A 1,153,433-nucleotide genomic window follows, 5' to 3' on the forward strand; every position below is an offset into this window, starting at 1 on the left:
TGAATGGCACTGTATCAATCAAATTCCTTGAATTTGATAATCATATAGTGTAAGATGTCTTTGTTCTTCAAAGATACATGTTGACATATTCAATGGCGAAGGGTCAAGATGTCTATAACTTAATCTCAAATAGTTTAGAAAATAAGAAGAGTAATAATGATGATGCAGATGTAAATAAAAGTGGTAAAAAAAAAAAAAGAAGATATGAAAAAAAAAAGTGGTAAAGTGAATACATATAACAAAAATCTAAACAATTGTTGAATCTAGGAGAAAAGTACCGAAGGGTTTACTTTTTTTTATTCTTGAAAGTCTTCCGTAAGCTTGAATTTGTTCAAAATAAAAAGTTTACTGAGAAAAGCATATAGCAGAGAGATATTAAGGTATTAAATAGTCCTTGTAGTTTAAATATAAATTTGGAGCAGAAGAAAAAATTAAATAAATACATACATGTATCTCTCTCACTCCTGAAAGAATTTGAAATGGTTTATATAAAGACTGGGAAAATAATGGTTATACTAATGCATTCAAACAAAACTCATATTGATAAAGGTCATACTGGCTAAAAACATTAACTTAGAAGTAAGGGTGGCTGGGTTCAAATTGTGGCTCTATCATTACTTGAGCATGGGCAAATTACTGAATTACTTCAGGCCTCAGTGTCTTAATCTGTAAAACAGGGATAATAAATTGGTACAATTGTTTTAAGGGTTAAACGGGATAATCTTCAGTAAGTTCTTAGAATGTATCTGTTACATGGTAAGCAGTCAGGAAGTGTTAACTTTTTACTTTAAAATATGAACTAGATGATTGTGGCTAAAAAAGTTATGAATAAAAGTAGAAGATCAATTCCAAGGTAAAGAAGACAATAAAAAGGAAAGCTGCTATGACTGAATGTTTGTGTACCCCCAAAATTCCTATGTTGAAACACTAACCCTTAGAATGATGGTATGAGGAGGCAGGGCTTTTGGGAGGTGATTAGTTCACAGTGGTGGATCCCTTATGAAAGAGATTGGTGCCCTTATAAAAGGAGCCGAAGAGAGCTCTCTTCTCCCTTCTGCCATGTGAGGTTACAGTGAAGAGGTGGCTGTCCAGGAAGCTTGTTCTCACCAGATACTGAACCTGCTAGTGCCTTGGTCTTGGGCTTCCCATTCTCCAGAATTGTGAGATATAAATGTTTGTTATCTATAAGTGATGCAGTTTACAGTATGTTTGTTAGAGTAGCCGAAACAGACTAAGGCACAAACTGCAGTTAACACAGGTGTTAAGGGATATGCTTCAAATTTGGATCTGAGCATCCTGAACACCAAAGTAAAAAGAGGATGCAGACAATAGGATATATATATACAGAAAAAGAGATTTACTATAAGGAATTGGATCATGTGATGACGGAGACTGAGAAGTCCAACAGCCTGAGAACCAGGAGAACCAATGGTGTGAGTTCCCATCTGAGTACAAAGGCAGGGGAAGACAGATATCCCAGCTCAGAGATGATCAGGCAAAGAGTGAATTCTCTCTTGCTCAGTCTTTTGTTCTACTGAGGCCTTCAATAGATCAGGTGAGGCCCACCCACATTGGGGAGGGTCATCTGCTTCACTGTCAACCAACCCAGAGGTTAATCTCATCCAGAAACATCCTCACAGACACACCCAGAACAATGTTTAACTAAATATCTTGTCACCTCATAGTCCAGTCAAGCTGACACATAAAATTAACCATCACAAGATAACTCACAACTATTCCCCAAGGGAGGTAAAACTTTTCCTAGGACTACTAAATTCTAAAAGAATTAATTTAGGAAGCACTGAATATTCAAGAGGGAATGTCTTGAGCAAAAAGTCTTTAATAGATACAGTTACGGATTTGATTCGGCTTTTTAAAAAACACTATTTTCTTATTAAAGCTAAGGGAGTGCTATTAAAAGAAAACTCAATAAGATATAATTCTAAGGTTAAAAAGAGTTCAACTGTGCATTATTCTGGGAATAACTTCATCCAAGAATAGAACCTGTAGTATCTAGGAGAATAGGTGAATAGCAGATCCTTTGAACCATGCTTCATAAACATTTTTCTCTTCGCATGGCTTTGTGAAAAAGCAAAGGGCACACAATTAAAGATTTTATTCTGTCCCAGGCCCAGAGTGGAGATGTTCTGTTTTGCTCCTGGAAAGTGGGTCCTTATGTTTAGGAGCAGGGCTGGGACTTGCATGACCCTAAGAGTATCTCCTTAAATACTGTGCCTGAGGAGCCTCTCTTGCCCTCACCTAGACCTGATTCTATTTAGGGAAATCAAATAGTAAAAACAAGAATCAGTGACAAATGTTAGTCCCACAACTTTTCATATATGTGACAGTTGTTAGGAGGGGACCATTAATGCCCCTCTCTCGACCGAAAAACAAAACAAAATCCATTCAGAGAGCAGACAGAGCAGGCGGAGGATCAAGAATACCGCCTTCTACTTCATGCTGACATTACAGTAATGATTAGAGTAATTTCCCAGTCAAAGATTGAAGTGCCTTCCAAATACCGATCGTTGATACTCTTCTTAACAAGAGCTAAGAAGGACTAGCATTGTGCTTTTGAAAAGCGGGCATCTCCATAAACAATATGCATGTCTACGTACACACCGCAGTTAGAACAGCATCTATTAAACTTCAATACTTTTAACCATGAAATCAGAAATTGGTGGGGCCGCTTTCAAAAGCAACCTTTCAGTGTGAAAAAAGGAATCCTACTAGCCTAGAACCATGCTTTTCCCCACCCAAAGCTCTGGGACAGAGGCCCTTCCCACCACCCTCACTACCATCTGGGCTCACTTATTTCATTCAGGGACAACACCAGACACAGGGTTAGATGACCTGAACCACCCGAAAAGAGAGATGTCTAGTTGAGGAAGTGCAGACTACTTGGGCCTGTCTCCCCTTTCACGAGGGCTTGCGTCCAAGACCCACAGGTCCTCCAGACGTGCTGAAGCAGCACTCCAGTGGGAAGCAAATTCTAGTTTGTGGTTTTGTGGTCCTAATAGAAAAAAGGAAAATCAACGATCGCTGCAGAAAGGAATTAGGTTTTCACAACTTTGGAAGACAAAGAACTTTTGTCAAAATAGAGCAGTTTCAGCCCTCAGTGTGCTCTGGATGGGGGTGCAATAAAGCTGGTATCTTTAATATGTTCTATTTATTCCAGATTGCCTCAGGAGAAAATTAAATGGTACCCAGAAATGTGTAATGATCGACTGCCCTCATGTTTGTCCTGGGTGGCAATGAAGAACTACCAATTTAGAGTTACATTTCCAATAGATTAGCTTTTTAGCTAGAAATTATATGAGTGTGTGTGTGTCTTTATGTGCTTGTTTGCTTTCATTTATTCAGATCATTTCTAAATATTGCCATATGGTAATTGAGTTGTAATGTTGCAGCCTCTCTGAAAGGAAGATGGAGTATGAAACGGGCCTCTAAACAATTCAGCCCAGCCAGCATCGGCCATAAAGGGGAGGGAAGAGGAGGGAAACATTCTATTTACCATCTCTCCCTTTGGAAAAATGCTGTTTCCGGGGAGGTCAGAATCCCACACTCCAGTGCCAGTCAGAATTAGAACAATCTATTCCAATGTCCTTTATGAGCCCAGAACAACTGTGGAGCTCAGTAGAAATTGTGTGGATCAGCAAGTATTTGGAATAAAACAGCTGTGCCTGGTGGTTGCTTTATTCAGTTAACACCGTTAATGGCCCCAAACAAAACAGGAGCCTAGGAAACACCTTCCCTTCTTCCCTTGAAAGCCTCAATATGCCCTCAGCCTTCAAGTGGCCCTTTCTGGCAAAGGTTTAGCAGGATGGGGTGGGGGTGGGGGCTGAGTATGCTGGGGGCACATGTCCCCCTGGGGGTGGGGAGGAGTAGGGGGCTGTGCATGTTTCTTTGTCCTTCCCCACTCCTTACACCCTTCCCCCAAGCCCTCCTTGCCCTGGAAACATCAGAGAAGACACGATGCCACATGTTTAGAAGAAAGGATGGGCAAAAGAAGAGAAGACACGTTATAAAATCCTGCTTGTTTTCTTTCTGGTACATTCCTTATACCTCACAGTGGGGCCGCTGGGTTCCCCAAAGGCTGATTGGCTTCAACAGTTCCAGTCAGCTGAAAACAAAACAAGCCAAAACCAAACACAGAGCAGTCCTGGTGCTTTTGAAACTGGAACCACAACCAGGCAGCAAAATTAACAATCCAAAAACAACAGCTGGGGGCGAAGAGGGGGCAAGGAGGCTGGGGTGGGCCAGGGCTTCTGTTCCTGGAGGATTGTGAAGAGCCCTTTGTATGTACGCCAGTCATTCCGTGATAAAATGCTATCTGCAATAAAAGGCGTTCTCCCATGGCTTCCGCATGCTAATGAGCTCCTGATCCACACTGTCTGGGCTTGGAGGGAGGAAGGAGAGTGGAAGCATCTCTCTAAACCCAAGCCAATTCTTCTCAGTAGCTGCTAACAAGAGTTTCAGTTGAAGACTGATTAAGTAGTAACTACTCACTGGCACTGAAAGACTTAATGCGACTTCTAGAAACAAACAAACAGGAAAGCCGGAGACTATTCCTTGCTTAACAAAGTAGCCAACCTCACCTACTGACCCTTCCTAAGCCAGCCAGGTCTCCAGGAGGACCCTGTAGTCCTGACCGCTGCCTTTAACTGTTGCCTTCCTGTGGCCTTTGGAACAGGCCTCAGAGAACTGATGGGAGAGTCTGGTGAACCTGCCTCTAGTTCTGTCATTTCTCCAAGAGCATCAAGGACTCAAAACACACTGAACCCCCAGGCGAAGTCATCCAGACAGATGTCTGACAATCTCCTTGGGAACACACCACCGAAAGAAATAAAATGGCTATGAATAAAAAGAGAGTGACCAAATCAGGGACCATCTTTTCTTCCTCTCAACAAAAGTATTTTTAGCAAAAATCGCCATCTACCCACTCACATTCAAACACATTAACCTTGAAATGTGTGGTCTCACACTTTCTCTTGGAAATTGAAATGAGGTGTGTTTGGGGAGGGCATCCTTGCCCTCCCATTCTCTTTCCAGATGCTTGTTTCTCTTTTCTGCCTGTTTGCCTCTCCAACTCGTTCTTTCTTGGACAATACACTTAGAAGGGAAGAGCACAGCCTTTGAAGTACTCTCAAGTCAAGGGCTGTTTGTTTGCAGGGATCTAAGACCACTCATGAGAAGCAGACCTACAAGATTTAGTGGATTTTTTTTTAAGTGAATAAAGAGACATAAAATGACTACTGCTTTAAAGAGGTACTAAAGTCAAACTCGGAAGATGAGCACATGTTATACTCGGCATAAATCAAACTTAACTAATCAGTTACCCCAAATCCTGCCCCTCTCCCTCCTACACTTCCCACCTGTGCAAATGGAACCATCACCTGCCTGAGTCGTAGCCCTGTTAGTTATCCTCATTTCATACGTTTAACCTTCTACATTGACTCAGTCAGTACAATACATCCTCCTCCTAAATGTCTCAGTTGTGTTCCTTCAGGGTCATCATCACAGGAGAACAAACTGTAAGATGTACGTAGCAGGCAGTGCTGAGAGGCACCACTGATGGCTCCATTCAAGTTATTGAGCATTTATTTGTTCGGTGCTCAGTGCGACATGGGCATCCTAGTTAGTCTGAGCTGTTATAACAGAATCCCATAGACTGGGAAGCTAAAACAACAAACATGTATTTCTCACAGCTCTAGAGGCTAGAAGTCTGAGATCAGGGTGCCAGCGTAGGTGGGTCCTTGGTGAGCCCCTCTCCCCGGTTTACCTCTTCCTGCCTCCCTTCTCTGCATCCTCACATGTTGGGGAGAAAGAGAGAGCACACACAACCTTGCTCTCCTAATAAGGATGCTAATTTTACCATGCAGGCTCCCCTCTCATGGCCTAATTACCTCCTAAAAGCTCCACTATCATGTTAACGCTTGGACAGATGAATTTTGGAGGGACACAGATAGCCATGGAAACTACAGGAAAGAGTAGGCAGTGTATTTACTTTGTCAAAGCCTGTATTCACTTGCTAGAGCTGCCATACAAAGTGCCACAGACTGAGAGGCTTAAACAACAGAAATCTTATTTTCACACAATTCTGGAGGCTACTAGCCTGAATGTAAGATGTTAGCAGGGTTGGTTTCTTTTGAGGGTCCTCTCCTTGCCTTGCAGATGGCCATCTCCTCCCTGTATCTTTACATGGTCTTTCCCAAGTGTGTGTCTGTCTCCTGATTTCCCTTCTTATAAGGATACTAGACATATTGGATTAGGGTCCATCCTAATGACCCCATTTTAACTTAATTATCTCTTTAAAGACCCTGTCTCCAAATACAGTCACAATTTGAGGTATTGGGGGTTAGGACTTTAACCTATGAACCAGGGGGCCCATAATAAAGCCATTTCATTCTCATTATCTTTTTTTGTTGTTGTTCTCATAAATCTTCAGGACAATTTCTGGGGATCAGAGCAAGCATCAGTATTGGACTGATGAGAAAACTGGAACTCAGACAGACTAAACGATGCCCAAAGTCACCAGGCTGCTGCTAGTCAGAGCCCAGACTTGACTTTTTTCTCCCCAACACTATCGCCTTTCTCCATTGCAGAGTAAAATTCTGTTGCCATGATTACACCACACTGCCCACATTTATACCCTACTTTTCACTTCAAATCTTGTTTAAGCACCCCCATTATTTTTCTTATTGATTCTAATTCTTGAGTGTTCTTCAGTCTCTTTCTATTAATTTCACTTTTTTTTCTATTTGGTGTAAATTCACTCTTTCCACCCTCACTCGTATCAGATTTCAAATGGACATAAAGTCAGCACCTTTGTATATGCTGTTCTGCTTCTGCGGCATAATTGTTCAGACAGCAGCTTGTCATCAGAGTGTGTCACCCACTGAGAAAGCCTACATCCTACATGCTTATAAAATAGTAACCTAGTCCCCCATTAATCCTCTCAGCTCCAGGGGAGGAGGAGATGACATGCACTCTGATTTCCATTCCCTGAATGGAAAAACAAACACAGAAATTTTAGCTAATTTATCTTAAACCCGGTTCCCCAGCCAAGCTGTCAGTCTTTTGGGGGATATAGTAATTTTATTATTGGCATTTTATAATAGCTTAACTTTCTTCATTCTGTGTCCCATTCTGTACAGGAGTGAGGAGGTGAAACTGATGGTGATTTGGAACAGAGAGAGACTGCTGGTCCTCATACAGTTGGGAAAGAGACAGTTGGGAAATAGCTGTGAAAATTCATCTAAATAACTACAACTAATACAACAAGCATTGTGAATTATTGTGTGCTCACTTGAGTCAGGCATTGTACTGAACTCTATTTTCTTTCTCACTTATCCTAACAATACTCTGATAAGGTAGTTTACTCTAGTTTGATGAGCAATTATATCAGAATAGAAGCTCTCTGGAGGCAAGGATTGTTTGGCTTTCTCCACCACTTTAGAGACCCCTCTCCTGTAGATCACTGTCAGTTTCATCCCTAGGCTCCTGTACAAAATGGGAAATAGAATGAAGAAACCTAGGCCACTGTAAAATATCGATAATAAAATTGCAGTACCTCCAGACATACTGAGGTTTTGGCTTGAGAATAAGGCCTTAGATAACTCACCTGTACCTAGCAATGCCTAACACATTGTAGGTGCTTGATAAATATTTGTTGATGGTACAAATGAACAGAGGAATGAATGCCTACTATGTGCAGGAGGAAAAAGCAATAAGACATCACTCCTGCCAAAAAGCAGTTCACTGTTACAGGAGGTATGAATGGTTATTGCCCACAGGTACAAGGGCAAGATTTAACTTATTATATCTGAATTTCTAGTTTATCTGTCTTATTTCTAGTATGTACATTGTAAAAATTACTATATGAGTAAATAGCAAGCTTGCAGTGAAATTCAAAAAGGTTCAAAAGCTTGATTCTCAGAGAAACGTGATTGTGGCTGAATTCTAGACTGGAAAGAGGCAACCTACCCATTAAATCTACTTTCTGTTCAGCCGAGAAACATTCTTTTCCAAAGTAAGAACTAATCACTGATCCTTGCACAATTAGTCATGCACCAGGAATCCTGGTGACAATTTAAGAGTCTCAAAAACATTTGCAAAACTTTCTAGTTTAATCTAGAACTCCACAGAAAGGAAAATATCATGGCAGAGACAAAAGCTACAGCAAGTGAGGTGTCCTTTTGAGACATGATAGCAAGTAAGTTACTGCTTAGCAATTAAATGTAATGAGGACGAATTTTAAGTTCCCCGTGTGCACTGAGGAATAAACATCTCAGGATGGAGTAACCATATTGAGAACAAAGTCAAATGCCAAGCCAGCATCTCTCCAATCACTTTTTTATTCAGCAAGATTCTCTGACTCAGATAATATACAAAACATTTAACAATTGGTACAGCACAAATATTGAGCAGTCAGAACTGACTCTGCCCATATGCAGAACAAAACAAAATAAAACAGCAGTCTGGCCATTTAGGCACATGTGGACTGAGTATCAGATAACTGGTAGACCTGCTTCCAGCTCCTTCTCTTCTTAATTCCATTTCCAGGCCTACCTTCTGGCTCCCTAGGTCAGCTGGTGACATCAGAGAACCTCTCCTATTATGAAGAGGGGAAACCTCTGCCCTGGGAGTCAGAGGGCCTGGGTTTTGGTCTTAATGCTAGGAGTTCTCTGACCTTAGGAAAATCATTTCATTGTCCTGTGCTCCGCTTGCTTCCTTGGTAAAGCATGGAGACTGAACTAGTGTTTCCCAACAAGAATGCTCTGGCCACTGGTGGGCAAGGAGCAACTGTTCATGGTGTAGGTCTCTCCCACACATGGCAGGAGGTTTAGCATCCATGGCCTCTGGGCACTAAATGGCAGGAGCACTCCCCAGTCATTGTGACAGCCTAGGATTTCCCATAAATTTCCACTTTGTTTGAGAACAACTGAACTAAACGGTGTCTAGGGACTTTTCCAGTGTTAACCTTTCTTTCTTACATGAGCAGTTACAGTTCTACAACAGCAAAGCCTGTTTTATACTGAGCTACTATGGTCCTTGCTTATTCTCCACAATGACAGACTTACCTGTGCACCAGGTCAAACATTTTCTAATAGTTCCCTGACATAGATATTAAAGAGAACTTGCCATTTAGGTAAATGAGTCTCTGCAGTGAAAGAAAGAATCAACAGCCCATCAGGGCAGAAGCCCAGCAAATCAGTGATACTAAACTTTCAGCAGGGTTCAGTTGGAAGAAACAGATACCTGTCTCAACATGTTAAGTAGAATGGGACTTAGTACAGGGAATTAGGCACTTTCAAAAATTTTGATGGGATGGAGGGACAAGTTCTAAGCTGGGCCTCCAGAAATGACTCCTAGAAAAATATTCCAAACATAGTCCACCAGAGAATCTGCTCTTTTTGCCTTTATGGTAAACAAGGTGGCTTCTGAAAGTGTGGACTTTAAGAACATACTCTTGTAAGGATGATCCAAGACAAGAAAACCCCTGTCTTCACTGACACTGTCACTACACTGCCTCTGACAACACATGAAGCTCTCGGCTGATCCCTGGAAAGACAATGCGGAGAACCCAACCTGACCACCAATAGCAGAAAACAACCCGAGCAGCAGGAACATGGCCCCTGTGTCACTTTGGCCTTCCATATTCCTGGAAGAACTGAATTTATACCCAATACTGTAGCAAGTGAGTTTGGGGAAAACCGATTGACGCCACTCAGCCTCTGCAACGCAGGAAGACAAGACAGAAGAAGCATGATATATACTAAGTGCCAACCTGCCACACCTACCACAGAGAGTGTGTATCTCTGCCACAATCTGACAAAAGCCACGGACTCATTGCAGAAAAAAAAAAAAGAACAAAATGTATATATAAAATTTTACATATATGTTCATTGTACTCTGTACAGATACCCCAAAACCCACCTTAGACCCTAAGAACCCTTACACTAGGACAGTTTCTAAACCTTGACAAAACTGACACATGGGACTGGATAATTTTTTTTTTTAACTGAAGTACAGTCAGTTACAATGTGTCAGTTTCTGGTGTACAGCATAATGTTTCAGGGCTGGATAATTCTTTATTGTGGGGGCTGTTACCTGCCTTGCAGGATCTTCAGCAGCATCCCTGGCCTCTGCCCCCTAGAAGCCAGAAGTCTCTCCCCTCCACCCCATCCCCTACCACAGTTGTGATGGCTAAACATGTTTGACATGGCCATGTGTCCCCTCGTGAGCAAAAGTGTCCCCCAGTTGAGCCCATACATATATATCTTAGGTCATTTTGAGTTTGGGAGATATGTATCTATCTCTTCTGTTTCTCAGGAAAACCCTTACTAATACAGCCTCATTTAAGTGTTAGCTGTACGTTCAATCTGTGAACAAATCAACAAGTCAGTTAACCTCTCTGCACTTCAGTCCCCCCCCCCCCATAAAATGGGGTAATGGCAACACCTTCATCACAAGATCACTGTTCAGCTGAGGCGATGTAAACTGGGTAGTACTTTTTGCACATAACTTATAAGAACTATGTGTTTTTTAAAAGCTTCTCCCCTGACTTCCTCAGCCATTTGAGTCACTGAGAACAAGTATCTATGGCCATGTTTGTCCCTGACTTCAAACAGTGGAACCAAGTTTATTCTGCTTCACTTTACTGAAGGTTCATTCTTTCTGATTCATAATTCTATGGGGATTATTTCCACTCGGCATCATTCTTAAAGATGAATTTAGAAGAGTTAAACACTCAAGTCTTAGCAAGTTTTCATCTTCTGGAATAAGATTTTGTTTTTAAATTGGAGACTGTTAAAGAAAACAATTATTTGGGACCAAAAAAAAATTCATTTCTCTGCCAAGCCGTAAGCATTGAAATTGTTTCGATCAATGGAAATAGTCCAAGAATTTGAAAAACAAATCCCAGTGAAAACTGACAAAATCAAGTTAGCAATTTCTTCTTTTAGATTTTTTTAAATATACCATAAACCAGAAGATGCTGTTTCTTTCTTTCTTTTTTTTTAATGAAATTCTCATCTTCCAGTGGAAGCCATTATTTTCTCAAATCAATGCTTACTGCTAAAAAGAGAAAACTTAATGGATGAATATTGTGGTAAAAGCAAAGGCCCCTCCAAACATTTAAAAGGAAATTACCACTCAGTAAACTCTCTTTCCTCTTCTGTTCTTTTTGCATTTCCTTTCTCTAACGTTACTAACTCCAAAAGCCAGATTTTCTCTCCACTTATTCTGTTCCTCTTCGCAACATGGATAAGCCTTTTTGATACAAAAGATTTTATACCGTGGGAAAGAGGTTCCGGCTTCCGGATTTAAAGTCTAATTTGGAATCCTCCTGTGCCAAATTCATCCACCTCTTCAAATACATTGTAATGAAATATTGAAGACATTATTAAATCTTGGTATAATCCACAGCTGTTCAAACGTATCTGGAGGGGCAAGGGTTTTCTCTTAGGTTTGAATTGTCCCAAGACAATAAGAAAGGTCCTTTCCTATTAAAACAAACAAGCTGATAAAAAAAAAAAAAAATCCCTGTATCTCAAAGAAAGCAACACTCCAGGGTATATTTATCAAAAGCTATTCCCCTCTAGGGAATATTTTTGAAAACTATTTATAGAACTATACTAATTATCGTAATCAATTCCACCAAAATAATAAAATAATAAAATCATAAGGATTGGTTAGAACAGCATTCTCTAACCTATGTTATACATGATGTTACTTAACAAATATTCAAGGAAAAAAATAATAGGTAATGGTACCAATTACCTTTGAAAACTACTGATCCCCTCTTGAAGGGTCATATTTAGCATATTAAAGGACCTGAGAAGTCTTGGAGTAAAGAAATTTGTTTCCCAGTGCTTCCTTAACTAATCAGACTGCAGAAATCCTCTTTTAAAAACATCTCTTAACATATGTCAGATTAGAACTCTTTGCAGAGCACAGTTTGGAAAATTCTGGAATAGAATCTCAACCTCCTATATCACCTTGCAGGAAATTTGGTCCATGCCAAAAAGTCCTTGATATTTGGTCCTGTCCAAAATGTTCATAAGACATTTAGTGCATGCCAAAAGTTGCTTGAAATTTGGCCCTATCCAAAACATCCATGGCCATATTTGGTCCATGACAAACTGTTTGGGACAGGACCAAACATTAAGGACATTTTGGTGTGGACCAAACATCTTCATGGATATTTTGGACAGGGCAAAAAAAAAAAAAACAAAAAAAAACTAAATATCAAGCACATTTTGGCACAGACCAAATGTCTTACAGATGTTTTAAACACGATCATATGGTCCTGCAAATCTCAAGACCTTTTGGCATAGACTTCAATCAACACGTGAACACACACGCGCACACACACACACACACACACACACACACAATCATAGTTGTTCCTTCAGAAGCATCCACTTTCTGCTTTTTAGTTTACCCTTTTAAACCATCATCTTCTCATCATCAAAACATATTAACTCTATGTACAACCTCAGGATACTCTCTGCTAAGAGTCAACTTATCCAATAAACTAGTCAGAAATTCTAAGGTAAAAAAGTAAGGGCACTGGAAGAAGAATGCCTAGATTTAAATCCTGGTTTTATAATTTATGAGCTATGTAATTCTGAGCAAATTATTTGACCTCACTAATCCTTAATTTTCTGTTCCATAAGTTGGACATGATAATGGTGCATACTTCATTGGGTGACTGTGATGTTTAAGTCAGGTGATGCCTGTAGCAAGATATCTGACACACTGTAAGTGTTCAGAAAACAAATACATAGATGAATCATGTCAATAAATCTTAGTTGATGCATTTCTTCTTCTGCTTTCCAAATATTCTCTTTAGGTAAGACTGTTATACAAATCCTTTGGGGGAAGACTTTGTGAGTCTTGATGGCAAGACAGAGAGACAACTGAATTGGTCCATCTTCAATTATAATCATTGCTGCTACTTTAATGTTCTGATTGTGAGCTAGTCATCTACCCTTTCTGAACCTCAGTATTTCTGAACCTAACGTTTCAGTTATCTGGCACATCCCAACACCCCAGCCCCATCTCATGCCCCTCTCCTTTTTTGTTGTTCATGCAAGAATTAATGACATCCCAAGGCCAGCCAAAAACCAAACTCTCTGGCCAGGCTCAATGAAAGGACATTAAGTTTGGACCCACAAGTTGGAAATGTGAGGCTTGCTAGAGACCTAAAAAGGGGAACAATTGGGAGCCTCCATTTGACACTCTTTCCACTGAAGGGCTATCTTTGCCACATAGTTCTCAGGAGCAACCTAACAAAGCCTCTGTAAGGGAATCTGGCTCCACACATCAAATGCCTATTGATTACATGAGTAATTCTTTAAAAGTTTCCATTAATGGTGAGAAAGAAAGCAAAAATGTGTCTAAACAGTGGGAAAAACCAGATCCAAAAATAGTGAAGCTGGGAGCTTCAGCCCTCCTTAAGTATGATAAGGATCAGAATAACAGAGTCAATTATGTCATTAAGACAGCTTACTAAAGGGTAAAGTGAAGAAATGTGGGACATTGTTGACAAAAACAAGACCGTGCATGACAAAAATGGTGTTTCCTCAGTCCTTCAGGAGGATATACTGTATCTTTCTCCCTCAGTGGCCATATCTATCTCACATTTTTTAAAAGTTACAGACAACCAATTCCAGACACTGGCTTTCATTCTACTTTTGTTTATTCAAAACATGTGCTTGTATATTTAGTTTTAGACCCTGATCTAGAGCTGCAGAAGAAAATGTGAGCAAAAAATAGACCCAATCTTGCTCTCAGAAACTTCAAATTCTGATTGGGAAGATAGACATTTATCAAATAATCACTTTCATGAAAGTTTGATTACAGATATGTAAGTGTTCTCTGAACAAAGAGAACTAGAAATATAAAGGGAAATTGATCTACACAGGGGAGAGGTATCATGAAAATCTTCCCCAAGGAAGTGACTCAGGAGCTGACATCACAAGTATGAGTAATGAAGCAAAAGTGCCTCAAAAGAGAAATGAATGTGTGAGAAGGATGTCAGGTGACCCCATGAACTGATAGGAAGACTGAAGGAATAAGCTCAGAACATTAGGAATCAAGGGAAGATGACAGCAGAAACACTTCAGGACCTGCAGTCACTCCTGCTCAGTGATGCTGCCACTGAGGCGGGCTACTGAACCTCATTGTCCTTTGTCTTTTTAACACTAACTCCAGATTCAAAGTGTAGAATGGAAATGCCCAGATGTACAAGCTTAGGTCAGACATCGAGAAGAAAGGGGCTCCTCTTTTATTAATCCACACAATGAGCGCTCCCAAATCTAGGAGGGTGGGTGAAATGCTAGACAGCTAAAAAACAAAACAAAACAAAACAAAACAACAGTCTACCACTGAGGCAGAAGACAGTAGAGTATTTCTGAGAATGAGAAAAATATTCACAGTGGTCCCTGCACCTGAAGCTTAGAGAGACGGTGAAAGGTGAACGAGGCTGGAAATCTACGCGAGGTCATACTGATTCAGGAGTGTCGCTTCTGACAACTCATAAGTTAAACCCTCTCTGGGAGTAGCCCTTGACTAAAGGAAGCTGCCATTGGGAGGCTATGTTCCTGCCTGGGGAGAGCTGGCATCAGATGACTGATCGATGCTGCAACAAAGGCATCTACTCGGGGTGGCTCTGATGGGCTAGCTGAGCTCTGAAGGTCCCTGTGCCATCACCTGAGACCTTGTTGCAGAGACATCACAGCTGAACTTCTCCTTCTGCCCAGCCCTGCAACCCTCACTCATCACAGGCAGTGACCTCCAGAGCACTCCTCAATAATCCTGCATGCAAATCTCCCTCTCAAAGTCTGCTTCCCAGGGAACCCAACCCAAGTCAGCAGAGCAATCAGAAGACTATAGGAGGCTGGCAATGAAAAACAGTAGCCTCAACAGTAGATACTGGGGAGAGAAGTGTACTGAGTGAACTTTTCAAGGCCTAGGGGCCCCACAATAATAGTGAGAGAACAGACAATTTGCAGAGTCAATGAAAGAAACACACTAATTCCTTCCTAGATTAGATGCTCCCAACTTCCCTAGTGCTTCAGAGGAAGAGAGGTACAGTCATTCCTTAGCACGCTGGCCCTCAACACAATTTCAAACTTTGTCCCCATTCTAATAACCACTAATCTGCTACAACTGGCATCTGTCATAGTGTGTGATGTGCTAGGAGCAGGCTGCCTCCGGAGCTCAGACTCTGAAGGCTGGAACAGCTGTTCTAGCTCAGGCTCTCCTGTCTGATTCTTTGTAGCCACGTCACTAAATTTCCAAGAGTCAGTTCACTTTATGGCTCCCCCCACCCCTTTTTAAAGCTGCTGCCGCCCAAGGACAGGCTGCCAAGAGGCTTGATTCCAAACATGGGGCTTTTAAAAGGTGACAGAGGAGATGATGTCATGGCATCTAAGGTAAAAAGCTCTTTCTTCCCCCAGAGTGGCTTCACTAATAAAATTAATTTGGCTGTTTAAAATTTAAAATAAAGACAAGATGTTTTGATTTTTCAATAAAGAAGTTTGGCAGGAACAAAGGGAGTTATTTGCATGCTGATGGAGCTGGTGGGAAGCCAAAGTGCAGACAGATCTTCCTGACACCACGTGGAAGAACATTTGGTTGCAGAGGGAGCTGCTCTCTGTTTCCACCGTCCAGCTCTCTGCAGTGGAGAAATGGGCAGGGTCAGGTGGGAGCTTGTGGAAGCTTCGGCCATTTGGGAATTTTGAGCAGTTGACCCTGTTGGGCCATTAAGAGAAGTGATCAATTCATAACCGTTCTCAAAAGTCATCACATGGGTCTGGCAGTGACGATTTCCCAGTGGTCTCCCTCTCCATAGCTGAGGCCCGGCTCTCTTTGCCATTTTTGGCAACCATCAAACAGATGAACTCTGCAAAGCCTCATGGATTCCTGGCAGTAACTCTGTACTGCCCATGTCTTACTTTCTCTCCGCAACTTACTATGGATGGACTCAGCATTTCCTCCACAGCCAGGATGTCAGAACTGAGCCTCAAAGGGACAACTCCATTTTCCCATCCTCTGTTTCCACCTTCCAGCCTCCCCACAATCCACTGTTCAAAGGGATGGCTATAGCTCTCAAATGGAGGATAATATTGACATTGAATTTGAATTTGAAGTCACAGAATCTTGAAAAAGCCTAGAGATTTGTAAAGACTTTCCAAAGAACCTGTTCACCCCTAACAGCCCATATTTCACCAGAATATAATTAATCCTTGCAAGTTTGTAACACATTCTACTTTACAAAGTGCTCTCACCTACACTATTGCATTTGATGCACACATTATTAGCCCATTTTATAGGTGAGTAAACTGATGATCATGGGAAAGATGAGGGCAATGAAAATATTTCTTTGCAACTCATGCATCAGAAACTGTGTGGAAACTTTACTACCTTATCCAACTGAATCTTCACAAAAGCCCTGAGAAATAGAGAACTGTACCAAAATGTATCCCACTTACACTTGAGAAAAGAAAGACTTGACATTTACACGACCACTCAAACTCGCAAAGGTGACCTTGGATTTGTACTTAGGCCAGGTTGGCTTCAAATTCTTCCTCTATACCAGCTGAAGGTTTTCTTCATTTTCCTGGCAGTCCATTTGGTTCATTCACTCCTCAGCTGCCCTTCCAGGCTAGAATGTCTAACAAACTCTCTCCTGTAAGCACCTTCCTTTGCGCCCCTGTTAAATACACACACACACACACACTCACTCACTCACTCACTCCCTTTAATACACCACAGTTCTCATCTTCAGTTGGCACCAAAACAGGGACTGGAGCCAATATTGTCATCACCATCAATGCCATCTCCACCACCATTATCATCATCATTATCTTCATCAAATCCTGTCTTTGGAGCTCCCTCAAGTACTTTTCCTTCCTTACGGGGCATTTTTTAGAACACGAAGCAGACACGGTCCTTGCTTTCGAACTGCACTTTCTGGTAATGTTCAGGAAGAATTTAGTCTCTAGAGTGGGTGGAAATTAATGGACATTTAGGTTAAGTGACTTAGGGAAATTCAATGGTGAACCAAAGTAATAGGAATCTGTTTATTAGACAACCCTCATAAATAGCATAAAATGAATATGCTACTTAAAAAAGGAATTAATTAACATTTAACTACTGTGTGTTTTTCTATCCATTAACTAAACATCTCTACAAATGATTTGTGGAATGGACAATTGATTCCTACCCTTTTGGTTTTCATCACTAATGGTGGAAGTGAGAGGAGGAAAACGCTTGATGCAACAGCAAAACAACCACTCAGTCAAGGGTCAGAAGAGTCCTATAAGAATGTGAGCAAAGCAGAAATGGATGTAACCCTCTCTTGACAGCCCCCTTCCCCCTGAAGTTCACTTTGCAGGACAGGAGTGCTCCCTGGCAATGCTGATAATCCCCTGACATCCCCTCCCTGGGCCAGCTGTGTCCTCACACTTAGCAGATTTCCTTCCTTACAGTGCACATGTAATAAATATATGTTGAGTTAATTAACTAATGACCTAACTTACCTTGATAGAAAGTCTCTTTGCCCACATTATTTCTCATTCCATATTCCAATTTCCACTGTTTCTCACCTGAAAAAGCAACCCTGAAATATGTCAGGGGCCAATAGTACATCACTTCTCCATTTCAATCTTTTTATCTCATTAGCATTCTGAAAACAGAGAAAGTTAACTTGACATTTCTTCCATCCCCTCCAAACTCCCCTCAAAGCACTTTTTTTCCTTCTCTCCAATGCTACTTGTTACTGGTTTTCCTTCCCCCTACTGAGCGGGAGTTGAGAGGTAGGGACACTACGCAGAGGTATCCTCAGCTATGGCTCAGGAGGGCATGCGTAGTGGGTGCTTAATGCAGGCTGTTCTCTATTTAATAGGATCAAACATGGCTTGTTCTCTGGAAACCTAAAGCGTTTCTTTATTTGAAGCATTTGAGATGCAGTCCTTGCTAGAAGCAGGAAGATGACCTCAATGTGTACGAGCTGACCCTTCCCATCAGACGTGCCCATGACTCCACTCTCCCTATTACCTGTGAGGCCAGGGTGAGAGAGGACCAACTCCACAATCCAGTCTTTCAGGTTTTAAGGATGTAAGTGATAACACTGTGAGCTGAGTTAATGGGGCCCACATCTCAGTGTGACTTCTACTCACTGTGTGGGCAAAATACAAGAGCAAGGCCATCCAAGCGGCACTGCAGTTTGGTGGAGAGCAGGGAGGTCTGGAAAGCCGGGTGGGTGAACTGATTAGCACATTTTCATTACCTTACAGAAAACCATTACTGTTTTACTTAAGGACAAAAAGTTCTCTCTGGCCAAATTAGTTCATTTCCCAGATTAGGCTCTGTGGGGTCTGTCTGTGTGCATGTGTGCTGGTGTGTGCAGGAGTCTTTCTCCCTTCTGCAGCACAGTTGATGGGTGTGTGTGTCTGGGACTCATTACATGACTGAAAATTGAAAGCAGCTGGAAACTCATGGGGCAAAAAGGCAGATCCCATTACTAGAAACATTAGAGACATGCCCCATTGGGAGGTAAATTGTATGCTGATAAAGTCATAGAGCTATTTGGCCTTTAACCCCCCTGGCCACCCTGTCAGATGTACAATTCTGTCTACTTTTGGCTTCTACCACCCCAATATCTCTTGGTTCTTCTCTCATCATTCAGCTCCCTCCTTCCTCAAATCACAGTCCTCAACTCACCTAAAGATATCAATGTACCCCAAGTTTCTATAGTGTTCTTCTCTTCTAACTACCTAATTTTGTTGGGTGAGCTCCTCCATTTCCATTACTTTCCAAGATACACTTTTCAAATTACGTCTCCATCCCAGACCTTCTCCCAGACACCAGACTTATCATGAAAGACCCCAAACCTGTCTCTGTTTCTGTATTTCTAGGTTAACTGATGGCACCACTATGCACTCAGTTTCCCAAGACAGGGCCTAAGATCTATCTTCCATTCCTCCTGTCCTCCTAGACTGTGGTCAAGTGAAACTCACTCTTTTATGAATCATATTCATGTCTAAAGTGTTCATGTGCCAGGTACTAGACAGCCTGTGAAGGAAGGCACTAAAAGTACCCCCATGTTAGAGATAAGCAATGAGATGTCAAGAGGTTAAGCATTTTGCTCCAGGCCCCACAGTTCATAACTGGCACAGTCAAGAGTTAATCTCAGGAGCAGGATCCAGCGTCTCTATTCTTGAACCATATATTCTATTGTATCTACAGACCTAATGCCACTTCCCCGTCAAGTCACTGTCTCTCAATTAACAGTCATCTCTTTCTATCCGGCACATCACATTTTTCTTTCTAAATTACAAACCTCTTTTCTAATATCTCTAATCTAGTCTTTTTGCTTTTCCTTAACCTAATAACAATCATTCTAGGAATTGTTATGTTGAGTATCTAGAATGAGCTATCTATCTTTCAATGGGCATTTTATATATATATATATATATATATATATATATATATATATATATATATATATACATACATACACATATATATATATACACATATTCTCAGTAATTATCATAGCAATTCCACAATTAAGCATTATTCTTATCTCCTTCTTGCCAATGAGAAAACTTGGACTCTGGAAAATTAAAACTTGCCTAAGGTCCCTTTAGAAATGAGTGGTGAGTCAAGATTTGAACACAGAAATCAAAATTCACATACATTTTCCTAGTCAAACAATAAATAAGTTTATGTAAAAGCTTCCAAATAATTCCTGGAGGTACTCGCTGGATTGCAGACTTGCTCTTTGTCACGAACTGTGTTGTATTATGTCTTCTGGGTACTCAATAATATGCTTTCTGTTCAAAACATCTGAAAGAATCACTGATTTGATGATGAACCAGCCATGGGTCACCTCCCTCTTTCTTCAGGTAAATCTGCCTTCTGACTACATCTTACCCAGGTCTTCAGGGCTCGATCAATGACGAAGAGGGCTTCATCTCCTCACCCCTACTATTTCTCTCTCTCTGTTTCTCACTCTCCCCTACTCCCTGGGTCTCTTGTCTTTTTTTTTTTTTTTTTTTTAAGGGTAAGAGGGAGAATTTGCTTATGAACTAGCAAGTATAGTGATTACAAAATAACATCATGATAGAGTTCAGCTTTCTTATATTTATACATGAGGCAAGAAAAAAAATCTATTACTGAATATTAAGTACCAGTAGTCATCCATCAGGTGAGAGCTAGACTCAGGATGGTCAGAAGATACCCCTGTCTTCTTCAGTTAGTTCCACAGCTATGAGAATGGTGGTTGCAGTGATGTGGATGATGTTGCAAACATTTGTTAATTGTCTGCCATACATCATGTACTGTGATAGCCTTTATATAGAGTCTCTTAATCCTCTTCAGTTCTGTATAATAGCTATTACTATGCTCATTTCAAAAGAGGACACTGAAGTTGACTTGTACAACAGCCAGGAAATAGCTGAGACAGAATTTGAATTAGTTCTGACTTTGAAATCCATGATCTTTCCTCTTTGCCACCCTCTGTCTCTTAGATGTAGGGCTACCACTCTTACTTCCCCTTTCATTTGCTCTCCCGTCTTTCCTGAGTTCTCCATCCTCATTTCTTTCCTCAAAAAGGATAATAATATTTTTTTCTTAATCTCCTTGTTCCTTTTCTCCATTTCCCTTTCCTCCTTAGAACACATCTGAGAAATCACTTTTAACGCCATCAAATCATTTTTTATTGGTGCTCTGCAAAAATGATAGTGGTGTCAACCCAGGCACTCTGAAAGGCTGGTATATTATAGAGGGAAACTACTCAAATGGCAGCCTCATGCTGTGGCGCTGCTCACAACTGCTTCTTAATCCGCAACCCTGGGGCTATGAATGACAACCCATAAAAGTTCTTAGAAAGTTAAAGCTAGGGAAAAAGAAGGTCCAAATATACATTTATTTATTTAACCAATATATATTAAACTTGCACTCTGTTTCAGGCTCAGTACTAGGCACTAGAGGTAAACCGATAATCAAACCATTCTATGAGCCCTCAGAAAGCATGTAATCTACCTCAGTGGGGAATAAATTTGTAATTAAAATACAATATATTGACTGCCTTAATAGATTAATGCTGAGTGCTAGGGGAGAAGAAAGGAAACGGCCCAGTCATGAGAAGTTACTTGGGTCATGAGCACAAGCTCTTAGGACAGGAAATTTGAGCTAAAATATGAAGGATACCTTCACATCAGCCAGATGTGCTGGATAGCTTCCACTTGCCCCTTGTTCTGGGTAACAAAATTCGAAAACGTAAGGACTTAACAACAGTTATTTATTATGATGACAAACCTGCAATTTGGACAGAGTTTGGGAAACTCATGGGAAACACATGTCTGCTCCATGAGGTGTAAACTGGGGTAGTTCAACCAAAGGCTAAAGGATTTTCCACCAAGATGGCTCACTCACAAAGGCTGACAGTTGGTACCAATGGGAGTTCAACCAAGGTTCAGGGCCAGAAGCCTCAATTCCTCTTCTGTGGATCTCTCCACATGCCCTGGGCCTCCTTGAAGCATAGAGGCCAGGTTCCAAGGGTGAGCATCCAAAAAGAAAGAGCCAGACAGAAGTTGTATTTCCTTTTATGACTTGAACTTAGAAGTCACATAACCTCACTTCCACGTCATCCTATTAGTTCAGATAGTCATAAAGGCGCTAAGGAGGTATGACCAGACTCCAGCTCTTGACGAGGGCATGACAGTGATCTAGAAGAACATGTGAGACAGGAACTAGTAGTGCAGTCATTTCTGAAAAACTTTATCAACTACACTGCTCTAAATACACTAGCCATACTTCACTCTTACATGAAAAAGCTAAATAGACTACACCAATGACAGGCTCTCTTGTCTTCTGGTTTCCTTTTGGGTTTGATTAAAGGGAGCATTGGCAAGAGATCAAAGGGAGAGAGAGAATTCAGTATATTCATTCCCCCAGCCTTTTGTAAACGAGTATACCTTGGCTGGCTGTACCCTTCAACTGAGAACCCCAGATCCTAACAGGTGACCCCTCCCACCCTTCTTTCTTTCCCTAGGCTTTGATACCCTCTCCTTCCCTTGCTTTTTCAGACTCAGAGGTGGTAACCACTCCATCTATTACTAGTCCCAAGGTACTGTACCAGCTTTTGTGCTTTCCTATACTCCGCACTATTCCTTGATGTTTCCTAGTCTCCAATTATACTGATATAAGTAATCTCTTCATTAATTATTCTCAAATTATCTAATTTGAGTACATAATCTGTTTTTTGTTTTTCTGTGATCCTAATATATGAAGAGCTATAAGGAAAATGGGATGAAGTAAATTCACGGTTTGACACATATCTTCTGCCCTAAACATTTAGCAATCTTAGATAAATTTATAAGCAGTCTGAAAGAAATGAGGATCATCTGTTTCCATGGACCAATAATGGGAAGAAAATGCAAAGTGGTGATTAGGGCATAAGCCATGGGAGTCAAAAGCTTGAAATGCAGAAGGAGATACTGGGACATTGGGGACAAAAATTATCCATCACTGGGATCAGACTCCATGAAATTAGGAGATGAAATACAGTTCTCCCACTCATGAAAGGAAATAGATGAAATACTACAGCTCACCACAGCCTCATGCTATGGATTATAGGAACCTGTGGGTTCAAGGAAGGTGGGGGATATGACACTGCCTCCACTCAAGGAACTGAACCAAGCTACCTGCTAGCTCAATGTCAGAACTTGCACTATTTCCAATACCATCATGGACTGGGGGCTCCACACCACTGTTAGAAATACTGGCTTTGGTCTGGTCATAAAAGGCCAAACAGAGGCAAACACAAAAATACTATATAGAGCAAAGTGATGATGTAGAGAAATAGATAAAAAAAACCCAAATAATATCCAGTTCAAAATGAAACCTGAAAAACAGAATTCAAAAAGATATGAAGTCAGATAACGCAAAAGTCAGCAGTTCCCTCTATACCTCTGCCCACAAAATGAACTACACAAGTATAAATTGACTTTAGAAAAGACATATTTTAAAGGATATTTTGACAAAAAATTATAATAAATATGCTTAAGATGCTCAAAAGAGTAAATAAAGGAATAAAAATCATTAAAATTTTAGAAATTTAAAAGGTACAAGTAGATATAAAAAATTGGAAATCTTAGAAATAAAAATATCATCACTGATAAAAAAATTAACAGAATAAATTTCAGATTGGCACAAACAAAGAATTAGTAGGAAAGAAAAATTTCCTGAGGAATTCACTCACACACAGTTCAATGACACAAGGAAATAAAACGTGAAAGAGTAATTAATTTAATTAAAAGAAATGGAAGAGTATTTGAGGCTCTACCATATATCTACCAGAGTCTTAGAAAGAAAAAATAAAAGAATTGGTAAATATATATATAGATACACACACACAAACACACATACATATATAATTGCAGACAATTTTTCAAAGTTGAAGAACATCTAAGCCCTCAGATGTAAAGTACACTTCAAATGTCCAGATGTATAAATAAAATAATCCACATCTTGACCCATTATAGTAAAATACAGATCATCAAAGGTAAAGCAAAAAATTTAAAAATTATTGGAGAGGTCTGTTGACCCTGACATAAAGGCAGCTTTCTACACATCCTCCCCAAAAGTCTTAAGCACAATAAGGAGCTCAAATAGAGTCAAATATAAACTACATCTTCAGAATTACTTGGAGAAAAATAACAGCACAAATTTCAAATTACCTTTAAGTATAAAAGCAATCATCAAATTCCAGCAGACCTTCCACTATTGCAAGCTTCAGAGAGTGGGGCATTGCCTTAGGAGTCTCCAGGGAAAAGAGAAGATGGGTATATACGACTTATATAAAAGCTACGCAAAAATAACTCTTAGGAAGAAAGTGCATACTAAGTGCTCAAATACTGAACATGGGTCTAAGGTTTCCTAGTTTATAGTAAAACCAAGAGAAAAGAGGCTTGACCGTGAGTAAAATCAGAGGTTCCACTGATGCCTCTGCAAAGCATTTTGGGGGAAGATGATAAATGGAGAAGGGGTACACCCTTGATGATGTGGCATTAAAGTAACCTAGTGAAATTAGAAGGAAAAAATAAGGATCCTGCAGAAAAAAGAGAGAGACAGAAAGAGAAAAGAGTGACAGAAAAACAAGAGCTATACCAATGCCTCCCCCAACACCTTCATCAATAAGGTTATCCACTAAAGAAATTGCACTTCACTATTCTGGCATAAGTGGGTACTCTTCAGTGATGAACTCTGTCTCTGAAATAGCTTGAAATAGAAAAACTCAAAATAAAAACTAACAAACAACAACAACAACAACAACAACAACAACAACAACAACAACAACAAAAACCTCTCAGGCTAACTCTATGTGAAGCCATGGTAAAAAGAAAACAAGTGAGACTTAAAACATTTCAGCTGATGTTAAGCTCTCTAAAGAAAAGCAATCATGAGATAAAAAGTGTAAACCAATGCTTCAGATTTAATTAGGAATTTCCTCAAATAGTCATTTGGAGATTCAAAAATACCCAAAATCAGAAATGCAAAAATTTAAGAATAAAAGTGAAAACTAATAAAAAGAAATGCAATGAGCCCCAGAAGAAATAAAGAAAAAGAAAAAAAATCTCATGTCCATGTATGATTGAAGCATTATGATATACACCAGAAACTGACACAACATTGTAAACTGACTATACTTCAATGTAAATATATTTTAAAATCTCAAAAATATTACAAGATGTCTAAGGGAGAATAGAATCAAATGAATATAAGGGACGATTAACAAAGACAAGAAAACAACTAAAAGAATGAAAATGGGAAAAAAGAAAGAGAGAAAGAGAGAAAGAGAGAAAGAGAGAAAGAAAGAAAGAAAGAAAGAAAGAAAGAAAGAAAGAAAGAAAGAAAGAAAGAAAGAAAGAAAGAAAGAAAGAAAGAAAGAAAGAAAGCAAGAAAGCAAGAAAGCAAGAAAGCAAGAAAGAATGAAAGAAAAGAAAGAAAGAAAGAAGCCCAGAAAGAAAATTGTTGAGAAAGGAGGAAAAAGAAAATCCAGTACGTGTACAATTGGAGTAACTAAAAGGAAAAATATATATACACATATTTCTTTCAAGAGAAAGAAATACTTAAAAAGAAAAAAACACTGTAAGATGAAAAGTAGATTTGAACAAATGGAAAGATATTCCTTATTTCAAGATAGGACACCTCTCAATTGAGCAATCTCAGTTGATGCCTCATAGTTATTCCGACATGGAGTAGAAATAAGTCTTCCCCACAAAGTCCTGCCCAAATTGCAGATATATGCCCAGATCTTGGTTTTGACATACCATTCTCCACTAAAAGGAACCATAGTTCCTCAGAAAATGGCTGATTTCAGAGCTGGGGCAAGAATGTCACAAATATATAGGAATAAGCTTGAAGGAATACCAACTAACCAAATCCAGGGAATTTGATCATTGAAATAAAGGACAGTAATAGATTACAACCTACTAAATAAAACTGGATCCATCAATCAATACTATGAACTAATAAACAACAACACATAGAACAATAAAAGGGAAGACTCTTCCTTATAATATAGTACTGACATAAAAATAGCACAAAAGGGAATAAATTTAGAAAACCACTGTTTTTCAGCCATCATTGTAAAAAATTGAGGCAAAAATAATCAATAGATGCTAAATTTGGGGAGCAGGAGAGTTTGATGGGGAAAACAGTATTACATTTCAAAGTATCCCTCCACAATTACTTTTTAACTACAAAAGGGTAAAACAGTAACTGTACAGTGGAAAAATTAGGCAATACCTTAACCAGATGATCAAAATTAACAATACCTAATAGGGGCAGACATGATGTTACGCAGATGTAATACCCTGAGGATAATAAAGCATCATTTATACAGTAGTCCTTCCAAAATGCACAATGTGATTTCAACCTTGAGGAAACGTCAGAGAAACCAAATTCAGGAACATATTAAATTAAGTTAGTATTTTTTTTTTTCCAAAAATGCCAATGGTATGAAAGACAAAGAAAGACTGAGGAATTATCCCAGAGTAAAGAAGACCAAAAAGACCATGACAACTAAATGCAATTCATGATTGAGAGTGGATCTTATAAAAGAAAAATTAATTCACAGTTTTAAAAAATCACATTATTGGGACAATTGACAAAATTGGAATTTGACTATAGATTAAAGGTATCATGTTAAACTTTTTTAATTTGATGGAGTTCAGGATGATGGCAAAGGTTGTATCTGATGAGCAGAATGTAAGACAGGGTCCCAGTTCTCAAAGACATTACGTCCTAATTAAGAAAAGAAAACCAGCATATGAAAGAAAATGTAATACCAAAAAAAAAAAAAACTGGCAAATTATCAGAACAAAAAGTAACTACATGAACTGTGGTGGTCTTAAAAATCTTCACAGGGAGATGGAATATAAATGAGGCCTTTAAGGGATGATGGGTTTGAGGTGAGGAGCAAAGAGAAGGAAAGCCTTTTCTATGTAGAGGTACCACCAATATGAGCAAAGAAGTAAGAATAAATGCAGCGCACAGGGTAGACTGTGCAGAAGACTTGGGTAGAAGGTCAGTGATGGGGAACAACAGGAACATTATTTGATATGTAGGAGGAAAGCACCAAAAACTTCAAACAAATCTTTAATACACATCAATTTAATTAGAATAAATTAGATCATGCAAACATATGGGTTTTTAATTAATTTTTTAATTTGTGAATCTTTAAATATGTAGCACAAAACTTTTTCTCCCAAGTCCATTCTTACAGAAGAAAGATCTATCCACTGCTGTCCAAAAGAACTTTCTGTGAGGATGAAAATATTGTGTATCTGCATGTCCAATACAGTGGCCACATGTGACTAGTGAAAGGTGGTTAGTGTGACTGAGGAACTGAATGTTTTATTATGTTTACTTGTTTCTTTTTTTATTAAAGTATTGTTGATTTATAATATTACTTAGTTTTAGGGATATAATATAAGGATTCAATGTTGTATAGATCATACTCCATTTAAAGTTATTATAAAATATTGGTTATATTCTCTGTGCTGTATGATATACCCTTGTAGTTTATTTATTTTATACATAGTTTGTATCTCTTAATCTCCTACCCCTGTCTTGCTTCTCTCTTCCTCCCTTTCCCCACTGGTGACCACTAGTTTGTTCTCTATATCTGAGAGTCTGTTTCTGTTGTTATATTCATTTGTCTGTTTCATTTGTTAGATTCCAAATATAAGCAATAACATATGATATTTGTCTTTCTCTGTCTGACTTATTTCACTAAGCATAATACCCTCCAGATTCACTCATGTTGTTGCAATTAGCAGAATTTCATTCTTTTCTATGGCTGAGTAAATTTCCATTTTGTGTACACAAATATACACATACACACACATATACACACTCCGCTTCTTCTTTAACCATTCATATGTTGATGGGCACTTAGATTGCTTCCATATTTTGGCAATTGTAAGTTATGCTGCTATAAATATTGGAGTGTATGTGTCTTTTTGAATTAGTGTTTTTATTTTCTTCTGATATATTCCCAGGAGTAGAATAGCTGGATCATATGGTAGTTCGATTTTTACTTTTTTGAGGAACATCCTTACTGTTTTCCACAGTGACTGTACCAACTTACATTCCCACCAGCACCATCCTAGGGAGCCCTTTCTCCACATCTTGACCAACACTTGTTATTTGTAGACTTTTTGATGATAGCCATTCTGAAAGGTGTGAGGTGATATCTCAGTGTGGTTTTGATTTCCATTTCTCTGGCGATTAGCAATGTTGAGATCTTTTCATGTGCCTATTGGCTATCTGTAGATCTTCTTTGGAACAGTATCTATTCAGATCTTCTGCCCATTTTTTAAGCAGGTTTTTTTTTTTTTTGGTATTGTGTTGTTATGAGCTGCTTATATATTTTGGGTATTAACCCCTTATCAGTCATATAATTTACAAATATTATCTCCCATTCAGTTGGTTGTATTTTCATTTTATCAATGGTTTTCTTTGCTATGCAAAAGTGTTTAAGTTTAATTAGGTCCCATTTGTTTATTTTTACTTTTGCTTCCTTTGCCTTAGGAGACAGATCCACAAAAATATTGCTATGGTTTATGTCAAAGAGTGTTCTGCCTATGTTTTCTTCTAGGAGTTTTATTGTTTCCAGTGTTCCAGGTTTTTATATTTATATTTATATTATATTGACATTTAACAATTATATTTAATTTTAATTTACTTAAATTCAAAGTCTTACGTGGCTATTGGCAATCTTACTAGATATCACAGGTATGCACCAGAGCTCTCTCACAGCCGTCATAGATGATACAGATGCATACCCTCATTCCCCTTTTAGTCTCTCACATGTAGACACAGCATTAGCTCTCTCTTCTAACCCTTATTTTTGTAAAGGCATCAGTGTATTACATAAGGTATGTCAGTTCCAGCGAGCTTAGAAAGTAATTAGGTCAGGGTTTCTCATTTCTGAAATGTAAAGTTCACCCTGAAACATCACGAAGATTGAAGCTCCCTCGAAAACTAAGCAAATGTTTGGAATTCCAGTTTCTTTCCTTCTTTCCTTAAGCTCATTCTTCTGCTGTTGTAATGAAGCCTGCAGTGTATGTGATCAAAAACTGGAAGCAGCTCTCACAATGGCCTCCCACTAAGGTTCCTACAGGAAGGACACGGAGGGGTCATGATGCTGGGAACTCTTTCATTATGATCTTAGCCCCTTGAGCTTTATGGAAGAACAGCAAATTAAGCTTCCAAAATTCAGCTTCCAAAATATTGGCACATTTAGGCTTTTCCTTGGGTATAAAAATCTTCTAGGCCCTTATGCTCAAGAATGTACATTTTCTCTCGTAAAAATAAGTGAGCAGCAGGTGCCATACCAAACAAGGCTTAAATGATTTAAGCTGCAGTTGGGAAGACTCCATAATGTAATTCATTCCAGTTACTGCTCATTTGGAGCTCAGGGAGGCTTTTGATCTAGCTGCATGAATTTCAGATCATTTCTATTGGACAGTTATAATTTTGTTATCAGTCTTTGCAAGTTGAGCTTCCAGTCCATTTGGAGTAATGAGCATGCACAAGCACACACACACATCCCTATCAAAGGTCAACATCACTCAATGCTGCTAAGAATAGGTAATATGCAATATTTAAGGGTTACTTCTCATTCCTTTCTAGCATTCCTTATGACATTTTATGCCCTGGCTCCATTTTATCACTGCTAGAAAAATGCCAGAAATAATTGTCTTGGGATGGGCAAGGGAAGTGCACAGCCTCTCCTCTGATTGCAAAATAATGCCAAGTGTTTTGTACGAAAGGCACAGCAAGCTACTTCGTGGATTCTTAGATGAAGTCAAAATTTGAAATATTTTGTCCAGTTGTTCCCATTATAATGTGCCAGAAATTCCCATGCTATTTTGCAAATCAGCATTACTACACCTGAAATATATTGACATCTCAAAAAAGGGGGAGGGAGGCCGTAAACAGGATAGACAATCACAGCTCAAACAAAATGTGTAGTTATCTTTGAAAACTTGCCCATGTTAGCTCAGATTATTATGTATATAACTATGTAGATAACATTAATATGAAAACGATATATAGGAGGTCATGAAAACAGGAGACTTCCAGCAAGAAGATATTGAGTAGGAAGGATCAATTGCTGAAGCCTAGGAAGGGCTAAAGATCTAGCCTCTCAGTCTTTGATAATACCTGCAGTTCTCACAGGCAGGGAACAAGTTACACAGGAAAAGAGACCCAAAAGGGACATTTTGTTAATGAGCACAGCCTCTCATGTGAACTTGGCAATGAATGAAGAAGGCAGGGGATGGAAACCAGAGGAACATAGTGGGCGTGAGACAATGTGGAATGCTTCTCTTTCTTTGTACAACAGATCCCAGGGAGGAGATGTTAAACCAGTTTATTTCCAGTTTCAAGTTTATTCGCATGTGATTTCCTCTCAAAATACCTTTCTCCATGTCCCACATCTGAAGTGATCAGCTCTCTGAAGAGTTTATGTGAATATTTCAATTCCAAAATAATTCAAAATAATTGCATGATTTGGTATAACAGTTTCAAATCTCATTAGTTATATGATAGATGAACAAACAAACAAAAATATGTAGCTCCATCACTGTCCTCCTCCAAAATGATAAGAGTTCCTAACGTTGGGAAACACTGGAGGATGTTTTTTGCGAATTTGAAATGGTGCACATATGAAGACTAGTGATGATCTGACTGGGTTGGCTCGACGTGCCTCTTCCAGCGTGCCATTTCCCGATTGCAGATTTGACCACAGAGAACCTCCCTGCTGCTCTCAAAGCCATGGAAAATTAATGCTGTAGAAAATAGGATAAATATACACAAACCAACCAAAATCTAGTCAACATCGTTTGAAATCAGGGAACTGAAAATCACTATTCAGCTGGTTTTTGTTTTGTTCTGTTTCAGATTGCAGTCTATCATATTTTACTATGATTTAGGTTTTTTTCCCAAAAGGAACAAAATGACATGGTATAAAAATTCAGGTATCAGAAAGACTCAAAAGGCTGTTTTTCGCTGTGTTCAAGTTCTGTTTCCAGCCATTGAGTGTGCCATACAGTTGTTTTCATTGTTGTTTTCCAAATGTACGGCGTGTGCTATAACTGACGACCACTTTTCTCTGGGTTTGATCAATTTTGCAGTAGACCACTGTAGTTCTTACTGCATCAGTAAGAAATGCTTCAACATCATAGCTCTAATCTGAAGTTCTTGTTTCATTGTGTCAAAAAAAATTTCTTTATTTTCCACTGCCATTCCCATAAAAGTAAGTAGTCTCATTACTGCCATATTCTGTTCTTGTAGTAGATTAAGTGACTCAATGAAGTCATTATTCTGTTAAAATTTGACATATGATGCCGTTTAGCACTCACAAAAATGGTTAAAAGGTCACAAATAAGCTCACCTTCCAAAAACTTGATTGATTTTAAAGTAAGAAGATGGTCAAAGAGAAATGCATTTGGATTTTTCAGTGCTTGCACAGTATACCTGTGGGCAACAACTCGAGCCTGGGAAGCACTGTCCTCTGTTTAACTTCCTAGCAATTCCACCATGACTTTTGATGCAGTATCACTTTGCATTGTTTCCCCCAATGCTTCACTCCTCTCAGTATACACATCCTTTGACGCTTGACTTTCAGTTTCTACCACTAAAGGGGTAGTATATTTCTCCAACCCCTGACTTTGGGTTGAGACATGTGAATTGCTTTGGCCAATAAAATGAGTGGGGAATGATAGAGTGTCAATTCCAAGCCTACATTTTCAGAAGACTTGTATGTTTCCACCTATCCTCTGATGCCTCCAGCATTGCTATGAGGAGAACATCCCCCAGTTTGAACGCAGGTACTAAGCCTGTAAAGAGCCATGTGGGGCAGAGCTTCACCAGCCACTGTAAACTGATCCCTGGCCAACCTTGATACCTGCAGTCAGTAGAGCCCCCAAGCTAAGCCCAGACTAGATCAATCAAAACCCAGTAAAATTGCTGGTGTGTGAGTAAGTCTAAGTGATAGCTGGTTTAAGTCACTGTATTTCTTTGTTTTACTCTGTGTGTGTGTGTGTGTGTGTGTGTATGTGTGTGTGTGTGTGTGTGTGTGTGTGTGGTGAAGACACTTAAGATCCACTCTGTAAGCAAATTTCAAGTATACACTGTAATATTATCACAGTATTATTAGCCATAGTAGAAGATGGGGGAAATGGGCAGATGTTGTTCAAAGGGTACAAACTTTAGTTAAACCACTCTCTTTTGCAGTTCTCTATGCAGGATTGTGGTTGCAATAGAAACCATTATCAGCCTCACAGGATTCTCACAGCCAGAATTAATTTAGGCACTACTTGCAAGTGGAAAACAGCTCTCCACCGCTCTTGGAGATCTCTACTTCTCTCCTTTACCCTCCCCTACCTCCCTACCCGGGTGAGGCTATTCCCCTTCCTCCTGACCAAGTGTTAGAATCCTGCGTCCCTCACTCCCCATACTGCAACACAAATGTAATTCCTTGAAGTAAACTTGATCTTCCTCTACATATATTTGCTAACTTACCTACTTCCTCTAAGCCTTTGTTCTTATTTCATAAGTGGGGCTAATTATAACAAGATATATTATCATTAAATTAAGTCAGATAATGCATGTAAAGTGCCTAGAAAGTGGTAGAAACTCAGAAAACCAGTAACTACTATTATCCTGACTCTAGGAAAAAAAATCATTCTCCTTATAATGATCTACCTTGAAACCCAGAGATAAGAAAATCTCTTTTGACAAGATCATGCAAAAGTAGTTAAGATAAGAAGTTGGTATGAGTTAGCAATTATTTTTAATATACAGTATTTAATACATGACTTGGAAAAATTATTTTCAACATATGTTTTCTTGCTCTAAGTAATTCTGAAGTTTGGAGAATTTTAAATCACCTGAAAAATGTACTAATATCTTTGGAGGTATTCCACTCTTTTTTTTTATTATTACTATTCAAGTTACTCAAACTAAAAAATAAAAACAGAAATAGTTCACCTACCCATTTTTCCCATCTCCCACCCCTCACATCTGGCAGCAACAAATCTATTTTCTGTATTTGTGAGCTTACTTCTGTTTTTAGATTCCACATATAAGGGAGATCATATGGTATTTGTCTTTCTCTGTCTGACTTATTTCACTTAGCATAATGCCCTGGAGGTCCATCCCTGTCATCACAAATGGCAAGATTTCTTTCTTTTTATGGCTGAATAATATTCCACTGTGTGTGTGTGTGTGTGTGTGTGTGTGTGTGTGTGTGTGTGTATACACCTATATATCACAATTTATTTATTCATTTATCTATATGTTCCACTCTTGATTAGCTTGAAAATTTGAGACGTAACAGGCTAGTCATTCACTGAGCCAATATTTAGTAAGCACCTATAGTACACAAGGATCCATGCTAGTTGCTATGTGACATTAAAGGTGCACAAGATAATTTCTTCCCCCTGGCAAATTACAAAATGTTGGGAAGTTGGTGCACTGACATAGTAACAACTACCTGAGGTGACACCTGCTGAGTCAATTGTAAGTGAAACTGGGCCTAACTAGAGTAGAAACAAAGATAGAAAATAGAGGGAACACTTGAATTGGCAAAATTTAAGCAGAGATTAACAGAAGGACTATTTATAGAGACTAGAGAAGGGGACCTGGAAATGACAAGAAGAGCACAGCTCTGCAGGGGTAGTGACCCTGGGGCATGATCACCACCCCAGGTCGGATAGGGTGAGAGAAGCAAGCATTTACCTAGACCAGGTGACACACAGCCATGTAGACAGAGCCGTCTGACAAGAGCTGTAATTTGATGAAGGAATCTAGCCAGGCACAGGGCAAAGGAGCCTGTTTGATGTTATCCATATTTGTCAACCTCCCAGAATAGAAAGCAAGGTAGACAGCAGATCTGTAAGATCAGGCAGAGCCTATCCAGTACACCAGGTCACAGGAACCGACACCCCAAACAATATTCTCCTAGCCTACTGATAGAAACAAACTTGTGAATGTAATAGTAATTCTTATCAGTGAAATTTTTCTTCTCTGGGCTCTACTGGGCATTTGGAATATGAATGATGTCAGAATAGACCCTGGAAAAACTCAGAGGGCATTAAAAAGATGAAACTTAGATGGGATTGTAGTAGGCTGGAAAGCAAACTATGAATGAGCCATTCTGGGCTCTTTCCATACCTTTTTCCCCAGGAAGAACACAGGTAATGGTCCTCAAATTATCTCCCCTCTAGCTCTGCTTGTTTATGGTCAGAAGCGGTTCTGCCAAAACATCCCATAAAAGAAAGAAAACAGAGATGATGAGAGATGATTTCTTAGCTAAACTGCTATGTGAACTTTTAAACATCATCGCACTGGACTACCTTCATGCTAGTTAAAATAGTTGGCACAGGATATTTTTCATGACCCCATTGTACTAAGCCTGGTGGAAGGTGAAACTGCTTCCAGTGGGACATTATACTTCCTGCCAACGTAATTCCAATGGCAGTAGTGCCATTTGGAACTAACAATCATCTTCTGCGGGTTCAACATAGCTCTGAAGAGATAGTGATATTTTGGCATTTTCATTTCCTTGCTTTGAAAATGCATTAACCTATATGCATACATAGTTGCTTTCCAATTCAAAATGATGCTTTTGTTTTGAATCCAAATAAGTTTTCCATCCTTGTCTGCAACCTCCAAATGATTTTCATTGCCATTATTTTTTAGCATCATCTGTGGGTGAGAATGCAAACAAAATTTCATAGCATCTCTGATTCTCTGAAGGCTTTATTTATACTAGCATAATAGGGATTGATTGTACTATAGGATAAATAACCTTCAGTTTATGTAGGAATATTTTCAACATCCCATTTTGCATTCACATATGTTCTCAATAAGTAACTCATCAACCAAGTCTTATTTTCCGTGCTTTTCAATGCTCGCCCTAGGGCCTATTCTTTTTCCTGATATTGCAAGGTGGTAGCAAACATTGTCATAGTTAAGATTTCACAGGCACAATAGTATAACCCCCTCATCTCTATTGTCTGTAATGAAAATCTATATTGCAGCTTTAGTTTTCCAAGGGACTATCTCATAATCAAGCGATATGCTTCTAGAAATTCATCTTCTGCTTTTCTTCTTATATCTGGATTATCTACTTTAAAAATTTTGATGGCATCTAGCCCTTTATAGGGAAAATACCACCTCCTTTGTATGCCATTTATGCATCACACAAACGTTTATTGAGCACCATTTTTGTGACAGGTACTGTTACAAGTTCAGAGTGTATTTTTAACACCATCCACACTGAAATTCTTGTCTTTCTCTAACATAAAACCTCTTCTCAATCTCTTGACTTTTCCCGTGCTATGTGTCAAAGCACAATTCCAATCATTTCTCTCCCATTTTTCTGCAAATTCCTATTCCTGTTTTAGAATTCTCCTGAGGAACACCTTCTGTGGGTTTCCTCCTTGACCCCCTCTGGCTGAGCTCATCACTCCGTCCTCTGATTCCACAGAGTTCTTCTGTCTTTATTACAGCCTTTGTTACACATGCTGAGATTGTGAGTATATCCTAATCTGCGAACTCCAGAAGAGAAAAGTTGGAATTTTGCTTGTCCTAGACATCCAGCATAGTGTACATACTCAAAGATCTGCTGAATGAATGAATGAATAAATAAGTGAACCCAACAAATAGTAAACAAAATCTAAGTTGAAATTCTGAGAAGAAACTATTTTACCCACAATTAAAAATTACTCAGCTGGAGATCTAATGTGTAACATGGTGAATATAGTTGATAACACTGTATTATGTAACTGAAATTTACAAAGAGAGTAGAACTTAAATGCTCTCACCAAAAAAAAAAAAAAAAAAAAAAAAAGTAAATATGTGAGGTAATGGATCTGTTCAATGACTTAATGGAGGGAATCCTTCCACAGTGAATATATCAAATCACCATAATGTACACTTTAAACACCTTATAATTTTATCTGTCAATACTATGTCAGCAAAGTTGGAGAAATTTCATTCATTCATTCATTCATTCATTTATTCATTCATTCATTAAAAAAAAAAGAATTACTCAGCTGGAACTAAAAGCCACTCGGAAAAATACATGCACCCCAATGTTTATAACAGTACTATATACAATAGCCAAGACATAGAAGCAACCTAAATGTCCATTGACAGATGACTGGATAAAGAAGTTCTGGTCTATTTATACAATGGAATACTACTCATCCATAAAGAAGAATAAAATAATGCCATTTGCAGCAACATGAATGGACCTAGAGATCATCGTTCTAAGTGAAGTAAGCCATAAAGAGAAAGAAAAATACTATATGATATCACTCATATGTGGAATCTTAAAAAAAAAAAGAATAAAAAGGACACTAATGAACTCATCTACAAAACAGAAATAGACCTGCAGACATGGTAAACAATCTTATGGTTACCAGAGAAAAGGGGGTGGGAAGGTATAAATTTGGGAGTTTGAGATTTGCAAATGTTAGCCACTATATACGAAAATAGATATTAAAAAAAGTTTCTTCTGTATAGCTTAGGGAACTATACCAATATCTTATAATAATCTTTAATGAAAAAGAATGTCAAAATGAATATATATATATGTGTGTGTGTGTGTGTGTGTGTGTATATATATATATGTATATGCATGATTGGGACATTGTGCTGTGCACCAGAAATGGACACATTGTAACTGCTGTACTTCAATAAAAATAAGTTAATTAATTAATTAAATGAATGGTATCTCTTGATAAAAAAAAAAAAGCCATCACTGCAGCCACCAATTAACTGGAGAATTTTCAGTACCAGGTGGCAGGCTGATAGGCTAGGGCTGGAGGGAATTACAAACCCTGGCATGTACATTACTTGTTCCATATCCATCCTGTCCTAAGCACAGTCAGTCAAAGTAGCTATGTCTCTTAGGAAGCTGCCCTGCAGAGCAGGTAAACCTCAAAGACTAGAATAAGCTGCAGAAGCTTAACCTCTATGTATATGTGCTCTGGGTCATTGTCTCTCCAACCAAATCATAGGCTTCTCAAAGAACAAGTATTATGTCTTGAACATCTCTATTTTCCCTTCCTGTAACCCCGTGTCTCACACAGGACTGAACCCTCAGCTAACAGAACTCTTTTAAGGAAGAAAATATTTATGGAAAAAGGAGGAGATTGTGTTAGTTAGGGAATATCAGCTGCAGTAACAAATATATTCCAAAACATCAGTGTCTTATCATATAGTTGAGTCTTATTTCTCACTGTGTAATAGTCCTATCACATTTCAGCACACAGCTTTCCTTCAGGTGATGGTCCAGAGACCTTGGGTTCCCTTTTGTGATACAGGGGCTACAGCATGTTCTTCATCCATCTGGTGGAAAGGGAAAGAAAACCTGAAGGAGGCACACCCAATGCTTAAAACCCTTGGTCCAGAATGGCACACATCATTTCTGTTCCCCTTTCTATTAGTAAAACTGGTCACATGGCCATGTGCAGAGGCAAGCAGCTGAAGATGTAATCCTGGCTGGGCAGCCTCTTCCTCATAACAATGCTGGACACTAGAAGAGGGAGCCCCAGTTTTGTTGTTCAATTAAGCTTTCCTGACACAGGATCCTTTACTGAAGAAACGGGAATAAAGAGATATACTTCTATGAAATTAGTCCCATTTCTCCAAAAACAAAGCTTATTGTGACCATAAAATACAAACTCCTGACTCATCCATCATTTCTATATAAGTCACTTCTCCTGCTACAGTTGTTGCTTAACTTCTGAGAATCTCCATAAAGAGTCAGAGCTTTGATTTAAGAATTCAGAGAACACTTTCTCTTCTTAAAGATTATTCTGGTAAGGTACTGCATTTCCCAAACTGTGTTCTGCAAAACACTGGCATATTCATGTGTAAATTTTTCCTAGCAATTCACTCACTTAAAAAAAAAAGAATTACTCAGCTGGAACTAAAAGCCATCACTGCAGCCACCAGTTGAGTGGGAAACCCAGCACACTTACTTCCTTCCCTCTTGAAGTTTCATAATGCATATTAGCACAAAGATTCTGAGAAGTCCTCTAGTAAAGAAACCTGTTTCACTTGGTTCAAACATTTCTCAAACTTATTTAAATTTATATTTTGAAAAAATATAAACTTTGTATTACAAAAAGTTTATATTTTTGAAAACATCTATTTACTGCAAATGTTGTATAAGAGGGCAAAATAATAAAAATAATTATCATTTATTGAAATCTCTCATGTGTCAGACACCACTCTATCTGGTTAAATGAGAACAACCCCTGATGAAGTAAGAACCATTTCTCCATTTAAAGATGAAGAAAATTAAGCTCAAAGAGGTTAAGTGTCAACATTCAACCATTAAATGTAACCTGTTTGGGTCACTGAGAAACATGACTAAAAGATTATGTATTTTGTCCTTTTAGAGATGCCGTCTATGAAAACAACACAAATGATGTCCAAGTCCTCACCTTAATGTCAGACGCATGGTAGGGATTCACCCAAAGATTTGCAAGGCCAGTCTAGCAAACACTACAAGAAATTACCTCTAACTTTTCTAACCAGGTGTTACTGTTAGTGTTCTAACTCAGCTTTACTGACGTGTGGGTTCAGTAGTGAGACTGAAAGAAAAACAGAGGGAGGTCCAGAGCCCAGAATATAGAATTTCCCATAGAAAGAAGTTTCTCCCTCTGGGACCAATAAGTTTCAGTTCCCAAGACGTGCTGGGACTATATGGGAACTAAATGTCTACTAAGAGCCTTGCTAGGTAATGGTAACACCTCATTAAGTTGGATAGGCCCACTATTAAAATGCTTAGCTGTCCACTTGGGAAACCCAAAGAGTAGACCTTTTGTTCCCATTTACCACTGCTGTCTCCCAGAAATGCCTGAATTTCCTGAAATTATGACTGTGCCATTTCCATCATTGCATTCATTTTGGGAATGAAATGGTTTAGAGGATTGGAAAGGGCCCTCTGATTAGAAATCAAGAGATCGTGATTCTAGTCTCAGTTCTACCAAAAATGTCTGTGTGACTCTGAACAAGTCTTATACTAACTACAACAACTACTATTAATCTCTATTTGTGCTCTTATTTTCATCTGCTAGATGCTATGGTAAGGATTCTTCATTTAGTATCTCATTCAATTGTTACTTCCCTTTAAATAGGTATTTATTTATCATCACTATTTTATTGATAAGAAAACTGAGGGTTGGAGAGGTCAAATAACTTGCACAAAGTCACACAGACAGTGAGTGAACTTCGGCTCTATAAGTCTATGATCCAGATGGATGGATTCCAAGACCCATGGTTTTAATCAGTTCTACTCCACCTCTTCCTCTCAAGGCTTCCTTTTTTATTCCAAAGTTGAGGGGTTTTTATTAGCCTTTCTCTCAGGTTTCTTCCCACTAAAACCCACTTAAACCTTCTGTGATCTAAACAAATAAACAAAAAAACCCCCATACTTTCAAAGTTTTTACTTCCTTCTAGGAACAAGCAATAATTTCTGGTAGCTGCCACTAATTGGATATTAGGAACTTTCTGAATTATGACATGAAATATTAAACATTAACTGTTATTACATGGAATCTCAGTTATTAACTATCTTCATAGGGAAAAGTTTGTGGATCAAGTAAATGATGTCAAATATTGTCATTTCTCTAAAACTTTAACTCAATAAAAATGGTACATACAGTGGAGGATTTATTATAAATCTAATGAGCTTAAGTTCTTAAGGCCCTGAGAGGGGCCTTAGCAATTTTGTATCAATAATTTTTACATTTTTTATTAAAGAGGGTCCTCTAATTATGTAAGCTTCAGGACTCACAAAACCCAGATCCATCACTGTTTAATGGCTCTATGGTTAGTCTGCTTTGAATGTAAATCCAGGCTCTACCACTTAATAGCTTTGTAGCCTTGAGTGTGTTACTTAACTTCTCTGCGCCTCCATTTTCTCTTCTGAAACATGGGTGTTATAAAAGATGGATCATAAGATTATTGTGTGGATTAAATAACTTATTGCAGCAAAGTACCTAGAACAGAGCACATAAAGTAAGCTATCATGTACTTATGTATTACTTTAATAGCATACGTGGATACTAAAAGCATATATGCTATTTGAGCAAAATTTGATGAGCTGCAATACTTATCCACAATTGCTGCTTTGTCTAGCTAGGGTGCCACTGTTATCAATCACCATTTAAAGAACTGTTTTCACCCAGACCTATTATGGAAACACACTCTGAGTCAAACTTCCTAGAATACACTCAGCATTGGTAGATGAACTGTATCAAATAATTCGAATCTAGTTGCTGACCTTAGACCAGGGCTACTGTGGGGTTCGTCATTTTCCTAATAAATTCTTTAACCAGCATTCCTCAATGCTGAGTTCTTGATCATTTGAATTAAAAATCCACCTATCTTTATCATCCAAAAGTGCGTTTAGACATGTTTTATTTTTGTTTCTTTTCCTGTTTAACTGGCAGCTTTCTAAGTTATTCACATGCTCAAAACTAAGTGGAAATAATGATTATTTTATGATAATTTAATCTAATTTTTATCATGTCCTGGGATGCAGTCTGGACAAGCATCACTATTCCATTTTATATGCAAAGAACTGAAGTTCCGAGCAGTGAAATGCTTTGCCCAAGATAACAGAGTAAGTAAGTAGGAAACAGGAAGAAAAACCAGAATTCCCAACTCCAATTTCAAGACTTCAAGTTTACACTGAGCAGACTTTTCAAACCTCTAGTCCTTTAGTAGAATAATGCTTTTTATTTCATTTTTCAAACCTAGGTTCTCACTAGAGACTTGTATATTAAAGGGGATAAGACACTGCTTTCTCTACAAAATATATCCAAAGCTTGAGAACAGAGCAGAAGAAATGTCAATAAATGTATGTAGTGCATGTCTCATGATTGTTATTAATCATTTCAGGCATTGTGACCTCTGGGAAATCTTTCATTTAAGCAGCACCACTGTCAGGCCAGCTTTATGCATGTGTAGATGTAATGAGAGACGTCTTCTGAACATTATCTGTGGAACTGGGAAAAACCTTCTACCAAGAGAGCGTCTCTCCACAGTACTGCCATGCTAGAGAGTCTGCCATTATTCCTTTTGGTTTCTTCCATTGCTGACCCAAGGAAACAGTTTTCAGATGCAAAAATTCCAGGAATAGTCAATTGTTTAAATACTAACAGAGACAATTATAGATTAATGCCACAGAAGTAGGCAAACTGGAGGATAATTAAGAAGGAGACTTAACAAAAAAGAAAGGTTGTGGAATTTGAGTTAAAAGATCTGCATTTTAATCTCACTTGGTTTATTTTCCCACTCTAGCAAGCTGCTTCTCAGCTTAATGCACTGATTTTTTTAAAAGGCACTGCTTAGTGTGTCTCATTCAAACTAGTATTCCTGGATCTTTTAACCTTCAGAGTTATTTTTTTTCTAACTCTTTGATCAATTCCATTAGTGATCTTAATGAAGAAGTAAATAGTACATTGATGAAAATTTCAATTTCAATGGTTTAATTTTTCAAAAATTTTTTTAATTTTTTTTAAGAACTCAATTTTTTAGGAGGGAGTAGAAACACCACCAAGGACAAATAAATAATGCAGATTCTCTGGCAAAGATATATTGAGATCTAATTTAGGAGAGAAATGCAAGATATTTTTAAAAGCAATAATTTAAAATACCAGTGATCAGATGAAGTGAAATAAACTTGGTCATGAAATCAAGACACACAGGCTAGAAAAATAAAAGCGTACTTGCCATCACTAATAACTAAAGAAACCACAAAGCTTTTTTTAAGTCTGGAAGAATTTAGTATCGTATAACGTTATTCCAGGAATCAAGGGTCTGAGCAAAACCACTATTAACAGGAAGAGTGATGTACAGCCTAAGAGCCAAGACCAGATTATCACAGAGTTTGAGGAGGTAGAAGTATTAGTGATGCTTGTAATTGTCATAGTGATACTACTGCTACCACTAATAATGACAACAATAACAATAATAAAACCTCTGTTTGATTAGCACTTTATAATTTTAAAAGCACTTTCACATAGATGGTTTCATATGATCCTCAAAATGACTTGGTGAGGAAAAAAGTAGAACATTTATAATTCCCATTTTAGGAGAGAAAATTAGAAGTTAAGATGGGGAAGTAATTTCTACAAGGTTATTTAATTCATGAATCCAGGACCATTACAGAATTTTAGAACTTGATTGCTCCTTAAAAACATCTAGTCCAATCCCTTCTTTTACTTATTAGGAAACTGAAGTTTAGAGAGGAAAAATCACTCTCCCTGGGACAATACAGTTATTTGTTGCAAAGCAAGCACTTGAAACCAAAGCTTAGCACACCAAACTCCGTTGCCTCCTAGATGGTCTTGAAAGGAAAGAATGATTAAGTAGGCCCAGGTCGGTTATGAAATTGTACAGGAAGATTCCAGGGCTGCCTTTGATGTTAGATGAGAAAGAAAGATTTTCTGCTAAGATGTTTACAGTAATAGTGACACTTGCAGTGGAATAAATGAATGCAGATTTAAACACCTCTGAATCAGAAAGATATAGATCAAATAGGCAGAAGAGCGAAAATGACGCCAGCAATGTGGGCATTGATTTATGAAGAGAGTCTAGAAGATTAAAAGTGCTAAATATGCATGACTTGGCTAATGACCAAGGAAAGACAAGGAAGTCTATAAATATTTGAAGGGTACAAATGCTATAGAGGAAGCAAAAATATTTTAAAAGCAAGGGGAAAAAAGCCAACACTGTTAGATTAATGGAACTCAATGAAGAAAAGAAAAAAATAAAAGCTTAACATATGGAAATACTTTAAAATGAAATTTATTATTTTCTAGATTCATCTTCCAAGACCAGAGGTGGAGTCTGTCATTTGGGATATTTAAAATCCGACTGGACCTGGACCTGAAGTACCTAAGCCAATGACACAGGAAGTTATGTTCCATGGATACATAGGGGCTGGTACACACGCCCTCACAGGTCTTTCACATCTCTCATTCTGTAGTCCTGGAATCACAAAATATTGCCTTGATTTTCATTCATTTTGAAGGTGAGGCTGTGGAACCATATGTAGTAATAATAGTGGATTCTCTGAGTGCTTATAACTCCTATCCTTAGGGCAGGGCGCCAGAGATGAGTTTGCCAACTCAGCCAAAGAGGAGGAGATCCAAACTGACATTATAAAACTGCTTCCCAAATACATGAAATAATTAAACATAGTCGCTTCCTGAGGTCAACTTCACCCACCTGCCTGCTTCCACATGAAGAATCCAGGAGCACCAGCTCTTACAACAGTGAAGAGCATCTAAGAAGCACCCTGGCTGAGGCAGAGGAGGTGTCACTATCATTATCTCCTTGTGGCTAGTGTTTTACAATGTGCCTAGATTGTTAGCCTGGGCTCCAAGCTGATAGCTTTGCCATGCCCACCAGTATCTGAGATGCCTGCCTGGCCGGGGCCTACCTTATCTTGTTCTCAACACCTAAGCTCTTCTGGATCCTGGTTCTGTGGTCAGCTATTGCCCTCCCCTGCCCCCCAGGACCCATGTGCTTTGATATTGAAATGTAGCTGGTGTTATCATGGTAATAAAAGTAATAGAACTAAGAATTGGCAATATGCTTGCTAAAGGAAAGGAAAAAAGTAGTCAAATCTGCTGAAGTCCCTGCGTGTGCTAAGCTTCAAAGGCTTCCATCTGCCTTGCCTAGAGCTTTGACTCTGGCTGCCTGCTTACTCTTCCCTTCCCTGGGAGTGTCTATACTGCTTACCATCTGTACGTAGGAAGCACCACACCTGGCCCAGAGTGAGTATTCAACAATTATTTGTCAAGTGAATAAATGAATGCATGAACCCTAGACTGCTTGCTTGGCTGAGGCACAACTGTACCAGTCTTTGTATTTCCAGACCTTGGGGATACGTTTCCTGGTCCCAAATCCTCACCCACTGGAAGGACCCTGACTGGACCACATGGAATACTGACACATAACTGTCTTTAAATAGCATTATTTCTCAGAAATCCTAGTGATTAGGCCCCACTTATCATATTGGAACTATGTCGATTCCAGACTAGCTTTCATTAAACTCTAGACTATCCCATTACTTTAGGCAACATGATTGGGCATCGGTCACCTCCAGGGTTCTCTGTGGGTTCATATTCCAGAGTTGGTTTCTCCAAGTTTTTCTTCTTCCCCAAATATTGCTGGGATGCCTCCCTTCTCCCAGCAGAACCCACATCAATTACTGAAACAAAACATTTTTCCTTTTTAAATCATGTTTCTCCTTTTCTTCCTCTGGGGACTCATTTATTCTTCCCAAAACAAAAGGATTACTGAGATGTTTCAGTCAGAATTCTGGTTGCCGTCACATCTTAGACTATTCATTAACTGGGGGCTGTATGGAAAACCACTGAAGATCATTACAGCTGTAGTCGGAAGCCAATGTGCCAGGATAATGAAAAACAACTCTGCAGTTCCCCATGCTCTGTTAGTTGTGTTTGTCAGAAATGACTTGTGGAGATTCGGAGTGAATGATCCATATCATATTCAACTGTCCTTTTTTATTGCTGACAATTGAAGGTGACTGAGAAGCAGGGCCAGTGTCAGAATAAATCTAATTGGAAACCTTCTCTCATTAATGTCCAATGTTGACTTGTATTACTTGATGAAATTAGGACCACAGTAGAACGGATTTTATTATACAGAATGAGCTGGTTGAGCTCTCTTCCATTTCAGTGTTTTTTTAACCTCACCCCACCTCTAATTCTGTGGCAGAAGGGGCCTAACAGAGCAGGAATTTTGAGTAAGGCAGGTCTGGGCACCAACAAAGCAAAAAGAGTAATGTAGGGAAGGAAATTGAAACCATATGGACTTTTATGTCACATATGTTTGAGTAGTTCTTAGGTACTGCTGTGGAGTCAGGGGACCTCTGAGAAGTCACCTTGGCCCTAGGACTCCAGGCACAACTGCTCCTAACCTGTCAGGGGCAGATTAGTGCTTACCCTGCATGTAAGGGTGTGGATGGAGAAGACCCACAGCCTCCCTCCATCCCTGCCCAGTCATTGGCTGCCTTGATGAAATACACTCTTGGAAGCTCTCTTTAAGGGTTTGGGTATTCATCAGAGTATTATTTCCAAGAGGTAAAGTATTTGGCTCAAAGAATGGGAATTTTACTCTCGCTATGTCCCCTCTCCCCTGACCCTTATCATTTCTGGAGGAGATAGGAGGAATCAGGGGTGGATGAAGAGAGACAAAAAATCTGAGTGGAATATTGAGTACAATATTCCAGACCCATGGAAGAAAAAACTGCAGACCCTCCAACAAAAGATAAGCAAGCAAACTCGTTTTGAATAACAAAAACATGGCCAATGCTTACAGTATGATTTTTATTAAGCATGTGATAGAGCTATAGAAGTTAAAGTCTTGCAATCTGATTTTTGGAGACCCTTAGTCAGGCCAGTTTAGTTCTGTCTTTTTTCCCCATAGCTTTGTCAGTATGAATAAACTAATGCTGATAATAGTGAATCACATTCTAAATGATTTCTTGAGCATTTTACAAATGTTAAAATGCTTTCAAAACACTTAACAACAACCAGGAAGTTCAGAAATTTCATCTAGAAACACCACAAGCCAGCACTTATAGATATATTTACTTTCTCTAAAACCTCTGGTCTTAGAAAAATGGCTTTTTAGAATTCACATTTTATCTGCTCTGAAATATACACAATTCTCTTCAGTTTCAGAGGATAAAGCAATGGCTAATTGAAGCTATTTTGATGGCTAATTAGTGCCCAGATTGTTTATGGTCTTTGACTCCTCTGACCCTGAGATACCATGATCCAGCAGAATTTAAGAGAGGGAGGGGGCCTGTTCTTGACAAAACTGTGATACTGGTAAAGTTAGTCCTCTGGACCTCCCCATCCTCCTTCCATGTCCCCCCCCCCCCCCATCCTTTCCATCCCTCCTCACTCAGTGTCAGGCACCAGCTCCCTTCCCCCAACCCTATGGCGGTGCATAAAAACCATCTTTCCTATCTGAAGCCATTTGAGTATTTCCTTATGTCCACTTTCAAACTGTATAAATCTTGTGCTTTTTGGTAAGGATTAAACTTCTTAACAAATCCACTCTTGGTTATTAATGATACTATCATATTTAATACATTGTCCATCCTAGGAACATTTGGAAGTACACAGAACCACTAACTCATTGTGCAAAGTCTTTTCTCACTTGGATGGAATTTTTTTCCTCAAGCAGCTGTCTGAACTCAGTGTCATGACACTGATTATACCTCATCCGTCACCCCCCCCCCCGGGTTTCAGCAAATCACAGAATGTTAGAGCTTTACAAACCTCAGTTGTATTTCACCACTTTTCAGACAGGAAATGGAAGCCTAGAAAGCTGAACTGATGCCCAGGTCACTTAGAGAGTCAATGATTGAACCGGTTCTACTGCCCAAATCCTGACTCCTAATCCAATGTTCTTTCCACCACACATGATCCCAACCCTACTCTGTACTGTCTCAGATCCCAAATGCTTCACTCAGTGCTACCAAGACATTCTCTCAGATATAGGCGAGTTTCCTGGTTAAACAGAGGTTGCTGGAAAGAACACTGTTATGCTAACACAAAATCTACTCCATTATGTCTAGAACCCAGAATGTCTATTTGATAAGTGACAGATATTCCCTGTAGTACTCTAAGGAAAACTCAATGTAAGGATGATTTGTGAGATATTCTTTTCCATGAAAATATACCTAACCATTGTGCTCACGCTAATACATTTTTTCATTGCTACAAACACCACTAGCATCTCTGCCAAAGATGTCTTTACAGAAGAAGGAATCAAACAAAGCTGGAAAGTTGTTGATGGGTAGTTGGTAAAAATGCAAAGAAAATACACAGTAAGCAAAGCAAGGAAGATTCCACCTTAGAATCATAAATTACATTAGAAAAGAATTTCCTATAAACTAGAAGTGATGGGGGGGTGTTCTCAGGAGAACCCTTTTAAAGGGTCTACTCACACACTGTGCTTAGTTGATACCAAACATCTGGCCTGAGAGAAGACCATTCAGTCAATCAACCAGATGTTTAGTCTACCCTCTGCCAAACATCTGGGCAACTGATGGGATCATTTCCCTTTCATTAGGGAGCTTGGCCACAGTGACCTGGAGGTGTAATCACAGCATGAGAACACAGCATGAGGATGACAGATATCTTGACCCACCAGGATTCCCAGCATGGGACATTTTTCAGGTCTGTGTGGGTCAATTTAACATCACTTTACTTTGAGATTTGTTGGCTGTTTGTTGTTCTGAGACACTTTGATGCCAGCACAGTTTTTAATCCCTACTTCATTAAGAGCAGAGGCTCTGAGTTGAAAAGAAACACTTTATTGACATTCAAGGATAGGAGGCCATTGGCTACATAGGTTTCCTCCCACACTGTCATTAAGTGACCTTCCTCTGCTGTTTCAGCTGCGGTGGCAGAAAAGGTGCCGACATTTTGTTGGCACTGGCCTGGGGATTCATAATGAGTACAGAACTTGGCTCCATTATAAAACAGAATCTATCTGACAAAAGGAAATCATTTAATGGGCACTCTCTTAATTATAATAATTTGGAAGAGGGAAAAGTTGAGGACAATAGCAGAAAGCACAATAAGGTCACTTAATGAGAATTTTGTCTTTGGACTCCTTTCTGGTAGGCCAGCATCCCCAAGGGTTGAAGAGAAAAATCAACATTTACCAATATTTTCCTCATCAATTCTAATCAAAGGTGAGGGGAGAGAAAAAAAGGAATAAGGGAATAGGGACAAGTAACAATGGGAGAAATAAAGGACTTGGTTGTCTTGTGTACTGAGGAATAATAAGATAGGTATGACAATTGTAATTTATTATATTCTTCTCTGAAATTTTCTTCTAGGGTGCAGAAGTCTTTGGAGGAAGAGTATAGGCAGTCAGTCATGGTCACATCTCACTCAGGAACACTGCAGGATGTGATCTAGGGATCTTCAGAGAGCTAAGTCTACAGCTCTACTGGAAGCCTCACAGGGAGACTGTCCCTCTAAAGAGTAGAGTACTACCTTAGTTTATCTTCCTTGCTTACAGTAATACAATGGTAATGCCTTACGGGTGTTCAGAACTCTGTAGTTTACAAAGTGCTTTCATACAGATGACTTCTTTTGATCCCTGCAGTTTAAAGCACAAGGTTCAGTTTAAAGAAAACAGAAGGAATAATATAACAGAGTATATACTATTTGCCCATTACTTTCCAGACACTTGGCTAAGCACTTTCACATGGCATCATATTCAGCCTATATCAGAGGATATGTACTTTTAAGGCCCATTTAATTGAAGAGAAGACTGGGCTCAGAGAGGCTAAACAATTTGCCCAAAGTCACCCAGCCAGTGAAGGGCTGAATTGAAATTTGAACCCAAGTCTCTTCCCCAAGCCCATGTTTTATTCTATTATGTTACAACTATAATTAGCATTTTAAGTTTGCCAAGAAAAAAAAAAAAAACTTTACTACAGCAATCATAAGCCAGAATATAACATAATGTAATTTATTCAGTAACATAAAATAGTTTGATATATATATATATATCATCTACATTTTAAGCCTTCTTGTAGGCAATCTACTCTGACATTAGATCATCTCTGGAGACTCTGAGTAAAACTGAAGAGAGCCAGTTTGGTAACATATTTGTTTAGCTAGTCACTGAGAATCTGTAGAACCACCACTTTGTAGTTAGTAATGTATACTGCGCTAAGAATGAAAAAGAACTATAAGAGATCATCCCTGCCTTAAAGAAATACATGATTTGGTTAAGGAGACTAATTAATATCTTGTATACAGTAATACAGTAGTATTTAGGTTAATATTTGAATTTTACAAATTGATTTAAGAAAACACTATAAGTGGAATAAGATGGAATATAAGTTTTAAATTGTTTGTGCATCAACAGATCAAACAGTACAGGAGTGAGACTTAAGGAGGAGGAAACTAATTGCTTAACTTCTGTCCTATGTGGAGATGACTCTAAGGATAAAATTGAAGGGAGTCAGTTACAGGTCACATGCCAGGCCCTATAGCTAATCAATCCATAGCAATTCTGTGAAGGTGGTATTATTACCCTCATTTTACATATGAGGAAACTGAAGTAAAGACAGAATTCAAACCAAGGCCTTTCTGATTCCAAAGATCAGGCTCTTTCTCATAAACTCACCCAAAGACATAGAACTTTAAAAAATAAGACAAAAAAGGAAGTGTATCTGGGGAGAAGTTTTCAGAGAATCTGTGAAGTAAGGCATGTTTGTCACACACAGAGTTAGCAGGATTAAAATAAAGGTCTATACTTTGGGACAGTAATGTGGGCTGGTTAGGCTGGAGCCAGATGTTGGAGGGTCTTGAAAGAAAAATCAAAGGGTGTGCCCTAGGAAATAGGGAAACCATTGTCAATTCTTAAGCAGGTTCTTACTTGGTTAGACTGCCAACGGTCTGCAGAATGGACTAGAATGTGAGAATATAGAATTGAAAGAAACCCATTTTTGTTTTAAGGCCATCGTAATGATAATCTCTTCTTAACAATGAGGGCAATCTATTCAGAACAGAGCTTTGCCCACATGTAATGCATAGCTCAGCCCAGATGTGTACGGCCAAATCTGAGGAGGGAGGTTTGGGGAAAACTAACCACTTGGAAGAATTGATTGATATTTTCAAGTCAGTTTTATTAAGGCGTAGTTTATATACAGGAAAATTTATCCTTTTAAGTGTAGAGTTTTATTAGTTTAAATGTACTCATTTATAAAAATATAAACAGTTTCAGTGTATTTCTTGTTTGATTTTCTTTTACTCTAAATCTTAAGTGAAGATTTGAATCTCCACATCTACCTAGTCACTTTCTGAGCACTAATTATCATGTACAATGATCTCGGGGCAAAGTCACTGAAGAAAAATCTCCCTTAGAAGTTTTAATTTTCATTCTGTTCTTTTCTGAACTACCTACGCAACCTATTACAGTTACCTCTCAGGGACCATCCCCCTTCCCTCAAACGTTCTCTAATCCCAGCCTTGCTCTGAAGCCAATCATGAAAACCTTCTGACCCTCAAATACATGAATATCATGGAACCCAGCACTTTCTTTCAATGGGAACTTATATGATCCAGACCAAAACCATTCACCTCCCACTCAGCACAGCTCTTCCCATGCATGTAACACAATCACTTGCTCCACTGAAACACTTTCTTCATCTGCCCCTAGGTACAACATGATTTCCGCTGATTTCTCCTCATCCTCCTGACCTTTACAGGTTGGAATACTGCAGGGTTTAGAAGTCTTCAAATTTCTTCTCTTTTTGCATATTCTGAGAGAATCTCATTCAGTTCTGTAGCTCTAAGTATCATCTACACTTGGATGACTCCCAAATTTGTACTTCCAGAATTATCCTCTACATTGAACTTCAGACAAATATATACAGCTGTGTTGCTCAACATTTTCACTTGGATGTCTAAAAGTTATCACAAATTTAACACAACTGAAATCACACTTTTGATACCACCATCCCACATGTTCCTTGTCATTCATATTCTCAATAGATAGCAGTTACATTTTACCAGATGCTCTTACCCAAACCCCCAGAATCATTCATGACTCATGCCACATCTGATCCATCAGCAAATCTTATAAGATCTACTTTCAAAATAAATTCAAGCTCCCTCCTGCTTTAAGATTTTTACTTCCACTGTTTTCTTTGCCTGGAATGATCTTTCCCCAGATGCATGCATAGCTCATTCCTTCACTTTTCAACAAATTAAAGAGGGTAAAATTATATCAAACATTTTTTTCTGAACACAACAATATAAAACTAGAAATCAATTACAGGAACTAAAATAGGAAAAATATAAACACATGGAGACAATAAATATGCTACTAAAAACCAGTGAGTCAATGAAGAAATCAAAGAGTAAATCAGAAAATACCTCAAAAGAAATGAAAATAAAAACACAACTTTCCAAAATCTATGGGATGCAGCAAAAGCAATTCTAAGAGGGAAGTTAATAGTGATATAGGCCCACTTCAATATACAAAAAAAAAAAAACCCCTCAAATAAACAACCTAACCTACCACCTAAAGAAATTAGAAAAAGTACATACAAAGCCCAAAGTCAGAGGAAGAAAGGAAATAATAAAGTTCAGAGAGGAAATAAATAAAATAGACACCAAAAAAACCCAATAGAAAGATCAATAAAACCAAGATCTATTTTTTTGAAAAATATATAAAAATTATTAAGTATTTAGCCAGGCTCATTAAGAAAAAATGGTCAAGGACTCAAATAAACAAAATAAGAAATGAAAGAGGAGAAATTATAACCAACATCACAGAGATACCAAAAAATCATAATAAAATACTACAAACAGTTGTGTGACAACAAATTGGACAACCTAGAAGAAATGGATAAATTTATAGAAACATACAATCTTCCAAGACTAAATCAGCAAGAAATAGACAATCTGAACAGACATATCACTAACAGTTTAATTAACTTAATAATTAAAAAATACCCAGCAAACAAAAGTGCAGGATTGGATGGCTTCACAGAATTCTATCAAGCATTTAAAAAAGAGCTCATAACTATTTTTTTCTCAAGCTATTCCAAAATATTGAAGAGGAGGTAATGCTCCAATTTCCCTGATACCAAACTAAAAAAAGACACTACAAAAAAATTACAGGCCAATATCTCTGATGAATATAGATGCAAAAATCCTCAACAAAATATTAGCAAACCAAATTCAATAATATATAAAAAGGATCATACACCATGATCAAGTGGGATTTACTCCAGGGATGCAAGGATAGATCAATATTTGCAAATCAATCAATGTGAAACACCAAATTAACAAAAAGAATAAAGATCTCATGATCATCTCAATAGATACAGAAAGAGCATTTGACAAAATCCAACATTCACTCATGATAAAAGCACTCATCAAAGTTGGTGTAGAAGGAACATATTTCAACATAATAAAGGCCATTTATGACAAACCCACAGCTAACATCATACTCAATGGTGAAAAGATGAAAGGTTTTCCTCTTAAATCAGGAACCAGACAAGTATGCCCACTCTTGCCACTGCTGTTTAACATAGTATTGAAAGTCCTAGCCACAGCAATTAAACAAGAAAGAAAAATAAATAAATAAAAGGCAACCGAATTGGAAAAGAAGTAAAACTATCACTATTTGCAGATGACATGATAACATATACAGAAAATCCTCAAGTCTTCATTAAAAAACTATTAGAACTAATAAATGAATTAAGTAAAGTTGCAGAATCTAAGATTAATATATAGATATCTGCTGCTTTTCTATATATTAATAATAAACTATCAGAAAGAAAAAGCAAATAGAACAATCCCAGTTAGAATTACATCCAAAAAACAACACCTAGGAATAAACTTAACCAAGGAGATAAAAGACCCATGCTTTGAAAACAAAAAGCAATGATGAAGGAAAGTAAAGATAATATAAAGAAATGGAAAGATATCTATGCTCATGGACTGGAAGAATTAATGTTAAAATGACCATACTACCCAGAGCAATCTATAGATTTAATGCAGTCCCTATCAAAATACCCATGACATTACTCACAGCAATAAAAACAGAATGGTATTAGTACAGAAACAGACACAGAGATCAAGAGAACAGAATAAAGAGCCCAGAAATAAACCCATCCATTTAAGGTCAATTAATCTCCAACAAAGAAGGCAAGAACATACAATGGGGGAAAGACAGTCTCTTTAATAAATAGTGCTATAAAAACTGGGCAGCTACATGTAAAAGAATGAGATTAGAACATTCCTCACACCATATACAAAAATAAATTCAAAATGGATTAAATACCTAAATGTAAGACTGGAAACCATAAAACTCCTAGAAGAAAACATAGGCAGAATATTCTTTGACATAAATCAAAGCAACAGTTTCTGGATCTGTCTCCTAGGCAAAGGAAACAGAAGCAAAAATAAACAAATAGGACCTAAAAAAAAAAAAAAATAGGACCTAATTAAACTTGAAAGCTTTCACACATCAAAGAAAACCACTGACCAAAATGAAAAGACAATGTACTGAGTGGGAGAAAATTATCTGCAAATGATATGATCAACAAAGGGTTAATATCTAAAATATAAAAACAGCTCATACAACTTAATATCAAAAAATCAAATAAAAAAACAGGCAAGGGGAAGGGTATAGTTCAACGGTAGAGTGCTTGCTTAGCATGTGTGAGGTCCTGAGTTCAGTCCCCAATACTGCCATTAAAATAATAATCAATCAATCAATCTAATTCCACCCTCCCCAAAAAATAGAATAAAAAAAATTTTAAACAGACAAAAGACCTGAAGAGACATTTTTTTCCAAAGAAGACATACAGATAGCCAACAGTCACATGAAAAGATACTCAACATTGCTAGTCATGAGAAATGCAAATCAAAACCACACTAAGATATCACTTCATATCTGTTAGAATAACTATCATCAAAAAACCCACAAATAATAAGTGTTGGTAGGGATGTGGAGAATACGGAACCCTCAACAGTTGAATTAATAAAGACGTGAGATCTCTAAAGGAACATTACTCAGCCATAAAAATGACCTTTTGCCATTTGCAATAACTTAATTGGACCTAGAGGATATTGTGCTTAGTGAAATAAGTCAGAGAAAGATAAATACTACATATTACCACTTATGGAATCTAAAAAATGAATGACATAAATTAATATAACAAAACAGAAATAGACTTACAGATATAGAGAACAAACTAGTGGTCACCAGTGGGGAGAGGAAAGAGGGGAACAAGATGAGGGTAGGGGATAAGAGGTACAAACTACTGTGTATAAAATAAATAACCTTCAAGAATATATTGTCTAGCACAGGGAATATAACCAATATAACCAATATTTTATAATAACTTGAAATGGAGTCTAATGTATAAGATATTGGATCATTATGTTGTACACCTGAAACCAATATTGTAAATCAACTATACTTCAATAAAAAATGAAAAAGAAATTAAAGAGACACAAATAAATGGATATCCCATGTTCATGAATTGGAAGAATTAATATAATTAAAATATCCATACTACCCAAAGTGATTTATAGTTTCAATGCAATCTCAATAAGATTTCAATGGCCTTGTTCAGAATCCTGAAATTCATAGAAACTTCAAAAGACCTTCTAGGGCCAAAGCAATCCTGGAACAGAACAAAGCTGGAGGCATCACACTTCCTGATTTCAAGCTTTATTACAAAGCTATAGTAAACAAAACAATATGATAATGCTGTAAAAACAGACACATAAATCCATGGAACAGAATTGAGAACCCAGAATTAAACTCATATATATATACAGTTAACTAGTATTTACCAGGGAGCCAAGAATACTCAGTGTGGAAAGGATAATCTCTTCAATAAATGGTACTGGGAAAACTAGATAATCACATGCAAGAGAATGGGATTGGATCCCTATCTTAAATCATTCACAAAAAATTAACTCAAAATGGATTAAAGACTTAAATATAAAACCTGAAACCATAAAATTCCTTGAAGTAAACAGGGGAAAAGATCCTTGACATTGATCTTGGCAATGATTTTTTTGTGTATGACACGAACAGTACAAGCAACAAAAGAAAAAATAAATAGGAGAACTATATCAAACCAAAAAGAGCTTCTGCACATCAAAAGAAACAACATGAAAAGGCAACCTACAGAATGGGAGGAAATATGTCCAAATCACATATCCAAAATATATAATCAACTCTTACAATTCAATAAGAAAAACAAAGAAGCAATTCAATTTTAAAATGGGCAAAGGACTTAAATAGACATTTTTCTAAAGAAGATATACAAATTGTCAACAGGTACATGAAAAAAGTATTCAACATTATTAACCATAAGGGAATTGTAAATCAAGGCTACAATATCACCTCACATCTGTTAGAATGGCTATTATCAAAAAGACAAGAGATAAAAAGTGTTGATGAGGATGTAGAGAAAAAGAACCCTTATACAATGTTGATGGGAACATAAATTGGTACAATTCCTATGGAAAACAGTATGGAGGTTCCTCGAAACATGAAAAATAGAACTACTATATGATCCAGAAAGTCCTTTTTTGAGTATATATCCAAGAGAAATAAAGTTACTATCTCTAAGAGGTATCTGCACCGCCATGTTTATTGCAACATTATTCATTAATAGCCAAGGTATGGAAACAAAGAACACACACACACACACACACACACACACACGAATATTATTCAGCCATTAGAAAGAAGTAATTCCTGTCATTTACAACAACATAGATGAATATTGAGGGCATTATGCTGAGTGATATAAGTTGACAGAGAAAGACAATTACTATACGATCTCACTTATAGGTGAAATCTTAGGAAATCAAACTCATGGAAATAGAGAGTAGATTTGTAGTTGCTAGCAGCTGGGGTAGGGGTGGGGGATAGGGAGATATTGTTCAAAGGATATAAACTTTCAGTAATTTGGTACCTAGTATGTATTAAGCTGACCAGTACCTGCTCTACATGTATTGCTCATTTAGTCCTTTTAACATCTCTTTGAAATTAGTGATAAGTGTTACTCATATTTTTATTTGGGACTCACAGGGGTTAAGAAATCTGCTCAAAGTCACACAGTAAATGTACTATTTTTACTTCACCCGCGCAGTTCAAGAAATTCAGGTTGCCAAACATTCTTTCTACTGCTGTGAGGCATCTGCCACCCAGAGCAGGTCATTTTGCCTTTTGACACAGGCATTTTGACTGAAACTTTTTGTATGCCACTGCTTGATAATCACGTGCATCAAAATGAAATCATGAATGGGTATGCAGTGCAAATGTTAGAGAGTTGTCTTAGCTCACAATGGAGACATGATCACTGAGAACAAGAGATGGAGAAGAACCCTTCTTTTGGGCAACGGGCAAATTGATGGTGTAGAAAAGACAACTACAAAGATACCATCAAAATATTATGAATTAGGATTGCCTTCCTGGGAAAATCTGCAAGGTATGAATGGTGAGCAGCCAACCCTACTGACTGTAACAGAAGACAAAGCCATGCCTATAGTACCCTGAGCTTAGAGACCCTGAAGGAAGTTCCCTTGCTAATATAAAATGTCACTAGGATAGACTATAAGAAAAGGCCAGATATCTTTGATGGGGGAGAATTCAGTCTGAGGGAGAATGACAGTCCTCAAAGGTCTCCTCCTCCTTGCCTCAATTCCCCAGCCTTACTCCAGGTTCCCACCCCACATACCCCCCACCCTAGGTACATCCCACATGACACCTGGCAGTCCGCTACCACAGATTTCAGCGGGCCACGCACTACCCTTTGTATAGGAAGAATACAGAGCTTGGAGCAGCAGATCTTCAGTTCCAATCAGGGCACTGACCCTCACAAGAAAGGAAACTTAAATGGGTCACTTACCCCTCCAAATTTCAGTTTCCTCACTTGAGCAAAGACGAGGTTTCTGAGAGAATTAAATGAGGTAACATCAGAAAGTCATCACACATGCTCAATGAATGGTATCAGCCGTTGCTCTTACTGTAGTGATTGCTGTTTTCCTTCTGATTCTGAAGTGTCATAAAAGTTTAAGTGCTGAGCTGTCAGAGAGATGAAGAGGGGTAATAAAGATAGTAAGGCTTCTCCACGACCTTCCCTCCTCTCATAACTTCTGAGTCCAAAGAATCCAAGGCTCCATGAACCCATGTTAGCACTCCAGAAGCAGGCCCAGAACTGGGCTTGCAGGTCCCCACCAGCATGACCGTGGTAATGGACCACGGATCCATGAGCATGGAGTCAGGAGAAAAGGAACAAAGCCAGAAATGGAAGCAAACATGGAATCCATAGAAACGCTTAGAGGCCAGTGTAGGAAGCTCAGGCTTTGGCTGCCTCTACCAACTAACTCCATGTGCTGCCAGCCCACAGCCGCACTGTTAGACTAAGCCAAGGCACACCCATAAAGGGGATGTTGCCTTACCAGTGACCTGGAGTTTATCCAAATATCTAGGCTTGTCTAGGACACTAATCCAAGAAAAAGCCCTGGGGAGCCTCAAGTACTTCAAGATTACACTAAGCCTGAAATATAGATGGGGTGCAGGAGGTAGGAGAGGAAAGTTGAAGGTGGTAAAGATGGTCGCCATCACTCAGATAGATGAAGGAATGAGAAAGCACTGGATCAAAATTCACAAAATGAGTTATATTATCAGCCCCCCTACTTACAGGTTGGCTTAAGTCTCGAGAACCTCAACCTTCCTGTCTATAAAACGGGATGAATAAGTTGCATCTCTACGCTTCCTTGTACTTCGATATTTCTATGAGTCTTAGGAAAAAAGAATGATGAGATTGTTAGAATGAAAGAAAATATCAGTTTATAAAGAGTTATGTGGGCCCCATAGGGTTCCCTGTGATAGACTAGAGTATACATATTCAAGGAAATTGCCTTCATCTTCAGTTTCTAATTCTGACCGTATATTAAGGGCTGACTGAAGAGTCTACGATATACAACGATAGAATGAAGCCTGGACTAGGAATCAGAAGACCTGACTCAGAAACATGGATCCCATTCCTCCCACAGTGCATCTTCTGGCAGGTTGCCAGCCTCCCTGCACATTGCAATCCCCTTTTGCCTACTCCTCAGAGTTTTCGTAGCTATAAAATGCAATCATAGTGGTCAAACTCAGTTTATCTCAGCCTTGGATGATTTCCTAGGTCCTGGAGCTGCCAGACTAAATACGGCAGATAGACAAGGCATAATTATGGGGAGAGAGTGGCAGCCCCCACGCAGGGACTAGGAGTCTAAGACATCAGAGGAATCAGGAGAACTCCCAGTTAATTTGGGCTGTGTTTAGAGCTTCTCTGTGGCTCAGGTCTCCCAGAAGGATCTGATCTCAGTAAGATTCAAACAAGGAATCACAGGATATTCTTCCAAAATTGATAGAGTTACCAAGAAGCACAATCAAAAACTCACCCATTTCTCCTCCTATTCCTAGCCAGGAAGCCAAGACAGAGCTCAGAAGCTGAAGTCTTCTTTGGGGAGTGGTGAGCATCAGTAGCCTTATAGAAGTGACCTTAGGAGGTTATGTATGTTGTTTTGAGGCTGCCCAGGATCCTTTTTCATGATAACCACGGCAGACCTGCTCTCCCTAACAATGGGGTCCCAGTAAGTAATCGTGCCTCTTCATACAGGGGCTGGATGGTGGGCCTCCCTAGTCAAGCACTGCGGTAGCTCATAACTACCTGAGTAGCTGTGATGCAGGTCAGTTCACCCAGGTCAAAGGCATGACCCCCAACCAAAACCAAATCTATACATACACTAAATCCACACATAAGCCAGGCAGTCAGAAGAAGCCAGATTTCTAAAGCCAAAAGGGAAATTCAACAGCTAGCCAAGTAAAACACACCATCCAAATTCAAGAGCTGAGAGGATAAATCCAGGAGCTGAGGTGCCAAACCAATAACGTGTTCAAAGCCAGCTGAGGGCAGTAGCTGGCTGAAAAGTTTAGATCATGATGGCAGTGAAGTTTTACCAGAAATAGCAGCCAAGAGAGCAGGAGTCATTTTGAAGCTACCATGTGCTTAGCTGCCCCAAGTCTTCTTTCATTCAGTCCTTACATTCATGAATGAAGACAATGTTAAAGAAACCAGCAAGGAATGGTGCTACCTGGCCGGCTCCATTTTCTTCCCTTCTTCCACCACCAAAACCTACTATTTCTAGGCTGGAAAGAAATATATGGAAGTGCTGCCAGAGCGAGGTGAATATGATCTTATTTGTCTCTTCTATCTACTTCTCTAAAATGTTCTCTCACGGATATATATTGTTTTTCATAATCGATGAAATATATAGTGCACTCTATAAACACAGAAAGGAACATTGGCCATTAAAGTCTCTTTCCACTGTCAGGTAGACCACAGTAGACAATGATACAAAGTGCTTTGGGAAGAATGGATGTGCTCAATTCCAGTGCCCCATGTCTCTTTCGGCAAGAAGACACAACAACCCATTTCTCAATAATGATGATTCAAGCTACGGTAAGCCACAGCAGGACCACTACTCTTAAGTAAGTGAAACGTTTGACTCCCTTCAAATTATACCGCAAGGGTAGGCTCATTGTCAGCTACATATACTCCTTCACTCTTGGGTCCCTGGAGTATCTCTGATGCTTGAGACTGAGGATCGAAGTAAAAGAAGAGAAAATAGGCATCTATGGGATGAATATGTTCACTGAAAGAATATGTCTTCCTAAACAACACAAAGGGGAGCTTGAGAATAAATGGAGAAGAGCCTGAAGAACTATCTGTCGTTCAGTAACTTCAGTTAACTCAACATAAACGATCAATTACACTCTAATGCTTGTTTGGAACACTCAAATTTTTTTCCAGTGTGATTAATATAACCAGGAACAGTTTGAGCATAACAAGAATTTCACGTTTGCTTATCTGTGAGTTTATATGTGAGTAACATGAGCGGAAGCAGAAAACTGTACCTAGCAGAGCCAAGTATAGGAATACACAAAACACACACACACACCCCTTAATTCACCAAGGGTGCTATGAACCTCACCTATACACATCTGATGCTACAACTTTCTATCGTATTTCAGATCATACTCCTTTCACTACTTTGCAGTAACTCACAGGCTCCAACTCCTCCAAAGCCTAATTCCAGAAGCAAACCTCAGGTCTTTTTCAAGGTTAAGTGTCCTGGTTATTGTAGTATTTATATACATCCTAATTATTTAACTGTGCATAAAACTGTGCCACTATTTTATCTGGTTCTTATCTTTTACGTATCACTGATGAAGTTTTTGTGTTATAGCCCTGTGGTTTTTCTTGCATGATTTTCCATAGCACAGTGGTTGTTAGGAATGCATATGTCATGCAATAGAACTGACTGTATAAGGCTTTGCTAGGAATGATGAAGAAAGCAGATATAATCCAGGCAGTGAGCCCATGCAGGCACAACTCCTTCCCAGGAGTTACTTAGGAAATTTATGCTTTTCTGAATCTCACATCCCAAGAAAAATCAGTTGAGAAGTTGTGGAAATGGGAGAAAGTATTTTTATTCTCCTGTGAGAATTAAAACTTACCAATTAACTTGGAAACATTACTGGCTCCAAGGAATCCACTGACACATGGAGTCAAAAGTCAAGACTGGCATTTCCAGAAACTGAAGAGGAGTACATAGGAGAGGAATGGTCCACATCCAACCTGTTGGTCTTACTTGTAGCTGTTGACCATTTTGTCAGCATGTGCATGTATCCCTGTCTAGCTGCTTGCATGAAAATATATTCTAATATACTTAATATATATTAAGCATGAATTATTCTTGCATGAAAATAAATATTTGTAAGTTTACATGGGTAGTATAGTTTATACAAGACCTATGAGTGGTGTTCAAAGAAATAACAAGTTTTGAAAGAGAAATAAGTTCTTAATTTGCAATTCACTCTTTACTTTGCTAAGAGACACAAATACTGAACACTTGTGTGGTGAACACTACATGTTAATCATGTTACTGGTGTTTTCCAGTGTTTGAATACTCATAAATTTTTTAAACTATCTGTTAGATATTCTTAATAACAAGTAAATAGTATTAGGAATATTCAATATATTTTAAGACTAACTTGTGATTTCAGGTATACCAGAAAATGCCTAGGAATTCTGATTTTTCATTCCAAAATCATGCAGATTAGTATTTGTCTGGAATTTAGAAATGCTAAGCCCAGGCATGATCCTTGGTCAAAATAAAGCTTGAGTTCTATGAAGGCTGAGTGACATGTTCCTCAGAGATACATTATGGCCTTGAAATCTGGAGTCCAGTGTCCCCCAGACTACATTCCATATCCTGCAGCTTAGTCTCATGTTTCTTGGCCAGTTCGGAGATAACTGGAGTTAGAATTCAGGATCAGTTTATTAAAACATGTTATGAAAATGTGGTGGCAGGATATAGATGGGACATCTCTGCATCTTCTTCTCAATTTTGCTCTGAATCCAAAACTACTCCAAAAAGCAAAGTCTACTTAAAAAAAAAAATAATTCACACAATCTCAGGGTTGAGATTTAACACACCTGTATAATATACCTATACAATATTTACAAATTTCCTTGGTCCTTTAAAATAGCAGTATGTATGTATATGAATGGAAATTGATGAATTATAAACTGACTATACTTCAATAACAATAAATAAATAAATAAATAAATAAGCAGCTTCCCTTGGCCCATAAGTCCCAGTCCCAGTCCAAATGATGGATGGAGCTTTCCATTTCTCACTCACAAACACACATCTAGGTCTTTGTCTATGCCCCTTAATTTCCAAGGAAGCAGACGTTCCTCAGCAAGGCCCTTTTGAGGTTCACAAAGGCTCCAATGCCATAAATCAAACATTGGTGACATTAGTGGAGTCAAGGAATACTGCTGCAGGTAACATTTTCCTGACCTTGCTGAGAAAGAGTCAAGTCTAGAGTTTAATGAAATAAGATCTCTTCATGGTGAACATGAATAAGGCTGCTGGAGCAGTTCTTTCTTGAAGTGACTTATAACTGGCTTGTGAGAAGATTTAAGCCCTATCCCCAAATCCAGAGGCCAGAGCAGCCTTCATCCCCTACCCGAAGGGAAAGCCAAGGGAGAGCTGTTTTCTAAGCCTAGCGCTCTGTGCAAAGCCGACTAAAGCTGGGACATATTGAAGGCATTGAAAGAAAATGAAGCAACAAATGAACAGTGAATCTAAGAACCAAATTTACTGTCTGGAGGGCAGTATTTTCTGTCTCCTGGGAAGTATTCTCCCTCCATGGGGGAAACTTAAACCCACTCCTGGCAACGGACTGAGAATGGGGTAGCAATGGTCTGCCTTCAGTACTCTGCATTCAAAACTGACTTCTCTTGGACCTGCAGTAAATTAAGCTGCAAGTGGATGGAAAGATGGTGTAGCTATTGTGCAAGTATCTGGAGAGATCTTTCAAAATACTCCAATAGATTCAATAATCCTGTTGAGTTGAATGTGAATTTCAAAACTCTTCTCAAAAGATGTTTGTTTTTATTTTTTAACCAACAAACAATTTTAGGCCTGGCTTATGGGGGATTAATGAAGTATAAAGGCAGAGGTGGCTTCTACAAAAGGAATTTTATTTTGCCTCCCTTTCTTCTGTCCATCAGGAAAATAGGAAAAGAACTAGGAGGAGAACAAAGAACCCATCTGAAGTCTTTGACGCCACCATTGGTGAAGAAAGGAGTCCCCATCCTCTCAATGCCCTCTCCTTCTCAGGTTTACTGGGCAGGTCCTAGTGGCTTTACTGGGCTTATAAAATAAGATTTGTAAAGTTAAAATAGCTCACTATGGGAAGGCTTGCTCCAAGTTTTTAATCCCCTCTTTTGGTTATGTTTTTGGATCGATGGACCCTGTACAAATGGTTCCAGATGTTGAACTGTGTGTGTAAGTAGGGGGTCCAATCTGCCTTTAACTTTTGATGAAGAGTCTCTGCCCTGACAAATAATTCTTAGTGAATTTTACAGATAAATTTTCTCTGGGAACTCTCTTGACTCCTAACTACACTTAATTCCTTTGTCATCATAGAAGTTCATATTAATCCTGAAGAAATCATCAGCTCTTCTTGGAATTTCTCCTAAAATATTTTTGCACCAAAATGTTATGGACAATGTTGATTCTCCTAAAGATTTCCTAAGAGACGCAGAGAAGGAATATCACATCACACAAAAATAAAATCCCAATAGGACAAATTCTTGTCTCCTTATTTCTTGGGGCTCCCTCTTCTTCTGCTGACCTTGTCTGACTCCTCGCTCTTCTCCCACCTGTATTTTAAAAGTCCCTTCCTTCTTCTGGATGTTGGGGACCTGTGTGCCACTAAGACTTGCCTCTACCCCAGAGCATGCTTCCCAATACCTGTTTTTGACATTACTCATCTTTCCCTGGGAAGGAATTATCATACTACTGCTAAAAAGATAAAAATTTCTTCATGCTACCACTGATTTATTTTCATTCCCAATTGGTGATACTTGCTGTAGAAAAAGAAAAAGATGAAACCCCCAGTCAGCAATTTGAGGCACAGATCCGTGTCTGGAAACTTGTAATTCTCTACTCATGGACCTGACCACGATTTCCCAAATCATAAAATTGTGAGCTATTTCAAGAGAAAATACACCTAGACCAAAAGAAAGAATGACACATCTGATGTCTACCGTAATAAAAGATAACATTTAACTGTAAAAAACCCAATCGTGTGATTTATGAAATAGAAGCTTCACTAGGACTTTTTAACTCTAGAGCCTATGACTTGACTGTACATTTTGCTTTAGGTTTGGATTTAGTTCAACAAATGCATATGGCTGTTAAATCTTTTGAAAAGTTTTTGTTTGTTTATTTTTTTTTCTTGAATGAAGCCTGAGGGACCAGAAATATAGAGTGAAAATTGATTGTTTAATTAGCTACCATCCATATTTCCCTCCTGCAGCAAGATTACTTTAATTTCCCTCTGTGGAATTCATCTCTTCTCCCACTTTCTGCCACTGTTGTACTGGAAGGGATTGACAAAGGTAAGTCCTGATTGATCCAATTTACATAGCCCAACCCCTTGGCCACAGGGATTAGTTTAGAGATCAGTACATAATCCATCAGAGCCAATGAGACCTTCACTGGGGCTTCTGGGAAAAAGAACACTCTCTTTCTCTGGCCTTAGAATGAGAGTGTCTGTTCCAGCCACCTCAGTACTATAAGGGGAGCCAGGCTGTGAATGAAGGCAACACCTAAAGGAAGCAGAGCTGACAGATGTCTGCTGGCCACATGGTTTGAACCCTGAATAAAGCCACTCTAGAAGCCAGAATTTCCCAGATTTTTCAGCTACACAAAACTAGAAATTCATTTACTTGCTTAAACTACTTTGAGTTTCTCTTGCTTGCAACATAAGTAGTCCCAACAGATACAATGTAGGTCTACAGCATCTAAGAAAAGAATTCATTCAGTATTCATTTTCTCATTCATTTATTTTTTGAAGAATTTACAGAGTGCTTATTACGTACCAGGTATTGGGAATAGAAAAATTCATATTATTCAGAACCTGGCCCTCAAGGAAGACAAGACAGACCTATGAGCATATAAAATACAATTCAATGTGGGCGACAGTGGAAGATGCTATGGGAAGGCCAAGAATGAAGAGGTTAACTCAGCCAAAGAGGAGGAATCACCAAGTCTGTTATGGCTTGCATATGGGTTACTAAGCTAAGCACAGAGAGATGTGGCTAGAAAGGTGGGTCAGAATTCTATTAGGAAGGGCTTTGTACATCTGGTCATCAGGGATGTCATGGTCAGACCTGAATTTTAGAAAGATGCAGACAACATTCCCAAGTGGCAAAATGAGTGGGCTTCCTATTTAGGTCTAATCTCTCAAAGCTGCCTGACTCCTGGAGCTCCTCATCTGAGCCAGAGACCCCCTCTCCAGCCTCCCCCATCTGCTGCCAAGAGGGATTATAAGGCTGATGCTGACAGTCTCCTGTGCTATTGTGCACTTCAGATATTCATCTGTGCTCTGGAAAATGGCTTGAAATTCTCCATGGAGAGTGCAGACAGAAAGGTCAACAATTATGCAAAATGAATAATGGGCTTGGAGCAATCAGGCCATGCAGCTGCTCCAATGCATTCTCTGAAACCCGCCTGCCAGGTGTCTGCATCCCTGCCCAGCAGCCCCGGCCAGGCATCTGCAGCCAAGCACTTAGCTAACTAGTATTCCTAGACAGCTGGGGGAGACCTCAAAGGGGAGCAGAGAACCAAAAAGGCCACAGCTCTGAGTATGGAGAAAGGACTTCTTGAGGCTTCCTCTGAAGCTCAGTGAACAATCTGCTCTCAGAGGTAAGGGGTTTAAACAAGGGGCCAAGTGTCGAGAACTCCAGCCAGGGGCCAGCCAAGCTTCATTGTACAGCCCTTTGTTCTGGGAGGACACCACTTAGCACAGCTTTCCCTGGGAATATCAACCACGTAGGAAAACACTGCTGAGAATCTACTATGTGAAACGTGCTGGGGGGAAGGCAGGGATGGTCACACTCAGTACCCTGGAAATAGGCAATCATCCCAGACGTGCCAAGTGAAGGCTGACAAAGCTGAAGGCTTCCGCGAGAGAGGCAGGAGAAGGCTGGTGTGCAAAATAAGGCATCCATTTTAATCAGTGGTGATTCCACAAGGCCAGTGGCATCCCAACTGATGAGGAAGCTGAGGACTGAAGTGAACACCCCAAGGTAGGAAGAGAAGGGACTAGAAGCCTGAGCAGCCCGGTTCCAACACTTCACCTCTTTGCCCTCTGCCATGAAGAGAGAGGAGGCACAAGAGCTCCTTAGTAGGTAAACCTCAGCTCTCTGACAGGGGTTTCTGGAGTTCTGCCAAAGCCCTGGTACAAGAAAGGGTACATCTTTCTGAATCACTTCTACTGAAAACTGGGGGGCTGGGGGAATTATGTCTTTTTCATTATAAAACACTCAGTTCTCCATGGCTTATGATATAAATTTCAAATGCATTTTTGTGAGGAAAGGTAGGTCTTCTGGTTATGCCATGAGGATTCTGAGGACCTTCTCTTAGGGCTACTGTGATGGCAATTTTTGATAGGAGTCCATATGGGGACTAGAGGGAGAAACACCTGGAAAGGTAGGCAGCACTTTCTACACAGCTACTCTCTTTGGGTTCTGGTGATTTTTTTTCCTTCTTTTTGTCCCTTCAGTCACAGGAAGAGTAATGCCTTCCACTGCTGCCCCCCCCCCCCCCGGGGACCTGTATCATCTCTTGTCGGTTTTCCTAAACCCTGTCCACACTTAGCAAACCATCCCTTTCAAGGCTGGCTTCATAGGAGTGTGAGCTGTGCAGTTGCACAGTGCCCTGTGCTGAGAAGGGCTCCATACTTGATTTAATACTCTTGAAATTCTTAATAATTTTTAACAAGGCCCCCCCACATTTTGCACTGAGCCCCATAAACTATGTAGCCACTCCTCATCCCTCTCTCCAAGTCTTTTCAGGTGTGCCATCTGCATCCTGCCAGGAACCTGGCCCATATATCTTCCTACACAGACAGAAGGGTGTCCCCAGCATAGCTGATGTCCCCAGGAGGAGGCAAGGTTTGTCCCCAAAAGCCCTCAAGGAAAATACACAGGTGCTCTTACAGGGTCAGTTTTCTACTTGCTACAGCAAGATGAAGCCTGAGCCCAGGACTAAGGAGATGGAAATTTGAGTCCCAGAACTACAGCACATTAGCTCTGTGACCCTCGGAAGTCACTCACCTTCTCTGAGCCTTGGTTTTCTCATCTGGATAACACACTGCCTAACTCAAGATTAAAAAGTTTGATATATGTTCATCGTTGGTACTTGACAGGATGGGTAATAAATATTTGTTAAATAAAGATGAGTTTTATTAATGGAAAGCATCCTTCATTTAGACTCACAATAGACCATGGACTTGTAGGGGATATGGAAGAAGGCAATAATTCATCTATCAGTACTTCTGTCCCAGTGATTCTGGAAATCTGAAGCCACTCACTACTGCAAGTGAGAAGACTATGAAGTCTGCAGCAGGTGCTCCAGATTCCAGAGCCCACACCTCTGAGGGAGCCCCCAGCTTACAGGATCATTAGGAGGAAGACACAGTAGGATGATGGCCCCGAGAGTAAGATCCTCCTCCCCTGTTTCCCCCTTTGGTAAGAAATGACTAGCAACACAACCAAATTGCTCAGCTGCACCTGGAGCACAACTAAGGAAAATTTATTTACTTGTCATCCAGTTCTGCCCTGAGCTGGCCTACCCTTCACCATGACACAGGAGTACTTGGGGCCTCTGCAAATCCCCAGCTTTTGCTTCCCAAGCACTTAATAACAATAGCCCCTTCCCATGCACTCACTATGTGCTGGGGCCTTTTGTTGCACTGCCTAGACCAGGGGCCTGCAAACATTTTTTTAAAGGACTGATAGTGAATAGTTGAGGATTTGTGCACCAGATGGTCTCTGGGCCCAACTACTCAACTGTGATATTGTAGCACAAAAGCAAACATAGACCGTGCATAAATGAATGAGCCCTATGTTCTGATAAAACCTTATGAACAAAAACAGGCGCCTACTGTAGTTTGCCAAAGCCTGATCTAGAGCTGTGGTTCTCAAATTGGAGCCTATGTGAGAATCTCCCAGACTGTCTCTAAAACAAAATACTGGGCCCCAACCTCAGAGATTCTGATCCAGGAGTTCTGGGGTCAGGCAGAGAATGTGCATTTCTGACACATTACCAGGCAATGCTAATGCTGCAGGTCCAGGGAGCACACTTTGAGAACCACTGGTCTAGACAGTATAGCAGACAAAGAGCACAGCTTTTAAGCCAAGTAGCCTGTTTGAATCCTGCCTCTTCCACTTACAGCCAGAGTAACCTTCGGTAGCTGGGGGTCTCTATATATTTCCAGACCTCATCTGTAGAATTAGGGCACTGAGAACAGCAATTTCACAGGGCTGTCCTGAGTTAAATGAGTTAATGCACATGAAGCACTTAGAACAGTGCCTGACACATGGTCGTCCCTCCAAAACTGTTAGCTAATATTACCTCATTTAATTCTCCCAACAACCCTATTAGGCAGATCTGCTCACCATTCAATAGACGAGGTAGCCTGGACATGAGGGGTCAAAGGCATCACCGATAGCGCAAAGCAAGGAAATGGCAAAGAGGGAATCAAATCCCCAGAACTGAGAAGTGATGCCTCTCCCTTCTGTGCTGTTCTCTCTCCACAGCACTTGGGGCAAAGGCACTGCCACATGCAGCCCACAGGAATGGGATCTTGTTAGCCTGGATCCCTGCTGGGCCCCCAAGTCTTCGCCTGGAACACAAGTGGGAAGCATGCTCTCTGACTCTGACCCTCCCTCACCGGCTTCCTCAGGCCACAATAGTTTCAAAGAGTATCTGCCTGCATCCAGCTCTGGTCACTCATTTTCTGTCAAAAGCCCTGACCTGCATGTGACCACCCCGAGCTAAGTTGGGAGGTCTTATGACAACACTGGCCGGCAACGGGCTAGATGTTTTATATGCATCATCTTACGTAATTGTCAACATAATTCCATATGGTAAATACCACTATTACTCCATTTAACAAGTGAGGAAACTGGGGCTGAATGGCAACTGACCTACATCATGCAGCTAGTGAGGATGCCAAGGCGGAACCAGATGTGAGTGCTTCCAAGATTTTCGTTCTTTCCACTTGCATGATCTTGCTGTCCTTAAAGGTATGAAAAGTAAAAGAAGATTAAGGAAAGGGAGCACTACAAGTTAATGCTTAGAGCAAAGGGCTTGAAGTGTCCAAAATGTCATTTTATCTCTTTGGCAATTTTGGTCAATTTCTAGGAAAAACATAAATAAGCAAAAGTGAATTCGTGCTGTTCAGGTAAAGTACTCTTGCCAATTTGAAACAGAAAATAGCTACACAGGTCTTGCTTCCATGTGGGTGGCTTTTAAGAGAAGACAAAGGGAGACTTTTATGAGGAGAAAGGCAGGGCTGGAGTAGCTTTGACCCCTTATCCTCAAAATGAAAAAGAAGAATAATCAAATGTACGCTGAAAATTTAACAGCAAACAAGCTTCGAGATGACATTTGGGCTGTGTAGTTTTCTTCCGGCTGTGTGACAATGAGTGCCTGTTCAGCTGGCTTTTCTCAAAGCCAGAGAAAGGTCTCTTAGCTAAAATGTCACAATGCATCTTATTTTCCATTTTCAGCATGTGTTCCAAGGGGAGACTGACACTTTGTCCTGCCCCTACGCACCACTTTGAAAATAACAACAGCAAAGCACAAAGAAAGGTAGGAAGGAAGGGGTCAATTTGGAGCTGGTTCAAGCTCTCTGACTTGCGTTTTGCAGAGGGTGCAGGCTTTGGGTGGGGAAGAAGTGGAGGAGACTCGAGGATGACTGTGACATCACCTCTAAATGAACACTCTTGAGGAACCACAACAATGACATTCAACCTATTTTACACAGCCATGTGATGCTCTGGAAAGTGACTGTTGGAATTATATTTAGAAATGGAAAGATTTTTATTAACCATTTTAGTCGTTATTTCTAAAGTTCTTTGGTCCAATGAACAGACATCATTTGGTGACGTGCAGGTTTGAGCTCTGTCTCAAAGGAGGACATGCTAACTCTAACCCTAAAACAACCTTTCCATTTGGACTTTCAAGGCCACGTATAATTCTACCCTTGCCGACATCTCCAGGCTTCTTTATCACTACTCATTCCCTATTATCTCTGTGCTCTGCTGTTGATTTTGTGGTTTCATTATTACCAACAGAGGACACACGCATGTAGTTCCTTCTTCCTACAATATCCTTTGAATGCTCCACTCACCTTCTAATATCTTCGTCTCTTTAACTCCCACTCCTTAACTAAACCCTTATGAATCTGGGCTGTGTTGTCTAATTTCAGACATATTTGTAGTCAGAGAAACAGTGCAGAACCAAAACATATTTTCAAAATTACCCAAATTCTTTAACTATACAACAAACTCTAATACTGTCATCTTCTTCTAGCAAATTACAGTTGACAACCAACTAACCAACCCATGTGCCAACTTCCCCTGTTTTATTCCACTCACCATGCTGCTGCTGGGGTGATCTTTCTAAACACGAGTCTCCTTTCCATCCACCTCCACTTTGAGTCTTACCACTCACCTACACTGAACACATTTCAATCCCCAAACGTGTCATCTATTTCCGTATGCCTATGCTTTTGCATTTGTCATTTTCCTGAATTGGATAACATTCCTACTTTCTTAGCCTATCCAAAACAAACCCTAATCATTTCAGCTCAAATAGCTCCTCCTTTATGAGTATTTCAACATCAGACATTGTCTCTTTCTCCTCTTTTGTCTCTGCTGTCCTCTCTTATAGGGGCGTGCAGTGTAATTTATATTACCGTTACTTGTTTGGGTAACTCCCTCTTCTGCTAGAGGAACAATTCCTTGAAGTCAAGGGTTTTTCCTTACTCATCTTTGAGTCCATAGCAAAATGGTTTGTATAGTAGGCGTTCCTTATGTATTTGTAATTTAAGTTCATATAACATTTTAATATTGACATTGTATTCTCACAGATATTTACTCATTATTCATTCCAACAGATTTGTGAGGTATGTAGTATTATCCCAAATTGAAGATGTGAAAAGTGAGGCTCACAAAGAGACTGCTCCAAGGTGGCATAGCTTATAGGTGGCTGATCTAGACTTGAAGCCAAGTCTCTAATTCCTTTTGCAGTTCTGAACTTCAATGATGCTATAATTGTATTCAAAACTGTATCCCGGAAAGGAGAGGAGAACGATTATTTCATTATAATTCTGCAGAGACAAAAAATGGCTGGCAAATGCTCTTCCCTTATTTGTATTATGCCCCATTGGAAATGAACATTATAAACATTAGCTTCAGCAATGTAACATAACAGCAGCTTCTTTTATTATCCTTGTTTAAACATTTCAGTAGTAAGCAGGTTCACCTCATCCAACATATGTTCTCAGTCAAACATACATCCTCTATGTAAATTTTATGGGTTATCTTTATTAGGTGTTATTTATTCTAAAGGCGGAAGGTACTAATGTGCAGACAATAATGAATAATCTTGGACTGCAGGAAAAAGCTTAATTACGTAGGTCAAAAGAATTCTAACCAGACAATCACAAAGGCTTAATAGTATTTAAAAGCCACTTTACTAAAATGGGGGCGACCTGGCACAGGGGTGTGCATACATTATCTCCAGGCATATAAAAATAAGACTTGACTATTGTAAAACTATCTCATCCATACGAAGTCCCCAGAACAACAGACCTTTTCCTGTGGCTCCAAAGTGCCAAAACCCGCACAATAAAGGATACGTTGAAGTGGGGAAAACACACTTTCTTATAATCTGCAAGTCTTCATTTGAAACCTGTATCTGCCACTTATCTTCCAGGTGACCTGAGACAAGTTACTTCATCCTTCTGAGTCTCTCATTCTCATCTGTGAAATGGGCATAGCAATACTGAATTTACCTAAATGTTTATTATGGAGAAGATCAACTGATAAAACCTACACAACAAGAAAACTTGGACTATCAGACTTACTCATTCAATTAATACATATTATTCTCACACTATAATCTTCTAAACATGGATTTCCAGGGGAAGCTATGGGGAAGATAGAAAATTTGGAGGATATAGTCATCCTTTATTTCTACTCCAGACACTATAATTCCCTTTCTGAAGTATCCTTTCACTTTAACGTTCCTAGTCTCTTAAGAACAAAGTCCTAGTACCTCCAGGCACTCACCTCGGATATATTAAGAACAGAGATATTCAAGTTAAACAGAAAGGAGAAAAAGCAGGGGGTGAATTCCAAAGGACAAAAGGCAAATGTGTATTTCAAGAGATGGTCATTCTTACCTTTTCCTCTTTGTAATTATTCATATTCAAGTTAGTTTGGATCCAAATGAACCAATGTTTCTTAACTAGAGGTGATTTTGTCCTCCAGGGGACATTTGGCAATGCCTGGAGACATAATTGGTTGTCCCACTGCAGGGGTGCAACTGATACCCAGTGGATGCAGGTCAGGGTCCTCTACAGAGTCATCCACAGGTCCTACATTGTGTGGGACACTCACCCACAACAATCAACTGATCCAAAATGTCAATAGTGCTAAGATTGAGAGACTGAGCAGAACAAACTATGACCAGACTAGACATGGATAAAAGCAAAGGGCCCTGATCCAATCCAAACAGCGTTTAGTGAGTTTTGCTCTAGATGTAAAACCCTTTACTAGGTCCTAGAGAAGGTGATCCAAGAGATTCAGAAAAACTTAAAAGCAAGAAAGTAATTTGACAGTTGGGGGTTGACATTTATGTGGAAAGTTGTTTCTTGGCTGGGACACTGATATCTCCAGAATTAGATGCACAGGAATCCTTTTTCGATAGGATAATTTTAAAAGTCTATGTCACAGGTAGTTTGTAAAAGTTGCAGGTTTTAGGGAGTAATTAAAAGAAGTCTTTACACGCAGATTACCAGCTTCACTTAGCTAGACGTTATCTCTGGGTAGAGCTGCCCAGAGGGGATACTTTTAACTCTGCTTTAAACAGTAATTGGAAAGTTAGCTACTTCTCTGACTGAAAAATAAAAGACCAAGTTTAGTCTGAGGTGGTTGTTTCTGTGGAGAGATTGGTGGGATTTCTTTTTCTACATCTAATACCCAATGCTATAACATAATGCTTTTTCCCCTTTCTTTGACTTCTATCACATCAGAGAGAGAGAGAGTGAGAAAGAGAGAGAGAGTGAGTGTTAATGGAAGGGTGGGGGGAGGCAGTGCTAAAAAACAGTTGGTGCATCGCTATTTCCCTGGGGAGTTCTTTCTCAAGGAAGAAGAAAAGGCTAGGAAATATTTCAAGGTGAGATTAAACAGCCCAAGTTCTCTCTCTTATATTCCTCAGTCTCTCCTGGCTTCAGAACACAGCACCAAGGTGACAGGCATGGAGCCAGCACTACTGATATCTAGTTATCTTGGTTAGTGGATAATTTTGGAGTTAAAGACTAGGACCTCAGAACCAACCGAGAATAAAGGGTCAAGTTTTTACAATGCCCACAATTGTTCACAGAAAGCTGACATCTAACAGGTTGGATGTAGCTGGTCATAAAGCACATTCCAGACTCATGTTAGGACACCACTGGACATGAGCATCCAATAAGAAGACTTTATCATCTAAAATGGATGCGAAGAAGCAAACATCAGTGCCCACTGGACCTTCTCAGCCAAGCATGGCACATTAATGAGGAAGGGCTCACAGGTCCCAGTTACAGGGGTTGCAAAGGCATGGCAGATGGACACTTAGGATCTGAGCAAATATTAGTGGAGTTACCTTGAAGTTGAAATAGTGCATAGGTAAGAGGCAAGCAAAGGCCAGTGATGGCACAGGCGTCTTGTGCCAGATCAGGAGAGTCTTGGGAGGGCAGTGAGGGCCACTCCCTCTATGGAAAGGCCAGCTCAACCAACTCTCTCCTTCAGGCCACTAAAGACTAGTGGAGGAGGAAAGCGACTATGCAACCCCCACAGGGGCCTGTGCTATTAAAGGGCTGAGTGAGACTGTATCTGAGAGATAGCAATTACGTGCTGGGACCCAGAGACCAGGCAAACAGAATTAAGTGGGCCAGGTATTTTATTTGCGAATTTAACAAATATTTATTCTTAGTACTGAGGAATATAGTCAGACCCACAGAGTACTTCACAGAGCCCTAACTCTATTTGGTGCTGGGGAATCCCCAGCACCTGTCAACAGAAGAGGTTCAACAGGCAGACAGTATAAGGGGCCTAACAGTACACCGGTGTCTAATCATGACAGGTGGAAGCTCTCTCACATTCATTGCACAACTACAATATAAGACTAATAATAATCCTAAATCAATTGTTTATTATTTCTTCATCGTACTGATTAAAAACACTAAGGCTCAGAGATATTAAACACAAGTTTTCACACATAAGGAGAGGCTTTACCTTCAAAGCCTGTTCTGCCCTTTCTGTGTTGACCTGGCACCAAAAATTCCCTGTATATGAAGACATCAGGGAGGCTAGTAGCAAATGGTAGGGACTTACCCAAGGGACTTTATTTGGGAACAGGATTCCAGTCCCTAGGCATGGTTAGGGAAGGGCCAACCCCAGTCTTCTGAAGAACTGTGACATTATGTAAAGAATCAAAAGCCACTCAAGAAAGGGGATAAGGCAGTGGTCCGGTTACTAAGTCTGGGGAGCAAGTCGGCAAAAAGAGCAAAGAGTAAAGCTAACCTACCGGCCTCCTGTCCTGGGTCTCATGTTTCAAATAAGAATGTGATTGTCTAGGGTGGCCACATAGAAGACAGGATGTAAAAGTGAATTTCAGACAATGAGACTTTTTAGCATCAGTCATTTTTAAATATATGTCCCATGTAATATTATAATAGTCAATACTTTAAAATACTGAATACTAATTAATTGCATGCATTTATCTTAACAGATAGTTTCCCACCATCACAATGTAATAATTACAGAAAAAACATTTGGTAAAACTCCACATGTGTTCTCAATGACTAAAAACAAAACAAAAAACAACAGAAAAATACTTCTGGTAGAACACGTACGAGAGGACTTAACATGATAAACATGATGAACATCAGTCTGAAAAACTGTTAACTTCTATTTGGAATCACCGTAGAGGGAGGGGTGTGTGCTGGAGCTTGAGGAACAGCAAAGACCATACATCTCCTCACCGAACAAATTGTACAGTGCCTTTTCCTACTGAAAGTGTAAACTTTGGTGGTTTGGCTACAGAGATACAACAAGTTGAGTGAATTTTTGCAGGCTGCCCAGATGGCAATCATACTTAATGTTCTTTTGAGGAGTAAATGTCTTCCAGGTTCCAAGCAATGAACTTACAAATGAGTTTTGGCGATACACTTTGCTGTTAATTGAAGTCTCTACATGACATGGCATGATTTGGCGTGCAATCCGCTGTCCAGCCTCCTCTCAGGCCTGCATCCCCTCGCTCAGCCCACTCTGGACTTGCTCTGTTCTTTCAGTCCTAGAACACTATAAACTCCCTACTGCCTTGGCGCATTTGTCCAGACTATCCACCTCTGCGGAAGTCTCTGCCTCTGGTTCCTGGCATGGCTACTACTTCTTCAAATCTCTTCAAACAGGCCATTCTTAATAACTGCATTATCTAAATATTACCCATTTAAGAACTCTGAAAATTACCTTCGCTTTTTATCAATTTGTTAATTGATATTGATTGTTTGTCCCCCACTGGAATATAAATTCTTGAGGGCAAGGATAATTTTTGTTTTACTTCCCACTTTACATTCAGAAGATACTTAGCACTTAGCACGGAATAGGTTTTTAAGGAATAAATAATATGTGTAAAATGAATATATGAATGAATGATCTGAATGAGTTAGTAGGTGAATGAATGAATGCTTATGTCTTTCCCCTGCAAACCATGCTTTATTCCTAGTTTATGATTAAGACAAGATCTTTTGCCAGCTCATGTTAGCATATTTTCCTTCCATTCAGGCATGGATCAATTTATCTACTCATTTATTCTCTCATTCATTTGAAAGCCCCTTAGGTTAGGCATGGTGCAGATTCCGTTCTTTTGAACTGTGACAAACCAAATTCAACTCAAAGTCAAGTCAGAAAACACGTAACGTGATGGCAAACATTACAGGCTATCGCAGGTCAACAATGTATTTTATATAGATCAATTCCTCTTCCCACGTGCACTTCACAAGGTCCACAAGATTTGTTCACCGGAACTTTTGCCTCTAGCACCATGTGCTTCCTTGTTCAAATTTGAAATCCTTTTAGAAGACAGGGAATTGTGATAAAAGGCTGCAAAGTGGAAATGTACAAACCAGAGGAGGTGTGTGTTCAGATGAGAGATAAAGGGAGACAGTTCATATTAGTTGTGCTTACATTTCCTGGAGCAAACATCAAACTGGTCACCTTCCCCAAACAATTTCTCTGCCAGCACAGAATCTGACTTTGCTTGTTCTTCCTTCGTGTGTTAGTTTCATGGCAACCACTGATCCTTCATGTGTTAGTTTCATGGCAACCACTGAACATACTGACTGTAGCCTAATTTATAGACGTCATTTGTACTTCTGTTCTCCCCAGTTTTTCCAAACCTGCTAGCCCACAAGTGCTCCTTAGAAGAACTGTAACGGCTTAACCCTAACCTGCCATCTGTTGATCTCACCAACCAAAAATAAAGCTCACTTCCTTCCCAGTAGTCTACGTCTTGGAGAAAGTTTTTAGATAAGCAGGACTGTCTTCTTAATGTGCTTGGGTCTTTATATCCTAGAGTAGGTGATTCAGAGTAGAAGTGAAAAAGAAAATTATGGAAAAGCAAGACAGAGGAAAAAAATACAGAACTGCTATCAAGCTCACCAGTATATTTTTGGTGCAGGATCGCCCTAGGTGAAATTATTTTAATTTACCAATTTTCAGAGATAAAATATATCCCACTGTGAAAACCACAGTATTCACAGTAGTGTGTGGCATTGATGTGCTGCACCATATGATAAAGCAAATTGAGATCAGGCATTTGCAAGACCGTTTCATGGTGGGGGGAAAATCATATGAAGAGTTATAACATGGTTAATGGCATTGCAAGGCTGATCTAACTAATTTTACAATTCTCTTTTACGCATAGGTTATCATACTAATTAGCTACATCTGGAATATTTGTCATTTTAATAGAGCGATTTTGCGTTTCCCTTTGCTCTCGTTCTGCAGCTTCCAACCTGACGTTCAGAGGTTCCAATAAGTTTTAGCACATCAAATGATCTGGGTGATATGAAACAAGTAACCTTCAAGGGGGAAAGCTTTGAGGATGGCATTGGGGAACGAACGGAGGCTTGGAAATCACAGGTGTCGATTACAATGGCAGTATAGATGTTGGCAATTTACTTCATCTCCCTGAAAGTGTTTCATTAAAAATGGCAATACAGAACCTATCTTGCAGACTTATTGCGAGGATTAAAATAATCTCTCTCACATGCCTAATATGGAGTTCAATAAACGGTCCATATATAGTAATAATAAAGCCCAATTCATTTTTTCCCTATTCTTTTGATGGTTACAAGATTCATGAGAAAATCAGACGTTTTGCAAATTAACAGCAGTGCAATAGAAAATGATGCTTCTCAAAGGTATAGCAGAGGAAACCAACAATTTACCATATGCAGGAACAGAATTTTAGGTGAGAAAACAAACATCGCTGACCTTGGTTTCAAATCCAAAGCATGTTTAAATATTTTAGTATGGCTTGAACACTTGATGAGAAACTAGATCCAGGACTTATCTTTTAATGTACATTTGATCACATGGACGTATAATCACATTTAATCACACGCACATGTACATAAGTGACATGCAGCATGGAAACTGGAGAGGTTAGAATGCTAGCCTGAAGAAGTGTCCTTTAATCTGTAGAGTGTTCTACTAGTCAAGAATCGTTGTTGTCGTTGTTACTGTTAAACTATACCTGGAATCTGGGAAATCCGCCAACAATAACAATGGTTATTATTCCTGAAGTACTAACAAAGGCAGAAGAATAAAACTGCAAATACGTGGTTCACTTACATAAAACTCATGCCAACTACAGTTACAACCATCTGGAAAGCCTATTATTTATCCTCAATATTTTCCTCCAAAAATTAATACCAGCATGTAATCTGAAAAATGTGACATAATAAAACAGGTGCTGGACTAAATTCTTAGCCATGGTTGCTTATGAATAATGTGAAACTTTCTGGTGTCTCATCCTGTTAGAAGTCACACCTCTATCAGTACAGTGGGAATCGCCAAAAGTTCTCATTTCTATCTTGGTTTCTGGTGTCTCCACCAGATCCTTATTTTCCTTTCTGGGAGAAGTAGTTAACTGATGTTCCTTTTCTCAAACCATTAATGCCTATCTCCTTGCACTAAGATAATGGACAAATCTTTAGAAACATGACAGAGAAACATTGTGTTAAAGCCCAAATGAAGTGAGTATTCCAGGCTAAAAGGGTTGATTCTACATTCTACTTATCCCCAAAGGGGAGTCTACATTCTAAATACATTGAAACTAACCACCAGACACACAGATCCTTTATGATTTTGCCCCTTACTGCTTCTCCCTCACGTATTTGAACTCTTTGCAGGTCCTGGGAGGAATCCTCCTCTATTCCACCCCAACACATTTGAACAGATTCCTAATACTAGAACATTCTTTCTCCCCATTCTTCAATCAAATAACTCCTCTCCATCCTTCATGCTTCCCACCACTGACCACCACAACCAAGGCTGGTTTTGCTGTTTCTCCAATGTGTTCCCATAACAGCTATCAGAGAGAATTTAGATGACCCGTTAACAAATCTGTTTCTAGATCATAAACTGCTGAGAGCCAGGTGTGAGTCAGCTTCCCTGTCTCGCTTCCGGCACCTTGCATACATCAGGCGCCAACTAAATATTAGTTGAATTAATGAGTTATAGGAATCCCATCTTGAAAGTATTAACAATAAATAAGCTGATTTCTCAAGAGTACAAAGCAAAGTAGTCATTAGCCAGCTGCTTTCAACAGGGTAGGCTACATAAATGAATAATTTGCCCTTAAATTATATACTTTGCTTTTGATAAAACTTGTCCTCCATCACCTTATCACAACTTTTCTTTGTTGTGTAGACATTGCTCTGACATTATCTTTTTATGATTTAGTTTCTGATCAGAGCAGGAACGACCAGGATAAGAGGGCAGGAAGGCGCTGGCTCTGCCATTAACCTTGGTGGCTTAGCAGACGCTCCCCAAGCCTCAGCACGCTCTGTCACTGTCAGCCCTGCCCTAACGTGTTCCAGGAAGGAGGATGAATGAAGAAATGTAAAGGTCCAGAGTGAGCCCATGGGGCCATGCATAGGACTGCTGTGGGAATGAACATGAGTATTTTTGCAACTAAATATCGCTGGCCTTCAACAACACAACCTCTGCACATTCTCTCTATCCATTCCCCCAAAATAGTCATATTGGTTTCCATCATTCCCGTACAGATCTGAGAGGCAGCCCAGTTCCCTATAGGTCTGAGAGGCAGTCCAGTTCTCTGTTTAAGTTTTACAACCCCGATCACAAACCCCTACTAACCAAACCCATAAGGTCAGTACCTTTTGAACCCAACTTCTGCTACTCCCCAAGCAGGCCAATTAAACAGCCCACCTGCCGTAGATTGTGTTGCCTCCCAGAATATGATCATGCATGGCTTCTTTAAAGAGAGGGGAAAATGATGAATGGCAAAAACACATGTTTATACTTAAACCTGTTATGCACAAGAGCTTTCAACTCTTGAGTAAAAGAGTTTCGGCAGGGTAATGTGTATGTCTGCTGCCTGTAAGAATGATTGTCTGTCAAGTGGTTTTGCAGACTTTCACAGTTTCCCTAAGGGGAGCAGGGAAAAAGCAGAGGGATTGTAACTTGGAAACCAGAACAAGTTGAGGATTCATTCTCACCTTGTGACATCTGCAGTTTGGGAAATCGAAGGCTGCACAATGATCTCATTCACTTGAAGCCTGAGACTTGCACCTCCTCCCCTGCCCCTCTGCCTATTGTCTATCTATTTTTAAAGGCAAGGAATCTGAAATGCACTTCAAAAAACTCAAGTGATGCTCACAAAAACCAAAGTCCCAGGTTTAATGATTGGATCTCCAGACAGAAGAGTTGGAGCTTTAGTGTTGCTTTCAGTCTCTTCTAGAGCATGCAGGGAGAAGTTAATCACCATTTGAGAACTGCAGCTGGGCTTTGTCTCAGCTACTTTGGGTACCTTCCCTCAAGGCCCCAAGAATAAGCACTTTGGTCAGGCACCAAGGCAGAGGGCACTTGATCTCTTTTAACTAGCCCTCGGAGCCTGGTAATCCATAGGTAATCACTCAGCTTTTCCTTATTACAGGAAATTCATCTCAGTATTTTGTATAAGGTATGTATTTTGTATAAGTACTCAAGAAATTACAACTGAGACAAATCTTTAGTTTCTGTTACCAAATCTACAAGAAAAAAGCACAACAGTTTTACCTTACGAAAGATGCCAGCATGAGGAGCATTATAAGGTTTAACAAACTGTCACTTAGATCTACTTTCCCCTAACTTATTTTTTTTTGGAAAAAAAAGGAAACACTTTATAATCCTGCTATTCAAAATTAACCCCTTTTAGCATTTTGATAAACAAATTTCTGATTTTTTTCTAAGCATACACTTACATATTTAAAATTTGTATATGTTCCCCCGGTTCTATACAGTAGATCCTTATTGTTTATCGATTTTATACATAGTAGTGTATATCTGTTAACCCTAGATTCCAAATTCATCTCTCCCCCTACTTTCCTCTCTGATAACCACAGGTTTGTTTTCTATGTCTGTGAATCTATTTCTGTTTTATAAATAAGTTCATTTGTGTCATTTTTTTAGATTCCACATATAAGTGATATCATGTGACATTTGTCTTTCTCTGTCTGATTTACTTCATATAGTATGATAATCTCTATGTCCATCCATGTTGCTGCCCCCCCACTTACTTGTGAATGAAGCTTAGAGTCTCCCCTTATAATGAGACCAAGTATTGTTCAGGAAAAAAAAAAACAAACCAAAAACAAACAAACAAACAAAAAACCTAAAAAAAAAAAAACAGCATTAGAATATTCCATATGGGAAATTAAATGAGTCAGTACAGGTGGAGAGATAGAATGCTTTCCTGTCCCCAACCCTTTCATTTCCCCAGATCACTGGCTCAAAGTCTCACCTGGCCTCCTGATGCCCATTGAGGTCTGGAGTTTGTCTCATATTTTTAGTCTATAAAGCAGAAGGAGTGAGGATGGAATGGACCAGCTGATCTTTAAGGCAGAGCTTCGCAACCACTATGCCATGGCACTCTGGTGTGTCTCAAATAGATTACAAGTGTGCCATGATCCCTGGGCGTGGCCTTGGACAGCAATACCTAAGCCAAGTATTTGTAGCCACAAACATCCTTCTCTGTTTATTCCAGTGTGTTGTAAAATTATTTTCATTTTATATACTTGCTATAGTGTGAAAAATTGTTAGAAAACAATGGTTTAAAATCTCTAGCAACTCTGATATTCAATTATTCCCTTAAGGGACTCATTTTCATGGAAACCTAACAGACCTCTTGTGGGAAACAGATATGAGAACATGGTGAAATAGAAGAGGAAATAAAGAGGAGATGCACTCTCCCACAAAACTCTCAGGGCAGTTCCACATTCAGTAGGTATCATGCCCTATAGCCAAAGTGAATTGAGGAACCCTTGTTCAGTAGAGGGAAAATGTTTGATTGCAGAGGGAAGAGATCATTTGGATACAGAATCAGGTTGATATTTATACCTTCCTTTGACCCAAGCATCAGGGAACTTGGTTTCCTTAAAAAGGGGGGCTGTAGGAAATGAAGGAACCAATCCAAATTAAAAGAACTAAAAACAATAGGAACATTGAAAGAAACTGAGAATTAGAGAGCATCTTATTCCTAGTAGAAGAATTGTACCACAGGTCGGGAAAAGGTGCTTCCTACCATAGACCACAGGGAATTACTAGACCAGAGTTGTGACAATGGGACAAGTGACTTCAAGGTGGCAAAGCAGGTGTAGAGTTGGGAGGTTCACATATGCATCAAAGGGAGGAGGTAAATTCAACAACTTTGGAGGTCTTCAGATGAACACTGGCCATAACAACACAAACAGAAAACCTAAGGGCAAAGAAAATATTGACTGTGATTCATACGGAATTTTTCCAGTCTGCTTTTATTTGTTAATTACTTATAATCTTGCTTAATTTTAAAAGTCATACATACTCACTGTGGGAAACCTAAAGAAAATAGAAAAGTGTTAACAAGAAAAAATTTATCCTTAATACTACACACAGACATATTGCACAGATAAACTGAAATCTATTTAGCCATTTCCCTATGGCTAGATATTAAAGCTCTTTCAAATGTTTAATTATTATAAGTTATAACACTTCAATAAACATATTTTCTCCATCTATGATCACTAGGAAATCAATATCCTTTGTCCCTATCCCTGGTTATTTCTTCAGGATGGATTCTTTTCTGAGATGGTCTGGGTAAAAGAATATAAATATCTGAAGATCTCTGATGCATACAAACAAATGAAATGCTTTCTGGAAATGTACCAATTCCCATCAACATAAGAGAGCTCTTCTGGTGTACCTAATTAGCACTGACTATAATCTCTTCTATACCTTTGCCAAATTGGTTTGACATCTCCTTGTAGTTTTAGTTTGTATTTCAGGTTGAGTCTTTTCTTACATGTTAAATACCAGCAGCAGAATCTTAATGACAGAAAAGAAGTGAACTTTGACTCACAGTCTCCACTAGGGTCAGGAAGAGGTTGAAGGAGAAGGAATGGGGAAGGAAGAGCTTGGATTTAGTGGTCAGCAAACTATAGCCCGAGGGCCAAATTCAACCTGCTACCCATTGCTATACAAGCTAAGGGTGACTTTTACATTTTTAAATGCTTGAAAAAACACTAAAAGGAGAATATTGCTTTGTGACATGAGAAAATATGAAATTCAAATTTCAGTGTCCATAAATAAAGTTTTATTGGAATACATCCATGCTCATTATTTATGTATTGTCTATAACTGCTTTCACACTGCAACAGCAGACTTGAGTAGCTGTGACAGCGACAGTCTGGCCCACAAAGCCTAAAATATTTACCATCTGGCCCTTTACAGAAAAAGTCTGCTGACCCCTGTTTAGGCAATCACTTCCCGCCTGCTGGGAGGCAACAATGCTCAGGTTGTTAACAAGTGGCTGGACTGGACAGGGGTCTTTAATTAGAATATCAGTTCATCTAAGATATTCACACTCTTCCCCTCTTAGGAGTGTATGATTCCAAGAGGATGGCACTGAGAAGAGGAGGGAGGGAAATAACAGAAAAGTGGAGGACTAGGTTGTTCTTCCTAGGTAGTTTCAAAGCACAGAAGAATCTGAAACTAATTCTGAGCCACTGTATTACTTGCTTGCCTTGTTAACAGAATGGGCTCAAATTGAGTTCAAATCATGTCTTGCTAGAAACTCATAAACATACAGACACACACATATATATTGTATGTGTGTATATGCTTGCTCTCTTCTAAAATATAATAATAATATAATAATAATAGAAAGCAAAAGCAAATCTCTAAATGCACTCAAGAGCAGAGCAGTGGCTGTAGAAAGGTTTTGGTCTAAACATTAGGAAATTGAGAATTGAAGATATGGTCTGCCATTAACTTGCCATGGAAATCATCTAACATATCAAAGAAGTGGGTTGCAGAAAAGTTCATGCTTCTTCCAGCTCCTACATTCGCTGGTTTTGGTTAGTCTAATTCAGTGCCACCCGGACCAGCAGATCGGCATCGGCATCAGGTTAGAAATGCAAATGTGGCTTTGCCACAGGCCCATAGAATCCGGAAATCCGGAGGTGACCCAGCATTCTGTCTTAGCAAGCCTTCCAAGTGATTCCAACGTATGCTAAGGTTTAAGAAATCGTGGGTTTCTCTCTTAAAGAAAACTCTGCCAATTCCTAAAAGAGGTTTCGATGGTGGATTTTAAAATCTCAGTGACACATTTTACATTTGCAAACATCTTGCCTCCCAAAACACACCTCCCCATGACTCAGTTTTCTCCTTCTATAAGAAGTATTGATTTATTTGAAAACCACACTGAGAATATCCGGTTACGCAGAATGATCGTCATCCCACCTAGGAAGGGAGGCGGGAAGAAAGGAGACCTAGCCCAGCTCACACACTTGGTGCACATACCACGGTGAGGCTGGAGCCTGCAATCAGTCCATCCAAGCAGAGGCAAGCCTTCTCCCTAATGGCAGAGCCAAATGAACCTGTTATTCTGGGTGGCAAATTATATTTAGCTATGAAAAGTCATTCTCAGCAGTCACAGGAACTTGGTACCTTTCTGAGGGTTTGAACTTGGAGTTGGTGAGAGCACCTGGGAAATTTTCTGCCTAACCACAAATGTGCATACCAACCTATCAGTTGATGTTGTGGAAATGAACCATATGTACCAGAAACCTGGACACTTGGGTTTATATGTTGCTTTGCCAAAGACTAGTTACGTGACCCTGAGAAAAATCACTTAATCTGTCAAAACCTCAATGATCTCATTTAGAAAATGAGAATACTAGCTACGTATTCACCTCATAGTGTTCTGGAGAAGATCAAGTTTTAAAGAGAATGCAAAATCCTTGCACTCTATCAAAATGTAAATCAATCGTTACTCATTAATGCCTGACAGGGTTCAGAAAATATTGCTTGTATCAGTTAGAATTATATTCAATGGGATATAAGAGAAACTCAACCAGGATGGCTTAAACTAGATAGGAATTTTACATTTTTCGTTTAACAAGTCCAGACGCAGGCAGCTCAAGGCTAGTCTCCTTGCTAGAGGAATTCAAAAGGACCCTGACTCATTCTCGCTTCCTCTTCTACTATCCTTAGCATTCGGCTTTCCTCCTCACTGTTGCAAATGGTGACCCCACCTACAGGCAAGTGTGTTGCCTGCAGAACCTATGCCTTTACATCAGGAAAACAAAGCTTTCCTGGAAGCTCCATCTAGTAGAAAGCACATGCAAGTAGAATATTAATAAAGACATAATTGGAACAAAACAAGTGGTACAGTTATAAATGAATGTAAAATTTCTAGTAGTAAAATAATATAGTTAACCTAAACCTCTACCTTTTAAAATGAAGGGAGGATGAAAAAGTGGAGGGAGGTCTCACAATGCCAGAACGGACGAGGCTCCTGAACGATTGAGGCAAGAGTGAAATTCATAAAAACCAGGAAAACTGCACAAATTTGGGCTGGTTTCAAAGGAGACCAGCCACCTAAAAATCTTACAGTTTTCATCCCTGAGAGTGAGATAAGAGCTCTGTCATTAAGAAAAAAGGGCTGAGAAGAGCATCTAGAATGACTGCTGTACTGGCAGTCAAGAGCCTTTGTCATCCTTGGTAGATCTTTATGCCCATTTTGTTTCAGTCTCTCAGTATCATTAGCTTGGCTCTTGTGAATATCCTACTACTGATTTGGTTTCTACTTTCTGTTCAATTATTCAATAATCTAAGAAATTTTCCCTTAATATAGGAATTCATACCATTTGTGTTGTGATTTCTAATGTATTTTGGATTTCCTCCACTTTATTTTGTACTTCCTATTCACTTTCTCTCTGTTTCTTTTCTCTTTCCCTTCCTCCTATTGGAATGATGAAGCTCTGTTTATTCCTCTTCTTACTCTCTCAATTGGCATCAAAGTAGATTTTCTACTTATATTCTGTTATGAATTACTCTTAATTTTTTAACACGTTAATTAGACTTAGTAATATCTAAAGCTAATCACTCTCTTCTTTCCCCTTTTAAATAATACAAATACCTAAAAATGCTTTAATCCAAATAACCACTCTTTTTTTTCCACCTCACTGTTGTTTAGTATTTTACTTCCAATCAGTTTTTAACAATCCTACCCCCTAAAGTGAGTATCTCCTACAAGATTTCTATTTTTACAGTGAGTGCTTATTTACACTTGCTTGTGTATTTCCCATTGCCTTGCTCACCATCTCTTCTTGCTTCTGACCCCTTGCTTTTGTGTGTGTGTGTGTGTGTTTTTTTTTTAACTGAAGAGTATCTTTTAGTAATTACCTATGAAGGTCTATGGTTAGTAAACTTAATTCTTTCTCGGAAAATGTCTTTATTTTATCTTCACTATTAAATGAGGTACAGCGTTTTCCTGGGAACCTGGAAGGTATTATCCCATTGTGTTCTGCCACCCATTGCCACTGCTGAGAAGTATACCAAGCGAGTTGTGATTCTTCCATTAGAGAAAATTCCGTTTTCCTCTGATTGATTTTAACATCTTTCTCTTTGATGTTCTCTAGTTTCCCACAATTTGTCTAGGTTTTTATTTATCCTGTTCAGGACATAGAATGCTCTGTCAAATGGAGGATTCATTCTTTTTTCCAAATATGGAAAATATCTCTTAGAATGTTGCTGCTTCTTCATTCTCTCTATGCCATATTACTAGAACTCACATTAGATGCACTTAATACTTTCTTATGCTCTCCTTCGTATCTCTTAGCTGATTTTTTTTTCCTTTTTTCTATCTCTGAAATCTGTATTGTGGGTGATTTTCTCACACTGATCTTCCAATTGCCTCAATTTTTCTTTGGTTATGTCTAGTCTGTTATTTAACTCACCTATTGGGTTCTTAATTTCAAATACTATATATTTTTTTATTTCTACAATTTGTACTTAGCTTCTTTCAAAACTTTTTTTAACCTACCCATATACTATATACCCTGTTATTTTACAGACCCATTTTTATTGTAGTTTCTAATCTTTCTTTTATTTCTTTAATCTGTTCTAACTATATTAATATATAATCTTTTCCAATAAATTCTATTATTTCCCTTTTGTTAGAGTATTCATCTCCTCCTTCTTGCTACTGTATTGTACTTTGTTTATTGTGAACTCAATTCCAGTAATAATTTTTCATCTTTGGGAGTACTATGAATCCTGTACTTTGTGTCTCACAGAACTACTCTCATTTCCTTCTGCCAGGATCCTTAAGTTATTGACTTTCTTGGATATATTTTTATGTTAATTTCTTGTCTGGAGTCCCTGTACCATATGAGCTATGCAAATTCAGGTATTTTGCTCACCCAGGCTAGACGCCTTGGATTTCTATTTCCCTGGATGATTGTTTTGATACAATAAAGCCCTTGGGGAAAAAAATAGCCCAGCAAACATCCACTTCTCCAGATTTTTGCTAAGTAGCTTTTTGGGGCTCTGGTCCTTATATATGAGATACAAATCTGTGTCCTTATCTAGACCAAAGTCATCTTTCCCATGTGAGTATACCCCATTCTTAGGACCTATATTTATACCTGCTTTACTTGCCATTCCAGTTTTTACTTCTCTCTTCCTTTTGGTTAGCTGAGAAAAAGGCAAGTCAATTTACATTTGAAAATAGGATTTTAACTCAGGATTCTAAATAGCAAACTTCTTTCCTCTTAAGCCTTGTTACATTGTTTGTCGAACTGATTTGAAAGTCAAGTCTGTTTCTAACACTTTTCTCTTTTCTTCAGCCTGGGCCTATCTCAGCCATCTCTCCGTGTCATTCTGTTCCCTTGTGTTTACAATGCTATAAATGATGCTGCAGTTCCAAATCAGCTGCTAGATCCAAGTTCTCGTATCTCCATCAGAGGCAGAGCTCTTCTGTTCCAAGTAGAAAGGGGCTTAAGCTCTGACATGATACAGATAATTTGGCTGCCCAGTGACTCCAGTTCTTTAGGTTCATTCAAAAGGTGTCTTTTGATCCTGCAGGTTGACTATTTCCGCTGACATGAAATTTCTGCCATGTTCCCCAGTAAGTTCCCCTGTTGGCCTGGGGAAAACTGACAACATCATTAGCCTTCCTCATTTGACTCTAGTGTATCTAGAGGTAAGATAACCAAATTACTTAGCTTCCAAACTGAGATACTTTTAAAGGAGCGCTATTGTAATTACACTAGGATGACAGGCATATGCCAGAAATGTACAATGTACTGGACAAAATTTCAGGTCCTGTATGCATAGGAATCCTAGTTATTTGCTTTGACCTCCTAAAGTTCCAGATATGTGTATGTGTGTGTGTGCGCACACACACACACAATAGATAGATCTATATATATGCAAATTAGGATGCAACATGACCATAACTCTGTAAGAGGAGTGGGTTTTCTACTTATATTTCCTAGGGCATGTTGTTTGGTGAGCCTAAGGACTATAGAAAACAAGTGTGAAAAATGAGACACTAGTTAACAGTAGACAGACAGAAACAGTAAGAGACAAGAACAAAGAGAAGCCATAGGCTCTGTCACAGTGCAGTGGTTCAGTCCCATTCCAGCACAGCTGCCTTGGCTGAATTGTGCTGTGCCAATTGGCCACTGACCTAAACTGAGAGATATTATGAAAAAGAGCCATATGAGATACTTTACTATACTTACTGTCATAATGTTTTTTAAGGACATATTTCATTGCTTTACACAGTTTCCTCTTTACAAGAATTCAGAGGAGAAATTTCTCAACATTTTGTCTCAATACCAAAACTTATGTCTATCCCACACAATTGCTTTATATTATATTTATTTTATGGGCCTAGAATCATGTGACTATTCACCTTTTTTGTTTGCAAAACTAAGAAGCTCAGAGTGAAATCTGTGACCTCATACAGTATGCTTATTTTCTATATCAATTTTTCTTTTATATATTTTTGTATCTTCGTTTTCTTTCTAACGTGTTTTACTCATGGTTTATATTTCATTTCACTTTTAAAGTCATGTCAAATGGAACAGGAATCCCATCCAATTTTTTGCCAATAAATGTACCTCTCTTTTCTCTTTAAACTGTTTTTATTTTGATGACTACAGGGATATAAGCTCCATTAAAGCAGTAGCATAATTCAAAGATGCACATGTAAGCACAGATCTGGACAGGACTTTTCACTTTGTGAATGAAAATATGGGAGAAAAAAATTCAGGTATATGTGTCAGCAGGCTTAACTCAAACATCTCTTCTTATCAAAGATTCTTCATTTAAAAATCTCACTTGACTAATTTTACTTTCAAATGCCATGAACACTGTCACAAATCATTTAGAATTTCTAGAAGTAAGAATCTGTTATGAGGAACATGCTATAATGATTTGGACACCATCCTGACATTTTATTCCCTTGGTATAGGATTTCTGACAAGCTATGCTTAACAGGGAAAAAGAAGTTTATAATAAAGCTGAACACTGCAATAATTGACTATCATGTACACAGAATTTCCCAATGCACTCTATTTCCACCACCTTTATTTTTCTTTTTCTGAAAATTGTTTATTGGCCATTAGATCCAAGTGTGGAGCATGGCCTTTATTACCTTACAGGAAGATATTTCAAGATGGGCTATATAAATCCCCTACTGTCCCTCTGTTTCCTCTTGCCAGCAGCTCGGTCATCTGGATGATAAATAAGCTCATACTGGTGTTAGAGTTTAACCGGCAATGAATTTCACTTTATTGCAATATTTATGAAAGCTTTTTAAAATGTGGTTAAGTGAAAGCCTTCTTGTGGGCGGCAATCAATATTTCTTAACATGAGGTAGAGAGTCTAAATCTTCAGAGTTTCTCTCCATCTGTGAGATCTACCCTGCCTTCTTGACAAAGGATCCCAGTTTTAATAGTCAAAAAGACTTCTTTGTGTTAAGAATAATTTTTAGGGTTTTATATTATTATTATTAAAATTGAGATGTTTGGGGTTATTTTTTTAATTATTTGAAAAAATTTTTCCCTTTGGTTGGAAGGGAATATGCAGTCAGGGAATTTAGGCCAAGAAACTTGAGTCACAATAATTACCACTTCCAGGCTACAGCACTGTGTTTTCTATTAAGCCTGTAGAGCAATTAGTAATGTTTTATAACAGCTGTGAGAATTGTTGCTTGACCTCATCTGATTACTGTTCTGACACTTTTAAGAACAAATTGGTAAACAGTTTTGGCTTCAGAGGCCCTTTCAGAGTTTGTAGGAGAGGAGTTGGCCTGTGGGGAAGGAGAGTCTTTGACAGAAACGGGCTCAGAGGTGGCCCAGGTTAGAGAACAAATGATCCAAGAAAAATGTTGTCTTGTTAGCATGTGAGGACAGCTGGTTTCCTTGGGCTGGGACTCAAAGGCAGAGCCCATATCAGCATCTGACAAACCTAAAAAGATACCAGCCAGGCAGGTCCAAGGTGGGGAAAAAGACAGCCTTTGTATTCCTAGAAATAAACTGAGAGACTAATTTCTGGACAGAGGAAGAAGAACCATGACCCAGCTCTTCCAATTCACAATCACCTGGCTGAAATTTCAGGCTTTGTCTGGAGCCCTTTAGGTGCCTCTTCTGCACCATCAAAGTGGACTTCTGGCTCAAACCTGGATTTGCTGTGACCCACAGAGAAGGTCCAGATACAGGATAGTGACTGTGTGCTAGTGTGAACCAGCCAGACTGGGGTCGGGTTCCAACCTACCTGAGACATGTCATGGACAAGTCAACTTCTCTAAGCTTTAAGTAATTCCTCATCTATAAAATGGGAGTCTTTCATCAAATAACCAGACAGAGACTGTGACGTAGTAAAGTAAAACTTTGGTGGATTAGACAAGAGGTCAGAAAACTAAAGCCCCTGGGCCAAAACCAGCCTGCTTTCTACTTCATTAAATAAAGTTTTAGTGGAACACAGCCACGCCCATTAGTTACCAAGAACACCGCTTTCACATGGCAAAGGCAAGTTCAATATTTGTAGCAAAGAACCGTGTGGCCCATCAAAGCAAAAATATGTACCATCAGGTTCTTTACAGAGAAAGTCTGGACTAGACCATGTAGGATCCTCACCTACAAGGCACATTTGACAGGCAAGAATCTGTAAGGTGACTGTATCAGAAGTTTCAAACACAACATTACAGAATTGCTGGTTGGTGTGGGGAAACACACCCCCCCACACACACTGGAATTGAGACCAGGAGCCCTTATTACCCTGCAATAAAGAATATGCCCCCATTTTGTTTTGACTAGTACATTTTAAGGGATTTTTATGAGGCTTCATAGAACAGGAATCCCAGGAAACTGATCTGAGTTATTATTCCTGAAGATGAAGTGAGAGAGTATATGTTTGACAAATGAGAATGAAACTCATCCGTTTACCTCCAGGTATACCTGGGTGAATTTTTCCCTTCAATGACTATATACTTGAGTCCCACATTTCCCCTATTGCCTCTTCTCTGGAAATTCTCCTAATAGTGACAGTACACGATGATTTCAAGCATACCATTCAGTTTGAGCAGTACCTGGGAGTCCCAAGGAGTAGACTGTACACATTAGAGGTAGAATACAAACAAAAATACAATTTTCTGCTAGTTTTGCACAGGGCTTAACTCTTGTCAAGACATATATTCTTCGTCCCTTGTCTGTTTAAAGGTTCCCCCTCTAAACCATGGGCTGGGATTAAGGGAGGGTGAGATTGATGGTTAAGGTTCAAATCCTTTGTCTCTAAGGTCTCTGTTCTGAGTTCAAATAATTTCCATTCTTTTGTCCCAGATTTAGCTGTTTCTTCTAGCTACCTACGTCGCCCCACTCCCCATTGTTTTTCCCCTCAATGTATGCTTAGTGGAAATAATATGAGGTTTGGAATTAAATAAACCTAGGCTCAAATCCTGCTTTCCTATATCCTAGCTGTTACCTCTCTGAGCTTTAAACCACTCATCTATTACAGGTAGATAATACTTATCTTAAGGTGCTGTTTTGAGAATTATATAATAAACATATGTAAAATATCATCAGTTTGGCACTAAAGTAGGTACAGAATAAATGTCTGTTGCTTTCCCTTATTTGCGCTATAGCTATGCAGAATAATAGTAAACATTTACTGTATGGTTTGCCATGCACTGTGCTAAATGCTTTACTTTAATTATCTCATTTAATCCTGCTAAGAATCCTAGGAGGTAGTTGCTGTTAATGTCTCCATCTTAGAAATAAATTGACTGAGGTTTGTAGAGAGCCTATGTAACCAATCAGTCTCACCAGGTAAGGATTCTAAAACAGATCTGTTGGACCCTATGGCTACTCCCTGAGCCACTGTGGCAGAAACCACAAGTTGTCCATGAAAACCGATTCTCTTCTTCCTCCTTAGTATCTTGACTTTATCCGGGCCCTCGCCTGAACTATATTCTCCTGCCTCCCTTACAAATATACACTGGCTGACTGGGTTGTCCTCAATGGAACGTGAGCAGAAATCAGGTGTGGCCCTTCTGGGCTGGGGCTTCTAAGGGAGCAGGTGGCTGATCGTTCTCTTCTTCCCCTTCCATCATGTGGGTGTACACAATGACCAAGTCCCAGAGGATGGGAGAGCCACAAGGTGGAAGGATTCTGGGTCTCTAAATCGCCAGGAGAGCTCTTTGCATAACCAAGCATCCACTTTGGACTGTTACATAAGCAAGGAATAAGTGTGTACTGTGTCAGCCAATTCATGTTTGGGTCTATTTGTTACAGTAGTTTAGTCTACTCCAACCACTATGGCCATGAAGACTTTAATCCACTGTGCACTCATTTAGCTTTCTTGTAATCATTACTCTTCACCTAAAACTTCCCTTTCTAACTAAACTTGAGTCCCTCTATTATGTTTTCATCTAAGATGGCTTTTATATTCCTATTCCTTCTCTTGTGCCTTTGCCACAGTTCCTCCCAGGCTCCTCCAGCCCACTTTCTCTTCTTTTCCTTGAGGCCAGTATTTTCTGTCCTCGTTCTCCTCTTTTTTTATACTTAGCTTTTACTTAGCTTCTAGTTAGCTTCATCACATCCCAAAGCACCACCCCTTCCCCTGGTATAGTCTGCTTAATCCCTTTACAGCATGGTACTCAAATATTCACAGAATATTTGATGATTGTGTGACCAGTGGCATCTTTATATTGTTCCCCCAAACCCACTGACAGCATTTAAAAGCCTTACAATGGCAGTAGTCAGGGAAGGAAATGTGTGGGAGAAAAGTAAGCAAGGGGTGAAAAAAGGATGGTCAAAATGTGATCTCTCCCCACAAGTAACTTTATAATCTAGAAAGAATGCAGTAAATACTGCCAAAGTATGTGCTTAGGACTTTCACTAAAAGATAGGAGGAACCACTGAAAAGGATAGATAGAGAGTAAAGAAGGTCAGACAGTAGGAAATAAGGTTTGAAACCTCACCTCTAGTTGCACTGAAGTAAGACAAACTCTAATTTATATACGGAGTACTTTAGACACTAAAAAAGAGAGCCACATGGCTTAAAAAAAAATCCATTGTGTGTTTACAGAAACCACAATATAGTATCACAGTTTTGGCCCTTGATGTTTTTCTCCTGTGACAGAGAAGAACAAGTGGGCACAACTCATGGAAAGGTCATCTTACTGGAAGGCTTTTGCCCAGAAATTTTATGTTGGAGCTCAGCTCAGAGCAGCACGCTAGGGAGCTATGTGGCACCTCTACTGTGGGTGAGAATAAATATTGTCCTTCCGTGCATTTTAGATGGAGGACATTCAGCATAACTTAATGTCCTTTTAAAATAGTAGTGATTGTCCTGTGGTTTAATATAGTGAAGCCCTCTGGGACTACTGAGATACAAATGACATTTGTCCTTAGGCTGAATATTTCCCTCTTACTGTGTCTTTTGAATTCTGTGTCTGTTTGGATTTTTTTTTTTTTTTTTTTGGGCCAGGCCAGCAGTTGTCATTCCTATCCATCAGGTTTTGATAAGGTTAATTCTATTAAGTCTACTGCTGAAGTTAAAATTTAGCTCTTCTAGAAATGTGTCAAATATAAATGGACTTAGAGAGAGGCTCTAAGGGCCTCTCCTATGAAAAATGACACGTGAAGATGCATTCAGTTGAGAGGAAGAAGGGACATTTGGGCAGGGAAACCCTTGTAAGTATTTCCTATGAATAAACCAACCAAACCATATCAGTAATGGCCCTAAAATCATCATCATCATCACCACCACCACCACCACCACCACCACCATCATCATCTCTACTTCTTCTCTACATGTCTGCTGTTACTAATGATAAATAACATGAGATAATGAGTTCCCAGTGTGTGTAGTCATTCACCTTAGGTTTAAATCCTCGTTCTAGTCCTCTTAATTTTGTTAATCATGGGCAGCCCACTTACTTTTCAGAGGCTTAGCTTGTTTGGAAAGCAATGATAATAATACATACCCTATAAGGTGTGGGCTGGTAGTGAGGGTTAAATGAGGTAACATACATAAAAATGCCTCGCACATAGTTGGCGCTCCTTTTCAGTTGGAAGCATCCCCTCTCCTGCTGGATGTAATTATGGTGGATTTGTGAATAAAACTGCCTCATGTGCCTGGTGGAGGGGTGGCTATACGTGCAGTCTTAGGCCAATCACACTCTTTCTCATGGCAATCTGAAACATACGTGAGTCATTAAAGATGAGCTGAGTGTTTCCCATGAGAGCACCTGGAAGAAGAGGATGTCTGTTCTTTAGTTCCTCATACCTGGCTCCAGAGAGTGCTCCTGGTTCCTGCCTTTGACAAGTTGTTCAATTCTGCCTTAGAGTAGGAATTTATCCAGTCTTCTTGGTACAAACGTCCCCTTTCCCCCTGCATTAATCACGGGGCGGTGGGGAATGAGGGGAGTTTTGCTTGCAAACAAAAGGTAACAACAGAGACACCATGCTACTCTCTGTGAAGATTTATTAATACTAATACAGAGGCAGACAATGAAATTATCTTCTTGACCCACCCTTCCAGGCCAAGGACAAACAACTAAACAAGTCTCTACCATCATATTAAAATATTGGCTTTTAAAGATCAATGGTGATGAATTTCCAAACAGTATAAAAATGGTCAAGTGTTGATACCTGGGGGCTGATGTCTTACGTAATATAGATTCTCTCTTCTTGAAGGGCAAAAACAAAAGGACTGTGTACCCATGGGAAGCACTAAATGGTCCCAAAAGGCATGGGTTTTCCCTCTTCCAGAGCAAGGTTCAGAGAGCCTCCCAGAACATGCTAAGGGCTATTTTGTTGCAGAAACAATGTGTAAGTGCCAGTCAGGAATAGAGCCTCAGTAATAAGGGTCAACACTGTAGTGCTGACAAGTAAGAAAGTTCCAGGATATAGTTCCCAGCATGGCCAGGCCAGGGTAAGGTTCTTCCCACTCACATCAACTAAAACCTTCCCTTGAAGCTTGTTTTTAACAAGCAGCCCTGTGAGCCAAGTATGTCAGAAGATGCTGTGTCCTGGACTGCCTGGAAATCCAAGCAAGGAAAACACAAGATCAAGTGAAGAGTGAAAAGGTCAAGTTCGAGAGTGCAAACTAGGAATCCACTGAAGCCAAGTGAAACGTATAAAGAAATCTGAAACTAAAATATTCCTTGCTTTAACCAAAGGCTGCCAAATGAATGGTGTCACATGGAACTGTTGGAAACAAAATCACTTCTAATGTATGTAAGGTGCTAGTTCTTTGCAGTAAGCCTAGCATGACTCCTTTAAAATCAAGGAGTTTTTGCAAACAGCAGATTGTCTTTTTCAGTCTTTTTTTTATTCATCTCCAGTTTGTTCTTTCTCCCATTTCCCACAGCTAAATTTTTCAATTTTCTTCTGTACACTAATTTTCAACTTTATTCACTTTTAAGATGTACATCCCAGCCTCCTCCATAACACTTTTATTTTCATCCATTATCATTTCTCTCCCTTCTTTCTCTGAGAAAGCATCCCCATCTCTCTGCCAGATGCAAACCTTTCCCCCATGCTCCTGATCAATCTCCCTTTTTTGCCCTTTATAACTTTGCACTAGAGATGAACTTTTCTCTCTTCTCTCTCACATTCTTTCTCTGTATATTGTCCAATCCACCACAGCCCCCCCCCACCCAACAGTCCACAGATAAAACAGAAGAAAATGTTATTTTCCTCTTCTTCCACTCTTTCTGGTTACAGAACATGTCCTATTATCAGGTAACTCAAATCTGGAGAGGAGACAACAATTCTTTCAGCATAATAAGGCACAGATCCTGGCAAGCAAGGGGTTAGTCTCACCAACACTAAAAGTCTGGTTTTGTTTTAAGTGCTCTACCTAGAGGCAGGGCCAGCTACGTAGTGTGTGGGATCCAGTGCAAAATAAAAATGTGGGCACATAGTTCTATACCTTTAAAAGTAGTAAAATATAAAACTTTTTACCTAGCCCAGAGTCTAAAATATACAATCAGAACTTGTGTGCCGACAGAGTGAATCTGTTGAGCAGACCTAGAATTCTTTCAAATCAGACTTGCTCAAAAAGTGAAGGAGACCCATCTATACTAATAAATTTACAAACAGGTTATAAATGCCGAATCCATTAGAGCAGAATGAAGTAATTACAGAGCAGAAAAGATAGTTGGTATCTCATAATAAGGGGATAATATAAAGCATAAAACATTTCTCTTGCTCTTTTCTCAGAGGACTCTAGAATGTGGAACTCATCAAGCTTAAGCACCAAACAGAAGCAAGTCAAGGGTCTAGCCTGTTATTTACATATCTCCCTCTTGTGGTAATTAGAGAGACTTCCATTTTCTTTTACAGTAGTCATTAGAATTTAATAGAAACAAGACACGCTTCATTTTTTTAAAAAAACTGCAGCGTTCATGTGGCTTGAAGTTTATTAATCCAACAAGTTTCAGTTATCTGTGTCTCCTTAAAGTCTCAGTCACGAACAATATAGACAAGAAGAGTATATATTAAAAAAAACCTTCTAGTGAGTCCTCTTTCTTCAGTGGCATCTAGTACTTAATTTTTTTTCTTTTATAGTTAAGACAGATATTTCAGTAAAGATGCAGGGAACAGGGATGGAATTGTCAAATATTTTGTAATATGACCATTCTTTCAAAAAGTATTTTTCTTTAAGGATTTCAGTGCCTTGACTACTTAATTCCTTTGGAAATTCAGCCTAGTAGGCAGACTGTTACATTGCAGTTGCATCCAAAGGGGATGGATCTTTGGAACTGACCAAGGACAATGTTGTTTTGATGAAAGTCAAGTCCATCACACTCCATGAAGCGCAATCACATCTGCTAGTTCAGGGTCTCCTTTCTCTGAATTTTTCTACTGTACTTCAGGTTTTTATTCAAAAAAATATTTATTGAGTGTCTGTTCAGTACTATCCAGGACAGAAATGAAATAAACCAAGATCCTACCCCCTGGGAGTTTACCATCTAGTAGAGGAGATAAGCCACATGCCTGATAAGTGTAATGAGAATGGACAAAGGATCAGATTCAGTAGTTCTTCCAGTAGGTAAGAGATTTACATGTGGAAGACTTTTCAGATATGTTTCTAACTACCTGAAGATTCTGAAATAGTATTTTAAAAGAGCATCCCAAGTGGTTTTGATATGGACATGCCCTCCCCCTTTAAGGACCACTGGACTAGAAGTTCAAAGGATATGGATTACTTCCTGGATGGGGGAGTAGGTACCAGGGTAACTTTAGGAAGGAAGTGACAACAAGTTTAGTGCAGCCTAGTTCTGAGAAACAGGGGTGAAACCTCTAATCTCCACAGAGACCACGCAGGTAATACAAATAAATGAAGCATTCTGTGTCAAGCTGATTTCAGGGAGCGGCAGGAACTGTGACTAACTGGAAAGCACTTGCTTCTTTTCACAGGAAATAGCCACCTCTTAGCTCCAGCCAACTGTTCCATGCAAGAGAACAAACCTAATGCTGCTGTGTCTTCCAGTTTTTCAGAAGATATCAGAAATGGGGAGCTTTGTGTTGAATTGGAAGCTAATTCAATACAGTTTTAAGTACTATGTAGCTCCACACTGCTCAGGCAAAACCAAAGGTTTATTTGGGTTAGATTAGGCTTCTAGACTGGTGGCCATTAATTAATTGAACCCACACCCTTTCAGGCTCTGTGCTCGGTGCCAGAGTACATACAATGGTGGTCCTGCCTGCAGAGCATCTACAGTCCAGAGGATATTGACAAGAAAAGAAATGACATCTGGGGCCTCACAGCACTGTGACAGCAGATAGGAGAGGACACTCACTTCTGAGGGGATTATGGGAAGTTTCAAAGAGGAACAGATGTGCGGGTCCAGTCTGGAAGAACAAGTAAGCATTTTCCAGGTTGGTAGCTGGGAAGGGACAAGCAAAAGGAACAGCATTTGTAAAACCTCAGAAATATGACAGTGTCTTTTCTCAGAAAGATCATAAACTCCCCCAGGGCTATGTACATCTTTTTTTTAATTTAATATATTTTATTGAAGGCCACACAAAGATTATCCATAAATAGTTCTTGACAAAGTTTGAGGCTCATGGATTTGAGACATAGTAACACTAAATAGGTCTCCCTAGTGAAAGAGTGACCTGTGGCAATGATCACAATCTCAAAGAGCTCCAAACCCTTGATTCATGCCAGTGTACCATGATGTAACAAGGTCCTTAGATTAGGGAGAAAAAGAAATTCAGAAATCAAGAAATTCCCTTTCCAAACCACACACAGCTAATCCTCAATTGCTCACAGGTTGATGATCTAGTAATGAGAAGTTCATATTCTTGGCATTTCTCTCTCCCTCCTCTTTTACTCCTTTTTGTCTTGTTCTCTGATCCTATTGCCTCCACCAGAAAATCAGTTAGGAGCCAGACATTTAGCTCATCCATTTTGCTACATATTAATAACTTTCAGGTAAAACCGAGAGAGGGCATATCAAGCTCACCAGTGATTTCTGCACTTTCTGAAAATTTTGGCCATTATATCCTTCTAGCCTCCCATCATTATGGATGAACTGTGTCAGCTAACCTTTTCAGAGTCCAAGAGGACAGATGCTTCAGACTGCCTTGTCAACAAAAGGACATTGAGTCATAACTCACTTCACCACAGAAGCCAGGACTCCTAAGGAGAAGCACAATTTCTCCACTTAGGCTATGGACAACTCTACCTGTTCCCATGAGGACTGATACAGCTAAACACTTTCTAAAAGGAATGGATATGATTTCAAAATGTGCTTGTCTGCAAGCCACAGAGTTCAGAAATTCATATTATTTTGCGTGACCAGCAAGAAAAGGAAACAGAAAAATCTATCACCATACAGTGGACTATGGAGAAATGGTGAGAAGAAACGTAAAGAAAAAGGGGTGAAAATAATTTCCTACTTCAGTTTCCCAAAGGCTATTCGTCTAACAGCGTTAAGGGAACAAAAGGAAAAATTTTCTTTTCCAAACTATCTATTTTTGGCTCATAAATCTCATCCAGGGAAAATATTTTTCTCTCTTTCTATTCCCGCTCCAACCCCCAATTTATGTAGTTCTCTGCGATTTCCCGCAACATCATTTACTAAATATATCATAATATACTCTTTCCCTGAGGCCACCATTTCAAGAGACACCTTCCCCCAATGTGGGAATTTCTCCAATAAATCACCCCATTTGGACTTTCTTCCCTCAATATATTTAGTGCTGGGAACACACTGGTGAAGGTTATAAAAGCCAGAATTCTACTTTGAAATGTCAACATATTTGGAGTGTAAGCTTGAAGTGCAGAATGACTCCTAAGGGCAAACTCAATCACCTCTTTGGTTTGTTGCATCTCCAGAACTATTTTACAAATGTTTTTGTTAAAATAATAACACTACCCTCCTCCCCAAGTAAAAGCTGTACCAAGCACTCCCTTCCTTCATGTGGTTTTGGAGAAAATTCACTCCATACATTTTTTGGTCTTACTTAAACTCAGATCATTACAAGTTTTAGGCACTCCTTGTCCCACAGCCAAGACCTTTGGCTATCTGCGTAAACATAAATCAATACCAAAGAATGAGAACTTCTTTGAAACTCAAATCCTCACATTTGAGGCAACGTTATGTTGTGAAACCAGCATCTCCTTATTTCTACTTGTTTCTGTCTAGGCCAGAGGTTCACAAACTATAGCCTGTGGGGCAAATCTGCCTCACAGTCTGTTTTGTGTGACTTATGAGCTCAGAATGGATTTTATATTTTTAAAGAGTGGTAAAAAATTTTTTCTTAATTAAAAAGAACACAAAGAATTATATGTAACATTGAATGTTTATGGCCCACAAGCCTGAAATACTTACCATCTGGGTCTATAGAAAAAACATGCCAACCCCTGACCTAGACAAATAGACATCTCTCCAACGTTTAGGTCCTTATCCAATGTCTAAACACAGTTCACATGTATCTTTGCTTAGACAAATTACAGTCAAATAGATCAGAAAATTGAAGGAAGCTGTTTTATATTTGATTTTGTGATATATTTTGGAGATTGTCTTAATTTGGGTTCACCCAGAAGCAGACCATGAGACAAAGATTCCTGTGCAAGAGCTTTGTTTTGAGAGATGATTCCAGGAAACACTGGTAGCTGGGAGGAGGCTGGAGGGGTGGACAAGACAGGGGAGCAGCCAGTACAGGATATGTTATGATACAGGTTTCCTACTGTGGGTAAATGAAGTTCCAACCTGCAGGCGAGATCCCTCTGGTGTAGGACAGGCATCTCAAAGAGTTATTCCACATGTGAGGTAAGAGAAATAGGGAACTGACATCAACTTTCACCAGGCTTAACTGAGAGCTGCTTCTAGAAACTGGTAATACTCTAGAAATTCCAGCTTTGGACATCCCACCAGAGTGGCCTCCATTATCAAAGGAAATCTTCAAGCAAAGACATGCAGATGCTAGTGGTTTGAAGAGTTATGAGTGGGCAATGAGAACACCTGCTACCTTTCATCCTCTGCAATGCCTTAAATTTTAAATCAACTCCATGCTGTCACTGCTTCTCCACAGTGGTCACAATGTCTTATTCTTCCCATCTTTATTGAGATATAATTGATACATAACATTATGTATGTTTAAGATGAACAATGTGTTGATTGGAGACATTTATGTACTGCAAAATGATTACTACCAAAGTGTTAGCTAAAACCTTCATCCAATTTCTAAAACAAAACTTACAACAGGAGGATTAGAGAGAGACACTAAAGTCTCTACTTCCACAAATGTTATTTCCATCTCTCTCTCTGTCACCCATTGTAATTCCTCCTCACCCATTGGCAGCACTTTTGTTGGTCTAGATTGCTTTCATCCCCTGGAGTCTAAGCTCCTGGTAAAAACGCCCTTATCAGTCTATGGTTACTAGAATTGCTTGCCAATTCGCAATGAACACAATACACCTAGAGGTACCCCAGTGAATCGCCTGAGTTCCAGACAGACTCCTCTTTGTTCCTCATTACATACAAGGAATCTTATCTCTGCGTGCAAACCAGGTCTAACCATCGTTGATAGCACAGTATAGAACAGTGTAGTATAATATAGTATAGTATGGTATGGTATAACTCACTTCTTGGTCCGCCTGTCTACATGCATGAGGAGCCCACAATGTCCAGGCGGCAATCATAGCTTTAGGATTTGTGGAACCATTAATGTGTCCCCTAGTGGAAGTAGCCCCCACCCACTCCCTCTGGAAACCAGAACCTCTAGTTCAGTAGTGACTAAATTTGTGGAGATGGGAAACACAAATTCCCCCAGAAGGTCACTGGGGATGTTGATAAGGTAACCATTCCAACTTCCATATCTTGTTTTCTAACTCATGTTTTCTAGTTGCCTTATAATGGACACCAGTTCAAAATACATATCACACTATGAAAGATAGTAGCCCAACACTGCAGGGTGTATTTGCCATGCTGGCTTCTTAGGGATGCTTTAGATTCTACCAGGTAGCATCTCCTGAATGGAGTGGCATATTTTAAGGCCAGTGGATCCCATGGTAGTCATGTGCTTATTGTCATATCTTCTTCCTTAAAAAACAGGTTGCTTGATGCAAAATGGTGTGGGATCCTACACTAATAAATCAGACAAAAAGCACATGATCACTCTGGGGCTTCAGAGATGTGCCAACCAAGCCACTGTGGGCAACAAAGGCATTATCGTCTGAATGTTTGTGTCCCCCACCAAAATTCATATATTTAAAGCCTAACTCCCAAAGTAATGGTATTAGTAGGTGGAGACTTTAGGAGGTATTGAAGTTGCAAGGATGGAACCCTCCTGAATAGAATCAATGCTTTTATAAAAGAGATCCTGTAGAGCTCACTAGCTTCTTCCACTATATGAGGACAAAAGCAAGAAGTCACCAGCCATGAACTAAAAAGAGGGGCCTCACTCGACCAAGCTGGCACCATGATCTCATACTTCTAGCCTCCAGAACTGGGAAAAATAAAGCCCTTTGTAAGATATCCAATCTGTGGTATTTTGTAATAGGAGCCCATACAGACTAAGACAAAGGACAAACCTATACCTAGAATATGTACCAATACAAGGGAAATGAATTTCTGACCTCTCCAGGTAGAAGGGGTCCAGTGTAATCAAATTGCCAGCAAGTGCTTAATTGATTTCCTCAAAAAATGGTACCATAAAGAGAGCTCAGCACTGGTATCTACTGCTGACATTTGGGACAAACTGCAGTAGCAGTTGGTCCAGCCTTGGTAAAAGGGAGCTCATGTTGTTGGGCCTACAACGAGCTTCCATCCCTGCCACCACAGCTACTTTATCATGAGTCCATTGCACAAGCACTGGTGGCCACAAGGGTATAACTTCGCTGATCTCTACTGGACAAGTCATCTATTCAACTTGGTTGTTCAGTACCCCCTCTGCAGTGGGCATCAATTTGAGACATAAAGATCTGCACGCTTTGTGACCACTCCCATAGGACTCTCTACATGCCTCTTTTGTACCTCTCCTTGTTCTCAATCTTCAAATCTTTCTCTTCCCAGTCTTCTGACTAATCTGCAAATCCACTCCTCATTTCCAATGAATTTAATGTCTATCTTTACTTCAGGCCACTTTCCGCTGCCCACTAAGTTGATGGTCAGGTGTATGGCTCAAAGCTCTGTCCACTGAAAGAATTTCCCACCATCACTATCTTCCAGGGCCACCCCTGAATGTGGCTATAGTGCAACAACAGTCCATACTGAACCAACCCATTTTTGATGCAGGCCTGCATACTTTCTTCCTCCATCAGTTGGTCATTGTGAACTCCCTGAAGCCATAGGCATGAGCTCAAGAAGAGACGTCAGTACAACAGGGGTAGGTGACATGAGAGTCTGGGCCACCTGTTCACTCAGCTGTGCCTTCTGGACATGCTCAGGCCTGATCCCGAATGTATAATTTCCATCACATAATGGATTACTGCTGTGTTCTCTTGACTATTACTTAATAGGTCTGACAATATCCAACTCATCATGAGTCGCTCCAATTACATAATCACTAAATGTCCTCCATGAGGCTGAGGAACATGCCAGGAACTGCATCTCAAACAATAAACACTTTTCTGCTGCAGATGGCATGGCTTTGCTCCAGGGGTCTGTGCTATGACTCTCCTATTGGGGCTTGCCAGAGACCTTGTCACAGATACCTCTAATAATTTGGGATCTATTGGGTCATATGGCCCAATCAGCTGCACTGAACATGTACTGAAAACTGATACCATTGTAGAGACCTCATTTTCTCTGCCCTCCATTCAAAACCGGTAGCCTTATGATAAACGAGTTGGAACAACATTACAAAAGTGGTCTGTGTCGCCTCTAAAATCTGCTTCTTAAGTCCACTCTTACCTTTTAAAGGTGAGAGGTTCACCTGATTTGGGTGGGGTTTATCTCCCACCCAACTATCTGCAGTCTTACCAGAGCCTTCAGAATATCTGTCACTTCCTGGTCACGAAGTCCAACTAATACGATACTCCAATAATAACACAAATAAGATACTACAATATTAAAATGCCAACAATATGCCTCACATTTTAATATAAACCTGCATTACCAAATTCTTAAGGAGTGATTAAGAGTCCCCAAATTAAACTTCCATAAAAGTTAAAACCTCAAGAAATTAAAGTTTCAAGTTATATTGTCTTTCCCTTGTGAGTTAAAAGTCCTAAGAAACTAAAGTCCAGATTCATTCTCCCCGATTCCCTCTCCTGGTCGGTTGAGTCTTGAAGTTCTCAATGCCTGGGTGGAGTCAGGAGCCCTTTAACAGCCATAGCTCAGTGATCTCTCATGGAAATGGATGTAGCTTCTCTAGGACCTCTGAAGTTAAATTAGTCCAATGCTACGTCTTTACTGTGCCTGAATTCTTAAAGTTCAATTAGTTAGGCCATGTTCTGGCCATGCCTCACCATACTTAGGAAACCAACCAGTCCTCTTGAGTAATATGCCCAGAGTCATACAGCTAGCTAGTCAGGAGCAGTACCAAGATGCAAATCCTAGGCAGGCTGCACCCCCACCCTCCCAGAGCCTGTCATCCTACCCAGCATGCTCTCCTCACTGGTTGCACTCTTGCCAAGATGAGGGTTAATCTGTGCCAGGAGTCTGGAATATGTGATCTATGAGCTTAAGCTCACTTGGACTTTGAATTCATCAGGAGGTTAATTCTGGCACTGTATATTTGGCACTATATATTCAACCATATCTTAAGTGAAAAATACATTGTCTTTTCCCTCAGAGGATAACACAGCTTCCTTTGAAAAGCAGCAACTACTGTCACCAGATGTTATTTGAGGAAGCTGTCTTTCCCATCTGGTATATTTAAAGCCTCCTAATTTCCATTTTCTCTTTGAAGCCCCAGATTCTGGCACCCCACGACTCAGTGGAGTGTGCAGGCTCTATCCAGTGACATAGTGTCTGCATTCTCTTGTGAGCAGCCATTTTTAGTGTTTTACCACAGTGGCTTTTTAAAATCTGACTCTTAATGTAGAATTTCTGAGACCTAAGAAACAAAATCCCAGGAATTGTTTTTCTTTCCTAAAATTCTTGGTTTTCCTTCCTAGAATCCCTAAAGTGATTAAAGTTTTCCTTCCTAAACTTCCTAAAGTAATTAATTTTCCTGGAGTCGACTTGGAACAAAATGGTGGTTGATGACTTTTGAGCCTGAATACAAACCACATGAACCCAACTGTAGCCTTCTCACGTTACCCTCCTCGGGCCTAAATTCAGAATGGAATGGGGGCATCAGCCAATCTAGTGCTGTCTATCTAGACATGGGCACTGACAGTTTGAAGTCAGCCTCTTTGGCCATTCTAGAGCACACACAGAACTCAGCTGACTTTTGCTTTACAAACAGCAAATATTGTTCTGCTTCCAGTGCCAGAAAGGTTCTGTATTTGGAAAAATGCTTCTCTATGTATTCTAACATTGGTTTTAGTTATGCCTGGATAGCTCATATTCAAGCAATAGCTTGTACCCTAAGGCTACCCAAGCCTGCTAAAAACATTCTTCCCCATGGGCAGCTGCTTAGAGAAAGAGTGACATTTGTACTTCTTAGGAGAAGCTCATTGCTAAAAGGAAAAGGCTGGGATATGCATGTCCAGTTTCTCTTTCTAAAATTGCCAGTCATATAAGTCAGCCCTTCTCAATCACAATAAGCAAGAACTCCGGGAGGGGGTTGGAGAGAGTCCAATAGGGCTACAAAGAATGGAGATTCCTCCACATGGAAAGAAAGTCTATGATTAGGAAATAAGCATTTTCTCCTAAAAAGGACTAAGAAGACTCCTGGAAAGAATAGTGAAAAATGCAGTTTTGCTGTTGTTTAAAGATTTAAAGACCATGACATGGAAAAAAAGAGTCCGTGTGCTCAAGAGAAAACAAAAAGAAGAAACACATGGATTAGGTTAGTATCTATGAGAAATACTGGCATATCTTGTCTCTAAATCACACATACACATACATTCTACCCCTAACAGCTATTATAAATTCAACCAGAACTTTAAGGTAGTCAAGGGAAGGAAAAGAAACAAAAGGACAACAATTGAGCCTCCCTTCTTTGTTCAAAATAGGCCAGTCCTAGACACCAGAACTGATGAAAATTAGCTTCTGTCAATGAATCATAAGGTGACATTTATGATCCAACTTATTTTATCAGCATGTGAGAATTAACAAGTCCCCTATCTTCTCATAGCCCCTCTGTCACATGGCAGAGAGAAGGTATTAATGCCTTCTCTATCTACCTCACAAGACCGAGTGAAACTCAAGATGAAATAAGGAAGGGCTTTGTAAAGCGTAGAATGAGCCACATGTGTTTCCTGGCATTCCTCTTTCCCATGCAAGGGGTAAGTTTGGTTTCTTATTTAGCTGCTTGGTGGTTGGGCGGCTGCTTGGTTTCATCCTGCACTCGCCCATCTGCCTGACCCAGAATTTCCAACTCATTTCTAAATACAAAGCTTTTTGACCACCACAAATCCCTGCAGCGGATCCTAAACTAGACTTTTGTGATATTCTGTCTCTTTTTCTCCTTCCTTGAGGCAGGTGTAAATTAGATTATGTTTAGGTGGCTTCTTGGCATACTACTGGCTCTTGCTTTCTGAAGCTCATTGGGTACCACTTCCTATTTGTCCCCTTACTTCAACTGTGAAGGCAATAAAAAATAACATTTAATGAGCCAGACATTGTGTTAAACACTCCATATAAATTACCTCACTTAATACTTACAAGAGTTCTAACGGGGGCAAAATATTTTATAGGAGAGGAAACTATGGCAAGTTAACAACAATTAGTGAATTGCATACTCACTCTCAACACACACACCGATTTACCAAGATTTATGGTAGATCTGCAGAGACCTTGTAAAGAGTCATTGGTATTTCTTTTGTGGAATCCTTTCTTAATCCCTGGTAGAGTTTCATTAGCTCATGAGCTAAATCCACATGGCCATCTGACCTGCTTCCTTACTTGGACATCATTCCTTGTAGTTAGTTCACAGTATAGGAATTACCCTCCTCATGTTATGCAGGGGAGAATCTATTTTTAAAGCTGTCTGCTGTTTGAGCCAGTTGCTCTGAGAGGAGAGCAAAATTCCTCTTGAAGACAAAATTGTTCTTTTGGGGGACAGGCTGTGTTTATGAAATGTACAGCGATAGTCTTGTCTGCATGAAAAATGAGAAGGAAGAATAAACTCTCTTGCTCTTTCTGGTCTTTTCTCACGAAATTTCATTAAATGAAAAACTTTTGGACCTTGGACATCATTCAGTATAATCCTTTAATTTTGTATACAAGAAAACTGGGACCTAGAGATATTAGGGTGACTTTCCCAAGATCACAGCTAGTGAAAGACAGGAATTCTTTTATTACGCCTAAATCTCTCCCATTCAACAACTTTTACCATGTACGGTAGGAGGTGCTCCAAGGGGACACAGGGAAAGGGAAACACATCCTCTAACTACCAGGAATAAATAAGAACTTACATAGCTACAATTAAAAGTATAGTAAGATATACACTATCTCACACACATACAAAAAAGAGTAAATGCCACAACGGGTTTCAAAGATAAAGAGCTCTGTTTAGTTTTAAACAGAGATGATCCATGGACAAAGAGTCATTTAAGACTAGAAAAATGAGATAGGTGTATTATTATGTTATTTTAAATCATAAGAAACAAAAACCCTACTCAAAGTGGCTTAAATAATTAGGAAATTTGTTTGTTCATCAACAAAAATCCAGAGGTAAAGCAGGCTGCTCAGTTGGTTGGCTCAATGACTCAATGATATCTTCTGTTCAATAATATTTCTACTCTGCTGCCCTCACTATCAGTGTCTTTCAAGACTGGTTCCCCTCATGACCAAAAGATGATTTTTAGCAGCAACTGGGGCTATAAGCTTCCTTGTTCACAGTGGAAAATATGTACCTCTGCCCCAATTATGGTTCAAAATTATTTATTTTCTTTCTAACTGAGCCAATGTGGGTCTCATTGTGCCCACTCTGGTCACTTTGGCCTCAGTCCCTGAACCAATGACCATCTGTTCCATCCATCCTCTATTACAGATAGGGTGATTGGATGCTGGGGAGTCAACAACATTACCTCTTTAACAGGATTTCACAAAGAAAAGTAGCAAGTGGGACAATGCCAGTAGAGGGGAGGACACGAATAAAAGTGTAGAGGGGAGGACACGAATAAAGGCATAGAGGGAGGGAAGCTCAAACTGGGAGCGTGTGAGTCTGCCTGTAGCCTAGAATATACACAGGGAAACAGACATACAGAGGAATGGAAGAAAAAGTTGTAATGATGGATTTGGTTCACTCTATTAAGGGATTTGAGCATCAAGGTGAGCTCATTAATTTGTTAGTCAATTAAGGATTATTAAAAGGTTTTTTTTTAACAAGAAGAGGGGAATAATCAGAAAATTATTTTTGAAAGATACATCTGAAAAGTATTTTCAGGATGGCTTGGAGTGAAAAGAAATCAGTTAGGTGACTAATGTATTACACCAGATTAAATGTGCTAAAGCTGTAAATTTGTAGGAGTTATAGGAGAGGGGAACCCAATAATAGAAACCTTGAGGAGGTAGAGTCTAAGGGACTTTTGAGTGATTAGAAATAAGGAGGAAATACAGGCAAAGTTGAAAATAACTCAGAATCTAAGACAGCAGTGGGAGTTGGTCGGAAAGTGTTGAGGAACGAGATAATAAGTTCCGTTTCAAAATTCTAAGGCATTATATGGAGACTTCCAGCAAGCAGTTAGAATTCAGGTCTGAGAGCTGGGAGAGAGGCAAGAATTGAATCTCCAGGAGCTTGCCAGGGAGAGAGTGAGAAAGTGGAGGGAGATGAGAAGGGGCCAAACACAAGCCCTGGGGGCATCTGCATCCTATGAACAAGCATGGACCAGGAGCTAGAGAAGGGGAGTGAGAGGATGGAGAAGCAGGACAACCAGAAACAGGAGTTCTCAGTCAGCACTCCCAGGCAAGGTGGGAGGCGAAGCCCATGGTGTGCTGCACGAAGTTTAAATAGAACAAAGAGTGAGAAAAAGCCTACTCCCTGAGGTGATCTGAGGGCATCTGGTGACATTTCAGGGCGATTTTTTTAGCAAAAAGAAAATAGTAGAATGAAAGAGTAAATTAATCTGGTGGTTTAAAAAGTTGGGTGCTACTTCCTATGAATTGTTACAATCTCTAGCATGCTCATCTGTGTCTTTATTTACATATCTCATACGCATCTGTGAATTCCTCAAGATATGTGAACATACCTTAGCCACCTTCAGGCCCCTCATTTGTAACTCAGAGCTGGTGCTCCAGGCTTGCAAGGAGATGGGAAGCAAAAAGAGCAGATATTTGATTGGAAAGAGCAAACAAAAGGAGAGGACTAGTTTACAGAAAACTGGAAATGCAAGTGAATGTAAAAATTGCACACAGGCAGAGGTGTTGACTTTGGCAAGAAGGAGGCACACTCGGAGGAGAACAGGAAGAAAATTTTAGAAATGGGAGAGGGGTATTGATGGGCTTCCTCTGGGCAGCCTCATTCTCTAAGGGCGTAAGGTAAGACATGGGACAGGGAGGAAGAAAAAGAATGAGGCAGAGCTGTCCGGAAGATGTCAGAATTCAGGTCACAGCTGGCCATTTCTCCTCTTCCATCGTTGGCCAGACCTGCTGAAGATTTCTCTGCCTCTTCATCTTTTCTCTCTTTGTTATATTTTTTATTGGTCTCTTCAGTTACCTTTACATCCCTTAAATGCTTCTAACACCCAACCTCATGTTAGTCTGTGGGTTGGAGATCCAGCCCTTTCTCCCAGGTACAGTAGTATTTAGATTTCCACTGTGGCAAAAAACAGTGGCCTTTCACCCCTGGTATAGATGGAATTGTGACACTCCATTCATATGTTGAAGCCCTAACCCCCAGTATGATAGTATTTAGAGATGGAGCCTTTGAGAGGTACTTAGGGTTAAATAAGATCATAAGGGTGATGCTCCAATCCAATGAGATTAGTGTCTTTCTGGAAAGAGGAAGAGATGTGAGCGAGCTCTCTCACTCTCTTTCCATGCACACATAGAGGAAAGGCCACGTGGGGACACACAGAGAAGGGGGCCATCTGCAAGGTTGGAAGAAAGCTCTCAGTAGAAACTGAATTTGCCAGCACCTTGACCCACAAAGATACCGATATTTGATAGGGTGGTTGGCAGTCCCGGAGAAGTAAAGTCAAGTAATAGGCATGGTAGGGAAAAGGTGTCATTCAGGGAAAACATCATTGATTTTTTTTTTATTGAATTGCAGCCTTCTCCTCCCCTTTCCTTTATAAACTGTGATTAGGCTATACTCTGCTTGAGTTTACAGTAATGACACCTTATTCAGCACTGTGAAATCTGAAGAGTGTGCTCCAAAGTACTTTACCAGCTGGTAGAACATAGTCCTCTCCTAGCAGGGTGTACTGCCAAGCCCCCTTTGCCATGCCCCTCCTCTACAGTGAGTTAACAGTAGGAATTCTTTCTAGGACAGAGAGGAAAGGGAGAGAGCTCTCAAGAAGCATAGTTCCACTGACACAAAAGCAAGCACAATTCTGGGAAAGGGGCGAAAAGAAGAGCGTTCCCACGGACCGAAGGTCTAAGCTGTGCCAGACGTAACACTTGACATTTTCACTCGAGTTGACTCATCCTAACCTCATCTCTTACAAATGACCACAAAAACACCTTATAAGAAAGGTTAACTTACTCCTAGGTGTCCTGCTTTACCAAGCTTTTGCTTCTTATACTTATTTTAACCCAATAACCAACGTGAATGAGGCAAGTGAAGCTGCCATTTTGTAAGGAGAAATAAACTCACAATAAGCAAAACAGTGGCACTTTAAATCAGGACACAGAGCATCCACTATCCCAGACTGACCCCCTCTCCTAGACAAGAAGATCAGGGAGGCACTGGAGGAGCAGTGACAGACAGAGCTACCAGGACAGAAAAGACAATACGTGCAATACTGTGCCAAGAGTCAATGCTATTCTATTTAACTGTGGATTTTCCCAGAATTTACCTAATACTGCCCTTTCTCAGATGTTCCATGTTACCCAGAATTGAATGTGAATCAAACTGATATAGTTAAGTACAAAAATATTTCCTACATTTGTATACAACTTCCAAGTTGCCAAAGTATTTAAGAGTTTTATCTCATTTCATTCCCATGAGTATGTTATGAAGTTTATTGTCCTACTTTATAGATGAGGAAAATGAAGTATAGAAAAGTTCAAAGATTTAGTCTAAATCATCGGCCCATAAAACATTAATAGATAGTTCTCAAAAAGAACACAATTGTATATAAAATTTTCAACCCAGTAATATTGTAAGTAAAGTTTTATTGAAGTTTAACACCCAGAAAAGCAAAGCAAACAAACAAACAAACAAAAAACATAAGCATACAGTGCAAGGGATTTTCACAGAACAAACACACTAGTGTAGCCACATACTGATTAAGAGACAAAACATTACCAGCACTTCAGAATTCCCCCTCATTCCCCTTCCAGTCACCACTTATAGAAATCAATGCTAAGAAAATATTCAAGAACAGACTATGACTTATAAACTGAGATGTTTATTGCAAAGTCATTTAATATAAAGAAAAATTAGAACAATTCTAAATACTCAGTTCTTGGATAATGGTTAAATAAATCATGAGATAGAAATAGACCAGAATAATATTCACATTTGGCCTTCAATTAAAATACGGAAAGTGAAAAGAGTGTAGTTCTCACCCTGGCAAGAAAGAACAAGCAGATAAGCTACAAATGCATGGCTTTCAAAACCCGTCCAAGAGCTGAAAATAGGGTGGGAAAGGTAAATGAATTAAGTTCCAGAAAGTGATAGTCTTTTCCAGAAAAGACATATAGCTGCTCTCACCTATGGCAGGGAGTCTGGAGGAAGAGGAAGCCATCTTAGATGGCAATGAGAAGACATAAGGTATGTTTTTAACAAAGTTTTAATGGTTGTATGTAAGCTGCCATGAAAAAGCAAAATCCTGATGAATACCACCCACCTACCACCTCTCTTCTACCAGCTTTCTCAAAGTCACAGGATTAGTACACTGACGGTTGAGGGCAGGGAAGGAGAGCTGAGATAAATCCTATATAAGGCAAGTGGGGCATCTCTCAAGTCCAAGGTAGTGGCTTACTGAAGTCTAGAGACAGGCGGGAAAGCTGAAAAAAATCCTTCAGGATGCTCCAGGAGGAAATCCAGGCCACTGAAGCTAGGGACAGGGCAGGAAAAAGAGAAAGATCTCCCAGAGTTCAAAAAGCCAGGAATGGGACTGAAGAGCAAAGAGAAATCTCTAGTGACCAAAAAATCTGGCATCTAGGCAGCAAAGAAAGCATAGAAGTCAATCACAGTTCAGAAATCTAGTGGCTGTCTTCTGAAATAGAGAGACATCTCTAGACTCTCAGATCACAGACACTCAGATCTCAGGATGTGATCATGGCAAAGTCCTATTCCTGCCCTTAAAACATTTAAAGTCGATAAGAAACTGAATTTAACTAAAATTGCAACGAAGCCCAGGCCCTGCACAAGTTCAGAATAGAGTGATTCAGCTTCTCATACCAGAAATCTGACAGAAGAAGTGACGTGCCCTTTCCTGGGTAAATATTATTTAATTCAGTCTCTACTTTTCTTTGACACACCATATGCAGCATATAACCAAAGACTATAAGGCATATAAACAAAAAAAGAAAATGTGATCCATGGTTAAGAGAAGAAATAGTCAATAGAAGGAGGTCCCCAAATAACCCAGGTTTGGAAATATGAGGAAAGAACTTTAAAACAATTATGATATATATTTAAAAGAATCTAGGGATAAATTGTGAACAATATGCATTAAAAGGTAGAAATTTCAGCAGAGAGACGGAGAATTTATAAAAGAACCAAATGGGACACTGGAAATGAAAAGGCACAGGAAAGCATCAGTGCACTTGAATACAGTCAGTGCAAATTACCCAAACAGAAATGAAAAACAAAGTGAGCGCTGAACATCCGAGATCTGTTGGCCAATGTTAAACCACCTAACACGAGGGTAATTGCATACATACATAAAAGATGACACACAATATACACAGACTAGGAATAAAAACTCATTTCATGATTCTGAAACTTTTCATCACATCTACAGCATATAAAAAGGTTGGAATGGAAGATTAAAAAAAGAACTATGGGACAAAGAGTTACTTCGGATAAATTACTTTTCCATTGCACACAGCAATGCTGCATGCCTCACATTCTTCCCCTACGTGAGAGGTAAGTAGAAGGGAGTGCTGCACCCTAGCCTCATGATACAGTCCTCAAAAAAATTACACATAAGGATTTGGTAAAGATAAATGTTGATGGGCTTTCATTCCAACTACCCTACACTTCACCCTCAGTCAAGGGCAAAAAAATGGTGGGCTTTTCATTCCCCCTACCCAAGGGAAAGGGGCCCTGCACCTTGGGGACATGGTGAACCTGTTCCTAACACCTGCAGAAAATCCTCCAAAGGGCCACCAATGGGCTGCCGAGCTGCTTTGTTGGAAGTGAGAAAAGGGACCAATTAGGATCCTGTACTCCCAGGGCAAAGGACACTGGAGTGTGGCTATACAAGATGCAAAAAGACCTGTTTGAAATAATTACTGTAGGAAATCTAAATCACTGTTATTAGCTCAGACTATTCCATAAGGAGTTGTCTACCTTTAAAGCAGGTGAACTCTGTGTCTGTCTGATTTGGGGTGTTATGTGTACCATCCAGCAGAACTGGCCATCATTTCTAGCAGGTGCCTTTGGGTTGTAGTAAGCAAGCTGAGCTTGCCCATAAGCGGCATGTGGGAAAGCCAACAGACAAAATCAGCTGAGGCACAGAGGAGAGTAACAGCCATCTCTGAGATTCTTTTGTTTTCCAAAATACACTGCACTACAAGGCACAGTGCTAAATATATTGGAGGCACATGGACATAGATATTGCTCTTAACAAAGAAAAGAAAAATACAGGATCAAATGTAATTAGTGCCATGAGGTAAATGCCAAGTTTTCTGATTATTTATGTAAAAAAGAGACTACTTATCTGAGGCTATTTTGGAGGTGTGGTGATTGGGGAGGTGGGGGCAGCAGAGGGGTGGGGGATGTGGAGGAAATCAAGAAGGCTTAGTGAAAAAGTTGGTATTTGACCTAAATTGGAAAGCTAATAGATGAACAAGAATGCAGTGGGTAAGGGGAAAGATATCAACAGCAGAGAGCAGAGGGAGGCATCATGGCATTTTGGAAACATAGTGAACTGTGGGATCAGACATTTCCAGCTTCAAATCCCTGCATCACTGCTTTACACCATGTGACCTTGGGAAATTATCTCACTCCTCTCACTCCTCTTGTTTTCCAATGTCATTATTTGTAGCATTGGAGTAATACCCCTGTTACGGTCTAAACGTTTGTGTCCCCCTAAAATTCGTAAGATGAAACCCCAATGCCCAATGTGATGATATTCAGAGATGGGGCCTTTGGGAGGGTTATTAGGTTATGAATGGGATGAGAACCCCCATAAAACAAGCTCCAGAGAGCTCCCTTGTCTCCTCTGCCATGTGAGGATACAGGGAGAAGTCCACAACCTGCACGAGGGCCCTCCTCACTCAACCCTGCTGGCAGCCTGATCTTGAACATCCAACCTCCAGAACTGTAAGAAATAAATTTCTGTTATTTATAACCCAGACTGTGATACTTTGCTATAGCAGCCTGCACAGACTAAGACAGGCCCTAATTTTTATGCCTGGCACATAAGCACCCAGTGATGGTAGCTGTGGGTGCTGTCAGTTCTGGGTAAAGTCATAGACATGGGGAAATGTGTAGGTGCATAGAAGGGATCATAAATAATGGCAAACAGTAGAGGGGAAAAGGAAATGAAAAAACCAGTTGTATCCAGATCATGGAGCCCACTGAAGGCCTGGTGAAATAGATTCTGGGGCCTTATATGGTAGGCAAGGGAGATACTCAGGGGTTTTCAGAGGGATCATAGCTGTACTTCAGGAGAAGCAACCTACAACTTTTATATTAATGTGCAAAACAGTTTAGCTACTTCTTATGAAAGATCTAGAATCCAAACTCACATTCTTACAAAGCCAAGACAGATGATACAAACCAGTGAAGCAGGTTAGGTGATGCCTGTAAAAACTTAAAAGGAAACATTCCACCCAAGAGCGGGTGGCCCCCACCTAGCTCCAGGGTCATTGTTTGTATGTAAAAGCACTGGGATGTGTGGTCAGACTGCCCTGATTTCCAAGAAAAATATGGAGCTTTACATGACATCTCCTAGATTTCGTATGTTGTATACATGCTGTCAAACATCCTCAATGGATCAAACATATTAATGGGACTGGTCTACCTGTGTGAAACCTCTGGCCTGGAGCCTCTCCATATCTGAAATCAATTTTTGACTTACCTTTGCATAATCAAGGTCCAGGAAAAGGCTATCTTTGTTGTTTTGGTGGTTGGTATTTTCTCAGAACAATAAAGTACTCTGCCCTCCAAGGTGAATTCAAATCTATACCTCTAGAGAAACAGAATTGCTGACTCCTTCAGAATGGCAGTTTTTCCCTGCTTCTAGCCATCAGTCAAAAATAATATTGGACTCTAGGCTCAACCAGAAATCCATGTTATAAATTTCAACATTTTGCCCTCTGATAGTTTTGGGGCCTGAAACATCATTTCGTGGTCAGAATATGGAGTCTTTTATTATTTAACTGTATAGGATTATTCCTTTGAAGTTTCTAGGAAAGGTAATCCTCAAATGACTTTAAAAATTCTCTAGGATTTCAAAACATAGTCTTGTGTTATCAAGGTTTTGTCTCCCTCATACCCAACATGTCATAAGAATAGAGCTAGAATCTACTGAGTGTCAAACACAAAAAAGAAAATCAGATGTGAGCAGAAATTAGAAAATCAGAAAACAATAAAATGTTTAATAAAACCAAGAGTTGGTTCTTTGAAAAGATAAACAAATTTGACAAACCATTAGCTAAACTAAAGAAACAAATATAATAAAACAAAAGAGGGATCAAATGAATAAAATTTTAAATGCAAAAGGGGACTTTGCAACTTATAACAAAGAAATACAAAGAATTGTAAGAGACTACAGTAAGCAACTATATGCCAACAAATTGGACAAACTAGAAGAAATGAAAAATTCCTAGAAACATACAAGCTATAAGACTGAATCAGAAAGAAACAGAAAATAAGAATACACCAATAACAAGTAAGAAGATTGAATCAGTCATCAAAAATGCCCTCAACAAAGAAAAACAGAACCAGATGCTTTTGCTGGTGAATTCGACAAACATTTATAGAAGAATTAACGCCAGTCCTTCTCAAACTCTTTCAAATAGTTGAAGAGGAGGGAAAAACTCTCAGACTCATTTTATGAGGCTAGCATTACCCATGCTATAGCCAGATAAGGGCAATACAAGAAAAGAAAACCAAATACAATATCTCTGATGGATATAGATGCAAAAATTCTCAACAAAATACTAGTAAATCAAATTCAGCAGGGATTTGCCATTAAAGGGATCATATGCCATGAACAGTGGGATTCATTTTTGTGATGCAAGGGTGGTTCAACATACACAAATCAATACATATGATATATCACATTAATAGAAAGATAAAAAAATCATATGATCATATTAATATATGCAGAAAAAGCACTTGACAACATTCAACATCCATTCAAGATAAAAACTTTCAACAAATTAGTATAGAAGGAACATAATAAAGGCCTTATATGACACTCATCTAATAGATACTCAGTGGTGAACAGTTGAAAACATACCCTCCAAGATCAGGAACAAGACAAGAGTGCCCACTGTCACCATTCCTATTCAATAGTTCTACCAGAGCAATCAGGTAAGAAAAATAAATAAAAGGCCTTTGAATCACAAAGGAAGTAGTAAAATTACTTCTGTTTGCAGATGACATGATATTACATATAGAGAATCCTAAAGACTCCATCAAAAAACTGTTAGAACTTACAAGTTCAGTAAAATTGCAGAATACAAAATCAACATCCAAAAATCATTTGCATTTATATATACTAACAACAAATTATCTGAAAAAGAAATAAAACAATCTCATCTAGAGTAGCATCAAAAACAATAAAATACTTAATAAATTTAAACAAGTAGATGAAACATCTGTATACTGAAAACTATGAGCCATTGAAGAAACTGAAGAAGACTGAAGTATTCAGAAACATATCTCACATTTATGGATTAGAAGACTTACTATTGTTAAAACATCCATACTACCCAAAGTAATCCACAGATTCGATATAATCTCTATCAAGAGTCCAACAGCATTTTTACAGAAATAGAAAAAACAATGCTAAAATTCATATGAAACCACAAAAGACCTCAAGCAGCCAAAGCCATCCTAAGAAAGAAGAACAAAGTTAGAGGCATCAAGCTTTCTAATTTCAAACTTTATTACAAAGCTATAGTAATCAAAACAATGTGGTACTAGCATTAAAAACAGACACATAAAAACAAATTTCTTCTGTATAGCACAGGGAACTATATTCAATATCTTGTAATAACCCTTAATGAAAAAGATTAAGAGAATAAATATATGTATATATACACATGACTGGCACATTATGCTGTGCACCAGAAATTGACACATTGTAACTGACCATACTTAAAAAAAAAAAAAAAAGAAGACACATAAACCAATGTAACAGAATAGAGAGCCCAGAAATAAATCCATACATGTATGGTCGATTAATTTACAACAAAAGAGTCAAGAATACACAATGGGGGAAAGACAATCTCTTCCACAAATGATGTTAGGAAAACTGGACAGCCACATGTAAAAGGATGAAGTTAGACCACTCACTAACTAGACCATATCACTATCACTATTTAGAACCATAATTCTATTGTGTCTCAAGAGGCTTTAGGGTCATATATCATCTTGAACACACACAAGCACAGACACACACACACTGTCTCACTTCATGCACATGGAACACACCAAAAGCAGGAGACAGGCAGTCAAGGGTAAAAAATCAACTCCTACCCCTTATGTGAGGGATCTATGACCCTGTCAACAGTTAGGTGCTGTGTTCTGACTGTTCACCCTATAACCCTGACCTCCAGTCATCCATTTGCGATCAGTGAAGCTCAGGCTGAAAGGCAGGGACCCAGCTCAGGCATTTATTCCCATCAAGACGTACTCTGAGGCTACAGCCCAGCAGTCTAGGTAACCAGACCTCGGTCCATCTCAGTGATCCTAACTTTCAGAAAGAAGGAAAGTATAACTGACCCCTTGGGGACATGCACAGGTCATACATATCCCATCAGCCCTCTCTATCTAAGCCTACTGAGCTTTACCTCTGCAATACCCTCAGTAACCACTCTGGTTCATTCAAGATGGTAAGAAGGAATTGCAGCTGAATGATGAGGTTGTAATGTGCTCTGAGATTACTAAAAATACATTTGCTACAGGTCAGCTCTAGCTGTAACATAAGGGACTGAGGGCACCTCAGAAAGTATAGCAATAACTTGGTTCCAAGCCTGAAAAAACAATCAGACTCTGCTACTCTGCCTTTGGAATTGCAGAGCAGGGGCACTCGGTAAATGTTTGGAATCCTTAAACCCACTGAATGAGAAACAGATCTTGATCCACTGGAGTCTTGGGCATTAGAAATGCTCTAGCTCTTGTGTGTCAGGCAGCAAAGGCATGCGGAGGCTGAAAGACTTCCACCCCTGACCACCCACTTAAGTGTTACTCAACGTGCGTTTATTGAGAGTCAGGCACTATGACTGATGTAAAGATAAAGATAGCACGATCTCAATGAGCTGATAGTCTAGTAGAAAAAATGAAACAAATTCATCACGATTATCATGTAAGGGAGGATATATTTTTATATCGTACAAAAAGTATAAATTGTGAGGTCTTGAAAGATAAATGGAATTTTCATCCACAGAAAGGAAAGACAGCTGTTCTAGGAAGAAGACACAATGGAGGCCAAGGCGGAAAAGCACAGGATTTATTCAGAGAAGTTTGTAGCCCACTGGGTGGGGCTAGAGTTGTGGAGGGAAGCTTGAGTTCTCCTAAATGCACACCTGAGACAAGAATTTGGGTTCATATAGCTTATTTTGGAGTGATTCCAGGAAACCAGAGGGAGAAGGTAGTGAAATCAGCAGGGCAAAGAGGGGAATTCAATGAAGGGTGAGTTAATGGTTGCCACTATGGGCAAATGAAACACGGTCCCACTAGATACCAAATAAAAGACTGTGTAGAACACAGTTTAGAATTGTCCTCCCAAGGGCAAGGGAGCTGGGGTAGTTACCCATCAACTCCCATCCGTCAGTGGTTGAAAGTTGCTGCTTCAGGGATGTTAACTCCACAGAACCTCCAGCTGAGCAGGCTCCTGCAGCTAAGGAAAGCCCTCGGGCAAGGAGACACAGGGACTGGAGGACAAAAGCCTTTCAAGCATACAGAGAACAGTCTACTGGAGCTGCTGGTGACCCTCCAGGGTGAGCCACTGACTGCACCTGCTTCACGGAGTCAAGCTAAATCACCAAATAATGAGGCAACATCAAAGACCTTGTGATCATTTGAATTCAAATCAGTAAATATTTTTGGGTAGGCACTCTGAAAGAAAAAATATGAATTAAATATGGTTCTTCCCTCAGCAGCATACAGTCCTTAAGTAAAGAGCCTGCATGTTATCGTCCAGTGAGTAGCCACTGAAGATTTATGAGGAGGTGAGTAACCTGATCAGACCCTCAGTCTCATGGTGGTGAGTGCCATGGACTGGCACAAAGAGACATCTGAAGTAGAAAAGCCATTTAATTAAGGCCTGAACTAGAGTGGTAACGATGGAGAATGAAAAGATGTGGAGCTTGTGTGTGTGTGTGTGTGTGTGTGTGTGTGTGTGTGTGTGTGTAAGAAGTGCAGACTTAAGTAAAATTTACACGACCAAGTAAAACTGGCAAGACATGGCTGCTGATAAGAGATGATGGTGAAGGAGGATGCAGGAAATTCAGATTTTTAGCCTTGGGAAATGCTGTAGCATAAATAGAAACCAAGAAACCAGAAGAGTGGAAGGTATGAAGAAGAAATGTTCTTTTTTTTTTTTCCCCTACACTGAATTTGAACAATGACTCTCTCTCACCACCCCCTGTCTCTCTCAGCATTCCAATCACTTCCTCCAGATCTGGGCTCTGGGCTGCTGGCAGTTTATAAACTGTGACAGCCATTTGCAGGCCTTCCTGGCCCACAGAAGCAGAGCTGGGGGTCTAAGCCACATCCATTGTCATCAGCTCCCAATAAACACCAGTTTGTTTTTTTTTAAATGGGTAGTCTTTCTTTCCACATAAACACGATCCTGTTCTCACAGTGGGGCCAATCTAGGCAGGAAGAAGTAAGCTTTCTCCCCAAACAGAGGTTAAGTCTCAAGCAAGAAAGAACACCTGGCTTCAATGACTCGAGCTATTGGGAGCCTCCCTTCTCAGGTAGTACCACAGGCTGCTCCCACGTGTACATCTGTCAACATAAAAATACCCCAGTCCTTGTCAGAACCTTTAAAGCATAGGGACCAAAAATTCAGCTAAAAGAATCGAGGGGTCCTCTCTCCTGTTTGAGGTCCCTTGCTGCTTTTTTGCTTGTTGTAAAAGGGAAAGTGGAGAGATACCCTCCCCCAAGGTTTGGTCAGAAACTCCAAGTCACAAGTGGTGTTGGGGTAAGACTCGGTGACTGTGCTCACTGGACTCTTTTTCTCAAGGAGGGGGGTGTGCCCGGGGGACTGTGTCCCAGCTACAAGACCTTCTTGGGAAACCACAATCACAGTGCAGCGCACCGGAACACCTAGGATTTCTACCAGGCAGGAGCAGAGTAGGATAGGCCCAAAGGTTCGCTTTCTAAACTGGGAGTGAAGAGGCTGTACTGGTGGATCAGACTGGATGGGTGGGGGGGGGGTAGTCTGAGGGAAGACAGCAGGCTGATGGGTCCCCCATTAGGGTGCCAAAGGGATAGTGAACCCTACTTAGGGCTCCTTGTCCTGGAGCAAACCAGCCAAAGTCAGCTTCCATCTGTACTTTCTCCACCGTCAGCTTAAATTCCTGTTGGCACAGTTGTGATCAGAGTTAAGAGTGCCACCTACAGATACTTTTATGCTAAATATTTATTAGAAAATCTGGAGAAAGCCATTCACAATCAGCTGTGCAAGATCCTAAGTAGACCTTAAAAGTATAGTTGGAAAAGAAGGACGTGAAAGTTTGTGTGTGTGTGTGTGTGTGTATTGGGGAAGGGTGGGGGTGACAGAGCAAGAGAAATTAAAAAAATAATAATAACTGAGATTCTGAGCCTGAGTGTGACTGGAAGGATGCTGGTGACATAAACAGACATGGGGGATTTGGAAGAGCGCTTAAGGAGAGAGGATGAATTCACCCCAACCCTCCCCTCCCCCGTCCCCACACACACTGAGTCCAAGCCCCAGTGGGACTCATTCTCACCTCTCCCTTTTTCTGCCAGTATTTCAGATACTTCCTTGAGGTCTGGACTCTGAGCTCCTGGCAGTTTGTGGCAGGTAGTTACAGAACTGCTACCTCCAAGTTTCTTACTGATTTACTGAGACTTCAGTAGTTATGAAAAGCGGTGCAGTGGCTGGTCCCCTCTCCTGCTCACCTCTGGTCAGTGTTGTCTTCACCCTACCATTCCCTCTCCACCACCCCTATCTCCACCTACTAGCAGCTACTAATTTTCACAAGATTTGGGATACATGAAATTTTGGCCTTTTCTTAGAAGAACATTGAGAATCAACTCTTAAAACATCAGGGTCTTAATATGTGTTTTTGCTCTCGGTATTTTAAAGAGTTAGTATTTAATCCAGAGGAATAAATCTCTAATAGTAGGATTTTGGACTTACAGAAAAGCTATTTTGGAGCATGGATCTTCCTATAAATCCTCAAATTACATTACATAAAACTTGCCTATACATGTTAAATTTTATCACAAATACTAAAATTAACACTTGCCCTTTTATGTAACATAATGAGAATAGTCAGGCAGAACTGAGTGTAAAACTCAGCTCTGCCCCCTTTCAAGCTGGGTGACCTTGAGTAAGTCATTGAACTGATCTAAGCCTCAGTATCCTAATCTATAAAATAAAAACAAAAAACCTCCCTCACAGGGTGAGTTAGACATAAATGTTACAACATCCATAATGTAAATCCAGTGCCTCACACATAATAAGTGCTCAATAAACATTAGTTCTCATCCCTCAGTTCTGCTCCTTCCATTTCCAGCAGGGATGATGATCAGTATTTCTGAGCCAGCTTGTTTAGTGGATCTCACTCTATTTCAGGTGACGTCTTCTAACATATCCCAGGTCATATTTCCTCTTATTAACAGAAGGTCATTACATTAATTAGACATTTTCTCATGCTTGTCAGTGACATCTTAATTTAAAGCCAAGTTCTCCCCCACTTCAAACGGCTTCTTGTAAAACCGGAGGAAACCATACTCATCTGATCACCAGACCATAGTTCAACAGGTACTAGCTTTTCTTAATGTGAAAGGCACCATAGAAGGAAAAATATTTGCCAGAAACTCTTAACTCCAAAACACACAAGAGGGGCTAAGGGAAAGTAAGTTATAATCATGCTGTTGATTCTTTTTCCCTTTTATTTCTCCTGAGAGGAGAGTTCATTTTCCTGGCTCCTGATGCAATGACACCAGAGTGGACACATGTATATTTTTAGAAGAGCCATATTAGTGTTGCCCTGGTACATGTGCTGCTTTTAATCATTCAAGTCGGGCCTGGGTGATGGGCCTAACACAATAGGGAGGCAATGACTAGACAAATGGGCCATTTCCTGAAATGTGCAGGAATATAATCAAACAGGGGCATTATCTGAAATTCCATCATTGTGTACAATACTTATCTTCCTGAGTCAGGAATGAGGGGACAGTCCTCAGTTTATTTCCCACTGAACTGATCCTTTGTTTCTCTCCCTCCACCCCTTTGAAAATGTAAATTAAAGTGATTTCCTCCTATGAAATCAGACCCATTCATCTAGATTGGAGAGATGATGTGGGAGAGAAAAGAAAGGGTGAGAAAAATTCATGTTCTGTCCCAGAAGCTGACTCACAGAGCAAGCAGGTAAAACCAAGGTGAGGGCGAGAGGAGGAAGCATCTGTTTCACCCTCTCCTGACTCAAAGCTGAAGCTCATTTTTCTGATCACACAAGTGTGACTGAAAACAACCAAGGGTAACTCTCACGGCTCTCGGTAAAGAACTTTACTTTCCGCCTTATATGGGCAGTTGTGGTCAGGAGATGAGGGTGAAACCACCAAAGTTGACTCAAAGGAGCAGAAGGCGAGGTTTGATCAGAGAATCACTGCCCAGAATGGTGGCATGGTGCTTTTATAGCCATGAGCCTGTGGTGTCATGGCAATCTACCCAAGGCACCGCCAACATACCCTCTCAGGATCCCCAGATATGGCCAGTAGGGGACAGGAAGGAAAAGGCAGAATTTTATAGCTTGCCTGTGCTATCTAGCATTCACAAAAAGGTTGACACTAAAACTAAACCACTCTGAGATCAACATTAATATCACAAGGACACAGCTAATCCTCAGCTAGGGTTCCAAACACTGATTTGTTGAGAACTGAGTATTGCCCTGTGGGAACAGTAATACTGGCTATGGTTAGGAGCCGGCTCAGGCTTGAGAAGCAGGACCAGCAGCAGACTCCACTGTTCTCTGCCTGGGGTGCTCCCTGCACCCACGGGACCAAACCATGACGCACCAGGGACCCCACAGTCCTGGATACACGAAGGTGTCTCCCTGGAATCAGCGGTACTTGACGATGAGTCATTTCAGACTCCTAGATGAGTATATGGAGTGGAAGGTCAAATTCACATGACCCTTTAAAATAAAACCCAGATGTGTGCAGGAACTACAAATGGCAGTTAACTCTGTGATCACTTTATATAAATTTGTACTGTTTGAGTTGCTTTTTTCCAACAAGTATGTCTACAATTATTTGGGAAAGAATATTCTTTTAAATCAATAAAACAGAATCTTTTAAAAAATCTCTCAGTGGGCAAATTCAGACCACGACCCCAGACACAGCTGATTCACTGACACTCCTCTAACATGTGGGTCTCTCCGCAGGCAAGCCTGAGAAATAGTGAAATGACAAGATCCCTGGGCTGGACCTGATACTTGGAAGACCTATATTCAAGGCCCAGCTTCACCACAATACTGAACCACAACACAAAAGCATACGATTTCTACTGATTGCTTATTCACCCAATAAACATTAATCGAGCACTTAGGATGTCAGCGAAGGATGTTCCTCATCTGGAAAATGGGGATAGTAATATTAGCATACAGTAGTACGTATTAAGTCAGATCAAGTACTCCACACAAAAGTACTCAGAACTACAGTTCTATACAAATACAGGATACTCTGTGACTCCAGGCACTTTATGGAATAAGAAATTCCTGGATTAACCTTTGAACTTAAGCATTATTTGTGGCACTGTTTGCACACACCATACACTGTGACAGGGTACAAGAGAACACATCTCCCGCTCCTGGTCTCTTCCTCATCCTCCAACCACTCTGCCTCATCTCCCAGATGACCCCTGGGGTGGCCAGCCATGTTATGAATAAGTCCCCCTTCCCCATTTCAGACCTAACAGCCACCGATACACGTTAGAATCAAAAAGAGACTACATTGGTTCAAAGGACCTTTCTAAGCCTCTAGGGACCCATGATGACTCTATCACTCTTTCAATAGGTCACATATCATGTCTTCCCTTGCAACGCCCATTCATGTTTCAGGTGTTTACGAGTCACTGGGCAAGCAGTTCTGAAGAGAAGCAGCTAAAACAAACAGACACAGAGATCTTTCCCACTGAAGTGTGTCACTGCCCTGAGTCCTGCAGGGAGCCCTCCACAGGCCACTCAGGTCCACACCCCAGAATGAATGAGGAGCTTACAGTCCTCCTGAAGTAGGTCAGGTTTGGGAGGGCTGGGTTTTCAACATGCACGAGGAAGGCCACTCTGTAACGAGTGCAAAAGAGAAAAAAAGAAGTGGCAAAAGCAGACAACCCCCAAAGTAAAGAAAACAGTTGTTTCATCTCAAGGAAAGCCTTTTCAGAAACTGGAGGCTAGAGCCTCTGAAGGGGTCTATTGTAAAGGATGGGAATGTCGCCAATGTATCTGATTCAAACCCGGCATTAGGAAGGGCTGAGAGCAGACAATCTCCCCTCAGGCCAAAGAAATCACAGAGCCTTCTAATTTTTTGGTTTTTAATCCTTAGAAGGGTTGTAGGCTAATTGAAAATTTTGATGAAAGCATCTAGAAGCGAAGGAATCGATGTCATGGCTGTTATGTTCTTTCAAAAGAGAATAAAGAAGAAAAAAAAAGAGAGAATAAAGATACTACTTCCTGACCACATCTGCACATGGCCATGGACACAGCCCTTTTCTCAAATGAACACTCATGGATTAAGCACCTGCTCTGTGTGAAATATGGGCTAGGAGCTCCAGGAACAGAAATGAGACTAGATAATTAACCCCTGAGCTCTGTTTGCTCACTGTCTACTGGGAAAGCAAATGCCTACAGAAATAGCTTTGCAGAACAGGGCCTAGGCCAAGCATTATCAAACCATGCTACGGAAACACAGAAGAGATGGTCATTCATTCTGAGTGAAGATCTGAGAGAGCAATCTGGAGGAGAAATATTTTAAGATGATAAAATGAAAGGGTGACATGTTGATGGAATTGCAGAGGTTAGTAATCTGGTAACTAAAACAGTCATAACTGGTCAAAATGCCCATTCATAAAGAAAAAAGAAGAAAGAGGGGAGGAGAAAAGAAGGGAAGAAAATTAATCAACAAAACATGCTTGCACAATTATTTGCAGCATCATTACCTTGTAACTATCACTCTGATTTCCCTTATGTTAGTAGCTAATTTAGACAGAGGGAGTTTAGCAGATGCTGTTGGTTGCCTCTCCAAAATCTATCCTCTTTCTTTCTCTTTCATTCAGGTAGCCCTGAGCTATAAGATAGGCTGGCCCTGTCCAGATCCATACAGGGAGATCCTACTGGGTCTAGCCTTTCATGGTAGCCTCGGCACCCGCCACCCCCCTACCCCCCCCCCCCCCCCACTACTGGTTTGTTCAGGAATAAGCATGTGAAACGATTCTGGTCAATGATACTGCAGGGCTTAAAGTTTCCTTTATCTTCAAAAGAGACCCAAGGAAGAGAGCCTTTGTTCTTCTCTCTCTGGATATTATTTCCTCTGGATCTGGTGCCTGGAGCTGCTGGCAGAGTGGGAGACAGAAGGAGGCCAACTCCTAATGAGTCGCTGGTTAGTCGCTGCACTAACCAGCCCTGGAATCCCTGCTACTTCACTTCAAGCTGCGCAAGAAAATAAACGTCCTCACTGCTTCAGCCAGCTGCTTCTCGTTTCCATTACGTGTACTAAGGGAATCCCATCTGATATGGGGAGGTACCAGGTCTTTGTGCTGCTCTGGCTGGGAAACAGGCACAGAGATGGACGCTAGGAGATGGATCATCACCACAGAGCTTTGCATGAGATAAATGTAGTTAAGGCTTCCTATAAAACTCAATGAGGCCAAAATTTGGTTCTGATGAGAGTCTCTTAGGCTCCTCTCTGCAGGCTCTCCATGCAGTTTGTCTACTGGGTCAAGGAGGTGGTGGCCTCTCACACTGGATGCAGCTGGGACTGAGATTAGACAGGAAGAAGCCACCATGTGGGAAAATTCAGAGGGAAAGGTGGGGTTTGGAGGAGTGGCCACAATTATCGCACTGGCTGATGAAACCACAGTGCACAAACCACTAATCTTTACCAACAGTGCCTCTTTCCTGCATATGGCATATAAATACCTAGAATATCTTACACTTATCCAGCACTTCCTATTTCCAAGGCATGTGGAAACAGTATTTCACATATATTTGATCCTCAAGAAAACATCACGAGCTAGGTGGAGCAGTTTATTTCTACCTCCATTTAACAGATGAGCAAACTAATAGATAAGCTTTGAAAAGCACACAGTTGATGTTGATGGACCCTAGACTTTGGCTTTCATTCCCTACAAAGACCAGAAACCTAAGAATATAAATATGAATATATTTAATACACATTTATATTATTAAATATAAAGATTGTTTTATAAATAGATTTATTATGAAATTATATATAATTAAAGACAAATATAAATCACAAAGGATTCAAGCCAAGAGGAGCTCTTACATGATAATAGGAGGAAGAGGAGACACATTCAAACAAAATATGACAGAGAGAAAAGAATTTTTGAGAAGAGTTTTGAGGAAGGAGTTTTATACTCAGATTTTCTGATTTGCAATGCAAGGAATTTTTACTGTTCCATACTCAGTAGAGTTCAATGGCTTTTTCTTTTTTTCTCTCTCTCTCTTTTTTTTTTTTTTTTTTTTTTTTTTAGCATCTAGGATGTAGGAGGTGCCCCTTGGGCTGAGTCCTAAAAGGATAAGTAGAAGTGAGACAGGAAGATAGGAAGCAGGGAGGAAACCCCAGGCAGAGAGAAAAGTCTATGTTACTAGGACTAAACAAACATTAATCAGCTTGTACAGGGCTACTTCAAGTGGTTTCCTATCTCTGGAGCACTGGATGCAGCAAATGCCAAGAACAAAGCACAAAAAGAAAGCACAACAAAAACCACTGCCTGCCAGAGTCCTCTCTCCACGGAAGCTGAAAGCCAGGCTGAGGAGCTTCGGTTCTTTTTTGTAAGTCTGTGGGCTTGGGACTTTTTCTGCTCATATAACCACTAAAATAACTGAAAAACTATGTGCCTAATGTTTGCAACTTACCTTGAATTTCATTGGAAAAAACAAAGTGTATTGATGAATGCATAGATGGATGGCCAGATGTGTGATAAGGCAAATATATTAAAAGGTTTATAGACTGTAAGTGCTGCACATATGGGTGTCCACTGTATAATTCTTTACCTTGTCTATATATTTAAATTTTTTCATAATAAAAATGATAGGAGAGAAAAAACTATGTTACCTGTCACAGATATATAATTTTTTCTATCATAGTCTTACTTTTTTTTATATAAAAGAACACAAAAAACATTAAACATTTTATAAAATGAAATAAGATTAGAATTGTTTGTGAAACAAATATTTTATGATTGGATAAAGATTTTAAATGCTCTGTTGATAAAGCACACTGAATCTGAGAGACATCATATAAAATATTTCCCCCTGATTTTTTACAATTATCTTGAAAAATGTGATAGTCCCCAAAGCATTTCATTTACATTCAAAAGAATCAACAGACTCACAGACATGGAAAACAAACTTATGGTTATCAGGGGGGAAGTGGGTGGGAACGGATAAACTGGGACTTCGAGATTTGCAGATACTAACTAATATATATAAAACAGATAAACAACAAGTTCATACTGTATAGCACAAGGAACTATATTCAGTATCTTGTAGTTACTTATGATGAAAAAGAATATGAAAACAAATAATGTATGTTCCTATATGACTGAAGCATTGTTCTGTACACCAGCAATTGACACAATATTGTAAACTGACTATACGTCAATAAAAAGATATTAAAAAAAAATAAAGAATCAGCATCATTAACCTTTTACTGTGTTGGCTGTTACGAATTTAGACCAACCCGATACCAGCCAAATCCAAGCTCCACTCTTAACTGAGAGATGTAAGAGGAGATAAACAGGAAGCTCAAAGGGATCAGTGTGGTGATTAACCAATAAAGGAAATTTCTCTAAAAACCAGGATTTCAATTTATCCCTTCGTTTGATATTCAGAGGTTTTACATCCTCGAGCAATGTACCAAAGTAAGGCTTAGGATGGGTGAAAAGCCAACCTTTCCTTTGTAAGAGGTAGAGGAAGCTTGTGATTACAGGCTCATCTGAATATTGGAGACCTGGAAATTGATTTCTTAAAATTTACCCCTTGGAAAGTCTTTGTGTGGCCCAGCTTGGAGACTGTTCTGTAAGTGAGAAGTCATCATCTGTAAGGTGTGCTGGGGAAGGACAGATCACTTTTAGACCTTGACCCTGGGATGAGTGTGGAAGACAGGCTTACATGGCTCAAGAGTGAAGGGCTCGGTGGTTCCAGGTAAGAAGCCACTGCAGTCATTTGGATCTGAAAGAGGGGAGAGATTTTTACAGCAGGAATCGGGGAAAGAATTTGAGAAATACTTTAAAGAGGCAATGCTCAGCCAGACTGATGACTTTCTAGATGCAGGGAGAAAAGGAAAGAGAAAGTCAAGAGTGACCATTTGACCCATAATGGTAAGGAATAAATATACTGTATAGAAATTTAATGTGCGTGCAGCCTTCTGAGAATAACACATGTTACAACATTATAAAAATTTCTGCAACATTTGATTTTAACTTTTTTCAGTTATATTAAAACGTGACTCTTCAACCTAGATACTGAATCTCAGTGCTGCGGCCTCTGCAGTTCCATCTCAAGCGACCACACATCCAAGAGCTGACGGGGTCATGGGGGTACCTGCTTGGTCCCAAGCTACAGTCAAGGCAATTGAAAGACTATGGAATGAGGATTAGGGAGAGCAGTGTCCAGGTCCAACTGTGCCTCTACTCCTTCCTGTGTGACTTCAGACAAATCACTTAACCACTCTGACCTTCACGAATATCATCCGGAAAGCAGAAGATGTCGACAAGGTGACATGGAAAGCCCCTTGCCTCCCTAACCTTATTAAAAGTCTCTGGACCAGCTAACTCCGTTAAGAGTAGTGAGAGAGTTAAGAAGTTGAGTGAAGAATCTGACAGATCATGAAGATGAATTAGCTGCAGGGACAGTCAATAGGTGTAAATTGCGACAGGCTTGGGGGCTTTCTGCAGCCTCTAGTCAGCACCTGGAGGAAGAAGGTGCTAATGACACCATGGGGACAAAACCACTGATAGTTATTAAGCAACAGGCAATGGAAAACCCAAAATTACACTAATGTAACCTGAATCGGTGCCAATATCAGCCCGATGAACGTCCCTAGGGGTGGGTGACAGCACTCTGAGAAGCTGAAAATGATAGCTAATTATAAAGCATGCATTCAAACTAATATATGCATTTCTCATTTTTTCTTTAAAAAAGAGACCCCACTCTATTAGCAAGTGCTTCTTCCCATCAGAAGAAAACGGTTAATTATTTCCAATAGTCTACAAACAGGTGGGCCCATCTTCTTTTTTAGCAAATGAAAGAAAGAGCATTGATCTAGATCTTTCACGTTTTCTACCTGAGCTCACATTCAGACCCAAGGGGAGTGACTGAGACAAAGCAAAAGGAAGGCTGGGTTATGAGTTGGGAGGGAACCAGGCACAAATCCACTGAGGCTCGGATCCCAGGTATATCAGAAGAACAGTTCGATTAGGATTGCCCCTTTTGATAAAGAACCCATGAATCCAGGGCAAAAGAGCCAGACAAACCAATCTCCTGACTCCACTGAGGGTAGGCAGAGCACTCTCACTTTTTCAAGATCTGTGATCTCACTTCAGCAGAGTTCTGTGATCTCCAACCTTAGCAATTCCATTTCCAATCAGATAGCTCATGTGAATTTGCTTGGGAAACAGACAAGAACTAGATCTCTCTAAGTGAGTTTTGCTACTTGCCCCACCTGGAGCCCTTCAGGCCAGCATGGACACATTCCTCACATCCTGCATTCCACGGTCCACCTAGGATGCTTCCTCCTCCCTGCCCTACCTAAACCAAGTTCATCCTTCAAATCTCACTTTATCTTTGACACCACCAGGAGTGGCTCCATTTCTAAGCTCCTATTAATCTTATGGAGAATAATTGGTAACTCATACTTTGATTTTCCCAATTTTTTCTTTCTTAAAAAACAGTTTTGAAACTGTTTACATTCTTGTAGCTGAGAGATATCTCCTACCCTTTGTTTAAACCTCTGTAATCCAAAGAACAGTTTGAGGTACTGGCAGACACTCTAACACCTGATTGGTTGATTGAAGATGTCTCAGAAAACTAGTTCCTGGGACTCAGAGTGGCAGGATGTCCCTCCATCCTTCACCCAGATGCAAATGTGGGTGTGGCAGTCCTGGAAACAGGAGTGACTTTCCTCAGCATCAACCTGCCCAGCTGCCATATATGGCACCTCCCCAGTGTGGCCCTCACCTTCCAGCTTCTCAGGACTCTCACAGGAAGTCTCTCAGTGGCTCCTCCTGCAACAGCCATGGGAGACAGAACTAGACTTCAGTGCGGCAGGATGTCATGGAGGAAGAGGAGGAAAAGGGAGTGACTGAGAAAGAAGAGACTGACATGTTCCCATTGTGGAATGAGAAAGCCTGCGTCCTCCAGGATGGTGACAGCCTGCAAGGCAGCTGGAGATGTGCCATGAATTAAGACACATCTTGATGAGAGGAGAGATCACAGTTTGAACACTACAAAAGTGGAAAAACAGAAGAGATTAAAAATCAAGCATTAGGAAATTAAAGCAGAGTCACCAGAAAACCCACAAACTAGAACATCACAAGTCAACACAACATTACAAGTCCTCAGACATCACAAGTGAAATCACCTTAAAAGCACCAGAGTGTTTTAGAGTGGGGGTGGACAAGGCAAATTTCCCAGAACCTCATACCATTCAGTGAGTTCATCTTTAAAAAAAGCATGCTTTTCATTGATTAAACATACACACACAATCTTGCGTCAGCAATGTCTCCAAAGTATGTGTGGGGAAAAGGATACAGCTCATCTATTATAACAGATACTCTCCTGGATATGATGCATAGCACGTAAAGCCTGCACTTAATATAATTCATAACAATTTAGTAGCCAACACGTGTATGTGAAGTCAACTTCAACAACAGATGAAGTTACTATGTGCCAGGCATTTTTGTAAGTAACTTACAAATATTAACCCCTTTAACTCCCACACCAACCCTATTATTATCCTTACTTTACAAATGAGTCATCTAAGACACAAGCAAATTACTATTTTTCCTAAGGTCACCCAGGTGCTAAATGGATGAACTGAGATTTGAACCCAGCATGTCTGGCTCCTCAGCCCTTGGTCTAAACTGATTTGGTTCTCACCCCTATGTGGTTCTGCCTTTAAGCTACAGAGATGACAGCAACGGCAGAAGTTTCTCTCCTTTTCTCCAACCAGTACCTTCCATCCAGAGCCTAGTTCCCCGGGTCTTCCCAGCCTGGAGCTCCTTAATCAGCCCTATTGTCTTACTCTCAGAAAACAAAATCTGAACAAAGAAATATTTATAGGGTAATTGGTATGGTGCCAATAAAAGATCTAGAACATTCTTGCCAACACTCTCTCTGTCTTTTTTTTAACCCATCATTACTGCTGATTGAGGTTCTCTTACTGACAGTGAAAGAACACAATGCTCCTTCCTTCTCCTCGGCCACCAGCTGACACAGCTTTCCCTCCCCACACCCACCCACCCAGGGATACATCCTATGAGCAGTGCCTCCTCCCCATGGACCTGCTGCCTTGGCTGCCACAATCTTTAAGCATCTCAGAACAGCAATGATCCTCTTTATGGCTGACACCCCACAAACTCAGCACCTGCTTGTTGATCTGCTGTCTATGCAAAAGTAAGTGAAAATTTCAAAGTTTTCCAGAACCCCCTCAATTCCAAATACTTAGTCACATATGCAAATTGGAAGATGAGGGAATCTACAGAAATTTTATCTAAATTTGGGCTTCATTTTCCTGAATAGATATTATAAAAATACCATTTTTCTTAATGTTTGATAATCTACAGAAGAATCCTCCTAGACTTTGGGAGTTTCAGGAGGGCAATGCTTCCACTTAACCCTTGAGAATTTTCTGGACTTCCACCCACTGATGGCTTCCTGCACTGTCCCTTTGCCAGCTTCTCCTCCTCATATTTACAGTCTTCCGTCATTCCTTCCTTCTCTCCCTCCCAACGAGAGGCAGCCAGAGGTGACTGGCATCCTCCTAGGTTACTCCCCCTTGCCTTATACACTGCCTCACTTCAGGTGTGTGAGAATAGCCAGAGTCTATGTCATTTACTCTGTTTAAACATGAAATAGACTCTATTGGATTGGGGGTAAAAATATGCTTTTGAAGAAGGAGTCAGCGGAGACCCATATTTACAGGACATTTATTGCTGCCACTTTATGGGGAAAATTAGTCTTTTATGCTTTCGGTAATGATTCCCCAGGCCCTCTTTTCAAACGGCCTGCTCATAAATTCCTTGTTTTTATAGCAGGGCAAAAATGTGCTAAAGCGTGCTCTTCCTCACTTACTGGCATCATCTGAGGCTTCCTGGGAAGAAGACAGAGTGCTGATCAGGACCAGACACCAGCAGGCTGCTGGGCACTCCCCGGACAGCTCTTCCAGAGGTGGGGGCAGCACTGTGTAACTGAGGGAGCCCATCTAGAGAGCACACATTTCTTAGAAACACATCTGGCTCTTTAAAGAAAAGGAAGCCCAGGCACTGGTCAGGGAAAGCCTGCTCTGGCTCTCTGGGGCTTTGCTAGGGTTGAATGATGCTGGCCAGGTGCTGTTTGAAGAGGGTCCCCTCATGCTGGGCATCTGGCCTCAGTATATCCCGTCTCCAAGTGAGCCAGAAATAACTACTTCAAATCCTGCAGAAGGTTCTGTGGATTGTGTTGCCCTTCCACGCTGTGCTCTGCAGGACCAGAGGACTTCTGGTTCCATGCCCAGTGGCCTGGGGCTCCCTTTCCACCTGGTTCAGCACTACTCCCTGAGTAACCTCAACCACCTCACACTGACTTAGGCATTTAACACTCTCTGAAACTTGATTCAATGACACCAGCAAGAGAAAACAAAAACAAGGTTGCTTTATGTTTGAAAGCAAGCCAACTCCATTTACTTAAAAGCGGGAGGGGGCAACATTCAGTGGGAGGCTACTGAATTCCTATTTATGTCAGTCAGTGCTTTCAGGCTAATATTCTTATTACTAATGCTACAAATGTAGCAGAGGGTACTGCCTAAGAATCAGCTATTTTCAGAGAATATTCGAATCATGTAGCAGTCTCGATAAACTGTAGATTTGGATTCCATGAGTCTAGGGTGAGATCAAAGATTCTGCATTTCTGACAAACTCCCAGAAGAATCCCACCTTGAGTAGTGAGGTCTTAGTTCGAGAGCTTTGGCTTTGGAATTAGATAGATTCAAGCTTCAATTCAGTTACTTTTTACTCTCAGGATACTGGGAAAATTCCTCAAGTTCTGAGCCTCTGTTTTTTCACGTGAAAGGTAAAAGAAATAGTAATACTTGTTCATCTTTCTTCCCATAGTTGATGTGAGTTTCAGGTGAAAATATACATGAAGGATCTCAGAAAGCTCTAAAATGCTTATACAGATGTCACTTATTACTACTGATTCTTTTCAACAATACTGTGTTATATAGAGTTACTCCTAGATTTTGCCTAGTGATGCAAAGAAATGCCTTTTGCAACATAACGCAGAGACAGAATAGATGAGGAAAAAATTCCAAAAGGCTGTTTTTCTTCCATTGCCCCCTCAAAGGTCAGTGATAAAACAGGCTGAGACAAATCACCTGGCCCATTTTTAGAGAATTCTGGAGGAGGGAGATTCTACTACATTTCTCGGTAGGCTGTTTAACATCAAGTAGAAGGAAGCATTTCTTGGTTGAGTACTGGGTTTACATGGTCCCTATCACTGGATGATTAATAGAATCATCAGTTGTGTCTTGGATTTGATACTGAGTAAACATCAAGAGTAGGTAGATAGGTTGCATTTTTTTCCTAATCTTATTCAATACAGGTTGTTCGATTAAGTAGAAAAAGCGTAGGCTTCAGAGTCACATATATCAAGTTCAAATCTAGAGTCTACAGCTTAGTAATTGTGTTGACCCTAAACAAGTTGCTTGACCTGAGTCTCAGTTTACCCATCTGTAAAATGGGACTAAGTGTTCACAGCACATAATATTCTGGGGAGCATTCAAAGAAATAATATGTAAAGTTCCTGAAACCTAAAAGATAGCTAGTAGTTATTAGATTTCTACCCTTTGTCCTGATTCTGTACCAGAGTACAAAGAACAAATTTTTACCTTAAAAAAGTATTAAAAGTTAGCCAATGTGTAAAATACTTTCTATGTACCAAGAACTTCAGTAAGCACTTTAAAAGGATTCGCTCATCTAATCCTCACACAGGCCTTTTACTGTTGTTATTCCCATGTTAGAAATGAGAAATCTGTATTGTAGAAAAGTATCGTAGTCCATCCTCACAGCCAGTGGCAATGCCAGGACACGTGGTCCAGAGGAAGCTAACTCCAAGACTTTTATTTATACACCCCTGCTTCCCATCCTCCCTCTAAGACCAACCCTTCACAAGAGGCAGCTCATAATTCACTGTCAGCCTTCTCTTCCTCCCACTCTCAGGACAGCTCTTATGTTACTGTCTGGTATGCAAGCTGGTGCAAAAGACGTTACATTTTGGAGTTGATCCCATACAGTGCTGTCTGCCATTGGTACAGCTATGTGGAAGAACCACAGGCAAGGGACACTGCAGCAGAGCAAACAAAACAACAGATCTGGAAAGCAGGGAAATGACCAGCATGTCAATATCACCTTGCATCTCTCCATATATATTACATTAAATGTGTGTGTGTGTGTGTGTGTGTGTGTGTGTGTGTGTGTATTGTGTGTGTACTTTTTAACTGAATAGATGGAAGACCAAATTGAAGGAAAACTTTTAACTGTAGTCATCCCTTGCTATCTGTGGGGGAATGGTTCCAGGAGCCCCCACAAGTACCAAAATCTATGGATGCTCAAGTCCCATATATAAAGTGGCAAAGTACAATGAATTCAGACGTCCCTCCATATCCCCAGGTTCCGCATCCATGGATTCAATAAGCTGCAGATCAAATACTAGTACGAACTTTCCATCTGCTCTTTGGTTGAAACTGTGGATGGGGAAGGCCGACTGCACAGTACTTAAAACACAATCACTAGTCCCAGACCATTTTCAGGTTATGAGATCTGTGTTTAAACAATAAACCTCAGAAATCCTTAGATCTTCCTTCCTCCTACAAGGGCAACTTCACCCTAACTTTTCTCAAGTGACACTTGAGAAGATAAGTGTAAGTTAGTTTTTAACAAAGGTACATTTTTACCATTATTACATGGATGGAGAAACTGAGGGAGATATAGATTAATTTTACATCATGGAGGTCTCAAGACTATGTGAGGAGAAGCACAGGGACCAGTGCCCAGGTGCCCAAACTCAGATCTCCAGTTCCTGACTGACTGATGAACTGGTGGAACAACTGATTAATTACACTAACATTCATTGAGAGTTGACCATGCATCATGTAACATATTTTAACATATTTTTCTTCTTTTAACCTTTCAAAAAATGCCACAAGCTAAGTGTTGTTATTACTCCAATTTACAGATGAGGAAACCAAGTGTCAGAGCAATTAGGTGCTTGCTCAGGATAAGGTTAATAAGGTCACCTAGCTCTGACTGATTTTAAAGGCTGAGCTTTTAGCTACCCTGTGACAGCTACCCTGTGACAACTGCCCTTAGACTTTCTTTTTTTTTTACTTTCCTCTATTTTCTTAATCCTGTGTAAGACTGTAACACTCACATATGTACACATGCACTCCCCAGATAATAGTCACAGCCACTGATTCAGGCTCAAAATAACACATGGCATTTTTAGCTTCACTCTCACCCCTGTCCTGTTCCTAGAAGAGATATATGATTAATTTCTACTAGCCCCCTCAACTCCCAAACTCTACAATTGTACCAACAAGGAAGCATGAGTTGAAGCAAGAAGTTGCTTGAACAAATTCTGAGATTGAAACTTTTATGACTTCAACATATGGAAGCTAAATCCAATACACAACATTCAGGGCCAGAGACCCCCCTCCACTTCTCTTATCCCTATATTATCCCCACTTCCCTTCTTGTGACCCCCCTGTATAATGTGACTCATTGTGCTGCAGTAAATGCTGGTCTAGGACTTAAGAAGACCTGAAGTGAAGCCCTGGTCCTACTATTATGATGCCACCTGTGTGAATGTGAGCAATTCACTCACACTTTTCTGGATCTCAGTGTCTTCATCTCTAAAATGGGGAGATAAATTCCAGACGACCTTATGGCAGAGGATAGTATCTAAAATCCAGTGAAACAGAAGATACAGAAATGCCCCCAAAACTCTATACAATTATAATACTACATAGGATTTATCAAACCCTTATTGTGTTCCAGGTATTACGCTAAGACTTTGGAATGAAATTCTTCATTTAATCCTCCCAAAGTCACTGTGAGGCAGAAATTAATACAGATGAGGAAGCTGAAGGCCAGAGCACTCAAGCAACCTGCCCAGGACCACACAGCTAGGAAACTGGAATGCAAGTCCATCTTCCTTGTACTGCATAGTACTTCTTTCAGGAATGAGCACTTCAATCTCACAAAAAAAAAAAAAAAAAAAAAAAAAAAGAAAGAAAGAAAGAAAAAGAAAATGGAAAAAAAAAAAGAGAAAGGGGTTGGTATGTCTCCATTTCTGCTGTCTAGTGTTTGTTGTGAAGTACAACTAGTTCACGTAGAGGTCAGGGGCTTGCAGTACAGAATGCTTCTCAATCTTCCATGCCCATTTGAATGACTTGGGGAGCTTTAAATACTGCTGACAACTGGGTTCCTCCCCAGAGATTCTGATTTAATTGGTTTAGGGTGACTCCTGGGCATCAAGCTTTTTTAAGGCTCCCAGGTGATCGCAATATGCAACCAGAGTGGTAAGCCACTGCCATCACCATCAGGAGGACCCTACAAAGAAAGGCCCCCACATGCTCAGATCTGAGCTCTGAACGCTCCCTTCCCAAGTGGGAAGCAAGAGGCAGGGAGTAAGGGGAGAAGGGGAAAGTGTCTGAGAACTGATGGAATCCAGTATTCATTGCTGCATTCTGAACGGCGACTTTCCTGGCAGATACATTACCAGTCATGTCTCAGCCGTAAAACACAGAGCTCTCATCTCCTCGGCAGCCTTATATACTCTGAGTACTTTTCAGCATTATTAACCTCCATGATCAGAATAGATCGGGAGGCGGAAAGCCAGGGAAAACCTCTTTACATCTTCTGAATTGTGAAGCCACACAGTGAGAAAGACGTCAGCCTGCGTGCAAGCATTCTTGCTTGAATCAGATGAACCCAAAGCCCAGACAAACTCACTTGGTGTACATAATAGGTTCAGGAGGGCTGTGGATTTAGAGAAATAAATGTATCATAATTAGACTCATAGCCATTAGTATAACAGCATGCCTGTTGGAACAGTGTTCCATATAAATGAGGCTGTCTCAGCTGCTCTTAGGCACATTTCTATGCAAAAACTAGGATACATGGAGGAGACACAGCTCATTCAGCGCTGCCCAGCATCTAAACTTCCCTCCTTTTTGGGCGAATCACAGAACTAATAGGAGACAGAGTTCACTTTCTGTTGGGGAAGTAGAAGAAAGACAGGTAGCCCCTCTCCCTCCTCCCAGGAGGCTAGTTGTGGCCCATGACCTAGCCTCAGCCTTGCCTTGCCTCCTTTGATTGCTACCTGACCAGTTGACCAACCTTCCTAGATTCCATGAGTTAACCAACTGCCTTCCAAGAAATTCCTCTTTCTTAATCTAACCAGAGTGGGCTTTAGTTGTTTCCAACCAAGAACTCCACTGGCATAGGGTAATAAAAGAGGATCTAATTACTGCCCCTTTAACTACTGGTTGTCCAGAAGTTATCTAAACCCTAGAGATGTTTATAACGTGGCACGGTCCAAATATAAATCTTTCTCCAGCTCCTAATCCCTCACTTACAAAATCCAACTCTGTGCAAATTTACTTCGGTATTCTTTCCTGCCTTGGGAGAATTCTGGATACAGTACACACAAGTGGTGAGTCATGTCAAATAATGATTTAAGGATTAAGAGTTCATTTCCTTGTCTGAAGAATGGGAATAAAAACACTGCACAGCCTCACTCAGAGGTCACAAGAGGGGGCTAAGTAGCATGAAGCAAGCTGTTCAAGTACCAAAATTTAGTATTCCATTTTGGACTCATAGGTAATCCTAAACCCTGTATCTATCATACTTGGTCTCCAGTTGCAGTACTCAAGTGAACCACATCCAAAATTATCTCTAAACATTTTTGTCTGACATCTTTTCTGCGGGTGGAGAGTAAAGTGTTTTGATCTGAAAGATCTTTTCTTGGTAACTGAATTAAGGGTAGGTTAGGAAAAGAAATCCAAACCTAATTCTTCAGCCTTCTGCTGTACTATATAAGTCTGTCAAGCTGCATTTCTGATTAGGAGTCCACGGAAAAGGTTATCAAGATCAGCCAAGGTGCTAAAGTAAATGTCACCCAAGGGGTCAAATTGGGAGGATATAATATCACCTAAACCAGTAATTTTCAAGTTAAAGACCATCTACTTCATGTCCACAGTCCTTGATGATCTCTAACTCCAGGAGTACTCACTGTCTCTACTGTCTCTACTCATCATCCACATGCAACAAATGGCTCCTGACTTGAAAGGAAACGTGGGACGGTCGAGAAAAATGTGGGGTTTGGAATCAAATAGAGCTGGGTTTGAATACTGCTTCTACTGCTGTGACCTCTGTTATGCTCTTGAGCAAATTCGTTAACTCCCTCCAAGCCTTAGTTTCTTCTTCTCTAAAAAAGTATATTAAAGTTATATTGAACACCTAGCGCAGTGCTTGACATAATAGTTAGTGAAAATGGTTGACCCTATCCAGACAGGGTGATTGAGGAATACCAACGTGTATTAATTTATACAAAACACGTTTACTGTCTGTTCATCATATGCAAGATTTTATAACTAGATATACTGATACATACATACATACATACATACATACATACATACACACACACACACACACACACACACGCCCACAGACACACAAAGATAAATAAAACCTAGAATCTGACCTCAGGGAACAGCTGATAATGGAAACATTGGCTAGAGTTTATAATGATCAGAAATACACCTGATACAAGTCCTGCTTTTCCCCATTTCCTCATAAAAAAATTCCCTGTACATCCCCCCAACCCTGCCAAAAAAAAAAAAAAAAACAGCTAAATTCCTCTCCTAAAAATCCAATAATGGCTATTTTTCTACTTGCTCCACAAGATTCAGCCCAATAATCTCCTCCTCTATACCACCTCTCCTAGGCACCCCTCCCCACCCCCAGGCAGGAATATGCTACTAAATGCTTAACAACTGGCTTGCTGCAGGGGGAAAAGCCCTGATTTGTAGTGTTTCCCAGTCTATACAAATACTCCCACCATGGCTGACTTTAAGCTACCAACACGACACCACTGAAGACATAGATGGAAAGAGATATGCAGTCATTTCTCACAAGCGGCGACACACCACAGTAGCCCCATGTAAAATCAACCGTTCTTGTAATTGTGCCTGCTCTGCTTGGCTCACCACTCTACTGATGCAGCATTGGTTCTACGTTGGTCCCACCCGATTCCAATAAACTGTAAGCTCCTGATGGCAGGACCTTTACCAGTACTTTCCTGCTACAGCAGCACTTGACACACTCCCTGGCCTAGGGTACGTCCTCAGTGAATGCCTTCAAGTGAGTGATGTCACAGGAAGCTCTCCACCCTCTGGCACTCCTACCCTCTTGGAGATACAGTGAAAGCTGGTCTTACTAAGTTCATGACAGTGGCCCTCAACTTCCCAAACTCCTCTTTGGCTTCTCAGGGTCCTTCCTCTCCCTTCCCCATTCCCATCATGAAGTACAACCAGGAAAAATCTAGTAGCAGTCATTTACACCTCAAAATGACTTAAATGTCTTGTTTTCACGAGCATGCCTTGCCTGAGCTCTCCCTGGGCAATGATTCGTTGACCTTAATTAAGAGGACTTCGGTGACAGCAAGCAGGAGTAAAACTTCGACGGCAGCCACTTATTTTGTATGTATGTGGAAACAGCCTTATAGAAGCATCTCCCATAAAAATGACATTTCAGTATTTGCAGATATTCTTGGCTATGGAAAACTTGCGACACTTTAAAATCCATAGTGTTTTAACATGAACTAAGGCACACTGACTATTCGTGAAATTCACCTGTCCATCCTGAAACACGTAAATCCAGGAAGTTATCAATTCAACACACTCCTTTTTCAAAAGGCTTTGTATCTACCAACTACATCAGGATCTTGAAACTCTTGTTTTGACTATCTCATCCCAAAACCATAACTGTCCTCCAGCAGGTATCATTTCATGTAAGAGCTGTGTCTCTGACAAATGATAAAAATCAAGTCAGATATTAAGTACTAAGAGACATCATTTTTAAAGGAACATTTAAAAGAAATAATGATAACAAAGATGATTCACATTCCAACTGCTTACTGCATGCCAGTCACTAAGCAAACTGCTTTATATCAATTTATTCCTTTATCACCTTCCATAGAGCAAGGAAACCATTGATGATGTAAACAATTGCAACTTAAATTTCCCTGTAACTTTAAGACTTTTTTTAATGTTGGACTTTCCTAAGGTAATGCTGTTATTTCCGAGCTCTGGTGCTGGTAGACTGAGAGCATGCAAGCTCTTGTGTATTTATACAGGATATATTTGCATACGACGCTCTTCAACTAGCAAGAACCAGGCCAAGCCCTAGGAAGCATTAATTTAAGGCATGACATGAAATAATATCCACATGAATGGATTATCTCATATTCAATCACATTTGTTTCAGCATTTATTTAATTAAAAACACAACTATATTTATAATGGCAGCCTGTGCCTTCCAAGATCCATAGCTTATTTCCTTCTGGAAGCACTCACTGAAGAGGAACTTTAAGTACTTCTCTTCATAGCCAAATATATCCTATTTTCATTAGAGGTTCCTGAGCACACAGACATTCACCATAACCTTATTGATAATTGCACTTGATTAACCACAAACTGAAATAGGAGGAGGATTGAATGCTTTTTATTAATTAACATAGTCAAGTCAAAGAAAACAGCCTACATGAGGGATAGCTTGTATAAAAATAATTGACTCATTAATCTTAACCATATGAACATGTTCACATTAGCAAGGTCAGTCGCTAGAAAGGATTCAAACTGGAATAGCACATTCATGCAAGTATGATTTTGTAGTTATTTCATTTGGACTAGCGTGGAATTCCCTAGAACAGTGAAGGTTTTCAGAAGGACACAGTCAGAGAAAAAGCAAAAGTTTCATAATGGCGATCTTGGCTTCACTTTTTCAAGCTGTCAGAGCATCAAGGGGGAAAGCCACATTTCAATTTTTACTCCAACACACCGGTAGCATTAACACCCCAAAAGCGATCCCCTGGGCGTATGCCTCCTCATGTTGTGATCCCAAGGATGAAACCACTAAGCTCACCTCAACAGCAGCCAAAGTGTGTGTGCCAGGGGCAGTGAGCCAGACAGACCTTGCATCTTGGGGACGATAAATGGTGAGGAAGGGGATTTGGGTACGGGAGCACTTAAGCCTGGAAAGGAGTCATTTATAATAATAACCAAAGAAAGTACCTCTTCACACAGCAGGTGGTAAACATGTGGAACCCGTTACTCCCAAAGAGCTGAACACACCAAGAAATGTAAACAGGCTCAAGAAGGGTTTGGAAAAACGGCGGATGCCCAGTCTCTTACCAGTTGTCGAAGGGAAGTTCGAGGTGTCTGGATGCATTCCCAACTTCTGAAGCTGTAGAGGCCACTGCCACATTCCTTTGCAAAATATCCCTGGCTCCAACCTGCTCAAAGGAAATATTGGGTGGAGTGAGCCATTAGATTGACCCAGTATGGCATGGCTTGTGCTCTTGCGCTCTTAAAGAAGAGGAGCCCACTCACAGAGGTGTCAGAGAATCTGGGCCCTTGCCCTAGCCTGGCTTCTTAAAGGCTGTGTGACTACAGAGAGGCCTCAAAACCTTCCTGCACTGATCCGTGAAATGCACTTGATTATCTTCCTCCTCCCTACATCACAGTAACACAACAGTGGAGTTATTGTGAGGATCGAGTGGGAAAGTGCTCTCTAAACTATCAAGTGCTGTGCCCATGTGAAGGTAGCACTTTTTATAACCCAAATAATTCTGGATGCTTCTTGGGCAAATCCTAGGAGTGCCACATCCAAAAGAAACAAAAAATCAATTCTGAAAAAGCTTAGATGATTGTGACACCACTAATGTCCAAGTATCTCATTTCCTCTCCACAGCCCCATCGTCCACTCATCCTCAGAGCTGCTCCCATCTGCTCTCTCCATCTCCACCAAGCTCCAGACTGCCTCCCCCATCCCTGTCCAAACTCGCTTTTTGAGCTTTATTTGGAAAACCAGTTTCATTTCTCTTTCCATCACCCATTATCCCTATCAGCAGAACAAAATCCAGGATCTGAACAGATTCACAGAAAGGTGTCATACCCAGGAATATTTCTAAGTTAAGTTCTTACCCCTCAAAATTACTTCCAGCCTTACAAAGCAGTGATATAGCATACTAGAAATTCTCAGTGTATCATGTGAGAGGTGTGTCCTGTGGGAATACGTTTAGAAGGCAAATATCCCAAATCCACAAATGCTGTCTCGAGTGCTGGTCTGCAGACGCTGGTAGTGGCAGGGGCCAGGGAAATCCATGTCGCCTTACAAAGTCTGCAGTCGCTGGGGATCACCAAAGCCGATGCTCTTCGATCTCACTATGCCGTTTGCACCCCACAATGAGTACCTCATGTCAAGGGGCTTATCCAGCAACTCTGACCTTCCTCTAATCACAGTACAGTGAGAGCTCTAATTCAGTGGCTTTGGACTAAAAAGAATCAGTGTGTGAATCTCAGTTCTGCCATTTAAAAACTGTGAGACCTTGGACAAGTCAATTATCCTCTGTGGACTACTGTTTTTTCTTATCAATAAAACAGAGATGTAAAACATACATACCTCCCCTTGGGACTAAATGACATAATGCACATAAAGCACACAAGTTCTGGGCCTGGCACAGAGGAGGCATACAACAAAGGACAAGCGTGACTCTCACAGACCCTCTGAGCTTCCCCCTAGATCTATGGGTCCCACAGAAACGGGGAGCGTGCTTGGTGGCATGACAACACCAGCTGCTGTAACTTGCACAGTGTCAGCTCCAGCGATACAGGAGATAACTAGCTACCCAGCAAACAACCCAAGAGTTGACTCATTCTCGCAGTGTTCCACCTCAGCTGCCTGTTCAAGATGCTGGAAAACTGCCTTTGCTCCAGAGGAGCCCAGACCCCGGATCTCTCCCTGGAGTCACGGTGGCAGGTGGCATTCATCTTGTCTTCCACAGACTGTCGTTCCCTTCAAGGATCATTGCTTGTCTAAGCCACATATTATTTCCCTAATATTCTGGCATGGTCTCCCCCGATTGTTACAAGCTCCCATGTAAGCAGATCACTTGGGGCCTATTAAATATTGTATTTGCTTAACAGCCAGAGAGTCGCTGTGTAAACATGCTGGAAAGGGATATTTTCCATGAGCAGCTTTAGAGGTCAGTGCTTAGAGATTCTCATTACTTTGTGAGAAGTCCACATCCCTCACAGTCCAGGGAGGGTGGAAAGATGTCGCCACAGATACCCACCAGGGGATCCTCTTACCCAAACAATGCTTAGGTCTTCCAGAAACTAATCTGAATAACTCAGGAATTATCATTTACTTTTCTCCAAGATAAAAATAATTATTCCCATTGTAGCCAGGGCTGTAAAATATTTCATGAAACCAAAGACCATTTTTCTTTCAGGAGCAATCAGATGGTGTGTAAGGAAACAGCAGGGGTGAGTGGGGATTAATTTCAGTATCTCACATACTGAAATTTATATTGATTTTTCCCAAGTTTGTACAAAAGAAAAGATTTCCCAGCTGAGCTGAGATCAAAAGGGGGGGCATGTAACAGGATCTTGAGGATCCAGAAGGCCATCTTGTTTAAATACCTTTAAGAATCTACAATCTGATTCTTTAAACCTCGTGTCTACAAGAGGGCAAACAGTTTATCCAGAGAGGCGGGATGTAAGGGAGACTTTCTAAAAAGCGACACTATGAAGCCCTGTAAGACATTTCAGGGACTCAACGTACAGTTGCTACAACTAGCGAGTCATGCCATTCCTGTTTCTCTCCTCCTTTTGCTGCCAGCTTCATGGCCACTGAAAAGGAAGTGGGAGACCTTCGTCACAGGGAGCAGCGTGAACCGGAGCACTAGACGTCGTGTGGGAGCCCTGCAACCTAAACTCCATGGAGGGCGGTTCCATTTTGAGGGGCTGGATTATCAAAGAAGACCATTTGAGAGTGGTGCCAAAATAACAATAAGAACAGTTTAAATAACTTTATTTATCTTAACACCTGCTGCCAGAACGTCAGAAAGCTCCGTGATCCCTTGATCAACGAATAGCACCAGCATCACAGAATCGTGGGGGAAACCGAGAAGAGGGTATGAGAGGCCTAAGTCGTTAAATTTCCCCAACATTCAATGAGTCCACACTATATATAAGACACTGTATCAGGTTCTTAGCAGCGGAAGAATACAAAGGTGAAAATGGCATTAAGATTTGCACCAAAGGAGCACAAGTGGAGAGAGGACAATTAGGGAGGAAGAAATTGAGACTGACATAACACACTTGTTAACAAAGGTATAAAAAATACTCTTGGTGTAACCACTGGAAAACTCCATGGAAGGGGATGAAATTCAAGTTGGGTTTTGAATGAAGATCAGGAAGAAAAGGAAGATGGCAGAGGTAATTCTGTAGTTTCTATATTGGTTGCCTGGGTAGATAATGATGCCACTGACCAGGATAGAGCAACATAGGGGAGCAAGTATGGGATGCAAATAAGTTCCATCTGAGATGAATCTGAGCTTCCTCTCTTCAGCCATATGATGATATCCAAAGGATATTTGGAAACTCAGGTCCAGATCTTGAGAAAGCTGGTATGTACTCTTTCTGAAGTGCTGTGTGTGTGTAAAGACCAGCAGTACCGTGTACAGAATTGTGGTCTGGGCCCTCATAATGCAAGTGACTTGGACACTTTTGTTTCTTGCAGGCCAGGCCTTGTACAGCCGTAGCCTTTAGTCACTGTCCTCTGATGTTATAACTGAACTTGGGGGAATGTCACAGAAAAGACCATGTCTACCATTCCAGGATTGTGGCAGGAAAAACTATTGAGATAATTTTTATATTGTATTGGCTTCTCTAATAGGCCCCCCGAAAAAACTGAGATGGGAATCCCACCCCTACTTCCTAAATGGCCAGCCTGCTCTGAGTCTGTCTTCTAAGTCTTGAGAGGGCAGGGAGCTTTTGCCATGGTTTTAGCAGAGAGGGTCACTGTAAAGGCTTCTTAGAGGACTGTGTTACAAAGAAGAAACAACAGATGCACAAGGACTGAAGCTTTACAGCAGCTTTGTAAGTAGAAATAATAAAGGGCCCTTCCAGGGCTGAGGACCCTCCAGGAATCACACCAATTCCTGGAAGGCTTCGGTGAATCCAGTGAAAGATGGGAGGGACCTCCAAAAGACCCAGTCTTAGCAAGTGAGGGAAAGTGAGAGATGTGGAACATATTCCATACATTGCAAAGGGCTATTCAAATGGAAGGCATTACTACTACTCAAATGCCCAATGCCATCTCCCCATTAGAAATGGCTCTTAGGATAGCTTTTTATTTCACACATTCACACAAGGCAGATAGAAGCTAACACATAGCCCCCATCAGGTTTTGTGTCTTATTGAAGAAACTTCTGGCATGAATGAGCAGGTGAAAATGTGATGGGGGAAGGAGATGCGTGTGCACGTATGGGGTAACATGTAAAGGATAACTGGTGAATCCATCTTGATTAAGAGCACAGAAAGGCTACTGGTGAAGCTCATCATGGAGGAGCCCACAGGCAGAAAACTAGGCAAGACCTGCCATGCAGTCTCCATATTTTATCTCACAGTGATACCACACATACATATAGACCTGGAACAGCAACCCCTGTAGATATAATACATGTGTGTATAGGTTCACATATTATATAAATTATATCATTATATAATAAAATATTTTTTTCCAATCTGTTTCAGGTCTTCTGATAAGGGTCTTGAAATTCTTGTCCTAAATTCATTTGCCACTTGATTGTAAGTGGGCAGGGGGTGGTTGTGGGAGATGAATGTCTGTGTGTGTATGCTCTGTTTCCCTAATGCCTCTACGTCTCACATCTTTCATTTTGCCTTTAGGATACTACGTGCTTTGTGGGAAGTCCTTCTTTTCCTGCTGGTCATACTTTCATAGGGAGATAGATGGAGAGGGTCCTTGGATAGTTATACTATCCACACAGTATACTAAAGGCAAAATGAAGAATGTGTAATGCCACAACCATTTGGCAAGTACAGAACACAAACCTCTCTCTTACACACACACACACACACACACACACACACACACACTCTCAAGCTCATCCCCCCACCCTACCCCTGCCCACTTACAGTCAAAGTAGATTTAGGGCAAGAATTCCAGGACCCTGATCAGAAGACCTGAAACAGCATGGAAAAACTAGGTCACCCTGCTGCTTCCAGCGCTCCCTGGAGAGCTCCGTGCCTTCCGACAGCAAGCGTGTCTGCTTCTATTTCTGCTCTTCCTTCAGGAGGCCCCTCAGGGCTTGGCTGCTCTGTTCCAAGAGTACACAACTCAGGGCACTCTGGCAACTTGCTCTAGTTCCCATATTCAACTCAGCGTTTGTGTATTGATATGCTTTCTCCCAGATCCATTTCCCATCATTAAGAGGCCTGATACTGGCAACCAGAAGAATCTGCCACCCTGGTCCCCTCTTCCTGCCAAGACCCATCCATTCAATATTCACACGGAAAGAAACAAGAGAAATGATTACAAAATTTGCAGACTTTAGAATGAGTTACATACCCATGTAAAGAAAAGGGCATTAACCTTTCCTTTCACACATCTTCATCTTCAGTCTAAGAAGGTTTTCTCTGAGTTCAGGGCCTTACAATGAAGCCAAACAGTTGTTCCCATCCCTCTAAAGAAGGACGACATCCCACCTTAAGGACAAAATAAGAGATACTCCTTAGTGAAAGAGGGATCACTTACCTTCATGCAGGGAACATCTGATCTCATATATTAATCTGACTTAAGGCTTTGTTCAAGTCTAACTTTATACCAATCAGCCTGCCTATCTGTCAACAAACAGGGTGCAGGGAAGGGGAGAGGGATTGCTAAATTTGTTCAGAGTGGCTGGGCTGGAGAGTCACAGGGAAGGGATGACAGCAAAATAGCAGATGGAGCAGACTGCCTGGATGAAAGAAAGGGAGCCCCAGGCAGGAGGAAAGGGGGAGACTGACAGCCCACCTTCCAACAGACTGTCCAGGGAAAGAGCCACACATGGAGTAAAGGGCAGTTTTCAAGGGCCCCAGTAGCTCATTTCAAGTTTAAATATTCCCTAAACAAACATTCATGGAAAAAGACATCAGTGAAGCCAAAAAGATCAACTTATCTTCCCTTCTTGTCCTTCTCCCCTTCCTCCCTTCCCATCCTCCCATCCTTCCTGTCACAGATGAGGAGAAGCTCATCCACTTGGGACAGGAAGAGTTGAGCCGGTGTCGGGGAAGTATCTGGGCTCCACCCACGAGCTCAACACATCCCAGCGCCAGCTGTGGCACTACCCTGACTATTGTCTCTGCTGTCGAGTCTCACATCTGGGAGCAGAATCTACGAGACGAAAGCAGGAGGTAAAGTCTGTCAACTCCCTGGGATCTTGTCCTAAATTCTGCCTCTCAGAGAGGTAAGGGGACATTGTTCAGTTTCAATATGTCATGTGCCAGCCTTCTTGGGACTTCCCAGTCAAAACGAAACCCTGACTTCTTGGGCCTCTGCAGGCAGTGAGAGCAGTAGCTGGATGGAATCTGACCGGGCCAGGCAGGGCGGCTCTTTTGCTGGCACATGTCTCTTTCACATGAGAATTGTTTTGATCCTCACAGCAATCCTGGGAAATGTATAATAGGATGGTTTTCAATCCCATCTTGTGAACCAGGAAACCGAGGCCACAAGAGATTAAGACTTTGCCCACGAATCGGCATAATCATGACCAGACCTGGATCCCTTGGTACTGAAGCCTGTGCTCCTGGCCCTACGCCCCACTTGCATTCCTAGTAAGAAACACCCTCTTGGAGGATGAAGGACAGCACTGTATATTGTGCAGAAAATCCAATTCAAATTGATTACATGTCTGAAGAGCTGTATGCCTGCCTAATACTAATTTGCCTTCTCTCCTGTATTCTCTAAGCAATAATTTATGGGCCTCCGAAAGCTGACTTATACAAGTGAGCAACTAAAAATCCTGCAATTAATTTTACACTTGTGCCATGCTTCCTGCATTTCCACCATTGTCTGGTTCTGATTTTCGACATCCTGTTCCCAAACTGGGACTCATTCAAAACCAGGCGCCTTCTTTGTAGGTTCCACCCAGCTTCCCACCTTCAGAGGCCTGAGAAATCATTGCTCCATTGTTGCTGGAGGTCCCAGGGAGACTGGCACGTAGTTGGAGAGGCTGAAACTTGACAGCTGCCCCCCCCCAAGAGGCAAAATTTAGGGCAGGATCCCAGAGAGTTTACAGACTTTGCTTCCTGCCCAAGTTTCATAGATTCTGCTCCCGGATATAAGATTAAGCAATGGCAGAAATTCCAGAGTTCTGAAAATATACTGTCAACTGGGCTGACAGAAAACAGATGCGTGGAACTCGGTTTCCGATGGTGTCTGGTGGAGGAGTTAAAGCTTTTATCAAGGGATGGGAGAGGGGAGATGGAGTGGAAGAAATAGAGGTGAAGGCCAGGAACCAGCTGCCTTGAAATCTTGGTTTGGAAGCAAGAGTCAGAATTGTGGTGATATCATATTCCTTGGTCGCTGCTAAAAAGCAGTAAAATTTAACAGTCTAAGAAAAAGGGTATACAGAATATTTTTTTCCCTGGCACCAGGCAGACTGTACTGTTGTGCTCATAACTGGCTTCAAATTGAGAAAACCTGAATTTTTGCTTTGTTATTAACCACTCTCAACAGCTATGAGGAAATCTGGGTTCAAGTGCTGAAGTTTTCTGTCTAACAGGGTAATGGAAGAAACACAGTACTTATTTTTATAACACAAATTCACCAAGGCCTTACGTGTCTGAGAGTATTGTAACCATTACAGTGACAATGACAACTCCAGTGTCACAGACTCCTGACTCCACTTGTTACTACGGGATAACAGTTCTCCATGAAATAATCCCTTATTATCTCCTCTGCTTCTTGGAGTCCCCAAGGAAGTTGTTACATGTGCTCACAAATCAGTCCACTCTTCCCAGTTACCTCTACCACCTCTAACTCCAGAGCCCTCGAGGGGCCAAACCTCAGCCTGTGGTGACTGAGGGAAAAGATGATGCCTGCCCCTCTGCCTTGGGACACCCACTCAGATGCCTGAAAGCAGTATCACTTCTGCTCTTCTGCTTTTTGGTGTTTTCAGTGCATTAATTTTGTTATATTTTACCCACATCCTTTAATCTCCACTGAACCAGAAAATGAATTCCTGAGATTGGGCCAGAAAGAGAGAGATTTGAGTGGCAGCCTTCAGAGTGCACCCAGAATGCCCCTTTGCTCTGACAGCCAAGGCTTGATTCCCTCAAAGCCAAGATCATCACTACGCTTTTCCCCAAGAGGTTCCTCAGTACCTTTAAAAAGACAGACTCCTAGCAAACCCACCTCACACTCTCCTTCATTCCTTCATCAAATGCTTACTGAAGGCCCACTATGCATCAAAAGTAACTGATTCCCAACTTCCCAAGGCACTGGCTCTTTTCAGACCCTATACAAATCGTAAGTACATCGACTCCTTCCAAAATGTGAGAGTGTGCCGGCAGTCACTGGGAACCACAGGGACATATTTCCGACTATACTACCATCTGAATGCATGGAATATTAATCATCCTGGATTCACACATCTCTGTTCTAAAGAAGAACCCAGAAGCCCACAGGCATAGCTATACTTAGAAAGCTGCTATAAGCTTTTGTGGAAGTAAAACAATCCTGCCAACAAAAGACTCCTCCCTATCAATACGGAAGAAAGAGTAGGCATTATTAATAAAGAGTAGGCATTATCAGAATTACACACATGTAAGACAGCCCAAAAGTGATGACAAAGTCTGGAGAGAATTTCACACAAATTTATACAGTGAAGGGGAAGAAAGAACAATCACAATTTCTCTTATCTCCTTGAGAGATAAGTGGATGTACCTTGTCACTGTCTCCTGTACTCCTCGGGAGAGAGCGATTTTAAAGTTATGTATTTACAGTTCCAAAGGTCAGAAGGCCCATGATTTTTGCACTGTAAAATCAAAAGGTCCAAAACCTCTTATTGAGCCTGTTATGTCTTCTATGAGGCACTCTAAGAAAAGGAGAGTGGGGAGATGGTCACCTGTCTCTCCCAAGAAAATTCACCTTCTACCCTTATGAGGCCTGAGGGTCCAGATTATAAAAAGGAGCCACAATACTGAGGGGGAAATCACTGGATTTGTGGTGTGGTTCTAAGCAGGATATGTTACACAGGATATTTGTAGAATGCCCCACTCACAGGTTTTTAAGTTTCCAAAAGAAGAGCATATTTGCATTCAAAACTCATTTCACCTGCAGGTTACTCACTGTCACTAAGCAAAATCCAAGCTTCAATGGGAAATGATGGTTGGAAACAGAAATAGGGGATACGGGCTCTAACAAGCCACAAAAGACAAAAAATGATCAAAAAAGATGGCTGAAAACATGCTGAATACAAATCTTGCTGGTTTCACGAGCTTCTCAAGGATCATCACTCCATTGTGTGTGTGTGTGTGTGTGTGTGTGTGTGTGTGTTTGTGTGTGTGTGTATCCCCATCTGCTCAGGCTCATGCCAGATGTATTTGTCGCAAATGAATACATTTTTATTCTCTTTATATTAACATTTTATGGTAGCATATTTATGCAGGTAGTAACATTGCGGTTTCTTACTTTGTTTTTCTTTTTCTGTTATGCAAGAATGAGAAAGAATGAGAGTTAGTGGTAAATCTGGTCTCAGGATTTTACTCCAGTCACTCTTTTCCTCACTTTAGTATATTGGTAGGGCCCAAGGCAGAGTTTGCTTGAAAACAACTCCTTTTTCAGGCTCTTGTAGAGCCTGCGAAGATCTCTACCTCCATAGCTGCTTAAGTCAGCCAGCAAGTTCTCGGTACAGTCATGAACATGGGGTGATGGGAGATAGCTGCTTCTTAACAACTCCAAACAAGAGCTTGGACACTGCCTTTTCGAGTGGGAGGGAGAAGTGGAGCCCTGTTAAAGCCAGGCTTTCCATGATGCATCCAGAATTAGCACTGGAGGCAGAAGCAAGGCCAAGTTCATAACATCGGCAAAATTGCATCAGCAGAAGGTATTCAGTTTTATTTTGATTTTTGGTTGTGGCTATCACTGGAAATAACACTTCAGTGGATTTCAACCCTTTGACTCTTCCATCACAACTTAACTTAATGGGAAGTCCACCGTGGTCTCCACAGGAATGAACAGGCACCTCAGCTCAGCCAGTCCACACATTAGACCATCTCAGTGCCTTCTGATTTGTGGAGTTTTTTGTTTGTTTGTTTTAGGTTTTGTTTTTTGTTTTTTTTTGTTTTTTTCCACTTTCAAAAGACAAGCCCTCCAGCTCCAGCTGCAAGAATCATCAGCTAAAGGCAAGCTGTGCTGGCTGATGAGCATGGCTCTGCTGGGCACCCTCTCACCTCAGGTAACACTGGCTGAGCAGAGAACCGTCACCTGGTGACTTCCCCCCTGTGTTGAAAGGGGAAGCCAGAGGGAGGGTTTCTCTTTCGAGAACACTTGTTGAAATATTTTTTTGAAAAACAAAACTTTCAGGCATTGAATTCTTGCTGGCAAATAAATTCTACTATCTAGCAAAGCATTCCCTTCACTTTCCGTTAGCATAATTTCTTTCTGGAAATCAGAGCAGAAGGATAGGCAGCAGGCAGGCTGCACCAGGGTCATTTCTAAACATTAACTTTGACCATACTGTACGTGGGAGCTCAAAATAGAGGACACATTCTTTAACTAACAAAAATTGTGCAAACCCAAACTCATTCCTAAAAATAATTTTCTAGACACATCATCTAAATCGGCCAATGATCATTTAAAGTTTTCCAACAGTTAGTATTCTGTTTGAAAAGACATGATTATGTGTGATTATATCTGGATGCTGGGATTATGAAAGGTATTTTTTCATCCTTTTCTATATTTTCATTAAAACAAAGCAATGCATGCATTTGAGGGGGACTATTTTTTAAAATTTTGGATGTTTAGGGGTATTTATTTATTTATTAACATTTTTAAATTGAGTTATAGTCATTTTACGATGTTGTGTGAAATTCCAATGTAGAGCACAATTTTTCAGTTATACATGAACATACTTATATTCATTGTCACATTTTTTTCGCTGTGAGCTACCATAAGATCTTGTATATATTTCCCTGTGCTATACAGTACAATCTTGTTATCTATTCTACATTTTGAGATCCCAGTCTGTCCCTTCCCACCCCCAGCCCCCTTGAATACAAACTTGTATTCTATGTCTATGAATCTGTTTCTGTTTTGAATTTATGTTTTGTTTGTGTTTTTTTTTTAATATTCCACATATGAGTGATCTCATATGGTATTTTTCTCTTTCTGGCTTACTTAGAATGACATTCTACAGGGACATCCATGTTGCTGCAAATAGTATTATGTTGTTGTTTTTTATGGCTGAATAGTATTCCATTGTATAAATATACCACAGCTTCTTTATCCAGTCACCTGTTGATGGACATTTAGGCTGTTTCCATGTCTTGGCTATTGTAAATAGTGCTGCTATGAACATTGGGGTGCAGGTATCTTTTTGAAGTAGGGTTTCTTCTGATATACGCCCAGGAGTGGGATGACTGGGTCATATGGTAATTCTATTCCTAGTCTTTTGAGGAATCTCCATACTGTTTTCCACAGTGGCTGCACCACACTGCATTCCCACCAGCAGTGTAGGAGGATTCCCTTTTCTTCACAGCCTCTCCAGCATTTGTCATTTGTGGACTTTTGAATGATGGCCATTCTGACTGGTGTGAGGTGATACCTCATTGTAGTTTTGATTTGCATTTCTCTGATAATTAGTGATATTGAGCATTTTTTCATGTGCCTATTGATCATTTGTATTTCTTCCTTAGAGAATTGCTTGTTTAGGTCTTCAGCCCATTTTTGGATTGGGTTGTTTGTTTTTTTCTCATTAAGTTGTATGAGCTGCTTATATATTCTGGAGATCAAGCCTTTGTCAGTTTCATCATTTGCAAAAATTTTTTCCCATTTTGTAGGTTGTCATTTTGTTTTGCTTATGGTTTCCTTTGCTGTGCAGAAGCTTGCAAGTTTAATTAGGTTCCATTTGTTTATTCTCACTTTTATTTCTGTTGCTTGAGTAGACTGCCCTAGGAGAACATTTTGAGATGTATGTGAGACAATGTTTTGCCTATATTTTCTTCTAGGAGGTTTATTGTATCTTGTCTTATGTTTAAGTCTTTGATCCATTTTGAGTTTATTTCTGTGTATGGTGTAAGGGAGTTTTCTAGCTTCACTGATTTACATGCTGCTGTCCAGTTTTCCCAACACCATTTGTTGAAGAGATTGTCTTTATCCCATTGTATATTCTTGCCTCCTTTGTCGAAGATTAGTTGGCAGTATTTATTTATTTTTATCTTCAGTGTGGCTAGCTGTCCCCAAGCTCACTGCCTCGAGCTGTCTTTCACTCTCTGAGAGAGGTCCTGGGAGTCACCTGACGCCAGCCAGATTTTCGATACACCCTGTTGTGGTACACCTAGCAGCTTTATTTCCTCGTCTGCCTGTAATTTAAGAGAGATCTCAAATCTGTTGAATCAGATATCCAGGGGCAACCCAGAAAGGAAGAGGTTCACCGGGTTTATTGCACTCACTGGAAAGAGGGCAGGATGACTGAGCACAGCCAGGATGCACCAAGGGCGACTCTTTTATATGGGGACTGGCAAATTTAATTTGTCTTTGTATTTTATGAATTGCAGGCAGAGATGTATTTGCAGGGAAATACATGGGCATTTTTGAAAGCAATTAATTAAACGTGCAATTTATATGAAAACAATTTACTGCAGGACATTATCAGGGCACCCAAAATGTACATGCAATTTCCTTGCCTTCTAATTTGTGGGCATAATTTATTTTGATTGTGCAATTAGGAAAGGAGACCTTTATTAATTTCGGTGCAAGTCTAAAGAACCAAGACAAATTTAGTAGTGAAAGAGTCTGCCTTAATGGAAAAGAAGGCGTGGCCCTTGGCTCTGGCCTTGTGGATAAGCTTTCTGAATCCAAAGCCACAGAATTGTATCTATTTCTGCTCCAGGCTTTCTTCAACAGGTTGTTTCACCGCTCTAAGCTTCAGCTTTTTCTTTTACAAAATGCAACTGAGAAAACCCTCCTCCTGGACTGGCAGTTAATGATGGGTTTGGGGGTCCTGTCATCATTTGCTTTGTCCCACAGAAATGGCAGCCTGCCCTATGCCTGGCCTCACTCTATGGCCTCATCCTTCCCTAGGCCTCCCCTTCAAGATAAATGCAATTTCACTGCCTGCAGAAGGTTCACTGCTGTATCCTCACCAACTGACTCTAGGCCCACAGCTGCCAAGAATAAAGAAGGCAAACTGCCAGTGGGGGGATGGAGCCCATGACCCCATTAACCTAGTCGTATAACACACCAATAAAATAGTCCAAATCATCAAAATTCCACTAGTGGTTTCCAAATCATAGAGCCCCCAAAGGAGTGGGTGTTTTTTAAGAGTTGGGGAAAACTATCAAGTCATCATCAGAAAAGTCTTTGGAGGCCTGCCAGCAGCATGAAGAAAGTGCTCATCGGCCCCTGGTCCCACCCCTCTCCCCCTCATCCATTCAACACAGAAGGGGGGAAAGGGAATGAAAGAAATCAAATGCACTAGGCATCATGCTAGAATCCCTTCCTATTGTTATGTCATGCCAGCGCCACAGCAGCCGCCTAAGTAGGTATATTTATTCCCATTTTGCAGATGGGACTCAGAAAGGTTGAGCGGGGCTTAGAAAGGCTAGGTAGAACCCAGTTCCAATTGCCTCCAGAGTCCACGCTCTTTCCATCAGATCACTAGAGCTGAGGGCTCCCCTAGGAATGCAGAGAGGTGGGCCAGCCGTGTGAGCCTTTCCCTCCTGTGAACCTCCTCCCCTTTGGCTGCTGAGCCTTAAAGAAACATATTAGCCACTTTCTAAATTCCAAGTGGCACTTAGCCTGTGTGTGCTGAAAATCAGTACTTTCACTGTTGAGTGTTAGTCTGCAACATTTCTTTGGTTTCTGATAAACCACTACCTTTAATTTCAATAGCTCTTTGTTTTCTAAGCACATTCACAACAGTTATTCACACATGTAATCTGAACTGCCCCAGAGTGGGCTCACAACATAACATTACATTGTTCTTTCATATACAGATTAACAATCCCACTGGATCCCCACACACCCAGATTAGAAGAAAATCTAAGCTTCCTACACTCACATAAAGAGGTTTCCTCTTAGACGTTGGTTAGAATTTCCAAGTACACTTACTCAGCCCCACAGATTCGGTCTGGATTTTCTTGTTTTAAGGGCGAAGTTTATGGTACAAGAAAGCCAAAGAGATGCCTCATGCACTGCCAGTGTTGATGATATTACCAATCCAGAGGCGCCACTGGGAAAGAAAAGCTTTTTTCATTGGAACAGGCACTAGAAAACCCTGGAAGCTGGAAGCAATGCCCATTTGCTCCCATTGTTGCTGTTGTCACTGGGACACTGTGTCATCACTCAAACCAAATGGGGTTCCCAGAGCCGAGACCCCAGTGCCATCCCCTCCCTGTGGCGGTTCCTTAAACCCCATTGCCAGGTTCAACCACAGACGTCCCCATCCAAACCCAACCTAGAATTCCAACTGTTATGTTCCTAGTTCTTTGAACTCACCCATTTTCCCCCCAGTGTGGGCACCACATCCTGGAGCGGAGTATCTAGCATCAGCCAAGGACTATACTGAGGAGTTCACTCACCAACAGTCTTGGCCCTGGTACTGACTTGGGGACCATCATTCACACTCCTCTCTCCCTTACAGTGACTTCCTTTCAGAGCTCTTGCCAAATTTCCAGAGCTCTGACCTGGGTGGGCTTTGCTCCAGCCCATCAGAACTTCAAAGGCTCCTTGGGCACCTTGTAAACTCATGCAAAGACAGAGAAGAGTGGGATTTTGCCAGGCATCTAATACCTTCAAGGGGTCACCTTGGTCCTTCTCAGAACCAAGCAAGTCTGCCCAAAAGTGAATAAAATTTCTCTCCCAGAAAAAGAAAACTGCTTAGAACTCTAAAATCATGGTTATAAAGTTATTCAAAAGTCAGTAAATAGAGCTAAAGTCCTATCTGCTTGGGCACTTTATAAATAAGCCTTTTTCCTCTGCCTAGGGTTGTTCCAAGCACACATTCATGAGGATAGGAGAGTTATGCACGTAGTTTTCTTCAGATAGTGGGTGTGATACAAATAGTGATCATCCCCACGACAGGAGTGATTTCACACACAATTCATTGGCTGCCCACCATGACACTCTGCTAGGTGCTTTGTTTATGGTATCTTATTTAATCATCACAATAACCTTACAAGTTAGATACTGCCATCATTCTCACATACAGATGAGAAAACTTGAGCTCAAGGAGGTTAAGTGACACACTAATAAATGGCAGAGCTAGGATCTGAACTCACATTTATCAGACTCAAAAATCTGTTTTCTTAACGATCTGTGAATTTTGAGTTAGAAACAACCAATTTAGATAAAACCTCTGTTGCATGCTTAGATCTAACAATCAGTAGCTAGATGACCTTTGGCAAAATACACGTTCAGCCATCATCAATTGACTCATATGTAAACGGAACTAATAACTACCACCTTCCAGGGTCCTGCAAGGAAAAAAGTGTGATAATGTGAAGAGAACTTCATAAATCATAACACATGTGAAACATAAGTCATATTTTCAACTTGTCTCCTAGTAACCTGGGCCGCAATATGATGAAAATAGACCCTGTAAATCTTGATGACAGGGGCCATCACTTTGATTACAAGGATGGCCTCTAGCCCTGACAGCTTAGTGAGGTAGGAGTAAGATGTCTCTAACACACCACAGACATTATGGTGGACATGTGTCACTTGTGGTCACCAAATCTTTTGATAACTGTCCACACTGCAAATCTCACCTTCTCAACATAGAATCAAAACAAAACAAACAGCAAAACATGTTTCCTAATCTCCTTTGCTGTTAGAGAACAGACTTGTATTTTAGGTCCCACCACTCAGACACACCCATGTGAGACTGACTCTGAAGAGACATAGGACAGGACGGGTGGAGGACAGCATGTCTATTTTGCTGTTGAATTTCTGGAGTTATTGTTGGTACTGGTGGCTTTTTGGTCATGGCAGAAACAATATGGTTTTGGAGTGAGGGTGGCAAAAGCACCCTGCACCCTGACTGCAGCAGAAAAGTCTGGTTTTGGCATTGGCGGTGGTAGCAGTCCCCTCTCCAAGCCAGTTCTGCAGTGTGGCTCTGAAGAGTAGGCTCAGCCATGATGCTGTTCTCTCAGCCCTCCAACAATCCTCTGTGCCCTCTAATATCCCTGTATAACTTCAGTTCTGCTTAACTTGCTAAGGAGGATTGTGCTGTCTGAGAGTTCTGACTAAAGCAGAACTTATCCCTTGTCCTCTAGCAATGATGCAAGGGACAAGTAACTACATGGAGAAGACTGACATGTAGACTCACGTAGGATGGTCCTAAACAGCTGCTGCCCAGGGGAGTTCTCCAGGAGGTGATAAAACTGCCGACAATGACAATGAAGACAACAGAAGTGTTTACTAAGTGCCCGGCAACGCACAGATCAGCAACTCAAGTTGGCCATTTTACACACATTCTCTAACCTATATGATCATCCTGAAAGATAGGCAACATTACTACCACTCCACAGTCAAGAAATTGAAGTTCAGAAGAGTTGAGTGAATTGTGTAAGAACACACAGACAAGTCAGCACAGAAATCAGTCTTCATTTCAAAAAGCCACTCTGTTCCCAAAGCCCCTGTAACACTCTGGAATAGAGTGTGGACTTGGACCTAAGAATTTCCAGGTTCCTCAGGATCAACTTTCCCACAAAGAGAAAGAAATCACCTACTTTAAAAGATTTACCCATTGCTGTCTAATGACCTTCCCCACAAAAAACAGATCTAGATATATTTTGGTATTCATGGAAGAGATTTTTCATGAGCAGGTTTATTTAATCTGAAAGAATAAAGATTGATTTTCCCATTATTCATTCTAGTGGTTTTATGTATTTAAATTGCAAACTATCCTAAGAGGCAAGTTCTAAATAATGAAAGGTAAGTGACATCCACTTAAGGACCAAAACATTCAGATTTCAAAGAATTGTTGTTTCTGTTATTAAACAATACCATATCTGATGTTTTCTTTATTCTTTAATTTTGAGGCAAATGACAGTGAAAAATCGCAAGTGTTTTGTTTCACCAGCCAAGTGTCAGACAAAAATGAAAACACAGGTCTATTATGTGAGGGGGAAGTTGCTATGTAAGAGACCCAGAAAGAGGTCCAGGAAGGCCACCAGCTCTCTCCCAGGAGCACTGGCTCTGGTGATGGGTACAGATCCCCAAGCCAAGTGTCTCCACTTTTATCACTATTGCCTTCACCTTGCGAGAAGGAAATAATACAAGAAAACTTGGCCCAGGTCAAATAAGACGTCTCGGGGAAATAAAACCAACCATTCCATGAGCACAATCATTTTGACAGGAGTCCTCAAAGTAGGTCAGCCATTTCTTACAGTCTAAGAATCTGGAAATCCAGTAATATTAGTATAAAAAAAGAGAGGGACGTGAAGTGGATTGTATTAATATCGCTATATTTCCTTGATTCTGAGATATCATTGGTTATTAGAGGCTCCTCTAGATTATTAACAGCTTCTCAGATTAAAAAAAAGAAGCATTATTTCAAAAGAACATGTTACTTTTAAGATGGACTCCAATTTCCTGAAGATACAACATTAAAAAAAAAATTCTCTTAGATTCAAGTCAAAAGGCATTTACTGAGAAAGGATAAAACTTTGATAGTCTGTCATTTTCTGTTTATTCTTCCCTATTAATTAAGACCCTTTTGGTCACAAGCAACTAATTCAAGCATTAAACCAAAAGGGAATTTTATTGTAAGGATATACAGAGGTGTTTCATTGAATCCAAAAACAAAAACATAGTCAGATCTTAATGAGAGACACAAGCTAGCAACTGGGAAATTGGAGAATCTTAAGAAGCACCCTCTCGACATTTCTTGTCTCTGGCCCCTTCTGCATAGCTTCTTTATTCTTGTCTTTCTTTGATAACAGGACTCTTCCTTTCCCATCCATGTGGTAATATTTGGCCACCACTAGAGAGTTTACTCCCTAGGTTCAAATTCCCCCATTCCCAGGAAAGAGATTCTGATTGTCCAACTTGATTCCAGTGTCCTTTATGTCTTAGAGGGAGAGGAGAGGTGAAGTCAGGTCATGCATGAAGATATAGTACCAGGGACCCACTCACATGAATGCAACGAGGCAGGGGACACAAAATTCTCAGGAACAGGTAAGTGGTTCACAGTCCGTCCCTCATGCCCATCTCTGGAAGCCCCAGCTCTAAGTTCAGAGCTACTTTCTCTGCCCAGCAGCTCACACATCCCAGACGGATACCTTAGAACACAAACAAATAACTGGACATTTAGGTGATCTCCTGAGGAAGGGCCGTTGTGGCAATACGTCTCCAACATCTCACTTGGGTGTCATACTCTCCCTCTGAGTACGTATCCTATGCATTAACGGTGCCACTTATAAGACCAACCTCCATAGTTTTGCTATTTCAATTACTTCTAAACCAGGACACAGAAGCTTTTACTTTATTACTAAAAGACTCTGAGATTTTGCAAATGAAGCCTGAATATAATGTAAATGTAAAATTACAGCCCCCCAAAATGCCAGTGGTCAGCACTTTGCCCTAGTACCAGCACTGCATGCACTTGGAAATCATCACCTGGCCTGACACTTGTGCCGTGTTAAGAGGCACTCAGTTCAGAATTTTCACTTTTGGGATCTAACCCATCAAGAACAAAAAACCAAACAAGCAAAGAAATGTGTCTAACACAGGGCCGGTGAAGATTAACCATTTTCAACAGTCAGAGTAAAAGTTACCTCATTTTAATGTCTGGCATATTTTTGACATGTAATTTGTTTCATTATTTGGAGAAGATTGTGTTTTCTGATATGCCTGATTGATTATTTTTATCATCTTAGAAACTTTTTTCTTTATTTTCTTTTTGTTGTTGTTGTTTTGTTTTGTTTTGCTTTGCTTAGGATGTTAAGGTATCTATAGGGATACTAACGATGCTGGGATCAGGTAGGAAGAAATCAGGAGGTATTCATTTGTCTTGAAAGAATCCTTCTCACTGACCTGATCCCACATGCTTGGCTTTCCCCAAAAGCAGTGACCAGAAGGAAGCAGCTGTTGCCTCAGGCTGCCTGGAAGTTCTCACTGCCTCTAACCTTCCTTTTGTATAAAAGAAGTCCCTCAGTTGAAGAACTGTGCCCTGTACTTGGACCTTCACATTCTGCCTTAGAAAAGGAATCAGGGCTTCCTTGAGTCACATGCAGTCCTAATTTCTACAACTGGGAAGCTGAAAATCTGCGATGGTGATATCTACCCTTGGAACAGAGGTCCTTCTATGGAAATTGGTAGCTGCATTTACTACTGCTTGTGGAGAGGAAAGGAGACAGGGTGGAGAGGAAAGGAGACAGGATGGAGAGAGTCTGTAACAGGAGCACTCTCTGTAACTAAAGTAATCAAAATGGGAGCAGGGGAAACAACAAAAGTGGGTAGTGGGGATCTAGCACCAAGACTGTGCAAACAGCACATCTTGGTCTATGAAAGAAAGAGCTAGTTTCTATAATATCTCAAGGATAGTTTGTTCCCCTTGCTATATTTTCCTCCTTTAGGGTTGAAGGTCTTATGGTCAGCAGGTATATTTGCTCAGCTAATACCAGGATCTGAGGGGTGTGAATCACCAGCTGCCTGTTTCAGAAGAGGCCCCACAGAGTGGCATTGCCTGAGTGAACTTACTAGAATCCATTGCTCAGAGCTGGACTCAGATTTGCCTGAACTCAAAGTCTCCTGTCTGAAACCAAAATACTGATCTATTTATTTATAGAGAAATAAAATGTCAAGAGGCCAATACATTCAGCCCATGGGTCCAGGCATTTTCTTCCTATAGGTACATTAACTACCCAGAGAATCCAGTTGTAACAACAAAGTAAATTGGTGAAGATAGAATCAAAATTAGGAGACTTTAAGTTTTATGAGGTGGATGTTTAATAGCATCAGGCTGAAACTATTATCATGTATTTACTTCTACAACAGGAAGATCATGGGACTAGGTATATCAAATCCCTGGACAGGTGGTCACTCTCTCAGGCACTCTCTTTCTTTCAAAATGGTTTTAACTATCTTCATACCTTGACATAGACTTTCTTTTGAAATGCTAATAGTTTTAGAAAGTTTTCTGTCCGGTCTTCTGAACAAAAGAGGCATTCTTTTCCTTATAGAAAAAAGATCATTACATATTTGTTATAAATGTTTAATTCTTAGAAAGCATTATTTTTTATTTTCATATTCTTGGATGATATCTTCTTATAACTACAGGAACTTAAAATGCTATCCATTTGTGCTACTTTGGGCATTTAAGACATTGGTGTTTCCCCTTGCAGGATTCTAATATTTGATGCTCTGCAGCCAATGGTCAAAGAAAATTAACATCACCAGCCTGTTTCAAGCCTTTGGGATGAAATAGTCTCTAATTATCTCACATGCTTATTTATGAATCCTTCCATTTTTTCCCTGAAGTTCACAAGGGGTTGGTCAGATGACCCATGTGGGATAATCAAATGGGCTTCTATGTAAAAGAGATCTGCAGTAGTAGAGACAAAAATAAATTCTGTCATGGAAAAGTAATGGATGAGAGTGATATTTCCCTGACTGTAAAGGGAAAGACTCAGGGCTTAAGGAGATCACAAGGAAATAAAGGAATGAGAGAGACAGGAGTCCAGACAGCCTCAACATTCATGCATTCAGTTTTCAAACAACTCACATATGTGGATGGATGGATGGATGGATGGATGGACGGAAGGGTAGGTAGGTAGATAGATAGATAAATAGGTGATAGATGGATAGATAGATAATAGATAAATAGATGATAGATAGATAGATAGATAGATAGATAGATAGATAGATAGATAGATAAAGAGATACATAATCCTAATATATTTCCATGACAAACTTGGATGTTCATATTTCTTCTCCAAGTCACCTCTCAGCCAGTGGTTCCATTTCAGCAGCAACACTGTATGTATGTAAACAGCACTTTTTTTTTTTAGCAATTACTTACATTTTTTGTAATTTTCCCTATTATTTTATAAATAAGGGTAAACAAATGTTAAATAGCTGATAGTAGCAATAAAATGCATATGTATCAAACACTTAATTCATTTGTAACAAAGAGAGAACTCATGAGGCATGCTAACAGCAAAAATCATCAACCTAAACTGAATTCTTGCCAATTCAATCAAAGCCAGCTGATTGTGTGTTCAGATGCAAAGGAAAATAACCCTAAAAAAGTACATTTAAATAATACTGGAAACTAAAAAAAACAAAACAAAACAAAACACTAATGAACTTATTTACAAAATAGAAACAGACTCACAGACATAGAAAACAAACTTATGGTTACCAGCAGCAGGGAAGGAGGGGTGTAGGGATAAACTGGGAGTTCAGGATTCTCGGATACTAACTACTATATATAAAACAGATAAATAACAAATTGCTACTGCATAGCACAAGGAACTATATTCAACACCTTGTAATAGCCTATAATGAAAAAGAATATGAAAAGAAATATACACGTATAACTGAATCACCATGCTGTACACCAGAAACAAACACAACATTGTAAATTGACTATATTCCAGTAAAAACAAGAAAAAATAATACTGGAAATGTAATACAGAAGATTGTATACAAAAGGAAAGATATAATTAGGAAGTTTAAAGTTTTTTTGCTCTTTACAACTGAAATTTTCTTATGTGTCTGTTGTTCAACTTCCATATATTTCAATTTTTTGCATATTTTCAAGTATGTATTAAATCTGAAATATATTCTTCAGCATTCTTTGAAAAAGAAAAAAACAAATTAGCCAAATACCTAGAGGCCTTGAGACTATATTTCTATTAACAAGGAAGAGGCTGAAGCATGGGTGAACCATGTCAAAACTTTCTGTTACATTCTGCTGGCAGAGCCCTGCCTAAGATGAGAAAAGTGAAGAGCAATCTCTGTGAGCGGAGATATTTCCCCCTTAGCAACGGTGAGCTGATTGCATTAATAAAGGTTATACACAGACTTTGATATCACAGTAGCCAGATTGCACTGTCTCTCTGGAGACATGCTCACACCAGGAAACGCAAGTCAAACAGTGAGTCTCTTCTTAAGAGCTAGTCTCTGAGCCACGTCTCCCTGATTAATGAGTACCTTGGCATCAGAATCTGAAAGTTGAAAGATAATGAGAGCAGAACTCCTAGAACCAGCATCACCATCTGTCTGATGACTACTTTTACACTTCCCCTACATTCTGCACCCAAATTCCAAAATTACTTCTCAAACTTTGATCATTTAAGCAAAAGCCTCGCATCATGATGAATAGTAGGATTCATAATCAAAAAAGAATTCTAGGACATTAAGGTCCACAGAAATAAGGCCCAATTATTAAGACTCCCTATTACCTTCTGCTTTAGTCTGCATGATTCTTGAAAAGACAGAGTTCTAATGTTATGTTTTGTGTCACTTAGTGCATGGGTAACACAACCCATGCTACCTAACGTTGGAAGATGATGTTACAATACCAAGAGTTGGAGAAGTGAAGAAATGGGAGATCTTGAACATACTAAGTGGAATAATAATAAATTAGTAGAAACAGAGAAGAGCAGTTTGACAGTACTTATCCAATGTAATATCCTTTCTTAAGCAGGAAAAAACAAATGAACTAGAACTAAATCTATCACCATGCATATATCTCAGATACCTAATGTTGAGTAAAGACAGACAATTGCATTGAGCTACATATAACACCACTTATCTGAAGGTTAAGACATATGGAACACAGTATGCATTTTAACAGATATATCCACGTGCATTAAAGGCAGACAACTAAGGAAGAGAAAGGTATAAGCTGACTTCAGGATGGTTTATCTTGGTGGAGAAAAGGAGATAAATGAGACTGCATAGAGGTTGAAAAGGAGTTTCAACTGATTAGTGATGTTTTATTTCTTAAGCAAGAAAAATCTTAGGCAAATATGGCAAAATGTTAAGATTTGTTTAAACTGGGTGATGGCAGATTGAGAACACACATTTACTTTCATTCCCTCCCAAACCCCACTAAAATGATAATAAATGCATTTTGAAGGCATAAATTTAAAAGGAGAAAAAGAACAGGAAAGGAGACAACAGAAATGAATTTTGGAAGCTGGGAAGCAGATGGGATTTCTGACTTCAAAGAGCTGAGAAAAGGGAATCCTACACTGACAGTGGGAAGCAGAAAAACAACTCGATTTTCTCTGCAGGCTCCCTAGAAAGTTCAGAAACTGGCAATACAAATTCTGGAAGTGCAGGTGAAAGTGTTGCTAAAATATGATGATGGGTTGAAAGTCTATTTTAAAGGCAGTTAGATCCTCAAATTCCTGTCCCTCCCTGAGCAGCTTTGTGACTGCCCTTCTCACCTGACTGGAGAACTCTAAGTTGTTTCCCTGAAGAAAGCCCTTCAGCTGGGAGACAGCCAGAATAGGAGGACTCAGTTGAAAACAGGGCTAAGAGAATTTTTATTTGTTGAATCATAAAACCCAGTCCTCTTCCCTCACTTGGTTCCTAGAACAATGGTCATACTCTCCAGGCAAGACATTAACAGAATTTTCTCTGGAGAATCTGATTATCCCAAGGGATGGTTGATTGGTTGGTTGGTTGGGTTTTAACCACACTTTATAAGTTTAAAACCTTTTCTTGGTTCATGGGCCATACAAAAATAGGTCACAGGGATGTAAGTTGCTGACTTTAGTCTACTCAACAGCAACATGGCAGCCAAGTGACAGCAGAGCAATGCATTCAAACGTTTGAGGGAAAATTATTTCCAAACCAGAATTCAATACTCAGCCAAACTATTAATTAAGCTAGTAGGAGAAAGACATATTTGGTCATCGTAGGGTCTCAAATAATTTTCCTTCTAAGTACCATTTTTCAGGATACCACTGGTTCAGGCATGCCACCAAAAAGAAAACATATTAGAAAAGAAAAAGGAAATGCCATTACCAAATCTAGGATCAACCGGGAGAAATAGGAAGGAAATCCATGGTATGATAATGAAGATAGATGACAGGAGAGAATCCATGGCAGGTTAGAGTACGTTCAAGTCTCCAGTAGAAACTTCTTACAAAAGACAATAGAATGCCTAATAACAACTAAACATACTGGTTTTAAAGTGACCTTACTTTTGTTTTCTACACTCTTTCTTTGTGGCAGAGGAAAAAATATTTACATACAATTGAGTATTTTATGATCTCAGTTTAAGCCAAAAGAATATTCATCATGAGACTATCCCTCAGAGACTAAGCAGCCATTCTAGTTCACTTTGCAGAAGTGCTCCAAGCTACACACGACATATAGGAAATCACCACAATCCATCTGAGTGAAATGTTTTTGATTATCCCTTGTACTGGTTAAAACCGTGTGCTATTCATAAATGAAAGACACTTTGCTAATGATCAACTTCGCCATTCTGTTACCAAGATCCTCTTCCAAACTTCTTAGGGGGAATGCTAAACCTTTGCACTACCTTTATTAGAATGGTCATCAGGTTAAATCATCTCCTACATCTACCTTTCATTCTTAAGAAGAACAAACTGGCTGTTGAGACTTTCATAAAAAGAGTACATAAGCTGTTTAGGTCATTAGCCCAAGTAATAGTTTCATACCATCCCACTCAACTCAATCCTTCTCATGAGATATTCTTGAAGTAAACTGTTTCTCTGCTAAACTGAAACTCACCCTCAACTCCTGAGTTCAATACTGGTTCATACAATTACATTCTTTGGTTTCAACACAGCCTTTTCCTAAAAAACTGTTAAACAACTTCTCTGTTTCAACAAATATCTCACTTTCTGCCTTCAGCTCCCTTCTCTGCACTCAAAAAAGTCACAGAATTTTTTAGCTCCTCTTTCTTCTCTGCTCACCTGTTTTCATTGTTCTCTCCCTTTTCCTCCTCGTTTTGTCCTTCCTTTTTGCCATCTTAACTCCATCTCTCAGCCTGTCCCTCTCTTTCCTGTCCTGCAAGGTTCTCTTTCCTTGAGTTGGTCCAGGATTCAAGAGTACAAAGCCACCATAATCTTCTCTTCCCGGACTGTCTCTACTATTTTTCTTTCTTCGTTAAATTTTATAAGGTTTGGTAATTTCTTCACTGTATTTCTCTGTCTTTCATCTCCCTATCCCTTTCCTCTCTTTTCCCCTTGTTCACTATCCACTCAGTCAGCTATAATTGACCCTTCAACAATTCTCCTCCTCCGTGAATCAATCTAGAAGGAATTACTCACTCATGAGTAAAGTCTCTATGTCATCATGACAAACCAATGTTGTTATTATCACCTGATTTTAGAGATAAAGAAACCAAAGCACACAGAGGCCAAACACCTTCTTCAAGTTCATAAAGCCAGTAGACTAGCTGCAGAGCCAGGATGCAAGCCTAAGTCTATTCAACTCCGAGATTCATGATCATCCACCTGCACTAGGCTGGTTTTGCCTGAAACAGTGCCTTGGCCTCTTTGTGGTTTCCTAGTATCACTTATAACCAAGCTTCAGAGGATTTTGGCTTAAGATCTATCTCAAGTCAAAAGCTCCTGTATTTCCCTAGCATAGGAAGCAGGCTTTTCTGCAGGATATTAAACATATGTCGGAATACCATGTTGTATTCGGAAAGGTAAAGAACACAATTATAACTATACATACACCCAAGAAACCTTTGCACTACCTTTATTTTCTACCTCTATTTTCTTCTGTATGTAACTACACATAGACCCAAGAAAATAACTAGATCCTGTTGACTTTTCCAGGCCCATACAGAAATCTATTAAGGCTCTAGTAAATATGGGAGTAAATCAATATTTGTCTTAAGAAAATGACATACTTTTTTTTAAATAAAAGAGATTCAATTCAGAAAATGAGAATCTCTCATTAATGAAGAGAACTTGGAGACACTTATCCAGAAAGGGTGAAGGAAGGAGGAAGTCTAAGAAACTCCATCACCAGCCATGGACAGTGAGGCCAGGAGGCACAGGTGAAGTGAACACGGAGCATAGCCACATGGCCCCAGGTAGCACAGAGCACAGAAGAGGCTGTTCATCCTGACAGAACTGAGTCAGCTGAGGAAAGGAAAGGACTCTCCCAATAAACACGATCAATTGGGGACCTAGAGGAAGAGAAAGGAGACCTGACAAGGGAGAACAAGAACATGTGAAATGATCAAATGCTCATTTGCCCAAGAAGTGGACTCTGCCAATGACACTTGTACCCCAGACTTGGAGGAAATCACAAAAGAAATTACTGAGAGTCTCTGGCTTGAAATGAATCCTATATTAAAGGCTATGATAAAATCACAGAATTTTAAATCAGAGGAAGAACTGGGAGATCATCTCATTCAGTTTTCTACATTTATAACATTATATTTGTTGTGTTATGAAAAGAAAAAAAAGAAAAGAAACAGATTGGGCATCAGAAGACCTAGATAAAATAAAAATGTTAAATAATTGAATAAATAGTGAATTACTATACAAAAGTGTTTTCATTACCATTGTTACCTTGTGTAATCTTCATCTGACCATGAAGTAGAAAAGATAAATATTAGTGTCCCAATGTTGTCAATGATAGAAATAAGGCTTAAAGAAGGTAAGTAAGCTATATACACTGGCAAGTGTTAGATAAATGAAACTGTTACTCAAAAGTTTTCTTATTTCCAGTGGTAATACATTTTGCTATTTCCTTTTTTCAGGTAATTTATGAGTTACAAAGAAACAGTCTGATGAGAAATTGAAAACTGAAAGATTTCAGCTAAAACAGAGAAACCAAGACCAGTGTCCTTTTTAAAAGGGGAGCAAATAGAATAATCAGATACTATCTTTAAGTTTATAAGCCTAATTTTAAAAGGATTAAACTACTTTCCTGGGAAATTACTTTCTTTCCCTCCAACTGCTTTTTATTTATTTATTGCCTGAAGAGTTTAAATAAAGATAATAAATTGCATGATCAATAGAGACAACAAAGTTGCTTTGCTTACAGCTGATAACAGAGCATATAGATTTTCCATGAATAATTGAAGAGGTCTGACAAAGAGATTTAAACTCTTCCATCTCTGTCTCTCTCTTTCTCTGCATTGCTTACAGAGCCAATTCCTAAGTCTCCACATGGAAAGAAATCAAACACATCTAAGTCAACCTCTGCCACAGCCAGGAAGGCTTATTTATTGCCTGCAGAGGGGAAACCACGTGGCAGTAAGTGCTCAGGAAAAAAGCAGCAGCTCACAGATGCCTGAAGTAATCCACAAACCCAAGGGAATGAGAGCCAGGCAGTGACTCCTTAGCCCTGAATCTTGGTTAAAGACATAAGTGTGTAAAGCCAGGTAATTTTTTTGCTGTTGCAAATTACAATAACTGCACCAACCCTCAAACTTGCTACTCTTCAAGGAACATCAGACAGGTTTCTCTAAGGTAAGCTTTGAGGCATATTTTTGTTGTTTGCTGTCATTTGTCCCATACTTTTTTTAAAAAGTTATTATGGTAAAAACACTAAACATGAGCTCTACCCTCTTAACAAACTGTTAAGTGCACAATACAGTATTGTTAACTATAGGCACAGTATTGTGCAGCAAATCTCTAGAATTTATTCATCTTTCATAACTGCTATTGAAAAGCAACTCCTCAATTCTCCCTTCCCCCAGCTCCTGGCAACCACCATTCAATTCTCCATTTCTATGGATTTAACTATTTTAGACACCTGGCATAAGTGTAATTATGCAGTATTTGTCCTTCTGTGATGAGCTTATTTCATGTAGCTTATATCCATCAATGGATGAATGGAAGAAAAAAATGTGGTACATACACACAATGAAAAAAACCAAAGAAATCCTGCAATACGCAACAGTATGGATGAATCTGGCCGATGTTAGCACTAAGATGCACTTACAGTTTAGGGATACATCTCACATGCTCACTCTATCAACAATGAGCCTAGAGAAAGCTTCTCTACATACGTGGCTTGAGTCCCCAAGATTCTGACAGGAAAAGTTTGTAAGAACTCAGGGCTCCTGTAGCTCAATATCTAGTTGAAGCTGCCAAAATTTGGTCATTTTGGTGACCACAGTCTATGCCCTGGGGGCCTCTTCTCCTTTCCTCTTTCTCATTCTCCCCAACAGTAGCAGAAAAAGCAATGAAAATACATGTGTCCTAGTCTCAGTTCTGCCAAGGGCTGGGCCTGGGGAAGTTGTCTGTATTGTCCCAACTCCCAGCACAGTGTATGGCACATAGTAATGCTCAAAAAGTGTTTATTGAGCAAAGGAATAAATGAATTTAATCTCAAGGGATCTCCATTTCCTCATTAGTAAATAGAAAAATTACAACAGATCCCTTCAAAAATCTCTGTCTCCAAGATTTTAAGATATCAGTGGCACTATATTTTGAGGCCAGCTCTTCAGGATAGTGTAACTATATTAAGAGTTCCTCTTCTGACATGATGGAATAAATGGACAGACCAACCTTTACACAGAGAACAACTACTTAAAAACTCAGCAGAGCGAACAAAAGCCGGAATATTTTAGACGGTAGTCAAACTTGAAAGAAGGGACCAAGACAGGGTGAATTTTCCATTGTTTAGCTTTATACTGAGGGCAGATCACAGTACAGCACATAGAGAACCAAACTTCAACAGGAAACCTTCCATCCTTCTGCACTGAAGAACCAGAAGACAGAGCATGGAGCACCACAGCCACCAGAAAGTCAGAGGGAATCTCAGAAAGAAAAAAACCCAAGAATGGAAACCAGGAAACCATAAATTGTGAGTATAAACTCTGCCCAAATCTCTGAGTGAGCCCTCAATGATTCATACTTGCAGCTAAAGCTAAAAGAACTGAACTGAGATTTAAGCTATCAGAAATGCAAGTGAGAAATGATTTGCAATCTGAGTCACACAAAGTTAATTGCTGGCTAAAACAAAAACATTAATATTCTTCGGAGGAATTTAACAGAATCCAGAATTTCCACAATATTCCAAAATTCCAATATACAATCTGTAACTCCTCAACAGGAACCAGGAGAGAATCAAGAAAGTATTATCCATGTTTATTAGAGAAGACAATTAACAGAAGCCAACACCAAGATGACCCAGATGTTAAAATTAAGAGGCAAAGATTTTAATGCAGTAAACTGTAACTGCTCTAAATGAGTAAAGGAAAATATAACCATAATGAGTAAAGATAGGAAATCTGTAAAGTAGAAAACATACAAAAGAACCAAAATTAAAATTACTGAAACATACAATACCTGAAATTAAAAATTAAATGGATGGACATATTTGCATGATGGAGATGACAATGGAAAAGAAATCAGTGAACTTAAACATAGATAAATAGAAATTATCCTGTATGGAAAAAAAAGAGAAATAAGGCTGAAAAAAAAAATTTTTAAGTGGTAAGGATGTGAAGAACAGTATCAAAAAGTTTTGAAGACCCAGCTTGAGAGCAGAGAGAATGTAGTTTGGAAAACATTTTTGAAAAAAATACTCAAAATCTTCCAAAATTTGATAAAAACTTACATATACAGATTGAAGTAGATCAATGAACTCCACACTGGATAAATACAAAGAAAACAATGGCTAGGTATAGTCAAGTTGCTATAAATCAAGCAAAAATAAACACCTGAAAATAACCACAAAAAAAGTGACACATTAAATACAGGGGAACAATTATTCAAATGATTGCTAATGTCTCATCAGAAACTAAGGAGGCCAGAAAACAAGTAAAACTTTTAAATTATTGAAACACTAAAACCTATTAACTCAGAATTATTCATACAGTGAAAATAACCCTCAAGAATTAAGGTTAAATAATGATATTTTTAGATAAAGCTAAGAGAAATAGTCATCATCAAATCCACACTACAAGAAATAACTTATTTTTAATTTCTTAAAGTTGAATAAAAATGATGCCAAAAGGAAAATCAGATATTCAAGAAAGAATAAAAAGCATAAAATATAGTGAACATTTGCAAATAAGAATTTACAATCTTCCTATTAATTTCTTTAAAATACATATACAACATTATTTTGTTGTGCTTAAAATATATATTCAGACATACTATGTATGACAAGTGAAGTATAAAGAGTGGTGGGACATGAATAAATGGACTTACAGTGTTCAAGCTGTCTACATTTTATGTAAAATGGTACAATATTAATTCTAAATACACTATGAAATGTTAAGAATGTGTATTGTAATTTATAGATCATTAAAAAATAATGCAAGGAGTTACATTTTAAAAGCCAGTGAATAAATTAAAATGTAAGTCTAAAAATATTCGAACCATCCAAAAGAATGAAGGAAGAGGGGAACAAATAACCAACATAAGGGCCAAAAAAACCCCAGAAAACCAGCAATAAAATGGTAGACCTAATCCAACAATATTATTCATTATATCAAATGCTAATAGACTAAACACTGTAGTTAAAAGGATAAAAAAGAAAAGAAAAACCAACTATATACTGTCTATAAGACAAACATGATAGTATATATACGATGGAATACTATTCGGCCGTAAAAAAAAGAATGGACTTTTGCCATGTGCAGCAACACAGATGGACTTAGAGGGCCTTACGCTAAGTGAAATAAGTCAGACAGAGAAAGATGAATACTGTATGATACCACTTATATGTGGAATCTAAAACATACAACAAACTAGTGAATATAACAAAAAAAGAAGCAGACTCACAGCTTTGGAGAACAAACTAACAGTTACTAGTGGGGAGAGGGAAGCAGGGGAGAGGCAATATAGGGATCAGGAATTAAGACAGACAAACTATTAGGTATGAAGTAAGCTACAAGGGTATAGTATACAACATGGGGAATATAGCAAATACTTGATAATAACTATCAATGGAGTATAAGTTTTAAAAACTGTGAATCACTATATTGTACACCTATAACTTATATAATATTGTGTATCAGCTATAATTTTTAAAAAGGGAAAAAAAGACAAGCATTATAAATAGAAAGACACAAATAGGTGAAAGTAAATAAATGTAAATAATTATGCCATACAAACAAAAACCAATAAAAAGCTAGATAAAACAAATTTCAAGATAGAGTATTAGAGCAATAAAATGGGGCATTTCATAATAATAAAAGGTAAATTTATCAGAAAAGGCATAATAATTAGTTACATATAAACTTCATAACAAAGCCTCTAAATACATGAAGCAAAAATTAATAGAATTCAAGGAAGAAATAGACAATTCCACAATGATAAGAACTTTAAAAACCCCTCTCTGTAATTGCTAAAACAAATAGACAAAATAAAAACCAGTAAAAACATAAAATCTGAAAAACATTACCAATCTGACCTGATACTATAGATCCATACACCCAATCAGTTCAGAATCCATATTATTTTCAACTACATATGTATGCTAAGACAGATCATACACTAGATTGTAAGACAGATCTCATTAAATTTAAGAGGATTTACAGAATATATTCTGAACACAATGGAATTAAATTAGAAATCAAGAAAAATAAGATATCTAGTAAAAGCCCAAATATTTAGAAATTAAACAGTTGTACTTCTAAGTAATCCATGGATCAAAGGACAAAATCATAAGGATAATTAGAATTACTTCAAAATCTATAGTGATGAAAATATAACATAAAAATGTGAAATGCAGCTGACATAGTGTGAGAGTGAAAATTAGAAATTTAAACACGTTAGAAAATTAACAAGGCCTAAAATCCTGAGGCTCTAGCTCAAGAAACTAGAAAAAGAAAAGCAAAATAAATCCAATATAAAAAAAGGCAACTATAGAAATAAATTCAATCAAAAACAGGCAAACAATGGAGAAAATTAACAAAGCCCAAAATCTATTTTTAAAAGATAAATAAAACTGATAAAGACATCACTAGACTGATTAAGAAAACAAGGGAGGGGGAAGGACGTAGAAAGGGATAAATTGGGAGTTCAAGATTTGTGAATATTAAGTAATATATATAAAATAGATAAACAACAAGTTTGTTCTGTACAGCACAGGGAACTATATTCAATATCTTGTAGTAACTATAATAGAAAAGAATATGAAAATGAATATACATATGTATATGTATGACTGAAACACTATGCTGTATACCAGAAATAATTGGCCCATTGTAAACTAGCTATACTTCAATTTTAAAAAAAAAAGGAAAACAAGAGAGAACACAAATCATGAAAATCAAGAAAGAAACAAAGGTTATCAATACAGACCCTACAGTTATTAAAAGAATATCTTAAAATATTATGATCAATTTTATGCTGATAAATTTAGCAACTCTAATTGAAGTGGGCAAAACTCTTGAAAAATACAACAATATGATACAAAATGAGACAAAAATATCTTTTGCACTTTATCTATTAAAGAAATTTGATTCTTCATAAAAATCTTTCCCACCAAGAAAACTCAGATGATTTTACTGGTAAATTCTGCCCAACACTCAAAGAAGAAAGAACACCACTCCTACTAAAATCTTTCATAACATAAAAGAGGAGGAGGCACTTCCAAACTCATATTTTTTGAGTGTAGCATAACCCTAATATCATAATCTGAAAAAAATCATAAAAAATTACAGCCCAATATCCTTCATATATAAAACCCTTTAAACAATTAACAGACTATATATTTCATATATATATATATAAAGTCTCAAGTAGTATTTGTCCCAGGAATGCTAAGTTGATAAAACATTTTAAAAGCAATCAAGTTAATTGACCATACTAAAAGAATAAAGAAGAAAAATCATATGACCATTTTTAAATATGCAGCATCTTACATAAGATGGAGAGAGCCTAAAGCTAAGAAAGCATTCTCAAAAGTATAACAAACTACTTATGTAGAAGAAAAAACTTGTTTTTCACTCCATTCCTGAAATTGGATAATTAGTCTATAATAAGACAAATAGCTTGCTGCAGATCAACTCTGTCTCTCTGTGCACAACTAGAAAATCTGGTGGTGGGGAATAAATTTATTTTAAGTCATCAGAAAACTGCAGAATCAATTCAGAGAAAGGGAAGTGCAGAGACAAAGGTTTGGCAGGGGGTGAGTCCAACACTTGACACCAGTTTTCCCTTTAAGGCATCTGTTGGTTTGAAAGCTGCATTTGAGAGCTACATAGCTGAGACATTTCATGAAGCTAAGGATGTAAAAATACTGGACTTCAGAATCCACCAAAAAGGGAGGGGTCCCAGTAAAACTCAGGCTTTCATTTGGGGTCCCTAAGGTGTATACCCTTGAAGTAAAGGTAAACCAAAACTAGAGGAAGCCGAAGACCGAAGCCCAGTGTTGGATCGGCTCGTTCCCTGATTATATTAAGGTGGTTTCTCCTTCTTTTAACTGAAACAAAAGTAATTATTCTCTGAAGAAATGTAACATTATTCAGAGCCTTAAATTATCTCTACAATTTTTATTCATAATGACTAGCATCAATCAATAATAACTAGGCATTGCAGGAGACATTACATCAACACAACAAAAAGAGAAATGGAAAACAGACAGCAGAAACAGCCACAACAAAACAAAGAGCCGTAGGACAAATAGAAAATACTCATATGATAGATTTAAGCTCAAATGTATTAGTAATTACATTAAATGGAATGAATTAAATCCTTAAATTAAAGGTTAAAGGTTGAAGAAAACAGACTTAAAAAACAACTACATGCCACTTACAGGAGATATTTTTTAAGCCACTTTATTCAGGTACGACTGACATATTTAAAAAGCTATACATATTTAATGTATACAACTCATTGACTTTGGGGATAAGTATACACCATGAAAGCATCACTATACATATCTAGACATATCCATCACCTATACACATTAAAGAGCAGGATATAGAAAAGTGGAAAGTAAAAGGGTACAAAAATAAAACCGGTATTGCTATACTAACATCAGACAAAGCAATCTTTAAGACAAGAAGCACTAGTAAATAAATAATATTTCAAATTATAATATGCATACTTTCTTGGAGATGTATGAAACTTGATCAGAATATTTTATATATATATGTGTGTGTATATACATTTTTTCAATGAATAAATTATAGATAATTTATAAAATCAATTACAGATCTTTCTCTACCTATCTAAGAAGGCTGAATGTCCTCCTTAGTTCCATTCTGCTTACAAACCCAGTACAATCTAAAGCCTGCACTGAAGTTCACCTGAGTCCCTTAGAAGAGTCCACTATCCTGGATATGCCCTAAAGACAAAGAAAATGCAATGAAGACTTGAATTTTACTTAGCAGGGTTATTCTTGGTAGTAGAACCATATTGTAATTCTGAAACCATTTTGTGTTTTATAGGATTGAGAAAATTAGAGAATATATTGATGTTGTTAGGAATGAAGGTGTTTATTTAAAGGAGGAGAGAAAAACAAATACAAAATGAGGGCTGGTAAAGTTCTATTTGATTTTGAATTTGAGGTATCAATAAATAAATCTCCTAACCGTACGCTCAAAAGGCCCTAGAAGAAATGAATCTCACTAGCTATGAGGCACAATTAGTGCTTGGTTCTTGCATTCTTCTCTAGTAAAGCTCACCAGGGATCTCTGGGAGAAATGGCTGATTCCAGGTCTGAACCAGGAAAAATACAAGATTATTCTGAAACATCTTGTGCCAAAAAGCAAGCAAGTACTTAAAAATTGATGAACCCAGAAGCTGGCCCAAGGGGACAGCCCAGCCACTGGTCGTATCTGATCATTAAAAAAAAAAAAACCATGATGGTAATAAATTAAAACACACAGAAAAATACAAGTCCATCATAATATTTAAAATAAAGTGGAAAAGAATATGAAAAGGATATGTATGACTGAAACATTATACTGTACACCAGAAATTGACACAACATTGTAAACTGACTATACTTCAATATAAATAAATAAATAAATAAATAAATAAATAAATAAATAAATAAGTAAATAAGTAAATAAATAAATAAATAAAACAAAGTGGAGAGAGAAGAGAGAAAAAAATATCCTCTCTGCAGAAAAATGCCAGCTAAAAAATGCATAACAAATAGTAGAATGTAAAAATCACCTCTCTGAAACCCAACATAAGAGTTGATCAGGCAAAATCATCAATAAATGCTAAAGCAAATGGAATGAAAGGATGTTGGAGAATAAAATATTAGCAAAATATTACTCAAAGTAATCTCCTATCCCATAGATCACTTATTCATTATGAAGGGGGAAAAAAACGGATCTTTACAATGGAAAGATATGCTGGTCACAACCTTAATTAAGTGGACAAATTTGACATCTCCAGAAGTGGAACACAGCCTGACAGTGCAGGTCTCCTGATTCAATACAGTGGGAGCGACACATCACCTGTGTAGCACTGCTGCCAGAAATACTGACCTGAGTCTAATTATGAGGAACTCGCCTAGAGAAACCAGAATGTTGGATCCCCTGCAGGACCACATTATGAGGAACTCGCCTAAAGAAACCAGAATGTTGGATCCCCTGCAGGACCACCTTGACTCTTCAGAAGGAATCGATGTCATTAAAAACAAAGAGAGCAGAGCACCTGGAACTCAAATGCTGATCGTAGAAACAAACTTGTACAACTACTTTGGAAAACAGCTTGGCAGTTCCTTATAAAGATACTTATGTACCTGCCATACCACACGGAAATCCTACTCCTAGGTATTTACCCAATAGAAATGAAAACATATGCTCGTATGAAATCTTATCCTGGATGTTTATCATGGCTTTATTCTTCATCATCTAGAAGTAAAAAACAACCCCTAGTTTCTCCCTAGTGGCTAATGGATAAACAAATCATGGTACATCTACGCAGCAGAATAACACTCAGCAATAAAAGGGATCACATGACTAACACATGCAACAACACGGATGAATCTCAAATGAATTACGCTAAATAAAAGAAGCCAGATTCAAATATTCCATACTGTATGATTCCATTTGTATGATATTCTGGAAAAGGCCAAATTATAGAGACAACAAACAGTTTAATGGTTGTCAGGGACTGGAGGCGGAGGAGGGGTCAACAGCAAAGAGACACGAAGGAATTTTGGATGGTGATGAAACTATTCTACACCTAGATTGTGACGGTAATAACACAGTTGTACGTGTTTATCGAAACTCATAGAACTGTACACTAAAACGAGTGAACCTTTTAAAAAAAAATTTATAATTATGTAAATTATACCCCCAAAACCCTGACTTTAAAAAACAAACCGAACAAAAAATAAAACAAATAAGATAGAGGAAGCTCATGGGACTCTCCTAGACTGGGGAAGACTAAAACGACATCACTATCAAATCCTATGCATGGACCTTGATTGGATCCTGAGTTGGGCTGGGGGGACCCTTTTAGGGACAATTGGGGAAATTTTAGGTTTGGGCTCTGTTGATAATGTTACTGAATTAATAGTGTTTTCTCAGGTGCAGCAATAGGGCTGTTATTGCATAGAAATTAGTTCTGTTCTTGGGAGGTACACGTTGACATATTTAGGGGTAGCTTGTAATGACTGCAACTTTCTTGTGGATACTTAGTCAAAAGAGAAGGGAGAGTGTGTACACAGAAAGGAAGGTAGAGTTGGAGAGGTCTTTCCTGTGGGTTTAAAAGATTTCAAAATAAAAAATAAATTATATTTGCTAAACCCCAATAATGGACAGCTGCAACCCCCATCTCCAGACTTAGTGCTGGATGCAATGGCTTTGCTAACCCATCCCCACTTCCCTCCAGGTCTTCCCTTTCAGAAGTTTTACCCTTGGCAGCTCTTTATTTCTTATTCTCTGATCATGCCTTTTGGCTGCCCAGAAAGCATTTGTTTCCAAGGCTGTTGATCTCTGCCATGGCCCTTCTCTTACCTCTCCCTTGAGCTGAGGCCTGACCTGCACAGCTTTGCTATTTTTAAGTATAATCTATATTCTTCAAGTATCTTTAACAGTGTCAAATGGTATCTAGGGCTCTCTGAGATCATCTACCTCCTCTTTAAAAAGCTTCCACTCAGCCCTCCCTTTTGAACTGGAAGTCCATTCACCAGCTTTGCCTCCTTCAGCTCACAGCCCAGCTGCCTAGCCAGCAGTCAGGGAGGATTTTGCTTCTAACATCTCATAAATTTCCCATACTTAGATTGCCCTCCTCCTTTACTCCCTCTCACCTAAACTTTAGCTGTGAATTTCTCTCTCTTATTCTCATTTTCTCCCATGCCCAGGCTCCCAGATACACCAAATGTGGCCCTTTCTCATCAGGGCATCTCTACAGACAAGGTGTAAACGAATAGGTGACTCTCAGGGAGATCAAAGAGGGCCACAGAATATTGGGCACAGATAGCCTGGGATGGTCTAATACAGAGATGGGCAAACCTTTTCTGTAAAGGAGCCTTCAAGGCACTCCGAAAATATTATCTTGCTTTTCCTTTAAGGAGTGAAAGCAGGGAGCATAACCTTCTCTTTCCAATAAACTCTTCCCCCCTCCCGTCCCAAAATACATCAATTATAATTGTTATGCCGATTTTTGTTAATGAAATGATCTGCTGAGAAGTGGCCATTAGGACTGAATATAAGCTATTTTCCATGGTTTCCTTGCACAGCCCAGTAAACTTGGCCAGATTGTCTGGCAGGTTGGGTACCCAGCACCTCCTGTGCTTTGCTCATCACTATTATGAAGCTGATGATGCTCAGTTATTCTAAATCACTCCCTAATAAGATCCTAATATGAACCTCCTGGCAATTGGCAGCTCACTGGTTCTCCGATTTTCTTCTAAGTATTTCTCTACCTGGTTCTTGGCTAGATTTTCATCTGGATACCTTCAGATGGGTTTGATCCCACTTGGTAAGTAACTTTGGAATATTTGCTTTCAAAGACGTAGGTATGTAATTTACTTGATCATGCAGGTGAGCCAGCATCACTTCTCTGTGGCAGATCTGCTTTCTCTACAATAATTCACAACTATTATTTGTCAGCAGAGCAATTGGACACATATCCATTCAAATAAATTAACACTTCCATCCTGAAAATTTGATCTGAGAAGAGTAAATTGGTAAAATGCTAATAGCAGGTGAAACAGGGTTCAAATGCTCTAATTATCAAAAAAAAAACCCACATAAATTTAAAATAACTACACATAATTTTGAGCCATTGAAACTGCAGATCCTTTTGTAAAGGGTAATATGGCATCAGCACAGAGGCAGAGGTATGGGAATGCTGCCCGAGCAACACAGCTGGGATAGTGAAGGCAGAGCGTCTGGCTGCAGAATCCAAGTACTTACACTATCCTACACTACATCCCTGAAGACAACGTTCCAATAAATCACAGCATGATTATCAGATGGACAATTCAATTCAACCTCTCTCAGAATAATTAATGATATGGGGAAATAATGGCATTATATTATGTGAAGAAATCAGGACACAAAACTAGGTATGCAGTATGATCCCAATTTATTTTCAAATATGAACACAGAGATATGGGGGCATATTTGTGTGTGTGTGTGTGTGTGTGTGTGTGTGTGTGTGTGTGTGTGTGTGTGTGTGTGTGTGTGGAATTACATGGCATGTGAAGATTCCCTGGATTTGCATGTTGAACTAAATTGATGTATAACACTGATTTCATGCCTTAGAGATTTTTCTAAAGGGTGATATATTCAGTCACCTCAACTCCAGGATCTCTTTTTGCTCCATCCTGTATCAACCCTGAGTTGAGGTTTCTCGCTCATATACTTCCTTGATTTCGACCCAGAAAAAGGAAAAGCACAGAAAACATTCAAGAGTACAACAGAATTAAGCATTTGGAAGGAAGATAGAGAAGCTCACTTAATATATAAGCCATTTCAAACTGATCATTAAGTATTACTATTTCTTAAATTATTTTTAGCACCCCCCCACCCCTACCACAGGAACACGGCCACTAGTCATTTGCCTGTTAGATCACCCAGCCTTACGTTGATGGGTACATCTTCCCCCTTTCTCTTCACCTCTCCTCCTTTAAGAACAATAAATTTTATCATTCTCCCATGCAGGCCACTTAACTCTTTCTTTTGTAGCTGAAGTTATAGACAACAGTCCTCTCTGGGTCCTGCCTACTATCTCAAGCTGTTTATCAAGTTATTTTCCCAAATAAAGACAGTTTCTACCTTAAGAGTAACTGTGGTATATCAGCTATTAAAATAGGGGTTTTCAAACTTGGCTGCTCATTGAAATTTCTGGGAAGTTTTGTTTTTTGTAGTTTTTTTAAAATAAATATTACTTCTTTGGCGTCTCCAGAGAATCTGAGGGTATGATTTTGACATAGACTTATTTTTAATATCCATGTGATTCTAATGTGCAGCAGAGCTGAAATACACTGCTGAAATAAGAACATTCACATTATTTCACCATATACCATATATATTTGATTCTATGGTGCATCTTTTTTCACAGCTTGATATTTTTTAAAATTAGAATGCATTTAATATTTTATATCGAAAAGAACTTACAAACTACCAAATAGATTAAGTTGTGACATACTTGTCATTTCTTGCGATACATATGGGAAGAGTGCCTGATCTCTCCAAATATATCATGTAATCTTTAAAGCTGGGAGAGTTTGGTGTGACTGATCCATGCTTTATGAAGGACTATCATTTGGACACCGAAAATTCATGAGTAAAAGCTTCTGGCTGAATTTCAAGAGAAACGTGTGATGTGTGATTTAATCAAGAAAAAATTATGAGTTTAACCAAATAGGAAATGCAGATAAATCTCATTATTTTTAAATATACATTGACATTAGATGGCAGACAAAAAAATGTCATAGGGTCAGGATTTGAAACACACATGACTGGAAGCAGCACATAATATGGATGATCTGTGCAGCTACCATTGGCCAAAGTGATTTTGAATTAACCTTAGACTCAGAATGAGAAGGAAACTTAGTCTCAAATTTTATGAGAAGAAAATGGTACATAATTGCTATTTTTAAAAAAGAACTGTATCTTTACCTTTATTTGTTTTTCTTGAAATAGAGTAATTAAACCAATACTGTGCTTTGTAATAAATAGTTCCTTAGAATTGAAGAACTCGGAGAGGCTGTGGAGAAAAGGGAACCCTCCTTCACTGCTGGTGGGAAAGCAGTTTGGTGCAGCCACTGTGGAAAACAGTATGGAGATTCCTCAAAAGACTAGGAATAGACTTACCATGTGACCCAGGAATCCCACTCCTGGGCATATACCCTTCATCAGGATGACACCTGCACCCGAATGTTCATAGCTGCATTATTTACAATAGCCAAGACATGGAAACAGCCTAAATGTCCATCAACAGATGACTGGATAAAGAAGCTGTGGTATATTTATACAATGGAATACTACTCAGCCATAAAAACCGACAACATAACGCCATTTGCGGCAACATGGATGCTCCTGGAGAATGTCATTCTAAGTGAAGTAAGCCCGAAAGTGAAAGAAAAATACCATATGAGATCGCTCATATGTGGAATCTAAAAAACAACAACAACAACAACGAACAAAGCATAAATACAAAACAGAAATAGACTCACAGACATAGAATATAAACTTGTGGTTGCCAAGGGGGCGGGGGGTGGGAAGAGATAGACTGGGATTTCAAAATTGTAGAATAGATAAACAAGATTATACTGTACAGCACAGGGAAGTATATACAAGATCTTACAGCAGCTCACAGAGAAAAAAATGTGACAATGAATATATATATGTTCATGTATAACTGAAAAATTGCACTCTACACTGGAATTTGACACAACATTGTAAAATGATTATAAATCAATAAAAAATGTTAAAAAAATAAGAAAAAAAAAGAATGGAAGAACTCTAGTACACATAGATAGTCACAATCCTAGAAAAACAACTGGAATGAAACACATCAAAATGTTAGTAGTCATTGTTGAGGGACAGACCTATGGATAATATTTATTTCTTCATTATACTTTCTTTTACTTTCCAATTTTTGTAATGAATATAGATAAATCTTATAATTAGGAAAGGCAAAGAATGTTATTTAAACACATATATGAGCATAGGCATATCATTTTCTATCTCTCACTTCCTCTAAAATATTCACTGATCAAAAATACAAACATCAAAACAAAAGCGATTGGAAAGCCAAAAAACTACATTTCAGAGAACGTAAATTATAGGCCTTTTAACCACAACATCTTTTTTTTAACGTAAGTCCAAAATGTAAAAGACTGTTAAGACTCTCCATACCCTTTCTCCCCACTTCAAACAATCTTTAATTAAACCCAGAGCCCAGTTTACTGGAATGATGTTAAATGTGCCAGAAAAAAGAAGCTAAGAGGCTGTCCACCTTCTCTCTTTCCAGCATTTCTCATCCGAATGGCATGTTGTGAAACACACACTTAAATTGATTGGTATTAATGCATGCACACAGGTTTGACACAAAATGTCAGCAAGATGCATTTGCTTTCAAGTTATATTAATTCAGCTGATTACAAAGGGCTGGGTAAATAAATCTTAGTTATATACAAAATATGTTTTAAGGTTCTTTAATATACATGCTTAGAATTTTCTTTCTCTCTAGTCTCACCTTCATTTATTTATGTATTCATTTGACAGAAACTGTGGTCCAGGCACTGTTCTAAGCCCTGGGAAAACAGTAATGAACAAGACAAGAGATCCTGCCCTCAATCAGCTTACATGCTAGTGGGTTAGGACACAAGCAAGAAACAAACAAGTGCACTGAATATACTTTTAAAAGAAAAGAAAAGAAAAAAAGAAAAACTGGAAAGAAAATGTCTGGGGCAAGACAGGGGGAGGGGAGCAGGGAGCAAGTGCTTTAGCTAAGCTAAGATGGTCAGGACGTCTCTGAAGAAGTTACATATCCACAGAGACTAGAATGCTGACCAAGAGGTAGCCCTGCAAAGATCTGAAGAACACTCAGCGCAAGGAAACAGCAAGGGCATAGACCACAGGTGTGAAGAACTTGGTGTATGCTCAAAACACAGGGACAATCAGTTTGACCAGAACAGGGTGAGAGGAGGGGGCAAATGATACAAGGTGAAATCAGAGCAAGAGACAGGAGCAAGATCATGAAGGACTGTTCAGGCCACAGGATGGAGTTGGAATTTTATGCTATTTGTTACATGAAACCTTTGGAGTGAGTCATGCTTCTTTTAAAAATGTGTAACACAGAATACAGAGATATACACTACTACTCCCCTGAATCTGTTCACACCTTCAGAAATTAAGTGGAAGGAAGAACATTTTAGAACAAAATCAGGAAACCTGGGCTCCAGGTCTATCTCTTCTACCCAGAAGCTACATTACCTCAGTCAAGTGCTTAATCTCCTGGCCTCAGTTTCCTCATCTGTAAAATGGAACTATTGCATCAAAGCATTAAAATAAGATACAAGAAGACGAAGGTTTGGAATCACCAGTGGATGGTTAGGAGTCTTTCTTTCTCTCCTTCCTATGAGACACAGAGAAGGGGAATGCTGGGGAATAAGCACACACAGGGCACGTTATAATTACTGATGGAGAAAGTGAAGCAATGGGGGTAGGTTCTTCCCCTTAGGTTGGTTACTCCAAAGCAGGCTCTGGGATCAGAATGTGACTTTGTTTGGGAGATGATCCTAGGAAGCATTGTTTAGGGAGGAAAGAAGTGAGAGGAGAGAGAAAGAAGCAGACAACAATATTATCAATCATGGCACCACTCTGGGTACATTGGGCCCAATCACAGTCCCTCAGGCCCCGGGGTTAACTCCCCTGCACTTCCAACCTGCCCCAGACTTGGGCTGAGAGGCCTCCCATGGCCAGAGAAGGCCCTAAGCAGAGATCTGCAGGTTCTTTCAGTGGAAGCCATAGGAAGGCATGCACAGGAGCGGCAGGTGCCAAGAGAATGTGACTAGGGCACCGACAGCATCTGCCAAACCCTTCCTCTCTTCCCCCAAGACATTGTGAGGCCCTCTGTATATAAAATGCCTGCTCTCACTGCCAGAGCTGCAAGATGATTTTCTGCAGACTGTGACAAGCTCTAGGAGATGGTGTGTTAGGATGCCTGCTGTCTACACCACTAGGAGCCCCCTGGAAAGATCTCACCAAAAAGGCAAAGACTCTGGGTACTACATGCCTACTCACACCTGCAGGACAACTCACAGTCATGGCCTCCTCTTGGACCAAATGTGTGGTTTTTAGACACAAAACAGGTTAAACCCATTAGGAATTTCCAGCCTCTAGGGAAATGTTCCATAAACGGCCTTCCTGTTTAAGAAAAAATTAAAATCAATATGCTTTGAGAATAGCCAGGCTTCGCTACATCTGGTCCTTGGGTGAGATTTATTGTATCAAAATGAGAAGAGCAAGAGGTAGCATATAGTGAGAGAATTTGCCATGTGCCAGGGAAGGGAAGCACATACCTAACATCGTATAAGTGAATCCTATGAACAAATGAGAAGTATGAAGAATTGACCTGTAATCAAATAGGATATGATAGAGCCAGATGTCATCCAATGGGGCTGGACTATGTTTGAAATGACATAATGTAACCCACGGAAGAGCATTTCTCGTTATTTTGGATTAATAATACTAGCTTTAATTTATCGAACATTTATTATAAGTAAAGCACAATGCTAAATTCTCTGTTTACTCTAGCATATTTAAACTTCACAAAAGCATAAGAGGTAAGTATTACAGTTCCCATTTAAGATATAAAGAAACTAAGACAAATTAAATTAAAGAGCTGGCATTTAACCTATGTTCTTAAATCCTCCAAGCTGGAATCAAGGCTCTTCCTTGCCCTGAGTGCCTTTATAGAGAGATCCTGTGGAACATTTGGAAAGCCAGCTATGGAAGTACATTTGGAGAACTAATATAGCATCCCTGAGCCCTGTCCAATCAATGGATCCCAGCTGGGGGGAGCCTGGAGTGATGTCAGCCATTGAGCATCTCAGGTCCTCTTTCTCTAATGGGCCAATGGAAACTCATTCTCACTCTTGGATACTGTGCTGTGTTTCTTAAAATGACTCCATGAAGAGCATCATTTAATATTCCTAAAACTTTATATTCCTAAAATTGAATGGAACATAAGACCAAGTCTCATTTCAAATTAAAATCACTCTCAATTACTTGTCCCCTGAGTTGATTTCAAGAGAAGAATAAAAGACATTGCCTAACAGCAGAAAGCCAAAGCTATCTTTTCTTTAATCCCTCACTTTCACAGAATAAAACAAATAAACAAAAAGAATATTTTAAGTATTTTCTTTCATATACCTTTCAAAGAGAATTCTCTAAATTTGGTTCTCTATGGATTGGATCAAAATTAACTGCCCCTTATTTTCCTTCCCTGGGGGAAATACTGTGAAAAATAACCATTACCAACACCCCCCACCACCACTTTGCAAAAAAGCAGTTTACTAGTAAGGAAAGAAAGACTTCTTCTTTTTTTTTTTTTTAACAGATCAAGATGTTAAAATTCTCTTTTACAAATCTAACTATTCTCTAGGTAAAACTTTTGTTTCTAGAGGAAGCTAAGCATGTCAAATACAGTCAGTTCTACCTGTTGGCACCTGTCTGACATCTCTTTTCCCTCTTCTTTCTCTTCCTCAGCCCCCAAAACCAGAGGACTCCCTTGTACCTTCGTCAATTACTAAAGCCAAAGACCCCACACTCATTCTCTGTCAATAAACACAACTCTACCACACATGGCATCAGTACAATGGCCCTAACAGGTAAGGCATAGACACAGATGTCCCATCGTACTAGTTATCGACTGCTGCACAGAAAAATTATTCCAAAATTCAGTGTCTGTTGACAGACAGTTCTCCAATGGACCCTTCCATTTCTTATGAGCAGAGGCACTGAGAGCTTTTGGTTCAGATTAGCTTTTCCAGGATATCTGTACAGCAAACAACTTTGCAAGATGGAGACAGTATCCCTCTGGGGAAGAGGTCAGAATTGTTTGCCATCCAGTATAATAAAAATAATGTCTCCCTCCAGGGCAAAGTTTGAGCAGATTTTCTTGAAGTCCTCTTATAAAAGACTGAGGTTTGCCACGCTGATCGTTCCTCAGCTATGAGGCAAATCCACTGTGTATGCAGCATCCAGCCATGTCCATCCCTGCAGCAGCCCCATAGGACTTAGGGGCAAAGAGGAACCAATGCAGATGTGAGTTCACGCTGACTGCTGTGCTGGGAAAACTGCAAGTCTTTTGTCTCTGACTCAGCAGTCCCATGACTTCTACTAGTGTCCATAAAACTGTGGTCGGCTCATTTAACTTACAAGTAGGATGAGATCTCACATCTTTCTCAGTTTTTGACTGTGGTTTCCAACAACAAACATTTATTTCCTCACAGTTTCTGAGAGTCAGGAATTTGGAATTGGCTTACCTGGGTGGTTCTGGCTCAGGGTCTCTCCTGAGATTGCTGTAAAGCTATTGGCTGGAGCTGCAGTCATCTGAAGGCTTGATTGGGGCTGGATACAATGTTAAGAAGGCTTACTCATATGGCTGTTGGCTGGAGGCCCCAATTCCTCACCACACTGGCTTCCCCCAAGAGATTTTGGAGTAGCCCCAAAACATGGCAGCTGGCTTCCCCACAGAACAAGAAATCCAAGAGAGAATAAGTTTGGCCAAAATGGAGGCTGCAGCCTCTTTTATAATCTAACCTCAGAAGAGACACACCATCACTCCTGCCACATTCTGCTGGCAACGCAACTCTACCTCAGCACACTGTAAGAGAGAACTGCATAAGGGTGTGAATACCACGAGGCAGGGGTCATTGGGGCCATCTTGGAGGCTCTCTACTACACCCATGCAGTCAGGGAGCACCTTGCTCACACAGAGAATCTGGTTGGCCTTACCAGGTACTTTCAAGCCAGGGCAAGGCAGAACTGATGAAAGAATGGCTAGGAAAAAAGAATAAAGTCTTGAAATTTGGAACTGGCTCCAGAATAGATTATTTCAGCAAAGACAGAAGCCTCTGGAAAGAGTCTAGCAAAAGTGAGGCAATTTAGTACTCTCTCCCTATGAAGGGCAGTGGAACACAGAGGGATTTGCTTTCATTTTCTTTCTGAGACAACTGACACACTCAATTCCATCTCTAGGAAAATAAAGACTCACCCATCTAACTACCTCCCTCCTTTCCTTCTGGAGAAAGCAGTAATTTTTTTTTATCCTTGGCCACTTCTCTCCCAACAGCTCTGCCACTTTCCCATTTGACTAGCCCATGAGATAGGGGAGGACTTTTTTTCATTTTTCATGAGGGTTTGACAATGTCACCCACCACATGCACTACTGTACCACTTCAGAGTGGGCACATTCACTATTTCTGATTCCAGCAAAAACACATCTGACAATGAAAAACATGAGCAATGAGGACATCAGGAAAGGAAGAAGGAGGAGCACAAAAGGTAAAGGTTGGGGTGGAGAGGGTGCATGTGTATGTATGCAGGCAAGAAGGTTCAAACTAGGAGTCAGGAAAAAAATCGAGCACTATGCAACGCAATTCTAATTCCTATTTCTCTTGTTCTAAACTGTGGAGGAGGATAACGTGAGAGAAGAAATGTGAGGAAATTTTCAACTTATTAATGCTGACTGCATCTTGCAAGCACTACCACATAGTATTGAAATGTTTGCCTGGAAAAAAAGTGTATGTGTATGTGCAGTGTATAGGGATGATAAAGGAGAGGTCTAGGAACTTTTTGAAATAAAAAGCAATGGTCTTCATTTAACAAAAGAAAACAAACATTTTGGAGCATCGTCTGTATGCCAGACTCTGTGCTAATTTCATTCACATTTAATCTTAATTCAGAACAGCCCACTAAGGCTGACATAATCACCCCTATTTCACAGGTGAGAAAAAAGTGTGGATCAGAGAGAATGTGACCTGCCTTATGTGACACTGTTAGTAACAGACGGAGAATCAGGAGTAGATGCTCTTGTATATCTCACTAGCTCTTTGACAAAATAGGGACATCTGTTGCTCAAAATAGTGAAGGGAAGAGATGCCAAATTCTGAAATCTTTATAGAAAGCACTAGTATTTCCATAATTCAGGGAGGACATAATAAGTGAAACAACTAAGTGTGAAGATAATTTACAGAACATCCTAAGAAGCAGTAAAGCGCCCATCAATTTACATCATCTCTTTGTCATCAGTAAGGTGTTCTATGGGGCTTCTCCTCTAACAGTTCTAGTGCCTTGGAGTTCTTGAAGGAGGGCTGGTAACCACCCAAACATGCATAAAGGAAAGGAAGTACCAAGCCTCTAAAAAGACCTGAGACACTTTGGCCAAGACCCTGCTTCCTGGATTCTTCTTTGGAGCGTGACCATCTCTGGAGGTGATGCAATCAAGCATGTCCATCCTTGATGGGGCTTGCTGTCAGGAGATATGTTAAAGAACTCCATTTGACACAATCTATGGAGCATTAGCCAACATCCTTCCCTCTGTGGGCATGCCAGGTAATTGCCAAGAGAAACACTAGTAATGTCAGTCAATATCCCCCAAAAGAAGCCTTCAGTTTCTTTCTTTTTTTTTTTTTTTTTTTTTTTGGCACGATTAGGTAGTGTTGGGGAATAAAAGCAGGAGCATTGAACTAGACGAGAATATAACGTGCCCAGTGCCACCTCTTGTAAACCATCTATGGTCAGCTAACAGTCTGCTACTTTTTCTTGGTCTCCCCAGAGTCCTGCTAGGATGTTCAAAGACCAATTGCTTTCAGAGGTACATTAAACACAAGCAAACTCATGGCCATGGATAGAAAAGTACCTCTTACATGAGCAACAATATTTTAATTGTTACCAAAAGGAAATGACCTGGTTCAGAAACATCACAGGGCATGTGTAGCTGAGAGTGGGAAAGGAGTGGTACCACATATGATGTGTTATAATGGAAATTGGTGGAAGACCCTAAAACTCTTTTGTCTGAGACTTTTCTGCAATAGGGGAAATATAATGGGAAATCCTAATTAATTAAAAACAGTGCAAAATGTACTATGAACAGCACAGAGGCATCCAGCTGGTGAAAAGTTCACATGCACAGTGGAAAATAGAAAAAGCAAGGATGTGGAGTCAGACAGACCTGGGTTTGCATTTTAGTGCAATACTACTAGGTTGTATGACCTGGGAAATTTACATAAAGACTCTGAGTCTATTTCCTCATTTGTACAATTAGAATGATAGTACCTACCTGAGGCTTTGGTAATACCTATGATACAACATAGGTAAGCTAATACAGAGTCAGGGGCATGCTGGGTCCTCTATAAATCACAACAATGAATTCCATCCGTCCATTTGCCAAGTCATTATGCATAAAACTTTGAGCTACACTTTCAAGAAAGAACCTTTAGGAATCTGAAACCATAGGCAAGCTAAGTTTCCAAAGGACCACATCTTTCAAATTGAACTAGATAAGTCAGAGGGTGTTTAACAGGGTGCTAGTCTTGAAGAGAACAGAAAATTTAATTCGGCTTAGTTCCTTTGGCATTTGCAGGTAAAAACCACCACAAATTAATTAGCATGTCTTCATTTGCTTGAGGATGATTAATAATACTCAGGCAAAACAGGTTTTACATAATTCATCAGTCTGACACAGCCCAGCACCTCTGGAGTTCCAAGAACTTCCAATCCCAGCTGGTCTGTGACACTTTAAAACTAGCTACAAACTGATGATATTCTTACAGACTCTGGATTCACTCTATATTAGCTATTCTTCTGAAGTGAGGGAGAGAAATCTAATCACAAGCTTCAAGCCTATTTTGTCTCCAGTTTGGGAGAAATGGATATAAACAAATTCTCTCTACATGGAACATCAGTAATTCACCCATTTCACCAAATAGGTTGAGCATCAATAATGTACAGGCACCATCATAGGTGCCTCCTTTTTTTTCCTTCCCAGTGCTATTCTGTGTGAGCCCCCAAATAGTGGGACTCTTTTAAGTGGAGACTGTGTGCACTATTTACAATAGCCAAGACATGGAATCAAACCAAATGTCCATCAACAGATGCCAGTTCAGACAGAAAGATTTTCTAGCCAAGATCATCTAATGCTACCTCAGCTGAGACTCTCTTTACTGCAATATTAGAAGCCAACTCAAACTACCTTTAATCTAAGAGGAAATCCCATGGAAGTATACTGAAGTGCCTCATGGTTTTCAAGTGTAGAGGAGCTTAAGAAGGGGGCAGAAACTGAGACCTGGACCATCAGGAATCTAGGCAGTGCCCTTTCTCTGTCTTTAATCTGGGACTTTCCAAGAATCAGCCTCATTTTTAGATGTTTTTGTAGAATGAGTTTCTCCAAGTCCAATGGCAAGAAATACCATGCCCCCCAAATTGACATCATGCCAGATTTAGCATTGGTAGAGAAAATCTGGTTGGCCCAGACTGAATCAGGTAACTACCTTTGATCACATCAATTCTAGCCAAGGAAGCGGACGGGGTTAGGTAGTACACAGTTGCTGAGGTCTCACACCTGTGGAAGATGAGAAATGACATGAGAAAGAAGGTAGATCTCAGGAAAGGAAATACTGGGAGCTGGGGAAAATCATAAAAGAAGTCCACTACAAGTATATTCCACCAAGACAATAAAATATTTCAAGGTTTTGCTTATTTTTATTTCAATCAGGCAAGTAGCACAAGTTGCTGTTGCTTCCGTTTGTGTCTTACATCTAAAAGAACTATGTCAAATCTTACAGATGCATCAACTTACTTTATAAAGTAACATCTGAAGCATGTTGTCTTCCTTGATTTAAGACTTTAAGTCACAAATAATCAATATTTGCCCTGAGGAAATCTTAGGGCCATTTGAAAAACCAGAATCCTATAATCCTCTGGTGCCTTATAGCTCTAGGAAAAATAAGTTATCCTCTTAAAGGGACCATCTGTAGTTGTGTCTTCTCCTATAAGAGGAACTTGGTTTAATGACCCCATTTCACGGGGTGGGGTAGACTCCTCCAGAGAGAATGGATGCAGTTATTTTTTATTTCCAAAGCCATCCAGGAAAAATGTTCCATATATAGTTTTCTGCTGTCTGTCTTTGAAAAAATGTGACTCTATCTACACTAAATGTTATCTCCATGTCTTTCCAGTGGCTAAAGGCTTGAGGGAGGGGAGACAGTTTAGCTAGTCAGGCAAACAGACAGTTGAAATTTTCAACCTAAACAAAAAGAATGGTAATAATTTTAAAATAAAACAAAATACCATTTTTTCTATCAAATTAACAACTTGGTTTCAAATAAGTAAAAGATGAACAGATACTCCATTAAAGAACATGTATAGATGGCAAATAAAAATGTGAAAAGATGCTTTACATCATTAGTCATTAAATACCACTTAACACCTTTTAGAATGGTTAAGTTTTTTAAAAATTGATAATATTAAGTGCTGCCAAGGATGTGGAACACTGGAAATCTCATTCTTTATTGATAGAAATACAAAATGTACATCCACTTCGGAAAAATGTTTGACAGTATCTTATGAAGCAAAACATGCACTTGCCTTGTAACTCAGCCAACCCATGGCTAGGTACTGACCCAAGTGAAATAAATTTTATGTTTACTTGAAAACCTGTACACAGGTAGCTTTATGCGTAATTGCCAAAGACTGGAAATAATACAAATATCCCCCCAGTAGGCAGTAGATAAGACAAACTGGTACATCCAGGTAGAATAGAATACTTAGCAATAAAAAGGGAACAAATTACTGATACATACAACATGGATGAATCTCAAATGAAATATTAAGTGAAAGAATGTTCCAATATTAAGTGAAAGAAACCAGACTGAAAAGTCTACATAAGAGTTATGACACTTACATGGCTTTTTGGAAAAGGCAAAACCATGGATAAAAATCAAATCAGTGGTTGTCAGGGGCTGACAGATTGACTACAAAGGACACAAAGAAATTTGGGGTGCGGGGGTGATGGGTGATGGGGCTATTGTATATTTGGGTTGATTGTTAAATGGCTGTATGCATTTGTCAAAACTCACAGAACTATACACTAAAAAGAGCGGATTTTACTGTATGTAAATTACATCTTAATTTAAAAAGTAGAAAAAATACACCTCTATCAACACATACAGTGTATTATGTATTAATTCCTATTTAACTGCACTTATGTACACATTACAGATTCTCACTGAAAAATATTTTTAAATTTCATATCAAGGCCAAGTCACCTTCAGCGTCTTTGGCTGCTTCCATGCATTTGTGAAATCAAATGTGAAAGCTCTTCTTTTAGCTCAACGGTGTTCACATCCAGAGCCCTCTTTCTGAAATGAGAGCCCTTTTTGTCTTGATGGATTTATCATAGAAATGGAGGGAGACCAAGCACATCCCATGGGCACTGCCAAGGCTGAAGGCTCTCTCTGTGACATTCAACTCCTCACTTAAACAAGAGGGAAACCCTGCCTTTTATTTTCTCTGCCAGGTAACTTTTCCCCAGTTAGTACTTAAATTCAAGTATCCCTAAAGTCTATATAGCTGGAGACGATGCAGGGCATCAACAGCAACTTGCACTGCTCTGCCCTGGTCCCAGAAGGAACCGTTCCCCAGCTCCTGGAGAGGGGAAGGGCCAACCCATCAGTCACCCTCTGGGTGACATATATGGGCTCTATTAATATCACAAGATGCTTCCCCTTAGCATTCACCTCTTAAGCGTCCATTTCAATCCCAATAAATATTCACAACTGACACCTTCCATATGCCACCTCAGCTAAAACGGAACTAACGAGCGCTTAGGAGATGATGTTTTAAAATGATGCACTGCATAGGAGCCTATACAAATCTCTGCTTTATTGTGGGAACCAGAGGTTAGCATTAAGAGGACTGCCATTTTCTTCTCCAATTTGTAATACCATTAATTACTCTTGTGTTTTTTAATCTGCCGCTACACTTAAACAGGAGCATTGCAAAGCCTCAGCACAGGGATTCAGCAAATGAGGACTTGGGGAAAACTCACATACTCTAGAGTTATTGTTTCTAATTCCATCAAGGAAGGGAGAGCTCAGAAACCAGACTCTGCTCCTCTGGGGTCCTGGTTTAATTGGTGCAGGGTATGTGGGTGTGGGATGGAGGAAACAAAGGCAGAAGCACAGGGTAAAAATTTCACTGAAGAGGAAAGTAACTGTGAACTGTCCCTCTGAAAGCAGTCAAGTCTCGGACTTGCCATCTGGGCCCCTCTGGCTGTGCTAAACTAGCCACAACCCGAATCAAATGTAAGTGCCAGCCTGCCACCAGGCACAGCGTGTCAGCCCTGACAACAGAATGCTCCTGTCCTCTGACCTACCAGAACGCTGCGAGCAGTAATTAACATCCATTAGAGGGCTAGTCAGCCTTACTCAGCGGCTTTCTGTCAAGTTCTAAGCAGACAGCTGCCCAACCCATGACCCAGGGCACCTCATCAGACCACTTCCCCCTCTGAGGAAAGGAGATGACCTCAGCTCCGGTTGTCCACAGGGCAAAGGCCACAGACACTGAAAGGCCTCTTATTGCCATAAACAGTGTCCTCAGGATGGAGCTGAGCCCTGCTTAGAGGTGTCGGGGCTGGGAAGGCCAAGAGGAAACGGCTGTTGCTTGGTAGAAGGCTTCAAGGTTCGGAACAGGAAAACCAACGCAGACAGTTGTGACGGATGGAAACAGTGCCGGGACGTTCTTAATGCAAGCCTAGCCAGAGCACACGTGATGATCTACAGTGACTTTCTCCTGCCTTCCCAACAGCCAACCCCCACATTGAAGCTCTGAATTCATGAGGCCCTGGCTGGGACTGCTGAATGCAGAAAGAGTGGAAATAGTCTGAGAGGAGAAACTAACATCTGTTAACTTCTACATGGTGCCGAGTTCTTGCATTACATCCATTGCATAGCAATTGACACTTGATAGGTGCCAAAAAATCCAGACTTTAAATAAGAGTTGTCTAATGAATGGGGTGAATGAATTCCCATTTCAGTTTTGCAACAACTCCAAGTTACAATTGACACGTGGGGAAATTGAGACCCATTAAAGCCATAGACTGTCTCGTAGTCACAGAGCTATTTAAGGTTGGAAGAACTGAAAGAGCAGTAGGCTTTTCTGACTCTTTAGAACCCATGACAGTTCCTGAGCCTGGTAGTTTATCCTATTAGTACTGATGGTACCTGGTTGATGTTATCTGCTATTAAGATACCAAGCACTGGATGCCTCACCAGGATTGTCTGGGTCCAAATTCCAAGAGGCTTCTCTTTCCATCTCTCTTCTACTAATGACTGGTCGTAGTATTCCCTTTACATGTAATTACCTGTCGATGGGAGAGGGAAAATAACCCAAGGTCCTTGCTGGGCAAACTTTCATTCCATCATCTCTAGGACTCCAGAGCAGCTGATTTCTATGCCCTTCTCCATGACAGAGTAATAGTCAAACAAGCTTCTATGGTTCCTCTCTCCTCCCTTCTCCACCTCTCCTCTCCCTAGAGGAGAAGATGTTTGTCCATTGCAGAGCCCAATCCATCAAGTCACACACCAGTGTGGAGCAGAAACGCAAGGGAAAACCATCCTCACTATCTCTTTTACGTGGCCTCCTGCCTGCAGCACGAAGAATTTCTAGCACTCCTCCTAGTGTTCCAGAAGTGGTAAACACTGAAAGACCTTCCACTGCCTTCCTGGACTCTCTGCCGCTCTCTCCTATGCCAGCACCAGCTTTGGGAGGCAAGCAGTGGCCTCCTTGCCGCAATTGTCGGGAGCCATCCAAGCCTGCTCACCCACAGGTAGGAGCTACCATCCAGGCTCTGGAGGAGAAGCTTCCACTTCCACCGTGGCCAGAGGTCCCCTGTACATTCTCCAGTCTGGCTTTACCCTGGATTTTGGCAACTAAGGGGCCCTCATTAATAAAGCTAATGCTCTCATCTGGCTTCTGGATTAGTTCTCTAGGACATACCTAAGCCCTAGGTTCAAAGGTTAGGGACTGGATGAAGGGACTAACCACTCCTCCCTCCAGGATTCTGGTCAACTGACATTGCCGATGAAGCCTTCAATATCAGCCTTAAAGGCTGAGCACCAGTCAGTAGTATTTACCCCATCTCTCTTAGGCTGTAATTCTGTATATTTTAGATTTCATTTTGCTCCTTACATTGTCTGTTTTTCTTGGGGAAAGGGAATTTTGTGCTCTTTGTTTTGGTTTCTTTATTATAGATTAAAAGAGTCCATAATATCTTGTATTCCTTGCTTGGCCATTCAGATTTAGAAATGAATTACTAAAAGCCAATTGGTCTACAAATAATAAATCCTGGAGAAGGTGTGGAGAAAAGGGAACACTCTGGGGGAGAGTACAGCTCAAGCAGTAGAGTGCATGCTTAGTATGCACGAGATCCTGGGTTCAACCCCTACTATCTCTTCTAAAAATAAATAAACCTAATTACCTCCCCCTACCAAAAATAAACAGATAAATAAATAAAAATACATTAAAACATTAAAAAAGGAAAGAAAAGGAAACCCTCCTACACTGTTGGTAGGAATGTAAATTGGTGCAGCCACTACGGAGAACAGTATGGAGGTTCCTTAAAAACTAAAAATAGAGTTACCATAAGATCCAGCAATCCCACTCCTGGGCATATATCTGGAGGGAACACTAATTTGAAAAGATGCGTGCACCTCAATGTTCCTAGCAGCACTATTTACAATAGCCAAGACATGGAAGCAACCTAAGTGTCCATGTCAAGCTAAGAGATGAATGGACAAAGAAGATGTGATTATTTTACATATATTTACAGGAATATTACTTAGCCTTAAAAAGAATTAAATAATGCCATTTGCAGCAACATGGATGGACCTAGAGATTATCATACTAAGTGAAGTAAAACAGAAAAAGACAAATATCATATGATATTACTTCTATGTGGAATCTAAAAAAATGAACTCATTTATAAAACAGAAACAGACTTACAGACATAGAAAAAACAAACTTATGGTTCCCAAAGGGGAAGGAGGTTGAAAAGGATAAATTAGGCACTTGGGATTAACAGATGCACACTACTGTATATAAAGTAGATAGCCAGCAAGGACCTACTATGTAACACAGGGAACTGTTCTCAAAACCTTGTATTAACCTATAACAGAAATGAATCTGAAAAAGAATAATATATTTATATATATGTAACTGAATTACTTTGCTGTACACCAGAAACTAACACCACATTGTAAATCAACTATACTTCAATAAAAATTAAAATAAAAGCTGACTGGAAATATGGTATACATGAATGTCAACTTATGACTCTTACCACAGGGTGAACAGCTTATAAACTGGCTCTGGTATTTGGTGGGACCCCAAATTATTCCAGAAAACCCTCATATGATCCCCTGCCTGTAACTGTATATGGGGATTCCTGGAAGCTCTGTGGGAAAGAGTCGGGGTGAGGGTGTTCTACAATTCAATGCGTGTTTTCATTAAACTCTTTTCAGCTCTGGGTTTCATCACTACCAGCCTGTCTCTTGTTAACTCATACTCAGAAAAGTGACAGCCTGGCTATGTGAGGGGAAAACGTACCTGGGGGTCAGACCACTCCGAACTCGGGCTTTCCAGCAATGCCCCTGGTTTCAACTTTATACTTCACCCCTCCATTCAGGTCAGGGAACTTTCTAAAGTTCTGCAGGACCAATTATCTCCTCCTCATCTGACACTAAGTTTCCACCATCTCCTTCCACATTCCAGCTTCCTAGAATACATGGAAAGTTCTCTCCTTCAGTTGTCCCCTTTGCTCTTCTCTCTGTATTTGTGGGTTTGTGTGGCTCTTACTCTCTATGAGTGTTTCGGGGGGGCTTGGCAAGGAACAGCAAAGTAGTCACCTACAGTACGTCTTCAGGTTTCTCTCTCATGGGTACCACTTCCACACCAAATATTGAAGGCAACAGGGAGCTCCAGAATGTGGCTCCTGTCTGTATATTACTGATTACTGATATTCAGAGTTCTCAGAGCAGGAAAGAGCATCACCATTGATTCTCCTTTAGTGCCTGGTAAGAACCCCCACTTCCCTACAGGGGTGGAGGCCCTGTTAGTGCATGGCTGCCCCAACATGGCGAACTCAACCCCAGACCCTTTCAGGTCATCACCATAGGCTCTGCCACAGAGATGGGGACATCTCATGCTAAGTGCATCCAACATTCCAGAATTCAGGGTATTCAGACAGTTAGACCTAAGTGTGGCATTCTTTCCTTTTGAGGATCCTTGCCTGTGTCTTGCCTTTAATTCAGTATCCTCAGTATCCTCCAGGAAGGGAATCCAAGGTACTTCTAGGGAACCAATATCAATCCAAAATGTGGAAGATGCCAGAGATCAGGCTGGTGGTGCTCTTTGCTGGAAAGGAGTATGGCCAACACATTCGCAGGAATAAAGAGCAGGCAGCCAGCAGTGAGTTCAACTTGTGGGAAGAGGGAACACACCTTGGTGACAGACAAGCGGCAGGAAGCTCTGGAGTGTAGCTTATTCCAATTAATTCTAACAGCACAGGGCCTGGACAAGGATGCTTTAAAAGGGAGACATGCCTGACACAGAGGAGCTATTTTAAAGTGCATGCCTTAGAAACTCTAAAAAGGATTCTTTTCCCCTTTCTCTCCCTCTCTCTCACCTTTCTACCTCTCCGCTCTCCTCTTTTCTCTCTTACACTGTCTTCCTCTTTCATTCTCCCTTTCCAACATTTTTTGTTTCCCCCTCTCTCTCTTCCTCTTTGAAAATGTGACAAGAGTATTTGGTGCCTGATAAAGATCTTCCACACCAAGCTCAAGCCCTCAGAGATTATTTTCGACACAGCCATTTTGAGGCCCTGGAAATGAGAATCTACAAAAGAAGTGCTGACAAAAGCCGTAAGTAGGGCAGCCCTGCGGAGCCCAGCCTATTTAATCAGCTTTCCAAGCGCTGGGCCCAGAAAACAGGATAAACTCCATCACAAAGCTTTTCACTCATCTTTAACCCACCTACTTCTCATCAACCTATTCATAATGAGCAGTAAAGGAACCCATCACAAAGCCCCAGACCTGGGGGCAGCATTTTATTTCACAAAAGAAAGAGCTTAATGCCTTTTGCTTTCTGTCAGAGACTTCTTGGAAAAGACACTCCTCTCTTTGGAGAGAGAAACAAGCCTAATGGCATGCGAGAGCTAAGATTTAGTGAGCCCTTACTTTGTGCAGGGCTCAGCATTTTACATGCATTATCTCATTTAATCCTCATAGCCACCGTAGGGGAGCATCTGATGATTACCCTCTTTTGCATATAAGGAACTGAAGATGTAAAGAGCTATTCGCCAAGCTTGTACCAGAGCACATAGCAATTATGTGGTGGAGTCAGCACTAAATCCAAGTACTCTGACTCCCAGGCACACGTTAAGCACCACCCTGAACTTGTTTCCTAAGCAAAGAATTGCAAGATAGCCTCTATTCCAAGTCCTCACCAGGCCCCACCTTGTTTAATTTGCTCAGACCAAATCAAGCCTATTCAGGGTACAGAGGGCATCAGAACATAGAGAAAACTCCAGCCTGCTCCTTATACATAGCTTGGCATCCTGCCTCTCACAGACCCAGGTACTTAACTGCGGGGACAGGCTGTGCTTTGTCTTAGCTCCCTTCATCTCACCCAGGGCTGAACTGCACCATTTATTCCTGCTTAAGAAAGAGCAGAGTTTGAGATATAAATTCAGAAGTCATCAAGAGAGAGGACACTGGAAACCAACTAAATAGATGCAGTTGCCCAAAAGCAGAGGCAGGAAAGGCAACCTTGGGGAGATAATTTAGGAAAAAGAAATAAAATTAGGACTATGAAAAAAAAAAAAAAACTAGAAAGTAGCAGTAGGAGAGGATAGAAATTAAATCAGCTTTTGAAAGGAGAGTGTTTGACACATGGGACAGAGAATGACAGCATCAACAGTCCAGGCAGTTGGCCCCTAAATAAAGTGCCTTTTCGTGGCCCCATGAGTGTTTGTATGTAAGTGTACAGGTTTGTGTATCTGTGCATGTTCAAACCCCTCACCCATCCTCCACCCACCTCTTATTTCTCACCTTCCTGTACACTCTTGTAATGCACCAGTTAGTTGAATGTACTGATCAAAGAAGAAAACTGGTCATACTCATGAGCCGCGGCACCACTTCTCTTTGTTTTACTTCCTTTTCCCAACAGCCACAGCCCAGAGAATCCCAGGCATGAGATGAGAGAGGGAACAACAGCACCACATGAATAACACCTCAGTACACTACTCCCTGAGCATCCCGGCACCTGAGAACCACCTCTCCTTCCTGACTCCCCTACTCTAACTCCACTTAGACACATATTTTCAAGAGTTGGTGGTGGGTAAGGGTTGGGTTTTGCTTTTTGTTTCTTGTTTTCAAAGAAGAAGGACAAAACAAAGCTCTAGCAGAGTAGAGGGGAAAAAGCCCCCAAGAAGGTGATTAATATCATCGCTGCTAATTTTCCACAAGCACTTGGCGGCACAGCAGTGAGCCGGCTCAGATAGTGCCAAAAGTAATCTTGAAATTCTCCAGCATCTCACTCCCACAATAAAACACAGATTTATGTGGTGCAGCCCATAATAGAAGATGGAATAAAATCATTCTAGATGACTAAATCACAATGTTTCTGGTCGGCGAGCTTAATAACTGAACCCTCTATCCCTCCAGGGGCTGTTCAGCCATTTGTTTTCATTTCTCTGACATTGTGTCAGAGTCACAAAATCCCATGTGCTGCCCTCCTTTATAGTCTGGGCCTCAGAGATGAGTGAGCCTCACAGTGGGGTCAGGTGACCCTTCTCTAGGTCCTGCTCAGTCACTCCTCACTCTGAGACCTGAAGCAAATTTCCCCAAAAACCACATCATGACCGTCTTGCACCCCACCTTGGAATCTCTTGCAGGCTTACCATGCCCCACCTCCTCACTCTTCCTAGGTTCTCTGCCCCATCTGGTCCTGTATCTAGGTTCCTGGATTTCTGTTAGCCCATTTGGAGCCCTGTATAGGCTATGTCTACAGGAGAACAAAAGCCTAAGTTACCTATAAAACTATCTTTTAAATAGGTTTTATCAATGATTGTCACCTGGAGTAGCTTTCGGTTTATTTGAAGCTTTTTTTGGTCCTCTGCCACAAGGTGGACTAGTGTCTTTTTCTCCCCTTTTACATTGTACCTTCTCCCATCTTTTCCTTTTCATGTCTTTTTCCTCTCCTTTCTTCCCCCTGACAATTACCTGGACCTCTCTGACACCCATTAACAGGCATTGCTTACTTGCCTGATGACACTCATGGATAAAAAGGACACTCCTCCTTCTGCACACAGTGTCAGTTCAAAGTTATGTTAAATTACCGAGGAGCAGTGTAAAGTAATTTACATCTACAGCACGAGCATACGTAGAAATGAAATGGTGACACACACAGCTACAGCCAAGGTATATATTTGAGAGTGCAGTGGACATATGGACATTTCTGAAGAAAAATGGTGAAAACTTTGGAAGCATTTCTCCGCATGAAGATTACTCTTCTTGTTCTCAAAGCAAAAAACAGGTTGTAAAATCACACTAAAAAAAAAGTGAGAAAAAGTAAAGCAGTTATTATTAAGTATCAGGCAACATGTGAGGACAATGTGCCTGAGTTTCACCACTGGCTAGGAATGCACTTATAAATACGAACAGGACAAACTATACCTGGGGACACCCAGATGCAGAAGGTGCCTCTCCAAAGCTTAAACATAATGCAAATACATCCAGGAAGACTAACATTTACCAGAAGTCCTTTATCAGTCCTGGCACCCAAAGGAGACTTCCTATCTACCATGAGTCCATGTCAGAAGTATACTGGTATGAGATCAGGACTAACCATGAAGGTACTGAGAAAGAAAATTTATAACTAAACAAGGAAAGAGGTATTCCCTTAGTAATATTGGTTAAGCAGTTCCTTGAATGGAGAAATAAGAATTAACATAAAATCATAGATATTTAATGCATACACATATATGCATATGTATACATATTAAATGTGTATACTATACGTATAGTAGCTTAGTGTTGAGTATATTTTTAATGGTTATATAGGTTTACATAACTTTTTCACAGTATTGCTAAGAAGTACCTAAACTGTTTGGGCCAAATTAACTCTTTGTGTCAAGATTCCAGTACACAAATTTGGTAATACTCTCTGTGGTATAATAAAGGATATACTTGGTCTTTGGTCTCTGTCCCTGATTCCTGGCACAGAGCTCCCAAAACCCTTGAGATTCCTGAGTGATGGGAGTGTCTTTTGTTATTCGTAAGGACCTCTATGACTATACCCTAGTTTATGCTAATGAGGTACCTCTTGGAGAAGGGCCTAGAGAGGCTCAGATGGGGGTTCATCCCTGGAGGAAACCTCCACCGGATCACATGGTTAGAACATTCAACCCTACTCCATGAAATAAGTCCCCAGGAAGGGGCAGGGGCTAGAGACTGAGTTCAGCCGTAGGGCCAATAATTCAATCAATTAACCTATTGTCTTGGCCTGTTCAGGTTGCCATAACAACATACCATAGTCTGGGCAGCTTAAAGAACAGAAATTTATTTCTCACAGTTCTAGGGGCTAGAAACCCAAGATCACAGTTCCAGCTGATTCAGTTATTGCTGAAGACCCTCCTCCTGGCATGAAGATGACCACTTTTTCTCCATGTCCTCACATGGCCTTTCCTTGGTGCATGCACACAGAGAAAGAGAGAGAAATCTCTCTGTCCTCTTCTTCTTAGAAGGCCACTAATTCCATCATGAGGGCCCCACCCTCATGATCTAATCTAACCCAATTTTCTCCTGTCTCCAAATATCAGCACATTAGGGCTTGGGGCTTCCACATATGAATTTGGAGAGGCACAAACATTTAGTCCATAACATCCACAGAAGGAAAACTGATACAAAAAAATCTGGAGAAACAAGGCTTAGGAAGTTTTCAGACTGGTGAACACAGCAATGTGCTGGGACGGTGGTGCACCAAGAGAGAGAATGGAGTGCTGTGCCCTGAACTCCCCAGACCCTGCTGTCCTATTAATTTCTTCACCTAGCTTTCCATGTGTTCTGGTTATTTTTGTGTCCCTCTTCTCTCATGTACTTTTTGTATAACCTTGTTATGTTTTCATCATTTTCTTCATGTATAACACTTAGATAATGGAGAAGGTTCACATCTCTCACAAGTTTGCTAAAATCAAATGAGGTAATGAATATGAAATTATATTCAAATGAGAAAAGACTTCCATGAATGCAACAAATGCATATTTCTTAGGGAGCAATAATTTTATAGAATAATAGAAGCTCAGATTTAAAGAAGTCTGGTAAAATTCTGAAAGATATCCAATTGGATATTTGAATTTCTTTTCCAATACCCTACATTTATTCACTCATCAGAGATTTGCAGATGCTAATGGCTACATATGGGATAAACAACAGGTTTCTACTGTATAGCACAGGGAACTATATTCAATATCTTGTAGTAACCTGTAATGAAAAACAATATGAAAAGGAATATATGTATGTTTCTATATGACTGAAGTATTGTGGTATACACCAGAAATTGACACAACATTGTAAACTGATTATACTTCAATAAAAAAAGAAAAGTAAGAAAAAAAGTATAAAATATCGACTACAATCTACACACCAAGGAAGGTCCTTTCATGTGGTCTATAGTTGACATCCTCCAGTGATAAGAAATACACTATGTCCTGAGGGACCTCATTCCACTTGGTGCAGTCCTAATTGTCAGAAATAGCTCTTTCACATTAAGAGCCAAGTATCCTTATTCGTAGTTGGGTTTGGGAATGAAAAATAAAGTGTCAAGTGGTGCTTGGCCCCTGGCTGGGAGGTGCGATTTACACACCTCAAGCCATAGTGAACAATGCAGAGCAGTGTGTTCGTGGTGTAGGACTGACTAAATGTACTCAGGAAGGCTGAAAGAAACAATGAAGTCTTCTCAGGGGAGGGAGAGCTTAAAGGAAGCCTGAAGGTCAGTCTGAACATGAGCAGTGGGAAGGCAACTTTAGATGAGATGAATGGAAGGAGTGAAGGCATGGAATACACTCGTGGGAAAAGGCTGTGTTTGACAATAGTGGAGGGTCCCCGAGCTTGACAAAGGAGTTTGAAATTGATACAGTGGGAACCAGGAAGCCTCTGAAGGTCACTGAAGCATTATTAGTTTCACTTCCACAAGAACACGTTTTGTCCAAACAGAAAATGAGTGTTCTTCATCCAGAAGAGGAAGAGACACAGAATAGCACAGGTCTAAAGAGGACTTTAGGCAAAAGGTCAGCTCCAGAGAAGAGTGAACTGAAACAAGACCAAAGCCTGTAGTTGTTGAGTCGACTGTTACTTGTTTGACAAATGTGTCTGAAGAAACGGCCAGAAGCAAGTGGCCTGCTGGTCACCTGTTCCTTTGTTCAATGTGGCTTTCTGAGGTGTATGTAGAATTATTTGTTCTCTGTATTTTGCCAAGAGGAGTGGAGTATTTTTATGAGCCTTATAATTCAGGAAACAGAATTCCTCTAGTACAGAGACCACGAATAAATAAAATCTCTTAATTAATATTTAGAGTTTATGTATACTTTACTCTCTGAGTATGTCTTTCAATGAGGTTTCTTTGAGTTGTATCTGGGGCCATTCTCACTCATGCTCCATCAATCCCCCACTCAGGTGGGATACACTAAGTTACATGTAAGTGAAATAACTAAGGATAGTTCTCTTGTACCCACAATACTGGATGAACGCCAGTCCACAGAATGTTATGATGGACAGCTTTAAAAGCTACTAAGTCAGGGAGGCTACCTCAGTCTGGGCAAGCACTTAATCAGATTTATTTAGTCATAGTGAGATGAGTGTTATGACAAGAGACTGATTAGAGGGCTTCACTGTTCTTTTATTCCCTAGAGAATACAGGGCCAAACCACAGGACAGTCCCTGCTCTGCTCTGTCCTCTGTCTCAAGCTTGTACTCTTCATTTACCCAGATGGGCCTGGACTCCAGATTGTAAGCAGTTCACTGGACTTCAGGCATAGCTGGAAGAGGGGGCATCCAGTACCAACTGCGAAGCCTTCTCCAGCACTGCAGAGGAAAGCGTGTTTCCTCAGCGCAAAGACTGAGGGTCAGTAGGTCACTTCATCCTAACTCCTCTCCTCCATGAAGCAGGTTTAAGGGTGACATCCTATCACCATCATCTTAGCTCATTTGAGGCATGAAGGAGCATGGCTTTACTTTTAACAGAAATAGAAAAGCAAGCAGGCAAGCATCATTTTGGATCCACAAATGATGTTTAACAAAGATTTTCAGACATTTCACATTGTCTTCATTTTGAAAAAAATGCACGCCTTTCCTTCTGGGAGAGAATCCTTGCTGTATATTGCTTTAAAGCAGAAGTCAATAGTCAATCTGACAATCCTATAGGTTGTCATGAGAAACAAAAGATATTATACGGCAATGCACAGATCTCGGCAAGTTTCCAAAGGTATCCCTTAATCTTCTTACAATCGCCAAATCTGTATTTCCTAGATAAGTCACTTTTTCCCTTTTTTCATGATTTAAACAGTTACTTTGTGTGTGTTTTCTATTATGTAGAGCACTGTATATGAAACAAAGAAATTGAATGTGCAATCCCTGTCCTCAAATGCTCAAGGGGCATATAGGTGTGAAGATGAAGGCAGGGACAAGTGAGGAGATTGGGAAGGCTCGTGCCTACAGAGCCTGTGATTTCAACAGAGTCTGTGATTCTCAGCAAGAGAAGAGGTTAGCTCTGGGGGAGGGCGATGGAGCAGGGGTAACAGCAGAAAGTAAAGAATCATATTCATAACTTGCTTTGAACCAACCACCATCTCAAGCAATCTCATAACCACCCAATGACGCAGCAATTCTTCCTCTCTTCATTTTATGAACTAGGTCACCAAGGCCTGGAGAGGTCTAGAACTAGTTCTAAAGCTACACATGTAAGGAATGGAGAACCAGAATTCAAACTGAGGAATCCAACCCTGGATCTCACAGCATTAATCACAAGATACCACAAATGAAACATGTCACAAGTATTTCCTAGTGCAGCACTGCCCAATAGAAATATAATATAAGCCATATCATAAGTTTAAGTATTCTAATGGCCATAGGCAGTCTACCCAGGCAATAGAAATAAAAGCAAAAATAAACAAATGGGACCTAATTAAACTTATAAGCTTTTGAACAGCAAAGGAAACCATAAGCAAAACAAAAAGGAACCTACAGAATGGGAGAAAATATTTGCAAAAGATGAGACTGACAAGGGCTTAATTTCCAGAATATATTATGGCGCATACAATTTAATAACAAAAGACCAAACGAGTCAATCGAAAAATGGGCAGAAGACCTAAACAAGCAATTCTCTAATGAAGACATACAGATGTCCAATAGACACATGAAAAAATGCTTGGTATCACTAATTATCAGAGAAATGCAAATCAAAACTACAATGAGGTATCACCTCACACCAGTCATCATTCAAAAGTCCACAAATGATATAAATGCTGGAAAGGATGTCAAGAAAAGGGAACCCTCCTACACTGTTGGTGGGAGTATAGTTTGGTGCAGCCATTACGGAAAACAGTATGGAGATTCCTCAAAAGGTAAAAATAGACTACCATATGATCCAGCAAACCCATTCCTGAGCATTTATCCACAGGGAACCTTAATTCAAAAAGGCACATGCACCACACAATGTTCATAGCAGCATTTTTACAATAGTCAAGACATGAAAACAACCTAAATGTCCATTGACAGATAACTGAATAAAGAAGCTGTGGTATATTTACACAATGGAATACTACTTAGCCATAAAAAATTACAAAATAACACCATTTGCAGCAACACGGGTGAACCTGGAGATTGTCATTCTAAGTGAAGTAAGCCAGAAAGAGAAAAAAAATACCATATGATATCACTTATATGTGGAATCTTAAAAAAAAAAAAGACAATAACAAACTTATTTACAAAACAGAAATAGACTCACAGACACAAAGAACAAACTTATGGTTACCAGGGGGTAAAAGTGGTGGCAAGGGATAAATTGAGAGTTCTAGATTTGCAGATACTAATATATATAAAATAGATAAACAAGTTCATACTGTATAGCACAGGGAACTATATTCAATATCGTGTAGTAACCTATGGTGAAAAAGAATATGAAAATGGATATATGTATGTTCATGTATAACTGAAGCATTATGCTGTACACCAGAAATTGACACAACATTGTAAACTGACTATACTTCAATAAAAATATATATACAAAAAAATTTTAAAGGACAGATGAAATTAATTTAATGTTTTATTTAACCCAACAGATCCAAAACATTTTCACTTCTCTATGTAATCAACATTAAAAAAAAAACTATTGATAAGATATTTTATATTCTTTTCCCGATACTTAGTCTTCCCTATCGGGTGTTTCTTTAATAGACACATCTCAGTTTGGACTAGCCACATGCCAAGTGCTCAACAGCCACACATGTCTAGTTGACAAGACAACTCTGGTATATATTGTGAGAGAAGTGAGTTAGCATGAAAACTGATTTTAAAGAGAGACAGACAATAAGACGCAGGTTAGATCCACTAGAATGGGAAGAATCACACAGATTTAAAGTATATTGTTTAATATCTGTTTTCACCCTTATATCAATAAATGACAAATTCTATCTGCAGAGCCTAACTGAAGCCAATCCACAGACACCAAGTACGGTGAAGAATCACAGCCTTCAGGGTTCTAGTTACTCCTTTTAACACAATGTCCTTTGGCACCATGTGGCCACTTTGGGCTGAGGGAGAGGCCTAAGACTGTAATGGTTAATTAGCTGATGGCCTAAATGCTCCTGACCTTCTTTCCAATTTGTGAGATTAAAACTGTGAATTAAATTAAACGTCTCCCTCTCCACTCAGACTCATTCAACGTCCACACCCAGGCTGAAAGCTTCCTTTCTTGCCAACAATCATCTCCATCCCCTGGCTAAAATTTGGAACTACTTAAACATAGATGAGAAGGAATAAAAGACTTCCTGGTTAATTTCCATTTTTGTGTCATTACAACTAGCCATATCCTTTAAAGCAAGAAATAAATCTCACAGCCTATGACCTGGCAGGTTCACTCACTAATGCCCAGGAAACTTGGAACTTAGAACTAAGTTCAAACACCATCTCGCCCACCTTGGGTGATGTTTGCAAGAGAGTTTAATCTTCACTTAAGTCATTCTACTTAAATATTGCTGTCAAGGAAACACAATCTTAAACCAGACAAGGGTTGAGTTGGGGTTTTCTATTCTCAGTTCTCACCCAGAATAAAGCTGGTCTGTATCCCATTAACCTCACCCCCAGATCCTTCACACACACTAAAATGTAAATAATTACACCTCAGTGGTCTGTTCTCAAATTTGATCAAGTAGCAGAGTCCCCAAAAATCATGGTGTGCTTCTTGGAATATCATTAAAAATTAACATTTAAAAACATTAAAATCAATTATATAATTCTACATTAAACCAGCTACCGTCTTAGATTCTAGTATATACAACCCACAGCGTATGCCAAGAGTATGAAAAGAGTTAAAGGGAGAAAATTTTACAATTGATAATATCCCATCCTCTGATTTCACATTTTTCCTAGAGTCAATGAAAACAACCATACCCAGAGTAGCAGAACCCTTTGAGAATGATTTTTTTTTTCTTGGAACTTTAACTTGAAAACTAATAGGTCACACAGTCAGCCATTTTTCCCAGGCTTTGCCTTTTAATAGGATCCAAGACTTCACATTTGGCAGTAGAGAAGTGATGTCAAGTCTCAGCCACTAGTAGAGGAGGACAGTTTTCTAACTTGTGGTCTGTTCTAACTTCCAGAATCACAGTGTAAGCAACAAGAGGTGTGCTGATTAAGAGCCAACACCACAGTTCTTAGAACAAATGCTCCACAGTTTATCTTACCCAGTTTGTCCCACTGAATCCTTTCACTAGACCAGAATATGGCAGGTATGGGAGAAGGGGAAGTGGAGAATAAGTAAGATCAATACACCACTGTGACCGGGACCTAAAAAATCAATGGTCCTATATATTTAAAGAGGCCCTGGGAATGCACTCCTTGCTCCCGAGGCAGCCTCCACAAGCCACTGCTTGTCTTTTCCAGAAGCCTTTGCATTGAGTCCCCTCCCTGCAGCCAAAGCAGCAGAAGCCAGAACTGCAAAGATTCCAAGGTGGTTGACCATAGCTGATTCCTTTCAAAATTGTATTAGGGAAAAGGTCAAACATATACCAAACAGAATACTAGAATGTGTCCCAAGTACTTATCAGCCCGGTCAGCAATTACCAAAATATGGCCAAGCTTGTCAATCTATACCCTCACTCACTTCCCCCACATATACACTGTATATTATTTAGAAACAAATCCCAGATATTATATGATTTCAAATGTGAATATTTCATTATGTATCTATAAAATATAGGGCTTTAAAATATACATAACCATAATACCATTATGACATTTGAAAAACAATGAATTCCTTTATATCAAATATTCAATTAGTGTTCAAATTTCTCCTATCCTCATATATCTTTTAGAAGTATAGTTGTTTACATCAGAATCTGAAAAAGTTCACATATTATGTTTTGTTGCTATGCCTCAATATTTCCTGTAAACTGGAAGGCTTGATTATATTTAGATTCAATTTTTTTGGCAATAAGACTTCATAGTTGGTGATGTGTACTTTCTATTGCATCACATCAGGAGGTACATAATGCCTGATGTTAATATTGATCAAGGAGTTCAGGTGTTGCCAGCCTGATCCATCCATTACAAAGTCCCCTATCAGCTTTTCAACTAATGGTCTTAGCAGGTAATGATGTTAATTGCTTAGATCAATTACCTCATTATGATTGAAATGTTGGTATTTTAAATCTATCATTCTTCATTAACTAACTGGAATTTTTCTACGAAGAAAAACTTGCATCAAATATTTAGTTGCTCTGGCTGACAAAGGCTTAATTTCCAGAATACATAAGCAGCTCGTATAACTTCATAACAAAAAAAAAACAACCCAATCCAAAAATAGGCAGAAGAACCAAACAAGCAATTATCCAGTGAAGACATACAAATGGCCAGTAGGCCAATATCACAAATTATCAGAGAAATGCAAATCAAAACTACAATGAGGTATCACACCAGTCAGAAGGGCCATCATTCAAAAGTCCACAAATGATAAATGCTGGAGAGGATGCGGACAAAAGGGAACTCTCCTACACTACTGGTGGGAATGTAGTTTGATGCAGCCATTATGGAAAACAGTATGGAGATTCCTCAAAAGACTGAAAATAACCATACCATATGATCCAGCAATCCCACTTCTGGGTATATATCTGGAAGGAATTCTGAATTCAAAAAGATATATGCACCCCAATGTTCACAGCAGCACTATATACAATAGCCATTACATGTAAGCAACCTAAATGTCCATTGACAAGTGACTGAATAAAGAAGTTGTGGTATACTTATACAATGGAATACTACTCTGCTGTAAGAAAGAATAAAATAATGCCATTTGCAGCAACATGGATGGACCTAGAGATCATCATTCCAAGTGAAGTAAGCCAGAAAAAGAAAGAAAAAATACCATATGATATCATTCACATGTGGAATTTAAAATTAAAAAAGGACACTATGAACTCATCTACAAAACAGAAACAGACTCATAGTAAACAATCTCATGGTTACTGGGGAAAGGGAGTGGGAAAGGATAAATTTGGGAGTTTGAGGTTTACAAATGTTAGCCACTATATATAAAAATAGATTTTTTAAAAAGTTTCTTCTGTATAGCACAGGAAACTATTTTAAAAATCTTCTAATAACCTTTGTGGGAAAAGAATATGAAAACAAATATATGTATGTATATGCATGACTGGGACATTATGCTGTACACCAGAAACTGACACATTGCAACTGAATGTACTTCAACAAAAAAATAGTTGCTCTGAGGTGCAGGTAATGCAGGAAAAATCAAGTTAAACAGGGAGTTCTTGGCTCTTATTTACCTATTTTCGGAATAATGGACTTGTTCCCTAGCATTCCTCAAAGGCGACTGGTTTTGGGGGGTTTTTTTGTATTATTATAAATTATACACATTAATATATCTTTTTTATTTCTATCCATTCACAATTTTATTCTTTTGGAGCTTTCCATCTTTGGCCAGTGGGAGTTCTTCAAATTGGCTCCTGAATCTTTGTAACATAACCCCCAACATCTTCCAGGTTTTCCTTGTTTTCTGATATAAGATGTTCCTATCTCATCATATATATTTATTCTCCCAAGCATGGAATTTACCATTTTTCCACACATCTTCGAGGTTTTGTTGTTGTTGTTTTCTTCTAGAAAAGGCTAGGTTTTACCTCTCCCTACCTCCCATTTCTCCTTACTCCACCAGGAAACCCTCACTAAGGAACAAAGAAGAGTCATCAAGTTCCAATCAGTAGCCCTGGGTGATGACAGGTAGATAGGTCTGGCACTAAAGAGGTAGTGTGCAGCAGAACTTAATTCCATAGGAATCCAAGCTCCAAGGCTGGGAGGCAGCTTCTGCAGTTGTCTTGCTACCACCCTAGGGATGATCCCCACCCTGAAGATAGCAGAGAGTGAAAGGCATTACATCCTTGGTGACATGGTTGAGCTAATGAATCAACCAACCAGAAGTCACTCTACCTCCAGACCTCTTACTGTGGGAGATAATAAACTTCCTCGTTGTTTAGTTCCATTTGATAAAATGCTTTCTGTTACTTACGACCAAGTTCCTAAAGGATACACATCCTTTGGACAGTGTGAGGGCTCTTCCATCTATTTCCAAGTGAGCCTAACTCCAGCTTGTTTCTCTGCTGCCACCTGACTCACACTTACTCCCAACTCTGGCTCCAATGTCTAATCCTTTCACTGCTGGTCATTGCTTGGAAAGCTTGGCCCATGTCCTCTCTCTTCGCTCCTCCAAAGCAGTAGCACTACACTAAATGAGTAGCAAATTTATATTGAAGGTTTGGGCTCAAGAGAGATCAGTTATAACAACACAGGCAGAAACAACATCAACTGAATGTCAGCCGTCTTAGTTCCAAGAATTTCACTGGCCATTCCCTCCACAGGGAATTTGTCAATGACCACTTCATGGATCCTAACCTCGCATCTGGTACTGAGCTCCATTCTCTCTCTCTCATTCCTACCATCTCAAGGTGCCAGAGGACAACTCCCAACTTCTCGTTATTTTACTCTGCAGAGCAGTTTCCTTATCTCTGTTCTAACTTCAGTTCCAGAAATACCCAGATACCCTGCTTTCAACAATAAATAGGCTCCGTTAGACATTTTCCTAAACAAGAGAATAAATTCTATCTCTGAAAGAGGAACTAATTCTACCTTTCTCTTGGGTAAAATTGCTCAAATTCAGTGAGCTTTTCAAATATCAGTGATTTTCTTATTATTAACATTTAAAATAGGAATAATATTACCCAGCTTGCAGCACTGCTAGAAAGCTTGATCAGTGGGTGAGGTTAGTAAAGTTATTTAACCTTTCTGTGCCTCATTTTTCTCATCTGTGAAATGAAGATAAATAATAATACCTTCCTCACAGCTCATAAGGTTGTTGTGGTGATTAAACTAATTAATATGTGCAAAGGGGCTTTGAACAGTGCCTGGTACAAAGTAAGTACTCCAGCTGGTAGCAGCTGCTGCTGCTGCTTCTGGTGGCAATTTATCAGACAATTTGATCTAAAAAGGTTGTTCAGACATGATGCCACAGGAAAGATAAGAATCCTACAATACAGGGTTATCATGAGGGCTAAATGATCTGCATAACCTAAAACAGCACCTGGGATATGATGACTGGTAAAGGTGGGCTCAGTGCAGAGCAGATAAGTGCGTGTGCATGTAAAGTCCCTGCACGTGGTACATTAGTAATATGAGAGCCTGTCATTTCACCTTTCAGGGAGGTTAGGAGTGATGTTAGAGGAGCGGGTTGCGGGAGCTGATGTTTTGAGAAATTCAGACAAGAGGCCCCGCTTTGATTCCCAGAGAAGATATCACTCATTACTGTTGTAACCCTTGTTGGTAGGCAAGTAGAAGGTGGTAGTCATGTGGAGTGATGGCTGGGCAGCTGCACGGGCTGGCTACTGTGTACCTATCCCGTGGGGAAGTAGAGATGGACAATTCAGCTGCTGCCCATAGGTACAAAGAAGGAAGAAAAGCCCTGGGTCTCACTGCACATGCATCCCCCCAGTGGGTGCCAGTGGGGCCCAGGCTGGCCTCTGGGAGAGTGTACTCAGACCAGCTTTCATCCCGTGATGGCCATGCCGCCACAGTGACAGTCAGTCAGCAGGAAGTTTACAGCACCAGGGCCCCTGGCTGGACCGCTTTCCAGTGCTACAGGAGTGATGAGAAAACAGACAACCAGCCTTCCTCTCAGCTCCTTCCCCAATTTTCCCTAGACCCAAATGAGCCAGCAAGCCCCACCAGCTGCCCCAGGAGTTCAGAATGGATATAAAAAGTAAGAAAGCAGAAAACATAATAGGGCCCTGAGCCCAGACACCAAACATTTCCAGAGATGTGGGTCCAGGTGACCGTGGGTGTTAGAATCCTTCAGGGGCACTGACTAGGCTGCAGGGGAGCCCCAAATCAGAGAAAGATGATCTCTGCCCTTCTCACAGATGTGCTGAGAGTTTATGGCATTTCCATGGAGGCTGACAAATTAGAACCTGCTAAGAGCAGGTGGGCAGCAGAATCAAGTGTGCACTGGCGTGGGTCCCAAGCAGCAATGAGGATCAGCTGGAGGCCAACCACAGGCTACCTGTCTCACCTGGAGGCAGAGAGAAGCCACGCCCAGACCCCACGCTGCATGTGACAGGGTACTTGAGTAGCAGCTGGTTGATGCAGTCCTGCCTCTAAATAGCAGAAAATAAAACCTCAGGAACTTGGGGCAACTAAAACACTGAGAATTGGAGAAAACCTCTGGAGCTGCTTGCTCAGAAACCCAGAAGCCCACTTCTTAGAAACAAAAACCATATTGTGTTCGTTTGCTTCAAGAAGTTCTCAGTGATTCTGCCAACAATATACCTGGAACAGGGGAGAGGAAAGCCTGATGCAAGGACGCTGGCTACTCAGAGGACTGACCATTAGGCAATGACAGAAGCCTCTTAAGAAAGAAGCTAATTAAATGCGCCTGCACTAAAATGATTACATGGTTATTATCTGTCCACTCAGAGAAAGTGAGAACCACGAAGTCCGAAACATGGCAAGCAGCAGGCTTCATTGTCTTCTGTAAGAAACGGCTTTTGTTTGGCTGAGTGCTCCATCAAAAACACTAAGCGTTAACGTACCCTGTATAATCTATCAGGCGAGCTAACTAGTTTAATCCATCACACACCACGTGAAAGAATAAAAGTAGGTTGGTGGTGACAAGTTAACAGTAGAGGCAGGAAATAAAATGGAGAAACATGCTTTGATTGATGGTACAGAACTATTTGTGCTACTATAGATGGACTCTGTCTGGTTTTATATAGTGGCCAATCAAAGCAAAAGAGATCTAGTAATTTAAAACTTTAAATATGTCTCCTCAATTAAAAATTTAAGAGGCCAGTGGATGTATTGCATTCCAAGTGAATGATAAAAATTCAGTTACAACCAACTCTCAAATACCTACAACCAGAACAAATCTTAATTTCAGCTCCGCATCGGCCTGATTATCTGTACTGCCAGACCAACTCTCCCTGTTACCAAAATCTGTACTTTGTCTCCCTCTGCGCTTTCTCGGACCTGGATGAAGGGGGTGCCTTGGGAGCAGCAGCATTTAAAATGAAACATCTCCTTTACTTGAAGAGACGATGGGAGGGTGAGAGGCACCAATCTTAGAAGATCTGGAAGTATCTACTTGCTACAGTTTGCAAAGAAGAATGCCATCCATCTCCAAGACTGAAAGGGAAAACTAGGAAGTCTCATAGAGGCAAGACGGGGAAACAAAACATGGCTCTCCAGAACTTCTTGTTAACCATCACGGTGGACATTGTCAGATTCAGCTGAATCTAATGACTAAAGCTGGCGCCTTCTCGGTCTGTTTAGTAGCTGTAGGGCATAAGCAGTCAGGATCCTTATAAAGCTTATAAATAAATCTTCACATTAAAACACATGCTCGTCTAGGTATTTATTCTAGCAAGACTCTTACACACGCATGTCCACATACACACGACGTACATACAAGATTAATGACACAACAACTAGAACAGCAACACACTAGAAACAATCAAAAGTGTCCATAAAGGGAGGACTGGTTACAGTATGGCACATCCATCAACAAGTTATTAGCAACTCTAAAAAATGAAAAACAAATGGCAAAGCTCCCTCTATACTAGTATGAAATGATCTCCAAATCATATTGCCAAGTTTTTTTAAAACAAAATGGAGAAGGATATACATGCTGTAAAACCAGTTGTGTAAAAAATACAGCTACACACAGACATATACACACACACACACACTGCTTACATATGCATTAAATATCTCTCAAGAAGTATGTAAGGGCCTCAGACTTTGGTTGCCTATAAGGCAGGGAACTGAGTCGTTGGGACAGGAATGGACTCAATTTTATTATACACTTTCGAACCGTTTGAATTTTAAATATGTGAGCCTATTATATGTTCAAACACAAATAAATTGCATAGTTGGCCCCATTAATCTCTACTCCCAGCTCTTCTACCCCTGTTTCCTGTCAGTTTAGTCACCCTAGGTTCCTTGTGTGTACACACACTCTGATCTCTGGGTTGTTCCTTCATCATCTTCGTACCTGTCTTGTCGATCTGCATCAGGAATCACTTCTCACTCAGAGATGTCTTCATTAACATTCTTTGCTACCTCTAGGTTCCAGACCCAACAATTTAATACCAAATTATCTAGCTATGCCTTTAGTTACCTCCACCTGAAGAGCTAGAAATACATCAATTCCTCAGCAGAGCCTCAGTTTAGCAGTATCTTTATGGCACTGACCTTCACAGTATAAGCTAGGTACTCCCTGTAAAATATAGTTGCTTTCTTCTCTGAAGCATGACTTCGGACCCTATATTAACTCTCTGGTGCTACAAACTGGGGATTTCCCTCTTGCGTTCTCTCAGCCCACCCCAAAGCTCCTGGGCTCACCCAGTCCACAGGGACGTTGTCTTGACCAAACCCCAGGCAAGCAGAGCGTTTGACAGTCCACTTCTGCTGCTGCCTCCCACAGCTGCAGGACATCGCAGAGGAGGACTGGTGCTGCCTGCGTCGTCAGTGCTGTGGGTGCTGTGCTGAGGCCTGCTGCTCCCGGTCTATGCTCGTTTACTCAGTTCTCCTGCCCAGATGAGGACAGCCTAGCAGAGGCCTCCTGAATCTGCCACATGCTGTGTCAGCTCTGCTCACTGTCTCAGGCTTCCCTTGGAGGAGTTCTCTTTGATCTCCTGGCCTCTTCTGCCAATGGACCTACCGATCGGTTTCCTTAACACAGATGTCAGGAAACAGGGGTTGAGGTCTCAGCCCCTCCTGCCCTGAAGGCTCTGGACTCATGCAAACTCTCCCCAGTGGTTAGCTCTGCACACCTGGCTGTCCAAATGAAGCCACAAAAGGTCCTCTGCCCTCCTTGAGCAAGAAGTATTTAGTCCCCTTCAGTTTGCATAACTAAGAGGCCCCATGCAAATAACTCTTCCCTGAACACAGTCAAATCCAAGGTGATGTGTTGTCTCTACCCCTAGATGTAGCAGAGGCTGGCATAAGCCTTACCTCTCACTCAACCCCAACCCAGGCAGCTCACTTAACCTCTGCTTACATAGACGTACTTTTTCAAAAACAAATGCAGTTTAGAACATCTAACTAATGATGTCACAGCCTATGACTTTATCACACAAGGACACTGAGTATTGAGTCAGACTTTCCATTTCACAATTATAAGGAATAGCAGGAATGTGCCACTACACTACAGTGATCTTCATATCAAGGTGATTTGAATCATTCAATAGTCAGGGTGGTAGAGTAGAAAAAGCTTGGGTTTTGGCATCAGACAGATCTGATGTTTCATCTTTTCAACTCACTAGCTACAGCCTTGAGCTTCTTAATCCACATGAGCTCCAGTTTTCTTATCTGTAAAACAGGGATTGTACTGAGGATTAAATGATTCAAAGTATGTGGATGGCCTATTAGTACATTACAGGCACTCACATTAGCTCCTTTCCTTTGAAAACCTACATCAGCAAGGCCAACATAATAATTCCTAAACTGGATTACTCTGAAGTGATTTCATCCATTTGAAATAACTATGTGGTTCAAGGCACTATGTCAGGGCTACAGAAGATTCAGACGAATGACAAAGGACTTGGCAGCAAACACTGCTGGTCCACTGACCCAACAGCCCCTCCCAACCACCTTCTGCCTTGCCACCTATCCCCATTAAAGCTCAAGGAGTTAAATACTCACTTCACCAGGCTTTGCTGCAGCTGCAAGTGGCCAAGCTGTGGCTGTGGACAAGGAGATAGTAAGTCAAAAGTCTACTAGCAAGTTTCTGAGGAACAAAGGGGATAGAAGCAGTTGCTGCTTACTTTCTCATCTTTCTGCCCTTACTGGTGACTTGATGACTGGTGGGATAGTAGCCCTCTTGCAAGCATGAAGTAACAAGCATAAGGAAAAGACCAAGAAAACTGCAACAAAATTTGCCCTGATATAATTAAGCCACCAAATCAACCCCAGCAGCTGCCTTCCTCTGGGTGTGTTTTTCTACAAAATAATTTGACCTCCTATTTGTTTCAGCTCCTTAGTAAACTCTTCTGCTACTGGTAGCTAAACACAATGATAAATGTTACAGATGTTGCCCTCAAGGAATCCGTATCCTAGTGGTAGAAATAAGATATGTTTTCAAATTTCTAAAATGCAAAGTGGGTGCTATGAGTATGATTTGACAGAACACAATAAATTGTATAAAAATCACAACCACACTTATCCAAATAGGTGAGGGAATGTTGGTAGAGGTATTGTATATTTAAGTGTAGTACTTTATTCCATAGTCAGCATTCTAAAACATAAATACATTACTGCATATAGCTGAGCTCTTCAAGGACCACAAATGAAAGACACATTGCTTGGAAAATATCCAATTTTACATACACTTATCTTTTGCAGATATATGAAAACCATAAAGCAAAAGGATTTAGAAGCATTGTAGAGAATCTGACAATGCCTAAGGTTATAAAAAGTCAAATTTCCAAATTTACTGCACAACATGCATTTGGTTTGCTATTTTCCCAAGCATTTCATTGTTAAAAACTGTACAGATGTGACAAAGCTTCACATTTGCCTAATATTACAGACATAGCAAATACACAAATTGAAGAGGCTGCAGATATCTTCACTTAAGGAATTTTTCCATTGCTCTTATGTTAGGTTTAAATGAAAAGTTGAGAGCATATAGCATATTTCGCATTAACTGTACCAGGAGAGAGCTAAGAATATTTTAGTGATTCTGTTTTGCAGTATGTGTACTATTAACATAATATCTGAAATATAGGCATATGTTTATGATTTACTGCATAATTCTAAGAACAATGGAAGACACTAATGCTAGTCTCATGTTTGAAAACACTTCAGTTAAGTTTGCATTCAAAATTGGCATTGCCTCACCATCAGAGACCTTACTAGGTCAGAGATGACTAAGCTGGGAAGGCTGTATATTTAAATGAAAAGAACATTGAGCTGTCTTCAAAAGACTGAAGCTCTAGTTCAGGAAATTGCTAGCTGTCCAACTTCTGGGTGTCACTAACCTCTCTGAGCCCTAGTTTTCTCATTGGCAAAGTGCTAAGAATAACACTCATCTCACAGGGTCATTAGAAAGATCAAATAAGAGAAAAGGTAGTGGCTATGCATTTAAAACTCTGAAGTACTCTGCAGCTGAGATTATGAAATCTTCCAGCTCCACTGCTGCATTAGGGCAATCTTGGTAAGTATGCCAAGTTTTGTGTGCTTTTACTTAGTCTAAAAATTATAGGAGCATAGTCTTCTCCAGGAAAATTAGTGTTCCTCTTTTAAAGGAAATTTCAAAAACATAGTAAGAGGTAGGAAATCTATATACCTTTTATCTACACATTTATTCAAATAACACTTACTGAGTGCTGACTACAGTGGCACTATATAGCACTCAAGGATAGATAGGTAAACAGGACACATTTTCCCAATCTCCAGAAGTCCAAAAATCTCATAGGGGTTGTAGTCATTCAAAAGTGTGATTCTAATACATTGCAAGGCATATTAATAATCAAAGGTGTTCAGACAGTCTGCAATCTTCAAAAGGAAGTGAAAGGGGTACCTGGAATCTCTTAGTTACAATCTGAGAGATCAGGGAAAATTGCTGAGTAAGGGCAAACTTCCTCTGTGTCACAGTTTGCTTGGAACCTGCCCTTCAAGGAAGACTTCTCCAGAAGGTAATTTCAAGAGCTTCTTTGGAGCTTCTCAGATGAGGGTGTGGTCTTGGTTGGTTGACTCCCTAGTGGCAATAAAATCTCTTTAAAAGAGACTCTATATGATGAATTGCAATAAAATCCTTTACCCAGTTTTTGAGTGGTGATAATTCAATGGTTCCTTTGACCTGAACTCAAAATTGGATAGCACCATAATCTTCCCAATCTTGAGCTGAAATCTTTCTCCTTAACTCAGTCACACATACAGCTTATTGGAAAAAGAGCTTCCTGGCACTATTATCAAACTTGCAGTATCACAAGATTTTTGCAGAAATCAAAGAAGATTGCATTCACTCAATAAACACTTCCTGAGGGCCTGTTAGACACCAGACATTAAGAACACAGAGCCAGCTGGGATGTCGTCCTTACTTCCAAGTCCTTATAATCTAGAAGCAGTGACAGCCACATGATTAAATCACTCTAGTAAAGCTCTAAAGAGGCTATAAACAAGGTGCAGCAGAGACATAAGCGATATAGAGTTGGGATTTCTTAGATGCTCAGGGAAGGATTTAGGGATGGGGTGAGTGTTGAAATATGAGTGGGTGTTTACCAGATGGACAGAGGGCAGAATATTCTGGGTACCAATGTAAACAAACCCACAAAGGTGTGAAAAAACCTGGCAGGTTCCAGGAACCACATTCATTTTTCTATAGCTGGAGTATCAGGCTATGAGGGGAGGTGAGGTGAGAGTTGACATCTAGATCAACTTAGACTAAGAAAGCCCTCGGGTGCCATGCTCAGGAGTCTGGACTCCGTGGGGATCTACTGAAGGATTTTCATCTGGTTTTAAGATGAGATGACTGTTGATGAGGGCGGCAGGCTTTGGGTCGGCCACAGAGAGGATGCTGACAGCTCGCTTCAGCAAGACAGGAGGGCATTTCCAAGCTGTTCATCACTTTCATTGCATCGAACACCTAAGACTCAGAGACCATATCTAAAAAGTGAAATTGAGATATCCAACTGATTAGGTTCCCAAGTGCTGAACAGATGGCTTTTAAAGTGCTTACATGTCCCAGAAACAGGCAAAGTTCCCTAATCCAGGAACTTCTCATGATCACTGACAGAAGTTCAATGCAATCAATCAGAAGCCCAATGAAAAGTCCTCTGCCCTCAAGTTTCTACTTAGAACACAACCGTCTCTGATATCTCCAAGGACACCAGATTCTGTGCCAAGTGATTTTAAGTTATCAGCTTCTCTGTAAGAAAAGAACCATTTGCAAAAACAGCTCTCAGCAGTGAAGCATTCCCTCCTTTCAAGGAGAATCTTTCATCAAAGCTCTCTAAGACCAAAGCCCCTCCAAATCCCACACCAAAAGTGTCAATGCAAATAGAGGATAGGGTGTAAATTTAGGCGAGGACTCAGTACGACACATTGTTCTGCTCAGTGGCTCGCAGAAATGCCACCAAGGTGGCTAATGTTGAATCAGACAGCAGAATCTGCTGCTTTGTGGTGTCTGGTGGCCCCTAGTGGAGGCTCAAGTCTCCTCCCCCTACCCACCCCCCAGTTCAGCTCACCTTCAAAGAGAGGGAATTTTATTAGCAGTTATACTAAGAGGTGGGGCTCTTTACTCCATCAATAAGTGAGGAAGGACCCACCACACCCAAGGACACGGTATGTCCTAAAATACTTTGTATAGCAGATATGAATTGTTTAAGGCCACAAACTGAGATGAACAAATCAAGTATCTTTCTTTAGTTCTGTATTTCTATCTCAAACCCCCTTCTTCTTGGTAAGAAAAGCTTCATCTTAGGTTAAGCTCAGGAAAACCAGAATTTTCTTTCTCTGGCTTTTCCAGATATTTCTGTTTGTGTCCTGCTAAGTTATGTAAAGTTCCTTTGACGAGGAGGAGGTATCTCATTCTCAATCTCCATCACTTCTCCACCAGGTCCTCCCTTGGGATGAATATGTCCCAGTCCCAGTCCTGGCCGCCTGCATTCCTCTGCCTTGGGATTCCTGTTCTCTTTGTTCAAGTTCTCTCCTGGCCCAGTAGTCCTCTGTCAGATATGTGTGAGGCCTTCTCTAAGGTAGTATGGGGGGCAGAAGGTGCTTTGGGGTGTTCTCTCATGCCACTCTGGGGCTGTGGAAGATCAAGGGGTTCATCTCAGGTTCTCTTTGCTGCCATGTGCCAAGCTGGATGGGACAAGAGAACTGAGGTACTTAACATCTTCTTGAGATTCACTTGAGAAGCAAGACACAGATCCACTCTATCCTAGGACCCCACTGAAGTGTGGGGCCTCAGTCACTGCCCAGAATTAATGGCCCAGCTCCCTACAACTCTGCTGCCTCGTGCCCAGGAGTCTTTCTCCACTCTAGACAGAAGGATGAAGCTGGCTTCTCTCCCCCAGCTTCTTGCTTCTGATACACACAAACCTTCAAGCTTTCCCTCTCCTCCATCTCTCCTGACCCTTATTTCTGTCATGTGTTTCAAAAAGCCAGTTTCTGCTTCTTTGGTCTTTGAGGCTCTCATCTGTTGGAACTCTAAAGAAAAGTCAGCCACTGACTGCATGGGAAAGAACCAAACATCACAGGAATTAACTGAGGGGGAAACACAGCAGCTGATATGTCCCAATATTACATTATCCTGCTGCACTGGATTCTGCCATGAGGTTGGAGAAGTGGGAAGTTCAGGCCTGCCCCCTTTCAGGATAGGGCCCATCCAAGCACCACCCCCATCTGTTTCTCTCTCCCTCTCTGTCCCTCCTAGTGTGGTCCGCAGGCCCAGGATTCTGCTGAGGGGATGCACATCAACCACATCTTATTCTTCCCACCAAACAGGTGAGGTCTGAAGGTGTGAACAGCTGGCCTGAAGATGCCCATGGTGGAGTCAGTTCAGCTCTGCATCTTATAGGGAAAAGAAAATCTTGGGTATGTTTTTCTTTCTCTAACCTAAACAAGACAGTCTCCATGTGGTCTACCCTAGATCACTAGAATTACAAGTAGGTTTAAGCCTCAGAAGTTACTTTGTACCAAGGATATCAGGGAAGTCTCCATGCAAAAGTCAACATCTGACCTTGGTCTTGAGGGATGGGAAGGACTAGGTAGAAGGAATTCCAGGGGAAGGAATCGGCGAGAATCAAGACCCAGAGTTGGGAACACATGTAGGGAATAAGGGAAAGGGGGAAATTAAAGATGACCCCAAGCTTCTATTCCTGGGTTATCAGGCAGATGGTAAAACTCTGAACACAACTCAGGCTTCCCAATTAGCATTTATCATTGGCAGCCATGTGTTATATTTTTCTATATGCATCTTGCCTTCTTGAAAACAGAGGTACCCTTGTATTTATTCATTTATTCATGTATCTTTCTTGCAGTTTTAAAGAAAATAACCAAAACACACTGTCATAACCTGAAAATGTGCCACGGAAGATAGCCTCCGTCCTGTTCACTGGCTTTTCTCCATTTAGGAAAATGTTGCCAAAATGCATATTGTTATGTTTTCCTCAAACAATTTTTAAGCTTTGCAGATTAGAGAAAAATCTATGTTGTTTCTTCCCTACGTATATCAAAATATAAATTTCCCTGAAATTAGTAGATCTTAAATCTGGAGTATTTGACGATTTAACCTTCAAGATATTAATGCAAACCTTCAAAATATTATTTTTCAGGGTCCTTGGGCTCATTTGCTATTTACCTTGTCAACAAGGTAGTTTTTCCTAACATGGAAAAAAAAATGAGACTTCACCTGTGGTAAATAGATCCTAATAAATTGTTTGCCTCCACCTGGAAATAGAGAAATGTCTAACTGCCGAAACACGTCCCAATTCTATTTTTTGATAGTCACATGGCATACAAGACTAGTGTAGTGTTCCAGACAAAAGGGAATTTTTATTTGTTTTTCTTATTATACCAGAAAATTCCCTCTGGCTGAGCTGACTGCAGGTCAATACCCCATGTCCCCTACAGAAGCCCTGTCTTCCCATCTTCCTCTCACGATGGATAAAAGCCCATTACCCAGGAGGCTGGGGCTAGTTTCTTGCAGGAAATACAGCCCTCAGTTTTATTCTCCTGCTCCTGTCTCTTTATTGCTCATGTCATTGATCAAATCCAAGTGTATTGAGTACTAGTGCATATCACATGCAGAGTAATCACTGAGAATTTGGTGAAGGAGCACAGTGATTTCTGGAGAGTTTTGAAATCCTAGCCTATGGACAGCTGAAGAAACTATTTGGACGCATGCACCTGACCCTGCTTAGTTACTTGAGAGCGTCTGAAAAATTCTTTGGTACCCTTAGGATGTATGAAAAATCATCTGTCTTTCCCAACACAGAATATTTGCCTGCATGGAATTTAAAAATCCAATCCTTAACTTTTTTCTGTGATGTTTCACCTTTGCTTATTCCCTCCCCATCTTTCCTTTCCCAAGAACCAGAGAGAAGCACTACACGAGGCTCATCCTCTGAAAAGCCGGTGAGCATGACTCCTCTCAGAAAGGCTCCACGGTCTTTGATTTGGGCCAACCCATACATCTCCACCTGACAGAGAACTTTTTCTCCTTTGAATGCTCAGAAACTAATATAGCCTATTCCTAGTCCAGAGTCATGAAACCTGTGGCCCAACCTGAGATGAGGTAGAACTAGAGAGGTAAGAGGCAGCAGCTCCCAGACCACCTGCGTTTTCTCAGAATTTTTACCACCTCTTCGTTCAACTTAGAATCACAGCAGTGTGAGAGCTATAAGACATCCGAGTGCCATGCAGCCCCATCCTGAGAGGTTCCACCTGCCTCAAGGACTTCTCCCAGACCCAGAAAGTGCAGACATAAGAGGGATGTTGGGCAGATGGACCATCTGCATTGAATTAGTTCTTACGCAGTTCATCTGACCCCTGGGTACTTTGATTTCTGGCTACCTCAATTCCCAACTTATTTCTCCCATTTCCTCTGCAGCCAACCATCTCCAGCCCTACATGCTATTAGTTCTGCGTTGTTGGTTCTCAGCTTTTCTGCTTCATTTTCTGGATTCCACCCAGCATTTTGCTATGGCCTCATCCTCTCAGTGAACTTCTAACCTGCTAGTAAGCCCATCTTGGTTCATCCTGAAACCCTCCACATCCTTGACCCAAGGGAGCCCAGCCTCATGGTCTGGTTTCTAGAAATTTTAACCTCTTTTTTTGCATAAATGAGGAAATTGAGGCCAAAGGTCACATTGATGACCGAGTAAGATGTGAACCCAGCACTCTGGCTCCAAATTGTGGGCTTATTCTTCTACATAATCAATAAAATTACCACTTCATCTTAGTTTGACTCCAATTACTGGTCATCACCCTCATCTCCCTGCCTCCAAACTCTGGGTTCCTTTTTTTGTAACATTAACAAGGTCAGAGTATATATCCTTCTCCCAGGCCCCAACTTTGCCAGGAACTCACATCTGATGGCTGGTACAGCCATCTTAGACCCTGAAGATAAGAGCCTCATCTTAGAAACAGTAGAGTGATCATCCCTGATGACATCAAGGAATCACCACACTGGACAGCCTGCCTCCAGACTTCTTTCATAGAAGAGAAAAATTAAAATGTTTTCTTTTTTATATACTAAATGCAACAAATGACCTTGGATCTGACAGTGCCCCTGGCCTCAACTCGATATTCAGATGCCTGAATGTCCCGGCTAAAACAGAGCCCACACACTAAAGACTGGAAATGCAGAGAGATCAAAAGCACCCAGGTCTCTGATGCTACCGTGAAGCTACCAAACCCACTCTGGTCATACTTTACTTGGGAGAAAAATAAAGCTTGAAGTTATGTAGAGCTTTGTGGAGGAAGTTGGGATCGAGCTGGAGTTTCCATAGGAGAAGCTTGTCCGCTTGAGCGGCTCTCCAAGTAACTGTGAAGTCTCTTTTCTTTCTAAGCGGTTGGATTTCCACAGTCAAGGCTGTGGGATCACTGGCCTTCCTGCTCCCACGGATGGGCCAGTCACTTGATCGGTCACCCAGTGTCAGCTTCTTCAAAGAGCCTCTGAAAATGTCTCCAACTCTCAAGCCCTAAGCCCGAGTTTGATTCAGTGGTTTCTCTACATGCTTTCTCTGAGAAAACACACGGGAGGACCCAGGAGAAAAGCAGAAATCCCTGCACCTAACCCAGTGATTTACTGGAACCAACCTGGAACTGTCAAAACAAAACACAAACACAATTCAGGCTCCACTCTCCCAACTTTCCGCCCAGCGCTGGGCCTTCCCAGTGTTTACTGTTCAGCCATCTGTGAGTATCTTTGTGAAACTAGTGAAAGCCTTTTATGAGACCCTAAACTTCCAGTTACACTAATTTCCCCCCCACATGAATTAGGACTTGAGTCAACAAAAGGCAGACTCCTTGAGGAGGGAGGGTGACTGTGCGTGTTAAATGGTGCCTGTAACGGGGCCTGCCCACAGATTTTTCCCTTCCCATCCCTGGGCATACAGGCAGCACGGAAGCCCATATAATAGACTCTTTATGTGGTACTTGGTTAGAAAAACATATTGACAAAGAATCACAGACAAATCATCACCGTGACCTTTAGTGCTCAAACAAGATTTTCCCTGGGAGCAATTTAATTACCCATGCAGCTCACTGGCTGCACATGTGGGCCTTCCTGCCTCTTCAAAGGCCACGGCCAGGCCAGTCTGGTTTGCCTTTCTTGTGAATGTCTGGGCAAGCGCCACTGCTATAACAAGGCCCCATCGTGCCATACGAGGATAAACAGCGTGTGGCATCCAGCTGGACTGGGAGAGCTTGAAAGATTGCTTCCCAAGCACCTGCTGCCCATGCTGACCTTGGATCTGACAGTGCCCCTGGCCTCAACTCGACATTCAGATGACTGGCACAGATGCTCTTGCCAAGCCTTGTGTGCCCACAGCAACAGGGCTGGACTTTGACTGCTGGGCATAAAAGTGGGGACCTGGGGGCTACAGTATGAGGCCAAATATGTTTGTCTTTGCCCTTTTCAATCCCTTAGTGCCCCTCCTGCCTTCCTTTCGCCTGAGCTCTCCTTGGTCCCTTCATTACTCTGAATTCAAGGAAAACAGGCGCCAGAAACAAAGGCCACATATGGCAGGATTCCATTTATATGAGCTAGCCATCCGGAGTAGACAAATCCACAGCAACAGAAAGCAGGTTATCAGGTGCCAGGGGCTGGAGGGAAAGGGAAGTGGGAAGTGACTGCCTCATCGGTGTGGGGTTGCTGTTTGGGGTGATGAAACACTTCTAGAACTAGATAATGGGAATGGTCCCACATCATCATGAAGGTACTAAGTGCCACGGAATTGTGCACTTTAAAATGGTTAGCATGGTTAGAATGTAAACTTTACGGTACACAAATTTTAGCACAATTTTTTAAAACATGACTGAAGTATTGTACTAGGAAAAGAAAAAAGATGGATATACATACTCCTGAGGCCCCAGAAGACAGAACTAAGAACAGTTTCCTGGAGGCAGATTTCAGCCCATCCTCTAAGTCAAGAGGCCAATATCATTCAGAGCTGGCCTGCAGTGAGCCAGGCACCCCTCATTTCCTTGAAGCCAACAACTCAGTGGGGGGTTTTATTATCCTTATTTTATAAGTGATGAAAGGATGGCTCCCAGAAGCTAAAACTACTTTTCCAAGGACACAAATCTAATAAGAATTGGAGGTAGGTTTTGAACCCATGTCTTTCTACTGTAAAATCCATACACTTTTCAATATACCAGTGCCTCTGCAATTTTCTAACAAAGTACCACTAATACTCCTTAGAGCAAGTGAAATCATGCAGCAGGGTGAATAAGCAGGACCCAGAGGAGCTGCTGAGTGTAGCTTTATGTTTTAATTTATAAATTCATGTAAATTGTACATGCTTGCTCTATTATTACATAGGAGATTTGTTCTTAAATACTAAAATAAGTTTTTGTCCAAATCATATAGCAAAGTATCACCCTGGGAAGATGGTCCATGTTTATCTGAGAGCCTCTGACCCCCGTTCATGTACCTCAGGGGTCTGCTTATTGCAGTTTGAGAAGCTGGCACTAAACTGGCTGCTTTCTCACTATTTACAATAGCCAAGACATGGAAACAACCTAAATGTCCATCTAACAGATGACTGGATAAAGAAGCTATGGTATATTTATACAATGTAATACTACTCAGCCATAAAAAAATAATAAAATAATGCCATTTGCAGCAACATGGATGTACCTGAAGATTGTCATTCTAAGTGAAGAAAGCCAGAAAGAGAAAGAGGAACGCCATATGATATAACTTATACGTGACATCTAAAAAAAAAAAGAAGAAGACAGACAAACTTATTTACAAAACAGAAACGGACTCACAGACATAGAAAAAAAATTTATGGTTACCAGAGAGGGAAGAGGGTGGGAAGGGATGAATTGGGAGCTAGAGATTTGCAGATACTAACTAATACATATAAAATAGATAAACAACAAGTGTATCGTATACAGCACAGGGAATTATATTCAATATCTTGTAGTAATTTATGGTGAAGAGGTATATGAAAACAAATATATGTATGTTCATGTATGACTGAAGCATTGTGCTGTACACCAGAAATCGACACACTGTAAACTGACTATACTTCAATAAAAATAAACATATAAACTGGCTGCTCTCTGAAAGGGAGAGTGGGGAGCAGGAGGAGGGAGAGAGGGTTTCTCTGCCCTGGAGTGTCCATGCACCGGGAGGGCTGCTGTAAGAACTTACACACGGGAGGGTCTGAGGTTGGACCTCATTGACTAACTCCACTTAGTCACAAATCCATTTTAAGATTGTAGTGAAAACTATTAACAACCTTCTTTATCAAAAATTTTCCAGATGTATAATGTTTGCATATTATTTTAGGGATTTGTAAACCCCATAAAGTCTAGACCTTAATTTAAGCATCCCTGGACTACATGGTCTTAGGCAGAAAACGAAACAAACCTGAGAATTCCTTTAACCCTCAGAGTCTGTGATCTGTGAACTGTATTTCATTCAGTCAACAGCATTATCAAAATGCACACATACTGTGGCCCATTTCCCTACCACTCTGTGTGACTCAATTTATCAGCTAATGTTATGAACAAATTCAAGCTGATATGATAATGAATTGCCATATGTCCTTTCTGTCTCCTCCCAGATGACAGACAGTTGAATTTTGCTTCTTCTAGGGATGTTGCCACTTCAGCTCCTTGTGGAAAAATGGAAAGCAAGAGGATCTTGTAATTTCTTCTTGAATCTCTCTAGTTGCGTACCTTTTACCTGATATGTACATGAAGCCAGACCCAGTGTCCAGCTAAAAGGCATTTTTGGTTGAGAGACTCAATAAAGCATGACAGTAGAGTTACAGGAGTTATATACAAGAGTGGACTTTGCCATTGCCTGCTTCTCTTGGGAGAGCCTGGTGACATTGACTTGAATGATTTTAAATAATGACCAAGGCTGGATAGGGAAAGAAATTTCACAGACAGACAAGAAAATCTGCCCAGCACTGTCCCTGACTCAGCTGATTAAATAGGACAAGGCAGTGTTCCTTTTTAAGCTTTACTTACCTACACTTATCTTCCCCTTCTCATAGAGATTACAGTCCATACAGGGTAAGTACATGTAGTCGTGAACATTGATAACAAGTGACAGAACTCAAACTCAGACTAACTTCAGTAAGAAATGTCTATATTGGCTCTGTTATGACAGCAAAGAGACAGCTTATAGGATAGAAGTAGCATTCTGACTTTGAAACTGCTGCCTGGAGGCTCCTTAAGAAGAAGGGAGAGGGATACAGAAGAAAGGAAGAAGAGAAGGGAGTTGTCAAACAAAGGAAGGAGATTCCTAGGCAAACAAAATCAACAGATGTTCCTTTTAGAAATAAATTACCCACATCGTACTATGGCCTTATCAAAACATTTTTCTAGTTCTCTGCATTTAAAACACACTGATCTCTAATTTACTATGTCAGGATGAGTCCTTGTCTACACAAATGGAATAATAAAAGAGTAAATTGGAGTCTATATGTGGCTTCACAATGGGAGAGGAGGGATGGCAGAATTTAGTTGTCCACTTCGTTCTGAAAGCATCTCTTGTGAACCACTGAGCCAAGGTAATGACTTTCCACCATGCCATGCTGTGCTCCACTGTCTATTCAATGTCCTTTCCCCACCAAGTCATCAGGAAAGGATGGCTGCTTCTAGCACGAAGGCAGCCTCTATCTCCTCTGTTCAAAAAATGATTCAACCACGAGAGCAGCCACCATGCTGCCCACACAGATACACAGTCAGAAGGGCACTGTAATCACACAACAGAGAAAGACTCGCTTGGGTGAGGAGAGTCTTGTTGTCTATGCTGCCATATAGAGGGGCAGTAAACTTACAAGGGGAAAGATATATTCTGGGCTCCAAACTGTTCTTTGTTGGTACATTTTTGAGGGATAATTATATTCACTGGGTTCTTTTCCCCTAATAGGTTTGTTTACAAAAATATTGAGCATGCATTTCACATCAACATAAATAATTCCCCCCATATCTTTGTCCTCCAAATTTTTTCAGTTAATTAAACTAATTTGTCTGTTTTTGTGAGTTGGAAACTCTTACTGTCATCCTTTCCAATCACTACTTATTTAAATTTCATCCTTGGCCAGTTTCATGATAATGTTTATCTGCTCCAGAGGATTTGAAATGAGACTAACACACAGGGATCCCATTTACATATTTTCTTGAAGCTGAAAAAAGCCAAGAATCAACTGGCCAGTTAGATAACAAAATTTCCCCTGTAGGATATTTGCTTAAGATAGCTGGGAGCTAATTTAATTCCAGCGTTGCTTATTTACAGGTTTCTGTGAGGGATTCCCTGCAGTTAATAGTGAACTGGGTACAAAGATTCTAAAGAAGCATTCTTCAAGACTGTTCTCGAAAACAGGTTGAGTATGTTATTTTCAAGGAAAATGAAAATCTGTACAATTTGCTGTCAACTTTCCACTCTGGCCAGTTCCCAGTCAGAAAGACATTCCAAGACCAGTTAAACTCATTGTTTGGCATTTCATTAATCCATTTAGAAAGAAATGACTCCTTGACTTGACTCCTTTAAACTGATGGCTTCAAGCCCTCAACCAGCTCTGTGTTTACCCTATACAGCCCTGGATTGCCATGGAGAGCAGAGAGAACCATCCGTAAGACATAAGGAAAGGAAGGCCATTGTTCTGTTTCTGTTTTGTCCTGTCAATTCCCTGGAGATGCCGCCACAGCAGGATCTAACCCCTGCCTATGTCTCTTCTTCGGCTTCTTTGAGCTTCTCCCCTCAGCAGCTCCCAACCACCCAACCACCCAACTCACTCAGTACCCACAACCCTCCCCACCCATCCCACCCCTACCAGATACACTGACATTTTTCAGTTTCTCACATAGTTCTCCCCTTCTCCTCCTACTCTTTACCAGGCCAACTTGAGTTCATCCTCCAGGTCTTAACCCAAGGCCACTTCTCAGGGGCCACCCTTCCTGGCACTGGTGCTTGCTCCGGTCTACATCAGCGTCTCCATCAGGGACTTGTTTGCAGAACTCTCCCTTCTCATTCTGCTACTCAGCACAGTCCTGACTGATCAGTTACCTGTGGAGTATTCGCTTAAGGAAAGCTGCTTTCCCCACAAGGTTATAAGTTCCACAAATGGCAAGAACTGGGTCAGTACTGTTCAGTGCCGTAACCCCACTCAGCACAGTGGCTGGCACTGAGAGAGTGTGTTAAATCAATATTTGTCAACTCAATAACAAGTTGAAAGACATTGGGTAATTCTCTTAAACTCTGTGATTCCTTCCATATCAGGGATTATATGAATCTGTAATTCTGTGTGAAACAGAAATGCTAGAACTGTAGCAATAAACCCAATTAACACTTGAATTAGGGGTAAAAGAAATTGGTCTGCTGAGAAGGAGAAAAGGGCAAGAAGGGAGTGAACTAATCAGCCTGAGCAGCTCCCATGGCCCTGCTCTGTAGCAAGTGCATTTGGAGAGCTTACCTCAATCAAGGGTCACAATAGACCTCCATCTTCACTCATCAGCCCTCCCATTATTCAGATTAGAAAACTGAGGTCACACGGATAGAAAGTAAGGGGGCTGCATGAATCTAAAACTTGATTTTTTGCAGTACACTGTAAATTAGGTCTGTGCATTTAGTTAAAAAAAATAAAATTGGTTGTAGGAACTGAAAAGAGAAAGAGGGAGTGGAAAGACACCTGGTTTGTTTGTTTTTCCCCAGGCTCTGTACCCAACCTGTTTTCTCATATTATGGAGCTCTCACGCCCACTTTTCCCCCTCAACTCACACACACGTACATGTGCACACACCACACGCAGCCCTCCCTGGGAGAGGATCGTTTCCCAAATTCTTGATGATAACCTTCACAGTTGATTAGGTGTGGCTTTAATCAGAAACATCGGTCCTCTCTCTGCACCATTACCCTTTCTCCACTTTTATCTTGGGTCCCCTCTCAGCTGTGCATGATTTGATACTCATCTATGTCTGTTAAGCCATTATCCCCATTTCATGTTCTGAACCAGAATTGCACTTTTAATAAATTACAACAATCGGCTTCAATTAACTTTGAGGATAACTGAGGAGGCCTCACTTTTTGTTTCCCACAAAGCCATCGCTGTTCCCACCTCCCGGAGGAGAGGTGGACACAGTGTTCTATCCCAGCCAAATATAATTCAAGCCCAAACAAGACATCCCAGAAAAGCAGACAGCATTTGGTGCTGCTGAAACAAGCTCAGTGCAGCCCAAGTAGGGCAAGAATGCAGAGATAAATGCCCTCTGGTAGAGAAGCCACCGTGGCCAGAGGTAAAGCCTTCAACTGCCCCCAGCCCTCCAGCCTGTGGCTTTAAGAATCTCTTGCTAGAAGACAGCCTTTCCCTTGAGTCCTGAAAGTCTTCACTTTTCTCTTTTTCTTCCTTCTTCATTGGGTTTCTTGGGTGTATCTCTTCTCTGAAAATTCAACCTAAGGAGCAAGGTAGCTCTGCTAAAGTTTCCAAGGGCAGATATTTAGGACGGGACACCACCATGAACTCAGGATTGAGAGCCACTGAAGGTGAGTTCCAGTTCTCCTCGGGCTGCTCTCTGGGAGCTGCTGGAGAACCGGGCTCAAAGGACCACAGGCCTTCCAAAAGAGAGACTCCCAGTACGTTAAAAATTGAAAGAAAAAACAATCCCTAAACAAGTTGACTAAAATAGTGACAAATACTAATTTGTATTTGTATTTGTATTTGTATTAAACAGATTAACTGTGTTAATATAGCAGGTAGCACATGGATTAAAAAGAGAGATGCTGAGTTTCCACTTTTGGTAACAAAGGGCTGAGAAGCTTCTATCAGACCAACTCACTCAAAAGCATGAGTGTCACAGAATCAGGCAGAAATTAGAGTAGTGTTGACACGTGGAAGGAGGGACTGGCCCTGGATGAGTTCTGTCTTTTACACAGTCTTCTGCTGGCAGCCCTCAATAAGCACCACTTGGGGAGCTGAATTTTGGGCTACTACTGCATCTAGAAAGAACAGGCACCAAGTGTGAGGACTTGAAGGCTGGGGACAACTCAGTGGCTGGATCCTGAATCATCTTAATACACATTTACTCACTTGTCTGGCTCCTGGGCTGGGAGGACTTCAAAGCCAGGACCGTCCAAATACCTACACACGGCTTGGTTTTCTGAAAGCACTGAGGCTTTCAGGTAATTGCTTTCTTACAAGCAGTTGGGTTCCAAGTATAAAACTGACAGCTAACGTGGCAGAAGGTGTATCACCTTTTCATATCCTAACTCTAAACTCACATAGCATCTCCTCCACTGCATTATATTAGTTACAAGTGAATCACAGGCCTCCTCAAATTCAAGGAGAGGGGAGTTTGACTTTATTCTTGTTAGGGTGTAATAATGTTCTAGAAGAACATGGGATAAGAGGTATGTTATGACCACCTTTGGAAAATGTAATGTCACAAAAATTAATGACCTAAGATTTTACCATAAGAGCTTGAAAGAGAAAAGCAAAATAAACCTAAAGTAAGTAGAAGGAAGAAAATAATAAAGACAAGAGTAGAAGTAAATGAAAGGAAACAGAAAAATTAAGCCAAAACCTGATTGTTTGGAACACAATAGCAAAAACTGATAAATCCCTAACTTGACTGATTAAGAGAAAAAGAGAGAAAACACAAATTACCAACATCAGGACTGAAGGTACAAGAGGAGATACCATTACTGGTCCTATGGACATTAAAAGGACTAAAAAGGAATATTATGAACAACTAAAAGAAATTATTTTTACAGTTTTGATGAAAGTACAAATTCCTTGAGAAATGTAATTACCAAAGTGATGCAAAATGAAATAGGAATACGACTAGTCCCTTATCTATCCATTAAAGAAACTGAAAAACTTTCCCACAAAGAAACCTGCAGGCCCACATAAGTCTACTGGTGATTTTATCAAAGATTTGTACATTAATTAATATGAATGTTAACACGAACCCTTTCAGAAAATAGTAAGAGATTGATTCCTAACTCATTTTCTGAAGCTTACATAACCTTGATATAAAACTTGATGAGGAAATTACCAAAAAAAAAAAAAAAAAGAAAATTACACAATGATAGCCCTCATGAACGTAAACTAAAAGCCTCAGTGAGATATTAGTAAGTCAAATACAGCAACATATAAAGATAGTAATATATCATGATCAGCTGGAGCTTATTCCAGATATGTGAGTTTGGTTTAGCACTGGAAAATCAATCTAATTTATCATATTAACAGATTAAGGGAGAAAATTTTTTATCATTTCAATTGACACACAAAAAAAGCATTTGACAAAGCTCAATGCCCATTATGCTAGAGTCTCTCAGCAAGTTAGGAATAGAAGGGAACTACCTCAGCCTGATAAAGGACATAAAGGAAAAAACAGCATTGTCATTATAATCAGTGATAAAATATTGAATACTTTCCCCATAAAATCAGGAAAAGGGCATTTCTATTATTTCTCTGCAGTGTTGTACTATACAGTATTGTAAGGTTAAAAAAAAACAGAAAGGCATAAAGATCAGAAAGGGAAAAGTAAAACTGTCTATAATCACAGATGACATAATTATTTACTTGGGAAATTCTGAGGAATCTACAAATCAACTACTAGAATTACTAAGAGAGCTTTGCAAGATCAACATACAAAAATCAACTGTGTTTTTATGTACTGGCAATCAAAAATCTGGACAACAAAATTCCTTAAAATTCTGTTCATAATTCTTCAAAAAATATAAAATACCAAGGAATAAATGTGTCAAAAGATGTAAAAGACATAAAAACTACAAAATATTGCTAAAAGAAATTAAGGAGGAAAAACTTAACTATTATAGAAAACTTGGAAATATTTAGAAATAAAGTTGAAAATGTATCATTTTCATGAATTGGAAGAAATTGCTCATCAGATTTAACATTAACAAAATGAACAGACAAGCCACAGAATTGAAAAAATATTTCAAAGCAAATGTCTACCAAAGGACTCATACCCAGAATATATAAAATACACCTAGAATCTAATAAAAAGACAGCCCAATTTTTTAAAGAGAAGGAAAGGCATAAGAAACAATAACTAAATGCAATTGGGAAACTAAACAGAATCCTGGAGTAGAAAAAGGACATTAGTAGAGAAACTGGTATATCTGAATAAAGTCTATAGTTTAGTTAACAGTATTGTGCCAACATTAACTTCCCAGTTTTGATAATTATGCTATGGTTATATGTGATGTTAGCATTAGAAGAAGTTAGATGAGGCATATACAGGAACTCTATACTATTTCTGCAACTTTTCTGTAAGTCTAAAATTAGTTCACAATTTAAAAGTTTCTTAAAATGGGTAAAGGATTTAGACAGACACTTCACAATAAAAAGCCATGTAAATGGCCAATAGCTCATGAAAAAGTTCTCAAGTAATCAGTCATTAGAGAAACGCAAATCAAAGCCACAATTCCAGTTCACAACCAACAGGATAGCTAAAATTGAAGAGACTGATTACACCAAACAATGACAAGGATACAAAGCAACTGTAAACATTCACACATGTTTGTGGGAGCATGAAATGATTCAACCACTCTGGGGAAAGGTCTGCAGTTTTTTATAAAACCAAACATATACCTAACCTATCACAGGGTAATTTTACTCCTACACATTTATCCCCCAAAATGAAAGTATACGTCCTCAGAAAGATGTGCACTAGAATGTTCACAGAGAATGTGTATTCATAATAGCCCCAAACTGAAAACATTCCAGGTGTCCATCAACAGGAGCACACTAAGCAAACTGTTGTGTTCATACAATACAATACTATTCATAAATTAAAAGAAACAGACCTACTAACACATTCAACAATATGGATGAATCTCAAAAACATTATTCTGAGCGAAAGAAGTCTTACATTAAAGAATAAATAATTTATCTATCCATTTATATGAAGTTTTAAAGCAGGAAAATCTAATCTATAGCAGGGGTTAAAAAAAAAAAAACAGAACAGTAGTTGTCTCTGGGGGTCCTGGCAGGGGTCTTTGACTGGGAAAGGACAGGGAGAATTTTCTGGGTGGCAATAACGTTCTATGTCTTTATGGGGCTTGGGTTACACGGGTGTATTAATTTGTGTCGGTTCACAAACCAGCCCCCATACACGGACGGCAAAGAGACATGAAAGGCAGACCCCTCCAAGGCTGGAAAGTGGTAGTTCTAAAAAGCAAGGTAACTTACCAGGCTTGTCTTGGGTGGCTACAAGACAGGTAGATCTCTGCACTCGTCTGCCAGAATCTTAAAAGTTTATAGAGAGGACTTACTGGGTTCAGACACATACACTGTCCAAATGGTCTCAGCCACACCCTACTGTCTCAAAGCTACATCCTTGAAAATGGCTCCCACAGTGGGAACAGTGGGCAGAGCGTACAATCCAAGGATGGGGCGGGGTGAGGAGTCTCCCATGGCCCAGGGTTGAGCTCATAGGTCAACCTGTGGTCATGCCCTCTCATCCTCTCTGTGACCTCCTCCAACAATTCGTCAAAACTTATCGAATGATACACTTAAAATTTGTATATTTCACTGTACGTAAATTTTACCTCAACAGAAAGAAACAAACAAATACTGAACTCTAGTCAATGATATGCATGCTGAAGTTTAAGAGTTAAGTATACTGACACCTTCAACTCACTTTGAAATGCATTTTTAAATGTATTGGTAGATGGATAGATGGACAGGTAGGTAGATATGTAACAAAACAAATACAGAAACATGTTCATTTTTAATGAGACTGTGGACACATGGATGTTCAGTATATACTTCTTTCAACTTTTCTGAATGTTTGAAATTTTTCAACGTTGGGAGAAAAAGAAAAAAGGCAGGATTTATTTTTTTAATGTGAATTCATTTTATACTGTAGGTAGTGTGGTACAAGTTTCAAGTTGAATGATAAAGAACCACTTCTTTGCACACTTTTGTGTCAGCATCACTTCACTTGTAGAATAGCTAACTTAATATTGAAGGTTTTTTTATACACCTGGGTTATTCTAAGCACATGGGATGCGTTATCTCATTTAATCTTCACAGCAACCAGCCCCACTACTAACCCCTAAGGCAACATACTGCAAATTAGAAAAAGATATTCTTTCTTTGAGACATTTTACTTCTGTCTGCCAGAAAATTGTCATTATAACTCCACACATCTACAGTGGGTCCAAGGCAAATAGTCGTCAGAGGGTTGAGCAGTACATGACTTACACAACAGTAATTAGTGGACATGGCAAGAGCCCTATGTAAAGTACAATTACTACTCCTGGGGTTAATACTTAGCCAATCCCACAGGGATAGCAGTACCAGTTGTTTAAAATATTGTAATATTTACTAGCAGGAAAACTCAAAACCTGAGTCCCTCAATGTGTTAGCAGCCACCCTGATCATGTGAGCTCCCCTTGGGATTCTCTGGGCTCCCCATGTTCAACAACTAAAGGATTAGCAGATCAGAGGGCCCCAGATCCCTGCTCCAGGACCATGGCCAAAGTCTACAGTGACTGGTCTAATCGGTCAGTACCTGTGAAGACTATTAAAGTTGAACAATATGCCTTATTTTCTTAAATTTACTGCTCAGGAAACTAAGGCACACAAAGCTAAAGTAACTTATGAGAGATCTCAAAGCTAAGAAACCATACAAATAAGATTTGAACTCAGTAATGTGACCTCAGACTTGGCCACCATATCTTTCAGTCTCAACATCAAAATTCTCAATGGGTGGCTCGTCCCAAATTGTCTTCCTGATCCACCTTGATCAGCCCTGGTGACCAGCTCCATGGACTGCCCTGAAGCTGACTAGCCTTTGGATGACTCCAAGTAGAAGACAGCCCCCATGGGAGATACCAAGTGAATAGTCTCCCTCACCAGGACCAGGCAGAAACACTGAAACATAATAACGACCATGAATCTGGGTTCGTTGGTGCCACACCATAGCTCGGGTCGTCTCTCAGACCAAAAAAGATGAGAATACATGTTTGCTGAGTGGATGTGCAGAAGTTTTAGGTGACTTGGGCACAAATGGCTTTTGACAGTGTTTGAAAACCCTGTGGCTTATCTCCAAAGAGCTCTGGGATCTCAAATGCAAGAGACACCAGTGGCCCTTCATAATCTGTCTCTTTCCTGGGAGTGGGTGCATCTAATGAGCTCTACCCTAGCTCTTCCTCACATTAATTAGGACCAGACCTGATCTAACAGGAGAATACAAATTGTGATTGCTTCCCTCAGGGGTTGCACATTGAGCTGCAGGTGATAATTAACACAGAATAACCAGTATGAGAGTCTTTTATCTTTTTCAAAACAAGACCAGGTCAATTTTTTTTTTTAGGACAGCCTTTGTAGTAGCTACTATTCCTGTCAACCCAGCATTCAATGTCCCTTTCTTATAGTAACAGGCCACAGAGATGGTCTTGGGATTCTGGCTGGACCAATCAGAATCCTTCCCTGGCATCTTTTCCTCCTCTGATTACAAAGCCATAAGGGTAGAAGTTCAGAGCTTATATAGGCCATATTTCAGCGCTACCTGATGGTCCATTAGTGTGCTCTAGGTATGAAAGTTGACAAGAAGCATGGCACAGAGAACCCTGAGAGCCTTAGATTCCTTACTCCAAATAACCCTAAGGGTCAGCTCCTGGCCTTCCCACAATTTGGCTCTGAGAGTCTATACAATCCCTTTTGGCTTAAACTAAGTTGAGTTGGGTTCCTGGCACTTACACTCAAACAGCTGTAACCAATATAGTTGCATCACACTCCCACAGACATTCAGAATCAATTCATGAAGGCTGCAGGGATGGAGGGATTAATTCCTGGTAGCATTTAAACTAGAATTGGGCCTCGAAAGATGATAGAATTAAGGTAAGTCAATCGATGAGGTGAGAACAATCCACATTAACCTAAGTAATGGCACCACAACTGTAATATACATAAAAATTCAGCAGCTACCACAATGCCTGGTGAATGGAAAATTTTGAAGAGAATGCCTGTGAGAACAATTATTAAGTGAATGAAGGAATGTGCATAGCATAGGGGGTAAGAGTATATGTTTACACACTGCCACGAAGAAACACGCATGCACACACATGCATGCACATACACGTGTCAGAAAACTGATAGGGCTGTGCAAAATACATAAAATAATCCACATGAAAAACAACATAGGCCATTATTCTATTTAGGAAGGAGCAAATGTTAAAATTAACAACTTCTTTATCAACATAGAAAATAAAGCCTAGGCATGCCATCTTACAGAGGAATCTAACATTCCCATGTCTGAGTAATCTGAACCTTCACCCCCCCACCAATCATTTTATTGTTATGCCTGTGAATAAATGGATGATTTCATGTAAAAAGACGAAGTAGTAGAAGGGTTTTGAGCAGATGAGGAACAGAATGAAAAATATCGTTAATAAAGAGCTACCTGCTCTGGAGGGTTGGTAGTTTAGTTAGCATGAGGGGATGTGTGTGGGAGGTTACTTAGGAGGTGAGTGAAGTAGTAACTCAGACTGTTACCATAGAGGAAAGGATGAAGGCAGGAGATATTTGAAATTAAAAAAAATAATAATCAATGTTATTGATTGACTGGGTATGAAGGATAAATGAGAAGGAGGTGGGAAAGATCTTGAACCCTTATAGTTGAAAATTCCCACCTAAAATGTCATTATCTTGTCCAATTGTATCTTCTAGATAAGAGAAATGGCAAATAACCCTCTAGTCTGAAATTCTCCAGAAGGCAGCCCCCTGAACCACGGGGCTAGAACAACTGTCACTGTGAAGGACTCTGTGCTGTCCTGTGTTCATTAAAGAGATGAGCTGAGAGTTACTGCTCAGAGCTCCTTGGTGTTCCCCACAACCCGGCAGTAATTTATCATGTGTGCCCAGCTGCCAGCAGGGCTGTTTGTTTTCCATATAAACCTGCTATCTCCCACACTGGACCAAAGAGGGCCTTGAAAAAGTCCTTCCTGCAGGGCAAAATATGTTCATGCCCAACTAACTGACAGAATAGAAAAGCAAAATGCCAACGTGCTATAGAAAAAACACTCACCTTTGCCTGGAGGATGTTCACCTGCTTTGACCCCTTGACCACTATTCTCTATGTCCATCCAGTCCAGATTGCTGCCTGGGGCGGAAACCACTGGTTGCCTACCCAGTATCCATCTCCTCCCACCATGCTGCCCTTCCTTGCTAAAAGAACATCCATGGGCTAACTAAAAGATTACATTTCCGAAACTCTCTTGGAGCTAATATGCTTAACGTGAGCTGACTTCGAGGTGGCATAGGACATTTTCCCTTTTCTTCTCTTTCCTAACTACTGAAAACCAGAGGTGAGGACAGGAGTTCCAGCAACATCTTAGACCATTAAATGACACACACTAACAAGACTGGTAGGGAGCCCAAGTCCCTGAAGACAGTGCCATTGCCATAACAACTTGGGGCCTCCCAGCACTGGGTGTATATTATCAGACATTTCAGCTCGTTGAATCTACTTCTGTTTAGAGCGCCACTGCGTATATTTGGAAACTGCGTCTCAGAGAGGTTTAACCAATTTGCACACAGCCTCAGCTCCTTTTAGTAACTTGAGCTCAGTCTCCAGCTGTCCAGTGCTTTCTGCATCAGGACCAGACTGAAAGGTCCTAGAGGTAGCTTTCAGCTGCAGAATACCATGGTTCAGTTTCAGTTCACTTTTCCTCTAGAGGGGTTTTACCCCCACACCCAGATGCTTCCCAGCAAACATCAAATGTCTCTTCTACCCTGTGACAAAGATGTCTAAACCATACCACCAAGAGATGAGAGGCTGTGAATAGCATCATGGCTATACAGCTCTGTGACTGAGCTTTAGAAACCAGGACCTTCTGCACCAGCATCAGGAACATGGGAATGCTGAGCAGTCTCCTTGGAAGGGAGAAGAAATGTCATCACTAGAGCATGTGACTGTCCCATTGACAGGGCCCTGAGGGCCTTTCACTCGTCCTTATAAAAAGCCACAGCAACAGCCAAGTGAGTGCCACACACCCAGTGATCCATCCAAAAGCAAAGGCTGCAGCCTAAGGTCCAAATCCAGGTGCTGAAACCTTCCACCTCCACCTTTAAACCTGTTTCATGTTGTTTAATACAAGGCATTCTCTGTACTTGTCGGTCATGGTTTTAAAACAATTATCGAAAGAGCTTACATTTGTATTTATCTCATATTCCATACTTCTCCCTTGACCCCTCAGTCCTGTGAGTGTTCTGATTTTTAGATTTTACCAATTTCTGCACCATGAAGCATAGAAACTTTACCCTAAAATTATGTCATAATTTTAAATATTTCTTCTACGTACATATAACCACATCAGACAGTGTTACAATTTTTGCTTCAATAGTCAAGCATAATTTAGGACTGAAGAGTGGCCAGGGACCTGGAGGGAGGCTGAGAGGGGCTTTGCATACTCATCACCATCCCAGATTCCTTCACCTTTATCTGCTAAAATGACGTATTTTTGAAATACATAATTTTTGTGTGTGAACCTGTCATTGGGAAAAAATGATAAGGAAAACTATTATTTAAAAAAAGGCATTCAGAGGCTTGTCAAAGTGAGAAAATCAAGACCCAGCCCTGGGACCTGACTCAGCCAGGCCCCCACCCCTTACCTCATTCCCTCCTGACCTTAAACTTTATCCAGCTGTGGGGAAAGGGTGGTATTAAATGGTCCCCGCCCAGCCCACAGGCAGGGCCAGAGACAAATAGCTTCCCTTCCATACAAAATAGAAACTAGGTCGAGGGTAGCTAAACCCTGAGTTCAGAAGTTAGGGAGCAGTCTCAGACCCTGAATCTTGTATTGGGGAATCACTGTCACTGGTCCCCAAGAACCTGACCTCTTCTGATGAAGTCTGGGGAGATGGGATCTGCTCCCCGACCCTTAGTATAATATTAATGAAAATGAGTGGCAGTACAGCACCTTGTCTTTTCTCTGCCCTTCTAAATCCTCCACAGCAGTAGGGAAGCTGAGAGCTTCCAGCTCTGCAGGTGCAGAGGTAGGGGAGCTGTTAGGACAATGGCTCTAGCCGTGTTCACTTCCTGCCCTAAAAGATCAGTGACCACCAGTGAACTATCTTTGCTTTCTACCTCAATACCAGTGAGCCTGCAAGCAGCTCCGCGTGAGTGGTGCTAGGCTTTAGTCCTACTCCCACTTGTGGCAAGAACTGCAGATGATCTGGGAATTTACCCTACTGGCAAGCTAATAAGTTAGCCCGCCACAGTTTCAGAGATGTGGGCAGAAGACACAAGATTCAAAGATCAGAGATAAAGGCATTTTTTACACAGCACAGTACGCAACATGAGCTCCATGTTTGCACTGGCTCCCCAAGCCACCAGTCCCATGATGGAGATGCAGAATAGCCCTGATGGATACTGTGCATGCAATGGGTTTACATCCCAGCTAAGAACTCCAATCTTAGAAAGCCCCCAATCATACAAGGCTGCTGCTAGCAAACCTGCCCAATCTTTGCTCAGAGGGAGACACTTTTATTGTAGTGGCCAGGAAGCAACACTGCCCTCCGCCCCAGAGAGAGTCACTATTTCTATCTTCTAAGGCTGTTTGCTATACAAATATCCCTGAAAAGAGAGTCCAGAACAAAAGCTGTTACAAGACATGCAGACATGTGAAGAGCCCATGAAGAATGCTCTCCCAAGACTCGTTTGCATCCTCTATCACGAAACCATATTACTTTGCTTCCTAATCTTAATCTCAGTTTGAAAGTGAAACTCATTGGGATTATTTGATGACTGTCTGTGTCTCCACAAAACTATAAGGTCATGAAAGTTGCAACACTTGCTATTTTTGTTCCACCAAGCCCAGCTCCTAGGCTGAGTGTAGGTGCTCAATGGATCAATGAACAGCCTCGCTAGGAACAACTGGCAAAGTGCCCAGTTTGATGTGTGCCTGTGACATAAAGTTGGAAAGCATGGATATGCTATTTGCTGGCAAAATCTGCACAATCCTGGCTTTCTCTCTTGCTTTTTGGTGTTCTCCCAATCAATGTATCAAAGCACAAAATAACCTTTTTTGAGGGCTACACAGGAAACTTATTCATCTCTAATTTGAGAAAACCATCATCTAATTAAATAATTTAGATTAAGTATGCTTCTACGGAAGATCTTTTTAAAAAAGAATAATCACAAAGGGACTTCAAGAGGATAATTACAAATGGGAAATGTTGAATCTCAATAAAATTTCTGTTTTCTTTAATTATTAAAACCCCCTCCTAACAAGAGCCTAAAACGATCTATGTGTAAGTATTGTGGGCCATGACCGTCTCTCCAGGCATCAGGGAAGACAGGATTAAGTTACTGGTGAGGCACTGTCCCCATTGCTTATCCAGGCATGCACATTCAGGGGCTTCTGGGCTGCAAAGCAAAACCCAAACTATTCCATGAGGACCTAATCCTGAGCTTCAGTCCCTGAGGAGACTGGCTTAACCCCCTGACCACTGCAGTCAGCAACACAATTGCCCTGCCTTGTTTTTATAAAGTGAACAAATTCCCAGTCCTCTGGCTGGGAAGTGGAACTTCTAGGGAGTTGTTTCTACCCAGTCCCCAGGGGTCTCACCAAATTGGGTACTAGAGAAATAAGCTTTCCAGCAATCCTGACTTAGTCCTGTATGTCAGTATTTCTCATGCATGATCTGCGGCCCCTAGGACTTCCCTGATGGCTCTGAAAACATATTTAAAGAGGCAAGTTATGTGCTTGAATCTCAGATTGCTGCTCAATTCAAGACACTTTCAATATTTACCTTCATCAAAGAGCTCCTTAACAATAATTCACTGAGTGAGTTACTGAGGGTGGCTGAATTTTGGTATTCCCAGATTTACATCAGCAGATCACAGAGTTTGTGAAACACACTAATTCAGCATTCTGAGAAGTCTCGCTGCCATGCAGCACCTTACAACGTCACAAAGCTCCTCCTGCTAAATCAGTGAGGAGGATGCTCTGCAATCAGGCACATCAATGTTGCCTTGGGGTAGGAGCAGACTGTGGCTGAGAGAAGGCCCTGGTGTCAGCCTACCTGGACCTAAAATCTGGTCTCTCCCGCACTGTGTTACTTTGAGAAGTGACTTAACTTCTCTCTGTCCCCTCACTTCCTTGTTTGTAAAGTGGGAAGAATAATAGTTCCCACATCATGGGTTTTGGGTGAACTAAAGGACATAGCCCACGCAAAATGCTCAGCACAGTGACTAGTGATGATGTTCAATAAATGAAATTATAAATACATGACATTTTCTGTTGCCATTTTTCTCATGTCCATTGTTATTTTGGTAATGCTACGATTAGATGTCGCATTTGTCTGTGCTTTTGTTGTGTAACTGCTGCACTGTGATTTTGTTTTTAAATGCTTGCTGTGTTGGTACATCTTGGTCCTGCTCATTTGTCCTACCAAGTTCTCTTTCCACTGGGAAGATGGAAAGGGTGGGGTACAGAGATTAAGAAAGTCACTGTCCCAAGGCTGCCACACCTGTCCTATCTGCCCCACACTGATGAGCAGCACGAAGCTGCCTGCCATCCCCTGGTGTGGCCCCAGACAACAGCCCAGTACAGGAAGTTCAGATGTGACAGGCCAGCAGCGCATACTTACAGCACATCCACACACACACACTCTCCTTAGAATGTGGAACCAAGTGCCAAACAGATGTCAGCACCACGAGGAGCCAGAGGAAGGTCTTGATAAAGGTCAGAGGAATCAGTACAACTTTGGCTTCACAGAGATGCTGAAACTACATTCCTTTTTACTTTTGCATAGGAAGATTCCCTGACACAGCTTTTCTTTGATTCCACTGTCATTCAAACCACCAGCTTCAAACTTAGGCTCAGAAAGGAAAGAGTCCTTATGTTTCCCTCTCTATCTCGCTTCCCTGCAAGTTCCACTTTGCAGGTGAGCACTCGCAAAGACCTGCACAAGGTGAGCTGGAGGCGTCAGAGATTTAAAAGTCAGAAAAACCCATCTTCAGTACTGTGCCACTCTCTAGTTATGCGATCTAAGGCAAGTCACTTTACCTTTCCAAGACTCCATTTTCCTATCTGTAAAATGGGAATAATAAAGCCTGACTCGTGGGATTGTCATGAGGATTCAATGGAATGATGCATGTGATGGCACCTAGCCAACACCGGGCTGGCAACAGTAAGTGTGATTTCTATGCGCACGCAAAGGCACACATGTACACAACACTCACGTCCACTCACTAAGTCCCTTCAGTTCCATTTGCTCATGTGATCCAAACCAGTTCGTACAGAGCTGCTCATGCCCATCCTGGGGTAGTGTCCCAGACTCCAAGACACTGGAGAGTAGTCAAAACCACGTATGAGACCCTACAGAGTCACATTTTTCTCTCTTGCACAGAGTCAGGCTAAGGGATGAGGCTGACTGTCTACATTGCAGACCAGAGCTGGTGCACCCAGATGACAGCAGCCCTTCCTGAGAGTCCCTGAGAGTGGTCTGGTGTTGCCACACCTTCCCCAACCACTTTCTTAACTCTTCTTTCAGAATTGCCTTCATAGGATAGAGCACTTTTTTTTTAATACTCTCAGTGGTGGTAAACTTTTATCTTTTTGGGGTAGATACTATTTGTAAGGTTTTTTTTTTTTAATTTTGAAATAATTGTAGATTTACACACAGTTAAAAGAAATTATCCAGAGATACACTGTCTATCTTTTACCCAGTTTCCCCTCAATGGCAACATGCTTACAAATCATAGTACAACATCACAACCAGAGTATTGACATTGGGACAGTAGAGACAGAAGACACTTCCATCACCACAAGGATATCTAAAGTTGTCCCTTTATAGCCACAGCCATCTCCCTCCCACCCACATTCTCTCCTTAACCCCTGGCAACCATCAATCTGTTATCCATTTCTATAATTCTGTTATTTAAGAATGTTATATACACTAAGTATACAGTATGTAACCTTTAAGACTGGCTTTTCTCATTCAACAAAACTCCTTAGAGATTTATCCAAGTTGTTGCATGTATCAATAGTTTGCTCTTTTTATTGCTGAGGGATATTCCATTACAAAGACGTACCTCCCCTTTTTAACCATTCACCTATTGAAAGACATCTGGGTTATTTCTAGTTATTGACCATTATGAATAAAGCTACCGCCAACATTCATGTACAGATTCTTGTGTGAACATAACTAAAATTTCTTTGGGATAAATGCACAAACATGCCATTGCTGGGTTGCATGGTAGTTAGATGTTTAATAGCATTAAAAATTGCCAAACACTTTTCCAGAATGGCTGTACCATTTTACAGTCCCACCAGCAATGTACCAGTGATCCAGTTTGTCTGTATCCTCACCAGTGACTACTTTTTATTTTAGCCATTATCATAGGTGTGTAGTAATATCTCACTGTGGCTTTAATTTGCATTTCCCGCAAGACTAATGATCTTGAACATCTTTTCACATGCTTATTGCCATCTGTATATCTTCTTTGATGAAATGTCTGTTCATGTCTTTCGCTCATTTTTCTAAATGGATTGTTTGGGGCTTTTTTACTGCATATAATTTTTATTAAGTAATTTGAACTTAAGTATTGTCAACACCTTGAGTGGTTTCTCTGAGTAGTATCATTTTGTATTCCACTAAACACACCAATATGCATACACACACAACCACAAATGTGTCTATAAATCAGTGAGGCTTCTCTTCTTGTAAGGATCTTAAATGAGTTCAGAAGAGTTGCCAAAACACATACCGCCAAGGTTCTTAACCTATCTCTCTATGAACCTGATGAATATAAAAGACCCTCTCTCCACAAAAACATCCATACAGAATTTTACCTCCAATTTTATGGGATTCCTGGGGCTGTTAAAGCCAGCAACAAACTCCAGGTTAAGAAAACCTAATTTAACGGGATGCCTAAGTGGGTGACTGGAAGTGGCTTTGAAGAACTCCACACTCACTTGGAAATTATATCTTCAGAGCAGGTTTAAAACTACCTGTGGACATCAGTCTCCAGGAGTCAAAATCGCATTAAGCTCATTACTTAAATGCCTGGGCCAGCCTCCAGATCTGACCCAGGAAGTCTGTCAGGGAGCCCGGAAGTCTGCATTTCACACAGCTCACTGGGGCTGGGGCGGGAAGCCTGGCTGGAGTCAACAACCTCAGGGCCCACCCTCCTTCACTAACAGGCATCTTCCTTTCACTTAAAGGACTCAGGGAAGCAGATTATACAGTCTCCAGAGTGTGATACTCTCTGCAGTGCAAAAGGAATTTTCCCTTTAGACACTGACCTAAATACACTTGGGAGTCCCTCTTCTCCTGTTCTCAGGACAAATGCCTCTTTAAACTGCCACCAAGGAAACGTTCAAATCCTTACGGCTGTTATGGAGGCAGCTCTCCAAGGCTTCTCCAAATCCCTGCAGGGTGCTTTCAACTTTCCCCATAGGGTTCCCTTTACAAAGTGAGCATTTTGGTTTCTCTCTGCTATATCCTAACCTGTAAACTCCCGTCGGCCAGTTAGAAGACCATGCCTGATAGCTCTCAGGTTACCTGCACCAGTCAGTGGAGTACCATGCTGGCTTACCTGCACAGGTCAGTGGAATGCGCTGCCTGCCTGCACAGATGAGTGGGGTGTGCTGGCTCACCCACACAGATGGGTAAGATGTGCTGTCCACCTGCACAGCCCAGTGGGGTGTGCCAGTTTTCGTGCCCAGACCAGTGGAATGTGCTGGCTTACCTGCCCAGAGCAGTGGGGTGCACTGGCTTGGCATCCACCGTCATCAGTGAACTCTAAAGGCCAAATCTCAGCTCATCTCAAACCCCAGCTCTGACCTTCACTACTTGAGCATTTGTGGGTATGTTTCTTAACTTCTCTGAGATCCAGTTTCCTTATGTGTAAAATGAGAACACCAAAATACCACCACCCTCACACAGAAGGTGAGAAGATTAGATGAGACAATACATGCACGGTTCCCGGCATTAAGGGGATGTTTGGTGAGCATTCACTCCGCTTCTCTTCCATGGACATTGATTTAATAGTAACTTTCCACCTGGAATGAGGTTACCCTAAGCTCAGGGTAGGTTAACCTACCCCTTGGCCTCTGTCCCCCTACGGAGAACTTTTGCTTCACTTGATCCTTACTTCCCCTATGCAGCAGGGGCCCTGCCAGGCAGTACTAGATCATCCTCTCCCACAGTGCTAAGCCCCACACCGCCAGGCACAGCTCAGGTGGGACTCTTGACAGTTTGACCTCTCAGCCTTATGTTAGTGAATTCCCCCACCAGACTGAGAACAGTCTCAAAGGCGGGCAGCTTAATCCTGCCACTCCTCCCAGCTGGCAACATATGCTGCCCCTTGGGCCCAAAGTGAGTTGTTTCTTCTGACAGCAGCCAATGGAGAACCTTTAAACAAAGGAACCAGACATCCCAGAAAGCAGAGACGACTCACATATGTAGATCCCCCTGGGACCCCAGAAAGCTCCAGCCACAGGCCCCCACTCATGTGTCATGACCTGCTCCAGCAGTACTCTCCTTGACTTAAATGCACACTAAGTTTTCCTCTCCTCTGCTCATGGGCAGAGCTCCTCAGCTGGTTGCAAGGACCCCTTCACACTCACCAGCATCTGTGACACCTCTCAGATGGCAAACCCTTGAAGGTGGATTGAATGATTAAAGGCTTGGACTCTAGTGCCCGCCTGCCTAAGTCAAGCCTAGCTCTGACCCTTTCTAGCCAGGGGACTTTGGGCAAGATGCTCAACCACCCTGTGCCTCAGTTTCCTCATCTATAAAGCAGAAACGATAACAATACCTGCCTCATAGGGTTACTGTCAGGATTAAGTGGCTAACATGGCAAAGTACTTAGAACAGCGCCAGCAACTATTAAGCCCCATATGCAGAGTAATTTACTACCATTACAGTATTTATTATCAGGGACTTGACACCAAAGGAAGGGCCCCTGATGACAAGAGCAGTAACTGGACCAGACTCTCTAGGTAGCTGCTGGTCCATGTTCATCTTCGTCCAGGCCAGCCACTCTGAAGACTCTGGGAAAATCCTCTCCTCTGTGCCCCGCCCTACCCCCCACCTAATCCAGGGAATCTGTCTTCAGTCAGCAGAAAGCTGAGGGACGGGATCATTTCTGCAGAGCCAGGGAGCCCTCATCAGCATCTTGCTCCTGAGTGAGTCAAAGCCCCAAAGGCAGCAACAGTTCTCTTCTCTCAGTCCTCCTGAACATTCTAGGTCCTGCTTGGGTATTTTCTTGGGGACTAGGGTTGCTTTATCCCTGCCCATGAACAGTCACCCACTCCAGGTATTTCTCTTCTTGCTGCTACCCACTTTCCATTTCTGCTGCCTGCCAGCAGAGGAGTGAAGAGAACAAGCCCTGGAGTGAGAGTGCCGAGGTCCAAATGCTGATTGTGTTGCTGCTTCTCTGGGCTCACCCTCCTCTGCAATAGTGCCTACACCACATGGTCGCTAGAAAAATGAATTGAAACATTAGACATAAACACTGCAGGTAAAGCGCAGTGCCTGGCACACAGATGGATACGTCAACAAGCGTTGGCTCTCTTTATTTCCTTTCCCCCATCCTTTCTCATACTTTTAGCATGGAAGCTCCTGGATTTTGATGCCAATATGAGGCAGTATCAATCACACTCTATATCCACCCCGCCAACACCCCCCCCCCCACCCCCGACACTGTTCAGGACAGCCGGTAGAGGCTGGATGACTCCATAGAGAGATGATGCTCGAGAAGGTGCTCAGGGAGCCCAGCACTCCTCTGTCTTCTGCTCGTGACTGTTTGGAGCTGGCATTTCTGGGGCTGTGGAGGGGGAGGCTGTCCCTTGCTGAATGGGCTCTCACGATAGACACCAAGTGAGGCACCTATATCTCACGTCCCCCTCGCAGGAGTCCACAGCACACTGTGACTTAGATCAGCTGTTGTTTTCCAATTTCTTCAGTGCCCACCTGCTGTCTAAGCTAATTTAGTAGCCTCCACAGCATGGGGGAGCCGGATGTTCGGATGTTCACAGGAGTGGGGAGGAGGCTCAGAGACAACCCAAGTGAGGAAAGTTAGCACGGATATAGCCATACATCCAGGCGTTAAATAAAATAAGCACATAGATTACAAACCCTGGAGGTTCTTCTGCTAACATCCAATTAGCAAACATGCCCCTGTAGGGAAAATCTGCCTTTCCATGCTTTGCTTTCCTGTAAAGCGATTCATAATATTAGTGAGGGAATTCAAGACGTTGCTCTTTGTGCTTGTGGCCAGAGCTGTGTTCCTGACTGGGAACTGGAGGGTGTAAAAGATGTGTGTGTGTGTGTGTGTGTGTGTGTGTGTGTGTGTGTGTGTGTGTTATATGCATAGGCTCCTTTTGGGTGGAGGTTTGATGAAGGGAAGTAGGAATAAAAGATGTATAAAAAATAGTAATTCTCCTTTCTAAGCCATTCAGCATCCCCCAGCACTAGTACCTCTCTCTGCCACCTGCCCATGGAGATATTTATCACATGAATCTCTAGAAGCCTGTCTCTGAAAATACAGAACAGATGACGTGGAGGAAATTTTAAACGGCTGGTCTGGCCATGACACATAATCCCTGCCATTGAGGTGAGATTCATGTTCATTCCAATTGTCTTCTTTGGGGCAAATATGCATCAGGCTTAGGCTCTATTTCATATTTCCATTTAGACATATGTATATTAAGCTTAGTTTTCCTGTTGTCATATGACGTGTCCCAGTTGGTCTCCTTCCGACTGCAGGAGCCTTAAATCTAGCTCTTCTACTCAGTTATTTCCTCCTCCCTGGATCCCATGGTGGTGGCTTTCTCTTCTCTGCCTCTGGGCCACTTGCTGGCCCAGCTTACTTGGCTCTTTCTTCTGTACAGGCTTCATCTCGCCAGCCAGACTATGAGTTCACAGAAGGCAAAGGTGATGTCCTGAATCACTCTCATTTCCTTCACAGCACCAGCATCAGCACAGGCCAGGACACTGAGCAGATATTCAGTGAATCCAATGCAGTGACCAGTTTCTGTTACTCCTGTCCTAATGCTTTTATTTCCAGAAAAATCACTAACAATTCTCTCCTTTAGGGATCTCTCATCTTGACACAGCGGCCCTCCTTTCCAAGATACCTCAGTGACCTACCTGTCTCCCCAGTCCTTCCAATCAGAAACCAAGCATCACCCTTGAGGCGTCCTGATGTCTCAGAAGAATAGCCTAGGTTACACTGTCCATCGTGGATCAGCAGAGGCTGGTAAATATTTCATATGTCACTTCTAACTACAGCCCACGAGGCAGAATTAGCCACAGGCCCTCACCCAACTGCAAGGGGGCAGGGAAGGTAGGGACTAGAGAGAATTTTGAGTGACCATCATTTTTGCTTAAAATGTCTGCCATGTGTCTCTCCACCCATGATCGTCTGTCACTGATGCCTACTCACTCTACATTGTCCATTTCTAGAAAATAGGTCCATTCCTTCCCATTCCTAAAGACATGGCTCATTTTATTGCCTTCAGTGTTGACTCTAACCCTAAGCTTCTCTATCCTCAGCAGACAAAATAATCTTCCTAAAGCACAAATCTAATGATGTCAGCACCCAACTCAAAACATTTCAACAGAGCCCTTTACCTATAGACTACCTCTGGTAGCATGACCCATATGCCCATCTCACAACAGCTCTGCCTATCTGTCCAGTCTCATCTCACACTAAAAGAGGGGCTGAAATCCAACCCAACCCTCTTGCAAGGCTTGATCTCTGGTGACAGGCTGCATTTTCTTGGGTGGAAGAGGGTACCCATTTCTCCCTATGCACCTTTATCTAATGCAGACAAATATACTATGCTCCCCAGGCTGCATTTGCCCAGAAACGGGGTACATTTTTCTGCTGCACACAAAGAATTTGTATTGACTAGCAATGTGAACTACTAATGGTTCACCAAATTTAGCATCCCATTTCTTCTTTCTTTTTTTATTGAAGTACAGTCAGTTTACAATGTTGTGTTAATTTCTGGTGTACAGCACAGTGATTCAGTTGTGCATATATATATGTGTGTGTGTGTGTATGTGTATATATATATATATACATATATATATATATATTCCTTTTTATATTATCTTTCATTATAGGTTATTACAAGGTATTGAATATAGTTCCCTGTGCTATACAGTAGGACCTTGTTATATATCAATTTTATATATAGTAGTTAGTATCCTGAAATCTTGAACTCCCAACTTACCCCTCCCCACAGCCTTCCCCTCAGTAACCAAAAGTTTGTTTTCTATGTCTGTGAGTCTGTTTCTGTTTTGTAAATAAGTTCATTTGTATTATTTTTTTTTTTAGATTCCACAAATAAGTGATATCATGTAGTATTTTTCTTCCTCCTTCTGGCTTACTTCACTTAGTATGACGATCTCCAGGTCCATCCATGTTGGATGGATAATGCAAATGGCATTATTTTATTCTTTTCTATGGCTGAAATAGTATTCCATTGTATATGTATATATACACATATATACATTACATATATACACACACACATATATATATATACACACACCACAACTTCTTTATCCAGTCATCTGTTGATGGACATTTAGGTTGCTTCCATGTCTTGGCTCCTGTAAATAGTAGCACCCCATTTCTCACCTCCAGGCATTGACATGTACTACCACTCTGTCGGCAATGCCCACCCTATCCCACACATCCTGGTGGCCTGTTATATTTCTTAATCCTTGGGAACCCATCTCAGACATGACCTCAGATATTCCCAGTTAGAGGCGGTCATTTCCTCCTGGTCTTAATTTGGATTCCTCAAAAAGCCAGCCCTGAGATAAGGATTGGACATAAGTGGTTTATTTGGAGGATGATTTCAGGAAGTATAAATAAAGGAATGATTGACAGTGAGATAGTTAAGTGAGAAAAGCCAGTAAAATATGTTAATGAGTAGGTTATTGCTGTTGGCAACTGTGGCTCATTCCCACTGGGGAGCCTTTGGGGAACCATGAAGAATAGCTCACTAAGAAACATGGAAGCTGAGGTATTTATCCACTGACTCCTGCTCCTGGTTGCTTGAGGGTTGTCCTTGAGAACACTAAGTCTCTGGCATATCCTGGCTCTCTTGAATGAACTGAGCAAGCTCTATGTTCCTGGAAAAAGCCTCAGGTAGACATGAAGGCCTATAAGGTGGCTCTTGGCTCTGTTCCCTGGGCCATTAGCGCCACACTGAGTCATCTTTCTTTTTCCATCAGAAATGGCGTGGGTTTACACTTAAGTAGATTTCTCAGTCTGCTTCCTGCCTGAAGTTTAAGAATACAGAGTCCTCTTTTCATTTTGAATTCCCTCCGCTCATTTCAGTTCAAGTTAATATAATTCCTTTAAAAATTTAAGTTCCTTATGCATCAAATTTTATTCCACTCTACTGGGCAAATGCCACATCCAGATTGCTTTCTGTGATAATCCCTTTTCTACCTTGTACCAAGCTACTAGGAGACCCTTAAGAATCTCAGAAGCTCTGTTGTCAAACAAAGACAAAGAACGTCTAACAGGAACATCAGGATTCTGATAAGTCCTATTGTTTACCTGAAGTCTACAAGACACAGCCTACAAGTATTTCTGGGTTCTTAACATCACATTTTACAGTCATATCTTTGACTTTATTTTTATCCTAAGACAACGTTTTACTACCTTAAGTGTGTTTGTTGCCCTGAGACCATTTCTTACTTTGAGGTCTTTTTGCTAGCTTTTGTTTGAGCCTTCTATATTTCTTCTAAATTCTGCTTGAAAACCTAACAGTTCCTTTTTAAACTCATCTCTTTCTATTTCTACCTTATACATTGTGTAAAGAGACAAGTTAGTACATTTAATATTCTTCCTGGAAATCTCCTTATCCAAATCTACCAGTTCATTAGTTATATTTTCTATTTTTCATATGACTGCAGACAGCAGCATTGCCAAACTTTTCACCACTACACACTATGGGTTGGTTGCATTTTCTCCATCCTCCAATATCAACTTCCTACCTATCCTTTAAGCCTTCACAACTAGTCTCCTTGAGACCCTTCAAATCTCTGCCAGTCTCAGAAACCAATGTCATATGAGTGATAAACGGGTTAAAGGATTGATTACACAGAGTAGACCTTACACAACTGAAACTAGTAACATACAAGTCCAGGAGAGGATGGCTGAAGAATCAGAGAAAAGTCACCAACAGGGACCAAGAAAAGAAGTTGGCAGAGAAGTCTGTGCAGGGCTGTTGGCTCCATATCTGGGTGTGGGGCTGAAGTGGCTGTGAGTCAGCAAGGCCAGCAGTCAGAAAAGCTAGATATGAAGTGGGGAGAGAGGGGGAACATTGGAACTCAGAAAAACAAACCTGAACCCCAGGGACAAACTAAACCCACATGTGTCTCTCATCACTTCTACCTCAAAGACTCAATTCCCTCTCCACAAAGATGTACATACATCTGGTTCAGGAGGCTGAAGGACATGATTTTGCAGGAGCTGCAAGATCTGCAAGCTCAGCTGTCCCCCACTGCCAGCAAGGTGAGGGGCAGATCAGGGATGACATGCATGAGCTGCAGCAGCACCTGGTGCCCTCCCTGGGCCTCCAGAGCATACCTGCTGCCGCTTTAACACCAACTTCCAAATCTCAAGCAAGTTTCTCTTGTAGTCCACCCTAACCCACAACCACACCAGGAGAGAAATCTGGGAACCATAGGTCCAGTTTAGCTGAATCGACAAAGAATAAAATCATCCCAAAGGGATGATTTATAGCTCATAGTTCCTGTCTTAAAGAAAACACTTCATAAATGTGAAATATTTATTTGTCTCCTTACCACCTAGCCCAAAGCTTAACACACAGTTATGTCTCATTCTCTAAAAAGTCTTCCCCAACTCAAATTACGTATTTCTTTTTATAAAGAGATAAGAATCTTCTGCACCACCCTAGTATTTGGTTCATTTCCCTCTGCGTGGGACAGTTTGTTGCTTAAAACTAAAGCCATCTACATACTACTAAAACCAGAAAACAGCAGCATTAAAATTCATTCAAACTTGGCTGTAAGAAGGAGGATCTCATAGTGTTACCATTTTCAATCAGGCCTGAGTGAGAGGGCAGGATGCACGCTTGAACACTTTCTCCTCATTAGCACTTCAGTTCCTCCACTCAGCTCCGAGCCCCACCTCGATGACCCTACTCAGACAAGGGGAACAGAGTGATGAGGTGATAATGAGGAGAAAATGTCCTGCCCTGTTCTGGGTCTGGCTAGTACAAAGCAAGACCACAGGGATGAGACTGTACCTGGCTGTTTTAAGATCTTTCCTCATTTAGGAAGCAGCGTGATGAAAATTCATCATCATAATGAAGAAGAGGAGGCTGCAGCAGCAATGAGTATGGTTAAGAGAGTCAGTAAAAACGTGCTGGCCTGGGCTTGCAGGATGAACTTCTGCTACATTAAGTCTTTTAGTTTAGAATTGTTATGATAAGTCTTCTAGCATTGCTTTCTGCTACTTAACATCACTGGCCACATGACTGTATTAGGAAGGAAGGAGGGAAGGAGGGAGGAAGGAAGGGAGGGAGGGAGGGAGACTAAGGCTTTCCTCAGGAGATAAAAAGGGATCTTTTCATACCCTAAGCCATAAAGAGGCCAGTTTCATAAAGAGGACTATTTATTTAAGCTCCAAACTGATTTTTCAGGAGAAAGTTCAAAATAGCTCATTCTACAACACTGATTCTCCAAGGCATACAGAATGCCTACAATATGCAAATGTTTCCTAGGCCCCAGATCCAAGACTGCAGAGAAAAGCAACACAGGAGAAAACAAAACAAAACAAAACAAAAAACTTGCTCTTTTGAAGGTGGCTCCCCATCACAGTATGGGGTTTCTGATAGAGAAGAAGAGGGGAGAATGAAATTTTGGTGGGCAAGTAGCAGTCTCAGATATAGTCCTCAGGAAGACTTTCAGAAAGACTCCCTGGTATCTTTCAGATGGAAGAGGGCCCCCTCCATCAACAGTGCCTCTAGGCCAGTTTCTGGTTCTATTATACCATCCTCTCTCCCATCGTATTTACTGGCCCCTTCTTGATACTCTCTTTCTCTTTGTCCTTCCCACTGACCTCTAGCCCAAATTTCCCCTCCTTTACTTCCAAGGTGTTCATGCCGTATTTGGCCTCTCAACAATCAAATGGAGCAAAAACATTATTGTGACCCAATTTTTAGATGAGGGAACCAAGGTTCAAAGAAGATAAAGAACTTGTCCAAGGTTACTCCTGTAGTTTGCAGCAGAATTAAGACCAGAGAAACCAGGACTTTGGACTGTTAACACCTCTGTTCTTCCAACTCTTCTGAAGGGATCCCCATCCACTACTGAGTGTACGTGTGAAGGTACATGTTAAAGGAAGGACAAACCTTTCTCATGCCCACAAGGTAGCACTGAACTGTGGCTTGAACGTGTCTTGGCCATGGTATTCCTCCAACACTATAAATGCATGTGTCTCTAGGTTTATAAGTTGCACTACTAAAGAGTTATGATACCGTGGACTATCTACAAGAACAGCCCAATCTTGAAACTCTAGCAAAATTTTCAGATGTCTCTAAGAGAAACTATGTTGTTGTTTTTGTTGTTTTTCTGTTTTGACAAATAGTGTGTCTATTATGAGGGTTTCACAAATTGATTATTTATTCATTGACTGTGTTGGCATCTATCATGTCCAAGTTTCAATACTCAGTGATACAAGAAGAAACAAAATGAATAGTAAGACAAGATCCTGTCCTCTAGGAGTTATAGTTGGAAACATAGTTGGAAAGACATCTCAACAGACAAACGAAGTCTTGTACAAGCCCTGATGGAATGAATGCTCTCGATGGCAGAGAAGATTTCAGATGATGAAGCAAATATTTCTGCAGGGAGTCATTAGAAAAGTCTTCACTGGAATAATGGAATCTGAATGGAGTCTTGAATGATGGGTAAGATTCTGAGAGACAGAAATGTAGGATAGATTTCTGCAAGCAGAAAATAGCATAATCAATAGCCAGAGTTGAAAAAAAAAGAAAAGAAAACATTGCAATCTGGTAGTGGCATTAGAGTATTGGGAATACAGCTGGAAAGTGGAGACATAATGTGGAAAGTCCCGAACTTTGGAGGCCAAGTCTGGAATTTTTCCCATAGGCAACAGGAAGCCAATAAGTGTTTCTGAATGGGATGATGAAGCTATCAGAGCAGTTTAAAAGGCAAGAAGATAGAAACAGAGACCAATATAATTCTTACAAAAGCATGGCCCTCTAAATTCTAGCAACTATGTAATGAGGTTGTGATGGTTAATTTTACATGTCAACCTGACTGGGCTAAAGGATGCCCAGAAAGCTGGTTATTTCTGGGTATGTCTGTGAGTGTTTTCAGAAGAGATCAGCATTTGAATTGATAGAGTAAGTAAGGAAGATTGCCCTCAAAAACATGGGTGGGCATTATCCAGTCTGCTGAGGGCCTGAATAGAACAAAAAGGCAAAGAAGGGTGGATCTGCTCTCTACTTGAGCTGGACGTCCATCTTCTTTTGCCCTTGAACATTAGTTCTCCTGGTTCCTAGAACTTCAGATTCCAATGTGACTTACATCATTGGTCTCCCTGGTTCTCAGGCCTTTGGGTTTGGACTGGAATTACACCATCAGCTTCCCTGAGCCTCCAGCTTGCAGACAGCAAATCATGGGACTTTCCAGCCTCCATAATCATGTGAGCCAATTCTTTGTAATAAGTCTCTGCTTTGCAGACCCCGAAACTTGAATCTCATCAAATATCCAAGGGTCTGTTAGAATCAGGAAAACCAGAATGCCAGTTATTCATTCACAGTAAGAAATGCCCACAAATGCAGAACAGGATATTCAGTTGTAAGCAATAAAACCAACACTAGCCAGATGAGGTAAAAAGGAGAATCATTAAAGATATTATGAAACTTACAGAATTTCCAGAAATTCAGAGTCCCTACAGCCAAGAAAAAAACCCAAATGCCAGTACTGGGCCACTCGTAAGTCAGTCCCATTGGCACTGTGGATGCAGCACCACAGCTTATCTGCTGGACATAGAGCATGAAACACTGAGCATGGTGTGTTGACCACAGGATTTTACTGTTAGGAGCTTTGTTGCTACTACTGCTCCTGAAAGCCTAATCACTACCTGCCATTCTCTCTGGAAAGCTGGACTCTGAATGTGACCTTCTTCTTGATGTGGCCCAATTCCCTGGTGGAACCTGGCTTACATGTCTGGCCTTGGCCTCAACAGTGGCTTGGAACACAAGTTTTCTTGACTTTACTGTTGGAAGGAGCAAATCTCAATGAGAAAAATCACCGAAATACACGATGGGCATTCAAAAGGTGTAGGGTGGCCATAATTCTGACAAATATCCACTACACAGCATGACCAGGAGACAGGCTTATCTTGTATCATCAAAAAGTTTTTGTTCAACATGAAGTGAGAACATACACACACATACACACACACATACATTTATATGTCTTAAATTTTTCCATAGCTCTAATTTTTAGGCTCTAATAACCTGTTGAATTCAGTACCACAATTCATTCATTCAGTGACGTATACTCGCATTGACTGGTTTACCCCATGCCATACACACCGCACAGCACTATGGGAAGGGACACTACCCTCCCTTTGTCAGCCTTCTTTAGTGACATTACTCTCTCTTCCTTTCTTTTTTGCCTCCCAAGTCTGCCTCCCAGGCCATGTCTGTTCTTTTATTTTCCTTCTGCAATCCACAGAGCTAGTATAATCTTTCAGAACTTGGCCTGAAGAGAAGAAAGAGCATTTTTCCTATTAGCATACACATCTCCCGGGCAAAGAACTTGAAATCACCTTCCGCATGCCAGAATGAGTCCAACTTTGACACCTGCTCTCCCAAAGCACCAGTAATAACCCCAACTCCCTGCAAAAGCTATAACTTTAATAAAACACAGGTCACACATCAGACACCAGTATTGCCAGAACATGCAAACATACACGTACACTCTATCACCAATAACTCATAAAAGAAAATGAAATCTCCAACAGTATCCTCCCCACCAGTTTCTCCAAGGAGTTCCCTGGGGAGTGGGGAGGGGAGTGTCTAAATGGCCCTCAACACTCCAAATGCAATGTGCAGTGTTATTTCGGTTGTCATGGATATTGTCCTGATCCACAGAGAGTAATTGGGACGCACAGCCTTTATCTCATTACTGAAACACAGTTGGAGGATAGGTGATGAGGGAGTGGAAGAAAAGGTACACATTTGAAGTCACACAGACTTCGGTTCCAGCCCTGGCTCTGTCTTTTACTGGCTGTGTCACATTAAACAGTTACCTCTTCTAGCTCAGTCTCAGTTTCTCCCTCTGTAAAATGGGCTTGAGATTCTGACCTCACAGAGCTATAGCGAGAATTAAATAAAGAAATGTGTGCAGTGCACCTCTTACTGTAGCAAGCAAACGGTGAACTACTACTAGCACTGTTATTACTGGAATTATTATTATCTCCTTTATTACTGAACCAAAGGGTCCCATTAACTCAGAGTTGAAAACATCCCTCATGTCCAGCTGTGAGTTCATCTCTAATAGGTGGAAAAGCCACTTTCTTCTCATTTGGATCATGGAAGCATTCAAATTCTTCTGAACAGAATGATGAGTCTGCAAGGACAGGTGACAGCTCACAGAGGGAAAAAGCAGAGCTGCCTCTTACGAACCCTGTGTGTAGCTTGACCTTCTCTTGCCCTGTCTCACCCCCACTCATTGCCCCCATTCCTCCTTACTCAGACACTCGCTCCCTAATTACAGGCAGTCTGGGAGGGTGGGGGAAGGGACTCTCCCTCTCTCTCTGCAGAAACAGTGACTGTACTTACGCATTGCCCTGTAGAAAGTGAAACTGCATGGCTGGGAGAATCCCATCATCATTCCACCCCGTAATGAGAAAGATTGTTTGCAGGCAGATGAAATTAAATCGTAAGCTCTATTGACTTCAACAACAGGTGCCATTTGGGCAAACCCAAAGGGGGCCATTGAATTGTCAAAGAGATTTAACTCTTCCTGACTCTGCGGCACTGGGTAACAGCCTCCCACCAGTTCTGCTGCCGGAAATCTCACCACTGGAGGTCCGCTCCACCAGGTTCTTGCCCTGAAATCCTTTTAAAAATGTTAATCCCTGGGGAGATGAAACAGACAACTCAATCTTGCTAAGGTGTGAGTGTAGGTCCCAGTCCTGGCTGAGTTCCTTGGCCAAGTTTCCTCATCTGGAAAATGGAGGAATGCTGAGAATTATAGCTGCCTCCTAGGGTTTGGGGAAGATAAAATGAGAGTTTGTAAGAAAGACACTTAGCACAGGAACTCCTATTATGAGTGTTTCACAATTTATTCATCATTTAAGGAATCTTTATTGAGTTTCCTCTCTGGCGAACATTCATGTACTTCGAAAAATGCAGAGCCCTGGAACTTCCGCTTGAAGACCCTGCATCAGTAGCTCTGAGCTGGGCCTGAGAATGTGCACTTTTAACAACCCTCCCAGTAGCTGGTTGAGGCGAGTCAGATCGTTATCCTCAGAACCCATCCACTTCCACCACAGAGCCAATCCCTGCATCTAGCTAATAGGAGTTTGGTTCCTTCCAACAGGAAGGGCCTGAGGTAGGGAGAACTCCAGTGGCAGAAGGGGTGAATACTAGAGTGGGCCGGGGAATGAGGTGGTAAAAGTCCTGAGAGCCAAACTGAACAATTTGCAGTTTTACTTCCTCCAGCAGGACACGTTCCTCCAGAAAAAAATGAGTGAGGAGAGCACTGAGAGCTAACATAGGTAAGGAACCACCATGGGAACAAGCAGTAGTCTAGACAGAAGAGAACGTGTTCAAAAAAAACATGGTGGGAACCCCCCACACCAGCCACAGACCCTGAAATTCTCGTTTGTTTAAAGCAACTCAGCTCCTGTTCCATTCAGCCAGCGATGAATTGCAGGCATTTGCACTTCTGTGGTACCTTTCACACCAGAGCCTCAAAGCCCTTTTCAAACACAAATCTGTTCAGCCTCATAACCTCTCTGAGAGATTTGGCAAAGGGATAGTGGGATCACTTCCCTCCTTACCTCAAGGGCAGGCTCTTGGGCCGTGGGAGGTGGAAGGTAGGAGGCAGAGGCTGTTTAACAGTCACTTAACCAGGCATCTTGACAGCTCAGAAGAAAAGAGGCCGCTTGGGATCAGATGTTTCTGGGACACTTAGTCTGAGGCATGGAATCACAGAAATACCTGGATATTCATCTCTACCTTGAGAGTGTAAGCTTTTTCCTTGTTTTTAGGCTGAATAGCGCCTGGCAGATAGTGAGAGTGCCTACCCAATATCTTCCTCAGTTCCTCCTTGTAACAGAACCCCAACTTTTGTCTGGGGCGAAACAGCCCCAGGGGTAAGACCATGATTTATTTAAGCCAAATTAGCAACTCTCTTTCTATTTTTCCCAGCTTTGCTTGTAGTTTTGAGTGACCATATGACTTCGGTTTAGCCAATGAGATGGAAGGGGAAATCCGCTGGGGGATGTATTTGTCAGAATTCACTAGGATAACAAATTAACTCTAACTCGGTGACCTAAGACAACAAAGATTCATTTTTCTCTCACGTGATAATTCTAATGCGGTCAGTGGGGAAATTACTCCTCACTCACTGGGGAACCCAAGCTGATGAAGTCTCAGTGAAACAATCTGAAAGTGTGGTCTCCAAAGTCACCATGAAAGAGACAGAAAAGGTTGGAGCTGGGGACACCAGGTCTCAGCTGCCTGTGCTGGAAAATGACACATGGCAATTTCTCTCACAATCTGTTGGCCACACATCGTCACATGGCTCTAAGCTGAGGGAGGCCTGAAAGTACAGGGTTACACACAGAACACTTGGTGACACTGTCTATGCCACAGAGGTGACTGCATGACAAAGATGACCTCTAATGATATCTCACATACCCTTGTATCCTTGCAGAAAACTCACTTTACAAATGGTAACCTGAAATGTCTCTCATTTGAAGTTCTAAGCGCCTAACCTTCATGTCAGTTCAGCAGCTATACGTCTGCAGAAGACGCTACAGCTCTGTGGATGTTGAGAACTATAAGAAAGGCATGTGTGATCAGGCTGCCCAAGATGGCTGTGCTTTTGTCTGAACATCCCCTGCTCAGTCAGCGCCTGCCTCACCAATACCCTACTCACATGACTGACCTACATACTTGTCCCCAACCCCAGCTAGTGACTGTTCTAACCTTTAGATCAGAATATCTGAAGTGACCCTGATGCACAGAGGCCTAGGAGCTTACGACGTCACCCTCCCATGGGCCACAGCCAACAGCCAGCTGATAGGCAGTGCGAATTCCACCCCGTGGAACATACGCGGTCCAGAGCCACCAGGAGACCACTCTGACGAAGGAAAGCAAGAACTCTCAGGACTTTAGAAGCCTCTACATGTGGGCTCAGCCCCTGGAGGAGGTTGGCGGATTTGGGGAGGGCTCTTGGACCTGGCCGGGGCCAGCAGCTTCCCCGGCGCCCGCCCGCTCCCCCGAGCCCGCCCTGTTCCCCTCCCCCTCTGTCCTTGCTGGCTCAGAGCAGGTCCTGTGAGGACCTACCTGTCTGCCCGTGTTTGAGTGGGTGTCCCAGTGCCTCCCCACTCACTCCTCAGTGTTTGTGGAGTCCAGCAGCCAACTCCGGCTTCACCTCAGAGTTACCTCAGACGGTCACACTCCAGACAAGTAGCGTTCGTCTTGAGGAAGCGCCTATATTCTCTGGAGTTTTAGGAGAGATTCCTGCAACCTTCAGAGATTTCACAGGCACTTTGTCCTGTGTCTTGCTCATCTGTGAGGGGCAACTGACTAACAAACACTTTACTGGTTTTTTTTTAATGAAAAAAAGAACATGTCCACCTGGATAGCTTATCAAAGGGGCAGTGAGGGGCGTGCCCCTCTGCTGGTTTCCCTGGTAACCAAGGCGCCAACCTGACGTCAGTTCCGCCTATAACTAGAGACCTCCCCCATCAGCGGTAGTGAAGCCGGAAGCCTGCCGCCATGTTCTGCTCGCTGCCTGCTCTCCGCCTGCGGTGGAAAGTCGTTCCTGGACCTTGCTTCAGACATGTAAGTGCCCCCATCCGTTAAACCACTGATGTCTCTGTCGCCAACGCTGGGCTTTTTCTTCTGTCTTAGAGCTGGGCGAGCCCAGGCCTGGTGTGTTGTGAACACAAACGGGGCGGCCCGGCGGTGAGCCAGTGAAACGCGGGTTGGTAAAAGAATTTACCAGAGGTTAAGTGTAAGAATAAAAAGGAGTTTATTAGGGTACACTGTCACAGACAACAGCGGGCCACACTGACGAGAGGTGTCTGTATGAGCCTGGAGGTGAAGAACAAGGGAAAAGTTTAGTAGTTACCCTGCCATGGGCAACAGTGGGCCACACAGGTGAGGGGTGCCTGTGTGAACCCCGAGGGTTGGTTGTTGGGGTCTTTTATAAGGTAGGGTCACAAGGCGCCTGATGGGCTTATGCCCAAGTCTCTGATTGGTTGCAGGTGAGGTAAGAAGTTTATGGTGTGTGAAGGGCAGTGGGGTTTGACTCTGATAAGGTGGGCTGACACAGGCCAGCCTGAGCAGTACATAGGGCTATTAATTTGTTAGGGAAAACATGCCCAGTAAAGAATGTACTTTATCTGTTGAGGGATCACAGGCAGACATCTGAGAGCCCAGAAATGGGATTCATTGTGTCACCAGGAAAAGGGAAATAAGAATTACCTTGGTTCTTAGTCACCCCAAAAAAAAAGAATTTTTGATAAGAGACAAAAAGTGTGATATAAGCAAGGTTTTTATTAATCGAAATAAAAAAATAGTGAAAGATAGTACACTCCTGAGAATTGGGAGCGGGCCGATCCAAGAGAGGAAAAATGGCGCCGTTCCCTCATTTTTCCTGTTTTTATATTCTAGTTTCGTGATTGATTGATTAATTGATTGACTGACTGCCTGACAACTCAGGTTCCCTGCGCTCTGGTTGATTGACAGCTCATGTTCCTTGTGCTCTGGTTAATTGACAGCTCAGGTTCCTTGTGTTCTGGATTGTTCCTTTCCCCTTCCTCTCCCCCTACCCAGTGCTCATTTCTATCTAAACTACCTAACACTTGGACCTTGAAGGACATCAGTGAGCCCAACAGTTGGCAGAGAAGCCAGGAAGCCAAGGAAAGTCCCATGAGTACTGAGAGTTTGAGAAAATAAGGATGGGAGTGGAAAGTTGTGCGGCTGTCCACTAACATGTGGGACCCAGAAGTTCCAGGGTGAGCCTAAAAGTTGGAGGGGAAATCCCGAGGTGGCCATTTGATAGTTTGTGGGGCGCTGTGGTCACTATCCTAGATAAATGGGGGCCACCAAGAGAGTACAGAGAACTCAGGCACCCCTAAGGCTGATGTGGAGATAATTGGCTGCCATTACCACGGGGGGAAAAGAAGTGGCTACAGCTGTTTGTTGGCCGTTGCTTTTTTTTTTTTTTTTAATTTATTTAATTGAAGTATAGTTAATTTACAATGTTGGGTCAGTTTCTGGTGTACAGCAAAATGATTTAGTTACACATATATGTTCTTTTTCGTATCTTTTCCATTATAGTTTATTGCAAGATATTGAATATATTGTGCTATACAATAGGACCTTGTTTATTTTATATATAGTAGTTTATATTTGCTAATCCTAAATTCCTAATTTATCACTCCCCCTACCTTTCCCCTTTGGTAACCAAAAATTGTTTTCTGTGTCTGTGAATTTGTGTCTATTTTGTAAATAAGTTCATTTGTAGCATTTTTTTAGATTCCACTTATAGGTGATATCATATGATACTTGTCTTTATCTGACTGACTTCACTTAGTATGATAATCTCTAGGTCTATCCATATTGCTGCAAATGGCATTATTTTTTTGGCTGAGTAATATTCGTGTGTGTGTGTGTGTGTGTGTGTGTGTGTGTGTGTGTGTAACCACATCATCTTTATCCAGTCATCTGTTGATGGACATTTAGATTGTGTCCCTGTCTTGGCCATGGTAAACAGTGCTGCTGTGAACACTGGGTGCATTCATCTTTTCAAATTAAAAGTTTTCTCCAGATACATGCCCAGGAGTGGGATTGCTGGCTCATATGTTCACTATTTTTAGTTTTTTAAGGAACCTCCATACTGTTTTCAATAATGGCTGCACCAATTTACATTCTCATCAACAGTGTAGGAGGGTTCCCTCTTCACATCCTCTCCAGCATTTATTATTTGTAGACTTTTTAACTATGGCCATTGTGATTGGTGTTAGGTGATACCTCATTGTAGTTTTGATTTGCATTTCTCTACTAATTAGTGATGTTGAGCATCTTTTCATGTGCTTATTGGCCATCCGTATGTCTTTGGAGAAATGTCTATTTAAGTCTTCTGCCCGTTTTTTGATTGGGTTGTTTATTTGTTGTTGTTGTTGTTGTTACTGAGTTGTATGAGCTGTTTGTACATTTTGGAAATTAATCCCTTGTCAGTCACATTGTTTGCACATATTTTCTCCCGTTCTGTCAGTTGTCTTTTCATTTTATTTCTGGTTTCCTTTGATGTGCAAAAGTTTATAAGTTTAATTAGGTCCAATTTGTTTATTTTTGCTTTTATTTCTATTGCCTTGGGAGACCGACCTAAGAAAACATTGCTACTCTTTATGTCAGAGAATGTTTTGCCTATGGTTTCTTCTAGGAGATTTATGGTGTTTTTGAACTATTTAAAAACTGGAAAAAAAAAATCCCTGAAAATGGCCAAGATGGGACTCTTGACATTCAAAAACTGGGTTTTGCATATGCTCTTAGAGGAAGTTGGCTTTCTGGTAGGAACTGTTATTTCTTTTCTTGTGCCTTTGAGATGTAAATGATCTACCTGGGCTCTCAGGAACTTTAATCATCTGATCTCTGAGAGTGAAGGGGAGCAAAAAAGAGAGATCTTTAAGCTCTAGCAGGAAAACTGAGATCTCTGTCTATATAGATATATGAATATCGATGTATGCCTTATAAATATGATGTGTCTTTGCCTCCACATGGCATTGCCAGAATTGGTTTGTGGACGATCTCTGTTTATTTGGCTTAAAAGAAATGAAGCACTTACACAAATTCTCAAGAACATCAAAGTAACTATCCCAAATGAATTTCAGATTCCTGTGATCTGGGAAATATTCAGCACTGAAATCATATCTGGTATTGAAGCTACTTGAGCATGTTGGTTTGATTAATATAGACATGTCTTTAAAGTCATCAATGTTGAGTATAATACTTCTGTTGTACCTAGGTTTACTAGAGGTCAAATAAGACCTTATTATATCTGTTGCAATTTTGTCATCAAGAAAAATAACCTGATATGATAAAACTTTAAGTAAATGTAAATAAGATCTTTTAGGTAAACTCTATAGGAATAATTATGTTTTGAGAATGTCTAAAATAGTCTCTCCAGATTTTTGTAACTTTAAACTAAACTAAGTTAAATGAGAAAATTCATTGACTATCTTGGTCATTTCAAATAGAATAAAATATTGGAACATTAATGCTGGGCAGATCTAAGTTTACCTACCTTTGCCTTCTTAGGAGAGGAAGACTAACACATAGGTTTTTCAATCGGGAAATGCTGGTATGACAAATAGTTCACAATTACTTGCTTCTTGGTTCTTGCCAGAGATTAAGGTTTTTAAAAGTTAAGATTATAGTCAGTCATAATTCTAGTTATTGTAACCATGTTTTGTTATCGATTATATTCTAATCAGATGTTTAACCATGCCTTTTAAAGTCTTTTGTCATGTATAGACAGTTATTGTACTCTGATGCTTTTGTAAAAGTGCTTCATCGTCAAGAAGATTCATAGGAAGGATCTTTTGACAAGTGCAGGTCTCCGATAAATTTTAGATCTTAACACTGATCTGGGTAGGACATGAAAGAATGCTAATGGAAAACCTGATGGTTTCAACTAAAGTTACCAAAAGGATTGGTTACTGAGTGAACTGGTGAATATGGTTATCATTTTTATGGTTTTGTTGCGGGTGGATGCAACCGGTGTTCCAGATTCTTGTCCCATCCCAGAAAGAATTCAGAGACAAGACGCGGTGGTTAAAAAAGTAAAGTGAGGATTTATTAAAGGATGGATAGCACACTCTCAAGGGAGAGCAGGTAGGCTCAGGTGAGCAGCTGCCCTGAGTTTCTTTGGCAAGTTAGTTACATAGGGTGTAAAAATGAATGGGCAGAATATTCATTGGGAAGGGAAGGGTTTGGGGTCATATTCCCTGATTATCATCCCAACTCCACATTCCCAGATAAGGAGGGATTTTTGTCCTTATTTAGTCTGTATCGAATGTGTCATGGCATCAGGTCAGTGCATAATGGGTACTTCTGAGCTGCAAGGCTAATTTTATTGAAACGAGGGCATAATGAGCAAGACGTTACGTTCAGATACTGGAAATTCCTGCCTTTTCTTGCCTTTCTTTGTTTGTCTCCAGGCCACTCATCACTCCAAAATGTGTGATCCCTTATCAGCCCAAAGGTTCCTGCTTTTCTTTCTCTGCCCAGGGACCCCTGGTGCTTACGTGATGTGTGGTTTCCTGCATTTGGCTTGTGCCCCTCCTTTCTGCCCAATTCCTGCCATTTGGTCTGTGTTCCCCTTTCTCTGCTCATATCTAGCTATCTACCTGCTCTAACAGTTTCTGTCTGTAATATTACTAGTTTTGATCTGTGTTTTCCAAATACAGTGAAGCCCTTCCCCTCAAGTTAATTATGACTTACAAACTACACCTGCAGGTAGAATTGAAACATTTTCCTTTTCTTGGAGACTCAGATTCTGAGCAGCCTTATCAGGTGAATGGGAAAGACAGTATCCTGGCAAGTGTCGGAACCTAGATATTTTGAGGACCTCTAGAAGAGAGAAATTCATCGAGGCAGAGCCTGATGGCAGGCCTTTGGCATGACTTTCCTGGTCTTGAGAGGGTTTTTGGGAATTTAGCCTGAGACTCCTTCTGGGAAGTTCCACCATGGCCAGTTTGGAGGAGTCTCTGTTGTCAGTTGACCAGACTTATTTTGCAAACAAATTAGTCTTGATTTGGCTGTGTTTGGTGGAGATGAGGATAATTTTAGAGAGAGAAATATTATGTTTCAGTGGATATTAAATATTAAATTCCATTTCTGTTAATTGAGTCCTATATTTATGAGGTATTATATTAGCAATACTTTTGCCCTGATGTTCAGGATGGAAAAGAAATTCTCTAGTGAAGTTGTCACAGAGTATAATGACTCATGGTGCATCACTGCTTGCTTTAAGTCTTCCACTAAAAGTGCACATACTGTATTTGTGTAACAACTTGGTATAAGTGATAAAATATATAGCCTATAAAATGTTTCCCAATAATGTACCTCTGAGCTTGTTCACAATATTTAATCAGTTTTCCTCCAACATGGGTAACCAGGCAAATATAAAGGAGGCCTGGCACTAAGGGGCATGATCTGGACCCAGGGCAGGAAACATTCTCCTGGGCTTCTGGGGACATATGGTTTGGTCTATTGAAAGATTTGCAATCACAAGGGGAAATGATGGAAAAATCTTCATGCATGGAAGTATGGGGAAGTCATTCTGGCTTATACATGGTTTAATTTAAACTTTACTGATCAAAGTGGCCTATTTTGTGGCATATCAAACATGCAGTGTATATCTGCTTTGGCCATTGTGGAAGGGAATGCATTTGAAAGTCAAAATGGAGTAGCTATGGTTCAAACATCCAAGGTAAATCTAGGTGGCCATTGTAGTTGTGATTTTGGACACGGTCTTGTATTACTGAAAACTTGAGTTCTCTGAACTGTATTGCAGACCAGGACAAAAACCACAGGCAAGTGTGGTATTATCTCAGAATGCAGGTACTGCTTGTATTTTGTATAATGATCACGATCTCCCCTGTGTTGTGCCTGTTAGATGTCTTGTATTTCATCACTGGCCTGAGCAGAGGAAATCTATGCTAGGACTGACAATCAACCATGGCCTCACTGCAAAGTGAGTTTAATTGCTGGGTCTGCAGTGAGATGCCATTGTCGCCCTCCTCTCAACTTCCATGAAAATTTGACCCAGCTAGTGTGGCTATGGGGATGACTGACAATGGACAGAAAGACTCTTAACACCTTCCTGTCCCACATGGCAATACCTCAGAAGGACCCCCATTGGTAATCATTAGTGTACAGCTGACTGCCCATGAGCACCCCTGGGCTATGCTTTGTGGAATGGAATAGGCTGGCTTTTAAACACACAAGTCCAGCTAGTGGGAGTAACTGTTTTTTGTTTGGAAAGACCTATTGCGTCCATCTCTAATGGCACTCAACATAACACCAGGTGACTGCTGACCCCTGGCTAGGCCACCAGCATGTTTCTTTTAGAGCCAGGGCCTTCCCTTCCCCATGGGGTGACTCTGGGTTTGTAAAAACCAGGGGTGGCCTTACCTTTCTCATAATTGGACAGGATGCTGCCACCATCGACTACCTTTCCATTAACTTGGTAAGTGCTTGGGTCCAGAATTTGCCCACATCCTGGCAAATGAACATTCTTAGTATACTAGGTATCTTACTCTTGATGCTCTCCAGCTGCTGGTGTCTGTATTGTATGTGTGGTATCTGGTTGCAGTGCCCCTCTATGTATGTAACCACAGGGATATCGCAGAAGAGAGATAGACCAAGATTGTAAGGGTTGTGCGGGGTTTGCAGGAATGGAGTGTATGATCAGACTACCCAGGATGGCTGTTCTCTTGCTCTCTGTACATCCCCTGTTCGACCAGTGCCTGCTCACCTACACCCTAATCACATGACTGGTCTTCCTGTATACTCGCCCCCGGCCCCAGCTAGTGATTGTTCTAAACTTTAGATCAGAACATCTCCACCATGATAGCTTATCAGCGGAGTGCTGAGGGGTGTGCCCCTCTGCTATTTTCCCTGGTAACCAACGAGCCCACTTGACCTCAATTCCCCCTGTAACTGGTAACCTCCCCCTTCCCTGAGAGTGAAGACTGCCACCATGTGCTGTTTGCCCTCTACTCACACAGTGGGGTGTAGCTCGAGGACCTTGCTTCAGACATGTAAGATCCCCCTGTCTATTAAACTGTTTGTGTCACTGTGGCCTACTCCAGGCTCTTTCTTCAGTCTTGAAGCTGGGCAAGGACACACCTGGCAGGCCTCTGTGGTACAGCCCAATGTGGCACCATGGGAATGGGCTAGCTACTTCTTTACTCAACAAGAAAGGCATATCATTTCCATGCATGCCTCTGGGAGGCTCAGAGTAAATAAAATGGAGTCTGCGCTCTCCTCAAATTCCCCTGGGATTATAAAGAAATCAGTAAGGACTTTCAAAAATCAGCCTGCTGACGTTACATCTTCCAAGTAAACACTGAATATTAACTCCATCCACAGAACAACCTCAGACCTGAGACTGTTCAGTAAGAATTCTAGGGGGAGAGTGGAATCAGTGGCAACTTTAACGGCTATTTTAAGGAATTTAAGTCTTCGATGAGAAGGAATAATTAAAGTGAAAAAAACACTAGCATTTTTGTCATCATTGAATGCCCAGTTGTTTACAGTCATAAAACATGGAGAAAAATCTGCTTTAAAGAAAACTTGTAAAGTTCATTTCCTTCATGGGAACACTTTAAAGGCCCTGTGGTGCCCCTGCAGGCCATATCCTCCCTTCAGGCCTCAGAGATGCTCCCTTTGTGGGTTCCTGCTAATCATCTCAGTCACCAACGGGTCCTTCCTAATCTGAGCTGTAATTTGATATGTCAGGAGTGTGAAGAACAATTAACCACTTGAGTATTGCATAACTTCAGAAATCCCTTGAGATGAAATTTATGCAAATGATAGTGTCTATTATTGGTCTGATAACCATTCTTTAATTCCAACTTAAAAGAGGAGAGATTTCCAGACATCGTGATGCATTTGATCCAACAAAATATTCAAACTAACTTTATATCACTTGGGTGGTAATTTATCTTTTCTGCCTGGAGCAGAAACAGTTTTCAGTGTAGTAATAATGAATTGATGTCATTTCTTCCAAGTTGGTGTCTTTCAGTTGGAACACGAACATTCAAAACTGTTTAGTCTTTTTAGCATGGAGTTGCTCTGGGCATGGAGCCGTTCAAAAGATCCTGAGATGAAGGTTGCTACTTCCCCCCACCAACTGTTGTGGGGGGAAGAAGTCACAGTTCACAAGAATGGAAGCTGTTTCTTGATGTCAATAATAAGTGAGAAAGAAAGAAATGAGAGAGAAGAAAGGGGATGGGAAGCTAAAGAGAAAGAGACAGCAGTGAAGGTACTCCAGGGAGATAGAGTCCTCCTTGTTAAGGCAATTGTCTAGGTGTTTTCCACTCCTCGTCACATCTTCCTAGGTATCTCTGCTTTCCCCAGATTTGCTTTCAACCACACTGCTTTCCAGAAACTGAGACTCCACCAAAGCCAGATGAGAAAAGGCAAGAGTCACATAGGACCTGGTGTGATAATGCCTATTTATTCGAATAAGGAGGAAACTGTTAATAAACGCCTGTGACATTTAATGATGTGGCTTTCATTTTGAACACATCATTGCTTGATATTGAATCCATCCATTTTGATAATAAACACCAGGACCACAGAACTCTTGCTTTCACCCAGAAATAAATAAACAATAGGGACTTATTTTGCACACTGAGAAAGAGGGAGGGTTGCACGTCCCCTGCATGCGTTTGCATCTTATGAACTCTATTCAGCCGTGTGGCCTCCCATCCGTCTCTCTAGAAATCCAATTTCCCTCTTGCAGGTTCGTCTGCCAGTTTTCTAATTTTCACATCAAACTGCATATTACTCATTGTCAGGCTGGTTGTTCTGGAAGAATCGTTAGAGTCTTAAACCCTTTACCAGTATTTTCAGTCCAGCCACAGACAGTTGCCAGGCATCACGTTTTCCCAAAGAGTGTTACCACCCACCCCAAAAAAGCTCAAAATTTCAGACTTGCATTGCTAGGCCCAGGCTAGGACAAGTGAGAATAATACTTTCTGAAAGATCAATCCAATTTATTTAATCCAGCAAAATAGTCCCTCCCAGTGTACCCAGGAAGGTGTGATTCATTTCTCTATCCCTGGCACCTGCCATACAATAGACCAAGAAATCATTGATAAATAAATGATTAAATGAATGGTATATTTTTATATACACACACACTTCTACAAGATTACATAGATATGTTCTGTATGTTACACATACATTAAATCAAACTTTATTTCCTCTAGTATAAATTTTTATTTAACTCATTTATACTGACCAAAAATATTTATTTTAAAAAGATCACTAATTATGCTTTAAGTGGTAGCCTTAATTGATATAATTAATTTTAATTTGTATGAAGTTGATTCTTAACAAGTTACCAGGCTCTGATCCTCCCCAGATCTGCAGCTTCCAGATCTTTACATTTGGTTCCAAGGTCCTTGTTCATCTTACATTTTCAAATTCTCAGGATGATAAAGGGTATAACATACACTTCCTCTTTATGATAAAAAATGGAATTGTGGAAAGGGATCACTCGGGCTCATTGCAGCCAGAGAGAAAAGAATTTGGCTGGAAATCCACCTCCCTGGGGGTCACTTGGATATCTCACGGTCTCCAAATGTGTGGCATGGCTGCCGTATTCAGAGGAGGGGCAGGCAGCTGCAGGAACCTGCCTGCCTTTCCAGAAGCCCCATTCCATGGACATTTCCCCAGGTACCAGAAATTTCCCCTAGAATGTTCTAGGTGCACCCCAGGTATGAGCTCTAAAGGACTAGAAAAAATGTTGCCTTTTCCTCTGGGAGATAAACTATAAAGGGAGTCCTTTATTCCTTTATAGAGTGAAACCTCAAAAACCTGAAGTTCATACGAAGTGAACACAACTCCCAACTCTGAATGCTGTGCTAGAGAAAAATAGGTGCTAAAGGCATCACTGAAATAGGAACAGTGGAGTAGATCAAAGTATTGTATCAATATTAACTTGACTTAAATTGAAGTGTACTTGGGTATGAGAAGAGAAAATTTTGATGCTTAGGAAGCCTATACATGTTCATGAAGTATCAAAAGTACAGAGCTTTGATGTATGTAACTTGGCCTCAAATGATTAAAAATACCATATATAATGGGGGGGGAGGGTATAGCTCAGTGGTAGACTGAGTGCTTAGCATGGACGACGTCCTGGGTTCAATCCCCAGTACCTCCATTAAAGATAATAAATAAGCCTAATTACAAAAAGTATATATAATAAACATGAAAAATAAAATATAAATATATTGTATAAGGAGTGAGCACAAATAGTAAAGCAAATGGTATAAAATGTTACCAAGGGGTGAATCTGGTAAAAGATGTATAATTTTCTTTGTATTATTCTTGCAAATTTTCTGTAAATTTGAAATTATTTCTAAGTTCAAAGTTTAAATATTTTAATTCCACTGGCATAGAGGAAATCAGGCTGGACCCTTTAAATACGAGCAGACCTGGGCCAGGGGCTAGAGATCATAAGTAGGAAATAAATGTCCCACCAGCAGGGGTCTGCCAACTTTTAGAGGGCCAGATAGTAAATATTTTTAGCCTTTGTGGCCAGACTCTGTCACAACTACTTAACTCTGCCATTGTAGTGGTAAAGCAGCCATAGACAATATGTAAATGAATGGCCATGACTGTGTTCCAGTAAAACTTTATTTGTAAAAACAGGCAGCGGCCTGGATTTGGCCCAGGGACCATGGTTTGCTGACCCCTGGACTGGATAATTGGGCATGTAGGATCTGGCTTACTCCTGTTCCATTGGAGTCCTCTGGAGGGAGGATCCCTGCCTGGCTCCTTGTAGCAGGGTCCATCTTTAACCCCTGCCACTCTGGAGAACCCTCACCACTGTCTGATCACAGCAGTTGACATTAGTAATCTCCACTCCCTTCAAGAGAAATCACAAGGGGGAAGCCCTCATCCAGAACAGCTGGAAGAATACAGATAATAACACCCACATTCATGCCGGAGACAGACAGGAATGTCATTACAAATGCCAGTCTGGAAATGAAGGAGAGAAAGTTGCCCCTCCTTACACACACTGGGGAAGCCTACTCCTCAGAAATTACTATCCAAAACTATACAGTGAATGTCTTACTTTATTTAAAGGGAAAAAAAGTTCCTACCTGCAGATGGGTAGGACATGCAACAGATACCACATCAAGATGTGGAGATTAAGAGTAACAGTGAGAGACGGGCAGGGAGAGGAGAACTTGGGGTGAATACAGTTAAAATTCCTTTTGCTGCTGCATCCGTTGTCATTGGGTTGTTACCCTAGAGTCCTGCTGGTCCCCTCAGTGCTCTCAAAGTCATCTGGCTTATGCCCCATTTCATTACACTTCTGAGCTTTGCTGTAGTTTCCCATGGAGAAGACAATGCACCTGCCCCGCCACAAGCTGTCAGAGTGCCTAGAGAGGGACAGAGACTTACTGGAGCTCAGCCAAATCCCACTGCTAACTCAGAGCCACCACCCACCCCCAGCCCAGCTGTCCGTCCAGCTCCAGAGCACTTCTTCAAGCTAGTGGTGCTTGCCCAGGGCCCCAGGATATGGCTTCTTGAGAGGCAATTTTATTTGGAAGGTAATGAACCCCCAGGCAATGCAAAAAAGCAAGCAAGCAAACAAACGAAAAGTCTGAGACATCTAGTGTGGCTGACTTTAAAAATGAATAGAAGGCATGGAAGCAGGAAGGTAGAAGTCAGACCCTGGGCAGTTCTCTCTCACCAGGTCCCCTCACTCTTTCTTGCCTTTGACTTTTAAATTCCACCCAGTAGAATTGATAGAATTCACCATGGGCTTGGCAGACACAGAGATGACTAGGACAGATGCAGCCCTGCCCCATGGAGTTTAATTCTGGTGTGGGGTCTAAAGAGTAAATAGGCAATTACATTAGAGCAAGCAGTGGTTCTCATACTGAGTGAGCACCAGAATCAAGCAGAGGCTTGTTAAAACAAAGATTTCAGGGCCCCACGGCAGAATTTCTGATTCAGGGAGTGCAAGGGACCTGAGAATATGCATTTCTAACAAATGTCCAGGTGAGACTGATGCTGCCTGAGGACCAGACTTTGAGAACCATTGTATTATATTGTGATTAGTGTTATCAGGGTGGAAGTACAGGGTGTGATGGGAGCATATAAAGGAGGATCCTACCCAGACTCAGGTCAGCGATGGCTTAAGTAGGAATAAGCCAGGTGAACTGTGTTCCGGGCAGAGAGAAAAGCACATGCAAAGGAATGATAGTAAGCCTGGAGCGTCTATGGAAGGCTGAAATCAGTTCAGTGTGGCTAGAATTCAGACTAAGAGGGACTACAGTGAGAACAGTATTAAGGAAACAGTATCTTATATTAGGATTTCAGAAGTATCTAGTGGAAGCATGCTCTAAAAGTAGTAAAAAGCAAATGTCCATTTCTGTATGAGCCTAGAGGTCTCTTTGCAAAAAAACAAACAACAAAACGAAAGAGAAACCTCATACTGGGGGGGATTGTGCTTTTTTTGCTCCTAAGATTCAAAATGTGGCACCTAATTCCCCTCCCTTTGAAAATGAGCTGCACTAGTGTCTCATTTCTAACAAATAGAAAGTGTTGCTATAAAGGGATGATTTCTGATGTTAGATCATAAAACAGATAGCTTCATCCTGGGTTTCTCTTTCTCTTGAATCACTCACTGTAAGGAAAGCCAGCTGCCGTGTTGTGAGGACACTCAAACAGCCTGTGGATAGGCCCCCATTGGGGAGAAACTGAGGCCTCCCACCAAAAACTAGCCCCAACTTGTTAGCCATGTGAATGGTCATCTTGGAAGTGACTACAGTCAAACCTTCAGATGATGGCAGCCCTGGCTGACAGCTGTCTGCAACTTCACGAGAGATCCAAGTCAGAACTAAGATACTCCCACATTCCTGACCTGTATAACTGCAAAGGTAACAAACGTTCATTCCTGTGTTAAGGCACTAAATTTTGGAGTAGCATGCAGTGATAGATAACTAATAAAGAGAACATTGACAGTCGTATACAACAAAATCAAGAATTTAGGAATAAATCTAACAAAATATATCTTAAGATTCTACAGGGAAAACCGTATGTCATTCTTAAGAGATATTACAGAAAACCTAAGTGAATGGAAGGAACTATAGCATGTTCATAAACATGAAGACAGTATTGTCAAGATGTTAGCCTCTGCAAGTTGGTCTATAGATTTGATACAGTTACATCAAAAACCAAGCAAAATTTTTCATAGAGCTTGATAAGCTGATTGTAATGTTAATATGGAAGAATAAGGCCCAAGAGTAATCAGAACCTTTTAGAGGAAGAAAAGCAAAGAGCCTCATGCTAGCAGATATTGAGACTAAACTGGTACCTGACTCAGGCAGTATAATTTGAGTGCAACTCAGTTCTTCTGCCAGGAATTCCAAGCTCTTTCTATAGGATATGAATCTGGAAGGATCTAGCCTTAGTAGCTGGCAGCAGCCATTTTATAACTCTCACAAGACAAACTGATTGAGAATGCCCTTTGCAGAGGAGAATGTGGGCCTAATAGTGAGGAAAAAAAGAGAAGTCATGTACAACTGCACCTAAAGCCAGTTCTGCCTCTAGGATTTTAGTTACAGAAACAAAAAATTCCCTCTTAATTTAAACAAATTTGGATAGTCTTCCAATATTTGCAACAGGTGAGATTCTGGCTGATATTCACCCACTTGTCAAACAGCCTGAAATTCCACCATTCTTCAGCATTTCTACCTCTTTACACTTAATCTAATGCAGGGACCAGCAAACTACTGTCTGTGCGCCAAATCTGGCCTACTATCTATTTTTGTAAATAAATTTTTATTGGAACACAGCAATCCTCACTCATTTACATACTGTCTGGCTGCTTTTGTTGCCAGTAGATGCAACCGGTGTTCCAGGTTCTTGTCTTGTCCCAGAAAGAATTCAGAGACAAGACTTAGAGGTTAAAAAGGTAAAGTGAGGATTTATTCAAGGATGGATAATACACTCTCAGGGGAGAGTGGGCAGGCTCAGGTGAGCAGCTGCCCTGAGTTTCTTGGGAAGTTAGTTACATAGGGTGTAAAAATGAATGGGCAGAATATTCACTGGGGAGGGAAGGGTTTGGTGTCATATTCCCTGATTATCATCCCAACTCCACCTTCCCGAAGGGAGGAGGGATTTTTGTCCTTATTTAGTCTGGATCGGAAGTGTCATGGCGTCGGTGCATGATGGGTACTTCTGATCTGCAAGGCTAATTTTATTGAATTGAGGGCATAATGAGCAAAAGGTTACATTTGGACACTAGAAATTCCTGCCTTTTCTCACCTTTCTTTGTTCTTCTCCAGGCCACTTGTCATCCCAAAAGGCATGATCCCTTATCAGCCCCAAGGTTCCTGCTTTTCTTTCTCTGCCCAAGGATCCCTGCTGCTTACATGATGTGTGGTTTCCTGCATTTGGCCTGTGCCCCTCCTTTCTGCCCAATTCCTGCCATTTGGTCTGTGTCCCCCTTTCTCTGCTCATATCTAGCTATCTGCCTGCTCTAACAGTTTTGTGCTTAAAATGGCAGAGTTGAACAGTTGTGACAGAGATCATATGGCCCACAAAGTCTAAAATATTTACTGTCTGGCTCCTTATAGAAAGTGTGTACAGACCCTAGTCTAAGGAGTCCCTCTGAAGTCCTGCTCAGTACAGTGTTTTAGAATTGTCCTGCCTATTTAAATTTAGCCTGTCAATATATAGATTCAGTGCAATCTCTATCAAATTACCAATGGCATTTTTCACAAAAATGGAACAAAAAATTTAAAAATTTGTATGGAAACACGGAAAACTCTCAATAACCAAAACAACACTGAGAACAAAGAATGGAGCTGGAGGAATCAGTTTTCTTGACTTCAGGCTATACTACAAAGCTGCAGTAATCCAAACAGTATAGTAGTGCTGGCACAAAAACAGACTTGGAGAGCAATGGAATAGGATAGAAAGCTGAGAAATAAACCCATACACTTATGATCAATTAATCTACAACAAAGGAGGCAAGAACATACAATAGAGAAAAGACAGTCTCCTCGGTAAGTGGTGCTAGGAAAACTGGACAGCTACATGTGAAATAATGAAATTAGAACATTCTCTAAAACCATACACAAAAATAAACTCAAAATGGATTAAAGACCTAAATGTAAGATAGGATATTCTGAAATTCCTACTTTGCAGTATGCCTGAAGCTAACATGGAAAGTCAACTACACTTCAATAAAAATGTTTTTTAAAAAAAATTTTCAAACTCCTAGGGGAAAACATAGGCAGAACACTCTTTGACATAAATCACAGCAGTATTTTTTTTGCATTTGTCTTCCTAGAGTAATGGATACAAAAGCAAAAATAAACAGGACCTAATTAAACTTAAAAGCTTTTGCACAGCAAAGAACACCATAAATAAAACAAAAAGACTATGGACTAGAAGAAAATATTTGCAAATGATGTGACTGACAAGAGATTAATTTCCAAAATATACCAATGGCTCATACAGCTCAATATCAAAAAACAACACAATCAAAAAATGAGCAGAAGACCTAAGTAGACATTTCTCCAAAGAAGATATACAAGTGGCCAATAAGCACACAAAAAGATGCCCAGCGTTGTTAATTATTAGAGAAACACCAATCAAAAGTACAATGAGGTATCACCTCACGCCAGTCAGAAAGGCCATCATTTTGAAAGTCTACAAATAATAAATGCTAGAGTGGGTGTAGAGAAAAGGGAATACTCCTGCACTGTTGGTGGGAATGTAAATTGGTGCAGCCACTACGGAGAACAGTATGGAGGTTCCTTAAACTTAAAGTAGAGTTACCATATGACAGAGCAATTCTACTCCTGGGTATATATCCAAAAAAGACAAAAACTAATTCAAAAAGAGATGTGCACCCCAGTGTTCCTAGCAGCATTATTTACAATAGCCAAGACATAGAAGCAACCTAAATGTCCACTGACAGATGAATGGATAAAGAAGATGTGATATATATATATATATATATATATATATATATATATGCTATGTATATACACACATACACACAGTGGAATATTACTCAGCCATAAAAAAGAATGAAATGGTGCCATTTGCAGCAACATGGATGGACCTAGAGATTATCATACTAAGTGAAGTCAGAGAGAGACAAATACTTTTATGTGGAATCTTAAAAAAAAAAAAAGGCTACAAAATAACTTATTTACGAACTGGAAATACACTCACAGACATAGAAAACAAACTAGTTACCAAAGGAGAAAGGGTTGGGGGATAAATGAGTTTGGGATTGACATAAACATACTACTATATATAAAATAGGTAAACAGCAAGGACCTACTGTATAGCATGGAGAACTATATTCAATGACTTGTAATAACCTATAACAGAAAAGAATCTGAAAAAGAATTTGTGTGTGTATATATATATATATCTGAATTACTTTGCTCTACACCAGAAACTAACACAACATTGTGAATCAACTATACTTCAATTTAAAAAAATTTTTTTAAGATCTTATTCTTGAAAAAAATAAATAAAATAAATTTAGGCTTCCAGTCCTGCATTCTGAAGAGCTGGAGGACCAATGTGGAAGAAACTGGTTCCTGAGGTTAGAAACGTCTCGTGTAATCTTTTAAAATGGGTGCCCATTAGTGTGGGCTAATTCAACAGTTGTCCTTCCTTTCAGATTGGATTCTTTTGACAAAAGTCTTTGAACTATGTTCCTGGATGCCTGCTCACCTCCTGCTGCCTGCCCACCCCTACTCCAGTCTATTCCTAATTAGCAGCCACTGCTCACTTTCCCTAAGCCTAATGACTGTGGGGCAGTGAAGGTCACTAACAGGATTGAGAAAGCAATTTGTCAGCCTTACCATTGATTCCACTGGGAATTGCCCAAAGCTGGGGAGAAGGCTGCTCAGCACAAAATATGACTCATGAGTAACCAGACAGAGCTGCAGGATCAAAGGTCCATCCTGTTTGTCTGATGCAGAATTGCTTGGAGGAAGCCAGCTTCCTGGGTAGATGAGAGACTGGGGTGCCCACATCTGTCCATCTCCCCAGTGCATAGATGGCAGGAACTGATGAAAAGCCCAGAGCTGAAGATTTTTCTTTTTCCAAAACTGAGTCAGCTGTGCACCCCTGGGCATCTCCCTCTCTTCCAGCATTCAGCAGACTTTAAAATCTGACAACCCAAGAGAATTTCATGTCTTCAAATGGGCTTTTATGCACAGAAAAGGATATTCAGAAGTTTTTTTTTTTATATTACTAAATTTATTCAAGTTAATTGAACCTACTTCTTAAGCTTTTATGCTCAACTTACCAACATCATCATTTTATATAGAATTCCAGCAAATCTCACAATCACTATTAGGAACCTTTGGTTAAACTTGATCCTGTAAATGTAAATAAACTTAATTAAGCGTTAAATATTTTAGATGGGATTTATAAAATCAATATATTCTATCTTGTTAATTTATTTTTGTTAAAGTAAATCATGCACATAATGCCGCAGTCAAATAATACGAGAAGCCTTATAACAAAAAAAGATAGTTCCCTTGCCCCACTCCTTCCACTGCCCCCTCATCACTTTTCTAGAGGCAGCTCCTCTTGACCATTTCAGCCATTCTTTTGTAATATACTCTTTTCCACCTTTCTGAATAATAAGCATATACTGCTAACTTCTGGCAGCTCAATTTGACACATTCCTCCTGAACTGTAATAACAGAAGTGGATTTCACTCTCATACCACCACACTCTTTGCTTCTCCAGACCATTGTCTCACCACAGTTCTGTCTAGATCTTCAGCTGGAGCAATTTTCAGAGGTCACATTATTTGTCTATATGAATGTTACTCTAAGCTAAGTGTTGTATGGCACTATGATTCAGTTTTATTTCTTATTTTGTTTTCCCTGAAGTTAGCAATTGCTTTTTTAAAAAAATTTGCCTAGAGTTTTTGTTTTGTTTGTACATTTTGCTAATTTGTTCCATAATTTTCACAAATCTCTCAGTACAATATTTGATAAATTTTATCATGCCAGGATCTAATGCTGCCATTTTTCCCCTCTGGAGACCTTCCTCCGGAAGAAATTCATTCTCCTTCTACCTGGGCTAATCTAGGCCTGCCACATGCTGTCACCTGTGACTTCTCTTTACTGTCATTCCAGGAATTCACTTCGTCTTCTCATGAGTAAGATCCCTGTTTCCTGGATCTCATGACTCCCTCCTTATTGATTTATTCCCCTGTTTTGCTGGTGCATATCCTTCAGTAGATTAGCTGATCAGAAAGAGGGTTGATGGCCAACAATGCAGTGATGACAGTCTGTCTACCTCTGGAGACTCACTGCCACAATCTTGATGTAGCCCCCTACCTGGGACTCCCTTCACTACCATCCTGGAGATTCCCTCCACCTGTGTCATGTGCTGCACCCGTTTTCTAATCCCTGTATAATTAAAACACTTTAAAATGAACCCTTCCTATTTAAATCCCATTCTTAAATGTCCAACATTCTAACATAGAAGTGAGTGACCCACTTTCTCACCCTAAAGGAAAATCAAAATGTAGAAACTCAGCATTTCCAATTCATTCCTGATAGGGTGGACTAATTCCCTTTTCTGAAAATGCACATCCTGCACTAGCTTCCAGATCATGTGTGTGTGAAAGCTAAATGTTTTGATATTTCTTTTCCTGAAAATATCTTCTTTCTACCCTGACATTTAATTTTGATTTGTCTGGGTAGATAATTCTAAGTTTCCCCCCAAATTTTGAGGTCATTGTTCAGTTATCTTCCAGTTTCCATTCTGGCTGTTGCAAAGTTTCATCCCATTTCAAATATTCTTGAAACTTCTAAAATTTCTTTCTAGTAGCAGTGTATCTCCACAATTCTGGTATTCTACAATGCTGTGGTTCGATGTGGATTATTTTCAGCTATCATGCTGGGAACCTGAAGAGCCCTTTTAATATAGAAACTCCTGTCTTACAGATCTGGAAAATTTTCTAAACTATTTGTTTGGTGATTAACTCAGTTACGGTTTTTTGTTTTTTTCTTTCTATTTCTCTCTTTCTAGAACTGCCATTATTTAGATGTTGCTTGGCCTAAATTATTCATTATTATTTTTCTTTTATCCTCTTTTTCCATCTTTTTTTTTTTTTTTGCTCATTATCTGGAGGAATTCTTCACCTTTTGTTCCTAACTCTTGATTTCTTTCATTTGTGCTGTCATGTTTTTCATTTCCAAGAGCTTATTCAATGAATATTCCTTTTATCCCACCTTGTTCTTGTTTCATGGATGCAATATCTGTGCTTATTTCTGATTGTTGTAACAATCACATTTTTTAGTTCCTTCCCCTGTGTAGTCTCTGCTCCCACTCACTGGTTTGTCTTGGTCTCTGTCTTCCGTATTAGAGCCTTTTCTCTAATGTCTGGCAAACCTTGTTTGTCTGCTCCTGTGTAAAAGTGCAAACTGGAAGTCCTGAGTACATGGGTGGAGTTTGTCAACTTTGAGCTTCACTTGGATCGATCTAACTGGGCCATTATTGAGGAATCTCTGATATCTCTAGGTCTTTCCTCTTGGGCTAGTGCAGTTTCCCAGAGGACACTTTCCCACTTTCCTGAGTGATGGATAGAGGCTTAGCTTTCAGTGGTTCTTGGAAGTGAGAAAGACTGGGGTGGGAGTTGGGGAAGTAGGGGTGTTGTGGGGGTCTCAGCACTCAGCATGCCATGTGCGTACATTCATTTCCTCTCCTTTATGACCTCAGACTTGGTGTCCTCCAGTCTGGAGCCCTTCTGATTGTGCTCAGAGAAGAAACCTCCATGTTTATTCCTCCAGGGATGGGGAGAGGAACTCACCTAGAGACTTGCAGAGGGGAATGAGATCTAGGACTCCCACTACTTTTAACTAGTGCTTCTTTATTGGCCACTGCTCCCTACCTCCCTCCCCAGTTTCTGCTCTGAGTCTTTTGAGGGTTCTGTAGTTTAGATCAGGATATTCCTGGTGTTCTCCGTTTCATGCTTAATCATCAGGTTTTTTGTATCTGCTAAGTATGTTAACAGTCATCTATCTGCTTTTCAGCTTCCAAAATTTATTGCTATTGTCTCTTTGCCTTTTCTCCCCATCCTTTTGGGCTTCTGTCTTGAAAAATAATAATGATGAATATATGATAAGAATAATGATGACCCCTTTGCTATTGTTTTAGTGGAGTTTCAGGAAAAAGGGAAGGTGTTAAATCCACCATTATTACCATCCTGTAGCCTTTTCAGGCACACCAATTGTCTGACTTAGTTTATAAAACAAACAACTTAATCCTTGTAAAGCTATTAATTAAACTTATGAATTCAGTGGATCTTAATTTTTACATATTCTGGTACTATTTATAAAGTAACTTCTACTTAAAATCATAAATTTAAATAAATTAACTGAAGTACACATATGAAATTAGAATTACCAGACACATCTTTCTTGTAACAGGCTAAATTATTTTTAAGCTTTGGAAATAATAAAATATTCACAGATTTCTTAATGCAAAAATGATAATATATATTTAGTTTTCTTTAAAAATTCATCTCAACTATATATCTGAGATTAAAAGATGCTAATTGCATAATTCCAGAAAATTTGGGGGTTATCTTCCCAAATATTTTTGGAGTTGCCATCCCTTCTGGCTGTGATTTATTAACCATAGAAGAGGTTCCCCATGGAATGATGACTGAATTTCAGCCACAACACTGATGGGACCCTTATATCCCCACGTGTCTATGGCAGGAGCTATTTCCCAATTCAGGCAATTTACTTTGTCTACTTTCCAAGCTGCTATATTGATTGAATTTTGCATTTCTTTAGCTTTTAAAGGATTTAAATTGTTATGTGTATCCCTGAAAACCTTTGAGTTGAAGGGAATCCTATAGGCTTTTCATCTTCTCCCAACTAGGGCTAAGCTTCTTTTAGGAATGAAAATGACCTCCAATTACCCTCTTGATCTCTTCTTTGATTACGACTTGTAGGGTTACTGTATGGACATAATTAAAGGCAAAAACTAAGAGGAGCTAAAGCAGAAACCAAGCTTTAATGTAAAGCAAAGTGTCTGAGGAGATTTGCTGTCTGCCACACACTTTCACACATGATCCCTGGGGGCTCTGTTACCCAATGTAAAATGTGCTTGGCCAGGCTGTGAATCCACTGGGGCTTCCCCCTGGAGGAAGGTGGGAACACATGAAGGGAGGTGAATGTACCTAATTGTATGGCTGTGACTCAACGTAGATCAAATGTGCTCATGGAGCCAAACAAGAAAAATGGAAACTACTTCTAACGTCGTCTTCATGTGAGCCTCACAGGAGTTTGACAGAAAATAGCTTTACAGATGGCCAAAAGTGATCAGAAAAGAGCAAGGCTGCCATGACTGATTTGGAACATTAAGAGTGTGCTAGTAATATTTGCTGGAAGGTTGGGGCCCTGAGGATGACTGTGACACCACCTTTCCTATGTACTTTAAAAAAAAAGCTGGCAAGACTAGCTTTGACTTTTGTACAAGTCAAAGTCAATTTATGGAGTTGCTCAAAATTACGAATATGTAACTGTCAAACCCACAAACATTTCCCCTGAAGACAACTGATCCCCAGTAACCCTGTGTGTCTACTTATGTCCACTCCTTCTAACAACCCAGTAACTCCCTCACACCTTTAAACCCATCTTCTCCAAATTGTGCCTTTTGCTTTCTCGTGATTTTGGTTTATCCCAGCTTCAGCTGGCTAATAATCCCACTTGACATGTGAGATGCATACTTTCAGCCTTAAATCTTCTCCATTTCAAATTCCTGAGAGTGAAAATCCCACTGCCCCTGCTCTTTCGTATTGGAGCAGAGTTGCTAGCACCACACCACCTCCTGGGCCACCGGCCAGCCAATGTTTTACCTGCCCTTGGGTCAGGTCCTCACTCCTACTGCAATCAGCTATAGCAGGGGTAGAAGCATTAATGCTGAGTTAAACATGGTACTAACTTAGGGTGGTTTCTTTCAGAAAGCGATATGGATGTGATAGACACTGTGGTGGACATTTCTGGAACATCTGGCTTAGAGACCTAGGAAGGACACATTCATTTCTTTGCCTTTCTCCTTTTTTATCAAGAAGAGCATTCAGTAAACTGGGAGACAGGATATTTGGGAGCATCTCTAGATAAACCAGAGACAAAGCCTTCCTTATTTGCCTTTATGACCAGGGAGGGATCTTTGGGGTTCAAGGTTTGGGAAGAGAGATCTTTTGGATTTGAAACACTTAGTTAATTTGAAATTTTGGCCTGTGACCATCTTTGTACTTCTTGTTGCTACTCTTAAGGGCTTGGGACACTTTCTACTTAGGACAACTCTGGAAATCCTGCAGGAATGAGGATGGACCAGAGACAAAGGGAGGGATCCTGCTTAAGGCTTGTTCTTGTTTTAAAGGAGAGAGAAGAAGCAAGACCTTAAGATTTCCCTCTAAATTAATTTAGCTGAGCTTCCCATGATGGGAGGTAGCAGAGTTCAGGCCAGAAGTGTTGCCAGAGTTAACAGCTCAGTCATGGGCTGAAATGTTCTCTGCTGGGCTTTCCGGAAAGCTAGTAGGTGAGCCATGAACTTCATTGTTGTGATGGACGTGAACATGATGGATACCAAGATAGGTATCATCATAAATTGATTATTGGCACATCTTCTCTCTGCTGTTTGAGCTAAAGGATGGCTTGATGAGATTGGGGCTCATGCCCCCAAGGTAAAGAAGGTCCTCTGGCTCTGGTACTTGACCCAAGTACCCTGGGCTTCCGACAGGCTCCCATGCAGCTTGTCTCCCTTCCGGTAGACACTTGAGCTCCTGTGGTTTGCTCCCAGTGCCTCAGTCATTCTTCACTAGGGTTTCTACTCTTCCCAGGCCCAGTGAAGAACTGAAGATAGGATCAAGCCCATATAGCCATCTTACTGCACACATCCACAAGAAAATAGATGGGAGTCTAGAAGTCCTAAAAGATTTAAATTCCTATTGATGATGGGTCTTCATTGAGATGCGAATGGCACTGACCTGGATTCTCCTTCATTAACTCAACACTGCACTGCCTTGAGCGTCAGTCCAGTTTAAGGACTGCCTTCCACCAGCCATCAGGGAAGGACACCTGGGGTTAAACATAGACCCATTAGTCCCTCAAGGCCTGGGGGCTCTTGTTTACATCTCAGTGATCTCCTCCCCCCAAAAAGAATAATAGAAACAATAATAATTAAGAGGAAGAGAGGGTAAACTATTTATTACAGGTCTACTTGCAGGCAGATGCTGTGCCAAGCTTTGACATGCATATTTTATTTAATCCACCCAATGGCCCAATGATATAGATAGTATCTCCATTTTAAAGAGACACAGAGATGGTAGTAAGTTTGCCCAAGGTTACACAACAAGTAAAGAGTAGAGCCAGAATTCAATCACAGGTTTATCTGACTCCAAAATACCTTCGTCTTTGTAAAAATAATACATTATTATTAAAATATCCATGCCCTAAGGAAAAGATAAGGAAGACACTGAAAAATCACATGTAATTCCATTGCTCAGATATAATCACCATCAGTGTTTGGTGTATTTCTTTTTAGACCTTTTCCCCCTACACATCCACATAGATACATACATCAAATACATATTTGTTCGTATATCAAATAATTTTTTAGCATTGCTATGTTGTAGGTCCTACTCTACATGCTGGGGAACTCCAACTCCCCAGCCTGGGGTTACATTAGCTTACATTACAGTGGGGGAATCAGAAAATAAGCAAATGAATAAATTTATTCTATAATATGTGTTAGCATGTATGCCACATACAGCTGTGCATGTTGTGTACTGCAGACCTCTAGGGGAGCCCGTTAAACTACAGCTGAGGTGAATTACCTCCTCAGGAGTCAGGCACAACTCCTATACCACATGTTATGGATACTGGTAGGAGACATAAAGCAACATAAGGAGAAATATTATGTTATGAATGAGAGGTCAGAAAATAGCTCTTTAATTAAAGAATATTTGAGAGTTACCTACAGAAAGAAAGAGTGAGTGCAGCAGGAATCTGAGAGAAGAGTCTTTCAATCACGGGAACAGCAATTGCAAAAATCCTATAGCAGGAACGTTCTGGGCACGATCAAGGAACAGCAAAGAAGCTGGTATAGATGGAAAACAGTGATCAAGAGGAAAAGGGTGCAAGAGGAGGTCAGAGAGGTAGAAGGGGCCAGATCATAGGGTCTTGTGGGTATGATAAGGACTTTGGATTTTATCCTGTGTGATAAAAGCCACTGGAAGAGTTGCTAGCAGAGATGAATGTGTTTTAAAAATGAGTGTGGTTGCTACATAAGGAAAGCAAAAGAGAAGTCAGTGAGATCAGGTGGGACTAGAAAAAGAATGATACTGGGAGTTTGGACTAGATGAGAGCTGTGGAGTGATGAGAAGCAGTCAGATACAGGAAGTGTTCTAAGGTGTTGCTGGCATTTAGAGCAGATTTCAAGTGGTACCAGTAGGATTTGCTGACGCATTTCCGTGGAATGTGAGAGAAACCTAGGAGTCAAGGTAACCTGAGCGGATAGAGGAGTGCTTATGGGTTGTAAAGCACAGAAGGTGCAGGTCTAGGTAAAACCAAAGTTTCCATTTGGGGAATTTAAGTTTCAGTTGCCTATTAAGCATGCAAGCAGAGATGTGTTGAGACTAGAAATATCATTTTGAAATTTACAATGTATAAATGATGTTTAAAACTATGGATTTGAATGAGATCATATAGAGAGTATAGAAAAGAGAAAAGGTTCAAGGACTAAACCCTAGAGCAAAGCAACATAAAAAGTACATTAAACAGTGAGGAAAATTAGGGGAATCTGCAAAATCATCTATGAAAGGACCTCCGGAGAGGTAAGGGGAAAACCAGGAGGGTTTGCTGTCCCAGAAGCCAGATAAAGGAATGTTATAAAAAAAAAAAGTGTGATCAGCTGGAACAAGGTTAAATAAGATGAGGAGAGGAAATTGACCGTTTGACCAAGTAGAGCCAAATTTGGCGTTGATGACTACACAAGAGTAGTTTTGGCGGAGCAGTAGGAACAAAAACATGATCAGAGTGAGTCTAGGAAAGAATGAGTGGAGAGGATGTAGAGGCAAATATAAATATTTCAGAAAGTTTTGCTATGAAGGGAAGCAGATGATGTGATAACTGGTAGGAGATGGAGGAGCCAAGGAAGTTTTGATATGTTATTTTAGTTTTTTGGATGAGTCATAGTATGGCACTTTTTTAAGGTGACGGTTACTATCCAGAGGAGAGGGGAGAAATGATAATGATGGAAAGAGGACAGAACTACTAGACTCAAGCCCTAGAGGAGGTAGAATGAATAGAATTTTGTGCAGAAGTCGAGCGATGGGTCTTTCCTAGGATAATGAACTTTTATTAATTGTAATAGAAGGGAACATACAGATATTTGTAACTAGCTCATGTAATACATACTGTCTTAAAATGTACTTATTAACTGACTCTATTATGATATTTCATAAATAAATAGAGATCAATACCATGGTCTCACAGTATTTTAGAACATAAAATTTATTCTGTCAATCTCCGCTTCTTGGACATTTAGATTGTTTCCAATTTTTCACTGTTATAAAACAGTGACAAACTAGACTCAATCTGTGGTACCCTGACTGCGTGCTTCTTGCAGGTCATCCTGAGCCAGTTCTCAATGTGACACCTCCCTCCTCAGGCTCAGTAGCCCCCATAATACTGGAACTCTGCTTTCCATTTAACATCCAGAGCATGGATGGAAAGAATCACTTGATCCCCTGCTAATCATGTCACTTCCATCAGCCAGAGGGATGTGCCCATTTCTCTGGCAGACAGGGCACAGGAGAGTTGAAATAAACACTGCTTCTGCCCCTCTAGAAATCACATTTGCTAAAAAATTTGAAGAGTGCCGTGGAAGCTTAGCCTCCAGTCACAGAAGTTTCAAAAAATTTTCAGGCTTAGTTATGTTAAATGTCTCTTTTAAGAAATAGAGATTTAGAGATGGAAAAAGCGAAGGCACAGAAAGCCAAATAGCTTGCTCTGAATTTCTCAGCAATGCAAGAAGACAAGCTGGGATTCCCACTGGGGTCTGTCTGACTATAAGCACCCTTCCTTCCTCCCTTTCCATTGCACTCCCTGTCTCACAAAGCCCTGCCACCATCACTCGCCCTTTCCAAGCTTCCCCATGCATAACAGCCAAGTATCCCCTTCCTGGGAACAGAGTCCACCCTGAGCCACAGCCTCAGGGCTCTTTAGAGTCAAATCCAAGGCCCTTCCAGCTATATCTCCAATCTTTCTTTCACAAGCTCTGTGAAGCCACATAGGCCCTTCCCACCCGCCCACGCCCACCCCGATATACCCTACAATTTCCTGCCTCTTTTTCTTTCCTTATACCCTTCCTTGGCTTCATATGCTGGGATCCTGGGACTCTTCAAGGCCCAGCTCAGATGCCACCTCCTCTAGGAGACTTTGCCCAGTGTTGTAGGGCTTGCTCACCTCAGAACTCCTAGAGCGCTTTATCTGTCCCTATCTTGTGAGCCTTCACACTATCTTGTTTGGAGGTCATTTTTATGTATATCTCTTCTCTCATCAGACTAGAAACTCTTAGAGGAAAGGGATCGTGTCCAAATCACCTAAGTAGCTCTTTCAGCACCTGGCCCAGTACTGCACACAAAGTAGGTTCTTGCTAAATATTTAAGGAAGGATGGATGGATAGATGAATGGATGGATGGATAAATGAATTCCCTACCTATCCCTGGCTTGAAAATTTAAAAAATATTTTTATTGAGATACAGTTAATGTTTACAGTGTTGTGTCAATTTGAAAACTTTTTTGATGGGTATATTTTCTTTTATTTAAATTCCAGAACCTGTTCTTAACTGACATGATTATTTAGCGACGTCCTTAGTTGCCTTGAAATTCTCCATTCAATGTCCTTCTGCCTGTTGCTGTTAATAACCTGGTTCCTCCAACACACCTCCATCCTAACCCCTTAAAACTCTTACCCTATGTTTCCCATAATTATCTCACTCAAATATTCCTAGCTGAGAAGTCAGGTTATAGGTACTTAAAATTATAGTCTTTGCCATGGGGAGCTGCATTTTAATAGGACATTCCAAAAGGCAGAAAGTACATAGGTATCTAGTAAAGAAATTTTAGACACCATAGTAAGAGGTGGGGAGAAAGCCTAATAGCCTACTCCCAGACTTAAGGCTGACCAGCAGCCACATTTCTAGAGAGAGAGTAGGAATTATCATGAGAAGTTCGCATCAGTGCCTCCCACCCTCACCGTGGCCCAGGAAGTGAGAGCAGAACATCTCAGAGCTAATGTCTCCACTGATAGATACCCTTGGCTGCACCAGAAACCTACAGAGACCAGAGCCCCCAGGAGCAGTTTCCCTCAAGAGTTAAAAGAACAGACTACTCTGTATAAAACAAATAAGCTGCAAGGATATACTGCACAGCACAGGAAAGAGAGCCAATATTTTATAATAATTTTAAATGGAGAATATTCAAAATTTTGCATCACTATGTTGCACACTGAAACCAATATTATAAGTCAACTATACCTCAATTTAAAAAAAAATTAAAAGAGCTAACGGGCACTAGCATGACCTAGACCCTGTTCTGACTAGATGTCCAGAAGCCCAGAGCACCGTTAGGAGCCCCCTTCCCACAGACCCCAGCCTCCCCCAGGAGGCAGCATCCTCCTATCTGTCATTCTAAGCCTTGTCCCCAGAAAAAGGATTGCAAAGGGTCCTAGGTAGGGGCAGGGAAGGGGCAGGGAAAACGGACAGGGAGACACGAATTGCTCCCCCTAGCAACTGAGCCCCAGTCTGTCTCTAGGGAAGTATTCCCCCTTAACCTGAGCCAAGCTGGTCTTCCTAATGTCCTGTGCTAGGAAGTTAGAGGCTGAAGAAGAATATTTTGAGCACCTGCTCTGAACTGATCTTTGGGTTCATTGAGGCTACAACAGTTGACTCTGACTTAAAGGAAAGCATTAAGAGGTAATGGGGCTGGGTTCTGAATCCAGATCCATCATTACAAGTTCTCACCTTTTATAAGACTTTACTTGCTATAAAATTATAATAAAATAATACCTACCTCACTGACTGGAGATAAGAAATGTAAGGCATCCAGTACCGTGCCTGGACTCGGGGTGAGTTCCAGTAATGTCAGCAGTTGTTAGGGAGATGACAGTCTGGCCTCTCGAGACATTAGACATGGAATTTAGACAAGGGACAGAAGGAAAGAGAAGTCACGTTCCTAACACTCGTGCACCACCACTGCCACCCTACTTTTGAATGTGTAGCCCTACTGCTGTCCCTGAGAGCTGGCCTGGCCACTAGGTGCCTGCTGCTCTCTTGTTTGGTATTCAAGACCCTCCAAAGTGTGTCTCGGTCTTGCTTTCAGTCTTTGTCTTTCTCAACTTCCTTCAAACAACAGACACTCTGGCCATACCTAACCATGACCCCAAGGTTATCTTTCCTGTCCCCAAGTCCTTGGCTGTCTGCCACCACCATTGTTGACATCCTCCACATCATTCAAGCCTTAAATTCAAAAGCCTCTCCAACCTCCAAATTAGAATAAAACTTGTTCTCCTCTTATCCTCTGTAGCACTTTTAAGGTTAGTAAATCCAGAAGGCACTCTATTTTTTTCAAGTCCCCTTTTGAAATGCTAGCACATCGAAGGCATAACAACTTTTCTGCCAAGTTTAGAACACTCTGGGCATAATAGTACACATAGAAGGGACTCAGGACACAATTCAGTCACCCCTGCTTAGTCATCAGGCTCAGAACACCCTGGGCCTTGTGCTCCATTTCCAAGACAGCACCCAAGACAGCCTTTGGTGGCTAGTTTGCAACTACCTGGGGGTTTCCTTGTCTTTCTCCAGTCCCTGGGGAATCAGAGCCCTTTCTGTCTAATCCTTAGATCAGTTTCTCTCCTGGCAGCCTTGAGACACCCTGGCCATCCTCAAGGCCACACGATGCTCCTCTTACTTTCCTGCTTTACTTTTCTAGCTTTAAAACTGCTCCAAGTATTTCCTTCATTTGCGGTTCACACCAGTCTACGTGTTTCTCAGATTTTTTTTATTTTTTAACATATTCTTCTGTCTCTGATACTGAGTCAACCCTATAGCCAGACATCATCGGGTATTTCTCTGATCAAGCCCCACATCCAAGCTACTAGCTCTTACGTTAACCCCTGCAAAGCTCCCTGCCTTAGGGTTTTGTCAAAGGAAGCCCCAGGCAGCTCATCCTACACTTCCTGTGGCAGCGACATTATTGAGGGCCTTGTCCGTCACCTGCGTCACTGCCTGTCTCCTATAAAAGTCCCACATGAGATATTTCTTTGAGAATTTACTGCTAAGAAAAGCTCTTCCACCTCCCCTGAGGAACTTTCCATAATTCTTTCTGATCATAAGGATTATGTAATAGTTCATGCCCCAGTTTGGGTTTTTAGCTGCCAAGAGCTTCGCAGCAGATTTAAGGCTCTGCTAAAGGAGCTTGGCTTTCCATACAGTTCCAGAGCTCCTTCCTCTAAGGTTACCTCTTGATGTCTAGAACAGGTCAGTCTGTTCTGTTGGGGTCCTTTGATGATTTCCACTTTGAGCTTCCTTGAGTGCAGGTTCTATCTGTTCCCCTTCTCTGCAACTGGTGGGTCTCAGCCAGCCCAACACCACACTTTCTCATCCTCTCTATCTCCTTGTTCCTGGACCTTTTTGTCTTGAGTCCTATTCTTGAGAACAGCATGAGAATTTAAGGAGTTCTAGTATTTTAGATGGGAATAAAAAGAGATACTTAGAAAGATAGTTGTTCCCAACCCCCCCCCCTTTTTTTTTAATTGAAGTATAGTTGATTTACAATACAGTTGTTCAGATTCTTTTCCATTATAGGTTATTACAAGATACTGGTATAGTTCCCTGTGCTATACATTCGGTCCTTGTTATTTATCTGTTTCATATATAGTAGTGTGTATCTGCTAATCCTATCTCCTTTACCCCTCCCACCTTTCTCCTTTGCTAACCATAAGTTTGTTTTGTGTCAACAAGTCTTTCTGTTTTGTAAGTAAGTTTATTTGTATCACTTTTTTTTAGATCCCACATATAAGTGGTAGTGTAATGTATTTGTTTCTGTCTTCACTTACTATGATACTCTCTAGGTCCATCGGTGTTGCTGCAAATGGCATTATTTCATTCTTTTTTCTGGCTGAGTAATATTTCATTGTAATGTGTACTACTTTTTCTTTATCCATTCACCTGTCAGCGGGCATTTGGGTGGCTTCCATGTCTTGTCTACTGTAAATAGTGCTGCTATGAACATTGGATGCGTGTATCTTTTCAAATTAAAGAGTTTTTGTCTTTTCTGAATATATACCCAGGAGTGGGATTCCTGGAACAAATGGTAAATCTATTTTTAGTTTTTAAAGGGACCTCCATACTGTCCTCCATAGTGGCTGCACCAGTTTATACTCCCACTAACAGTATAGGAGGGTTCTCATTTCTCCACAATCTCTCTAGCTTTTCTTATTTGTAGACTTTTCAAAGAAGGCCGTTCTGACTGTGTGAGGTGATACCTCACTGTAGTTTTAATTTGCTTTTCTCTAATAATTAGTGATGTTGAACATCTTTTTGTGTGCCTGTTGGCCATCTGTATATCTTCTTTGGAAAAATGTCTATTTAGGTCTTCTGTCCACTTTTTGATTGGGTTGTTTGTTTTTTTTGATATTGAGCTATATGAGCTGTTTGTATACTTTGGAAATCAATCCCTTGCCAGTCGCATAATTTGCAGTTGTTTTCTCCCAGTCTATAGGTTGCCTTTTCATTTTGTTTGTGGTTTCCTTTGCTGTACAAAAACTTTTAAGTTTAATTAGGTTCCATTTATTTTTGCTTTTGTTTCCATTACTCTAGGAGATGGATCCAAAAAAAGTATTGCTGCAATTTATGTCAAAAAGTCTTCTGCCTATATTTTCTTCTAGGAGTTTTATATTTAAATTTTAAACTTAGATTTTTAATCCAGTTTGAGTTTTTGTATATGTTGTTAGAGAAAGTTTTGATTTCTTTCTTTCACATGTAGCTGTCCAGTTTTTCCAGCATTGCTTATTGAAGAGACTGTCTTCATTGATATTCTTCCCTCCTTTGTCACAGATTAATTGATCATAAGTGAGTGGGTTTATTTTGGGGCTTTCCATCTTGTTCTGTTGACCTATGTGTTGCATACTGTTTTGATTACTGTAGCTTGTAGTATAGTCTGAAGTCAGAAAACATGATTCCCCCAGCTCCATTCTTCTCAAGGTTGCTTTGGCTATTCAAGGTCTTTTGTGTTTCCATACAAATTTTTAAATTTCTTGTTCTAACTCTGAAAAATCCCGCTGGTAATTTCATAGGGATTGCACTGAATTTGTAGATTTCCTTGGGTAATATGGCCATTTTAACAATATTAATTCTTCCAATCCAAGAACACAGTATTTCTTTCCATCTGTTTTATGTCATCTTAAATTTCTTTCATCAGAGCATTATAGTTTTTGGAGTACAGGTCTTTTTAACCTCCTTAGGTAGGTTTATTCCTAGGTATTTTATTCTTTTTCATGTGATGGTAAATGGGATTGTTTCCTTAATTTCTCTTTCTGATATTTCATTGTTAGTGTCTAGCATGAAAGAATGAAATAATGCCAATTACTGTAGATTAATTTTGTATCCAGCAACTTTATTGAATTTATTGATGAGCTCTAGTAGTTTTCTGATGTCATCTTTAAGATTTTCTACGTATAGGATCATGTCATATGCAAACAGTAACAGTTTTACTTCTTCCTTTCCAATGTGGATTCCTTTTCTTTCTCTGCCTTCTCTGATTGCTGTGGCTAGGACTTCCAAAACCATGTTGAAAAAAAGTGGTGAGCATGGGCATCCTTGTCTTGGTCCTGATCAAGGGAATGCTTTCAGCTTTCCTGCATTGAGTATGATATTAGCTGTTGGTTTATCATATATGGCCTTTATTGTGTGAGGTGTGTTCCCTCTGTGCCCACTTTCTGGAGAGTTTTTATCAAAAATGGATGTTGAATTTTATCAAAAGTTTTTTTCTGCGTCTATTGAGATGATCATATGGTTTTTATTCAGTTTGTTAATGTGTATCATTGATTGATTTGTGGATATTCAAAAATTCTTGCATCCCTGGGATAAGTCATATTTGATCATGGTCTATGATCCTTTTAATGTATTGGTGGAATTGGTTTGCTAGTATTTTGTTGAGGATTTTTGCATCTGTGTTCATCAGTGATATTGGCATGTTGTTTTCTTTTGTGTGTGTGTGTATGTGATTGTCTGGTTTTGGTATCAGGGTGATGGTAGCCTCATAGAATGAGTCTGGAAGTATTCCTTCCTCTGCAATTTTTTGAAATAGTTTTAGGAGGATAGGTGTTAACTCTTCTCTAAATGGTAGACTTCAACTCTGAAGCCATCTGGTACTGGACTTTTGTTTGTTGGAAGTTTTTAAATTACTGATTTCAATTTCAGTGCTGGTAATTGGTCTGTTCATATTTTCTATTCTGGGTTAATCTTGGGTCATTGTACCTTTCTAAGAGTTTATCCATTTCTTCTAGGTTTTCCATTTTGTTGTATAGTTGCGCATAGTGATCTCTTATGATCCTTTGTATTTCTTTGGTGTTGGTTGCAACTTCTCCTTTTTCATTTCTGATTTTATTGATTAGGGCGCTCTCCCTTTTTTGTTGATGATTCTGATTAAAAGTATTTTGTTTTCCTTTTCAAAGAACCAGCTTTTAATGACATTGATCTTTTCCATTGTTTTTTAGTCTCTATTTACTTCTGCTCTGATCTTTATAGTGTCTTTCCTTTTATTAACTTTGGGCTTTGTATGTTCTTCTTTCTCTAGTTGCTTTAGGTGTCAGGTTAGGTTGTTTATTTGAGATGTTTCTTGTTTCCTGAGGTAAGCTTGTATTGTTATAAACTTCCCTCTTGAAACTGCTTTTGCTGTGTCCCATAGGTTTGGGATCTTTGTGTTTTCATTTTTGTTTATCTCTCAGTGCCTTTTTATTTCTTCTTTGATTTCTTCAGTGATCCATTGGTTGGTTAGTGGCATATTGTTTAGACTCCATGTATTTGGTTTTGTTTTTGTTGTTGTTGTTGCACTTTTATTCTTGTAGTCTATTTCTAATCGCATACTGTTGTGGTTGGAAAAGGTGCTTGATATGATTCCGATTTTTTTAAATTTACTGAGGATTTCTTTGTGGCCCAGCATCTGTATTATTTGTTTTTTCATGTCCTTGCATTTTATGCTCTTGGCACTAATTCAAGCCAAATCTGCCCTCCATTTGTGTGTGTCTCCCTTTACTATCTACAAGCACGTTTAAAATTCTATTGTTTTTATCTTCTTGATGAACTCTCTCCCAGAGCCTTTTGACCTGTTCAACTCTGGACTGGTTGATCTCTAGATCTGCTACACAATAGGAGTAGATTCCATAATAGCAAAGGGGAGGTAGTGGGGGACTGTTACCTGAACTTGGGAAGAGCTTTAGCCATGGGAGAAGGGTCATCCAATGGGAGTCATGGTCTTAGGTAGAATACAGTCTCTGTTGAAACTGAAACCCAGCAAGGAGAAAGCATGGAGTGTAAATACTACCATTTCAGTTTCCTCCTCCCGATATCCTGCCAGCATTTCTATTGGTCAAACACAACTAAAGCAGCAGCAAGGATGCATAGGTCATTAGTCCATAAAGGTCATCTCTTGTGGCATAGAGAACAATGCAGAGTAAATTGAAACTAAGACTAAGAATAATTAGCAAACTAAGAATAAGTAGCAAACCATGTCTTTCTCTTCTCAGTTTACTCTCTTATTTTGGCAAAACCCATTCTCCAGTAATTTTATGAGAAAGGGCAAATGAGAGGCAAATTACTTAAGGTTTAAGGAAGTATCTTTCTGTCTCAAACTAAATTGATAGTTTGGCTGGATCTTGATTTCAATATTGGATATCATTTTTCTTTACTCTCTTATCCTCTAGATTCTATTATTGCTGTTGAGAAGATTCCTGCCAATCTAACGGTTGATTCTTTGTGTAAAGTATTGAAGCTGATATGAACTTAGTTTTTGTATCCACAATTCTGAAACTCTAAAATGATTACTTTTCTATGTCTGTTTTTTTCAACACAGAGTGTTGAGTACTCAGCCTTTTCTTACAATTTAAAATTCTTGTCCATAAGTTTTGGATAATTTTCTTGAATTGTTTTTCTATTGATTTCTTCACCTCTGTTATCTCTTTCTGGAAATCCAATTGTTTGAATGTTTAACCTCCAAAACTAGTTCTTTAATTTTTGTTTGTCTTTCCTTTTATGATTTGTATCACACTTTTTTTTTTTTTTAGAGATTTACTTAAATTTATGCCAGTTTTCAAGAAATCTTATAGGTTCTCTAAATGTTTTGCAGCATCTTGTTCTTGTTTTCCTCAGGCTATTAATGGTAGGTTTGGGAGTGGGGGTAGGTTGTCTGTTTCTAAGTTTTTCTACATAGAGTCAGTTTTCTCCAGCTGAGTTTTCTTGTTTTGTTTTGTCTCTGTCTTTCATATCAGATGCCTTATTGATCTTTCAGCTAAAAAAGTGATTTGGATGCTCAGTGCAGAAGGAAGGGATTGATAACTCTGGGCTTTCCTGTTAGGTAAAATGTCTTGACCATTTTGTTGGGGAGAATCTCCAATGTAAGAATCTTCAGATCTCTTCTCTTGAGCTAGATAGAGTCCACTCTATTGTCTATAGAATATAAGCTTAGGTTTCCAGCACATTGGAAACTAAGTAAAGGAAAAAGGCAGAGTTTCAGTTAATTTGTGAACATTTAATCCCTTTGTTTCCAACATGACTCTGCTGTCAGCTGTGCCTGTTGCCTTCAAGCCCACGGTTCTATCTTATGCTCTCCAGAAATCACACTTTCAGTTTTCCCTTGGGGCAGAAAAGAGGCAGTTTCCTTGATGCAAGGAACTGGAAAAGGGTCTCCTTAATCTTTGAATCTAGAATTTTCTTATTTTCAGTTCTGTCTTCACTTCCACTTCTACACGAACGTGCATGTCCATTGTGTTGTTTCCTAGTTTTTCCCTTAAATCATTTTTCAACAGTGTTTCTCTTTTCAGCCCTACCGTCATCCCTACTTTTAGACACATATAGAATCAGCGATTCCTGAACCTTGTGGGAAAGGAGAGTTCTGTGTGTTAAGTTGCATTGCTTCTTGGCTTTCCCCCACTGCAAACTTAAGGCTCAACTTCCTCAAATCTACCAAATCTTTGGCCATCCCTTGGCTTTCTAGCATCTTTTTTTTTTTTTAATATTATCTTCTGTCTCATTTCTTTGTCATTGCATCTTTATGCCATTTTTTGTACTATAATATTACAAGACTTTAGGGTCAAGACAGAGGTAAATGCATGTGTTCATTTCTCCCAACTTCATCTTAGAGTCAGTAGTCACTTCTCAATGGTAGGATCAAAGAAGTGTAAAGGCTTTAAATAAACTTGTCTTGCTTGTGCATTTTTCATATATGGGGCAGATTCAGAGGCATTCACACAGCGTTTTTCTTTCATAGGATTCATTACAAATTCATCAAGAGAATACAAATAGCATTACCCTCCATCAAGCTTTATATCATACATTTGTATTCTGTTCTCCAGTTTCCAAATCACTTCCATGTATTTATCTGCTTAGGTCCTTGAAACAACTCTTTGAAGTAGACAGGACAGGTATTAAAATTCCCATCTGACAAGTGAGGAAAGTGAGGCTCATAAGCATTGAATGACTTATCCAGAGTAGTAACCCAGGTCTTGGAATATGAGAAACCTGATTCATTTCCTTCGGCCCATGTTTTTTTCTAGTGGCAATATTTCTGCTTTTAAAATTAAACTAGAATGGCATTCAACCCAGTAGGAATGGATCCATTTCCCACAGTGTGGCCAGATTGGCCCATGATAGTCTACAATGGGACCACCTGTGGTAGATTAAAGAATCATAAGATTCCTGGACCCCAAGTCCAAGCAATTATGATTTGTAAGCTCTACTGTCTGAACTAAGTATCTATTTTTAAATAGCTCCCTAGATGATAGTGGTGTGTGCTTGACAGAGAACCACTGCCCTAAAGGACCTGGAAATGGTCTGGAGGGGTCCCCTGGGCTTCAAATCACATGCCAATGTCCAGAATGTAGCAATGTAGCCGTTCAGACAGCAGCCATCCCAGGCTGCCACAGTCATAGCTAATAGCTCCTTCCCTGCCATTCCCCACTGTGGCCCTTGGCAGACCTCGCTTCTGCCCTCATTACATGGCCTGCCCACTCACATAACGGAGACTCCCTAGCCAGCTCCCTCCACTGCTCTGTTTTAGCTTGTGAGACTTCAGGGACTTCCTGAAAAAAATTAAATTGAAAAACTTCCTCCTTGATAACTTAGGACCTCTTGTGGAACTCAGCTCTCTTAGGTGGCCCCAGAAATGTTATCCCTGGCTCTCAGGTGGCCTGCTAGCTGGAAAATATAAAATCCAAATACCTTTTAGGCATCAAAATGCAGGTACATGCATATGAATGCACGGCAGTGCACAGTTGAAGAGGCCTCTTTTCTAGACCCTCAAGGTCCATGAGCTGAGGAAGGTGAAAGAATGACAGGGAGCAAGAAGAGAGCTGTGTAACAAGAGTCTAAGTATTCTATTTACCACTGAGAGAAAGAGAAGACTGAGCCTGTTTGTCAGGCCGATGAGAGATCACCATGCACATCTCAGCTCAAGAGACAGAGTACCCTTCTAGGACAGCATTGCTCTAAGGAAGGAGTTGGGTGCATGAATCTGTAAGCAATAACTCAGTCGTTGGAGGGGAGGTAACAAGGATGACTTTGACTATGGGTTTTCCCGTGGACCAGATAGGCATGCCCCAGGGGACATACCACTTCCAGGGCCCTCTTTTAGGGGTTCCTTCTACATACATCATTTTGCCGGTAGCACAACACCCAAACCCTAGACCAGCAAGTAGACTAGAGGGGAAACCTGACCCAGATACAGTTAGTAAAGGCTAAAGGGGACTATGACCTGGCCTGGAACAAGAGCAGTCAAACAGGAAAAGGACAATTAAGTTAATCTGACTCTTCAAGAAATACATTTAATTCATTCAACAAATATTCATTGAGCACTAGCTCTATGTAGATGTTTTATTATTTTTGAGTTTTATTTTAAAAATGCTTCCATCGAACATACTCTGTGCCAGGCCCTAGTATGAGTGCATTGCAAATATTAATGTATTTAATTCTTACAACATCCTAGTAAGTTAGCTGCTTTTATCATCCCCATTATGAAGGTTAAAAAAAAAAGGTACAGAATGCCTAAGTAACTTGCCCCCAGGCTACACATTTATTAAGGGGTAGGGCCACTCTTTTAAGTACTAGAGATATATCAATGAACAAAAGAGACCGCAATACATGTCCTTATCAAGCTTATTTTCTACTGGTGAGTTTGGTCTGGATATTTGGAGAGAGACTCAGGGGACTGGGAGCATAAGCTGGTAAAAATCATGGGGCGAAGGCTGGCAGCAAAGGCCAAATGGCAACAGATGCCTAGGAAGGAAGTGTGAAGGTGATGATTGCCCATGATAGAAAAGTTAAAGATCACTGAACCGAGGGTGAGGGCCCAACAGGATAAACAGGTCCCAAGAAGGACATTCCTGTTGCCAGTCATGTTCATTTCCAGGAGGCCAGATGCTTCTTAGAGCCCTGTGAGGCCCAGCTACATGGCTGAGTTTTGCATCCTCTTATCCCTGCAGTAAGACCACCAGTACCAAAATAATCTGAATGCATTTTTGTCCTTCACATCCTTAAGAGCCTCCAACAGTCAGCCCTGTGGAGCCCTAATCCCTTCGTGAAAGCAAGGACTGCAAGAAACAAAACCTCAAAAGGCAGTGTACACAAAAACAGTCTCCTTGAGGGATTAAGAGCATGAAGTTGCAGTACTTTGAGACAAGCACAGCCACAAGAAGGGGACTAAGGGTGGGATGACAGTTCCTCCTGCTTCAGAGAAGTGCAGGGCTGGTGCAGGGTATCAGTGGGAATTAACCTTAGCTAAGAAGGGTGGTGGCAGTCTGGACCCTGCGATCCCCAACTTCAGCCATTGGTGCCAGCAGCATATCACTGCATCTTCGGAATTACAACAGGGGCGTCATCCATGTTGCTTCTGGGTATGATAAGGGACAGTTTCAGCATTATCAGCAGGTATAGAAGAAAGTCCCTCTCCCTCAGCCTGGAGGCAGTGCCATCTGAGGCCGCTGACATTCCTAAAGTTATACTGGAAAAGAAACAGAGCAAATGGCAGTCACCGTGTGGAAACCAAGAGGATTTATTTATAAGCACATCTGAGATATCTCTTGGGGACTCTCAGACATAATTGAGGAGCATTTGATAGGACACTGGAACATTGCAATAGCAATACACTGCTTGTAGTTAAAAGTAATACTGTTTATAAATTTTTCACTGAGACCCCATTTAAACCTTCAAACTGATGAGACCGAAGGGGAATGAATCCTTCCTTCCTTCCTTCCTTCCTCCCTCCCTCCCTTCCTTCCTTCCTTCCTTTCTTCCTTTCTGTTTTTTTTTCTTTTTTTTCTTTTTGGTAAATTTTCCTTTGTCTCACCTCAGTCAGAGCTGTTCTGCACAGGGAATGCTATGTTTTACTAAGTCTGTGCCAGATCCCATTGGTCCTCATTCTCACCTCAGCTGTTAATCAGGAAGCCAGGTTCCAGCATTGAGTCAACACTAACGCTGGTAGGGAATACTCAGCAGGAAGCTTCAGCAGTTCTGATGCAAGTCAGAAGGATTTCCTGGCAAGAGCTGGCTCATTGGAATGTGCTCCATTAGGCAGAAGAGTCGGCATTAGTTGTAGAATCCTAAGCACTTCAAAGCTGGAAAGGTCCATGGGGATAGCCTCATTTCCTCATATCACAGATGGGGAACTGATTGAGAATTTTATGTGACCCTCTGCAGGAATTTCACGTTGCTTTGCCATTCCCCCATACCAAGCTTTACCAGCCTCTGCTGCTTTTCCCAGGAATAGTGCCAACCCTTCCAGCCCCCTAAGCAAATTGGCCTTTTCATCTCATCTCTTTCCTCCAGTTGAGTAGGGTAGTACCTGGAAAACTTGTTAACACCAGTCTGTTAGGTGAGCTGTATGGTCTTCAACATATCAAGGTCCCAGAGGTTGTAAGGTTGAAGATCAAGATGAAGATGGTGATGATGGTGATGATGATAAAAAAGAACCATAATGCTAGTAACAGTAGCAGCTCCCACTTTTTGAACAGGGCAGTATGCCAAATACTTTATATACATGCTCTCACTGAATGTTTACCATCACTTTTAATAAATGGATGTTATAATCCCATTGTACTGATGGAGAAACTGTGGTTTAAATGTCAAGAGATGCATGCCAAGTCACAAGGTTATTAAGTGGTAGAGGAAAGTTTTGGCCTCAGATCATCCCTCCTTATGTTTTGCTAGATGATGTTCAGTAACCTCTTTCCTAACTCAGAAGGGAAGGGAATTCAGGTGTGTATGGGGCTGGACCACACTGGGCTGGAAGTGTTTCTACCATAGTTCTCTGTGACTGGTTCCCATTGACCATTTCCCTTTGCCCCCTACCTCCTTGTAGGTCCCAGGCATTTTCTATTGCCTGGGGAAAAAACCTGGCGAGTCAAAACTCTTCTTAAATTCTGATTTATTCTTATTCACTGTGGGGAGAAAACCTAGAGGCAGAAGAGGCCTAGAGAGTCAGTCTTGAGGAAAATCAAATCAACCACATTTCCCATCCTTTTCATTTTCTAACTTATTTAAATGGAACTCTAATTGCACAAAACAACCAGTTTTGTTCATTAAGGTTCAATTAAATTCATCTGAAACTCAGGGTAATGGCATTGTTGTTGAACAGCCATATTAAAGATGAAACATAATCTCTTTTGACTCCATTTCCTTTGACAAAATGAAGTTCAGCTACTAATGAGCTTGCAATACAAGGTCTCTTTTATAAGTGGCAACAAAGGGTGCAAATTTATGAACAGCAGTTTTTATTATCATCAACAGCCATTTCCTTTGTTACCAAAATACGTAGAAATGATTATGGGGCCCTTTTTCCTCCTTATTGCTTTGGGCAGGGTGGGGGAACTAGAGATAAATAGCTTCATAATCATATCACAGTGAAGTCACACACTGAGAGCCCACAGGGGGTGGCCTCAAAGCCTTGATGTAGGGCACTTCTGTGGGCTAGACAGATATTTCAATTTCCAGTCTTGCAGGCTTCAGTCTCTCCCCCAGAGTCCTAATCTCTGTTTCAGAGTAAACAAGAAATGCTTCTCGCTACATAGCCTATCTCATGCCTTTTTGTAGCCTCAGGGAAGAATCTGTTTGTCCTCTAGAGTCAGGGAAGCAAAACAGGAAAAACCTGTTTAGGTAGCATGAGAATGCCTTGGCGAAGGGGCCTTCTCACCCTTTGGTGACACCTGACCAGCCCTTTCCATGAGTAGCCACCAGAATGGCATGATGCCACCATTTCCTTCCGCGGGGCCCTGCTGTGTTCATAGTTAACCACACTTGGCAGCTTATCTTCCCCTGGTTAGCAGTCCTGTAACTTTCAAGCCTGATGATACTAATTCAGTACCCAAAACTAAGGTGCCATTAGTTCCTAGCCCAGTGAGAGTATACATCTGAGTGACATTCAGCCAAAGGAGTGGCTGGCATTCAACCAGGCTCAGTGAGGGTCTGTGATGTGTGGGGGATCATAGGGAATACAGAGATGAATAAGGCTCTGTAAGTAATGAGTACTACCCACTGAGTACTGGGTATAACATAAGAGGGCCACACTCCCTTATCCAAAATCCTTGGGACTCAGATTATTTTGTGTGAGTTCAGAATTTGGGGGCTTTTAGAAACGTAATTTCATACCAGTTATCACATACTGCCTAACACCCAGTGAATTTTCTATAGTGATATGTTTGAATATTCATATTAAAAGAGGTAAAGAATATAAACAGCCTCAAATCAATTCAGTCAAGTTTGTTTCTAAGGCTAAACCTAAACCCAATACTACGGTGAATAGAAGTGGTGAGAGTGGGCATCCTTGTTTTGTTCTACATTTTACCAGGAAAGCTTTTCACCATTGAGCATTATCTTGGCTGTGGCACTGTTTGTCATAAATAGCTTTTATTATGTTGATATATGTTCTCTCTATACCCACTTGGTTTAAGACTTTTTATCGTGAATGGATGTTGAATTTTATCAAATTCTTTTTCTCCATCTGTTGAGATGATCTTGTGGTTTTTATCTTGTCTTTTGTTGTAACACATTGATCTGTGTTATGTTGAACCATCCTTGTGACCCTGGGATGAATCCAACCATCATATCGTGTGATCTTTTTTATGTGTTGTTGGATTTGGTTTGCTAATATTTTGTTGAGGATTTTTAATATCTATATTTATCAAGGATATTGACCTGTTATTTTCTTTTTTGGCAGTGTCTTTGTCTAGTTTTGGTATCAGAGTGATGGTGGCTTCTTAGAAAGAATTTGAGAGTGTTCCCTCCTCTTCAGCCTTTTAGAAGAGTTTGAGAAGGATCACCCACCGTAAGTTCTTTGTATATGTGGTTAAGATTCCCCAGCGAAGCCATCTAGTACTGGACTTTTGTTTGCAGGGAGTTGCTTTTGTTTTGTTTTTGTTTTTAACACATTCTATTTCACATTTAGTGATTGATCTGTTCAAATTATCTATTTCTTCTTGACTCAGTTTGGTCTGAGTTTGGTCTAAATTTTGCCTGTATGTTTCAAGAAACTTGTCCATTTCTTCTAGGTTGTCCAATTTGTTGGCATATAGTTGTTCATAGTATTCTCTTATGATTGTATTTCTGTGGTATTGGCTGTTATTTCTCCTCTCTCATTTCTTATTTTGTTTATTTGGGTCCTCTCTCTTTTCTTCTGGTGAGCCTGGTCAGATGTTTGCTTATTTTGTTTATCCTTTCCAAAAAAAAAAAACAAAAAAAACACCCAGCTCTTGGTTTTATTACGTTTCTCTGTTTTTTAAATCTGTTTTATTTATTTCCTCTCTCATTTTTATTATGTCCTTCCGTCTGCTGGTTTAGGTTTTGTTTGTTCTTTGTTCTCTAATTCTTTTAGGTAGTAGGTTATGTTGTTTATTTGAGGTTTTTCTTGTTTTATGAGGAATGCCTATCTATATTGCTGTGAACAGTGAATGCTGTGAATGCTTATAATCCCTCTTAGGACTGGTTTTGCTGCATCCCATAGATTTTGTATGGTAATGTTTTCATTGTCATTTGTCTCCAGGTATTTTTTACTTTCCTCTCTGATTGCATTGTTGATCTAGTGGTTTTTTAATGGCATGTTGTTTAGTCTTCATGTAATTGTTTTTTTCCTCATTTCTCTTTCTGTGGTTGATTTCTAGTTTCATGACTTTGTGGTTAGAAAAGATGCTGGAAGTAATTTTTATCCTCTTAAATTTGTTGAGGCTTGTTTTCTGTCCTAATTTGCTGTCTATCCTAGAGAATATTCTATCTGCGCTTGAAAAGAATATGTATTAAGAGTTTTTTTGGAATGTCCTGAAAATATCAATTAAATATAACTATTCTATTGTGTCATTGCCTTATTAATTTTCTGTCTGATAGATCTGTTCATTGATGTCAGTGGGGTGTTAGTCTCCTACCATTATATTCCTGTCAGTTTCTCCCTTTATATCTGTTACTATTTGTTTTCTGTCTTTAGTTGCTCCTGTATTGGGTACATACATGTTGACATGTATAATACCCTCTTGTACTGATCCTTTTATCATTATATAGTGTCCTTTATCTTTATGGACTTTGTTTCAAAATCTATTTTGTTGATAAAATTATTGCTATCCCTGCTTTCCCATCATTTCCATTTGCATGAAATATCTTTTTCCATCCCCTCATTGTCAATCTGTGTGTCCTTCACCCTAAAGTTGGTCTCTTGTAGACAGCATATTGTAGGGTCTTGTTTTATCATTTAATTTGCCACTCTGTGTCTTTTGATTGGAGCATTTAGTCCATTGACATTTAAGCATATTTATTTATTGCCATTTTAAACCTTGTTTTCCAGTTGATTTTGTATTTCTTCTTTGTTCCTTTTTCTTTTTGTTTTTCTTTTTTTGGTTTGATGGTTTTCTTTTGTGTTATGCTTAGATTCTCTTCTTCCTCTTTTTTTCTGTGAATCTATTTTATGTTTTTGACTTAACGGTTCCCCTGGTTTTCAAATATGTTAACCCATTACTATATGTACTTGCTTTAGCCTGGTAGTCATATAGGCTCAAACACATTCTTAAAAAGAGATTTTCTTACTCCCTCCCTCCATATTTTACGATTTTGATGCCCTGTTTTATATCTTCAAGTTTATTTTTTGCTGCTCATTGTAGTCATCATTTTCACACAGACAACGTTTTTTAATATACTGGCTTGTTTAAGTGATTTATTTTCCAATTGTGATTTTCTCTTTCCTATAATTCTTGCTTCTTTTCTATTTAGAGAAGACCTTTCAATATTTATTTTAGGATAGGTTTAGTATTGCTGTATTGTTTTACTTTTTGCTTGTCTGAGGAATTCTTTTTCTCTTTCTATTCTAAATGATAATCTTGCTGGGTAGAATATCCTAGCTTACAGGTTTTTCCCTTTTAGGACTTTGAATACGTCTTTCTGCTCCATTCTGGCCTGTAATATTCCTGTAGAGAAATCAGCTGGTAGCTTTAAGCGTGTTCTCTTATAACTCGTTTTCTCTTGCTATCTTTAGAATCCTCTCTTTAACTTTTGCCTCTTTACTTACAATATATCTTGGTGTCGGTCTATTTGGGTTCATCTTATTTGGGACCCTCTGTGCTTCCTGTAGCTGGATATCTATTTCCTTCTTTAGGTCTGGAAAGTTTTCAGCCATAATTTCTTCAACTATGTCCTTGATCCCCTTTTCTCTTTCTTCTCCTTCTGGGATCCCTATTATGCATAGATTGGAATGCTTTATATTACCCTATAGGTCTCATATATTGCTTTTTTTTATTAATTTTTTTTGTCTGCTGTTCTGATTGGGTGAGTTCTATTATTCTGTCTTCCAGATCAGTTATTCATTCTGCATTCTTAAGTTTGCTAATTATTGCCTTTAGCTCAGCTTTTATCTTGGCAGATGGGTTCCCTACTTTTAATTGGATCCTCATTATAGTTTCTAGTTCCTTGTTACAGTGATCTGCATTTTTGCAGACTTTTGTAATGCCTTCAGTATTTTTATTGTCTCCTTTTTGAACTCAGGATCTAGTAAACTAGAGATACCTGTTTCATTATTTGTTCTTTCAGGGGATTTCTCTTGTTCTTTTAATTGGGAGTGGTTCCTCTCCTTTTTCACTTTATTTTTATTTCTCTGACTATGAATTTATGAGAAACAGTTAGTCACTGTGGTCTTGAAGGGCCTTTTTTCTGTAGGAGAGTCCCCCTGTAGCCTGTATGAATCTAATATTTTTGGTGCAAAAGCTGCTTTTAGTGTGGTTGCCTGCCATGTCATTCCTCATGTGTGTGCTGACCATTATCCCTTTGATAGGGTATGTGATTGGTGTTCTGGTGACCTGCTCTGGATATTGAGTGGGGCCCCCTCTTTGCCCTGTGGCTATCGCAGCCTGGCTGTGGGGGCTATGAAATCAGTGCAGTCCCCAGCCTCGTCTCCACATATGAGTGCCTGCAAAGACTGCAGCTAATTCCAGACCTGCCCCAGCCACAGAAGCACCACTAATCCTCTTGGATGCCCCATATGCACTGAGCTTACAAAGGCACCAATGGCATAAGTCTGCCAAAGTTGCAAAGCTTTGTCAGACAGATCTCAGATTTCAGCCCTGTCTGTATGTGTGGCCAATAGCTTACAAGCTCCCTGAGCTCACAGAGGCAGAGCCAACAGTGAAGCTGCTATGGCAGGACCCGACCCCTCCCTTCGCACACATGTTAATAATGGAGCTTCTCTGGTGGACCTGGGCTCCATCCTGTGCACAGCCCCAGTTGCAGCCAGCCCCTTTAAGTTGTCTCCATACAGCCAACCCAGTCCTCTCCCCAGATCTGTCTGCTGAAGCCCGAGTTTAACACCCAGCCCCCATGCTTATCAGCAAATGTGCATCTTGGGCTGAGGAGTGCAGCAATTTGGCCAGGGCCATGTATACTAGTCTCTGTCCTGCCTGCCACAGTCTGGCTGATGCACTCTCCCCTTAGCCTCTGAAGCTCCCTATCTGTCCCAGCTGATCTCCCAGCCATTGTTGGGGGTTCCCAGGGTGAAGGAATTTATCTTCTTTCACAGTTCCCTCCCAGGGGGGGCAGGTCCCATCCACAATTCCTTTTTTTTTCCTCCTCTTTTGTCCCACCTGGTTACATGGTCATCTATTTTGCAGCTTTGGTTGTATGAGATCTTCTGCTAGGATTCAGTAGTTATTCTGTAGGAATGATTCCACATGCAGATGTATTTTTGATGTATTTGTGGGAGCAGGTGAGCTCCATGTCTTTCTATTCTGCCATCTTGATCTCTTCTCACAAATTTGAATGTTAATAGATTTCTCCTCTGAAACCACTTGAAATGCTCTCACAAAGGACATCATCAGCCTCCTAGTGAAAAATTGCATGATCTTACTTGGACTCTGCAGCATTTTCTTCCTGTTGACCCCTCCTGCTCTATGGAACACTCTTTTCCCTTGACATCCATGACATCACAGCATCCTGGTTTCCCATTTCTTGGCCTCTTTCAGTACTCATTCACATGCCCCTCTTTTTCTACTTGACTAGGGGTAGCTATTCACTAGGATTCTGATTTTTTTTTTTATCATTTCTCGCCCTACTGTCATGCAACATGTTCTCTCCAAGTTACCTGCCCATCATTCCCCTAGATGTATTTATTTATTTAAGGCAGGTTTATTGCAGTGATACTTACAAAATCTGCCTGTGTTCAGTTCTCTGAATTTTGACATACAGTTCTCTTACCACCACTGTAATCAAGATAAAGAGTACTTCCATCAATCCAAAAACCATTCCTTTATGCTGACCCTCTGTTGTCATTTTCCTCCCTCACCTTCAGTCCCTGGCAACCACTGATCTCTTTTCTCTCCCTGTAGTTTTGCCTTTTCCAGAAGGTAAATTTCATGTATTTAAACATCTACCAATAAAGATGACGCCTTCCTCATTTACATCTCTAGTACTAACCTTTTGAGCTTCAGAGTCATCTGCCCAGTCCAGTGCTTTTGACTAGGTCAGGTTTAGAATCCTCTCTTCATGCATGGAGAAGGTTGAGTGATTCAAAATTTGCTTAACCTCTCTGAACCTTAGCTTCCCTCCCTGAAAGGGGAGAATGATAGATACTTCCTTTGCTGATTTCTTGGAGAGATTAAATAAATGCCACTAAGGAGCCTACCAGGCTGGATATACACAATAGATGCTCAGTAGATCATTAGTATCATTGATAATTTTCCATTTCTCCAAGGGGACCAGTACCTTCTGAGGATGGACCATGGGGTTTCTGAGTTTTCAGCCTACTTGCTAGGAATCATTCTCCTCACCAGTCAGTGCTATATGTCCCAGCAGCACGCTGGGTGAGAGGATGTGTAACACTTCCAGTGACTGCACATTTGAATTCTCAGGAAGTTCGTGGTACAGTTGAGTCTTGCAGCCAACCAGTTACGACATGTAATGAGAATGCCTCATGATCTCTAGTTAGCTTTGAGTTTATGGAGCTGATTAATATCTAAAATGAAGATAGTTTCATTTCAGATCCTTTTTACTTAAAGGCAAAAATGAAGCACATTGTTATCTTGCAGCATATACTCCTCCAATATTTTTACTCATAAGACCTCCAGGTCATTTACAGTAATGAACACATTCTGGTCTTGCCTCACATGGGATGGGTACAGGAAGAAGTGGCAGACTGATTCATTTCTACATATTTTTGTATTCTGTCTTCATGTTTTCATGTACTGTTACCCAGTAGCATTTTATAATGTGTTCTGAGATATTTTAGTGGATGCTTCTTCTCAGTTTCTCTCTAGATGAACTAAAGAAAAGTACCCTCGTAAAAGTAAACTGACAAGAATCACATCATTCTCATTTCCAACACACAAAAAGGAACTAAAATGTTGTGAAATATACCAGGTAGTTTTACTAATCCTCTAACCTCCAGAGAAACGGCTTGTAATTAGAATTATATTAGAATTGTCACAGCCAGTAATTAGTTTGTTTATTTTTTTTTAATACGAGACAGACTTCAACTGATTTCATGCTACTTGTACACACTAAAAATGCAGTTAGTGTAATGCAGAGGAATTAAAATTACAATTGAGGTGTCACATAATAAGTGAAAAAGCTTTTCTGGTCTGTCTGAGCTAACAACGACTTTATCCAGAATGCAGTGAAACAAAGGTGTCTTTCTCAAGAGCCAAAGTGCATTTGTGGCCAGCACTATTTTGCTTAGGCCACATACAGCTGTACTTGGTTATAGGAACATTAGTTAAGTGAGACTGTAAAAAAACAGCTGTATTTGAGATCACATAGGTCTCTGCAGATTTTCTCCCTATGGCAGCCAATCAGAAATCTTGCTGACAGGCAGACTTGTACAAAATGAATGATCCTATTTAGATTAATTCCTCTTAATGCCTTACACAGGCCTACTTCCCTGGCATATCGTGGAGAGAGCAGGTCAGTTCCATTCAAAACGTAGAGATAGAAAAGGCAAGCTTGATTACTTGATAAAATTTATGACTAAACTGGCAGAAAATGTGGAGTGTTCAGTCCTCATAAAAATATGGCTGGTGGGCTCTTCCCCAGCTCAGAGTTCAGCCATGAGGCACTCTGGAAAATGAGGACTCAGCTAGCTAGCAGTCTGCAAAACTGAGCTTTAACTGTGGCTTTGTCATTACAATTTCAGTTCTTCACTCTATCCAGTAACACGATACATCCACACATTCTGCCGCCAAACTCTGAAATGCCCACCAATCGTTGGCTTCAAGCTTTGGTCCACAGAATGTTAACCAACATCACAGACAGGTCTAAAGTGTGCTGACTCAGCCAGGCTCTCCTGCTCGCTGCCTCTGCCATTGACTTGAGAAGAATGAACCTGGGCTAGCCCAGTGGGTCCTGCAGGCTCAATGGGAAACACAGAGAGCAGACATGTGAGCTGCCCAAGCTGAGGTCGGCACAGCTGCTCAGCTGTGCCTGGCCCTGCCTTGATCAGCCAACCTGCACACTCAAGCAAAGAAGTGCTTCTGGCTGCAGGACACTGAGATTTTGCAGTTGTTTGTTACACAGCATAACTGCAGCCATAGCTCACTGAAGCATCACTGAGGACTGCGTGACCCTGGGCAGTTGTTCTCCCCTCTCCTCCACTGCTTATCTATAAAGTGATGGGAGGGGTTGGAGGATCCATACAGCCCCTTCCAATGAAACTGAGGACCAAGAAACCTGGGATGAAAAGAGCTCCAGACTCCAGATGCTTAGATTTCTTCCAGGCCTAAAGAAAGAGCTGAGGAAAACACTTCAGCTGGCATCATGGGAAAACAGGGGAGCCTTTATCCCCAGTGGCATTGCCATAAATGTCTGGCAGTGTGTCCAAAGTCATGTAAAAAGTCAGTGAGAGGACAAGGGTCTGACAAATCCTGTTTGCTATAGGGTGAAACCTAGAAGAATAAGCAAGTCAGAAGACAGGATTGGAGAAAATGGAAATCTTTATTTTTAAACACTAGTACATTTTCAAGCTGTTTTAAAAAGGAAAAATCATATTACTTCAAAACTATGCATCAAAGCATATTTATTTTAAACTAATTTTACAAACACATAATGAAAGAAACATATATTTTATAAATATCTACTCAGAATAAGTATTATGGAAAAAAAGTGTTTAAAAATAACAGCCCCAGATCTCCCTCTTTAAATATATAAAATTCCCATACAATTCATAAGAATTCTTTCTCAAGAGCCAACAACTCAATTCTCATCAGACACAATCAAAAGTAAAAGGAATATAAAAAAATGTAAAAGTTCTGTACAAGGGAAATACAGATAGCACACGGGTAAATCTCATTACCATACATGCCATTCGTGTTTTAAAAATGTTTTATAAAAACTGCCATTTAAAACAAATAAGTGAGAGTCCTTCCCTGACTGTGGAAAATATATAAATTATCACCCTCCCACCTGGGAATGGAGGCTCCCACCTGCTACGGTGGAGGAGAGAGGCCTCCATGTGTTTCCCGACTAGGGGCCTGAGCCACACGTGGGGACCCACCTCCTCTGGCAGTGGCTTTTTGTGGTGGGTGATTCACTATTATTTCCTTCCACTTAGAAAAATTCTTTGGGATCATAGACAGCTGCTCACAAGTGAAAGCGAGACTAGGAGACAACCTCAGATTGTGGTATCCAATTAATAATGTGTATTTTGTGGTTTTGGTGACTAGTCCTGGGAGGCTAATTTTCCACTGTCAGAGACACAGCCTGTCACCTGCCCCAGGAAACACGTGGCACAGCCCAGGCTGTCCCTTCACCGCCCCACTTCTGGCCCAGTTGTTCTGTCACCTGCAGCAGTGTAAGTAGACTACTGTCTCTTCTGACACTTCTTCTGGAAAGAGCTCTTCAGAAACGTGCGGTAGACGGGGTCATCCACATATTCGTTCTTAAACCTGGAGCTCAGCACTCTCTGCCTCTTTTTCTCCCCTTGGATGATGTCTGCTCCATAAAATGTGTCTTCAAATCGCATGTCAGAGGCTGTGGACTAAGAGTAGCCAGTGTTATACTGCAGAAGGGCAGGCCCTTGTCATCACAAGAGCAGACAAAGAACCTGACTCAGTCGGTGGTGGTGGGGGGTTGCCCCCCAGGGACCTTCCTCAACACAAGCAGGACTAGAGGCCTCTCATTTACATCTCCCTCAGCCCCCACCTCCCCTCTGGCTCCTGCCCAGCCAGGTATTGGACAAATGTCTCAACACTCATCTCTAACTCACCCCCATTTCCCTTTGCCTCTAGGGCTCTGCCCCTACCACTTTTCTGAAACTGCACTTGTTCGAATCCTCATTCCTAGGACACCTCTCTATCCTAAATGTATGTGCCTCTCTGTCACCTAACCGCTGCATGAAGCTCTTTTCTCTGTCATTTTGTAAGCCCTCCCGCCTCTCTTCTTGCGGCTCCTCACTATTGATGTCTCAGGGGCTCCCCTCCTTTAACTATTTGCTCAACCCTGATGCCCTGGGGTTTCGCAGGTGGCCTTCTCCTCTCTAAATATGCTGCCCAGGCCTGTCTGTCCACACCCATGACATCAATTCCGACATCAACTCCAAAGATGCTCACATCCCTTGCTCCAGTTCAGACCTCCCTCTGTGCTCAGACTTGTGTGTCCAACTGCCCAGGAGGCATTTCAAATGAACCTGTCCTGAAGTGAACTCAAAGTCTTCCTTCTCCATCGCTGCCCTTCCTATATGCCATAAATGGCAGCAGCATCCCCACCAATTCTAGCTACACTGATTAGAAACCAAGTCATTGTAATCTTCCCCTTGTCCCCACCCTGTCCAGGACCCTGGCTAGGTGTACCTTGATGCCCTCCATCTTTTCTTCTTTAACCCTGATGACCCCGTGGTGCAGGCCCTCACACTTCGTCTCCTGAACCACTGTAACAAATGCTGCACTCCAGTCTGTTTTTATAGAACCACTAGAAGAAAGCTCTCTAAACTCTGATTATATGACATCCCTGCTTATAGTCTTTCAATAACCCTACTGCCTTCAGGATGACTTCTAAGCTTCCTAGGCTGGACGTACATAACTGGGCATAATCCTACCCATGCTTGGGTCAGAATGAATTATTTGCAGTTCCTGGCCGCACTTGACTGGCTTGTGCCTCTCTGTCTTTAGATGTACTGTTCCCTTTGCATGGAAGATATTCTGTCTTCTCTGCCATGACTTGGCCGTTCCTGCCATACTCTACGTGTTAGAGATGAGGGCAGGGGCAGAGATAAGGGGCAGGGAAGTCTTTCCCCATCAGGGGTTCACTGAACCTCTTGAAGGTGAGGATATTAGGGACTGTGTACTGAACTGTATGTATCCCCAACACCACAATGCGCCCAGCACAGTCGCTGCTCAGTAAGCGTTAGCTGGGCGGTGGAATGTGGGCTTTTTCTGTTATGCTCAGGTAAAGTCTACATTAAAGCACTATTTTTCATTCCTAATACCCTACTATTTTGCTCCTCAAATGTGTTCCCAACTGGCTATTCTGGAGTTGGATCATTTCAGATGACACCAACGCACAGTGCTCCTCACTGTGTCATGGAGGCCATCTCCCCTGGTGGTGACAGAGGCAGAGTTCAGCTTTTAAGTCCTGAAAACATGTGGTTAGTCGTGAAGCAGAGACAGTCAATGGAACAGTTAAAGAAGCCTGAAAACTAATAATGGACCCAAGCGCAAAGCTGTACATGTTCCCTGCCAGTTCATGAGACAGTCATCCACGGTGACAGGCTACCCCCATGGGTTCCCCAGATGCTACCTAGCTTCACTCGGGAAGAGAAGTAAGAGATTGTGGGGTGGGCTGGGCACCCTCTGCCATTAGGAGAAAACATTTTTGGTTCGTTCATTCTTGGCAGAGCACTTCCTCTGAGTAATCTCTCCCTTTTACAAGTGCTAAACTTGTCAAAGGAGAAAATAAAACATCTATGGAAGTGTTGCCACTGTGTGAGAACAGCAAAAGTCAGCTGCTCAGATACAACAATAAAACCGATTTACCAGCAGCGCGAGTTAATTATGCACCGTTGCTATGGTTATTCTGTGAGACAATAAAAGGTAATGGGGCCATTTCTGAAGTTAGTGGGAAAGAACCCAGCACAATCACTGAGGTGGACTGCTGACTCTCTTGAAAAATTTCTGCCCAAGTCAGCGTGTGTCCGGGTGAGCAGAAGTCATTAAAACACGAAGGCCTCCCAGTAAGGGCTGCAGCCTGCCTCTCCTTAAAAAAAACCCCAAAGATTTCTCTAATCATAAAGTATCTTCCATCAATGAGTTTTCCAATTAGATTTGTTTCACCAACTGGAAAAAAAAAATAGCAGTTGTAGACAGACTGACCAGGGGCCAGAGGGTTATATACAAACCTGAAGGAAAAGCTGGTTTGCTATGACAGGAGCACGTAAGTCTTTGACTCAGTAACAACAGATGTGGCAAACTGGATTTAGTGACTGTGAGCAAACTGGATTTTGTTCCTGAAGAGATTTCCTACTAGGCTCAACTTAACAGGTTAGAGTCAGAGTAGCTATGTGATTTATATGTTTTTCACTGCCCCCCCCCCTTTAAATTAAAAAATTTCTCTGGGAATTAAAAGAATTGAATTTGCTGTGATTGTTCAGAGAAATGGACCTTAGAAAACTCAGGAGCCATGCTCAAGTCAAGCTACATGGGAAAGCATACTGGTACTGGAACCAAATCTATTGTGGAACAGAGATTGTGATCAGAGCAGAAAGCAAAAGGCTTCCTTTTAATGTGATTAAGAAATAGTATTTGAATCTGTAAGACCCAGCTGGTAGGATGCTTAACCATATATGGATTAGGAAATCAAGAAAGGCCTGAGAGACTTCCAGAGGGCTGCCTACTCCATTTCCCAACCTCTAAATCTCTAGGCAATTTAAAAAACAAAAAACAAACCAATGAAAAAAAAGGACAGAAGAAGGGAGGGGAGGAGGGAGAATCCATGAATACAGGAGCACAGGATGAGAGGCAGTCACCTCTAACATCTTGAAAAGGGAAGCTGTTCTCGAGAGATTTCACTGACAAGTTATCCAAGTTTTTTAGATCTCTATGAAGGTGTAGCAGATGTCTTTACAAGAGGAATATTTTACTGTCCCTGTGCCTGTAGTTCGTTATCTGGGAGTTAATCTGTTCTCAGGTGTGTGGGTTCCCTGGGTGCCACGTCTCAGTGGGCGGGTAGCAGTACTGTTACTTCCCTCTTCTCTTGACTGTTTCACTTTGAAGGACCTTCTTCACACCTGATGCAGTTACCCTGTTCTCAGGATCCCGCCTGATCAGAGAGGAGCTGAATTACAGCTGAACATTTAAGGAAGCCCACGTTTTTTCCAAATTAATCTATGGTCACTCTATCACTACAGTAAAGTATATCATAAGCATGCATTGCACATTAAGGATGTCATTTCTTCAGAAAAAAAATGTTCATTTTAGTCAGAAAAATCCCATTCGTTCAAATTTTCTTGTTTAGGATTTATCATTTCACAGATGCACTAGATGCAATTCTAAATGAGTAAACTGACTTCATTTCAGGGTCCAGTGAATATTTTATGATACAATAATGAAAACTAAGTTATTGTGAATTATATTTTTTAACAACTTCAGTATTGATTATTTGTCCATGTTTGTCTTTTAATGGTATATGCAAGGCTTGAAGCTAATGACATTTTCTTTTTTTAAAAAACTGCTTTAGTATTCCCACAACTAGTATTTAGGCTTTGTTTATTACTTTTGTTATAAAAGTGAGAGCTTAGTTTAATTATAAATTGACACAGACATTAATGAGCTTCTGAGAGAGAAGTTAATCGATACAGTTGACCTGTGAACAACATGGGTTTGAACTGCATGAGTCCACTTGTACATGGTTTTTTTCAGTAGTAAATACTGCAGTACCACAAGATCTGCGGCTGGTTGAATTCACAGATGTGGAACTGCGGATAGGGAGGGTCCGACTGTATGAGTTATATGTGACTGTGTGGAGGGTTAGCGCCCCTAAGCCCTGCACTATTCAAGGGTGAACTGTGTGTAACAAGGCGCTAGGAAACTAGATGTTTGCTATGCTGAGTCCCCTTTAATCTACTGCTGAAAGCTTTCTTTTAATGTTGCTTGCACTAGCAAGATTGTAAATGTTTTAATGGTATCTTTGTATGTTCCCAGTGCCTTGCAAAAAGCACATATTCAGTAACTATTTTTGTATGCCAAAAGGTGTTAACACAAAGAAGCATTATGTGACCTCATGAGAAAGAAAAATAAGGAATTTACACTGGTTTCTCTGTTTCTGGTCAAATTTGAGGTTTGGATTAGCTAGGTCTCAAGAAGGGAAAAGTTGTACTGGCTTTGTTCAAAATCAAGCCAACGACTTGATTTTGTGTGTTTCTTGCTGGGCTTGGGAAGCAGCAGGAGAGGAGGAGGAGTGCAATGGCAGGCCCTGGAAGAGATTATCCCGCACTTACAAAACGCGCTTTCACTCTCTTGGGTAACTCTTCATCTAGAGTGTAGATATCCTCTCTCTTCATTGCTATCTGGGATCCATCTTCAAATTCAACCTAATGAAAAATAAGACATCATGAGTGATATATTAAAAAAAAAAACAAACAAGCAAGCAAGCATTCACCATTTTCTTCAGGGTTCCAATTAACTACGTAGAAAAAAAAAAAAAAAAGAAAAGAAAAAAGGATTCAAGCAGAACAAACGAGTGAATGAGCCAATAGCCAAGGAAGGAAGAAAAGCTCTTTCCCTTATCAAACAAAAATGAGCTTCTTGGAATATGTGATATGAAAACTTTATCCCCCCAAAGCAAAAACAACAAAAAAGTAACTGCTGTTCAAATGATTTCTTACAATATGAGACTGTGGCCAATTTAGCATTGAGATGGGGGTGGAGGGGTTCCTGGCAGCACCCTTTGTTTCTTTAAGAGGCTCTAACATAAGAGGAAGGACTATTTCTCTTTGAGAAAGAAATGGTGATATATTTACTCTTGTATAATAATCCTCCCAGATAATTTCTCAATTCTTTTTTTCCCCAAGTTTCCAAATAGTTTTTATTTAACTTTTTTTCTTCTCTTTGGATTTATGTATTCTGGGTATATTTTTTAAATTTACGTATATGTACTGTTCATTGTTTCTAAGAAAAATTTGGAGCCTTAGCTTTTAAACTTACATAGTTATCAATCAAAGGGATAAAGCCAACCACAAAATAAGAATCAACAGAATGCAGTAATTCAATCATAAAGGACAGTGAAATGTACTTACACATGTTTAAGAAATCAATCATCTAAGTTAAGTAGTTCGTTTGTGTCTTTTTTTTTTTTTTTTTAAAGATTCCACACATGCGATATCATATGGCATTTTTGTTTCTCTTTCTGGCTTACTTCAAGTAGAATGACGATCTCCAGGTTCATCCATGCTGCTGCAAATGGCATTGTTTTATTTTTTATGGCTGGGTAGTATTTCATTGTATATATACACACACCATAGCTTCTTTATCCAGTCATCTATTGATGGACATTTGGGTTGTTTCCATGTCTTGGCTATCGTAAACAGTGCTGCTATGAACATTGGGGTGCACGTATCTTTTTGAATTATATTTTTCTCTGGGTATATGCCCAGGAGAGGGATTGCTGGGCCATATGGTAAGTCTATTTTTAGTTTTTTAAGGAACCTTCATAATGGCTGCACCAATTTACATTCCCAGCAACAGTGTAGGAGGGTTCCTTTTCCTCCACACCCTCTCCAGCATTTATCATTTGTAGACTTTTCAGTGATGGCCATTCCGACTGGTGTGAGGTGATATCTCATTGTAGTTTTCATTTGCATTTCTCTAACAATTAGTGATGTTGAGCGTCTTTTCATGTGCTTGTTGGCCATCTGTATGTCTCTGGAGAGATGTCTGTTTAGGTCTTCTGCCCATTTTTTGATTGGGTGGCTTTTTTTTTTTATAGTAAGCTGTATGAGTTGTTTGTATATTTTGGAAATGAGTCCCTTGTTGGTCACATCATTTGCAAATATTTTCTTCCATTCTCTAGGTTGTCTTTTCATTTTGTTGATGGATTCCTTTGCTGTGCAAAAGCTTTTAAGTTTACTTAGATCCCATTTGTTTATTTTTGCATTTATTTCCATTACTCCAGGAGCTAGTTCAAAAAGTTAATTGCTGTGATTTACATCCAAGAATGTTATGCCAGTGTTTTCCTCTAGGAGTTTTATAGTATCTGGTCTTACATTTAAGTCTTTAATCCATTTTGAGTATGGTGTTAGAGAATGTTCTGATTTCAGTCTTTAACAGTGAGCTGTCCAGTTTTCCCAGCACCACTTATTGAAGAGACTCTCTCTTCTCCACTGTACATTCTTGCCTTCTTTGTTGTAGATTAATTGACCATAAGTGCATGGGTTTATTTCTGGACTTTGTATCCTGTTCCATTGACCTATGTGTCCATTTTTGTGCCAGTACCCTACTGCTTTGTAGTATAATCTGGAATCAGGGAACATGATTGCCCCAGCTCCGTTCTTTTTTTTTTTTTTCAAGATCTTTTTAGCTATTCAGGGTCTTTTATATTTCCATACAAATTTTAACATTTTTATTCCAGGTCTGTGAAAAATGTAGTTGGTAATTTGATAGGGATTGCAATGAATCTGTATACTGCCTTGGGTAGTAGGGCCATTTTAACAATATTGATTCTTCCAATCCAAGAACACAGTAAATGTTTCTATTTGTTTGTTGTCTTCAGTTTCTTTCATCAGTGTCTTACAGTTTTCAGAGTACAGGTCTTTTTGCCTCCTTGGGTATTTTATTCTTTTTGGTACAATGGTAAATGGTATTGTTTCCTTAATTTCTTTTTCTGCTATTTTTGTCATTAGTGTGTAGAAATGCAACTGATTTCTCTATATTAATTTTGTACCCAGCAACTTTACCAAATTCACTGATGAGTTCTAGTAGTTCTCTGGTCACTTCTTTAGGGTTTTCTATGTATAGTATCATATCATCTGCAAATAGTAACAGTTTTACTTCTTACTTTCCAATGTGGATTCCTTTTGTTTCTCTTCCTTCTCTGACTGCTGTGGCTAGGACTTCCAACACTATATTGAATAAAAGAGATGAGAGTGGGCATCCTTGTCTTGTACCTTATCTTAGAGGAAATGCTTTCAGCTTTTCCCCATTAAGTGTGATGTTAGCTGTGAGTTAGTCATATATGGCCTTATTATGTTGAGGTATGTTCCCTCTATGCCCACTTTCTGGAGAGTTTTTATCATAAATGGATGCTGAATTTTATCAAAAGTTTTTTTCTGCATCTATTGAGATGATCTTATGGTTTTTATTCTTCAGTTTGTTAATGTGGCGTATCACATTAATTGATTTGCAGCTATTGAAAAACCCTTGCATCCCTGGGATAAATCCCACTTGACCATGGTGTATAGTCCTATTAATGCATTGTTGGAGTTGGTTTGCTAGCACTTTGTTGAGGATTTTTGCATCTATGTTCATCAATAATATTGGCCTGTAATTTTCTTTTTTTGTGATATATTTGTCTGGTTGGTATCAGGGTGATGATGGCCTCATAGAATGAGTTTGGAAGTGTTCCTTCCTCTGCAATTTTTTTTTTTTTTGGAATAATTTCAGAAGGATAGGTGTTAACTCTTCTCTAAATCTTTGATAGACTTCACTTGTGAAGCCGTCTGGTACTGGACTTTGTTTGTTGGGAGTTTTTAAATTACTGATTCAATTTCAGCACTAGTAGTTGGTCTGCTCATATTGTCTATTTCTTCCTGGTTCAGTCTTGGCAAATTGTACCTTCTTAAGAAATTGTCCATTTTTTCACCATTGTCCTTTTGGTTGGTGTATAGTTGCTCTTAGTAGCCTCTTATGATCTCTCGTATTTCTGTGGTGTAGATTGTAACTTCTTTTGATTTCTGATTTTATTAATTTGGGCCCTCTCCCTTTTTTTCTTGATGAGTCTGACTAAAAGTTTATCAATTTTGTTTATGTTTAGTTTAACTGATCTTTTCTTTCTTTTTTTTTTTTTTCAGTTTCATTTATTTCTGCTCTACTCTTTTATGATTTCTTTTCTTCTACTAACTTTGGATTTTGTTTATTCTTTTTCTAGCTGCTTTAGGGGTAAGGTTCGGTTGTTTACTTCTTTTTCTTGTTTCTGGAGGTAGGCTTGTATCTATAAACTTTCCTCTGAGAACTGCTTTTGCTGCATCCCAGAGGTTTTGCATCATTGTGTTTTCATTTTCATTTGTCTCAAAGTATTTTTTGATTTCCTTTTTGGTTACTTCTGTGATCCATTTGTTGTTTAGTAGCATATTGTTTGCCTTATAGTGTTGTGCTCGGGAAAGATGCCTGGTATGATTTCACTTTTGTTAAATTTACTGAGGCTAGCTTTGTGGGCCAATATGTGGTTGATTCTGGAGAATGTTCCATGTGTACTTGAGAAGAATATGTATTTGGCTGCTTTTGGATGGAATGCTCTTTAGATATCAATTAAGTCCATCTCATATAATGTGTTATTTAGGGCCTATGTTTCCTTGTTGATTTTCTGTCTGGATGATCTGTCCATTGATGTAAATGGGGTGTTAAGGTCCCCCACTATTATTGTGTTATTATTGATTTCTCCTTTTATATCTGTTAACAGGTGCCTTATATATTGAGGTGCTCCTATGTTGGGTAAATACATAGTTACAATTGTTATATCCTCTTCTTGGATTGACCCTTAAGCATTATGTAGTATCATTCTTTGTATCTTGTTAACGGTCTTTATTTTAAAATCTATTTTGTCTGATATAAGTATTGCTACTCCAACTTTCTTTTGGCTTCTGTTTGCATGAAATATCTTTTTCCATCCCCTTACTTTCAGCCTGCATGTGCCTCTAGCTCTGAAGTGGGTCTCTTGTAGACAGCATATATATGGGTCTTATTTTTGTATCCATTCAGCCAGTCTATGTCTTTTGGTTAGAGCATTTAATCCATTTATTTAAGGTAATTATCAATTTGTTTTTCTTATTGCCATTTTGTTAATTGTTTTGGGTTTGTTTTTGTAGGTCTTTTTTTTTCCCCTCTTTCTTTTCTCTTTTCTTGTGGTTTAATGACTAGAGAAGTTCCTTTAACATTTGCTGCAAAGCTGGTTTGATGATGCTGAATTCTTTTAGCTTTTGATATCTGTGAAGCTTTTGATTTCTCCATCAAATCTGAACCAGAGCCTTGCTGGATAGAGTATTCTTGGTTTAAAGTTTTTCCTTTTTATTACTTTAAATATATCGTGCCACTTCCTTTTGGCCTGTAGAGTTTCTGCTGAAAAATCAGCTCATAACCTTATGGGAGTTCCTTTTTTGTTATTTGTTGCTTTTCTGTTGCTGTTTTTAGTATTTTCTCTTTATCCTTAATTTTTGTCAATTTGATTACTATGTGCCTTGGTGTATTCCTCTGCCATCTCATACTGTCTATCTTTCTAGTTGTATTTTTAGGTACGCTAGTTACGTTCCTTGACCTTGGAGAGGTGGCCCTCTGTGGGAGACGTCCTATGCATCCCAGCAGTGCACTCCTCTCTTGTCACCCAAGGGCCAGGGTCCAGCCGGTCCCAGTGTGCAGAGTCTGGCCTGTGTTTGTGGATTCCTTCCACAGGCTTTGGGATTGTTATTTCTGGTACCTGCCCCCTGATGGATGAGGCTGGACTACAAGCTTATGCAGGTTTCCTGGCAGGAGGAGTCGGTGCTTGTCCACTACTGGGTGAAACTTGGTCCTGGACCTCTGGTGGGTAGGGCCCTGCCTAGGGGCATGTCTAGTGGCGCAGGAAGGCGGCTGTCAGGTGAGGCTGTGTTCCCACCCAGTATGTTGTTTGGCCTGAGGCTTCCCAACCCTTAAGCCTATACAGGCTGTGGGGTGGGGCTAGGTCTCGGTGCTAATGAGCCAATCAAGATGTCAACGTCCAGGAAAGCTCATGTAGATAAACACTCCTAGAATGTCCGCCACCAGTTTTATGTCCCTGGGTGAGCCACAGCCATCCCCTACCTCCCCAGGAGACCTTCCAAAATCAGCAGGCAGGTCTGGCCCAGGTTCCTATGAAATCACTGTATCTGCCCTCGGATCTGGCACACATGAGATTCTGTGTACGCTTCCCAAGAGAATGAAGTCTGTTTCCCCCAGTCCCATGGGGCTCCTGGAGTTAAGCCCCACTGGCCTTCAAAACCAGATGTCCTGGGGTCTCCTCCTTCTCCCAATGCCAGAACCCCAGGCTGGGGAGCCTGACGGGGGGCTCAGAACTCTCAGTTCTGTGGGAGAGCTTCAGCAAGTTAATTACTCTTTAGCTTGTGGGTCACCCACTTGGGGGGTATGGGTCCCAATTATATCATGAGCACACCCTTCCTACTGTCCTGCTGTGGTTCCCTCTTTATGTTTCTAGTTGAAGATCTTTTTTGCTAGGTTCCAGTCTTTTTTTCCCAGTGGTTACTTAGCAGTCAGTTGTGGTTTGTTGTCTCTCGAGTCTTATAGAGCTTTAACTTTGAAAACTCACTTTTGTTAAATTCAGCCAAAAGGCCAGGAAAATTCCAGGTTCTCAGCCTCATTAACACGTCAGTCACATCAACGTGGGAAAATACACTGTCATCTAAATGAAAATGTTTAAAACTTTTTTTCAATCTAATCAGTTGGCAGCAAATAATTTCATAACGTGTTTTTATTTAACATTTTAGGAGATTTTGTCAGAGATAAGTGACACTAAATAACAGAAGCTTAGACCATCTGAGGGAAATTCATCAAATGCACTATTCAAAGTGATTATTCTTGGTTTAGGTTTAATCTCACATGAAATCTTCCAGAAGAAAACAACAAAAGGGAAACAATCAGGGTGGTTCCAACTCTTAACCACCTAAGGTATTTTTGAAGTCCCTAACTTGTCTGTCTGAATTCTTTTAATAAATATATGCTTGCAATTCTAGTTAAAGTGTAAGTTAAACCATGTAGCTGTGCAATGTTAATTTGTTGAAAATTTGCTGATGTTTAAAACAGTATTAAAATCAAGACAAAATATATAATTAAACTTCATATTATCCATGTACTGCTCACATTTGACTAAGCTCAAACACTAAGGCAGAATCAGGTCTCGGTCACAGGGGAGTTTCCCTGTTACTTCCCAGAAGGCTGAGATGGGAAGGCTTTTCTTCCTGGCCTTGTTTCAGCAAAATGGTTTCTTTACAACTGAATTAAGCCAAGGTGTAATCTCGTATTATACAACTTGATAGCATAGCTAGAACTACCTATGCCTACCTTTCTTCTGTTTTAGATCATTTGAAAATTCTAATAGAGAAAAAGGCAATTTTAAAACTAAGGAGTATGGTAGGGTAACCCATTATCCCAGTTTGTCCGGGACTGAGCGGTCTCCTGAGATGCAGGACTTTCAGTGCTAAAATCAAGGACAGTCCCTCACAAGATGGGAGGGTTGTTTACCCGAGTTGGGACAGCGTGGAGAGTAAATTCTGGCCCTTCCCTTTACCAGCTGTGGGCTCATAAACAAATTATTAAATTCACTGAGACTTTTCCCCCACATTTATAAAGTAGGAGTCAAAAACACCTATCTTGGATGGCTCGCAAGGGCCCCCAAAATGCATATACTTAGGAAACTTAGCACTGTGCAGTAGGTGTTTTAGATACTTAGCAATGTGCACTAAGTATTTTAGTTCTATTTTTATAAATGTCTTTGCTTATTCAGTGGTGAGACTGAATAATTAGATACAAAATACAAAATGATCTCAAAAGGCCACTTGGTTTAATAAGGAATTTTAAACTACTTGTACTTGAGAGACAATTTTAATATTAGTCTTAACTTTTTCATTGAGTCTATAAATATGCTCACAGTTCTGTGTTGATAGGCCATCATAATTCAACTGAAGTTAATACACTGATTACTAATTAGCCTGAATTTCAACATATCCTCATTATGCTTTTCATGTAGCTAACAGCTTTGCTACATGTAAGACTGTTCACTTTTGCACTTATTGTTTAATTAAATGTAATCATTTCCTTTTGAATGATAATAGTAATGCTTCTTTTCTAGAAGTCTCCAGTATTAGTAGCCTGTACTGTGATTTTTGCTCAATTTTGGACATTCTGATACAAAAAAAACCTTTGGCACCTACACTATTGTAAATGACCTCAACCTGCAACTTAACACTAACACCAATATAAAGGGGAAAATGGCCTTTATACACAGACATACACACAATGGATATGTACATCCTCCTGTCCCCATTCTCCTTGGGTTTTTCTGCACCTTAAAAATGTTCTCCCCTAAGTTTCCTAAACTTTGAACACTTTTAATTGCACTGTGCTCCAGTTTTTAGTGAGTGTCTTTTAATGTACTCTTCCATTTAAGTCCTGGCCTCTTATCAGTCTTTGAACAGTTTCTCTGAGGAGACTGGAAGTCTTATCATTCTCAAGCTGTTTTTAACTTAACAGGCCTGAACTTTCTTGCTTTTTCTCCTTTTGCTTCAATCTTCCTGTTTTTCCTCTGCTGCTTTGCTTGAGAATATTGATTTTTACCATCATGCTACTAAAAGCACTATAATGTACTGGCTCTAATAAATTTGTTCCTCTTTGAAGTCTTTCTGAAGGAATATAAATGCACGTGTGCCATCCATGTTGTTTTCCTTATTAGAGCTTAACTTATCCTCATTTCTAATAGGGATACAATTCATTTTTAAATTGTATCATATTTAATAATATGTAGAGTTCTTCAGGGAACAGAATGCCCAACTGACAACTGTACTTCTCATTAAATAAGCACTCCTTTAAGCCTAGGTGTCTACACGGCCACACCTGTGCCACTGCACCATTGGTTCAGGTTTGCTGAGATGGCCGGTGGGGATGGTGACTCCCAGGGAAGAGCCACCCATTCAGGGGCTGCTGGTTGAGGAGCAGCTGTCACTGTCATACTTACAGTGAGATGAGACCAGCCAATCAGTCTCTCTCCAGATAATGGAAGCACAAGGAAGCAGCCTAACATCCAGTCAGTTAACTTTCTGACCTAATTATAGTCCTTACAATTACACCATTCATCAGACATCATTAGAGTTTTCCCTTGGTAATGAAACTCTAGTATCTGGGTCATCAGACGTTGAATCTTGGCCTTTTTTTTTTTTTTATAAAACAAGAGGTGTCCCAAATTCATGTAGCTTCTTGACCAGCAGCACACTGGATATGCTCTCTGCCCTCTGCTGCTCCCATCCATCTCAGTGAGCATCACACCCAGGGTGGCACTCACCTGGTACATGTGGGCAACATTTGACCCAAGATATTTTGCTCCGTAGAGTTTGCCATCGGGCCACTTGACTTGAACGACTTCTCCCTCGGCTGGAGGGCCTAGCTTCACACAGTCTCGGCTCTGCAGAACAAACAGTCAGGCTTTTCAAGGCAAATGTCTTAAATGATGGCATTCAGAACTTAGCAAATGATGAACTCCTGGCAATTAAAAGGAGTTACTGCCTCTATGTTTTATGGATTATGATCTTGCATGGATGTTCAGGGGAAGAGATATGAGCCAAAGGAGTACTTAGAGATTCAGCCTACATCATAAAGTTGCAAAGGAACCACCATACTCCAAGAAGGAAAAAACAGCAGCATTTACATTTGCTATTTGACAAAGAATCGTTCAGAGGATAAGTAAAACATGCATAGAAACCACTTTAGCTAAGGAATAGACCAGCTAATGATTTATAATACCTGACATTTATACAGCATTTTGCAGTTAACAAAATGCTTTAACATACATCTCATCTGATCTTCATAATCACTTGGTGAAGTAGGCAGAGATTATTAATTACCCCCACTTTACTGACAAGAAAACCGAGCCTCTGAGGAGGCTCCTTTCAGTCGTCCGGATCTTTGGAAGAGAGAAGCTGTATAGGAGAATAAGAGCTCAAGACAACCAGGTGGAACTGAAGCCAGGTGAGAAGCAGAGTGTCATCCAACAGAGCTGGCAGGCCTTGACAGAGCAGCAAGTAGAAAGTGCAGGGAGCATCCGCAGGTGGAGCTGGGAGGGCTGTGTCCTGCTGCAGGCTTCTTCTAGACCTTGGCCCTCCCCCGGCAAGCCTGCTCCTGCCTGCATCACGCACTCAGTGACGAGCCCTCCTCCTTCCGCAGGTAAGCACGGTGGTACCCTGACCAGTCTTCTCACTTCATGTCTTCCACTCAACACTGCCTTCTCCTGCAGCAGCAATTCAGAGCAAATTTCCCAGCAGTTCATCCTGGAAAATGCTTTTGATGAGGTGAGGAGGGATACAGACATAGTTTGTAAATTTAGCCAATCATGTTTTGCTAATCCTGGTATTTTACTGATGAGGCCAATCTGACGGATTGAAATGTACACTTGACCAGTCAAGCTATAAATGCAGACTGGGCATGATTCTGTGGTTTAAATGAGAGGCACACACAGGAAACATTTAGCGGTTTATGATCAGAAATCCACCATGTATTGCTTCTCTTTATTAATAGAAACTTTGCATCATAAAGGAGTGGCCCTCGGTTTGGAGTACACACAAGAGGCTCTTGCTCACTGCAGACTACGCTTCCATTTAGAGCTCTAGGCAAAGAAAGAAAGTGTGCTCAGAGGCCCTGTAGAGGTGACAGTCTGCATCTGACTCAGTCAAATGAAAATAAGTTTCTTCTTGGCCTTTGTAATGATCTGACCTCAGGCCATGAAGAATTGAAAGGGTAGGATGAAGAAATGCAGTCTACATACACCCCTGGGATTATCACCTCACTTTTCATTTCCCTTCCAAAGATATTTGTGGTACTAACAACATTAGAAGTGCAGCTTCTAAATAACATGCCACATCAGCTCTGGGACAACTGTGGTAAAGCCCAGATGCTCTGGTGATGGGGCAGGGAGAACAAGAGCGTGTTTCTTCTGTCTCCCAAAGTTTTCTTCCATTAGGGTAATACTCCTGGGTTTTTTTTTTCCCTCTCCCTCATTCATTCACTATTCCAAGAGTGTAAGGAGTGACTTAATTTTATTGTTGAGTTCTGAAAGAGACTGTATTTTCCAAACTGTGCACCACAGTGCCCTGGGCCACCATGGCAAACTCACAGGGGTTTTGTGGGATGTTTTCAGGGGAAACGCAGGGACACTTGTCAGACACCCAGCTTACTGCTACTCTTAAGTAGGTTAGATCAAACTATTAGATGGACCTGTTAGGTATTCCTTCTGGCCTAGGGGCACTGTAAAAATGTGCCGAGATACCTAGGGGCAGTGAGCAAGGGAAGGGTGGGAACTTTCGGCTTAACCCCTCACCTTCCTTTTCTCTTGGGGCCACTCTCTGCTCTGCTTCCACAGAGAAGACCTGGTGGTGCCCTGTACCACCTGTCAGCAGGAGGCCTAATTGTCAGGTCCAGTGTTAGGGAAATTCTTTGCCCACACAGGTAAGCCACATTCTTAAGTATCTGCTTTATTAGTAATAAAGGGGATATTTTAAGTCTCCAAACCCTGAGTCCTTTGTCTCTCTACAGAACTTTTCCTCAGGCAGGATGAGAAGTTCTACTAATTGGGCCCTTCCTCAATCCCAACAGAGACAAGTCAAGGCCTCAGGGATTAAGAGGCCATGCCCCCCATCCACTCACCCACCACAGCTGACCACCTGGCCAAGGAGTTATGCCCTTAGTTTCACAGATTTGACCTTCAACAGAGGTTTCCTAACCTCTAAAATAACTCCTCCAAACAAATCCCCTGAAAAGACCTGCAATTTTAGGTACCATATCACCAAGGTATGGCAATGACCATAGAAAAGTGGCCTAAGTATAGTATAAAAATACAGCCTTATTAGTAAACTAAATGTATGCAAATTTACCAAATAAGGAACTACTCTTTTTTAAAAAGGTGTTTGAAACCAAATGCCCGAGATACAGTTTGAAATCTTTCTTACTAATTGTCAATGAACTTTTTACTACTAATCTTAATGGGGCACAAGGTGCCTGACCTCGAAGGGCCCCTACCAGCTTAGCCTTCACCTAACTTGGCTCCGGATGGGCCACAAAGATCACTTGCTCTTGCACATCAAAATCTAGGGAAGATGCCTCAGTTTGCTCTCTCAGTTTCTCCCTTTAGCAGAAGAAAAAAGAACGTAATATCGTTCTGAGACTCTTCTTCCCCCTCCATCACCTGGAGGAGTTATTCTTGGTCATGATGCCTAACTTCTCACCTTTTGCCATGACCTTTAGCTGGAAGTGGATATATTTAGACTTGCATATAATTTCATTATTTACACCCCAGCTACTTTCCAAATGGACTTAAGGCAGCTCATAGTAAAACTCAAGCATTCATTTCTCTAACATCTAGTTTCTTCCATAGAGATGGTTTCAATTCATCAGCTGTCTCAAATCTTGAGTTTGCCAGAAACTTTATGACTACATGGAGTATACAGTATTTAGACAGGAATGGGATTAGGAGCACGTGGGCTGATGAAAAGACGCTGAACAGTTTGACATTTAGGATTCCCTGGCCCCTGAAGCACAGAAGCAGCTGGGTGTCCCCCAAGCTGTTACAGTCACTAACTCGGTATCTATTTACTGACCAACTATGTGAGACACTAGAGGAGACAACAATGTCCAGCTGCCCAAGCTAGGGGCTGACAGAAGGCACCATGTCCATACCTGGAGGCCTGTAGCACTGAGCCCCACAGCTGTGGGGTGGGGGCGTCAGGGGACCCTGCAAGGGCTGGAATCCATGCAGAGTGGGTGAGCTTTGGCCACCATGATCGCTTCAACCAGAATAGAATTTTATTTGATTTATAGATTAGGTTTCTGAGTAAGGTTTCATGCAGATAAAAAGGTTTCTGTTAAAAATTAAAGGTCTGAAAAATGAAATAAAATAAAATGTCTGAAGATGAGGGGAATTTAGTTTATAGAAAGCCACAGCCTGCCTCTTTCTTAAAGGCCTTCAGTGGCTCACACCTCTCTGGCTGTGCATGAGGAAGACAATAGAGCAGAGCTTCTCTAAGTGTGGCCCCCGCCACTGGGGACACACATTAAAAATGAAGATAACAGCCCCCACTCCCCACAGCTCTCTGTGACCGGGATGGTTTTTTAAAGCATTCTAGAATTTGAGATATAGTCTACCAAGGGATGTAAAAGGTAAAAGAAGTCTTTCCTATTCCTTAGTGTGTTGCTGGAGCAAGTAAACATCTTTGCTGGAAAAGCATATGCATTAAAAACCTTGACTAAGGCATTTTTCTCCGTTGATGTCTAGACTCTCAGAAGTCTTCCTTCACCTGACATAAATACCTGTTTAGCATTTGCTGTACTGCCTCGAAGGATGTGTGAACTCCCCTGAAATCTGCCAGAGCCCTGTCCACAGGGACATTGATGTCTGGAGCTGCCAGTAAGCCTGTAGCTACAGTACTAAATAGATGAGGTGAAAATTAAAGAAGAAATAGTCATCATAGTCAAGAGTGGACATTTGAGTTTTTGGCAAGGATTAAAGGACCATGATTAAAGGATTGAGATGGGCCATAACCTCAGACAAAGGGACAGTGTCATAATCACATTCCTGCCAAAGTCAGGGCCAAACTCCTGTACTTGGTCTACCAACTAAAGAGAAAAGCCCAACTGCCAGTGTGATTGTTTGAATTCTGAAGTCACTGTGTTCTTGGAACTGTTAAGTTTTAGTGGCCTTAAGTACCTTCACAATGTTATACAACCATCACCACCCTCCTCTCCAGAAGTTTTTCATCATCCCAACCTGAAGCTCCGTCTCTATTAAACAGTAACTCTTCACTCTCCCCGCCCCAAGTCCCTGGTAACCACCATTCTACTATGGGTCTCTGTGAATCTGGTGACTTCTAAGTCCCTCATAAGTGAAATCATATACTTTTTCCTTCTGTGTACTTACATAATTTGTACCTTGCTATTTATCACCTAGGATTACGAGGACCTTCTTAGTTATTAATTAGCCTTTAAAAACTCCATTTTACCGTTGTATTATGAATATTCCACAATTTAACCACTCTCCTCCTGTGAAATATATAGGTCACCCCAATTTTCCTGTCATTTATAATACTATTGTATATTTTCTCCATAAATCTTTGTCCATATTACTATGTTCTTAGAATAGACCTGTAGAACCAAATTACTTGGTGAGAAGGTATATAAACTATTTACAAAGTTAATTTCATCAGCTTTGAAAAATTCACTATCAGACTTATTTCTCTAGTGCAGTAAATCTATTCTTAGCCACTAGAGAGAATTCTGCTTCAGTCAGTCCAAGGTGGAGTCCAAGCTAAATGTGCTCCTGGGCCACCTGATGCTCAGTCAGGTTGAGAATCACCGAACAAGAAGATTCTCTTCCCAGCATAAACTACATTTTCTGTGTATAAAGAAAGAACTAACTCCATGCTGTTTCCTCTGACTGTAGCTTTTCTGCAGTGAGAGCCCCCAACACAGCTCTTATCTGCATTGTGCACTAGTTATGAAACACGTCGTTTCAGCCTGCGGGTTAATGGATTCAAGCCAACCTGCTTCCCCACTGACGTGCATCATCTGGGAAAACTGTATGTCTGAGGTCCAGTTTTCCTTTATGACAGTTTTCTAAATTCTTTTTAAAGGGACATACACACAACACTTTCTCTAAACTATCATTCCCATAAACAGCCAATTCTTTTCCAGCAGCCACCAGTGCCCTGACACTTAACCACACCTACCTTCTAGAACATGGGATCTTCTTCATAGAAAGAACAGCACTGACACTTACTGGGGAAATTCCTGGGAGCCAATTAGTTAGGACACACTTTCCGTCCTGCTGTAAGCCAAGAGTGAACACAATCCCTGGTGAAGGTGCTGAGGTCCCAGAGATGCAGGTGGTTTTATTGTTCTGAAAGTCACTAGAGCATTAAGCCTCAGAAGGTATATTTCTAAAGGAAGTCACATCTTTATGTTATTTAAACTGAATGAGATTCTAGCACGCAAAAGCTTTAAAAACTCATAGAAAATAAAGTTAGGTAGTTTCCTTTGTAAATGATCTCCCTGGTTCTTCTGGAGTAAAAAGCATGAAAAAAGTCAGTCACTAGAATCGGGTGACAGTGAGGAGCTGACCTGACCAAGAGGGCTTGTGAGAGACGGACATGGTGGGGTGGAGGGGAGCGTGGGCATAAGCGAGGGGGCTCTGACGTGCCGGCAGGGGTTCTCTGCATTCTCCCAACTGGAGAGTAGGAGCAGAACCAAAAGCGGAATCATTTATTCACCAATTACCTGTCCTTGAGAGAGACCCCTCCTCCCTCCTCTCCTGCCTCTTCCCCTCTCTGCCATATACTGAGTGCTCCTGGTGTCTCATACTGAACTCAGCATAGGAAAAACAGACAAAAACAGTCCTCTCAGTCCTTTCTCCCAAGGAATTCAAAGTCCAGTTAGGGACTCAAACATATACATGAATATCTATAGTACAGTGTACCACATGTGCCAGCAGGTAAGTGGGCAGGGAGGTAGGAACTCTCCGTTAACAATTCACACTCATGACATCAACTATGCCAAGGACTTTCTCCTTATGATTACCCAGATTCCTCTGGCCTTCCCCTCAATGTTATATCACCTTCCATATAAACAACTCATCATAGATCCCCAGTCAGGACTCTCCCACACTCTTCTAGTTGGTCTATGTGAACATGTACACCGTGCAGAGAGCAGTGATGTAGCCCTTAAAGGCGGACCTCAAAGGAAGCAGCAGCTCCCCCAGCACTTTGTGGGCATCTCCTTTTATAAGGGCATAAAGATGTCTAATTTTATAATACTGAGAATCTTGTGCTTAGGGGCTCTCTTGACCAGTGAGTTGACCAAAAATTACTAGCCACCAGCACTAACAATCATAAAACCACAGTCATAAACACTACCTGAGTGTTATGTGCTGAGTACCACACTAACTGCTTTATACAATGTATTTCAATAATTCCAACAACCCTAGCATTTATCATTATCTCCCTTTTATGGACAAGGTAACTGGTGTCAACTCCCTTGCTCTGGGTTGCACAGGTAGTTACAAAGCGGAGATGTACACTAGGTCTGTCTGCTGCATATCCAGTTTTTTCCCACTTCGGAGAGACTACCAACCCGTTCCTAAGGTCTTCCTTTGGGCTGGCTACATCCTCCTGCTGTTTTTCTTGCAGACACTAATGCATAAGCACCCCAGAACTGTAACTCCTCATACTCAAAAAGGAAATTTTCCATCTATAGGGGACAGGTCTTTCCCCCTTTTTATAGTTGTTGGCAGAAGCTAAAATGCATAAGGGGAACAAAATATTTTACTATGTCAATAAAAACATACGTTGCAATACAAAGAAATGCAGGGCTTGAGGCGAATTTCTCTAGCAGTTTCTAAAAATAAAGGTCAGTTCCAAAAGCTGAAGAAAGATGAAAGGAAAGATAAGAAAAAGCACGTGGGGAGAAGGCTGTCTTGTGCTCACATGACACGCCAGCGAGCTCTGAGATCAGACGGCAGCACTGGCCCCGCCGGCCTCTGCACACTCTGGTTCTGCTCGGCGGGATGCACACGACTTCCCAGAGCACGTGGCTGGGCTCACAGATGCGGCCCAGGACAGTGCCTCCAAGGTCTGCAGTCACGCTGCCCGGGGTCAAAGAAGAGCTGTTATCCTGCACAAGTGACTTTACCTCTATATGTCGTGGTCTCCTCACCAATAAAATGGAGATAATAATACAACCTTGCAGGACTGTTGGGGAACATGAGAGCTAATATATATTTAAAAGGAGAGGAGAAGAGAAAAGCAAAGCACAGTGACTGGCAGCTGGTGAGTTTGAAGTGAACTGTGACTGAATTTAATTCACATCAACAGGGAACATCTGGAGGATGACAGGGAGAGGATAAAAAGCCTTGGGAGAAGGTGATTCTTGGCATTTAAAAACCATGAAGAAAGGACACACTGAGAAGCCAATAACCTACTACCAAAGATGATCAAACAATGTTACCCTCATTGAAATACAAAACCACCACACAGGATAGGCAGGCAGGTGTCCCGTGCAGGTAATGCACAGTGACACGCCCCAGGTTGCACAGCTAGCAAGTAGACAAAGAGGGAGGCCTTTCACTCAACACACCATTTTCCAGCATCTCTTGTGTCCTAGAACAGTGGGATTAGTAGTGAGAAAACCAGGTATGGTTTTTTACTTCATGCAGCTCTTTAGTGGAAAATGCAGGCATTAAACTAAAAAAATAATAATAATGAAAAAGCTAAGTGTAAGAACTATACCACAGAACTTACAGAGTAAAGCAGAAGCATTTCACAAGGGATTATTAGCACATTATGTGGCTGTTATATCCTAGGGAGATTCAAGATGCCTCAAGAGATGAGAGAATTAAAATGAAATTTTGACATAAGATTCTGAAATAATCCAGATAAGGAAAATCAGGACAAAAGACTCACGGTATAAAGAGTTCTCAGGAGGGTTCAGATCTTTAAAAAAAAATTTTTTTTTTCTGATTATAAAAGTAAAACATGCTTATATGGAAACTATAAGAAGGTGATAAAGCTGAACATAATCACCTATGATTACACTCTCCAGAGTTAATCAGTAACATTTTGATGCAATTCCTCTGAGGATTTTTCCTTTGCATATTTATATTTTTATACATAATTGTGATCCTACTGTATATGCAATTTTGAGACTGATTTTTCCATTTATTATATAGTGTCATTAACTATCCCTTGAAAATACGATTTTTCATAGCAGCATAAATAATTCATTTAACTTTCCTCCTAGCTGCATCATCAGTAAGTGTTCAATGTCCAGATTAAAGGAACAAAGAGTCATGACGCTCACATGTCCCAGCTTGGGTCTCCGGCTGTGTTCTTACACCTGTTTTGAGTGGAGTAATGTCCCCAAGACTTTCACCCTGAGAGTGTTCTGGAGGAAGAGCATTCTGAAAACCATTTTGTATTCATTAAAACATTCATTTCGTCCCACAACAAATATATCTTAAGTGACTGATGTAGAAAGACTGTTTAGTCTGGATTTGAGAAGACTCAGGAGGAACCTGGTGTAAAAAGCTACCAGTAAGAGAATGGAGTATTCAGTTTTGCTCTAGAGGTCAAGTACTGACTGGTTCTTGGAGTGTTTCAGAGGCAGCATTCAGACTCTTCACAAAGAAGCCACTACTTCCTAACAGTGAAAGCAACAAATTGGTGATGAGCTCTGTGCCACTTGCAGTCTTCAGCAACGGGCCTGAGAACCACTCACGAGGTAAGGCAGTGGGTACTCCCTGCATGGAGTGGAGTTCGAGGGAGTCACAGAGGAGGGCCGGGGGAAGGAAGTAGGGTGGGTTACAGGCTGCTGTGGGAGGGGACCACACACTCAGCCTTAGCCTGTCTCACTCATGCAGCAGCCTGGAACTGAGCTGAGGTTACTTAGAACTTCAAGACAAGAGACCCCTTGGCTAAGATTCCCTCACTGAACAGCCTGTCTCACTGGAAGTTACAGACAGCTAGGATTAGGGTTCCTAAATTTCTCAAGGCCTTGTCTAGTGCCCGTCTTCCTCCACCAAAGTGTTGGGGAAAAGAGTGTGCAAAACACAAGAGGAAAAATCAGACACAGACAGACAATAATCTTTTCCCTTAATCTAATGTTAGTCACTTGCCGGCTACATTCTTTGAGCTCTTTATAACATCAGCTTCCTCTGTGGTCAAAGAAAGGGAGTATCCTTCTGGAAAAGCACCTCAAGGAGGGGGCTTTTTCTTGCAGCACTGCCCTGTCCTCTGCTGCGCACACAAAGGTCTGTTCTAACTTGGCAACTAGGAAACTCACAAATGGGTGAAGCCAAAGCCTAGATGTGATGAAAGAGACAGGGCGGGGCCTCCGCCTACTGCTGTGGAAAAGGCTTTTACAAAGCTTTTGCGGTAAAACGTAGCACTGCGAAGAGACACTGTGGTGTGTCTTTTTTTAATGTCATATTTTTAATATGTCAGGGATTACTTCTGGGCTGGGGCCTAAGAAGTGCTTGGTCCCTCTAGTCTCCAAATGATACTGCAGTATACAAGTGGCACACCATGCTACAGAGTGGGGCTATGTGCCCAAACACATGGCCTCGCCCAAGCCAGCCCAGCTTGTGCTCCCTCACGTGACCACACAGGGAGGTGGTCATCAAGGCCTGGGATCGGAAACGGGAGAGTGTGTGTATGAATGAGCGGACCGCTGGGCTGGGGGCACATTCCAGTGCTTAGAGCCAGAGATGATTATGGATGAACCAATGTGTCTCTCCTCTGTCAGAATCAGAAGACACCTACAAGATCTTCTAGGCCAATGTCCCATTTTAAAGAAAAGGGCCGAACAATGGAATGACTTGCCCAGAGTCACAACTCACCAAGAGCTGGCTGTAATTTTGCATTTCCCAGCCCAGCAGTGCAAGATTTTGAGCAAATGAGTAACATCAGGGGAGGATTTTCAATAGGGGATTAAAAAGGAGAACCAGGAAAGCGTGAAGACAAACTAAAGGAGTTGTGAAAATATGATTTGTCAAAAAAAATCAGCTTGTATTATGTTAAATTCAGAAGCAGAGGAGTCCTAAAACTGTATATATGTACAAAGGAAGTAATCCAGAATTTCCTCCAAGTTGCAGATGTGCCTGAGCATAGCAATAAAGTGTGAACACCTCATTCTATAAATACTTCCCATAGACGCTACTGCTTCTATCTCTGTTAATTTAACATGTCCTTCCCTTGAGAGTTAATGCAAATGCATAAACTTAAACAATCATGTTCATAACAAACTGACTTATGAAGAACAGGATGTGTATAATTACTACCAGCCTATTTCCACAGAGGCCAGTCTGTCACAAATGGTAGACAGATAAATAAGATAGCTGAGGAGAGGATAATGAATCAGTCTATTTACTCAACACTATTACCCTTAAAGGGAAGCCAGAAATTTACGAAATTCCCCAAATGATTCTTGTGTTGTCAAAAGACTGTCAAATCAAAATAATCTTAATGTAAAGTTAAGAAGAATTTTACTGTTTATAGGGTCCCAGACAAGAATAAAAAATGATATATAGATAACACGCTATTCAGATCCATCAAAACAAAAGCTTTTAATCCAAAGGCCTAAAAACACATTAGAGGAAGGCGGTGAATGCAGCTTTACTGATCGCACTCAAGCCTGGAATGCCTGGTTCAGAATTAAGCTGAGGACTATGTGGTGCCCTTTTTCTGATTGTTAATGAATCTCTCAAGTAGGAGCCTCTCTATTCTTTTCATGCTGGATATTAATCTGTATTTAAAGCCTGATTCTTGCTAATATCTGACTGGCTTAGTGGAAATTAAGCAGTCAGCCAATTAATATTTCAATTATGATATGGTCTTTTTTTCCCCATCTCCCTCCAAAAAACAAGGTTTTGTTAGCATCTTCAGTTACCTTCCTTAAAACAGGCACCCACAGTTTCAAACTGATGTAGATTGGCAACTGTGAACCAAAAACATGCCCAAGGGAATATCCCAGGGTACATGGGCATCTGAAAGAAGGAGTTGGAGCCAGAACACCTGAGCCTGGCTTTTATAGATTAAACTAAGCAGGGAGAAAAGCAAGACCCCAGGGATGATACTATGAAAAAGTAGATACGGAGGTAGAGGAAGATAAGGAATAAAAGGAGATGGCTTTGCAAACGTTTTTAAACATCCATCACTATCTACCAATCAGGAATAACATTAATAGTACATGGAATGCAATTCTTAGCTTTTAACAAGTCAACATGAATGCCAGGTGCATTCAGATAAACAAAGATCTGCATGCACACATGCATTTTAAAGGTCCTGGGAGGATATGTAAGCAGCAGGTAGGACTGCACCCAGACGTGGGATGCTGCAGAGACTTGTACTTTTCCTAGCCAGCCGTGGGACTGTTATACAAAACACTGGGCATATGCGGTTCTTAAATGTTAGCTGCTAATTCTTACTCTTACTGCTAACCATACACATTTTGTCTACCAAAGTAAGTCACTGATCCTTTCTGTATTGAAAATGTATATGAATCTCAAAAATGAAGGATGATCATGACTCTGGAAGGTCCATCTCCTTCAGAAAATGAGAGTTCTTCCCAGGGCCCACAGCCAGAGAGCCCTGGGGAGGGCATAGGGAAGGCAAAGGGAAGTAAATGTCCCAGAGGGGAGCCCACAGGCTACATGTACAGAAACAGGGCTGGGGTAGGGTAGGGGCAAAGTCAGGTAAATGAGTACGGAAAGAGAACTATGGAGTAAGAAATGTTGGAATGAGCTATACAGTAAGGCCAAGTCTACCAGTGCATGATTATGCTCAATTTAAATATCTGTGTCAAGATGGAAGCCCCATAAAGGGGAACTGTGACTCACCAATTTGGGTGGCCATAGGGTCATACTGAAGAATTACTTAGACCAACACCATTTTATCAAATGGGTTAGAGTTAGGTAACAGTATGTGTATGTTATAATATATCCATTTAGAGACGAAAGTGGAAGTGCTCGACCACGCCATTTCTGAAATACAGGATGTCTGTTCTCACACTGGAGCCTTTCATTCAGTGTCCCTTCAATTCTGTGAGAGACAAACAAAACCGAACAATCCTATGATTTGCAAACCCGAGGTCTTGGGATGGACATGAGTGCAGTAACTTCTCTACATGGGAAAAGCAGGGAAGAAACCTCAGTATGGCCAAGAGTATACCTGTAACCTTGGTCGTGAAACCAGGGCTTCCTTCCACTTGGCTGAGCAAGCCAGAACCCTGAAAGTCATTCTGACACCTCTTTCCTCCTCAGCCCCAGTATCAGTCCACCACTGAGTCCTCTTGATTTCACCTCCTAAATGTATTTCAGATCCTTTCACTGCTCCCTGGTCCAAATTACATTTCTCCTCTGATCTACTGTGATGCCCTAACTGGCCCCCCACCACACACGATGGCCCCTCTCCAATTCATCTTCTCCACAGCCAGAGAAAATGCTTCATAACCAATCTCTTCATGTTGACTTCTGCTTAGGACTAGCAATGGCTTCCCCCAATCTTAGAATAAAAATCCAACCCTATAACATGGTCTTCAAGGCCTAGTCTACCCTTTCCTCCTCCTCCTCCAGGCTCCTCTTCTACATCTCCCGACAGACGCACTTGCCTTCTTTCAGCAACCTGAGCAGAAGGCCCTTCCAGCCAACAGCCTCAGGCCTGCTCTGCTGGGACACTTTCCTCTACCCTTCGCTAGTAATGCATCTTGTACATCTCAGCTCAGGTCACAGCGATCACTCATCTACATGAGGTTTCTCTGGTTACACATTCTTATAGGGTGACATTCCTATCACTTCAGGACTTTTCTCAGCTTGAAGTACATTTTTATTAGTGTGATTGTCATATGTTACTCTTTCCCATTAGATTATAAATTCTATGAGAGCAAAAACTATTTCAGTTTTATTCCTCACCATCATATTTCCAGGGCCCAGCACAATGCCTGACATGTAGCAGGTGCTCAATGGAAGTAAAATTTTTAGTAAGTCTCCACCTATTGAAGAGTAAGATATCTCTTGGCTGGAGAATCCATAAATCACCCACCCAGATGTGGCTTATCAAAGGCCTGGCCCTGCAGGAGTTCCTTTTCTACAAGAGGAAGGGCCTCCTGGAGAAGCATCAGCCTCTGCACTGATACAAGGCCCTCCCTCTCGCAGAAGAAAGAAGACTTGAGCATCACACACACTGCGTCCCATCCTCATTAGACTTCTCCTGCAGGGAAACCACTCTTAGATACTGGTTAGATGTTAGCCCTTCCAGCTTCCTGCAAACAAAACACAACGCCAAACAAAACCCTGTAAAAACATAACTAATGACATGGGGTAGCATCTCAACATAAATATTGGAAAGGGATTTTACTAGTATTGAAATCAGTTTTAAAAATGTAAATAAAATACTAAATTTCATACCAGTTCTCTTATAGTTCCTTTTTTAACAGAGCTTTAGATACTGGCTGCTTAGAATGAAATGACCAAAGCCTGACTTGTTTTGTGCTAGTGACTATTTTTATGGTATAAATCAGATAACTGCTTGAGAAGATTCAATTTTATCTGTTACTCCCTCAAAAAAAAAAAAAAAAAGAGGATATCACATATATTATTTTTAATTAAAGACTGAAAAGGGTAAATATGAGGCTTGTTTTAAAAACAATAACCTAAAAGTATATACTTATAACCATACTCCTAGAAATATGCCTAATTTTTCAAAAAGGAGGTAACCCCGTCCCTTATAACTGAGCTATTAGCATTACTCTGCAAAAGGCAACTTTTTCAGGCACAGATTATATCAGCATTAATTACGGAAAATTCCAAATAGTAGAAAACCTTACTCGGATCAAAAAAAAAAAACCATCTATAAAAACATTATTAGACACCGTGTATTATTATAACATTTAGAAAAAGTTAAACATCCTTTACATTTAACGGGACTGGATAAAATAAGCATAGAAGACTTGCAAAGAAACAGTATATTCCATTTCATAGAAGCTAAGAAATCAGATGGTGTGGGTGACTGTTTGTAGAAACACAGACAACCAACAAAGATTATAGCAGGTCACAGCTTCCAGGTTTTTCACTCATTTCCTAGCAGAGAACATTTTCTGACTGTGGCAAAGATTAGAAATTGAAGGGAAAATCACACTCGCTCCGTTTTCTCTCCACATTTCCTCTTCTCCCTTTACCCACACAGTCTGCCCTCAAAATATAATTTGTTTAATAAAATGAAGACAAGATTTATTACTGGTTCTCTCTCACCCATGAAAATCAGCTAACCTCTTTCAAACAAGGTACGAAAAGGAAATAACAAAATGAAGGCAGTGCCAGTCCATCAATAAGTAGACAGTACTGACTTCTCTGGATATACTTAGCAAACAATAATCTAAGTTCACTCTATTACTAAAATAATTTAAACCTCATGGTCAAATAGGAACATAAACTCGGTTGATTTATGAGCCCAGTATCTTCTGGGATGTGTCACCAATTTATGTGCTATGTCCCAGTGTGTTCGCACCTGGGTTTGGATAGAGGGGAAAGATAATGGAAAAGGGCTTGTAAACAGACAGCTCCCTGTTGACTACTTGTTTCAGGAAGCTCTCTGTGTTCACTATATATTTCAGAAATTGTATGCAGAATGTTATGCTTAAAATGTGCTACAGGAAAGATTTGCTTTGGAGTATTTAAGGCATATATGAAACATGCACGACTATACCACACTCGTGGTCATAGTAACTAGGTTTGAAATCAAAATGAAATTAGACCAAAGAAAGATTTAAAAGTTTGAAGCTTTGCAATTATAGGCAGTTAGTGTGCCATTTTCACTTAAAGAGGAAAAGAAGGGTAAACAATGAACGGTGATGTTCCGACACTATAATGCCGAGCAACAGTGACACCTGGCCACGTATTTATTAACAGGAAAAAGTAATTTTCATCATGTTCATGTTTTCAATTAAAGTTGATTCAGCCTGACTCTGAGACTTAGAAATGATGCCACCAATATTCACAGTTTGGAGCTGAACATTCGTGGTGGAAGCCGCTAAGACTACTGGTGACTTTTCCCCATGGTCCTGCTCTTGCACAGACCCAGTACCAGCTGCATTAACCCCATGGGTCCCTCAGCCATCTCTTCATTACAGATTTCTCACTCTCATGGCAGTGGGACAGTACATAACAATTCACTTCATCTGAACCAGTGGCTTCACATTTCTTCAGGGCCAGACACCTTCTTCTTTAAAGAAATCCTAGGTGGAAGTCAAACACTGATGGCTTGGGTTTTCCCCAAGCTGCTGGAGTACAGCCCTGCTTCAAGGATAGATATTCTTTACCCGGAAAGGACATGACACTTGCAGTATGCATCTGGAGTCAAATTTTAAAACAATTCTTGACATTGACTATGGATTTTAAAATATACCAACTGTCTAAGGTATGACTTAGAATAACAAATTTAATACTTGAAGATATGATGGCTGTTAATTTACTTGGCCATTAATTCAACAACTATTTATTGTCCACTTACTATAAACCAGACCCTGTGCTGGGAACTAGGTACATAACCATAACTCAGACAGACATGGTCTTTGTTTTCAAGAAGCTCAAAGTTTAGTGGATATCATATATCAGACTGGGATAAGTGTTATGACAAGTTCAAGTTAAAATGGAAAATCTGGAGTTTAATTTCTTCTTTAGGTAAGCACTTCTTCATTAATTTCCCTCATATTACTAACAAAAGAAAATTTGTTTCTCCCTTCCTTCCTTCTCTTTCTTTGGAAAAACAAAACATGTCCTGGTTTGAAATACGATCTTGGAAATACTAATCTAAAATATATCAAGTTATTTTAGGTTGAAGGACGTTAACTGTATTTCAGATCTCTTTGCAGATGAAACCAGTTTTATATGGTATTTTCTGCTCATCTTTCCCTAAACGTATAGAAATTATGTTGAAAGTAAATTTTTGAAGATCTATACAATACATATTCTCAAAATACTTCTGATATTAAGTAAATGTGCACCAAGCTGTCCATAGGACTTTCTAGAAATACAGAATATTAAAAGAAACAACTAATTCTCCCTTCTATAATGCAATTTTGAGAAAAATTAAGTGAAGGAGTAGAGAATGACTTTTTTTGAGCACCTACTATGTGTAAGGTGCTACACCATGATGATGATTACAGACATTCTCTCATTTAATCCTTATAATTAATTCATTAAGTTGGGTTGTATGGTTTTCATTTTACAGAACTTGGACTCTGACCTCAAACCAACCACAAAAATTAACACATAATGGATCATAGCTGTAAGTGTAAGATCTAAAACTATAAAATTTCTAGAAGAGAACATAAGAGAAAAATCCCTGTGGCCTTGAGTTAGGCAAAGATTTCTTAAAATATGACATCAAAAGGATGATCCATAAAGAATAAATCGATATACTGAGCTTCATTAAAATTTAAAACTTTTGCTCAAAAGTAAAACTGGGAGAAAATATTTGTAAATCATATATCTGACTAAGAATTCATACACAGAATATTTTAATAAACGCAAACACTTGCAATTCAATTAAAAAATAAGTGAAATATCTGAATAGGCTTTTCAACAAAGATGATGTATGAATGGCTAATAAGCACTTGAAAAGATGCTCAAAATCATTAGTCATCAGGGAAATAAAAACTAAAATCACACTGAGATACTACTACATACCCACTAGAATGGCTATTATCCAAAAGACTGACAATACCAGGTGCTGGTAAGGATGTGGAGAAAACTATAACCTCCTCAACACATTGCTGGTAGGAATGGAAAATGGTACGGCCACTTTGGAAAACAGTTTGGGAGATTCTTAGAAAGCTAATCATACATTTACCATATAACTCAGTAACTTAACTCATAGATCTTCATCCCAGAGATATGAAAACACATGTTCACACAAAGGTTCAAAAGCCAATGTTCATAGAAGCATTATGTATGATAGCCCGCAAACTCAATAATCTAATCAACTGGATTTACAGCCATCAACGGGCAAATGGATAAACAAAATACATTATACTCATCCAATGAAATAATATTCAGACTGGGAAAAAATGCAAGATATCCAAAAAGGAGCTTACATCTAGAATGCACAAAGAACTCTTACCAGTCAGTAACCCAGCTCATCTCTCTCCTCCCTGATGTGACTTTCTTCAACCCTCTGGTCCATCACCATTGCTTCCATCTCTGAACTTAAATTCAATAACCTTCACTCAGTATTTTTCTTGTAAAATCTTTCAGATTAGCTCCTGGTTGGGGTGAAGGGATGTAAGGGGCATCAGTGATGGAAAACACACACACACACACACACACACACACACACACACACACCACACACACACACACACACACCACACACACACACACACACACACACACACACCCAAAGTTGCAGTGGCCTCACTGACAAGAGGGGTCTGTTCATCAATTTGGTCTCTGCTGCTACATCTGAGTGGCCACCTGACTTGAAAATCCAGGTGCTTCCCAGAATCCCATAGCAGAGAACGTTTCTGGGAACAACTTTTTTCTTAGTCTTTCAAACCCACTTGGGTATTTTATTTTGTTTCCAGAACACCCAGGATCAATCACTCCTCTACCTATACTTACACATTCAAAAAGAAAGATACGATTGACTATTTCCAAACACAAGCAGATTTGGATCATGGTGCCTGCCACCCTTGGGATTAAGCCCTGCATTGAGAGGAGATGATGAACTCCAGGAAATTAATAACACCATCCTTAAGTTCAAGGTAGTTATTTTAATTTTGTTAGGGTAGAGATGAGATGCTATATACCTGTGAGTCCCCTTGGAAAGAAAAGGATGGGAAAGAAACACCAAAAAAAACTGTCCTGGGAATAAGTTCCTCGAACCAATCACCTTGAGATAATTGCCAAAAGAGAAATACTGTCAAGTAAGAAAGGTATGCATTTGAAGAAAAATGTAACTGACAGTGTGTCTTCAGGGCAACTAGCTACTCTCCTGCGTGGGACATCAGAGCAATGACGTACTTTTCTTCAGAGGCTCACCAATGCTAAATGGAAATTGTCAACAGAATCGTGGGCAGTGAGACGCATACAATTTATAAAGGAGAAAGGGAGCCCAGCTTTAATTAGCATTCAGCATTCCATTAGTAAGCCCCAGGCTTTGAGGCAAAAACCACACAAGAATTACACAAAAGAGAATAAAATTCCAGGGCCTGGTAAGTATCCACCACACCAACGTGACAGAGTTCATGAAACTTAGGAAACTAGCTAGAACCTCAGTGAAGAACACACAGTTTAAAGAGCTGATGGCTCAGATGAAAGCTGACCTTAGGAGCCCCTGCCTAGTAACTGTGGGTCTGGTCTTCAAAGATACTGCCAGGTTCGATGCCTCTGAATGGACTTAAGGTTCTTTTGATTATTTTTTTCTTAGTAGATTCCTAGCCAGTATAGTAGTAGTATTCCCACTTGGTGGGTAGATTATTTCTATTTACTTACCTATCAATTAAAATGTGTTTAAATACAGATGGTATTTAATAGATTATCCAATGTAAATTGTATTTATTAAGGTGCAGTAACGTGTTTTGTAAACATTGTACTTCTGTACATGTCGTTTCCTTTTTGAAGATGTTGAAATAGAGGAATCTGAACTACTAAACTAGCGTCTAATTTGTTAGCATCATGGGCACTGAGTGCTTCAAAAAATTGTGACATTTGTGAGAAATGTATGTATTAAATTTATAAGCATAGTTAATATGTCCAAGGAAATTTGATAACTTAAATGTAAAATGGTTAGGACTTGACCTTGTCAAATTTATACATTATATAAACATTAATCAAGGAACAAATGAATTTGTTCTCATTTTTTATGTAAGAATTATTATATTTAAATAAAATAAAATTTCTCAACTGAATTTGAAGATTTTAATCAAAGTAATAACATATTCTTTCACATGTGTAAAAGACTTCCCAAGGATGTAAAAATCATTGGGAATTCAGCAAAGCTCTACAGCCAAGAAAGAGAAACAAGGGTGCTACTCTTGAGCAGTTAAATGCCAGGTGGGCCACACCTGCAGAATCCTAAACCAACAAAAGTTCCCAGAACCTTCTCTGGCAAATTTCCATTGACTCTAGAAGAACCAGGTCTGGCAGAGAGGGGAGGGTGGGAAGGAGCATCAGTCTGGAGCAAACATTTAACACAGATGGTCTGGGATGGGATGTGACTTACACCTGACTTGAAAATCCACAGAACCTCAAAAATCTCAGAGCCAGTAGGAATCCAAAAACAATTCCTAGGATCCCACAGTATAGAGTGGGAAAACTTTTTTCTTACTTTCTCAAACCCCCTCAGATACTTCCTTCTGCTTCCAGGACACCCAGTCACCCCTACATCCATACTTGCCTAGTGGGGACTTGTGGGGGTGCCAAACCCTGAGCAGTCAGACATAAGGTCTTCTACCACAGTGACACTGAGTCACAGAGGGCAGCCTTCCAGGAAGGGTGCCCCAAAGCACAGAGGCAACAAGCAGCCGAATATACAGAGCTGACCTGCGTTCTGGACCTGACCCTGTTGCCGCCTACTCTGGGGAGCTTGGACAATGCAAAGGATTTTTGTGACTTGGCAAGTATCACATCTGTGAAATGAACACAAACTTACTTTGGAGCAGGGTTTATTATGAAAAACCCATGAAATAACACTTTAAACATGCAGAAAAATACATGCATAAATGCAGAGAATTAGGTTCTTTATTATAAAGTCTAAAGATGCCAGGACTGCTTTACGGCAAGTGGAAGGTGAGTCAGTGAAATCTCACACGTACAGACACCCGTTTAACCTAACAATTAGGAACAAAGTTCTTAGAACACATTTTCTAGCCAAATTTCAATCAAGACCAGAAAAGGGCAACATAAACTAGATGAGGGAGGAAAACAAAAAAAAAACTTCTACAGACTAAAGTTAATAACTGAAAATGTTTGATTTTGTGCCTGCCATGTATCAGGCATTTATCTCATTTAGTCCTTTCACTAATCGCAGAAGCTGTAAATTTTTATTCCCTTTTTAGTGGGGAAAAAAAGCTGAGGCTTGAAAGTTTAAGCAATTCGCCTATAACTGAGGGAAAAATAAGCTCTGAGAATTTCAGTTTGCACATACAGCCCACAAAAACTGAAGGCCATGACAATCCATCCCTAGAATCCTGAAGAGCATAGTTCTTGGGCTTTTTTCACATTTCAACAGACACTGAAAAATGTAGCAGGTCCTCGTGGAAATTTCAGTGATGGACTCTTGCTGTTGAATTTCTGAATGGTCCTGCTTCTCTCCTTACTCTCTGGTGAATGTTAAGTGCTCATCCTAGGTCTATCCCGATCACACTGCCCATCCTCCTCCCTTGAAATGAGCTCCCAGTGCCGACGGGAGGAAGGAGACAGCACTCAGTGTCACCATGAGCGTGCTCGAGAACCCCAGGCATTAGCAAAGGCGAAAAGAGGGCCCCAGAATCACCATACTTGTTGAAGTCTCTCCAGTGGGCAACTTTCATTCCCATCAAAATAGTAGGAGACAAAAAAATTCATCAGGAAGTGTGTCGCAATTTCACAGGCTGACAGATGGAGGTGTGTAGCAATACATCGTTTATAACTTCCCTTGACAGCTACAGACTGCACGCTGAATTTAACTGGGGGCTGATACACACATTCTGCAGGTGTACTATTGAGAAGAGAGATTTTGGACATTTTTCCGGCTATCACAGAAATAAACTATCTAGGTCTGGAAAGAAATTTTCTGGTAGTTCAAAAAATGTTTCATCCCTACTGCTCCAAACACTCCCTGCAGTCCCATAACCCTAACAAAGGCATTTTAATGCCCAGGAAATTTATTTTCAAACATGGACAGGCAAATCTGCATTAAAGGTTTCTCTTCTGTTGGGTTTATAGAGTGTAAACAGTGATTCCATAAATAAGGTGCATATTATTTCTTTACTTAAGCATCCGGTTTCATAAAGGGCTATCTTTATGTTATATGTAAATAAACAGTTTGGGATAATTAAACTTGACATTCTAGATTGTATTTTCATATTGTAAAGACTGAAACTGTGCTGTACCTGGACAGCAGTTCTGGTTAGCAAGTAGCTGCAGCTCAGAGAAGCTGGTCCTCCTCTAGCCAGTTACACTGACATCACGATGCGTTTGATGAAAGAGCCTTCCCAGCGGCACTCACACCCGATGAGCATGTTGTGTGCATTAGAGAGTTTTCAGACAAACAGAAGAAAAAAATCATTTTCTACCCCCAGTTTCAGACAGCACAGGTCTATCAGCTAACGAAAACAAGATTTCTCTGAGGAATATGGAATACATTTAGTATTTCCATCAAATAATTATTCTGCCCTGATCTGTAAGATGCTGAGACAGAAAAAGGCCTGGTTACATTTTTCTTATCTCCTGATGAAATTCCCCAATGGGGTACCAAGCGGAGTTCCCATTTCCCAGAAGACAGTTCTAATGTCGATGATTATCAAAGGTGGAAGTGGGACAATTGTAAAAATTAATCCACATGGGTTGAAAAACGGTAATATAAATGTATTTGCATTATATCACATATGGGAATAAATATAACTTATCTGTGAATATTTACTATATACTTAGTTATATACATACATTATGTCTTAAAACAACATCAAATCCCCCATACCAAACCGAAGCCTAGTTGACATACTAGAAGGGCATTTAATCATGTAGCTGTAATTAATTTCAGGTGGAAACACAGACTCCAATCAATCCCTGATAATTCTTTACATTTTAAAAGCTTGCTTTATAAAAATCCATGACTTTGCCTTTTGGGAACCTAGATGATGAGCAGGACAAAGCACAGAGCCAATGGAGTGGATCTGCAGAGTGCTACAAAGCCAACCAAAACTGTGGCTGCTTCACAGAAAAGTAAATTACATTATGCCAGTCAGAGAATCTGAAGGTCAGAGCAGTCAGAGGACCATGAGGTAAACAGTCTCCTCATATGCCCCAGAATAATTCATGCAAGTTAATATATGTAATGGTTAATTTTATGCATCACCTTGACTGGGCCACAGGTGCCCAGATATTTGGTATTTGGTCAAACATCATTCTGGGTGAGTCTGTGAGGGTGTTACTGGATAGTTTTAGCATTTGAATTGATAGACAAAGCAGACAAACCTCCCTAGGGCCCATCAGGTCAACTGAAGGCCTGAATATAACAAAAAGGCTGACCCTTTCCCAAATAAGGGGAAACTCCTCCTGCCTGACTAGCTATGAGCTGGGACTCAGCTTTTACTTGACTTTGGACTTGAAACATTGGCTCTTCCTAGGTCTTGAGCCTGCTAGGTCTTGGCCTACAACTACACCATCTGCTCTCCTGGGTCTCCAGTCGGCTGACTGAAGATCTCAGGGCTTGTAAGCTTCCATAATCACATGAGCCAATTCCTTATAATAAATCATATACATATACACACACACACACATATATGTAATATGTATAAATATGCATTTACTTATATGTGTTATATTAAATACACACACACTCTTACTCATTCTGTTTCTCTGGAGAACTCTTAACACAATATTATAAGGACAAACAAAGCCTTCCCTACAGTCATGAAAGAAGGAAAGCTGGGGATGTCTCATTCAGCACCAAGAGAACCAAGAGGAAGAGGCCACAGCAGCTAAGTAATGGTGATCTTATTAGAATGTAGGCAAAATTTGAAAACAGAACATGATTGAAATATTCCTACTTGGTTGGTGTAAGAAGTCTAGAACAAGTAACCAAAAATGCAGCAGATGGGAAAGAGGGTGGTGGGGAATACTGAGGGAGGAAAGACTGGATAAAAGAGAAAAGACCTGCTTGAAGAAGGTTATAATTTTTTCCCTGAGAAAATTGTCATTTACACAAATTTATATAGATGCCCCCTCTCCAATCAATGTCAACTCCAGCCAGTGTGAGTGCTGCCACTTCCCTCCAAGGCCAGAGCTGTGACCACACACACACACGGCTGAACCTCAAATCCTTATCAGATATGCTAAGGAAGAGCTAAACAAGCACTAAAGAATTTTAGTTTTTCATTCTTGATTTAAATGCCAAGGTGTTCCTAAACAATCATCAATTTTAGAGACTTGTTCTTACAACACCCACAAATACTTAAAACCAAACTTGTCTGAGTTCGCAGAGTCCAAGGAAAGGCTGGTGGGATTCCAAAAAAACCAGGATCACAGCCACTCTTCCAATGAACAAGCTAAAGACATTGCAAGAAAGCTGAAAACTGGCTGAGAGGCGTGGAGGCTTGTGAAGTGAAAGGGAATTCAGGATTCATTAAACATTGTCATGGATAAAGATCTGATTTGCTCAGGTTCTGGGATCAGTGCTCAAAAGTCTTTTATCCTGTCCCCACCACGCTCTCCACTGAAGTTTTCTCTCTCTTGCTGGCTCAGCATTCACAACCTGCACAAAGAAGGCTGATTCTGACATAAGTGTGCGGCCTGGCCAGGGCTGGCGAGCACCAGGGGCTCCGTGCCTTCCCGCCCTCGCACACCCCTTCCCTTCCTGCTCTACATGCCCTTCCTGCCCAGGGGGTGAGAACAGAGGCTCCAGGGCCAAACTGAATACTCTTTCTGACACTGACTAGCTGTGCGTCACCCTGAGAAAGTGATTTACTTCTTCGTGCCTCAGTTTCTTCAACAGCAAAATGCGAAATACAGTAGTAACAAGTGTGTAAGGATGTGAGGATGAAATGATTCAGGCGTCGAGCTCCTGAAGCAGCCCTGGCACGTGGCACACGTCCGTCACTGTCCCCTCTTCCCAACTCTGTGCCGTCTCAGACTTAGCCTCTTGAATCCAACAGGTGTAAGTTGCCTCTGGCTCATTTATAGCATTTATCACACTGCCTAGAAAGCACCCATTTACCAGCCTGCCTCCCTCCAGATGGAGCACAAATCACACCTTCTTTTTCATCATCTTTGCCAGCACCCAGCGTGATGCCTGGCACACAGCAGGCACCCAGTGACTGCAGACTACGTGCTGGAATGGACAACCTCATCAAACAAGGGGAGTGTGTTAACTAAGGGTTGCTGTTTGGCAGTGCAGTAAAGCAAAGCTCCAGTTAGGATTCTGCAAAGAAACACATCCACCTTTTTGGTGTATGATCAAGTCCTGGGATTTGTAATTTGTTTAAATTCACTTGCTTTAAAATCTTTCAAATAAGGTAACTTTTGTTTTCACAGTTGTTCCTCTTACAGGCATAGAAAAGTAAACATAACAAAGCTGATCGAATCATGTTTCTTCAACCCCGGGAGACCAAGATACTAGAAATATTTATAAGCAATTTCATAAGGTTACATTTAATTATCAAGTGCACATAATGCATAATTATCACCCTTAAAGAGTCACTAAGAAACGTCTTTCCAAGTACAAACGAGGGCAAAGCATTGACGGACCCAGGACAAAGCAGAAGTTACAACCACATTACTGATGCCTGGCTCCCCAAATGGACACTTACCTTAAATAGAGAAGATATAACAAGATCACAGAATACCAGCCCTGGTCTCAGGTGCCTGATTTGATCTCAAACACCTTCTGCTGAAAGTGCTTCTCTTATGAAACATTTTGCTCAAGAGCAAGTCCCCGAGACCCACAGACAGACAGACAGACAGACAGGCACGTGTCCCGCTCCAGACCATGGCTAAGAAACTCAGTAAAAGTCAGAGCCTTTTTCTTGTGAGATTTCTGTTGTTCCCATACAAAACATCACATGTTTCTGTCAGATCATAGATGTCACTGTCAGGTCAGATTCATAAAAGCCACATTCTCCAGTTAAGCAAAAAGAAAAAGCAGCAATAAAGGAGTTCAAATATATAAACACTCTGTGACAGAAAAGAATAGGTGAATTCATATTTTATGTTTCTGGCCACATATATTTCTCATTTACTAAAAGAACTTGGGAAGATGAATTAAGTTCACCTCTTATTTAGAATAATGAAGGCTAAGGAATCTTCTAGATAGCAGTATTTCTTTGCGGTGGGAAAACACAATAACTGAATCAAATGTTAAGTGAAAGGCATTTCTCCAAAAGCCAAAAGAAAGCGTCCTGAAATGTTCAGCTGGTTTAGCCATACAGAAAAGTAAACTGGGGAGCAGGCACCCCAGGAACGTACTCACCACAATATCCTCGGGGAACGTGTCCCTGCTGAAGGAGCCGTCATCAAACACGACCTCGTAGAAGGTCTGCGATGTCACAGCGGTCACCCTGCAGCTGTAGTACCGCGTGTTCCGGTGCTTCGTGATGACCGTCTGGCCCACAGAGATGCCCTTCTCCTCAGCCTTGGACTTCTAGGGAAGGCGCAGAGAAAGACAAGAGAAGACAAACAGGAGAAGGACAGAAAATAAAAGAAATATCTATTTAGAAAGCAATCACTGACTCAGTCATGATATATATTTTTAATTTTGAAACTATTTGGGGAATAATTTCAAACCTAGAAGTTGCAAGAAGACGAATAATACAAAAACACACTTATGCTCTTTGACCCTTGACTCACATTCATCTATTGTTCTCTCTTGCTATTGTCAACATTTTACTTTTTTTTGCACTTTCTGTCTCCATTTTGTATGTGTTTTCAAGTATATATATATAAATTGTGTGTATATATAAATATTAACACCTGCCACAAACCATCTGAGAATAAACTACACACATCATGGGCTTTTACACCAAAATACATCTATGTTTATTTTCTGAAATTAAGAATTTTCCTTTACATAACCACAGCACAATTACTAACTTTAGTAAATCTCACATGGATATCTTACTTAAATCAACTATGGATATTCTAGTTCTGTCAAATGAGCCAATGGCCTTTACGCCCTCCCATCCTTTATGTACAAGAGCGAGTCTTGAGTCAGCTCTGCATTTAGTTTCCATGTCTCTTTAGCCTCCTTTAATCTGAAACATTTCCACAGCCTTTCTTTGTCTTTTATGATCATGATCCTTTTGAAGGACACAGCTCTCCTTTCCCCTGCCTTTTCAACAGAGCATCTGTCTCATGCTTCCTCATGACTAGATTCGGGCTGTACATTCCCGGCCAGAAGACCACATAGACACTGTTGTACTCTTCTCAGGATATTACATCTGGGGGCACAAGGCTGTCTGCCTTTCAGTGGTGATACTAATGGTAATCTCTGGAAGAAACTTTAACATCATGCAAACATCATGTTCCCATGCATTTCTGCTTAGATTTGGCACCCAGTGATGAGTCCTGCTTGATCCAGTTTTCCTATGATGGTGGTGATAAGCTGACTTCTCCTGCTCTAGCACTGCATCCACATTCACTAGTTGGCACTTCGAAATTGTTAAGCAAAAGTCTCCCACTCTCCCCACATCCATCTGTCCACCCACCCATCACCAGTATGGAATTATTAATTCCTCCTCCCCAACTATTTATAATTCATACAATAATCATTATTCTGGTACTCATATTATCCCAGATTTGGCCGATAGGAGCCTTTTCAAGTGGTTTCCTGTGTCCCTTACATTGCCTTTTTATTTTTTAGCAGTTCCTTACTTTCTGGCTTAACAAGATGTCACAAGATCATGTTGCCTCAGCCCTAGAATTAGCATTTCCCTGAGTGTGGTTCATTTTAAAGGGCAGAGATATTAGAGAACAAGATCCAGGTGCTTAAGTGTGCTTACTACTACAAGGGCATCTTTGCCTCCTGACCTTTTCAGAAGACAGAGCAAGGATATATATGCACGTGTACACACACACACACACACACACTCACATGTAGATACACGTGGACATACGTAAAACCATATGAAATCATGGACTACATCTCAGAATAAAGGCTTTAGGAAAGTGCCCGGCAGAGTGCTGGGCTCATAGTGAGTAAGAAATATTAGTTTGCTGTTATTTGAGGCTTTCCATTTCTTTTATTTTCAGGATAAGGCTATTGCTCCCTTGTCAGGAACTCATACAAAGCCTTTTCCTGCCAGGCAGAGATGGCAGTCAACATCACATGAGGACGTCTGCTCTCAAGCACTGGGTCCCCCTTTATTCCTCAACTCCAAGTCTTATTCATTCACCTGTTTCTTCTGATGCCACAAACTCTGACCCACTAGAGGGGCCCTGAATCACTTGGGAAGGTCCAGGACCTTTGCTAAATGGGCCCTGGAAGGCACAGTCTCATAATCCACAAGATACTGGCATCAGTCTGACATGTCTTCCATAACCTACAGAAAGCCAGGACTCATGAAATCCCAGTATTTTCCAGCAGGGGCATTTATAACATGACTGGAAAATACAGTGTCATCAATTCAGAACCTTGGTTTAATTAGAGGCTTTACCTCTTTTTTTCCCTGACTTAAAAAAAGGCTAAAACACCTTGTAGGGAACAGATAAAGTGCTATGCTTGCTCTTTTCCTTCCAGAAACCAAAGAAAACATGCCCAGAGAGTCATTAATTCACGAATTCCTTCAACAGTCTCGTGCTGCTAACCAGTGGGCACCAGGCACCTCCCCTGCTGCCCAGGACTCAAACAAAAACTACTAAGACTTGATGCCCGTTCCTGGAAACAGGTCCACACAGGTGTGCACCTGAAGCCATCCTGCAGGCGGCTGATACAAGATTGATGACCCTCCAACACGCCTTCGAGAGCAGGACTTCGTCCTCACAGGCAGAGTTGGGGGAGGAGAGCAACGACGCACCGAGTCCTGGGTGTGAGCAGAAGCCCAGCAGCAGGGAACAGCCCACTGTGTGCTGCCCTGCAGAGACCCTGCTGGTGTGTCGGGGGGGAAGTGAGGAGTGGGAGGCAACTTTAGAAATGGTCTGGGGCCCAGAAGTCAGGTTGTAGGGGGAGAGGAGAGTAGGGTACTTCTTACACCATCCTGAGGAGTCTGCACTTTCCCCTGTGAGCCTAAGGAAGCCACTGAGAGGTTTCCATACAAAGGAAAAAACTATCCAGGCCTGTGTGGTTAGAGGTGGAGAAGGGGCTGGGGAGTTCCCTACAACAGTACAGGTAGGAGACAAGGGCCTGGGGTGCAGCGCCAAGGACAGAGATGCTAAGGGTTTGGACAGAAGGCCGACTCCCTCCCAGACATGATCTAAAGGGTCTCCTCCTTGTGAAGCAAGCCCTGCCATCTAGATCCTCATATGCCTGACAAAACAAGAGAATGCCGTCCTCCTTGAAACCATTCCCTACTGAGGCCAGGTTGGCTGGGAAATTCTTCTGTGCCTTTAGGTATAGTTAGGTGTGTAAACATTTTGACATAGAACAAAAAGTAAGAAGACCGGAGTGATTTAAATGCATTTCGCTTGAGGTAGAACTCTTTATTTTCACAGCTGGCCATAGTATGTTACATATGCTAGAGTAACTTCCTAGTTTCCTACTTCATGTCTCCACCCAACCCCTCAATGTATCTCACATTTCAAAGTAAGAGAACAACTTAAATGTGGTGATAAATTCGAGTGAAAGCATAGTCTGCAGAGTTCTGAATCTCCAAAATTGGGACCATGGCTGCTGCTTAAGATTGTACAAGTTACAGTTAACTCTAAGACGTGAAATTCGCAACCTGTGCGGTGAACATAGTGGCCCTGAGTGACTGGAATTAGGGCCAAACAAGGCTTCATCTTGGTAGCACTTTTTTGCAATTATTGTCCCCCTCTATCAAACCACCTTAAAAACACTCATGGTCAAAATTGCAAGAACTATATTTCACTAAGATATTAGTTTCTTTGTGCATATTTTATTAAAAATTGAAATTTACCCTCTCAGGAAACAATGTTTTGAATGTGAAGTGTAAGCTCAGTTTCTTACTAGCTATTGTGACCTTGGGGATGTTAAACTTTAGCAGCCTTGGTTTGCTCATCTGCAGAAGGGATAATACTTATAATACTGCTATAAAATAGGGTGAATTACACGAAATGCCTAGACTCACGGGCAGGTAGTTCTCAGCAACTGTTAACTGGCTTCATTTTAGGAAGTAGGAAACATACTTGAGACCCTAGCCCCAGGGTAATAAACCACTCTTCCCTATTGTACCCCAGTAATTTGCATGTTCGACTGTGCAGCGCTCTGGTTTCACATAACAAGGCTCAATCCAGCTCCAAACCATCATTGTCCTGCTCTTTACCTCATCCTCTTCTGACTCTTAATTCTTATCAAACGGGGCATGAAGCTATGGTCCTTCGGAAGGAAGGCATAAATAATGTGGTCTCCCCCCAACCAACTTCCAAGGCTCCCATGGTCTTTGTTTACGACTCTCTTAAGGCCCTTGTCAAATGTCACTTTCACTGACCATCCCTCCTACAACAGGGCAAAATCCACGGTCAGTGCCACAACCTACCTGTCTTTTTATCCATGGCACCCAGTACAATGCATGCAACACGGTTGCTGCCAGATGAACAATGAATGAATGAACAAATGAAAAACCGAATGAACAAAAAGAAATGAAAAAATGAACTATGAGGATGGATACACACACATTTTTTAAGTGGGAGAGGATTGATTCTAATCATTCACTGTCCAGAAAATGGCGAAGAGAAACAAAGAGGAGTTTTAGGAAGAAGTTCCTCCTCTTTCTTCAAGTGGGGAGGCATGCATGTGGGTAGGGGGGAAAATGTACAAAGCTTATGGTGAAATTCACAGGGTCTGGAAAGTGAAGTGGTCGGTCAAGGGAAAGGAAAAGTGATTCAGACTCAATAGAGAAAAGTTGACTCTAGACCACAACCATTTTCTTCCTGCTAGGACCCGAAATTTATGCAAACTGGCTGGGTGGAAAGATGGCCAGCACATAAATTAAATATACAGCCTTCATCTAAATAAAAATTTTCATAAGCCTCAAGCATGACCATTTCATGGGGAGTACTAAAGAAAACAGATTTTTTCATAATGCTATTTTGATAGGATTTCTGATTTATTTTTGCAGGAAAAATTTATTGACAAGCTTATCCCATAACTGATTATACATCCTTAAAAATATTTCCTGTTAGAAAAGCCTAAGAATCTATTGCTGTTACGAATGTCATTTCTGATCAGAGAAGACAGACATTATGCAAGGAGCTCCATCAGATTACAGAAGTGGCTATGGTTTTTGAAGATTAATGCACAGGCTAAGGTTGTGAAAGTCTAATTTTCTTTCACATGCACTAAGCAGAAATGAACAAACACTCGTGTCAGAAAAAAACACAACTTCTTTCAAAGAAAAGCTAGAACTAGTTCAAAATTCTGGGGATGTGAAAAAAAATGTTAACTAAGAAAATGTTACAGACATTCCACAAAAGCAGCAAAGAGTCCCTGGGACACATAACGCAGTCACCAGTGCGTGTCCATGTACACGAGCTAATTAAACTCTCCCAATAGCTCTGTGAAGTATTTGCTCTTCTCAGTAAACAGATGCAGTAACTGAGGTACAAGATCAAGTGACTTTTCCAAGATCTCAGAGCTTGTGAGAGGTTGAAGTGGGGCCCAGAAGCAGGTGCTCTCCCACCACGAGTGCCTTGATATCATCAACCAGAAGAACACACGTGGGAAAAAAATCAGAGGAGAAATAAAACCAACTAGGAAGTGAGACTAATGGAATCCAAGTAGTTGCCTAAAGAACTTCCATTTCTTTTCTTTCTTTTCTGATTTAGTGAGTATCTCCTCTGTTCTACACACCTTTTGAGACACCACATTTGATCTCTCCCATATAATCAGAGTTGAATTAGCAACTTGGATTTGGAGCCTACCTGGAGACGAAATATGCAGAATGCATAACTGCACATGCTCTCGGTTTTCCTGTGTGTACACACGTGACACGCACACACACCGCAATAAATTGCAAAAATGCCCACAAACCTTCACTCCCTCCTGTTTCCACATCCTTCAAAATGTGACTATGCAGCTTCTCCCATCAAGGACTGGAGTCTACTTCCCCAGCCCTCCAATCTGGGCTAGCCTTGGGTTTAGTCTACTTTGGCCATGAGAACACAGCAGAAATAATAGTATGCAAGTGCACAGCCTCTGGCACATTGCTGCTGGGTCCCAGGAGCCCTAGACTCTGTCATGTGACCAAACTCAAGTTGTCTTGCTGGTAGATGAGAGACCACGCTGACCGGAACTAAGACCTAGACTTATGAGACAGCCTGGCCAAGAGAAAGCAAGCTGTTCTGCAGCTGACCACAGATGAATGAGGTAACCAGCCTGAAACAGAAATGCGCCCAGCTGAGCCCAGCCTTAATCGATGACCTAAAGAATCAGCAGCTAAAGAGGGGCCATTGTTTTAAGACACAAAGTTTTGTGATGGCTTGTCACACACACAACTAAGAAAAAAAGAATACACTGGTACTTGAACAACGCAGCATTAGGGGTGCCAACGCCCCTGCCCTCACACAGTTGAAAACCCACGTGTAACTCTACAGCCGGCCCTCCGTATCTGCAGATTCAACCAATCGAGAACCAAGCAGTACTGTAGTATGTGTTCACTGAAAACAACCTACGTATGAGTGGACTCATGCAGTCTAAGTCCATGTTGTTCAAGGGTCAATGGAAGTAAGACAAAAATGTACTAAGCCATTGGCTCTGTGTAGCTCTAGGTAATGGGATTTTATCTATTTGGTTCTTTGTGTACTTCTCTGCACTTTCCATTCTGAACAACACGGATCAGGGGAACTGACCTCCTGCACAGTCAAAAATCTGCATACTGCTCTCTCTGCCTCAAAAACAAAGGAAGTAACAAGTGACTCACCTACGGCAGGGAAGGTGAAACAGTTTGGAGAGAATCAGGACTCTTCTGATTCCACACACTGTGATCTCTAATCAAACACAGACTTTTCTACTCACTCAGTTAATTTACAGATCTATGATGTGAGATACAGGTACTGTATTTATTGAAAAAAATTCAAGTAGAAGTGGACCCACACAGTTCAAACCCATCTTGCTCAAGAGTTAACTATTTCTTTAATAACTGTCGTCACAGCCTTCTGAACTTCTGAACCAGGTCTGAGGGAGCCTGGAAGCCCACAAGCGCACATGCCAGGAAGGCCATTGAGAGTGGAGTGTTTGGTGCCATGAACTCCCCTGGTTAACATGCGTGCCTGTGGATCCCTACTCAGAACAATAATTTTAAATGTATAAAATAAAATACCAGATTACTTGAACAAAATTATACTGAAATAATATTTTAAAAAATCAGTGGCATAATATCTATACTTCTTTAATAATGTATTACATATTAATACCTAGGGAAAGATATAAGAACTATTAATATCCTAGTTTCAAAGTTACAATGAGCATAAGTAATATTCTGAAATCTCTGTTACAATGGTAATATGATTTCTCTTGTGAACAGTCATAGAAATTGCTAATGCCACCTCTGCCTATGCTCAAAACTGGCAGAACTGTTAATTAAATTCTAGCTAGAATTTAGTGAAAGAAAAATGCAATTTTTTCCCCCTGACGATCCAATAAAATTTTCTTGATATTAAATTATAAATAAGATTTTATCTCCAGGAATATTAAAGGCACAACACTCAACCTTTTAACAACAGCCTTATAAAAACCACAACAATGCTTCTCACATATGGTGCTTGTATATCCTGTCAATAAATGGACACAGCAGTGAAATGAAACTCAACGAAGGCATCTCTGTGAAGGGTGAAGCTATGGAGGCTAAAATGGGTAATTCTGGGGTGACCTGAACTGACACGGTAGTCTAAGTTAAGTACTGAGATTGGAATACATACTGCATTCTCAAGTATCATCCCTCTCCAGTGAGTTTTTGACAGAGAGCTGGGAGTACTCAGGTCAAACATGACCTCTAAAGTGACGGCTCAGAGAGAAGGTGTCCTGTGTGGCAGAGGAAGGAAGATTTCTATGCTTTGAAAGATGTATCATCTCTTATCAGGCCTGGCAAGGCTGACCTCTGTTCACACCCTGAAGGAAGGTCACTCACCACCTGATGAGATGAGTCACGGACAGAGATGTCATCTTGGGAAAATCCCTGAGTGAATTCTCCATCTGTATAATGATATTAATAAACGGTGCAAATCCAAATATTATAGTATATGCAGAGGTCCAAAGGTACATCCACCAATCATTTAGCAAGGCTGGAGAGCTGAAGAACCAAAGCTAAGCAACTTATCCAATAACTGGCCAAAAAGCATGTTTCCACGTATATCCAACAACATTTTTGCCTTCCCAACTTCATTATTTCTCTCTAATTTCTATGAATTAATAACTTGTGAGATAGTATTATTGTATTTTTTCAAGGTATCCTTTTTATAAAAAGTCCTAGAGGTATCAGAATAAATAACTTAATACAAACTGTTCTTTTTTTTAACCAAACTTACACAACAAAAGTTACTCATCTAAATGTGCCTTGTAATAATGAAAGCTTTCTTTGCAAAATTACAAGAGCTACATAAAAATCTTTTACCCAGAAAAACTTAAATCCCTGGGGCTTCATGAAGAAATAATTGCTCTTACAGCACAAATGCACAGGCAGACTCATAAAAACGTCACAAGTATTTAATTTTCTCCATGTCTGTTTGTTCACGTGTACTTTATTTCTCATGGGTTTTTAAGTACAAACATAATACAGTGGGAAATGGTGGTAAGCAGTTTCCCAGCAGATTTAAGGTCTTACTCACTTTAACATTTGAAGAAGTATAACTAATAGGCTGCAGAAGATACTGAGGGAAAAAAAAATTCTTTTCTCTCTGAGTCATTAACTCACCCCAGAGGTGGTGATCTTGTTCAAGAGGTAAGTGAAGGGGACTGGGATGGGAGAACCATCTTTAGATGCTTCACTGTGTTCATGTAGGAAACCCTCCACAGGTAGGTACTGCCTGCTTTCTACTCTGAATAGTTTCAGCAATTTACTCCATAAAGAGCAGAGAGGAAAGGTCACATCAGTTGGTCTGGGGAGCTGGAGAGGAGTCACGGAATCCAATGCTGAGATGGAACCTGACATGAGCTCTTCCCAACTCATTTCCAGTCTCGTTAGTTGCGAGAGAACATGTGAGTCTGCCTGGCCCCAGAAGCTCTGCTTTCAGGCTTTCATATTTCAGCTGCTCTTCAAGCTTATTGGGTAGTAATAGTAAAATCTGGGAGGACTACAAAGTCAACAAAATCTCAATCATTCACAGCAAGCTGTGTGTGTGTTTAGAAATCAATAAGCTGATTCTAAAATTTATATGAAAATGCAAAATTCAGAACTTGAAATATGCAAAGCAATCTTGAAAAAAACATTTGGAAGAATTACAATTTGGGGGAAATGAGGACGAAAAGCATTCATTCAACTATAAAGTAATGCAATTTTTAAAAATTACCTTGGATGGGACATTTTCAACAGAGAGAAGCAAGGGACATAGGGCATCACTATACGGTACTCCAACCTATCAGGATTTTTGAATCTCGATTACAGTGGGTGAATGGGTTAAAAGTAGCTAAAATAAACGCAAACATTTTCTAGACAAGGTGACTCAAAGCAAAACAGACCAATTAAAGGGCTTAACAGTTTTCCTGTGCCACCAAGAAGGAAGCCCAGTAAACAATGAAATCATATAAATTAATTCAAGCCATGGTCTCAAACTGGTAAAGTGGCACCAAAACAGCAGCATCTAAATGACACACTTTGTGCCCAAACTTTGAAGACCTGGAAGGTTAATGACTGCCGAACCTCTCTGAAGTTCCCTTTCATCATCTGTAAAATGGATACAACTAGAATACCTACCTATGTGGACCAAATGATGCAATGTATTTCTTAGGAAAGCCTTCAATAAACTACAAATGCACCATGCCAATACGAGCTAACACTACTTTTATTTACCTCATCTACACTGATAAGAAGCTCCCAAAAAAGAGGGGCAGTCAACTTGAACAGAAGAGAAAATCGGAAAAAAACAGGCAATTCCGATTCTATAAAGACGCACTACTTACATGAGCATGGGGGGGAGGGGGAAGGGGAGGGAGAGGTAGAGAGAAAGGGAGAGAAAGAGAGAGAGGTTAAGATTGAACAAGTACAAGCTTCTTAAACCTCTTTCAAAATTTCAGGAGAAACAGCCAAAGGAGCAGTGGAAGAGAAGCCAGCCAAAAGCTTTCTACCCCACGTCACAACAGCAGCAGGCGTACTGCAGATTCTGCCTCGCCATCTCACCAATGACAAATCCAAGTCTTTAACGTCATTGCTAATCAAGGCAGCTAGTGTCCATCTGTCAGTCTACCAAGTGCTAATTAAATGCACCTATGTGCCCAGCACTGTGCTTCAGAGAGGGGTGTGTGGGGTTCCAGTGGAGCAGGAAGGGCAGAGGAAGGGCTAGAGGCTCAGGAGCAGCAACCCCTCCTTTCCAGCCCTGTGCCTGGAGCCTCCTGTTCCCTCCAAAAACACCTAAGGTTAATCTCTGTGGTCCCCGCAGCCTAGGCAAAAACTACTTCTTAGCACCTATTAAAGGTGCTCTTCTGTTCTCCAAATACATGATAAAGATACATGATAACAAGACTTGAAGGTACAGTTAAAAGTTGTTTAATATAAAAGTTTGCAAATTTTTCATTTTATTCTAATTCCTGAGAAATGTGCGGGAAAAGGCTGCTTTTCCCACACTAAACTAAAAGGCCTATCTAACACTCATGCAGAGACATTCCAAATGGAAAATAACTCATAAGGGTTATCTGATGTCCACAAAGAAGAGGGTTTTCACTTCTCCCTGCCTCCTGCCCGAGGAAGAAGCTCCTGAGGGCCAGGTCAGCCCAGTCATGGCTGAAAGAAAAGCTAAAAGAATGTTTTATTGATAAACGTAGAAACAGGAATTTCTTATGTTCCTTCAGATACTACTCTCTACAATTTCACTGACCCACTACACCCAGTGTGGGACAAGAAGACAGGGGAGATGTGATGTCTGATGATGAAAACAGGCCAACTTCAGATAAGGAATAGCCAAGAAGCCATTCCTTTTACCTGGAAAGGAAAGCAGTACTGATGTGTCTGTGAGAACTGTGTCAGAGCCCAAGATGGCTACCAACACTCTGTGGAAGGGCAGGGCAAGGTAGCTGGGGTAGCCTCAGGCTGACTGGCTTCCTGTCCAGAGACGGCAGGAAGCCTTCTAGTTAATTCAGAGTTCTATACATTATGTTAGTTCAAAGTGGACATAGAGTGCAGACCTAGAGAGTAGCCTTAGAAATGTTGGAACTTATCTCATTTAAGTGCCTCTTCTATTGCTTGCAGTTAATAGTCTCATAAAATTATACTTTCATGATATTTTGTCAGTATCTATGGATTTCATTATGACTATGGCATTTAATTATTGTTTTCTTCAAGAAGGAATGGAAACTCTTGCTCTCATGCTTTACAAGATGTTGGAATGTCAAATACTCTTGGCTGTTGTGTGTCTGCTGACACATTCCATTTATATTTCTCTACCATATCTATGATGCTTGACTGTAATACCAATGTGAAAATACGGGATTAGTGTCACTACTTAATTTTCTTAACAAGCTATCAGACAATAATGCATGCCTTAATTATATTTTTAAAGCAAGTATAAATTGCAGAAACGCTTAAAATTTCCTAGAAACTGAGAAATAATAATTCTGTGAAAAACTAAGCAAGTGTTTCATATGGAAGCACACCTTACGTAAGCTAAAAAATGTAGCCAGATAAGTGGCCCTTAGAGTGGAAGACTGGATTTTCGTCAGTATGTGTGGTCCTTGAAGTTGTGAAGTATCACCCGTCCCTGCAGCTGGCCCCTCAGGCAGTAGGTCTGCGGACTGTTCCCTGATTCCATGATGCACTTCATGGTGGGGATAACAGGGCCAAGTAGAAAACACAATGCCAACAAGTTTCTCCTGGGGATTCTGATAAGTCTGCTTTAGTGATGAAAACCAAACACCTGCACCAAGATGCAGATTTTTTCATGAAGTGTTCTTTCTAAAATCAGGATTAATTTGCCATTTACAAGGCTAAAAAAAAAAAAAAAAGTTCAGGTGAAATAGTAATTTCTAGAAAGCTACATTATTCCACATATTGAGAGAGATGAAAACAGCCAAGGCTGTTGAACAGATCTCCCCGTGGAGGGTGACTGATAATATATCAAAAACACTAAGGCCTTGGCACCCAACATGGCTTCAGAGTTATTTCAAGGGTTCTTCAGGCCCTCCACTGGGCCACAGACTAGAGCTTCCTGATACTGTTCTGCTCAGACATCTCCTACAGGGGACCTTTGACAACAGGATAAAGTAAACTCCTTATGTTCTGCCTAAAGCAACAGCAAAGAGTCAAAGGAATGCCCCAAGGCACAGGGATGACGAGAACAAGGTCCGAGGAGTTGAGTCTGGGCAAGAAACTCTTGAAGCCAGACAGAGAACAACTTCTCCTGCCTGGTCTCAGCACTGTCCCTGTTGGTGTGTCTGTGTGTGTGCGTCCACGCACATTCATATGTGAGACAGCTGCTGGGTAGCTTCCACTCACACCGAATCGAGGATGAATCGAGTATCTGTAGATTTTGCTCTGGGGGGGGGGGGGGTTCCTCCTCACCACAGCCTGTCTCCTCTAAAGAGCAGACACCTTCCAGCCGTTCACCTCATCCCTAAAAGCAGATCCTCACTTAGCTGAGTTCATTGCCCTAACCTGAACAAAGAAGTTTTTATTTTAATTCAGGGATATATAAAAAGGGATATTTGTATTTGTATATATATAAAGCCTTCCACTTTCTGACTACCCAACTGACTCCTCCAACTTCATCTCCCCTCTTATCATATCCCCTTGACCACTCCAATATCACGACATGTCCTAGACCCCAGTTATACTGGACTCCTCAACTCTTCCAGATAAACCAGGTCTTTGCAGAAGTTCACATACATGCCATCCCCTCTACCTAGAACATCATTACCACTCTTATTTAACCAGCAAATTCAAACTCTCTCGGTTTAGAACCAGCAAAAATGTCACCGCCTGTGTGACTTCTACCTGACTGCCCCCAACAGAATTAGTAACTTCCTTCCAAGGGCTCCCAAAACGTTTTATTCATATCTTTATTTAGCCTATCTTATTATGGAATAAAGCATAGCAACTAAGAGCCTGGGTTCTGCACAGATTGCCTGGTTCTGAATCCACTTAGTCAAAGTGTGACAGGAGCATCAAGTCAACTGGTACCCACTGGATCTATAAAAGGCTAGAGAATCCATGATGATGTTCAGAAGGGTCTGTGGGGAATTACAGCAGGATTGAGTGTTTGGGGTCTCTCCCTATCAATCTATAATCAACCTGAAACACTGCAGACTCTTTTTATAATTAACAAATTCATATAAAAGTGTTATTGATTTCTTAAATTTTTTGTCATTATGTATTTTGCCAATAACTAATACTGAAAGTATAATATGCTATACAATATTCTCCTGTGATAGAATTACTGTTCTAGGGTTTAGAATTTAGAGGCCTTGACCATCCATTGTTCCACCCTTTGGTGAGGTGAAAGCTGTTTCTGCACACCAAGGAAATTAGTAATGGCAGGCATCCTCACCCCATTACCACCCAAAGGTCAGTCACAGAAGCATGGATTAACCAGAGCTGCTTTGCTCCAGGCACTCCACCAGATCCTGTACAATGTGGGTGTCTCCTCCTGTCCTGGGCCACGAACAGTGAAGACAGGGAAGGAGTCGTGCCGAAGCCCACCTGGGGAGCTGGCCTGCAGACACAGGCCAGGAAAACAAGGTTAGCAAGTGCTGAGCAAAGACCCAAGGTCAATTACAAAGATGAGTGTAGAAGAGAACATGAAGGGTAGCTAGAGGGGAGAATAACAAGAGACAAGAGAACCTTCCAGACTGGGAGGCACTGATACAGAAGCCAGCATAACCACTACGTTCCCCTGTCCACACCAACAACACTGCCTTGAAATAAGGAGCCCGTGTAAAATACCTCACACACCCTTGACACAAAAGGTGTTCAACAAATACCAGCTCTCTTTCGTCCACTAAGCGCATTCCTTAGCATGAGAGAGATATTTCAACAAATTTGTACCAAGCAGCTTATATGGATGGCCAAGTACTAGTTAAAAAGTCAAAATACTGGTTAAATCTAGTTAAAATAATGATCTAGTTAAATAAAATCTAGTTAAAATAACAGAGAAAATCTGAAGAAAAAAAACACAGGAAATAGGCAGAAAACTGACCACTTTGCTCTACACAAGTTCTTCCTCTTTTGAATAAGTAGCTGTCTCCATGTTAACAGTCACAACTAAGAAAATTATAAGGGAAACAAATTTCTCAAGTCTTTGATGGGAGAGGGTAAGAGGATAACAATAGTGCACCTGGAACGCGATTCTGTACTGGAGAGGCCTTGTTCGTCACAGCGCACTGACGCACACGGCGCAGGAGGCGTGGAGCCCCAGCGCCTCACACACGAAACATGGAGCATGGAGGCTCACTGAAGCGATCTGCCTGAGACAAACCTGACTGCCACCGTTCTCAGCCCGGCTGCCCTCTGTTATTCAGGCATCCCTTCCACTGGACACCTGCCTAGTCTCCTCGAGTGTGAGTAGATGGTCCCTGGGCTGGCTGCACTTTGCAGAAGTGTGTAATTTATGAGTAGCTCATTGTTCACTTTGGAGAAGAAATGTTCTTAAGCCTCCCAGTTTCAAAACCATTTTACTTTTTATTTATGTTCTTTGCCTTTTCCTTACAAACATCTGTGCAACATCCACGAAAGTGGGTTAGGAATACGACCAGTAGAGCCTTCAGAAACACAACCGGGAAGTAAGTCACAGTGGATTATGGCTAAGGATGGTTAAGTACAATACCACCACAACACCTAAACACATGTGCACACATACGTACACACAAATATGAAACCTCGTATTTGAAAGATAGCAGGTGCCAGTCAAAAGACATGTTTGACAAAAACAGAAAAATACATACTAAAATTTACATTAAAATAATAGGCATTAGTGGTGCACTTTCTGTTACATGCTCCTTTCTACTTTAAGAATTTGAGAGGTTTCTGGTCAAGATGGCAGAGTAGTAGGACCATGAGCTTGCCTCCTCTCACAATCACAACAAAACCACAACTGACTGCTAAACAACCATCGACAAAAAAAAGACTGGAACCTAGCAAGTTCTTATCTCCGAACCTTCCTTCTTCAACTGGAAACATAAAGAGGGAATCACACTGGGACAATAAACAACAAGTTTCTACTGTACAGCACAGGGAACTATATTCAATATCTTGTAGTAAACTATAATGAAAAAGAATATGGAAACGAATATGTATATATATGCTGTACACTAGAAATTGACACAACATTGTAAACTGACTATACTTCAATAAAAAAGAATGTATACACACACACACACACACACACACAAAGAATATGACAGCCACCTATTTTTGCAAATACTTTCTCCTCACAAAGTGTGCTTATTGACCAATGGAAGAGTGCATTATAATAAATCGGATAAATTTTTTATACCATTATCCAGAATGACTTTACACCCAAAGCTCAACAGCACTGAATAAGCTGGTAGAGTTAAAATAATTTATGGCAGTAAGGAAGAGGAGAATTTGCCTTAAAATGGTCCTTTTGGGTGCAAAAAAGCAAATAATGGGAGATGCAAAAAAAAAAAGGGGGGGGGAGCAAAAACCCTAAAGTGAGTAAAAATGGAGATCCTATTGAAGTAACTGTAGCTTTATACTTCATTTCGCCTAACTTGTACAGGCAACCTCTACTCTGTAAAATGCCTGGGTTAGGTTCCTATCTTAGCCTGAAATTTATTTCAGAGTTTGCATGGGTATGATTCAGCTATTGCCTGTTACTCCCTAACAATCAAGACATGGTTGAGAACAAAGACAAACTACAGCTCCAATTCTAGGGAGTGTATCCCCTGACATTCACAGTTTACACAGAGAGATACTTGAGTGAATTTCAATTTTTTTATGCTTGAAAAGGAAAGGACAGTTAACGCAATAAGGGTCATCACAATGCTCTTAACCAAAGCTGTCAGATTCTATGAATTCCCTTTAGCTAGTTGTCAAACGTTTCAGGGAAGAATCCATATTTGGAGTCTAATTAAAGAATAATGGATAAGTAATAGCCATCAGGAATGTACTTCAGAAATGCATGCTCATAGTGCTTCCCCCTAGAGAACTTCGCAAAGGCAATTTGCGAACACTAAAAATTTTTCCTCATAAGGAAGAACTGCCACATGTAATGTTGTAAATTACATGTTTTCCTCATCCTTTACAAAGTAGACCAAGCTTAAAGTGTAGGGGAGAGTAGTTTCTAAGTCACCTCACAGTCAAATATTTTCTTTTTCATCATCATTTATGAAATACATTAGTAACATAAACCTGACTGAGCCACACATCATAGTTAAGAGGAATGAGGTCCTGATTAAACACCTGGATCTCTTTAATAGCAACTTCAATATAACCATCAGGAACCACAGAGCTCTGAAATATTAAAACGGGAATGTATGATCCCAAGCAGAGCTGAACACCTCTAGTACCACTTGAGGTTTGGGGTTTGGAATTCAACAAATAGAATTTACATTCCAGCACCTGTCACTCATTAACTGAATTTATTTGGGCAAAATAAAAATTGAACCTCTCTGAACTTAGGTTTCTTGTCCTTGAAGCAGGGATAACATTACTCATTTGGCCGAGTTCACATAGGACTGTAGCAGCAGCAGAAGAAGTAGTAAAAAATGCAATTTTCATTTTCTGAGAGCTTCTAGTGTGTGGTGGTTTGAAATCCACATGGTAAGGTAGGCATGCCGTTGTTTTAAACAAGGAAGCAGAGGCTCAGAGACAAGAACTTGCACAAGGCTGCGTGCATGTTACTGGCAGAATCTAAGTGTGAACACCAATGACTCTGACTCCAGAGGCCATGACCTGGTTCACATCTCAAAATGTATTCACATATGTCATCGAATGAGGTAATGCTACTGACTGCATTGCAAGCAGCAAAGCACCATGTAATGCAATGTGTTATTACAGTAATTTTTTAAAGTTGCTAAAATGTGTTTTCTGCTGAATACACATACTATTCTTAGCAAGAGCCCATCAACTCAAGAAACTAAGGAAAAAGCACGAATGAATATGTAACTTGAGACCTAAGACAATGGAAAAATATGGAAAGTAACTTTAAAATAGATGTGACAGTTGGTGATGTCATTTTGTACATTTGCCCATCCACACGCATCCACACAGAATCCCAACCCACAAACATCAAGTATGTCTCAGAACGCCAATGGAAGTTGCTGGAATCGTTAAAAAGCTGGGAGATTTCCTGTGTATGGGACATGGCTCCCCGAGCCCATACTGATGACTTGGCAGGCTGCTCACAGGAGGTTATTAGAGACATAGAACAAGCACGTTAGGCTGCAAATAGTCTGTGGCCGAGCTTCCCAGGGATAACAAAGGGCAGCACGTTAGCAAAGCTGAGAGGGTGGATATGATGCTTTAACCTCCTTAAGGGAAGCCAAAACACTGAGGGTGACCAGAAAGCTAACAAAGGCATAGCAACCATCTCTACACTGTCTTAATTATTCTAAGCCTTTGAAACAGAGGAAAGATTCCATTCACCAAGGTCAGGTAAATGGAATTAAATTATTAAATATTAATTAATTAAATAAAAATTAAGTAATTAAATTATTATTAAAGGTAAATTCACATTACTTAATTGCAAGCACGCTTTTCCCAGAAATAGTTCAGTCCTAAGTGAAATGGGAAAGGCAGAAAATTTGAAGACATCGATACTTCTCTGCACTTCTGCTTTTCTGAGCTAGTCATCGCTCCTCCCAGGGTGCCCGTGCTGCTGCAGCAGCTTATCCCATCTCAGGGAGTAAGGACCTAAACATTTGAGACCACTGTCTCCCTCCTTTTACTGTGTTGCTGTTCTTTGTTTCTTCTAGAAGAGATGAAATAAACCCCCAAGGCCAGAGTATACAGGTGTATGGATTAAACACTGGAGAATCTCAGGCAAGGCTTTTACATCACTCTCTTCCTACAAATGCTCTCACCCTCATCCTGGATGTGTGCAGTGCACAGTCTGCACAACCATACTCAGCAGCCCTATATATAAAACCCAAACCAGAACAGACATAAGTTTTATCCACGCATCTGTTCATGCACTTATTCAACTCAATAAATATTTACTGCATCCAGCACGCACCAGACACTGGTGGATCTTGGGCAAATATTAGTAAATAATAATATACAATCCCTGCCCTCAAGAAACTTGCAGTCTTGACAGGTCATCAATGAGTAACATGACAGAGTAGAGCATGCCAGCCCTGGGAGGTGTATATGAGTCTTGGCATCAGCAAAGGGCGAGCAGGACTTACCACGTGTGGGTTGACCTTATGTCGAAAGCACGTGATGTTCACCACATATGGCCAATCGTCAGGCTCCATCAGCACCCCGGCAGCGTGAGCACACGTGACGTGGAAGGAGGCGGGGCAGCGACCATAGGAACACTGGATGCAGGCTCCAGAGACCTTCTTAACCCGGTGTCTGCAGAACATGCATTTCTGGAGGGTTAAGAGAAAGAAGAGCATCAATTCAAATTCTGTAACTCAGCCAGTTTCCACACTTCACAGCGTAACGGCTATGAGAGATGAAGAAAACTGATGACGTCTACAAGGCTGGACCTCCAGGGCCTCCAGCAGTGAGTGGCTGTGGCAATATAAGCCGAGTACCTTGAACACACCACTACAGTCGCGTACTACCAGACATATGTTGAACTACTCATCGTGGTTAGGAAAGCCAAACCCTTTTGCACATGCGTCTGCAGGCACAGAGCTGAGGAAAAGGCCGCCCGGGGGGTCCTGCAAGTCACCCATGAAAGCCAAAGCTACTTCTCTTTCACCCCGGGCATGGCAGGCCTTTCTGTACATCAAGGGATAGGCCATGGATTTGGCAGAGGGGCACGAACTCCCCTAAATTAGATGAAGTCTTCGAAAATACCCAAGTAGCACACAGATGGGCTAAGGTTTCCATTTACAAGGAAATGCAAAGTGTTAAATGGTCCAATGTGGAAACTAGAGGCTCAAGTGTTTAATAATCCAAATCTGAACCCTTCATCGCTGAAACAAAAATATGCCTCCCAAAGTGAGAAAATTGAAAATCACCCCAAAGGGCATAATTTTGTTGAATCTCTATAGCTGACTCTGCCTGGAGAAGAGAAAATGGAAATAAGAAACAGCAATAATAATTACCACGATCTGAAAATTAAATTGCATACAATTACCCCTAAACACGATCAGTACATTTGTTATGAGAGACGGGAAAAATCAAACAGCTTCACTAAATGCAAGATTTGTGAACTAATACTTATGGGTTAGGAAAAAATAGTTGTAGAACAACATAGGGTCAGGCTCAGAAAGCAGAGGAAACAGAATGATCAAAGAGCTCAACTTTGCATTCCTAAGGATAAAATAAGTCTGCAATCTCATCAAATCCTGGTGCAAAGGCTCTGTTTTTATAGGTACACTTTCCTTCCTAGGACAAAAAAAGATACTTAAACTCAATGCCTTTTGAGGGCAATAATATTTTATCACAGACCTGCGGGAATCAATGTGCACTAAACTTCTAACTCTTCTTTGCCCTCACATCTGATCACCAACTTCACTGTTACAGATTCTGCACCTTAATCTTGCTCTGATCTCTCCCCACCCATCTATACCAGCCGCCACCTCCTGTGCCTATGGTGTCTTGCCCAGCGTAGTATGGCCTTCTAACCGGTCTTGCCACCTTTTGTTTCATGCTATTTTGATTCACCTTCCCCAGACCTGCCAGAGTGATCTCTATTCAGCACAGATCCCATGTCACCCACCCTGCTTAATGTGCCTCAATGACTTCTTATCTCCAAGACTTTCCAGGAAAAAAAAGGAACAATGTGAGATGGAAGAAGAAAGCTTATAAAAGGCCCTTCATGGTCTATCTGAGCAATTTTATTTCTCACTAGTCCCCGTAAGGGCCCTATAGTCTGGGCATTTATAAGATCTCTCTGTACACCTGGATTTAATGTACAATCAAGCATTTTTAAGTTGGAGTTAAAGATGTGCGGACTAAGAATTTACAGAGAGAAGAAAAAAGGGAAAGAAAAGGAAAGAAAAAGAAAGGAAAAAGATTGGTATTCACTTACAGGGATATCCAAGATGTACTGCTAATTTGCATATGAGTGAGTATAGTATGATAATTTTTTTTTATAAAAGAGCAGATGAGATCTTATAAATGTGTATACATTTGATGAGCACTGGAAAAGTCATGGAACTTTAACATCCAATATGTATATTAATTTGAAACAACTGGGAATAAAGGGAATGAAAACAAAACAAAACAAAACAAAAAAGAATTTATAGAGAGAGAGCACAGTGGAGAGTGTGAGAGCCATAGAACTGAAACAAGAACCATTACAATATGAATACAACCATTATTTAACATCTCGATATCTCTTTGGCAATACTTGGTATCAGTTTCAGGACATTCTGGTAATTCTTGGTATTCTGGTATCTTTTTGTCAATTCCAACCATGTGAAATATGATGACAGATATAACAGCAAGAACTCTTATCAGGAGCCCCAGGCATAATCAGATCATCTTTTAAGAGCCTAATTCATATTACATAAAGGTCAGTATTTGAATAAATTCAGATGTTGACAGATGTATGAAAGAAGAAATTGTTTCCTATTTTCCTAATTAAATATGATTAAGAGTAAGAAAGAGTATTAAAACTTAGCTAATTAATGAACTGGCGACTCCCAGCCACTTCTACCATTACCTTCCTCAAGAAACAGAAGATCTCCAGAAGAGGGAAGGAGACAGAGAGAACACACTTAAGCCCAGTGTGAATTCAATCCTTGGAATCTAGTAAGGGAAGTACCTCCATTCCCGGGAGGACAAGAGGTGGTCATTTCTAAGGATAGAACCAATATCCTTAGAAAGTCAACCTAACCTAATTGCAATTCAATTCTTTGCATGATGTTTACCCGCAGAGTTGAAAATTTCTACTTAAACATCAATTAGGTTCTTGCAGAGATACAGAACTTGGCAAAACTTAATAGAGGAACCATATCATATGCCGTAGTACAGTCCACATATTACTTCCGAACCCCAGTTTCACTTGGCCTGCTACTAAGCCAGTTAGTTACTCATCTGTGGCAAGGCAATCTGTGGCAACTTGACACCCACACTGCTGGGCTACAGAATTTAATTCAGTAGGGCAAAGACTAGGACACTTCCTAGAATGTTACAATAGAATAAGTGCAATGAAAGAAGTAGAAACAAAATGCTATATGGAACTACAATGACCAGTGCAATGAGTTATGCTTGGGGACAACAGAGGGAAGAAGACTGCAAAGAAATGCAATGACTGACCAAATGAAGATGGTGAGCTCAGCCCCTGCTACAAAACCCCCAGCCCCAAACCCTAAATAGAGAGGAAAAAGAATGAAACCATAATGGCACTAACAAGAAAGGGTGCATTAACTCCAGGGAGGAGGGCTCCAGCAAAAAAACTATCAGTAGGTATCTCAGAGAAGGCAGTTCTGGCAAGGCCAATGCCAAGAATGGAAACAAATAACTAAAAGACAAGCAACCCACTGTCAGGCCGGTCCCAAGGATGCCCCCCATTATCATCAGCAGGTGAGGGATTCTGATCTGATCTGAATCCAGGTCCTGTGACCTGACCCATCATTCACCAACAAGATAAATGGATTCTCATTTGGGCTAAGAAGGGAGAAAAAGTGCACCGAAGAAGTACAACTAAAATACAATCAGATACTTAAAAAATCACAAACATTTGAGGGAAAACAATGCCGTGAATAAGAGGTGCTATAATTAATAAACAGAAGAATACCTGTCCTAAGGAATCAGGTAAGTGGAAACAGAGGATGTCAGTACATATTATGATAGAGAATCCAAAATATATCCCATCAGTTTAAAAAAAAAAAAACAGTAGCAACTACACTGTCAGAACTAAGAAATTTAAAATATTGTCAAAAAAATCAAGATGGAATGACTATTGGAAGATCAAATTACCAACTGGAAGGTGGAGCCCAGAGATTGTACAAAACATAGAGGAAAAGATCAAAAAGAAGGAAAATGGAACACAAACACTAAACTATGGAAAATAGATCCAGGTGTTCAGTTATCTCTGTCAAAGGCACTCTAGAGAAATAGAAAAAGGGAAAAACACAGAAATTTTCCAGACCTGAAAAAAGGTCCAGCAAATAGGGTTAATTAAAAGGAAAAAAAAATCACCTAAACACAACCTAGCTGCACCTTAGACCACCAAATACAGAGAAGATCCCGAAATCTTCCAGAGAAAAGAAAACCCTGATTACCATCAGATCTCTAATCTTCAACAGTGAACGCTGAAGGACAATGAAACAATGTCTTCCAATTTATGAACGAAAATTTAAGTTGGTCTATATTCAGCCTAATTATCATTCAAATGTGAGGGAAAACATAAAAGATTTTTTTTCTTTTCCACATTCAAGGATCAGAAGTATGCATGAAGAAGTGAAGAGCAACCAAATTCTAAACATGTGGATAAATCTAAATGACTATTGACTTTATAAACAGTAACAGTAACGTCTTCTGGGTTTGAAACAGAGAGAGAATCTGAATGGACAGCAATAGTAGCATATAAGGAAGAAGCGGTAAAAGTGAAGTTTTAAATATTCTAGCACTCTTGAATTGTCTGGGAAAAGAGTAAAAGTACCAATTAACTAATAGTGTGGGGGAAAAAACAGAATAAGGAAAAATAATAAATTCAAACAAAGACATAAAAGGAAAGAAACAGAAACACAGAACAGGTGGGAGCAAAGGAAAAAGCACATTGTAAATTGGCAGGATTAAACCCAAACACATCAGTGCGTTAAGAGTAAACAGGCTAAACTTTATCTTACGAACCAGGGGTAGCAAACTTTTTTCTTAAAGTGTCAGACAAATATTTTAGGCTTGTGTGCCACACGGTACCAGTTGCTACCACTCGGCCCTGCATTGGATAGTTGACCAGTGAACAATGCGGGGGTCCAGGGAACCGACCCCACCCCACCCCACTCCGGTGCAGTCAAAAATCATGTAACTTTTGACTCCCCCAATAACTTAGCTATTAATAGCCTACGGTTGCCCAGAAGTCTTACCAATAACAAAAACAGTCAATTAACATATATTTTGTATGTTGTATGTACTATATATATATATATATTCCTCTATTCCTACAATAAAGTAAACTAGAGAAAAGAAAATGTTATTAAAAATTCATAAAGAAGAGAAAATACATTTACACAACTGTACTATATTTATCCATAAGTTTATGTCATCTGTTGACAAGATGGTCTCGTCAGTACCTCATATTGTCTTATGTGATATGAAACACTGTAGATGTTAAACATATTACTAACAATAGGCATTAAAAATGAAAAGATAATGTGAAAAAGAAATTCATATTTATTTACAGGTAAATGACTCATGCATTAATAATGAAGAAGCAGTAACAGGATTGCTTTCTGGTCACCTCGTGTATTAGACGGCACCATGTATGGTCTGTGTTCGTGTGCTAACTTTTGATAAATTTTAACTTTTTATCATAGATTTGTGTATATTTTATGGTAGTAAAAGATAAAATAGACCAGTATCTACATACAATTTATGCATTCATGACATACCTAACTTTTGGTTACTTTTTTTTCATATTTCTAGACCACACGGTTTATCTGCAGGTTTTTTCAAATTGCCACAAATCTCCAAAAAATTTTCCAATATATTTATTGAAAAAAATCCATGGATAAATGGGTTCACGCAGTTCAAAGCCATGTTGTTCAAGGGTCAACTGTAGTGCAAAAGCAGTCATAGACAACCCACAAATGGTCGGTGTGGCTGTGTTCCAATAAAACTTTCTTTACAACAACAAGCACACGCCCTAGTGTGCTGACCCCTGCAATAGGCCACGGGCACATATTTGAAGTCAGTAAGCTGTGAAATGATAGAATTAGTATTTAAGAAAGATCACTCGAGCAGCAAGGTGGATTAAGAACAGACTGGAGGGAAAATAAACTGTTATGAAGCCTGGAAATACTGAGGTAAAGGATGATGAGGACTTGGACTATTATAGGAGGAAGGTAACCGTTGAGTGTTTTTCACTCTTGCTACCCTTTGTGGACAGAAATTCTGTATCTTCCTTTAAATGGAGCTACTCACTCAAGGTCAGGGCTGGACAGTCCCTCTTCTGTGGGAAAGAACCTCTCTAGCCACTGGCTAAGTCTTAAAATAGATGAGGGTTGGGGTGACACCAGTTTCTAGAGGGATGGGGATGGAAGGAAGCTTGTGGACTGTAAGATGGGTGGGCACTTAAACGCACAGAAGGATCAGAAAGACAGGGCCGTTCTTCACGCGGTCCACTGTTTGAGGTGCCAGTCACCCACTGGGAAAGGGATAAGGAGCCAGTTGATGGAAGACAATTAAATAAAGAAGTTTGAAAAGTCAAATGAGCAGCTCCGAGAACCATTACTTCGGGTGCTTTAGAACAAAGTCAAGGAGGCACTGATGTAGACAGACCAACACAGCACAGCAGGAAAATGCTGACACAGATGCCACTGGAGAGTGACTTTAAGGGGTCGTTCACCTCAGTGGTTTTGTAGTAAGGATGCCTGGGACACAATGGCTGCTCGATGTTTGCTCAATTAAACTGAATCCAAGCAAGAATATTTTGGTCAAGTTACAGACCTGCTCATCTGCTTCCTCAACAGTGAAACAAGACTCCTCATTATATAGCTGTAACACCAGAGATGTCAGAGGACAGCGGGATCACTGAGAGGCCTGCTTAAAACACAGATTGCTGGCCCCACCCCCAGAGTTTCAGTACGTCTGGGCTGGGCATTGAATTTGCTTTCCTGACAAGCTCCCAGTGATACTGATGCTGCTGACCCAGGGATCACACTTGAGAATGACTTAGTTGGAGGGTTAAAGGGTGTCAGTTATTTTGAGACCCTCTAGTATAAGGGAATGCAGGAAGTACAACGTTTTTTCACCTATTCTTCTGTGTCAAGGGCTGAGAGAATTCTCAGGAGAGTATGATTGATAGAGCCTGTACTTTCTTGGGGGACTGGATTTCCATACTCATTCCAATAGCATAGGCCATTAAGGCTCCTAATGGATTGAGGAATTAATGAAGTATCTGGCAATGAAGCTTTGTGTATCATTAGATTCCTTGAGCACACAGCTTGGCAAAGGGTATCAGGAAATGATGAGCTGTGAAGGAGTTAGAGGTTCAAAGCACATCCTCTTCCCTCTTCCCTTCTTTTTTTTTTACTGATATGATTTGTAGTGTGATTTTATTGTCGTTTTGCCAGTTCTGTGGTTCTTTTTGCTTCCATAAATAAGCAGGAAATTTCAAAACAGGCACAAATGCTTTTTATTTTAACTAGTATTTCCCTATCAGACAAGCAACAAGCCGATAGTATTTAATTCCTTTTTCCTTGGACTCTCCAAAGACACTTTTTCCAGGTACTCCACAGCAAGCTAACGTTTCCAGCTCAAACAGGGAATAATGTTGAACTCAATGGATATCACTATTGTTGCAAGCAAGTCAGGACTAAGTCTGAGACTTTCATTTTGCACCACATCTTTAAATGTAAGTTTTAAAACAGAAGCTTTAAAAAAAAAAGTCTACCTGTAAAATTTATATTCTGCTCATTAGTATTCATTGAGTCAATCACTCATGTGCGCAAGCGCTGGCCAGCACTGGGGGAACACTCTATGATGAAGTCTAAGTTCTACAGCGAGGAGCTTACAATCCAGGGGAAGAAATGGACACGTAAACAACTTCGGCAGAAGGAAAAGCAGAATTCAAGAGCTGTCGTAAGAGAGCAAGATTCAGAAGGATAAGAGAGAGGAGGAGTTTGATCCCAAGAGAAATCAGTTTACCCAAAGAGCTAAAAGAGTGGCTGGGCTGGTGTAGCGGGGTCGGGAGACATGATGAAAACCAAGGTCCACAGTGGACTGGCACTGCAGAGCGGGGACTGCTGCTGTGAGGGGCAGAAATGAACATGCAGTCTCACGCCACTCGAGCCAGACAGAACTGTTCTGATCTCAGGGGTCTAACGACGTTACAAATGGCAGACACCACGAAGTGATACAGTAGAACTCAATTCTGAACATGCCTGCATCAGCTCGTAACATGGTGAGTCCTCTGACTCTCCACACCCCCGTCAGGAACAGTTATTTCTACTCTTCAAGTTCAGAGCATTACAATAAATGGCTCATGATGTCAAGTGTGTTGAATTGAATCCTTATTTATGACATGCATCAGAAGCCATTTATCTCATTGCTTTTTGTTTGGTGAGATTCACCCTGCAGAAGGTGAGAAGCTAAGAAAAAGTCAAGCAGCAGGCTAAAGATGAAAGGGCAGAAGGAATGAGCTCAGCCAGGCCAAGAGACGGAGTACAGAAGCAGACAGAGGTGGGGGGGGATCACATGGAAGGCTGCACGGATTGAAAACAAGTAAGGGAGGCATTGTTGGCCCTGAGAAATATTAAATAAGAATCACAAAAGAATTCTAAACTGGAAAGGCCATAGCAATTCAGACACAAACTGACAAATTAATAAATGACTCCTGAAAAGTACTATGTCAACAGCCCGGTCACACTTTTTAAAAAATTTAGATCAGAAGAAGCACCACAGGGAAGATCTCAAAACAGGAATGCTCTGGAAGGACCTTTTAATCCCAGTACCAGAACACTGACTGCACACAGTAGGTGCTCAATAAATATCCAGTGACTAAATGAAAGATTGTTTCCTTATTACATATACTGCATCAATTCATTCTTCAGCTATTTTAAAGCTAATAGCTGCTATATAAAAGGCATTTTTCGAAATGCAAAAGGAGATTAAAAAATGAAGAAGATACCATCCACACATTCAAGAAGCATAATTTGGCATACAAAAATAGCTGTAACAAAAGCTTTGCCATGGTGATGGTAAGACAAATGCTACTGGATTTTGAAGGAGACAGGGCTGGACTCGCAGAACAAAGGTGAGGCCGGCAGGTATGCCTCAGCCGGTTACCTACATCCAGCCTGGCTCTTCCACCATTCTTCTACCGAGAAAGAGAGGCAAGAGAGGATGAACTTCATGACAGCTGCCCAAGGGACAGCAAATACGGGACAAGGAAGTAGGTACAATTCCGCTTGGATGGCTCAGGTGAGGTGGCAGAATTGCTTACACAGGTGAGCTGTGCACCACTCTGAACTGAAGGCCACGAGTCACCAAGTCCAGGCGTTCCTGGGTCAGTTCCACAGGCTGGCTCCCAGGAACCCATAGTAAAGTAAAAATGGGGTTTCTCTAATGTCTCAAGTTTCCTGTAATTAATTTCTTGATGTTGAGAGGCTACGTGCAATGCTTCTGCACCTGATCAGACACTGCGTTGGAGAGCGCTGGGGACATGCTGCACGCTGCTAGAGCCTGCAGGAACACAGGGTCCACCATGTTGCTTGGAGAAGTTGCCCAGCAGGTTTCGAGGAAACTGGGGAAGCCAGCAAAAGCAGGTGGACTTTGAGTTCGCCTTGAAGGACTAGCAGGTCTTAGCCAGCCCGCGTGCAGCAGGATGAGGCAGGAGGAAGGACATTCTAGGTGGATGGAACAAAGCTAAGAGGTGGGAAAGACATGAGGCAGAATCGAGTGGAGAAGCATGAGCACAGCTAAGAGACGACAGGCTGGAGAGGCGAGGTCTTAGAGGCTCCTGGACAGTATCCTGACACAAACCTAACTTTTAATTGCCAAGGTGAGAGACTGACAATGGCTTAGCAGTGGCAGTTAATCTTCAGATGGAAAACAGGACTACTATTTTGTTAGTTTTCTGAGTGTTTTCAGCAACCAAGCAAGTCTCCAGACCAGCCCACCAAGAAAATCTGAATGACCTTGAGCTAAGCATGCCTGTTGGTCAGGAATGTCTCTTTGCTTGTCCATTCTTTGCTCTTTTAAGGTTGGACAAATTCTACCCATTTTGACATCACAAGTACCTGGCGTGTGTACAAATTAAATACCAGGGGAGTCCCTTGACCAAACACCACACTCTCCTGTATCCTCTATGTAGACAGTATTTCAGAGTAATTAGAAGCCTGGACCAGGAGGTCAGACAGACTTGGTTTTGAATTCTAGCTCAGTACAGGCACAAGGGCTAGTCACAGGAACTGCAAAAATAACACAGCCTGAACAAACAGAAGTGAAGGGGTGAGAAGCTGAGGGGGAAGCAGGCTAGCTGCTAAATATCTCCTGCCCTTCTCCTCTACACCTCTTCAGCAGAAAACAGAGTTTTCCCTCTGCACTTACTACCTGGGCTGTGCAGAAAAGCCAGACATACAAGCAGCATTTGCAAGTAAATTAAATATTAAAGGCAACATCACAATCTCATGTTGAAAGAGGCACTTCACTGATAGTATAGAGCAGCATTTGCTGAATCACAAAATCGGCAATGTTATCTATGCTGAGAAAAATCAATCAGTTATCATTTCTACATCTCTAACAGCCTGTTTGGGTTCCATACTTAAATTTATTTCAAATTTAAAGGGTGAAGGGGACATACAATTACAGCATATTGAGAGTTTTAGAACAAATCTCATTCTGAGTACTTATTAAGTATCACTAAACATCTTTCAGTTGATGAATGGGAAAAGCAAGCCTCCTAAACCACAAAATAAACATTCTCTAAGTACTTCTGTATTTGCATTTTCATTTCTTTTTATGTTACTATTAAAAAGCACCTGTTTCCTAGAGAAAATCTTATTGAGATTATTGTTTACATGAGATCAAACAGAAATTTATTCTTTGAATAAAGCATTTAACTGAACTCAGAATTACTGAATTATGTACTTAAAAAGGCGGGGGGGGGGGGCACTCTGTCCCTTTAGGTACAAGGAGGTCCTGCAAAGTCACTGATGTGTATGCTCTCTATCCTGTAAAAATCTACACAGATTTGTAAAGTTACTTACAACTTAGAAGGATTTCTAAATGCTATTTTTATAGATCTCTCTGAATTAATGTTGGAAATGATTACATTTTAATCATTTAATGCTCAGTGTTAAATCTAAACAGAAACACAATTTTCCTGTTTGACACAGTCTAGGAAGGCAGGGTTACAAGCTTCCTGATGTTCCCAGGACAGACAAAAAAAAAAATCTTTATTTATTATGAATATCAGATATGATTTGCCATTGGCATTATCAAATCAAGGACTAGGACACGTTTTCTATTTATTTCTGACCTCAAGCCTGAAGGCCTAAAGATGTCTGACCAAAAAAATCAGAATAAATCAAAGATAAAAGCTAATTATCCTTAGGAATATTTGTTTTCAGACAGTGCAAACACTCAACACTATGAAAGGTTGTGGGGTTGTTTTGTTCAAGGTTTTTTTTTTTAGAGAGGTGTGTATGTTTCTGAAATCCTGGTTTTCTGCATATTTACTGAAATTGCTCTCATTGGTGAGGTCTGGGAGGGAACAGCAAAGACACCTCACATTTGCTAATCTATAATAAAGGAACTGGGCCACACAAGCCATGTTTCAACCACCTCTCTCTCACCCAACTTCCCACAGGCACTTTTTAACAGTTTAAATGAATATTTACATACACTCCTGCTGCATATACTTAGCTTGGTGAATGGTACTTATACGAGTGGCTGGGAAAAGGAAAAATAAAGAGATCTCATTTTTCCCCCTGATCTCTACCCAAGCCAAGATGCTGGGGTGTGCTTCCTGCTCTGAACACCAGAAGCTGTCCCAAGGTCCCCGAATACATCTGATCTTTACTATAAACTCTTGTCCCCTGTGAACTATTCTGTCCGTGGCCTGCCCCAGCCTCTATGCCTCAGGTCTTTCAATTACACCAGCAGACCACACTGAGAAAATTTACGGTTAAGTCAAAACACCCCAGCATCGTGTCTCCAAAGAACACTGAGGAAGCAGTGATGAAACGCTGCTAGGTCAACGTGGTGCAGACGTGTTCCAGGTGGCCTTACAAGGGAAGACCCTCTCCTTCTCCAGGGGGAACGACTGTGGCCCCAGAAGAGCTGGTTCAGGATACAGTCCTCTGTGTGAACACTGACTGTTCAGCCCCGACCCATCCCTTCTCCTGCTTCTGGAGGGAAAAATCACCTACCAGTGAGTTTGGGGATTTGTCTTCTGGATTAGACAAATGTGGGGTTTCAATCTCAAGTGGCCCTTAGGGTCACTTAGAAATTCTTTTATCTTCCCCAGTTTACGGAGTGGACTAAAGGAGATAAATAAAACAGGCTCTGGTCAAAGGTTTAGGACTGGATCCTAACCCTGCCTCACTGTGGCCTTGCAGTGCATCGCTAACCAGGATATTGCTTCTGGCTTATTTAGGCAGACTTCCTTTGAGGACTGGTAAACGGTCAGTAGTTTTTTCAGTGATCTATTTGTGGGCAGTTTCTCCAAGCTTACTAGATACCCCAGTCAAGTAAAGATGGCAGTGGTAACTACTCCTCATGAAACTGTTCCCAGGGTTCAAAGAAATAACATATATGAGGGATTTCTCAGGCCATGAGACATAATAAGAGCTAAAGAAAGCTGCCCTATCTGTTCCCAAACCTTACCACTCGCGAACCCCAGCCCAAATCCTCACACTCTAAAGACACCCAGGTAATAGGGGCCAGCGCGCATGGAGTTCCTCAACTGCCCCACCCTCCCCTTCACCTTCAGATCACAATTTCAGAATACGGATGCTCATAATCACTCAGACACTATACAACTAGAATTTGCCACATCTTGTTACTTAATGCATTAAACAAAAAAGCACATTATGATATCACAAACCGATTTTTAAAAATATTTTAGTAAGTGCATTTTGATAATATTCTTTCCTCTATAATTCTGTGTATTTTAAATATTTTGAAATAGTTTTCTGAAGAAAGATCCATAAGCTTAATAAAAACTGCTCAAGAGTCCATGAATCAAAAGAACCCCTGACACAGAACATTAAAAATGTCTAAAATCACTATGAATGAACACAGGAATTACAATCATCATCTAAGAACAGATATTTTCATTGAATAAGCAAAAATGAAGAACAGCATGATTAGATTAGTGTAACCTAGGTTTTTCTTTTTTAAGGCTGTTTACTGTTTTTACAAAACAATGAAAAAGGATAGGGCATAAACCATGATATCTTCAGAGCTCTTTTTTTTTTCTCTCTCTCTCCTAACTTTTCAAAATCAGAACCTTCAGACTTGCTCCCACAAGGAACCAAAGACACTATGTCGTACCCTCGGTCTCCCTGTCTTAGCAACTAGTCATGAACAGGTCATAGAAAAGTGTTGCTGCAACAGAGGAGTAAAATAATTCCAAACACGCAGGTTTTCTTCATGAAAATAACAATACTCCATCTACACTATCTACAATGTTTTTCTGTCCTGAAAAACTGGCTGAACAGCTTTAAACAGATATTAGACTGGCCTGGGAATTAACTCTTCAGCCAAAGGGTGAGAACATTAACTTCTCTGAAAAGTTCATCTCAATGAAAAGTCAACATTTTTTAGATGCTGGGTTACATCTTACTGATTCTTGGCATGGCTTTTATAATGAGCTTTTCATTCTCCCTCTATTTCTTAATGGAATCTCCTCAATATTTAAAAATTCCATGTCTGTGAGATCCTTTCAAACAGAACAGTGAATTACCAAAGCAGATGTATGAAAGAACTCTAGGAGACATGCACTGCTTCTCTTATGGCCCAGCGACAATCGTCAAACTGAAGTGTGGTTGACTTCTATCATTCATGTTACTTTTTTAAAAGATGAGGATAAGCCAGTTCATCCTGAAATTCACACCTCACCTTCCTCACGCAACTGCCTGCGTATGACCGAGAGCCCCTCAGCCGCTCCATGCAACGGGAGCCCGTCAAGCCTTAGCTAGTAAAAGATGAACTGTTTTTGTCTAAGTGTATATAAACGTCAGGGCTACAATTTAGGGGCCAAAGTGGTACTTTTCGATAGTAAATTATAAACAAACAAACAAAAAAAACATTATTTTTCTGGAACCCCCTTCAAATGACCCTGGTCAAATCAATGCAAAATGAAAAAACAGAAAAAAGACCTCTGGGTTTTTTCGTACTAAAGGTAAGATTTGGAACCCCTAATGCTTGCTGGTATCTCAGCAAGTTTCAGGCTAACTCACACCCTTACTGCTCCCTGCTCCCTGCCAGAGGAGAGGCACTGATGGAGACTGCAAGCGGACTTCCAGCTCTCCCACTCGGGAGCAGGGTACCTGGGCGAGGTCCCGTGTGCCCCTCGGCCTCAGTTTCTACAGCCATACTTCGCAGGATCATTGTGGGAATTACATGGCTAAAGGACACAGAAGTGCTCTCTACACATAAAAGGCCTTGCAAACATGGCCATTGCTAGTATTGCCTTTAAAGATGATTGAAAAAAGAAATTAAAAAATTGCAGAATGTGATAATACATCAGTTCCTTTCCAGCTGCCAAACCAAAAAGCACAAGAGCTCGAACATATGATACAAGTGGGGCAGAAAATCAGATCACACGGGTTTATCAGGGGATTACACCACTGAGGAAAAAAAGAGTGTGATTTTTAAACAAACCTTCACAGAACAGTGTAGCGGCACGTGCTGAGCCTGTGGCTGAGCCCCGTGTCAAGACAAACAACAACTCTACTCAAACTAGTCTGTACCAAGTCCCCTGCTTCAGCCTCCCTCAGCACTGCATGATTTTTTTTTTTTTTCTGCTGATGGCTTCCCAGCTGTGAGCCTGGCTTCCCATTTCAACAGCAAGTGTGATGACCACAGCTTAACTCTTTATTACCAGGGTATAGTTTTCAAATTTATTTTTAGGAAAGGAGGAAAGAAACCTCCTTACCAGATTCAGGGCTTCCATTCAGGATTTTGAAGTATTTTCTTCATTTTTTTTTTTCTACTACAGCCATGTTTAGTCAACCAATTTTTAAAGCAGGGTCACTAAAATCATGTGCACTCTGTATCTAGCACTCATCAAAATATAAGAAACCAGATATCTGGACTCACAGACCCTTCTTAAAGTATAGGGAGTGTGTGTTTCTGCTTTCTTCCAGAGGGAAAACTCTTTCTTTAAACGATTTTAAGTTTTTTAGGAAAACAAACAAAACTCAACAACATCTGTAATAGTGGTGTGGAAAAATTATTTTATTCCATTACTAGCCTTGTATGAAGTTTGACATAATGTCACATAGGGTTTCCCTATTTCTCTTAAGTGAATTCTGACCTTCACTTTGGACTAACATTGGGTTAAAACCATTCCTACGAAAGCAACAAAATTAATGTCCCCACTGAATCGCCTGTGAGTTCCCAGGGAAGGAAGAGCCACCTCTTCAGGCTCACTTGAAATATTCATGAACTCAGCAGAGGACCAGATTAAAGACAGAGTCCCCAAGCAGTGGAGGTTTTAGCTTTTTTCCCCAGGTTTTAGGCTTTATAATGGTCTTTTCACAACTTGACCCACCTGCTCATAAAAATGCTTCTATGCCCTACCAGGATTATATTTTGTCTTGCAAACTTTTACCTAATGAACAAGAACAGGATATACAGTTAACTCTTCCCCTTGCAGGTGAAGTGTAGTTACCAGTAGCCATAGATGAGAAATCGTGACAGTGGGTTAATACTGTGGTATGTGTCTATTTCTTGGAAGTGATAGTCAGGCACACTAGATATATGTCACAGAAAACATAAACTCTTACAACATGAGTCAAAGAAAAAAATGCTTAGGAACCTATATCTGTTGGGGGAAAGGAGACACACGACACATCTCAAAGTCAATTGAAAATGGTGATATTGTTTTGACTGGTCCCCTGTACAGAACATCCTGTGGCAAGGTTGAACAGACCATCACAAAAAAACAAAAACAAAAACAAAACAAAACAAAACAAAAAACTAGCCCTTTCCAAAGCCACACCAGACATTAATGCAAAGAAAGCTTAACCCTTCTGAAAACATTTTAAACCTGATCAAATTAAAAGCAGCACCAGAGGGATTATTTTTTCTTAGCAAGAACCCAAAAGCAATTTACTTGACTAGAGGGAAAATGCAAAGAAATCCTTTATCACAAAATAGCTTCTTGAATCTTCCCACCAATAAACTCTTCCATCCATCCACGAATGCCTAGCCTTCCTGCTGATAACAAGCTGTGGAGATAAATATTTTATTTTTTCTATAAAACCCAAAATGATGTTTTCAAATAAAATAAAAATAAAACTACTACATGCCACTGTCAAAAATGGTCCTAGAAGAGGTAAATGTCATTTTAAAGGCTATGTGTTAAAATATTTAGTAGAAAGAATCTACTTGTCAAGTTCCTACAGAAAACTCCAAAGAGGTTATAAGTGCATTTATCAAATTTTCATCTACCTTGGGGCTGACCTACTGGGGAAACCAGAGAAAGTCTGGCCTTGTGTTACAAGGGAGCTGGAGGTTTAGAATTCTGGACAATAACAGGGTCACAATCAAGAACAAAGACGGTGCCTGAGAGAGTTTCTGCAGTGATTCCTCAGTGCACACGTACTGGCAACAGGGGGCTCGCAGCTGGATTCTGCTTTAAGCCACAGGTCAAGTGAAGGACACGCACCCATCTGATGGACCATCCAACTCCCCTGTGAGAATTCTGACCTCTCACTCCCAACCTAGCAAAGAAGTAACTGTCAAATATTAGCAAAAGGAAGACTAAGCCAGCAAACATGGGAAGGATTTTTTTTCTTAAGTCTAATTTAAATAGCTTCCATACCCTACCCTCTGGGAATTATATTAAGTAACTTTTTTTAACAAGGAAAATTTGGTTTTAAGGAGCTTATGGGAACATTTAACTTGGACTGGAAAGGTTATTTGCTCAGGGTTAGGCTAAAAGCCAAAATCCACTTTTAGCTAGAGATGATTTTAATATTATACCTCACCAGAGTATTGTGTCATATGAGCGGGCAGCAGAGATAAGCAGCGTAGCAAAGTTATGACTTCCCCCAAAGACTCATTAAAATGTATTATTTAGCAGAAAAAAGTTCCGAAAATCCAAAAGGCACCCGTCTGTACTATCTCAGAAACAGTAAAAATTCTTTCCAACTTATCACTTCTTTCACTCTGCCTCCTCCACAAATACCACTCAGTCAATACTGTGAAGAACTCAATCCTGAAGCAAAAAAAAGGATGAAAACACCTTCAAGAGCCACTATGATGCTCTGCAGATGGTTTTTCCTTTAAACATGCTACAGAGGAATATACGATGAATTCCAGTGACTGTAAAAAATAATACACTTGTGACGAGTCCATGACTTTTAATTATTCAACCCACAAGATATTTTAAATAATCGGTAAAATCAGAAACAGTATTTTGAAGAAAAATTGTAACTTTTTCCAATTTTAATTTTTATAATCTAAAATTTTAATAACTCCAATATTTTTCTTCTTCCTGTTTTGGTTTTTAATGCATGTCAAATTGTTTTCCCTTCATCAAATCTTGAAATATTTCTCCTACTTCTTCAATTAAAAGAAAAAAAGTAATGACTTCATTTAAGTCAAGCAAATGGGCTTAAGAAAGCTCGACCAAGTATTGACTTTCTTACCTAATCCTGCAGGAATGTGAAAGCGCACTTGCAAAGGCGTTCCAAGCTGCTATGGAAACGACATTCTTTTTTGACACTAACAGTACTCCTGGCTGAGGCTGTGGCCTGCTGGCACGCAGGCTCCCAATCCAAGCTCATTGACAGCTTGTGGAGTGGACAGATGAGGCGTGGAAAATATTTTAAATTAGTTCATTTATCTTGTTGAGACACAGGAAACAGCAACAAATTTCTCACATAAAAGAAAGAACAGAGAAAGACAATGCACCCCTAGCAATGTGTAGTGAATTTAGCCCATTAAGTCAAACCCGTCAGGCTATTCCACACTGCCTAATAATAGCCACATCTCATATCCTGAGGGAGTGTTTTATGATCGAAGGGTCCAGAAGGATGGCTAGAAATCACTGACTGCTTCTGATTTTTCGATAGACTCAAATTTTGCAAGTCAGAGAGTTTTTAAATCAATGTCTTTTGACTGATCCCAGGTAGACCTTGGGCCAATATTAACCCTGCTTAATAAATCTAGAAAACTACAACAAAGAACTGAAAGTCCTTAAAGAGAACTAAAAAACGGCACATTTTTGGATGAGCTAGGCAAAGATGATTCAAAGACAGAATGTGAACCTCCCCTAAAAGTGAATGGGTGGAATGGCCTTTGTCCTAGGTCCCCATTCCATGGTTGACACCCCAGGGACTTCTGGCTTTGTGGTTCCTCCCAGCCTGAGCCTCTGCCACTGCCCCGCTTCTATGGCAGTCTGTCACTTCCTTCTTCATGGATCCCTCCCAGGGGACAAGGCAGGGACTTTCGGCCTGGAAGGAGAAGCAAGTGGACACAGGAGCCAAACACTGGTCCTATAGAACTGGCTGCACCAGCATCACTGGGAATCATGGAACTGTGTTAAAAATAAGGCCCTGTCGCCCCCACTTAGAACAAGGTCTGAAAAGGAGCACAGAAACTCATATTTTTAATACACACTTCCAAGCCAGATTTGGAATTCACCATAGCATCCTAAATCCTTCAGGAACTAGAAGCAGATAATTCTTGAAAATCTACACAATCTTGCATAATTTTAAGTAGGCACATAAAAGTTATCATCATAACTTTAAATAATTGTGAAAGTTACAATTCTGTGTTTTACATATTGATATTTAGAAATAAAACAAGTATCTCTAAATACCATGATTCATGGTGATTTGATACCTCCATCATCTATTTAAAAAAAAAAAGGCTCTTTTTTTAACAGATTGTATAGCATTACTTACTCTCTTTAAACTTTATATAATCTCTATTCCAGAATGTTATCTGAGACAAGATACTTTTATGTTCTAAACTCTTTTGTTAACCACTCCACCATAATTCTATGTAGAAAAAATATGCATATTAATTGAAATTTCATTTTTTAAAATTTCTTATGACAAGGCTCTATGTTAAAAAAAATCTTCTGCTTTGAATAATTGCATTTATTTTCAGTCTACAGCTGATCAAACCTACATATATATATTACAATGTTGGTAATTATTAAAATAAAAAAGTAAATTTTTATGTGATATATATCTCTTCACCAGATAAAAAGACAGATTTTTTTGCTCATATAAATATGGGTAAAATCACACACTACTAGTGATACAAGTTTCAGTGTCATTTCAATTATATTTTTCTGTAAAAAAAAAAATTCACATTAAAAAGTGGATAGGACTGGAGGATTTGTTGCAGCAATGTTTCTCAGTTATTTTGAAATCTTTCTCAGTCACCATTCATCACTATCTATCAGCTGACATCCTTTGGGTAGTCCTTTAATTTAGTCAGAAGTAAAGAAAAGGAGCTATCTCTGTGTTGCAAATAAATACCTGTTACACAGTCATTACATTCATTCCTTTTTTCAACTTTACTAAGACCAGTGTTTTGCATCATCCCTCTGTTTAGCATGCCAGAGGTCTTCCAACACAGAGCAGGGTACCACATTAAGATCAGAGACGGATGCGAGTGAAGGGGAAGACTGGCTGTGAGGGGGAGGAGGAAGGAGACCCTGTAGATGGAAAGTCTGCTCTCAGACAGATCAACTTCAGAGAAAAGTGTGAATTATCCTTGCACATGTTCTCACAATGGAAACACAGGGCCAGGTGATCCTACAGCCCACGATTCCAGGGTCTTCTGGTGGCAGCTGCAGGGTTATCCACGGAGAAGGACACTCTGACAGCAGCTCAGACAGGAGCAAGGGCTGAACAGGGCAGAGCCCAGCACAGCATTTACTTCCCAAGGTCGGCTGGGACAAGGAGGGACTGGAGCTGAGAAGGAGGGTGGGCAACTCCCTCAGAGCAGCCTACTCCTAAGTACATTCTCCCAATTTTCCCATCTCCCCAGCCTCACTGTTCTATGAGGATTCCACTGAGAAACACAGCACAGACAATGGATGACTATTCCCCTCTGTGACAGAGGCACAGCTACTCAACAGAGTAACAACTATTCTGATGCTAGTTTTGCAGCAATCAACACATGTAAGAGGATGCACAACCAAAAATCCTGTGACGCCAACTCAGAAATTCACAACTAGGGCCAGTGGAGTTTTAAAATACAGAAATATCTACCAATTTCTAAATTTTCTCTGCTTGCTGTGAGGTCCAAACGTACTAGATGTGAATAACTTTTTAAAATGAAAAGTAATTTTTTAAAAAAAGAGAAAGAAAAAAACTAAGTTCCTCCACTGCATGCTCCATTCACTTCAGGAGGGGTTAGCATATAAGCCCAGTGGGGAGCACCATTTTCTATAAATGCTAAAATTATCTCACCATGCAATCTGAGAAGAAAAATAAAATAGAAAAAAAATTACAGCCCACACTCCTACGACAGAGGAGGAAGTGGGACCACAACCCCAACTCTCACCACCCTGCCTCCAGCAGGAGCTTTCGCTATGATGCCATCCTCAAGCAAAATTAAATGTCATCCAAGGACCCAGAGCTGCCAGAGGGTCAGCCATCAGGACTCTGCGTGCTGCAGTGTAAAAGTTGGGTTAAGCACTGGACCACGAAGAGTCTATTCCCCACCACAACCCCTTTTGGTTGTTTCCCGTAGTTCTCTCTAAACAATTAGAGTTTATTAGAAACAACATTCGGCACAGCCTCACTGGCTCTTTTGGAACCAGGAAAGGAAAAGGTAAGAAAAATCTCAGAACAGGAATTTTGAAACAGAAAGGATCATTTAATCTCAGAAATGAGAAAACTGAGGTCTGAAGCAGGTAAGCCTGCCCATGGTCACACACCCAGGGCCAGAGACACCGGCTGGAAACACCCCTGTTCCTCTGCCACAAAGCTCCAGAGCTCAGTCCTCATGCTACTCGGCCCGGCCCCTCCACTGCTCCTGCCCCACTGACTTCTTTCTGTTTTCTGATGTGCCTGGTTCTTCCGGGCCTCGGGGACCTTGAATACACTACTCCCTTAACCTGCATAACTTCCCCTACCCAGACCCCCCACGCCTGCCTTCATCTTGGCTGTACCCACTCGCCTGTTAGTTCTTAAATGTCATTCCTTCAGAGGCATCCATTCTGGACCCTTCAAACTCGGTTTGTCTCCCTGATGGACATCCTCATGGGACTACACCTTTTCACAGTTTGTCATTTTTTAACATCTCTCTCTTTCTAGACCTAAGAACACTGGTACCAATATGTTCTTGTTCATTTTATAAGTCCTTATGTATAAGGCCTTATAAGTAACTGCACAGTGGAAGACGGTAAGCACCCATTGAATGTCTACAAATAAATTTAACAAATATTTACACTACATGTCAGATACTGCTTTGAGGGTAATACGTATACCATTCATCATTTATATAACTTATTCCTCTAAACCCCATGAGATAGGCAATAGTAATATTCCCATTTTACAGGTGAAGAAGCTGAGGCACAGAGCTGTTCAGGAACTTCATCGAGATCACACAGCTCATAAGTGGAAGGGTTGTGGCCCTGGGTATCATTTTTGGTAGTTTCTTTATAAAGGATCATGGAGACCTGCATGAGAACTCAATGCTTGGAACAATTTTTAAAGAACAAGCCATGAGCATAGCAGGCCCTATTTTAGGACACTATGTGGCATTTTCCAAAAGCATATGGTAGCAGACTTTATATTAACCATCTTTCATGCTCCAGTAGCAACAATCTCCAAAATCTCACGAACCGTTTGTTTCTTGCCCACATTGAATGTTGGCTGTGACTACTGCAGGTCTTCCTGAATCTGGGCCCCAGGCTGGGGGAACACTCTGATCTGAACTACACCTTCTCACAGAGGGGAACAGAGAGACGGTGGCACCACGCAAGGCTCCCAGAGCTTCAGTCAGTCGCAACACAGGTCATTACCACTCACATTAAATTAAAAGCCCCAAGCTTGTTATTTTTTTCCTCTAAGTTCCCCAGCAGTTAGAAGCAACCAACTACCTCCATTCAACAACTTATCTTCGCTAAGACAGTCTACGGCAGCAAATACTTGGTCCCTCAGTGCCTTGTCTTCTCCAGGCACTTGATTACAGGATCTAAAGGTGGTAATCTGAGTAACTCTTTCCTACTGCACACCATGGGCTACCAGCTGAATCCTTCCTGTAATTCTCCATAGCTTTTTAGTCTTCTCTTCACATAATGCTTTTACACATTCAATTTTCTCCCAAATGAAAAACCTCTTGAGGACCTGGATCCAAATTCTCATAGAGATACAGTAGAGAGATCTCTCCTACCTTCCCTGTGGGAGAAGGCATGATATGGAAGGAATACAAACTGTCCACAGCTTTAAAGGTTACCACCTTGTCTCACAAAGAGCTTAACTTCCATTTGCCTCAGGTACTTTACCTGTAATAATTCATGACTTGTTCGTTATGTCTGTAAGATGTTAGATATGATTACCTCATTTTACAGATAGCAAATAATATTAGACACCTAGAGATTAAATTCCTTGCCTAAGGTTTCATAGCCAACAGCAGAAGGACGGGATCCCTCCTGATGTTCTGCCCTTTGCATAGAAATGTTCATCCAGGCTTTCTGATGATCCTAAACTGAGACAGAGCCAGAGTAAATATCACCAACTCCTCTTTCCCCTGACATACACAAATGCATACATCCACACATACTAAATACATTTTATACATGCAAGTGTTTCACATAAATACACACACACATGCACAAAGCACTGACTCAGAATGTGGGGAAGTGTTCCTGAACTGTTAAGTACATGCTGGCTGCTAAACAGAGAAAACTCTACTCACTTGATAAATAATTAAATACTGTGCACACTTTTTCATGAAAATAGACAAGAGGGAGCTGCAGGTCTCATCCCTGCTTGAGACTGAACCCTAACAATGGCTAGGAGCATAAATATTAAATAAAAGGAGCCCTTAATGTTTGGTGCTCCATTTTATCATTTCTGCTAAATCTGACAGTTTCCTTTTATTGCTTACATCATCTTGATCATTCATTCTGTTGAACAACAGACATGAGTTCCTATTGTCAGCTCTCTGTTTTGCTACTGCAAATGCTTGGCAAAATTGCCTGTTTCATTTTTTATTCCCTGTAGATCTTCCTGCCCTCAAGTAAGCAGCTCTAAAGCAGAGCGAGTTCCGGATCCAAGTACAACCACCCAGTAGTCTTGAGATGATGCATCAAGTCAGAAGACAATGCTGGCCACAGGGACCAAGCAGACTCTCGCAGTGAAAGGACAGCCCGCTGGAGGGCCCCAGGTCCCCGGGCAGGAGATAGTCAGAGCTCCGCCTCTGCAAACGGCTACTCAAGAAGCACTATCCTTCCACCATCACCTTCAGAGAGGACCCCCTCTGCCAGACTCTGGAAGATCCAGTGAGGGTTTGTGGACTCGCTCTAAGGAGGATGCCTCTGGTCCTAGTGTCTTACCTCAGTAACAGTATCAGTGGCAATGTCTGACTGGATTCTCCTCCTGAATGTCACCTGCTAGGGAGCCTAAAATGAAACTCAGGTAAGCACACACAAGTCCAAATGGCCAAGTCCCTTCCTTTGTGCCATTCTAGTGGGCCAGGGTGGAGGGAAATCTTACAACTGGTCCATTCACTCATCATTTAAAGCTTTCCTGAGTACAGACTATGGCCCCACATGAGATTCTGGTGATACAGAGATAAAGAGGTCACTCTCTCCGCCTAGGAGGAATGACAGAGTCTCCAGAAGGAGGTCTCAGGAGGATTACTTTGATGACTCCATCCTCAGAGCCCCCATGATGCTGTTCACAGGGATGGAGACCAGGCCAAGTGGAGGGAACTTGATGTCTCAACATCATTCATCCAAATACCTTCTTTAAAAGTCCCTTATCCAGCAATTATCTCTCCAGGTTCCTGCTCTTGTGCAACTTCTAAAGAAGCATGAGAAATGTAGAATGTTCATCTTGTCCCTTGAGTTTCAGAGGTAACACATGCCATTCCTTACTAGCACCTGATCTGCCTTCTATTGTTTGCCCCTCTGAACTTATCTCCAGGGCTTTAGATGCCTGTTTTGAAGACACTGGAAACTCAAAGGATTCCTTCCATCAACTTGAAGAGGTCTGTCTTCATACTTTCTCATGCTCAATAGCTATTCTACTTCCCAGATTTCCCCAGCACCCCTGCAGGCTCTGGACCCATGGGGTGTTTAGTGTTTTTCAACAGAAATGCCAGGTATGATTCTGGCATTTACAACTGCCAACATCTTCAGAGTGGATGGATGCCAGGGACACACTCCGGGAGACACTTTTAGTCAATGGGGCAGTGCCACCTGTGAGGATGTGAGCCTCTGATGTCTTACACCGGATCTACCAGAGGACAAATGCTCAGGCTGCACTCTGCTGTTCCTCACTTGCAGTATGTTTGATATGCTGAATGGGGCACCAGTAGCAATGTTTCCCTTAAGTTATTAAAAAAAAAAAAAAAACCCTATGGGTGACACGCTTGCCAAATCATAAATTTAGGAAATTGCATTCTGTTAGACTAAGTCCTTCCCTTAGCACTTTAGTCACCTAGTTATTCTTCAATTTCTTTCCTACAAACACTTGGCCCAGGTCCCGAGGTTCATCCCATAATCTATGTGTCTCCTCAGCACATAAAAGAGATTCAGGAAAGGAGAAGGAACAATAAAATTTCAGGTTTACTGGCAGGACTAAGTGAAGTAATCCCCCTACATGTACGCTTTTCTTACAGGAAGATCACTTACTCAACCTTTCCATTCACCTGCCTGATGGGATCTATACAAATATTTTAAGAGGGTAATTTGGAAGACTTACAACAGTACAAGTTGTTCAAGCTGTAGCATTAGTCTCTGTCATTTGCTTTAGGTTTGCCCTGAACATTAGATTATTTGCACACACAAATAACTAACTGTCTGTTTATTAATCAAGTCAACCAAGACTCATTTAAACTCCTTACTAACAGTCCTTTTATATACCAGAGGTCTTCAAATGTTTTTGCTTACCATTCCCCAAAAGAGTTTTGGGAACTATATCTTTCCTTGCATATGTTAAAGTTAACCATTATAAATTTTATTTTTTAATTTTAAGATTGGAAAGAAAAGGTAAAGGATACTTTTCAAGCACAGAATTCCAACATATAATTATACATGTACTTTAAATATATTTTTGTCAAACACTGGGACTGCAAATCAAGCAAAATTTATGTGAAATGTCTGCCGTGTATATAACCCAACAGGCAAAGGTGGTCCTCACTGTCAAACCAATCTGCCACAACTGATTTAACTCCCACCAGAAAAAAAGCCTGAATTCATTTTTAAAATAAAATAAATGTATTAATATGCATCCCCATATCAAGCATCTCATTGCTGAATTCTAATTCTTAGAGGTAATCATGAGTGTATGAGGGTAAAATATGGTCTAACTATAGAATGGCTCAAACAAAAGAGAAATTAATTTCTGGCTCACAAAAGAGTATTGGGCTGGAAAATAGTCCAAGTGGGTAGCATTACTCCACAGTCATTCAGGGACAAAAGTGCTGCCATATCAACATTCAGGTTCTGGGGTCTCTCTGAGTCAGCCCCTTTCCAGAAAACAGTAAGGAGGAAGGTAGGTGGGGGTATTTAGGAGCCAAGCCTGGTGCTGATCCATCACTCTTCCTCCCAGACTTTTGGCTGAGCTGCTACCTGCAAGGGACGTGGAGTGATGTGGACTAGCTATGGCCCAAGAGTAGAAGACCATGGATTTCCGTGTGCAGCTAGTAGTAAGGTCACAACTTTTGCAATAAATTTGTGGCCTCAGCGAAATAACATGCTGTTCTCTTCAGTATTTATCATCTAATCTCTCTTTGCTTTGTCCTCTCAACACTGCTCTCAGAATCTGTCCTTCTGTTTACCTACCTGACAGTAATGCACTTATTCTATAAAGCAAAGGGGGTGGAGGGAAAGGAGGACCAGCAGCTCCTTCGAAGTCTTGCTCTCCTCCACATCAGTACGAGGAAAGAGTACACACAAGATTCGAGGGTCTGGGAATTAATCCTCTCAGAATTATCACTGCAATGTACATCTAAGACAGTCTTCAAATAACCCTAGGGTATGTGGACCCCAGTTTGAGAATCACTGCCATGTTAGAAAATAGAAGGAAAAAAATATTAGAAAATATACATATTAGGAAAAAAAGTATTAGAAAAAATACAGGGTCACAGAATTCTCAAGTGCAAAGGACTAGAGCATTTTACAGAGATGAAAAGTGAGCTGGAGGGAAGAAGCCTAGTCACTCTTGCAAAGGTTAATGCACATGGTGGGGTCATTCTTCACTCCAGCAAACCCATTTTTGCCTTTGGTGTAAATGCGTATAGAAAGCTAGAAAGCTTTCTGCTGCATGTTGTGTAGAGAGGAGTTAACGTAGCAGGGCTGAGACTGCTATCCTTTGAATGTCCTGCTGATAACGTTGGCCCCTGGCAGGTGTCTGGAAACTTGAATTTGGGGAGAGTCTCCCCATTCCCTGAAATGAACAGCTGACTGCACCTAAACTGTACACTACAACAAATATGGTTCATGCTAAACACTTGCTTCCCTTCAGGGCGTCTGGAATTTGGGCACATGCTAGGCAGAGGGTGCCTACGTGATCAGTCCCCAGTAAAACTCTGGGCGCTGATTCTCTAACAAGCCTCATTTTACACATGTTATCACAACTCATTCCAGGGGGAGTTAAGGAGTCCTCCTGTGTGACTCCACTGAGAGAGAACTCTGGAAGCTTGCCCCTGGCTTCCCCCAGGCTCCACCCCACGTGCCTTATCCCTCTGCCGAGTCTGCTCTGTGTCGCCTCACTGTGACCACAGCTGTGAGTACAACTATGCCGAGTCTTGTGGGTTCTCCTAGTGAATCACCGAATCTGGAGTGGTTTGGGGAACCCCAACACATATGGAAATTACTTTCAACAGAAGAGAATAGACTGATTTCTGGCTCCTAAGAACATACTAAATAAAGAAAGAAATTTCAGTACTTTTTTTGTTTTTGTTTTTGTTTTGGAGGGAGAGGTAATTAAGTTTACTTATTTATTTTTCAAGGAGGTACTGGTGATTGAACCGAGAACCTCCTGCATTGTAAGCATGTGATCTACCACTTGAGCTATACCCTCACCCCCCTTATTTCAGTACATTTTAAATGTAAGTTCTTTTTTGTATATGCAATTTCCAGAAAAGGGTGAAGGCAATTTATATTCAAGTTAATTAAGCGACATACTTTTTAAATGACAGATGAAAATAATTTAAAATACAGACCTTGGCCTCAGCTGGCAAGTAAAACAAAGATTCCTTGAAAATTACTACCAAAGACATCAGAAGGGAACATTCCATGTTGAAAGGAACCACTGAGGAGAAGATGAATATGGAATTATAAACATTACTAACACAAAAATGTGTCCAGAATTGAAAAAAATGGAGAGAACGAAAAGATGAGTCAGGATGTTTGTGTTGAAGGCAAAGGGAGGAAACTCATGCACATTCTCTCAGCAGTAAGCTGGTCCCACAGCCCTGCTACTTGGGGTCACTAGACAGAAAAGTCATCTGAAAGACCAAGTTATTAAAATAACATTTTTTCTAATTTTATACTTCACTTTTTCCCCTTTGATTTTATAAGCAATATAAGGCTTCATGTGGAAAAGCTCCAAGTTACACAACAGTATATATAAAAATTGTTTTTTTTAATCACCCAATATCCTGCCATCCACAGGCAACCACTATACAGTATTTGAGTCTTTTTCCTGTTCATTAAAAAATAATAATAATTTGGAACATTCTGTACATATAATTTCTTTTAAATTTCTTTCTCATCAAAATGTGGTTTATGAAGAATTATTAGTGACATGAACTAAATAGACATGTTGAAGAACATTTTTCCCCTTTAACTGTACTGAAGGTTACACACATGTGGAGAGTCGTGGGGTCTCTGAGCCCAAGGATCTGCCACCCAAGGAACATGAGAAACCCAAGGTGAGAGTGTGGTCACACGCTTCCTGCCAAGGCTCAGGCGGACATGTGACCAAGACACAGAAAGAAGCACTGAGTATAGATGCTTTTCTCCCAAGTGTGACTGGTCTGGCTGAAAATGTGGACCATGTGCTGTGTTGCGTGGATGAGCTGAACTCTGATCCAGCTGGGGTCCAGGACACTGTGATGGAGGCTCAGAAGTCATGATGCAGTTTAAAGGTGTTCCTGTGAGTCACAGAGCATCAGTTTCCCCATTTTGTACTTTGCTGTACATCACCTTCTAGAAGCACAACAGGCAGCACAGTGAGAGTAAGGAGTTCTGCAGCTTAGTGGCCAGATGAGCTCAAACTACCAAACTCCAATTAGACTCAGTTCTATCAAATATAAAATGGGAACAATGATATCAATCTCAAAGAGTTATTGGAGGATGACCTAGACAACGCCTGGCACAGAGCAGTCAATATGAAGAATATTCAACACAAGAGCATTAGTATATCTTGCTAACCACTAAAATACAGTAAGCTACCCTATTTCAAATTTACTTTCTTTTTTTTTAGCATTTGCGCAGGGGGTGGGGAGTGGGGACAGCTTTTAATTACCTCCAAAGCAAAGCAAATCTAAGACTAATCTAAGAGCTATGCAAACAGCATGTTTAATTCACAAGATTGGAGATGCTCCACTCTGAATGCTAACGACCTGTCTTCCTACAGCATGTGTAACAACATGAGCTTCCACAACAGGTCCATTCTCAACATCTGTCAGATCAGTTTCCACATCTGTTTTCAAAAACATGTATCGCCCAGACAGAATTTTGATGAATGAGCAATAGCTGCATCAAAACCCAAAATGTGTTCAGTCGCTTTGATGTGCTGCAGGAAGGCAGGAGTCAGGCTGAGAGATACAAAGTGGATTCCCCAGGAAACAAGCTTCTGGCCTGTGCTGTTCTGCAGGATTAACAGCTCTACCTCTGAGAGTCCTATTAAAATGCCTCCATGCTATGGGAGGTGACCCCAGGATGTACCAAAACCATTAACTCAGTACACCTTGGAAAGATCTTGATTCCAATCACTATTTGTGAGGCTGTAATAGGATATTCGTTGGTCTCAATTATAAAAGGAAAGAGAAATCCCAGGATAGGGAATGTATACTCGTCAAAAGAAGTAGCTTTATCCACACATCAGGGCAACAAACAGAAAATAACTGAGCATGAAGTCCTAAAGTTCCAGGGGGAAATGACAGGTGACATTTTATCTTAGGGAAAACCCATGGACTGACTCAAGCAGGAGGAGCTCAGGCTACTGTGTCCCCATCCTAAAGATGATGCCGGCTACTCCCATCTAGGATGAGAAATCGCATCTTAAACAAGATTTCGGGGGGCGGGGGAGGCTGTGGGCAGTGTCATTGCAACTTCCCAGTTCCTACTGAAACTGCAGTTTTCACAGTCAGCCTTCATTATTATTGTTGGTGTTGTTCTGTGTCTGGATTCCTAGTTTACCCTAAAAATTCAATGTATTGTAAATTTCAAAAGTCCAATGTGCCGGACATTAATGAATTTTAGTTCAAACAGCAAGGGCTTTAGCATGATATAGATCACTATAATCCCAGCTCAACCATTTCCCATAGGTGTATCTTAAAGGAATAGTCATATATCTCAGTTTCCTTAAAATCATCAGACTTTACAGTAAAAATGGGCTGAAATAATGCTTAGCATAAAATGTGATGAAAACAGGAACTTTGGGCCATTGTTGTTATTGTTGTTGTTACTGTCATTTCATTACAACAGGGCCTGGCGGAGGGGAGACTGAAATACCAAATGCACACAGAACTGCTGGGACCACGAGGGTGATGCACAGGATGGCACCGGCACAGAGCCCAGTGCAGGGCACACACACGACACAAGGGAGCCCAACCCCGCAAGCTGTGTCGCTACTGCACTTCTCCATGAGTGGGGACAAGTGAGGGTTGACTTAGTTGAAGAGCGCTAACAAGACAAATAATTGCACCCAAGATTTATCTCCCAAATAAAACTCTTTCAAAATGACTAAATAAAATACCTAAGAGAAAGGTTTTCTCCTTTTTTCCTCACCAGCTAGCTTATCCTTCCTGATATGTAAGGTCAAATGGACTAAATAGGTCAGGTGAACCTTTTTTTAAAGCATATTTAAAAAAAAAAGTCAGCCTAACAGAGAAAGAATTATAACTAATTTACTACATGCAGAGAGGTATTAAGCTCTGGGATCTGTTTTGGGGGCAGTGACAAGATACCTGAATGCAGAATTGTTCAGCTGATGGTCTGCTCGGTCCATATCATGCTCATCCATCACAGCTGGGTCTATTTGAGGAGAAAATTGTTTCACATTCCTTCTTTTGCTCAAGAAAAGGGCAGTCTGTTCACTACCTCATAAATACAAAGGAAGGAGACCATCATTCTCAAGGATGGAAATCACCCATTCACCACACATGGTAGAAGACTTTGTCAGGTGTCCTAAGACCACTGTAACCCCCTAAACTTGTGAGAAGCCATAGTGCACACACCTTCTCATGTAAAACATGTGTTCTGACATACAGAGGCAACAAGCCTGTGTCTACATGTGGATGCTGGATGTTCAGCTAGGCTCACTCATTAAGACCTTATACAGCAGCAACAGAAGGCTTGGCAAAACTACTATCTACAATGGTCTTGCCTTTTAGGGTTACTCTCAAATAATTAAAATTGCAAAGGGTGGATAGGTGAAATGTTAACGTTGAATTTAACACAGCCTGTCGCATGCTTCAAAGGAACCTGAGTTGTCCTACAAAGGCAATATTGTAGATGTTTCCAAGACTCACTCACAAGCATAAAAATAAAGTAGTCAGACCTTAATTGTACATAACTTTCCATAACCAAATTTTTCATTCTGGTCAAGTCTCAAGAATGGTTGATATAAAAATTGCTTATGCACTTAAAAGATTCAGATGTTAGGAAATAAACCCAACAATGACATCTTTTTCTGCTCTATAAAGTGAGCTGCACTACAATCTTTTCATTTGAAGGCAAGATTAGTTTGCAGTTCTGCAGATAGCAAATTCCTGTCTCAAGCTGTCTTTTTAGAAGCTGTCAGTGTTAAAATGCTGTTTCTGGTTAACAAAACCCATGTGCCCACATCACCATGAGTTAGAGTTCTGAGAACACCTGCCACTAGTGGAGTTTATTTAGATGATAGATTTATGTGTCTCTATGCACCTCTCTGAGGCTTTTAGCTGTCTCTGGCATACCAACTGTTTGTCAAAGCTTTCCAAAAGATCTGACAACAGGCAAGAGTGAACTGAAGGCTGACAGGTCCTGCAAGGCTGTGTGAGAGTATTTTTAAGCTTAACTTAAGAATACTTCCTCCATTCTCTTGCAACCTATTTCTGCCAAGGACTTAAATAACCCAGACATCATTTTATAGTACTGCACACATTTAATTCCTCTGAAATGGAAAGCAAAACAATATAAAAACCAGATTGTATATCTGAATTGAGACAACGGTTTTCATAGAAAATACTGGAAACGACTAACTTCTGCACAATAGTGTTTGCTTTCAGCCTTTGAGAAGATCAGAAAGCTTCCTGACTCAAAGGTGAATATAATTTAGTAGCAAAGAGCACGGGATTTAGGTCAGGAGGCCAGGTTTATCATGGTTCTTCAATTATTATCTACAAAACATAACCACTTTATACCTCTGATTTCTCATCTATTTAATAAAAGTTGACATCATCACTTCATGACAGTTAAGTATTGAAACTTATTCAGTGCCAGCCATTGTGCTAACGCAACAAATATCTCATTTAATCTTCAATGAGATAATGATTATTATGATGAAGCAGGAGAAACTAAAATTAAACCCTTTCTTGGGAACGCTTTTGGCAGAAAGATTTCAGCTATGGAAATAGCTACCTAATGTCAGAACTTTCTGAATGGAGGGAGATCTATGTGAAAAGCCTTCCGAGTGGAAGATGTGGACGTCCACAGGAGGATGCAGGCAAGTCATGGACTCAAGTTCTCACTTCCCAGAACATTCTCCTTTCTATGTCATCCACGTTCTTTCCTTCACTTCCTCTCCTCCCATCTTTCTTCACCACATTTCCCCTTTCCCTGTACTACTGAGCCATCATTTGTTTCCACAGTTAATCTACTAACATTTAAAATATGGTTTTATACTTAATGTTTTAATTGCAATGTAATAAACATAGAATAAAAGTCACCCTTTAATGTGTGCACTTCCATATATTTTGATGAAAGAATAGTCATGCAAATACCAGCACAATCAAGATCTACAACAATTCAGGGGCTGGGCATAGCTCAGTGGTAGTGAGTGCTTAGCACACATGAGGTCCTGAGTTCAATCCCCAGTACCTCCACTAAATTTGAAAAAAAAAGAAAAAAAAAAGATACACAACAATTCCACCAGCACAAAACATTCCCTCGTGCCCTCTGCAATTAACCTGTCCACCCAGCACAGTCCCTGGCACTAATCTCGTTTCTGGTCCTTAAAGGTTAATTTTTCTCCAGAGTGCAACGTGAATGGAACTGCACAGTGTTGAGCCTTTTGAGTCAGGCTTGTTTCACGTAGCATAATGCATTTAAGCCACTCATGTTAATGGTATCAGTAGTTTGTTCCTTCATGATGCTGAGAAGTAATACATTGTATGGATGTACCATGGTTTGTTAATTCATTCTCACTGGGCTGTTTCCAGATTTTGCTGATTATGAACAAAGCCACCATAACTATTACTTACAGATTTTGTATGAACACAAATTTTCATTCCTTAAATAGACTCCTAGGAGTGGGATTGCTGGATGGTACGGTAAATTGTACGTTCAATTTAATAAGAAACTGCCAGACTGTTTCCCAACAGGGCTGTACCATTTTGCATTCCCACCAGCAGGGAAGGGGGGGGGGATTCCAGTTGCTACACATGAGCATCACTGCTCAGTATTGCCAGTTTTTACTGATTTTAACTTTCCATGGACGACGTGTGGTGGCATCACATTGTTTCACTTGCTTTATCCAATGGATAATGTCATCAAGCATTCTGTCCTCTGATGAAGTATAAGATCAAATTTTTGCACAATTTTAATAGAGTTGTTTTATGTCAAGTATCAAGAGTTCTTCTTACTTTTACATATGCTATAAACCACAACACATTGCTATTAATTTTGCTTTACCTCCCTTTTAACCATTTCCGCAGAACTACATTTCCTTGTAATAAAATGACAGCTATAAATGTGACAAAATTGCATAGAACTAAATGCACATAGTGTATGTCTGTTTTTGCTATTGTACTATAAGTTATGTAAGATGTTACCAATAGGGAAACTGGGTGAAGGGCACACAAGAGTCTTTATACTATCTTCATAATTTCTTGTTAATCTGTAATTATTTAAAAATCAAGAGTTTTTTTAAATTAAATAAGCATGAACTTTACTAGTACTTAATTATTTATAATATTTTATGTATGAGAAAATCTGTTTCAAGTGATAAAAGTAAACTTAAAAGCAAAGTTAATGACATTTATTCATAAATTTATAAACTACATAAATATTGCTATTTTATTTTCATATAATGTTGTTACTGTGATGGTATTACTAAGGTAATATACTCATAATAAAAAAAACAATAAGAAGGAGCGGGGAGAGTATAGCTTAGTGGTAGAGTGCTCACCTAGTAAGCATAAAGTCCTGGATTCAATCCCCAGTACTTCCTTTAAAAAAAAAGAATGAAAATCTAATTACCTCCCCCCCAAAAGTATACAGCACTGTGTGTCAATTATATCTCAATAAAACGGGAAGAAAAAAGAAAGTATGATTTTTAAAACAGAAACAACACCAAAAAACCAGTAAGAAGGAACATACATTGAGCACTAACCATGGCCAGGTACTGGGTGAAGTACTCTAGATGCCCTACCTTATTTGACACTCACAACAACAATAGAAGGTACTATTATTGTGATTCCAATTTTACAAACTCTTACTGAAAATGTAAAGAGTGAGAAAAGAGTTTCAGATAGAAACTGGGGGAACGTAACATTCAGGAGACAGAGGAAGAGGAGTCAGCAAAGAAACCTGAGACCAAGAGACCAAAGAGAAAGAAGGAATACCAAGAACAGCTGTCATGAAAATGAAGGACAGACTTCCAAGGAGGATGACATATTCTCAAATAACTGGGAGGTGGCAGAGCTGACATGCAAACCCAGGTTGTTAGACCCCAGCACTCGGATGCTTTTTTATCACATTCAAATGCTTTTACACTTGCACCAAATGGTACAGCAGAGGTCCAGTCAGACCTACCTTTATGCAATTCAAGTGATTAAGTTCTACTTAAACTTAAAAGAAACTTTAAAAATGCAGCCTGAAAAATTTCTGAGCCAGTGAAATAAAAAAAGGTGTGTGAAATATCATGAATGTTGGTAGGTTGATAGGAAGACCAAAGGAAAGGAAAAACCTGACTACCCTTAAGAGGAGGTTGATATTCTTATAAAACAGTCTTATGTATATGTGTCTGATTATCATACGTATATAGTATGCGACTGAAACACTCTCTTAATTATAACACAATATAATAAAGCACTATATCTTTCCAAGCAGTTTTCTCCATAGAAAAAAGTCAGGAATCATTACTTCCTATGCTAAACGTGATGACTTCTGTGGAATGGTATGAAGGTAGAGATGATTTCAGTTTGTATTTTATACACTTCAGTATTAAAAAACAAAATTGACAACAAGCATGTTGCTTTTATAACTAAAACTACAGGTCTCTGAAAATAAAATTTAAAAATAAGAACCAAGAGCCTTATATGATTTATATATTAAAATTTGAGCATTAAATAAACAAGTCAAAGTTCAACAGTACGGTTCGGCCTTATCTGCTATGGAGATGCCCTGCGCCTTGTGTGTCTCAGGCTGATAACCTGAACTCTCAGCTCGGCCTGTCATTTTCTCGGAACGTCTCTGGGAGAGATAGAATGTGATTAAGATGAACACATCAGGCTTGCTTGTTTGCCTTCCCCAGTGTAGGTGGGCTGTCACCCTCTGCGCGCACAGCAAGCTGAGGTTAAAAGGCTGTCATGTCTTATCTATGCAGAACGTACAATGCGGTGTGTTAGGTGCCGTGGCTGCAGGGCAGGGCCCCCCAAATCAGCATGTGGCAAAGGGCACAGAAACAGTAATACTGTCAAGAACAGCAAAGGGAGACTCAATAGCTCTAAGGCTATCACTAAGATAAATGGAATTTTGAAATTAAATGGTGATTGCCCCTGTCAAAATGAGAAGCCTGAAAATGCACATATATTAGCTGCTGGGCCTGCCAGGAAAAAGAGTGATTTTTCACATTGCTGGCTTCTTCATTTTCTAATTATAAAAAAGGATTTTTGGAGAAATAGTATCTAAGAGTTAAAAGTATTTAAATTTATTTGTTCTTTCTAAAAAGATTTGGGTCCCTGATCCCCTACCCTTACTTCTGCATTGCCCTGCCAACTAAAATCTTCTGTAATGTTGCATTATTATTTGAAAAGTATTTATGAATTGTCTTGAAAAACATACAAAAGGGATAATATCAAAGGATAATTGCCTCTAGATGGCTTCTTCCTAGATATATTTTAAAGAAAATTTCTGTAGTACACTGAGTTTATGCTTTTTACTGTGTACTTTAAAACTAACAACAACATAATACCTCAATTCATTAAAAAAATATATTGTGGTATTTAAAACAGTACGTATCATGAAGAACAGTTTATTATTATGAATGTTTCATTATTCATAAGATAATTCACTTTGTTGTGAGCTATGAATAATTTGAAATTTTATGTTAACTTGCCACTACTTAACTTTTTAAAAAATTTTTTTATTATTTCTAAAATGATTTCAAACTAATTTCATAATATCTGAAAAAAAATGTTCTCCTCTGATATTTTTGCGTATCTGTCAGACACTATCTACACTAGATAAATATCCTGATATTAGGCAACAGAAATGCTTAATACATCTCTTTGTGAAGAAATGCCTTAGAAGAATGCTTTAATCCAGTCCTTACCTTCTGCCTTCCAAAACTACCAGAAGAACTAATGATGTCCTTGGAAGATCAATGTCTAAATCCTTCCAGGAGGTAAACCTCACGGGAGGGATGACCCAGGGATGCCAGCCAGCTGTCACCAAGCACCAAACACTAGGATCAGCTCCCTAAGTATTTACTGCATAAAAGATTGATAAATGAATGAAAGAAATGCTCTTTATCCCACAATTTTCCTCAAAACCTTTAAATGACACGCTGGAATCTGCAAATTATGTAATGAAAGATGACTTGATTACAGTTTCAAGTATATGTTTTGTGGTAGAAATTATCCTAAGTAGATCCCCACGATTGTAAAGAAAGCTGTTACTCATTCAGTGCCCTCAAATCAACAGCTGTCAAATACAGAGCTGTGACAGCACTGAAGCTAGGAAAAGACCACTGAGCAGACCTGGGGATCACGACGTGCTTTTTCTAGTTTTTTAAAACTACAGTGGCTGACTTATTACATTTCACACCACTTAGAGTTTTTAGAATTAAATATGGGTCAACAATCACTAAACACATCAACAAGTGACACTCATTGAAATAAATCATACCAAATGGCCAGCATATTATAAGCTGCTGTGACACTACCAGTGCTTTCATAAATAAAAAATGAGAATTAAACTTTCATAGTAAAATATTTCACCAGACTAGATTGCAAATTTTGACACAGTCAATTCATCATTGTAAAAATCAGACGAGGCTCAGTCAGCTCTGGTCAGAAAGCTCATTAGTCTGTTAAAATTATACCTTTGCCAGGATGTCATGATTCTTTTCACTGAAAAATAAATGTTATTTAGCGAAAAGATTTCACAATATTTTTTTTTGCTTTGTCCAAAGAAATAAGTGTTTAAAATTGATGAATTTTTAAAAAATCAATTATGAGCAACAGATGGCTCTAAGAAAAAAAACTTGGAAGTTTTAATTAACCTTAAGCACTAATTTTATAATGAAAAGTGGTCAATTTAACTATTTTTCCATTTATTTAAAGTATAAAATATTTTGCTTCTGAAGAAAGATGGAATATGTTTTATATTCTGAAAAGAAAAAACACACAATTTAAGAATTTATCTTAAGAGCAGTTTTCTCTCAAAAACTAAGTGAAAAGATAATTTTTAACTAAAATTAACCTGCTATAGCAACATGGATGGACCTGGAGATCATCACACTAAATGAAGTAAGCCAGAAAGAGAAAGAAAAGAAAAGAAAGAAAAAAGAAAAGAGAAAGAAAGAAAAATACTGTATGATACCACTTACATGTGGAATCTAAAAAAAAAACGACACAAATGAACTCTTACAAAACAGACAGACATAGAAAACAAACCAGGGGAAAAGGGGGTGGAGAGATAAATTAGGAGTTCAGGATTTGCAGATACTAACTACTATACATAAAATAGATAAACAATCAGGTCCTACTGTATAGCACAGTGAACTACATTCAATATCTTATAATAGCCTATAATGAAAATGAATATGAAAAGGAATACATACACACACACACATATATATAACTGAACCACTATGCTGTACAGCAGAAATTAACACAAAGTTGCAAGCCGACTATACTTCAATTTTTTAAGTCTTTTTGAAATAATTAATTTAATTAAACTGAAATTAAAACTAAAAGCCATTTTAAAATAACTACCTCCTCATGAGTCTGTGCAAACCCTCGTGATTCTTACTGCAAATCCCCTTTCACGTGTGGCCATTCGCCTTGGCAACAACACCCCTGTGTAGGCTGTTTTCACTCGTTGTAGGACACATTTCTCTTTCATGAGAACCCTGGACTTTCCTTCTTGCTCATCATTTTGCAAATCAAACTATTTCATTTCTATAATTTCTGTTTTCATTTTCAATGTTTTTTATTTCTTTTGCTCTGAGAGAAAACATAAATGAAACTCCCAAGGCTGACACTGTCCCACCTGACTAGTACACTTCAGAAAGAGTAGAGAGGAAGACACAATATTACCAGGAACCTAATTCACATTCATACAAAACGCAGTTGTCCCTGTATTACTGACCAGTAACAGTCACTGAACATCACATGCCTCCAGCCCTAAAACCTAGGAGCAAGCGGGTAAACAGCTACAGACCCCCAAGAAGTAGGATTCTGGCACATCTCTCTCCTGGACAACAAGACCTCAAATAAAGTTTGCCCAAAAAGTACCTCCCCCTCAATCCCTTGCCCTTCCAGTGCCGATGAGCCCTGTACTTGGCATGACTGCCCTCCCAGCTGCTTATGCCAGAACCCCAGCTTCCTCCACACCTAGTCCAAGCCAACCCTGCCTCTGACCAGCGCACTTATCTCCATTGCAGGGTTCATGCCAAAATCATCTTCCACATGACTCCCTGCCTCCAGTCCTGCTTTCTTCAATACACTCTCCTCACCGGAAGCAGAATACCCTTCTGAAACACAAATCTGACCACATTCTTCCACTTCTTAATGGGCATTCAAGGTTCTTCAGTGTGTTCAGGGCAAAGTACAAAATCCTCTCAGACAGCATTGTCCAGTACAAGTAAAATGCAAGACACATAAGCAATTTTTGATTTTTTAGAAGCCACATCAAAAAGCAGATGAACAAGGGGAGAATGGGGAGTTACTGCTGAATGAGCACAGAGCTTCCATTTGGAAAGATGAAAAAGTTCTGGAGACAGAGGAGCATAAGGATTGCATAACAACTTAATGCCACTGTACACCACTAAACTGAGCACCTAAAATGATTAAAGGGTTAAGTCTATGTTAAATATATATAACCACAATAAAAAACAGGTGAAATTAATGTTAATAATACATCTTAACAAACCCAAAATACTACATTTTGACACGTAACCAATATAAAATTATTGAGATATTTTACATTCTTTTTTTTATACTAAGTTTTTAAAATCTACTGTGTATTTATACTTACAGCACATCCCAATTTGGACACTAAATTTTCAAGGGTGTCTGAAACATAAAATGTGAACCTACCAAAACTATAGTTGTATTTTATGTGTTTATGCTGCTCTATTTTGAAAATTTATTGAAATTAAATAAAATTTAAAGTTCAGTTCTTCAATAACACCAACCACATTCCAAATGCTCAATAGCCATAGGTGGCCGGTGGCTACTGGACCCGACAGCACGGTTCTAAATCAGAGGCTTCCTCTTCTCAAGACGCACTTCTTCCTCCTCATACCTCGTGCTCCAGCTCTGCTGAAATCTCACTTCCTAGACCTAACCGTTCTCTCCCACTTCCAGGGTACTGAGCATCCTGACCCTTCTGCTGACCCGACCTCCAGCAAACTCTTCTCATCCCTCAGGTCTCAGGTGAGACACTGTTAGGCACTGTTTCTTCCAGGAGGCTTTTCTACAGCCCTCTACCGCCAACCCTCCTCCCCCAAATCGAGTAAGGTCCTTCACTGGGTTCTGGATTTTTACCACAATAGATCTTCTCATACTGCTTTGTAATTGCCTAATTTTCAGTGACTGCCATCATTCTGTAATATCTATAAAAGCAGAAATAAGTACATCTATCACCTAACCACATGGCAAGTTCTAAATAAGTATTTATTCAACAAAAGGATGAATAAACAAATGAGGAAGCACCAGGAACCTATGAATATGTAAATGTCTATCTGCTCTGCTCCCGATTGGCCAGAAGGCAGTCTGCAGAGATTTATGCAGCAACCATTCTGCAAACGTTAGCCATGAGCAATGACTAACTCTGAAGGCAACTACATGCCAGGCCCTTCACTTCCTCATGTCATCCCCACAGGTACCCCGGTTCACAGACGTGGTTCAGAGAAGCTAAGCTGCACAGCAAAGGTTGCCGAACTGGAGGACGCAGGACTCAGTCTTAATCTGGGGCCTGCGCACTCAGTCTCTCTGTAACAGAGGCTCAGAACAGCATGAGCCAAAGGGCAATACAGATGAATGCACAGAACCTTTGATGTTTAAATGAATAAATCTAAACCGAGCAGTTACCTGTATCTCTGAGCGCCTGTTACAAAATGACATCACTAAAATTGTGGGAAAATGCCTAAAACACACCATGCTAACTTACATTAAATTGATTACAAGTACGAAAAGATTCTCACTTTATACATAAAGCATTTTATAATGTTTTTTGTTGAGTTGTAAAAGACTCTTCTGAGGGTCTAAAATATAAGAAAAACAAATAATAATGAACCAACTGTTTTACAACAATGACTGTACCTTTTGAAAAACTAGAACCTCTCTGCTGTCAATCACTGTCGACCAAGCTAAACCCCACAGATTGTTTAGAGCCATCTAGCAGCTGCTTCAGTTTGGCAAGCGTTTTTGTTGGTACTGACCCAGTCAAAGTTGGCGTGAAAGGGGTGATCCCATCTCTGGACCCTCGACCTCAGCTCACTCACTCAATTAAAAATCCGTCAGTAATCACTACTCACGCAGACAAGACCAGGAAAAAATGGACCATTCAGCAACACCAGCTAAAAAACATGGTTATGCTCTCATAATACTCTTTAACCATAAACTATCTGAAGTCCTACTTATCTATTTAAAAATGGTTTTAAAATTAGTCCTCACGAAAGATGAGCTCAAAACTAAAAAATCTAAAGGCTCCAATCAATTTCCTTTTGCCTCATAGTTCTTTCAGCAAATAAAGAAAAATCCATAGTAACAAGATAACATTTCATGCATTTACACATTTTATCCTATAGACATCTACAGCCTTCAGTAAGTATATTATTTGTAGTCATGCCCATCTGACATTTTCCATTTTACTCAAAAGATTTTATGGTTTGGTATTACAGCAATATACAAATTTGACAGCCTGCAATAGGATCTAGTCCCTGTAGCAAATCATTCTGACAGTTAAGTACTATACAGCTACTAATGTTCTTTTTTTTTTTTTTACCACTATGCTTATTTAAAAATCTTACAAAGTTGGGGACATCATATGTTGAAATCCAGAAGAATGTTCTTAATGATACTATAAATTTTATACTGGGCATATTAAACAATAGGATTCCACACACCACACCACAATTATGTCATTTGTAATATCGCTTATTCCTCCTTCAGTAGTTCACTATTACAAGCAAATTTTTTCCTCAAATGCATTTAAACAATAAACTTGTTCATCACTGTCAATGTTTATTACTTTCTTAGAATTCCTCTTTGTCTTTAAAAATAACTGAAGACGTGAATAAATCAGTACATGAGTTAATGTGGAACATAATGGCTCTTTTTAATTGCCTTTACAACACTACTTTTTTTTCTTTTAAAGTGATGAAAGATAATCAATATGTCTTTGCATTTCTCGAAATGGATTAACAGAGGCTCTGTCAAATACAACCACGATTTCCTCTAGAAAAGAAAGAGAAGCTGCTCTCTAACACTGCGGTACCATTAACTAAATAGGACTCAGAATGATCTTATGGCACGAGAGGCAGACCCCATTTCTCTCTCTAAAAATTCTATTTTTAGTATTCAATACATCTGATAACATAAGCCAGTTAGCAAGAGAACAAGTGCCTTGCTTTAAGAAATAGGAAGTCTGAATGTATTTTTTTCCCCTTGATTCAGCCTTTCAGTTGGAATACCACAGTGAAACCACTCTATTTTCAGAATTGATGTACCTTTCATAACTATAATCTTTGGTTTTCAAGTTCACTATTATTTGCCTTCAGGTACAAATTTTAAAGTGTATAGAGGCTTCTAAGCAGAATAGTTGGCCTCAGCGAGATACTGAAAGGCTTGTAGCTCAGTCATCATTGCAGTGTAAATTCCTTTTCAAAATAATGTTCTTCACTCCGAGAACACTTGTGCCTGTGCCTGGTTCACTTGTCAAATACAAATCGGAGGTCATCGAATGCCTGGGGGCATCTTTGGCTATTCCACAAGTCATTTCTCCCTCTATCTGGTTGCAGAAATAAGTTTCGTATGTAAAATCCTGGGAATGTCTGCAGACAGAGAAACCAGAGGTACCATCTATGCCAGTGTGAGGATGGTGTGTGGTCAACAAACAACACCAAGCTCTTTAGGCAATGACAGCAAGCGAGACAGATGTCATTTGCTTTGATACATACAATTTAATATTTATACATTCTTACAGCACTTCTGAGAACTTCCTCTGCAAAAAGGAAGAAAGTTTAAACCTGATGGTTGCATTTTTGGTCTGCTGCAATTTTCCAAGTTTCTTACAATCCACAAACTTGCCTTGTTGTTTTACTTACATAAATTACATAGATGTTTAATTAATCTACAAGAAGTGACAGATGCATGTAATAGACATTCATGGTTAAGTATATAACAAATCCCAGCATTTCATGTTGCTTTATTCCTTTTGCTGGCATTTCAAAATGTTCTTCCCTTAAATTTTATAGTCTAATCTGAAGACTGGTGATCTGCTTCCTGATGATACTGCTGTCTTCCGTGTGACCACATCATAAAAACACTGTCCTCTCCAAATTCCTGTCCTTAATTCTTCTTCCTGATAATTTTTATCGTATTTTTTTCTATTGCAAAATTGTTTTAGAAAGACATTCTATCTTCATACATGTTTTATATCTCTCTACTTCCTTTTTTTGGCTTTACCATTTTTGCACAATTTTGCTTCTCTTCCAGAGATTTAATTATGACCATGGCCAACCAATCATATTAGTAGAGAAAACAAGATAGAAGGAAATAAGAAAAAGAAAGAATTGAGTAAATTCCATATCTAAACCATGTGGAGGCGATTTTTTTTCTTTTTGTCCTCAAGCACACCAATCATCTGTGACTTCATATAAACCCCTAGACTGGCTATCCCTGAGCACACCATTAAAGTGATGGAGTGGGAAATGTCCCCAGAATCCTCCTCATTCTTTTTCCTACCAACTGCCAAAGCCCAGATGTTCTCTGGATGAGCTGAGAGGGCACCGGTGGACATGGAAAAGGGGCTGGGAATGACAGGACTTGCCACAAGGATAGCTTTTCCCAAACTGAAAAGTCATTCAGAGGCAAAGGAATTCATTCTAAATGAGTAGATAAGAAAAATATTAGGTAATCTAGAATCTGCATTAATAATCAGAGAATGCTTGAGCTGACAGAAAATGGTTCTCCCTTTCGAATATGACTTTGGACATACAGCTCATTCAGGTAACTTTCAGCCATTTCTTTCCTGGAAAAGGGCAGTTCTGCTTAATAACCTGGTCCTTTTAGATAGCAGCCTGTAGCATTTTTGAGATGGGGCAGCAATTACTTTATTAACCTCTGAGATAATTACTCGGTACAAAAGCTAAACATTGTTAGAGAAAGAAAAAAAAAACTAATTGGATAAATACCACTATAGCCAAATATATTTTTGCAGTAGTTAGTTTAAAAATAATAATAAATTTTATTAAAGTATTTAAAATTGTTAATCAAATAAATTAAATAAAACACAATGTCTTGAAAATGACTCTAGTGCCATCACTGTTGTCCATTTAATCATCTGATGAGTAGAAACTACACCTGTGATATTAGCAAACAAGGTGGCTGGATGAGATAAAGGTGTATTCACAAAGCACACACTATTTTAGGATCAACATAATCCACTGAAGAGCACTGAAAGACTTGTTTTCCATTTGCTGTCTCTTTTTTTCAGTGGTCATTATAAGAGGAAAAATCTGCTAAATAAACAAATCCTTTCTTACATCCTCTACAAAAATTTTCCTACACAAAATATTGTACAGAGAAGTATTTCAAAAGCTGCAAGCTGAACCTATGAATAAATAAAAGACTAACAGCAATATTGTCAAAATATTCAAATACCTCTGTGTAAACTCCAGTATGCCATATTCTAGAAAGACTGCTAATAATAATAACCATTTTTATACACAGCTTTCATACTTTAGAAGACATTTTAAACTCATGTTTGCCATAAGCTGTTCTTTAAGCCTCTGCAGTTACTAGCTGTTACTAGTGTTGCTCATTACTTATGCAGAAAGACACTAACTTGCCCCAAGGGAAAGCAGCTCTTTTTATATGGCTAAATGAAAAACTGAACTAAAAAAAGTTGCCCTTGGGAATTCAGCACTTTGAATGCACAGCAAGCAGCACTTTCTCTTCCCTGCTGTCATCCCTTGGGCTAAAGCACCCCAGAATGCATCACATCTCTCTCTCACACACACAAACACCCTCTACAAGTGCTGGCAGGGCTCCGATTAGGCACTTGGTAAAGAGAGGTGATTTAAGGGCAACTAGGTGAGAAACTGGTACAACAGCACCACCTAGTGGGCACTGGAGAGAGGCTCAGAGTTCCCTCGCTGCTGCTTCAGGGATGAGCATGCTTGTCCTACTCCACCAGGTCACTCCAGTTTTCAACCTCCAACTGACCACAGGTTCCAAGATCAGAATGCTCAGTCAACAGGGCAAGTGCTGCATGGGTGTTCAGAGGCTCTCCGAAGTAGTGCTAGGCTCTGTGGCTTAGTCACATGTCCCCTGTGATGCTCAACTATTTTCTAAAAACAATTCTCTAGGATTATTTTTAAAAGCAATTAATAATTTCCATTCTCTCAGTCTCCAACTTACTTCTTTCAAGCAAGATATTTTATTTCTAAAAATGACAGAAATGGAAATTTTCTCTTTATGTGTTATGTCTTCCCTGTAGACCAGCAGGTTCTCAAATGGGGGTGATTTTGCCTCCCAGGGGATATCTAACATTACTAATTTTTTTTCCTGTTTTATTAAGAAATTATTTATTCTATGCATCACTATATAAGTTTAAGACATACAGCATGATGGTTTCATTTACATACATTAGAAAATGTTACCACAATAGGTTCAGCTAACATCCATCTTCTCACATAGATACAACAAAAATAAAAAAAAATTATCCTTGTGATAAGAACTCAGAGTATTTACTCGTAGGAACTTTCCTACAAATCACACAACAGTCTTAGCTATGGTCATGGTGTTGTACATTACACCCCCAGGACATATTTATCTTATAACTAAAGTTTGTACCTTTTGGCATTGCCTATTTGGTCAGGGATGCTGTAATCTATGATGTGCATCATAGTCACTCACAACAAACAGTTAACTTAAGCCCAGTCTAGACGATAAGATGCTGTAAGGCAGGAGTGATGTCTTACTCAAAAACTAGACTAAATATTTGGCAAGGTAAAGTAATAGTTGTTTGGTGAAATAAATTGACACTGACAGCTAATTCTTATATCCCCCATCTGTGTGAATAAGAAGGTGGGTGAACAGTCCAGATCCACAAAAGGATTGGCTACAGCTCCAGAAAAGAGACTGAAACTGACACTAGTAGACACACAAATGTTCACTAAATAGACACAGTAAAATAATTTGCCTAGACTTGGGTTGGCCTGAATGAAATATCACACAAAACTACTGCTCTGACTTCTAGCTAGCCATGCACTTACTAGATTAATTAAACTCCAAAAGAATGCTGATGTCAGGAGAATGTACCACTTGACTGTATGCTCAGGGCAGAGCATCCTATTTCCTGGAAAGGTGCATTCCACCTACCACACACACAAGTGATCGTTTGTAAGTTCTATTATTCCAAGGCAACCTGTCTGAGTCCAATCACCAAGAGACACTGAGCAAGACGCTGGGGCACGGATGCTGCGCTCAGGTGACTCACAACAGTGATGGTGTCCCCTTGAGGATTTCTGGTGAAAAAGTCATCCACACTTCTGGCCATTGCCCCTAAACTATTACAGCATTTTTTAGTGATTATTTTTCTCCCAAAATAAAATTTCTCCTTGTACTTTTCCCATTTAAGATAACCACTGTGAGCATTTTTTTAAATATCATTCCAAAAAAACTCCATGCATATAAAATCAAATTAAAAACAAAAAAAATCTGACCTAGAGCCTGCTATTTTCACTCAAATATGTGTCATGGACATTCATATGTCAATAAAGACCTCTCCATTGCCATCTGAAATAGACTTTCAGTGATCTTAACTTCAATCAAGACATATTCTTTTAAAAATACCAGCTGTTTAAGGATCGAAAACATCCTACAAGGACTATGGGATACACACAATCAAGGTGGGAAGGAAACAGTAAGCGTTGCCACTTTTGGATGCAATCATGAGATTCCAGATTCTGGATACAACTTCCTGAATGGCTCCGAAACGACCCATGCTATCCCTCCCTACTGTTCTCTTCACACCCCTCTGGGGCTGATGCGGGGAACATAAATCATGAAGGAAGCATCACAGTCCAGCGGAGCCAGCACCCAGACCCTTAAAGGGCAGTATCAGAGCAGGGACCACTCCTTCCAAGGGACACTAAACGAGTAACGCCGGGCACCAAACCATTCAAGAGAGAAAAACAAAGGTGACTGTTAAGTGTAGTGTCTGAATTTTTGTAAACATGTATTACTTGTGAATCAGAAAAAAATTAAAATATAAAATGTGTGTTAACATGTATCGTGCTAAACATTAAATTCTTTACCATGTAGTAAACTCACCATTTTTCTTTATACCCTGCCTTATAGTTCTAATTCTGGCAAATATGTTTTGTTTGTTTCTTATTGGTGGTTTTTTTTTTTTTTTAAATTGGTGACCAAGATACAAGATTCCAAACTTTCCTATGAAGTCCATGACTGGAAGAAACTTACTCTTCTGATAGTCACTGTGGGCTTTAAAGGGCCACTTAATTGACCCATTCATTTCCATCGCATTCACAAAACTTCTATTACCACATCCTGAGCATCCTTGGTCCCACCACTCATATCTGCCAACAGTGATTGTCAGACCCACAAAGTGCCACGTGGTTTCTTGCAATGTGAAATTCTTGACAGAGCTATACTGGAAAACAACAGTGTTCACTGAAAGACAGCAGACTAGATTCTAAGTTCCTGAGACAGAAGTCCAGAGACAAAGCACCGGGTAGGGGAGAGACTACTAGTACCAAAGCACATTAACAGCCGGGTACAGAGTCATAGCTCATTGCCTGTAACAGGGAAAGACCCTGAATTAGAAATGACAAGGACTGAAGAAATTCTAGGGTAGTAAGTCCGTGTGTGAGACACGCTCCAGTATTATTTTAAGGTCATTCAATTTAACTTTAGGGAAAATTCTCATTAAATATGAAACATTAAGGGCCTAAACTAATGATTTGTTGGATCATAATTTAACAGGATGCCAAGGTTACTTCAATGTTGAGGACTTAAAGGCCTATCTTTTCAACAAAAAAAAAAAATACTCTTAATGAAGAGAAGCAGTGGGAAGATTTTTATGAAAGTTTCTAAACAGGTCAGAAGATAACCAGTCAGAGAGCCTGGCAAATTTAAATGACTTGTATCTATCCGTAAGTGAGAAAATCCTTTGGGAATAATAAAAGTTTTTGCATTTCTCTGCAAGTCTCTTCTTGGTGAAGAGATGATGAAATCAGGTTACATGCACTTTGCTAGGTCAAGACCAACCAAAGAGAGGCAAGAGAGAGGAAAACGAGGCAACTCAAACAGAGCTAATCGGATAGCTCAAGTCCATTACTAACAAACTTCACCGGATAGCTTATAGTTTGAAAATTCACATTAATCCAGGAAATGCAGTACTTCTTTCCCTCATTGCAAACAGAAGTTGAAGAAGGTTACATGCATGCTTACAATATAACAGAAAAAGAATACATACAGATAAGTAAATTTAGGCTGAAGAGGGGTAAAAAGGTAGAATAATAAAAATGAAGCAAAATGAAAAATTACCCTTGGGAATGTGTGCATAAATAGAAATATTCAGAACTTGAAATTAACACTAATTTATGAGAAAAAAAGAAGCTTTGCCACTCACCAATTTTAACCTCTGTAAAGGTATTCTGCCTACATCTATCTGCGTCCTTTCTGGGACATTAGTGAATCGGACTTCTGGGACAGCAACGGCGCACATGACATGGGCCCACCTACAGGAAAGGAGACACAAACATAAACAAACGTTCCCTAGACTTACTTATCCCATAGTTCCACCAGGCGATATGGCAATTCTCATGGACGGGAAACACACAGATGAGAAAGAAAGCCCAAAGCCTAAACCCATCACAGATTCTGTAAATTTCAAACCTACTGGAAGATACCTGGATAGATTGAGCACCACACCTGCACCACTGTGACATGAACTAAGTAAAGATCAAAGAATCCTATCATTACAGGTACATAGGTCTACATGGTCTGCAAAATACTGAAGTGTAGGTCTGCTATTTCATTCGATACTGAAATACAGAGGTATTTAACATACTTAAGCTAATTATTATGTGGCAAAGGATTAGTTTAATTAATAAAAAGTATAAACTGGGTATACCACATAATCTTTTTACGTAATACAAAAGTCATGAAGCAAAAGAGAACAAACAGAAAAAGTTTTCCAAAAGAATTAATACTGATTAAGCCTTTAATTAGTTTCTCCTTGCAACCCTACTATAATCAAAGGAACCCAGAGATAAGGAGAAATGAAATTTAGCTTGTTCCCTTGTTTCCTACTTAAAACCTAGTATATCTCCTTCCAAATTCTGAATTACTCCAGGAAAATGACAACATCCTCATTGAAACTATATGCGTCTCATAAATGTTATGCCTCAAATAAGTATAAAGACTCTTGAGGTTTAAAGAGATTTTGAAAGAATTATCAAATTCATCAACCTATTTTTAAGTCAAAGCATATTGTTTCACCCAAATAGCACAAGACTCCATCCTGCCTTTAAGGACCACAGGAAAGAGGGCAAGGGTTAACCCCATGAGGGCATTCCTTCACATCCAAATACATTCCTTCATACCCAAATTCTATAGTTCTATAGCAACCACTACTTCTTTCTGGCCTAGCCTAAGGGGAGGAAGGGAAGTTCTTATCACCTCTGCCTTTATAGGAACTGCCTAAATCGGCCCATAGTCTGCATGACCTGTTTAACATCCTCAAACTAGTGAACACTTTTTAGCACAGTGCCAATCACAATAATTAAGACTGGGAAAGAAAATCCAAAATTAAGCAAATATAGTTTCTTAGACTAAACTTTATCAACGCAGGAGGGACAAATGCCTTTGCTCTTTCTTATAAGCGATGAAAAACGTGCACATGCGCATCAGTATGTCAGCTCCATTGTGACATGACACCGCAGGCCCCACATCCAGTGCCCGGGGGCCAGGCAGGAGGCAAGCAAATACACATACACTGGTAAATCACAGTAACCCGGGGGGCGCCGCCCCATGTAGGCCAGGTTCTGATCCCAACTTCTTATTGTCATAGAGATGCATCATCATATATCAAGATGAAAATCTGGATTTTATACAGGATCTCTCAACTTTTAAAATCTGAATTGACATAAAATGTGTGTCACTCAAATAAACACCAGATCTGGCTCCCAAGTGCCAGAATACAACCTCTGCATAAACCATTTCTACATGTTTCTATTTCCATAGGAATCTATAATTTGCTTTGGCCCCATTTAAAATATTAAACTCGGGTCATAAAAATAAAATTCACACAAAAGTGTATTTCAACAACTACCATAGAAACAAGAATACTTTTCTGTTCACTTATACCTCTCTTCATATTCTCCAACTGTCCCTTTTATATCATAAAATCAATCTTCTCTTCCTGTGTTTCTATTTTAATAAACATGCTTTCTTATTAATTTGCTGGTGTTAAAAGTACATGGTTTTGTTTTAATATTATGATTAAAATCAATCTTATTTATCTGAAGATAACAGCTTTTACTGTTTTCAGGCACATTCTGTTTTTATTGCAACAATAGGACTCATCATATTAAACACTAGGATTCCAGTGGCACCTAGAGGACATGGGCTTTCTTCAAATTCTGTCAGTAGAAGAGAGGTTACTCCTCTGTGTCAAAAACACACAACAGAAGTCCAGACTTGGAACACGTTTGTTCAGCAGAGGTGAACGTGCTGTCAGTAATGGTCTCTAGAGAAACACAGAGTCCCAGACTCAAATCTGAGCAACAAAAGCTTTGGAACAATGTGTACAGTAATGAAAGACAAATCAAACCATCACCCAGAGGTTCAACATTCTAGAGAGAAGGGAACAATGAAACCCAACAGAAATGATGCATTACTTACTTATTGTTCTTAGTTTCCTTAAGAGCACCCCCTCTCAAATTGCAGAGACAGCACTCCTAGGGCACAAAAATACCATGCAATTATTAGATCCATATAATAAAAGCCATTACTGTTTCTCTAGATACCCCCAAAATTCTAATTTTTTTTTTTAATTTTAAAATTAAAACCATCCAGAACTTCATGAAGGCCCATCTCTAAGCAATTCAAGAGGGGAAAGGAAAAAGAGAGGCGGGAAGGTGAGGGGACACCCAAAAATGTTCTCGGTGTGTGTATCTCCTAGAGGGATGGTCATTATCCTGGGACCATGTTCAGTTGCCATCCTTGGGGGAATGCTGTGACACACAGAGATCAGTAGCTGGAGAGGTATGTACCAGAGTTCCAGAACAGAGAAATACACAAACAACTGGGCGCCGCATGTGTGATGCATGTTCCAGCATGCATACAGGATGGTTAAAAAATGGAGTATTGGCAGGCTTCGTTCCAATATACAGATAAGTGACAAGCTCTTTTTAAAAGACACTCTTCACAAAACTTTCATTTGGGTCCTTCATGTGGGCAAGTAGTGTTGGGAAAAGTGTTCTGATAAACCCAGGCTTTCCAGCCCCAGAAAATAGTGCAATAAAATCTTTTCCTTTCTCTTCACCCCATTAAGTTTATATTTGGGGCATTTTATGTGTCTTAGGTTGGCACAGACTTTTTCACTCCAAGACGATTCCCTTTACTACAAACATAGATTACTACAAGCATTTATTCATCACTTCTCACTATAATTTAAAAAGTCCATGAGAAAACAGGGCCAGAAAGTAATGCATTGCCTTTTGTTGACTTAGAATTTTTAATTAAATACCTAAGTAACTTTTTTTATTTTCAGCCTCACATGTTCTCCTAATTTATTGAACTAACAGATTTTTTTTCAATAGTTACATGTTATATAGTGTTTTTTTCCTCCAAGTTTTATACATAAAATTTCTTTATCTGTTCTCCAAGATGATCTCCCTTAAGTGATTTTGACAGTTTTGTCCAGCTTTACAGGGAATCCCTCTAACTTCTGTACTATTAATAATGAGGTGTCAAACTCCATAGCTGTTATTTTTCTGAGAACACCAAAACAAGTGAGGAGAATCAACATATTTGTAGACTCTTAATAGGCAGAAGAGAAGACAAAACAACAGAAAAAAATCAACGGTTTTACATGTCTGGAAAGTCTCTGCATATCTATCTGAAACTTCCTAGGTGATTATTAAAGGGTCAGAATAGCAAAGGCTGCCCCGTGTATGTCCATGTGAATCCCTTATAAACCCACTTCAAGGAGATAACCTGATGGAGAATACTCTCTATAGCAAAGCCATATTCCAGAGGCCTTTGAAATAACAGGTTTTGATGAAGCACAATGAAAGGAGATTTCACAGTACAGATACTGAAAATGAGAAATCCAATAATTCAAATTATTCAATAATATCCAAGTTATTCCATAACTATTTTATAAAAAGTTACTGACTGTAAGTATTTTTCCAGTAATTTAACACACATTCTACAGAGAAAGAGAGGATGAAAATGAAAACAAAACACAAGGTCAAATGTTCTCACTGAATAGAAAAAGATGCTACTATTGAAGTAGAAATGAAGAGAAGGAGACTTGTGGACTCTGAGGAGCGCAGACACTGAGAGAATTAGCTGTCTGATTAATGAAGCCAGTAGTGAGAAGCCTAAAGGGACAAGTTAGCAGAGTTAAATACAGCAAATCAGCATGGAGGCTGCTTCCAAGCACTGATGAGGATCACGAACAGGTACACATGCTGCGGAGCATGACCACAATAGGAGAAAAGCAACCTCTGAAGTGGAATCTGAAGACTCAAGATGTTCAGTGGAGTTGAGAAGACTCCCACCTACCACAGTATGAAACTTGTTCTTTCCAGGGTCACCAGCCACCTCTATGTCACAAAATCTAAATTCTAAGTCCTTGGTTCGCCTGACCTCTTAGCAGCAGTTATTGCCTGTGCCTGAAACAGTTTCTCCCTGTGGTTTCTATGAACCAACACTCTGCTCACAGTTCTCTGTCTCGAGTTGATCCTCAGCTTCCTTTAATAGGCATCTCTTTCACGCTCCTGAAACCCTGTAATTTCTCTAGTAGGTTCTATTCACTTCTCTCTCCACATCTGTTTGCTGGGCATCTGATCTACTACCCTGATTCCCAAAAGGCCAGGGACTCAAACATTTATCACCTGAGATGTCTGACTGACAGCTCCTCAGGCATCTCAAACACACGTGCAAAACTATGTCTTCTTCCCAAGCCTGTACTCCTTCAGTTTCCCAGATGCATCAACCAGCAACTCAAGCTCATGCTAGAAGACAATTTTCTTCTCATCCCAAATCCAACCAATTGAATTCTGTCAATCCCACCTCCAAATCTGCCCTCTTCTCTCCATCATCACTGCTGTCACCTTAGTTGACATCCCCAGCACCCTTCATCAACCCAGACGACTGCAACAGCCACCCCACAGTCAATGTGGAACCCACCAGAGTGGGTGTGAATGCTTCTGGATGCCTAATGTGGCCTAGAAGGGCCAGGATCATGGGTTCTCAACATTGTCCACCCTCACTCTGTTCTACTCTCAATGCTCAGACACCCTATGGTCTCTCATAGATCCCTTCTTCCCCCAACATACCAGACACATACGGCTCCATTCTTTATTAAACTGAACACATCCTTGACATCTCAAGCTAAATGTTAATCCCTCAAAGAGGGCTCTCATAACTCCCTGACCCAGTTGCTTCCCTCTCCTTTCTCTTGTTAGCCAGTTGTGGAGTTCTTTCTGCTGTGCTCACTAAACTGTTAGCTCAATGAGTGCTGTGAGAATATAAGTTAGGTGACTCTTTGTCTATTACTATGCCCAGTAGAGAGTACACTCTCTATATGAATTTGTTAAATAAATGAGAAAGTATGGCAAAATAGGGCAGAGTGAAAATCTTAAAAAAATCACCAAAGCACCACAAAATTGCAAAGACTACTTCACATACTGGGGCACTAAGGAAAGAAAGCTTTAGGCTCTAGTGACTTAACGTGGAGTTAAGACACAGTGATTTGACATAGGGTTATTTTTGCTATGATTTACCTGAATGAGAAATTGTACTTCTTAGTAAAGGACAAAAATATCCATGGCCAAGTAAAGTTATTTGTATGATTTACATGATATTATATGATATCATGGTTTCTGTTTGATTCACTCAATTCTGAAAAATATCTAGGAAAGTAAAAAGTCATGTCCAGTTGCATCTTTTTCTTTTTTTCTTTTTTTTTTGATCACCGTCCCCTCAATATGGGAAAAGCTAACTGGTCTGGTAGAAGCACAAAGATGTCAACCTGTCAATTTACTCATTTGTAAATTAATTTTAACTAAATGCTTATGTTCATAGCTCAGAAGACAATGTCAGATGGGACAATTTTAATTTTCCTTTATTTAAATAGTACTTTACTGTTAGAAAACAAAGTTGATCATTCTAAAATTCAAGAGTTTAACCCCTACCTGAAAAGCAACCTGAGTTTTCTTAACAATCTGTACAATGCTTGATATATGGAAAGGTCGTCACCTGCCAAATATACTAATTATACTATGTATAGCTCATCTTCAAACTCAGTCAAAGAACTGAATGTGGAAGTATGAAGTGACAGAGTGTCCTTCAGAACATTGATTCATTTAACTGACGAATCAATAATGAAAATTTTCCTCTTAAAAGGATAGAGATTATATCAGAAGCCTAATTCATTCCATATACCATGCCAGGAACATCATGAACTTTACCTCCCTTCCTTAACATGAACTTATTAGGTAATTACTACCACATTTCATACAAGAGGAAACTAAGATTCAAGAGATTAAGTACCTTGCCTAAAATCAACCAATCCAGGGGTCATCAGACTTGTTCTGTCAAAGGCCAGATAGCTACTAATTTAGGCTTTCCAGTATAGAGTTGTGGCAACTAATCAATTCTGCTGTGGTAGGACAGTACATGAATGGGTATGCCTATATTCCAATAACAATGTTATTTACAAATAAGCAGTGAACTGGATTAAATTAGGCTGTAGTTTTCCAGCTAATCAACCAGCAAAAGGATCACCTGGGTTCAAGCTCAGGCCTTCCTGGCCACATGTCCATGCTGTTTTTCTCTAGCATCTTGTGACCCGTCATACAAAACAAGGCATAAAATATCAAAGCAGAGTGCCAAAATAAACAGGAAACTGCCTGCCCTGGAAAGCTCACTACCGAGAAAGGGAGAAAACCTGTGTGCACCTAACCATTCTGTGAAGAAGATAACGACAAAGGGCATAACCAAGTCCTCATTTCTATAAAAAACTAAGAATTCATTTTTTAAAGTAATTCCCTCAAAAGAACTCTTATCATAAAAAATGGTGTTACCAAGCAGCATATATTAAATACCAATCTGTATTCCCATTTGTTTCATTAATCTAGCTAATAATAAAACTTCTCATTGATACGAGATCATTAAATTCATCTCTACTTCATCCTTCAAAGAATTACACAATTTCAGGTAAAAATAACATTTTAGTTACTCTGTATAATCAAATCTCAGGCTAAATGAATATGATTTAACTGAGAGAAAGAACAGTAAAACTAGAGAGCCAGCCATATCCTGGTGTTTAACAAAGTGCAGACGGCCAAGGTTCAAACCACGACTCCGCTATTTACTACTGGTCTGACCTTGGGCCGGTTACTTATCTACCCGCTGTGCCTCAGATATCCCACGTAAAAGAGGGAAAAGTACCACTTCCTGAATGAAACCATAAATGTAAAGCATTTTGTAAAAACACAATCAATATAAGAAGGACAGTGGTTTAATATGTGAAAAGTTAATTGTGGTTCTATACGACTTAAACGTAACATTGTCAGTGGATGATCTGGGTATAGTGGTTTAATACAGAATAAAACAGGATCAGTCATTAATAGTTCTCCTGAGGTACAAAAAGCAAGAAGAACTAGAGAGAAAAGAAAACTCTCCAGGACCCAAAATCCAGGCAACTAGTAGGCTCTAAAGCAAAGCTTTCATAGTTCTAAAAGCTGCCAACCCAGCTGTGAAAATCAGACAAATACTAGAATCTCCGTAATTCTCAGAAAACAGACACTGTGGAACATAAAGTCCTAATCCCACCCTCAAAACATCTGATATCAGAGTGGACTGAGTCAAACGAAAGCTGCAACAAAGCTCAGACCCAGGTCAGGCACGAATCAGGCTGACCTCACTCCTGCTCTAGAAACCTGTCAGATGAAGTGGCACACCCTTTCTGGAAATAATATTATCTTCATTTGCTACAGACAAGATGTCTGCCACACAATGAAAAAAGGTACAAGGTACATTAAAAAGCAAAAAATATAACTTATGACCAAGAAAGGAAATAAACAATAAAATCAGACACAAAGATAGACAGGATATTAGAATTATCAGACAGTTTTAAATAACTATGTTCAAATTGCTAAGGATCTAATGAAAAAGATAGACAACATGTGGGCAGAGATAGAAAAATTTTAGCAAAGTCATGGAATTATTTTAAAAACAAATTGAAATGGTAGAAATGAAAAAAACATGACATCAGAAATGCTGAATTCACTAGACAGATTTCAAAGCAGACTGGAATTGGCAGAGTAAAAGTTCAATGAATTTAAAGACATGAATAGGAAATATGAGGAAAAAAGCAGTTATAAGAATGAATAGAGATCTAAAGGAAAATAACAACCTATTCAATTTATTTATAATTGGAGTACAAGAAAAAGAGGAAAGAGAGAATGGATGAAAAGAAATATTTGAAGAGATAGTGACTGAGAACTTTCTGAAACTGATAAAAGACGTCAACTCACACATCAAAGATGTCCAGCAAACTCTAAGGAGATGAATACCAAGGAAACATACCTAACTACTTAACAGTGAAAATTCTAAAACCAAATACAAAGAACATATCATAAAAGTAGAGGAAACAACAAATCTGGTAAACAACTAAACAAATTCCACTTAAAATCCAACCAAAAACATTGGAGGCAAATGGCAATGAAACAATATCCATAAAATACTGAAATAAAGAAGCTGACAACCTGGAATTCTATTTCCAGGGAAAATATCCTTTGAAAAGAAAAAGAAAACAAACAAAAAAAAGTAATCTCACAGAGACAAGAATAACAATATAACATTAGTTTGTGCATTGAAAAGATCTGAAAAGTTGACTGACAAAACAGTATGAGACATTTCCTATAAAAAATGAGATTTGAGAATTTGAGAGTGTTAGAAATGGGAGACTTTCCTAACAATATTTAAAAAAAGAAAGAAAGAAAGAAAAAAGAAAACTTTACAGACATACAAAGAAATTAAACCTTTTTCCATCAAATATGTGTAATTTTAAAATAAATGTAACTGTGGCAGCTTATCCTATTTGCCCCTAATTTTTTGTACTTAAATGAAAATTTTAAATGGACATCTAGGATTTCTACCAGTCTTTCAGTGTACCAAAATTTCTTCCCAACTAACCTGAGGCAATACCAAAATTGTTCAGCCTTGAAGAACAAAATAAATAAATAAAATTCCACAGTGACTGTTCATTGCCAGCCTTGTTTTACCTTATGTTTAGTGAGCATGCCTTGTCTAGGAACAATAAGACTCAGTGTAAAATTACTCACTATTATAAAGATCTAGATACAGTTCTAGCCAACTTATGTCTCCTAAAACAAATAAACAAAGAAATACTGAAATGCCTGTTACAAAATGATTCCTCTGTAAGTAGCTGTTATTCCTGTCTCCCAAGTACAGCATCAAAGAGCCATTCTGTTGTGTACCCCATCCCCAGGGCAGCCAAGAGCTGGATGAAAAGTATAAATTCAAATCATATTCTGAACATTGTACTTTTCCCACTTAGGTTCTTTTCCCTCACCTAATACCATTCACAACATCCCCTTTTAGCAGTACCAAATACTTTTAAAATTTGATTCATAAAAAAATCACCACTGAGCTGAACAGCTAGTATACTAATTTAAAACAGAAATGACTTTTTACAGCTCAGTTATTAAACCATGAACAAGAGTGTTTATAATCAAAGTGCTGACAAAAACATTAACAACAACGGTGAGAAGGACGTTGTTGGACCTCGGCTATCACAGTCGTTCATTATTTGTCGTAGAGGGAAACCGTGTTCCAATGGCTCTTTTATAAAACATCAGTTAAAGAAATGCCAATACCAGTATTCTCGGGCTGCCTCGTAAGAAGCTCTCATTTTAGCTGACATATCCATAAGTGGCACTAAAGCCTATTTTCAGTGCTAGAGAAAAATTACAAAACTGAAGTACCTCCCTACACCTTTATTTATCTGACATGCTCATAACAGAAATGCAAAACCATAAAATAGGGCTGTCTGAGCTGGGAAAACAAAGAGTAATTAATCACATTAACAGAAAACTAGCTTGCAAAGTGCTGATCAACAAAATGTGGAAGAACCATTTCTGGAGATGGGGCTCATTTATCAGGTTTGGAGAGAGGATGGCATCTCACTTAAGGACAGGGCTGGCATGAATTCTGAGTCGTTAGAAAATTGAATGAAAAGTTTCCTGCAGTAATCTTCTATGTAGAAATTCCACAAGTACCAGTGAATTTTATACTAGCAAGTGAGTTCCTTAAATTAGATACTCACATCTGATTTGCATTATAAATGAAAACATATATTCATTCAACAAATATTGGTTCATCACCATGTTGTATCCTAGACACTGGGCAACAGCAATAAATAACTAAGATGCATCCTGGCTGGGAGAACAAACAAACTAAATCAGGATTATTCAGATGGGAGAGGATGTTAAGCACCAGGGGAGCAGGCTACGGAGTTACCGAGGGAAAGGTGATGCCAGCAGATCCTGGCCTCTTCCAATAGGAAAGGTCAGAAAGTAAGAGGAAGAATACCTGGTAAGGAAGAATAAGCCACGAAGAAAGGCGATGGTTTGAAGCCACTGTAAGGTTTGAGCACACCAAGGACATAACCTGACTTAAATTTTCATCAGATCATCCCAACTGCTGTGCTGACAGCAGACAACAGAAGTTCAAGGGCAGAAGTGAGAAGAGGAGTTAGCCATAATCCAGGAAGAGGTGATGAGTAGATTAGTCTAGGTTATATCAGCAGACGTGACTCAGAAGTTGCCAAGATTCTGCATTCATTTTTAAAGTAGACAAGACAGGATTTACTGTCAGGCAGATGTGGACCATAAGAAGAAAGCATCAATTCTAACTCTAAAGTTTTGGCCTCTGCAGCTGTAAGGCCTGGAAATAGGAAGCCTGCAGAAGATCTGGATGGAATTCAGCATGGGACAGGGTGAATTTGAGCTGTCTATTGGACATGCGAGAGGAGATGCTGTCATAAAGTTGGCCATACGGGTCTGCACCTCAGGGCAGAGGCTGAGCCAGACACAGAAACGCACGAGCCATCAAAGACTACATGCTGTTTACAATCATCAAAGCTATGAGATGGGATGAGATTACCAAACGGGTTAGCGCAGAAAAGAGGCTCACATTCTGAACTCTGGGGAGTGAGAGGAAGTGGCCAGTAAATAGGAGGAAGCCAAGTGAAGACAATTTCAACCAGGAGGCAGTGATCAACAGGAGTTTCTAAGGAAACATGGGGCAAAGCCTATGACAGGAATAAATTTAAGAGAGAAGTGGGGGAGAAGAACTGGAGAAAATGAATAAAGACACCTCTTTTAAGGGGTTTTACTATATATAGTGGCATAGAGAAACCGGGTGGGAGCTAGAGGGAAGAAAGATCAAGAGAGGGTTTTGGTTTACTTAAAGATGGAAGAAATAACAGCTGGTGTGGATGATAATGAGAAGCATCTGGAGAAAGGATGTGGATGAGAAAGGGATGAATTACTGGAACTATGCTCCTGTGTGGAAGACACGGGGTGGCCTTAGGTCACAGCAGAGATATTACAGATGTGAAGCAGGTGGAAACCTTAAGATCTCTACTGGTGTCTTCCCATTTCTCTGTGGATGTGAAGAGACTTCATGAGGTGAGGATGAGGATGGGGGAGGAGATGGGGGAGAAGACTGGGGAGGCTTTAGGAGAAAGAAGATATGAAACAGTCAACCAGGAAAGTGGTAGAGTGAACGGATCATGAGAACTAAGTGAATTGCCCACACCATTGAGGACCTACCTACGGTTATAAACTGAAAGCAAGAGAAATCTGCATACTAGTGTTTCTCCACAGCCACATTCAGCTACAGGAGTGCAGGTACAGAGTAGATAGATAGTTGGATTTGCCAAGGTTGAGTTATAGCAAGGAAGAATAACAAAGTCAGAAAGTGGCAAGGGAGCTGAGAGTGTGTGCAGGGAAATATAGTAGCTTAAACAGAGGTAAGGACAGAGGGGAGGGAGAGACTATGAAAAGTTGGGAGCATTACCAAATGTCACAGTGAGGTGAAAGGATTGCTGGAGTCCCGGAACTAGAGGGTGTGGGCTAGAGAGACAGAAGGTAGCTACAGAAAGATGCCTGAAACTGAAAGGTGACACTGAAAATACAACATACCTAATGGAATGCCAAACGAATAAGAGTGAAAACTAATTACTCTTTAAAACGGCTGTCTTTCTATTGTGTACCCTTTAGTTCTCTATTACTGCAAAAACAAATTACCTCAAATGTAATGGCTTAAAACACAAATCTACACGGTTCTATAAATCAGAAGGGTGGCACAGTCTTACTGAGCTAAAATCAAGGTGTCAGCAGGGTCATTCCTTTCCGGAGGCTGTCGGGGAGAATCCATTTCTTTGCCCTCTCCAGCTTTTAGGGGAGCCCACATGTCTTGGTTCTTGGCTCTCCTCCTCCACCTGCAAAGCCAGCAACAGCAGGCCAAGGACATCTCATATCACATCACTCTGACCTCCTTTTAAGACCCTTCTGATTGCACTGGATGCACCCAGGTCACCAGAATAATGTCTCTATTGTAAAGTCAGCTGATTAGCAACCTCAATGCCACCTGCTCCCATAATTCCCTTTTCCACGCAACCTCATATTCAGGTTTCAGAGATTAGGATGTAAAAATGGGGCGAGATGGGGAGGATTCTCACTGTATTTTAACTATTTAAATACCATCATACAACCATTTGTATGAAAGGAAGATAACAGAACAGGAAATCATACTCTATGTTTGTTTCAAATTACACCTCCCCCCAATTCATCTTTCTAATGACACCGCTTACAGCAACATGAAAATTAATTTGAGGTTTGCAGAGCACATATGTGATAGCAAGCCAGGCACATGCTCGACAGCAAGGAGAAGCACCCCTATAATTTAAGATTGGTCAGAGGTAATCTACATGGAACTCAACAGAATTTACCTAATAGTATTTCCAGGATCCTGAGCAAAGTACTTCAAATTGAACATACATCTTAATTTGTTAAAACCGTACAACATTTGGCTTTCAAATAGAAACCCAGCTGGTTTATTCTTTCTTCCCAGCATGACCTTCAATAACAAAAAGCAAAGTACATGATTTCTTCATCCTGCCACTGGACTAGTTTTTGCCATTCATGAGAAATGCCTGAATTGCACTTTTTTCCCCCTCCATGCTTCCTAGGGATCTCTTTCCTCATTGCTGAGGAGATGTGCCTTGCAGCCCAGTGACCTCCAGGCATGCACATACTGGTATGTCGTACAGTATGCCCTGCTCCCCATAATGTCAGTCATTATTCTTCCTGACTTTACTTCTGCTCTCTGGTTGAAGCACTTAAGATTAATGAGGCATTTGTTCTCAATCAAGAAGCTATTCATGAATATAGTTCCACTTATAATAAGCTATGTAGACTTCTCTTTCTTTCTCTCCATTACCAAAGTGGGGTGGAGTGGGAGGGTGTTTACTGAGCAAAAGGAGAATGAACAGGAGAAAAAAATATATATAAGATTTGTGACTTTTTTAGCCTGTAAGCAGTTCCTTAACAAAAAGGACTCCACATCATAGCTATGCTGTCAGGATAAATGATATCCTCAAATGCACTGTTCTGTTTGGTTAAAGTAAAGTAATGATTACCAACCACCCTGGCCTTCTTAAGCCAAGGTTTAAGTCTACAGCTGTTCAGAATGATCTGCCTCCTTGGGAGGCAAAAGGGAATTCTGAACCCAAATGTGTTACCTCAAATGGGAGAGTGTGGTCCACCCAGTGGCTTCTCAGTGGAGAAGAGCAATGGCATAAGCAACCACTACAAACAGCCATGGCCTTAAACAAGAATATAGCCTTTCTTTTTCCACTAGTTTTACCGTGTACGAGGATCAAAGTCGGCCTCTCAGGCTAACAGCCTCTCACTACCTGCTCCTGACAGTATCTCATGGAATTTAAAAACAAGCAAACAAAAAAAAGCAACATAAAACACACATCACAGGGAGCAGGACTGCCACCACGCCCTCTCAAGGCCTTAAGCCAATCTGATCTAAAAATCGATGGCTCTGACCTACAAAGCCACTTCAGAGCTCTTCGTTAGAAAAAAATGTCAATGAGGTTGTCAGTTAGGAAACTAGATTCAGGAGATTATCCACTGTTGGGAAAGGTCCCCCAGGCAGAAACTAGAATCAGTATGAAAAAGTAAGGAAACTGCTATACTCAACCAACCAGTAATGCTAATTATTTCATATTAAGTAGATAACCAATTACACTATGAGTGCTGGCTTAATTTTCAATATAAACAAACAAAAATCATTCAACTACCTTGTTCAGAATTGGGCCAGTTGTTCAGCCTTCTTTCTACTCTAAAAACAAGCAACTGAGGAGGGGTAAAAAAGAGTCTGGGTCTGGGAATCTAGAGGCCTCAATACTGCTATGAATCTGGGCTCTCCTCCCATACAGAGGGGTGATTCTGAGCAAAGGACTTACTCTCTCAAACCCCTGGCTCAGTATCTGTAAAATTAGATTTCTGAGATAGATGAAGAACTCTTTAGTCTTTGTCAGTATTCAATTTTATGGAAGCTAGGAAAATTCTACCCTTGCTTATTTTATTTTATTTTTAAATCAATAGTTATTCTGAATTTGTAGGTCAAAAGTTTAAAGATGACAACTAATTTTTTAAAAACAAGTCTTCCAAGAGGCAAATGATTGGCAATTCTAACATCTCTTAGCAGTACCACTATTTTTATTTGAGGAGAGAATATGTGAAGGTTGTATTAAGGGATAAGGGTAACATAATCCTCAACCACACAAATGTTCTTTAATACTCTACCCTAAGAGAATTTCCATGTCAGAAAGAGACAGAGGATAAAGCACCACCTTCAGATTTAACACGGTGTGGTTAGGGTCACTTCATATCAGATGTGCCCCTATCTACAGGACCAGCCTCAATGCAATGTAGAAGCCACATTCTACCTAACAGACCAGTTTTCTCCATCATTAGGCCAAGTAAATAGCGTTACAGGGGTTGAGGCTTTGTGGGTGCCAAAGATGTCATGAGTTACCAACTTTTCAAGAAGTTGACCATTTTAACCTGAGCCTTAAGAGTTGAGAGTTAAGATGAAGGTACATTCCAAAGATTAAGAGTTTAGATACATATGTTCCAACAAATGACACAGATTCTCTAGCTCAAAAGCTTTAGCAACACTGTGGGTTTAAAGACCACTTCCTCCTTTGATAACTATGTAAGTTTAAAAAGCTAAAGATTTAATCTGTTCTTAGAAACAATAAATTAGTACATACATGAAAACTAAGAAAATGTGCAGTATACTGTTTATATGTCTTTACATGCAATATAATGTGTATGTGCAATCAAACTGTAATAATTCTGCATAATAAAACTGGAAAAGAAAAAAAAAAAAGACCACTTCCTCAGGTATTTCTAGATTTTAACTTTGTGACTATGATTTACGCACAAAGAAGACCTTACTTTCTATCAAAAGCCAAAAAATAGCTATGTGCAGCCTTGGAGAGCATGAATTGCAACCATTACTCAATCTATACATACCACTTATTTACAATCAAGCAATAAAAAATAAATAAAAAGATATCAAAATGTTGGTTTTTAATCACTGCAACTGCATATTCCGCTCTTTGTAAGAGGAAAGAAAATGCTACTATCAAATGATCATCAAGGAAAAGCTTGCTCATATCTGTTAGTCTGTTTTTAAAAAACAAACAAATAAGCAAAATAAAGGGTACAGTGAATAAATACGTGGCCAAGGTAAAAACCTATTTCATGTTTTGGTTTCGATTTCTTAAAACCATTTTGGGGGAAAAAAACCAGAATGCTATCTTTGTTATGCAGATATAATACAACTCTATTATTCTACAGAGTACAATAAATGCTCTTCAATAGATAATAAATGTGTGCAGTCACCTAGTTTATGCACTTCATTATACAGAATGAAAATTCTAATCTTTAAATGTTTAAATTTTCCATTTCCAAATCTACATGCTCATAGCATGGCAATATTCATCCAAGAATATAATATACAGTTGTGTTTTTACTGTATTACTTTCAAATGAAAATATTTAAACAAATTCTCCTACATGAAGTAAAAGATATATTGAAATAAAAAGAAATCCAGAGGGACGTGTGTGTGTGTGTATTACTGTGCATTCCTGAACATCAGGCACGTAAAGTTATAGTAGGGCTCTGAAGTCACTTTTTAAAAACCAATAAAAGTTTCCCTTCACACATAAAAACTACACTGATCCAGCCAATCGTTACCAATGTCACCTCAAATCCTACACTCTTCTGTTACTTATCACCTCTGACTAAGTTAAGAAGTGCATAAATAAATTTAGTTTTCCTGAAGGTGCCCAATTCTTAAGGAAAACTAATTAAGGCAAAATGGAAACACAAAACAACTCAGAATCAAGGGATTTTAGGGTCAGAAGAGGCCCTAGATATATATCTCTAGTCAGATTTTCTCATTACATTGCTTTTAAATCTTCCTTTAATTAAGATTTTGTTTAGATTATAGGTATGTGAGCTAATGCCTTCCTGCCCAAGAATTATTTAAGGTAATAAAAAATCTCCCTAGTAAGACATAGCACAAACGATACTTTCTTTGGAATTTTTCACACTGACAATGAAAAACTGCAGCACAGGCTTAATGCTACTTTGGACAGAAGACTGGCAACTCGTGGTCTGTCAAAGTCATAAATCTGAGTAAGATGTGACTTTCCATTATGTTAAATTACCAATCTTCCCATGCAGTTTTCACTCCCATTTGTGGCACTAAAACAAAACCTCACAGTCCCCACCCCCTGAAAGGCCTCTGAAGAAACATCCAAATTTCCTGGAAAGAAACAATCCCCAAAGAGCTACATTATCCCTAAATTTTAAAAAGAGAAAATTTCATCCATATTCCTCTTTAACCTCTTAACCTGCTTCTTTTTCTTTAGAATTCCGTATTATAAATTTTTAGACGATATTAAAGAAAATCTTCCTATGACTTAGTAGCATACTACCTCTTAATACTCTACATAGTAGTAAGCCCATGGGCTATTATTTTTTAGAATACAAGTAAGTATTTAGGGTCCCAGCTCATTCCAGACATTTAACATCCTCCTCCAAAATTAGAAGTATAGTCCTAAAGTAGTGTTCAGGTATTATTTCACAGAAATACCCAGACTCAAAAACAGTTTTTCAATGTAGGGATAAAAAAGAAAATGTCAGGTGAGAATTCTGAAAGAAAGCCATACAAATTATGTATTTTTACAGTGAGAATATTAGCATTATATTTTTACTTAGCAGTAACTTGCAGTCATTATAAAATGGAAATCAATAAACAGACTAGATACAAACACTAGCAATTTAGGTCAACAGTGATTAGATTCAAATTAAGGCTCAAAATAACAAGAAACACATCCTAGAATCAGAGTAATGACATTCAACACCTAAAAACAGAACTTGGTGATGTTGAGAATGCACTGTAAAGTGCTACTATAATGAAGGAGTAGAAATTGCTCCAAAATGAATTACACAGTCAGAAAAGGGCTGGAAGCAAACAGAGCTGAAAATAAAATAATCTAATAAAGCTGGGTTATAAACCATGAACTCAAACATAGCTTTCATACTGATCTATTCATCTGAGCAGTACTGAAATAGGACAAACAGGCACAAAGCAATGGTACTTAATAAGAACTATGAGATATATAACCTGAATCTCAGGACAGACGGGTATTTGGGGAATTCTTTAACTGTTTCATTTCACTTCATTTGAATTTGAGCACAGAGCCAGGACTCTAGAATCCAAGTTAGAGTATAATTCGAAATGTGTAACAAATCTCTTCCTCTAACACATGCAGTTAAAGCTGCAATACAGCTTTTTGCTTCTTATTTTAACTGATATAATGGTCACAGATAAAGGCTTTACTAGTTCAGGAATGACCCATCACTATACCAGGTGTCAGGGGTGTTATAGAGAGAAAGGAGACTAAGTTATCACCTCCAATTACTTAAAAACTAGCAGGACAGTTTGGTCCAGAGTGATTCCTGCTCTTTAGAATTGGTCAGTAAAAGACAGCTGGTCTATGAGCACTGATTCCAGCCTGGCATACATCCTAAGCTGCCAGGCCCAAGTTGAAGTTGACGAAACCTGCTAATGTATGAATTTATCGATTTATTTACTGTCTGGGATTAGATGAATAATCTCTAAGATGCCTTTGCTTTCAAAATTTAAATTATTGATGCTTATCTCTATGATACAGTTACTATTACATTTTCCCTCTTTTTTTGCCAGTTTTATTGAAATATAATTGACATATTGTGTAAGCTTAAGTTGTACAATGTGATGATTTGATATAGCCATATACTGAGAAATAATTACCACAATAAGGTTAGTTAATGTATCCATCGCCTCACATAGTTACCTTTTTGTGTGTGTGGTAAGAGCACTGAATATCTACTCTCTTGTTAACTGTCAAGTATCTAATAAAGTACTGTCAACTATAGTCACCATGCAGTATATTAGATCCCCAGAATGTATTTATCTTATAACTAAAGTTTGTACCCACTGACCACCTTCACCCATTTCCCCTACTCCCCCTACCACCCGCCCCTGGCAATCACCAATGTATGTTTTGTATCTGTAAGTTCAGTAATTTTTTTAGATTCCATATATACATGAGAGCATACAGTATTTGTCTTTCTCTGTCTGACTTATCTCATATAGCATAATGGTCTCCAGGTTAATGCATGTTACTGCAAATGGCAAGACTTCCTTCTTTTTTTAATGGCTGAATAATATTTATTTTATGTGTATACACACACTATACACACACACCACATACCGTACATACAACATAAACACACACCACCTTTTCTTTATCCATTCACCTATCAACAGACACTCTTTTAAGAAGAATCTTTAAAAAATAGAACTACCACATACAATTCTCACACATACCTCATGAAAATGAATACAAGGTGTTTCAGGCTACCCTCTTCATACCCTCAAGATTTTCAAAGCACTAATCATAAAAGGAAACAGAAATAACTGAAGCAATCACATTTGTTGTATAAACTTATATCCCAACCAAAATATGCTATTGGCATGTTTTGTATTCATGATGAGTAAGTCTCACCTTCACAAGCTACGTTTAAAAAGAAAACCCAAAGAAGTAATTAGTAATTAGAGTTAGTGAAATACAAGCCAGCAATGAAATATCAACTAACCCCAGCTGCATTGTTAGATTTCCATTAGCTTTATTAGAGTTTCCATTTAAAAGGTCTAGGGATCCTCTGGAACCTAAAACTGACAATGTGAGATTGATTCCTAAGAAGGCAAGTCTAAGTGTACTTTCAAAATGCAGTCATTCCAGCCACAAAATCCAAAGAATCATACTTAAGTGCTTAGCAAAAATTAATACTGCAACACTCACTGCCACACTAAATAAGGGTGTTAAAGCCAGAATATCAATATCATCAGTTACTTCTCTGCAATGCTTAAACTGCAATTCAATTATTTCTCAGGAGAAAAATTTAGAAACAAAGATTTATAGACAAAGTTCATTCAAAATGGATAAATTGAAAAAAACAATTGGCTGACTGAATTCAGGTCATTTCCAATTAAAACTAAGAAATTATGTAGGTCTAAAAAAATCAATGTAAAGTTGTATTCAAGAGCTCCCACTTTAATTGCAAATTAAAAGAGATTTACAAGGTATCAATACTAAAATACAAAAAGCACACTGTGTTTTCCAAGTGTGCAGGGGGGTTAAGATTAATAGAAAGACGCTTTAAATCAATTGCAGAGAGTGATTAATCTAAGTATTTCCTTCTTAGGACATGCTATAGGAAAACGACATAACTGGTCAGCAGCAGCCTTAGAATCAGGGTGGCTGGCCTAGGCCTGGCCCTGGCTCTGTCATGCAAAGGACAGTGGTACCTTGGATAACAGGACTGCTCGGTGTGTGAGCACAGGAGCCAAGCAGTAACTGTGGACAGAACAGAGAACTGTTCATGCCTTGGTGAACTGTGTTAGAATATCTCTAATTTCTACATCTATACTTCAGAGTGAATAAGAGAACATCACTGGTAAAACTGACTCTCCAAGGCTTTACTTTGGATCATATAACAGGGATAGAACCAGCATGGTAAACAAGAGCTGAATATATTCATTATAGCAGGACTTCCTGGTTGTTTTAAAGATGCTGTACTTTTACACAGATTATGTTAGCATCATGATCACACCAAAGGAAATACCAGAATGTTTTCTGGGCCCACTAATGAAAAGAATTCTTAAGTTGGAGAAATTACCTCTAACTTCAAATAGATCAGATTATTTGGATGATAGTGTCCATATTTTGCCCATTTTCCCCTTACTACCCAAAGTGAATGCCAACACTAAAATCATACAGAAACACATTCTCACAGACACCTTTAATTTATAGTCACCGTATGTCTATTTAAACACAGAGCTAAACATACATTATCATGACATAAATTTTCATCATGCAAGGCATTGTCTTTATATTGTCCTTCAGGTTTTTAACTTTGGTTGCAAGTAAATTTAATTCATTGTCATTAGAGATCATTAAGGAATAAAGAAAATGCTACTATTGCAATTGAAACCAAGCTGAGCATCTGCTCTGAGCTCTGCAGTCTTGAGATCTGACAGGTTCTCACTTTCAACAATGTTCTTATACATCTTGAAAGAGAATTTTTAAGAAAAATTAAGGCAGCACATAATCAAATGGCAAAATGGGCGACATAGTGGATTAGTGGAATGAAATGCAATTATTTGCAAGTAAGCTAAAGTTTCAACAGGGTCTTCAGGAAAAATAATTGAAGTGAAGAGAAATCTGTGTCCTCTGAGTAGGGAATCATCTGTTGTTGAAGGTTCTGTCTCATGTTCACAGCAATGTCTGGAACAGAGCAAACAATCTAAAATTTGTTGAAGTATGAATGTATGAATGAATGAGTGGGGAAACACCTCATGCAAGTTGGAAAGTTGTGAATTAGCATGAAGATTCCCACCTTCACTGTTATTTAGAATACTTATTTTCAAGAATTCAAAAGAGCTGGGCAAAAAATGAAGCAATATTTTGGACATACTCTAATCAACTAGTAGTCTCTGTAGGTTTCTGAATAGAGGAGTGATGCCTAGCAATTTATTTAACATTTCCACAATTAATATCCAGCTACTAATAGGATGATTTGGAAAAAGAAGATTAGAAATACAGGTAAGTATGGAACTGCACACAAAAGCATGTGTACAGTCTTGTCTTACCACTAGATTTAAATAGCTCCACAGTGGATGGAGTGAGAAGAGGATTTAAAAGGTACTAAAATAAGCCACTTACTGCTGTCCATGCATTTCTTTTACACCGGGCACAAAGCCATCCATCACAGATCTCATGAGAAGGGATACCATAACAACCTATAAAATAATAGTATGGCTCTATTAATTAAGTCTTTTACATTTTGACAATATTACACATTCTAGCACTTAATAAATAAAATCAGAACAATGGCCTACCATACTATTTTTGATTCTCACTGCTTAGAACAAAACATAAGCACGGCTGTCTCAAAGGTACTTCTGGCTCTCATGCCTCATAGCTAGTACGGTATCAGTGCCAGGAAACATGAGAGTGTGCATTCTGACAGTTATTAGTGCTCACAATAGTTATCACAGAGAATACTGATGATAATACTCGAATGGACAAAATAAAACTTCTAAACTGCCAGGCCCGGTCATTTACTCATGTTAAATACACTTCAAAATAAATTGCAATTCATGAAGCAAAGTTTGGGGAAGTTTTAAAATAACACAATAAATAAACTTTGACACAATGATAATGTACATAAAATTATGTGCATAAAAATTAATTTAAAACTGCATTTCAAAAATTGTGTTTAATTAGCTTTAATTTCAGTGATAGAGACAAAGGACACACAATTCATGGTTAGTGATGAAGAGATGTCTTCAATTCTACTTGTCTATTCAGTACACGCCTGACTCAAAATAACTATGTAAAGAGATAGCTGATGATGTAAAATATATGTAGCAATTATATGGTACCAACAAACATGTGTTACACTGGCTTCCTGAAAAAAAAGAGGATTTTGAAAGATTTAAATGAGTAAAATTTAAATGAGTAATTTTTAGGATCCAACATTTGACGTGGGAAGGGAAAATAACAGAAATGTAATTACCCAAAGAAAAGCCTATCATAGTTAACCAAGGCCATAAAATGTTTAGTTCAAGCACATGTTCATAAAACATTACAGCTAAGTTGCATAGCTAGTGCATTCTGGAATCAAAATTAAATTCTAATTTGTTTGTGAAATGGTGGTTTGCTTCTATATACATATAACAATATAGAGTGAATGTGTGTATGTATATATATGCGTGTGTGTGTGTTACAAATGGATAGAAATAAATAAGATTATTCATATAATTATATTTTAAGCACATTATGTTCAAACCCCTTAGGGAAGGTAACAGTATCTAATTAATAAAAAAAAAAAGCTAGATAGCAAGGCAATTTCAACCTTAATATAAGAGGGGTGTTACTGTGGGGTAAATACAGAAGGCAATGCCTATAATATAAACCATTCATATTACACTGATAGGCTCACACCATGCATGTCAATACAACATACGACTTAGTAAGATCTGGAATATTAAAATGCTTTACAGTAGAGCTGTGATGTATAAGAGATCCATTTTGTACATTTTAGAGGGTTCACATGGCAGACCAATCTAAAATAATGTATTCAGCATGTATGCAGTTATGTAAAAATGCCAAATTGAGGCAGATGTGGAGCCTGACCATCTCTCTTGGGGCAAAACAACTGTAAGGACTGTTTTCCCCTCAAAGGCAATGAAGATCTCCCTACCTATACAAAGAATAAAAATTTAACTCAATAGCTAAATTTAAATTCCCAGATCACCAAAAGAATATCCATTTATCTTTAAAAAGTTACAAAGGAAAATAATCATGAATCAACATCAAAGATTAAAATTAAGTTTTTACAAACTGTATCTTAAAATAAGTAAAATTCAAGTGTGTGAAAGGAGTCCCACCATGACCCCATGCCAAACCCCAAACAAACAAATCAATCAAATCAGACCAGCTCTCCACTGCATAAAACTGGAGAAAAAGGGATGATTACACCTACTCAAACTTTCACTAAAAGAAATGTGAGAAAGGATGATCTAATAATGCCAATAGTTCCATGTGATAGATTTGACAAGTTATAAAAGGGTGGGAAAGAAAGACTACGTGAAGCACAGAAAAGCCAGCGATTAATGAAAGACAGACTCATTTACTTGCATGAACCCGTACGCAGCACTTTGCACAGGAAATCAGAAGACTTGTTCCATCCTCTTCCAGGAAGGCATTAGGTGGAGAATATTCTATATTTTCTTCACTATAAATAAAACACATCTCTGGAATGAGGGGCTTAGTCTTTCCACCTGAAGTAACTGCTTCGTCTAATTTTGTCTCCCATCTAGAATCATTTTCTTCATTGCTGCTATCTGGCTGAAAAACACAATATTTCCACATTAGTGAAAAAATACAGAAAAAAGCTCAGATCACTTGCTCTGGTCCTTAGATCCACTAACAGCTGTTTCGTCCACTAACTTCCAGCTTCCGTTCTTCCTCTTGTTCTCCTTGACCCAATTATTAGCTTTTTACCAATGCTGTTCCTCAGGCTCCCATCCGGAAGCTAAGCTGTAGGAACAAGAGATATTCTGTGCATCTGCTGGTACAGATAGTGATGAGCTACTAAAATTACGTTCTTACATAAACAGTTTCTAAAAAGCATCGATTCTTCTGATGAACATTTTTTGCTTCTGTATTAGCACTAGGTTAACATGTAACAGTGAATCTTACCTGGTTACACCCTGAAGGAGCATCTTAAAGACCTCAGTTCTAATTGGTACGACAGTATTTAGAAAGTTTTTGAAGGCTTTTGTCTCACCACAAAGTTTTAAAACAGCAAGACAGAAAGATCTAACAAATGTCATTAAATAAGAAAAGATAATGTGTAAAACAAAATTGTCATCTCTCACCAAAATATAAGAAAAGTGTTTAGTGTTTCTTTGAGACTAATTAATGAGCTATCTTCTTATCCCCAGAGACCTTATATTAAAAAATTTCCCCCAATCTTATCATTTTAGTTGGAATCTTTAAATTATTGGGGAAATATGCAGATTATGATAAAGAAATAAGAATCAAGAAAAAGGTACGTTCTTCCAAAGAAACACAGAAATTCAATGACTAAAAGGGAAACAAAAATAATGCTGAACTCACCACTGTCACATTCAAAGACAAGTGAATAAACTACTTCCTCTATTAACAAAGGTCTGAGAATGTGGCATGTCACACATTTTCATGCTCTGAAATGTCTGAAGAGAATTACTGTACATGGAAATCTAAGAACGATGTGATCTTGAATGAAACATTTCTGGTTCTGTTAGTGAAAATATAACCCAGAACACATTGTTTACACCAATACACTTCATAATACATTGCATCTTAAAATGAACATGTGGTTCTACCCTTACCAGATTCCTAAAGATCACTTTCTTTGTGTCAGTGCTGGAGAATGTGGCCCTCTGTGACCTAAGATGCTATCAGCATAACATATATGAAATGACACTTGAAAATAATATTATGCATAGCCGGCTGATGAGGGTGAACTGGACAATTCGGGTTGTATCGAGTCCTGCTGTATCTTTTGTATGTTCCACATGGGAAGATGAAGAGAGATGTTTTAAATGTGGGCCCAGAGCTGACATTTATTCTATTGAGAGCAATATTTTCAAACATAAAGCAGAGACTAGGCTAAGTTCTCCCTTGGCAAGCGTCTACTATTCTTAACCTTTAAGTTCTGTGTTTCTTGGTGAAAAGGGTAGAAAGAAAGGTTGGAATTGCCCTCTGTCTGAAATAAACCAAGACATTCAAAAATGATAAAGCACTGTCAGAGTGGCACTCAGAAATTCTGTTTGCTGTTTCATGGTGCCCACTTCTACAGAAGTATTACTGTCTTCCTCTGCGTGTGCACACTAGCCTACAATGGTGCGCCTGCATGTCTCAATCACCAGAAAGCGCCATAGTGGAGGTGGCCCTGGCAGGCCTACCTTGTAGTAGGGCCTGAGGAGAGCACAGATGGCGCAGTGCGGCTCCATCCTGCCCATGGCTGCGTTATACTCCTGCTCAGCCACAAAGTTCAGGGACTTTGTCTGCCAAAGGTGGACCAGAGGCTTTGCCCAAGACTCGGTTTCTTCCACTTCCTCCTCAATCGATGGAACCTCAAGCAACTCTGAAGAGAAAAGGTATGAAAACACAGTGAGCAGAGGACTTAGGGAAAAACAACAGTCCTGCTTATAAAAGAAGCACACATTCCAGGTGTCTGTGATATTAATGTCGGACAGGAAACCTAGTTTATCTTTCAAATACATTCTGAGAGAAACGGAACAAGATCTTCATTCTCCTCGTCTTCAAGGACTACCTCAGATCTGATGGCCAGACCAACCATCCTCCTTTCGACACCTTCCCCATCCCCACCAGGAATGACCAAATCGCTCCCTCCTTTTAATTCTGGCTTTGACTTCCATGTTTCTAGTGCTACCATGACACCTACCTAACATGGAGTAGAAGAGTTTACATGTGTGAGATTATCTCCTAGCTGGCAGAGTTCACTAGCCACTACCTGCCTTACCAATATTTTTAGTTTCCTCACCTAACACAGCACATGACTTAACAAAAATTTATTAATTGGATTTCATTTAATCCACTTTTGGGTTCAAAATTCATGGCAAATAACATTTACAGAGCACTTCTCATGTGCCAAGCAATATACCGCCATTACATGGATATAAAAGACAATCCTTATGTCAAATCTTACTTGTTCAATATGATTCCCCCGAAGAGGGTCAAATCTCTTAAGCATCTGTCCACATGAAAGGCGCAGAGATCTACTCCACAAAAACATCATTTCACAAAATTTTATAGAAGGCAAAAAAAAAAAAAAAAAAGTAGAGAAAGATACAAGTTAAAAGAAAAAATCCCTCCTGTCTATAGCAGAGGACAGTGTATCAAAGCAGGCGGCAGCAGCCACAGCTACATCTGGTACTTAACATCTGCAGCTGTGATACACTCTAAACTCCCTACCAGCAGCAGCCTCAGTGCCACAAATAAATGCTGGAGAGCAATGTCCGCAAGTCCCAGAAGGGGTATTCCTGTGAACTGACGTGCTCTAGCCCTTGTCTTGTTGACTAATGTGTTTTAGGAAAAGTCAAAGTGGATTTGCTCGAGTGGAAAAAAGGAAGGGCTAAATGAGGCTGGAAATAACTGAAAAGACATCAGACGCCAACTGAAGCAAATGGTTATGATCCTGGTGGTGGTGGTGGTATTATTATTGGTATTATTATCAACAAGGGAAATGCTTAGTATTCATTATGAGGCAGTGTTTGAAACAAAAGGTAAGAACCTTTGCCTACAATTGAAATAAAGTAATCTGGCATTAAACACTAAGTTTCCACCTCAATTTCCCTATTATACACAATATAAGATTTACTGTGAAGACTAAAATTTGACAACTGAAAAATGGGAGTGTAAAGTTAACCAGGAACTTGAAATATCATTAAGTCCTTAATTCATAGGCTAATATCTCCAACATATATACTAAAAATGAGATCTAAACAAAAGAAGAAAAAAAAAACCTTGGGTTCAAATAAATGTTGCTACTTTTTGGCTTGTAATAAATTTATCACATCATTTGCTTTACTATAAAAGATTGAAACACACAAGATGGATGATGTTCTTATCCCTCTAGTTGGTAATAAGTTAATGTGATGAGTTCTCAAAATATTCTTAGGGATGAAGGAAATACTATTTAATTCTTAGAGCCTAGTGAAAATGAACAAGAAGTAGGGGAAAGAACAACTCTTAGCAAGGGAGCTAGAGAGCAGGAGGGTGAGGGCAAGACTTGATCCAGGATAGCCTGATATAACTTGAGCTTGTCCTCAAATCTCCTCAACACTGACCTGGTAGAGGGCCCTGCTCTACAGCTGTCCTTCCCCTAAAATGAAGTCATACTCTGGCCCAAACAGCATTTGTCGTCTGTTTGGATGCTCTCTGGGCCAGAGTATGTGGGGAACACCAGAACTATGGAATCGTGTAAATTAAAAGCAGCATGGCAGCGATGGTGCACAGTACCAAGTACAGGGAACTGTCAGTCCAGAGACCTAACCCTGAATTCAAAGTCTTCGATTCAGAAGGGGTGTGGCTTTCAGTAAGACAGATTTTCACATGGTTATAATTCCTTTCTCACCAATTTCAGGGATTTTTTTTCTTTTTAATATTAAAGTGAAATAGTCAATGTAAAACTTCTTTTTAAACTCTATAAAGTGCTAAAATTCTCTGTAAATTCTTAAGTGATGTATAACGCATAGATTATGTAAAATCCATCCTATCATCTTATGTTCATATGATCTGGTTATCAATTCTATGTTGCAATATTTTATGAGAGGAGAAAAAGAGACTGCATTTAATTATAAGTACATAATGATTATTCAGATTTTAACTGAGGTTTTAAAGTAAAAAATATTGGCACATTCTTGAAGGTAAGGATTTTGTCTTCCTGAGATTACCTCATCAAATTATTTATCCCTCCTGCCTCCAAGAACTCTTGCTTACCTCTGAACCATTATCCAAGACTAAACTTGGCTACTGCCTTTTTCAGATTCATGATATTCATGTAACTGCCCTGGGGGGGAAAGTACTTTTAGGATATCTAAATACTCTCATCATCATATAATCCTAATTGAAAATCCTCCCTTTCAGCCTCTAACCACCTTTCCTGTTTTTACAATTTTTAGTGTACCTTCATTCACTTACTTTTTAAAAAAATGGTTTCTACCTTCCAATGTACAGAAGACGAAAGATGTTTTTCCACTGTACCTTTTAAGTGTTTTGATCACTGGTATCACTATACCTAGGAATTTCCTCTCCTCTTCCTCTTCTTCAACTACAGCTGACTAATGAACCTCTAAAGGTTCACTGTAATCTCGCTGGTGTATAATTACCTCACTATATGATACACTTGGTAACATGACAGGCAATGAAATTGCACCATACTATTTTACAGATTTTTAGATTTTTAAAATATCAAATTAGATATTCAACATACAAGGACACAGACACTGTGAGCATTTAACAAACACCAATATTTCTATTATTGTAATAATATCACTTTTTTTTAATACCAGCACAGCAATAATCAGAAGCTCTGAGTCTCATCCTGAAAGCCTGATTGGCAGGGGGAGAATTCTCTTAACAATGTCCTAATAAAGTGAAAAAAAAAGTATCAGTTTTATTAAATTTGTGATAAAATGGAATGTGTGCATAAAGTACTTCTGCTACACATTGAGGTTCAATAGTTGTCTTGGGAAAAGCACATGTGCAATTAATTGAATCACATGTTGAATGAGCAGCTTCTTCCATGGAACAGTTTTAGTTGAAAGAATGATTCAGACAACTATCGTTATTCAGACTTGGGTGTCTGGCAGGAATTTTCATGAAAGTGAACAAAGAAAGCTGTCATTTTAATCTAAAAAAAATGATTGACAGTATATTTTGACAACAGTAAAATTCAAGCTTCTGAGTCAAAATTAGAACTTTGGAAAACGTATATTCACTTTTGTGAGCCTGAAAACTTCCAAATACTTAAAGCTATTTCTGATAGGATTGGTGGTGACAATAAATGTAATTTTTTTATATTATATAAAAAGACCTACATGACTCAGTTTTTTATTTACCAATGCATGCTGTTACAAAATCATACATGCATAAAAGAGCCACTCAAAGTGCAAGGCAGACCAATGAATTTTTAGCTTAAAGAGACAAAAGACAAAAGGTTCACTGATGGGATTTCAGATTGCATGTTGCAACTTACCTTTAAAAAAAAACAAAAAAAAAAACTACCATATACTTCAATATGTTTCAACCAGAACAGGGTCCATCCAACTGAATGCAGAAGCAGACATGAGAATCCAATTTTTACTAAACCCAATATTAAAGAACTTTTCAAAAAATGTAAAACAATGATATTCTTTTCTTTATTTTCATGGTTAGAGAAAATTGTTATTTTTTATGAAAATAAATGTAACTGTTTATGCATTTATTACTGCTACTTTCAAATGTAGCAAACGCAGCACAGTCAAGAAAAACATGTACCCAAACATAGAGCAGTTCCTTAAACTTGTACGAGTTCTTCTCAGTTCACAGAAGTGCAAGCAGCTCCTTGCAGGAAACTTTTATTTTATAAAAGAACTTGCCTGCCTATAGACCATGTACTAAGCTCTTTGATCATAAACGTAATATCCTAAACCTGCTGTAGTAGTAATTCTTTCTGACTTACACCTAGGAAACCAAGCTTTGCCTCCGACTCTGAATATTTCTGGCAGAAATAAAAGCTCTTGGAGAATGGTAGTGGAAATAGATATGCACACAGAACCCAATAACAGTACTCAAGAAGAAATAAAAGTGAAACCACAATATTTGATTGATTTATGTATCTGACAGCTGGTACTGAGAGGTTGACCACAACTTCTGTCTTTACAGTAAGAAGCAGATATGATCACAGTAAGTAGCCCCTTAGAAGTGGCACGCTTACAGCTCCTATCCATCCTTCCAATGTGTTTTAAATTTTTCTCCAAAATGATTGTCCCTGCTTGCTATTCAAGTAATACTCACTATGATATTGTGATATAAAAAGAAACAGATATTTGGTCTTTCTCCTGGTTTCTGGCACAGAGCTTCTAAAATAAGGAATTTCCTGAGTGATATGGGTGAGAGGAACATCACTGGTTAAAATATTTGGTCTTAGCCCCTAGTTCCTGACACCAGAGCTTCTAAGACTCTTGGAATTTGAGAATTGAAAAGTGTCTTCTGTCTGCAATGAGATGACTGGTGGCTGGGGGCTTCTAGAAAGCTTCAGGATGGGGGCTGGTCACCAGAAAGGCCAACGCAGGACTACAGGCTTAGCAATTCAGCCCCATCTCTGGCCTGAGGGAGGGGGAGATAGGTTGCAGATTGAGTTTAATAGCCAAAAGACAGTGATTTAATTGACCACATGGACATGATGGGGCCTCCATAAAAACCCTAAACAACAGGGTTCAGAGAGCTTCCAGGTCCAGAGGGTAATGTACATGAAGAGGGCATGAATGTTCTGCACACACATACCCCGACGCCATACCTTGCCCCTGTGCATTCTTTCTAGGGGCTGTTCCTGAGTTATAAATCACTAAATGTAAGCTAAGTGTTTGACTTCTGTGAACCGTTCTAGAAAAGTATCAAACCTGAGGAGGGAATTATACGAACCTCTCCACCAGATTATATAGCCCATTGGTCAAGTGTAAGGACTTGCAATTGGCATCTGAAGTGGGGGCAACTTTTGAGACTGGATTGAGACCTCAACCCATGGGTGCTGTGCTAACACTGAGTTATTAGTGTCAGAAATCAATTAAACTGTAGGACACCCAGTTGGTGTCTGGAAAATTGACTGGTTTGGGAAAAATAAGTCACACCTTTGCTGTCAGAAGTATTCTCACTTGCACTACGTGACCTCTCCTCAAGACCATAAACAATTCTGTTTTTCAAAAGATCAATTAGTCTCAAAGGGATAACTAGAAATGTGCCTCGTCCATATATAACTGGAAAGTCTGAAAGTCAGTAGCTTATCTGATGCTGATCCAGAGACTCCACAGCCCTCAGAAAGGTCCTGCAGGGGAAAGACTCAATCCTGTAGAGCAACTAAAGATGGGGAGGGGAGACCCCTAGAAAGCTGGGAGCTCGGGGAATTCAGAGAACTTTCTGGTTCTGAAAAGCAAGTCAGGCTTGCTGCAATTATTCAGAGACTCTTCTTAAGACTTGCACCAATTTGGGGATATACTCCATTGTTCAGAGAGCAACTTTTCCCCTTAAATTAATAAAACTTCCCAAGGTGTGGTGGACGCCCCACTAAGAGGTAATCTCAGGGATTATCATAGATACACATTTTCATTTTTAATGATTAAGTACTTATATTTATTTACTTTCTATATAAAACAATTTACTATGGTTTTCCTATAAAAGTATATATAAGTTTTCAAAAGTTTATATAAGTAAAGGATGGCATTAAAAATAATATTTAAAATATTACTTCAAATGATCACAAGATGAAATCTGTTACGAACATCATATAGTTAAACAATGTAATAAATTAGGGGGAAAAATGTAACAAAAGCCTTGACTTTGTGACCTAGAACAATGGTTATTCAAATTCTGAGGTAAGCATGGCTACAGGAGTAGAGCTCTGACGCAAATCTAGTAGAATAAATTAAAACAATGTTTTCATTCATGTAATCTATGCTGTTAAAGTTTGGTTATTACTCTAAACCTTAATTTCTTCATCTGCAAAATGAGTGTAAGTTTATCTAAATTACAGGGTTTTCAACAGGTTGTATGAGAGACCAGCCATAAAAATGCCACTACTCATTAGGGAGCAAGACCTTGGGCTTCAACACATGACATTTCCTTCCCTTCTGGGTCTCAGCTTAACCTATGGGGCCTCCAGCAAATCTCTGCAAAGATCACGCAGAAAATTACTTAAAATGTATGCCCTAAACACTAAACTTTAAACATGACAAGACAGACTGGAAAAGAAGAGCCAATCTAAACAGATACCCAGTTATCTCCTACATATAAATATTTCAAGATTTATCCTTTCAAAAAAAAAAAAGTCTTTATTCTCCCATTCAGTCAAAAAAATCACTGAATATATTTATAATAAAAAAGATCAATGTCTTTTACAGAAGTATTCAAACCAAAGTGCCCATTTAAAAAACATATAAATAAATAAATAATAAAATTAACAAATATATATATAACTTACGGCATGACCCTATTATGCCAGCATTGAAAGGATGCTTTTGAGGAATATTAATGAAATATAATACAACATGAATACGTACATCATAAAACATATACCATTAAGTGAATATGAATATAATGTTAATAAGTGAAAACTCAGGACACAAAACTGAATATAGAGAATAATGTTAGTTCTATAAAAAAAAATGTTTAAATGTCTGGAATAAAGGAAAGAAGGCTTTCAAGTTTTTATAACTATGCAGTCTTCAACATTAAAAGTCCTATGAATTGAGGGAAACCTTAGTTTAAAAGCAGACATATGTCAGATTTATACACTCCTCAGTATAGTCTTCTTGAATAAACTTTGCCCAGTAAGTGTAACAGGAGTTCTCAATAGAAAAACACTTGGCCGTTGAGGAAAGGCTGCTGCCAGGACTTGCTGAGGGAACCCAGCAAACGAGGAAAGCTCCTGACTCTACTACAGTACAGTTTCCCCACACACGCCACCACACTGGTCCTGCTGCTGGGGTTGTGTTCCAGTGATGTGTTTTGGCTGGTACAGCACTATACTCTCTACTAGGAAAGCATCTGTTATCTTTCAGGTACTTGAGCAAAATCTCAGTCCTGAGAGGCATTATATATGGTTTCAAATATCCTGGAGGAAATTGAGGGGGAAGAGGGTGAGGAGAGAGGAACCAGGGCGGGAACAAGGTACTCAAAAAAAGCAAAGAAATTCAAACTTGGGAACTTCATTGTTCCCATACAAACTATTGTATAATCTGCATGTAAATCATATTTCAATGATTTTTAAGAATTGCTAAATTTCAAAGGTTTGTGAAGGTATGTTCAAAAGCAGAAAAGAGGAAAAAATTACAGGTCCTTTATGTATAATTTTACTGGGAAGTGGTAACATTAAGGAAAAATTAAATTCTGTATTACAGTGCTTGTAAAATGCTAATGTAATCATGGATAACAGAGAATTCCTTTGTTTTAGGTCTAAAGCACTTAAATGAGTAGACACAGTTTTATTCCCTATGCATACCCTCAGAATAACAGAGATGCCAAGAAATAATTCAAAAGGATACATTCCAATTCATTCAATATACTGCTTCAGATAACTGAAACACTCCAAAGCACACTCCTTCAAAACTACTACCGAACAAAAATACTCTAATACTTATGGCACCTCTGGGGATGTGGATTTCACGGAGAATTCTGGATTACCAACGTTACTTAAATTTCTTAAAGAACATTAGCTCAGGGGAGGAATAAACTGCGAGTTTGTGATTAACAGATATACACTATCATGTATAAAACATAAGCAACAAGGACCTACTGTACAGCACAGGGAACTAAATTCAGTATCTTTTAGTAACTCATAATGGGAAAGAATCTGAAAAATAATTTATACATACGTGTATAAATGAATCACTTTGTGTACACCTGAAACTAACACAATACTGTAAATCAACTATACTTCAATTAAAAAAAAATTAGTAAAGAACAAGTGAACACTAGCTCATATTTCACATATGTACACATTCTTACAACACACACGGACAACAAGGAATACTGTGAATTATCTACTCCATCAACAAAGATGGCTGGTTCTTATCAGACATTTATATGTGCTCACTTCAGCTTCTTTTATCAGTAGTAGGGCCATTACTGGGGGCTGCTAATATAACATAGAAAGAGTACAAACTTAGAAATTAAGCAGGATTTAAAGCCTGTTGTTTACCAATTACCAGTCTCATGGCCTTAGGCAAGTGAATTCGTGTCTTTGAGCTTCAGTTTCCTCATCAGTAAAAATGATAACACCATCCAGCTTAAAGAATTATAAATAACAACTGCTAATAATTTATACAACAGGAAGAAAGCAGAACAGTCAATTCTCATATCATGGTGGGGATGGGGATGAAAGAACTTAAAAGAAAAAAAAAAAGCGTATCTTTGGAAAACTAGCTGACAACATGGCACCGACAGGAGCTTATTCTGAGAATCAAATCAAAGATAGGTGGAACGAGAGCATACGAAACCCACTATGACAGATGCTGGAGATAAGAAATAAAAAACAGTTTCTTGCCTTTAAGGAGTTCAAAACTCCCCATGGGAGAAGCCTCAAGTTTCTTAAACTATTTCATTAACAGCATCTATGTTAAAAAGTTTAAAAATGGCCGAAACAAGATTTAAAAGCAAAGAACAACTAGCATGTTGCAATTTACCTGCTTAAAAAAAAAATTCTCTTAGCTGAAAGACAACTCTGGTCACCTATGTAAAGGACAGCAGCATCCTTAGACATTTTGACCCAAGAACTAGCAGGGGTATCACATGGGAGATCACACAAAACAGTTGTTAAGGAGACAGAGAACTTCATGCAGAGCAGCCACAATGCCAACTTCTAGAGAAGCAAGGGCATGGACTACTCGAGAGGATATACAGAAGTAAGAAGAGGACAAGGCAGCAAATGTCACCCTCTTGTTCCACATCCAAAGCCATGAGCGGTCCTTCCTGCTGGTCCTCAAACATGCCACACTAACCGCCTTCCTTGGGGCCTCTGAACTCACTGTTCTCTCCCAAGAAGATTCTTACCCCAGATCCTTGGCTAATTCTACTCACCTCAAGGTGTTATAAAGTATGTTTCCTCAAGAAAAGACCTTAACAACTAGAGAAATATCTGAGTAGTATTGGAACATGTTCATATATCATAGCAAACTTTTTCTTCTTTGGTTTCTGCTCTTTTTTATTAGCACAACAAAAATCCCTACACTTTTCCATCTTGAGAATGTTTCAGTAACAAAACCATACCCTAACATGAACAGTAACACAATGGAACATCAGCGTAGAACTTAGAGGTCCATGTGATATGTATATAAAAAGAGGTCACTTAATCATTTCCCTAAAACTGGGAACCTAAGAACCAGAAAAAAGAAAAAGAAGAAAACAACACTGTACAGAATTTAAATGATAATGAAGTGAGCCACTTCCTAACCACTCACTATCTGAGAGTCTTACACATATTACTTAATACTCCTCCCAGCAGTGAAAAGTCCTTTCCTAAAATCCATGACAATGGTCCCCAAATGTAAACCTGAAGAACACTGCCAGCCCAGGACCAAGTTTTCAACAGTCAGAGACAAAAACAAAGAAGTGGAAGATCATGAAGTAATTATAAAACTAAATTTTAAAATCTACATAAGCTTTGCCAACTGCATGCTTATTCTCGATATTCATAGTTTCACAAACAAAGGATGGAAATAAAAATACGGAGAATGTACTAGAAAATGTAGGATAATTCAATGGCGTATAGGGTTAAGACATCTGTCTCTAGGGAGAGGGGGTTGTGTGCAAGTTTAAGGAAATGTAAAGGAATACATTAAGTTATACTAAAATCAAATATCAGCAATTGACACATTTCAGCCTAATGCAATAATTTATTTTTCTGAAGAATGGAATGAATCATACTATTACAGTATCAAAAGCTGTTCCTCAAGAGTAACAAAGCACACCTGAATTCAGATAAATCAAAGTCTTGACTATCATTTCACAATCCCAATGCTTTCAAGCACAGACACCTTGATCATAAGACTTCATGCCAACCATTGTATAAAAAAGTTTCAAGACTGATTCTGAAAAGTACAGAAAGCAACTATAAAGCATAAGTTTAAAAGCTAGCATTTTTGTCTAATTCAATCAATCCCTTACCTAGTCACTAGCATAATAAGGGCAAGGTGTTTTTGATTTTTATTCCCCATATTGCAGAAAAAGTCAATGCCTTTGGGGCTGCAATGGAATTCACTAACAGAGAAAGCAAGCTAAATTGAGAATCTCGATTATTATGCAGCTGAATGCTAGATAAAATATCCATTAAATCTGAGTGCCAACAACATCTAATGTTTTATGTCCACATAATGCAAGAAAACATTGGCAGTGACCTATCAACAAACATTCAAACCAATCTACTTAGTAATCAGCTGAAGTTGCTGTTTTATTGCTTAAACGGACAGAAATACAACTGTGCTTATTATAAAAGTATAAATATTACCTCAAGCTAATAAGAATTGATGCAACAAGAGATCATTGTGTAAAAATTAATAACATTTGGAGCACGACATGCAACAATCATAAAACAGCATTTGTTTTTGAAAACTGGCAGAGAAAAGGACTTTTTACAAGAGGGGAAGCACTGTTGATAAGGGATGTTCTTATGCTTCACTATTTTGCTTTTCAGTGAAAGGCTAGCTTGAAGCAAGAGGACTACACAGTATCCTCTCCTATTACATTATCACAGAATCTAAGACCTTAAGAGTGTGAATGAAATTCTGGGATCACTAATCCAACCATTTCATCAAACATCTTAGTAAACATATGATGAGCCTTAGAAGGTTGCATGACTTAGTTCTCCAAGGCCGTGCAGCCCTTAACAGCCAAGGAGAGACTAAAAGGCAGGTTTCAGGCTGCCAACCATAAACAGAGCCAGGTGCCCATTACTATCTGGCAAAACAAACAAATGAAATTTTTTGGTGTTTAAAACAAAATTTTTATTTAACTGAATACTTAAGATAACATTTGTAAAGTCTAAATCAATAAAAGACATCATTATTACATTTATTAATATATCCACCTAAAGTCTTAGGGGGAAAAAAATGAAGATTGGCAAATCTATACCAATATTCTTAGAAAGGGGGGAGTTACAGCATGCTAGGGGCAGGAGGACATAATTTTGCAAAACACCTATTTACCAAAGGTAAAGTGAAACATCCAATTCTAAATAATGTCCTTTTATTTGAGATGCAAAGTGCCCAGAAGCCAGCTTTTGCACCAACAGTACTAACAGTGACTGAATGACACAGGGTAAAATTCAGAAAATACCCAGGAAATACCAGGCAATCCCACAACAAAACAAAAATCTCTAATAAAGTGAAATCAGTCTTGGGAAAACATATTTAGGATCAACCTATCATTCAACTGCATCACAAACATTTTTAACAAAATGAGTGTTAAACAGAAAAAAAAAGTAATGAGATTTTGTCAGATGTGCATTTCTGAGATTTTCCCTACTTAAACATACCTAAATATAGACATTCTATTCCTCAAAATAACTGAAAATCTAGCTTAGATGGGTTAAATAATGGTTGAACACCATTAGAATAATCTCTAATTAATGCAGCAATTTCCATCTCTTCCATCTCTATATTTAAATATTTAATCCACTACAAAATGAATTATAGTATTAATATAGACAGACTGTCCAAAAAATAAATTGCTGTAACATTGCCAGAAATACACTTTTAATCTATCCCTCAAGGCATGCAGACATTACAGAGATAAGGATCAGGGCCTAAGCTGTCTAATTTCAAAGAGATGCTTAACAGCTCATTACAGTACTGTGCTCGCTGAACTGATGATGTATAGAGTTATCTGGACAGTTCAGATTAGAGAAAATCAGAGCCACAACCAGGGCTTTGATCTAAATCTTGTCAATATTCAAACTTGTAGGTGGGGTCACCTCTGTACTTGGGTAAACATAGTACAGATGGGTATCTGCATCTTCCAATCTTTCTGTTTAAAATGATAGTCGAAGAGTTACAAATAAAAATTTGGTCCAAGGGTGATGAGCTCAACATATCATCACGTTATTTCAGGGTATCTGAAATGTCATAAATCCATTCATGAACCTGCAGGTTAGGAACCCTAATCATTCAAGGCCAAGACACACATTTTACACAAGAGGAAACTGAGGCCAGAGAGAAGTCAAAACACTTGTAAGGGACAAAGCCAGGACCCCAGGCAGCGTCTACTGTCTTTTGGTCAACTAATCTCCTATTCAGGGTAGGTTCAAAAGATTTTGCAATTGCTTCTGCTAGATGCTCTGGAAGCATTAACAGTCAGGACACAGTTTTACTTTAAATTTCAGATTGGAATAAGAAACATATAGCGACAGCAGTTCGATGGTTAAGAATTGTTAGGGTGACTTTCTCTTCTGATCCTATCACCTCTCTCCACCCAAACCTAGACCCAGCCAGCAAGACTTCTTGTCCTCTGCTGGGGCCTAAGGTCAGTTTTGGTTTTTAGTTTTTCCCCTTTTAAGAGTCTAGGTTTAAGTGTCTGAGGGATCCTATGAGGCCTTAGCTCTGACTTCCCAGTCTTCTCTCTAGCCCTGGCATATTTCCCCCAAGAAGCCACGGCATTAGCTCTCCCCTACCCACCTAAACATCATTTTGCTCTGAATTCCCTTTGGATTTCCCTCATTTCCTGAGAGCTTAGCTACCATCCTTCGACCAATCCTCCTAATCATATCACAACAACGACAGTAAACATTCATTATCTGCCAAATACTGTTCTGAGTGCTTTACACATAGTCTTTCAACCCTCAAAGAAGGAGCTGCTGCAATCCCTACTTTATAAGCACGGGCACCAAGGTATGGACAGCCACGCAGCTAACGGAGCACTGGAGCTGGGTGATCATGACTGTAGACATGGAGAACATGACCCCTGATGTGATTCTGCCCCTCCATGCATGTATAAAGGCTAGTTGTTTTAATTATCAATTATTTTCGGTTCTTTTGTAACTGGAGGATTATCTGGTAATCTAGCCCATCACATTGATACTCTGTCTCTTTAAAATATTTTGCCCAAATATAAAAGAAATGTGTTTATTATTTTAAAAATCTGAAAAGTTATCAGCATAAAAAAGAAAATTAAAATCACCAGATAACAACCTTGCATATTTTCTTATAAACTTTCCAAGTCTCCAGCAAAACTCCAGACAGCATTAGCATGTCAACTCAAATCACCAACAGGCGTGGGGACCACTGAGTAGAGAATCGCTGCGTCAGCCACTGCCACATTCATGAGGTATGTCTGCAGGGCTTGTCCTTCGTTCACAGCTGCTTTAGAAACAACATTAACCTTATCACTTCACCAGCGGGGTTACGTGCACAGTAAGTACAAAAGCAGTGACTATTCTGTAAATCAATAGTAGAAAAAGACGGAAAATTTATATTGCAAACAAATGTAGTATTTTTTTTTAAATGGGAAACAAATGCATACAAGTGGAGGAGAGCTTCTAAGACCAAACAATGAACCATGAAGGGTAGGGCAGGGAGATGGATAAAATGCAAGTTCAGAATATGGACATCAGTGTACAATGTCTCTTAGCCTAACGACAGTTCAAGAAAAGCTCTGAGTTTGTGTCAGCACAAAGTGCTGGTGATGAAAACTCTAGTCAGAAGAAGAAACATGCATGAGTAAAACATTTTTGAATCTGAATGCCTTCAAACTGGGAAGGAAATACAAACACATATACACACATCTACACACATACAGAGATGCTGGCTAAGCTACTATCCCAATGGGAATATCATTACTCTGGGGGGCCTTCAGGTCTCCAAGGTATCAGCCACATCTACATGTCAGCGTCATATTTAACTCTGAGTAAGTTCTAGGATTTGGCACAGTGCTTAAAAAGGATTTAAACACAGTCAGGATACAAAACTGACTTAGGTGACATATCTCCAGCTAGTTAAAATAGCATGTTGTTCTATATACTGAAATATACAGAGAATATTTCCTGAAAAAGAATATTGGTTTCCCTTTTAGCAGGACAGCACATGATATGTTAAGGTATTTGACTGTAATTTTTAATGGCTGATTTCTAGGTTAGTAATCACCAGGACTTTCCTGCTTTTGGATCCACACGTGAGTCACACCACAGACTGACCTTGGACTGAGAACGGGAAGACAGACACAGAGACAAATAATGAAGTACAATGGAAGATGACAAGTGGTACACTAGAGTGAATATAGATATATACTATATAGAATATGTAGCATAGATGTAATAGGACACTAGAGGAGAAGAGACAGGAGGAGGAAGTGGTAAGAAGTAGTTGAGAATGGTTCCAAGATAGAAAAGGGCATCACAGGTAAAGCAATAGTTTAAGGAAGTGAGTGGAAGCATGAAGCAGCGCACTGTCTTCAGGAGAAAACAGAAATTTGTCTGAATGGATGGAGAGGAGGATTCATGTTGCGTAGTTGAGGGAAATGAAGCTGCAGAGAGAAGTTGGTACTGGATCATGAACGACCTTAAAGCCACTTACACTGTATCGAAGCTGCAGTGTTAAGGGAAACGTGTGAGACCCTTTGAGCAGGCATCTTCACCACCCAAAGAGAATTACGGTGGCAGATTTCTGAGCTTCCTGCCTGCCCCCACCCGCGGTGGGTCCAACCTCTGACTCTCAGTGCCTTCTGAGGCCAAGCAAGCATGCAGTTCTCGGAGCCAGCCTGGCTCACCTCTGCTGCAGACACACCCTCGTTCCCTGCAGACACTCAACCACAAAGCTCTGAAATCGGGGAACAGGAACATGCCATTATAGTGACATATCATAAGGGGAGAATGGGTATGTATCTAGAATGTTCCAAAACTGAAACGACCCACCAAGAAATGCTCATTCACCAATAGGGAACTCTGCTGTTTAGAGACACTTCTCTTTCAGGTCTGTTTCAATTCAACACTGTACTATTAGCTTAAAAAACAGGAAAATGCATAGAATATTAATCTATGTTTCAGGATCACCTTGTGCAGCTGCCCAGTTTCAGGGAAGGGGTAACTAAAAACACTTCAGTTACAGTTACAGAGACAGATTAGTAATTACTTTTAAACTATAAAGAATAAACAGCTGGTACACATTTAAGATAATTTTTCACCCCCAAAAAGGAATGAATTAGATACTAGTTTTTGTATTAAAATGCTATATTCTACAACATAATTCTTTTCTTACATATCCCCCTCTGCCCCACCATCATATAGAACCTCATGTTTTCCTGCTAAGTATAGAAAATCTTCTAGGAAAAAACAGGCTGAGAGTCAGGAAATCCTTGCTGATCCTGTAATTACTGAATCTGCCACTAATTAGAACGATCTCTGCAGTTTCAGTTCATTTGAGTATCAAAGAGCCACTGCAGTGTCCTTTGAGAAGACTGGCTTAGAGGTGACTCTTATCTCCCGGCTGCACATAAGCTCCCAGCAGTTCTGGATCATTATCTTTCCTCTTTGCTGTTTTTCTTTTAGGGAGCTTCCACAGAGAAATGCTCATTCACCAATAGAAAACACTGCTGTTTAGAGATGCAGTTTCTCAGACGCTCCCATCTGGTCATGCTCCTGCCTAGCATACACACTGTCTGCTGCATGAGCAGCACAGAAGGACCCCAATAGTTAGGGTAGGAAATTCCCCAAAGAGGCTAGATTTGGGGCTGTGTGCTCCCAGTGAGCACACATCCTGTTCTTCGTCACTACCTAACAATGATGATGACCACCCACTTTCAGTTGTACAGGACACAGAGGCAGAGACTGAGGTAGTAATGTTCAAGTGCTCAATACATAAATAATTTGCTCCAGGAACCGGAATATTCTCCATTCTCAGTTTGGAAGCCTGCAAAAATCTTTAGCCATTACTGTAATTCTCTGATTTTCTTCTCAATTCTCTAAAATCCCCAGAGAACCCCAGGAGTCCTTAACATATTAAGACAGAGAGCGAGACTGCTGTGAAAGCTACAGTCACCAGTGTTTCAGCAAGATATTTAACCTCAAACCCTCAAGAGACTTCATTAAACCAATTCATTTAGAAATTTTGCAAGTTAGACCAATCAAAATCAGAACTGCTCTCCATGGAGAAACTCTAGGCGAATTTATGATGACTGTCGTGGAAAAATAAACTTCCTGGGAAGATAAAGACACAGGAGAAGGCAGTTTTCCTCATGTGTTAGCACAGCCCATCCCCTTCCGAGAAGCTATGCTGATTATAGGCTGTGATGGGGAAGGGTAATGAAAATTCATAATGAATGTATATTAAGTAGTAATTGCTTTATACAGAACTGTCCTTTGTCTTGGCACTAAGGGGAAAACGGTTTGTGCTGGGTATGATAAAGCTGGAGAAAGCAGAACTGAACATGATAATACATAGAAATAAAGACAAATATGTTTCATTACTTGTATGACTCAAGGCAGAAGTCTACCTTGGACTGGTGTTACAGGAACTGCTACCCTCATCATCTGATCCCTTCATCTGACCATCTTTTTTTCCAACTAAACATGGGGCATAAAAGAAGACAGTGAATAAAAGGAAAAATATCTACTGAAGATGTGTACTTCGATAAATTGTATTTAAACTAAATTGAAGCCTGAACTCAAGACTCATGTTATTCCCTTGACAGCATCCTCACAGACACATGACCTTAATTAACAAATTTCCACCAGTAAAAGAGAGTATCTCGAAGGGATTTTTACAGAAAATCTACTTGAACTGATCCTTTAAGAGATGGGGAAAAATATAGGCCCTTACGATGATATGAGACACTTGCAAGGAAGAAATAGCCAGTCAGTGGCTTGATTTTTCATTGAAGGCAACAAAATCAAGAGGTAAGAGAGGTAAAAGGGGCAACTAGATAAAACAAATAGATAAATGTCACATCTAGGAATAGTAACTGGTAGTAAATAAAACTACTTCACGCCAAGCCACATCAGTAAAATCTCATCAATGAGAAAGGATGTCTCACGGCACAGCAGGTGTAACAGGATATAGAAGTTACTGCACGAAGTTTCTTCTTCAGATAGTGTTTATAAATTTAAAGGATTCAAGTTAAAAATAAAGGAAATGCAAAGAAACCTACAGCATGTTAATTCCATGATCTGATACCTTTAGAGAAGTGATTATCAGCCTCTTCTGGAATATCACAAGGCAAATGTCAAGAATGACTAATATATCATATAAAGCAGGAAGACTTTTCCCGGTACACGGCTAGATTATGTGAAGCAAGTATTTATCCCTAAAATCTAAATTCCAAATAACTTGTGCCTTACTTACGACCTCCTTATGGTATACATTTGCCACCTGGTCAGATTTCCTCTCTAACACGGAGTTTGTTACAACAAATAGACAAAATAAGCACTGAATACTACACAATATATAAAGAATAAATACTGAAAAAAACATCACAAGCTTACCTTCATCACTCGTTGCCTGCTGCTTCACCAGAGTCATTGGGGATCTTGCGGGAGGCTTACTTAGTGGATGGCGCCAACTTTTAGCAGTTTTGGTTTCTCCCTCTATTCTCTGGTTATGGAACAAAAACGGGGGAGAAACACTCACCGTTAAAGATTTGTTTTAAGCAAAAAACTATGGTTACAATTATTTACAACAATTTAATTATGAAGAACTCCTGTACTTATTTACCTCCTTGGTAATTAGCCCTTTGTTACAGAAATTTAAATTTTTTTTAACATAAGAGAAATTTAAATCTTAAAGTCAAAAGAAGTAGAAAGCCATTCTATTAGTAATTTTATGGACAGAAGAGTCAACTAACTACCCTTCCACTTCATTTTAAAACTCTCTGCACTGCTGATCAAACCTACAATAAACTCAGCAGTTAGTAAATGCTCTTCAAAACTAATTTAAATTTAGGATTATATATTCATAACAATACAGGACCATGGCATTTGGTAACACGTGAACAAGTGGCAGGTGCTTTTCCTTCCTGTCCTCACACAGAAATCAATCTGACAAAGTAAGCCTGTACTCTTCCTTCCTTTCAAAAATGAATCACCAATTCTCTGAGGAACAAACAGAAAATCAAAAGATGTTATTTTTTTTAATTGGTACATTACTGTCATCCTGAAACCATTTAAATTTTACGTAGAATCTTTTGTCTGAGCTGTCCAAACTACATTTTCTTTTCAAATGTAGAGGAAAAAGTCATATGCATCATGACATCTTTCAGACGTAAACTACTTACAAGCTTTCTTGCTCATGCAATCCAAGGAAAAAGGCACAGAGGGGGCGAGAGGGTGGGGCAGGGTGGGGGTGGGGAGGTTAGAGAAACAGCTTGAAACTGATGAGTTTGTATCAGCAGCTCACTGCAAAGGAAAGGAGTCTCAGAAATGTCCCTGTAAGCTTAAGAACCAGTGTCCAGAAAAAGAGCAATTATGCTGACAGCTGACATCAAAACAGGATTATTAGAAAATGTGTGAGAACATTCTAATCAAAGCTTGGATCACAAAGTAATAATACCGGACGAGATTTACCTGAGGTTTACAATAGCTAAAAAATTAATGTGGGAAATTATAACTTAGTCAACAATAAGAAATACTCATTAAGCCCATGCTCTGTGCACACTGTTCTAAGAGTGAGATATAGCAGAAAAAAAATTATACCAGTCCCCGCTTTCAAGGATTGCATTACAGAGGGGGAAGGGCACAGACAATAAACAAGTGAAAAGTAAATATTTATCAGGTTCTACTAAGCAAGTATGCAACACAGAAAAATTCAAGCCAGACCAAGAACAGAAAGAGATACTAAGGTGTTATGTTATACAGGGTCAGAGAAGGCCTTCCTGACAAGAAGACATTTGAGGGGAGTCTTGAGTGCAGTGAGGGAACAATACATTTAGCCATCAAGGGAAGGAGTATTTTGGACAGCAGGAACAGCCCGTAAAGTGTGAACATATTCCAGAGAAAGTATGGAGCCCAGTTATAGACAGACAGATAGACAGACACTGTTTAAAAAATAACACTGTTTCTTGAGAAGGTTGACTAAAGCTGACTGCTACCAGCATATACATAGCATTACGCTTAATACTAAGAAACACCGGCCAAACTACGCAAAAATGACATGGGTCTGTACTGCTTAGAAGGATTGTCTGACACCATGGTGTGAGAAAAGAACATCACACAGCTGTTTTTGAGGAGGGCAAACCAAGTCCCTCAGCCCTCAATAGCAGCACTCGCTTTCCTACGCGTCAGGCTTTATTCAGTGAAATGATAAAGATGAGGGTTTATTAAAGGCACTGAGAACTGAACTGCCTCCACTGAAAGCAAGGAAACAGAAAAGTTACTTTCAAGTTCCACTCTAGCTTAAAGAATATGACCAAATACAAACAGACATTCGACTTATTCACCATTTCAGAATCCTTGTATCAGTCCAGCGACAAATTAATCCCTGTGTGAAATTAAGTTGCAAATTTTATTTACTGGTATGTGAATACTATTTTCAAATTTCTGTTAGCCACTTTTTCAAATAAACCAGATCATATTTTTCTATTTCTCATGTTTTTCGAGAATTATTTTATGGTTCAGTAGGATGTATAATCATGCATACAAAATGATAAATATTATTGGGTGAACTTAGGAAATCATTATTTTAAAATAAAATCATTATCTTAAAAGTACCTATAAAGAGAGTTTTGCAAGCAGATGTCCTTATTTATTCTCCCTTGCTACTGAAAGATGAGAAAGGCTTGTGGTGAGCTCAAATGAGCCGCAGCAACCCAGAAGCAGGTCTGTTCAGTGGCCAGCACAATTTATCAGCTCTGACATTTGCGGCTCCCCTTACTCATCCACTTGAACCCCTTTATCAAGTTGGACAGGTCTAGAAAGGTCACCAAATTCTGACAATCACAGCACACAACTGTACCTTGGCTGCTCCACTCACAATCTTACAGTCACAGTGACAGTTTGCGCTGAAAGCTTATGATATTAACATCATACAGGAATACACGAGAAACAAGGAGGCCCTATGCAGAGTTAGAATGGGGAGGTTGGAAATCAAGAGGGATCTTGAGTTTTCCAAGAGGCAAAAGGTCTGCTTCTGGCAGTCAGCAGGACCAAAAGGGTTGGTCTGGTCTTAGGTTCGGAGCCCATGAGGAAAGAGGGGAAAGCATGACCAGGTGATTCCTAATGTTAAAATAGAGGCTGTGGGAAGCCTGGGACCCAGAGGTATTAAGCGTTGGCAGAAGGAGGTCAGAGCCCTGCAAGTGAATTGTTTCCAGCCGGGCTAATGTTGCAGGCGACAGAGCCATTCTGTATCTTGAGTGTATCCATGTCACTATCACTGTGATATCCTACTACAGTTTTCTAAGAAGGTACTATTCGGGGGAACTGGGTGCATAAGATACCATACTATTTCTTATCACTGCATATAAATCTATAATTATCTCAAAATAAAGAGTTTAATTTCAGAAAAATTTAAAAAGAAAGAAAATTAAGCTCTGACATGTGGCCAAAAGTTCCATGCTCTCTGAATTATCACCATGTGAGCCAGAGATCCCAGAAGGTTTACCTTCTGGTCATCAAAGGAAATATTACAAAGACCCATAAATATTAAATGTTATTTCCACCCTAAAGCAAGATTTTGTTGCACAGCATGATGTTTTCAGAAAAGTGCCCTGACAACACAATAAGTATGGTAAAAACTGACATTGCCACATACATTGGGGACTTTGAAGCCATTTCTCTCTCCACTGGGGACCCCTGGGACTTCCCCAGGTTCGAGGCCATTCCCGCGGCTCTCCACATCACTCTCTTCTCCCTCTGTCAAAACACCGTTACTCTCTGCCACTGAGGAGCATGACTCAGGTGACTTTGGCCATGGAAGCTTGGGTGGGTCTGATTCCTCAGATGTCACATGGTCACTAGATATGGAATTGTCAGCCTCACCAGGATTTGAAAGTGGAATACTTGCACAGGTTTCATCATTCTTAGCTTTGATTTCTTCTGTTATAGATGTGCTTAGGCAGATGTTTCCTGAGGAATAAAATAAGACTGTTACAGAATCTTATACTATGTTACTCCTGAGAATTGTTAAACTACTCTCAACTAAATTTCATCCAGCTTCCCCTCTAAATTTCCACTAAAGACCTGAGTGGGAGAGGTCACCAAAGTACCATGCAGCCTTCATAGTTGTTAAGGCGAGACCTTGGAGTCTGGCAAAATAATATACTTACTGACAAAATAAGGGATTAAAAAGAGGTTCCACTGCAGACCAGTGTCAAAAGCCAGGGCAGTAACAATAATTACCCAAAACAATAGCAATTTAAAATCTTTCTAAAAATAAGAATTTAATTCCAATACAAGCTACTGATCAAACATTTCAGCTCAGAGGATGCATCTCAAGAACACATGGAGAGCTGGGCAAGTCCAATAAAAATTCCACCCCACACTAATCCTGCGTCACACACTGACAGCTTGTGAAAGGAAAAGCACAAGCACTTCTCGTCTACAGCCTTCTCTGTGCACCCTTCCCCCTCCCTACACACACACACACACACACACACACACACATATCACTGCACCTATCACACAGGAGGCACCTAACCAAGTCTTCTATTAAATGCTCTGCCATGTCTCAAAACCTAAAGGTCAAAATGTAAGAAACCATGTAGCAACAGAATGAATAAAACTGGATGCCCTTGGCCTAAACCACCCAGTAATTTGTAGTTAATTAAATTCAACCCAGTGTGATTAAAAAAAAAACTATGGTGAGAAACTATAAAGAAATATTTGTATGTATTGCATAGCTGTGTTCTCTGCACTGCTTGTTATTCCCTTCCCTACCTTCTTTAATTTCCATCTTCCGGGCAATCATCACAAGTCAATTCAGACATCACCTACTGCAAGAAACCTTGCCAGGCCAGCCTCCTGTCTATTTTGAGGCTTTCCTTATATTCCAGGGACACCCTAGGCCATATCTATAGTGGTACCTAGCATATATGTTTGTTTCTCTAGCTTTCCAACTAAGTATAAACTCACAGGAAAAAAAAAAGTCTATGATTTAAACTCTATAAACAGATACTTCAAGAGCAAAAAGTAATAAGAATGGAGAAGCAGCTGATGATCTGATTAATCAGGACTATCATCAGTACCGTCTTTTATTCTAAGCAGAATAGGAGCAAGAATATGGTAGGGACAACACCTAAGCTACATCTTTTAAAGGGATCACTACGACTGCCCCATGAACTGACTGCAGGGGTGACTAGAGTGGATGCTGGCAAAACAGGAAGGAAGCAGTTTCTGCAAAAGTCTAGACAAGAGCTAATGTGCCTTGAACAAGGAAGCAGGGGGGTGGCCAGATCTGAGACAGTCTCACAAGTGAAGGACACAATAGATAAGGCGAATGAGAGAAAGACGGGAATTACCAACAAGCTCGATTAGCAAAGGGACAAAATCTCCAACGAATATTAAAGAGGCAAAGCATTAAAACAGTTTCAGAGAAACAGGTTATAAAAGGGGGGGAAGCAAAGCAGTTGAGATTTACAGATGATGGGTTTAGTGCAGAGAAACAGCCAGGGGAATTTATATACCATTTCACAGGACTCTGGTTTTGTTGTTCTTCTGTAAAACTTTAATCTTTATTTTCTTCTTAAAATTAAGTCGAAAGCTAAGAATCTGCAAAGAATTACCTATAATTGGTTTTCTCTATTCTGTGTGAATTCAAGAGAAGCTTTCCAAAAATGTATATTGTAAACAGAGTTGCACCAAATAAAAATTTTCCTTTTAGAATCTTCTTTTTTATTAAACGAAATAGGCACTGATGGCTGTTTGTCTCACAATTCCATTACTCACAGCAGTGGTGCTCTTAACTTTTATAACAATCCCTTGGCCTCCTCATTGAGTTGCCCCATAACTTTTGATAGCTTATTGGTTAACCCATGTAGAAAAGTCAGATATCTGTCCTCTACAGTAAACATAGATTTCAGGCAGATCAACAACCACTTACTACTATTATGTGAAACATAATCAGCTACTTTCTCACCTGAGAGTCTGCTGTTATCTGATAAACAGTGATCCAACGGCATCTTGCTAGCAGAGGCCTCTTTTTCTGAAGGTACTTCTGTGTTCCCTAGTTTCACTGCTTCTTCTGGCTTTTCCGTGTCCTTGAGGTCATCTGGGTCTGGGTCAGGAGTGGGGCCCTCTGCCCCATCAACTGCAGCTGCAGCTGACACTTCCTCGTCCTCCTCATTCTTAAGCTTCTTAGAGTGAGAGCTAGTACACTGGAAGCTATTAACAAGAGAAGCTGTAGTCAGAACATGTTTGCAATGGACATGATAAAACATACATACAAATGTTATTTTCACTTAGAGAAGATAAAAAGTGATGGGTTTTTAATCATTATGCAAAGATAATCTTCATGATTAATAGATCAAATTTGCAATTGAAATCTTAACAGTCTTAATAATAATTTACAAAAAATTAAAATTAAAATAACTCTAAATAATTGATTATTAAACATTATTGGAAAAAATCATTGTTAAAATTATATAACAATATTAAAAGGTGGCCAAAAATTAAAAAGTGAGAAAGATGACATGGGGATAAAATCAAATAAAGCTGTTGTTAAAATTTGAGTAATTATTTACATTCCAAGGTAAACTAATGACTACATTTCTCAGAATTTCATATAATTCTGAAATATGCATGAAAATCATTAAGATTTGATGCCAAATCATCATTAGCTAAAGGAATTACGAGAGGAAGGCCAGCTGTATGTATTTAATATCTTACTTCAACGAATTATTTATTTTCAGAAATGACACCATTTTTCCTCTTCTAGTGTTTTCTAGCAAGTCACTTGATAGCTTTGTTACAGATGCCTTTTGTATATGACACATTTCTAACACTTTCATTTAGGAAGGATCAGAACTCAAACAAAATAACACATATTTCAGAGTACATACATAAACACACACACACACACACACACACACACACACACACACACGAAAATGCTGTAGGAAGTCACTGTAAGACAAAGGGAGTAGCCAGTGATAACGTATGTAAATCAGCTTTGGCTGCTGCTGGGAGTAACAGTACTGGTATCATCATCACTTCTGTTGAGAACATACGCATTGGCCTGTATGAAAAAAATCTCTACATCACGAATAGCATAGTACACGTAAAATAAGATGGACGACATCTTGAGATTTCAATGAATCAGTACCTTTGTTAGATTTCCCTAGTTAGAGTATATTACTTAAGGGAGATCAGTAAACTCACTAATCAAGCCACAAAGTTGAGCATAATAAACAAGTCCCTTAAAACACTAGGCTTTCTAACAGGGTGAGTAAAGACCACTGATAATTTTAATCTGCTGAAAGGCACTTCAAATCTGTTCAGTGTCACAAATCTATGTTCACTGTCAACCCAAAAGGACCACACTTTGGTTAGTAACTAGGAGACCGGGTCATACACCTAATAGAGTATTGTGTTTTCTGTCCACTAAAAAACAATTCTCAAGATGTTCTACTGACTGCTGAACTCAAGATTGACTACCACCTCCTCCCATGCAAACTTTTTTAGTAATGTGGATTAACACATTTACAAAAGGCAATGACGCTCTAACTCAGTGTTTCTCAACCTAAAGTTATACACTTTAAATGATGGCACAATACACACATTACACACATGCACACACATGTCATGAGTTAATAGTTACCCTTACCTCGGGGGAAGGACTACGATACGTTCTATTCTATTTTGCTTCCTAATTTTAAAATGTTGTTCCTGACCTATTATATTGATTTGAAAACTAGCAGTTTGAAAACCACTGCTGTCAACTATAGGGTGAAATAAGAACATCTGAGCTTTAATTAATACGAACTAATTCTGTGCCTCAGGTATAACTCTTATAAAATGCCTAAGTCTGACTCCATGATCTTAAGGTTCCTCCACTCACCAGCATTCTAAAATAGCAGAAAATAAATTGTCAGGGGGAAAAAAAGAGAGAGAGAGAGCCAGAAAACAAGCATCAAAAGTGTGGGCAAAGATTTAAAATTACAGTATTATTTGATTAGCAGCAAAAAACTAAAACAAGCTACAGGTCCAAATACAGGAGATTAAACAGCCATTAAAAATTATGTTGTAGCAAATCATTCCATTACATGAAAAAAAACAAAAAACTGGCCAAATTATTTATAGAGCATGGCCCCAATTTTGGAAAGGTACATAATATTATATAATAAATTAAAAATATATATGTAAAGGATATATACAGAATGTTAACACTGGTTATCTCTGGATTGTGAGGTTATGAGTGATTTGAGATTCCTTCATTATTCTTTTCTTTATTTTACAAATTTTCTCCAATGCACAAATATTACTTTAACAATCTGAAAGAAAAACAATGAGTAATATTGGAGAGTAAAAATGTAACATAAACCTGGAAAATATAAGTGCCTAAAAACGTTGCCTGAGGACCTGAGCAATGTTAACACACATCTTATTTAATGCAGCAAGATGACCATGTCAGGCCAAAAGGCTTCTGAAATGGCAGTGGCCACAGAAATGCAATGTAGATTAAGTACACAGAGACAACCATGGTACAGAAACACCACATGCTCCACTTTGTATCTCGTGAAAGAATAAAACCCAGTGTGTATAATGCAGTAAAATATAGGCATCCCAATGAGAAAAGTAATATCCCAGGTGTTTGACAAATGAAGAAAACTATTAAAAATCCAAGGCAGTAGCAAAACGAAAAAGTTGGAAATCAAGTTACTGAAGTTGACAAAAATAAGGAGAAGAGAGCACCCCTAAGATTACTTTAAATACATTCGTGTAAGGGGTTTAGAAGTTCTAGAATTGTTCTATGTCTCATGCATTGCAACTTCAAGAATATTCTCAAGAACAATATGCATCTCTTCTTATATTCTATTTACTTATTATACTTCCAAAGAATCAAAAATATTTTGCCTCAAATTTTCAGTAAGAAATTAATTAAACATACAATGAATAAATAATGAATAAACAGAAAAGAGCAAATAAATAGTCTTCGAGAACATTATGTTCAAGGACCCATTTTAACTGGGTAAATCCAGGTGCGGGGGTGGGGCGGGGGCAGAGTCATTACCTCCTGGATGCTTTTCTTACTTTCCTCCTCCTCTGCAGCCATGCTTTTACTTCAGGGGTGGATTCTGGTGTAGGCTTCGTGTGATCAATGGTGTATATATCCTTTCCTTGCTTCCAAAGCTGATATCTATCTGGCTGAAATTTCCTCACGAAGATATCCATTGAAATTTTCACCATGTCTTTCCTGCAGGTGCACTGAAACACAATGGGGTTGGAGTATTTTAAACATTTCGCTGACTACATAAAGTCACACTGAGTTGTTCTCTGAATGTACCATACAGGAATACTTAGTCACTACATAATTGAGGATAATGTTTTACATTTTCAAGCATTCAGTGTAAACTCAATTTCTTCTGAATGGAGGTGACAACCTGTATATTCACATCTATAAACAGTAGAATAAGATGTTAAAAGACACTGTAGAGTTCACAGGGAACTGAGTACCAAGAATAACTGAAAGGAAAGAGCACACTTGAAAGCAGGTCTGCAACAGAAGGGCCACCCACCCATCACCAGAACGCATCAGTGAGCTCAACACTGAAAGGTTTGTAAAACTGAGAACTTAGGTTGGCTATGAATAAAAGTAGCCAATAAATGCATGGTTAAAATAATTTAATTAATAGGTTAAGATGAATTTTCTCCAAGACGTTTTTTAATCACATTAATGTTTACTTACAAATATATTCTCACAAAGTAACCAAAAGTTAGGAGCAAACAGTCTCTTCTACATCATATCACATAAAACACCCACCCCATCACCCCTACAATCATATCCACTAGGAAGGAATAGTGTTAAGGTAAGAAGTTTAAAGAAAAGATTATTGTGAATCCAGTAGAACTTTGATTCTCATGAATACAAGTTAGCAGACATACCTTATAAAGCAAGTTTCCTTAAGGACTTCACACAGGTTAAATTGTGTCTAGGTTAATACCCCATGCCACAGGGCAGATATAATTCAAACAGCCAAAAAGAGATAGTCTCAAAGATGTAACTAACAGACCTTAACAATCCCAACAGACTGACTGGTTGACTCAACAACAGCCTTGAAATAACTCAATATTTTGGCAATACAGTTATCATTTCCACACAAATAATTAAAAATTTCTTAATAATCTCCAGCCCAAAATGTCCTTTCATAGAGTTCCAATCTTGACTTGAAAGTTCAGGAAAAAGAGAAAAAAAGTTTAGGAAAGAGCTAACAGTCAATACGCCTAAAACCAACTTCTTCAACTGCAAACAAAAATTCTGTTGTTATCAAGGATATGACAATCCTTCTACTCTCCCATATTCACAATCAACATTTTCTCATCCCTCCCCCTTCCACCCCGAGAAGCAGTCTGTCATCATCTCCAATTAGCTCTTCCTCTACCTGCATGAATCCTTCTACCAGGAACCTTCCAACCTCAAAGTCAGATGCTGAAACTTAGCATAACAAAGCTAATTTCCCTGCCTTCAGTCTCTCCCTAGCCCCAATCATCCTTACACTCGTCACTTTAATCTCCTTCAAGTATCTCATCATCTTTCCTTTCTGTGTTCAATAAGGTGTAATACTCTGCTCTGTCTTTAAAATAAAGTCTCAACTCCTGAGCCCTCCATTCAAGGGCTCTAAGCTTTGACTCCACTAGTGAGATTTCCAGGTTTCTTCCCCATTGTAAGACAGCATGAATATTCCTCTTCAACCCAAGGAGCAGAGTCACCATGTGCTTCCTTACCTCAGTACTTCTGTTCCTACCACAGTGCCTTCCTGCTCACCATTCTCCTATCCAAATTCATACTCAACACTGAATGCAAATTGTACCAATTACTCTTCCGGCTGCAGTACTATTTATCTACACTGCTTTCTATTATTACTCAAGTACGGCAAACCTCATTTTATTGCACTTTGCTTTACTGTGCTTTGCAGATAAAGTGCTTTTTACAAACTGAAGGTCTGTGGCAACCCTGCGTCAAACAAGTCTATCAATTTTTCCAACAGCATTTGCTCACTTAGTGTCTCTGTGCCATATTTTGTTAATTCTCACAGTATTTCAAACATTTTCATTATTATGGTGATCTGAGATCAGTGATCTTTGATGTTACTATTGCGAAAAGATTACAATCTGTTGAAGGCTCAGATGACGGTTAGCATTTCTTAGCAATAACGCATTTTCTAATGAAGGTATGTATATTGGTTTTTGAGACAGTGTTACTGCACATAACAGACTACAGTATAGTGTAGACATAACTTTGATCTGCACTGGGAAACCAAATAATCTGTGTGACCCACTTTATTGAGGGGGACTGGATCTGAACCCAGAATATCTCTGGGGCATGCCTGTACAGAGAGAGTTCTAAGTCGTTTTTACCACAATTATCTTGGCTTAGAAACATGGGAAATGAGGATCCTGAGAAAGTTAAGATATTTTTATTTAAGATGCAATCTTTCACTAAAGGAAGAAATTAAGTTTAACTTATCAGCAGAGAATTTCTCACATTGTTGCTAATATTTGCTTCATAGAAAAAGGAGTGAAAATATAGACACTACAAGTTTCCATGGAGTGGAAGAATTTCATCTTACACATTTTAATTTCTCAGTCCTCTCTCCTAGAAGCCTTGACTTTTGTATATGTACAGTAAGATCCACCACTCACCTGATTGCTTGATTCAATATAAAAATATACATCTTAAGGGGAGAGTATAGCTCAAGTGGTAGAGCACACGCTTAGCATGCACAAGGACATTGGTTCAATCCTCAGTACCTCCTCTAAAAGTACACAAATCTAATTACCTCCCCTCTGCCAAAATAAAGTCACTAAATAATACAATAATAAATTTTTAAAAAAATTTATATATACACACACACACACACACATACATGTCTTACCTTCAAAAGTTAAATATTCAGAAATAGAGTCACAAAATACCCAAAATAATACAAGGGGAAAATATCAGAGTCAAAAATAGTTGCAGTAAACTTCAACAGCACAGACAAAATCTACTTTCATTAGTACTGACAAATGATAACACTCATCTAAACCCCTCAAGATTAAATAAGACCATTTAATAGAATGTGCTACCTAACTTTATCAGTAGGCAAGGAAGACAGCAACAGTCCCATTTAGAAATAAAGAAACTTACAGACTACATCTTACCACAAAAAGCAATAATCAATGATAGCTAAGTCTTTTCAAGCAGACTACTTTGGATACAAATTCAAAACACTGACATAAATGGCTTGTCTTTCTGTTTCTTTTAAGAACATATGTATTAACTATGTAATATGTAATGTATATAATGCTAAGTATGAATTTAAAGAGAATTGTCAGGAGTCTGTATGCACTGAAATCTTCCATATTTCACTACCTTGAGACTTGCTACACAGAACCATGATTATTTGTTCCTGCCTCCCAGGAAGTCAAATTCATGCTCTCCATTATTTATACTGAAAACCAGCAGTCGAATTTCAAGATGGAAATGTTTTTAAAAATCAGCAACTTTCTAAAACAGCAAATACTAAGTTAGTCATTTGAATTGTAGAATTGGAAATTTCATACGGCCACAATATACGACTAATAAAATAAATTGATACTTAACAAAAACCCCAAACTGAAGTATTACTTTAACATATCTTCTTTGTGACACACAGGATAGCTAATTATGGTGCAGAAAAGCTTTCATATGCAAAAGTCTGATAAGGAAGGCTTTGAAGGCAAAAATGTGTGAAATTATTCTGCTTTTCAGTCTATTTATAGCAATTAAATGATAATTAGGAAGGAACTAAGGAAAGAAGAGCTTAAAATGGAAAACAAGCCTAGTAGCCACTTGAAGTGGCTGTTACCGGTTAAACTGTATCCCCACCTTAGCCCCTAAAAGGCGTATTGAAGTGCTAACCCCAGTACATCAGAACGTAGGCCTTAGCTGGAAACAGGGTTATGGCACAAGTAATTACATAAGGTCCTACTGGAGTACGGTGGGCCCTTCACCCAAGAGGACTGGTGCCCTTATCAGAAAAGAGGAGACAGACACACAAGCGAAAGAGCCCTGTGAAGATGGAGGCATGGACTGGAGTTCTGCATTTACAAGGCAAGGGCCACCAAGGATTAACTCCACCACCAGGAAGAGGCAAGGAAGGACCTCAGAGGGAGGACAGACATGCAGGCAGCTTAATTTTGGACTTCGAGCCTCCAAAACTGAGACAATAAATTTCTGTTGCTTTAAGCCATCCAGTTTCTGGCTTTGTTACAGCAATCCTAGGAAACCGATACAGCCCTAGCAAACTAATACAAATTTTTGGAACTTGAAAGTGCAGCACTGCTGTAACAAACACCTAAAAAATGTGCAAATGGCTTTGAGGAGAAGAACAGAGAAAGCTATCATCGCAAACAATATATTTAAAATGAAGAACAGAATGTTGCTATATACATATGAAAGTTAAAAGGCGCTTCTGGTGAGGTCTCAGATGGAAATGAAAAGCATGGTACTGGACACTGGAGGCAAGGTGACCCCCATTATGAAAAGTGGCAGAACTGTATTCTTCTGTTGGGTGGAAGGTAGAACTTACAAGTGACAAACTTGGATAGGGAGCTAAGATTCCGAATGAAAGTATGGAATGTGCAGCCTTGTTTTTCTTTTCTGCTTGGTGTAAGATAGGAAAGGGAAGAAATGAACTATGCAAGGTATTGCTAAGCTAAAAGGAAAATTCTACCACCTAGATGGTAGAATGCCTACCCACACAGCGTGCCCTGGAGACTGGGCCAGTGGTTTGGCTGAACAAACATTGCTAATGAGATTAGATGTGTGATTCATGGATCAAATCAACCATCTCAGCAGAAGCCAGGAATGGAGATGAGATTATCCAGTAAAGACATGTGGATGATCTTGTCATCTGATGGAATGAATACTCCTGAGTTGCACAAAAGACCAATTAAGTTTTGAGATACCAGCAGAAATGTTGCCAGTCTGGACTAAAAGGGACGGAGATGGGATGAAATTAAAGAAGGATGACTCCAAGAACAAATCACAATGATGAGGACTGAGCCAACATCCCCTGTAACATTTGTTACAGTAGCCCTAACAAACTAATACATAGGAGGTACAGGAAGATGCTGTCATATATTAAAGACATATTAATAGAAATATTCAAACAACGAGAAAATACATTCATGTTAAATTTTTCTCAACAATACAAACCCACCAACATTACTATCTAATCAATAGTATAAAAGATAATATGCAAAAATAACAGTACTCTTTTAAAGTTCTATTTGGGATTATAATGCCTTAGAATATGAGGAAAAGAAAGCATGACACCAGTTTGTCAAGTAACTACAAGACCCATGATACAGCATAATGTGGCGTGTTAAAAAATGTGGATTCAAACCCCAGTTTCACCACTAACCAGCTTGATCAAGTGACCTTGATCAAGTTATTAAACCTCTCTGTGCCTCAGTTTCCTTGTTTAAAAAAACTGAGCATAACAATGGTATCTATGTCAAAGCGCTGATACAAGGATTAAATTTTCTGTATTTGTAAAACCCTTAGACTGCTATAAATGTTACTATGTGTCTATTTTTTAAATAGGATAAGCCTTATACGAACTGCCTTGAAGTCTGACTTTAGACTCTAAGGTCTGACTACAAGAAAATAGAGGTTCCTGGTGTTATTAAATTTTGCCTTACTAGGAAAGTTGAAGCAACTGAGGAAATAAGAATCAGGCTACCGTGTCTAACAAATGATCTTAAGAGTGAAGCAAAAGAGCACAGAGGTTTTGAAGAATCAAGAGCAACTACGGACTTGTAGGGGATTGAGAGATAATTAAGAGGACCCAGTGCGGTATACATCCAGCTCCTGGTTGGGTCCTTGGCTTCCCCTCTTGAAAAAACAATAGAAACTGAAGGCCCAGTAGAAACCAGGCATTTATGAGGGAAAATATCATGATGCAAATGAATCCTGCCAGGTAGGATACTGCAAAGTAGATTAAGATGAGAGTTGTGGGGGGACTCATGTGATTTCTCTATTGCATTCCCCAAAAAAGGGCCTCTTAACAGTATAAGAGCTTGATACTAGATGGCTACATGTATGTAGCTTCAAGGGACATGAGATACTATCCACTTTAATCCCAGAATGTAAAAGTAATTTTCTGTACATATAGGGGGAAATGTTCTCCTTTTTTTAGATACAAAATTCCAATGAATGTCAACCATAGTTTATCATAGCCCAAAGAGGATGTTAAAATTTCCTATAAATTATTAATTTCACAACAATTATAAAAATGGACCAATGCATAGGATGAATCAGATTTACCGAACAGGACAATCAAAAAGAGGAGAGGAGCCAATGATGGCAGAATCTTATTTGGAAGATATTTAAGTGTCCAATGAAGCATATACTGCTATTTGCTGTTGAAAAATAATCAGTGTGTCTTTAAACCTAAGAACACTATAAGATACAGTTCTTAATAAAAACCATGGTAACTGTACTTAACAATAAAAATGACACATTTTTTAAAAACACAAGCAACATATTATTTCCTATTTCCTTCAAAAATTCAAATCAATAATTGGAAAAGTTTTGTTTTTTATCAAAATTTAGTTACCCCTACAAAATTACTGTTTTTGAAGGTTACTGGTTAATTATCTTCAAGGCACAACCAAATTACATTAGATCAGTAATACAGTAAAAAGAAGCATCCATTTCCTATTCAACACATAGCAAAACTGTCTTACTCTCCAAATATATAAGCTATGAAAATATGGGACTATGTATCAAATGGGAAGATGCCAACCGATCAATGGACTCACATTCATTTGCTTTGAGAGTCCCAAAGTTTGTATGTCACAAGTTGCCTTGTGAAAGAGTATCTCATAAAGAAAGAACAAAGGGAAAAGAAACAATCTCCATCTCATTGTTATCTAACAACACACTTTAGCTATGACAATAAGAATTAAGAAGAATGTGTTATTAGACGCAATAATGAGACACAATTATTCATTACTGTTTACTCCAAGTAGTAACAAAGATACTGCAAAGTATTAGGTATAGCAACCTCTTACTTAACCAAGAATGTGACTGATGGTGATAACCAATTGGAGCCAAAATCAGTAACTAGCCCAGAAATATAACTAAATTTTAAACCATCAAACTATCATCTATAGTAACATAGATAATTTATCACTTAGGAAGTTCAAATACCTCATTAAAAAAAAAGGTTCAGATAATTCTCAGGGTAGAGCATCAAGAGAAATCTTGAACTACATAATGGGGTATTAAGCTGACAAGTCTATGATGAGTCTTTCTTAACCATATTTTTTGACCAGCTGATCTATAATTTACTGTTTATTCTTCTCTTTCATTCCTTTCTGTTCTTTAAACCTTTTATCTGTTTTCAACTTAGTCATGTCTGAAGACTAAAAGCTCTTCGTTCTCTCCACATGTAAAAAATAACCTGCTTGTAAATGTGTTTGCATTAAAACAAATTAAGTTACTATCAATCTACTAGTACCCCTGAATATTCATCTTTATCTCAGAACTATGTAAACAGACACTCAATCAACATAAATGATGTGGGTTTCCATTGTATCATACCAAACCTACAGGAGAGAAAGGCCCAGTTCTGGAAAACTGCCATACTGTTATCTCATATTAAATTTGCAAAATTCCAGACTTTTTCTGGTACTCTTATGCTTAGTTATTTCTCATTTCATATATGAATGGGGAACAATATTGAACAAATACACTCAAAATTTTAAGATAGTATTTCTGATCAATATTTTCTGGCGTTATGTTCCAATGGAGAAGCCACTCAATTTTTATGGAATTTAATTCCATCAATTATTTTAACAGAAACATGGCCTAATTTTAACATTTGCTAAGAAACAATAAATAAAAACAATTTTAGAAAATGGATGCATTATGCAGTCAGTGAGGCCACCCTCTATTGATAAGAAATTATTCTATCTGTAGACGTATTTAACCTGATGAGATGCCACATAAATTTTTGAAGGAATTTTTGTTCTTCACATGTTTACCATATAATTAAGAATGAATAAAAGTAGGAGTTGGGGATATAGCTCAGGGGTAGAGTATGTGCTTAGTATGCACAAGGTCCTAGGTTCAATCCCCAGTAGCTTTGTTAAAAAAAATTAATAAAAATATTTAATGTGCTGATTAACTGTAAAAATGTAAAGGAATCTATTTATATTGAAATTACTTCAAATAAATTCCAAAACATGAGTGGAATAGTGTACTTCTGTAGTCCATTCATTCTAATATCTTCTCATTGGCAGTTACAAATCTGAACAGAATTTCTTCCTCTTTGGACACTCCAAACAGACCAGTATTTCTTAGCAGGCTCAAAACTAAGAAGTGTACATTAGAAAAGGGGGAATTCAGAATCCGTACAATCAATGGAGGTGAATCTAATATACACCATACTGAGCTAAAGAAACCAGGCATTTAAAAAGTCCACAATTGTGGTTATTCCACCAGGTTAATGATTATGACTATGTTTACTATGATTAATAAGCAGTAGCCACACTGCTCTATCTGCCTGTTGAACCTTGAACTGACCACAGTTCTTCTACTTCCTAGCTGAGTAAACTGGGTAAGCCTTGAGCTCTGAGTCAGCTCCCTCATGTAAACATGCTTTCCTGGCTCTCTCACCGAGGCTCAAAAATTATGAAATATATAAATGTATTTGATCTGATGAGCTCTTTAAATGTGATTATTTTTATGATCCCAGCTTATGATTATGATCCCTCCAGCCCTCTTCCCTTCAAAAAACTAAAGTAAACCTAAAACACTGTTGTAAAGCAATGTAATGTCATAACATTTCAGTCTGGACTCAAATACTTCTTTCTACAGAACTGATTTTCAAAGATGGTAGAGCCATGTGATTCTTCAAATAACTAACCAAAAGATATTTAAAAAGTGCATGAAATTAAGGTAAGAGTAGAAAAGAAAATGCCCCATTTCCTACCAGTTTCTACCTAAGGAACACACTGAGGCACCCATCACTGTACACCCCCTTCTCCCCTTAGTCCCACGTAATATCCATTACAACGCTGACTTATTTCACCTGTGTACCTATTCAGTCATTGATGTACATGTACCCTCTTCACAAATAATTTTGGGAGGAAATTATTATAATTACCTTAATAATTCATGAGTATTATTTTAATATAAGAAAGAAAGTTTTTAAATATTTGGAACTAATTAAAGTGAAAAATAATATCTGAACAGCACTTTGATTTCCTGGTTACATTTCATATAATATTAGTCAAAGACAAGTAACAGGCTCTTTCACCAGATCACATGAAAACAAACTGTGTAATTACATTTATACTGACTGAGCAGGAAGAGAAAAGAAATACAATTCTAAGATCAATATTAATCAACAAAGTCAGTATATAAAGAGTGCAAAGGCCATTTCCTTTGTCCTTATATCCATTAATGAAGCAAGTTCTTCAGGAGGCCTAAACATCCCGTGTTTTCCCCGAGACCACTCTGCAGAGCTCACATAACCCTGGTGTTGTCAAGGTGCACAAAACATTTAAAGGCTCTGGGTATCCAAGAATACACACTTAGAGAAAATTTCTAAATGTTCTGTTCTCAGAGAAATGAAGAAGTAGCTTTAAAAGACCACTAACGGCCAAAAAGATAATCATAGTCATAAAAAGAAAATATTACACCAGAACTAAATTTCTTGTTCTCATTTGAATAAATCATCATTGTGAATTGTTTTTAGATACTTTTGCTATATCTGGCCTTCCCTTTCCATTCTATCTTAAACCATGAAAGTATATACTGTGTCTATCTTTCTGAGAAGTACACTCTAGGTGTCTAGTGAATTAGAGGCCCTTAAAAATACTTTTTTTAATAAGTAAACTTTTTTAAACATATGAAGAAACAGGCTCAGAGAATTTAAGTTAATTTGCCCAAGGTCACACCGCTAACTAATATAGTCCTTACCAGATTCAAATCCAGAACAATGCCCATACTCTTAACCATTCCTCTGTGGACATTTCAAAAACAAACCATATTTAATTGAACATATTTTAAATGGTTTTTAATTTAAATGTGGGCAATATTTTTATACTCCAAACTTGTTTTTCTATGACCCATAACCAAGTTAAAATTGTAGTTAAGAACAAATGCCTGGGTCTCATTATTTTTGCTTTTTATGCTGACATCATGCTGTGTTGACAGAGTCTATCCAGTCTAGCTAACAACTTTCCAAAATATCTTTCCTCTGCTCCCCTACTTTTAATAGGTTCAGATTAATTTCTTCCGAATATTTTCAGGCTTCACCATGCCAGGATATGTCTCCCTTATAAAGTAAGGCAATTATAAAGCAATTTAAAGTATGGGACTAGAAACTCTATCTTTCTGACCCATGGGAACACTGCTCAAACAGACAAAGAAAAACTATGCAAAAAGAAGGGGAATGGATTCAAATAGCTTGCTCCAGGGGTCTCTAAAAAATTCTGTAGGAATTATTTTTAGAATTTCTGCTTCTCAACACTTATCTGAATATCTGATAGAAAGGTTATGGAACTTCAGAGTTACAGATATTATACAACCCACTCCCACAGTGCCATGTAAAACACAGCATGAAACTAAACTCTTTAGTACTGGGGAACAGATGAAGTTATTTTGTTCTGAATTCATGTGTTGCATGTCACATTTTATATGGGTGATAAAGTTGGGCAAGATCAGATAAAAATAGGGCTCTGCAGAATTTGGGGGAGTCTAAGTGTTTTATGAATATAAATATTTGATCCTAAGAGTCTAGAAGATCATGTATGAGAGGGCTGACAGAAATGGCATACAAGTATACAACATATAATCTTTTTCCTATGATGCTCAGATATATTGACTTTTGAGAGTCTCTCTGATATTCTGTAATGATTAATTGGACACAAATAGAAGTTCATCCTTCACTTGGAATGAACCTTAGGAAATAAATCATATGCCCCAATCATCAGAATTCATAGATGAGAAAATGAGGCACAAAACCACTAAATAACTTGCTGGATGACACAAGGATAGTGAATGGGAAACAAAGGTTCCAGAGATGCAACTCAGTATCTTACCTACCAGCATCTCTGGGATTTTCAATTTCCAATTCACTGAGCATCCACTAAGTACATAGGAACATGCCAAGTAATTCAAGGGGCTGAACACAGAACTAGCCATCCCTTAGGTTTCACAATAGAAATGTGTGATGTTCACCTCTTCACTTCTGCGGAATTGGAGATGAAGGCAACATCCTCGAACCCTCTTCCATCTTTTTTGCACAGTTCAAACACAAATATCAATGTAGCAAATACTGTTAGTAAAGAAATAGTTTTTCTAAAGGGGAAGAGGGAGGAACAAATGAGGGGAAAAATTAACAAAATGGTAACGTATGCATGATGCAACCCCTAGAACAGAAGTTCGGGATCCATGGGGGATTGCTTCCAGGACTGCCCTCAGATACCAAAATCTGCAGATGCTCAAGCCTCTTGTATAAAATGGTGTAGTATTTGCATTTAACTAATGTATACCCTGCCACATACTTTAAATTATCTGTAGAATACTTGTAATACCTAACACAACATAGATGCCCCGGGAATAATCATAAATACAATGAAAATGCTACATAAAGAGCTGTCAAAGAGGGCGGCAAATTCAAGTTCTACTTTTTGGAACTTTCTGGATTTTTTTCCCTAATATTTTCAATCAACAGTTAAACCCATGGATGCAGAACCCAAGGATTTGGAGAGCTGACTATATATACCAAGGATGCTTCTGTTTGGGAGAAACATAACTTGTTACTTTTCAAATAAATTCTAGGTTACCATATTTTTAAATCCTGTATGTTATACTGAACTTTTAATACATTTTAGGGAAAATGAAACCTTTATTTATTTAACAGTCATGTCATAAACAATATTCGACACTCAGTGCACTCTGATCACATGTCTCTTGCCATCTAAAAACTCTCTGGCACATTCTCAAACAGGAAACAACCTGATAAGATCTAACTAGACCAAAAAATTAATGCCTTTAGGAAGAATATAATTTATTTCAGGCTTTCTAATGTTAACCATATGGTCAGAAATTTAACATTAAATAATAAAAGGAAAATAAATAATTTTGTTGGAAATAAAATTTTTTAAATTGACTGATAACAGATACTTTTTCAGCAACACTTCCTTAAAAAACCACACAGTACTATAAGTAAATAATTCAGCATCTCAGATTCATTTTTTCTGGCAATTCTTGTGTTCCCACTCAAGCATGAGAATACGTCTGGCACTGCTATTATCTTTTCTCTGTTATTAATTTTGTGAAAAGATTTAAAGCAGGGGGGAGAAAGTGGATATACTCAACATGAACCAGCAGGAAAACAAAGAGAAGATAGAAAAACACACAATGGATTTTTAAGTGTTTCTTCAATTTCTCTCTGGCTAAATTTAGAACACCATTAATAAGGAAGTCTATGGAAAAACATTTCTTATAAGAGGATTCATTTTTATTCTAAGAAATTAAGATGAGAAAAACAGGACGTAAGTCATTTTAAGGCCAACAAGGATGCAACATACAGAGCTAATTTCCATGACTGTTCCTATTAGTTGCTTGACTTCAGACTCAAAAATAGCAAAAATGAAGCTGCATTAAACCAACTTGTAACCTGTTAAGAATAAATCATGCCAATAACTTAGGAACACATAATAGACTTTTTAAATATGTAATAAATCTTTTAAAATATAAATAGTCTGTGATCTGTAACGTAACAACTGGGAACTTCTACTAAGGAAATCATTATTACTTAATATACCAGTTTATGTTTAAGAATGTTCATCTCAGCAATGTTTATCAAAGATCTAAAAAATTGGGGGAAATTTTTTCTAGAAATAAAAGGATATTCCTTTAAAAACTCATGGTAGAATATTTAATGATATGGAAAAGCATTACCAGTAAGTGGAGAAAACAGTTATACACAAGACCACATACGTAATATATACATATAGGTGTATCTACCTAAAATGCACATATATATATATGTATGTGAGAGACAACTCTAGTTCCTTAAATCCGATTTTGGGGTGAGCAATGAGGGGACAGAGGTGGTGGTACAGCTAGAAGAGGGCATAGCATGAAGAGGCTGCATGGACTAAAGCCCACACTTGGAGTGGAAACATCCATAAATAGATGGATCACTTTCTTAAGTGAGGAAGTTTCTCTCTCACTCTTGATTTCTCTATATTTATCTCAAACAAAAAGTGTTTCATTTCCTAGCACCTTTCTTTTCCTTCACATCACTTACAACAATTTTAATCATGTTTGTATGTTGGTTTGGTTTGGTCTGTTTCCTGCCCTAGAATACTCCGTTCCATGAGGACAGGGCTAGGATCTGTTTCCAGCTGTATATCCATCACCAGCATATAGTATGTGCTCCAGAAGTACCAGCTGAATGATCTCCACACACTGGAATATTGCCAGTCATATAAGAAGCAAGACAAATGTGAAAATGAAAATCTAATGCTGACCTCACTATATCTGAATTACTTACTTGCTTCATTTCTATATACATAAATTTATTTAAAACTTGAATTACTTGATCATTATGTAGAACTTTTGATTAGAAGACCTCAAAGTATTTCATTAGCAAATACAGAGAGAATGCCTTAATTAATGGAAACATGTCATAAATGTTAAGGAACACTTTTTTTGTCCATCAAATGCCACACAGCTACAAACTACAACTCAGATTTCTAACTCTATGTCCACTCTTGAAGAATTTGGTTAATTCAAATTACATGTAGAATTGTCATTGTTGTAATGGTGATTAAGAAGCTCTGGACATCAGAAGTCCTCTACTACCCTAGAGGCAACGGGTCCACTGATAAAATCTAGAAAGCCAATTGGTAGGATGTGCTCTACTTTCACTCTACAGAAACTCATTAATCAGTCCAAATGTTCTCAAAGAAAAAGGCTACATAATAAATGCAATTTTAATGACCTACATTTCCTCATATTCACATGTATTTTTAATACATTTAAATCCAAACTGGACTGAGTCCAGAAAATAATCATAAACATAGCCAGTATCAGCCTCAAATTCTGCCACATAGTAAAAACCACTTTAAAACAATTCCATCGAACCATATTTCTGGTGCCAAAAAAGCACCTCCCCCATCTGTACAGCTAGCTTACACAATAATCAGAGTGAGGATTATTTATCAATATGTGTAATAAGTAATTATTACAGGGTTGAAGTTTCACTTATTTCCTCAGATGTGGCTGCCTATTACAATCCATCAACTGTCAAGAAATAAAAAACCAGGAATGTTCTATATGTACTAGTAAACAAACACAGGCTGTAGCAGTGCTGCATTAAATCAAAATGGAAAAACCTTCCTCATGGAGTCGGAGAGACCCAGTCAGAGGGGAGAGTAAGGCAGAGCACTGGGTGTGCTGTGACCGGCATTTAAACTCTTAACTGGTTTTAACAGCCACCTGGAAGCCAAGTCATTTTTGTCTCTATAGCATCAAGAGAGAAACATCAAAATAGCAATTAAGCTATTATTAATAATAGCAATTATTAAACCTACAGAAGTCACGTATTCCACTGTCCCAGAACAGACATTAAATTTTTAAACACCCAATGTAAAATACATTATTTTAAAAGCCTAATCTAAAATACCATCTCACTTTACTACTCAGATCTAAATACTGATTTTAATAATAAAATGTCAGAAAGATGGCAACCTGTAACCACAAAGATATAGAAACTACTAAGTGCCTGAAAATGAGTTATATATATCAGAAGATAATATTAAGTTATTGGCATCGAACTACAAAGGTTATTGGAATTCCAAGTTTAAAAAAGAACATTTACTCTGGACTTCCAGCAGTTCAAAGTAAACGTGTATTTTTTTCTTTTTTCTTTTTTTTTTTTTTTTTTAACATTCAACTACTTTACTTTCCTTTTGTATTTTTTTATGGAGCAGTTTAACTTAATTATTACTTGGCAGCAGCAACATCCAAGAATCTTGTCTATCACAGATCAGAAGTCCTGCCTCTGAGAAGGCCTGACTGAGCAGAACATGAAATTCCTACAGGGGGTGCAGCATGAAGAACTGTTTCACCGAGAGAGGTATTTTTTTCATCTATGTCTAGTCTCCTATCTTCTTAAGTATAAGACAGAGGAACTGATATCTTAAATACCAGTTCTTACTTTTAAAAAGGTTTGAATTGATTGTAATGAAAAGGAAATCAAGCTGATGGTTCCAGCAGCACACATCACTTACTAGGTGCTAAGTATATACCAGGCACGGTGATAAACGTAAAGCATTTTGGTGCCTGCATTATCTCACTTAACGTTCACATTCCTATGAGAAACTATTAATATCCCTGTTTACTAATATAGGATACAAAGAATCTATAATTAGCCAAAGGTCATGAATTAAACAAGTGGTGGAGTGAAGACCTGAGCCTGTATCTTTTTGGCATCAATATCAGTGCTCCTAAAAACGGACAATATATTGACAGTAGAGGATACAGAGTGCTGATAATCAGCACCAGCCCCGTCCTCCTGAACTCCACTGCATGGAGCTGTTCCACGAAAAAAGGGGTTCTGATTTGGTTCTGACGTGAAGCAGGCTTGGAGAGATTAGAAGGCAGAATAAAGAAAGAAGAGATTCCAGCATCAGGCTGCTGGAGAAGGGGCAACCTCAGGCCAAGGCTGAGGAACGCAGGGGCATGAATCTCCCTGCTGTTCCAAAGCTCAGGTTACACCATCTTCTCTACACAGCCTTTTACTCTTCCAGTCTCCCCAACAACTTTGCAACCAAGCCCCTATTATGAAAAAAACTACTGGGAACACCTGTACAGTCATGTGCAAGTCTTTATGTGAATACGTTATGATTTTTCACATCTTCCTTTGTGAAGAGTCTGTTAAATTTTTGGCCCACTTTTTGAGATATTTTTGCTGTTTTATCGAGGTGTTTGAGTCCTCTATATGTTCCAGATACCAGTTGTTTATCAGATACATGTTTTGCAAAGTTTTCTCCTAATTTGGCTCTTTTTAATGATGTCTTTTAATGAGAAGTCTTTAATGAAGTCTAACTTATCAATATTTTTCTGCTGTAATTATTGCTTTCCATGATTTAAGAAACCCCTTTCTATCTCCAAGCTATAAAGATATTTTCCTATATTTTCTTCCAAAAGTTCGTATTTCGGTTTTCTCTTTCAGGTTTGGATTCACCTTGAATTAGTAGTTGTATGTGGCGGGATTCAAGGATCTTTTTTTTCACAAATATTGAAGACTCCTTTTTTCCCACTGGATCACTTTGGTGCCACTGACAAAAATTAAGTGCCAAATTAGTGTGGGTCTATTTTGGGTTCTCTCTTCTCTTCTCTTCTACTGAAGAAGATCTAGATCCACATGTTAGATATAGTCTTTATAAACAATCATACTATCTACAAATAGGGACAGTTTTACTTCTTTTTTATCTTCATGCCCTTTAGGAAATAACAAACAGAAGTGGTGAGAATGAAAATTCTCATTTTGCTCCAAACCTTAGGGAGGAACCATGTGATATCTCACCATGTCATATAATGTTCATTGTAGATTTCTTACACTTACTTAACTTACATTGTAGATTACTTACACTTATAAATTTCCTCCAAGAGTTTTTAATCTGAAATGAGTGTTTCTTTTTCTACATTTATTAAAGTGATCATATGGTTTTTCTCCTTTATTCTGTCAATATGGTAGATTAAACTGACTTGATTTTTTAATGTTAAACCAAATTTGTTGTGATAGCTACCTTTACGTGTCACCTTGACCATAGGGTGCCCAGGCATTTGATCAAACATTATTGTGGGTGTGTGTGCAAAGGTGTTTCTAGATGAAATGACCATGTCAATCACTACAATGAATAAAGCAGACTGCTCTCTCTAATGTGAAGGTCCCATCCAATCAGGTGAAGGCCTGAATAAAACAGAAAGTCTGACCAGATCAGGCACAAGACGGAACTCCTTCTGCCTGATTGACTGAGCTGGGACAAGGGTTCTGTCCTGTCTCCACACTAGAACTAAAACATCATCTATTCCTTGCCAATTACAGATCGTAGGACTCCACAGCCTCCATAATTAGAGCCGATTGCTTATAATAAATCTCTTTACATATATACATCCTATTGGTTCTGGAGAAACCTGCAAATACACTTGTGTTCTGGAGATAAATGCTGCTTGCTTATCAAGTACCCTCACCTTACCATAGTTCAGCCCTAATATATATCTATATTAAAGAATTTAAAATAGATGTGTGGTTTTAGGTATATCCCTGAAAACTGCCTAATTTAAGTTTACATATTCTTATGCTTATCCAGAACCACCTTTCCCTTTTATTTCCTACTAATAATGATTCTCATTAAAATGAGATTAACTCCCAAAATGTAGTAGTGGAGAAAGAAACCACAGAAGAAGCCTCTTAGGAACTCCCATTTTTCTAAGATTTGGCATTCAAGAAACAGGGATCAAAAGATTTTTAAAATATGGATAAATATAAAAAGACTATTTAGTTGAATAATACAGGCAGAAGTTAACTTAAGCTAGTCCTTTGATGATCAGAAAAAAATTCTGAACTAGAATATTTCTTAGGTCATAAGCAAAAATAAGCAAGAATTCCTTAGTCAATAAAATATCAACAGTTATGTTTTTAGTGTCCAAATAGTCTAAATTATTAGTTTCAAAAGAAGCTTCTTTTTACCCATTTTTCAAACATTGAGGAACAGTTGACCTAGGAATAGTTGAAAAGGTGATGGCAAGAAAAAGTAGGATAAAAAAAGATGGAAGCACCATCAAGTAGTACAAGAATGCACAGGCTGCTTGGGGGTGGCCAGTGGGGGTGGTTTGAGCTCGTGAGGAAGACTGAGGTGGAAACAGGGTTGCTGCTCTGGAAGAATGTGCAGGAGGACAGACAACAGGGCACATAACAGGGGAAAGAGCAGATCTTATGAATTTAAAAAACAATAAAAACAACACCATCAACTCTGGTGTTGTCATTTTTCTCCACCATTATTCCTACACTACATGACTCATCTTCCTATGTTCTGCAGCCTCTACTGGAAACCTCTCATTCTCTTCCTATAACCAAGCATACTTATCTAGCTAACATCCTTCATATTTCACCTTAAATGCATACAGACTAGGCCGGTTCCCCCTACTGCAAATAACTCAGCGCCCTGAATGTGTGGCACAAATAACATCATAATTAAGTAATTAGCTGTGTAATTATTTTATAAATGTCAGCCTCTAAGCCTTGCCTGCGAGAGGACAAAGTTCATGCTTATCTAGCTCATCACTGCAACTTTCAATCAAGGGGGTCAATAAGTACTTTTTGCATGAATTAATAAATTGAATGAAATAAATGTGTCCTTGGATATATTTTCAACAATAAATTATTAACACTAAAAAAAAAAGTATTTACTTATCTGTCACTTGCATAGTGCACGTACAAATTGCCAGGCATGGTTCTAAGCACATTACATGTACTAATTCAACCCTAGGAGGCTGGTGTGCTTATTATGCCCATTTAACTAATGAGAAAACCAGTGCACAGAAAGGTTAAGTAGTTTGCCCAATGTCTTCAGTAAAGCCATGATTCAAACCCAGGCAGCCGGGTTCTGCAATTCATTACTAATTAATTTTAAGACAATTCTATGAAAACAATGTCCATTAAAGGCTATGGAAAGAAAGTATCTTGTAAAATATTTTAAAGGTCTGGGATTTCACATTTCAGCTCTGCAACTGTCGTGCATGTCTAGTGAATTATGGGGGATGTCGGTAGCTGATTCTTGATGCTGAGGTCTTCTTTTCAGTCATGAAAATATTATACGAGATTTTAAGAAGAAATAGATAAGTTAAAGTTTTCATGCTACCTATTGCTTTTTACATATGATGATCCTAATGCCCAGAGTATTCACTGAAATAGAAACAAACAAATCTATGCCAGGGCTGCAGCAGCCATTTAAGCTGATGGATGTCTTTTTTCCTCCTTTAATGGAACAAAGAAATAAGCAACTTATTTTACTGGATCTCCCATGTTGACTACAGAAGATTTATTATGTAAAAATGTAAAAGCTAAAAGCATTTATAGTATATCTTTTTCCTTTAGTAAAACCAAACCAATTAAAATAATCATTGTGCATATTTTGTTTAAAAAAGAAACTGCAAGTGTTGCTTTCATAAGGCCTAACTATGTGATGACCACAGAATGTGAAAATCTCAATTATCCTTAACTCATCTAAACATTAATGGATTCGGTGTCCAAAGGTCAGTCTGGAAAAAACTGGGTTATCGACATCTGGCCTTCAAATGCATTAGGTGTAAGTTTTTCTTCAGCTACTGCTATAACCGAGCAGGACCCTATGAGGCATTTCCAGGACAGCCTTCCCTCCCCATCTCATGTCCTTCACACCTGCCACTTGTTTGCAGAAAAACTTCAGTATCCTAGGCCTTCACTGAGTTTCAAAGAATAAATTTAATCAGAGAAGTGAGAAAATGCAGAAACAAAGGAAAACAGTCAAGTAAGACAAAATAATGATAGCTTAGCCATTAAACAAAGTCAAGGACCTTTAGTTTCTCCTCACAGGCTAGAGATAATACTCTGAGCCATGTCCTTTGAGGTGTTTTGCCAAGAATGAAACCTCCACCAGGCAGAAGTTAACTGTATGCCGACTACAAGCACTAAGTCCCCAGACCGGCTGGAACCAGAATGATGATGATGTTGACTCCGGATCACCTCACCACCAACCAACCAGTAGAACGATCACGTATCCCACATCCCTGCTCCCTCATCCTGTCTTTAAAGACCTATCCCTGAAAGCCATCAGGGAGTTCAGGCCTTTTGAGCATCAGCTATCTGGACTCCTTGCTTGGCGCCGAACAATAAATGCTGTATTTTCCTTCACAACAACCTGGTGTCAGTAGATTGGTTTTACTGTGCTAGGAGGGGCGAGTGGACCCACGTTTGGTCAGTAACCATGCCAACCAGAGCAAACATAAGAAGGGAGCTTATGCTATGATGTAAGCACCTTTCATTGAGGATGCTGATGCTGACGCAGCTGAGTTTTTACTGGCTAGAAAGACATTCAGTCATCATCAGTCCCTTCTTGCTTTTATCAATCAATCAATTTATTTCATTTTCTTCAAAGTCATATCCCATGGAACCACCTGTGCTCATCATGTATCCCACCATGACTCCGCATTTCCCTACCTCTGAGACATAGGTACATAACAGGGTGGATGTTAGCAAACATAACCTAGCCAGTAGCTGGGTTACAATTTATAACGATTTATCAATGAACCTGAGAGAACAAGTATTTCATAGTCTCTGATTAATGCACACACTCAGTGGTGCACAGAAACTGCATTAACAACATCCTTAAAACATCATGGTCCAGTAGAGGAAAGAACATGAAATGATGGCAATTTCTGTGTAGGAAAAGCAATTACATGAGAAAATAACTACGGTAGTGAAGAGATTACAGAAAATAACACTGTTAAAAACCACCAAAGAGGTTTACTAGTTTTTGTTTTTGAGGGAGTCACAGACCCTTACTTTGCACGTTACAATCACGAGTTTGAATTCTAAGAATAAACATTTACTACTATAATTTTTAACTTAAGTTACAGTTTAAGATAAGGTAATATGAAAAGACAGTTTATGAATTACCAATGAATTATGCTATCTATAAATGCTACGTTCCTTCTGATGAGAGATAGTTGAAATGTGACTTTCTACACTAAACTTTACATAAAAGTTTCTTCCTACACAAAAAAAGGAACTTTATGAACTATTTTTGAGAGTTTGTACAGTCACTTTTATCTCTGATGGAAAGTAGGTAGATACATTTCAGGAGTTAGGCTTAGTAAGTCAGTAATAATAAATACCATGTGCTAAACTTATAAGCAAACCACCTGATTCTTCTGTCTGTGCTTGTACAGGGCCTTCAATTCATCAGGCCCTGTTCACTGTTGCACACATGGAACTACTTGAAGGCAGGACTGTACTAGGTAAGTATCACTCGAAAATTGTAAAGCCATCCTTTGATATCCCTGGCTATTCAGCACTAGCAATATTAAACTTCTATTAAAAAAGAATTTTAGATACCTCCTTTGGTAGACAAAAATTTTTTAATGCTTGAAAAGTCACAATTCTGACATAATATAAACAAACTTGCATAGCTATTCAAGATGCACTGCGTTGTGGTTAAGTATTAGCCTGGGAGGAGGACTGTATTTCAAAGCACTCCTGGAAGCCACCTCTCCCCATTTTCTCCCACACCACTCACTCCTTGGCTTGTGTTTAGCCCATTCTAAACTTATTAGGACTTATAAGTACTTATTTTCCTGTGTGCTTGTCTTCCACACCAGTAGTGCCCACAAGCCCAGTCCTCAACTGCAGGCATTTCCACCCAACCTCCACTCCTGACCCCCAGGAGGTCTCTGAGAATGCCTGGAGACATTTCTGGTTGTCACAACTGGAAGCTACTACTGGCATCCATTGTGAAGAGGGCAGGACGCTGCTGAAAATGACAACAGCGCTAAGGTGAAGAAACCCTGCACTGGTCTAAACTACTTGAGGACAGGGCCCATCTGTCTAGTGCTTGCGACATTCTGCTTAACTCTGCAGCCAGGCACGAGGTAGGCCCTCAAGTATGGCATGAACAGATGTGTGTGTGTGTGAAAATTTGTGTCAGTGTGAATTTTAAACCATCTTTCTGCATATGACACTCTTTAAATACCTCCTGCCATTGTTTCTTCCTTCTACTGCCTCAGAGAGGTTGTGGAATGAGAGAGGAGGCGTAATGTGAAAAGGGCAGGTCTGCAGTTCTGCCCTGGAGCAGAGAGGCTTTGGGGGAAGACACACTGGCTGAGATTTCAGTTTCACCATGTGACACGGGGAAGTTCCTGACCTGACAGGGACCTCTTGGGGACTTGAACCAGATGTCCTCTCAAATCAGTGATTGGAAGGATTACATTAACCGTTTCTACATCCAAGAACATTTGCCTCATGTAACAGCTTTTCATGCGAGCTACCCAGCTTTTACCATGTGAGTCAAGGCCCTTATAGTATTTTATACACCACAGTCACAGCTACTGCCAAGTCTGCAGTAACCATTATCTTTAGGTCAACCTTTTATTTCACTATAAAGGGCTTTAAATATGAACATGTCTGGTGATAAGTTAAGTTGACAGGCATTTCCTTTTATTACTATTCAAAGGAAGACACACATCTCTATCCTGCCGTTTCGTGTAAACAGCTTATAAGTGCAGACGTAATTCTTACAAGCCTAACTAGACTACCATTTCACAGAATTAGCATACCATGGCTATAAATTACAGGTCACTTATAGTCCTTGCAGTTGTCTTATGAACTATCATAGGAATTCATAAATTGAAACAAATCTAGAGGAATGATAGTAGCCACATACATCCTCAGTAAATGTGACCAGTGTAAAAAAATCCACTAAACGGCTTTTCCAGTTGTTCAGAGTAAGGATGTGACATTGGGTGGCACTGTCCTATGATAACCACAGGCAAGTGATAGTCAGAATGCTTAATACTTATTAGGCAAGTAAAAGCTCAGATATAACAATACAAAACATATTCTCCAAGAGCTCCTTGACAGACATTATAGCCTAAAATTCAAAGGAACATGACAATGATGCAACAAACAGATCAACAGTATAAAAAGAGAAGGGAGAACCAACATCCTCTCCTTGATCTACAGCCGTGTGAGGAGGAATAGTCCAAGAACAGAGAGTGTTTTAAAGGACTATAAAACCAGGAAGAAAGCTTGGAGCTCTCCAGCTTGTATCTTCCCACCTCTATTTTTTAGAGAAAGAATCTGAACTATGCATCAAGCTAAGTCATTTGGTCTATTGGTTCCCGGATATCTCAGAAAAAGAAGAAAAAGTGTGGGAATGACTATATATGTTTTATTCCAGGCTCTAGGCTTTGAAAGGGAGGCATAAGAGGGATCCTGTGATTTCCCTTTAGGACTCTACAATACCTTCTAGTAAAATCTATTATTTCCTCTCTCCCATGACAATAATGTTATCATACATATGACAGAACACAAACGTATCTTAAACTTAATAGAACTATTCAAAAAAAAGAAATAATGATTTCTTACTCAGAGCTATATTATTATTTTTCCTTAGCTGTCATCACAATAATTAAGTGATTTCTACTGAAAACACTCTTTTACTAGTTTCTTTGTAAGTGTGTTGTTTTTATTGTTGTTAATTGTTTGGAAAGGTTGTGGAATTGATGGGGAAAAGACAGCATTATGAATCAGTTTTGGAAACACCTAGTTGGATAAAACTTATTTGCTCTGCAATGAAAAGAAAATCAACAAACAATTAAAAAGAAACCAAAAGACTACTATTCAACAGCAAAACTCCAAATGCTGGTTGCAAAATCTGGAATGCCACTAATGGTTGTATGTCTGCAATTGTTCTCTTTCTGTTGAATGAGTAATATACCTGAAGGTCATATCATCTCACCACCCAACATCTCAATGGCCCTCAAACATGGATTCTGTAGGTTTCTGATGATAATACTTTTTATTATTGCCACCATAAATATATATACTTGAACTGTGCACATTTTACTGTAGAGGAATGTGAGGGTCAGAGGGCTAGGCAGTTTGCACAAGGTTGTCTAGCAAGTGAAGAGTAGAGCCAGTGTGCAGGCCCAGGTCTTTGACTTCAAACCTGAGCACAGAGTACCCTGTCACCACTCTGCCTCAGATGACATGATTCCATGGTAACATGGTCCTGGTTTCATTTCAAAGACAATAAAGTCATGTCTCTATCAGAGAATACCCACCACACCCTGGCACCAAGTTTGTAAGACTGAATACCCACTCACAGAGGCTTGCAAACAGAGATTGTCTGCAACACACCATAATTCTGGGAAGGAACAATGGTTCTGTGCACAGAAGAATGGATGGTACGACCTGCTGAGAATCAGTCTTCTCTATGTTTCATCTCTTACCATGGTGGTGGGATCATCATCCACAAATAATCTTTGATGACTTGGCTGCCACTGCCACATGGCTGCCAAAACCAAAGAGAAAAAATTTTTCATTATGGTTTTGACAAGCTCTAAGTGGTCAAAATGCAGCCTTCTCTTGACTGGAAATAAAAAAGCACCCTATTGAAAAGAAAGATTTCAATGAAGAATGAAGAGGCAAATGCCAAAAACCTCCATGAAAGCTAGGACATAGATTTCCGTCTTGCAACTACCCATTTTGCAAAGAAAATGGATGGTAGGTTTAGTTTGTACTATTTATTATAAAACATAGTAAAGGATTTGTGGTAGAAATAAGTATCAAAAGTGATGACAGGTGGCATTATGCAGAGCATAATCTTCCTTAGAAGCTGTGTGCCAGGGAGAATTTGCACATGTTTGTTGGGCATTACAAGTAAAAGAGCTTATGCCAAAGCCATTATTTTCTACCTCTAGATGCTGCAACCTGAAAAACTATCATAAATAAGAGGTTATGCTTCATGCTAATCAGACTCACTATGAAATGAGTCAGCAAGTCCCTTGTCTGTCTTAACCAAGTGGGAGAGTGCAAGGCTCACTGTGAGGAAGTGCACCTCACACCAGCCTGACCCTCAGGACACCTTTTCAGAAATCCAGCCCTGCCTGAGGATGCGGAAAAGCCTGTAGCGGTACTAGGAACACTGCCACAGAGCCTTTCAGAGACCCAGCTGAGTTCTTAGGCCAAAGAACAGGATACTACTACACATGCTTTGGTAAAGGAAACACTTCTCTGCTACCGACATGCATAAAGTAGGTTCTTTAAGCTACGCAGACAACATCTGAATATGCAGTATCTGAGCCCAGTCAGATCCCACAAAGAAGAGGTCAGCAACCTTTTCCTGTAAAATTCCAGGTAGTAACTATTTTCAGCTCTGTGGACTGCATTATCTTTCCCACAACTGCTCAAGTCTGCCGTTGTCATACAAAAGCCACCACAGACAATACACAAACAAATGAGCACAGCTGTGTTCCAATACAACTTCATCACAAAAATGGCAGGGGGCCACAGCTTGCCAAGCCCCCAGACTTGGAAAAAATGGAGTTTCAGAGAAACAGGTGAGGTGGCATTTGATTCTTTGAATGTGCAGCCAACACAAAATCAAAAGACAGGAGTCACCAGCACCACATCGCCATTCCTGAAACAACTGAAGGAGGCTCTGGAACTTAGGCATGGACACAGGTGGTACAGCTCCGATACACTTTCAACCTGAGCTAAAGGCAACTGGCTGTAATGTGCTCTTGTATTCACATTATAAAGACTGGGGATAATTTTATATAAGACAAAAATGTAGCCATATTCCATCTGAGGTTAATGACTTGCTGTGGAAATTAAAGTTAATACATCAAATTACTAAACACTTTGATGTAAAGAGAGGACTTTTCCCCACAACTGAGTTAACTGACTAGGTCCTGACTAGTAAGGTGAATGAGGAAAGAAGCCAAAAGATCATGACTATTTTACAAAAAAAAAAAAAAAAAGAAAGAAAGAAAAAAGAAAGGAAGCTGAAAATTTTCCAACTGCTCAATTTTAAAAGCTGTGACGATCATGCCATTAATTAAAAGTTGGTCACATCTGCCTTTCCAGGAGACATACTTGATAAGTCTGCAGCACAAATTCCACACATATGTGCCAGCAACACAATGGGAAAGCTGAAAGATTAAGTGACTCCAGATCAAGGAATCCCTGTTTAGCCCCTTGAGAAGGAGCCACCATACAGCTCTGTGAGGCCTGAGTCATGATCCACTGCCCTCCATGAAAAAGAAAAAGGGTAAACCAAGGGCAAGGAACGAAATAGCACAGCTTTGTCTCTATTCAGAGGTGAAAAGCAAAACCTACTGACATGGACAGCTGTGCACAGCATTCTTCATCTTTCTGTGCTTTATTCCACCTAAATAACTGATTGATTACTCTTGTAATCAATGATATGTTTGGTCATAACAATTATCCTCTTAAAACTGTGTCCCAGGGAACTATATTCAACTTCTTGTAATAACATATAATGGAAAAGAATCTGAAAAATATGTGTATATATATATATGTAGGTATATGTATAACTGAATCACTTTGCTGTACACCTGAAACTAACATTGTAAATCAATTATACTTCAATTAAAAAAATTAGAACAACAACAACAACAACAGTGTTACTCCTCTTACCCCCTAATAGAAGAATTTCTGCTAAAACACAGAGAGATACCGAGACATAAGCTCTCCGCTAGAAGTCCAGACGCTTCCACCACAGTTACCAGCATCACCAGCATGATGCCCTTTCAATTCTCGGTGCACTCACCTGTTTCTAAAGCAGAGGCTGGGACTGAACCTCCATGAGTACATGACTGCCCACATTAACAAACTAAGAGCTTCCACTCTTCCAAGAGAAACTCCATGATGCCTCTTGAGGTACTAGAGATGGAAGCAAAATAATGAGGACCAGAATCCAGCCTTCAATTGTCAAGTTGCCATACTCTGTCCTCGGTCAACTTATTTAACTCAAAATTGAACTGAGTAAGAATTTTCTGATTTTTCTAAGTTCTAAAATCCATGAAATAGAGAGATGGCACTTGAATTCTGGACCAGAGATTTTGAATGCACTGCCTGACAACAGTTACTGGCTTTGATTCTCCTTTGTTGGGCTTACATATGTTTAAGAAATTATTTAGAATGTGAAATCATTTAAATTAGATGGTCTTAACCTTGTAAAAGTTTCCGTTTATAATCAGATAAAAAGCTATGAACCTAAACTTCAGAAAAATGCACATATGAACAATATGAGGATTTTTCATTTCATTTACAATTTTACAGGGCTCACAGACCAATAAGGCCTCTCCTTGAACCCCAGGGTAGTGTTTCTGAAAGAAAGAGTAAAAGATCAAGTCCTGTGCGTTCTGTCTTCTTACTTGGTAAGTGGAGCTACCACAATAGCTCATTATCACATAAAATCTTTAATTTTATTCAATGTAACAAACATTGAGGGCCTATATGTGCAGGGATTCTGTAGGGTTCTAAGAAAGTGCAGAGATAAGTAAAAGCACAGCCCCACTCTTCTAAGGACATTAAAAAAAAAAATAGTTGTACTACAAAGGCATCTACATGACCAAGTTCTAAACAGAGTTCACGTGGAGTCCCAGGAGAAAGTCATGCTGCATGGGGAAGGGGACTCAGGCTAGCTGAAGGAGAAGCTGAGACACACAGCACTGAAACCAACAGCAAATGAAGGGGTGGAAGGGAGGGAGAGTGCAGCTCAGTCAGAAGGGGTACTGCTGGGTTAGTTCAATGTGGATACAGAATGAGATGCAGTGTTCAGGCACAAAGTGACAGAGAAGAGCACCGACAGCCCGGTCTCTGTGGGAAATAACTGCTAATTTCCCAACAGCTATACCTGAAATATGTGATGCCCATTAGGAAGTTTGGTAGAAAAAAAGAGAGGTGAGATAGCAGTATATTAGGGAAATCACTATATTTACTATCACTCAGAACTAATTTCATAACAGCACATGAAAAAAAAAAATCCTCAGCCGTCTCAAAGCTCACTAATCATACCTGAAGATCAGCAGGAAAAGGTCAGCGTGAATTGGGAAAACATTTGTATAACACTGTACACTAAGACTCATTTGAAACAAAATGTTACTCTCTTAAATACATATTATTTTCCAAGCGAGTTATCAAAATCAATTTTGTATTTCATACTCTAATAAAAGAAAGCTTTATAGTCTAGGCAGCTTAGGACTGTCTCCAGAGCAATTAGAAAAAACAAAGTGAATGATTAGATTATTGCTTCACAAAGATTAAATGCATCTCTTAAAAATAAATGCAAACAGCCAAGTTAATTCAAATCATAGGTCAAAGCAGAATAAATCATGTTTAAATCTCTCAATTTTATCTTTAAAAAATAAAGGCAGGGAGAGCTTTTACTCCACTGTGGATCAAAACTGCTTAGTAAGCAAAAGTGATTAAATAAACAGACTATTATAAGCCATCAGCTCAATCAAGTGAGAACATTCTAGCTGTCTTCTCTTAGTGAAAGGAAGATGCTTGATGCTTTTCATAATAAATATCCATTCATAAAATATGCTGAAATGAACAAAAAAGATCTATTGCCAATTCCAGCTATTTCACAGAGAAAAGTTGGCAAGGAATTTTGTAATATCTAAAATAGAAAAGTATCAATTAATCATGGAAATAGCTCAGATAATGTGTTATACTTTGTTACATATTATCATATTCATTAGGTGCTTTAAACCATTTATAAAAAGACATCACATAAAAATGCAAGTACTAGTCATTTTAAGAAACAAAAGCTTTTAAAAATATGTGTTGGGTCCTCCCACCCCAACTGTGAAGTTAAAACATGTTCACTGAAGTACTGTTGAAAGATAACAAGAGACACCATGAGGAAAATAATAACCACCCAGGGAGAACACAACCATTTAATATGGTTTTCTTGCATTCACCTTTCCAAGTGTACTTATGTCACTGGAACAATTTTGTATGTGCTGTTTCCTTTAAAATGGTTCCAAAGTGCACTTGTCTCTCAGTTTCTATGGGGGGGGGGGGGGGGATTGATTCCAGAACAGCCCCCACCCGCCCCAGATGTCTCAGATACAGATACCAAAATCTGTAGACGCTCAAGTCCTTTATATAAAATGGCACAGTATTTGCATAGAACCTACACACATTCTCCTACAGAGTTTAAATCATCCCTAGATTACTTATAATACCTAGTACGATGCAAATGCTACATAGAGAGTTGCCAGGACCCCAGCAAATTTAAGTTTTGCTTTTTGAAACTTTCTGGAATGATTTTTTTCAAATATTTCTGGCCTGTGGTTGGTTGAATCCATGGATGTGGAAGCCACAGATAGGGAAGGCCAATTGTATTCTCCTATGTAACTCTACACTGATTTATGTCACTAATACTGTACTGTCACATATAATGATGCTGCCATTGTTTTGTTTTACTGTTTTAAATAATGCTATGTTGAACATCTTTACAAATAAAATCTTGCTTGTATCTATAACTATTTCTTCATATCTGTTTCCTTAGATCAAATTCTTGGAAGTAAAATGCCAGATCATAGGGTATGCATATTTTTTAAGTTTTTCAGACATTTTCTCAAATTTTTGTTCATAAAGATTAGACCAGTTTATGATGTCACCAACAATATATGTTTTAAGCCAATTTAAGTTTATTCTTATAACCTCCAGTTATTATATTTCTTAAATTCTGAACTAAGTAATAGCAAGGCCGATTTTCAAAAATCATATCACTCTACTCCTAATATTAAAAGAAGAAAGAGGAAACATCTAAATACATTTAAAATGACAAAACATATCAATTTTCATAAACTGTATGTTAATAACACAAGTCTTTTAAATAATATCACTAGTTACTGCTTTTATGATTTTATTCCCAATTTACAAAGTACAAAACTGAAATAAATCACAATTTTTTCCCTTTTATTTGATAATTAACTTGAATGTTTCTATGCTGCGTGCTTATTTTATACTTAAATGTATAAAACATGTAAGCAATAGTCAAAATCCTCAATGTAGTATTTCTTCACTGTTATTTCTAAACTGTATACCTGTATCTTACTGCCCGACCCCCACCCCCATATCATGACCTATATATAGGTCACACACATCTTAACACTCAGCAAAAACAGTCAATTCTGATTATGAGAGATATTTAACAGTCTCCACCATATGTAGGCATTCTTGACGCCAATTCCCAAGACATTCCTCAGTTTCTTAGAAAGCCAACTCCCGGTAACAAGTGAGAGGCAACAAGTGGTGCCCAGATGTCATGGGCTGTATCACTCTTCCTATGAGCAAATGAATGTAATTAGATGATGGCTGGAAGAAGCTGATGCTGGGCTTCTGAGTCCAGAAAACAGGGTTCATTGTGGGGTTTTTTTTCACTTGACAGTGCAAAGGTATATGGGTGGCCTTGGAAGTTTCAAAGTTAACTGTCAAGAAACATGAATCCTATACGCTAGGAAAAGCAAAATGTACCCAGGACCTAATAGAAAATGGCACATTAAATGAAACATAATATACTGAGAGAATAAAATGATAAAAAAAAAAAAAAACCTCTGCTGTCCCTTCAACTCATTAATCCAGGATCTTAAAATACAAAATGAACAGGAATTTATCACATTCTGATCTTTTCTCTTCATTAAAAATAAAAAAGTGAGGAAAGAAAAAAAGCGGGAAGTCATATATACCATCTCTATGTTATTACAATTTGCCTTTCCATAAAGTCTAATTGTGTATTTATGTATCTGATACTGTATTTTATATAAATATCAGAGCATAACCCTACTGTTCACATATATCAAGTATCCAGTACAAGACATCAGACTGCATCAGAGTGCTGCTGGAAGATTCAGGATCTGGACAAGAAGCAGCTGAGTTGGGATGCATTTGAGATCAGACGTAAATTTTTAAATATAAGTAATGAAAAGTCTTTAGGATTATTTGATAATCAAATTAATGAGAAAATGTGAGAAAGACAAGTTTCCTGCTAGGGGACATTAAATACTGACATCAACAAAAATAATGTAAAATTAGTAAGGTACAACAAAAGAACATCATTGACATACTGATTAATGAGTGCCATCAATTTAAAGAATATATTCAATATGTAATTATTCATTGTATACACATGCACATACACGAACACACTCACACAAACACCTCAAAAAGCCTGAAAATATTTCAGCTCGCATATGAAAGAAACTAGACAGGTTTATCCCAAATATGGACATCAGTCCTGAAAACCTGCACAGCATGCAAATAACAAGTTGTGACAATAGAAGAAATGTGTTAGAGCTAAATAACCAAAGGGGAAAAAAAGTTTTAACAATATTAGAGCAAAAAAATGAGTCATCTTTCTATATTCTCTTTAGAAAATTTTACAAAATTGCTGATATGAAATGGAGATCAACGTTAGACAGTCAAAAAAGTAAGGAAAAGTGTTATGGAAAGGCGGTCATACATACCACTACATAATTTATCAAAAAATAAGATTGAAGGGGGAGGTATAGCTCAGTGGTAGAGTACATGCTTAGCATACACAAGGTCCTGGGTTCAATCCCCAGTACCTCCATCAATAAAATAAGTAAACCTAATTGCTTCCCCCCACCCCCAAAAAAATTAAAAAGATTAAAATATAAAATTAAAGTATAATACTGATATATTAACAGAACTCAACTTTGCAAAATCTATTATTTTAAACTTAAAAATACAGTAAGCATAATTTCTTTAAGTATAGGCTATTGAAATTCCTGCATCTACAGTACCAATTACAACCACCTCATATTCTCCAATCAGTAGGAACTTCTAGCATCCCTGAACAACACTGTAAGATCCTGTTTGCCCAGAACATAACTCATTAGTAGCAAAAAATTCATTAGAAATTATGTTCATTTACCATAATCGAATTCCCACTTAAATGGCATAAATTTTGCCATAAATACCAATAAAGATACATCAGCATCAAACAAAATATCTTAAAATCTCTGGGTTCTAATTGTGCTACATCTGACTGACATAAAATTATGTACATTTAGATAGTCTAGTCCCTAACATGACCAGAAAAAGCTCCTTTAACATCTCTGAGAGTAAATATAAGAACATACTTTGCCTGTGATTCAAAACTTCAACATGTAAATATTTCCATTATCTTTAAGAAATATTAGTATGAACCTTAGATTAAAAGCTAAACTATATCAAACTATATTAATAAAATATTACTTGGTTTAAGCCGTATTTAAAACATGAAAAGATAATTAAACTTGTGTATTATTTCTAAGCATTAAAATCTATTTAATTTCAGGTTAAGTCTCAGATTATAAATTTAATAGGTACATCATTAATCTTATCAAGTATGCCCTACTTAAAAGCTGATGGTTTTAATTTTTTTAATTAATTTATTTAATCTTACGCTATTCTCTCCTCAATCATGAGTTCAAGATTAAAAACACTCAGGCAAATGAATACCAATACAAAATACATCAATGCTACTTTTAGATGGTTTATAATTCCCAAATCAATTAAAATTTATTCCATCCAAAATAATATTTACAGCCAGAGTGTCAGGTAAAAACCATTTGATTAATGGATTTTAAAAAAGGTTGGACTGATTCTAATAAAAGATAAATTATAGTCACTTTTTTTTTGTTCATATGAATGAGCTAAATAAAACAAAAGAGAGAAAACTTTCCTGTGTGTGTATGTGTGTGTGTCTATGTGTGTGTGTAAAGCAAGAATAAGAGAGGGATCACAAAAGATCACTCAGTGACCAGGTTGGAGCAAAGCAAAAACAAAACAAAAATAACACTATACAAACCACAACAATAACCTAACATTCCCAAGGCCGGCTAATATGAGTAAATGCTACTTCTTTACCAATTACAGCTTTAGCTCTGTTTCTCTTGATCTATAGTTAAAATTATCAAGATACCAGATCATGCAATTTCCCCGACTTTCTGCCAGCATCCAATCCAAACCAAAACCACTCTTCCACTGAACCCTCCCCAAAAACACCTAAACAAGCCCAAAGTCAATAATTAGCCCCTCCTAGCATACATAATTCCCCATGCTGCGCTGTTTCCTTTGTTGCAACGAGGCAAAAGATTCTTCATTTGACTACAAGTGATTTGGTAGTAGGGCATCTTCAGAAAGCATGTTCAAATTAATTTCTTATCCAAAAGTAACCTATATGTTTTAGAGAAAAAATGAACAGAATGTTCACAATGAGGATGAGTGCCAAAATACTACGATAGCTTTCATATATTTGATTATACCCTAATTTAGGTGAAAAAAAGCAAAAAAGACATCAGCCAAACTCTAAAAAGTCACCAAAACTCTGCAAAATAGGTTTGCATTATCTATTGAACCATGATTTCAAACTAGTGAAAAAGACACTGCTGTTCCATCATTGATGTGCATAAAATCCTGCAAATGAAAATTAATTTGCAGAAGGGAGTTTAACACCCTAGCTTCCAGGCACTGACTATCACTGCAACGTTAACCACTTCCTGGTACCGCCTAGATCTCCTGAATTTGGCATAAATTCAAACGTAAGGATGTTGAATCAGTAATAAATTCAGAACACAGAGCCAATTCAATAGCACCCCCTGCTTGCAGATAATTTAATTTCATTTTAGAGGAGCTTTTAAACATCATAATCAACAAAATCAATCTTTCAAACTGTGCAGTTGTACCTAATATATAAATTTAAGTTAACTTGAAAGAATACACTATAACATTTTACACTTAAGCCAAGAATGACTGAAAGGATCCAGATAAAAATCAAGTTTGGACTGTAACACTGCTCTCCCAGGAGAGTAAAGGGAAGGGGATCTCAAAACTTTAGCAAGCATGACAAGCATGTGGAGAATTTGTAAAACACGCAGATTTTTCTCAAGTAGTCTGAAGATTCTCATTCAGTGACTGCTGAGATGAGGCCCAGAAATCTGCATTTTTAACAAACACTTCAGATGGTTCTGATAGAAGACAACTGGTCAACATTTGTACACACTGCATGAAAATATCCTTTAGTAGCAGATCCAAGTATTTCCACCAGGGCAGATAATTATTTGTACAACTTTTTAATGGTGTCTTCTGTTTTGTCAAAGAAGGAACACAAAACTCTTTAAATAATTTTTTTCAAATACTGATGATACCTTTAAAATGTTTATAAATTCCTGAATAAAACTAATTTACTTTTCTTAATACTTATGCTCCAAAAATGTCTATAGCTTGTATTCTGATTAAAGGAAAACATATTCAATTGTTTCAAACTTGGACAATAGAGATAAGCACAAAAAATTAAACACTTCCTGAAATTCTAACACAGAGATAATGGCTGCTTAGTATTCTAGAATATTCTTTTTTTTTTCCTACGCATCTATGTTCCTATTGTATCTTATAAAACCTCAAGGTAAAATTCTCAAAAGAAAGGTAAATGGCCACTAGATGGAGGCCTTCATTTACAAAAGTAGTCATTTTCATAGTAAGATCCACAGGCCTGAAACAAAGGGAAAAACAGCAGTTAGTTCATAAACCATGAAGAAGTATCCTAACTGAGGCAAAGCAGAGCATGGCACAGCTGGTGCTTAGCTCTGCCTTCATGGTACCAGAAGAGTACTGACACGCTATGAAGTTCAACACACAAGCAGGTGCTGTTTCATGTAAAAGCCATGAAAGTCAGAACCTAACCACGTAAGTTACAAAAGTGTTAGTGACTACTAGATTTGGGAGCAATTACAGAGAGAAAAAAATAAAAATTTGAGGACTACAAACAAATACAGATACGATAAAACAGACATTAAAAGAAGAAAGGAGACAAAATGTAAGGATATATTTGATAAATTAAGAGAAACCAGTTTCATCTTGGTTTAAGAAGCAACTCTATTCCTTCCCTGAAACTCTTAGGCAATTACATTTTCCTCCAAACTCAATATGGTACAACCTATCCTAAAGAAGATGGAAGCACAATAACTGCTCTGCCAGTCAGCATCCACAGTCCTCTTAAAAGGGGCTCTTTGTCACCTGGCCCCTTGGCCATACAGGAGCAGGGGTCATGCAGGCTCGGTACTGCACAAGCTCAGTGAGGCGCTCAGTGTGGGAGTCAGGAACGCAAAGCCATGCAGTACTGAGGGGAAAAGAACAAGATCCCATATGTCCACAAAAACATTCCCCTTCACAGACTGGAGTGGAGATGGTTCCTTCATAATGAGTTTTCCTTTCAGAACTTAGAAGGGATAACAATTCATATTTTAGAACTTTCACCACTGCTTAATTTTCTTGTAACTTGGTAAGAGGAGCATTCTTAATCATACATTTTATGCACACACACGATCGAGGCTTTTTTAGTTTAATCCTAACTGATTACTATCATGTGCCCCAAACAATCCATTTTCAATCTAATTTTCAAATAATTAGATTATAGTAACACAATCAAAATAATATATTTCACTGTCTGGTTAATTGAAGGTGCACTGAAATTAGAAGAGAGCAAACCCAAACAGCCACAGAACCAAGCAGATAACATGCATGAGTGGAATGCACCAGGTGTCCCCAAAATAAGTGGGCAGGCAGCGGTGGTAGCAGGGCCCAAAGAACCTCTGTACGTGACAGGCAGAGGGCAAGCTGAGAACTAGAGGGAACTGGAAAGGGCTTCCACAGTCTGGAGGAGCCAGCCTCTGCCAGGCTCCAGCCAAATGTTGCCTGGGAGGAAATGTCAGGGCAGTGTTTTCAAACTGTCCCAGTTCTTAAGAGAATCTGTTAACTCCAGAGTTTTTTGTGAAATCTCATGATATTTAAACATTAGCAATTAATATAATTCAAAGTGTGAGCCACTTCTCTGCATACACACCCTTGTAGGCTGGTCATGGCTACAAGACTACTAGGTACAGAGTCCTGGGCTTCCAGGTGAATCTGGGGTGGTTTCAGGTTGAGAATGAACAGGCTGACAGCCACCTCTGGCTCTGCAGCCATGCGGACGAGTATGAAAATGTTGATGACGCATGTGAAAACAAGCAAGTCAATCCATTTTCTCTTTCTTGCTTGTTTTGGCTACAAGTACGCTCTGTTCTCCTGATAGCACTCAGAGGGGGAACAAAATGAGATTACTGTCCATGAAACATACTGCAGTTTTTCTGAGTTTCTACATTCTATTGTTCCATGAATATGTTTCATTAATAATCTCATAATGAATTTGTTTTATGTAATTGTGGGGCTACTGTACATTCATGTCTAAAAAAATGCTTTAGGAAAATAATCCTTTACAATATTAAGTCACAGGAAGTAGACAAAAACTTTTCCAAAAGACAGCATAAAGACCTCTTTACAGACAGAAGTAGAGGCTAAATTAACTACCACAAAAGAAAACAAAAAATCTATTTCAAATAGCAGAAGTTGCAAATGGAACAAACAAAATGCATCCAGTATCCTATGCTGGATCTACACTGGACCAGAACAATAAAACTTCATACATCTTGATTTATAACAAAAAGAATAAAGAACCTTCTCTAAGGGTCACTCCACAAAACAGGAAATTATTTAGAATAAAAGTTTCAGAAATATAGTAACTTCATTCTTCATCAGACATTCATCCAAAATAAGAATGCATTTTCTTAGCTGTCTATGACACCATTTATCAGAGAAAGAACAAAATCAATATTCACTTCTTCACTAGATCAGTACTTTTCACCAAGTCTTATTAGTTATCTAGCATTTTTCTTCAAAAGAGAAGAAAAAATACTTTCATCCTCACTACATCAAGATTATTTATAATTAAACTAACTCAACATGAAAAAAAGTCTGTATATGAGATTAAATTGTTAATCATGAACTGAATAGCAAATACAACCAAGGCAGCAATGGAACTTCTGCGAGGACATAACATGTGCCATCTGAGGAGTGAGACCCACGAGCCCACTGCTGATGAACGTGTCCAGGGACAGGTCCAGAGCTGAGGACCACCCTGAGGCTGGGCCCGGACGTACCAGTGGGCAGAGAGTGAGAAACCCCAGAGGTGAGGATGGACAATGAGGACACATGAATCAGTTTGGAAAGGAAGAGACACCTTCTCCTGCCAGGCATGAGGAAACAGTCTGAACAAGATGAATGTTTTCAGGTTTCAAAATCAACTAAGAATATGTTATAAAGCCTACCCAATGAAGACAGCCAAAGAGAAACTAAAACGACAACAAAGCAATTAATTTCCGAGGAAGAAAGGTGGTACAGTTATAAGTCTAGTGATATCTGAATTCATATGTGCCTATAAAACACAAGTACTTGGTTCAAGTATGATGTTAATGAAACATACACTGGACATGAAAACTTAAGTGTTTAAGGGGGGAGGGTACAGCTCAGTGGTAGAGTGCATGCTTAGCATGCACAAGGTCCTGGGTTCAACCCCAGGACCCGCATTAAAAATAAATAAATAAACCTAATTAGCCCTCCCCGAAAGAAAACAAAAACTTAAGTATTTAAATGTTGGCTACATTTTTTCCCCAATATCTCAATATAATAGTGAAAATTTACAGCTGAAATCACTGTAAAGACTATTCCTGCCTTGTGGATGATTTTGAGCCTTTAGAATTCAAGTGTGTATTTTCATTAGTATTAATCCCCTAGCAGTTAGGTCCTATCTTTGTGGAATTGAAAATTGTCATGATTCCCACAAAGCCTGTTTTAAAGTTGTAGTCATCCTTCTCTCCAGAGCAGTAACAATGATGGGTATCAACTGTTCACATTTTGAAGGTCACATGATACACAGGTTGAGAATTGTTATCTCTAGATTTAGTGTACATGTGACAGGAGCAAAAATGTGACTTCTATCCACAGAATAACATGTCTCTTTGTCAATTATTGCCTCTGCCAAAACATATTAAATATATACACTCATACATATACATATACATATACATATACATATACATATACATATACATATACATATACATATTTTGCCAGGAGACAGTGAGAGTCACTTGTTGACCATCGTGTGATAATATTAAAATTTATCCTTAACAAAATGATTAGCTTTTAAAACATCAAGGAACACATTCACTAGAAACACAATGATGCCTGGGCATCAATCTTAAAATACCCACTCTACAGTTCTAAGAAACTATAATCAATGTAATGAGGTATAAATAAATTTAACATCAACACCCTTTTAGGAATGTGTGCAATAAAATTTAACATCACTGAATTTGACATAAGAATAAAACCAACTAATGGTAGAACTGAAACACCTAACACAATTTTCTTTGAGTAACAGGCTTAAACTCATTCCCATTAAGTGAAACACAAGTAAGATAACCTCAATGAAAGAGCTACCATTTTATTACTGGTGTATCTGGAAAATGTTTATATAAGAAAAACCATCTTTCTTCTTTCCTCAGACTCTCCCTCTTCCCGAAATGTATAAAACCACAAGTTCCACAGCGGTAAAAACCAACCAGAATTACACAGAAGAAGACTGACAAACCTCTAAGCCACACACAGCATTTCAAAGGGCTCTGCCACACTGTAATCATTTGGAATCTTGTGGTTTCCCAAGGGGAAGCTATAAAAATCAAGGAGACTGAAGAACAGTACCAGCTGAAAAACCAAACAGATGGCTTAGCCATCTACAAAGCCAGCTGTTTTGGAAGATTGTCCTCATTGAAAGTATCTTTCAAAAACAGCTTTCTTTATATGATTGGTTTCAATTTTCCCTTTCTTTGACACTGTTAAACTACTTTTTCAGCCTTTATACAGGAGTAGTGAAGAAAATATTCACTTCCTTCTAAAGAGAACCAGAGTCACTATTTCTTTTTGTCCTTCTGAAAAAGTTTTAGACCTGAGTTTACTCATTTAGTAAACCCATCACCTTTCTTACCCAGCTGGAGTATTATCTGGATGACCATAAGCAACCCTCTGAAAGGGGTGTTATGTCATGGGAGTGAAGATTATGACATAAATATATTTACTTGATATATTTCAAATACATAAATGTGATATATATTCAATATGTGGTATATCAATATATATCAAATTACATGTGCATATACCTATATATACGTATCATTCATGCAAACATGGAAACTGGCTGGAGGAAGGAGAGAAAGGCGATCTGGAGAACACATTGTGCATATAACTAGTAAACTGTTCTGTACCATTTAGATGAGCTATGTGTCATCAATTTGTTAAAATGCTGAAAGCAACTAAGATGATAAATTTAAAACATTTATTCTGCAGCAAAGAAGGAGAAGGGGTGGTTGGGCAGGGGGTGGTTCCCAGGACCCAAGAGACAATGTACTATTCTGCAACAAGTTTTGTGGGGAGGACTCTCAGCATGGGAGAGATACAGGGACACAACACGTAAGAGCCACTTGCTCTGCTACAAGAGAGGTCAACACCCAATAATCTATAGTATCATAGCAAAGATCGTTTTTAGTCACAAAAATAACCCTACTATGTTACAAGCAAGAAGACTGAATACTTGGCAATACCCTCAAAGCAAACCCTAACTGTATGAAGTCACCTCCAAGGTAAACACCCTCCTGAGGGGTACACTGCTATGTACTATCCACAGGAGATTCTGACATGAACCTTTCAACTATTTATGCTTCCACTTACCAAATGGCCATCTATTTTTAAAATCTGGTATTTTGTTTTCAGAATTTCAAACTTTAACTCTGAAACTTTATTTTGAGAGAAAAACAATGAGAGGAAATAGGAAAGGCAATGTTATAGATTACTTGTTCCAACTTCTTTAGAAAACTGTATTATACAGCCATCTGCTGTTTTTAGGGAGTCTTTCCTCCTCACCTTCCATGAAAAATCTCAGGGTCATGTACTCCCCCTCCACAACAGCAGTCTAATCCTAACTCTCATGCTGAGATCCAAAACACACAGACACAGACACAGACACACACAACCTGGTATTCAATTGTGAGTGCAGAATTTCTAAGTCAAATACATTTTAACACTAAAAATAGAAAATTGGGGCTACAGTCTTCCACTTAAAACCTATTTATAACTTGAACAGTGTTTAAAAGTACATGGAGAGTGCAGTGCTCTACAGAGATTATCCCCAAAAGGTATTTTGAACCATGAGGCTAGGAAGAGCTTTTTGATAAGACATTACAGATGTTACTACTTTTGTAGGAATGACTTTAACTTTTGATGATGGTGGTGGTAGTTATGGTGGGGTTTCCTTTTAAAAAAACTATAAAGCTATATAGTTTTTTTTTTTTAACCTACAAAGCTATGTAGCTGAGAGACCACTAAGTCTTGTAAATATGACCAACAAAGAGAATATCATTAAACTTTTCATTCTACTCTTTCCTACTCTACTCTTTCCTCCTCTTTCCAATAATTAATTCGTTGTAGTTTTCCCCTTTTTCTATTCTATTTCTCTGATAAAAGTGGCTATGATTTCCACATAGTCTACATGGTAAAATGACCGAAAGAGTCTAAATAACTATATATATGGTTCTGGTTTTAAAATCAGTACCTCAAACCAGGTCAATAATAACAGATATTTATCAACATTTCCTCAGTGCTAAGCACTGGGCACTAGCATTTAACATCCTTATATAAGTGAAGTACCTTTCACAATAACTCTATGAGGTAGGTATTATCTCAGATAAGGAAGCTAAAGCACAAAGAAGATAAGAAAATTAAACAAGGACACAAAGTTATTAAGTGTGAGTTAAAGCCTGTTATTCCAAAGCCTTTGCTAGTAACTGCTACATTTCGTAGCTCCCCAAATACTATTCCTGCCTGGAGCCTTTCTACAAACTGGCTCCCAGAGAATGACCACTTCCAAGGGCCATTCTCACTCATCAGAATGCTACAGTATTCAACCTAAAGCAGTCAACCACAGCACCAGAAGCAACCCAAGGAAGCTCAAGAAAATGAGCTGAAGAATTTCAGTTAGGAAAACTTCCATTTATCTTAAGATGGTATTATTTAACTATCAAAAGAGATGATACCTTCACTGAAATGAGAAGTGAAAATATTAAATATTCAATGTCAATGTTTTTCTGAAGTCCTGATTTGCTTAACAAATCATGTGCATGTAAATTAATACTGTTTATATACACATGTAAAGGCAGACCTTGTTTCCTTGTATTTTACTGCACTTCACAGATACTGCACTTTTTACACATTGAAGTCTGAAGCAACCTTGCAGCAAGTAAGTCTACTGGTGCCATTTTTCCAAAAGCATTTGCTCACTTCATGTCTGTTTCACATTTCGGTAACACTCACAATATTCCAAGCTTTTTCATTTTTATTATATTTCTCATGGTGATTTGGGATCAGTGATCTTTCATGTTAGTATTATAAAAACATTGTGACTAGCTGAAGCCTCAGATAATGGTTAGCATTTTTAGCAATAAGTATTTTAATTAAGATGTACATTGTTTCTTAGACATAATACTATTGCACACTTAATAAACTATAGCGTAAATAGAACTCTTATGTGCAGCATTGGGAAACTAAAAAATTTTTATGACTCACTTTATTGGGATATTTGCTTTTTTGAAGTGGTCTGAAACCTAACCTACAGTATCTCCAAGGTATGCCTATATACACATACCCACAAATCTCCAATATTTATATCATATGTAGTTTTTAAAATAGATACAAAATTATTGGGGGGGGTCTGAACCTTTCTAAGAAGTAAAAACACCAAGGTGGTAAACAATGGAGTTTAAAAAGAAACCATATGAACATGTGGATATCTTGAAATCACAATGTATTTTTTTTTAACTGAAGTATAGTTGATTTACAATGTTGTGTTAGTTTCTGGTGTACAGCATAGTATTTAGTTATATATACAGGTATATATATAAATCAAGGTATCTTTTTTCACATTGTTGGTTTATGGATTTGTTTCACTTCTCTTTAGGATTTGAATAAACTCCATGTGTTGGAGCTACTTTCAGGCTCTAAACAATTCTAGTTTTCACTTGAAAGCCTAAATAAATTAAACAAATTTTTTTTTAATTTAAGCAAATTAGGTGAAATTTTAAGACATAAGTATAGTTGTCTGCCAATGTAATTTATTAAGTTTTATTAAACAGGAAGCTAACGTTTTAAAATTATTACTGTATACTATTCATCTGGCTACTTTTCAAAATGTCTTCAAAAAAAATTCAAGTTTTTTATCTAGAATTTACATTTTTACAGCAGGAACCAGGACTTTCCTACCCAGCAAATGATTCCCTACAAGAATTTAATTCCGTTCAGTGACAACAGAAATAACACAAACTACATAGAGATATATTAAAGCATTATATTTCTTGCCTTTTATAGTCTCTGTTGTTTTATACCATACTTCCTAATAAAAACAAAATCCTGGATGATTGTTATAATAAAAAACATTGTTTATGAGAAATTAGAGAAGTAGGAGTATAGGCACACTTTAATATTAGAAATATTTTTAAAATCATGAATATTAATAATGATCCTCAACTTGGCTATAAAATCTTAAGTTTTAAAAAAGGATCAGCTCATATAAGATAGTACAGAAATCTAATTTTAGAAAAAATTATCCAGTTCTGATAATGAGTTTTATAATGTGGAAGATCTGGAAAAAATTGTAATTCAAGAAACATTCATTCCAGAAACAAACATGCCAAAATCCTTTTCATCACATTATATTCCTCATTTGACTGTAAGGCTTCAATGTTCTTGACAAAAATATTTACGCCTTTTGAGGTTTACATGTTGTCTTACATGTATATTAAACCCATATATAAGTAAATATTAATCAAATTACCATCAAGTTCAATTGTACTGGCAGGGCTTTTATTTGCCCTTTTAAAGTATATTATTAACACAGCATTCTCTTCTAAATTGTATGTAAAATTTAAGTTATTTGCAGAGTCAGGTTCCCAGGGGAAGAACACTGCTCATCAGAATTACTTTTTTCCATAAGGAAAGTCGACCCTGAATGTCCAAACCATTCCTTTCCTAACTCTGTTTCATTTCAACCAGTGGTAGCGATGCCCCTCAACCAGCAGTGCATGCAGCAGCTAACTAGGATCTGCTTCAGAGAGGCAGGTAATGCTGCATTTCTGTCTCTTAAGCAAACGACGCCACCTGCAGAATTAAAGAAACCAAGGGATTTGGAACCTGTAGGCATAATTACCTGTCAGAATGTACCAGAGGCTTGCTAAAGTTAACATTCTAATACCTATTGTTCCCACAGGAGAATTCCAGAATGTGCTTTAGAAAAGCTGATTCAATTTATGCTGATCATCTCTTTGGTTCTATTTAAATACAATATTACTTAGTAAGGGAGAGAATTCTTTCTTATGGAATTAAAATACTTTAAGATTTAACTGCTACAGACATAAATCAACTCACTACACTTTCTGTACAATTAAAAAAAAACTAAGAATAAGGTAACCTGTTTTTTTCTTTACGTTTTTTATTGAAGTATAGTTGATTTGCAATATTCTATTACTTTCTGGTGTACAGCATAGTGATTCGGTTATACACATATATATTCTTTTTCATATACTTTTTCATTACAGGTTACTACATGCCATAGAATATAGTTCCCTGTGCCATACAATGTGACCTTAAACTGTTTTTTTCTCAAATTAACTCTGAAGCTTAGAGGAAAACTTAATAGAGGTCTGCATGAACAGTGGTTACAAAGTCTGGTGGTACAGCTAATACCATCTCCACATAATTGACATTTTGGGGCCAATAATTCTTTCTGTTGGGGCACTGTCCTGTGCATTGCACATCAGCAGCATCTGTGGCCTCTATCCACCTGATGCAAGGGGCCTTAACCCCAGACATGACAATCGAAAATGTCCCTAGACACTGACAAATGTCCCCTGGGGACAAGATCATCCCAGGGTTCGGAACTGAGGCTTTAGTGGAAATGGCCACACACAGGTTGCAGTCTGGCTGTACTCCTTTAGGGATACACTAGGGGGAGACATCTCACCTCTTTGCCCCAGTTTCTTCCACCTCAAATAGCTGTTGTACGGAAAAGAACTGAATACTGACTACTGCTCCTGCTATGATTGTTTGGGTTGTATACTTTGTAGCATCTCTCTCTCTACTTCTGACTCTCTAATCTACAAATGTATACTCTTTAAACAAAAATTTTCTTATGGACCCAAAATTAAGGAATTTAAGGGGGGGGGGGGCATTAATAGGCTTATGGATTACTTAGAGAGTTCTCCTAAAAGCCCAGGCATGTAGGTCATAAGAATATGATCCCAAGCCCTATTACCTATTCACAGCCTATGCACCAGAGAACCAGGATGATCTACTCGGTCACTGGAACACATCACATACTTTCCCCACTCTGTACTTCGGCTGTGACTCTTGTCTGATGGGGATTCTGACCCCACCACTGTGTACCTACGCACCTGTTAGAATCCAGCTTCCTTCATGAAGTATTTTCCTGGTGGCATCCGAATCCTCTCTCTTACCTGGTTCCCAAACACTGTGGTGGAACCTCTGTTATAGTATTTGTATTCTTCAGGGCAAAAATCACTCAGTGACTCAGTGATGGCCACAGCCCCATCGGTATCATCTCCCTGTAACTTCAGGTGCCTTTTCTGTCCTTACCCACCTCTGTCTACCCTGCAAGGTCCAGTCAGGCCCCTAGCCATGTTATTACTTAGGATTTCTTTTTAATTGGACAGCTACCTTAGAGAATGGATTGCAATTTTCTTATAGGCTGATACACTTCTTATGTATAGCTACACAGTAAACAACTTTCTCAAATACAACTGCCATTAAGATATGACCAGTGCTTATGGACATCCACAGCCCCAACAAGACTAACATTCAAGAATAATATCCACTTGAACATGGAGGGGATTTTTTATTAAGCATGAATTTTAGTTGAGGGCCATTAATTGAGTACATAAAAGTGTCCCTGTTAGCCAAATGGAGAGTATTTCTTAATAAAACATGATTATTGTGACTCTCTTTAAAAAAAACTTTAAATCTAGCAACTTTATTTTTTTGTGCATCACGACGTAATTGTTAACCAATATATTTCTCACCAAAGTTATTTTGTTCAACATACAGCCCTTCAAGCAACTATAAACCTACTGAAGTGAGGTGATGGTAGTTCCACATGATGTGTGTGTGTGGCAGGGAGGGGGATCCCTAAATGGGAAAGCAAGGCGGATATCCAGCAACGTCTGCTGCACTCATCACAGGAGATGAAGGTCTGAGGTGTGTGTGGCAAGGTGGGAGACATATTATTTCAAACACCCCAGAGTCAGGAAGTAAAGCAATTCTCTGTAAATGTTAGTGTTGTCCTGAAGGATTCTGGCAAAAGGAGACAGTAGTAACAGGCAAAGAAGGATAAGACTGCAGTAGTGTTCCTCAACAAATATCAGGGGACCATGGGCATCAGAATACTCTGAGGTGTTTCCTGCAAAATGTAGGTGCAGAAGAGTAGGATCCAGCTTCACATTTTTTACAATATTTCCAGGTTTTCCATGTACACAGAAGTGAAAGGACGACTGGCTTAGAGAGATCATCCTCTTACAACAGAGGAATACTGACTGCTTAAGAGATATGATGGAATTATGCTACGCAGATTCTTCGAAAAAATATTTTTAAATTAATGCCACTAAATTCAACAGCTGCTTTATTTTCTAGGCATTCTCTATATTAGGTGTCCAATAAAAAATGGATTTACACAAAAAGATTATAGAGGAATTTATAAGAGCAATGAATGTTGGTAATTCTGTAAGTACTGACAAATGGGACATAAGTTATTTTGAGGATGTGAAAAATCAACACACATATCCCAAAAAACCTACCTGTGGCTTCCCTGGGGAATTTTCCCAGCAGTGTCTGAATCTGACCCTAGGAGATCCCAAGAACTGCTGACTCTGAATAATGTGATTTCTGTAGGGAGTCCTGGGAGAGAGACACGTTATCACAGCACCAAGGAGAATGTGTTTCTCCTCTGACAAACTGGAACCAATTAAGTCAAAAGCATCACACTGATCCAATTACACCAGGAAGAGTTAAAATGAGACTAATATCCCAAAGACCCTCAGGACGCATCAAAAGTGAGTAACATCCTTCAGGGGCCAATAAAATTAATGGCATTTAAGTAATGAGACTCTTATGAGCCATAAAAGAAAGAAGTGGCAGAGGGTTGTAGAAATCAAGTCTATTTTAATCCTTAAAAACCAAAGAAAACATTTCAAAGAAAATCTCTACAATTTCTTCAAAATAGAGAAGGTGAACTTCTTAAGTATTCTTTTTTAGCACTCATAAAATATTCCTCCTCCTTCCATATCCCTAGAGGATATACCTGAGTGGGACATCTGACTAAGGTACCAGCTGGGTGACCTCAAGCAGGTAACTCCTGGGCTTCAGTTTCTTCCTCTACAAACTGGGGCTGCCAAACCACGATATACAAAATAAACAAGCTACAAGGATATATTGTATAGCACAGGGAATAAAGTCAATATTTTATAACTATAAAAAGAAAATAATCTGTAAAAATTGTGAATCACTGTGTTGTACATCTGAAACTTATATAATACTGTAAATCAACTATACCTTAATAATTAGAAAAAATAGGGCTGCAAAGAAGAGTCACCTCAATAGGACAGGAAAAGTTCCTGGATCAGTGACTGGGGCACAGCAGCACTTAACCAGAGAAACAGCCTCTGCACCTCATTTCTGCTTTATTTTATGGCTTACATACACTGTCTCCTTACTGAACTGCCAGGGAAGAAAAAGTCAAACAGGATAAATGTACAATGTTTTGTGAAAAGTAAAGCATTACACTCAAATGTTAGCTGTTATTAACTTGGAAACAGAAGAACAAACACAGTTAAAAGAGAACTGACACCCAGGATAGGTAAGTAAATAGTAAAAGGGCACTTAGTTTCTTTTAAGTGAGTTCAAGATTCTTTTATTCCTTCAATATTTACCGAACAAAAGGCAAGGGCTAAGGATTTGTCTTTAATGACCTACAAGAGACATGAGACATAAGCAAACACAAAAAAAGAAAAGCCTAAGCTCTATAATGAAGGTAAAGATAACTAGGGATTTCATAGTAGGGAGAGATTACTTCAAGCTTAGGGCGAGCAGACAGATCTTCACAAAAGAGCAAGGTGTTGAAGGGGCCTTGAAGCATGTGTAGAGTTTGGATAAAGACCATGTTCCAGGTAACAGCACAAGGCAAGCAGAGGTGAAGCAGCACAGGTGTGGGGTACAAGGTAAGATAGTCTTGCTAAAGCACAACCAGGTACAGGTAGTCCTGGGTCAACAACCTGGAAAACAGGATACGGACAGGCTATAGAGGGTACCTATATCCAAGGCTTAGAATACTGGCAACTGGGATTCAAAATCCTTTCTTGCTTAAGTGAATTTCAGAGTTTTACATTCTCAGGGTAATCTGATAGATTTTAAGGAGCCTAGAGCCAAGGGGGTAACCATCAACCTCTATGGTGGTTACAAAGTAAAGGTTTGTAAAGAAATGGGTGGGTAACAATGCAGTAAGCAAAGTGAGAGATCACAGGGGATAAAAAATAAGGGAGGGAGGCAACAATAACACAGCAAAAGGTCCCAGCTTTTACCTGCCACAAAGAGGCAGTACCACTGTTGGAAAAAGAGGACACAGGTCAAGTGCAGTTATCAACTACATAAACTGTATTCCAGGACACTGCAGTAACGTTCAAGGTGATGACAGCACCACTGCCCACAATCTTTGTGAAACTCTGGTGAACTAGGACACACAAATTCAAGTAATGAGAGGAGATGAAGGGACGAGCCAGTCAGTCAGTACCTCCCAGCTCTCAGCTCTGTTCTGGTTCAGGAGGTACAAACACAAATAAGACATACAAGTGCCTGCTCGCAAGGGACTTACGTCCTAGCCCAGGGAAGACAAATAACCAAACTGATAAAGCACTTAAGGATAGAGAAGAGGGCCAAGAACAGAGCTTGGCAGGTCCTCTAATATTTGAAGGCTGAGAGACAGAAAGTTAGAAGAAAATCAAGTGAGTGTGGTGTTATGAGAAGATCTTGTTTCAAGGATGGAAAGGCTGAGAAGCTGAGTAAATTAAGGATGGAGAACTGACTACTGGCTTTGGCCCAGAGATAAATTGACAGAACCTACTGTGACAGTCCAAAGAGTGTGCTAAAGAAGCAATGAGAGAGGGGGAAACAGACAGTGAGTACAGCAACCCCTTCCAAGAGGGTGAGGGTATGGGAGCCAAGGTAAGAAAGTGCTTCAAGAAGGGAAGTGTGGCTCCCTGCTACTGAAAGGTCAAATAAGGTAAGAACAAAGGCTGACTGTTGAGTTGGGGTAGGTATGGCCAAGGGCTCAAGCAGTTTCAGCAAGTTCAGTCACCAGAGTGACTTAAGGGGCCAGAAGCCTTCACGCAGAGGATGGATGATCACCTCAAAGGGAAGCTTCCTGCCTTGGGAGGTAACTCTGATACATCTCCTATTCTAATTAATGTTGTTTAACGTCAGTTCCTTTACCACTGTCACCTTAGAAGCTCGGCCTAGATGACCAAGGGCATTACTAAGTATAAAGCCCAAAGTGTTTAATGGTAAAAAATCTAGTGTAAATGGTTTAAAAAAAAAAAAAAAAAACCTGCACTGATTTTACCAAAAGCTATAGTCACTGAATGTATTTTCCATCAATCACGTAAATAATAACGCTAAAAATAAACGCCTATATATTTAATTGCATGTACCAATAATATTGACATGTTTATGAATATGAAAATGAGCAATAACTAAAAGGCAACAATGCCACGGAGAATGACCAGATCATCCAAATAGAATTTGCAGTGCTAAACCACAAATTATAAATCCCTATAACACAGTCAGGTAAGTCAAACCATCAAAAACACCTTATAATAATTTTTAAACTACTGAAAAAGTTCCAATTGTTTTGGAATTCTGAACATCCATTTCCCTGGCCCATATCTGTGATAAACAGTGTTTGGAGGCATTTGATTTGTTTTTCCCAGTGTGTATTCTTAGCACCAGGCCTTATTCACCCTAGAGTGTACAATGAGAGATAAATGAGGGTCTGAAGTTAATATTGGAAAGATCCTGTGGCTTCTCAATGAGAAAGATATAATCAGTTTTATATGGTAACTGTCACAGAAAATAATTTTGATTATGCAAAAGGACTGACTATGGCTACAAATCTTATCAAAGCAAAGAATGAAACAAGCACTGAGAGAGTAAGATTCTAGCCTTCACCTAACACTTCTCTCTCATTCATTTTTATTTTGATTCCTCTTTTTGCTAACTTTCTCCCTTCATCTGCTTCCCTAATACAATCTCATACCTGTTTACATTTACAAACCCCCCTTATATCAGCTCATTCAGTTCTCATATCAGCACATTTTACAGACATTCTCATATGAGTGATGAGAAAACTGAAGGTCAAAGACACGAGTGGACCAGTCTATGAAATTCTGACAAGGCCAGTTTTACTTCCCCACCACCACCACAATGCCTCTCCCAGCTGAAGCCTACAGCTTCAGGAATGTTTTCTTGTAAGATCCAATGCCCAGCACCCATTTACCGTCACACTGGATACTCTGCTCACAAACAGGAGACATCTGGTTCACCAACAAAGCACCATCCAAAGGTGGGGAGGGAGGATATATTTTCACTATCACCAGATGGTCACTAGGTCATTTGTAAGGGCAAACTGAAGCCATGATGCCCATACAGGACGTCTCTGACCACAAGCTTTTATTGCTCACAATGGCTGTTCTCAGAAAGCTCTTCTCTAGTAATCCAAAAAAAGAAGAATTCCAGGTCCATTGAGGATCTATCTGCAAAGATCTACTCCAGTGATCGGTAATCCCAGTAACCCAGGCTAAACTGTAGCTCAACACAAAAATAAAGCGCCTTTTCACATCCCAATGCCCTTTTATCAAATGTAAGTTTAGACTTCTCAACAGGTGGTACTACATCATTTCAGCCACCACAAAAATCAAAAACGAAAAATTGACTTTGAACTTGAATCTCAATTGAGATTTGAATCTGAATCTCAAAAAAAAAATTAACTAGCATGTTGGGGGGAGGGTTGCAGCACAATAAAACTAATGACCCACTGCCAAAAAAAAGTACTTAAAAACCTGTTTATAACAGCATTTTTCCAAAACAATGAAAGAGCTTCTATAAACCATCATTCCACCACAGCAGGCCAGGAGAGTTCTGGATTAAGCCTATCTTGGGCAAAAGAAAGCAACCAAGCCCAATTTATTTAAGTTTGTGTATTTTATTTGGTCTACATCATATTTTTCTATGATAACCACCTCCTACAATGCTGTTCATATCATAATTATTCCATCAGAAGCTCCTCCATGGCTATCAGGTGAGATGTGTCACCAACAGTGACAGCCTTGGACTGTTTACATATGATCTTAACAAGTCCCACAGAAGCACACGTTGGGCATCCATGAAGGAATTTAAAGAAGAAACAGTAAGCGTTCTGAAAATAAGAACCCACACTTAGCAAGCTTCAGAAGGGAATACTGAACCCTCAAGAGAAGTTTCAGAACGTTAAATGGTAAAAAGAATACAGGTTTTCCTGAATGTTCATTGTCATACACATGGTTCATTTCAGAACCTCCAACATAGGAAGACTAAGACTCACTAACACAAAGTGTCAACATTCCAGCTTTGGTACCAAAATGTGTTTTCTAAAAAGAAAGAACCAGTCTCAGAACACATCAGTATTAGCTGAAGGCCTTACTTACATCAAAAAAAAAAAAAAAAATTTCTACCACTCTTAATTTTCAGTTTAAACAAATACATATAGTAAACAATCTTGTGTCCATATTAATAGCAAAGCAGAATCCCGAGACCAAAGGAAAGAATAGTTTTCTAGGAAGAATGACCTTAAACATTTTCAGTTTTTATGTTTAATTTAATTTAAAAAACTCCTCAGACAAAATACACAGGAGTTTCCTGGGTCAACACTGTATGAGTCTGAGTTTCAGGAGAAAATGAAACATTGGAATAATTTGAATGAAGAGATGGAAAAGGTGCAGGCCAAATGTGAGGAAAGCAGGAGAGACAGAGCAGCATCCTGGGCCTGCCAGCAGCCAAGTTTTCACAAACGCTGGTCTAAAAGGACTGGAGGAGGGAGCCATCACCAGAGTCCAGGAGAGTCTCTGGAGGATGGCCTAAGGCTGCATTCTCTCCCCAACTCCAATCTCCTGCCTGCTCCCACTGCCTGCCTCCAACCAGGAACCAGAGGGCACTGGGGTCTGGTGGGGTCCTTCCAGAAGAGAAGGGTGAAAGCCTATGCAAAGTGGGCCTGGAGGCACAAACCAACATTATCCAGCACAAACCCTACACCGTACAGTAAACCAGCCCCTGCCCTCAAAGCAAACAAGCTCATGCAACCATCAACCATCTCCTCCTCCCTATATGTTCTGATTCTCAGTTTAAGTGTAAAAACACAGCTAGCATCGTCCAAAACAGGAGTCAGCTAGCAACTGTGTTAAAGAGGATTCTGGATTACCATAGCTGAGGTTTGTAAGAAGTAAACGCTATTTGCCTAAGGCACCTGAGAAAGACATGCCGAGAAACGTCCCCCAAAACTGCCAAGAAATTTCCAAGTATCAGAGAAAGGAAAGGAATTGCATGCCCCACCTGCAAGAGCAGAGCTGCAACAAACACCTGTGTCTTCTCAGACTCCTGCTCCTTTTCCTACAGATGAAGACAAAAACTGACAGGCTTGAAGACAAAGTGGTACCCCTTTGATTCCCTGCCCTAAAAAAGACAATTCTGGATTCTATAATCACTGACACTGGAAACAAACAACAACAAAAATAAGAGCCATCTGATGTGGTTACATGAACATCTTTTTCTTTGATCATTAATTATAAGCAATTAGGCCACATGCCAAACTCCACAAGATTCAGAGCTTGCCTACAACACTTGGCTATTCTATGTTCTGTCACCTGATGGCCCCTAGTACATACACTCAAGAACACATTTCTTGGGAATTCCACGGAAGGTTAAAATTTGCATCCTTCCTTCTGTCACTGTAATCACTCATTCACATAAGCCCAAGAATATAATTCACTAGCAATGTACATTCACACTACACTTAAACTGCAATCATTATGGACTACAAAGATTCCAACTGCATGCATAAGACAGCCACAAAAAAATATAAGGTCAGTATAAATGACTGAGCATCACAAAGGAAAAAACACTTTAATAAAAACCACAAATTTCAGCCATATTACTGGCCCAGTTCTCAGTCAACATTAATCAGAAAGCAGAATCAGATGCAACATCAGTGCAACATTTTTTTAAGGAGAAACTTTTGAAGATTTTAAGAATCTATCTGATTCAAATGCTCTATGATAATTGCAGGGAAAAAAAAAAAAAAAAGCCTAGCATGGAACTATAGTCATGGTCACCAGGTAGAAGGAGAAGGGTTTTCCAAACCCAGTGTAGAGTACAAATATTAAATCCACACAGGCTTTATCAAATAAATACCCTAAAAATATAGAAAAAAATTCACACCTAAGAATCTAAAGCATATGACAAACCAAGAAATGAGGTTGTTTTTTGAGAAATCTCCTTACAAAACTGTCTTTTAAGTTAGTATAGAAATATCACTGTGGAAATAAATCTAATATTCCATCCATTTCTGCAGCAAATGTACCGTTCAAGTGGCTAGAACTGGGGAGAGAGAGCCAAGCATCCCATCTCTGATTTCAGGCTGAAGTTCAATGATTAGTGCCAGTGAAAGGAAAGGATCTGACCAACTTTTTTTTTTTAATTTTTTGTTTGGGAGTGGGGAGTTAGGTTTACTTTTTAATTTATTTATTTTTTAGAGGAGGTACTGGGGCTTGAACCTAGGACCTCATGCGAAGAATATGCTCTACCACTTGAGCTATACCCTTCTCCCTGACCAACATTTTAAATTTCAGTTCTTCTGGAAATGTTGGAAGCTTGTTTGTTCTAGATGTTAGCTGACTATTCTACCTCTTCTTTTCATGGAAAGTGAGAGATGTACCTTGATAAACTTGATATGGAACGTGTTAGGAACAGTGTAAAAGAGTCATTTTACTTATGATTATAACCACCATAATATTAACCTGGACTTTGGCAGAGGGTATTGTTTGAAGGCAACAGAAATTAGAAATGTTCAGTATCAGTTATAAAATGAAAAGTGAAAGTAGAGATTGGCCAGAAATTCAGAGAAACTTACCAGCATCAGTGAAGATTGGGCTAAACTGTGGCAGATTAAAGCTTACAACCTTCATTTTGTCATGGAAATCATTCATTCAGTAACCATTTTGAAGCACATACTATGTACAAATTATAGTGAGAGGTACTAGGGAAACGAGTGTGAATGAGAGATACAAAAATTCCTATTTTCATGGGACTTATATGCAAATTGGAGAAGACAGATCGAAAATAAATACGTAAAGGACATGTCAAATGATAAGTGCTGTGGAGAAAAATAACACTGGGAAGGGAGAAGAGGGATTGCAGAGAAGGTTCCAACTTGACTAAGGAAAGGTCTTAGTGAAAAGGTAACATACGAGCAAACACTTCAAGGAAGTGAGGAACAAGCCATTGTGGGGCAGCTGGTAGAGGGGGTACGTGCAGTAAAGGTATCATGGAATCCAGAGGCTTTGGGGTAGAAGTTTGGGCTGAGTGAGCCAGAAGCAGAAAGGCAGCAGAGGAAATCAGAGAGATAAAGAGTCTCTGTGTCTGGAGATGGTGGGTGTTGGCTACAGTGTGATCATGTAGCATTTGTACACCTGTTAAGAACTTTAAACTTTCAATATGAGTGAGATGGGAAGCCATGGAAAGGGATTTTGAACAGAAGTATAAAATCTGAATAAAGGTTTTAAAGGCATCACTCTGGCCTCTGAACAAACAGACAGAAGCAGGAAGACTTTGGGAACCAATGGGACAGTTCAGGACAGAGATAGTGGCTGGACCAGAGTAGCAGTGGCGAGTGTGGTGGGAAGTGATCAATTCCAGATAAATGGAACTAGATGTTTCCACAGTAATCTTGCAATCATCTGGCCATTCACCAAGCAAAGGAAAATAGTACTGCTGCTTTGAAAGTTATTTGACCAAAATGGAAAATATTCAAAGGTGATCAAAATTTCTTAAATATGCAGGCTTATTTTAGAAGACACAATCCTCTTAATAGGTATGCAATATTCAATACTGAAAATAGAAATAAAATAAAAACGTCCTGCCAAAAGCTTTTCTTGGGCCAGATCTGATTTATTCATATTTTATTCCCTCATATAAATTATCTTGCATGTAACTGGAACTTAATATATTTTGCTGAATAAATGGCAAAGAATTTATCTGGTCAAAAGAACTAGCAAAAAAAGAAAAATGCTCTTATTAAAATTGTAAACTTACCTATTGTATTTTCATCACTGTGTTTTATAAAGAATTATATTGAAACTCTTCTCTAAAATGTTCACTGGCCTCCATCATACAGAATTAAAAGATCCAAATTCCTTTATGTAACATTTAAGGTATTTCATAGCCTGGCACCATCCACCCTTATAAATGCACTACATCTCAAGCCACACAGAGACAACTGTCAAAACATCCTACCACATTTTGCCTCCATGACTTTACTCAAGCAGCTGATTCCCTTTCTCAGATGCTTACCTCCAAACCACCAAAATCCCATGCAGTCTTCACCAGCTCAAGCATCAGTCCTCTCAAATAAAAATGTTTCAGATCCCTGCCATGATGAAGTTAAACTCTCCCCATCCTGTATTCCCACATTACCTTGTACCTTTGTCACAGCATTTATCAGTGACAAAAGCCCAGCCTCTCACATATTCAAGTGCCAGAAAACCGTCTTTATGAGCTTCTCACACCCAGCGTAGGTCCTTCCACTACCACAAGCTAATAATGTTGACTCTATTAAGGGACAGTTTACAATGGAAATTGAAAGTGTTTAACTGGCCCTTTCCCTGTTCTTCAAGAGCTATACCTTAAATGTAACATATGCCCACCAAGATTAAAGCTATAATACAGTCAAGGAAGATACATAAGTTGCTGCATTATTCAAGGAAAGAAAAACCAAACCATGCTCTTTATTCTTAAGACTGACAGATGGATTTTTTCCCCCAAACTGTCATCCTCTTTCTTAAGAGTTAAAAACAATCAAATCTTGGCAGTGGAACAGCATAAAAAGTGCCAAGCACAATGAGGACAATGACCCCCTCCCCTTTTTTTTTTTTTAACTGAAGTATGATTGATTTGAGCACAATGACTTCTTAATGACTGGAATGTAACAATCATTTCTGTTTCTTTTGAAATGAAAGGGAATTTAACCTCCAGCCTCAAAGTGTCTGGCATCGCCCATCCCTCATCATGGTGGTAGTTAGAAGAGAATGCACTGAGCACAAGTGCTTCAGAGGAAGGTCGATTTCTTCTGTTTCCCATCCCTTTTACCATACAGCCTTCAAATCCCTCATGGAAATTTAAATATCCTAGGTCAAACGCTGGTGGATATATGAAAGAGCACCCATTTCACATAATCTTAACAGCAGGGACAGATATTATGCGTCTTGCATATTTCTACTACAAGAAAAAATAAAGTATGATGCATTCTAGCAAACTGACAAATGATACATCTTGGAAACGGTAAAGAAATTTTCCTAAGCTAAACAGTACCTCATAAAAAAAAAGTCCTATCATTCCAGATGCTATTAGAACATTAATTTTGAAAACAAAGTTAAATTAAGTCCAGAATTTCATAGTTATAGCCCATTCTCATAAGTAACCTAACACCATCCTTAAAATAGAGAAAAATAGGTAAGCAGCAAAATAAAAGACACACGAAGAAATGTGAATAATTCTGTTTTTGTTTTTGTTTTTGTTTTTTAATGTCAAGGAGCACTCATAAATTGGGCCAACCCCTATGCATTCCTCATTATAAACACTGATTTTACCAAAAGTGTATGGCACATCAAAATGGTATTATCACAAGTGGCCAGGGAATAACAATCCTATTTTGATTGGGAAAATAAGAAATGAAAACAAAGATCAGCACTGGGCTCTATGCTGCAAAAATAATGGAACAAAATTCAAACGGAAAGCAGAAAGCATGGTTGCTCCTAAAACAGTTTTTAGTGTCTTGACCCTTAATTTACTACCTGCACACAACTGTCAATGCTATCTTTTTCTTCTACATTAACAGTAATAGGTTTCGATTAAAATTGCACAAAATATCAGAAACACTGACATCAGCTGGCCTCAGGAGATATCAAATACAGCTATCTGTTTTTAATAGTAACTGTAAGAACTCTCATCTGGGAATTTTCAATTCTGCTTATATGTATTATCATAATAAAGTAAAAGCTGTCCAGTTTTTCCCAAGCGTTAGCTTTGCTGATAAGAAGAGAGGAGAGGAGAATAAAGGAAGAGAAGGAAGAAGAGAAAAGAAGGCAGGTGGACAGGCTGTCAGGGCATCCTGCAGAGCTGAGTCGGGGCCTCTGCCAAGCCCACCCACAGGGCAAGAGGGGATGGTGAAGTCCACTGGCCCATACACGTCCCTCTACCTGCCCCTCCCCAGTCCCACTGTGGAAGCACCCTGAATGTGGCACATATTCTTCCCCAGCTGGCACAAGGCATGGACTAAAGAATAGGAGTTCATTTTGCAAACTTAAGCCTAAGATACTGCATTAGATTCCGTCAATGCTGCATTACATTACAACAAATGTGTTTGTTTCACCATATGCTTCAAAAACACCTAAACCTTTTTTTGAAGTTTTAAGCCAATTTGCTTGCACTTAAATTTTAATACTAGAGAAACATTTTTGTGCAGGAATTTTTATTTTTCAATTCTATCCCTGGGCAGCTAATTTTAAAAGAATACAATCAAGTTATATTACCTAGAAAAAAATCAGAACATTTACTTCTCCTGGTATGATTGCTGATGTTTTGTTTATTTGGTTATTTGAAAACACAGAACTAAAACTGTCAGTTACTGAACTAAGGCTATATCTGACGCATTTCAATCTTCATCTCCCATTTCTTTTCAGAAGGAGGACAGAAATAGCCAGTATTTTGTTTGCTGTTTGTTTTGTTGTTGTTAAATTTCTCAACAAACTAGAAATTTCCACTGGTTTGCAACAATATAGAAAAATTACCATATGAAAAAAAAACCTCCAAGAATAGAGAGTATCACAATTCCTGAAACATCAGCAGTAGAAAAAGAATACATCCTTTTCTTCTTCTTTCAATAACAAAATTAGTACAAAAAGAAAGGGAAAACATCCTATTGAACACAAACATATATCTCTGGGAGAAACTGGAGGTTCAGAAGACACCAATACCTGCTATCCTGGTTAGAATCCAGTTACTGGGGAAAGAAAAACCCCCTCGTCTAAGCAGAAGTGTCTCTGGACTAGAGCAAAACAAAAATGAGTTAACATACAAAGCTGTGAACCCACCACACACGATTGAAAAGGTTATGCCCAAGCACACTGCCCTTCAGAAAGAAAAGTCAACAGTTTTGCACATGAGTTTTCTGTACCTTCAACCAACTCCATTTATATATGTTAACGTGCACTGCTGTTGTGATCTCCTGTATTTGGCCCAGGTATTTGTGTTACTTCTACAATGAATTCCTGGACTGTGTGGGTTCCTATAACTCTGCCTCAGGAAAGAACAGCCTTTGGGGCCACTGCCAGGAATGAAAGGACTGTGGCACATTTCCTCACGCAACCTGCAGAATAACCCCAGGAGACAGATACGAGTCCCACTAACCTGCTCGTGGGGTCAGGGATGCTTCCCGCAAGAAGAGATAGCAAAGATGAGACCCACAGTAGACAGTGTTCCTCAGACTGGGAGGGAACAGAACGGTTTCCAGAAAGGACTGTACAGAAGTGCAGGACGACAGGAGGGAAGAGTCGAGGTCGGGTCGGGGAGGAGGAGGCACCCTCCTTGGCTGTACCTGCACCCTGAGAAAACCTAGTCCCAAAAGTCACCTTCCACTTGCCTGTCTGTCCCAACTCCCTGGGAGAAATCTGGGAGATGGAATGGCTGGCAAGGATTTTCAGGACCAGGTTCCTAACTTACTCATTCACAAGCAGCTAAACTAGGAACCTGACTCAGGGCCCCAGACAAAAGCAGCGGAGAAGCCCTGAGGAAGAGTCAGAGAAGCCCTGACAAAGAGTCGCGTCACCTAAGACCCCAGTGAGGACTGGCAGGGCAGCACTTCCTCTCTCAGGGGACAGTGCCCAGCCCCTGCCACCTCCCTCCCATGGCAGCTACGATCCTATGCAGGACCAGAAGCAGCCAGCTATGTCACAAAGACTCATAAATACACCTTTCAAATATCTCCAAAAGCTCCACAACCAACGTTTAAGAGTCCAGACATAATAAATTAATTCAGAGATCCAGGAGATTAGTCAAATCCCCCTTTTGCTTAAAATCAGAACATTTGTATACAACTGCTCACATTACTAAACAGGCCTGATTTTTCCAGCATATGTAGGAAGTGAAATACACCATGAGAAGGGTGGGCATGAATTCCAACTATGTGACATTATTAATTCCATTAGCCCCTAATACACTTGCTTTCTTTCTTAATCAGGGTATGCAATACATCACTACCTAGATTAACGGCTCATAGTCATCACTATAAATATTGGATACAGTTATATGCCCTCAGGGATTATTGATATTTACACTCCTGTTTGAAACTGAAAACAAGTAACCTACCCAAAGCCTCTAATCTAGCAAATTTTGTAACCCCTGATTTATCAGATTTTCTTCATCCTGGATATTTTCCTAAACTATCTGCTCTCACCTTTTTAGCTCCATTTTAAAAGCACTTCACCAACAGACCAACTCTCAATTTTTAACTAAATTCAATATTTTGAAATATATTTTTACATGCAAAATACAGTGAGACAGTTCTTTATAAATACAAACTTTTAGTCTTTTAATTGCACATGTAATCGGTTGCTGTAGAAATATAACAAAGAAAATTACAATCCCGCCAAAGAGGGATGATGTCAAAATTTAATGAATACCTTTCTATAATTTACAATTCATGTGTACTTGCAAACAGAAATTTTTTTTCTCATTTTCCCCCACAAATTACCACGTGTGGAGTGCCAGGTCACAGGACACACTTAGTTCTAATGATGGTGACCTGGAATCCTCTAAATTGTACTAATTTGCATAGCTTCCAACAACACAGGATGTTTTCTTTTGTCTTCTGTGCCAATCTAAGAGATGAGAAATAGCACTCACTTTTTGCATTTCTCTAACTACTAATGAGATTAAACTAATTGTATAGTTAGCTTATATATTTCTTCTTTGATCAACTGCCCACTTTTACCCAGGTTTTCTACTTTCATTTGGGCTGATTCTCATTTGTGCCTCTCTGCACTTTAATATTCCCCACTGTAAAGTGGGGTCATAACGCTACGTATCTTACAGGACAGTTGTAAAACTTAGAGGAGTTAGTGTAAGTAAAGGGCAAGTGCTGATCTTGGCAGCTCTCTGGCCTCTTTCTCCCCCCTGCATTTGTACATCTGTTCTCTAAGCCATGGCCACAGAACCAAGGACACCCTTCCACAAAAATAGAGCCAGAGTTGGACTAAGAACAAACCCTTCTTCCTTTGTGTGTTCATATCCACCAAATTAAAGAATTACATTTTTGTACTTACAAATAATCTCAAGTAGGGTTTTACATTTTCAAAATATTTCATGTTCCTGCTTTATTTCAAAAAGAAAGAAAAAGTTCAGTTAAAAGGGGGAGAGGAGGATGTTTTATAGCAGGTGACTTGACATTTGAACTTCTCCCAGAAGTCTATTTTCTGTCTCTGATGTGTGACTGTCCCAATAAAAATCTTTTCTAGAACTACAGTCCTTTGGTATGTTCTGAACACGGCCCAAATGAAAACCAAAGGATAAATAATTTGACCTATTTAAAAATCCCTCAGAACCCAGATGATCAGAATGCATCCCCACACTGCGTACCTCCAGTTTATTCTGAAGGACAGTTAACAGGCATGGCTGGTATGTGTTTTAATGGCAGCTGCCCAACAATGACAGGGTATTGGATCTGCACTCACCAAAGGTATAATCTCTGAGCAAGATGCCCTGGCTTACAACCAGTTCCTGGGACAGATCTGGGAAGTAAACTGCAGAAATGCACTGATGGTCACTGCTATGGCACAAATTGAGACGATGGGGATCCCAAACTGCTTTTGAAAGTTTAATAAATGTCAACGCTTCACAAGACAGAGGAGAGAGAAACATTTATTATATGCCACGTGTCAGCCACTATTCCAGAAATTTGTATTTATTACCTAATTTAGTCCTTACAACTAATCTATAATGTGGTCTTATTATCCCAAATTATACATATCTTGTCCAAAATGATACTACCTACAAACGACCAACCCAGGATTCAAACCTAGGCAGTCTAAATTATCATCCCTTCACACAAAGACCACTTCCTCTCCCAGGAAGCTCCTGGGTCACCTGGTCACATGGATGTGTTCTGCTCCCGGTTCTTTGAAATAAAGGAGCACAACATGACAGGGACCAGGCTGGATCCTTCCACTGAAGCCCCTTCCCAGCAACACCCCCATTTGAGTCCACCTCACTGTGGGAAAATGAGACTTGTGGAGTGTTGCACACACTGCTACTCGACAGCATGTAAGTTTTCCCCCAAATAAATCTGTTTTGCACTCTGAGTGTGTTTGTCGAGGGTGAGGGGGAGGAGGGAGTGGCGCACGCTTTCCATTTGCACAGCAGTTAAACTATACAACACGTATAGACCAAACTTATGAACAGCTTGCAATAGATTTGGGGGAACTATAACCTCATTTCACAAAAGAAAGCATTTCAATTTGATGATACGTTAAGCTAAGTGCTTCCTACACATAAAATGAGCATTTCTTTTAAGAAACAACTTATCTAGAAGTATAAACAATAGTTATAAATGCCCCTTCCCACATTAAGTTATATCAATTTTAACATCTTCTCTTCCATATAAAACATTTATTACAAATTCATAATCAATAAATATCTTCTACATCTCCATTTGTCAAATTAGGTCAAATGCTGTAAGAGAAATCCACTCCTTCCATAGGACGTTGCAGAAAAAAAATACTGTGAAGAGATGCTGCCCTCTGCTGGTGAATGATACACACTGCCTATGAATCTTTAATTTGAGAACAAAAGTAATGAAATACATTAATATTTAAGCATCATTGTCCATGACACAATTTGTGGAGTCTAATAGTGAGTTTGGATTATATGGGAATGACTAATACACACATAGTACCTATCTTAGAAAAAGGCAATATGCAATTTCAGGCTTTTTTACTACAACAAATACAGAACCCTATAATCTATCTGAAGAGTTTCAAAGCAAATTTCCATTTTAATTCCTTCAACAATTTTTTGAATAATGTGTATCAATGCTGTTTATTTCCATTTTATAAACAGTAAATAATGTCACCTTAATTAGAGATCAATTAGTAACTACACAATAAAGTTTTAAATGTTTTAAAAGTATTACGAGCACGTACAGACATGTATATTTACCATCCTCCTCCCTCACAGTGAAATTCTGGTTACAAGCTAAATATCCTGAAGCAGACAGACGTCAGAATATCTCTACCAGAGGCCTATGAGACACACTTAAACATCAGTTTAGACATTAGGGCTCTCCATATAAAGAATCTATTGAAAACTATTAAAAATATTTTATTGGATATTTTTCAAATAGCACAAAATAATACATGAAAACAACCTTGTTTAGAAAAAAAAGAAAACCTCCAACAACACAGAAGGAGAATGCATAAAAGGTGACAATCCCTGCTCTCTACCCCACTCAAATTCATTCCACTGGCCAAAGGCTACCATACTTAACCATATGAATCCTTTCATTTCTTTTTCTATTTACATAGTTTTTAAGATGTTTTTTAAAAAACATAGCACCACACCATACAAAGTACATGTTAACTAGCTTTTGTGCTTTTTACTTAACAATATATTTTGGAGATTTTTGTCATGTCAGTATACACAGACTTCACTGTTTTCAGCAGCTGCAGTGCAGTTTTTATTTTTGCCAAACTAACATTTAGAAGCAACTTGATTTTAAAACTCACTTGAGTCTACAACTGAACACAATTAACTACATAAAAACATGTAAAGCCAATTCTTTTCAGTGACTTAAGGAGAACCCTTAAAAACCAAAAGCTGTGCCTATATAAAGGGAAAGTACCTATCCTGTATTTGTGAATAACACTGAGTATTCATCTGTTTTTGATTAAAGTATTAACCTTACAGTAAAGAACTATCAAAAGCTCATAAAAATAGTTAACATGTAACCCTAAGAATGACATACTTTTACAACCAGATAGCATCCCACCAATCTTTCTTCATTGTATGACCTCATTTTATAATACAGTTAAAATCCCCAATTGAAAATACAAAAAATTCTATAAATAGCACATTTCCTTGAAGTTCAAACTCCCTCATCTTTGTACAGTTATTCAAACAACTCCAGTGATTAGCTCTGCTGTGGGGCTTAGACCATAACATACAAATGGCATAAAACAGGCTAGCTTGGTCCTCCTTTCACTTAGCTATAAATTTACACTGAAGGTTTATTAATGAACCACACAGACTCAAACATCCAAGCTGCCATCAGGCTCCTTTCTGTTAAATTTACTGAAGCACAGACTCTACTGTCTACATATCTCCACACAAATGTTTTGTAAAACCACAGATCTAGAGATGAGAACTGATCTTTAGTAAGTTCCCACCCCCCTGCAAACTGCCCAGTCCCAAAGAGTTTATATCATTCTCCATTAAATGTACAGTTTAGTGAATGGACACTCAATCTATAGTTGTGTCTTGACTTTATGTTGAATACCCATTTCTCTCTGTGTCCTATTCCTGTTTCCCCAAGACTGTAATTTCCTCACTGTTTGCTTTCCCAGCTTTTAACTCAAGTCAAGAGCATTGTGTTTACACTGGGTTTGGTTTCACAGTCACTGAATCTGGGAACAGCAGGCAGAGGAAAACTTTCTCTTGACCCCTTGGGTTATCATGATGGGTTGTATCTCTGGAGAAAAAAGAAAGTTGGACAGTAATCCATGCATAAAGCTCTTTACTGCAGTGTAACTTGTAATACTGAAATTTATAAATAAACAACTACATAACAAGTTAAATTAGGGTTCATTCAGAGGATAAAATACTCAGCTATTTTAAACAGTATTTTTGAGAACACTCTAGTGGCACAAGAAGATATTCCAAAACAATAAAGATATAAGCAAAATATATATTTGATAATATTCTAATTTTAAACATTTACTTATATCTATGATACAAAGCCTGGCCTGGGGAAGTAGGCCCAAGGTCTCAGAAAACTGACTTTCTAATAAGCACTCACAGAATTTGGGATAACTAGAATCCAAGACTAGAGGCCTCCTCCCAAAAGTCCATCAGAGGTCATTACACAGCAGGTAATTAATAGATGTTGAATTAAACTGAATGCCAGTCTTAAGAAATTTGGTGGACACAGATTAGCTGTTCGAGGCCTTCTGCTGCTTCTGCTTCTGCTTCTGCTTCAGAGACAAACACTTTGAAGCAGAAGACCCAGAACCACTGTTACACCCACTGAGGACTACTTTGACCACAGACCCTACTGAGGGATTGAGATAACAGGCAGCTGGGAGCTAGACACATGACATCCAGTGAAGATAATCCCTTCCACAGTGGTACCTGTGGAATTTCCATAAATAAGAAATACCATTTACTTCAAAGCTTAATAACTATAAAGTCTAAGAATCATAAAGTCTGATTTGATCTGCTATCATGTCAGTCAATTCCAGAAGGTAACTGGAGAATATAAACAGGGGGAAACAAGGTTCTCTCAGAATGAAATCAACCAAAACTGCATTATATCAATCAAAAAAAACCTAAACTCTACACGTGCCTATTGAAATTCTAGGTTTGTAAACTTCCCAATCACAAAATGTTTCTTTGAAAACACAGTGAATTCTATCGTCCCAATTTTCTGGGTAAGTAACTATATCAGTCACCCAATAATTGAGTACAGACTTCAGATTTTCCACTACACAACTCAGAGTGGATACTCTTAGAAATATGGATCTGAACTTCCAACTCCTTGTCTTAATTTCACCAATGAGAACAAAAAGTAATGGTAACAGGAACTGAACAAGAACCTGTGTTTAGCACCAACACTTTACAGTCCAGCACTGAGTGGCTGAGTATCACAGACTGATTTAACTTTGCCCCAGACACTTTCCATCTCAAAAGCACCAGCAAACACATTTTTATAGTAATTAGGCAAAAAAAGCACCAAGAATTGATCAAAAGGCACCAACAAAGAAATTCCTTTTAAGACATACTGCTTGGGGCAATGTATAGCTCAGTGGAAGAGCACATGCTTAGCATGCACGAGGTCCTGGGTTCAATCCTCAGTACCTCCATTAAAATGAATCAGTAAATTAATAAACCTAATTACCTCCCCCCAACAAACAAACAAAACCCAAAAATAAGTGAATAAATATTAAAAAAAAAAAAGACAACTGCTATAGTGTAAACCTGTGTACAAATCTGAGAACAGCGGTTTATCTATTAAGAGGTCTCGGTCATGCTGACTCAAACTAAACACTTTAGGACTTAGAATCCAGCGTTAATTTGAAAGTCCTAAGTGTAAACAGCACTGAAATTTGAAAAACCTTTCTAACATTTTCTCTAATCAAATGTGAAATATTAAAGCATGAAATCACATTTTCCAAACATTATAACCATGTACCTAAATGGATGTGGTTTTAGAGACATAGCCTAAACAGTTCAGAACTTAAACATTTAACAGCAAGTCACTCACTACAGCCACTGAGGGGGAAATGTGTAACAGAGAAGAGTTTCACCCAGAGGCTGGGCAGGGTTTGGAATACTGCTTTCTTAGTGATCTTTTCCCTTATCTCCCTCCCTTCAATTCCCTGCCAAGACAGAGGCCAATGTGTGTCTTCACTGGCAGATTAATGCTTTATTTGTTCTTCTTCAAGTCTATACTTTAGCATCACCCCCAAAACAGAAAAGTTTCCACTTAACTTCTTAAATATAGATGGTATATGCTTCTTTGGTTGTTTGATTTTAAGAGTGACATAAAATTAAGGGGTATTTTAAGCACCACCTGCTCTCTTGCAACAATGGGCAATAATTTCCTGATTGTCTTACTTCATGTACGTGTTTTAAATCTAGAGTATCCTTTATGATCACTGCAGTTGGCATTCTTACTTTATGTAGCCCTTCTTGCCTATGCGTATACAAAGAAACCAGGCTGGGTTTTAATCCCTCTATGTGCCATTCCTATTTCAATTTCTCACTATCACAGAACTGTTCACAAAAGTCATTCAGTTATTTTCTCCTGTCATATCTTCCAAATTCGTGGGGATAATCCTTTATGAGGACAGAGAAATACAATTTTAAAGGAATTTATTAAAATATATTTAACCAATCCAGTCCTTCAAATACAATGGCACAGTTAAAATGTTGTCATTCAGTAAAACAGAAACTGTGACAACATTAACTATCTTCAGTATTAACTGTGGAATAAGCTGAGATGGTGGTGCAGGCAGGGCCCGTCAACAGACAGGACTGGAAACGTGCGGAGCTCCAGGTCCACCTAGCCATCTGCTCCACTCGGAGGGATGGAAACAGAGCAATGAACTAAGGTGCTCATTTTCAAAGCCCTGATTTGTTTTGTTAACAAGATCTATGCAGTGAATTCTTATGTACTACCGTGGTCCTATGCTGCCCCTCAGAAAAAATCCAAGGGCCCTGGACTGGCACAAACCACAAGCTAGAAGATTTTTCTAATAAATATCTATACTCTAAAAATGTTTTACCTGCCATAATGAACAATGTATTAAAGGGAAAGATGTTAAAAGGAAAGACACTGGAAAACAATGTGAACTATATTGATTAACTTTGTGTACATTTTTTAAGATATAGGCAGACATATGCTAATATTTTTGAAGGGATTTACAAGTTCTTAAGAGGTTTTATCTTTAAGGAAGGGATTGGAAAGGGTGCCATTATTTTTCTGTATTCTTATTTTTTTTAGCCATGGACATATGCTAACTTTCTTTTATTTTTATACATTTTAACAATGGGTAATAATATTAAGAGCCATGGTGATTTCCTTACAAACAACTTTAAGTAAAATTTAAAGGATTCTAATATATGAATACTCATATCATTGGACACGTTAGTTATAATTCTATTCTTGCTGATAAAATTAGCACTACAACAATCATTTTGTAAGTGAACTTCTGTCTGCACTTGTGATTCTCTCCTAGGAGTGGAAGAAATGGATCAAAGGTCATGGAGATGCTGAGGGTGCTAATACATACTACCTACCTGCTCTTCCAGGTACTTATCCCAATCACAGCGCCACCAAGACAAGTTCAGCCTGCTAACTCTAACAAGTACATTCTCATGAGCAATGGGGATTTTCCTTTTGCCTTTACTAATATGATAAGAAAAAGAAATCCTTCACTATGACTTTGAATACTACTGAAGTTTGAACAATTTTTCAGTTTTTTTTACCCGCAAAGAAACAGGCTTTCGTGCTATTTCAATAATCATCAGAACACTCCAATTCTTTAAATTAATACTTAAAATTAAAGGATAGAATATATATTCCTAAGAACTTGGAATACAAGAAACACTGAAAATTATGACTAAGTCTTACAAAAACATTTTATGAAAAGCTAGAAAGTTGCTAGGACCTACCTATTTTTTAATCTTAATTCAAGTATGTATGAAGAATGTAAAAGCCATGTGTGAACTACAGTCAAATTTAGCGGGAATCTACCACATCCATGATGGTTTTCTTTCCAAGGATTTTCAACACATGGTCTTTCAAATTCAACATAGGGCCCAAGAGCCACAGTATGTTTTTGTACATATAACCAACAACTCCTTCAAATTCCTCCTCTCAGAAATCTGGCCCACAGAACCCCAAATACTGTTAGTTGATGTCACTTCTATTCATACTGCCCTCATTTTGACAGAAAGTAAAAGAGAATGGATGTGAGAATTCAGTAGAAACTTATAAAGCAATCCATCTGCCCAGCCTGCTGTTAGCACTTATGCTGCAAATACTATCCCCACAGCTACTGCTTCTCAGCACCTCCAGCCTGAACACCACTGGCCCTGCCCTAATATCAGGGAGGTTCCTGACTCAGGGATGACCTGTGATAAATGGCTTTTAAAAATGTACCCAGTGAGGGAGGCATGGTGCTAGCTGCCTCCCCACACTGTGGTCCCCATCACCACCCACAGCCCAGGGAGGTACCATTTACAGCCCTCTTCACAGGTGGGAAAACTAGTGCTCACAGAGGCAGGTTACATAAGCAGTCCACACAAGAACCAGAATTCTAACACCACTGTGTGTGACTAGTTTGGGTTTTTGTTTGCTTGCACTCAAAGTAGCCAACACTTTTATTAAGGAAAGAAGTACTCTGGAGATGGAGCACTGAACACTTGTATTTCTGACAAAGCTATGAAAAATAAAACACTGGTCTGCTTTCTCCAGGCTTTGATTTTAAACAGAACCAATTCAGCTCTCTAGCCTGGTGTCCAAAGCATGGGATTAAGCTAGGTCTGTTTCCCTTATGACCGTAGGGTATAGACTTCAGTGTTTCTGTGTCGTCGCCTAGAGGGACGAGCCTCCCACCACTCTCCTAGGGCAAGCTGGCATTTTCCTCTGTGTCTCCACCAGCCCTACCTCCTTTCTATTTAGCCAAGATTGGCCTATGGATCTGATCCATCATCACTGGAAAAGGAAATGGGAATTCCCTTAGACCAGCCAGGCTGGCCACGGAGCCAAGGTCAATTCCCTGAACTGGAATTCTGAAAGAAAAATGCAGAGGAAACACAATCCTAATTCACCACACATCTATCTAGTCCCCACCGCTACTCTGCAAGGCTCCTTACATATTTAACTTCATTTATTTTTCAGAACAACTATAAAGAAGCTATAATCTCCACTTTTACATACGGGAAAGAGGATCTTAGAAGGGTTATTAAGTACTTGCTCCAATCGCACAGTTAGTTTAAAAAAAAAAAAAAGGCAGAATTAGAATCAGAGTCTGGCCAGAACTTGAACTTGCCCACCTTCACCATTACACAACAACGCTTCCCTAATACATGAAGAAAATGTGGCTCAGCGGGATTATATATGGCCTGAGAAAGATCCAAGACAGCATATCACCCTCCACAGCCAGAGCCACCTCCACCACCCTGTGCTATCCCATGAGTGATACTGACAGATGGTAACTCTATGCAGATCATGGAGCTTCAATAACTACTTGTGCTGTATTTCTAATAAAGCATCTTGAAGGGAGATGCAAGATCTAATTAATTTTACAAAACTAACTTTGATATTACACACGGAACATAAGGCATGCTGTTTTTCTTCCTTAATGTCTTTCTAGCCTTTTCGTAAAAGATTACAAAATAATAGCAATAAAGGTGAAATATACGCATATAACCTCGATGCCCTGGTCCCCAAAACACTGCTATTTATGATTACAAAGTTGACAATTCCTCAACATTAAGTTTTCATTTCTTCATATTTTTAATGACATTATAACTCTAAATTGAAACTTCCTCTACTTAACTATTCACTGGTCATACTCAAGTACGATATAAATCAAAATACAAAACAAGAAGAGACATTAAAACTGTCATAAAAACTGAACTCAGCATTACAAGCAAGAGGCATACAAGTATCGATATTGTCCTCACTTAACAATGCACTTGGAAAAATGCAAACTGATCAATACAAATGAAAGACAAAAATAATGCTGGACAGAATTAACTGTGAGCACTAAATTTCATAGAGACACAAAGAATTGATTAATGTTCTAAGCTATAAGTTAGAAATCATCATTCCAGAGTATTCAGAAGACACTCCTGTTTTACCTTCCTCATTTTAGAAAGAGGCAAAAAATATTACTGGCCATAGTTTGTAGGGGATAAAAGCACAGTACATTTAAAATCCTAGGCATGGCTGAAAGAAGGAGAGAACCAAGCACTGGGCTTCAATGTTGTATCAGACCTCTCAGGGTCTGCCTACCTGGGGACACCTTTCTGTTTGAAGTGGCTAATTCTGATTCTTCTAACAGTAGAGGTACGGAACTGTTAAAAGAGTAATAGAGATTAATCATGGCTTTCTTCACCCATTCTTTATTCCCTTGGATACTTAAACATCAAAACCCTATCCACTATTACCTTCATCACTTTCAGCCTTCATGTTGAGAAGGGCCCTGGAACTGGCACAATGAGTGTTCCCAGGGCCACAGCCCCCGCTTTACCCGGCTACAGTTCTGGCGAGCAGTTCCTAAGAGAGGTGTCCTCACTCTCTCTATCACCTTGCTCAGAGCAGAGGAGGACAGACTGTGGACCAACAGATTAAAGTCTAATTATAGCCACTGACCTCAGAGAAATCCCATTAAAACTTCCCTTTGATTCAAAGAGGTCATATCAAATGATCTAGGAGGCAAGACTCCCACATCAAAGCTTCAAATGGGGCATCTGCACATGTTGCTTTCGTTCTTCCCACAAAGAACGAGTATCTTGAAGGAAAGGCAACAGTGACCTTGACCAGCATCTCTTATTTAAGAAGTCCTAATTCACACTTAGCTCTTCCACTAAGAAGAAAAACCACTATGTGGTTGGGCCAAGGGTGAGGGCCCCACCTGAGGAATTTTTCCCAAGCCCTCCTATAACTAGTATTTCCTGTAAATTAGCACACTAAATCAAAAGACTATAATAGATCTTTTAAGAGAAGTATCATGTAAGAACAATTAGCAACCAGATCACAAAGTTATCAAGTGAATCAAACTGCTAGCAGGATTCATTCCTGGAAAGCAGTGGTGTCCATACTCAAATCCAGCCCCACCAGCTACAAACTGTGCTCTCTCTACCCCTGGTCATGCTGCCTCCTAACCAACATGTGGACATTTCTACCACAGCTTTTGAATATAGTTAAGAACAGGGCCAGAATTTTAACATTATAGTCTTAGCAAGGCAGGGTGACTTTCCCAAAGAAAATCAGCTTACTGGTGTTAGAAGGAGAATAAACTTTATTGAAATGGCCCATGTTTCCTTTTTCTTACACTGTCTGAAAATCTTCCAAATCGATCAGGTCCTTTCCTGCTACGAAATCTTAGGCTTCATCATCAATCATCTGAAATTGACATATGATAAGTTAAGCTGTAAAAACAGATGTCATGTATGGACTAGAAAGCTTTAACCTCTCATAAGAAAATTTTTTACTGCAGTAGATTTAGACATTATGTTCATATTTAAATTAAATTTATAATTATTTTGGTCTATTTGACAGAGCTGTCAAGGAATGTTAACTGAGACTTAAAAAAAAATCAATCCAAACAACAAAGACCTATTTAATTCATTAAAGACCTGTGGTTCTCAACCTGAAGCATACACCAGACTCACCTAAGGGGGATTTTTAAAATGCAAATGCCGTGTCTCTTCACCAGAGATTCCTATCCTACTGGTCTGGGAGGAGCCAGGGGCCCATCCTTTTAAAGCTCCACAGGGTTGAGAATAGCTGCTGTAGACTGTAAGTGTAGAGCCACCAGACAGAAACCACATATGTCTTGTTTACCTTCTTAACCAAAGCACAGGTGCTTTCCCAAACAGAGCTTAAAAATGCCAATGACTTGCTGTTTACTTTCCTAGCCTTCCTCATGGTTTTGGTTGGCCATGGATACAAAAAGTAGTTTTTCAGGTAGGCTTCAAGGAAAAATTTTCTTCCCCGATGGAGAGGGGTAGATGAGACACATTCCTGCACTGTTCCCTTCCTTTCTTCTTAGAAGGAACATGTCTGGAGTAAGCACAGCTATGGTGGCTAGCTTGCTAACAAACACCCTGTGGTGGAGGACAGTAAGACAGAAGGAAAGGGAGTCCACAGGACCTCGTGACACTGCTGAGCTGCACCAATCCACAGACCACCTGGCTCTGAATCCTTCAAGTGAGGAAACCACCACCTACTAGATAAACCACTGTTTGTCTTCTCAGTGGTAGTTGCAAAAGGAGGAAGACACAGTGTAAACCCTGTATAGGAAACAATGAGAAGCTGTGGGGAACCAGAGAATTTGAGTACTGTAAGTGCTGGGGATGCCTTGGGTCCAGATGATTCTCCCATCATCCTTTTCTTCCCTTGAGGGGCTAGCCAGCCTGCTTCCCTCAAATACCACCAGGTGTTCTGCCCACTACTCTCCTAGAATTCTGGATCACCCCTGGCTAGAATACCACTCTCAATTTCTATCCTCTTCTCCAAACACATATCTAGGACAGAGCCTTTAACAGAACTTTTTTACTGTGTTTACAATTGTAAACACGGGGGGGGGGGTGGAAAAAGCAAAAGAAATGGTAAAGAAAAAATTTCCTAACGTTTCAAAAAGTTCTACAAAAGAATTTGGTTCCTGATAATCATAAAGATATATGTCAACGTTGGAGCACACTCAACTTTGTTCTGATTCTCTACACACACATTGTTTTGTCCAGACTAATGCCTCAGAATCCACCCCTCAAAATGAAGAAGGGAGTAGGGAACATTTTCCACCCCCAACTTAATCAAAGAGCAGAGTCAAAGCCTAAGAGGTAATGACAGTTGCTCTATGGGCTAAAAAAGAACTCCTATGGAGGTTTATCAATAGAAGTAAGAATACGAAATAAATGTGCACTGCCTTTAAGAATCCAAATAAAAACAAATGCCAGAGGGAGTCTGGGGCCCCCTGGCAGTGATATCAACTACAGCTTACATGGGACAGGATAATTCTGAATTCTCATGTTGAAAGTGATCCTACAAATCACATATTTGGCTGGCACCTATTTAATCCACCACATGCAAAGAGATGAGTCCAGAAGGATATGGGGCAATAGGGGCCAACTTTCTGCCTCCAATCTCAGCCTCAACATTCTCATTTTATGCGTTATGCCAACTCCCTTGGTTTGAGAAAGGGGGCTAGCAGAGGACAGAAGATATCCAATTATCTCTGAACCAGCAGAGACGGCATGAAGATATCATGTATAAAGTGCCCCAAGAAGGCCTGGTGTATTGTGAACAATCAATGTTGGCTATTACTGTCATCAAATTATGTGAAAGTAGAATGGCTTAAAGACAAACTAATTTTTCTCAGAGTGTGTAAGTTATTCAAAAAGCCAATTTACTTTTACTTAAGGTAGTGAGTTAAATTAAAGCCTCAGAAATAGGCATAACCTTGATTTCAAGTTAGCAACTAAACATAAATATCATAAACCATACAGCTCCATTCAAATCCCATAATCCAGCAAATTTAAACTAGCAATAAATGAAATCAGCCTCCCTATCTCTGACGACTAGAGCTCTAGATATCTCCCCTGCAGACACAATATATGCTAATCACCTGGCTTTCCTAGTACACTACTTGAAGTCTCAGATTTTCTGAGTCCCACAACTCAATACATTATCAGAAGAAAATTGGGACAATGTGAATATTTTCTTTCATAATACCTCTTCTAGATACTTAAATACTAACTCCCCAGTTAGAGTACAAACTCATATGGACATGAGTTTGTATGTTTCTTTTTCTCTACATGGTATTTTCTCTTCTCCCCTTTAAGATCTGTAAACAAAGCAGAGCACAATCACTCATCAGCACTGCTGTGTTTTACAACCAGGACTCAGGAAACAGAAACAAAGTAGAGGTAAAAAGATAAAATGCAAAACATAAAACCCCTAAACTCCCAAAGTTGATATTTTATATGCCATATCGACACTTAAAATTAGAATGCCAAGAACTGTTAAATGAGCAATGTGCAACACAGTCTACATTTTTTCTTTCATAAGCTGTAAGAATAGAGAAATGTCACTATTCTAGTTACTTTGTAATCTAAAGCATATTAAAATATAACCTAGAGACTCATCGTTAAAATGATTTCTGATTGTTTTAATAAAGACCACCCAAGAGTAAAGATTTTTTTGGACGGATGCTACCTGATTTCAGAAAAAACAAATTTAATTTTAGGGAACGATTGCAATATAAAATAAAATGAACCCATATCACGGTTCCTGTATGCAAGACAATTTAATAGATGAAAATCCTTCCAGATTAAAAGGAAATCAACTTCAAAATTCTATCATCTCTTTTTAAACCTGTTCAAACGTTTGAGGATTCAAATGCCAGAATGCTTTAAAGTTAGATAGTGAAATAATGCTCTAGGAGTTCATAAAAGAACATTCCCAGCTCTGCAGAGCAATTGTTCAATTTTTTGGCATATCGTGTTAATAGATTATCACTTAAAACAAAATTAATGCAAAATAAGAGACATCATTTTGGAGTCACTATTACCTTTCCTTCCAAGAAGATAACATCATCTATCATGCCGGGGGTAAGTCTCTCACACTGCACATACTGTCGTAAATACACTGCTTCTGAAGGTGTAGGCTAGATATGACTGTCCCCCAGACTATGATTCTTTTTTACTCAAGAAAATCAGTACAGTAAATAACTTTTCTTCCCTTAGAGACAATCACAGTGCTGGAGGCTGCTGCGACACAAAAACAAAATATCTTCACAAATGTCTCCAAACAGTCAAGCTGAAAATCTAAGCCAAAGTTTCATTTAACAGCCTGTCAGTTTTTTGATGTGAAGCTAATGAATGCAGTGGCAAACAAATCCATCAAACCTAACATCAAAACAACTGCACTTCATCCCACCAAACGGAAAAATGAAATACAACCTGCAGGCCAGCTCTTTGATCCAACCTAGCCAGCAAGCAGACCTGTGAATGCCACCACAGCTGCTGTACAGAAGTAATCACGGCCTCCATTTCACCACAGAAAGAAAAAATGCTCCAGAAACAGAAAACATTCCTCTTGTAAATGCACCAGTATCTTAGTTCAACTGCTATGCAATCTGTTACATATTTTTAAATCTCTAAAAGGAAAAAAAAAAAAAAATATATATATATATAGCATTTCACTTTAGATTACTCTGATATTCAAAGCTAGAAAGATGCCTAAAATAAATAACTGTTCTACTCATACTACAGTTTTGCTAATGGAGGTTTATTAAAAGCCCTTCTGCTCTTTATGAAAGCTCCAAAAAGAAAAAGAAAACAAGTGCTTTTGTACGTACATGTAGCACGATTCCTGTTCCAGAGAAGAAACTCACTGGGCATTCACCAAAGCTGAACTCTACCTGTCAGTAGGCATTCAGGCACCTGGAACACTTCTCTTAATTTTTTTCAGTGAAAACCTTAACTCTGATAAATGAAATGGGCATGGAATTATATAACTGCTTTCTTAGGTAGGTGAGATCACTTAAGGTAAGGCCCTTCCCTTCTGGTGCATCATGTAGTATTTGGCTATCCTATATTTTGCTGGTCAAGGCAAAAGAGAGCTGAATGATCCTCACAAAGGAGAAGAGAAGGAAAATCAGAAACAAGAGGAATTGCAAGGCCTGGAGCATTAGCAGAAATTTTTAGAAACAGGGAAAGTCAAATTCAGCTGCTATCACGGCTGTGTTCCCTCACTTGCACCCATGCCTGTTCTCTGAAGATCTCCATAATCTATGCACAGAAAAAGCCTAATGTGAGAGATGAGGCACTTCGGGTAGATACTAAAGGATAAAGGGCCACCTAGATTAAGGGCTAGGAAACAGGGAATGTATCAACAGGCAGTGGAATACCTATATAATAATAATTATTGTTACTACTATTTAGCTGAGAATTTCAAATGTTGAGGAATTTGCTGAAATTTGGAAGATGAGCATTTGGGCATAGCACAAATAATGGAATGGAAGTTTGCGTCAATGTTAGCCATATCAAGCGTTCTTCAACAAATACCGCATACTAAGAGGTCAATAATACAGTCAAAGGAAATTCACAGGAACCCCACGTCCCATCCTGCCCCAGAGACGCCACCAGAGGTGAAGCAGCTAAAAACAAAGCAAGCAGTCCTGATGCAGACAATGCCAACCCTACCCTCACTGCTGGCCCTCATCAAACAAGCTATCCTCCAAGTGATGAATTCACAGAAATACACATGGTGCCTGGCATAGAGTAAACAAGCAATGTCTCAATAAACAGATTCGTCCCCATCTATTTTAAGCCATTCAAACAGATGAAAAGGTCCCTATTAACCAAAATCTGCTGGCTGCTAAATAAACACCACCAATGCATCAGTGAGCCTGGGGTTATCTTCTCAAAATCATTTTTTTTATTAAAAAATAACCTCTTGTAACAGCTCTTTTCTAAGTTATGAATTTAGAAAAAATGGTTTATAATATATGAAATATTATCAGTAGAGATCCCTCACTCTGGACGTTAATTAATTAACACAAACAGGTACTTTATCAGATGCTTTTACATACTCAAATCAACATGTGACAGGTAAAGGAGATGTCATTCTCCGGCACTTCCACTATGAAAAAGTACGCCATTATTTTTTAAATTATCCCCCCAAATGCATAATTCATCATCACTTGTGAAAAATAATTGTTTTTTGAATAGTCACCATTTACAATAAATTTTTAAAAGGCAAAGAATTAAGACTAACAAATTTGGTCATCCTAAAAGCTAAAAATCTTTTAACTGCAATTCATAATTAATTCACTATACATTACATTTATCCCCAGCAAAACATAAAAACTAACTACCCAATTCACAGATTTTCCTAAAATTAAAAATTACACATGTATATACACACACACAATACAGTAAATTCATAAGGTTGCCTAGAGAAAGACTTGAAAATTAATAAAGATATGTCCCATGTAAGTGATAAAATCTTCCCTCAACATGCCATCACAGCACATTATAATGTAACTGAACATAACTGAGACTAGTCAAGAAAAACATTAATATTGAGAAATAAATTTAAGAAAGCCTAAGGATATTTTAGTGAAACATTCAAATTGTATCCAAGCTTAGTTTCCTATTTTTATGCAGAAAACTAAAATTAGTTACATGAATCAAAGTAGATTCTTTAATATCACCATGTCGATCATTAACTGAAACTCTCTATGGTAAGTATGACACTGCCCACCCCCATACCTCCATCCCTGACAGCAAAGGTATTTGTGTTCTAGTTCCTGCAATCTGTGAATATGTTATCTTACATGACTAAAGGGATTTTGTGGATTGCTTGTTCTGAAGGAGACCGCAGCAAGGACCTGAGAGAGGACTTGAGGAGCAAAGACCTGGCTGACAGGCAACCAGGAAACAGAAATTCAGTCCTACAACTACAAAGGAACTATATTCAGCCAACAATTTGACTGAGCAAGGAAATGGATTCCTCGCCTGAGTCTCCAGTAAAGGAAAGCAGCCCTGCAAGCGCCTTGATTTTTGCTGGTGAGACCAATGTCAGACCTATAACCTATAGAACTATGAAACAGTAAATGGGTATTATTTGAAACCACTAATCTTACAATAGTTTGTTATAACAGCAATAGAAAATTAATACATTCTCAGAGTAGCACCATCTCACCAAAAGTAAGGAAAGAGTGGAAACAACACCTAAAAACATCTCAAATGCATGCAATTATGACAATTTTAAATTAACTGCCAAAACTGCATTAGAGCTATTGAACATTTTGTACCTAGTAAAATAACCAGAACCAAGACAGTCACGTCCCTTGACTAAACTGAATGATATAAATCAACACAGCCTGAGTGGATATCCACCTATCTAAGTTTTTCCCTTCACAACAAATCTACAGAGAGAATATTTTTAATCTAGAGAAAGAAATAAAAAGAAGAAATGACTTTCCTAATAGTCTTTGCCTAGCGGGAAGATGAAGAGCTGGGTCCAGGTCCCCGGCTCCTCCACCACAGTTCTGGGCTCCAGCAGCGGAGACTTGAGAGAGGACCACTAGCGACCTCTCTTACTTGGTCACACTCCACTCCCACTCTGTCCACAAGGAAATGTGGAAACACACTCAGAGGACATTCTAGTTTGGGGGAGTAGCCAATACCAGGAAGCAAAACTGAAACCTGTAGTAAAGCAGCTACCTTTTCTGGTGATGGAACAGCTGTGATAATCTGATGTATTATGTCAATGATGGAAGATGCAAACCATAAAATAACATATCATGTTACAACCTCAGGGCTGTGACATTGTTTCGATGCAGATACAAGCATTACTCTTCTACAAAAGCACTGCAGTAGTTGCGCAAGGTACATATATTGAACTTTGAGGTTTTTATTAGGTTTATTGTAATACAAAGGATGTGTAATGGAAACAAGTAATTCAGTTCTGTTCCTTTCTAAATTACTCCTCATAAATAAAAATTACTCAGAATAGAGAAAGTCTTCTAATAGCAGGAGCTTTCTTTTACGTCACAAATTCATTCAAATGCTCCCTGGGCTGCCATAGGGCTATACTCTTATTTTAACATATTATACAATTTTTAAAATACTTGTGTAAATTAAACCTAGGGTTGTCTTCCCTGAATATATTTCTATCCAGGTTCACTCAATGGTTCCATGTGAAAGTTTTATCAGTGAATAATATGTGCTTGTACCATGCAGTGGCCAAGATAAGGCCACATGAGCTGTATGTATCATCTTCCACTAAATATATGTCAGTTTTACACACTCTAGAAAATATAGAGTTTCATTAAGAAGCTGTCCTCTGCCAGCCTGCACCTTTGCCTTAACATCCACAGGAAAGGAAGCAACCTAACAGAAGCTACCACAACTTTGAAGATGCTCTCTATTTAATGCCATGGGGGGCAATTAATTAAATTTAATACAACTTGCTTGTGACTGAAAGTACAGTTTGTGAACTAAATTAAACACATTGAGTAGAAGATGCACATTTTTATACCAAATTTAACATGAAGATATATTTCTTGTTAAAATATTTTCTACATTATTACTTTCAAAAAATTCATTTCTGTACTAAGGGCAGTTTTAATCACTTCTTCTTACCATCCTCCCTCAACCTCTTATTACAATTTTACCAGATACTTTCCTCTGTAAACATTTGTTTTCTAACCTATGGATTGAAGTCTTAACATGGAGTGAGCCAAGTCTACCCAACACGAAGCCACAGGGAGCCACCGGAATATCTCACAAAAAAACAACTGGTGGCCTTAAGAAAGAAAGTATCAATTGCAGAAAATTACCTCTCAGAGTAAACTGCTCCACAGTAATCTCAAAAGAGAAAAATGCTGCTACAAACAGGAACATAAGCCTATGTAAAATAAATACATCTGTCTGAAATAAATTACTGTAGTGACAGGCACACATCACTAAGGAAAAAAAATAAATGCTACACGTGATCTTAGCTTTCCCACTATAATAACCAGAATACATATTTAATTCATGCTTTATTTTTGAGGCATAACTTACCAATTTAGCAACTTTCCCATAGTCAATCCATCTGACAGTAGCAAAATTTGTGGATTCTGCACAGTTGAAACCATGATTAAAACCAGCATGGTAGCCATATGGGAAAGTGATCATAAATTCTCCAGCCTCCTGGGTGATCTGCAGGGTAGAAACATAGTATTTCCCAATTACAAGACATCCCAAATTGCCAATACAATTAAAACATATTTCCTATTAAAAAAAGAAAAAGAATGCCATGATATCAGAGCTATAGCAATATAAAAGAAGTCCCCCAAGACCCTTTATTTACTTCCTTTAATAGTTGTTCAGGAACCTTTTAAAAGACTTTTCTAAACAGGGTGTGACGTTCTGGCAATGTAGTCCAATAATTCAGTCCATAATCAAAGAAATTATACTTTATTTGAAGATGCCTTTGTTTTATGTTATTCATATAAATATGTTCATATTAGCAGTCAATGTGTATATTTTAATACTTTAAAAATTCACATTACTGGAGTTATATAACAGGACATATCATAACTGACATTTCTAAAGTAAGAGCTATAAAAACTTTGATAATACATGCTGAGTAGGTTGTATTATGAATTCTTGTTGCTAAATAGTTGCTGGTATTTTTCAAATTATCCTTTTATAATATATAGAAAACAGTCAGTTAACTACATTTGATTTAATAGTAAAATTTCTACCAAAGAAGTATTCAAATATATGTATAATATATAAGTACCTATGTGTGAGTGAGTGCATTTTCAAATGTAATTTCAATAGCTTGGGTAAACCAGCCAGCAGCCTAAAAGCGAAAATAAAAAAGTATTCATTCCATTCCTAATTTTTAGATTAAAGAAATTTGGCTTTCTATAATCACCAAAGCACATAAAATACACCATGAGTTATAGAAAAATAGTGATGCTAGATTTTTTTTTTTTTTTTTTGTCTGCTCAATACTTGAGTGTCAAACATAAAACTCACTGGTTCATTCAGTCACTTTGGTTCATTTCCATCCTAAAACGTTGAGAAATGAATATGTGGGTATGCGCTTATGTGGAAACATACAGGTGCACATGTTCCAATTCAATTACCATTTTAGGAATGCTAAAATGTTGTGTGGGGGATTATTTTTTTTCCCCAACAATCCTAAAATTTAGCTCACCACCCCTTTCCCCCATGACACCCCAGCAGGTGTTGTATTGCAATGAGCAGCAACTCAGCTGCCACCTGGCAGGCAGAGAATGGCTTACTGCCAGTGTTCAACACGGTTCTAGTTCCATCATTCTGAGCCATGTGAGAATACAGCCTGATTCTCTCGTTTCCTGGTCTCACTGAATCTCATTCATTATAAGTGTGCTTGGAAATTAGGCACTTCCTTGACCACGTGGTAAACTCACCAGGCTCAATTGTGTTTAGCCCTTTAAGATGGGGAAAGAGGGTAAGACTGCTGTCATTGGGATAAGGAAACTAGCTTCACTGCTCCACTGAATCCCGCCTACAATCCTCCTCCACTGTACTTAGGAAACCCTACTCCTGCCATGTTGAAAAAGTACCTGTTTCCACTAAACAGGACTCTGAATTTTATGCCTCTATATAACTTCTGGAAGCAGCTCAATCCCAGTTAGTCAAAACATAAGGCTAACACACTGCCTCTATGTAATGGATTGACTTTAAAAAAAAAAAGTACAGGGACAGAAAAGAACATGTCCCTTTTATTATAAGACTAACAAAGCCTCACAATTCCATATCACGGGTCCTGCACATAATTGAAAAGCAGACATTAGCTATCTGTTAAACATACTTTTCCATATATATGTATGAATATGTACAAATACATTGAAAGAAGAAAAATGTTAGTCCATCTGTGAAACGACTGCCTAAAGAGAGAGGATTGAACTAAGAAGGAAGAGTGTGTGATTACCTTCACATTGACCATCTATTTTCATCCTCATAATAGCCCTATTTAGTGATACTATTATTATCCCCATTTTCCAGATGAAGAGACTGAAGATCAGAAAAATTATGTAATTTACCCAAGTGACAGAATCAGGAATGAACTTGGAAAGTTTAATTCCAAAGTCTGTGCTACTCTGTCACATGTTACATTGTCATCATCAGAGAATAAGCATTTTGAGGAGTACACTGTCACCACGCACCCTTCGTCAGGCATTATTTCACATAACAAACTGCAGTTGCCAATCAGCACTCTAAACTGCTGATGTCTCACCATCTGTGGATGAACACTCATCCCTGCCACTTCCCACAGAAGCCACAAAATGTCCCACCCTCAAAAGACCAGCTAAGAGTCTAGTGCATCTAGAGATCTACCAAGCAGTACTTGGAGACCCTCAGCCCAAAAAGGGGTGCAAGGCACCTACCTCCTTCCCCAAAGATTAGAAAGAAGCTACAAACTCCAAAGGCCTCCATCCTGGGAAAATGAGCCAATCCCACAGTCCTGCTACTTCATATAACACCCCCTCCAAAGAACAGCTTGATCAATTCCTATCACAAGCCCTAAATCCATGGATATTTTTCTGTCTTAGAGGACTCTAGTCTACTCCTTCTCCTCTGTCTCGTAATATTCCAACTTAGATAAAAGTACCTAATCAAGCTTATGTTAACCACCTGAAAGAAACGTGCACTGATGATATGTCTGCGACTGGGAAGATGTATCTGTGAGTAAGACAAAGCCCTACAAGAAGCCGCAGCCCCAATGGGGGACACTGCCTCTGACCTCCGTACTTGCAGCAGTGCTGCAGCCCACCTGTACCTGGGGGCACTCTCCACAGTGCACACCTTGAAGGCACATTCTCTGTCATGGACAGAAGTACATGACTAAACCAGTGGTGACAGCATCCTCATCACATAAGATAAGTATGTCTTGTGACTGACTGCTGCACAAACGGTTTGTGAGCAAGCAGGACCACCTCAAGTTGGAGAATGATTCTTGGTCCTTGTGAGAATTCTGCTCTGAACAAAGCTTGAGCTGGCAGGGGCTGGGGTAGAGATGAAAGAAAGGAATTTGAGGGCCTGAGATTAAGAAAACGTAAAGATTTAGTCACAAGTGAAAAGCTTCTAAGGTGGAAAACAGCAAGAATTATGGGAAGAAAGTCAAATAAAAAATGAAAAAGAGAGTGGAGCTAATTTTTAACATTTCTGCAAGTAGCTAAGGACTTAATCCTCTTCCAACCGAGAGAGCGCTTTTATTTATCCAGTCAAAAGCTTTTTCATTTCAGCTTCTTCACATAAAAATGCTCATGCTCTGTAGTAATTCTGACCCAGTAACAACCCATGGATGCAAAGAAAGAGGGATCTACATGTACAGAGTCTTACAGAACCTAATCAGAAGCAATATCTGATTATTAAATCATCAGGCAATTTTATCCATAATGAAATCTCAATTGTATTATGTCTGAATGTGTTTAGAAGCAACATGCTAGCACCATAACCACTGATTCTAACCAAACTGCTAATAAATATTGCTCTGAATTCTTTTTTAAAAAATAGATCACATGCACATAAATTATGTTGCTCATATAAACGATTTCAATGTAGAAGTGCTACAACTTGTTCTGTCAAATGTGCTACATTTTACTTCCAGTATTTTTATAAGTAAACTATAACAGCATGAAATCTCTAGTATATGTATCTTGAAATACAAGTAATTTCAAAGTAGTGTTTAGGTAAATAATTGTTACCTAAATAAAACATGAATCTGAATTCTTCTCCCCACATCCTAAAAATCTTGCCTGAAATCAAAAGATATATTAGCTTATGTTAAATTTGCCTTAAATACCCATACTACACACATGAAATGAATTCGTTAAAGAGAAATACTAATATACCTTGTCAAAGGGAATACCGTATTTCTTCAACACTGAAGGAGATATCAGTGTCATCTTGTGGCGAAGAAATGCATCACATCCTTGAGAACTGCTTGGGAAAAAACCTAAATGGAAACAGTAAATATAAGCAGTAATAAGTCAATTAAGATAAAATTTCTAATCTTTTTTCAAGTTTATGTTCTAGTACTCTTATACAATGACAGCTTTATGCAAATAGAGACCAACTTCACCATCAAAAACCCTGGTATTAAAACAATCAGTCAGAATTCTTAAAAAATTAAAGTATACATATTTATATTACCAAAGGTAATATCTTTTACAAAAAGATCTGCCAATAGTTGTTTGCATAATACAAAATTACTAAACTTTATAAATTCCATTTGTAACAAATTTGAATTCAACCTATCTATTACAATCGACAAAATATTACAGGAGGTAAGAAGAGGAAAATCTGCATTTTAATAGAAGAATCTCTCATTTTAGACTCCTAGAAGCAATCATTCCAGAAGCACATGTCCCACTGCCTGGCATACAGTAGACACAAGGCAGTTTCCTACCTTTGTTTCTTTCTGATCAATTTTAAATAGTTCAACTGCTACTGATTTCCTGAACCGACTCCCAGCCAGTGCCAGTCAAGAGCTTGGAAACCTGCCTCACCAGCCTCTGTGGGAACAATGTTTTGAGGAGGCCTTTAAATGAAGAAGCTAAACATGCAGCAACCCTTTCATTCAACAGTATATTTTGCACTGAAACATGGCTGCTTTTCTCCATCTCTGCTTTCACTCCTGCACCCTGTGTGAGGCAGACTCTCGTTAACTTGATTATATAAGCAAGAGAAAAAGAACATGCTTGATGCTCTGTTCTTCACCTTCCTCACTCGAAGGAAAAACTGCCACACACACAGCAGGAATAGAAGGCGAGAAAGACAAGAGAAACATGAAAGAGACAAGGGAAATCACAGAGAGAGAACCCAGAAGGAACACAGAACTCCCCAGGAAAGCATGTGTGATGCGTGCGAGTTAAGTTCGGGGAGACGCACAGATGCTCTTTGACTCCTCCACCGCCAAAATGAAGATAAGGCCACCGGAAACGCCACTCATCTAACTCTCTGGCTTACTACATATAAACAGCTCAAGAATGTGACCAATCTGATGAAAGAATTACCAGCACTCGTTACCTAACTGTGAACCATTTTAACCTCATAGAATAGCAGGGTTTTACAGGAGTAGTTCTAGAGTAAATAAAGCACAGGGAAATATATACAAGATCTTGTGGTAGCTCACAACAAAAAAGAATGTGACAATGAATATATGTATGTTCATGTATAACTGAAAAATTGTGCTCTACACTGGAAATTGACACAACATTGTAAACTGACTATAACTCAATTTTTAAAAATGTTAATTAATAAATAAATAAATAAAACAAATAAGCCTTCATTGATGCCACCATGGAGTATGTGAGGCCACAGGTGATCAGAAGGAAACAAATCAAACATCTAAAAAAGAGCCATTAGGACGAGGCCAAGATGGCGGAGTAGTAGGATGCTCGTGGCTCACCCTCTCCCACGGATACACCAAGACTCACATCCACGGACCCACTCAGCCAACCAGAGCACCTGCGTAACTCTCACAGAACACTGTCCTCTTCAAAAGACAAAGACGCCAAAAATCTGGTAGGAGAAAGGAAAAAAAGAAAGACAAAAGGCAAAACAGTGCGGGACCAGTCCCAAGAGGAGGGAGCAACAAAGGAGGACTAGCGATCATTTGCTGGGTCTCCCCTCTCCAACAGAGAGGCCACTGGGACAGAGGGGGAGTCTCCGAGGCTCGGATCTGTACGGAGCAGCCCTTGACCTACAGAACTAAGTTAAACGGGCACAGAGGGTCCCTGCAACAGCCATCCCAAGACCCGAGCCAGGAGCTGGGGGCCGGGACAGGCTGCCCGAGCAGGGCAGAGGACGGGGACGGCTGCACTGAGGCAGCCCCGGGGGACTGCAGGGTGCTGTGCAACCTGGATGAGTGGGTGCACAGGGCAGAACCTGGGCCCTCCATAAAACAGAAAGGCTGATGTGCCCTGGGGGGGAAGGGTGCATACCCCCTTCTCTGAAAACCCACGGAAGGTTTCTGCGAGGGGAGGCGGGCCTCAGGCACGGCCGCCATATCCTCCTGCGCTTGGCACCCAGGTGGGAGCGGGGGCAAAACCTGAATCCGCGCCTAAGGGCTCGGCAGCCTCAAAGTCCAGACAGTGACTTCTTTGCAGCCCAAGACAGATAGGATCCTTCCGCTGAGGCGAGAAGCCCCATAAAAAGACCAGCAGGACCCCCAGGCAGGGCCACTACTCTCCTGCCAGCACCGTCCGGTTCCCTGGTCCAGAGGCTCTATCTCACTTTTTGCCTCTGAAATGTCTAACTTACACATAAAATTCTATTGGTTCCCTGAGCTCACTTCTGATTGGTTATTTCCTTCACTCCTCATTGGTTATTACTCTCATTTCTGATTGGTCCACTTCCCTAACTTCTGATTGGTCCATTTGTACTTCATTTGCATGGAGCTCACTCCTGATTGGTCTATTTCTACAAAGTTTGTTCCTGGTTGGTCAATTTCTGTTATACTTTATTTGCATAAGATGTTGCAAAGTGTAAAACTGGCAGCCTATAAAGGCCTGTGTAAACCTACAGACGGGGGGGGGGTCCAGAGCTTGGAGTGTTAACTCCTCTGGGCCCGCTGGAGTAATAAATCTGAGTTCTCCAACTCTCCGAGTGCTACTTGGTCTCTCGCCTGCATCCAGGTTGCTGTCACAACTGAGCTGTAACACTGAGCTGTAACACCAAGCTGTAACACATTTTTCCGCAACACTGCCCTGGTGTCTCACAAAGTTCGTGCTGCCAGGACCAATGAAGAGCTGAGTTTGGAAATCTGGGACAAGACAAGGATGCCCACTATCACCACTCCTATTCAACATAGTCTTGGAAGTCCTAGCCACAGCAATCAGGCAAGAGAGAGAAATAAAAGGGATCCAAATTGGAAAAGAAGAGGTAAAAGTGTCACTATATGCCGACGACATGTTACTATATGTAGAAAACCCTAAAAGGTCCACACAAACTACTAGAGCTGATCAAAGAATTCAGCAAGTAGCAGGTTACAAAATTAATGTTCAAAAATCAGTTTCATTTCTTTACACTAATGAAGAATCAACAGAAAAAGAAAGTAAAGAAACAATCCCCTTTAAAATAGCACCCAAAGTAATAAAATATCTGGGAATAAATCTAACCAAGCAGGTGAAAGAATTATACACAGAAAACTATAAACCACTGATGAAGGAAATTAAAGAAGACTTTGAAAAATGGAAAGATATCCCATGCTCTTGGATTGGAAGAATCAATATCATTAAAATGGTCACACTGCCCAAGGCAATCTACAGATTTAATGCAATCCCTATCAAATTACCCAGGACATATTTCACAGAACTAGAACAAATCATAATAAAATTTATATGGAACCATCAAAGACCTAGAATTGCCAAAGCATTACTGAAGAGAAAGAAAGAGCCTGAAGGAATAACTCTCCCAGACTTCAGACAATACTATAGAGCTACAGTCATCAAGACAGCATGGTACTGGTACAAAAACAGACATATAGACCAATGGAACAGAATAGAGCCCAGAAATGAACCCACAAACTTTTGGTCAACTCATCTTCGACAAAGGAGGCAAGAATATACAATGGAATAAAGACAGTCTCTTCAGCAAATGGTGTTGGGAAAACTGGACAGCAGCATGTAAAACAATGAAGCTAGAACACTCCCTTACACCATACACAAAAATAAACTCAAAATGGATCAAAGACTTAAACATTAGACAAGATACAATAAACCTCCTAGAAGAAAATAAAGACAAAACATTATCTGACACACATCTCAAAAATGTTCTCCTAGAACAGTCTACTCAAGCAATAGAAATTAAAGCAAGAATAAACAAATGGGACCTAATGAAACTTACAAGCTTCTGCACAGCAAAGGAAACCAGAAGTAAAACAAAAAGACAGCCTATGGAATGGGACAAAATTTTTGCAAATGAAACCGACAAAGGCTTGATCTCCAGAATATATAAGCAGCTCATACAACTTAATAAGAAACAACCAAACAACCCAATCCAAAAATGGGCAGAAGACCTAAACAAGCAATTCTCCAAGGAAGATATACAAATGATCAATAGGCACATGAAAAAATGCTCAATATCACTAATTATCAGAGAAATGCAAATCAAAACTACAATGAGGTATCACCTCACACCAGTCAGAATGGCCATCATTCAAAAGTCCACAAATGACAAATGCTGGAGAGGCTGTGGAGAAAGGGGAACCCTCCTTCACTGCTGGTGGGAATGCAGTTTGGTGCAGCCACTGTGGAAAACAGTATGGAGATTCCTCAAAAGACTAGGAGTAGACTTACCATATGACCCAGGAATCCCGCTCCTGGGCATATATCCAGAAGGAACCCTACTGCAGGATGACACCTGCACCCCAATGTTCATAGCAGCACTATTTACAATAGCCAAGACATGGAAACAGCCTAAATGTCCATCAACAGATGACTGGATAAAGAAGACATGGTATACTTATATAATGGAATACTACTCAGCCATAAAAACCGACAACATAACACCATTTGCGGCAACATGGATGCTCCTGGAGAATGTCATTCTAAGTGAAGTAAGCCAGAAAGAGAAAGAAAAATACCATATGAGATCACTCATATGTGAAATCTAAAAAAACAAACAAACAAACAAAGCATAAATACAAAACAGAAACATACTCATAGACATAGAATACAAACTTGTGGTTGCCAAGGGGGTGGAGGGTGGGAAGGCATAGACGGGATTTCAAAACTGTAGAATAGATAAACAAGATTATACTGTCTAGCACAGGGAAATATACACAAGACCTTATGGTAGCTCACAGAGAAAAAAATGTGACAATATATATATGTTCATGTATAACTGAAAAATTGCACTCTACACTGGAATTTGACACAACATTGTAAAATGATTATAAATCAATAAAAATGTTAAAAAAAAAAAAAAAAAGAGCCATTAGGGTATAAAGAGCCACCTGTAAAAATCAGTACATTCCACTTAGGCAACTACACCTGGATTTTTAAAGTGAAAAATAGACATAAATATTAAAAAGTACATGCCAACAGAAACATGAGAAATACTACCATTCTCTGCAACACCAATGGGAATAAAAGGAATAATTTTGCCCTTTATGGTCCTTTGATGCACAATACATAAATAGAAAATAAAATATTCTGCCAAACAAACAACCCTTTGAAAGAATGCAGACTTTAATGGAGAGCAAGTACCACTCATGTAATACGACCCTCAAAATAAGATGTCCTGAGTCTATACCACAAAGAGTAACACAGCAGAGCAGTCCCCAAACACACAGCCCACAGAAAAGTTTTAACAATATAATTTCAATGGATCAAATTTTTCAAATCTGTAACTCTGCATAGCACTGCATGAATTAAGTTTTAAATTAAAATCAATGAAGAAAGAGGAGTCTATTTAATTTTCTTCTGATCTGGATTTGTAATCAGGATCTGAACAATGTGGTGACTGGTCATAAGTTAATTTAAATTGGAAAACCACTGAAGGAAGGCAATTTGCAATACATTAAGAACTTCATATTGGTTGAGAATTTATGTTTTCAGCAGGATATTAGAATTATATTTTACATCACCCTGGAAAATATCTTGTAGACAGCACAAATTATGTACAAAGTATGTATCTCAAAATGAATTTTACAACAAAACACCTGAAAGAGTACATGGTTCACACTCATCCTCACTTCACAGTTTATGAAAAATATTTTATTCAATATATAATCAAGCCAGTGTAACCAGAATACTATTTGATACAAAATGATAATATTTTTAAATGCAGAACTAAAGGAATGTTAGCATCTTTCATAATAAGTGGGGGAAAAAAACCTTTGGAGTCACTTGTGTGAAATATAACAAAAATAGATTTGATAGAAAAGATAGGATTTAACTAAAAATTCAACTGAGACTATCAGCTTTTTTGAAAATCATGAAAAAAGAGAAAACAAAGTATGTGTTAAACTTTTTGCAAGTAAATTCATTATGCTTTCAAAATCTTTTCTTTTCTATTCTAATACTTACTTTCTTGATGTTCTTTTTTTTAAGTTTTCAGGAATTTTTTGGGAAGAAGTCTTCTCTAAAAGTTACCATGTTTGAATGTTACTGCTGCAGCATGCCATAAGACTTTCTGATTTACCAGACACATAATGGAATAGTCTTCTCTTTCACAATCTTGAAGATCAAGAAGTTCCAATAAAGAACCGGTTGTATGCTGACCCCTCAAGTATCCAGTATTGAAAATAGCAGCTAGCATCTCACTACCACACCACATATACCCCACAGTCATCCACACACCAGAAGAACACACAGAATAAACTTGGCACATTTTTCTACAGCATCTACTTTTGTGATGTTTAATAACTTGGTTTATTTTCACAAGCAAACATTAATTAAGGGAGCAAGGTGCAAAATCTGCATGAGTATTGTGAAGTAGAGGGATTTCACTATCCTCTCCTGTAAGGATATTTTGGCAGCAGCGTTTGAGAGGCAGCCTACTGTGAGGTGCAAACTATGCTGTGGGATTTTGCGTAAATCTTACCCAATCTCCTCTTATAGGCATTGAACACACAAGCTTACTTGAGCACCAACTTTCCTCTCTCCTTTACTGCTCATAACAAACATACACCTTTTCATTACTATTAAATAGCAGAGTTAAGTTTTAAACCAAAACCCTAATTGTTTTAATTATTTGAAGTCACCTTCATCTTGTCCACGTGGCTAGCAAAACAAAAGAGAATAACTGAGAACTTCTATGGAGACACGGATTCCTAACACAACTCCAACAATTCATACAGCCTTGTCCCATAATCTCTCAGCTTCTCAATTTCCCCATCCATACAACCAGGATGCTATTATTACCCCTTAGTGAGTTCTTTTTCTCCCCCAGCTTCAGGATATAATTGACATATAATATTGTATAAGGTTAAGGTATATAATGTAATGAATTGATTTATGTATATGTTGTGAAATGATTACCGCAATAAATTTAGTTCATACTCAGCACCTAAAAATAGTTTTATTTTTGTGTGTGTGATGAAAAGTTTTAAGATCTATTCTCTTAGCAAATTTCAGTAACAGTACCATTAAGTATAGTCATCGTACTGTATAGTACATCCCCCAAACTTACCCATCTTATGACTGCAAGTCTGTACCACCTTCACCCATTTTCCCCACCCCCTGCCTCTGGCAACCACCAAACTGTTCTCTGTACCTATAAGTTTGTTCTTCTAGATTCCACACATAAGTAATATTCTACAGAATTTGTCTTTTGCTATCTGACTTATTTCATTTAGCATAATGGAGTCAGGATTCATCCATGTTGTAGAAAATGGCAAGGTTTCCTTCCCTGTTATGCCTGAATAATATTCTATTGTATATATACATAACACTTTGTTTTATACATTCACCTGTCGATAGACACTTAGGTAGTTTCCATGTTTTGGCAACTGTAAATAATGCTGCAATGAACATCAGGGGTGCAAATATCACTTTAAGCAGTGATTTCATTTCCTTCAAATATATATCCAGAAGCAGAATTGCTGGATCACATAGTAGTTCTTTTTTTAATTTTTTGAGGAACCTTCATACTATTTTCCACAGTGGCTGTCCTCACGGGATGAATCCTTACGGGAATCCAATGAGATAACGTACAAACTTGCCATTGTCAAAAAGTGAAAACAACCTAAAATCTAATAACCTAACTGGTAAATGGAAGAGGAAAATATGGTATGTCCTTACCATGAATTACTCAGCTAAAAAAAGAATGAGGTATTACTGTATGTTATAACGCAGAAAACATGGTACATGAAAGGAGCCAGACACAAAAGATCACATATTATAGTTCCATGTATATGAAATATCCAGAACATGTAAATACCTAGACAGAAAGCAGACCACTAGTGGCTAGGGACTGGGGAGAAGTAGGAGGGAATAGAGCATAACTGATTAGTAAATGCAAGGTTTCCTTTTAGGGTGATGAAAATCTGGAACTAGATAGAGGTGATGGTTACACAATGTGAATATACTAAATGCCACTGCTTATACACTTCAAAATGGCTAATGGTTTATTTTACAATTTGTGAATTTTATCTCAATTTAAAAAAAAACAGTGTACTTGACACACAGCAACATTCAATGAGTAGTAGCAATTATTATTATATCTGTTACTCATTTCCACCATATTGACTCTAGTCACCATGTTAGTTCAACAAATCTGCCATCTCTACCATGATAAGGAGCACGTACTCCACCGATCCCACAGAGCTCTGGAACCCTAAAAGCATCCCATAACATACATTTGCTAAGACTGTCAAAGTTCTGCTGGGAGTTTTACAGTATGGGATAGTGCAGAATCACAGACCCTCTCACAGACCAGGTGCTATACACATCCAAGGATGCCCTTCAGTATTCAGTGTAAAAGTGATCAGATGTGAGAAGCATTATTCTAGGTAAAAGAAGCGAGACACAAAAGTCTATACACTATATAATTCCACTTTTATGGTATTCTAGGGATAGAAATCAGATTAGTGGTTTCTGGTGGCTGGTGGGGAGAATTTATTGCAAAAGGGTATCAGAGAACTATTTTGGTGTACTGGGAATGTTCTATTTTTGACAATGGTGGCAGTTCACTATATATATTTGTCAAAACTCACTAAAATATGTATTTTAAAGGGGTGGCTTTTACTGTAAATGCATTTTATCTCAATTAATCTGATGTCAATCTTTACCTCAGCTAATTAAAACAAAAGTACATATCTTAATTTAAAAATACTTTATTACTAGAAATGCTAACCATCACCTAAGCCTTCCGTGAGCTGTAATCTTTTTGCAACAGTAACATCAAAAATCACTGATCACAGACAACAAATATATTAATAATGAAAAAGTCTGAAATGTGAGAATTACCAAAATGTGACACAGAGATAAAAGCTGTTGGAAAAATGGCACCAACAGACTTGTTCAACACAGGGCTGCCATATTCAATTTGCAAAAAAATAAAAAGCACTCTCTGCAACTCACAATAAAGCAAAGCACAATAAAATAAGGTAGGCCTGTAATGATTTTTTAATCTTCATATGACTGATACGAGACTTTAAAAATGTAGTAACCATATAAATGAATGAATGGTACAGAAAAGCATGTGAAAGGAATGCTTCTGTGTGAAATGCTTTTAGACAGGTGTATTTGATTCATACATGAAATTGCTTAACATGCTTATTAATGACAAGAACCAATGAGCTACATTATATGGAGAGAAACCTGATAATTTTTACCCCACATTCCTAGTTAACAGGTCAACATTAGAGGTTTAAACTATAGTTGACTTCTCTACTCTTCCTACTGTTCACCGAGTAACTAATGATTGGGTAGAAAATTATCACACTGCAGGCTTCATTCTGCTCTACAAGTCTCATAATCCATCAACATTCAACATGTCTACTGTAGAAATACAGCTCCATGGAGCTCTCTAGGAAGCCCACCAGGAGAAATTCATACTGCCCGTGGTATCGAGAAGGATGGTGGTTCTCCTACAAAATTTCCTTATTTTTATCTCCTGAACATAGTGCAATGAATAAAGGGTAAGTTTTTTCCCATTTTTAACTAGTTGGCAGAACACTTACAGTAAAATTTCCACCTGATTTAACAGGTATATAGACCATTACATAAGCTTTTTTTTTTTTTACTGCATTCCCGTGACCACTTTGTTTCAGCTTCAGGTTTTCCCCACCTTGACATGACACATGGACCACATATGCACCGGTCACCCAGGACTCCCCAGGCCAAGCACTTTGGCTCAAACAGGTCAGTCAACCTAACCAGGATTTCCTGGTTCAGCTTCCAATCCAAAGGATAAAGAACTCTTCATTTCCCTCCAGAGTAATTTCTCCCTGCTAGCTGGCATTCCCTTCCTGAATTCTTCCTCCCCACTCCCTACCTGCCACTTCTCAGAACTGTCTTTCACCCCACATTCTAATTATGCTAGCTTGGTGTATGTTACATATTATTGTCCAGTGTTTAAAATCCTATCATGAACATGGCTGGATATAAAATATTCAAATATTTAAACGCAGACAGTGATATCTGACATTACAATATGACATCACAATATGAGGAAATTAAGTTTAGGGATTGTTTCACCATTCTTAATACAACTCAGCTGATAGTAAGATGAAAATAAATGTACCCTGACACACTACACACTGAGCTCCATGCCTAAAGCATGAGTTAGGCATGAAGGCAGAGGATGTATCACTGGACTTCTTCATTTTTGTATGGCTTAGGGGGCCCCTTAAAATTGATTATTTATAATCAAGGATATTTTATTTATTAGCCTTTCAAAACCAGGCATTTTAAATAGTATTTTCAGGCCATCATGCAAATGAATGCTTAAGGGAATTATGTATTTATCATTATGAGAGCTGATAAAAAGTACATTTTCCTAATTCCAAGAAGAGGTATGAGAACAGGTCAATTTAGAATCTGCTTATAAAATTAAAATGACTTATTATTTACTGTTATTCTTCTAGTGTCTTGACAGTGATTCATAATCTCTTTTGGACCAAACCCTCTTAACGGATTTGATCACAGCTTCCCAGAAATCCACATATATGCCCAATTTTGAATAAAATTTCAGAAAGTCTTGCCTGCATCCCACTACAGACCCTGTGTCCACCTCCTGGAACCAAGGATCCCTGCAAATCAGGCTAAGACACTGTTCCACAAGCATAAACTCATGGACTAGTCATTTAAACACATATACATGCATGCACACCACACACCAAAATAAACTGCTTCCAAAAATCTGAACTAAATTAATCCTTTGTAATAATGATTCACCCGTTCCTTTTTACTGTCTTGCTTTTTTAATAAGTCAAAATGAAAACACTTGTTACAAGTAAATACAAGGACCTAAAAGAACCAGCATATTCACTTCTACCATACTGTCATTTCAAACAAAATTTCTGCTATTCATTCACACTTCTAAAATCTGCTACACGATATCCTAACTCACATATTCTTTTCCCAGTAACCAAACTTTTGACCACAGTTAAATTATCTTCAATTTTTGAAAAATAATAGCACTTTATTCACAATAAGACACCAATGGAACATAGTCCTTCACAAAAAATTTAAGCCGCTCGCAATTTACTTTAATCCGTACCTTGCTTAATTTAATAGAACAGTAAAGATATCGTCTTATTTCTAAAATAGATGGGATTTAGACATTCTTAAAACTGAAAACCTTCAAAACTGTCATTCATGGTTTAACACCATACCTCCATTCAATTGTACCAAATCAAAAATTAGAAAGAATGCAGTGGCATTAGAGGCGAACATAACATATAAAAACTGCAACAATTCACTTGGGATTTTTTATTACATTTATGCGTACATAATATTGAAAAAACCTGTATAAATGACAAAGCAGCTGAAGGGCAAAATCAAACTCCTAGCTTTATTAGATGCAGGCCTAATGTCTTTCAGATAAAATATTTTTAGGTGCCACAGTCAATCAAGATTTCAATAGAAACCAAAGATGAAAGCATTCATGCATAAAAGGCAAGTGTGATAATTATGATGTGCAGACAAGATAATGGAAAATATCCGAGGCTGCTCTTCATTTTATGTATCAAGTGCTGCCCTGACCTAGACATCCTATAATGCTCCATCACATTTACTGCATTATTTTATCATTTTAATTATTTAGCAGAATTCAATTAATTTGGCTGGCATCCGGTCAGTGGATAGAAATCTTCCACTGCCTTATAGAGTCTCTTCCCTGAGTCATTTCTCAAAATAATGCTGCAAAAAGTTTTGAATAAATATGCAATTGAGTTCTTATTCAACCTTCAAGTTTATCTTTTACTGATTAAACAAATGGCATCCATTTTCCTGGAATGGCATTTTCAGACAGTTTATGTCAAAATGTTCACAGTTTACGGCAAAATTTTAGCATGACTCCATACTGTAAAGTTCACATAGGCTCCATTTTAAAATTTCTCTGCCAGTGAAGTGAACAGAAATTGATGGAATAATTATCACATAGAAGAGGATAGTTCGGCATATAGATTTAGCACAAAGTTCATTGCCTGTGTATTTAAGGATTATGGTAATCATTCTCTAAGTTGTGCTTTAATCTATTATCCAGAATCAGGATTCATCCACCTTAATATTCATGAAAATAGTCCCTAACAAAGGTTCAAGATTACAATTACATTGCTATTATTACTATAATGTATTACATTATAAAAACACTATGGCTTTACAGTTATTAGCCGGACAAAATTATAATAATGCTTCTTACAGATGTGATACTCTAACTGTTCCTTCTAATACTCTTCCATAATTTGAAGGAAAGTAACTTTTAGATATCATTAACAATTTCTATTCAGAACTGTCAACTCAAAGAATGGGGTTTCTCAATGACCCCATTTCATCATTAAATGAAAGCATACATAATACAGGGACAAAATCCCTCTCCTACTAGAAGGCAAACCTAACATACCAATGAATTGTAGATCAGCACCTGACAAAAAAGGCAAAGTTCACTGAAGACTCAATTCTGAATAAAGGCGGAGTATCTTATCTTACTTGTCACTCAGTAGAACTCCACTTTCCCCTGGAAATACGTCATGACCAGCCTACATCTTCCTTGGTAAGGGTGGCTAGCAAAACAGAAGATAAGGGCAACAAGAGATGAATGTGATTCTCCTCCCTTGCATAAGAAGATGAGAGCAAGGCTGCCTGGAGTAGCTTTAAGACACAGAAGAAAAGCAGAAGGTGCTCTCCATAGATACAAGTGGACAGAGAGTGAAAACAGGGACAAGAGTTGCCAGAATTATTCAGTCTGGCCCTTAAGAAGATGGACAGGGTCAAGGGAGGCACAAATGGATGAAGTCAGTCAAAAAGCACAGTATTCCAGTTATAAGATAAATAAGTATTAGAAATGTAATACACAACATGATAAATACAATTAACACTGCTGTATGTTATATATGAAAGCCGTTAAGAGAGTAAATCCTAAGAGTTTTATCATAAGGAAAATTTGTTTTCATTTATTTTTATATCTATGTGAGATGATGAATGTTCCCTAAACTTACTGTAGTAATCACTTTATATGACGTACATAAGTCAAATCATTATGCTGAACACCTTAAACTTACAATGTGCTATATACATCAATTGTATCTCAGTATAACTGTAAGAAGGAAAAAAAAAAGATGGACAAAGTCATAAAAAATAAAAATTCAAGTTCCAGTTAAGCATGTTTAATTTTAAGAGTCTAAGAAGGCATACAACATCACGCTCACCCAGTTACCTTCATACTTCCTTAAGTGCACTCTCAGGCCCAGGGGCCAAACAAGAGTCAGAAGGAGAGTTAACACAATCCTTTAGTGAAATGATACAACAACATGAGAATCACTCATAAAACATCTACAGCCTGAGATGCAGCATCAATACTCTTTGGAATTTATCTCAAGGGTGCAACTAAAAGAAGGGAAAATATTATTGGCACAGTGATGTTAAGTACATTATATAAAAGAGAAAAAAAATTGGAAGTAACCAAAATAGGTTAAGTGCAATCACTTGACAAAATATTAACCACCCAGCTAAAATAATCATGAAGATTATGCAATAGGGAAAATATGTATGCAAAACCTTAAAATTATTCAGTGAGGGAAATATTTAAAAGCCATTAACCTGAAAAATTTTCAACTGACAAAGTGACATTCTATACTGTAAAAATACCTCAAAAACAAAGAAATCTATCTGAAGAGAAACAAAGCAAGTTTACCTTGAGCTAGTCTTTCCAGTCGTTTTCCATGTTCCGGGGGTATTGCATACCTAAAATTTTAAACACAAATAAAATTTTGTTTTTATAATTGTTCAGCTAGTATTCCAAGGATATCTATTTCTAAATAATGTCATGTAAAAAAAAAAAAATCAGTCCTAAATTCCACTTAGATGAACTAAGTAGAGATTAGAAAACCAAACACAGAGCCATATCCCTTGGACACTAAACAGAAGAAAAATAACTTATATCACCTATTTCAATGCTCCAGCTCACCATTCCAACCACATTTTACAGATTAGGGAACAAAGGCCCAAGGCCAGTAAACTGGCTTGGACAAGGGAGCACCTGGACAAGGGAGCACAGAGACTAGAACCTCCCTCACAAAACTCACAGCACCCCACCAATCCATGGCTATTTTTTGGTTGTATGTTTTTTTTGTTTCATGTTGGTTACTTTCATCTTTGTTTTTAAGCAAACCTGGGAGTTGTTTTGTTTCGTTTTGTTTTGAAAAGAAAAAAAAACTTTTAAAATGTTTTTATTGACAAACAGAATAGAACACAAAATTATTATAGCAACACTTACATCTCTACCAAACCTAAGAACATTATACTTCTCAAACAGATTTTAAATAAAAATTAACTAGCCATAAAAAAGCAGCTTTTATTTATTTCATGATTATGTCACTTTTTAAATCTTGATTATAGAAAAATAATTGTTCACCCTTGGAGATCAGAAACATTCATGTCTAGTTCCTGGTGTTTTCAAAAGTGAAATACTTTAATTTATTTACTATGAGCTTACCAACAAGCTTTAAAATAATAATCTGAAGTTAAATGATCATTTCCTGTTTTAAATAAAAATATTTTATTATCCAGACTTACAATTGTTGTTTACTAGCTCAATATATATTAAGTACAAGTTACTTTTTTACTAAAATAACTTTTCTCATTTTACTTAACACTACACTTGGTTGCATTTAATGCCACTGATAACATATGCAAAACTTAATTGGATCTGATGTAACTAGGCAATTCTCTAAAAAGAAAATTCAACCATATATCCTATTGCTTAAGGAACTGTTAATGAAATTATTCCAACCGAATTGGGAAGATAAAATTTTAGCATAACTAAATGACAATCACCCAATACATATTTCTACACTGGCCACTTCTTACCAGTTTTTGGTCCCTGGCTTACATCATCTAATATACCCAGAAAAGGAAATATACACCCACATGCACCCTAGGCAAGCATACATGCAAACACATGCACACGTATGCACACACAGAGGCATGAACACACATAATGGATACATGCTTGCCCATAAAGGGTTGGACATGGAGATATTTATATACTCAGATTCACTTTTCTTTAAAAAATGGCATCAAAGTTAAAGCTCATTAATCTGAAATTCAACCATCTGTCCACAGAAAATCTAAGTATAAGTAAATTTAAATGTATTATAAACATAAATATAAAGATCAAAAATATCCTTGACATAGTCTTTCAATTGGTCCTCATAACTCTACAACAAAATCACATAGCCAACACTTAGTAAAGACATCTCCTGAAAGAGTTCTAGTAAAACTTCTCTGGAGGCTAATTATCAGAAAGATTTTTTTCCCCATACATTACACATGTAACAAAAATTCTTTTAATAGGACACATGACTTATATTAAGGCACTGAATGTACCTCCTCAATGCAGCTCGGCCTTTAGGTTACTAAGGTGTAACTGACCATTACGGGTGGGCTCCCCACTTTTCTGCTGTACCCTTCCAAACCCCCCTCCATGGTGTGCTAAAGTCATCTCTGCAAACTACACATCTGATCACCAAGCCCTTGGCCCTCAGTGACTGATTTACCTGAAGAATAGAGGTAGAAGGCCTTTGCAATCCTGACACCTCTTCACTTGCATCTACTGACCAATGTTCCAACCAAATCCTGCTCTTTGGCTTTCCCAAACCACCTGAAGCCCCTTTCAGTGCTTTTGTTACTTCATTCCTCCACTACTTTCCATCCGCTAGTTCTGGGCTTTATACACCCTTACAATCCCTGTCTAGCCAACAAAAACCTCCACTTCTTTTTCTAAGCTCAGCTTGAGTCACTCCCAGGGAGAGCTCCACGCTCCTCCTTTTGCTGTATCAACCACCATGGTACTCAGAATTTAATTTTTTTTACTTTTCTGCCTTCCTGCTCCCCTCTCCTGCTCCTGAGGGGCAAGGACCGGTGTCTTTCTCCTAAAAAAAAGCAGTAGCAAAGCAGATACTCAGAAAGTGTTTGTTGACTTTTGTAGCTTTCAAATGATGAATCATGTTCCTGACCCTCCAGGATGGAAGTTGTATAGGAGAGAAAGGATAAAGGGAAAAAAAAAATCATGACAGTGGGAAAGTGAAAGAACAGGTAAGAAGTTATATAATTCAATACCTCATTTCCTGACTACAGGTTCAGCCTTTCATACTGAGGATCAACTGCTACCAGCCTCAGCTTCTTAATCCGTTCAAATGTCTAATTCAATCAAATCCTTCTCTCTCCAGGACTCTCTATTTTTAGAGTGGTCTCCCCATTTTGCCTTGCCTTCTCTTCATTCCCCCTGTATCTTACTCAGGGTTCTAATGCACAGAATGTCCAGGGACTGCGAAGGACAAAGTGTATGCAAGGTAGATGGGCAGGACTGGGCACTTAATTCCTACCTAATGGCATGGGGGAAAATAATTTCCCAATATAACTGCCCTAAAAATTTAGCTACTATGAATCTAACAGCCAGCATAGAAAAATACCACTTAATTTCTTTATTTTAAAAAACAAGTAATAAATACAAGTCAACCAGAAAAAGGTTCCAATCTCATAAGAATGTTAATATTTTTCATCTAAACAATTTGAAAAAATCAATATAAGCCACTATGAGAATATAGCTAAAAAAGATGCCCTTAATGAGAGTAAATCAGAGGTGGGAGGAAAATCCTTAAAAAATCTGAATCATATGCTTTTAAGAAGTTTGAATCCCTGCTACTCTGATAACATTCAAGGTTTTGTTAATTTCTGTTTGACATACTACTACTTCATGGAAACATTAAGCAATTTTCAACAATTTTTTGAAATAATATTATAAAAATACTGCTTGCCTGCCCACTCATCTGACCCTTTCCCACTGGCATTTAGACATGATTATCTCTTCTGTCTCAAAAAAATACCGTTTCTGAGTCCATCCTGCTACCACACATCTACTTTCTTTTCTTCCCTTTACACACATTATTTCCAGCACCTGCCACATTTTTTATCCCATTCACCCTGAGGTCCACTGCAATCTGGGTAATAATTCCATCACACCCTATATGACTTACTGGAGAAAGGTTGCCATGCTGGTTAGTCTTTACCTTCCTTGTCCTCTCTGGAATTTTTTTACTATTTCCTTCACTCACTCACTTCTCTTGAGTTTCATGATACAACTCCTTTCCAGTGGTTTTCTACCTTCAGCTCTTGCCAAACCTACATTCTAGCTGCCTGACATTCCCCAGGGCTCCATGCTTTAGCACACTTTTCCCTAAGGGAACCACCTTGCCTGAAGGCTTCAAGATCATCCATATGTTGCTAAACCATATCTCCATTCCATGAGTGTCTCCGGAGCTCTACGCTTCGAAAACCAACCAGCTACTGAACAAACTCATTTGGCAGCTCTCAAACCCAATCTGTCCAAAGCTTAAGCCTCCATCACTTTCTTGATAGACTTGCTTCTTTTACAGAATTTCTCATCTAACTGCCCAGAAAAATGGCAGTTGTCTGTGGTTATACTCCCCTATCTAATCAACCACCAAGTTTTATGTGTTCCACCTTTTACCTGTACAAGAGAAATCCCATGAACCTGTCTACATTTCTCTATCCCAACTGCCACTACCTTGGTCCAGGCCACCATTCTGTCACACACGTCACTCCTGAAGCCTCTTAGCTAGTCTCTAGCCTTGTCCTCTCTAGTCCATGTAGCCAATGGACTACCTTCCCGTGTTTAAAATCTAGCTAGAAGGAAGAAATGGTACTAAGTAGAGGCAAGCTGGAGGGCCCATATGCATAGGGGTTTATTATAGAGAATTAGTGCCCTTGGTCAGAGAAGTCCTAGTTCTAGGGCTCTGATCACCTCCTAGATGTTTCTATGAAAATCACTTCCCATCACTCCAGAAGACTCACAACATACACAGGATCAAATTCGTGATTTCCCCCTTCAAGTTAGTTGGTTATCTCTCCTAGCTTCCCCATTTCAGTTGAGAAATCCATTTTTCCGTAGCCCCCCCCCCAATACTAGAACGATCAGTCTCCTCTTTAATTTCTCATCCTTTCTGCCCCTTATTGCCAGTCACAAGTCCTATCCACTCTACACCCAAGAAACCTCATATCCACCTCCCTGCAGTACCACCTCAATTTCAACTTTGATCTGCCCCAGCTAGATTATTATCATAACTGAACTGCCCATTTCTCCTTGGGCAGCCACAGACCTCATATCACTATCATAGGATTAAAACCTTTATTCCTTACTGCTTGGTTTTCAGGAACACCCCTCCTCCTGCATGCACGCACGCACACACACACACACATACAATTTAGTCATAGCCACAAACATCAGCAGCCCACTTTCCACAGTCTGGACTACGAATCATTCTATCCCTCTCAGAGCCTTTGATCTCCCTCCTCACCACAAACAGCCCCTCCTTTCCACTTCAAATCCCAACCTACAAAGCCCTGCTCCAATTCTACCTCCTCCTTGAAGCTTTCTTTGACCATTAGAAACCTTAGCAATCCTACTCCTTTTCTTCCTCCCAGAGCCCTTCTCTTGTATTTCTCATGTAGCATTTATCATCTACTGCTTTCTACAGCGAGCTGCTGTTTGGTGTGCATACGTCACTTTCACTGGATAGGTAGGCACTAAGCTCTGTGAGGGAGAGAATGCCTACCACCCCCCGGAAATTTTCACACAAATTATCCTTTTTAATCTACCTTTTACAGTGAGTGTCTGCTTCATAGTTAGGCACTCTATTATGTGCCACCGCTGCTCAGCTATGTGGCTAAAAAAATTCTTAATTCTCTGAGGATATAAATGTGTCTCATACTTCTCTGGGTCCTCTGAAAACCACCAAATAAGATGCCTACCATTGTACACCCTCAAGTACATACTGGTTTGCTGAAATTACTAATTGTTCATTTAACCTTCAGGACAGTGTTTTTGTTTCAGATATAATGAATATTGCAAATAGTTTTGCTAACATTAAGAAACTATGAAAAATCTAGTTTAAAGGCCAAGGGAAACAGAATAATCCTTCTAAGTCAGTTTTGGGTGGTTTACTCAAAGAATAGACCTGAAATGATGTTATCCTAAAATGATGATAGGGTAATACAAACACTATCTTTAACTGAACAATATCAGGCTGCCATTTCAAACTGTCAGTAGGTAAAGTTGTGTTTTTCAATATGTAGTAGATCCATTTCTCTGATTCAGGCTTTCTCTATGAACCAGTCTGTGTATTCCTCACTCAAGATACGTTCAGTCCATCTGTCCATAAGAAGTGTTTATCGGCACTACTCATAGGGTAACTCCTATTTCTCAGATCACCTCTCAAGGTCTCTCTAATTTCTTTTGGGAGCCCTGGGGCTGTCTAAGCACAATGTGTTTAGAAACTAATGTTCTCAGCTGCCCCCCTATCCAGACCTCTGTCACTGTGCTTTCTGACACAGGCTGCTGCAGGGGTCCCCCTGTCAGTCTCACTAACAGGTGCTCCTGGCACCTCCCACTGGCACACCTTCCACCTGCCCTGTGACACTGAGGGCACTCTTACCAAACCCGGGGCCACAGAAGGGAGATCCCCTTCCAGGTCCAGGCTGTGCTCAAGCAGGTCAGTCCTGAAATAGCACTGCCCTCTATGCCCTTCTCTTAACTGAGGTTTTGAGTGAAGTAGCCCTCTCCTGCTTTGTGTATATTTCCTCTTCTCGTTGTTGTTTTACCCAGTCATCTCTCACAAAGATTCAGGCACACATCCCCATAGACAGCTTTCTGAGGGACAACAACTCTAAACTGACCTTCCCCTCCTTTACTGGCATAAGCATGTGTGTCTGACTTGCTCTCATTAGTTACTAAAGTGTTGAAAGCTCAGTGAAAAGAGTAACTGACCAATAAACATGATTATATAACTCATCACAGCTACCATTTATTGAATACTTACAATACATCAAGCTTTGTGCTGCGATCCTATGATACTACTACTAACATTTCCATTTTACTGATAAGGAAACCAAGACTTAGAGGGACTAATTTACTTGAGCAAGGTGGGTAATAGAGCTGCCATCCAATCCCAGACCTGTCTGACTCCAAAGCTCAAGATGTGCTCTCCAGTCCCATATTCCATTCCTGTCTCCTCATCAGTCACATGAAGATGCCAAAGGGAAGGAAGCGACAGGGGCTACCAAGCCTGTCCCTCCCATGAACATATCCACACCCTTCACAATGATCACTGCAATCCTTGCAAGGTGATCCAACTTTTGGGAGAAGAAATTTTCTGTCTGCTAACAGGCCAAAGTTCCAATATTTATACAGAATACTTCTCCTAGTTATCCTTCTTACACTTATCCGCTTTTAAAACACACAATTGAAAGAAGAAAAAAAGTCACCAGCCTTTGAAACTAAAGTTATCACATATACCAGGCAAATGACAATGGCATTTTAAATCAAAAGTAAATACAAAGAACAAAGCCATGAAACCACTATTTAAAACTTTTCTTTGGTTCTTGTTACAAAAACTTCATGAATCAAAAAGTAAAGTGCCTCATGAAAAAATCCTCAATATCACTAACTACCAGAGAAATGCAAATCAAAACTACAATGAGGTACCACTTCACACCAGTCAGAATGGCCATCATTAAGAAGTCCACAAATGATAAATGCTGGAGAGGATGTGGAGAAAAAGAACCCTCCTACACTGCTGGTGGGAATGCAGTTTGATGCAGCCATTATGGAAAACAGTATGGAGATGCCTCAAAAAACTAAAAATATTATCCAGCAATCTCACTCCTGGGCATATATCCAGAGGGAACTCTAATTCGAAAAGATGCACGCACTCCAATGTTCACAGCAGCACTATATACAATAGCCAAGACATGGAAGCAACCTAAATGTCCATCAACAGAAGACTGGATAAAGAAGTTGTGGTATATTTCTACAATGGAATACTACTCAGCCATAAAAAAAGAATAAAATAATGCCATTTACAACAACATGGATGGACCTGGAGATTGTCATTCTAAGTGAAGTAAGCCAGAAAGAAAAAGAAAAGTACCATATGATATCACTCATATGTGAAATCTAAAAAAAAGAAGAAAAAAGAGGACACTAATGAACTCAACTACAAAACAGAAACAGACTCACAGATACAGTAAACAATCTTACAGTTACTGGGGGAAACGGGGTGGGAAGGGATAAATTTGGGAATTTGAGATTTGCAAATGATAACCACTATATATAAAAATAGATAAAAAACAAATTTCTTCTATATAGCACAGAGAACAATATTAAATATCTTGTAATAACCTTTAATGAAAGAGAATATGAAAACAAACATATGTACTTAAATGCATGACTGTGACATTGTACTATACACCAGAAATTGACACATTATAATTGACTATCCTTCAACTAAAAAAAAAAGTAAAGTGCCTATATTACACTTTGTAAAACTCAATATTCCTGAAGTAGTTAATTTACAATATACTTTTTAATCAAAGCATATTCCTAATTGTGTCAAAAAGAAGGCTGAACAACTATAGATTCTGTATGTGTGATCATGCTACATTGTCACATTACTGATGATGTTAACAAGTTTTAACATTTGTCCACTTATGTTCAAAATTTGTAGATACTGACAGGTATATATAGAATAGATAAACAAGATTATACTGTATAGCACAGGGAAATATAAACAAGATTTTGTGGTAGCTCACGGTGAGAAAGAATGCGACAATGAATATATGTTATGTTCATGTATAACTGAAAAATTGTGCTCTACACTGGAAATTGACACAACATTGTAAACTGACTATAACTCAATTTAAAAAATTTGTCCACTTATTGAAGTTTAAGCATTAATATTTTATATTATGAAGTCTCATTAGCTAGCTGTGGAAAACTGAACACTGCTTACTTCATTTTCAGTTCTTAAAAATAGATGAAAGTGAGAAACAGAAAGTGTGACTGTAAGGCATGCCCTGGTAAGCGCCCAGCCCCCCTTCTGGATAAGGCCTCTCCGCCTTCACCGAAGAGAGGTTCCTTGCCCTCGCCAAGGGTCTCGTTCCGTCCCCAGAGATCGTGCTCCCTGGAGATGGAGAGGAGGGTGGCCCGTATGCCATGAATGGCCTGTGCCTGAATATTAAGGCCTGGTCCTCCTGTCTCCATCTGGGGCAATTCTGAAGGACCTTCCCAGGTCTGGAGGTGCCTGTGAGATGCACCCAGGGCTCGAAAGCAGTTTAACCTTCCCTTCTGCTTAGTCCTGCCTTCCTCCCTCCCCACAGCTGCTGTTTCCAGGGCACTGTGCAAGACACCTCCAGCACACAGATCTGAGTCTCCAAGCTGGCTTCCCAAGCAACACAAGCTAACAAACAATTAACAACAATCATGCTTGGAATGAAGTGTCACTTAAGCATCGATCCTGAAAGTAAAAGCTAAGCATCTCTAACTATGCCGGAAAGTGTTTGAGCTGAGGCCCTACAAGGACACCAGGTAAAAAGCCAGCGCTTATCCTCATCCTTATATAAGCCATCTGTGGTCCATTTCCTGACAGAACAATTAGACGAGAAAAGAGAAGTCTAGCAGCCACATCTCTAGACAATCATAAGTGAGGCAACTGCAGCAAGAAAAAAGGTATTAGAAATTAATAGTTGATATTACCTACAGACAAGACAAAAGAAATCTTTACTTATTACTGACCTCTCCAAAATACTCAACAGATAACACATTCAGTAGTAAAGTGATTTTCTGAGTACTAGATGATCAAATGACCAATTTCTGTTTTCTGCAGCATCCCCCAGGGCCCCAGGGTTTCCTGAAGGTACCTCTAGGAAGGAGCTGATGAGGGAGCAGGTCCAACCATAAACATGTCAGCCACATCAGCTCTGCCTTTATTTTCAATCTCATATATTAAGCTTCTAAAGAAATTTCCGTTTATGGAAAGTTTGAGAACCTCTGTGCTAGGCCAATGTTTTCCAAAGTGAGGACCCATCACAAAAATATTTTTTCTGGTTTATGCATGAGTATTCAGTGTAAGGTTTGGATTCCCATGTTAGATTCATATTCCAATAAAATTTTGCTAAAAACAAGTGTTCTGCTACTGCTGGGGTACTAAAAGATATATTTCTAAACTGTAAGTTTCATGAAGAGCATTCTGTCTTGTTCACCATCATATCACTGGCAACAAGCCCAGTACCTGACAGGTGGGTGGCTCAATAAATAATTAATGAACAAACAGGAAAAAAAACCAAGCAAAACCAAAAGTCACCAAACACAGATGCAATGTTTTACAGGATAAAGCATTAATAAAAAAGAAAAAAATGCCATTTCAAGAAGAATCAAAAATATAATAACTTTAAATATTGGTAATTAATAAAAAGACTTCCATAAGAAGCTATCTGTTCATATCAAATATTTTCCAAAGCCAATATTTTCCCAATGAAAAACAATCTTACCTTATATGGAAATCTTCAGTGGACAGTATCCTTTCCAAATGATCATTTATTCAAAGGATAATTACACCACCCATGAATAAGACAAAGTAGCTTAAAGAATTCCGCTACAGTTGGCTTACAAAGTTCTACCACAATTAACTCCAACAAAGTATTGAAGCATTTTCAAGGAGATTTCCTGTGACTGATGCTCAGTCTTCAAGAGAAAACTACCTAACATAGCTACTTTACAGTTGGAAAACGCTTTGAAAATTGAGATGCTTTCAAAAGTGCACATTACACAAAACAACCAAGGTACCCAAAGATAACTCAAGCAACGTGCAAAATTAAAAAGGGACACAGCGTTAAATTTAAAAAAGTATTCACTTATATGTGGAAAAGAAAGAAAGAAAGAAAAAGGAAGGAAGGAAGGAAGGAAGGAAGGAAGGAAGGAAGGAAGGAAGGAAGGAAGGAAGAAAGAAAGAAAGAAAGAAAGAAAGAAAGAAAGAAAGAAAGAAAGAAAGAAAGAAAGAAAGAAAGAAAGAAAGAAAGAAAGAAAGGAAGGAAGGAAGAAAGAAAGGAAGGAAGAAAGGAAGAAAGGAAGAAAAGAAAAGAAAGACAGAAAGAAAACAACACCACCAAATTCACAGGAAAAGAGATCAGATTTGTAGCTACCAGAGGCAGATGGTGGGTAAAGGAGGAACTAGAGGAAAGTGGTCAGAAGGTACAACTCTCCAGTTTTAAGATAAGTAAGTACTAGGGATGTAGTGAACAACATGATGACTATAGCCAACACCACTGTATGATAGATAGGAAAACTTAATGTTAAGACAGTAAATCCTAAGATTTCTTATCACAAGAAGAATTTTTTTCCTTTTCCTTTTTCTTTTTACTTTATCTACATGAGAAGATGAATATGAGCTGAACCTACTGTGGCAATTACTTCACAATACATATAAATCAAACCATCTCACTATATGCTTTAAATTTCTACAGTGATGTGTATCAATATTCCTCAATAAAACTCAGGGAAAGGAGATAAACAAGAATCTACTATACAGCACAAGGAACTATATTCAGTATATAATAACCTATAATGGAAAAGAATCTGAAAAAGAATATTTACATAAAACTGAATCACGTTGCTGTACACCTAAAACTAACACAATACTGTAAGTCAATTATACTTCAATAAAAATAATTTTATTTAAATGGGGAAAAAAAACAGTAAATGGCTGTATGTTTCTGCCAATGCTTGACATTCCCTAAATGATGTTAATCTTCTTCTCATAGGTAGGCAGAGAGATAATTTACAGGAGCTAAAGATGACAAAGGCAACCCAACTAATTCAAGCCCTTGTTGATGCATGTGCCTTCCCAAAGTTTTTTTTTTTTTAACCACACTTCAAGGAAGACTGTTAAATGGGCTTTTTTGTCTCTGGTCAGAAAATCATTTCAGAGATTATACTATAACTGGATGCTAAGTCCTCTCAGATATATATGTTATAAAATAACATTCTAGAAGCTTTATGCATAAATCCTCAAATAAAGAAACCACTTGTGGAGTCCCTACAAACAATCAGTCATTTGGAGGAAGGGAAGAAGGGCTGGGCTCACAACAAACTGGCTATATTAAATTTGGAGAGTACTGTCTGTGGATATCTCTTAGGCAAGCTATCAAATCTGGGGTTATCACTGACAATTAAAATTAAGTAGAGTGTTTAAAAGTTTCTAACAAACAGTTTTTTGTAACTTGTAAAAATTTCCTATACATTAGGCCAATTCTCTACAAGTATCACACAGGATACATGACTATATTATTTTATAGGCTAATTTCATAGTATTTACCCATAAGAAACCAGAGAGTATTATAAGAAGATCAATAAAGACTGAAAGAAGCATGATGTTGTACATATATGATATACAAGTTAGCAGAGCCCAAAAAATCCTGCTTCAATAATTAAACAGATTTATGAATCTGTGGTGGTGCCTGGCCCCACAAAGGTGCTAAGGTGCTGCCCTCAAGATTCCTTGAGGAAATAAGATCAAAATACACAAATCAATGATACAAGAGTTCTAAGAGAATAAGACATAATAAAGTGGTAAAACTGACCATTAATAGCCAGTTATCAAACTTCTAAAATTTTTAATCAAATACTTGAACATTCATTTGGAAATTTTCTTTGACTTTTTATTTGTAGAAGACATTGGGTTTTATCCCCCTTGGGCAGCATAATTCAGGTAATAGCACTGTCCTTCTTTTGAGGAACCATCTCCCCCAAACACAAACTTGTAATTCTAAAGGGGGCTGCCATTCTTCATGCTTCTGCCCCAACAACCACAAAGGCAAGCCCGTGACCCAAGCCAGGACAGTAATACCTTCCTACCCTTGGCCTCAGTGAATTATGCAAGAGATTGGCACAGACTCCAAGCCTGGAAAAATCCATGCACCCTCCCAGATGGGGCAGCTTTCCTTTCTGGTGATACAGGGAAGAATATATGGCCCAGGGAGAAAAATGAAGACACTACACAAAGAGAATTGGGGCCCAGGATCCAACACACCCTGGCAACTTCCAAGGGTTCTAGATGTTTCTGACCATTCATTTAAATTCTCCTTTTCAGCTAAGCTGGTTCCCAGTGAGTTTATATTTCAAGAAGCCAAGACAAACTCAGCAAAACATTCTCAATCCAGAGGAATCCAATGAAGACATTATTTTTTAAATGGATTAAAACAGATTCCAAATAACATGAGGAAATGCATGAAAATTAATTTCAAAGTAAAAACTGGTTGGTCCACAATACTGGACGACTAAGGAGGACTGTGTTGTAGCCTTCAGAAGCTGGGCTTGTCCCCATCCTAGTAGCTCTTATCTCACAGGTTTGACAGACAAGGCACTCTTATCTCTTGACAGGGACAGACTAGCATTTTCCAAAGCTTCACTTGAGGGGACCAAATGTAAATAGATGTCTAATTGAAGAATCACCCCCCATTCCCCAGAGGAAGACAAAATCCTCAAGGTAAAACTCGTTCTTTCTAAAATGGGGGATTTTATTTCTAATTTCAAGTAGATTTCCAAAGGATATCTAAAGAAAAAATCTGAAGCGAATAAAGTTGGCCCAGTGACTTCTACTCTCACCTCCACTGATGCCCCCATCTGAATGACTGCTATCAATTATCACAGATTGGAGTCTAGCCACATTTCACCCTTCTGAAAATCTTCTCTCTTATACCACAGTTTTGTCCCAAAATATGAGGCTGGTTTCTCTTTTGGTTCTGCAGAAAATCTCATTAAAACAGAGTTTATGGTGTAAAACAGAAAGACAGAAACACTTTCTTCTTGCCTATTCCTTCACCGTTACTTTTTTCTTTTGTTGCTAAGTCTATGGGAAGAATCAGACAAATAAGAGTTAAAATCCCAGCTGCAAGACTCACTAATCACTAGATAAAGCACGTAAGGTTCTAAGTCAGTCTCAGAGCCCTCAGTTTAAAAATAGGGCAAAAAAACCCACCTACCTGGAAAATCCCTCGTGTGGATTACCTGAGATGATTTTCTAAAGTGATAAGCACTTTTTCTGGCACACATAAAAGGATCAGATGAAATGAAATGGAGTCACCAAAGATAAAGAACACACTTCACCATTCCAGTAAAGCCCCTACTCCTTGGAAAGTAAGCTTACAAAGAATGAACATATTTGAGGTCACAGAAGGAACATTTATAAATCCATTTGCAAGCCTACCTATGGAAGTGCAACCCAAAATAAATAAATTAATTAATTATTTAAAAGCTGCTTTCCTATATGCTCAAGTCAAAGAATAATTTTTATGAAACAAATATTAAATACTATGCATTTTCTACAAAGTGCTACCTAAACAGCAAGATTAAATAATTTGACAAGGAGGAAAAAGAAACATGGAGGAAAAAAGATAAGCTAGACAACATAATCTGTGAACTACTGTATCTGCCACAGTAATTTGCAAAGCTAACAGTAATAATGCTTGTTTTCCATGAACTACACAGTAAATAAATTTGCATTAACCTTCTGATTTTTCCCTAAGAGTTATGGATTTGATTCAGTAATTTTTTTTCTTTTTCATTTGAAGGTTTCTGTGATTCATTCTTGCAGGTGGTGGTGGTGGCTTCATGTGAAAGAGTGGCAACAAGGAAATAAGCATCCTGAAGGAATTTATAAGGTCTGCTATGCTTATCGGGGGTATCAAAAGTACTTAATTAATGTAAGTTTAGAGTTCCTGTTTGAGAATCCAAAGTTACCAATCAGTTAGTGAAAAGGCATTCCATATCATCACTTCAGAGAAGAGCGAGATTTAGTTTCAATATCAAAAACACTAAACCTCACTGATGCTTTCTTAAAGGAACTCTGCGCCAAGCAGGGATCTCTGGACATGTGTGTGTTGTGTTTATCTCCAAGACAGGCTCAGGTCTAAGTAAAATGTGATCCATTTGATCAATAAAAATTTTTGCTTCCCATTATCATTGTATTCTCTTCCTACAAATATAGGTAGCAACTGAGTACAAAATTATTTTGGAGAGTATATTTCCAATTTTTTTAACTTTTTAAAAATAATATTATCTAAAAATATAACCTGAATATGCCTGAAACTGATCAGAATTTCTGCAGTTAATTTTATAAATATATCAATTAAAAAGTACTTATAAAAGTCTATTTTTCTTATTTAGAGGTCAAATTTTTCAAGGAAGAGTAATTAAAACCAGAAACAAACCACTGTTAATTCCAAGAACATTTTTTCTGTACAAACAATCAGAAGGGTACATACAGCTTTTACCATTGTCCAGTTAGTCTTAACATTTGCAATTAGAATATATTTATGAGTCTAAACTTAATAGATAGATAAGTAAACAAGTAGGAGCTAGAAACACATGTTGCTAATTCAATGTATCATTAAATATTATCAAGCTGTCCACTCCTTAAAGTAATGTTCTGCTCTAGGTGTTTCAGGGAAAAAATGTCATTAAGGAATTCCTTCAGTAAGACTGCTCATTTAACAATTATTTACTGAGTATCCATTCTGCATCAAGCTCATGCCACTGAGGGTGTCAGGCACTGGAGACATGCTAGTGAACCAGACAGTGAAGGTCCCCCTCTCTGGGAGCTCACGTTTTAAGAAAGATGTGCATTAAATATGCTCAGGTCAAGTCAATGACATATAACTGAACTTGTTCTCTTAAAAAGACAAACTTGAATTCTAAAATTCAACAATAATCAATATTTATTTAAAAATAAACAGCTCCTCCTCTACCCTAGGAAGAAAGGAAAAAGAAAAAGAGCAAGGGGTAGGGGCAAGACGGGAGGGAGTGAAGGAATGAAGGGCAGTGGGGAGAGATGAAGGGACAAGCTGACTCAGACACCCAATGGGTCCAGCTTGACCCTGCTTGTAGCTGATTCCAACTACACACACTGCAAAACATTCTTTTTGCTTAAATTGGGTTTCTGTCATTTAGAACAAAGAATCCTTATTAATGTAAGATCATAAGGTCTTACATATGACATGCAATACGTATTTATTAAATAAATGTATGAAATGTTAGCATCTATTGAGCTCTTACGGTATGTCGGGAGCTGTGTCATATGCTCTGTGTACAGTATTTTATTTAATCCACACAACTACCTCACAAGGTGGGCACCACCATGTGAGCGCTTTCAGAGAGGAAATGGAGACAGGGGATTTATATACTAATTGTCCTGGGTGATATACTCAGTAAAAAGCAATGCCAGAACTCAAAACACGAAACTCTGGTGCAAAAACCTATGCTCTTAAACATTACACAGCACTGAACAAATTAATCTGAAGAAAAAGCACTGAACTAACTGTATATGCATACTGAATACTCTGACACTTCTTACTGTAACATTTAACAAAATCACACAGCTTACTGAATAAAATTTAGCCAAGTCCAAACTTAGCCCATCCTTAATTTTTCTAAAAACATCTAGGAGAATCTTCTTTCCTGGTTTTAGAGTTCTTCGTAACTTAAGACATGTCCTTTTAACTACCTCTCTCATTCTCTACAGAGTAAATCTGAAAGTATCTTACTGTGTTTGGACACAGGCTAAGAATGAAAGATTCAAGGCACCATCTAAATTCTATATCCCCCAGCAATTAACCACTATCACACACGATGCTTGGAAAAGGAAAATTATATTTTGCTTATCTTTGAAACTCCTATTCTATCATAGAGAGACACATCATGTCAAGTTCAGGCTCTGAGTAATTACTGTGATCAAAAAATTATTTATTTTTATAAGGTTATCAAGACAATAATAATTTTAGTTATTTATACAGTTCCTTATGGTTTATAGAAAGCACTTTTATACACAGTATATCCCTGGACTGCTCCCCGACCCCAGCATTCCTGTAAGTAGACAGTGAATAAATCATACCTCTGTCTGGCAGTTAAAGAAACTCATGATGAAAGGAGTATAGTGATTTGCCCTAAGTCATTCAGCTGGTAAGCGACAGATTAGGATTTTAAAACACGTCTTCTGGCTCCAAAGTAAATATTAATTCCAAGAAAATAAATACACTACCACTGACCACCAAAGCAGTTTTCTCTCTGCCTACTTCAAGCATTCTTTTTTCCTTAAACCTTCCTGCCAGAAATGTTTAAATAAATCATTAGCTCCTCTAAAGTCTCTTCGGTACGAACCTGTGTTCACGAAACTGGCAAAATCTGCTAAATGTGCCCAGAAAAGGATATTTCACGGCTTCTACCTAGAGCTAGGGATACCTGCAGCTACTCAGAAATCTCTGGAAACTCAGTGTTTTTAATAGCTACATTTGAGACAAGAATCTTTATAAAACATTTTATAAATTATCTTGTGTGGCCCTGAACAGATTGATCCCAAATAATTTAACACTCTCCTGATTCAAAATGAGAATTATTTACAGAGAATCAATCCTATAGCCAGGCCCTGTGGCAAGTGTTGATGATTCAAAGGCAAATACAGCCCAGACATCAAAGCAGACATAGAAAAGGGGCAAGGGTGGTCAAAACCACTTGAAAGGTGCAAAAATAGATGGCTAAGGTGGGGCAACGCATGGTCCAGAAAGCCTCCAAGCAAAAATCTAAGAGCAGAGGAGAGCAGCATAGTTATGGAAATAAGGAGAGTCTTGGGCAACAACTGTACCCAGAACCTGGTGTCTGAGGATAGAACTGAAGAAGAGGAGGAAGTTGAAATTGAACACCAGCCTCTGAGACCAGAGAGGAGGAAGACACCCTGACAAGGGCAGAGGTCAAGCATGAGAGAGGGCACCCCTGAAGGAGAGTAAAGGAAACTCAACAAGGAGAGAACACCAGAAAAGGAAACCAGCGCACATGCCCACACAGACAGAACCTTACATCACCTCATCATCCTCTCATTTTGCAGGGCAGGTAAAAACAGTTATGGTTCTGATCACAAATTATAGAATCAGCACTGGAGATCCCTCTGATTAATCTTGTCATTCTGTGGGTGAGGAAACTGGTCCACAGAAGTAAAGTTCTTTGTCCAAAGCCACACACTTTAGTAGCAGAGTAAGGACTAGGGCCCTGATCGCTGCTCCCTTGAGTCTGAGCTCTGCCACACACACCACCTGCCTCCCAATATTTACATGAATTTGTATTGCTCCCACCACCTTTCAGAGCTCACTTCAAATATATGATGTTGATTACTGAAATGAATTTTAATGATAATAGAGTTTACCTCAAAATTATTTATGCTGAGCTAATATAATCGTTAATAAATCTACTGGGAAATACCCTCAGAGTCATTTATATCACTCTTCCTACAGCAGTTACCTTAGAAAATGGAATGTAGATTAACTGTCATAATTCACTGCTGTGTTTTATTATTTTATCATTATAAATAATGTCCAAGGTTAAAGATAATAGTGATACTCAAAATCTACTCTTAACGCATATAATGGAATCTATATACTTAAAACTTAATAGAGTAACTAAATTCAGGAAAAAAAAAAAAAACTCCAGAGAGAAAGAAATACTCTGGAATCCAATGTATTTATTCTCACTCATGAACACTGGTGCTCTTTCCCCAAAACACAGACTGTAGGATCAGTCTTATCCCCTACCAGAATTTTCTCTCCTAAGCCATCTTTAGGAGACAACATAATCCTTTCTTAACAGTAGAGCAGAGACTTAATTTCAACTCCTCCAATACTAAAAACTCAAATTAATATCCCAGACATTGTCATGAATTTCTCCAAAACTACAGAAAAGTTTTGCTACTACCTTTTTAGATTTCTTAAGGGAAGTATAATACATAGTTGCCTATATACTAGATTTTGCCAAGATGTTGAATTTACCAATTTCACTTAATTTTATCCACAACAAAAGTATCAGAAAGATCATGGTGATAATTATGCAGCTGAGAAACTGCCCAGAAGCCTATGCACTGTTTAAAGTAATTTTCCAAATCTCTCAAAGGCAAGACCCAAAAGTATTAAAGGATGACATTCCCAGACTTTCCAGCAGTGCTGAAGAAATATGACAGAGACTCACGGGGCCTAAAATGTGTGCTCACAACAGGCCCTCGATAAACACCTGTGTAAGGCATCCTCTCATCACTCCATTCTGTCACCAAAGCTTCTCTAGGTCCTAGATCACCTATTCAAAATGTTTAAATTTGATTTATTCCATTAAGAGAGCAGAATACCCAAAAAAATGTGTAAGTAAAACACAGTTAAAGGAAGTTAAACAGCTTCTCACTAACTTTTCTCAGATCACAAAACTCCACAGCAAACCAGGAACTGCCTGGATTTCTCTTGCATGTCCTAAGAGTTTGCCCTTCCACCTAAAACTTTCCTGCTGATTAAATGTCATTTTTGATCATTATGAACTTTTGCTATATTTGAATTTATTGAAGAAAGCTTACAATTTGACACTTCACCAAATGATAAAACCTCAACGGCAAGTAACAGCAAGATGGAGACAGAAATTACACGCTGTACTCAATACTTGATCAGCAGGAGAACTTGGAAAGAGGCCATTATCTTTAAATTGGAGGCAAGAAAGCTACTGGCTGACACAAGCACCTGCAGAGCATCCTATCACGTTCACAACCACTAGAAACATCATGGGTCCTGGCTTGTCAAGTTGATACTTCGTATACTTCTGTCTGTGAGTTATCCTGCATGTATGTGTACCACACAAAACAGAACTAATATTTAAACTCTTCTAAGACTAAAACCCACAAAAACAAGTTCAAACAGGAAACTGGCTGACCACAAAGGACTCCAGGGTGACGGGCAGACTAATAATTACAAATGTGTAGTGACTGTACCATATGACGCATTCTACAGAGCAATAAATCTTAAAATCGTTGCTCAGAAAGATGAGGAAAGAGGCTCACAAACAAAGGAAATTACAACTCAAGGGTACATATTCACACTTATTCTTCTCCCCATATCCATCCTCCAGAGAGAGATAACAGGCCTCCTGAGTCATCCCTCTTCTTCCTCCAGCCACCACACACTAAATGGAACCTGTCATTTACTCAGAGGAGACCAGACCAGAAAATCATTAGGATTACTTGATATCCTACATCCAGGAAGTCAACTTTCACTCCTGATGAGATCTTCTGCATATCTTCCAACAAATGCCCACAGAAATAAAGATGCCAAACAAATTCTTCGAGAATAAAATATCTATCAATTCACAGCCCACAAAATGGTCTCAAGGCAATCTTAGATATACAAGTCACCACTAGCTTCATGACTTTGAGCAAAACCTGGGCACTGTGGAAGACTTTAATAATTAATTATTACAGTCAGAAACTTCCTTACAGCTGATATAAATCTGAATCCACCAGATAAAGGGGAAAAAAATCCTCTTTAATGGGTTCATATTACCCAAATTTCAAAACTCCAAAGCAAATAAATATTAAACATGTAACTTGCCAAGACTTGGGCTCTCCAAAGTGGAGATAATTAATGCTGTAGAGGTCCATATCCTCCGTGTGCCACGCGAATGTGGTTTTCCACATGCCAAAATAGAGGTAAGGGGTATTTACACCCTCAATAGAAATACCGCACTCTTCCTCAACCACATCCAAGATTGTGTTTAGGCGAGCTATGTTCCATTCATCCACACCCTAGAACCAGGAAAGAGAGAGAGGAAAAAAAAACAAATATTAACAAACTCATAAAGATAATATTTATTGATCAAACCATTATTTGCCAAAATTATTGCACTGTAGATTTTAATTCATTTCAAAATAAAAAATTAAGCAATAATAATCCAAGGCACATGCATACACAGAGACACACACACACATATAGTTATATGGATCCATGATTCATTATCCAAGATTACTGCCAGCATACTGTTCTGTATAAATATTAGTATAAAATCATGCCAAATAACAGAGAATTAAGGCCCCACTCCCCATGTGCTTTTAGTAAAAAATCATTGATTCAAAGCATATGATCTGGAGTGTGCTTTTCATCTTTCACACACCTTTTAGTTTGAGGGGTTTTCTATTTTTTAGCTTCTTTGTTTATTTGTACGTCACTCAAAAAGTCACATTCAGCATCAGACATCACCTTAATATACCACAAACAAAATCTCTCTTCTGTCGTCCCTCTCATCCCCATCCAGTTCAATTCTAGCATGAGACACATCGTTCCCTGAAAATTCAACTCTAATTATTAGAAAAATTCTTCACATTATTCTAAGCTTTGTGTTAATCATTGAGCTTTTACTGTTCCTTCAACTACATATTAACCTCTTATGTTGATGGGAAATTTTAAACACAGAATAACTGCTAAAAATACTTACTCAAACTTTGGTAAGATTGCTGGAATACTATAATTTTATAACAGTATCCCAACATGGGTGATGAGAGAGAGAGAGAAGGTTTGAGTCACTGGTATAAGGGTTAAAGTGACAGGAAAAGATTCCAGTTTTATTGAATTTACCAATCAATTAATTCACTATAATTCACAGCTGCTTACAATTTTTTCAGAGACTGGACCCTCTCCTACACAATCATGTGGAAATTGCAATGTCTTTAAATGCATTTCAACCTCCTCATGGTGCTATTAAAGAAGGGCATTAAATTTATTTATGTTCATCAAAAAGGCTCTCCCCAGTAGCTATGCCAACAGTCTCACAGACAACCATACCTACTATTTCCTTTATACACTAAAAACTTTCAGGGGTGTTCTGTTTTCATTCTGGTCTTTAGATGATAATATAATCAGTGCACTGATCTTACTTCCTTGAGCTTTGAGGTCAGGAAAATTGTTGATGGAGCAGTAATGAAGCTCTGCCTCAGGAAATGCAATTAAAAGTGCCAGAGGAAATAATTTAATTCCCAAATTCTCCAAGGTAGCCACTCTATCTACAATTTAAACCCCACAGTAGGAAGTTTGCTATTTGGAAATTGTTCAAAGTATGTATCCTTTTAGAGAAGATCCTAGGCTCCAACTTATGAGACCTCATACAAGTTCAATCAAATTATGTAAAACATTTTCTCACTCTGTTTATAGTGATGCAATCTCTTAATTCTAGTCCAGTCAGACTTCAGTCCAATCACTCTAATAATAGAGTCCTATTTAAAAGTCATTACTGGGCAATGACTCTGAAGTAATAAATGAGCACCATATTATAGGAATCATTTTTAAACTGAATGAGCTCGCAAATTTAGGAACAAACTATTGCTCGGAAATTCCTACATTTGGAGAAGTCTTGTCTTTGTTTCTGACTGATACTATCTTTCATAAGTAACTGAGGCTGAATCTTTTGACATCCCTAGACCTGTGGGTCTAAGGAGATGAAGGGAGAAAACTAATTCTTCCCAAAATAATGCCAATGAACATTAGTCCCACAAGGAGCTATGGTCAAAAAATTTTGGCCTCATTTTCTCTACCTCTTATAAAGTCACAGCGCCAACAGGCACTCGAAAGGTGATGAGAGGCCATGGTAGAAGGAAGCTGTTTAACATTGCTTAATTCCACATTTCCCAAAACTCTCTGGCCATGGGACCTTGTTTACGTAAGACTTGAGTATCTTTGCTCAACAACATCAACATCCAGCCCACATGTTTCTTCCCACAGCCACTGCCATCTCCTGCCATCATCCTCAGCACCTTCAATATTATCCCTGTGCGGCTCTTTCCACCCCTCTCTCTCTCCTGAGCCTGACTGCCACATATCCAGCTCTAAGCTGGACTCACAGTGACCAAGAAAAACTTCTGAATTATATGAATTTACAGGGAAAAACATCATTTCATTAGAAATTCCAATTATTAAAAAAGAAGATCTACCTCTTAGATGCTCTAAAACTCTGAGAAACTACTCAAAGAAATTATAAAAGATTCTAACTAAAGTTTTCAGGTACTTTTATTTAGTATTTTTTAAAAGATTCTGCTTTTCCTCATTTTGGCTCTTACCATCCCTTTCTTATGACCCTTATCACATTTCAGCCAACACCTGCTAGAGTACTGTGATCCAAACAGAAGACCATCCACCCAATCCCCATTTGTTTCCTGGTAACTTAAAGCTAGGCTAATGTAAATTCCTGCCACCAACTCATATGGCTTTGACAAGCCCTTGAAGTATCAGAGGTAATGCATATGGAGAAAGAAAAATAAAATTTGGTTAGTTTCAAAGACTTCAAAATTCAACCAAGTTCACACAGTAATGTGTGAAAATTGTACCTTTCAATAACTAAAATGAAGGGTCTGGTCACATTTTTAAATAGAGGATTTTCTTAGGATCTTCACACAATAAGAATAAAATTAGATCCATGTGACATTCATTTTGCTTCAAAAGTTAATTACAATGTGTGACATGATAGTTCTTTTTGCTTCTTCCTTTCCATAAAGATACGTCATTCTCTAAATTTTTTACTTTTAAAAGAGGCCTCTTTTCCTTTTTGCATTTTTAAACACCAAAATACCTACAATTTTACAGCAGTTTTCTTTTCTTTCTGAAAGTCTAGACAATAACCAGTGCAGAGCAAGTTTTGAAGAAAAAAACAATTCTGCAACAAGAAGTACCATCTAAAAAGACTATTCACCTTAAAGAGGGAAATATGAAAGGAGGGCAGAGAAGAAAAGGGGGTAAATGCCCAGTCAAATAAAAGATTGCAGAGAGCTTGGAATTCCTGCCTTGAGTCTAGACCATCGAGGCTTTGAGGTTAATAGTATACCTGGTTCCAGGCAAAAACAACTCAAGTCCTCTTGGGAGAAAAGCATCCTCCATTTAAACCTGTAAATTCTCCACAAATCAAGATCAAGCCAAAGCACATAACCAAAAATTGCCACACATACAGGGAAGCAAAGCATCATTGGAGAAAGCTAGCAAATACATCCGACCCTCCCCCACCCCAAGGACTTTTGACATCAGAATTTTCAGACACTAAAGAACTCGAAATGTTTAAAGAAATAAAAAATGGAATCACAAAGACAAGCAAGTAAATGAACTATTTGGAATGACCGTCAGATCTGGGGGGAGAGGTAGACTTCTAGAAAGGAAATATATCATTATTAAACTAAAAACTCATTGAAAGGATTAAACAAAAGAAGTAGTTTAATAAGACATTAACACACAGTGCAGTACAGAAAGACAAAATAGAATATCTGAAAGGCTGTTAAGCAATACTTAGGACGGAATGTCTAAGATACATGAATCCAGAGTCCCAGGAGACAGAAAAATACAAAACTATTTGAAGAGAAGACTGATAAAAATCAATTACACTAAAATTAAAATCTTTGTTCATTAAAAGACACTGTAAATAAGGTCATCTGTAAAAATTTTGAGGTCAACTTTAATTAACCTCAAATACACTGAATTGATGCTTACAAAACAGACTTCTCAGACCTTACTGATGCTACAGCTCTTATTTTCCAGTGGCCAAAACACCAAACGCCTACTACATTTACTGATTAAAAACTATTTATAAAATCTTCATTATTACTCCTACTCCTGAAGACAGTAATGTTCTATGTGGCCAGATATTTGGGCTCATTCTGGACTCAGGCAGTCCTATATTCTTTTTTAATTTATCTCTTTTCACAGCCATCCATGTTCAGTGTAAAAATAATTTGTTTGTCTTCCTTTTTAATTATTTCTAAGTAAGGGACTCAAAAAATTTAAAACTGCTTTTGTTTGATGTAATTTAAAATACAGAATTGATTTTGCAGGGTCAGAGATGACTGATGTTTTTGCTATATACCTTTACACACTATAACTAGTTACCAAGTATTTGTATACAATTGCAAACAAATATGCTTTCACAGCATAACTTACATATATGTAAACTTAAGTATTTAATTCTCACCATTCACTTTTAATTGACAAAGGAAAAAAAGTGAAAACTACAGAAACTGTGGTTTACTTATTAGAACTTTACTTATTGTTCTGGTCTTGGTTGTACCCATCTTTGGCCGGTCACACATCTACTCAAGAAACATTCCCAATAGGGTACAACAGGATGAGACTCTAAAATCACTTTCAACATCTATTAGGTACTGACTATTATAGCAAGTATTAAGTGTATAACATTTAATTTACACCTACAGAACTGTGGATGGCTTCTAATTTTGTTTTTAACTCTGTGGATTGTGTTTAAACAATTCAAAAGTATGTTCCTGATTTGGATTCACTACATGGCACTGCACAGTTGTCACTTTATTGAGTGTGTACAACAGTCCCATGAAGCTAGCAAGGCACACCCTTGTACAGTTCAGGTCCTAGAATCAAAACTGATGTTATCACACACACACAGACACTGAAAATAAAATAAACAAAAATGTTTGAAAAGAACAAGCCACAACTGAAGCAAATGATTCAACATCTGTAACTGGCACAGTTTTGGTATCCAGAATACATAAAAAATTCTACAGCCATAAAAAGAATTTAAAAAAGGCCATTTGCAACAACATGGGGATTGTTGACCTGGAGATTGTCATTCTAAGTAAGCCAGAGCAAAAAAGAAAAATACCGTATGATATCACACATACATGGAATGTAAAAAAAAAAAGAAAAAAGGAAAAAGAGGACACTAATGAACTCATCTATAAAACAGAAACAGACTCACAGACATAGTAAACAATCTTACGGTTACTGGGGGAAAGGGGGTGGAAAAGGATAAATTTGGGAGTTTGAGATTTGCAAATGTTAGCCACTATATATAAAAACAGATTTAAAAAACAAATTTCTTCTGTATAGCACAGGGAACTATATAAAATACCTCGTAATAAAATTAATGAAAAAGAATATGAAAACTAATATATGTATGTATATGCATGACTGGGACACTGTGCTGTACACCAGAAATTGACACATTGTAACTGACTATATTTCAATTTAAAAAATTCCAAATAGTATTCAAAAATCAAAAATCCAATAGAAAAATAGGCAGACTATGTTTCACAAAAGAGGAGACATAAATGGCCAAAGACATGAAAAGATATTCTATGTCATGCATAACCAGACAAATGCAAATTCACACGTAAGACATTTTAAAGCCACAAGATTGACAATAAGTAATGAGGTGAACAATATTAAGTGATGAAGAAAATGTATGTGAGCATGAGGAAGCTTTTGGAGGTGGTGGGAAGTGCTCTAAGACTGGACTGGTTGTGGTGGTTGCACAAAAGCCATGGAATTACACATGTAACATGGTGCATTTTGTGGTATGTAAATTATACCTCAGTAAAGCTATCTTTAAAATGATTACACAGTGAGTGGGGGAGTTAAAATTATTACACAGTGCTGGGGGAGCATAAATTCGTACAGTCTTTGAAAAACAAAGTGACAGTCTCTGACCAAGTTGAACAACCTCTGAGGCAGCACTCCCATTCCTAGGTAAATCTTTAGAGAACTTGTATACAGTGTGCCAGGAACCATACACAGGAATGTGTTCATAGCAGCAACATTTATTTTTTTAAAAAGAAAAAGAAAATATCCCCCAGCAGGACAATAAAAATAAAATGTATATGCACAAAATGGAATATTATACAGCAATGGAAATGACTGAACAAATTGCTAACACAATAACATGGATGAATCTGGAAAACCTACTGTTCGGTGTAGTCTCAGAAGACTACATTAAATAATACTATTTTAAATAAGGTAAAAAATGAGCCAAATTATTTATACTATTTAAAGATATATGTTTGTGTAAGAAAACCTTTTTCTTAAAGACAAGAAATCAAACACAAAGCTCAGGCCACCCCTGGGTGATGAGGGAAAGTAGCAGGGAAGGACTGTAGAAAGAACAGCCCATGAGCAGTATTGTTAATGTTTCAGCTGCTGGGCTGCATGGTGGGTCTGGGGTATTCACTGCATTGTTGTGCTTCAAAACATAAGTATATTGCACATAATCAGATACTACATTCCAAAAATAAGACAAAGAAACAGTCATGAAGAGACTATCTCCTGAGTAACATCCCAGGGCACCATTTCTGCCCTGGCACCTTGTCTTACTGACAGGAAGACAGTGTTTTTTTCGTGAAAATAGAAGGAGCATTTTCTTAAGGAGTACCCCTGTAACAAACATCCTTCATGGTTATGACAGGACAGGCTTTGACAGATGGCAGAAAGTATAAACTGCTGAGCTGTAGATTGACCTTATACATAAATGACTACTGCAAAATAGAATTCTTCACAATTCTCTTGGTCAGAGTTAGCTACTGAAAATCTCATTACAGCCTCAGGATTTTTGTCCCCTTTCACTTTAGTATTGCCACTGGTTGCAGCTAACATAATTCGGTACATACTATGGAGCAGGCCCTGTCCTACGTATTTTATTCATTCGTCTCATTTTATCCTAAGAGGTAGACACTACTATCATCTATTATTAATGCCATTCTATAGATGAGAGAGCTACCCCAGGAGGAGTCACAAAACTTGCCCAAGATCTCACAGCTCATAATTGTGGAGCAGGGATTCAAGGGTGAAAATGGAAAAGTCTGACCCAAGCTGGCACTACTGTGGTTCTAGCCATGTGGCCAAACAATGAGCCAGAAAGTCAATTCTAAACTACCTAATTCTATATGATCAAAGAAGGAAAAAGTTTCCTCTCTCCCCCAATAACTGGAAGGGAGAGTTAGTAATTTGGTGATTAGGTTTACTACTTTCCTATTTTTTTAAGGACTACCTACCAAAAAGATGATTTGAAAATACTGGCTTAGGCCAAGAACAGGACTCATGGATTCACTCACAGACATGCATTCTATTTTTTTTTTAATTACAGAAATAATAAACAGAATTGTTAACTTTATTTTACACTTCTATATGTGGCCCTTGCAGAAAATCCTAAAAGGAATGTTAACCTTATGAAGCCCTCTTCTCCTTTAAAAACGATCAATGATCTCAATGTTTAATAAAATACTAAACCCACACCCAGACAAGTTATTTTTACATATAGGAAATTATAAACACAAAAATCCTTATTCATGTATCCATATTTTCTATACTACTAAGCCCTTTGTCTCATTCAACTCTTTAAAGTGTATTATACTGCAGTGTAACACAACACTTCTAAATCACTGTGGCTGAAAGTTTAAAAACTTTATGGTATTCTGTGATGGAATTTGGGGGGGGGGGCATGCCCACCATGGTTTTGAAAGTGTGGATTACAAAAAGTTTTTGTAAAATAATCAAGCAATTTCCACAAATTTAAAAGACAACAATCATTTGGAAAAGCTATGGAAATCAATTCTAGGAATTGCAGACTTTAAGCTTTTTGCTGAAAAATAAAAGAATGGAAGGCAGAAAAAGAAAAGAATATGTATAAACACAGAGAAATGTTTAGAATAATATTCTTCCAAATTGTTAAAAGGCTGTGTTGGGGGGGCAGGGTACTGAAAAGGTGATATTAAATTTATTTTAAAAAATCACTATGGCTGTTAAACTTTCATAACAGAAATTGCCTAAGAACGTAGTACCTATTTTCATGTTTTTTACGAACAGAACCCCATTTAATTGAAAGAACAACGTAGTTGTATAAAAACTGCATGCCCAACTTCTCTTGCAGCTAAGGCTAGACATGGTACGGTTCTGACCAATAAAATGTAACTAGTCATCACAGGGCAGGGCTTCCAGAAGAAAGCTTTGAAGAGGCTACCTCAAACAAGCACATTTCCTTTGCCCTTTTTCCCTCTTCCCTCCACCAGACATTCAGACATGATTAGCAGCAACCACAGGAACAGAAAGGTAAGGATCTCATCTTGAAGATGGCAGAAGAAATTGCTAGGAGTACAGGTCTATGATGACATCATGGAACCAACACACTGGACCTGGACTACCTGACTCAAATTTTTACATGAAAACTAAATAATTTGTTTTAGCTATTGATTTTAAGGTCTCTATTACTGACAGCAAAATAATGGCTGACTGATACAGTTCTTTCTTACCAACCAAATCCGAAGGTCCTCAGTTGCTCCATTCTCTAGTGGATTTATGTAAGAAAGTAATATACAAGTCTGTGATACTAATGTGATCCTACTAAAGGAAAAGTAGAAGCCACTTAGCTTTTGAATGGTGCCAACATGTTTTACAACTTTTTACAACTGCTTGAGCCTTTTTACAACTGCTAATGCCAGGAAAACTCCAATTTAGATAAAGAATTTACCTGTTTTCCCAGTTCCCCTCTAATACTCTACCTACTTTTGATTGTTTCTCCCAGCTGTTTGTTTTTTCCATCTTGTTTTCATTTCTCCCCCAATGCTACTTCTCACTTAAAGCAGTTGGAATAGAGTTGGCACTGTTGAGTTTCCCTTTATTCTTTATGAAAAAAACAAACAAAAAAAAAAACTTAAGGTATTTCCAATGGTCTCATTTTCATTCTTCACAGTGTAAATTTTGGACCATATACATAGGCTCAACATTATTCCTTCAACAACAACAAAAAAAACTAACAATTTTCCTGAATATTAAACTATATTTTCTCATTGTAGAATATTTGAAACATAAGTCTTTTTAAAAATCAAACTTACAAACCTTCAAATAAGACAAAATCATTGTATCATTTTAGTAGTATCTTCCTCTAAAAAAAAATTTTCTTCTAATTAGAACACAATTAGAATCAGAATCCTGGAATTCATGGCTCTACTTCTGTTCCAGTAACCCCAAAAGTCCACTGCCAGATGGTGACTTATTCTGAGGAACCTATGCTAGGAAACTGGCGTACGGGAGCAGCTTCCCAACCTCTCCATCTCAGCCAGACCTGCCGCTCCTTACCCACAGTCAAGTGGATGCTTTATGAGGGAATGTATACAATACTGGAAATCCTGTGGGGGCATTCAAGATCTTGGGGAACTGTCTATATACAGTTATCTTGGTTTATTCACTCACCATTGCATTGTGAACATTTTCCTACCATTTATTTTATTGTATATATTACCTTCATGTCTGTATCAATTTGCATCATTATTTTCCTATGTGACATATGGGTTGTTTTACATTCTTTGCCATATTTTTTTTTAAAAAACACTGGGAAATAACTTTGCTACAGAAACACTCATCTAATTTCTAGTCATTTCTAAAACAGACTCTTGAAACAGGTGTGGATCAATAGCTCCTTTTTGACAACAGAATTATTTGTATCTTTCTACTCCATTTATAAATTCCCTCCTTTAAAAAAAATCTGTTTCCAAGTCTTTTAAAAATCATAATAAAGAAGGAATCTAGATGATCTTCATCTTCCTTTTTTAAAAAATGGGGACAAGTGGGGCCAAAGTAGGAACTGAGTTTCAAGTACACACGTCTTATCAAAGTCCTTTTATAAACCTGCAGACAAGGTCAGCTGCAATGGGGACAGAAGTTTGCTTCTGAAGATCACTAAGCACCCAGTGAAGACCCTGGCAGATACTAATCCAAGAAAGGAGAGGTCCAGGGCACACAATGTAGTTCCAAGTTCTAACAATCCTTCCTGGTGACAGTCTAAAACGATGGAAAGAGGTCTTCCAGCTCTGCCACTAAGTAGGTGCTACCCTGGATAAATGCTAACATTTCAGTCTGAAGTTCCTCATCTATAAACATGTTGGCTACATTATGATCTCCAAGGCTTTTTCAGGTGAATTCATCAATGATTTGATGATCACCAGCCAAATTCAGCACTAAAACTGTGGCTTTTCACCTCTGGGTTTCAGGTTCCTTCCCCTTCAGTAATTCCCTCTGCCTGTTTCCCACAGTCATCCACCCCTCTGGGCACACTGATCATCCAGCACCACAGGAACCCTCTTAGCATCCTCACTCCCCACTGTGGTTCACATGTCTGATGCCCACTTGATGCCCTGAATACTCACCACAATCTCGGGGACTGTGCCAATGCCCAAAAAGCATAACCTCCTTACATGCCTATGGTACACAGTATTCACACCAACCACGGGGCACCTAGTCTGCCCTGTACTTGCCAGGTATCCCTTAGGGGAACCTTTCATGACTCTCCAGCTACCTAGTAAACACCCTCCACTGGCAAACCCCTGACATCCCTAACACTTCTCACACCCCCACAAACCACTCAGCATGGGACTCGACATATATTTGTTTGTTTATCAAGTCAGCACTTAATTGAACATCTAAGTATACTTTAATTGTGAAGTTTATCAGTTGAGAGGTAAAGAAGAGAAGTAAAACAGAAACGACTATTTCTATCCAAATCCTATCCAACCCAAAATTCTTCTAAACCATTTCTAACATAAGATCAGACCATTTTCCCCGTGAACATTCCAAGATCAGTAGTTCCTTACCTCTCACGTGGCAGCCCGATCTGTTCTGAAGCAGCTGTTATTTTTTAGAAAGTTCTTCCAGTGACAAAAGTGATCTTCCCCAGAGCAGTACCACCTAACCCTCTCACATATCTGACAGATACTTGAGGGCAGTAGCCATGTACTCTGAGGTCAGCCTGCATCTGGGCTTAACTCTATTCTATCAACAATTCCCTAGCAATAACCCTCCAAAAACATAGCTTCCAGAACTGATGGGACACTCTGGATACAATGTGACCAGTGAGTAGAAGAACTACCATCACCTTCCCTGTCTGGATGGCATAACTTGAGATCATGCAGGCTGACTTAATTCACTAAAGATTAGCCATAACATGCTGGCAGGTAATGAGTTTTGATTAACTAGAAGCCATATTTCACAGAATTAAAATCTGAAAGTCATGATTCCAGGCCAATAGCTCTCTCAGTAGTAAAACATGTCTAGAATGATGATATTTTGCACTGGATTAAAAATTATACATACAGTTAGTGTTCTGGCTTCAAATCATTTCTTATTCAGTATAAATGTTATCCTGATATGATAAAAATACAAAATGGAAAGGAACTCTCCTGGTGACTCAAACAGTTTAAACTGTTTTACCTCATTTGGAAACTCACAGCCTTAGATATATTTGTTGTCCAAGAGTGCCATCTGGTGGATGAAGGTATTTAAGCTATTCCATTGTGGTAAGAGAAAAAATGTCATCTAAGGCTAAGTGTCATTAAGATAAATGTTGGTATAAAAAGATTACAATGCTTCAGCCAACAGATTTCTTATAAAGGGGTTCTTGACAAAGTTCTAATATAAAAGAAATCTAGAACTCATAAAAATTCATTCTCAAAGAATTTAGTTCACCTTCTTGAAGAAGTGTTACTTATAAAAAGCAAACATTTTTAAGATGAATATTCTTATTCAGAAGAAAGAAACACCTGGACATAAAGCATCCAAAGAAGGCTAAATTACTGTGAAGTGGGAACCTTGCTGGTGTACTACTCTGAAAACATGAGCTTAAACAGGCCTCTGCAGACAACACTGCCTGTTGGGATATGAATGCGGTGTTCAACTCAGAAAGTCTGGACAATGCAGGAGACAGGTGAGGCTTAGGTGGTGTCTACCAACACTCAACAAAAAGAAAATCTTGCAAAGAAGACTCTTTTGAAAACAGACAATACTCTGGAAATCCTTCTGGTGTTATCAACTAAGAAGATAACAGCCAGCCTAAGGAAAGCATGTGGGACTTCATTTTAAACTTCGATTTAATGAACCATTACCACTAAGAGGATCACCGTTATACCAGATGACAGGCATTCTCACAAATGCAGCTCAGAACACAAATGAGCACAGAACACAAGCCTGAATGACTTCCTGTCACCGTACTAGTATAAGTAAACAATGGTGATGCCTACTCTTAGCTGTCACACACAGAACAAAGAGAAACACTCTGTCTTCAAAGGTCTGCAGAAGTGTGGCTGTTGGCAATCCCAGAAATGTTCCTTCTCTCCTACAGATATCTGCTGATTTACATGTCCCTTAGTCAACCTACAGTTACAGGGCTTTTTACTCCCTGCTCCTCTTTTCTTTGTCTCCTTTTTCATGTGTTTGTTTCCTGAAGAAACTCCCATGCTTCTTTTATCAGAGGTCGAATTTGTTAAATGTACAGTTAGCAAAGGCTAATTAAAAACTCTTTCTTTATCAGTGGACAAACCCTTAGTAAAACATAACCAGAAAAAAATTTCTTTTCAAATCTTAGGACTCATATTTCTGTTACTGTTTCCATGGAATCACCAAGGGCCACCCAAGAACATGAGTGGCTCTATTTCGAAGATCAAGAACTTCTTTACTTTACAGAAGGTTCCTAACATCACCAAACACTTGAATTTCATTTCAAGGTACCAATGTAGTCAATATGAGTCTCCCAAAAACATTCAGAACTTTAGCTATAGCCCATCTATCTCAAAAAGGTTTTGAGCATCCTTCCCCAACAGCAAATAATTATGCCTCTATATTAGGGGTTGGCAAACTTTTTCCGCAAAAGGCAAGATGGTAAATATTCTAACTTTTGCAGGCCATACAGTCTTTGTCACAGCTACTCAGCTCTGCCTCTGTAATACACAATAGTCACACGTAATATGTTAATGAACAGGTAAGGCTACGCTCCAACAAAACTTAATTTACAAAGAGAAGCAACAGGCAGAATCTAGCTGCCAAGCTGGGCTTTCTATCACACACCCAAAGGCTGCACTTTGTCATAGCATGCCTTTGATAGTCTTGACATTTTAGTTCAAAAAACAGTAACTTGCTTAAATCATGTTAGCACTGCTGCTGTCACAGGCTGCTGCCCATGGTGTTGATTGGGATTTTTAAGTATATCTTAAGGAAGTCAAGCTCTGAAAGCAGCAGTCAAATGAAAGAGGGGCCAAGACTCAGGCTCTGGAATCTCCAGGCCCTACTCCCCTGACTATCAAGGCTGATTGTCCTCAACTAGTTACCCTCACCCCTAAATTCCTGTGTTGTATACAAGCCTGGATCAACACTACAAAGGCACCTCCTTTGCCCCTTAAAAGACTTGCCCGGTGCTGCAAGACAAACATCTGAGCAGCAAGGACCACTACAGCCCTGTCTCTGGCCAGGTCGAGCCCTCTCCCCAGAGCCACAATTCCAGGTCTGCCTCACCCTCCTCAAGCCCATGTTCACCAAAAAATCTCAATTCAGTAAAAATACAGAGACTATTAAGTGTAGTCTTAGCCTCAGATTTACCTAGTTCCTGCCCCATTCTTCTCTCTCTTTCCTCTACCTGACTTGAACTCGCTCATCTATGCCAAGCTCAGATGTCCTCTCTCCTCCAAAAAGTCTTCCTTCAGTGGCAATCTACCTACTCTAAGTGTCTCTCCTCCAGGCTCCCTGGAACCCCACACTTGCCTTTTTGGCCAAGAGCATTACATCTTACTGCTCCTCTGCCCCTCAAGTCTGTGACTTATTGCAAAACCTGGATCCTTATTCATCTTTGCACCCTGCACAAACTATTTCTCTTACCTCCCCACACCCTCTTCAAGAACCCCCACCTTCACCAAAAGGCTATGGCTTTTCAATTCCATCTTTTAACATTAAAGGAAATAGCTATAGCTAAAAATTGGGGGCAGGGGGTGAACTGCAATTTGATGACTATAATCCCTTTCAAAATGATGCCTGAAACCATAACAGACCAGTTCCCAACACAATTTAAATATTGAACTGAACAGTTAAATAATGCAAAGATACAACAATAAAGAGCAAAACAATACATGGGCTTTTTTCATTGCACATTCATTGTGATGACTTCAAATGTTCCTGACAGTTACAGGTTATTATCACATTCACTCTACATCACTCTCTTTAATTCACTCTTTCTCTTATTACTCTGCATCTACCTCAAGGGGGCAAATATACAGGTTATTTTTCATTTGTTCGAATTTATGTACCTTGAGTGTGATTGGTTTTGTTTACCAGCAGCAGTTTACAACATCTCTCTCATGCCTTTCTTTATGCTACAAAAGCACTGAAAATGTCAGCTCAGCTCTGGAGGTACTAAGTGTGCCTACAGAAATTCCATAAAGTATTATGCCTTGTGGGTCCTACCAAAATGACAGATTCCTGGCTCCAAAACCTGTAAATGATGAGGATGTTTTAAAAGTGCATGTTTACAAACCAGTGGATTTTGTTCATTGGATTTTAATAACTAAAGTTACTCAAATTTGAAGTCTAAAGTCAATGTTCCCTTGAAGCAATGCCAATGTGTAACTGGTTTTCAAACACAAGCAGTAAAATGATAAGCACAGCAAACCAAAGTCCATCAGGCTCATGTGTGCTGTCAACAATGACATTATTTTACTATCAAATATGAAAAGCTACCTCACGGTGGTTTTATGTCAACTATTCAGAAAATCACCCCAAATATGCTGCTCTACCTCAATTATTTTTGCAAAAAAATATATATAGCCGCCATGCCATCATTACATCTAATTATGGACAATAGTAATTCCATAGTATCATCTATCAGCCAGTCCATTTTCAAAGATAAGAATTGTCCTTTCAGTAACAGTGTTCAACAACTGAAAATCCATATAGAAAAACTGAAATTGTGTCACTACCTCATATCCAGAAATGTGTAAAGAACTCTACATCAGTAAGAAAACCATGACACAAAAGAAAAATGTACAAGAGGTCTGAAGAGGCATTTTGATTAAGAAGAAATCAAAATAGCCAATGAACACAGACAAAAAAATTAATGTGATTTCAAACTACAAAACTACACACCCTCATTTAATTTTGGAATGACTAAAATTAAAAGAACAATACAAAGTGTCAGGGAAGGTGTGGAGCAATGGGCAATTATCAGTATGCAGCAAACATTGGTACAGAACGGTGTAAACTAGAAAATAATTTTCTAACCATGTATACACCCTGTAACCACTTCTAGGCCATACACCTGATAGAAATGCAAGCTTCCATGCCCCAGAAAACACGTGTAGTGCATTCACAGACATTTTGTGCTTGCAACTCAAAACTAGAAGCCATCAAAATGATCATTAGTAGCAGAACAAATAATCTGGGGTGCAATCATATAATCAAATACTATACAGCAATGAAAATGAATGAACTGCTCCTACACCCAATACAGTAAAAGCTTAGAAATCTAATAAGGTGTGACAGAAGCCAGACATGTAAGAGTATATAATGAATAATTCTTCAAGTTATATAAAACTCAGAAACAAGATACAATGAGCTGCATTTTCAAGGGAAAAAAAAGGGAGTGATTACCATAAGGTCTGAATAGTGATTACTTCTGGAGGAAAGAGGGGAGACTGTAATATGTAGGTAGGGGAACTCTAGGGTGCCGGTGATGTTTTCCTTGATGTCAGTGATGATACATAGGTGATCACCTTACAGTAATTTTTGAAACTCTAAGTCTATGTTTTAGGGAATTTGCAGTTTATATATCAAAATATAAAAGGTTTAAAAATAGTATGATAATTGACTCAGGCAAGGATTATCAATGCATACAAATTCCCTGGGTGAAAGGCTATTGGGGAACAGGTCTAGTCTCTAAATATCACCCTATAGATCACTTACTAATTTTAAAGGGAAATCCTTGGCTCTAGCCTTCATATGGAGAAAAAAAAGAAGTTTATAAAGAACATTACTTGGAAAATTAGGGATCTATGAATATGGTCTGCATATTAGATATTATACAAAAGTTAAATTGCCTTGTAATTGAAAGATACATACTAAAATAATTAAGGGTGATCCGTCATGTGTCTGCAACTTACTTCCAAATGTTACAGCAGAGAGACAGACACAGACAAGGACGGAATGATAGAGAATGATGGAGTTCTTTATACATTTCTGGATATGACGTAGTGGCACAATTTCAATTTTTCTATACGGATTTTCATAAAGCAAATGAGGCAAATATTAACAACTGGGGAATCTACACATAGGTATCTGGTGTTCACAGCACTAATTCAACCTTTTGGTAAGCAAGAAATTTTTCAAAATAAAACAATGTGAGAAGATAAAAGGTTTCAAAAAGGAAAATAAAAATTTTTTAAATAAGGTTTACAAGTATCAGAAAAAGGCAAAAAGGATTAGATGATATCAAGTGGATTACATTCTATTGAAAAATAACTGGAAAGACTGTAATAATACATACTTTAAAAAAATTCTCACAATTTGTGAGGGGGGAAAACAATATAAGCATGTTTCAAATGATGAAGGAAAAACTACAGAAAAATACATACTAAAATACTACTTCTGCCTTAAGGTGGTAGCAATATAAATATTTCCTGTTTTCCAAGTATTTTTAAAATGTGCTTTGCTTTTAAAAAATGTGAATGTAATTTAAAGATTAGCCAGAAAAGCACATACATATTACTTTGAACAGTCTCAGGCACTTGTACAATTAACTACTTTAGTCTGAAAAACAGCAGCACCAGAAATCATATTGATGGGTTTTTATTTCCTCTTGTCCTATGAGGAATTATGGGTCACAAAAGCACAACAAATGACTACTTCTTCACCACCTAAAATGGAAACAAAAACAGCAACATGAAACGACCCTTTACAAAACCTAATATAATAGAAATATACCTCATCATATATGCTGCCATTAATGTCTGCACCATAAATGGGTGCCACGAAGGTTAAGTTCTTCCAGTACTTGCGCTCCAAATCTTCATAATCCAAGTATCTTGGAGTACAATATCTAGAAAAGGTAGATGAAAAATAAGCACAAACCAGTAAGACAATTTTAAGACTTTCCCCACCCATTTGATTTAAATCACTTTCTAAACAAAGTCCTATCAAAATGAAAATACTGCAGCAGCTCATGTTGCCAAATCTAACAAGTAAATATAGAAATGTATTGATTATGGATCTCTAAAGACTCCAATTCCTCAATAACCCAATAAGAAAACTCCACTTTGACTAAGAAGCAAAATATTTTCATGAAGTATCAACAACAGAAGCAGAAAAGTAATTAAACTTCCCTGTTTAAGCTTTCAAAACATTTCCTAAAATCTTTACTACTACTATACTCTATATATAGTACATATATTACATATATATTACTATACCATTATACTATATATATATAGTTATACAACTACTATACTAGGAAATTTTATATGTTTACATTGAAGACGAAACATAAATTAGAATATATGTAGTTTATAATTACATACATCATATATAAATTTCTCATAATTCCTTATAATTTTCTATAGAAAAATTGACAAAGGACAATCTCACTAAAAATAAAAAAAAACAAAAATTAGACATTTTGCAGTTATTAGATTGGTGCTTAATACATAATGCTAGTAAATAATGAGACCTCTCTTACACAGCTGGAGTCAGAATATAAACTGGTACCAGAGTATAATTTTTCAACACATTTCAATAGCTTTAAAAAATGTATACCTTTGACCCTAAAATCCAACTCTAGAAATTCATCCTAACAATACACAGATGTATACAATGATGTACGACCACAGATAAACATTTGGAGAAGCATTAATTGAAACCTCAAGCTAATTTCTAGCAATTAGGGCTAAGTTAAATAAAAGAACATAAAATAAGGTATATCTTTCTCTATATTGACATTAAAATCTTTACATGGTGAATAAAGCTGATTACAAAGCAGTAAGAATACTATGATCCTGTGTATGTTAAAAAGGTATATAACCATACATTAAGTGGCCAGGAAGAAGTATCACCAAATTATCAGTATTAATGGTTATCTCTCATATAAGAATTACAGAAAGGCACTGACTTCTTTGTATTATCTAAATTTTGAACAATAATTTTACATTATCACAAAAAAAAAGTTTCTAAAGGAAAAAATAAGCAAAGAAATCAACAAACTGAGAAAACAATGGAACAAACATAGTAGACACGGTGTTTAGCAGAAGCAATCCCCATAAAGCCTACTGGACATTTCAGATTGAATAATTATAGAGCAATTAATAACAACATCTACTATACTGCTATTTAAGCAATGGGCAAGAATACCAAACAACTTAGACTGTATTTGAAACACAGAAAAATCAATCTTCAGATTACCCAGACCACTAGAATCTCACAGAGCAGCCAAAAATAAAAAGGACAGGCATGAAAGAATCAACTCCACTTCCTTCCACTACTTTATGATTGGGAGTTCCAGTAGTAACAGGAATTTCAGGCACAAGTTAAAAAACCTAACCAGAGGTCATTCAGGTGACAAAAAAAAAATAGCAAAGATGCTGTTTGTATGACTTCTAGAGGATAGTCTCAGATTTTGGAAATTAAAGCCCTAAATTGCCTTTCACTATGAGAAGATCTAAAGCATCTATCACTATACACTGACTCACTCAGGATCAATTTTTAACAACCCGTAACTCTGAGAGAGAAAGCTATAGTTTGGTATCAGCTATTGAGGTTAAATTCTAAAATCCTTGAATATTTGAAACAAACACTAATATTAAACTTGGAAAAAGTGACCAGTTCATTCAGTTAGTACCTGATTCTAATGAAACTTGGCTACAGATTTCAACCCTAATGGACTGTCAAACCATCACAGCTATTCCACAACTCCAGTGTCAACTTGCTCAAAACTGACCCAACCACACTGTCTCACCCAGAACCTTTCATTCACTATAGCACAGTTCTTAAGAGATGGGGCTCCAGGACCAGACCGCCTGGGTTTAAATCCAGGCTCTGCCATTTATAAGTTACACAACCCTGGGCAGGGGACGGAATCTCTTTGGATCTCAGTTATTCCTCTATAAAACAGGGATAATAACAACTGAGCCAGTGTGAGGACTCCCATCAGACAACTGTGTAAAACACTTAGCTCCATGCCTCAAAGAAAGCACAGATCAATAATGTAAGTGATGCAAGAGTATTCATTATTCACCTCCACAAAGTTTTACAGTAGAGACACGCTGGAGGCCTCCAGATTTTCTTTGGATTAAGTTTTGTTATTAAGCAAATGAGCAAGTTATCCTCTCTACTGTTTACACCAAGCACTTTATGTACTGTGTATCTATATCTGGGCTTGTACTGAAGAATAGATGAACAGAAAGAAAAGAATGGTGCATCCTGCCTCCTATGAAAATTAGTACCATCTTAGGACCATTCCATAACCACTATGAAGACCACGCGATCCTAGTGTAGCTGTGAGTGGACAAGTAGAGCCTTGGCTTGAGGCTTAGAAAGCCATTTCACTGGCATTTGAAACAAATTTTCATATGAAATTTGTAGAGGAAATATAAAAAATAAATTTCAAAGGTAACATCACAAAAATTATAGTGAAATTAATCCAACTCAAAAGATACATTAATTTTGAAAGAAATAAAATTTAACCTGGAAATAACCTTTCAAACAGTTTCTCATAACAGTTATATTTTGTAACTAAGAAAGGAGTCAACTACTTTTTAAATCATTTTTGAACTTTGGAATATCGAAAAATGTACATTCTGTTAATAAGTAAATCTTTACAAGCTGTTTAATAATTTATACCCCTTCAAGTATATTTTAGCTTCATGACACATCAACATATATTGAAACAGCACCTACCACCTCACAGATATGTACCAGGCACTGAGTATACAGACAGTGGTACAGAAAACAATGTCCCCTGAATGGCTACCTTCAGGAAGAGTCAATCTACAACTAAGCCACCAGAGTACAAACTGAACAGAGATATGAATAAAGTAAATGCCTAGGAAAATAAATTCCCCCTGAACAGAAAACTGATACCATGCTAGGATAATCAAATGCACTAGAGATGATGATAAAAATTTCTCTATGACAAGAGAACACAGGACTTTGAGATTCTGCACTCATCAATATTTTGAGTTACCATGTATCTTTGGGAGTTCAAATTACATATTTCTATAATTTCTGAATTTTTAAATAAGCATATGTTACTTTTTTAAGTAGTGAAAAACTTCTGACCATCCTTCGAAATCCATCTCAACAGCACCTACAAAATTGAAATTACTCCATTCCTCAACAACCACAGAAGGCTTACCTCACAGCACTTTGTACTTCTCTTACAGTAATTATGATGATCATATAAGTCAACATTTTCCAGTAAGTATAATCTGATTACTTCCAAGTATAAAATTCTCCCTTGGAATAGCAAAGTAGTCAAGTAGAGGTTCCACTAAATGAACTAAACTATTTAACACTGTAAGAATGACTCTGGAAATGGGTACTAGAAGATGGATAACAGAATACACTAAACAGCTAATACTTTCAAAAAGTTGGATCAAATTGCTTCGCAATCTTGTTTTAGCACTGAAAATTAGAGTTCTTAAAGAGGATGAAAGCAAACCAGTCCAGTCTATGATAAAATTTTCACATCCTCAATTAATGAGATCTGAAACAATGAGCCTTTCAAATGCCTACCAAAAAAATTCAAAAGAGATTCAAATTAAATATAAAATGGTTATTTCCTCTGGATTAGTCAGAATGTTCCATAATAGTAACTTCACACAGAAAAAAGATTCTTCAAGTACCATCAAGTGCTCACTGTCAAATATAAATTCAAAATAAACAAAAAAAAGATATCAACTAAATTCATGCAAAGGGTTTAATCTCCTGTACATCAATCCAGAGAATTTAGACGATGGTGTTTTTTGGTTGGATGATTGGTTGGTTGGCTTTGGGGGGGGTACTATTTTTTTTTCCAGATTAATGTTTTTGATCTAAGGTCTTAACCAGCATATCAGAAACTTTTTTTTTTTAAAGAGTAATGTAATAATAATTATAACTGTGGTGATTTTTAAATATATCCACAAATTCTTTGATACTCCTTTCTTGAAGATGTACAGCTTAATTCTCTTCCCCTTAATCACGGGCTGCACTTACCTATAACAAATAGAATACGGCAGAAATGACAGTCATGAAACAAGTCATAAAAAGACACTGTGGCTTCCATCTTGGCAACTTCTAAGTAACTTGCTTTGGAAGAGGCCTGTTGCCACAACATGAGGAGCAGCTCATGTGACAAAGAACTCAGGATTCCAACCAACAGCCTCCAGGGGAGGGGAACACTGGGAATAAGATCTTCCAGTCCCAGTCAAGCCTCCAGATGACAGCAGCCCCAGTGAAGTCGACTGCAACCTCATGAGAGGCCCTGAGCCACTGCCACCCAGCTAAGCCACTCCCAGATTCCTCACCTTCAGAAACTGAGATGTTAAATGTTTACTAATTCAAGACACTAAAGTGTGGGGTAATTTGTAACACAGCAACAGGTAACTAATAATAATGGTGGCCCTTCAAGTCATTCAAGGATTTTCTTTTTAAAGTACACATCTTCTAATATATATATAATGTCATTTAGGACTTAAACACTGTCACACAAGAAGAAAATTTGCCTAATTAAGATGAATCATGTATAGGGTCAAAAACTCTTGATCAAAAGATAGAAAAAAAAATTTACACATGTTATGAATGAGATGATAAAATAAGGAACAATTTCCCTAGCAGTAAACTAAACAGAAGTAGGCTGGCCACCACCTGAAGAAAAGAAAACAGAAGCAGTTAATGAGGACTGAAAGAGACTCCTGCTCTTCACCACAAGCTCCTCTGCCTATAACTTTGAAAGAAATAAAAATAGCAAACTGGATCTACTCACTTGCCACTGTTGGCCAGCTGCCTGAACTCCTTCACTGTCATGGCTTTTTTCTGGATGTTGTATTGAGTGAACAGTCCTGACTGCCCTGTAACCATCTGCTGAATTGGTGCTGGAATAAGCAAATTGTCAATGTCATCATAGCACTGCCTTGGCTTCCACTCTTTAGGAGGAATCACCTAAAAGTAAAATAATAAAATATTATTTGGAAAATAGTCCACGTAGTTATTTAGCTTTCATATTCCAACAGAATACAACTGAAGAACACATCAGATTTTCTTACAGAGGAAATGGAAGCACGACCTACTTAGGACTTAAAGAAATTCAAAAGTTAACCATTACGTTTAATGTATCGAAATGAAGGAAATCCATTCCTCCTCAAGTTTACCTTTCCGATTATATCAAAACAGAAATACATATTGTATATTACCATTTCCCCAGCCCTAGTCTGGACCCTACAGCCAGTGGAAATTTTCCAACTAAAATCTGTATTTGCATTATTCATCTTGAAATAGTTGCTACTGCTGCTACCATTTACCAACTGAGAAGGGAGCAGGAAGGGGAAAGACAGTGCTTCTCAAACTCTTTCTTCACCTTGTGGGCACAGGTGGCTACCTGCACCCCCGAGGCTACTCAGGAAACTCCGTAATGTGAATATTCTCTGGCCCAGGACAGTCTCTGTCCAGATTACTGTTGTGGAAGAATTTCACCATTTCACACATAATAGTGCTTCATCATAACCTTCTTTGCACAAAAACAATACAAGTTTCACATTTAAGGAGACTGCCACTTTTCACTTTCCCAACTTGACCACCAACTTTGTACACAGAAAGTCAAAGTGTCAAAACTCTCCCTCTGAAAATAAAAATTAAATCTAAAAATGTTCTCAACCAAGACAGACCGTAATCTGAGGCCAAAGTCACTACTATTGGAACTCCTCAACCACTTTCTTCAAATCACAAATTAAGAGCAATTCATTAAATGGTGCATTAACAAAGAATTTCATAGGTGGCTCTGTTCCCCAGGGCTAGCCCTCAAAGCAAACTAGCAACATTAATGCAGTTTTGATTTTTACAATTTGATTTGATTTGGTGCATTTTTATACATTTGCTATTGCTGCAACTTCCAGAAAAAGAAGGGAAATAGGTGAAATTGAGTATATGTGACCTGATGTAAAAGTCGGCAAAAATGACTAGAAAGAAATAGTTCAGGAGTATAAATAGTACTGTATTCCTAGTACAAATAAAAGGAAATTTCCATGAGGTTGAATAAATGAGTATCTCCAGATTTGTCAATGAGTCTCACTTTAAACAAAAAAAAACAGTCTCAGGTGTGTCTTGTTCAACGTTCAGAAGACTAATTGTAGGTCTCATTAACTTATTCTGTCAGAGACGCCGACAGCCGCACAGGTGGCCTCTGTGTGCCCGCAGCTCCCTTGTGAGGGTAACTGCCACTTCCTCTTCTAAAGTTACTAAACGTGGCCCCAACCACAGGACATTCACTAATCTCAGTGGAGCACAGTAAGATATATGTTTTCAAGAAACAAAAGTGGGAGAACAGGACAAAGGGCTGCATTCAGAGCCCAGAGAAGAGGATAGTCACCCCAACTTCCCTCTGCTCAAATAAAGCCCCAAGTCTTGCTAATTGCTTCATTATAAGTTTATGGTCAAAATTTTAGTGCATCATATGATTCTGAAATGTCATTGTCTTCAACTAAAGAATAATTTTTTTCCTCCTCAAAGATAATCCAGAAGTGTTGAGATTCCAAAAATGAGACCTTTAAGAGCTAATCTAATGGAGAGGTTGAACTAAGGGTAGCTCATCTGAGAGATTCACTGGAAACCTTTACATTCTCTTCATTTTCTCTGTCTGCCTTTTCTCTCTCTCGCCCATCCCTAATAAACTCCAAATTTTAAACCTTTTCTAGAAGTGACTTGAACTATACATAACAAAATGACAGACTTCAGGGGAGAGATGCCGGTTACAAGCAGCTGCACCCAGAGGCAAGAGGAGGACCTTAGCACTGACGCCTGCAGTTCTGGAAGTTCTCTCCGCAGCTACTGTCTGCTCTCAATGTTACTGGACCTTCCATGGAGATGGGGGTTCCAAGGAGAACCCAAGATGAGCCACAGGAGAGCAGGTTCTGCTGGGGCTCAGGAATTTAAAGGGTGATGATGACAAGTCTACAGAAATCCAGATCATAAACCCAACATTTGGAACAATAAAAAAAAATGAAACAAATGTAATAAAATCTATTCTTCTGAGGAAATTTTTAAATTGAAATGTATTTCCATTATAGAAAGACACACCAATCTCAGCTTGAGGTCAAAAGATGAGGTAGACAATCTCTCTTCCACAGCTCTAACTTTGGGGCCTGCAGTGCAGTCCTTGGCGCCTTAGTGACCATCCCTGTGCCCCTGAGCACATCACAACTACCCCTGCCAGGGCTCCCTGCTTCTGCTCTGCCTCCCCTTCAAATTCATTCTTCATGTAGAAGCCAGTGTGATCTTTTTAAAATGTCATGAAAACAATGAACAAACAAGCAGCCACTATGTCCTCCTCTCCTCTACTTCATGCCTGTCAATGCTTCCCACAGTAATTTGAATAAAACCCCTGATGCCTTATTATGGCTGGACAAGCCCCTTAAGACCCAGACCCTTCCAGGGCTCTCATCTTACTTTCCACCCTCCTCCCCTGCTCACTGAGCCCCAACTCCACTAACTACCCTCCTTTTTCTCCCGTACATGAAGATCAGGTCAGCCTCCAGGACTCTGGACTTGCTATTCTGTCCCCACATCTTGAAAAGACTGGTTTCTTCATATCCTTTGGATCTCTGCTTAAATGTCCTTATCTCACCTTCCTAAGATGCTTCCATTAGAATATAAGTTCCAAGGGGGGCAGGAACTTTGTTCTGTCCCCTCACCTCCTCCCACACACACACACTCAGCACCTGGCATAATGCCTGGTATGTAGTTTGCACTCTCCACACCTGAAGAACAAATAGCTAAAAAGAAAACAGAATAGGCAAATCTACAGAAAAAAAGGAGACTGGTGGTTGCCTAGAGTTGGGGAGCAACAGCAGGGAACAGAGAATGACTCCTAATGGGTACAGTTTATTTTGGGGGTAAAGAAAATGTTCTGGAATTAAGCAGTGGTGATGGCTGCACAACTCTGTGAATGGGCCTAAAAACACTGAATTGCACACTTTAAGTGGGTGAATTGTATGGTATGTGAATTATGTCTCAATAAATCTTTTATTTTTTAAAAGAGAGAGAGAGGAAAAAAAGGGAGAAAAGGAAGGAAGCGGGGGTGGGGGTGTGTGAGAGGAGTAGTAGCGAAGCTTCAGATTAGTAACTGCACTCTGAACAAATGGTAAGAGCTGTGAACCCTCTCACACCTCTGAAACCAATACGTACATCTCTGGTTTTTAGGAGCCACTCGTACTTTTGGTTTGGGTTTGGGTTTTAAAGCTCTAGAACATAACTTAGTATAAACAGTTGAAAGAAGAATAAGATTAATTATTCTTTGAAGAAGTCAAACGTTCCACATGGATTAACAAGAACAAAGGTTTTGCAAGTGTCTTCCTTTGGAGGAAACAAGTTCCCACATCAAGATAACCAAGAGTATAATTAAAAGGTCAAGTGACCATTTTCTGGTTTAAACAAGCTGAGGATAATCACCTTTGCAAGACCTGCTCGATGGGCCCCTTTAGACTCCATGTACGCGAGGTATTTGTTGAACTCCCGGAATTCCTCCATGGACGGTCTGAAGGTCATGATCTTACAGCTGGGGTTAAGTGGACTCTCCACTTCGGCCACCTCCATGATGGCTGGGGCAGCCTCTGCAGAGAAGACGATGTGGTTATCAGCACCGAGTTATTGTGTGGTAAGGTTAGTGGTCATTTCTCCCAAATAGCAGGTAAGCTTTCCCAGCAAAAACTCTTTTACTTACTTACCGTCCCCTTCCATCACCCTGTTAGGGAGGCTCCCTCATTTCTGCCTGGACTCCTGAAGAGAAAAACTGCCTCTAGTCACTCCTCCTCCCAAGCTCCTGTTCCTGGTTTTAAATCACTGACCTAATTATATTGCTCTCCTCCTCAACATCCTTCCTAGAAAGAATGAATTTCTAATTTTGCAAGTTTGCAGAATGTGGTTCCTATGAACCAATACTGAAACAGACGCTCTCACACATGCACCTGTGTAAAGGCCTGGTGCAGGCTGAGCAGAGAAGGGACAGTGTTCCACCTCCCCAGCACAGAGGTTACTCAGGTGTACTTCTGCTCAGCATGACATGCACAGGAAAGCAAAACCACCAGATACCAGGCTAAAGGACTGGAGATGCAGAAAGGTGTAAGATCACTGTCTGGAGGCTGAACAAACTTCAATACAAAACTATACACAGGAAGGAGTAACTGAATCCACCTGAGTTATCCAGGAAAGACTTCCCCAGAAAGGGGCAGAGTTAATACTTATGAGAGGATGCAGAAGTTTGCCAAATGAAAGAGCATTTTAGGCAGTGGAACTACTTGGAAGTATTGCAGGGCTGGACACAGGAGGTTAGTTTGCCTGGAGCTTAGAAAGAAACAATTACAGGGTATCAAAGTAGAAAAGTAGGCAGCAGTAGCGCTGCAAAAACATGAACAAATCCTGCTGTCAGTGAACAGGATGATTACTCCCCCAAACATCCAATGAACACCTACTGTGCACCAGACACATAAGGAGCACTGGCATGCTTACCTCAGGAAGGAGGCTCGCTCCCACCCCACTTTCAGATACAGTAACTGCCTGGCATCCAACAGCTCAAACAACAAATCCTCAGAACCAAGCTTTCCTTGTCTTGTTTTTCTTATAATAAACTTCATTTGCCCAACAAAAAGAGAAGTTGGGAAGTGAGGGGTGGAGCAGACAAAGGGGAAAACATCCAAGGGGATCATAAGAGTTTAAAAGAGATCAGGGCGACAGATTGAAGGTTTAAATGAGTGTCTATCTCACAAAGTACATGCAAGGAAAATGAGGTATATCAAAATTAAACCCTGCCACCCTTCAGGAATTCATAATCTAAAGGAGAAGATAATCTGCATGGAGATACACTAATACATGGCAGAAAATATTCTGTATTCTCCCTGCCTCAGGGAGTGGGCATGCAAAAGGAAAAACTTTCCAGGCCACCTCAGCACCCACCTCTCTTCAGATGTACAGGCCCCAATCTGTGGGCTGCAGGATGAAAGTCTCAGCCCTACACAGGCCACACATAACCCTTCCAGATCAGACCCTCGCAACAACTATCATGGCCTTGTCCACCACCGCCTGCATTATACTTTATACTCCAATAATACTCACTGATCTGTATCCTTCTCTAAACAAGCACAGCTCTCTGTATCTTTGCCCAAATAATTCCCTCCTACTGGAGCAACCTTTACCTGTTTCCTCACCTGGCAAACTCCTGCCCGTGACGAGATTCCTAGTCCTCTGGGGCAGGCCTAGTGAGCCACCCTGTGTGTGTGGACCTCCCTCTTTGCATTCTTCTTACATCAGCTGCCTGTCCAGATGGCACCTGTGACCATACACTGAACTCCAAGCTCCTCAAGGGAAAGGCAGGCTCTCCATCTCTTCAAGCCCTGGTATCCAGTCTGGTACCCAGCCTGGCTCATAATATCAGCTGCAATGACTATTTGTTAACTGAATGAAGGAACAAATGCCAAAGTGTTTTTAAAGTATTTACATTAAATGATACCAAATGCAGGAAAAAGGAAAGCACTGGCCCGAAAAGCAGAACAGTTAGAAAACAGACTGATTTGCTTGACTGGTAAAAAGTAAGAGAATATAAAAACCTGAACCGTGAGAAAGGGGAAGAAACCCCCAGAACACCTCTATAGAGGCATATGGTACACGAGAGGCAGCCTTACTTTCCCATGGGTGAAGAAAAGGGTGGCCTGCCTATTTCTCTAGGCAAAGGGCTTCAGAAGTCACTGAAGAAGAAAGTGGAAGTTCAGCCAGTCATTCAACAACTAGTTACTGAATGCCTGACTGCTGGGTGGGCATTCAGAAAGGAATGGACGCAACCCCAACAGCAGCAGAGTGAAACGGACGATAAATAAGTAACAAGGCTATGAAGAAGTAAACCAGGCACAGAGGGCAAAGAGGTGGGGTAGCTGCTTCACACGGGGTGAGCAAGGGAAGCCTTTCAGAGCCCTGAAGGAGGGAGTAAACCACACAGTCTCCACACTGAAGAAGAGCATTTTAGGCTGGGGCAGCAGCAAGGAGCCTCTTGGGCCCCTCAAAGAAGAGCAAAGAAGTGAGTGTGGCTGGCCTAGGTAAGCAAGGAGAGAATGGTGAGAAGGAAATGGGGGAGAAAAATGGTTTGGTGTTTACTCTAAGTGAGATGGGAAGTAACCTTGAGCTCCTTCCCTGTCTCATTCATCCTTTTCCAGATACTCTAACATGGGTTTCCGAGCAAGGAAATGACACTGCTTTCCAAGGTAACTCTTTTGGAGGATTTTAAGCAGAGAAGTGAGCAGGCTTACCATTCTAGCATATCAAAAAAGGACAAGTTTGGATGCATGGAAGCAATTTACACCAATCCAGGCAAAATAAAATGAGTGTTTTGGACCAGTGGGGTCTGTGAGAAGTCATCAGATTATAGATCTGTTCTGAAGAAATTTTTTTCATAGAAATGAAAAACACGAGTAAAGATTTTTAGTCTAAAAAACAGAACAGTGCCTCTCACAAGAAACTGCAGCAATGAGACTTAAGATACACAGCAAATTAGTAACAATCAGAATGAAACCTCCATCCTTGACCTAGTTTGCTAACTGGTCTGTGAAATAAACTTTGCCTCTAACGTCACTACTCCCTTGCTTACACAAAACTAGTTCTACCTACAAATCATACACTAAAGGCCTATTTAGCTTATATTTATATCTTTTCAATCTATAAAATTTAAAAGATTAAAGTATCTAAAAATTTAATGTTAATCCCAGCACCCAAATCTTTGCCAATATGACAGGCAAAAAAATCTGGTGTTTGAAAAATCAAAGTTTCATTTCTTTGATTACTAGTGATATTGATTATTTTCAGACATTTATAACCATTTCCATTTCATTCTGGGGCTGCCTACATATGTGCTTTACCCTTAAAAGTTAGTTCGTAAATTTTCTGTTCCTTGAGTTTTTCCTAATCCACATTTATCATTATAATATTAATTATGCTGCTGATCCTAATCATAGGATCAAATTCCCAGCCCCCTTTCTCTGTTACCTTTATTTTTCTGAGCCAAACAGAAAAGTAGGTTTAAAATGCTCTTGCAATAATGTTTCCTAGGCAGAGAAAGACTATTGGATTTTGCAAGAAACATCTCTGTGATTTTCTGCTGAAGGTGATGCAACTTTTTTTTAACACTATACCTCTTTAGAGACTAAGTCCCCAAAGTGAGTGACAACAATATGTGCGATGGTAACGTTATTTTGCATCTACAGAGCTGGCTTTCAGTGTTTTCGAGACCACCTAAACCTAAGTATAGTATCCTAAGAAAATGTTTAATGAGCGAAATAAAGATCTTTTTCATTAAGTGAAGAATAGTCTAGCACTAATTCATACCTACATAACTTGCCCAAGCCTCCCTCCTGAAAAATTTTACCTTGCCATGAAGGGAAAACATCTACTGTTCTTATTCTCATAATATAACTTTATTTGGTAATAAAAGAAGAAGAAACTGAGGCTAATGCTTTCCTGCTAAATGTCAATCTATATCCCTATTGCTTTCCTTGTATACACCAATATTTCTGACCCGTGTCCGTTGTTTAAACAATTTCTTTGAGAAGAGTAAAAGCTGATGCCTGTCACCATGGGGGGTATTAGTTTCTTAGAAAATGCCTGCCACAGAATTGGTCTACACTGACAAGAACACTTCAGGACCTACTATAAAGCACAGCCCCCTGGGAGATACAGCACTCACCAGGTAAGCAGACAATGCATCAGGCTAGAAAGAAAATGAACTGAGGGACAATTCCCAGCTGTGCCAGCTGGGATTTGAAGAGAACTCTACTCCAGCCTCCCCAGATTCCTCGTGAGGACTTGCTCAAACCCTGGAGGCCATCCTTTCCAGTCCTCACTTACTTCTCCTTTCCCACAATGAAATTTTAAAAAGAAATTGAGCAGATGAGGCCTGGACAGAGCAGGTGCTATAACCCTGCTCTACTGCAGTTTCTGTGAGGTTCTCTGGAGGCAGAACCCGAGGCAGCTCAAATTTGGCCTTTCAGTTCCACCACTGCAGCACCCCCAGCCTGGTCTTGCAGGGAATCAAGTATGCTTCTGCTTTGCAGGCAGCCTTGGTCAGGTATTATTATGGGTTGCATTGTGTCCCCTAAGACATGTCAGAACTAATCCCTAACACCTGTGAATGTGACCTGATCTGGAAACTGGGTCTTTGCAGATATAATCAAGTTAAGATGAGGCCATATGCAGATTAGGGTGGACCCTAGCCCAATATGACTGATGTCTCCTTATAAAAGGGAAGGAGACAGACCCGCAGGGAAGAACACCATGTAAAGATGAAGGCAAATCGGAGTTGTGCAGCTGCAAAGGGATGCCACTAAGCACAAGAGGCCAAGAGAAGGGCACAGAACAGATTCTTCCCAGATCCTTTAGAGAATGCATGGCCCTTATGATACCTTGATTTTGTCCTTCTAGTCTGCAGAACTATGAGTGAATAAATTCCTCTCATTTTAACCCATCTAATACTGTGGTAATTTGTTACAGCAGCCATAGCATACTAAGATGGGCATCAAACACTGGACTAGAAGGAAAGAAGTAGAGAGGGTGACATTCTCCAACCCTAGCTTTATCAAGAGTAAATAAAGCTCATAATACTCTGACCTTCCATCTGACACTGTCTTTCTCAATTGGTTCTAGATTTGAGGCAAAAGGGAATGAAAACTCCACATCAGCCATTAGCATTCTTATCCAGGTACTGATCCACAACAAGAGCATCTGGCTTTAAAGGCTGTCCTTTCCTGTCATCTCAGGACCCCAAAGGCCTGGGGCCCTAACTTAGAAAACAAGATAGCAAAGAAAAGCCCTTAGACTATTGATCACTTTTCACGTGAGCTAGGCCTCATTCCCCTCCTAGGGGCCCAGGCAGCTTTTCTTTAATTCTTTTGATCCCATTCAGATCACCACTCCATCCTGCCCCTCCAGCCTGCAAAGACCAGGAGTAGGAATAGAAAAATGAACTCAGGGAGATGGTTCCTAAGACAGAAGAGCCCCAATAACAAGTGAAGTTGTGCAAAAGTTTCTCTTATTGCAGATTCTAGGCTGGGTCCCAGTATAAGGTTCCTGAGAAGTGATCCAAGTAAATACATAAATTCTCTCCATCAGGCTATACTGGACAACTCACAATTTTGATCACACCATTTTTATACCCTTGGTAGATAGAAGTCATCTTATTAGGCAAACTGAGCAAGGCTTCCCTTCTCTTGTTCACCAAAGATCTGGCAAGATTAGCAGACACTGGAGCACTCAGGCTCTCATGTCCTCAGGATAAGTATGCAGAAGAGGGTATAGAAACCAGCCAAATTACCCTAAGGATCCACTCTTGGCTCTACCCAGTGACACTCCTTCCCTAGGTCAAACTGTATCTAGGCCTGGACATCAATGAAGCAGGAGAAGTAATTCTCCAGACGTGAAATGCTCACAGGGTAATTGCTTCTAGTTGCAAATCTGCACCTTATGTCCAGCATGAAATTATACACATAACATCTAGTTTACGTGTGCCTACTCCAGCCTTGCATCCATTATTCAAATACGATGAGTCAAATTTTAATTACATCTGTAATTTCCTTCCTCTTTTACCCTAAGATTCCATCAGTAAGGGCCTAGATGAATCAGTGTGATACTTTAAACAGAGGACAGGGAACCTAAAAGAAATGAGGAAGATCTCAAGTAAAGATTTAGAGTGAACCGACAACATAACGGCATTTGCAGCAACATGGATGCTCCCGGAGAATGCCATTCTAAGTGAAGTAAGCCAGAAAGAGAAACAAAAATACCATATGAGATCACTCATCCATGGAATCTAAAACAAACAAACAAACAGACATAAATACAAAACAGAAACAGACTCACAGACATAGAACACAAACTTGTGGTTGCCAAGGGGGCGGTGGGGGGGGCAGTGGGAAGGGACAGACTAGGATTTCAAAATGTAGAATAGATAAACAAGATTATACTGTATAGCACAGGGAAATACATATAAGGTCTTGTGGTACCCTCACAGTGAAAAAAAAATGTGACATTGAATATATGTATGTTCATGTATAACTGAAAAATTGTGCTCTACACTGAAATTTGATACAACATTGTAAAATGACTATTACTCAATAAAAAAATGTTAAAAAGAAAAAAAGATTTAGAGTGATTTCCAAACTATATTGTCAAATTTAAAAAGCAATGTGCAGAGCAGAGTTTATAACATCTACTTTTTTTATAGGAATTAAGCCCAAAACCAATAAAAATGGGAAAAGAGGAGACAGGGAAGGAAGCAAAACTTCTGTGAATATAGTTTTACATATTATTTTAACTCCGCAATCATACAAATGGTTTAAATAGTTTAAAAACAAAATTAAAAAGAAAAAAGGCAGGCCCTAAAAACTGAAAAACAAATTAACTTAACTGTATAGTAAGCCAGCGGCATAAGCAAACAAGGAAAAGAATCGCTTAAGGAACTTTGAATCACAGTATGTATGCTGCAAAACTTAACAGGATACATTTTAGGATACAGAATTATTTTTAAAATATATTAAATTACATTTAGTTGTCAGATTCTTAATAGTAATACTGGTATTCAGGATTTTCTTAAGCCATTACACATATACTATAAGAGCAAATAAGTAATAATGTTAATGTAATTAGGGATCAAAATTGCCATTACAAGACAGTGACACCAATATAAAGTCCTTTAATTACATTAAAAAATCTTTCATTAGAATCTGAAATATCAATATGAATTCATGATTTTTTTTCTTAAAATAATGTGTATTTTCTAGCACCACCTGCTGAAAAAGGCAGAGAAACAATGACAAGACTACTTATTGCACACAAATTGTGGTCTCTAAATACCATACCTCCATTAAGAAAACCAGAAATCTTTGGGGAAAAAGGCTGGTTCCAGGTCTGAGGCAAGAAATGTACAAGACGTGACTGGAACATGTTACTCCAGAAAACAAGAAAGCTATTGAAGAACAATGAGAGCAGATATCACTTCAAAACTAACATCAGAATAGGGAAGATTAGATATCACGTGCCTTCTGATATGATGTACTGAGAAGGACACAACATCACTTATGTGGCCATTCTTGCCAAAAATGTATATAACCTAAATCTAATCACGAGGAAACATAAGAAAAGGCCAAATTAAGTGACATTCTTAAAAATAAGTGGGTTTGTATTCCTCAAAAATGTCAAGGTCATGAAAGACAAAGAATGAAAAACAATTTCAGATTAAAAGACTAATATAATATGTGCTCCTCAGATCCTGAACCAAAAAACAAACAAAAAAGTTCCTCTTCTATTACAAATAATATTTGTAGGACAAATGATGACATTTGAGTAAGATTGGTACCTTACATGATAAGAGTACTGTGTCAAGATTAATTTCCTCATCTTGATAACTACACTATTGTTAGAGAACGTCCTTGGTTTTAGGAAATATCTGATAATGTATTTATAGGTAAAGGGATATTACAAGTAACTTTCAAGTGGTTCAGGAAACAGTATGTGTAAACATGCATATACACATACTAAGAGTAACAGAAAGAGTGAGAGGGAGAAGATGATGAGCACAGAACAACTTTAACATTTGGGAAATCTAGATGACAGATATTGGGAACAACTTTGTCTTTTGGCAAGATTTTTGTAAATCTGAATTTTTCTCAAAATAAAAAGTCTAAAAATAACTAATGGGAGTCAGGTCAAAAGGACACAGAAGCACTTTGGGAGGTAGAAGATAGCCATGGTGGCCCCACGTGGTGTGCTAGAGCCTGACTGAGACGAAGAGGACATCCGTGGTAGCACAGCAGCAGCAGTGGGAACACAGATACATACTGACTGATAACGGGAGCCAAGATTCTCACTGTCAGATACACATTCCCATGTATAAAACAGATAAACAGCAAGGACCTATCGTATAGCACAGGGAGCTATATTCAATTTCTTGTAGAAAGTTATAATGGAAAAGAATCTGAATATATATACATTTATATACACATAACAATAGCTTTGCTGTACACCTGTAACTAACATTGTAAATCAACTACACTTCAATAAAAAAATAAAAAATTTTAAAAGTGAGAAAAAAAAAAAAAAAAGATTCTCACTGTTACAGACAGAAGTCCACAAATAAAAAGAGGGCAGAAACTAGGGTTAACTTAAGGTACCAGACTGGAATCTGGAGGTATGGTGTCAGCTCATGGTGTATTGTGTATATGCGTTTCTGTATGCACATATATGTATACGCACATGTACATGTATATATACAGGTAATTCCTAAGCTCTGCCCACAAGGCTTTGGGAGCAGTAACATCCAGTAACAATGAGTTCTCAAATCTTGGGTTACTAAATACTACCATTCTCCACTAAAAGGAAACAGAGCGTCTTGCTTAAAAGTCTGAGTCCAGAGCAGGGGAAGAAAAAGTACAAGGTAGGCCTGGAACTTCCATCTTGTACTAGAAAGTAAGGAAATACTAAAAAAAAAAAAAAAGTGAGGGGGAAATGTCAAAAGGACATAAAACCCAACATTAAGGGGGTTCCACTGGTTAAATTTGGGGGAAAGTATGCATCAAAATAAATGATAATAATGGTCTATAACCAACTAAATAAAGTAAGAAACCATGAGTCTACAGTGAAATAAATATACTATAAAATGTTTTAAAATCTGTAAGTCTATAATACTCCTTTAAAAAAAAAAGGGGGGGGTCAATCACCATTGGAATACATCAACATACCACTTCAAAGATTTATAAATAAATAAATGAAACCAAGCCCTTATCCTGTCTTTCTTGAACAAATGATATTTTAGGTAAGTGGGAGAACCTGTGACCTCAAAATATGTCACTTTGGCATGTGAATTATTTTGAGCTGAAGGCAATCAAGACCCAGCAGACTCAGGAAAAAATTTTATCTATCCCCTAACTACCTGAAGAATTTAGATAGGGGACGTGGGCCAGAAAGAGCTATTACCAGAGATAACTTTTTATCTGAAAGACACAGCCATGGCACAGCAAACATCCAGTTACCAAACATCTGCTCTTCTTATTGTCCAGTGAATTACCCTCCTTCCCTTTAAAGCCCCAGGCCCCTATCCCATTCCTTAGCTCTGGACAGCATAAAAGCCTCAGTTGCCCAACTTGCCCTTGGGTCTCATATCTTCAGGGCTCCTGTACATCTGAAATTTAATTTAATATTTTTCAAAATTGTTTTTCTCTTGTTAATTTGTCTTATGTCAATTTAATTATTAAACCGAAGAACCTACAATAGAAAATTTTCTCACTCCTGCATAATGCAAGCAAAGAATTGATGGCAGAAATCTCTTAACAGAAAAACTCCAACTACTAAAAGCAGAAGAAAAAAACAAAACAAACAAACAAAGAAAAAAACAGAATATTATCATCACTTTTTAAATAATCCCTAATAAAATAAAGAATTTAGGGAAATATCATCAACAAATACTATAATCATAAGGTGACAAGTTAGTAGGAAGCCTTATAATGGAGGGATCAGGTCCACCCACTATCAGTGGAATAAGTTCACACAATATGAAGCAATGGAAAAAATGTAACATCATCTATTAATTGCACTTACCTAAAAAAGCAAACTGAATCTAAAACAAGACATTAAATCTAACTAAGAGTTGTCAGAAAATACACGTGTTAGTGGAACAAATTAAAGACCACCACAAGGCTGGCTGGGGTGGGGGGCGGTGCAGGAATGCAGCAGGAATAGGAACGGGGGACTGTTACAGGATGTAAAAGACATGATACATATGAGTTAAAACTATATGCATCAATTACTGGTCACCAGATATTTGCATAGAAAATCAGTAGAATGATGCAAGGAAAAAAAATATGATTAAAAGAGAAATAGCACAACTGAAACAAAGAAGCTTTATGTTTATATGTATATACATATCTACACTCTGCTATTATAAACCAGAAAATGTCTTAGAAAAATTCTCATTTAAAAGATATAAATTAGAGCACTGAACTTTTTGGATTCAATACTCAGACTTTTTCTGTCTGCCCTATTACTTTCAGCTTAACAAAGTTCAATGGCTGAATGTTAGAGGTCCTTTATCACCAATCAGATTCTATACTAAGTAGGAAATTATTAGAAAAGGGATGGGGGTGGGAAGAAGGCACACTTCTATTCACTTATAGCCTGTGCAACATAATAACTACCTAATTGTTAAAAAGCCTACTACCCATTTCCCTTGGGGTAAAGTTTCCATGCATCAGTAATAAAATGACTAGTAACCATGTTGATTAATTAGGCCATGCCCAAATCCTTAGGTTGAAGCACTAAACTAAACAAAAGGTTACTGTAACAAAACTGCTCTGCTTTCTAGCAATTCAACTAAACTGACATCACAGTGGGAATCTCAACCAAACAGAATGGCATTTTATACAAAATTACCATCACAAGGGGAGTTGAACTAAATCATTTTGTACCTATCTTTCAAACTGTCACTGTCTTAAGAGGCAACAAAGTAAAGAGGCAAGACCAGACCTTAGAGCCAAGATTTTATAGCCAGACAGAACTGGATTCTGATCCCATCTATATGCCTCCCACTTAACAGCTGCATGATACCAGGAAAATTACTTGAATAGGTCCTTTTCCCCATCAGTCAAATGGGATAACACTACCTCTCCTACAGTACTGTGATGGGGATTCAAAAAGTTGCTAAATACAACAGTTTAGCACATTGTCAGGCTACAATAAGCACAGGTGATGGCTTTAAAAACAAACAACAACAACAACAAATTATTCAAATTAAATTGCTTCCATTAGCTTCTTCCCCACTGCCTACAAACATGCTCAAATTTCTCCCAGATAATTTTTAAAGGCTCCCTATACACCATGTCCCTCCTGCACAGACCCCAGCTACAGCCTTCAGCCTTCCTTCTCCAACTTTCACAAACCCCAACAGAGAATAGCCTACACTCATTTTGTACACTTCATCTATTCAATCTTCAGTCCCACTGCAACTGACATCTCCACCCACTAGTGCACTGAAATCATTCTGGAAAAGGTTACTAGTGACTTTCCAATTACTTTATCCAAAATGTTTTTAGTCCTCTTACTAACTTCTCGGCAGCCTTTAAAACTGGTCAAGTCCTCTCCTGCCACAGCTTCTGCAAATGGTGGGACACACACCATCCCCTACTCACTCTCTTATGGTCACTCCACTCTCTGGAACACCTTTCCATGCTCTTTCTCGGCCAAACCGTTCACTATTGATATACTGCAAGGTTCTTTCTGTGGTTGTCTTCCCTCTACACCAGGCACAGACACTATGGGAGATTTCATCCACATTGGCTTCAACCGTCCTTACCAATACCTCAGAAATACACAACAAGGACCTCTCATTCCTGAATCTAACTCCAGTAAATCTCAGTGCCTACTGGGCATAGCCATTTAGACATGATCCTCACACCCAATAGAGACAAAACTGAATCTAAAACTTAATAGGGATAAAGAGGAATCTTCCCTCCAAAATCTGCCCCTCTATCCCATAGTCTCAATCCTGGTTCACTCAATCCATCCAGTCTTGTTTGTCTTTTTGTGGCTGACACTGACCAGTGTTAATCCTTAAAGAGCTTACAGGTGTAAGAGGAATACGTACACAGGTGGTTATAATACCACAGGCCAGGTGCTACAACAAAGGGAAGCACAGACCACCACGAGAGCCTTTAGAACAGCGGGATCCAATCTTTAAAGCGAAGAGGGAAGGGAGAAGGGAGAGAATCTCCTACACAAGCTCTGCCCTCCACTGCAAACGTCAGAATCCTAGGAGGCAACCTGAGCCCTCCTTCGCTCTCCACTTCTGCGTGGATGTCAACCGTTGTCTATTCCACTTCCTGAACATCTTTCATATCCATTCTCTAATCTCCATTCCCAATGTAACTATCCTAAACTACTCCAAGGGTCTTTGGTGATTTACCCAAGACAGCTCTCAATTCTCTTGTTTTTCTTGGCACCAATGCTGTCGTTTATTGTGCAGAATGAGGGAAGAGGGGTTAGTGGGTTGTGGGGGTGCTGCTACCCTGAATTCTCTTCTATACAGCTACAGAAAGACAGAAATTTTCTAAACACAAAACTGATCATGCCATCCTATTCTATTTTTTCTTTTTTTCTTAATTATTTTGTTGTTGAAGTATAGTCATTTTACAATGTTGTGTTGATATCTGTGTTTCCCTTGCCAGTCCCACTAGCAGTGGTGTTCTGAGAGACATCCCAGGAGATAGGTCCCTGGGGACCCAGACAAGAACCTGTTTTCCAACCTTCAGCAACTACAATATCAAATCTCTTTCTGCTTAAGTTAACCAGGGAGGTGTCCATTATCTGTAATTGAATCAGGACTGACAAAATTATCAATAAAGTAACAATGGCAAGTGGGAAAGAAACCTGGTATACAAATACCAGATGTAAATCAAATAAAGGTTTTATTCCTGTCTATTTGCCTTTTGCCAGTAATCCCTTCCAATAATCAGTTCCTTGTGTATTTTAATAAAATTAGCTCTAATTACTCAAAAGTCATTTTGTAGTATTGAGTACAATTACTAATTGAGCGATTTAACAAAGTAGCCAGCCACCTGCAGCTATCTGCTCTTCCCGGCCTACTATAGGAGAAGCTCTCAACAGCCTTTTTCTTAACCAGTTTACCAGATACTACACAATATCTCTGAAAAACACCACTGCTGCCCACAACATAGGTGACATGAGTAGGCTGACACCTATTATATCTAAGTACCAGTTGAAATGCATGCTTAGCAATCAACAGTGCTTATTTCCAATCCAGTTTATGCAAACTGTGCCATTATGTGATATGATTAAATATTATACAAGTAGATGAAGTGTGAATACAACAATGTTATTGTTTCTACAAAATTTAAGTTGAATCTTTTGGAAAGATCCAGTAAAGATGAGGTGGTTTGAAAAAAAGAAAGAAAAAAGGATGTTCGATGAAGTGTGGGAAGTGCAACAGCAAAAGATTAGGGGGGTAAATGGATTTGTAAAATCTAGAAGGATTCTGGCACATATTACTTCAAGTGCCTTAACTCTCACTCTACTTGAAAAAAAAAAACAGAAACTGAAAGTGGTACATGCTGTATTTTGAGTGTATTGTTTGTGCGAGAGAGGAAGTGTAAAATTCTAACCTTTGCTCAAAGAAAAGTCTTTGCCTTACAATAAAAGAAAAGCAAATGCATGCATAAGTTTTAAGCAGAAATAAAATAGATGTATTTTTCTTTCTGGTTTACATCTTTAACCAAAATTAAAAAATACTCAGTAACTAATGGAAAGAACCACTCTGTGACTTTATAATACAGGCACAAAAATAACATAAGGTCACAATTTGTCAAAGTCCTGCCTTATAGCTAAACACAGTCATTTCCCTTATCTCTTCCATGCTGCCAAGCCCTCCATCCCTGCTTTGGGAGAAAGTCAAATCAATAAGGGAGGTTAACTTAGGGTTAAAAAAAAAACACAAAGCTGTGTGGGTTTATTTCTCATACTTGATGTTACTGTAAACAGTATTTCTTTAACCTTTGCTTCAGAAATAATTTCAAATTTACAGGAAAGTTGTAGGAATAGAAAAACAAAACAAAAACCACACACACACACACACACACACATACACACACAGAAAAGCCCTGTATACACTTAACTGAGATTCTATTTAGTTTTTTACCCTCTTTAACAGTTTGTGTTCTCTCTCTTTCTCACACACTCACACTTTATATATATATATATATATATATATATATATATATATATATATATATATATATATATATATATATATATATATATAATATATATATATATAATTTTTCCCCCAAAACCATTTGAGAGTAAGTTGTATACATCATGGCCCTTTCCCTCTAAAAATTTTTGTGTGTTTCCTAAGAACTGAGATCTCCTTCTACAGAGACATTAGAGTTTTCAAATCCAGTAAGTTTAACATAGATATAATACTGTGTTGAATTTCTGTGTTCCAATTTTGTCAAGTGACCCAGTAATATTTCTTACAGCATTTTTTCCCCTCCAGTTGGGAATTCAGTCTAGAATTAGGTATTGCATGTAGCTGTCATGTCTCTAGTATTTTTTTAAACTGGAATATTTCCAAAGCCTTCATTTCTCTTCAATAGCACTGTCATTTTTTAAGAATACAGTCATTTTGTTTTACCACATAAACATTTAAACAGGGAGGAGGGTATAATTCAGTGGTAGAGGGTGTGCTTAGTGTGTACAAGGTCCTGGGTTCAATCCCAGTGCCTCTACTTAAAACAAAAACAAAAACAAAAACAAAAAACCAACTTTAACATTAAACATTTAAATAGAATATTTAATTGTTTTAAGTAGAACATTTCTCATTTCAGTGTATTTTTTTAAGCAAGGTATTTTGTCTTTTGTTGTGGGTATACAAAATGTTATTAACCTTTAAACTGATCTCATATCTACTACCCTGCTAATAATCTCATTTCCAAAAACTGGTCTATAGATTATAATGATTCTATTTAGATTATTATGTGAAAATTATCTGAGAAGTTTTTTGTTGTTTCCTTCACAATGCTTATTCCTTTTATTTCTCTTTCTCATCTTACTGACCTGGCTAGGACATTTCAGTGCTATGAAGAAGTGACCGTGGAATGTCTTATTATTAAGGGCATACTTCTAACCTTTACTCTTCAGAATAATGTTTACTATGTACAGGTACCCTTTAACAGGTTAGAAGAGTTCTGTTCTATCCCTTTTTCTAGGAGGTATTTTGTTTAGTTTTGAGGGGTTCTTGGTTTTGCTTTTAAAAGAATTTTATCAAACGCTCTTTCTGTATCTGTTATGATGGGTTTTCTCCCTTATCTACTATTAAGGCAAATATCATTCTAATGTTGAACCAACCTGTATTTCTGGAATACACCCAACCTGAGGATGATGTAATTGTCACAACTGCACACCGTGGACTTCTCTCTGCTAATAGTATATTGAAGGTTTCATATCCTATCTTATAAGTGAGTCTAGTAATTTTCCTTATCCACATTGTCCTTGTCTGGTGCTGGTATTAAGACATGCTAGCCTAAAAAAAAAAAAAAAAAAAAAAAAGAGTTGGGAAGTGTTCCTGAAAAGGGGAAACTTGAGTTTGTGAGGGCTGCAATTAAGTATTTTTTGAATACTTTGAAGAAGTAGCCTGCAAAACCATCTGAATCTGGTATTTTCTTCGTGGTAGGACATATAACTACAGAATCAATTCTCTGAAATGGTATACTACTACAACTTCTTGAATCTATTTTAGAATTTATATTTTTTTCTGGCAAACTGTACATTCAAATGTATTCGCATAAGGTTTTCATGGTCTCATCTGTAGTTCTCTTTTCAGTTCTGACATTGTTCTTGTCCAATGTTTTTTTCCCAAGATGAGGAGGATCTATAGCTCCCATCATTCTCAAAAACATATCACACATGACCCCAAAAATAGTTAAGAACCACTGGACTAGATAATGGCCACAGAAGTGGGCTGAGCTCTGGCTCCATCAATATCCAGAAGCATGACCTCACCTAAGCACTTCATCTTTGTTAGTGTTAAGTCTTGGGAACCTTTAAACTTAGGACATTAAACAAGTTCACTGTTCCTAAATGCTGGTGGGCAATCGTTCCATCAGGTCACTGAAAAACATGGATGAAAGTGCTCTCACTTTTCATAAAATGAAAATTTTTTTTAATTTAATTTTTTGCTCTTAGAGAAAGCTCATCCTGCTTTTTGGTGTCTTTTGAACAGTAACAGTGAGTTACAGTAAGTTTGATAATTTTTATTTTGGAAAATTAAAAGTTGACAAGCCTATTTCAGTCCAAATTATTTTTTCAATCTGGGAACCAATAAACTAAATGATTTCTAAGGTCCTTAGTGAGCCCAGTGTTTTGTGTAAGAGAGGGAAGAGAGGGTGGAGGGATGAAAGGAACTGCTTAAATCAAGTCAATTAACTCATTCAAATTGAAGTCCTTATTTACTTTCCTGGTTTCCAACCTTTTAACTCTACAAGACCCCCAACCTCCACCTAGATAGATGAAAATTCCAAATGTAACATTCTCAACAAACAATTCTCTTAAGAAACATGACTTCCAATTGGAAGCCATTCAATTGGAATTTGAAATTAAATTGGCAAACCATTTTAATTTCAAATTCTTCAATTTGACCTTTAAGATAACTTGTCCCTTCATTTTCCTCCAAAACACAAATTTTCAGACTTTTTCTATCTCTCCTAAATCATTCATTCATTCAAGTGATAAATCTGTTCCTATAACTAAATAAGATTAATCAAAGAATTTGCCTTATAAAATTATTTAACTTCAAAGACCTGAAGGCACTAAGAAAGAAAGAAAAAGAAACTTTCTTATCTTAGATAGGTAAAGATAAGAAAGCAATCTCAAAAATGCAAAACACAGGCACTTAAGACTGAAAAAGCCATACCCACTACAGAAAAGTTAATGAAGGGAGTCCACAAAGTCATCCTAAGACTCCTTCCAGCAATCCCTAAAGATGTGTCCAAGCAAAAGAGCAAGACTCTGGACCACTAACAGTAGAGGCAGCTAACATTTAAGAACTTAACCAAGTTCTTAATCAAATTCACCAAGAGGTTAACAAACTCATTCAAGGTCACATAGCTTTGAAAAGATAATTTCAAATTCTGCTGTGGAGAATTAAAAGGTCAGGTAAGTGGAAAGGGAGGCTCAGGTGCTTGAAATCTGCTTCCACCTGGCTCTAGATGCAGAAGCCAAAGGTAAAAAGAATTCTTCCAGGATAGCTGCCTAACTGGACCAAAATCAGAAGGAAAACAACAGTAACAAAGATTGGACAATTGATCAGGAATTCCTTCCAACAGAAAGTGAAAATCCAGAAGAATCAGAAATCGTAGCAAAGTTGACAATCCAGGCAGTATGTACTTCAGAATCGAATTCAAGGTACACACACATACATAAATGCTATAGAAGTTCCTGGGGAAAAGACCATAGATGGCCACTGTGGGGACAGGCATAAGGAAAAGATGAGTTTGAAAGGGGGCCTTAGGTAAACGGGACTGGAGTCAAAAAACGTGAGTAATCCCTCCTCCTATGGGAGACAGGGAACACACAATAACAATGCTAACACAGGAAAATTAATTCATTTAATCCTCCCAAGAGCCCCAGCCCTACAAGATAAGCATTCTGTAAGTGAGGAATTAGAAGCCCAGAGCAGTGTTCTCAAACTTTTTGGTCTCAGGACTACTTTATACTTACAAAAATTATTCAGGAACCCAATAATAAGAGCTTTTATTTATTTGGGATATAGTGGGATATATGTTTACTAAAACAGAAATTTCTGAATTATAAATTAAAAGATAGATTTAAAATCCCCATATGTATGAAACTTTAAAGATAATTTTAAATTGTTCATGGGTCAAAGTAACAATGCTTCTCAAACCCTGCTGTGTGTGTTTTAAATTAAACCAAGACTTTTTTTTTTCCTTCTATGCTGAAACTACTCTAATATAAATAATCTGTCTGTAATAAGCAAACAATCACACCCAGTTTTTAATTCTGGCAATTTCATATTTTTTAATATTAAATGTACCAAAGCAAGACAGAACTGCAAGCCCAGTGAACACCCCAAACACAGGGCTTTAAACTGTTTTTAAGTTGTATTCTGGGACATTATTTTAATTGAAAAGTCTAGGATGGGTTATATATTTATATTCAAGCCCGTAAAAAGAAAATAATTTGCTTAGGTCTCCTCCCTTAGTCTCACTCTATTATACAAACAGCACAACTATAATTACCTATAAATTTATAGATTAAATGAACAATTAAGTAAGTGTGGCTTCTTTGGTAAAATAACTAACTTTTAAATAATCATCAACTACAACATCAACAATAATTTTAGCATCAAATGGTAATTTGTATAGAAAATTATTTGAATACGAGAATAAAAATCTTTTCTACCTATGAGAACTATGCATCTGACTAAAATCCCTTAATCAGGGGGGAAACCTTGACATACATGTATCAATAAATGGCAACAGGAAGGTTCACAAACAGCAGCAATTCAAAAGAAGAAATCTGTTTATTAAAGTAGTTTACAGTATTTCATAAAAGCAATTTCCCACATTTAATGCAGGAAAAGTGTCATGTAAGATCTTATGATTCAATTTATCACAGGTACAGAGAAGACAAAGAAAAAGTAAATATAAACACCGGCATAATGGTAAATACTCTTTTATAAGAAAGTAAAATTTTAAATTCTAAAGTAATATGAATACTACTTTTAGTAGAAAAGTACCTGACAGACAATGATCACAAGGCAGAAAAAGCATCACCCTTAGCATTAATTTTATTTTTTTAAGAATAGAAAATCCTCATTTAAAATGACCAGTATCTACTTTTGGACCCTCCTTCCAAACCTACTATTTTTAATTTGAAGCCAAAAGTCATCTCTAATCTGTGTATCAATAAAACACCTAATGGTGGAACAAAAATGCTTTAAAAGTCATGAACAATGTAAAAATCATTTTTTAAACATGCAAATTTAACCTATCAGATTATGAAAGATTTGTGACTCTTACGAAAAGGGCTAAAAAGAGAAACTGAACAATTTTCAGTAAATGTGAGTTAAGAAAAAAAAATTTTTAATTCTGTTAATTTCAATTTTTAGGAAAATTACACTAAAATTTGGGTCCAGAGAGACCCAAAAAATTGTGCAATCAATGCCAACTAATATTTCTTCTTGAACAGAAAAAAAAAGATTCTTCTCCTATGACTAAGAACTTAGAAACCTGATGCACTTTTGCAATCCCTATTATTATGCAGCAGGGCTGATAAGGGACATAGAAAACAAAGAAAGGAATTTCAAGTCTCCAAAACTTGTATTTCACTTGTGATTTCCAAAGAAGAGCTTGCTGAGCTTGGATAGTCGTTCCTGGGGAGCCTGGGAAGGAGGAGCCACAAGGGCTGCCTGAGTCTCCCAGGTCTGGATGCCCAGGACCCACAGCACCTGCTGTGGCTTCTTAACTACCACCCCCCTAACCCCACTACCCCTGCCCTCGACCTCTTACCGACTTCCAGACTGCGCCACCTAGGCACCCACGGATTATCCGAGCCTCCATACCCAGGGTGGAACATAAGTCGCCACCAGCCCTATGGTGAAGCCCCCCATAACTTTTACATCTGAGATTACCTAAACTAATTGGCCTATCAGAACCCACCAAATGTCATGTCCGTTAGAGTAAGTTTCTTAGTTTCGAACATAAAAATTACACCCAAAATCTGAACTATTTCGAGAACATATTTAAGTGCAATTTCGTATGCAAACTGTGAAATTAAATTCCTAAAGATTCACAAATCACATAAGCCATACACAGTATCAACGATATTGGAAAAAAACTGTTAGAAAACATCAGACACAATATTCTGATGGTCCTTGCTTTTTTCATTTATTAATGAATGCAAGAAGCACTACCTTAAAGAATTTTGACAATCTATACACTTTTTGGTAACTACCTGTCCAACAGACCAAACTTGAGGGATAGAGATTTGCTAGATCTTCACCCTATATGCAATGTCTGGCACAGTACCTTGCCCAGGTGTTTGTCGATCATTTATTCTCTTAATCTTGATACCAATACAGAGCTTCCTTGACATGCAAATACATCTAAAAATATTTTCAATGTCTGTTAGATGAGTTTAATGTCCCTCATAATCTCAAATATTTAACCAAATTATAATAAACACAAATACAATCATGATACAAGTATAAAGGAAAATCATGACACAAACACAAAGGAAAAATCATAATCTGTTACTCAATGCTCTTACTGATCATAGAATATGGTTTTAATAAATATAAGGCCAAACTCTGATTAATGTTCACTAAAATGAACTCTACCTGGGCCACATTTCATTTCTTTGACCCATAATTTTTCTTTGTTGTTAACAGCAAAACAAACATCTCCATTTGCCTGCTTTTTTAGAGACACAGACCATCTGCACAAGTTCCTTCAATAACGCGATACTGAGAGCTATCCTCACTGACAATACTTTGAATAACATCTTATTAATATGAGCCTTAAAAAAAAAAAAGCCTTGCATTTCCTTGGTTCTTTACTGTGCTTTTTACATACACTACTTCATTTTCAGTCTTAAAAGTTTTCTGTGATTATTCCCATTTAAGAAATGATGAAAATAACGCTCAGAAATGGAAATTCCTTTCTTAAAGTCAGACAGCAAGTAGTAAAATGAACTGACTGCATGCTAAGTGTCGACCAAATATAACTGACCTCTTTGCTCCTACCTCCAGCTACGACACACACATACACACACACACACACTCAAAGCCCACTAAATTAAGAATAAATCTGCAGCACCAAGCCCAGATGGCTTCGCAGAATTATGCTTGATTTTTAAGAAACATAATCCAATATCATTTAAGCTGTTCCTAAGCACAAGGAAAAAAATAATAAGCTTTAAAATCCCTTAAGAAGAAAGCTGAAAATGGGTAACAATACTTGACAATCGGCTCACAAAAACTGCAAAACAATTTTATTTAAGAATATTGATGGGGTGGGGAGCATATAGCTCAGCAGCAGAGCACATGCTTAGCAAACATGAGATCCGGGGTTCAATCCCCAGTACTTCTATTAAAATAAATAAATAAATAAACCTAATTACCATCCCCTGCAAAAAATAATATTGATACGAATTTTTTTTTTAAGTGAGCAAGTCAAGTCCAAAAGCACATTAAAATAATAAACCATGACTAAAAGGCTATTCCATGAATGGAAGAATGGTTCAATATGTATACATTTGTTACATAATTCTTTGAGTGTGTGTTGAGTGTGTTTGTGTATGGGTAAGTATATCTGAACATACACATGTTCTCTAGCTTTGTTCACTAAGAGGGTATGGGAGCAACACCTCAATATCAATAAGCAGCTAGATTTTGGCTTCTAAAAATTTGGGATAGGGAAAGTTCAAGATGAGTCTGAATTTCTCACTATGCCTGAAAGGAAGGGAGTGCTCAAAGAATGATGGGACATGTCAAAAGGACAGAATCTATCTTAAAGTGTTCCCATGGGCCAAACCTATGAAAACTAAAGTATCAATATGAATAATAATATTAACAGATTATAAGTCATTGAATAAAATAGGAAACCATAAATTCAAATTGATAAAAGCAAAGGAATAAACTGAAAGCTCAATAAGGAACAAATATTTACATAGTTTTTTCAAACAAAAAGAATAACGTTGGAGCAGAGAAACAGATAACTCTATCTTAATCAAGCAATCAAAGTGAACATTACCAGCAGTAAAACAAAATGAAATTGTGTGCCACCTGGTAAGATATAATTAAAAGAATACAGCATCATCTCTGTGATACTCTGTGCCAAAGATGCCTTGAGAACATAATCATGAGGAAACATCAAACAAACCAAAAATTAAGGGATTCTCTAAAATAACTGGCTTGTAATCTTCAAAGGTGTCAATATAATGAAAATCAAAGAAAGACTAAAGGCTATGTGAGACTGAAGGACACTTACTTAAAATACTGGAAAACAAGAAAACACAATGCATCATTCTGGACTGGATATTTTTGCTACAAAGAGTATTACTATAACAAATGGTGAAATGTAAAAGGTCTAAAGACTAGATAACAATAATTATCAATATTAACTTCTTGATTTTAATGGATATACTGAGATTATGTAGGAAACTGTCTTTGTAGGAAATGTACACCCAAGTATTGAGGAGTGATGGTGGCATAAAGGCAAATTTTTAAAGGAAATAGAAGTTCTTTGTACTAATAATGCAACTTTTCTAAAAGTTTGAGATTGTCCCAAAGTAAAAAAAGAAAATTATTTTAAAAAATACAAAAGAGTAAGTTTAAGAAATGTTCAAGATCCGTGTAAAGATATCTTTAAAATATCTTTAATAATAACTTTAAATAATTTTAATATTTTATAATTAAAATATTAAATGATCTTTAATAAAGAATCTATTTTAATAAAGAATCTAATAATATCTTTTAATTTTTAAATTAAAATATCTTTAAAATATTCTTTATAAGAACTTAAAAGAAGGGTATACCATATTTGGGGGCAGGAAAGCTTGATATCTTAAAGATATTTCTCTGTATTTCTCTATTATGTTTTTCCCAATAAAACCATTAACAGGTTTTTGGAACTTGAAACATTAATTCTAAAGTTAAATACAATGAGGAAAAATTACATGAATAACCCAGAAAGTTCTAAAAACATATTGTAAAGCCACAACAATTAAAACATTGAGGTAATGGTATAAAAATAGATCACTGTATAGGAATAGAATCAACCTAAACGACATTCAATTATTTTTAATTGAAAAAAAATTTTTTAAGTCCAGTTTCTTCTTATTTATTTACTTGGGGGGGCTTATTTATTTATTTTTAATGGCGGTACTGGGGATCAAACCCAGGGCCTTGTTCATGCGAAGCTCTACCACTGAGCTATGCCCTCCCCAGCTTAATGACGTTCAATATTGAACTGGTTAAAAAATTATCATACATACATACAATGCAATACTGTGCAATCATTTTTAAAAGAAGCTCTCTATATATTCATATTCTAAAAATAAGATCCAGTGGGGTGGAGGAAGGGGAAATTAGATGAAGGTAGTCAAAAGGTACAAACTTCTAGTTGTAAGATAAATAAGTACTAGGGATATAATGTACAACAAGATAAAGATAATTAACACTGCTATACGTTACATATGAAAGTTGTTAAGGGTAAATCCTAAGAGTTTTCATCTCAAGGAAAAAAAATTTTCTATTTCTTTGATGTTATGGCTATATGAGATCATAGATGTCCACTAAACCTATTGTGGTAATCATTTCATGATGTATGTACGTCAAATCATTGCTTTACACCTTAAAATTTTACAGTGCTGTCTGTCAACTGTATCTCAATAAAACTGAAGCAAAAAATCACATCCAAGTTACACTGTTAAATGAAAAAAGTATTCAAAACAGTAAGTATACATACTACCATTTGTGTTAAAAATGTATATATACACATATATATGGTTATACAGAATATTAGAATATGTCTGGAAAGCCCTACAAGAAACTGCTTTAACAATGGTTAATGAAAAGGAGGAAACTGCCAGTCTGATGGCCAAAGATGAGACTATGTGCTTTTTACCTATTTATACCTTCTAAATTTTACTTTGTTGTATACCTTGCATTGCCTTTTTAAAACAATTTAAAAAATTAATATATATTTATAAGTAACAAAAATAAACTTCAAAAAATAAACAAAAACAAATAAATAAAATTATCAAAAAGGAATGAAAAATGAATTTACCTATCTCAGGGCCAGATTCTTCCTGCTAATGAAAGCCTGAATTTTGTAGACTGAGCATTCGGAGTTAAGTAACCAAATTTTAGATGAGGGTTCCTTTGAAAGTTAAATAAATAAAAACCAAGTGGATGAGCTAAGCTACCTGCAAAGAAATGCCTGTACCATTAGTCTCCCACTCAAAGACCTGTGACCTTGCTGAGTTACAGAACATAAGCATAAACAGTAAGTGATGTTCAATCAGAGAAACAAAGGTATGTCCTCAGGACTAGAATTTAAACAAATGTCTAGTTAAAAACAACAACAACAACAACAACAACAACAACAACAACAACAAGTTAGAAGATGGAGATAAAGAGAGAGCCAAAGTGAAGGAATTTGTCTTCTTTAATCTCCTTCAACAGGAAAAATGTACCTGCAGGAAGAAAGTTCTGATGAACAGAGGTGAGTACTTTTAAGGATCAACACAAGCCCCAGCTGGTGAAAAACACCCTGTTCAGATTATTCCTCAATGCTACCCATCTCTATCTGTGGGATGGAGTCACCAAATAATATATGCTTTCCCAGGGACCAGGCTTTCTAAAAGAGACCAGTAGAGCAGACATGTACACTTTGGAATCAAGTTCTGGTTCTTCTTGTGAGTTTGATTAGGGAGTGATGAGGACACTAGTCCTCCAAAGCCTGATATACTCTGGATCAGCTGGAAAAGTTCAGATGTCTGTACCTACAATGCTGAAAATGAGAACATGAATATGAAGTCCCCAAAAAGTGCTGTCACTCTCTCACACACACACATACACACACCCCCCAAAAGGTCAAAAGGTCCTATGTGTCTGGCCAATTGTCCTTACTTTGATATTTCTTTCTAATTTCAAACTTTCCCCATTCCTTCCCTAGTAAACAGTAAATCAATATTTAGAGTATTTATTTTGTACGGCTATCAAAAATATTCTTAAATATTTAATCTACTAAGGCTTGAGTGTTAAGAGACTAAACAATTTCAAATATAGGTTTGGGAAACTGTACTGATGATTACACATTTAAACTATCACTGTTTCCTTCAATTTGGCTTGTAAATCCCAATATAAACACTTTTCAAATTTAAGAGCAAGACACCACCTACATACTAATTCATCCAAAACCCTCTCCATCCCTTCAATTCATGCCAGACAGCTGGGTTTAATAAGAGCTATTAGGACTTTCCAAATTATCGAGTCATGAGCAACCATAAGTGAACATTAATTAGCAACATGCTTAAGCAAGACTGGGAGAGATGGAATCCTATTTCAGCAAAAAAAGATGAAAAAAATAAAATAAAAGATGAAAAATAAGGCTTAGTAAACTTTGATAACTTAGGAAAGAAAAAGAAATGCAGGCTAGGAGCAGAAATGTGGATCACTGTGCAGGATAAAATGACTTATCATTAAGGTGGAATTTAAGTCCCACCTGGACAAGGGTCCCAAAACACAGCCACTAGAAACCTGGCCTCTAACCATTTTAATAAAAGTGATATTTTCCCTAGACCCATGGACACAGAAAACAAACTGTGGTTACCAGGAGGAATGGGGGTGCAGGAGAGACAGATTAGGAGTTTGGGATTAACAGATACACATTACTATACATAAAATAGATAAACAGCAAGGACCTGCTGTATAGCACAAGAAACTATATTCAATTTCTTGTAATGAGCCATAATGAAAAAAAAACTGAAAATATATATGTGCATATGTATATGTATAATGGAATCACTTTGCTATATACCTGAAACTAACATTGTAAATGGACTATACATCAATAAAAAAAAATTTTTTAAGTGATACTTTTCCTATTTGCAAATACATGTTAATGTGTAGGAAATTTGTTTTTTCAGCTGAGCCTTTCTGATTATAAATGTAATTAAGTTCACTCTCAAAAAAAATTTTTTTAATGAAGGAAAATCAAAATTACCAGTAATCTCACCACCACATTAACATTCTACTGTATTTTTTCTAAACATATACACATTTATAAACATGTTTACACATGACTGAAATCATACAATGTATTCAATCTGTATACCACTTCTTTCACTAAATATAGGTTTGGAATTACATTAATGTTTTTAAATATTTTTCCAAGTTATGAAATAGCACAGCATATGGTTCAGTTAAAATAGCCCTTGTGCTAGATACAGGGTATTTCTAATATTTAGTTAGCAAAACAGATAAGAAATCAGTATTTCATGGTGGCGCCAAACAGCACCAAGCCTTCCACACAGGAGTTCTGTAAAGTGAACTAATGAGAACCACAACTCTCGGGATCAGCTCCGTGATCTGCTGAACATGACACCCTGGCCCAGCCAGGCTCCTTAATTCATACATTCACAAATACTTATTGGCTTGCCTTGATCCCAGTGTTTTTCATTTGGGGAATTTAGTTTGGTTTATAACAATATGAGAAAACAAAACCGATGAGAGACCAGCCTTAAAGCACACCTGTAAAAGAGCTCAGAAGTAGGATGGAAGAGTGCTGGCTATTAGTGGCTCAGAGAAACTTGGAAGAGAAGACGTAAGAGAGTCAGGTGTAGATTTTTCTCAACCTGACCTTAAGCAACCCTCCTTCGAAATCAGGCCAGAACTTCTAAGCAGAAGTAGATTCCAGCAATAGCCATTTTTTAAAAGCTAAACTAGTACTTCCCATCAGACAAGACTGAGAATACAGCAATTGTGATTCAAAGAAGGGGGGAGGGGCTAATGGAAATAAAGCATTTTCCTTGTATTGCCTTACAGCTTTGCTGTTCAAACTGCAGTCTGCGGCCCTACCAAATTTATTCGATTATATCAATATTTTTATAATACATGATATAGAACAATAGAAAATATCAGAGTACAGCACAGGGGGCAAATAACTGTTTTGTGAAATTTGTGTCCCAGTTTTACGCACATGTGTGTTAGGTCAGGAAGGGCAAAATGTATTTGTTTACTCTGTGCTCTGGTTTTAATTTCAATAATTTGTTTCACGTATGTACAACAAACCTTTACTGAGCACCTATACTGCTGGTGTGATATGTGAATAAAAATACTTGGTCCCTGCCCTTGTAGAATTCTTACAGTTTAGAAATACACTGTCGAATAATCACATAAATATGAAATTATAAGCTGCCAAGTGTTACAGAAGGAAAAGTTTAGTAAATTAAGATAGGTTGTCATTAGGAAAGTTGATTTGGATTAGGGAAGAGATGGGGATGACAAGTCAAGATTCTCTGAGGAAGCGCATTCTAGCAGAGACCAGAAAGATGTATTTGGAAAGGAAGACGTGGAAGGAAAGTCAGCCCCACAGAAAACAGCACTTTCAGCAAGGGCCTGTATGTACAGTTTGGGAAAATAAGCCAGTGGGAAGAAAAAATAGATAGAACCATCTAGGTAAGGCTTAGAGAGGGAGCTTGGGCTAGGAAGAGATAAAGCAGGAATTTTAAATACCCTGAAGGCCATTAGAATGATCAATTTGCATTTTAAAAGACCACCGAGTTGAGAAGAGGTATCAAGGGGGCTGGAGTAGATACAGAGATGGTACTGGTGGAGACTAAAGGACTGATCCGGTATATACACAGGAAACAGAAGTGACAAGGCTTGGTGATGGTACAGATGCGAAGGGGCTGGGAAGTCAAGAGGTGTCTGGGATAGTTAATGGGATAAGATGCATGAAAAACCCAGAAAAGCAGGGCTGAGCAGAAAGATCACAATTTGGCTTATTACAGTTAACAAGTAGAGATGACTAATAACTAGAACTGGATGGAAATATAAAAATAGAAAGTCATCACCAAAAGGGTTTTGATGATACATTATTCTGCTCCTTAAATATTTACCTATAGTAATGTATAATACAAGACCAGAAGAGTCTAGGATGAAATTTAAAGTCTCTATGGAGCAGCATTTCATAAATACCATAGCAGCTGTGTATATGAAAATACACAGCAACAGTGTAACTGAGCATTCACACTCAAAATAATCCTGTCATGAAATAGTAGGGAATCACTTTTCATTGTGTTTACAATATGTTCCTCTTCTAACACAGTGCATGGCACACAATAGGTGTTACATTGTGTACTAAAGAAAATATCCACTACTAGGCAGAATAAACCACCCAGCAAAAACAAGATAGCACGAATAACAAGCAATTCTGCAATGAAAAACTCTACTATGAAACACACAAATGTACTAATAAGGACGTTTCTCTGGGGAAAATGGGAAATGAGTTATTTATCACAAACTTAGTTCTCATACCCAAAGAGATACTAGATTGTGTTCCCTAAGAATTAGTTTAATTTCAATACTAGAAATTCCATCCCCAGGCAACCAATATTAAGTATCTTCACCGTTCCCTAGAAGTCTCTAGATATGAGAAAGAATCAAACTGTAATAAAAACTTGATGTTGAAAAGCTATAGTAAAATCTTATCTATGTTATTAAAACAAAAAAGGTTAAGATGGCAATTATCGATGATTTTTTTCAAGTCTCCTGTTTCCAGATTTTCTAACACATGTGAATTTTTATTGTTTCTCCTCCTGTTCACAAAGGTCATACTGATACATAGGAGAAAAATCCAAAGATGCACATATACATGAAGGAGACAAACTGCCCATAATCCCATCACCCAGAAGTAACTAACCACTTTCAATATTTCCTGTGGAGCTTTTTCGGTGCATAAATGGAGGTGGAGGGCAAAGAGTGATTACACAACTAACAGTGTAATTGTTTAAGTCTGTGAAGGAAATTACAGGAATAACTAACTTAAAGTGACAACTGAGCTCAGTTATCTGAAGGATGAGATGAATCAGACAAAGAAGCACATGCCAGCCAGGATAGCAGTCTAGACTGAAAGAATAAGAACGTGATGGTGGTATCGAGCCCTGCCCAGCCAGGGAACTGGGGTGAGGGAGGAGACCGGCTGGGCAAAGCCTTGCTGAGACTTAGAGGACCTTATCCTCAGGGAAAGAATGATGGTGAGGCCACTGAAAGAGAAGCAAAGTAGATAGGCTCCTTAAAGGGATTGTTCCAACTGCTTAGGTGGGGAAAGCATTAGGCCCTGCAAGTGTGGACTTAAATGATCAGCATTTTCTCCCAAAGGGTATGAAGGGTAGGGACATGGGAATCTTTGGGAGGGGGAGGGGGGGAGTTGCAGAGAGAAAAAGACAATAATCCAATATTTTAAATTTGTATTTTAGGCCCCATAAACCTTTTAGATTGATAAGGATATAGAAAATACAGTGATTTTATGACACAACTCTCAAGAAATTCACACTAGAAATAGAGGTAGAGAGAGAAGCATTAAATATTTCTATTACAAAAAAGACCATATAAATTTTAAATGAAAGACCTGCATTAGATACTGAGTTTAATGTACCTGTTTTATCATATCTCTAATAAATATACAACAGATTTAAGTCAACATCGAGGGAATAATCATTATGATTATTATACATGAAGAAAGACTGGGCTAACTGATCTTAATGACATCCAGACAAGAAAAACACAGCACTGTACTCAGGACAAAGCCACACACAGAGAATTCTGCCTCCAAGAAATCGTCTTGGTAGTGGAGCAGTCAACAGGTCCCTCAAATGCCTACTATCCCTGTTTGCTCATTCATTCATTCAAGAGAAAAAAGTTTAATTCAGCAATTTCACTACTAGGTATATACCTAAGAGTGTTAAAAAAAAAAAAAAAGTCCACACAAAAACAAATTCATGAATGTTCATAGCAGCATTATTCGTAATAGCCAAAATGTAGAAACCCAAAATGCCCATCAACCAATGAACAGACAAAATGTGATATATCCATACACTGGAATATTATTAGGCCATAAAAATGAATAAATTACTGAAACTTGGGTAAACCGTGAAAATATTATGCTAAGTCAAAAAAATTTAGTCACAAAAGAGCAAATATATGATTACATTTATATGAAATGTCCAAAATAGGCAAGTCTACTGTGACAAAGCAGATCAGTCGTTGTCTAGGGCAGGAGAAGGGACAGGGCTTGAAAGAAATGAACAATAACTGCTAATGGGAAAGGACTTCTTTTTAAGGTGATAAAAATGTCCTAAAATTAATTGTGCAGATGGTTGCACAATTCTATGCATACACTAAAAACCATGAAAAAAAACCCACTTTAAATAAGTGGATTGCATGGTATGTGAAATATATCTGAATAAAGCTGTTACTAAGAAAGAGAGGGGATATTCTGAGCACCTCAGACACTATGGTAAATTGCTGGAAATAAATAAAAACACACACACAACCTGACCTAAAAGCTCTAACATTCTAATAGGGAAGAAACGCCAATCAAGGGGCAATTGGAAAACAATGAGAAAAGCAAATAATTCAGACTACCGCAGCCGCACCTAACCTAGCCCTGGATAATTTAGATGTCTAGAAGAGAACTCAATATAATAGATTTTCGTCCTAAAACTGAGGAAAATTTTTAAAATTAACTGCCTATTCAGCTTCTTAAAATCTTCAATCTTATAGAACGGTTAGTGGACTTTTTTTTAAGCAGTTGCGCACGTGCAATGTTTAAAATTTGTTTTTAACTTTAGAAAAGCAACAGATTACAGTCTGTTAATAAAACGAAACAAGTCTGTGATTTAAACGGTATTGCCAAGTTCGTGGAGTGCTGTAAAGATCATGCGCAAACTTTTCATAACACCTTAAATCGGAAGAAAGAGGGTCTTTAAAAAGCCGAAAAACCGTGTAATACATTGCAAAACAAAGCATGGGGGGTTGGGAGGGGACTAGCAAGGTAGGAGAACTTGACTAATGACCGTAAAGGAGAACTGAGAGCTACGAAGTAAAAATGGACCTTTAAGATTTAAAGCCACTAATTTTCAACCACACTTCGAAATTAGAATATTAGTAACTGTTGCCATAGAAACAGTGAAGCTGAGTATCCCGAAGTTAAAAATAAAAATTACTGCAAATTCAAGTGGGTGAAATAGGGCAAAGTTTGTTCTAAACGTAGGTGAACTGAGCCTACCAAGACACTTTCACAACAGTATGGGTGGGCAGACTGCAACTTTTAACCTACACTTCCGAAGCAGCGCTTGATAACCTCGCAGGATAATTTACCAAGTTCTTTAAAAAAAATTTTTTTTGAAAAAAAAAATGTTTGTCCTCTCTTCTCCAGGAGGAGGAACCAAACAAAAACCCTCCCTAGCACTGCCCACAACCAAAGCCAGCCCATGCAGACGTGCATAGTTGCAGCTCAGGGGAGACTGGCTCCGAGTTCACCCGGAAAGCATCCGAATCGAGCCCTGCTGGTTTCATTGGCTGAGCTCCGAGGAAAACCCCAAGCTCGAGACGGGAGCCCCAGCCTGCCTTCTTTCTTCACATCCCCACCCCACGCCACGTCCCATGCCTGGCATTCCACGCGACCTAATCCAATTCATATTTATTAAGCACCCACCATCTACACCGCTTCGTGGCTTAGAGGCACTACAGGAAGAAATGGCCCCATGCCGGAAAAACCAAAAGGACAGCCACGGAGACTAAGGACGAACCCAGGAGAGGGGCTGGCTGCCTAGGACGGGTGGTCTGGAGAGGAGCCACCACCCTCACCCCACGGGTCGTGATAGTCTCAGGGAAGAGATGGCACCAGGCCCGGCCTCCCCGGAATCAGCCGCAGAGCGGGCTGGAAAAGGAAAGGTAAGGAGTCAGCATCTCTGGACCACCCGCGTGCTCCCCTGCTCCAAGGAGCGCGACCCCGACTCCGGCCCCTGGGAGAACGGCAAGCGCGGGGACCGAACCCCTGAGAGGGCCGGGGAGGGCTGTCACTGGCTCCTGCCTCCCACCCCTGCGACCATGGCCGGTCGCTCTCTCCCCAGCGTGACAGTCACGGCGGCCGCGGACCGAGCGTCTCCGGCCCGGCGTCTCCCCTCCGCCGGACGCCGGCACCCCCTGCTGCCCTGCGCCGAGCGGGGTAGTGCGAAGAAGACCGCCCGGGCCCCTCCCCCACCACCCCCAACCCCCTCCCCGACTCCGGAAAAGCGGTTACCTGGCGCGCGGGCGGGAGCGAGGACACGACCCCGAGGAGGAAGATAAGAAGGAAAACGGTGACCTCCGGCCCAGGGAGATTTGGGAAATTTGGGAGACTTGTTCCGCACTGGGTGACAGCTGTTCGCTGCGCACGCGCACCCGGCCCCAGTCTTCCGAGCACTCCGCCGCTCCTCACCCTCCCGTTGAGGGGCTGGGAGGCAGCGGCGAAGGCGCGCGCACAGCGCCAGCCGGCTCTCCCTGCGCGAGGGCGCGCGCGCCGTCACATGACTGCTGGGGCCCGGCACTTAGTGGGTCACGTGAACTTCCAAACAGCTTTAAGGTGCCAGGCACCTTCTTGCTTTGGGCTTTATCTTCCCCACTGTTCTTAACCTAGGCTCGCTGCCGCGCTTCTTGTTTTCTGGAGACCGACACGTCCCCTTTCTCCCAGAAGGGGTAGACACTTGAGCAGAAGGAAGGAACAGGTGCACAGACCCTTGCCCGGAAACGCCTGCCGGGTTCCCGCAGGGCTGAACCTGATGGGTGTCCACGCGCCACACGTCGTCCTGGGCTCCGACGCGAGCCTATGGCGGCCTCCGGCGCGCGGACGTCAGTGTGGCGTTGCTATGGGTGGGGCCTCGGAAAGCCCAGCGGAGGCTGGCTGGGATGTTGTCGCTCGCTGCTGGGCGGCAGAGACAACATCTTATGGCCGGGGCTTCTGAGCCTCCTGACCGAAATTGGAGATCCCGAGTGAACGAAGGGTGTCTATCTACTAGCCTTTTAAGAGGTTATTCTCAAGCAGGAGGCTGTGTTGTTAGCCGAGGGGAGCGAAACTGCCCGGTATTCCAGACGCTTCCGAGGAACACGTCCGGCCCAGCGCAGGCGTGCGCTTTAACTGAGGAGACCTGCGGTGGCCCCAAGAGGAATTCGGGCAGGGGTGGGAAAAGGTCTCTCAAAAAGAGGGCAGGACAGCAGTATGGCCTGAACTGTAGTAACAGGAAGTGCAGGTGCCTCCGGACCCCTCAGAACCTACTTAAATTAGCTTGCTACAACTTGCTACTTCTGCGCTGTTCCTCTGCCTTCCAAGGTGTCAGAAAGAACCACACAGACCTTACTTAATTAAGCCTTTGTACTACCAAAGACAGATGGTTGAGCACCAGGTGTTTTGAGAAGCTGAACAATTTTTTTTAACTTCCTGTAGAGTTCCCAGCTGGGTCCCTTGTGGCTTTTCCCCTAACGTCTTCTTAGCTAAGAAAGATTGGGCAGAACCTTACGCTTCTGAGCACACTTGGGCTGTCTCATATATTGAGTTTTCTACTACAATACTTTTTAAACTATCTCAACAGGTCCACTTACCACACCCTTGAAATCTTTTCTTGCTGAAAGGAGCATTGCAAGGACAGGTGAAATACGGGTTAAGTAAGGTTAATGGGATTATTGGGCCACCGCATTTCTTTAATTATCAAATTAGAAACAAAATTTAGGCTGTATTACCCATATATGAACACATCTGAACTTGCCTAACATGTACGCTCTACTGGGAATTTTCCAAATGTATATATTATTATAATCCCAACTCTCCTTACAAGTCAATTGGATATGCTAACACAATAAATGTATTACAACATTCACTTAGGGCTTACTGTGAGCTCAACACTGTTTTAAGAGCTTCACCTATATTAACTAAATTAATCCTTACAATAATTCAGTGAGTAGGTATTATTATCTCCCTGTTACAGATATTAAAATTGAAATACAAGATTAAGAAATATGTCAAACAGCTACTAAACACCAGGGTCCTTAGGAAGCCATATGCTGTATTGGACTAGGAACCTAGTACACGAGAATAAAAAGTCTGGAAACCTGAATTCCAGTCCGTTTACAATTTGCAGATACAGGATATTGCACAAATAACATTTGTTGAACACGGTGAATTGAATCTCAGTTTTTTTAATGTGAATAATGAGGGTGACATACCAGCTTTCTGACTTTGAGCATTTTTGAACGTTAAAGAAGTTAATGTGAAATGTCAAAACACTTAAAAAGCTGTAAAGGACAGTATGAATCTATTAAGCACCGTTTTGGAAACTGAAGTGAGCCTACTAGAAAGTCAACTGGACTCATGGCACAAAAGACAATGTTGTGTCCCTAATGTACTGAAATGCCTCTATATTGTAAATTACAATAAAATTAATATTTTAGCCATATAGATTAATTTCTTTAGATCCAATTAGAAATGCCACTTGTAATTAGATGGAGGCTGTATAATGGATACATAGATTTTCCTTGAAGCTTATGTTATTTAAACTACTGTTCACATCACCTCAGAGACAATACCTGTAAATTTCTTAAAATATGTATAATGCAGCAAATTGATAAATTCATACACTACTAAATAATATAGTCTAATTTTGAATATATTGAAGTTCATTAGACTTGTAAATATAAAGAATGAAATGATAGTAATACTCATTAATGTTTCTATTTATCATCACATGGATGTTATTTATACATGTATAATACAAACCAATCAATGACTAGATGTTTAGATGATTTTTTAAAGTATCACAGTAAATATGATAGTGGGTACCTAGTAAAATTAGAAATCTTGGTACTTCTTCTCTGTCTCCTGTGTTCTGAAGTTCAGGTCAATTTATCTCTTACCTAGATTATTACAACAATCTCCTAATGATCTCCCTATCTCCAATGCATTCTACACACACAGACACACACAACTCATCATCTGTACTGCAGGCCAAAATTATCCTCCTAAAATTTAAAAAATGATTGCATGATTCCACCCAGCTGATACACTTGACTAATTCCCCATCATTATCAAAGCTTTTCAGTCTTTTTCACTAACAGTCATAATGGCCAAGACTATGTGGCCAAGGATGTGGTAATAGACACTGAAATGAGTCAAGCCTCTGTATAAGCTGAATATTCAATCTGTTTGGATAGCATTATATCTGTGTTTAATATAAGAAAAAACACCTAAAATATTTAATATTCCCATCAAAACATTTGAATAAAATTAAAGCTTTGGGGAGATATGTCATGTTTTCCCTAGGGCTTCTAGTTCTCCCTGGGCCACTGCCTTAAACTTGTACCTGTGTGTATTCAGAAGGGTGGGGTTCTGGAGGAACAAGTAAGGTAGTTTATGTTTTTGTTTTTACATCAAAGAAAACATTGAAACTTATTTATGACACCAAATCATAAAACAATACAAACAATTAAGGGAGGAGGGGAAATAGCTCAGTGGTATAGCACATGCTCAGCATGCACAAGGTCCTGGATTCAATCCCCACTACTTCCATTAAAAAAAAAAAAAATTTAGATATTCATTCATTTTAGCAAGTAAAAATAAAACTACATACCTAAACTGAAGTTGTAAGCACTGAGTATTTGTAGCTGTTAATTTCAATCGATCCTTTTTATTATTTATCATTGCTATCTATTTTTGTTATTTGTACCATTTTATGAAGAAGTTGTGGACAGTGATACAGCTAGGAACAGAACATGTATGGCCTTGCCCTCATGCACAATCAAGCCACAATGAGATAGCGACATACATCCACAAAATGGTTAAAAATAAAAACTGACAGACAAATGTTGGTGACAATGTGGAGAAACAGAAACACCAATAAATAGAAAGACATGTACATATGCATCAAACACATACACAGGAAGGTTATAGCATTACTTGTGAAGCCCCAAACTGGAAACAATCCAACTATCAATCAACAGTTAAATGGAGATATATTTCTACAATGGAAAACTATACAGCAATAAAAATAAATGAATTACTGCTACCCAAAACAAAATGGCTAAATCTCATTAATGGTAAGTGAAAGAAGCCAGACCCAAAAGAATACATGCTGTGTGATTCCATTTATATAACATCTAAAAATAGACAAAACTATTTTATGGTGTTAAAAGTCAAAATAATGGTTGTCTTTGAGGAGAAGAAAGGTGGTGGAGCATTTGGGAGGGGAGGGGTAAAGAACCTCTGGGGTGCTGCTTATGTTCTGTTTTTAACCTGGATGATGAAACCTGTGATAACTCCTAAAGCTGTACACTTATGATTTGTACAGTTTTATATAAGACATTTAAATTTAAATGGTCTTCAAACATTTAGTATGTTAATTTTTGTATTTTTTTATAGCAACTTTCTTACCTACCTTTTGACCAATAAACCACGCAGGTTAACTTAACTTGATAAATAAAGGGTAAAACTTCTGAACTTTCCCTTTCCTTTTCCATGAAATTTTTTGTTGATTAGAAAGGGGAAATCTTGAAGGCAAAAACAAATGAAAAGAAAACTAAGCTCCTTTTTCCTTTTGTCCCATTAACTCTTAAGAATTTCAGTAAGTGAAAGAGTTTCCTCTCTGTAACTTTTTTGTTTCCATTACTTGAATATTTTCTCTTTTTTTAGGGTTGTCAGTAACTCAGAATGAAATGTAATACTCCGTTACAATAATTTTGCTAGCATAAGTAATTTTTTAGCTTTCTCGGCCATATTATATACATATTGACATTTCAAATCCTTTTTAGTTGCTGGCAAAGAATGTACGGCATACCGTGGAGATATTGCAAGGTCGGTTTCAGACCACTGCAATAAAGTGAGTCACATGAATTTTCTGATTTCCCAGTGCATATAGAAGTTATGTTCACATCATAATGTCGTCTCTTAAGTGTGCAGTATCATTATGTCTAAAAAAATGTACAGACCTTACTTTAAAAATACTTAATTACTAAAAGAAAAAAAAATGCTAACCATCATCTGAGCCTTCAGTGAGTTGTAATCTTTTTGCTGGTATGGAGGTCTTGCTTTGATGTTCATGGCTGCTGACTAATCAGGTAGTGGTTGCTGAAGGTTGGGGTGGTTGTGGCAATTTCTAAAAATAAGACAACAATATATTTTGCCATATCAATTGATTCCTCCTTTCTCTGTAGCATGTAATGCTGTTTGATAGCATTTCACCCATGATAAAAAAAATTCAAAATTTGTCAACCCTCTCAAATACTACTACTGCTTTATCAAGTAAGTTTAGGTATTATTCTAAATCTTTTCTTGTCATTTCAACAATATTCACAGCATTTTCACCAGGAGTGGATTCATCTCAAGAAGCCACTTTCTTTGCTCATCCATAAGAAGCAGCTCCTCATGTGTTAAAGTTTTGTCATGAGAGTGCAGCAATTCACTCATGTCTTCAGGCTCCAACTCTAATTCTAGTTCTTTTGCTAGAACTAGATGTAGGGATTATTTCCCTGACATCTGCAGTTCCTTCCTCCACTGAAGTCTTGAACCCCTCAAAGTCATCCATGGAATCAACTTCTTCCAAGTCCCCTTAATAGTGATATTTTGACCTCTTCCCATGGATTATGAATGTTCTTAATGACATCTAGAATGATCAATCTTTTCCAGAAGATTTTTCAATTGACTTTGTCCAGATCCATCAGAGGCTAACTAGGGCCACTATAGCCTTATGGAATGTATTTCTTAAATAATAAGACTTGAAAGTCAAAATGACTCCTTGATCCATGAACTGCAGAATAGATGTTATGTCAGCAGGCATGAAAACAACACCAATCTTGTTGTACAGCTATATCAGAGCTCTTGGGTGACCAGGTGCATTGTCAATAAATGTAATATTTTGAAAGGAATGTTTTTTTCTGAGCAGTAGGTCTCCAGAGTGAGCTTAAAACATTCAGTAAACCTTATAAACAGATAGCTTTCCAAGCAGGCTTTGTTGTTCCATTTATAGAGCACAGAGTAGATGGTGCATAATTCTTAAAGGCCCTAGGGTTTTCAGAATGGTAAATGAGCATCAGCCTCAACTTCAAGTCACCAGCCACATTAGCCCCTAATAAGAAAGTCATTCTGTCCCCTGAAGGTTTGAAGCCAGCCATTGACTTCTCCTCTCTAGCTATGAAAGTCCTAAATGGCATCTTCTTCCAGTATAAGGCTGTTCTATGTTGACAACCTATTGTTTAGTGTAGCCAACTTCATTCATTATATTTGCTTAATCATTTGGATAACTTGCTGCAGTTTCTACATCAGCACTTGCTCCTTCACCTTGCACTTCTATATTATGGAGGTGACTTCTTCCTTTAAACCTCATGAACCAACCTCTTTTAGCTTTTAACTTTTCTTCCACAGCTGCCTGACCTCCCTGAGCCTTCACAGAATTGGAGGGAGTGAGGGCCCTGCTCTGGATTAGGTTTTGGCTTAAATGAATGTAGTGTCTGCTTTGCTCTTCCTATCCAGATCACTCACAATCCTTCCACATCAGCAATAAGGCTCTTTAGCTGTCTTATCATTTGTGCGTTTTGCTCAAGAGGACTAGCTTTCAGGCTATCTTGGCTTTCAACATGCCTTCAGTATTAAGCTTAATCATTTCTAGTTAGGGAGGGTATAGCTCAAGTGGCAGAGTGCATGCTTAGCATGCAAAAGGTCCGGGGCCAGGACCTCCTCTGAACAAAAAAAAAAAAAGTAAATGAATAAATAAACTTAATTACCTCCCTCTTAAAGTAAAAATGAATTTTTTTAAGTAAGCTTAATCATTTCTAGCTTTTGATTTAAAGTGAGAGACAACTCTTCCTTTCACTTGGATACTTAGAGGCCACTGTATGGTTATTTATTGGTCTAATTTCAATATTGTTGTGTCTCCAGTAATAGGGAGGCCCAAGGAGAGGGAGAGACGGGGAAACGGTAGAGCAGTCAGAACACACACAACATTTATCAATTAAGTTTGCTGTCCTATATGGTCATGGTGTATGGTGCCCCACAATAATTATAACAGTAACATCAAGGATCAGTGATCACAGATCACAGTAAATATAATAATGAAAAAGTTCAAAATATTGTGAGGCTTACCAAAATGAAACAGAGAGACACGAGGTGAGAAAATTTTATTGGAAAAATGGCACCCATAGATTTGCTCAACACAGGGTTGCCACAAACATTCAATTTGTAAGAAACACATTACCTATGAAGTGCAATAAATTGACGCACAACAAAACAAGGTCTGCCTGCATTAAATTTTTTAATAAAAAGGGTATTATTTTTAAAAATAGTTTCTAAGTATGCTGATTTCACTTCAGGTTAGTAAGGAAAGCAGCAGGTCCATTTGTGACAGCATGTGATAATACCATGTGTGTGTCAGCCAACTGCTTTAGTCTGTAAGCCAGAAAGTTTCCTGGAAGAAGGTATATTAGTTTACATTGTAAATCCAGGAAAAATTTATCTGGAGTAATAAGTCTATCTTATCACATATCTAACCATTAAATACTATATAATTTCTAGTATACTCAAGTGTATATGATTCATTTTAACTCGTTCCTCTATTAATTTCTGTCTCAGAAAGGTGCCTTGCTTCATCTCTCCAGCAATAGCTCTTTCAGTATCACAAATAAGGATCCAATTGTCATGGGCTTTCTTCTGCAGAACAAAATGTTGCTTTATAAGATACGTTCATATTCTATAGTTTCCTTCCATTTTATTGAATTCACTGATTTTAGTATTTCCTTTCCTCTGTACCTGACCACCCCTGATCTTTCTTCTCTGTTCAGATCTTCCAGTAAGGTGTTCTATCTGATCATCATGTTCAATTTTCACCTTGAAGCTGCACAGTATATTTTCTAGGACCTTGTGCTGACTACAGAGAACAAGCATCCTGTTCTATCTTCTTTAAGTGCTCTTCCAATCACGCATAATTGACATCTAATCACTCAGCTAAAATCATAAATGGTTTCTCTCCTTGAACTAATGTTAACATTGCCTGAGGCTTTGTCATGTTCATTCTGTTGTGATACGTTCGAAACTATGACCACTAATCTCTCCCATGCTTTTATGCAGTGACTTTGCTCTTCCTTCCATCAGGAGGTTATCTATTTCCTGACTCTTTGAATCTGGGCTGATCTTGTGACTCAATTTGATCAACAGAATGTGGCAGAAGAGATGTTATGTGACTTCCAAAGCTGTTGTTCAAGAGGCATTGTAGCATCTGTTTTCACCCTTTTATGATGCTGTTCTGAGACCATCATGTAAGGAAGCAAGTCTAGCCTGCTAGAGAAGGGTGGTTATAAGGGAAAGAACCAAAGCTCACAATGGACAGTACCAACTGAGACATGTGAGTGGAGCTATCTTGTCCTTCCAGCCCAACCATCTTTTAGCTGAATGTTGCTACACCACTGAGCCCAGGTAAAACCAGCAGATAAATTGTCGACCAACCTAGAGAATCCTTTAAAAAAATAAATAAATCACTGCTGCTTTAAGCCAATAAATTTGGGTTGTTTAATAGACAACTAATAGAATTATCTTCTGTCTTTCACTTTCTTACCTTGGTGAGCCCTTGGCTTTGCATTGTCTAATTCAGAATATATAATTTTTCTATAACTCAAAACTTTAGCATCATCACTTTTACAATCAAGAGATTCTCTCCTCTCTTTCGGAGTCCTCTGATGTACTTTCAGTTTTTCCTGAGCTTGATGTTTTGTTCATTCCAATTTCCTCTTCCTGTCACATGACAGAGCATCCTTAACTTTATCTTCAAGTAGTTTTGCTTCATTAAGTGCTATCTTATCTCTGCTTAAAGGTATATTGAGTTCTTTTTTGTTATTTTCCTATAAACTTAAAACTTTTCTACAGATTTATTTATATTTTCTTCTTAGTTTATACCATACCAAGTATATATTTTCACTGGTTTTAGATTACTTTCCAAATATCTCATGATTTTATCTAGCCCCTTCATCAGAGAAATGCATTTCTATTTTGTTGGCTGTTCTCTTCAAGTGAGCTCTTAGCTTATGAAGCTGTTGATACCTTTTCAGGAGTTTCTGGTTTTCTCTTTTCAGTTGAAGTGTATCTGTCTCAGCAATTCATGTTTAGTTACTTGGTATGTTCTGTTCTTTTTTGGAAAACATACAACATCCCAGGGCACACTCTGTAAATTCTGCAGGTCACTGTCTAGTTTGCTCCAGCAACCCAGGCCCTGGTCTAGGTTCCACAGGGCTCCCATCTAAATTGTTCTGGGAAATAAAGGTCCTGCTTCTAAGCTGTAATTTTTTTGGAGCAATGGTTCCCAATGTTTGTTCCAGGAATTGGCCAGGTTAAAGCTATTTTCCTTAAATACTTAGACTTTCTTTGCCTTTTCTGCTCTCATTCACTCTCATTCACAGTGGAGTTTTCTTTTCCTTTTTTTAATTGAAGTATAGTCAGTTTACAATGTTGTGTCAATTTCTGGTATACAGAATAATATAGGTATATAACATACATATATTTGTTTTCATTCACAGTGGAGTTTTCTGAGGCTACAACTAAGAGTGATTTCACCAAGGCTATGAATAATGGAAAGGGTACATCTGTACTATTGTGTTTAAATTTTTTGTTTTAAAATCTAATATAATACATATGGATGGATATAACCACAAAGGCAATTTTCAAGAGTGTTAAGGCAGTCTTGCGACCAAAAAGTCAGAGAACTCTGTGACAGAACATACCGTTAAAAAAGTAAATTTCCTTTAACCGTCAATTCTTGGGATGCTACTTTGACAACAAATGCCCCCTTGAGGCGCCCTTTCCTTCTTTGGGGCGTTTACCTAGCAGACGGTTCCGGAACTGCTGCCGCGGGGCGTCCGCAGCGTGGGCTGCCCGGCCAAGCCGCCGCTGTGCAGCCAGCGGGTCGGGAAGACGCACGGGGTCAATGCGGAAGGGGCAGTGAAGTGAGGACAGTAAGAGAGCAAGAGGAGGAGGAGCAGGCCTTGAGCCTCCACCACTCAGCCCCTGGTAAGGCTCTGCAGGGTGCTGGCCTGCGCCTGGCTGGCTGAGTGCCTGGCGCCTCCTCCACACTACTGCTGGCTGCAGTCTTCCCGCAGGATCCCAAGACTCTTCCGCTTCCCTCCACCCCTTCCTCTGGAGCACACCTGGCTCCAGGCCTGTGTGCCCAACCCTCTATGCAGACAATAGAGACAGCTTTGAGGGCTTATTTTTAGTAAAATCGCTATGTAACAGGCGTGTTTGCAGTAACTCCAAATATGTGGTCCTGGAAAGTCTCAAGTCCTGCATAATTGCAGAGTTTTGGGTCAAAGTGGATTGGGGCAGACCATTTATTGCCTATCCAGAGCGCTAAAAATCCCACTGCTTGCACACTGGAGTGTGCTGCTGCCACTCTTAGAGCCTATGGACTCCTGCTTCCTTCTTAGACAAGGTAGGTTGTTGAGGGCATTAGAGACTAATCTCATCAAGAATTAAAATCTTATCTGGGGTAGAGCATTCTTCATCAAATTCTATTCACACCTGGAGAAATATCTTTACACTTTTTCATCTTCACACACAGCTTCCCAAAATAGTTTAACACTGTGGGAAAGTGTAGCCAGGTTTTTGCAAACACAAACTCAACTCACTTTTTTTCACTAAACAGGGGATTTCTGTAGTATTTTCATCTTTTTCTTAAGGTCTTCCTGCATTGTAAGTTGTTTTTTTTTTCCTTTAATTGCTCCCAAACATTAACATGCAGAGGAAAATTCCACATGAACGCACAATATTTCCACTGTTATACTGGCATAGGCCTATTTATCAATGTCCCATGAGCTAATTCTTGCTAAAGAAACACCACAGTTACAGAAGAGACTAACACCTGGTTTTCCTTCCATTTTCCTGTGTCCCTCTTCATATTGGCCAGGTGTTTTCTCAGAGAGCCTTCATTCAGCTCTTACTTGGCAGAGTTAAACTGCTACTAGCAGAGGTCGCATATGAACTAGATTCTGAGTTCTACTTTTGGAAATCAGTTTTTCCAAAGACTGTCCCTATTGAGACTGCAGAAGTCAGCTGCCTCCCCACCCCACCCTCTGGAGGTGACATAATATTGTCTAATGAAGCTGCATTTTTACATAGTCAGACTTGGAGAGGATTTCAGGTCAATGAGTCTCTTAGCTACTAGCTTCCTCCCACAATTCCAGTGAACAAAGATTAGCTGCAGATTCCATAGAGAAGGCAGAAAATCTTGTATTTTCCCTCGATCTAGCTCCCTAATATTTAGCAACGGCAAACAAAAGAGCAAAATAAAAATAACCATGAGACTAAAGATGCAAACTGGGTAATCCTTGTTGCTTACTTAGTAAATGAGTATTTATTGAATGCCTGCCTCATGCCCTGGATTGTCAGAGATTCGGGTGACAGTTGTGTACAAGGTAGCTATGTTTTTGTCTACATGACCTGCCTCAGTGATACCAGTGAGAAGACAGGAGCCCCACCACTGACAAAAACCACTTCTGTCGACCTAATTTCATTAGCTATACTTAGGAGGATTAATTATCTAGCAGTTGTATTCTTTAGTCCTCTTGATCCCTTGTAATTTTCATTTTGGGTAATCGTCTGTCAGCACCATCTTTTCCACAAGAATATCTCTTCATGAAAGCCATATTTTTGTTTAATGCTATTTCAGCTTCATTTTTCTTTTTAGACCTAGCCTTAGCATAAACTATCGAAGGATACCACACAAGCTCAAACTGAGATATATTCTATAAAACTATCGGGCTATATTCTGCATAAATATAATATGTCGTCCTGGACTGACAGATATATAATTACTATAATGAACATTAATAGGACAATTAAAGAAATAGGAAAAGAGACTGCAGGGTAGATAAAATTGTAATATGGACTGTAGATCAAAGTATTTTATCAATGTTAAATTTCCTAAATTTGATAAGGGCACTGTAGTTATGTAAGAGAATATTCTTTTTCTTATGAAATATACACTAAAGTTTTCAGGAGAAAGGAGACATGATATGTGCAACCCAGCCTCAAATGTTTCAAAAAGTATAAACGACAAACATGAGTGTGCGCCTGCATGTGCGTGCAGAAAGAGAGAGAGAAAGGAGGCACATATGGCAAAATGTCAAAAACGGTAAATCTAAGTATAGGGCATATGGGAGTTCTTTGTTCTAGTCTTGTAACTTTTCTGTAAACTTAAAATTGATTCAAAATAAAAACAGGACAAAACTACCTAATAAGAAATGTGTATCAATTCACATTCCAAACATCTCTTCTAGAAGGCAATTTGGATAGATGTATCAAAATCCTTAAAAATGTACTTTGCCTTAAAGCCAGCAATTCTACTTTAGACATTTTTTTTTTGCAAGGAATCAACTGGAGGTGAGAGTCAGTTATGTGTATGAGACCTTATCCTTCCATTATTTTGATAGCTATAATTTTGAAATATTAAATGTTCATAGTGTTGTTTTGGCTAAATTATAGGATTCAATGCTGCCATTAAAAAGCTCACTGTAGTGCATAATATTTATTGTCATAGAAAACACTGGCCAATACATTACTATGTTAACGAAAAATCAATAAAACAATATATTTATGTATTTACCTTTATTTAAAATGTGTATATATATATTTTTAGGTTATTTATTTATTTATTTATTTGTAATATGATTTGGTTTTTATTTTTATTTTTTAAAACATTTTTTATTGAGTTATACTCATTTTACAATGTTGTGTCAAATTCCAGTGTAGAGCACAATTTTTCAGTTATACGTGAACATATATATATTCATTGTCACATTTCTTTTCTCTGTGAGCTATCACAAGATCTTGTATATATTTCCCTGTGCTATACAGTATGATCTTGTTTATCTGGTCTACAGTTTTGAAATCCCAGTCTGTCCCTTCCCACCCCCCACCCCCTTGGCAACCACAAGTTTGTATTCTTTGTCTATGCATCTATTTCTGTTTTATATTTATGGTTTTTTTTTTTGTTTTTTTTTTAGATTCCACATATGAGTGATCTCATATGGTATTTTTCTTTCTCTTTCTGGCTTACTTCACTTAGAATGACATTCTCCAGGAACATCCGTATTGCTGCAAATGGTGTTATGTTGTCAGTTTTTATGGCTGAATAGTATTCCATTGTATAAATATACCACATCTTCTTTATACAGTCATCCGTTGATGGACATTTAGGCTGTTTCCATGTCTTGGCTATTGTAAATAGTGCTGCTATGAACACTGGGGTGCAGGTGTCATTTTGAAGTAGGGTTCTTTCTCCCTAAAGTGGGTCTCTTGTATGCAGCATATTGAAGGTTCTTGATTTATTATCCAGTCTGCCACTCTATGTCTTTTGACTGGAGCATTTAGTCCATTAGCATAAAGTGTGTATATATTTTAAATGAACAAAATCTTAGAAACACATCAGTACACATTTTGTTTGTTTCTTTGTTCATTTGTTCATTTCTTTGTTTTGGGGGGGAGGTAATTAGGTTTACTTATTTACTTAGTTTTTAGAGGAGGTACTGAGGATTGAACCCAGGATCTTGTGCATGCTAAGCATGCTGCTGTACCACTTGAGCTACACCCTCCCCCACCAATACATTAACAATTGCTCCTTTTATATGTTGGGATTACAGAAATTTATGTTTCATTTTAAGTTTGTGCTTTTCTGTATTTTTCAAAATCTCTGAATTCTACATATGTTACTTTGGTAATTAGACAAAAAATTAAATCCCCATGATATTCTGTTATACGGGAGTTTGTATGGTAGTTTCATGCTTCACACACTAAAGATACAGCATTGGGTTTAGGTGGAAAATATTAACATCATTGGTTATTTTATATGTTTATAGATATTCAACAAATTTGCATCAAGTTTATTAGTATAAGAAAAACACCATGAGTTCAAATTCAGGATAAAAAGGAGTAAGCACACTTCACTCTGTCTCTTCCACTCATCCAGCTAAAAAATCTATACAAAATGCAGGGAACAGTCTGAGGATTATGGAAAATAAATAACAGCAGGTGAATTGGTGAAGACCAGAAATCACAGTACCAGAGAACTAGAACTGAGTTTCCCACTTCCATTCCCCTTTGGCATTCCTCAGCCTGGTCACAATACAGCTCCAAACCAGGAAAAGGCTAATCTTAAATGTTCTCACCACAAAAAAGAAATAATAATTACACAACATAATGGAGATGTTAACTAGTGCTACTTTTGTAATCATACTGCAATATATAAGTGAATCAAATCTACACCTTAAACTTACACAATGTTGTATATTAATTACATCAAGATCAAAAAGAAAGGAAAAGGTGAAGAGGACACTTTTAGAAGCTCTTTTTTTTTTAAGAAGCTCTTTTTATCAGGTTCTCTTTGGTAGCAGTCATTTCCCAGAGAGCAACAGCCCAAACATTCAAATAAAAAGAATTGTAATTTATCAAAAGGGTAGAGGTTAAGGGCCCTGAGAATATACAATGATATTTGAAGTAAAACTGAAACATTTTCTCCCAAAGTTTAAATTGCCCTTTATGAGATACATATATTTAAACTTCTCAGAATGAAGATTTAAACTTTGAGAAGAAACGTATCTAGGTAGACCTCTCAGAAGAGCTAAAAAGTTAAAGAATGTAGAGGGAATTTGGGGTAGATTCTTTACTGGATTTGATATTTCACTTCAGTACATGTGTATACTTCACTGTAACTAAAACCAGCTATTAAATAATTGCCCATCAGCCCAGCTGGGTAATGGAGATGGCCATGAAACTAGAGGAAAAGAGAAACTGGCATTTCAAACCCAGTTACTAACATAAAGAAGAAAAATGCTAGAATATAGTACCATTCTTTAAATAAATTAGCCAAAAAGTTTTCTTAAAATTTTAGAACTGAAATACAGTAACAACAAAAAAAACCTACCTTACATTAATGTAACAGGAAGAGTCAATGAACTTGAGGATAGATGAACAGATACTATCCACATTGAACAACAGAGGAAAGAAAAATCCCCTCCCTGCCAAAAATGAACAAAACCTCATGGATCTATGGACAGTACCAAAAGAGCTAATTAACATTCGTATCATTGGAGTTTCAGAAGGAGAGGAAAAAGAGTACATTACTATATACATGTATACTTGGAAAACAATGGCTTAAAATTTATCAAATTTGGCAAAAGACAATAACCTATAGACTCAAGAAGGTCAGCAAACCCTAAACAGGAAAAAACAAATGAACCTGAATCAAAAAAATTACAATCAAATTGCTGAAAACTAAAGACAAAGTCTTGAAAACAGCCAGAGAATAACAATACATTGCTTATAGGTAAACAAAGTTTCAAGCAACTGCGAAGGCAGAAGGAAGGATAACATTTTCAAGTATCAAAAAAAGAAATGTCAACCTATACCCTATATCCAGTGAAAATATCTTTCAGAAATGGAGATGAAATAAAGACATGCTCAGATAAATGGAAACTAAAGAATTTTTTGCAGAAAAAAAAAATCTGCTCTAAAAAATTGCTAAAAGAAGTTCAGATATAAGGGAAACAATATCAGGTGGATATTAAACAATATACTTCTAAATAATTCAGGTGTCAAAGAGGAAATCCCAAATTAGAAAAGATTTTAATTTGAATGAAAATAAAATTTGAATGAAACTGGAAAACATTTTACACTGAATGAATGTTTAGGGGGGATTTTACAGCATTAAACGCCTGTATTAGAAAAGATGAAAGTTCTCATATCAATGATCTAAGTTTTAAGAAACTAGAAAAAAAGAACAAAATAAACCCAAAGACTCAGAAGAAAAGAAATATTAACAGCAGAAATAAAATTGAAAACAGAAAAACAACACAAGAAATTAACAAAAAAAAAAGAGAGAATATGTGAATTATCAATATCAGAAATGAAAGGGGATTATCTCTACATCGTGGAAGTTTGTTCACCATTTCCAGCATTTCACAAAGTGTAAAAGGCAGTGTGGAGGTGAAGGAGAATGAGCTTTGGAGGTGATACACACGGGTACAAATTCTGGTACTTTTACTATCTTGCTGTGAAAGAAAGCCAATTTCTCCAACTTTTTGGTCTTAATTTTTTTATATATAAAATGAGGTTTGTAACATTTTAACTCAAAGACTGAAAGATATGGTTTACATGAAATTAAAGTAGGTTAACAGACTGGCACAGAGATTATACCCAACAAATGATACTTTCCTACTCACCCTCTCCTATCAGGAATGACATTTACCAGTACTAAGGATAAACAAGGGGGAATGTTTCTTTGTTTTTACTACCAATTATATAAATAATTATTAGATAGCTTTCAGATTTAAAGGTTTCCAATACCATTTTACCAAATGGAATCCAAAGCTCTATTTTGCATATCAATACCTTTATATCTACCTAGCATGTATCTATCACTCTATCTCTCTCTATATTAAACTATGATTAAAACCAAATGGGAAAACAAATTTAATGCTACTTTTGATCATTTTGTTTGATAATCAAAAATTTCAAGCCTAGTGTCCACTGAGGGAAACTCTAGTGGTAACCATAGCACTAATGTGTCCAGTCATATGTAATGTTATAAAGTCCACACTAGATGGCAGATTTTAGACAGGATTCTCTGGGCTCCTATTTATTATGCTTTTCCTATAGTCTTGGAGCTTAGTCAATTGACACTTCCTTCCGATTTTCTCTTTGTGGGTGACAGTTCAGTTATTTCAGTAGTTGAGATATATAGGAACCTTGTTGCCAGGTAGCCAAATTAGAAGAGGCAAGTAAAAAGAAATGAATACCAATCACTAAAACCCAAACAGATCCATTTCTACGATATGTATTATTTACTTAAGAAAAGAAAGCTACTACAATTTGGGAGAGAGGAGTATATGAAAGGTAGACATTAGCTGGGAATCTTTCTGAATAATTTTGATGACTTCAATAAATTCTTTAATGCAAGTCTTTTATCTCTTCATTTTTTTCTTTTCTACTTTTATTTTAATCATGTTAAACAAGTTTTTAATAAAAACTATATACAAAGAACTGTGCATAAAAAGGGGGTGAGGAAGTTGGATGTAGGGGAGCAGGGACTGGATCATACATTGTAAGCAACCCTCTCTCCTTAAGGACACTGTAGTCTTACAGGGAAAATAAGACAATTACAAAATACCGTAGTACAGGTAAAAAGTGAGACATGCATATGAAGTGAGGTTTTATCAGAAGTAAAGGTAAAAAAAAGAGAAAATAATCTATAGACCCACCATCTGGAATTGCCAACTGTTTTAAAAAAAAAAAAAAGAAGCAAAGATTATCTCATTCCGAAATGAGTTGTGAAAAGGGAAGAAAGTAAAATAGATTGAAAGTGAATGATATGATAGGTACTGAGCTAGACGGTAAACATGCATAATTTAATTTCATATCACTTTTACCCCTGTTAGATGTCTATTACAATCCCCATTTTTCAGGATAGGTAACTGAATCTTGAGAATAAGTAACCAAGGTAAGTTTCCAAATAGGAAACAGCAAAATCTAGGGTTGTACCCAGGTCTGTCTGGCTCTTAAGATAGCACGTTGGAGAGGTAGCATCTGTTCCTTTATTTAATTTTTGAAAATGATTTACTGCATTTTTAAGAAACAGAGACTTTGTGTATGTTCATTGCAGGACAGAACTGTAAGAGACTGGAAGGCAGGAAACAAACATTCAGGTACAGCAGCATCAACACAGAGGGAGAGAAATGGTGGGCACTCAGGCTGGCTGGAATGGGGCTACCTGTAGGCTGATCTTAAGTTCTCAGACCTAAAAATGCTTTTAAGAAGAGAGAAAAGTTTGCACATGGACCAAACTTGTGTCAATACATCTGCAGGAGATAATTTCTAGGCTTCCTCCAGCTGACCTTGGGTGTCCTGCTTCTACTGAGCCTCTATTCTGGATTTTCCCACTGCTTCTGCATTATGATACAGCCACCAAACTCAGAGGTGAATGTACCAGCTTCTCAGAATACTGCTACTAATGCCTATCATTTCTTTTCAACACATAATTTTTGAGCCCCTACTATAAGTCTGTCCTAGGCCATAACTGCCAACATAAATCAAGTGGAGGCCCTGCCTCATAATTATGTCTTACTAGGGTCTCCCTCAAATTCCCTGTCACATTGTGAGCTGCTGTGAGGTTCATCTGTAATTTCCTGTAGTAGAGCAGAGTAGTTAAGGGAATGGACTCAATGCCAGAAGACCTAAGTTCAAGTCCCAGTTCTAGTCCTTGGGAATTGTGGAAATGTGATCACACAGAGCTTCTATAAGCCTCAGTTTCTTTCTCTATAAATTGAGGGTAATGATAATAGTGGCTTGTGATGATTTAATGAGACAAGTTGAGTGTTTTGCACCATCTTTGCAGTCTAGTAAGTGCTCAATAAATGGCAGCCAGCACCTGGAGGTTGATAAACAGGGGTAGAGGGAAGACTGAGAACCCTAGCTCCACATTTAAAGTCTGAAAATTTAAGTTTTATAGATAAACAACAACCTTGGACTAATCACGGTCTCCAGAAGCTTTTGGGTGGCCAGAACTATGCAAGCCACAGCCTCAGGCTGCCTACTCCTGATACCACCAGGATCACTCCTCACATGCCTAGGATGCGCTTAGTGCTCTCATCAGTGTGACCTCTGACTAGCGCCCAATCGCAAATCTTGAATTTCTGCAACCCTCAAGTCATCTTCCACGATATCTTAGTTGACGTAGAAGAATGCTGATGATAAAATAAGGACCCCATATCCTGAATGAGGAATCTGTCAAGAAGTAATTGGTGAGGAAACTATTTCATTAGCTGGATTCTACAGAGAGCAAAAGAAATCAGGCACACTGAAGTGTATATCTTAATTTCAAATGGAAATTATGACCCACAGTATGCAGGTTCCTGCTCCTTGTTCTTAGGTGAGGACGGGTCAGGTGTCCTTAGGTGTAGGCAGAGGAAAGAGTCTGCAGGATGGGAGAAGTTTGTGGTCTAAAGATGGTGCTTCAGAGGAACTCCTTCTCACCTCCCCAGGTCATTAGCAAGGGACCACTCTATTGCCTCTATGACCTTGTCACCTACCATTTTTCCCTTCCCTCATTCTGCCCTAGCTATCAGACAAGCTACTCTTGGGTCTGCAATGCAGGGTAATATATTTCTCTCAAAGTTTCATCTCTGGACCAAAGATCAAAGTATTCAGTTAAGCTTCATATTTGCATTACTTGTACTTGTTATAAATTGGTCTGATGACTTCCAAATTAACTTGAACCGAATTCTACAAACTTATTTAGATAAGTCATCATTAAAAAGAAAATCATTCTCAAACCTTTTTAAAGAGATACATTTATCAAATTATAAAATAATCCATTTTATTTTTAAATTTAGTATTAAACAGGTATTATCATTTTAATACTCACATGGTAAAATATTGAAACTATAAAATGATATATAAGGACAATGCATATGTAGTTGTCCCCTCTGAACTCATCTTGTTACGTATACCCAATTCCCACTCTAACCTCACTAATCAGCTCCCTTACCTCTATTGCTAGTGTCGTGTGTGTTTTTCCAGAAATTTAATTAGTATATAAATATATATATGAATATACAAAAATATACATATATGGTAAATATAGAATGGTTGCCATACCTACTTTTTTTTTAAACAAAAACCTTTTAAATTATGAACTCAATTCAACTGGTGGATTTCAAAAGGTGCAATATTTTTCTGTGTTAACAATAAAAGGAGTTAGAAATTACCTTCAAAGAAATTAGGAAACAGCAAGCAAATTACCTGAAAAATCAGTGACATATGTATTCATTGCATCCTAGAGAAGAGGGGCAAGGTAGGTTCCACCCACTTTCATGGGTTTCATCAAATGCAAGGCCTAATCAGGGGTGGAAAAAAAAAGGCAAATTTTAAAAGAAGTATATGTTATTAAATGAGGCATTTGCAATACTCCTTCCTAAGAACATGAGGTGGGGACTATGTTCTCTAAACTAGATCTAAGAAGTGGAATGTGGAATCAATCTTCCTCTTCCCCGCAAGGCTGTTCACTTATTAATTAAAGGGGAAAAAAAGACTGAAAAGCAACAACGAATCTTCACACACACTGCCAAAAAAGGAAAATAAAACTCTAAGATGTCCCAGGTTTCTCTCCAGACAGGAACCAGTGATTCTAGGCTCAAAAATTCAAGCCTAGAATTAGTCTGTTACAAAGTCCTCATGAGCATGCCTTACTTCCAAACAGGACATTTTTTTGTAACAATAAAACGCAAAACCAGTTCTGATCACTTTTCTGACAGTTACTCAAATTTAACTAGTATCTAAACTGAGTTGGGAGAAGAAAGGTGCCCATACTTATGGGCAATGGGTGGGTGTGGGGCCAAATGGTATCCTTCAAAGTCCAAGGACCCCCATTCCTGGGCTCTCAGATGTCTGCCTGTGATCCCTCAACGGATAAAGTACATTCTTTACTGGGCATTTTTGTCCTAACAAACTAATAGCCCTAGGTAATGCCTAATTTCACAGTTGCTCAGGCTGGCTTGTTTCAGCCCACCTTATCAGTCATAAACCCCACCGCCCTTCATGGACCCTAAACTTCTTATCTCACCTACAAGCAATCAGAGACTTGTGTACAAGCTGATCAGGCACCTTGTGACCCTACCTTATAAAAGACTCCCACAAATGGCCCTCGGGGCTCACACAAGCCCCTCTCATCTGAGTGGCCCACTGTTGTCTATGGCAGCATAACCTAATAAACTCTATTTCTATTCTCATCCTTTGCCTTTGGTAAATTCTTTTACTGCCTCTGACACCGGCCCACCTTGTCCCCCAGCAGTGGGTGCAGAGCATTTATCCTTGCTGTCATGCAAGGCTGAGAGATTCAGCTGGGAAAGAAACAATGATTAAGCCCTATTTAGATCAGACAGTTTATTATCCACATAGACAGCAACAGTAAAGGTGCCAGCTCCCTGTGTCCTTTGTGCCAGCAGACAGCAAGGAAACAAGAGAGGCCAAATAACAATGCAACATGGGTGATAAAGAGCTCTGGTCTGAAGAACCAGTTTTACACTAAGCAGTTTGAGTATTTCATGCTAAATAATTTTATAGCATGCAGCTGTACCCTAAGGTGTGAGGAAGAGAAGAGTTTTGAGGCCATAGCTCTTTAATCTTACCAGAACCCGGAAGGCAATGAGAAATTGTCTCATAACAGCCTCCAGGGAAGATATAAAGCAGGGTGAGAAATGGCCTTGTAGCAGCTCCACCCAAGTCTCCTATTCTCTAAAGTTCTGAGAGGATTATGAGACATTTTACCAAGACTTAGATCTCCTGAGGTTAAGCCTTGTGAATGTGACCTATATGGATACTTGCAAGGACAGCTGCACAGAGCAGCTTCCCTATGACTCCAACCCCTAACCTTTCATATCACCAATCAAGAACTTTTTTTTAGAAACACAGGCCACCCAATCAGATATCCTAATCATACAAATCCTTTTCATTTGTCCTAGGCAACACAGATACAACTATCAGTTAAATTTAGAGCAGTCTCAATAGTCTGTGAGTAGGATGAGGTAAAAGGAAACCAGTTCTGGTTCCAGAAAGTTGATCTTGTCCTGTTGTCTCTAGTGGAGGCTGTTAACTCCTGGAGTTGGCAGCTGCTGGGAGGTTTCCGAGAATTCTTACATTAAGATTCTGTAATGACCAGTGGTCAAGTTGGGGGTGGCAGTCTGCATTAAAAATTCACCGGAGGTGGGGGTATAGCTCAGTGGTAAAGTGCCTGCCTACCATGTATGGGTCCTGGGTTCAATCCCCATTAGAAAAAAAAAAAAAAAAAAAGGCTAGATGCTCTGTAGAACAGAGCTGAGAGAGATTAATAGACCCTCTCCAGTCCCATCCCTCCCCAGCAGTTCAGGTTGTTCTGTGCTACCACTACCATGTGCCTGGTATCAGTCCCCATAGCAATCATGTCGACCTTTTACCAGTCCTCCCTGTATCTTACTCATACTATATGCCCAGACTTGTTCCTAGGTGGCTCAGTAGTTTCTTCCTTGTACAATTTCTACCACCATAGAACATTTACAGTCTCTGATATGTGGGCAACACTAGGAGCACTTCAGAGTTGTCATCTCAGATCCATGATCATTATCATCATTATCCATAACTGCCCAAATTGAGCAAGCTTAGCTGGGCAGCAGAGGAACAAAAAGTTAAGTTTCCCATCTCCTGGATTTTTTTTAATACTCACAAATTCCAGGGAGTAGACATGGGAAGAAAAGAGAAGAGTGAATGAGTTAATTACACAGTCTATTTGCCAAGACCAGCCAGGTCCAGTGACCCAGACTATGTGTTCCCAAGATCCCTTTGCTGCTTTGCTTGTGTAGTTAGCACTTTGGTTATGCGTGCCAGGCTTCCTTGGTCTTAGATGTTGGAATTACTGGAGCTTATTTTCAGGCCCAGTTCTGACTTGTAGATGGATTGCTATGCCCTGTCCAATAGTGTATCCAGGTGCCTATGGTCCAGGAAGCTCAGGTCAAATCAGCTTGTTTCCATTCAAGAATGTTCATCCTCCAAGAGTCCTTTTCCATAGGCAACCACATGAGTCATGAACAGAGGGTACGGGTCTCATGCAATCTTCTGCCATAATGATTGACCCCAATGATTCCAAGACTTGATCATCCAATTTTCTTGCTGCCAGGTACCAGACTACACTGCTAGCCCATTCCAATGAGTCAAAATGTAACAAGGTACATTTTGGAAGGCATTTTTAGAGCAAGTACCACAACTTACAACTATGATCAATGAGCAGAGTTCCCTTTTCCATGTACAATTTTAAACAGTCTTCTTTAGAGCTGCACAGCTGTAGCATTCCAGTACATTTCTGTGTAGGGGGCCCCACGACCATCCCCTAGGTTCACTGATTCACTAGGAGGGCTGACAACATTCAGCACATAGTTGTACTCATAGCTAAGATTTATTACAGTGAAAGGATACAAAACAGGTTAGCAGAAAAAGTACATGGGGCAAAATCTGGAGTACCCAGTAGAGTACCCAGGACATGCTTAATTCCTCCATCAACAAGTTGTGCTAATATGTGTGAAATGTTGTCTACCAGGGAAGCTTATTAGAGATTTAGTGCCCAAGGCTTTTATTATCAGGGGCTGGTCACTTAGGCACCCTCTACCTAATAAATATCAAAATTCCAGACTCCCAGGAGAAAAGCAGGTATTCAGCATAACCCACACTGGCTGTACAAACATTTTAGGTACAGTGAGTCACTCTTATCAGTTCTGTGAATGGTGGGAATCCTCCTCAACTCACAGTTCCCAGACATCAACCTTATAAGCAGAACTTTTGAAGGATAAGCAGGCTCTTGATGCCTGGCCAAATGCCTCTTTACAGCAAAAGAATTATCTATAGGACCTCATGCAGCAGGATGAGAGCAACCTGTAGTAATGATCTCAGTTATACACTTTGGGGTTCTTTACTTAGCCAGTTAAAATAAATCCCACTAGCTATACAGATCTACCTGAAAAAGACAAATGGCTTCATCTTTATGCTTCTTATTAACCTTTTAATACCTAGTCCAGGGCATCAATTCAGGCAAAGCCAATAAGTTGAAGCTGACCCAAAAGCCTTCCAGGGCTGAAGCAGTGTCATGACAGTCATAGCATACAGATAAAGAGTGTGATCCCACAGGTCACACGTGGTACTCATAGAAAAAAGAGTTCATAAATGTTGGGGCATGCCAAGCAGGACATACATTAATCAGGCATTACAGGTTACCAGGGCCCCCTGTGTGGCTTTGCACTGTGGGGCTTCTCACCCTGGGTTCTCAGTCCTCTCCAAATCATGAGCTCAGTCCTTGGTTTCAGAAGGACTGCCTCAGGCAATCTTCCAAGCAGTTTTACTCATCTATAACATAAGTTCAATAGCTTCATAAGTGTGGACAACATCTCTACAGGAAAGTGCTGGTGTCGGTGTCAGCCCCTGCCATCTTACGGTCAGTACTGGTCAGGTTTAAGCCTAGACTCAGCCACCAGTTTAATTCAATGTGCTCACAGCTTGAAAAGGCCCACAGTGAGTTTTCCTTTAGGAAGAGGGCAAGGCTTCCAGGAACAGTTCTAAAAAACAAAGATCATTCATGCCTTTCATTCTCCCCTTCCCAGGTGCTGAGGTTTTACTTTTTTCTCCACCATTACAAAATCAGTTGTGTCCTATTAAATAATCATAACTTAACATTTTTTCAATTATCCCCTACCCTCACCTAGACTGTTTGTCTGGACAAGTTGTATGCGAGAGGCATAAAACTATTTCACAAAAAAAATTTGTATAACTTAATCAGAAAGACACATCATATTTGGAATTGGTCAGAATGAAATCTTGAATCAAAAAAAAATTAATGGGTTTAATAATCTGCCATCCCTTTTTTCCTGATCGTTTATTCAGGGAGCAGCCCAGAAAAGATCAATCCTTTTTTGGGGACAGCTGCATTTAATAATCAAACTGCCCTACTAAGATGTGTATAACAGGAGAACGGTGAGAGTAGTCAGGCTATCAGACCACTGCTGCAAACTGCAACTAATCTAGAAAGCTGCATACAAGTCAATAGCAGTGAGATGGCTCTGAAATGGGGTCCAGAATCTCACCTGTTAGTAGTGGGTGGAGGAGTCACACTCCCTATGATATGCCCTACCCCAACTTGCAGCTTTTGCAGGAATCATAAATTAGGAAGGCATTCAGTCCCTGTATCAGAAATATAGAGCTGATCAGCAGCTCAGTATCACAGGGCCCCATCAGAAATAAGCCCTTTTCTGTGGGCATTTGTTTGTGACCTAGATGGTCCAGCCAGCATCCATAAGGTTTCCACAATTTAGCCCACAGACAGTTGTCCTAAATCTGCAACTGTCCCAGAATCTGGGTTTTCTGTTTTGAGGACAACTTCATCAGATTATAGTTTGACACACCTAATGTTGAGGCTGAAATAGCACAGACCAGAAAGCATCAGGTTTCAGCTTAGAGGTCGAGGCAATTAAGCACCAGGTTTCCATAAAAAAAGCCAGTAGCTCTTCCTCAGCAGCAGTGAAGTCCAGATACTGCAAGGACAGACAGCCATGTTCCAAGTCCAACTGACAAGTGAGGCTTAATGCACCCTTTTTATCTTGTCAGCCTTAAAGTCCAAAAAGACCTACTCAAAAATATTCATACCAGGCTGGAAAATCATCAGCCTTTAGAGTGAGACATCTGGTTTTACAAAAGCTCATTAGCAACTCAAATTTGCTTTGTAAAACTCCAAAAGTGTTTCTATCTGGAGAGCGCCTCTTTTCTCATGTTGTTTCCTTTTTTCTAGAGGTTCTGATAGGCAAAAACTATAACAAATATCATCAATTACAGAGACTTATTTTGTTTTTAACACTCAAAATAATTAAATTTCAATCCACCCACCAGTGGCAAAAAGCAATTATTTTTGTGTCCCACTAACATTTTTTCTTAGCAGCTTTTGCTGACTGGGATGATCCCTCTAGCATTTATGAAATTACAAGCACACAATATTTTACATCAATTTTTATCCTACAAGCAGATGGCAATAGCCACAAAACACAAAGCTATTTAACCACCACCAGCACTTCCAGCCTTTTAAATGGAAATTTACTTGACCCTCTAACAATAAATCTAACCTTTACAGGATTAAACAGTAGAGCTACCAAGGAAGACTCTCAGCTGGAACGGGGAGGGAAGGAAGGGATAAGGCTACTGTAACAGTGATGGTAACTAGGTTGAAGAAATGGCTGGTTATTTCCCTTTTTCCCCTCTGGTTTGCTTTGCTACAGCCCTAGGAACTGATCTAATATTTTTTCCTTCCATTTGGAGGAAAGAGCAATACAAACTTTTGACATTTTTAGCTCATCCAAGTTCATCTTTGGGAATTTGGGGCCCTTTCTCCTCCCACCAGAAGGAGAGAACAAAATACAAAAAAGCCATCTCCAGGCTGCACTCCTCTCCCCTCCCTCGCCCCACCAACTTTAACTAGCACAGCCAAAAACAGCCAGGAGATCCAGCAAGCCAACTCTCCTGGAGATGGATCTCTCATTTTAAAATTCCACAGGTAGCTTTTACCTCTCATAAATGACTGCTATTTCATCCCATGGGTGACTTGATAGACAGACAAGCACTAAATACTTGCCATCCCTCATTCCTTCATCTTTACTCTTCTCAAGCAATGCTTTTGCCATATTTCACTGAGTCAAAGTTGAGCTATCAAATTCCACTGCTGACACCAACTGAGTTAGGGATACCCAAGACCACCCCCTCAAGGTTTGATGATTCACTGGGAGGACTGACAACATTCAGCATATAGTTATACTCACAGCTAAGATTTATTACAGTGAAAGGATACAAAACAGTCAGCAAATGGAAAAGGCACATGGGGCAAAGTCTGGAGACACAAGCTTCCAAGAATCCTCTCCCAGTAGAGTCACATGGGACCTCCTTCCCCACCAAGTTGTGTCAACACATATGAAATGTTGTCTACCAAGGAAGTTCCTTAGAGACTCAATGTCCAAGGTTTTTACTGGGGGCTGGCCATGTAGGCACCCTCTGCCAAACACATATCAAAATTCCAGACTCTGAGGAGGAAAGCAGGTATTCAGCATAACTCACACCGGCTGTACAAACATTTTAGGTACAATGAGCCACTATTAACAGTTCTGTGAATGGTGAAAACTTTCCCCAAATCACATCCCAGACACCAGCCAAAGGCCAACCTTGTAAGAACTTCCGAAGGATAAGTAGGCTCAGATCTGCTATGTTAACCCTTTACTACACAACCCCACTGGCCTTTAACTTAGCTGGCATATCTGTGATATGCCATACCTGCTAACAGAGCATATCACATTTCTGAATTCAATTTCAGTTGCCAACACCTTTATTTCAATCTACTGAAACCCATTTTGGACCTCTAGTTTTCAGAACTATAAGAAAATTAATTTGTATTGTTTTAAGCCACTGAGTTTGTGATACTTTGTTACAACAGCAATAGGAAAGTAATACACTGTGTTTTACTTCTTTCCTGAATATATTATTCCATTTAATTATGCATGCTTTCTGGGCAATACCCACTTTGTTGGCATTTTTATTTTTGAGCCATTTTAGAATGAGCATGTCAGAGAATAATACCATGTGCTATTGCTAAGTTAGCTTCCCAGTATCCACAAGCACGCAATAACAAGCCAGTAATTGCCCCTCAGGTTGAGTACATCAGGCAATGGTATCAGGAAAATGCTATGTCCAAGACCCTATTGGGTAACACTGCCTAGTGCCACAGGCTCCAGTCTACATAACTGTCGATCACTGACACATGAAGCTCAAAAGGTTCATTAGAACTAACCAGTGCACATAGGAGGACAGTCTGTAGAGCCTGCTAGATAGTTTCCTTATGTCTCCTCTTAATACCACTTCCTTAGTCGGTATACTTATCTCCTCATCCCCATCTCCTCCATTTACCTGACATTCTATACTGCTTTATTGGTGTCACATAACTGGCCTGAAAGAGTTAGGTGGGCTCCTAGTTGTGCACTCATCCCACTGGCACTGTTTTATTTGTGACATTTCCCCACTGGGGACATTCTTTACAGTCAAGACGAGTACTAAACATATGCAACACATTTGTTTCCACAATACATTCAACGGTATCAGTTACAACCACTTGGGTGTATGAACTGCTCACTGAATAAAATACAGATAAGTTTCAAGAGCCACACGGTATGGCCCTCTTTTATCATAGATAAGCAGGTCAACTTTTGGCAGGAGTTACACATCTGGTAGAACAAGGTAGCTTTATAAGAAGCACAGTCCTTTGCTTGGTAAGAGACATCATTTTTTCTTTGACTGCTGGAGGGCTTCAGGGTAAATTCACCTTCATAGCCCCCAAACTTTACTTGGCAAGAAAGTGCTAGATTTTGTCAGTGTTTATTAGTCACACCTGCTGGCAAGCATCTGCTAACATTGCAATAAAGCCATCAAAGCAGAAGCTTTTGATTTGTCAACCAGCAGACACTATTTACACAGTGAAAACTTTAGACATCAAAAGACCTTTCTCTAACAGACTCATAGACATAGAATACAAACTGTGGTTGCCAAGGGGGCGAGGGGTGGGAAGGGAGACTGGGATTTCAAAATGTAGAACAGATAAACAAGATTATACTGTATAGCACAGGGAAATATATACAAGATCTTGTGGTAGCTCACAGCGAAAAAAAATATGACAATGAATATATGTGTGTTTATGTATAATTGAAAAGTTGTGCTCTACACTGGAATTTGACACAACATTGTAAAATGATTAGAACTCAATAAAAAAAATGTTTAAAAAAAGACCTTTCTCTAACACTTTACAAGCATTCATAGTACAAGAAAGCAACATAATATTTAAATTATACATCTTCACAATGGTGCATCAAATTGGCTCAAAGCCCTTATTCATTAGCTTTTTTCTCTTTACTATAAATTTGGCCCAAACTGAATTTAAACACTTTTTAGTGAAACAAAGACCAAAAAGTTTAACATAGTTACTTCAGGGATAACAGCTGCCCAGAGACCATGTCATTCCTTCAGGGAGGTTAGGGCAGAGAAGGTCAGCTGTAGCAGGATGGAAGTTTCTTTTCTTAAAGCTGTAGAAGTCAAGGTAAGAGGGAGAGAGAGACCAGAGAGCATAGTGGGAGCAGCTCGACGCCAATAAGCACAGGTTTGCACTTACTTTCAGATTTAAGTGGCTATCTGTTCAATTTCAACAAACAGACCAATGACTAAGACGCCATTCAGGAAGCTGGCTTCAATCCAACCTCTGTAAGCATCCAAATAGTCACTAACAGGAAGCAAATACTATCAGATTCCAAGGAGGCCAAGCCACATAGTCTGTTTACAGATGTACTCTTCCGTCTTGTCCACCACTTAGACAAGAGCATGCACTACCAGATCCCACAATATCTTACCGTAGCTCTTAACCTGGCGCATGTGCTCCATCTGTCATTCTTCCAAAAAGACTTTCTAAGCCTACCAGCCCCAGATTGAATGCCAAATATGCCAAGTAAGGCTGACGAAGCAACAAGGTGCAAGGTCACTAGGGAACTGGCATAGAACAGTTCCCTCTACAACTGCAAAAATGGATTTTTAATTTTTAAGTTAATTTAAACATTGCTTTTAGTCTGATGATAATACCAGTGGTGCAGAAAGAGCTCTGGTGGTATGTTCAAAGCAGCACTCACCTGTGGCTCTCCTTCAGTTCTAGAGGCTCTGAGGCAGTCAGTAGTGCTTTGTCGAATATCTTCTTTAGGTTTTCCTGTGTGAATGCAGAACACTCCATGTATTCGACAGCCTCCAGGGCACAGAACAACATTTCAGCAGTCTGTGGAATGAGAGGTTTCTTTGTCCCTGGCAAATTTCCTGATAATAGAAGGCATCACATTTCTGAGATCAATTTTGGTTCCAACAAACAAGGAGTCTTCAAACAATGGTGAATTATCTCAAGTACCCACTTTTATTTCCCATTTTCAGAAGACCACTGAAAAAGACTAAAAATATGTCTGTGGATAGCTGAAGGGTGGTTCTGTCAAATTTTTCTTGCTCTGCAGGATCAAATAGTACATAAGTACATGGCTGTCACCAGTAACTGTGACTGAATAGTTGTCAGACACCACTGAAGGTATTCATACATTGTTTGTTGTATAGCATATCAAAACATCTTACCAACAACACCATCATTCACAACACAAATTGTCTGCACTGCTGAAATTTTTAATCCACTTGAAATATTCCAAATACAGTTTTGAACTCAGCTTCTCCATCTGATTTGAAGGACCTACGTGCTTTTATCAGCCTAAACGACGCCTAGTAGAAAAGGATATGGAAGAGGCTTTAGGCTTTAGTTGAGGAGGTGAGCCAAACTGACCAGATGATGGTGGTGGGTTAAGAGCACATTCCAGGAAGCACTGCAGGAAAAGTCTTAGATAGCAGGAGGGGTAAAGGTCAGCTGACAGCTTACTCCATCAGACTGACAGTCACAACAGGAATGGAGGACACTGGTGGAAACTGCCCTACTGGTCCCTGCCCTTCCTAGCTCCAGAAGTTGGTGTGGAAGAAGTGTTCAGAAACAGTCCTGAGGCCCTTCGCTATGCTTCCTTCCCCAAGCCCCATCCCAACAGCGATTTTTCTGGGCTAAGAGGTCAGGACTCCAGCTAAATAGGTGAGTGGGCCATTGTAAAGGAAATGAAGGTGTCGACCGCCAGACTGCTGTCCGTTACAGAAACGTTCTCCTGGGCCCCGGCGTTCTCCATGCGTCATGTGACTTGCTGGAGGTCCAGGAAAGGTGCATAAAGGTGAATCACTTGACCGTCAGCAGGCCGCGGGGAGCGCCTTACCCCGGACGCCTGGGTTTCAGTCACGTTCCTGACTCCAACTCCATCCTCTGCGCTTCAGCTAAACAAGCGCCCCCTTCGACTAAATTCCGACTCCTTGAGGCCGGGGAAGCCCTGACCAGGTGAGGTAAAGATAAGGGAGGAATGGACATGAACGGAGCGGGGCACGCACCTCCCACGGCGTGACGACCCGGGCCTATGAGAGTCCCGCCAAGCGGTGACGTCAGAGGAGCGACGTCAGAGCCTGCGCGGCGGGCGACGCCGCGGATTTAGCTCCTCAGCCTAGCGAGTGCTCCCTGCGTCCTTTAGCCGTCTTACCCTGTGGGCTCCTTCCCCAGGCGGGAACCTAGGTTTTGCCGACCTTTTATCCGGGATGTTGTGCCATCTGCTGCACTTATTTGCGAAATTGCTCTGATTTTGTGGCACCGAGGCGGTAGCGCGGAAAGCGTGCCGCCCTGCGCAGAGGGACCCTTTAGATTGGCAGACCTGGCGAGGCCCTGATGGGAAATAGAGGCTAGACGCACTTCGGCCGGAATTGCGGTAACTAGAACTGTGGGTGCCTCCTGGTCCTAGATTTCCCAAAGCCAACTTGCAGCTACCAGTTGTAGCTGAGCATTAAGCTCTCCCTATATCCAGGGTGTCCAAATCACCCGCACAGACCTTGAGCTTTTGGTACTGACAAAGACAGATGGGTGAGTTCAGCAGGACTGAAATATTTCTTTAAACAATTTTCAGTGTTGAAGCTGCGTCTCCATGGGGCCTTGGCCTAACGTCTTTCATGCTAATATTAGGTGACTCTGTGTACTAATCAATGGATTTGGGCTGAAACTAATTGCTTAATTTTTATTTAAAATTATGTTACACATTGATTGGTGTTGCCTTTTTCAATGATTCAGTACTCTTAATTTCAGCTTCTTTAGTAGGTCTTGGTGGTCTCCAGTTCCAAATGTTCTTAACACAATTTTGACATGTTTACTTGGTTGGAGGGACACTGGTTGGAATGTAATTGAGCCAAAGATAGTGGAAATACTGAGAATACAAAATGTGGCTTGCGCTCTAATTTTCCCACGCCCACTAAAGCATCTGAGATTGCTCTAATTGGGTGTATTACTCATAGGGTATATAATCTGAGACTTCCATTTCATTAGAGGTTAAGGTGATATGGTAGAATTGCTAAAATTTATACAGGACTTACTATTTGCCAAGCACTATTCTAGGTGCTCTGCAGGTATTAGCACCTTTTATCCTTAATGCATTATTACCTGGTTAAGTACGTGCTATTGTTATTTCCATTTTACATATAAATCGTGACATAGTGACATTCATTGCTCAAAGTTGAACAGAGCCAGGGCCTGCCCTCTTAACTCGTATTCTTTACTCTTGGTATACTGGGAGACTGAACTGGAAGTCTGGAGACTTACAGTCCAGACCTGTGTCTAATATTTACCACTTGTATGTTTATAAGTTACAATTGCTCAACAAAGTGTAACTGAATCTCAGACTCTTCACCAGTAAAATGAGGGTACTACGCCAGTCTTGTTGACCTTCCTGAGTTGTTATGCACATCAAATACATTTTTTAATAGGAGCATTTTCAAAGCTATAAAACATTTGAAATATAACAGATGTTATATTGTACTTTTTTCACAGTCTTGACTATTGAAGTAGACCAATTAGACTAAATTATGACCCAGACAACTGTATTATGTAACTGTATTATGTATGTAAGCAGAATTACCTTTAAATTTGAGTTGTAATTAAAGTTAACATTATTGTCAGAATAATTCATTTAGTTCTGATGATGAACTACAGTTGCAGGATAGCTGTGATCCTTTTGAAACCTATTATGTAGATGAATTACCTTTGAAATTACCTCAAGGACACTAACAAAAAATGAGTTTCTCAATTGCTCATAATGCTAATAATACAGCAAATTAGAATTCTGATGTTTTGAAGTCCAACTCTGAAAAATATAGACACTGAATAAGAGTAATAATAATTTTTTAAAACTACTTTATTAAAAATATTTTTGCACTTATGTTAAACTAGTAAATTCTTTTTCTTAAGCCAGTTTACATTGGGTTTTCCAATTACTTTTATCCAAAAAAAGTTGTAACAGTTTACTGAACTATGCCTATGACCACAGTCTCTGCTATTACTTTAGATTTGTGAATGGTAACCCTAGCTGACATAGAAAGTGCTCTGTATCTAGTAGATGCTGATTAAATGATAGCTGTTAGCCATCTCTGAAGTGTCTTCTTAGCATGCAAATGCTTGTGTAAAATTTACATTAGTGTGACAAATTCTCATATTCTGCCTTCAGTTGATATATTTTAACCTCTTTTGATTCTCTATAGAATGACACAGTGTATTTTCTCCTTACTTCTTGTGGTTTTCTGATTAATTCTGCGTAGGTATTATGGTGAGTTACAATGATTTGGGTAGACTCACTATGTGAAACTGCATACTCCATATTAAATTGTCAGCAAAAAACAAGTGTAAATGATCCCTGGATGAATGATGAAGTACATGATGTAAAATATCACTATCTTCCTTTGTTTTATGGTTTTCATTTTGCCTGTCTTCCCTTGATGATCAAGAGTAGAGTGGATTTTCTCCCTGCTTTTAATTGGGATGTTGGAGAAGTTAAGGAGCTAAGATGGGGAAAATCTGCTTTTGATGTGAGGAGATTCTCTTCATTAACTCCACAATATTATACATACAAATTAAAGAAACAGTGCATTTAACTTCTAAATGCCTTCAGGAATCACTATTGAAATTCAACACATCATCATACTTTTTAATATTTCCAGAAAAATAGAATTCTTTGACAGTCTTTAATTGATTTGGTTAAAAAATCTCTGCCTATAAAAAATCTCCTTTCATTAGCTCCTGTATTCTTGGACTATGATTCACTGATGTTAATATTAAAATATTTTCATCATAGTTATGCTGACAGACTAAACACCTAGCTGGGAAAATTCTGTGACTCTTAGTATCAGGATCTTCCTGGTGTTTTTTAACTATACTCCAAAAACCTCATTCCCCCCCCCACTTTTATTGAGATATAACTGACATATAACATTGTATTAATTTAAGATTTACAACATACTTTGGTATGTGTATATATTGTGAAATTATTACTTTGTTTAGTTTTATGTTATTTTTGCCAAGATGGTTTTCAATAATTCTACAGCACACAAAATGTGCTTGTTCCTCTCCGTGAGTTTCCAGGAGTAAATATTCAGTGATAGCTTCTACATTGTAGACACTGAGAAGAGTATTTTGTATAAACCAAAGTTTATTATGGAGGTTAAGTGCTAAGAACATCTTAAATGAATGCATTTATTTGGATGAATGAAAGTTTTATGAAGCTCAAGTTTTTTGGTTCATCTCATGTTCATATAACTAGTTTCTTTCTCAGATAGGTAAAGACAAGTGCAATACAAATTTTGTAGAGCATTATCCAAATTACCCCTTAAAAACTGCTGCTACTTTGACTATAAACTTCCATATGTTCTTTATGATTTCTGGGTGATGATATATCAAGCAGCATACTTAAAGGAGTTTAATAATTCTTACTGGGGAAATTTTGGATTATTTACCAAGCTTTTTATAATAGCTATACAAAAATTACCCATGAGTGAATGGTGAATGATGTAGACTTTTGAAATGCATACTTTTTAAAAAATTAATTATTTTTGAGGGGTAATTAGGTTTATTTATTTGTTTATTTATTTTAATGGAAGTATTGGTGATTGAACCCAGGATCTCTTGCATGCTAAGCACACACTCTATCACTAAGCTATACCTTCCCCCCATGCACACTTTTTAATGTACGAATGAGTCTTTAAGTATAATTTAATAATAGTGTAGTTAGCCATTCTTTTATTTACTCTCCTGTATGATGGCTTTTCCTATATCTGGATGAAGCAAGTGTTCATCTTAAACCAGTCCCCTACAAGGTGTGATGGGTATTATCTTTCTGCTACAAGACATTTCTGTTACAAGTGACAAGCCTGCACTTAGTCACCTGTTCTTTATTCCTTTCCAGCACTTCCCAGCTCAATACTTGTACTTATTGTCACTTCATCTTACTAGGTCTCTGCTCCCCACAAGCCAACCACTCTTGGAACACCCACCCCTCTCACTGTCTGGAATGCCCACATGAGGGGGATCCCACTGACTTTCTTTCCTTTCTGCCAGCTATTGCTTGTCATTTAGTCCCATGTCACTGCAACATACCAATCAGTATCTGTTTTTCCAAAGCTCACTCATAGACTACATCTTGAGAACGACTCCATTATCTGAGGTACAGAAGAAAGAAGACCCAAATGATTGCCGTCTCAAGGCTGACAGCTGTTGGTAGATGCCAGCTGGACGCTCAGCTGAGGCTGCAGGCCGGAAGCCTCAGTTCTCCTCCATATGGGTTTATTTGGGGTTCCTCACAGTAGCAGGTGAAGTCCCAGCAGGAGCATTCAAAGAGGACAGGCTTTGAGGTAGTTTTCCGTCGTAGCTAATGCCAAACCTATTCTTTTGATACAAGGATCAGGTATGAGTTGTTTTGTTCAGAAGTGCATGATGGCAGGGCAGCTCAAAGAGAAAAATATTGTTTGATATAATTGTTAAACCTAAACACCAAAGGAAAAGTTACACCTGATTTTGAAACGTGTTTTAACAAACACATGGCCTGAAGAAAGAACGCCAACAAACCTCCCCACCGTGTAAAGAAGAAGGTGGAATTAATTCTTCTGGCAGTAAGATGGGTGGGTAAACACAGACCATGAGGAAAGGACAGTTTAAACTGGAGGGCTAAAGGTCTAAAAAACGGACGGGGGTCGGTTTAATGTATGTAGTTTTAAGGCCATAGGGATGACCCATTTCTTACAGTGAGGAGGCATGCAACCTTAAGCCTGAGAGAGCCTGCCAGAAAAGAGAAGAGGAAGAAGGCCCATGGATTTCCACGAATGAGGAAGGGACCTAAAAGACCAGTTGGTGGTGCAGGTCCTCCTGGTGGTGAGATACTTTGGTTGTAAGATACTGGAAAATTAGAAAATACTGGCCCCAGGAGGGATAGATGGAAAATGCTGGTCACAGAGTCTGGAGAATATCCTGGGGGAACTAACTCTCTGGTGATAGTGGTTTCAGAAAAAGAAGGGCCCAAGGAGCGAGGGACAGAGCTGGGTCTGGCACCAAGTGACCTCCACACACATCAATGCTCCTTTAGGCGGGGGCGGTAACTCCCGGCCTCCAGAGAGCCGCGAGCCTGGCGACCGAAAACCCAACTGGGTGGGGCCGGCTGGCAGTGTCCGCGGCTGGCTCAAGCTGACAGGGGGCACACTGCAGCGTACGTGAACAGATGAGGAAACGTCGTCGTCACAGTGTTCTCCTCACCTCTTAACTGCATGGCTCCAGATCCTCCACCTGGACTAGGCGCTGGGAAGGCAGGGTACTTGGGCTTCCGTGTCCCTACCTCGGAGGACAAAGTGGCCCACCACCAAAGGCTTTTACCTCCTAGGGGGCTGTTCATTGCCCGCGCACGCGCAGAAAGACCTGGATACCGCCGCTACTGCCTAGGCCTCACGTCACCCAGCATCCGCCAAGGAGAGCTAGCAGCTTTAAGCTCGGCCCTAGTGAGTCACGTGGGTCAGCTGACCGCCGGCTCTGCCCAGGTGCTTCCGGGTCCGTTCTGCTAGTCAGGGGCGCTAAATCCACAGCCTGGAAGCCCTCTGCACCTTTGGAGCAGACTGACAACCCTCACAGAACGGGGAGATACTCGGGCAGGAGGGAGGAACTGATGCCCCGTTAGAGGGGGACCTCCCGAGTAACGCCCCCGCTTGGGAATAGGTTTCCACGCCTTCGCACGGGGGGGGGGGCGGCTTCCGGAGCGGTGACGTCAGAGGCGCGGCCTCCGAGCTGACTTCGGATCAGAGGTGTCGTGTCTTCAAGGGGCTTCCTCAGGCTGCAGGCCCTGCGGCCTCCGCGAAGTGGGAAGGTCCTAGGTGGGCGTAAGTGTCCAAACTTGTTTGGGCCCCTCAAACAATTAAGGGAACACAAGTGCCGCGTGTTGGCGCCACCTGTGTGGAACATGTTCTGTCCCCGTAGTTGTGAGCCTTCAAATGGGAAGGAAACCTGAACAGGAATTTGCCAGGAACGCTTGGACTGAGCCCATATTGTGCTGAAAGTGAGACATTTGGAAGTGCATGTGCACCCTGGTGCCATTCACTCTATTCAGCCTTGTTTTTTCACTTAAACATCAGCCCTTCAAAGTGTCAAATTTAGGTCTTTTGCGCTGCCAGAGGCAGGTGGCACAATGTGCAAAGGGTCAGGAAATGTAAAGTGAATTTTCTAACTGCTTCAAAGTATCTCACTGCCAGGCCCAATGGGACTTCTGTTGTGTTCTCAGCTAAGATTAGAGCACTCTTAATCCTGCTCGGTGGATCTGGTCAGAATCTTAATTGCTGTTTCCTATTTCAAGCTGTATTACACTTTGCGTGAAAAGACTCCATTTCAGTGCTACAAAACTCTAATTTCACTCTATTTGAAAATCTCTGTGGTCTCTAGTCCCAGATGTTTTCTTCGTTTTGAGGTGCACGGTGAGGGTGAAAGGCACATGGTATTTTTTTTTTAATTTTTTATTGATTTATAATCATTTTACAATGTTGTGTCAAATTCCAGTGTAGAGCACAATTTTTCAGTCATACATGAACATGTGTAGACGCATTGTCACATTTTTTTCTCTGTGAGCTACCATAAGATCTTGTGTATATTTCCCTGAAGGCACATGATATTGATGGTTTTAAAACAAAAGTATACACAAAACATTTGCATTTGCCCCACACTAGCACACAATTGGGTGTATATACAGTATATAATATCAGGCTTCTAACCCTATTTAGGAGGCAAAGTGACATGATTATAGTAATAATGAGTAATAAACATAATGATCCTGGCATGGATAAATTGGCTGTAATTTCTGTCTCAATGACTCCTCCCATGCTCCCTCAAAGCCTTTGGGGGGGGTAGTTAGGGTCATCTATTTATTTTTAGAGGAGGTACTGGGGATTGAACCCAGGACCTTGTGCATGCCAAGCACGTGCTTTACCACTTGAGCTATACATTGTCCCCAAAGCTACTTCACTACGTTTTTCTCTCCAACAATCCATAAGATCACTTTCTTCTCCCTGACACGCTTTCTTGACCTCCAGTACACCCATTCTCTTGGTTTTCACCTACTTCACTTCCTGCTCTTTCTCAGTCTTTTTTCTTTTCTTTTTTTTTTTTTTTTTTTTTTTTTTTTTGCTGATTCTATTAAATATTGCACCTTTTCAAATGGTCTGTTGATGGACTGCTGATGTTTGGAGGGGTAATAAATTAAGACATAATTCATAAACTTTTTATTCCATAACCTTAATTTTTCTTGCCCTCACTTAAGCAAAATTACTGGTTATGTTATTATAATTAGATTTTTAATATTACTTATCTATTGACAGTAATAATTGAAATCAGAGATCAGCAAACTACAGCCATGGGCCAAATCTGGTTTACCAACTATTTTTGTAAATAAAGTTGCATTGTAGTACAGCTATGCCCATTTATTTTTGCACCGTCTGCGGCTGTTTTTTGAGCTATAACAGCAGAGTTGAGTAGTTGTGCTAGAGAATGACCCACAAAGTTTAAAACATTATTTCTTATCTAGCTCTTGACAGAAAAAGCTTGCCAAACTCTGACCTAAATGACTGAAAATAGGAAATGTAATTGTGTTCTAAGTGTATAGATTTTAATCCATTTTCCCCAACAGATGTAAATTAAATTACTGTATAAAAATTTAAAATTAAAATTATTATTTTCACACTTTTTTTTGGTAGGGGGAGGTAATTAGGTTTGTTTTTTTTAATGGAGGTACTGGGGATAGAATCCAGGACCTCATGCATGCTAAGCATATGCTCTACTACTGAGCTATAACCTTCCCCAGAACATATTTTTGAAGTTATTTTTCTTCTTAAGTTTTCAGAATTATCTTCCAAAATCAAAAGGCAAAATATGTTATAATTAAAAACTATAAAGTTGTTAAGTTAAAATTATTTAGAGTTGAGCAACCTTAATTTTTGGGAAATGTAATTAAATCTTACTATAGCTGTAAAAATAAAACCAACATGATTTTAGTGTTCATTGTCCATCCAGTTGCCACTGTTAGTAGTCAGCATCATAGTTCATGTATATTAGGTCTTGACATTCTATGTAGGACTTTAAAAATAATATGAATTGTTTAATATTCTTAAGTGTTTCTCAGACACAAGTATTGCAAATACTGTGCTAATAAGCTAATTCATGAATAATTCTATAACCACTCATTGAAATATGAAGAGAAGCAAAAAAATCAGTGCTCCACACTGTTACTGTGCTAAGTAAGAATCCCTTGCATTCATGATATCTGAAAGGATTTGATAAAATAATTCATGTTCTCCTACTTAAGTGCTTCTATTACTCAAAACCTTTCCATTCTCTGAAACAGTATCCATCTCTGAGTTGCCATGCACAACTGAGGAGCCTGCATAGCATTTGGACACAGTTGCCTTTTCTTTTGAGGCCACAGAGCTGGAGATATGCTGAGGTGTTTATATCCTGGGATATACCACCACAAAATATGCCACTTTGGCATTAGGATTTCTTTCTGTGAAAAAAACAATTGAGAGGAAGCAGATATAAGGACACCTCTGTCCTCCCCCTATTTGTCTAAAAGCAGGACGTAAATTCATAAACATGTTCTTCCTCTTCTCCCTACCAGGAAGGACAAAAGTTAATTTATTGGAGACAACTCTAAATTCTTTTCAGCCCAGAGGAATCTCCTTCCGTATCTTCCACTAGTTCCCCTATATGTTTACCTTCCCATAATTTGCTGCCCTAGAAACTCAAAATCCTTTCCTTTGCCTTACCATTTATCTAAAAATGTGTTCTTTTGTTAAGATGCTATATAGGCCATGCTCTGACCACCCCTTTGAGTTACTCATCTCTGAGCACTCCCATGTGTATGCATGATGCACGTTAATAAACTCTTTGTTTTTCTCTTAGTTTGTCTTTTGTCAGTCCAATTTACAGGGTCTCAGCCAGAAGAACTTAAGACGAGTAGCAGGAAAATAAATTTTTTCCCTCCCCTACAGGCCTTAGCAGGTTAGAATGTTTGTGATATGTGGTGGCCACTACAGTGCAGGGCCCTCTTGCCCAGGTCAAAGGGTAAATATTGCCTTGCTGGGTACCTATTATCGGCTCCAAGCAGGCCACATCCTTCCAATGTAGTACAAATGTAACGGTGGTAAGAACATGGCCATTGGAAAAAATGAATACCGAAATTAACCTCACCATCTCCCTCATATTGCTATTAATTTAAAACCACGCTGTATTGACACAAGCCTTCACGTTTCCTTTGGGTATGCCAGGAATTATTTGATGGCAGGAATCTTCTACTAAATTGCCTACATATATCACTAATTACTTAATGCAGTTTCACCAAAAGCCCTCAGGGCGGCACACCACAGAAAGGATGCATTTAGAGTACCACACTACTCACCAAAAGATCTGTGCTCCAGAGGAAGCCTTATCTTCATGTTAAGTGGACCCAAGACTGCTTCCCAGATGTGTTTTAATGAGTTTAACTCCTTTCTAACTTTTCAGTAATTGGAGAAATATATAGGGTAATTTTGCGCTATTCAAAGGAAGCCTAAATTAACGACCGGGGAGTACACAATTTGAAATAAAGTCTTAGTCTCATTTGAAGTACTGAGTAAATACTAAAATTTAAATATGTATAGCTGAAAGCACCTTTGTTTTAACATGTAGTCTCTGTTTTACAGATTATATAATTCTCCCTCTAAAAAAATAGCTTAGAATGCTACAAATGTATTATAGATTGTTGATCTAAAAATAAATGTGTGTGTATGTGTGTTTAAGGTCTCAAGAACAACTCCTCATTTGCCAACCAATTAAAATACATATTTACAGATACATCTGTATCTATATCTACATCTGTCTATCTACATTCTCAAAAGTGACCTCATGAAGCTTCAATTCATAAAAATGTATGAAATGTGAAGATTTTGTTCCTGAATATTTTTGTCTGAATGCATTTGTGGAGTATTAGCCAGAAAGATAACTTGATGGTATGAATGACTTTGTCTGTTGCTGAATGTTTATGAATTAAATCATTTTTAAAGTCAGCTTTATAAAAGCACATCTTAGAATCAAAAAGAGAAATCTAAGTCTAGGTCGATAAGAACAAGCCACAGACAAGGAATAGATAAGAAGCTTGCCCCTGAAGCCACAGTCCTAAAGGGGGAAAAAGTTGGGTTTTAAAGATCCTACCTGCCTTGAAGGCAGGAGAGCACTAGGTAGAAGAAGTCAGATTCCTTGGGTAAATGCATGGAGCAGAGACCCCATCAATCCATGTTAGACTATGATATGAACAATAAATAAAACTTTATTGTGTTGATCCCCCTAAAGTTAGAGTTATTTGCAACACTAGTTTGCCTGAATATCACACAGTTATTACAAACCTTATAGAGTTGTTGTCAGGAGTAAAGAAAAATAATCTTACCTAAGAACAAAAGTTCAAGATCTGGGAAGATGGGTGTCAAATCAATGAGTCGTCTTTTCTTAGATAAATGATTCATTAATGAACATACTGTTTCTCTAAAATATTTATTCCAAACTAGGGAATTTTGTTTTAAATACTTGTCAAATTTCAAAAGGTGATTAAATACTTTATATAATGAACTGAGGACATGTAATATTTTGCTTTAATTTAAAAATAACTAATTGTGTGTGTGTTTCTCTATTGTGATGAATATAGAATATTAATACACAAAATTGGGTTTTGGAGGCATAGTGTATTTGATTGATTCCATGCAAGATTTTGGATTCCTGATGTAATATGGAAATAAAGGTGTAAGTAAATGTAACGTAAAACATGAGGTTTCAGTTGAAATGTAATACAATTAAAGTTAACTAAAATATCTCATATATTTTAAGAATTTGCTCTAGTAAAACTCAAGAATAAAACCACCCTAATGTTTTTAACTTAGAATTTTGAATAGTTTGGTGCAGGTCCAAGAGAGTACAATTTGTTTTACGGAAGGGTCCTGGTGACCAATGTGAGGGTTTGGGTTTTTAATGCAGCAGTTTCCGATTGAAGTTGTTCAGGCCTTCTTACAGTTTACGAACACAGTAAAGGGAATTTTGCAAATCTTTCCCTGAATTTCAACAAGTTCACTAGGCACTATGGTTTGGATTAAAGTGTGCAGACCGTGAGCATGACAGATGTGGGTTCTCTATGCAACTTACTCTTTGATGTAAAGGCCAGTTACTTCACCTCAGTTTCTCACCTGTAAAATAGTGGTAGGAAAACTTAGCTCATTTTAATTGTCAATTATATCTTGTTAAAAGTGAGGGGAAAAGAAAAGAAATACCTAAAGGACTGTTGTAAGACCTACCTGGGATAATGTTCACAGAGTTGGGCACATTGGTGATACACAATAAATGGTTCTTCTCTCCCTGCCCTCTCTACAATAAAAACTACTGGTGACATTTACTAACAGTAAGATGGAGAAGATACCTGAGTATTATTATTTTTTAACTGCTGTTACATCAGCTCAGTATGGGATCATTTCTTTTAGAAATATTTATCCACTGATCCAAAGTCTTGTTTGGGCAGTATTAAATGTCTCTGATTAAAACAAATTAAAAACAATTCTTTCCTAAAATTGTGTTAATTTTGGTAACCAAACTGTCTTATTATCTGGTCCCTAGCAATAAAACATCAATAAAAATTGTCCTTGAGATAAAGAACCATAGGATTAGTATGACAGGACATATTCTCAGAAATAAACACTAGATGGCAGCTTTTAGACAAGATTGTCTGGGTCAATAACCCATTTTTTTCCCCTCCTGACAAAACTCAAGCCAAGTCTTTTCTGAATGTCTGACATAGTAGATCCCACTTTCCCAGGGACCCTCCCACTTGCCTCTGTCAGGACATCAGATACTAAACTAGAAAAGAAAGCATCTGTAAAGGTTTCTGGAGAGAGACGATTAAATAAAAAACAGAAACCACAACAAGAAAATAAAATGCAAACCTCCCCCCCCCCTGCCCCATTATATTTTGCTTTCCTTTTAAAACAATAAACACAAAATGATTTCAACTCTATGGTGATAGAAAGGGTGGAACTGGGGGTGGAGCAGGGAATCTTCCTGAATCAATTCTAAAGACCTCATTATGTTGTTCTTTGTAAGTTTTTTCAGCTTGTTCTTTTTAAAAATCTCTCTACCCTCTTCCCATTTTTCTTTTATTCATGCCTTCCAGTATTTATCAAGCATTTACTTGATAAATGTGGTACTTGCATCAGTCTGTCTCTGAGGGTGGGAGATTAGAAAATATATTTGGATTAGGTCAACCCTCTACCCTTCAGACCACTGCAGTCTCATGGGAAATAAGACAGCGACATACATATCAGATAATGTACAATTTCTGGCAGGCACATTTTGGGTACCACAGCACAAATGAAGTCATATCAAGTGGCATTCTCATGGGAGGGTATATAGCTGAGGGGTAGAGTGCATGCTTAGCAAGCACAAGGTTCTGGGTTCAATCCCCAGTACCTCCTCTAAAAGTAAAAAAAAAAGTGGCATTCTCTTTGTAATCAACAGATCTGTCCTCTTTGGGAAACCTCTTAGGTACATTCAAAAGTTTTACTCAGCTCAATGTGGCTAGCTCATCCTAGTTCTCTACCTTCTATAGCAATTGCTTTACTTTCTAAAGCCTAAAATTTTCTTCCCCAGCACTTGACAGAGTTCACACTGATGGTCACTTTAATGAGTTTTGCTTCATTAATGCTATGGTCTGAAAGTCTGTGTCTCCCCCAAAATTTGTATGTTGAAATCCTAATGCCAGATGTGATAGTATTTTGACGGAGAGCCTTTGGGAGGTACTTAGGTCATGAGGGTTGAGCCCACATGGAGGGTGGAGGATTAATGCTCTTATAAAAGAGACCCCAGAGGGCTTGCCTGCTGCTTCAAATATGTCAGGACACAGCAAGAAGGCATAGCTATGAACCAGGTAGCCATGCCGGAGCCTTGATCTTGAACTTCCCAACCTCCAGAACTATGCAAAATAAAATTCTGTTGTCTATAAGCTAGCCAGTCTGTGGTATTTTGTCATGGCAGCCTGAATGAAGTAAGGCAGTTAATGACCCTTTTTATTTCTGTAAGTTGTACTGATTTCTTAAGTTTTATCTCCTTAAAAACTTGTAATATTTTTCAATTTCTTCACTACTTCTTTCTTAAAGTCCATCTTAAATTGATTATCATTTGCTTTTTGCCTACTTTCTTAAGAGCCCTGATTGTAATTTTAAGCCCAGCCTTCTTAATGGTGAGTTGTATTCTGAAGTAACCTTGAATCAAAAGATTTCTCAGCTCCTATTATCTTCTGTTAATGTTTGGACACATCCTTAGGAATTTCTGGGTTTTTCTTTTGAGTTTTATTTTCAACAATTTGAAGCATAGTTATCTTGTATATTCTACTTTTTATAGAAAGGAACTTTCTCTAGGCTAAAACAATGTGTGCACCAACCCCCAACAAAGCCATAATAATGAAATGTCAAGGCCACTGTACTGTCAGACCCAGCTGTGAAGTGCTACAGGAAGCACAACATGACGTGACTGTTTTCTTCTTGGGGACTCATCACCTGACCTGATTTCCTGTGAAGGTGCGCTAGTGGCCAAATCCTCCTCAATTTGCAGGGTGTTCCTTTGACAACCAGTTCCAACATGGGGCGCCCTTTCCCTCTATGCAGTGTTGTGGGGTTTTTTGGGGGGGTTGTTTTGTTTTGTTTTGTTTTGTTTTGTTTTGTTGTCATTTAGAATGCTTCCAAACTCTATGCAGTGTTTGACCCAGAGAAGAGCTCTGGGACTGCTACTCCTGTGAGCGTTCAGGGTCAAAGTCGAAGAGACAAGCAGGAAGAGAGGCAGACTATGCTCCATGGAGTAGCGGCCATTTCTTTGATGTCTGAGTCCCAAGCCTTGCCCCCTTTGCCCCTACCTCTCCCTCCCCTCTGGGCATGGCCTGCAGCCTCCTTGCAAATTCCTACAACTTCCCTGCATCTTTCCACCTCTTTCCCTGGAGCACACCCACTCCTTGGGTCATTGTGCCTAAATTCCCCTGATGGGCAAGAGAGATAGAGATCATTTTACCAGGGGAAGAAAAAGAAAAGACCTTATTTTTAGTAATATAGAAACTGGGAGACCTTGGTTTTTCTCCTCATCTACCCAGAGCCAATTTACTTTGCTGATATTTCCTGCTTCTTGCTTTTCTCATCCATCCATGGATGTTGGTTGGAAGAAGTTCAATCTGTAGTTTTTTGTGTGTAAAAATAGCTGATTTCTTCCTAATTGGAAATGTCTATAGCATTTGTTTATCTAATGTGAAATATAACACACATACAGAAAATTACATAGGACATTTTATAACATTTAAATAATTATAAAACAAAATCCTTTAAACACTATTCACAACTATACCAGTTTTGTAAACACCCCACAACTGCCCCCTCCCTCCCTCCAGGATCACAACCCTCTCTCCTCTGGAGATAAATTCCACCCTGATTTTCTTAGGAATCACTTTCTTGCTTTACTTTCCCTGCCTCTTTTTAGTATCATTACCTTAATGTGCATGCCTAACAGTGCACTTTGGTTTTGACTGTTATTGAGGGTTACATAGATGGATTTATATTCTATGTATTTTATTTGTGTCTTGATTCTTTCCCTCAACATTGTGATATTTATCCATGTTGAACTTACCTGTAATTTGTTCCTATTCATTGACATACAGTTTCTGTTCTATGAATATAGCCCATTTTCTCTTCTCATGTTCATAGACAGTGGGATTGCTTCTGTTTGGAGCCATAAGCAACATTCTTGTCCATATATCCTGAGGTACAGGTGCTTATGAATCATTTAGAGATCCTGTTAAGATTCAGAGTCTGATTCATAAGGTCTGCAGTGGGGGCCATAAATTTATATTTGTAACAAACTGCTGGGAGATGCTATTGTTTCTGGTCTATAGGCCACAGATGAGAAACAAGGCTCAATGTATAGCTAGGAGTGAAAGTGCTGGGTCATACAGTATCTGGATCTTCAACTTTCCAGACAACGTGAAACTGGAAAGTTGTCACATCTATTTACACTTTCTCCAGCAGTGTCTGAGTGTTCTTATTGCTCATTACTCATGCCAATGTTGGTTATTGTCAGATTCTTACTATTTGTCAATAAAAAGGGTGATTTAAATTTGCATTTTTCTGTATACTTATGAGATTGAAAACCTTTTTATATTTATTTTTCCAAAGAAATCCATTTGGATTTCTTCTTTTGGGAAAATGTTTGACATCCCCACCACCACCCATTTTGTTTTTTTCTCATTGGAAAAACTGCTGTCCCTTTGACCACTGCTGGGGAGGAAAAAACGTTTCCTTCACCCTCTTAAATTCAGAAAGGGAATGTGAGAACTAAACTGACAAAAGACCATTACCAAGAGTAAAAGGTTTATTCATATGTATATAGAGCTAACTAAGGAAGTACTAGCTCACCACAAGGTTAAAGTTAGAGGCTTATATATCTGACTTAGTAGGGAAAAAGTACTGGTGAGAACCGGCTTCTAAGGGAAGAGCAAATATGTTTCTTTAGGGAAGACACATGTATGGAGCAGAGACAATTTATCTTTAAAACCATCTTCTTACTACTAATAAATGTTCTTGCAAGGACCAGGTTTGCATTATTTGGTTAGGAATGCCAAGGTAGTACGAGAAAAGTACGCTCTAATACAACAGCAAGCCTAATAACCAGAAGAAAATATTTTGAGATTTTGGAAGCATGTGTTTCAATACAGTAGCTAGAGATATGTCAAATATCATGAGAGGTGCGGATGGGAGATGTCAGGTCCAGTAGTAAACGTCTAGAGTATGTAATGGTTGACGAATCCTACTACAATGGAGTCCCCTTCTGGGACAAGAAGGAAGGTATTTTTTGAACTCGGGAGCCAAAACTCTAAAAGATCGAGGTCAGTTTCTATTTATACTTTATATATTCATAAAGACCGCGGGGCAGGTCCAGTACTGGTGGAAGATTAGCTTAGAGTTAAGCCTGGGGGAATGCAGAGGCTAATGGTCAGAAATCCAGAAAGTGGTGTAAGGCCCCGAAACCTCTTAACAGAGAGGAAGGAGGTGGTTCTCCTGAGAATGAGAATAAGCTCCTGGAATCCCTAGGGCGTCTGGGACGCTGGCTCACTACCGGGAAGTCCCAAGGGAAAGGGAAGATGACAGTGATAGGGCCACATCACGTATCACTAGGACGCACGATCCCCATTCCAGCTCCGGCGCTCTCGAGAGCATCGAACACAAGATCGCATCCCCAGAAGCGCCGCCCGCCTGAGGCACCCTTCCTCCCACCCTCGGGATGGCGATCACCAGATCACCAGCGGGTCAGCGGGCGAAAAGCTTGTGTTCTGACTCCCTTGACCGCCAGTTCCCGGACCACCCTCTCCCGCAGAGCCCAGGAAGGGCAGGCAGCTGGGCGCGCGTCTCTGGACCCAGAGGAAGAAATGGTGGAAGTGGGATTTGGGTGACAATGCAGGGGGCAATCGTGTGCTGCGCAACCACCAAGGGAAGGGGCCCAAAGTCCGTGCTGGCAAAGGAACACGGACCCCAGACCTAGTACGCTCCAGCACAAAGTCGCGCGCGACGCAGCGGTCACGTGACAGCTGAGTCAGCCGTCGATCACGTGATCCCTCGGTGGCAGGGGACCGTAGGAGCCAGTAGTAGCCTTCCGTGAGAGACGGTCACGTGAGCCTCTGACTGGTTTCAGGCCCCGGATCAGGTTCTTTCACCCTTAGCGGCAAATAAACTAGCTCCATCCTCTCACATCTTCTCGCTCCCGGGAGATGGGAATGCCCTCCTCGTAAAGGGCAAAGGTGTCTAAGCAGGCAGGAAGAACAGGTGCATAGAGCACCGCGCAGAAGCCCGCGTGGACGCTCTAATCTCTGAGGGTATCCGCGTGTCCCACAATGCAGTAGGCGCCGTTGCGGTCCTCCGGGGACGCTGCCGCGTGGTGACGTCACAACACGGCTTCTGGGGGAAGGGGCGTCGGGGCCGGCGGCGCCCCGCGTGGTTACGCCGTTTCTTCCGTGTGCCTCAGTGACGGCATCTTGTGGGAGTTTTCCTCAGTTCTGTGGCACGTGGCTTATGCGGTCAGCTCCTCGGAATGGTGACGTCCTGGGGAGGTACTACTTTGTCCACGTTTGGGGAAATAGAAAGCCAAACTAGTTTAAAACACAAATTGAAAGAGTAGTCCCAAGTCTTCCCACAAAGAAGACTCCAGGCCACCCCGGCTTCCTTGGCAAGTTAAACCAAACGTTGTGAGAAAAACATAATTCCCATCTTAGTCAAATCCTTCCAGAAAAAGTGGGGAAGGGAGGGCAAAAATAGGGAACACTTCAATTCTTTATGAGGCTGCATATAACCCTGATAGAAAAACCTCACAGGGACAGCAAATTGAAGGAAAAGGGTATGCCAGTTTTGTTCATGAATGTAGATCCAAAAACGTGAGCAAAATATTAGCCAAATTTAGTATTATATAAGAATAACACGTTATGAGCAAGTTAGGTTATTTTGACATCAAAATTCAAGATGGGGAAAATATAATTAAATAATTGTAGGATAAATGATTAAATCAAACACTTACGATAAATGCTCATGGAAAACCAGCGGTAGAAGGGAAAATAGTTTGATAAAGGGTATCTGAAACAAATTATACACCAAGCATCCTATTTAACCGCAAAACATTTAAAGCTTTCTCTTCCTTACTATGTTCTGTTGACAAACCTGAGGCCTTTGACTCTACAGTGTTTCCCCACGGCCTGGATATTACTGATTCCATGGAGCATTTCAGCATGCTTCTCTGTCCTTCTGTGTCCTGCTAATTGGTAGCTGATTGTTTTATTTCTTGAAACGTAGTCATAGTTGTTTTGTAATCTGTATCATGATCATTATAATGCCTGAAATATTTTTAGGTTGCATTCTGTTGCCTGATATTTCTGTTGTGTATAGTCCATAGTGTCTAGGTCCTTTGTGTCTTTGCATTTTAACCTTGAAAAACTATTTGTGGGAAAAAGTATTTGTGGCCTCTTCCAAAGAGGATTTTTGTTTGTTCCTGCTAAGTGCCTTGAGACTTTCTTAATCTGAGGCCAGTTTTCTCCGGTGGAGGTTCTTTGAGTTCTTGCTAACCCAGGCTACGAATCTGAGCAAGAGCTGCCGAGTGGCCACATCTACTCAAAAATGGGACTTTTTTTTTTTTTTTTTGCTTTGCTTTTTTCTTTCTATTATAGTCAATGTAAAAGCAACCTTTCCTGAAGTTCTAGGGTATTGGTTCCTACCTCCCTTAGGGTATAACTGATGGAGTCTTAGCTTAGTAAGGGAAAAGTCACCATCACCATTTTCACCCTGGGTAACCCTGAATCTTGGCTGCTCATTCCATACCCAGTGAAGATACTAAAACAACAACAACAGCAGCAGCAAAAACAAAACAAACAAACAAACAAAAAAACAAAGCTGACTGACTGGAAAATGTCCTGAGGGCAAGAGTGGCTTTTGTGCTCCTGTGCCCCATTTGCTTCTTTGGATTTCCACCTTTTCTTAGCTTTTTGCCTAATAGTTCCTTACTTTCTTGTCAACAATTTGATGCTTTGGGGGGAATATATTTTTTACAGCTTATAAAATATCTTTAGTCATTATCAGTGGGCATATTAGTCTCAATAACCTAGCCCATCATAACTGGAAACGGAAATTTGAGATTTCATTCATTTTCTTCAGTCTCTTGCTTCTACATCTTAAGACACTTTGCTAAATGTTACATTCTTGCATCATACTTTTTTTCTTACCTGTGTGCTTTGTAGGCATTGCTCCATTTTCTTCTAGCATTACATTTTGATAAGGAGATTGCTAAAGCCAGTCTGATTTTCCCTGTCCTTTATAAGTGACATGCTCTTTTTGTATGAATAAACCACTTTTTGAGGGGTCAGACTTGGAGAGAATTTACCATAGTGAGTCTCTTAGCTATTGAGTACACCTCCTGCAAGATAAGTAGGCAAAGAATAATCTCCAACTTCCAAAGTGCATGTAGAAAGTCAGCTAAATTTCCTTTGTTCTTGTTTATATATTTTAGTGTTCACGTGCGTAGGTGTATAACTGAAGATACAAATGTGGATAATTAGGGATGTTCATTATTTGTATTGGGTGCCTACTATGTGCTATTTGCTGGGCTATGTGCTTGCTTTATAGCTTTGAACATAAAAGTCCTTTATCACATTCAACTCAAAGAACTAGATATTCAAGAATAACCAAACAACTGTTACTTAGAGTTGTGGTAAGTGCGCCCATGACAAAATACAGGGTGTTATGAAAGCATAAAATAAAGACCGGTTTAGTAGATTTGGGTAAGTATCAGCAAATAACTCACAAATTAATTAGAGACCTGCAGGATAAGGAGGAATTGGTTAGGTGAAAAGTTGTGCAGTGAACCTTGTGGGTTAGAGGGGATTACGTGCAAAGGTCCTGAGGGTGAACAAAACTTGAGGACTTCTAGCAAATGGAAAAAAAGGTAGTGCTATGGCAGCATTATGAAGAAACAGGAAAGTTGCCAAAATGAGTCTGGAGGGAAAGATAAACCCAGGTCATACAGGCTATGTGGACAATGTTAAAGAATTGTGACTTCATCCTGGTAGTAGAGAGAATTATTAGAAGTTTTCTAAGCTAGAGAAGGATTTGATCATATTTTTGTTTTTATAATACAGTATCACTCTAGCTGCAAATGGAGGATGGACATGGACACAAGTAGAAATGAAGTCTCCAGTTAGATGATTGTAGAAGTCCAAGAAAAGATGAATGCATTTTCAACTATTGTGGTGATAGTAAAAATCTAAGGAAGTGTAGCCACAAAATATTTCAAAGGAAGGATCCTTGGAGTATAGGGATGTATTAGATGTGATGAGATGATCAGGAGAGCTCCCAGGGTTTTCTGAAGGAATCTATATTCTTCTCACTTCTCCCAGGAAAACAGAGATTTATATTCTCCCTCTGGAATAAGGCTTTACTACTCAAAGTGATAAACATTGAGAGTTAGGTCAACATGAAAGTTAATAGAGGCAAACACAGAGAGTCAGAGGGGGGGAGAGAAGGAAATCCCTGTAAAAGGAGTCAAGTAAAAGCTGTACAACTTTGGGGTCTCTTGGGGAAATTAGAGAAGTTAAACAGGTTCTCACTGGGGACCTACTTTATGGACCCAGTACCTGGCTGCACTCCCACATGCCTTCCTTCACCCTTCATGGACCACAAGTGTCATCCGGTTTCTGGAATCTAGTGTCCTGTGCTCTGGCTCTCACCAGTGTCCGCTGTGTGATCCAGATACTTTCCACCCTTTGGATTGAGCTCTATCTAGTTCCAGCCTCTGAGGCAAAACATAGTGAATCCTCTACCTTGTTTAGATAAAACTTTGCTTCCTGGTTTCCATGATTTCTACAGTGTAGATTTCTACTGTCCTCTCACTTGGTTTCAGTTCCCTGAAAGATACAGGGTGCCTCTTGGAAGATTAATGTTTTATTATTTATGGATCATTTTCCCTTCAAATCACTATGAAGCAAGTTGATTTGTACTTAGTACTTACTGTTTCTAACTTAGATATTTTAAAATCTTGGTTCAGGTCTCAATAGTACAGTTTATCTCTAGGACATTAATATGGAGAGGGTTTTGTGTTTCTTTGGTGCCATGGTTCTCAAGCAAGGACACCGTAGAAATCTGTGAGAATATTAACCATAGTTTGTGGCCTGTTTCTGAGATTTCCAAAAGTTTTAACAGTCACAAGGGTTCCACATAAAAAAGCATAGAGTTTGAAATTGATAGACTTAGATAAAAAACCCTAATTATTTTCTCAACTAGCTTCAAAAAAGATGACAAGTTAAACGGTTTAGGCCTCTTATTTTCTTACCTTTAAAATGTGAATAGCAGTATTAACACAGAGGGTTATGGGGAGATATTAATTAGACTATGCCTGTGAAAGGAGACTGATGCATGAAAGGTGCTCAAAAAACAGTAATGTTCTCCTCACTCCCCTCTATAACAGAAACCACAGGTACCAGCAATGAGTATTGACAGGATAATCCACATCTCTCATTTCTTGGATTTTGATTGTAATTTTATCTGTTCACAATGGGATCATTTCTGTTAGAATTTTAGGAAAGATTCCAGTTTCTCAGTTAGCACCTCGTAATTGCCAAAAGCTCTGTTGAACTTTTGCTAACCAAAATTTGCCAAAACCTGGGATCCAGGAACAAAACAGTATTATAATGATCTTTGCTAAGAGGGAGGACAGGATTAATTTGCTTAGATACAGCTAACTTTGTGAAGTGAACACTAGGTGGCAGCATTTGTGTGGAATTTTATGTATCAGTCCAAATGTGGGTCCTTCCTTCTATGCACCGTCCCCCCCCCCAAAAAAAAACAAGCTCAGTGGTCTTCCAGCTTGCCTCAGTTAGGGACTGTATTTGAAAATGTGGTTTGCCAGTGGCTAAACTAAAAGAAGTACACTTAGGAGAGGGGAATAATAGTGAAAGGTTATTATAGTATTTACATGTGCCAAGCACTGTTCTAAGCACTTGTACATTAGGTAAAACAAAGAGTAAGTAAGTTAACAAACAAAACTCTAGTCCACATACCCCCTCCCCCTCATTAATCTTCTTAGAAAAAGTAAACAAGAAGTGATCTCTTTATCACAGTGGATGAGCAGGTAGGTTTTTCTTCAGTCTCTTCCTTCCTCCTTTATCGCTTTCTTTCATGCTTTCAACAAAACAACTATTTCTTAAGTATGCACTGTACTTAAGCTAATAAGTAAGTCAGTTTGGGGACAGAGATGGAAAGGTAAAGTAATTCACATAAGATTAAGCCTCTAACCCTTAAGGGCACTACAAACTGAAGAGGAAGGAGCACACATACTGTAGAACAAGGTGGACCATGCAGCAAAGGAGGTATGGGCCATTTTATATTGGGATGAGCAGAGAGGGAGAAAGGGAATTAATATTTATTGACAGCACACTACATGCCAGGATCCTGCTAGGCATTTTACGTAGAACATTTCAATTATGAACATTTATTTTTGCTTATTTTTAATTTATGTAAGTGGTTGTTAACATTCCCATTTTGGGGTGGGGACTTTAAGACTGAGTCTTAAAAGACTGTAAGTAACCTGCCCCCAGGGCACACAGATAGGAAGGGGTAAAATAAATCATACTGGATGAATAACAATTGCTACTCTTTGTTTCAATTTAAAAAGAGAATACAAACATATCTTAAGGATATAAAGTAATAGATGTGCATTACGGGATAGTAGAGTTTTGACAGTCCAAGTGGAGGTAGAAGAAGGTAGATAGACACAGAAGCCAGAGGACTGGGGGTGAGAATAGCAGCTATTCTGTCTGTAAACAGATTTTTGCCTTTTTTTAAAAGAGAAAAGAATAGAGTTTAAAAACCTGCCTGTAGGTGGTTGACTATAGCTCAGTGGTAGAATACATGCTTAGCATGAGGTCCTGGGTTCAATCCCCAGTATCTCCACCAAGTAAATAAGTAAATAAACATAATTACTTCCCCCCTCAAAAAAAAAAAAGAAATCTGTCTGCAACAAGTACCTACGTATAGCACAGGGAACTATATTCAAGTTTTTTTATAATAATATATAATGGAAAAGAAAAAATATATATGTATGTATATGTATAACTGAATCACTTTGCTGTATACACAAAACTAATATTGTAAATCAACTACACTAAAATTAAAAATTTTTTAAAAATCTGCCAGGAGATGGAAGATACCAGTGAAGTAGATCATTTAGGCAAATCTTCCATTTGACCCAGCACCTCTGCTCTAGTTCAGTCCCTTGTTTGTGTTTTGCCTGTTGTCTTCCGCATTCTGGTCTTATCCACAAATCTCTTGGTGAGGGATATCAAGTTCTGGTCCCCTACACCTGAATAGTTCTGACTTTTTCACTTCAATGCGTACTTCCTGACTCTGAAGCCACCTACGTGCTAAGTACTGACCTGTAAGGTGAGTATGCAGATGCTAATGATATCGGGTCCCTGCCTCAGTTACTCCACTCCAAATCCTTGCTAAATTGGCAGGCTGTAGAGGACAGTAGGGGACATGTTGGCCACTCTCTTTATATTTTCTTGCACTTAGAGTGGTTAAAGAATGGACTTTAAAATCAGACCCACCTTTGATGAAATGGGGTAAGAGAAAAGTGAAAATCCCAGCTGGAGAGCCCAGATTCTGAAGAAGCATTTGCTCATTGTCAGCAACACTGTGCTGAGGGCTTTCTCCTTCTTTATGTGAGCAAATGTGAGCCCAGCCTCAGGCTGCTAAAGTCCCTAAAGGCACATGGTATCTGCAGTGTCTTCAGCCTTTGACTGATGCCTAACTCCTCCTGAACTTGGGCTTCTTTGACCCTCAGTCTGCTTTCATGTTGGTTTAACACAGAGAAGATAGAGAGTGGGTGGTTAAAAGGAAGACTGTATGCCTTGAATAAGAGACTCATGAACTGGCAATGAAAATGCTTTAGGAGCAGGATCTTGCTGAGGAGCGAATGGAGTCAGGCTGCATTGAAGTGGAAATGTTAATTAAAAAGGGAAGATAATCTCTGTAGTGTGCAGGCTCTGGTGATTCTAGTCCTCAGGTCAGAGGCTAACACTCATGATGTGTCTGTGGAGGGAAGACCTTGGGGGAATGACCTTTGGAGACTGAGTTAGTTCCTTTTAGGACCTCTTTATTGCTCCTCAGAGCTGAGAGGGAGAGAACCCAGGACAGGCCCAGTCTCCAACCCTCCATCTGCCCTTGGACCCATTGCGTAGAACTGGAGGAGAATCCTAACCCTGGGATAAGAACAGGGTCAGAGACGAGGGATGTCCAAGGATTCCCAACCAGATGTTGAGGAAACAGAATACCAGAGTGGCGTGGCCCACTCTGATTCCCTGTGGGGAACTGTAAAGTAAGAAGTATATTTGGTCTTTATCCTTAGTTCCTGGCACAAAGCTTCTGAAACCCTTGGAAGTTCCAGAGTGATGGACTGTTTTGTTTTGTTTTTTAAATTGAAGTATAGCCGATTTACAATGTTGTGGTCGTTTCTGGTACACAGCATAGTGATTCAGTTATACATATATATATTCCCTTTCCTATTCTTTTTCATTATAGGCCATTACAAGGTATAGAATATAGTTGTTTATCTATTTTATATATGACTGCCTTTTTTTTTCTTATTTGTCCATTCATTTCTTTTTTTTAACTTTTTTTTTGAGTTATAGTAATTCTACAATGAGGACTGTCTTTTTAAAGTTATTCATACCAGAGTTGATGCTGACTGAGGGTGGAACCCCTAGATAGCCTCAGGATGGGGCTAGTCACAGAAAAACCAAGTGGTTAGAGGGCTGGAACCTTCATTCCCACCCACTGACCTCCAAGAAGGGAAGGCAGAGGGAGGCTGCTGATTAAGCTCTACAAAAGTTCTTGAAAGACAAGGTTTAATGGGTTGGTGAATACATTCATGTGCAGGGAGGATGGTGCACCCCACTTCCACAGAGACAGAGGCTCCTGTGCTCCAGACCCTTCTGGACCTTGCCCTGTGCACCTTTTTATCTGGGTGTTCATCTGTATCTTTTATAGTACCCTTTATAATAGACTGATTTATGTAAGTATTTCTCTTGAGTTCTGTGAGCCTCTCTAGCAAATTAATTGAACCCGAAGAGGGAGTCATGGGAACCTTCAATTTATAGCTGGTCAGTCAGAAGCACAGGTGACAACGTGACCTTGCAGTTGGCATCTGAATTGGGGGGCAGTCTTGTGCTACTAAGCTCTTAACCTGTGGGATCTGACACTATCTTCAGGTAGTTAGTGTCAGAATTGAGTTACATTATAGGACAGCCAGTTGGTGTCCCCTGAGAATCAGAGAATTGCTTGATGGTATTGAAAAACACTCCAGGAGTCGATGCCAAAGGCTGAGCTGATCACAGAGCTTTGCCAATGTTTGACCCAGTTCTGGCCCCAAATCCCTCTCACTTCATTCCCTGCTGCAGGCCTTGACCTACCCCAGACTCCAGACTAATTAATCCACTAAACTGGGAAAGTATTTAGGATTTTAGTTTCCCTGCTTAGCCTGGGGTGGGGGTGGGTAGTGATCCACCTGGATCTTATTGCCTGGTTCCGATAACAGAGGTTTTGACTAATTTTTTAGTAACAGGCACTCTGTATCATTCGATGACCATGCCACCAAAATTAAGTTCCAAGTGGATTTTCTATTACCCTGTCTCTAGGGCCTCACTGATTTCTTAAGGTTTTGGAGTTTATCCTCAGATTCAGTTGACTGTACCTTTCTTTGGAGTTACTGCTTGGTAGAACTTGTGCCTACTAATAACCTTTGGAAAAAAAAAAAAAGTTGCTTGAGGTCAGGCTCTGGCTGCTGGTGGTGAAAGATCTCTCCCCACCCCCCAGTGTCTGTTGCTAAACAGCTGAACCTCCCAGATTCCAATCTCTTGAAGGATCCCCACTCCTGTTCTTATGCCACCCCCTGAACTGTGAACTGACCACGTGACTCTTCCCATCTCTCCATATCCCTCCTCGGGGAGCACCACCACCACCAGCAGCCAGTCTCAGCCTGACAACGTCAGGGGTTTTCATCTCCACTCTACTTTTCTTTCTTTTTTTTCTTTTTTTCTTTTTTTTTTAGGACTATTTGTATGGTTTTAACTTCTCCAGACATAGGGATGAGCTGTTCATCTTCTGATACAGTGTCTCTATATCCATTGCCCTTCCTTTCCAAAATGAGTAGAGGAAGGTCTATGTGCTACTCCAGAGGTCATTTTGGTAGAGATAATTAAATTTGAGGTGGGGGAAAAAAACCCACTCATTGTTTATTTGCTCTTTTCACAAGCTGGGCACGGAGTGAACTTTGGAATTGACTCTGTGATACCCATTGGTGTAAAACTCTGATCAGAGAGTGCTGGATTACACCACTGTGGCCAACACTTGGCCAGGAAAACCCATGTGAATGTGTCGTCCAATACCACAAGGGTCAGGGTCTGCCTACTTTTAAAACTTTCTCTGTCACTGTTCCCTCAAGCCACCATGGGATTTTCCTCCCTCCTTTTATCACCAGACATTTCAAGCAAATGATTGGACTCATTGCATCCCTTCCCACATGACTCTCAACTTCAGCCCTGCACAGACAGGCTCTAGACCTAGGGCAACTGCTCTCTCAGAGGTCACAGAGGTCTCCTCAGTGCAAACTCCAGTGAAACTTTTCCTGTGTCCCTTTTCCTTGACCTCTCTGGAGCACTCTAGGGCAACCTATGTCTCCTCCCTTTTTCTCAGGACTTTTTCTTTCTTGATTCAGAGGCTTTGCTCTCTCTCCTCAAATATGGGTGACCCTCAAGGTTCATTCTGATCAGTTTGGTCAAAACCCTTCCCAGAGAGCTTACTTGGACACAGTATACTAATATACACTCCCTCTACCCCCACCCCAGCCTTCCCCTGGAAGTAGGCTGTTCTCAGGCCCAGATCCCTGGACCTGACCTCTGACCCTACATTATCACTGACCTGCTGTGTCCTTTTCTTGAGTATCCTCTCCTCATCAAACTCACCTTTTTTGGAGGCAAAGTCAACATCTGACACCCTGAGCTCACTTTCCTCCTGGACAGCCCTGTTTCCATTATGTCTGACGATATCCTCCCGTTTTCTAGACTCAAAATTTGGAAGTGACCTTTCATTGTTTCTCTTGTCCCTTACCTATACATAGTAAGTGTCTTCCTTATATCTTACTAATATCAAGTATTATTTTTGTTTAAAAAAAAGCTTTACTGCATTTTCAGGAGTACATTTTCCCACCATGATTCCCCTACACTAATGTTAAGCTTAATTTTATGTATTCAATTTATTACTGGGTCAATGTCTTCTTTTTAAATGATTGGATTATTAGCATTTAAGTATAACCATATGTACTTCTCATTCTGACTGTAAGGGTGTCCCAAATCCCTACTCCTCTGCTTATCTACAAACACAGAGGCTGGAAAAGCAGAGCCTTCCTAGCACACAGGAGTGGCCATCAGCCTGGGCCATGAACCAATGAGGTTCAAGAGGAAGTCTGCTGATTCATCTGTTAGGTGAGGCTTTATATATATGACTCAATTCCTTATTCCAATTCCTATATTGTATTTTTTTAAATTGAGAAATAATTGACATATAACATTGTATTGGTTTTAGGTGTACAACATAATGATCTGATATATGTGTATATTAACATCCATCACCACATATAATTACAAATTTTGTTTCTTATGATGAGAATTTTTAAGATCTACTTTCTTAGCAATTTTCAAATATGCAATATAGTATTGTTAACTGTTGTTACCATGCTGTACATTATATCCCCCAAGTCTTATATATTTTATAACTGGAAGTTTGTATCTTTTGACGCATTCACCTATTTTGCCCACATCCCCCACTGCCACCTCTGGCAACCACCAATATTTTCTCTGTATCTGTGAGTCCAGGTTTTTTAAGATTCCTCATATTAGAGAGATTATACAGTATTTGTCTTTCTCGGACTTATTTCACTTACCGTAATGCCCTCAAGGTCTATCCATGTTGCTGCAAATGGCAGGATTTCCTTCCTTTTTTATGACTGAATAATATTTTGTTGTATATATACACCACATTTTCTTTATTCATTCATCTGTTGATGGATACTTAGGTTGTTTGACCTATATTTTCTTATTAAAGGAACAGAATAATTTCCCCCAGGGAGTTCTATCCTTCAACCATGTTCTCAGGGTGTTTTACATCCTGGTCTCTCTGTAAGGCCAGAGAGATGACCTCACCACCTGCACATCTCCATGGATTCGTAGGGAGAAAGTGATCAAGCAGAGTCGCACAGGCACAGAAAGCAGGTTGGTGGTTACCATGGTCTGGTGGGAGGTGGGAAGGAGAAATTTTGGAATGATAAAAATGTTTTGAAACTAGATGGTGGTGTGGTTTGTATACATTGTGAGTGTACTAAATGCCACTGAATTGTTCACTTTAAAATAGTTAATTTTATGTTCTGTGAACTTCATCTCAATTTAAAAAAAAGAGCCCCACTAGCAGAAACATCATCCATCCTCCTTGTTCTTCCCAGGAAGAGGAGGGATGGGGATGGTGTAGCAATGGCACCATGAGTCACAAACTGATGAGAACCAAGAATGCTCCACCCTCTTTGTTGCTGCTTTCCCATCTTTTGCTTGGGATATTGACTGTGAAATGGACTGGCCTCACATCAGACCCAAGAGAAAAGAAAAGAAATTCCTAGTAACGTAGGAAAAGCATGTCATAGAAACATTTCCATTATTATGAAGGCAGACATAAAATACATATGAATAAAGTTAGTTACTTGATATAAACATAAAGTTCATTGTCATACATCTATTTTTTAATTATTAAAAATAAGGTTCCCAAATAATGTTCTGGCCTGTGTAATAATGAGAAAGGATTCAGCACCTCATCCCGAAAATTACTGCCGTGATTGCTTTCTTTTTGTTGATACTATTGAGACCACTGTCTGAAGCCCTCACCTTGAATCATTGTGAAGACTCATTATTCTCCAGCTTCCCAGATCATTTCCTATCACCAAAAGACTGTTTGCAAAATGCTCCTCGATGCTTAAAGGAAGGTCCTGACTGAACTAAAACTTTTGGGCTGCTACTCACGTTAGCTGGGACCAGCCACCCTGTACCTTTTGGCTCAGCCTTGGTTCTCAGGAACAATTACAAACTTTGGTGGCAGGGCCTGCCTGAGACATGGTGGTACCCCACTTAGGCTAATAATTTGGAGTTCCTTTTGATATTTTTTCAACATTTATTTAATGTTGAAAGGGTGCTGCACTGGTACTTTTAAGCAATGTTTGTTGGTGGTGGTCTTCTAATTTTCCTTTGAGAGGGTAGAACCAGTTGGGTTTTCAAAGGTGTGTAAGTATCTTCTTATGGAAACCTGCATGACAGGGTGCCCCAGTGCTGGGTTGTTCTGATGGTTCAGTTCTCTAGGAGTGGTGCTTAGGCCTGGGCGTAAGTGGCCTGCCCCGATCTAGATCTTGTAGGATTTTGGGGAGGCATTGCATTTTATTCAGTAAATGACCAAAGAGTCTTGTTCCTTTTGTGTCATATTGATTTACCAAAGTTAGGATACTGTAATGCAAGTACATAGATTAATATTTAGGTTTGTGAAGATTAACACCATGAGAGTACAAGAAGAGGAAGGGAAGGGACATGAACATTTCATTTACTCACAACTCACAATGACTGTATTTTACTAATGAGTGATAGAGGTGAAGTAAGGTTAAGATCTGCTACAACATACACTTTTGGTAAGTGGCAGAGCTGGAACTTAGCCACAGGGGTTTTGGTGGAGAGGAGGGAAAGAAACATTTCCAAGCATTTCCCCAGATGCCTCTCTCTAAACCCTTCAAGCCCAAGCAATGGACTCCTTTTCCGTTTCTACATGGATACTCTCAGATTGATCTACCAGGTGACCATGACTGGGCTCCTGTTCCTGACTCTCCCATTTTTGTGAGGATTATACATCTTTCAGGGTTTCCTTCTCCCAGTCACAAAGTGGCTGTAGCCACAGAAGTACCCAAAAGAGACAAATTTCTCTTTCCTCCCCACCCTTTTCCCTCTAGCCCAGTCACACAAAGTACTGCCAAATAAAATTGCTTAGGCATTTCTTAGAATATATCACTCATATTATAGAAATCTGTTTCATCAACTACTCTACCTGCAATATCTCATTTAATTCTCACAGTAACTGTATGAGCCAGTACTGTTTTCATCTCTGCTTTATAGTTGAAGAGTCTGGGGTTTAAATTCACCCGAGGTCACCAAGCTAGTGAGCAGCGGAGGCAGGATTTTAATTAGGACAACAAGACTCCAAAGCTTATGTATTTTACTACTAAGCTGTATTATCTCCCCAATGTAAGTACTGAATTCCTGTTAATATATACCCTTCAAGTCTAAGCATTACCATGTAATTTATTTTGAAAGATACTAGAGGGTCATAAAATATATGAGATTCTTGGTAAGAAATATTTTTAGTGAGTGAGAGAGAGAGAGGTTTTTGGCTCATGGTTTAAGAGGATCTTGCTTTCAGGTATGGCTGGGTCCAGGTTCTCAGATGATGTCATTAGACCTGGGTATTTCTTTTTCTTTGTCCATTTTTGTGCGATTAAGCCACTTCTGGGGAGGTTGTTGTATACATTGAATCTAATCCTACCTGATGTGCAACCCCAACTCTCAGAGCCCTGGGCTGACTCACTTTGGCTTAGCTTGATAAGCAAACATGATAATGGAAATCAATGAATGTGGCTGAGGGGATTTACCACTTTTTTGCGCAAGACTTGTCTCCCATACCCATATCTGTGACCTGGAGTAGAATCAGCCCATCCAAATATATGGCCTGATAACGTGGGAGAAATGCTTTCCCAAAGAAACTATTGTGTTCTTACCAGAAGCAGGGAGAGTGGTTCAGGTAGGAACTTTAGGTATTTACTGCAGTAATTAAAGGCTCTTTTCTATTTACAAGACTTGACATTCTAGTTTAATGACTGTTTCTACTGAAACAAATTATCCAACAGTCAATTCTGTGACCTCAGTAACTTCTATAAACCAAGGAACTTGAATAAATCCTTTGCTCATAAATCAACTTTTAAAGTTCTGTAGCAGTTTATTATTATTATTTTTTAAGTGGAGGTACTGGAGGTTGAACCCACGACCTTGTGCATACTAAGCATGTGCTGTACCTCTGAGCTATTACCTCCCCCCCCCCAGTTCTGTACCATTTGAAGTGACTTTTCCTACTCTTTCCCCCGACCTCCCCAGCTATGTTCCAGGCATATCAGTCTTTTAGCTGCTTATTTATGGCTGTTCTTCCCTCTTTTTTTTTTTCAATTTTATTTTATTGAGTTACAGTTTCCAATGTTGTGTCAATTTCCAGTATAGACACAATTTTTCAGTTATACATCAACATACATATATTCATTGTCGCATACTTTTTCACCATGAGCTACCACAAGATCTTGTATACATTCCCCTGTGCTATACAGTATAATCTTGTTTATATATTCTATGTATACCTGTCAGTATCTACAAATTTCATACTCCTAGTCTGTCCCTTCCCACCCCCCCCTCCCCCTGGCAACCATTTCTATGAGTCTATTTCTATTTTGTATTTATGTTCATTTTGTTCTTTCCTCTTTTTGGACCTTTCTCCATGTTGCTCTTTCTGCCTGGAAAATGCCTTTCCCTCTATTTGTCATCTGATTTGATATTCACATTCCAGCTTAAATATCACTTCCTCTCTATTTAAATTAGGTTACATGGATTGTTTTAGATTCTCTATCTAAATTAATCTAAAGTTGATTGCCAGAATTTATATTGAATGATATAATATAATACAATTCAATTTAATGTATTATATTGAACACATACTAGGAGCCAGGCAGCGTTCTAAGCACTGGGGATACCACTGTGAAAAGGCATTTGTTGCTGACCTGTTGGAACTTAGAGTATAGTAAGGGAGAGAGCTGGAAAATAAACATACAAGATCGTGTCAGGTAAACATATAAGTGTGATAAAAACAGTAAAGTGAGAAGGATATAGCGTGATTTATTTTAGTGCCATTTCAGATCAGATGGCAAGGACAGGTCTCTTTGATGATGTGATATTTAAGCTGAATGAACTCAGGGGAAGAATATTCCAGGCAGAGAGAACAGCAAGTCCAGAGTAGCTGGAGCTGAAGAACTTGGGGGAGAGATGCAGAGCTATAGATAGGAAAATGGCCAAATGAATTATATGTTAGAATATCATAGAGCTATTAGTTATTAATATTACATAGCTGCTTACTTTTGTTCATTAGTTTAACATGTGTAAGTCTGTTTCCCTACCAGAGTATTCATCTATGTATTCTTTTTGTGTGTATAGCTATATTTTTATATTTCTTTTATTTAACTGGAACTTAGTTTGATGTGATGTGAAACTCTACCTTGAGCATTTTTCCTAATTCTTCTTTTTTTATGTATTAATTTTTTACAAATATTAAGATATACACTGAAATTTTTGTTCCATTCATCTGAATGTTGTGTCTCACTGCTTTTTTTTCTGCTTTATAATGACAAGTTTCAAAAAGAAAGAAAAATTAAAGAATTATATATATAATGAACACATATCATTTCCTTGATTCAACAGCCATTGCCATATTTGCTTTATATGATTATCTTTTACATTTCTGTACCACTTCATATTTAGTTGCAGATATCATAATCTCTCTTCCTAAATACTTCGTAGACATATCCTAAGCATATGAACACTGTCCTACATAACCACTATCACGCCTAAGATAATTAACAAAAATTCCTTAATGTCATGTAATATCTAGTCTTTTTCGTTTTTTCTAGTCTTGTTTTTTGTAGCTAGTGTTTTGAACCAGAATCGAATCAGGATTCTTGTGTATATCACATTGTAATATGTGTGTGTATGTGTGGTAGAGGTAATTCGATTTATTTATCTTTGGAGGAGGTACTGGAGATTGAACCCAGGTCCTTGTGCATGTTAAGCATGCACTCTACCACTTGAGCTATACCCTCCCCCTTACATTGTTGTAATTTTTAAAGTTCTATCCTCATTATTCTTTATGTTAAAGAGTCCTAACAATTCTTATTTATTATTTTAAACAAAGTTTAGACCTATTGGTAAAGTTCCAAAAATTACTATTGGATTTTCATTAGGACTTAGCATGTATTTTTACTATATTTAACTTTTCCTTACAGAATTGTCTCATTATTCATTAAAATTTTGTTTAATGTCTCTTAGTAAATTTTATGTTTTTTATAATATAAATCCTGAATATTTAGAATCTTGAATAAGATTATTCCTATGTATTTTATCATTGTTTTGCTATTATGAATGCAACATTTGTGATGTTGACTCTTTTGACTGAACTTACGTGTTTCATAGGAATGCTCCACATACATCATATTTACACATCTTCTAAAACTGAGTTCAAGGAAGCAACTACACAAAAGAGCACCAACTTAAATCAACATTAGAGATTTTCTTCTAGACGTAAATGTGTGACAGTCTCTACTGAGGTGGGATAGGTAAATGAAAATTATATATGTATTTTCCTGAGAAACTCATGTCACTTAACTCCATGGTAAAGTTAGGCTACTTTCTTTTAGATTTCTAAATGTGTAAGATCTCAACCTAAAGACTCTCAGAGCTGTTTGACTTCAAAGAGTTCAAACCAACCCTGCAGACAGGATTTTGAAACCTATGCAGAAACAGCCCCAAGAAATTACTTCCACAAATCATGGCTATAATGAACTGTAAGTGTGCTGGCTTGCCTGAGAGAGTATATCCATCAGGCTTTAACCAGGAAAACAGAAATCACTCTGAGCCTTTCAAGCAGAGAATCAAGTGTTTACAACCCTGAAGAAGAGATAGTCAGGAGAAGCTGCCACTGGCTTCCAGGTTTGCTCCATTGCTATGGTCCTACAAATCGGTAAGTTGTGTCTGCCACACAGATCAGGAAATCACAGGAACTAGCCACCAGCTGTCATCACTGCTTTGTTGCACAGAAGCAAATGACTAACAGTGGGATGCCTGTGGTCATTACAGCACTTCCCATCTGCCTCATCCCACACACCTGCCCACTCCACCAGGGGAAGAAAGACATGGCTTCCGCCTCTCTTCTGCCTTACAGATATTGCATGAATGTATCTTATGGTTGACTATAAATTGCATCCATGATCCTGTAGACATTGGAGTCTGAGAAATATAGTTCCAAAATGCCAGAATTTGTGATATATAGAAGAGCTTAGAAGGGAGTGGGAATGCATCTTGGATAAAAAAAGAAAAAGAAAAAAAAAAAAAAAAGCGCAGTCTTTCTCTTTGGCCACTCAGCAACCATACAGCACTTTGTATCTATATTTAAGCAAACAACAATAGCGAAATAGCATGCTTCCTTCTAATTTTATGCAGCTATCCCTTGTACAAAGAAAAGCATGGCCACCTTTTCCCCTAGAAGAGGATAGCAAAAGTCTCATCAGTCACTGTACTATTTCTGAGTGATATTTCTAATTCAGTCATAATTTCCCTTTGATAAAAAATAATAATTTCCCTTTGATAACTACCATGAACATACTTTATATTAAATAATATGGAAAGGGGAAGGGAAAAAATAGGTTGATAAAGTATATACATAAAAAAAACATGGAAAAGCATATATAGGAACTTTATCCTTGTTTCTGCAACTGGTCATCAGACTATAACATATTTATAACCTCCTTCATCCATTACCTATGGTTTCTATTTTCTCAGCCAGCACCTTGGCTGGTTACAGTTCTCTACCAGTAGTAGGTGACCCAAACCTCCATTTCTGAAGGGCCTGAGCTCTTACTGGCCCTGCCTCAGTTGGGTTAATGTAATTTTTCATTACACTGTACTACTGAACATGGAAGTACTAAGGGGTGCTTTAGAAAATACCCTGAATTCTAGATAGACTCCTTATTCCCAGTGTGAAGCAATAAACATGTTTTCCATTTATAATTGGCATCAGTTGCCCCAGCTAGTAAAGTAATCCCCTTCTTTGCTTGTGGATTCAGTGGCATAAAGAACCCCAGATATCCCGGTGGCAGTCTTAACTTCCATTTCAATGGCATCATTGTTACTTTCTGGAAGAACATTTCTTTCTTTGGGACTAAGTTCTCTAAACCAACGGAGCCCAAAACTCTGGAATGAGGGTATTCCCTTAATGTTAAACCCATATTTAACTGTGTGGCCATTTTCAACATGAGCTCATTGTGCAGTTACTGGAGTGGTTGAGGGATGATTCTGGCTGACATACAGAATCAGTTGTTTGTCTACTTGATTACTGGTGGCCTCGCCTGCAGTTGGTGCTCTTTGGTGAATGTTTACATGGAATGCTAACATCTTCTAATTCTGTGCGGTTCTGAGAGGTCCAACCACATGCATCTCTCCTTATCACTGATCCTCTGGTCTTGTTATGCAACAAACCATTATCCACAAACCATTAACCACTGTCGCAGAGTCAGTGAGATCTTTATCTCTGGACATCTCTCTTTCCAAATGAACTATTTCAAGTTTTGCCCATTTGGAGGATTTCTCTTTCATGTGGTCCTTCAAGGCAATCCCTGAGTGGGATTATATTATAGTTTTGTAGCAGTTTCCTTTGGTTGGTGTAAAATATCATGAAGGTGTCATGAAATATCATGCTTTAGCCCATCTCCCACTGGAGGATGGAATGGATACTACTTCCACTTAATGAAGGAGTGCTGCTGGGCATTCCCAGCTTTAAATATTGGTGTGTCATATAACATCCACTTCATGGTGGGCATCATAGATCATACCATCAATTAGTAATTATTGTAAGATGTTCATTTTTGTAGCCTAGGAGCTGTTTCTAAAAAAAAAAAAAAGCATTTAGTTGCAGAAAATGGCATGATTTTGCTTCAAAGCCTATGGGTCTACTTTATGATCATTAGTGCTTACTAAAGGCTCCATGTAGTATCCCTATGTGCCACAGACAGACCAGCATTGGATTTACTGGGTCATGAGTCAGAGTTAGACCAGCTTGTATTTCCTTTTTCTTTGACTCTACTCAAAACTGTCAACCTTATGGGTAAGAGTTGGAGACGTATACAGAAATGTGGCACATGCTGCCTCCAAAATCCAAAGAGGCACCAAAGTGGCACCAAGCATTGTGCCACTCTCTTAGTAGTCAGGGGTATAAGTTGCACAAAATTATCTTTCATTTTGAAGCAGATAGCCCAAGAGGACTAAGACCATTGGAGCCCCAGAACTTTACTGAGGGAGTGGATTCCTGAATTTTCTTGAGGTTTATCTCTCACTTTCTGGCATGCATCTTACCAAGGCATCAAATGAATTTGCTATATGCTGCTCACCAGGTCCTTCAAACACATGTCCTATGAAAGTGCGAGGCAATCAAAGTCCTGGCAGATTAGAGCATGACAGAAAATTGAGGAGCTGACATAGCCTTGTGGGAAGAGAAGCAAGTGTACTGCTGCTGCTGACAGGTGAAGTAAAGTGCTTTTGGTGGTCTTTACTAATTGGTGTAGAGATAAGAGTCTGCCCCGATGAATAGCAGTACACCAGTTGCAAGGGGCTATGTTAATCTGCTCTTGTAATTAGTAAAAGCAGCTCTAATTGGAATCCCTACCTGAATAAATTTTGATAATCCATTATCAATCTTTAAAATTATGTCTTCTGCACAGATCAAGCAGAAGTTAAAAGAATCAGACTTATGCTTCTGGTAAAATGGAGTAGATGTGCTTTACCTATTTCTCCTGCTAATTATAACTAACATCCTTGGTTGAAATACATAAAGCACCTATCATAAGACTCTGAAAGTTGGGGAAAAGAAGGTGACCTGGCTAGGCACTTTGGGGAAAATGGCCCATCAGAGAGCTTCCTGAGGTTTTATTTTGCCTCCTGTGTATCCAGGTCACAGTGCAAGAGAAGCCTGTGCTCCCTAGCCATAGGAATGGGAAAAGGGTAACTCTACAGGACAAAACCCATCGTACTCCTGGTAAACACCATGTAAAAAGCCACGTCCATCCCCATTGTCACTATTTCTGGCCAAGACTGTGGGATGGAGCCCTGTTACCCATGCCCGGCCTGCACTAACATAAGCAGAGGCAGCTTTCCCCTCAACTGGCACTGCAGAGACCGTGAGGGGGTGCACTTTTGACCACTGCTGCAGTACACACTAAGTGAACAGCTGCAAAAAGGCAGCTTGCTGCTCCTTCCCAACACTGACTAGGTGAGATTTAGGAAAGAGAACTAGAAAGCAGTATTCTTTTTTTTTTTTTTTTTTTTGCGTTGTACATTTTATTTTATTTTTTTTTTTTAACATTTTTTATTGATTTATAATCATTTTACATGTTGTGTCAAATTCCAGTGTTCAGCACAATTTTTCAGTTATTCATGGACATATACAAACTCATTGTCACATTTTTTTCTCTGTGAGTTATCATAACATTTTGTGTATATTTCCCTGTGCTATACAGTGTAGTCTATTCTACAATTTTGAAATCCCAGTCTATCCCTTCCCACCCTCCACCCCCCTGGTAACCACAAGTCTGTATTCTCTCTCTGTGAGTCTATTTCTGTCCTTTATTTACGCTTTGTTTTTGTTTGTTTGTTTGTTTTTGTTTTTGTTTTTGTTTTTGTTTTTTAGATTCCACATATGAGCGATCTCATATGGTATTTTTCTTTCTCTTTCTGGCTTACTTCACTTAGAATGACATTCTCCAGGAGCATCCATGTTGCTGCAAATGGCATTATGTTGTCGGTTTTTATGGCTGAGTAGTATTCCATTGTATAAATATACCACATCTTCTTTATCCAGTCACCTGTTGATGGACATTTAGGCTGTTTCCATGTTTTGGCTATTGTAAATAGTGCTGCTATGAACATTGGGGTGCAGGTGTCATCCTGAAGTAGATTTCCTTCTGGATACAAGCCCAGGAGTGGGATTCCTGGGTCACATGGTAAGTCTATTCCTAGTCTTTTGAGGAATCTCCACACTGTTTTCCATAGTGGCTGCACCAAACTGCATTCCCACCAGCAGTGTAGGAGGGTTCCCTTTTCTCCACAGCCTCTCCAGCATTTGTCATTTGTGGATTTTTGAATGACGGCCATTCTGACTGGTGTGACGTGATACCTCATTGTAGTTTTGATTTGCATTTCTCTGATAATTAGTGATATTGAGCATTTTTTCATGTGCTTTTTGATCATTTGTATGTCTTCCTTGGAGAATTGCTTGTTTAGGTCTTCTGCCCATTTTTGGATTGGGTGGTTTATTTTTTTCTCATTGAGTCATATGAGCTGCTTATATATTCTGGAGATCAAGCCTTTGTCGGTTTCACTTGCAAAAATTTTCTCCCATTCCGTAGGTTTTCTTCTTGTTTTATTTCTGGTTTCCTTTGCTGTGCAGAAGCTTGTAAGTTTCATTAGGTCCCATTTGTTTATTCTTGCTTTTATTTCTTCTAGGAGAAAATTTTTTAAATGCATGTCAGATAATGTTTTGCCTATGTTTTCCTCTAGGAGGTTTATTGTATCTTGTCTTATGTTTGAGTCTTTAATCCATTTTGAGTTGATTTTTGTATATGGTGTAAGGGAGTGTTCTAGCTTCATTGTTTTACATGCTGCTGTCCAATTTTCCCAACACCATTTGCTGAAGAGACTGTCTTTATTCCAATGTATATTCTTGCCTCCTTTGTCAAAGATGAGTTGACCAAAAGTTTGTGGGTTCATTTCTGGGCTCTCTATTCTGTTCCATTGGTCTATATGTCTGTTTTGGTACCAATACCATGCTGTCTTGATGACTGTAGCTCTATAGTATTGTCTGAAGTCTGGGAGAGTTATTCCTCCAGCCTCTTTCTTTCTCTTCAGTAATGCTTTGGCAATTCTAGGTCTTTGATGGTTCCATATGAATTTTATTATGATTTTTTCTAGTTCTGTGAAATATGTCCTGGGTAATTGGATAGGGATTGCATTAAATCTGTAGATTGCCTTGGGCAGTGTGACCATTTTAACAATAGATTCTTCCAATCCAAGAGCATGGGATATCTTTTCATTTTTCAAAGTCTTCTTTAATTTCCTTCATCAGTGGTTTATAGTTTTCTGTGTATAATTCTTTCACCTCCTTGGTTAGATTTATTCCCAGATATTTTATTACTTTGGGTGCTATTTTAAAGGGGATTGTTTCTTTACTTTCTTCTGTTGATTTATCATTAGTGTAAAGAAATGCAACTGATTTTTGAACGTTAATTTTATAACCTGCTACCTTGCTGAATTCTTCAATCAGCTCTAGTAGCTTTTGTGTGGACCTTTTAGGGTTTTCTATATATAGTAACATGTCATCAGCATATAATGACACTTTTACCTCTTCTTTTCCAATTTGGATCCCTTTTATTTCTTTCTCTTGCCTGACTGCTGTGGCTAGGACTTCCAGGACTATGTTGAATAGGAGTGGTGATAGTGGGCATCCTTGTCTTGTCCCAGATTTTAGTGGGAAGCTTTTGAGTTTTTCACCGTTGAGTACTATGCTGGCTGTAGGTTTGTCATATATAGCTTTTATTATGTTGAGATATGTTCCCTCTATACCCACTTTGGCGAGAGTTTTTATCATAAATGGGTGTTGAATTTTATCAAATGCTTTTTCTGCATCAATTGAGATGATCATGTGGTTTTTGTCCTTTCTCTTGTTGATGTGATGTATTACACTGATTGATTTGCGTATGTTGAACTAGCCTTGTGTCCCTGGGATGAACCCCACTTGGTCATGAAAGCAGTATTCTTTAAATCTGTGTATGAAGTCCTGGGAAGACGTTCGAGTGGACCATCCATGATATTAACCATAACCAACGCAGTAAACTGAGCTATGTGTGGACTACTGCCCAGGTTTCAGATTGGCTTCTGGGTAGCACCCATGTGGGGCAGACCAGAACAGCATTGCAATTACAACCAAACAAGAGGAAGAAAACTAAGAGAATTAGATGCCAGCCTTTAAAAAAAAAAATGACTGAAGGAAATTCCCTTAACAAAACAAAAATGATAAAAGAAGCAGTCTTGGAACATTAGGAAGGAAGAAGGAACAATGGAAAGAGCAAAAATATAGATAATGTCTGCTGGCTATGAGTTTCCTCAATTTTTGTCTGAGAAAGTCTTTATTTATCTTTCAGTTTTGAATGATAATTTTCCTATCTAGAATTCTAGGCTGGTGGTTTTTTAATCATTTAAATATTTCACTGCACTCTTGTATTACTTGCAAACTTTTTTTTAAAACAAGAAATTGGCTGTCACTCTTGCCATTGTTCCTGTATAGGTGAGGTATTTCTTCCTCTAGCTTTTAAATATGATATACCTAAGTGGTGGTGGTATATTTCTCTTTCTTAGTATTCTGTGATCTTCCTGGGCCTGTATAGTTTGGTGTCTCTTTTAATTTTTGAAAGTTTTCAGTTATTATTACCTTAAAGATTTCTTCTGCTCCTTTCTCCTTCTAGTATTCCGGTTATGCATATATATCACATTTTAAAACTGTCCTACGGTTTTTGGATGTTTGGGTCTGGTTTTTTTGTTTCTGTTTTTTTCATTCTGATTTCTTCTTTTGCATTTCAATTTGGAAAAAAGTTCTTTTGACCTGTATTCAACTGTGCTAATTCTTTCCTCAGCTGGGTCAAGTCTACTCATCATCACCTAGAAGGCATTCTTCATTTCTGTTACAGTGTTTTGATTTCTTTCCTTTCCTTTTAATTATTTTTTTGAGTTTCCATCTCTGCTTACATTGACCATTTGTTCTTATATATTGTCTACTTTTTCTATAAGAACTTTTAACATATTTATTAGTTCTTTTAAATTCCTGGTAGGATCATTCCAACATCTGTATCATATGTGTATTTGGTTCTGAAGATTTGTCTGCTCAGAGCTTTTTTTTCTTGACTTTTTGCATGCCTTGTAATTTTTTGTTTAAAGCCCAGTGTGATGTATTGAGTATTAGGAACTGAGGTAAATAGGGCTTTAGTATCAGGATTTATGTTTATTTGGCAAGGGCTGGGCAATATGTTTCATGTTGGCTGTAGCTAAAGGTGCCAGAGGCTTCAATTTTTTTCTAGTGTCCTCATTTTTGTCTCCCTTGTTGCTTCTGGAATTCCCTACACACTTTTCCTCAGAGAGAATCTGTGTCTTGTAGCTCACTGAGTTGTTTTTATTGGATCCCTGTTTATGTGGTGGTGTGTTGTAGGGGAGAGGAAGTGTTTTCTAATATTCTAATTAAATATTAGTGTTTTTGTGAACCTGTGTCTTGAGCTGTGAACTTCCACGTGTTTCTCCAGTGATATAGCCCCTTCACTCCCACTCCTGAGCCTGGCTGCAGAGTTCCCAGTCTATTTTCTTGAAACATTAAATCCTGTTGACTAGTTTTTTTTCCCCTCATTATATGAGACAAGAAGGCTGGAGGGGGGCTGCGGTAGGAGGAATTCCATTCTCTGGCTGAAAGAAAACTCTGGTAAAGTCCTTTCTTTTAGAAAGTAGATCCTTGTTATAAACAAGGCTCTGGGCATATTTCAGTGGTTACTCATTTTCTTCCCCTACCAGTGCTATGAGGAGATATTTCTTGGATCTTCATCCTAACTGTAATGGGTCTCCTGGAGGTAAGACCCAAGAAAGTGTGACAGCCCCACTAAGACTGTAGTTCCCAGGAGTTTTTCCCTTTTAAATTCATCTGTATTCAGCATCCAGAAATTCATCATAATTACCATTACATGTTCCTACCAGTTTAGGGCTCCAGTGGCTTCTGCTCCAGGTAATCAAGTCTTGGCTGTGTCTCTTTGTATGAGCCTGTCTCATCAGATTTCCACGTGGTATTGTGCCCTGAAATGTCAGTTTTCAGATCTGTCCAAAAGTCATTGATTTTTAGTTTGTCCACCTTTTTCTAGTTGTAAGGACAGGAGGGATGACTTCCATGCTCTTTATAGATTGGAACTGAAACCGGGAATCCCAAATATTCATTTATAATCTAACTTTCATAGCATCCCACTGTGATTCATGGACCAGAGTGGTTTGTTTTGGATCTTCAGAGTTGAACATTATCTTAGAACAAAGCTCTAGTAATCCACCCAAATTCTGGGTGTTTTCCTTTCCTTGGTATATTCATCAGGGTTCTCCAGAGAAACAGAATCAATAGTATATGTATATATATTGAAAGAGATTTTAAGGTATTGGCTCATGAGATTATAAAGGCTGGTGAGTTCAAAATTTGCACTAGCAGTCTAGCAGGCTGGAGACTCAGAGAAGAGCCAATGCCGTAGTTCAAGTCCAAAGGCTATCAGGGTAGAGCCAATGTTGCAGTTCAAGTCCAAAGGCTGTCTATTACAGAATTGCCCCCTGCTCAGGGGAGATCAGTCTTGTGTTCTGTTCAGACCTTCCACTGATTAGATGAGGTTCACCCACCTTATGACAGGCAGTACTTAAAGTCAATTGATTTAATTGTTAATCTCATCCAAAGGCATTCCAACAGAGTCATCCAGAATAATGTTTGACCACATATCTGGCCCAGGCAAATTGAGACTTAAGATTAACCATCATACTTGGTAAATGGCTACCAAGTATCTTGGGGGTAGTTTAGGAGGAAGATTTATAGTGTATAGCAGGGTCATAACATCTTTTCTTAAGGATTCTTTCTTAAGGTCCCCATCATCTGAGATGCTCTGGGTCTATGAACCTGCTAAAGTAAGAGAACTGATTGAGAAACTGGGTCTCTCCATTTGGGTAATATATCAAATTTTAGTTTACCAGATTATGTAAGATCTACATAGGCTGCTCATTAATTAGTGAGCACCAAAGATCTCTGAAGATCAAGCCTGATTATATCTCTAACTCTGCTGCCCATTACAGTAACCTTGCTGACTTTTCTCTTTTCTAGTGCTGTTACTGGCCTCTGCCACTTTGGGATTCCATCATTAACATTGAAATCAGGGAGCCCATTTCAACAGTGGCATCTTCCACCATCATCTTACACATGCAGAAACAGAAAGTACAGAGCTTTTCAAGAATAATGCTGCTCCTCTTGAACCAATGGATTTCTTTAGGTAAAGCCATTGTCCTCTGTGTCTTACTGAGGGATACACTGAAAGGGTTGAGGAGTACGTTGCACATGATGAATCCAACATTCTTATCTCACTAAGTCTTTGGATCCTTTATTTTCTATTAAACCAAGAAAGTTCTAGTATCTTAATCTAATTTAATGAAGGCATTGTTGAGTCTGGTTTCATTCAAACAACTCAGCAAACACTTAGATCCACTCCTGACTGACTGAGTTGATACACTGAATCCAGAATCTCTGGTGCTGCAAACATATTGATAATTTCCATATTATATTCCATCTTCCTTGGTCTAGAACACACTCCTACACGGAAATCCTCCAGTGCCATGTACATTAGCAATATCATGCAATTATCTCCTTGTGTACACTTCTCCTTTGGTGTCAGACATCTTATTCATCTTCTTGAGGTATGCTGACATCTGACTCTGGCTGTAGATCTAGAGGTAAAGAAGCGTTGACATACCCTTGCAAGGTTAATGCTTTATTGAAGCCATTACAGGATCTTCAAGCAAGGGATGGCCAGCATCTCAGAGAGGATAGGAGGGACTGCTTTATCTGGACAAGGGGGACTCAGTGAGATTTGGGGAGTCAAGATAATCAAATTCAACTCAAACTACTAAAATGTCCCCATTCTAGTCTTAGAGTTTTTAATTAATTTCAAACTCACATATGAGTCCTAATAAGGCTGTGAATTCAGTATGTATGATAATTTGGCAATCAGCAGGATCAGACATTGAGTCTGACTTGTAAATACCTTCTCCCTGCAGCTACAGAAGTTAAGAGATTTTCTTAGAGTGCTGATGCTCTTTCTCTGAGCTGTCATTTTATTGTGTAAACTCTGCAGGGCATTCAGAAGCCACTAGCATTCTCTATAGTCCTTGTAGACATAATTCCCACCAGAATAGTCTAATTTAGCAACTGTTTGGTCTAGCAATGACTGTCTTCAATTGGCATTCTATTCCCCACTGATAATTTAAGTAACTCTTTCCTTTCCATGCTTAAGACTTATCATTCTCCACTACTGATAATGCTATCATTGACTTCAAGCAGAACTGAGTCAGCCAATCCCTTTAAGCTTTAAGACTATCTTAAAGCTACTTTGGCCTCAGATACAGTCTTTATTAAGGTTTATTTAGGAAAACAAACAAAACCCTAAAAATATTTCAAGCAGAGCAGAATTAATGTGTCAGGAATAGGTGCAAATAAAACCATTGGAAGGAATGGAAGAGCAAGAGACAGGGTAGATAGAACACCACTATCTTCAGGTCAACCACTGAAGCTCTAGTCCAGGACAGCAAGAAATTGCTACTGCCTCCTAGGTTGGAAAACCACAGGACATTTCTATTGACAGACACAGCTGCCTTGCTGTGCCAATGTAGGTGGCAACTAAGGAAGCACTTCGTGTTTGCTGCCATCCATGCATCTGTCTGCTGCTGTCAGAGAAGCAAGAAAATAGTCTCTAACTTTTATTCCATTTTCTAATTCTCATACAAGTGTATCTCATTGACAGAAGACTGGAAAACACTCAGAACCCTGAAACCAATCTGGGAATTAGAGTTCTCTGGCTTCCAGTCCCTGTGATACATAGAGAATCATCAGGAATGGGGATAAATGCACATTGCTCCCCTCTTCCCCCATGGCATCTAGCACTGAAGATAACTCTCAGCTTTTATGAAGGCTGTAATGTCAATTCCAAGTGGATGAAAAACTGTTCGGAGACATTCAGTCCAGCATTTCTAGCTCACTATTCACTACCACCCACCCCTGCCCCACCCCACAACACAACACACATATTTTGCCTACTGTTCTTTGTTTTCCACTTTCTTGCCTCTCTGCCCAGTCTCTATGCCTGTCAGCTACAGGACCCAGAGTGTGCAGAAGATAATTGAAGGAGGAAGCTTAGAGGAGGAAGAAGACAGGTTCTATTTTTCCCTAGTCTTAGTACTGCTAGTGTTCTGATGACTTCTGTCCTTTCTTCATCATTTTAGGACAGTGGAATTTTGAAAGTTCATTCTTGATAAAAATCTCAGGAGATAGATTAGATTTACAAAATATCCAGGTGTAAATAATTTTCCAACTAAGATGACAGTGCAAAATGTATACCTTTGTATCTTTTGCATTTTTATAACACACATACACACACACACACACACACACACACATAGGGGGAGAGGAGGTGGAGGGAGACAGGGGTGTGGGGAGAGAGTTAGCTCAAGGCTAGTAATATGATAGTGCTTTGAGTGTATCATCTCTCTTTAAATCCTATCCAGCTCTGAGATGTGAAAACTGAAGCTCAGAGGTTGGGTAAGTTGGCCAGGATCCTACAACTCTGTAAGAACTCTCATCTGCCCATATTGGCTTCCATAAGATGTGACAGGGGGAAGATACTCTAAAATTAATGGAGACTAACTGTGAGTCTGGCTTCCCTGTCAGAATCTCCTTCTATCTCAGCTGAATCTGCCAGGCGGAGTTCCGTCTGATGTCTCTGACATCGGGCTCATGGAGAGCCCCAACCTCCACATCAACCGGAGACTGAGTAGGAGTGACTGAGGATGGCAGGCTCTGGGCCAGGAGCAGCAGGACTTCGCGGAGGGCCTGAGAAGAGGGTAGGGAGAGGGGGCGGGGGCGGGGTCTGCCCCGCCCCCGCCCTTCCGTCCACTCCCATTGGCCGAACGTTTGCTGGCCCTATCCCACTGCCCACCCCCAGGATGACGCTTAAAGTGCGGAGCAGGTGCCTCTTGTGGAGCAATAACTTTCCGCTGGTGTCCTGGCTCGGAGCCGCACCCATTCATTGCCCCGAACATCCATCTGTCTCTCCGTTTTCCAGCGGGAAGAGACTCCAGCCACCCGGGGGCAGCTGCCACCCAGGGGGCCGCGACCAGAAGAGGGACAGAAAGCGTGGCTGACCCTCGCGGGCCCGGGCAGGGGACGGTGACCACGGCCATGCAGACGTGCGCCAGGGCCTGGGGGCTGCGTCTGGGCTGTGGAGTCGGGGGCGGCCGCCGCTTGGCTGGAGGCGCGGGGCCTCTTTGGGCGCCGCGGGGCCGTGACAGCAGTAGCGGCAGCGGGGACAGCGGCGGGGCTGGGGCCTCGCGCCTTCTCGAGCGCCTCCTGCCCAGACACGACGACTTCGCTCGGAGGCATATCGGCCCCGGGGACAAAGACCAGAGGGAGATGCTACAGACCCTAGGGCTGGAGGTAAGGACCCCAACCCTGCCCTCCCGGGCCTCACCCCGTCCCGCCTTGGTTCTGTCCGCGCGGCCTCCGGGCCCCCGCCAGGAGCCCTGCTTCGCTCCGCGTGGGACTCACACTGTGGTCCGGGGCCCTGGTGTGGAAGCGAGCCGACGCGCTCGGTCCGGCTGCTCCAGCCTTTCGCCTCCACCCGCCCTTCGCCCCTCAAAACCGTGTCTTTTTAAACCTAAGTCGCCCTTCTGATGAGTTCTAACTTTGCAAGAGAAGGACCTCCTGATTTATCCGATTATCTCCGGTTGCCGACCGAAATCCAACCGAGCCAAATAACTACCCCGATTCATTTTTTTTCCCCTCCAACTGATTTTTGGTTTGTTTAAAGTTTTTTTTTTTTAAATAATCCTAATTAGACAATTTAAATGAGGTTCCCACAAGCCTTTGTAGATGTAAAACAGAGGTGTCTCTTTTAACTCAGAAGCACTTTCCTCTGTCTTTAGTGTTCACCGGCTTGCGTTTTAATTTTAGAGCGTTGATGAACTGATCGAGAAGACCGTTCCTGCCAGTATCCGCTTGAAAAGACCCTTGAAAATGGATGACCCTGTCTGTAAGTGGCCGGGAGGTCTTTAGACCTCGCTTCCTCTGGCCTGTTTGTCTTCTGTGGTCTCTGAAAGTCCAGCTGTGGGTTAGAATTGCTCAGGACGGAGAATATATTTATTAGAATACAACAGCGGCGAGTACCGCAGTGGGCGGGAGAGAGTGTAATGTTTTGTTCCCCGAGCAGTCCGTTCTTTATCTCAGGACTCCGGAGGAGCCAGCAAACTTCCTGGGGGAAGTCAGTGCACAGACATGTGTGGAGGATCCCCAGCTTTCCAGGCACCTGTTGGGGGCCAAGGTTTTCCCATCCTTTGAATTGAGAGGTGTCATCACTTTTTTTTTGCAGATCAGGATACTCGGAAGGGAAAAAGGAATTGCCTACAGTCATGCAAATAGGGAAGTGACAAAAATGGGAGACCTAGACATTTGACCTACTTCAAGGCTCTTTATACAACAGTAGCTTCAAATTGTTCTATCTCACATCCAAATTTTATTGTTCATACCTGCTGAAAGGCAGCAGTACTTTTAAAGTCTGAATGATTTTTTTAGAGACACACAAATAAGATTCATGCTTGGTTAGGAAATCTCAGTTTACCCACTGACTCTCTGAGAATTTTATTTTATGTTTAAAATATTTTTATGTGAGTATTTTACTTCCATGGACTGAGCAAAAATCCACAAAAGCAAGTCATGGGGGATAGGCAGAGCTAAAGAGGTGGGGTTTTGTTTGTTTGTTTTGTTTTGTTTTAACAAAGAATTCTCTTGAGGCTATCTGGTTTTGAATCATAAAATGCTATCTCTCCTGGAGTTAAGTGAAAATTGGTTTATTTCAGGGTTTAGGACAGAAAAGATATGTGGAAGGCTAGCTTGATTTTGTTTTAAAGTAGGCAACCTGAAGTGTGAATCAGGTTCAGCCCCAGCTGCTGATGCTGTAACTCAAGCTGTGCTGAGGGCTGCTCCCTTTGTTGGTTTCAAATCTGAACCATTTTGCCTGATGGCTGAGTCCTTGTTCATGGAAGAAAATATGCACTTTCTGTTCATCTGAACTGATTGAGACCTGAGGATGGCTGGGAGCCTTATCTATTTCAATTTTAGGAAATCAAAATCCTGATTTATTGCACGTTTAGAGAGTAAAGAGTTTTATGTTTTTGAAACAAGCTAAGATTTTTTTGAATAAGTAAATGCCTTCCTGAGACTTTCAGAGTCAGGGAATGTCTAGGTCAGCCCTTTTATGAACTATAGAACTGATCCCTGAAAGTATAGTCTTAGCCCTTTTATGATATACTCTTAAAAAAAAAAAGTGTTCTTTAAGAGTTTTAGAGTCTAGGGACCATGTCAAAGTTGTCTAGCCTATTTTAGTTCAGCTGTTTGTTTCCAGCTGGATAATTTGAACATCGGTGGATTCCATTTCTCCTCTCCTTGGAAGCAGACTCCTGATAAGTAATTTGCAATTTAAGTGTAAACTTTAAACCTTGCTGCTTCTGTGAGATTTGGAACTGGTTCCATCTGGTTAGTCTGAGGTAACTCAGAGAAAATATTGCGCAGTCAGGAGTCCCCTCTTGCCCTGATGTGGGCTGGCTCTCCAACACAGCTTGCTTCTTGGAAGGGTATGCTGTGGGTGTGATGGGAGTGGTGGGGAGGGGGAGGCGGTGGGGGTCACAGAATGCATCAGTGTTTTACTCTGAGGTGTGCACATGTTATGGGTAATGAATGTTTTCCACGTGGGGAGAGCAAGTTGGTACAGGTAACCTCTAGTAGTAGCTTTTTCAATTAACAGTGGGGCAGAATTATCCAAACTTGGTTTCACGTGAATGCTGAATGCCTGTGCTCTACTGTAGTCAGAGAGGAATTCGAGACCAAATATTTGTCAGCTGAGTACAGAGAAAACTAGTAAGAGCTAGTTATATGAGTAAATCCCTCATTGCTAGATAAAAAGAAGATTGTGAGAGTGATAAGCAGCACGGAGATACTTGGGTTAGTTCTTGTGCATAGTTTAGTAATCTGAAACGTTTATGTAGTGCTTACCATGTATTAGTTTAATCCTTATTACAATCCTGTGAGATAACAATCATTATCACCTGTTTTAAAGATGAAGCAACCAAGGCATACAGAGGATAAGAAATTTGCCCAAGGTCACAGCTGGTAAGGGGTGAAGGCAGAATTCAACCCACACAAGTCTAGCTCCTATTCATGCTCCAGCCAGCAGTCTACACTATCTTCGTTTTGTCCTCGGAGAGGAGGTAGTTGTATACAACCTTTATTGTATCCTTCTAACTCTTCTGAAGTATCCAGTTTATGGGTTTGCACCAGCCCAATCACACTGGGATCACTCTGCCATCTGCCAGCTGCTCTCGTGGAAATGCAGCAGAACATGCAGGCCTGCTGCCAGGGCAAGGGAAGGGGTGACAGAGGTGCAAGGCGAGGGCTGAGTATTTAAGGAAGGGTAATAATGCTCTGCTGGACAAGGCTGGAGGTGGCTGCTGCAGCCAGAGGGACCAGCATGTTCAGGACAGAGCGTCCTGACAGAATCAGGGAAGTACAGATGGTTTGGCTGTCATGCAGAATGCTTCCCCTACCCTCGGACACTTCAGAAAGTGCCTCGAAAGAATACTTTGATCATTAGTTAGCTTCACAGTTAGCCATACTTCAGAGAAACAAGCAAAGATTCTCAGTTGAAAACCCTGCCAGATTCATCCTGTTCAAGTGAATCCCCATGACTTACACAAAGAAGACTAGAAGGATATGTCAGTGGGAACATTCATTTCTCGGGATGGTGCCATTATGAATGGTTTTAAATTTCTTTTTACTACTTTGCTTTTTCTAGAATTTTCTTTTTTACAATAACTATGTATTTATTTTGTAATTAATACAAAATTTAGATACTTTATTCATGAACCATGCCAATCACTTTCAGCTATGATATTCCTCTCTGTAGTATTTTCAGTGATGTCATCTCAAGCTAACCGCACTGAACTAGTCCATAACTTCACAGAAGCTGCAGGGTTTAAAGTTTACACAGAATTACACATTGCTTATTGTGAGCATACTTAGGAAGAGCAAGGAGACACTAAACCTGTTAATGTTCAAAGTTATTCAACCATAATTGAGTGGCTGAGCTGTCAGAATGAGACTTCTGATGGACTTGTGAGAACTTAATGTTCAAAACTCTGTCATTTAGAGTGATTTTAATAAATGGTTATTGGAGGGAGGTGAGCAGAGGGAGGAAGTGTTGTGTAACGCAGCTGCAAGTGGTGACTGTCACCCAAGTGGTGTTGGACACTCTCCTGAACTGACCCCAAGGACACCTAACAGGGCAGCTGTTCCCTCAGCTATAGATATCAATTGTCTTTCAGCTGGATAATTAAAGCCTTTTGTCAGGTGCAGCTTGTAAACTCTTCAGTCTGTGACAAAGCTCTCCTTTGGCCACTCCTAGCTCCTTCAGTTCCTAGCTTATATGAATTATTATTTCATCTTTAACTAGGATAGACAATTCCAATGGATTTTTATTATACAACTGTGGAAATAAAGACCAACCAAAAGAGAAAAGCAAAGGCTGTTTATTCCAAACTTGCTATAGGAATCAGCCTTTTGTTATACAGAGAAGTGGGAAGGCCTTATAGTAGAATAAAGGAAAGGCTTCAGGTGTACCCTGTTGACCTGGGCATGTGTAAGGGGCGGGGGCGACTAGAAGCATGACTTTCTATATGATTGGTTAGGGGTGCAGATTTGTCTGACTGGTCCTAAATTGGAGGCAGGGACCAAGGTTAGGGAAGCTGTCAGTTAATCAACCAAGTCTTGGCCATTTTGGGCCAACTGTTACAGAAGTTGTTGTTTGTTTTCCTTCATTGTCACTGGAGATAGGAAAAGATGGCTTTCTGCAAGTCAAATTTGTAACAGGTTGGCTCCTGAAGTAGTTTATTGTAGATAAAGGGGGTTGGTTTCCTGAGCAGGTTGCTGCAGGTTGGGCTGAAAGTTCTATGATTATATATGGCCTGGCTATTGTCTGTTTGTGTATTTAGACTCCCACAACAGAATCTGTCCTGTCCTGATATTTTTGTCATTAATTCTTGTTAGGCAGACCCCTGCTGATCTGACAGATACCTTGGAGAGTCAACTTATTGCCTAAATTGTTTAATGTTTATGGCCATATACTATGGGCAAGGCACTAAGAGAGGATAAATGTATGAATAATCACTATTCCAAGTAATCACATAGTCCAAGTAATAAACATAATCACAAGTCCAAGATATTATAAATATGCTGAGTAAAATGCTGTACAGAATGATGTAAAATTGAATAGAAAAACAAGGATTTCTGAAAGCAGTGTAAAAAATGGAAATACATCATGTCCTGTTAGAAAAAAAGACAGTATCTTTACATTGATTGTTTTTTTAGTGTGAAACTGTTATTATAAGAAGGGAAAAACTTAAAAAGGCAGTACCTTAATAGAGAAAAAGAAAGTGGCAAAATGCAATGTGCATACTCACAGAATTATTTGAGTATTGCTGTAGTCTCATTCTCGATGGACTCTTAATAGAATAATTATGCTGTCAGTTATTTGGGGATTCTGGAGTGTTTTCCAACAACACCAAGCAATTTTTCAATTCTCAGGGAATACCAACTGGGTGTCCTACAATTTAACTCACTTCTGACACTGTCTATGTAGAGATAGCATCAGATCTTACGATTAAGTCCCCCAAGACACCACCTTTTCACTTGCCAAGCACAAGTCTGGGTTGTCACCTGTGCTTTTGGCCAACAAGCTATAAACTGGACCCTGTCTTCGATTCAATTAATTTGCTACAGCAGCTCACAGAACACAGAGAAACATTTCCTTACATTTACCAGTTTATTTTAAAGGCTATTATAAGAGATACAGGTGAACACCCAGATGAAGAGGTACATCAGGCAGAATCCAGATAAGTGCCACACACAGGAGCTTCTGTCCCCATGGAACTGGGGTGGACCGCTTCCCCAGTACAGGGCTGTATTAGCCATCCCAGAAGCTCATCAAATCTGTTGTTTTTGTAGAGCTTAATCTGCAGCCCCCTCCCCCCTTTCCTCTTCCCCGAGGTCAGTGGGTGGGCCTGGAAGTTCCCAGAATCTCTTGGTCTTTTTGCTGAACAGCCCCATTCTGAGGCTGTTTAGGGGCCCACCCTAATCACTTCATTAGCAGATACTCAGGTGGGCTCAAAAGGTCTTGTTATGAATAACAAGGACACTCCTATCACTCAGGAATTGCCAAAGACCAGAGATGCTGCTTACGGGGATATTTCAGATAAATATGTGGTGGTATATCCTGATAGAAGTGGAGAGGTGAAAATATTTATTTTAATTTTAAAAGAGATGAATCCTAAAATAAATTATCAGTTTTTTTCCCCTTTAAAATTAGAACACCAAACAAGAAATCTCAGTCTTTGTAAAGTATCATTTTTAAATTTTAAAATGTTATGGCCTGTAAACCTAAATAAGGAGATAAACTGAAGCAAGCTCAAATTACCAGATATTTGTGTTTATTCTAGAGCAGCAGAGGAAATGCAGTTCAGGAGACCCATGCTATAGCAAGCTGCAGGCAAGTCAGTTGAGGGTTTGGGGCAGGCTGTGCGTGTGGGCTGGGAGTGCAAAGAGGGCAACATTCAGCCAGAGCTCAAGCAGTAAGTTCATTGGCTTGAGGATGGGGAGAGTGTCTTGGCAGATACTCTTTGGTCCAGAATTGTCTCTGTATTCTGTAAAATCAGGTATTTACAAGAAATCAGCCTCTCAGTTCTTAAGTTCCACTCTTCTGAGGGACCATGTATGAGAACCTTCATTTCATATTTGTGGGTTCCATTTTAGGTTGAAATCCTTTCACAACAGTTAAGATTTTTTGACATACAAAGGATACAGACATGCTGAGATACAGAGATAAAGGTCAAATAGGTCATGTGATTGAGGCAAAGAACTTAAAATGTAAAACAACTTTTTCCTCTTCATCTTGTTAAAGGATCTTGGAATTCATCGAGCATCATCAAAGATTTTATATCACCAAAATTACTTCTTTAACAACATTTTTTTAATGGCCCTTTTTTGGAAAAGTTACTGTATATGTAATCTCTTGCTTTATAAGATATTACTACAAAACTCTGGCTTAAAACAACAATGGACATTTATTATCCTGACAGTTTCTGTGCGTCAGGAATCCAGGAGCTACTAAGCTGGGTGGTTCTGGCTTAGAGTCTCTCATGAGGTTGTGGTCACACATGGACAGATGCTCAGCCAGGAATGGAAGGGCTGCTTTCAGGGCAGCTCACTCATGTTGTTGGCAAGTTGGTGCTGGCTGTTTGTGGGAGACCCTAGTGCTTCCTTATATGGGTCTATCTACAGATTGTTTGAGTGTCCTCACAACATGGCAACTGGATTCCTGCAGATTCAGTGATTCAAAAGAGAAGGAAAGCCAGGCAGAAACTATCCTTTTTATGACCTAGTCTTGAAAGTCCTATCGCATCACTTATATCATATTCTGTCCGTAAGACTGAGCCCAAATTCAAGTAAATTGGGAATTAGTTTCCACCTTTTGAAGGAAGGAGTGTAAACAAAATTGTAGATATAATTTTTAAAAAATAGATGTTCTTTTTTCTAGAGCAATTTTAGGTTGACAGCAAAGTTGAGCAGAAAGTACAGAATTCCCATATACTCCTTACTCACATATGCCTAGCCTCCCATATTATCAACATCCCCAGTGCTGGTATGAGAGGTACATTTGTTATAACTGATAAACCTACCTTGACAAATCATTATCACCCAGAGTCCATAGTTTACATTAGGGTTCACTCTTGGTGGTGTACATTCTGGGTTTGGACAAATGTATAATGACATGTGTCTACCATTATAGTAGCATACAGGGTATTTTCACGGCCCTAAAAATCTTCTGAAGACATATTTTTAAAACTACCACATTCATCTAAATTGGCATGTACTTAACTAGCATAAATTATAATGAATTTTGCCTAACTTTTAAAAATATTCAGTGCTATCAAAATGAAATCAATTATACTGTATTGTAAATATGATATTACTCTTGAAGACTATTAAGGTACACAGTGCCACTTGCCCATACACTAAATACCCCGGCCTACTCATCTTTGTCACAATTGGGTTATAAGCTAATATCACCAAATCTATTCTACAGCCTCCTCCATCTGCTTTCATTCCTCAATTAACCTATAGAAGATAAGATATGGCCTTAGGCACTGAAGGTGCAAAAGTCAGGAGGTAAAGGATGATAAAGATAGGGTGATCCCTGACTGTAGGTTACAACTAATAGGGAGATAGATACTGAATAGCTCTTTGAGTCTGCAAATAGGATGAATGCTTTGGCTGAGGTCGTGGCCTGAGCAGAGGCATAGAAGTGTGGACATGCATAGTTTTTTGAGGATGGTGACTAGACCATATGTGTAGAATATTGGGCTGCAGAGAGGCATGGAAAGCAAGGTATGAAGCACTCAAAGCCATGATGAAGAATTTGTTTTCCTCTACATAATGGGAAGACATGAACAGTTATTATAGGGGGCGAGTGACATATTCAATTTGTGTTTTGCATGGTGCCTCTGAGATAGAGGCAAGGAGACCAGATGAGAGTTTGTTGGAGAGTTGAGAGGTGAGATGTTAAATGTGCATTAGTTCAGGTCTACCAGGAAGCAGTCACCAGGGTGATATTTGATATGCTTATTGGGGGTGGCAGCAGGAGAAGGCAGGGAAGCCTTTAGGCTGTGATGCAGGTCTGGTGGAGGGGGAGAGAGAAGGAGACTTGGGTAGGAAGAATCATAGATTGCAGCACAGATCTAAAAAAGTTTTGGTGAGGCTGAGCAGAGCCCTTGAGTCAAAATCACCTGTGGGAGGAGTCCCACATCTTGCCAGAATGGGTCTGCTGGGCTTAGTAATTAGCTGAGAACAGCCTATGGAAAGTATAGTTTTGATACAAATACGGTGCTTGATCCAGAGGGGCAGCAGGTAGGACTGTCAGTCAGTTTCTAGGCTGAGTGAATTGGAGTGATGATGATGTTATTAAAAGAGAAAATAGGGAGAAGTAGGTCCTGGAGGAAGACCAACCAGATCATGAGTCTTGTTTGAGCAGAATTGCATTTGAGGTGCTCATGGAACATGCATTCGAAAAAGCTGAAGCAATAGTTGGAAATATGAAGCCAGAGCTCAAGAGAGAGATTAGAGATGGAGTTGCAGATTTAGTGAGTCTTCTGAATGAGTTAATGAGAATGAGTGAGATTTCCTAGGGATGGAGTATTGGGAAGAAGGTGGAAGCCGGAATATTGGGAAATAGAGCATGGAAAAGAGGGGAGTCAGAGCAGCCTGAGATGAAGTAATCCAAGGGCCAGAGGATAAATTTTAAGTCAGGGGGAAGGACCCCAGTGTCATATTTTGACCTTTCTTATCTCTTAAGAGAGGAGAAAATCCACATGATGACATAAGGATTTCTGAAATGGGAGGAGTTGAGGCGTTGCCTGTCTTATGATCTGAGTGGGAGACAGAAAGGGTGAAAATGAGCATTAGGAGAAGCAGGAAAGTTCCAGAAAGGCTATTGTGGTCATCTGGGTAGTGAGGAACCTAGGTCAACCTGCGAGGAAGACCTGCTGAGGTTTAATGACTTGAATTTATAAGGTCTGCTAGGATCCCCTCTCGCCAGCATCATTTAGTGATCTGGGAGCAGGAACAGAGAAGTGTGGTGCCTGAGTTTAGCTGAGGTGGAGGATTGGCAAAGTCCAGTGGCCAAGGACTTCAAGGTCTGTACAGGCCGGCTGGGGCGGGAGAAGAGTGAGGCAGTCCCAGCCGTCCACATTGGGATGGAAGCCCAGTGACCATGTCGTGGGACTGGGAGTGGGGGCCTGATCTGCTAACCTCTGAGTCAACTCAGGAGCTCTGAAGGGGTGCTAGACAACAAGGTTGTGAGCTGCTTGCAGGCCAGTGAGTGTTCTGACTTCTATTCCTTATGTCCTCTTTGCTCCCCACCAAATGGCACTGTGCCTTACTTTTACAAGTCTCCATTTTATGATGTGTGAATAACTTAGATCTCATTTTGACTGCTCAGGTTTATTTTACTTGGTAAACCAAAAGTATTTTAATAAAAATGCAAACTTGGAATTTTAGTAAGGATTCTCAATGTCTATCACCAATGTACTAACTGACTAAATAATAAGGAAACAAAATTTTGGAACATATGAAATTATCATAGGCACTATTTCACAGAACTTCTTTAATAGCTGCAAGTTCCCTTTGTGAATGTTTCTCTGGAACTCATGCTTTTAGGGATGTGGAAACAGTTTGTGTATTGATTTGTCATTGTGGATTCTGTGATGGGTGAATTGTGAATATTGATCTAGCTGTATGTGGGAGTTTAGGTGAACTTTCATTGCAATACCTCAATTCGTCTATATTTTCTGAGCACCTACTATGTGCCTAGCAACTGCTATGCTCCTGTCCATGAAGAGATTATAATTTAGTTGGTGAAGTTATGTGATGGACTACAAATTTCTCCATATGCCTATATTCCTTTGATCTATAAAAATGATCTCTTTCCTACAAGCATGTTAAATTGTTTGAGTTGGACTCTTACTAGTACATACTCATCCTTTCTGGTTCTTGCTCTGCTGGCCAAAACAATATACCCACAGGGCAGCAAAGAGGAAAAACAAATACTCTAGGACTTCCACCCTGTTTCTCATTTCAAACTGACCATTTGGCCTGCTTATGTAGGTCATCTGGTGTTCCAAGTAAATATTATGAACGGTAATGTTTCTCTGTACGTTTTTTTAAAAAATGTTCACAGATTGAATGAAAGGAGGTTGGGGAGGAGCCTTCCCACAGAAAGTAGTGTGGCCCAAATCTGAGAAGTAAATAACAGATCTGGTACCCCTCATTCCCAATTTCCCACCGTGGGATGCTGTTCTGGGATCCTACAGCTGGTATGAAGATCTTGAACCTGTGTGGTTTTGGGGTGAGCAGGCAGAGCTGTAGGGATTGCTCACTCCTGTGGAGGTGAGGGACCAAGGAGTCAGAAGCACTGATTGGACATGCCTCAGCTCCTTCCTGTTGGAGGTGCCTGGCAGAGGGGTCTAGCTCCTGAGGGTCATGAGGGGCTGGATCAGGTGGGGTGTTAATTGACTGGGCAAGAAGATGGGAAAGAGCCTGGCAGGATTAGGATGAGGGGAGCAGAGCCCCAGGTCAGGCCTGCGTGGTACTGCCCAGACCACATCCTGACACATTGTAGGGGCACCTCTCTGCCAGTCTCGAAGAGTTTTCAATTCAAAAAGTTTCCGTGTCATTACTCTACATTACACAGAGCTTATGGATTGGTTTGCTTTTCTGGAATGAACAAATTCTGTGATTCAACAGACTTTGACTGTGAAACCCTCCTTTGCTGGGGGAAGAAACTTAACAACTAAGAGGGAGTAGGGTTTATGGGCTGGGTAAGTGAGTTGAGCCCAGGCTTTTGGGGGAGGGAGGGAGAGAGGTGCTGCAAATGATTAGGTGATGTGAGGGAAAGGCTGCACATTAGGATAGAATTTGGATGCAAATTCTGGCTTCCACTCAGAAAATTAGAAAATCCTGATTATGCTGTCATTCATGGTTTGTCTTGATTGAGACCTTTGACCCCCCCCCCCCCCCCCCACCATGGTTCCTAAGCAGCTTTGAAGCCAAGGATTTGCATGTTGGCAAGAAAAATAAGCTAAGGCCGTCTCTGTCCTCACATACTGGCCCAAGCTTTCCCCTTCAACCTGTGGCAGAAAAAGATCTTTCTGGGCAAATTCAAATATGAGTTTGTTGGTTTTCAGTCCAGATGATTTCCTTGGAGACCTTTCCTGAGTATCTTGCCAAGCACATGAAGGGCAGGGAGTAGGAGGGAGACTGTAGCTGATCGAGTGACTGCTCTGTGCTGGGTGCTTCTGGGCTGCCCAGAAAGTGCTCTGTGGGCAGCCAGCCACAGTGATAACTGCAGGTGTCTGCACCCATGTATTTCACAAGGAGGATTTTGTTCTGGGTGTAACATTTTAATTTAATTTTAAACTTTTGGATAAATAACAGGCATGTTGTCTAAAACTCAAAAGCACAAAAAGGGTATACAGTGAAAAGCAAGAGCCCCTTCCACTTACCAGTTTACTAAGAATCATCCTAGAGATGTTCTGTTAATATACAACATATACAAAAATATTTACTCTTTTAAAATATAAATGGTAGAATAATATATACTCTGTGGAAACTTAGGTATAATATTTTTAGATTATCAAAAAAGCAAAAGCAAAGCATAGATACGTTTTTCCATGTAAATGTGGCAAAAAAAAATTGTTGGGTTGTGTGGGGCAGTGGGTTAAGGGTGGGGAATAGTGTGTGTGTGTGTTGAGGTGTAGCAGATACCTTGACCCATACAGCCTGCCTGACGTTTCCTCAGTTCTTGTCAAATTTCATATGTATGGGACATTAAAACCTAGGCCTAGCAGTGTGAGTATTTAACAGCTTAATCAGCTTACTCCTATTAGAACGTTTATTTGGGGGTAGTAGTTCATACAAAGTTCTTGACATTTTAGGTGCAAGTGACAAGGGAGTTACTATTGGAAAGGCTCTTACATGGAATTAGATAAGGAGAAAGTATTCATACTGAATTCTGAGAAGCAGGAACCGTGTGAGACCCACCTGCAGATTCTTAGGGAGTGATGTCCAGGCCACTGAACTCTGTTCTTGGTACACTAGGACCAGGGCATTATGCAATGCTCCGAGGTAGAGAAATAAACAAGGTCAGAAGCGGGCATTTATTCTGCAAGAAAAGAACTTAATGCTTAGATTGCTGAAGTATTGAGGACTTTCGTGACTAGGAGGGCACAGTAATGCACAGATCTGGCAGCTTTGTGAGGCGCTGTAGACAAGCATCTGGAGAACAGGTTGTCCCCATGTGTTTTTTAATGGACATTGCCTTTCTCATTCTGTCATATTTCTTCCCTGGTTTGTTTCATTGTCCTTCACTTTTAGGAAGATAGTTACTGGAACTGGGCCTGTTCACAGGAGGAAGCTGTTTTTGTCAAGTTGGAGGGACAAGTGTGAGGAGTGTGCACTGCTGTGGGGTTCACTTTGGGGGAAAACAGATCTTTTTCCTCTTTGCCTTTTGTCCACACAGCTTCCCTAGGGCCATGCTGCCTGGGGTTTGAATGACACAATTGCCTTTGTAAAATACTTCTCTTATTCAGTAGGGGGAAAAGGCTGCTGCCACTTTGAAATTAAGGATCTCACACTATTTTCCCTAGAAAGGAATTCTTTTGCAAGGGAGAAAGGAATCTAAATCTACTGTGAAGTACACTGGTGGACGTTGCATGGTTAGGATTTAGGCTTTTATTTAGATCAGTCATGCCCCAAAACTTGTTCTTAGAGACTGATTCTGCTGTGTTTCATTTCAGATAGGTTCAGTGGTAAAGCTCTGATTGTGGACTTTCCCCACTTCTCCCCTTTTCTCCATGTCCAGTGGCTCTTGGCATCATTTAACATCATAATTCAAACTCTGGGCTCCTAAATGCACTGGGTTGGCTCTTCTGCTGATTGGGCCAATGTGAGATTTTACTAGTGGGTAAGAGAAATGGTGACCAGTGAACAAACATTTAAAACAATTCATACACTTATGAAGCTGTATGTTTGGATACTGATTTTTTATTATATGTGACTGGTAATGCCTGAGGTCTTGATTTTATCATATGAGAAGTGACTTAACTCTTTTGAAGTCACAGATTGTCTCAACTTCAAGATGGGAAGTTTGGTCATGATAAGCAATGGATGAGTGAATAGTAAGGGCTTCTCATACCATTCTAACTTTCAGAAGCATGACCAAGTACCTACCCTACTCTTGCTATCTCAGGAATGTCCATTAGCTTGGTGTACAGAGGACTGCTCATTCTGTTAACTTATTTTGTTCCCAGTAGAAGGTTAAAATTGTTTGTAAAGAACAGGCTATGATGTAAGCCAATCAGGAAATATAGTTGCCCTCAGTATCAGGGAGGGACTGGTTTCAGGACCCCCTCCCATACCCCTCACCCCACGGGTACCAAAATCCTTGGATGCTCAATTTCCTTATATAAAATGGTGCAGTATTTGCATATAACATGTGCACATCCTCCCTGTATACTTTAAATATCTCTAGATTACTTATAATACTTAATACAGTGTAAATGCTTTGAAATTGTTATAAACACAGTGTAAGTGCTATGTAAATAGTTGCCGGCACATGGCAAATTCAAGTTTTGCTTTGGGGGGCTTTCTGAAAAAAAGTTTTTTTGAATATTTTTGATTCTTAGTTGGTTGAATCCATGAAATTGGAAGCTGTGGATCCTGGAGGGCCTGATCTAGTTGTATTAGCCCTAGCTGGGTAGGGGCAAAGCCCACAGGTACTTGGGAAGTTTGGTCCTATAGGGGCTGGAGAATATCTGTTGTAGGATTAGAAACTTGTGTGTGTCAGGCTTCTACCATTTTGATACTTCTGGGTCTTATCTATAATTAATTATTTTGCTCTTCATTTTTTGCTAACTAGCCTTTAAATTTTTTCAAGTGTTTTATCCAAGTATATAAGACATAGTGGCAACTCTAAGGGATGCTGATATGTATCTGGAGACCCTGAACTGATGTGGAATGTGCCAGTACATTCCTGGCTGGTCTAGGGTGGTGTCTTCTGTTCCTTAGGCATACGGACAGGACAGGACTAGGGCCAGGTGACAGGAAGCTGCTGAAGGAACAAGTAAAGGAACTGGGCTCTGATTGAGGCTCTCTCACTGGACTCTCCCCTCAGCGCTGCTAGGAGGTATGAGAGAAGGGGTTTTCTTACAAAAGGAAGAATCAGAGTCCTCCACCATTCTAGTTGAGAGCTTGGGGCCTCCAAATACATATCAGCATCCCTCATCGCAGCCTCTGATGTTTTGTGCATTTGAATGAAACGCCTGAAATGTTTTTAGGCCAATTAGCATAAATGAAGAGCAAATTAATGATAGATAAGCCCCAGAAGCATAAAAATGATCAATCTGAGACACAGAAGTTTCTATCTGAGAAAGCTCCAGAGTGAGATCTTAGGAGCAGAGGGGCAGTACTGGGTCCACTGCAGCCATCTCCTTGTGTCTCTGGAGCTCCTCTTCCTGCAGTTCCCATCAACTCACTTGGCACAGTCTAATTTTTTAAGGGGTGAAAATGGAAAACTTTGAACTCACTTAAAGAATTATAGTAACAGGAAGAATTCAAGCTTGAGAAGTGAGTCTTTTTGACCCTGTAGTGCTCTGTCATCACATTGTGTTCTACAGTCATTGAATCAGGGCTGACCGGCATTCAGCATGATGCCATCATAACTTGATCACATCAGTGAAAATCCTACTTCTAAATAAGGTCACATTCACAGATACCTATTCAGTATATCTCTTTAGAAGATACAGTTTAACACACAACACTCCCCAGCCCATCTCCCTCCTGAACTGTTGTACTGGCCTCTTACCATATCTTCCTATTTCTAGAGTCTCCCCTCTGACTATCCACAATACTAATAGAATTATCTTTCTATAATGTAGGAAAAAAATCATATTACTCTATAGTCTATGACTCTCAAAGGTTAAACTCTTGATTTGACAGACAAAGCCCTTCAAAGATTATTCTCATTTGAGAGCTGGACCTTTTGTCCTCATGGCATAATATGAAACAGGGACCTGTCCCTCTTGCAAAGGATCTTAATTGGAGCTGGCCTTGCTGCATCGGGGGCCTGCCAGGCACAGCTAATTGGCTCCCCTCCTACTGGGCTTCTTAATCACTCTGTCCTAAGAAGATGTTGGGAAGTGATTGGATTTCTTGCATGATTGTTCCTGATTGTTGTTAAGGATGTTGCAATTGCATTTCTCCTCAGATATTGGTTTATTGTGCTTTCACCTGCGTTTCCTAAATGTTCAGTGGAAGAAGGCAACATTGTTCATCATAAGGCAGTTGGATTATATTACTCATGAAATTGATACTTACAAAACTATCTTTTCTTTCATTAACCTTGCCTGGCAAAATGACACATATCTTGTGAATTTTTTTCCTGTAAAAGCATGTGGGATGGAGGATGAAGGTGTTTTTATTGAAGAAAAAGAAGGATGAATGAGAATAATATTCACATCAAGTTCAGTAGGGTTAAAACAACGTGAAGCATCTTCCTGGCCAATTTGCCATCTTAGAGATTGCTGTACCTAGACTTGTGACAATGAAATCGATTGATTCCAAGATTGAAGTGACTGAGTGCCTAAGAAAATCTTAAAGGAGGCAGACATTTGCCTAAATAGTTAAATCTCACTTAAATTTCAGTAGCATGATTTATATGCAGTGGGCAGAGAAGGAACAATGTAAAGTTATTTGTATCTAGAAAGTATCTGTACACTATAAACAGCAGATCTGAATCTGGCCCAGTGGGGAAAGTAGGGAAGCTGGAGTTAGACAGGCTGGGTTGTAACCGTTTAATTTAAGGTGGTGTAGCTTTGGGTGCCTGATCTCCTTCATGCCTTAGTTTCCAAAGCTGCGTGGAAAGCATTTGGTATAATTCCTGGCAATGAGTTAGTGTTTAAAATGACAGATGCTATTTTATGAATGACCCAAAATAGGGTCTCACCTGTATCTGAGAACCTTTATAATTCCTGCTTAACTACTTTAGTGTCCTAGTGGGAATGCTAGTTAAAACTACATGTGGGTCTTTTATTATAACTGATATTTTACTTTGATGAGTGAAAGGCTTTTTTTAAATAAGTATCCCTTTTGGTGACCCAAAGGAAAAAGTATCAGTAGAGAAAAATGTAGGTCATGCGTTATTTAAAACTTATACCAACTATTGATACAAGACAATTTAAAACAATAATTTACAAAGAGCAGAATTTTTACTTGGTCTAAATAAAACAGAAATGTACAGATAACAGAAAAGAAACTTGGAATGAGGCAAGTGTTAAAATTGGGAAATTCTGACAAACAACCCAAAAAAAGAAGAGCCCCCCAAAATTATGAGGAACCAACCTTAAGGAGTGTTGTTTTGGGATTTTTCAGATTTCTACATATAGTACTTAGTGTTGCTGGGGTGATGATGATTGTATTTTTCCATATAGCTGTTCTCCTGATATAAATATTCAAACAAAACTAGGACTTTAAAATATAACTGGAGCTCTCTTTTGAGACATTCTCTCTGTAACCTTTCTCTCTTTCCCACAATCAGGTGAAAATGAAATCCTTGCAACTCTGCATGCCATTTCCAGCAAGAACCAGATCTGGAGATCGTATATTGGCATGGGCTATTATAACTGCTCAGTGCCACAGACAGTTTTGCGGAACTTACTGGAGAACTCAGGATGGTAATGTATTTCTTGGTGAAAAACAAGAGTACTGTGATTTGATTTGCGTGACTCTTCCCAGGCTTCCCCTGACCCCACCCCAGCCTCAGAACTTGCCCACTGACACCTGTACTCTGGTGCTGTCTCTAATCTGCAGGAACCTACCTGGCTTCCTCTAGTTTGGGAGATTTCCTTACTCAAATGTAGAGGAAATAGAAGCTTCTTCCCACTTTTATTCCCATAAAATAATCCGGAGTTCAAAATCGTGGCTGCTGGTCATGTCTTCCTCTCTCTGACTTCATGTTTGTTCTAGTGAGCATATTTGAGCAAGACGTCAAACCTGCAGGTGGGTGGATTCAGGGAGGCACTGGGATTTTAGGCTATGTCTGTGCTTACTCAGTGAGTCAGAATTTTGGTCCATTGTCTTCTGTCAGGATTTCAGGAGTAACAGTTAATCCATTCCCCACCCCCACCCCCTCAACCAATATTCTGGGTTCATGACCTACTGAAAAGAAGACACAGTGTCAGGTAAATGAAGAGCAGAATATCAGCTTTATTACAGGCTTTTCTAGAAATAAAGACAATGTCAATTACTTGTTGTGTCCTCACCTATCAGGTAACTCATTCCTAGTCCTTGGGTGGGAAGGCAGGGGGTGGTAGTTGTCCTTTTCGTTGCCTCTGGCTGCCACTGGTTGCACAAATTGAAAATATTTCTCCTGCACTTGAGGAAAACTTCCATGCTACTTTGCTTTTCTGTTCCTGTTTGCTCTACGATAGAAAGAAGGAAACAGGTTCCCGTCCCAGTACGCACTAAACAAGAAAACACCCTGAATACTTCTTGACGGTCAGAGACCATGCTTCAGAGGTGCCTGGGAACAGATGAGGGCATCTGCTTCTTCCACCTACTGGGAAATACTGTCTGAGATGGGGACCCCTGGGCCTTTCTCTTCCTTGTTTTTGGATCAGTGCTATTATATACACTAGCATCTTTGAATTGCAACTTTATTTCAACGGATAACCTTATCTCCAAAGGAATGTGTGCACTTACTATTTCTAGCAAAGAAACAAACCAAGCATGGGAAGGTGATGATAATTCCTAGGTGATTTTTTTTTTTTTGACTTGGTTGGTGTTTGAGGTAAATTTAACTTTTAGTAAAACTTTTAGGACAAAATAAGTGATTGCCTTTGCAATTCAAAGGTATTTATAGCAAGACCAGAGACTGTCTTTTAAGTTGGCATATAGAAAAAAATCAACTTTAGTAAAGGGAAGCTGAACTTCCCTGTGGGAAAGCATGGAATTGCCTCTGTGTGAGTTTTTGAAATACCAAGTACATGATCCACGGCAGTAAATCTTAAACATTTACTGAATCCTCTGCAACTTGAAAAAAAAAAGTTTTATTTAATAAAATTTTGTGAGAATTAATTTGAATTGAGTTACTAGAATTCTCATTTTGGTATAATTGCCTCATATATGAACTCTCCACCCCCCATCCTATTACAGACTATTGAGACATCTATTAGTCCTTTTGATCTTTTTTTAACCTTAGAAATAAGTGCTTTCCTGAGAAAACTCAAAATGCCCTGCAAGTTTACTGTTTGTTCCAGTCAATACATGAAGATGGAGCCCCTGTCTCTCAGCCTCTGTGGGACAGTAGGAGCCTAACTTCTTTGAGCACCGCTTAGCAAACCCAGATGGGTTTCACGTGGACCAACCACCACTGCATTCCCCTTCCCAGTTTTTGTAAATTTTCATTTCCCTGACTCTGTGAGCCCCTGCTCATTCCCCTCCCGACTCCCATTCTCTCTTTAAAACATCTAATCACCTCTAAAACACACGCATGCGCGCGCACACACACACACACACACACACACACACACACTGAGAAATATGCAGCCCTGTCTAAGTATACAAACTGACAGTCTTGACATTTTAGAGACTAAACCTGATACCCTACCTAATTTTATTTTAAATTTGTTTTGCTTTCTGTGGTGGAGGTAATTAGGTTTATTTATTTATTTTTAGAGGCAGTACTGGGGATTGAACCCAGGACCTCATGTATGCTAAGCATGTACTCTACCACTTGAGCTATACCCCCCCCCACCTAATATTAAACTTTGCACAAAGGGTTCCTAGTACTAGGAATAGACTGTTTTGACTACTTAACATGTGTGAACTTACATTCTGCCCCTTACCAACCGCAAACAGCTGGTTTCCATGTGTTTGAGTTTGTGAGTGAGTGAACATGTGTTGGGCCATCAGCACAGCAAGCCTTCATGTGGTGCCCAAGCCCAGGCCTGTGGGTCCGAGGAACAAGCCATGTGTGCAGCTCAGGGCATTGGTCAGGCTGAGTGGGAAGCACAGAGCCTTTGCCTCTTGTTTACTTTTGCCTAACTGCAAAGGTAGTCCTGGTTGGTGAGGGTGTTAGTCCCACATGCAGTGATTCGATTGCCATCATTGTAGGAACCAGATCTGTTGGCCTAGTTATTCCTGCATTGCTATCCCTGCCCAGAGCTTTCACTTTTAATATGCTGCATTTCTTTATTAATAACAGAACAGGAATGAACCGTCAAAGAAATAGTTTTTCTGCTTTTGGTGAGTGTGTGTGTGTGCGTGTGAATGTATTTCTGTTGCTGAGGGCCCTGGGGTAGTGGTAAAACTTTGGATGGTAAACTTCAAGTTTGATTTCAAAAGCAAATGGTTTGTCTCTCTTCCGTCTTACAAAACAAGCCTCAAAAGTACACGAATGGGCTGCAGCGTTCCAGCTGTCTGAATACTGGCCAGTGGTCTTCACTCTCGGTGGCTGTGCAGAGCATTCACCATATTGCTTCCTGGCTGTGAGCGGATGTGTTCATTTACTGTAGGAGCTGCCAGTGTTTTGAGAGGGAGACAATGTTGTTCTTCACTTTTCAGTCCTGGTTTCTGGATGTATTTTAAGTATTGTTCCTTTGTGTTCTCCTAAAGCTGATCCGAACCAGAGGGTGATACTGCCCCTCTCCAATGCTGATAGGGAGGGCTGTGCACATGAGTGTGGGTAGACTTCACATTATCATCCTTCTGAATGGTTGCCATAGAGATGGAACCAACAAATTCCGGTGACGTGAGGTGAAAATAAATTGGCAAAATAGCCTCCAGAGAATACAAACGTGCGGGCTTTTACAAGAAAATTTACGTCAGGCCTAGAATATATTTTATGGGGTCTACTTTTTGAAATTTTTTATTGCTGATAACATCAGTTAACTAATATCAAAAAATGTACATTTTCTTTGACTATTTCTGTTCTGTGTAACATTGACACTGATTAAAATGAGAGAGCTTCATGAATGTTTGTTCTATTGTGACCCCGAACCCGCACTCCCTCCCTCTTTTTGGTCAAAATCATAGACAATACTGATTATTCTGGAATAAATATTAATGCCATGTTGAATACATCAAGTATCCTTTTTGAGCAGGGCAGGATGCCTTCTTGGATATGCAGATACTTTTGTTTTTAATATTAAAATACATTCAGAAATGGAAACCAATTGAGTTAATATCAGTTGGAACATAGAAATTGTAGATCACAGACATTTTCTTGATCACTGTTTTGCCTGAGGCAGCTAAACCCTTCTATGCAGTATGGCCAGCCCTGTGCCAGCATTTTTCTCCTGAAATGAGGGTTTATTTAGTATTTCCAGGCTTGAGACTCACCGATCTGAGTCCATTAATAGATGATTTTTAAGATCATTTATGCCTCTTTAGTAGTGTAAATTAAAAAAAAAAACCTATGGACTATAACAGGAGTTTACAAATTGAAGAAGTAGAATCATATATTTGTCATCTTTGCAAGAAAACAATTTTAAGCGTCTCTGCTTTATCAGCCTGAACTTGGACTTATGAAAGGGTTAAACAGGGAGAGAAGGGCTGAGCAGGGGAGGAGGTATATCAAATCCCAAAGCCTGTGACTGAAGGAATAGCTTGGTCTTAGGTGTGAGGCACTGTCCTTGGGAGGTTTGGGGCTTTTTCCTGCAGGTAACCAGGGAGCCATCTCATTTGAGCAGGAAAGTCAAGTACCCACATTTGCACTGGACATATTTGATGATTCCTATTTTGTGCACTGCACTACGCTAGTAAGGCAATAAAGACAGGGATGGATATAGGACATCGGAAGGAAGACTAATGGCGATTGGTCATTCTTTGGGGCTAAAAAAAAACTGGAGTTTTTACCTTGAGAATTGGCATAATGGTGGGAATAAGAATATTCAAGAAGAGAAACTGTCTTTGGCGATAATTGGAGGAAGTTGGAGGAAGAATAGGGAATGTGACGCCGACATGGAATGTGATGAATTTCCAGAAAAAAATTTGTTTCCAAGTAGAAATATCTAATAATCTCTGAATACAACTATGAATTAATTCTTTGGGAGAAGTCTATGAGACCAGAACAGCAGATTAAAAACTTCAAAACAAGCTACATTTGGGAAGGACTTTGCCATTTCCGAGATGCGTTATATATATTTTTACCAGATATGAGTGTTAAGATAAAATCTAACACAGATGATACTATCTCCATTGATGGCCAGGAGAAATTGGCAGGGAGAGGTTAATGACTTGTCCCATTTCACAGAGAATTTAGGTTGACACCCAGGGCTTAGTATTGGTGAAGATGCAGGGAAACCTATTTTACTGTAAGGGAATACAGAATCAGAAGAACTTTCTGGAGACAAATGGCATATGGACTGAAATTCTTAAAATTATTCAAAGGAAATAACACAAAGATAAGGATGTTCACTATTACACTATTTCCTTTCTTTCTCTGTTTCTTTATTTCTTTCTCTTTCTTTTTAATGGAGGTACTGGGGAGTGAACCCAGGAGCTTGTGCATGCTAAGGATGCGCTCTTCCTGAGCTACACCCATCCCCCTATTTCTAATAGTTAAAACCAAAAGTAATATTCAACTTGAGAGGACTTGTTAAATAAGTTATTTAATACCACATAACAAGTGCATGTTTATGAATAATATTTAAAGTTATTAGAAATTATTCATGGAATAATGTTAACAGAAACAAATCAAAAGTGTATATATAGAGTGTAATCTTACTTTGAAATATAAATATGATTGTGATGTCAAAAAGAAACTGAAACGAACATTGTAGTAATCATTTCATGAAGTATACACATATCAAAACATGTTGTATGCTTTTAATATATACAGTTTTGTCAACTATACTTCAATAAAGCTGGAGAAAAAAATAATGCATAAATAAAAGTCACAAATCAACAAGGAAAGGGGCACACAACACAACAGAAAAATGGATGGAGAAAGAAAAATAAAAAAAAAAAAAATGAAAAGAAACGTACCTGGTGGGGAGGGTGTAGCTCAGTGGTAGAGTGCATGCTTAGCAGCATGTACAAGGTCCTACATTCAATCCCCAGTACCTCCACTAAAAAAATTAAAATGGAATAAGAAATATACCTAAATGTTAACTGTTGTTATCTTAGAGTTTTAGGATAATGGGTGATTTCATTTTCTCAGCAGTTATTTCCATTTTCCAACTTTTTACAATGAGCATGTATAACATAATCAGCAAAAAAGAGGTTGTGAACATGTTCCTGACACACAGAAGATATTAATAAGTGGTAGCTGATGTCTTATTTAGATGTCTGATGTTTTATTTTAGAACATAAAATAAAAAGAAAAGTTATGGTTAATCTCACCACCCAGAGAAAACCACTATTTACATTTTCGTTCATGTATTTTTACAAATTTACAAAAATGGGACCATGGAATTTTACATTTTACTTTTTAAATTGATGAATCATGAGCATCTTCTTTGTCAGGAAATATTCTTTTACACATCATTTTCACAATGAATCCATGGTAGTGTAAGTATATTGTCTGATTTACTTAGTCCTTCACCTTTTAGTGGGCACTTAGTTTGTTGCTCATTTTTCACTATTATATTCAGTGCTGTGATGAATTCTTTGGAGTGTCTCTCTCTCTCTTCTTATGGAATATTCTGTATCTAGCTCTGTGGATTTACCGAATCTTTCCCATTCTTTAGATGGGCTAAATGATATGTGTGTGTGTGTGTCTAAGTTTGTGTGTCTGTCTATATGTCAAATAAAGATTGTGAGTAAAATGAAAATTTCTCATTACCCAGGCAATCTAAGCATGTTTATTTGTGGTGGCAGGCTATGCTCTGTATGAAGATCTTATCTGCTCTCAGGTCACAATTGCCCCTTGTCTGTGCCTTTTGTGTGACCCCATTTCTGCTCAGATTCTCTTTTTACTTTGTCTACATTATGCATTGTGTGCCTCATTTATTCCAGTTCACCACCCACATAGAATTTGGCAAACTGATTTACAGTTGCTAAGCCAGACTGTTCAAGGAGTTAATTGAAGCAAAAATGTACTCTGCTGTGCAAACACACACACACTACTACACCAATGAAAGTTTCAGGAAAGTTTTTTCCAAAGCCTTGATATTGTATTGCTTGGTAAGGCAAACTCCTCCACTCTACTCAAAGGTAAGAAGACATTGGTTTCAAAGCCATCAGAAAAGAAAATAAAATGGGTGGAAATATCCTGAATATGATTACCAGAACAGGAGAGAAAGGAAAAGGGGTTGAAAAAAATGAAAACGAAACAAAACAAAAAACCTAAACATTTTTCCTAATGCTCTTCAGGCTTGGAAGAATGAAAATAGTAGAAATATGAAGCAATGTTAATCACAAGCAGGAGCGTGGACCCCCGTCTGACACACTTTGGTGGTAGAGTGAGTGAATTCTCGGTGAAAAGATAGCAACTCTGTCACAAGTCCTCAGTCACCCTCTATCCTCTTATTTATAATGTTTATCACTCTGAAATGATTTCATGTATTTTTTGTCTCTTTTTCCCCATTACAATATATTCTCCTTAAGATCGGGGCTGTTATCCATCTTGCTTATGATGTGCTCCCAGAACTTATAGTTCCTGGCAGTTAGTAGGCATGCAGTAAATATTTGTAGGATGAGTGAACGAATGAAGGGATGAAAAAAAGGATGAAGGCACTAAGTGAATTAACTCATATACCTAGAGACACATTTTTGGCTAATAACTGGAGGATGTCAGATTAGAATTCATGTCTACACTGCCTTCTAACTATTTGTATTCTTGAATTTTGATAGCTGTGGAGTTAACTTCCATAAATGTTTAATAACTGGATAGTGACAGTTCTTAAATAGACCTCCATTAACTTCTTAGGAGCCTGTAGAACTTATGTTTAGTATCAAATAAAGCTCCTCTTCCCCAAACCCCCAAATTTTGAGTGTTAGGTATTAGATTCTTGGATGATTTTTATTGTGAACCATAATTGAGGTGAGCTTTTAGCTAAAAGAATGGAAGTGAAATTTCTATTTATAATACCATAGGTAGGCTCAAGTGGATTTTAAGGCCAGCTTACAATAAAATACACATATTTAAAATAGAAATGTAAGATTAAGTAACCTAGAACGATGGAAAAGTAAGTATTGATTATCTCCAAAGGATAATATTGTTACTATAATTTAATTCTGAGCTGCTTTATAAAGGACAAGAAGTAAGCTTATTGATGTATTACACAATTTTTAAGAGAGGCAAACTTAATTTTCAGATACTGAATTTTAAAATGAAGGCAATTTGTGAACTTTTGTGAATAGTGGACTCGCAGTTTGTCATAGTCTTTTGTGTCCCTCACAGGATCACCCAGTATACTCCATACCAGCCAGAGGTGTCTCAGGGGAGACTGGAGAGTTTACTCAACTACCAGACCATGGTGTGTGACATCACAGGCATGGACATGGCTAATGCATCCCTGCTGGATGAGGCCACCGCGGCTGCAGAGGCAATGCAGCTTTGCCACAGGTGAGAGGCCCAGCATGAGAGTCCCTCAGCATCAGGGACATCTTCCAGTGTCACTCCTGCTGTGCAGGTGGGGACTCCACTGTCCTGGTTAGTGTCCAGTGATAGCTCTCTCTGTCTCACATGCACACAAATACATACATTTGTGTGTGAGAGATACATTGTATCAGCATCATTATATTAGTTAGATGAGGTAACAAAAAGATCAAAATTTAGTGGTTTAAACGGCCTCTATTGTTTATTGATTTACATTGTGTAAGAAAGGCCGTTTGTTCTTCACTACATAATGTTACGTTCAGGGATGTAATAGCAACTCTAAGATAGTATCAGGGACCGATGCCCCTCTCTCCTGTCTTTAGTGTGAGGCTTTCATCTGGCAGTCCGAAGAAAAACGTACAACCTAAAAGTTGCCAGGTAACTTTTTTTCAGGGATCTTACTTAGGACCATTGCCTAAGAGACAGTCTCTCAGATAGCTCTAAGAAACTGTTTCAAAGAGGTCAGGGAGGAGCCAGGATACGTAGGAAGTTTTTTGCTGAGAAAAAAACATTTAGTGGAACATCAAAAGATTATTGCTAATTTCAAAGAACAGACATCTCAAGTTAATGATTTTAGTGCTTTTCAATGTATGGGAAGATGCAAAGAGTCTGGGCTTACTGAAATTATTCTTTAGAAATGCATCTTAACTGTCTAGGGCCAGTATCCAAAGCATAGAATACTTCCTGTTTTTCTCCATCCTGAATTCACCTCAGGAATTCATCGGTGGGTGGCCACAGTAGCTGATGGCTACTTCCTTGTAGAACTGGAATGGTAGGCGACGTTCTTTGTTTACTGGAATGATAGGTAGCATTCCCTGTCTACAGTCCTCACGGTCACAAGATGACTGCTAGAGCTCTAGCCACTACATCTGCATTCAGGAAGAAGAAAAGAGGCAGGGTTAAGGATACTTCTAGCTAAATAAGCCCTCTTTTAGAGTTTTTTGGAAGCTCCCATTCATTGACTTTTACTTATGCTTCATTGACCACCCCTACCTACAAGTGAGCTGAGGAAATGTAGTTTTTTCACATGGGCACATTGCTGTCCCTTATATATTGGGGTTCTGGTACTATGGGTGACAGAATGGATATTGGGTAGAAACTAGCAATCTGTAATGGAATACATAAATATCTCCTTCTTTTATGAAGAATATTATTCTTAGGTTGTATTTAATGTTTTATAACTTGTTTTATTTTTTTCTATCTAACAGTATGTGGTGAACATTTCCCCTATTTCTTTAATCAACTTTCTAAAATATGGCTTTTATTGGCTATATATTAGTACTCATTTGCACGGAAGTACCATAATTTATGTAACTCACCTCTGTTGTTACGCATTATATTTTCCCCTTCTTTACTGCTATTAATGATATTTTTGTGCATCTTTAGGATAAATCTTTGTTGAAAGTTCTGATTATTTCCTGAGGGCGCGTTTCTAAAAGTAGCATTGCTGGGTCATGGTTAACTTTGGCTAACATTTAGTTAGCATTTAGTCACCTTCTTTAATTCTTTGCCTTATGAATACATTTGAGTTTATCTTCCTGATAGGATTCTCATGTAGGTGGTCATCTTGTAGGGAAATCTGCCTACATTGATAGTGTGTCCGTCTGAGATTTTGGGCCTCAGACTCTTGTTGACTGGGTGACTGCAGGGGCTAATGGCTTGATCCTTGTAGAACTGGTGGGCAACATTCTTTGTTTACATTCTGAATGTCCATGTAAGTCTCTTTCTTGGCTTCCACAGACTGGAGGTGTGGTTCAATTGATCCTGGTATCAGTTCCAATCAGGGATGGGCATTCCCCTCACACCAACAAACAATTTTTGGACACCAGCAAGTTGTAAGCCCAGGTTGTTACTTTTGCTTCTGGTCAACTGGCTACAGACTGGGGTTCCAACAACCCCCTCCAACTCAGAATGCCAATCCCAAGTGCAGGTTGTTACCTGTATTCAACCAACTGGGGTTTTCAGGACCCCCTCCTCAGGTTAGATTAATTTGCTAGTGCAGCTCACAGAACTCAGAGAAACATTTTACTTACTAGGAACAGTTTATTATAAAAGGATATAACTCTGGAACAGCCAGACAGAAGAGATGCACAGGGCTGGGTATGTGGAAAGTGCTCAGTTTCCATGCTCTCAGAGATCCCCATTCTCCCCAGAGCACCTTGTGTTTACCAGTTCACAAGCTTTCCAACCCCCACCCTTTTTATGTCATTACATAGGCACAGTTGATTGAATCTTGGCTATTGGCAATTGATTCAGCCTTGAGCCCCTCTCCCTTTCCTGGAGATCAGTGAGTGGGACTGAAAGTTCCAGCCCTCTGATCACACAGTTGGCTTCTTTTGGCAGCCAGCTCCCATCTTTAGATGGGATGCAAAAGTCACATCATTAACATAATAAAAGACACCTTGATCACTCTCCACACTTAGGAAATTCCAAGAGTTTTGGAAGCAGTGACCCTCTGTGGAAGAAGACCAAATATATATGAGAAATATACTTTGGTCATGTGAGTGATCAAATATATATTTCATATAAATCACAGTGTTGCACTTGTGAACCCCGAACTCACTTGGCAGGTACGGAGGCCTCTTAAGTTCCAGGCCCTTCTGCTTCCCAAGCAGTCCCAGGGCAGTGTTCAGGCTCTTGCTTCTGTCATCCTATGGATGTCCATGCCCATTCTGTTCTCAGCTTTTCACTCATTTTCACCTTATCTTCTAACCCATCCACCTTCTTGCTGCCCTCCCATCTCTCCCCACTACCTTTTTCAAAGTAAAAGCTTTCATCTCACACTTGAAGCTGAGGCCTTTGTAGCTGATGGTTCAGGGGGGTCTGTCCTGAACTGATTAGAGGAACTGGGCTACTCACTCTGCAAATGCTTGGTTTGCTTCCTCTCTCATAATTCTCGTAGCCTCCATCCTGCATTTAATTTTACCCTTGAAAAGCAGTCTTGTACTTCTTATTTTTAGGAAAATGTTTGTTTTTTTTTTTTTTTTTTAAATAGTAGTGTTTTTGTTTGCATCCTAGGTCATTTAGGCTTAGATAGCTCTTTTCTCCAGAGGTATTTAGATTTAAATTGTGAAGAGCGCTGTGCATTGGATAATTGATTTTGTATCTCAGCTCTACTCACTTCTCTAATTTATGCTTGTTATGAAAATAATACCTGTTCATAGTGGGAAAATATTCAAATAGGAGAGAAGGCTATAATGAAAAGTAAAACTTACTGTTTCTCAGTTCCATTCCATTGAGAAAGCCGCTGTTAACTGGTCATTATGGACCTCTCTGAAAAATTAAATGCATAGCACAGTATACTTGTATTCCTCACCCATTTCTTTTTACCCCATGTATTCATGGTATGCAAACTGTTATGTCTCCCCATCAGTTTTGTTTCCTGAAACCATGGATTGTTAGAGCACTTTCAGAATTTGGTTCTTAGCCCCAGCTTAGTTCCTTCATAGCTGTGTGGCTCAGCACATGTCACAACCTGTCTGAGTCCTTTTCCTCTTGCATTGAATGAGGACACTTGGTTTAGATAATCTCTCAATGCTCCTTTGGCAATAAAATTCTCAGGTGTTTTTATTTAGAAGAGTTAGTTTTTTACTTCTACTTGTACCTTATAATTACCCTTTGGTTTTCTTTTTCCTCGTAGTGTATTTTTAAAAATTTAAACCTGCTTAAAATTGATTTTACTAAATGGGGTTGGAATGGGAATTGGATTTTAGTAGAATTCTAATCAGTAAATGTCACTGTTAGTTATTACTGACTCCTTATTTTTTATCCTCTGCTCAGACTTTCCTTAAGTACTGTCTTTGCTTTGCATTCTTAGAAGATACTCTGATTTCTTTAATGTTCATTTTTGAATGTGATTTTTCTTTTCAACAGACACAACAAGAGGAGGAAATTTTTTATTGATCCCCGTTGCCATCCCCAGACAATAGCTGTTGTCCAGACTCGAGCCAAGTAATTAATTTTATCTGTATTTTGAACTCAGGGATGATTTCTGAGGTCATTTCTGCTGTTTCTCCTTCTTATTTCCACACTGGTTAGAGGTGAACCTGGTTTAAGCTGGGGTTGTTGAGTTTTACTTCCTGTCTCACTTTCTTCCCATGATCTCACTGGCACATAAAATGTGTCAGAACTGAGGAAAAAAATATATAGTGGATTTGGTTGCCTTTGCTTTATATTAAGTTACTATGTTGTTTTGTTTTGTTTTTGTAAAAAGAAAATTAAAAATACTAAAATAATTTCAGTGGTACTTTGGAAAGTTTGAAAAGCAGAGGGAGAAAATGGAACTCTCACACAATGTATGTATTCCTACAAATAGGACTCATAGAGAATCCACATAATACCTAGGTTAGTATGAAGTAGATGAAAGCATATTGTATTTCTTAAGTGCTATAATCAGATCAAATAAACACAGCACAACTACCACTTACAGGTGTGTTTAATAGCCTTTCCCTTGACCCCATACAACCATTCCTTCAGAAGTGGTTTTCTGACATATAGGAATTAGATAGTTTTAGGAACTTAAGGCAGGTCTTTCTTGCCTCACTGAGGTTTTCCATTCACCCAAGACCTATCCAAAGTCAAAGTGGTGATGGCTCTGTGGTTACAGGTATGGTTCTGAAGCCCTAGGAAGGCACGTTTCTTCTCTTCTCCCAGGACAGGGGAGGGAGAGGGGCGGTAGCAAGGGTGGAGAGAGAAACGGAAGCTGAGCCATTAGATGCACTTGAGTTGATGTGAAGCACTGTTACACTGAAGGGCCGGGTGTGGCATGGGGGTATGTGTTGGGATGGGTGGGGTGGTGGGCACCAAGGAATGACACAGAATATGAATGGCTGTATCACGGAAAAAACACTGTAGGTAACTTTGACTTTCCCTTATAAACCCAATGTGTGATTGTTCTTTGTCTTCCGTCTTTCCAGGTATGCTGGAGTCCTCATTGAACTGAAGTTACCCCATGAAATGGACTTCAGTGGGAAGGATGTCAGTGGAGTGCTGTTCCAGTACCCAGACACTGAGGGGAAGGTGGAAGACTTTACAGAACTGGTGGAGAGAGCCCATCAGGCAGGGGTAGGCAAACCTCTCTTTGTGGGGGTCCATGGAGGTGTGTCCCAACTTTGAGTTATTATTGTTCATCTTTTTGATGTGTTTTAATTTCTACTCCTTTATCACCTGGTATGGCAAAACTCTCCTACCTCCTTTCTTCAAATTTGATTTCTTCACTGATTCCTGGTATGCAGTAGGCACTCAGTAAATATTTTAAATGAATGAATAAGTAGATAAATTTCACAGGATACAAACAACTCTGCCAGTCTGCCTGTAACGGAGATAATTTGCTATCCTCCCACTGTTCTCAGGGAAGGTAACAACCTTGTCCATTTTCTCTTGTTTCCTTCCTAGAGCTTGGCCTGCTGTGCTACTGACCTTTTAGCTCTGTGTATCTTGAGGCCTCCTGGAGAATTTGGGGTAGACATCGCCCTGGGCAGCTCACAGAGATTTGGGGTGCCACTGGGCTATGGCGGACCACATGCAGCCTTTTTTGCTGTCAGAGAAAGCTTGGTGAGGATGATGCCTGGAAGAATGGTTGGGGTAACAAGGTAAAGCAGTTCATGGCTCTCCCCTTTTATTGTGGTTATGGTTTTCCCTGCTCCTCTCTTGATCACAAAAGTTGCTGCTTTCTCTCTGAATTTAACTGGGCCAGTTTGGGTCGATTAAGGAAATGAACAACATAGACTCAGAAGAGAGAATGTATTTGGGGTATCAGTGCCCTGCCTACCCCCCACCCTATCCCAAAGGACACACGCATGCACACACACACACACCCTTCATCCGATACCTGCCCCTTCTCAAATGCCTTGTACCTCTTCTCAAATGCCATGATTTTATGCATATTTCAAAAAGTGTGTACACAATTTACAACATTTGTATTGAAGTCATAGAAATGAATTTATTTAGGTTGATGAAAACCTTGAGAGACAACATTTTAGGTACATTTTGTATCTAACTAGTTTCTTTCTCCAAAGTGTATCATGCCATGTATGTAAAGACAAGTACAATAAAAGAGTATCATGCAGACATCGAGTGTGACCCACGTTATTTCCTAGAGGCCTGCTACTTGGCCATTTGCATAATTTACAGATGTACTTTCTTATGTGCTTCACATTGATGAAGATCTTCAGATTAAGAATTAGATGAATGCCATGATTATTACTGGGGAAATTTAGCATGAAAGTGAGTAATCTGAATTAGTGAATGATGTGACAGTGATGTGAAGTTCTGAAATACTCTCACATGACAGCAAATGGCTCTTTTTAATTTAAAAATAATAGTTTTCTAAGTATACTTGCATTAGCTTTTATCAGTGATGTCTCTTCACCAGATGAGATGAGGCAGAAGGTTTTCTAATTAAAATTTTTTTCTTATGTTAATTATTATCTGTTGATTTTTTTCTTTTTAATCTGTTAATTTTTATATTGAACTTCTTGCCTTTCTGGAAAGTGGACCCCAGAGCTTGATGAAATATAGCATAAGACTGCTGAATCTTTGTGTTTATGTAGATTTTTAATTGTATTAAGACAGGAGAAATTTTATTAGAGACAAGTGGTAAGATTATTAACATTCTTTATTTATAGCCTTATAGTTGCTTCAGATTTCTAGAATAGAAATTCTGTTTCCTTTGTCAGGTATTTCCCTTTTCTCTGAGTCTGCCAGGAAGCTCAGAGTGAAGCTTAATTCTCATGGTGACATCATCATATTAGGAGGTGATTCCTGGGAAATTTTTCTTCAGAGTTCCTAGCCTTATTGTATATATCTTGGTGCCTCAAATCCTCAAAGTACAAACTGAAAATTAGTAGTCCCATTTAGAAGAAGATGGTTTGGAAATTGTTTCTTTATGGCTTTGCATCCAAGCAATTTTGCTGAATTCACTTCAAGTTGGGAAGGAAAAAGCATTTCTATTTAGGGCAACTCCTGCTGCTATGATTATCTGTGTTAACCGAATGTTTTATTCTTGGTCCAGAGATGCCAGTGGGAAAGAAGTGTATCGTCTTGCTCTTCAAACCAGGGAGCAACACATCCGGAGAGACAAAGCTACCAGCAACATCTGTACAGCTCAGGTAGATCACGTACCTGTCCTGCTCACTGAATGCCTTACAATCTACAGAAATGAGCTGCTCATTTGTTCGCTCAGTTGTTGATTCATTCATTCACCATCCACTGAGCAGTGTGCACACCGGAAATGTCACGATCTTGTTGGTAGAGAAGCCTGTGGTCTTGTCAGAACCAAAATACAACATATTTTACTGGAGTTCTGTGTACGCACACATTTCACACTTTAGGCTGTCTAGCATTCTTGGCCATAGGCAGATCCATTGTGGGCAGTGATTGGGGCACCTTCTCTTAGGGCTGAGACGGAGGGCCCTCCAGGTTGGTGTGAGGAAGGCAAAGTGAAGGCACTTGAGGTGCTTGAGGTGATGGTCAGACTGCCCAGCCAGTGGTGGTCATGGGGTACTTGTACTGCGAGCTCATGAGAGGCATTCCTGAAGTGGTTGGGAAATAAAAGAGGGGGTGCTACCTGGATGTTATCAAAGGGCTTAGGTTAGAGGGAGCAGTGTTTTCTGACATCCAGGCAATTCCTAGTTTCAGGTGGAGGACCATTCCTGAGCATACAATCCTTTCTAGGTTCATTTCTTCCATTCAGAGTTGGAGAAAGAGAGAGATCTCACAGATACCTCAGTGGGCAGTACACCGTTCTTCCTTCTCAGGGCATTGGTCCAAGCCCCATCACCAGGCTTTTGAAAGCCTCTCCAGGGAGTTAGTAGATGATAAGGTCTTCTTATAGATTGTTCTAAAGCCATTGGTCTTTGAAGCAGTTTCCTTAATTGGTTTTCTTGTATTATTTTTGTCTCAGGAAAGTGGCTGCTTCTTTTCAGGGAAGAACTCTTCTAGTATCCCAGGAAGGAACCATTTGTCACAAACTTATCTTTGGTTGACAGCAAATTGATCTGTGTATGATGCCTTTTCATGGAGAAGGCAGGACGTTTGATTATTTTGCTTTGTCCCTGTTTTCAATTTTGGCACCTCAAGTTAGACTAATAGTCCCTCCCACTAATCATCTTCCATCATATTGTTGAGTGTGATTCTTTAAATACTCTTTGTTGTTTTAGGCTCTCTTGGCGAATATGGCTGCAATGTTTGCAATCTACCACGGGTCCCACGGGCTGGAACATATTGCTAGGAGGGTACATAATGCCACTTTGATTTTATCTGAAGGTGAGTTAGTTATCTGTTTTTAAACTTTTGCTTATAACAAGACTTATAAATGAGAGTAAGTAAAATTGAAAACTTACTGCATCTGGTACCGTGTGTGAAATTAAAAGTCAAATAAAAACCTGGGAAGAATATTTCCAGCATCTATGATAGACTGAGTGTTAATATTGAGCTCTTAGTACCCCCACCACCCCATACAGAAGAAGGAAAATGGGCAAAGGGCATAAAATGTAATTTAAAAAAATATACGCCTACGTATATGCCTACAAATGAATATATATAATTTCAACCTCACTATTAGTTAAAGAAACATAAATTGAAAGAATAAAATAGTATTTCTCCCATTATATTGGCAAAGATTAAAAAGAATGCTGATATTCATATGACTTTTATGAAGGCACTTTTGATATGACAATACGTTATCAAAAGCTTTTAAAATGTGCCTACAATTTGATCCAGAAATTCTAGGAATATATTTAAAGGAAATAATCGGATAAGGATGTAAAAGGGTGTCCATTGAATCACTGTTTACAATAGCACAATCTTGGAAACAGCCTAAATGTCCAATAATAAGTCATTAGTTAAATTATGATACATCTGTAAGTTTGAATATTACATAACCATTAAAAATAATGATGCTTTTTTACTCCGTAGAAAAGCAAAATGTTCATGATACATTAAATTTTTTTGAAAAAAGGGTAAAGAAATACATGTAATGTGATATATCACAAACATACACATACACCTCACTTCTAGAGGAATCTATACCAAAAGGTAACCACTCTTATTTCAGAATGGTGATTATAGTGTTTTTTCTTCCTTCTTTTTTTTAAATAGAGGTACTGGGGATTGAACCTAGGACCTTGTGCATGCTAAGCAAGTGCTCTACCACTGAGCTATACCCACCCACCAACTTCCATTTTTATATGTATTTCACAATTTTTTATAGCATAATAAACATTTACTTTTAAAAAGCAGTCACCAAAGCACTGGGTAGGACCAGGAACAGCTATAGTGGGATTTACTTCTTTATTTCTCTGAGTGGCAGAGGGTCAGGTTGCTATGTAGAGACCCAGTGGCTCTCCTGTCTTGTCTAGGTCTCAAGCGAGCGGGGCACCAGCTCCAGCACGACTTGTTCTTCGACACTCTGAAGATTCAGTGTGGCTGCTCAGTGAAGGAGGTCTTGGGCAGGGCCACTCAGCGGCAAATAAATATTCGGCCCTTCGAGGATGGGACGGTAAGTCAAACTTTCAGGTTTTGTTTGCTTTTTTAAACAAATTCTCTAAATTTTCATGACTTTTCTCATTAAAATTTCTCTTCATTAAAAAAAAGTCAGTTGGAACTTTGGGCACAATTTATTTCTTTGGAAATAATTTCCATTTTCAGTTTGGAACATTGTGACCCTTTAAAGGATAATTCACTGTCAGCTGTCCTTAAGACGCTGTGCTTTCATATATGAGACTCTTAGGCACATATTTTGCTCAAAGTACTCCTTTCTCTACAGTATGTCTGTTACAGGTAAAGGGCATGGTAAGTGATACGATAACGTATGTTCAGGGGAGAAAAAGGTGAGCATATCTAGAACCCTGCAGCCATCAGACTGTTAGAGTCCAGAAGCGGCTGTAAAACTCTAAATCTTGTGACATCTGAGACTAGTCTAGCCTCCTTTGCCCAAGGGCCAACTTGGATATACTGGTACCTTGTTATTTTAGAATGCCTGGGAGTTTTGTCCAGCACTTCCTCCCCTTTCACCTCTTGGGGTTTCTTCACTGGTCTTGGCATTCAGAGCTGATGATTTCCATTTCATTTTTCTTTCTGTAGCTTGGTATTTCTCTTGATGAAACAGTCAATGAAAAAGATCTGGATGACTTGTTGTGGATCTTTGGCTGTGAGTCGTCTGCAGTAAGTTAAATAAAAATGTGCATTCCTCATTGTGACTATGTGAGATAGTATAGAAGACGGCTTTGCCTCTTGTGGGCCTGAGTGTGAGGGAGAGGGGGCCCAGGTCTGACATTAGGTGGCCCACTGTTAAAATTACACCAGTGATTGTTCCGTGACACTGTGACTGCTGATAGGTAGAGGTCACTGCTGTGGGCCCTGGCCAGGACTGTGCAGCCAAGCTAGTTGGAAGGATTATTAGTGGGGTTTAAGTCAAATTATTCCTAATACAAAGATTCATGACATTAGCATCTTGGTTATGTTGATTTTGGGAAAACTGACCTAGTATGTGCCTGGTAATATGCTATGCCCTGAAAATAGTGGAATATCAGATGCAATTCCCACCATTATGGAGATTATAGTCTAATGGGGATCCAAACAAGGACAAGACTGCTATCCAGGTGATGCATTATGATGGACAATGTCTGAAGATGCTCGTGAGCATCCTCAACAAGACTTGGAAGAAATTATCCTAAGCTGAGACCTGAAAGATGAGTAGGAGCTCTCAAGACACAACTGAGGAGAAGGGGGATGGGACCAGAAGTGTTCCAGACACTGGGAAAAGCAGCCCTAAAGGCTAGGAGGGGAGAGATTACATGAGAACTTGAAGCAGTTCAGTGTGACTAAGTTGATTCCTAAAATGATGAAGTAGCAGGGATACGTGAGGTGGAGGTGGTGATTCTTTGGAATGAGAATGTAGGAGACGGGTCAGTAGCTACGGAGACCTGTGGCAAGGTGTTAATCACAACATCTTGAGGCCTGGAGCATAGGAACCACTCAATAAATATTTGTTAAATAATCAATAAAAGGAAGCAGAAATAGGTTCCAGAGTGTGGAAAGGTGCTGTCCTGGCTGTATACGTCCTCTTTGAGAGATGACTTTAGCACCAGATAACAAATGTAAATCATCAAGGAAGTATTAACACTATTCTCTTTTAAACTTTAATTAATAAACAAGACCCAATATGTATCTCTCCTCTAGAACGCTGCACTAAATTTAATCACACATGTTTGTTCCATGCATTTGAGTAACATTTATGAAGCACCCACTGTGGGTTCTGTCTAGTGAGCCCTACTCTCAGCCTGGGGCAGAATGAGGAGCAAATCATGTGTTTAATAATACATCCTGGATATTAAACTCTTACCAGATATATGACTTGCAAATTCTGTGGCTTGTCTCTTATTTCTCTTGATAGTGTCCTTTGATGTACAAAAATTTTTTAATTTTAATGAAGTCCACTTTAATTTTTCTTTTGTAGCCATTCTTTTGGTGTCATATTTATGAAACCAATGCCAAATTTAAGGTCATGAAGACTTGCTCCTATGTTTTCTTCTAAGAGTTTTATAGTTTTAGCTTGTAAATTTAAGTCCTTCATCCATTTTGAATTAGTTTTTGTAAATGGTGTAAGATAAGGGTCCAACTTCATTTTTTTGCATGTGTATGCCCAATTTTCTCAGCACCATTTGTTGAAGAAACTGTCCTTCCCCCCCATCAAATGGTCTTGGCACTTGTATTTTATTAGAATTGTTCTCAAAGGTAAAAGAGCAGTGTCAATGAGAATCCTAACTTGAAGATTATAGTAACTTTTTAAATAGCCCTTTAAAATAATTTACTGGAACTTACTTTATTATTCAAGGAACATATAGGAGATGTCAACTTTTTTGGGGAGGGGCAGGAAAAGTTGTACAATTTTATTTCCTGTGGATAAGGTCAACGGAACTTAAAAGCATTGTTTTAGAGGATTGCAGCAATACGTGACCCCTGACACCTGTCATTGCACTGTGTCAGATGTCCCAGGGGTGGATGGGGTGGGGGTGGGTGGAGGTTGGGTGGTAGGGGATTTCTGCTGCTCCATCAGAATACGCACTGATTGGAAGCCTGGTTCACACATAGTTCCAGGCATGATTCCTGCCCTTTAGTTTCTGTGGTTTCTCCATGCAGGAGCTGGTTGCTGAAAGGATGGGTGAGGAACAGAGAGGTATTCTAGGAACTGCCTTCAAGAGAACTAGCCCGTTCCTCACACATCAAGTGTTCAGCAGGTTTGTGTGGCTTGTGTGACTTCTGCACTGTGTGCTGAGGCTTTGGAGCACAGTAGAGAGGGGCTTCTGACTCCGACTGTGATATGGCCTGGGTTACTGTAGCTCAGCCTGACTTACTAGTAAATCATCACCATAAAGGTCCCATTCCTAACCTGGGCAAAGCACCCCTTATTTCCGGGTTGCTCTGCTCCTTCGGCACCGTAACTCCTAATTCTACTCTCAAGAAGGTACGAGTTTGGATCCAGAGTCACCAGGCTGAAGATTGTTCCCAGGAACTCAACATCCTCTTCTTTCCAGCCCTTCCTCTAATGCAGACAGGCAGCTTCTTGTCCTCGGGCATCCCCTGGGGTTTGGAGGGTGGTTGTGGGGTTCATGCCCTTCCTGTTGATGCTTTGTTGGCAAGTTGCCCATGGCCTAATTTGAGCTGTATGTTGAAGGTAGATCTCAATGTGTCTTCTCTTTCAGGAGGATGTGTGGGGGCTCTTATCTAACTCTATTGGCCTAAACCTTGTGTTTTGTGTTCACAGCTATCACTCAGAAACAAATATTGTTAGATATATGAAGAAGTTGGAAAACAAAGACATTTCCCTTGTTCATAGCATGATTCCACTGGTAATTACTGCCTTTATTTCCATTTCCCACCCCACTCTGATTCCACCTCTTTGGGTTGCATCTCATATGCTGCAAGAGGGATGAATGGGTGGCCGTGCAGGGAAATGGGAGTGCTGATCATAGGAAGTCACTAACATGATACACTTTGGCTGTGCTTCTTAAAGGGGTCCTGCACCATGAAGCTCAACAGTTCTTCTGAACTCACAGTAAGTAGGTCACTTCTATTAAGAGCGAGCTTAGCAGAGGCAGTGTCTTGGCTTGTACATAAGCAGATAACTAGGGAAAACTGCTACTGGGACCGTGATTTAATAACCACTGTAGAAATCCTTTATTTTGCTCTTCAACAATCTTGGCAGAAACCCTAATTTTATCACAACCTGATCATTTAAATTTTTGAGTGAAATAATTTAAAAATATTAAAATAATAAATATATACTATTTATGCCTTCCTACCCTCCCCACTCCCCTTTTTTAAACCTGCCATATTAAAAGCTTTTATTTTTATCAATTTGTAGTGGTTAATCTCAGGTAGAATTAAGAACCTTAAGCCTTCTTTCTAGAAATCCATTGACAGTGCCAGAAGGGTAGAGATTTGAGGTTTTAATTTACTTCTTATGTCAGCAGAAGATTTGTGTACCCTGTTGTGCTGGTTGGTAAGTATCTCTCCTAGGCTGGGATGTTCCTTTGTTCCCACAGGATGATTCTGATGTGACAAATCACATCAAGCAAAGAAAATCAGTTTATATTATGACAGGAGGATTTTCTCCATCTGCTTTGTATTGGTATCTTGTTCTCTTAATGAAGAAAGTATAATATATGTGCTACGTAAGAGTTTGAATAAACCATACCTGAAACAGCTCATTGGATTCCATGGGTATAAATCTATTTGGAGGCCTTTTTGTTCCTGAAAAATAGAAAAACAGTGTATTTTTGTATAAGTTCCCTTTCTGGGCCTCTGTGACCCCCCGGTAAAATGAAGACAAGAATAGTACTTACCTCATAAGACTGTGGTAAGAGTTAAATGAATAAATATGTTTAAATTGCCTAGAATAGTGCCTGGCACATAGTAAGCACTCTCGGTGTTAGCTGTTGCTGTCATCATCATCATCATCAACATTGAAGTCAGTATTGTTATTACTATTGCATACATATGCATATGTTTTCTCCCCTTGCTCTTCAGGCTATCACGTGGAAGGAATTTGCAGACATCCACCCTTTTGTGCCTCTGGACCAAGCTCAAGGGTACCAGCAGCTTTTCCAAGAACTTGAGAAGGATTTGTGTGAACTCACAGGCTATGACCGAATCTCTTTCCAGCCTAACAGGTAAGAGGATTTCTTCTTCTGTTCTTTTCAGTTATCTCTTGTGGTATAACACCCACTGGGATGGTCGACTGGAAAGTCCAAAGGGGCCTCATTCACATACCTGGGGAGTTAGTTATGCCTGTTGCCTGGGAGCTCAGTTGAGACTATTGGCCTGGGGCTTGGTTCTTCTCCATATGGACTTCTTCAGTGGTTGCTTGAGCTTTCTCACAGAATCGTGTCTTGTTCAAAGTGGAGTGTTCCAAAGTGGAAGGATGTGGAAGCTGCAAAACGCTTAAGTTACAGAGCATCACTTCTAGAGCATTCTCTTCATCATGGCAAGTTTCAGGGGCAGCCCAGATTGAATGTGGGAGGGGGACAACATATGGGTGTGAAGGTGGAGAATCGTGGTTCATCGTGGGCCATCTTTGGAAACTAGTTACTACATCTGTCCATGATACAGCATAAGAATCAGAATCAAGCACACACTAACTCCTTATAAGCAGCAAGCTTCATTCTCCTAGGGCCAGGAGAGCCTGGATCCTGGTTTGTTTTGTCACTAACTTTGAAAATGTCCTTCCCCTCTTCTGCTTTGGTCTTTTTGACTGTAAAGTAAAAAATTTGAGCAGCAGCGATTGTCAAAAGCAGAGGGTTCTGTCTAGCAACATCTCCTGGGTACTTGTTAAAAATGTGAATTCCTGGGCCCCACTTCAGACCTACAGATCTCCAGGGGTTGAGACCAAAAATCTGTACTTTTAAGAAGCAACCAAGTGATTCTGATATATAGTCAACTTGGATTCACTGATCGCTCTGTCTTCATGGGGATAGACAGACAGACAGAGAGACAGACGTGTTCAGCATGTGAGTTAACGTCTGAGGATAGCTAAAGAAGAGTCTGCCCCAATGAGGTTCTCTACCTCCCACTACTCAGTGTGCTTCTTTACCAGCAGTCTCAGCACTGCATCACCTAGCATGGTGTTAGGAATGTAGAATTTTCTATTTCAAGATTCAAAAATCAAATGATTTTTAAAACAGAGACATTTATTGTCCCTCTTTCTGAGACAGAAAGTTATCAGATCTTAATCAGATACTGTCAAGCTCTACCTCCTGTTTGGTAACGCAGGTAACACGGCAAAGCCATGAGCTTTATAAAAACAATATTCTCCTTACAATACAAACCTTTTAGGAAGAGGGCATGTGACAAATGAAAGGACACAGAGCTTTTTCAATATTAGTCTCCCAAACCCTCATTTCATGAATAGGAAGGAAATGACATTTATGAAAATCAGGCCGTAGTATACCTTCATGAAAAATGTCATCATGCAGCTTTTTTTTTTTTTTTAATGTAAAAGAGGAACCTGAGTGAATTAACTGGAGGCAATAATACTTTAAGTGTTCAAGATGAAGAAACTGCCCTCTAGTGATGGAATATGATCACGTCTTCTGTGTTGTATTGGAGAGCAATTTTACAAGACCATTTTAACTCAAAAGTCATTAGATCTTGCAGTAAACTGAGGTCCAGGGTCTCCAGAAGACTGACTAAAGAATGAGGAAGGTTACCTTCCTGTAAGGCACTGGTTCCTAGCCCTGGCTGGAAATTAGCCTCATGAGGTGAGTCTATAAAATAAATCATCTTGATGTCCAAATCACAGTCCCGGATGGACTCATAATTTCAGTGGTGAAGGACTAGGGCGAGGGAAGGGATGCAGGCAGGCATGGATATTTCTTTAATGCTCCCCAGGTAATTCCAACTTGCAGCCAAGGTTGAGAGCCATCAGCTTTGAAGTTTCTCTGTTGTTCTCCTTAGTTCACCTGATGCTCTTCCTCTGTCTAACTCTCCTCTTTTGTATAATTGTCAGCAAGACTCCATTCTCCATCCCAGTCTTAGAGGAAGGAAAGAAATCCTTATCAGGTTCCTGGCAGCGATGCTTTCTCCAGCTCCAGAGATTCCCAGATATACTGCCCATTTCCAAGAGCTGACTTGAGAGTTGTAGGAGCTGTGTTGGGGCTTAGCTGAGGGATATTTCTGGTTGTGACCAAAGCCTGCTGTGACAGATGGAGAAATGCCTTATTCTTTGTTGGGGAAATACAGAGCTATGCTTCCAGTGAGTAAGGACAATTGAAGTCTAATTTGGGGAAAACAGGAAGGGATGCACCACATATTCTCTGTGAGTGATTTTATTTTTATCTTGTTACAACCTCCATCTTGGTTTATTTGTGGTAATCTTCTCTCCACAAGTGGATTATAAATTCCAGGTCTTATAATTCTATATTCCAGATTTTAGAGTGGGTCTCCCACAGGGCTGACTACTTTCTGGTTAATTCATCATGATTTACTGCTGACTGGTATCCACTGAAATCTAAGGGGCCAATGCGGCTTTATAATTACTGTAAGAAAAAAACACACATTTTCTTGACTACTCTGCACAGAGAAAGAATTTAGCTTATCATGTCAGGCACTGAAGTTATACTATCAGGGGCTATTTCCTGGTGTTTTCATTTATACCTGACTAATTGGAATTGAAAAGTGTGTCTATAGATTTCTAGAGTCCAATCACCAAAAGTTTGAAATCTGTTTTTTTTTTCCTTTTTTTGTTACTGTGTGATATTTAAAAGATAAATATGGCATGATTTTCAGAAAATAGCATTAGTAATATTTTCTAACTTAGTTTTTTTATTGTGGTAAAATATACATAAAATGAGATTTACCATTTGAATCATTTTTCAGTGCACAGTTAAATGGCATTCAGGACATTTACATCATTGTACAATCATCAGCACCATCCAGCTCCAGAACTTTATCTTCCCAAATCGAAGCTCTGTACCCATTAAAAAATATCTCCTCATTTACCCCTTACCCCAGCCTCTGGGAGCTATGATTCTACTCTCTCACTATTAACTTGCCTACTCTAGGTGCAACATATAAATGGAATCATACAAGAGTTGTCCTTTTGTGTCTGGCTTATTTCACTTAGCATAATGTCTTCAAGGCTCATCCATGTTGCGGCATATGTCAGAATTTCCTTCCTTTTTAAAGGCTGAATAATATTCCATTATATGTATGCACCGCATGTTGTTTATCCTTTTATCCATCGATGGACATTTGGGTTGTTTCAGCCTTTTGGTTATAGGGAATAATGCTGCTATGAACGTTGGTGTACAAATACCTGTTTGAGTCTCTGCTTTCAATTCTTTTGGGTATATACCCAGACATGAAATTCTTGGATATATGGTAATTATATGTTTAATTTTTTTGAGCAACTACCATACTGTTTCAATGATCTATGCCAGAGGCATATATGGAAATCAATGTATCAAAGGTTGGACACCCAAATAGTTATCTCAAGGTGGTAGAATTTCAATTGATTTTGCTTTTTGTCCTTATGCTATTTTAGATTACTTAAAATTTTTTTTTAATCATGATATATGTTATTATCCATATAACTATCCAAAAAGAATTTATTTTTATTGTGGGGAATATGCACATTATGAAACAATTAAAAGAGTGGTAAGATGCTTACAGACTCATTTCTGGTTCTCCTGATTTCAGGGGGTTTCACCATCAGCTGATGGCATAATGAAGTTGGGTTTGAACTTGCCCTGGGGTTGAGGCAAACCACCTGTCCTCCTTTGTAGCAAGTGTGGTATTCAGACAAAGTGAGGAAGGCTTGCAACAAAGGGCAAAGGAGCCAAGCGCTGGAGAGTAGAGTAATATTTACTATCAAGTGGACTCAAAATTCAGCTCTTGTTCTAATTGCCTAGGTAGGAGAACTGCAATTTTCAGGCATAAACCTGGGGGTTTCTGCACGCGGCCGTGATGGCACCACCTCCTCTGTGCTACTGGGCCCTTCCATCCTGTCTTTCAGCCCAGGGCAGTTGTGAGTTATGCTCACAGAAGGCTTTTATTCTTTCTCTCTTTCTCTAACGGTTCTTGCCTGCATGGAGACTGCCACAGGGCCTTTTTCTTCAGTGCATTCTTTTCTGAGGGTGGAATTCAGCAGCTCAGAGGAAAGGTTAGCACCCAGAATATGAGAGGCCTCCAAAGCTCATTATGTGGCTTCCTCTCTAGTCACGATGTAGGTCCTCCCCTCAAAGTACCATGAGAAAGGGAATGCTACATTATTCATTTGACTGAGATTTAATTGAGGAATGGCCAATAAATATGGGTGACTTCAAAACCAAAAACTGTGGCATGAAGTCTTTGTTTCCAAGCCTTCACTTGATCTATTTCCTGGGACAGTTAGATCCCAAAGTTGTTTAAAGAATTTGACATAAAAATGTCAGGAAACTTGTCCCCATTTCTCCAGTTTATTTGCTCAATCTACAAACCTGCAGAGCATTTCCAACTTAGTGGAGAACATAGCCAAATAATATTTAATTACCTTTCCATTTCCTACTGTGCCCAGCATGACTTGCTTCAGCTTATTCCCCATCACACTGTGACACTCTAAAAATCATTCAGCAGTACACAAATACACTCTAGGAATTGCTGGGTTAGAATTATGATGTAATATTTAAGGCAGACAGAAACAGTAATTAACACCTTCCATGGAAATATCTAAAGTGAAAGACAAGTTGGAATTATTATTAGCTCAGTTGGCTTATAAAAGTGAGGAAGTTGTTTTTGTCTTTAAAAACTGCAAACTGTGATCTTGTATGTAGACAGAACTAGCAGTTGCTTTCCCGGAATCTACTCCTGGGAAGTTTCTTAATGAAGTGTGAACAGGGCACAACCAGTGACTTGAAAACTTCATTGTGCATAAGAATCACCTGTGGGGCTTATGAAATTGCTAAGCACCCCTGCCACAGTGTCTGATGTAGTGAGTCTGGATTGAGGCCTGAGAACTGGTATTTCTCACATAATCCTAGGTGACACTGATGTGCTGGTTTGGCTACCACACTGTGAAAACCATGGGGCTTGGCTGCATATTAGAATTACCTGTGGAGCCTTTGAAGTGCCCTCCCTACCCTGTACACTAGCTACATCAGAATGTCCTCCAGGGGTGGTGCCCAGGCATCAGAGTGTTTTTTTTTAAGCTCCTTCGGTGATTATAATGTGCATCACTGGGTTGAAAAGTGTGTTGACTTGGAGAAACACCAAAGAGGGAGGTTTAGTTAGATAAATAATATTTTCCAGTAGAGTGTACTTTAAAACTGGCCTTTGAAGGCCAAGTCATGACTGTCATGTGCAGATCACGATAGTTTACCACAAAGTCAGACACTTCAATTTGGCCATCTGCCTCTCCTTCTTTCCTGAACTCATGGTCAGTGTCTGTGTAGATTTATTTCATTAAGAATCTCTGATTCACTTCCCTACTGAGCCTAGTGCAGCTTCAAAACCCTCCCCTACAGAGAGCTCTGGGAGGTGAGATACCAGATACCCTCTCTGATTAGTGACTATGACTTTCCCAAAGAGACACGCAGAATGCTATGAAGAAGAGAAAGAAAGGTGAAGGGTGAAGAGAACCATCTATGGAGAAATACAAAGCAATGAGAAGGACCTCCCCTCCTCCAGTTTTCTTGACTTTGAAGAGTATATTTGGATTTTTGTAGTTTGTAAGGCTTTGGAACAGTGGTCCTCACACTTGGCTGCACCTTCAGAATTTGTGACTCAGTACACCTAGGATGGGATCTCAAAATTTGTATTTCTAACAAGTCCTGAGGTGATGCTGATGTTTGGGGACTTTGAGTTAGAAAACCATTGCTTTCAGGTGTTCTTGAGAGATCAGAAAGATTAGTATGGCTGGATCTATCCAGATGTTTTTTGCCCAGAACTCAAAGGCAAAGCATAGAATTTAGCTTATGTCAGATTAGATACAGGTTGGTAAGAACATGCTGAGGGGTTTTTATTTTAAGCTAATAGAAGCAGAGGCATAAAGGTCGTGTTTGGGATACTTGAGGTATGCAACAGAGTTTGTTGAAAATAAAATTGTTTCCAAGATGTGGAAGCATATCTTGTTTATCTTGCCTGTAAGATAGGAGTCAGTGCTAATTTTTCACCTTGTTTTCTTGAGAGTGGCCCTCTGAGGTTGCCATGCACAGATTCAGGTCATTTTGACATAGCGGCTGTTGCAATTATTTTACTGGGATCGGTTTTACCATATTGTCAGTTTCTTAGCTAACATTTCACTTGGATCATTTTTGTTCCTAACCAGTTGATGATGATATTTTTAAAGTAAAGAAGGGCTTGGATGAGGGCATTTTGGCATTAAAATGTCCAACATCAAAACACTATATATCTCAAGAAATTATTGATAGTGCTTCTCTTTGGGGACAAAGACTGGGAAGAATGGGAGGGGGTTGCTTTTTTTTTTTCTACCTTAAGCTTCTTCCCTTCTGCATTGGTGAATTTTTAAAAAAAATCACATGAATGTATTACACCCCTCCCCCCATTTTATTAATTTTTGTGCTAAATTCACATTGAATAGCTGTCCTGAAACCCCACACTTACAATGATACACTGATGCTAACAGGGCCTATGTTTAAATCATTGCAAAACTGTTTAATCCCATCAGCCCCAGCTTATTTTCACCTTTTGGGTCATTGTACTTTTTATACAGTTGTTCTAGCTCCTTCTAGTCTACTGGATTTCTTGTGGACTCTTTGTAGGATGAGTCTGGGTTAGGGGAGAATTTGTCTGCTAGTTCTCACTCAGTCTGTATTAAACAGTACAGTGTGTAGCAGGTTTTTTGTTTGTTTGTTTGTTTTGTTTGTTTTTAACCAGCCTGAGTAAATGCTGTGACTGGAGGCCTTGTTTTTCTCAGACAGTTTAAACTTATGCTCACTTGGCACTTCTGTGGGTCTGAGGCTCCCCATCCACTGGTATCCTCCATTCTGTGGCTGGCTTTGCAGGTCCAGGCCACCAACCATTTCATTCTAAATCCATGTCAGAAGACCTCTCTCCTAGCTGCCCCTCCACATGGAGTATTTTTCTGATGGGTTCTCAATGCTGGTTACGCAGCCAAGCAGTTACCTTCCATAATACTTTTCACCAACAGGTGGCGCTAATAATTCCCCTTATTTTCACAGTACCCCAGTGATAATCCTTGTGTGGCATTTAGAACTTATCTTTGTACTTTCTGAGTTGAAACATGGCTGATTTTAAGAGTATATAAGGCAGAAAATACTCAGCATTTCAGACCAAGTCATTAGTATCTTGCCTTTCTCTTGGATTACCGGCCCCTAACTCCAGTTTCTTCTTTTATTCCTAGTCTAAACACCTTGATTGGTCTTCCAACAAAACAAGATGAATAGAAGTTAAGAGAAAACACAGAGGGAAATACAAAACCAATTTGTTGAAGTCTCTTTCCATGGGGGAAAGGATGACATTAATGTGATGGTCTGGACTGGAGAACTCAGTGTTGAACAAACTGACTAAACAATCATTGCAGAGCTACTCCAGGCACAGTTCTAGTTTGTGTATACTGAACTCTAGCACCTAGGTTCTGTCCTCAAAGCCTCTGTACTCTAACTGAAATAAGATAAGCACACAAAGTAAGGGTGAGATCTGTAATAATTCTCAGTGCACAGTATGTATATGGGATGGTATTTTCAGAAGAGCAAGTACAGGAAAATACTATGAGAGTTTGGAGGAGGTAAAGAATAATTCAGTCAGTTAATCAATCAGTCAATATTTATTGAACACTTCCTATGTCAGTGTTCTTGGCACAGAGATACTATGTTGATCAAGACAGATAAGATTTCTGCCTTCAGGGGAGGCCTCTTTGAGGAGGTAAGGCCTAAATATTGATAAGAAGCCAGATATGTGAAGATCTAGAGGAGGAACTTTCCAAGCAGGACCCTGAAGTGAAAAGCTCCAAGGCAGAAATTAGCTTTATCTGTTTCAGGGAAGGAGGAAAGCCCAGGTGTCTGGAGGATAGTGAGCCAGGAGAGAGGTGGGTGGCAGCCAGCCACAGATCATGTTGGGGATTTGTGGCCATGGTGAGGAGCTGGGTTTGTGACTTTGGGGAAGGCTTTCCAGAAGAGGCAGGACTTGAGTTGGGAGATGAATTGAAAAATGGATGGATTTGGCTAGGAGGAGGGGAGAGGGAGGGGAATAGAGGTTGAGGGTTGTGGAATTGCTCATTCAAATGCTGTGGTTGCCCATCCTCAGTGCCTGAGTTGCAGAGTGATCAGGGTTGGTGGCTGAAGTTGGTGATGAAGATGATGAGGATGATGATGACAGTGATGATAGCTGCTGGTACTTAACGAGCACTTACCTTTGCCAGGCACTTTACCATGAGCACATTTCTCATCACATCTGCTCATCGATTTGGGTGCAATTATGCGCATTTCAGAAATGAGAACACAGAGAGGCTAGGTGGTGGTGTGAGTGGTTTGCTGGAGAGTGGTAGATTTATTTTCTTGTTCTCAAAATAAAGAACATCAAATGAGCTAGAATTTGTTTTTCAGAAGCCTGAAACACAGAAGATCAGTGTTTGCCTCCCTCTCTGGAAGAGAGAGGAGAGAGGCAAAGCTCCCTCCGTGTGGGTGATGAGGAATTGGGTGCCCCAGGTCTTATGGGGACAGGCCTTTTACATGCAGCTAAACCTCAGTCAGGCAAGGGTTCTCTGAAGGAAAGCCAGTGCTTGCTCCCACGAGTCTCAACCCTTTGGAGAAGCACAGCGTGCTCAGAGGAGACTCACTGCTTACAAGGAAAGCATGAGGCTCCTTGAGACAGGCCGACTTGTACTGATGTCTCCGTCTGTCACTGTTGGCCGTTTGGGCATGTGATACTCTGAGTTCAGTTTCTTCACTTGCAAAATGAAGATGATGGTACCCACCTCATGGGGGTATTAGGAGGATTAAATAAGATGATGTAAAATGCTTAGTGGTGACAGCAACAATGGTTCCCATTTACCTGTGTTTACTCTGTGCTGAGTGCTTGGTAAGTAGGAAGTGCCTAGTTAATGGAGCAGTTTTTCTTATTATTTTTATTCCTCAACTCATCTACCCTTTCTGTTGCTCTGTGGCGCCCACACTGGGGAAATCAGCACTTTCTTTCCCTTTCTCCAAGCAAGCTCTAAGCCCTCACCCCCAAAAGTTTCCCTGTTCTATGTCCTCTCCTCATGCTGAGCCCTAAATCATCAATTCTACTGTCTCCTGACACCAAACCATTGATGCTCCTACATTAGTTTGCAAATATTTCACATTCAACTGGTTCCATCCAAGCATCCTCAAAAAATATTTACTGATGCTCAAAATTTTAGATTTTAGTTTAGAAATTAAACAAAGTTTATCTAATTTATTCTTAAGCCTTGTGCTTTTTCAGAGTATGATCTCAGTATTACGGGGTGACCAGAAGGGATGAACGCCAAAACCACTGGGCCTTCCACAGAGTCAAAAGATGGTGTAATTTTGCGAAATGGAGGAAATAGGCATTTTGAATGGGATTAAAAAACCTATTACTCACTTCCCTTTCCTTCCTGCAGAGAGAACCGAGAACATTAAGTAACAGTTTATGATTGACTCAGCATCCCTCACTGGAATGTTAGTCACTAAGTGTGTTCTGAAAGTGGTGCCTTCAAGGACTGCTGAGATGGGTATGGCCAGCGTCTAGCAGCCTTGTGCTTGTGGGGATTGGGAAAGCCGGCCCCAAGACTGAGTGGTGCCTCGCTCAGAGGGCATAGTTCCTCTGGGGTAATCCAATCTAGACTAAACATTTGGTGATATTAAGAAATTATTGTTCATTGTTTTAGGTGTGGTAATTACAGTTACGTTTTAAAAAATTATTTGTAAGATACATATTGAAATTAGAATTGATGAAATAATGCTTGCATTTTGCTTCAGGGTAATCTAGTTCAGAGCGAAGGGGGTTATTAGTGAGGGAGATAGTTGGAAACACAATTGTCCATAATCTGATCATTTTTAAAGCTGGGTGATAGGTACATGGTAGTTCCTTCTTCTCTCTGCTTTTGCACAATTTTGGGATTTTTCCAAAATAAAAAAAAATTTTACATGCATGGTCCCAAGCGAGGGCAGAAATTCTATCTCTGAGTGGGAGTAGGTGAGCTTTAGTGCACAGACCGGGTGCTGTTCTCTGGTTATTCAAGACTTTAGGCTCACGTAGGGGTCCTAGGTGAGCATTCCATGGTGTCGTTCGGGGAGGACTTTCTGTCCCGTGTTGGTGAACATGCAGCCCGTGCCTGATGAACACTGAATGAGTAAATAAAAGCAGAGAGGCTCAGAGCCCTGATCCTTCTCTTCCTGTCTCTGCAGCGGAGCTCAGGGGGAATACGCTGGGCTGGCCACTATCCGAGCCTACTTGGATGGGAAAGGAGAAAAACACAGAACGGTGAGTGTGGGCGGGCGGTGCTTGCTCACCACTGGGGGGCAGCGCGTTCAGCTTTAGGGTCCCTTTGTTCTGTGGGACCCTCCCTCCAGGCTTTCTTGGAAGATGCTGAGGAAACATGTAATCAAGAAACAAATGTCTATGAACTGGCTATTTTAATCCTTGCCTCCAAGACGTTTCACTGGACCAATTTGAGGGAAAACATTAGGAGATAAAAGGCTTTCTCTCAAACCCAGTCTGTAGCAGTCAGCCAGCTGGCTGTGGACCGGCTCTCCAGAGGGAGCAGAGGGAGGAAGGGGCAGGAATGTTGCCATTCTAAGCCGCCCTCCTTGGCTCAGCCCTGGCCCTAGGCCTGGACGGAGGGCAGAGACCGAGCTCTCGTTCTTCTGTGACTCCTACTGTGCCTGAGCACAGTTCTGTTCATATGTGTGCTCAAAAAATATTTATTGAATAAATAAATTCCCTATTAAGTGATTCTCTGCCTTAAGCAACAAAAGAAGACCTGGAGCAGAGTTCACAGATCTGCTTCATTGTTTTCTTTGGGTAAGAGAGTCCATTCTCCAGGGTCCACAGTGCTCGTGGGGGCCTTGTGGGGACCAGCAGGTGCTGTTAGGCTCGTGGGGCCTCCACAAGTCCCCAGAGGCAGTGCCTATAGCAGTGGACCTAAGGACACAGGCTTCAGATTGTGGCTGACGAAGGCTCACGTTCTCAGGGCCTTCATTTTGGTGATGGCCACGCTGACTTGAACTTCATGATTCGTGGAGGTGGGGTTAGAGGAAGCAGTGGGTAGGAGTCAGGAGCAGGGCAGAAGTATCTGCCCATCCCAGGAGAGTTAAGAGAAAAAGGTGCTGGGGTGGCTCTGGCCGCTCACATAAGTGAGATGCAGTGAAGGGTCCCAGTCTTAGTCCATTCCTGGCTTTATTGTTGATGGCTGGTTACCTGGATTTTTGCAATGAAGAATTTAAATTCTGTTTCACTTCTCTTTCATAAAAGGGAAGAAAAAAACATTTTCCCCCACCTTCCCTTGCTTATCCATCCTGATTCCACAGGTGTGTTTTCCCAGACCTTTGCCTTGGTTGGGTAAGAGAATTGATTTTCAAAGGCCTTTGAAAAATAAGACATTTATTGTTTGAATAGGTATTGAATACTGGCCACATACAAGACACTGTGTTTGCCAGTCTGAAGGGAGATCAAGCGATGAAGCAGACACAGTCCCTGACACCCCAGTTGGTTTTTTCACTCGGGTTTTCTCGTGGTTTTAAATTCTTTCACTTTCTGAGGAAGGGTTCATTTAGAACTGTAATTGGTTTTTGGACCTCAGAGTCTCAGGACTGTCACAGAGTCAGAAAGGAAACGTCGGGGCTTCAGTTGTCCAGTGAGAGGATGCCAGACAACTGACATGTAAAGTTGCCTTTTCTGTTTCTCCTGCATGGCTTCCGAGTACTGAGTAGCCCCCAGAATGCCTCATTGTTATGCTCTGTAACCACGAGGTATCTGGGGATCCTGGGGAGGGATCTGTGTGACCATTTGCATGTCGCTCCCCTGCCCCACTCCACTCCTGCCCCTGCTTTGCAGAGAGGCCTCCGAGACCCGCTTTGTGCTGCTTGTAGAAGGACAGTGACCAGTTAACGACAAAAGGCCAGCTGAAATCCAGGCTCTGTCCACTCTGAGGCTTCCCACCCCTCACAGTTCCCCAGCTCCCCAGTCTGACATTAGGAAGTATCTGGGAATGTCCAGGAGTTGGGGACCAAACCAGAAAGATCAAGGAGAAAGATGAGCGACCTTGACTGGGCCTGGGAAGAGTGTTTCTGTGACTCACAGATTCTTTTTAGCTCCTTTTCCTTCTCTTTGTTTCTTCCAGTCATCCCCTCTCTCTGTCGCCATGTGTGTGATGATGCTTCTGGCACTGTTGTGCACACTGCTAACACCGAAGTGTCACGAGAGGCGATTCCACTCTGAAGGGTGGAGAAGAGAGGGATGCTGCATTCTGGGGGTGGAGGTGGGGAGGCAGGGAAGGCTACCCAGCCGTGGAGCTTGTAGAAATACAGAACTCTTGAGTCTGGAAATGTTGGCATCCTTTCTAGATTAAAGATTTTAATTAAAACTGACTTTTTTAGTTGGAGAAAAAGAAAATGACTTATTATTCAAATAATCAGGAAGGATTTTTCCACATCAGAGACATCTGAGACAGCTGCTCTGGTACAATAGATGCTAGTGGAATCTAGTAAAATACATCCTTCTTTTTTTTTTAAGGAGCGTGGGGAAATCATGTGCTACAGAACCTCCTGAGTTCTTGGTGATTCTTTGTTTCAAAGATTTCAAAAATTCTTTCGTTTTTGGAAGTTATTTTCACATTTACTCTTAGGTTAAATTTCAGAGTTTCCTAAAATGCACGGTCCAAGTTCTTGATTTACCAGTTTAATTTGTGACAATACAAATTTATTTAACACTTATTATAGAAATTACTGTGTGCTAGCCACTGTCCTAAATATTTTATACTTAATATCTCAATTTTCTAGTCACATACTAACTCAGATTTGCTGATCTGAGACTGAATTTCCTATACAAAGGGAAAACATTTTACCAAAAACAAAAAACACTAATTCCCCCCCTCCCAAAAAAAACACCCCTAAAACTTGTACATATTTTTCTCTTCTCAACTGCCTGAGGCAAAGTAGTGAGATTTGGTTTTTAGATTTTACCGGTGGTAAAAAATTGATTTCCCTTATAAAGGAGTGCTCCTCCTTAATCCTTCACTCATTCAGCAAGTTTCTGAGGGTGAGCTTTGTTGGGTCTATGCCAGGCACAGTGGGGAGTTAAAAAAATACAGCATCCACCTAAGTTGACATAAATGCACCAAAGAGGGTTAGTGTTGGATAAAACATCAAGTCTGAGTCTTATTATTTCCATGTCCCTCGCAACACCAGTTTCAAAGTGAGGAAGAATTAATATTTTAAAAAGATAGTTAATTAAATTCCTAAAGCCACATAGAAATTCAGAAATGTCCAATAGCAGCAAGTCACTGACAGAACCACTGAGACCTTTTCTTTCCACTAATCCTTACATCAGGGTGTGTGCTAGTTTCCCATGGCTACTGTAAAAAATTACTGCAAAGTCAGTGGTTTAGAACAGCACAGGTTTATTTTCTTATAGTTGTGGAGGCTAGGAGTCTGAAATTGGTTTCACTCGGCTAAAGTCAACGTGCTGGCAGGGCTGGTTCCTTCTGGAGGATCCAGGAGTGAGTCCATTTCTTTGCCTTTTCTAGTTTCTGGAGGCCTGCTGCATTCCTTGGCTCATGGCCCCGACCTGCCATCACTCCAACCACTTGTTCAGTCATCACCTCTTCTTCTTCTGCCCACCTCTGATGAACACTTGTGCATACATTCAAAGCCCAACCTATAATCCAGATTTCAAGATCCCACCTCACGGTCTTTATTCACACCAGCAGAGTCTCTTTTGCCAGATAGGGTCACATTCATAGATTCTGGGGATTAGAATGTGGACATCTTTGGGGGCCCATTATTCAGTGTATCACAGGATGAGTGACATTTCTAGCTTGAATGCTTTTGTTTTATCAGAACTTCTCTGGTATGAATTCTTCATTTAGGCCATTAATAGTCACCTTCCCCTTCCTTGATCAATGTTCTGTCCAGAAGGGATCCTTCTATCCAAAGTTCCTTGGGTAGATTAAAAATACCTTGTGGGAAAGGACAAGTAACTCCAGCTTTGGTCTTGAGAAATTAAAAGAATTTAATACAAAAGGGAAACATTTAAACAAGGCAGAGGATTTGAGGAAAACACAGCATAACCAGCAGAGACCAGTAACCATTCAAAAGAGGCACAAACTTTGTCAGCAGAACAACAACAAGGTAATTTCATGTTTGCTTTGCTTACAGTTCTCTTTGGATACACATGCATTTTGCTTAAGTAGAGGACTTTGTTGTTTTTGAGGAAACAGCAGTAAGCTGAGTTTCCCCTGTGTAAGTCCATTTTTATGATGACCATTTCTCTTCAAGAGGTGGCAATATTGGTTCTGGGATTTAAAAACAGAAGAAGATTGTTTCAGGGTGCACATTGATTCTCCGTGTTGCTTTCTGTTGGGAGAAACTCCAGGATGCACTTTCCTGTAGTGGGACAGCATCAGATCTGCCAGAGAATGTGTGTTCACCTGTGCTCATGTGATCTGGGGGGAGGATGAAATGATTTAAATCTGAGAATTCTAACATTGTGCCCACCATCCGCCTTCCATAGAATTAACATGTCTTTAAGCTCTAGCTTAGGTTCTAGCTCTTGAGATACTTACTCTTGATCTCTTCAGCTTGACGTGACACCCTCTCATTCTGAGTTCTTTGGGTACCTGTGGGCTGTAGACATTCATTTCTATGGATGACAGCATTGACAGTGAATGCGTTGTGTGAGCACAGGGCCGGGGCTGATGGGCATTTGTGCTTAGTTATGGTTCTCATGGCAACTAACACTTCGTTGCAGAGAGGAAGCATCCAATAAATGATGACACCGTTGGTGTGTTGGCACTGGGAGGCCTTGGAATAGGTCTGTGGTTATCTCTCTTGGATCTCAGCAGAGCTAAGCACAGCACTGAAGCTATGATGTGTGCATTTGAGTCCTAGAGTTTAACTTCCAAAATCATGTTCTTTCTATATATTATAACTGAGACAATGTTAGAATCAGCCTAGGCCTGTTTTTGGTGTTGTTGGCTTAAGTGAGGAGAGTGTTAATATTCTGAAGTCTTTAAGGAACAATATTTGGGGATTGAAGTGTAAGCTCCCTTTTTGGACATTGTTTGCAATGCAGTAATAATGAGATTGTAGCACATTTTAAGGCACCACCGGTCAGTTTAAATGGAGCATGTGGCACCCACTGAATTTGAGCTCCAAGCATCATCTAGGACTTTTCTGTCATAATGAATAGCCTGAAGGTGATGGTTTTTTTTTTTTTTTCCTACTTCCTTCTTTTCATTCCACTCCTAAGGTTTGCCTCATTCCAAAATCCGCACATGGGACCAATCCTGCAAGTGCCCACATGGCAGGCATGAAGATTCAGCCTGTGGAGGTGGATAAATACGGGAATATCGATGCAGCTCACCTCAAGGCCATGGTACTCATATTCCACTTAACAGATGGGGGCGATGTGGGTTGGAAAGACGTGGTGGGCAGGTACTGGATGGTTTATGTCAATGTTATCTTCTTTTGCATTCTAATTAAAAGACTGAAGTTCCTCCTCTGAATTGTTCTAGGGAAAATGGCGTAAAATCAGAAAACCTAGCCATCTCTATAAGAAAAATAAAAGTAGGAGTCACATTCTTGGTCCAGAATAAAGCTGACCATAGTCTACTTTTGCCTCTTCCTTCACTAACAAGGAGAAGGTCCTTTAAACTGAAATGCATTTCTCTAATGTGTGCATGTGTAACAAACCAAATGAATTATTCATGGTGGTAGTAAGGGTATTCCTTGCAGGATCTGTCTGCCTCCTGCCCAACCTTACCCTCCTTCCCCCATTAACAATCAAATTGGCAGTCATGGTTATTCTCAATCTTTGTGTTGGGAATCAAAACATAAATGTAGATTTTGTGGATGTTGGTGATGGTCCCAGCCATTACCTGCTGATTTTCAGGCAATATTCCATATATTCCATCCTCCTTCCTGCAGTACCAACCCCCACTCCCAACCTCCCAACCTCCAGGAAGAGGTTGCCTAGCAACCGTATCTGCTTTTCACTGGTGGACTGGAGGCTGCATCTTAAGAGGGAAGGAAATCAGTTGAATAGCAATGTGATTTTGTCAGGGTTATTAGGCATGGAGACTGAGAACTTCATGTAACTGCCTTCACAGGGAAGATGAAAATACACAACTCTGCGCATCTCTCCTATCCGCTTCACCCTTCCATTGCCCCACAGAGTTTTTACTGATAAATCTTCTGGGCCAGTAGTTGTAATTATTAAGTCTCTCCAATATAGGATATGAACTTTAGTTTTTGTTTTTTTTTTTTCTCATTTCCATTTGAGCCTGCTCTGACTTGCTGGTCAAAAAAACACAGGAACATGCCTTTTATATATACTTGCCTTCTGTCAAAAGGAAAAATGATGGAGTTTTTTTTTTTTTTTTTTAAATCAGAGAAGAACACTCTTAGTGGGAATTCTAATTTCAGTAGAATGGGAGGGAAATGGGGTAAGGGTGGATATGGTGAGATGAGCTGAGGGAGAGAGATTAACTGTAAGAATAAACTTGTCTGGAGCCAAAAAGATCTGAAATAATTATTAAGATGATCTGAGACAAAGGAAAACCACTTTATAGAGAGTTGGGCCCAAAATATCAAAAAATCTTCTGAACAGTTTTTTGGTCTTGACCATGGGGACCTAGCCTGAAGGGATCTTGTTATTTCTTTGCAATGATTTATGAAGGGAGAATTGCCTGTGGATCTTTTATTATTGTCATCATATGTTGAGACAGTTCCAGAAATGAAAAGACCAAGACCTCGTCTTTCTTAATCCTTTAAAATAAAAAGCAAGAGTTTGCCCAAGAAAAGCAATGTTTCCTCCCATTGTGTCCCTCTACCCTTTTCAATCTCTCAGGTGGATAAACACAAGGAGAACCTGGCAGCAATCATGATTACATACCCATCCACCAATGGAGTGTTTGAAGAGAACATCGGAGAGGTGTGTGACCTGATCCACAAGCACGGAGGGCAGGTCTACCTGGACGGGGCAAATATGAATGCTCAGGTGGGCAACGTGACAGGGCTCCTTGAGAAAACAGTTAAAAGTCAAAAAGAAATTTTTTTTTCTCTGACTTCTTGACAGCTGTCTTAAAATATGACACTGAGTTCAGAACAGACACTGACTTTATTGCCACATCAAACAAAGAATGTGTCACAATTTCACTGAGCTTATAGCTCCTAAGGAGGTCACGGGGGATGCTGAAGAGGTAAAAAGGTTGAAGGGAAGCCAGGAGTGAGTGGAATGTCCTTAGCTTGTCACAGGGTGTGGTCCCTCTGGGGTACTGTGGGCAAGAAGGTCACCTGACTCCCTGAGGGACCTGAGACCCCAGTTCTGGCTACTGGTGGATGTTGACCTCCCCTGGCCTTGGATCAGCCATTAGTCTGGCTTCAGCTTCATCCGTGTGGAACAGCTGAATAGCTCTGTCCCTGAAGGGCAGATCTGACTACTTGGTGGGGGGTGTGGAGGGCTGTCTGTGTGATGTGTACCTTTGAGAGGACGCTGTAGGGAGCCTTTGGAGGACAGAGAGTCATCTTTTTTTGCGTCTTCTCAGCTTCTTACTCTCCTTCTTATTTTCCTCCTCTTCCTCCTCCTCCTATTTAATTGTTTTTAAATCATGTTGGAGTCTTTCTGCTTTTCTTTTCTTCTAATTTCTTTTGAGTAGTCCACGGATTGTCTGTTGCTTCAGTAGCATAAATGCATTCTTTCTCTTTGGCCACATTCACAATTAGCCCTAACGCCAAGGAGGCAGGAACACCTGTTGTGGGTGGTACCAGGATGGTCTCAGGAAAACTGTCAGCCTCCCTTCCTCTCCCTTGGCTCAGTATCCTCTCAAACAGCCTTCCATCCCTTTATATCCATATGCCCTACGGGGCTGTTCAGTAAAGTGCACGACACCCAACGCTGGGGTGTCAGAGATGCTGGGGTGAAATGGCCTGTTTAATAGTGAGGAGGTACTATCCTTTCTTCTGTTAGGGGTGCTTCCTCTCCTGCCTCTTGGGGTGGATAATTAGGAATTGACTGTATATTCAAATCTGTTTTTTATAATCTAAATTAGACTAAATGGTCAGTTGCTGTTTCCATGGAAACCACAGGCCACGCTGCCTGTGGGATGCCTGTTTTGATTGCCGTATTAAGGACGTTTCTGGGAACAGCTCCACCTGCCTTTCCGTGGAAGGGGAAGTAGCATGGCGACCTGTCCAGAACACCCCTTCATGCTCCTGACTTTTGCTTTTGGCTCCTTCCCTTTGTGGTAGGTGGGAATCTGTCGTCCTGGAGACTTTGGGTCTGATGTCTCACACCTAAATCTTCACAAGACCTTCTGCATTCCCCACGGAGGAGGCGGCCCTGGCATGGGGCCCATCGGAGTGTGAGTTCTGGGCTGCTGATTTCAGGATGGCTTTGGAGACTGAGAATGAAAGGTCGGGCCCAAACTTCCTGCTCTTCTCATCAAGGTCTTCAAGTGTCAAAGACATGTAGTGTGCCTGTAGGGGTTGGGTGAGGAGCAGTGAATGGGGCGCTTAGGTCTAAGGAGAAAGCATAGTTAGATTTTATTAACCACAGTGTTTGGCCCCACTAAGCTCCCGGTCATGCATAGACAGAGTGGATTTACTGACAGAGTAATTATTAGGGAGCTCTGCTGGAGCATTCTGGAGCAGAAGTGGACTATCAGCACTTAGAAGTGCCTCTCAGACTTTAACTTAGAGTTCTAAGCTTTGCTTTATTTCTTTTTTAAATCAGCTGATAGTTACATCAAAAGTGACTTATCTAACTTAACAAACAAAATAACTCATTGTAGAAAAGTAGTTGCCAGGGCTGGGGGGCAGGGAGGGACAAAGGGAGAGGCTAGTAAAAGGGTACAATACAACCTTTCGGCTATAAGACGAATGAGGTCTGAGGATCTAACACATAACACAGTGACTATACTAGATATCACTGTATTGTATAACTGAAATTTGCTAAGAGGATAGTACTTAAATGTTCTCTCAAATACACACACACAGAAGTGAATTGGGTGGAAGATGTTGAACACTCTGCAGCTTGAATTCTTATTCCATCTAAGTTAGGAGGGAACACACCTTATTAATAGAAATAACTGGATGAAGTCAGAGTAGGACTAAAGCAGCAAAGTAGCCGTTGATACCTTTTTACACTGTGAAATCAAATCAGCTTGTGAACATGATGCTGAGCAGCCATTTCCTGAGCGTTTTCATTCTTCCAAAAATATGCCGAGGGGTCAGTCTTCATTGATGCATGGAGCCTGCCCCCTTGCTTTTTTCTGCCTTCGTGATTACTATTATTTATAGGAAGTGGAGGAGTCCCAGTGTCTCAGCTGTGGGGGAGGTGGGGTGAGTGATGGTCACGTGCTGGCCTCCGATATGTCACCTCCCGGGGCCTCTTCTCAGCAGCATCCTTCTGTATCCCTTAGGTGCCTTGGGAAAGAGGGTGGGGCATTGGGCTGGGAGGGGGTGCTGTTGGGCTGGGATGTCTGCACATCCACGTGAGCCCGCAGCTCTGCTTGCTAGTCCATGGCTGCCTGCCTCTGCCGCATTGTCTGCCATGGTTCTTGGGTGAGCTGCTGGGATGCTGATGGCTGGTGAGCTGTGCCTCTAGAGGAGGAAGGAAGGAGCACTTCCTGCACATCTGCCTCTTAGCAGGTGTCAAGTCCCTTCCACTGACAGAGCTCCTCTGTTAGGAACAGAGCTTCCTAAGAGGGCCCAGCACCTGCCTGCTAGGTTGAACTGGATGTTTTTACATCTTCTAAATTTTTATTTAAAAAAATACAGGAAGAAGCATCTTGTGCCTTTTCTGCCTAATCATCCCATCATTTCAGTGAAGCCAAGTGAAGATGCCTACCCTTTGGGTACCGTCAGCGCGGCCCCGTGGGGCTCCAGTTCCATCTTGCCCATTTCATGGGCTTATATCAAGGTGAGGCCTGTGAATGTGTGTTAGACGGGTTGGGGGTGTGGTGTGTGGGTGGGGAACTGAGACTTCAGACTTCTTTCCTGACTTAAAAATGAAGAAATCCATGATCCGAGATGTGGTGCGGTGAAAACTGCTGATGACTTGAGTGGAAGAAACCTTCCTAAAGAGATCAGCTAAAGTTCATTTCATCTCTTCTTCATCACGCTGTTTTCCTTTGGGTTCTCATAGTGGATTTAACATCAGAGAAACTGACACGCCAGATATATTTTTCCAGACGGAGTTAAGTACCATGAGTCATATGGATGTTCTGGCCACGTCATTTGGTTTCCTGTAGGATTTGTACGGCCCCTTGCAAGTGAAAAACGGTACACATACTAATTATTACACTTGGTTGAGATCCTGGGATAAATTTTAGGAATACATCTCGTTTCACTTTGTATTTCTTGGGAGCCTGGAGGACACGATGACAATAGCAGAAATTCACTTATGTGGTGGTTTCCCAAAGCTCTTTGCCCTTTAGGGCCCGTGGAACTATGCTCTCGGGGTTAATTAGACTTTGTCAGAGAACAGGCTTCCTTCCTTTGTGTTTTTCCAAAAAACACTCAGGCCAGAGTTTATTTTATACAGCTCTCCTTCAAACTGGCCTGCCCACCTCCTGTGCTGACAAGGGCATGCATTGGATAGTTGTTCAGCGGCTAATTAAAGCGGCCTTCCCTAACAGCTCCCCTCCCTAGAGGAAGGGAGGCTTCTGGCGAAACAAACCCCAAACCCAGCTGTGCACATCATGCCGGAGGACCCTCTGGGCTGGTTGTTATTCTTGAACAGTGTGGCATTTATGTTTCTTAATGAAAACTTTCTGGGAAGCTGGAACAACAGTTCTATACCCCAGAGACTAAAACTTGCTTTTTGAAATGATATTTGCGTTTGTTTTTTTGCAAATACTAACAACAAAAACAATTATGATAAAGGTCTGCTTCTTTGTAAACAGAATCTAATTCACGGCTTCCTTTTGGTCTCTGGGTCCTGTAAACCTGAGTGATTTGTTATGGAATGTTATTTGGGTTGGAGAGGATTTCCCACATATAAGGAATAAATGCACCAAGGCTGGTTTGGCCATATGCCAGGAACATCAGATAGAGCCTCAGTTGAAAAAAGAAGTAAATAAAGTAGGGCCCTCTGACGTTGGGCCCCTTTACTTCAGGCTGGTGTTATGTATCACCTGGACTAGATTGCCACCTTCTCTCCCTGCTGCAGTCCAGCTTGGACACTCTGTACAGTACTGCTAGACTCCCACCAGGGCCCTCCATCCCCTCCTGGCTTCTGTTTGCCTCTGCCACTGGCTCTCCCTAGCCTGCACAAAACCTTTAGTGGGTTCTTCCAAGATGCACTTGCCCAGGCCCCATCCCAGAGAGAGTCAAAGTCAGCATATGCAGGGTGGGGGGTGGGCTGTCAAGCTGCTGGGTGACTCCGATGCACAGGTCGAGAACCAGTGGCTGACTGAACCAAGTCCACGTCCTGCCCAGCAAGGGTTTGAAGCTTGCAAGAGGAAGTTCCAACCCACCAGGCTCTACAGCAACTCCCAGGCTGCAGCCACGTGCCTTCCATTTCACACCTTGGTTCTTGCCATTCTTCTCACTTGGAGGGCCTTCTCCTTTCTCTTTGTCTCCAAATTCCACCCATTTTCAAGTTTCCACTCAAGTTTTAACTCTTACTCCAGGAACCCTTCTTTGACCAGTCTGGTAAAATGTGTGCTCTCCTTCCTTTGGACTTCAGGGTCCCTGCTGTTTTATTTTATGCTCTCTCATTTGCTTTTACATTAGTTATGTATTTAATAGCTGTCAAGCCTCCCTCATACATGAGGTGTTCTGGGAGGAAAGTAGGCAGTAAAAATTGGTGTAATCTTGGTTTTAAGCTCTTTACTGGTGATAATATTCACCCCATGTAACCACAGGGACTTGTGAACCACCAGAAAATGATATGGTCAAACCTGGCTGTTGTTAAACAAAAATAGCCTTGACTACAGACAATTGGAAGATAAACCACACAAAATGGATTCAGTGGGGATTTTGACCAAGATCCCATGGGACTCCTGGCAATTATCAAGGCATCTCAAATTCACAGTGAACAAATGAAAACTCCCCAAAATGCATGTAGCCTAAAAACGATTCTTTTTCTTCTGTAGATAACACAAAAGTCCACAGTCAATTTTGCCCTTTTCTAAGCTTTGTTACTATAGTAAGAAATACAAAATTACTGTTGAAAGGAGAAAACCAAAAATTATTTCAGGCTTAGAGGGGACTGACAGATATCGTTGTTAGGATATTTCACTCATCTGCAATCCAGAGAGTTGTGGCATGCTATCTTCCTTTGTGAGTGGGATTTATCTGGGGGTGTCTTTGGCTAGTGTCCATTGGGTTTACCCGTTCCATGGTTGATGGCTCTGTTTTTCCATCTGTTGCAGATGATGGGAGGCAAGGGCCTTAAACAGGCCACAGAAACTGCTATATTAAATGCCAACTACATGGCCAAGCGATTAGAAAAACACTACAGAGTCCTTTTCCGGGGTGCAAGAGGTAAGTATGAACTGTAGTCTATATTCACCTTGGTTTTTTCCTTGGCCAAACCAAGTTTGACCCAGTGGATGTGGCTTTCAGAAGAGGGTGGGAAACTTCTGCTTCTCAGCATATACCAGAGAAAAGCCTAGAGTTAGTGGAAAGAACTTCAATTTAGTAAACAGTTTAGGGATATCACTCTTTGTAAGACTCTGCAACACACTACAGCCCAGGCCAGCAAGGAGCCCACACCACTGAGAAACGTGCGCATAAATGCTGTGAGCTCATTACCTCCCCTCGTGCCCTGGGGATGCCCCTAAAGAATGGAGTGTTGCAGACTGGGCAGAGGCAGGGCAGAAGAGTTGGGAAAGCCTTCTGGAAGGAGCCATCTGAGATGAGCCTGGAAGGAAGAGTAGCAGAACCCCAGTCAACAGAGAGGGAGGAGCAAGCCAGAGAGGAGGTGTCGTCTGGGTGGTGGGAGTGTTGAGTGGCTTGAAGAACGGGGAGCGAGGAGAGGGAGCAGATGAAGATGAGGCTGGAGAGGTAAGATGGGGCTTTGAAGATCTTGGGAGGCTCTGGACTCTACTGTTGCTGAAAGGGGCATCACAGGATGAAGAGAATGTTAAAACCATTAGCACAGTGGCAGGGGATGAACAAGCTGTCAGAAGTAGAATCAGAGGACTTAGTTACTGATTAGTTGAGTGTGAAGAGAAATTTCAGGTCAGCCCTCTATGGCGTCTAACAGAGGGAATCATAGATGGAGGATCAGGGTCTCCCTGGAAGTGATGGGAAGGGGTGGAACAGGGAGACTGGCAGAGATGTGGCTCTGGGCACAGAATCTTGGAGCCGATTCTTGGAACTGGGGAGACCCAAGGCAAGAGTATTGGGAAACCAGATTGAACCCTCTCAGGCAGATGGCTACATGAGGGGGTGCAGGAAAAGGGGCTTCTGGTGAGGGGGGGTCTCCGTGCTGAGGCAGCTGTAGACCACCCCCCCTCCCTGCAGCATCTGACCCAGTGCCCATCCTTCCTGCTTTGCTCTGGCCCCACCTCCTCCCTGAGGCTACCCTTCCTGGTGGCAAGAACTACTTCTCTTGGCTCCCTCCACCACAGAGGATCCCCCCCCCCCCCCCCCCCCGTTGTCGCCTGGCTCTCTCCTGCAGACCTTGAGCTTCTGCCCAGGGGAGGCTGTGGCTGCCCTGGTCCCTGGCATCGCATCAGCACAGCACACAGATGTGGGTGGTCGTGCCCAACAGGGAGGGACAGACTGAAGAGCAGGTGGCTGGTCTCACGAGTCTTAAAAAGAACCTTTGCCTTTCACATTTAGGGGCCTTCAGTCACCTCTGAAAGAGGTTAGGGTCCAACAGTGAGGCAGATGCAGATGGAAATAGGCTGAAAAGTGGGCTGAGTTTGGGGAGAAGGGAGCAGCATTCATGTCTGCCGGGTTTGGTGGTGAAGGTGGAAGGGGGGAGCTGCTTTAATAGGATGCAGTTTCGTTTGTTTTTAAATAAGAGAAGATCATTTTCAGTAGCCAGGGAAAGGCTGTGAAGAGGGGAGAGTGAAACTCCAATAGAGAGACGGATAGAAGAGGGAATAAAGTCACCCTGGAGGTGATGGGAGAGGCGGCGCTAAGAGCCAGGCGGACGGTTGGTGCGTGGGCTGTGGGCACAGAATCCGAGAGCAGGGACCGACGGGTCCAGGGCGGAGAGATGGGAGTCAGTAATGAGCACGCCGGACCCGGGGCCATTGGAACGAGGCCCCTCTTTGGCTCTTGGTGTCTGCGGCCCAGGGAGTGTGTGTCTACACGGATGGTCTTTAATTTAAAAGCCCATCTTGCTTTGTAAATATGTATCCAAAAGAGTGGTTCTGAAGTTTGAAAATAGAAAAGAACTATATCATCAGGAGCTCTGATTAGCAGTGTTCCCCAGAGAGTAGGGAAGAAAGCTGTGGGCAGTATGTCTCTAAGCAACACAATGAAATGCTTCTGAAGTGAGTATTAAAGAAGCTACAAGAGCTACTAATTAACTCAAATATAGCTCCTGAGATGTGGGATGCATCCTGCTTATGTATTGGCCTTCAGGGTTAGCATCAGTATTTGTTTTGTCTGATTATGTAAGTCAGGTACGTATGCTCAACATGGAAAATTTGGACAATCAAAGTTGGAGGAAGAAAATGAAATGACCCATGTTTCCATCAAGCAGATGTGACCAGTTAATATTTTGTTGTATTCATTCTTCTCACCTTAGTTTTAGACAACTGAGATCATATTAAAAGCACAGTTTGTATCCTGTTTTTTAACTTTACCTTATATTGAGCTCATTCCCTTGCCATTAAATGTCCTTTGAAAGTGGCTACATCAGTTCTGTCACATGGATTTACCATGATTTAAAGCGGTTCTATCAGATTTCCCCCCCCTAGTTATTTGCACTTGTAACAATGCTGCAATGAATATCTTTTACTTAGATTTTTTTTTTTAAACATCTCTGATTATTTCCATAGGTTAGAGCTGTAGAAGAGAAATCATCTCAGAGGAATGAATGCATTTAAGCTCTTGAAATGTATGGCCTTGTTTTCTCCCAAAGACTTAACACCAATTGACGTCACCCTAACAACATACGAGAGTGACTGTCACACCAGGGCCCAGTGAGCACCACGTGCCAGGCTGGGAAGGCAACACAAACCAAAACCAAAACGTCTTTGCCAATTTGATGAGTGACAGTAATCTTTTTGCTTTAATTTATGAAGTTTAGGGTTCTTTTCCTAATTGTTTATTTTTTATTTAACATTTCCTTGGGATTAACTTTACTTGACAACTTCACTGAGATGGAATTCACATACCATACACATCACCCACTTAAAATGTACAATTCAGTGGTTTTTAGTATGTTCACAGCCTTGTGCGATGCAAGCTTGAGGCTTTTAGAGGAGGAATGAATGTGGGGTGGGCCACGCTCCAGGAGGAAAGTGAACCGAGCACGTGCTGCTCAGGTGCCCGCCGCGTGCTTAGCAGTAAGTGACTGCTTTGGGCAGAGACTGCCCCCAGAGATTTGCAACACAGAAAGATGGATGAGGTTTCCATTTGTTTTGACATTTTATCCCAGAATTAAATAATGAATCGTATTTCTCATCCCAAGCAGAAACAGATTGGTGATTACAGACTTTATTACCCAATCCCAAAGTTCATGAAACCAAAAACTGTCTCGTGTTTGGTCTGGTAAACACATTCATTATACAATCTGAGGCTTTAGTATTTTAGGGCCTAAAAAACAATGATTACTGTACCTCCTGAGGGCCCCAAAGAGAAATGTTCTTAATAAATACATTGTATTCCAAAACGTCTAATAGCAATATTAGAAGACCATTACTCATCTTAATCACGTTTACCAGCTCTAAATAAGACTTTGGAATTATGGATGACTATGAGGCAATAATTTTAATGAACTGCAGGCTTCCCTTTATGAACCACTTCTTTGAGAGATCTGACCAGCTAAACTTGTTGAAGCTTACGGTTTTGTGAAGCAAGGAGATGATAGGCAAGAAATGGGGTAGGGGAAGAGTGATAGTATTTATTCTGCTAGGATGAGAAGGAAAGGAGTTACGTCAGGAAAGGTGAGGCATTTTTAAAGAAGGAATTAGAAAAATTCACAGGTGTCTGCTCTTGTGGGAGGCTAGACTTAACGTCTGAGCTAAATGGTGTTCCTGGCAGTGGAGTTAGACAACTCTGTTAGTATCTTGATGTTTTGTTTTAATTTCTTAAATGCCTACCCCTTTTTGACCTTAGACAAACCTAACTCTGCCTGGAAATTCCTGTCCCTGAAGAGGCTTCCTGGTGGCCTCTGTGAGCGGACATCGACCCCAGGGGCTGGGAAGTGACACTCCAGAGGCCAGAGGACCCACCGACCTGATCTCATTCCCAGGGAAACGGTTAGGAGTCTTGATTCTGTTCATTGTGGTCCCTGGACTGCCTCTGAAAAGCTAGACTGGCTGTGGATTGCCCTCCCAAGCTTTATAGAGTAATTAGCTAGTGAGTTCCATTTATTTCTAGGCAGTAACTTGGAGGATGCGGGATAAGTAAAGTCAGGCCCCTGCTCTCAGGGAGGGTTTGGGAAGCCTCATCTTTCTGTAGCGCATCCCCATGCCATCTCTACCTCGAGAGACCATGAACATCTGAGGGGTCGGGAGGGGGATGTTCAAGCTTGGGGCCAAGCCACTTTTGTTTTGCTTTTCCATCATCCCACCCCACTTCTTTCGTTGCTTCTTTGACTTGGTATCTTTTCAGACTCTCAGCTCTAGTCTTGGTTAGGCCCAGAGGAAACACCTACTCAGTGAAAATTAAAACTTGTGCTCATCAGTTTATACAATTTCTACTTCAAATTGCCCTGACTCAACATATGCCATAGAAGGTTTGTATATCTTTTTTCCTTAAAAACTGCAAACAAAGACAAACATCTTGGGATCCAGCCTCTGACAACCACCAAGTTTAAATTTCACTCCTTTTGGGGCTCAAGTAGAAAGAGAGAGAGACAGAGAGGGATGCTGAAACCCCACTGCAGTTTCCATTTGAATGTATTAGAATATGGATTTAGAAAATAACATCTGAACCTCATTTTGAAAATGGAGCTCTTCCCAAACCACTTGGCCGTGGTGGAGGCCGCTGCAGATGCAGTCTGAGCGTTCGCAGCGCTGGACTGGGCTGGGCTTGAAGGGGCCTTTCAGCTGTTATTACTGAACCTCTGCTTGGAAGTCTGCTCTCTGCTCGCCAGCGAGACTCCTCCCCACCGTGTGTCCCTCTCCACCTCCCCTCCTGCCGGCTGAGTGCTCTGAAGAGCAGGGAGCTTCATTAGCCTTCTTCCTCGAGTTGTGGTCACAGTGTCGGGGTGGCTGCCAGAGGCTCCGAAAAGAAAGGTCACAGCCTGAGCCTGGGCTCTGCAGATGGGGGAGCGTAGCAGGGCACTGAGGATTCCTGAGATTAGTTGTCGACGAGGACTTAAATCATCTCATGGTTTTTTCCCCTGAACATTCCGACTGGTCATGCCTTTTAGGCACTTTTCCCCTGAGTTTACCTACCTCTGAATACACCTTTTACTTTTGAATCACACTCCTTACAAATTTAATCCTCACCACTGTTAGAAAGCGTGTTTTAAAAATATGCAGTGACAGTATATTCAAAGTCTCAGGCTCATGCTTTTATTTTCAGACCAAGCCCATCCTTTCATATGTGTTCATTACACAAGAAGCAAAGCAGTTCACAGACTGTATCTTCAGGGGCTGCTAATGACTGGGGCTACTCTTCTCAGGCCTGAGGAGTTATGTCCACTTCAAGTTCCTCTAAGGAGATTCATAGTTTGCAGTGAGTCAGGAAAGCAGTGCATTATTGTCTCACAAGGAGATATTTTCCTCGAAGGAAGTTCATCTGTTTTGTGGGCCACAGAATTTTGGAAGCCCCCCGGGAATGTTGTTCTATTTAAGAAAATGCTGACTTACTCGATGGCTTATTCTTGGTGAAGGGTGGGTGGTCAACATCTCATGGCGGGAGGTGTATCCTGGGCCAAGGGAGGCAACTGGTTTACGAACTGAAACAAAGTGAACTGACCCCTATAAGACTTCAGTCACATCCGCTTCCTGCCACTTGCGGTGTGCCGTTTGACAGCTCTTATTTCTAATTCTGAGTCTGAAGCCTGAAACCAACACCCTCAAAAGTTGCTTTGAAGAATCACATAAAATTCTGTATGTGGATATATGTTTAGTAGGTATTTACACACATAGAAGAAACTTATTTTATATTGGGAGAAAAATTGTTGAAAAGGTTGTCAGTGGATCTTTAGCTCTGGAAATACCTTGTGCAGAAGGATCAGGCCTGTGATGACAGGTTTAACTGTTGCAGGTAGGTTTTAGTTCCTCTGAGTAGAAATAGTGTCATCTCCAGGGATCTCTGCGAATGTCCCAGCAGTGCATCTGCACCTGTCCCACCTCCCGTTGGCTTCCGGGCTCACGGGTGTGGTGTGCACTGAGGATTGCACATATTGGCCCGACATATTAAAAATTTTATTTGTAATAAGAGCAGATGAAGTCTTTGTCAACTGTAAACTCACCAAGTGCTGATGGTTTCTTGGTCTTCAATAATACGCATTAAGGAGCTGGTTTATTTGCTCATTTGTTTGGGTAAAATAACAAGCTGATGTTAACCTTGAGCTGCAACAATTTTCCTCAACAGGTTATGTGGCTCATGAGTTTATTTTGGATACAAGACCCTTCAAAAAGTCTGCAAATATTGAGGCCGTGGATGTGGCCAAGAGGCTTCAGGATTACGGTGAGTGGTCTAATGGGAGCACCTCTTGTAGGGGAACCTGGGCTCCTGACCTTCCTGTGCCGGCTGTGGACCACAGACCAAGTGCGTAGGTACTGTAGTAAACTGATCCACAGGCTGAATCGGGGAACCCAGAGCTGTGGATAGAGAAAGAACTGTCTCCATGACCACACTGGTATTGCCCTTCAAAAGATATTAAATTGGTGCATCTTGAATCCATCGGCAGCTAGGAACAGAAGTTTTTATAGGTAACAAACTTGAAAATCCCAAAGAAAATGACTGCTACTCCCTGCCCATGTTGCTGGTAAGTTCTTCCACCTGTCCCACTCCTGGTAAATGGAAAGGTCCACGGAGAGGTAAGCTGAAGGAAGTGGAGCGAGCCACCTACAGGAGTGTTAGATGACTGGCATTTGAGTTTTATAACCACCTCAGTCATTGAATAGCTGTTTTAGCTGCGTCTGGAGATGAAGGAATAGGTGCACGTTGTTTTCCCAGAGATGATGCAGTTTTCTTTGAAAGACACAGGCCTTCCGCCTGTGTATGGTTAGTGGATGTTCACTGAGCACAACCCTTATCAAAATACATTTTCTTAGTGACACTATTAGTAACATCAAAGACCTTTCAACTCTCAGGAAGGCTAAGTTGGGGAGAACTTTGCCTGTTGATGGATGTGGAGTCCTATCTGAATTTTAAGATGATTTGAATGATTTCTTTTAATAAGCAATGTGAAAACTTTAATAATTTAATAGTTTTACTATTGTATCATAACAGGTGTGACTCATTTCTCTCTTGAATGAATGATATTATGCAGAGTTACAATGATAATAAGTGGGGAAATGAGAGATGATTTTCATTAGTGAAATTAGCAGTTACCTCCTCAAAATCTCCTCTTGGCTGCTCCTGTAACCTGACTTAGCTTCCTAGCTAACGGCTGAGTGTCAGCTGATTCAGGGTAAGGCTTCATTTCTGCGATGTGTCATCCACATCCCACATCTGACTGCAGCAGCATATGCAAGGGGGATGGGTTGGGGGTAGGGGGACAGGGTAGGAGGGAGGTGGTAACTGAAGTTACCACCCAGTATTTCCAAGTTCTCGTCTATCTCCAACCTTGATGTTTTGATGTTTGATAGAGTGATGGCTACACTTGCCCTAAGCCCAGAATTGTCCAGGTGCCTACACACAGGAGGCACTCAGAACATTTGTTTAGTGAGAGAATGAATGAATGGCTAAGTAAAAAAAAAACAACAGAGAAAATGACAACACAGTTTGAGTCTTAATCACACGTACTGAATCAGAATTCCAGGGGGTAAGGCCTAGTAATCTGTATGTACAAGCACTCCATGGATGAGTCTTATCAGGTGACTGTGGGGCACACTGCTGTAGGGCCAAGGTTTCCAAACTTAAATAATGGTCAGAATCACCTGATTCTGATATAAGTTTTTAAGACTTATACCATGGACTTCTTGAATCAGGCCCCAAATCCAGGAATCTCTGTTTCCAAGGCAACTCAGACGGTTCCAGAGATGGGAACCACTACAGCAGAAAATACTAGGCTGAATTTGCTCACACATGGAATTGAGGTCAGACTTAATGGGTAATGAGATCAGCTTGTTGTTTAAAAAAAGAAATCTCTTTCTGTTTTGGGTGACACAGCTGTATGCATTTGTCAAAATCCATGAAATGTTATACTTAAGGTTTCTGCAGTTCACTGTAAGTAAACTTCATCACAAAAATATGTGAACAGATATTGAATTCAGATACTGAATTCTAGGTAATGATATGCATGCTGAAGTGTTTAAGGGAGAAATGTACTGATGGCTGCCACATGCTTGGAAATGCACCAAAAGTAAGATAGATGCATTAGGTATGAATAGATCAGACACGCGATAAAGCAAACAGTGTCATTGTAGAATCTGGGGGGATGGTGTATGGGTGTTCACTCTACAGACCTTTCAATTTAACAGAATGTTTGAAAATTTTTCTAATAAAATGTTGAGAAGACAATCCCTTAAAGCATGCAGGCATGACTCTAAAGCACCCCATGTAATGATGTACACCAGAATTTGGGAACCACTGCACTCTAGGGCAAACTTAGTTGACAGGATTATCAACCTGGGAGCTGTTCTTTATCTTGTAAAGTTTCAGCATAAAGTCTAAGAGTTGAGAAAAAGTTGTTTTTGGCTTTTGTGCAGAAAATCTCTCTCTGGACCACGTGTCTTGTTGATTCATCTTACATGTGAAAACTTTTGGAAACACAAACACCTTCAGCCTGTATTCAGCGTAAAGGCAAAGGCGTTGTGTGTACTGGCCAAGCCTCAGTCTCCTCATCTGTAAAACAGGACAGTAGGACTCACTCCAGGCTCCTTAATACTTGTTACCTCATTATTTAACTTTTGGTAGGCTATAATCAATGTGAAATAAAAACCCTAGTCTTGTTTCTTGGCAAAACTTTATTATCTATTCTTTAAGGCAGCTTCCCTCATAAAATATACATACACATATCAAGTAAATATAAATATATACATTTTGTCATTTTTAAAATAAAAACGAGACATCATTAGGTAGTTTCCCTGTTTCACTTAATATTTTTGAATGTTACCCAATTTAACAAATATAAATACTTTGAATGGCTGCATATTTATCGTATGGATACCCAGTATAATTTGCTTAACTGATCATCTATTGTCAGATGTTAGGTTATTTCCTAAGCTTTTCTTTCATAAACAGTGCTGAGATGAATCCCCAGATACATATATTAGCAAATTTATCAGATGTTTTCCTTGGGTGAATTACAAAATGGGGAGGATATCTTCTTCCAGATTGGGAAAGTCAAGGTTAGTGACATAAGTTCCATCTCCCTTGCAGGGTTTCATGCCCCTACCATGTCCTGGCCGGTGGCCGGCACACTCATGATTGAGCCCACTGAGTCAGAAGACAAGGCAGAGCTGGACAGATTCTGTGACGCCATGATCAGCATTCGGCAGGAAATCGCCGACATTGAGGAGGGCCGCATCGACCCCAGGGTCAACCCCCTGAAGGTGCGTAGCCTCTGGGACTTTATCTAAAACGTCCCGGCGAGTAGAAAATGGTGTCTGGATAGCGTGCTGGCAACTCCTTAACTCTTATCAGAAGATGATATTCTTGACTAGAATTAACCTTTCTTCTGAGATGTGTTCATTACTTGGAAGTTTAAGTCTTCCTGAATCAACATAGCAGCAGTTACTCAAGTATAATGTGGGTATTTCTGATGTTTTAATGTTATGTATTTGGTGGTTGTGGGAGTTCTTCACCCCACGAGCACCTGGCTGGTTGCCAAAGGAGGGAGCCGAGGCCAAAGGACTCACTTAGTTGGGGAAGTCTTACCATTCTGTGTCTGATACACTCTACTGAGATTGTTTATCTGTTATACTCTGGATAAAGACCAACTCTTACATTGGAGTAGTTACCTCTTAGAACAACCAGATTGGTACTTGGCCTGAATATTTTACCATGTTTATGGCCTGAACTGAAGAAAAAACTGTTAGGCATTACCTTTCCTCTTCCAGAACATGTTCATTTTATATCTAGTCAGAGCCCTAAGTTCCGTGTTAGGGCCAGACATTTCTAAGCTGGGGGATCATGAACTTAGAATACCCAGCAGGCTACGGTTGTGTTGCTGTGGCTCCAAGTCAGAGAGCAAGTCTGAGATGCTCGGGGAGGCTCAGGTAAGTGCCAGAGATGCCCAGCTGAGGTGGAGTGGTGGGGCCAACGGCCGGCAGGAGGCCGACACCCCGCTCGGTGAGACGGGGCAGTGGAGGAACACAGGATGATTTGCTCTCATTACTGCTTCTCTTTTCTCTCGGTACTGCTGATTCTTTCAGGATTTAGGCTTAAAAAAATGGCAACAGAGCCTAACATTGAGATATAAAAGAAGTGGAGACTACCACTCATAGGATATAAGGTTTAAAAGTATACCAAACTGTGCTCTATGCTGTTTAACATGGGTAGTAATAGTATAAAAACATGAGAATGGTGACAGCCAAAATCAAGATACTGGTTATCACTGGGGAGGAGGGCAAGCGATAAGATGGAGAGGGGGAATGCAGGCAGCTTCAACTGTGTTTGTAATGTTTATTTGAAAAGGTTAAGCAAATCTGACACATACTGATTTATGTTGGGTGGTATATGTGCTTATTATTTTATAACTTTCTGCTATTTGAAATATTCCACAATGAGAAAATTCCTACGAAGATTTCCTTCCCCCTAAACTGAAACAAACCAGCAGCCATGGGCGTCCATCAGCAGCTCAGTGGTTGACGTACAGTGCGGGAGGGGAAGGCCGTGTTCTGCTCTCACCCCTCTCCCACCCGTGTCTCTGTCTCAGATGTCGCCACACTCCTTGACCTGCGTCACATCCTCCCACTGGGATCGGCCGTATTCCAGAGAGGTGGCAGCATTCCCACTCGTAAGTTCTCCTCTGAAGCTGGACGTGCCGGCTGGTTCGGGCTCATGTGTACGTGAGGGGCCATCGCCCACTTGGAGCGGCTTCACTCTTGCTGTCTCCTCGCTCTAGTAACAATATGTGGGACACCGTTGCAGAACACAGGAACTGGCTTTCGGAGCTCTGAGGTCAGGGTGAGAGTGTCAACCACAGGCCTGGGCATCCTCAGGGGGCACAGTGGAGGAAGACCACATGGGAGTTGGTCAAGTGGATTAATGTTTTCTACCATCGTCCACTAGGGATACAGCTCCAAATGCAACACATGCCATCTTTCCTTTGATTCTCCTATGAAAAAGATTCTCTGCAGTGTTTGGTGGGGTGGGGACATGGGGGACAGTAATGAAGGTTGGATTTTAACATCTTACAATAATTTTTGAGTACGCGTTGGGCTAATTGTATCTGAGGCTGTGGGGCTGTTGCATTCTCCTCTCCTAAGAGAAGCCTCTCAGACTCTCCCAGAACATCTCCATCTTTTGTCCCCTGCAGCCCTTTGTGAAACCGGAGAACAAATTCTGGCCAACCATTGCCCGGATTGATGACATCTATGGAGATCAGCACCTGGTGTGTACCTGCCCACCCATGGATGTTTATGAGTCCCCATTTTCTCAACAGAAGAGGGCCTCTTCCTAGTCTTCTCTCCCTAAGTTCGAGTGACTGACTTGATGTGCTTTGGAGTGTCTGATAAAGAAATCTTTCATTTTCCACCAGACTCAAGTAGTGGTTTTATATACTGTGTATATTTTTGTAATCTGTCCAGGTAAATGTAAATAGCCTAGTGAGTGGCAGATCATCATGGAAGAGTGATTTGCTTTGGTGCCTCTGCTTTCTCATGTAGCAGTTGATGTTCAAGTTGCCTTGATCGGGACCGTTTTTGCATAGAAAATCTGAAATGCGCTAGTAACTTTTTAACTTCAGTGTACCAAGTTTGCAGACGTTATAGAGGCTAATACTGGAGACGTGATGATAGACATTTTTATTCCAAATAAGTCCTTGTGAACTGTGCCATTTATGGGGAATCCCAGGGAAAATGTTTACATTTTATATACACTGAAGAAATCTTTTTCCTCCTACTAATTTGCCTAATCTGTAATAGCATTTCTGAGTCCTTTCCTTTTTCCACAAGTGTGGTTTTTTCTTTAATCTGCAATTAATAATATTCTCATAAAAGCACTGCAATTTGAAGAATGCCTTCTTGGTCCATTTTTCAATGTTACTCCCACATACCCTAGGTTCAGACGGGTTTGAAAGGAAAATATACACAACCCAGTAATATTGTTGCATATCAGTTTTGTCTTTGGCTAAAGAAACAGTCTGTATGTCTTGGTTAGCAGTGAATGCCGCTTTGGCCCTTTCTGTTAGAACTGTGTTTGACTGCATATAATTGAAAACCAACCACAGAAGTTTAATCAAACAGCAGTTCATTTTTTCTCATTTAGCAGTAAGTCCAGAGGCAATAAGCCAGTGGCTGCGGCTAGTTTATGCAAAGAAAGCAGAACAGCAAGCCTGAAGGAGCATTTAGTCCTCATTCTCATGTTCTTAACATGGTTGCTGCATACCCAGGCTCACATGCCCATTCTAAATAGGAAAAATGAGGAAAAATAAAAGGCAGATTCCATCCAAGTCTTCTTTTGAAATGCTTTCCCAGTAACTTCTGCTTACTTTTAACTGGCCAGACTTGGTTCGTATTGCCACTCCTAGAGGCAAGGGAGTATGAGGAAGCCTCTTACCTGGGTCTGTTACTGCCCCAAAGAAAATCAGGAGTTTTTTAATTAAAGAAAAGGAGAATGAGTTTCAAGTAGGCAACTAGCATGCCTGCCACAAATAACTTTCCTGGAGAAACAGCAAATGCTTCGGGTGTTCTTCCCTGATGGTTATTAAGCACTTGCTCCAACCCTGACTACTTGGTTCCCTGTTTGTTACTCAAGTTATTATGACAGTGATCTGGACAAAAGGTCTGAGTGCTGTTTGAATGCCGTCCAAGTGGCCCGCTTATTCTCACACTTACGAAGTTTGTACAACAGTAGAGAAGCGGCGGGATCCATTTTTTTTTCACATAATAATAATAATAATTAAATGACCATTATCGGTTGAGTACCTCTCAGATGTCAGCTTGTTTAAAACATATCTCACTGGAGCCTCACAACATTCCACTTTTACACGTGAGGGGAAGCTATGGACAGATGCCCAAGGTCACACAGTTGATGAGGACAGGCAGAATTTGAACCCAGGTTGAACAACTCCAGTGCCTTCTAGTCAAAATAGGCTAGCACACTGCCTTGGTCCCTGCACACCTGGAGATGCTGCCCTCCCTGAGCTGGACACCAGGCTCTCAACACAGGCTACCATCAGGGCATGAGCAGCCCCTCCTGGGGAAGGACTGGCACGTGAAAACAAACCATCAGAGCGAACAGCAATTCTTTTCATCTTTCTCATCAGACTGTCTAGTGTTAGTGGTCAAGTGCCAAAGGTGTTTCCACAGCTGGTCATCCACTGCTGGCCCCGGAATGTATCAGGGGCAAAAACAGCTGATCAGGAGAGTCAAAGTGAACTGTTTGTCTTCACTGTTGCTCACCTGACACCTGTGCCGTCTTTCCCACTTCTGGGTCTCTGCCCGCGTGGCATCCTTCACCTGGAGCACTCCTCCCTGCCACCCTGGCTTTGCTGGCGCCTTTTCTTCTTCATGTTGCAGCATCTCCTCAAGAAGGTCTTCCACACGTCTCTGTGAAATGGGCCGTTACCTTCCAGCCTGGCACTCGGTTTGTTTTCCTAAACTTACAGCACAATTAGTAATGACTCCGCTCACTCGGTTTTATCTGCCTCACTAGACTAAGTTCCCTGAGAGCAGGGACTGTATCTCATTCATCATTGGATTCCAGTGCTGACCTAGGGTCTTCCACATAGTATGCGTTCAACAAACAGAAATATAAATTGAATGAATCAATGAAGGAATGATCCTTGATCTCAAAGAGGGGCACTGTCTCAGAAACCAGTATTTCCAATGCCTGCTGTGAGAGCTCTGTTAAAGCTAAGTACAAAATGCCTGGCCTTGGAGACAGGGCCTCTGGGCAGGCTTTGTGTAGGATGCCCCCTTCCCCACTTTGTGATAAAATATACAAAACTGACCATTTTAACCATTTTAAATTATTCAATTCAGTAGCATTAAGCTTCTACACAATGTTGTGGAGAATGTACCTTTTGAGCAGTTTTGAAGATGAGTCTGATGTAGACATGCACACACATCCCGTGAATCGGGCACCCCCTCTGGTTTCTCAAAGCCCTGGGACAGGCCACAGGCCACCCTGGAACAACTCTCCCCATATGGCTGTGTGTGATAGGCAAGGGCCCCGGCTCAGTCTCAAAACTCCATGAAATCTCTAGATAAATATAGGGGCAGTGTTTTCCAATGACAAAACTGGTGCCATTCATCCAGATAAAAGATGTAGGTACTACTTTTGGGTGCAAGAAGCCATCTGGGACAAGAAGTTTGGAGGTTGAGATGTTAGCAATTTAAGAGGCTTGCAGACCTCTGGGGCAGAACGTTTTGGCTCAGACATCAGCCAGGGTCAGGGATGTTACCTATGGCAGTGGTTTTTAAATTCTTAGTGTATCTAGATCACCAAAAGGGCTTGCAGACAACAGAATGCTGCGCCCTGGCCCGTTTCTGATTCAGTGGGCCTGGGGCAGGGCCAGAGAATTTGCATTTCTAACAATTCCTAGGTATTGATGCCTCTGAGCTGTGTTCACATTTCAGAGAAATTTCTAGAACCCCAAGCCTTTAAGGGATGGGTTTGGTAGGCAGGTGGGGGTGGGGAAGAGGCTGGACTTACTCAACTTTGCATTTTTCTTGCAAATATTACCACTTTGAGAGGCAAATCCCTCTTGCCCTTGTTTTGGCTGAGGCTCCTACGGCAGGAGTGGATGCTGCCTGTGCTTCAGCCTCGCAGTCTGGTCTGCTAGGCTCATTTCTGCCATTCTGGAGATCAAATCAGCTTTAGTGGCAAAAACAATGTAGCTTTAGATGTCTAGCAAGAAGGGTTTGCTCTCTCCATTTTTTACCCCAATGTCTAAACCTGGGGACACCCGACTCGAGGGAAAAGTTTGAGTCTGTAGAGGAGATACACCAGTCCAGAACTGCTGCCCCATGCTGACCCCAGGTGAAGAGGGAAGATCAAAACGGGGCTTGCCCCAGTGCCAGTGCAGTGACATGGATGTCATTTGTCGTCAGTCTCCTTCTCTGTGGAGAGCAGTAAGAGGTAGGCCAGGAGGCTGGAGTGTTACGTCAGCAGATGTCATTCCACAGAGAAGACAAGAATCTAGCAGGAGTGGGTGCCCAACACGGAGCACACTCCTTTCATGAGTCTGTTTACTTTCCTCCTGGAGGTGGTGCAGGATAGCGACTGGAGTACCTGCCCTGTGGGCAGACTGCCTGGGGTCAGATACCAGCTCCCCTACAGCCTAGCCTATGGCCTCGGAGAAGACAATTAGTATCTCTGAACCTCAGTGTCCTTATCTGTAAAATGGTATTACCTACCACTCAGAAGTGGAAGAATTCAATATACTGTTTGAAAACAGTGTCTGGCACAAAGTAAATGCTCCAAAGTGTTATTTCTTGTTATTATTCTCATCTTCACTTAGGATCTAGTGTTCTATACTGTACACCCTGCACTCCCTGCCACAGCATGGGAGCCCCGACCCCAATCTGACCTACCTTGATTCAGATCCATCTTCCTTTCCTTTCCATTCCTAACAGTCCTTTTTCTTTGGACCTCCAGAGAAAGTGGATGCAATGTGGGGTGTGCCTTCATACAGATCTGGATTAAATTCTCAGATATGCCAACTGTTCTGAGACAACAGGCAAATTCTGAGACAACTTATCCTTTCTGTACTTGAGTTCCTTAAGGTATAAAATAGCAAGAATAAAAGTACTTACCTCAATTAGGCTTGCTGTGAGGATTAAATGAGATAACAGAAAGTGAGCACTCAGCAGAGTGGGACCCAGAAATCACTTACTCTGCAAACTGACTGAGCCATTATGTACTAGGCAGCATTCTAAATGAAAGAGACACAAGATGAACAAGACACTGAAAGCCTCAATCTATGCATAATAGGGGTCCCAGAAGGAAAAGAAAGAGAAAAGGGGATTGAAAAGGTATTTGAACAAATAATGACTGAAAATAAAACTTGATCCAAAAAAATGGACATAAGACCTAAATAAGCAATTCTCCAATGAAGACATACAAATGGCCAATATGCACATGAAAACAATGCTCAGTTATCAAAGAAATGCAAATCAAAACTACACTGAGGTATCACCTCCCACCAGTCAGAATGGCTATCATTAAAAAGTCTACAAACAAATGCTGGAGAGGGTGTGGAGAAAAAGGGAATCCTCCTACACTCTTGGTGGGAATGTAATTTGGTTTAGCCATTATGGAAAACAGTATGGAGATTCCTCAAAAAACTAAAAATAGACTTACCATTTGCCTGGGCATATATGTGGAGGGAACTCTAATTTGAAATGATACATGCACCCCATGTTCACAGCAGCACTATTTACAATAGCCAAGACATGGAAACAACCTAAATGTTCATCAACAGAGGACTGGTTAAAGAAGTTGTGGTATATTTATACAACGGAATACTACTCAGCCATAAAAAATAATGCCATTTGCAGTAATATGGAAGGACCTGGAGATCATCATTCTAAGTGAAGTAAGCCAGAAAGAGAAAGAAAAATACCACATAATATCACTCTTATATGTAATCTAAAAAAAGAAAAAAGACTAATGAACTCATCTACAAAACAGAAACGGAATCACAGACACAGTAAACAATCTTTTGGTTACTAGTGGGAAAAGGGGTGGGAAGGGATAAATTGAGTGTTTGAGATTTGCAAATATTAACTACTATATATAAAAATAGACAAAACAAATTTCTGTATAGCAAGGGAACTATATTCAATATATTGTAGTTACCTATAATGAAAAAAGAATGTGAAAAAAATATATATATGTGTATGTATGACTGCAACATTATGCTGTACACTAGAAATTGACACACTGTACCAAGTATACTTCAGTTAAAAAAATAATAAAAAAATAAGTTAAGGCCTTAAATGTGTGAGGGTACAGCTCAGTGGTAGAGTGCATGCCTAGCATGCATGAGGTCCTTGGTTCAATCCCTAGTAAATTCATTAAAAAATAAGTAAGCAAACAAAGCTTATTACTTCCCCCCAACAACAACAAAAAAGGAAGAAACTTAAGGCCTCTTTCATGGGGCATGAATTCTCGATGGACAAACACATACATCAAGATTTCAGTTAAACATTCATCTGAAAACAAAAGCCAAGATGGAACGTGTGTGTGTGTGTGTGTGTGTGTGTGTTGGTGGTGGTGGTGGTAGGGGGTTGGCACTACTTTATACCGCGTGGCCAGGGAAGGATTCTCTTACAAGGTGACTTATAACTTATAGGCTAAAATCTTAACAAAAAGAAGCCAGCCATGACTAGATGTGGGGAAGAGGGGCAGAGAGGGACGGAGCATGTTTGCAGGCTTATTATCTGTAGTCTCTGTCTTATTTAGCATTTAGTTAGTTTCAACCTCATGTATAAAGGGTTTTAAGAATCTCTAGGAAATAGGGACTGAGGGAAAGAAGATGAGGCATAAAGTCTGGCATTGAGGAAAGGTGTGGGAATCTTTCTAGATTCAGGAGTGGGGAGGAAGGGTTTGAGCCTAAAGTTAAGATCATAAGGAATGAAAATAGGGTCCAGAGAGGAAAAAACCGGACACTGTCTGTCTCAGGATAGAGGGCTTTGAGGGAAAAGTAGAAAGAGTGTGTGTGTGTGTGTTCCCTGGGTCAGGAAGAGAGGGAAGGATTTCTAATTAGGGAAGGTAGGAGGGAGGAGTCAAACTGGGAAAAAGATGCAGATTAGGAACAAGAAGGAAATGAGGGAGGAGGTGGATAAGGGCCTACGGTGGAGATGGGGAGAATGATTCAGATGTGGAAGAAAGAACATCATTAGCTCAGCGACAAGGCAGATGAAAGAAAAGTTGCGGGGAGAGAAAAGCCAGATGGTGGTGTCGAGGAGGTGAGAGAAAGCTCTCAAGGGTGGTAAGGAAGAAAAGGGAGTTAAGAGCGTAAGCAATGGGCCCACGTAAGGAGGTGGGAGAGGACTCCCTCTAATTAGGATAAGAGGAACCAAGAGAATGGGGGGGGGGGTTAAAAAGTTGGCTTGAGGGCAGGGGTCTGGCAAAAGAAAAGGGTGGAGGGCAGAAGGAGGCCCAAGTTCAGGAGGGAGGCAGGCCAGCACAGCAGAAGGCAGAGGAAGGGGAAGAGCAGAAATGGGTGGGGGAAGAGACCTAGGGTCCAAGTTTCCTGGATGAGAAAGAGCACTGGGAGGGGGAACACCAGACTTTGTGGAGGGGGAAGGCCTCTAAGTGGGTAGAGGGAGGACCCCATGATTCACAGGGAAACGTGTATAGGAGGGGAGGACTTTGAGAGAAGGGGAAGGACAAAGAAGTCCTTAGAAACCAACTAGGCAGCAAGACTGTCGAGCTGAGGGGACCATACAGGAGCCAAATTTGACGCCAGAGGTAAGGAAGTGGGAGGCACTGCGGTGACTATCCCGGGGTTAGAATGTCTATGAAATTGAAAACTGAGTCGAGAGAGCAGCAAAGCCCTGAAGACAAGGCTGGTGGAAACTTCTCAGGAAGGGAGGCTGAGGAGCTGGAGGACCTACTTTCTCATTACTGGCTATGGGCACAGTGGGGACCTGCCATGTATGACCAACAGAGATGCATGCGTGCGTGCACCTGAGCGTATGAGGTGCTTTTCCTGCTGCTGCCTCTTTTCCCTTCTGTTCCTCTGTGATTCCTACTGTTTCCTTTTGCTTCACTGAGTACTCATCTCCCCCTCCTCTAATCCTCCTGGTTCAGGGGGGCCTCCCAGCTGCAGGTTTACCTTGCCAAGCTAACCTCCCAGCCTTTGTACATATTGTTCATCTGGAGCTTTTCCCACGTCTCCTCCCCACCTCTCACAGACACAACGCCCTGGGGATGGAAATAAGTCCCTGATATTAAAGAAGCTACAATCCACACAGTCAGATCACCCATCCCAAAGTTTGTTTGGAATATGAAGTCAATTTGGGGGAAGAGGCAGTCCCTGGTGCCTGGAATTGGGGAGGGTTATTGGACACCTTTTCTGCAAAAGCAGTGCTGCTCAATCATGGTTTAATAGGATTTTGAAGGCTAACCTGATAATCTATCTCTTTCCTCTATATTTGTACAAATTTATACAAGAGATTTCACAATCTACATCAAATCAGATCATGACCATCATCCTTTTGCAAATTAACTTCTGAAGTGCAGGTTGGAGATTACATATAATTTCTTCTGAATTCAATAGAATCAATGGACAATGGAAGGGTGAAAAAAATCAACTACAAATTATTTAAATGGACCTACATGACTCTCTGCAAGTCTGGACCTCTTATAGAGGTCTGAGGTTTTCCGAACCAATGCAAGAGAAGTTTAACTATGCTTTTGATCTGTTATTGCATTGTACTTTAACCTCACTAGTAAAACCGTTTGCATAGTTTGGGGTATCACATTTTCAATTTTCTACAAAAACACCTCTGAAGATCATTTGAAAAAATAAAACAAAAAACTTGGTGAGATTCAGAAGATTTAAGTGCTTTAAGAAACAGCCAAAGTCATAAGCGCCCAGAAAACAGGGTGGAATCCAACAGCACCAGGAGTGATGTCAGTCATCCTAAAAAAATGCAGAATTTCCCCCAACGGTGCTGCCACTGGGAACTTGATCCAGAATTGCTACTCACTGTGGTAGGAAGCAGCCAAAGCAGAATTAGATGCAAACAGATTCTTTCTTAAAAGTCTGGCATAGAGAATGGAAAAAAAAAAAAAAAACAGATAACTTGCGTTCAAGACATTTTATCCAACGTGAACTACATAGGAATATTAAAAATTCCCCAAAATAGAAGAACTAGATGTTTTTATTGGTTAAGAGAAGTGACTTCAAATGCATTCCAAAAGACAATGAAGAAAATACTTTCCATGGAAGGAGACAGTTGGGTAAGGCTGTTAAATAAACTTGCAAATAGCAAAGGAGTGAGTAGAGTGTGTGGTGCCAGCCATGTTAGGGGGGCAGTGTGGAGAGTCAGAACTATTTCTGCATTTTGTCAGAAAGACAGCCTTTAGCCTGGGACAGCGTCTGCTGTTCACAGAAGTGCTGTCAGTCTGAGGTCTAACAGTCCTGAGCATGAGGCAGCGCGAGGATGAGACACTGAAAGATGCCAGTTAAGCAGCTCAGTATCATCCTTAAACAACTTCACTATTTCCCAGAAATTAGTTGCATTTAGGAATGAAGCCCACGGGTTTTACAAATATGAAAATGAGAAGAGTCTCTAAAAAGAGGTGCTGCACAAAACCACTCAGACATTTTTAGATGAAATTTGGTCAGATTACACACTGGTTTTTAAAACACTGTCCAAATCCGATTTTCAAAGAGCAAAAGGATGTAATATAAAAATAAGTACTGGAGTAAATAATCAAACAACACAGTGAAGCAGAAAAAGTAGCAGAAAGTAACACACAGCCTTGAGTTTAAATTCTAAGTCTGCTCCTGATGACCTTTAGTGACTTAACGTGAGTGAGTAACACTCTGAAGCCATTACCTTGTCTGTAATGGAGATAATGCCATTTACCTCACAGCATGTGTAAGTAGTACGTTGGTATGAAAAATGCCAACAGCACCCCATTCTTTTTGGACACAGAATGAACACATAGGGTAACTGTTGCCACCCCTGCTCCAAAGACATGGATAAGCCAGTGAAATACTTTTCATCCCCTCATTTAAAAAACACAAAAATAAAACCACAGTTAAGTTCTTAAGGAAGAAAAGAAACTTGAAGGCGGCAGAAATGGAGGGGGAACCCAAAGAACCTGAAACTCCGTGGCCCATAGAGGTGGCTAGACTGGATATGTGTTTTGGGAACTGGAATTCCAAAGATGCCAGGCAAGGAATGTTAGGAATTAAGGCTGCAGATATAACGGACAGTAAGAAGCAGAAACGTGGCATGCTTAGAATGAGGAAAGTCCTGTTCCAATACGAGGACTGAAAAATTGCTATCTACTAGCTCAGGGTCACAGCAGGAAAATAGGCTTTCCCTCCCAGGCCTACGGTGGACAGAAAGTCAGTAACAAGAATGTTTACTGCATGTGAACGCAGAAGCCAATTTTTTTTTTTATTAGTTGCATTGTGGAAGTCTCATTCAACAAAATTAACTGGTTCAGTTAAACAGCAGATTAGACTCAAAGAGAAAATTCAATGAATTGGAAGATGTAAGGAAATCATAGAGACCATAGCACAGAGTGGGTAAAGACAAGATATAAGATATTAAGGTGTGGGCACTGGACTGTTGAAATCTTCTAGGCCGGGGAGATAGAAAACAGTGGGAGGGAGGAACAATTATTCTTAAAAGAAAAGCAACTATCAAAAGACTCTAAAAAGTGGGGAAAAAAAGTAGTAGCCTGGGTAGGCACTTTGGAACTTGAGGAATAATCTGGAAGTTTCCTGGGGTTTTTCTTTTGCCACCTTTTTACTTTCTTTTGGCTTGGGTGCAAGGAAAACCTTTAATCTGAAAACATCAATGAGTGCAGATGAAGGGGAAATAAAGAGCCTGTTTTCATGAGCTAAAGGAATGGGAAAAGGGTGACCTGTAGGAAAAAACCCATTTGATTACACCCACCCCTCTTCAGCTGAACATCCATCCCCCTAGTCACTGGATGTGGCCAAGACTGTGAGGAAACCCTGTGGAACATCCCTGCCCTGAACTGAGTGACCAGCTGTAAAGAGGCAGCACCTTAACCATCCCAACTAGAAACTGAGGGGAGGATTACAAAGAGAAGGGAGCTGGAGAAATCTTCCTTTAAATCTGCGTATGAGGCCCTGGACAGACCCTCAAGTGGACTATGCATGAAACTGACCATAATCACAGCAAAATGAACTCTAAGAGGACTACTGCCCAGGTGTCAGGTTGGTTTCTGGGTAACATCCAAATGGACGAAGACCAGAATAGCACTGCAAAGGCTTTGAAAATTGACACTGAATCACAGAAGTGGGCCTGAATCCCATGGAACCTAAACAGTTTGCCTTATAAAATAGAAGATTTAAATAGGAACAAGATTCTGTTAATACCCAAAATGTCTAGGATCCAATGCAAAATTACTCATCATATAAACCAGGAAAATCTCAACTTGAATAACAGACACACGGAAGACCCAAATAGAAATTTCAAAAGTAAAAATACAATAACCAAAATAGAAAATACTCACTGGTTGGGCTCAGTAGCAGAATATAGACGACAGAGGAAATAATCAGTGAATCTGCAGATAGACACAAAGAACTATCTTATCTGAACAACAGAATAGAAACTGAGTAAAAACGGACACAATCTCAGACTTGTGGGACAATGACAAAATTAACATTTATGTCATTAAAGTTCCAAAGGAGAGAAGAAAAAGTGCAGGGCTGAAATCACATTTAAAGAAATAATGGCTGGAAACTTTCTAAATCTGACAGAAAATAAAATTTAGATTCAAAAAGCTGAATGAACCCAAAACAAGATAAAACTAAAGAAACCATGCTCAGTCACATCACAATTGAATTTCTGAAAATTAAAGACAAAGAAAAAAATCTTTTAAGAGGCTAGAGAAAAACAACACATTACTCAAAGGGGAACAATATTGAGTACTTTTTTTTTTTTTTTTTAAATAAAAAACCATGGAGGCTCAAGGCTTGACTGGGGGAGAAGCCACTTCATGCTCATTCAGGACCCTGCTGGCTGTTGGCTGGAGACAATGTTTTCTTGCTGCATAAGCCTCTCCATAAGGTAGCTCAAAACACGGCAGCTGGCTTCTCTCAGAGTAAGCAAGAGAAGGTGCCCAAAGTGGAAGGCACAGTACCTAACTTTCAAGGTGACATCCCATCACTTCTATTCATTACATTACATAAATAGGATGAAAGGATTCCAGCCCACACTCAAGGAGAGATTATGATGATCTATTATAGGGCATGAAGACCAGGAGGTAGAGATCACTGAAGACTTCTTAGAGGTTGCGCACCACACTACCAAACAATTTTATCAATAGTATGTAGTCAATTAATTTGGATAGTAAAGAATTCAGTTTAAAAGTAGTGTAAATTCTAGTTCCAAAGTATTAAAAAGATCAATTAAATTCAATTTCTTGTCCACTGTTAGGCTGAGGAATTTAGGAATGCTATCAGTCAGGATAGGCTGGGTCATGTTGTGTTAACAGCTCAAAACCCTTAGGGTCTTCAATATTTACTTGTCACTCTTGTTGCCTGTCTATCACAAGTTGGCTGGGGACCCTACTGATAGAAAATCTCTGTGTGCTACTGGTCTCCATGCAAGGGGAGAGAAAACTCTGGAGTGCAATTAAATGCTCTACCCAGAAGTGACACATAGCATTTATTACAACTAACTGACCAACTGGTCACACGGCCCTGGCCAACCACAAGGGGGCTTGGATGTGCAATCCTAACACGTGCAGGTGAGAGCCAGAAATACCTGCTGAACAGTACAAGTGACTACTTCAGTCTGTTCACTAAATTTTCAACCTACTCTTGTCTCCTATAGAAACTGCAAACCCTCTAGAATGGTTACAGTGAAATCAAAGGACAAAATCAAGTGTTAGTAAGAATGTGGGGCAACCTGAACTCTCATACAGTACTGGTAGGAATGTAAAATTGTATAAACTACTTTAGAAATATGTCTTTGTTCCTAAGTTAACTCATTAATGAAATTGGTGGGCTCTATGTTAAGCACATTTAATTTTATAAGAAATGTTAAATTATTTTCCGAAGACAAAAGGTTTGCAACAGCTCCCCTTGTAGTAACAAAATCCTGGAGACAACCCAAATATTCATCAGTAGATGAACAGACAGATTGCAGGATATTCATATATAATGGATTACTCAACAATACATTCAAATTCTGGCAGTGTCCATTCTGTTTTGTCTGTTGCATTTTGTTTCCATAATCATGTTTATCTTCAAGAATTTTAATCTCAAATTATTCTTAGCAACAGCAGCTTGCTCTTATTCCATTAATACAATGCAATTTCATACTTGAGGATACGGTTGTAAAACTTATTCTTTCCTTCATTTTTTCAGTAAGTCATTTCTTTCAGCCTGTTTGGTCCTTCTAGCTACCACTTGACTTCTCGTGTCCACTGACTGGTGTTTTTGTTTGTTTGTTTTCTGTGTAGTGTGTGGTTAATCCATGTTACTGAATATCAGTTCTTTCAGATATAAAGGTCAGGTGTGGGGACCAGTTACAGCGTGAGCTGGTGATGAGTGGGCCGTCAAGCTCAGTTCCCTCAAATCAGGTAGACAGTCAGGAACTCTATCTTCCAGGGTGTCCTGAGGAAGAATGGGGAAAGGTTTGGTCCTTGATGGGCAAGTCAGAGCAGATCTCTGTCCTGCTCTTATAAGTAGGATTGATACTAAAATCCAAAGCTTTAAGCTTTATATAGGCAGGACCCTTTATGTTAGCCAAACTGTCACAATAGGGTTGAGAGAGAGCTAAGGGTGTTTTCAATTGCTAGCTTCTAGAAGATTGCCTAATATGCTTAACCATACTAGCATGCGCATATTTGTTGAATGAACCATATTACTGAGTTCTAAAACTAGAGGCTCTGCCTACTCTAATTAGAAAAAAGAAAAATCCTACCCTTATGAAAGTAGCTGATGTATGATATTAAACTGTGAATTAGTGGAACTTATGATGTAACAGCACATCAACATTTGACAATACTGGTACTTCATATCCCATTATGGAAAATGTCTCCAAATTTTAAGCTGGAAAGTCACTGGAATAACTGTTTGGAAAAGAATCACAACTACATTTTTTTTAGATTTTCGGTACGTATGTTAACAATTGTGTACAAACTGAAATGTCTGTGTACTGATCCTCAAAACAATCAATAAAATCTCAATTATGAAAGAATTTCTTGAAGCATAAAAAAAAAAAAGCAGCTGAGTGCTTAGCAATCACTAACCTACTAAATGTAATAAAATCCAGTAAAAATCTTATCTTTCAAACTTAAGCCTAAGAGACAACCCGATATTATGTACCATGTGAATGACAACTACAGCACTTATGAAGAACTCTTGCTCCCCACCCCTCAATTCAAATCTTAATCTGGTTACTCTTGAATTCTAACTATCAATCTACAGAAAATAAAGAGAAATAGTTAAGACTATACCACATGGTTATAATTGGCAAGATCTAGGCTCCAGATGTTAGGCTCCAGAACAGTTTCAAAATGCAAATTGTAAAAGGTGAAGGAAAAAAAGAGTTAAGGAAATACACACAGATTAAAGATACTTAAGAGCAATTAATAAGAGATAGCAATTAATAACAATGTAAAGTCCTTATTTGGATCCTGATTCAAACAAACTTAAAATATTCATGTATGACATTTGAGACAATGGAAATTTTAACTAATATTTACTAAATATTTGATGATACAATTACTGCTAATTTTTGTTTTAAACACGGGTGATCATGATACTGTTGTTATGCTCTCTGTAAGTCTGTGTCTCAGTCCAGATACAAACTGAAATATTTATGGAAAACCCCCCACAAAATTGCTTAGCTTTCAGACATTCTTGATGCTTTTGAACATGTTAAGCTGTAATCAGCTTTTTTCCCTAGCCTATCATTTTATAGCAGAGACAACATAGCATTGCCCATACTATAACTATTGGAATCCCTTATTTTGCTAACAAAAGTGGTAGAACCAGTTCAAGTAGCTGAAACTGGGAGGTATTCCCCACACTTCGTGCCAGAGATATGGCCAATGCCAGAGGGAATAAAATACTAGATGATGTAATTTGATGATTCATTTTCAATCTAATTTAAACTTGATTCTTCAAAATAAAAATGATTCCAATAAACTTAGTACTCAGTGACGGTAGCTCCAATCACTCTGCTGGCTATGTTTCCCAGAACTTGATTTTGAATTTAATTGAATGCAGAAAAAACATTGAAACCAGTTTGGCTAATATTCAAATGTGGCCTATAAGTAGACTGCCAGGCCTGGACCCAGACTGCCTTTACAGCCTCTTCCTTGCTGTATGAGCTTTGGCCAGTTTCTTAACCTTTATAAGAAGGGATGATAGTACCTGCCTCTTAGGATTGTCAGTAGGATTAAATGAATACACATGAAAAGGTACAAATGCAAATATTCAATAAATATTGGCCATATTTATGACTATGAATTCAGGGGTAGGAAAACTGATTTGATAATATTAAAACTTTTCTCTGATGAAAATTTAACAATATAGTTTCAGACACTAGAGTTGTTTTAGAATATTCTCCTATCTGTGAAGTAAGGAGCAATGATTGTGCTAAAACTGAACATAAGACTGAGTTGTTATAGATAACAGAATAGCCACCAAGTTATTTTTTCCATTTAGTAAAATTTAAAAAAATCAAACCTAAGGTGAAGTCTGCCCCTTAGCACTTAAGATTTTATAGGAGTTCTCGTTACCAAAAATCCAGAGTAAAAAACTACTCAAAATGTCTCGTTCAATAAAAACACACAATGAAATACTTTGGAAATGATCAATTCCTTAAAATATCTACTAAAACAAGCTAGATAAATGTGAAAAAGTAAAGGAAGATGAGCTATTTTTATGATCATAAAATATTTATTAAGGTATACTTTAGGGAATATAGTGAATATAAAATTTAGGGTCACAATATGAAGCAATTTCAGTCCTCTCAAAAAATCAGCCCAGTCCTCAATGCTCTCAGGTGTAAAACCACTGGTGAGACTCACTAAAAGCAGTTTGACTAGTACAGAAGAGGCTTTTCATGAACATTTACAACTAGAGCGTCTGAATACCTCTTTTAAGTGCAAAACCACACCACATTACACTAATGCAGCAACAATGCATTCATATTGTTTTCATTAGTCATTAGTAGTCAACTTGCATAAAACACCAGAAAAAAGCACAATGGAGCTCACAAAATGGGCTACAAAATGAACCTGTCCTTGCAAAACACACATTATAATGGAAGAAGACATTAAAAATGTTATTATGCATACTACAGAAGCTGCGTTCATTCCAACAATCTCAAGTGTCACTTCCTTTTCCGTAAAATCAAATTACATGAACCAGGCACAACTAATATTTTTGGGAGGCAGTGTGTAGCTAAAATTTCATTTAACTAATTATTCAATGATTTAAAAAATCCCCATAAATCTTTTCTGTCCTGAGGTAGTTGCAAAATAAATCATAACTTGGATATCAACTAGAGCTGAGGCTTTGACTTTTTTACTCATTAAAACTAGTTGTTACTCACAAGAACTACCTTTTGATATTTAAAGACAGTTGAAAAATGGGCCTCTTACTACACACACAAGATGATGGCTACGTAGGAAAGAGGATTAGCTGCTTCAGAACGTGAAAGATATGGTCCACCACTGCTTCCACCCCACCCCCCACCCCAACCATTTTAGATTCTTTATTGTCCAAAAAGCCACTGGGAACAACACAGTAGAAGTAGACAGATCATCGTCCTTTGCTGTAGCCAGGGAAGAAAAGGTCAAGTAAACTCTGCAGAATCTCATTGGGAGTCATGATGTAATTCTGGCCAAGATCATGCCGGCAAGCAGGGCAGGAGAACACTTGAGCCTTAAAGGAGCGCTGTAAGCAATCCTAAGGCAAAACCAAAAACAAAGTAGAACAAAATAAAAACACACACCTACTTTCATCTGAGGACAAAGCACGTAGAAAAGTACTCAACAACTTAGGCTTACAAATAGAAACTAGAAACTTACTGTTTGGCAACAAGAGAAACCTAAAAGACGAACAACTGTAAAGGCCTGAATCTGCACTATGAAAACTGACCTACAGACGTGGTTCAAGTTCCACCTCTAGCACATGCGGTGAGACTTCAGGTAAATGACAACTTTTGTACATGAATCTCCTCGTCCCGTAAAACGAGGGTGTTATAATTCTGCATGGGTCCCACTAGCCTCACTTTCTAGGTTGGATTTTAATCCTGTTCTTTCCTGATAGAGCACTAAAGAAAAAAAAAAAACAATTCAGGAAAGTAAAACTATCTTATGTATATATTTTATCAAATCACCTAACATATAATGTGTTCTCCCCAAATACATGTAGCTCTACTAAATATATTACACAGCTGACTCAAGGTCAAACACACACACATATGCGGAAGGTTTTTTCCATTTTACAAAGGAAACTAAAGTTGAGAAGTTAGGTCAGGGAGCACAACCACCAAGCAGTAGAACAAGAGTCCAACGTTGGTTTGACTAAAATTCAAGTTTTCCTTTTATACCACACTGATAACACACAGTCAACTCCTCTGGGCATGCTGCCAGATAGAATCTGTTCTCGATTCCATTAAGTACATGAAATTATCTCAGTTTGCACTATAATATATGACACATACATAAGCTGTAACACAGAAAGTAGCAACAACACCTTACTTTCTTTTCTAGTCCAACCCCTCCTCGATAATTTCAAAAATGATGGAATGCTGACTATACACATCTGAATTACTATAAAATTAAAACATGCATTCATCACCAAGATATAATTAAATGCTTCCTAACTACCCAGGTTCCTTTATCTGCTTCATAAAAAAAATGCTTCTTCACATGCTATCCACAGGTTTGGAGGACAGTGTCCCCTCTGGCCTAACGAGGGAAAACGAGAAAGGAATTTTACTTACTTTACAGACATTGTGGAGGCAATCTGTTGTCACAGGCTGGTAAACTAGCTCCTGGCAGCAGACACACATAAAAGATTGTTCCAATTTTTTCAGAAAATTCTAGAATGGTACCCAAGGGGAAGAAAAAAAGTTAGCATTTCATAATATATTAATAGCATTCCAAGTGATTGAGGGAAAAAAGTATCTTAATCACACCTATTTTCTATCAAGAAAAACAAATCAAGGAGTGACTAATTACAAGCAAATGTGTAAAAGGAAATTGAAGAAATCCCTTCGATAAGATAAACACGTCAGTTTTAAATCTTAGGACTGGGCTGGAAAGGTTGCAAAGTCAAGACACAAAGCTTAAAAAAATGAATGCCTTCCGTTCCAAATCTCATATTCCAGAGAATACTATTTTTCACTTAAAAAAATCATAAACAGGTTGTCTCAAGGTCATTAAATACAGACTTTCTATCTTCAAAAAGCTACATAGTATTTTAGTATATGAACATGTATTATCTATTCAAATTTCTGCTTTTATAAAACTTAAATACTTATTTTTTATGCTAAAAAAGATTTTAAAAAGCACTTAGCAAGAATACTCTATAGTATCTAAGACCCCAAGGAATCAACATTTGTTTTTCTAGGATAGTTTTCTGTGATATTTTGCCTCAATCTAAAAATCTCGTATTTTCCTGGTGCTAATGTTTATTCAAATTGAGACTAAATGATAGAAGGTAGAGCTATCTAGCAAACATGATCAGATGGGTACTTTATGATCTTCAAAAGCCATTATTGGGTTCCATTTTATCCTGTTTGTTTCTTTTAAACTAGAAGGGTAAGTATTTTTTGAAGTCACCAGGATAATCCTCCATTCAGTTATTTTTTGATAGTAGGGGAGTGCATTTTATGTTCATTCTTTATGTTAATAGAAAAACAATCTATAAGAATTTTAAGTAAACAAAAATAAACCAAAGATTCATTTCATAGTTTTGTCTTGATACTAACTTATTTATGAACATGGATTATAAAGGTCAAGTGAATTATCAATGACGTACTATGCAACACATTAGAAGACTGTACCAGTTAGGGGGAGATGTGGAAGAAAACTAAAATGTAATAGGAGGTACCTTCTCTCTGACAAAGTACTTTGTTAGTGACTGGTATTTCCCCGGCACCTCGGTGGGGCCTGTAATATGTGTATAGTATCAGCGCTCTGAGTTCCTGCACTGTGCTAGGCACTCATCTACACAGCAGTGATAAAAAGGCCAAGTCTCTGCTCTCGTGGAACTTTATATTCCTTTAAGAGAGCAATTTCAGTTAGTAGTAACTGAGGAAACAAAGCAAATTAAAGCTACAGAGTAAAGAGTGGCTATTTTAGAAAGGATAGCCAGGGAAGGCCTCTCTGAGAAGTGTAATACTCTGTAGAGACTTAAAGGGTATGAAGCAATGAGCCACATGAAGACACAGAGGGAAGAATTCCAGTCAGAGACAGCACATGTGTAAAGGCCTAGGAGCAGGAACAGGTTAAGAGTGTGCAAATAGCACAGAGGTCACTGTGGTGAAGCAGTCTGGGCCTGAGAGAGTAGTAAGAGGAGAATGCAGAAGCAGGTAGGGATGCCAGAGCATAAAGGACCTTGGGAAGCTGTCTGGATAAAAACATACATACGTATAATATATGCATTTATTTAAAAGTCACCTTTGGCCAACACCTAATTTTTCTGGTTTACTAAATGTGTTCCTGGCTTGTCTGGAAAAAAAAAAAAAAGGGCATGATACCTACACAGGGCAATAGTACATAAATGTCCAGCGTAACCACTAGCACCAAGGTCAGTTACCTGACCTAGGTATGTAAAAGCCTGCCCTCAGGGAACAGGATTTTTATTGGTTTTGTTTTGTTTTTTTGCTTGTTTGAGACTATCAATTGTTGACTTCCATATAAAAGTTATATTGAAAGAAGGGGTTGAAAAGTATATTTATTTGTATATACTTACCAAGTCTCACAAGATTCAACCCCTTTGATAATTTTTTTAAATTGATAAACAGGACGTATTAAAAGCCTCAGACTGAAGCCCAATACACATGTCCAACCCAGACAACAGATATGCAAAAGAGAACTTCTGTGTGCACTCAGGTGGCTTTATCCTTCACCCATATTTGCTACTTTGTCTTCTGCCTACTCACAGCTGGAACTCACCTGAGTTGTCACTAACCAGCTGTATTCTCTACAGAGAATAATGGGACCATGATCTACTGCTTGCTGTTTCTTACTTGCTGTCTGTGAAAGTGAGTCTTACCCACCAGAGCCAGACTCTCCACATGCCTGGGTCTCTTAGCTAATGAGCAAGTAACATTTCTCACAGAGCTAACTCACTTTCCTTCTGTCCTCCAGACATGTAAGTCTCATCCTACCCAAGGACAACCCTAAATATCACATTTTTAGACAAAACAAATAAAAAAACCAAATGCAATATCAATCCAAAGAGTAGTTGACAAACTTTATTCATTTCTAAGTTTAAAAATTATGTCAAGAAGTTTTCATAATGATGACTAATTCTCAAAAAAGGCAATACAAAAACTGAGAGTTCCCTCTAAATCTAGATAAAAGGCACATACGGATATGCATTAACCTCATTTTAGATATACAAGAAGTTCTGACCAATGCAGTGAGTGAAATAAAGGAAATATTGGAAGGAAGAAATGGATGACAAAATGGAATTTCAAGATACTACAGTTCACCCACAATAGCTGCACATCACATACTCTGAGGGAAATAAAACAGAAAAGTAACTATATTGCACATGACAGAGGCTAATATCTAAGAAAATCTAAGAACCAAATTTATAAACAAAATTAGAGATACAATAAAAGCAGTGAGCAAAGAATAAATAGACAATTTACATTTCAAACCCCTAGTTTTTGGGATTTGCTAAGAAAACTTCATCGCAAAATATAGCTTAACACAAAACCCCCTTGTAATTCCTTTCACTTTAAAACTTTATGATTACCAAAAAAATGGAACAAAATCCAAAACATGAAATACTTAAATAAATCAATGCTGGTTTATTTACCCCTACGTTGAACACGTAGGCATTGAAAATTCTTCTATTAGGTAACTAAACTATAACAAAAACTTCTCTGATGAGTTTTAGATTAAGTTGAACGTGTTCCACAACTGACAGTTTTTCCCATGAATGGCACTTCATCATAAATTATTAATTTCAAGCACAGAGAGGTCAAAAACTAACATCTAAGAGGCTTAAAAGTGCTAAACTGCTGCCTTATTTCTGAAAGGTGGCAGTACTGGGTGAGAAGATTGGATAAAAAGGATTATGTTTAACTGACCTGTGAAAATGATAATTCATAGGGAAATTATTTTCCATTATTTGTTAATATTATGAACCTATTAAAAAAATCTTTACATACTGGTCCTTCCACAAGAGATGCAAGAACTTCATCCCATAGCTTCTGGTTCTGATGATCTTCTCTGATTAGATGTTGTTGTTGAGGGGTTAGCTGGAAAGCCTCAACTGCTTCTGCTGCATCTGATGCTTTCAACACTTTGGAGGCACTTGGACAATCATCTAGATTTAGTTAAAAATATATCAGCAGACTACAAGTGGTTATAAGCAGAACTATGAAATGAAAGAGTTAATGGGCACCAGTAATGGTTAGCTGGAAGATAACCAGCCTAAAGCAGCACCTAACTTTCCCAGAGTGTAGGGTACTTTGTTGTTTTGGCTCTGACATTATTAAAATACAGAAAAAACGCACCCCACTCCACCCCCACCCCAACAACAACAACAAAAACCCTTCATTTTTCTTTTAATTTTTATTCTCTTACTATTTCTCTTTATCAGAAACGATGTTATTAGGATTTATGTTCTGCAATCATTACCTACCATCTGTAGATGGCCTTTTTGAGGCTCCACTGGCCTTCTTTGACTGTCCTTTAGTCTTCTTCCCTTCCTTATCTGAAGGGTAACCTACTGGATACTGATGAGGGAAAAAAGTGCAATGTAGATTTAAGCTTCACAGAGAAGGAGGGGTTCTAGATCCCAGGCAGAAATTTAATTAGGGGAATGGGGAGGAGTCTATAATCTCCCTAAATTGACAGTACTTACATAAAGTAAAGAGACATTTAAAGAAACAGAATTCAAAGGACAGAAGACTAATAAAATCCCCAATTCATAGTAAAACCACATAGTTTTGACTGTTAAGATATTCCATTTTATAATATGATGATCTTAGTTTCCAATCTAAAAGAGGAAACAATTTTTTAGGAGTTGTAACTAGGTGGCTTGAAAAGTCTGAGGAAGAAAACTGACGCAACATTGTAAACTGACTATACTTCAATAAAAATGTAAACAATAAAAAATAAAGTTAATGGAAAAAAAGTTGAGGAATAAAGGAAAGTAGAAACTAGATATGAAGGTAAGTGAGGATCAACCACAGAGCACAAGAGATGGTACACAATAGATGGGGTTACACTAAATTGTGGAGTCAATCTTAAAACAAAACATCCATTAAGGGCCAAATTTCTATCTCCCAAAATTAAGAGGCAGGGGTGGTTGGGGTGGGAGAGCTTTTAGAAGACCTCAAGCCACTAAATTACTCAATTATTTATCAACTAAAAGGTTAGACTTTAAGGAATAAATTCTTCCCTTTTACCCTTGTGTTTTATTGGCTATGTTTTTTTTTTTTTGACATGCTTTGTGATGACACTCATTTAAAGCTCAATGTTTCAGGCCTCATCAATGATATTAACTCATCCTAGTCAACTGGCTTACATGCTTCTGCTTACTGTTTCAAATTTAACCTATCTAGAACATTGCTTTGCTGAACAGTAGACCTGAAAAAAAATCTTTTGAAAATTTAACAATACGTTTTAAAAATATTTAGTTATAAAAGGAATTACTTTGGCAGTTGTTTTAGCAGCTGATGGGTCTCATTTAAACAATTCTATGAGTTTAAAAAGAAAACAAAAACAGAAACAGACTTGCACTAGAAGACACACACTCACCTGCCTGGGTGGTCAGACACTTGCCCATAGTTCAGCCCCTACACATGCAGTGTGGGCAGAGCCAGGGGAAATGACAAAGCTGGCAGTCTTTATGGGAAGCACAGCGATGGGGAATGATGGAGGATGAACTCAAACCATGCTCTGAAGTCAGTGTCAGGGATAAAGTCTAGGGTGTACAGGCAGTGGAGGGGGAATGTAGCCATACCATCCATTATGCATACAAAACCAACAAAGTCTATATATGGGTTAACAGCTGAGCATGGGCAAAGGGAAAAAAAAAAGGCAAAGCACTAAAGGTGGTGACAGGACAGGGAAGCAGCTTTGAGGGGGAAGAGAGAAAAGGGGTGAGGAGAAGTGAGAAGGGTAGAAAGCAGACCACTCTTATAAGCCACCTCCCCCCTACCCCTACCAGAGACACACCCCCTGTGCCCTCTAGGATCAAGTTCCCTTCTCAAGGCCTCCTACACCTAAATTTTAGGTACCCCTTTCCCTCATACTTCAAGTCATTTCCAGACTGAATTGAAAATACAGTTGACCCTTCAATAAGGAGGGGTCAGGGTAGGGCCAGTCTTCTGGAAGTCGAAAATCTCTGTGTAACTTAAGAGTTGCCATCTGCATCTGTGGATTCAGCCAACCACAGATAGGCACTGCAGTGTCTGCTATCGAAAAACATCCGTGTATAAACGGATCCGTGTAGTTCACACACATGGTGTTCAGGGGTCAACTGTATTTTACTCTTCACTGTCAAGCCTAGCTTTCCCCAAGCACAATTTCTGGTCAAAGAGGAGTCTGACACCTAGAATGCTACTTCTTTTCCTTCTTGCGTGTGATTTTTTTCCTTTCTTATACTTGTGTGATCTCATTCCTCACCCCTTACAGTCCACTGATCAACTGCTGTGGGTTATATACAATGTTAATGCATGTAGATAGTACAGAGGCATTATGTTTTCATGAACATACAAGTAGCCTAGACAAATGCAATCCAACCTGTAAACGTAGACATAGTCTCCTTGACCGTTCTATTCCTTCTGAGGTCCAAGGAGCAGGTTCAACATCATCTCTTCTTAAAAGATAGCGCCAAACCAAGAATCCATGGCTTGATGAAATCTCTGGCCAGTATTTCACCACCTAAATCATAATATTTCAGTACTATTTTGAGATTTAAAGTTGAGACTTATTCTTAACATCTTATTAGTATTTTAAGTAAACTTGGCAGAAGTGCAACTTTAAAAGATACTTGCTTTGCTGTAATAGTAAATAAATTAAAACCACCAAAATATTGTTTTAAAAATACTGTTTTGGCCTTATTTCCTAATTATGATAGTTCCCATATAAGTATAGATTGCTATAAATGTGAAACAGTAACAAGATTGTGCTCATTAACTATAAAATAATTCTGCATAATCGTAGATAAAAATGGTGGCAATAGATGCCTTCGTTTTTTAAACAAAGAATGTAACCTATTTTCAAAATTATAATGTGCTCTGCTTTGAAAAATTTATCACAAATAAAGTCATCCTGAAAGATATGTGGAAGAATCAGTATCTACAATGGCCCAGTTACTTGAACAGTTTTATCACAGAGAATATGTACTTGTAAAAAGCTTAACCCAAAGTATAACTCTGCCCTTATGGACTTCAGATAAGCCTTAAAAGACAAGTATCAAAGTTAAGAGCTTGCTTTGTGCATGTTACATTTCTAGAAAAAGTAGAAACACCAACTATGACAGTCTACTGTTTTCTTTAGCCCACCCACAGTAGAGCAGTTCCCTGTGGCAACCCTGTCTTGAAAGCACAGGAAGAATGACTAACAAGATGTCATGCCAGATAGAGCACCTTATAAATGCCATCATATCTGTTGCCTTCTTCAGGAGCATATTTGCTGATCTTCCTCCCTTTAAAACTGCGTATCACTCTGACTGGCTTACCAGCTCTCCAATTCCGAGACTCTGCTCCAATTTTATCATCCAATGGAGCATCACAGTTTAGGGCCAATGCCCTAAAAAGTAAAACAAAGTCTTTATACCAAGTAATCTTTCTTCAAGTACATAATCGCATCATTAGCTTAATTAAAAGGTGAATTATGCCTTACCTGATGGTTAAGATTCTATGATTCTTTCCATATTATTCCAGATAATAGGATTATGCTTTCCCCCACCAGCAGAGAAGACAAATCAGTTTTCTGATGTCACCCCCAAGCCAGGGGATTGGTTCTCAGTTAGCCTGTAGGGTTCTTCTGAAAGTAATAACATCTGTGCCACGTATAATAGAAAACAACTAGAAATACACGGAATTTTCTTTAAATAACGTTTGTTGAGGGAAGGGAGAAAATTGGAAAACTAAGCAAGTGATTGCTGTAATAGTTATTTTTGATAAGGGAATGAAGTAAATTGCTGGAAGAATGTAGAAAGAAATCCAGGAAAATTAATTTGTCAACAGGTCTACTTTCCACATTCCAGACAACAGAGATTCCCTAAAGTTTAGAAGTAATAAGAACAAGTTCAATACGAGAATATTCTTTAAAGACCTCCAGTTGAAAGATTTAAGTTTAAATAAAACTGAAGCATTTAAATACCTGTGCTAAATCATGACAATAAAGATTTTTGGCTGCTCAAGATCACTACATCTTACTGACGACACATGAACAAGGAGGAACACTGAGCTAAGCAGCACTTGATTTAGCTGAAGCTTCCTTAGTATGGTATACTCACTTAGTAGTAATTAATCACTAAGATTATCAGATATTAGAAGACCTTTGTTAGGAAAACTTAGTCCTGTGCTCCCCAAAACCAAACTAGAATCTACTTAAAGTTAGTACTTTTCTTCTAAGACACCTACATAACTTAAGTGAAAAGAAACCACTGAGAATGTTTAAGGTTAAAAACAAAAAAAGGTATCCTTCCCTTCAATTCAGTAAAATTAGATATGATACAAAATATTTTTACAGGGTATAGTTCTTTTTATGCATGCTCAAAAAAACAAAAAGACCTTAAGACTAAATGACTAATCTACTGTAATATCTTTACCATAGTTAAAGTAAATGAACTTGTGTTTCATTAATTTTTTTTAATAGATGTGGTCAAAGAGTTACAGCTTACCAAGTTATGTTTTTTTTATCTCAAAGGGAAGATGCACTAAAACTCTGAGAGGCAGAAGAAACGTAGCCATCAATTCTAGGGCTGTTATTGGATAGAGACATACTATCCTCATGTTAATGAGTGGAATGCTTTGGTGCTCACAGTACTTTCCATCATAATGACTGCCACCACTAACTGGCATTATTACCTAACTACTAGTTTCATGTAAGTATGTAGGCTGTTCAAGTTTGTGAAAAGAGTCCAAGAGGATGAGACCAGGCATAACAAAGCTTTTCCATTACTCTATCTGCAGCTTGATTGGTTGTCTCTAACTGCCCTGATAAAGGACAGCCAGATTACCTGCTGCCCTCTTCAGTTTCATAAAGTGGAAGAGCTGAGAAGGAATAGGAACAAACTTCTCAAAAGCAAGAAGCAGGTGTCAACCTACCTCTTAGCAGAGAAACGAATATGAATCAGACAATATACTAGTCAGGAAAGAGTATACAACGGGTTAGAGATAAGGGCCTTTCACTTCAATCACAAGGCGTACTCACAGCTTAATGTATAAATTAACTGAAGGAATGTTAGTCTCTATGTTAAGTCAATCCTACATTGTTCTGAGTTACCATTTCATTTTTACTACCACTTCATTTTCACTACCCTCTTATTAATATAAACATTATTACTACTTGTCAATTATTTTCTAAAAAGACAGTAACATATGATAAACAGGGTATACTTTAATTAGATTCTTCAAAAGCTTGAAAAGAATCTACCATGTACAAGTGCAGGTAGTTACATAGGCAGTTTCATTCAAGCACAGTAATACCATTATTGAAGGGAAAATATAATTTTCAGACTTGACAACATGAAAAAGCCCCTTTCCAAATTCAAGATACATTTTCATTGACAAAACATATCAAAATATTTCTAATTCCTTTTAAGATCATTCTTCCTAAAGAGCTGCTTTCTTGTTAGAAAAAGACTGCGTAGGGACTGGACTCTTGCCTCAGGAATGTTTTCACCAGCCAATCTGACCTGTCTCCTCTGCTGGTTCAATAAAATAATCCTACTGTCAGAAATAATACAGAAGGAAGACATAAAAACAGATTCTACATAGCCTGGTATGCAACAAAGTCTTGAAATAATACTGGCATATTCTTTACTTCACATGGTAATCAGATATTAAGGGCATACTACTTAAAACTGTGTGCTTTAGACTCAGGAAAGCAAAAAAAATACTCATTTTTACTCAATACACGAAATACCTTTAATAGTAGGATATAAAAATGTCAACTTTATGAAATGATCACAAAATTATCAGTATGACAAGTTATAATGTGGTCAATGCTAACTGATGGTTTGGGTTAATCTATTATTGGTATTAGCACGCATTTATGAAATACAACATTTGAACTTATTAAATTTTCTACTCCATGGAAGCTGGAGTATCATGAATACTTCTGTAGAATAAAGATCAGCACAAGGTGGCTCTTTTTTTAATGCCTTACAAGCATTTAGTTAGAAAAGGTCACTTTTGTAACTAAACATTTTCTTTTATAACACTTGAACAACTTTATATTATTATAAACCCTAAAAGCACCTTGTTCTGACTAAGTTATCTGATATTTTACTTATGCACATAAGTATGGCTCCCAAACATAACCCTATTTCATATTAGTCGCCTCTCAAAATAAGTTTGTTACTTAAAAAGATAATTCTGTGTTGAGTAGAAAATACCTTTGACCTATGTGGTAGTAGATAAGCCACTTTGTCCTCAATTTAACTTAAATTACATAGGTTCCTTTCTTTCAAAGGTTTTAAAAAGCACATGTAGGAATTATGTCATTTAAAAAATGATACTAAGAAATAAGTTAGGAAGCTTAGAAGTAAATATATACTAATCAGGTAAGATTTGAATTTTAGATATATTAACTCTCAATTTAAGATTCTCTTGTACAGTGTAAGTTACAAATTATAGTCCTATAATAAAACTTTTATACAAAGCCCAAATTCTAAATAGTCTTTACAAACTAACAATAAAGAATACCTGTTCATGTTTGTTAGTGTTTGATCAGCCGATGGTGCACCAATTCTTTTATTACCAGCAAGATTTTTACCACCACTCCCAGTGTATGTGAATTCATCACCTCGGTCCTGCAGGAGAACATTTTTGGCATTAAAACACCTAAACTCAGGTATGATTTCACCAATTCTCATTTCAGAGTTAGAACTTTTCATTAGGATGTTACAAATTGACATGTTCTCTCAATGTATCTACTGAAATTAGGCAAAATTCAAATTAAATCTTGTGTGTAATATACCTTCAAGTTGTATCACTTGATCTAAAGATTACACTTTAAAGTTATAGCTTCCAACACCTCCAAACACTGCTATTCTCATGCTATACATATAATCAAATAATCTATAGAATGTTATAAAATAAGGTCTTTTGGGTTGAGAATACTGTTTAAATCAATGTTATGAAAATAAACTTATCAATATTAGGTTGTAGGTTCTTTATAGGGTACCATTTTTTTTTTTAATGGAGGTACTGGGGATTGAACCCAGAACCTCGTGCATGCTAAGCATGCACTCTAACAACTCCTCACCCCATAGGGCACCATTTTAATAAATATTTCATAACTAGTTTCCAAACAACAGCCTACACCATACCTAAGTCTGCTGCTTAATTTCAAATTTAAAATCCTAACAGCCTGGGAGGTTCCCCACATTTTATAGTCCATGGGTTCACTCAAATTACATTTGGATAAAACAATTAATAAACGTAGAAAAGAATTTGAAAACTAAAAGTTTTACATTTTTACTAAATGTAAAAAAAAAAAATGCCAAAGGAGATGTTAAAAACTAGCTGCAGAAATATTTTTGTAGTAGCTACAAATTTATATTGATATTATTAAGTTTTTACCTGACTCGGTATTTTTAAAAAACTAAGAAACTGTCAGTATATAAAGTAATTCTACTAACACCATCTAAATAGTGGTTTTTCTTTAATGCAAGATTATTTTAACTAGTTCAGGCTGAACTTACAATAACAGAAGTTTTCTCTACTAAATTTTTGCTTGTAGAAGGTCTATCTTGCATTTGTCTGTCTTGCATTTTCCCTTGGGATTAAAAGTCATAACTAAGATCTCATGATTTTAAATGTTTTTATATATCCAAAAACCTTGAATTCACTTTTTACTTATTCAACCTTGAGATCTGTACTTTAAAGAACCAGATGTAAAGAAATTTCATGTTTAGTGTATACTCCATTTAAAAGAATTCTAAAAAGTACATCTAGAACAGTCCAGAACATTTAAATTGATCAGATGCAGTCTTCCAAATGGTATCTGGATTGACTTCACAGTGCTCATATTCATAACCCTATCAACTTCTTAAGGTATAATTGTGGTAGTGCTATGAAGGGAAAAGTAGTGGGAACTAGGAGAACATAACAGGGACAACCTAAGTTAAATAGAGTTTAAAACAGAGGAACAAAAATATTTCTGATTATTTTTCAGCAAATAATCATGTAAAATTAGTTAAATTCTATGCCATTAACTCATCTATACTTGAATTCATTACTAAAACATACCATGAAGGCAAACAAATGACACAGACTGGGAGAAAACACCTACTAACTACATATCCAATGAACAGTAAAAACAAACAAAAATCACAACCAAATTAGAAAACAGGCAAAAAACCTGAAGAGCTATACCACCAAAGAGAGACATACAGCTAACAAATAAATTATGTCCAACACTATTAATCATTAGGGAAATGTCAAAACTACAATGAGCTGTAACTACATACCTATTAGAATGACTAAAACAAAGAAAAAACACTGAATGCTGGTGAGGATGCAGAGAAACTGGATCATCATACACTACTGACAGGAATGAGAAGTGGCACAGTCACTCTGGAAATCACTTTGGCAGAAGAACTAATCATACAACTACCACACAACCCAGGAATTGCACTTCTGGGCATTCATCCCAAAGAAATGGAGATTCATGTTTACAAAAAAACCTACACATAAATGTTTATTGCAGCATTATTTGTTGTAAACAATCCAGATGTTTTTCAATGGGTGAATGGTTACACTGTGGTACATCTATATCCATGGAATACTACTCAGCAATGAAAAGGAAATGAACTACTGACATATGCCACATATGCCACAAAAAATCCCAAAGGTTGTACACTATAGGATTCTGTTTATAAAATCTTTTTAGTGACAAAATCAGAGAAATGAAGAACAGTTTAGTGGTTCTTAGGGGTTAAGGGGGGCTTGGAAGAGCAGATAAAGTAGATGTGGCTAAAAAGGGCAACATGAGGAATCCTTGTGGTAAGGGAAATGTTCAGCATTCTGAATGTATCAATATCAGTATCCTGGTTGTGATACTGGACTACAGTTTAAGATGCTACCACTGGCAGAAATTGGGTAAAGGACAGAGATATCTGTAGTATTTCTAATGCTACATGTCAAACCACAATTATCACAAAATAAATTAAACTAAAAAAAATGAGCTCTGAAGAGAATGTGACTACTTCTATTGCAATAATCAATTGCCTCATGTATATACAAAGCAAATCAATACAAAGATTAAAGGCTGCCAACTGATTTACCTTGTAACTTGTATAGAATTGACCACTTCAACATAAAAACTGCTAAAAGAGATAGGATTTGATATATCTTGGACAAAGTTTCTGTATTTTACTGAATGATCAAGACAGGTTCTAAAGAACAAGGTTGTATCATGACTTACTACTTCATCTGCAAATCCACCAGCCAGGACAAGAGAATAAGCTCCATCATTACTTCGACCATGAATTCCACCAACATGAGGCCTATGGACACCTGCTTCGCTCACCTATAAAATAAGGAGAGACTCAAAATATTTTTCAACACTTCATTAACTTACATTTACAAAATAGTTTCACATGTTACTGGACCCTAAAAGCCTGCAACTAAGAACTGAATGTCACCCAGAATTCCACATTTTGCTCACAGGCTATCCCCCCAACCCAACTATATATCCCGCAGATACGGAGTTTTGATGACACTCAAAACGGCTCAGGCCTTGAATTCTGAGTTTCAAAATAACTATTAGATGATCATCCTCTTATGTTTATTGGTAATTTCGGCCCAATTTGGGTAAAAAAGAATTTACTATCAGTGGTCCAGATCTCTTTTCTTCTTTCTCATTTCTCATCTTTAATTACAGCACTGTTCCCTAGCCAAGAAAGGCAAGAGTCATTTTAGCCTCATTCTTCTGTATTCTTCAAACCTGTCTGGTCACAAATACTGCTCATTCAATCTCCTAAATCTCTCAAATCCATCTTTTTCTACTTTCACTGCTATAATCCTAGTTAAGTTATGAATAGTTAAAATACACCCTTTTTCACTGCCTCCACTTTTGTTCCTTAAATTACCCATCCTACCCAATGATCCTTTTAAGAACAAATCTGCTTTTAATTTTCAACTGCTTAACATGTATTAAATGGTCTTATAGTATGTCAAGCCCAAGATAAGTATTACACATTACCCTCTCTCAGTTTGGATCCTACCTATTCTTCCAGCCTTATCTCCAGCTTCTCCTTCATGAGGCCTATACATTTGAGCCAAAACTACTCAATGATACCCAAACATACTACCCATTTGTAGTTTATTCATGCTATTCTTCTACTTCAATGGCCTATTACTTTCCCCTATTTTTCTTCAATTCTGGCTCACCTAAACTTGTGTCACTTCTTTGTGTGCTTCAAACTCCCTAAGAGTAGTATTCTAATTCATTTGTTGATCATACAATTGTTATTAGCAGAGAAACGCAAGCTGAGATCCAAGCCTGTATAGTGGGCTAGGAAGAGGTACGTTAGAAGTTAACAAGAAGCTGGTAAGAGCAACAGAACCTGGATTTAGGCCTTGGGAACAGCAGGTACTTTAGAAGATAGGACCACACTCGATTCCCAACCTCACCAACCCTGGTAATAAATCTGTGCTCAATCTCCGTCCCTTCCTAAATGCCAAATCAATCCTTCTAGCTGTTAAGGCCAACAGCCTCAAAGTCATCATAGACCGTATTAATGGCACTTTTAGAGTCTGGGAATGAATAACAATCATACAAAAAAGAAGCATAAATAAAAAACAAGGCAATTAAAAATACACTAAGCGTATCTTATTTTCATTTTTATTTCCTATATAAATAATATAGTATATAAAATAATAAAATTTTTTTATGTATTAGTATAAAATAAACATATATACTATGTGTTATTTACATACTTTTTATATTATATATTACTGTACAGGTATACCTCAGAGTTATTGTAGGTTTGCCTCCAGACCACTGCAATAAATAGACTGCAATGAAGTCACACAATTTTTTGGTTTCCCAGTGCATACAGGAGTCGTATTTACACTATATTATAGTTTATTAATAAACTGTACAATAGTATTATGCCTAAAAAATGTACACACTTTAATTTAAAAAGTAATGCTGTTGGAAAAAGGGCACTGATAGACTTGCTTGACACAAGGTTGCCAAAAACCTTCAATTTGTAAAAAACACAGTATTTGAGAAATGCAATAAAGCAAAGTGCAATGAAATGAGGTATGCCTGTATTTGCAGTATTTTTACTGTATTTACAGAGCCAAACTCATAGTAATTTAAGCCTTGAATATTGATTTAGTCAAAATTACAACCATTGCAAAGATGAGAGGATACAGAGTGAGTATTAAAATGCTTGTTTTCCAAAGAAAGAAGTTATTAAAACCAAAATAAAAAACAAAAGCAGTATAAACATGTTATTTAGAAATAAGGAGGCAATTCCAGAAGAAATAACTTTAAAGTGATTGTCTCTTAGAAACAGAAAATGCGATGAAAAGAGGGTGGGTTTTAAAAATATAAATCATACATTAATGTTAACTCTTCAAGTTATGTATATGTATTACATTATTTTAAAGTTTTATTGATGGCCTAAGCACCAGGACTACTGGACTTACAGTTCAGAATCCTGGCTAACGGGAATCTGCTCTAAGAGATTTTTTTTCTCACATTGTTTTCCAAAATGAAAAAATCACATTTCAAAAGAACTTAGAAAAATACAATACAGCCTTTTTCAAGAGGAAAAGAGAAGTAATTTTATCCTTGGATTATCTGGCACTTTCTCTGACCAATATCTTAACATTCATTTAGGAGGGTAAGCCTCAAAGACAACACCCGAAGCAAGCTTCCTTGCAGATCAATGACATTAAATGAGAACTTATCACATGACTTAAAGATCTAATATTTCAAATATAAAATTCTGGGCAAGAAAAATTCTTCAGGAAGCTTAACAATCATGTTAACTACAGTAAGTGTAAAAAAACAGTAAAACAAAGTGATGTAAAGACTTAGCTGATGCCTAATTTCATGATGTATGTTTCTCTATGAAGGTATGGGGAAGAGTCTACCCATCCTACAGGAAATCCTTCCTTCTATCGTAGGAATGCCATGTGATACTATACAGACACTAACACTACTACAATTTGAGCTACACCCTATTTTACCCTTCCAACTAAGCCAATTTAAAACATACCTGAACTCTAAATCTCCAAGTCGATCCAACAGGAATTCCAGGAATAGGTCCATAATGATTAGAAGGAACGATTGTACATTCTCTAGTGCGACCAACACAGGCCATTCCCTACAAGTCACAGAATAAACCGTTTGAGAAATCAGTTATCTTAAATCTTAAAGTCCTTAATTCCTATAAAATGTGAAAATAAAAACTATTTATATGATTAACATAACAAATTAACAATTTATATGATTGATGAATACAGTTATTTGTTAGTATTTCAGATACTTAAAATACCATTTATACCGTTACTACTATTGGAATCAAAACATTGGACTTGCATTACAGTTATACACATTACAACTAGGAAGAAAAGGAGACTTCTTTACCCTGCCCCAGTCTCTCCGACTTTCAGTACTAGCTGATGGCATCTTTGCTTTCTTTTTACTCATCTTAAGTCTTTCACCAGCCTTTACAACTTCACTAGAATCAGTTTTACAGGAAGGACAATACCTTAAAAGGAAAAAACAAAACAAAAAAGGAATTTTAATAGTATCACATTAAAGCCAATAGGTTAGAACACATTTTAAGATGTAATAATTGGTGTATATTACAGAGTTTCAGTTGGCATTTAAGTATTAAACTTTTCAAAATATTTACATGGTTAAGGTAGCCAAAAAAACCTTGTCATTCTTCTAGAGAACTTAAAAGATTTTAATATCATCAATTTTCAAATTCAGCGCAAAAGACAAACAAGGCTGTCCAATTCTAATGGCACCATAAACTCTGACCTTATCGTTATCTGAGAGTAAAAATTATTCATTTGAAGTTCTTATCATTAAAAATAGTAAGAACAGATAATTCTAGACTCAACACTGAACCATGCAACTGATATATCTCCCCATCTAAATTGGTTAATAGAATTCTCAAAGTCAAAAATGTAGATAGTCTATATATTTGATATAATATATCTATTATAACAAATATACTGGAATTAAAGATGTTTGTTTATATTAGCCTTATCTCTAGCTCAATTTTAATTCTCTGTACTTGTCCTTTAGCTTATTTGTAGTTGGTCATCCTATTGTAACTTGCTTATCATTAAAAGCTGCCTTGTGTAATTTCTAAAAAGCAAAGCATAACTATGTCTATAGAATGAAATGAGACTATACTGGAGTCACCAAGGAATGAAAACTTTAGGAATATCCAAAGATCGACTAGTCTCTTCTCTCCCCCTGTTAATCTGAAGTTTTTTCTATACTTTCCAGTTTATAACTACCTATACCATGTGGCCTAGAGAGCAAAGAAGACACCTATCCCTACCAGTTAATTTTGACTGTCTAATTATGACATATTTTGCTTAGTACTATAGAAAAGAAATGTAAGTAATTTAGTCCCTGAGAAAATCAGTCCCACAGTGAGACAGACACGCAAATTCAAGGCAAAATTATGTATGTTAAGGCAATAAATACTACCAAGTAAAATCCCAACTAACTTGGAAATCAAGATGGCTTCTGAAAATTTATTTATTCTAAGAAAGACTATTTTACCTCATGTGCTAAACTTTGTAACTCTAATTTTATCAAAGATCTTATGGTTAAAGCAGGTATTACCTCTGACGAGAAAATGAGGTTAAATATTAAAGCATCATGATCAGAAGTGGAAGATTTAAGGTTAAGGAGTTCCAGGTGAAGTAAAGGACCTAGCTATGAATGTAGAGATACTTTATAGAGTAATCTGAGACAGTCTTCTAATTATATCATCCTAGTCATCCCTGAGAGGCATCACTTCATCATGTTTGTTAAAAACCCAGACATTATTTTGGTACTGGGTGGAGATAAATGTTTGTGATCAAAAATGTCTATAAATAGTTAAAGAAAACTAGTACATACAATGAAACAATTTTAGAAAGTGGTTAGAGCTAGAAAGGAAATACATCGGGGTTACGTGGGTGCTAAGAGTAATTAGAAATGGTATGTGTCTTCAGAAAAAATAGTTAGAACTTCTGAGGTAGTATTCCAGGTAAGAGCCAGTGCTATCAAGGAGCTAGGGAAGGCATTCCAGGCAAAGAGACATTAAGTGTAAAGGTCCTGATGCATAATAAGAAATGGTATGCTCTGAAGAACATAAAAGGAGGTATAGGTGAAGTTCAGTAAATAAACTGGATAGTGATAAGCGATGAGGTTAAAATGCAGGCAGCATCCAGGTCATAGATAGTAAGGGCTTTTATTTTATTCTAAGTGCAATAGGAAGACATTAGGGGGTTTTAAACATGTGAGTAACCTGATTCAGGACTTACATCATTCTACTGCTATAGGAAAAAGGGTAGCTGGTAGACAATGTGAAAGGAGACTAGTTAGGCATTTATTATACAGTTCAGGGTAGAAATGGTGGTTTGAACTGGGTGCTGAGAGTAAAGAATGACTATGGAGAACTGACAAGATTTGCTCATATGCTACTGGGCGTAGAGTCTAAGTAGGGACAAGAGGGAATCAAAATGTCAGCTTTCTGGGAAAAAAAGTCAGCTCTTTGGCCTTTACAAATGGATGAGATGATGAAGATTGCATGAGGTGCAGGATTTTTGGGGATGTGTTTGTGGAAATCAAGATCTCCACTTAGACTCACCACTTTTGTGATACTAGTCAAGCAAGTGGTTGAACATAGAAATATAAAGCTCAGGGAACACTGGACCTGAAAACAAATTCAGAACCATATGCTTGGTATTTAAAGTCTCACATAATTGCATGAGGTCATCTAGGGAGCAAGTCTGAAGAGAGAAAACAAGTGCTTTGGGAAACTCTGAAATATGATTGATGAGAGAAAACCAACAAGACACTAAGAAGGAAAGGTCAGTGAGGTAGGAGGAAAATGAGATCAGATGGTATACAACCTATAAAAGCACAGCTAGCAGTTGAGTAGTCCAGTAAGGAGAGGACTTTGAAGTGACCCTTGGGTTCAGCAGCACAAAATGTGCCTGTAAGCCTAATATAAGTATTTAGTGGAGTGGTGAGAAGGAAGGTCAAATTGGGGTGCTGGGGTATGAACAGGAAAAATAACAAATGGAAATAATCAGCACAGACAGATCTGAGAAACTTTGCCATGAAGAGAGCAGAGGAATGGAGTGGGCAGCTGGTGGGAGAAATGAGATCCAGGAAAGGGTACGTGTGTGTTTTGAAAACTCAAGAGATTCTAGGATACTAATGAGAATTACCCAGTAATAGCAATTTGGGAGAGGAATTAACTGCAGGAGTGACTTCCCTGAAAATGCAAAAGGATATGGGAACTGTAAAAACTGGAAGAAGGGTCCACATTTTAGAGAAGCAGGAACCTATCATCCACAGAAACAATAAGAACGTGAGACTTCAGAGGACATATAGTTACTGGTGATGGTAAAATTCAGGGTGTGACCATGTAAGGTAATGGCAGGGGGTGAAAGGAAGTTGTATCCTTTTCCTTCTCTCAAGTCTGCAGCCTCTGTTGTAATACAAGGGCAACCTTTCCAACAGGTGAGGAGAGACCAAAGGGATGGAGGACAATCTATTCTTCACAATGATACCAGCTACCCAGTGGTGATGTTAGCATATTTCTGAGTATAGTATGTCATCCCTCTGACTGAATCCTCCATGCTAGCAACATGACCCATAGTTTTAAAAGAAGTCTTAATATGACATTAAGAAGTTCATTGTAACTTTAACTGGACACATTTTCCCCAGTCTCTTTTCTAATAATTTCTTTTTGTAGCTAACACTACTCAGTAGAAGTATATTTTGGCAAGTATATCTGACCTTGCTGCCTGGTTCTACTTATTAACCTCACAGGATTAAATATGATAATCCATATACAGAACTTTATTAGTGTTTAGCATATACGAAGCACTTAACTAGTAAGTACTAAACTTAAGCACTTTAGTACTATTATAGAACATTTAACAGGTACATCTAAAATAACTGGGGAGGTGGGGAAGGGAACCATTCACAAAGGCTTCTCAGTTAAAGACATACTTAAGTGGAAACCTGAAGGATGTACATCATTCTGAAGTTAAGCAAAGAGGAAAATGTTTTCAAGAAGAAATATGTCAAGTGTAATCCCAGAGGAGAGAAAGAACATGACTTATTTAAGAAGCTCAAAGAGGAGGGAGGTTATAGCTCAAGTGGTAGAGCGCATGCTTAGCATGCATGAGATCCTGGGTTCAAACCCCAGTACCTCCTCTAAATATAAATAAATAAATAAAACCAATTGCCAACCCCCCCAAAAATTCTAAAAGTCAATCTTCAAAAAAAAAAAAAAAAGCTAAAAGATATTTAATCTGGCTGGAGAATAGAGTATTTGGGGAAATAAAAAAGGAAAGTGGTAACAGATACAGCAGAATCAATCAAGTAAAATACTGTGCAGAGCTCTGTACAGTAACATAAAGCCTCTGAAACAAAGGAGTAACTATCAAATTTGCATTTTTGAAAGAACATAGACTCCCTATTAGAGAAGGGACTGGAGGGGTTAAAAAATGGAGCTAGAGATCATCTTCAGAAATCTACTTTTGGTGGTTCAAATACGTATTTTACATTCAATTCTTAACATAGTAGCAACAAAAATCCCCTGATAATCATACCAGTATTCCTCTTCAGGGATCTTATCCAAAGGTGGATTCAGGCAGTAAATATGGTAGGCCATGTTGCATTCATCACATAGAACTTGCATGTTGGGTTCTTGTTTTCCACCACATATATGACAGGAGCAAGAACGGCATTTCTTAGTTGGGTCTCCACCACAAGAGTCACATTCAGGGTCATTCTTTCCTATCAAAAACAAAATTATAGCAAAACCAGTCTTAAAATTATTTTTATGTCTATGCATCTTACAAAGAAGAACCCATGACAATAGCATATAGCTTTTTTAAAGAAGAGAAAACAGCCAGAAGGAATAATCAAGTGTAGGACTTCTAGAGTTCCCCAAATGTGCATCAGGATGCCTAGGGGAAATGCAGAAAACTCACTGGGGCACCATGAGATGTTTTAAAATTTCAAGCGAAATACAATACTTGAACAAAGCTGTTTGGACCTAACTGCTTAGTAAATAGAACTGTTAGGTAACATCTATTCTGCAGATCCAAACCTTTCGTTGGGTGGACTGAACTAGGAGGAGTAGGTCTGTTAAGAGAGACCATTTTGGTTCCCATATAAGCTATGCCCCAACACTGTTTATGAGTAATAGAAGTGGCATTTCTAATTGAGTTGATTTTTTATCTAAGTAAAATTGGCTCAGAACTCTGGCAAGTAAGAGGTTCCATTTACTGCCTCCTTTCCCCCTACCAGCCTCTCCAATCTAAATCCAAACACTTTGGCCAAAGTGTTCACTTGAAATTTTAAGTTACGCATATATACACAAAAGTCTTACAGTATTACTAATACCAAGAGTCAAATTTAAATGTTAATCAAGAGGAACAGTTGAATAGATTTTATGAAAAATAAGGTAAATTATAAAAACTATAATAAAGAGGTAGCCAAATATATTAAATTCAAAAAGGAAAAGGCAGAATAATTTTTTAAACAATTATATAAATACACAAAAATAAATTATAAAGATATAGAATGACATACGTTGTTTGAGTGATTACCTCTCATGAGTTCTATAATTTACACAGCTCTATACTCTGAATTTCTAGCAAGTGCTCACAATAAATCTGTGAGGAAACGTACCATATCTGAGCTGACTGAGCAATAAGGGAAATGGGCAACACTACCTGACAAATAAGAGGAGGAAAGGAAAAGGCTACCGATTTCAGTACCAACTTTCTGATATATCACACTGCCTGTTCTTGCTAATGCATGGAAGGTCACAATTTTGTTTTGCTTCCACTAATGTGGAGCCATGACAACATGTAAGCAATGGAAATATCACAGACCTAAAATGCCAAAGGCATGTCTAGATTTTTGGTTTGTTGAGTGATCTGCTCAATGGCAGTCTGGCTGTGGCTCTGAAATGGTTTCTTTACACACAAGTTCAAAGTTGTAGCTGTAGCATTAGGCAAAAGAGAGAACAACAAATATATTCAGACATACTGAGTAGGAGATAACAGAAAAACACAAGAAAAATCTAGTCAATCCTGTTTTTCTACTGTGTTTTACTGAGAGCAAGTATGTCACATTAAGTTTACTCAAGTTTCCTTTATTCCCAGAATATAACCATACAAACAATCATACACAGTATGCCTTATGATTCTTAATTCAAGTCCAGATGTATTAGCATTGCAGCCTCAAAAAAATGTGTAAGGTCTAGACCAATAACATGGAAGTCTATTTACTGATCTATTAGAAGTCTGGTCTTATTCTAATCTTGCATAACTGTGGTAAGAGACTAGGCAGGACTCTTTAGTCCTGAATATATCTTTTCCAGAATATACTAGACATTGACACATGGTATGAAGTCACTGAGTTGCTCTCCACAAAAAAAGTTCAGAATTAAGAGAATATAAGACACTGTAATTTACTTGGAAAGATTAACAATTGAACCACGAATGAAAAGACCTAGAATCTAATCCTACCTCTGTTACCAACTAGCTGTATAATATTAAGGAAGTAAAATGTATTTTTACAACAAAGAGACAGGGTTACATTCTAACGATTATATAAACCTCATTCATTACCTCCCAGAAGTCCAGGGCTCAAACAGCATTATTCTTCTCAGGCTCCACTAGTATAAAAATAAGTCTCACTATTAAAAACTAATCTTAAATGACCACAATATTACCAAAGTGGGTTTTTAATTTGGACAGACTCTATAATATAGCAGTTCTCAAGAAAATGGCAATTAAATGCCAAGACGAGAAATTATTCCTTTGAAAACAATTTTATCATTTGAGAAAGTCCACTGAAGTAAAACGGATCTTAGATCAAAACTGTTGTCCTGAAAATAAATTTGTATGGTCTACAGTTTTATATTTCCTCAAATGTTATTCCCTGGCCAGTAAAAAATGCCAATTATGTACAATATATGAAGTCTCAGCCTGTAAGAAAAATCCATACTTAAAAACTTTCCATCTGCCAATGAAAGAGGATGGGCTCCAGGTTTCTCGATCTTGAAGATTTCATTTACGAATCTTATCTGGCAGTCATTTAATTTTCCTTCAGAACCCCTGTTTAAAAAAGGAAGAAAGGTTAACCTCTGCCAGCAAAATCTAAACCATATGCAAATACTAAATAAAAGTCAGTTTGGAAACTCAACACTATTTACAAATGGGGATTATAGCTATTCTAATCACTGAGTTATTGTTTCTGGCAGTAGGGAGTGTCCAGTGATTAATATATGAAGTTGAGTGCAACTTTAATATTAGGGGAAAAAATTTCAAGACTTCACTTAGACTATCTGGTGATAAGATAGCTATTATATAAATTTAATTTCAAGACTAGGTAAAATAATACTCCCAATTAAAACAAAAGATTTAAACATTATTTCCAATAAATGTGATAAATTTCTGGGTATATAGATAACCTCTCATTACAAAGAAAAGTCTTTCAAACACTAAGCCATATTTTTCAGACACGTTTAAAGCTGTTTGCATATACTTCTAAGTTTCCTGCTATGACTCTGGATTTGTGTATTTTTCCTTTTAATCTGTCAACTTTGGCTTTATATTTTTGAAGATATGTTATTGGGTACATACAGATTAAGGATCCTTATAAAATGTCTCTGTATCGTAAGATCTAAGCATCTTATGAAATGTCTCTATTTCTAGTAATGCCAAAGTGTACATTTGGTTTTTTTGGTTAGCATTTGCTTGGTGACTTTTTCAATCCTTTTACCTTAAAACTTAAAGTCAGATACATACAAATGCAGAAAACTGCACAGGTAAGTATATAGTTTAAACAACTGTAAAGTACACATCCTCGTAATCACCAGCCATGACTGGAGATAGGACTGTCAACTACCTCAGCACTTAATGTGCTCCCTCCCAATCTCAACCTCTTCACTCCCAACCAAGAGTTATGTTTACCTTAATTTTCTTCAATCTTGTCATCTGATTGCCTCCTTAAGCACATGATATAATTCCATGTTTCAAAAACTAAATTCCCACACAATTTTTTCCTTATGATTTGTTGAAGAATCACCATCAGTTGCCCTATAGAGTTTCCCATGGTCTTGATGTCGATGTTTGCATTTCCCAAGGCACTTTAAATACTTTTTTTGTCATTTGTATTTCCAGTAAATCAGAAGCTGGAGTAAAGGTCAAAAAACCTTGGTTTGCTGCCTGTTTTTTTAAGTAAAGTTTTACTGGAACATAAGCTATGCCTATTCGTTTATGTGTTCTCCATGGCTGGTTTAGTGCTACAAAAGCAGAGTTGAGTTGTGACAGAGACCATCTGGTGGTCAAAGGTTAAACTACTTAACTACCTGGCCCCTTACAGAAAAAAATTGCTGATCCTTGCTCTAAATGCTTAATCAAACTCATTCATTTTTTGGGTAAAACCACCTATAGGTCTATTTTCATCAGTAAGCACCTAGTTATTCAGTTTTCTTTTCCTATGATGACAATAGCCATACATGTTCAATGCTTAGATTAATTTACCTGGGATTGGAAAATGTTGATATTCCAGTTCTATAATTCCCTTTTCACTTATTTGCTGGAATAATTCCATAAAGAGAAAACTGACCTCATCAATTATTTGGTGACTCAATGGTATAGCTCATATAACAAATGTAGATTAAATGCTTTCTTTAGCAGTTTTAAAAGAAGTAGTTCTCTAACATCCCATATAGGTGACCAATGAGTTTCTATACTACTAGGGGTTCACATATTTGAGGTGTTCCAATCCACTCTAGTTATTTTCTTTATTAGTGCTCAAATTGTTTCATCCTTGGCCAGTGGGATCTTCCAGTTGATTCCCCAACTTTTTCTGACAATTTTGCACTCATTGTGGGCTTCCCTGTTATCTGCAGCACAAGCTGTTCTTAGTTTATCTTGGACATTTTTTGTCCCCAGCCTGGAGCCCTATGTCCAAGGAAGCCTGGTTTCTTTAAGGTGGAAAGTTATTTCAAGACCACAATTTAGGCAGTAGGAAAGCTTACTGCGTCTGGAATGATCACTGTTTCCAGGCTCTTTTTCAGCAGATACAGCTACAAAATTTAGAAATACACATTAATAGATATACAAGATACCTCATGAGTTAATGCAGTTAATACATTTTGGTCAAATTCAGGACTAATGGGGGTAAGATTATTATTATTATTATTATTATTATTATTAGTAACAAAGCAGTTACATAACTGTTTCTCCTTTTACTTGCCAATCAGAAAATCTTAGTTCTGAAAGACACCAGGGATGCCTAAATTAGAATGCTACAAATACTTCTTTACTTTAACCCACATTACATGTAAGACATTTTCACTAGCTGTCATTATGATTACTGAAAATACTTTAAAATTTCTGTATACTTGTCATGCCTTACAGTTGTATCTACAGTGTTAAATCATAAACCATTACACACTATACTTTGTCATTTATATATCTCCTTTAGTCTTAGCTCTAAATCCAGGAATACTTTTAATGTTTATCACCATGCTTTATATCAAGTTGTCTTTAGTCATCTTGATGGCCTGAAGCTAGTTCTCTAAAAGATTCCCCAGGAAGGGTTCATGAGAACAATACCTTCCCTAATTCTTACAAGTTAATGGCAGTTTGTCTCTAGCCTTTATACTGAATGCCAGTTTGGCTGGACTTAACATTCTTGGCTTACCTTTTCTTGACTATGCACGTCTTTCTGGGTTGCTTCCTTGTGAGACTGTTACCCTTGGTTCCTCATTTTTTCTCTTTCTTCCAATTTTATAAGGGTTTGACATCAATGCTTTTCTTTTGCTTGCTTTTATAAAATTAATTTTCTTTAATTTCACCTAGGTTTGCTAGTTCACAGTCACAGAGCTCCATAGAGCTCACTGTTTTTGTTGTTGCTTTTTTGGAGAAGCATTCAAAACTATGGCTGCTAATATCTAATCCGACAGCAGCTCAGTAGTTGTCTGGGGCCAAGGCTGACGGCACTGGTAGTGACTGTAACTCTAATGGAGCTCATAGGGACTTCTGAGGAGTAATGAAAATGCTCTTTATCTTGATTACAGTGGTCACATAGGTATTTACACTTGTCAATATTCACTTAAAATATATGGTACATATTGCTTTAAGTTATGCCTCAAAAATTAATTTTTTTAAAAAGATACTATGGAACTTAACTTTCTGAAGACTCCTGCCTGTATTCCTCTCCCCTATTCTTAACTGTACCCTTTTCCCCTTTGTCTTTATTGTCCCTGTCCTACTCAATTTGGGTTGCATTTCCAGTAGTTTATTCTCGGTATGGGGCTTTGTCCTAGAATGGAATTTTAGCTGACTAAATTTGAGAGTTCATAGGGTTCTAATTTCTTCAGACTTTATCTTGCAAACTGCTTGCACTCATCCAAACTGTGGTGCACATCCCTTTGTGGCTTTAACTGCTATATTACTTACTTACTGTTACATAACAAGTTACTCCCAAACCAGCAGCTTAAAACAAACATTACCTCAGTCTCCTTGGATTAGCAATTTCAGAGCAGCTTAGCTGAGTATTTCTGGCTCAAGATCTTTCTTCAGGTTTCAGTGAACCTGTTGATCAGACCTATAGTCTTATCTAAAAGCTCAAGTTGGGGAAGGCCAACTCCCCCCACCCAGAGGAAGTGATCTGTGAGACCCCCAAAATGGAAGCTTCAGTGCTTTCAAAACCCAATCTCAGAAGTGGTATATTATCACTTCTGCCACATACTATTGGTCAAAGAGCAACCTTAGTAAAATGTGGGAGAGAACTTTGCAAGGTGTGAGTACCAGGAAGCAGGAATTACTGGGAGTCATCTTAAAAGACGGTCACCATACTTGCTACTCTCACCTGATACAGCTTGCTAGGTCACTTATTATTTTGGAGTTCTTAGGTCCATCATACATCCTGTAGTTACCCCGCCTCTCCTCTTGTACAGCTACAGATACCACACAGGTCTTGTAGCTTTCAGTTGTTTATCCCAGCAGCTATTTTGGTGTTTGTGGGGGATACCACATCACCCTAAACAGCTGTTGATGTTGCTCTGAATTTTTGGATTAGATTTTTTCGTTCTGTATGTTACTACAAGGACATCTAGGGAGATTAAAACACTATGTTGTCATCTTCCTAGAATCCCCATCCATCCATATATTTTCAACATCTGTGGCTTCATATTTAAGGAGTCTTTCTCATAAGCTGTGTATCAGTTTTTTTTTATTTTAATCTAGTCTGTTGATCTTTGTCTTTAATTGTAATACTGTTTATATAATATGATGGATGATGTACTTGTTTATCATTTTAGTACATCTTTTATTTTATCCACCTTTTTCTTATCCTTCTGATTGTCCTCTTCTGTATTATTCTAATAATTATTTTATTTTCATTCAATTTTCTAATTTTTTATTCCTTTTTAGTGGTTCTTATAGAATGCACCATTCAAACCTGACAAATCAATCTGATTAATTTCTGCTTTCATTACTTTCCTGGCTGTCAGAATCTTACAGCTTCATTTACTAACCCAATCCTTTGCAAGGTTATGCACTTTATTCTACACATATTTTAAACTTATTTTTTCAACAGTCTACTTGTACTTGTATAGTTAATTCTGTTCTTAATTACTTTCTGTATTTCCTCATTTCTGAGGTCATCTTCATTTACTGAAAGAACTCCCTTTAGTATTTCTTTTAGTGCAGGTCTGTTGGTATTGATTTTTCTCAGGTTTCGTTTGATAAGGTCTTTATTTTGGTTTCACTTTTGTAGGATATTTTCATTAGAAGTATATTTCTAGGTTGAGAATTTTTAAAGTCAGTGTTTCCAGATGTCATTCCACTGTTTTCTAGCTTACATTTTTTTTTCTGGTTAAAACTCAGCTGTCTTCCCTTTGCTTGTATCTTTAGTTTTCAGCAGCCTTACTGTGGTATGCCACTGTATTTTCTTTATATTTACCCTGTTTAGGAGCCGCATAACTTTTTCAATCTTCAACTAATATCTTCAATCTTCAACTGATACCATTTACCAGTTTCCAAAAATTTGAGCTATTACATTTTCAACTTCCCTTTTTCACCTCACTCTCTTTTAGGGAACTATAAATAGATGTAATACATACCTTTTCGCCAAGTCTCACATGTCTAACAGTCTTTTCCATAGTATTTTCCATTATTTTTTCCAAGTTTTACTTTGGATATTTTTCATTGATTTGTCTTTGAGTTCACTAATCCCATCTTCTGCTGTGTCTTATCTGCTATTAAACCAGTCTAAGCAGGTCTTAGTTTTTGTACACTATTTTTCACTTCTTGACTCTCCATATGATTATAGATTATAGTAATTCTCAGTTGAAATTCTCTATGTTTTGAACTATTTTCTGGAGTATATTAATCACAATTACTGTAAAGTCCCCATCTGATAACTTGACCAAAATGAAGATCACCTATGACTCTGTTTCTATTGTTGGTTTCTCTTCTCCTGGTTTTTGGTTATGTGACCTTGTCTTTTGGTAGTATAGTATTTTTGGTTCCATAGTGAACAGTATATATAAAACATAGGATTCAGACATTATCTTACCACTAAGAAGGTCCAATCTTCCTTCTGTGGTGGTTTAACATTTTAATCAGCAACTATGCTGAGGCAAGGCTGGTTTACAGCTTTGGTAAGCGACCTGTCTGCTTTAGCCATCTACAGTTTTCAGCTCAGAGTTTGTTGTGTATTCTGTGGGACCACTCCAGTGATCCCCAAATTTACTGCCTTCTAAGACTGCTAAAAACTCCTCTCTGCTTATTACTTACGTTTTTAGCCTCCTGCCCAGAAGAAACCAGTATTTGGCAAAAGCCCTGAGAGAAAACAAGTCATATGCTTAAGGTATCCCAAACATTTGCCAATAGCTCTGGTTTCTTGACCCCACACTGCCCCCAGCTGCTCAACTAGGTTTGCACTGAATCCATAATTAGCAGAGTCTCCAGGGCAAAAAAAAAAAACACTACAAAAGCTAACTGCCTTCTAAGGCTCTTAGAACTGCGCCCCTCTTCGGCCTTCAGATGACAACTATATTTGCTCTGGCTGGTCTAGTCGTTTTAGATAATAGGAATGTTTATCTACTGCCAGTTATTCTATCTGACCTAAAAACAGAAAACTCCTACACCTTTAAGTGTTTCAGTGAATGTCACAAAAAGATAGCTTAAAATTAAAAATCACTTTTCACTCATTTATCATTTTAGTTGAAGGCCTACTATACCCATTTCACCTGCACAAAACTGATGAAGCCACAGATCACAACCAAAACATGTAAATAAACTGTCAATTCATCCCTTCAGGAAATACCGTATTTCACTGAAATCTAACAGAAAATTGTAAAATGCATTATTTTATGCACTACCAAAAACGAAACTGGCCTGCAATGGGTCAGTCTAAGAATCTTCAAGTAAGGCTGGGGCACCAAATGGAAGCTAACAACGATAAGACGTTATTTTATAAAATCCCAAGAAAGAAAAAAGCGTGAGATGAAGTGTTTAAGAAGGATCCTCAAATAAAGCTAGGATGATAAACAGCTTCTCTCACATTAAAAGATAAATGCACAAACCACCTTGCTGATACAGAAAATAAACATGCCTGTTTCAATATTACCCCTGGGTATAAGGAGGAAAAACTATCTCCTGAGAGCTGAGCCACAAGATACGACTCATGCAGGTTTGCAGATATGAGTTCACACTACCAGTGTGGTCTAAAAAAGCTCAGGCAGAAACTTAAGTTAGATGGTACTACAAGGTGATTAGCAGAAATAAACTCAGATCTCTGAAAGAACCCAACTTCATTCAGTCCAATAGCAATTTTAAGATACATCCTAATTTCAGAGATGTTAAAATATGGAAAACTGTTAATAGAATATTTCATAGAATCTGAAATTTACTGAAAATACATTTTAAGTTATGCTTAGAACTAGGCCTGACACACAGCAGCAACCACAAAAAATCAAAGCATTAACACTGCAGTGGTATGACTGGCAGAACAGTAGGCCCTAAAGATGTCCATGACCAAAGCCTAGGAACCTGTGAATATATTACCTTACATGGCAAAAGACTGTGCAGGTATTATAAGTTAATGCCCCCTGAAATAGGATTATCCAGATAGGCCAAATATTATCACATGGGACCTTACAAAGCAGAAAAGAAAGAAAAAAGAACCTGAGGGAGATGTGACTACAAATGAACAAAGATGCAACTTTATTGGCTTTAAAAATAGAGGAAATAGGCCATGGGCCAAGGAATTGGAAGGCCTCTCAAATCTGAAAAAAGCAAGGAAATGAATTCTCCTTTAGTCTCCAAAAAGGAACACATCCCTGTTGACACTCGGATGTTAGCCCAGTGAAACCCATATAAGACTTTTGACCTACAGAATTGTAAAATAATAAGTTGTATTATTTAGGCCACTAAATTTGTAGTCATTTGTTAGAGCAATAGCAGGAAATTAATACAAGAAGGGCAAGAGAGACAAATGTCAGGTGATAATCAGTATCACAGAGAAAAATAAGTTAAAGGGAGAATTCATGTAACCTATGCCTGGTCTGTGTATATATGATCTTACATAGTATGATCAAGAAAGTCCTCTTCCAAAGTGATGTCCAAACAAATAAAAAACAGAGTAAGACCAATGAGTATCTGCGTGGAGCAGACCAGTCAGAAGAAACAGGAACTGTTTATATGATTAAGCAATGCAAGGAGGGCAATATGGTTGGAACACAGCGAGTTTGATTTATAACTTGATATAGACATCAAGTGTGTATTCTGTAAGAATGGTACATTCAATAATAAGATTAAGTAGAGATTTCATGATAAATCAGAATGGGTAAAATTCAGTATATAAAACCCTGGAAAAATGATAATGTGAACAAAGTACATCCATAGTTTTAGTAAGCTTAATTTTTTTTTTTTTTGCTATAGGAGTCAAATTCTACTTAAGACTATTTAAGCTAGTATAATTTCATGTGGTATCAAATATACATTACAATAGTAAGTGAACAAGTATTTTGAAAAATGGATTTAAATCCTAAACTTGTTTTGAATTTTCTTCAAAGGTAAAATAGAAACAAAATGACAATTTAAATATAGAGGCTGATAACTAGAATTAGACAGTTCAAGCATATTCACTTTTTGGTACTCACAAATTAAAAACAGAAACAAGCATGAACTTTAACTCCAAGTTCCCTTATCAAATTTCCAAGGCAGATAAAAAATCATGTCCTCTATTTGCTTCTTCCTTTGTACCTTCAATACAATAGAGAGGATCAAAGCTGAAGGTTGTTAGATCTTTATAAAAGTCTAGTAAAACTGATAAACCTTTGCTGAGATTAATTAAGTCACAAACTAAATTCAGGAATAAAAAAGGGAACATCATAATAAAATCCGTATACATTAGAATATGAGGCCACCAAAAAAACTTAAGACAATAAACTAAAAATAAAATAGGTTCCTAGAAGAATCCTATCTGAAGAAGAAACAGAAAATCTTAATAGTCCTATAATCATTACAGAAACTTATCAAAGAACTTTCCCACAAAGAATACTGAGCCCCAAAGAACGTTGCTGAGAAGTCCTACCAAATATTCAAGAAGAGGACACAAAACTCTACCATGTGATAGTAAAGGATGGCTAGATAGAAAGTAACATACAAATTTCATTCATTAACCTAAATGCAAAATCCTACACAAAATATTGTCAAACCAAATCCAGGAAAGCATACTTGTAAAATAACTTATCAAACATAACTATTAGTAAAAATTTCAAAGTTTTTTCTTGGCGATCAGAGGAAAAAGAGATTCCTGCTCTCAACACCTCCTTCCAACAATGTACTAATGGGAAACTAGTGAATAAAGACAAAAGGATGGAATCAAAGGAAAAAGACAAAACAAAAATGTCACAATTCACAGATGATTACAATCATAAAAAACCCTAAAACGACCTACATGTAAATTAAAATTAGTAACTTGAGTAAGCCTATTGGATCCAAGATCAAAGGTTACTTGTATAAGAGTAACAGAAAAATGAAATAAAAAAACATTTATAGTAACAAGTAATATCTAAGGTTAAATAAGGATAACAGAAACATAAGATCAGACGTCTGGAGAAAATTATATCAAGCAGAACCATTTAATTGCCAACATTCAAATACTTTCAACCAACAAAAACATTTCATATGGTTCAACCTAATCAAAATATGACAAAATCATATTAAAGACCTAAATAAATTGAGAGAAATCACATTCATGCATTAGATTTCATGCAGTATCTATCAATTTATGTGAAAATTACCAAGATGACTGGAAAACTCAAATGAAAGTGCACATAGCTGAGAACTGAGAAGATACTGAAGAAAGAAGTTGGAAGACCTGCTCTGTCATATTATGAAAATGTGGAACCAATGTAAGGACACACAAAACAGACCAATCGTACAGAAATCAGATGGTTGCATCAAATATAAAAACACTTAAAAAAAAATAAAGATACCTAATGAAGTGATATTGAAGATCAATGAAGGGAAAATGGGCTTTTCAATAAATGGTGATAGGGAAAATGATTATTTACATGTATCAAGGTAAGTCAAACCCTTACCACACACTGTACAAAAAACCTACTTCAAGTGGATTAAAGACCTAAAGAAAGGCAAAATCATTAAACTTTTATAAGGTAATAATGGAGAATATGTCTTTATGCTCTCTGGGTAGGGAAAAGTTTCTGCCCCATGACCCTATTTCATGTTTTATTGAGATAACTTTCCACTGTGTAAGTTTAAGGAGTACAACATGATTTAATATATGGATATATTGACAAATGATTATCACAGCAAGTTTAGTCAACATTCATCACCTCAGTTAGTTTTTTTCCTTGTGATGAGAACTTAAGATCCACTCTCTAAGCAACTTTCAAATACACAATACAGTATTGTTAATTATAGTCACAGGGTACATTATATCACTAGACCTTATTTATCTTACAACTGGAAGCTCGTACCTTTTGACCATCCTCACCCATCCCTCACCCTGGCCAACTCCAGAAGACATGGAAAGGCTAAGCACTAGGGGAAATTTTTGATAAACTCAACCACTTAAAATTAAGAATACTGTTCAAACACAGTGAGAAAAGATAAGCCGCAGAACTGGAGTAGGTATTTTCTCTACATGTAACTGAAATGGTCAAGTCTCTACAACTAGAACTCCTAAAAATCAGTGAGACAGACTATCTAGTTAACAACAACACATACCAATGTTTGGAACAGGATCCTTCCAAGAGATATACAAATTGCTCATAAATCTAAGGTTCTCAATCCCATTAATAGAGAAATGTAAATCAAAGCCACAATGCTATATATATTTTATATACCAACCTGATTAGCAAAAACTCAAATTTGACAAAATTAAGTATGGTTAGGAATGCAGAGCAATGGGAACTCTCATTCTACCGTGGAAGTGCAATCTGGTACAACCACTTAAATACTAGGTCCTATTAAAGTTGAAGACGTGCAAGTTCTACAACCAGCAATTCTACTTCTAGACAAGATATGCCCTACAGAAACTAACGCACATAACCACCAGGACACAGGTATTACATCATGGCAGTACTGTTTGTAACAGCCCCAAACTATCTATCAACAGAAGAGCATATTTATATCTTTACTCTGATTATTTATCCACTCTTTCCAGTGAGGGGAAAGTATTTCTAACCATGATAAAAAAAATCTCATCCACAAGCCACACTGGCTCCTTTTTGGCTCTTGTATTTCTAATATGTCTAGTGAAAAATGACAGTGAACATAATGCTTTATGGACACTGTTTTACTGTTGGAATAGCTACCATATAATTGTTCTCTAGTGAGCTAGCATTTGCCTATCTATAATTTCCATACAATCTCAGTTTTCGTCTCTAAAGCCAGAATGCTCCACTCTAATTGTACCTCAGAATTACTCAGGAAAACATTTTTTAAATAGCAAGCCTTTTAACCTCAATGTTATGAGTACTGTTATATCCTCCCATTATATATACAAGCTTTTTTTGTACTTTCTACACTCAAGTGCATTATAATAATCTCTATATAACTAAGCTATATAGACACTTTCTCCTTTCCTTCATGATTTGCATCCCTATCAGAATTTCAAGCAGCTTGGAAATCTGTTAATTGAGTTACATCCTTAGCCTGGCAATAGAAATCACACTTGTGTTTGTAGAACTTCTGAAACTATAAACTCACAACATTCTTTTTCTTTTTTAGGAATCAGCAAACTTTTTCCATGAAGGATCAGAGAGTATGTAAGATTCTGTAAGCCTCAGTTGCAATGAATCAACAATGCTATTGGGCACAAAAAACAATGCTATTGGGCACATGTAAATAGAAGAAACAATCCATTTTTATAAAAATGATGGAAAATAGGCATTATTAACATTCTTTTTGTATATACTCTTTTTTTTCTTTTTCAGTTTTATGAGCTAATACATTAATGAATGGGCATTGCAGGGTCCCAATAAGGCTTTATTTTCATTAACAGGTAGCTAGTAGGCTATAGTTTCCCAACCCCTGGTTTATATTATTAATCATAACTCATCTTAGATTTGTCACCTCCATGTTATAATAGATATATTCATTATATATATACGCATTATACATATGTAATATATATAATCAGTTAATCAGAACTTGACATAAGTATTAGTTTGGCTGCTTCCCTTGAGAAAAAGAAAACAGTCAGGGTCATTCCAATATCCCCAAAGCTCAACACAACAAATGTACTTCTAAGAATTCATTCTGAAGAAAAGAAATGCACGAAAATGCATATATAAGCAAAAATGCACATATAAGGTTGTTTAGTTAAACACTGTATTAAAGAACTGGAAACATTTTAACAGGCTTTTAAAAAAAATTTTGGACTATTTATCCTATAAACTTTATTCAGAAGAACTGAAAATAGAAAGATGGTAATATTTTCCCAAGTATAAAAAGTTAGCTTTGAAACAATGCATACTGCTGTAACACTTAAGGGAAACATTTAGAAGTATTTCTTAAAGAATTAACAATGGAAACATCCGAGTTATTTGGTATCTTGGGTAACATTTTACATTGTGCATTCTCTTCACTAAGCTTAAGTTCTTAATTTAAGGAAAATTACTATGAAGGAAAATTTCTGCTAGTCTCACAAGTCCAGCAGAGTTGGTTAGATTAGCATTCACTGCTGTTACATCAACACAGATCCTCATAGAAACCATAGCTATTGAAATGCTTTTGTACATTATTTGGTTTAACCTGTAAGAATCCTGTGTGGCGGGCAAGGATTTCTCTAATTAAATATTCAGTTATTTCCAAGGTGCTTTCATAGTCTTAAAGTTGCAATGGAGATGTAAGGGTTATTCTTAATTAAAAATTTTTCAAGAATTTATTTAAAAGTTCTCCTTTAGTATGGAAATTTCTATCCTTCATAGATTCCATCCTTTTTACTAAAGAATGTGTGCTTAATACCTAAAAATTACATTCCTTGATTAATTCAGTAATTAAATGGCATCACTGAAGAGAATCTTACCCCAAGAAAACAGTCACACGAATTTCTTTTTTGGTCCTTGAGATTGTCTTCAATGTGGTAATTTCTGCATCAAACCAAAATCCTCTATTACTAGGACTTTCTACATTGTAATTAACCATTACCACATCACCGATGTTTAGCTCATTCCATTTCAAAGTGGTTCTAGCTCGTGGTCGAAGATCCTTGACGTTTATTTCTACAGTACCACTTTCTGGATATCTGAGGAGAGAGAAAGAATAATCATAGAACACTGCTTATGATTATCACCAATGAAGACTAAAGTTATATATAACATATATAAAAACCTAATCATCATATTCTTAATGGCACTTAAATGATACTTATTCCTAATTTTGACTGCCAGAATAAATAACTCTTGCTAAAGCATTAGTAAGACATTCTTTGCTACCTTGGGAGAAGAATGAGAGTAGGGGTAAAATAAAAAACCTAAGTTCTTTTTGCTCCACATTTTCTTAACCCAAGTTTAAAAATTAGCTTAATAAAAGACTAGATGCTTACCTCTTCCTAAACTTGGAACCAGTTTATCAAGTTCTGCAATTTGCTTTAATGCATAATAAGAACATAAACCTAGTACATTTTCAATGGCCTCCATTTTTTCAGGAAGAGAAAGATTAAGATTCTAGTTCTTACGTGTGGCTAGCTCCTTAGTAATGATAAAACAAGCCAACAAACAAAAAAACACAAAACACAAAACAATCCTGGAATTTTATATGTATCACAAAGTAGAACCCCATGAAAGAATTCTAGCAAAGTCTTCATTTTATTTGAATTTCTCAAGGTAAGCTTAATAAACCTAAACCTGACCTGATACTAAAGCTTTAGAAGATTCCTGAATTTTTGGCCTGACATCTGGTATCAACAGGCCAAAGGTAGCAAAATAACAGTCCACAGTGGTTTCTCTAAAATTAAGATCTGTCACCTTCATGTATTGCTTGGTTAAAGAGGGACAAGGAAATGAGTAATGTCTGGTTCCTGCTTTTGGCAAGCTCAAACCTACTGGGGTAGGCTGAAGTACTATAGCAGTGGTTCTCAAACCAGTGTTTCTATCTGGGAACATGGTACAAATGCAGACTTTCAGGTTCCACTTCTGATCTGAGTCAGAAAATCCAGGGATGAGGCCCAGCAATCTATTCACAAATCTCAGTAATTCTAAAGGATTCAAGTTTGATAACCTACTGTGCTAAAGACACACAAGAAGAATTAAATATCATACCCCCGTGTGACAGCATTAACAAGGTAGAGACTAAGAGAACAGACTGTTAACCCTTAACCAACTGAATGACCTACTCAAAGTGTGGGTGTGAAGTTGGAAGCAGCTCTAGCAGCTAGCCTTGGATCTTCTAAATTAAACAAGTACTATGGTGGCCTAGGACTCTCACAGTATATCTAATTCATTTAGAATCAATGGTTATTAACCTTGGGTTGGATCTTTAGTTAACTGACTAATTTAATCAAGTTTGTTCAAATTTTAGTTAATTGGGGGGAAAAAAATCTCAGGATTAGCAAGGGACCTCAGAGGATCTGGTCCATTTACCCTGTCACTGCCACAATTTTTACCACAAGCCTCCGAGATAACCATCCAACCTCTGCTCAGTAAGTGATGTGAGGGCAGTTTCAACCCTAAGAAGAGCCATCTGACCTTCACATAGGTCTGACATAGAAAAGAGAATATACTTGATAATGGATCAAAGATAAGCTTTGCAACTCCTTCCATGTTTAAGTTCCATCAAGAAATCTACACACTCTCTCCACGAAAGAACTAATACTTGACAATTTAAAGGTCCGTGCTACCCTCTCTTCTAAGTAAGAACATTTTAAATAAATACCCTTCAACTTGTATAAGCTTTTGAATCCTTTATCACCCTGGTGTCTTCACTCAAAATATATTCTATTTTTAGCTTGCCTGGGTTTAAATTCCATTTTAGCTTCTTGCTGTGTATCCCTGAGAAAGTAAATTTCTCTTAGTTTCTCCATTACTCTCTCTCACATGTAAAATATACCTAATGGTAACTAACTGTACCTCATATGGTTGTTTTGAGAACTAAAATGAGAAGACTTGTAACTAGGTATTTAGGGCTTTTCTAACTCTAAAATTGTGACTGTTTCCTGACTCAACATTCTTAAGGCCATATAGGATAAAAAAAACTATTCTTTTAGATGAGATTTTTTTTCTGAGCTGTAATGTGATAATTATATTTCTGACATCATGACATGACCATGTATTTCTGTATGTTTAATACAGTAAAAAAGCATATTTCACTGGCAAAAAGTTCTCTATTTGCCTGAGTTTGTCAAAATTAGATACCAAGAATGAAAATACTTCAAAATAGAGAACCTGAATCAAGTTTTAAAATTATATATAAAAACACGCTTATTGGAGATAAGTCAAAATAAATCATTCCTCACATCAAAACAAACAAATTTAAGCTATGTTTGTCCTGAAACTAAGTTTACACGGTTTCAGAACAGAATTTTATGGTAGAGTATATGGACAGATAATTTTTATGCACAGTGTGTAAAAGTAAACCATGAAAATGAAGTATACTTTTTTCTAATGCTACTCAAAGAGAAGTCAGTTGCTATATAAAATGGCAAACATGGAAGGGACCCATAAAACTACTCTTACTATAGTCAAGAACATGCCTAGGCTCAAGTATCACTATTATTCTTTTCCTGGGCATCTTCATCTACACATATCTTAACATCACATAGAATGATGTCTCAAAAGCTCCAATCTAACCCCAATTTTTCTTTTCACATTCATATATCCAACTACATCTCTAACTGATGTCTCAGGAACAACTCAAATTCAAGAAACTTTTCCATCCCATAATGTGATGATGCTCAATATTCTCTATAGGAAATTTTTCATATTCCCAGAAACTAGGAGTTATCCCCCTTCTGCTATACTGTTAAGACCTTCGTGTAACTGTACCCACCTAGCGAAGGCCTGCATTTCTCTGAGACTACTGTCAAGGCTCAACACATCTCCCTATCTTTATGATTAGGATTACACCTTAGATTCCACCATACTTTTGCCAAAGATTCTAAAAACATAGATCTACTTAAAACATTGTGAAGTTTGGTAACAATCTGTTCATAGGTTGTGGGGAAACAGGCATTCTCATACATTGCTAATGGGAATACCAAGTGGCACTGTCTCCTTGTAGAAGGGAATTTAGCAATACCCAGCAAAATTGGTTATATATTTACCTTATGATCCAGGTAAATTCCTGATCCAGGAATTCCACTTCAAGGAACCCATCACAAACATAACAAAACCCCATGGAAAAACACATACACAAGGCTGTTTATAGCCACACTCTGGAACAGCAGGACTAGAAACAATTTAATGTCCATAATAGAAAACTACTTAATATATGATACGATTATATAACAGAGTATTATGCTCCTATAAAAAGGAATATGGTATCTGTTCTGGAAAGATACATTAACACAAAAAGACCCAAGATGCAAACAGCATAGTGTGTTACTTTCTACCCAGTGTGTGTGGAAATATATATTTGTATACGTACATAAAGAGGTGTGTATGTATGTGTGAGTGTATATGTAATTATACATACACACTTATATTTTGAGACAGAATGATAAACCAAAACTAATATAGTTACAACAAAAAGGTAAAAAAAATAGGGTAGAAGGAACCAAGATGGACACTGTTCTGGAGATGTACCTATAGAACCATATAATGATTCACATGATTATAAAACAAAACTTACAAAGTATGAGAAATTCCTAAAAGCCAAAAGCACAATGAAAAAAGTCACTTAACTACAGAGAAAAACTATTACAAGTGACTTGAAAATACACTATATTAACTGTACATCTGTAATGGAGCTACAATTACTTACTAAGGACATAAAGTAAAACACATAACAAGTTTTCACTAATCGTATTGTTTGCATTAGCACTGTTAGCCTGAAACTACCATATAAGTAGAATAAAGCCTATCAATGGTGGCATTATTAGGTACTGTAATTTTCAAGGTTAGAGAAAAAATTATACAAGGTTAGAAATGAAATTATAATCCTTCAACTCAAAATTTCACTGGAAATATCAATACAAACATTTCCTAGCTGCGTCCAATGTGAAGACATAGAAACACAAGCAAAACAAACGTCAACGAACAGCCGACTATATGCTCTAACAGAAAAGAACTAGGGCTCCTTGAAGAAATGGTGGAATCCAGGCTTGGCAGCAAATAGAAGAGCCTGGGACATCCTGCTGTACCCAAACCAAAAGAAACCCTAAAAAAACCATTATGTCAGGTTCAACTTGAAGGAGCCTCCCCAGGCCAGGGATGAGACAATATGGGCACCAAAAAGAACTAAGGTATATGAAAGTAAGTATTAAAATCCATTCTTCCATAATGGTACTTTGTAAAAATCTCCCTGGCCAACTTTTGAAGGATGCTAGTGAATTTACTCATCCTGAACACTGAAAAAGTTAAATAATCAATAGTTTACCCTACCTTTCATATACAGAACAACTGGTTAAGGATAATTTTTTATGAAAGAATTATAGCTAATAAATTAAAGAAAGAATGTGTCACCATTTTTACTGCATTTAATGCAACAGTGGATCTAGGTAGTTTTACAGCTGCTAAAACCATCAAAAGCTGGCAACAAATTTCACAATGGATGGATCAGGCTGACAGCACCCAAACGTTACCACAAAAACACAAAGGTATTACATGCCTCCCAATAATATGCAATAGGTAAAAAAAAAATACAATCTCTCAACTAGTCTTATCAAATAACAGAATTTAAATCCAATCAGGCCTCTAAGTACAATGATCTCTCCTTACTCCATGGTCCTGCATCAGTAGATTCAACCAACTACTGATAGAAAATATTTGGGAAAAAAATTCTAGAAAGTTCCAAAAAGAAAAACTTGAATTTGCCAGGCTCCAGCAACTATTTATACAGCAGTTACATTGCATTTATAACTATTTACAAAGAATTTACATTGTATTAGATATTATAAGTATTTTAGAGATAATTTTAATCATATGAGAGAAGGTACATAAGTTTTATGCAAACATGCCATCTTATACAAGGGACTTGAGCATCTGCGGATTTTGGTATATGTGGGGGTCCTGGAACCAATCCCCCATGGATACTGAGGGACAACTGTATAAACTTTCAGGAAATGAGCACTAACAGAGGAACATGCTAAATTCCCCTACAGAGTTGTCATCAGTAACATTCAGACTGTGGGAAAACTGAATCGACTGTCTCTTGTCTTGTACAAATAAATACCAAGAAAAAAGTAGGGGGAATTTGTGGGCTCAGTCTTAACCTATCAACTACATGCAATGAGTAGACCTTGATTTTGATCCTTATCTGAACACCCCAAGTAAGTTTTTTACAAAGACAATTAAAGACATCAATATTTACTGGTTATTCGATTTTCAGAAATAATTATGAATTTCACGTGGCATTTGTTGTTGGTTTGTTTTTTTTAAAATGTGTTAGGGTCCTCAAAACCACCTCAGATTCAGTGATTTGCTAGGGGAACTCAAAGGAAAATATATAGTTGTTCCCATGGCTATGATTCACTACAGTGAAAGGACACAAAGCAAAACCAGCAAAGGAAAAAGGCCAACGAGGTGACATTCAGAGGGAAACCAGGTGCAAGTTCAAGGAGTCTTCTCCCAGTGGAGTCATACAAAATGTACTTAATTCCTCCAGCAACAAATTGACAACATGTGTGAAATATTATCTATCAGCGATGTAAAGAATGCTCAAGATTTTTATTAGGGATTGGTCACTCAATGTCTAGCACATACCAAAATTCCAGACTCCCAGAAGCAGGAGTTCAGCATAAACATACCGTTTACACAGTTTAGGCACAGTGAACCTTTTTTTTTTTTTTTTAATCGGGGAATAATGAGAATCCTCCTGAAAACTAAGTTTCCAAACACCTAAAGGTCAACCAAACACAGACCTTTCAGAGAGTAATAAATATCAGGTCTGATACGTTAGCTCTTTTCTGCACATTTTAAAAACAATCCTTTCACGGGGGAGGGCATAGCTCAGTGATAGAGCGCATGCCTAGCATGCATGAGGTGCTGGATTCAATCCCCAGTACTTTCGTTAAAGAAAAAAAAAACCTAATTACCTCCCACCAACAACAATACATAAAATTTAAAACAAAACTGAAGAAAAACAATCCTTTTAGCTCTTTTGTCTGTTGGATTTTCTGAGAAGATGTCAAGATGAAGATGAACCTATGAAAGACAGGGAGAAAGGGTAGGTAGGATTAGGTAGCAAAAGCCCTTAGACGATGATGCTGGTCTGTCACTTTGAAAGGAGAGGGAGGAAGAGTTAAGCAGGGAAGGCATCACAGTGTAGTACAACTCTGACAAAGTCTTTGTCAATGTAATGGTGAAGTTCTGGGGCAAAGACTGACCATGAGCTCCCCAAATGGGCCCAAGTGCCAGGCCCCAGAACTCCTGCCACACTTTGTCACAGGCTGGAGAATGGCAGGAAAGAGTGTGGCTTTGGCTCAAACACTGTGACAGATCTCCCAAATGCTGTGGCTAAAAGTTATCAGCTAACTGCATTCATTCCTTGTAGCAAGTTATTTCTTGGAGATCTGAGGAGTGTGCCCACCATAGCTCGTGAAAGCCATTTCTGGTTGAAATGACGTAAAGTTGTGACTTGCTTTAAAATAATCCAGTGGTGCTTGAGGATGCTGGCACGTGGCAAACAAGGTTGTCTAGAAATTCATAATGGTTGAAGCTAAGTGATGAGTTCATTATACTTTCTCTCAACCTCTGCATAAATTCAAAGATTTCTACAATAAAAATAAAATGCTTGTGGTTCAAGTTAAAATCCAAACAAAAGGTTATTGGGCTCTTGCCACTTTTAGAAGTTTCCCACAAGTGTACAAAAGTGAAAAAGTTAACATTCAAGACTTACAATGAGGACAAGCAGCCTCCTGCACCACCCCACCACACTCCTGACTCCTATTCCCCAGATATAACCATTTTCAACTCTCAGCTGTTTCTTTTAAGTAACATGTTTATACATTGATTTTTACTTTAAACTGTTATTTTACCCATCCCTCACGCACAGTTCATTTGCCTCCATCCTCCTCTTCCTTATAATTGTTGGGACTGCTCTAAGTATTAACATATTAACAACTCTTAAGATAGAGGTAGGCACTATTCATCTTTTTACAGATGAGGCACAGAAGTTAAGTTATTAGGACAGTAGTAGGCAGCAGAAACATGACTCAAACTCTGACCATCTGGTTCTAGATCCATACTTTTGCAAGGATTTACAAACTTTCTTGCTGTTAAGCACATTATAAAAACAGCTGTTTGTAAAAATCAGTATTTTTTCCACATGTTGAGTAAGTAAGTGTTCACAGCTAAATAATAAAGTATGATTTAATTACATGTCCTTTCTTCCATAGCTTTGTTTTCCACTGAGTGCTTAATTTTCTTTCTGGTTGCTGCATGCTCAGTTTTCTATGTACCTATCATTAATTATCTCCATTCTGCCACAGTTAAAACTCTTCTACATTGAGACATTTCAGGTACTCTACTAATCTTTTGGATTTTAAAACATCTGTTAGAGACCTCTGTCCTACTCTAATCTGGGCAGCTTGCTCTTTAGGCCTAGATCTGTTCCACAGCTGTCATGCTGACATCTCCTTTCATTACTTCCTATGTTGAATTCTGTTCCCTGAATATCACTTTTCCTCTTTCTTGGTTTAAACCTTGAGTAGGGTGGAAGCAATTAAAATGTTCTTTTATATTAATGAATCAAACCTCTTGTTCTCAGTTTTATTCCATGTCTATTTCCAAAGTACCTGGTAAATCCAAGGCCTCAGCCTTCCAAAGTTTCTTCAATACCAGTTTACTTGCTTGTTGTTGGCTTCTCATCCTTTGGTTTCAGCTTTTTTCTGGCCTGCTAAGTTAGTTATCTTTTACCCATTAGCTTCTTACCTTTCAAAATTTTGTTGCTTTCTCGTCTCTCTTACTTGTATCATATTTTTTGTCCTTGGGGGCTATGCATTTATTCTTTTATTGTCTTCTAGGAAGGTTTAAGGAGTGGAGACAAACATGCATCTTTATCTGCCATACTTAACTGGAAATCCTGAAATTCACCTTTATTTTCATTTCTTACTAATTAAATACCATATACCTCCTACACCACTCCAGCCATACTAACCTACCCTCCTTATTTCCTACTTACTTATCTTTGGTATCCAGCTGTTCTCCTTCAAGAATACAGAAGTATCTTCTCTACCTTGTATTCTCAGAGCTTTAGATATATGCACACCTAGCTTTTAGAGTGTCTATCACAATACTCTTACGCTGTGGAACAGCAACTTTTCATTGAGAAGCAGGCACCATGTTCAAATTTTATTGTATTTGGGATATACCAGGCCCACAAATGTTTGGAAACATGCAGTTCATTAAATAGAAAAATCCGCTTTTATATATAACTAAAGCTCTTAATAAATTATGACCACTGTGTTTCAAAACAATCTCCTTGATTCTGCTCTTCTTCCTGAGAAGCTTTAATCTAGATAGGCAAGTGGGAACCAAGAACTCTATACAGAGCTAATAAGAGAAAGGCTTTCAAAGATTATGTTTTTAGTGTTCTTAAAAAGAAGAAACTTGTAGTCAGCTCAACTGTTAATTATACTAGTACTCAAGAAAGTCTTTAAGTATAGGCAGTCTCCAACACAGCATTCCCTGCCTCCCATTAGGTCTGGCTGAAGATAGCCACTACAAATTGGTCAGCATTTGCACTGAGAAACTGTGCAGGAGACTGTATGAGACATTTTGTGAAGTGCTGGAAGTTTGAAGAGTTTCTAAAACAGGGCTCAACATATCCCCAGAGACGTGAAGCAGAGAGGTGCCAATGTATCAAGACTCATTTTACATACACAGTACCACAAGCCAACACATACCTTCCGGAAGGATGAGACTAGGGTCCTCTTTTTCTCTTATACTGTATGACCTACTGTTCTCAGAACCTTAAGTCAAGGTATTATTTTAACATAGGTATAAGAAATTATTCTAGTTAGCTACTTTGCATCTTTGAAAGTTTAGAAACACTTTGGTGTTATAAAGTCTATATACTCAGATAAGCCTTAAATACCTCTAAGCTTGTTTTCCCAGTGACACTTTCATTGCTCCAGATATATTTCAGTTATCTTCTAGAGCTATCTTTCAGCATGTATGCTTTTGATTATCCTAAACTATGTGACATCTTAGCAAAAACCAATTTTGTTTTCAATTGACAAAACACTCACTCAGTAAAGCCTGCGGAATTAAATTTCAGGGAAATTGATTAAGTACTATTTTTAAAATAGGTTTATTATAAAATAGTAAAACTGCATTTCCTTAGGTGACTTATAAGCTAATAATTTTAAAAGACAAACTGTATGTAGCTAACAAATATCCCCAAAAACTTCCTTCAGAACATTGATTTCTGGGGTTAATATGCTTAAATAAGGATAAGATTCATCGGGAGGCATATTCTAGCTTAGCACATTTTTAATGTCATACCACGTGTAAAAAGAAAGCATTTCTTATTCTAATAAATATCATTATCAAGTTTCACACCTTAAATGTGAAGCCTACTAACAGACAATAAAGAACAACTTATTTAAAACTGCTAAAAGTAGGACTTTTATATTACATGGAAATAAATCTCTTGTTGAATACATTAACAATGGTGTTTAACTGTTCTGATAATAGTAGAAACAATATAACTTGGTGTTACTTAAGAGTACTTACCAAAATATAACCTGGCTTTATTAATAAACGGAAAGCAGAAAGTTTGATTGATGCTTATTACTGGGTACTTTTCAAGGTTATTAGGGGGTAAAAACATGGTCAAGTAGATATTCACATGTGAGGAAATTAAACCTGAAAGAGTTCAAACAAAACAAAGCAAAAAACAAACCAAAGACCTGGAATTCAAACCAAATTCTGATTCTAATTCCTGAAACTATACAGCCTGTAAGAAAACCAAATGCTCTGTATCCTTAATAGGCTCCTGGGGTACCTGCTTAAAAAGCAGGTTCCTGGGCTCTATTCTAGACCCATCCAATGCAAGAAGTGGTGGTAGGCTTTGGTGTTCCTAGGAATCTGCATTATAAACACCTTAACTTGGTGAATCTGCAGTGTTGCTGATCATCTTTTTGAGAAATATTAAAGTAAAGGAATGATGTATAAAGTTGAAAAGGTGAAATCAACTGATAACTGTAGTCATTTTTCTAAGCACTAAGTGATCTTTTAACATAAGAGCACAATAAGGTCAAAGACCATTTTCTGCACTCCTTTTGACTGTCATCCATTCAAAACTGCAAGTCACAGAAACAGGAAATACTCCAAGTCTTTGGCAAACATGTCAGTAACAACCAAAAGACAATGGGGCAGACTAGTCACTGCACCAGGGTTCTAAAACTAAACCTCTCATTATGGCTCCCTAATCAAGATCAACATGATATTCTGACTTGATTAAAAAAAATTCTTACACCCTTTCTGCCATCAAAACCCAGAAATCATTACATTTTGACATTGCACAAATGGGACGCCTTTAGAAATAGATTCCTATATCAGTACATTAAAGAAAATCAGTTTTGTTACTTTATAGAAAAACAGCAACTTTTAACCTAAAAATACCACATGATTTTATTCAGAATTGGCTCACTGACTTCTATTTGCAGTAGCCATAATTAAGGCTACTCAAAAGCAAGCACCACAGGCTTAGAATAGCTCAAAAAATCTTAAAAGAACGCTGGGAGCAATGAGAACATTATCCCAAGATGTCTGCCAGATAAGCTTTTAATTATACCCTCACATAAATTACCCTCCAAGTCCTAAGTGATGCTATGACATTTCCATTTGATCTCAACCCCATGGTAGAACGTTGACAGTGAGTTAAAAGGAGCAGTTTAACCTATTTGGTTTAAAAATTTCTTTGAATACTAATGAGCTTTGAATTTTCCTTACAGAAAAAGGCACACAGGTGTTTTTATGTTTATTGGTTTAAGGATTCTGTTCTGCGAAAGCATCATAACTTGAGACATAAAATTTTTAAGCTACATAATAATTTAATAATATTTTATATATATTAAAATATTTTATCATGTTTCTTTCAAAATGAGAGGTAGTATGGGAGGTAGGAAGTATGTCCTTTTCTGAATCTGGGTTATATTACTTAACTTGTTGTTCAGTACTGGGTAAGTTACTTAACCTCTCTAAATCTCAAGCTATTTCTACTTTACACATAAAAAAGTATCCACTTCACTCATTTTTAAAAAGAGGATTACATGAGATAATCCAGGTGAAGTACTTGTGTAGTACCTGGCATGTAGTGTTATTTTAACAAAAGAATTATTGAACCATGCTTTAAAAAGGTCACTTCAGATTAATTTACTAAAAAGTCAAAATAAAAGAATCTTTGTTTCTGAGGTAAACTTACATTCTATTTTAAATGTGAACACTAGAGCATGGTAGATCATACTGTAATTTTCATGTCATTATGAAAAACGCTTCACATTTATGTTTAAAAATTTCAACTTTGCCTCGTCATGGACAATTATTAAGAAATGATACAGAAAAAAAAATGACTGTCATTAGCATTTTCCCTCTTTAGATATATACTATCCTTGTCCAAACTACTATGTGTTTCCTAGCTTACTTTTCTCTTTATAAACATCAGTAAAATTTATAAATCAAAATCTCTAAGTAAGACCACTTAATTTAAGAAAGCATTTAAAGAAAGCAAGTCATCTAACAAGAACAGTATTCACAAATTCATCTTTTTAAGTGATCTGTAAGACTAACTAAAGATACATGTTGAATCCTTAGAAAGTATCAGGATATTCTGAGATCTACTTCAGGACTAAGCCAAACTGATAAAGTTTAAGAAGGACCAACTGGTATATTTAAGATTGACTTGAACAGGAAAGCCAGTACTAGATCTAAGAATATTCAACTATTATTCTCCCCTCAAGAATTTACCAACACACCATGAAGGATAAATTTTCCACAAACAACTTATGGACACTGCTTTCTATGCAAAATTGATATAGGTAAAGACTGCATAGTGGAAAATGGTCCCTCATTTAAATGACATACATCATTTAGCTTGAATAAAATTATAATTTCTTTTAGAAAAAGACTTTACTAACTGTATCTATATGGAAACAAAATGGAAAAGTCAGTAAGCCACAAGTCACCTATTTATGTACCAAAATAAAGATGAACACTCAGATTCCTCAGGTATTATATATCATCTTCAGCCTTTAATAAAATAGATTTACTATATTTAAACTGTCATATCTACCTCTTTCCTGCAGGTGTGTGATGACAATTAATAAGGTTAGATAAGAGGTAATCCATGAGTGATAATCAAGAGGACTTATTAACACATAGATTGTTGGGCCACTTCCAGAGATTAATTCATTATGTCCGGAGTACATGCAAGCATGCGGATTTTTAACAAGTAATACTTATGTCCCTAGCCAAGGACTATACTTTGAGAACCACTGGTCTAAGGCACCGGTTCTCAACCATGGTTACACATTAGAATCACAGAGGAACTTTTCAAACATAAATGTCTGGAGTTTCCTCAAATCATTCATACCAGAAGTCCTGGGTGTAGGTCCTAGGGATTCATATTTTTAAAGCTTCCTAGACAACTAATGTGTAGTCAGAGTTGAGAATTGCTAGTCTAGTCAATTAAAATGAATCTAACCTAAATCCACTGAGAACAGATGTTTCTTAATACAAAAGCAGGATAAGGATTTAAGCCTGTACCTGCAGATAAAGCAGCCAAGTGATAAGTAAAACTTAAATTCATCAGGGTTGCTTCAGTTGCTCTCATATCCATGGTTTAACTCAATGGAAGTTGTACGTTTGTGTCTGCTTTAAATCCCAGGCAAAGTCTAAATCCCAGGCTGACCTTTGAAGACAAAAGAAGTACAGGCTATTACATGTACCATGTTTAGGGAGAGTGGCAATGAAGCATACTGGTTAACTATTGGGCTTTGGAGTCAGATCATTTAACACATGTTACCTGTGGCAAATTACATAAGTAAGCCGTGGTCTCTTCATATGCGAGTTAGTCTAACTAACATTAAAGTTACGCTGAAGATTACATAAGCATTCACATGAGAATTTAGTTCAGAGTTTGGCACATAAGAGTTAATGCCATTACTTAGATAAATGGAAAGATATCCCATGCTCTTAGATTGCTCAATATTGTTAAAATGGCCATAGTGCCCAAGGCAATCTATAGATTTAATGTGATCCCTATCAAATTACCCAGGACATTTTTCACAGAACTAGAATAATCCTAAAATTTATATGGAATCACAAAAGACCCAGAATTGCCAAAGCAATACTGAAGAAAAAGAACAAAGCTGGAGGAATAACCCTCCCAGTCTTCAGACAAAACTACAGAGGTACAGTAATCAAAACAGCATGGTACTGGTACGAAAACAGACATGGATCAATGGAACAGAATAGAGAACCCAGAAATAACCTCACAGACTTATGGTCAATCTTCGACAAAGGAGGCAAGAATACACAATGGAATAAAGACAGTCTCTTCAGCAAGTGGTGTTAGGAAAACTGGATGGAAGCAAGTAAATCAATGAAGTTAGAATACTCCACACCATACAAAAAAATAAACTCCACATTTTATGACATAAATCATCTTTTTTTCATAGAAAAAAATGGTTTTGTACATGGCAATCTCTGACATAAATCTTAGCAATGTTCTCCTAGGGCAGCGTACCCAGGCAATAGAAATGAAATCAAAAATTAACAAATGGGACATAATGAAACTTAAAAGCTTTTGCACAGCAAAGGAAACCATAAGCAAAACTAAATGACAACCTACAGAATGGGAGAAAATATTTGCAAATGATGCAATTGACAAAGGCTTAATTTCCAGAATATATAAACAGCACATACAACCTAATAACTGAAAAACAACCCAGTCGAAAAATGGACAGAAGACCTAAATAAGCAATTCTCCAATGAAGACATACAAATGGCCAATATGCACATGAAAAAATGCTTAATATCACTAATTATCAGAGAAATGCAAATCAAAACTACACTGAAGTATCACCTCACACCACTCAGAATGGCCATCATTCAAAAGTTCGAAAACAATAAATGCTGGAGAGAGTGTGGAGCAAAGGGAACCCTCCTACACTGCTTGTGGCAATGTAGTTTGGTGCAGCCGTTATGGAAAACAGTATGAAGATTCCTCAAAAGACTAAAAACAGACTTACCATATGATCCAGCAATCTCACTTCTGGGTATATATCTGGAGAGAACTCTAACTCAAAAATACATGAACCCCAATGTTCACAGTAGCACTATTTACAATAACCAAGACATGGAAGCAACCTAAATGTCCATCAATAGAGGACTGCATAAAGAAGTTGTTGTATATTTGCACAATGGAATACTACTCAGCCATAAAAAATAAAATAATGCCATTTGCAGCAATATGGATGAACCTAAAGAATGTCATTCTAAGTGAAGTAAGCCAGAAAGAAAAATACTATATGATATCACTTATATGTGGAATCTAAAAATAGAAAGAGACACTATGAATTCATCTACAAAACAGATATAGACTTGCAGACATAGTAAACAATCTTATGGTTACTGTGGAAAGGGGGTGGGAAGGGATAAATTTGGGAGTTTGAGATTTGCAAATGTTAGTTACTATATATATAAAATAGATTAAAAAACAAGTTTCTTCTATATAGCACAGGGAACTATATTCAGTATCTTGTAATAACCTTTAATGAAAAAGAATATGAAAATGAACATGTATGTATATGTATAACTGGGACATTGTGCTATATACCAGAAATTGACACATTATAACTGACTGCACTTCAATAAAAACAAAATATCTAAGTTGAAAAAAAAGAAGTTAATGTCATTAAATAGCTGGAAACTATGCTATAGATATTTTAGTCCACTAGAAACACTAAAGAAATGACTGCCCTTTTCCAAGTCTACTTCCCCTTCAGTCAGCATGATGGCTCTTCATTACAATAGCTTCAGGGTCTTTACTTTTACAAGGTTGCAGCCACAGCTTTGTGAATTTAGACATTCAGTATCCTCAAAAGTGTTATACTTTAACTACAGAGAATAACTAACGGGAATAAACACAACTTTTAGCAAGTTATGGAAGCATACATATTACAACCCTACTATACAATAAAGAGAACATCAACTTTTCCCTTTTCTTTAATTGATCCCTTTATCACTCCATAGATTTATACTTGCCTGTACTACTTTGACATTTGCTCACTTCTGAATCCCCTTCCCTCTTATTTTCTGTTTAAAATACCACTAAAAATAAACGTTTCAATCAAGCATAGTCACTCTCCAATAAATACAGCTTTAGGGCTGTGTTCATTTTGTACTATATAGAAATACTGAATCACTATGTTGTGCCCCTATAGCTAATACAGTGCTGTAGGTCAATTACACTTCAATGAAAACAACAAGAGAGAAAACCACCACCATGAGATATCACTTCATACTGACCAGGATGGCTCTAGTCAAAAAGACCTAAGTTTTGGTGAGGTTGTGGAGAAGTTGGAACCCTCATACACAACTGATGGAATGTAAAAATGGTGCAGCTACTTTGGAAAGAATTTGACAGTTCTTCAGAAGATTGAACATACAACTACCATACAAGCCCACAATCCCATCGCCACATACATATCAAAAAGAAATTAAAACAAATATCTACACAAAAAGATAGTACATGAAGGTTCATAGCAGCAAAAGTAGAAAACGTAAGTGTTCATCAATTGATAAATGGCTAAATAAAATGTGGTATATAGAATATTATTTGGCATTAAAAAGCAATAAAGCACTGATACAAGCTCCAACATGTATGAACCTCGAATCATTTATGCCAAGTGAAGAAAGCTAGTCACAAAAGATTATATATTATAGGATTCCACTTATATGCAATGTCCAGAACAGGCAAATCCATGGAGTCAGATTCATGACTGCCTACGGCTGGGAGGGGTTTGGGGGAAGGGCTGGTGAGGGTAGAGGGAATGGGCAGTGACAGCTAATGGGTATGAGGTTTTGGAGGATGAAAATTTTCTAAATTAGATTGTAGTCATTGTTGTACAATCCTGTAAAAAGAAAAAAAACACTGAATTCTACATTTTATATAGGTAAATTGAATGATATGTGAATTATATCTTAAGCTGCTTTTAAAAAGTTAAAAGAAAATTTAACAGAAATTAAACAGAAGATCTAAGAATCCTTTGGAATCTAAGTTCCTCTAAAGTCTCAATTTAATATTTCTACTGCTAACTCTTTCTCCCCAAGTACTTACTAGGATGGCTGAGTTCTAAAAATGCAAAGCCTTTGCTATAAGACAAGGGTGATGACAGATGAGTGGTATAGAATAGCAATTACAAATAAAACACACAAATATGTTCTTTGTACCAGACACTTAGATGTTAACTCCAGTTTTGCTTTATACTATTTGCAGTAAGTGAATCAAAGTTTACAAGGCCGCATCTAGGCCTTATGATTGACAACCCACAAAATCTTCACAAGAAGCTGTCAACAATTCAGTCTATGTTCATTAAGGAATCTGTAGAAAAGGGACCCTTGTCAACAGAAAAACTCTTACATTTCAAAACATTTCATATTAATCTCTTAACATACCTTGCTTTTTGTGATCTCAGAATATTTGTACTCATAAATTTTGAAAGGAAAAGTAGAGAAAGATGAGAAAATAAATGATTTCATTTAGATTCTAAAACAATGTTGACTACTAGGATTTCGCTTTTGGGGTGGGGGTTTGTTTTGTGAAATTCATCTACCTAGTAAATAACATCAATCTGTAACACCTAGTACTCCTCATAGATTAAAACTGTTTTCAACTCTGCTAACTTGAGTGAGGACTCAAGATGCAAGAGTATACCTATTTATCTTATTCTGAGTCAGCAACAGTTTTCAAAATTTTTTGTATTTTTGTTTCTTGTTTATTTTTTTCTTTTTATTTTTTTAAAATGTTTCTTTTTTAATAGGCGGGAAGTAATTATAGGTTTATTTATTTTTTGAATTGAATCCAGGACCCTGTGCACGCTAGGCATGTACTCTACCACTGAGCTATACCATCCCCCCAGCAACAGTTTTAATTAAGTTCATTTCATCTGGTCTGGTATTGTACTAGGATGTGTAGTTCTCTATAAAAATAACTTTAAAATGGTGCCACTTTAAACTGACAAACACTGCATATCCCCAAAGAATTGAGACAGGTTCCTTGGTCTAATGTATAGTACCTTTGTGCCTTGGCTAAATGACAGCTTATTCAAAATACATTGCTGCACTCAGGGGATTGGAGTTATTAAGCAGATTACTTTCAACTTATTCTGTGAGAAAAATGAAGTTATTCCATTTGAGGGAAATGACAGTACTAAATCAGTATAAATGGAATAGGATGGTAGCCTTTAAGTACTTAAAAACTATTTTGTAAACTTACAAGTACAAAAAATTATCTAAGAGATACTGTCTTGGAAGTAAGAATTAGATTGGATTAGACAAATCAAGAGTGATTGGATTAGAAGACATAACTTTTTGTTATTTCTCTTTGCAATATAATATTTCTATTAATTTTTCCTATGTTTGAAGACAGCCAATGTCTGTTTACTGGCTACTTCTTAGGGCAGACAGTTCCCTATCCTTAGATTTGACAGGTAGCAAGTTTACATTATCCTAAAACCTACCTTCTACGTTGTATAGCACTTTCTATTAAACAGAGCTTTTCAAATATGAAAGCTATCATGATCCAAGTCTTTTCAAGCTGAATATTTAGTTCCTTCAGCTATTCTTCATGATGCTTTTACATCTGTACATTTTGATTTCTACACTGAAGATGCACAGGGGTCTGTTGGTATTGAAGCATGTAAGATGGAGAATAATATTCCAAGTAGGGAATAACCAGCCCAGTGCAATGGTAGCGCCACCAGTCCTGTTCTAGATATCTTACTCCTAATAAAACATCCCACCATGTAACTATTTGATAGCCACATGCTGTTGACTAACTTGGAGCTTACTACTCAATAAAAATGTCTACTACTGCTAAGCCATACACTCCAAATCTCTCTTCAATGCATCCTCCATCTAAAGAAGAACCTGTTAATAACTTATTAATGAAATTAATATACACTTTACTGTACCTTTTAACTTAATTTTCTGATAATGATGAAGAACGAAACTAACAGGATTTGTTATCACATCCATGTGGGTTCATGATTCTTTCTGGGTGCTTACACCAGCCTTGTGTTATTTGGGACTTTTGTCCAGAAGTACATATATTTTATACTTTATTTTATATAGTCCTTTTCTCTTTTTAAAGATGTTAATGACATCTACCACCAAGCTTCTGATATCTTATTTCTCTAAGAAAGTTCAGCTATCATGCTTAAGTTGCTAGCACTGAAACAACTCCATCATGTAAAATTATTTTGGACAGATAATTTTAGTCTTCTCATGCATGCTGGGTTTGGACTCCCTTTAACATTCGTTGTATCAAGACAAATTTCTCCTTCATTAAAGAATAAAAGCTAAAGTACTATGATTTCTGCTCTAACATTACACAAAACTCAGGCCTATCTCTTGGAAATTCTTATTCGAAAATCAACTAAGAGCTCCTAAAACTGTAAAACTTTAATAAGCCTTAGTTCACTTAGTGTTTAAAGCTTCTTACCCTATTTCTATGTTGTGCCATTCTGGACAGTATTTTTTCGCCAGATAAGCTCCTTTATTGGCCAGAATCAGATTCCAGGTCTCCAAGTTATTTCTTCTATTCTCTAAGAACTAAAAACTCAAAGTCACTCAAGAACTCTACTTGTTGACAGCAGATATACAGATAGCTGAAGTCCCCCACTAATACAGTCTTTTATCTCTTTACCACTGTATTCATAAACCAAGAGACTGGTTACTATCAATATACCATCACCAGTTCCTTTCTATCCCAGCCTTGATTTACCAATATTGCTAGTCCTGGCCAATCCCAGATCTTAATATTCATTCTAGTTGTTGGTTCTATCATCATCTACTATAGTAGAAAGCAGTATGATGGCACATTTGAAATAAGTCATGTTGGCAAGTTAGTCACAACCTTAAGAAGCATCAGAAAAGTGAAGATTAAAGAGATCTACTTTTGACCCTTTCCCAGGTATCCTGGAAATCCGAGTTGACACTAAAGTCTTTTATACCATTTTTGGTAACCCCCCCCGCCACAAACCACAACCATTTTAGGATCTTGAACTCTTATTCTCTGTAAGGATTTGGTAGCATATTTTCCATACATATTAAGCTTGAGTAATAACTTAAAGTTCATTTAGTGCTGAATAAATAAATCTGTCCCCATAGTAACTTTAAAACTATGATTTTGAAAATAGGTAAAGAAAATGATAATTCAGTGTTAGAATCTAGGCCCTCAAAACAAGTTCTTAATACTGTTTTCACATGACCATTTAAAAACATTCTGTTGGGAGAGGGGGATGAGGAAGTGACTGCTAAGTATATGGGTTTTTGGAGGAAAATAAAAATATTCTAAAATTAGTTGGTGATAATGCATAATACTGTGAACGTACTAAAAAGAGTCAATTGTACCCTTGAAATGTGTATATTGTATCTGTGAACTATCTCACTAATAAGCTGTTTTAAAATATATTTCAACTTCATTTTAAAAGCTACTCACTACATTGTTGTTATACACTTTCTAAAATATTATTAAAACACATACTAAAAAAACCCTAATACTAGAAGAGACAAGGAGAAACCCTTACAAATTAAATTAACCCAGCTATTAGGATAGTAAAATAAACAAACCACTTAAGGAGCCAGAGATGCTGACTGTTAAGGAGCCCTTATTACATTATGACCACTAAACAAACAGAAACAAAAACAAATGTAATAGACTGAACAAGACCCCTAAGTTATTTCTTCAGAAAGACTGCTATTTGAAAACAATCTTGAAATCTAAGATTTTGCTTCTATAAACAAAAACATGAATGAAGTCCTCAATAGCATGAGCACTTACTCATCATACTCGATATGATAAATAACGTCTTCATCAGCAGCAACAGAGTCTGAATTAGACGTAGAGGGTACATTGTCCAATTTATTTGTGTTCTCTTTGGAATTATGATTTACATTTCCATTAGTCCTTTTACAAGAACTGCCATTCTTCAGTGGAGTTTTGCCACGTGAATGTCCATCAGAAGCTCTAGTAACACTATGTATACGTGCCTCAAACCAAGCACCAAGGGCGACATCTCTGGCATCCACCAATTCATTTACCTAAAAAAAGTTTAAAATTAGTTAATGAAGCATAATTTCATCTATTGCTTCAAAAACCTTAATATAATTTAAAGTTACTTTGAGGGTTTATTATAGTTAATATTTGCAGTTACTCACGTTTAATTTCAAAAGATTATATCAAAACTATTCTTTTTAGGTTATACTGTCAAATCTGTTATTTACTATTATGAAAATTATCTTTCCTCCCAATATCCTTCAATGAAATAGATATTTTCTTTAACTATTCCTTACTGGCATCTATACAAGACTATTAAAATATAATTCTTGTGCCCCCAAGAGTCATTCAATAAGAATGTCACTAATGAAAAGCCAGGACTTTAAGGTATTATGAGTGTGTTACTAGTTAGTTTCATTAATTTCTTCAGAATCCTAAAGATAACTTACAGTCAGCTTAACCATAAAACAGTGAAGTATTCAACAGAAAAAACTTGAAAACAAGGGACTTATACATATGGGAAGAATCCAGTGAAACCACTTCTACAAAATGGGGTTAAGTTCCACCAACAGTTAGTAACTCACTAGCAAATGCATTATTTAGTACCTCAAAGAACAAAGAACATATAAAAAGAACAGAGCTATAAAGATGTAAAATGATGTCTGTATTTAATTCTAATGAATGATCCAGAACTAAACCATGCAATATAACAAAAGGAAAACAGGGTTTTAGAAAACAGGTGTACCAGAGAGTTTGAGAATTACCATAAGGAATCTGGTTTTTAAAAAAATTCTCTCTAAAAAAGGTGAGGTAATTGGTCTAAAGGTCAAGGCCCTTTCAGGAGCAATAACCAAGAGACATGCCTTCAATATTTTTTAAAGCCCTTAAAAAGAAGAAAATGACGCTACTTCAAAAGACTAGGAATAGACTTACCATATGACCCAGGAATCCCACTCCTGGGCTTGTATCCATAAGGAACCCTACTTCAGGATGACACCTGCACCCCAATGTTCATAGCAGCACTATTTACAATAGTCAAAACATGGAAACAGCCTAAATGTCCATCAACAGGTGACTGGATAAAGAAGATGTGGTATATTTATACAATGGAATACTACTCAGCCATAAAAACCGACAACATAATGCCATTTGCAGCAACATGGATGCTCCTGGAGAATGTCATTCTAAGTAAAGTAAGCCAGAAAGAGAAAGAAAAATACCATATGAGATCGCTCATATGTGGAATCTAGAAAACAAAAACAAAAACAAAAACAAACAAACAAAAACAAAGCGTAAATACAGGACAGAAATAGACTCATAGACAGAGAATACAGACTTGTGGTTGCCAGGGGGGTGGAGGGTGGGAAGGGATAGACTGGGATTTCAAAATTGTAGAATAGATAAACAAGATTACACTGTATAGCACAGGGAAATATACACAAAATGTTATGATAACTCACAGAGAAAAAAATGTGACAAGTGTGTATATGTCCATGAATGACTGAAAAATTGTGCTGAACACTGGAATTTGACACAACATTGTAAAATGATTATAAATAAAAAAAAAGTTAAAAAAAAAAAGAAAATGACACTACTAGTACAAGATCATCACCTAATCAATCTAGCTCTTCCTGAGGGTGTAAGACCCTTAAGGTGCCCAAAAGAATTCTGACATAAGGTTACAACTTGGGGTAGGGGTCAAGGTAAGAATGAACTGAAGTTAAATACCCATATACCACATATTGTGCAAGGCTCCTTTAGTTAGGCTTGTCTAACTCTAACAGCCTTAATAATAAATAATTGATATTTTACAAGATAAGGAAAAAAAGGCTCTGACAAGTTGACTTGCTTCAAATCAAAGACAATGAGGAGAATGAACCCAGGACCTTGTGCTTGCTAGGCATGCACTCTACTCCTGAGCTATATCCTTCCCTCGGCTTGGTTGTCTTTCAACTTCTATCTATGTGGGTATCTCCCACTCAGAACACTTGGACTAGGAGGAATGAGTTGGTCTCTGGCCAGGGCTCAGATGTGGGCTCTAAGGGGAGGCACTGCATGTCTCTTGTCCCCGCTGTCACCCTGGGAGAGGGGGCTCCAGCCTCTTTGGCTCCCTTACCTTCATTCTGGGACAGCCTGCAGCTTGGAGCAGTGCTCAGCCAGTGTGGCCCTGTGGCCTCCTGGCTGTGAGGTCTCAGGAGCTCAGCCCTCTAATCTGGAACAGGAGAATAATGATTTCACCCACCTCACGGGGACAAATGAAGTCGTGGATAGTCAGGTGCCTGTCATAGTGCCTGTCAATGTAAGAACTGCTCTCTGTGTGGGCTGTCCCCTTGCTGTGACTACTTTCTCCTGAATGGTGACCCAAAAAGGTGGTCACTGGTAGGGTCAGAGGCCTTCTCTACATACCCTCTTGTTTCTCTGGCATCAGAATCAGTTGCGAGCAGGATCAACACTACCTCAGGCAGGTGACCAAGGTCAGCATCAACAGTGATGTCATGTTGCAAGTATGTACTCTTGATATGACGTGATGAAAATGGCCCTTCACCTCTACAGTCTTCCTCCCAATACCCCACAGCCCTTGTCTCTAACCATGAGAAAAACGTCAGGCAGATTCCAGTAGTGGGGCCCCCTACAAAACACCTGACAAGTTCTCACAACTGTCAAAGACGTCAAAAGCAGTAAGAAACTGACAAGAGGAGCCTAAGGAGACATGACAACTAAATGTAATATGGGGTCCTGGAACAGAAACAAAGAACTATAGGTAAAAACAAAGGAAATCTAAACAATCTCTGGATAAAGATTAATAATGTGTCAGTAGTAGTTCATTAATAGTAACAAATCTATCATACTAATCTAAGATGTTAATAATATACTAATACAGGAAACTTGGGGAAAAAAGCAAGTCAGTGAAATGTAAAGCTAGGATCTGAAGACATCTTGATCTTAAAGCTCATGTTCTTGCTACACTATATCATGAAGCTTTATGATAAGACAGGTAAATAGGACCTTTAAAAGGTTAAGTGAAGAACTTAAATAAGGTATTCAAGCTATTAAAGAGGTTTCAAATCACCTTCTAACATAAAAGGTAGAGAGAATACAGACAAAAACAAGAAGTATTAACTATCACTAACAGAAGAGGTACAATATTTGGCAATGAAATAACCTGAAAAACAAAGTTTAATGCAAGAATGAAGAGTTTAGGAGAAAAGAAAAAGACCTCAGGTCCAATCAGGCTAGACAAAGAATCAGAAATGGAATGGACAGAAGCTTTTCTATAATAGTCACTGACAAGTTTAAAGACATGTAGTTTCTTACAGGCAACACTGGCTAAAACTAATGAAAAAAATCAACATTAAGGTCTCTCATGCTCTTTCTTGGCAAATCAAAAATAAAGAGGTTTCACATAGCATTACACAATTATTCTAGCAAATGATGGAGTATAGACTTGATACTAAAACACTGACAGCAAAAATTATGTTTAGCAATAAAAACTTAACTACAGAACAGTAAGAGGTACAAATGAAATACTGAATTTGCATATCAAATATAAGGCACTAGCAGGCAAAGAGAATATACTATCTGAATACTTCAGTATTTGGCAATATAGAGTTAGCAGAAACCTAAGTCAATCAAAATATGGCTTGAACATCACACATATACAAGAACAGTCCACAGAGGTAGACAATTCTTTGAGTAGTGTAACTCCAGGTTTATAACCAGGAACAAAAACTACAAATTATCCTATTAAGTCTAGTTCAACATTCATGATAATGCATATAAACTGAATGGGGAAAAATGCTTTTAAATTCTAAAGGAAAGTCTGTACATATTACAAAGACATACTAAGTTAGGATAAATCTGAATGGGTCAAATTGCATGAAAGAGGATAAAGTTCTTCTGTAAACATGGGTTTGGAAGATAATTCAGTAGCAAATACTTAAAACTTATATGATTAAAATAAAAACAGAGGATACTGCTAAGATAATTTAAACTGAATTACTAAGAAAGTTAAGAGCTGATAAGCATTTCCAAAAACTACAAGATATGAAAAACCATGAGTGAATCCTAATGTAAACTAGGGACTTTGGGTGATGTTGTATCAACATTTTGAGAGACTTCTATACCTTCTACTCAGTTTTACTGTGAACCTAGACCTGCTCTAAGAAAGTAACATCTACTAAAACAAAGCAAAAACCCAACTAAAAAGTAATTTAGCCAGAAGAGAGCAGCAAAAAAGCAGACAGAATGACAAGAAAACAGAATAGGTGTGTTTACACGTGTGTGTGGGGAGGAGAGGGGTGTCTTAGCTACAACCTCAGGATTTTAATTTATGGAGGTTACTGAATGACAATATGGAGAAGCTAACGCCACTGGGAGAATTCCTTACGTTTCTCAAGAAAGTGGGGCACTCTGTGCAGGACCACAATGAGAAGCACTAGGTCTGGTCAGGAGGCAGAAGGAACAAGAGGAAACCATGGCCCAGAGAGTATGTGTTCTGCATGGAAAAGGCAAGGCTAGGCAGGGGAAGCAGCTTAGCACTGGCTAGTGTGAATAATATTAGCACGCTCTGGGGCAACAGGGGTGGTCACCAGTTGGTTGGTACCTGACTCTGAATGGTTAGTTGGTATGTGGGTGTGCTTTAGATAAAGGAGGTGGCTAGGGTTGTGGAGTTTGGATTGGTTGGTTTCATGGAAGATGGGTTCACTGACAAGCTGTTCTGTCTCTTACTAGCTAGCCTTGACAGAGGTAGTCTAGCCTTAGCCAGCAAGCACCTCCTGCCCTGAATATGTCAAAACATCATAAAAGTTAGAGGCTAAACAAACTATGATTAATGGAGGAGGGGTGTTTGAGCTGAAAAGCCATGAGCTAAAGTAAAAAAAAAAAAAACAAACCCACTCACATAAATCTAAGCTGAAGAGCTAGATTTATTCATATCAAAAATGCACAGGCATACATCATTTTATTCTGCTTAGCTTTATTGCACTTCAGATAATACGTTGTTTTTACAAATTGAAAGTTTATGGCAACCCTACTTTGGTTAAGTGTATTGCAACCATTTTCCCAGCAGCATTTGCTCACTTCCTGTCTATATCATTTTAGTAATTCTCACAGTATTTCAAAACTTCGTTATCATATTTGTTACGGTAATCAGTGAGCCTTGAGGTTACTATTGTAATTGTTTCGGGGCACCGCATACCATGCATGCCCATGGAAGACGGGGAACTTAATCGATCAATGTTGAATGTGTTCTGACTGCTCTACCAACCAGCAGTTCCCCTTCTCCTTCCCTCTCCTCAGGCCTCCATACTCCTTGAGACACGACAATATTGAAATTAGGCCAATTAATACTCCTACAATGGCCTCTAAGTGTTTAGGAAAAGGAAGAGTCTCTCACTTTAAATTAAAAACTAGAAATGATTAAGCTTGAAGAAGGCATATTGAAAGCAGAGACAGGCCAAAAGCTAGGCATCTTGTGCCACACAGTCAATTTGTGAATGCAAAGAGTTATTGAAGGAAATTAGAAGTGCTACTCCAGCGAATGCACAAATGATAAGAAAGCAAAAGAGCCTTGTTGCTGATGTGGAGGGATTGTGAGTGGTCTGGATAGGAAGAGCAAACCAGACACTACATTCCCTTAAACAAAAACCTAATTCAGAGCAAGGCCCTCACTCTCTCCAATTCTATGAAGGCTAAGGGAGGTCAGGCAGATGTGGAAGAAAAGTTAGAAGCTAAAAGAGGTTGGTTCATGAGGTTTAAGGAAAGGAGTCATCTCCATAATACAGGAATGCAAGGTGAAGGAGCAAGTGCTGATGTAGAAGCTGCAGCAAGTTATCTAGAAGATTAAGTGAAGATAATGAACGAAGGTGGCTACGCTAAGCAACAGGTTGTCAACACAGAAGCAACAGCCTTACACTGGAAGAAGATGCCACCTAAGACTTTCATAGCTACAGAGCAGAAGTCAATGCCTGCTTCAGAGCTTCAAAGGACAGGCTGATCAACTTATTAGTGGCCAATGCAGTTGGTGTCTTGAGACCGAAGCCAAAGCTCGTTTACCATTCTGAAAAACCCAAGGGCCCTCAAGAATTATGCAAAATTTACTCTACCTGTGCTCTATAGATGGAACAAAGTCTGGCTTACATCTGTTTATATGATGGTTTGTTGAATATTTTAAGCCCATTGTGCAGACTTACTGCTCAGGGAAAAAAAAAGTTTCCTTTCAAAATATTACTTCACAATGACAACACACCTCGTTACCTAAGAGCTCTGATGGAGAAGTATGAGTTTAATACCGTTTTCATGCCTGCTAACACAACATTCATTCCCATGAATCAAGGAGTCATTTTGACTTTCAAGCCTTATTATTTAACAATTACATTTCACAAGGCTATAGTGGCCATAGTGATTCCTCCGATAGATCTCAGCAAAGTTAACTGAAAACCTCTGTATAGGACTGACCATTCTAAATGCCAGTAGGAACATCTGATTCATGGGAAGAGGTCAAAGTAACATTAAAAGGATTTAGAAGATTCCAGTCCTCATGGATGACTTTGAAGGGTTCAAGACTTCAGTGGAAGAAGAAATTGCAGATGTAGAAATAGCGTGAGAACTAGAATAAGACTTGAATGGATAAAGAATTGCTTCTTTAGGATGAGTAAAGAAAGTGATTTCTTGAGATGAAATCTACTCCTGGTGAAAATGCTATGAAGACTGTTGAAAGGATAACAAAAGATTTAGAAAAGTACATAAACTTAGTTGGTAAAGCAGTGGCGAGGTTTAAGAGGACTGACTTCAATTTTGAAAGAAGTCCTACTGTAGGTAAAATGCTATCAACCTTATATGCTAGAGAACTTGTTTTGTCAAGAGTCCATCGATGTGGCAAACTTCATTGCCTTATTTTAATAAATTGCCACAGCCACCAGTCAGCTAGCAGTCTTCAACGAGGAAGACCCTCCACCAGACAAAAGATCATGACTTGCTGAAGGCTTAGATGATGGTTATCATTTTTAGCAATAAAGTATTTTTAAGTTAAGGTATGTCAATCTTTTTTTTAGATATAATGCTACTGTACACTTAACAGACTACAGTATAATGTAAATAACTTTTGTATGCACTGGAAAACCAAAAAATCTGTTTGATTTGCTTTATTGCGATATTTGCTTTTTTGCTGTAGTCTGGAACCAAACCCAGTTATCTCCGAGGTGTGCCTGTAGCAACATTTAGAGAAGAGTTTTCCATGTGCAAGTATTTGATTAAAAAAAAAAAAAAGTACAGAAGGCAAGGAGCAATCATTAAAAAACAAAACAGTACTAATGACAAATATTTGAGGATTTACTATATGCTGGATATACTTTCAAGTATATATGCTCTCTGGAAAACATACCAGCTTTGCAGATAAGCAAAGACTTAAAAACTACGTTTATCACTTATAAGATGTAACCTTGAACAAGTTACTTAATGTGTCCCAGCCTCAGCTTCTTTTTAAAACAACATACTTTGCAGTATATTAAGAGATTAGATGACAAATTTGTATGACTTGCCAATCTAGCAATCACATAGTAGGTACAAAGGAAAAAACTTTCACTGGGTATCAATATAAGTTCAATGCTAAGACTCACTAAAACTCAGAGAATGGTCTTATTACCGTATCATTCTTAGTAAATACTTTAGCAGTATAATCCTATATACATTATCTCCTTTAAAAGTTAGAATACAAAATCATTCTTACTTTCCAGTGAGGTTCAGAAGTAAAATACGCTTGCCCTCAGGAGATACATAACTGTAAGTGGGAGCTAAGATGATAAAGCTTTCTCTAACTCTGAACACAGTCCTCTCATTATAGCATGTTTCTTCAGAGTTACAAATCAAAATGCAATATGGTTCTATTTACATAAAGTTCAGAAAGAGGAAAATTAGGGATACACATGCAGGTTGAAGGTTAAGGGGTCATTAAAGGATAACAATAGGATAAAGTTAAAAGATAGCAAAGAAATAATTATCATGGAAGTTCTGATATGAGTTATACCTAGGGAAGAGGGAGTTATATCATGAGCGGGCACATCAGAAGTTCTTGGGGTACTGCTATTCTTCTTAAATTGAGTGGTATTTACATACATTGACTTCCTATTTAATTAAGTTCTACTCTTACTTATACTGTCTATTACATTTAATAATCAAAAACTTTACATAAAGCAGCATGGCACTGTAGACAAAAGATACGTAATAGTAAAAATAAAATCCATTTTTACCTAGCTATTGACAATTTTCCTTTTCGTTTGCTACAATGAGCATGGACATGTAAAAGTTTACCAGTGCCACACACTTAGCTAAACCCTAAAAGTTTACTATAATCATTCTGAACACTTATTTAAGCCAGGATGAGTCATTTCAACAGTAGGATCTTACAAGTCATACAAAACTTCCACATCCAAAAACCAGAATTAAAGCCAATTTAAGGATCAGAAGTCCACCTGGTTTCAGAAAGTAAGTTACTTCCTAGAGTCAGTGTGAAATTAACGTTGTGTTGTACAATGGGGATGGACGGACCCAGCCTCTGCACAATCTGCTACAGGCTCTACAGATGTGATAGTGGTATCTAGCTTCTTAATAACATATGAAAAGATACCTGAAACTTACCAAATATTGCTCAGAATTATCAAATGCAGCAAAACAAGAATGATACTGGATAACAACTTCAGATTACTATTTCATCTTAAAGTTTAAATGTTTACCTATGTCTGTTTTGAGTAATGTTAGTGTGAAAATCCACTTTTTGTACCTGCTTATCATGAGGTCCAAAAATATTTTTAGGCAAAAGGAAGGGAAAGCCCCCAAATTTGTTTGCTCATCAATAAAGCAATTTTAATTATGGGAAGCTCCATAAACAGAAATCTTTTTTAAATGTTTTTTAAATATTTTATTTATTATTGTATTACTTAATTATTTCATCTTGGTGGTGGGGGGGAAATTAAGGTTATTTTTGAAAGAGGTACTGGGGATTGAACCCAGGACTTTGTGCATGCTAAGCATGTGCTCTACCACTTGAACTATGCTCTCCCCCTATAAAAGTAAATCTTTTCAAAGTACAAGTTACATAGGCAAGAATTCAAGATGAAAGGAAAAAATCTCCCAATTTTTAAGTGATCCATATACAATTTAATGAAATTTTGATATACTTACTTTTCAGAGACTTGCTCTAAGAAAAATACATAAAATTCAAAACAAACTCAAAATAAAAGTAGCAGCTTCTAAATACTTAAGTTAGCACAAGTTAATACCTATTTAATTCCACGAAGGCAGGGGACAGTATCGTTCATTTACCCCTTATCTCTAGTACCTAGTACAAATATATACTAGATATCCCAATATTTGATGAATGAATTATATAAATAAGCCTTTCTATAAGGAAAAAAAAGTCACCAGTCAAAAATTCAAATACCTATGACAATTACTGAGCTTCAATCCAAAAAAGCAAGTTTGTGTTAGCCTCTTCAACTAACAAAGGTTAAATCCAGCTTTGACTAAACGTATTACTTTATAAATAACAGTACCCTTTTGAGCATTTAAGTACTAGAGGTTCCAAGTGTGTTTCTAAATGAGGAAAGGAAGATAATGTATTTACTTGCCAAGTTTGTATAACTCAAAAGCAGCTGAACTGAAATTTGAAACCAAGTCTGAGATAAACCTAAAGTCCTTAACGTCTATTATATTAGTATGAAATGTAAGAGATGTTTAAAAACCCAAGTACTAGATAGAAGTAGTTGATGGCCAAAGCGCTAACATTGAAAATAAAAAGTGAAGATCTGCTAAGAGAAGTAGTTTTTCATGATGCTCTTCTGATTTAGAGCAGGGGAGGGGACATGGTAGGGTGTTGAGAAGTGCTAAACAGAAATTTAAATTAACCATTACTGCTTAACCTTTATTAATCTCAGACCTGCAGATATATAAGCTGGCCCTCCTATGAAAAGAAATTTGTACCTACACTGCCCAAATCAAGTCAAAAATAGCTTCTAAACCGTTGCCCTTAACCAAAAAGTTAGGATGTAATAATGTAAGCTTAATTTAGATACAGATGGTTACATATATAGATACACAGATACATAGGAGTTATTATACATACATGTATTTCCTTGCTCTGTCAAGCTGGAAACACATGTATATATAATACATATGTAGTAATACATGTGTTTGCTCTTTGCTACTGGTGGGTTCTTGTTTTTAGAGATCAATGAGTGATGTGAACCATATGGCAAGTGGGCTTTCAATGTTAACAATTCTGTCTGAATTCTGAGCACTACTTAAAGCACTATTTTAATTTATGTAAGTCTTGCGCATATCATGTAAGTTTATTCCCAGACTTTTGTTTTGTTACCGAAATTTTTTTTCTTTTATTAAATGATTATAGCAAGGAAAGCTATTGGTATTTCAATAGCTGTTGTACTGCTTGCTCATAATGCTCTAATGCATTTTCTCAGCTTTCCAGGTACTTGTAAGTAATGTCTGCCTTCTCCAGTATTTACAACACTTTGTTGTTTTGCCTATCTGTATTATATAGCACTTCTAGAAAGATGTTAAATAACAGCATTAACTGTCTTTAATGGGAATATTTTGACTTTTCCCCAATCATTAAGCATATTGCTTAATGTGTGGTTTAAAATATTCATCTATTCCACCTGTTCCTCTTAAAAAGATTTTTTTTTTTTTGTAATGGAGGTACTAGATTGAATCCAGGACCTCGAGCATGGTTAAGTATGCACTCTACCACTGAGCTATACCCAACCCACAAGGAATTTTTTTTTTAAATCAAAAATGCATTCAATTTTTATTTAGATGCAGAAAATACTTTGGATTAGATCATTTTTCACTGGTTTACTAACATGATGAACTATATAAAACATTTCCTAATAGTAAACTATCTCACTTTCTGACAAACCATACTTGATCAAGGTATTTTTAAAAATACATAGATATAATTCTACTTGCTAAACATAACTTAGGGTATATGTCAATATGCAGTGATACCAGTGTGCTTTTGTCATGTTTTAAGTATCAATGTTATACCAAATTTAAAAGACAAATGGAAGCTTTCCTTTTTTTTTTTTTTAATGTTGTGGGTCAATTTAGGTAACATTCTAATTATCTATTCTTTATGGGTTTAAAGCAATGCATCACCTAGCCAGGCCAGGTACTTTGATATAGTGCTCTGCTACTTTTGACTTTTTCCATTTTTATGGATCTGTCTACATTTTTCCATAGATACAAATTTTGCATTTTTTCTACAGATCTAAGATTATCTCTATTTGCATTTTCCTAAGTAATTCACTTCATTTATCAATCTTTAATTTTAGCCTGGAAAATACTCTGAAAAGTTAAGTTTGGGTCCCAATTTATTCCAACTAGTAAGACTTAAGAAACAATATAAGGATAGAAAGAGATGGACCAAAACCATCATTTAATTATTCCTACAAAATTTATTAGAATAGAGTTTGAAAAAGCTGCTAGATAACAAAGGGCAATAATAAATCACATTTCTACACAGCACATAAGTCACAATTTTAAAAGGTAACCATTTATAATAGCATCAAAAACAAAGCTACTAGCAATCAAACAAGATATGTAAAGAAAAAACTGAGAAAGATGTCAAAGATCTAAATTAATGGAGACTATCATTCCATGAATGAAGGATTCAACACTGTTAAGCTCATCTATGGATACAACTCCCATTGAAATCCCACCAGATTATTCATCTGTAATGTTTTGACAAGCTAATTCTCAAATTTTTACCTTCTAGGGTTAAAAGCTAAAAACCAAGACACCCTTGAAGAGGAATTAAATTTCGGAGATGGGAAAAGAGATATCAAAATAGTCTACTAGTACTTTGAACTGCATGGACAGTGGGATAAACCAGACCAATGGAACAAAGTAGAGAACAGTTTGGCAGTATCCTAGGAATGAACAACCAGCACTTCTATTTCTAGGTAAAAATTCCTCAAGAAATTCTTCAACATGTACACCAGGATACACACAGTAGGTTCAAAACAGCACTTTTTAAAACAGCTAAAATTGGAAATTGCCCAAATACTATCAATCATGGATTAGGTAAATGTACTGGGCATGTTAATAAAATGGAATAATGTAACAGTGAAAAAATATAGCTATATGGATGAAATCCCCCAAAGTTGCAAAAAAGTTGAAATCTATTATATAAACAAAGTTCATATAGGCAAAACAAAATACTGTTTAGAGATACACATGTCAGTAATAACACTAAAGAAAAATGATCATAAAAGTCAGAACAAGTAGTTTACCTCTAAGGGAGAGAGAGAGGGAGATGTGTTCTGGTAGGGGCACACAGGAGACTCTAAAATGGAACTGGCATCATTCTACTTCTTAACCTTGGTAGAATTACACAGGTGTTTGCTTTATTATTCTTGAACTGGACATATACATTTTATACATTGGTCTATATATCTTTCACAACTTTTTAAAAATTACTTTTAAAAGTTAAAGTATTAGCAGCCCAATCTTTATTTTCAAATGGCAATCAATGTTTACTTACTTACAACATCCTCGAGAGAACAGAATTATACTCTCACAATTAACAAGTCTGAGGAAGACAACATACCTTATACAGTCCAAAGCCAGGATCAACAAGAAAATCTTGAGTTGATGTAGACGGCTGACTGGAAGGTCCCACCCTTGGGGATTTTTTTACTTTAGGTGGACTATTAGAACAGGGTTTGGTCTGTACATCAGTCTGTTTAGACGTGCTAGGAAGGTCAGGGTCTGGGCGAACTAGTAGCTGAATTATATCATTCAATCCAACATCATAGTCAAATAAAGTATATCCATTTTCCAACTGGAAAAAAAAGATAGAAAAAGATTAAAATACTTCTCTCAATATTCAATCTTTCTACAGCTTTAGTTACCTAAATGTCTTAGCCTAATTATTAAAATAAAATTCGCAGCATTGCAATTTGGCGATCTTGAAACCATTTCTATTACTTTATGGCCTCTGATGTCAGCATCTTCTCAGGACCTCAGTAAATTCTTTAGAACCATTCTATATTAACTATAGGTAACACTGATAGCTACTGAAACCAAAAATGTATCATTGTTCCTGTGACGTTACCTAGGCAGAAAAACTCTGTTTCTCACCAAGCTTTGTGTATTTTAATAAACAATGCCTGAATCCACTGCAAGAAAGAAAAGGTGAATTTTCCAAGTGAGCTGTTTAATGACCTTGTGTTCATAGAAACATTAAGTTAACCATTTTATCTTTCTGAAGCACTGTCAGTTTTTTAAAAAAATCAAGCAGAAAAGAATTCAAGCAAGAATAATTACAATTCTTGATCATGCTATTCCAACTTGCCCCAAGTTCTCTGTAAAGGTGATTCAAGTTGTGTTATGAAAATTATTCCAGGATGAATAATGAATACGTTATCTTGCAACTTACCCATATTTTGGCAAGGTCTCTGTAAAGAACTGAGTTGCGTCCACCCACTACCCCCACCGACTCCCTCCCAAATATGTTGAAGTCCCAATCCCAAGTATCTCAGAATGTGACCTTATGTGGAAATAGGGTCTTTACAGGGGTAATCAACTTATGGGGTGGGTCCTAATCTACTGAAATAGGTGTCCTTATAAAAAAGTGAACTTTGGACAAAGAGATACACAGGGACAAGGCAGCCCCATGACTGGAGTGATGCATCTATAAGCCAAGAAACATCAAGGATTGCTAGCAAAGTTTAAGAACCTAAAGGAGGCAAGGAAGGATTCTCCCCTAGAGAGACAGAGAGGATGGCCCTGCTGACACCTTGATTTTTGGGCTTAGAGCTTCCAGAATTGCAATAAATTTCTTGTCTTAAGTCACCCAGCGTTTGGTATTGTTACAGAAATTGTTATTGAAACCCTAGGAAAATAAGTTTCCACTTAGTTTCTTCATAAAATTCTTTTTAAAATTCAGTTGGCCATTTCACTAAACTTGAAGATCATAACTCTCACTTCCCCCAAAACATTACCAATTTAATCACTGTTCATTTTTCCCTCTTTCTATATAATGCCTGTCACCATCCACAATCCTAACACAATAAGGCCATTTGAGAAGTCAACCGTAAAGGAAAAATGAAAAGTCTGTCCTTGAATGACAAACTTACTGATGTACTAGATAAATAACTTTAATTCAAGTGGTCCAAGAACACACTGAACCCACGCCTGCACACTACAGGTGTTCACTATTGTTAAATAGAACAAAGGATTGAGAAATTCAAATTTCCCAGTGGGGGAATTAAATTACAACTTATCTCACAGATAGTTAACATGCTTATTTCAAATAAGCCTAAGGAGTCTCCCAAGTCAGCAAGCAGATAAACCCTTACAGGATAGAGTGTTAACACTGCTTATCTGATTAAAAAACAAAAATTTCTAATCCTTAACTCCTGGAAAAAACTCAAGGAGCAAAAAGCTACACATTCACACCTTTATTTTCACATTCTTCAACAGCCTTCCTCTGGTTCAAGTAAGACCACACTAATTCTGAAACAACTGAAAAAGCACACTTTGATTAAACATACAGCTGTTGCACATTATGACAATTACAAAAATGCCATGTTCAAAGCAGGGGAAAAACCCCCAGCAGCACAGAACATGCAGATTAACTGGTAGGGTATGCCCCAAAATGAAGATAGCTGCTAACATGGTGAAATAATGGGAAATTCAAAGTATTTCCATAAACATTTTTCCATTGATATTTGAGATGCAAGTTAGAGGGACTCTGGGGGCATTCTTATACGCAGTCCCTCTGACTAGTTTCTACCACGTGATCATAGTAAATACAAGCTGCTTCAAGAAGTACTTGGTTTAAAGGAAAAGCAATATTTTAAGTCAAACACTAAGCATTATCAAGGCATAAAGCCCTATAACAGAAGTTACGCCCACATTAACATGTAATCACCTCTTCTCAATTCTTCATGCTTGCTTTAACAGTCACTTGAACCCAGGTTATCTAGTCCTTCCCTAATTCACAGGTACCCTCCCAGTTTTCCTGAAACAGTGATTGTTAACTACTGCATAGTAAGTTCCACAGTGGCTGAGAAGGCAGGGGGAAATCATTCCTCAGAGGCTATAGATAAGGGATGCAGGTGGAGGGCATTAATAACGTTCATCTGTCACATCACACAACACACACACGTCCCTTTAAATAGGCCAACACTTATTTTGTATTCCATGTAAAAACAGAGTCGAGGGGCAAAAGGCAACTACTCAGTTTTTCTTCAGCTCTGGTTTATGTCCCACATTTACAATCTGAGAATCCCTACAGTGGTATAAGGGAAGGAGTAAGAAAAGGACAGAGTATCCTTTAAAGGAGAAAAAACTCTGGATTCTCAAAAGATTTAGAGATCCACCAATGTAACTCTTCCTTAAAAACAAAAAACCCCTCCAAACCCCAGGGTGCCAACTCAACTTCCCAAAGAAGAATATCCAAATGAGGTTACCCTACTCTAACCAAACTTACAGCCCTGAATTGCTCTCTCCATTTTGACTCTCAAAAAGTGAAGTCAATCACACAATTACAGCTACTCACATTTAATTTGCATATAGACCACCTGGGGACCTTGTTAAAATACAGATTCTCCTTCAGTAGGTCTGATGTGAGGCTCCCAGGTGAAGCTAATGCTGCTAGTCCTGCTGATCCTGGGACCATACTTTGAACAGTAAGAAAGTGGTAGGAGGCTGACTACCCTTCAATATTCATTTTCAAACTCTGATGTTCATCAGAATCTCCCATTGGTGTCTTGTTAAATTCCACCACTTACAATTCTGGGGTGAGCTGAGCATCTATAATAAATATCCACAAGTGATTGTGATGTATACAGAAGAGGAAAAGCAGCCGACCTCACATACAAAGATGGGAAGGATCATTTACATCATGAAGACTGTCAATTTGTGGGGCTTTTTATGACATTTTTCACTATGTGGCAATAAGGCATCTTGAGGAAGGGGTGCCTTTTTCTAATGAACACAAAGTCATTTTTACAGGATAAGGTCAGCCTTATAACACCAATTTAGTAGTTGCTTGCTTTAGGTACGTTAATCTTTCCATCTACTGTAGACTCCAAAGAGGAAAGAACAAAGATAATAATCACTACCATGGCTACTTGTCAGCTCGTAAGGAAGTAAACACAGCTGGAGCAATGTCTTCCTTCTCTCTCACTCAGTGGGGCACCCAAGGTCCATTCCTAATTCCTATTGGTTTATTGGTTAGTGAAATCAAAGTGGTGAGTTATCAACTGTCCTGGGGTAAGTAGTACAAAAGGTTGTTCTCCTTCAGCAGTTTTTCTCTGAACCTGGAATAGCTTCCTGGTTTACTGGAAGTCTACTTTGTTGCCTTGAATTTAACCCAATCCCTACTTTTTCCTCAAGACAGCCAGATGCACATTTTTCTTTTTAGCATAGTTGACAATTAGACTGTAGGGGTGTTGCCCAGGAATACATTTTCAGGCTTCATTTCTATCTCTGCTGAAGTCACCAAAGTATTCCAGGAATTCATGTACTATTGTCCCTAGCTAGAAAATAAAATTCAGAAGATTTGATTACAAGCTTTTGATTTTTGACCCCAAAAATAAAAAGATAGCCACTGGAGGCACAGCAATATAAAGCTACAAAGTGTTTAATACATATACATTTATTTCTAAAGCAAGGTTCATACCTAAATTGAACACTTGTTTTGTACAAGTCAAACACTAGAGCAACAATATAAAACTGGCTGCAAACAAATATCAAAGATGCTATCGCTTATTTAAAAACAAAGTAAAACAACCTCTGACTCTTCTTTCTCAGAGTGTAATCGTGTTTCTCTAAAATTTCTGGGCAGTTTTCGAAGGGTAAGCCTATGAAGGGGAGAATTAATACTCCTTTCAAACCCTTTGGCTGCAGGAAAACGGCTACTTCTACCAAATCAAAGAGAGCTACACTTATTTCAAAACAGAGGATTAGAGCCAAACTATGGTCTATCAACTGGAGGATGCCAACTTCTTTAGTGGATTAATGTTTGTTTTGTTTTTTTTTTTAAAGAAAAGAATAAGGTAAGTAAAATAGGATGGGTCTAGGCCTCTAGGTACAGACCACGAGAGACTAGTGGGTGGGAAAAATCATCAATGGGCCAGACCACGGCCATACCATACAACCACCAGTGACGCCCACAGACACCCTCACCGCCAAAAACACTTTCAGCCTTCAAGTATGTACCGCTGGCTATGCTCCAAACTGCTCTGCTAAAAGCTTGAGTGAGGGGCCTACAAGAAGGTAAGAAGTAAGAGAAAAACAAGCTTTTTATACTGCTTTTCACTGTGGGAAAAACACACCGGCTAACACTTGGCAGTTTAAACCTGGTCCCGGGCTACATCAAGAGCTCCTTCAACCCAGGTCTCTAATCTTCCCCACGACAGATTTGATCCTCCAAAAAGAGGTGAAGGAAGCGGGCCAGAAGTTCTGGAAACCCTTAGCATCTTTATTGTATACAAATTTCTTCCACAGTGAGAAGGCCGACTTAGGGTCTTGTTCCTGAGAGGGGGGAGTATCTAAGTTTCTATTTGTGAGCCGGGAGCGCGGTAGAGGTACGGAAGCGATACAAGCCGTTAGCCGGGTCAGCGCTGCCGGGAGCCCGAGCCGCTGGCCCTTCCCACCGGCACTTTGGCATGGCCGCCACAGCCCGATGCCCTCCCCGCCCTCCTGGGGCCCCGGACCCACCGAGCGCGGGAAACAAGGGAACCCAGGAGCTCTGGCTGACTGTGCCTCTGGTTGCTGCCCCGCTGGGAAGGGAGGTGAGGTCTCCGCATTCCGGGTGCCCCCACCTCCGACCCACCTGTACTCGGGGCAGGCGGAGATCCAGCTGCACTCCATCGGCGGGCCCAGGGCCCGCACTCTGAGCCTCACAGGCAGCCAACCCGAAGTGGAGCCAGGTGCGCTCTGCGCGCGCGGTGCACCAAGCCCTCCCGCCGCCCAGCCCACGCATCCTGGTGGCGCACCGCTGCCCTGGCTCGGGCTTCCCGAGGGGTGCGGTAGGCGCGCCTCACCTGCTTGCCCCGGTAGAAGAGGCGCTGGCACTCCGGTCGCACGTCGAATAGCGCCCACACCCGTTCGCGCAGCTCCTCAATTGTGGCTTTGCGAGACACGTCCTCAATGGTGCGCGTCTGTGAGCCGTCGATGGTGCGAACCTGGATCCACATCTCGGCGCGGGGAGAAGGATCCGGCCCCGCTTTGTCTCCCCCTGCGCTTGGGGCGCCGTGCCCCGCCCGGCCCGCGCCGCTTCCCCGGCGGCTCTGGCTTTCCCCGGCTAGCGGGCTAGCGGGCACACAAGGGAGGAAGACCAACCACACGCCGGGCCAGGCAGGCGGCAGTGAATCTTAGACCGCGCGCCCGCCCAGCAGACCTGAGGAGGGAAGGAAACCGGAACCAGTCGGAAACGCGGCTGCTACCACAACCCCCACCTCACAAATAGGAGGAAGCCTTGTCTGCACCGCGCCGAGTGTTTACTTATACAGCTCCAGCTCCCACATGGAGGTCACGGCGCCAATCCCGATCTCGCGAGATCTACGCCGGGCTCCGCCTTAAAGAGGAAGGGACTCGGGAAGTGGCTATAGACCAGAGGGAACTAAAATGGGCGGACGCGGGGAGGGCGGGGCGGAGGGGCGGGGCTGCCGAGAGCCGTTACTTGCCCCGCCGCCTGCACCTGGACCCTGGACACGCCCTCTAGCCTTCGGGTGTCTGGCGGTTACAAGGCCGCCCACGCGGGTTACCGCTTTAGCCGTGGTATCGCGACTCGGGGCGCGAGCTACGTCTCAGGTCTAGCCGACTCGTTTCTGTGGTCTAAAAACACACCAAAGATAAGAAACTCTGACGTGCACTTGTATGATTATGAAAAGGGGGGAGGTGCGTGCAGGCTGGCGCGGCCTAAATTTGTGAGAAAGCGCGTAAGGAAATGATGCCGCTCCACCGCACTCAGCCAGATATCGCCAGCCACGCGGCCTGGCGGGGCGGGCCACCCGGGAAAGCCCCTGGGGACCCTTCTGCTTCGCGAATTCGTTTCCCGCCGCGTCGGAATGCTGCCTTCGCGCGGAAACCCGCTTCCTGGCGTTTCCCGCCGCTTGGCCCAGGTGGCGGCCCTAGGCCTACAGACCGCGGGGCATGCTGGGATCGTCCTCTCAGGCCCGCTGCGCTCTCATCGGACTCTGGGCCACGGACGTGTTGGTGCCGCCGCTCAGAGGGCCGCTCGCCAGAGCTGGACGTTTCCGTTTGTGGACCTTCCGTATTAGTGAGCCTTTGGCCTAAGGGATTGCGGGGTCGTGGAAAACGCTTTTAAGGGATGCAAAATTACAAACCTCCGAAGAAAGGACTCCGGAGAGCCTACTAGGAAAAAATTCTCAGAAATAGGCCCAAAGCAGCATTGCCTAACATACCCAACGGTGGGCTTATTTAAAATGAAAATGTCTTCTTAAGAAGGAAGAGAGCATATGAAAGTAGAAAAATTATATATATAATATATATTTATATATATATATAAAAAATTCAGACTTTAATATTAGTCAAATTCAATAACTTGTATATTAAGACTGCTGCAAATTATTAGCGTAAAGGTAGAGCGGCATTTTTGCGATAACCACTTAAAATAATTGCAAGTATAGAGAAATTCAGTAGTATCAAAAAAATGGTCTCAACACGGGAGGGACAAAAAAATAGAATATATACACACATTATAGTCTCTGCTCTTGCTGAAAATTTTACATTCATTTATATCCTCTGAATCTAACTCATCTTGTCTGCTCCTGATTTAAGTAAAGTAAATACTGAGTATTCATTACATGTATAAATGTAAAAATCATTTTTAACTTGCCTCGATAAGGGATCGCTATTTGGTATTATAAGGATATGCTATGCCCATGTGGAGGCATGTTAAGAATTTATTTTTTTAAATTCTCTGCTCACAAAGAATTTACAATTCAGTTCAAATAAGATTTAGAAAAAGTGAAAATATTAAAGAATAATTTAGTACTAAACAGTTCACTGTTGGTTAAAACAGCAATTAGACATGAGACAAGGGGGGCTAGGGAGCTTAAGGCTAGGGGTACAACTTGACCCGAGTTAAATGGCATATTGTAATGAAGGCAGCATTTAAATGTTCAGTTCATAGGCTGAGATACACCTGAATTGTAAACCCAGTTTTGTTGTTTACTTAAAATTTGACATTGGACAAATTATTTGCTTTAATTTCCTCAGTGTAAAGAGGAGCTTATAGCATCTAATGAATGTAAAGTGTTTGGCATAGAATATCTCTTGGTAGTACCCAATAAATTATTTTTGTGCTAATATTATGGAGAGACTTTAGATAAGCGGAGAATGCCCAAGGAGAAGAGAGTGCTTAAGCAAAGACAGAAGGTATGCATTTTTACAGGTCAGAAGAGATTGCACGTAAGAGAAAGTTTGACTAAAGAGAGGGACAGAGTGTGAAGATTAGCATTCAAAGCAGTAGATTTTGTGGGCTCCAAGGAGAAACTAAAATTTTTAAAGGAATCCACTGAAGTAATTAAATATGCCTTTGTAAAGACAGCAGAAAGAATGTGGAAGGATGCCTTAGGGGAAAATTAAGGGACAGGGGAGAAAAAGGAGATGCCGTCAAAAGCTTTTTAAAGAGGCAATCGTCAGTTTTGGTGAACTTTGCGACAGTGAGTAAGGGAAGAAATGGTAGACTAGAATATTCTAGAAAATCAAGCCTATCAGACTTGTAGACTGTGTGGGGATGAGGGAAATGGAATGGTAAGAATACTTATCAAATTTCTAGTTTGGGAGACTTAAATGGATGGTTTGGGTATTTGGTGATGCTCTTAACTAGAAGAGGAAGCAAGTTGGAAAAATGCAATGAGTTCCCTTTGCCCTGTGTTGCATTTGAAATGCATCCAAAATATAAATGGAGATATCTGAGGGACAGTTGGAAATACAAGTCCAAAGTTTTGAAAGGAAGTAGAAGAGTTCTGAAAGAGGAACTAGTCAAGATCTCCTGTACTTACTCCTGTGAGAATTTATCTTTCTTAATGTGGTGGGTCTTTAATGGAAAACCATGGGGAAGTGGAGGGGGAGACTACTACTGTCAAGACTGTTGTCAAAATTGGGTATTTACTGCGGCTCTATATGATTTGGAAGCTAGTCAGTGTGGATCCCAATTGTTTGGCAGGACAGGGTTTAGAGTTATGAGACCTAGAAAAAATATATTTGTCCTGTGCAGACCAAATTAATTACATCTGGAAACAACCTTGTGTATGTAATAAGTTACTTAGGATATAAATAAAAGTAATTGTTAAGTAGTGATTCCATAAGTAACAAAATAAATCCTTCTGTATTTCCATACACAATACATGTTGTACCTAAGTTTTTCTCTTTTTCCCTACAATGCTGTTGTTGTTTGCTTAGGAAGCTGCTCAGTTGTTAAAAAAAAAAAGATAGTTCTCTGACAAAAACCAAATATCATACAGTTCTGATATATCATGCCTTATTACCAAATGTGTAGCTGAAACAACTTAGATGTGAACACGGAAAGAAAAGAGGAATTATTTACATAGAAGAGAAGCAAATGCTGAAGTTTATGCTATCACTCATGACTCAATAGTTCTCCAAGTAAAAAGAAGCAAAACAGAAAGATAAAAAATTTATTATAGAACTAATTATTCTAGAATCTTATCACTCCTCAGAATATCTCATTTTCCCAACTAATGTCTCAAAATCAAAAATTTATATATATATTTAAAAAAGGAATTCCATTCTGGTCTTGAAAGCTCTAATTACTACCTTTCATCTGCACATCTGTGCTGATTATCTTCCTGTTTCTCTGCTAGGGCCACTCTCTACCTGTCCACTGTCCTGGAGTCCAAGGGCAGGGAGTACATCTGTGGGGTCAGTGCTCTCAGGCTTCCAAATAAGTTTGGCCAGTGGAGAGGAAGCACAGAGAGGAAACTGCAGAATGGGAACAGAATGAGGTCAGTATATTTATTCCCCTGACTTTCTCCCTGAAAGGTCACCTTGGGCTGTGTGTTGCCTTCCTGGAAAGTCACTACTCCTCCAAAAGTGACCTGCTCTGCATGACTCACTCTTCCATGTTCTGGTAACCTCTCCCTTCCCTTGTTGCTTTGGGTCTAGGGATTGTAACATTTTTACAGTCATAAATTCATAGATATTCCTTCAGTTCCCTATACCTTTGCCCATAAACCACCTTGTTTTTTCCTTTTTTAAAAGAATTGAAGTACAGTTGATGTACAATATTGTATGTTTCAGGAGTGCAACATAGTGATTCATAATTTTTAAAGGTTATGTTCCATTTATAATTATTATAAAATGTTAACTGTATCTCCTGTGTTGTACAGTATATCCTTGTAGTTTATTTTTTACATAGTAGTTTGTAGCTCTTAATCCTCTACCCCTATCTTGTTCCTCCTCCCTACCTTCTCCCCACTGGTAACTACTAGTTTGTTCTCTATATCTGTGAGTCTGTTTCTTTATTGTTGTATTCACTAGTTTGTTGTATTTTTTAGATTCCACATGTAAGTGATATCATACAGTATTTGTCTTTCTGTGTGACTTATTTCAGTTAGCATAATACCCTCCAACTCCATCTATGTTGGGGCAAATGGCAAAATTTTGTTCTTTTTTATGGCTGAGTAATATTCCATTATATATACGCACACAAACATCTTTATCTTCATCTGTTGATAGACCCTTAGGTTGCTTATGTATCTTGGGAAGTAAATAATGCTGCTGTGAACATTGGGGAGCATGCATCCTTTCAAATTAGTGTTTTTGTTTTTTTGAATATATATCCAGGAGTGGAATTGCTGGGTCATATGGTAGTTTTATTTTTAGCTTCTTTTTATTATTTTTAAATTTTTTGGGTTGGGATGGTAATTAGATTTATTTATTTATTTTTAGAAGAGGTATTGGGGATTGAACCCAGGACCTTGTGCATGCTAAGCATGTGTTCTTTCACTGAGCTATACCCTACCCCCCTATTTTTAGCTTTTTGATAAACTTCTATACTATTTTCCACAGGCCCACACCCTTTTAATTGGCCCCTGGTGGGGAAACATTAGAAATACCTTAAGTAGAGGTTTTCTGTTATAATCCCTGAGGCTTTTTTTGTTAAAGAATTATATGTTCTAAGATGTGAATTAGAATTTCCACTGACTAAAAAGCACTTCATGTGGTTCATTACTTAAACTAGAAATATTTTAGAGGTTGTCCTCTTTTCATTAGAGTCACAGATTTTTATGCTAGAAATCTACTTCAGATATCATTCTGGTCTAAGCTCTTTAACAATTGAGAAAATGATTTGTACAGGAACATGTGATCAATGAGTGACAGTGTAAGAGCTTAAATTTCCAGTGTCCTCCCTCTTTAGCCAGTGTTCTTTACCCTTCAGCTGTCCCTCTTTTGTTTCTCTGAAAGCTTCCCTGTTCACTTTGTCCAGAGAATGATCCTTGTCCTTCCTGTAGTGAGTGCCCTGGTTCTTTGGAATACCTACCTCATGATTCAAATAGGAGTAGGGGCCTGAGATTCTCACTAAAGACTTAAAATTTATCCCTGTTTTCAGTCTCATGCCTTCTCCTGCCTCCCAAGATCGATCCTTCTTATTGCTCAACTTTTCTGAGGGTATTAGGATCAATTCAGCTCAGATTTGTCCACTGAAGGCTATTGGGGTTCAACTTCCTGATGGTGGGGTCAACTTAGTGTTCAACTTCCAATTACAACTTGCTGTGCAAAACAAATTTTAGAGGTTTAAAATAACAACAGTCACTTTACTATCTCTCACTTTCTGTGGGACAGGAATTCCAAAATGGTTCAGTTGGAAAGCCTGAGTTCTGGCTCAGAATCTGTCATGCCATTGCAGTTAGATGCAGTTAAAACTGTAAGAATGGGAGCTAGAGTATTTGGAAACTAGTCTTCCTAAGACGACTCTGGACTTCTCCACATGGTCTTTCTCTTTGGGTTTTCTCACAGCATGGCCACCTCAGAGCAGTCAGGCTGCTTACATGATGGTTGAAGACTTCAACCAGTGAGCAAAGGGTAAGCTATATCACTGTTTTTTCTTTAATTTTTAAAATTTTAATATAACTTTCAAAGCTTACTTTACATTTAGTTTTTACAAAATATTGGCTATATTCCCCGTGTTGTACAATACATCCTTGAGCCTATCGTACATCTGGTAGTTTGTGTCCCCCTTTCCCCTACATCTGTGTTGCCCCTGCCCCGAACTAGTTTGTTGTCTGTATCTTTGAGTCTGCTTTTTTTTGTTACATTCACTAGTTAGTGGCAATGCTAGATTCTACATATAAATGATATTATACAGTATTTGTCTCTCTGTCTGATGTCTTTTAGTTAGCGTAATATCCTTCAAGTCCATCCATGTTGCTGCAAATGGCAAAATTTCATTCTTTTATGTGGCTGAGTAGTATTCCATTGTATATGTGTGCGTGTATGTGTATATGTGTATGTATATATATACACACACACACACACATATGCACACATATACATATACATACCACATCTTTATCCACTCATATGTTGATGGACACTTAGGTTGCTCCCATATCTTGGCAAATGTAAATAATAATGCTGCTACGAACATTGGGGTGCATGTATACTTTTGAATTAGTGTTTTGGGGTTTTTTGTTTTTTGTTTTTTTGGTATATATTCCCAGGAGTGGAATTGCTGGGTCATATGGTAGTTCTATTTTTAGTTTTTTGAGAAACCTCCATACTGTTTTTTCACAGTAGCTGCATCAATTTATATTCTCATAACAGTGTACAACTGTTCCTTTTTCTCTCCATCATTGCCAACGTTTGTTATTTGTGTTCTTTTTGATGATAGCCATTTTGACAGGTTTAAAGTAACATCTTATTGTGGTTTTGATTTGCATTTCCCTGATGATTACTGATGTTGGGCATCTTTTCATGTGCCTATTTGCCATCTGCATTTTTTCTTTGGAAAAATGTCTATTCAGTTCGTCCACCCATTTTTAAATTAGGATTTTTTTTTCTTTTGATATTGAGTTGTATGAAAGCTGTATCACTTTTTATGGCCTAGTTTGAAAGTCACATAGTGTCAATTCTACCATATTCTTTTACCAAAACATTCACAAAAGCCTACTCAGTTTCAGGAGGGAGGGGATAAAGACCCCAGTCCTTAATAGGAGGGGTAGCAATGTCACATTGTGAAAAGAGCATATGGGATGGGAGATATTATTGCAGCCATTTTGTGGCAATAGAATCTGGAACATAACTTTTCTATCTATTTTTTTCCTTTTTTTTTGTATGATCAAGAGGTTTTAAATTATGAAATACATTAGTCATACAAAAAAGGTATAGAGAATAATATAATAAACATTTTTGTATTCACCACCTTGCTTTAGATATAAAACATTTCAAATAGTTAAGATGCCTCTTTGTTTACATTCCTTTTTCTCTCTCTTTTCCAAAGAGAGAAACATTTTCTGAAATTGGGTATTCATAATTGTCATGCCTATCTTTATACTTTTAATACATTTATCTCTAAGCAATGGTAAATTTGAGGTCTTTTTAAAAGTTTGTTTTTGGTGGGGAGGTAATTAGGTTTTTAAATTAATTTATTCATTGATTTTTAATATGTATTTTTATTGAAGTTTACAATGTGTCAATTTCTGGTGTGCAACATAATGTCTCAGTCATATAGGAACATGCATATATTCATTTTCATATTCTCTTTCACCATAAGTTACTACAAGATATTGAATAGAGTTCCCTGTGCTATGTAGTATGAACTTGTTTATCTATTTTTTATGTATTGGTTAGTATCTGCAAATCTCTAACTCCCAACTTATCCCTTCGCACTCCCTCCCCTCTATCATAACCATAGGTTTGTTTTCTATCTCTGTGAGTCTGTTTCTGTTTTGTAAATAAGTTTGTCTTTTTTTTTTTTTTTAAGATTCCACATGTAAGTAATATCATATGGTATTTTTCTTTCCCCTTCTGGCTTGCTTCACTTAGAATGACATTCTCCAGGGCCATCCATGTTAGTACAAATGGCATTATTTTATTCTTTTTATGGCTGAGTAGTATTCCATTGTATAAATATACAACAACTTTTTTATCCAGTCATCTGTCAATGGACATTTAAGTTATTTCCATATCTTGACTATTATAAAGAGTGCTACTGTGAACATTAGGGTGCATGTGCTTTTTTGAATTAAAGTTCTCCTGGATATGTGCTCAGAAGTGGGATTGCTGGATCATATGGTAAGTCTATTTTTTGTCTTTTGAGGAATCTCCATGCTGTTTTCCATAATGGTTGCACAAAACTACATTCCCACCAGCAATTTAAGAGGATTCCCTCTTCTCCACACCCTCTCCAGCATTTATCATTCATGGACTTTTGAATGATGGCCAATCTGAGTGGAGTGAGGTGATACCTCATTGCAGTTTTGATTTGAATTTCTCTGATAATTAATGATATTGAGCATTTTTTCATGTGCCTATTGGCCATTTGTATGTCTTCATTGGAGAATTGCTTGTTTAGGTCGTCTGTCCATTTTTGGATTGGGTTGTTTGTGTTTTTGTTATTAAGTTGTATGAGCTGTTTATATATTCTGGAAATTAAGCCCTTGTCAGTCTCATATTTTTCAAATATTTTCTCCCATTCCATGGGTTGTCTTTTTGTTTTGCTTATGGTTTCCTTTGCTGTGCAAAAGCTTATAAGTTTAATTATGTCCCATTTGTTAATTTTTGATTTTATTTCCATTGCTTGCGGGACTGCCCTAGGAGAACATTGTGAAATTCATGTTGGATAATGTTTTGCCTATGTTTCCTTCTAGGACATTTATAGTGCCTTGTCTTATGTTTAAGTCTTTAAGCCATTTTGAGTTTATTTTTGTGTATAGTATGAGGGAGTATTTTGACTTCATTGATTTACATGCAGCTGTCCAGTTTTCCCAACACCATTTGCTGCAGAGACTGCATTTATTCATTTATTTTTAAATGGAGGTACTGGGGATTGAACCCAGGACCTCGTGCATACTAAGCATGTGCTCTGCCACTGAGCTCTACCCTCCCCACTGGAGCCTTTTTAAGCTTTATATAACATGATTCTTTATAACATTGAAACTTACTTTTTAACTCAAGGATTTTGGTGGTTTTTTTGAGATTTATTTGTTGACATATAGCCCTAGTACAAACTTTCTTAAAGTTTCAGATGGTAAATATGTTAAGTTTTTGTGGGCGGATACTTTCTCTTGCAAGTACTTTTTCTGCAGTTGTAGTACAAAAGCAGCTCTATTCAATACGTAAATGAATGGTATACCTGGGTTCTGATAAAACTCTATTTACAGAAATAGGTGGCAGAGTGCAGAATTTGGCCTCTGGGCCATAGTTTGCTGACCCCAGCTCTAACATAAAATTAAGGACACTTCAGATATCTTGTGTTCCCTGAAAGTTATTTTAGGTTATAACCCATCCCCAACCCCAACCTTCTCATGCTTCTCTGCCTTAGGAAGAAATTTTAGAAACACTGACTTAGGAGTAAAATTGCAAGATTTGCTAAATTTTGATTTATGAAAAGTCTCACTGGTCTCCACTTTTCATCTTTTATTCTTAAGGGTAAAGGTCAGTAAACTCCTGCCTTTAAACTCCTCTAGCCACCCTCCTTTGAAGTTGGAGTGGCTCTTTCCTAGAGAATTTCAACTCATATGTCAAAATTTCCCACAAATGCCACTTCCTCCAGAATGCCTTTCCTGATACCTCCCAGCTGAAGAAAAGGCTTCCCCTGTATTCCTATACTTAGTTCATGTCTCTAACTCTTAAACTTAGAGCTGTAATTATTTGTTTGCATGACTGTCTTCACCATTAAATTTTTGATCCCCAGGGGAATAGAGACTTATTCTATTTATCTTTTGTTTTCTAACACAAAATTTGGTAGTTGGTACCTAAATATACTTAACAGGTGGTTGTTGAAGGATAGAAGGGAGGAAGGGAGGAGCTGGAGTCTATTCAGGTGTCTTCTTGGAACAAGAAACAAATTTGCATAATTTTCAGACCTTTAAAGGCAAACTTACCTCTCTTCAGCTTTCTTCCCCACCCAACCTTAGAGCATTTCTTCATGCCCTCCTACCTTCTCTTTGCAGGGAGGTAGATTATAATGTCTTTTAAAAATACAGATGGTTATAATTTTGCATAGAAAAAGCTTTGCTGAGCATTTTCTTGTAATCTAAATTCCTAGGTCCTAAGATGTTGAACACCCTCTAAACTATTACTATTTATAAAGAAGGATAAGAAAATTGATGTAATAATAATAGTTTTTTGGGGGGGTTTTTTTGCCTGGACTAGAGGAAAAAAATACAGTGTTTCAAGCTCACTATTATAGTACTAAGTTTGCTGTTAGGATTATTGTCTGTGAAGGAGAAAAGTTATTGACATTAAAGTGTTTTCTATAGAAAGGTGTTTCGCCCTCCCCATTTTCTAATTGAAAACACATGTTGATATTATTTTGCAGATTTGCATGAGCAAGAAATACTATATAACTTTTCCATATCCATTTAGCAGTTAGATTAATTAATGCAGACTTAATGAAGTTATGTGGCTTGATGGAAAGAACATGGGCTCTAGGATCAGATAGACCTGAATTTGAATCTGGGTTCTGCTCATTAGCAGCATTATGGTATTGGGCAACTTATTTAATGTCTCTGAGCTTTGATTTCTATATCTGAAAAAAGTATAATACCTCTCATAGTGCCGCAAGAACCAGATGAGATAAAGTTTCATTGTATAGGCACTCAATAATGGTTACTTTCCTCTGTTTTTGTCACAGTATCTGAATGCATTCAGTCGATAGAATTTATTTTGGTTTTCAAATGATTTTGTTGGTGATTTGAGATAATAAAGAATTTGGGATGGAAGCATTGTTGTCATTTAAAAAAGCATTTTATGACTTTGGATTTATGAGCTTTAGGGAGCTCTTTCCAATAGTGTTTCTGTCAGTGTTTCTGAAGATAGAGATAAATTATGCAGTACTAAGATCTGCTTGGCAAATTTACATATATCTGAATTATTTTGGTGTTTAATGAGTTCAACAAGCAAATAATAGTATTTGTGAGGCCCTTTAAGCAGCTTTCTATCCTCTTATGAAATCCCAGAGGATTTCCAAAACTCAGAAAGATCTACTGTCTCCCTTCTCTCTGCTCACTCCCAGACTCCAAAACAAAAACCTAAAGTATAACTTTGTTACACCAAAAGCAAAACAGAAAACAACACAACACAACACAGTTTCGAAATATTTACAACAACATGACAGTCCCATTTTCTCATTTTACCCCTGGTACCTAAAATGCTATTTACACTATGCAAATAAACCAGATACATCTAATGCACTCCTTCCAAAACAATACTATTAAAATTACGTTTTATAAGGTTTCCATGCAGTGAGGGAATTTTATTATCTCCTCTAGGTTGTTGAAAGAGAATTTTTAAAGAAAATTTAGCCTACATATTTTCTTTTACAAACTACCACGATTTTTTATAATGAGCATTAGTATAATTTATTGACTACAGTGTATTTTAGCAAAAGACTACATGAGACTGGGGAATTAGAAGTGACTACTTTGGGCTAATCATAGCTTTTCTGGGCTATCAACTTCCTGTCTGTAAATTGAGATGAGCAGGAAAGGTAGTATTGGTTTAGTATAAACTACTCACTCTTGGCTGGTGAGAGCTTAATCTTTGGAGTCAGCTTTGGAGTCAACTGTGTGAGGCAAATGTCAGTTTCCACAACTGTGATTGATTAGGTACCTAGTAGATTTGTGGTAAGAATGAATGAGATATCACATGTAAGTACCTAGTGTACCATTCATACCATCCAGTGAATGTTGATTGCCGTTGTCAGCAGCAGCTATGGTCTGGACCCAGAAGTAAATTTATGCGTGAGTTTTTTGTAATGATAATTAAGAATTTCTTCTTCATCACGTACTTGAGATATACTTCTAGTATTTCATAGATTTTGCTGCCTAACAAAGCACCTCAAAACTTAGAGGCTTAAAACAGCCATTTATTTAACTCATTATTCTATGTGGTAATAATTTGGACTAGGCCCAGCTGAGCAGTTATTCAGCTCTCATATGATGACTGGGTGGTCTAGAATGGCCTCGCCTGAGATGGCCTGTCACTGTACCACATGGTCTAGCCTGGACTTGTTCAATATAGTGGATGTGCAGGGTTCTACAAGAGCCAGTGGAAGCCAGCAAGGTCTCTTGAGGCCTAGATTTGAAATTGGCACAGTATCAATTCACCAGATTATGCTGAGCAAAGTATGTTCTAAGACCAGCCCAAACTCAAATAGAGGGAAAATTGACTCCTCTTTTTAAAAAGAGGAGCTGCAAAGATTCATTGCAAAGGGGTAGGGAGGGAAATAATTATGGCCATTTTTGTAATGAATCTAAAACACCATCTACTGCCAATCCTTGTCATAATAGATTACCCACTGGTAACCTTTTTATGGCTTTAGTAATCTTGTTACTTTACTTCTCATAATCTTCCTATCCTTCGGTCTACCACAAATTATTGTTACACATGTGCTTCATATATTTGCTGGTACAGGATGAATTTTTTTGTCACATGACCAGTTGATGCTGGTAAACTTTGATCTACCTGAAACTTGTGACCTAATATCATTTTATCTAATCCCTGCTAAGCCAAAAATACATACTTTTTGAATGACCCCTGAGAATATATCATGATGCAATCTGAAAAACATTAGGAATTATTGTGGATTTTTAAATTTTAATCCCTAAAAATAAAAATAGTTTTTAAGAATATCACAACAATATGTAATTTCTTAAAACTTTCCACAAGTCCCAGTACCACGGACTCAAGATAAAAAAAAAAACTGACAATATTGAGTGTTAGCAAGAATATAGAGCAAGTGAACTATACACTTATGATGTATTCACTTTACCATATATGTATTATAATATACATAAACATAATTTTATAGATGTCCTTCCTAGAAAAAGTAGGTTTTAAAATTCTGTTAGTGGTATAAATGAAAACGAATCCTATCCCTGGCCTCAGGATTGATCTGTATTGAAAAATTAAAAAGCTTCTATTCTTCCTCCTCCTTTTTCAGAGATTAATTAGGGAGAAGGCCCAGTATAAGAATTTGATCTGGTGGAAAGTAAAGAAAAGCTAAATTTAAAAGCTTCTTAAGTGTTCTACAGGTTCCTAACTTAAGGATATTGATGAAAGATTGATCTCTTTTTTGGGGAAAGGTATGGTACATGCATATACACCCATATGTGTGCATATGTATGTATTTGTGTGACCATGTGGGTGCATATACTCTGTGCACACATGTGCATGTGTGTGTGCGCGCACATGGATGTATACATGTGTGCATGTGTGTTTTCCACTAGATTCTCATAGAAGGAGTGAGGAGGCATAGCTTTCCTCTAAAATAGCAAAGATTTCATGAAAGGGTGTATGCTTTGAGTTCCAAAATTCTGCTGAAGATCCCAAGGACTATTATTCTAGATATAATAATGCAGATTTGGGGAAATATTCAGCTTCAGATGAATTCCCCTAGGTAGAGGTGGGGCACAAGGCACAGAGCCTAAGACCAGTACGTCACTCCTGTGTTAGGGCAAGAATATTTCTAAAGTAGGGTTAGCATCACATTGTGAAGGGAAAAGGAGGAGCTTTCTGGGTCAAAGTGAACTTTGAAGGAGGGTGGTAGAAACAAGTCTAAGAAGTAAGATGCTGGCCCAAGTGCACCCTTATTTCTATACCTTTGGACCTATAACAGCCAGTTCTGTATTTTCTCCTACACTGTAATTCACTCTGTCTTTCCCATAGTTTTTCAGGAAAGCATAGTACCCATTCTGCAGCCTTGTGTTAGTGGTGTTGTGGGGACAGTGGGCAGGGAATTGAGAGACAAGGCAGTAAACAGAAGAACGGCCTTACCACCTCACCTGTCCCTAAGGCCAGTGTAACTGGAACAACAGGGTAGAGGATGGTGATCCTAGAATTCAGAAGGCCACAGATAGTGAAGTGAACCAAACCTCCCTGTAGAGGTGGTGATTAGGAGTTAAGTGACCACAGAGAAGCTGCTACAACATGGACAAATGCAGAAGGGGATAAGAGACCAACCCCCTGAGGTGAGGCAGGGGTGGGAAAGGTAGGAGAGAGCCAGCAGACACTTGGCTCACAGTATGGTTTAGGAGCTTTGGTAAAGAGACTGGAATGATGTGTGACTGAGAAGAGATGAGAGAATTAGAGCTATTAGATTTTTTTTTATGTGTTAAAATATCCCATGTGTATAATTTTAAAAAATCAAAATTAAGAGCCAAAATGTATTTGTATTTAGCTTCCTAATATCATGAGAATATGGAGGACAAATTGAAGCAAGGGACAAAGTTTAAAAAGTAGGATTATACTCAAAATATATTCCTTGAGGATTTCAACTATTCTGAATTATATTGGTGGGAAGAAATAATGGATTAGAGATGAATGTGGTTGAAATTGGTGCATATCCAAAGCAACTTTATCCAAAGTCAGCAAATACACTAAATGAATTATAGTTGTCAAAAAATTAAAAAAAAAAAAAAAACAAACCCAAAACTCAAGGAAGGCGAATGTAATTGAGGCAGGGTCATAGCCTTGTCAGATTTTGTATTCAGTAACTTTAGCAAAGTAACTCTTAAAATATTGCTTGAAGGTTTTTATATGTCCTGTGGTTTGGGAATCTAAGTAGAAACAGAATAGATGCCCCTGAATGCCTCCTTTGAATCAGAAAGTCCAGTCAGGCCAATACTAGAGATATTAGTTGTGCACAGAGGAAGTATGATTTCCCTGTATCATTTCTGGGCTCAGTCCCAACCCATATATTGTGATTAATTTGGTAACTCTGAATGTATCCCAGTTTTTGAGCAGTCAGTTCAACCATGGTGTAGTCATTAAAGCATCTAGTCCCACATGGTTATTCTATTTGCTATTGTATATAGAACTAGTTTATTATTTCCTGATAAATTATTTGCAAGATTTCTGAAGGGCTTTTTTTTTTCCCCTCTTCACATTGGTAAGCATTTATATGTGACTTAAAGGTACTTGGTGTTTTAAATACTTCTCATGTTGTATTAGTTTGCCAGGGTTGCCATAGCAAAATACCACAAAGTTGGATGGCGTAAACAACAGAAATTTGTTTGGAGGATGGAAGTCCAAGGATGATCAAGGTGTCCACAAGTTTGGTTTCTCCTGGAGCCTCTTCCCTTGGCTTTCAGATAGCTGCATTCTCACTGTGTGTCCCATGGTCTTTTCTTTGTTGAGTGCATCCCTGGTATTTCTTCCTCCTCTTATAAGAATATCATGTTGGATTAGGGTCTTAGCATTATGACCTATTTGATTTTAATTACTTCTTTAAAGTGTTTTATCTCAAATACAGTCACATTGTGGATTAGGACTTCGACATATGAATTTCGGGAGATGGGAACACAATTCAGTCTATGGGATATTGCTACACTCATGAACTTGAAATTGTCTCATTACCCACTTTCCTTCTAAGATTACAACTTACTACTCATTACAAACAGCAAAATGCCTTATGTAAAGGATGAACTGCTATTAAAAAAAACAGAACTAATTTAGAAATTTAAATTTACTTCAGCCAGGTAGAACCTCAAATTGGTAAGAGCTGAAAGAATTTTAACCACATGTTGAATATTAATCTTAGAATATTCACTTATCTAAAATGTTAATAAGCTCACTGGCAAACAAATAACAGAAAACAACTGTGTAGAAAAAGCACTGTGAGAAAGAATACAATGATCTGATTTCGTTTACTTTGCAAAAAACAAAAAAATTCCAGATGAATTTTTTCAGAGCTATTTTTCTTTTTAGTAGATCAGATTAAATCCTAAAAATAGCCCAATAAAGAATTTTGCTTTCTAAAGCTAGATAGTTAAGATGAAATATTTTCCTTAAAAAACAAAAAACTCAATCAAATGAACAATTTCTAAAAATGCTTAGGGAGAAAAGAAACAGTTTAGTATACATAACCCAAAGAGATAAAAGCTGTAGGTATGTTTTGTCTCAAGAATAGTTTTAGAAAAAGAAGAAAGAGTGTACTGAGACAAATCATTTTGAAAGATAATTGTTATTCTGATTTGGCTTTCCTGATGTGAATGCAAGAGAAGAAGCCTTGTGGTTGCTTGGTTGGTTTGTCTGCAAATCTGGAGTGGCTTTTGTATGCTGGCAAGTTTTGGTATGCTTGTTCTCAGAAATTCGCCTTATTTTGAAAATCCAAACCTTTCATTAGGGTTTAAAATATGATGTCATGATCACAAAAAGTTGTAGATATAAAAGATGTTTTTAATTTGCTTTACAAAATTCAAGTTAAAAAATTTACAATCTGTTCCTTTTCTCCAGCAACAGTAACCACAGATATTATCCACTGTAAATATCTTAATTTTTGTCAAAAATCCAAGTAATATATTTTTGTTATTGCTGCTCAGTGATGTTTTCTGAGACAAAAGAAATGTTTATTATCCATATGCCACATTTAATAATTTCTAGAATGGCTTATGGAGATCAAAAGGAAAAGTCTTTCTACTTTCATTTTTCTCACTCTGACACTGGTAAATAATGCACTTCAAAATGCACTTTAAAACAATGGTAAAAACATTTTGTAGGGAGTGGAATGACATGTTCAAAGTTCTGAAAGGAAAAAATCTGCAACTTAGGGTAATCTGCTTAAAAATATTATCATTTATAATAGAAAGGGTAATAAAGAATTTCTTAGAAAAGAAAAAACTAAAAATTCACAATACTAGACCTACCCTAAAAGAAATGTTGAAGAGTATTCACTGAAGAGAAAAGAAGCAAGAATCTATAGAAGAGACAAAATCATAATAGGAAAGGCAAATATATGAAAGGATTGAAGATCATTTAAATAAGCCTTTAAAATAGATTAAAAAGGAATAAAAGTTGTAAAAGTGATTAAAACTACAATTAACAGTAAAAGGATAAGTATGAAGATATAAACTAGGACATCAAAATCACAAAATGTAGGGGAGGGGAGTATAAAATGTAGATCTTTTAGAATGTGTTTGAACTTGAATAACTATCACTTTAAAGCAAGTAAATATATTTATGGGTCAACATATTTGAATTCCATTGTAACCACAAATCAAAAATATAGTAGGTTCACAAAAACCAAAAAGTAAGGAACTCAAGCATACTACAAAAGAAACCCATCAAACCACAAAAGGAAAAATAAAACAAAAAGAAATGAACAAAGAAGAACCACAAAAACAACTGGAAAACAAGGATTAAAATGGCAATAAGAACATACCTATCAATAATTACTTTAAATGTCAATGAGCTAAATGTGCTGATCAAAAGATATAGGATGGTAGATTGGATTAAAAACCAAAAACTTTCAGTATGCTGCCTGCAAGAGACTCACTTCAGGGTGAAAGACATACAGATTGAAAGTGAGGGGATGAAAAAAAATTTTTTTATACAAATGGAAATTACAGGAAAGTGAGGGTAGTAATACTCAAATCAGACAAAACAGACTAAAACAAAGGCCATAATTGAAAGAATTAATATTGCTATAATGGCCATACTACCCAGAGCAATCTATAGATTCAATACAATCCCTATCAAATAACCCAGGACAGTTTTCACAGAACTAGAACAAATAATCCTAAAATTTATATGGAATCACAAAAGACCCAGAATTGCCAAAGTAATACTGAAGAAAAGAATGAAGCTAGAGGAATAACCATCCCAACTTCAGACAATACTACAGAGCTATATTAATCAAAACAGCATGGTATTGGCACAGCAACAGACATATGGATCAATGGAACAGAATAGAGAGCCCAGAAATAAACTCATATACCTATGGTCAACTAATTTTTGACAAAGGAGTCAAGAATATACAATGGAAAAAAGACAGCCTCTTCAGCAAGTGGCATTGGGAAAGCTGGACAGCTGCACGTAAATCAGTGCAGTTAGAACACTCCTTTATACCATACACAAAAATAAACTCAAAATGTCTTAAAGACATAAGCATAAGACAAGACACTGTAAATCTAGGAGAAAACATAGGCAAAACATAGGCAAAACAATCTTAGCAATGTTCTGCTAGGGCAGTCTACCCAGGCAATAGAAATAAAACAAAAAATAAACAAATGGAACCTAATTAAACATACAAGCTTTTGCACAGCAAAGGAAACCATAAGCAAAACAAAATGACAACCTACAGAATGGGAGAAAATATTTGCAAATGATGCGACTGACAAAGGCTTAATTTCCAGAATATATAAACAGCATATACAACTTAACACACACACAAAAAACAACAAATCCAAAAATGGACAGAAGACCTAAATAAGCAATTCTTCAATGAAGGCATACAAATAGCCAATAGGCTCATGAAAAAAATGCTCCATATCACTAATTATCAGAGAAATGCAAATCAAATCTACAATGAGGTGTCACTTCACACCACTCAGAATGGCCATCATTCAAAAGTCCACAAACAATAAATGCTGCAGAGGGTATGGAGAAAAGGGAACCCTCCTACACTGCTGGTGGGAATGTAGTTGTTGTAGCCATTATGGAAAACAGTATGGAGATTCCTCAAAAAACTAAAAATAGACTTACCATATGATCCAGCAATCCCACTTCATATATCCAGAGGGAACTCTAATTCAAAACAATACATGCACCCCAATGTTCATAGTAGCACTATTTACAATAGCCCAGACATGGAAGCAACCTAAATGTCTGTTGATAGAGGACTGTATAAAGAAGTTGTGATATATTTATACAATGGAATACTCAGCCATAAAAAATATCATATGATCAGCAATCCCACTTCTGGGTATATATCTGGAGGGAACTCCAATTCGAAAAGATACATACACCCCAGTGTTCATAGTAGCACTATTTACAATAGCCAAGACATGGAAACAACCTAAATATCCATCAACAGATGACTGGATAAAGAGATTGTGGTATATTTTTACAATGAAATACTACTCAGCCATAAAGAAGAATAAAATAATGCTATTTGTAGCAATATGGGTGGACCTAGAGATCATCATTCTAAGTGAAGTAAGCCAGAAAGAGAAATACCGTATGATATCACTCATATGTGGAGTCTAAAAAGAATAGAAAAGAAAAGAAAAAAAAAGACACTATGAACTCATCTACAAAATAGAGGCAGACTCACAGACATGGTAAACAATCCTATGGTTGCTGGGGAAAGGGAGTGGAAAGGGATAGATTTGGGAAGTTGAAATTTACAAATGTTAGCCACTATATATAAAAACAGATTTTTAAAAAAAGCTTATTCTGTATAGCACAGAGAACTATGTTCAATATCTTGTAATAACCTTTAATGAAAAAGAATATGAAATGAATATATGTGTGTATATGCATGACTGGAACATTGTGCTGTACACCAGAAATTGACACATTGTAAGTGACTGTACTTCAGTTTTAAAAAGTGTAATTTGAATAAACGAACAAACAAACAAAAAAACTACCTAACCTACCACTTAAAATAATTAGAAAAAGAAGAACAAAGTTTAAAGTCAGCATAAGGAAGGCAATAATAAAGATCAGAGAGGAAATAAATAAAATAGAGATAAAAAACAATGGAAAAGATCAATCAAACCAGGAGCTGCTTTTTTGAAAAGGTAAATAAAATCAACAAACTACTAGGCAGGCTCACAAAGAAGAAAAGAGAGAGGACCCAATAAGCAAAACAAGAAATGAAAGAGGAGAAATAACAACTGATAGCACAGAAATACAAAAAATCATAAGAGGAAACTATGAACAGTTATATGCCAACAAATTAGACAACCTAGAAGACATGAACAAGTTTGTAGGAATATACAGCCTGCCAAAACTGAGTCAAGAGGAAACATAATTTGAACAAACCAATCACTAGAAGTGAATCTGCAAGAAGACTGGTGGCTGGTGGGCAGGATATGGTTAACTTTACAGAAGCACATCAGTTTATCCTCTGGCATCTGCCATGCAAGTTATCTATTTAATGAATGTTTTTCTTCCAATCGTCTCCAATAGGGAGTATCAAAAACTCTTTTTCTTTATGTGGTGGGAACAACTTGGAGTTAATGCCTTATGGGAAAGAGGAGATGGAAAAAAAAGTTGAAAGATAAATTTCTTGCCGTTCAAAGATTCCAGTGTGCAGTAATTCCAAAAATGCCTTTCTGGAGATATCGTATGTTACCAAATAACTTGTTAAATAAATCTCTTTTAAAGATATGGCCAGCTCAGTACATATGAAAAAGATTGTATTACCTTTTTCTCCTTCCTTGCCTCACTTGCCTTTTCCCCTCACTCTTGCCTCGCTGGGACTTAATCTCCAATGAATAATTAGCACAAAGTTTTGCTTCATGTTGTTTTCTAAGAAATCTGAGTTAAGGAAATGGCCCTCGACACTCTCCAAATGGTTGATCTTAGAAAGGGAAATATAAATACATAGGTAAGCAGTTATAAATTTTGAAAGGCAGCTAGTCTTTACTGACCTTCTGAATAGCCATATAGCATCTAATCAATTTTATTTACATTTATCACTTAGTTTGTGTCAGCAAGCCAGTGTCCGTGAGAAATTCTTTTAAGATTGCTAGTACTAAATATTCTAATCTCTGTGTCAGAATCCAAATAGGATTGACATTCTGATTTAGAAAATATTTTAATGAGATAGTCTTGACCATCAGTGATAAAAGTTTGTGCTGTTGCATTAGTTCAGCAATGGGCTTGTGAAATGCTGATTTAATCCTCACACCTTGAAGCACTGAACATATTGGAAGACTACAAGCAAGTTCCTGGATTTTCATTAAATTAGGCAAGAACTAAAGATGTCTTGAGGGCATCTTGAGCTCTGAGTTTCCCTGGCTTTCTGATTTAACAAAGCCTTAATGAGGTGACATTCAGTTGGGGCACAACTGAAGGCAGTGCTTTTAACTTAACTTTTTTTTTCTAGGAAGACCTAATCAAACATGCTGAGTAATTTTATTTCTTTGTTCAATTATTATTTTCTATATCACTGTATTCCATGTTATGCTGTGTAACAGAGTCTAGAGATGTACATACTAGTGGGAGTGGCCTCCTCAGGAGGATGGATGTGGGGAAAAGATCCTTACAGGCTCTGGAAGCAGGCTTGAGGCTGTTTGGACAGAGCCCTTCGTGGTCCTAGGAATCCCAAGTGTGAGGTACTGGATCTTGGTAGGCATGTCCCTTGTCTTAAGGACCTCGTCCTATAGGGAGGGACCTGAATTAAGGAAGGCTAGATGGAACCCTATTAAGTAGAGGACTCAGGGCAGGGCTTGTGTCTAGGGGTGATACAGGAGCTTAGCATGATCAAGGAACAAAAAGACTGGTGAAACTAGAAGGAAGTAAGCATGAGAAGCTGTGGCAATAAGTTGATACTGATGAGCTAAGTTTGAAGACCATGAAAAGGCATTTATTTGGATTTTTGTTTTATTGGTATCTTGTTTGCAGTCAGACTGTACTTAAGTCTGTAGAACCTTAAGTGAGAGTTGATTGGGACCTTGTCTGAGGCTTATCTGCAAAGCTTTTGGACTGGAGAACTTTTGAAAGAAGGGACTTGAGATTTCAGCTAGTCTGTGGTCAAACAGAGGTCAGAGGAGCCCAAAATATTCAATTGGAGCCAAAGTGATACCACAGCCCCAAGGAAGGAGCTTTTCTATAATAGGATTCACTGATGCACACCCCTGGACTTGGAACCAGAAAGAGGATCTGTTCCAAGTCACCTGAGAGCTGGGCAGGAGGTAGAAATCTGTATACTTTGCTGTGAAGCTGACAAGTCTGCCTGTGTATCCTTTTATGTTTCATGGTGTCTTGGTTACACTTAGGAACACTCTAAGTTTCTTTGCAGTAGTGCTCTTGGATACATTTCTTTGCTCTCTCTCTTCCCATAAAGTGAACCACAGCCTGATTCTGTATCCCAAATCTTTGTTCTGTAATGCCAACCTCTGGCTTTTGGGTTATGTATTAGCTTTTTGTCTTGCCAGCTTTCCAATGTAAGCTTTCCCTAATGGACACTGAATTAGCTGGCTCATCTGACCTCCTGATGCCACATGGCAAACACTGTTCCAGTTCTGACCACTTGGAATCTAACTTCTACCCTAGCTAGAACAACCTCTGCCTCCTAGCAAGGAGAAATTGAGCATTTTGTTATGAACCACTGGGTTCAGAGCACCTGCTTGGTTGCCCTGGCAACAAGGCAATGGCTCTGCTTTCCTTCAGTCCCTGGGCCTGGGGAATATGACACTACAGAAGGAAAATTCAGAGTCCTGAGGACTGTTTTCTGCTGGGTTCATCTAGTCCGTAGAGGTTAGCATGTAGATCTAGACCCTGCTTTCACAGATAGTGGGTCTAGCAGCTGCTGTGGGCAGCTAAGCCCATCTCTAGTCACCAATCCAGAGAAATTTAGAGGCAATTCAGCAGAACTCTCTGAGATTAAGCAGCCATAAAGATTCATGAATATCTAGAGCTTTGGTTGGGGGTTGGTGGTGAGTTGGGGTGGGGAATACTGTTGGGTGCAAAGTAATTGCATTTCTCATACTGCATTTTAGGAGATGTGGAGGGTGATTGCTTTGATCCAGAAGCCCAACTGTCATTTCCCAGAGGAAAGGGGGAGCAGTGAAGGTCCACCCACAAGAACTGATAGGCATTGCTCATCTATCAGGAGGAAGGATTGACACATCTAGAGCTTTATGGGCTATCCTGGGAGAAGTGATCCAAACTTCCACTGCAGTCAGCCACAGCCTCAAGAGAGGATTATGCAATGAGCTAGCTCACTGTCACTGAGCTTGAGCCTCTCAATATTAACAAGTCTCTGTATAAGGCTGGAGATGGGACCAGCACATACCTCTCTCTAGGGTGATAACAGAGCTACTCCTCAAGGTGCATGCAGTGTATGCACACATGCATACACCTGTGTTTGCCTTTCCCCTCTGTTTGCCAGCTCCCCTAAGCAGGGCACCCATATCCCTACAAAACATGCCCATTTTTATGCAGTTTGCATTATTCATGTTCTTAGGTACTTGCTTAAAGATTGTCTATTGCACAAAAATTATAGGTTAATTTTAAAAGTTTGTTACTGGTAATAATGTTCAGAAACACCTTCCTCTGGCAAGTGCACTCTTTCCTACAGAGAAACCCTTTGAGAGTGTGTCACACATGATGCTTGCACTATAAATATGCCCCTGGGCAATCCTTGGTAATCATAGCTAACGTTTAATAGCAGCATCAGGACTTCTGCCATTTGGGAGGCAGCAGAGTAGCTGAGAGCCAGGCTCTGAGTCAGATGCATCTGGATTCAAATGTCTACTCTGCCATTAGCTGGCTTCAAAGACTTGGGCAAGTTCTTTAGTCTATCTGCCTTAACTTTTTCAGTTTTGAAATGGGAGAGTTAATTTCTTCCTTAAAAGAATTTAGTGAGGATTAAAGAAGATAATAGAAGTAAAGGCCTTAACACATAGGAAGTGCTCAAATGCATATAGAGGTTTACTGGACTTTTTTTACATCACTGTCCTGACACTCAGGAACGCTTTTTAAATGTTTGTAGGGCATTTCTTATATGTAAAAATATTAATTACTGAAGAGTCACTTGAAAAAGCTTGTTTTATCTCTTGCTATTTTCAAATCATGTTTTTCCCTCAGAAGAAAACTTGCAATATAGAACTATTTCTATGTACTAGAAGATGAATGTCCTGTTTTGCTAAGGGCCCGCCAGAAGGATAAATATGATTTAGTGGCTAGCTTGCACATAGACAGTGAACTGTAGCTCACTTAGTAATGACATCTTTTTAGAGTTAGCTAGACTTTCGGCTTCACTGAGAAGACAGCGTGTCATTTTCTCCACTTGCCCTCAGTGTGTGCTTGTGTGTATGCACATACACACGATTATATTTAAGTGCCTAAAGTACAGTTTATTAATCTGAATTTAGATGAACTTGTTCTCTGAGCCCACTTTTATCAGGTATGCTTTAGTGGTTTTCATGATCAAAATGCCCAGAGAAGCTAACGTTAAACTTCTTTTTTTGACTTTTACTTGTTCTCTTGCATTTCTAAGCAAATGAGACACAGCACTTTTGCTTTGACACTGCAGGAATCAATGGATGTGTTGGTCAGTGGCCTCAGAATACTTTAAGTCCTAGCAAGAAGGAAGGGAATGTATTTCTTTATCTCTAGATGATCCAAAGGCAGTATAAGAAAGCTCTCAAGCAAAAAGGACACACAATCTTTCCTTGTCCGATGAAGCTAACAATCCCAAGACACATTAATGTATCTTCCTCTCTCACTTGAGAGTTACACAGCCTGTTGAAATGACAGAATTCCAGCAGTTCTTTTGTAGAAGTGAGTTATGTGGAACTTAGAATGCATTCTCCATAAAAACAAAATTATGCATGGTGGTTAGTATGTTTAACCCATAATGCTCTGAAGTAGAGTTCCAACAGAACTTTAGGGCTTGGCCATTCAGTGAGTGGTATTTTTCAGGGAGATGTGTTCAGGGGTCTGACTAGGGTTGGAGGAAGAATGGAGATTCTTTTCCCCTCCCCTCCCCCACTTCTGAGCCTCTGTCGCCTGGGGCAAGGAATCTCCCTAAGAAATGACTGGGAGGAGGGTAATGAGGTGTTGAGCTGGTGGCTTTCAGGGTTTGGGGCCTGGGGGATGATGTGTTGTGAGAAGACTTCTTCCTTGCCCAGCTTTGAAGTAGCTCCTGGCACACTTCCTTTCTTTTCCTGTCTTTCACCCACTGACCTCAATAATTCGTCCTCTTCTTTCTTCCTCCAGTGCCACAAACAACCTCTTCCTTCAGAGAAGGATTTCTCTCTTATTGGATCAGAGCAAGGATTTCCTCTACTTGCCTGGTCCTGAAGTGAATACACAGAATACATGGAGTCAGATACTCTATGGAGTTAAAAGAAAAAAATCCCCCCCTGACCTTCTTTTCAGTATTCCAAGTAGGTGCTACAGGTTAAGGTCAAAACGGTAGTTAATGGTAAATCTTTTTCTGCATGAGGTGTTGGTGTGAGGTTTATCCATATTTAAGGGAGAGTCACAGATTTAAGCTTTAATGATAAACATTCATTAAGAGATGTGACTGATGAAGTTTTAGGGATGAACAGGACAGTGGGGTTTGTGTGGCACAAAATGACAAAATAAGTGTGAGTAGCACCCCCTAGTGTTGAGGAGAAGCTATGAGTAGAGAAGAGCTGGCTGGGAGAAGGGGTGTGTTACAGAGTTTGTCTATTCCTTTGCTCTAAAACCACTCCTGGAGGAGCAGGAGGAGGAGCCCCAGGTGCTGAGTTCAGCTGCTCAGAGACTTCTGAGTAAAGTGCTTAAGATAATTCAAGAGACAGCATCCAGGAATGAAACCCAAACTAAGATGCCATCAAAAGAGGCTAGGGAGAGAGGTGAAATCCAAGTGGCTGACAACAAGATAGACAATGGCACAAGCTAGGCCTAAAAAGAGATTCCTGGTGGAGCCTGGAGGACTCCCAGCTGCTACCTGGGGGAACACTATAAACATTTCCTTTTCTAGGACTTTCAAGCTTTAGGAGGGAAGGAAACCTTTGAAGGCACTGAGCACACTTGCATTTCATTCCTCATATCACTACCATTCTGTCTGGGCTAAGGAAAAGAGTGCTAAAATTAAGAGTGAAAGCCTTTAAAGCATTCTGGAGGCAGACTTCTGAGCAGGTAAAATAAGCATAAGTAAAAGCCACAAGGCTTAACAACCAGGTATATGGCAGAGTTAGTCATTGGCTGCCTAGGTGCCCTTAAGTTTTTAGTGACTTAAGACGTCTCCTTGGTTTGGACCTAGTGTGTCTTTCTGACTCTAGCTACTCTGATTGTTAAAGGTGATATTTGTCATCATGCTGACCCCATTCTAAGTGCAGATCAAGTTTCACTTATTGTCCCAGCCCTGCCTCCTTCCTGTCCTATGGAGTTTGGTGAAATATGAGGAAGGCCAACCCAGGTAGCTCCTGGACTTTCTTCCCTCCTATCATTTACTTATTGAGTACTTACTACGTGACAGACACTGCATTAGATGCTGGGGATGTAATAGTGAACAAAATGGACAAATTCTGTGCCCTTATGGAGTTTACATTCTAGTGGAAGAGGTAGACCATAAACAAATTGCAAAAATATAGTCTATGGTATCTGGTGCTAAAGCCAGAAATGGAGATGTGGTCGTTAAAACTGTACAGAGGGTGGCCAAAAATTTTTTGAGTAAAAATTTGAAGGAGATTATATTAGTCTGGTAGGGCTGTGATAAAAGGATACCACAGACTGGATAGATTAAATAGCAGACATTTATTTTCTCACAATTCTAGAGGGCGGAAGTCTAACAAGGTGCCGGTATGGTTGGTTTCTGGTGAGACTTCCTCTTCCTGGCTTGCTGTGGCTCTGCCACTTATTAGCTGTGTGTTTTTGAAAATTACTTCTTTGAGTCTTGGTTTCCTAATCTGTAAAATTGGAATAATAATCTACTTTGAAAAGCTATAGTGAAAATTAAATGAATTAAAGCATGAAATGCATTAGAATAGTTTCTGGTCCTTAGTAAATGGCTTATGAATGTTAGTTCTTATTATAAATGTTTGCCTTCTTGGCAACTATATACATTACAAACTAGCCAATCTTTGGTGACTTCAAATGTATGGGTTGACTATATTCTCTCCTATAAGGTTCAGCTGGGCTTAACAGGCTTTCTTAGACAGCAACAAAGAATCAGAGATCAAAGGGCAAACTAAGTCTATTAGGAAAAGGTAAGAACCATTTGATGGGAACACTAGGTTTGAATAATAAATTCACAGGGCCAGAGGTAGGCTCAAAGTTTGGGACATAGAATGCCAAAGGTTTGGAGTCAGATAGAGGGAGGGCAGAGTACAGAGGAAGGAGAGTTCAGAGTGACAGCAGGCCAGAAATAACTGAGATGGTGTCCAGGGTGGCTGCTGCCAAAGTTCACCCCAACTGCCTTAACTGTCCACCATCAGGAGAGCTTCATGAAAGGCCCTGGCCAGGGTTGAGGACATGTTTGCAGCAGGAAGCTGATTTCCACCACCATTTTCCCAGCTCCATAATGGCTCCATGGTATTAAGTACCATAGGGGAGGGACAAGGTACCAACCAGCAGATGTCTAATACTTCTGTGTGCTCTGGCTTCCCAGTCTAGGTTTTGGGCCTGACAGATAATATGTGAAGGTGGGTAAAGATCTAGATGGACCAGGCTCCTCAAGGATCAATGGAAGACAGGATGACTATGCAGGGATGGGACTAATTAGATATCAACTTCCACAGGGCAGATAAAGATTTTGAATATGCTAAGGAAGAAATGTTCCAGTTTTGTGCAGGGCTGAGTGGAGCAGTTGTTTCATCTCCAGTGCAGCCCCAATCCAATGGTCATTGGTGCATTTGATTTTTTACGCCTCCATTGGTAGTCTGTGGCTTTTCTGGGTGCCAACCACTAGGGTGTTACTAATGATCAGGAATTTGGAAATTTGGGGTAAATAATGATCTGGAAGCTATAAGAGCTATGGAATGGTGTATGTTGGCTGGTGAAGCAGTGCTGTGAATTATCACATGTGATTTTTGTGGTGGTAAGGAACAGATGAATTGTAAGAAGTCTTTACCGGCTAGCATAGAGGCACAGTGCCCTTTGCTTGTGTTTGTGGAGCTTGAAAGGCCATTTTGTAGGGCAGCTTCCTATTGCCTGGTTTTTGTGTAATAAATAACATTGGCTTGTCATTGTCCCTGATTCTTCGTAAGGCGCCTCTAAATCCTTGGAATTTCCTGAGTGATAGGAGTGTCTTTGTTATTCATGGTAGGGGCCTGGATAGTTTCAGGATGGAGGCTGGCAGTGCTGGAAAGAGCCAACCATGTGATTAGAGGTCTGGGGATTTGAGTCACATGGTATCAGCCTGACCACCCACATTCTAGAGAGAGAAGGAGGCTGGGGATTGAATTCAACCATTTGGCCAATAATCCAATCAATCATACCATGTACTGAAATCCCAATAAAAACTCTGGACACTTGAAGCTCAGGTGAGCTTGCTAGGTTGGTAATCATACATGGATGTGCTGGGAGGATGATGCATCCTGAGGACATGGAAGATTCAGGTTTCCTCCCAAATCTCATTCTGTGTGTCTCTTCATTTGGTCAATCCTGATTTGTATGCTTTATAATAAAACTGTAGTCATAACTGTAGGGCTTTCCTGAGTTCTGTAAGTCATTCTAGTGAATTTTGGTATCTGAAGGAGTAGTAATAACCCCTGAAGGTTTGTAGCCAGTTTATCAAAAGCGTGGTTGGCCTGGGTTATAATACAGGTTTCTGAGTCAATATTAGGATATTTGAAGCCATACTATCAAGTTAAAACATGAAAAACAAGGAGAGGCTAAGCATGTTATGAACCCAAACTAATTAGGAAGGAATCAGTTTCATCTTATAAAGTGTTCATAGCCTCTGGTAAATAGCTATTCTGGGTTGTAAATTGTGTGGTAGATGCATGGGTGTTTGTTATCATTTAATTTTTTTCCTCATATGAATGTAAGCTCTATGAAGTCAAGGATGTTTTGTCTTTCTCACTGCTGAATCCTTAGCACCTAAACTGTGCCTGGTACATGGTAGGTGCTCAATATTTGTTGAATAAGCAAATAAACTCTTTCCTAAATAAAAATCAACAGTGTATTAGGAGCAGAGGTTTCTCCTCTTCCCTGGCCAGGGTACCAGGGTCTCCCTAGTTTTCCTAGTAGTTCCCAAGACTGCCCTTATGATCTATAACTTTCCTAAAAGGAGTAAGTGATTTCTGTCACCTTAAAAACCCAGATGACTCTTTTTTTCTGACATGGACATGGGACTTGAGGAGTATCAGAGAGCATTTCTGTAGTGGTTAAGTTTTGGCATAACAGCCCAGCTCACATTCACTTCTTTGAAATTGTACCCTGCCCTCAGCCCTGGCTAGGTGGTCACATGGCAACTCTCTGTACAACTGCTCTGGTCTCCTTACAGTAGATTACCATCTGTGTTTGGATATGTTCCAAAAACAAAACAAAAAACCCCAACCCATACCTATATGATGGTACAGATCAGTTTCAATCTAATTGAGTCTTTTCATCTCTTACTTCTAATGTTCTAAAAAGAAAATTTGGCTCAGCCAGGTCTATGAATTATCCCTCTGAGTTAAGTAATCATTTTTTCTCCACTTAGCTACCAGTTCTAATGCTATAGGTCTGAGACCTGGTAGCCAGGACTCGGGTAGAGGTGACCAAAACCCTCAGCTTCTAGAAGGACCCACTTCTCTTCTTGAGGTGGCCATGTATTTGGGTGGTAGTATAGTAGGTAAACAGGGAATGAACTTTTAAATTACTAGATGATCTCTCAGGAATTACCAGACTTTTTTTTTTTTTTTAATGTTTTAGGGTCCTTCTTAGTAACTTCTGAGAGATGACCAAGTGCCATGATAATGTGTCATAGTAGCTGGCTATGGTGCATCATCAGGAAGGCATTCTTCCATTTGTCACTTGTCTTATGGGAATGAGATTCCAGGCACTGGAAGTCATAGCATCACTGAGCCTCCCACCAATTGGTCTGGTCAGCAGGAGTGGTCTCAGATAGTAATTACATGGAGGCCTTAGTTGATACAGTGGTACTTACCATTTTTTCTTACATTGGAGTTCATGGGCAACAACTGAAATCCCATGGCCCAGATGCAAATGACCTCATCCCCTATCAGAGTCAACAAATGGCATCATTTTCCCCTTGATAGGTAGGGCTATCAGGCACATTGCCTAGCACTGTCAAAAGACTTTTACAGTTCTGAATCACTGCCCACTTCTCTGCAGTCTGTGCACATTCTGAGAGGAGATACGTGATATAATTTCTCTCCAATCTGGAGCTTAGAATAAAGTAGTCTCCAGAAGTGCAGGTGAATTTCTCTGGGAGTGATGCTTGTAATATGGTGGGGTATGTTTGATGCTTGTTCAAGGGCTTGGTACTCTGCTTCCATTCTTGCCAGCTACATGGGGAGTATCATCTGTGGGAGTAAGAACTTTCAAGCTTGTTTCTACCTTCCACCCCAACCCCCTTCTCTTATGGGCAATGGAAGACCAAGAAAACTGAGAGTCTCGGAATTTTTTTCCAACATCACTCCCAACCAGTGGTTCTCAGAGGTTGAATCAGATGGGGCATCTTTGAGGGTTTGCATATTCTGAGGATTATTGGAAATTGCATCCTTAAGTGTTCTAGTTAAAGTTAAATAGACTGAGGCTAGGTTACAAAATCCAAATAGGGCTAGATGGGCGGAATTGATCAAATTATGAAGGTAGACGGGCTAGAGAATGAGGGTCAGCAATGCAGGGGAAGGGTAGAGCAAGTGGAAGAAAGAAAATCTGGAGGAAAACTTTGATCCAGAGTCCACATGCTCATAAGGCATTTTAGTTGGTGTCCATAGCTGCTGATGCAGGTATGCAGGAATCCAATAAAAAAGCCAAAGCAAATTGAAAACAAAGCTCTAGCATTGTCAGTATCAAGTCTTTTAAATTCTACATCTTTATCAACTTGCAAATCTATCCATCTCTCTCCCCTATGCAGTTGTTTCCTAAGTCTTGGAGATTCTATCTCTTAAATACTTCAAAGTCTATTTCTGTAGTGACCAGAGTGATCCATCTAAAAATGAAATTGATTTAAGTAACTTTGATGCCTCCTCATTTCCTACAGGATTAAATACTCATATCAGATATCATTAAAGACTGTTTATGGTCTTGTCTCTGCTTAATTCTCCATCCTCATCTCTCACCACTTACCCTCTCTTTCTAGCCACAATGACTTATTGGTATTTCCTGGAACATGCCATTCTATTACATTCCTTCATGACTTAGTTCCTCTGGATATTGTCTGGAATGTTCTTTTCTTGTATGTCTGGCAAATTCCTACTTGTCTTCTACGACTTTCTGCCTCTCTGTATTCTTTTCTGACCTACCAAGGCAGAGTTGAACACCCTTTCTTTACAGATATCCTCTACTTTAGCACCTACTGCAATGAATTGTAATGATTTGAAAATCTGTTTCTAGAGAGCACGGGCCATGTCTAATTGATTTCTGTGCCTTCAGAGCCCGGCACAGTGCCTGACACATAGTAGGGTCTCAAATTGTCTTTGAGTAGGGAAATGTAATGCTTCAAAAGCAGGAGGAAATTGTCAACAAGTTCATGTTGTTGATAATCTCTTGGATCCAAGATTTGATGTCTGAAGTATGTGATACTGATTCCTTCATTAACTACTCAACAAGTATTTATTGAACATCTACCCTAAGGCAGGTGTGGGAATACAATGATGAACAAAAATAGTTATGTTCTTTACTGCTCTCAAGGAGTTGAGGATTTATTGGAGGAAACTGTTACTGCATTTATTCGAATGACTAAATAAAATAGAACATATTCTGGGTTTGGCCCATGATGCCAGCCTGAGATTTTGTCTAACACAAGGCTTTCTGCAATATGGGGTCAAAGCATTTGCCTGTTGGGCTACTTTTGCTTCATGCATGCTGCAAGTTTGTGTCTAGTTCTTCAGCATAGAAAACCACAGCAAATTAAAACACAAAATGTAAAATAGTTGAGCATCTTATTTTAATCCAGGCAAAACTTTGTCTTCAGAAATCTGTGGACTTTATATCAGTAAATTTACAGTTTATCAAGTGCTTTTGCGTTTATAGTGGTATTTGGTTTTGCTTTAGGAAAACCAAGGGAATATAGGAGGAGCGTTCAAAATCAACAAAACAGGGTCACCTTCTTAGGCTGTAGGGACTACCTTTAGGCAGTGAGGCATTATCAGTATATACACCCAAGCAAATAAAATCCTAGTCTCCTTGCTAAAAGCCAATATAAGACACAAATTTTTAACTCAGGCAGTGTGACTGGAGGAATGAAAAAAGCTACCAGGTCCTGGCGTTTTGAAAATGGAAAAGAGAAAAAAAATACCCCAAAACATAGCTCCTGTGAAAATCAGATATAAGAAAGTTCAAACAAACCCAAAACAGATTCCTACAGGGTGCTACTATCCTGATGTCCCCTGAGTGTGGGGTTCTGTTTCCTTCTCCATTGGGGTTAGCTATAAATAAGGGCAAACTTGGAGTCAACATGACCAGTGATGTATAATCAGTTAGGTCTATTCAAAGACATAATGGCCAGAATTATAGGGGATGGACATTCTGTTTTGAAATGTCACTTAAGACAGGAGTTTATCTTTCTAGAATGTGGCTAGGCTGTTTTCCCTCCAGTCCTTCAGCTGGAGGTGATAACTAACTAGGAATTGCTGCAGAACAGAGAAACAGTTTTCTTTCTTTTAGGTGGCATGCCCTGCTGTGGCAGAGACATGCTGCCACAGGGATTAAGTTATAAAACCCTCATTTTGATATATAAAAAGGTTATAAAGTACAAGGCAAAATAAAGTTGCAATTTCAGCTTGAGTCCAGAGTAGTTAACAATCTCCTAAATTGAAGCTAAAGTTAATTTGCTTAACTAGGAGCTTCAAAAAATCAAGTTTTATGAAAGTCATAGTATTATGTAGCAATTAGTCTATTAATATTTCCCCCCTTTTGGGAACCCTCCTACACTGCTGGTGGGAATGCAGTTTGGTGCAGCCACTATGGAAAACAGTGTGGAGATTCCTCAAAAGACTAGGAATAGACTTACCATATGACCCAGGAATCCCACTCCTGGGCTTGTATCCAGAAGGAAATCTACTTCAGGATGACACCTGCACCCCAATGTTCATAGCAGCACTATTTACAATAGCCAAAACATGGAAACAGCCTAAATGTCCATCAACAGGTGACTGGATAAAGAAGAAGTGGTATATTTATACAATGGAATACTACTCAGCCATAAAAACCGACAACATAATGCCATTTGCAGCAACATGGATGCTCCTGGAGAATGTCATTCTAAGTGAAGTAAGCCAGAAAGAGAAAGAAAAATACCATATGAGATCGCTCATATGTGGAATCTAAAAAACAAAAACAAAAACAAACAAACAAACAAAAACCGTAAATACAGGACAGAAATAGACTCACAGACAGAGAATACAGACTTGTGGTTACCAGGGGGGTGGAGGGTGGGAAGGGATAAACTGGGATTTCAAAATTGTAGAATAGATAAACAAGATTACACTGTATAGCACAGGGAAATACACACAAAATGTTATGATAACTCAGAGAGAAAAAAATGTGACAATGAGTGTGTATATGTCCATGAATGACTGAAAAATTGTGCTGAACACTGGAATTTGACACAACATTGTAAAATGATTATAAATCAATAAAAAATGTTAAAAGAAAAGAAAAGAAAAGAAAAATGTGATGCTGAATGAAAGAAGCCAGACACAAAAGACCACATGTTGTATAATTCCATTCATATGAAGTTTCCAGAACAGGAAAATCTATAGAGATAGAAAAAAGTAGATTTGTGTTTGCCAGGGCTTGGGGAGTTGGTGAGGGGATGCCAAAAGGAAAGAGGAGGTGATAGCTAAAGACTATGGAGTTTCTTTTTGGGGTGACAAAAATGTTCTAAAATTGTGTTCATTGTTGCACAACTCTGTGAATTAAATAAAAACCCACTGAATTGTACATTTTAAATGAATGACTTCTATGGTATATGCACTATTTCTCAATAAAGCTGTTAAACTCTGCTTTATCCTAAAAAAAAAATATTTTTCCCCCTTTCTGAGGGTCTCAGAGAAAAAAAAAAAACAGTTTTCTTAATCATCTTTTTAAAACAAAAATCATAGTCCAGGTAGAGCTTTCAAGCTTCCTTCTGAGATTTAGGGAAGGAAGGAAGGAAGTAGGGAGGGGATAAAATTACAGATTATTTCATACCTTTTCCTAGTTCTAAACAGAAACCTGCTTTGGCTTTCTGATACACTGGTTTTCAAAAAAAGGAGTTTTAGCTTTGTCCTAAAATCCCTCTGAAACTATTGTCCTGTCCCTTTAAATGCAACCCCAGGAAGGCTAGTATAGTGACACATTTCACCTACAAACTTTAGTGTAAAATAACTGGGTACAAAATGTTGGGTTCTTTATCTCAACAGCAGCAAATATTTGTATACAAATAGGCTTTAATTTCTCAAAACTGAACTCTGTCCATTTCCTGAATTAACTTTACCACTGTGGTTTGGTTGCTTGTTTCTGATGGGCAGAGTGCAGTTGGGATTAGGGAAAGGAGTTCTTGCACTGGTTAGGTGGCCAGGCAGGGTTATGAGGAAGCTCATTCTGGCTCCAGAAAGGGAAGTAGATCTTCCTTACTCCCTGGAACTGGATCAGTCCTGCTCCCTGAAACCGGGAGCCGGTCGTCTGTACTCCCTGAAACTGGGAGTGGATCATCCCCACTTCTCACTGAGAAAGGAAGGCAGTCACTGCCAAGCTCTCTGCCACCTGCGACCCTGGACTTGATTGTCCCCATCAGACCTTCAAAGGATCTGAATGTGGCTGACTTCTTCATGTCTCCAAAATTCCTGCAGATGGCAGAGCCCATGGTGGACAGGGAAGCTGATGTCTTTTGTTTCATGTAGGCGTTGGAGACTTGAACATCATGCCAACTCCTGGACAGATTCTGCTTCAGTTCCGCAAAGGCCGTAAGGCCCAGCTTCCTCTTAAGCTCCATGCACTGTCTCTCTTTGGCTGCCAGCACGTGGTGTAGGGTTACAATTTCTGCCTCCAATTTAGTGAGTCAAATTTGAGCTCCCGTTGCATGGCCTCTGTGAGATCCTCTAGTTTGGCAATTGAGTGGGATTCATACCTGCCCACAGAGGTCACTGTCATGGCGCCTGGCATAGACTGAGAAAGAAGATCTTCATTAAGAGAGTCCAGGTCCAGTTCTTGGTAGAGAGAGTCGAACTTGTGGCCAGAAGAGAAATAATCTTGGTCAACAGAGTCAAAGTCTAGGTCTGCAGGGTCAGACTCTTGGCTGGTGGGGTGGGACTCTGGGTCGGATGGATCCATATCTTGGCCGGTGGAAGGATATCTTGGCCGGTAGGTCGATGTCCTGGCGTGTGGAGTGGATGTCTTGGTCCACGGGTTCCACTTCTGGGTGGGATTGAGGGTGGGATGGAGGGTTAGGATTGGGTTGGGGTCACGGAGGTAGGACTTCCGGCCTGAAGACGGCAGAGGGTGGAACCCGTGCTCAGCCACTGTGCCTCCCACACTCATAGTTTCGACATCACAACGTCCTGGTGAGGTAGGTACTGCCGCCAGTTATCAGGGAGGAGAGGTATGTTTTCCCTCTGTCTCAGTAGGTGACAACCTTCGAACCAAGTCTGACTCCCCTTTCGGACCTCTTTCTACCACACTGCCATTTTTAAACCCCAGAAAATCAGTTGAACTTTTTGTGCTAACAGAAATTTATGACAAAGCCCCATACATAAAATAAATTAAAACTTCCCCAAAGTGGGACAGGGAGTCAAGAACTCCTGGTCTCGTACCCTCCCAGGTTCCCAAAGGGGCTTGAGAAACTCTTAGAACCACTCATAAACTGTATTTAAGGCTCCTCAAAGCTCTTTTAAGTCCAGCGGTGCTCCCATGGCATGAAGTATCAACAGTGGTAGAGACTTGGGATAGCAGAACTCAGAAAGTGAGTCTGACCAGTCAAAATTCCCTGTTATTTTGTAGAGAGAAAAGGAAGGAGAATGGGTAAATCCATAATAGTTGTGTCAAGTTTAAGCTTAATAAAAGCAAAGGCTGCTGTACTGTGAGAATTTAGTAGAGAAAAAATCAGACATTTGCAAATGGACGATGCATGGTTGTTCAGTATTGTAGCTGCATTTTCTTTCTTTTCCAAGCATCCACTTACATTTCCGAAGGCATGCCTGCCCACATAAATGATTATCAGTTGTGGGAGGTACTCTTCACAGTAAAGTAGTAATAGTTTAGCAGGAACTGTCAAGATGCCAGCCCACCATACCTCTTGTTTCTATTCAGAGCTGGTAATTTGTACAGTGGAAAAATCAGGACTTCAATCCGTTGAGGGCAGGTGGTCAGATACCACTTAGCTCATTGCCTGGCTGCCCTTTCCCAGGGAATAGCCTTGAGCAAATCTTAGTTTTTAGTGGTTTTGTTGGATATTCTTGTAGTTCTTGCAAGCATGATCTTCCTGAAGCTGATACAATCCTCAGCAAATTTCAGCAATTTGCTATACGCATGTTTGTGTAGCTACAATGAAGCATCTAGCTGGAAATCCAAACCAACTTCAGACCTTTGGATTTATACTAAATAACCCTTTCATATACTCAGTAGTTATTATTTTCTTATCTTGAAGTATGTGCCTCCCTAGATTAAAAAATGAGGATTGACCTTATTGGAAACATGAAGGATGATGAGGGATTTGGCTATATGCATAAAGGGCAGCTGGCGTGAAAAGGGCAGCAAGGACTGCCTAAAAACTGTTTTGTTCCAGAGGGTAGACTCTTCTTCCATTGCCTGCAGAAACACTGATAGTTTCAGGAATGTTCTGCTCTAAACCAATAGTCTTCTTTCAAAACTGGTTGAAGGGTAAAGAAGGTTCTGAAATAAGCCAACTAATGTGAAACACACATTGTCTATTCCAAGTTGAGATTCCAAATCACCAGATTTGAACTTGCACTTGATTATACTTCTCTGAATTGTTTCAGCCACCAACCTCACTGCCTGTTTTCTTATTTCTATGCTTTCTTGCCCTTCAGTTCAAAGTATGAAAACTTCTGTTAAGCTTTGATTCTTTTTGGTGGAGTAATGAGTTCCCTCATAGCAAAATTGACCTGGTTCTCTCAGCAAACACATATTTTGAAACAAATTTTGTTTTGTTTTCAAACAAATAAATTTTGTTTTGTTTTGAAACAAAACAAACACATGTATCTTGAAAACATAGATCAAATGAAATTTCACGTAATTTATAGTAATTCTAACCAACTGTTTGAATAAACTTATCTTCTTATGGTATAAAATAACAAATTATTGCCCCATGATTTTAGAACCTCATGTCTCTAGATTGGACAATGAAATAATCCATATTACAGAGAAAGGCTCACAAAACTGTTAATCTGGAACTGAAAGCTTTTTGATGCCACTTAGGTACTAAAAACAGCCAAAATATTTGATTCAGTAACTTATGGAGAAAGAGCTTGAAAATTATTTTTAATCCTACAATGGTTTGCTGTCTTTTGTTTCCAAGGAAGACATTATTGACCCATTTTAGTAAAAAATTAACTTTGAATTATTTTTATAGTAAGGGTGATGGATTTATGTCAATCCTTTATAAATGTAAATGATACAACAAAATGATAATTGTATTAATGTTTAGAAACCTGAATGTTATGTTTTATAAATAAATTATTGAAAATTGAGTGTAAATGCAAAGCCATACCTCTCACCAGGTCTGGGTAGTTTGGGGATGGAAGAAGTGAGATTGTAGTAATTGATGCTTGAGTCTAGAAATGTTTAGGGACTTGTACCAGTGTCAGCAGTTTTAACCATTTTACTTCTTCTGTTATAAAAGTTCAATATGGAGCTTCCTGATTACATCTAAAGTAAAATAATCTGCATCAGTGGTTCAGATTGCTTCTAAAGAACTGACAACTCACCCTGTAGTCCACTCATTTGCACTGCTAGATTTAACCATATCGAATTCTCTAGGGCTTTATTTCTATTATGACAGAACTACTACCATTAATATTTTGTTCATTTTAGTTGAATACTAGGAAAAATGTTTATTCAATTGAGCCTGAAAATAAGGCATATAGTTGAAAACCTAATCCAATCAGAATGTTTCAAGAGTAGGAGGGGAAAATTAGTAGTTGGGCTTTTCCTGTGGAAAACCATAATATTATATTTGATTTCAGTTTGCAGATTATTTTCACTACTATCTCACATCATAGCCCAGCTCCATCAATAATATATGCACCCTCCCCATAGATATTCTCTAGCATGAATGGGAATGTTTGCTGTAGTTTACAGCTGCAAGGGTTATTGATAAGAATCCTCATATTTCAGTAGTTGAGGTGACCTGATCTACATTTAGGACCAGAATGACATTTCCTTTCAGCAGCCTTTCTACATGGACTAATTAACTGAAAAAATACTACTTATATATATTACAGAATAGGATTTTCCTCTCTGAAGCCCAAACATACTATCAGGATATTAAATTGGAGCTTATCATTAAATTGGAGTTATTTACTCTCTTTGGTGGTGTATATAATTGCAGGCGGTTTCCCCCGGGGGGATGGAGTTAAAATTCAGAATCTAGTTGAATCTGAAGAACTAGTATCCTCCTCCCTGCAAGTCTTCACCTGCCTGAGATGGTATGTATGGATAAAGGGGCTTGTTAGGGGGAATTCTGTATGTAGGTCCTCAGAGGTAGAAGAAGAGGAACGACAGGGAGGTGGGGAGATAGAAGGGAAAGGAAAATGATCAAAAGGTATAGGAACCTCCCTAGATAAAATGAATATTCTTCTTGTTGGAAACATGAAGGCTGTAGATATAAAGACCTACAAAGGTTAGAATGGCTTTTTAAACACGATTTTGTTCCGGAGAATGGACTTTTCCTTTGATGCTTACAGAAACACTAGTGGTTCTAGGAATTTTCCCAGACCCTGAACTAGAAACTGCCCTCTTAACTGAAGATAAAGGGCAAAGAAGCCCAAGAAATAAACTAAATAAAAGGCAATATTAAGAAGAACAGTATGAACCGAAGGTGTTCTCATTCCCTTTTTCCATTTAGATGAGGAAAGTTGGAAGAACAGATTCTCCCTTCCCAGAACTTTTGCCTTTTTTTCCCCTTCTTGCATGTTGGAGGATAGCATGTTAGGAAAAAAGTCCTAGGGGCAACAGTGTGAAGTCATCTAAGAGAAGAATGTGGGTGAAGCTATCACATGAGCTAAGAAAGATTTGATCAGTTGTGGGCTGGTGGGAATAGGCTGTGTGCTGCCAGGGAACCCAGAGTTTGGTATTTTTCTCTAGTCAGGATCTAGAAATTAGGAGGATTCCTTAAAAGGGAACAAGGAATTGTAAAAACACAGGATTGAGACTTGCTTCTCACCATCACTCTCCTCCCCAACCAACACACTTCCTGAATTACATGTAGTTTCAACAAAAGCATAGGCTGCTGTTAAAATGTCTATTAGGGACCCAGATTACTTGACTCTTAACTAAGCAGGAATATTTATCTGGAGGATGTTCACATTTTGAGTACCAGGGGATACACTTTCCCTCAAGGATGGGGCACAGACTGGACATTTACAGAGACCAGATTAAAGGCATATGGAGGGCAGTTCCTGAACATTGAGGACTCCAAGAAGTAACTGGGGAGACTTAGGGGTGGTGGTACTTAAGTCTTGATCATCTAAGTCCTAAGCTTAGTACTAAGGGTTTAGAACCAGCAAAATGTGGGGGTCAAAGCAGTTTGACTCACTTATATCCATAGGCTGCAGAGGTCTGGGGACAATCAGGTTACTAACAGAAAACTCACAATCTTTTAAAGGTTATGACCAAAGGTGGTGGATTTGCTGTAACACAAAAAATCCAAGGCCTGGATTCTACCCCCTAGTTGCTTATCTGTTCTTCTCTTAAAACTGTCATGCCTGCTATGGCAACAGCATAATTTCTTTATTTCCTTGATTCTGAGACACAATCAATTGTAAGCCACATCTTCATTTTAATAAGAGGTTTCTAGGAGGGAAAAACCTTTATGAAATCACACTGATTAAATCATGCAATCCCAATTTTAGGACCATTAAAATGCCACAAAATGTGAATATAGAACTGAAGAAATACAGTACTAATGCAGCAAGCTATAAACGCTAATGGCTCTTCTTGATTCTTCTTGGAATTTAGAATGGACCTTCATTTGTACTGGTTCCTCTTCTCTTTCTGAAAGGACAGAAGGGAAATTAGCACTTATTAAATATCTGCTATAATAATAAAAATAATGGAAACATTAATGTTTATTAACTGCGTATTATGTGCCTGGAATTGTTCTAAGAGCTTTCACTTATTTTATTTCATTTAATCCTTATAATAATCTTAAGAGGTAGGTATTAGAAGTACTGTTAATCTCTATGAGACTCAGTTTCCCCATTTTTGCAGATCAGGAAACTGAGCTGCACAGAAAATAACTTGTCTGAGGTCACTTAGTTATTAAGTTGCAAATTTGGGATATTAATCTGTAAACCTAGGGCCACTTCTTTTTTAAAACTCATTTTTAAACTTTTTATTATCTTTCTTAAAAATTCTGAAATGTATCATGCATACAAAAGTATATATAAAACTTAAAAATTAGAAATAACAATATACTTACCATTCAACTAACAAATAGTATGTTTCCAGTGTTTCTGAAGCTTTGATACATGTCTTTCTCATTCTGTTTCCTTTCCCCTCTACTCCAAATTTTGGGGTAATCATTCCTTTTTCTCTTAATACGTTTTTACCACCTATGTATGTATCTATAAATAATATATTATTTAGTTTTGCCTGTCTTTGAACTTTATTTTTTACTGAGATATAATTGACACATAACAGTTTCAGTATGATATAATGATATGATATTTGTATATACAGTTGACCCTTGAGCAGCATGGGTTTGAACTATGCAGGTCCAATTATACATGGATTTTTTTCAGTAAATGAATACTATAGTACTATATAATCCATAGTTGGTTGCATGCATGGATGTGGAACCATAGGTATGTAGGGCCAGCTGTAAATTGTACATAGATTTTCAACTGCTCAGGGGTTGGCATCCCTAACCCCAATGTTGTTCAAAGGTCAACTTTATTGCAAAATGATAAACATAATAAATCTAGTTAATATCTGTCACCTTTTTGAACTTTATATAAATGGAATCATACATTAGGTATTCTTCTCTGACTTGCTCACTGTTTTTAGGATTCATCCATGTTGGTGGTAGTGCTGTAACTTATTTATTTTCACTGATGTACAGTAGCCCATGGTATGCATATGCCACAACATATTTATACAGTCTTATGAAAGTTTTTACTTTACTCAGACACTGAGTGACTTGAAGGTCAGTTTCCCTGGTATACCACTCTAGGCTTCAGGCCAGTCTCAAGTCTGTTCCTGCACATATACGTAATGTTTTCTTGCACACGTGACTTCATATTTGTTCACAGTAGACTTTTCTCTTCTGAAATATATCCTGAAACATATTTAAGATGTTATCATTCCAGGCTCATTTCTTCCACTTCCCATAATACATTTTATACTCCAGGGATAAATTAGTGAAGTTTTGAAAACTTCAAGTTCACTGTGTTCTCTTATATCTAGGCCTTTGCACATGTTGCTCTTTCTGCCTGGAATGTTTATTTCTTGGCAAACTCTTGCCCACCTATCTGGAGTCATCTGGTTACAAAAGCCTTCCTCCACTCCTTTCTAGCTTGGGGCTTCTCCTTGAGTTAAGAGAGAGGACTTCCTGCTGTCATCTCAGGGTTTAGTCAGAGTTGGTTTTCCAAAGTATCAATATATTACTGAATAAAACCCCATAGTTGCGTTTGGTGCCTGGAAAGAGTGTATGAAGGATCTATTTTGTATATTAGTAACTCTAATAAACAGGAAACATTGAAATACAACTTAGAATTGCCAGTATCCAACTTTTAAAATGTCCTTAGTTTGGGGGTAGGAAACAAATCACATCTTTGTTGGTGAAAGTGAGATGGATAAATACATATTATTTTCATTTGCTTTAAGGTCTTTTGGCTGGATTCCAGAGGTCTTTCTCCACGAGCAGTAAGATAAAACCCACCCTCTTTGCCTAGGGTTAGTTCTCTGGCCCGGAAAAGAAAACCTCTCATTTGTTTCCTTCTTGTGTTTTTCTGACACTGGCTGCTTGTCTGTTGGATGCCTCTCCAAGAAATACCTCAAGGGATGGGTGAAGATAAAAATCAAAATAGTTGTTTACATACTTTTAAAGAAATAACCTTTTGATTTTTGAATAGTTTTAGATTTGCATTAAAGTTACAAAGATGGTACAGAGAGTTCCTTTATCCCCTCACCTAGTTTTCACTCTTAACATCTTGTATTACCATTCTACATTTGTCACATCCAAGGAACCAACATTAGTGTTTTACTGTTAACGAAATTCCACAATTTGAATTCACTAGTTACTCCCTAATGTCAATTTTCTATTCCAGAATACTACCCACAGTACATTATTACATTTAATCCTAGTGCCTTCTTAGCTCCTCTGGCCTGTGATGGTTTTGAGTAGTGTTGGGCAAGTATTTTGTAGAATGGTTATCAGTTTGTGTTTGTCTGATGTTTGGGGGAGGATAACCACGGAGGAGAGTGCCATTCTCATCACATTATATCAAGGGTACATGCTATCAACATGACTTATCACTGAGTTTACTTAATTTTAGTATCTTTAGTTAAATGACTAAATGGTGAGAACATCAGTGTTGGAGTTGGAAGACTGAATTTGAATCACAGCTCTGTCATTTATTAGTGTGTGACTTGGGAAAGTTACTTAATCCCTTTATTCCTTAGTTTCCTTGTCTGTAAAGTGAGGATAATGATAGTATCTACCTTACTAAAATGGTAGATACGTAAAAAGCACTTAAAGCAGTGTCTGGCACAGAGGAGGAAGTAGGATATAGGTTTTAACTATTACTGATATTATTGACTAACATGAAATTTGTGTATTTCTATTATACATGTCTTCTTGTCTCTGTTTAACTCAGAAAATTAAACTATTGGTCTTTAGTGATAAAACAAAAATCACAAATAACCTGGGTTTTAAACTTTGAACATGGGAAGATCTTTGTCTTATTGTTTCTTAGAGTTTTGAATTATCTCTAAAATACTGTACTTCCTTTTAAAATTTGCATTGTCCACCAATAAGAATCCTTTACAGGAGACTCCTTTGAAGGATAATCTATGAAAAAGAATTATTACTGTTTTCTTCCCTTTCGCCCAAGCAAAAGAATTCGAGGGTGTGTTTCAGCATTTATTAGTATTACAAATGAAGATTTTTTTCACTGCATAGTTAATGATTGATCTTAACACTTCCAATAAGAGGAAACAATTGCATTTACCAACCTGTATGTCAGTTTTCTGATGCATTTTCCTGTTCTCTATTTGAAATTCTAAGTGATAATTTTGGCTACTGACTTTGAATATTGAAATATGTTCTTTTGCTGTTGGGATTTCTGAAAATTTCATTTGAAGCTTCACAAAATGTTTTATGCTAATCAAATATGTATATTTTAAAATATTTTTGTCTAATACTTTATATTTTTCATGGAAATGGTGTAACACTGGCTGTTAGTCTCTTTTCTTTTTGCTTTTGTTTCTTGGTAATTTTGGCCAGTGGAATAGAGGCATTTGTAGAGAATCTGTGTGAGTGTCATGTGTCTGTGTGTATGTGCATGCGTGCATATGTGTGTGTGAGTGGATGCTCACGCATGGACAAAGAACTTCTACATTTACTATTAGCAGCAGAAGAAATTTTTACTGAATACTTACTATGACCCACATACTCTTTTAAGCACTTCATCTGCATTATCACATTTGACTTTTACAATAATCCTATGAGGTCAGTACTGTTATTGTTCCCATTTTTACAGGTAAGGAAACTGAGACAGATGGAGGTTAAGCAACTTGCCCAGATTCACAGAACTAATAAGTGGCAGAGCTGGAGTTCAAACCTAAGCCTGTCTGACTGCAAAGTTCATCCTGTGTAATCTACCATTGCATGTTCCCTAGAACATCCTCGTTATTTTACTCTTCAGATATGGCATAATATCTTTGTGTGTATTTGTCTAGAAATATATCCTGTGAGACTTAATTTTTACAATTGAGATACAGTCTATATAAAGTGGCCAGATTTTTAGTGTATAACTCAAGATATTTGTACATATGTACACACCCATATAACCACCCCACCCCCCAGATCAACACATGGAGTATTTCTAACACTCTAGAAGACTTTCTCATGCCCCTTTCCAATCATAGCTGTTCCTCCCACGTGAGTAGTCACTAATCTGGCCTCTATCAGTAAATTTTACCTCTTCTTGAACAGCCTATAATGGAATCATATAATAAACACTCTTTTTTATGTGACTTCTTTTATTTAAAATTATGTCTGAGATTTATTTATGTTGTTATATGTTTATTTTGTTAGGTCTTTTTTTAATCTATGTATAATATCCTTTTAAAGCTAACATTTTTCTTTTTGCAAAACTGATAGATTTCCAAGCAGAGAATTTGGAAAATATGAAAAAACACAGAAAGAAAAATAAACATGACTGCTACATCCACTATCCAGAGATAATTATTATTAAAGCTTGATTATACCCTGCCAGGCTTTTTTTCTTCCCTGTGCATATGTGATTACTAGATATGGATTATATATACATTTCTGTTTTATAACATTTTTTTTCTTAACAGTTTATCATGAACAGTTTTCATGTCATTAAACATGCATTCTTTTACAGTGATATAAAAATATTTTTAAAAGCATTTTTATTTTAAAAATTGTTTTGGTGTGTGTGTGTGCATATGTGGTGATGGGAGAATATGTAAAGCATTCACAAGACGCAAAATTCAAAAGGTACAAAAAGATGTGCAATAAAAAGTCTCCGATCCTTGCCCTACCCTGCCTGCCCCCTACCCCCTCCAATCCAGGATCCAGGGTTACCATTTTCAAGTGTATCCTTCTGGAGCTGTATTATGCACATATAAACAAATATGTATGCATGATATTTTTCCACCTTCTTATGAAGAAATGTTAGCCTACTGTACTGTTTTGCCTCTTGTTTTCTTTACTTACTAAGGCTTCTTGGAAATTATTCCACATCGGTATTTCTACATCAGTATCTAGAGCTTCCTTGTCCTTTAACGTATTATAAAATTCTTACTTTACTCATATTAAGTGAAATACAAATTATGGCTACACCGAAATACCATGTTTTATCTCATTGTCAAAAATAAAATGGCATTCTGTGTTGTCAAGGGTATAAGGACATAATAATGACAATAATAATAGTTAAGCACTATTCTAAACAGTTAACTTATAATAAGTCATTCAATCCTAATGGCAGACCCTATGGAGTAGCTACTCTTTTTATGCCTGTTTTACAGAGGAGTAGACTGAAGCTCAGAAAGTTTAAATAACTTACCCAGGGCACCCTTACATGTGTTAGGAGACAGTAAACTGATACAATCTCTATGAAGAGAAATTAGGCAATAGCTGTCAAAATTATGCCTTTACTCTTTGTCCAGTATTGCATTTCTACCAATTAATTTTATCATATACTTCCACATATGAGCAATTATACATAATGGAAGGTGATTTTTTTGTAGCAGTGTTTTTAGTAGGAAAGTGTCAGGAGCTGAGCTAGAGAGAGAGCTGAGCTGCCAAAATGAAAGTAACACTCAAACCCTTTCGTTCCTTACTGCTCTAGTATAAGCAAGAAGCTAACCAAGAGAAAGTGTTCCATTCTTCTTTGGGGAACAGCACCCAGCGAGGGTCAGGAGGATCAGTGTACATGTGGAAATCTCTCTGCCAAGGGAGCACTCCTGAACTAGATAACTGGCCATTTTATGGCCTCAGGGGCTGGGGGGAGGAATATGGGAAAGGAATAGGAATGGAAAAATAGTACTCACTGAGTACTGAGTCACAGTAGAGAAAAGTGTCTTCAAGGTTCCTCTCCTTACCCCTCATAAGGAGGTCTCAGCAGAGGTGTCTGGGAAAAGGCCCCTGATAAAGAGGCCTCCAAATGGAGGTGCCTAAGCTAGGATATGCAGATATGTGAAAGAGCTTGATTGGGTGGAGTGCCTGTGTCCTAGATTATTAATTTCTTTCTAAGACTGTAGTGTGCTGGCTGTGCACTAAGTCTGGTGTGGGAGGGCAGCTCTTCCCAAGAGACTTGCCAGGTAAAGCCTGTGTAATTGCCCATGGTCAGGCCTGAGAGATTACACATAAGTTTTTGGCCAGAAGTTAGACTCCCCACTATGATTAGAAATACTTTAAATGTTCTTCAGTAGGATATTGGTTGAACAAATTGTGGTAAACTTGTACAGTGTCTTAAAAAATGATTTTCAGTAGCAGCAAAGTCTGAATGCTAACTGAAAATAGATGATTTACTTAAAATGAATAATTGAAGAGAGTTTAGGAGAGGTTGAAGAGTAGTGCATCCAGGGGTACAACAGGAAAGGCATTACTATCCCTAGGCCTGAATGGGTACAAAAGGGAATGGTTACAGAACACCCTTGAGAAGCACATAGCCACTGTCAAACCATGGCCCAGTGGGAGGGAGCAGGAGGAAAAAGCATCTTGACCTCTCCCGTTCCACCCTTTGATCAGAACATCTATCTCTGGCTGATGCTTTCCATCTGCCACACCTAATCTGAAGCAGAGGGCTAGGGAACCTGTTCAAGGCAGTCTGTAAAGAATAACCTTTCAGGGCACAGAGTAGGGAAGAAAAGAGTAGAGAAAGTGGAAAAGGCTGGAGATTGAAGCTGCAGAGGCAAAGAAAGTATCTGGTTTAATGATTTTTCATTGTATAAATTCCTTAACTGGATTTTCAACCTGTCTTCATATTTTTAGTCCCATTTTCATACTATCACCCTCCTTTTTTCTACTTCCAGAGACACTGGTGCTCCCAATTTCTGAGCCTTTTGCTGTAATTTGCTTTGATTCTTGACTTTCTCAACTACCAGCTTAGGATTCAAAATTCTTAGGTTTTCCAAGTAAGTTACTTTTCCCTCTGCTTTCTTCATTTTTGTAGTGGTTATTTCCTTTTGATCTCTTTGTACTTATGGATTATGCCTTAAAATATATATAATTACTCTATTTTCATTTTGGTGAGTTCATCAAAGGATGTGGAGTTTTAACAGAGTTGAGTTTGTTATCTTAAAGTTGAAAGTGTTTTATTGGGCCTTGTTTGGTTAGTAAATACTTCAGATGTCTCATAGCCTTAGAAGGGTTATAAAGGATAGCTATTTCTACCAGAGAGCCTTAAAGTTGCCCCATATCCCTGTGAGGAAGGCTCTTTTATTGATGAGAATTCTTTACCAGAGCTCTTAAAGGTACTAAACAGTTGGGTTGCTCATACAGAAACATTTATGAACTTGTTCATTTGCATACAATCTATTAAATCAGACAGGTAGGCAGTTATTATATTTGCAATGCAGGTAAAGCCTCTCAGGAACAAGGCAAAATACTTAACAACTGATGATGCATGAGCACTGACAATCAGAATGGACAGTGGCTGGAATAGGATCCAGAAGGCCTTCTGTTGGTTTCTCATATGCCAGGTCATGAGGTGATATGGCCACCGGTGATGCTAAGAAGGAAATGGTGTGAGGGGAGAGGGATGCTTTGAAGGCTCATTTCAGCTGCTGTTTGCAAACTAGCATGGAAGTATTTTCATGTTTTATGGTAGTTATGATCATAATGGTACATAAAACTAATTATCAGCTCTGAGCCTTTTGCTCTAACTATATTGTCCTTATGTGAATCATTTATCCTCTCTAGGATGCTCTAGATGTTACTTTAATCTGTGTTTTACTTGTGTTGTCTATCACTGCCTTGTTACTCAGTAGCTTTCCCAGCTTTCTACAGATAATGGATCCCATCTATTAGACTCAGGCTGTCACCAGTTGCTGAGCCAGTCCTGAATATGATGGCAGTCTAATCAATAATGTCAGCAGCCTAATGCTTGCTTTCCAGCAAGAGCCCTGCCTTTCTAAGTAATTGCTGAGTTGTAGCTTTCCCTTCCATCCCCTAATTTTTGCTTTAATTTTTGCTTTTGTAGGGTGGGCTTTTGCCTCAGTTTCCCTCCCCAGTGTGCTTGGGAACTGATACCTTTTGCCTACTTCCTTTGATCCTCCCTCTCCCCTGTCACTTTCTGTAGTCTTGCGGCAAACAGACAGATATAGCCTGGAATCATGAGCCACCTGCCACCTCTGTTCACTATCCCTGGATTGCACTCCATGGCCATGTATTGCTGTGCCTTTTGGATGCTATGTTATAGACTATCCAGCTCCTCCCACAGGACTATATTTCATACCTTGAATTGGGCAAATTTACCACCCTAAAGAAAAAAAAATCAGTGTTCTATTAGCAACAGTGGAGGGAAGAATGGTTGACAGGTTAGCTTTTAGACAGCTTTTGGCACACCATATCACATACTGGCATTGGGGGTTCCCAACTAAAGAGGTCCTCCAAAATATCTAATGATGAAGCTCACAGTGAGAAAATCCCACCCAGTTACACAAAGCTTCCAATTAACTTTTCAGTCCTGCTCTCTTAACTCTGAGAAGACAACCAAAGACTATCAAACATTTGAGGAAAGCTCTATACATGAAAGGAAGATACCAAAGCATGCAAACATAAATAATTACTTGGAGAAAATAGAGATAATGTAGGAAGGAGAAAAAAGTTTTAAAATTATCATTAATATTTTTATAGAGATAAGGGAAGATATTGTAATCTTGAAACAAGAAGAGAACACTAAAAGGAATATTTAAGGAGTAAAAAAGAACTCTTGGAAATGAAAACTAGGATCACAAAAATGATAAACTCAATAGAAGAATTAGGCAATGAAATTGAAAACATCTCTGAATATAGAGCAAAAGATAAGGGAAATGAAAAAGAAAAGAGAAAAGAAAAGAGCATTAGAGTGTCATTCTAGCAGATCTAACAGCTGAATGTTAGATTCTGAAGAAGAGAACTGAGAAAATGGAGAGAAGAAATTTGTCAGTAAATCAAGAAAATTCCCCAGAACTAAAGGAATCAGTTTCAATGTAATGTCCATTATTGTAAAATTTCAGAACGCATAGAGGAGAGGAGAGGAGAGAGGAGAGAGATGCAATACAATGGGCTAGGAATCAGAATGGCTTCAGATTTTTCACAAGCCATATTGGAATCTAGAAGGCAATAGAGCAGTGCCTTCAAGATTTATCCTAGAATTCCATACTCAGCCAAATTATCAGTCAACCATGAAGGTAGAATAAAGACATTGTAATACATACAAGGTGTCAAATTTCATTTACCATGTGCCTCTTCCCAGGAAGTTACCGGAGGATATGCTCCACCAAAACAAGAAGAAGACATAGGGTACGTGGAACAGGTGATACAGATGAGGTCAAGGAATTCCCAGGATTGATGTTGAAGGACAATCCCAGAATGATAGTTATGCACCAAAGCATTTAGTGCAATTAGTCCAGATTGGAGCATTTCAGGAGGCTCCGGAAGAGGCTTCTTTGAGAAGATGTAATTGATTGATTACCCGATACATATGAATATCTCAAGTCAGATTCACACTACTGGAAAAAAAGGTTAATTCAAACTAGGGAAACAGAGAAAGCATAAAGTGGATTCACACTTGGGAGATTGTTTGAGCAGGGCAGGAGAAATCAGCATAGGAGAGATACCACCTATAATAGGAAGGAGATTCCCTTACTCCAAGAGCCAGATGGAATACATGGTCTAACTTGGTATTTATTGATATTTGATTCCTATGTGGCTCGTTTTGTCCTCACTTCTTAAGAAAGCAATAACCTTAAGAAAGAAGTGGCTAAGGGTATTACAGTTATGGTTTTATTACAATTTTCCATTTAGATCAGAAGTATGAAACCTCTAGGCCTTAAGTCTTAAAATTATATCCTTTCTGTCTAGGTAGTTCCTCCAAACAGACTCAGCTTTTCTAAAATATTGTGATAGCAGCTATGGGGTTTATGTAACATGTGAACACCCAAACGGCAGTATCTGCTGTGCTGACTCTAGGTAATGGAATCTCTACTGCAACTGTCAATTAGATAGGTGCTACTATAGTCTTGTTCTAGCATCTTATTGGTTTATGTTGACCTTGATCATCTTCTGTGTCTGATTCTCCTAGAGTTGATTTGCTCATTTCCATGTATCAGGGACTTCATACTGATACCAGCTATTTCTCAGTCCTTCCACCTAAACAACCACCTCATTTAGTACAGAGCCTTCAATAACTACATGGAGATTTATAGTTCTCTCTAACAAATTCTCTCTCAGTCTCTATCTCTGTCTCTCCCTCTCCCCTGTGTGTTGCCCTGAGCTTTCCTACACAGGCAGGAAGGATAGGACCCCTATCTTTGAAAATAAAGAGAACAGATTCCAGGCTGAAAAAGATTGTTTGATACATTGTCTTAGTTTGGGCTGCTGTAAAAAAATACCATAGACTAAGTAACTTACACAACAGATTTTTATTTCTCACAGTTCTGGAGGCTGGGAAGTCCCAGATTAAAGTGTCAGCAGATTTGATTCTTGGTGAGAACTCTCTTCCTGGCTTGCAGGGCTCTCTTCCATAGAGAGAGAAATCTCTGGTGTTTCTTCTTAATAAGGATGCTAATCCTATCGTATGGCCCCAACCTCATGACCTCATTTAAACATAATTACTTCCCCAAGGCCCTGCCTCCAAATACCATCACATTGAGGGTTAGGGCTTCAACATATGGATTTGGCAGAGACACAAACATTCAGTCCATAAAAATGCCTAGAAGCCATTACATTTTTTTTTCCTATAAGCTTCATCAAAAATCGCCACTGCAATCACTTGTGTATTTACTAATTGACTAGTTCACATCTACTATTTATAGAGTAGTGCTTCTTTTTCTTTTTTAAAAATTGAAGTATAGTTGATTTACAATACTGTGTTTTTGGCATGTAGCAAAGTGATTCAGTTATATGTACATACATATATATGTATATATGATTCCTTGTGTTATACAGTAAATCCTTGCTGCTTATCTGTTTTATGTATAATAGCCCATGTATATTAATTCCATATTCCCAATTTATCTCTCCCCCAAGTCCCTTTCCCCTTTGGTAATAAGGTTGTTTTTAAGTCTATGAGTCTGTTTCTGTTTTATATATAGGTTTATTTATATTAATTTTTAGATTCCATGTGTAAGTGATGTCATATAATATTTGTCTTTGTCTGGCTTACATTACTATGATATTCTTTAGGTCCATCCATATTGCTGCAAATGGCAATATTTCATTCTTTTTATTACTGAGTAATATTCCATTGTGTGTGTGTGTGTGTGTGTGTGTGTGTACCACGTCTTCTTAAACCAATAGTCTGTTGATGGGCACTTGGATTGTTCCTATGCCTTGGCTATCGTAAATAGTGCTGCTGTGAACTTTGGGGTGCATGTATCTTTTCAAATTAGACTTTTCATCTTTTCTAGATATATATCCTGGAGTGGGATTGTTGAATAGTATGGTAGTTCCATTTTTAATTTTTTAAGACACTTCCATACTGTTTTCCATAGTGGCTGCACCAATTTACATTCCCACCAGCAGTGTAGGAGGGGTTCCCTTTTCTTCACACACTCACCAGCATTTATTATTTGTAGACTTCTTGATAATAGCCATTCTGACTGGTGTGAAGTGATACCTACCTCATTGTAATTTGATTTAGAGAAGTGCTTTTTTAAACTTCAGTGTCCATACAGTTCACCTAAGAGAATCTTATTAAAATGCATATGATTCCAATTGTGGGGTAGAATTTGAGAGTCTATATCTAACAATCCCCTGGCAAATGCTCGTGTTATGATATAGGGACCACACGTTGAGTAGTCAGGGTATATATAACCACAAATACTCAGAAGTATTGATTTGGAAATTTGGGACAGAAAGGATTTGAGCTTTGTTTAAAAGTACCAAGCATGATTGTGTACAAGTGAACAATTGCTGTCTATTATCTGTTCAGTATAGCTTAATTTATTAAAAATCATACTTGGTCTCAGAATGTTAGATAGTATGGATTTATACCTGGAAATTACGGGTGATTCCATTGACCTAATTCTCTGTAGGTATTAGGGATCTGTCCTCCTGAGATGGGAATGAGCAAGAACCATCTCCTATTGTAAATGGAGTAAATGGAGGAAGGACAGAGATAGCACAGAGGATGTTAGGATGGACAAGGATCAACAAAATTACTTGCTAAGAGGTCTCTCCTTGAAAATATCATTGAAAATTAAACTAGCATTTCTCAAATTTCTCACATAAGAATCACCTAGAGTACTTGAGCACAGTACAGATTGCTAGACCCTATACCCAGAGGTTCTGATTCAGTAGGTTTGGCAGTGGGACAGGGGAAGCAAAGATTGGTATTTTGAACAACATCCCAGATGAATTCAAGGCTGTTGGTCCCTTGACCATTGTTTTAAGAAACATTGCATTAGAAAGATTGTTAGTGGTCTCTGGAGAAAGAAAGTAAAGCAAAACCAGGCAAATATTTATATCTATTTTGATTAGAGTCTTTTTGAGTTACTGTATGAGAGAAACCACTGGTGAGCAGAAAGGCTTATCATCTAACTGTAAATTAAGCAGGCTCAAACCCTGTATCAGGACTCTGAGGGTGGATTGATGGCCATAATTCATAGAAACACAGAATTTGGAGCTGATAGGAATCTCAGAGGCTTTTCAACATTGTTGCCTGTGACTCATAATAGCAGGTACATTTTATATTGTGTTCTGTGAAACACACACGAACATTCACACAACACCTTTATTTTCTTCCTCAAAATACTCTTGCGACCTGTGGTGCACTCTGATTTTTTTGTTGTTGTTATACTTAAATTAAAAGATTCTAGTCATGACCCATAAAATTGATTATATGTCTACCGTGTTATAACTTGCCACTTGAGAAACACTAAACTGGGGCAGTCATTTTATACAAATGAAAAATAGTTTTGGAAAGGTAAAACTGGTTCAAAATAACACAGTGAATAGTAACTGTGAATAGTAGAACTTAGAGCTAGAACTTAGGTAGCAGACTTTTAATCCAATGATCTGTCTGCCATGGCCTACTGTATATCTAAGTGTTTGGTTAATTGCTCTTAGCCTATTTTCTCTCAGGGCAAAATGGTCTATTTATATGGACTGGATTACCTATCTAGTTGAAACATTTTGAAGGGTACAAATGTCTTTTCCCTAAGTGAACCACTAGATGGTAGTGTAAACTCTTCTGACGGTGGCCTATTCAGCTGATCCAAGGTGAATTCAAAGCTGCATAATTGCACCCTTATAATATTTTATAGATAGATATTTGTCCGTAGGTACACAGAACTTTATGTCCATCCTGAAGAAACTATTTCACATGATTTTACAAGCAGATACATTTTGTTATTTGATACTGTTTTTTTTTAATCTGTGTAGAAGAGAGATTTAGAAAAATGAACAAATATATATATGCTTCTAGTAGTCACAGAAGGATCTCTTGTTTTGTATTCAGTATATTTTTCTTTTTCATATTATTATTTTATAGGACTTTAATTATTTTCTGTTATTTCATTATTCCAGATTGAAAACTAAATTTCTTTCAGAGTGGGAAGCATGTACGGGCCCTTTCAGGTTTGAAATAAGTGAACAAAACCTCCAAGCCCCAAGCAACTTTATATTTAGTTTCTCCTGGGAAAGAAAATTAATGCTCTGCTTTACAAAAATTTTTTTTTCCTTAGCTACAGCCAGGCTGGCAGAGTGATCTATGCATATACCAGGGGCTTCTGAGGGAGGTGAACATGATGACAGTGCTATTTGTTGAGATTTCAGAGTTAAATGGGCAGAACAGTTAATCTCTTCCTCAACCATACCTTCCTCACAGCTTAAGCTGAAAGAATAAGAGAAAATCAGATGGCTATCCTTGATGTGTTCCTTCTGTTGCCTACTCTCTTCTCCTATTCAAGTTCTCCTTAAAGAAAAATGAATTCAAGGATGTAGGAAAGAGTAAGATATGTAACAGTTAATTTTATATGTCAACTTGGACTGTGGTGCCCAGATATTTGGTGAAACATTATTGTGGATATTTTTATAAGGATATTTTTTAGATGAGGTTAACATTTAAATTGTTAGGCTTTGAGTAAAGTAGATTGCCCTCCATAGTATAGGTGAGTGGGCCTCATCCAATCATTTGAAGGCTTTAACAGAACAAAGACTGACCCCTTTCCCCCACCCTCTCCTAAGTAAGAGGGAATTCTGCCAGCAGACTGCCTTTGGACTCAAACTGCAACTCTTCCCTGAGTCTCCAGCATGCTGGCCTATCCATCATATTTTGGACTTGCCAAGACTCCACAATCATGTGAGCCAATTTCTTAACATAAATCTCTCCCTCTCTTTCTCTCTACATACATACATACACACACATACATACATACTTATATGTGTATGCACACAGGCACACATTCATCCTCCTATTGGTTCTGTTTCTCTGGAGAACTCTGACTAATACAAGAAGTAAAAAGATAGGTAAGAAAGATAGGGAACTTCAGAATGATTAACCCAGCTTACAAATTAAAAACTCAGTGAAAGCAAATAGAAAGGCAACTAGAGCACTGCTATTCTGTCTTCTGTCTTCTCCCACAACTTCCTTTTTCTCTGAAACCTTGACAAATACAAGGACTAATTCTGTTTTCTGCAGTATTATATCCTCAGAACTTACCACAACTTTTGGCACATTCTAGACTCTTGATATTTGTTGGTTGAATAAATGAATGAATGAATGAATAGTGAGGGTTATTATTTGTACAACAGGCAGAAGGACTGAATGCTCACTGTCACATAAGATGAAAATATATAATAGATTTACAAAATGATGAATAGTTCAGAGTTCAAGGTATTTGGAGATAGGGTGGCTAGAGATGAATCTGGAAGGGTAGCCTGCTGAGAATTGGGACTTTGTCCTTGTGAGAAGCAAAGCTCAAAGGCTTTTATTTTTAATTTTTATTGTGGGTTAAATTGCCTTAAATACAAATATATCCTCTTGGCTCCGCTTATTTTAAGTCTCACTAGTTAAATTTTTGGCCACTGACACAAATTGGTAAAAAGAACCTGGGTCTTGGATTAATGTTGAATCCTGGGTTTATTACTTAGAAGCTTTATGATCCTGAGCAACTGCTTTACTTCTCAGCAGCACGATTTCTTCAGCTTTGAATATCGGCATAACTCAATGTTGAAATGTTGAAAGCATTCCCTTTAAGATCAAGAACAATTAAAAACAGAAAACTCAATGGCTGAGATAAGACCTGAGCTAAAGGTAGTCAAAAGCAGATTAGATAATGCAGAGGAATGAGTAAGTGACTTAGAACACAGGATAATAGAAATCACCCAACCATAACAACAGATGGAAAATTAAGTGAAAACTAATGAAAGCAATATAAGGGACCTATGGGATAATGGAAAGGATGCCAATCTACACATAAATAGGGATTTCAGAAGAAGAGAGAGAAAAAGGGATGAAAAAGTGTTTGAAGAAATCATGACTGAAAACTTCCCAAAGCTAAAGAAGGAATCAGATATCCAAGTACAGAAAGCACAGAGGGTCCCAAACAAGAACAACTCAAATAGACCTACACCAAGACATGTTATAATTAAGATGGCCAGAGTTAAAGAAATGATTCTAAAGGCAGCAAGAGAAAAACAAAGAGTTAGTTACAAAGGAACAAGGGAACCCCCATAAGATTTTCAGCTGATTTCTCAATACAAATGTTCCAAGCCAGGAGGGAGTGGCAAGATGTATTTAAAGTCCTGAATGAGAAAAAGCTACAACCTAGGCTACTCTATCCAGCAAGACTGTCCTTTAGAATAGAAAGAGAGAGAACGATCGACAGGAGAAGATGGCGGAGTAGAAAGGCGTTCGCAGCTCACCCTCTCCCACAAATACACCAAGACCCACATCCACAGACCCACTCAGCCAACCAGAGCACCTGAGGAACTCCGACAGAACATCGCCCTCTTCAAAAGATAAAGACGTCAAAAATCTGGTAGGAGAAAATGAAAAAAGAAAGAACAAAAGGCAAAGCAGAGAGGGACGGGTCCCGCGGGGAGGGAGCAGCAAAGGAGGACTGGCGCTCATCCGCTGGGTCTCCCCTCTCCAACTGATAGGCCAGCGGGACGTAGGGGGAGCCTCCGAGGCTTGGATCTATAGGGAGCAGCCCTTGACTGACAGAACTAAGTTAAACGGGCACAGAGGGTCCCCCCTACACCCAGCCTGAGATGCGGGCCGGCAGCGGTGGGCAGGGCCAGGCTGCACAAGCCGGGCGGAGGACGGGGGCGGCTGCACGGAGGCAGCCCCGGGGGAACGCAAGGGGCTGCGCACCATGGTTGTGGGTGCACAGGGCAGAACATTCTGGGCCCTCCATACAACAGCAAGGTTGATGTGCTCTCGGGGGAAGGGTGCATACCCCCATCTCTGAAAACCCGCGGAAACTTTTCGGGGGAAGAGAGGCGGGGCTCAGACACAGCCGCCATATCCTCCGGCACTTAGCATCCAGGTGGGGGCGGGGGCGAAACCTGCATCCCCACCGAAGGGCTTAGCAGCCTCAAAGGCCAGACTGAGACTGGCCTATAGCCCGGGGCAGATAGGATCCTTCCATCCTGGTCCCTCAGAGCACTTGTTCCACAAAGACAAACAAGTAGCTGGGTTTTGGCTCGGAGCAGGGACAAGGCTATCCCTTGGTCTTCCCCAAGCCCACCTGTGGAGCGCTGACCAGGGCAGAGTGCCAACCAGCGCGGAGCGCACAGCCGCACAGAGCTACTGGCGGCGCAGGTAGAGGGAGAGCGGCCCCCCGCCTTTCGGGCAGGAACACAGCCCCTGTCCAAGGTGCTGGGAGGGGGCACGACCCGCCCTCCTACCTGGCCAGCCTGCAACATCTGACTGCGGCATCGGGAGGGGCAGTGACCCGCCCGCCCACAGCAGAGGAGAGCTGCACCTGACCCAGTGTTAGGAGGAGGTGCGATCTGCTTGCCGACAGGTACTGGGAGCAGCACAGAAGAGGGCACCAACAGAGGGCCTCTGAAAACAGCAAGCTGAGCTTCCAAAACAGGCCGAAGACAGAAAGACTTCACATTAAAAGCACACAGACTCCAGGAGAACACCGACAACCCCCCCTTTTTTTTTAATCTGTTTTTACCTGTTCTATTTTCTATTACCCTTTTAATTTTTACTTCTTAAACAATTACATATAACCCCAGTTTTAATCCCTTTAAAATTTTTTAAAATATTTTTATTATTATTATTTTTAAAAATTCTGCTTCAACTTGCTCTTCTATTATTCATTATACACTGTTTTCAAACCTTTTTCTCTCCCTTCTTTTAAAATTCTTTGCATCTTTTTTTTCTTTTCTAAGTTTTATTCCTACATAGACATTAGATAGATAAACTCCTTAAGGACCACAATAGATAACTGATACTCCATAAACCACTGTGCCAGAGAGGTAGGAGCAAGATGAAGAAGCAGAGAAACCTTCCCAATTAAAAGAACAAGAGAAATCCCCTGAAAGAACGATCAATGAAATAGACATCGATAGCCTACTAGATCAAGATTTCAAAAAAGGAGTGATCGAATTGCTGAAGGAACTAAAAGAGATAGTGTTTAGAGATATAAAATATGTCAAAAATGAAATTGAAGCTATAAAGAAGAGCCAAGTAGAATGGGTAAACTCATTGACAGAGATGAGGAATGATCTAATAGCTGTGCAAAGCCAACTAGATAATGCAGAGGAACGAATTAGTGACCTAGAAGACAGGACAATAGAAAGCACCCATTCAGAAGAACTACAAGATAAGCAAATAAAAAATAATGAAAATAGCATAAGGGACCTATGGGATAATATAAAGCGTCCCTATCTTCGCATAATAGGGGTCCCAGAAGGGGAAGAAAGATCAAAGGGGATTGAAAAGGTTTTTGAAGAAATCATGACTGAAAACTTCACAAACTTAAAGAAGGAATGAGATATCCAAGTATAGGAAGCTCAGAGGGTCCCAAACAGGAAGAACCCAAATAGACCACACCAAGACATATCATAATCAAGATGGCCAGAGTCAAGGATAAAGAAATGATTCTAAAGGCAGCAAGAGAAAAGCAAAGAGTAAGTTACAAGGGAACCCCCATAAGGCTCTCAGCTGATTTCTCTACACAAACACTATAGGCCAGAAGGGAGTGGCAAGATATATTCAAAGCCCTGAATGAAAAAAAGATGCAGCCTAGGATACTTTATCCAGCAAGGCTATCCTTTAGGATAGAAGGAGAAATAAAGAGTTTCACAGACAAAAAAAAAGCTGCAGGAGTTTACCAACACTAAACCCATCCTAAAAGAAATATTGAAAGGGCTATTCTAAATAGAAAAGCATCAGGATGCTACAGAAATGAGAAACTCACAACTGGAAAGGTGATAACTCATGAATTACAAATAAAGTAAACACGAAATTATAAAAGAAGACATACAAATCACTGAGAGTGGGAGAGGGAGGCAAGGAAATATAGAATATATTTTTTTCTTTCTTTTTTAAATTTTTTTAACAGTAGGATGGGTTTGAGATCATGTTACTATCAGTTTAATAAAAACAGTTATAGTAATGGGCTAATAGATTTACAAAAAAGGGTAACCACAAGCCAAAAACTTACAAGGGAGTCACAAAAATTAAATAAAATCCATGATAATACAAAGGAAAATTACCAAACCACAAAAGGAAGAAGAAAGGAACAAAGAAGATATACCAATTCAACTGCAAAGATAAGTTCAAAATGGCAATAAACACACATCTATCATTAATTACTGTAAATGTTAATGGACTAAATGCTCCAGTCAAAAGACATAGAGTGGCACACTGGATAATAAAGCAAGAACCCTCAATATGCTGCATACAAGAGACCCACTTTAGGGAGAAGAACACATATAGATTGAGAGTGATAGGATGGAAAAGGATATTCCATGCAAATGGAAAAGCCAAAAAAGCAGGTGTCGCAGTACTGATTTCAGACAAAATAGACTTTAAAACAAAGGCCATAAAGAAAGATAAAGAAGGACATTTTATAATGATTAAAGGAGTGATACAAGATGAGGATATTACACTCGTTAATATATATGTACCCAATATAGGAGCACCTAAGTACATAAAACAGTTACTAACAGAGATAAAGGGGGATATTGATGGGAATACAATCATAGTTGGAGATTTTAACACTGCATTAACATCACTAGACAGATCTTCCAGACAGAAAATAAACAAGGCAACAGAAAAATTAAATACTACAATAGAAAAACTAGATTTGGTGGATATTTTCAGAGCATTACACCCCCCAAAAATAGGATATACATTCTTTTCAAGTGCACATGGAACATTTTCCAGGATCGATCATGTACTTGGGCACAAAAGAAACCTCAACAATTTTAAGAAGATAGAAATTATCTCAAGCATCTTTACTGACCGCAATGCCATGAAACTGGAAATCAACAACAGAGAAACAAAGGAGAAAAAAAGGAAAGCATGGAGATTAAACAATATGTTATTGAAAAAACAATGGGTCAATGAGGAAATCAAAGCTGAAATTAAAAAATACCTTGAGACAAATGATAATGAAAGCACAACCACTCAAAACCTATGGGACACAGCAAAGGCAGTGCTAAGAGGGAAGTTTATTGCGATACAGGCCTTCCTCAAAAAAGAAGAAGAATCTTAAATAAACAATTTAACCCATCACCTGAATGCATTAGAAAAAGAAGAACAAAAAGCCCCAAAAAGCAGCAGAAGGAAGGAAATAATAAAGATCAGAGAGGAATTAAATACAATAGAGATTAACAAGACCATAGAAAAAATCAACCAAACCAAAAGCTGGTTTTTTGAAAAAGTAAATAAAATCGACAGACCTCTGGCCAAACTCACAAAGAAGAAAAAAGAGAGAGCACAAATTAGCAAAATAAGAAAGGAAAATGGAGAAATTACAACAAACAAAATAGAAATACAGAATATCATACGAGAATATTATGAAAAACTATATGGAACCAAACTGGATAACCTAGAGGAGATGGACAAGTTTCTAGAAACATACTGTCCACCAAGACTGAATCAAGAAGAATCTGAACACTTGAACAATCCGATCACTAGAAAGGAATTAGAAATAGCAATTAAAAACCTCCCTACAAATAAAAGTCCAGGACCGGATGGCTTCACCGGGGAATTCTACCAAACATACAAAGAAGAACTCATACCAGTCCTTCTCAAACTCTTCCAGACGATTGAAAAGTCCTTCCCAAACTCATTCTATGAAGCCACCATCAACCTGATACCAAAACCAAGCAAAGACACTACCAAAAAAGAGAATTATAGGCCAATATCACTGATGAACATAGACGCCAAAATCCTCACCAACATTTTAGCAAATAGAATCCAACAACACATAAAAAAGATTATACATCATGACCAAGTGGGCTTCATCCCAGGAACACAAGGCTGGTTCAACATACGCAAATCAATCAATGTAATACATCACATCAACAAGAGAAAGGACAAAAACCACATGATCATCTCAATCGATGCAGAAAAAGCATTTGATAAAATTCAACACCCATTTATGATAAAAACTCTCGCCAAAGTGGGTATAGAGGGAACATATCTCAACATAATAAAAGCTATACATGACAAACCTACAGCCAGCATAGTACTCAATGGTGAAAAACTCAAAAGCTTCCCACTAAAATCTGGGACAAGACAAGGATGCCCACTATCACCACTCCTATTCAACATAGTCCTGGAAGTCCTAGCCACAGCAGTCAGGCAAGAGAAAGAAATAAAAGGGATCCAAATTGGAAAAGAAGAGGTAAAAGTGTCACTATATGCTGATGACATGTTACTATATACAGAAAACCCTAAAAGCACCACACAAAACCTACTAGAGCTGATTGAAGAATTCAGCAAGGTAGCAGGTTATAAAATTAACGTTCAAAAATCAGTTGCATTTCTTTACACTAACGATAAATCAACAGAAAAAGAAAGTAAAGAAACAATCCCCTTTAAAATAGCACCCAAAGTAATAAAATATCTGGGAATAAATCTAACCAAGGAGGTGAAAGAATTATACACAGAAAACTATAAACCATTGATGAAGGAAATTAAAGAAGACTTTGAAAAATGAAAAGATATCCCATGCTCTTGGATTGGAAGAATCAATATTGTTAAAATGGTCACACTGCCCAAGGCAATCTACAGATTTAATGCAATCCCTATCCAATTACTCAGAACATATTTCACAGAACTAGAACAAATCATAATAAAATTTATATGGAACCATCAAAGACCTAGAATTGCCAAAGCATTACTGAAGAGAAAGAAAGAGGCTGGAGGAATAACTCTCCCAGACTTCAGACAATACTATAGAGCTACAGTCATCAAGACAGCATGGTATTGGTACCAAAACAGACATATAGACCAATGGAACAGAATAGAGAGCCCAGAAATGAACCCACAAACTTTTGGTCAACTAACCTTCGACAAAGGAGGCAAGAATATACAATGGAATAAAGACAGTCTCTTCAGCAAATGGTGTTGGGAAAACTGGACAGCAGCATGTAAAACAATGAAGCTAGAACACTCCCTTACACCATATACAAAAATCAACTCAAAATGGATTAAAGAGTTAAACATAAGACAAGATACAATAAACCTGCTAGAAGAAAATATAGGCAAAACATTATCTGACATACATCTCAAAAATTTTCTCCTAGAAGAAATAAAAGCAAGAATAAACAAGTGGGACCTAATGAAACTTACAAGCTTCTGCACAGCAAAGGAAACCAGAAGTAAAACAAGAAGACAACCTACGGAATGGGAGAAAATTTTTGCAAGTGAAACCGACAAAGGCTTGATCTCCAGAATATATAAGCAGCTCATACGACTCAATAAGAAAAAAATAAACCACCCAATGCAAAAATGGGCAGAAGACCTAAACAAGCAATTCTCCAAGGCAGACATACAAATGATCAAAAAGCACATGAAAAAATGCTCAATATCACTAATTATCAGAGAAATGCAAATCAAAACTACAATGAGGTATCACGTCACACCAGTCAGAATGGCTGTCATTCAAAAATCCACAAATGACAAATGCTGGAGAGGCTGTGGAGAAAGGGGAACCCTCCCACACTGCTGGTGGGAATGCAGTTTGGTGCAGCCACTATGGAAAACAGTGTGGAGATTCCTCAAAAGACTAGGAATAGACTTACCATATGACCCAGGAATCCCACTCCTGGGCTTGTATCCAGAAGGAAATCTACTTCAGGATGACACCTGCACCCCAATGTTCATAGCAGCACTATTTACAATAGCCAAAACATGGAAACAGCCTAAATGTCCATCAACAGGTGAGTGGATACAGTGACTGGATAAAGAAGAAGTGGTATATTTATACAATGGAATACTACTCAGCCATAAAAATCGACAACATAATGCCATTTGCAGCAACATGGATGCTCCTGGAGAATGTCATTCTAAGTGAAGTAAGCCAGAAAGAGAAAGAAAAATACCATATGAGATCGCTCATATGTGGAATCTAAAAAACAAAAACATAAACAAAGAAACAAAGAAAAACAAAGCGTAAATACAGGACAGAAATAGACTCACAGACAGAGAATACAGACTTGTGTTTGCCAGGGTTGTGGAGGGTGGGAAGGGATAGACTGGGATTTCAAAATTGTAGAATAAACAAGATTATACTGTATAGCACAGGAAAATATACAGAAAATGTTATGATAACTCAGAGAGAAAAAAATGTGACAATGAGTGTGTATATGTCCATGGATGACTGAAAAATTGTGCTGAACACTGGAATTTGACACAACATTGTAAAATGATTATAAATCAATAAAAAATGTTAAAAAAAAAAGAGAGAGAAAGAATTTCTCAGACAAGCAAAAACTAAAAGAGTTCAGTCATATATATATATATATATATATACATACATACATATATGATTAAGTTGCTGATCTCTTAACTTCAAATGCATTTTAAATACCCTGAGTTTGTACTCTCATCCTTTCATCATTACTGTTTTTGATATCATATTTTACACCTAATTGTTTTGTGTAACCCTTAACTGCTAATTGTGGATAGAGATGATTTTTATTACTTTTATCTTTTATCCTCCTACTAGTTTGTGTGTGGATGATTTCCTGGCTTTACTGTATGTTTGCCTTTACTGGTGAGATTTTCCATTTCATAATTTTCTTTTTTCTAGTTGTTGCCTTTTCTTTTCTGCCTAGGGAAGTTCCTCTAGTATTTGTTGTAAAGCTTGTTTGGTGGTGCTGAATATTTTTAGCTTTTGCTTGTCGGTAAAGCAAACTAAAAACATTTGATTTCTCCATCAAATCTTAATGAGAGCATTGCTGGCGAGAGTATTCTTGATTATAAGTTTTTTTCCGTTTATCACTTTAAATATATTGTGCCACTCCCTTTTGGTTTCCAGAGTTTATGTTGAAAAACAGCTGATAGTCTTATGGAGTTGCCTTGTATGTTATTTGTTGCTTTTTACTTGTTGCCTTTAATATTCTCTCTTTATCTTTAATTTTTGTCATTTTAATTACCATGTGTATTCGTTTGTTCCTCTTAGGATTAGTCCTGTGTGAGACTCTCTGCAGTTCCTGGACTTGGGTGACTGTTTACTTTGACATAAAGGGGGATAATTGTAGAGAGAAATTTTATGTTTTAATGGAAAGCTCATGCTCACACTGGTAGATTATATACTTGTGAACTAGACTGGATCCTGAATTCTTCCTCCAATATCTAGCTACAACTCTCTAAACTAACGTTTACAACTTTTCCCTCAACCTTCTGACTTGGCCTCACTGAGAACTAAAATTGCCCTTTCCCAAACCCTATAAGCTGAAACTGGATAACTTAGTATAAACTTCAAATAAATCACCACAAGAAATCATGTGGGGGCAACCTTAATGCCTCCTGCTATGTGGGCCACTCACAAAGCTTGCCAGAAGATCCAATGAAATTTTCTTTACTGGCTGCCCTCTGGACTCAGAAATTAATTTTCCAATTTTTAATCTTTTTCTTTTTTCCATAGAAATTCTTCTCATTAAATGCCTGACTTCTAGCACCATCTATCAAATATCCTCTACTCAAGTTCCAACAGGGTGGTTCAGCTGGTTCTTAATGATCAAAAGACTACTGAATGAGAAATGGACTTAAGTAGTTCTAAGGAAAGAAGGATGTCTCTTATTTCCTTAAACAGAAGATAGACTAACAAACACTCTCTTCTTGACCAAACTCTAGTCAGTTTCCTCAGAGAAGGTTTTAAACTAGGCTCCATCCTTGGGCATGTCCTCAAGAGCCCGGTTTTAGCAAGCATACTGCTAAGTCCGTCTAGCTAGAATCCTCCATCTTCAATATCTGATCACCCTTGATATTTGATCAAATTATTTATTCTCTATCATTCCCCAGTTAATATTTGGTCACCCTGACCCACTTTCAGCAGGAATGCCCTTAGGACAATTTAGAAAGAGTTTCCCTAGTCTCTTAGTAATTTCCATCCAGTGACCAACCCCTGCACCTTTGCTCCTTGGCTACAAATTCCCACTTCTCCTTGTTGTATCTGGAACTGAACCCAGTCTCTCTCCTGTACTATGAAATCTCATTACAACGGTCCCTTATGTCTATTGTGATAGTCTTGAATAAAGTTTGCCTTACCATTTAAACAAATGTGGTGAATTATTTTTTTCTTTGACAAGTGCTATGAATTTTCTTCTGCTTACCATTATAAATGTATCCTATAGATTCTGATATGTAGTTGTTTTCACTCTCATTTTTGGAATATCCTGTAATTTCAGATGTATTTTTTTCTTTCACTCAAGAACTCTTCAGTAGCAGTAGGTGGGTGGGAAGGCCTTTCTTATTTTGTGTTTATTAGTATTTTCTATATTTATTGTATTGTGATCAGAAAGTGTTGTTTGCAATATTTCTTCATAAAATTACTGGTATCTTCTTTGTGATCTAATATCTGACCCATTTTTATGAATATAACAAAGGATCTTGAGAAATTGTATTCTCTATTTTCAGGTGTAGGCTCCAATATAAGTCAGAAGACCTGTGTTATTCAATCTATTGTGTAGACCTGCTTTATTCTTCCTTTATGTCCATTGATCTGTCTAGTGCTGAGAATCAGTGTATTAAAATCCTTACAATTAGCGTGTTTCTACCAGGTCTACTTGTAGAGATCTAGCATATTTTGTTTAAAAAAGGCAGTTTCTGTATTATCTAATGCATATTCATCTGTGTTATATCTTTTTAAAATATATTTTTATTGAAATATAGTCAGTTTACAGTGTATCAATTTCTGGTGTACAGCACAATACTTCAGTCATATAGGAACTTCAGACATACATATATTTGTTTTCATATTCTTTTTAACCGTAAGTTACTACAAGATATTGAATATAGTTCCCTGTGCTGTACAGTATAAACTTGTTGTTTATCTCATATGCGCTACATCTTTATGAACTGTGACTTTTAGCATTAAAATTATGCTACTAAAATATGCTATTAAAATATTTGTTCATTTTCCTGTTTTTCACTTTTGTGGTATTAAAGTGTTTTATAAGGTTCCTAATTTAATAATGCCTTGTTCTCTCAGTAATAGTATAGAAATGGATTTTTTCTTGTTTGTTTTGGAGATGAGGGGAAGCTTGGATTGTAGTTCTCTTTTGTCATGGAATCTGATGTTCCCCTTCACCACCAAAATGCAAAGGGAAGTTCTTCCTTCTTTTTTCCCTGTTTTCGCTTTTAAAAGCAGTGCATTTCAAAGACTACACCTTCAAATTGTGCATATCTTCATTTCTCTTCCTTGTAGTGTACCAGAATCTCTTTTAGTATTTTAGACTTAGTGTGGACTCAGTCTTTTGGGCAGTGGTTTTATATATATCGACTGTAGGCTGCTTCATTAGTTTCTCCCTTCTGTTTTCTCCATAGTTTTTCTTGATCTGCTTTTACTCACCACAAAACACGTGGCAGCTGCAGAGAAAACATGCAATGTGATTTGGTTATTTTTCTCTTTTACTTACCATTATTTTGAAGTTTAGGCTTTCTCTATCTTCATTTTATGCAATGGTATAGTTTTGTGTAGATTCATTTTCTCCTTTTTCTTCTCTATTGTACTTGGAGGAAATATGGTGAGATAAGTACCCATGTGGCCACCACTGTCTTTAGCTGTCTGAAACTCCATGGGTATTATTTTTTATCTGAAACAATTTTCTCAAAATAGATTATTATTTTTTTTAGAAATTTATAGAAGCAGTTTAATTTCATAAACATTGATTTCAGTGTAAACCCAGTATCTCAGTAAGTCACTTGCTTGTTTGACAGCTGTCAAGATGGAGTCTGAAAGGCTATAGTGAAAGGACAGTTGTATACTCATTAAATAAAAAATAAAATTGAACTCCTTGCTCAGTCCATATTTAAAAATCAAGTCTAAGTAGTTCAGAGATGTAACGTGACAAGCAAAACAACTAAGCTTCTAAAAGAATATGTAGAAGACTATGTGCATGACCTTAGGGTAGGGAAATATTTTTCAAAGAAAAATATAAAAAGTGGCAATAATAAGGGAAGAAATCAATACATTGTATTATATTAAGATTAATAACTCCTGTTTACCTGTTCATCAAAAGACACCACAGTGAAAAGACAAGGCACAGGGAGAGAAAGGATATTTGCAATGCATATAATCAACTGACGAAGGACTTTGAGTGTGTGTGTGTAAAAACTACTATAAGTCAATAAGAAAAACAGATTGCTAGGAAAATGGATAAAAACCTGAATAGGCATTTCATGAAAAGTGAAATCCAAATGGCTGATAAATATATGAAGAGAGGTTCAACTTCATTAACAATCAAGGAAATGCAAATACTGATTGATATCTACCAGATTGACAAAACCTAAAGTCTGACAATACAAAGTACAATGAAGATACTGAGCAGTGGGAGATCTCTCATATACTTCTGTGTGGAGAAGGGTATAAATTGGAATCACTACTTACAAACCAAAGTTCAGCATAATCTAATAAAGCTAAATCTAAACTTAAACCATGACCTCATAATTTCACTACTAGGCATCTCATACAAATGCATGTTATGTACCCCAGGACACACATACCAAAATCACATGTACAAAGAGGTTCATAGCAAAATTCTTTGTAGTAAGGCCAAATATTCATTAAAAGTAGAATGGATGAAAATTTGTGATATATTCATATCATAGAATTATCTATCATTAATAATCTATAAAACTGAATGAACCACAGATACATAAAACAACATACATAAATCTTGAAGACATAATGGTCAATGAAAGAAGTCAAACTGCAAAATACACCCTCTATAATTCCATTTGTATAATGTTTGAAACCAGCAAAATTAAACTGTATTGTTCAGACAGTGAAACTATGAAGAAATACAGGAAATGGGTTTTATCAAAGTCAGGAACATGGTTCCTGCTGAGGGGAAATTGGATTATGATCAGGAAGGAATGAATGTGTGCGCATTTGTGTGAGTGTGTGTGTGTGTGAGTGTGTGTGTCTGTGTGTATCTTCTGCAGTTCTGCTTATGATTTTGAACTGGGAGGGGAAAGGTCACATGTGTGCTTTTTTATGATAGTTCACTAAACTCTGTGTTTATACTTAATGCACTTTACTATATTCAACAATACAGATAAAGTTCTGTTGTAGTAGAATATGTTAAAGACAAAAAAGATATTAACAATATGTTGTAAACATTTAAAAAATCTTAAAATAATAGTCTATATGATATCATTTTTGTGTGAAAATTATATACAAATATAAACTGACATTTCCATTCATCATATATGTGAGTGTGTGTGTAATTTATTATACATTTACATACATTTACTATACATGTAAAGTTTGTACACTTTAGTTTATATTTTGTATGTATTTTATAGAAAAAATATAAATTTGTGCCCAGAAAAAAAAATTGAGATGTACACCAAAATATTTATTGTAATTATTTTCATGTGGAAACATACATTTGATTTTCTGTATGATCAAAAACATAAAGAAGGGGCCTAGTGTTGATGGATTCAAAGGTTGCTAAAGGTTCTTCTCACTTCCCAGTAGTCATCCCTCCATTGTAAAGGGCAAACTGATTCCATTATTTAAGCGTGAGTTTGATTTTTCTCTGTAGGACAGTAGGAGAATAGGAGAAAGGACTGCCTGGTGGAGGAGTCTCAAGTTGAAATTACTGTTTAATTCTAAAGTAGAAAAACTGCCCCAGACTGATGAAAGTAGAGTGGGCAGTGGTTCCAGAGTATTCATGTTACAGCTTCCTACTGAGATTGATGTTACTTGTTAGAATATTGCATAATGCACCCAGTGTATCAAACAAGGAATGCTCATGGATTGTGATCAAATTCAACTATTTTTGTCTCCCACCAAATCTTTAAACTTTATTCAGTGGAGTTACAACTTCCTTTTCCCTGGACAAAAACTTGGACTGCTCTTAAAGCTTTCCAGTTCATTTTTAGGGAATGAACTTTTAGTCAGAAAAACAGTCTTAATTCACTAGTTAGTATATCCAAATCCTGAACCTGACTTGTCATGGAAAATGGAGACCTGGTCTTTCTGCTCTCTTTTCTTTCTCTGCCACAGTTCTTCCCATTCAGTCACTCAGTCATGGTTGAAGATGAAGGAGAGGTAAGGAAAGTTCTTCAGCACATTGTGTCTTTTGAGCTTAGAATATGGTTAAAAGTGAATCTCTCAAAGATGCTTTCATATGCTCTTCAGAGGTTCCTACCTGGGTCCAGCATCCTGCATCCCCTTTGTCCTGGACAGATGTATCTCTGTTACTCTAGGTGGACTCTTTTAATTCCATCCTTAGCCCCTGGGTATCTGGTGATATATTCTAGCCAATTTTGCTCCTGTAATGTAGAATGGCCTTACTGGAAAGGGCCCTAGAATATCCTAAACTGACTCTGTTTCCCACATTTGAACCTCAGAAACAACTCACATCTTGCTTAAATAGTTTTGGGGAATGCTTTATGGAGCCATGTTCTCATGATCCTACTGCTGAAAACTTTTAAGTCAATCCATCTCTCACCCTCTAAATTTCCCAGACAGAAATCAGGCCCTAGTTCACAGTCCACTGTTGCGATCATGAGTTGGATTCCTGCCTTGTTTGCCTCACTTCTGCAGGGAACACATTTAAAAGTTCATTAAAAAAGATGGTGGAGGGTGGAAGTGGGTAGATATTCATAGCCTGGCAACAGCTCTCCTAAAAGCATCTTTTCACTAATTGATACTTGTATCCTTATCTGACTGAGGGGTCCAAGGGTCCCAGAGCCCACATTCTTTGTAAATCTGAACATGGTGAAGATAGGGGAGGAGGATTCTCTGATAATAATCATTATCATGAGTATCCCTTTGTACTTCAGGTGAACCAACTGCCATAGAATGCCTCCAGCTTCCTCAATCTTATACCATCTCTCAGGGTGCAAAGCAATACATATCTTTTCCCCTGAAATGTTGCACTGTTGAGGAAAAATTTGTAAAGCTTTGATCTGGGCAACAAAACCAGCAAGGTTTTTTTGGGTCATATTCTAGAATATAAGTACGTATTTTAAGTCTAAAATGGTTGGCTAGAAATGAAAATTCATAAAATATACTTGGTCTTTTCCTTCCATGATCCTGAGAAAGACAGAATTTTTGTACCAGGAGTAGGAGTTGTGAAGTGGCCATCAAATACAGTGTCTACAGTTCATGGACTTAATTTGTATCATAGAGTTTTCAGAGTTCTCCAGTTTAACTCCTTTGTTTTGCAATGAGAAAATTGTCCCAATGTCTGGCATATTGTCTTTAACATTTCTTTAAATTGAAGTATAGTTTATTTACAATGTTGTGTTAGTTTCAGGTGTACAACTAAGTGATTCAGACATACTATATGTGTGTATATATATATATAAAACCTTTTTCATATTCTTTTCCATTACTGTTTTATACAGGATATTGAACATAGTTAGGATCTTTTTGTTTATTTTACATATAGTGGTTTGTATCTGATAATTCCAAACTCCTAATTTATCCCTTCCCCATCCCTTCCCCTTTTGTAACCATAAATTTGTTTTGTATGTATGTAAGTCTTTTTCTGGTTTCATTTATGTCAAATTTTAGATTCCACATATAAGTGATATCATATGGTATTTGTCTTTCTCTGTCTGACTTGCTTCACTTAGTGTGATAATCTAAGGTCCATCCGTGTTGCTGCAAATGGTGTTATTTCATTCTTTTTTATGGCTGAATAATATTCCATTGTGTGTGTGTGTTTTATATATATATGTATATAAATACATAAAACACCACATCTTTTTTATTCATTCATGGACATTTAGGTTGCTTTCACGTCTTGGCTACTATAAACAGTGCTGCTATGAACATTGGGGTGCATGTATCTTTTCAATTTAGAGTTTTCTCTGGATCTGGATCTGAACCCAGGACTGGATCATATGGCAACTCTATTTTTAGTTTTTAAAGAAACCTCTATACTATTTTCCATAGTGGCCACACCAACTTACATTCCCACTAACAGTATAGAAGGATTCTGACATATTGTTGATGCTAATTATTTGTTGAATGAATAGCTTAAGTGACTTGCCTAAGGTTTACAGAGGCAAAGTCAGCACCAGCACTCAGTAGCACACTGAGCCTGGCACCCATTCCTTTGTGCAGATACACATTAATTCCCAGAGTGTATACCTATGTCCCTAAGGATGTGGAGCATCCAGTGTCACTGAAGAAGCTTCAGACAGAGAAAATGACTCAAGGCAGAGAATAGATCTGTTTATTTCTGGTCTGTCAGAACCACTCATAAGACCCCATGAAATCATTTGCTTGAGGGGTGTAGTGAACTTTTTAAGCCAGCCTGCACTGTGAAGCATGAAAAGCCAGTAGATGATTTATAACAGTAGGAAGTTTGGCTGATCTTGAATTTTCATTGAGAAAAATTTATCAGAAACTAGCATTCAAGCTCAGAATGACAGTGGGGTTACTGGAGGTCATCAGTGGGTTTCAGGAGAAAAATATGGATTTCAGATATTCTCAAGCCAAATCCAGTTATGTTCTTTTGAAACTCACTCACTCTGTCTAAGTGAATGTGGTCAGGTGATGTAGGAAGCCTGTTGGGAGAATGTTAATATTCAAGTTTCCTTGGAAAATGACCTTTAAGATTCTTTTTGAAAAATTAACATGGTTAAAAGAAATAACACCCTAGTAGCAACAGACACACCCAGATCTTGGTTTCTAATACCACTCTCTGATAAGACCAAACAGGGCTCTTTGGAGAAATGCCTGAGTCTGTGACTGGGATAGAAATACACATGATGAACCTGGAGCATTTTGTCACAATAGAAAGTAAGAAAATGCAAAAGAAAAAAACCCCACCCACCCCCAAACACCAAAGCTCACAGTGATGGGAGTATGTCAAAGGAACACAGGAGCCTAGTGAAAGAGCTCCCTTCCACTGGCTAAAACTGGAATGATATATGCAACAAAATAAAGTAGTATTGAGTTATAACCCAAAGCATAAATAAATATCCATGGGTCCATACTGATATAAATAAATAAGTTAAAAATGGAGAGACTAGACAAATTGTCTCATGTAGAAAAGCTCCAAATAAATTATGTAGATATCCCACCCTAAAGGACATAGAGCACAACTCTCCACTCCTTATGTGTCACACAATGACTTCCTTCCAAAGAATACAGTATAGAAAGGTGGGGGAAATAAAAAGTAATTTCACAGTGGAGAAACCTGACAAACACTTCTTAAGCCAGGTGATCAAGGTCATAAGTCATGTTGATAGTGTATGATATGAAGAAAATGGCACTTGACCTCTGTGATCTTCTCCTCAGAAATCCATAACCCTCATGTATTCACGAGAAAAATATCAGACATATTCCCCAAAAGGAACATCCTACAATATACTTGACTAGTATTCCTCAAAACTGTCAAAGTCATCAAAACCAACAAAATTCTGAGAAATTACCATAGCCAAGAGGGGGCAGAGGAGACAGAACAACTAAATGTAATATATTATTCTGAATGAGATGGTGGAATAGAAAAAGGACATTAGGTAAAAACTAAGGAAACCTAAGTAAACAATGGGTTTTAGTCAATAATAATTTGTTAATATTGATATATTAATTGTAGCAAGTGTACCATACTAATGTAAGATGTAAAGATAAGAGAAACTTGTTTGGGCTATAGAGAACTCTGTACTATCTTCTTAATTATTTTCTAAATCGAAAACTGTTCTAAAAGTAAAATCTATTAATTAAAAAAATTAAAATTGTCCCAAACCTGGGACAGAACTTATTTGCAGGATATGATTTACAGTCTCCTTCTGAAAGGTAATGAACATTACTGATAAGATGCTTAATTGGTTTTCTGATAAATTTTAGTGTGAAGACTTGTTCTGGGAAACTAGTTATTCATTTAGCCAAAAAACTGTCAAGAGTTTAGTGACCTTTCTTTAACCAGATGTTCATTTTGGGGGTGGGTATGTAGCAATGTTTATCTGAATCATTCTCTTTTCTGAAAAGTTTTCTTAACCAAAAATGAAAATTTGAATTGGCATAATAGGGGCTTTTTCATAAAACTTTTGAATCTGTTCATTATTTGTCTAAAAAGTTGTTTTCAGAACGTCTAAGTCTTAGACTCCATTATTTTAGAGACATTATAATGAATTGTTTTCACTGGCTATTACTAATTCCTCTTTTCTCCTTTTTCTCACATTGTCAAACTAAGACAGCAAAGACAAGTTAAAATTTTTAAAAATTGTGTTGGATTCCCTTGATTTGGAGAAAATGAAGCATCTGTTGAAGAATTTCTATCTGGGAAACAGTATTCTTCTCATAGGCATAAGATCTTTAGAAAAGAACTCTAAGGTCCCTTTAGAAAAATTAGGCCTTTTAGTATGAGAAGGGAGAACAAAGGGTTTCAAAAATTGCTTTTTAGACATATTGGAAAGGAATCTGGAAGATTCCTCTAAAGTTGTGATTTCTATATAGAGCAAGGAGAAGAGAGTGAAAGTTATCCTTACCAAGAACTGATCGTCCTGCTTCTCTGCTGAAAGCTGTGTGTGGAGTGGGTGTCACTGGTCAGGATGCTGATTTTGGTGGCTGAGGTGCTCTAAGAGGCCAAGAATCAAATAGACCTAAGGAGGTAGGGAGGGTCCCCGTGAGAACCTTAGCCATGGACAGTCTCTCCAAGTTTTGTGTGTAGGCTGGGCAGTGTTTGGGACTCTATTGGGTTAGACTAAAGCCATGAGTATCTGGCTAATTAAACCAAGCATTGATTCAGCAACCTGAACAAGACAAAGAATTCCCAACCACCCAGGACTGGCAACATTTTATAGCTAGAACAGAATAGAGCTTTTTTGGTGGTTTGGGTGGATCAGCAGTGTGGTTGGATCAGTCATTCTGTCATGTAACATCCTACATTTTTAAAAACTTGCGTCTTTTTCTCATTTTTAATAATTAAATTTTATTTCTTAGAGCTATGCAGACTAATCAAACATTTAGAAAACACATATAAAGAAAATTAATTTTTTAAAGGAACCTCCATACAGTTTTCCATAGTGGCTGCACCAATTTACATTCCTACCAATAGTGTACAAGGGTTCCCTTTCTCCACATTTTCTTCAGCATTTATTATTTGTAGACTTTTTAATAATGGCCATTCTGACCAGTGTGAGGTGATACCCCATTGTGGTTTTGATTTGCAATAGTATGGAAAAAGAAAAGAGACTAATGTTAAATGTTAAATGTGCATGGATTCCAAACTTTAAACTGCAAAGATAAATTAATAAATTATATAGCATCAGTCAAGTGGTTTTGAACTGGTAATGGAGTTGTATTAAATCATCAGTATCATCATACCTAACCCTTACTAGGAGCAGAGGCGTTTGCATAAGAGATGGTTACTTTAGGAGGAAGTTCAGTCTACTGTAGTCTTTTTTTTTTTAAAGTTTCCTCATTATTTATTTATTATGTATACTTATTGAAGTATAGTCAGTTTACAGTGTTATGTCAGTTTCTGGTGTACACCACAATGTCATACATGAACATACATATATTCACCTCATATTCTTTTTCACTGTAAGTTACTACAAGGTATTGAATATAGTTCCCTGTGCTATATAGCGTGAACTTGTTGTTTATCTATTCTATATATATCAGTTAATATCTGCGAATCTCTAACTCCCAGTTTATCCCCTCGCACCCCCTCTCCCCTCAGTAATCACATGTTTTTTTCTCTATGTCTGAGAGTCTGTTTCTGTTTTGCAAATAAGTTCATTTATCTATTTCTTTAGATTCCACATATGTGATGTCATATGGTATTTTTCTTCTTCTTTCTGGCTTACTTCACTTAGAATGACAATCTCCAGGTCCATCCATGTTGCTGCATGTATCTTTTTGAATTAAGGTTCTCTCTGGATATATGCCCAGGAGTGGGAATGCTGGATCATATGGTAAGTCTATTTTTAATCTTTTGAGGAACCTCCATCCTGTTTCCATAGCGGCTGCACCAAACTACATTCCCACCAACAGTGTAAGAGGGTACCCTTTTCTTCACACCCTCTCCAGCATTTATCATTTGTGGACTTCTGAATGATGGCCATCCTGACCGGTATGAGGTGATACCTCATTATAGTTTTGATTTGCATTAGTATGGAGAAAGAAAAGAGACTAATGTTAAATGTTAAATGTGCATGGATTCCAAACTTTAAACAGCAAAGATAGATTACTAAATTATCTTGCATTAGTCAAGTGGTTCTGAACTGGTGATGGAGTTGTATTAAGTCATCAATATCATGTTACCTAACCCTTACTAGGAGCAAAGGCATTTGTATGGCACAAAGTTACTTTAGCGGAAAGTTCAATCTATTGTAGCCTTTTTTTTTTAAATTGATATATAATTGACATATTAGTTTCAAGCATACAATATAATGATTTGATATTTGTTTATATTGTGAAGTGATCACCACAGAAGGTCTAATTAATTGTTAACATTCATCCCCACACAGTTAGAAATTTTTATTTTCTTGTGTTTGGAGCTGTTAAGATCTACTCCCTTAGAAGCTTTCAAATATACAATACAGGCAGTCTACTGTGGCCTTATCCAAAAGACTTCAACTGGCATATCATAAACCTTTGGCACACTGTAAAGAAGCCTTGTTGTTGAGCATGAGATTAGAAGTCATGGAGGTTGTATCTTGTAGATTGTCATTATTTTCTGAGCCGTGACAAATTGCTTTATGCAAGTTTAGTCTGGCCAATACCTAGGATTTTCAAGAAGAGAGAAAGAAAGAGAGAAGACGGGGGAAGGGAAGGGAAGGGAGTTGAAAGGAGAAAGAGACAATGGGAAGGGGGTGATAAAGAGGTAGAAAGTAAAGGTCAAAGAAGTTTCCTGGTTGAGAGAGTTTTTTTTTAAAACGACTATGTTCAGTAACTTCACTGGATATTTTGACACTTTGGGTAAAGTAGCTCTGGTCAGGATTGGGTCAGAGAAAAAAGTAAAGAAAGAAGACACAAGACAGAGAGGAGAGGAAGGGGTAGGCTGAGTAGATGCCTTTCCTGGCTTGCCCTCTGCCCTGCCTCCTGAGTCCAAGAATGAAAGTTTGTGGAAGAAGTCGAGTTTGAAGATCTCTGTGTATGGGGCCCACATTTTATCGAGCTTTCCTCAGGGGCCCTGTGTTGCATGACTCTAGGGAGAGCTATTCACATAAAACAGTGCATTAATAAATGTACATACAGGTAATCTCGGCATCTTGTTAAAATGCAATTCAGATTCTATAGAGTGTAAAATTCTCCATTTCTGACTTGTTCCCAGGTAAGTGTGGATTTTGCAGGTCTAAGAACCATATTTTGAGTAGCAAGGTTTTAAGGGAATTATGTATATTAATTCATTTAATCCTCAACTATGATGTAGCTACTACAGTGTCCCCACTTTATAGACAAGAAAGCTGAGAATAAATCACTAGTTTAGTTTACCGAGCTAGGTAAAGAGCAGAGCCAGGATTTGAACTCAGGTAGTCTGCATCTATCATCTTTTGTTTTCTTTCTTTTTTAAAAAAAAAATGCTTTATTTTTTAGAGCAGTTTTAGGTTTATAGAAAAAGAATGGAAAGTACAGGGTCTTTCCATATATTGCTTCCCACCTTCCGACAACTTCCACTGATTATTAGTATCTAGTATTGGAATGATACATTCTTTATAACTGATGAACCAATATTGAAACATTATTAACTAACATCTCTAGAGTTCACTCTTTTGTGTTGCACTATACTATTGGTTTTACAAATGCATGTCATATATCCATGATTACAATATCATGCAGAATAGATTCACTGCTCTAAAAATCCCGCATGCCACCTATTTATCCTTCTCTGCTGTGTTTCCTCCTGGAACTCTGATCACACTAATCCTTTTACTTTCTCTAAAGTTTTGCCTTTTCCAGAATGTCATATATTTGGAATCAAACAGCATGTAGCCTTTTATTTTTTATTTTTTTCTGTTGAATTTGATATTTTTAATAGACTGACTTCTTTCGTTCCAATTTTAGTATATGTGCTGCCAAAGCGAGCACGGTAGACTGACTTCTTTTATGTAACAATATGCATTTAGAATTCCTATGTGTCCTTTTGTGGTTTGATAGCTCATTTATTTTTATTGCTGAATAATATTTCATTTTATGGATGCAGCACAGTATGTTTATCCATTCACCAACTGAAGGACATATTCTCAGTCTGGGGCAGTTATGACTAAAGCTGCTACACATTCATGTGCAGGTTTTTGTGTAGACTTTAGTTTTCAACTCATTTGAGTGTATATCAAGGAGCAAGACTGTAGGATCATATGATAAGACTATGTTTAGCTTTGTAAGAAATGGCCAAACAATCTTCCAAAGTGGTTGTACCATTTTGCATTCTCACCAGCAATGAATTTGAATTTCTGTTGTTCCACATTCACAGCAGCCTTTGGTGTTGTGTTTTGGACTTTAGCCATTCTAATAGATATGTAGTGCTATCTCATTTTAATCATGTTTTCTTTTTAGCTATTATGTTCTACCACTTCTCAGTGGAAGCAGTTCATCTTTCTCTTATCCTAAGCAAGAGCAAATTCCAATCCCACTGAGGAATTTGGCATCGTGCCAAACCTCAGGTCAGTTTTTAATGAAACAAACCAAAACAAAACAACCAAAAGCCAAATCAAAACACTATTGTGCTTTCATCTCTTTATTAAAATCCAAAAAGTTTCACTTATAGGCTCATAGGCCAATTCCATACTGCATAGCAGCAGGCCAAACTGCTGTTTGACTTATTTTTCAGTCAGATTTATTGAGGGCTAATCTATCTTTCTCTTTCTTTTTTCTTTCCTTCCTTCCTTCCTTCCTTCCTTCCTTCCTTCCTTCCTTCCTTCCTTCCTTCCTTCCTTTCAAGTAAGTGCTAAGGATTTTTATTGTCATAGCAAGTATAACAGAAGACACAAATAAATTAATTGTTCTGATCATTTTAGACTCCAGGGTGTCTCTGTGGAAAGTTCAGCTCAGCTCCTTGTGCCAACACAATACTGTCCAAAGCCTAACCCAAAAGCAGGAACTTGAGACAGTGTTCAAGACAATGACTGAACTTGGACATAGTGAGGATAAATGAAAAGGTAGTTTCCCTAGTTCCTCTTCTTAGTAAGATACACATATACAAAAGTATGAGGCTCATCAAGCGGGATACTTTTTATACATTGAAACTCATCCTTATTTAGTGTATTGTTTGATGAGTTTTGACAAAATGTGCAGATGTATAATCACCATCTCAGTCAAGATAGTAATGTTTCCATCACTGCAACAACTACTGCCATGCTGCTTTGTAATCTGTCCCTGCCCTAGACAACTACAAATCTGATTTCTGTCTACATAGTGTTTGACTTTACAGAGTGTCATATAAATAGAATGATACAGCATGTGCTCTTTTATGTATAGCTTCTTTCACTTAACATACTTTTGAGATTCATCCATGTGGTTGCATGTGTTAGTTGTTCCTTTTTATTACAAAGTAGCATTCTATTGTATGGATATATCACATTTCATTCATTCACCAGTTGACAGGCTTTTTGGTTCTTTCTAGTTTTTGGCTATTATGAATAAAAAGCTACTATAAGCATTTACATACCAGTTTTTATGAGGAAATATGTTTTCATTTCTCTTAGGTAAATATTTAAGAAGTAGAGTTTCTGGGTTATACAAGTGTCTGCTTGTTTTATAAGAAACTGCCAAACTGTTTTCCAAAGTGGCTGAACAACTTTGTATTCCCTCTAGCAATGTGATAGCAATGTTGTAGTTGTTCTTCATCCTTGACAGCACTTGATATTATTGTTAATCTTTTAAGTTTTATCTACTATAGTAATTGTATGGTGGCATGTCAGTGTGGTGTTAATTTGCATTTGTTGGGCATTTTTTCATGTGCTTGTTTGGTATCTATATATCTTCTTTGGTTTCTGGTTATTTGTATTGTTGTTGTGGTGTAAGAATTTTTTTTAAACTTTTTTTATTGAGTTATAGTCATTTTACAATGTTGTGTCAAATTCCAGTGTAGAGCACAATTTTTCAGTTATACATGAACACAGATCTATTCATTGTCACATTTCTTTTTACGCTGTGAGCTACCACAAGATCTTGTATATATTTCCCTGTGCTATACAGTATAATCATGTTTATCTATTCTACATTTTGAAATCCCAGTCTGTCCCTTCCCACCCCCACCCCCTTGGCAACCACAAGTTTGTATTCTATGTCTATGAGTCTGTTTCTGTTTTGTGTTTACATTCTTTTTCTTTAGATTCCACATATGAGCAATCTCATATGGTATTTTTCTTTCTCTTTCTGGCTTATTTCACTTAGAATGACAGTCCCAGGAACATCCATGTTGCTGCAAATGGTGTTATGTTGTCAGTTTTTATGGCTGAATGGTATTCCATTGTATAAATATACCACTTCTTCTTTATCCAGTCATCTGTCGATGGACATTGAGGCTGTTTCCATGTCTTGGCTATTGTAAATAGTGCTGCTATGAACATTGGGGTGCAGGTGTCTTTTTGAAGTAGGGTTCCTTCTGGATATATGCCCAGAAGCGGGATTCCTGGGTCATATGGTAAATCTATTCCTAGTCTTTTGAGGAATCTCCATACTGTTTTCCACAGTGGCTGCACCAAACTGCATTCCCACCAGCAGTGTAGGAGGGTTCCCTTTTCTCCACAGCCTCTCCAGCATTTGTCATTTGTGGACTTTTGAATGATGGCCATTCTGACTGGTGTGAGGTGATACCTCATTGTAGTTTTGATTTGCATTTCTCTGATTATTAGTGATACTGAGCATTTTTTCATGTGCCTATTGATCATTTGCATTTCTTCCTTGGAGAATTGCTTGTTTAGGTCTTCTGCCCATTTTTGGATTCGGTTGTTTGGTTGTTTCTTATTAAGTCATATGAGCTGCTTATATATTCTGGAGTTCAAGCCTTTGTCGGTTTCATTTGCAAAAATTTTCTCCCATTCCGTAGGTTGTCTTTTTGTTTTACTTATCGTTTCCTTTGCTGTGCAGAAGCTTGTAAGTTTCATTAGGTCCCATTTGTTTATTCTTGCTTTTATTTCTATTGCTTGGGTAGACTGTTCTAGGAGAACATTTTTGAGATGTATGTCAGATAATGTTTTGCCTGTATTTTCTTCTAGGAAGTTTATTATAGCTTGTCTTATGTTTAATCCATTTTGAGTTTATTTTAGTGTATGGTGTAAGGGAGTGTTCTAGCTTCATTCATTGCTTTACATGCTGCTGTCCAGTTTTCCCAACACCATTTGCTGAAGAGATTGTCTTTATTCCATTGTATATTCTTGCCTCCTTTGTGGAAGGTGAGTTGACCAAAAGTTTGTGGGTTCATTTCTGGGCTCTCTATTCTGTTCCATTGGTCCATGTGTCTGCTTTTGTACCAGTACCATGCTGTTTTGATGACTGTAGCTCTATAGTATTGTCTGAAGTCTGGACAGCCTCTTTCTTTTTCTTCAGTAATGCTTTGGCAATTCTAGGTCTTTTGTGGTTCCATATAAATTTTATTAAGAATTATTTATATGTTATTCTGAATACAAGTCCTTTATCAGATAGGTGTCTTGGAAAGACATCTGATTTTATATTCTTAGTGTCTTTTGAGGAGCAAAGGTTTTAAACTTTTACAGCATATAATAACAATTTTTCTTTTACAGATTGTGCTTTTTTGTGTGTTCTATCTAAGCAAACTTTGCCTAAGCCAAGATCATAAAGATTTTTTTTCCAGTTTTTTTTCAGAGAAATTTTGTATTTTTAACTATTACATTGAGATCTATGGTCTTTTCAAATTAATTTCTGTGTGTGGTGTGAGATGGGGCAGATGTTCATTTTTAATCCCTCCCTCCCTTCTTTACTTTCATGTATGAATGTTCAATTATTCAAGCACCATTAGTTGGAAAACCATACTTTTTTGATTGATTTATATTTTTGTCAAAGGCAATTGACCATATATGGTTAAGGCTAGTTCTAGATTCTCTATTCTGTTTCACTGATCTATTTGTCTATCTTTAGGCCAATACCACACTGTCTTGATTGCTATAGTTTTATATCTGATCTTGAAATCGGGTAGTGTGAGACTTCCAGTGATCTTTTGAACTTTTGGGGGCTTTTGTAGGTCTTTGGAATTTCTATGTAAAATTAAGAAACTCTTTGTCAATCTTAGTTTTTCAAAACTCTGTTATGGTTTTGATAGAAATTGTAATAAACCTATAGATAAATTTGGTAAGAATTGACATCTTAACAATATTGATTATCCCTATGCATAAACATGGTTATCTCTTCATTTATTTAGATCTTTTATGAACTGTTCTCAGCAGTATTTAATAGTTTTCAATGTATGGGTCTTGAAATATATGATTAAATGCATTCCTAAGTATTTTATGTTTTTGATTCTATAGTATACAACATCACTTTCCAATTTATATTTGGGGTTTTTTGCTAGTATATAAGAAATATATATATTTTTTGTAAATTGGCCCTATATCTTGTGACCTTACTAAACTTATGTATAACTTTTATTAGCTTTTTTGGTTGATTCTTTGGAATTTTCCTCTATATAGGATCATGTCATCTACAAACAAAGGTAGTTTTACTTCTTATTTTCCATTCTGTGTGGCTCTTATTTCTTTTTGTTGTCTTGTTGCACTGGTTGGTATCTCTAGCCCTATGTTAAATAGAGGTGGTAAAACCAGACATTCTTGCTGATGTTATTCCTGATCTCAGAGGGAAAGTATTAAGTCTTTCAGAATTAAAGATGAGATTAAATCTATGTTTTATGTGGGTACTTTTTATCATGTTGAAGAAGTTCCCTTCTATTTCTAGTTTGCTGAGACTTTCTGATCTTGAGTGAATGTTGAAATTTGCAAGTACTTTTATGTATCTTTTGAGATTATATGATTTTCTTTTTATTCTGTTCATATGGTAAGTTACAATGATTGATTTTTTAAAGTTTTTAATTAAAAAATTATTATTGAAGTCTAGTTGCTTTACAATGTTATGTTAGTTTCTGGTGTACAGCATAGTGATTCAGTTATACATATATAAATACATATTCTTTCTCAGATTCTTTTTCATTATAGGTTATTATAAGATATTGAGTATAGTTCCCTGTGCTATACAGTAGAACCTTTTTGTTTGTTTATTCTACATGTAGTAATTTGTATCTGCTAATCTCAAACTCCTGATTTATCCCTCCCTCTTCCCCTTTGGTAACCATAAATTTGCTTTCTGTGTCTGTGAGTCTGTTTCTGTTTTATAAGTAAATTCATTTATATCACTTTTTTAGATTCCACATACAAGTGATATCATGTGATATTTGTCTTTGTCTGATTTCACTTAGTATGATAATCTCTAGGTCCATCCATGTTGCTACAAATGGCATTATTTCATTTTTTTTTAATGTGGAACCAACATACCTAGGATAAACCCCACTTCATGATGCACTATCTTTTTATATATTATTAATTTCAACATACCAATGTCTTATTTAAGATTTTTCAGTTGAAGTTCAGGAGGGATACTGGTTGGTGTACTTTCTTTTCTTGTAATGTCTTTGTCTGATTTTGCTATTGGGGGTAGTGCTGTCATTATAAAATGAGTTGGTAAGTGTTACCCTCCTTTTCTGTTTTCTAGAAGAGTTTACAGAAAATCAGTATCATTTCTTCATTAATTGTTTGATAGAATTTACCAGTGAAGCCATGTGGATCTGGCTTTTTGTTTGTTTGTTTGCTTTATGGCAATGTTTTTTGACTATGAATTCAATTTCTTTAATAGATATATGGCTATTCAGATTACCTATTTTTCTTGAGTGAGCTTTGGTAATTATTTTAAGAAATGTGTCCATTTCATCCAAGCTATCAAATGTGCTCGCAAAAAGGTGTTCACAATATTCTCTTATGCTATGGGATCTATAGTGATGTCTCTTCTTTCATTACCAACATCAATAATTTTTATCACCTTTTATTTCTTGATCAGTCTCGTGACAGGTTTATCAGGTTTTGTGAGTTAGTCAAAGAACCAATTTGTAGTTTCTTTGATTTTTTTCTATTTCACTGAATTCTCCCTTTTGTTTTATCATTTCTTCTTGGTTTGGGTTTAATTTGCTCTTGTTTTGCTAGTTTACAAGGAGGCAGCTCAGCATTGATTTGAAACTTTTCTACAATAAATATTTAATGTAAATTTCTCTCTTAAGCATCACTTTGGCTGTGTCCTACTAAATTTGACATGTTCTCTTTTTATTTTCATTCAAATAAAATATTTTCTAATTTCCATTGTGATTTCTTATTTGACCCATAGTTATTTAAAAGTATATAATTAATTTCCAAATATTGGGGATTTTCCAGTTATCTCTCTCTTATTGATTTCTAATTTAATTCCAGTGGGGTCAGAGAACATAGTATGATTTCAATCCTTTTGTATTTCCTTCTTAATGAATGTTCTATATGTCCTGAAAACAATGTATATTCTATTGTGTTAGGTGGAGTGTCCTGTAAATGTTGGTTAGGTCAATTTAGTTAATAGTATTATCAAAGTCATCTATATCCTTAGTGATTTATTTTGGTCTATTTGCTCTGACAGTACTGAGAGAGCAGTCTTAAAGTTTCCAACTGTGACTGAGACCATCCTACATTCTTTCACAAGTGTGATTTCCCAGATTTAGTATCAAGAGAGGGCCTGCAGTAGAGCAGGCACCAGCCAGGCATTTTATGGGAAGTGTTCACTTTTGGTTTCCAAGAAATGAAGGGAGGGGATTGTTTCTCTTCACAAGCTTAGCATTCCTCCTCTGCTTTTCTATCCCTTCCAAGTCCTCTTTTGCAATGAAGGGGAGGGGAATGTTGTGGGTGAGATGACTTGCTCAAATAGCTGAATTTCAAATATTGGGTAATTACTGTTTTTGTTCCCAGAAAAGGGGCCTTGTTAACAATTCAGGGGAATATAGGAAAAATCCTGTTAAATGATTTGTACCTGTGTGAAACGGAATTACTAAATGAGTTTATACTGTTCTCCTTAAAATTTTTTTACTACAATTACTTCAGACTGCTTACTGAGGAAAGGCTGTTAAGGCCAAGCAGCTGCTGTCAGCTGAGGCCAATTCCAAAATCCTCAAGCGTTTCCTTAGATAATGTTGCAGAGTAATCATTCTTTTAATAGAAGTAAAAGCAAAGTGTTGTGCAAGGGAAGTACATCATGTTATCAGCAGTAAACAGTAGAGAAGTATTTAGTTTTCCTCTTACCTATGTTTGACTCTACAAAATGCTTCTGTTTGAGGATCCCATTTAGCTGCAGTGATCTGAGGGAGCATGTCTGTTCCTTTGAGGCTAAGCAACACTAATTTAGCCATTTTTGTTTGTTTTCCTTGAATGGGGTTCTTTGAGAAGTAGGCCTCCCTTGAGGGAAACAAAAAAAGGTCCTATTGAATATTAAATTACAAATGCCTGTGTAGGAAGAGAAATGGGATTAATTTTGGTTGATCCTAATATAGGCCAAGCACTGTGCTAGATGTTTACAACCATTTCCTTATTCCATCTTCTCAAGAGCCCTGTCTGGAAGATATATTAAGCACATTTTACAGGCAGGCTGAGGTCCAGTATGTGGTCCCATAGGCAGGAGAAATTAAGATTAGAATCAGAATCTCTTTAGTACCAAAATTCATGCTCTCTGCTGTCCTTGATGATTCCATTAATGTGGAAGTATGCCACAAAAGCAACCCCAAATCCACAATTTTATTAATTAATTCTGTAGTTTCTGGAATGGTTTTGCTCAAATGTGGTTGGCAGTTGAGTCCATAAAACACCCTCTCTCTCTTTAGATTCATTGTGTTAGGAAAGCTTTTGTCATATCATGCACCTTAAACAGAACCTGATATTTTGATCTTTGATAAATTTGGCATGGTACAATATTGATGTTTCTTTGGACTTCAGCCTTTGCAAATGTTAGGCTTGAAATCAAGACTGGACAGACGGCAGCTTAGGGCCTTTGGTCTAGGCAAGGAGGGTGGAGTAGGAAAGTTCAAAGATTATAGCAAGGTTGAAACCAGAGAAATGAGGAAGCAGGCAGGTAGGCAACTGTAAGTATCAGAATTCAGGGTAAAACAGGTATCAGAAACCTGAAAGGACTTGCTACAAGAGAGAAAAAACATGCAGAGAAATAATCCAAAGTATAAGTCATCAGTGGCTACACACTTGTATGAGCTGGAAGGAACATTGATTATAAAAGTGTGATCCTCTGAGCAGCAGCATTACCGTCATTTTGTTAGGTTGTTAGAAATACAAATTCACGGGTTCCACATTCATCTACTGAATTAGAATCTCTGTGGCTGGGGCCCAGAAATTGTGTTTTAAAAAGCTTTCCCCATCATCCTTATATATGTTAATGTTTGAGAACCTCTGAATTAGAGGTACACAGCAGTAAGTAGCAGGAGGGAGCAAACTAGAGTCACAGAGGCTTGACTGACTGCTACATATATTTAATACAAAATTAATTGAAAGTGCTTGACACTGTGTTAGGTGCTGGTAATACAGAGATGAAAAGATAGAGTGTTGTGTTTGAAGAATCTAAGGCACATCTAATTGGTAGTGTCTTATAGACAGTAGGAAGCACAGATGCCCTGTAACTCAGGAAAAAATATCTAGTCTTTAGAGTTATTAATTCCTAAAGGAAAACTAAAACCGTGGGAGCTAATGGCCCTGGGTTGGTTTAGGTCATGGGGTGGCAATGTAGAGTGAGGAACAAGAGGATCAAGGGTCTGAGATTCCTTGATGCCTTGTTAACTACTCTCTCCTCAACCAGCAATAGGCTGTCAGTGGTCTTACCACTTTTTATTTACCCTGTTAGTGAAGGAGAGGATCCCTGCTCTAAATAGTATATGGGATGGCCAAACACACAACATATGACATGGTCAGATGAGATTGGCAGCAGTTTGTTAGTCACAAATACTCACAGCCTGTGAGGAGGAGAACACCACATGCCATGAAGGGCCACATGAGGGTTGCTCTTGGAAGCAGAGTGCTGTGGGCTGTGGGCAGGCCTTGTAATGACAAGAGAGTGAGGTGACCCTTGATTCCTGTTGATAGTTGTGGTTTGTTTGAATAATGTCTCGGGCTGGGCAGATAAAAGAAACCCATGGTTTGAGGACCAGATTGGGTGTGGCTGGTTCAGTAGATCAGTGAGTTAGCTGGGTGGGGAACAGAGGAACTCATGGTAAACAAGGTAGCACATGGAATTTCAGATTTTACAATTAATCAGCATACGTGGAAAATCCACTTCAACAGCCCTCTTTTAATGGAGCTTCTCTGGACTAAAGCTTTCTTGTTTTCTTTTGCTTTTCATCCCACTACCTGAAATTCAGTTCCGTCTCTTTCTGTCTCTCTTTCATTCTCTCTCTCACACACACACACAAACACACATGTCTTTTTGTATCAACAATAGGTTTTGACAGTGTTCCTAGCTGTGAATTCAGCAGGCAGTCACATTACCACCCCAGGGCCCTAGGCTATAGAGGAAAGTGCCCTGTGTTCCTTGAATGATCCAGATATCTAGACTTGGCACTCCCTTGCTTATCCCATGCTTATCTGGGAAGGCCAAATATGTGTATATAGGATCACAGATATTTGAGAAGGCAGAGAAAAAGAGAGCCTTATAGGCAGCCAAGAAGAGGGGAAAGAGTAGTTGGAAGAGAAGCAGGGAAGTTGTTTCATAAAAGAGACTACCTAGTAAAAATGGAGTGGGGAAGGCATATGCAACCAGGAGTTCCAGAAGAAATGGACTGAATAGTAAGTATTGGATTTGTCATTTGGGCAGTATTTGTGCTACCTTACTAGACCAGTTTTAATGGAATGTGTGTGTAGATATGTGTGGGGAAGGGGTGGGCAAAAGATAGATGAAGCCATGTAACAGTGGGAGTGGATGCTGAAGTACTTAATGGGAGAAATTATGTCCTTTAAATACTCCAGGAAAAAACAACGTATTTAATGGGGTTGGATAGGGAAATAATTTTTTTAATAAACCAGAGAAACTTAGATAATTTGTGGAGCTACCTGATCGGGCCTCATTCTATTACTAGACTATCTTCTCTAACTTGTGATATGTTTTAAAAGGTCAGTAATAAAAGTGTTTCCTGTAGACCAGAAGGGCCATGCAGGAGAGAAGGCCATCATGGGAACATTTGTGAGAGGGCAAGGAGACCTCAGGGGAAAAAGGATAGAAGTGTGTCAACTAATGACAATGGGCTGAGGAAGAAACTAGTATGTTTCAGCCCTCCTAACTACCACCTTTGCAGGAGAACAGCAAGAGACAGGAGCCCAGCAGGGGAATCTTTTTTCAAGGGCCCCTTGAGAGAAGGCATCAACTTTAATTATCTGCCAGGCTCATTCAGGGAATCAGCTTTAATTTACTGCCAAGTTTGGCAAGGCTGAAGCCACCCAACTAGAAAAGAACTGTTTTATCCCTTTACCTCCCCTCTCTCACTCTCTCTGCTCCCTGCTTCCCCACCCGGCTTCAGTCAGTAAGGGGAGCAAACCTTCAGGTAGCAAGTAAAGGAGAATGGGAGCAGAAGCCCCAAGCTCCCCTTCCTCACTACAGGATTCCAGCCTGTAGGGTAGGAAGGATGGAGGTGAAAAGATCTTATGCCAAATTAAGTTCAGTGGTTTGACCATTTCATGAAACTATACATTCTAATTACTGAATTGAGACTGTGTTTGCAACTTAAGATGACAGTAGGACTGTCTGTTATTTAAGAGTGAGTTATAAAGTGTAAGAGGCAGGAGTTGAATCAAGGGATGGTGGAAGACAACAAATGTTTTGATCAACTATGCTTCAAGGTTGTGGACTGTACCAGTTATATTTCTATCTGTATTTGCATATCATGGTCCCATTGTCCGCTCACATTCAACTCATTCTCTCTTTTCCTACTAATTCCTTTCTCCCACCTTCGTTTCTTTAACCAACAGCATCATTTTCCTAGTCTCTCAGGCTCAAAATCTAGGAGTTAATCTTGATTCTTCAGACAACAAGTTACTGATTTTTCCTTCTCATTAGATTACTGACTCTACCACTCACTGATTGTGCGGCCTGGCACAATGGAGGAATGTGTTCTTGTATGCCTACAACCCACTTCTCTGCTGTTTCCACTAGTAGCCCCCAATGAATGTGTTCATATTTGTATTATGTGAATGTGACCTTATGGCTGCAGCTGACTAGTCCAGCAATCAAGAGTAGCTTGTGTATCTTGTTAGATATCTTAGGGCAATCTTATTCATTCTCAAGAATGTAAACCAATACCAAGTTTTTGTTGAGAAATTTTGAGAAGGTTTCTGTTCCTAGTGATTAAACCAGCTCTGAAGGAAGAGACAATATTTAATTCCTCTAAGCCTTAATCTCTGTATTTTTAATATTTAATCTCTGCTCCATCACGTATACTATTAGAGTCATGCTGGGCAATTTACTACTTCTAAGCAGTGTCACTTTTAGAAATTTAAGTATGATTCATGTACCATAAAACCCACTATTAAAAATTGTACAGTTCAGATATTTTAAAAAATCATATTCACAAATTTGTGCAGCCATCACCACCATCTCTCTCCAGAACAGTTTCATTATCCCAGAAAGAAACCCCATACCTGTTAGCAGCCACTTCTCATTCTCTTCTTCCCCCCTGTCACTGGAAACCACTAATCCACTTTCTGTCTCTGTGGATTTACCTATTCTGGATATTTCATATAAATGGAACCACACAATATATGGCATTTTGTGTCTGGCTTTTTTCACTTAGCACAACGTTTTCAAGGTTCATCTGTTTTGTAGCATGTATCAGTACTTGATTCCTTTCTAACACTGAATAATCCATTGTATAGATATTATCAGTTGATGGTCATTTAGGTTGAATATACTTCTTAGCTATTATAAACAATGCCACTATGAACATTTTGTACAGATTTTTTTGTATGTGTGAATATTTGTTTTCATTTCTCTTTGATATATACTGGGGAGTAGGATTTTTGGGGACAAATAGTAACCTTGTGTTTAACTTTTTGAGGAACTGGCTGTTTTCCATATCATTTGTACCATCTATCTTCTCACAAGCATTGTATGAGAGTCCTAATTTCCCCATATCCTCACCAACACTTATTATTTTTCTTTTTTCAAAAAATAAATTATATCCTTCCTGGTAAGTGAAGTGGTATCTTGTTGTGGTTTTTATTAATTTTCTTTTCAAATAACTTTATTTTCAAAATGGAAATAGCTATTATTTTCCCCATTATCTTTGTTCATTGTATTGCAATCAAGTAAAACAAACAGCTATCAGTATGAAAATGAAAATTGCTATAAATCCATCCACCCAGTGATGGCCACTGTTAACTTTTGAAGGAGGACAATAATTGGAGGACTGTTACAGCTAGGCTTTGCAGTAGCTCCACTGTTGAGTATACCTCCACGGGGACTGAAGTTCTTATTTGCCAGAGTTCTTGGATAAATACTGCCCAATTCTTAGAAAGTGTCCATCCTTCTCACCTCCTACTTCCCATTCACACAATCTTCAGATAATTGCTTAAAAACACTTTTATTTAGTCAAATGCTTGTCCAGTCCAGATTGTCTTAGAAGTGAGAAAAGGACTAAACATTTATTGGGCTCCAATGAAATGCCATGCATGGAATTAAGGCACCTTCATTGTATTACTTTATTTAATATTCAAAACAACTCTATGAGGAAGGTCTTTTCATTTTTCTCCACAGACTGAAACAGAGGCTGAATGATATTAAAAGTAACTTACTGATAAATCTAAGGCCATTAAAAGGTGACTTACTAATAAATCTAAGGCCATGATTTGCCAACTCAGGTCTGGCAACTGAAAAGCTGTTTTTTATTTCAACATGCAACATTATATGTGCATTACTTCTTTATTCTATTGCAGTTTTTATTAATTCAGGTAATCATATATTTTAAGCAATTATTGGTGAATAACTATAAGGACAATGCAGTAAGTAACTTAGTAAGAAAAGCACATTTGAAAAATACAGTTATTAACTATTGATACTGTAGGCCTATTAAATATCTTTAAAAATTCTAAGTTTTATCGAAGCATAATGGATAGCCAGTAAACTGCACATAATTAAGATGAATGATTTGATAAGTTTTGAAATATGAATACACCCAAGAAGTCGTCCCAGCAGTCAAGATAGTGAACATATTGAACATGCCTAGAAGTTTCCTCATGTCCCTTTGTAATTATTCCTTTCTTCTCCACCCCTGTGCACTCCCATTTCCCCAAAACCACTAATGTGTTCTCTGTCACTATAGATTTGATGCATGTTCTAAAGTTTTTATAAATAGAATTATTAGTGTGCATTATTTTTAATCTGGCTTCTTTCAGTCAGCTTACTTATTTTTAGAGTCATCCATATTGTCATAGATTGCAATAGTTTTTTTCCTTTTTATTGGTAAGGAGTACGTCCACTGTATAGATATACTGTAGTTTGTTTATTGATTCACTAGTGGATGGATATTTAGGTTGTTCCCACATTTTTACTCTTACAAACAAAACAAATATGAACATTTATGTATAAGTCTTTGTAGGGAGATAAGCTTTCATTTCTCTTGGGTAACTGCCTAGGATTGAAATGGCTAGATAATATAATAGATGTATGTTTAGTTGTTTTAAAGATATTTTTAAAAGACAGTTTTATTATCCTAAAGACACTGCCAGAAAACTACTAGACCTCTTCAATGAATTCACTAAAGTCGCAGGATACAAAATTAATATACAGAAATCTATTGCATTTCTATACACTGGCAAGGAAATATGAGAAAAAGATAAGGAAACAATCTTATTTGTCATCACATCAAAATGAATAAGATACCTAATAATAAACCTACCTAAGGAGGCAAAAGACCTGTACTCTGAAAACTGTAAGACACTGATGAAAGAAACTGAAGATGACACAAACTGATGGAAAGATACACTGTGTTCTTGGATTGGAAGAATCAATATTGTTAAAGTGGCAAAATTACCCAAGGCACGATATAGATTCAGTGCAGTCCCTATTAAATTACCAATGGCATTTTTCACATAACTGGTAAAAAATTTTTTTAAATTTGTGTGGAAACACAAAAGACCCCAAATAGCCAAAGCAATCTTGAGAAAGAAGAATGGAGCTAGAGGAATCATGCTCCCTGACTTCAGACTATATTACAGGGCTACAGTAGTCAAAAGAGTATGGTACCGGCACAAAAACAGACACAAAAATCAATGGAACAGGATGGAAAGCCCAGAAATGAACCCATGCACTTATGGTCAATTAATCTATGAAAAAGGAGGCAAGAATATACAATGGAGAAAAGACAGTCTCTTCAGTAAGTGGTGCTGGGAAAACTGGAGAGCTGTATGTAAAAGAATGAAATTGGAACATTCTCTAACACCATATACAAAGATAAATTCAAGGTGGACTAAAGACCTAAATGTAAGACCAGATTCTCTAAAGCTCCTAGAGGAAAACATAGGCAAAACACTCTTTGTTATAAATCGCAGCACTCTTTTTTTCAGTCTGTCTCCTAGAGCACTGGAAATAAAAGCAAAAACAAGCAAATGGGACGTAATTAAACTTAAAAGCTTTTGCACAGCAAAGGAAACCTTGGACCAAATGAAGACACACCCTACAGAATGGGAGAAAATATTTGCAAGTGATGGAATAGACAGGACTTAATCTCCAAAATATCCAAACAGCTCATACAGCTTAATATCAGGGAAACAACCCAATCAAAAAATGGGCAGAAGACCTAAATAGACATTTCTCCAAAGAAGACATCCAGATGGCCAACAGGCACATGAAAAGTTGCTCAATATCGCTTATTATTATAGAAATGCAAATCAATACTACCATGAGGCATAACCTCACACTGGTCAGAATGGCCATCATTAAAAAGTCCATAAACAATAAATTCTGGAGAGGGTGTGGAGACGGGAAACTTTGTATACTGTTGATGGGAATGTAAATTGGTGCAACCACTATGGAAAACAGTATGGAGATTCCTCAAAAACTAAAAATAGAGTTACCATATGATCCAGCAATCCCATTCCTGGGCATATATCTGGAGAAAACCCTAATTTGAAAAGACACATGCACCCCAATGTTCATAGCAGCACTATTTACAATAGCACAATAGCCTACATGGAAGCAACCTAAATGTCCATTGACAGATGACTGAATAAGGAAGATGTGGTGCAAATATATATGCAATGGTATAGCACTCAGCCATAAAAAAGAATGAAATAATGCCATTTGCAGCAACATGAATGGATCTAGAGATTATCATATTAAGCGAAGTAAGTCAGATAAAGACAAATATCATATCTTACATGTGGAATCTAAAAGATACAAATGAATTTATTTACAAACCAGAAATAGACTCACAGATATAGAAAACAAACTATAATTACCAAAGGGCAGGGTGGGGGATAAATTAGGAGTTTGGGATAAACATATACATACTATTATATGTAAAATAGATAAACAACAAGGACCTACTGTATAGCACAAGGAATTATATTCAGTATCTTATAATAACCTATAAGGAAAAGAATCTGAAAAAGAATATATGTATATGTATTACTGAATCACTTTCCTGTACACCTGAAACTAAACTAATGCAACACTGAAAGTCAAATATACTTCAATAAAAAGAAAATTAAAAAAAAGAAAAAAGCTTATTGAGTTATAATTTATGTATCTTAAAATTCACCCATTTTAACTGTACAATTCAGTGAATTTTAGTTAATGTATAGAGTTGTGTAACCATAATCCAGTTTTAGAAAATTTCCATCATGTCAAAAAGAACTTTGTCTCCATTTGTATTCACTCCCTGCTCCTGTCCTTAGCTCCAGGCAGCTACTCTCTGTTTCTATAGATTTGCTGTTTCTGGATATTTCATGTAAATGGAATCATGCAATGTGTAATGTTTTACATCTGGCTTGTTTCATTTTGTTTAATGTTTCTAGATTCATGCACATTCTGTTATGTATCAGTACTTCATTTCTTTTAATTGCTGAGTGTTTATTCATTCATCCAGTGGTTGGATATTATGAATAATGCCTCTATGAACATTTGTGTACAAGTCTCTATATAGATACATGTCTAACTTCTCTTGGCTAGATTCTTAGGTGTCAAATTGTTGGGTTGTAAAGTGAATTTATTTTTACCTTTTTAATAAGCTGCCAAACTATTTTCCAAAGTAGTTGTACAAGTCAAAATTCCAGGAATGTATGAGGGTTCCAGTTTCTCTATAACCTTGCCAGCACTTGTTATTGTTTGTCTTTTGATTATAGACATTCTAGTGGGTATGAAGTAGTTTCTCATTTTGGTTTTAACTCACATTTCCCTAATGACTTACATTTCCCTAATGTGTTTATTTGCCATCCATATCTTCTTTGGTGGGATGTCTATTCAAGTATTTTGTCCAATCCAAAAAGCTGAGTTGTTTTATTATTGAGTTTTTTTGAAATAACATTGGTTTACAATAGTATGTAAGTTTAATGTATACAACATTATAATTTGGGTTTTGCATACACTACAGTATGCTCACCACCAAAAGTCTACTTTCCATCTATCATCATGCAGTTGACCCCCTTTACCCATTTTGCCCTTGACCCCCTCTGATAACTGCCAATCTGTTCTTGTTCTACATGTGTTTGTTTTTGTTTCATTTTGTTTGTAAATTTAAAAAATTTCACATATGAGTAAAATTATGCAGTACTTGCCTTTCTCTGTCTTATTTCATTGGCATAATACTCTCAGTGTCCATCTATGTTGTTGCAAGTGGCAAGATTTTATCTTTTTTATGGCTGAGTGGTATTCCAGTGTGTGTGTGTGTTTGTGTCTGTACTAACTCTTCTTTATCCATTCATCTACTGGTGGGTAATTAAGCTTCCACATCTTGGCTGTTGTAAATAATGATGCAGTCAACATAGGGGTGCGTGTAACTTTTCTAATTAGTGTTTTTATTTTCTTCAGTTAAATACCTAGAAGTAGAATAGCTGGATCATAAGGTAGTTCTACTCTTAATTTTTTGAGGAATCTCATACTGTAGTTTTCAGTGTACAAATCTTTTACCTTTTGATTAAATTTATTCCTAGGTATTTTATTCTTTTTGTTGCAGTTATAAATAGGATTTTTTTTCTTAATTTCTCTTTCTGCTATATAGTATAGCAGATAGTATATAGTAACACAACAGATTTTTATATATTGATTTTGTACCCTGCAACTTTACTGTATTGGTTTATTATTTCTAGTAGTTTTTTGGTGGGATCTTAAGAGTTTCTTATATGTAAAATTATGTCATTCACAACTAGTGACAGTTTTATTTCTTCCTTTCCAATTTGGATGCCTTTTATTTCTTTTTCTTGACTAATTATTCTGGCTAGGACTACCAATACTATGTTGAATAAGAATAGTGAGAGCAGGCATCCTTGTGTTGTTTCTCATTTTGGAAGGATAGCTTTTAGTTTTTCACCATTGAGTATAATGTTAGTTAGCTGTGGGTTTGTCATATATGGCCTTTATTATGTTGAGGTATATTCCTTCTATAACCATTTTATTGAGAGTTTAATCATAAATGGATGTTGAATCTTGTTAAATGCTTTCTCTGCATCTATTGAGATGATTATATGATTTTTTAATTGAAGTACAGTTGATTTACAATAGTGTATGAATTTCAGGTATACAGCATAGTGATTCAATCTTTTTATCGATTATACTCCATTTAAAGTTATTATAAAATAATGGCTATATTTCTCTGTCCTGTATAACACATCCTTGTTGCTTATCTATTTTATACATAGTAGTTTGTATCTGTTAATACTACATCCCTATCTTGCTGTTCCCCCTTTCATCTCCCACAGGAATCTACTAGTTTGTTTTTTATATCTGTGAGTCTGATTCTGTTTCATTGGTTTTATTTTTCAGATTCCACATATAAGTGATAATATACATTATTTGTCTTTCTCTGTCTGACTTATTTCACTGAGCATAACACCCTCTAGGTCCGTGCAAGTTCTTGCAAATGGCAGAACTTCATTCTTTTTTATGGCTAAGTGATATTTCATTGTATATGATCACATGGTTATTATGATTCATTTTGTTAATGTGGTATATCACATTGATTGATTTTTTGAATACTGAACCATTCTTGCATTCCTGGAATAAATTCCCCTTGATCATGACTTATGATCCTTTTAATGTATTGTCATATTTGGTTGGCTAATATTTTATCAAGGACTTTTGCATCTATGTTCATCAGAGATATTGGCCTGTAATTTTCTTTTTTGGGTGTTCTCCTTGTCTGGTTTTGATATCAGAATAATGTTGGCCTTGTGCAATGTGTTAGAAAGCGTTCCCTCCTCTTAAATTTTTTGAAAGAGTTGGAGAAGGATAAGTATTAAATCTTCTTTAAGTGATTGGTAGAAGTCACCAGTGAAGCTGTCTGGTCCTGGAGTTTTGTTTTTTGGGAGGTTTTTGATTACTGTTTCAGTCTCCTCACTAGTGATCAATCTATTCAGATTTTTCATTTCTTCATGGTTTAGTTTTAGAAAGTTGTATGATCCTAAGAATTTACTCATTTCTTCTAGGTTCAATTTATTGGCATATTGCTGTTCATAGTAGTCTCTTATAATCCTTTGTATGTCTGTGGTATCCATTGTAATTTCTCTTTCATTTCTAATTTTATTTTATTTGAGCCCTCTCTTTTTTTCTTGGTAAGTCTAGCTACAGGTTTGTGTATATATGGTTGAGTCTATTTTTGAACTCTCTATGCTGTTCCACTGACAAATTTGTCTATCTTTATAGAAATACCATACTGTCTACATAAATGCAGCTTTATAATAAGTCTTGAGAGCAAATAGTAGAGACCTCTATTGTTGTTCTTCTTTTTCAGAATTGTTTTGGCAGTTCTATAGATCCTCTACATTTCTACATAAAGTTTAAAATCAGATTGGGATTTTGATTGGGATTGCATCAAATCTATATATCAAACTTCAGGAGAAGGGACATCTTAAACATATTGGATCTTCTGATGCATGAACAAGGTATGTTTCTCCATTTGTTTCGGTGTTATTTAATTTCTTTCATGTTTTCTTGGTAGTTTTCAATGAACAAGTCTTGCACATCATTGTCAAATTTATCCCTAAGTGTTTTTAAATTCTTAATTGTATTATAAATGGTATTTTTAAAAAATTCAATTTCCAGTTGTCTTTTGACATTATACAGAAATAAAATTGATTTTTGTGTATTGATCTCTTAATACCTTGGATCATTGTTAAACTCAATTTTTACTTCTGTTAGCTTCTTTGTAAATTACATCAGATTTTCTACATAGATGATCATGTTGTTTTTTAAGTAAAGATAGTTTTGCTTTTTCTCTTCCAATTTGGATTATTTATTTCTTTGTCTTGCCTTATTGCAATGACTAGAATCTCCAGTAAGATATTTGATAGAAGTGGTGAGAGAAAAAGAAAACAAAAAGAAGTGGTAGGTGGACATCATTTTATTGTTCTTGGTCTTAATCAGTCTTTTTCTATTCAGTCTTTCCCATTAATTATGATGTTATCTGTAAGTTTGCTTTGGTCTATGTCCTTCATCATGTTTCTGTTCTGCAGTAGTGATTTCCACTAATCTGTTTTCTAGCTCATTGATCTGTTCTTTGCCTCATTTAGTCTATTCTTGGTTCTGTCTAGTGTGTTATTCATTTCAGTGATTTTATTCTTCAACTCTGTTTGGGTATTCTTTATATTTTCCAACTCTTCACTAAAAACTTCTCTGTGCATCTATACTCGTCTTGAGTTCTCTGAACATCTTTGCCATCGTTACTTTAAACTTTTTCTCAGATAAATTGCCTATCTTCCTCATCACTTATTTCTTCTTCTGAGGTTTTGTCTTACGCCTTAGCCTGGGAGATATTCCTCTGCCCCCTCATATTGTCTATCTTTCTATTTGTATTTTCAGGTAGGTTGGTTATGTTTCTCGACCTTGGAGAGGTGGCCCTCTGTGGGAGACTACTGTATGTCCCAGCAGTACACACCTCTGTTGTCACCCAAGAGCCAGGGTCCAGCCCATCCCAGTGTAGAATCTGGTCTGTGTTCGTGGATTCCTTCCACAGGCTTTGGGATTGTTGTTTTCTTTCTGGTGTCTCCCCCTGGTGGATGAGGCTGGACTAGAGGCTTATGCAGGTTTCCTGTCAGGGGGAGCTGGTACCTGCCCACTGCTTGATGAAGCTTGGTGCTGGACCTCTGATGGGTGGGGCTGTATCTAGAGGTATTTGCAGCTTAGGAAGTCTGCTCATGGCGCTGTATTCCCACCCAGTATGTTGTTTGTCCTGAGGCTTCCCTACAGGCTGTTGGGTGGGGCTAGGTCTTGGTGCTAATGATCCAATCGAGATGTCAGCCTCCAGGAAAGCTCATGTAGATGGACACTCCTGGAATGTCTGCCACAAGCTTTTATGTCCCCTGGGTGAGCCACAGCTGTCCCCCACGTCCGCAGGAGACATTCCAAAACCAGCAGGCAGGTCTGACCCAGGTTCCTATGAAATCAGTGCCTCTGCCCTTGGACCTGGCACATACAGGATTCTGTGTATACTTCCCAAGAGAATGAAGTCTCTGTTTCCCTCAGTTTCAGGGCTCCTGGAGTTAAGCCCCACTGGCAGCAGAAAGTCACATGTGAGTTGGTGTCTTACATTAGGTTCTCAAAAAGCAGACCCTGATTAAGGGATTTGTGAGCATGTGCTTTACAAAGGAAATATCCCCAGGAAAGACTGCTAAGGGAGTTGGGCAGGGCAGGGATGGACAGGATTCTAAGCAAGAATATGATCTCATGCTGAAGTCCAGCAGAGGGTAGCTTTTGCATGCACCCTCCAGGGGAACTTTTGAGTGAAATTTAAGACACAGATGTTTCACCCAAAATAAGGGAGGTAGACTTCCAAAAGTCTTGTGAGGCTGGTGAAAGGAATGCAAACTCACAGAAACTTTCACCTCTCTGTGCAAGAAAGCAAAGCAGCACCAGTACTATCAGGGCAGTCCTTATAAGAAGAACTGCAAGTGCTGGATATTGAAAGCACACAGAAGGTGGCAGTGGTGGTGGTGGTTGGTGGTGTGGTGTACAGTACACACAGAAATGTTATAAAAAAAATCCCATGTAAAGGAATCTGAGGAAATTTGACAGAACACCCATATTGTTCTCTACGCCAGGGTTCTTTCATCTTTCCCTCCTGCCATTTTTAATATGTAAGCCTTTGTTCCCTTGGTTAGTGCCTCATGGTCAGAAGTTTTCTGCTCTGTGTTTGCCTCATATTTATGGTCTAGGTGGAAAGAAGTGGAGAGAGTGAAAGACTGAAAAAGGACATGCCAGCTGAATATGTCCCCTTTAAAAAAGTGTTTTTCAAACCATTATACTGTCTATATTTTATTGTCCAAAACAGTATCGAATGGTTACCACATTACTGTGTAGGAGTCTGGAAAGGAGTGTATTTTCAGTTGGGTATATTGCTGCCCAGTACAAAATGAAGTTCTGTCAGTGAGGAAATAGGCATGGTGGTGATAGATATTAAGTAAACAACTAAAATATTTGGTATCTCCTCATTTTGCAGAGGATCAACCGAGTTTGAGAGAGGTTATATAATTTGCTGAAGTCACATAGCTAGTAAACAGTAAACTAAGCCTATGTTCTTAATATGCTAAGCAGTGACTCATGTGTTCTCTTTATGGAAGTGTCCTCTGGGTTAAGGACTGTAATTGAACTTGGACAAGTGTTTTCATCATCTTGGCACCTCAACAGGAAGTAGCTAATTGATATATCCAGTATACAAGGAATGTATTTAAGGAGTATCTGCTAGAAGATGAGATTTCTGGGCTGCAGAGGTGATAGTATAAGGTCAAGGAGCTTTAGGACAAGTCTGTCCCAACCACCCCTGGAGTATCCCAGCTTAAGATTTCTCTATTCAATACATGTAGTTTCTCAGCATGAGGCACAGAAACTGAAATTGTGTGTGTGTCTTTTTTTTTGGATTGTTTTGTTCTGCAGACATGGAGGTTGTGAATTAATCCTTTTAGGCTTTAATCAAGCTGTTGCAGTCTAATTTTTTAAAAAAATTTTTTTAGTTTTTTTTTGGGAGGGTGGTTAGGTAATTAGATCTACTTATTTAATTATTTGTTTAATGGCAGTACTGGGGATTGAACCCAGGACCTTGTGCATGCTGAGCATGCACTTTACCACTTGAGCTATACCCTCCCTCCTATTGCAACCTAATTAAATTAGCAATTTTCTTTCCCAAATTCCCTGAATTTCAACTCTTACTTAGTTTTCTTTTCCAATTTTAAGTCACTTTACTCATTCAAATAAAATTTTCTTGACAATATTTCAAGGTATCCAATAAATACATAAAATGTAGAAAAATATAAATAAAATGAGGGAAAGTAAGTTTTGTCATTATCAATAATTGTCATTTTTGATACAGTGAAATGGGCAAATTTTTTCCAATAATGTGTGTTATGGACTATCAAAACACATGCAAGTAAGTGACAAAAAGCCACCACACAATTGAATAATACTGACTATGGTGATGGTGAAAAGTATTTATTTTGAAAAAGGAAAATTAAAGTAAAGTAAGATAACCAGGTTGAAAGATATCTAAATAAAGAGTCAGAAATCTCAGGTTAAATTTCTGATACTATTACATGTTGGCTGTTTGATCTTGGGTAAAAGTCACTAAATACCTCCTTTGTGCTGGCCACCATCATGGGCACTGGGAGTACAAAGGTAAAAAAGACACAATCCCTTCCCTGAAAAATCTTGATTAGTTTTGAATCACCAAAAATATTAGACAAATGACCTACCCTATTTATCAACATTCATGGGTTGGGGTATGCTTACTTTCACTTAAGATTTCACAATATTGGGTCATTTTACGATAAAATCATTGTGATCTCACATACTTTTGAAAAATACAGTTTATTCAAAAATATAAACAATATAATAGATATATTTGGTTACTTAATAATCATTTAAAGTATATCATTTGTTTAGGATATCTGCAAACAAACTTGGTGTTTTATTCCAGTTGTGACATGGTCAGTCTCTGTAGTTCCCAGTTGTCTTTTTATTAGTGGCTCTAGTGTTTGAGGCTATTGTTTGGAACTGGGGAAAATTATGTCCCTATGTAGCTCTTCAAAATGGATCCCTGTCTAGTGTGCAACTGAGGATAAGGCCCTTGCTTCTCCCCAGAGGCCAGAGGCCTCAGCTCTAAATACAAAGTTCTTTCTGGATTGAAAGTAGAAAAAAGTAAAGGTCAGGCTGTATCTCTTCAGAATGTTGGCATGTTTATTTACCAATATGCTATTTAATATACCAATACAAGTATGTATGTAGTGATACAGAGGAAAATAAAAACAGAACTGATGGATTACAAAAAATATTTTTATACATAATAAGGAAAACATTCCACAGCATACTAAACATTCCATTTCCCTTAAATGTTATCTGTTTCTTTGTTTACCTCTCATCCCTTCTTCAATGGTAACTATTTGGGCTACTCAACCCAAGATCAACAGCTTTCCATCACATTAAGTTTGAGAGCTTAAATGTGGTATTCTCTCTATTTGAATCCTCGGGGTGTTCGCCTCGTTTAATTAGAGCTAGGTGGTTATCCTTTACTCCTAGAAACACTCCAGGATTGCTCTTACATTCAAATGAAACACATTTGGAGGACTGCTCATGAAGGACAAAGAAGGCCTGGTCTGGCAAAGAGTTTTCACATTTTTGTAGCTGAGGAAACAAGAGAAAAAGCAACCAATATGTGAGTGCAAAGTCCAAAGTTAACTTTACATCCTCATGTTGGAAACAAAAGGAGAATAATTATTCATAACTTAATGTTTCTAGTAAGCCTGCTTACAGAGTAAGAGATGGGAGGTAGGGAAGAAGGAAGTGAGTAGAGGGTCAAAGTTGGGGGATTTGATTTGATTCACTGATGGTTTATTTTGGGACACATTATGGCTTAGAATGACTGGAACTAGATGCAGTAGTTCTGGATTTGTACTTCTTTTTTGCCATGTACTCTCTCTGACACCTGGGAATTTTGCTTTACCTCTCAAGCCTCAATTTTTCAGGCTAGCCATTTTTCTAAGTCAGTCAACCCCCAACTTACTGACAGATATAGAGTGATATAAATTATTATCATTTTTAAGAGTTGGTAATGGCTTGTCACATGGCAAACCTACTCAATGCAGTAACTTCATAAGAGAGTTACTATGAGAATTAAATGAGATAGTACTTGTAAAACATTTAGCACACTGTTTGGTATATAGTAGAGCTCAGTAGGGGTCAGCTCTTATTATCAAGTTAGTTATCTATGCCAAAGACATATACACTTAGGAATCTTTTGTTAAGGGACATGCTGATTACTATCCAGTGTTAGTTAATATCTTACATGACTATATTAGATTTATAATTTGTGTATTTATATAATTTATCTTCTATATTATGCTCTCATGTTTTCTTCTTTATCTCCACCTCTGGCTTATTTGTTCCTTAAGAAGTTTATAATTCTTTATCATGACCAATATAATACTGCTGTTTACTAACTGAAGAAGTGCAGTGAATCCAATGATTAGAATGTAGGTTGTTATGCTATCTATAAATCTTGTCATATGGAAATGTTTGGCCCTCTCTTTAGCAGTCTCAGAGTGTAAAATTATTTTTACATTTGCTTAAGAAAGTGATATTTTACAAGGAAATACTTCCTGGAAGAACATAGTAGTTCCTAAAGCCAAATAGGAAGGATTTGAGATCGTTCTATATAGCAGTGCTTCTCAGACTTTAGTGTGCATATGTATTTCCTGGAGATCTGGTAAAATGCTGATTCTGATTCAGTTGTGAGAGAGCCTGAAAGTCTACATTTCTAACAAGCTTCCTGGTGATGCTGTACTGCTGTCAGAGACCAGACTTTAAGTAGCAAGTCTATACACCCATTCCCCTCCTTCCCTATTCCAGAAGCAGGCTATTAATAGTAACTGATTTTGTTTTATGTACAATAGCACAAGCAAAACTTCTTCAAAATACCCCAAACACCCAAATCTGCACAAATGGGTGAAGTCAATCGTGACAGTTAGGTGCATATTTCTATTACCTCCACGGAGTGCTCCTTACTGTTGGCATGCAGCAAAAAGTCTTTGTCTTTTGTGGGGCTCAGGTTTACCATTAATTTCCGATGATCAACACCACCATCTTGCAATTAAAACATGCAAATTATAAAGTTAAGAATTGTAACTCATTTTAATTTAAATGGATTTAACCACTAGTAAAAGAGTCTAAGATGTCATGTAAAATAACTGCTTTATTCACCAGCACAGCTCTTAGAAATATTTATACCCAAAAGAAACTTAAAGAGTCATTGAACAATAGAGGGTAACTCTCAGTTTCCTTAGGAGAGCAGTTAGTTTTCTTATAAGCTTTCTAATTGTAGAATTGTGATCTAATGAGTATTTCTCTGGGTATCAGCTTCCCCATCTGCATAGAAAGCCGCTGATAGTTATCCCTCAGTTTCCAACTCCTCTTTTTGTGTAATAATAAAACATTTCTCAGCCTGACTTATAGCTAAGTGTAGCAATATGTCTAAGTTCTGATCAACGTGAGGTGACTAGAAGTGTCAGCTGCAACTTCCAGGTTGTGTCCTTAAAGGGAAAGAGAGTTCATGCATCTAACTTCTTCTGTCCTGCTGATTGGATATTGTCGTGGTGGCAAGGAATCTTGAACCACATGGATTTTGGCAGAGCCACAAAGAGGAAAGGAGCTGGGTCTCTGGGCAACTTGTTAAACAGAACTGCCATTCCAGCCCTTCTAAGACAGAAAGGCTTCTGTAACTTAAGCCACCATTATTCTGAATCTCTGTTAAATGTAGCCAGATCTTTATGCTAATAAAGTATGAAATGGATGAGATAGAGTAAGTCCTTTTAGAATCTAAAATCTAAGATTTTTATCATGACCTTGGGTGGGAGAGAACCTTCTGAGACTGCTTTCTTTACCTTTGGAGCATTTTTTTGATTTGTCTTTACCTTACATTTAAGAATTCAAGCACCAGAACTATCTAGCCTTCCAAATTACCTGTTGCACTTGAGGGGCATTGGGAATCATAGTAACGGAGGAACACCTTGTCTGAAAGAGAATGCATAAAATCCCTTTGGTGAGATACAGTTTTATCAAATGGTTTATCAAATGGTCAAAACACATCAGAAAATATATTTTTATTATATATCAATAAAAGCAAACCTTTTGTGGTTTTGAGAAAAGTTTTAAAAATATCTAAATATGCTCTGAGAAATTCTCCAACAATGTTGATATTAAAATATTTGAAATATTTTTCATAGCATTGGTATATTCTTCTACTAGAAGTTGTACTTCGGTGATATTGATAAGGCTGGAAAGATCTAGTAGGTAATGTACCGACAGTAAATATGTATGATACTTTCTTCCATATTTCACAACAGATACCACTTCCCAATATCATCATTCTTCCCTGATAAACCCTAACTAAGCTTCTGAATCCTCCTCAATACAGTGATATTTAAGCATCAACTGCCAATGCATTGGAGTTAACATACAGCCTAAAATCTATTTGCCATGTCTGAGTTAATCTATTGTTTATGGTTTGGTCAATTTATTTTTTAACTATACTAGTTATCATTATATCATTGTAGACAAAAAGAAATATTCTACCTTTCTCTTGGTCTTTTCCCAAGTCTTCAATATAAATCTCATAACTTCCATCTTCAAAGACAAAAGTAATGAATTGATCGTTGTATGTACTCAGGGAAGCAGAATGTTCTGTAACAAGTAAAAATCTTGTCTTTAGGAAGTTCAAAAAACTTGTTTCCATGAACAATCTTCCAGAAATTAAAAAAAACCCTTCTCAACGTGTTGTTTATTTGTTTGTTTGTTTCTCAATTTGAGCTGCATTTTGTCCGTCACTGTTGGGTTAATGAAAGCCTTTGGCACAAGCTTAACATAGCTCAAAGGCTGAAGTGTGCCACATGAATGGGAAAGGTGCTAGTCTTCTGCATGAAGGCCATGGGAAGCCATGTTAATGTGCTTATGGGAGGATCTGGTGTGGAGAAAGAAGATGGAAAAGTGGTAGATATTGCCTGAGGAAACCTCCGCTTCCTGGCTCCCCATGGTCTAGGGAACTATGGGCAAGAAGAAACTATATTTTGATAGACATGGATAAGTGAATATCCCTCTGTAAAGTGTGGAGTTACTCAGAGACTTCTAACAGTCCTGGAGAATGCAGATGTGAGCCTCATTCTGTCCTCTGGCTAATAACAGAGACACTTAAAGCAGTACCCTCAATTTTTTTTAATATACTAGTACACATAGAAAATGATAATATTTCTACAGCATGCTGGGGTAAACTGGAGCAAATTTAGGGACTGTATATATGGGTCCTGGAGAAAAATATTTTTATTTTCCTAATAGTATAGAGTTATGCTAAGAAAAATATAAAATATTAAGGAGAATATTAAATATTAAATTTATTTGCACAAGTAGATGATACAATTTAAAACCATTTTAACAACTGTTTAAAATGTTTGAGTTGAAATTGTGTTTTAAAAATATAATAACTCTCATTTACTTTCACTGTCAAAATGTTGAAGTTTGGGGAGATAATTTGTCTTTTTACCCCAATGGGTAATATATTTTTCTGAGGAATAATGTGTATGAGATTCCAGTCTACAGCAAGCATTTCAAAATAATAATGGGGTGCTAACTATAGAATTCATATACATTGTTAGAACAACTATTCTGTACCTAGTTTGGATACTACTAGGTATGGACAGAAGTTTCTGATATACATGAAATTGTAGAATTGGGGCTGCTTCCTGGAGCAGCACTTGCCAGAGTTCTGTGTTTTATCTCCCTCCTCACCCTCACACCACCCCTGTGACCAGTCTTGCCTTTGATACTTGGAAAATCAGTTGGTGTAGTATGTTTCTGGACCACAGAGTTATCAAAGGTGAAGCTCTCCACAGACCGTTCATGGTGTTCCAGGTGTTGCTGACTGACAGCCAGTACCAGATGTTGCTTGTCGTACTTTCCAGCTGCAAGACAAGGGTAGAGATAGGAGTGGACTCTCAGGCCTTACTCTGTGCAGATCCCTCATCCATCTCCCCTTTGAGGATTTCAAGTCAAGGCTGTTTGCTGACTGTGATGACTGACCCCAGGGCTTCAGCCACCTCATGGACTGAAGGGATCAATACCTCCTACGTATTTATATCTCAATAGGGCACACCCACTGGAATCTAGGCAGAATAAAACTCGTCACCCATGGTCTCAACCCTTAAAAGGCAACCACTGTAACATTTTAGTTTACTTCCTTTAAGTGAAAGAAAAATAACTTGAAGAATATTATCAATGTATTTGTAATTTGTTATCCTCTGTTTTCACTTAATATTATAACACAACTATTTCTCCCATGCTACTAAAAACTCTTTATATGCCCTTTTGAGAATGGCTAAATAGTTCATCATCCTTACTCTTTTCCAGAAGAAATTTGGGTGAGGGAAAAAAATCACGTATCCTGATGTGGTAAGTGAAGATAAATAGATGCCCATCACTATGTTGAAAAATTACTGGGAAATACAGTTTCTCCTTACCTTTTCTTGGTGAATGCCGTTTGGTAGTTTTTTTCCTGAAGTAATAGGCCTTCTTTTCTATGATAAGGCCAGAACGTAGCTGCATAAAGTACATCTGGCAAACTTCTTCAGCTTTCTGTCGGGATTCTAAGCAATTGAAAAAATTATGATACTGTTTCATTCCAACTGTCTTTATCCTTTTACAAACCCTGAGTATGGCAGACCAGGAAAGCAACTACAGGCCCACAGTATCTCATCAGACACCTTGGGGCCAGTTGTATTTCAAAATTCAGAGTATTTTAGATCTTAAGATTATCATGTAGAACGTATATTTTATATAACTAGCACACCCAGCAGGAACTAGGGTAGAACCTCATAAAAACTAATAATTTTTGTAGTGAAACATAGGAAAATTTATATAAAGTGAAATACATAAAGACCTCATGTTGGTTCAGGTTGGGATTTAACTGTCAAATGAGCTCAGGTCATACTTTGCTGTCAAACGAATTATGAAAAACTAGGTCTTTAGAAAAAAATTTTGGTTTCAAAATTGATGTAGAGGAGTATGGATCTACATTCAGTGTATATCTTTGCCTAACTGAGGGAGCACTCTTATGGTCATATGAAATCTATGATCTTTTCTACTTATCTAGGATATACTTTTAATAATTTTGGAGGGATGGCTATAGTCTATAAAGGTCACTAATATTAAAAGTAGCTGACCTATGTCAAGGAGCTTCTTGTCTTTGTTTTCTTCTAAGAGTTTTATGGTTTCAAGTCTTAAATTTAAGTCTTTAATCCATTGTGAGTTAATTTTTGTGAATGGTGTAGATAGGGGTCAGATTTCATTGTTTTACGTGTGATTATCCAGTTTTCCCAGCACCATTTATTGAAGAGACTATCTTTTCTCGAGTGAGTATTCTTCGCTCACTTGTCAAATATTAGTGTGTACAGTGGGTCAAGCACTGTGCTGGTAATTTTACATGCTGTTTCATTTAACCCTTCACAAATAATATTGTAAGGTAGGGATTATTCTCCTTATTTTATAGATGGTGATTTGAAGTCCTTAGTGGTCATGACACTTGCCCAAGGTTACAGGTCTGGTGAGAAGTTGTGACTAGTATCAAACCTACTCTTCTATCTACTTCCATCTAAGAATTTTAGGGACTAACAAAATGCAAATTGAAATTAAATCTTTTGAAGTAAAAAAATAAATTATTCACTAATTCTTATTTTGTTTAGCCAAATAAAAAATTAAATTTGCCACTTGGAAATCATAAAAAGCTTTTCAGAGTCTAATAGAAAAGAAAGTTGTAACACTTGAGTCATAGGATCTCAGTTTTCAATAGTATAGTAAATGAATTATCAAGCAATTTATACATTATAGCCAAATGCCAATTATTCACAGTAATTCAGAAAATGAAAATAATTTCTTGTGACTGAGATTCATTTTGTGATCTTTTTTTATTCTCCAGAAGATTTGCCTTCCTGTTATGCTTTTCAAAGTTAAATGGAATCAACTTTTGTTACCTACTATTTTGAATTATCTATATCTTGCCTACAATTCAGATGGGTGTCTACTTTAAGTATCTTCAGCTGTTTGAACAGGCTAAGGCTATTTAATCATATTCATCCACCCTGGAACCCTCTAATATTTCTTCACAATTCAGAAATATCAGCTATGATATTTCATATTTATATAGTGCTTTTCAGTTACAAAGTAATTTACAGAGCTGTGCCAGAACCAACATTGAACTTGGTTTCCTGACAACTAATTTAATACAGCTCATTATTAATTGTATATTGTGTGCTGGTCTTAGCCTTTCAATTACCAGTGTTGTGTTTGGACTGGCCCTTGTGGTTCTTATTATGATTGCATGCCCTTCAGCAATAACTATGAGGTAAATGAAGAAATAAAGGTTTAATAATGATCAGGCCTGGAAATTATACCACATACTGGGATCACACAGAGAGGCCACAGGTAGAGAGAGTGCATGGGCCTGGGGTTCTCCTTTATTGAGGTTGAGAGTGGAAGCCTAGGATACTGAGAGCTCACTATTTATTGGTGAATTTAAAACATAAAAGCAGGAATTTAAAGCATGAGAAGAGAAAAAAGTAAGTGGCCCAAACAGCCAATTATGGAAATCACCCAAGATCTCTGGCTCTTTACCTAGTGTTGTGTTTGAGATAGCCGTCTTTGACGTGGATGCCTCATCAGTCAAAGCTAAAGTAAGGCAGTTGTATTACAAAAAAGAGAAACAAAGCCCAACTGTCAGGGTGTACACTGTATGGTATCACAGTATCTCTTCAGATGGTACTCTATGCATGTCATTCCTTATGTGCTTATCTTTATGTGTAGCATCCCGTGGTGACATGACAGGTATGTCTAATATTGAGAGTGAACTCTGTGGGGAGCAGGATATGGGTCTTAGGTAGTTAGATTGAAGGTCAAAATATTGAGGAAATATTGCGGATGTAAAAGAAGAGAATTAGAGGGTAAAGATATGATTGTAGGGGCTAGAATCTAGTGGGACAGTCAGTGGGTGTAATTCATTGGGGGTTGACTATGTTTGAAGTATTTAAACTACTTTGGATTGGGAGAATTTGGAAGAGGTATACTTTGGTGTTCAGGGCAGCTGAAACTGTGGTGTGAGGGTTGAGATGAAAGCATAAAGCCGACATGGCCATGGGAACTCTAGAAGAGAGTGCTCCGCTAGGGTCAAAGGGCCAGCTCAAATATATAAGAGCTGTTGCTGTTTCCTGTGTCTCCATCCTGCTTGATATCTGATGGTAGTATCTTTGTATGGCTTTTAAGAACATTCTCATAACCACTTTCATCATAGCAACAGCATGATGAAATCCCTCAGGCATTTCTGGTGAGTAAATGGGAAGAGGCCTGGAAATCTTTTTATAGTTCTGCCACTGAGAAAGCTAGACTATGGCTGACAGGAACTACAGAGATGAATCACTTCATCTTTCATTTTTTCCCCACGAAACACTCATTTCACCAGGGTCTCTTCTCACTACTTACTACATTTGACCTGTCTGTGGCATTTGACTTGGGGACCGCCTCCTTCTTTGAACTCTTCTTCCCTTATTGTTTTATCTCCAGTCTCCTTAGATTCTCCTTGTTTCCCTCTGAACAGTTCATCTCTGTCTTTTTGTTAGTTCTTCCTTCTCTGCCTGCTCTTAAAATGTTGGTGTGCTTGAGGATTTTGTCCTTTACCTTTTCCTCTCACTCTAGACTTTCTGGGCAATCTGGCTTGCTCTAATGACTTCAATCATCTTTTTATATGCAGATGACTCCCCAAACTGTAACACTACCTTTGGTCTCTCTCCTGAGCTATATATCTATTGCTCTTTCCCCACAGAAATTTTGATGTCACAGGGCATTTTGACTTCAGTTACCTTAAAGCTTCTCTATTTTTATCTATGTGGAGCCTCTTGAATTCTGGACACCTCTACCTGGGTGACCTACACCTACCCCAAATTCAGATGTACTCATAATAAAAAAAGTAACTTCTTTGTCTTTCTCTACCCACAATGTTTTCCTCCAGAATTCCCTATCTTGGAAAACAGTACCACCATCTGCCATTTTCTGCCCAATTCTTAAATCCAAAAGCTGAGAATCATTCATTTCCCCCTCTCTCTTCATCCCTCAATGTATTCAATTTGTCATTAAACCTTATTGATTTCACCTTCTGAATGTACCTAAATTTTAGTCCTCCCCTTCCATTCTGTTGTCTTAAGTCAGGTCCTCATCATCAGTGCCCTAAGATGAATGCAGTAGACCTCTGACCAGCTTCTGTTTCCACTTTTTCTTGCTTTGTTACTTGGAGGCTCAGAGCAGTGTATTTAGAAAAATAAGACGTGACATTTCTTTCACCTTGAGTTTTGAGAAGCAGTTCATACCTATCACACACCACGCTGGTATCTGTTGAAATTTTAGCCATGAGTATTTAAATAACAACAGTCTTAGTATTACACTGAGCCAGTATTGTTGGGAGGGAAAATCTGCTAGGGAACAATAAAAATAATGTGATATATTCCAAAGTCATATGAATGATTTAGGGATTATCATTATCATTGTTTCTCTAAATGGTATAAATAAGCTGTTAGGGCCACTGCACCCTTAAAGAAGGGGTTACATTTTATTTTTCTTATTTTTATTTTTTAAAATTTTTTGAAGGGGTCACATTTTAATTTTCCATCAATGACAGCAACTCTGGTGTAAACTCCAGCCTGCTCCCCTACTCCAGTATCTATAGAGAGGCCACATCTCCTAGAATACAAACAAAATGCATTCTTTATTAAGAGGGAATTTGGGGACACTTCTAATGAGTCACTGTTTCTACAAGAAGCATTTTGACTCAGATATAAATAAAAGTACTAACTTAGCTTTGATTTTCTGGTGATTTCAGAAACCACAGTCAAATTACTAGTTTCCCTGCTTACGAAAGAACAGCATGGGTGGGCCAGGGCCTCAGGGAGGACTGAATGATGTTCTTTAACATTGCTTTCTCTTCTAGCCTAACATGTTCAGGGAAATGGAGAGGAGCACAAAGGACAAGGCAGATATGCTAGTCACCACCATCGTTTCTCATTCTCTATTTTCTCTGTGGTGCACCAGAGCTCTGTTAATTCTTTTGTGTTACTGCTCTCAAATGAAAAATATGAGTACATATTTGCATAATTCTTTCCTAGGATAAATAATTTTAAGGCTCAAAGATGTATATATCCCTTTCATCTTGAAGCTATAGTTGACTTTATTACCTTTCGACTTATTCCAAACTCTTTGAGTTTATAGCTGGATAGACTTGAGCATCATTTGGTCTGTTCTACTTTATTTGAGGCCTGGATTATTCAAATATCTTCACTTGTTATCCTCTCCTTTGTCAGAAGTCTCAAGCCAAGATTACAAGTTTGATACACCAAAGGTCTTAATAAATGTTTGTTGAATAAAAGTGGGTCAGTTTAAAACTTTGTTAATTAATCTGGGAAAAAGGTTTTAGGATTTGGTGGCAGGAGGTGTGGGTAGAGGAGGGATCGATATGAAGGGTTATAATTATGTTTATCACTATTAGCAGGTTTAAGTCATTGAAGCCATTCCTGTTCTGTGATATAGTAAATAAGCAAGAATTGGCCATATATAGTCAGTTTTAAACCAAAGCCTGCTCTGTTACATACTTACGGGCCATCCCTTTCTGTTTTGGCTCTTGTATTCTTAGTCGCTTTTGGTAAGGTAGCATGCATAAACACTGGAATGATAAAGATTTGGTAACAGATAAAAAAAATAGTGTGTAAGACAATCAGAAAGGCCTTACTTCTCAACTTGGGAGATTTTACCACGGCTTTGCCTGCTGAGCTATTCATCTTTGCTGGGGAAATTTTGGTAGTTGAATACTTCATTTTAGGCTTCATTTTTTCAGGCTTCTGTTGGATTAAAATATAATGATAGTTCAATTGTCTCAACTTGAAAACAAACAGAAACAACTGTGACTAACTCAATATAAAATTTATAACATAGCTACACAGAAAAAATAATTATTTCAGTAAAATTTGAACATGGTATCCTGACTATTTATCTATGATGAAATAATAGTCAAAGGACCAAAATAACTGCAAAGAAAGCTTAACTTTTGTGTTGTGGGTTTATTGTTAGTGGTAATATTGCTATTGAAATTCTGAGACTTTTTGCTATGCTATGGAATAGAACAAATGTATTGTTATTAAAGGCTTTTCACTGCAGGGGAAAGGAGATACAAAATGAAAAAATAAGGGAAATTCTCAGTAATGTTAAATTTGAATTAGCAGTATCAGTGTGCCCATATCTTAATTTCTAAATTTTTTCTCCACTAAAAGGAACTAGGATTCTAAATATGGGCTGGGAAAGTTGAAATGAACATGGAATATCTTGTGCCAGGAAGCAGTGAGTCATTCAAAAACTAGTGAGATTGTGTTAAAAGGACACAGGAGCTCTCTTGAAGGATCTTCTCCTGGGCAAATTTGGCATAATTTGAGCATCAAAAAAAAAAAAATAATGATAGTAATTGACTGTAAAGTGTTTTATGAAAAAAGAAAACTGCAAGTCCATAGCAATTCTCAAGAATGAATGAATGAGGGATTTAGAAGGAATGACGAAATTAGAAAAGTCACCATTTTACAGCCTCCAATTTAATATTTGATTCAGGAAAAGATCATCAATGATGCTGTTCCTTGATTATCAAGCTGGATTGTAGTATCATACTAAAAAAATATGGAGCTCCCTGTTACAAATTGCAGAAAACTACGTATTCTTTCAGTAGGGTACTGCAACCTGGTTTCATCATCAAGGTAAGGTACTGGTGCTGTGGTTTATAGAGGGAGCAAGACTGCTTCTCCAGTCTTAAATTCTCTCTGATATTGCCTGAAATTTTATAATAGTTACTGTTTCTTTTATTAAACCTTGCCTTCTTTTTGCTAGGTTAAAAAAAAAAATCCAAATTATCCCAGGAGTGGTAATGATTCAAGTCTCTTTTAAACTTCTTATGGAACAACTTTTCCAGCAGAGTAAGGGAGGAGCATTGAGTTCCTGGTTTAGAGAAGTCATTGGAAGATAAACTTCGTGCACTTTTTTTTTCCTTTTTCAGTTTTATTAGGTAGAATTATTACAGTTTGGCTGCATGTATATACATTATATTGGCATACACTTTTATTTTTGTCCTGGACAACCCCGAACAGGCTGAAATTCCACATTTTCTTGTTTAGATGGGACTAGAATCTTACGTGCAGCCATTCTATTTACAGCCAGTCTCATGAACAAAATCTGTCAATGATAACATAGCTGAGATTCCCTATTCTGCCTCTGGGAATGAATGTTTTCTTCATATGGGAGTGAATATTATTCTCACAGAGCACAAGGGGCTCACTTCAATCATTACCTGTTTCCTCTGATTCTCCCACCTTTATTGATCAAGAACACTTAGAAGCAGAGAACCTTAGACATTATTTACTGGGTCCCTAAGTGAGTAGGCTAAGACTGAAAAGTTAAATGCCTTGCCCAGATCATGAAAGCAGAACCAGGACCAGAATCTAGTCTCATGACTTCCATCTTTATGCCAGAGCTTCCCAACCCTGTCTCCTCTCTTCTCCCTCTAAATGTAGAAAGGAAATAACCAGAACTGGGAATTTAACTTCAAATGCTCAGGCAGTTGTCCAACTTCTTTAAAATAATAAACTTTAGGATATGGTATTTAATTTGTAACTTAAAGTGGGATTGTGCAGTTAGGTAACCTTACTGTGTTAAATTTTAGGTTGTACAGAAAATAGTTCAGATAGTACCCTGCACACAGAATGTGTTCAGGTAACACTTTACTGATAACATGAGAATTGCATTGCTAGTATTTTATTTGTCTTTTTTTCCAGGGATTCTTATGTGCTAGGAAAAAAAAGTCTCCTGGATAGACATTTTAAAAAATTGTATTTTCAAGTAAATCTGGGAAATGTTTCAATCTATATTCCTCTCCCTGGGAAATCAGAATTCACATTAGCATAGTAAAGGTGTTGACAGTCCCTCTTTAAATAATTGTGAGTATCTTTGTTTAATTATTTTCAGTAATTATTTGATCTTGTAACCTCCTCAGCCCCCACTATTAACACTCCCATGGCTAGTTTGAGAGAACACACTTGGAGGAACTCTACTCTAAACCAACATTAGCTTGCACAGTTTCAGATAAAAAACTGAAATACTACATTTACAGTGGAGTCATTGACACAGACAAAGTCAGCTGCTTTTTAAGACTCACATGATAAATCAAAAACCTAGTCAGGAAATATTTTCTAATCCTCGTCTGAAAAACAAAGCATTTTCTTTAAACAACCTACAAGTCTTATATCTTAAAAAATATGATCATTCTTTTCACCATTTTTTCAGATTTAAGATGTACTCTTTAGTCTCCTGTTTTTAAATCAGAAATATTACAGAATATATGGCAATATAAACATCACTGCTTCTTTTGTGCTGCTTTTTCTATTAACATATGGCAAACATTCTTGCATACTGATTATGATACTCACCTAAGTTATAAATGTGAAGGGCTGATCTCAGATGATGAGGTTTCCTTGTCGTCCACACTTGGTAGTAGTTGATGCAGTTCTATTCCAGCTCCACTTATATATACACACACTTGGATTAAGCAACATTGGATGACAGCATTTGATGAATGAGGCGATGCAAATAGAGTAAGTTGAATGGGTTAGAATGAGTGGGAACGTATCTTATTCCCACAGTCAAATCCTAAACAGAGCTTTTAGATTATTTTAGCGGTAGCACTTTCAATGAGTTATACTCAGTTAGTCATTAACTTTTATAAAACCTTTATGATATGGACTCTACATAATGTTTATTGCTCAGTGTATAGCATGCAAGGACACAGAATATTTAATTGCCTTTCTGTTCTGTATAGAAATCTGAAAACTTAAGTAATTCTTTTCTTGTTATAAAAATGATGTATGTACACTTAGAAAATGTGTAAATAACAGGAAGGCATGAATGCAGTAGATCCTGACATTTTTTTTCAATGCAGAAATACCACACATATCTATATTTTAAATAAAAAAGTAGAATCATACTCCAAATATTCTTTTGTAAGCTGCTTTTTTCATTATACAATTAACACTCATCATGATCATGTTCACATGTCAGAAATTTTTTTTTTACAGGAAGCATTACACATAGAATCCAATCATATAAATATACCTATTATCTAATAGATTTCAAACAGTTTGTATTAATTTATAATTTTTCAACAATTCAGGCCCTTTTCTACACTGTAGCCTTAGCAGCAATGGGCGTCATCACCTTTAAAATGTTTGCCTTTCTAAAGAGTGGAAAATATCTCATGTTTTTGAATTTTATTTCTTTAATTATTTAGTGAGATTGAACATCTTTTTAAAAAACATTTATTGTCAATTTCTGTAGATTAATGATTTATATGAACTCTTAAATTAAGAAATGAAACCCGTGTCTCTGATGTGTGTTGAAAAATTTTCCCCAGTGCCATTTATCTTTAGACTGTTAATTGCATTTAAAAATTTTTTTAACATAACTTTGGAAATATTATGTGGTAAAATTTAATGTTTTCTTACAGAACTTCTGGATTTTGTATCCTGCTTTAAAGACCTCTCCTCCTCCAAGATTATAAATAAATTTATTATGCCATTTCCTAAAACTCTTATTCTTTATTATTTAATGCCTAAATCTTTAAGCCACTGTTACTTTCAGTGTGAAGGGTTAAGTTAGTGATTTCTTTCCCCAAATGCTCATCCCAAACACATGTGTAATCCAATTTAGATAAAGTGATGTTTCATATGTTATATGGTGACTAGCATGCAGAGAGAGGCGAATACAACAGTAAGAAGTTTGAATTTTATCCTATAGCCAATAGGAATCTTTTGAAAGTTTTTTCATCAAGTGAGAAATATCATCAAAGATATGTTTTATGAATGTAACTTTATGGCTGTGCAAAGGACCAGAAGGAAGGAAAGAAGGCCAGTTAGGAGACCAATTAAATAGCCCACACAAAAAGGAGTGAGGACATAGGTAGGGCAATGTTAGTGAGACTAGTAAGGAGGGGATGAAGGTGATGAGTGCTGCAGGCATTTCATAAGAGTCCTTGAATGTTAGAGTGAGAAAGGGTCCCAGAGATCCCTGTTCTAGCTCCATTAAGTCACACAGCTCCTCAGTGGCTGAGCGAAGATTAGAACCCAATTCATTCCCACATCAGAGTTGTGTCCACCACAGAGCCTCCACAGCTCTTTTTGGATATGAATGTATCAGCTCTGAACTGGGGAAGGAGAGGTAAAGGGAATTGAAAATGGTGCCAGTGGTTCAGAGTAGGAAACTCAGATGGGAATTTCATTGGTAGGAAAACGTAATGAATGTGATGTGGGGCAAATGGAGTTTGAAATATTTGAGGAACAATTATATGGAAATTTCATCAGGGAGCTAGAACTGGGTTGTGCATCAGGGAAGCCAGAGTTAGCCATGTGGAGTGTTCCTTTGTGACAGCATAAGAATTGATGTTGTGGAAGCAAATGATATTGTCTCAACTGAGTGTGGAGCAGGAAAAGAAAGCTGTGCCTAGGTGGAACTGTGGAGAATCTTACATTGAAAGGGTAAGAGAAGAAAAGGAGTTAGCAAAGAAGATCAGAAAGAGAAGTGGAAAAAAAGAGGTCATATTATAAAGGCTAAAAAAGAAGATTGTCTTAAAAAGGATCATTTGGTGATAAGCACTACAGACACCACAGCAGGAGATTAGAGTCCTTAGAGAGAGTCCTTTAAGCTTGATGGGAGACTTTGTGCATTGCACAGTGTGAAGAAGGAAGGAGTGAGAATTTTTCAAGAGATATAGTAATGAATGGGAGCAAAGAGAGAGTGGTGTCTTGACAGTAGCATGAAGAAGGGAAGATGCTGCTCCCTAGTTAGGTGATCTTGGGAAAGTTACTTGATGTCTCTAAAGCCTCAGTTTCCTCAAAATAATAACTTTTCTTATAATAATTTAGACTCATTGGGTGGTTGTGAGAATTACATGAGAAGGTATATTTTAAGCACTCTGCACAGCAGCTGGAACATAATAGGAACTTAACACATGTTGTTGTTATTGTTGATTTTTTTTATTGGGATATGGAACTCTTAGGTACGTTTCTATGCAGGAAAAAAAAAGGAGTCAATGAAAAGGAGAAAACTGATATAATAAAGTCCCAGAGGAGACAGAGAAGAGAGAGAGGGAAAGAACACTAGTGGAAGTGTCATCTTTGAAAAGGAGGAAGCATGCTTCTTTGTGTAGGAGAGGAGGAAAAGCTAGAGAATGGGAGAAATGTGAAATGTAAGGTGTAGGGACATGAACTTCCAATGTTCCCTATCTTGGAGGTAGAGATGTTCTGATGATAGTGGTGGTCAGGATGAGGCTTTTTGGGTGAGCTGTGGAAGAGTACTTTAAGGAGTTTTTAAAATAGGCACTCATGTCACCAAGAGTTACAATAGTAGAGGCACCATCAAAAAAGGACATCTGGGTCCCTGGTAACCACAATGGAAAGAAATTAACATAAGTAGTTGATCCCAGAGTTGGGGTTACCAAGGCCAGTGGAAAATTAGAAGTGTCCGCTTTCTCTATTAGCCCTGGGAGATGGGCACACAGTGAAAGAGAGTGGATTTTGAGAATAATGGTGTCACCAGGGGAAAGCCATATTTTAGATAATAAAAGGAAGTAGAAAGAGCTTTTTGAGAAAAACGGAGGGAGGACAGGGTAAAGAGTGTGCATGTAGCAGGAGGGGAAATTTCCAGAGGAAATACATATATTTAAGTTACAAAAAATAAAAAATCTGAAAGGAGATTTTAATTAATTAAGAAATAGTTTCTTAAATGGAAATTCTTTAGTTGGTAATTCATTTCTGAACAACAGCAGCAGCAATAAAAATGTAAGCAATATAGTCATGTCCAAAGTTGCCAAGTATGTGGTTGCTTCTTTTGCAGAAGGCTCCCTACATTCAACAAATATTAGGTGCCCATTATTTGCCAGGGAGTATGTAGTCCACTAGCATTAACCCATGAGAAACTGCATAAAAATTTTCATTTTACTTTGTCAAACTGTCTGCATCTGATCAACTGGAAAATTGTTTATTGAATCATTACCCTTCACTTACATGTCAGATAATGCTCTTTGATGAGCAATTTCCATCTTTTAAAATACTGACACCCTTAAGAATGTTAAGTAAGCTGCTGGTCTTTCTTTCCTTATTGTGGATTCTACTTTTGAAATTAATTTAATCAGATTGATTTCTTGTTAGGAGTCTTGTTAAAATGCAGAGTTACAAGAAATTTTTATTAAAAATACATGTTCATCATGGAAAATTTGGTTGATACAGGAAATAGAAAGTTCAGTATTCAATGCCCTAGAAAGTAGTTAAATACTTTGAAAAGAAACATGGCTAGTAATGATTATAAGAAAATCCTGACCTCTCTTGTAATCCTGAGTTCACAAATGGTGCTGGATTGTACCTGTTCGTACTACAGCACAGAGTGCTGCCTAATAATAACAACAATAAAATAACGTTAATAAATCAAACACTTGTCTAGTGCTGGGCTAGGTGCTGAGGATACAGCAGTGAAAAAGCAAACTTTTTCCTGCCCTCTTGGAGTTTACTCGTTTTGGGGAATGACAGATGTTGAATAAATAATCAAGCAATTGAATCATTTATGAACATAAATAGGAATCAGGCTAGTAAGGAAAATAAAGGGAGTAGCATGGTACTAAGGTAGTGTGGTCAGAGAAGGTGGCATTTAAGCTGTACCCAAAGGGTGTGAAGAACATACAGAAGAGAGGGGACAGAGAGGGAGCCTTCTGGACTGAGAAAACTCCAGGGGCAAAGGCCCTGACAAAACTTGTAGTGTTTAGGGAACTGAGAAGTCCAGTGTGGCTGGAGCAGATTAGGCAGTGGGGAGAGTATAATGTAATGGGATTGAAGATGGAAGGTGAAAGAAGCCAGGTAGGGCTGGGCCCTGGAGGCCAAGGGAAGGAGCTTGGATTTTACTCAAAAGTGCAATGGGAAGCCAAAGAAGAGTCTTAAGTAATATGGAATGTGACTTAGTTTTTGTTTTTAAAAGAGTGCTCTGGCTACCCTATGAAAAACAGATGGACAACAGACAGTAAGAAGGAAGGAATGAAATCAGTAAGGGTCTGCATTAGTTCAAATGCTTAATAATCGTGGTGGTGATGATGATAATGGTGATAATAGTTACAATGGCTTGTGAGTGAAATACTTTACATATACTATGTCTAATTGTCACCATGAACTAGTATTTGAATATAATTGCCTCTATTTTAGAAGTGAGGAAATAGAGGCTCAGAGAGATTAAGTAGCTTGCAAAAGGCCGCTTAGCTAATATGTAGTAGCAACACCAGAATCTGAAATCAAGCCCATTTGATTTTCTTTTTTTCTATGGGAGACATTAGTAGAATGAGGTGGAATTGAATTCCTGGGTTTTAAATTATGTTCATTGCCTTGTCAAGCTTGCATGTTCTTGGTTGGGCAGGGGATCTGTGAGGATATGGTGGAATTATACAAACCCATTGTTGAGTACTAAAAAATTACTAGAAGAAGTCAACGTCCCAAAACTGGTCCTGGCTGGTAGGAGGGAGAGGAAATGGGGAGTATGACTAAGCAGGGCAACACTGTATGACTTAATTCTGAGAAATTTTTCAGGGAAGCAGAGAGAGAAGGTAAAATGGGAGGGTGCTCACAACTGACCCTCTACTCCTTTGGTTGTGGTGGCTTCACTTTTTTCTTGGAGGAGATAAGAAAAATTGATGTAGAAAAGGCAAGGCTGAAGTTTGGGTAACAGTGAGACAGCACTCTCATTACTCAAACTGAATCACTTCCTGTCCCTTACTCCCCATCTCTCTGAAGGATTCTGCATGCTACTTACCCAGATCTGGGAGAGAACATTTCCCCTGGGGAGAGGAAACACTCTATAAAGAAATCTGTCAAGCTAAACCTTTTGTAAGTGGAGGGGATGGATGGTATGAGTTTTTTAGGGAAACTTTCTTTTATGTCATCATGGTGAATAACACAAAATTTGTAAAGCACTTCTATGCTTTTTTACAGTTTACCAGGATGCAGTCTTAACCAAACATTTTTATACACTGGTACAACCTGCCTCTTCACATTTTCTAGCCTCACACAGCCCCTCCCTCCATGTTACCACACATTTCACACCTCCATGCCTTTGCTCAAGCTGTTCCTCTTGCTAGAGATGCCTCTTCCCGTTTCCCTGGGAAACTTCTATTTAATCCTTACAGCCCAATTCAAATGCCTCTCTCTCCCTAACTACCCACAATCAGCAGAATTTATTGCTTCCTCTCTTAATTGCTTATCATATCCAACTTTTCCCCCTCCCTCCTCCAATGGACTGCTAGCTCCTTGGGAACAAGGGTTATACCTTAGTCATCTTTTGTTTTCCAAACAATTGTCCATAAGCAGCAGGCACTCAGTAAATTTTGTGTAATTTGGATCAGTCCTTGTAAAAAACTCTACAAACTAGGCAAGACAGGCATCACCAACTGGACAGAATTGGAAACCCTGTCCAGATCTCAAAAATCACTGCATAGTGGAGGATCTGGAACTGTGGGTTAAGCAGTGTGAAACTGGCACTACTGCATTTTGACATACAAAAATGACAGTTTTATATAGCTCAGCCTAATAGAACCCATGTCTTCTTGTTCTTGGGTCAATGCTTTTTCTAAACCATTTAAAGAAGCTGGCTTTCTGTTTGGCTGGCAGCCCTGCAGTTTTAGTGTGAGCAAACATTTCAGTTCAATGTGTTATTTTATCTGCCTTTGGTGCCCCTCCCCATGCTTCACATACTTTGGAGATCTAGGTATGTGTTGGACCAAGTCTTTAGTGATTTTTGAAGAAGCAGAGGTAGAATGACCTCCCATTCCCAAGCTTAGAACCAGGATTTGCTCCATCCCCACAAAGTTTTTCAGCTTTCCAGGTCCCAGTTTTCTCATTTCAAAACTGAAGAGGGTGCATAAAAGCCAGGGTCTTCTTATCCTTTTGACTGTCTTTCTTGTGCTCCTATACAGGCTTCCAGTTCAGCCCCTTCCTTCCCCTCTGCCTACCTGCAGGAGGGGACAGCTTGCAAACTTGTTTGTTTCAACTGTGGCACTAACTGGAAGGGAAACCATTGCTCTGAGAATTTATCACCTCATTAAAAGTCAGCCCGCACATGGGTTTGCAGTCTGAAATCACACTATTTGTGTGCTTCCAAAAGCCTGAAATAGAGAATTAAATATAAAATGGTTTTAGGTTGGTACTATTCCAAGACAAATTGGAAAGGCAAACTAAAACCTTATCTTGATAAATCTTATCAGCTGCAGCCCAAGCCATGAAGTATTCACATAGAAAAATTCCTAGGGTGAATGAGTAACTTGCAGTCAACATTTATTAAAGCAAACAAGAATACTAGGCACCATGATGAGAGCCCACAGAGGGACCAGACAGCAGAAACCAACCTATAAAGGCTTCAATGTATTAGAACTGTCAGAAGTGACATATAAAACAACTGATTTTAATATGTTTAGGTAGAGTTCTAAAAAGATTGAAAACATGAACAGAGAACGAATGGATTCAGAAAGGATCCAAATAGAATATCTAGAAATGAAAACTATATTGTTGAAATTAAAGCTCCATGGATTGATTAAGATAGACACAGATGAAGAGAGTCAGTGGACTAGAAAATATATCTGAAGATATTCTTTGGAATACAATCCAAGCACATATAAAGATGGAAAATATAAAAAAAAAAAAAAGCGGGGGGAGGGACAAGAGACTTTGAGGACAGAATGTGGCAGTTTAATGAGTATCTATTTGAAATTTTAGAAGGAGATGACAGTATAAGAAAGGAATAATATTTGAAAATATAAAGGCTGAGAACTTTCCAGAATTATTGAAAGACCCTAATCCTCAGATCTAAAAATCCCAATGAATCTCAAGTAGGTTAAAAATAAAAGAAATCTACATCGTGATATATTAATGATGAAACAACAGAACACTTTTTAAAAGAGAAAAGACTGTAATCAGTCTTTAGTCAGTCACTAAAGACAATGAAGCTATTTGGATGAGCAAAAAGGAAATTTTGGTTGGCTTATGGATAAATTTTAGTCTTAGAGTAGCCACAGAACCTGTGGAATTAACATCAGATTTTTGGAGAACCACTAAAGCAAGTTTGCAGTCCACTGAGTACCATTTGAAACTACAGGGCTGGCCTAAACCTCCTTATTCTACAGATAAGGGAAGTGACACTCAAAGCAGATCTTACTTAAAATAACACAGCTAGTGAGTGAGTACATGATGGAGCCTGGACCAGAACATAGATCCCCAACTCACAGATCCGTAACTATGACTGTTCTTTCCTGTATAACCTGCTGCTGTTTCTTCAAAATATTAAACAACAGCAAAGAAAAACAAAGTGTGAAGAAACTATAGGGAACAATTCCATTTTATCAGGGGACTTTTGATGCTGTATTTATGTCTCACATATGGAATTTAATGTTTGAATACATTCTTACACATTGCAGTGTGCCATCTCTAGGGACCAATGATACTGCCCACTGTTTTGGATGAGGATAAGGGGATGTAGCCTTGATTTGTTTCCTTCTAGCTTGTTAAAGACAATGTGAGGGTAGAGTGAGAAAGGTTTTAGAAAATTTGATTAAAACTGAGTCACTGAAAATAGTTCTGGCACAGCAGTTTGTAGAAGGTGGCAGGGGAAAAAGGAGTGGGGGCAAAATCTCAGCCTAGACAAAGTCTTTGCTGAGAAATACGCAAGGTGAAAGCAGGTGCCAAGCCACAGCATATGAATATACCTGAGTCAGTAGGTCATAAAATCAGCATGCGGAACTGGAGATAAAATCCAACCTGTTTTGTTTCAGTTCACTGCTTTAGACCTGGCATGTTTTGCTTTCCAAAAAGTTTATAACTGGATCCACAAAGGAAGACAACTTGCAAGGGTAGGCAATGATGATATATCAAACTGTATAATCCCTGTTTATTCATAAAAAAGATAGTGATTGCACCTATGTATATGTATGCTTGGAAGAATTATTTCTGAATCTTCCCCAATTCTCCACAAATTTATACCAACAAGTATGAGAGCATCTGGAATTGGCAACAATATACCAAAACATTGCTTAACCAGAGATGGGAACTTGCCCATTAATGTCAGCTTTAACTCTGGGAATAGTGCCCAGATTCCAAAGCCTAAAGTGGCTTAATATTTGTACAATATCAAATCCTAACAAGAATACGGTTCTTTGGGTAGCATCTGAAATTCTAGCAGATGATTTACTGTTCTTTTTTTAAGAGAAACGTGAGATCAGACAAGCAAAGCTATAGATTTTGAAGTGCATCTTCAAAGTAGAATGCAATATATGTTTTTAAATTGGCTCATTTGTAAAGAAGCAGGCTGATTTAAGTATACTACATTTCTTAACTACATAAAACATTGATAAGAAGAATTTATTCCAGATGCCACAGATATATATTTAAAGCCAATGAAAATGTACCTAACTTCCATTCCTGCTGCATAGGGATGCCACTGGATACTTCTGGAATTGAACCTGGAGGCTAGTAGGCTTCATTTGAAGGCAGATTTGGAAAACTAAGGAATAACAGAAGGAGCTTCTGAAAGGATGAGCCATATGTTTATGGTAACAGGAAAAGAAGGACTCTAGTCTCTAAAATGTAGGACCAAGAGAAGGTAACCCAAAGCAGCAGTTGACATAGCAAAAATTTGCACTGGTGGAAGATAAATGTACCAGATCTGCTTTAAAAATAAAAAATTTTTTTAAAAAAATTTCCTCTTTAAGGATGGAAGTCAACTACTGGTTAGTAAAGTGCTGCTAATTATATTATGAAGACTAAATATAAGTTCTAAAAGTGCCTTTTACTTTGTCCGAACTTTCTATTTTAAGGTTCCTGACACCCAACCAGAAGATAAGAATTGTCTTGTACTAAAAAAAAATGAAAAACCAAACCAAAACAAAACAAAACAAAAAAAACCCCAAAAAGTAAACAACAGCAGCAAACCAAACCAATCAGCCAATCAGCTTTTGGTGCTTTGATGTCACATGTGGAGCCTCTATATTATCTGGTTTATCAAATACATGTGATAAATTACACAAAGCAGATACTTTGTTAAATTAAATTATATTTGAACAATGTTTTAATTAAGAAAATTAATGAGGGTGGATTATTATTAGCTCATAATGATTCAACAATAACTTGACTAAATTTTCTTAAAGTATGATATATTCAAAGCCTATAAAAACTCAATTTGTGATCAGGGGGTTAAGAGAAGTCCATTTTTTCTAATGTAGTATAACATTTCAAAAAGTGATTCCTGACTATTTTTTTCTGAAACCCAAATACAATATAATGGCTTGTTTTTGTTATGTTTTCCTCTTTAATTAATGTTGCTTGCAGCTGGTACACAACAGAGGAATACCTCAACTCCAAAATCACAATCCTAGGGAAGATATTTTTTTTCTAAAGTGTGTTTATCAGCTAACTCAAGTCTGGGGAAAAAATACTTGTTGCCCTAGCCTGAAACAACATATTTCTAGGAAAGGTAAAGAAAATGCATGTATTAAAGTTGAAGAAGAACCACAATGGGTAGTATCAAATGGCTAAAATGAGGAAGACAGAAAATGCCAGATATTTGCAAGGATTTGGGACAATTGGAATTCTTATACATGGCTGCTGAGAGTGTAAATTGCTACAAACACTTTGGAAATTAATTTGGTAGTATCCACTAAAGCTGAACGTATACCTACCTTTGGCCCAACAATTCTACTTGAAGGTATATGCCTAATAGAAGGTATAAAAATGTTTGCCAAAAGATATGTAAAGGAATGTTCCTAGCAGGCCTAGTCATATATCTCCAAGCTGGAAACAATGCAAATGTTTATCTACATTATAATGGATAAATTATGGCACATTCATTTAGAGGAATTTGAATCAGTAATGAGAATAAACAAGCTACATCTATGTGCAACAACACAGAGGTGTCTCACAAACATAATGTTGAATGAATGAGGCCAGACCCAAAAAGGTATATAATATATGAATTCATTTATAAAAAGTTCAAAACCCCCACAGGCAAATTGAATACGTGATATTAGAATACATAATAATGTCTTTTCTTGAGGTAGAAAGAAGTGGCTACAAAAGAGCATGAGGAGGCTTCTGGAGTTCTTTACTCTTCTGTTTCATTTTATGGTTATGTAGGTTTGTTCACTTTGTGACAATTCACTAAACTCTATAGTGATGATTCGTACAACTTTCTGTGTGTTTATCATGTGTTAATGAATTTTTTAAGTTAAAGGAAATAAGAGACTGTCAGTGAATTCTAAAAGGTAAAGATTCTGCATTGTAAGGTATGGTGGTCAAAGAGACTCATTGACAGAATTAAATAAGCACTCTGTTTCATGGTTAAGAAAATTAAAGGGGCGTCAACATTTGTGTTTAAGAATGAATTGAGCTGACTAGAAAATGGTCAGATGGGAAACAGACACATTCCTCTCGTCCCTTAATATGGAAGAAGTGCTTCAGACATGCCTGATTAAAGACTTAGTTTTCTGTCCTAAAAGAATTGAAAATCAAATTAAAGAAGATTTTTGAGGTGTTTTTCAGACTAAGGCAGAATCCTTAGGGTGACTTTGAAAAAAATTTGACTACCCTTCTCAGGAATGGGCAAGAAGTTCTTAAAAACTGAAAACTGGTTGTAGTTCTGTAGAAATTAGAAGACACTGAGAGTTATCTACCCTGAATTTTGCTTCTTCGCTGGCAAATCTTTTTTCTTTCCCCAAAGAAATAATGTTAGTTATGCAGAACGTAAGCCATTCATTGGCAATACTGCCATCAGTAGGTCTAGGTGTAGGTATGTGACCCAGATCTTGCCAATGAGACAAAGGGGAGGTGGGCCTAGGACTTTGGGGGAAAATTTCTCTCCTTAGAAGTAAGAGCTTTTTGACTTCCATTCGCTTGTCCTCTGTAAGTGTGAGATGCTCAAAGCTGGGCCAACCATCTTCTCCCATGAAGGGAGTGATTATGGTCAGTGTGAAAATGGCAGAGCCGAAAGGTGAGAAGAGCCTGGGTCTTTGCAGTGTCTTTGGTTCTTTGCACCAACTCTGGGGCTACCAACTTCAGAACTTTTTGTTAAGTGAGCAATAAGAGTCCTTATATTTTAAGCCATGTTCAATTTGTTATTCTATAGCAGCTAAAGCATATCAAGTGATACAAATTCTCTTTATATATTTTTTGTCTAAATGTAACCCCCATTGGCCTTTTCTAAATCCTAAAATGAAATAGCCAACAACTAACATGTTCTGGACATTGACTTAATAACATCTTTAAATACAGTTGGATTGTTTAAACATTCCACACCCGCCCTCATGCTTAAAGCTTTTTTTCTGAAAAAAAAATTTAATTGTGGTAAAAAAATACAGAATATAAAATTTAACCATCTTAATTAACCATTTTAAGTGGACATTTCACTGGTGTTAGCTACATTCACATTGTTGTGCAACAGATCTCTAGAACTCTTCCATTTTACAAAACAAACTATATCCATCACACAGCAACTCCCCATTTCCCCTTCCCCAAGCCCATGGCAACACTGTTCTACTTTATATTTCTTGTGTTTGACTGCTTTAACACTTCATCTAAGTTGGATCATACAGGATACAGTATTTGTATCTAGCTTATTTCACTTAGCATAATGTCCTCAAGGCTCATCCCTATGGTGGCATGTGGCAGGATTTCCTTCTTTTTAAGGATGAATAATATTCCATTGTATGTATATACTGTATTTTCTTAATCCATTCATTAGTGGACATTTGGATTGATTCCACCTCTTGGCTATTTTGAATAACACTACAATAAAATGCAAATATCTCTTCAGCATCCTGCTTTCAATACTTTTGCATATATGCCCAAAAGTGGGATCACTGGATCATATGTTGGCTCTACTTTTAATTTTTTGAGGAACCTTCATACTTCTATAGCAGCTAGTTTAAACATTTTTGGAAAAGGGTAATTAGGTTTATTTATTTATTATTTTATTTAGTGGAGATGTATACTAGGGATTGAACCCAGGACCTCGTGCATGCTAAGCATGTACTCTGAGCTATATCCTTCCCCCTAGTTTAAACATTTTGATTTAAACAATGTTGTATTTTAAGTAAAATTTAAAGTATAATAATATGGATATATAAATTGATATATTAAAATCAATAAAAATATGAGAGAAAAGCATGATATTTCAGAAATAGAAAGGATAAACAAAAATTTTTGTATGAGGACAAGATTTTCAAAATTTGTAAGTAACTATTTGAGGTGTTCTTTTTAAAAAAATATATAGATTGCCAATAATGGTACTATTATTACTATTTTTACTATTAATTTTACAGATTGCCAATATAGTACTTTTATTGCTATTTTATTCTTATAAAACACCAATTGGGTTTGTTTACCAAAATTTTTTATGTATATAAGTTTGTGTATAAAATTGATTATGAAAATCATATACATATAATCATATACATATACATTACATTATTTTGGGTGGACAAATAGTAGCAAAATGAAATGACTTGTACAGACATTGAAGCTCAAACTTTAGTTAACATCCTATTTACAAAGTAAGCTGTTAGGCAGGTTTCTACATCCTCCAGTAACTAATGTAGCAACTAGGTTTTAAAAACTGTCAATTAATAAGACATCAACATTTTCAAAGTTAAAAGGAACTTAAACAGTTGGACCAAAGTGTAAATCAAAGAAATGTTTATATATTCATAACAAAATAAAAATAATATATTTTGACATATTAATGAAGTAGATAAAAACTCAAATAGATATGTAGTATAGTATTGTTAGAACTCCATTCATAATGCAAATATGAACTCATGATTATATATGTAATGTATAATTTCCTCCCCTATCTCTATAACTGAACTGCTCTAATTTCAGTGTTAAGATGAAATAATCCAATATATTCCAGTGCCCAGATTTTGGTAGTCTAATATGTTCTCCACTGAAGAAATTAGGACTCTTTGGATAATTGCTGATTTCATGTTTTTTGTAGAAGAAATGCAAGGTGAGCCTGAATAACTTATTGCCTGAAAGTAGTGATGCTTATTTTAAAGTTCTGAGGTAGGTAGAAAAAGAGCAAATGAACCACCATAAAGGGACTTCTGTGTGCCAAATCGTGACAATGTGACTGAAAACAACAAAAAATTATAGTTAATCAAAACAAGTCTGTAAATGAGTTAATTACAGTATCACCAAAAATCATGAGTCCATAATGATGGTCAAAAGGGAAAAGCACTAAAAACTGTTTTCTGGTCAAAATATTATTTCAGGTTGCCTTTATTCAGAAGTTAATTTTAAATATATTTATATAATATGTGAAAGTGTTCCCTTGTCCAAAGACTAAAGTTATTAACATAACTTTTATAGGATTTTTCTCCTATGTCTGAGATATGCCTGTTGAATGGTGACAGCAACACTGGTCAGGTTGTTAAACATTCTGTAAATCTTTAAATATTCTACAGCACCTTCACTACCACATTATCCCAAATTAGCTAGTATAGTTCAAAGTCAGAATGGGAGTCTCTTTCTGGTATTCAGCTGATATGCTCCACGTGGCTGGTTCCTTTCTCACTTATCTCCGCTCATGCCATGCCAGCTGTTAAATGTTTTGAACATCACCCCTGGATAGACAGTTAAGATTTTCTTTCACAACCAAATGACCAGCCAGTGATACATACATCATGTATTAGATATTAAATTTGATTGTTAGAAGACATTTAAAAATGTAGAGTGTGGAAGCTTGCCATTTACAGATGTGAGTTCCTGGCCATTGACCTGAATAAGCTAAGCCACAAACCAAATGCTGGATATTTAATTTCCATAAAAGTTTCAACAGAGCTACCTTGTGCAACAATCAGAAAATACAACTCAGAGATCTGGAAACTTGTCCACCCTGGTATGACAAGCCTTTGTCTCCTTCCTTGCCTACTTTTGGGGCTGCAGCAATTCCCCAGATTGCTGATGCCATCATCCTTACATGGGATTCTAAGTAGACTCAGTCTTGGTTACCTGGCAGCTGGCTTTAAGGTGAAAAGTACTAGAGTGGACTGTGCTAAACACCTCTCTTCTCCAAGATAAGACTTAATCATTTTCCTCCTCTGGACAGTTATGACCTCTTCCTGAGTACACCTAATGATGCAGAGCAAAAGAATGTGAGGTATCCCCCTTCTTTGCCAAGAAAAGGTGTTGCATATAACCTAACAATGAACCACAATCCTAGGGGATATTAGTCACTGCATGGTTCTGCCTAGAGAGTAGGGAGAGCCAATGAGTCTAAACCCAGATGCTCTTTTGGGAGCATTTGCCACAAATAACCAGAAAAAAAAAATTGGATGCTGCCAAAAAGTGGACTTCTGGTTTTTTATGCTTTTATGAATTAAAAAAAATACAAGAATTTTTAAACAGTTTTTTCCCCAACTGGCACATCGCAATGCAAATGACTTTAATGCTTCTAAATGCTGAGTCTGATCTCATGGACCTCACAGTACTAAAGAGAAATCCTTCCACTTGACATAATGAAAGGTAATAATAATTGGACAGCCAGATGTAAGCATTAAGCTGTCACATCCTGTGCATGGGACCCTCCAAACATTTTTAGTAAACATCTTATACTCCTTTGAGACAATAACATCCAATGTATTCTATTAAACATAATTGTCATCACAAAGTGATAATTATGATGGTTTCGCAAACCATATGGCACTTGTGTAAGTGAGTGAAGTAAAAATATGCACCCTCTTTGATAAAGTAATGCTACATATACATTGAGGTTATATGGCTCTTATACAAGTCATAATGAAGAAAAAAAAGGAAAGCTAAAAATAGCCACCAAATTACATTAGAATGATTGTTAGCACCTATGTCTGTGGCTCAAGCTCTTAAAAAAGATTAGAAAGAAATATCTACTCAAGGAAATTTATACTGATTTACCAGTATGAAGCATTCATGCTGACTACTGGATGAAGCATTGTTTAAACAGGATTGCTAAAGAATGTGGACAAGTAACACATGAATATGTATAAAAGATAATGAAAAAATAAAACCTCAGGAAGGAAAATTTTTAGAAACTAATAAATTCAGAATAGAGAAAGGCTAAGAAGTTAAGAGAGGCTGAGATTTGAACACAGCAGATAAGTAAAACTATGAAGTTCTATCAAACTCTTTAAGAAAATATTGAGTCTTTGCCAGGCAATTCAAGAGAAGTAATGAGCAAAACATTCTTCAATTGCAGGAGTTCTCAGATTGCTGGGGAAAATTGTGATGATAGTGCAATTTATGAGCTGTTCAAAGTGAAGGGGAAAATACATGTAGACTGGTATGCTGGTTAAAAGTGAAGCCAAGTTTATGAGCAGATACCTTGGTTCTAGCATTACTGGTGGCAATGGCAAAACAAATTATGTAAGAGAATAATGGCTGGCAGGAACTCTTTCCTTCAGGCGGAAGTCAATGTAGCCTTAAAGAAAACAAGGGAAAGTTTTAATGTTATCTCACTAATACTTTTGTTTGAAAATGATGGGAACTTTGAATATAAAATGGCTTCACAAGGAGGATTAGAGATGCACTAAATGAAGTCATTTGGAATCCATCTTTGTTCTTTTCCCTTCACGGAACTTGAAGCATTTTAATTTGGGTCTGAAATTTGTTGATTGTATCATCTTGGGTTAGTATAATCTTCCTAAATCTCACTTGCTTAATTTTATAAATGGAGAAGATAATATTTATCTTACAAAGGTACTATGAGGATTAAATGGAATACTATGGAATGAATATCTCACATTTAGTAAATGTTCAGTGATGACTAACAGTTACCTTTCATGACTCCTTCTGACTTGTTTTACCTTCATAAACATCTCAACATCTCCGTAGGGTAGAGCGTTTTGTTATTTTTTGTTTTTGTTTTTGATTTATATTTTACAACAGAGAAAAAAACTTCAGGCTCAGGAAAGTTAAGATCCAAAGTCACACAGCTAGTCAATGATACATGTAGTTGAGGACTGTCTGACTGTAAAAATCTGTGGGGTTTTTTTTTTTTTTTTTTTTTTTTACTATTAATCTATACTGTACTCTTTACTTAGAGCAAAAACCTTCACACGAACAGTAACAAGGGCAGCATGTGAGCGTGGGCCAGGAGTCTGATGGAGGGAGAAAGTGCCCCAAATTCCTTATTCCCCCTCTACCACCCCAGACAGTGAACTTTGCCTGTCCCCTAAGGCTAGGTCCCCTTAAAGTTTCCTTTTGCGTACAAGTATCAGTACCAGAGAACCCAGAAGGAAATTGAAAAGAGATTAGGGATTCTACTGTGATTTCCTGAAGTCCTTGAACCAAGCATCACTTTTTTTTTTTTTATAGAAATAAGATTTCTTTCTGCTGTTCAAGGAGATTATTTTTAGTCTTAATGTTTCTTAATGTCCCTGCTGCAAACCAAGATATAACAGAAGGAGAATTCTGTCACTTGATTCCCGTCATGCTTGCCAAAGTTTCAACTGTTTGAATGAAAGATACATTGATTTTGGCAGTCCCACTCACATCTCCAGAAAAGACTTCATGCTATCAGATTTACTGACATATATGTTCCCTGATGTATGTATTTTTCTTCCCCCAGTGCTGCCCTCTCTGCAGTTCTTATTTATTTCTGCACTCATATCTCCAAAAAAGACCTCATACTGTCAGATTACTGGCATAAACAATCCTTGGAGTTTTTTCTTCCTTCAGTGCTATGCCCTATCCCCTCTCCTCACCTCCCATGGTATTTCCCTGTAATGATTTAATTCCTCCATGGAGCAGAACTTTTTACAGCTGAAACTCAGGTACATTCCCTGAGGTTAGTTGCAAACTGTGTCTTTAATCCTCTACAGACTCTGGCTAGGAGTGACAGCTCCCATTTCTCAATGTCTTACCTTACTTTCAGCCCTATTTCAACCCGTAAGTGAAAGTTCCCCTCAGAATTCTTCCCTCTTTATAAGTAAGAAAAGGAAATCAGTACATTCTGGGAAAGAGGAAAACATCTAGGTCAGTACACTGCTGGGAAAATGAATTATGCAGCCACCAGTCAACAATTGGTAGGAAATCCAAGATCCTTTCTGAGAAGACTGGAGGAAAAAATGTGAAATTTGAGTTTCAGAGACTGCTGCCCATGACAGTTCTTTACTATCTAAGGACACTACCTAGCTATGTGACTCAGCTCAAGTACCCTAACTTTAAGAAATAGAGGATTCTGAAGTTTTCTGAACAGAGAGCTGTGCCTTTACAGGGTCAAAATTAAAAGAAGAGCAGTAAGTATTCAAAAGACAAGTGTGAGAAGCAGTAGGTGGGGATGGAGGGAACAGCATAGGATGGCACAAAGCAGTGCATACAGTGGCATACAGGGAAGATTCAAGTTGAAGAAGCACAGTGCTGAGGAGGGAGTGAGAGTCAGGAAAATCCAGCCACACCTAGTCTTAGATCTTCCACTCTCAAATCTCCAAAGACCTGGAAACAAATAGTGTGCAGCCACAATATTTTAGGTTTTTGTGTCATTTCTTTATTAAAAGAGTCTGAAGGCATGTATTCATGCAAGGAAAGATAAGGCAGAGAAAAGAGTAAGGAGAAAAAATTCCCACGAGGCAGACAGCAAGAAATAGAACAAAAACAGTTTTCGCTCTAAATGAAAAATAGTAGGAAAACTGAGTTTTTAAATTTACTCATTTATAGAATATCAATTCCTTATTTTTCACAAATTTATTTTTGAGAGGACTTTTTTTAGGAGATGGCACCTTTCAGTTCTTGTATTTGTCCCTCTTTCTTAAAAACCAATTGTAAATGATTGTGAGTGGATTTCTCTTTGGATAAGCATTAGGACTAGGAAGTACAGTTATCAACTTTTTTGATGAAGTTTTATGGTGGTGGAGGGGAACATGTACTATAAGACTGTTATATATGTCTATTATAGCAATTTATTAATAATTTTACAAATCACCCAAAAGAAAGCAAAATGGAATTCTAAGTTAGTAGCAACTATTATCATCAACTTTTATTTCTGTTGGCAATAATAATATATCAACCTAATCCTTTATTTTATAGAAATAAAAAAACTCTCCATGGTTTTTACTTTGCAAAACAACTAAAAATCCACTAGAATATTGATTTCATTCTTACCTTGTGATCTTGTTTTGATTTCTCCCCTCAAAGGCTGCAGCTCTGTGTTCAGAGAGCTTGCAGGCTCTATTTATTGCTCAAAGTTTGGCGGAGAACCAAACTGCTGCAGAAGGGAGATCTGAGTAGGTGAGATTTTAGCAGGTTTTTAATCGCGTGTAAAGAGCCAATAGTTACAAGCCTGTCATCTAAGATTCATTGCTTTCTGCCTTCTCCACATTTCCATCTTAAAATCAATCCAGCAATTATGGCTTTTATGTTCTGTGTTTTTATCCTTCCAGCTCATATCAGGATTATCTCATATGCAACCCCACCCCATCTCCAACTCACAACCCTTCCTCTGCCCTGACACATTACAACTTGGCTCCCTTCAGAGTCGAACTTCGCAACTTCACCTTCAGCACTTTTCATGTTGAAATTCTTTTGCTATTTATATTTTTCCTTTTGGCCACTGGCTTATTCATTTACAGTCACTAAGAGGTCAGTTTATTCTTCCAAACTCTTTTTTACATAGGATCAACCTGTATTGCATATCAATAATATGCAGCTCATCTGCAGATAAACGCTCTCAAATACTTTATACATCTCAGTATACCTGATCTGCCTAGCCTGTCTGCTCTTCATTATTCATCTGTTCTTCCATTCATCCCCAGAATCTCATGGAAGATACTGTTTTTTGTTGCAAAAGCAAATCCTGCATTGTAGATCACAACTCTTCCTACCTTATGAAAACTTTTGCTTCTACATGCCCCGTCTCCCTCTCCTCTGGCATCTATAATACAACCATAGCAAGGAAGGGGTGAAGGGATGCTTTTTTAAAACTTGGGCTATTTCTGCATTCTAAGATCATACGTCAGACGGAAGACTGCTGTTGTACTTAGAGAGATATAGTGGTGGGGCTTTTTGTTATATACATGCAGACCTAGCAAACCCCCACAACCATCCAACCCACCAGTTTAGAAGGGTGAACTTGAAATGAAGGGGCAGAAGGAAATGTTCTGCAAAATTAAGTAAGAGGAATCTTTGAGTCCTCATCTTGGCATACTGCGGCATAGAGTGTTAGGTTTCTGGAATCCAGGGGAATGTGAAGATGAGATAGCAACAGGTGGCTGACCATGGCATGGGAAAGATACGTCTGTGATAGAGTCCCCTTTGGAAAGAGCAACTGAGGAACTGAGGAACACTAAGATCTGTGATCCAGTTTAAAGCTGTTTCCCATTCTGTGTAGTAATCCCCTTTCATCATTCCCAAATTTGAGCAATTATCTGTGACAAGCCATAGTGTTGTGTTTGTAAGCAAGGAAGAAGAGGGCTGTGCCTACTCTCAGGATAATGCAGTGAAAGAGTAATTGCATTGCAAAGTCAAACTGACACAGGAAGCATCTGGGCCAGTGCTCTTTGCTTCCTTCTGTTTTGCAGGCACAAAGCAAGAAGGAAGCCAAGATGATCCATCCTGATTGGAAATTAAGCTGTGTGCAATAAATGGGAGGGAGAGGTAACAGGTAACAACCAAGGGAATATCATCATGCTCCACCCTGGGAATTCTTGGAAATACTGAGATTACAAGGGATGAATAGGTGGCTTTATTATGTACTCTGAACTCTTCGTTATTACAAAATGTCCTTCTTTATCTGTATATTTAAGAAGTGTCTCTTATAAGCAGTATATTGTTGATTTTTGTTTTGGTTTGCTTTCAACCAGTTTGACTATTATTTGTCTTTGAACAGGACTACTTAGTCTATTTACATTTATTGTGATTATTGACATATTTGCATTTATTTCTACCATCTTGCTTTATTTTTCTATATTTTGTCCCCCTGGTTTATGCTTTATTTTCTTTGTTTGCTTCTTTTGGATTAATCAGTTTTTTTAATTATGAAAATTTCTCCCAGGAGTCATGCACTGTAATTCTTACCTCAATAGAGTAAGACTGCAAAACAAAACAAAAACTTCCAAAACTTCAGCTCTGCTTTCAAGGGGCTTTCTAAAAACTTTTTTTAAGCCTCTGCCTCAGGCAACTGCTTACTTCTGCAAATGTTTTGAGGAGAAAACTCTTTGTATGTCAGGCTCAGTTCTCCTCAGCCCTTTCTTTTCACTGAGTTCTTGATCCTCTAAGCCTCCAACTTTGTCTCTCCAGCCCCACAAGACAACCAAAGACTTTGCCGATGTCTCTGTCTCCTGGCCTTCTGCCCAGACAGAATCCAGATTCCCTGCCTCCTGGTGTATACATGGGATTGGAAAATGCCCCTGGAAGAAAAGCAGCTGTAGCTTCACCTAATCACATCTTAATTACTCATCCTCAGTGCTTCAGCAGCTTTCTCTTACCTTTAAATGTGTTTTTGCTTGTTTGCTTGTTTTTGGTGCTTTATTTGCCCTTTCTGGTTATTCTTAATGGCAACATTGCCGTAATCTCTTCCATTCCATTGGAAGTGAAAGTCCCTAAGCTATCTGAATTGAATACAAATGAAAGCATAGCTCCAGAAGCCAGGAGGACTACCGGTCATTTGGGCTTTATTCAAGTGACCATAGAATTTTTTATCTAAACTGTAAAACTTTTAAGAGTGAAAAGAGTGTCATCAATAATTAGGCTAGAGTAACAGGTGAACACTGAGATGTGGTCACCCCAGGTTATATGACATGTAGTTCTTTCTCCTTTCCTGTTCCTTCTCAAATACCAAATCTGCCATACCAACTGCCTGCTTTCAAGGCAGATGAAACCTGGCTGTCTGAAATTTAGCTGACCTACAGACACATACTAGATCTGGCAATGTTATTTTGTTCCTAAAAAGAAAGCTAAAACTGAGGGTTTGCTACCAGCATGCTTCCAAAAATGAAGTTGTAAAGAACATACTTCAGGCAGAGGAAGTTGACCCCAAATAGTAGGTCAACTGGTATTCGTATTCAAGTGGAATTGAAGAGCAAAGAGTATAATAAATATAGAAGTAATACTTAACAAATATTGACTATAAATGTTGATAATAATATATTGTAATATTAAGAAAAATAAGTTACAACTAAATACTTGACAAAAGTAGCCCGTAAGTCTGGAGAGGTGATGATAAGAACGGGAGTTCTCTAAGACCATGTATTTGTCCAAAGGGGGATAAAAATATTGCTGAATTTAGGCTCAAATACATTAAGCACGCCTATTACATTTTCCAGGAGGATTTTCAGAATAATAGATATCAGGCACATAACTAACTCCAAACTATTGGGGAAGGAAAAATAGAATGAGGAGAAATAGAATGAGGAAAAAATAGTTTTCTATACAGTCGAAATCAAGACTGGAGAGAGAACAAAATTGTCCATACAATACAAATCAAGAAAGAAGAGAGAACAAAACATAGGAAAGGGAAGACAAAGAGAAAAGACAAAAATAGAGTATTTCAACCCAAATATATCAATAATTTCATTACATGAATTAAATGCTCCAGTCAAAGAACAACTATTTTTAGACTTGAAAAGAAAAGATCCATCTATATGCTGTTTTTAAGAAACATATACAAAATCTATAAATTGAAATTAAAGTATAGAAAAATATATGCTGGCAAATACTAATCAATAGAAAGCTGATATTGCTTCATTCATCTTATACTTTTAGGTGGAAAGTATATCTAAAGATAAAGATTACAAATATGACAGATCATTCAGTTCACTGGGAAAAAAATGTATCTAAACTAACGAAAACATGTTACAGTCTAAAGTACATAAATCGAAAATGAACAAAACTACAGGGAGAAATACACATATCTATCATTCTAGTGAGAGATTGAATACCTATATCTGAGCAATTATTTGGGGTGACACAATCAAGGAGCTAGGTCAAATGGATATATAAATTGCATTTTATCTAAGGGTGGAGAGCACGTACTCTTTTCAAGCGCACATAGAACATTTACAAAATTAAATGTATTCTTGTCCATTAAGTAAGTTGCAGAACTATTTCCACCAATGTCACTATTAATATCGCAGAATAGTGAATTATAGGGCTCTGTCCCTTCACAAAAGCAACTAATAAGCTGGCGAAAATTGTTAAAGTCAAGTTTCACATTACTCTTTAATTTAGTAAAAACTTTCAACAACCATGGAAGGCTTAATGAAGAAAGAAACTGATGTATTGCAGTAAGAGAGTGCTGTGGCATTTTAAGTTGCCTACTTGCCATCCTTCATCCCCCAGATCAATGACAGCCCATGAAGATGACAGCCTGAACCCCTGGTGCAGGTACTAGTGCAAGAGGGAGCAAGATGGACCTTATTCTCAAAGAATTGTGGTTGTGTGCTCCCTACAGGACTGCTGCAAGGGCTTTCCTTTGTTTTATTTGATTTGAAATATTCCCAGGGCTTGGGTAGCTTCCTGAGAAGTTTTGTCAAAAGCATTTAAAGGTAAAAGTATTGGCTGCAGCTGCTTCGGACAAGGGATAAAACAGAATAAGCAATATACACATAAAAAGGCCTGGAAAGAAGAAGTTGAGAAAGGAGATACATGGGAGGATAAAGGTTTTTAAAAGTTCCCATGTATACTGGGGAATCAGGAAGGCAATGCTTATACCCCCAAGGCTGGATGCACGTTCAGAACAGGCCTGAGGAGACCCTATACTTTCACCTGTGGCTGACCTTCACGCTCCATGCTAGCATGAAGTGAAGGCTAAGGTAGAGTTATAAATTACTTGGCATCATTGAAGTCATGCCACAACACAGAACCAATCTACAAAAACTGGGAGAGTAATTCTTTTCTTTTTCGTTCTTTCTTCTAATTTTGGCTATAGTTGTTTAAGGAAATCACTGTCATAACACTAGCTGACCACTAAGCTAATGGAACACAGACTTCAGTGGTCACCCGCAACAAAGAATACAGACTGTAGAAAATACTTTAGGAAACTCACAAAGCAGACAACAACAGCCCACAACAAGCTTGGGAATGGGAAGAATTGAATTTCCAGATTTGCTATTTTACAATTTTCAACATGTCCAGTTTTCAGCACAAGTTGTTAGGCATGGAAAAAAACAATCAAGTATAGCCCATTCACAGGATAAAAAGAAGTTGTCAGGAACCATCCTTGAGGAAAAGCAGACATGGGATTTATCATACAAAGACTTTAAATTAACTATCTTAAATATATTAAAAGAGAAAAACGAAACTAGGAGAGTGATGTCTCACCAAATAGACTATCAGTAGAGAAAGAAATGATAAAAAGTAACTAAGTAGAAATTCTGCAGTTGAAAAAAAAATAACTAAAATGAAAAATTCACTAGAGGAGTTCAATAGCAAATGTGAGTATTAACAAGAATCAGTGATTAGGTCAATTGAGATTGTCCGGTCTGAGAAGCAGACAGAAAAAAGAATGAAGAATAATGAACAGTGATTAAGAAACCTGTGGGACACTATGAAGCATACCAACATATGCATAATGGGAATCTTGAAAGAAGAAAGAGAAAAGGACAGAGAATATTTGAAAAAATAATGGTTAAAAACATAAGTTTGATGAAAGGCATCTCAAGATACTCAGGGAAATTCAAGCAAGATCTCGGATCAACTCAGAGATTCACACTGAGACATTATAGCTAAACAGTCAAAAGCTAAAGGCAGAGAATTTTGAAAGCAGTAGGAGAGAAGTTTCTTATCATGTATAAGTATCCTCAGTAAGATTAACAGTTAATTTCTCTTCAGAAACTATGGAGGTCAGAAAGCAGTAAGATGATATATCTAAAGTGCTAAAAGAAAAAAACTGTCAACCAAAAATTTCTACATGTGGCAAAGTCATCCTTCAAAAATGAAGAGGAAATTAAGACATTCCCAGATATACAAAAACAGATGATCACTAGTAGATCTGCCCTGCAAAAGAAATGCTAAAGTAAGTCCTTTAGTCTGCAATGATAGGAGACTAGACAGTATCTTGAATCCATATGAAAAAAATAAAGAACAATGTTAAAAGGTAGCTACATGAGTAAACATAAAAGCTGATATTGTTATATTTTTTATTTGTAACTCCTCTTTTTTCTATATAATTTAAAAGCAAAATGCCTAAAACAATAATTATATATCTACATAGGTGGGAACACAAGGTAAAAACGTTTAATTTGTGACAAAACTGTCATAAAAGAAGAGGATGGAACTATAAAGGAGAAAAGTTTTGTATACTAGTGAAAATAAGTTGATATTAATAATCAAATTTGATTATTATAAAGTTAAATTTTATTGTAATCCTCAGGGGTAACCACTAAGAAGAAAACAAAAATACACAGAAAAAGAGGGAATCAAAATGGTATATTAGAAAAAAATCAATCAAAAAAGAAGGCAGTAATGGAGAAAAAGGAGAACAAAAAAGAAGTAAGACATAGAAAACAAACAGCAAAATGGCAGGAGTACTTCCTTATGAGTACTTTATGTAAATTGATTAGATTCTCCATTGCAAAGGCAGAGATTGGCATGGTCCAATTATATTCTGTCTATGAGAGACTCACTGTAGATCTAAGGTCACAAATAGGTTGAAAGTAAAAGGATGGCAAAAGATATTCCATGCAGATAACTAACCAAAAGTTTACTGGTGTGGCTGTGCTCATATCATATGAAATAGACTTTAGGACAAAAAAATGTTACAGGAGACAAAGGCATTATGTATTGATTAAAGGGTCAATCCATCAAAAAAATATTAACAGTTATAAACAAATACACATCAAACAACAGAGCCCCAAAATATATGAAGCAAAAACTGACAGAATTTAAGGGAGAAATAGAAAATTCAACAGTAATAGAGACTTCAGTACCTTACTTTCAATAATGGGTAGAGCAACCAGATAGAAGATCAGTGAGGAAATGTAGGGCTTGAACAACAGTATAAACCAACTAGCCCTAACAGACAGCTATAGAACACTCCACCCACCAACAGCAGAATACATTTTTTCTCAAGTATACATGGAACATTCTCTAGGAGAGAGACATACTAGGCCACAAAACAAGTTTTAATTAATTTTAAAAGATTTAAATCATCCAAATTTTCTTCTGTGAGAACAATGGAATAAAACTAATAACAGAAGGAAAACTGGAAAATTCACAAATGTGGGGAAATTAACATACTCTTAAGCAACTAATGGGTAGAAGAAATTACAAGTGAAATTAGAAGATAATTTGAAATGAATGAAAATGAAACATACTCAAACTTATGAGATGCAGAGAAAGCAGTTGTTGGGGAGGAAGAATTTTCCTCCACTCGTCTAGGTTGCTTTGGCTGGCCTAATGATCAAATTGACATAAGACAGCTTAACAGGAGAAAAACACACAAATTTCATTTGTATAGAGGCCCCATAGTAATGGGACCTAAGAAGTGACCAAAGCAGGCTGTCAATATACATTTTCAGACAAAGAATCAATTATTTGTGAAGATTTGACAAAACAATGGTTTTTGCTTGGAGTAGCAAAATAATGAAGAAATAACAAATTATGTTTATACAGCTTTCTCAGCCTTGAATTTCCTATCTCCAGTAAAAAGAATGCCTTCCATACTTTCAGCATAGAGAGGATACTTTCCCATGGTGATGCTAAAATATCAGCCCCCGTCCCAAGACAGGGTCTTGGAACTTAGGAAAGAGACAGCTTATTACTTTGCCAGGCAAAGGGGACTCACAGCAGGCTAGTGCCTTCAAAACAGTGAACCCACCCTGGGGATGGGGCAGGGTGATTATATAGCCATAGCTCAAACAATAAACAATCAACAGAATCATTTTCTCAATGATAAGACTTAGAGTGGCATCAGGATGACTACAGATGACTAGTTCTGTAGGAGCTAGCAGTTATTTTTTCAATTTTTTGATCTCTTCATCTCGTAAGTGCCCAAGGTGTGGTCTTCTTGGTATTTAGTCTATTTTGTAAGGTTACAGTTCTGTGACCTCCTCCCTGGAGAACAACTCAGAAACCAAATATGTTTATTTTGATTACTGAAATAAAGCAGAAACACTAAAATTAATAGCTTTATTTTAACAACGGGCCTGGAGCTGTGAGTAGCAACCAGTCAGTCAGGTCAGTTGACCATTTTAAGGGCAAGCATAAGAATAAGCAATCTGTTAGCCTAAAAGTGGCCATTTTATTAATCCCCCTTCAATGGAAGCACTGTTTCCGGCTTTCAGAGGAACAAAGGAGAGTCAGAATGTTCTTGTACTGGTTGTTTCTCAGGTTTCTTTAGTTCATAATAATCAATGTGCCACATTGGCATATCTTGGCATAAATGTTGAAAACAATTAAAGACATAAATGAATGGAAAGACATTCTGTGTTTATGAATCAAGGCTCTTAATGTTAAAAAGGGCATACTCCCCAAATTGATCTACAGGGTTTACACAATCTCTATCAGAATTCTAGCTAGCTTCTTTGTAGAAATGACAAACTGATTCTAAATTTGTATAGAGTTGTAAGAGAACCAGAATAGTCAAAACAATCTAGAGAAGGAACAACAAAATTGTTGTGTGAGTGAAAGGCTCACACTTCCTGATTTCAAAACTTAGTACAAAGCTACTTAGTACAAAATAGTGTGGTACTGGAATAGAGACAGACAGAGCAATGGAATAGAACAGAAAGCCTAGAAATAATCCCTTGCATATATATTCAAATGATTTTTGACAAGGGTGTTGAGGCCATTCAATGGGGAAAGGAATAGTCTTTTTCACAGATTATGTTGGGACATTGGATATTCACCTTGAAAAGAATGAAATTGGACTGCTTCCTCACATAATATACAAAATACATAAAAATGGATCAAAGGCCTAAATATAAGGACTAAAACCATAAAAGTTTTAGAAGAAAATTTAGCAGTAAATCTACATGCTCTCATATTTGGCAATAGATTTTTAGATCAGTCCTTGTTTAACATGAGACTGAGACAGGCATTTGTTATAACAATCTGAAGTTGTTGGCTATGCAGCAGCACTCACTGAAAGCTCACCAGAAGCTTCAGGGCAATGGAGCCAAGTGGGGCAGTCTTCAAAGTTAGCCTCTGTGGTTACATAGCAGGTAGAATGGGTCTGAGGGGCACTCAGAAGGCACCCAGCCCAAAGACCAGGAGAGCTCCTGTTGCCGAAAGATCGGCCCCCGTCCCTGACGAGCCAAATAACCCAGTGACAGGGTCTTGGAGCTTAGAAGAAAAGAGGCAATTTTATTGCTTTGCAGGGCAAAGGGGGCTCACAGCAGGCTGGTACCTTCAAAACTGTGAACCTACCTTGGGGATGGGGTGGGGTGGTTATATAGCCAGAGCTCAAATGATAAAGCATAGCAATCAACAGAATCATTTTCTCATCAGAAGACAGAATGGTGTCATGATGCTTCCAGGCGACCAATTCTATAGAGGCCAGCGGTTAGATCTCTTTATCTCCTAAGCACTCAAGCTGTGGTCTTCTTGGTAATTCAGGCTATTTTCTAAGGTTAAAATCCTGTGACCTTCTTCCTGGAGATTGACTCAGAAACCAAGCATGATTATAGCTTTAGATTACTGGAATAAAGTAGAAACAGTAAGATCAATAGCTTTAGTTTTAACAGTGGGCCTGAAACTGTGAGTAGCAAATGGTCAGTCAGGTCAGTTGACCGTTTTAAGGGCAAGCATAAGAATAAGCAATCTGTTAGCCTAAGTGCAACTATTTTATTAATCCTCCTTCACCCCTTCTTTAGTCTTTTGCCCTTGACAGTCGTCTCTCGGAAGGACAGGAATATAGCCTGAGTTGGGGCTGGTGGCATGATCCCTGTGTCACTGGGTGTTCTCCCAGACTGACACCACCTCCTGAAGGAAACCACTGTGTGGCCTCATTTTTCTTTGTATTCTCTATGCCCATGGAAGATGTAATAAAGATGTAGGTGTTGACCCAGTGCACATAGAAACACTTATTTCTTACCCACTTATTTCACAGATCATATCACACAATTTTCCTATCCCTCTTCCAACCCAGATCCTCTGGGATTAGTGTATCTGAAAAATTAATTTGAAAAGCCTCTTTCCCCATTGTCAAATATTTCTTAACCAGAACTGTGTGCTACTCAAATATTTACTATAAATGCTCCATCTTGAATCTCCAGCTCTTAGAGTTCTTATTCTCTTCTAATTCTGTAGAAGCCAGGACTGTTTAAAGGTCAACATTCCTTCAGTAACAGACAATAGAAGCCAAATACCCTGAGTTCAATAAGGACAGAAAAATCTGAAGTTCAACCCTAAAACTCTGTATCAGTTATCACTTAATCTTTTCCTCAGATTTCCCCTGATTTAAAGCTATTGTTGGGTAATCTGACTCTGTGTAGGATCTCACGGATGAAATTGTGGGAGTAGTAAAATGCAGGGTATCACAGATGTGTCCTCCTGACAGAGATTTCAACAAAATGTGATGGTTTCTATGTTCCATTGTTATCGCAGCTGGACATTCCTGCTCCCATTGGTATGGAAATAAAGTGCAATGTTTGGTTTCCACTTCATTTATAAGATGTAAAGCTAATTATATTCAAATATATATTCTCTGTGCCTAACTTAGGCTCTGGCCCTTAGGAGGGCTCAATAAGTATTTTCCAAATGAATGATTTCCACAATTGTAGTAGTACAACTAATTGCTAAGAGTACTTATTGCTTACTCTGAGTCATGCACTGTGCTATGCACCTTATATGTACTATCTCATAATTTATATAGCATAGCATATTTGTATGTACTGTCTTATTTAATTCCACAATAACTCAATGAAGTTAATACTGTTTATCCTCATTTTACTGATTTATAACCAATATTTTGAGATGTTAAGTGACTTTCCCAAGTCAGCCTTTAAAATATATCTAGAATTTGATCATGTGACACCACTTCACTGTTCTTACCTGGTCCAAGTCACCATCTCACCTAGTGTTCTCTACATGTAAATTAGCACAAGGTGGCTTATAGTGTTGTTTAGTGTTGTTTAGATCTTTTATGTCTTCACAAAATTTTTTGTCTTGTTGTTCTATCAGTTGCTGAGAAAGGGGTGTAAAATTTATAACCATACTTTGAAATTGTCTATTTCTTTCTTTAATTCTGTCAATTCTGTCATCATGTATTTAGAGACTGTTATTACATACATACCCATTCATTATTGTTTTCTCTTAATTTATTATTTTGAAATGCTCCTCTTTTCTCTCACACTATCTTAGTCTTGAAGTATAGTTTATTTAATATTAATAGATTTTTAATCTTTTTCTGGGGGGGAGGTAACTAGGTTTATTTATTTATTTTTAATGGAGGTACTGGGTATTGAAGCCAGGACCTCGTGCATGCTAGGCGTGAGCTCTACCACTGAGCTATATACCCTCTCCACTAGTCTTTTTATTCTTACTGTTTATATGATAATGTCTGTTTTATCCATTTACTTTCAACTTATCTGTGTCTTTATATTTAAAGTACATCTCTTTAGACAGCATATAGTTGGATTTTTCTTTTTAATCCATTTTGACAGTCTCTGACTTTTAATTTGAATCTTTAGTCTTTTAACACCTAATGTCATTATTGATATGATTGGATTCATGTCTATCATTTTACAATTTGTTTCACTTTGACACTTTTTACTTTTTTAATTTCTCTCTTCCCTCTTTTCTACCTTCTTTTGGATTATTTGAATATATCTTAGAATTCTATTTTAATTTACCTACTGACGTTTTGGCTGTACTTTTTGTGTGTGTTTTTATTGGCTTTTCTAGGGATTACAGTTCATGTCCATAATTTATAATAGTCTGCTTTGGGGAGGATATAGCTCAGTGGTAGATCACATGCTTAGCATGTATGAGGTCCTGGGTTCAGTCCCCAGTCCCTCCATTCAAAAAAATAATTAAAATAAGTAAATGAACCTAATTACTCCCCCAAAAGAACCATAAAATAGAATTTTTTAAAATGAGGAAGTCTTACAAGTGTATAGGTCCATTTGCTATCCCCTTGTGCTATAGTTGTCATGTGCATTACATCTACATATATTATTGTGAAGGAAAAGCTGGGCTGGGCTAACTCGTAAATCTGTTAGTAAGTGTCAGTTTGCTGATTCCCTGCTCATGTTTTTGTTTGTTTGTTTGTTTTTTGCTAGCCAGCTGGATTTTCAGAGAGACATATCTGGCCTTGAAATGTTGGTTTGCTGCCTCCCTGCCTCTACTTTTGTGATAATGATGCTGCTAAAGCTGTTCCATGCCTATTGGCCGAATGCCCCAAGTTTGTAATTAACCCTATAAAACCTTATGCACATGTCTTGGAAGTGCTCAGAGCTTTGGAGCAGAAGCCCCTCTGAGCCCGCCAGTGTAATAAATCTGAGTACTCCAACCCTCCAAGTGGTGCTTGTTTCTTGGCTGGCCTGTCGTTTCTGTAACATTATAAGCCTTGTAATACAATTTTATAATTTTTGCTTCAAGTACTTAAGTGAATTTATAAAAAATTAAGGGGAAAATAGTCTTTTATATTTATATACATAGTTACTATTTACAAGGATCTTTCATTCCTTCCTGAAGATCTGAATTTCCATTTGGTTTTCTCTTGAGATTGAAAAACTTACTTCAACACTATTCTTTGTGCTGCAGATGTGGTAGTGATGAATCCTCTTAGTTTTCTTTTATCTGAGAATCTTACTTTACCTTCATTCATGACAGATATTTTAATTGAATATAAAGTTCTGAGTTAACAAATTTCTCCTGTAGTATTTTAAAGATATCATTTTGCTGTCTTCTGGCCCCCATTGTTTCTTATGAGAAAGCAGCTGTTGTCCTTTGCATTGTTGTTTCCTTGTATGCAATGTGTTATTTTTCTCTGATTGCTTTCAAGTATTTTTCATTTTTATTGACTTGACTGTGATATAAACAGGAGCATTTTTTCCTACTTATTTATCCTTTATAGGCTTCATTAAGCTTCTTAAATTTGTAAATGTATGTCTTATGCAAAATTTGAGGGAATTTTAGCCATTTTTCCCCTCTCGATGAACTCTGTCATCTCCTTTCAGTATCCAGTTACATACATATTCGAACTTTTGATGTTACCCCATAAGCCTCTGTTAAATAATTTTTTTCTCTATGTTCTTCATATTGAATAATTTCTATTGATCTGTTTTCAAATTTATTGCTTCTTTATTCTGTCATTCCATTCTATTCTTAAGCCCGTCCAATGAATTTTTACTTCAGTTATTTTGTTTTCCAGTTTGAAAATTTCGAGTTGGGCTTTTTAAAAAGACTCTTTTCTTCTGAAATTTCCTTTTTTTTCATTAATTGTGAGTATATTTCCCTGAATATCACCAAGCGTAGTTTTAATATAAGCTTTAAAATAATTGTCTGCTAATTCCAATATCTGGGTCATCCTAGATTGTTTTCTGTTGATATTTTTTCTTACAAATTTACCATATTTTCCTGATTCTTTGAATGTTGTTTAATTTTGAATTACGTCTTTAATATTGTGAATGATATGCTCTAAAAGCTCTTGAATCTGAATATCCCTCTGATGAATATTGATTTTTAGAAACGTAGTTAACTGTTCCTCTGCAATGGGTGTAGCTCAAATTTTAGTTCAGTTCTTTTGGCCTCACCTGAAACACCTGCTTTGAGTCTTTCCCCAGTATGCATTTTCAAGGGTTATCCAGAGATTTGGGCAAATTTTATACCCAGAATTTGGGACCTCCACTTTTTGGCTTTCTTTTTGAGGGGATTTCCTCTCTGACTTTCCAGTGAATGTGGTGCCCCAAACTCAAACTCTCTTCTCTGATTTTTAAACCAGTAAAACTACGATTTTCTAACACAGCTTTAGCCACCCCACGTGGCTAAAAGCCACGCTAACAAAATGGAAACTTGACCTTTGTTCCCCTATGCCAAGTGTTGGCTCTTCTCAGTATCTGCCTACTTCTTTTGTTCACCGTTTGTTCCGGGATTTGTTTTTATATTTTGTTGAGCGTTGATAGTTGTTATCTACAAAAAGAGGATTGGTTTGTCAGTTGGCCTTATTGGGAGTGGTTCTTTTCTTTCTTTTATTGCTCTTTTGTTAATCTTTTATTGTAAAATAAAATATAGATACAGAAAACAATCCAAAATAAGTATATAGGTTAATGAACCATTGTAAGGTGAGTACACTTGTAACCACCTTCCAGGTCAGGAAACAGAATCCTGTCTTTCACCTCAGAAGCCCTTCCATGTATTCCATTCTGTCACAAGCCTGTCACTCCTCCCATAGTTAACAACACTGACCTTTGTAGCAGTCATTCTTTTATATTTTTTCTTTTTTTTAACTGACAATCTCTTGTACTTTTTTAGTTTTATCTTCCAAGTGTGAATCTCTAGGTGCCAAAGTTTAGTCATGTTTTAAAGTATTTTTAATGTATTGTTCCCCCCTCCTCCCAATTTCTTCATTTTCTTTACAATTGATCTACTGGTGAATCTTGTCTAACCTATAGTATAACCTATGTTTATTCTATAGTGTTTAACCTATAGGGTTTCTTTCCCTTTTCCCCCTTTGGCTGTCACTCTTTTCTTTATTGTATAATTTACTAATTGATCTTGTTTGTTCCTCATTGTCCTAATCATGAGTGCAAAGTTTTTTGTATGTTTTGTTCATTATTTTATCCTGAATACTTAGAACAGTGCCTGGCACAGAATAGGCACTCAATAAGTATCTGTTGAATTAATTAATTAACAAGCATAATTTTCATAATTTCTTTCCTCATGCTCTCAATATTGAATATTCAAAGATCCAAAAATTACTTTGGAAACATTAGTATCTCTGTATATTGCTTAAAGAAAATGCCCCTTCTCTGGAAAAAAAAATGACAAATTGTAATTGCCTCTGTTCTTTTTTATAACTCAATGTATTCATTCAATCAACAAATATTTATTGAACACCTCTGAAGTGGCAAGCAGTAGTCTATACACAGATAATGCAGCAGCAAAAAATGGCAGAAAAAGACCCTCACCCTGGAGAGCTTATATTTTAGTCAGGTAAGAAAAAATAGGCAAATAAATAGATATATGGTATAATATTAGGTTGTGCTATGAAGAAAAATAAAACTGAATAAGAGCACAGAGCATGTCAGGGTCTGCTGTCTTAGAGAGTGATCAGGAAAGGCTTCTTTAGGTAAGTAACATTTGAACAAAGATTTGAATAAAATGAGGGGAAAATCTGCCTCTGGGAAAAGAACTCCAGATAGAGAGAACAGCAGATGTAGAGACCTTGAAGCAACATCAGACTTATCCAAGGAAGAGTAATAAAAGCAGTGTGTCTGAAGGCCAGTGCATGAGAAGAGGGATAAAAGAGAAGATCAGAGAGGATGCAAGAGACCAGGATATGTAGGACTCTGTAGGCCATGTTAAGGACTATGAGGACTATGAGTTTTATTTTATGTGTGATGAAGATCTATTAGAGAATATTCAATAGTCAAATGACATTGTATGATATGTTTTTTAACAAAATTCTTGCTGCTGTATAGAGAAAAGACATAAAGGGTTGACAAGAGGTTGAAAAAATAGTTCAGCTGAGGCAAGTGATGATAATGACTTAGACCAAAGTGTGACAGTACTTTGATTTGGGGTATATTTTGAAGATAAAAGCAGCAAGATTTTCTAAAACTTGTAGGTGAAATGTGAGAGAAAGTGGGGCAGCAATGATAATTCCAAGATTTTGAGCATTCCAAGAGGGAGAAGAGGTGTCAGTTACTGAGATACAGAAGAACAGGTAGAAAGCAAGTTGTTGGGTGGAAAGAATTAAGAGTTCATGTAGAGCTACCTTAAATGTAAGATATTTGCTAGACATATTCAGTGGAGATGCAAGTATGCTGCTCGATATATAAGTTTGAAGTTTGGCATATAAATGTTTTTTTCATTACTAAATGGAAAACTATGGGACTTGACAAGGGTGTGTCTAAGTCTTCCTAGGCTGGCATAGCAAAATACAGTAGACTGGATAGTTTAAAAAACAGAAATTTATTTCTCAAAGAAATTTATTTCTGAACATTGAGAAGTCCAAGAGCAAGGTTCTGGCAAGTTATGTCTCATTCTGAGGCCTCTTCTTTTGGCTTGTTAGTTGCTTTCACCTTGCTGTATTCTCACATGACCTTTTTGTGCATGCATGAAGATACAGAAAACACAAGTTCTCTGGTATTTCTTCTTACAAGGGCCCTAATACCATCAGACCATGACGCCACCCTCATGACCTTATCTAACCCTAGTTATTCCTAAGGGCTCATGTCCAAGTGCCATCACACTAGGGTAGAGGGCTTCAACATATAATTTTGGGGGAAATACAAACATTCAGTCCATAATAGAAGGGAATGTAGACTGAGAAAAATAGAGATCTGAAGATCAAACCTGAGGCATTCCAATGTTTAAGGATTGGAAAGAGTTAGAGAATTCAACAACTGAGACAAGAAGGAGTCATAAATGAGGCAAGAGGAAATCCAGGAAAGCGTGATGTCTTGAAAGCTAAATGGAGAACGTGTTTCAAATGTTGTAATTGTGTCAAACTCTGCTAAGAAGTTAAGAGAGAATAGGACTAAGCACTTCCCATTGGTTTTGGCAATCTGGAGATAATGGTTATCTTGGCAAGAGCTACCTTAATGGGAGGATGGAGACTAAAGCCTTCAAGAGAGAACAATAGGTGAAATGCAGAGATCATTAGAAAAAACAACTCTTTTAAAGAGTTTTGCTGAAAAGAAGATGGTAGCTGGGGTGTGGGATGGTGATAATCTAGACCTAAGGAAGGATATTATGGGAGATATTGCAACAGTTTTTATGTTGATGTGAATTAGAGAGTAGAGAGAGGGACCATGATGATGCCGGTCAGAGAAAGGGTAATCACAACATCAGAGTCTCTGAGCAGGCTCAAGGTTATAGGATCTAATGCACACATGGAGGATTTAAACTTATATCCATTATTTTTTTAAAAGGTAGACAGAATATATGGCACAGATGAAAAGTAAGCTGGCATATTTGGGTATGAAAAGGTATAAAAGTTCTCATCCACTTGCTTCTGTTTTTTCAAGTACTTCAGAGTCCTTCATAAGCATCAATTGTTTCTCTTCTCAAGCTTTTTGTTTCTTAATGAGAAAGTCTCTTTTTTTAGTATAGAAATTTCTGTCATCTTAATCATCATTTTTGTTGACATTCTCTAGATCTCCACTAGCTCCATTATGCCTTTAAAAATTTAGTGTCTAGGCTTCTGGAATGGTAGTGTGAAACGTTCCCCAGTGGAACAAATATAACTGGTGAAAATTACTATATTCTTAAAAATTAAAGTGTCTGGAAAGTGCCTAAGGGCATAGTGCAAATAAAGAAAAATGTATTCAAGAAAATCTAGATCTTGATGAGAACACTGAGAGTCTGTGGAGCTTGAGCCATGATCTGCCCCATCCTCCTCCTGACCCCATGTCACAGCTTAGCATAATGGAAGCTCACACCAGGTAGATGTGGATAAGAAAACAGACTCCCTCTCCCTCCACTTCCCTGGGCTTTGGTATTTCCCTGAGAGGGGCGTGTTGCCAGGGTTCTTCATCCTTTTTAGCTTTGTTTTGCAGGAACCAAATTCCAGGAGAGTGTGGCCAAGAAGTTGGAGTCTCCTTTGCTCCACCTAGCCTCCCATTCATAGGCATGGCAGGCTGACAATACTAGGGCCCTGAATACCCTCACCACAGCTCACTTGTAGAGTGGAGGGTTCCAAATTTGGAGGGGCAAACTGTTAAGACCAGAAGCTGCCACCAGTACTCAGCACTCTGCTCATAAAGCCAAAATGTTACTCTAAGAGAAGGGGCCACTGTTTCTGCCCCCCAGCTCTGGAGCAGAGGTGCAGAGATTTTGTCCAGAGGAAGAGGCAGGCCATAATAAAAGAGTTCCAAAGTTCTTCCCAAGAGAACTGACTCTATCTGGAAGAGAAAATTGAGAAGTTCAACCCTAAGAGCGCTCTTGAAAACAATGGAGATTTTGGTGGTAAGCATTAAAAGGAAGAAAATAATTCTATGAAAACAACAACTAAACTGTAGGCCAAGTTGTCTACTAGATAGAACCAGGAAAAGAGACAGCTAATAAGAGCCTTTCTGGTGTTAGAACAAGCCTCATAGAAGGGACTCAAAGAATACTTCTGCTAAGAGTTCTGAATTTAACTGAATCAGACTGTGGAGCAAGTTATGCAACAGGGCATTGTCGAAAACAATGGAGTAATCAACTTGCAAGTAATTAAACCTAATAGCTGAGTGTAATATCAAATAATACAGCTTAACAGAGAGGACAGAAAAAGAGAGAAAGGGTCCTGCTAAAATTACTGTCATCCCCGGGAGACTATGCACATGCCCAAGGCTGGGCCTTCTCAGGAGCAATATCAAAGATTTCATTAAAATAGTCCAGCCAAATCATTAAATAAATAAACAACAATAATAACAAGCTCAGGGAGGGGGTCAGTATGCAGAATTACTGCAATGTATGATCTAAAATTTCCAGTTTTCAACAACAAAAACAGTGGAAATATGCAAAGGAACAGGAAAATGTGATATATAGGAAAAATAGCAGGTAATAAAAACTTCCTGTGAGAGTACCCAAATGGACTTAGAAGAAAAATACTTCAATAAAGGTATTATCAAAGAAGTAAAAGGAATCATGCTTTAAAAAGTTAACAAGGTACAATGATGATGTACAGTTGGCCCAGATGGCACTGTACGGTGCCTGTCCTTCTCCTGGAGCTACTGTACCTGGTCACAGTGACCCTGCAGGGAGTCGCCAGCCAGTGCTCTCCCTGAGAGAGGCTGAGCTTTCCTGATTGATAGTTTAAAAAAAAATTCTAATGCCTGCAGGCCCTGAGAATGTGAATAACTGTGATTATCCTCCAACCAATCCTTAAAGACTCTGGCCACAGCCATTCCAGAAGACAAGGAAAGATAGCACAGATATAGGAAACCTGGTTGGTTACATTTCTGCTTTCAAATCTATGTCTGACCTAGGAGCAGGTCCCTTCTCTTCTGGCCTCATCCAAAAGTAAGACTGAAGGTGAAGATCTTTAAAGCATCATCCAATATTAGTATCCTATATTTCTATTCAAGCCTAAGCATCTTTAATCCCTAATATTCCTCATGAGTTCCCTGTGATGATCTCTTAGTCATTTTTATTTATCTTTTTTGGATTTACTTCAAATACTCCACTCTAGAGAGCTAGTGCTCCAAAGGGCTAAAGGGGGCCCTGTGTGAAAAGGCATATTTCTCTGTTAAGATCCACGATGACTCATACTAAATGATAAGAAATGTGAAGTTTCTATACAGATAGGTGAAAAATAATTGGTTCCATTTTCCAAATGAGATTTAAAAAATATCCATAGTAGGATTAGCAGCCAATTTTGCTCTGCCAGATGACTGTATAATTCCCATGCTTATGTGAGAACATCATTTTTCTGAATACAGGCCTATATTTATGATTTGAATTAGGTTGTTATAAAGTGAGGGTTTAGATTTCATATTTCTCTTCTGAAAACATCTTTTCTGGAAATCTCACTTAACATTTCCTGTCAGCAACTACTTAGTTTTCCCTCCATTTCTGACTTCCTTTTATAGTCCATTTCTGTTGTAACTTAGTTGTTGAGATAAGCTTGTCTAAAGCAAAAATTTCTGGATTGTCTCTATGTTCATGTACCCAAACCATGCTTAGGTGAGTGTCAAAAGATAGACAGGAAACTAAAATTTATTGAGTGCCTTCTAAGTGTCAAGTACATAAATTATATCATTTAATCTATATACTGCCCCTATGAGGAATTGCATCATCTCTATTTTCCAGGTAAGGAAACTGAGGTATGTTTAAGTTAAGTTACTTGCCCAAGATGACACCTGGGGAGCCAGGTTTAAACACAGGTTTGTCTGACTGCACTACACCTTGCTGATTCTATTCATGTGTTAACATTCCCACCAAAACATTAATATTAGGTCATTCATTTGTCAGTCAATGCCCAGTCAGAAAAGTTGAATTAATCTAGGCATTTCAAATAGAATAAAACCCAAAGGGGCCAAAGTGGGTAAGTGAAAATCCCAAAGCTCACAGGAGTTGTATTACTGCAGCTGTTGATACTGTTGAAGCAGCTGCTCAGCTTTTAAAAAGCTGAGAATTTGCACTTTTACTAAAGCTGCAAGCACTTAGGGGCCCACAGTCCCATTAATCCTACTGGACTCCTTGCCAGAACTTCTGGAGCTTATGGTTGCCTGTTGCCACTGATAGATCCAAAGGCAGAAAATGGAAAAGATGTCTTCTCCCTTCCTCTTGCCTAGTCTTTCCCTAGGACCTGCCTTTGGTGGAGTCTCACTGGAAACTACCTGGCAAGGAAACCTAGAAAATCTAATTTGTAGATCTCCAGCAACATAGAGCACGCTGAAGGGCAGAGAGGAAAATGAAAATCAGCTTTCCCAAGGAGTGATATCATAGTACTGATTCCCATTATCTGCTTAGTTTTAGAGGCCTCTTTTTCTTATAAACTGTCGTGATTCAGTGCCATCCCTGAGCAACTGGATTCCCATCTCTTATGTACTTAAGCAGAAAGTGGATTCAGTGGAAGGATAATGGGTAACTAACAGAATTGAAGGGAAACCTGGAAAATCTGGTTTAGGAAACAACTGGATCTGGGAAACAGGAACTGATGGGGATAGGGTGAGGGTAGGGGCTCTGCAAGGCACTCCTGCTTGGAGAAATTCACTCTATCCATTTTTTCATTTTTAAATCTCTACTGAAGATTCAAAGTTTAAGGAAAGAGAATTAAGTTGCTCAATCTAGAAAGGATAGCAACTTCATTGGGAAAGGCAATTTCCCCAAAGTGAAATAGGGAGCTATCAAAGATATGGACATGGTTTTGGGGCAGAATATAAACCAAACAAACATAGAAGCAAATAAAACCAGCTACCCTTGCAATCCCCATTACCAGGTATTTACTCTAGTGTTCTCTCTCCATCCTGAGTTCATTATAGTTTCCTCTGGGATAATGGTATTCATTCCACCTCCCTGAGAATTGCCCATCTCTAAATAAATTTTTTTTCCTTAGGAATTTTTGTTTGAAAGCGAACAGAAGTTTTAATGAACTTTCACCTCTCTTCTTTGACTTGATGAGCCTTTCTGGATAACCTGTTCATCCAGGACAGTGTCCAAGTAACCCTCCTATCCTCACTGTCCCTTCCAACTTACCTGAGAAGTGAATAAAAAGCCATGACATTCTCTTTCCACCCTGTCTACTCCTTCTTTCCTTTCTTTCTTCCTCCCAGGGAACATTTTCTGTGCCCACTCCATTCTTCTGTCTGTTTAACCTGCATAATAAATATGACTGCTGTTTATTGGGTATGTACTGTGTACTTGGAGCTTTATACATATTATTTCATTTAATTGACACCAGAACGCCAGTGAAATTCTCATTATACAGGTAGAAAAATTAAGGCTCAGAGAGCTTAAGTGACTGATCCAAGGTCAAATACCTGGTTAGTAGTGAAGCTCATATTTGAGCCCAGGTCTGCCTAATTCCAAAACTTGTGTTCTTTTCATAGAGCTGTGGGATCTGTGCAGCCTTTCATATGAGGGCATAGGAGATGGAAGAGAGATCAGAAAATCTATTCAGGCATCTTGCCAGGTCATTGTTTCAAAAGAATATTTTAGGCAAAACTAAAGGATTTTTTTTCCTGCCTCAGGTTTATTTGTACAAACAGCACAGGTAGACATGAGCCCCATGCAGACAGCAGCCCAGGGGTCACACTAGTCCTTATTTCCTCACGTCAATAGATGAAAGCCTCTACTCTGGAGCCTTTGTGGGGGTCTGGGGGCCTTTGGGAGCCTCAGCTGCAGCTGAAGCTGTGGCCTTAGTCTGAGCCTTGTCCTTGGTCTTTGGCCGACAGAGCCTGAGACCCTTGGTGATGCAAGCATGAGCACGTTTCCCGAGCTTGGGGTGAGCAATGTAGGCAAGTCGACTGAGCTTGTGGCTGTTGCCCTTTGGAATCTTGGGCTTAACCTCCTTGGGCTTTACAAGAACCTTGATAGCCTCAGCACGTGCACTCATGGCTTTGGCGTTGTTGGCCTGCATCTTCTTCAGGCCCTTCTTGTTGTGCTTCTTGGCAAAGCGCATGTTCCTCAGGAACTTGGGGTCTACCCCCTTAAGAGATTCGTATCGTTGTGATCGGGGTTTTTTGATGCCGTTTCTGTGCCATTTTTGGGACTAGTTGTGTGTGGTGTGGTTCTTCGATTTGGCCATACCTGCACCGGAGCCGGGAGATCCCGAATCGCCTGGGACCAGAAGAGAAAGAGCAAGGATGTTTTAATGTAAACATAGTGAAAATCAGGAAATCCCCATCTTTATCAGATTGATTTAATTTAATACTTTCAGAATGAAGTACACACAGTGACTTCTGTATTTCTGGATACTTAGGAATTTAGCCTTCTGCTTGGTTCAGCTTGCGAATAGAAAATGAAAAAAGAAAATTAAAAAGTTTCAAGAAATTATTGTGCAGTTTTACTCAGAAGTATGATGTTTCCTCCTTGAGAAAGGGGCTTAGTCAGGTTTGGTTTCCAGGTGGTACCCTTTGCTGATTAGAAGACATAATTTGTGATCCAAAAGAAATAATCATTTACACAATTGATGTAAATTTACAGAACACATTATTCCAAGAAGTATATTACCTGCTATTGTGATGACAGCTGCTTTCATTTAGGAACAGCTTTGCCATTAACCATGTGCTTTAATCAACTCTTTAGATTCTTAACAGTTCTGGGGGATAAAGAGTTTGGAGGAAAGGTGTGCACATTTACTAAGTATCTACAAAGTTCCAAGCTCTGTCACAAGCACTTTAATTTATCTCATTTGATACAGAATGTTATGAAGTAATGCTATTATTATCCCTGTTTTCAGATACAGAAAAACTCTAATGGTTGAATTCTTCCTTTTTTTTTTTTTTATTTGAACTCTAAATTTTGGCTTTTCCTTTGCTCTTTGGGGAGGACCAAAATGCAGGGAGGTCAGGATTGGGTGATTCCATGGAAAGGTAACAGAAGAGGAGACTTGATTGGGTCTATCATCCTCCAGCTCCCTTAGAAGGAGGAGCAGGGAAACGGTTTGGAGGTAAGGGGGCAGGGAGGGTACTGTGGAGGCCAGAGGAGAGTAGGAATGATGGGGCTCACTCTAAATCTGGTTCTCCATTACTCTCTGCTATCTCTATTTTATTCAGTAAATTTAAGAAGCGTTTAGATAGCGTCATAGAAAAATATATCACTAGAGAATTATCTAGAAAATCCCAAGAATTCAACTTTAAGAAGAGACCACTGGAGGTCTTAGTCTCATGCTATACATTCTCCCAGGGCCATTTTATCCATGTCCGTAGCTACAGTTACACTTTATAGATCAACAACTCTCAAATCTGTGTCACAGTCCAGACCTCTCTCCTAAATTCCTCTTCGCATATCTGACTCTCTTCTGCACATTGGACTTGGATGACCCACAGGCCCCAAATGGAAATATCTCTCTGCTGCTCTGCTCCTGCTTCTTGTTTCATGTTCCAGTGAATGGCAGCAACATCCACTCAGTTTCTCAAGTAAGAAAACTAGGCAGCTTCCTTGACATCTTGTTTTCGCTCACTGCTCTCCATCCACCCAACCCTGAATCTAATCAATCACCAAACCTATCAACTCTATCTCCCAAATATCTCGACTCCATATGCTCCTCTCTGTCAGGAGCTCCACTGAGCTGGAAAGCTGAGCTGTCAGATATTGGAGCAGCTGATTAATAATGAACCAAAATGGAAGTAACAATCAAGTCTTTAATCACTTAAATGCAGTAGTACAAGGAAGAAAGTAAAAGCAGACAGTGTCGACTCCCTCCTTTCTGTTTTCTGCCATGGAATGGTGAGTGGGTGGAGTTGACACTGTTGAGGGAGTCCCAGACCAAAGGCTCCTACAATTTTATGAACTATGGGGCCAAAGGGGAGGAAGAGGGAGAAGGGCTAGGAGTGAAAAGTACTAAGTACTGTGTCAGAGTGGGAAAAGTGTCTTCCAGCTTCCCTGATAAGGAGACCTCCAAATGGAGACGCCTGGACTAGGAATGCAGATGTGTGTAAGAGAATGGCTGCAAATTCCTTTAGACACTGCAGTGCATTCACTGTGTACCACGTCTAGTGTGGGAAGGAAGCTTTTCCCTATGAGGCCTGCCCAGTAAAGCCTTTGTAATTGCCTATTGTAGGACCTGAAAAGTCCTAAGTAGGATTTTGGCGAGGAGCATGACTCCTCACTCCCAATCTGTAGTTTTGCAACCTTAGCCCAAGCCATCGTCCTCTCTTACCTCCAGGACAACTTCTTTACTGGTCTCCTTGAAGCCAGTCTTGCCATCCTCTTACCTGTTTTCCATAAAGCTGCCAAAGGGATCTTCATAAAACAGAAATATGATCTAATAATTCCTACATTACTCAGGTTCCCAAAAGGAAATAGACTTAATTGAGATGGTTCAAATGAAAAGCTTTGATAAAAGGGCTGCTTACTGAGGTGTAGGCAGAATTAAGGAGACTAGAAACAGAGCAAGTCATACCCATCTTTAAGGCCTGAAGGAGCAAAAAATAGTTACTCAGTGAAAACTAGAGCCACAAAGAGGCTGCCTGGCAGGACCTGTGGTCCAGGAGAGATATACCCACTGTCAGAGATACAGTAATGAAGCAAGAGGGCACAAGGCATAGACAACTCACTGGCCGAACTGAACCAGAAGCCAATAGGACAAAGAAACTGGCTGATGGACCATGTGGGGATCAGGTTTCCAGGGCAGGAACAAGGCAAAGGGTGGATCTGCAGGTGAGGGAAACAGAGAAGAACCAACACAACTCGTCTTTTTAAAAGTCTCCACTTCACAGTGGTGTAAAGTCCAAAATCCTTGATATGGCTTCCAAATCCTTCCTCACCAGTTTTATCACATACTTCACTCTCCTCCTGCTCTACACTTCAGCTACACTCAACTTGGGCTCTTTCATATCTAGGCCTTTGTAAGGACTATTCTCTCTCCCCAAAATATGTTCTCTACTTTTATTTTTTTCTTTCAGTTTTATTGAGATATAATTGACATATAACACTGTTTAAGGTCAAGGTGTACAGCATAATGATTTGACTTACACACATCATGAAATGATTATCACAGTAAGTTAGTGAACATCCATCATCTCATGTAGGTACAAAATTAAAGAAAGGAAAAACCTTTCTTTGTAATGAGAACTCTTAGGATTTACTCTCAACAATATTAGTATGTAACATACAGCAGTATTTATTATATTTATCATGGTCTATATTACAATCAGTCAATCTCACTTTAATCTGGATACATTGTACTTATTTTTCCAATCTCAATTTAAATGTCACTCCCTGCAAGAATTCTATTATGACATAGCTCTGACTGGGTTTAGTGCTTTCTCATGAGTCCCCATGTCCTACTTCCACATCAAAGCCTTCAATAAACTGCCCATCACTCCCACTGTAGTGTAAGCTTTAGGGAGCACAGATTGTATCTATCATGTTCACTATTTTATCCCCAGTGTACCTGGTACTAGTAAGTACTTATTGCATTAATGAGCACATACTAGATTTTGTACACTTGTCATTCACTGCCCTTTTTTTTCATTGATTTATTTCTATTTTATTTAGAAAGTTTATTAAGACAGGCTATGGGATTTTATCAGTGCCTTTTCAGCAAGTATTCCTATTGTCATATGGTTTTTCTTCTTTAACTTGCTGTGGTAATGAGTGAGTGATTTTAGAGCATATACTTGCATTCCTAAAATTTCCATCATTTAGTAATAATACATATAATTCATTATATTAGATGCCAAATTTTATTTACTGATAATTTATTTAGAATTTTTATATCTAGATTCATTAGTGAAAATGGCCTGAAAGTTTTACTTTTTATGCTTTTTATCTGGTTTCAGTAATAGGATTATACTGGCTTTATAAAATAAATAAAGGAGAGTAAATTGCACCAGAATTATCTGTTATTTAAGAGTTAGAACACAGTTATGAAACTTCTGATGCTGATGCCTTATTTTAATAATCACCTGTATTAGGTTCCTATTACTACTGTAACAAATTACCACAAATTTAGTGATGTAAAACAACACAGATCTCTCATAGTTCTGGTGGCTGAAAGTGCAAAATCAGCTTTACTGGGCTAAAGTCAGTGTCATCGGGGCTGCACTTCCTCTGAAAGCTCCAGAGAATTCATTTCCTTGTCTTTTCCAGCTTCTAGAGGCCACCTGCATTTCTTGGCTCCTTTCCTCCACCTTCAAAGCTAGCAGTGTAGCATCTTTGAATCTCTGCTTCCACAGTCACATTGCCTTCTGTGGTCAGATCAACCTCTACCTCTCTCTTATAAAGACACTTGTAATTACATTTAGGACCAGCCCAGATAAAACAGAATAATCACTCCTCAAAATGCTTAACTTATACCTGCAAAAATATCTTTGCCATATAAGGTAGTGTTCACAAATGCCAGGGGTCAGGACCTGGATATATTTAGGGTCATTAATTTATCCACCCACTCTTCCAATCATATATGGACCTTTGAGATTACATCATGAGGACCAATGAAATAATGCAGGATAATCTCTCTATATAGAGCAACATATTCACAGATTTAGGGATTAGTGCACAGACCTCTTTGGGGGATCATTATTCAGCCTACCACATTAACTTTCAAATCTTTGCTATGGAAATTGGTCTTAAGTTTTATACTTCTTAGGTCAGTTCTAGTCATTTCTATTGTGGAAGGAAATAATTTCCTTCTAGTCTTAAAATTTGTTGCTATAGATTTGTAAAAAATATTCTCATAATTTTTCATCTCTTCATTTCTTTGACAGATATCCTTTTTCATTTCTAATCTGGTATGTTTTTGTGTTTTTAAAATTTTGGGCCATAATTAGGTTAGTGAAGGATTTTTTTATTGGTCTTTTCAAAGGAATAACTTTTAATTGACATTTTTTCTGCATTAAAGTTTTTTCTGTTACATCAGTCAATTTTAGCTTGTATTTTATTTTTCTAGTTTTAGTATTTGTTCTTTCTAATTTTTAAGATCACCTTTATATATCTGATTTTATTGGATTATAAACAGAGTTTGTAGTTTTAAAAATCTCTGCTGTTTTATTTAAAAATTTGTTTTCACCATATAAATTTTTGTAAATGAATCATGCTCAGGTAAAATATGTATTAAAAATGCTAAAAATGTAAGTTTCTATATATATATATTAAATCAAGTTTTATTTATATGTTAAATTCTTCTATGTTATTAGTTATGTTACAATGGATAAATGGGTAAAACTTGTTCCCTTTTGATGCATCTTTAAGGGAAGTAACCGAAGTCCTACAGTATGCAGATTTTTGAGGAGGTGCTCATGATATCCTGGGAATTGGGTATAATCATTTCTTACAGCCTAGGATCATGCCAAAATACCACCTGAAATATTTTCTTTTCTTAATAATTGATTTATTCTCCCCACAGCCCCTCTGACAGGAAGTTTAAGCCTTGAGGGAGAAGTTTATTTTCCTAGGGAAGACAAAGCAGATACTGTCTAGGCAGAAAGCTGTTGCAGGCTTCTGAAAGTCCATAGTGAAAAAGAGTTTCACCAGACTCCTAAAACTAGTCTTCCACATGTTTAAAACAGAAACTTAGCAGGTTAATCATAGATTAAATCTGAGTGGGGAATGTCCCACCACACAGGAAGGAGGTCACTTGGGTAGGAGGGGAGATTAATAGATAAAAAATACCTTTTGTTTTAGCTATACTTAAATCTCATTAAGAAGTGCTCTTATTCTTAGTTTGAGTTTTCTGTTTCTTCCAGCAGCAACGGCCATTTCTCTCCTATGGCTCATCTCCATCCTCTGGTCCCAGCAATGTCTAGGCTTCTTAACCATTCTGGAGTATGGATTGCAGTTGGGGGCACTGGAGCTCCAGGACATATAAGTGAGTCTGTTTCTTGAAGCCACTCTTAAGCCATTACTTTCTTGCTGAATACATAGTTTTTGCTACAGTAGAAGCTTGGCTTTTATGAATTTAACACTTTCAATTACAAATAGTTGCAAGTGATCCCACCTTTCTATTGCATGTGTCTGAATGAGAGGTATTTAAGGTTGAAGTTATTTTGTCAAAGAGTATGCCTAGCTGATTACTTGGCCTCTGTATCAACTTGGCTTTGTTGGACTCCACCTGATATAGCATGCTACATTTGTGAAAAAATAGAAACAAGTTTTTGCATGTGAAAAATGGTTATCAGAGACAGGAAAAACTTTAGTGAAAGTTGAAAGGGAGTTAAAATCTGTGGTATGAGGATATGCACAGGAAACATGAAGCTTTCTATGGGAGCTGTGATTTTGGAGAAAGCCAAAACCTACGTAAACATCTCTATGTTCACAGATTTGGAGATTCATGACCATCTTGGGATGTGTTCATTATGAATATTGAGGTTTTATTGTTTTGAGCTATGATTTTTCTTTTATTTTAGTTTAGTTGATTTACAGTGTTGTGTTAGTTTCTGGTGTATACCAAAGTGATCCAGATATATATATATACACACACACACATATTATATATATATATTCTCTTTCATATTCTTTTCCACTATGGTTTATTACAGAGTATTGAATATAGTTTCCTGTGCTACACAGTAGGACCTTGTTGTTTATCATAGCTATGATTTTTTTCCATACTATGATTTTTTAATAGTTAATTACTCTCACACGCAAAAAAATCTGAACAAGTTGCTCATTGGCAAGTTGTGATCACTTTTCAAATGTGTCTTTCTTACCTGGTTTGTAAAAAGAAATGTGTTAAAATTCTGCCTTACCAATCAGTTTTGATCTAGTAAGTAACATTCTTGTTCTTCACAAAGGGAAATACCTGCCTAGTACAGTTACTGCTGTACTGCTTCACTGAAGCCTACCTAGGCAGTGATTGAAACAGTGTTCTATCCACATTCCCCCAACACTAACAGAGAAGTATCCAGGTAGTAAGATACTTTCAGATGCCAATTTCAGTCGAGTTCTTGTCCCTTCAAGAAGCTCATAAAAGAATAAGACGGTAGTTTTTCCCTTTCTGCCTTTCCTTATTGTAGAATGGCCCAGCCTTAGTATTCTGAGTTTGAGGCCTCCTTGTTTTAGATGGGAGAAAGTGGTTAACTTTCTGTGTGTTTCACAGCAGAAATTGCCATGTGATAGGGTGACAGCAACCACCAGGGTTTTTATTTGGGAAATATCAACCCAATGAGAGTAAGGAGGATGGGGCTTAGAAGCTTATACTATGAGTTGATAAAGGCAAATCAAGCCTGATCAAGGAGACAAAGAGTTAGCTTCCCCAAGACTGGGTCAAAGTTTCAGGGTTTTCATGAATGACAAAAACCCTCCATGGCGGGTGGCCAGCGAAAGCCTGTAAGAGTTTACTACTGGTGTCCTGGTCTTGAGAATAGCAGTGAAGGCTTCCATTGCACTGCCTGTGGTCAGTGAAGAGAACCACTATGGGGCACTTTCTGAGTACCCTAGAGCAGCAGAATATGACAGATAGTTCAGGACCAGGCTTGAGAGCAAAGACATTTAGTAAGAGAGGCAAAAGGAGCAGTGTTAATCAATATGGACAAAGGGCTACTAGAGCTTTTTAATTTCTTTTTCTTGCTTGATTGCTCTGGTATATATGATATTTATATGTGTATCAATTATTAACTAATACAATTAATATATAACATTGTATAAATTTGTGCTGTACAATGTACCAATTATATACTAAAAATATATATACATATAATCTATTTTTAGATTACCAAGTTAATCTAGTTAACACGTCCATCAGCTCACATAGTTACACTTCTTTTGTGGTGAGAGCTTTTAAGATTTACCGTCTTAGAACTTTCAAGTGGACAATACAGTATTGTTAACCATGGTCAATGCACTGTACATTATATCTCTAGAACTTGTTTATCTTATAACTGGAAGTTTGTTCTTTTGACCACTTTTACCCATTTCTCCACTCCAAACCTGTACTCCTGCCACTGGCAACTACCAATCTGTTCTCTGATTCTATGATTTTAGATTTTTAGATTTCATAAATAGGGGAGATCATGTAGTGTTTGTCTTTATTTGCCTTTCCCTAACTGACTTAGTTTACTTAGCATAATGCCCTCGAGGTGTATGGTGTATCCATGCTACATCCATGTAACAAATGGTACAATTTCCTTCTCTAAATAAGTTCGTATTGTGTCTACATGCCAAATTTTAGCAAATTATTTCTTTTTCTTACCTAGTTACTCTGATTAGGACTTCCAGTATTATGTTGAATATGTGTGGTGAGAAAAGTCCTCATGCACTGTTGGTTAGAATGTAAATTGGTACAACCACTATGAAAAACACTGTGGAAGTTCCTCAAAAAATTAAAAATAGAACTACTATACAATCCAGCAATCCCACTTCTGAATAATTTCCTGAAGAAAACAAAAGCACGAATTAGAAAAGATATATGTGCCTCCATATTCATAGCAGCATAATTTATAATAGCCAAGATATGGAAGCAACTAATTCTCCTTCGATGGATGAGTGGATGAAGAAGTTGTGAGATATATATATATGCAATTAGCCATAAAAAAGAATGAAATCTTGCCATTTCTGACAACATGTTTGGATCAGAAGGTATTATGCTAAGTGAAGTAAGTCAGACAGAGAGAGACAATTACCATATGATTTCACTTAGAAATGGAATCTAAAAATCAAAACAAATGAACAAATGTAACAAAACAGAGTGGTGAGAGTGGGCAACCTTGTCTTATTCCTGATCTTAAAGGAAAAGCTTTCAATCTTTCCCCATTGATTGTGATGTTAGCTGTGGACTTGTCATATATGGCTTTAATATGTTGAAGAATAGTCCTTCTATATCCAGTTTGCTGAGAGTTTTTATCATGAATTGATGCTGAATTGTATCAAATGCTTTTTCTGCATCTATTAAGATGATCATATGATTTTTATCTTTCATCCTATTAATGTGGTGTATCTGTCGACTGAAAAAAAAATACACAATGTGAGAGTTGTGAGTTAAGTTTTATTTAGGGCAAAATGAGGACTGTAGCCTGGGAGTAGCATTTCAGAAAACTCTGAGGAACTGCTTAAAGAGGTAGGGTGAGAGGTCAGTATTGTAGATGATTTAGTGAAGGTGGGTACATGTAGTCACACACATATTTTGGCAGAGGCTTGCTGCTAGTCATGAGGAACAGATGTCACTCTTAATGATTTTAGTGCTTTTCTAGATATGAGAAGATGCAAAAATTTGGGCTTATAAAATCTACCCTTGAAAATATCTAACTATTTGAAGGCCTGTTCTGCTGGTTTTTCCCAGGGCACAGACTATCTCATTCCTGATCTCCACCCTGAACTCCTTTCAGAGTGTGTTGAAGATCAGCAACTGCAGTGGTTAGAGATTTAATCCTTGTAGAGGCAGATGGCAAGTGCCAAATTTTAGTTGACATATCACATTTATTGACTTATATTTGTTGAACCATCCTTGCATCCCAGGAATGAATCCCACTTGATCATGGTATATGATTCTTTTAATATGTTATTGAATATGCTTTACTAGTTATATTCTTCAGAACTTTCGCATTTGTATTCATCAGGGATATTGGCCTATAGTTTTCTTTTCTAATTAATGTTCTTATATGACTTTGATATCGGGGTAATGCTGGCCTTATACAATGACTTTGGAAGTATTCCCCCCCTTATATTGTTTGGAAGCATTTGAGAAATGTTATTATTAATTCTTTTTTAAATGTTTGATAGAATATACCAGTGAAACTATCTGACCATATAAGCATGGTTTTAATTCTGGCCTCATTTATTTTATTCCATTGGTCTATGTGCCTGTTTTTATGCCAGTACCATACTGGTTTGACTACCATAGCTTTGTAAATATAGTTTGAAATCAGGAAGTGATGCCTCTAGCTTTATCCTTCTTTCTCAGTTTGCTTTGGCTATTCAAGATCTTTGGTGATTTCTTAAAAATTTTAGGATTTTATTTCTATTTCTGTGACAAATGCTGATATAATTTTGATAGAAATTGCATTGAATCTGTACATCACTTTGAGTGGTATGGACATTTTTACAATATTAATTCTTCCAGTGCATGAATGTGGGATGTCTTTCCATTTATTTGTGTTTTCTTCAGTTTCTTTCATTGATGCCTTATAGTTTAAAGTGTATATAGATCTTTCACCTCCTTGATTAAATTAATTCCTAAGTATTTTATAGTTTTTGATGCAATTGTAAATGGGGTAGTTTTCTTAATTTCTCTTTTACATAGGTCATTGTTACTGTATGATAAAACAACTGATTTTTATATATTTACTTTGTATCCTGCAACTTTACTGAATTCTTTTATGAGTTTTCACAGCTTTTTAAATGAAGTCTTTAGGATTTTCTATATATAAGATCATGTCATGTGCAAACAGAGAAAATTTTACTTCTTTATGATATAGATGCCTTTTATTTCTTTTCCTTGCCTGATTGCTTTGACTAGGACTTCTAGTACTATGTTGAATAAAGAGTTAGCATCCTTCTTTAAATGCTTGGTAGAATTCATCAGTGAAACCATCCAGTCCTGGTCTTTTCTTTGTTGGGAGGTTTTTGATTACTGATTCAATTTTCTTACTTGTTATTGGCCCATTCAGATTTTCTCTTTCTTCATGATTCAGTCTTGGAAGGTTGTAAACATGTAGGAATTTATCGATTTCCTCTAGGCATCCAAATGGTTGCAGTATAATTGTTCATAGCAGTCTCTTGTGATCCTTTGTAATACTGAAATATCAGTTGTGATGTCTCCTCTTTAATTTATAATGTTATTTAAGTGGGTCCTCTCTTTTTTTCCTTATAAAGTATAGCTGGAGGTTTCTCAGTTTTATCTTTTCAAAAACCCAGTTATTAGTTTCTTTCATCTCTTGTTTTTCTAGTCTCTATTACCCTCTAATCTTTGTTATTTCCTTCTTCCTGCTAACTTTGAGCTTAGTTTGTTCTTCTGTTACTAATTCTTTGAGGTATAATGTTAGGTTGTTTATTTGAAACATTTCCTTTTTTAAATGTAGGCATTTATCACTATAAACATCCCTTGTAGAACTGTTTTTGCTGCATCACACAAGATACGGTATATTATATTTCATTTTTCATTTGTCTAAAGATATTTTTCTATTTCCCTTTTGATTTCTTCTTTAAATCGTTAATTGTTCAGAAGTGTATTAGTTTCCATGTATTTGTGAACTTTCCAGCTTTCCTTCTGTTATTGATTTCTAGTTTCATATATTTGTGGTCAGAAAGGATACTTGACCCCAGTACCTCCTCTAGAAATAAATAAGTAAACCTAATTACCTTCCCCTCAAAAAAAAAAAAAAAAAAAGAAGGAAAAAGAAAAAGAAAAAAAAGGACACTTGAAATAATTTCAATTTTCTTAAATTTGTTGAGTCTTGTTTTGTGACCAAATATATGATATATTCTGGAGAATGTTTTGTGTGTGCTTCAGAAATTGGAAGTTCTGTGTGTGTGTGTGTGTGTGTGTGTGTGTGTGTGTATATATATATCTTAGGTACATTTGTTACCTAAAGTTTAGTTCATATCCATTATTTCACTATTTATTTTCTGACTAGATGATGTATATATTGTTGAAAGTGGAGAAGTAAAGTCTTCTACTATTATTGCTTTGCTGTCTACTCTGCCTTCAGATCTGTTAATAATTGCTTAATGAGAATATCTTAAATTTAACCGTATATTTACTTTTGTCATTCCCCACCACCATGTGCAATGAAGCATCGCTGATTTGCAGGTACATTCCTCTCCATTTGCCAGTACTACTAGTTAGGGTTAATTCTTCTCATTTACCAAGATTGGATTTGGAAGGCCAGTTGATCTTTGAGAAGGTGATTATTTTCTTGTGGGAGTCTTTTCTATAATGAAGGAAGATAGCTCTGTCATAAATTAAGGTTTTTAAATAAAAGCTACCATTTCTCTGAAGAGTTATGTAGTCCATAATTGGGAGTAGCTAAAAGAAAGAGAACAGTTTACATTCCCACTCACTAACTCTTTAAGAGAAAATTGCAACATGCTATTGAAAAAAATCTTAAAGCATTAATAATCACTATTTTTTTAATTGAAATAATCTCTATTAATAGGGTACCCAGAGAAAAATGTGAAAACAAATTCTCTAATTTATTGAGTGCTTAAATTAAATTTCGAGGGACTGTTCCAAGTATTTTACATTTATTGTTCTAATTAAATTTTCTGATGTAGGCACTCGAAATGAGAGTTGTTAACTCTGTTTCACAAAAGAAAAAAGTGAGACATAGACAGTTGAACTGGCTAACCCAAAGCTACCAAACTGATAAGTAGCAAAGATCAGTTTTGAAGCCAGGTAACCTGGCTCAGGACGCATGCTCTTATTTGTACAGAACCCAACATCTCAGCATGTTTTTGTATAATGTAGTCTTCTTACTTATCCTCACCCATAATCAGCCAGTAACCAATTTAACCCTGGTTCAGAGAAGTAAGGTAATGTGATACTCAAAAGCATAGACCCTGGAGCTTATCTCCACCAGATATAAGTTGTGTGACCTTGGGCAAATTACTGAATTTCTCTATACCTTAATTTCCCTTTATATAAAATAGTGATAATAGTAGTACCTAACTCATAGGATTGTTGAGAGTATTAAGTGAGTTTGTATATGTAAAGTGTTTAGAACTCATAGTAAGCACAATATAACTATTACTATAATTCCCTCCTCAGGATTGAATGTAAGCATTATTGCCAATTCCCTGTAAAATTTTCTTAAATTTAGATCTTCCAGTGGTTTGCCTAAGGCTTCAAAACCTCAAATTTATTGAAAGTCCAAAGCATTTACAAGGCTACTCCCTAAGTTCACCCCTTGCCTTGGGAACTATTTAAGCTAGTAGTACAAGTGGTGCAAGTTGTCTTGTTGGTCTTCCTAGGCTAGCCCTAACAGATCCTTACTGATCCTTTGGATTCCATCCTCTTGGCAAACAAGAAAAAGTGGTTTGGTCACGCATGAAAGAAGTTCTTTCTGGAATCTTTCCTGAAATCAAAATTTCTCCTGTCAGCTAAATTCTTTACTTCTTTACCTTTCTTGTTTTAGTTTAGGAAGTCAGCTATCCCTGACTTTTCTTACTTTTTAATCTTTCCTTGTCCCTGTCAAAAATTAGTTTTGATAGTAATTGCCAGGAATTCTCTGAGTTTTCACAATTTCCTTCTTGTTTATCCTTTTTAGCTAGTGTTACTGTCTAAGCTTATCAAAACAGAATGTCAAAAACATATTTTTTTCAGAAATCAACATGATGATTAAACATGAGTATAAAATAGTTTCACTAGAAGTTACAGAAAACCTAACACTTCCAGAAAGGCAGTTTTTCTCTCATTTCATAATGTGCAAAATATGTAAGATCAAATCAAATGCCCTTCTAAAATAAGCATATAAAATGTCATTCACATACATGGATCTATTTTACAATACATCTATAGAATTTTTTTTTGAAATAAATTGTACCTAGTTTAAGGTGTACTTCCAGGATCTTTCAGGAGTTCAAATGATATTTTAAAGACACATTCTTGTATATTCCCAAGTAGAGATTTATAACCACATTCTTTCCTTTCAAATTGTATTTTTAAAGAGTATAGTGTATTTATATGGTTGCTGAGGGTTTAAATTGATATTAAATGCCCTCAGTAAATATACAATGTTATTCTTTATATTTAGCATTCTCTTTTATCCAGAAATCCCACCTGAAAGAATTATCCTAAGGAGAGAATTAGACAAGTATGCAAAATACTTAAAAATATCCATCACAACATTATTGATAACAAATTAATATTTGAAAATCTATTCATAGAGAATTGGGTAAATGAATTATGATACATCCATAATTTGGAATATAATAGAGCCATAAAAACTTTTTTGAAGTGCCATCAGATACAACGTGTCAATTTATGGTATACAGCACAATCTCCCAGCCATGCATATACATACATATATTCATTTTCATATTTTTTATTGAAGGTTATTACAAGATATTGAACATCATTCCCTGTGCTATACAGCAGAAACTTTTTAAAATCTATTTTTATATATAGTAGCTAACATTTGTAAATCTCAAACTCCCAAATTTATCCCTTCCCATCCTCTTTCCCCAGTAACCATAAGATTGTTTACTATGTCTACGAGTCTACGAGTTCATAGTGTTTTTTTTTTTTTCAGATTCCACATATGAGTGATATCATATGGTATTTTTCTTTCTCTTTCTGGCTTACTTCACTTAGAATGACAATCTCTGGTTACATCCATGTTGCTACTAGTGGCATTATTTTATTCTTTTTTATGGCTGAGCAGTATTCCATTGTATAAATATACCACAACTTCTTTATCCAGTCACCTGTCGATGGACATTTAGATTGCTTCCATATCTTGGCTATTGTATATAGTGCTGCTATGAACAATTTGGTGCAAGTATCTTTTCAAATTAAGAGTTACCTCTGGATATATAACCAGGAGTAGGATTGCTGGATCATATGGTAAGTCTATTTTTAATTTTTTGAGGAATCTCCATACTGTTTTCCATAATGGCTGCACCAAACTACATTCCCACCAGCAGTATAAGAGGGTTCCCTTTTCTCCACACCCCAACATTTATTGTTCATGGACTTTTGCATGATGGACATTCTGACTGATGTGAAGTAATACCTCATTATAGTTTTGATTTGCATTTCTCTGAATATTAGATATATTGAGCATTTTTCCATGTGCCTATTGGCCATTTGCATGTCTTTGTTGGAGAATTGCTTGTTTAGGTCTTCTGCCTATTTTTGGATTGGGTTGTTTGGGTTTCTTTTGTTATTAAGTTGTATGAGCTGTTTATATATTCTGGAAATTAAGCCTTTTTCAGCTGTATCATTTGCAAATATTTTCCCCCATTCCATAGGTTGTTGTTTTGTTTTGTTTATGGTTTCTTTTTCTGTGCAAAAGCTTTTAAGTTTAATTAGATCCCATTTGTTTATTTTTGCTCTTATTTCTATTGCCTGTGTAGCCTGCCCTAGGAGAACATTGCTAAGATTTATGTCAGAGAAGTTTTGCCTATTTTTTCTTCTAGGAGGTTTATCGTGTCTTGTCTTATATTTAAGGCTTTAAGCCATTTTGAGTTTATTTTTGTGTATGGAGTAAGGGAGTGTTCTAACTTCATTGATTTACATCCTGCTATCCAGTTTACCCAACACCACTTACTGAAGAGACCGTCTTTTCTCCATTGTGTATTCTTGCCTCCTATGTCGAAGATTGACCATAGATCTGTGGATTTAATTGTGGGCTCTCTCTTCTGTTCCATTGATCCATGTCTGTTTTTATGCCAATACCACACTGTTTTGATTACTATAGCTCTGTGTATTGTCTGAAGTCTGAGAAGGTTATTCCTCCAGCTTTGTTCTTTTCCTTCAATGTTGCTTTGGTAATTTTGGGTCTTTTGTGATTCCATATAAATTTTAGAATTGTTTGTTCTAATTCTGTGAAAAATGTCTTGCATAATTTGATAGGGATCATATTAAATCTGTAAATTGCCTTGGGCAGTAAGAGCCATAAAAACTTGATTAACACAGCAGTAGATTGAATGAGAAAAGTAGTGCGCAAAATTGGATAAGATATTACTTATTAATGTAAAGTTATATGTATGTACATGCACACATATAGAGGAGTACCTGGAAGATGTTCTCCAAAAAATTATCTGTGTTTTTTTAATTTTTTGGTTTATTTTATTTAAAATTACTTCTACATTAAAAAAAATTATAGTCAGTGAATTTTATTTTAAAAATCTTATTAGAAAATATGAAGATGAAACAAAATCTACAAAATTAGTAAGGACAAAGCCAGGACTAGAACCCAGATCCCCTGAGTCTTTGTTCAGTCCATGGTCTATCTTACCACCCTAGATCTGGAGATGGGAGATTTGAATGAATCTTTCTGAATTAATCAGAGAGCCCCCAACTCCCTACCTTTTTTTTTTTTCCTCCTTCCCTGAGAAGTGTTTGCTGGGATGCAGTCATTCCAGGAGGTTATAGTGAAACTCTTGCAATCTCTGTTCCTATAGATCTTTCTTGACTTTGAGTCATGGCTGTATCAACAATGTGAATGGCACTGGGAGTGCCTGAGATGTGAACTTAATCCTGCCTGGAATTTGATCTTTCAAATACTTTTTCACATGCTAGTCTGTATCTTAAGCTTCCCTCTCTTTAGTTAAATAACGCCCACGGTGAAGGTTTGCAATTCTTTTACACTGAGACATCCACTGGTTCTTTCTTTGGATTTTGGGTCCTTCACTGAGACCATTAGAAATCTTAAACTCTAATCCATTCTCAGTATCCTTCAAGGACTGAGGGAATTAAAATTGGGAATTTGAAAAAGAGACACTATGTATATTTCTGGAAAACATTCAATGTAGATGTGGAATTATACATGTTAGCCCTTTTTTCAAAATTTTATTCCAAAGACTGGAGCACTGGAAGAAGAAATGATTTATCTGTTCAACAAGCATTTCTTTGAGCACTGAATGTACAAGGCATTGTGTTAGGAGACTGAAATATAAAGACACTATGATATACTTGTTACTCTAAAATGCTAACAGTTCAGTGAGGGTCAGGGACAGGCAGGTAAACAAATTACCTGTAAGCAAGAAAGGTGCTATATGGTATATAGGTGTGGAGATGACACAATGAATGTGGTCAATCCTAAGAGAGGGTTCAAAAAAGGTATTGAAGAGAAAGTAAACTTGTTCTTGATAGATGAACAGCAATTGGCCAGGTTGGCAAAGGGGAGAAGAATCTTGCAGGCAGATGGAGCAGCTCAGTGAAAGCATAGAGTAGTAATAGACTCAGGCATTTTGTGGGAGCAAAAAGTAGTTTGGAATGTCTGAAACCTAAGATCAAAGGATTATGGTAAAGAGAAAAATTAGGTTGGAGTAGATGTTAGGACTCAAATTAGTAAGTGTTCCCTGGTCAAGCTAAGAAGTGTGGAATTTGTCATAGAGAGTATGGAAAAGTCTTGAAGGTTTTTTTATTATGAAATTAATATAATGATATTTTCATTGTTTAAAATTAACTCTGATGAAAAATGGATTGAGAAGGAAAAGGCTAGAAGAAAGAAATTATTGAAATCATTCATAGTGAAGTGAAAAGGCAGGAACCATAGGAATGGGAGAAGGAGCTGTTTGAAAGACCCATTTAGGTATATTTTCCCTCATTTCTTTCTCTCCAAGGATTGATCTTCTCTTCCTAAGGGTTGGGGAGTCCTCAGCCATCTTTGTGCTACATGTTCCTCACCTTCTAGTCACAGCTGATTGGGTCAGGTGGTATGTTTGCCTAAGACGGACCAATCAGGTTCTCTCTCTTTCTCAATCAATCAGTCCCTGTGTGTGACTGGAACTGTGGGGTAGCCATGTTATATCAAATGTAAGAAGTAGTGAACTGCACATCCTTAGAAAGAGAAAAGAACATAAAGAATATAGAGAGGACCAGAGATGAGAGAACCTATGGACTATGGACTTAGGAGAGAGAGAACGAGATAGAAATGAAGAATGTGAGATACTTTTATTTCTAAATGCTCTTCAGGACTTTGTTCCTTCTTAGAAGTTAAGAGAAGAGAGAATCAAAGGTCACTAAATATGCATGGAAATAAGCTACCATGAGGAAGAGTCAGCAGAAACAATTAACAATAGATTTAGAGCTATAAGGACTACAAATATTAAAATTCTCAGACACGTAGACAACCTATATATTGTGTTTAAAGAAATAAAGCTCCCACAAAATGTTCACAAAAGATGAGTATGCAACTAGAGACTATAACAAATGACAAGTCATATTTTTAGTGCGAACAATTGGAATTTCTAGAAATGAGAATATAATTGTGTAAACTAAAAAAAATTGATGAACAAGTGATTTAGAAGAAATTGAAATAGGATTGATGAACTGGAAGTTGAGCCAAAGAAGATGCCTAGAATACAACACAGACAGAGAGAGGGAAAAAAAGGGGATGAAAAATGAAATTTATAATATAGAAGATAGGATGAGAAAGTCTAATGTATGTCTAATTTAAGTCCCAGAAGAAAAGACTAGAAAAAATGAAGGAGGGCCAAATTGAAAAGATAAGGCTGAGGACTTTCAAAATTGATGAAAGACATGAGCTCACATATTGAGGAAGTGTTATATACTGTGTAGATTTTTTTTAAGCAATTCATGATTAGATGCATCAGAATAAAGCAATTCATGACTAGCTACTGTATAATACCAAAGATAAAGATATAATTAAAGCATGGAGAGAGAAAAGAGACCCTACATAGAAAGAAAAGACAATCAGGCCAACTATGTATTTTTTAAAATAGTAATAGTGGAAGCCAGAGGTAGTGGAATAATATCATCGAGTGTGAGAAAAAAGAACTGTAAATTTTGAGTTGTTTTATCTACCAAAACTATGTTTTAATGAAGAGTGAAATACTCTTTTCAGGTAACTTAAAATCAGAGAATATAGCAGGGGGACATAGCTCAGTGGTAGAGCATATGCTTAGCATGCACAAGGTCCCAGGTTCAATCGCCAGTACCTCCATTAAATAAATAAATGAATACATACATACATACATACATACATACCAGTTACCCACCCCACTCCCCCCAAAAATAGAGAATATAAAAGATGTAGTCCTGGAAGGAAAAAATGACCTCAGAAGGAAGGTTCAATAATAAATACAGGTATCTCTGAATATAAGGAGAGCTAGTTTTGAGGGGCAAAGCTGACCAGTGGAAATAATAAAGCAAAAACATGGAAAGAACATGGATTCTTCATGACATTATTACACCAGTGAACTAACTAACCCTGGAGCCACCCTATACTGGAACTTCTTGTTGTGTAAAATAATTTTCCTGTTGCTGAGAAAGATAGAGTATATGTATGTGACTCAAGAAAAAAATAATAAATGGTATCAAACTCTGTGGAGTGGTCAAGTAGGATAAGGATGGAAAAGAGTCTTGGTTTTGACAATTAAAACTTCATTGATGATCATAGCAAGAGAAGTCCAGTCTTTCATGGGACTTGGCTGCACTCCCCAACTCTTGGAATTAAGAAAGAGACACACCCTCCCAACCTGTGTCCTTTTAATAAATCTTTTTTTTTTGCATCTATTAAAAAATAGACTTACCATATGATTCAGCAATCCCACTCCTAGGCATATATCCAGAGGGAATCTTAATTCAAAAAGATAAATGCACCCCAATGTTCATAGCAGCACTATTTACAATAGCCAAGACATTTGGGAAACATCCTAAATGTCCATTGACAGATGACTGGATAAAGAAGTTGTGGTATATTTACACAATGGAACTACTCAGCCATAAAAAATAATAAAATAATGCCATTTACAGCAACATGGATGGACATGGAGAATGTCATTCTAAGTGAAGTAAGCCAGAAAGTGAAAGAAAAATACCATATGATATCACTTATATGTGGAATCTTTTAAAAAAGACAAACAAACTTATTTACAAAACAGAAACAGACTGACAGACATAGAAAACATACTTATGGTTACCATGGGGGGAAGTGGGTGGGAAGGGATAAATTGGAAGTTCAAGATTTGCAGATACTAACTACTATATATAAAATAGAAAAACAACAAGTTTGTACTGTACAGCACAGGGAATTATATTCAATATCTTGTTATAACTTATGGTTAGGAAGAATATGAAAAGGAATGTATGTATGTTCCTATATGATTGAAGTATTGTGCTTTACACCAGAAACTGACACAGCATTATAAACTGACTATACTTCAATAAAAATACATTTTTTAAAATCCTTTTTTAGATTTAGTTGGTCTGAGTAAATTTCCTTTACTTATAACCAATAGAGAGTTGAATACTAAAGGATAATTTGGAGAAATGTTGAGAAGGTTGAATTGAAAAGACTTAATGAATGATTGCCATAGACTGTAGGAAAAGATAAAGGTATGACTGTATTCTTTCACTTAGCATGGTTTTCAGATCCACCCATATTATAACATATATCAGTACTCCATTCCTTATTATTGCTGAATGATAATAATATTGTATGGGTATACCACATTTTGTTTACGCATTCATCAGTTGATGGGTATTTGAGTTGTTTCCATCTTTTGGCTATTATGGATAGTGATGCTATGAACACCCATGTACAATTTTTTGTATGCACATACATATATTTTCATTTCTCTTGAGTTTGTGCTTATGAGTGGAATTGCTGGGTCATATGATAATTCTGTTTAAATTATTCACTTCAGGCTATCTTCCAAAGTGACTGTACCATGTAACATTCCTGTAAGCAGTGTATGGAGGTACCAGATTCTCCAAATTGCTCCATTTGATGAGACATTATTTTCATATCTTCTTTTACTTCTTTAATCATGCTTTCCTTTAGTTCTGTCAATTTATTTATTATGGCTGCTTTCAAGTCTACAGCTGTTAAATCTAACATCTGGTTGCTCTCACAGGCAGTTTATGTTGCCTGATTTTTTTCCAGTGTATTGGTTATATGAAGGAAACTAAGCATAGAAACTGTGGGTGTCCCTGCACGCGGGACATTGCACAGCAGTGGTCGGACTTGTCTGCAAACAGAAAGTCCTTCCAAGTGACTTTGCCCATTCCCTGGGGGAACATTGCCTGCAAACAGGAATGTTTACCAGTTCCTCAAAAGGAACAGGCCCGGAACGGGAGGGTCTGGATGTAGTTAAGATACTTAGATAAGGAAAAGAATAGAAGAATGCTTTAGGTGTAGTGTGCTTGCGTCAATTCGAAAAATGCTCATTCACTGTGATTTGGCAAGAATTGCTCCTTTGTCTGAATGGTATAAAAATAAAGGACCCCGACCCTCGGGAGACATTTTGGCAACGCAGCAGGTCTGTGTTTCATTTCGTCAGCAACAGTTATACTTGTTTCTTTACATACTTCATAATTTTTCACTAGAAACTAGGTATTTTAGATAATTTATTGTAGCAGCTCTGGGTGCTGGTTCTTCCCCACCCCAATGTCAGGCCTTGTTCTTGTTACTTGCTTATTTGTTTAGTATTGGTTGGATTATTTTAGTGAAGACTACCTCCCACCCTCCTACACACAACCCCGCCCCACCCTCAACATACACACATGCACACAGTGTTAAGTCTCTAATATTGCTCCTCAGGGAGTCACAGTTTTGGTTTTGTTCAGTCACGCTGACCACACTCAGCTGTTGAACTTCACTAATTACTGGCTAATTGCCCTATTGTTTTCCATGATGCCCTGGGGCCTCAATTGTTCTACAAACTAATCCAATCAAATTATGGCTGCTTTTGAGGTCACTGTTAAATGTATGTTCCGATCCCAGGAGGACTCCTCCCAGCTGTCTTACTCCCTGGTTCCCTTCTAAAAACTAGCCAGATTGCAGTCTAGACTATAGTCTAGAAAATATCCTCCCAATTGCCTTTCACTCTAACCTCTGTTCTTTTAGGGAGTGCCTATAAACTTGAACTTACTGTATTGTAAATGAAGTCAGTTCATTTGGGGAAACAGTAGAAGCTATATGTTTAAAGGGCCTTCTCTCCTCTCAGGCAAAATCTCTGAGCCAGGGATCTGGAGCTGAGTAGGGACAATGGCCCAGTTTTCTGAATGCTATCCCATTCTAGACCGAGTGCTCAATGGAGAGGGGCAAGTAGAAACTTGAAGCCCCCTCAGCTTTCCTCTTCTGGCAGAGAACTGCTACTTCAAGAGCCAGGCAAGGATATCGTGGTCCCAGTATTCTCAGCATACCATGCCCACCATAGAACCTCTGTTTTACATGTTGAGGCTGGGCAGAAAAAGGAAGCCCCCACCTTTCAACCACATTTGTCTGAGAGTTAGCCTCTGCAACAGGTAGCTGGGACAGGCTGATAAACACTGAAATTTTACGCCTCCTGGGAAGAAAACCCTTTGTGAGCAGGGAGAAGAGGGACCCCTCTGTTCCTAGCTGTAGCAGTCTGGAGAGGAACTTCATTGAGCTGAAAAGGGGGCTGGAGGAGGGAGTAGTTTCAGTTCAAATAACACACACTTTCACTTTTCTTACCAAATTTTGTGTATGTTCTTGAAGAGATGTTTCTTCATTTGCTATTCACCTTTAGGACAGTGTCCAGAGGCTTTAAATGTTGTAATGATTTTTTAAATAATTTTTTACCAGTTTTACTGGTCAGTGAAGTTCCTCACAGTCATGCTGGAGGTTGACCTCCTCAAATTCCTTCTTTTTTTTTTTTTTTTCTTTTTTGTATGTATATATATTTTCAAATTCCTTCTTAAAATAAAAATAACTACTATTCTGACTTTTAACATGATAAATTATGCTTTTTAAAAGTTTTTTTGCTTTTGTTTTTTGGCTAACAGTACTTTATTGAGATGTTCTTTATGTATGATAAAATATACTTACAATGAGATGTAAGTATACATCTTAATGAATTTAAATACATGTATGCATCTTTTATCATCACCCAGATTAATTTAGAAAGCTCCCCTCCTCTAGTCTACTAGCAATCTCTATTGTGAGTAATCTCTATTTTATCACCATAGATTTGTTTTCTTCTTCCTTCACTCCCCCTACCACCGCAAAAAGCAAAGCAAAACCCAAATGGAGTCATACAGTATGTACTCCTTTGTGTCTTGCTCCGTTAGTCAACATAATGTTTTTGAGATTCATTCCTATTGCTATATGCATAAATATTTTATTTCTTCTTACTGCTGAATAACATCCCACTGTATGAATGTACCACAATTTGTTTATCCGTTTGTTTGTTAATGAATGTTAGATTGTGAAGGAAAAGCCAGGCTGGGCCTACTAGCAAATCTAAGTGTAACAAGCGTTGGATTACTGATCTCAGTTCTGCTGGGCTAACTCGTATATCTAAGTTGATAAGTGTTGGTTTGCTGATTCCCTGCTCATGGTTTTTTTGTTTTGTTTTGTTTTGTTTTTTGCTAGCCTGCTGGATTTTCAGAGACACATATCTGGCCTTGAAATGTTGGTTTGCTGCCTCCCTGCCTCTACTTTTGTGATAATGATGCTGCTAAAGCTGTTCCATGCCTGTTGGCCGAATGCCCCAAGTCTGTAATTAACCCTATAAAACCTCATGCACACGTCTTGGAGGTGCTCAGAGCTTTGGAGCAGAAGCCCCTCTGAGCCCGCCAGTGTAATAAATCTGAGTACTCCAACTCTCCGAATGGTGCTTGTTTCTTGGCTGGCCTGTCATTTCCATAAAAAGATGATTTCCACTTTTGGCCTATTGTGAATAAAGCCACTATGATCATTCTTGTACAAGTCTTTTTGTGTGCATATGCATTATTTCTCAGTGATTTCCACTGTTTACATAATAAAGGAAAATCTGGATTGAAACAGAGATCTATGTTTAACTTTATTTGAAACTGTCAAATAGATTTCCAAACTTGCTATACCATTTTACAGTCCTACCATCAGTGACTCAAATTTCCTTTTGCTCCACATACTTGCCTACATTTGGTATTATCAGTCTTTTTAATTTTCGTCATTCTAGAGGATATGTAGTGGATCTCATTGTGGTTTTAAAGTTGCAGTTGGCTAATAATTAGTAATGTTGAGTACCTTTTTGTATGCTTATTGTCCTTTTGAATACTTCCTTGGTAAACTGCTTTTTTAGGTCATTTTTATATTTTCATTGGTTTGTCCTTTCATTACTCATTGGTAGATTTTCTTTATTTTTGATATAAGTCTTAACCGGTATATGTACTGCAATATATTTCTCCTTGTCTATGACTTGCCATTTTAGGCAATAGCTTTATTAAAATACAATTTAAATACCATACATATTATCCATTTAAAGTGTGTAAATCAATGGTGTTTGGTATATTCACAAATTTGTGCAGCTATCACCACAATTTTAGAATACTTTCATTACCCCAAACCCCTTAGTCATGACCAATCCAAGGTCATGAAGATTTATGCCTGTGTTTTCTTCTAAGAGTTTTATAACTTTAGCTCTTACATTTAGGTTTTAATCCATTTTGAGTTAATGTTTATATTGTGTGAGTTATATATTGTGTGTGTATGAGTTATATATTGTGTGAGGCAGGGGCTCCAACTCCATCTTTTTGCACACTGGTATTCAGTTGTGTCAGTACAGTTTGTTGGAATGACTATTTTTTCCTCCATTGAATTATCTTGGCACCTTCATTGAAAATCAGTTGACTGTAAACATGAGGGTTTATTTCTGGACACTAAATTCTATTCTACTGATCTTTATGTCTATTCTTAAGCCACTACCATACTGTCTTGATTACTGCAGCTTGTTAGTAAGTTTTGAAATTAGGAAGTGTGAGTCTTTAAGCTTCTTTTTCAAAATGGAATAAAAGAAGATTCTTGACCGTTTACAATTTAATATGGGTTTTAGGATCAGCTTGTCACTTCCTGAAAAAAAGTCAGCTGAGATTTTGATAAGGATTGCATTGAAGCTGTAGATCAGTTTGCAATAATAGTACCATCTTAATACTGTTAAGTCCTTTGATCCATGAACATGGCATATGTTTCCATTTATTTGGGTCTTCTTTAATTTCTTTCAGCAATATTTTATAGTTTTAATAATGTAAGTTTTGTATATTTTTGTTAAACTTGTACCTAAGTAGTGTATTATTTTGATGTTTTTGGAAATGGAATTGCTCTCTTTTTTGGTTTGCTCATTGCTTCTGTTATAGAAATACCATTGATTTTTGCATACGAAACTAGTGTCCTGCAACCTTGCTGAACTTATTTATTAGTTCTAATAGTTTTTAGTGGAGTCCTTAGGATTTTTCAGTATACACAATCATATGAAAATAGTGATAGTTTTATTTCTTCCTCTCTAATCTTGAATGCCTTTTATTTCATTTTATTCCTTACTTTCTTAATCATAACTTTTGATGAACAGAAATTTTTAATTTTAATCATCTAATTTTTCAGTATTTTTTAAACATATTTTATGATCTATCTAAGAATCTTTGCCTACACCAAAGTTTTCAAAATACTCTACTTTTTTTTTTTTTCCTAGAAGCATTACACTTTTAACTTGCACATTTGGGTCTATAATCCAGCCCAAATTTATTATTATTATTTTTTTTTACTAGTGGGACATAGATCAAAGCTCAGTTTTTTTCCCAGAGATATTTAGTTGTTCCAGCACTATTTAAGTTTTATTTTTAATGATGTTTAATATTATATTTCATTTTAATATTTTGTATCTAATCATAAATGTTATAAGCACAAGAAGAAAAATAGGCATTACAGTTATGCACAAAATAAGGCTACTGGTCTTTTTTTGAGAACAGCTTTCCATGCATGAAGTTTATTGAGATGATGAAATTTACTTAATCCCCCTTTCTTGAACATGTATGTGGTTTCCATTTTTCCTTATTATAATTGAAGCTGTTATTACCATCCACATGGTTAAATCTCGAAGATACCTATAATTATTTTTTGCAGTGAATTTCTGACAATAAGCTCATCCAAAACATCACAGATACATCCAGAACAATGTTTGGTCAAATGTCTGGGCACACTGTGGCCCAGTCAAGTTTCACACAAAATTAGCCATCATTTTCTTTTTTGAAGGGTATTTTCTTTAGGTATGGAATTTTGGGTTTGACAATTACTCTCTTTCAGCACATTAAACACATCTTTCCATAGTTTTCTGATTTTGAATATTTCTTCCGAGAGGTCATCTGTCATGTAGATATCTGTGACTGGCTTCTTCTACTTAGCATAGTGTTTTGAGGTTCATCCATGTTGTTTCATATATCAGTAGCTTATCCTTTTATATTGCTGAGTAGTATTCCATTGTGTGGATGTACCAAAGTTTGTTTTTCCACTCACCAGTTAATTATTATTTGGGTGATTTCCAGATTTTAGCAATTATAAATAGAGCACCTTACTATATTTTTTTTTGGTCATTCAGACATGCTCTTTTTTTGAAATGCCTTTTCAATCTTTTACCCATTTTTTGTTGATTTGTTTGTTGATTTGTTTTTATTAATTTGTATTGTTTCTTTATATATCTTTGTACATAAGTATGTGAAGTATATATAAATATATATGTGAATGTATATATTTATATTATAGTACATGTACAAATCTTGTTGGTAATATGCATTGCACTTATCATTTCCCAACCTGTTACCTGTATGTTCACCTTCTTTAATGAACAGGGGTTGATAATTCTTAATATGGTCAATTTTTCAATATTCCTTTGTACTTAGTGCTTTTTATACCTTGTTTAAGAATTCTTTCTCTACCCCAAGCTTACAAAAGTATTACTCTGTAATTTCTTTCAGAAGCTTTATTGTTTTATTTTTCCTATTTAGCTTTACACAGCATATGAAATTCATTTTTATTTCTGAGGTAAGGGGTACATTTTTTTTTCCATAAGCATATCCACTTGTCTCAGCAACCTTTATTGAAAAGACCATACTTTCCCCATGGCTTTGCTGGACCCACCTTTATCATTATAGAAGTATTCTTATGCACGTGGGTCTCTTTCTGGATTTTTGTTTCTATTCCATTGGTCTATTTGTCGATCTTGGTATCAATACTGCATTGTCTTAATTACTGTGGCTTTATAGTAAGTTTTGCTATCTATTAGAGTAATTATTCCAACTTTATTCTTATTCAAGATTGTCTTAGGTATTCAGCAAATAAAGTGTGAGGAAAAAATACAGTGGATTAAAAGATATTCATGAGACATGTCAATTAATTACAATATTTGAATCATGATTCAAAAAATAAACTATAAACACACATACATATACACACACATTAGTAACATATTTGAGAAAACTGGAAATGTGAACATTGGCAATAGGGTGCACAAATTGATAGCATTAGGACTTATTTTTTGTTTTATTTTAGTGGTATCATGTCATTGTAGTTTCTTTTTTAAATAAATTCTCATCTTTTAGAGATACATATTAAATATTTATAGTTGAAATAATATGATATCTGTGAGGGAAAGTAAGTGGAGGTATAGATAAAATAATATTAACCATGAGTTGATAATTGTTGAATATGGGTGATAGATTTGTTATATTTTTCTGTCTACTTTTGTGTGTGTTTGAGATTTTCCATGATAGCAGGTTTTAAAAAAAATTATCTTTGATATTCTTGGCCCTTTGCATTTTTTTCTTCTAGTTTTTTCTTCTAGTTTTAGTGAGATAAAATTAACATACAGTACTGTATAAGTTTAAGATATACAGCACAATTATTTAAATTATGTATATTCTGAAAAGATTACCATAATAAATTTAATGGACATCCATCTTCTCATATAGATACAAAATTAAAGAAATCAAAAAAATTTTTTCCTTATGATAACTCTGGATTTACTCTCTTAACTTTCATTTATGATATCAGCAGTGCTAATTATATTTCTAATTTTGTACATTACATACCTAGTACTTATTTATTTTATAACTGGGAGTTCATGCCTTTTGATTACCCTTGTCCAGTTCCCTCTCTCCCCATTCCCTGCCTCTAGTAACCACAAATTTGATCTCTTTTTCTATGAATTTGTTTGTTTGTTTTAAGATATAATTGACCTACAACACTATGTAAGTTCCTGGTACACCAGATAGTGGTTCAGTATTTCTATATATTGCAAAATGATTACCATGACAAGTCCAGTTGTCACTATACAAAGATATTATGTATTTATTAAATATATTCCCCACACTGTATGTTTCATACCTTTGACTCATTTATTTTCCAGCTGAAACCTTGTACGTCTTAATCTCCCTCACCTATTTCTCTCCTTATCCCAAACCCCTCCCCTCTGGCATCCACCTATTTGTTCTCTATATGTTGACTCTGTTTCTGTTTTGTTTGTTCATTTGTTCTATTTTTTAGATTTCATGTAAAACTGAAATCATTCAGTATTTGTGTTTCTCTTTCTGATTTATTTCACTTAGCATAATGCCCTTTAGGTCCATCCGTGTTCTCTCAAATGGCAGGGTTTCAATCTTTTTTATGACTGAGTAATATTCGATTATTTATATAACACTTCTTCTTGATCCATTCATCTATTGATGGTTACTTAGGTTACTTCCATATCATGGCTATTATCAACAATGCTGCAATGAACGTAGGAGTGCATATATCTTTTTGAACTAAAGTTTTCATTTTCTTTGGATAAATATTTTATGCAAAGAATTCTTTTTTTAAACATTTTTTATTGATTTATAATCATTTTACAATGTTGTGTCAAATTCCAGTGTTCAGCACAATTTTTCAGTCATACATGGACATATACACACTCATTGTCACGTTTTTTTCTCTGTGAGCTACCATAACGTTTTGTGTATATTTCCCTGTGCTATACAGTATAATCTTGTTTATCTATTCTACAATTTTGAAATCCCAGTCTATCCCTACCCACCCTCCACCCCCCTGGCAACCACAAGTCTGTATCCTCTGTCTATGAGTCTATTTCTGTCCTGTATTTACACTTTGTTTTTGTTTGTTTGTTTGTTTGTTTTTTAGATTACACATATGAGCAATCTCATATGGTATTTTTCTTTCTCTTTCTGGCTTACTTCACTTAGAATGACATTCTCCAGGAGCGTCCATGTTGCTGTAAATGGCATTATGTTGTTGGTTTTTATGGCTGAGTAGTATTCCATTGTATAAATATACCACTTCTTCTTTATCCAGTCACCTGTTGATAGACATTTAGGCTGTCTCCATGTTTTGGCTACTGTAAATAGTGCTGCTATGAACATTGGGATTCAGGTGTCATCCTGAAGTAGGGTTCCTTCTGGATACAAGCCCAGGAGTGGGATTCCTGGGTCCTCTGGTAAGTCTATTCCTAGTCTTTTGAGGAATCTCCACACTGTTTTCCACAGTGGCTGCACCAAACTGCATTCCCACCAGCAGTGAAGGAGGGTTCCCTTTTCTCCACAGCCTCTCCAGCATTTGTCATTTGTGGATTTTTGAATGATGGCCATTCTGACTGGTGTGACGTGATACCTCATTGTAGTTTTGATTTGCATTTCTCTGATAATTAGTGATATTGAGCATTTTTTCATGTGCCTATTGACCATTTTATGTCTTCCTTGGAGAACTGCTTGTTTAGGTCTTCTGCCCATTTTTGGATTGGGTTGTTTTATTTTTTTCTTATTGAGTCATGTGAGCTGCTTATATATTCTGGAGATCAAGCCTTTGTTGGTTTCATTTGCAAAAATTTTCTCCCATTCCGTAGGTTGTCTTCTTGTTTTACTTCTGGTTTCCTTTGCTGTGCAGAAGCTTGTAAGTTTCATTAGGTCCCATTTGTTTATTCTTGCTTTTATTTCTTCTAGGAGAAAATTTTTGAGATGTATGTCAGATAATGTTTTGCCTATATTTTCTTCTAGCAGGTTTATTGTATCTTGTCTTATGTTTAAGTCTTTGATACATTTTGAGTTGATTTTTGTATATGGTGTAAGGGAGTGTTCTAGCTTCATTGTTTTACATGCTGCTGTCCAGTTTTCCCAACACCATTTGCTGAAGAGATTGTCTTTATTCCATTGTATATTCTTGCCTCCTTTGTGGAAGATGAGTTGACCAAAAGTTTGTGGGTTCATTTCTGGGCTCTCTATTCTGTTCCATTGGTCTATATGTCTGTTTTTGTACCAATACCATGCTGTCTTGATGACTGTAGCTCTATAGTATTGTCTGAAGTCTGGGAGAGTTATTCCTTCAGGCTCTTTCTTTCTCTTCAGTAATGCTTTGGCAATTCTAGGTCTTTGATGGTTCCATATAAATTTTATTATGATTTGTTCTAGTTCTGTGAAATATGTCCTGGGTAATTGGATAGGGATTGCATTAAATCTGTAGATTGCCTTGGGCAGTGTGACCATTTTAACAATATTGATTCTTCCAATCCAAGAGCATGGGATATCTTTTCATTTTTCAAAGTCTTCTTTAATTTCCTTCATCAATGGTTTATAGTTTTCTGTGTATAATTCTTTCACCTCCTTGGTTAGATTTATTCCCAGATATTTTATTACTTTGGGTGCTATTTTAAAGGGGATTGTTTCTTTACTTTCTTTTTCTGTTAATTCCTCGTTAGTGTAAAGAAATGCAACTGATTTTTGGACGTTAATCTTGTAACCTGCTACCTTGCTGAATTCAATCAGCTCTAGTAGTCTTTGTGTGGACCTTTTAGGGTTTTCTATATATAGTAACGTCGTCAGCATATAGTGACACTTTTACCTCTTCTTTTCCAATTTGGATCCCTTTTATTTCTCTTTCTTGTCTGATTACTGTGGCTAGGACTTCTAGGACTATGTTGAATAGGAGTGGTGATAGTGGGCATCCTTGTCTTGTCCCAGATTTTAGTGGGAAGCTTTTGAGTTTTTCACCGTTGAATATTATGCTGGCTGTAGGTTTGTCATATATAGCTTTTATTATGTTGAGATATGTTCCCTCTATACCCATTTTGGTGAGAATTTTTATCATAAATGGGTGTTGAATTTTATCAAATGCTTTTTCTGCATCGATTGAGATAATCATGTGGTTTTTGTCCTTTCTCTTGTTGATGAGATGTATTACATTGATTGATTTAGTCTGTTTCTGTTTTGTATTTAGTTCATAAAAAAATCTATTTCTTGATTTGGTTTCTAAAACCTCAAAGTATGAAAACAAAACTGAATGTTTAGGAAAAACAGCAAAATTAATAGAAGAAGGGACTTTGTCCTAGACACTAGAAATGTATTCCTTAGGGAGAGGAGGAGAAAAAGAGAAGGGAGTGGATGAAATTTGAAAGGCAGAGCATCTGTACAGCAAATAGCACACACCTAGAACAAGGGGCCAAACAGAGGTAACAGACAAATTCTTGAGGCTCCAAGAATGTCAGGGAAACAGCAGGGCAAGCTAACCTCCTAGAGGGAGCCACAATGACTGATACAAGGGCTAGTAATAAGTACTTGCTAAACATGTAGACTCTACCTCATGGGTTCCAATACCAGCTCTGCCATTTACCAGTGTGACCTTGTGCAAATCATGTAACTTCTGTGTCCTTTGACTTCCTCATCTGTAAAGTAGGGATACAGAGAGTACCACCTTGAGGGTAAATTAAATAATGTTTGCAAAGTGTTTGGCTACTGCCTGACACATATTAAGCACTATGTAAAGATAAGCTGTTATTATCACTATATTATCTCAGCATCAGTGTTTCTGTTCCAGAAGCCTGTTGGAACAGATACCTCTGCAGCTATCTCACAAGCAGAGACTGAAGACTGGACTGTGCCCACTCCATCCCCCATACCTTTGTGTTACTAAATCAAAGTTGTGTCCGCTCACCTTCGCACAGGAAAGCCAATCCACTGACAGCAGGTTATGGTGAAGGAAAGTGCAGTGTTTACTTCAGGGAAACCAAGCAAGGAGTTCAGGATAGTTATTGCTCAAAAACCCCAAACTCATTGATGGGTTTCAGGAAAGCATTTTTAAAGGCAAGGTAAAGGGAGAGCGTCCCAGGATATATGATCAGCTAGTGCACACTTCTCTGATTGGTTGATGGTGAGGTAACAGGGCAGCGTCACAGGGGTTAACATTATCAATCCTGAGGTGCTAGTAGGTCTGGGGGCTATGTACTCATGATCAAGTAGTTAAATTTTTCCATTTGGTGATGGTTTTAGCATCTGTAAAACAACTCAGGAAGAGTGCATCAGATACTCTTATCTAGGTACTTCAGAGAGGAGCTACAGCAGAGGATATGGGGGAGGAGTGTGTCCTCAAAAGGCCCCATAGGGTCCTGCTCAGTTACAATCCCCCCCCCTTTTCTCTGATACTCCTCAATCTTGAGGGAAATAGGTGTTGGACAAGAGAGGGAATGGTGTTTTGATAGAGAAGTTAATCATAAACTCGCCAGATGAAATCAATTTTAGGGGGACTCAGTTTCAATCCCCAGCCCTGTTTCACCTGTATTATGTAAGCCCTAGGAATTTAGAGACAGTTCTGAAAAAAGGAGGTGTAAACCCCAAATTTGATGAAATCGTGTTTCTGCCACCTCGGTGAAATAAAAACCTCAAATAGGTTGAATGAGGGAAAAACAAAACACATTTTATTTCTTATACACCCACCTTTTGGCCCTGGGGTGCATGCACACTCCATCTGTCTGAACTTAGACTACATTGTGAGCACCTTGTAGACTGGGGTTATTTCTCTTTCATATACACATATCTGGAGAAAACTCTAATTGAAAAATGCACCCCAGTGTTCATAGCAGCACTATTTACAGTAGCCAGAACATGAAAACAACCTAAATATCTATTAACAGATGACTGGATGAAGAAGATGTGGTATATATATACAATGGAATGCTACTCAGCCATAAAAAGAATAAAATAATGCCATTTGCAGCAACATGTCTGGACCTGAAGATTGTCACACTAAGTGAAGAAAGGGGAAAAAAAAACACCATATGATATCACTTTATATGTAGAATCTGAAAAAAAAATGACACAAATGATCTTATCTATAAAACAGAAACAGGCCCACAGACATAAAAAACAAACTTAGGCTACCAAAGGGGAAAGGAAATGGTGGAGGGATAAATTAGGAGTTCAAGATTTGCAGATACTAACTACTATATATAAAATAGATAAACAAGGTCCTACTGTATACCACAGGGAAATACATTCAATACCTTGTAATAGCCTATAATGAAAAAGAATATGAAAAGGTATATATATATATATGTTATATATATATAATATAAATTGTAGACCTCCATGTCTTTGGGGTCAGTTACTACGAGATTATTGTGATCCTTGATGATGTCATGTTTTCTTGATTTTTCACATTCTTTGAAGTTGTGCATTGCTGTCTTTGCATTTGAAGTAGCAGTTACCTCCTCCAGTCTTTACTAATTGCCTTTAGCAAGATATACCTTTCTTCAGCCCTGCTAAGGATTCTGATGCTTTCTCAGACCTTCTATGGATACACCTGCTCCATGCTCCCTCTTTTTGAAGATTCTTAAGGTTATACGTTTTCTGTCAGTCCTGTAACACACCAGGCCAACTGCTGAAAGCCTCTCTTTCGTTTTTGCAAAGGTGGCTCTAAGGCTCAAGTTTGTTGTATCTCCCTGGCCCTCAGATTCAGGTTGGCTTTCTGTGCATGCTCTCTAGCTGTCTACCAAAGCTCACTCTCACCACTGCCAATGGGAGCAGACTGAGGGAGCCAGTCACAGGGTAGATGAGGGTGTGGGTGAGGCTCATGGAATGCTGGGGGTGCTTGTGGGCCAATTGAGGGCATCCATGGGTATGGCATACCCAGTGACTTGTGGGTGTGCTTCTTGATGGAGTCCACAATGAAGTTAGTAGGATCTGTCCCCATTTAATGCTCTCCAAGAGTCTTATCTGCTACTCTTCTAGATTCTTCCCAACCTCAATCTTGCAGCTCATGATTCGGTACTCTGGATGGGGTGGGAGAGAAATGAGCCCTTTTGTCAATGTCCCACACAACTGGGGAAACTGGGTGCTCACTCACGTACTCTCCGCTTTTGCTCACAGGATAAATCACAGTCTAAGGAAGATTTTTCTTGCAACCTTAGGGGCGGGATGATGTGGGTAAAGTTAAGCTGTTCCTCTTACCCACTCCAGTGTTGCAAAATCATATTTCTTTGCTCCAACGATGTGCTGGAACTCCTCCTCTGGAAACCTGGATTTCCACAAAGGCTTTTGCATCTGTGGGTGATTGTCTAAGAGTATTTTTCCAGGGGTTTCCAGACTGAGGCCAAGAGAGGTTATAGCTGGTTCATGGCTGCTGCAGGGGCCACAGCCAGGAACTAGGTTTGTGTGCCTATTACCTGATGCAGAGGAGGGTGAAACTCCTCCTGCGTCTCTTGTGTATAGTGCTGGAGTCACAGCTCTCACAAAGGCCCTTTTGTCTATGGATAAATGCCAAAGTATTGTTGGTAGTAGGAGAAAGGGACAAAAGCAAGTAATGTCTTATTCCATCATGATACTGACATTGCTTTCCTTGAGCCATCTTTTAATTTGGTTTTCTAGTACTTCAATGATGCTGTTTAGCATACAACAAAGCCCTCTCTAAGGACAGCTCTGCTGAGAAAAAAGAAATAAAGATTTGGAAAAATAAAATAAAGATAGATACTGATATTGATAAACATTTCTCTGACAACTTTTGGAGAAGAGGAGAAAAGAGGTTGATGAAGTGTTAGTGCTGGAAACCTTGTGAATGAGGATGAAGGCGATATGGAGACAACCAGGCCTAAGTGAGTCTTAGTTACCCAACCCCCCACAGCTGTTTAAGGAAAACTGGTCTTGCCTGAAGGGAGGAACAGAATTGTAGAATAAATGGAATTTCCTAATCTGTAATTTATTCCACATCCTGAATTTGCCCAGGAGAGTGATTCTTAGTAAACCTGATCTTATGACTAAACTTACATTCATACAGATAGAATGAAGTAGAGGTGGGGGTGTCAGTACTATGAGGCAAGCAATAATTTCTCATCGCAGTTCCCAGAAAAGATAATTTGTTGCCAATTTAATTTATCTTAAACACAATCTCTGCCTCAGGGGGCCAGCCCACGATGAGACTTGTGAAATAAGCAACCCTCTTTCCTGCCATTTCTCTGCTCCTTCCTTTTCGGGTAGCCATTGTTTTCAGGCTGCCTCCTGACTACGAAATCACCACACTTAAACTGTCTTCCTGTCCCACACTAAGTCTTCCCTACCTCAACTGCCACATGCACTTCACACATACTCATTGAGGGCATCCTGTGCCCAAGTCACCGAGAAGTTCCTAAAGACAAAGGAAAACATGGAAGAAAAGGGCTCATTGGCTATTTATGGAGACATACAATGTTCTATGTTCCAATATGTTCTGCTAATCTATATTATAATTTAAATGACACCATATTGTGCCCTCTGAGGTGTGTCTACATTTTAAGAGCATCTCCAGAGATGCAAAACTCATCCTTTTAGGATGATTTCCCTAATGGTGGAAATTTTAGTAGGCAACAGGCTCATGAAGGAGATATGCTGGGGCAGGAAGGTATATTTCAAACCGTACCATGAAGAGAATTGTTTACATAAAGTGAGACTGTCAAATGGTCTTCACAATATCTGTAAAATTCTTGATAAAAATGTATTGACTGGCTAAATAGAAAGATAAAAATATAAACAGATATACAGATGGATAATAAATAAATGCACAGATGGTCTGGGAAGTTTACTGATGGTGACTTACACAGCACCTTGTCATACACTTAAAGAATTATATTGTTAACAGGTATTGGAGAACTGAGAAAGTAAAAAGGGAACACTGAAGGTATGATGGAAATGGGTATTAAAGAAAGCGGCTATCACAGCTAGGGCTGAGGGAATTAAGAAAAGAGTTAAGAAATTAAATCTTAAAAGCTTGAAGGAGGAGCCTTTTGGGGCTGGGACTCAGACTTCTGAGGAGGGGATGCTGCTTGGCAGATACTGGGGCTTCACATGTTTGGATGAAGGACCACAGAGCTAGACTGAGACCTCTGAGGAAGGGACATGAGCTAGCTGGGGCTGGTGTCTCTGGAGGGGTGCAGTGGAGCTGGTTCTAGGAGTGTTTGGAAAATTGCAAACATAGAATCAACTGGGGCTAATAGAAGCAAGACATTCAAGGTGAAGAGCCTTTGCTGGGTAATGGGAGAGGAATGAGAGGCAGACAGGAAGGAGCCTCTTCCACTTCCTCCAGCCTTCCAGTCTCCTTCGAGTCTCCTTCCAGTCGCCTTCCAGTCTCCTTCCAGCATCCCCTATTGATGGAGCCTAACAGCGTCCATCTGGCAAAGGAGTAATGGAGTTTGCAGAATCCGTCCCCAGCCTCACAGAGGAAAACAGAGAAGATGGATTTGAAGCTGAAGCACAGTAACTTAATAATAGACACAGATCTTAGATTTTAGTGTTTTTTCTTAAACTTGTGTTTTTCAGAAATGTCCTTTGCTTTCAAATAAGTAACTTAAAAATTTTAAGAATTATATTTTTATAAATTACTTCTGACTGATATAACATTTAGTTCATCAGTCATTATCTTTCCATATGAAAATTAAACCATTTATTTAAAAATATATTCACTTATTAGGAGATGTTCTTCCCTCAAGCAAAGTAAATATCATGTCTAGGGAGCTGTCACTTTATCATAAGGTTTGGAAGAGACCTTTTCCCCACCGGGACATGATCAGGATTTGAATTGTGTAATAAAAATACAGATATTTCTCAAAAATGGACAAATCAAAGGACTCAGAACATATCAAAGTGAAGTTTAAAAAGGAAATGTCTTTGCCAGAGACTTTCCAGGGCTCCTGTGTACATATTCAGTGGTCTTTGGGGGTATAGTTATTGCAAAAGCTGGTAAAATATTCCTTCAACAATGTAAATAACAGCATCAACAAAAACTTACTAAGAGATTACCACATGCCAAGCACTGTGCTAAGTACTTAGCACCCTTTAACATATTTAATCCTTTCAATGACTTAGAAAGCATCTCTGCTTTACAGACAATTAACTTGCCCAGGGTCACACAGCTAGTTAGTGGCACAGCCAGGATTTAAATCCTGAGATCTGGTTCTAGGAACCACACATGTAACTTCTATTCCATCAATCCTCAATGTGGTATACTCATAAACATTTTATAACTGCCTATTATTAAATATGTATTTCTAGAAAATGTTGTCCTTAATCTAAAGCTATCAGATGTCTTCTCTTAAAAGAGAATTATAAGAATAAAGAAAACCTGTCAAAGAACAACACTGCCACAATTAACCATTTAGTCACAGAAACATATTCAACCCCTCTCTCAGTCATACACCTCGTAACTGGGAGACACAGAGACATGGACTTGGAATCTATAGTGGGTTCTGTGCAGTGACCTGGTGCCACCATCTGGTTCCTATAGTAACACTGAGGACAAGAACATCCAGTGCAGGCCTAAACTGTGGGTAGAAATACTCACAAGTCATACCATTACATACAGACAGAAATATTTGCACAAAACAAGAAACTTACTACAAATCGTTATTTCTAAAACATTATCTAGAGAAAAAGAAGCCAGACTCAAAACAGTACTATTGTGTGATCCCTATATGAAACTCTAGAAAATGCAAATCTGATCTATACTCACAGTACATCAGTTGTTGCCTGAGCCTGGGTTTATTGACTGAGAAGGGGTACAAGGGAACCTTTTGAAGTAATGGAATTGTTCTGTATCTTGATTATCATGGTGGTTACATGGGTATAATCATTTGTCAAAACTCATGGAACTACACACTTAAAATAGACATATTTTACTATATGTAAATTATACCTCAGTAGAGTTGATAAGAAAACACTGCTGCACATTATTTCTAGAGAAGAGAGTTGGTTTTTTTTTTACATCCAGCAAGTATTTATTGAGTGTCTACTGTGTCCCAGTGTTAGGAAACAACAGGCCAGCCAAGGAACAAGCACCACTCGAAGGGTTGGAGTACTCAGACTTATTACGCCGGTGGGCTCAGAGGGGCTTCTGCTCCAGAGCTCTGAGCACCTTCAAGATGTGTGTGTGAGGTTTTATAGGGTTAGTTACAAGCTTGGGATTTTTAGCCAATGGGGGTGAATAGCTCAGCAATATCACAAAAGGGAAGAAGGGAATCAGTAAACTAGAACTTTTTTAAAAAAAGAACAGATCAGTCACCAACACTAATTAAACTTAGATTTACGAGTTAGGCTCAGCAACTCAGATCAGTAATCCGACACTTGTTAAACTTAGATTTATGAGTAGGCCCAGCCCAGCTATTCCTTCACACCAGCTCTCTTCTATAAGTTTTATATCATCAGTGAACAAAACAGATAAAGATCCCTGCCCCCGTGGAGCTTCCTTTCTAGCAAAGAGAAAGAAAATAAACGACAAATAGGGAAAAAAATAAGAAAATTATAAGACTGAATGGTTCAAAGCTGAGCATTTGGCATTACTAACTCCAACAGAAAATTGTTGAGTTTTGACTTTGGATAAAATACCTAGCTCATTTGTGCAATAAATATTTAATAAACACCTATCATGAGTCAGGTATTTTTTTTTATTTTTTTTGATTTATAATCATTTTACAATGTTGTGTCAAATTCCAGTGTAGAGCACAATTTTTCAGTCATACATGGACATATATATATTCATTGTCACATTTTTTTCTCTGTGAGCTACCATAAGATCTTGTATATATTTCCCTGTGCTGTATGGTATAATCTTGTTTATCTACTCTACACTTTTGAAATCCCAGTCTATCTCTTCCCACCACCTGCCCCCTGGGCAACTACAAGTTTGTATTCTATGTCTGTGAGTCTATTTCTGTTTTGTATTTATGCTGTGTTTTTTTTTTTATAGATTCCACATATGAGCGATCTCATATGGTATTTTTCTTTCTCGTTCTGGCTTACTTCACTTAGAATGACATTCTCCAGGAGCATCCATGTTGCTGCAAATGGCGATATGTTGTCAGTTTTTATGGCTGAGTAGTATTCCATTGTATAAATATACCACTTCTTCTTTATCCAGTCATATGTTGATGGACATTTAAGCTGTTTCCATGTCTTGGCTATTGTAAATAGTGCTGCTATGCACATTGGAGTGCAGGTGTCTTTTTGAAGTAGGGTTCCTTCTGGATATATGCCCAGGAGCAGGATTCTATTCCTAGTCTTTTGAGGAATCTCCACACTGTTTTCCACAGTGGCTGCACCAAACTGCATTCCCACCAGCAGTGAAGGAGGGTTCCCTTTTCTCCACAGCCTCTCCAGCATTTGTCATTTGTGGATTTTTGAATGACGGCCATTCTGACTGGTGTGACGTGATACCTCATTGTAGTTTTGATTTGCATTTCTCTGATTATTAGTGATATTGAGCATTTTTTCATGTGCCTATTGATCATTTGCATTTCTTCCTTGGAGAATTGCTTGTTTAGGTCTTCTGCCCATTTTTGGATTGGGTTGTTTTATTTTTTTCTTATTGAGTCATGTGAGCTGCTTATATATTCTGGAGATCAAGCCTTTGTTGGTTTCATTTGCAAAAATTTTCTCCCATTCCGTAGGTTGTCTTCTTGTTTTACTTCTGGTTTCCTTTGCTGTGCAGAAGCTTGTAAGTTTCATTAGGTCCCATTTGTTTATTCTTGCTTTTATTTCTTCTAGGAGAAAATTTTTGAGATGTATGTCAGATAATGTTTTGCCTATATTTTCTTCTAGCAGGTTTATTGTATCTTGTCTTATGTTTAAGTCTTTGATACATTTTGAGTTGATTTTTGTATATGGTGTAAGGGAGTGTTCTAGCTTCATTGTTTTACATGCTGCTGTCCAGTTTTCCCAACACCATTTGCTGAAGAGATTGTCTTTATTCCATTGTATATTCTTGCCTCCTTTGTGGAAGATGAGTTGACCAAAAGTTTGTGGGTTCATTTCTGGGCTCTCTATTCTGTTCCATTGGTCTATATGTCTGTTTTTGTACCAATACCATGCTGTCTTGATGACTGTAGCTCTATAGTATTGTCTGAAGTCTGGGAGAGTTATTCCTTCAGGCTCTTTCTTTCTCTTCAGTAATGCTTTGGCAATTCTAGGTCTTTGATGGTTCCATATAAATTTTATTATGATTTGTTCTAGTTCTGTGAAATATGTCCTGGGTAATTGGATAGGGATTGCATTAAATCTGTAGATTGCCTTGGGCAGTGTGACCATTTTAACAATATTGATTCTTCCAATCCAAGAGCATGGGATATCTTTTCATTTTTCAAAGTCTTCTTTAATTTCCTTCATCAATGGTTTATAGTTTTCTGTGTATAATTCTTTCACCTCCTTGGTTAGATTTATTCCCAGATATTTTATTACTTTGGGTGCTATTTTAAAGGGGATTGTTTCTTTACTTTCTTTTTCTGTTAATTCCTCGTTAGTGTAAAGAAATGCAACTGATTTTTGGACGTTAATCTTGTAACCTGCTACCTTGCTGAATTCAATCAGCTCTAGTAGTCTTTGTGTGGACCTTTTAGGGTTTTCTATATATAGTAACGTCGTCAGCATATAGTGACACTTTTACCTCTTCTTTTCCAATTTGGATCCCTTTTATTTCTCTTTCTTGTCTGATTACTGTGGCTAGGACTTCTAGGACTATGTTGAATAGGAGTGGTGATAGTGGGCATCCTTGTCTTGTCCCAGATTTTAGTGGGAAGCTTTTGAGTTTTTCACCGTTGAATATTATGCTGGCTGTAGGTTTGTCATATATAGCTTTTATTATGTTGAGATATGTTCCCTCTATACCCATTTTGGTGAGAATTTTTATCATAAATGGGTGTTGAATTTTATCAAATGCTTTTTCTGCATCGATTGAGATAATCATGTGGTTTTTGTCCTTTCTCTTGTTGATGTGATGTATTACATTGATTGATTTGCGTATGTTGAACCACCCTTGTGTCCCTGGGATGAACCTCACTTGGTCATGATGTATAATCTTTTTTATGTGTTGTTGGATTCTATTTGCTAATATTTTGGTGAGGATTTTGGCGTCTATGTTCATCAGTGATATTGGCCTATAGTTCTCTTTTTTGGTAGTGTCTTTGCCTGGTTTTGGTATCAGGGAGATGGTGGCTTCATAGAATGAGTTTGGGAGTATTCCCTCCTTTTCAATCTTCTGGAAGAGTTTGAAAAGGACTGGTATGAGTTCTTCTTTGTATGTTTGGTAGAATTCCCCGGTGAAGCCGTCTGGTCCTGGACTTTTATTTGTAGGGAGGTTTTTTATTGCTATTTCTATTTCCTTTCTAGTGATCGGTTTGTTCAAGTGGTCAGTTTCTTCTTGATTCAGTTTTGGTGGACAGTATGTTTCCAGAAACTTGTACACGTCCTCTAGGTTATCCAGTTTGGTTCCATATCGTTTTTCATAATATTCTCGTATGATATTCTGTATTTCTATTTTATTTGTTGTAATTTCTCCATTATCCTTTCTTATTTTGCTAACTTGTGCTCTCTCTTTTTTCTTCTTTGTGAGTTTGGCCAGAGGTTTGTCGATTTTATTTACTTTTTCAAAAAACCAGCTTTTGGTTTGATTGATTTTTTCTATGGTCTTTTTAACCTGTATTTTATTTATTTCCTCCCTAATCTTTATAATTTCCTTCCTTCTGCTGCCTTTTGGGGTTTTTTGTTCTTCTTTTTGTAGTTCATCATCTGGTGGGTTAAATTGTTTATTTGAGATTGTTCTTCTTTTTTTGAGGAAGGCCTGTATCACCATAAACTTCCCTCTTAGCACTGCCTTTGCTGTGTCCCATAAATTTTGTGTGGTTGTGCTTTCATTTTCATTTGTCTCAAGGTATTTTTAAATTTCAGCTTTGATTTCCTCATTGACCCACTGGTTTTTAATAACATATTGTTGAATCTCCATTCTTTCCTTTTGTTCTCCTTTGTTTCTCTGTTGTTGATTTCTAGTTTCATGGCATTGTGGTCAGTAAAGATGGCTGAGATAATTTCTATCTTCTTAAAATTGTGAGATTTCTTTGTGCCCAAGTTCATGATCAATCCTGGAAAATGTTCCATGTGCACTTGAAAAGAATGTATATCCTATTTTGGGGGATTGTAATGCTCTGAAAATATCCACCAAATCTAATTTTTCTATTGTGTTATTTATTTCTCTGTTGCCTTATTTATTTTCTGTCTGGAAGATCTGTCTAGTGATGTTAATGCGATGTTAAAATCTCCAACTATGATTTTATTCCCATCAATATCCCCCTTTATCTCTGTTAGTAATTCTTGTATGTACTTAGGTGCTCCTATACTGGGTGCATATATATTAACGAGTGTAATATCCTCATCTTGTATCACTCCTTTAATCATTATAAAATGTCCTTCTTTATCTTTCATTATGGCCTTTGCTTTAAAGTCTATTTTGTCTGAAATCAGTACTGCAACACCTGCTTTTTTGGCTTTTCCATTTGCATGGAATATCCTTTTCCATCCTTTCACTCTCAATCTGTATGTGTCCTTCACCCTAAAGTGGGTCTCTTGTATGCAGCATATTGAAGGTTCTTGCTTTATTATCCAGTGTGCCACTCTATGTCTTTTGACTGGAGCATTTAGTCCATTAACATTTACAGTAATTAATGACAGATGTGTGTTTATTGCCATTTTGGACTTATCTTTGCAGTTAATTTGGTATTTCCTCTTTGTTCCTTTCTTCTTCCTTTTGTGGTTTGGTAATTTTCCTTTGTATTATCATGGATTTTATTTAATTTTTGTGACTCCCTTGTAAGTTTTTGGCTTGTGGTTACCCTTTTTTGTAAGTCTATTAGCCCATTACTATAACTGTTTTTATTAAACTGATAGTAACATGATCTCAAACCCATCCTACTTAGAACAAAAAATTTTAAAAAGAAAGAAAAAAATATTCTATATTTTCCTGCCTTCCTCTCCCACTCTCAATGATTTGTGTCTTCTTTTATAATTTCGTGTTTATTTTATTTGTAATTCATGAGTTATCGCCTTTCCAGATGTGAGTTTCTCATTTCTGTAGCATCCTGCTTCTTTTCTATTTATAGTAGACCTTTCAATATTTCTTTTAGCACAGGTTTAGTGATGCTAAACTCTTGTAGCTTTTTCTTGTCTGTGAAATTCTTTAACTCTCCTTCTATCCTAAAGGATAGCCTTGCTGGATAAAGTATCCTAGGCTGCATCTTTTTTTCATTCAGGACTTTGAATATATCTTGCCAATCCCTTCTGGTCTGTAGTGTTTGTGTAGAGAAATCAGCTGAGAGCCTATGGGGATTCCCTTGTAACTCACTCTTCGCTTTTCTCTTGCCGCCTTTAGGATCATTTCTTTATCCTTGACTCTGGCCATCTTGATTATGATATGTCTTGGTGTGGGTCTATTTGGGTTCTTCCTCTTTGGGACCCTCTGAGCTTCCTATACTTGGATATCTCATTCCTTCTTTAAGTTTGGGAAGTTTTTGGTCATGATTTCTTCAAAAGTCTTTTCAATCCCCTTTGCTCTTTCTTCCCCTTATGGAACCCCTATTATGCGAAGATTGGCACACTTTATATTATCCCATAGGTCCCTTATGCTATTTTTATTTGTTTTTATTTGTTTATCTTATAGCTGTTCTTATTGGGTGCTTTCTATTGTCCTGACTTCTAGGTCACTAATTTGTTCCTCTGCATTATCTAGTCTGCTTTACATAGCCTTTAGATCATTTCTCATCTCAGCCAATGAGTTTACCAATTCTACTTGGCTATTCTTTATAGCTTAAATTTCATTTTTGACATATTTTATATCTCTAAACACTATCTCTTTTAGTTCCTTCAGCAATTCGATCACTCCTTTTTTGAAATCTTGATCTAGTAGGCTATCGATGTCTATTTCATTGATCGTTCTTTCAGGGGATTTCTCTTGTTCTTTTAATTGGGAAGGTTTCTCTGCTTCTTCATCTTGCTCCTACCTCTCTGGCACAGTGGTTTATGGAGTATCAGTTATCTATTGTGGTCCTTAAGGAGTTTATCTATCTAATGTCTATGTAGGAATAAAACTTAGAAAAGAAAAAAAGATACAAAGAATTTTAAAAGAAGGGAGAGAAAAAGGTTTGAAAACAGTGTATAATGAATAATAGAAGAGCAAGTTGAAGCAGAATTTTTAAAAATAATAATAATAAAAATATTTTAAAAAATTTTAAAGGGATTAAAACGGGTTATATGTAATTGTTTAAGAAGTAAAAATTAAAAGGGTAATAGAAAATAGAACAGGTAAAAACAGATTTAAAAAAAAAGGGGGGGTGGGGTCGGTGTTCTCCTGGAGACTGTGTGCTTTTAATGTGAAGTCTTTCTGTCTTCGTCCTGTTTTGGAAGCTCAGTTTGCTGTTTTCAGAGGCCCTCTGTTGGCACCCTCGTCTATGCTGCTCCCAGTTCCTTTCGGTAAGCAGATCGCGCCTCCTCCCAACCCTGGGTCAGGTGCAGCTCTCCTTTGCTGTGCGCGGGCGGGTCACTGCCCCTCCCGATGCTGCAATCAGATGTTGCAGATTGGCCAGGTAGGAGAGGGGGGTCGCGCCCCCTCCCAGCACCACAGTCAGGGGGCTGCATTCCTGCTCGAAAGGCGGTGGGCCACCCGCCCTCTCCCGGCGCTGGTTGCTGCACTGCTCTGTGCCACTGTGCGCTCCGCTTCGGGTTGGCGCTCCGCAAGCGGGCTCGGGGAAGACCGAGGAACAGCCCTGTCCCTGCTTCGGGCCAAAATCCAGCTCCTTGTTTGTCTTGGCGGAGCAAGTTCTCTGAGGGACCAGGACGGAAGGATCCTGTCTGCCTCGGGCTGTAGATAAGTCTCCGTCTGGCCTTTGAGGCTGCTAAATACTTAGGTGCAGATGCAGGTTTCACCCCCGCCCCCTCCTGGGTGCTAAGCACCAGAGGATATGGCGGCTATGCCTGAGCCCTGCCTCTCTTCACCCAAAAACTTCCCATGGGTTTTCAGAGATGGGGGTATTCACCCTTCCCCCCAGGGCACATCGGCCGTGTTGTTTTATGGAGGGCCCAGGTTGTTGCCCTGTGCACCCACAGCCATGGCGCACAGCCCCCTGCAGTCCCCTGGGGCTGCCTCAGTGCAGTGGTCCCCATCCTCCACCCATCTCGGGCAGCCTGGCCCTGCCCCCAGTTGCCAGGCTGCATCTCAGGCTGGGTGTCATGGGGACCCTCTGTGCCCATTTAACTTAGTTCTGTTGGTCAAGGGCTGCTCTGAACAGATCTGAGCTTTGGAGGCTCCCCTTCCGTCCTGCTGGCCTCTCGGTTGGAGAAGGGAGATCCAGCAAACAAGCGCCAGTCCTTCTTTGCCACTCCCTCCCGGCGGGACCCGTCCTGCTCTGTTTTGCCTTTTCTTCTTTCTTTTTTCCTTTTCTCCTACCAGATTTTTGGCATCTCTATCTTTTGAAAAGGACAATGTTCTGTAGGAGTTCCTCAGGTGCTCTGGTTGGCTGAGTGGGTCTGTGGATGTGAGTCTTGGTGCATTTGTGGGAGAGGGTGAGCTACTAGTGTCCTTCTACTCTGCCATTTTGGCCTCCACTTGAGTCAGGTATTTCTAATAGCAACCACAGTTACACATAACCTTACTCAAAAAGAGTTTCCAGAGAACTATACGAGGATAGACAGTTGTGATAAAGACCCTAGTGTGACCCCAGTGTGATAAAGACTGTGATAAATGTAAGCACAGGGTGCCTTAAGACCTGTAAGTGAATCTTAGGTCAGGGAAGTTCTCTTAGAGGAAGTGACTCCTAATCTAGAGCTAAACAATGAATGGAAGTTGCAGGTAAAAAAGGAGGAAGAAGACATCAGGGAAGGGAACAGCACATTCAGAGACTCACTACAGAAGACAATTATGGCTTGTTCTGGACACTGAAAGTAAATCAGTATCAGCAGGAGGGTTGGAAAAGATAAGGGCTGGAAAAAGAGATGTAGAGATGACTTCTTGAAAACCTTCCAAGAATGTTGGAAGTCCTGTAGAAGAGGTTCAATGGTTTCCTGGAAGCTGAGAGAAAGAACTGAAGGGTTTTAGGCAGAGAAAGTATATAAAAAGATTTATACTTAAAAAAAAAACAACTAGTAAACCTTTTATACCAGCAAGTATTGGTATATAGTCCCACCACCCCAGACAATCCCTAATGTTATACTAATGGTTAAAAGTGATATAGCCATGGTTTAAAAACTCAAACTATGTAGATTGATATAAAGTGAAAACTAGTACATTATCACCAAACTGTTAGATTAGAAGAATTTAAAAGATATATCAACCTAACTATAAAGTGTTTGGATTTAGAATCAAACAAATTGACTGTAAAATACATTTATAATGTATCTGGGGAAACTGGAGCCCTAGCATTAAAAATCTGATGATGTTAAGCAAATAATATTAATTTTTAGATGTGATGTATAGCAATTATGTTTTTAAAAAATAGTCTTTATTACTAAGAGCTGTGCTATCCAGTAGGATAGCCACTAGCCATATGTAGCTATTGAAATTTAGATTTAAGTCAATTAAAATTTAAAAATTAAAATATTTTGTTTATCAGTCACATTAGCCACATTTTGATGCCACATATGCCAGCTATGTATTGGACAGTATATATATAGAATATTTCTATCATTGCAAACAGTTCTATCAGACAGCAGATAAATACTGAATACTTAGAGATAAATACTGAAATATTTACCAATGAAATAATATAATGTCTGTAATTTCCTTTAAAATAATCCAGTGGGGATAAAAGTAGAGTGAGTGGGGCTCAGACAAAACAAGATTGACTGTGAGTTGATCATTACTGAAACTGGATAATGGGGAAGAAAGGAATTATCTATTCTCACTACATGTGTGTATGTTTGAAAATTTTCATAATAGAAAATTAATAAAGTCTTCACATCCTCTGCCTTTACCACTCTAGACCCTCAGTACTTCCCCTTGTAGATAGCCATTCTCTTTGAAATATTTAGAAAAATATTAAAACTAATCTTCACATGCATATGAAAACATTTCACATATTTTATAAATTTGCCTAAAAAGATGATACCACAGATACTGTTTAGTACTTTGCATTTTTTTACTAAATAAAATATTCTAGAAAGCTTTCTATTTAGCACATACAAATCTGCTTTATTCTTTCTAAAGGCTATTCAATAATACATTGTATAGGTATATCATAGTTTATTACAATTTATTTAAATAGTCATACATGGATGAATACAGAGTAAAGAATGGATTTGGGGGTGCAGGGATCCTGGAGTAGGTGCAGAAGACCTGTAAGTTACTTACCTGAGAGAAATGGATTAGAGTAAGGTAATTCAGTGGGATAGAGAGAAGAGCTTAGATTTTTTTTAAAAATTAAAGAAGCAGAATTAAGAGAACTTGGTGATTCCTTGAATATGAAGAATAAGGAAGTAAGAGAGGTCAGGGAGCACACCAAGCTTTTTGACCTGAACAAATGGTGATACCAGTCTTTAAAGAGAGATATGAAATCACTGTCAAGAAGTGGAAAGCTGATGAGCTTTGCTTTAGACACGTGGAGAGTCAGCTGTCTGTAAGTCCTCATAGTTGGCTATATGCACCTAAGGTCAGGGGAAAGTGGTGTGAAGCAGGGGTCTTCAGCATATACTTGGTAATGAAGCCAAGAGTGCATTAAATCACCTCCAGCCTTTCTGGGCCACAGTTCCTTCTTTAAAAGGTATGATAAGGCTCCTCTGACTCTCAACTTCCAGGGCATACACACAGAGACAGAGTAGAACCATTCTAGAGCCACCACCATGATTTAGTCTTATGATGTGCCAATGCTCACTTATGCATTATTCATGAACATAGAAGGAGTGACATGATAAGATCTGTGTTTTAGAAAAGTTCTAAGAGGAAAGAGTGAAAGCTTGAAAGCTATAAATTGTTACTCTAGTCACCTAGATGAATAAGAATGAGAGCTTAATCTAAGCAGGGCAGTGGGTATGGAAATGAGGACACAGAGTTGGGAAATAATTATGCTAATTTCTCTTTCAAGTTGCAAGGCACATAGGCTCACTCAGATGATATCAGGTAATAGACTGGAAAGATGAAGAGATAAGAAATACGAAACTAAGTATTCGCAGCAGGTTTTATAGAGAAACAGATGATTATCAGGACATAACACAACTCACGCAAACTTGATATTATCAGTTTACTCACAATTTCTGCTCACTCATGATTTCACTGCCTCATGGCTTTTGCTTTTACAGTTTCCTCTGTGTTACTGTCTGTTTCTGTGTTTCTCTACCACCTGTGTCCCTCTCTACATGTCCCTCTTTACATTTGCATATAAATTGTATAATAAATCATTACCCAATGTAGAGTTGCCTTGTGAAGAAGAGATCTTTCATGCCTCCTTGTGGGTTGCTTCTGAGTCAGATTCCATTCCTTTTTCAGTGGAGCATTTAGGTATTATCAGTACAAATATAGAGGATACATAATCTGTTGAAGTTTGAAAGAAATGCTTGATGTGTTTGTTTAAGATATTGCCTAGAGAGACTGGTGGTGTGTAACACCTAAGAAGCTTCACAGAAAGTGATAAATTTCTCAATCTTTTCCTCAAACTTGCAGTCTAAGAAAACTACTTTGAAAAAAAATGCCAAAACTAGGTTTATCTCTCAAGGTAAAGTCCAATTAAATAGGCCTACTTAGTCTGATATAGGAATCAGAATGCCAACTTATCCATTTACAATGAGAAATTTTAAATTATAGGGACTTAAATTACTAAGTCCATGTAACTTGTACATTTTCTCCTAAAGGGAAGATTCACATCTTCATTTCATGCAGGAAGAAAGGGAAAGACAAAGAGTACAATGTGCATGCCAGCTGAGACTACCTTTACCCCTACCTTCTTAGGAGCTTTTTTAGGAAGCACATTCAACAACTTATATTGCACCAGCCAGAACTGTGTTACATGGCCATATTTACCTATAAGGTGAGCTGAGAAATATGGGTTTTGGCTGGACGTATTGCCTCCCACAAATATATCATCATTTTCCTAGGAAATAGGGAATAATGAATATTAGGTAGGCAAGCAATCACTACTCTCTTCACAAAAAAAAACCCCAAAAAAGTAGAAGACATGGGATCCCCTATTTGCATTTATTCTAAGTAAACATCACTTAATATCTATCCTTCTCATGAGATTGTTAGTTCCAGAATATACAAATAACTCATACAACTCAATAACAACAAAAAAGAGCCCAATCTAAGAATGGGCAGAAGACCTAAGCAGATATTTCTCTAATGAAGACAAAAAAAATGGCCAACAGGCACATGAAAAGATGCTCAGTATTGCTAATTATCAGAGAAATGCAAATCAAAAGTACAGTGAGGTATCACCTCACATCAGTCAGAATGGCCATCATTAAAAAGTCCACAAATGATAAATGCTAGAGAAAAGAGAACCTTCCTACACTGTTGGTGGCAATGTAGTTTGGTGCAGCCACTATGGAAAACAGTATGGATGTTCCTTAAAAAGCTAAAAATAGAGTTACTTACTGTATGATACAGCAATCCCACTCCAGCATATATCAGGAGAAAACTCTAATTCAAAAAGACACATGCACCCCAGTGATCATAGCAGCACTATTTACAATAGCCAAGACATTGAAGCAACCTAGGTGTCCATCAACAGATGATTGGATAAAGAAATTGTGAGATAGATAGATAGGTATACATACACACACACACACACACACACACACACACACACACATATATATATATAATGGAATACTACTCAGCCATAAAAAAGAATGAAATAATGCCATTTGCAGCAAAATGGATGAACGTAGGGATGATCATACAAAGTGAAGTAAGACAAAGACAAATATCATATGGTATCACTTATATGTGGAATCTAAAAAATGACACAAATGAACTTATTTACAAAACAGAAACAGACTCAGAGACATAGAAAACAAACATGGTTTATATATAAAGTAGATAAACAACAAGGTCCTGTATAGCATAGGGAACTATACTGAGTAGCTTGTAATAACCTATAATGAAAAATAATATGAAAAAGAATATACATATGTATAACTGAATCACTTTGCTGTATACCAGAAACTAACACAACATTGTAAATCAACTATACTTCAATAAAACAAACAAACCAACTCATAGAAAAAGAGATCAGATTTGTGGATACTGGAAGTGGGGTAGGAGGAAGGAGACTTGGATGAAGGCACTCAAAAAATACAAAGTCCCTGTTTAAGATAAATAAGTACTAGGGATTTATAACGTACAACATGATAAATATAATTAACACTGCTATATGTTATCTATGAAAGTTGTTAAGAGAGTAAATTCTGATTTCTTATCACAAGGAAAAAAATTTTTCTCTTTAATTTTGTTTCTATATCAGATGATAGATGTTCACTAAACTTATTGTGGTAATCATTTTATGAGGTATATAAGTTAAATTATTATGCTGTACACCTTAAAGGTATACAGTGCTGTATTTAATTATACCTCAATAAAACTGGAAGAAAAAAAAGCAACATAGTACTAGCACAAAAACAGACACATAGATCAATGGAACAGAATAGAGAGCCCAGATATAAACCCATGCTCTTATGGCCAGTAAATCTTCAACAAGGAGGTAAAAATACACAATGGAGAAAAGACAGTCTCTTCAATAAGTGGTGCTGGGAAAATGGACAGCTATGTGTAAAAGAATGAGATTAGAACATTTCCTCACACTGTATACAAAAATAAACTCAAAGTGGATTAAAGGCCTAAATATAAGATCTGAAACCATAAAATTCCTAGGAGAGAACATAAAACACTCTTTGACATAAGTCATAGCAGTATTTTTTTGAATCTGTCTCCTAATGCAAAAGAAACAAAAGCTAAAGTAAACAAATGGGACCTAATTAAACTTTTTTAAAACCTTTGCACAGTAAAAGATACCATCAACAAAACAAAAAGACAACCTACTGAATGGGAGAAAATTTTGCAAATGATATGACTGATAAGGGGTTAATATCCAAAATATATTAACAACGCATACAACTCAATATCAAAAAAACAAGCAACCTGATTTAAAAAATGGGCAGAAGACCTGAATAGATATTTTTCCAAAGAAGACTTAACAGATGGCTAACAGGCACTTGAAAAATGCTCAACATCACTAATCATCAGAGAAATGCAAATCAAAACTACAGTGAGGTATCACCTCACACCTGTCAAAATGGCTATTATCAAAAAGTCTACAAATAACAAATGTTGGCAAGGATGTGGAAAAAAGGGAATGCTCACACACTGTTGGAGGGAATGTAAATTGGTGCAGCCAATATGGCAAACAGTAGGGAGGTTTCTCAAAAAACTAAAAATAGAACTACCATATGATCCAGCAATTCCACTTCTGGATATATATGTGAAGAAAACAAAAACACGAATTCAAAAAGATACATTCACCCTAATGTTCATAGCAGCATCATTTACAATAGCCAGAATATGGAAGCAAACTAGTTGTCCATCAACAGATGATCAACATCTTCCTTATGGGGTGTGTGTGTGTGTGTGTGTGTGTGTGTGTGTGTAAGGAAATATTACCCAGCCCTAATAAAGAATGAAATTCTACCATCTACACAACATAGATAAACCTAGAGGGTATTATACTTAGTGAAATAAGTCAGACAGAGAAAGACAAATGCTGAATGTTAGTGGAATCTAAAAAATAAAACAAGTAAATGTATATAACAAAACAGAAATGATTAAAAGACAAAAAGAACAAACTAGTGGTTACCAGTAGGGAGAGGGATAGGGGTATCAGATTAAAAGATATAAGCTACTATGTAAAAAATAAAAAAGCAACAAGGATATATTGTACAGTACAGCAAAATATCACCATTATTTTGTAATAATTTTAAATGGAGTATAATCTATAAAAATACTGAATTACTGTGTTGCATATTTGAAACCAATATATTATAAATCAACTACACTTCAGTTTAATAATGAAATGAAGTATTCACAGATACAAACACATTTTCATGTAACCTTTTCAAAAACATTAAATCGCATAGACGTAGATTTGTAACAAGCTGAGAAGATCCTCTTTTGTCAGATAAAACAGATTTCTCAAAACAAATATCTTTGAGTGAACCATAGATTTAAAAAATAAACTAATTAAGTCATCTTTGTTTAATGCCATGAATAGTTTACAAGGCTAATTGGAAACACCAGCCTTCTCCCAGCCCCTTTTCCTTAAAAACGCTTTAAAGGAAGTCTTTTATGTTTCCTAACATTTAGTTCTGTGCTAACTCTCTCTCCAATCCCCTTACTCCTGCTAAAAAAAAAAGGCCAGGAGAGTTAAAGTCTTAGAAAAATTGATTTTTAGATTTGATAGAAAACTGTTGTGAGATATTTTTCTTGCCAAAAGAGTTAAATCTAAATGAAGATTAAGTGATACAAATTCAGTATCACACTTTCTTCCAGTTTATTCACTTTCTGTGCCTTACAACTTTTTCTGCATCAGTATTCATCCTTCTCTTCCATTAATTTTGTTTCTTGGTGTGTGTTCTCAAACACCTGACCCTGCTCACCAAAAATTTCACTTACAATGCCCTTTAGCAATATTTTTTATGTATATGTTAATTTTCTTTTTATGAAAAATTTTAAACACATGCAAAAATAAGGAAGTTGCATAAGGAACCCCCATTTACCTATTACCCTGCTTTAACAATTATCACATGCTCCTCCCATTTCACCCATACCACCACCTACTTCTCACCACCACCTTCTCTCTCATACTCTTTTAAAGCAGATTGTTTTGTCCGTAGGTATATGTTGCTTTTGCCAACATGACCAGCTGTTTTCTATTTCTTCCTTGAGTTCTTCATGCAATTTCTATCATATGCTTTTCCATTCCTATGTGGGAGTTGTATTTTCTACGTTGAACTTTCCATCTGCATCTAATAAATGATAGAATCTAGTTGGTATTCAGTGCATGTTAAGTATGATGTCTTTACGTACAAAAATCAAGAATGGAACTAACAGGAAAAATAAAACCCTGACAACATGAGCAAGAAGAATAATATCACAACGTGTTATCTCTGTGTTGAAGAGAATCTATTATATTGTGTAAAATAAATGTTTAGGGAATTGGTTGAATAATGGGTCCTCAAAACCTTGCATTTTTGTATTGTATACTACTTTGAAATAAAACCCCATCACATGTTATATATTAGATCATAATGTATTAGTTAATGGATTTGTTTTTTATCTGCTAGGACTTTGACCATTCTCTTCAGACTAAGGTTTTTGTGACTTTCTGCTGCCACATCATACCTTTGTTCCTCAAGCTTCTCTGACGTAATTTGTATTCCTGGTCGCGGAGCTTACCTTAGTCTCCCTTACTTCTCAAAGCAATAGCACCACCCTGTGGTAAAATTAAGATGTTTCCACACACTGGCACATAAAGATTTTTGCAGCTGTTCTTAACATGCCAACTAACTCTTAAGCAGTCTGGTGAAATTTTGGACGTCTTCTCAAATTAATATTTTTAAATCCATAAATACAGAAATACTGCTGAGGCCAGGTATTCAGACTCCAGTTAAGCTGTAATAGGAAACTAGGTACATGAAATTATGGTTACTTCAGAAATAACTCTTCCCTGTTATAATTAAGGATTGTCATTCAAGTTGTGTTTGCAGATAGGCAAATTACATAATGATTTTGGTTTAATCTCGATGAGTATTTACATGTTTTGTAAGAAGGGACAAGATTGGGGTCTTAACAGTGAAAAAATGTTGAGTTTTATACTCAGGTCCTTTGAACACTTGAAATTTAGCATCTTGCCAAAAAGAAAGAATGGATTTCACAGAGTGCTCCTGAAAGCATGGCCTTGGAGCATAAGGGCTTACCCTGCACACTTTTATGGGGCCTACAAAGTGGAGCAAACTGGACAGTTAATACTCTTACACAGCTCTGCTGGGTGAATTCTGAAGGGCTCAAGAGTTAGTTTGTTCCTCAAAGGACTAATGAGGTAGCTCTAGGTACCCGTAGAGGGCACTATGAGGACTCTTTTGCCAGGTGGTGGCTGTTGGACTGCAACCCCCCTGAAATGGGGGCCCAAAGAAGGGTCCAGGGGTGCAGTAGGGAAGATGATTAACATTGCAAATCTTGGGTTATAAAGTAAATAACAATAATACAGGCTTACCAGATATTTCAGGATCTCCTATCTCCTGGCCATGTGGTGAGATTGCACTTTCCCACCCTATTCAGTGAGTGGGGCCATATGATCGGCATTGTCACCTAGAGTGACATGTATCGTTACTGGGTCAAGCATTTAATTGTCAGGTCTAGCTCCTCCAGAATTTTCTTTCCCTTTGACATAGGGAAGGACGATATTCAATATGATAGCTACTCTGCCTGGATCTTTGAGTAACTATAGTGAGCAGATTTTGTTCTGCTGACCCACAGAGGACATGTTGCATGACTGAGAAATAAATCTCATTTTAAACCAGATATTTGGGGATTATTCATTATTGTAGCATGACATAACCCATCTTGACTGTCACAGCCAGGTGCTCAACTAAGTGCTTTAAATATATTCATGTTCAGTCCTCTCAATAGATTTATTCCGTTTTTTCTATTTTTCCAATGAGGAAACTGAGGGTTAGTTTAAGGACTTAACCCAGGTCATACAGAGGGTAAGTCCTTTGACTCTATATTGTGTCTCCTTAAGTATTATTTATGCTACCTCCCAAGACCTGTTAGAAGCTGCATTACCTGGTCCTAGTAAAGGGAGGAGAAATGCATGGCACCAGGAAAGCAAGAGGGTGAATTGCTGAAGCTAGTGTCTAGCCTGTGGATCCTGAGTCATCCTCAACATTTAGCAGGTAAGAGTTTAACCAGCCACTCACTGATTTGAACTGGATTCCGCTTCTCCTTTCCCACAAACCCTCGCCAGGTTTTGTAAGTCTTCTACCTGGATTCCTTGCCTCCACCTTCTTACTCCTCCTTGGCATCTCACTTTTCACACTGCCTCTCAAAATCATCTTTTCTGTTAAAGGTTCTTAGCTCTAGCTCCCTATTAGGACCACCAGTGAAGTTTAAGGTTAGGGTTAAGAGCCTTGCAAATACCCATGCATAGTTCAGTAGGGGCCTGTGCAAGTGTATTTTTTGTATTTGGCTACAACTATGGACTATAATACAAAAGACTGTGATTTCATGTTTCCATGCTATCAGGCCCCAGTTAACATTTTCTAAGTTTTCACCCACCCAAACCTCCCTCCTGTTTCAGTTACAATAGAGAAAGTATTACGCCCTAAATAAAATATTTAAAATATTTTTCCATCTCCAGGCCTCTACCCCAAGTTGTTCCCTTTACCTGGAATTTATTCCTCTTTCTCATAGGTAACAGTTCTACCATCCTTCAAGTGCTACCTCCTCCATTTAGTCTTCATGGTGCCTCAAGTCAGAAGATATGCTTAATTCCTTGGACTCCCTCTATACCTGGCTGCATCTCTACCATACTTTTTATTATTCTACCTTTATTACATTTATTATACATGTCTGTTCCCCCCACTAGCCTGTTAACTCCTGAAGGTAGAACCCAGAGTTTATTTCTTTTTTTTTTGCCCAGTATTATTTTACTTTAGTATTCCACAAAGCCCCTCTCACAATGCTTGATATCTAGCAAGTGCTTAATATTCTTTAAAATGCAATTTAATTTGATGAATTAAATATTTATTCACCTATTCCACAAATATTTGAGTGCCTATTATAAGCTAGGCATCAGACGTACAAAATCCCTGTCTTCGTGAAGCTTACATTCGAGTGGGGAACCCAAATGATAAATATGATAAATAAGTTATATATGTAGCATATTGGAAGATGATAAGTGCTGAGAAGAAACAGAGCAGAAATGGTATATAAGGATCTATTTGAGTGATTTATATGCAGACTAAAATTTGAGAAGCTGTGCTGTAAATGAAGCAGTATTCCTTTCAGGGATTCTCTTCAGAATAATGAGTGAAGGTACACAGCAGATCCCCAAACCAGCTCTTTTTGGGGATCAGGGAGATCGCAGGTCAATTTCTTTGAGGTTCAGAGCCAAATTCCAACATCACACAGGTAAAAACTCATAATGGAATCATAGCACTTACTAATATTTTTTCCTCTGATTTTTAGAGAAGGCTGTGTGGTTGTGCACATGCTCATATTTATTCACGTGTGATTAGAGGCAGGGAACTAACCTTTTTTGTCTGTTTGTTTTGCTTCACTAAGTTTTTCTTAGTGCCTGTTGTTAGGCATTGTGCTACCATAGCAGAATTAAATTTTAGACCCCAAATAAGGATTTATCAAGAAAGACTACATTTGTATTTAATCAAATTAAATTAGTTTCTACTCTAAACACATACATATTACTTTTTTAATCAGGAAGAAAATTAATTTTTACATATTACTTTTTTCAATACGTATATATTTTTATTGAGGTATATTTGATTTACAATATTAGTTTCACGTATACAGCTTAGTGATTCAAATCTTTTATAATTATACTTCGTTTGTAGTTACTATGAAATTTTTTTAATAGACTTTATTCTTTCAGAGCAGTTTCAGGTTCACAGCAGAATTGAGCAGAAAATACAGAGTTCGCACATAGCCCTTCCCACCCACACATATATACTCCCCTACCCTCAACATCCCTCATCAGTGTGGCATATTTGGTACAATCGATGAACCAACATGGGCACATTATTATCAACCAAAGTCTATAGTTTACATTAGGGTTGACTCTTGATGTTGTACATTCTATGGGTTTTGACAAATGCAGCCACCACTATAGTATCGTACAGAATAATTTCATTGCCCTAAAAATCCCCTGTGCTCCATCTGTTCATTCCTCCCTCCCTCCCTCCCTTCCTCACTCTCCCCAAACCCCTGGAAACCATGATCTTTTTATTGTTTCTGTAGCTGTGCCTTTTCCAGAATGCCATTTGGTTGGAATCATACAGTTTGTAACCTTTTCAGACTGGCTTCTTTCATTTAGTAATATGTCTTTTAAGTTTCTTCCATGTCTTTCATGGCTTAATAGATCTTTTTTTTTTTTAACTGCATATGTATTTTTAAATTTACATAAATGTACTTTTCATTGTTTCTAAGAATGTTTAGAGCTTTAGCCTTTTAAACTTACATAGTTATCAAAGGAATAAAGCCAACCACAAAATAAGAATTAACTCAAAAAGATACATACACCCTGCTATTAACAGCAACATTATTTAAAATTGCCAAGATATGGAAGCATCCTAAGTGCACATCAATAGTTGAATAGATAATGGAGATGCAGCATATGTATATGCAATGGAGTACAACTCACTCATAAAAAAGAAGGCTATTTTGCCATTTGCAGCCCTTCATTCATTTTTTTTTTTCACTTCAAAAACCAGAATTTTATAACCGGCAGAGACATTTCCATTACATCAAAAACAGCAAAATACCTAGAAATAAACTTAACCAAAAAGGTTACCTATACTCTGAAAACTGAAATGATGCAAAGAAATGGAAAGATTTCTTGTGCCCTTGGGTTGGAAGAATCAACACTATCAAAATGGAGACCTTCCAAAGCAATCCACAGATCCAACGCAACCCCCGTCAAAATACACGTGACATTCCTCACAGAATTAGAACAAACAATTCCAAAATTTATAAGGAACCACGAAAAGACCCCAAATAGCCGAAACAGTCTTTTGTAAATCTCTTTTTTTTTTTCTGTTTTTCCGTTTTGTTCTCTTTTCTTATGGTTTGATGATTAGAAAAGGTCCTTTAACATTTGTTGTAAAGCTGGCTTAGTGGTGCTGAAATCTTTTAGCTTTTGTTTATCTGGGAAGCTTTTGATTTCTCCATCAAGTCTGAACAAGAGCCTTGCTGGGTAGAGTATTCTTGGTTGTAAGTTTCCCCCTTGCATCACTTTAAATATATCGTGCCACTCCCTTCTGGCCTATAGAGTTTCTGCTTAAAAATCAGCTGATAACCTTATGGGAGTTCCCTTGTATGTTATTCATTGTTTTTCTCTTGCTAGTTTTAATATTCTCCTTATCCTTAATTGTTGTCAGTTGGGTGACTGTGCCTTGGTGTGTTCCTCTTTGGGTTGATTCTATGTGGTACTCTCTGCACTTCCAGGACTCGGGTGAGTGTTTCCTTCCCCATGTTGGGGAAGTTTTTGGTTATTATCTCTCCAAAAATTTTCTCAGGTCCTTTCTCTCTCTCTCCTCTTTCTGGGACCCCTATGATGCGAATATTAGAGCACTTCATGTTTTCCCAGAGTTCTCTTAAACTATCCTCATTTCTTTTTTTTTTTTTTTTTTTTCTTTTTTCTGTTCTGAAGTAGTGATTTCCGCTAATCTGTCTTCTAGCTCACTGATCTGTTCTTCTGCCTCATTTAGTCTATTCTTGGTTCCTTCTAGTGTATTGTTCATTTCAGTGATTTTATTCTTCAACCCTAGGTATTCTTTATATTTTCCAACTTTTTGCTAAAAACTTCATTCTGTGCATCTATCCTCCTCTTGAGTTCTCTGAACATCTTGGCCATCATTACTTTAAACTCTTTCTCAGATAAATTGCCTATATCCTCATCACTTATTTCTTCTTCTGGGATTTTATCTTGAGCCTTGGCCTGGGAGATATTCCTTTGCTGCCTCATATGGTCTATCTTTCTATGTGTTTGTGGCTTTGGGATTGTTGTTTTCTTATTTCTAGTGTCTACCCCTGGTGGATGAGGCTGGACTAGAGGCTTATGCAGGTTTCCTGGCAGGAGGAGCCAGTGCCTGCCCACTGCTGGGTGAAGCTTGGTCAAGGACCCCTGGTGGGTAGGGTCATGTCTAGTCACCTTTGTGGCTTAGGAAGTCTGCTGATGGGTGTGGCTGTGTTCCCACCCTGTAGGTTGTTTGGCCTGAGGCTTCCCTATAGGCTGTTGGGTGGGGCTAGGTCTTGTGCTAGTGATCCAATCAAGAAGGCTCCAGGAAAACTCATGTAGATTAACACTCCCAGAATGTCCGCCACCAGCTTTTATGTCCCCTGAGTGAGCCACAGCCATCCCCTACGTCTCCAGGAGACCCTCCAAATCCAGCAGGCAGATCTGGCCCAGGTTCCTGTGAAATCACTGCCTCTGTCCTTGGACCTGGTGCACATGAGTTTCCGTGTACGAAGCGAATGGAGTCTCCATTTCCCCCAGTCCCATGAGGCTCCCACAGCCAAACCCCCCTGGCCTTCAAGACCAGATGTCCTGGGGTCTCCTTCTCTTCCCAATGCCGGGACCTGAGCTGGGGAGCCTGACGTGGGACTTAGAGCTCTCACTCCTGTGCGAGGGTCTCTGCAACTTAACAAATCTTCAGCTTGTGGGTCACTCACCCAGAGGATGTGGGGCCCAATTATATCACAAGCATGCCCCTCCTGCTGTCCTGCTGTGGTTCCCTCTTTATGTTTCCAGTTGCAGAAGATCTTTTTTGCTAGGTTCCAGTCTTTCTTCAATGGTTGTTTAGATTCGGTTGTGGTTTTGTTGTCCATATTACTTTTTTAATCAGGAGGAAAATAAATTTTTAACATCTCTGTGCCCTATATTGCTCAGTCATTATTGAGACTGTATCAGACACCTGGAGCCCCACTTCATATCCTCAACTTCAAATCCAGTCGCACAGCTACGGCAAACTGGTTCCTGCAGGCTTCCTCCCTCTTTGCACTGAAACCACCTCATCTCAAGCCTGTGCCTTATTTCTCTCACTCCCTGCCTTAGGGCTTACCTGATTCCTTTCTGTGCATGCCCATAGGTGCCTGTACAGCACTCATACACATGCAAACCGGAGAGGTTAAAGTCCCAACCAATGGGAGGCAGGAGCAGAGGAAAGAATGCTTCTCCCTCTTGTTCCTGATCATTTTGCGGGGCAGGGGCGGGGGGTGAATTTTGATTTGAGCTGAGGCCAGTAACCAACTCAATAATGCAACTTTGTATTGATTTCCCTTCATTCCCTGTGCCAAACTCCTGCTCCATGGAATTGCTTCTCAAAAAAATTAACTACATCCTAGCCTTTGTCTCAAGTTGTGATTTCAGTGGAATACAGGCAAAGACACACTTCCATCCAACTGAGTTATACAAAAGGTCCAGTCTTATAAAGAACAAGATAAATGGAGAAAACACTCCAGCCTTTGATCCACACTTTGAGCCACCAATTGAGATGTTCGTTACCCAAACTCAAATAGTCCCTTGAAAGTATTCAAGTATGGAAGTGTGCTCCTTTGGGCACAGTAATGTTTACAAGTCTGGGGGCCAGGTATTAGCATATTTTCACCTGTACACCCCATACCTGTGGAGATCCAGCCTCCATAAGAATAATAGTTTCCTGTCCTCATTGAACATCTTTCATCCTTTTCCTAAATTTGGGGGAAATACCCATTTCCTCTCTGTGCCTATTTCATACCCTGTTAGGATACCCATCCCCCTCCTACCCCACCCATACCTAAAACAACCTCCTTGATGAGTTTAAGCTTTCACAAAAACACAAGAGAAATTACCTTGTCTCCAAACAACAGCTTTCTTCTTTATAAATTACTCCCAAGGAAGGGATACACCAAGAAACTTCTTGGGAAATGGGGAAGGGGAAAAAAATAGAGGAAAAAAAAAAAAACTCCACATGAATTAATATTGCAAAAAAAAAAATTCTACATCTATATTTTGTCTCATTTAGATGTCACAATGACCTAGTGAAGTGGGTGTTATTGTTCCCCATCGAAAATGAGCAAACTATGGCTTGAAGAAGTTTAGTAATTCTCCCCAAAGTCTCACACCTATTAAGTGGTAAAGAAAGAATGTGCCTAGAGAGAGTTTATAGCCTGGAAGAAGGGCCCCCTTAAAAGAACTGTAGCTGTAGAATGCAGCCTGTACAAGAACTGCAACAGATGAGGAGAGAATGTGGTGGAGAGATGAGGAGTACATACTCTACCCCTCTTCTTCCCAGGCTCTTGCTGAAGCCTCCCATTGGCTAATTCAACCAGAAGGTGGAGAGCAAGGGAGCACTAGTGATGCGGTCAGTAGATGTCAGCATCCTGGGCTACAGAAAAAGACAGAGACTGTAAGGAGGGAGGGAGGGAATCAGTGGAGAACAACCAGCACATAATGATGCTCACGGTCTCTAACATTTTTGCACATCTTGTGAGCAAAGACGTTCTGGACTATATTATGTAGTGAATAGCCGTGGATGACAGATTATGTCTTCTGCTGGGACAAAGGGCAAGCGTGATGATTACTGTTCACAATGAAAAGATAATATCTCCTTCTGGAAAAAAAGCAGTCAGGTTTGCTGCCCATTATAAAAGATTTGTGTATCTAAGCTCAGTGTTCCTCTCCTATAACACAATCCATGATGTGTACAACTGGTGTCTATCCCTCTTTGCATCATGCTATACGAACTGGGGGTTGGGTAACGGGGGAAAATGCTGATACTCTGACTATTGCTATTGCCATGAGTAATAAAATTATTTTTTGTCCCCGATGCAGATTCTCATAATCTTTTACCATCATCCATGAAACTAGAGCAGGCTAACTTGTTAGCTGTGAAGTAGGGTAAAATCTCAGACCCTTCATAGCTCTTGACAGCTCAAAAAAAGAAAAGCCAAACAAAACATAAAACAACTGTATTTATCACGAATGGAGGTAGCTGTTACTCACCTCCTTACTGTGAAAGTTGATAATTCAAGAGAAAGAATTAAGTACTCCTTCACAGTTTCCAAGCCACAGATCATGAGGGAGAGCTCTTCATTACAGAAAAATGCCAAATCATACATACAGAAAAATGATTAATTTAGAATAGTCCCCTTTTCCCTGCTCTCAATGAAATAATAGATTCAGGCAAGGACAGTCTGCAGGTTGTCAAAGTACTACTCCAAATGTAAATTATTGATTTCAAGGGGAAAAACAAAATGGAGAGATCAGGCAGTCGCCACTTAAAGCTTAGTATCAATAATTGTAGGACAACCAAACATTAAGTACACTTGATGAAATGCATATGAAGTACATAGCATTACTTATAAAGGATTCTTATCAAAAGTGCTTAACTTGAATCTAATTTAACCTTTATAGATAATGACTTATTACAAATGGTATTTTCCAATATTTAAAAAATGACTGAAAGTTAGGATAGCCAACTTTTCCACTTTGCTTGAGACTGTTCTGGAGCTGAAACTTGTACATTCCAAGAAACCCCAGTCCTGGGCAAACCAGGATAGTTGGTCACCCTAATACACATTTAAACAATTAGACTTCTCACAATTCTAATACATTAGATTTTCAGAAATCTTTTAAAAGTAGACATACAATAGTAAATTTGACATATAATGGCTACAAAACAGATCAGTACACTAGTACCAGTTTTATACTGACAGGAGTTCTAATTCAATGGAAAATTTATTCTTCATTATATCATTATTATTATTACTTCTTCCTAAATATACAATTTCTTAAACTTACTTAAAAATTCAGGCTTACCTGTCACACCAGCTGAAGATGCATATAAAAATATTTTGGCATCTTCCAAGATGATCTTACCAAGTATACTACCCAGTGGGACTTGTCCTTTTCATAATTTATATTTTGTCTATTGCACAAGAAACTGTACAAAATATCATCTCTAATTATTCAGATATATTTTCATTTTTATAACCCTAATATTATTGTTACTAGTAGTACTACTAGTAGTAGTAGTATAAAAGAGACACTCTTCCAAGTGTTTTATCTTTGTAAGGTAAGGTTTGGTTTAATATATCTGCTTCGTCTTTTTTCTTAAAACTGCAGCTAATATAATTTATAATTAAGCATTTGGAATGGAGCCCAAATTGATTCCTACTTTGATTCTTTTCTCATTCTTCACAACTTCTGCCCTGGGCATTGCTTCTACTGGGCTCTGTCTAACCCAGGGAGTCGGAACAAAATATTCTCATTTTAGGAGAACAAAATGACATCAAGTATCCGGATGGTTGATGTCCTCCATCACTATTATAACTTTCCTCTCAGTTATTTAATCTGTAATTAAAATTTGTTTAAACCTATGTGTATCCTCCTTTATTTATTATAGGAATTAAATCAATTAGTACCTGAGTATCTGCAATTAGTACCTCAACCATCTGGTGAAGAAGCCAGTTGAGTACTCAAATAGTGAGTTTCCAATTCATTATGTCTCTATTCAACTTTGATTATTCTGAATTATTGCCATGTAATTCTTAACATTAACAGTGTTTTACTATCATGCTTCTCATACACTTGGAGGTAAGAGGTAATATGTTAGGAAATAGGTAAAACCACAGATTAAACATGGCTGGTCTTCCTGGCAGGAACTAAGGAGTTCTAAAGTAGATAGTAAATTTCATAAAGGTAGGCATTCTGTCTGTTTTACAGTTTACTATTGTCTCCTTAGTGTCCCAGCACAGTGCCTGGCACATAGTAGGTACTCATTAAATATTTGTTGAATAAGTGAATTGAAGTGGAAAGCTTAGAGAGAAAACAATTTCATATGAAAAAATATGAAAATCTAGCAACTGGAACATCATATTTACATTTAAATTTTAAGTTAAAACATAAGCTGCTCCAGGTTATAGCCCCAAAAGTATCTTTCTCCTTAGCTTGTTTGTTTGTTTGTTTTTGGAGATGATCTGAGTGGACTGGAAAAGTTGAGATATTATTCTAAATCAATAAGTTTACACTGAAAATAAAGGAGAAATTTGTTTTCAGTTTTTATCTTGCCCGTTATTTAATTTTTCAATGCACAGTGTGTATAGATTACAAAAAGTTCCTAATTATACACAAATTCATAAATTCATCTGGACTTTAAGTATCTTCAAAATATCTGAAACCTAGAGAGTATTTTCTAAAAATTACAGTGTTCAGTGATTTAGCGTCACTGACTCTAACTACTTGGGTTCAAGATTTATTGCAAAGCTATAGTAATCCATACAGTCAGTGTGGCATTAGAATAAGGTAGGCATTTAGATTAGTGGAAATGAATAGAAAGTTCAGAACTGCTACCTTTAAGCTCAGAGGAGGGACCTCCCAGAGCTGTGGGTGAAACCTCTGAGGAAGGAGTGCCCCCAGGCTACTGCGCCCTCCCCCCAAGGCTACTGCGCGCCCCCCAACCAGGCTACTGCGCCCCACCCCCCATCCCCAGGCTACTGGGGGCACTCCTGCAGACAGGAAGAGATTGGGCTGCAAGAGGGAGGAAACTGCTGCCACTAGGAGGAAGGGCCACTGCTGGGACAATCCAGATGAGAAAAGGAAAAACAGGATCAATCTCTTTTCTGTCCTTTTCTATCCTATATCTAGCGGCTCCTGTTGGTGGAAACTGTCAGAGCCGCAGCTATGAAAGGAGAAATTTTGTTTCCAGAACCTAATCTGAGCATCAGAAAACAAATTAGAGAAAGTATGAATGTGAAGCTGAAAGACAACATGTAAATGAGATTTCTGGTTTATCCCACTTTTAATAATATCAAGATTAATCAGTAACTTCAGGTGGTCCTAATCCCTCTCTTATTAAATTCCCAATCAATGTTTCATTTAATGGTTTTAGCATCCATTAGTTATTGTTACCTACATTCATTATTTCATTTGGCGTTATAACACAGCAATTTTCTGATTTTAGCATTTTTTGTGCACTTATTAGGTGGAATTCTATAAAGAAGAGTGTGAATAACTGGTTATCCTAAAATACAGTTTGTACAGGAAAGACTGGAAAAATCTTGATTTTTTTCTCTTTATCAATTTTCAGTTGGTGACCTAGCAACCTCCAAAGATAGTAAGTTGGTTGCCTTTGTTAGTATTAGAAACTCTGAACTTTTGTTTATATATTTGAAGTATTTTTAATTCATAGCAGGCATCATTCTTTTTGATATTCAAGTTGTCCATCTTAGGTCAGTCAGAGCCTTCATAGTATTTTTTGTTTTCTGTATTTTTATTTATTCTGGATTATTCTTGCAAAAATGTCAAGTATTTCCAACTTAATTTTATCCCCCTCATTTGACTCTAAATCTCTCATATCTTGGAAGAAATTTGCAACTTATTTTCACTTTTCCCACTTAGTAAGCTGTTAATAAACACTTGAATTGTCCACTATTTGAGCCACCTTATGGAAACATTCTTAAATGGCCTCTCAACGGTGCAAACAATTTTAAAAGCCAATTTTAATTATTAAATTTAATAAAGTTCTTCAACTCTAACCAAATCTTCAAGTCCAATCTTGAAATCTTGGGTATTATGTGTGATCCTTAGTGGGGGAAAGGGAAATAACAATGTAAAAAGTAAATAGAATAGGATTATGCAATCTAGAGAGGAAGTACCTTAAGATTTTAAATCTGTGTACATTTTTCTAAAATAAAAGATCATAAATATTTTTTCCTAAAATGGATTCACTTTATCTCCTACTAACAATGACCATCAGTGTAGAGTGTGGGAGAAACTAGAGAACAAAATATGGATTCTGGGACTCACCTTCTTAGGGAAGCCTCTTTTTCCTTCAGAGAGAGTTAGTAGTCTTTTTGTCTGCATTAATACTGTTCTTTGTTCGTATGTAAGTAAAGAAACAGGTAAATTGCAGCATCTCCAACCAGATGCCAGGCCAAAACTTGGGGAGATTTCCTAGGCTTCTCCTTCCCCTGTGAGGTGCTATTGATATGACTTCTTAAGACCTCTCCAAACCTTGCCCTCTTTTCTTTCCCTCCATCACTGCTGTGATTTAGACTTTGAGCTTAACTGAAGTAGGTCATTGGCCTCCTAAATGCCTCCAGTCTTCACATTTCAGTTTTCACACTACCATCGAAGTATTCTTCCTAAAAATTGATTATTTCACAGCCCTTGATTAAAATTCTTAAACAGCTCCTCTTTACCTTTAGGGGGGAAAAGCCAAATTTCTTAACAAGGAATATAAGACTCCTCATGATCTGGCCCTTGTATAACTCTGTCTTCCTCATTCCTGCCTATGTCATCCCCAGGCCCCCTCAAGTTCCCTACCCAATGCTCTAGCATTGAAATACTGGCAAAACTCACCATTCTAGCCTCTAAGGCCTTCTGGCATTTGAACATAGCTATTCTCTTTTCTTATAACCTTCTTCTCTTTCTTCAAATAATTAATAAAAGCTCATCCTTCAAAAGTAAGCCCTGATATTACCACCTCTGGGAAGCCTTACCTGCACTCCCTTAGCTGCCTTCAGAACCCCATGTGGTTCCATGGCAGGCTTATCATCACCACAATGATCACTACACTATGACATTTACTGTCTCTCATGAGCATCCTCATGTATTTCATCTCTATCCCCAGCACACAGCAACCATGCTTAAGTATACCCTCAATGAATGTCTGCTGAGAGAATTAACGAATAATTACATTATCTTAACCCAGCATTTTCTAAACATTTTTTTCAGAGTGGGTCTAGCAATTTACTTAAACTACCACCAAAAATATCATTGAGTTCCCTGTTGCTCTGCATTCTCACCAGCCCTTGATATTCTTAGACTTAAATTTAAAACATTGTGGTGGGTCTATGGTAGTATCTTATCCTAGTTTTTAATGTCTTTATTATACTAATAGATACAGCTTCAAGAGAAGTCCACCCTCCTCCCCCCACATACTTATTAACATTTCCTGAAATAGCAAATGCAAGGGCCCTGCAGTTAGTCTTTTTCATGGAATGGTAAGAAAGCCAATGACTCTGGAACAAGACACAGAACTGCAGTGAAGATATTGGAATCAGAAGCAGAACTGAACTCATCAGTGGTTCTCAAATTTTGGTATTCATATGAAAACCCAGTGTGCTTGTTAAAATTGAACATTCATGGGTTGCATGCCCCAGAAATTCCGATTCAATACTTCAGAGCTTGGGCCCTCATATATATGTTTAAAAATAAGCTTCTCAATTGATTCTGATGCATTTGGTTTTCAGTCTACAGAATGAGAAACACTGTTTAGAGAAAAAGATTTCTTCCTATATAAGCACAGTATTACATAACATAGTATAATTTATCAGACTACTTTGTCTATCATCTGGTTAATGCTAAAGGTGTGATTTTTCTATCTTTGTGGGTATATGCAGCAGCATATTACAAAATTAAAATTAAGCCCACTTGGAGAAGTTTAAGACAAATTTTGCAATAAGAGAAGTCCTTTGATCATGTTGCAAAACTAAGAGTAATTACAGGGAGGTGGTATGGTGAAAGAACCTTGGTGTTGCTTTCGGAAGAAGTGGATTTGAGGCTCAGGCTGTGTCATAGGCAAATTTAACTTCCCTGACTTTTCATTTTTCACCTAAAATTAGTATTATACATATCCTACCAACCTTACAAGCCTGTACAATGGTCAGAATGACAGAGTGGCAAAGTGCTAATACAAAAGTAAGATCTAATCATTGTTAGAGAAATGATCATTGTTTTTGATTTACACACCTGCCTGAATTAAAGAAATAATATTTAGCCTCGGGGCATTTATTTTTTAGAATAATCTCAGCAGCTTCCTACTAAAAGAAAAACTATAAAAGCATTTTATAGTTTGCAAAGAAAATCTTGAGTGACATAACCAAGGATACAAAATCTATTTAGAGACAAGACCAGGATTCTAGTCTTCTAATTACTGGCCCAGGTCACTTTCCACTATACTTCACTCAGTTGTCTTTCTTATTCTTTATTATAATCGACAGGCCAAGTGATCCTGGCACACACCTGAGTCTAAGCACCACTGATCTACTGCACTGGGTGTGGTTGTGCGGTAGTAATCATTGTCCTTGTTTTTGTATAACACTTATGTGATAAACAGCTTTATTGAGATATTGTCACATACCGTACAATTCACCACTCTAAATTGTACAGCTCAGTGGTTTTTAGTATAATCACAGAGTTGTACAACCACCACCACGATCAATTTTACATTTTAATTACCCAAAAAGAACCCCTCCTGACAGCAGTCATTCTCTATTCTCCCTTCCCCTCAGCCACTGCCAAACACTAATCTACTTCTGTATGGATCTGCCTATTTAAAACCATTTATATAAATGGAATCACACAGCATGTGGTCTTTTGTGATCGTTTTTTTTCCTCTTACTTGTTTTAAAGGTGTACTTATTGTTTTAAAATGATCAGCCTAACAATAGAGATAGTTGAAAATTTTTTAAAAAGGGAAAAAGTCACCCATAATCCCATTCTACTGCAATCAATATCATACTTTTATTCCTTTTTTTTTTTTTTTTTTTTTTCTTCTCTAGATGCATCTTCATCTGATGAGAAAACAGGTGGAGATGACCCTCATTCCCACAGCGCTCGCATCTATCCCCCGCCTCCGGGTTCCCCACCTCCCAGAGCCCAGCAGCGCCCAGGCAGCGGAGGAAGAAGCGGCCCCGCCCATCCCCGCTGGCGCCTTGCTGACGTCACATCTTCGAGTCGCAGACCCCCGCCCTCCTTCTCCGTCGCGGTTGCTTTGACAGAACGCGATGGCGGCGGCCGGGTCTGCAGGAGTACCGGCGACCGTGTTGGGAAAGCAAGAGTTTTACCAGCTTCTGAAGAACCTGATCAATCCAAGCTGTATGGTGCGGAGGCAGGCAGAGGAAGTCTATGAAAATATCCCAGGTCTGTGTAAGACTACATTCCTCTTAGATGCCGTCAGAAATAGAAGAGCAGGTTATGAGGTGAGACAAATGGCTGCCGCACTGCTCCGACGGCTTTTGTCTTCTGGGTTTGAGGAAGTCTATCCAAATCTGCCTTCTGATGTTCAGAGGGACGTCAAGATTGAACTGATACTGGCTGTTAAGTTAGAGACACATGCTAGCATGAGGAAAAAACTTTGTGATATTTTTGCAGTGCTGGCAAGGAATTTGATAGATGAGGATGGTACTAACCACTGGCCCGAAGGTCTCAAGTTCCTTATTGATTCAATCTACTCTAAAAATGTGGTTCTATGGGAAGTTGCACTTCACGTTTTCTGGCACTTTCCTGGGATTTTTGGGAACCAAGAGCAGCACGATTTGGATATCATCAAACGGTTGTTGGACCAGTGTATTCAAGATCAAGAACATCCAGCAATCAGGACATTATCTGCTAGAGCTGCAGCTGCATTTGTACTTGCTAATGAGAATAATACTGCTCTTTTCAAAGACTTTGCAGACTTGCTTCCTGGAATCTTACAGGCTGTGAATGATTCATGCTACCAGGATGATGATTCAGTGCTAGAATCCCTTGTTGAGATTGCAGATACTGTACCTAAATACTTGGGTCCTTATTTAGAAGATACTCTGCAGTTGAGTCTAAAGTTATGTGGAGACTCAAGACTTAGTAATCTGCAACGCCAGCTGGCCCTTGAAGTAATAGTTACCTTGTCTGAAACTGCAACCCCAATGTTGAAAAAACATACAAATATTATTGCTCAGGCAGTTCCTCATATATTAGCAATGATGGTTGATCTACAAGATGATGAGGACTGGGTAAACGCTGATGAAATGGAAGAAGATGATTTTGACAGCAATGCAGTTGCTGCTGAGAGTGCACTAGACAGACTGGCTTGTGGGCTCGGTGGAAAACTTGTTTTACCAATGACTAAGGAGCATATCATGCAGATGCTTCAGAACCCTGACTGGAAATATCGACATGCTGGATTAATGGCCTTATCTGCTATTGGAGAAGGATGCCATCAGCAAATGGAATCAATTCTAGATGAAACAGTTAACTCTGTTTTGCTTTTTCTTCAGGATCCTCATCCAAGGGTGAGGGCTGCAGCCTGTACTACACTGGGACAGATGGCTACAGATTTTGCACCTAATTTCCAAAAGAAATTCCATGAAACAGTGATTGCAGCTCTGTTGCGTACCATGGAAAATCAAGGTAATCAGCGTGTGCAGTCACATGCAGCTTCTGCACTTATTATTTTTATTGAAGACTGCCCCAAATCATTGCTAGTTCTATATTTGGATAGTATGGTGAGAAATATACATTCCATCCTGGTGATTAAACTTCAAGAGTTGATTCGGAATGGAACTAAGTTGGCCTTGGAACAGCTTGTGACAACCATTGCCTCAGTTGCAGATACAATAGAAGAAAAATTTGTTCCATATTATGATATATTTATGCCTTCACTAAAGCAAGTTGTTGAGCTTGCTGTTCAAAAGGAGCTCAAGCTTCTGAAAGGAAAAACTATTGAATGCATTAGTCATGTTGGTCTTGCTGTTGGTAAGGAAAAATTTATGCAAGATGTATCAAATGTGATGCAACTACTGTTGAAGACACAATCAGACTTAAATAATATGGAAGATGATGACCCTCAGACTTCTTACATAGTTTCGGCATGGGCTAGAATGTGTAAAATTCTTGGAAATGATTTTCATCAGTACCTTTCACTGGTTATTGAGCCTCTTATTAAGACTGCTTCAGCTAAACCCGACGTGGCTCTCTTAGACACACAAGATGTGGAGAATATGAGTGATGATGATGGATGGCAGTTTGTAAATCTTGGAGACCAGCAAAGTTTTGGAATTAAAACTTCAGGACTTGAAGCAAAAGCAACTGCTTGCCAGATGTTGGTTTATTATGCTAAGGAGTTAAGGGAAGGGTTTGTGGAATATATAGAACAAGTTGTGAAACTGATGGTTCCTTTACTGAAATTTTATTTCCATGACAATGTTCGAGTAGCAGCAGCAGAGTCCATGCCTTTTCTCCTGGAATGTGCAAGAATTCGTGGTCCAGAGTATCTTGCACAGATGTGGCAATTCATATGTGATCCCTTAATCAAGGCTATTGGGACTGAACCTGATACAGATGTACTCTCAGAAATAATGAATTCTTTTGCAAAGTCCGTTGAAGTAATGGGTGATGGGTGCCTTAATGATGAACACTTGGAAGAACTGGGAGATATACTGAAAGCAAAACTTGAAGGGCACTTTAAAAACCAAGAATTGAGACAGGTTAAAAGACAGGAAGAAAACTATGACCAACAGATTGAAATGTCTCTGCAAGATGAGGATGAATGTGATGTTTATATTCTGACCAAAGTATCAGATATTTTGCACTCATTATTTAGTACTTATAAGGAAAAGATTTTACCATGGTTTGAACAGCTGCTTCCATTAATTGTAAGTCTAATTTGTTCTAGTAGACCATGGCCAGACAGACAGTGGGGATTGTGCATATTTGATGATATCATAGAACACTGCAGTCCAAGCTCATTTAAATACGTAGAATATTTTCGGTGGCCAATGCTACTAAATATGCGAGACAACAACCCTGAAGTCAGACAAGCTGCTGCTTATGGCCTGGGTGTTATGGCACAGTTTGGTGGAGATGATTATCGTTCTTTATGTTCAGAAGCTGTTCCCCTGCTGGTAAAAGTTATTAAGTGTGCAAATTCCAAAACCAAAAAAAATATCATTGCTACAGAGAACTGTATCTCAGCAGTAGGGAAGATTTTGAGGTTTAAGCCTAACTGTGTAAATGTAGATGAAGTTCTTCCACACTGGTTATCATGGCTTCCACTGCATGAGGATAAAGAGGAAGCTATTCAGACTTTGAGTTTTCTCTGTGACTTAATTGAAAGTAACCACCCAGTTGTACTTGGACCAAATAATTCCAATCTTCCAAAAATAATCAGTATAATTGCAGAAGGAAAAATTAATGAGACTATTAACTGTGAAGATCCTTGTGCCAAACGCCTAGCTAATGTTGTACGCCAGGTACAGACTTCTGAAGAATTATGGTTGGAATGCATTTCCCAACTTGATGATGAGCAACAGGAAGCCTTGCAGGAGTTGCTAAATTTTGCTTGAAGCACTTTAATATTACTTGAATATCATCTACCATGAGTAACTCCAAATAAGTGTTGTGAGTGGATTCCATTATGATTGAGAAAAGTGTTCTCTCCCTGCTAAACAGTTTATATTCCTTCCCCACGTTTCTCCAGGATTAATCAGTGTCGTAGCCTCTGTTCACCTTGCATGTTTTATCTCCTAAACACAGACCTTGGTGATAACCTGTGCTCTGTTGTCTTAGAATGTTTGTCACTTTTTCCCTAGTTGATGTGAAGTATACAAATTATCACTATTTGTCTGAATTATTGATGCTGGGAAAGCAATATACTTGGTGTTAGGATGTCATGCTGCCTACCACAAGATGCTAAAGCTCACAGGATGGGTTAGGAGAACTTCCAGGACAAACATCTGTGGAATTGTGGGTGAAGAATATAGTGGCAGGCTTATTCAACCTTGATAATACTCCCAGTTTTCATGGTAATGGGAGGATGCTGAAATTGCAAAAGAGTTTTGAGATAGTGCAGTGGATGTGGGGAGGCTTCTCTATAATATATGTGAACTTTTTAATAATGCCCTCCTAAAAAAGACTGGGTGAGACATACCCACATTCTAGTTCCCAAGGCGTCCAGCCGAGAGTTAGGAGAACTTAGCCAGACTGTTCTTTCCAGGACTCTAAGAACCATGGTTACAGAAAAAAATGTCCTGGTACATCTAACACTGGTAGCATGTAACACAGTTACAGTTTGACAGATTATTTGTGTGAGTCAATCAGTCTTATGTGTTTGAGCAGAATATTGCATTGTGTATGTATGCCATTTTCCCCTGCAAACTAGTTCAACAGTAAGAATCCCCGATTCAAAAGAAGCTTAAATAGATTTCTATTTTGAAGAATCTTTTAATAGATTGTATAGTAGCCCTGAAGGCTATTCTATTGTGATAATGAAAGGGAAGCAAAATAAATTTTATCTTTAAACATTAAAATAGAAAACAGCTTTGAGACCAGTCATTTAGCAGTAGATATACATTGTAAGAAAACAGTTCTATAAATCTAAGGTTAATTATAATAATTGGAATGTTGGTTTTTAATGTCAAGCTTCTCGTAGGGTAGAAAAAAAAGCATTCTCCTCAGCAAATTACTGATCCAAAATTTAAGAACAAATATATTTGTCACGATTTCCTGGGGCTACTGTGAGTACTGTGTATGTAAAGTATTTAGTAAATATTTAAGACCTAGTAAGTTCTTAATAAATGGTAGCTGTTACTGCTGTTGGTGTTTGTACCTTTGCTATGTTCTTTTTATGGTTTGGAATTCCTTTCACATTAGAATCTCCCTGTTTCACCCCCTACCAGTTCTTGAGCAGGTCATCTAAGCCTTTGTGGACAGAGATATAAAGTTGAGATTTTAGATATGCAATTCCTGTCTGTTCCCTATAACTATTATTAATGAGGGAAAAAATAAAAGGTCATTAAGTGCAGTATAGTCACAATTTTATTAAAAAATAAATTTTAAAAGTATAGACGGATAAATAGAAAAATTCCACTTCAAAGTATTAATAGAGGTTTCCTCTGGATGGTGGGATTAAAAGGCAGTTTTTTTCCTCACTTATCTGCATTTTCTAGTTTACCTACAACCAACATATTTCTTGTATAACAGTTTTTTTTTTCTAAGTTCAAGGACCTGATCCTACTTTCATAATAGCTAAGATCACAGTCAGCTTGGCCTCTCCATGACCTGTAGCTGAGGTTCCTTCAACTCACCTGTGCTTCTTTATCCTAAAATCCCTTAATTAAGAAGCTTTCCTTTGATCAACATTTCTAGCGATTCCCTACACTCTCACAGATGAGGATTTGGAAAGTCTGCCAGATGACTTGGAATTAGGTACCTGAAGAATTCTGAAGTATGACAGACCTAGATTTGAATTTTGGCAAACTACTTTTTTAACCAAAGCATCAGTTCTCCATCTATGAAATGGGCATAATATCTAGCTCATAGGATTGTGAGAGTTAAAGGAGGTAATGTATATAAAATGCCTAGGGGCACAGGTTTCAATAAATGCAAGCTAACATTATCTGAGAGTCATAAAATAGGGTTGGTAGCTAAAGAGTAAGAGGGGGGTATTTGCTGGGGTCCAGATTCTTGGGCTTTGTCAAAGGAAATGAGGGACATCCAGTCAGACACATTTTTGGTTGCCAGGTGCTGAAGGAAGACTGGTCCCTGCCTTTGTTCCTGAGCTGAGGTACATCTATGGGCTCTGAGGAGAGAGAATGCTGTAAATGCCTAATAATTACAAATGTCTGATAAGGTGAGAACAGGCCCTGAAAACTAGATAATGGGCATAAGTGTGTGCAGGGGGTGGAGGGAGGGTGAGGGGAGCAGGGTTATGGGGGTGGGCAGTGTCAATGGCCTAAAATGTTAGAAGTGTTCCCCCTTACCTATTTTATCTAAGACTGCTATTTAAGTCTGGACCAAAAGGAAAAAAAAGCTTTTTAAAGTTTTGAATTTTATCAGCGCTTTAAAGGTCCACATTAATGGCAAGTAATGGGATGTAAACAATCTTAAGAGTCAGTATATCCCAAACATTTAGTTTTAAGGCTTTTACTTTTAAAATGCTTGATTTCTAGAACTTTGTGTTTAAATAATTCCAGTTTTCAAGTAAGAGCGTTCTGTGTAAGCAGAAAAAGTAATGTGTGCTTCTTTAAAACAGAACATTGAAAATAGTATATCTGCTTTATGGAACAATTAATTCCTTTCTCCTCACTTTAAGCAATGGAATGAATCCACTTTTTAGATATTCCCTAAATGCCTAAATGTTCCCATAAAAAAATAATCTTTAAATGTGTAGTGAGATTGTAAGGTCTTGCTAACGACTTGACTGTTTAATGCCGAACATCTTAGATTTGAAATATTTGAACTGTTCTTAGTCCCAAGAATTTTTTTAAAAATTAGGTTCCATTCCCTTCCTTTACTCTTAACAGATGTCAAGAATCAAGAGAGTGGAAATGTTTTTTTTATTTTAATGTAAAACAGGAATTGATGTTAAGACCTGGGGACAGGGGTTTCAGAAGTTCGAGTTCTACAGATCATCTCCTTTTCTTTTGCATGTGAACATATGTTTCAGTTGGTCGAGTCCTGGAACCTCGCTTCTAAACTTTTCAAAATTCTAGTTTTATATTTAAAAAAACCGGCAGTCTCAAGGGGGAGGAAGTGTGCAAAGAGAACCTAAATTTTGCAATAGGATAGGATTTATTTTACTCATTATTATTTCCCAGTAACGAAGGTTATCTAGCAAGCTCTTTCAGGATTAATTTTAGCTTTTAGCACTAAAGGGTCTCGCAAAAGAAATACCCTCTTGCAGCACCTGCTTATAAAACCCCTTCAGCCTCCCTCTCTGGAGGGGGGGGTCAAGCAAAGCTGCGCAGGCGCTTTATTTCATTCTCCACTCCCGCCCCTTACAGTCGTCTATAGGCTGATGACATCATTAGCCCGCGCAACCTACCGGGCCTCAGGGCCTGTAGCTGAGACGAAGTCCTTGCTTTAGCGTAGCGGAGCGCGACGTGAAGTGGGGGTGGTGGTGTTCTACTACGCATGCTCACCGAGGATGGCGACGGTGCCTCTTTCTTAGTCTCTCTCCACAACTCGCCCCAACCTGGAGGGGGGCGGGCCTGAGTGCCCTCCCCCTTCTCTCCCTGCCCCTCCCCTTCCCCTTCCCCCGCCCAGCGGGGATTCTAACTGACAGTTGTCGTCGGGCCCCGTCCGCGCGCCGCCTCCTCCTGCCCGGGTGCCCCGCAGGTAGAGAGGGGCGGGAGGGGGTGTGAGGGAGAGGAGGAGGAGCCCGAACCTCCGCGGCCCAGCGCTTCGGCCCTGTCCCGGGAGGCGAGAGAAGAACGCCCCCCTTCCTCCTCGCCCCCTCCCAGCCCCCAAGCCGGCCAGGGAGGGGGTGGGGCGCCAAGGCCGCGGAGGCCAGACCGGGCCTGGCGGGTGAAGAGCAGGCGGGCGGGGCGCGGAGGGGTGAGGCAGGCGAGGGCCGCGCGCGCGCGCGCGCGCCGCCGCCGCCGGGGGGAGGGGAGAGGAGGGCACCTAGGCTCTCCTCTTCTCTCCCCCCTCCCCCGCGCGCCATGTAACCCCGCCCCGCCGGCGGCGAGCTCGAGACCCCCTCGCGCACCGAGCCAAGCCGGCGGCTGAGGAGAACGAGGCCTGATGCGGCTGGGGCTGCGCGGCGCAGCCGAGCCCTGAGGAAGCGGCCCGCGCTCACGCCTGCCCCGGCGCCTCGAGCGGCCGCTCCACGCCGCCCAACCTGGGCCTGCCGGGGGCATGAGCGTGCCCGGGACGCCGGGGGAGATGGAGCCGGCCGGGGAGGAGGAGCGGCCGCCACCAGCGGCTGAGGAAGAGGAGGAGGAGGAGGAGGTGGCAGCGGCGGCCCCGGCCTCAGGGCCCGCCCGAAAGAGGAGTGCCTTCTCGCAGGAGGACGCGGACGACCAGAAGGAAGAGGAGGCGATGGTGGTCGCGGGCGGTGGCTGCAAGGAACAGGAGCTGACCTACGAGCTGCAGCAGGGCTACCGCATTCTGGGCGAGTTCCTGCAGGAGAAGCACCGGGGCCTCACCGCCCCCTTCCTGCAGCCCCTGAGGGGCGTTGCTACCGGGGAAGAGGAGGCGGCCGAGGGGCCTCGCAGCGGGGGCCGGGGCAGTCGCGCCCTCCCGCAGCAGCCCGGGCAGGGCATATGTCTGCTGAAGATGGAGGAGAAGTTCGCCAGCGGCCAGTATGGGGGCATCACCGAGTTCGTGGCGGATTTCAGGTTGATGCTGGAGACATGCTACCGCCTGCATGGAGTGGACCACTGGGTCTCCAAACAGGGCCAGAAGCTAGAGATGATGCTGGAGCAGAAGTTGGCGCTTCTGTCTCGGTGAGTGAGCCCGGTCCGCGATGGGACTGACGGACTGACACAAACACACCCTCGCACGTGTCCGAAGAGGGTTGGGCCAGGGGCCGGGGGGCGTCGCTGATAGGTGCTGAGTCGGTGCTGGAGAACCCCGGGAGGAGGAGCAGCGCTGGGCGGGGGCCCGCAGGGGTGTGGTGGGTGTGGGCTGAGCGAACCCAATGCCCAGCTGTAACGAAGCGGAGAAGTAAGCCGAGTCCGGACTGCCGGAGGGCAGGTAAAGTTTGTAGATGTAAACCGAAGTGGTGCCCATAGAAAGAGAATTACAGGGATAGGGAGAGGAAAAGTTTTAGGGAGTTGGAAGTTGGACCCGCAACTTTTAGACAGTTTTGGCGTGAAATTTTAAAACGTTTTTAGGATAAAATATCGTTTAAAAAGTAATTTGGGTTCGTGTAAAAGGTGGTTTCAAACTATTTTAAAATAATTGTATCGTTTTACTACTCAAGTCGGCCATCGGAGATTTATGAAGTGTTACTAAATGCTAAACGATTACTTTGGCGTACTCCTGATCTTTTCTTTCAGCTTCATCTGAGCACACTGAATTTTTGCAATAATAGTGGATGCATCAACACAAGATTTTTAATACTTTTAGGAATTTGTGTTTATTTTGCCGGAAGGCATAGGCAGTTCAGATGGCACTCTCTTAATGTACTCCACTCATATACCCCGAGTCAGTTATTTTTCTTTCGTAAGAGGAAATAATGCAACACAAGAGGCTACTAAAACAAACATACTCATTTATAATTTTATAATTGATATGAGCCAAATTAACTTCTCAAGTGAAAATTCTTCAGGAATAGAAAAATAATTGTTGGAAATCGTAGTTGAAGTGAACCAGTAGTTTGACTCTTTACTAGCGGAAGAGAACTTGAACAAGTTACTTCATCTTTTTAGCCTCAGTTTCCTCATCTGTAAAATGAGGATAATAATAATAATAACTAATTTATGCGGTTGCTGTCGTATTACATGAATTATTTACATTTAGTAAAGTCAGAAGTACTAGTCCCATAGTTACCCCAAAATAAGTTTTAACCATTATGACATTAGTAGTGGTAGTTGAATAAAAGGAATATTTCCATATCTGAAGCTGAGAAGTGTACTAGTGCTTTTATGGAATAGCTCCTGAAAAGTTGTGTTAATTTTTTGGTCCTTGATTTTCAATTGTAATTTTAAAATAATCTAGTCTGTAACTGGCTTCCCATATGCTGTTTTCAAGACTATCCGTGCAGAGATGTCTTTCACTGAAAACAATGGTTAACAGTGCTTGACTCATTAGGGGAGCTCAATTTAAACTAAGGAACCTTTGCTTAAATCCTTTCATAATGTAATTATTTGTTAATAGAATAATTATTCATAAATTTGCCTTGTAAATTACTTTTAATATTTTATTTAGTGACATAATACTTGTGTAGTGTGTTTATTACCTTTGTCTCCACAGTGTTTTATAGTTGTGACTCACATAAGAAACAATCCATTCACATGTCATTATTTTTAAGTAATAAAATATATTCCAAATTGATGTCACAAAATTTTAGACCTGGAAGAAACCATAATGTTCACCTAATCCACACATCCAGTTTTACAGATTGGAAGCAGGGATTGAAGCTAGAGAATGGCTGCAAGAAAGTGCTAAGAAGTTGCATATAGATTTGAATAAATTACAGGTTTTCTCAGAAGCATTGTGTATATAATAAATATTTCCTCAGTCCTGCAAAAGAACAAGGAGACTACTTCTCTTTTATATAAAGATAAATTTCTGAATGCTTAGTATCATTCCTAGTGACTAATGCTCAGAATCCTATATTCGCTAATAGTATCCATACTTAGAACTTAAAGGTAAAACATTCTATTGTATATAAACATAATAATGCATTTCTGATATTCTTAGTCCAAGAGAGATAAAATTCCTGCAGTTTAGTAGCAAAAAGTAATATGATGGTCTCAAACAGATTAAAATTAAAGTTTTGAGTCCCTCACTTTTTTGATGTATACAAATATTTTGTAAGTAACAGTTTTGCCAGACCACACTTTTAGATATCAGGAAATCATTTCTTTTTCTGTACTAGCCTAAAATCTGAGTCGTTACTAAATAAATGCTTTGAGTGAGCACAACTTTGAGAAAACCATAGATTATAACTGTTTGGTATGCATTTAAGATATACAAATGCTCTAGGAGAATATACTATAGATTGTCCACATGAATATGGTTTACAGCAAATAGATGACTAGTGGTTATTTTAGTTATGAAAACAATCACTTAGATATTACCATTGTTTTCTTTTCTCCTAGTATATACTTGTAAGATACGGAATTAACTTATTTTCACATTTACTGTGAGGAGAGTTTTATAGCTGCTCCATATGCTACTGAGCCTTTGTGAGCAAGAAATACATTAGATATGGAAGATGCCACATTATCATTACAGAACAACCTGGTGGTGTTAGTACCTTAGGCACATTTTATAATTTGAATCTCAGTTTCTTCATCTGTGCTGTGAAAGTGTTGATTGTATAAATACGTGATCTGCCAGGGCTAGACATTCAAGTCCCTGATATTAAAAGATAAGTTCCCTGCCCTTAGCCGGTGTATAGTTGAGTAGGAAAACATGGACTTAAAAAGATGATGATTCTATAAGGGACATATAAACAAGGCTCAAGGTGAATTTAGGAAGAAGACCTAAATCTGAAGAGGAGGGAATAAGTGTGGGATGGCAAGTGAGAGGAGGAAAGGAAGAAGGGAAAAGAGACTAGTTAAAAGGTATAGAGAAGTTTATACTTGAACTGATTCGTAAAGGAGTTGAAGATTGCTTCAGGATTTTTTTTTTTTTTTGGAGGATTTGAGAGGGGCATTCCAGAATACTGACTACAGTGAGCTGAAGTATATTCTCAGTATATTCTAATTTTATTTTAGCCTTTTAAAATTTCTAAATTTCTTGATTTGCTTTTTGTGGTGTTTATAATAATAATACATGTACATAATCAAATAATCTATAAGGCTAGTATTTATTATATATGATGTGTATTAGTAATTTATAGCATTATATTTTATATATAATATTTGTGATAGAATTAGGACTAAGACAGCATACCTAGTCTCAAAGTTACATTTTAGAAGGGATCTCATTCATTTATTTGAGGCAGCTGAGAGAAATAGCAATTAGCATTAGAAATAGGGAGAAAATCACCTACTAAGTGGAAAAGAAGAGAAAATACTTAATAGTTAGGAAGTTATGCCTACTAAGAATTTTAAGTTATATTTTTGAAAGCTTTAAGAATATTGCTTTAGTTTGAAAAGGTTGTAGTTACAGAAGAGGCATATCCAGTCCCCAACAGAGCTGAACTTGAAATTTTTATTTTGACCATTTAAAATAATATTTTGGTGAAAATAAGCTTGAATACAATACATCCTTATTAAAATTATGGTTGACTTCTGAATTAAGTTGCTGTTAAAAATGGGTACATGTAACGGGCTATTAAAAAAGGCTTTCTTAAAATATAGTTAAAGATTATTTAGTTTTGTAATTGCTTTTTAGTTGGCAGAATATTTTTCTTGGGGATGGAAGTGCAAAAGCATCATTATGAAGCCTCAAAAATTTAAAAATAGAGGTTTCCAAGTACAAGTAGTAGTTGAAACATAAATGGATTTTTCAGACTGATTTTAATCTCCTCAGTTAAATTTAAATTTTTTGACTTGTTTATTCTCAATTAAGATGAAAATTCAGAAATTAATTAGGAATTTTAGAAAGATGCTTCTTTCTCTGTAGTAGTGCAGCACTTCCACCCTCACTGAATTCTGTAATTTTATCTTTTTAATGTAAATCTTTAAAAATTGAATATACTTGGTAATACAGTCTGGATTTGCTTTTTGTTCAGAACTAGGGAATGTTAGAGCTTGATACTCCATGTAGTGCTATTTATTATAATTGTCATTCTTAAAAAAAAATGTGCTATTTAAGAAGGTTCAGAAAATGCTTTAGTGCAGTGATGAAAGGCTTTCAATTAACAAGACATTTATTGAGCACCTGCTTTGTTCTGGGACTTAGGGAAAAATTCCTGGCTTCAAGAGTTTAAAAAAATGGTATATGCACAGTTGTGAAAGGTAAAATATGTTAAAACTGTGATTCTCCAACTTGTTCCATTGTTAGAACACCAGGAGATCATAGGACTATTTGCAGAGTATTCTGAAATATGGATATATTTAGTTGTATGATTTTCTGCTAGGGATCCTAAAGGCTTAAAACAAATTATGGGAGGAAACCCTTAATTGAAGAGATTCTTAGTAGATCCTTAGTACCTTAGTTTTCCCCCCTACAAACTGGGAGAACATGATCACTTTTGGGTTTTTGTTGGTATGTCTTGGTTTAGTTCGTGAAATAACTACAGTTAACCCTTTAACAACACAAGGGCTGGGGGCGCTGACCCTCCCTGCTGTTGAAAATCTGCATCTAACTTGGCCCTCTGTATACCCTCCATATACTTGATTCCTCCATATCTGGGGTTCCGCATCTGCGGATTCAAACAACTGAGGATCAAAGGTCCTATAGTGCTGTGGTATTTACTGTTGAAAAAAAAATCCATGTATGAGTGGACTCATACAGTTTAAACCTTTGTTTTTCAAGGATCTTTATATTCTAAGGGCACATACTTTGAGGACTACCTTGATAAGCTTTATTATAGAGTGCTAGGGGAGTGCAGAGGGGGGGTAATTAACTAGGGGAGGTGGGGAAACTGGGATTGAAAAATACTTTATTAGATTTTATTCTAGAAATCATAGATTTGTAGGATGGGCAGACTATTAATAAGTTAAATTGAGGCGTTCATTAAACAATTATTTGGCCTATCTTATCAGTAGTATGTAAAGCACTGTAGTTACAATGGTAAACATGACTTTATCCCTCACTTCAAAGTGGTAGGTAGACAAACACTTACATGTGTGGAGGCAGGAGAGTACAGAGTATTCCAGATGAATAGCTTATATCCAGTAGTTATTTAGAGTATAGGATGATGAGATCCTTTAGTGGCAGATAAATCTAGAAAGATAGATTGGGGCTAATTATGGATGACCTTGATTGCTTGCTAAGGAATTTAGAATGTAGGCATTGTAGATCTATCACAGGATTTAGCTAAGAGAGTGACTTTGAAATACTAGTACTTTTACTAGTACTTTGAAGTTTGAATGCTGAGTGGAAGGAGAGTGAATGAAGAAAGAAAACCAGTTAAAAGACTCTGGAGTTAATACCATCAAGAGATAGTAAGCAGTAGAAATAAAATGGTGGATGAGGATACATGAGAGGTAAATTCAGCAAGTGAAAGTAGTATAACGGCAAGCTATTGGATATGGATGCAAAGGATGATGTCCAAAATAAATTTGAGCCCAGGTGATAGTGATGCTGAGGGAATGGGAGAGAGGAGGCATTCATTTGAAGATTTGAAGCTGAGAATTATTGGAAAGCTGCATATGGAGCTCAGCAGAATGACTAGGAATAGATTAGAGATATAATTAGAAATTAACCTGCAGAAGGATGATTGAAGAAATAGGAGTGAATGAGATTGCCCAGGACAGAGTCTAGTGAAAATACAAGGGGACCAAAGGCAGAATTTTGTGTAAGGATTGACTGTCTTCTGAAAAGACTGAAGATTAGAAAATATGATTAAAGTGTATATAATGCATATTAAAAGCTAAAATGCTTAATTAAGAAGAGGAAGTTAATTAAGGTGAAAAGAGTTTATTCTGGAATAAGTAAAAGGTATTCATTGGAAGATAGTAAACTGATAGACTTTAGTATTTTAGGAGGTTTTGTTCCATTTGAAAATAATAATTTGAAAACGATTTAAATTTAATACAGTAAAAATGCCCTAATAGATTCAAATGTATTTTGCTTTAAAGTCTGTTTCTCATTGTATTTATGCCCTTGTACTTAGTTTTATTTCTAAGGAAAAGGCTAGAGCAGGAAAAAGAAATCATGTTTTTGCAGAGAATATTTAGTGCTTTTCAGATGTCTTTTAGCTTTCAAATCATCTCTAGGCTCTCTCCACAAAATTAGAAATACATAGAACAAACAAATAGCTGTTTTCTTTTCCAAGGAACTTCTATAATAATATGAATCTTTAAAATATATATTAAATTACTTGAAGTGGTTGTTGTTCTTCTTTTTTTCAATGGGAAACACTAATAAATCCCAGTGGTACTATTATACATAACCAAGCCCTTTGTTGTATCATCTTCCACCTGGCACCTGTAAATATTCCACAATTAATCATCCTTAAAAGTCAAGATATTATAAGTATATATACTTTGAAAAAAGGCTTAGGAAAACCAATAGAGTGTTAATAGTGGTTATTGCTAAGTAGAAAGATACTGGGTATTTTTCATTTTCTTCTCTTAATGTTCTGTATATGCTAGATTTTCTGCAATAAGCATATTTTATAATTAATAAAATATTTTATTTAAAGGAAAGTAGTGTTTAACAACTTTGAATCAACTATATAGGTAAAGAATTGGGTTAAAAATTGTATCTTCAAAATTGTAAGACAGTACACTTATGTTAAATGTTGTAGCTGGGTAATGCAATTGTAAGTGATTAACTTTTCCTTCTACTTTCTCATTTTTTTTCTGCAATGACCATGTGTTGCTGTTATTTTTTATAATACAATTTAAAATATAAAGCCCACAGATTTTGTAGTTGCAATTTTAAGGACTTGGAATAGCCAGTGCTAAGAACTTAGCCCAAACTTTCATATTTAAAGCTTTTGGGTACAGCTATCTGAATATACTTTCAAACAAAGATAATTCTTCTGTTAGCTTCTTTTATACCTCTTTAAATGTTAGTATGTCTGGGAATTTAGACCTGTTCATTTCTGTCTAGGCACTCCTCTAAAAGATAAAAACAGATGAGACTACAGATTGAGATAAACCAGTTTGAAGTAACACAATTAACCTTTTGCTATAATTTATAAGTACTACTTTACTAATACTGCTCTTCTGTGGGAGTTTAAACCTTCTAAGTTAGCATCAATGAAAAAATATTGCTAGATATAATGCAGAAAGTGTTTGAATTGCTATTTAACACAGGAAGTATTTTGGGGAAGTATATTCACTTTCCAAAAGATAGCTTCTTTCTCCTTTTGTTATATCTCATCTGCTAGACATAAGTTTTCTTTCAAATGGTAACATTTATAATAGTTACAGTTTGGGTTTTCAAAAGCTATAAAGGTAAACATTTTTGTTTAAATTTTACAATCTATACTAGCCTAGTATGTTGACTTTTTTTAATTTATTTAAAAAAATTTTTATTGAAGTACAGTTAATTACAATGTGTCAATTTTTGGTATGCAGCACAAAGTCCTAGTCATGCATATATGTAAAAATACTCATTTTCATATTTTTTTCCATGAAAGGTTGTTACAAGATATTGAACATAGTTTTCTGTGCTATACAAAAGAAACTTTTTTTAAACCTATTTTTATATATAGTGACTAACATTTGTAAATAAACTCCCAAATTTATTCCTTCCCACCCCCTTTCCCTGGTAACCATAAGATTGTTTACTAAGTCTGCGAGCCTGTTTCTGTTTTGTAAATGAGTTCATAGTGACTTTTATGGTGATGGTGGTGTATATTCTCAGCTTTCTGAGGTTGAGATCAGAAAGAAAATCTCTCTTACAGAATGTGTATGCAGGTAGAATATTGACATTATTCTCCCTATGGCATTTCAAGTTTTATGTTTTTAAACTGCTTTTCAATTTCGGTGGTAGATTGCCTAACAAATACATAGAGGACACCAAGATTCTGCTAAATACACAATTCGTAGTGAATTCAGGAACTATTCTCATGTTTGTTCTAAAAATGAGAACAAATCTATTTCATTTTGCACTGAGGAGAGAAACGGATCATCTCTCAAAAAGTTATTATATAGAAATCTTTTCCCATAAGAAATAGTTACAAAGGTAGATTGTTTCCATGTTAGCCTACGAGCCCAATTTTTAACATCTGAATTAGAAAAATTGGAAGATAAAAATACTAGAATATAATCAGTAAATAAAATTGAAGACATATTTCATATTTGTCTTGAATATTTGTGCTTGAGGAAAAGCAGGTTTAAATTTGACTCTATTCCCATAGATAAACTCCTTCCCTGGCTCCCTCATTTTCTTCTCTGATGCTGCCTTATTTGCAAGGCATTCCCTCTGTCTGGTCAGCCTCTATCCTCCTCAGCCTCCTTTGTTTTCTTTCATAGCATTGATTGCAACCTAATTTATAGCATGATTTAATGATAAATCTTTTTCTCCTAACTAGAATGTAAAATCTATGAGGGCAGAGACATTTTCTGCTTGGTTTGTTGCTATTTGACTTCTGTAAATGTTGATTTGAAATTAAGTAGTAGGTGGTTTAAATTGTAGGTGGTATAGGTCATTTTCAAAGGTTTATGGGACACGTCTCTCCCAAAGGGTGTTTCCCAGATTGCCAGCGTTAGAATGATGTTAAAGCAGATTCCTTGGCCCTCGAATAGCATATTTAAGTCTGTTAATTCAGAATCTGAGTGGTGATTAGAAAGCTACATTTTTAATAAGCTCCCTAAATGATTTTTACACACAATAAAGTTCCAGGACTGATACTTCAAGATATAGTAACACTGTTTCATGGTTGATTTCACATCAGAATTTGGAATTTTCCATTCATTGAAGTGTTTTTATCACTGCTTTTATACTTGTCAACCTTTATTAACATTGTATTTTGGGTTATAGTCAGAATGAAGGGGAAAAATTGAGAAGCAGATTCATATATTCACGGTTTCCTGGGAAATACAATTTGAAGAAATTAAATGGGAATAAGTCAAGGATAGTGTGGGGGAGGGATGAGGAGACATGATACTAGGTGTTTGCATTATTCCTCTGAGAAAGACTGGAGAGAGCTTGAATGTCATGTGTTTGTGAAAGACTATTACACAAAGTAGTCTCTGTTTTTAGATTTTTTTTTCATTGTTTTAAAACTTTTTATTGGTGAATTTCTAACATAAAAAAATCAAAAGAGTATTTGAACCTTTATGTTCCTCACAGTATTTATTCGTGGCTGATTTTGTCCCATCTATACCTTCTGTATACCTCCCTTCTGTATTATTTTGAAGCAAATTATTAACATTAGATTTTTCTGTAAATGCTTAAGTTTGTAACTCTCAGAAATGGGGACTCTTTCATTTAAAATGTAATTACTGTACCATATCACACCAAAAGTTTTTTGGTGCACAGATTTTTGGATAGCAAATATCCAGTCAGTTGTCACATTTTGTATTGTTTCAAAAATTATTTTAAAAATTTGATATATAGTTTGTTTGAATCACAATCCAAATAAGTCCACGAGTTACATAGTTGGTTCATATGTATTTTAATTTATAGATTTCTTTTCTTCTCTATCTCCCCCCACTCTTCCTCCCCAACCTTCTTGCAGTGATTTTGTTGAAGAAAACAGATTGTTCGTGTGGAGTCTTCTGCAGTCTTGAATTTTGCTGATAATGTTCCATTCTTTTGTTCTCTGTATTTCCTATAAATTGGTAGTTGGTTCTAGAAGGTCCATCAAATTCAGGATCACTTTTTTAGGGGAGGCAAGGGCAAGACCATAACTCTTTAGATAATGTTGGGTTCATCCATCAGTTTCTGGTTGTATGTTTTAACTCAATTATGAATTGTTAGGTTTAGCATGATGGCACGATGTAATTTTGCTGAATTTCTTAAAATGAAAGGTAATGAGTGGTGATTTTATAGTGAAGTTTTACTTACTTTCTTTACATTTAAAATTATCTGTTGAATTTTCTATGACAAGTCATTTTTTTCTGTTTCTTCCTTTAGTAGAATTTAGAACATGAAAGTAATTTCAGGAATAAGCTATTTTATTTATCATCTGAGAAAATTGATTTTAGTTTAGAGTTATATTAAAGCATTAATTTTGTGAGTAATCCCTGTTATGTAGGGCTAATATGTTAAATAGTAGCAAAAATTTTAAAAACCTGAAGTTAAAGACCCTGGATTCTATTCCCATGTGCATTTATCCATTTAGATGTGTTTGTGTGATCTTACATCATTTATCAGCTGTGGATAATAATACAATTCTTTGTGTTTCTCATTTGGTCTTTAGGAGCAGTAAAAAGAATTCCAAAGTAAGCTCTCATAACATTGCGTTGCACTATATTGGACAACATAATAATACAGTAATTGACCTCATAGTCTTCTGGCTCACTTTTAAGTTTTTTGTTTCTCTATTATAGTTGTGTATGAGTGCCAAGCCTTTATAAAGTTTAAAGTTTTTAACTAGAGTTCTGAAACATCCTCCAACCCATACAGTATGCAAAAATGTATGTGGGAATATGACATACATCTAAGTTTTTCCAGGGAAAGGATGCAAAATTTTAATAGGTCATCAGAGGAGCACAGACCCCAAGAGGGTTAAGAACCATAGTTTAAAATACAGAATTAACAAGCACCCAGTAAGTTATGATGATGTTTAAAGTAGAGAAGATTCCAATTCAGTGAAGAAAAATTAGGCCTTTAATGGAATTAACAGAGAATTCAAATAGTACCCAAAGATAGTCTTATAGTATGCCTGTGTTTATACTATTAGGTGTTTAAACAGACTTGTTTAACTCTGACCATGAAGCAATAGTTTTGCTCTGCGCTAAATTAAGAGGGAAAATGTCTTGGAAATAGTCTTCTTGGTATTCTAGAACTCCGAAAGAGTTAATATATGACTTACTGTACTGGAGATGTCTTAACTTTGTGAGTAAAGTGAGTTTAATTCTGGTTTTGCCAATGACACTTGTGTTGAACTAGACATTGACTTTCTCTAGAATTCCATTTCCAGTCATTGGCCATTAACTTCATCAAATTCAAAACAGTTTCTAAACACTTAAAGTGCCTCCTTCTCTACTTATAAGTCTCTTTCTTCTTTCTATATCTAGTGAAATCCTAATTATCAGAGGCTCAGCTCAGATTTTATCTCCTCTAACCTGATACATAATTAATTGCTTTTTTCACTGTATTCCATGATTCTTTGTTTTGCATCTGTTTATAGCACTAAAAAAATTCATGTTATGATAGATCTGTCTCTCTATATTGTGATATAATAATTGTTTGGTAATTCTTGAGTTAATGAAATAAATGAGCTTATGCAAAAATCAAATAAATATTCAGTTATATCAAATCAAAATTCCTGCTTGTTTTTTTAATAAGACTCTGCAGAGTTGTCATCTTCTCAAGAAAACTTCTTTATGCCTTTTTTTCCTCCCTCTTCTTTTCAGCTTTGGTTAGGTATATTCTTCTGTTTTTACAGAACCCACCTTTTGTGTTCATATGATTTGTATCTGTTTGCATGTCTGTTTGCCACCCTAAAGTTTAAGATTTTCTTATGTATTTTTGTATCTCTGGAAACTGGCTCTTCAAGTGCAGAGAAACTCAATACATATTGAGTTGAATTCAAATACCATATCCTCTCCTAAGGTATGGATCCAGTATTTAAAATCATATGATAGGAGGTAGTACATGATTAATGTAGTAAGACAGGTACTGTTCCTTATATTCAACAATGCTTATTATTTGATAGGCACTGTAGAAGGATTCAAAGATGAATATGGGAAGATAGGAGTTGATAAACTAAGTTCATGTCGGGGTCATTCCAGGCAACAAGAATAGCACATTCAAAAGTGCAAAGGGGAAAAAGCCACTGTATACAGCTAAGGAATGATCAGTAGTTTGTTTTGGCTTGAGTGCTAGTTATATATAGAAAAGTAATGACAGCTGTGACTGGAGGGGCCAGATGATGGTGCCAGCCCATAGAGGGCCTAATATGCTCTGCTAATGAAGAGTTTGATATTCCATATTAGTGAGTTATTAAATTAAAAGCTTTTAAGTTAGAGAATTACAAGGGACACATATGAAGTGAATTAGAAGAGAAGACTAACATCTATTTGATCTTTTCCCATCCCTTAATTTTCCGCTTGTCTTAATTTTAATTTTGTATTTGACTTTGCTTCTCTTAGGCAACAGATTTGGTGAAAGATTTATATAGAAATGTATCTGAAAAGTTGTTTTATATTAAGCAAAAATCTTAGAATAATGCTAGAGAAAAGAGAAAGACAGAACTTTTTTTGCCAAATAATTTAGATAGTATACCAGATCTAAATAATTAAATCATTTAAGTTGGACTTAGTTGTTTTGTTTCTTTAACTGGATTTGCCATAGTAGTTTTTTTTAAACATTTTTTTATTGAGTAATAATCATTTTACAATGTTGTGTCAAATTCCAGTGTAGAGCATAATTTTTCAGTTACACATGAGCATAGATATATTCATTGTCACATTTTTTTTTTACTGTGAGCTACCACAAGATCTTGTATATATTTCCCTGTGCTATACAGTATAATCTTGTTTATCTATTCTACATTTTGAAATCCCAGTCTGTCCCCTCCCACCCCCTGACCCCCTGGCAACCACAAGTTCGTATTCTATGTCTGTGAGTCTGTTTCTGTTTTGTATTTATTTATTTATTTTTTTTTCAGATTCCACATGTGAGTGATCTCATATGGTATTTTTCTTTCTCTTTCTGGTTACTTCACTTAGAGTGACATTCTCCAGGGACATCGATGTTGCTGCAAATGGTGTTATGTTGTTGGTTTTTGTGGCTGAATAGTATTCCATTGTATAAATATACCACGTCTTCTTTATCCAGTCATATATTGATGGACATTGAGGCTGTTTCCATGTCTTGGCTATTGTAAATAGTGCTGCTATGAACATTGAGGTGCAGGTGTCATTATGAAATATGGTTCTTTCTGGATATATGCCCAGGAGTGGGATTCCTGGGTCATATGGTAAGTCTATTCCTAGTCTTTTGAGGAATCTCCATACTGTTTTCCGCAGTGGCTTTCCTTGCTTCCCTCTCCCGCTCTTAATGACTTAGATGTCTCTTACAATTTTGTGTTTATTCTATTTGGAATTCATGGTAGTTATCACCTTTCCAGTTATGAGTTTCTCATTTTTGTGGCATCCTGCTTCTTTTCTATTTAAAGAAGACTTGTCAGTATTTCTTTTAACATGGGTTTAGTGTTGCTAAACTCTTTTAGTTTTTGCTTGTCTGTGAAGTTCTTTATCTCTCCTTCTATTCTAAAGGATAGCCTTGATGAATAGAGTATCCTAGGCTGCATCTTTTTTTCATTCAGGACTTTGAATATATCTTGCCACTCCCTTCTGGCCTGTAGTGTTTGTGTAGAGAAATCAGCTGAGAGCCTATGGGGGTTCCCTTGTAACTCACTCTGTTTTTCTCTTGCTGCCGTTAGGATCATTTCTTTATCCTTGACTCTGGCCATCTTGACTATGATATGTCTTGGTGTGGGTCTATTTGGGTTCTTCCTCTTTGGGACCCTCTGAGCTTCCTGTACTTGGATATCTCATTCCTTCTTTAGGTTTGGGAAGTTTTCACCCATGATTTCTTCAAATACCTTTTCAATCCCCTTTGCTCTTTCTTCCCCTTCTGGAACCCCTATTAAGCATAGATTGGCATGCTTTATATTATCCCATAGGTCCCTTATAATGTTTTCATTGTTTTTCTCTCAGCTGTTCTGATTGGGTGCTTTCTGTTGTCCTGTCTTCTAGGTCACTTATTCGTTCCTCTGCATTATCTAGCCCACTTTGTACAGCCTTTAGATCAGCTCTCATCTCAGCAAATGAGCTTACTGATTCTGCTTGGTTCTTCTTTATAGCTTCAATTTCATTTTTGACATATTTTATATCTCTAAACACTATTTCTTTTAGTTCCTTCAGTACTTTGATCACTCCTTTTTTGAAATCTTGATCTGGTAGGCCATCGATGTCTATTTCCTTGATCGTGCTTCCAGGGGATTTCTCTTGATCTTTTAATTGGGGGTGGTTCCTCTGCTTCTTCATATTGTTCATATCTCTCTGGCACCAGTGGGTGGGCGGGTCACTCCCCCTCCCGATGTGGCAGTCAGATGCTGCACTTGGGCAAGGCAGGTGGGCAGATCACACCCCCTCACAGTACTGTGGTCAGGTGCTGCGTTCCTGCCAGGAAGGTGGGTGGCCACCTGCCCTCTCCCGGCGCCGGTCGCTCTGCTGCTCTGTGCAGCTGCCCGTTCTGCCTCCAGTTCACGCTCTGTAGGCAGGCTCGGGGAAGACCGTGGAACAGCCCTGCCTCTGCTCTGTGCCAAATCTCAACTCCTTGTCTGTCTTGGCTGTGTGAGTTCTCTGAGGTGCCAGGGCAGAAAGATCCTATCTGCCTCAGGCTGTAAACAAGTCTCAGTCCTGCCTAGGAGGTTGCGGAGCCCCTGGGTGTGGATTCAGGTCTCAGCCCCGCCCCTGCCCAGTCGCTGTGCACAGGAGGATATGGCGGCTGTGGCTGTGCCCTGCCTCTCTTCTCAGAGAAGTTCCAGTAATGGCGCTGCAGGTCTGAAGAGACAAAGGCTATGGCGCCCCTCCCCCCATGGCACACCAGCCATGTTGCTTTGCTTTTTTCACAATTTATGGGGGACTGAGGTTGTTCTGCTCCATATCCCCTCCCAGCCACGGCATGCAGCACCATGCAGTCCCCTGGGGCTGCCTCAGTGCAGCTGCCCCAGTCCTTCGCCCAGCTCAGGCAGCCTGTCCCGCTCCCAGCTGCCGGCTTATGTCTCGGGCTGGATGTCGCGGGGACCCTTTCTGCCTGTTTAACTTAGTTCTGTTGGTCAAGGGGTGCTTGGGGCAGATCTGAGCCTCGGAGGCTCCCCCTCTGTCCCTCTGGCCTCTCCATTGGTGAAGGGGAGACCCAGCGAACGAGTGCTAGTCCTCCTTTGCCACTCTCTCCCCGTGGGACCCATCCCACACTGTTTTGCTTTTTCTTCTTTTTTCCTTTTCTCCTACCAGATTTTTGGTGTCTTTGTCTTTCGAAGAGGGTGATGTTCTTTCGGAGTTCTGCAGGTGCTCTAGCTGGCTGAGTGGGTCTGTAGATGTGAGTTTCGGTGTATTTGTGGGAGAGGGTGAGCTACAAGCATCCTTCTACTCTGCCATCTTGCTTCTCAGTGCCATGTGTAATTTTATATCTTGCTTATCACTTACTAGATTTGATTTTATCTGTTACTTGATTGTTACCTGTAAATATTATTACATATGTGACTATACACTAACAGGATAACAACAGTGGGACCTTGTAGTGAGGGTTTTGTGTTTTGTTTTGCTTTGTTTTGTTTGACCCTGTGGGGTTTTTACCTAGGAATTTTATTTTTTGCCATGTGAATTAGTTATGTTTTGCTTTGTTTGGCTACCAACAAAAAATGACAGACCACTTTCACTAAAAATTAGCCTAACATTGACAGATAACTAAATAAAGAAGTTGTGGTATGTATATACACACACATACACATATACATACATGCAATGGAATACTACTCAGCCATAAAAAATAAATAAATAAAATAATGCCATTTGGTGCAACATGGGTGGACCTGAAGATTGTCCTTCTAAGTGAAGTAAGCCAGAAAGAGAAAGAAAAATACCATATGATACCACTTATATGTGGAATCTAAAAAAAAGATGCAAATGAACTTATTTAAAAATAGAAACAGACTCACAGATATAGAAAACAAACTTAACAGTTACTAGGGTGGAAAGGGGAGTGTGGAGGGTTAAATTGAGAGTTTAGGATTTGTAGATGCTAACTACTATATATAAAATAGACAAACAACAAGTTTATACTGTATAGCACAGGGAACTCTATTCATTATCTTGTAGTAGCCTATAATGAAAAAGAATATGAAAACAAATATATGTATGTATATGTATGACAAAAATATGGTGTACACCAAAAATTGACACAACATTGTAAACTGACTATACTTCCATTTGAAAAAAAAAAAACAAACCTAAGAAAAATAGACTGATTCATTAAGAAGTAGGTTAAAGTCATCAGTCATGGCATGGTTTGTGAAACTTAAGAATATACCTTAAAAATATTTTTAAATGTTTGTAATCACACAAGTTAGCTAGTTCCTAATGTTTTTATTACTTTATGATTGTCCTTTTCAACAGTACTTTTGATTAATTTACCAATCTAGAGTAAGGAGTAGAGACAACCTGCCTTGGCTGCCTTTAATACGGAAAGGCCCAGCAGAAGTTTTGAAATTACATTTTATTTATCATAATTTTAGTAATTGTTATGTGCCACTCAGTCACTTTTGGAAAAGCTTTATCTGTATTAAATTATTTAATCCCCATGACATCTCTTCAAGTAATTAATGATTTACATAACTTGTTTTACAAATGAAGAAACAAGACACAAAGATTAATTTGCCCAAACTAGTTAGTGACAGAACCTGGATTTGAATCCAGACTGGCTCCAGAGCCCCAGGTGCTTAATCACTGTGCTGTGCTGCTTATGAGCAGGAGCTGTAGGGATTGAGAGAAAGGAGACTTTCTACCTGAGAGAGAGGCTGGGGAGGAATGGATCATTAAAGAGTCCAAGGCAGAGGAAGCATTTAGATACTTGTGGTATAGGATCAACAGGATTCACTTGCAATATAAATCATTACTAATTATGTATGTTAAATATAACTTGTGAAAATCTAAAGGAAATAATTGAAGTGTTATTGTAGTGTACATGGACTTTGCTTAGCACCCCAGTGACTAGTGATTGTTTTATTAATAGTTTATTAATTAAAAAATAATGTGTACATCTTGGCAAAAATTAAACATTACAAGAAGTATTACAATAACAATTGTTTTCTTCTCTCCTGTTGCCTGGTCCCCTACTGTTACGAGGCTACTGCTGTTACTAGTTTCTTATATTCAATTAGGTGTTTCAGGTTTTTTTCTGTTTATGTGAAGCTTTACCATTTTTTTTAAATTGAGGTATAGTTGATTTACAATATTATATTAGTTTCAGGTATACAATATGATTCAAAATTTTTGTAGATTATAAAATTATTTTAAAATATTAGCTATTTTCCTTGTGCTGTGCAATACATCCTTGCAGCTTATTTATTTTATACATTATAATTTGTACCTATTAATCTTCTACCCCTATCTTTGCCTCTCCCCACTGGTAGACATTTCATTGTTCTCTATATCTGTGAATCTGGTTTTGTTTTGTTATAGTCATTCATTTGTTGTTGTTGTTTTAGATTCCACAAATAAGTGATATCATACAGTATTTGTCTTTCCCTCTCTGACTTATTTCACTAAGCATAATACCCTCCAAGTCCATCCATTTTGTTGAAAATGGCAAAATTCCTTTCTTTTTTATGGCTGAGTAGCATTGCATTGTGTGTGGATGTATATGTGCATATATGTGCACACACACATACATACATACATACTACTTCTTCTTTATCCATTCATCTATTGATGTATACTTAGGTTAGTTCCGTATCTTAACTATTGTAAATAATTATAAATCCTGCTGGGAACATTCAGAAGCATGTAACTTTTCAAATTAGTGTTTTTGTTTTCTTCAGATTTATACCCTGGAGTGGAATTATGGAGCATATGCTAGTTCCATTTTTAGTTTTTTGAGGAACCTCTATAGTATTTTGTACAGTGACTGCACCAATTTACATTCCCACCAACAATGTACAGGGGTTCCCTTTTCTCCATATCCTTGCCAGCACTTGTTGTCTGGTCTTTTTGATAATGACCATTTTGACAGGTGTAAGATGATGTCTTAATGTGGTTTTGATTTGCATTTCTATGATGATTAGCAATGTAGAGCATCTTTTCATGTGACTGCTGGCCATCTGTATGTGTTCCCTGGAAAAATGTCTCTTCAGGTCTTCTAGTTGTTTGTTTTTTGGATACTGAGTTGTATAAGCTGTTTATATATTTTGAATAGTAAACGCTTGTCAGTCATATCATTTACAAATATTTTCTCCCATTCAGTAGGTTGTCTTTTCATTTTATTGATGGTTTCCTTTGCTGGGAAAAAGCTTTTAAGTTTAGTTAGGTACAATTTAAAATTTTTTGCTTTTGTTTTCTTTGCCTTAGGAAAGGAAATACTGAACAGGAAATATCAAAAACTTATTGGTATGATTTATGTCAAAGAGTCCTCTGCCTATGTTTTCTTCTAGGATTTTTATGGTTTCCCATCTTACATTTAGGTCTTTAATCCATTTTGAGTTTATTTTAGTATATAATATAAGAAAATGTGTTAATTTCATTATTTTACATGTAAGCTGTCCAGTTTTTCCAGCACCACTTATTGAAGAGACTGTCTTTTTCCTGTTGTATACTCTTGTCATAGATTAGTTGACCATTAGTGTGTGGATTTATTTCTGGGCTCTCTGTTCTGTTCCATTGATCCATGTGTCTTTTTGTGCTACTATCATACTGTTTCGATTACTGTAGTTTCTTAGTGTAGTTTGAAGTCAGGGAGCTTGATACCTCCAGCTCTGTTCTTCTTTCTCAAGATTGCTTTGACTATTTGGTGTCTTTTGTGTTTCCATACAGATTTTAGAATTATTTATTCTAGTTCTGGAAAAACACTTTTGGTGTTTTGATAGGGGTTGTATTGAATCTGTAAATTGACGTACGTAGTATGCTCATTTTAACAATATTAATTCTTCCAGTTCATGTACACGAATTATCTTTCCATCTGTTTGTGTTATTTTCAGTTTCTGTCACTAGTGTCTTATAGCTTTCTGGGTACAGGTATTTTACGTCCTTAGATCTATTCCTAGGTATTTTATTCTTTTTGCTGTGTGGTAAATGGAATTTTTTAAAAATTTCTCTTTCTGATAGCTCATTATTAGTGTGTAGAAACTCAGCAGATTTCTGTATATTAATTTTGTATCCTACAACTTTACTGAATTTATTGATGAGTTTTAGTAGTTTTGGAGGGGTGTCTTTAGGATTTTCTATGTTTAGTATCATGTCATCTGCAAACAGTGACAGTTTTACTTCTTCTTTTTCAATTTGGATTCCTTTTATTTTTCTTGTCTGATTCCTGTCTCTAGAACTTCCAATACTATGTTGAATAAAAGTTAGCTGTCTCAGATTTTAGCATGTTCAAAACTGAACTTTTGGTTTGTTGTTTTGTTTTTCTAAGCCTGTTCTTACTTTCTGAGCAAGTGACTCCACTATCTGTGAAGTGGCCCTAGCCAAAAAAAAAACTAGCTTTTTTCATTGATTCTTCCTTTGCACTTATTTTTCACGTTAAGCTTATCAACCATTTCTGAGTTTTCTTCTCCTAACGTATATTTTAAATCTTGCCCATTTCTCTCCACTGTCATCACTTAAGTACAAACTATTATCATCTCTTGCTTGGAATACTGCTATAGTTTCCTGATTTGTTTTCCTGTTTCTGCTTTTTCCTTCTGGAATCCATTTTCTTCCCAGCAGTCAGAGTGAACTTTAAAAAATGTACATTGAGAAGTCAGTACCTTGCATCAAGCATTTCATTGGCACATAGGCTATAGTAAGGAGTTTGGCTTATTGTCTTTCACATACCTGCCAAGCCATATCTCCCCTCAGGGCCTTTATACTTGTTCTTTCTTTTATCTAGAACACTTATCCCCAAGGTTTTCTTTGAGTTTTTGTTTGCTTGTTTTTTTCTTTGAGTTTTTGTTTGCTTGGTTTTTTGTTTGTTTGTTTGTTTGATCATGGCTGGCTCCTCCTCCTGTCACTTCCTCAGAGAAGTTATTCTTGACTGTCTTCCACAGAACTTATAATATCTAGCTTATAATTAGAACTTATGTGTGTGTATATGTTTACTCACTTTTTGCATATCTTCTTACTAGCAAGCCCAGTTTGAGGCTCTGAAAGTATTAGCAAAATGAAATCCTTATCTTCCTGGAACTTTCATTCTGGTGAAGAGATGGATAATTACCAAATAAGTAATTATATAATGCAATGTACTATCGTAGCATGAAGTAACAAGAAGAAAAAGAAAGCAGAGTAAGGAAATAGAGAATGACAAGGGATCCATTACTAGTTATGGTGGTCAGAGAAGTCCTCTCAGATATGGTGACATTTGACCAGAGATTTGAATTAAGTGATAGTGCCTAGCCATACAAATATCTGGGGGGAAATGCTTTACAGGAGAGAGATAAAGTGCAAAGCAGATTTTGGTGTGGCTGAGAATAACAAGGTGGCCAGAACACCAAAAACTGAGGGCAGAGTAGTAGAAAATAGGGTCTGCAGTGGTAGATGAGGGCCATAACACAGTAGCTCTTGTAGGCCATCAGAACTTCAGATTGTATTTAAGTGTAACTGGAAGGCTTTGGAGGAGACAGAGTAGAGGAATAGCATGATCTGATTACCTTTTTTTAAGATTTTGAAAAATATTATCTTATTATTTTTAATTTTTTTTTATTTTTGGGGGAGGAGGTAATTAGGTTCATTTATTTTTACAGGAGGTACTGGGGATTGAACCGAGGATCTTGTGCATGCTAAGCTTGAGCTATACCCTCCCTCCTGGTTACCTTTTTAAAAGGACTAGCTGGGTTGCTGCATGAAGAACAGGCTGTAGGGAGATCAGAGTAGAAGCCAGGAGACCTGGCACAAAGAGATGGCAATAATTGAGGTGAGGGTTTGAACATTTTCACAAACACACACTGCTGCATGCCACATGTATGTTAACATACACATATACTTGTATATAATTATGTTTGGGTTAAAACATATATTTTGTCCAGAGACTTCTTTTTTACATTCAGCAGTGTAATATGGACATCTTTTACAGTGAGTACTTACAGATATACCTGTTGGTTTTGATGGATGATTGTACCGCATGTTGTGATGTACATGACTGTATTTAATGTCTCCTGTTGAAGATCTTTTATATTTCCAGGTTGTTCTTTTTGAATAACAAACAATACTTTGTGTATGTGTGTGTGTGTGTGCATTGCTCATAGTTGTTGTGGATATATAATACCTAGAAGCATGATGGGTCAAAGGATATATGCACATTAAGTCTTAATGATTATCACTGCATTGACTTTCAAGAAGGCTGTGCCAATTTTAGATATCCACTAGTGTTGTATGAGAATTTTTTTTCCTTATAGACACTCTCCAATACTGAGTACTATGTCATTTTGATCTTTACATCTTGATATGAGAGAAACATTTTCTTTTTTGTATTTTAATTACAAATGATAAATATCAGAGCTTATATTCTTATTTTTGTTGAGTAATAAAGGGTATTACTTTCTCTTTGATCTTTGTTCTGAGAAAATACTCTTTTAAAAAGTGGTGTCTAACTTATCTTTTCTAATAAGAGTAAAGTTAAAGGATAAAATTTAGTTTCTGACTTGTTTACATAACAGTTTAGCCATATGACTTAATACTTTCCTCAACTCTCCTTATCCCTAATGCTCTGCATACATTGTGACCTCTGAGATGTCATCATGTTTTAGTGTAATATTATCCATTAATGTTCTTTTCCATTAGTATTGATGAGGAAATAATTAAAATTACATAACTAGTTAGTTCTCCAGTGTAAGCACTTAAAAGGAACCCAGGTATACCCATTCAGTATCTTTTATTGCCATTTTATTTGCCTTAGGCCCACATTCCTCACTCCCAGACCAATTAGCTATCATACAGATATATACTATTCTGCATAAAAGAATCACAGCCTGAAACATATGGATAGATAAACTCAAATTCTTCAGCATTACTGGAAAATCAGTTTAAACCTTCATGACCTGCCTAAAGCTGAATTAGTTAAAATGTAATCTCCTTCTAACAAACAAGCAAACAAAAACCCATATAATAGTGCCACAGTTCAGTGGAACTTTGCAGTCATACCATTCATGGGCCCTAGATAGCCTGAGACTAAGATTGTTATAAAGTCATTCTAACTTAGAGCAATAAACCACCATGAACATAGTCCGAGATGGACAGGAGTTTGATTATAGTTTATGCCATAAATGTTTATGTTTTGGTGAACCTTTAGCCTATTTAGCCAAAAGAACTCCTATAGGAAAGCAGGAAAATATGACTACAGGATCAACTTTTAATTTATATAGTCTCTTAACCAGCATATTGAATGCTTACTTCAAGTGTTGACTTGATTTTGCATTGTAGAAACAACATGTGCAAAACCTCATAGGCTCTGGCAGATTTTATAGAGATGAAACACCGTATATTTTACCTGACGCTTTTCACAATTAACTCATATAGACTTACAGTTAATGCATATAAATTCAGAAGTCAGTTTTTAGTCTAGACTTAAAATTTTACAGGATTAATGTGTGTTTCTTTTTTCAGTATAAATGGTTTTAATTATTTCAGATTCATGAAGGCAATTCATAGATAATTAAGCAAACTGCTAAGAAACTTTTTCATCATTATCTTTAATCATTAGATTAGTATCTTAGTTTATTAACAAAGTATTATAGGGTAGGGAGACATTTGTGGTGAGGTTGAAGAGGAAATCTAGATTCCTAGTTTTATAGTTTAGTCAGAAGGTTTCTAAATGTATAGTTATATACTATAGTTGCTCATTTGTTTATGATTTCTTCAGGTTGCTTATGTACCATAAATTTTTTTCTCCCAGAATATTTTTGTATTATGTATACTTTCCTATACTAATAATAAGTAGTATGAAATATATGAAGAGATGTAAAGATAAGCTACGTTTAATTTTGCAAAGAATAAAAATTTTTTCATTAAAGACATCTTTAATAATTTTAGTGCTTCAGTTTTGTGTATATTTTTAATGTAGGGAAAAGACTCTCATTCAGACTGATTTTATGATATGAGTGAGGAAAATTAGAAATTATGTAGGGAGGATAAAAATCTGGAACATAGCTAAGCAAGGTTTAACTAAATACCTTTTATGTAGTTAGCAAAAAGGATTCTTCTTAAGATGCTAGTTAAGGGGGTTTATTGCTTACCCAGAAGATTTGACCTATGAATTGACTTATTCTTCTCCAAGGCACTTGAGAGAAAAGACAACGATAGCAGTTACATCTAGAGGCTATTATGGATTGGAGGATGAGAAGGGAACTGCATGTACTTCAACAAGGCGTCGGTCAACACCGCGAAGTTTGGCAGGCTTGACAAGTGGAGTTTTTGAATCTATAATGGTTCAAGTTTTGAGACAGGAAGAACAGCTGAGAGCAAAAGAAGAAAAAAGGTAACTGTTAAAAAAAAAAAAGTTAAGTTTCATGTTGTTCAAATTTTCAGAAACTACATTTCAAAGATTAGCTGTGTAACTTTTTTTTGGCCATTTCAAATTTCTGGGCCCATTTCAGTAGTGTTCCAAAATGCGTTCTCACCAAAGTATGAGTTAATACTGAAATATCACAATAAAATTTATTTTAAAATACAGTTTTAAATTTTTGAACCAAATTACTTTGAATTTATACAAAAATAATTTTTATAAAAGATTTCAGGATGCTTTCTAGATTTCTGGAAGTATCCTCAAGTGAATTATAACTTTTAAATTAGAAGAATTTTATATAGATTTGTATAGCTTTAAAATAGAATCAAAGACCTTTAAAATTAGGAGAAACTCCAGAGATTATGTGGTTCAAATGACATACAAGTTCATGTCTGCCAGATCCTTCATTGATATTAATTTCCTGGATGACTGTGCTTACTCTGGACCCACCAGGAAAGAATGCTATGCTCAGTGTTACACCTGTAGGGTCTAGGAGCATAGAGATTGATGATACTTCTATAAGTTTTTGTAATAAAAAAAGAGACTAGGACCCAGAGGTAAGTGATTACTCAAAAAAGACTGGCGATTTTTATACTAAATCAAATCTCAAACTATGTTAGGCATGATTGCTGAGGTAATAGGGAACTACTAATGCTATTCAAGGGAAATTTATAATATATTGTTGCTCCTCTTATTTAGTGATAAATTTAGCCTGCTTTGATATTTGTAGGATTAAAATTCAACCTTGAGACTTTGTACCACAACATTTTTTATAGTAGTGGTTAATTGGGAACCCACTGTGAAATACTTTTTTCCTTGTGGAGAACCTCATAGAACTACTTCTGCTATAGGAAAAGGGATTTTATGGCAGAGTAAAGATTAATCTGACAGTAGTGTATAATAGATTGAAATAGAAATTGAAGAAAAGGAAGGCTTGTAGAAAGCTGTATGTAGTAGTCTAGACTTCCACTACTGGTGACCCGAAGTAGGAAGAATGTCATAATGTCCTGGGAACAATCAAGACTTAGTACCTTCTTTGATATAGGGGAAACAAAGGAAGTAGTTGTAATAATAGCAATAAGAAGATTAAAAAAAAAAAAAGAATGGTTAACATTCATTGAGCATGACTGTTTGCCAGGTTTAGCTCTAACCACCTTATTTGTATTCAACATTTGTCCTGAGGCACAGAGAAATTAAGTAACTTGCCCAAGGCCAGGCAGTTTTTCAGTGGTAAGGTTAAGATTTGAACCCAGGCAGTTTGGTTATAGAGCTTTTGCTCCTAAGCAGTATGCTGTCCTTGTGACTTAAAAATGACGGCGTTAGCAAAGAAAGTAAAAGAGCTTAGGTCCATGGTGTGAAGAGACATCAGTAAACTCCAGTTTTTAATAAGTTGTTTGAAGTGATGAGGAAACATTTAAGCACATAAGTAGGAATAGCCAGTAGGAAGCTAGAAATATGGTTGAATCTTTTTCTTTTCTCCAATTTTAAATATATTTATGTGTCTTGTGCTTAACATTAAACAACCATAGGTGAGTAACACATAGGGGAAATTCTGCCATCAAATGTCTAGGGACTATGATAATTTAATATGAATTAACCTTTCTCTTTGGGTACAGTGCTAACTTTCTCTTTTTTAATTAGAAATATTTTAAACATGGAGCAAAGAATAAATAAAATTCTAATAAAGGCCTAAGTACTTACTACCTAGGAATTTTTAAAGAAATTAAGCGTCAATACTATATTTCCTTTATTTTTCCTCTGTCCCCAGAAGAAACCACTAACCTGACTTTATCATTCCCATGCATTTTATTACTGAATTTTAAGAATTCTTTTATATATTTTGGATACAAGTCCTTTGTTAGATATATATGCATTGCAAATATTTTCTCCTAGTCTGTGGCCTTCCTTTCATTTTCAGTGTTAATGAGAAAGGGAAAATTTTAACCGAAGTTCAACTTTTGTGCCTTTTGTGACCTAAGAAATCTTAGTTTACTCAAGCTTATAAAGTTTTTTTTTCCCCCTTTTTTTTGCCCTGGAAATTTCTAAGTTTTGTTTTTTATGGTTGAATCTGTGATCCATTTGAAGTTAATTTTTGTGTATGGTTGTTTGAGGTAAGGATGAAGGTTTATGTTTCTTCTATGCGGATAATCAGTTCAAGTATAATTGTTTGATAAAACCATTCTTTGATTCCTAAATTACATTTACATCTTTGTTGAAAATCTGTTGAACATACATTTGTGAGTCTTTCTGGACGTTCTGTTGTGTTCCATGTATCTATAGGTGTGTCCTTAAGCTAATACTATGTTGACTTGATGACTATAGCTGTATAATAAGCCTTGAAATTTGGTGATATGCATCTTCCACCTTTGTGTTCTGTTTTGTTTTGTTTCAAAATTGTTAGGCTATACTAGGATGTTTGCATTTCTTTATAATTTTGGAATCATATTGTAAATTCTACAAAAAAAAAAACACCTGTGGGGACTTTGATTAAGATTACATGAAAGTTATCAATTTCTGGGTAATTGTTTAAATTCTCTCAGCAGTATTTTGTAGTTTTCGTTGTATACATTTTCCACATATTTCATGTTTTTGATGCAGTTGTAAATATTTAAAAGTTCAATTATATTTTGTTGCTAATATATAGAAATACGATTGATTTTAATACAGTCACCTTTTGTCTGTTTCTGCTTTGAGTTCTGAAAGAGTTTGCCTCAGGTAGTTTGAAACTCTGCTATTGGATATGTACATATTTATGATTCTTAGAGGGTTTTTTTGATGGATTGACTTCTTTCTTAGAAGTGTTCGTTTTGGTTCCTGATAATATTTCTTACATTTTTTTAATAATACATTTTATCTCCAATATTAGCTTATTAGATGTGCGTCTTTTTTTCTTTTTTTTTTTAGTGGTTTCTGTAGGGTTTACAAGACTTGCTTAACATACCACAGTTAACTTCAAATGTTACGCTTCACAGTATACTTCTCTTTACCTCTTCCCATCCTTTGTGCTTTTGTCATACATTTTACCTTTACATGAGTTATAAACCCCAATACACTGTTATTGTATGTCCTTTAACTAGTTATCTTTGGAAGAAATTTAAGAATGAAGGAGGAAAAGTATCTTATAGTTATCCATATATCTACCCTCTCCAGCGTTCTGCCTTCCTTTGTATTGACCCATGATGCCGTCTGGTGTCATTTTTCTGCTGCCTGAAGAACTACATTCATTTCTCATAACGTAGGTGTGCCAATGATGAATACTGAGCTTTTGGTTTTTTGGTCTGAGTAAGTTTTTATTTCACCTTATATTTGAAGTCCCTTCATATCCACAGATTTTAGAGCCTACAGATCCCAAAGGCTGACTCTGTGTGTGTGTGTGTGTGTGTGTGTGTGTGTGTGTGTATATGATTCTAGATTGACAGTTTTTTTTCCTATCAGCACTTTAAGCATGATGTATGCTACCATACATAGTTTTTGAAGAAAAGTCAGCTGTCCTCTTTGTCCTTGTCCTTTATACATAATGTGTCTTATTTCTTTAACCACTTTTAAGATTTTATCTTTGTTACTGGTTTTCAGCGATTTTATTGTAATGTGCCCCTTTGGTGTGGGATTGAGTTTATGTATGTATCTGTTCATTATTTTGCTTAGGGTTAATTTTGCTTCTCTGATCTGTAGACTTTCAAGCTTCTTTCTGTGGTAACTTTTCAAATTTGCTAATTATTTTTAATACAGTGTCTAATCCAGGGAGCTTTTTATTTCGGAAATTGTATTTTTTTCAACTCTATAAGTTACATTTCCTTTTTTAGTATCTTCATTTTCCATCATTATGTTCATGTTTTAATGTCCTTATTGGCTAGCTCCATCATCTATGTCTTTTCTAAGTCATTCTATTGACTGATTTTTCTCCTGAGTTATAACCTTTTTCTGTTTTTTGGCATGTTCAGTAATTTTTAAAATGGAAATTGGACATTGTGGCCATTACCCTGCTGAATATCTGGATTTTTATTTACCTTCCTAAAAGAGGATTGAACTTTGTTCTGGTAGGGAGTTAAGTTCCTTGTGGATCAGTTTGATGGTCCTTTTAAAGTCCAGGTTTTAAGCTCTTATCGGGTTGATCTAGAATAACCTTCACTCCAGTTCAGCCCTACTACTAAGGCATAACTTCTCTGGGGTATCCACCGAATGCCCCCAAGTGATGACTGAGGACTCTTCACTTTAGCTGGTGTCCCCATCGTGTATAAGCTCTCTGAGCTTCCAATTTCCTGATCATTCTTGTCAGATTTTTGTAGATCTTTACTCTGCACAAGCTCGTACTCAGCAGAGTTTCAAGGGGAACACTTGTGTACATTTCTGAAGCTCTTTTGTTCATAGTTTCTTTTTGGAATTCTCTCACAACTTCTAGGTGCCTTATTCTCCCCTAATGCTGATTTTCATCTCCACCTCGACTCCACTGGACTGTTTGGATTTTCCCTCTCTGCACTTGTAGAGTGGGAATTAATTGCTTTTTGTTGAAAAATTGATTCATTGAAGGAACTACCTCATTTGTTTTTGCTTCTTAGGGATCACAGGCCTGCACTGTTTGATATTCAGTGTTTAAAAACATTTGTTTCATGTTTTTTGTTCAGTTTTGTAATTGTTTATAGTGGGAAGAAGGTAAGTTTTGTTCAGTTACTCCATCATGACCACAAAAAGGTCATTTCTTATATATTTATTCATAGATAATACATTGCATTGTTTTGCATGTCTTTAACATTTATTTAAATGGCAACTTTCTGTTTTCAGTCAACATTATGTATCTGAGATTTAAACTGTGTTAAATTATTTTATCCTAGTTTATTTAAAGTGCTAATATATAATACTATACTATCTCACTCTATTACAGTTAATCCATTTAATCCATTTACCTGATAAAATGCACATTTTGAATTCTTCCTAGTGTTCTGTTATAGAATGCTACAAAAAATGCATGTATGTGTCTTCTTTAAGGTCGGAGATATAGATAGAGATGTGTGTATTTGTATCCTTTCTACTCTTTTTTTGTTTTGTTTTTAATTTTATTCTCTTTACATTTTGACTCTCTTAACCCATTTCTCCCACCTCCAATCACTATGCTTTGGCAACCACCAATCTGTTCTCTTTATCTGTTTTTTTGGTTTGTTTGTTTTGTTTGTTTTTAAGATTCCACATATAAGAGAGATCATGAGTATTTATCTTTTTCAATCTGATTTTTTTCACTTAGTGTAGTGCCCTTGCGGTCTATCCATGTTGTCACAAATGGCAATATTTCCTTCTTTTTTATGACTGAAAAATATTCCACTGTGTATTTATACCACAGTTTCTTTACACCTTCATTGATTAATGGACACTTAGGTTGTTGTCATCTATTGGTGGTTGTAAATAATGTTGCAGTAAACATGGGAATGCATATATCTTTTCAACTTAGTGTTTTAATTTTCTTCAGATAAATACCCAGAAGTAGAATTGCTGGGTCGTATTGTAGTTCTATTTTTGATTTTTTCAGGAACCTTCGTACTATTTTCCGTAGTAGCTGCACCAATTTACATTTTGGCCAACAGTGCTCAAGGGTTCCTTTTTCAGCACATCCTTGCCAACACTTGTTACTTCTTGTCTTTTTGGTATTGACCATTCAGACAAGTGTGAGGTGATATCTCATTGTGGTTTTGATTTGCATTTCCCTGATGTTTAGTGATGCTGAGCATATTTTCATGTACCTGTAAGCCATCTGGGTATCTTTCGAAAAATGAATATTCAGATCTGCCCATTTTTTAATTGGATTGTTTGCTTTTTTGCTATTGGAGTGTATGAGTTCTTTATATATTTTGGATTTTAGCCCTTTATCAGATACATGCTTCACAAATATTTTCTCCTATTCAGTAGATTGCTTTTTCATTTTGTTGATGGCTTCCTTTGCTGTGGAGAAGCTTTTTAGTATGATGTAGTCCTACTTAGTTTTTTTGTTTTACTTTTGTTGCTTTTGCTTTTGTTGTCAGATTGCAAAAAGTTTTACCAGGACCTACGTCATGAAGCTTACTGCCTCTGTTTTCTTCTAGAAGTTGTATGGTTTCAGGTCTTATGTTCAAGTCTTTAATCCATTTGAATTGCTTTTTACGTATGTTGTAAGATAGTGGTCAAGTTCCATTCTTTTGCATGTAGCTATCCAGTTTTCCCACCACCGTTTATTGAAGAGACTGTTTCCTGTTGTATATTCTCGGCTCCTTTGTCATAAATTAATTGACCATATATGTGTGGGTTTATTTCTGGGCTCTCTGTTCCTTCTCATTGATCTGTGTTCCTTTTTATGCCAATACCATACTATATTTATTGCTATGACTTTGTAACATCTCTTGAAATGAGGGAGCATGATGCCTGTGATGCCTCTAGCTTTGTTTGATCTTTCACCTCCTAGATATTTTATTCTTTTTGATTCAGTTGTATATTCATTCTTCTTCTAATCTTACGGTCATGGCAAGTTCTTTAATGTGTTAGGGAATCTTGACACACTAATATGTTTTTAAAGTTGTTGTGATATAACCTCTATAAAGAGAGATTATATTGATAATATATATATATTATATTGATAGTTACTATCATTGATTTTGTATAAAGTGTTTAATAAATTGTTGCAATAAATGTTTTTATTGTGTATCTTTAACTTAAAGAGTAAATTTAATATACCTACTCTCCTTCCTAACAACACATGAATATTCAAACTTTTTAACTCTGGTCACTCTCCCTCAGTTCTAAGTGCCATTGTTTCCAGTATTTAGTTTATTCTTGTTCTTAATTGTCCCAGGTGTTGCCACAGCTCTAGTTTTTGTGCAAGAGTGTCTCCTTTTCTCATGTTATAGTTTCTTCATAAGTGATCTGATCCATGCCCATACCACCTATATGCAAGAGACTCATAGATACATGTCTCTTGCCCAAACTTCTCTAAGTTTTAGACCTAATTGTGTACCTAATTGTGTTCTCTCGATGTAGTATCTATTAGTGACAGTATCAGTGTTTCTCATCCATCAGGAAATATTGAAATTGGAATAATTCAAAGAAGGTTTATTTCCAAAGGGGTTAAAATACAGCTGAATATTAAGATAATAAGGCTGTTAGCCCGAGCGAGCGAGCAAAAGGGAGTACATACTGGTACCCAGGAGAGAGTTACAAAGAAGAGACCATGGGGACAATGTCTTCTTTTGAAGAAAACAGCCCAAGGCAACCTCACAGAGAGGAAACCAAGGGAGTAAACACTTTAGCCTACTTTCCTGTCTTTATCTGATCCTTGCCAGGGCTCCCTTGACCAAACCCAAGGAAAGCTAGTAGGTGAAGTTGCCTTTTGATACAGATAAGTTATACAATGAAGCGTAGAGAGTAGATCTGGAGGCAAACAAAAGATATTTGGTATATATGGCATCTTCAAATTGATTACATCAACAGTTAATTATGAAGGCATAATATTTCCTCTTAAAACTTGAATTTTTCTGTAATGTTTCCTATCTTGGTGAATAGTACCACAGTCTATTAGATTAAGTAAGTTAGAAACCTGAGTTTCATCCAAGACACCTTTCTTTCCCTTGTACACAAAATAGATCCATCCCCAAACCTTGACAATTTTATTTCCTAAATCTCTCTTGAATCTGCTTCCTTCTCTCTATCCCCTCTGCCTCCATCCAGTTTCTTCATCTCTCATTTAGACTACTGTAATCTTCTCTTAATTCATTTAACAGTGTCCATGCTTGCCTCATTCCAGTCTTTTTTTCACACTGAAGCTAGAATGAACTTATCCAAGTGCAGATTTTATCATGCCACTTACCTATCCCATTACTTACCACCTCCCCAAAACAAAGCAAGTACACCCAAGAACTTTAATGGCTTCATATAATTTATAAGAATCATATAATTTCACCTTTTGGCCTCACCCTGCCCTTCTAACTTCATTTTATACCTTTTCCCCCCACATTCTTGCTATTGTTGCCACAGTGGCCTTCTCTTCAGTGCCTAAGAGAGTGTTAACTTTATGTGCATCCAAATTTAGAGTTTGCATAAAACACATATAAAAATCACTATTCTTTTTCTCTTGTTTTAACCTCTGTTTCCTAAATTTTCTAAAATAACAATGCTTTTCTTTTATAATTAAAAATATAATAAATATTAAAATTTATGAAGTGCCACATAACTAGTGGGACAGGAAGAGTTTTTTAAATGTTTTTGATCCTATCTCAAGATTTCTTTTGAGTCTTCAGAAGGAAAATGTGACTTCTAGGCAGCAACATGTGGTACGATATATATGAGTGCTAAACAAAGCCTTCCTCCCTGTGTACAGTTATCCTACCATCTATCATGATAATACTACCAGTCTATCGATTTTGTCAATCTAATATCCTCTCAAGAGTTAGTCAGAGACTAGCTCAGAATAAAGATACTGCAAAATTTGGTCTGGTAGGGACTTTGAAAACATTATAAGGAAAGGTCAAACTGGAAGACAGGGAAGGTTGCAAAGATCATATTTAAATTACTGTGCTTAACATCTGGGTGTAGGCTTCTCTTTTTTTGTTTTGCTTTTTAATTAAAACTTTTTTTTAACATTTTTTATTGATTTATAATCATTTTACAATGTTGTGTCAAATTCCAGTGTTCAGCACAATTTTTCAGTTATTCATGGACATATACATACTCATTGTCACATTTTTTTCTCTGTGAGTTATCATAACATTTTGTGTATTTAATTAAAACTTTTGACATAAGAAGTGAGTATATAAACTTTCCCTCCTGTTCAGTAGGTTTAAACAGCTTTTTATATCAGAAATTCAAGTCGGCAGCAAGCTGAACAATTCTAGTCCATATTATAGTGTGGTAATACTTAAGTTAACTGATGGACATCTGATAATTTTTAGCTGATTATCTGGGCAGACACAAACCGGAAAGTAAATTATTTTTAAAAATCTTTTAAGTCCAACAGTTAGGTCTCTGATTTGTGATCTAGTCCGATTAAAGGAAGGAAGTCCATACTCTGTATTTTAATTTGTATACAATAAGTAGTCTCCCTTTTTGGTATAGTATGTGCCATTAAAGTCCAAAATCCTGGCATTCCTATATTACTACCTTCACTTTACTTGGATGTGTTGGAAACCAGTGCAGAGGAGATGACGTGTGTTGAACAGAGAGGAATTAATATTGAGTAAGGCCTGGTTATCTGGCTATCTCCAGTTAAATGCTGTTAGAACAGCAGGTATTCTTGGGACCGATTAGTGTACAGAGCCACTGTTGATTTAGAAGACAGCAACACTACAAGTCAGGGTTCTGGGAAAATTGATTGAATGAAAGGGCTGGTTAACGTATAGTTGCTGAAATTGTCCTTAAACAACTCATGACCTCTGTATTCTGTTTATAATGGTAACCTTGAGGCTTTAAGGAAAGATTGAATTATATTTTATATACCTTATTTATTAAGCAGGAAAGTATATAATACATTTTAGATAGTTTTTTTTTTAAATAAAATTGTTAAAGTTGGAAGCTAGCTCTCTTCATGTGAATTTCTGTTAATCTGGAATATGACATTGTTAGGTAGCAGTTTTGATCACTAAAGCTGTTTTTAAAAATATTGGACCTGTTCACCATTCTTTTTTGCAAAATTGTTTGAATTACCAGAAATACTGTGCATGCTTTTATACTTGTTTCATATATTTGTATAAACTTACTGGTATTTTATTGATTCAGTAATCACTGGAGTTAAAGTAAAAATGTTTTCTACATTTTTATGAAATAAAAGCTATGGTCTTTGATTAATGATTTATTTTCAAATTCTCTTTAACATAAAGTAGCAGTGACTTAATGAAGTAGACATTTGTCATTTGTGACCACGCACCATTTTTGAACAGCTTCCCTACATTTTAGTAATTTCCCATGTTGCAAGTCCTGACTTCCCAAAGTAGATGGTGAAAAATTTATATTCTCATACCCATTCACAAATAAGGTAGAAGCATGTGACCACTCATACTCTTCACACTTGAAATTGCTTGGGAACAACATGAGGTGGCAGTCTTGGGCAGGGGCGTTTATCTTTTGGCACAAGTGGTGGTGGGAGCTTCTGGCTGTTCTAGATTCCTAGTATCAGAAGTGCCGAGCAGTGGTGACAGTCTGGTTTTTCCTGGAGAAACTCTCAAAGTGTGGTTGGGATTCGTACCTTCATATCTCTTAAGATTGGCTCTGTCATCCTTAACAAAGCTTAATTCCTTTTCTGCTTTAACTAGCCAGAAGAGATTCTTTTGTTGGTAGCCAGGTAAGAAGTTTGACTGAAACTTAGTATGAATGGTTGGTCTTCCTAAAATACAATATTTTATATTACTCATTTTAGAAAATGTAAGAAAATGTCTTGCTTTCCTTTTTCATGCCAGCAATTTGCACACGTTGTACTGTTTTTTCAGTTAACACATTATTTTGGATTAAATCTCCTGTATATGTTTCTTACTAGAGTGTAAACTCTTTGAGTGTATGTGGTCCATACTTTCACCTCTTTGTATTCTCATACATAGTAAGCATTCACTAAAAGTTTATAAAACTAATAAAGCTAGGATACTTTAGGATACTTTAAAACATAATTTTCTTTTGTAAAACTGTACACTCATTAGTAGTATTCCTGCCAAGTTATACATGACCAGAATAACCTTAGGCACAGCTATTAGTATTTTACATAGTAACAGGTAAACATTCTCTAAGCCAGTAAGGACCAACATCAAAAATTAGAGCTTGTCCAAGAAAAAAATTTTGGAACACTTTTTTAGTTCATTTCATGGTGGTTACTTTTCTTTTCTAGTTTTCCCCCAGTTATATTGAGAAATGATTGAAATACATCACTGTATAAGTTTAAGGTATACAGCATGGTGGTTTGATTTACTCATATTATAAAATGATTATCACAATAGGTTTAGTTAATATCATCATCTCATATAAATATAATAAAAAGAAAAGAAAAAGATTTTTCTCCTTGTAATGAGAACTCTAGGATCTGCTCCCTTAACTTTTCCTGTAACTTTTTTTTTCATTAGCAAATGTAGTTTTTATAACCATCCTCAGGCAATCTTTTAGCATTTCTCCAATACCATAGGCTTAATTTTTTGAGCTAACATTTTTAAAACATGCAGTACTGTATCTGATTTTAGTATAATACTTTGGAACAAATTTTTAAATTGAAAATAACTTTAAAAACTTTTTTATCTGTCCTCATGAGCAAAGTGTGGTTTGCTTCAGCATTTTGTAATATAATGTTTTTTAAATGTTTTAATTATATTTTAAGTGTTTGACAAAGTTTTTTTAAATTGACAGATTATAGACATTAACTCTAGAGCTCTTTGGCAAGCTCCCATTCCATATATATCATACTGCTGAGGATCGGAGACTCACAGTCCCAGTTCTAAAGGACTGTTCTGTGTGTTAATGCTGGCTTACACCAGACTGGTCCTTGTTTTTCTTCCTCCTACCTCTTCAGTACTCATGGTCTGAGGCTAGAATCCATCATTCTCCCTTGAAAGGTTTAGCTTATAGAGAACAGAAGTGTGAGTAGCAGACCTTGAGTAACTTTAGGCAATATCCACTTTCGGCAGCATCATACCCCAGCTATGTCAAGGCTTTTCCAGGCACCTGAGCCAGCAGAATGTGTGTATTATGCAGTTGCCTTATTTTCTTCTTCTTCCAAGAGTAAGCCAATTGGTGCTAACTTTGGCCTACCAATAACAAACTGTATTTTTGGCTCTTACACTAACCCACTGTGTAAGCATAAGGAAGTTACCTTCTCACCCTTCTATGTCCTTAGTGTCCCCATCTTTAAGTTGAATAAATAGTGTCTGAAATTACCATATCTCTAACCTTTATTGGCCAAAGGTTGCTAACATTGCTTGAGGCAAAAACAAGTCCGTAAAAGTGTCTTAGTCTACTCTAACTTCTTTCATTTTCCTCCCTGAGCACTAGTTGTTACTCTCAACTCTGCAGAAACAGAGCATGATTGATTGTGACAAAGTTGACCAAAATCAGTTTCAATGCCAAGCAAACTAAATGAATGTGTTTTTTGGTGGTTGATATTCTATAGTTTTCTATACCAAACTTTTAAACAAACTTTGAGTTACATTTGAAAAAGTTAAGTATAGACATGGAGAAGATAAACAATAGACACAAATCAAACTTTTACAGATAAAACCTTTTTTCTTTAGTTAACAGCAATGTAATGAAGAAATGATTACCCTTCTCAGTATATAATGTGTAGAGAAACTCAGTTTCATAGGAAGATACACAATATCCACAAATCTAACATAAACAGGCTCTTTAAAATCTCCTGGCTAATATTTTTCAGCTTTTGAAAAGTTGACTTAAAAAAATTTTTTTTTAATTTCACATGCTCTATAATTTAAAAGTCACTTTAGTACTATTAAGACTTTTAATGAAAGACTGAGCAGCCTTACTTTAACTCACCTTCAAATCCATGACTCGGAAACATCCACCTTTAACTTTTAGCTATTTTTTCTAGTAATTATTTTCACATTTCTAAATGTATGCTTACATTGCTATTTCTTGATTTTTCAATTTGGCATTATCTATTGACATCCATCTGTGGAAGGTGAAGATTTATTTCACTTACAACTATTTCCACTGACTTAAAGGTTATGTGCTCTATTTCTGTTAATTCTGGTCTCTTCTGCCTCATCTGTCTTATATATTATTGACTAATAATTTAGCTCTATCTCATTTTTTACCCCCGAACTAGACATTATTACTGTTTCTGTAATATATTATTTATTTACCATATGATGATTCACAATTTGCTTTTCAATACTTCTTTCATCTTAGAACTTCTTTCTGTGATCATTTTTTTCTTCCTGAAGTATATACTATAGAAGTATTTCCTCTGTATCTTTGAATTAGTTTCTTTTACTGTCTTCAAATTCACTAATATTTTTTTCTGCTGTCTAATTTGCCATTAGTCCCATTCATTATATTTTCATCTCAGATATTGTAGTTTTTATCTCTAAAAGTTTGATTTGTGTCTATTTTTTATCTTCCCCATGTCTATACTTAACTTTTTCACTGTATGGATTAGTTTCAGTAACTACTTCAATGGCCTTATTTGCTAATTCTAACATTTGTTTCATTTCTGGGTCAGTTTTGATTAATTGATTTTATCTCTTCATATGGATCATGTGTTTCTACTTTGCTATATGCCTGGTACGTTTGGTTTAGATGCCAAACATTGTGAGTTTTATCTTGGTAGGTACCGGATAGTCTTATATTCCTGAGAATCTTCTAGAGCTTTTTCTCTGGAATGCAGTTAATTACTTGAAAACAGTTTTATCATTTTGGATCTTTTGTAGTTTGTTACTCGGGTCCAGAGCAATGCTTAGTATAAGGTTAATTATTCTCTACTGCCACTGCAAGACCTTGCTGAATATTCTATTCAGTGTCCCATGAATTAAGCGTTTTTCAAGAATGACTGGTAGAATAGACACTATATTTTCTAATTTTTTGGATGTTTTCTTACCACCTAGTCTTGGGCTGTTTCGTGATCAATGCATGTGTGTAAGGAATATTTGAAGGGGACTCTGTACATCTTTTGTGTTCTCACTTTATGCAACATTCCCCTCTTTAGTATTATGTCCTGTAGAGACTAGCTGCCTTGGAATCTCTGGATTCTTGACTCCTTCTCAACTCAGGGAGTCTGCTATGCTCTGCTTGGGTTCTCTGTCCTGCATCGTGGCCCAGAAATTCTCAAAGCAATAAACTGCAACAGTTATTGGGCTCCCCTTCTCTTTTTGCCACCTCTCTGAGATCACTGTCCTTTGCCTGATGTTTAGACTTTTAAAAACCACTGTTTTATCTATTTTGTCAGGGTTTTTATGGTTGGTTCAGGTGGGAGAGTAAATCTCATTCTTTGTTTCTTCATCTTGGGTGGAAGCAGAAGACACTTTAGTTAGAAAGAGTTCTGCTTTTTGTCTAATTGAAAATTTAATCTGTCCTCATCCATGAATGGTAGTTATTGTTTCTGGTTTATTTTGTTGCTGTTGAGAAATCTCTCAATCTTTTTGTCATTTCTGTATATAATCTTTTTTCCCCCCTTGACTGCTTATAAGATTTTTTTTTTGTCTATGATGTTTTATTGTTATACTATAATATGCCCAAGTGTGGTTCTCTTAATTTATTTTCTTGGGTCTTTTGAACTGGAGATGTATGTCCTTCATATTTCTGGGAAATTGTCAGGCATTATCTCTTTAAATATTGCCATCATCACTAGCCTCCTACCACTCTTCTGTAATTATATTTTCTGGAGCTCCAAATTGTTGTTTGATGTGTTTTAATCTGTCCTCCATCAGCCTTTATATTTCTTCCTTGTATTCTGTATCTTTGTCTCTTTGCACCAAATTGTTTGAAATTTCTTCAGTTCTACTTTCTTTTCCCATGTATAATCAACTATTTAACTTATCTATCAAGTATTTTATTTTTGTGTTTATATTTATTTATTTTTAGAAGTTCCTTTTGTTTCTTTTTCAAATCTGTCTGGATCATTCTGATAATTTCTTGTTACTTACTATTTTAATCTCTTTTACTTCTTTAACGTGTCTATTTTATATTTTGTTTCTAATGATTTCATTAACTAAAATTTTTGAGGTGAATTCTTGTGAAGACTTTAGGGCCCCAATTTTTCTGTATGGGGAAGATTTTAAAGTGTATAGTTTCTTTAATAGATGCAGTATTATTCAGTTTTCATTCTTGTGTCAGTTTTGTTGATTTGTATTTTTTAAAATACTTGTCTGTTTCATTTAAATTGTCTTTTGACATAAAGTTGCTTATAATATCCTTATGTCATCTCTATCTGTAGAATCTATAGGATGTACCCATTTTCTTTTTTTGTTTTTAATTAAAAAATTTTTTTTTAATGGAGGAAGTGGAGATTGAACCCAGAACCTCATGCATGCTAAGGGTGCACTCTACCACTGAGCACTACCCACCACACCCTCTACCGTCATTTTCTCTTCTAGTATTGGTTTTGTGTTTTTGTTTTCATGATCAAGCTTGGCAAGGGTTTATTAATTTTAGTAATGTTTTCAAAGAACCAACTTTTGAATTTAATGATTTTTCTATTATATATTTGCTTTATGGTGTATTGGTTTCTGCTCTATTTCCTTCTTTCAACTTTGGGGCTTTGATTTGCCGTTCTTTTTCTGACTTTTTTTTCTTTTAATGAACACATATATTTGATTTTCAGTTCTTTTCTAAATATACATTCTTAACCTATAAATATCCCTCAGACTTAATTGGTTACATGCAAAGTACATACTTCCTACCACTTTTGATTATTTTATTATTTTTCCTTCCGTGTTTCCATTTCTATTTATTTGAATATTTGAAGTCTGTTATTTGAGTATCTATAGAAACTTTCACATGAAAAGTTAACTTATTGAAGCCTAAAATTAAACAGTATTTTTATCATCTTTCTGATTAATACAAGGACCTTGGAACACTTTCAACTTTAATCATTTTTTGCTCAGCTCATTTGCTATTGTTATAATGTGTTTTAATTCTATCTTGTCTTTTTAAGCTCAACAAAACATTTTTGTCATTATTTTGTGCTGTGTCTATATCAATTATTATATTAACATTTTTTTTTTCTATTCTCCCATCTCTTATCATCAGTCAAGAATCACTGACCTTTTCTTCCATTTGAAGTAAATCTTTAGAATTTCCTTTAGGTGGAGTTCCGTTCATTCACAAATACTGAGTTTTTGTTTAGAAATATCTTTATTTTTGTCTTCATTTTAAAAATATATTTTTGTTCTAAATGGAAATTTGCATTGATAGTTATTTTTAAAGCACATTTAGATATTTCATTGTCTGCTGGCTTCCATTATTGCTGTTGAGTTAGGTGTAAATCTTTTTTTCTTTTAATTCCTTTATTTTTTCTATCTAGAGATTCTCTTTAGTTCTTTTTCAAAACTGCTTTGCCATTTTTTATATTCTTCTCTTTACTCACGTTTTCAGTTTCTTTTCACTAGAAGTATTTCCTACCTCCTATATTTCCTATATCTATAGTTTTTTGAAGGGTCATATTTTTTCCTGTCCCTCATAGTAACTTATTTCCTTTTATATTTTGTTTTCTTTGACTGTGAACTTGTTTCTTGTCACTGTATCAGTGCGAGATCCTTAAAATCTAGGTATAAGGTGCATTGCTTTAGAGATTTGCTTTTTTTCTGTTCATGTACCTGAGAACAATTTTGGCATGAGACCAGACCACGTTAAACTCATTTCTTAGTGTGGTATTTTTCTGAGCACCCAGGAAATGTGAATGTGGGCAATAAATCCACATGAGCCAGCTTATAGTTACAACTTCTTGGGAGAGATTTTATTTTTTCCATCCAACAGTCCAGTTGTGAAGACAGATTTCCTTGAAGTCCCTTGGTTGGGGCCAACAGAAGGGACTTTTGTTGCTAGTACACCCTTCTGTTGATTTTGTGGGCTTTGGGAGTACCAGCTTTGTACTGGGGAAGCCACCACCATCCCTGTTCAGTAAAAAGCAAAAACTCCTCCAAACTAGAAGCACTTTTGAGAAGATTTGAATTTACTAAAAATTTCTAACACTGTTTAGTTATTTAAATGTAATTAATATATATAAATGCCAAGTCACAAATGACAGTTTCTTTATTAACTTTTTTAATGAACCAGAACTGCTTGATCAGATAATTTGTTGTATCTGTAATAGCAAGGTAGTTACAGTGTGGCCTCTCAGCCAGAATTATAAAAGTAGGCTTCTTCTATAAAAGAGAAAGTCCTGATATTGCTAAAATAGTATTCTTACTGTGTATTTGTTTTAACAGATTACAATATGATAGTACAGAAAAATAGCCAGTGTCAGACATTATGCTTCTGTTTTCATTTAGAGCCCATGAATTAGTTACATCTCCGTGTTTTTATGCATCTTTTCTAGAGGAAGGAAAATTCAACAGTAAGGTAAATTATTATATTTTCCGTCCTTTGTTGTTGTATTCTGATTTCTCTTCTAGAACTTTATATGCTTTAATTTCTTTTTTATATAGCTTTATTGAAATATAATTTATATACCATAGAGTTCATCTATTTAAATATAAAATTTACTTATTTTCAGTATATTCACATAGTTGTGCAACCATCCCTGCAGTCAATTTTAGAACATTTCATTACCCCCAAAGGAAAGACTGTTAAGTCACTCCCTATTTCCCCTGACCTCCCCAGTCCTGGGAAACCACCAGTCTAGTTTTCGTGTCTGTAGACTTCTTGACATTTTATATAAATGAAATTGTACAACATGTAGTCTTGTGGGTGGCTTCTTTCACTTAGTACCATGTTTCAAGTTTCATCTATGTTGTAGATATGTCAGGACTTCAATTTTTTTTTTTTTGCCAAATAATTCTGTTGTACGGATATTCCACATTTTATTTATCCATTCGATAATTGATGGACAGTTGGTGTTTCCACTCTTGGCTATTATGAATAATGCTACTGTGAACATTCACATACAGGTTTTTGTGTGGACATATATTTTCATTTCTCTTGGCTATATATGTAGGAGTAGAATTGTTGGATCACATGTTGAACCTTCTGAGGAACTGCTAGATTGTTTTCCAAAGCAACTGTTCCTTTAACAGTATATGAAGTTTCCAGTTTCTCCACATTTTTACCAGTAGTTGTTATTATCTCTCCTATTATAGTCATCTTAGTGTATATGAATTGGTATCCTGTTGTGATTTTGATGTACATTTCTCTAATGGGTAATGATGTTGAGCATCTTTTCATGTGCTTATTGTTCATTTGTGTATCTTCTTTGGAAAAATGTCTATTGAGATCCTTTGCCCATGTTTTTAGTTAGGTTATTTTATCCTTTTCTTATTGCATTATAAGCAGTAGTCTCTTATTTTTAATATTCATTACAAGCAATGGTATATTATTTTCTAGATACAGGTCTCTTACTAGATACAGTATTTGATTTGCAAAAATTTTCTCATCTTCTGTTGTCTTTTCACTTTGATAGTGTCTTCAAAACACAAAAGTTTTTAGTTTTGATGGTCATCACTTTATTTTTTCTTTTGTTGCTGTGCTTTTGGTGCTGTCTCCAAAAAATTGCCTAGTGCAAGATCAGAAAGATTTCTGTCTTTTTATCTAATTTGTTTTTTTAATTAAGAAAATTTAAAGCAGTGCCAGTAAAGCAAATTTTAAGGGGAAAAAAGTACTCATAATCTCATAACCTAGGAGTCATTTATTTTTGCAGTACTGTTATCTCCTTGTTCAATGTTTGCATATTTTTATCATCACTATTATTTGCTAAGTACTTTGTTGTGTTCTGATACTTTTTGTGTTTATACGTGATATTCATAATTTTGATTTTCACAGCTACGTGACATAGCCATCATATTTCCCAATTGTGTAATACAACTTCTTCATGGTTTTATTTTTTTATATAAAATTCCAGTTAATACTGACAAACATGTAACTTTTTGCTTCTATTAAATTATTTTAGTATAACTTTTTAGAAATGGAATTATGGGGTCAAAGGGTGTAGACATCTTTACAGCTCTTATATGAAATCATATTACTTCTAGAAAGCATTAAACTGCTTTTGTTTAGTAAACATTTAAATTGTTTTCCATTTATCTTGAAATTGATACACATTGTGAGTTGAAGAGTTTTACTTTGAGTAGCAATGTCAGTGATAACCCTCCATCAGTAAAATCAGGGTCAAGTTATATGTGTATTTCTTCATCTAAAAAAAATGACTACAGTGAAGACTGGAACAGCCAGTTGCCTTGTTGAATGAAGATAAATATGACATACTTTAAATTTAGTATTTTATGATATTCACTACTTTAAGTAATAATATAATTTGTTAATTTTTCTTTAGGCTTCGGGAACAGGAAAGAAAAGAAGCAGAAGAAGCTAGTCAAAAGGAAATAGAAGACTGGGAAAGAAAACTTCTAGCTCAAGCAGCTCCAACGTGTATGGAGACCATGTGGGAAATTCCAGCTATCGGGCATTTTCTTTGTTTAGCTCAGCAAATCCTAAATTTGCCAGAAATAGTCTTTTATGAATTGGAACGTTGTCTTCTGATGCCTCAGTGTAATGCTTTTCTATCTAAAATAATGACTTCTCTATTAAGTCCTCCCCATCGCAGACCTACCTTACATCGAAGACCTACTTTGCCTTATAGGGCCTGGGAAGCAGCACTGAGGCAGAAAGTGCAACAGTGGTACACAGCTGTAGGGCAGACTGAAAATCCTGATAACAGTGCTGAAAAACTTGGGCTGTGTCCTCAGTTTTTTAAAGTTCTTGGAGAAGTTAATCCATTGGAAGAAAAACCTTTTCATGAACTACCTTTCTACCAAAAAGTGTGGCTACTTAAGGGTCTTTGTGACTTTGTGTACGAAACACAAAAAGAAGTTCAAGATGCTGTACTTGGACAGC

General features: G+C 38.6%; 8 protein-coding genes, 1 long non-coding RNA gene and 1 pseudogene across 20 annotated transcripts in view; 4 read left to right on the forward strand and 6 right to left on the reverse strand.

The window, feature by feature from the left end:
* Positions 1–30,519: 30,519 nt before the first annotated feature.
* LOC105098281 (eukaryotic translation initiation factor 3 subunit M-like) lies at positions 30,520–31,139 on the reverse strand (annotated as a pseudogene).
* A 279,665-nt stretch (positions 31,140–310,804) lies between these two features.
* Positions 310,805–670,172, reverse strand: KDM4C (lysine demethylase 4C). Of its 6 annotated transcripts, none has more exons than XM_064490229.1 (22): positions 669,634–670,172; positions 608,634–608,794; positions 604,957–605,132; positions 599,925–600,039; positions 582,978–583,171; positions 563,356–563,405; positions 549,399–549,502; positions 545,569–545,706; positions 467,502–467,695; positions 464,409–464,653; positions 462,087–462,400; positions 458,828–458,936; positions 441,048–441,229; positions 439,230–439,443; positions 437,254–437,330; positions 418,464–418,519; positions 416,188–416,296; positions 368,663–368,848; positions 350,513–350,683; positions 325,099–325,218; positions 316,304–316,396; positions 310,806–311,851 (listed from the first exon to the last, which is right to left on the reverse strand). In XM_064490229.1, exons 2-22 carry the CDS (start codon positions 608,775–608,777, stop codon positions 311,675–311,677), a joined length of 3,168 nt encoding a protein of 1,055 aa, XP_064346299.1. In that variant the 5' UTR covers positions 608,778–608,794; positions 669,634–670,172; the 3' UTR covers positions 310,806–311,674. The 6 variants fall into 6 exon arrangements, 5 of the variants coding, with proteins under 5 accessions (XP_064346300.1, XP_064346299.1, XP_064346298.1 ...); XM_064490228.1 differs by lacking the exon at positions 669,634–670,172 and adding an exon at positions 640,613–641,320; XM_064490230.1 differs by lacking the exons at positions 325,099–325,218; positions 669,634–670,172 and adding an exon at positions 640,613–641,323 and having other exon boundaries at positions 310,805–311,851.
* Positions 670,173–670,958: 786 nt separating this feature from the next.
* GLDC (glycine decarboxylase) lies at positions 670,959–789,890 on the forward strand. The gene is made up of 27 exons (XM_064490233.1): positions 670,959–671,322; positions 713,456–713,621; positions 716,069–716,833; positions 717,350–717,428; positions 733,650–733,785; positions 741,459–741,623; positions 745,530–745,607; positions 746,573–746,720; positions 747,051–747,247; positions 748,669–748,765; positions 749,816–749,921; positions 751,016–751,155; positions 751,740–751,820; positions 753,798–753,895; positions 754,423–754,507; positions 754,672–754,713; positions 755,688–755,830; positions 766,025–766,100; positions 771,087–771,212; positions 772,686–772,835; positions 774,086–774,198; positions 775,616–775,757; positions 778,216–778,327; positions 784,520–784,615; positions 787,478–787,650; positions 788,976–789,056; positions 789,579–789,890. Exons 3-27 carry the CDS (start codon positions 716,579–716,581, stop codon positions 789,720–789,722), a joined length of 3,063 nt encoding a protein of 1,020 aa, XP_064346303.1. The 5' UTR covers positions 670,959–671,322; positions 713,456–713,621; positions 716,069–716,578; the 3' UTR covers positions 789,723–789,890.
* Positions 789,891–804,826: 14,936 nt separating this feature from the next.
* Positions 804,827–881,080, reverse strand: UHRF2 (ubiquitin like with PHD and ring finger domains 2). Its single transcript, XM_010993417.3, has 16 exons — positions 880,584–881,080; positions 875,135–875,368; positions 862,297–862,556; positions 842,153–842,371; positions 829,574–829,683; positions 827,161–827,347; positions 822,944–823,067; positions 822,573–822,680; positions 819,761–819,865; positions 817,036–817,142; positions 813,745–813,907; positions 812,897–813,037; positions 810,789–810,882; positions 810,313–810,470; positions 806,905–807,003; positions 804,827–805,862 (listed from the first exon to the last, which is right to left on the reverse strand). Exons 1-16 carry the CDS (start codon positions 880,734–880,736, stop codon positions 805,716–805,718), a joined length of 2,409 nt encoding a protein of 802 aa, XP_010991719.1. The 5' UTR covers positions 880,737–881,080; the 3' UTR covers positions 804,827–805,715.
* Positions 881,081–881,495: 415 nt separating this feature from the next.
* Positions 881,496–976,151, forward strand: LOC135322342 (uncharacterized). Its single transcript, XR_010382870.1, has 4 exons — positions 881,496–881,821; positions 884,394–884,534; positions 886,549–886,614; positions 976,007–976,151. It is a non-coding gene; the product is annotated as an uncharacterized LOC135322342 (long non-coding RNA).
* Positions 914,897–915,477, reverse strand: TPD52L3 (TPD52 like 3). The gene is given in 2 exon segments (XM_010993434.3): positions 914,897–915,360; positions 915,363–915,477. Coding segments are annotated over 2 exon segments (564 nt in total). The 5' UTR covers positions 915,463–915,477.
* Positions 976,152–980,417: 4,266 nt separating the features above from the next.
* IL33 (interleukin 33) lies at positions 980,418–1,012,682 on the reverse strand. The gene is made up of 9 exons (XM_010993418.3): positions 1,012,569–1,012,682; positions 993,798–993,906; positions 991,067–991,175; positions 985,764–985,889; positions 985,065–985,208; positions 983,830–983,937; positions 983,218–983,268; positions 982,244–982,341; positions 980,418–980,883 (listed from the first exon to the last, which is right to left on the reverse strand). Exons 3-9 carry the CDS (start codon positions 991,161–991,163, stop codon positions 980,677–980,679), a joined length of 831 nt encoding a protein of 276 aa, XP_010991720.1. The 5' UTR covers positions 991,164–991,175; positions 993,798–993,906; positions 1,012,569–1,012,682; the 3' UTR covers positions 980,418–980,676.
* Positions 1,012,683–1,034,181: 21,499 nt separating this feature from the next.
* Positions 1,034,182–1,034,760, reverse strand: LOC105100406 (large ribosomal subunit protein eL29-like). Its single transcript, XM_064490865.1, is given in 1 exon segment — positions 1,034,182–1,034,760. A coding segment is annotated over 1 exon segment (456 nt). The 5' UTR covers positions 1,034,746–1,034,760; the 3' UTR covers positions 1,034,182–1,034,289.
* A 5,522-nt stretch (positions 1,034,761–1,040,282) lies between these two features.
* RANBP6 (RAN binding protein 6) lies at positions 1,040,283–1,133,819 on the forward strand. Of its 5 annotated transcripts, none has more exons than XR_010382648.1 (4): positions 1,040,283–1,040,472; positions 1,102,364–1,102,724; positions 1,103,840–1,103,972; positions 1,108,083–1,108,150. XR_010382648.1 is itself a non-coding variant. In XM_010993421.3 (3 exons), exons 2-3 carry the CDS (start codon positions 1,102,589–1,102,591, stop codon positions 1,103,908–1,103,910), a joined length of 207 nt encoding a protein of 68 aa, XP_010991723.1. In that variant the 5' UTR covers positions 1,040,288–1,040,472; positions 1,102,364–1,102,588; the 3' UTR covers positions 1,103,911–1,107,149. The 5 variants fall into 5 exon arrangements, 3 of the variants coding, with proteins under 3 accessions (XP_010991723.1, XP_031305614.1, XP_010991722.1); XR_010382647.1 differs by lacking the exon at positions 1,108,083–1,108,150 and adding an exon at positions 1,133,727–1,133,819 and having other exon boundaries at positions 1,040,285–1,040,472; XM_010993421.3 differs by lacking the exon at positions 1,108,083–1,108,150 and having other exon boundaries at positions 1,040,288–1,040,472; positions 1,103,840–1,107,149.
* The window catches only part of BRD10 (bromodomain containing 10), an 86,592-nt gene continuing 43,107 nt past the window's right edge, over positions 1,109,949–1,153,433 (forward strand). The window contains exons 1-3 of one of the 3 annotated variants that reach the window (XM_010993422.3): positions 1,109,949–1,110,790; positions 1,133,727–1,133,927; positions 1,152,874–1,153,433. The exon at positions 1,152,874–1,153,433 is cut by the window's right edge and continues 858 nt beyond it. In XM_010993422.3, the coding sequence (XP_010991724.3) occupies positions 1,110,201–1,110,790; positions 1,133,727–1,133,927; positions 1,152,874–1,153,433 (1,351 nt within the window). In that variant the 5' untranslated portion in view covers positions 1,109,949–1,110,200. Of the gene's footprint in view, positions 1,110,791–1,133,726; positions 1,133,928–1,150,930; positions 1,150,950–1,152,873 lie in introns of those variants that run through there. The other 2 variants (XM_031449752.2, XM_031449753.2) reach the window with 2 other exon arrangements.

Source organism: Camelus dromedarius, chromosome 10 (assembly GCF_036321535.1).
Source record: "Camelus dromedarius isolate mCamDro1 chromosome 10, mCamDro1.pat, whole genome shotgun sequence".
Classification (NCBI taxonomy): domain Eukaryota; kingdom Metazoa; phylum Chordata; class Mammalia; order Artiodactyla; family Camelidae; genus Camelus; species Camelus dromedarius.

What these genes read in the sequence shown, in the direction of transcription:
- KDM4C (XM_064490229.1), bottom strand. Translation starts at nt 608,777, where the DNA reads ATGGAGGTGGCCGAAGTGGAGAGTCCACTTAACCCCAGCTGTAAGATC. An exon ending in GCAGGCAACGAGTGATGAAG is followed by an intron (nt 441,230 to 458,827) that starts GTAAGCTTGTGA and finishes TTTTCTCTTCAG; the next exon opens with AGTTGCTTGAGGTTCCATCG. An exon ending in CTTTACAGAGGTTAAAATTG is followed by an intron (nt 368,849 to 416,187) that starts GTGAGTGGCAAA and finishes TTAACCCTCCAG; the next exon opens with AAATGCATGTTCTGCAGACA.
- GLDC (XM_064490233.1), top strand. Translation starts at nt 716,579, where the DNA reads ATGCAGACGTGCGCCAGGGCCTGGGGGCTGCGTCTGGGCTGTGGAGTC. An exon ending in GTTGTCCAGACTCGAGCCAA is followed by an intron (nt 745,608 to 746,572) that starts GTAATTAATTTT and finishes CCGTCTTTCCAG; the next exon opens with GTATGCTGGAGTCCTCATTG. An exon ending in TTCATAGCATGATTCCACTG is followed by an intron (nt 754,508 to 754,671) that starts GTAATTACTGCC and finishes TGCTTCTTAAAG; the next exon opens with GGGTCCTGCACCATGAAGCT.
- UHRF2 (XM_010993417.3), bottom strand. Translation starts at nt 880,736, where the DNA reads ATGTGGATCCAGGTTCGCACCATCGACGGCTCACAGACGCGCACCATT. An exon ending in GACTATGTCTACGTTTACAG is followed by an intron (nt 810,883 to 812,896) that starts GTTGGATTGCAT and finishes TTCCCTCATCAG; the next exon opens with TATCCAGTAGGTTACCCTTC. An exon ending in CATCTCTTGTGGAAGGACCA is followed by an intron (nt 807,004 to 810,312) that starts GTATGTAAAGAT and finishes GTACCATTCTAG; the next exon opens with AATTTTCTGAAAAAATTGGA.
- IL33 (XM_010993418.3), bottom strand. Translation starts at nt 991,163, where the DNA reads ATGAAGCCTAAAATGAAGTATTCAACTACCAAAATTTCCCCAGCAAAG. An exon ending in AAAATCTCCCAAGTTGAGAA is followed by an intron (nt 985,890 to 991,066) that starts GTAAGGCCTTTC and finishes TCAATTGCTTAG; the next exon opens with AATCCCGACAGAAAGCTGAA. An exon ending in GTAAGGAGCACTCCGTGGAG is followed by an intron (nt 980,884 to 982,243) that starts GTAATAGAAATA and finishes TTGTTTCCTCAG; the next exon opens with CTACAAAAATGTGAAAACTC.
- RANBP6 (XM_031449754.2), top strand. Translation starts at nt 1,102,589, where the DNA reads ATGGCGGCGGCCGGGTCTGCAGGAGTACCGGCGACCGTGTTGGGAAAG.